This window comes from Chrysemys picta, chromosome 2 (genome assembly GCF_011386835.1).
Source record: "Chrysemys picta bellii isolate R12L10 chromosome 2, ASM1138683v2, whole genome shotgun sequence".
NCBI classification, from domain to species: Eukaryota; Metazoa; Chordata; order Testudines; family Emydidae; genus Chrysemys; species Chrysemys picta.
Window position 1 is genome coordinate 227,481,174 of NC_088792.1, and position 1,153,433 is coordinate 228,634,606.

The 1,153,433-nt window shown below is 41.8% G+C and overlaps 8 protein-coding genes and 2 long non-coding RNA genes across 51 annotated transcripts; 5 read left to right on the forward strand and 5 right to left on the reverse strand.

The window, feature by feature from the left end:
- The first annotated feature begins 3,799 nt into the window (after positions 1 to 3,799).
- CLVS1 (clavesin 1) lies at positions 3,800 to 125,937 on the forward strand. 2 transcript variants are annotated; one of them, XM_065585637.1, is made up of 7 exons: positions 4,022 to 4,177; positions 15,377 to 16,001; positions 56,743 to 56,917; positions 107,817 to 107,927; positions 109,554 to 109,789; positions 124,031 to 124,140; positions 124,664 to 125,937. In XM_065585637.1, exons 2-7 carry the CDS (start codon positions 15,613 to 15,615, stop codon positions 124,675 to 124,677), a joined length of 1,035 nt encoding a protein of 344 aa, XP_065441709.1. In that variant the 5' UTR covers positions 4,022 to 4,177; positions 15,377 to 15,612; the 3' UTR covers positions 124,678 to 125,937. The 2 variants fall into 2 exon arrangements, with proteins under 2 accessions (XP_005288177.3, XP_065441709.1); XM_005288120.5 differs by lacking the exon at positions 124,031 to 124,140 and having other exon boundaries at positions 3,800 to 4,177.
- Positions 125,938 to 127,974: 2,037 nt separating this feature from the next.
- Positions 127,975 to 318,678, reverse strand: ASPH (aspartate beta-hydroxylase). Of its 34 annotated transcripts, XM_024109621.3 has the most exons (33): positions 318,468 to 318,605; positions 301,118 to 301,182; positions 278,414 to 278,563; positions 277,842 to 277,886; positions 276,214 to 276,282; positions 263,594 to 263,767; positions 254,147 to 254,191; positions 246,512 to 246,601; positions 242,113 to 242,187; positions 241,382 to 241,615; positions 240,644 to 240,709; positions 236,700 to 236,756; positions 234,705 to 234,749; positions 229,826 to 229,864; positions 226,811 to 226,852; positions 226,088 to 226,132; positions 225,591 to 225,623; positions 223,475 to 223,519; positions 223,314 to 223,355; positions 222,292 to 222,342; positions 221,490 to 221,534; positions 205,192 to 205,230; positions 186,874 to 186,956; positions 184,200 to 184,286; positions 179,579 to 179,729; positions 173,469 to 173,605; positions 158,876 to 158,974; positions 157,066 to 157,155; positions 151,823 to 151,960; positions 144,492 to 144,627; positions 143,538 to 143,629; positions 139,626 to 139,759; positions 127,975 to 130,143 (listed from the first exon to the last, which is right to left on the reverse strand). In XM_024109621.3, the coding sequence occupies exons 3-33, from the start codon at positions 278,490 to 278,492 to the stop codon at positions 129,993 to 129,995; spliced, it is 2,658 nt and encodes an 885-aa protein (XP_023965389.2). In that variant the 5' UTR covers positions 278,493 to 278,563; positions 301,118 to 301,182; positions 318,468 to 318,605; the 3' UTR covers positions 127,975 to 129,992. The 34 variants fall into 34 exon arrangements, with proteins under 34 accessions (XP_023965389.2, XP_023965361.2, XP_023965360.2 ...); XM_024109593.3 differs by lacking the exon at positions 301,118 to 301,182 and having other exon boundaries at positions 223,475 to 223,513; positions 318,468 to 318,664; XM_024109592.3 differs by lacking the exon at positions 301,118 to 301,182 and having other exon boundaries at positions 318,468 to 318,663.
- Positions 318,679 to 428,020: 109,342 nt separating this feature from the next.
- On the forward strand, positions 428,021 to 940,295 carry NKAIN3 (sodium/potassium transporting ATPase interacting 3). Of its 6 annotated transcripts, XM_024109582.3 has the most exons (8): positions 428,026 to 428,705; positions 659,964 to 660,101; positions 678,504 to 678,584; positions 817,299 to 817,496; positions 898,151 to 898,211; positions 928,718 to 928,797; positions 930,211 to 930,243; positions 933,837 to 940,295. In XM_024109582.3, the coding sequence occupies exons 1-7, from the start codon at positions 428,652 to 428,654 to the stop codon at positions 930,238 to 930,240; spliced, it is 642 nt and encodes a 213-aa protein (XP_023965350.1). In that variant the 5' UTR covers positions 428,026 to 428,651; the 3' UTR covers positions 930,241 to 930,243; positions 933,837 to 940,295. The 6 variants fall into 6 exon arrangements, with proteins under 6 accessions (XP_042701520.1, XP_065441711.1, XP_065441712.1 ...); XM_042845586.2 differs by lacking the exon at positions 678,504 to 678,584 and having other exon boundaries at positions 428,021 to 428,705; XM_024109585.3 differs by lacking the exon at positions 930,211 to 930,243 and having other exon boundaries at positions 428,027 to 428,705.
- A 19,694-nt stretch (positions 940,296 to 959,989) lies between these two features.
- On the reverse strand, positions 959,990 to 979,467 carry LOC101933582 (gamma-glutamyl hydrolase-like). Of its 2 annotated transcripts, none has more exons than XM_005288101.3 (9): positions 979,333 to 979,467; positions 977,098 to 977,212; positions 974,212 to 974,262; positions 969,584 to 969,668; positions 966,856 to 966,994; positions 965,868 to 965,974; positions 965,687 to 965,777; positions 964,450 to 964,587; positions 959,990 to 961,505 (listed from the first exon to the last, which is right to left on the reverse strand). In XM_005288101.3, exons 1-9 carry the CDS (start codon positions 979,460 to 979,462, stop codon positions 961,465 to 961,467), a joined length of 897 nt encoding a protein of 298 aa, XP_005288158.2. In that variant the 5' UTR covers positions 979,463 to 979,467; the 3' UTR covers positions 959,990 to 961,464. The 2 variants fall into 2 exon arrangements, with proteins under 2 accessions (XP_005288158.2, XP_005288157.2); XM_005288100.4 differs by having other exon boundaries at positions 959,990 to 962,847.
- Positions 979,468 to 979,690: 223 nt separating this feature from the next.
- LOC135981726 (uncharacterized) lies at positions 979,691 to 984,272 on the forward strand. The gene is made up of 2 exons (XR_010598887.1): positions 979,691 to 979,829; positions 979,930 to 984,272. It is a non-coding gene; the product is annotated as an uncharacterized LOC135981726 (long non-coding RNA).
- A 13,048-nt stretch (positions 984,273 to 997,320) lies between these two features.
- On the reverse strand, positions 997,321 to 1,022,242 carry LOC101939707 (gamma-glutamyl hydrolase). 2 transcript variants are annotated; one of them, XM_024109999.3, is made up of 10 exons: positions 1,022,084 to 1,022,242; positions 1,019,093 to 1,019,276; positions 1,016,817 to 1,016,931; positions 1,012,580 to 1,012,630; positions 1,011,366 to 1,011,450; positions 1,006,948 to 1,007,086; positions 1,005,190 to 1,005,296; positions 1,005,007 to 1,005,097; positions 1,003,744 to 1,003,881; positions 997,321 to 998,658 (listed from the first exon to the last, which is right to left on the reverse strand). In XM_024109999.3, exons 2-10 carry the CDS (start codon positions 1,019,217 to 1,019,219, stop codon positions 998,540 to 998,542), a joined length of 972 nt encoding a protein of 323 aa, XP_023965767.1. In that variant the 5' UTR covers positions 1,019,220 to 1,019,276; positions 1,022,084 to 1,022,242; the 3' UTR covers positions 997,321 to 998,539. The 2 variants fall into 2 exon arrangements, with proteins under 2 accessions (XP_023965767.1, XP_065441714.1); XM_065585642.1 differs by lacking the exon at positions 1,012,580 to 1,012,630.
- A 5,661-nt stretch (positions 1,022,243 to 1,027,903) lies between these two features.
- Positions 1,027,904 to 1,053,063, reverse strand: TTPA (alpha tocopherol transfer protein). The gene is made up of 5 exons (XM_005288099.4): positions 1,052,695 to 1,053,063; positions 1,038,292 to 1,038,445; positions 1,036,518 to 1,036,711; positions 1,032,913 to 1,033,023; positions 1,027,904 to 1,031,070 (listed from the first exon to the last, which is right to left on the reverse strand). The coding sequence occupies exons 1-5, from the start codon at positions 1,052,893 to 1,052,895 to the stop codon at positions 1,030,894 to 1,030,896; spliced, it is 837 nt and encodes a 278-aa protein (XP_005288156.1). The 5' UTR covers positions 1,052,896 to 1,053,063; the 3' UTR covers positions 1,027,904 to 1,030,893.
- Positions 1,053,064 to 1,058,063: 5,000 nt separating this feature from the next.
- LOC135981727 (myb/SANT-like DNA-binding domain-containing protein 2) lies at positions 1,058,064 to 1,060,255 on the reverse strand. Its single transcript, XM_065585643.1, has 2 exons — positions 1,059,331 to 1,060,255; positions 1,058,064 to 1,058,732 (listed from the first exon to the last, which is right to left on the reverse strand). Exons 1-2 carry the CDS (start codon positions 1,059,869 to 1,059,871, stop codon positions 1,058,269 to 1,058,271), a joined length of 1,005 nt encoding a protein of 334 aa, XP_065441715.1. The 5' UTR covers positions 1,059,872 to 1,060,255; the 3' UTR covers positions 1,058,064 to 1,058,268.
- Positions 1,060,256 to 1,084,953: 24,698 nt separating this feature from the next.
- Positions 1,084,954 to 1,086,966, forward strand: LOC135981728 (uncharacterized). Its single transcript, XR_010598888.1, has 2 exons — positions 1,084,954 to 1,085,164; positions 1,085,647 to 1,086,966. It is a non-coding gene; the product is annotated as an uncharacterized LOC135981728 (long non-coding RNA).
- Positions 1,086,967 to 1,108,031: 21,065 nt separating this feature from the next.
- YTHDF3 (YTH N6-methyladenosine RNA binding protein F3) lies at positions 1,108,032 to 1,149,923 on the forward strand. The gene is made up of 5 exons (XM_005288098.5): positions 1,108,032 to 1,108,551; positions 1,110,641 to 1,110,665; positions 1,119,439 to 1,119,524; positions 1,122,564 to 1,124,159; positions 1,148,615 to 1,149,923. The coding sequence occupies exons 1-5, from the start codon at positions 1,108,528 to 1,108,530 to the stop codon at positions 1,148,636 to 1,148,638; spliced, it is 1,755 nt and encodes a 584-aa protein (XP_005288155.1). The 5' UTR covers positions 1,108,032 to 1,108,527; the 3' UTR covers positions 1,148,639 to 1,149,923.
- The last annotated feature ends 3,510 nt before the right edge of the window (positions 1,149,924 to 1,153,433 follow it).

Consider the following 1,153,433-nt stretch of genomic DNA (forward strand, 5'->3'; position numbering starts at 1 on the left):
GGCCCATAGTGAGGAAGTTTTGGTCCAGATGATTGATGCCTGGAACAGAAAACTAACAAACTATGGTGCGACGGGGTTGGGACTCACCACCGCAGTGCCTCCTGCTGGTTGCTCTGGGAATTAGCTCAGTCCATGGGGAGTGCCCTCTGCTGGTGGTGTCCCATCCATCACCTGTTCCTCACTGGTGTCTGGACCTGCGTTGCTCCCCACTCGGCGGCGTCCTCTTCAGGACACTGCCCTCTGACATTGCCCCCAGTCCATCCTCACCCCCTTCCGAGGGGGGGGGGGTTAACAGCAGTCTTTCTCTGCACCCCAGCTACAGTAGTCAACCACACCCCAAAGTCTAACCTCTTGTGTCAGGGGTCTAGTGGAGTCCGCTACTGCCAAGTTCTATGGCTGGGTGTCCGTGCAAGGGGGAAGGGGGGGACCCAGGCCTGCCCTTTACACTAGGTCCCGACCCAGGGACCCTTTGGCGGCACCTTCCTGCCCTCCTTCTCTCCCCTTGTGCGTCTCTCTCCCTGGGCTGCTTCCCCTTCTGCCCCTTTGCACTGGCTAGGCCCTTCCCTCGGGGCCTGCAGCCTGGCAGGTAGTGGGCTGGAGTTCCCTTCCGCTCCCCCGAGCCCGCCCAGCACTGCACTGCACTGCACTGCACTGCACTGCACTGTCCCAGGTGCTACGCTGTCCCAGGTGCTAGTCTCCTCGCACAGGAGACAGACCTTCACCCTTTGAAAGCCTGGGAGAGACTGCCTGCTCAGCTCCTAGGCAGCCTTTATATAAGGCCTAGCCTAGCCCTGATTGGCTGGCTCTAATCTCAGCCCTGATTGGCTCTCAGTAGGCCCTTCTCTAATTGGCTGCCGGCCTGCGCAGCTGCTCTGGCCTACTCTAGCCCCCTCTCGCATGGGGGTGGGGCAGTCGCCCCGCCACATATTGCCTCTAAATGAGTAAAGAAAAGAGTGAAGACATATGGGTGACTCACATGCAACCACGAGAGATGAATATCAACATCAAGGGACAACGCCTAAATCAGGTTTCTGCTTTTAAATACCTTGAGGGCCAGTTACCAGCAAATGTAGAAATTGACAGAGAATTGCAACAAGCCTGCTCAGTGTGGGAAAAGATAAGTGTATTTTTTCTTGATAAACCGATTACTTCAGAGTCAACTATACAAAACCATGGGAAGACCAGCTCTTCTGTATGGATCAGAGACATGGGTGACCAAAGAGAGGCACTTGAGAGGACTTGGAGCCATTGAAATGAAATGTTTGAGGGGAGCGAGTGGGGTGATATTGCTGGACAAAATGCTGAATGATGTCATCAGGAGTGAGACCAAGATCTACAATATCAAAGAGATGCTGTAAGAGACGAGTCTGAGATGGTATGGCTATGCATGGATAAAGGGATTTCTTTTGGGGAGGCATTTGAGACTAGGATTCATGGGAGGAGAAGAAGAGCACTGCCAAGAAAACAATGGATACACTGGGTATGGGAGGACAGGGTGGATGTAAAGTGTTAGCACCTGTTAGTAAATATTAATCCTTTTAGTTTTCTTATATATTAAATGTATTTACATATGAACTATTGTCCCAAAATCTTTAAGGTATTAGCAAAAAGCGTGTTTGAATAGTAAGGCCAGAGTGCTGGTTTATAACCCGTGAGTGACCTATATTAAATAATTTCTTATAATTGAGTATTGGACCATACTTCATTATGGCTGGTGCCTCCAAGTCTGGGAAAACAGATGTTCAGGAAAGAGACCCCCTCAGAATAGTAAAAGTGTCTGCAGAAATATAATTAGGACTGGGAGATTGATAAGGAACAATTGTTATTGCAGATGTTTTCTGTAATGATGAAATGGGGATCCATTAAAAGATGTTAACTCAGTGAGAACTGCTGGTTGTTCCAGCTGTCAGTAATAATGACTGGATTAGAATTCCCTTGAGGTTACATGATTGATAAGATAAAACTACCATAAAGGATATTCCATAAGTAATGAAGTAAAAGATGTTAAAACATGACACGGTGAAATTAATCATGGGAAAGTATTTTTCCCTCCAAAAAGGGGTTTGTCTCATACCCTATAAAAGGACAGAGGTTTTGAAAATCAGCTAGGGAGTGCAAACTGCCAGCATCCCACCAGTTACAGAGGAGAGAGATGCAAAAGCCAGCTCTTTACTTTACACCAAGGGTAGTAATGTATCTATTCTTTCTGTATTCTGTATAGTGCTGTACAAATCTCAGACTGATCATCTTTGATTAAATAATTCCATTTGAGCCTATTTGACAATTTCAAATTGTTAATAAATTCAAACATGCAACAGGAGTGAGCATTGGACCAGCAAGCCTGAAAAAAGACTAATTCAGTGTCCCAACCCCAGCTAGCTTGGAAAAGGGAAGAAGAAGATACTACATCGGGAGGGCCAGAGAGACAATGGTGATCTGTGTCCCATCTACTGTCCATTATAGTTTAGGATGTCCATCTATTATTTCCTGCACATTGCCCAGCCTCACTACTGTCTACAGCAAGGAACACTTTAGCAGCTTGCATATCGCAATGACAAGTACCTCCACTATTGATTTTTCCAATGCCAAATTGATGACCTCATCCGTTGGAAGTAATCTGGGGTTGCAAGCTTCCACATGGTGATCACCATTCATTTCTCTAGTGTAAGGACAGCTCTCATCTTGATGTTCATTCTCTGCAAGATGGGGTTGAGCTGAGCACACAACTCCGGGAATTTGCTTTTCTGCATTTGAAAGTTCTGGAGCTACTGCTTGTCATCTCAGGTTTGCGTCTCAATTTGGCCCCACCACTCAGTGCTTATCAGATGGGACCAAAACTGCCACTCCCCCAGTTGCAGTCATTCTATAGTCATTGTCCAACCATCCTGTTTAGTTTGTCGAGTGTACATCCTTGCAAAAACAACAGGATCATATGCCCTGTTCTTACAATGTAGAAGAGAGGTGATGTGCTATATCAGTATTTTCAGGAGGGAGTTCATGAGTTTCCAGTGGTGAGTTCATGAGTGGTTGGCTGGCATGGGAGAGCTGTTGATAATAGGATAGAACAGCAGGAATTGTAGGTATCTGACTCCAATCCCACACAATTTTCGGAGAGTCTTGTGATTATCCCACAATACACATCAGCTGTTCCACAATGCACAGTGGCAATTTCCCACAAGGTAGTGTTCCTGGCAGTGAGATAGAGGACACAGAGATCCTCAATTACAGAGCAACATGCTTTTTTGTTGCTGATACAACTGTGTGGACACAATCCACTGGCGCAAGCAGCCAAGTATGAACACGCTGCCAAAATGGTTTTGTTGGTGTCACAATGCCAAACAGAACTGTTACTGAAACAACCGGCTAGTGTCCACACAAGGACTTATGAAGAGATGGGACCACAGAGGAAAAGAAGAGAAGTAAATGTATTCAGGGAATATTGAAGGGGGAGGCTTGGGTTTGTCAGCAATATTATCAAAAGCCCGCCCCCCACTCGCAGACTCCAAAGGCCCACAGATTAAGGCTGTCATTAAAGATTGCTTTCCCTGCGACAGCCCCAGATTTCCTGGCTGGAATCACAGCCGTAGTCTCCTAGACAGTCAGGGAGGAGGGGTTCCATTAGCGCTGAGATTTAACAGGGAAAGTGTGATATGGAGAACAGCCTGGGGTGGATATTCCCTCCCCCCCATCCCCCCGTCTGCCCAGTGCAGCTCAGGCTGCTAGAGCTGTAAGAAATGTCTGCAAAATCATCAAGCTCACGGGATCTCCGCGGTGAATTTGGTAGCACGGAGGAGCTCACATGGGAAGTGCGTTCTACTGTCATGTGTTCCTATCCTGCTTCCAGGGTGAACCTCGCAATCCTTCTGGGAGCATCCGTCACGGTCCGGACCCGCTCTCACATCACGTGGGCTCCTAGTGTGACCTCCTGCAGGAGGAGTAGGTGATCCGGGAGGCGTTTAGGACCCAGGGGAATGCCAGCCACCGTGCGAGGCTTTGGTGCCCACGCCTCCTACCAAAAATCCACAGCCCGGTGGAGCCGGGGCGCTCTCATTCACAGTTTTCGCGAGAGATCTGAGCCAGGAGCTGGCAGAGAGGGAGCCTTCTCCCCCACCCATCTCAGCAGCAAAGACACCTGCAGGAAAAATACCCCCAGGCAAGGCTGCGTGGCACTGTGAAGGTATTTGGGTTTGTTTCCTTCTGGCTTTTCAGAGGCTCCTGCCTCCTCTTCGTCCCCCACCCCTCCAGGGCTGCGGCGTTTCAGCACTACCCTGCCTGGACAGCTCTCAGCCGCAATCCTGCACCGCATTCCTCCTTGTCCTCTCCTCTGCTCTGCCTGCACATTCCCGCTCAGCGCCTCGTCGTGCACTTCTCCAGGAGCAATAATATAGAAATTCTCCAGCCAAAACCCCAGCACCCGGCAGGGCAGGGACAGGGGCACAAGTTGGAGGGGAAAGTTCAGCTGAATGATGCAATCTAAAAGCAAAGGGGGTGGAGTGGGGAATGAGGGGAGGATGGATTGAAGGACCCCAAGCCAGGCGCTGGCAGATGGGGCGCGTGCCCAAGACCAGCAGGGAGTTGCTGCTTCTCAGCAAATTGCTGTCTGTTTTCATCCGGCATGTTAAACCCGAAGCGCGAGGACGGGCTGGGGAAAACAATCAGGGTCAAGCCAATGTTCTGGTTCCCCGAAGAGAAATCATCATTAATGGTGGTGCGCGCGCGGGGGAGGGTTGTGGGGTGAGTCACTTCCACCAGGCTCCCCTTAGCTCCTCCACTGCAGAAACTCAAGGAGTAAGTTGCTCTCATGCAATGTAAGGGTTTTTTTTTAAGCGTTATCTTAATCGATTTAAAAAGGCAAATAAAGGCAAGAAATACCATGTATTTTATAGGAACGAATGTAATTGATTTTCAGCTGTTCAAAGCTTGGGGGAGGACATTGTTTTTGTGGGTCCTTTTCCCCTTCTCAAAATGTTGATTCCTAAATATTTGCTCCAACTAAGCCTAAATAAAAAATGAAGTTAAGGAACAGATGGCTGGTCTTTCTTTCACTAGTCAGTGACTGGATCGTATTTTGGAAGGAATGATCAAATTATAGAAAGACAGATTTCATGGAATCAGATGATAAAACTGATTTTCTAGTATATGAAAAGTTAACATGGTGCCAGCATGTAAATGACACACTATGCAACAACATTATGCCATGCATGGCATAGCAAAGGTAAGGATTTTATTTTTCAGCTATTAGTAAATTGGAAAACCTTATATATCTTTTACCGATTTGTAGTTAAGTATCCAACTTGAAGTTAACAATGTCCATTTGTTTTTGTCAGCATAATCAGTTCTAACAAATAGAAAATATTGCTGATGATTTTAAGGATTTTGTTGATCCATCTCATCTTTGAAAATCATGGAGTACTTTGGAGGAATCGGCCTTTTGCAAAGTAATACAAAATAATGGAAACTGTAATAATCCATTTTAAGAACCTTTTAAGTTCCTGGCTCATTATTTAATCATTCCTGACTTTTTAATCTTGTGCAGACCTGATTCTGCAACTCTTACTTATATTGCATAGCACTTACTCCCGTGAGGAGTCCTCTTGACTTCTGCAATGTAAGGATTGCAGGAATGAATTTGACAGCATTGGTTCACATATATAATTCATTAAAGTCTGTTTGCTTTGTACATAGAGGATACCTTATTCAAACACCAGGATGGGCTGCTGGTGTTCCAAAAGAGGACAATATCAGATAAAATGAAAATGTCTTGACCAGTTTTATAGTAAAAATCAGATACATTCCTTAAACTTTGGATCTGTAAGTCCCTGCAGCTTTCCATTTACATGTGCAATTGATGAAGCATTTACATCACCATTTGGCAAGAGCATTTTATTCTCTCACTATAGCTATTTCTAGTATTACCATCTCTGAAGCATCTGGACACCACTATGACATACACATGGCATGTAGTAAAGAAATAGAAGCAATATCAGGCTTATTTTATTGGGGAGGGGAAGGGTTGGGAAGTTCAGTGAGTAGTGGCCAATGCTGATTTTGTTTGGTGAATAAACAGAGCCCCATCCCTCTTGAATTCAATACAATCTCAAGAGATTTAATCTGAGAACTTCCCAAGCAGTATTTTTCCCAAATCAAAATCCTAATGCCTAGCACTTTCTCTAACAGACTACAAACCTTTATCCATTCTAAAATGAAATTAAACTTCTCCTTTTATGTAAATTTGGAACTGAAGGTGTGTGCAAGGGGTCAGAAGTAAAACCACTGGAAAATTCCAGCATTTTCTCATTTCAGTGGTGTGGAAATCCAATCTCTTTCTTTCAAAATAAATGCAGTACAGCATTAGTAAAGGGACTGATCCTGGAGGCTCTACTCAGGAAAAATGTTCACTGTCTTCACTGGGAATTATGGCACAATTAGAACTAAAAGCTGCAGGATTGTGCCAGTCATGTACAATTAACATTAGCATGCAGTGAACTGCTGTTGTTTTTAAAGGATCCAACATTTATAATGTGGATCAAAAGAACAGGAAAATTAGGTAAGTCATGTTTTTTTAAAGGCATAGGAATAAATCCATTGATTATGTCAGGTACAACTTTTACATATGCTTGTGCAGATATTGTAACACAATCGTCTCTACCCACATAGTAACTCCCGTCCCTCAACATTTCAGTCACTCATCACTCAGATTTCAGCATGTTTCACAGATATCAGATTTGTATGTGAGAATTCATGGCACTACCTGTTACTGATAATGTATTCTAAAAGAAGAATATTAAACTGCATGCATAGTGTAGTCCATTGGATTGAGTCTGACAAACGCCTATGAGTATAATGCTTTGTGAAGGACTGCATACTGACATTTGGACTATTTGACACATATTTCATGAATGACATGTCCTACTGCCTGTTTTATTCCTTCTGAATTTTCCATACTTTGCATGCCCAAGTTCATTGCATATGATATGCATTTTATCAAGGCTTGGTTCCCTATTGATAACAAATTATTTGAGGAAAGATTGCTATAATTTTATTAGCTTATAAGATATTTTGTACAAAATATTTATTTAAAAGGTATTTGAGTCCCACCACACTATGACACCCTTTCTACAAAACTTACGTATAACATATGATGCAAATTCAAGACTTAAAGATAATTGGCCAAATTCTCAATCTCTTTTACACCCTGCCACCTTATTACTTGAATCTCTTAATACCTATCAACCCATAGGCACAACAGGAGCAAATGGAAGTCGGTAGTGCAGTCTTTGCTGCTCTACTTGCTGTGGAAAGGTGCCACAAATATCAATCTAGTTGCTGCTGTGTTTTGTCCTGAACTACCAGTGCTGGATAGATAAGTGTTGCGCCCAGGTAACCTGTAACTGACTTAGGGCTTGTCTACCTGGTGCAGCAATACATACTAAAGGGGTATGATTTCTAAAACCACTAATATGTTGCACAGTGATTGGTCCATATAGACCCTTTTGGTTCACACTAAAAAGTTCCCTATTACTTTTTAACAACTATCGCACAGTAGGGAACCAGCAGGGTCTGCACCGACTGCATGGCACCTTACTGTGCTTTGGAAATCATACCCCCATAATGTGCACTACTCCACAATTAAGACCTGGCCAAAAGTTGAAAAAAAAAAGACTAATTTGAGAGCATTAGGGATCTATCATGTATTAGTGTCACTAAACTTAAGGAAGTGTTTATATTTGTACCTTAGCTAGGATTCCTAGTTCCAGGAAATTCTTAGAACATTGTTGAGTCTGATGCTGATGTTATAATCACTACCATTTTCTATTCCCACGGTCAAGAGAAGCTACAATGCCCCCGTGAAGTAAATACCAGACTTAGAAAGATAATGAAATAAGATATTTCCCCCCATTTAACCGCACTGAGCCATTCTAGCTCTTCATATAGAGAAGTAGGAAATGATTGTGATGGCACTAGTAAGATGGGACTCTAACAACCTCTCAGATTTTGATGGGAAAGAGAATCAAAGAAGAGGTGCAAATATTAATGAAACATAAAGAAACATTAAACTGCTGAGGCCTAGATTGTGCCATTTAGGCCCAGCCAATGTGGAGCCGCAGAGCCCTGGACACACTGTCTCATGAAGCTCTCTAGGAAGAACATGCACATAGCTACATTTCAGCCCACGAGGTACAGCATAACCCTGGTCAGTATGTAAGGGGTGGAAAGATAATCGCATGGTGAGGGTGCTAACTCAAGAAACTGGTGTTCAGCTCCCTGCTGCATCAAACGCTTCCTGTATGACTTTGAGCAAATCACATTGTCCCACTGTGCCTCAGTTTCCCCTCTATAAAATAGGGATGATAGTACTTCACTGCATGACAGGGGTGATATGAGGATAAATACCATAGTACCTCATGTATTTAGTGTAACAGAGGCCATATATGCACTATATACAGATTCAGTTATAACTTCATCTCTCATTCCCCGTTTGACAGGGGTGCTGGAACAATTTTTATAATGGGGGTGCTGACAGTCATTGAACCAGACTGAAAATCTTTTATATAATGGAAACTAGTTCAATCCAGGCGTGCTGCAGCATCCCGCACCCCTATTCCACTATCTATGCCATTAGGGAGTAGAATCTAACCCCAAGTTGTTTTACAGAGTTAATATCAACATATTTTAAAAAGCAATTTAATGAGATGACACCCACATGGTGAAAGTCGAGTCACTCTCAACTACCATCTTATTTCCATTTCTACCCACTCACTTCCCTTCCAGAATGCTTTGAGCAGCAAATATCCTCATGGATACCAGGAGTTAGAAATTAAGGACCAGATCCTAATGGAGTTATGCCTATTAACACCAGCTGAGGAGCTTTCCCTAATACTTGAGACCATCTAAAAGCCATGACAGCAAGTTTTCAGATGGCTTACAGCACTGGATCTAGCTCTCAAAGGTCTGTAGATAGGGGTAACAAATCTGACTGGAACTGAAGTTAGTTGTAAAAGGCAAGATGGTAATCAGAGCAGTGCTTAAAGATACACATGATGTGATGTTAATATCTAATTTGGTGGGAACCCACAGGACCAGAGAAATGTTATACATCATTGGAAAGCTGGAATCATCAGATTTTTGGTGATATATAGCATTAGTTTATCAATGATGATTCACAAGCTATAATGCCAGATATAGCAGTGTGAAGGGCAGTAGAGATAAATGTCTGGAAGATGGAAGTGAAATGATTTTAAGGCACACAAAGAAATCTGGGTACAGGATTGGCTGCAGTCGAAAAGATTTCAATGGTAGAGACAAACAGCTGATAAGATGCCAGAGAAAATAATGCAAACAACTAAGTGCTAACTTCTGGCTCTGCCATTGACTTGCTGTGTGGCCTTGGGAAAGTCACTTAAACGTTGTGCTTCAGTGTTTCCCCACATATCAGATAACATAACAGTGCTTACCCATCTTTGTAAAGCACTTTGAGATCTTCTGATGGAAAGACCTATAGAAGTGCTGCTGCTTCTTCTCATCTCAAAGCCTCTTTATAGACAGAGAGCAGTACAGTATAATGCATTCCTGCCCATGGCTTGTTCCTCCACTAAGTACAACCTGGTAATGTTCCTGTGTATGATGTCCCACCATCTAAAGGCTGACTGGCCTCTAGGTTGGACTAACCTTGGTTGTATTTGTAATATTTTCTTTGGCATCCTGTCAGCTGTTTATCTTCAGCAGCATCTTCAGCAACTGTCTTTGGCATTTATTGTCAGTTCACCAGTTGCCTTTCTTACTGCTCACATCATTGACCCGATTGTGTTTCCATACAACATAACCTTTGTGTATGCCGTTTTCATGTCTTGTTTTCTTGATGCCTCTTGTAGTTTTTGAGCCTCTTTTCCAGAACTTTTCCTTGTCCAGTCTTTGTGATTTCTTCATCACTTTCCCCAACACTTTTACTTCTTCTACTTTCCCAGAAGACTTGGCTCATTTACACTTTTCCTGTAATATTCTTGTTTTGTTGCTTGTCCAGCTTTTCTTTGTTTGCTTATGCCTTCCAATAACTTCCTTTGCAGTGTTTTGTATCACTCCCTTGATTATTTTCTATCCATTCGGTAGTGAGATTTCTTCCTCATAGCAAATTAATGACCCTCCAAGTGTCACCGCCCTGCTATCCTTTAATTTATCAAGGTCAAATTTGGCTCCAGTTGCACCCATCTTTTTCTTGGACTTGAACTACTATTTGGAAGGATTAAGTTAATCACAGCTACACTTGGTGCTTCTATAGACTAACATCCTACCGTGACCATCTATCCCTTTTACTGATAATAATGTGGTCAGTCTGGTTTTTGGTTTGACCATCTGATGAATTCCATGTAACCTTGTGCATGTCATTTGTAACCAAGTACCACCAATAACCAGATTGTGCATCTCATAGCATTAACCTTTCTTCATATGGTTTGTCATCCCAATGCCATGCGGTCTAACACTGTTCTTTTGCATTCGTATCTCCCATTATCAGGATCTTATATCTCATCTACAGTGGCATCCACTGTTGATACAATCCATGCTTCTCTTCCTCTTTTGATGCTTCTGTTGGTGCATAACAACAGGTCACAGTTATGCATAGTTCATTGTAGGCAATAGTGACAATCTGCTCAGACATCAGTTTCCAGCTGTTCATTGAAGTAACTGTTTTCTTGTCCACTGTTATAGCAAGCCCATGTCTATGCTTCACTTGTGCACTTAAATGTTTGGAATAACGGAAAGTATAATTCTTAACTGTCAACTCTCCTGTACCCAGGCAATCTGTCTCTTGTATGGCAGGAAGGTAAACTTGTAACTTCCGTAACTCCTCTGCTTCTAGTTCATTTAGGCCGGAAATAGAGTTCTAACATTCCAGCTGTTATCCAAAAATCCATCACTATTTCCATTTGCTAGGCTTGATGACCCTTGATCAAAATCCACATAAATCAGTCTGGCTTGCTGAACTGTTTCTATAATAAGTAATTTTATAATACAGTGGCTTATTAGGCTAACCCACCCTATCCCACTCATGGGAACACCATGTCATAGCCTGCTGGGAACAGGTATCAATGGTTCCACCCTTGTCCGCTCACCTTCCAAGGCTAATGAGTTTGGACTGCTCAGATTTGAAAGCAGAGTTTCCTTCTCCTTGATACACTTGCCTGAAGAGGCTAAGCGATCACTGTCTGTCCTCATTTGAAATCAGAGTTTTCCTTCTCCTAGAGACAGTTCTTTCTGCTAGATACTTCATGCTGGGCAACAGCATAGAGGTAGGTCTCCTGGGTATTGGATGAGGGTAGCCTGTCTTTGGGGAAATCCAGAAAGGTCACACTGAATATTACAGAATAAGGTGCTGTGAACCAATATTATTATTATTACTAATATAAAATAAACACATGTCCTTCATGCCAGGCAAAACCACAGGCCATTGACTGGAGAAACCAGCATATTTTCAGTATCACAAGCATCCGGCCCCTTCTCTGAATCTTGTTGGGAACTGAACTTAATACACTGAAAATAAAAAATGGTGTATGTGATGAATAATTAATTCTGGTTCAATATTTCTTGTTTTGAATAATGATTGTTATTTTTCCTGGTATATGTTTGGGCTTTGTTCCTTTGGAGGGACGATTTATTTTAAAAAGCTGTGAAAGGCAGAGGAAGAAGTCATAATCTGGTCTCAGCAATGCTCTTGTCTAACAAAGGCTCTGTTTTGCCATTGCACAGCAACACCATTCCAGAGAGGGGGAAAATGTCAGCACCAAATTATAGAATAAGAATAAAAGATGCAAAGTTAGTTTTAAAGCTGGAGCATTTTACACAAATAAGAATTGTAGACAACCCAAGAGGAGAAGGGGAAAATGGCAATGTGTGGGTCTGATGACAGGGAATGTGCATCTATTACATATTTAGGAATTCAAGAGATCAGTACCATGTGAGAAATCACAGTGACAATTAAATTGGGTAGCTCTCTGGCATTAATGTTTGTTACTAAATACCATGGGGGCCAAATCATCAGATGGTGTAAATCAGCATAGCTCTGTTGAACTCAATGGAGCCACAGCGAATTACAACAGCTGAGGAACAAGTCCCGTGATTTCTAATGGAATACTGACCGTTACTGCATTGTTTATATGTGCTGTGGATTATTTTGCAGTACCAGTACCGTATTTCAGAGAAAACTTTGTTTAGCCCATTGATCAGCGTGTTCTGTAGAGTAAGAAGCTTGTCTCCATAGGAACAAACTGTAAAATGTATTTGAAAATAAATGGTCTTAATCACAGTGAGTATTTCTAAATCACTTACTGGCAACCACCATCTTCGTGAAGTGGGGATGGTGTCTCCCTCTGGATGTGTTTAACACATTATGGGTGCTCCCACAATCTAAATTAGGTAATAAAAATAATTCTCATATTAAGAAGTGGCATCATTTGTGATGCTTGTTATACAGAAATCCTGTAAATCAGACTGTAAGTAGTAAAGCCTCCACCCATACTTTAAGAATCTGAAAGAACAGTAGAGTTTAAAAACGAAATAAATATGAGACAGATTCTTTCCCCCATTTCTTGCTCCTGTGCACTGGTGAGGGGCAGAATCTGGTTGTCTCAACTCAGGCAAGAATGTGCCCAGACCCTAGCAGTGGAGACATGGTGAAGGAGGCAGGGGGCAGGAAAGGAGCAGGGTAGAGTACAGTTCTATTCCACAAATTCTCAGCTGGTGTATGATCCCTACCATATCCAACTGACATAAATGAGAGTAGCTCCTAGGCTGCTCTAACTTACACCAGGGGTAGGGTCAGAGCTGCTGCCGATTGAGAATTAGGGAGCTTTTATTGGCTCCCTGACTGCACCCCTCCTCTGCTGAGCAGACCTTACAGCAGCAAAAATTCTGGTCCCATATGTTTCTTCGGCTTGTGAGCCACTGCTAAAACAGACTGGAAACTGATATACCTCTTCTTAGACGACACTTCCACGCTGGGGGGTGTTAGTTTTAAATAAGTTCAATGCCACCAATTATAATTAAAAACTTATTAAATGCAAGAAAACTAATGCCATGTTAAGTTTGAAATTTTAATTAAAAAACAAAGGCCTTGTTCTTGTGCAGCCTGCATCAGTTTTAAACCAGTGTAACTCAACTGACATCAATGGAGTTACCTCAAATTACACCAATGTCACTGTCTATGGGTATGTCTACACTGAAGTTAAACACCCATGGCTGGAACGGACCAGCCGACTCGGGTTCGTGAGGCTTGGGCTAAGGGGCTGTTTAATTGTGGTGTAGACGTTCGGGCTCAGGCTGCAGCCTGAGCTCTGGGACTCTTACACCATTCAGGGTCCTAGAGCCAGCCCGGGCTCCAGCCTGAGCATCTACACACCATTAAATAGTCTCTTAGCCCGAGCCCCATGAGCTGGAGTCAGCAGGCAAAGGCCAGGTATGGGTTTTAATTACAGTGTAGACATACCCTAAAACTCCATTGTTTTTCAAACAACCTTCTTCAAACCTAATAAAGTACTCACCTCACTGAGGGGGATGTAGTGTCTACATTTTAAAACCAAGCTCCTTTTGAGGTATTTAATCTCAAAAAAGAAATCTGAACTTTTTTTTTCTGTAAAGGCTGAAAAACTGGGCCTGATTCTGATCTTACTTCACATAAGTGTAGCTCCATTGACTTCAGTGGAGGTATCTCCTGATTTACACCAATTGTCTTACTCCTAATCGTCTTACTCCTAAGACGATTCTGTGGCATTTTTTTTATGCTTATAGCAGCCCAGGACTTTTTTTTATAAGCATAGCTAAGAACAAGTATGAAAAATTTAAACACAAAATGTAAAGTTTTTTCCAGAAAAAATACAAGATACTGAAAGTAAGAGCTTACAATACAATTATCATCTTAACATCAAGATTGCAATGCTAGAATTATCAAACACATTTCACAGTTTATTCATTGAGAGACTTTGTGTTTTGAACTTCTAGACTATTGGGCTAAGCAAACTAGATATTGTTTTCTTTTAAGAAGATAAGCACCATTACTTAAAAGACCATTAAAAGGAAAGAGATAAGGTGACAAGGGATTGTGAGGTGAGAAGAGAATGTGTGTGTGTGTGTGTGTGTGTGCATGCGCATGTGCGTGTGTGTGTGATGTGCTCACCAGGAAGAATATTGATGGAGGAATATCAGTGGGTTGGGAGTCTGTATTGAGCATTAAACTTTGCTAGAGATGTTATTCTGCAGCTGGCAATTAAAAAGATGCTAGCTATGTCTTCACTGCAAGAAAAGATGGATATTTTTAGTGGCATAATTTACACACCTTAGCTATTTGGCTATAAAATCCTAGTGGATACAAGGCTCCTGTAATTTTTACTGTGAGGAAGCCAGGGGAGATCAACACTATATTCTCCCCACCTGCGGTTGACCTCACCTAGTTTACCTCTGTAAAACTACAGTGCCTTGTCTCCAGTAGGATTTTACAGCAAGAGTGAACACACCTTAGTCGTCACACCTTTTGAAAACACACGTTTTATGGCAGTGAAGACAAAGCCTCTAAGTCATTGGCTCAGACACAATGGTACCACTGGAAAAAACAAGGAAGAACTTCTTAAAAAATGAAAACCCTCAATGGAAAATGTTTTCTGAGAGTGGTCTCCATGTATCCAATTACCCTGATTGCCACGGTGTTCACAATGTTATTATGGTTCTCTGCACCAGTCTAGGGAAAAGTTATAAACACAGGGAATAAATGGATAAAGGGAAGCAAAGGGAAATTTATGAAATGATACTATTCACAATAAACCAACCTTTAAAAAATACTAGATTCATCATGAAAAGTGGAAATTTGCTTATGTAGAAGGCTGAAAATGTTGCTCTATTGTTTTAGCACGGCTCATCAGAAGAGAACACTTTGTCACATCATGAGTGAAAAACCAGACCAGTAAACTATGAGCTGCCATTATTTTTACAGCTGTCACTCCAGGCTGACCCTGGAAGGGACTTGTGTCACAGGAAAAGCATAACAGTAATAGAGCATGGTCATGAAGTGCTGCCCTTTCTACGTTATTATTTTTAAGCTAATTGAGAAAGAATAACCTAGTACTAAACCAATATAACATTGCCATTGCTATATGCTCAATATAATGATAAGTTCATCAGACTGTCTTTCTGGGATACTTATATATTATGCATTCAAGATGTCAATGATAGCATTATGCTAACTGCACCACTCAAAGACTATTTGGTTGCTATCCTCTGAATACTTAAAATACAGAAGCAGTGCAGTGATTATTGTATACGAGCTCAGAAGTGCATTCATTTAAGCCTTCAGTACCTATATAATCCATGTTTTTTATATATATTTGTTTTTTAGTGAGTGATGGAATAAGCTACACTTGCTTTTGGATGGATTATACTACATACGAACTGAAAGTTATACCTCCTTGCAAGGATATGAAAAAGGCCCTCGAACAATCCTTTTCAAACAGCTGGGCAGCAAAAAGCTTTTGAATGGATCACGCTTACAGCAGCCCATTAGTTGAATGGGATCAGCATTTCTCCTGCTAAATAATCTGAAGTTAAGGATCTGGAAAAGAGATTTTTGCAGAGATGACCCATTTACAAACTGGACTTAGTCCAGAGACTATAGAGAAAGCCCGTCTGGAACTGAATGAAAACCCAGACGTTTTGCATCAGGATATCCAACAAGTCAGGGACATGATTATCACCAGGCCTGACATTGGGTTTTTACGTACAGATGATGCCTTCATCTTGAGATTTCTCCGAGCCAGAAAGTTTCACCAAACAGATGCCTTCAGACTGCTGGCCCAGTACTTCCAGTACCGCCAGTTAAACCTGGATATGTTCAAGAACTTCAAGGCTGATGATCCTGGGATCAAACGGGCTCTGATTGATGGATTTCCTGGAGTGCTGGAAAAACGTGATCACTATGGCAGGAAGATTCTTCTGCTTTTTGCAGCTAACTGGGATCAGAGTAGGTAAATGTAGATAGTGTACTTATATATTTATACACACACAAAACCTGTTCACTGTTGATTAATGACCATATTTTAGGCAGTGAGATCATTTTGATAAACATGTATTCTAAACATGAGTCCATTTCACTAAAGCCTTCATCTAATGTGATTGTCTATCATTTCTCATACCTATGCCACAGAGGATTTACTATACATCACTTCAAACAGCTAGCTCATATTTTTGCATAATGTTTGCAGGTTTAAGCCAGACAATTGCCTCTTGCAATAAGTATTTTAATGCCTATACACAATAACTTTAGTAATGTCAGACATGAGCCAAACAGGTTGAGAGCAAAAACCTCTCACCACATGACAATTCTCATATTAACTGTGAGACATAGGTGTGATGGGGCACTCTATTCACCACTCAACCCCGCTTCCTTCTGGCTATTCTGGGCATTAGCTCTTCCAGGCAGATGCCCCTTCCTGCAGTTGCACTCCGTCACTCTGTCTCTCTTTCACTCTGGGGCCCTTCTCTCACTGCAGGAGCTGCAGCTTCCTCTTCATGACTCAGACCTCTGGCCAGGTCTACACTAGGGGTTGATCTAAGATACGCAACTTCAGCTACGAGAATAGTGTAGCTGAAGTTGACATATCTTAGATCAACTTACCTCGCATCCTCACGGCGCGGGATCGACGGCCGCGGCTCCCCCGTAGACTCTGCCTCCACCTCTCGCTCTGGTGGAGTTCCGGAGTCGACGGGGAGCGTGTTCAGGGATCGATTTATCGCGTCTAGATGAGACGCGATAAATTGATCCCCGATAGATCGATTACTACCCGCCGATCCAGCGGGTAGTGAAAACGTACCCTAAGTAGTTTTCTCTTCCAGGGTGGAGTACTTCAAAATCTTTCTGTTCAGGCGGCATCAGGCAGTCCTCATGCCTGCCGCCCTGACCCTGTCACTCCTGCAGTGACTCAGGCAGTATTCTAGTTCACTACCCCTAGCAGTACCACTCTGTATTGGTTGGCAGGGAAAATCAGGCCCACCCTCTAATCTGGGTTCCAGTCCAGAGCCCTTTACCAAGCAGTCAAAGTCTGCAGCTTCTCTAGCCGTACTGCTCTTGCCCCGGACTATTTCCTAGCTTGCTTCCACCCATTCTAGTCAGACCCCTCTCTCCTAGGGTCTTCAAAGTCTCAGGGATTCCTATCCATCCTTCCCTTAGGGAGAGTGACTGCTACTCTTCACCCTGCAGCCTCAGCAGGGGCTCTCTTGCCAGTCTCTTGGCTTTGTGTAAGCCCCACCTGTTCACTCACAGGTGAGCCTGCTTCCAATTAGCAGCTTCCTCCTAGCCTAAATCTCTCCCCAATGCTGCTTGATTGGTTGATTGGGCTTGCATGGCCTAATTCAACCCTCTCAGGACCAGTGTGTGGAGTACTCCTCATCACAACAGGGCATTTACCTTACCTGTTCTGGCTCCACACCTCTAGGGGATACAGACTTGGCTTTAATCATTCCAGGAGGTACAGCCTCTGAATGAAATATTCACAAGAATGGCATCTTAATTTCTACACACTTTGGTGCCTGTGGGTAGGTCAGATATTTGGGAGATACAATCAGGCAAAGGGTATTTTCAGTTTAGCCTATTTCTGCTATAATGTGTTACAACCAAAGATTTCTTCCACCCCCTAAAATAAAATGATATTAAAATTTAATGTGACTATTTAGTCAGCTCTCTCTACCTCTTTGAGGTGGTATAGACATATATGAAAGGGGCAGATCTGGAATGTTCTTCTCACAGTATCTTTCTCTTCTCAAGTCACTCCCCTGCAGTTCTTCTGCCTGCATGATGAGGTTGAGAAACTTAATAAAATACAGGATTTTAATGCCAACTGTAGATTTTCAGTACAGGGTAGCTCAAGCTGCAAAAGGCCAGATTCAAATTTTGAACTTCCCAAAGTTTGCACTGTTCTATTCCAGGGATTTGGGATGGCTCATTATAAAGATAAGGCCCATAAGCAGGGTAATCTATATCAGGATTAAGATTTTAACCCCAAAACTCAGTGCTGATCAGACTGGGGATTTGTTACTCCTGGGGGAATTCTGTGCCACTGTGCCATGCAGAATTCATGGCCCGCACAGATTTCCTTGCTTCCCTGCGGAAAAATGACTTTCTAATGGGGAAGCAAAGGCAAGTCACAAGAACGGTCATGTGCCTCTCCCCAGCAGCATGGGTGCCCGGAGCAGCTGGTAGAGAGTGAAATCACTGCAGGGGGGGCACTCTGGGGCAAGCCTGACCCTTGCACTGTGTCAGGGTTGGATGCAGCCAAATACGTGTCACCAAGATGGAGGGAGGGGAGGGAGGCTGCAGGGTGATTTCCTACCTCTGTTCAGCCTATGCTTCCCACTGCCAGGCTGGAGCCTCCACATTTATTTACTGACCATACAATTTGCAGAATTTTAAACTATTGTGTGCAGAATTTTTTGGTTTCTGGGTGCAGAATTATCTCAAGAGTAAAAGTATGTCTTTCAAACTCAGGAATTAGTAGGCAAGTCTAGAGCTGTCCCTATGTTTTGCATTTTTGAAGGTTTTTTGGACATGTTTTTTAACCCATATGTTATCATGTATGGAAAACTCATGTATGTGTCATTTGCCTTTGCATGTGCAAACTCAGGATAAATACATTCAGCTATCTTATTCTGCACATGCAAAAGTAGTTTGTTCACTTTGGGTGACATCTTGGCCCAAGTTAAGTCAATGTCAAAACTCCCATTGACTTAAATGGGGCCAGGATTTCACCCTCCATGGAACGTGTACATTTTTGGCCAATATTTGTAAAGCTGAGTTTTTGCCAGAAAACGTACACCCGTCTACCCACACTCCAAAACAGCTATTGGCCAAATATGTGCTGCCATGCTCAGTCTCTTTCAAGCAGGTTTATTCTCGTAACACAAACAAATAAACAAACAGTAAATAGTTTTTAACTAACTCTTTTGTCTCAGACTTCAGGGGCCCACCGGTCTCCAGCACCCTGCTTCTGGCAGCTTCCTAGTTCTAGTCAGTTCAGCTCCCTTCCTGGAGCAGTAGACCCAGGTCTGCCTCCCTCAGCCCCTAGCTCCTTGCTCTAGGCACTCACTACAGGAGTTAGTTCTGCTCCAGCATGGCTTTCCTTCCCCTAGGCACACCATATTCCAGTACCTCTCTCCCCTTCTCTGGCTGGCCTCTAGCAGCCCTTAACAGGCCCAGGTGTAGCCCAGCCCCCTTTAGCTGACTGGATTGGGCTCACGTGCTTTGATACAGGGGAGATTGTGAGAAGACTGGGCCTGAGACCAGCTACCCTGGGACTCATCAGAGCAAAGCTGAAAAGACAGATGAATGAACATATATCTTGACTGAATACAAGATATCGGCTTTTGAGGCCAGGAACATTTGGGCTGCATTGGTTGAATTAAGGGATTTAAGTATTATGCAGCACTAGCCTTAGGTTTCTGAGAGCCCTTAGTAGAAAGGATTCATAAGAGTCACCTGCTCCATCAGCACTTGCTCTGGGAAAGTTGGAGATACCATCGGCCAAGCTCAGTCCCTGATATCTTGAAAGAAAAATGATTCTCGCCAGATCTCAGTTAGACTTTGCTGAAATTCGGAGAGTGGTGCACTTCCTGTTTCTCTATATATCATATGTTTAAAAATAACCAAAGCAATCCTACACTCAAAAATAGTTTAATTCTGAAAAGAGAAGCCTTACCTTTTGTGGAGGGGTTTCTGTGGCTACCTACAGGTTGCTCTGATAATAGGGGAAATGCATCATCTTTTCCAAAGAACAAAGAATATTTGGAATTACAAAGCATGGGACAACTTCTACATACAGTATCTTCCATGGTGAGTCCTATCCCTGTATCGACCCTACAAAGGGGTCAGGGCATAGCGGATGCTGAGTGCTACTATATGGCCTGGAGGAGGATTCTTTTCCTTTCATGGCCTCAGCAGAGCTTGCAAGTGCACCTGGGCTCTAAAATAGGGTCAGGATTCATTCCCAAAATAAATACAGGGGTCACTTCACTTTATATACCACCATTTTGGGAATGGAATTCAGTGGACTGTATATTACATTTAGGTACAGGAAGTGGTGAACACAATGTCTAATTAAAACAACAAGGAAGAAGAATGTTATTACCCAGATTAGATTTTGGCTAGGATAGTGAGTCAGACAATACATACTTGAGAAAACTGCCATAGGAGAATCATATATGACCACAAGATGTCAGCAACTTGGTTTTCCATCTCATCTGAAAGATAACATCGATACCTGCACAGTGCCTACTACCATTATAATGGGACAATGGTTCAGTACTGACACAAATGGAAGGATTTGGCCTCCTGACTCTCCTTTCTTACTTCATTCCCATTCACAGAGGGCTAAATCTTCATTCCCTTTAACACTACACATGTGAGTGAATCCAGAATAAGGCAGAGTGTGAATTTAAATCAGATTAACTATTCCTGATCAACTCAGCATGTGGATGCTTTTATTTGGAATGGAGTTAATTAGGGATTGTTAATAAGGAATAGCTGTTCCAGGGTAACCCTCCAGGTAGAAAAGCCCTAAATCATAATTTAGACAATATAACCCCACCTAAAATTTGCTATAATTTATAAATTCATTTCCAGAGGAGACATTCTCTGAAGTGGCATTTACTTTTTTAATATTCCTTATAATGAAGTGGGTGTGTGGATCACATGTATGGGTGAGTGGAATAGTTTGGAAACCTTCTAGATTCATAGATTTTAGGGTTAGAAGAGACCATTGTAATCATCTAGCCTGACCTCTTACGTTAAACAGGTCATAGATTTTTATCAAGTGATTCCTGCATCAAGCCCATAACTTCTGGTTGTGCCAGAATGTATCTTTTAGAAAGACATCCAATCTTGATTTAAAGACTTCAAGTGATGGAAAATCCACCACGTCCCTAGGTAAGTTGCTTCAGTGGTTAATTACTCTCACTGTTAAAAATGTGCATTGCATTTCTAGTCTGAATTTGTCTAGCTAAGGTTTCCAGACATTGGATCTTTTTATGGGTTTGTCTGCTAGATTAAAGAGTTTCTTTTTCTCCACATATAGATACTTTTATACGATGATCAAGTCATCTCTTAACCTACTGTTTGATAAACTAAATAGATTGACCTTCTTTAGTCTATCACTCTAAAGCAGGTTTTCCAGATCTCTAATAATTGTATAGCTTTTTCACAACCCTTTCCAATTTGTCAACATCTTTTTTAAAGTGTGGACACCAGAACTAGACACAATATTCCAGCAATGATCTCACTAATGCTCTATAATTCTCTTACAGAAGAATATATATCATTACAGTTCCTTCATCAACCAAACTAGTAATTTAATCAAAATCAAGGTAGCCCAACCTACTGCTTCACCAATTAATCCAAAACGAAATAGAAACTTTTAAAAGATTCAAATACAATAACTAGTTTCCTTTTAAAATGTCTTCCCTTACTTGCAATTAGATTTCAGAAGACCTTTACTAGTTGATTCAGCCATCCCTGGCTTTGGTACTGCTACTGCTAATATATTTAACTTGCACTCAGGACTGCTATATGGGTTTCACTGGGAGTTTTGGGTGCACGAATAATGCAGGATCTGACTTTATAAGTGTCCCAATTGCTCCTCTGATTCAAGATGTTTCTTTCAAAAACGTGCATCCAGGGTGAAATCCCATCCAGTGTAGAGAGCCAGGACAAGAACTATGCACCATTTAAGTCTCATGTAAAGCCTTTAGGGCATAAGTGGAATATTAGTGATGCATAGGTCCTCTGCAGAGAATGGAATTTTCACAGGTCTGAGGATCTTCAGCCATCCTTTATAATGTTATGGAAATAGGATTGTGTTGTTTTTGTTTTGTTTTTTCCTTCTTTATAGTTGGACTGTTTTATCACAGAAGATGTCATGTGGCTTCAACAGATATTGTTGAAGAGTCGGGGGGAAATGCTTCTTTGTTTACAATATATATTTCCGTACCAGCTGCTGCTCATCAATTCTCTTCTATTAACCCAAAAGTCTTAAGTGCCAGACATTTACCATTCTGTGTGAAAGTGTAGAGAGAGTTTCAAAAGGACAAAAATTACTCCAACATAGCACTGGAGCAGCAGCTATAAATATTTTAAAGGATTATGATAAAGTAAGTTATGTATATGCTGAGAATATTCATGATGATGTAATTATGAGGATATTATCATCACTAGATCCTGTTGGTATGACTGAATATATTTTAGATGCTGATTACTGTAATATATTTGGAGGATAGTCTCAGTTGTTTAATAGAATACAAGGAATAAATGGTTGCTGGGATTGACTTATAGATGCAGCCAAACTACAGCAATAACTCAAACTCATAGTTGTTTAGTATGAAAAAATATTGCTAAGATACAACCAACCATAGTATCAAAATGATTTTTACAAAGAGAGTCTTTGTGTTTGGTTAGGAAGTGACATACAACATAGCAAAAACTGTTTAGATGGTACAGTGACCAAGAACCTGGTTATAGATAATCAAATGAATTAATTAGTTTAAAATGATGACAGTTTTGAGGAAGGGTTTAAAACGTTAATAAAATTCATGGGGTGGAAAAGGAGAGAGAGATTTAAGCAGAATAATAATTTGAGACAGTGACTTGTGGAGAAAGAATGATGGATCAGACACAGAGGAGGTGAGATAGTTCAGTCCCAAAATTGTTTAATTCAACCATAGGAGACAAGTGAACTCACTTCCTATCAGATAAGAAAGCCAGGTCCCTAGAAGATCATGCAAGGAGGGTACCAGTTTGGGGCAGGGCTATCAACGGAATGATAAAGGTGAGATGACCTGTGAGTCCTGGACTCAGAAACCCAGGAAAGAGGGGAAAAGGGAACTGCTGGGAAAAAGGACAAAGAGGCATATGTTGAAGAGTGAGATAGGATTGAGTAAGGGGGAAAGCACCAGATGGGTTGGGAAGTCAAACATGTGAAGAGTGAGAGGAAAGGTACTGGCAGGAAAGGGTGATTCTGGGACTGGGACTGACTGGAAAGTTGTGAGGGAAGGCCCAGAGTGATGAGGCAGGTGGGTGATAGGGCTGTCCTGGTGGGGTAAGAGGAGTAAAAGAAGCTAACTACATGAGAACTGAAAAGAGGGATATGGAAATTAGAGGAAAGGTGACTTCTGTGTCATGTACCCCTTTGTAAAAAAAGAAACCAAACAAAACCCAGGAGTTACGCAAGAAGAAGAGAGATTTAATGGACATGTACACACATATGCTGGGATTTGCTGCATTCCACAGGCTTAGCACAAGTGTTTTCATTTACACCGACTGCAAATGACCCCTATAGACCAAAACTCTGTGTGTGTGTGTGTGTGTGTGTGTGTGTGTGTGTGTGTGTGTGTGTGTGTGAGAGAGAGAGAGCGAGAGAGAGAGAGAGAGAGAGAATGAGTGTGTGTGTGTGTGAGAGAGAGAATGAATAAGGGTGATTTTAAACAGGAGGGTGGGGAGAACGCTGGCTTTACACTACTGGAAAATTACCATAATCCTACCAGGTCTGGATAAACCAGTTTTAAGGCCAGATTCTCACAGAGGTGTGTTGCCAAAGCCCCCTATATCAATAGAATATAACTGAGATCACACCAGTACTCATTTTATCTGGATTCTTTGTCTCTTTGGACATTTGGAAATAATCTTGGGAATAATCAGAAGCTGTGTATTTTATTGTATATGGTAGCTCCTTCAGCTGCTATAATACCAGGAACCAATTTAAGATGTGTTCAGTCAGAATTTTCCTTTTTTTTGTTTTGTTATAACTTTGTGCATATCAAGTTTTGCAAATACTAGATATTCGGATCATCTTCTAATTTATCAACCTAATTAAAATAGTTAAAACATCTTCACTTGTTATTGGAGGAGTAGACTGCATGGGGGGGGGGAGGGGAGGGAGAGAGTTCTCCAGTTGGATAGCTAATAACATTTACACATTAGACGCTTTATAAATGAGTGGAGAGAGAGAGAGAGAGAGAGAGAGAGAGAGATGATTGAAATTGTAAAATTTTAATCTATTTCTTAATATAGGCAAAATTTATCCTGAGGCCATCACTTATTTATAATGCTTTCCTTTGAACTTGGAGCCTCAATATCAATTATATTTTACAAAATAAGAGTCACCTCTTCTACAACAATCCTGTGATTGAAGTACTGAATTTCCTCAACTTCCAGTAACTTGCAAGACTGACTAAATAATATTTCAAAACTGCTGATGTTAGAAAGTTGTAACACAGGGGTGAAAGTAACTTAAAGGACTTACCGGTATGCCAGAGTCCTGAGTGGGGACGTGGCCTCAAGATTTAAAGGCCCTTGGGCTCCGGCTGTGGCTGGGAGCCCTAAGGCCTTTAAATCACCCCGGAGCTACCAGCTGCAGAGGTGGCTGGGAGCCCCGGGGCGAATTAAAGGGCCCAAGGCTCCGGCCGCCGCGGAGCACCGGGCCCTTTAAATCACCGCCGCGGAAGCCAGTCCAGTCTGGCACGGCGTACTGGCTCTTTCACCTCTGTTGTAACATGACAGTATTTTGCAAAGGGTCTTTCTGGGATGAACAGGATGATTCTGAAAATATTACTGGATATACAGGGTGTGAGTAGTTTGGAGGAGAGTGAGGTGACTTGTAATTTACCAAATAGCCTCTAAAAATCCAATAAGTGAGAGAGACAGAGGAGGGGCAAGAGAGGAAAGAATGAGAAAAAAGTAATTCCAATAAGTCAATGTTATCAAAAACCAATCATGAATGCTGATAGGTGATTGCATTGATATATGACATCTTGCTTTTAAGATTAATAAGTATATAGGGATTAACATACCTGTGTATATGGGTGGGCACTGTAAAAGGAGGCTGAGCAGTAACTAAATTAATCAGAATAAGAGTTTCCAAAGCACTAAAGAGTAGAAAATGGAAAATGCAAGTTGAGGACTGGAAACTCTGTCTACAACTAAATTCTATCTGTGCTCACAAGGTCGATATTTTGAATAAGCGCAGAGAGCATAGTGACAATAAGAGAGAATTGCCTTTTCCATCATCCCAAGATGAATTTCAGCTCCAGAAAAATCATATAGGGCACATTTGTAGCCGGGGTCATAATGCAACACAGCCAGATACCTGCCTGCTGGAATAGACCATTTAACTATCTATTTTCTGATCATGCTGAGTAAAGTTGCCTCAGCAGAGGTTGATTTTCAAAGGAACAGGTAGAGCAAAGTGTAAGAATCTTTGTTAGTGGTTTCTCCTTCTTGAAACACAACACCATTATTCCATTGAAGTTGAGATATGACTGGAGTATGTATGTGCATGTGTTTACACAGAGATCTGACGATCATTCATACAGCAGTATAAATCACATATCCAAAGTAGCCATTGTATATAAGATCAGTAACAAATTGGTTTAAAAAACCAAGTATTTACATAACAGCCCACAATACATCTTTATAGCCATAATGATATACCAGGTCCAAATTAAGGATCTGTATATTCATTTACACTGGTGTAAATCAGAAATAGCTCCATTGATGTCAATAGCATTACAGTGGCATACTTTAAAAAAGCATAAAATATGGATTTAGTGTACATGAGAAATCATAACTACTCTTCAGAGTGAGAGTCAGTATCTTTCCCACTTCACCCATGCCCATCTCCCAAAATAATAACTTGCAAGTTACCAAGTACGTAGCCTATAAATAACTTGGAACCTCATGCTCTTGCTTCTTCTTTTATCCAATACGGTTTCATTTATTGAGTTCCAAATTCTTCCAGTGAAGAGATACAAATGGTGCCTGCTCCTTTTATGTCCATGTCAATGTCCCTTTCCCCCACCACAAGGTCAAATTCATGTAACTCCACTGAGCTACTCCTGATTTACACTAATGTGATAGGAGAATCAGGTCCTTCATGTGCACAACTTAGGTGTTTTGTCTGAGTTCAGAACAACACTGATAGCTTTGAATGATCATCTTAGAGCAATGCAAATGTTGATTACCATGCAGCTTGTTCCATGAAAATTAGTTACATCCCTAATACCATTTCTGACAGGGCCAGCCCACAACATTTTGGCACCTGAGGCGGGGACCTCAAATGACGCCCCCATGCTCCTTCGCTTGGGCCAAACCTTTGAAAGGTCTCAATTCTGCCTTCTTCCTGTTCTACTCCTCTCATTGTACTGCTCTGCTACCTACCCCAATAAAGGAGAACTAACAACTTAAAATGCCTTGTTCAAAAATTTTAAGTAACACTTAACTTTCAAACGCCTGAACAGCAAATGTAACTTTTCTTGTCTGCATAGTAAACACTGGCATTTTTCTCTGTTTGAATAACCAAAGTGGTGCTTTCCATGCCTTCTTGGTTGCAAAGATTTGAACTGCTTCCTGAAGGGCCACAGTCTGGGCCAGCTCATGCTCTATTGAGATGGTTGCAAGGCCGACCAGGCCTCTCCTGTGTCATTGTGGAGTGTAGATGTGTTTTTATTAACTTCAGCTTGGAGAAGCTGCATTCTCCACTGGCAACTGTTACAGGAAGTGTTAGACGTATGCGCAGAGCAACAAAAGCATTTGGAGAGAGGGTGGTCATCTTATTCGCGTACATATATTCAAGAACAGCCTTTGGAGTTGATCCTGCTGAAATGCATCTTGAAATGGCTTTCAGTTCATCACCTAAATCACTCGCATCAATATCGCGCATGTCATCATGTGTCAACACTGTCTCTAGTGCCCTGCATTGCTGGTGTAGGTCTTCTTCAGATATAGTGAGGCATTTTGGAATATCATACAACATCCCAAATATACTGCTGTGTTCCTTGAGCTGCATGAAATGTTCTTCAACTGACTGTATTGCACAGTCTAGTACCTGGTTAAAGAATTCAACTTTGAATTGTTGTTTGGGGTCTCTTATGGGGATTATCCGGTGCCTCGGAATCAAAATGTCTTCTTCTCTTGTATTCTTGAATGGGTGGGAAAATAGCTTCAATGTGAAGTTCCTCTGCCAACTTCTGTGCACTCTTCAGAACATTTTGAAATCCCTCATCTGACCGGTAAGACTGCAGGTATGACTTTGCTTTGTCCATTGTTCCATAGCTCCAGATGTATCAAGGTCCACACCTTGGAGTCTCTTGGTTACAACATTTATTTCAAACAGTATGTCATGCCACAACACTAAGCCACACAGAAATTTGAAGTTATGTATGTTTCTGGTGATTCCATTTCCCTCTGCCACTGTTCTCCCATGAACAGTTCCTGTCATAGCATTATCTTCCATAATGGCAACTATGACATCATCTATCTTCCCAATTTGGTGTTTGATAGGCTTTATCGCCTCCACTCGACTTTCCCATCATGTGGCACTCAGTAGTTTCAGTGTCAGAGAGGATGCTCCCAGATGTTGCTTCAAAATTTGCCATTGATGAGTTGATGCAGAGAAAAATACATAGATGCTTTGAATTACATTAAAAAAATTCAGCAGCCGCACTAGAAGCTGATGCTGCATCAGTTCAATGAATGAGAACTGCATGGGACAAAAAAAACCTTGAGGGTTTAACTTTCGGATCTGTGTCTGCACTCCTCTGTTCTTTCCTCTCATGTTGGCACCATTATCATAGCCCTGACCTCTCATGTCAGCTATCGCAATTCCCGTATCTTCCAGCTTTTTAAGAAGCACATTTGTCATACCAGCTCCTGTAGTATTATCAATGTCAATAAATTCTAGAAAATGCTCTCTGACAGTCACCATTGCAGGGACATTTTCACTAGGTTCTGTTGTTGTTACAAAATGCACCGTATGACTGATGTCAGGTGGGCAGTCCAGAATAACAGAGTAATATCTTGCTGACTTCAGATCTGCCACAATCTTCTGTTTGACTTTTGTTGCCAGTAACTGTATGATCTCATTTAGAATTGTTTTTCCAAGGTAATGGTGTGTGTACATTTCTTAGGTGGTGACTCTTTTTAGATGCTCCTGGAGTACAGCATCAAACTCAGCCATCAGCTCCACAATTTGAAGGAAAAAGAAGAACAGGAGGACTTGTGGCACCTTAGAGACTAACAAATTTATTAGAGCATAAGCTTTCGTGGACTACAGCCCACTTCTTCGGATGCATCCGAAGGAATTTGAAGGAAGTTTCCATTGTTTGGCACATACAGCTGATTTGAAGTGCCATGCTGTGCTAGGTTTTGGGTAGCAAGCATTCTCACAATGGCAATGAGCCTTTTCAGAACATTTTGCCAGTAAAGAGACTCTGATACAATCTTCTCTTGATGCTGATCATCTATGGTGGCTCTTTCCACCTATGAAAGGTTTCAGAGTAGCAGCCGTGTTAGTCTGTATCCTCAAAAAGAAGAACAGGAGGACTTGTGGCACCTTAGAGACTAACAAATTTATTAGAGCATAAGCTTTCGTGGACTACAGCCCACTTGCATCCGAAGAAGTGGGCTGTAGTCCACGAAAGCTTATGCTCTAATAAATTTGTTAGTCTCTAAGGTGCCACAAGTCCTCCTGTTCTTCTTTCCACCTATGGAATGCTCTCTGGTGATTTGCTGCCTTCTCATGGCATGCCAGATTTCTAGCCAGATTTTTCCAGTCCTTTGTTCCTGTAGAACCCAATGTGGCTGGAACATTAGACTGGAAGAGTTTACAACAAAAACAGTATGCAGCATTCTGGGTTTTTGAGTACATAAGCCATGGCCTCTCCACTTTGTCACCATTGGGATTTCACGCCAGTAATGTGTTGGGGAACGTGACATTTTTCACTTGCTGTGGCCCATGCAGTACAAGGAAGTCCCTCAGGCTACTGCTCAAGTGGGTCCACAGTCCTGGATCATCCAGACTTAAGGAACTAAACTCAGCAGCAGCTGTTTCTTGCACCTCCAACACACTCTTCTCTGATCTACACTTTTCTTCAGGAATGCGCATGGTTACATCTATTTGAGATGGAGATATGGATGCTGCAGTAGCTGCCAGGTCACCTGCACTCTGACTAACTGGAAGATCAGGCATCTCCTCACCACTCACATCCTCACTGGGGTCGGAAGGCTCACCATGAACATTTGTGTTTATGTATCTCAGGAGAGCTCCTTCCTGCTTAGATAGAAAAGCTTCTTTTGCTTTCTTTCTTTTTTCTGAATGCTGCCCCAGAGGGGCATTTTCTTCTTTCACTCATGACTGCTGTTCTGTGCCAGCTATGGTGGCTCTCAACACTCAGCTGAAGGGGACAAATAAGCAGGCTGGTAGCAGGGCCTGAGTGAGGGAAAATATCAGCGTCTTAAGGCCCTAACTGGCTCCTACTACTTCAGTTGACATCTTGCTCTCCTCAAGTGAGTTCAGGGAAGCAGCAGGAAACAGGAATCTCCCTGAGAAGCTGGTGTTAATCAGTCCAGGCTCCTGGGGGTGCTAGAGAGGTACATAAGAGGCTCCTCCTCCTCCTCCTCTGTCTCCCTGCAGCTCCTGCTGCTTTCTGTTATTCCCTCTCACCTTTTCTCCTGTCTGCCTGTATGTCTCTTGTCCCCTCCTTCCTCCAGCACAGCACTCCACCATCTCTGTGCATCTAGAGCAGAGAGAATACATATGTACCAGCAGCAGACACAATTTTCTACACTCTGGGTCCTAGTGGTGCCCCCCCACCCCCCACAGTCTGGCACCTGAGGCGGTCGCCTCAGCTCATCTCATGGTAAGGCCAGCCCTGACTTCTGATGTGCATCCCAATATCTTACCAAAGAGCAGAATTCAATAAATACTGAATAGCAGTAGTGCAAATACATTACACAGTTCACTGCATGAGTTCAAAAAATAAGCAGGGAGAAGACAAAATTAAACCCTGGCTCTTGGATGACTGCCAGGGAAATACTACATGGAAAAGAATAAAATCCACTAACCTAGAAGATGTTGTCTTCACTTAATTCTTCTCCATCCACTTCCAACTAGAAATGTGTGAATAACTGATTTTTCAGTGTGCTGGTCAAACCAAAAACTTGGAAAAATTTCATTTCAAGTCCAACAAAATAGTTCATTGAATCCAAAACAAAATGTTTTATATCATTTTCAAGGTCTTTAAAACTTTTTAAAAAAACAAAATCGAACTGAAATTTAAAACAAAAAGTCCATTTGAACTGAAAAATCAAAATGTTTCATTTAAAAAGTGTCAAAATGAAATGTTTCAACTTTTTCAGGATTTTTTTTCCCAGCTGCAACAATTCAATAAATTCCCCACAAATCTGCAAAATGTTTCAGTCAACCCGAAACTGCATTTTTGACAAAAAAAAGTTTTGGCTGAAAATTTTCACCCAGCTTTAATTCTACCTTTAACTCTTTCCCTTTCTTTTCCCCTCCAACCTGTCTTGTTTTCTCCATTTCGTTTATTTTGTCTTCTTTCTCAGTCTTCTTTCTCACCTCTCTCTCTTTAACCTTAATGATGCACTATAGTATCTTTCCATTTTATTCCTCTGGTTCTTCCTTTCTTCTGCCCCTTGCTCTCCAATTCTGTTATCCCCTCTTCTGTTGTATCTTTCTGATGTTCCCTGATAACTGTTTTTCAACTTGGACTTTCCTTCTTCCTCCATCCCCACCCCTTTTTCCTCTACCTCTGAGCCTGACCTATCTTCCTAGAAACAGCTTCTTAAGATTTTTGAATATGAAAGATTTGGGAATATTGTTTCCTGGGCCAAATCTTAATACTCTGTTGTGTAAGTGCAAACAGGAGCAAAACAGTTTAAGCTCATCAAGAAAATAAGCTTCTCTAAAATTTTCTTCAAAATATTCCTCAAAACTCATTTCAAAACTGTAATAAAAAGGAGTAAGCTCTGATCCAACAGAAAAACTATAGAAAATTGCTCCATTTTTCAGTTTCTCATTCTAGCCACCCACTGCAATTTAAATTCAGTTTCACTTTGTTAAAGCCCTTCATTTTCTTTGGATGGAAGAGTGCTTGAAATTCTAGGCAGGAAATACTGGGTGGAAATTTGAGGATGCCCTAGATAGGATGAATGAGTGAAAAAACAAGAAATGAATGCCTAGCATCTTCCTATTATTCTCTACTGATACACATCACACACACACACACACACACACGCGCGCTTATTTTCCTTCAGTGAACGCTTTATACAGCTCATTTAAAACATAATTCATCGGTGCAGCAACATCCAAACTATTTGGTGATTTACTCTGAAAACAGTGATAAAAGATGTAAACTCCACGTCAAAAACCAGTATGTCCTTTATTAGATAGACACACAGTACATGATGTGCCTGTCATTGCAGGTTTATTTCTAGCAGATGCTTTAGGTTGAAGAGGGGGCCTTGCCCCCAGGTTTTTAGATAAAAGCATTTGGGTTGGATTATTTTAGTTCAGACAAAAGCATTTGAAAAGGATAAACCAATAAAGTGCTTTGAGTAAAGAACGTGAGGATTATGTCAGCAGACTGTATATCTAAAAGTGCTGTAGGATACCTTGTATTTAAAGATGCTTTATGAAACCAAATTCTCTTCCAATATCTAGTTCCCAGTTCTTTAATATTTTCTATGTGCTTTATGCATCTCTCATGATTGAAAAATGCAACCACTGAGGATAGCTTGGATGTTAAGTTATTCGCTACAGTCATCATTTCCCACACTTAGGCCCATATCCTCTAAGGTCCATAAATACCTTTGAGGATCTGAACTTTAGTGCTCACAGCCTGCTGCACACCTCCAAAGACGATGACTACAAGACCCCTGTTGCTCTCGGTACCTAGTAAGTGCATCACGCTGGGTTAGGGCCTTGTAACAGGGAAGCACCCACCTCTCATGTGTGCCCCCTTCTGTTTGGGTGTGTTTGCTGTCTTTCGGTTCTGGTGACCTGTCAGTGGTTTCTCAGGTGTTTTTTCAGTGACTCAGCCCTCCGGCTCCGGCTGAGTCACACACACACACACTGTCTATATATGAATCAGAACAGACCCCTTCCAGGGTATATAGTCCACCGGGGGCTATCTCAGTACCCCTTGGTTGGTGTCTCACTAGCCCTCCATGGGCTCAATCTTTAAGTAGTCCTGGCCCTGGTATGGAGCCATACCCGCAGGGCTCCCTCCCTGGAGACACTACCTTCCTGCAGCCCTCCCCAGGCTCACTTAGTCCCAACAGCCAGCCAGGAGCTCCTTTGTTGCACCCCCAGTCGCTGCTGGCACTGAGCTGTCTGTGGTCCTGTGGCTCTTTCAACCATCCAGGAACACAGTCCTCTCTTCTGTAGCTCCAGGCAGCAACTGACTGTTGCTCTGTTCTGCAGCTTCTTTTATATAGACTGGTTGTGCCCTGATTGGCTGCCCTCTGCAGCCTCTCTAATTGGCTGCTTCTCCACAACCACTCTAGGCTGCTTGGAGGACTTCTCTTCTGCTACTTCCTGGAATGGGGTGTAGGAGGACGCTAAGGCCTCCAGCAGGGGGCTTCTGGGCCTAGTGTACCCTATCACACACCTCTCCCCGCAGACAGGATTGGGGTGGGGTTCTATTGCTGTCTTCTGCCCTGCTTTAGCAGGGTCTTCTCCTTCCCAGACTTCTGTCCGGAGAGTGTTTTTCTCTGTCCTTTTGCCCCCTTTAGTCAGGGTCTATTCTCCCAGGTCTCTCTCACCTAGAGAGCATTTAAGAGTCTTTCAGTTCACCTTTGCCTCTGGGACTTCGGGGTTGCTGCACGCCACAGTTCATCCATCCCTTAATGACAGAGCCTCCACTTCTGTCTTGAGGTAATATACCAGATGGAGCAGGCATTATTTATCCTCCTTAGCAAACTGGAAATCCATGGCCAGTGGTTCTCTCTGTCACCTGAGATCCTCCACTTCACTCTCCGTTGACTCCAGCCATTCAGTTAGCTCATCAGCACGTAGGCGGGAACTCATAGAACTGGCCTCATCTACCTTTTTCCCTTTTCCCTTTCACTAACCTGTTCACTGTGAGGTACAGCCTGGGTTCCCACCATAACTGGCTGACCTTGAAAATCTGTCTGGGTCCCAACTATGTCCCGCTGCTTCCCCCCGGGATTCTGTCTGGGTTCCCACGCTATCCTTCTGTACTCAGGGCCCCTAAATTCAGGCTAAGGTGTCAGTGAAGGCGGGGGTTGTGGGGAAGTGGCCCAGGGAGCTGAAAGCAGTTTTGCTAAAGGGACAGGGTGGCATGTGGCTGCTATTCTTAGGGTCCCTGGGCTCGGACCAGGAGGAGTGGGTGGGCCCATGTCCTCCCTCTTTCCCCCAGGCCACTGATGAAGGGCCTACAATTGTACAGCAACATACCCAGAGAATGAGAATGAACTGTCAGCAGGCCCAGCTGGAGAGCTGGGGCCAGAACAAAATAAGAGAGTGAAACCATTGCCTCCAGGGAGGAAGCCTGGAAGTACGGCCTGATACCAGGGCCAGGACTGGTTTAAAGACCTCAGACATGCCCAACCAGAGTGGGATGCTCACAAGAGGTGGGTGACACACTGTTACAGACCTATATGCAGCTCTCTAATAATCCAGGTGTTCAAATTGTTGTGAGAGGACGATAGGATGCACTGTGTGTCTGTGCATCCTACTATGTGCTTAGTCATTTTGCAGTACAGAATCTATAGTCAGACAATGTTTCAAGAAATAGTCCTCCAAGGTAATCAACACTGATTTGCTGGCATTTCCCAAAAGGAGGAAATTCCAGGAATTAAATTAAAGCATTCGTGCACAAGTATGTTGAGAGGAATGACATGCAGGAGAGGTGAGAGAGAAGGGAAATTATGTGTGCACTTTTTATCTTCGGAGGTATTTGTATTTCCATGGTGGGGGAAGTGATCTCAGTATCTGTTGCCTTTAAAATCCAGATCCTGTCAGTTGTCTGAAATCTGGCTACATCTTCATGTAGGGGAATCCCAGGGATGGTGTGACCAGCCCTGTGCCACTTGCTCCAAGCCTCCCAGACACAGCATAGGGGGCATGGTGAAGTGTGACTGGGGGCAGGAAGCATGGCCAAAGCACCACTGTGCTGTGGCTATCCCTGACTGTTGATGGTCCCTTTGGGACCTTTACATCCAAGAGTAGTTCGCTGGTATAAACCCACTTTCCCCCTTATTTCTCCCCCTCCCCCCCAGCTACACTGGAGCACTGCTTTGGTGCAGCTGAGGATCTAGCCCCGAGATTTTTAAATATACTTCTTGGAATACTCTCAGAGCTGTTAATCTGGAAATATTGCCTGTCTCACAATGCCACGGGGGTAGGTCTGAAATATAAATTGTTTACTGTGCCTTCCCATTCAATGATACAAGAATCAAGTAAGGCTGTAAATTCTGAAGCTTTTATTTACCATGTAAAGTGCAGAATGTGTAAGCAGGGAGGTGATATATAGACAACAGCCAAGAGTAAAGTAAAATATAAACAGATATAAACATGGAATATAAATATAGTTATACCAAAACTCTTATAGTGACAGCCAGACACAAATAGGTGGTTGCCTATTGTGTTATACTTATAAAGGGGCAGTAGAGTAATGCTGGCAATGCTGTGGTCATTGACCAACAAGCCATTTCAAACATTTATTATTAACTATATTTAATTATATCACAGTAGCATTTAGGTGATCCAATCGAGATCACAGTCCCATTGTGCTAGGCACTGTGCAACCCACAGTAAGAGACTGTCCCTGCCTAAGAGACCCTACAGTCTACATAGAGAAGCTAGATGGCGAGTGGGAGAAAGGAAACATTAACAACTCCATTTTACAGATGGGGAGCTGAGGCACAAGGAGATGAAGTGATTTACTCCAGGTCACAGAGTGAATCTGTGGCAAAATCAGAAAATGAACTCAAGTCTCTTGAATCACACTTTTTAACCACGGGAAATATTTCTTCTCCAGCTGTGGAGTTTCTGGGCAACATTCCCTCTCTTCCCATGTCTAAAAGAAATGGACATGAATCTTCTCATTTGTGTGCAATGTTGCCTTTGGGTCTCAGAATCATTTATATCAGTTTCTGCACATTTTTTGAAAAGGATTCTAAGTTTTGATTCCCCCTATCTCTTGTGGTCATGTATGGATTTGGGGCATGGGGTTACACTAAAGGGAGCAGTGTAGGAGGAATGTTTTGCTGAATCAGACTCTCTGGCCTCTGGCAGCACACACTCAGAGTTAGGGACGCACCTGCTGTAGAATCACACAGAGTCTGCAAGCAGCTCTTTATGGGAAGACTCAGCTAGGAACTTGCCCAGCACTCAAGTGCAGCTCCCCTCCAGAAAGTACACCCAAAATTATATTGTCTTGTGCTGTAGAAAAATCTGTACAATGTAAGCTTATAAATTCACCCCCTCCCTCAATGTGGAGGAAGATATGCACAACTTCTTGCCCCCTCCCCCAGTTATAATAAACAAAAACAAGTTTATTAACTACAAAAGGCAGATTTTAAATGATTATAAGGGAGAGCAAACAGAACAAAGCAGATTACTAAGCAAATAAAACAAAACATGCATACTAAGCTTAAGATCTTAAAGAGACTGGTTTCAAGAAGTAATTTCTCACCCTAAATGTTGCTTTTGGGTAGGATGCAGAAATTCTTGAAGGTTAGCTACCCTGCTTGCAGCTTAAATCTTCAGACACCATATTCACAGACCAGATCCTTTTTCCAGCCTGGGCTCAACTCTCCCTGCTCCCCCCGCCCCAAAAACACACACACACACACACACACACACACACCGTGTCTTTGTTTCTTAGATCTTTCCAGCTGTCATCCTGGGTGGGGATTCAGTGAAGAGTGAACCTAAATCAACTTACTCCCCAGCCTTAAATAGAATTTACATAAGGTGGGAATCTTTTGTTTCCCAGTCTTGACCACCCTCTCCTTTTAGTGGAAAATCACTAGACGTCCAAGATGGTGTTTAGTACCAGGTGACATGACCACCTTACCTTTTAGTGTCAAAGCAACGTCTCAGCTTCTCAGGAAGGAGAGAGATTAGTATCTTCAAAGTCTTATTGTTTCTTCCTAATGGCCCATCAAGGCTAATGGCCTGCTGTCTGGTGAGTGTTTCCCAAGTACACACATAGTTGTAATTGTTACATAGCCAATATTACTAACTTTAGATACAGAAATGATACATGCACACAAATTGGATAATCACCTTCAGTAACTCATAACCTTTCCAATGATATCTCACATGACCTATCTTGCATAAAACATATCTTAGTTATGCCATAGTCTCACCATAACAATATTTCTATGAATATGGAGTGTAACGTCACGCCTCCTATACCCCTGCCGCACTTGTAACAGTTTGTAACCCTGAAGCAATTATAAATCTCTGTAAAATGGAAATGCAAAGTTAAGGACTCACCTACCCCCCAATACCTTATAGACTTTATAGATAGCCCACAGGACATCATCCTAGCATCTCTCTGTCTTTCTCCTTCTTTGGATCTCTGAATATGATCCAGCTGCTCAGATCCTTATGAAGCTGATGGGCAGTATGAATTCCTTACTCCAGTCACCTGCTTTCATGAAATAACAACATTTCCTGAAGGGACAATCTGAAATGGTTCCTTTTGCCATCTCATAAACCTGGCCTAGGATTTTGCTCATCATAAACTACTAATATAAATATGCCTGTTATAATAAATGGCTATTTTATTCAATTTTATTATCATGAAATACCTAGAGAGACTAAATTAGTTCCTAGGCTAATGGCCAAAAAAATTTTATGGTGGGCAAGTAGTGCTATGGGATACCTCACAAATTCTTCATTTGTGGAGACCATGGATCAAAGCCTAAATACTGTAGATCACAAGTTAACATTAGTTTGTTGAGGTCAACCTACTCCTAGTGGATGTTGGGCACATCACAAATCTACTGCATAGTTTAGCTCAAATGGAACACACATATTCCAGCCAGTCTGTTCTTAGTCAGTAACACTGGCCTTTCCTTTGGCTAAACTCTCTCTCTCTCTGTACACACACACTCACACATGCACACACACGCACGCACACCCAGAGAGAACTGATTAACTACAGTTTTACAGCCACAGTAAGGGATTTATCTATGCAATGCTTGTAAAAGATTAATTTTTAAAAAATAATCAGTCATTTAGTATACACATATCCTTGTTAGTTATGTTTAATTTAAAATATTATTGAAGTTTCTACTTGTGGTTGTGGAAATTTGAAATGGGCTGAAGCAGTCTAGTTGTGGTATGGATTTTGTCAAAATCACATTCATTCTAGTTTTGGTTTTGCAAGCCCTAAATGACTCATAATTTGTATTTTGAATTTATGGCTTGCAGGAAACAGTGAAAGGTCCCAAATATGGGAAAGATAGAAATTGCCATACTGAATCACACCTATAGTCCACCTGGTGGTGTAGCCTGTCTCTAACATTGGCCAACACCAGATGTTTCAGAGAAATGGGTAAGAAACCTGCCATATGCAAATATGGGCTGATCAGCTCCCTGCCCCCCATGGAGGTCTCATCTTAATCCCTAATCATAGAATATCAGGGTTGGAAGGGACCTCAGGAGGTCATCTAGTCTAACCTGCTGCTCAAAGCAGGACCAATCCCCAGACTGATTTTTGCCCCAGATCCCTAAATGGCCCCCTCAAGGATTAAACTCACAATCCTGGGTTTAGCAGGCCAATGTGCAAACCACTGAGCTATCCTTCCCCCCAGTTAGAGATAAATTGGCTAAATTTAGAAATACAGGTAGGGCCAAATGCTCAATCCTGTCCCTATTGCAGTCAGTGAAAGTCTTACATCTGACCTCAATCTGGATGGGTTTATACCCAAACCTTAAAAGCTGAGTGCAATGGGAGTGGCTGCAAGCTGTGGCATTTATGTATGTAAATGGACATTTCTTGTGCAGGCACAATGAAGGAGCAAGCACAGTGTTGTTTTTGTGCTTATTACACAAAACTTCTTCTTTAAAAAAGTGCCATATTATGTCCTCATGGGGTCAGTAAGTTCCAGTTGCATAAATGGCTCTGAGTGGGCTCACACCCCATTCTGGAGAAGGTTGCAGAAATGATGTAGGTGCAAACCTTCAGATGAGATGTTCAGTTTGGTTTAAGACTTGAATCCAGCATGCATCATATGCTGAGAAGCAGCCCTAACTTGCTTCTTGGTGTTCTCTATTCAGTGGAGATTAAATTCGCCCCTGTGCAGAGGGATCACATGAGGCCTGTTCTTCCTTTGTGTCATGCTTAAGCTTAAGAGTTACAGGGGCTTGAATGGAATTTAAATAGTGCACAGGTCTTGTTCAGACACTTTTGCACAGGGGGAATTTCAATCAGGGTGAGAAAAGGTATAGTAATGGAAAACAGAAGGGATGAGACCTATGGAAATAGTTAAACTTTAAAATCAATAAAATATACATGGCTTGTTGTATTTTAAAGTAAATCATTTTGATTTTGGTGTCTGAAAAAGCCCCCATAAAACCCTGTGGGTCAGCTACGTATACATTTTTGCATTTGGTGAATTCCAGTTGGAAGTTGTCATCTACCCTGACTGATGGTGGTTCCCCTCTACCACTGACAATGGTTACTATTGTCTCTGGGTGCTTACTTGGGTCAAAGGGATAGTCACAGCTCCAGTTTCTTAATAGCAGCTTCTCTGTCCATTGCATCTACAGCAATTCTTGACTTTAAATGCAACAGAAGAGATCCACAAAGACGAACTGGCATGTTATGTGTGTTTGATTTATAATTTATGAATTTCTATAATTGTCCAATACTTGAAAATTAATTCTTATGAGTGAATAGGTAAGAATTTGTTACGTGAGCATGCTCTGAGAATATGAGAAGAATATGCCTTCTGTCATGGTTTGGAGAGAAAGAGAAGACATAATAGCAAGATATACTGCTAATACAGACACTGATACATTGTCAATGACTGTGCAGCTGACTTCTTGTGAAATACTCTAGCTGACACCTCTGTCTGCTGCTGCTTCTTTAGGTTAGATTTAGCATTAGCTATTCTCATGTCACCAGAGTCAGTGAACATTGATGTTGGGACAGAAACCAAATCATGTGGCAAAATATTCTTGATATCAGCCTCTTGTGAACTTAAAGGGAGGCTTATGAATAGATAAGGTTAGTGTCAAATACCTTTTGTTGGACAAGCTTGTGTTATCCCAGGGCAGATACAGTAGCTCTTACATCAGTAGCCCCATTGACACCTGTGGGGCTACACCTATGGGTAAAGGATCAGGTCCACAAATAACAAAGTGCTAGATTGTGCCATCCTTATTAATGGTGAGTAGTACCATGCTCCTAGTGTATGGCCATTAAAATTTATGGGACCACTTAAGATACTGTCCAAAGTGAGTAAAGGTGACAGAATCCAAAGCATATATATTAATTAGCCCAGTGGCTCTCAACCAGGAGTACATGTACATGTACATTTAGGTATTTGCCTAGTTTTAAAACAGCCTACATAATAAGCACCAGTGAAGTCAGTACAAACTAAAATTTCATTCAGACAATGACTTGTTTATACTGCTCTGTATACTATACACTGAACTGTGAGTAAAATATTTACATTCCAATTGATTTATTTTATAATTACGTGAGAAAGTAAGCAATTTTTCAGTAATGGTGTGGCTGTAACACTTTTGTATGTTTAAGTCTGATTTTGTAAGCAAGTAGTTTTTAAGTGAGGTGAAACTTGGGGGTTACGGAAGACAAATCAGATTCCTGAAAGGGGTACAGTAGTCTGGAAAAGTTGAGAGCCACTGATTTAGCCTTTCTGCTTTGGAGATCTGGGCTAAAATACATTTCACTGAAGTCACAAGAGATTGAATAAATGTGAGAGATCTCAACCTAAAACATGTTTGTATCATTATATAGCACAGCTGGCTGTCTCTGCTCAGGAGAGGCTCTGGAATGGAGTAGCAGGAACTACACAGCTCAAAAACAAAGTGCATTGGCAGAACTATGGGGAGGAAGGTTGGAGTTTGTACAATGGCTGTTCACTCTGAGGATTGGCTAGAGCTAGGCAGTCTGTCTAGCTCACTATTTCAAAAGTTCACTATTTCATAAACATTAATCCAACAATAATTTTCCATAGCACAGTAATGAAAACTGGAGATTTTCCCTACTGCCTCCATTCGGCAAGATAATTAAGCACATGCCTAATTTTAAGCCTATGAATAGTCCCATAGAAATTAACAACAGAGACAAAGTACAGCAATGGAACTGCTCATATGCTTGAAGTTAGGTATGTGCTTAAGTACCTTGCTGAAGTGGGACCTAAGTCAACAACATGTATGTCTTATACAGAAATGAAACCAGCACACTTCCTTAAATATAGAGCCCTGTTTCATTTATACAGTACTAAAATTACAAAATGTTAGTTAATGCTGAATGCAAGTTAATGAAGTGGCAGAGAATTCTGTGAGACCTCTGATTTATTCAGTTTAAATATAAACAAATTCAAAAGCAGGGAGGCTGGGAAAGTTTTCATTCTTTGTCTTACTACAGAAGGAAACTAACAAACAATATATTGGGATTTATCCTGCAAAAGCTTAGCTTGCTGTATTTTGTCTCTGAAGTTTGGTATTGCACAAAAGGCCCTTTAATAATATTTTTGAGAAGTCACAGTGCTAGCTAGAATAAAGAAAAGTATACACTGTAGTTGCTTTAAAAGATACTCCTCAGATTTTCAAGTAGCCCAAACAGGTCATAAGAATGTGTTTAAATCAATAGGAGTATAACCCCCATTCCCGATTTTCCATTTTTGAGGTAATGTTACTGTGAGACAGCAATAGAGAAAAAGGGGCCAGCCAACTGATATTACCAAACCCTGCAATTTCATCAAGGACTCCCATCATATCAAATTACAGTCTCCGTAAATTAAATCTTCCAAAGGGTTGACTCCATTTTTTATAATGCAGTTTTTCTCCTTCCATGTCCTGTACATCTGAGTCTTTCCCCACAGGTACTTTTACAAAACAACAGCCTCAATAAATCAAGGTATGAACACGGTGACATCAAGTCCAAGATAAAGACAGTCATTTACTGGCATCATATCTGTCAGATCACAAGCAGGACTAATTCTGGCTTTTTGTCCATTAAAGCTTTTGGTATGAGCTCTTTATCACATCTATTTGCTTTATGCATTAGCACATAAGTAGCTATTTATAATTAAACAAGTGGGCACAACGGTGACTTCAGTTACCTAACCTCTCTAATAATTCTCTGTAAATGCACGATGTGGGAGTGTCTTATTGCTACTGTGAAAAAAATCATTTAGCTTTCATTACATTGGTTTCACAAAAACAAACAATACAAATAGAAGCCACAAATAGAAGTTCATAAACCACCCCAAATCCTCAACAGGAAGTTTCCAATTGTTTAGATGAGATAAAAGTATGTATAACATAACACAAACACCTGGCCCATGATCGGGATCAAACATCTGTAAATATCAGTGCACTATATTATAAGGGAACTGGTAGTGACCCCTATATTTAGGTTGTCTTAAATTTTAGGTTGTATAATACTTTTGTAATTAGTATTATCTGAGATGTTCAAACAGCTGCATTGGTTGCAGCAGGCCTTTGAAGTGCATTTCCCAAGAAATATCATTCCAGTTTAGCTGAGTTACAAACTGTTAAAAAAACATTATTTCCCTTCTCTCCTTTGCAATCCTCAGGAAACTTTTGGAGGTCTGTCAAAATAATAACTGAACATATTAACATTCTAAGGGTAGGCCCATACCACCACCACAGGAGCTGCAGCACTAGCATATTTGTACTGGAAATGTCTGGGAGCTGCCAGAGCAACTGTTGTCAGTGGCGTAGCCAGGTGGAGCGAACAGGGGGGGTGGACATTAAAAAAGGCGCCACCCGCTGCGGCGATTGAACTCACCGGGCGGTGCTCCGGATCTTCGGCAGGCACTTCGGCGGCGGGTCCTTCATGCGCTCCAGATCTTCGGCGGCACTGAAGGACCTGCCACCGAAATGCCGCTGAAGACCTGGAGCAAGTGAAGGATGTGCCACCGAAAACCCAGAGCACCGCCTGGTGAGTACAAGCGGCTCAGCAGGTGGCACCTTTTTTTATGCCCCCCCCAGAGTAAAAATTAAAAAGGCGCCACTTGTGTTCAGTGGGGGAGCACCCTGCTCCCCCCCAGCTACGCCTCTGACTGTAGTGGCAGCAGGGGAGAAAGAACCACAGAGAACTGAAGTCAGCACTTATTTGAGAATATTTGTGAATTTAGAAGGTTTTTGTTTGTTTGTTTGTTTGTTTGTTTTTGCTCTCTTTGTTTTACTATTTGACCAATTCTACCATCAGGTATGTATCTATTGTAAGAATAATCAATTTGTGCACAAATTGGTTATTAGGCAGTTGTTAGAGATCTTTGTTAGCATTAACAAAACAGTGGGTACAAGACAACCAGAGGGTATAATTTACTTGGCTATTCAAAAGTCTTTGATGAAGTTCCTCACAAGAAGCTTTTCGGGAAAGTTAGCAATGATATGGTGAGAATTAAAAGCTTTAAAACTCCTTAAAAGACCTGAGGCAAAGTGTAGGAGTCAAAAATGGCCAATTATCAGCAGAGGTTAATAGTAAACTGCCCCAGTAGTAAGATTTTTGTTGTTCATGAAGGTGAGGTTAATAATGAAATGGCAAAATGGGCACTTAACAGAATGTTATAGGTTAGTGAAGATTAGGAAGGAGTGAAAAGAATTCTAGATTTAGCTAATCATACAATGAGCTAGTAGATGATGCTCATTGTAAGTAAGTGCCAAGTTTTATCATATGGGTGTATCTGGTACTCAGGTCCTTTGTCCTTTATACTTGTACACACTGTTGGATTCTGAATTACTTTTACCCTCTCTGGAAAACATCTAGTCATTCTTGACAGGACAATTAAGAAGCATTCTCAAAGCACAGTGATGGTCAGAAAATATAAGATTAAGTTATATTAACTTAACTGGAGAATAAATGGAAAATGTCGTTATGTATGTTGACAGTCTATCCTCACCTTGAATATTGAATTCATTTTTCGTCATGTGGTCTAAAAAACATGGGTATGGCATAAAGATAAATGTTCAAAGAAGGGCAACGGATATAATTTGTGGAAGGCAGGAGTGAAGGAGGCGTCCACATCAGAAGAGATTAAAAAGCCCACAACTCTGTAAACTGGAATGGAAAAAGACAGGAGATTTAAAAGAGGTTATATAGAACAACGTATGGTACAGCGAAGCCTGATTGCTCCTGCTCATGCCTTCCCATAATAATAGAACAAAGGCAGAACCATGTTATAATTAGACAGTACATTTAAAATGTACAGAAGGAAATTGTTTTTTTCTGTAATGAAAAAAATAACTTGTGGAACTCACTGATGCAAGAAATTGAAGCTTAATATGATGCAAGAACAGATTATATCACAGTGTTTGAATAAGAAAAGACTATGCAATTACACAGGCTAGGAAAAAAACTACAAAATTCATCAATTCTCATGCTTCCAAGCATAAACTGTTTCACCAAGTGGCATTAGAAAAAATATCCTTATTATCATTATTATTAGTAGTATTACTATAGTGCCCAGAGGCTATGGTGTACTTAGAACATTGCAAGGTGGGTGAAGGGAGGTTTAAGCCTGCCTATTGAAGTACTCAGCACTGACCACTGATGGAGAAAGAATATGGGATTGGATGGACCATTTGTCTGTTTCAGCACATCATTTCCTAGATTCCTAAAGAATAAGTTAAATAAATCATAAATACCCTTCCAAAATAACCATCCATGATATTTTAAGTCAACTTTTTTGTTTTTATATAGACAGGTATTCTTTGTCCAGTCCCTTGTACAAAAAAGCTACAGGATTCTATAGTAATAAATCGGAACACTGCAGTAGGTCTGTTGTAACCAGATTGTATTTGTGGCTGTACCTGTAGAATTTGTAAGGGCTGCCACAGACTCAGGGTGCATTTACATAAGTAAAAACAACATACTACCCAGGACTGGCACCAACAGTGAAAGACAGACACCCTGTTCCCCACTCCCTTTGAATGTAAGAATTGTGTGTATATCCAACATAGGTTTGGATACTAAATAGCTAAGAAAATAGAGAATATTTTAGAGGCATTTTCCTGTTTAAAAAAAGAAACCAGAGAACATATTGCACTGGAGCTAGATTGTAGCATTTACCCTGAGCAGTAAGGAGCAGTGTGCAGCCACACACCTCTTTGTCATCTGCCAGGGTCTTGATTTTGCAAGGTGCTGAGGACACTGTTCTACCCCCACCCCCAGCAAAGTACTTAGACACACACAACTTTAAGTATTTGAGTTGTCCTGTTGAAATCAAGGGCATTACTCATATGCTTAAAGTTAAGCATGTGCTTTGGTGCTTTGCTGGATCGAGACAGAGTGCTCAGCGTCTTTTCAGATCAAGCCCCAGGAGAGCTCAGGGAAGGATTTTTGGAGCTTGAGAGAGCATAGGGGGAGTACCCACTTTTCACCATCCCTTGGAATGAAGCACCGTGGGATGGTACAGCATGTTCTTCTCTTCATGGACTTGTGCAGAGGGAAACCACTTTGCCATCGCCCCACCTCCTGCATGTCCCTCCCCGTAATCTTTTGAGGCAATTCCAACTTCCTGAGTTTCACTGTAGGCACAGTTCCTGTGCTCCCCCCACACCTCCAAGTGCAGAGACTCTAAACATCCTTGGCCCTTGTGTAGAAGGAGAAGGATCCTCCCCCCCACCCCCTGCATACTCATTCTACGATCAAGGAAAAAACGATCATTTGATGTGTGTCCACATATGAATGAGCATATGTAGGAAGAGATTTGAAACATAGGGTTGAACGTAGATCATGTGATGCTTTTTTTCCCCTTTGCTTTTTACTGGTTGCTATGGAGTCCTATTGAAGCAGTAAGTGGTATCAAAAAGCCTCATAAAGGGATAATACAGGTATATAAAAGGACTTCAAACAGAAACCTAATATGGTGAATATTTCTGTACATCTAAGAAGCACTCACTGACAGTTGCGAATTCTGAGAAAAGATAAGAAAAAAATGACTATGCAATTCTTCTGGGAGTTGGAATATTTCCACTCCATTGGGAAACCTCAAAGATCCTCAGCTTGCTGGGAGGAAAGAAATATATCCAGAGGAATTCAAAGCCAATCAGGAAATGTGGGGGGGAAGCAGTCCCCCTTTTAATCATGTTAAACTACATGGTAGTTTTTTGACATGGACAAATATCCTTTAGAGCCTAATCTTAGCTCACCAGACTCTTCTTACTGTTACCCCATACAGATTTGAACCAAGGATTTCACAAAGCTACTGCACTGACCTATTTCATCCCTTTATCCTGGATCTCTGGTTACCTGGAAACAATATTTATATTCTCACACACATGCTGTTACCAGATTTGCCTGCTACTTTAGGGTATGCTCATTTATTAGGGTTACTCTTCTGGGGTGGGGGAAAGGTGTCCTGTAATTCTATCAATGTACTGCTTGTGTCACTTGTGTTTTCATATGGAGCTCTACTTCTCCCTGCTGCAAGTTCCCTCCCAATGGAGCTATCCCACACAACCTAGGTTCCCCAGGGCTGGGTTCTTCCAGCCCCAGAATCAGACGAACATACACACACATTAACAGAGCACGTCTGAGCAGACCGGGTCAATCAGCACTCCCAAGCTGACCCCTTATATGTCCCTGGACTTAGCACGCTGCGTCAAACAGCACCTCCAAGCTGTCACCCTCATATGCCACGGGCACCGCACCGGAATAGAGTACACCTGAGCAGGCTGGGTCAAGCAGCACTTCCAAGCTGCCACCCTCCTATGCCCCACATTCAGCACATCCCTATCCCCACTTTCACATTACAATTGTTCTGGTAGTAACCACTTGATGAACACACCCCACAGGATTTTGTGGCACTGCAGGGATCTTTAGCTTAGGTATGAGGAGTGTTGCTGCAGAGCAAATGGGGAAGCCAAAAAACACCCAGGAGGAGAGGGGGGGAGAGAGAGGGAGGGAAGCAACCAGCTTAACCATGAAAGTTATTTATTGCCAGGTAATAACCATAGGGGAGCCAAACAAACAAAACAGTTACAGTATTAAATCTAACTTAAATTTGATTATAAAAGTCAGGTTTAGAAAACTATAACTGATCACACAAGTCAGGGTCAGAAGTCTATATCTAGAAAGAGAGAGTGAGAGCTAGGTTCTCATCACTCTGTGAAGCTTGAATTGAGCGGGGGTCGCAGGTGGTGGTAGTAGCCGAGGGTCCAGAGTGCTGGAGACAGGCAAAGCCCCCAGCACGATCAGTCAGGAGAAGATGAAATCTCAATGGAACTGATGCAGATTTTGGATCCAGGCATCAGAACAATTACTTGAGCATGGGTAGGGATTTTTGTAGGGAAAGAACAATGGTTCAAGGGAGAACACTAGATTTGTTTATAGGTAAACTGATGGCTCAAGGGAGTATACCAAAGTTGTTTTGTTCAGGCCCGACAATAGGAACTGGTCATTCCTGACTATGGGTGGTGTTCCTTGGAGGGAGCTCACAATGCAATTAGGGAGCGTCACTATTTTGGATACCAATAAACGATTTATTACTAGAATTGGTCTGATAACTACTGAGCTGGTGTGTTCATCATCTGGAGCAGAGATCCCCCATCATGCAGTGCTTCTGCTTTTCTGGTCCCAGAGTTCAGTGCAGTTCTTGCCTTGGAATCTCTGTTCTCCATTCTGTATGCTAATGGAGATGCCTCCATGTCCCATCTTCGATGCAAATGAGTCTTGGGGAGTTGCCTTAATCCTGTCACCCTTGTCCCATGGGTTTAGGCGGTCTCCCATGGCCTTTTCATTGCTTTTTGTAAGTCTTTTTTCTGATTGGTTTTGGTTCAAGCAGAGGCTGGGGGGGGCGGGGTAAGGTCTTTCATGAGTCAGACAGGCTGGGTACTGCACCCTGGTTCCCCAAGAACACAGAGCTGATAGATAACAATGCTGTATAGAAAAATTAATTGAGTTCCAGTAACAAAACAATTAGAAATGTCTGCCTAGAAATGATGTGCAATAATGGCCTTATCTAACTAAAGTTGATGTTAAGGAGGAGTAAATTGGAGTTAACACTAATTTAATGCTGGTTCTGGTTCTGTAGAGATATGAGCAAATTCTGATTTACTGTGATGGGCAAAATGAGTCTGATCCTCATCAAAATCTTGTATTGCAGTAAGCTAATTCTCTGTTTTGAGTGTGCTACTAAATTGCTCATATTTTTCAGGAGATGAGAAAAAATGACTTTAACTTAACTTGTTGGATTCTTTCAAGAAAATAACTAGGGCTGATTAATATATTTGTGGGAATAATCTTAGTCATTAATTTATCCCTTTTCCTCTGTTTGTGAATCACGGACAAATGTAACAATTTCTGTGAGTATATATGTAATTCATAAATTTGCTGGATAGTTTGGACAAAAAATTTTCAGTGTATGAGTTGGCTGTGAAGTTTCCTATTTGAGTATTCACTACTTTTGGAGAGTGCTTCATCATCCAAATCACAATGTGCTTTTTTTCTGCTTCCTGATTGAAACCTTTTAAACAGGAAAATGATGATCAATCACAACCAACCATCACATTTTGAAGATCAAATACTGAAACATATTTCTAGAGAACTGTTATAAATAATAATAAATGATAATGATTGTTATTACCATAGTTCCCAGTGGCTCCAATCAGTTTGGGCTGAATGTGGTTCAAACATAGGAACAGACGGTCTCTGCCCCAAAGAGCTTAAATTTGAAGGCTCTGATCCTGCAGGCACAATGTGTGAACTGACTGCTGTATCCACGCAGAGCTCAATTTATGTCAATGAGGCATTGCATGAGTGCATCAGTCCACAATTTGCAGGTTTTGAGTCAAAGAGCCTAACAAACAAAATAGAGTGATGAGAATAGTAATCCCCACTGGTCATCTGTTCAGCAGAGATCACTGAAAGTCACATGAAGTTTAACAATTTGCACAAACGACCAAGCCCTTTCTAATAATAAATAAATTCAAGTAAATTGGGCCCCTCTCATTGATACTCCATGAACAGCAAAGGGAACTACAAATAAAACAATAATAAATAATAATGCCTGGCTCTTATACTGCACTTTTCATCAGTTGATCACGAGAGCTTTATAAACAAGGTGCACAATGATGACCAAGACTCTTTCCTGAGTGGTACAACCCATTCCTGTGGCTGAGTAGATCAAAATAGAGCTGCCTGCATTAGCTTGCATAAATCAGTATTAAGTTTCACCTACCATTGTGCGGCTCATTCACGTCACTTTCTTGGGTCCCTCTGGAGTTCCCTTCATAGTTTCTTTAGGTCTGATTAACCTACATCACTTTGGGGAACTGTTAAAATTTGCCACATTGCTCTTCACCTCCTTTTTCACTTTTTAAAGGAAATATATTACACATCCACAGTCCTAGTAGGAATCCTTCTAGTATTGTACTGTCAACCTTTCCTAAACTGAAAATTGGTCATTTATACTCGGTGGTTTTAGTTGTTTTGTCTCTTAGCTTGTTTCTAATCCATGACAAAACTTTATTTCTTATTCCATGCTACTTTGACTCTTTAATAACTTATTGTGAGAAACTCTGTAATAACCTTATCAGAAGTTCAAATACATTTAATTTGATTCTAGTTTAACCACTATTTTGTTGAGATGAGTTACGTATTCTAGTACCTTGGGGAAATAAACTTTTCCTTTACAGAAGCTGTTGTCCCCATTATATCATGTTTACCTAGCAATTTTATAATCCTCTAATTATTATTTAAATAAGTCTATATGGTGCTGAACTGAAGCTCAGTGATCTATGAGTCTATGATATCTACAGGTTTCAGAGTGGTAGCCGTGTTAGTCTGTATCAGCAAAAAGAACGAGGAGTACTTATGGCACCTTAGAGACTAACAAATTTATTTGAGCATAAGCTTTCGTGGGCTAAAACCCACTTCGTCGGATGCATGCAGTGAAAAATACAGTAGGAAGATATATATACACACAGAGGACATGAAAAAAATGGGTATTGCCATACTAACCATAACGAGAGTAATATTTAAGGTGGGCTATTATCAGCAGGAGAAAAAAAACTTTCCAACTCTGCAGTTTCTCGTTGGAGTCTGTTTTTGAAGTTTTTTTGTTGGAGTATTGTGACTTTGAGGTCTGTAATTGAGTGACCAGGGAGGTTGAAGTGTTCTCCAACTGGTTTTTGAATGTTATAATTCTTGACATCTGATTTGTGTCCATTTATTCTTTTGCGTAGACACTATCTGGTTTGGCCAATGTACATGGCAGAGGAGCATTGCTGGCACATGATGACACATATCACATTGGTAGATGTGCAGGTGAATGAACCTATGATAGTGTGGCTGATGTGATTAGGCCCTATTATGGTGTCCCCTGAATAGATATGTGGACAGAGTTGGCAACGGGCTTTGTTGCCAGGATAAGTTCCTGGGTTAGTGTTTTTGTTGTGTGGTGTGTGGTTACTGGTGAGTATTTGCTTCAGGTTGGGGGGCTGTCTGTAAGTGAGGACTGGCCTGTCTCCCAAGATCTGAGAGAGTGAGGGATCGTCCTTCAGGATAGGTTGTAGATCCTTGATGGTGCTCTGGAGCAGGATAGGTTGTAGATCCTTGATGATGCGCTGGAGAGGTTTTAGTTGGGGGCTGAAGATGATGGCTAGTGGCATTCTGTTACTTTCTTTGTTGGGCCTGTCCTGTAGTAGGTGATTTCTGGATACTCTTCTGGCTCTGTCAATCTGTTTCTTCACTTCAGCAGATGGGTATTGTAGTTGTAAGAATGCTTGATAGAGATCTTGTAGATGTTTGTCTCTGTCTGAGGGGTTGGAGCAAATGCGGTGTATCTTAGAGCTTGGCTGTAGACAATGGATCGTGTGGTATGGTCTGGATGACAGCTGGAGGCAGGTAGGTAAGTATAGGGGTCAGTAGGCTTCCAGTATAGGGTGGTGTTTATATGACCATTGCTTATTAGCACTGTAGTGTCCAGGAATTGGATCTCTTGTGTGGACTGGTCCAGGCTGAGGTCGATGGTGGAATGGAAATTGAAATCATGGTGGAATTCCTCAAGGGCTTCTTTTCCAGGGGTCCAGATGATGAAGATGTCATCAGTGTAGTGCAAGTAGAGTAGGGGCGTTAGGGGACAAGAGCTGAGGAAGCCTTGTTCTAAGTCAGCCATAAAAATGTTGGCACATTGTGGGGCCATGTGGGTACATGCTACAGCATTTGCTATCCTTCAGTCCTGTGGTATAGCAGCAGATTTGAATGAGAATTTGCATATTTCTGTTAGGAGTTGTATCACTTCATCCTTAATGGCAGTGATGAAGCAAAACACTTAAGCACATGCTCAACTTTATACATGTGAGTAGTCCCACTGAAATCAGGTTACGTCCCATTGAAGTTACCAAGATTATTCACGTGGTTAAATCTAAGTATGCTTAAGTACTTTGCAGATTGGGTCCGTGATCTCAAAACGCCTGGGTGATACCATTTCTCAGAAATATATGTTTCTTTCATCACCTTAATCTCCAACAGTACCTCATCTTTATCAGTTGAAAATTGTAGGTATCTCCTCAACATCCTTGGTGGTGATGACTGAAGCAAATAAATCATTTAGCTTTTCTGCAATGTCTTTATCCCTTTTAATTGTTCCCTTTGTACCCGATACTCCACTCAGCCAATTAATTCTCTCACAAGTGGCTTACTCCTGCTATAATTAAGTAATTTCTTATTTACTTTTTATAAATTTGACTAATTTTGACTAATCTGTCTTCGCAATCCCTTGTTCCTTACTACTATCTTCCATTGGACTAACTTCCCATTTTCTTAAGGATACTTGTTTGGCTTGAAGACTTCTTTTATGGTACCTTGCTATTCAATCAAACTGTTTGTTGTTTCCTTCCTTCCTGGCTTATGTTGTTGAGTAGCATGTGCATATCTCTGGTAACTCATTAGTGGCAGGCTGAAGTAGGCTCCATGCTGAGGTCACACAGTGGTATTGTAGTTCCCTTTCTTGACACAGCAATTTATATCACTTTTTGTAAGTGTGTCAAGCTGGTATGTGTGTGTGTGTGGCGGGGGGGATGGAAAATTGAGCCAAGTAACAAAAGTGGTGGAGTCCCAGAAAATTCTTGAGAGTTAATGTATGGAAAATAATTTGGATGCAAATCAGTGAAATAGCTGAGTGCTTTGCATGAAAGCCACAAGATTAGGAAGCTGAGGGCTTCAACCTCAAATGGGATTCAGCATGATTTCCATAGAGATTCTGCATACATTGACTGGCATGCTAGCAAAGAATCCACCTAGAGGATCAGTGTGCTGCATTCATGCCTAGTTGTACCTCACCCAATAAAAGAAACAGCATTAGCATTCAATTTTATGTGTCATGTCCTAGAATATGCAAATTTGTAGACAGTGTGTGACAGTATGCAGGAAAATACTAGATTAGTTAATCCTCCCACACTCACAAAATCAGGTGTTCAACTCTCCCACAAGTAACCTTTATTAAAATCAATGGGAAATGCAAGTGATCAGTAGCTCTGTTAATCTGGTCATTTAGTTATGTGCCTAAATACTGATTTTGGTACCCATGATGTAGATTTGGGCCCAATCATAACAAACATTTCCGTATGATTTAGAATTTAAATAAAACATATTCATGCTTTGTGCAAGCAGTTCTCATCCATCCCTAAAATGACTCCACCCTGTCTTCTTTTAAGGTGTCAAAGGTGGCCGCACCAGGAACATCCCTATGAATGTTCTGTAAAACAGGGCCGGCTCCAGCTTTTTGCCACCCCAAGCGGCGAAGAGGGGGGGAAAAAAAAAGCCGCGATTGACTGCTGCTCTACTGCGCTGCTTCATTCTTCAGTGGCAATTCAGCAGCCGGTCTGAGGGACCCGCCGCCGAATTGCCGCCGAAGACTCAGCCGTGCTGCCCTCTTCCATGGGCTGCCCCAAGCACCAGTTTCCTGCGCTGGTGCCTGGAGCAAGCCCTGCTGTAAAGGAAGCTTTCCTGGCCAGAACTAGGAGACCAATCCATTTCTGCACCCTGTGTAGCCCTATTTGTTGCTTCCTACAGTGATGAGCATTAAATCTGTTTTTAAAATGGCATATGTTAGATTAAATTCAGCCCGGGATTATTCCATTCCCCCCCCCCCCCGCCGTCGGACATAATCCAGGGTACAGAGTTGCCATTGGCAGAGAATCCACCTGAAATGATTGTGCAAGGGGCCTGCAATCCCCTTTCTGTTTTGATACCTACAACAACCCAGGACAGCCCCAAAAAGAGACAGCACAGCGTGAGGAGGCATGGCCAGTATATCATGATTATATTTTCCAATTCAGTGCCCTCTACTAGAAAGCTGCTACTAATATTCATGGAGGCCTGACCACAAGCTAAAGCAACCCTCCCATATGTGACAAGAATGCCAGTGGGGTGTGAATTGAGGGCACAGAGTCTGAAGAAGAAATTACTTTTCCTTTATTGGAAGTTCATGGTTGTCTGAAGTGTTTATTGGTTAAATCCTACTAGAGGTGTTGTATTAATTTAGATGGAATATATGGGCCAAAAGTATTCACATAACTGAGTCACTTGGTCTGGCCATTAAACAGTTTCAAATGAGGTTCATTTGAAATGTAAAGTATTAAGTACAGCTTTCATTTTAACAGCTTCCCTTGTTCCCTTCCCCTTTAGCTGGAGAGAGTTTTTAGAAGGAAAAACCTTCTTGTTTGACAGTCTCTTAAATGGTATTAAAATGGTAATAGCTGTCCTTTGTGGGGAAAAGAGAAGAAATTAGCTGAGATGGGCTGGAGCTCTCATTGTTGCTGTTGTTGTTAAAGTCCAATCCCATTCCCAAGAAGACAAAACAAGGCAAACACAGACACAAAGGGGAAAGAAAATAACATCAAAGAGAAAAAATGCAGTTTCTGTGTCTGGTGCTGACTCTCACCTGCTACCTCGCTGCTGGAAAAACACAGGCACAGCACAGTCTTATCAGCCACTTGATCTGGCAAACTTGTACCAGCATTGGGCTGTTTAGGGCATTTATTTTAGCTGCCTCTTTTTGGTCACAGGCCTGCAGTAGTGTTGCAAAATATGCAGTCTTGGCCAACTAGGCCAGACTCTTATCAGACAGAAGGGAAAGGGAGAAGAGTAGGATAGGATAAATGAGGTGAAGAAGGAAAAGGATACAGGGGTGGCCGGGGGGAGAAATGGAGTCCCACATTCTACGTGGTGTTCAGGATTCAGCCAATGCCAATAGAGATGGTGGCATCATCTGGCCCAGTCTGGTCAGGACATTTTTCAGGATTAGGATGATGAAGGCTGGGGTGATGGTGGCAACCATGATGATGAAGCTCACTCCAGCAGTCAGGTTTTTTTCTAAAGTCTCTTTCTTTAAGGCCCTCCAAAGGAAGTGATGAGTGGAATAGCCTGTCCTCTCATTATTTTGTGCACCAATTAGGCCTAGTTGCTGACACTCCAATTTTTCTTTACTGATTTCTGGTTCCACACTTTTCTTACCAGCATGATCTTAACACAGTCCTTGAGTTATATCAATAGGCTTTTTTATTTGGACTAATTCAGTCTGTTTCCCTTTCATACCTTTTCCCATCAACATGTGTTATTATAGGTTATTGTCACCTTTTATAACCTGTCACTCACTTTTTACAGTTGAGCTCACAATTAGGGTAAATCTGAGGCTCACAACAGAGTCTGACGAGTGGACCTGGCCACCGATTTTGGATGTGGCTCCAAAGAATGGTAAGGGAGGAAATGCTATATGTACATTTTAGTGCTTCTTTGACAATGGAATCCTTAAAATTAATAGAATAAATATTCAGCTGAGACACAGATTAATTTACTGTTGTGCTGCAGCCTTCCACTCCTGAGGAAAGCACTGTCTTTAGTTTGACTTTCCAACTCAGATTTTCTGGTACTATTTGGTTAGGTTCCCAGTAGTCCCCTTGTTGTTGCTAGGGTGCTGATAATACCCAATGCCAAGAAAGCTAAACGCTCTTTCATCCCAAACCGAAGTTATCACTGATCTCAGTGACATCTGCAAGCTCTGTGATTATCATATGTTGCTTTGGTGATTATACTTTGAAGGGTATTTTTACTATGTTATGAAGTGGGAACAAAGACGCACACAAAATAAACTGATTCTTCAGGATATTAGAGAGACAAGGTGGGTGAAGTAATATATTTATTTACCAAATTCTGTTGGTGAGAAATAGAAGCTTACGAGCTTACTCAGAGCTTTATTCAGTTTAGGGCTACAACACCACACAATACAACAGTCTTCAGGATATAGTTTCTTCAAAGCATAAATTATAAACTTTTAGATCAAAATTTGTCAAGAGGCGCGAGCAAAACTGAGGGCTGAATTCAGTCCTGACAAATCAGTGGAGTTACCCTTCGTTTTATGTAGGAAAGGCAAAACCCGCTTTAAGACTATGCTTTCCATTTTTTGTTTTGTTTAATAAAATAGAAACAATATACCTTCAATGTAAAATGACTCATTAAAGATTAAAGAAAACAGCAAAACAGAACAGAACTAGATTTTCCATGAGAGAGCACAGTGTCTCTCCCCCCGTCACAGGCAATATTAACATTGAAAACAAAATGGCAGCCATCTTTCCACATGGTCAGAGCTCTTCGAAATTAAAAAATACAGTGCAAAGATAACAAAGGCTATTGTACCAGTACATTACATCACAGGCGCCGATTCTGTGGGTGCTCAAGGGCTGGAGCACCCACAGAAAAAAATTAGCGGGTGCTTAGCACCCTCTAGCAGCCAGCTCCCCCACGCCCCTCCCAGTGCCCCCCGTCCCCCAGCAGCCCCTCCGATCAACTCCTCCAGATTGCTCCTAGCACTTCCAGCACACTGGCGGCCCCGCCGATCAACTCTGCCCCTCCCTCCCAATCAGCTGTTTCATGGTGTGCAGGAGGCTCTGGAAGGAATGGGGAGGAGCGGGGATGGGTCACACTCGGGGAGGGGGTGGAACTGGGTGGGAAGAGGTTGGGTGGGAAGAGGTGGGGACTTGGGAGAAGGGATGGGGTGGGGCCTAGGGCAGAACGGCAGGGTTGAGCACCCCCCAGGCCCAGAGGAAGCCAGTGCCTCTGCATTACATAATCATTTCCATAAAGACTAAACTATATTTTTTTTGGAGAGACTCATGCTCATTGTTTACCAAAGAAACTTTCCCAGTCCAGAATTACACGTTAAGAAAAATGTACAGTGTTTCCTTCTCTCTCTCTGTTTATCTCTCCCTTCTTCATAACTACAGATGTTAGTAATTATTACCTGTGAGATGACAGAGCCCCTGCAATCAGCCTACTGCTAATTAATACAGAGTTCCTATTTTGATCTGTGGTCGTTATTTTCCATTTTATGCTTGAACCATATAAGCTGGGCAATAGCTAAAATGTATTATACAAAAAAAATGAACCCTTCCCTCCTTTTCAAATAGCCTCTTATTTATCGCTATGTAATTTATGCATGTGTTGTACAGACATGCCTGTCTGTTTCTAGTTTTCCTCCTTATAATGCAGACAAATTGTTGGTGGAATGAATCGAAGGAGCAGGAATTCAATAGGATGGCTAGCTCAAGCAAATTTTCTTAATAAAGCTAAACCTTGTTCTATGCACTACTTATTTCACCCACCTGACTGCTATTGTCTCAGGTTTATAACAGGGTTTTCTCTCTCTTTTTTAAATAAATATAATCTGTGGTTTCAGGTTTCACAGGGGTAGCCATGTTAGTCTGTATCAGCAAAAACTATGTGGAATCCTAGCGGCACCTTAGAGACTAACAAATTTATCTGGGCATAAACTTTTGTGGGCTATGACCCACTTCATCAGATGTGGGGGGGTTTTAAACCTGTGGTTTGACACCAGTTTATTGCTTCTTACTCCAGAAATGTTCACATTCTAATGGGCTTTCCTTACTCAAAGATTTTAGCACTGATATCTATACTTTTGAGTTACTGTGCTGTTTCTATACCTTGGAGCATGCCAATGTATGGCCAGGACAGTGCTGGCTAGGAAAGAATATATACTAGGGGCCAAATCCTCAGCTAGTGTACACCTGGTACTCCCTAAATTATAGGCTATGTTTCTGTTTCCGAAGTGAATGATTATAGCTCATAGAATATTTTCTTCCAGTGAGAATGCTGATTTGCATCAGGTGAAGATCTGTCCATAGGTCTTTGATTGATCAGGGTCTGTGAGTGTGAATTTATCACATTTAGTTTCTAGTTGTTACCGGATTCATTATTGTAAAAAAGGAACAGAACAGCAAACAATTAATGAAAGAGAACACTTGAATTTTGTGAAGCACAGGAAAATCTGCCTGATGCATGTCTGTCTCATTAGCTCTGTGGGCTTGCTAGTTGTCATAGTTAATGCAGAGTGTTTTAAACTGATAGCCTAAAGCGCTTTCATTTACTATAGACAAATATTTTTCCAATGCAGCTGAGCTAAAATCTATTATAAGGGATGCCACAAAATGCCAAGAGATTTAACTCAGGATCTATTTTATCCATCAGTGAACAGATGTTATCAAATCAAGGAATACCTTGGTGATGCTTTTTAAATATCTGTCTTTTCTAAAGAACTTCACCCAAATAAATATTTGTTTCCTTGTACATGAAAAATCCCTGGCATATCTGCATTTCCTGTGGTCTGAAGATAATTACAACCCTTTATGTTTGCTTTGGCCTTAGGAACTCCTTCACAGATATTCTACGGGCTATTCTGTTGTCCTTGGAAGTTCTCATTGAAGATCAAGAGCTTCAGATAAATGGCTTCATTTTAATTATAGACTGGAGCAATTTCTCCTTCAAGCAAGCCTCCAAGCTAACACCTTCCATCCTCAAACTGGCCATTGAAGGGTTACAGGTATGTGGAATGTGAGATGCATGCATGTATTCAGTTAGCTAGGTTTTGTCATTGTAGTCAGGATAATATTTCTCAGAAAGCAAAGGGGAGAAAAACCAATAAAAAATTTCAATAAGAACAATGATTTGAGTATCATCCAGTTGTAGCCTAGCCCTAGTTTCAGATGTTCATTTTTGATTATCTATTGCTTTAATTTAAACCCTAAATCGTCATTGCCTCAGGCATGTATTACTTACTGTAGCAATTAGAATAATGTTTAGAGATTTGAGATTTAATCCATCTGAGAGTTCCTGGGGATTAAAATCCAGCAACATCTGCCTTATGAAGCATGTCGTACATGTGCGGGTGCATATGTATGTGCAGGGTGGTGAAGGGAAGGGAGTAGTTGTGATTATCAGGAGATGGAAATATACTACCGAATCATACTTTCAAATATATCTGGGTTTGGGGTGTAATGGGAAAGAGGGAGGAAAGACTCCCTGAGGGAATCAATGTACTGCCATTCAGATTTCCCTAATTTCCTGCAGAAGCTCTCCAAGCATGATAATACACCAGACATTAAATTATGTTACAGTCCAGTTCAAAGGAGGTACGTGCATCTGACACATGTAAGCAAGTAGGAACAAGGTAAAACTACATGAAAACCAGATCTGTATACAATGGGTCCACAGCATGCTTTAAAAGAGCTGTTATAAAGAGGATTGTGATCAACTGTTCTCCAAGCTCACTGAAGGTAGGACAAGAAGTAATCAGCAATCTGCAGCAAGGTTAAATATTAGGAATTTATTTTTTAACTATAATGGTAATTAAGCTGTGGAATAGGGAAATGGTGGAATCCCTGCCATTGGAGGTTTTTAAGAAGAGGTTGGATAAACATCTGTCAGGGATGGTGTAGGACGGTCCTACCTCAGTGCAAGGGGCTGGATTTGATGACTTCATGAGGTCCTCTATCTGGCTCATTGGCCTAACACCCTTACTTGGATACTTCAAGAAACCACTCCAGGGTTCTGTCTACTTGATGTCTCTGTAATAAAGTCCATATGAACTTCCCTCACTGGGGATATATTACATTCAGACTGCCGGCAGCTTAGGTATCCTCTCAGGACCTTTCACAGGCTTCTTCCTAAAACTCCTCCCAGGACCTTTGACTGGAGAGACCCAAAGTTCCAACCCTTTTACCAATCTCTCCCTCAAAAAAGTGAGCCACACCCTACTCTTTCCCAGCCTGCCTCATTATGGAGACTCAGTACAAGTCTAACTCCCTGCCAATCTCCCTTAAATTCAGTGAGGAGAGCTGTCCTTGTCCGCTTTCCCAGCATGCTTTACTGAGAGGTCTACAATTTTCATGTGCCTTGGAAATTGCAACCTCTTCTCTTCCCTCCAGAATGCCTTTGTTCTGGGTAGAAACTAGGAACAGGCCAGTGCTGGATCCAGAACCTGTCTTAAAGGGCCATCATGCCCCATTACAGTCCCCTAGGTCACCTTGTTTGTTTCTGTTCCTGGATAGAATGAACATAACTCTTAGAATCAGGTTTCTGGTGAGAATGTTAATAGAAAAGGCATTTAAAATAAGATTTCTGCGAATATTTTACAATATTAGCAAGAAATTAGGTGTTTCTGTGAACAGTTTAGGTACTTACATGGCTCCCACTTAGCATCTCCCTCCCAAGTATTTATGTAGCTATCCTCACAACACCTTCTGTGCTATGGGGAATTAGTATATCTACAATTTTACAGATGGCAAACTAAAGCAAAGAGAGATTAAGAGATTTGCCCAAAATTACACAGGATTGAACCCAGATTGCCCGAGTCCTAGTCTAGTGCTTTAACCCACAGCTTTTTATTACAGGTTCTGAGGCTGCCTTATTTTCTGATAAATCCCTGGGTAATATGCAAAGATTTCATTTGTTTATCTATAGGATGCCAGTCTTAGTGGCAGATGATTTCTTAAATTTTTTATTTAAAAAGAACACACAGATGGTTGCAATAAATATATGTGGAAATAAAAATAACTGTTTGTAATACAAATTAAAACAAGGGGAATGTTTCATGGACTGTGCAGACCACTGGAGGATTCCATTTGCAATGGGAATTGTAAATGCTGCAATTTGGATTGCAAAAATTGGAAAACAATGCCTTGACGCTTCTTGAAGATTACTACACCTCATGGCTTCCAATTGTTCTCTTTTTTGTTCAACATAATCTACCAATCTGACACCAACCAGTACTGGGCCATTCATCTGGCATCAGAATAAAGGAATCAGAAACTTCTTTAGAGCATTCAGACATATTAATTACAAAATCATTGTGGAGATTGTAAGTCAAATACTCTTATATAAAACACAGACTTTTCAAGTCACTGATTTCCCTGTTTAAAGCATTTCAGTAACTTTTTCATTTTAACATACCTGTCACTATCCTAATAAAATTTTTAGTTGTTTCAGATGCTTTTGAAATATAAACAAGACCTATATTGGAGGGGGGGGGGAAGAGAACCACTGTATGAGTGTGTTGCTTCTACTTTGGAGGTGCCTGGATTCCCAGGCCACATGGGCCATTGTGATCATCCAGTCTGACCTGTATAATACAGATCATAGAACTTCCCCAAAATAATTCCTAGAGCAGATCTTTTAGAAAAACATCCAATCTTGATTTTAAAATTGTTAGTGATGGAGAATCCACCACGAATCTTGGTAAATTGTTCCAATAGTTAATTACTCTCACCTTTAAAAATGTATGCCTTTTTCCCAGTCTGAATGGAAACACTTAGGAGGTCTCAAGGTTTATCATGTCCGCAAAATATCTAAATGGTTCTAGTGCTTTGTAAATATCTGCAGCCACTAATCTCCACATGCAGATATTCAAGCAGACAGATTAAGGGAATATACCCATTCCCTTTTTTAAGGAACAATATTGGGCCAAACTTATCCCTGCATCAGACCAGTGAAGTGGATGGAGATACAACAGGGATGAAATTAGTTCATTATTTTATGATTACATATGGGGTTGAACCCAAATCCTGATCTCTACGGAGCTTCAGATATGAATTTTCCAGATTCTCTTCCTAATTGGCCTAACCTAAACTCCAAATCTGAACCCTCTCTCTCAAGTCTTAGGGAAACTGATCTGGATACAAACTCAGTGCTTTGGGCCCATCTTTGTTTGAAATCTAGGATTATCGAAAAATTAATATTATTCAATCAAACCATTAATGTTTATCTATGCAATAATGTTTCTTGTCACCTTTAAGATGCAGCATGTTTTCCATCCTGGTGAAAGAAAGCTGCTTGTCTTTGCAACTCAGCCCTTTTAGTTTTTCTCAATCTGCTCCTGCGATGCAATAACACTAAGTAATGAGAATGGATGTTATTCAATACACGTTAATTAATTCTGTAGAACCTCCGCTAGTTATACCTAATATGCTTGATAGTAATGAAATTATTCATATATAGATGTTATGCAGATTTCTTATTTATGAAGATTTGCAGATGTACAAATTCTAGTTAAAACTCAAGTTGGCCTGAAATCACATTGTGCTCATATTCCCATTATTTATTGGATTTCTCTGTATGTAAGATCACACCGGTGAGTTCATTATAGCTCAACAGGGTAGCTCTCCTGTTTCTCAATTACCCTATTTCATGACCTAAAATAGAGCTAGTATCACCATCTTAAACCAGGGTCGTTCTAATGCTAAATAACTATGTGTACAGTGTGGCACTTTTAATTATATCTCAAATGTGCAAGGACAAATGTGTTCTAAGCAAGGCTCTCATTAATGAGGTCCATTCTTTCATCATGAGGAAATAGTTGCTATATGTCTTAGTAGATGCTCTATTTCTTTCTAGAGTTTTTCTATTTTCTATTTCTGTTTCTTTCACTGATGTCTGGGGAAAGGGTAGATCTTACAGAAAAATGGTCATACAGAGGCAAAGGGGGAAAAGATGATATTTATACAAAAACAATATACTATGCCAATAACTTGCTGGATTTTGATTTCTATTTGTTTTTAGCATTTCTGTGTGAACAGCTTTTTCCCCTTCACAGCCTTTCTCTTTCTGCTTGCTCCTGCTGTGAAGTCATATTTCTATGTCTGCGATGTTGGTCTCTTAATTATCCCTAAGGTTGTGGGCAACATTGACTGTAGTGTCAGTTAATCAGAGATTAGTTCATCAGGGTTTACCTATAACAACATTTATTTAAACAATATATTCTTGGATAACTAAAATAATTCCAAGAAATATAATGAACTGTGGAAAATAGTCACCACGATCCTTTTTGTAGGGTGACACATTTTGGAGTGTTCCATTGAGATGCTTAAGAAAATTAGGTCAGAGGAATAGCTGCTGCAGTGGAGCTGTACTGGTTGCAAGGAGAAGTACAGAGATTTCCTTTTCCCTGCCCAGCATTTCTGCATAGGCTGCAGCTATTGTACTGCAGCCAGTGCTTTCTGAGTATGAGGGGAAGAGCATTCCTAGGCGCATTGACCATCCCAGAAGGGGTATAGGTGGATGGACTGGGGCCATCGCCCATTCCCTGCGCAAAGGCAAATGCCAAAATAAATATGTCTGTGTGGGCTACTTCTTTTCTGAAAGTGCAAGAAGGGCTGCCAGTGAATATGGTCAGGGCTGTCCCTAGGGAGCTGCGGGACCCAGGACAAATCAGCCTCCTTGCTACTTTCCTCGCCCTCCACCCAGCGCGCCCCCCCTCACCCACCCGCCCGACCGCTGCTATCCTCCTCACTGTCTGCCCGCTCGCCTGCCTCCTCAACCCCACCCGCCTGCCCACCTGCTGTTCGCCTCCCCATTCACCTCCTCACCTGAATATCGGGACAAATGGCGTCCCGATTGCACATCGGTCAGGAATGCGGGACAAAGGGCTAAATATCAAGACAGTCCCTCCTACAGTGTGGGGCCCTGATTCACCCTACCCAAGGGACGGCTCTGATAATGGTCATCCTGGAGACACTGAGCTTTCTTCTGCCATATGCAGATGTAACCCTTCTGCCAGGTGGAGCCAGCAGCAACAAGGGCTGGGTTCAGTATCTAGGGGTTCCTTTTCAACAATACAACACAAAACCGGCTCGAGCCCCCACCCAGTGACCTGGGACAATTACACACCAACCCTGGGCGCCTCTAAGAGGCAATTCTTCCCCTCTCGCAAGCACAGAGTCTGAGTGTAGCAAAAACTTTTAATAAAAGGAGGGAATTAACTCAGCATTAATTTGGGAAAACACCACCACTACGGTTCATAAACACAAACCATGAGCAAAAGACCCACCCCCAAGTAAGTTGGGCAATGTCCTTTTCCCCTCAGGGTCTTACAACCCTTAAGTCCCTTTAACGTGCCCGTCCCTTCTCTGTACCCCACTCACAGTTGCTGTCCTGGGCCAGTGCACTACCAAAGTTCAGAGGTTCATCTGCAGAGTTCACCTCCCACCCTGTGTGGAAGGCAGCGGGTGGTAAGGACGAATCTTACACACTGCACTCGCTCATTGCCCCAACGGCTGATTGTCACGCCTCTGCGGGGCTCTGCTCTGACCCTCTCTACCAGCCGCCCTGCTGGCCGCTTGCCGCGCCTCTCTGCCAGCTTCCCAGCTAGTCACTCACCAAGATGTCTTCAGGGCTTCCCACACACACACAACACAGCTCTCAGTGATTTCAGCTGTTAGTGGGGGAGCCTCACTGCTGTTGCACACTGGGCAGTCTCTTGCAATAGAGACACTGTCCCAAAGTAGGTTTAATACTTAGACCTAGGTATCAGTGATTTCAACTCTGAAGCATGTAACAAGACTCTCAATTGAATCTAAATTAGTTCTTTTATTATACCATGGGGCGAGGAAGGGTCAAATGGTATCTAGGACCATTAAACAGGGCCCACACCACCAAGTACAAGTACCTGTCCCCACCCTCTTTCAACTCATTGGGCTTTGGAACCCATGTCCCCTGCCTAGCGGGTGTCATTCAGTTGAAGGTAAGTCCCTCCATTGGGGTATGCCAGGTATAGTTCTGCTGTCCTCAGTTCACACAACAAGGATAACAACCCTTTATTATTCCTGTCCCAATAACAAAGAGATTGGGGATCCAACACCAGCCACAAGTGATCATTTGGGCAAGCAATCCCATCATGATGAGCACCTAGGCAGGGTGGGTGTGTCCATGCAAACAAGATCAGCTTCTGAAGTCTTTTTCCACAGCTCACCATTAGATGTCAGGGGAGAGCTCATTCAGACCCTGCTTACACAAATATAATGTCTCCAGCAACTGGTGCTCTGTTCTAGTGTGTGTATATACACAAACGCATGCACAAAGATAGATCACTCAGCCAGCACTGAAGAGCAGCCACCTATGAGTTCACATGTGACAGCTTCTTTAACACCACGCAGAAACACTACAAAACACTTGAGAAAAATCAGGACTAGTGGTTCACAAAAACTGATCCCAATTTGATTAGTTTAGTAAAGAAATCTAGAAGATCAAAGGATCTGGAAGTCCAGCTGAGCAGCACACAGCACAAGTCAGCAGTTGGGGGATGGGCATGCAAAGGTGGCTTAAAGATCATTTTGGCACTGCCATATATAAGGCTTGTCTGCCCTCAGGCTGCTTTAATTTACACCACCTGTGCCAAAGTCCCAGGGGGCTAAAACCACAGACATTTCTCATATAAAATCACATGCACCTATATCATGCTTTAGGATCACATGCAAACAATGTGATATAAAAATGTTCAAAAAATTTAATTTAAAAATATGCCCTAGAAGTACAGATTTGAGAGTGGAGCTGACTGAAAAATGGAATTTCTGTCCCAGGGGAAATTCTGATATTTCTGCATTTGGTTTTGTTTCAAATAGGATGAAGAATATAAATATCAAAACTAGAGCTGGTTGAAAAATTTCTGATGGAATGTTTTTTTCTGTCAGCAAATGCTTTTTTTGTCAAAACTGACATATTTTTCAGGAATGTGCTGATCTCCACAAGTATCAGAGGGGTAGCCATGTTAGTCTGTACGCACAAAAACAACAAGGATTAGTTTTTAAGACTAACCTTAAAGATGCCCAAATAAATCTGTTAGTCTTTAAGGTGCCGCCGGACTCCTCGTTGTTTCTGATCTCTACAAAACTTCATTTTGGAAAAAAAATGAAACAAAGCATTTTGATTATTCCATTTTGACATTATCAGGATGAAATATTTCAATTTTGGTCTCATAAAGAATTTTTGTTTCCTATATTTTGATTGTATTTATTTATTTATTTATTTCTGAAAGAAAACAAAATTCAAAATGTCAGAATTTCTGGAAGTTCTGAGTTTTCACCAGCTCAAGGTGAAATTCTTCACAGAAAAATAAATTCCAAAAAAAAAAAAATCTATTCAGAAACATCCCAATATTTTGCTTCAGCCTCTTTTCATTGAATAGAAACATTTAATTTTCGTTTGTGTAGTCAAAATGAAATATTTCATTTTCAGTCAACATTAATCTTCGTGTCCAACTGAGCAGCCATCGCGCCTCAAGGAAGTTATAATTCCAGTTCCCTCATGCTGCCTTTCTCCTTTACGTGCCTTACTCCCCAGCTACACTATATCTACCATGATGCACCATAGTCTCTCCCTGTGACTGAACCACCACAATGCATCGTAAGACTTCCATCAAGCATGGACCATGGCAAGTTATATAACTGGCAAAAAAGTTAACAACCTTCTTCCTAAACAGAGATTAACGTTATTCTTGGCCACTGCTGCTATCTAAATATCCAGATCAAGATCCCCAGGTTGTAAACATGAGTAACAAAAGGTTGGCATAGTCCTTCAGTGGTAAAAGAATCTTGCCACTTCTTCTGGCTGATTCCCCCAGCCTACCACTAGTATTTCTTATTCAAATTAAGAATAAAACAGCTAATTCACATCGAAGTACCCATCTCTGTTAGAGACTGAGAAGGCTCACCTCATGTAGTGTATAAGTCACATAAACTGGAGATGCAGAACTGTGTGCCATCTGCATACTGAAGGCTCAATAGCCCAACACCTCACTAATGGTGATATATACACTGAACTAGAGGGATGAGAGAATAGAACCACCTCATACCCAGCATGAGAATTCCCTCAGTGTAGATGAACATTTGCCCTAAAGCTATCTCTTTGACAGGCTAGAATGGAGTTCCTCAAGAGACATTCCTTATGTCCCTGCTCCGGTCCTCAACCTGTCAGCAAATGGTATCTAAAGCTGGTAACATATATAAAAGAATTAGAATGGGCATCTGAGGCCAGATCCTCAGATGATGTGAATTGGTGTCACTCTATTGACTTCAGTGAAACTACACTGATTTACACCAGCTGAGTATTTTGCCCATTATTTTAAGCCATTCTTAGAAGGACATCAAACATTCACACCAATGTAGCCTGTGTGTCACATCCAAGCCTAAAAACAGATTGACAGTGACCAAGGAAATCTTTGGAGTCTGAATTTGTCAGAGTTGTCCTTTCCACATAACCTTTCCAACTATATTCCCAAGAAAAGGGAGATTAGAGACAGAAGATAAGGGGCTGAATTCTGAGACTCAAGTTTTCTTCAGCAAGGGCCAACCAAAGGAAGGGATTGACAATCTCCTCAAAAAACAGACTCAGTACTTCCCTACTTGATCTTACCAGCCTGGCAGGATATGGGTCAAGTCTGCAAAGAGCTCCCCAAGCTCCTCCATGAATAACAGAGGCTTATGGGCAAACAGACAAGATTCACATTCGTCTGTACCAGACATGACTTTGCCTCCACAGAGATCATAAGTCTGGTCAGATTCCGATTACTCTTTTCAATAAAGAAAATAGACGCTCCTCACAACAAGAAACATTCAACTGTTTCTGAATAAAGAAAACCCCAAGTTTCCCAAGGCTATTCACCACACTTCACATGTCTACAGATTACAATTTATTAGATGCTGTAACGGAGGTGAAGAAACCTTTCTTTGCCTCCGATACAGCTCTAACAAAAGATTTCAGAACTTTGAATTTTAAAATGTGTTTATTTGAAAGTATGCACGCAAAACATGCATTTGTATACACAAATATATTTGGATAAACAAGAACCCATTGGCAATGGATACACATACAAATATATTCTGTAGACTTAATTTATACACCAAATTTTGAAAAATTGGCCCAAAAGAGTTTTGAGACATTTGCTCATTGAGAGAAACCCCTTTCCCATCATAGAATATGTTTTATAACATTAGCCTCCCTTGTTGAATAGTTGAATGTGCAGTCACAACTAGTTAAAACTGCAATGATGAGCATTTAAAACCCATTGGAACAGGTTAACTTGAAATGTTCCAAAAAAATGCTTGTGCTAGCTGCCTGACGCAGCTGTTGTAATATGATGAAGAGTAAAGTGTTTTCTGAACTATCAATCAGGGACACTTTTGAAATTTTAGGGAAGGAAAATAGAGATTGACTCATATATAAAATAAATGCAGATAAACAGACTTTTCTCTTAGTAAGAGAAGGTCCATGCTGGTTGTTTGCCTAACATCTCCAGTGACTGAATGGAACAAATAAAAAGAAAAGCACAGCAGGCTATAGACTCACATTTATTACCTGGAAATTAGATTTAACTGTTTAGTAGAATCTATCAACACAACAATATATTTGCTTGGCAGAGGCTTTTCACGGTATTTGGCTCTTGGCAAGAGTAGACTGCTATATGCATTAGTGTTCCTTAAGACAGAGAAATTGGAGATGTCAAGCTTAGCGCCATTTTTTTTACTGTCACGGTTATTACATTTTAGTATAGGTTTCATGGAGTTTGGTTATACAAATTAGACAGTAAGAGAATATTATGTTAACATTGCTAAGGAGCCATAAAAGTTAACACTGATAATTTCTTAAAACCAGGAAGCAAACATTTCTTGCAAGTAGCTATTAAAACACTAGCAAGAGTTTATGTCAGTAGTGAACTGATAGCCAGAAAATAGTCCTTTTCCCCAAGGAAACATTCAATTTTTCAGCCCAAAATCTAAACCAATTTTAAAAATTTGTCACTGAAAATGTTCAGCAGAAAACCAAAAACTTTGATTCATAAATGCCAGTGCAGTGCCTCGTGGGGTTTGTCAAGTTCCCATTCTCTTTTATGACACAGACTACTTGATTGGACTGCATGTCCCACGATGCAATACAGTCCGTCCTCTGACTGAGCAACCGAGATGCATCATGGGAGTCCCTGGCCAGTTTGCATCAAGAGAGCTATTGTCCAATATTGCTTGCATCTGAAGAAGTCAGGTTCTTACCCACAAAAGCTTATGCTCCTGTCATAACTATAAAGGGAAGGGTAATAGCTATCCTGTGTACAGTACTATAAAAATCCCTCCTGGCCAGAGACTCCAAAATCCTTTTCCCTGTAAAGGGTTAAGAAGCTCAGGTAACCTGGCTGGCATCTGACCTAAAGAACCAATAAGGGGACAAGATACTTTTAAATCTTGGGGGGGGAAGGCTGTTGTGTGTGTTCGTTCTCGGGACTGAGAGGGACCAGACATCAATCCAGGTTCTCCACATCTTTCTAAACAAGTCTCTCCTATTTCAAACTTGTAAGTAAATAGCCAGGCAAGGCGTGTTAGTTTTCCTTTGTTTTCTCAACTTGTAAATGTACCTTTTACCAGAGTGTTTATCTTTGTTTGCTGTACTTTGAACCTGAGACTAGAGGGGAGTCCTCTGAGCTCTTTAAGTTTGATTACCCTGTAAGGTTAATTTCCATACTGATTTTACAGAGATGATTTTTACCTTTTTCTTTAATTAAAAACCTTCTTTTTAAGAACCTGATTGATTTTTCCTTGTTCAAGATCCAAGGGGTTTGGATCTTGATTCACCAGGAGTTGGTGGGAGGAAGGAGGGGGAATGGTTAATTTCTCCTTGTTTTAAGATCCAAGGGGTTTGGATTTGTATTCACCGGGGATTTGGTGAAGGTTTTTCAAGGTTTCCCAGGAATGGAATCCATTGAAATGGTGGCAGCCGAACCAGAGCTAAGCTGGTAGTTAAGCTTAGAAGTTTTCATGCAGGCCCCTACATTTGTACCCTAAAGTTCAAAGTGGGGATCCAGCCTTGACAGCTCCCAATACTTCTGTTAGTCTTAAAGGTGCCACAGGACCCTCTGTTGCTTTTTACAGATTCAGACTAACACGGCTACCCCTTTGATACTATTGTCCAATTTGTGAACCTGGTGAATAGAGGAGTAAGGAGGCAGGAGACAGCCAAACTACAACTCTCATTAATACTGCAACACCATTTCAAAAAAAAAAAATGTTCTGGATGCTCAGCTCGTTGATGAAAAGTCAACATTTTCCATGGAAAGCAGATCCTTTTTATTTTTTGCCCAGCTCTCGTTTTATACTATATCTATCCAAATGTTCTCACACATCTCTTTCCCTTTTCCTGCCTCCAGAGACTGTCCCATGCTCTCGATTTTCACCGCTGTTACATATCAACTTCTACCTGGAGTAGTATTTAAAAAAAAAATAAAACTGTGGGGGAAGAACGTGTGCGAGGTGGATACTCTTGAATGCAGTCCACATCAATAACTGTGATAGTTATTCAAACACACAAATATAATTAACTATTCAATAAATTGCACCCCTCCAATTTACTATAAATGCCTGAGTGAATGCTAATAGGGTCACTGAGCTCTTTGAACTGCCACTGACAGAACAATAAAGAGCTCCTGTGGTTTGCAAGAAACAGCATAGTATAATTTTGCTTTCTTTCCAAGGGCATTTCTTAATGATATCATTATACTGTCTAAACTCCTACTCCATTTTCAGAAATGCAAAATGCTTCAGATGACAAGTTACCTTCCCTTCTCCCTTGGAGAGTTGAATCTCAATTATAATTTATAATGTGTTACTTACCCAGTGAATATTCTTTTTCTGTGCCTCTGGAAGGTGCCAGCTATGGTATTTTTAATGAAGCACCCCGTTTTACAGACTTTCTACTCTAAAAGTAGAGCAACTGCTCCTAAAGAGATAGGCTTATCAACAAGTTGCTGAGCAGGCAAGGCAAATAAATCCCACTTGTACTATCTTATAAGGCAAAGCAAAATAATTTAGATACATCTCTGTTGCAGACAATGTTGCTGCCTGCACAATATGCCTGGAGCTCTAATAAGAAACTTTGCTACCAGAATTCTGCCATCAGTGAAGGTGTAAAGTGTGTGCGCTGGCATGTGTGCATGAAGTACTTTTGGGGGAAAAAGAGAACATTAATTGAAGTGTTTGAAGTATGTTGCTCTGACTGTTTTCACTCCCTCTTTTTGGATTCATGTTCCACAACTATTCTAGCAAATGAGCTAAACTCTCAGGAGTCTTTGTTAAACTGGCACAGGAAGTGAATCTTGCAGAATATTCACAGAAAGTGAATTTGGAGTTCATCATTCTGAGAATTCACCACTCTGATCAGGGAACAGAAACAGACCATACTAACTATGTATCCATCCAAAACAGCCAGAATTGCAAAAAGGGAGTACTAAAAGCAGTACTTGTAGCAAGTAGTGGGTGAGTAATCGATACACTGAAATATACTCACATAACATATACAGCAAATAACTATGAATAGGAACAAATCTGGGGAAAGTGTGACCCGTTGGTAGACAATTTGCCATCAGAAAGAGCTATGTTAAATGAATAAATTGTTCAATACATATATTTTTCCCAGCTCTAGTTGTGTGCATGGATAGGAGAGGGGGAGAAGCCATACAGCGTTATTTTATGTCCCTATCCCATGGAGGAAACTACATCTGGAAGTTCAGAAGCTTAAGTAGCCAGAAAGAATTTGGAAAGTGATCATCTTTGCCTGAAAGCAGTTAATCCTCTTTTAACAACATTTTTTTGTTTGGTTATATTATACAGTACAAATACTGACTGAATGACTACTTCATGGGCTCAGAATAATGAGTCTTAGAAGGTTGCTCCCATTAATAGAATGATTTGCAAGGACATGAACATTTTGCTGAAAACTGTAACAATCCATTTTTAATGGCACTGCTGGTACAATAGTTTTGGTTGATTGCACTTTCTATTTCCCCTCAAAATCACTGTCTCAGACAGTGGGTCATAGACAGTGTCCTCCCCACTGTTTATGTTGTGTAGGGGGCACAATTTCACAAGTATATAGTGTCACCTGTTGCTATTATTCCTGCCGCTGTGGCAACCAAAAAGCAAAAACCTGTGACTTTCTCTTGATGTGCTCATTCTCGGGTTGGGTGTGCAAATTCCAAACCCAGAGAACAACCACACATCACTTCTGCATGGGGCCTGTAGGCCACACTTTCAAGTCCAAGCTCTTTGAAATCAGGCAGCCTGGTACACTGATAGAGTGGAAAAATACTTTGCAAATGATTTCACTGGAGATGAAACATCTGTTGATGTGTGTGTAGGCAGCATTTCTTTTCTAAACCTGTCTGCTTCTGTAGAGACATCCTTGAAAAAAGTGACACAGTTGAACACTTTGAACTCCTTGACTTAACTCAAATTTCATTGCAGTGTAACTGTTTTGTCATGTAAAGTACGTACCACAGCTCTTTAAAGATCTCTAAATGGTGCCTGTACATGCAAAATGCAACATAGCAGCAATTTATGAATGTTTTATCTATTCCTTTTTATCTCAATTTCTGCATCTTCAGTCATGACCTCACTTAGCTTCCGGCGTGCTATTGCATGCATCCACATGCACTAAGTAGTGAAATATTGCCATAAAGGAAACTTTATGAAGCAGAGCCATCAGTGCCATTTATTTGTGTTCAGTGTCAGAATTATGCAAATGTGCTTTGTGACAATGCATCAAATATTAATAAGCTTTCTGTCAGGAGATGGTAGTGGAAGGAAATTTACAGTAGTTTGCTTTGCTAAATATACAAGATAACTGATGCTGTTTCACATATTTTATTGCCATACCTGTCACATTCCCATGTTATGTCCCTCCTCCAATAATTTTTACCTCTAAAGCGTGATTTCTGAGATGTTGTCTCTCCTTCAAAGAGACGTAGTTTAGGTGGCTGGGAAGATCCTAAAAGGTTCAAAGTCATTTGGGGATGAATGAAGGCTTTTAAAAATTTGTAATATATTTGGGGGGAAACAGCACATTTTTCAAATTATAAACCTATTTTTGGCTATGCCTTGAGAATCTCTGTGAATGCAACATACATTAGATACATTAGTTTTCATCTTGTGGCAAAAGAAATTAAATAAAATGAGAGGTAGATATGCCTTGAGCAGAAGCTGCTCAAGACACTCTGCCTCCTTAGGCAAAATTCAATGTGTTGCCTCCTCCTAGCCCGAGAACAGAGCTTCTCAACCAGGTTCATTGGACTTTCATGGGGAAGGGGGCAGAGAACCTTTAGATGGTTTGGTAGTTATAGCAGAAGGCAGGTCAGGGGGCAAGCAGCAGGTCTCAGCACCACTGACTCAGATTTGGCCCAGCCACCCCTCCCTCAGGATGGGGTTAGATGAGCCAAATTTGAATGAGTGGCGTGATCCAGTGCCCGGGTTTGCAATCCCACTCAGGTTTGGCCTAGCCACCCTGATGCCCTAAGCAGAATATGCTGCTATAGGCAGCTGCCTAGTTTGCCTACAACTAGAGCAGCCCCTGAATATAAGGGTTTCTATCCTCTTCTGGTGGCACCCACTAGAGGAGAGAGGACTGACGGTCAGACACTCCATCAAGCAGGGGACAGTATACATATAGATTTATGAGGAAATCCTGCCCCAATCTTTAGAGGTCCCAGACACAGAAGAACTGGTTTTATGTTCTGAGACAGGACAAGTGTTATGACATTTCACCCCCATATAAAGGGTTCACTGCACTGTCACACAAGGGAGTCTGGGGGGCAGAGGGAGGACTGGCTAGGTTCCCCTATTGCTGGGATCCAGCAGCCATTTCCCCCTTCATTTCTCATGGGGTTCATGAGCTCTGGGAGTTACAACAGCCTCCAGGCATCAGTAGTGTCCAAAGACCAGTTGTTCAGCACGTCCAAGCCTTTTCCCCTTTATTCAGGCACCAGCTGTTCAGCACACCCACTCCTAAGGATCTCACTCTCTTCCTGTCCATCTCAGTCATAACATATGAAGCACATTGTCTCCCTCAGTAGGATCGGTATCAGCATGCAAGTACTATGCTTAAAGTACTACCAAGAATTAGTAGTTTGAGCTGGAATTCGTCCCATCATTAAAGACACTGATCCAGATCTTCAGGAGTGTAAACCAGATGGTTCCATTAAAATAAGTATTGCTACCCCAATTTATACCAGCTGACCCATTACATTCAAAGTGTATAAAAAGCAAAAACAACAACCCTGTTAAACTAGATTTGCTAAAGGTGATTTTTTCATTAATTCGTGCTTATCTACCTCTGATTAATATAAAACTTGTAGATTAACGCTGTTTTGATAAAAGAGAGAACTCTCTGACGAGCCCTGTAAAATGAAAGAAGTTGCAATCAGCATGTGAGAAAGACCAGTTAGTGTCCCTCTTTAGACAACCTGTCTCTCTCCTTATATACTCCTGTAACAAAACTAAATAAATAAATAAATAAACAAACCCTATCATTATCATAATTGTATAAACGTTTTTATTTCTAAGGATCCATCTATTGCTGAAACATAACCATCTCTGGGGTGGACTGTGGCAAAATTCTTCATCTGCACCTTTTTTCCAGAGAAAACCGCTGAGTTAATGACACCAAAATGTTTCGCCAAATGGTTCGTTTTGAAAAAAAATCCACCAACATTTAAAAAAAAAAAAACATATTGTGGTAATGACTTTCAATTCAAAAGTTCCTTTAATTTTATTTTTAAAAATTCAGAAATGTTTTTGAGTGGTCATTTTGATTTTGTCAAAACAAACATAAAAACGACCATACTGGGTCACACCAAAGATCCATCTAGCCCAGTATCCTGTTTTCCGACATTGGCCAAGGCCAGGTGCCCCAGAGAGAATGAACAGAACAGGTAATCAAGTGATCCATTCCCTGTCACCAGGGCCATCCCTATCCATACGCAAAGTATGCAGCTGCGTAGGGTACCAGGAAATTTGGAGCACCAAATTTCCTGGTGCCCTGCACAGCTGCGTGCTGCTCCAGCTCCTACCCCCCCCTTCCACATGGCTCCCGTCTCTGTTCCACCCCAGTCCCGCCTCTTCCCAACCCTGCTCCACCCCAGCCCCAGCCCCACCCCACCCCTTCCCCAAAGCCCCTGTCCTGCTCTGCCCCAGCCCTGTCCCCACTCCCCTGAGGACTGCAGCAGGGCCAGGCCTGCACTCACCGGCGGCGGGAAGTGCAGTGACCTGGCCCAGCCACCTTACCGGTGAGTGCTGGGGGGTGGTGCCCCCCAAGCCAGCCCCCCCCCCCCCATGGAGGCCTGGGGCCAGTCCCCCCCACAGGGAGGGGGGTGGCTTTGTAGGGGCCCCAGAATAGTTAGGGACAGCCCTGCCTATCGCCCATTCCCAGCTTCTGGCAAAAAGAGGCTAGGGATACCATCCCTGCCCATCCTGGCTAATAGCCATTGATGGACCTACCCTCCATGAATTTATCTAGTTTTTTTTTAACCCTGTTATAGTCTTGCCCTTCACAACATCCTCTGGCAAAGAGTTGCACAGGTTGACTGTGCATTGTATGAAGAAATACTTCCTTTTATTTGTTTTAAACCTGCTGCCTTATTAATTTCATTTGGTGATCCCTAGTTTGTTATAAGAAGGAGTAAATAACACTTCCCTATTTACTTTCTCCACACCAGTCATGATTTTATAGACCTCTATCATATTCCTCCTTTAGTCATCTCTATTCCAAGCTGAAAAGTCACAGTTTTATTAATCTCTCCTCAGACAAAAGCCGTTCCATACCTTTAATCATTTTTTGTTGCCCTCTTCTGAACCTTTTCCAATTCCAATATATCTTTTTTGAGATGGAGTGAGCACATCTGCATGCAGTATTCAAGATGTGGGCATACCATGGATTTATATAGAGGCAATATATGATAATTTCTATCTTATTATCTATCCCTTTTATATGTATAGTTGGGATTATGTTTTCTAAGGTGCATTACTTTGCATTTATCAACATTGAATTTCATCGGCCATGTTGTTGCCCAGTCACCCAGTTTTGAGAGAGTCCTTTGTAGCTCTTTGCAGTCTGCCTGGGACTTAACTATCTTGAGTAATTTTGTATCATCTGCAAATTTTGCCACCTCACTGTTTAGCTCTTTTTCCAGATTATTTATGAATATGTTAAATAGGACTGGACCTAGAACAGACCCCTGGGGGACACCACTATTTATAGCTCTCCAGTCTGAAAACTGACCATTTATTCTTACCCTTTGTTTCCTATCTTTTAACCAGATACCAGTCCATAAGAGGACCTTACTTGTTATCCCATGACAGTGTACTTTGCTTAAGAGCCTTTGGTGAGGGACCTTGTCAAAGGCTTTCTGAAAATCTAAATACACTATGTTTAGGGGGAAATAGCTCAGTGGTTTGAGCATTGGCCTGCTAAACCCAGGATTGTGAGTTCAATCCTTCAGGGGGCCACTTAGGGATCTGGGGCAAAAATCAGTACTTGGTCCTACTAGTGAAGGCAGGGGGCTGGACTCAATGACCTTTCAGGGTCCCTTCCAGTTCTATGAGATAGGTATACCGCCATATAGATCCACTTGTCCATGTGCTTGTTGACTCCCTCAAAGAATTCTAGTAGATAGGTGAGGCATGATTTCCCTTTACAAAACCATATTGACTCTTCCCCAACAAGTTATGTTTATCTATGTGTCTGACAATTTTGTTCTTTACTAAAACTTACAAAACTTTTCATTTGACCCCAAATTAATTTTTGATTTTTCAATTTGCTGAAAATTTTGAAAATGTTCGTTTCAGTCTGAACTGAAACAAACTTTTTCCAACTTTCTGAAATTGCCAACAAACTGAAAAATCCATATTTCCCCAACTCTACCCAGCAACACTGTAGACCTGATTCTCCTTTTACGACTTCAACAGCTATTTCTGATTTACACTGTTGTAAATGAGAACAAATTAGTATTACCATCAGAATTATATTGTTTAAATATATCAGTACATCATATGCAGTGTCAATGAACAGGGAATCGCTAAATGTATGCAGTCCAGCCTCTGAGTTACAGGCTTCATTTTTTAAACAAATCTGTACTTTAATGCATATGTATTATTTCCATTTATTTTCAGCTTCAATGATATACGGAGCTGCAGTTTTGCTACGACTTGCCAAATGTTTCAGCTGATTTACATAAAAAGGTTCACAGGCTGCAGAAACATTTGCCTGAAGGATAAAAATAATCATGCAAGAAACCAAAATGTTGAAAAGCATACTAAATGCCGGCGTTCAATGGAAAGCTGCTTGCATTTCTCACTTTGCACATCTAGCCATGTACATGTCAGAGTTCAGTGCACTTAAAGTATAGTTTGCTTAAATAATTCAGACATTTCAGTTGGATCTCCACATAGCGCTGAACTGTGGTATTTACCCTCCTTATTTTGCAAACGGGATGGGGTGGAGGGGCTGTACTACCCCAGGATGAGCACTGGAGAGATTGTTGCTCTCACAGGCCCCATCTTTCCCAGTGCTTCTCAACTCGCACTTTGCACCAACCATTGGGGCAGTAGGGGGAAGGAGTTGGACTATGACCTCACCTACTCCCTGTCCATATCCACTTTTTTTGGCATCTTGCTCACCAGTGGAGCCAGGTGTGGGTTGTCCTTGTAATTCCCAGAGCTCAGGGAGGGCAGAGACTGATACTGTGGGAGGCCCTTGTACAGTATTGTCAACCCAAAACATTCAATCATCATGAATAAAGCCCCACAAAAGCATGAGATTGGCTTAAAATCGTGGCTTATAAAAAAATAAACATGAGGTTAATTGTATTTGCCTTCTAGGTTTTTGAGCCTTTAATGTGCACGTGATTCATGTTTTCAAGCTATTCTCTGCCACCATGAGGGCTAGATGCTAATTTTTTTAAATGAAAGCTGAGATCCTCATGCAAGATCATGATTCCAGCTGCTGGAAAGGAATGTGCCAAAAATCACAAGACTTATGATAAAAGCATGAGAGATGGCAACACTGTGATTGTGCAGCTGCATCCCATCACTTCTTTATCATTTGTTGCCTCCCAACTCTACTTGAATCCTGAGTTCAGTGGCTTCTCCCTTTAGGCTGGGGGAGGGGCCTTCAGATGCAGGTGGGATTTCAATAGGAGTATGGGGTGCAAGGCTGCTTGCCTACCCCATAGCCCCTGGGAGCTTAGGCAAGGGCTCCTCACAACCTGACCTTTACTAGCCCCGTGGAAGTGCTAATTGTGTTCCTTTGCAGTGCTGTTTTCAGATCTATTTATTCATCTTTATCTGAAATGGTGCCATTAGAGAAAACATGGGGCTGAATTACCCCCTTACTTTGAACATTGTCAGTAGCCATCTGCTAGCTGTCATTACATTACTGACTGCAGTTCAGATATTTGCCATCAGAGTGGAGGGGCAGTGTCTTAAAAAAAAAGTGTGTGTTTTCCTTTAAATTAGGAGGTACTCCAGTGATGAAGGAATACATTTATACTGCTTTTTGCTTCTGTTAGCCCTGCAGAGACAAATCAGCAAAGAGACAGCATGCTGGAAACGCTTGTACATCCACTGAATTCTTCACTTAGTCCTAATCATTTATACCTGTGCAAACTCACTGGGCTGTATAAGTGTTAGTAAAGTCAGAATTTGATCTACAAACCCTTTACTATTGGTGAGAATGAATAAGAAAGAAAGAACACAACAGTACTTTCAAATCCTAGGTAGAGTTTATGTGGTTTGTTGTTAGGAAGAACACTTCTTTTTTTTACTTGCAAAATGAATATATTTGATATGGAAATCATTGTGAGATAGACAACTAGCACTGATTTGTTATAGTGCTAGAAGAGGGCTTTTCGTTCTAGCAAACAAAGGCATTACAAGCTCCAATGGCTGGATGCTGAAGCTAGACAAATTCAGATTAGAAATACAGTGCACATTTTTAACAGCGAGGGTAATTAACCTTTCAAATAATTTACTTAGAGGTTTGATGACTCCATCACTTGAAATCATTAAATCAGGATTGGATGTTTTCCTAAAAGATATGCTTTAGCTCAGTCAGGTCTTACAGGACTTGACACAGGACTCGGTGGGGGAAATTTGATGGCCTGTTTATGCAGGAGGTCAGACTAGATAATTATAATGGTCGCTCCTGGCCTTCAAATCTAGGAATCTATGAAAAATAGGAAAACTGATTCTGCTGTTTTTGCACAGTCACTTTTCAGTGTAGAAACACACTTTAATGTTGCTTGTTTCTTTGTATTCCTGTGAGACAAGGCAGCATCTAAAATCTAAAGGGAAACAAATATTTTTATGCACCGGACCAATCAATCTTTGACGAGGATGCAGTCTCAGAAAGAGATGATCAGCACCTACAGGATTTTATTAGTCAGGTCAATCTTGGGCCTTCTTGCCCAGATATTTACAAGTGGAAGAATTACATCATGAAGAGCTTGTTGACCCAGGTCTGTCTTTTTTAGAGTTCCCAATAGGAACTAGTGTACTGTAAATATAGGAGAACACAATGTCTGCTTCAAATAAGACAAAAGGTTAATATCGTGTTTAATGAAATAATTGGGGGAGTTGTGATTTGCCATGTCTCGGGTTTTGTTTTTCAAAACCCAAACCAGGAATGGCTCAGGTCTGAGTCATCACTAACAGCAGGGTACAAAGGAAATCAGATGTTCAATGTTCCTGCAATTGTAATTAAACTACTATTTCAGTTATACTAATGTAAACTGTTATGTAAGGGATACATTGATGTTCGCCATAGACAGGGAAACTGGGTTTAAGTAGATATTTAACCTGACATTGTGTCCTTTAGAGTTAAAAACATTTCAGCTTTATAAAGTACTTAATATTATATCCAAAGAGAAATAATAACAGTTATATAAGTAGTGTAGCATCGGTAGGTGTCCCTCCTTCCAGTGTCATTCCCCAAAGCCTGCTCTGGTCCGAGTCTGTACCAAGTGGATGGCCATAGCTGGTTTTCTGATGCCTAATGCAGTGTCAGTAATGAGGAGCAGAAGGAATCAGAAGCAGTCTTAGGGCTGGTCCCCACTTAGTCCGGACTTCGGACTAAGGTACGCAAATTCAGCTACGTTAATAACGTAGCTGAATTCGAAGTACCTTAGTCCGGACTTACCGGGGTCCAGACGCGGCCGGAAGTCTCCCCCCGTCGACGCCGCGTACTCCTCTCGGAGAGCTGGAGTACCGGCGCCGATTGTGGGCACTTCCGGGATCGATCCGGGATCGATTTATCGCGTCTTAACCAGACGCGATAAACCGATCCCAGAACATCGATTGCGTGCCTCCGGACCAGCCGGTAAGTGAAGACTAGCCCTTAGTGGCTATGTGGCTCTATGGGTCTGTAGAGCTTCTATTGGTCATTTATCACATAGGCCCCTTTTTAGCTGGATGGGGCCTTAATGTTGGGCCAAATCCTGCAGACATCCATTGAGGGAGGTCCTGCCTGAGTCCAGACTGCAGCATTTGCCCCATTGAGACTAACTCATAATGGGATTTTTGTGGCAGGCTTTCAAAGAATTTCCCAACGCTGCCTCTAATCAATCTCCAGCTGTCACACCATTATTTTCATTGAATCAGAACTGCTTTACAGTTTTATGGTTGTTAAAACTAAGGATTACACACACATCTTTCTTCAAGCCATGTGCAATTTATTCTGTTTCCCCACTGTTTTGATTGCATTTTATGTGTACTTCATAACACAAAGTAAAAAGTGATTTTCCTTTCTCTTTTCAAATAAGGATAAATTATTATGGAGAGAAGGAGTAATTGTTTCATTCACAGTGTGTGTAGCTGAATGCAGTTTAAGTTGAACAAGTGGAACTTTATTAAACCCGGTGCACTGCTCTGTTCATGTGCCTGAGTTGCTTTCCGCCTAACTCCCCGCATTTCCTATTCCACAGGGAACACCAGCCCTTTGATTCCAGTTCAACTGATCATGTGACACTTCCCTATTTTATTAAAATTTTCATATAAACAATGAGGACATATAATTGATGTTGTACACTTGTACAAGTCTGACTGAATCTTTCTGGGACGTTCCTCTGCTCTTGCCCACACTGCTAAAATGGTTCACCTTGGCACACTCCTTGCAATGCTGTCCTGGTGCAAGGCACTTCTCCTTTACCTGCTCATGCTGTCTCCTACAGTAAGTACATCTCACTATGGGCATAATCCATGGCTACTTGCTCCCTTTTTGTGTTGTCTCACTGCATGTTCTTGGGAGGTGCAATGCCTCTTAGAAGTTTCATCCTCTCTGTTGAGGCTTCCACCACATGCCCCATGGCTAAGCATTTATCTAATGTGAGCTCACCTTCCCGGAGGGGTTGCTCCTGCAGATGGTGATCCCATGTGCTGCAGACTGTACTGTCCCAAATCGGGGGGGTCTGTCAAATCCCCCAGATTGCATGTAGCAGCCAGTGTGTGTAAGGCAGTAAACTAGGGATCTATCCCCTTCCCTTTGGTGTGGTCTCTAGTGAAAAACCTGTGTTGCTCCACAGTTTCATTCTGCTCCAGGGAGCAGTAGGTCCCCAAGGCTCCTAGGACTGCTCTGAGGCTTGAGGCAGTGGTGAGCTTCAGAGGGGTGCAGATCTCTCTGCCTCGTACGCCGATAAGTAAAGTAATAGTTTTATTTCTGTGCTGTTGTCATCCTCCCACATAGTCTGGTCTGTGTCAAGCTCAAACTCCTGCTTCCACTGGGTCCTGGGTTTGTGTCTGCAAAATCCAGGGCTCTGGGGGCTTCAGACCAAGTTCCCTGGCTCCCTCTACCAGCTGCTGCACTGCTGAGAATTCACGGCTCAGTTACTGCCATCGTGTTTCATTCACAAAATGTGAAGCTGAACACAGGTTAAGTTGAACCAGTGAAACTGTATTAAGCTCTGTGCACTGCTCAGTTGCTCCCAGCCTAACACTCCACGATTCCTTTTCCACTGGTGTCGCCTCAGAAACAGCCCCTCCAAGGAACACTGGGCCTCTGATTTCAGTTCCACCCATCATGACACAGTAACGTACTGTGATATGGGCAGGGCCGGTGCTACCATTAAGGCAAACTAGGCGGTTGCCTAGGGCGCCAAGATTTGACCAAACTCAGAACAAAAAATGACTGAACATAATGGTTTTCAGTTAAAACGTAAAATTTCACAGCAGCCATTGCTGTACAACCCAGAAATGAGGCAGAACCTGCCATAGGCGCTGACTTCTTCTGGCGTCGGTGGGTGCTCGACCCCCCCTCTGCCCCCGGCCCTACCCCGACTCCACCCCTGCCCAGCCCCCATTCCAACCCCTTCCCCAAAGTCCCCACCCCAACTCCGCCCCCTCCCTGCCCATATTTGACTCCTTCCCAAAATCCCTGCTCTGGCCCCGCCTCCTCCCCTGAGCGCACCACGTTCCCGCTCCTCCCTCCTCACTTCCAGAGCTTGCTACAGCTGTTTGGCGGTGGAAAGTGCTGGGAGGTAGGCGGAGAAGTGGGGATGCAGTGTGCTCAGGGGAGGAGGTGGGGCAAGGTGGGGCAGGGAGCTTCGCTGCCGATGGGTGCAGAGCACCCACTAATTTTTCCCTGTGGATGCTCCAGCCCCCGAACACCCACGGAGTTGGCGCCTATGGAGCTCATCTCATCTGACTCATTCTCCATCCTTCCTAACCTCAGTTCTGCTTTTCATGCTGTCAACCATGGCATCCATCCTGGGACTGTTTGCTGGAGTCTCAAAGAACTGGCTGCTTTGTTTTTGCTCCTATCTATCAGAGTCCTCATTTTTTTGCAGCATACAGCAGAGAGAGAGGCTGGTCTGCTGGATAGGGAGCTAGCCCTGAAAGACCTGGGTTCTACTCTCCACATGGACTTCCTCTCTGACCCCAGGCCAGTGCTTTGAGGGCAGAATTTGAAATGTTTTTAGGCACCCAAACATGCAGCTAGGCATCTAATGGGGTTTACAAAGCACCAAACCTTCTAAGTGCATTTGAAACTCGGAGGGAGTGGGGGGCACATCCCGCCCTCCCCTGCCTCCCCAATTGGTACCCTTGATCTTTCCTCTTGCATCTCACCATGCCTTTCCTTTAGTCACAAGTTATTCTGTCTTTGGTACTGGACCTGCGTTTGGCCTTCTCCAGAACTTCAACCATAAATTCATCACAGAAATGCTTCCTCTTGGAACAGCCCATAAGATTCATTAGCCCAGCCTTCTGCTGCAGTTTGTGCACACTGTTGAGGGTACAGCAGACTGTAGAGGTCAATGGGCCTGGAAAAGGACAAGACACACAGTTATTGTCTCAAATAGCTCAGCGCAGGAACAGAGAAAAAAAGCCTTGTGGAATTTCAAGGACTTAAAATGATGCTTTTACAAACTGAACTTCAGTATACTGTGAGAGGGATGTTTCAGACCATAGAAGCTCCCTGGACACAGCCTGGTTAATTGCAGTAAAAGAATTGCAGGCACAATGGTAAATTAAAAATACAAAGCTGCTTTTTTGATTTTAGAAAACTGCAAAACTACTTGGGGTTGCATAGTGGTGGTGGGGCCCATCAGTGACTGTGCTACAAAAGCTTTTTTTTATCATTTCAGGCCTTCCACATTTTGGAGGACATAGTTCTTGTGATGCCTGATTGGCAAAGGGAGATGTTATTCCAAGCTGCTGGTAGGAAACCTGCAGTTTATGCAACATCTAGTGTATTCAAACACCTCTGGAGTGGGCTGGTCAGCTATTGAGGTGGCCCTGGAAAATATGCCTACAGTGTGACTACCTATCTGGACTTCCTGCTTTAAGAAAAGTTTGCAGCTATCAGCATCTGTGATTGGGTTAGAATTCAAGAGGGAATCAACAAGTTGCTGAGTTAGTTTCCACATATTTGGTTTAAAAAATGTTGACAAAATATTTTGATTTTGGGGGGATTTTTTGGGAGGGAAAGGGGGGATTCAATTGAAATCATCTTTCAAAATTCTACATGGATTTGCTAAATGTTTCAGTCAAACTAAAACTGCATTTTTTCAGCAAAAAATAGTTTTGTTCAAAAAAGTTCCCCAGCTCTATCTAGTATGACGGCTGTATTCCTATTTTCTTTCTGGATTTTGTAGCAGTCTCCCTAGGTAGAACCTAAAAGACAGAGTTTAAAGAGAACTTTTCAGCAACAAGACTTTACAAGTTACCTAGACAGGGAGAGTTCTTGTTGGCCAGAGTTTCTTTGGCACTTTGTGCATCTTTCCTCTGAAACCTCCGATACTGGTCACTGTCACAAGATACTAGATTAGATAGACCGCAGGTCTCATCTAGCATGTTCCTTTGTATTATCACAAAGTAACCTCAGGAAATATCATAATTATGATGCTATACATAGCACTTCATTTTTAAAAAAAGAATATGCACACCAGTTCAATTATTAACACACTACTCTATAGTGGGTTCTAATTAAAATTCAACCTAGAGGTGGCAATAAGATGGCTGCAATATCTTGGGGTATATAAAAGCATTCATTTGATATTTTAATATGAGAGACATCTACATAATACAGCAAAATCTTACATTTGATAATGTCACCCAGGCACTCATGCCTCGCAGACCTGCCTGCCTACCTTAACCAAATGCAATCAGCACCATTTTATAAATGTGCAATTGACACACACAGCCCAAACAAACCACCTATTTAAGATTATTTTGATGTTATTTTTCTATAAATAAATACTTGTGATTCTAGATAGCAGAAGAAGATTTTATTGAATTATGACTTTTTTCAGGATTGGTTTGCATATGCAATTTTTAATTATTTTCCTAAAGAAAGGTTGATTCTCATTAGTTGACAACCATTAAAACATGATGATTGTCAATAAATATAACCTTTACACTAAATTTGATACTTCTGTATGCTAACCAGGATGATACAGTGAATCTATACACATTTATTTAAGCCTTGATATAGTTTAACATATTTTGTTCAGAGACTCAGCCCAGTTTTTACTTTTTTTTTAATGTTAGGAAATAGTGAATGATGTATTCATTATTTAGTAGATCTTTTTATTAATTTGTTTATTCATGATTTGTCTTGAGGTTCTGGCCAATGATTAGGGATCCTAGGGGCTACACAATAAAATAATAATATTTGGATGGGAATTGGAATTCAAAATGCACAAAAAGCCCTTTAAAATTTATTTTATTAGTGAAATAAAACCACCTGAAATGTTCTAGATACACAAGACCAAATAAAAATAAGGGCCTGTCTACATGATCAATTAGTTCATGGCAAACTGGGGTCTGAAGGACCCCACCGTACCCTACTGTGGATTAGCTGTCTGAGGCTATGTCTACACTAGAGAGCTTACAGCAGTGTAGCTGTACCGATGTAGCTGTGCCACTGTAAGATCTCGTGAAGCCACTCTATGCTGACGGGAGAAAGCTTTCCCGTTGACATAATGAATCCACCCCCAATGAGTGGTGGTAGCTGCGTTGGCAGGAGAAGCTCTCTTAACACTGTCCACACTGGTGCTTATGTCAGTGTAACTTATGTCGCTCAGGGTTGTGTTTTATTCACACCCGAGTGACATCAAATCTCCCGACATAAGTGGTAGTGTAGACACAGTCTGCGTGGATCCTGCTGACGTGCATTCATTTAATAGTTCACACACGTCAGTAGCATCCACCCAGACAGTTAGTCCGCAGCAGGCTAGTGAGAGGTAGATTCACACCCCAGCTTGCCATGAACTAAATGTTTATGTCCTCAAGCCCTAAGCTTATAAAAATGTGTTTTGCATTTAAAATCTGCTGATTTATTAAACAAAGCAAGTGTTTCCTGTGGTTAGTGAACTGAACTGTTTCTAGTTACCACATCCTTCAAGACTTTAGAACTAGTAGATCTTAGAGTGGAAGAGGAAAACAAGACTTTCTGCTTTTTCAACTCCCAACTGGTTTCTTAAAATAGTAATTGAACTGAACTAGCTGAATAAACTGAAATGAAGAAAATATTCTCTCTGCACCTACAAAAGACAGTCAAAAGCTGATTTGGCACTTCTGCAAACTCTGGTTCCACTTGCTTGGCCAGTGACTTCCACCAATTCAGTGGTCTGACTTTGAAATTTCAGCAGCAATCATGAACTGATTAATATTATTTTTTAAAATTTAATTTAAATTATTTCAATAGATTGTAGTAAGTTTAGGCCTTTAACATAGGTTATCATAATTTCAAATTAATTTTAAATAGGTTTATTTTAAAAAAATATTTAAGTTAAAAAATCTGATTTACGTTTAAAAATCCATTTTTTTCATTTTTGAAAAATTGTTGATTTTTATTTGCCTAGCTATGCGATAATGCATGGAGAAGGGGATTGTGCTTCCCTTATACTGGCTATTGGATGGAAACAGAATGGTTCAGCATGTTTGTTTATTCTAAATGGGTAGCTTTTTTTTTTTTTTAACAGTTGATCCAGTGAATATAGCCTTGTTTAGAAGCATGCTATAACTTTAGTAATTGATCATGTACAAAGACCTTTACTGAAAACATGTTTTTCCTTTGCCATATTCTGTAGATCATTTTCTTTCTTACTTGACTCAAATGATTGAAATAGTACCCAGCAACTATCATATTGTTAGACGAGGTTTTCTATGGTTTCCATTGCTCATCCAGGCCCCTGAAGGAAAAGATACAGTTTTAAGGCCCATGGGAAGAAAGAGGATAAGTACAGTCTACTGTCAAGAGAAGAATTATCGTAGGCAACAATCCAGTGGCAGACAAGTATTTGAAGTATGTGAAGGATATTCACATCCTCATGCTTAGGGACTACTGTGGGTAGCTCCCAATTCCCTGCACAACCAGATGAGACTATACCTCTTTGTTTGTTGCTAATAACAGTTTTTGTTCTTCTGGGGGACTCATGCAAGAATTGCATCTCTCTGGGAATCCTGTGATCTGTAGTGAATTACTTTCACTAAGAGCTTGAATCAAACTGTATGGTTTTTCAAAAAAACCAAAGATGTTTAGGGTGAGTCAAAAACGGGTGCCCCAGAAATAACAGTGGCAGAAGCAACCAGGGCCAAAGACTGGGAATATAGGGGAGACTGTGTTCAGGTCTGGCCCTTGGGGACTTGGATTATTTTCTAGTCTACCCCGTTCTTAGGTTTCCCTTGTAATGAGCACACCAGAGTGCATTAGGCACCAGATTTGAAGGCACCAGGGTCTAAGAACAAACACAGAGGCCCACCCATCAAAGCTGCTGGAGATAAGACATCCCTGACACCCAATATATGAGTCTCAAGGGTTAGATGGATTTTAAAGTGTGGGATCATTGGATGGGAAGGAGGGAATCAGAAGTCACTATGGGAGAAAGAGAAATTTGGGGAGCTCCAAGAAAGAGAATGAAAGAGAAGCTGGTGGTGGGCTGTCACAGAGAGAAAGATAGCTGGGAGAAGTCCAAATATGAGGGGTGTGTGCACAGGGATGAATAAGGTGGGTGGTAATGCAGAAGGATGTGGACAGTGTTATTCAGTGCAAAGCAGAAGAATTCTATGTACAAGAACAAAAGAGGTGAGCCTAGTCTCTTGCAAGCATCCAAGCCATCCTGTGACTCAACTGTATGGTGCTCTTTAATACTGGCTGCCGAATATTCCCCATGGTAGTCAGACATCACTGCAAACTGCAAACTCTTTCTTATAGACTTCCACTGATAATATCAGTCTTTCAAACTGACATCAGATCAGCATTCCATATTATTTCCATTTAAATGCAAGATCATTTCATCTTCCCAAGCCTGAGACAAAGCGTAGGCAGCATTTAAAATATACTTGCTTGATATTGCAGTTGTTTCCCCAGAGCCTGAGATTAAAAAAATGGAACAAAGAACTTGAAATTCTTCAGCAGTATGTACTGTTCTTTACGCCTTAAGCTATTATGTAGATGCCGTGCTGATGGGTTCTTTAGAACAGCCTGACATTGCTACACTATACCTACCAAACGATACGATTCCCTCTTTATAAGGAGGAAAGGCTTTCAATAGATGGCTCTGAAATGTGATTATGCTCTGAAAAGTGACTGGAAAAAATGGCATCTTGATGTTCCATATTTATCCTCCCCATATGACTTTCACATCAAATTTTGCTCAATTTAAAAGATAAAGCAATAGCTGCCTAACTGCAAACACTACAGATGCAAACATTTTCTACTTTATACATCGTCAACAACAGTGCGTCTGGAGTCAGAAATAAGATACATTGGTAAGTTTAACATGACAGATTTATGACATGACATGTATAGGGCTAAATTCATCCCTGGTGTAATTCCAATAACCTCACTGGAAACACACCAGGAAGGAATTTAATTTATAAGAATTGATCCAAAGCTCAGTGAAGTTGATGGAAAAGCTCCCAATTCACTGTAATGGGAGATGAACCCCTAGAGAGGCAGGCATGTGCAGAACCAAATTGTCATTTATATAGACATTTTCCTAACCCTAACCTCATGTGGAGTTGGGTCCACAGTTGAGGTTCAGTTTATATTCACAGCAGGATTGCTCTATAGCTAGGAGAATTTTGCAAATTTGACTGCAGCTCTCATTCTTCAGTCCCAGAGAAGTGTTTTATACAGGTTCTCTTGGTGGTAGAGAAGATATTGCCCATAACTTGCTCTGTGTGTGAAATTTGTAAGTTTTTGGTTTCAACTTTTTCTTCAGTTACATTGTTCATGAATATACATGAACCTGAACCCAAAGCTTGAAATAGAACTCATTCAGAATGATTGAGTTTCATTTGCCTTTGTGCAGAAACCATAAGGTAGTACAAATTCATGAGCCACTCAGTTTAGCATGAATCTCCCAAATCAGGTGACCTTCAAAATTTCATAACTAGAGTTTTGTATATCCCTGTGACTTGGAGAGAGAGTTTGCCATCTTGTTTACATTTCCTGACAAGTACATATTACTCTTGTAACTATCTCTAGCAAGATACAGACATGTGCTCTTTAGCTAGCCATATACTGTTTATGCAGCAATGAGGAATATAGCTCTTGTACTCTTGCCCAGAAAATACTGGCTGAAATCCTGCTCCATTGAATTGAATGGCAAAACTCTCAATGACTTCAGTGTGGCCAGGATTTCATCCGCAGACTTCTATTCAACAAGCTAAAGGAGCAGCTTCACTATAGGAATTTGGAAAGCTGTGGGAGAGCAACATTAATCAATATGTGTAATGGAGAAATTTAAGAGACGTTAACAGTAGGTCAGAGAATGCAACCTGATCCTGATCAACAATGTTGCCTGAGACAGAACATTACAAAAACAGAGCTTGGTAGCATAACATGAACAGTGTACAAGATTATGAATTATCCTTGGTGTGATTCATGTTGAACTTGGTTTAACTGTTCACAGCAAAAAAAGAGAGAGGGTATTCTGTAAGAACAACACATTTTAAAGTCTTTCAGAAATGGCCTTGTGGTAACAGTATCTGACTCTTGAACATTCTAATAGCGGTTGTACAGTCGCTGGTGCTAGCTGCTTTATGTTTTTGTGGGAGTCTTGATTATTTCTATGGTATATACTATCTATTTAGGAGAGTACTCTGGAATGGATGGCATTAACAATACTGGAAACTACACTGTGTCTTGTTTTAAGAATTGGGAAAGGGGACTTATGGAGTTATAAAAATGATTCGCCATGGAAGTAACACAAATTATAGAGAACTGTGGTGTGACTGGATGAAAAAGCCATTGTTAAGTGGCATGCACATGATGAGCAGATGTCTTGCTCCCATGGCCAGTTCAACTGAAACTAGGCATATGTCCCAGTCCAATCTTGCCCACTGTTCCTGCCTCCTTCTCTCTATTCTCCGCCTCTGCTGCTACCCACCTGCCTGCCCTCTCTAAGCAGGGAGGGAGACGCTACCATCACTGTTTCTCTGGTAGGTGTGTGGCCATACGGTCAGAGCCATGGAATACCTTGTGTCACAGTGTGCTTCAGATGGTTTTCAGGGCTGGATTAAGGCAATCAATGAAATAAATCAGATAATTATGAAACTGGTGCTTTCTGACTGGTCTTGAAACGACTTTTGGGGGAGGTGCCAACATATGCGGAGACCTGAATTTTCCCACCAACTGACTGTAGAGATAGAGAAGAATGGTAGTGATGTAATTATACAGAATGACTCCTTCCTTCTTCTGGACCATAAGTATGTCAGTGGCCCCTCTCTCGAATTTCTGTTTAAAGACTCACTACACTGAGAAACTACTACCCATACATGGCAAATGTGCATTGTCATCAAAAAACATTCCTGGTCAGGTATTCCCCCAATGTTAAACCTTTTTATTTTTTTCTTCAATAGTACTCACACTACATTAATGTTTTGTGGACAAATACCAGCTTTGGTTCTGAAGTGTTATATCTAAACTCTTACCAAACTGCTGGAAATGCTCCTAGTGGAAATAACCTTGATCCACTGGAAAGCTGGCCAAGAAACAACATAAAAGATTAGATACATTACTGTGCCAGCTATCAGTTTCAATAATGGGTAATTGGTCAGTTAAGCTGATGGACATACACAGGATGGATATGCACAGGGGTATGTGTGAAATACTTTAGCAATCAGTAGGTAATGCAGCTTTTCTGATGACTCATGTTAGATTCCAGCACATTACTGATATAAAAGAAATCCTGCATTTATGGAGCGTGGCTGCAATACAGTTAGTTTGTGATAAAGATTTTGCTGGGTCTGAGTTGGGTGGTTTCCCTTGCTTACTGCTGTAAGTCATGTTCACAAGCATGAACTTTACTTTGTCGAGACCCGTATCTTAAAAACAAACCTAGCCCTCCATGCCATTAATTTACCAAGATTTTTATGTTGGATTTTAGAAGGGATGCAAAATTCAACTTTAAATAGAAACTCAGCTGCAATCATACCTAAGAAGTGATGAGTGACCACTCCATAAGTATGCAACGTGACTGGGTAAATTCCCCAACAGGTCTGACAAACCTCAACAAACAATTACACACACATGCACACACAATACATGCAAACCCCCAAAATGAAGCAGAAACAACAGCAAAAGGTCTTGAGCTTTGCATACATCCAGGGGAGAGAATTTCCTAGCTGGGGGCCCTTCAGAGAGAACTCCCCGTTTCCCCAATCTCTCAGGCCAGGCAGCAGCTGCAACCTTGGGAACCTGAACTATAAGTACAGCAGGCAGTCAAACAGCTAAAGAAGATCTATTTTATCTGAGACTTTAAGTGTTAAGAAACCCTTAATGTGTGACTTTATGCTAGACCCAAGAAGCAGTTTGAAGAGGGGAAATTTTGTGTGTTCTTGAAGCTTGAGGTGGGTGATGCCAACACCTGAAGTCAAGGTCTGCTGCTAGCCACAAAAGTTCAGCGAATCTGAAGAATGGCCACAGTTCCCTACTCATGCTCCAAGAAAAATAGTTCCTAAAAATAATCAGAACTAATTAAAAAAATACCACAGAACCATATAGCCTGCACCCTGGAATTGACCTGGGGTGAGGAAGTCACTACTGAGATTCAGAAGGGGAAAGTGATAGATCTACTTGTATTCTGCAGGCTTGTCCTGCATTGGTATTGAGGTGGAGGAAGGTGGAACTACAGGCAGACTCTTCAGAAAATTTAGCTGCCAAACTCTAACAAGTTTCTACTGAACATAGATTAATAGATTCAAAAGCCAGAAGGGAACATTGTGATCCTCAAGTCTGACCTCCTGCACAAGACAGGCATGAGACTTTCCTGCTCAAGCTGCAAAATTTCACTGGAGTTAGTCAACGTTTCCTCTACTCATGATTTTCATTCTTGGCTGTAGGCAATGAAATGGCTGGTGAGCTACAATCACTGCTTCCCTTGGAATTGCTTGGATTGTGGAAATTGAGGGTTCTTTCAGCAACTTTTTCTTATTGGTAAACTATAATGCTCTTTTTGAGATCAGAGTTATGATTGTGCATTGGAGTGAAAGAATGAGAAATTGGTTCTGTGCACTGAAGCTAGTTGTACGCTGGAAATAAAAGCGTTTGTTGTAGATGTCAAGAGTCGGTGAGTATGGTTGGTGTATGGTAAGGCATATGGTCTGAGGTTGATGTGGATGTTAATGCTGCCCTAACTGGCAATTCCCATGATTTTTAGTGATTGAATTGATAGGAAATTCCCTGGAGCAACTTTCACTGTAAGTTAATAGAGTTTAGTATGGCATATGTGTGATCATATTATATATATAAAAATATAAAAAAAGGTTAAGGTTGCAAACTCAAGCACTAAAAACTTAAGAAATACCAGAATTAAGGTTGTCCAGTCAACCTTAATACGGATCCTTGTGTGAATGCATTATGATACAGCTGGGGGCAGCAATTGCAGGAAAACTCCTGCTCAGCCCCATCTGCCCTAAGCCGTAGCATGCTCGGTGCAGAAGGAATCATCAGAAAATTTAGCTGCCAAACTCTAAGTCTCTGCTGAGTATAGATCCATAGATTCCAAGGCCAGAAGGCTCCATTGTGATCATCTAGTCTGATCTCCTGCACAATACAAGCCACAGGACTCCCCTGAATTAATTATAGCATGTGCGAACTGAAATTGGACCATTGTGATCATCCAGTCGGATCTCCTGCACAATACAGGTGCATTACAGCATGTGAGAACTGAGATTTTTCCATTTTTGGAGGCTCATAGCTTGGCCAAATTTGGGCAACTTTTCACAGAAACATCAAAATGCACATTCCTAACACCAGTGTGATCCCTCCCCCCGACCAAATTTCAAGTTCTTACTCCAAAGCATTTGGGCAATAAAGCTTTTCAACAAAGTGGTCATAAGAATTTTATTAACATGGGCAAAACAAAGTGTTTTCCCCTAACCTCATTCTCAGGAATGGCTGAATTGTTTTAGCTGAAACTGTTAAAAAAAAAAAAAAATCAGCCTGAGGCAGAGACCTGGCTTTGAACATTTCAGCCCAAACAGTTACAGTCTGGTAAAGTTATAAGCAACTGACACAGGGTGTCATAATGAAAAGTGTTGGGTAACCTTCATTATAGGTGGCACTACCAGCAATGCCTATAATATTAAAAAAAGATAAAATAATCAATCATGCTGAAAATCATTGTTCTCTCTGTGCTGCGTATCACTAGGCTTTTTAGTCCAAAGTGTCCTTCATAGCTGATCTTTAAATGCATTGCACAGAAAATATCACGAATACAACTCAAAAAGCTATCTGTCACTGTACAGACAACGTTTCTAAATAAGACGTTTTGCTCAGTGTGAAGCCATGAATCTCTGGTATTAATCATATTGTGTTTGGCCTCAAAATATATTTCAAGGACAGTCAATTACAATTGGGTTTCTTATTAGCTGGGCACTGCTGCATTATTAGGAAAAAAGGATTGTATAGGGGCAGGGTGCTATACAAAGAGATTATATTTTATTGAAGAACAAGCACTTTGTTCCACTCCTGTCAATTTAGCTCTGGGCCTATTTTGGTCTTTGTGAACCACAAATACATGAAACAAGTTTCACTTCTGCATGGAGAGATGTGGCAAAAAAGTAAATCTAGTGGCATATTAGAAATGAGGTGGAGACCAAACGACACAAATAATGCCAAATGATCAGATATCTTCCATACATTTCCATTGTTCTGTGTGTGTGATGCAGAATCAAAGGCAGTGATTCAGGAATGTGTTTATCACTATATTAAGAGCTGCCTTGTATTAAATGTCCCTAGGGGCACATTTTCAGCAATGAACCAGGATTTAGATTTATGACTCCCTGTGATGGGGCACCTGCTGCTCCTCCTGTTTTCTTTGCTCTCGTACAGATTGCTCAGAGATTTTCCTTTTGGAGATATCACCCTGTAGTTTATATACAGTGCTTCACCTCACCACCTTACTATTTACAGAGTCATTCAGCTTAGCTATCCCTTCTACCAAGGGGTGGGGATGGGTGGGAAAGGTCTCTCCATACAAAGAGCTCTCTTATAGGTCCAGCTTGCCTTGTGTCTCTCTCTCGTCTGGTTTGCAGCCCCTTGCATTTCCTTCCTGTGCTTTGTTATCCAGTGTCCCTGTTAATGGGCTAATTAGCTCATTAGCTTCCCTGCCCCAATCTGATCTGGTAAACAGAAATTCCTCTCCTTAGGGCATGGCTACACTTGCGAGTTAGAGCGCAGCCCAGTGTGCTCTAACTCATGACCTGTCCACACTGGCAAGGCACCTAGAGCGCTCCTGGTTCTCCATCTTGGCGAGTGGAATAACGTTTGATGCGCCCCTGCTGGAGCGCCGCGACGCCAGTGTGGACGCCCTGGTCTGTTAATGCACTCTGATCAGCCTCCAAAAGTGTCCCACAATGCCTGTTCTAGCCACTCTGGTCATCAGTTGGAACTCTACTGCCCTGCCCTCAGGTGACCAACCATCAGACCCGCCCTTTAAATTCTCTGGGAATTTTGAAAATCCCCTTCCTGTTTGCTCAGCCAGGCGTGGAGTGCTCTCAGCGAATCTTTGCAGGTGACCATGCCTCCACGCGCCAGGCGATCCCCAGTATAGAGCAATGGCCAGGTGCTGGGCCTCATCAGTGTTGGGGGGAGGAAGCTGTCCAGTCCCAGCTACGCTACAGCCGTAGGAATTATGATACCTTCAGGCAGATATCAAGGGACATGATGGAAAGAGGCCATGACCGGGACGCTCTTCAGTGCAGGGTTAAAGTGAAGGAGCTGCGGAGTGCCTACCGCAAAGCACGAGGCAGACAGCCACTCCGGTGCTGCCCCCGCAACCTGCCATTTTTACAAAGAACTGGAGCCCACCTCCACTCTGAGTACCACCATGGACACTTCAGAGTCCAGTCCAACAAGGCAGGAGGAGGAGAAGCAAAGCAGGAGCGAGGGTGCTGAGGAGGAGGAAGACACCCCAGCATCCCTAGATGCATGCAGACAGGAGCTGTTCTCAAGCCAGGAGGAAGATAGTCAGTTGCGGCGGCCGGTGCTTGGGGAAGGACAAACACCAGAGGAGGTTCCCAGTAAGCGGCTTTTATTTTGGGAAGGAAGTTATTCGGTGTGGGCTTTTGGGGTGAGGAGGGTTAGGGCTGCATGCATGCCTAGATGCGGAATAGGGCATTGATGTGCTCTCTCACATCACAGTAATTGGCCTCAGTGATCTCTTCAAAGGTCTCAGCCGGAACTTGAGCAATGCGCTTACGCAGGTTTTGTGGGAGAGCCACTGTGGTCCTTGTCCCAGTCAGGCTAACATGTCTGTGCCACTGTGCCGTGAGGGGTGCGAGGACCATTGCTGCACACAGGCAAGCTGCATATGGGCCAGGGTGGAAACTGCATTGTAGTAGCAGACCCTCCCTTGCTTCCCAGGTCACCCTCAGCAGCGAGATATCTTCCAGGACGAACGCCTGTGGAAAATGGGGGGACAGTGTTCAGTATAGGGGCCCCCTGCAGCTGTTGCCTCTCCCTAAGGCACAGAAACCCAGAGGACAGTACAGCCATGAAAGAATCAGTCCCCCTTGACCCTGTGCTTACATACCATTTTGGGGCTCCCATGGGTTATGTGCACTCGCTTTGGGACGGGCAATTTCTGCTATTGTGTAGACTGTGCTTGTCTTTAAGTACGGCTGAATCATTGCTCTGTCTGGTGTGAACAATGCTGCATCTGTTAAGTGTTGCATTTTGCCTTTACAGATGCAACCTTGAGATCTCAGCCGTCTGTGTTATCACTGGCCGAGAGGCTGCAAAGAATCAGGACGAGGCCACATAGAAGCAAAGAGGACATGCTGCATGAAGTAATGCAGCAGTCCCTTAACAAAAATCAAAAAGTGCAGGAGTGGCGGGAGAGTGAAAGGAGGGTTCACCAGCTGAATGTGGATCGCCGGCACCAAAGCACAGAGCAGCTGATAAGCATTATGGAGCACCAAGCGGACTCGATCCAGGTGATCGTAGCCATGCAGGCTTCCGCCCTGCCCCCCCGTGCAGCCCTTGTCCTAAAATTCTCTCTCTTGTGCCCCCATGTCACCTCCAGCCTACTTATCCCAACATCCGGGTTCTTATCGCCACCAGCTGCCTCCAACACCTGTAGCTTCACCGCCCAGCCCTGAAAAGTACAACCCTTACCCACTGCATTCAACCCCCATCACCATGCAGTATAGCCATCCTGAAGTGCAGCACTCATTGCACAGCACTCCAAACAGGAAGACTGAGTATGATAACAGGACATACGCAAAGCTGTGATTGTACCGTTCCCCACCTCAACCCCTTGCCCTTTCTGTTTCCCAAGCAGTTGTGTTTCTTTTCAATAAATGGATTTTTTTTCTTCAAAAACATTCTTTATTATTGCCTAAAGTAAAAGATACCTTAACCCAGGAAAGCAACAGGCACTGCAAGTCAGTGAATCATACGTAGCAAACACAGTTTCCTACTAGCATTGGAACCACTGCACTTCACTCTGGTGCAGGGCACCAGATATTACTGGTGGCTTTCAGCCTCAAATTGCTCCCTCAAGGCATCCCTAATCCTTGCAGCACCGCACTTTGCCCCTCTAATAGCCCCGCTCTCTGGCTGTCCAAATTCAGCTTCCAGGTGTTGAACCTCCAAGTTCCATGCCTGAGTGAATCTTTCACCCTTCCTTTTCCCAAATGTTATGGAGGTACAGCCCGCAGATATAATCGCAGGGATGCTGTTATTGGCCAGGTCCAGCTTCCCATACAGAGAGCGCCAGCGGCCCTTTAAACGGCCAAAAGCACATTCCACAGTCATTCTGCACTGGCTCAGCCTGTTGTTGAACCGTTCCTTGCTGCTGTCAAGACTCCCTGTGTAAGGTTTCATGAGCCACAGCATTAAAGGGTAAGCAGGGTCTCCAAGGATCACAATGGGCATTTCGACTTCTCCTAGGTGATCTTCTGGTCTGGGGAAAAAGTCCCAGCTTGCAGCTTCCTGAACAGGCCAGTGTTCCGAAAGATGCGTGTGTCATGCACCTTTCCGGGCCAGCCTGCGTTAATGTCAATGAAACGCCCACGGTGATCCACAAGAGCCTGGAGAACCATAGAGAAATAGCCCTTCTGATTATCGTACTTGGAGGCTAGGTGGGCTGGTGCCAGAATTGGAATACGCGTCCCATCTATTGCCCCTCCACAGTTAGGGAAACCCATTTGTGCAAAGCCAGCCACAATGTCATGCACGTTACCCAGAGTCACAGTTTGTCTGAGCAGGATGCAATTAATGGCCCTGCAAACTTGCATCAACATGATTCCAACAGTCGACTTCCCCACTCCAAACTGGTTAGCGACTGATCGTTAGCTGTCTGGAGTTGCCAGCTTCCAGATTGCAATAGCCACCCATTGTCAGGGCAGCTCTCAATCTCGTGTCCTTGCGCCGCAGGGTGGGGGCGAGCTCATCACACAGTACCATGAAAGTGGCTTTTCTCATCCAAAAGTTCTGCAGCCACTGCTCGTCATCCCAGTCTTGCATGACGATGTGATCCCACCACTCAGTGCTTGTTCCCTGAGCCCAAAAGCGGCGTTCCACACTGATGAGCATGACCATGAATGCCACAAGCAATCTCATGTCGTATGTGTTACTCGAGTCAATATCATCGTCAAAGTCCTCACTGTCACTTTGGATCTTAAGGAATAACTCGACTGCCAAATGCGATGTGCTGGTGAGACTCATCAGCATATTCCTCAGCAGTTCGGGCTCCATTCACGCAGACTGAAAGGGAAGACAGAGCATGCAGTACAAAAAATGTTGAAAGATGGGGCCAATTGTGGATAGAAGCAGAGGGATTGCTGGGATGCGAACCAATGCATCCCAGCGTGTTGGGACAGGACCCAGAATTCCCTGCACCCCCCGCCCCCTTCCCACAAACCACAGCGCCAGAATGGGAAGAGGTGCTCTGTGGGATAGCTGCCCACAATGCACCGCTCCCAATGCCGCTGCAAGTGCCGCAAATGTGGCCACACCAGTGCGCTTGCAGCTGTCAGTGTGGACAGACTGCAGCACTTTCCCTACTGTGCGCTATGATGTAGAGCTGCTTTAACTCAAAGCGCTCTACATCTGCAAGTGTAGCCATGCCCTTAGTAAAGCCCTTCCTGGGAGCATCGTTGGTTAAACAGTGATCAGGGTGCTGGATCAGTTGCTATTTCCCAGTACTCTGTCACACTCCCATTAAAACCAATGGGAGTTACAGAATTTAAACCCCACACAACTCTTCCTCCAAAGGAAAAATAATCACAAAAGAGCATTCAACAAGATCATGGCTATGCCTCCCCCTGTGTATTTATCAAGGACATGCAAATCTTTATGAGAGGGACCATACTAGCTTAGACTGTTTTGTCAGAACTGTTCTAACTAGCTCTAGAGTAAAGTGTTCTCGGCGTTCAAAGACTGGTCATGTCTTTGTTGTGTGCCACTTGGGTCTAAAGCATGTGATAGGAACAGAGAGTATTGTCATATTACATTTTTACAAGAGTTGAAATTGGAGCTGGTTGACAGGATCAGCGGCACAGAAGTCAGCAAACAGAGCTGAAAACAGGGGAGTTTGGGGGGAATTTGAGGGGGAGTTTCTTAGGGGAGTTTGATGGAGAGTGTTGGGGGAGTTTGTTTGGGGGAGTTTGAGGGAAGGTGTGTGTGGTATTCAGGGCCGGCTGCAGGGTTTTGGCCGCCCCAAGCAGCCAAAACAAAAACAAAACAAAAAAACAAAAAAAGCCGCGATCGCGATCTGCGGCGGCAATTCGGCAGGAGGTCCTTCGCTCCCAGGCAGAGTGAGGGACCGTCCGCCGAATTGCCGCCGAATACCTGGACGTGCTGCCCCTCTCCAGAGCCGCCACCCCAAGCACTTGCTTGAGAAGCTGGTGCCTGGAACCGGCCCTGGTGGTATTTTTGTAGGTTTGGAGGGTTTGTGGGGGGAGGAGGGGGCAGGAGGTGGTTCCTTCTTAACAGGAGCTTAGCTGTGAAGGCTATGACAGCTACAGAGGCAGCAGTGGTAGTGACCCAAGGAATGGAAGAGAGAATGAAGATGACTGGATGTACTTCTCTTGAAATAGTGTTACACTGTTGACTCATATTTAGCTTATGACCTCCAGCTCCCTTTCCGCAGTAGTCCTTCCTAGGCAGTCATTTTCCATTTTGTATATTTGCAACTGATTGTTCCTTCCTAAGAGGAATAATTTGCGTTTGTCCTTATTGAATTTTATCCTATTTATTTCAGACCATTTCTCCAGTGTGTCCAGATCATTTTGAATTTTAATCTTCCAAAGCACTTGTAACCCCTCCCAGCTTGGTAACATGGTATCATCCATAAACTTTATAAGCGTACTTTCTATGCCATTATCTAAATCATTGATGAAGACATTGGACAGAACGGGACCCAGAACTGATCCCTGTGGGACCCTTCTTGATATGCCCTTCCAGCTTGATTGTGAACCACTGATGATTACTCTCTGGGAATGGTTTTCCAATCAGTTATGCACCCACCTTATAATAGCTTCATCTAGCTTGTATTTCCCTAGTTTGTTTATGAGAAAGTCATGTGAGAGAGTATCAAAAGCCTTACTAAAGTCAAGATATACCACATCTACTGCTTCCCCCCTATCAACAGTTGTTATCCTGTCAAAGAAATCTATCAGGTTGGTTTGACATGCTTTGTTCTTGACAAATCCATGCTGACTGTTACTTATCACCTTATTATATTCTAGGTGTTTGCAAGGCTGCCAAAGAGCTGGAGGGTTTGAAGAAGTGGTCTCTGTCCAGGCAGATCATGGGGTTCCAGGAAGAGAGGAGTTTAAAGGGGAGATTCTTTGCCCAGGGACAAAAGGGGAAAGTGTGATCCTTGCCCAGGCAAATCCAAATTCACTTAACACTACCCACTGCCCCCACCTGCAGGACTGCATTGCTGCTGCCACTGTTGCCTCATTACCCTCCTGGATCTTGAAGACTCTCAGCTGCCTACTCATGGGCAGGTGAACCTTGAGGAGGCTAGCCCCTGGCCCGGCCCACCCCACCCCACCGCCTGAGGTCCTGCCCCTCTAGTCCCCTTCCCCCCACCGAAACCAGGAGCCCCCCCTGCAGCCACCAGCCCTCCACCCCTAGCCTTGGGGTGGCTAAGCACCTCCCAGCCCTGGAGCTCCAGGTGGGTGGCGCACAGCCCTCCAGAGCACCAGGCAGATGGTGCATGGCCCCAGAGCACTGGGCAGGCAGTGTACGACACCCCACCCATCCCTGGAGCACCGGGTGGCACAGCTCCAGCGCCAGGGCTCCCCCAGCGCTGGATGTCCCCAGCCACGCCAAGTCCCAGCCAGCTTCCCGGAAGAGAAGCAGTCTGCCTGGGCTGAGGCCAACTAGTGACAAGCAGGAGGGGGCCTTGGGGCAGAGTGTGGGTGGGGCCATGCGGGACTGATTGGGGAGGCACAGCCTTCCCTAGCCTACTATATGTGTTGTCCATGTGCCCACTCCACTACTTATGGGTCACTGGCTCCGTACTCCCTCGCTGTTTGGCTCACTGCTCCCACGCCCTTTTCTCCCATTCTCTTCCCATAATGAGATGACAAACCTATAAGAGGAGGGCAGAGCAGAATTGGGGAGGTGGAAAGAAGCCTACAGGTTGGGTCAACACATTTTTTGCAAGAGAGGAGGGGCAACAGTGAGCAGAGACAGCCCTTAACTGCTGGGCTCACTGTCTCTTTCTTCAAAGCAAACAAGAGAGGTTTGAGTGAGGTTCTATGCCCTGAATTCTAGCAGTCTAAATGTTTGTCTGCTACACTGAAGCTCATCTAAACTCTCAGAACCTGGGAGCTGCAAGACTCACTTTGAAATCTTGTCAAAATATGGTTTGATGTGAGATTTCTGGGTATCCCTGCTTCTGGCGAGGAATCTCTCTTCCATCAGAACAGCCTGTCTGTTTCCACCTTTTGCAAAAGTCAAAAATAGATACTTTTTTAACACCACACACAAAAAAGACCCTAGGTTCCATTCGGGTCTTGCGCAAAGTTTCAGTGACATTTCTATTTAGTCTGAACTATTTTGCCCATTGTTATAAATAATGAAATCCTCTTTTCTCCGCTTTCATATTTGTTACATAAAAGTGACGGATCAAAGAACAAGTCTTAGTCCAGCGATGATATTCCTGTTTAATACATGGCCACAATCATAAGTAGGATGAGGTGTTTTGGTTTAAAGTCAATAGATCTCCTGAGATGAAAGGCAAGTGCCAGCAGACCTTCCCTAATAGCCTTTTGTTTGGTTGTCTTTATCCACTTTAACCAATGCTATGGGCATTTGTCCTCTCTGTGACATTTTAATAGAAGTCATTCAGTGTCTACTTTCGTCATGTCTGAAATTCTTTCAGCCGAGAATAGATGAGCAGATACTGCAAGGCCAATGTGAAGGAAATACAGAATAAAAGTGCTATGCTAGTGGTGTAGATTTCTTCAATAATATGGCTCAGGGGAACAATGCATGTTTAAGGAGACTGACTCTACAGAGGTGTTTCCCTTTTAAAGCAGCTTTTGCTTGTACAGTTCCTGATGTATGAGAAATTCATTGGTGTACTTTATCTACTTTACCCCTGGCTGTTTGCACGCATTCATGTGTCTCCCTTTATTGCCCTTTTAAATCTGGTCAAAGTGACTCAGTGTTTTCTTCTCTGCCCCCCAGAAACACAGTGCCCCCGTTCACCTATTGATTTGATTTCATAACTGATCTATTACCCTCAGGCCAGGCTGCAAAGCTCTTCTGTTTTCACAGGCTTTCTATAGGGTAGGAAATAGCTAGGAAGGGAGATTTTTAGTCTGGATAGGTTGGGGAAAGTTATAAATGTTGTGTATAGGTCCAATTGATATTGTATGTATTTTGCATTACATTTTTTCAAATGTGTCTATAGTCCAGTGATAGCCACATTTTAAATCCATCTAAATAAAGAAACATCTGTCCAAATCAGCATCTTGCATTGATCACCAGTAAACCAGGGTAATATAATGGCTAAGTGCAAACCATCAAATCTGTCCCCAGAGATGAAAAAGAGTCTCCTATTTATTCACAATTAAAGCAGTTACTCCCTTAGCTCAAGTGAGAGAGGCTTATACTGGGTCAGTCCCTTCTGATGACTGTGGTATGTATATGTGGCTACCATTTGTTCCTTCAGCATACTGTGCTTACTCGGGCTAGTCAAAATTCTCTAAATTTAGAATTTTTGACTCAACTTTTCATCCAAAACTCAATGTTTGGCCACCTTCCTCTCTCCCTGAAAATTTTAATACAAAAAAAAATCAGTTTTTTCAATTAGTGGTTACCATTAAAAGGTCAACATTTAGCCACAGTTGGATCCCTTTTTTTTGTCTGAAATACCCCCACAGTTATTTTTCCAAATATAAGGAAATGACAGGGTTTTTTCCACTGTGACCACATGTTGACTTTTAATGATGGATACTGTGCTATCATTTTACTTTGGAAGGTTCTGTACCAGGACACAGGCCAACCCGCTATATGTTGCTTCGTTGCAATACTAGAAAGATGCTGCACTACTGTCAATGCCAGCCTTACCTCATGCCTCCCAGAAGTGACTTACAGCAGACCACGGAGGCAGAAGATCCTAATCCAGTCAGTGATGAGGACAGGGTTCATGAAAGAAGGGAGAGGAAATTGGGAGCTGTTGCAGGAGTTAGTGTGGTGACAATAGCCAAAGAAATGTTATTGACGAGGAATTCTGGCTCCAGGCATAGCTATAACAGCAACAACATGAAACCATGTGAACATCTTCAGGTGAAAAATCATTTAACCAACAGACAAAACCATTACAGATTTTAATAATTAATAAACATTGTCAGGGTCAAGTCAATGTTGTCCCTCTTATCACTGGCACATCACAATTCAATCCAAGTCCAAAGTTCCACCTACAACAAACCACTCGAGGATAACACAAAGACAAACAGAATTAGCTCTGAGTCCTTGACTACTCTCCTAAGCTTATTGCTAAGCCTGCTGTCTTGGAGAAGCTTGGAAACATGGTTCCTCTTAGAAACCTGGCATCTATATAGTTCCTCTGCTGTTTTGATGACTTCAAATGAATAACTGTAGCTAATAGTTCACAGTGACCCATAGGTTTGGTAGCTCAGAGAGTTTTGTTAAGTTCTCTAGCCTATTTCTGATTACTCAGTATAGCAGTAGCAGATGCATTCATTCAGCAGACCTCTAGAACAGAATTCCATATAGCACCCCAGGAGTTTTATGGCTTCAAGTTAAACCTTAAAGTACTTCCAGATCTTATGGACTTTTGGTTGCCTTCCCACTATCCCAACATGTAATTTCAAATTTTGTATACTCTGCAAAGTACAGAAGTATAATCAAATAATTTTCCACACTTCTTCACTGGCAACTTTATTCCCCCCGCCCTTTAAAAGAACAAGGAAGCTACATTTTTAAACAACAACAAAAACATGTTAATGTAAGTTAATGGGTCAGATTTTACACCCTCAGATGCTAAGAAATTCAAAGTTATAGTTTGACACCCACCATAACTTAGTCACAGTGAGCACACACCTATATGACATATAATACAGAGGGTACGGAACAGCAGGCATTGCAGTACAAAATGCAGATGAGCAATGCGTCCCGGTAACTTTTGAATTCCTCACTTCTGTTGTATAAAATCTCAGCCACGCTGTTGAGAGTGAACTGAGGGTTTTTTCACATTTAATTAGACTGCATGCTGTTTTGGAGAGAGGACATGTTTGCATGTAACACCTCTGCCAGGATTCCAAAGTGGTGACGTGATAGTTACTCAAGCTAGAAGTCATACCAGAGACTGATTTGGTTTGAATGTTAGTCTGTGGTGGGGGGAACCCCAGAATAACAATTTTTAGCATGCTTTTTGGAGTTTTGGATATTTTTTAAATTCTTAAATGGTTCTGAGCTGCTTCAGCAAAGTAGTAGTAGGAGGAAAAAGTGAAAGAATTCCCTCCTCAGCCCCAAGGTTACCTTACAAGCAATTTGGTTAGACCATGTGATATGGCAGTGTGATTCTATCACAAATTCAAGTTTACTAAATAAATCTGTGCTCTATACCTAATTTATTGGTACCATCTGCCAAGATACATGAACGGATGGTTTGTGGGTCCTCATTAATTTGCACTAATGACTGGGAGACCTATTGTGAATTATTGAATTTTGTGAATTAGTCAGTATGGCAGGAGAACAAACAAACAAACACACACACAAAACCCTGGGATAGTGCATCCCAATGTTCACTTTATACTTCAGTTTTCAATATGATAATATTTCAGCATATACTAGTGTATGTACTTGGGTACGCTTTATACCCCCTCCCCACCCCCAAAAAAGCAAAATCTTATTTGACTAAGATTTAGCTACAGCCCTCTGTTAGTAAATCCTTCTTAGAAGAGAGGACTTTTGGTGAGAATCGTTAGGCTCATAGATTAGCAACGGGAAAATTAATGAGTTCTTACAGTGTCTTTTTAAAATTGAATTTAGTGCAGGGAGAAGCTGTGAGATTGAACAGGAAACCTTCTAACTATCCACCAAACAGCAAAAGCCTGGGCAGTACCAGTACAAGCCTCCCCAGCACCCTGAGACTAAGGAACTGTGCTGGTGGGGGTGGGAAAATAGTCAGCCCCCATGCTCATTCAATGGGTAGACAAGCATAAAAATTCACCTCAGCTGGCTAACACAACCTGCCCCGTTTACATGAGGGCTTCAAAATGTGTTAAAGCATGTTAGCTAACATGTTTTAAAAATACACCTTTTATCCTAGCCTACATAAAGCCATAGGCCACTGAAGAGGCATCAGACGGCAATGAGTATCAGTTCCTATCACCACCAAACTAGGCTAGTTTTGGTCCTGGGAACTAGAGCTGAAAGGCTCCTTACACCACTATGGCATCAGTCACAGTACTTCGCTGTGGAGAAACTGTTACTGAACTATTACTATACCATCTGTGGAAGCTCTAAACCATTAGGGACTGATCAAATGTACTGAGAAGCAAGAAGCTTTAGTTTTTGTGCTCAATATAGAGAAAAATGACCTGATTTAAACACTTTTGCTTGTGATTAAAACCCTCCCCAAATGTAGGCGAAACTGTGTTCAAATGGAAGAGGCTGTGCATTTATTTGCATTGGTGAAGGGATTTTTACACAGATTGCACTGGACTTTTGAAGGAGAGATGATTTTGCTTTTTGATTGCAAATGATTGTACACACACATTGTCATTAGTGATGTGTTTGAGTCACATTGCAGAACTGGAATGTGATTTCAATCTGAACTTTCCCAAATTTGAAAGTTTGTTTGGATTTTGTGTGTTGGTTCAGCTCATTGGTGGTTGAAGTCCATGTCAAACAGTTCGGAAGGTTTGGATCCAGTGTTCCACCTCAGACCCATTTCTAACTTTTATGTTCAGAAGTTTAACTTCCCTCTCTAATATCCTTTGGTGTCAGAAGATTTGTATTTACTGTTAGAAGATCATCTTGATTTTTAGCCTTCAGCACAAAAGAATGAAGAAAGAACAGTAGAAGGTTTCTGCTGCGTGTTCACATGGCAAAATAAATAAATAAAAGAACACGGTGATGGAGGGAGTGGGAGGAAGTGGTGAAAAATTGTTTCTCACTCAACTCATAGATATTCCTCCCAAGTTATTTAACATAACATTATGTGCTTGACAGTTTTCAGTCCCAGACTGCTGTGCATTGCAGTGCAGAGGTGGTACATAAAACTTGAGAGAGGGAAAGAACTGAGTTATCCTCCCTTCTGATCTCTGAACTAGGAGAGTCTTTACAGTCTGAAAGAAAAAAGTATATTGAGGTGGATGTGGACTTCAGCATTTTCTTGAGAGTTCTACTCTGGCACTTTAGTGTTTATTTCTGTTACTGACTGCTTTGGAGAAAAAAAAAAAGCACTGGAAAGAGAGAGAGAAAGTCAAACCAAAAGAGAGGAATTCTGCAACAGAAAGTCTTTTCTACAGCACCAGTTAAGTCAATAACTAGAAACAAAAAGTTTCCTACAATCTGATTATGATGCTGTCATATTCTAGCCCCATGGAGCCAGATAAGTACATAGATAGCTAGTCTGAGAAATCCCCAGATGTCACAGTTTCATCACCAGTGCAGAAACTGAAAGACTACTACTGATTGCAAACGGCTTTGGATCAGGTCATTAATGCATTTCCAGACTTATTTGCAAGATGCAGTCCCTGCTCCCAGAAAACTCAATGACAAAATTATCATTGATATCAATGGGAAGGTTTAGGCCCAATTTTTTTTTTAAGAAAGACTCAGCTAGAGATAAAAAATATGTACTCAAGACACACACAAAAAAATTCTCATTATAAAATGCACCTTTCCATGGAATCACAAAGGCACAAGAAAGACAAAGAATTCCTAAAAGCACGAGTTCTCCAACAGAAAATCAACTTTAGTTACTTTCATCTTGCCTCAGAGAAATCAAGTGTGATCAGGGAGAGATCTCACACAGCTTAGTGCAACTAGCTAAAAACAATACAAGACACAATATACGAGACATGAGCTTTTCTTCCAAATATATTTCTGCTCTGATTGGTGACTTTGTGAAAATGGCACACTGGGGCTCCAGAGCTGTCACTCAGCAATATCCATATCGAATGTACAAAGTTGAAAAGAAAAATGATGGGTGTTTCTAACTGATAGCCCTACAAACCCAAAATGGGATATGAAAGTCAAGCTAGGCTCTTTCCTGTTCATAAGGCCCATTAATAAAGACTCCGCAGGATGCTGCAGCAAGCTACCCTCTGTACCCCTTGGGGAATCCTATTGCCTTTTGGGGTTTCCACAGATAATTAAGGCATACACTGTTTAAATGTGAATGAATTTAAACAATGCGGTTGTATGGGTGGCTTCGCTATTGTACTTAGTATATCCCATTGTACACAAGCCAGAATCACTGACCTTCAGAGCTGTGTTGGGCTGACAGTAGTAAAACTTACTTTCCCCACTAAATTATATGTATGTGGGCCAAGGGGAGGTATGCCAATATACACCACTGACCACATGGCCCATATAATTCTGAATTCACGTAGAAAGTAGATTTACTTTGGGAGAAGGTGCCATTAGGGCTGGTCACAATACTCTGAGCGAAATGTTTTCTCATTGGAAAATGGAGTTTAGTTGAAATTTAAATTTGCCATGGGAAAAGAGCAATAGCAGGAAAATTGAACCAAAACATTTTGTTTTGGGTCAACATTAATCTCAATGTCTGCCTGAGCTACCATGGTGATTTATGGGAGTTGTAGCTCCAGGCCCCTAATTCCTCTATGCTCCCTTGTGTCCTGGCCATACTACATCTCTTATGTTGCACTCCAGTCTCTCCCTGTGGCTGAGCTACTGGAAGAGACGATCTGCAGCTCTGCTACAGAGACCAAGAGGGACCCAGAACTACAGCTCCCATGAGGAACTGTGGTGGCTCAGGCGGACACAGAGAATAATGTCATTCTCAATGGAAATGTTTCAGATATTTTGACTTTTCATCCCAAACTGGGACAAAAGCAAATATCAAAATATGGGAATTTCCCATGGGATGGAAATGCCATTTTCCAATCAACTCCAGGTGCTCTTTTTACATCATCCTTATACAGAGCAGAAATCCACTTTTGGCTTTGCTGAAAGTTCATACATTTCAATTTTTCCCCAGGTGCCTCTACTGTAAAGGCCATATCCTCGCTGGTGTTAATCATCATAGCTCTGTTGAGGTCAATGCAACCACACTAATTTATACTAGCTGAGGAGCTGGTCCTAAAATTCTTATCGAATGCTATAGCCATAATTGCCTTCCTTTGGAGCTGGTGACTGGCAAAATGTATCAGTAGTGAATGTATCTTCTCAGTTCTTTATAAAGAGGTCTCAGTTCCTGTCAGAAAGCAACCAACTTGCCTCTCTCTGTGGGTGTCATCAGCACATATATACAGCAGCAGTTGCACTGTTTCCAAAAGTGAAAGGAGCCTAGCCTATTCCCTGATAGACCCTGACATTTGTATGATGTGAATGTAGATACAATATATCATTTACAATGTACCTTTAAAGAAACTCCAGTAGCCTCCTATTTATTATGTGTACCACATTGCAGTAGCATCCTATTGCACCTAAGCAAACACCTCGGTGAGACTACTCTACCTGAATGCTAATGCTTGGATATTTGTACTAAACCTCAGCAGCAAGCACTTAGTGGTGTTAGTTTCCATGGTGCTGTCACATGCTCTCTCTGTCAACACCTTCACATATCAGCATTTCCCACCCGCCTTGCTCCCCATAATGTGCTGCTCACTCACCCAGAAAGTTCAGCTATTGTAATGATGATTTAAGGGGGAAATGAGAAAAGGGGAAGGAGCAAGGGCAGCAGAAAGGGTGAAAAAGTGAGCTGTGTGTTGGAACAGGAGTGGGAATTTGCCGTTCAGTTATGTAACACAATAAGGAATTAAAATTAGTCCCCTCAAGGGATGTTCAGGAAACAAGCTGTGTTCATCACCCAGGCTGCATTTCCCTTCTCAGCACAGTACGGTACGCTGGAGTGGAATCAGAAGAAATTTGGGCAGAGATCTTGATATCCGCTTTTTTTAAGCACTAGAAACCAAGGTGTAACTAGGGTGACCAGACGTCCCGATTTTATCGGGACCGTCCCGATATTTCCTTGTTTGTCCCGCGTCCCGACCGACGTGCGGTCGGGACAACCGGACAAACAAGGAAATGCCCCGAGCCTCGAGCCCGGAAGTGCTCGCACCCCCCCCCGCCCCGACTCCGCCCCCTCCTCCCCCGATTGGCTCTCCCCGAATCCCCGCCTCTTCCCCGGGCTCACCATTCCCCCTCCCTCCGCAAGCGCTGGAGGGAGGCCCCAGAGACGCAGGGGAAGCGCGGGGCCGGGGTGAGTAACAGTCCGGCCTGTTCCCTTGCAGGCAGGACTCAGTCGGGTGGTTGGGAGAGGAGGGGGGCGGCCCGCGGGGCCATGGCGCTCGGCGGCTCTGGCGCCCCCGAACTCCCCGAGCCGGGGCCTGCTGCAGGGACCCAGCAGCGCGTATGCTGGGCCCAGCCCCTGGCCGGTCGCATCTGGGCTGCTGCCCAGCTGGTGCAATCCCGCGGCGGCCCCGGGGCGGAGGCATCGGCCGCCCAGCCCCGTTCGTTCCCCTGCGGGACCCGAGCGGGACGGGGGGGCTGGGGCCTGCTGCCCCCGCTCCGGGGCCGCCGCGGGATAGCACCAGCTGGGCAGTAGCCCAGACGTGACCGGCCAGGGGCTGGGCGCAGCGTGCGTGCTGCTGGGTTCCCGCAGCAGGCCCGGGCTCGGGGGCTTCGGGGGCGCCAGAGCCGCAGCCGCGGAGCGCCATGGCCGCTTCCTGCCCCCGCAGCAGTGGGAGCTGCAGCAGCAGCTGCTCCCGAGTCTCGCTGGCCGGGGGGGAGAACAGCCACCGCCTGGCCCCGCGGGCCACCCCCCTCCTCTCCCTACCACCCGACTGAGTCCTGCCTGCTCGGGACCAGGCCGGACTCTTACCCTGGCCCCGCGCTTCCCCTGAGTCTCCCGGGCCTCCCTCCAGCGCTTGCGGAGGAAGGTTTTTTTTTTTTTTTTTTGGCCCCGCCCCCCGCCCCGCCCCCCCCACGTCCCCCCCCCCGCGTCCCGATATTTGTCTTTGGTGATCTGGTCACCCTAGGTGTAACTGCACAGAGGGAAATGGGATAGTGGCTCCTTAAAACAGTGCATGTGTTTCTTAGTCCTCCTGCACTACCCATCTCCCCACCACAAGCCGACTACTTTGTTCCTTTGACTTTAGTCCTGCTGGCAGCCTGACTAATTTGGTGCATCTGTTAATTGCCTTCCATTTCTTTCTTCTCTACAGGACAGCTTTCCTGCTCGCTTTGGAGGAGTCCATTTTGTCAACCAGCCCTGGTACATCCATGCCCTGTACACACTAATCAAACCATTCCTCAAAGACAAGACAAGGAAAAGGGTAATTAGAGGGGGAGAAAACCTGTGAAGCTTCAGACCCGAATTAGCTTGAATAGTTCCCTACTTTCTTTGTTTTATTCTTTTTTCTCTGTGTTTTTTTGAATGGGCCTCTGATAACTGCAGCTATGACTGAAGCCTCAGCTGGAGTATGCAATTAGCCTAGATTTAATCAATAATTCAGCAGAAATAGGTTATTTTCAGAATCCAAGTCAGGGACCACAGAACCTTTGATTACTTACAAAGAACAGGCACTATCCTGTCATACAATGGACAAGGCATGCCTATGGACAGAGGAAGTATTTCCTGAGCTGTGATAGTGGAGGGACAGGCACAGTCTCCCATTGAAGCCACCCATATTAAGAAACTCCCATAGAGCTAGATCTCTGCCCAGTGAGGTACTATCAACTCCAAGGAACTTGCCAGTTTTGCTTCTTCAGCAGGTTGCCTTTCTTAATTCCCACTGGTGTCCACAAAACTTCCACTTCTCTATATCAGCTCACACAACAGGAGGAGAAGCAGGTCTTTGCTGCAGAGATGTACCTGGATTATTAGACCTCACTGTCTTTGCCCATTTTTATCCTGAAGTCCATAGTCACTAAAATGGATCTCAGAAAGGCACCAAAATCTGGCCTGGGCTCCATCTGAGGAGTATTGAACAGGCTGAGGAGTCCTTCAGTGTGAAAACATGTCTGCTTTAAAGAGCAGAAGGATAACTGGAGCTCGGCAGAGTGTTCAAATAAAACCCTAAATTACTAGAAGCTTTGTGTGGTTCAGTGTTTTGTTACAAAGTCAGAAACTGAGGATAAGTTGAAAGAAAATTGTTCAGGTACATAGACTTGGGTCAGTTTATAAATGTGTTGAAACAGCACAAAATTAGCAAATTGTGCAATTTTGATGAAAAGTCAGTTAAAATGCCATGTTTTGTTTGAACCCAAAACAACTCACTTGACAGGAGAGAATGTGAATCCAAATGTGGATCCAAATTGAGGAAAATGTTCGCACATGATCCCTTGCACACCAAAACTACTGAGTATTTTCTGAGCTCTGAAAATAAATAGGTCTAGATTTGGGTGCCTATCTGAAATAGACAGTGATTCTGTCACTGAGCTGGGCTCCAGGTTTAATTGCTACTGTACCAGTTCCATCTCATTGCCTTTATGTTAAAGGTCTTCATAATCTTGTTCTAGTTTATATCTCTGATCTTGTCTCCTCTTGCTCCCTCTAGCTCTCTTACAGACCTCTCACCTTTCCGATCCCTTTATTATCTTCTCTCACTCTCTTCTTCATGCTTTCTCTCTCTTGTGGCATCCAATAACAGATCCATATCCCTCTTCTTCAGAGCCTTCTTTAGAACACACTTCTTCCAGGAATCTTTCCTCCCTTCCCTCAAAAATAATTCCACAACCCACCCTTTCCCTGGTTTTATATGATATATACCTTATGGTAATGGCAGGGAACATCTCTAGTACCATATTTTCAGCGTTGACTTCAATGGGAGCAGAGTTAATCTAATGCTGAGTGCTTTTGAAAAGACCCACCCATAAATTGCAGAGCAAATTCACTGCTCTAAATTATAATGCTTTGTGAAATAAGGAACTGACTGTGCTTTTGCTTTGTTTCGTTTCAGATCTTTCTCCATGGTAACAATCTGAACAGCCTTCACCAGCTAATACACCCGGAATGCCTGCCCTCTGAATTTGGAGGTACACTTCCTCCTTATGACATGGGAACTTGGGCTCGGACATTACTTGGTCCTGACTACAGTGATGAAAACGAATACACTCACACTTCCTACAACGTGATGCACGTGAAGCACTCATCCTCCAACCTAGAGAGGGGGTGCTCACCAAAACACATGACAAGGTGAGAACTGGCCACGAGTGCAAATTCTGTCCTGTTGTTTCACATTATAGGTTATGTATTTAGTCAGCACCAGTCTAATGGCTGGACTAACCCAATTTAATAAGAGGCAGGAGCTCATTTTGCTGAAGCTGAAAGTACGGGGCACTTTAGCCTGAAGCGTGATTACTATGTAGCAGTAAAAGGCAAGTGTCTCGGCAGTACTATAATTACTTCTCTGATTATGAATGATTGTGAACAAAAACAAGTTGAAATTAATGAGACCCCTTACATTGTATTCAATGAAAAAAATCACAATGGAATGCCATTTCCATTGCATAATATACAGGATTATTTCTGTTGCTTTGGTACATGCTGACCACACTTGTCAATGATAGATTTTAGCTCCCTGTAATGTACTACTGGTAGTTGGTATATAACAAGCACCGTAGCCCTCTAAAAAATGAAGAGTCTCCTTTAGGTGTCTATGCAATCACTACCCATTATCTGTTCAGCTAGTAAAGCTGGTCTCTGAACCCTACAGGAAGATCTTTACTTTTAGATCTGTATTTAGTGCTTCCAAAACTTAAAATGATAGTTTTTAAATACACAAAGCTCACTAATTTGCACTAATTGACTGGAGGGGGACCCAGTACAGAATAGTGAGGTTTGTGGATTTCTGAGTGTCATTGTAGGGCCTGTGCTGGATGACACCACACTCTGAGGTCTGGTCTACACTACACAGACCTATACTGGTGTAGCTTCAATAGAATCTCAGAGTTACGAACAGCTCAGGAATAGAGCTTGTCTGTAACTCTGAAATGTTCCTAACTCTGAACAAAACGTTATGGTTGTCATCAGTGTTTTTTTGTTTTGTTTTGTTTTGTTTTTTAGGAGTAAGTGATTTTTGATCTTAAATCTCCCTTTTTCATGCAATACAAATGAGTTTTTCCCCCTATTAAAATAATTTAATCGCTCTCTTTTTCTCCTCTCAGAAAAGCTCTCCTTCTCCACAGGTATCATAAAATCTTGTCTCTTAACTCAAGGCATGATTTTGTTTAGAGTTTATCAGATGACCAACACCTGTTGTATGCTTAGAGAGTGACTTAAAAAAATATCTGACACTTTTAGTCATTATACTATTTTCAAAGGAACAAAAGAAAGGATGATCCTAACAGAATCATAGATTTGAAGGCTGAAAGGAACAATTATGATTTCTTTTAGTCCAGTCTCCTGCATAAAACATGCTATGAGATTTCACCCAGGAATGCGGTTGAACTAAAGTATATTATTTATAAAGACACTAGTTGGTTATATGGCCAATGAAAACAAAAAGTGATATAAACATATGCTATTATTATTACAGGACCCTTCCGCTATTCAAAATATTCACTTAAAATATGGGGGGGGGGCCATGTAAATGCATGCGCTTCCAAGTACACAATAGTGAGGGTATTTTAATCATCAGAGCCCCTTCACCCTTTTTTTTAAAAAAAATATGTAGTTGTAGTGCCTCGTGTTTTGATCATAGATAAAGGCAGTAATGAACTGTAGTTCAAACTGCAGCAACTTTGAAACAGATGTGATAACCACAGCACTTGAGCAATATGTAAAGGCTACTAGTGAGTGAACGCTTTTGTAAGAGAATAGAGAATACAGTCTACAGCTGGGGGGGGAGGGAGGATTTACACAATATTTTGAGATAACCTGAGCACACACCTCCCACTACAAGTTCTGTATGTGAAACATTATGTCTACTCCATTCCCTCTGAGGACTTTAATACCATTTACATTGAGAAAACAAGGCAAGAACTACAGATCAGAAAGAAACCACCAAGAGATGGAATCAGAGAGCAACTAACCGAAATATGGTCTTACTTCATTTCATGAAGTTAATACAAAGCTGACAGAAAAACAGAACCTTTGAGATATTAGTAAAATAGACCTTGCATTCTTACCTGAAAAACATACTGTGCATATCAAACTACATAACACCAGAGACAAGAAAATACCCCAGGAAGTCTCTGATGATGGCAAATGGTACAGATACAATGAAGAAGAAACAGGTACATGAGCTGCTTCAGGTACGCAGAACTGAGCTGAGTTTTGGAATACTAATTAACGATCAGACCACAACAGTACCTCCCTTCCCCATCCTCAGCAGTTTTTTTCCCCAGTACCATGAAACTGCACAAGATCTGTTCTTGTAAACAATTTCATGTTTATTTTAGCAAATGCCAGTCTGTGTAAATGAGGAAAACATTCTAAAAAACAGCATAGAAAATAGTTCTTGAGCATAGGCATTAAAATGATTTTGAAAGCAGTTTCACGACCTGGCAAATATTATAGTGTGAACAGGGTCTTACGCAAACATCTGCGGTTTCCTTTTGGTCCAACTAAGGACCTGAGCGGAAATCAACCACTCACATTGAGAAAAAATCATAACAAAGGGAAATGATAGCCCCATCCTCTGAAATTATCTCATACCATGGAAAAATACCAGAGCCCTAATACTGAATAACAGATGGAAAACACAGCAAAACTACTGATGACTGCAGATAATGAGTGCAATAGCCAGAACAGCAGCAGCAACAACAAAATCCATTCAGATTTGATTTGTTTACTAAGATTCAGCTCAATGAAGTTTGAAATAGACAAGGTAATAAAACATGAAAACTAGCATTAATATAGTAATGGCAAAGTCAACTCATTCTTAAAGAGTGGTTATGTTGGTTTTAGATTGTTTATATGGGTGAGAACAGCAGTCAGTCATCTCTCTTTGGGAGGGTGTTCCGGTCTAGGTCCAGCTCCCGTGAAAGTTCTGCCTCCAGTGATGGTAAGCCTGTTTGGTTGAGCAATGTAGCTTTTGTGGGAGATCGTGATTATGGAGGGAGAAGTTCTCTCTCGCCTAATGAGGGCCAATGCCAATGAGTTTTGAATATCAAGAAATGGGTAAGAGTTGGACTCTCTATTCAATAGGTAGCCAGTACAGAGAGCAGAGCACCAGACTGAAGTTCTCATGGAGATCTTTGTTGCTTAATCAAAGAGCTGCTGCATTTTGTATCAGTTGGAGTTTTTTTCTGGGCATGTAGCTTCACGCTTAGATATAACGGGTTGAACTAATTAAGCCCAGGGGTCATGAATGCTCACCACACCAGTTACAGATGGCAATGACTGCCCATAGCTATTTGGACTTCTCTTAGCAGTGAGTGCAAAAGGATCTCCAAGCTGCAGACTGAGTTAGCAATCGGGGGGATGTTACCGAAGATGGTAATTCTTTGAAGATCTTCCCTTTTCCCAAGAGTGCCACCTTAGTCTTGTTTGTGTTCAGCAGCAGTATGTATTCTGCCCTTACTATCATGTGAATCTCTTTCGTTTCCAATACCTGCCTCTCTATTATATCGCTGTCACCTATCAACAGCTGGGTCTTGGGTCACTTCTTCCTCTGTGAGCTAGATCCTTGGCAAAGGTGATGGAAGGGGAATCCCTGACTTGAGGTAGGCTGGGACACAATTTGTCAGCTAACTGCTCCTCCTCCACTCTCTCTGTTGCCCAAGTGCACCCCTTGGAACTTGCCTTCAATCAAGACAGATCTGAAAAGCCAATGCCACTTAGAAATAAACTGTTGAGAAATGCGTGCATCTGACGAAGTGGGTATTCACCCATGAAAGCTTATGCTCCAACACATCTGTTAGTCTATAAGGTCCCACAGGACTCTTTGTTGCTTTTTGTTGAGAAATGAAATTTATCAAAACTACCCAGCCAAAAAAACCTGTGTTATGACAGAGTTTAGGTTGAGAACATGTATCAGTGATTTAAGGGCAAAAAAACCATAGGCGCAGGAACTAGTGGTTCTTCATTTTATGCGGGGTCCCAGATGCTGGCCCCGCGCCCGCCCCCAGCTGTGGCTCCAACCTGGGCCCCCTTATGCTTGTCCAAGTCCCCCTCTCCTGGAGACACGGCCCTGCTCCTGGCCACAGCTCTAGGGAGTGGGGTGAACAGGGGTAAAGGGGCTGGCTTTCAGCACCCCCACTCTTATAAGTGTTCCAGTGCCATTGCAAAATACACTGCAAGGATGTTGCAATTATCCCCAAAATCAAACATTATAAACCCAGAAAATTCAGAATTACAGTTGCACTTAAAAGAAATCCAGACATGCTAACATGTGGAAATGCATGGTGTAGGCACAAAACATCCTTAACTCTGCTCTATAGTGACCAAGGACCACATTTTCAAACGATTGATATGCCTAAAGATGTAGTTAGATGCTTATTGGGATTTTTAAAAGCACTTCAATAGGTTAACCATTGACATCAATAGGAGTTAGGTGCCTAACCTAGTTAAATACTTTGAAAATTGCAGTAGGCCACATCTTCATCTTTAGGTGCCTAAATTCCTTTGATCATCTGTCCCTGCATGGTTATAAGTAAGGCATTTTTAGGATTTGTGACCCCAGATTAGATCAAATTGATTTTTAAATACACATTAGATTTTTTTTCCCATATTTTCTGCTCATGATTCGGTTTCTTAAAGGATCATTTTCAAGACAAATATAACCCAATCTAATTATCAAATTTTACTTCTACGGTCTCAGAAAAGTCCTCCAGTGCTCAAAGAGAAGGAGCTGTATGTTTGGGGAGGATAGATTCTATTTCCCATATCTAACAAAGACAACGAATGCCTGCTTTAAGAGAAAAAAATAACATAACTATGAAGCTATGACTGGTGCCAGTATAATAAACAAAGAAATAGGTTTTAGAATATTTTTGAGCCTGAACTAGGGGGTCATTCTGGGCAGAAATGTGCAGGGTTCCTATTTATTCAGACTGGCTCCTGATGGCTAGGTTATGGAAGCCAGGTCTTTCACTGTTTTATTAGTTATTAACTCCAGTGTGACCTTACTATCCCCCTTCAGCAGATGCTTCTGTTTTTATGGGGCAAATCTGATGCTGGCTCACAGTCAGCACCTAGTTACTACCGAAGCGCTAATACCATAACATAACATAAATACCATAGCATAAAAATTAGGGCTGTCGATTAATCACAGTTAACTCACGCGATTAACTCAAAAAAATTAATCGCGATTAATCGCAGTTTTAATTGCACAGTTAAACAATAGAATATCCATTGAAATTTATTAAATGTTTTGGATGTTTTTCTACATTTTCTTATATATTGTTTTCTCTGTCGTAATCAAAGTGTATTATGGTTTAGTTTTGGAAACATGCTATATAGTACAACCACCATTTTCTCTCCCACCCCTGACAGGTTACATAGCATGTTGGGGGAAAAAATGTCCCTCACGCTTTGCCAATAAGAAAATTAATGGCTGAGAGTTTAACCGAAACATTTCCCCTGCTTATTATTTTCTACAAATGGAATAAAAAACAGGAAGATGAACAGCCCTGAGGTGTTCATGAAATGGGAAGAGAATTAGAGGGAACTGAGCAGATGGGAGGTGAGAGGTAAATGAATAGAGTTTCACAATGTGGTCTAATTGATTGGTTACAGTGTGTCTGTCTGAAAGGCTTGAAGCCTCTCACTCCTGCGGGGGAGCGGGGGAACAACCTTGGTATGACTGTCATGTTTGCCACAGCACATCGGCTTGTTAGTAGCAGGAAGGAAAGATTAAATAAGGGAGGCATAGGACTGGAAAAGGTGGCTTTCAAGGTGAGCATGTCATGAGCATGTTATTGGTACAGAAGTGGGTTTTCGTTGGTTTATAAAGCCTTTTGGAAGTGCGATCCAGCCACCTTAAATTCCTGGCAGCTGAATCACCACTTCTTCACTTGTACCCTACCTTGTCTCTGAAATCAATGGAGTTAGAGCAGTATAAAACTGGATTAAAAGAGTAGTAATCTGGTCCTTGTTGTATAGTTTGTGACTGAATGTAACAATCACATTATCACACACATATGTAAAGTAACAGAGGGGTAGCCGTGTTAGTCTGAATCTGTAAAAAGCAACAGAGGGTCCTGTGGCACCTTTAAGGCTAACAGAAGTATTGGAGCATAAGCTTTCGTGGGTGAATGCCCACTTCATCAGACGCAATGCCACAGGACCCTATGTTACACATATGTAAAGTCATCTGCGTTCTCTCACATAGTTATGTATATACCCCTACATAATGATGTCATTTGAAAATTAAGGCTAAACTGCTGGAGAAACAGCAGGGTTTTCTTGGCTTTCCCAACTTCAGAATATCCCCACCGAGGAGTGAATTGCCCCACTTGTTTTCATTTACTCTTTCAATAGTAAGAACATATCTGAGCATTACTCAAAGCTTCAGAAGTGAGCATGAGGATTCACTCTTCTTTCCACTTTGGATTTGTTCTACTAAGCAAGGTTAGTTTGGTAGAGAAGTCTAAGGTCATTGAATAGCTTTTAAGTAGGTTCAGATATAGCTCTGAATGAGACATACTCCTGGGTTCCAACCCTGCAAAGACACTCATGCTTAACTGAACACAGGAGAACAGACTTAGTGAAATCAATTGGACTACTCGCATGCATAAAATTTAACACATGCATAATTGTTTGCAAGCTCAGGGCCTTACACAGGAACATTTTACATGTAGTGAATGCTACCCTCTACTAAGGGGTTAAACTCCAGCTCACCTGCCCCCTCCCCCCTCAACACACACACACACCCAGCCCCTCATAAACCTGAGCACTTCCACTTTCAGATTTACTGAACAGTTTTATTGAACAAAAACCTCAGAATCTTGGATTCAGTTGTGCCCACCCCTAAAACTCTATGAGGTTGAGTAGCATGGAGGAAGCTAGGCTTAGAAGGTTTGAGAAGGGAGCTAGGTTTAGTAACTTCAACAGGCGAAAAATATTGCCTCTCAATTTAAAATCCCCATTCAACAAGGCTCTTTTTATTCCAACGAGACTTAAGTGTTCTGCTGAATCAGGGCCATATTCTGTGCAGGGGTCATAGGGACTGAAGGACTTTGCAGACTGCTGAAGAGAGGAGTCACTTGATTTCTACTAAATGCCAGAGCCAAAACTGAGTTGCTATGTGGTCCTCTGAAAAAGGATTGATTGATGAATAATAGTACTCTCGACTGATACAATACAAATCCCCCTCTATCTCCAATATATACGAGACACTGATTTATGAGGAAAGATTTAGGACCTGATTTTTTTTAATTACCTTTAAAATGGGCTTGCCATCCCCATTAAATGTGTAATTAACCAGTCTGTGAGAACAAACATTTGTGCTGCCAATTGGGATGGAGAGCAGCATTTTTCTTCTGCATAGTAAAGCTTCAAAGCTGCATTAAGTCAATGTTCAGTGGTAAACCTTTGAAAGAACAACCCTAATGTTTTGTTCAGAGTTACGTACATCTCAGAAAGCAACAGAGGGTCCTGTGGCACCTTTGAGACTAACAGAAGTATTGGGAGCATAAGCTTTCGTGGGTAAGAACCTCACTTCTTCAGATGCAAGTAATGGAAATCTCCAGAGGCAGGTATAAATCAGTGTAGAGATTTCCATTACTTGCATCTGAAGAAGTGAGGTTCTTACCCACGAAAGCTTATGCTCCCAATACTTCTGTTAGTCTCAAAGGTGCCACAGGACCCTCTGTTGCTTTTTACAGATTCAGACTAACACGGCTACCCCTCTGATACTGTACATCTCAGAGTTATGAACAACCTCCATTCCCGAGGTGTTTGTAACTCTGAGGTTCTACTGTAGATAGAGACAGAACCACCTGGCTCAAACACATGAATCCTGCCCTGTAAACCCTCCCACCCTGCTTCTTTCATCATATAAATTGTGTACTCTCCACCAATCTGCTGATGACAGACAGGTCCTGAAAGACCATGCACAAGATTACAGGTTAGACTCCTGCAAAGCAGTCTCACTAGTGTCTTAGATCTTTCATTGGTTTAGGTGAGGAAAATAGACTCCATGAAGAAAAAGCTTCAAGACATCTTAAGTAGAATATTATTTATGGAATACTAAATGCTGTGAGTCTGTGCCACAAGAATAAATACTTTTAATGCTTTTCTAGAAAAGAATACTTAGCATCGACAGCTCCAAAATCCTAGACAATGAGGCATTAGCAGCATTACTATTCTTTCCTATCACATCATGTAAAGAAGTTCCGTGGAAATTTCTTTTGTATATACTGCAGAAGGTGAAGTTTTACCCTAGAGGCAGGAGCAAAGGCCCTGGGGCTTTTATTGTTGTGTGAATAATCAGTGAACAACACAGGCTTACCTTGAGACAAGAAAAACTTCCAGGGGTGGAGGATTTCTACTTTCCTTCAGTGGAAGCAGCTGTGATCCTTGGAGAACAAAGCCAGAGTTTGCATGTCCAGCTCCTACCCCCAAGCAGACCTCACTTCTAAATACAAAGTAAACCAGCATCCATTTTAGATCAGTGGGTTTTAGGGAGAAAACAGTCACTTGTTAGTGCTCTGACTAGCCCTAGCATTTTAGCTTGGCACGTCTAGCAATAACTTCAGATAATATTATCAGGAAGATGATTCATACTTTCTAAATCCAAATAATGTTTGGATGGCATTAAATTGGAATGAGTCACCAGCACAAAGTAAAATGTGTGTGGAGGATCACTTGGCACTACCACCTGTGGGTTTAGAACAAAATGTTCAATTACCACAGAAGCAGCATGAATCCCAACGAGATTATCAAAGGAGGCAGGGAACGAATACATGACTAAAGTGCTCAGGCTAATAACCATTCAGGATTCCTTTCCTCCATCGTGACTCATGTTTCCCTGAAATGCACAGGAAGGACTGAATACTTCATCCAGTTAAGGCAGCAAAACTTTCATTTGCTTCACTGGGAACATGGAAAGGGCCCAAAGTTTTCATCCTCCAACTCTCTTGTGACACTAGAGCTGGGAGGTAGGTATTGCATCCACAACCTTCATTTGAGTTGGGATGCTGGCATTCAGCAGAGATTTTTCAACTGAGTCAGTCAATTGTGGTTTGCAGTGTAAAAAACACTGAGACAAAAGATGTGCTTTGCAAGGCTGGAGTGATAGGTATTGTAAATTGTGGCAGCAAACGCTTTAAAAGAAAACCAGCAACCAAATCACAAAAATATAGTGAGGTGGGGACGATGACTGGATGGACCAGAAGACTGATAAAGGGATAATTCATCTTTCTTATTTAGATTATTGGTTCACATGTGGCCCAGGACGTAGTGACTTGAAAGTGGCTGTTTACCTTTGCCCCCACTGAGCAGAGACCCACACCACCAAACCCACCTCACAGTTGGCACCCTTGATGATAATCTTACTGTCGAGGCCTAGGAATTAATTGGCAGGGAGGATGAACTATCCCTGTGATACACTACTGTTGGAATAGAATATCCCATTCATGCATGGTGAAAATGGCCTTCAGAGCCAAGTAAATGCACATGCATTGGAGTTACATCATGGGTGAACTGGGACATAGGAGATACCTTCAGAAATGTACATTTAATTATACCCCCTTAGACCTACTTATGCCTGCTTTACTCATGCATAAAGGAGTCTACTCAGGTCTGCCTTACACACAGAGTCTAGAAGGTGCAAACTAAAGTATTCCCCATTCTACTTTAACTTACATCTTCTGGCTTCTTGGCATGTAAGTTAGACATGGACACAGAACAGGTGTAAGTAGGTCTAGGGGACTCTAAATTAATTGATACCACCTTACCCATCACTTCTGAATTTGGCACTTGGTAATCACTTAAAGGCAACAAAATGAAGACATTTTGGAATTATGAACTTCCATGTACTTGTGCCTTTCATTTACTAAAGTGTTGCATCATGTTTATGCACGACACCGATAGGAAAACAGTCCCTGAGTTTTATCAGGAATGATGGTATAAATCAAGGTAAACTCATCTATCATAAGTGCAAAATTTTGTACTGCCCACTTAACAGTTAAAATCAACATGGCTTAAACTGGTATTTAAATGGTGGGGCTACAAGTTATATACACGATTAGGCAGCCTACACGGTCAGATTTCATTAATCAATTTTGATGAGTGATTGACCAAAATTCTGTGAAGAAAGTGTTAATACACCTTCCTCTATTTTGGTATTTCTGAGAAAAAGAAAGAAAGAAAGAAAAAAAATTTACTGTGAATCCTAGTTTTAATATTAGATTGAGCATACATCCTTAAATGCGGAGTTGAATCTATTTGTGCACATCTAGAACATTATTGCTTTCTATGAATTGAAGGCATTTGTTAGTGACATGAAGTAGGCCCAGAAACAGGAGCCAAGAATGTGAGTTTCACTGTTATAAAATTGGTATTTTGCTTATTTAACTGTTTTTTGCAGCTAGACAATATTATAATCTATGACAGGCAGAAGTGCCTTGTAAACAGGCAGTCTGTAATAGACCACAGCCTCTTTCTAAAATTAGGTAAAGTAATTACAGAATATAATATTTCAAGATGTATTTTAAAACACTAATACATTCATGTTGCAAACCTTCCACCAATTCACATCATCACATCAATAGGAGCACCCTGCCTACCGTGACCATAGGTCCTGTTTTGGCCGGTACAGTCCCTTTTTTAAGCCCTGTCTCAGCCATCCTGACTTTTTTGGCAAAAGTGGTCATTTGTCCCCTTGGCTTTTGCTAACTTGATCAATTGGCAAGAGCTAAGGGGACAAATGACCACTTTTGTAAAAAAAAAAAAAAAAAAAAAAAAAAAAAAGGGGGGGGTGCTGAGGAATGTGTGGGGAGTGAGCGACGATGCCAGCCCCCTTGAGGGGGGCAGGCAGGGCTCAGGTGAACAGCCTCACCGGGGGGGGGGGAGGGGCGCTCAGGCATAGGTCGGGCGAGTGGCTTGGGCCAGACCCATTTGTGTGTATGGGGATTCGGGCAAACGGCTAGGGCCAGCCCTGCAGTGGGGACGGGGGTTGGGGGGGAGCGCTCGGGCTAGCCCCACATGGTGTCCTGTTTTCCCGTTGGGAAATATGGTCACCCTATTGCTGCCCACTGAGAAAGCTAGGACATTACGAGCCACATCCTCACTGGGGTAAATGGACAACATTCATTTCTGAGGAGCTATATTTTAGTAACTACTGGAGCCCATGTACATGAAAAATGCCTTTTGAATCCCACTGAGAATTAACATACTCAAAAGCTGTTTCATTGTTTTCTTCCTAACTCCTTCCATAAACCAACCAACCAAAACAAACAAAAGCAAAACCCAACAACAAAATCCACCCAAAACACCTAAACGTTCATTTCCCAGCAAAAAAAAAAATCCGCGTTTAGAAAGTGAAAATCTGAACAGCACGGCTGGTTCTTTGTTGTGATTGCTTAGAGGTGCAGTTGAGATCAGGCAAGCTGTGCTGATTGTATAAATCAGTACTCGGCCCCTTGGGTTAAGCTGGATTTAAGTATTAGAAAGACAACTCAGGAGAAAGGGCTGAATTATTTATTTTAGAGGAGGGGGGCTAAGCAGCTTCTAATGAAGACAAAGGGGAGAAAAAACAGATTATTGCTGTCACAGAGCTGGGCCACAGATAATGTTGAGGTTGGGTTCCTGTTTGTATTATTTTAATGCGCTGGGCATCGGCCATGGTTTATGCAGTGGCCTTGAATGTGGTGAATCAAGTGCACTGTGATGCATTTAGTGGACAAGTATATTATGTTGAGGGATCTTTCAATACACATTCAGGGTATTTTAACTCAGACTGAAGGTGGCTTGGGGAAGGACTAGCCAGTGGGTGCAGGATTACATGTGCACATGTCTGAGTTGTGGCTCCTATTCCAGCCCCTGAGCTGTACTAGTAGTAGCGGTGGCAGGGCTGCTCAGTGCCCTGCCAGTGGATTGGGGGATTTGCTCCCTCCCACCCCATTGTAGCTCTCCCGCATGTAGATCATTTACCTAGACTTTGTGTGCATGTGAGGCTAGAACGAGCACTGTACATTCCAAGCGCCTTTGTTTCTGTGAGGGAGAGCGCACATTCTCTGTGACATCAAGTTAATCACAGGAGGGGGCTTCTCACTTAAGCTATAGTCATAGGGAAGGGGCTGCGCTCATAAAACAAAGAAATGATTACCTGCTGCGCTGAGAGCACTAGGATTAGCTGCACAGAGCAGAAAGGGGTGAGGGAATATGATTTGAATGGTTTGTTACTTTGCATAGGACCTTGCTTTTATGTCTCTTCCTCTCCACATCACTGGGCCACCGGAGGTTAATTATGTGTCGAATATGAACAGTGGTGGGTGACACATGGAAGAAACAGGCAATATGGACCCTGCAATCTAAGCAGAGAAACAAAACCCATGTCTCCTGGATGCTCAGGTGCTTGAAGGGTGAATTAAACAAGTTGAAAGGCTTCAGGGGAGAAGCATGTTTAACAGAGGGAGATTGGAAGGCAGGAGATGAAGCACAGCATACCCGGTCCAGAAGGGAGTTCCAGGTGTATGGGGCCCACATGAAAAAAAGGTGAGGAGGAGCAGCCTGGGAAGGATACAACAGAAGTGGTGAGACCTGCAGCCTTTCAGAGCAAAGGCACCCAAGTGAGGAGTGATGATAAAGCTTGAACAGAGATGTCCAGAGGCGGCCACTGAAAGGCAGCATTTGGCAATCATGATATTTTTTCCATTATATGTAGAAGAGGAACTATCTGTGGTATGTTTGCATATGTTGATTTTTTTTTAATTGCAACCACTAGGGGCATAAACCAAGCTTTGCAGAGGAAAGGACTGATAGACTATGAATGCTGTTTTTCCTCTTGGTTTCAGTTTCTTGATATATTACAGTAGTGTACATGCATGTAAATGCATAAATACAGAGAAAGAAAGAGCAAAAGAGACTATGCTCTTATTTGAACTCAGGTTGCATCATTTTCACATTTGTGTAATGTGTTTTTATGTACTAGAGCTGGGTCCAATCTCTATTTTTGTGTGAACTCAAACATAATGGATTCAGTAATCTTTGTGTATTAAAATGCATGAATTCTCCATGCAGTGGATATATTTGGGGAAATGTATTTTCATTGAAACATTTGATACAAAGACTTCATATTAAGTATCTAGTTCTTATGATCTAGAAAATCTAGAATGACGCTGCTTGGAGATTTTTTAAGTTGAAAAAATAGCTAGTAAAAAAAAGCGCTATTTAAAAGTTTAGGGTTTAAGAAAAAGGTTTAGAAACTTGAAGACTACTAATTTACCAATCAGTTGTCACCAGGATTTGTTCTCTGTTCTCCATACTGCAGGATGTATTCAAGTAATGATTCTTATCAATTCTCCAGCAGTATCTAACTGGTGAGCAGTGAGTCAGCTAGTGGTCAAACAGATGTTATCATAATATTAAGGACTAGGAAATAGAGACATGTACTGTAGATAATGAACTGGCAGTAATCCTGGATAACCGTATCAAGGAAAGACTGTTCTTTAAAACCATACTGATTATCATGTGGTTTATGATTTTATTTCTATCTTTTTTTAATTTTAAAATTTGAAATGATTTCCCCTTTGGTTTATTCTTAAATATTAAAACCAAGTGTTTTTGCCCCAACAAACAAGAAGTAAATTCCTGCCCCAAAACACAGATGATTGAGGCATGTAGACAAATCCCTTATCCCCCACTATAACAAGAAAGATTATTGGCGCTACACAGCATATCTATTCTACAAAATACACTGGCCCTTCCCTTCTTAAATTGTGAGGACGGGCAAAGGTAGAGGGCAAGTAGCTCCAGTAAAATGAATGTGTTTTATTTTTTCCTGTTAATTTAATGCATTCAGTTTTAGTTTTTGCATGTAATCTTGCCACTATCAAATTAAACTCCCCTTAATACTGACTCATTCACTCCTCTCTAACTGCTCATAGGCACACCACAAAGCTTAGCACTGAATGACAAACTATCAGCTTGAGGATAGAGAGATGGCTTTAAAATGGTCTGCTGTTTAAAGTGAGTTTATGCAAGACAAGTTGTTTCGGGTAGAGAGGGTTGTGATCTAGAGATCTGAGCACAGGATGGGGAGCCAGGGACTCCTCTCTTCTCATCCTGGGTCTGACCCCATCTGTGGCCTTGGGCTCGTCACAAAAGCTCTGTACCTCAATTTCCCATATTTGTAAATCAGGGTTAATTCTTTCTTGCCAACCTCAAGGTATGTAGCAAGAATAAATTAGGCATCAGTCCTGCAAGGACAGGGCACACGAGAAATTTTACATATCTGAGTAGTCCCATTAAAGTGTTTGCAGGATCAGGGCCTTATGGCCTTGTCCAGAAAGCGAGCCCCTACAAATCCCATTGTCTTCATTTCAGCACCTCACAAGAACCGTCATACTGGGTCAGACTAATGGTCCATCTAGCTCAGTATCCTGTCTTCCAACAGTGGCCAATGCCAGGTGCCCTAGAGGGAATGAACAGAACAGGTAATCATCAAGTGATCCTTTCCCTGTGGCCCATTCCCAGCTTCTGGCAAAAAGAGGCTAGGGACACCATCCCTACCCATCCTGGCTAATAGCCATTGATGGACCTCTCCTCCATGAATTTATCTAGTTCTTTTTTGAACCCTGATACAGTCTTGGCCTTCACAACATCCTCTGGCAAGGAGTTCCACAGGTTTACTGTGCGTTGTGTGAAGAAATACTTCCTTTTATTTGTTTTCAACCTCTCAGGGTCAGGCCTTTACTTTACAGTAAAGAACACGAATGATGATGGGTAAGTGTTAGATAGTTAAATTGGACATATAATAAACAAGTGGTATTCCTGTTAAGTATATGTTTTCCAATGATTTTATATAAAATATATATAGTAAAACCAATACTTCTATGCATTTCAATTGAGCACCGTAGAAAAAGCAAAGGTCACAAGATCCTGAAGAAGCTAAGGCAGGTTGAAGATATTAGTATTTCTGCCTTACTCTTTCTTAGCATGTGTGTGTTTTGCTTTCAGGTCTCAGTCTGTAGTGGAACCTGGCACGCTGAAACATGAGGAACTGGGTGAGAGCGAGAACACCCAACTTCTACTGGCTCTAGACTGAGTTCTGCATCACCAACACACACAAACACATTGCCAAATTTCAACAGCACCAGAAAGCTGCGAAGCACACAACACGCTTTAAACACCCTCTCTCTCTCTCTGTGTGCTTGAAAACAGGTCCTCCATTTTTCCAGACCAACTAATGATTGTCACCAGCCACCTGTCTGTGCAGCCAAAGCTAAACAAAGACAGATTTCTTTTGGTGCAGGATGCTAACTAAGATAAAGTAAGGAGTCTAGCTGTTAAAAAAAAATTATTCTTTTCTTTTTTCCTTTTTAGATTTGCAACATTAAAATGACTGAAAAGCGAAGGATGAACTCCTTTGTACACATACAAACGATGCACAGATGGAAGTTTTTCTGAGTCATTATGCAGGGATGCGCTTTAATTTCCTAAAACAAAGTTTAGATTAAGTGCATTTTAAAGTACAGTATCTTGAAGTTAACCTGTGCAGTCTAATTATTAGGTTTAATGTAGCTTGCAGACCTGAGATAACAGCATCTCCAAAACCCTTCAATCCCTACCAAGGTTTTTTAAAAAACAAAATAAAACCCAAAACATCACCAGCATAATGTCATTCAACATTACAGTATGTGATGTGATATACTGGCTGCTTGCAGGGTTCACTTATTTCTGTACCCTGCAAAGATTATTCTTTATTTATGAAGCCTTTATAAAACTGTCAACTAAATGTAATGAGCTATGTGGGCAGCAGACAGACACAATTTGAAATGCAATTATTTAATTTTACCAATGTGTTTTTCCACAGGCAACTCTACAGGGTGGGTAGAGGGATGGGTGTGTGTGTGTGTGTGTGTGTCTGGGGGAAGTCATTGGAAAAAATTCACTGGTGATTAATGGTTCAATCCAGATTGTTTCATTTAGGTCACTACAGCAAATGAAAGCTCTGCAGAGCCATTTAACCCTCTTCCCTCCTGCAATCAGCTAAAGGAGTCGCCAGAAGGATCTGCTGATTGCAGATGGTGGCTGTGGTTAAATCGGAAAGGGAAGACTTAGAATGAATTATATAACATAGTGCTTTGACTGGAAGGAAATGTGGAAGAACAGAAATGTAGAACTGAAATGCCAAAGATCAGTTTGTTATCTCTCTCTTTGCAAAATGAATCCCATCCCTACATTGAAATGGAAATAGATAAAAATAATAAAAAATATCCACTGTTAAGAAATTGCATCTGCTGTGACTTTATTTCTTCAAACCGTTGTATCATTCTTTTGCACTTTTTACCTTCCATTCAGTTGTGCTACATGGCATTTATTAGAACAAGTGGTCGGTGCCCATATGTCAAATAAGGTAATTGTAAACCAGATACACAACATGAGTTGACAGTGGACAGCATAATACTCTTTTAAATATGCCTCAGGTAGGGCCACATAACTTGTGAGTGGTACACTGAAGCGATGACATAGTTCAACTGGGCATAGTCATCCCTAATGAATGAAAATAAAATGTGTAACCTCTAACCGACATAGAATATCACACTTATACGTGGCCAGAAGGGGTCTGTCAAATACTATCATACAAAACTAGGGATTAATACAGCTGCTAATGTTACATGCAGAATAATTGCAGAAAGTGTATAATTTATGATTGGTTTGTATTTCTCAGCAGTATGGGGTAGATATAGGGCTTGATCTGCAAGGTGCTAAGAGGTCTGCAAGGTGATTCTGGCGTCAAGAAGTATTGAGTAGGGTGACCAGATGTCCCGATTTTATAGGGACAGTCCCAATTTTTGGGTCTTTTTCTTATATAGGCTATTACCCCCCACCCCCGTCCCGATTTTTCACACTTGCTGTCTGGTCACCCTAGTGTTGAGAGCCCTAAGCACTTCGCAGGAATGCCCTGAACCACAGATGAGCACTCAGCATGTTTCAAGATTGAAGCCATACATCTTAGGGATCCCTCCCCCCCACGTTAAAATCCATGGTAGAATACACTAGACACATTGGCAGGTAGTGTAACATAGCATTGCTCCACTGGCTTCAATGGAGACTGTACTGTAGTGTCACTAAGAGAGAGATGCCTTGTTTTACAGCCTTTCTAGTTAACACACTTACCTGTGTTGCCACTGAAATGATACTCTCACGAGAACAGTGATCTAACATTTTGTAAGTCATGAGGTAGAGAGAAAGAAGACTAAGAAAATCTTAGCTGGGGAATTCTGCAATACATTTTAGTAGCCTGAGTTTATTTAAGTCAGAGTTGTGCAGCTGAAGTGTTTTGAAAGCCACTGAATTCCTAGTCCATGAGCATCAGTCTCTATAAAAGGTTAGAAAGCCCATTAAGCTGTTATGACTAAAACATACAATAATGACATGAATAAACATCTGTGTTGGCCTGTAATATATATCCCAAAATATCAGGGCATGAATAGAAGATGGTGGTTCTCATTAAATTCTGCACATAGGTACATGATAACTATGAACAGGAAAAAGACATTTAATTTTTCACTGACCTTACTGGTATGATACAAACATTAGATTGTACGATCCTTCTCTGTCAAATTGCCTCCCTTTGTTGAATGAATATGAAGGACAAAATGTTTTACTGAAGATATTTGTCATTTTAAAAAGCATTTTCATTTGTTTCTTCCATTAGCATTTCCAATGTAGAAAGGTTCTTTCTTGGGGAAAAACATCAGTTTGCAACCTAAAAAGCTTAACATGATGTGTCACGGATACACTGTACAATTTTATAGGTTCCTCCATATGCTTACTGGGTGCACAGCTATTCCAATAACTACATCCAACAAAAATTTACATTCTTGACTCCTTGCCACCAAAGCACAACAGAAGCAATATCAGTGGTGGAGAAGCTACTAATAATGAAGCCACATCACCCACATTGCCACATTCAAGGCACTTCAGTTTTTAATGCACAATATAGCATCCCACACTATTTAATGAGCATTAATACGTTTATAGGTGCATGTTTAGTGTTGAGTGCTTTAATGTATTTGCTGATCAAAATCCCAAATGATAAAGCATCTACCTTCAGAGGAAGAGAAAAGAAATGCTACTAAACAGTACTGAAACAATCAGAGCTATAAGAAAAGCACAACACAAGTTTTCACAAATTAAAAACTAAACAACATCTGTTATACCTCTAGAGGATGGGTGTTAAATCCAACCAATGGAAACTGCAGTGTAGTTTAAGGTGAACTCTAAGAGGAAACAATTTTGGTTCAAAGCCAAACACTTCTTGATTCATTCTTTAAAAATTATTTTATCATTTATCTTTCTTAATCATTTTACAGTATTACAAAATATGCCATGCAACTAAACAATTGGCTGGAGAGGCTGCCTCCCAATGAGCTCAGTTATACTGAGCACCTCATTTATAAATAGTTTTCATACATCGTTCTACCAAATCCTCCCAATAAGCATTTTTACATGTCTCAAATTGTGAAATGAATACAATTATTTTAGGATCTCCTGATAATTAACTTGAGAGTTGTGAATTTCTTATTGTGGTGGGTATATAGTTGTCTCTGGTTTAGAAAGCACATCCAAGCTTTTCTGGATCATGATTGGTTGAGACTGAAGCCTTGTTCAGTGCATGGTCATCAAATTTTGCTAATCCAAAAGGAAATAAAGTTGCACAACTCCAAAAAATAGTTACAGCATCTCACGGCACAAACCATCATGCAATGTGTTATATGGCACTATATGACCTAACTATTTAATAAATCCAAAATCTGAGTGGCTCTTAGTTTATAGGAATACAAAGTTAAGGCTGTTTTTTCAACATTGCCACTTTAATGAAGTAAACAATCTCAGACAGTCTGATTATGGCATATGGAGTATGTGCGCATGGTGCTTAGATACCACGATATAAGGCACCTTAGTAACACAATACATTTGACAGTTTACTGCAATATGATTTTTTCCCAAGCCTAAGATGGGAAGAGGCTCATCTCCCTTCTCTGGAGATATAACTAAGAAAATCTAAGCACTCTAATTTCTGACATGGAAATTAATACATTGAAAACTAGATTCAAAGCTGTTCTTATCTGGCTCCGCATTCTAGCAGGAAGTCAGTGCTTCCAGGCAAGGATCAGAATTCCAAATCAGAATTTGGTCCTCTGCTCCCAGCTCAGAGAATTCTGTCTCTCTTCTATTTAGGTTCTTATTCTGAGGAATGACCACTCAGGTCAATCTAGAAGCAGCCCCTAGAAGGAGCAGTATCCAACTCTTCTTGGACAGAAGATGGCATGACACAAAGGGCCTTGAAATGACAGGGAACAAAGCAGTTAACTACATAATCCTAAAGTTATTGAGCTCCTGCAACTCCCACTTAAGGCAATGGATGTCCCAGTACATCCCAGGATGAGGTCCTAAAATTGAAGAGATCCTTATAGCTGAAGGAGACTTAAAGGATTCTTTCATTCTAGGAAAACAAAACTGATTGAGTATCAGTTTTTAAACTCTATTAACTGGCAGGTAAATAATACAAGTTACTATTTGCATTTCCAGATGGCAAGAAAAAAGACCACACTTAGCAAAAGTAAGATCTGTTCATGTAAAGTTTCTCCCTCTGCTACAAGCTGGAGGTGCACTTATTATACATAATTTTTAAAAAATTAGTGGTTCACAAAAGGAAACGATCAATGTATAGCTATGATAGAAAAATACAATTACCCATGTAGAAAAATACAAAATAAAACCATTCATTCATATTATCTACAGTTGATACTATATGCATATTGTTTCACACTTAAAACATTTATGATTAGAAATTGCATGACAGAATTTCAGAGCTAGTTGTGTGCTAATGTTTATGCATATCTAACGTATACATGTCATTACCAGGTAGCAGTGCACGTACAAATCAGATATTTGTGCATTAACCAGGCCAATAAAGTGACTAACTGACCCTGTGCATATGTACGTCTGTGGTACTGGTACACATAATATAGACATGTCACAAACATTTGCACATTCCTCATTTTGAAAATTTGGCCTTATAGCTCTTTGGCTGACAAGAGTATTATTGTACTTGCAGCCTACAAGCAAATCTATCAGATCAGTGCCATTTCAGCATGAAACAGAATGGAACATTTGTATGTAAGTCCAATAGTAATTGTGGAACAATTTCTTCACATCTTCTAGCCCCTAGAAGGCTGACACTTTCCACACGGCCAGCAAAATTAATGTTGCCTATTTATATTAGCAGACTCCAACAGATTAAACCTCATCTGTTTCTTACATCAGAAATGACATCTTAAATGGCAGGAAGGGTGCGTCTCTGTTGGGGTGTTAACTCAGGGTGCCATACATCCACAATGAATATCAGCCGATAACTGTCAGCATCCTGCCACACTTCATGCTCGAAAGAGTCATCGAAGATAAGAACCTTCCCTTCTTCCCAGGTTCTGTAATAGAAAAGAACATCCTTTATTATTGCTTTTTGGTCACCCAATATGGGTACTTATCTGGGCAGGTATTTGTTCTGGAGATGCTCTTCTATATATAGAGAAGGTATAATCAGCATGTTTTGCCATAAGTGATCTAGTACTTAATAAAGAGAAATGAGATGTCTGTATCAGAGCTCTGAATGAAATAAACTATAGAAAGTTCAGTTTGATGTAGTTCCATTCACTGAGTTATACTATTACGTTCTCTCTCTTTGTATGCATGCATGCAGGAATCACACACACACACTCTCTCTCTCTCTCTCTCTCTCTGTATATATATATATATATATAAATAAAAGGGATCTGAGTCTAGGAGGCATTGACTATCCACCATTCTCAATTATCTGGATACTTTAAATCAAGCTCCCCCCGCCCTTTTTAGACATGTACTATTAGAGAATAATGGAAAGATGAGCAATAGCCAGCAACATGGTTTTAAAGAAACAAATCATGTAAAAAAAAACTGGATTAAAAATAACAGAATTACAAAATTAAATCCTGGTTCATACTTAATGTCAAGAATGTGAGTAGACTCACTGCATAAATCTTTGCAGGATAGGAGACTAAGAGCGTGTCTACAGGGGAAAGCTGCACTAGTGTAGTTTATTTTGGTATAATTATTTTGGTATAACTAAATCAAAAGTGAGTCCATGCTACAGTAGAACCTCTGTTTTACAAATTGGGAATAGAGGAGTTCATAACATCAAAAAAGCATAAAATGGAACATTTCAAAATGATAGTAGGTCTGGTGCATACATTGCAGCACTGTACACACGGCAGCACTTTCTTCTTGTCCTTCCAGCCACTGCAAAGTGATTTCCAATGCCCTGAAAGCATTGGAACGTGAAGGGATGACAGCTTGTTCTTCACTGGCATCACTTTTATTATGTGATTCTCCCCCCCCCCCAATCGGGAACAATGGTTCATATAACTGGTCATTTTTAAGACTGATGTTCACAAAACCATGGTTCTACTGTACTTTGCTTGCTAAGCGCTGCTTCCATGGAGTGTGACACCATATGGACACAAACACATAGCACTCTGAGTGGGTATTCCAGGGTGCAAAGCACTCCTAGACAGGAAAAGTAAAGTTATTCCAGTGCAATTTTCCCTTGTAGACATGGCCTTAGGCAGGGAACACAGTAAATATTCCATATTTTTTATTTTAGTGCAAAAAATTGATAGTCTCTCACAAACCATAATACGTACAATTCATTCAAACAGGTCTGTGTATGAGCAGTCACATTCTTTAACAACAATCTGAAGAACAAAACTTAAAAGACGATGGTGAGAAGCAATGTATCAGAAGCAGAGGTATCTAATTGGTTGGAAGGAACAGTTAGGTTCAGTTTTCACATCTTCATTAATGACCTTGAAAAGGGGTTTAACAGCATGTTAATTAAGGTCTCGATATTGCAAAGACAACGGGACACCTGAGTGAGTATAATGGTCCATGAGTGTGTATCACTTTGCAAGAGGAGAGCCTGAATTCCGAGGTGCTGAATTAAGTATTGCAAGTGAGGACAGAGAAATAATACAAGGGAGATAAAGAGATTAAAACATGGACAGGAAATAAAATGAGGTTCAGCTTTAAAAAATGCAGCCTAAATACATTTGGGTAAAAATACACTGAGGAATAGCTAGACAATGGGAAGGAGAAAGCTGGACAGCAGTCATGCTGAGGGAGACTTATGATGAGAGCACATAGCAAACTTGGCATGACTTTGCAATGTCATACAGGATTTAAGAAGGCTAATGCGATTTTCAGCTGCATATGCAAAGGCATCACTTCCTGGAGGCAGGAGGTGATAGTCTCTTCTCCATGCATCTCTGATGAGACTGTACTTGGGATACTGCACAGAGCTGTGGGCACCTCATTGCCAGAAAGACTTAGAAAACTAGACAAAATTCTGAGTAGAATAACAAAACTGACTAAGCCATAGGGATTGACATAGTAGGAGAGATGGAAAAAACTGTGGCCAAGAGTTTCAAAAGTAAGCGGTGATTTTGGATGCTTTAATTCTGGGTGACCAACCTGGGTCACTTTAAAGAGACTTGATCTTCTGAGGGTGCTCAGCATTTTCTGAAAATCAGGCCCCTTTTAAGGTGTTTCAAGTTGGGCACCCAAAATCACAAGTCACTTTAGAAAATCTTGGCCTATCAGTCTTTGTTAAGTAAGGACATGTGTCAAGGCTGATTCCCCACTCAGATAAACACAGATTTAAAACAACATTGCATGTAAATGCTTCTTTTCAATAAGGCTGAGCTATTCTAACTTTACACCTGTTTTAAGCAATACACTCCTATATTCTTATACCAGTTTTACATCAATATTACTCCAATGAAGTCAAAGGAGTTACACACTGATATAAGAGTGAAAAATAGGACCTATGGTGGGTTTTTTTGTTTTTGTTTTTTGGTTCTGTTATTGTTTGTTTTTTAATTTTGGCCTGAAAAGCACTTCACTAGTTAATCTGAGCTCTGATCAGGAGGAAAAAACCATCAAAACATCCAAATGAAATGCCACCAAAGAAATAAGGATCAATCATTTGCATCATAGTGAGATGGACTGTCACACACAACAAAGAGAAAGACTACTCAAAGTTGTCAGAGCCATTATTTTCCATTCGGCTCCACTACAAGACCCACCATTTGCACCTTGCCATGTCCACCTACAATAAGTGGATTTTGGTTTGCTTGGGTTTTTTTTAATTGCTCTTGATGTGTTATAAGTAGGGCCCGACCAAATTCATGGCCATGAAAAATGTGACATGGACCCTGAAATCCAGTCTCCCCCCAGATTTCACCGGGGAGACCAGTGTTTCTCAAACTGGGGGTTGCAAGGTTATTTTAGGGGAGTCACAATATTGCCACCCTTACTTCTGTGCTGCTTTCAGAGCTGGGTGGCCGGAGAGGGGCAGCTGTTGGCAGGGTGCCCAGCTCTGAAGGCAGCGCCCCGCCAGCAGCAGCGCAGAAGTAAGGGTGGCAATACCATAACCATGCCACCCTTTCTTCTGCACTGCTGCCTTCAGAAGTGGGTGGCTGGAGAGGACCACTACAATTTCAACATTGTGAAATTTCAGATTTAAATATCTTAAATCATGACATTTATTATTTTTAAAATCTTATGACCGTGAAATTGACCAAAATGGACCATGAATTTGGTAGGGTCCTAGTTCTAAATAGCAGGTTAGGGTTTTGGGGCAGGGTTCTTCCATTTTTTGTTTTTCATCCTCACTTGGTCTCTGCAGTGTGCACATGCACACAGTTCTGGGAAGGAGCTTAAAAAGACTTTAAAAAACCTTCCTTGGTTGGCCCCTGAAAAATTGTGTTTATGAACAGTGTGATTAACAGGTGATTAAGATAAGACAGGGCTGTTAGGATGTTTCCTAAAGTTAAATGATCTATTCCAAACTTGTGATCTGCAAAAAACTGAGTAGCCTAAATGACAGAAAATAATTGAAGATTTTTCTACAATTGTTGGATTCAAGAAGTGGTAATAAAGTTACTAATATCTTTCTTTGAGAAGATAACTGATTTTGTAGACAAAGGAAATGCAGTAGAGCTAATCTACTGGATGTCAGTAAGGCATTTGATACAGTTCCACATGAGAAATTATTAGTTAAATTGGAGAAGATGGGGATTAATATGAGAACTGAAAGCTAGATAAGAAACTGGTTGAAGGGGAGACTAAAATGGGTCATATTGAAAGGTGGACTGTTAGGCTAGAGGGACGTTACTACTAGTGGAGTTCCTTAGGGATCAGTCTTGGGTCCAATCTTATTTAACATTTTTATTACTGACTTTGGCACAAAAAGTGGGTGTGCACTAATAAAATTTGCAAATGACACAAAGTTGGGAGGTATTGCCAATATGGAGGAAGACCAGAATATCGTACAAGAATTTCTGGATGACCTTGTAAACTGGAGTGATAGACATGGGATGATATTTAATAGTGCAAAGTGAAAGGTCATGCGTTTAGGGACTAAACAAGAATTCTTGATCTAAGCTGGTGACTTATCAGTTGGAAGGGACAGAGAGGAGGAGAAAGACCTGGGTGTATTTGTTGATCACAGGAGGATGACTATGAGCCATCAGTGTGATGTGACCCTGAAACAGGCTAACACCAAGGTCCTTAGGTGTCTCAGGCAAGGTAATTCCAGTAGAGACAGGGAAGTGTTAGTACCATCATACAATGCACTGGTGAGACCTCATCTGGAGTACTGTGTGCAGTTCTGGCCTCCCATGAATAGGCGCAGATTCTGAGCATGGGTGCTCTGGGGCTCAAGCACCCATGGAAAAAAAATTATGGGTGCTCAACACCTAGGAGCCAGAGCTTGAGTATGGAATGTGCTGAGTTCTGTGCTGCTAACAACTTCTGCCCTTGGGTCAGGGAGTTTGTTTATAAACAGAGGCAGGGTGAATAAGATAACAAAAGGCTTGTCATTAAATTAAATTAAGGATCGTTAGATGATCCTGAAAGCATTGCCAAGCACTCCAGTTAAAAGATAGGAAACAAAGGGTAGGAATAAATGGTCCATTTTCAGAACTGAGAGAAGTAAATAGTGGTGTCCACCGAGGGGCTTATACTGGTCTGGGACCAGTGCAACATATTCATAAATGATCTTCAAAAAGGGTATATAGTGAGGTGGGAAAGTTTGCAGATGATACAAAATTACTCAAGATAGTTAAGTCCAAACCAGACTGCAAAGAGTTACAAAGGGATCTCACAAAACTGGATGACTTGGCAACAAAACAGCAGATGAAATTCAATGTTAAATGCAAAATAATGCACATGGCAAAATATAATCCCAACTATACATACAAAATGATGATGCCCAAATTAGCTGTTACACTTCAAGAAAGAGATCTTGGAGTCATTTGCAGTATAAGAATCCTTCTCACCAGGGGCGGCTCTATGTATTTTGCTGCCCCAAGGACGGCAGTCAGGCGGCTTTCGGCGGCATGCCTGCGGGAGATCCACCGGTCCCGCGGATTCAGCGTACCCGCCGCCGAATTGCTGCCAAAACCGCGGGACCGGCGGACCTCCTGCAGGCATACCGCCGAAGGCTGCCTGACTGCCGTCCTCACGGCAACTGGCACGCCGCCCCCCGCTGGGCTGGTGCCTGGAGCTGCCCCTGCTTCTCACTGTGCCTGTATCATCCTGAACTCATTCTCCAGCTTCAGAAGACTTAAAAATTATCTCCAGTCATCAATGAGACAGACGCAACTGAATAATGTAACTGTCCTTAACATGCATCAAAACAATACCCAGGAACCGAGATGTAAATAAGATTGCTGACAGTTTCATCCAGAAAGCTACAGTGAAACAATGTCTTTAAACTGGGACGTTAGTGAAGACAGCTTGTGATTGCAATGATTTTAATATACTGTAATTCATGATAATGTAATTATGTAGTTCATAACAACTGAATCATTATTAAAATAGTAAATATACCAATGATAGTCACATTCAATAAATAGAACGTGAAAGAAATGTATAAATATGATGAAAATAGCTTTTCCCCCCAAAACTGGCAGAATGCCCCCCCAACACACACACCTCTTCAAAAGCACCCACCAGCAAAAACAAAAATCAGCGCCTATGTGTTCTGACTTTAGTAAGAGTACGTGAGTAAGAATATACATTACAATTTTAAACCTAACCTGTTTCCCTTAAGTGACTTGCCACAAGATGTCAGAACATGTTATATTACAGCTGAGTGGGTCTAATATTTATTTAATTATCTTTCTTGATATAGAAATTAGATACAATGCTCCTGTCAGATAATTTCTGTTATTATTTGCAAAAAAAATTTTTAGCGTTTTCAATTGCCTAAGTAGCTGCTGGAATCATGGTTAAAGTTGCCCCCCACCAACCCCCAAAATCTGAAATGGTGCCCCTGTAGGCCAGCACAGAATTTGCCTCCCCCCCCCCACACACACACCATGCGCAGCCCCATTGGCTCCTCCCGCCCAAAATAGAGAAATCAAAAATTATGCCTCTGGTGGTGATGGGGCTGTGGGACAGAGAGGGGGAGGGTTGTTGGTAGCGGGGCGGTGCCTCCAAATTCGGTTGGCTTGTGTTTGGGCTTGGTTGTTGGCAGGGGGTGATGCCTCTGAAATGAATTTGGCTTGTTCTGGGCTTGCTATGAAAGGCAGTGTGCAGCTTTGTTATCTTGTCAGATTTGGCAACACCAGGAAGGATTTCTATATCATTTGCTCAGAAGAGAGCTCTACTATAACCTGTTTTAGATGAGAAGGTTTTACCCTGGCCTTGTGGAAGGGACATATTTCACTCTCATTACAAATCACTATTACAATCCTTGATATAAGGTCATTTTATTTTGATACTGAAACATCATTTACCACCACTATTCAGCATCTTGTATGCTACTGCTTTTAGAACACCAAAAAAAAAGCCTGGATTGTTCCCCACACCCTAAGATCTGATCACAACATGGTAGCATTCAAAACAAACACACAAACACTTTGAAGGGGGTGAATGAGTAAAATATAAGGCTAGACTGTGCGCTTGGCTGCATGCCCTTGAAAGGGTGGTGCTGCTTCCGTGGGTGCTGTGGGGCTGGAGCACCCACAGGGAAAAATTGGTGGGTGCTCTTCACCCACTGGCAGCTCCCTGCTCCGTCCCAGCTCACCTCTGCCTCCTCCCCTGAGCGCACAACGGCTCCACTTTTCCCCCTAGCTCCCAGCACTTGTTGCCCTGAAACAGCTGTTTCGCGGCAGCAAGCACTGGAAGGGAGGGGTAGGAGGGGGAATGCGGCACGGTCGGGGAAGAGGTGGGGCCAGGGCGGGGATTTGGAGAAGGGGTCCAATAGACGTGGGGAGGGGGTGGAGTTGGGGCAGGGACTTTGGGGAAGGGGTTGGAATGGGGGCAGGGCGGGGTGGAGTCGTGGTGGGGCCGGAGGCGCGGGGGGTTGAGCACCCACTGGTACCGGGAAAAGTCGGTGCCTATGAAAGGGCATCGTGTGAAGTAAACCTGCCTCATGGACTAAAAGACTTTAAGGTCAGAAGGGACCATCATGATCATCTAGTTTGACCTCCTGCGCATTGCAGGTCACAGTACCTCACTCACATAAGTTATGTCGCTTGGGGGCTGGCTTACATGCCCACTTGCTCACCTTGCCTCTGGGTGCCTAGGAGCAAATGAGCAGTGCATTTCCATTACTCTGCACTACACAAGGGGGGCAGGGAATGGGGAGGTGTGGAGTCAAAGCTCTGACCCCCTACCCTGCCAGCCTGCACAGCTGAGCCAGCTCAAGTGGGTGGGGTAGTAATTTGCTACTGGTCTTAACCGGCCAAGAAACTTCATCACACGATGCCTGATGTAACGCCATGAACTGTCACTCTGCCTGGCACAATGGTCTTAATAGACTGTGCATGTTTGAGGATGATGATGATGATGTCGTCATCGTCATGGATGACTTAATCAGCAGGGAAGAAGCAGACCTGTCTGAGACACAATTCCTTTCCTGCACTGCTCCCACCTTGCCTCACCAATGTGCCACCCCATGTACAGGGGAAAAGTAAAGAGGAAAAGTAAAACCCAACGCTTAATTTTTATTATTGCAAATATCGTCATTTGGGGTGCGGTGGGGGGAATTGTGTCTTTGGTAATGAATATTCAGGTCCTGCTGATGTAAACTGCAGCTGTACATGTCAGTGTAGCAGAACCTGGCCCTTATATATTAGTTTTACATTTTTAATAAGTGAATTTAGTGTGTACAGAATGTGCCAGACTCAGAGCACTGGGGATTGAAACCCTCTCTGTACAGAGCAGTAACAACACCAGCTTCCCTATGCTTCCTTGACAAGTACCAGATGTGGAGGGACCAATGCAACAGATGAGAGGGTAGTTCAGTCTCCATGCCACTAAGCTGTCTGCTCAGATTATGACAAATAAGAATGTCAGTTGTGATCACGGATTGAGAGTTGTGGACACCGGTTCACTTGGATCTGGAGTGAAATCCACCACTTTGTTTCACACAGGTCAATGAACAGCCATTTGATGACTTTCAGTGACTACTGACCTGAATTCACAACAGTGAACAGGTGGAAGGCGCCACACTCATTAACAAACCTCTAAGCCATCTATCCACCACTCCCTCCTGCCCAAATGTGTACAGTACCTTCAACCTATTTCAAATACTGAGCTGGAAAGCTGAGAACAAACGTATTCGTCAGTGATTAAACGAAACATACTGCATCAGCTGCAATGCTGACACTGTGATGGAATATTTAAATGAAGTACATGCTGGCAGGAGTCCCAACACTTCTGCAAACAGCTAGATTATTAATAGTTGAAAACTCCTACTCTTGGAATTCTATAAATCATCTGCTCTGGTTGGTTTACAGTAGACTTCACTCAACTACATGTTGTCATGATGCTTGATGGGTTTTTCATCACCAAATGCGTGTCCACAGTAGCAGCATGCACTCAGATGCTGTTATAGGCGTGCATATGCTGTAAGAAATACACTAGCTCTCTGAAAATTCCCAGTGTAAACAATAGAACTCCTGGGGGTTTGGGGTGGCGGGGGGTTCTGACTAAGAAAATAAAGATCTTGAAGTGAAAGGCAAATTTTTGCAAGTTAAGGTAATTCAATTGCTTAACTTTAACTTAAGTTTTATATTTTAGTGGTTTTATTTATAATGCCATATGCAGGCATCAGATGCTACAGTTTGGTCTTTCATATGTTTCTCCGGGGATTATGTTGCCTGAGCTCAAATATCCAGTTGTTGTTTTTTAAGGTGAGCAAACAGAGATTGAACAGGTCTGCAATGCAACGTAAGAACAGTTTTCCTTCTTAATGCATTTTAAAATTAAGAAAACTTTTTATCAAATCCACATATTGGGCCAAATCCTCCACTACTGTAAAATCAGCATAGCTTCACTAACTTCAATTTCAATTCAATTGAAGTCAATGGAGCTATGCCAATACATACCAGCTGAGGACCTGGCCTATCTGGGCAGACTAGAGCGCTCTTTATCCACAGCAGTAAAGAAGTAAACAGAGCTGTGGTGAAGAGTCTAGATTTTGCTGATCAAGATGATTGATCTCCAAGCAGAGGAAAGGGAAAAATGGCATAACTCTTGCATTCAACTGGTAAATGTCATTGGATTAACTGCCTGTGATTCAAAGCCTTTGGCCTATGGTCACAGTTCCTAAGAGAAAAATGGCCGTGACACGAAAGAGCAGGTTTCATCTCAAAACAGTGTTGGGTCACTGCATGACAATAAATTCATTTATTTGCAACAAGTTCTAGGGACCAAACTGCTTGTTATATATTTTAATTGAAGACCCATTTGCCAGCAACCGACACACATCAGAACTGTCTTTTTTGTTTTGTGGGTCACATCTGTAAGCAGGTGCAATCCAATTCTTTAAACCTTAGGGAAGAGAAGGAAACAAACATACCTGTTCTCCTCGGCACATCGAATTCTGCAGCCTTCTTTTGGTATAACCAAGCCCAAATGCATCCTCAGCCTACAGTTAGTAGGCCCTGTGTGAGGCCAGACATGAGTCCCTGGGTGCATGACGGAATACTTGATCTGCAAACAGAGATACAATTCTTTAATCAGGTCATTTTCACTAACCTTCTACTGGAAGAACAGAACTTTATGACAGCTGATTCAAGATGAGTCACGACAGCCTAACATTGCAGTATGCAGTGTTGCTGTAGCTGTATCTGTCCCCGGATATTAGACAGACTAGGTGGTGAGCGAATACCTTTTATTGGACCAACTTCAGTTGGTGAGAGAGACAAGTTTTTGAAATACACAGAGCTCTGCTTCAGGTCTGGGAAAGGTACTAAGGCTATGTCTACACTGCCACTTATGTCAGTATAACTTATGTTGTTCAGGGGTGGGAACAAACCAGCCCACTGAGCGACATAAGTTACATCAACATAAGCACTGGCATGGACCACGCTACTTGGTGGGAGAGCGTCTACCACTGGCATAGCTACCACGGCTTGTTGGGGTGGCTTAATTATGTCAATAGGAGAGTTCTCTCCAGTTGGCTTAGAGCGGTTATCCGAGAGATCTTACAGCAGCTCAGCTGCATCGGTACAGCTGTGCCACTGTAAGCTTTCTAGTGTACACATGGCCTAAGAGCGTCACAGCTAAATATGAGATCGAACAGATAGTATATATTCTAAGGGATCATTCAAGGGGAAGTGGCCCATTAACACCACTCCAGTCATAGGGAGGTAAGGAGAGCGGGAGAAGCAGCTGTGGGGAGGGTTACTGGGTTATAGATTGTTGTCATGAGCCATAAATCCAGCCTCTTTTTTAACACCATGATTTTTAGTCTCTAGCAAAGTTATGAATTTAAGCTCCGAGGCTTATCTTTTGACTTTGTGAAAAGTGTTGACCCACAGATAATATAGTGGTGTTGTCTTCTATTTTCTTGTGTGAGTTCATCTGAGAACATAGCGATTGTCTGGTTTCACCCACATAGCTGTTATTGGGGCATTTAGTGCACTGGATGAGTCCACCACCTGTTGTGACAGGTATGTGTAAGACCCATGGATTTTGAAAGCTGTGTTGTGTGGGGTGTTGATCATTGTAGCCATGGAGCTCTGTTTGCAGGTTTTACATCTATTGTTTTAGCAGGGTGCTGCTTTGAGTTGGTGTGTCCCGGTCTGTGGGCAGCTTGCTTCTGATGATGAGCTTGGAGAGGTTGGGGGGTTGTCAAGGTTCAGGAAATATTTCTTTCAGGATGGGTCCCCATTGAGTATGGGTTGTAGTTGTTTGATGATACCTGTGTGGGTTCCAATGTGGGGCGGTACATGACAATTAGGGGTGTGCTGTCAGAGGGGGTTTTATTTCTGTATTGAAGTAGGTCCCCTTGGGGTATCATGGAACAGGCCATCCAAATATCCCAAGAGAACCTTCTTCAACACAGAGATAAAACCCCCACGAACTGCACACCTACCGTCCCACACTGGAACGCATATGGGGTATCATCAAACAACTCATGCCATACATATAATTCATAAGTACTGTACCACACATACATTATTAATATATAACATCCATAAAACTGCATTAAAATAACATTACGGCTGTAGAATCAAGCATTCGAAATTTAGGAAATGCCAGAATTAAATTTGTCCATGCTACTTTATTCGACTCCGTTATGATATGCAATATGATATAATCATTATATGGTACCACATACTATTTTTTCCACAGGATCTCTGCCTCGTTCAGTGAATGGGTAGTTAATTATTCAATATTTCTTTTTTTATCCTCATTCAATGTGTGTCCCCAGACTTTATTTAATGCACACCATCCAAACCCTGTGCTGAATACAAAATTATGAATTTCCATACAGGTGTTTCTACAATGCTCTCCTTATAGTATCTGAGTGCTTCAAAAACATGAATGAATTTATTTTTACAATACCCTGAACGTGTATAACTCTATTTTATGGAAAGGGAACTGAGAAACAGAGAGAATTCTTTAACAGGGTACTAAATGGGAGGAAGCAGTAGATGTAATATATCTTGCTTTTAATAAGGCTTTTGACACAGACCCATATGACATTCTCATAAGCAAACTAGAAAAATGTGGTCTAGACTAAATTACTATAAGGTGGGTGCATAACTGGTTGAAAGATTGTACTCAAAGAGTAGTTACCAGTGGTTCACTGTTAAACTGGGAGGAAGTATCTGGTGGGGTCCTGCAGGTCTGTCTGGGATCTGGTACTGTTCAATGCTTTCATTAATTACTTGGATAATGGAATAGAGAGCATACTTATAAGATTTGCAAATGACACCAAGCTGGGAGAGATTGCAAGAACATTGGAAGATAGGATTGGAATTCAAAACAACCTTGACCAATTGAGAATTGGTCAGAAATCAACAAGATGGAATTAAATAAAGGCAAGTGCAAAGTACTGCACTGCGGAATGAAATTACAAATGCACAATACAAAATGGGGAATAATTGACTAGGCAGCAGTACTCCTGAAAAGGATTGAGGGGTTATAGTGGCTAAGAAATTGAATATGAGCCAACAACATGCTGCAGCTGTGAAAGAGACTACTATTCTGGGGTGTATTAACAGGAGGTAATAGTCCTGTTCTACTTGGTGCTAGTGAGGCCTCATGCAGGTTACTGTGTTCAGTTTTGGGTGCCACTCTTTCAGAAAGATGTGGACAAACTGGAGAGAGGTCAGAGGAGAGCAACAAAACTGATAGAAGGTTAAAAAAACCTGACCTATGAGGAAAGTCTAAAAAAAATGGGTATGTTCGTCTTGAGAAAAGAAGACTGAAGGGGGACCTAATATCAGTTTTCAAATAGCTTAAGGGCTGTTATAAAGAAGTGATCAATTATTCTCCATGGCTGCTGAAGGTAGGACAAGAATGGTCTTAATCTGCAGCAAGGGAGATTTAGACTAGACATTAGGAAAAACTTTCTAACTATAAGCACTAGAACAGGCTTCCAAGACAGGTTGTGGAATCCCTGTCATTGGAGGTTTTTAAGAACAAGTTAAACAACCATTTATCAGGGATGGTCTACATATACTTGGTCCTGCCTCAGCAGGGTCCCCTTCTGAGGTCCTTTCCAGCCCTACATTTCTATAATTCTTTAAATTTGGAATGCTTGACTTTGCAACCCTAACATCCTTTTAATGCAGTTTTTGGATGTAATTTCCTAATTAAGAATCAGAGGGGTAGCCGTGTTAGTCTGAATCTGTAAAAGCAACAGAGGGTCCTGTGGCACCTTTAAGAGTAACAGAAGTATTGGAGCATAAGCTTTCATGGGTGAATGCCCACTTCATCAGACGCAAGCGGCATTCACCCACGAAAGCTTATGCTCCAATACTTCTGTTAGTCTTAAAGATGCCACAGGACTCTCTGTTGCTATTTCCTAATTAAAACATTGAAAAAAGACATTTCATCCTGACCCAGCTCGGGTCATCAGCTGGGTCTGGACATTTAGATCCGCAACTAACTGAGTAACTGGTAGCAGGAGTAGGCTGTTACTCTCTATGTGGACCAGGCACTGGGCAGGGATGAGATACACACTTTGCCAGCATCCTGTGGCGAGTCTTAAAGTTGCCTTCCAGAGGCAGAAACCTGAGGAAGGGCAAATGGAAATGGCACTACCACCTGCCTACCTTGAGGTGAATCTTCATGCTGACCCACAAGCCAGATTGGTACAAGTGGGTTTAGTTTATAACTCCCTGAACCAGCTTCAGTGGATCTGGCCCACTGAATGAACTCTGCTCAAGTCAGTGTCCCCTATGTGTACAGTATTAGTCAGCATCACCTTACCCCACCCTCTTGGATTGCAATAATGAAGCATATCAATAAGTACCTGTCCTCTTCGGCACCCTGTAGCCTCAGGGAATCTTTCCAATAAAGCACATGTTTTATGGACGCCTTTACAGGCATTTTCATTTTTTCTTCCTAACAAAACAAATTGGCAAGTGAAACACTATATAAATAATCTCTACACTTCCCACTCACATAAGCATGTTTCATCCAAAGATTTCAAAGAGCTTCCTACAAAAGCCAGGTAAGTGTTACAGTTCCCATTTCACAGAAGCAAAAAGAGGATAGACACTGAAACTGAAGCAAAGAGAGATGGCTTGTAATATTATCAGTTTAAGTTATGGCACCCTGCTTTTAAATCATTCGTTTAGGGTATGAGTCATAAGACAATGAATGAGGCTCTGGGGAAAAAGAGATGAAAGTGACTCCCATCAAGACAACCTATACCTCAGTGTTGAAATGATATATTTTAAAGTTCTTTCTAATGTGTAAATCCCTACACTACTTAAGGTCATTCCAACATTCAGGCCTCCCACATCATAGCTCAGAGAAAGAGCAGCTGGCTTATTAAAACATATACTGTAGCTCATATAGTTTCTGAATGACAGAATTGCATCTGGTTGGTGACAAAAGACTGGAGATACATTTTTTCCTTCCCACCTGCTCTCCTTCCTCTGGGCTGATTTGTACTTGTGCACTATTGACTTTGCTAGAACAAAATCCTGGCAACCGTGCCAAGAGATGGATATTGTGGTGTTGGATTCTGCAGATGCTCCTGTGCAATGTGATTTAGCATAAAGAATTCTTGCTCACTATGCTCAAGGTGAAAATACCATTTTATTAGCTGCCTTCTTACACAGGCTCAAATGACAGTTCCAGAAATTTAACAAAATAGCATTGGTTTTGTAAAGCTACGTTACTATTTCTTATTACAGAATATTGAGTGAACAAAGGGGAGGGGGCAATGGGAAGGAAGATTAATAAATAGGTTACTTACCTTGCTGCCACAATGTGAACTGGCTCCAATCTCCCTTTTCTCGCAGGTTCTCATCTTCAGGTAAGAAGAGGCCTTTTCCTTTATCCATCACAGCAAGCCCTTCATCACGAATAAGCTTCCAGTTTTTTTCTAGGGACTGTAGTGAGAATCACCATTATTATTCTGAGAATTTGTGTCCGGTTTTAGCACCTCTTTAGTTTTTCTGTTTTTTTTCTCTCTCTCTTTTTAATTTAACAGCAGTAACAGCGTTCATCATTGTCAAGTTTCCTTACTTTCAATTTCTGAAAAGGCATATTAAGGCTGTAAAAACAACCATCATGTCATTCTTCAGATTCAATTACTTTTGTATCATAAAAATTTCAATAATCCCCAGCCAGCTCACAGACTGGCCCCTACTTTAATTTGCTTTTTGATTAGCCTAAGGGCTGTGTAACAGGTCATTTTATATTGCAAGCTAACAAGAGTGCTGATCTATTCAATCTCAGTACACTAGTACTTGGCATACTCTTGAGACAACAAGCCCACTACCATAATCTGAAACTCAAAGCATCAACTGAATTTTACAGTTCACAGTGGAACAATGTAAGCACTCTACTTAACTCTGCAATTATAAGTTAAAACTTCAATGAGGTCTACTAAGCTTCATTCGCACACTCTCATACTATTGAAAAGGAAGATAATATTTGACTTGAAATTCCAGCAGAAGGATTATATTCACACACACTCTCTGAAAATGGTGGACAAGTTTAAATCATAAACATCTATCTTCTGTTTGTCCAGTATGCATTCAAAACTGAATCACCCTTCAAAAGTTAGTATGAGAAATGTAAAGCTCTACTCCTCTCTGCTTCCTTAGAACATTATGTTTGCATAGAATCTTATAAATTACAGAATTAATATTCTAATTGTAGCCAGTAATTTTAACCTTACAGTCATATAAGTGAACACAGTAACAATTGGACCTAATGATACAAAATTGATTTCTATTTCCCAGCCTTTTACTTTGTTCACTGAACCACATTTTGCATGAGCAATTTTGCATTTCCCCCCTCCAATTTTTGAAAACAAAAGCACTTGTGTAGGAATATTTTAATTCATGCAAAATGGGCTCTTACTGGTTCATTTCCACATCATCTGTTTGAATTTGATGGGCTAGATGCAAGGATTGCTGTGTGAAATTCTAAGACCTGTGTTAATGTGGGAGGTCAGAGTAGATAACCATAATGGTCGCTTCTAGCCTTAAAATGTGTGAATCCATGAAATTTCCATTTCAGTTCAATGGTGCATTGACTTTCTTCAGTTAAAGGACAGGCAGCAAGCGGATCCCAGAAAATTGATCCCTTGATACCTGCAAAGTGAAGATGTGATTGTAGCATGGGTAGGTATGTTGCCTCCCATGCAAACCCCAAAGCAGAGTACTTTATGGATACGCAGTTTCATAACATCAGCCTCTGAGACTTTTTGGAAAGGCTAGAATGGAGCTACTGAAGACAGCGTTGTTAACCCAGAATTGGCAGGTGAGTTAACACCACTTCATGTTCAACGCTATAAAAGGCTGTTGTTCCAAATGAAAATTCTATCATGAATAACTGACCACCTATTGGCAGGAACAGAGGAAGGAAACCAATGCAGCTTGACTTTATACAGGCCGTAATCTAAAGTAATACAGGTCAAGAAAATCAGAAAACTCTAAATGGTGCCAGAGGTGCTTTGCCACAAACTCCTCAATCCCCTGGCCCAAAGAGGACAGGTTGAGACTGGGCAGTAATTAGCTAGAATATCAGCGTCAAGCATTTCTTCTATTTGAGCAAGGATCTAATGCAAAAGGTCTGTATCCTGCCCTCCCAAAAGGAGATATTGTTAATCCCTGACAATAACTGGCCCAGCACCCACCTCTTGCTAGCATGAAGAGAATGGGTCTATATCACAGCTTGTACATAGCATCTTCCCTACCACTTCTAGAGGTCTGCAAGCAAAACAGGCCAAAATTCAACTGGAAGGTGCTTGTACTTTCCTTTTAAGATTCTTGTCTCCACAGACCCATGGACAAACTGTTTTGAATATAACTGAATATGTCTGCAAAGCAACTTGATAATTCTTCACTGCAAGTAATACTAAAATCTGTCTCTTATCAGATGGAAAGTGGATTCAGCAACCTGAGCACTACATGGAAAAGTTCAAACACACTTGTTTATCTCCAAGACCCTGGTTTTGAAAACACTTACACACATGCTAAACTTTAGCTATGAGTAAGGCTGCAAGTTTGTCACCGAGGTCACGGATTCTGTGACTTTCCATGACCTCTGTAGTGGCCAGTTGCACCGGCTGCTGCTGGGGCAGTCTCACGCCACTGCCACCTCCCCAGCAACAGCAGCAGTTTGGGTAGGGAGCTCAGGGCTGGGAGTTGGGGCACAGGAGGGGGTGAGAGCTCTGGGTGGCGTTTACCTCACGGGGGAGGAGCTCCCCTGAAGCGGCAACTTCCTTTGGCTCCTCAGCAAGGGGGCTCTGTGCGCTGCCTCCGCCTGCAGGCACCGCCCCCACCGCTCCCAATGGCCGCAGTTCCCAGCCAACTGTGGAGCCGACACTTGGGGAGGAGGCAGCGTGCAGAGATGTGTGACTGCACCTCTGCCTAGGAGCTGAGGGATGTCACCGCTTCCGGGGAGGCGCGACCCAAGGCTGCCCCCTCCCCTGAGCATCCATGGTGCCCCTTGGGCCACCCCCCTCCCCAAGATTTAGTCAGGGGTATACAGTACAAATCATGGAGAGGTCATGGGCCATACTTTTTTGTTTACTGCCCATAACCTGACCATGACTTTTACTAAAAATGACTAAAACGTAGCCTTAACTACAAGTAGTCCTGTTGAATGAGTGTTTGCAGGACTGGGACCAACTGTCTTGCTGATATTCCAAGTACTGGGCATTTCCCAGGAAAATATTAAATATGATACTGTAATATATGAATAGTTTCAAACAACTGGTTAAGACCAGCCAACTCTTTTGAGTTGTGATCCAATCTTGGTTCGAATCAAGAATTCAAATGTGAATAGTACCTTGAGTACAAGCATTTGTTCAATAAGAGCTGGTTTCTATAAACCCCTACATGTTTTTTCCTCAATGTCTTTTTCTTAAACACTAATTGCATCGTATTGTTGCTTTATATCTGATTACACTGTAGATTTTAATTGCAAATACTGTACTACACCAGAGTATGGGTTTTCTTAATTTAATCTTGATTTTTAGAAAAAAATTATTACTGAACACACCAAGAAATCTTCACTCTAAGTTTCCAAAGCCTATTTAATCTATAACCATCACCAGTGTCACAACAATAAATATTTAATGCCTTTGCTCTTTGCAAAACAGGGCTTTCCTTAAAGTCTCCCCACACTTTTTTTATATTAAACAGTTACTCCTCTTAATTTAAAACTTAATTTCACCATTAAGTTTTAATCTTTAGCCTTTGTTTTCTAAACCATTTCAAACCTAGGTGTCAGCATGATCTGCAAAAGGTGCTATTTAACCACCCAGTGCTCCTTTCAAGGCCAATTATGGATTGTGGACATGTGGTAGGGTAGCTACCTCTCATTTTCTTCCAGCTGAGGATGGCTTAAATTTCTTAATTAGTAAAATCCACATTGTCAGAGAAAACAGAGAGCACATGATCTACTTTAATCAATCATTTCCACTCACTATAGTACATTGCTGGCAAAGTATTACTGGGATCCTTTCCAAATGTCAAAGCTACAATATAAGGAAAGGACAAAGTTATCTGTGTTGGTACTTATTTAGGACTAGCGAAGATTATTTCAGGATACAAAAAATGCCTTACCTCTTGTACATTTTGAATGAGAACTAACTAACCAGGAAGTAAACATATACTGGAGTTAAACAAAAATACCACAGAATGGTGCAATGCATCAAAAATATCCTGCTACAGGCTAGCAGAGGGGCAACTAATTGCACCAAAGAAAGATGTCAGCTGCAGAAGCAACTTAGTTTGCTTTACGTTCAGAGATGTATATATTCCTTTAGTCGAGACTGAAGAAGAAAGGAGGCATTTCCTGCATCTTATTAGGGCTTGTCTGCACTGGCACTTTACAGCGCTGCAACTGTGTCGCTCAGGGGTGTGAAAAAACACCTCATGGAGCTGGGTTTTTTAGAATGCTGGGAGAGCTCTCCCCCAGTGCTGTGCCACGACTACATAAGCCACTTTAAAGCGCTTTAACATTGCCAGTGTAGACAAGCCCTCAGAATCCCTCAAATACTATGATGATGACCTAGACAGACATACAGAGAGCAATATTACCAGCACACCTACTTACCAGTCACTCAACAGGCTCTTTCCACGCTGTACGGTTAGATTCTCTGCCCTCTAAGGAATTGGAGGCTTATCACCAATTAGGCTTGTCCCTATTTTTTTTCAAGAACCCTCCAAAGCTTAATTATTAGTCTGTATGCAGCAGTTGCAGGGGCATTAACCCCTTGCTTTACCAGGCATAAGCATCCCTTGAGATGATATTATTTTAAAATATGCTTATAATCATTTTTGAATAGTCTCTGGATCCTGGAATTAGCTGTGTAATTGGAAAGGAAAGGAATACTAGAACAAGGCATTTTTCCCTAAGTTATTTGTACACTGAGCAAGACAAGACATAGTTCAATTCTCATCCCCATTCCAAAGAAACCATAACATAACATTAAATATGCTAGTGACAAAATGGTACTGTTTTGAATATGGCTATCCACTGCTGTGTTAATTAATACAATGAACACATTATAGCAGACAGTGTAGATCAGGATAAACTGTGTTCAGCATTGTATCACTAACGATGAATAAACCCTCAGTGTGTAGAATTTAATCACTGTAAAGCTGCCATAGTGCTAAATATGGTTTGTTCTTGTCCTCAATGACTGCTAACTCGCATTCAACAATATGTAGAACAGGTCTGAGGGAGAATAGGCCTGATTACCCACTGCCTGGCACCTTGTGCAGCCATGTACCCCTGTGCAAAGAAAGCGTAAAACTCTTTCATTCCCGTTTGGTTGCAATTTACATCCATCTCACACAGATGTTAAATGACTGTACAAGATGCAAAGCAGGGAAGAATGATTACAGATTTGTTTTCATTGTGTGGGATAGGAAAACAACTTGCACAGATTTCGTCTTTTTAACAAAAATGTAAACGGAAGTCAGAATGCCTTTGAAGTTAATAAAACAGACGTTGTTATGAAGTTTGTTACCACTGTCTTGGGAATGCTACTGTACATTTTGCTTGCAGCACAGTACATTTTTAGAATTCATTTAACCTTTTTTTAAATATTCAAATAATTGTACTGAGTCATTGGCGAATGGTAGAGGGTGGGAGAGGATACAACACATTTTGGAGATGCCTTCAACTTATATTTTGGAATCACACTAGCAACTGTGAAGGTTACCTTAAACTTAAAGAATGTGAAACATCTCTCTCCCCAGTTAAAGTAAAATGTACCTATAAATCAAGACCAGCAATTCAGTCCAAGTGCAATGACACAATCGGTTACCAAAAACATAGCCAAGGAACTAAATATTGCATTACCTCTGAGTACTTTATTATTCATCACCTCATAGTACTGTGCATCCGACCTGATTAAGCTTTTTATTTTAATCATGATTTAGCTTACAGTGATTAACAAATGTTAGAGGAACAGGTTTCACTGTTATTTGGACAAATGATTGATCTAGCTACCTTAGTAGTGATTCTACATGGGAAAAACAGACTGCACAACTGTGTGTACAACTGTAACTGTCTACAACTACAAACAAAAAAATATTAAATTCCATCGGGACGATATTTTTAATATATAAATGAAAGACACAAAATAAAATAAATATCAAAACTAATAAATATGTGAGACATAATGTGAGTATACAAATATTTTCCAATGTCAGCTTTCAGATCCAAATAGACAAAAGCTTGGAAATTGCAGATGGTAATTCACATCAAGCTTCAAAAATTCTACATTTTCTTTGACCATCCATCTATCCCAATTGTTGTTTCACTTCCTTATATTATTGATCTTCCTCTTATTGTTCCTACTCTCTTCTGTCATTCATTGTGATTGTACCTCGGTGCTTTCAGGGATTCCATTGCTTGTATGATTTACATTATTATATTCTATGGGCTTAAAAGTGCTTTTAAGGTGCCACCCCACCCCTGAAGGAATTCAAGGAGGCACTATACTTCAGAAAGGCAGGCTCAGCTCCTGGAAATCCCTAAGTGCTGGGGTAGTATGACCACTGTATCACCCTTGGTGAGGGTGCACTATTCACTTCCTCTCCGTGCCTCTGCTGGTGGATGTGGATGGGACAGGGCCATGACTCCATCTTTCCTGAAGCTAGCTCTGAAAGGGCACTGCCCTGAGGACTTCCACAGTGCACAGCTCCATGAGAAGGCAAGAGGCACCCTGTGTTCTAATCTCTCCCTTGTGCCAGGCAATATATGGTCCGACATGTTTTTCTTCATATACAGTGTGTGTGTGTGCGCGCGCATAGATACACACCGATTTTATATTCAATACAATGTTATTCGGGAAAATGTGTTGTTTTTCTCAGTAACTGGGAAATTACAATGGACAGTCAATTTTTTGCTTTAGATCTGCACCAAAACCATAACACATGTTTTATATATAAATATTAAAATGGCTGTCTTGGAGGAATCAGTCTGTTTTTTCATGGAAATGAGTAGTCATGCTTTTAAAATGCCCGCATAGTAGAATGTTGCTGATTCACACTTTGCAACACACAAGTATTCACAAAAATGTTACTTATTCCCATTTCTCATCAAGGATTTAATAGAGGTCTGTTGTAGTAGAGGTCTCCTTTTGTTTAAGGCTATATTCTTTACAAGATAGACTAGAATAAATTTTTGCACATGATGAAGTATTACTATAAATATTAAAACTGAACTACACTTGTCAAATTAAATGAGCAAAGAGCATTAAAAGAACTAAATAGTATTATCCTGGTGTTCTTTATTGTATCTGTCACTTGGGGCCTCAGCTCATATTTCTGATGCAATTAAAACTCCCAATGAAGCCACTGACTTTTGTAGTACAAGGGATGAAGGATATGGCCCTTACTAATTACAAAACTTAAAATTCATAGAGGGTGCCCGTCATTGGTGCAAATCACTGAGGTTCTGCTGTCATTTTGGACTTGATAAACTTCAATGGCCTATCATATACATTTTGTATTTACTGATTACATCTATCTCAGCCACTCAGTGTAAAGCATCTGGAGTTAACTTTATAGTCTGTTAGTTAAAAGAGAGAGGGAGAAACTCATTACTTACCTTCACCAATTCAGTATAACCAGTTTCCTTTGCTGTCCACCAAGGCTGAGCTTTTAGTCCATTAACATTGTAGAGAGAGCGCTGCCAAACTGATGCAAAGTGACCTCTCTGGTGCCCAAGCTCATACCACTTGTATGCCTAGAAGATTGCAGTTGTTAACAACCAATTTACATCAGCCCAACTTCAGCAGAAAAGAATAATCTTAAAAAGGCACTTCAACACCTCTGAATGACACTCCCTCTTGGCAAAGCAACAGGCTTCCCTATATGAGCATCATTTTATCCTTTAAGATAGCCTGGTAATAAGCACTTAAGAAAAAAAATAATAGAATAGATTGCTAGAGTCAACCAAAATTGTGAGACCTTCCGGTCTGTATTCACCAAGACAGGTGAAAACCAACCCCTGGTAATTCAGGAAGAGGAGGGCTGTTCCAATAGTTCAGGGCTAAACTGGGACTTGGGAGACCTGAGGTTCAATCTCTTGCTCTTTCCAGGTGAGCATGAGCAAATCGCTCCCCCCCCTCTATGCCTCAGTTCCCTATCCAAAGAACAGGGGTGACAGCACTTCCCTAGCACACAGGGATGCTGTGCAGACGAATACCGTAAAGACTGTGAGGCACTCAGACACCACTGAACCAGGGACTTTGTGAGCACCTGAGAGAGGAATCCTGATTCCATACTAGCCGACACACCACACTCACCAGACCAGGAGGTGACCTCCCCAAATTCTCCCTGCTCCCCAGTCCCCTCTCCAAGGCTCCCCCGCTCAACGCAGTGCTGCCGAGAGCCCCTCTCCCAGACCTCCTGAAACAGAGAAGTAGCTGCTGCTGGAGGCCAGGCAGGAGGCTGGTGGTTGGACCCTCCCTGCTTGCCCACCCCTCTCCCACCATGCCTCAGCCACTCCAAACCAGTTGGGGAGAAGGCAGGGGAGGAAGATCAGCTGGCTCCAGAGAGGACACCCAGCTCCAGCATCCTGATTGCCCAGCATGGGAACAGTAACCCCTAGAGTCAGGGGCTGACTGGCAGCTGCCTTCTCCCCGCCCAGCTCCATGTGACTGTGCACATTTTGATTTATTGAATCAATTATAAAGACCATTTGAATGCAGCTGGTGTGCCATACTTTGTTAACCACTGCTCCACAATAAATCCTGTCTAACTCTCGTGCTCTTGCTTTGGTCTGATCCTGCAAGCTTGACCACAATGGGACTACTCACATGAGCAAGGAATCATAGGCTCACACCCTTTATCAGCAGGCAAGGTTAATTTTGCCTTTTTCTGCCACTAGAGTACATATCGAAGGAGAAGAAAAGATGATCCACTCCAAAGAGAACTCACCAGAGGATGGAACACTGCTTGTGTTTTTGATGTTGTATTAATTATTATTATTATTATTATTTGTATTCCAGTAACACGTAAAGGCCCTGATTAGGCACTTTGTGCCAAACACTGTACAAATATAGAATAGAAAACAGTCCCCTTATCCCTTCTGTTACAGCGAATCCCTGGCTATATGTAGTAACTGCAGTCATCCAGTAAACTGCACACAGGTGGCACAAAGGACAAAAGCCCAAAACTGTTTGCAGTAGAAATACAGATGTTTAACATTTAAGCAAAAGAACAAATCACGTTTGGTTCTCTCTGTAGGTAAGCCTCTGGACAGAAATGAACACAACCAACTGAGCACATTTGACATTCCAGCCATAGAGGGCAGTAGTGCCAGCATATTAAACTGCCCCCCAAAGCCTACAGAAGTAGAGACAAAAATAGAAGTGTTTCTTGTACAGGAATCAGATACTACAGTACTGTATGCTTTGAATTAATCTTAGCCATCACCGATTAAAGAAGCTATTGGATTTCTTTACATAATAGAATTCCTTCCTAAAAAACCTGATGTGTCATTTTAACCAATTACTTAATACACTTTTGTCCAAATAAAAAAAGTACTTTACACTTTAGTGGATGAGTTGGATTTCAAAGACAAGTTATTAAATAACCATCAAGGACTATGAAACCAGAGAGAATTACAAGAACAAATGGATATAAACTGGACATTAGGAAGTTTAGACTTGAAATTAGACGAAGGTTTCTAACCATTAGAGGAGTGAAGTTCTGGAACAGCCTTCCAAGGGGAGTAGTGGGGGCAAAAGACATATCTGGCTTCAAGACAAAGCTTGATAAGTTTATGGAGGGGATGGTATGATGGGATAGCCTAATTTTGGCAATTAATTGATCTGTGATTATTAACGATAAATATGCCCAATGGTCTGTGATGGGATGTTAGATGGGGTGGGATCTGAGTTACTACAGAGAATTCTTTCTTGGGTGTTGGCTGGTGAGTCTTCCCCACATGCTCAGGGTTTAGCTGATCGCCATATTTGGGGTCAGGAAGGAATTTTCCTCCAGGGCAGATTGGCAGAGGCCTTGGAGGTTTTTTGCCTTCCTCTGCAGTGTGGGGCACGGGTCACTTGCTGGAGGATTCTCTGCACCTTGAGGTCTTTAAACCATGATTTGAGGACTTCAATAACTCAGACATAGATTAGGGGTTTGTTATGGGAGTGGGTGGGTGAGATTCTGTGGCCTGCATTGTGCAGGAGGTCAGACTAGATGATCATAATGGTCCCTTCTGACCTTAAAGTCTATGAGTCTATTTCTTTGGAGGTCTATGTTTAAGTTTTCGTCACTCTTAAAATATTGGATGATACTCTCTGGTGTATAAAACTCTGATGATCTATGAAGGAGAGAATTGCTGCAAAATGTGCTCTTACGATAGATGTATGAAGCATTGAAAAGCCGTGTTGACAAATAGAACAACAGTGGACAGCCTTGGAGCTTTTCCTTTTGACGGCTATAAAATATTACAAGTTTCTGAGAGGAGATTTTTAAAGTTGTCTCTTTAGATATGGATCATAAAAATGTTATGTATTACCTTGGGTAATTCCAGTATATCTTTATAGTTTAAGCTTATCTGGGTTAAGCCTCTGAAATGGAAACAGGATGATTTTTAACATATGTTCCTCAGCCTGTAGGTAGTAGTAGTAGACTAGTACTATAGGTAGTACTAGTAGACTAGAGTAGTAGACTAGTAGACTTTACCCGCTCACTGCCTGTGCTCATTTGCAATATACCTAAAGCTAGCCCAGGTGACAAGAGTATGAATTACCTGTTTCAACTACTGACTGTGGAAAGAGATCACTAGTGCTGTTCAGTTATGTGTAGGGTTGTATATTATTGTTAGCCCCTATTAAAAACATTTTTATTTCAAATACATCTGTTAAGATAGGGAAAGATTAGGAAGAGCCCACTCTACAATTTAAGATAGCTGCAGCAATAAACAATGTTTTCCAATTGATTAATAGTCTGATAAGTACTTAGTCCATATAATCCCCATGAAAAATATTTTCTCCACTTATTCTTTACATAACACTTTCCATTCATTTGATATTTTTATTATTCAGTGTACCATTTTATTTGAGTTGGAAAGAGCCTCTTCTACTCTACCCCCTGCAATTTACCAAAGCTGAATTGCTAATTTAGCCCTAATAGATGAACGTCTACCTTCTCTGATGACAATTCCACATGTTCCTTATGTACTGATCTCAAGGCCAGTGAGAAAAATTTAGATTAACCGTGGACTTTCCACTGTGATAAATTTAAGTCTGCTCTGTTAAAGCAGAAGTTCATTCATCATTGATTAGATCTTTTTCTACATAACTTTGGCCTTCAACTCCATAAACATTAGTATAAATCTCTACTTGGGAATTAGGATGGTACAAATTAATTGTGTCTGTGTGGTATCATTAGCCACACATAATCAATAATTTAGTCCTCTAGTATGATCCTTACAAGCAAGATTATTCTTCTTTTCCTTAATCTTCTCCTCTTTGAGCATAAAAGGATTTCAATTTTGTTTTTTCTATATATATGGGAGGCCAACTAATTCTTACTTCCAAATGAACTTTTAATTCCACAAGAATTCAGAAGAGGGATATTTTATTATACTTCCACAGGAGATAGTCTAACTTTAAAAATTCAGGTGCTAAAATGTTGTCACTTGGATCTGGAGATTTAGCTTCAGTCTAATTGTTATAATCACAGTTCTATAAGATTTTCATAGAATAATTGAAGGTCAGTCATATTTGGTTATCTGGTTCCAGTTAAGATCACAGCCAAAGTCTGATTATAGCCAGTGGTTTATGTTGACTACAGAAATGCCATGAGCAGATTTTTTTGTTCCACTGATTGCATACAAGATACACAAGAGGACTGCATTTCTGAAACGGCTTGAATGTCGATGCCTCTGAAATATTGTGTGTGTCACTGATAAACAACATACAAATAGAAGATTCTCTCAAGACAGTGCTTTCTTGTTTTCAGCTGTCCATATTCCTTATCAAAGAATCTTTTTTATTTTCATGTCAATATTAGGATTCATAGTTTAAAAAACACCCACATTTTCTGATTTCCCCTCAAAAGAAGCAGGGCTAATGCACATGTGTAACCTTGAATTTACTAAATTCAATAAATCAGAAGCTCTCTTGATTTCCATTATATTTTGTGCTCATTATGCCCTGAAGAAAAATCCTCAATATTTATGCAAGGATTCTATTTTTCTGATCTGCCTGCTAATCTAACACATGAATGAATACAGGAAACCAATGCACTGGTTCAAAGTCCTGCACTACTTATATGTCTGTTGCAGTGAGAGCCCTACTCCCATAGTTGAGGTCTAAAGCAGTTTGTTACATTGAACCTGTGAGCAAACATACACACATACACTGTATTCATCTATTTTTGTCCGTGGGGGAAAGGTTCCTGTGGTTCAGGATTGGTTCCACCTGCAGTGGTAGCAACATACCTTTTAATCAAACACAGATACTTTCTAGTCAAAAATTTTACTCACTGAATCTGTGAATTCCCCTGGTCCCCTGACTAGCCCTCCCTGGCTGCCCTGCCCATTCCTTGGTTTGCATTGGTTATCTTTCTGTGCCCTTCCCTTTTGCCCTGCCCCGCTCTGGTGGACCAGGATTTGTTAACGGATTGCTGTGCACCCACACTCCAGGCAGACTTTCTGCTGCTGATGTCCTACAGTCTGAGCTCCACCAGATTCTGGGCTGTTAAACCAATGGGATTATTCACATTCCCAATGTTAAGACCATGATTAGATGCTTTCCTGAACTGGAAAAAGAGTGCCTAGCACCTTGCAGGACTGCATTTTTTAGAATAAAGGATATGTAAGACTCATACCTCTTTGTTTCCAACTCTCTGCAGGGCATCACCTAAATGAAAATAAAAGCGTCCATCATCAGTGCCAGGGTCACCAGACTCTAGGCCTTCCTAGAGAAAGAAAGAAAAAGAAACACTAGTAAAACTGAGTTAATTTAGCTGTTACAGTATGCTGTCCATTCAATCCAAGAAATAGGCGTGTAAAATATATCAGTATATAACTATATACATGTATAATTATTTGTTATCCTGAAATTTAGGTTCATAGAATCATAGAAGATTAAGGTTGGAAGAGATCTCAGGAGGTCATCTAGTCCAACCCCCCGCTCAAACTAGGACCAACCCAAACTATAACATCCCAGCCAGGGTTTGTCAAGCCGGGCCTCAAAAACCTCTAAGGATGGAGATTCCACCACCTCCCTAGGTAACCCATTCCAGTGCTTCTCCACCCTCCTAGTGAAATAGTTTTTCCTAATATCCAACCTAGACCTCCCCAACTGCAATTTGAGACCATTACTCCCTGTTCTGTCATCTGCCACCACTGAGAACAGTCTAGATCCATCTTCTTTGGAACTCCCTGCAGCTAGTTGAAGGCTGTTATCAAATCCCCCCTCACTCTTCTCTTCTGCAGATTAAACAAGCCCTGTCCTCTCATACTCTCCTCGTAAGCCATGTGCCCCAACACCCTAATCATTTTTGTTGCCCTCTGCTGGACTCTGTCCAATTTGCGCACATCCTTTCTGTAGTGGGAGCCCCAAAACTGGATGCAATGCTCCAGGTGTGGCCTCACCAGTGCGGAATAGAGGGGAATAATCACTTCCCTCGATCTGCTGGCAATGCTTCTAGTAATGCAGCCCAATATGCTGTTAGCCTTCTTTGCAACAAGGGCACACTGTTGACTCATATCCAGCTTCTCATCCACTGTAATCCCCAGGTCCTTTTCTGCAGAACTGCTGCTTAACCAGTTGGTCCCCAAGCTGTAGCTGTGCATGGGATTCTTCCATCCTAATTGCAGGACTTTGCACTTGTCCTTGCTGAACCTCATCAGATTTGTTTTGGCCCAATCCTCCAATTTGTCTAGGTCATTCTGGACCCTATCCCTACCCTCCAGCATATCTACCTCTTCCCCCAGCTTAGTGTCATCTGTGAACTTGCTGAGGGTGCAATCCATTACATCATCCAGATCATTAATGAAGATGTTGAACAAAACCATCCCCAGGACTGACTCCTGGGGCACTCCGCTTGATACTGGCTGCCAACTAGACATTGAGCCATTGATCACTACCCATTGAGGTTGAATGAATAACACTTACTTCAACCAAAAAATTCTTAAAAACACCATAGTTTTTTCAACTGCCTCCTCCTTCCCAATCCTCCCCCCAAAAAGGTTTTCTGTTTTTTTGAAAGCCTGGACATTCCAAGGCAGGGTTTCACTTTACAAACTTTCCTCCCAGACATTCAAAAGTATGCAAATGGATCATTTGGATTACTCAGGAACCTTAAGGTTGGCCATATGCCAATCTCAAAACAACCAGAAATTCAAACCTGTCCATCACGTAAAATCATTCATTAGTGACCAAGGAAACAATACTTTATGCTTGAATCTTGATGAATCTTGGATATATAAGTGTGTCTCGGTTTACTGATCTGTGCAGTTATTAATATATTTTGGGGTAGTATACATGGTTATTTATAACTATTGTGCTTATAGCTAAACCTGTGTTATCACAATTTCCCCACCACCACCACCTTTTTTCTACCATTTTTCTACCAGTAAAATGTATTTTTAAAGAAAAGAAAGAAAAGAAAAGAACTAATATGGGAATTTTACCTTCAAATATGGAATGCTCTCTGCTATCTTGTTTTCTGCCTTGAGGATGAAGCCATAATGTACTTTAGCAAAGCCATCGTTTGGAGCCAGACTCAGGACCTGTTTTAAAACAAATTAATAATTATTATATATTCATTTATGGATTTCTTTTCAAAATTAACTTCGATTACTCAGTATGTGGCAGACCAAAAATTGTGTTAGGATTTTGTGGTTTAAAACAAACACTATCATCTGCTAACAACTCTCTAAGAATCACTTGACTTGGTCAGGTTTTTCCAGGCTCATTCATTACACTTTGGTATCTCGCTACAATAATTTATGTGTACAGTAAAACAGTGTCAAGCACATCTTTATGGTTAGAAATCACCAGCTGCACAAATTAACATAATCTGCATGTATCTTAGCTGTTCAGCTACATTTCTTTATTTTCTTTTCCTCCCCCTCACGTCTTGTAGAGTGTGTCTTCTCTGCAGAGTTAGCTCGAGTAATCCTCACTCAGGTTAATTCTCTTGAGTTATCCTCGTTCAAGTGCGAGTGGCCACATTGTAAAATAAACATTATGACCACACTGCGCTCACTCGTGTGTGGTGCAAAGACTTCTAGGGGCATATCCCATGGTTCTCTGCACTGCAGCAAACTGAGCTGCTCTATGAACTTTTTCCCAGTGAGTTGTGGGAGAACTTATTTGTCCTTTCTTGGCAAACAGAGGGAATTGCGTCACTCAAGTGGAGCTAGCCTCTGTCCACACTACAGCATAGCTGTGTTACCATCTGACTGACAAGCTGTGCAACTCAAGCTATAGCCTATAACACCTGACAGGATAGCCAGCTTGAGTTAAAAGAACCACCACATTCAAGTTAAAGGGTTTTTGTGTGTGGATGAACTCGAGTTGGGAACAGTGCTCAAGTATGCAGTGAAGACAAGCCTACAGGCAATAGAGAAGTGAGATGTTAGTAGGGATAGATTGAAGTGGCTTGGAGAACAAGCTTAGAGAGGATATTTGTGATCTAGGGACCTCTTGGCACCAGCTGACAGAGGGCACAGGGGTGCATAGAGGTTACAGGGAACTTCTGGGGTCTGGTATCCACATAGTAGTTCACCAAAGAGTGTCATATAGGTCTCTAATGAAAGTCTGTCATACTGGTCCTCATAATCATTGCAAAATGTGTGTACAAAGAATATGTAGGAGTTATGTTTATGTTCTTCAGGTCTGTGGCTTGGGGCAAAAAAGTTGAGAAACAAGTTTCTTTCTGGCAAGAGACATTTATCTGTCTGTCTATATGCAAATTGAGTATTGTATGGTTCACAATCGACACCCATTACCATCTGAGCAAAATGCTAATCAAGTGATTGTAAAGTCTCCAGGGGAGGCCCTAGACAGGAAAACACAAGCAGTAGGGGTTATCCTGATCACAAGTGCAGACAATGGATTTTTGGACTATAACTGTAGCGACAAAGAAACTATAAATCTTTCCACTGAGGAGGCAAGAGGACAGCATGTTTTTTTTCCATGAACAGAGGATCACAGCCAAGCCTTACTGTAGTATGCTGGAAGGATTTGAGATTTTGCTCTTGACATGGCAATATTTTATTAGTTAAGTTTAGGCTCTAGTATGCGTGTTATGATTTGATTTCAGATGTAGCCCTTTGTTTCCAGTACTTCTGCTTGCTATCATTTGATTCTCTGGCCTTTGGTAAATAAACTTATACTTGCTTTCTCTAAAAACAAATCTAAGTGCTGTATGTTAGGTAGAGCTGAGTTCTATGGTGTAACTGGCAAACTGTGGGTACCATTCCTTTGGGAACAGGGCCTCTGGGAATTCTGTTAGTGTCCAGGGGATCAGGGGCTAGGCACTCCAGGGAGATGCTAGGAGGACTCAGGGGTTGGAAAGTGCCTATCATTAACCTGTAACGAGAAAGCAGGGCCTGTGGAGGTCTGGAAAGCATTGTAAATGTTGCCAGAGGCTGGTGGTGTTTGGGAGCCAACCCACAGACAAAGCTTAGGGTGACCAGACAGCAAGTATGAAAAATTGGGACAGAGTGTGTGGTGTAATAGGGGCCCATATAAGAAAAAGCCCCGAATATCGGGATTTTCCCTATAAAATCGGCACATCTGGTCACCCTAACAAGGCTTCCTCTGGCTAAGGGCAGGTGGTAGCGGAGTGCCCCCAGGGAGCGTCACAGTATTGTATGCATCTTCTCCTCACTGTCAAATGGGAGTGTTTCAAGCAACGGGTGAAGTACGAAGAAGGTGGGTCTAAGCTCCAATACCCTCAAACCTCACTCACCACTTTCACCCTCCTCTCTTTTTTTGAGACTAATTATGTGTTTACTTTAGTGTCAGGTGTGGTATTATATGATATCAATTACATTCTTAAGTGTGTCTTTTGTTACAACTTCTCACTCCTTAAAATAATGGAAGAATGGGCACAGACACCAGGACAGATCCTCAGCTTAATCAGCAGAGCTCCATGGAGCTATGCCAATTTACACCAGCTGAGGATCTAGTAGAGTGACCTGTATATGCACCGGGGGCTAAAGCAGCACAGTTGCTGCTCTCGCACCGTAGCCTAGGCTTTCCCTACATCGAGGGAAGGGGATTTTCCACTGATGTAGGTAATCCACCTCCTCATGTGGCAGTAGCTATGTGGATGGAAGAATTCTTCTGGCGACCTAGCCATGTCACACTGGGAGTTAGGCTGGTTTAACTATGGCACTCAAGGACATAGGCACAGTCTCCATGGGTGCTCTGGAGCTGGAGCACCCACAGAAAAAAAATAGTGGGTGCTTAGCACCCACCTGCCAATCAGCTGTTCTATGGCGGGCGGGGGGGGGAGGGAAGAGGCGGAGCGAGGGCAGGATGTGCTCAGGGGAGGGGGCGGAGTGGGGGCAGGGCTTCAGGTCAGAGCACCCACCCAGAAAAATGAAAGTCAGTGTCTGTCCTCGGGGAAGTAAATCTTTCATACCCTGAGCAATGTGGCTAGGTTGATCTACATTTTAAGTGTAGACCAGGGCTAAGGCAATAGTGAAGCCTGCAATATTTTAAAAAACCAAAAACATTCCTGAAACTACTACTTACACTGGTCTACAATTTTTGAGAAGTCGTCTGCTTCAGAGATAAAATGTGCTATTTATTATGTATTTTGATGTACTGAATTCAAATATGACCATTAAAACAACTGATTGGCTACTGTTTCTAAGATATTTAAGTTTTTACATTTTATGTCTATGTATATTGTGTAGATAGTAGAGTTTTAATCATAAATTGTAAACCTAGGTCTTTTCATGTGTTTATGGTTGCTTTACGTGATAATATTTCACCTGTCCTGTTTATGTAATACTTTAAAAATCAGCAAAAGGGTTATATAAATAAAATTGATTATGAAACAAAAGGCAAAAAAACTATTATGTACATAGTTTAGTCCTATTCAGTGTCTACTCGGCACTTCTTGGCTTGTCTCTTGTATTCATTAAATGGAGCATCTCTTGTCACTGTCCAGCAATAGTCTGCAAGCATTGATGGGCTCCATTTGCCCTGATAGCGTTTCTCCATTGTTGCAATGTCCTGGTGAAATCGCTCGCCATGCTCGTCGCTCACTGCTCCGCAGTTCGGTGGAAAAAAATCTAGATGAGAGTGCAAAAAATGTATCTTTAGTGACATGTTGCAACTAAGGCTTTTGTATGCCTTGAGGAGGTTTTCCACCAACAACCTGTAGTTGTCTGCCTTGTTGTTTCCGAGAAAATTTATTGCCACTAACTGGAAGGCTTTCCATGCCGTCTTTTCCTTGCCACGCAGTGCATGGTCAAATGCATCATCTCGAAGAAGTTCACAAATCTGAGGACCAACAAAGACACCTTCCTTTATCTTAGCTTCACTTAACCTTGGAAATTTTCCACGGAGGTACTTGAAAGCTGCTTCTGTTTTGTCAATGGCCTTGACAAAGTTCTTCATCAGACCCAGCTTGATGATTAAGGCTGGTAACAAAATCTTCCTTGATTCAACAAGTGGTGGATGCTGAACACTTTTCCTCCCAGGCTCCAATGACTGTCAGAGTGGCCAATCTTTCTTGATGTAGTGGGAATCTCTTGCACGACTATTCCATTCGCAGAGAAAACAGCAGTACTTTCTGTATCCAGTCTGCAGACCAAGCAAGAGAGCAACAACCTTAAAATCGCCACAAAGCTGCCACTGATGTTGGTCATAGTTTATGCACCTCAAAAGTTGTTTCATGTTGTCATAGGTTTCCTTCATATGGACTGCATGACCAACTGGAATTGATGGCAAAACAGCTTTAAGACTTGTCTTCGATGAATCAGCGAACAGTCTCCACTCATCTGGATCGTGAACGATGTTGAGGGCTGCCATCACACCATCGATGTTGTTGCAGGCTACAAGATCACCTTCCATGAAGAAGAATGGGACAAGATCCTTTTAACGGTCACAGAACATGGAAACCCTAACATCACCTGCCAGGAGATTCCACTGCTGTAGTCTGGAGCCCAACAGCTCTGCCTTACTCTTGGGTAGTTCCAAATCCCGACAAGGTCATTCAGTTCACCTTGTGTTATGAGGTGTGGTTCAGAGGAGGAGGATGGGAGAAAATGTGAGTCCTGTGACATTGATGGTTCAGGACCAGAAGTTTCATCCTCTTCCTCTTCTGACTCAAGTGAGAATGATTCTGGTGCATCAGGAACCGGCAGTCCTTCTCGGTGGGGTACTGGGCGTATAGCTGATGAAATGTTTGGATAATGCACAGTCCACTTTTTCTTCTTTGACACACCTTTCCCAACTGGAGGCACCATGCAGAAGTAACAATTGCTGGTATGATCTGTTGGCTCTCTCCAAATCATTGGCACTGCAAAAGGCATAGATTTCCTTTTCCTATTCAACCACTGGCGAAGATTTGTTGCACAAGTGTTGCAGCATATGTGTGGGGCCCACCTCTTGTCCTGATCTCCAATTTTGCAGCCAAAATAAAGGTGATAGGCTTTCTTAACCATAGTGGTTATACTGCGCTTTTGTGATGCAAAAGTCACTTCATCACAAACATAGCAGAAGTTATCTGCACTGTTCACACAAGTATGAGGCATCTCTGCTCACTTTGGCTAAACAGAAATGTGTCCCTTTGCAAAATCAAACACTGACAAGTAAGAGAGCACAACACTGTATGATTTCTAGAGCTGATATAGGGCAATTTGTTCAGCAGAGTGATGTAAGTTTCATTATGATTGCATCATCCATGACTTCTAGGAATAACATGATGCAATTCATATCATGTATGATGCAATACCAGCTTCAGAGTGCATCATTCATTGTTTTGCCTAAGAAGAAAGTACTGTCCAAACTCAGTCAGAGATTTATTCATAGATCCAGTCAAAGATGTATTTTAGTCATTTCTGGTTTAAATTGAGATCCTTTCCCTTTATAACTCACTTATCCTCCACCATTCCCAAGTCAAGGGTCGTATATACTGACCCAATAGCATATCTTGAAAACTAGAGCCAATCAACAATTTTAAGCATCATTTTCGTTCTCAGTGACCCAGAATTAGTAAAGTTTGACTACATCTATTTCAGAAGCATTTTGGCTGTAGAGCAGTGTTATATGCCAGTCCTTAGCAATGCACATGCATGTTTCACCCATATATTCCCTTATCTTTTCCAGTAATTGTCTAACAACACACAATCCTACCTCTTAAAAAAGTTCTTTGGTCAACTGCCTTCTCTTCTTTCCTTTGGACTAAACTCTGTGCTCTCTTACACCTTATATAATCATTTGTATCTGTGCAAACTGAGTACAAAGTGTGTAAAATGCTGCTACCTAAGAATGGTTGCATTTTACATCCACTTTTCTCAGGAATAAATTACTACAAAGGTTCAATCCAATAGATAATCTGTTTGGGAGTCTATAAAATTCTAGAAAGCAAGAAAATAAGCAAGAAAGAAAGATTACTAGTAAAAATATGGAGTTGGCAATCCACAGTTAAAATCTGTTTGACCATCCATTCAGAAAAAAAATGGTATTGCCATTGATTTTACATCTTTTGGCTACAATATTCTATAGATAATAATTCTGTTCCAAGAAGCTGCCCCTAGCAGGCCAAACAAATTGAGTTTCAATAGTATTTATGTGCTATACAATTTTGTTACATCTGATTAACTAAGGTAGAAAGTCCAAACATACAACATCTGACTTAGTTTTATAAGCCACTTGGCATGATAGTTAATTTTAAATAATATCTAGCTTCATTAAGACAAAAATCTACATTCATTACCACTCCAGGAGAGTGATTCAATAAAAATCAGCAGAAAGTACACTTGAAGCATTTAATGTAGATTATATTAACCTGCTGCTATTGTTGCATACAATATTAATTATGTTTAGAAATAAGTTATGCTAAATTGCCCCTTAGTTCATTAAATATTAATCATGGATATAGAAATAAACCTCAGGGGCTATTCAGAATAATAACCAATCAGTGGCACAAAGGGGCAGACAGAGAATTTGCCTTCAGATCACTGCAAGTGAGGAATTCCTTGAAAAGTGTTAGATCATGATCTGTAGACCTTTGAAAACAACCAAATCTGTGACTCCTCCAAAGATTGCTTTTAATGTACGGTTCCTGAATTCCTAAATATAACATTAAAGGGAAAGACATTTAACTGGGGGAAGAAATTAAAATCCTATTTCTTAACATTCCCTTCCAGCAGCGGTATAGTGGACAGCCTGATAAAATAGGGCATATTTCCCATCAGGTTAAACACTAGCTATAGACATAAAACTCTTAATTCAAGGTATGATGTTTAGGTTCATGATCTTTGAAGTGAAAAGAAAGGACATGTTGCACGTAAGCCGATCTCCTCTGAAATCAAAACTTGACCATTCATACTACAATACTTCTGCAGCCATTGACTCCTTATGGAAAACTTTGAAAAACTGATTGTAAAACAGTTCTGCTTATATCTCATTTTCTGAATCCAACTCTGGTGTTACAAAGATGATTAAAACTTCAATGACAAATAAGCATATGAGAGAGGAAATGGAAATTGAAAAGCCCTCATCTGGAAAGACTCAAATTCAGATTACTTTATTTTCTTTGCAACAGCTAATGACATGACTACCACCTAATATTTGCAAAGAATGGCATTCATTTTCTTAGGGGGGATGTCATTCATTGGCCTGGTCTACACTATGAGTTTAATTCGAATTTAGCAGCGTTAAATCGAATTAACCCTGCACCCGTCCACACAACGAAGCATTTATTTAGAAATAAAGGGCTCTTAAAATCGATTTCTGTACTCCTCCCCGACGAGCGGAGTAGCGCCGAAATCGATATTGTCATTTCAAATTGGGGTTAGTGTGGCCACAATTCGATGGTATTGACCTCCGGGAGCTATCCCACAGTGCACCATTGTGACCGCTCTGGACAGCAATCTGAACTCGGATGCACTGGCCAGGTAGACAGGAAAAGCCCCGCGAACATTTGAATTTTATTTCCTGTTTGCCCAGCACAGGAGAGCACAGGTGACCACAGAGAGCTCATCAGCACAGGTAACCATGCAGGCCGATAATCGAAAAAGAGCACCAGCATGGACTGTACGGGAGGTACTGGATCTGATCGCTATATGAGGAGAGGATTCAGTGCTAGCAGAACTTCGTTCGAAAAGACGAAATGCCAAAACTTTTGAAAAAATCTCCAAGGGCATGATGGAGAGAGGCCACAATAGGGACTCAGAGCAGTGCCGCCACAATAGGGACTCAGATCAGTGCCGCGTGAAAGTCAAGGAGCTCAGACAAGCCTATCAGAAAACAAAGGAGGCAAACGGTCGCTCCAGGTCAGAGCCGCAGACATGCTGCTTCTACGCTGAGCTGCATGCAATTCTAGGGGGGGCCGCCACCACTACCCCACCTCAAACCGTGGATTCCGAGGCGGGGGTAATCTCATCACCCACACCTGAGGATTCTGCGGACGGGGAAGAGGAGGAGGAGGAGGAGGACGAGCTTGCGGAGAGCACACAGCACTCCGTTCTCCCCAACAGATAAGATTTTTTTTTCAACCTGACTGAAGTACCCTCCCAAGCCAGTACCCAAGACCATGACCCCATGGAAGGGACCTCAGGTGAGTTTACCTTTTAAAATATAAAACATGGTTTAAAATCAAGCGTTTTTTAATGATTAATTTGCCCTGAGGACTTGGGATGCATTCGCGGCCAGTACAGCTACTGGAAAAGTCTGTTAACGTATCTGGGGATGGAGCAGAAATCCTCCAGGGACATCTCCATGAAGCTCTCCTGGAGGTACTCCAAAAGCCTTTGCAGAAGGTTTCTGGGCAGTGCAGTCTTATTCCATCCTCCATGGTAGGACACTTGACCACACCATGCTAGTAGTAAGTAATCTGGTATCATTGCATGACAAAGCCTGGCAGTGTATGGTTCCGGTGTTTGCTGGCATTCAAGAAACATCTGTTCTTTATCTCGCTGTGTAATCCTCAGGAGAATGATATCACTCATGGTAACCTGGTTGAAATACAGGAATTTAATTAAGGGGACAGAGGTGGCCGTTCCTACTGGGCTGTTTGCCTGTGGCTGAAAAGAAATCCTTCCCTGCAGTTAGCCAAGAACGAGGGGGAAGGGGAGAGGAAGAGAATTGGCACTGAGCTTTTCACGTTTGGCTAGCAGGGATCTTCCCTGATACCAGCCACGTGGTGGAGGGAGGGATAAAGCGATCATCCCAGAGAATTGGAAGGGGGAGGGGGAGTTTAGTTTGTTTTCTGCTGCTGAAGGTTAACAGGAAAACCACAGCACTCAATGGGCTTTGCTTGATATGTGGGAAAGGAGGGTGCAGAAGCCGAAAGACAATGGCTTACCATGGCTGCATGCAAGCCGAATTCTGTTGCCCGGACCTGCGTCTGTGATCTCTAACACCAAATCCACAGGCACCCAATATTAAGATGCAAAATGCGACTTTGTACTGAAATCACATGTGCTATGTAATGTGAATAGTGTTGTTCACTGTGAAAGAGTATAAGCATTGTTCTGTAAAATGTATCTTTTTAAAAACTTCTCTCCTTTTTTCCATCCCTCCAGCAGCTGCAAATATTTCAAGCCTCCCTCCTCTGTCCCGAAGTCTATCTCAGATAAGGCGGCGGAGAAAGAGGACATGAGACGAGATGTTCTTGGAAATAATGGAATGCACCCGCAATGAAAGAGCTCATTTGAATGAGTGGAAGGACACGGTATCTAAGTACAGGAAAGATGCCAGTGACCGTGAGGTCATGAGGGACGCTCAAGATGAGAGGTGGCAGGCTGCAACGCTGGGGCTGCTGCGTGATCAAACGGACATGCTCCGGCATCTGGTGGAGCTTCAGGAATGGCAGCAGGATAACAGAGTGCCGCTGCAGCTACTGTATAACCTCCCTCCCCCCTCACCATGTTCCATAGCCTCCTCCGCCAGACGTGTAAGAACGCGGGGGGCGGGATGGAGGCTCCATGCACCCTCCCAGTCCACCCCAGTAGACAGCCCAACCAAAAGGCTGTCATTATATTGAATTTTTTCAGTGGCCTTTTCCTTCCCTCCTATCCTCCTCCCAAACCCCACCCGGGCTACCTTGTCAGTTCTCTCCCTATGTTTATAATCAATTAATAAAGAATACATGATTTTTAAACAATAGTGACTTTATTTCCTTTAAAAGCAAGCTGTGATTTAAGGGGGGAGGGTGGTTTGCTTACAGGGAAATGAGTCAACCAAGGGGGTGGGTTTTCAACAAACAGAACTTTCACACCGTAGCCTGGCCAGTCATGAAACTAGTTTTCAAAGCTTCTCTGATGCGCAGCGCTTCCTGGTGTGATCTTCTAATCGCCCTGGTGTCTGGCTGCGCATAATCAGCAGCCAGGCGATTTGCCTCAGCCTCCTACCCCGCCATAAAGATCTCCCCCTTACTCTCACAGAGATTGTGGCGCACACAGCAAGCAGCAATAGCAATGGGGATATTGGTTTGGCTGAGGTCTGACCGAGTCAGTAACGAGCGCCAGCGACCTTTTAACCGTCCAAATGCACATTCTACCACCATTCTGCACTTGCTCAGCCTGTAGTTGAACAGCTCCTGACTCCTGTCCAGGCTGCCTGTGTATGGCTTCATGAGCCATGGCATTAAGGGGAAGGCTGGGTCCCCAAGGATAACTATAGGCATTTCAACATCCCCAATGGTTATTTTCTGGTCCGGGAAGTAAGTCCCTTGCTGCAGCCATTTAAACAGAGTAGTGTTCCTGAAGACGCGAGCGTCATGAACCCTTCCCGGCCAGCCCATGTTGATGTTGGTGAAATGTCCCTTGTGATCCACAAGTGCTTGCAGCACCATTGAAAAGTACCCCTTGCGGTTTATGTACTGGGTACCCTGGTGCCCCAGTGCCAAGATAGGGATATGGGTTCCATCTATCGCCCCATCACAGTTAGGGAATCCCATTGCAGCAAAGCCATCCACTATGACCTGCACATTTCCCAGAGTCACTACCTTTCATAGCAGCAGCTCAGCGATTGCTTTGGCTACTAGCATCACAGCAGCCCCCACAGTAGATTTGCCCACTCCACATTGATTCCCAACTGACCAGTAGCTGTCTGGCGTTGCAAGCTTCCACAGGGCTATCGCCACTTGCTTCTCAACTGTGAGGGCTGCTCTCATCTTGGTATTTTGGCGGTTCAGGGCAGGGGAAAGCAAGTCACAAAGTTCCATGAAGGTGCCCTTACGCATGCGAAAGTTTCGCAGCCACTGGGAATCGCCCCATACCTGCAACACTATGCGGTCCCACCAGTCTGTGCTTGTTTCCCGGGCCCAGAATCGGCGTTCCATGGCTGTAACCTGCCCCATTAACAGCAGGATCTCCAAAGCGCCGGGGCCCGCGGTTTGATAGAATTCCATGTCCATGTCCTCATCACTCTCGCCGCCGCGCTGCCGTAGCCTACTCCTCGCCGCCTGGTTTTGCAGGTTCTGGTTCAGGATAAACTGCACAATAACGCGCGAGCTGTTTACAATGTTCATGACTGTTGTCTTGAGCTGAGCGGGCTCCATGCTTGCCGTGGTATGGCGTCTGCACTGTTCACCCAGGAAAAAGGCGCGAAACGGTTGTTTGCCGTTGCTTCCCTGGAGAGATGTACCCAGAACCACCCGCGACAATGTTTTTGGCCCCATCAGGCATTCAGATCTCAACCCAGAATTCCAATGGGTGGAGGAGACTGCGGGAACTATGGGATAGCTACCCACAGTGCAACGCTCTGGAAACCGACGCTAGCCCCGGTACATGGACGCACACCGCCAAATTAATGTGCTTAGTGTGGCCTCATACATTCGACTTTATACAATCTGTTTCCAAAATTCGAATTCTGTAAATTCGGATTAATCCCGTAGTTTAGACATACCCATTGTTGCAAGAAAACACCTACAGCCCTAAAACCAGGTCACTGCTTGAAGTAAGAAATGATTTTCAGCAATATTCTTTTAAAATGTAGCTATTTAGAATTAAATCAAAATATATTCCATTACTGATTTAGGATTTTAGGACTTGATCCTCTGTAATGATGAGTCCCTCTTTGTGACTCCAAGTTAAATCAGTGGAAACTGAGAACCCTTCGAACCGCACAGGATCGGGCCCCTAAAACAGGTAGGAAACCACCCAAAACTTTTCAAGTTACTTGTGGGAAGAAAACAAACAAAAATCTTGATTCTGTACACTAAGCCAAATACTGAGATCCATATTTATTTCTTCCTAAAGAAAGTAGTGGTTATTGTTATTTTTTATTATTATTATTTGTATTATGGTAGCATTTAGAGGCCCCAGAAAAAAATTGGGTCCTTTGTGCTAGACATTGTTCAATGACAAACAGTTCCTGACTACTCAAAGAGTTAATGTTCTAAGCTGACAAAACAGACAGAAAAAAAGAAGTGTTACCATCATTTTAACGAAGGGAAACTGAGGCACAGAGAGATTAAGTGACTTGCCAAAGGTTACACAAGAATTCTGTGGTGGAATCAGCAACAGAATTCAGAGGCTCAGCCTGTGCCATAATAACCAACCATCCTCTCATTGAAGTCCATGGAAGTTTTTTGTGAGTTAGGATGTCAGGGTTTTGCTCACAGGAGAGTCAGAATATGAGAAAAAAGCTGTATTATTTGAAATAGAATATCTGCCAAACTATCCAATCAGGCATTAGCTGCTCTTTTACAAGGACAAAGCATTATTGTGGTCTACTTCATTTAACTGGCTAGTGATCTGCGAAAGGAAATAATTGTATTTGAGAAGCCTACAGCACTATGGCAAAAAAGATATTAAAAACAGACCAATAATAACTTATCATATTTTGTCTTAGAACCATTTCTTTTGTGTGTGGTACAGCAAAATTTGTACAATGTAGTCATATCAAAATAATTACAGGGACAGCTGATAGCAACCCCTATCTATATTTAGGTTGCCTTATGCTCTCCCCTCCCCCCATTATAAAGGATTGTTGTGACTTTTTTTAACAAGCTCCAACACCTACACTGTTTGCAACATGCCATTGAAATTCAGAAGGAAGACAGATCTTGGGCTAGAGACATGTCTTTTCTTTGCTCCATGAAATTCTGTGCAGATTTGGCTGAGATACCAACTATTAAAAATTGCCATTTCTTTTGTCCCACTTATGTTCTGTAGGAAAATGTTGGCAGCATGCCAAAATAATAACCGAACATTAACGTTCTAAGGCTGGGGTTATACAAGATGCCAAAGCAGCAGCCACAGCAAACACTGTGCTGAGAACACATGGAAGGTGGGTACTGGGACTGGTCTCCTTGCTCCAACCACACCCTCCCCTAAACATGACATCTGGCTCCAGCAGCTCATCGATCCTCTGGAGGCACCACATGGGGCATGGGCTCCCTCTACCTCCCAGAGGTGAGTGGGAGACACAGAGCTTTGCAAGGTATAGCAACAATTTTATTTGCTACAGTAGCAACTGGCTACCCTACGGACCCAGCACATGGCACCAACCAGCTTAGCCCATTCCTCTTTTTGGATAACGGCCTTCTCCTGTGCTGGCCAATCTAGTTAATCCTGTAGCTCAGGTGGTCCAACAAGAGCACCAGCATCTTCAGGGGAAGAACAGGCCCTTCCCTCACTCAGCAGGGAACAGCCCCTCATGCAGCCTGAGCTCTGGAAGCTTCTGACTTGCCAGCCCAGATGAAAGTCCACACATGGTGAGAGGGGTTTCCTGCTTTCTCTGTCAGGTGGGAAGGGAATCCCTCCCAGATGGGTGGAGTTTCCGCCAGGCTACAGGTAAGCAGCATCAATCCTAGTGAACAAGACTCCACATAAAAAATGTGATTTAATTGGCACTTGTGTTGGCAGTCTGAGCAAAGAAGACAAGGTTTGAAAGGTCAGAGATTGAACCACCCTAACACATCCCTAGAGCCCTATCAAATTCATGGTCCATTTTGATCAATTTCATGGCCAATTTCACATTTTCAGATGTTTAAATCTGAAATTTCATAATGCTGTAACTGCAGGGGTCCCAACGCAAAAGGAGGTCATTGGGCGGAGGGGTGGGGAGGAGGGAGGGGGTGCAAAGCTGTTGGTGGGGGGTTTGCAGCATTGCCATCCTCACTTCTGCACTGCCTTCATAGCTGGGCTCTGAAGACAATACCCGTGGAGCTTCCTGCAGCCGGGGGAGGTTCCCAGAGGTCGGTCTGATCTCCCTTGTGCTACTGGGAGTGCCCCAGCCAGGGGTTCCTAGCCCCGGCCAGGTTGGGGAGGAACAGGACTTCCTCTTCCCCTACATGGCCCTTGTGGGCGGGGGGGATCAGACCCACCTCCGGGGGCTTCCTGCAGCCGGAGGAGGTACCCAGAGATGTAGGTGGGTCTGATTTCTTCCCAAGAGTGACCGTGCAAGAAAAGAGGAAGTCCCATCCTTCCAGAACCCAGCTGATTAGCAGCTGGAGCCCGATGAACAGTAGATGCCTGCAGCTGTGGCACCCCAGCCCTGCCCTGCCCATCCTCCCTCCCTTCTTCAGCTAGATTTCACGGGGGAAGTCTGATTTCACTGTCCATGACATGTTTCTCAAAGTCACGAATTTGGTAGGGCCTACACATCCATCTCTCCAGAACGGGGCTGAGGCACACTGGCAGAGAAAAGTAAGGGGTTTGTGCTGTATTCTGTCCTATAGATAATTAGAAGTCTTCACTGTCCTATAGATAATTAGAAGTCTTCAACTCTCATCATGAGAATTAGATTCCTATGTACATTAGAATATAAATACACACACAGCTGGTTACCCTAAGGTATAAGGAGCCAATTTATGTTAATCATGTGAAAAAGAGTTTCACCTGAATTTTACTAGTCTATAAAGAAGAGTGTTTAATATCTTGATAACAGGAATATTTGAGTAACCAATTTAAGATCAACTATTCATGAGCAAAGAGTTATTTATGTTAACCCTTAAGAGTCATACATATCGGTGATTTGCTATACAAAGCATTAAGAGAGTTAAATAAGCAATAAGCAAACTTTTGAATAAATACTTTAACAATGTATTTTTTTCTCAATTGATATGAAATGGAAGCTCACCTCCTCATAAACTTTCTTGGCATTACTGTTATCTCCTATTAAGAGGTAACCCACTCCAAGGTCATTCTTCAATGAGATATCATTGGAAAACAGATGAACTAGTTTCTGAAGAGTAACCAGAGAACCTCTCATGTGACCTAATTTGATTGAATAAAAGTGAATTATAACAAGAAATAAATGCTGATCAAAGAATTGTGTACCACAACTTCCATTAATGATCACTGATGATGCAGAACATAAAAGAGGATTTCATTACATATGAATACATTTAACTAGTTCATTCTCACCTTACAAGCAATACCTAAGAAATCTCCAATGGTATTGTACATATCTTCCAGGATTATGGGAGCCTCTAGTGGACAATTCTATGTATGGCAGTAATAGTAATAATACTTTACATTACAATTCTATGTATGGCAATAATAGTAATAATACCTTACATTTTTGTAGCTATTATTCTTCTGCAGATCTCAAAGTGCTCCACAAAGTCAGGGAAGCACTTTAACTCAAATTTTGGCCCTAATAAATCAAATCATTTAAGCATGTTCTTAACTAAGCATGTGAATAGTTCCGTTGAAATCAATTGTTTCACAGGCTTAAAATTAAGTATGTGCTTCACTGTTTTCCTGCACTGGGATCTTCCTGAAGAACAGAGAAGTTAAGAGCAAGCCAATCCGGAAAACTGATCCATCTGGATGGATTCTTATGCCTACTGAAGTCAGTCAGGCTTTGTCTGAGTTCAAGGGTCAGCTTGGATCATCACAGGACTAGGACCTAAATTTGCAAAAGTGCCCTCTAGTTTGGCAGCTTCAGTTTTGGGGTCCCAGCTTTAGTTCCTACGGTGTGTTTATCAGAACCCACAAGTCCAGCTGAAATCAGTGGGAGATATTGGTGCTGCCATCACTGAATGTCAGGGCATTTGAGTCTAAAGTTAGGCAACTTAAAAATTGAGGCACTCAACATTTATTTTTCAAAATGTGTGCATAAGGGATTCCTTTCAAATCATGTTGTGTCAGTGCCAGTATGAATAAGCCTAGACCTCCTGACTCCCGGGTCTTCACTCATTCCACTAGACCACATCTTCTCTCCAATATAATACTTTGTGGGGGAGGGAGAAGGGAGAGCACCTGAGCTCAGAATTTTTTTAACACAAAATTCCAAAACTCTCCAGATTTTTTTATGGAAGGGATTTTACATAGGGCTGTCAAATGATTACAAATATTTATTGTACTGTTAAACAAAAATAGAACACCATTTATTTAAATATTTTTGGATGTTTTCCACATTTTCAAATATATTGATTCCAATTTCAACACAGAATACAAAGTGCACAGCGCTCACTTTATATTTATGTTTATTATAAATATTTGCACTGTAAAAATAAAATAGTATTTTTCAATTCACCTAATACAAGTGTTGTGGTGCAATCTCTTTATCATAAAAGTTGAACTTACAAATGTAGAGTTATGCACAAAAAAACCTGCGTTCAAAAATAAAACAATGTCAAACTTTAGACCCTACAAGTCTCCTCAGTCTTACTTCTTGTTCAGCCAATTGCTAAGAGAAACAAGTTTGGTTACATGTGCAGGAGATAATGCTGCTCGCTTCTTATTTACAATGTCACCTGAAAGTGAGAACAGGTGTTCGCAAGGCATTGTTGTAGCCAGCGTTGCAAGATATTTACATGCCAGATGCGCTAAAGATTCATATGTCCTTTCACAGGGCCGTCCTTAGGATTTATGGGGCCCTACGCAGTATTATCAAACTGGTGCCCCTATGCCCGACCGCAGGGGGGGAGGGATGAGGCAGCAAAGGATACCGAGCCTCACGGCGGTGGAGAGTCTCAGTTCCCCGCAGAGACCCCCATACCCTCTCCTTCATGCAGAATGCGCCAAACCGACGCATTCGGCTCTGTGAATAGGGCCTCTGCCTAAGGAGACTGCAGTGCGCACTGAGTGTGTGGGAGTTGACCTGCTCTTACCTGCTGTCATGGGCGGTGGGTGAAGCTGCCTCAGCCCACCTCTTCTGCCAGTGGCCCCCGCCCGTACTCCACCCCTGCTCTGCCCCAGGCCCTGTCCTCTCCCCACTGTCTCCCTCCCTCACCCTGCTGAACCCCTTCCAGCCAAATCCCTGAACCCAAATGAAACAAATGACATTTGAAAAAAACACTCTTCTGCAATTTCTTTCTAAAGAAAATTGAGCATGTTTTCCACTGCATGCCAGAAAGTGAAGATTGGACATGCATAAGGTACCTAATTAAAAACACTAAACCTGGAAATAAAAAAGGTCAGTCATGGGTTTTTTGATATACCCTGAAGTCTGTCAGAGATTTATTTGCAAAAACTTTGTAGTAAGGGCAAGTCAGCTGTCCTGCTGAATACAACATTAAATATTATGGAATACATGATGCAGCTCTTCTCTGTTTTATATTTTCTTAATCAGTATTTCTAAGTTGATTTTATATTTTAAATGTACTCTTAAGCCTTCATAAAGTAATCGTTCCAGATTACTACATACTTAACTCACTGAAACAAAGACATTATTTTAAATTAATCAGTCACAGAGGATAAGTGTGTTCATAACAATATTCATTGCTTTTAGAAAAAGGGAACACTAATTTACTGTGTGTGATCTCCATAACAATAAACATGTTTATGAAATTTCATCAACTTTAAAAAATATGTTTCCAAAGATTTTAGGCATAACAAAGGATTTTATATCTTACTAAGGTACTGATTTTCTTAGAGGGTTCTCTTAAAACTAGGGCATCAAATAGTCAGAAGTAAAGAAAAGGAAACTCGTTTGTCCAATGAAAGGGATGGAGAGAAAGGACAGGAAGACTTTGGAAGCAAGTTTTTTGTACTATAGTAATTAAAATTAAAGTGTGTATTTTAGATAAGGGTGATCTTTTGAAGGATTTATTTAAAAAAACTGTATGTCTGAAGATCCAAGCATTTAAGCTAAAGATGAATACTCAGATAGTGCATCTAAAAGTCTATGCAAGAATTTTTTAGAGATGTGATTTTATCATCTTCAGCAACACACTAATGAAATATTTTTAAAATAAATTTTAAACTAAGGTCCTGTAGACTAACATGTTCTGAGTAAATATTACAGTAATACACAACTGTTTTTGTCAGTACATTCAGAAACTGACAGTATATACCCTGGGGGTTGGCAAATGACTGTTAAATGTCTTCATTACCCCTTGAATGGCTCTTTAACAGTTTCAGTGTTGTGCTAATAGGTCTGGCAGGCCAGAAGGCTTTTTTCACTTTTAAAAAGAACAGGAGTACTTGTGGCACCTTCGGATGCATCCGAAGAAGTGGGCTGTAGTCCACGAAAGCTTATGCTCTAATAAATTTGTTAGTCTCTAAGGTGCCACAAGTACTCCTGTTCTTTTTGCGGATACAGACTAACACGGCTGCTACTCTGAAACCTTTTACTTTTAAGTTACTAGATCCCCTCCAGAGGAAGACTCACCAGGCTGCAGCAGCTAGCTGTGGGAGCCTGCAGGAAGGGTCAGAACAGGGATAGGAAGAGGCAGGACACTAAGACCTAGGTACGTGCCCCAAATTTTCCAGTGCCCTACGCAGCCCGCAGCCACGTATGCTGAGTATGCCTAAGGATGGCCCTGTCCCTTTGTGCTTCAACCACCATTCCAGAGGACATGCGTCCATGCTGATAACAGGGTCTGCTCGATAATGATCCAAAGCAGTGCAGACCAACGCATGTTCATTTTCATCATCTGAGTCAGATGCCACCAGCAGAAGGTTGATTTTCTTTTTTGGTGGTTCGGTTTCTGTAGTTTCTGCATCTGAGTGTTGCTCTTTTAAGACTTCTGAAAGCATGCTCCGCCCCTCATCGTTCTCAGATTTTGGAAGGCACTTCAGATTCTTAAACCTTGGGTCGAGTGCTGTACCTATCTTCAGAAATCTCACATTGATAACTTCTTTGCTTTTGTCAAATCGCCCCAAGGAGTTTAGTCACAAATTTAATTAACACATTATTTTTTAACAAGCGTCATCAGCATGGAGGTATGTCCTCTGGAATAGTGACTGAAGCATGAAGGGACATACGAATGTTCAGTATACGTGGAACGTAAATACCTTGCAATGCCGGCTACAAAAGTGCCAAGGGAATGTCTGTTCTCACTGTCAGGTGACATTGTAAATAAGAAGAGGGCAGCATTATCGCCCATAAATGTAAACAAGCTTGTTTGTCTGAGCGATTGGCTGAACAAGAAGTAGGACTGAATGGACTTGTAAGCGCTAAAGTTTTATAGTGTTTTGTTTTTGAGTGCAGTTATTTTTTGTGCACAATTATACATTTGTAAGTTCAACTCTCACAATAAAAAGATTGCACTACGGTACTTCTATGAGGTGAATTGCAAAATACTATTTCTTTCAACATTTTTGCAGTGCAAATATTTGTAATAAAAATAATAATATAAAGTGAGCACTGTACATGTTATATTCTGTGTTGTAATTGTAATCAATATATTTGAAAATGCAGAAAACATCCAAATATTTAGTAAATTTCAATTGGTATTCTCTTGTTTAACAGTGCCATTTAAACTATAATTAATCACGATTAATTTTTTTTTTAGTTAATCACATGTGTTAACTATGATTAATCGACAGCCCTAATTTTAAAGTTTCTTTTATGCAGCTCAGAGTTTGGGGCAGATGCTTTTCATGACTATAATGATTAAGCTTCCATTGTTCTGTATGAAGATAGAATTATAAGTTAAAGTTATCAGCTGAAAAGTATGATCAACTTACTAAAAAGCCTATAAGAATTCAGATACCATAGTGATGGGCTACTTCATAAAAACCTTGATGCACAAATATACAAGGAAAACTGTAAAGATACCATCTGTATTAGACAATCTAGAGGTAGCCCTAAATTATCGATGAATGTACTGAGTACAGTTGTACTCTACCTCCAGTGCAAGACCCTATCCATTAAACAAACAAGTGATTTTTGAGTGACAAGTGGGTGAGGTACTATCTTTTATTATATCAACTTCTGTTGGTGAAAGACAGCTTTGTTGCTTACACAGCATTCTTCTTCAGGTATAAGAGTGCCAAAGCTGGCCTCTCTCACCAACAGAAGTTGGTCCAATAAAATATATTAACTTACCCACCTTGTCTCTCTAAAATCCTGGGACCAACATGGCTTCAACACCACTGAAGACAAGTGATTTTTTTGTCAGCCAACTGATTGGTTGTTTAAGACAGTTTTCATGTAGTGCTTTAACCCATGAGATCTAGCAAGCCACACAGCTGAGTTACAGAATACCTAACTGATGGCGTAATACTTTTCTGAACTTTCTGCTTCTTAGAAAGAGTTTCTGCTTCTTAGAAAGAGTTTCAATAGCAACAGAGTTATACTCACTAATTACAGTCCCTTATCAGTCCATTAACAGCTTCAAAATAGATTTTTAAAACCTTAAAATATGCATTAAAAATGATGGTCTGATTGTGAGAAACAGCACTTTCCCAAACATGCAGGGAGGAAGGACAGTGGCTAATGACACTGAACTGGGACTCAGGAGAACAACAGCAGCACCACCACCTAACTATTGTATAGTGCTTTTCATGAGTAGATCTCAAAGCACTTTACAAAGTGAAGCTAAGCATCATTATACCAATTTTACAGATAGCAAAACTGAGACAGAGAGGTGAAGTGAGATACCCAAGGTTATTCTGTTGCAGATTCCCTGCATGATCATATGTAAGCACTTAATCTCTCCTTTCCTCAGTTACACCTCTGAAGATAGGCCTAGCAAAACTTCCTTCTCCTACCTCTGTCTATATAGATTGTAAACTTTATGAGTCAGGGACTGCCATTCACTATAGGCACAATACCTAGCACAATGTGGCCCAATTCTTGGCATTCTTATAATCCAAACAACTAATAATAACTAACAGCATTTTGGGGGAGATTTTTCAAAAGTACTGTATGTAAGGGACTTGGTTATACAAGTCCCATTGAAAAACCAGTGGAACCGGTTGGTGTTCCTACTTCACGTAAGCACATTTGAAAATCTCCCCCATAAATTCTGCACATTTAAATCATACACATAAGCCATAATTAAATCTTACCAAGAAATTGCTGCCTGTCTGCTTGTCGTTTCAGGCTCAATTTTACCAGATCAGCAGGGACGTCTGGCAGGCTAGCCACCTCCTCAAAAGTATTGATGGCTTTTTGCAGTATTTCATTGCTTCTCATCTTCTCAGCTAAGTCATCCTCACACTAGGTGAATCACAAAATTGTTATAAATAACAAATTATCATATAGTTTGGAGTTTAAAAAAAATTCTTTTTGAGTAAAGGCAAAATTGTATTATTCCTCGTTAATGTGTCAAATTTAACAAGTATCTTCGAGTGTAGGCAATTTTGGTGTGAGCTTGGAGCAGAACTCTAGTTGCTTGTGCACTCTGGCGGGTGGATTTATATCCAGCATTCATATATCCCTGGGAAATGTTTGTCATCATATGTATGAGAAATTATACATGCATAAAAGCACAAGGCATTTTGTTCACAACCACCTATAGCAGATTCTTACTTCTGCATTTTCTTCTTGACAGGCATCCATGTAAAAGAGATGAAACAGCATTCTTATATCAGAAGGTTTGTCATCAGAGACCATTTTCTAATATATATAGATTTTGGGCCACATTTTCTGTTGATGGAACTCCATTGAAGTCATTGAGTTATTCCAACTGAAAATTTGTCATTTTGTATTTTTCAAAGGTAACATGCTAATGCAATGCACCATACCAAATTCTAAAATCTTTGTGGGTGATACTAGTTGAAATCAGAATTTCTGCTTTAAAAAGACAATATTAATGATATGGAAGGAATATGTTTTATAGAGATCAGAGCTGTCAGTGGATAATGCCTAATTTTCTAAACTCTCCAGATGTTGCCTGATGAGAAAGTGAGAGGGCAGCCCCAGGAGCTGAAAGATACCTGAGCTATTGTTAAAATGATACCACCATTTGCCAGGTGCTCAATAATTTTCTGGTAGCTTGTGGCATCTACCTTGCTATAACAATAAATCTTGTGTTATTTAAAGACAAATTGTTACACCTTATCAGTATGGGAACGAGAAGGTTGGTTCTATAAGGCTTAGAAAAATGCTCAGAGCATTGGACCCCACCACTTTCTCTCCTCCACCACAACGCCACATGGGGAATAGCAGCTGCAGTCAGGAGGAGCTTGCGGCGGGTGGGGGGGAGACCGTGACAATTCCCAGACTCTCAGGACTCCTCCCTCAAAGCAGCCAGCACCAGCCAACAGCCAAGGTTCCAAGGTAAGGCCTTCTAGCTCCCCTTCCTGTCCCTTTCTTCTCTCCCAATGAGGGGGAAGCTGCCAGGAGAGCAACCTTCTCAGCCTTCTGACAGCATGAGAACCCTGGATATTGTCCCCCTCATTTGCTGTGCTGCTGTTGGCTGCTGCCCTCCCAGCCTCCATTCAGTTCTTCTTCCACCACTGGAACCCTTCTGGTCCTCAACCTGCTTCTCCCTGTTCATCGTGCTTTTCACCCTTACCTCTTCCATTTATACCTTGCGCTCGTGCAGTCTCACTCTTCCCTTTACCTAGTTTTTAATCTTACTCCCAACAATTCTTTCCTGTCCTCCACTTCAACCTACAGTAGTTGATAGAATTCTACTAGGAATGTTTCATGAACCTCATTTTGTTTTTCAAGTCTGAAAGCAGACTTAGATGCATATTGACATGTAGGGTGAAATCCTCGCTCCATCGTAGACAATGGCAAAACTCCCATTGATTTCAAGAGAACCAAGATTTCACCCCTAGCATGGAACCTCTCTCCATTGTCTGCATATATTTTGCTTCCCAGTTTTCAGTAGTGAAACAGAGCTAGACTGATCTCACATACTTAATTTTAAAAGTGTGGATATTAATTTATATGCTTTCTATGCTGAGTCAAATTAGTAGTGTTCTATGAGTCCTTCCTAATATCTCCTATTTTTATTGGCCTGTGTTCCATTCATGTTTAACTAATTAGCTCGACGGGGTAGGTGTTTTTGTGCATTACAAGCACTTCAGTAATGGAAACATATATAGGTCAATCAATCTGGATTCAATGTTTTATCGACTACGCTGGCATTAATTAAAAATGTTTCAATCACATTAGCTGCATATTGTTGCTGTCAGTGGTTAATACCTAGCAACTCTTTACATACAGGGTTTTTTTTAAGTTTGCAATGTTCAATGAACTTCTTTGTTTATACAATTAATTCAGCACATCATGACTGATTGGCTCAGGCTCACTATTCTGAAACTGAAAAGGGAAAATACCATGCAATATGGTCACATCAGCCAAACATTTGATCAGTTTGTCCCAGAGAAACTCAGAAATCAATAGTTTCCTTTTTTCTTGATGGAATATCCTCTAAGAAACTGGCTTATTTTCTGGGATGCAGGACGGGGAAGGATGTTTAAGGAAAAAATATATAGCAGGAAGGAACAGCTGCCATCGTATGCCATCATCTATCAAATCTCATTGATACATATCACATCACATGTCATTTGGAAAGAGCTCTGAGATCTCTGAGGATGAAAGGCACTACATCTATGTAAGATATTACCACTACAATATAGCCATTCTGATATGGTCTCAGCCACACCAAGAAATCAACCTAAAATTACTTTGGGGATAATACCATAATTATAACTGCAGAAATTTGGGGAAAGGAACATCCACTCCTTTACAGTTTTCAGAATAATAAGAAAAAAACCAAGCCCCACCTATCTATTAGAGGCAGAATCTGGCCAGTTCGTATGTATTGTATGAAGTCAATGGTGCCTTCATAATGCAGGAGTGAGGACACTCTTAGGGTGAAATCCTGGCCTCCTTGAAAAGTAAGTGTCTTACAAATAAAATTATGTAATCGCAGTCTTGGGAATGATCCATAGTACTTCAGTGCACACCATGATTGTCCAACTGCTTTTTTCCAAGGCCCCCATTCTCCACTGAAATCAATAGGAGTTCCATCAATTACTTAAAGGTGAGCATGCAGAAGTAGAAAGTTAATGCCACCGAGCCCCCGATTACAAATTCCATACGTAGAATACAGGCTGCCAAAACCAGAAATGCACCTATAATAAGTTACTTATGCATGTCTGAGAAAAGAGTGCTAATTATGACATTAGGTCCTGATCGTCAGCCCCTTTCAGAATCATACTGCTACACCAAAGTGGTCCAAAGTGATATTAAAACTGCCTTAAAAGTGCAACTGAAGTTCCCAACATTTTGAAGGAAATCTTGGATGTCAAAAAGTCAGCATAGCTGGCTTCATACCACCTGCTCCTGGTTTAAGGGGTGCTTTGGGGGTGAGGAGAGGTCCATGCCAGGAACAGAGAAAGCACTCTGGCCAATCCTTTGCCAGTGGAACAGCTTATAGGGAGTTGGTCTACACTGGAGCAGCCTCTGGCTAGCCCCAGAATAGTAAATAGCAGAAATGGGATTTAACATTAACACTACACTTTGCCTCCTGAGCCACTAGACTTCTGTCCCCTTTACACCTGGACAACTCAGTGGGGTAACAAAATGGCTTTAGCTGCAGACAAAATTTGGCCCGGTACTACACACACACACACACCACTTTGATTGAAGATGTGCCAAAGCTGCTTTCTAAAAAAACCTCTCTCTCTCTTTTTTATAACTGAAGCTTCAATCTAAGTGCAATGGAGGTAAGTATTAAAATCACCATTCCCTCACACTTGTACCAGTTTCATCCAAAATCCCCACTAAAATGCAGGCTGCTGTTGGTTTCAATTTTAATTCTTCTGTAATGCTTCCATAGACATTTGATACCAGTTAAACCCTCCTGCTGGCCAGCAGACTGCTTTAGCAGCAAGAGAACTACTATTTCAGTGTGGCATTTTGTTAATGCTTTATTTAGTGTTATGGAGTCTTGTTCTGTTCTGACTGTTAAGCTCCGTGAGGCCGCCTAAGAATAGTGCCACACACATTTACGGCATTCTATTATACTATGAGGAGTTACTGTTTAAAACATTTGCAAGCATTAATAGACAGCTCTGTGGAAGGGGTTAATTCATAAAGAAGGGAAATATGAAAAGCAATGTTTAATAAAGAAATCTGTTCTTAACTGAAGCACCATCGCACAAATGGGGCCAAATGTTCTGCTGGTATAAAAGGGTGTAGATCCATTGACTTCAATGGAATTTCATCCATTTACATGATCAGAGAATTTGGTCCTTTGTACACGTGTCTATGCACTAGGTTTTTTGGTAGTTGGGGCTTTGGTTTTAGCATAACTGTTACGTACCAAGTGAAAACTGATAGTGATTCCAGTTCAAATGCCTCATAAATTGTAGCACAGCACAACTTTCTTTTACTGTGATGGTTTCACTTGGCTCATCTTGATTAATATGAGTTCAAATAGTTTTTTATTTGATCACCTATTCCTGTGTTTCGCCCATGTTTTATGAAAATAAAATGATTATTTCTGGTTTGGCGTTATTGTATCAAGGAACTAAATTATTATGAAGTCAGAGCTTGTTTTCCAGTGTCTTTATTTTCAGGAGGATGCTTGAAATAGACAAGCAGTGGGTTTTAACTTAAAAACTGGCATCACTGTATAGAATACAGAAACAGTCTATTTTGTACACAAGACTATTATTAGATAACCTCTGAATATTATTTTTACATTTACAACTGTTTCACTGGTACCTGTGCTTTCCCATATCTTGCTCGTGGACTCTGTGGATATTTGCTCACTAATACTTCAAAGGCCTTCACAGCTTCTTCAACTTTTCCCTGAAAAGAAGATATTTATACTAAATATTTTCTGTATCTTGTAGCAAAACACTTACAGAACCCTGAGGGATAAATGGTGTAATATGATTAGTACCCCCGATTCTATAAAACAAAGCAGAAAAATATTTCATAGTGTGAAAGAGAAAAACCTATTAATTAACAATATCTGACCAGATTGCCTGCTTATTCCAAAGAAATGCATTTTTATGAATTCATATAGGTCAATATAATTAGCTGCTCTTGGTTAAAACCAATTGTTTTGTTTTGTCTTACAATGGCTAAAAAAAACCTTAGATGGATTAAAATTGTACTGTAAACCACTAGACACTAAGGTGAATCACATTAGACCTTAAAAAGTAAATTTGGTCAGAAGCAGTTAATCAAGGAATTTAAAATGCAGTACAAGAAATAGCTGACTGTAGCTAGAATTTTCACCTCAGCAGAGCTGAGTTGACCAAAGTTTTGCCTTGCCCAGATGTTATAGTAACCTAGGCTTTTTTGCAATGGATGACTTCAATGACCACATGGACAATAGCCCCTCTGGGTTGACTATCTATAATGGCTGACATGACAGCTATGATCCAGTCTAGTTTTAAGGATTGCAATTACAGGAGTGAGGATTACTGCTGTGTTATGAGCTGAACATCACCGTCTCTCATTTGAAGTGATGGCTCACTTCTGCTCCTATTAGGGAATGAACATATTTCATTGGTATACCCAGAGAGATGATGGATCCAACTAAAGTGGTTTCAGACATAAATAAGGAATGTATATACCATACGTCCAGTAAACAAGTCTGTTGATTATTTAGTGCAGGGGTGGACAAACTTTTTGGCATGAGGGCCACATCGGGTTTCTGAAATTGTATGGAGGGCCGGTTAGGGGAGGCTGTGCCTCCCCAAACAGCTAGGTGTGGCCTGGCCCCCACTCCCTATCTGACCCCGCTGCTTCACGCCCCCTGATGGCACCCCCGAGACTCCTGCCCCATCCAACCCCCCCATTCCCTGTCCCTTGACTGCCCCCGGACCCTCTGCCCCTGACTGCCCCCCACCGCCCCATCCAACCCCTCCTCTCATTCCTGACTGCCCCCCCAGGACCCCTGCCCCATCCAACCACCCCTTCTCCCTGACCGCCCCCAGAACCCCACCCCAACTGCTCCCCGCCACCCCATCCAACCCCCTCCCCATCTCCTTCCTGCCCCCCCAGGACCTCCTTACTGTGCTGCCTGGAGCACTGGTGGTTGGCGGTGCTACAGCCATGCCACGCAGAGCACCAGGACAGGCAGCCGCACCACTCGACTGGAGCCAGCCATGCCACCGTGCAGCACAGAGCACCGGGTCAGGCCGCGGCTTTGCTGCTGTGCTGCCCGGCAAGAGCTCAGAGCCCTGCCACCCAGAGCATTGTGCCGGTGACACAGTGAGCTGAGACTGCAGGGGAGGGGGAACAGCAGGGGAGAGGCCGGGGGCTAGCCTCCCCGGCCAGGTGCTCAGGGGCTAGGAGGAGGGTCCCGCGGGCCAGATGTGGCCCAGCCGTAGTTTTCCCACCTCTGATTTAGTTTGATATACTAACCCTTAACTCTTCACAGAAGGCAAGGTGGCAGCTTCACCCAAAAGAGCAGTTATTAGGCTGGTACTCATGAATCCATCTTCTGATGCTGAGGATCTTGCTAACTGTTGCCCTGTCCCTAACCTGCATTTTTACATAAGTTAATTGAGAAGACAATGACAATGGAACTTTGGGATCATTTGGAGTCTTCAGATTCAATTATTTTCTCTACACTGAATCTGAGTATGGGACTGAGTCCACAGAAGTTTTGCTGGTTGGAAACTTCTTCCCAAAAATGGACAGCAATCAGATGTCCAGGCCGATTCTTTTATATCAGCAGCCTTTGATGTGGTTGACTCAACTTTGGCCCTGGCACAGATGGACAGGATTGTACTTGAGTATTCCAATTTCTCTCCTTCTTGGGGGGAGGGGGGGGTAAGGGGAGGGGGAGAGAAGCTGAGTGATCATGGGGCACTTCGATTTGAGTGACATATGCTGGAAGTCTCATGCTGACAGTACTAAAATATTCCTGGAATTTCTAAATATTATAGTTTCCTAACTCAAAAAGTGTTGCAGCCAACACAGGGAAATTCTGTATTTGTAAAACTAGTCTATTCACTCAGGTTTCTGCCTGAAGAAGTGATAGGAGTATATTTATTTTTACAGGTGGATATAGGATGTCTGTATATCTGTTGACCAGGGCCTGATAATTTTTTAAAATAAATATTTTGTATATGCACCTAGAGAAAAAGATGGGAACATTAAAAAAAATACAAAATTAGGTAAGTGGTTAAGATGTAAATTTTTATAACACACAGCGAGTGCCCATGACAGACATGAAGGAACACACATTATGATCTGAAAGGACAAAAGGTGAATTACCAAGCTAAAATGAACATTGAAGTACAATCACAAATGTGTGCTGAATGCTTGGTTAGAGAAAAACAGAAACAAATATAAAATTCATTATTCCTGTTATTTTTATGCCTGTTAGTTCGTAGCCATGGTTTACAGCACTAGGAGAAACAGAATTCAAACCTACCTTTTTACGTAGCTTTTCTGCAGCATTCAGTTCAGTTTTAATGGTCTTATCAAACTTGTTTAAGAGTTTTGGTTTCTTCTTAGCTAGAAAAGTTTAAGAAAAAACAAAAAACTACTATGAATTTCCCTGAACTTCACAAGTATATGTTTGGAAGTTTCCTTTAACCACAGCACGACAAGGTAGGTTTAGAATACACCAGAAAAAAAATAGGCAAGCATTCATTATGCCTACAAAAAAACCTATATTTACATATGGAAGTCAGCATTTATGCACTTAAATTGAATAACTGTTCACTTAAATGTACTTTTGGGAATACAATTATCCAGTTTGCCTGTACAAATGTCTTTTATGACTGGAAACAGTCTAAATAAATAGTGCAACAAGAAAGATACACTGGCTAGGGTTTAGTGTTAACATATACAGGAGCTATTTTGTGTCTTGTCCTTCTCACATCTGTTGAGGATGGGAATGGTTAGTTTCCTTGGGGGAAAGGGGCCAGACTGCCCCACGCAGGGAGTATATCCCATTGATTTGAGGACAGTGCTGTTCACATAGATATGAGAAGGAAGGGAGACATCAGGCATATAACAAACAATGCCACAGAAGAGATAGTGAGAAAAAACCTCAGCCCTGTAAATTGGATAGATATGATATACTAAGTCTCTTTCTCAGAGAAGTAAGCCTTCCTTTTCCCTAGCATCTGGTTTAGATGAGGGTTGGAAGAACCTTTCCTCTGTTTCAACAAAATAATATCATTTTGATCCCCCTTAAAATTAAACATCAACTCTATACCAGCAGGAGGCCAATATGCAAAGCTGAAAATGAACTGTTAACATAAATATTATTCAGCTGTGAGGCACTAACTAATACAACACAGTAAACATTACATAAAGGGCAATCATTTTCATCTGCCCGTTTTACTGAGATGCTGTAGGATTCATCTGGGAGCTTTCAATGCAACCATCACGTATTCCAGTATATTAAATGTAGCCTGTAGTCTCCCTGCAGGGATATTTTAATAAATTATACATAACTTCCTTCTAGTGTAATAATCCTTTAACAGATGAGGTCACATCTGTTAAATTAGACATTAGTTAGCTTCTCTGTAAGCTGGTTTTTGAAGAAGAAGAAAAAAAAACGCCCTAAACCAATGCAGAGTGATATGACCACTTAGGAGATTTACATTTCATCTCTGCCCAGGTACTAAAAATAATAATTATGCATTTATATATCACGCTTTGGCCTTGCAAGAACAGTATGAGGTGTGTTCAATTACAATCCTGGATATAGGAACAGCTTTGTTACTCAGTGGCATACAACTACTAGAAAATGAGTTGGTGACATATAAACACCTCTCACAAAACAATTTCCATTGTCAAACAATGGGTTGGGCCCTACCAATTTCACAGTCAGAAGATTTTTAAAATAGTCAATTTCATGGTTTCATATGTTTACAGCTGAAATTTCACAGTGTTGTAACAGTGGGGGTCATGATCCAAAAGAAAGTCGTGGGTGGAGGTCGCAAGGTTATTGTAGGGGGGTTGTGGTGTTGCTACCTTTACTTCTGCACTGCTGCTGGCGGCAGAGCTGCCTTCAGAGCTGGGCGGCCAGAGAGCAGCCGCTGCTGGCCGGGGGCCAACCTCTAAAGCCAGCTCCCCTGCCAGCAGCAGCACAGAAATGACTGTTGCAGGATATGGGGTGGGTGGCTTCCCATACGTCCAGGTTTTCCTGACAGCCTCCTGCCCGGATCAGGGGCTGACACCAGGGGCTGCAACCTCTCAATCCCAGGTCGGGGGCTATCCCAGCCAGCAGCCATGGAGCTTCCTGAAGGTGGGTCTGACCCTGCTCGGGGAACAGCCCCTTCAGGGGAAAAGGAAGTCCCGTCCCTCCCCAGCCCAGGCCGGGACTAGTAGCTGGAGCCCAGCCCACGGCTAGGGGGCCGCCAGCCCTGCCCCTCCCGCACAATAGCCAGATTTCACAGGGGAGATCAGATTTCACAGTCCATGATGCATTTTTCACAGCCGTGAATTTGGTAGAGCTCTAGTTATAGAGCAGCGTATCACCTAGAGGAAGGCTTTATTTTTATTGATCAAAATAAGACAAAATAAGTTGTAATTAATGTTGATGAATAATGCATATCTTATTTTTATGTGAAGAAACATTGTATGGTTTGGGTTTTAATAGATTGCAAGTTACTTTTAATGGGCCTCTTATGCACAAGATTCATCAACTATTTATAATATAGGCACTTTTTACTGATCACATTTTAAAAAAAGTTAAATTAAAGGGTGAGATACCAGAATCACAATATAGCAGGATCAGGAGAAGAGGTTGTCTGTTCTAGCTGTCTCCCTGCTGCATTCCTTTGTCCCCTCTCCTTTCTGTTTGTCCTGTGTGTCCGCCCCTCCCGGCCATTGTGCTAACTAAAGTCACAGCCCTATTCCTAGGAATGGCTTGTACAGACTAACTGGAGCCATTGCTCTGCCTAGGGAGGGGGCTTCTTGCTTCTTTGTTTGGTTCCTTTGTTCAGACCCGGGCCCAGTGTGGGGGGCACTGCCCAGAAATGCAAGACCTGAAGTGGCCAACTAATTAAGCATATGAGTCATACCTGTGGCTCAGAACATGCCCAGGCATGCCTACGCTTACCTGCAGCCTTTCCCTGCCTTCTCTCCTCCCCTGTATCAAGAGGAGCCAATCAAAAGTACTGGTGGGAAACTGCCTGAGTTTGCCTTTAAAGCCGGACATTTTCTGATCAGACCTTGGAGAAGGTCCTTGCTTTGCTACTGATCAGCTAGGGGTCTTTGGGGTGCCCTCTCCCCGCTCTCGTTTGTTTTTGAGCGTACTCCCGTTTTTAAACTCCCCTCCCACGAACAACAAATTTGTGCCTGGAGATCTTCTGATTATTGTAAGCGAATCGAGTCCTCTCTCCATCCTCTGATGCTACTGCCGTTCCTGTCTCTGTGCTTGCTGCTGTCCTGGGGATTGGTAAGAACTTTCCCTTGCAAACTTCCCCTGTCCTAGCTGCTGGCCTTGTTTCCCCAGCAGACAGACCCAAGCTAGTTCCTTGGTCTGTCTCTGTAATCTGTTTCTTGCTCCGCCGTGCTTTTGCTGCTGGAAATAAGCCTGTGCCGCTGCTAGGCTGTGCCTTCCTGGACTGTATCCTGGGCTGCCGGCTTCCAGCCACCCCACTGCTGCAGCCAGCACTAGTTAATACCCCCACCCCGGGGCTCACACCACTCTGCTCTCCGGAACTGCTCCCCCTCCCGATCAAAGAAGTGGCATAGTGTAAGGTGCACCTATTAGAATCAGGTTCTTAGTCTAGATAAGTTGTAATTTCATTTTGCATAGCTGTGGTTAAGTTAGGTTTAAAGAATTGTTTGTATTGTGCTCTGTTACTTGCTAATTTGTGTAGTCTTGGTTAAGTTAGATCATAGATAAGATTTTACTGTGTTCTGTATAATTGTGGTTAAGTCTGTCTTCCCACTGCCCTAACCCTCCCCCCCCCCCCCCCGAGCTTGCCCGCGTCTCCCCCCGAGCTCCCCAGTCACTCATTGCAGTCTCTCTGCTGTTTAAACTTGTAGCCTGTCTGCTCTCTGTGTCCCCGAGTTTAAATCTCCCTCTGCAGCACCTCTGCCTTTGGTCTCTGCTCCACCACGTGCTCCTCTTCACCCATCCCGCAACCTCATTCCTCTACCACTGCCTCTCTCTCTCTTTTAATCCCTTCCCCCACATGCTCACCCTGCTCCTGTTGCTGCCAAACCTCAATTGTATTACTGAAGTCTAGCATAAAACCCCATTGGTTACCCTTTTTCTCTCTAACACACACTTCACATTTTACATTTACACCACTGTGACATATTTTTACCTAGAGTTGTTGGTTATTTAACACATTTTACCCATAACCATTAGTTGGTTATATGCTGCTGTGACACACCTTTTACATAGGAACTGTTAGCTACCTGTTACATTTATACTTCAGTGTTAATTGGTTACCAACTGTATTGGACCCCACTGTATTGTACCCCACTATTTAACCCCCCTATCCTATTTACTAAAAGAAACCCCTCCCCAATTGTCTACCTTAACAAAAACCGAACCCCCACTATTGAATTTTCCCTGTTTTTTGCATTTCCTTAATAAAGTTTATTTTGCACCCCACCAGTGCAGTAGTTGTCCCCCAAGATCTCCTACTGCTGGCAGGGTCAGAGGTATATTTTGTCCTTATGGCATACATTATTTTAGCACTTGACTTAAAAGTGCCCGTATACATTTTTGCTCCCAAGAGAGGACATCAGAAGAACATCATTAACAACTATCCGAGAATAGTTACAGTTAAAATTAACTGACTTGAAAGTATTTTATTTTACACTTGTTCATATATGTTATAGAAATATTTTCCCACTGTTCTTCTCCTTTTAAATTTTGGGCACAGAATTTTGCAATACTGTAGTTTTACTCTGACACAGATGTGCACAATGCTCACTTGGCTGACCAGGGTGTGGCTTTAATGGACCAGGAGTAGTTCAGATACCTTTTAGGGCCATGACGAAGAGATCTCAATTGGGAGTATGTGCCCCCTCTCCCTTCTCCTCCCCCCTGATTTTTCATACAATATAGGGGGGATGCTTCTTCCCCCTTCCTTCCTTATGTTCATAATATAGTGATTGGAAGGGGAGGGAAAGGGGATGTCGCATGCTGCATTTAGAGCCCAGAATCTGGGCCTTGTCCTGCCTACTGCTGCTGCCATTAGGTGGTTGGGGTGGTGTTGGGGGCTGGGCACTTGGTTCTTATTTGCTAGTGGTAGGGTATTGGAGGGGTTGGTAGAGTTTGTGGGCTCCTTGTTTCTGCCCCACCCTTAGCCTAGTTCCTAGATCCCTGGTGAAGCTGGGGAGTAGGCCAAGCTCCAGTTTTGGGGTCTGGAAAGGATTTTTTCCCCATATTGGAAACTGGAAAACAACTGTTTTTTTCATCTTCCATCCTGGAAGTCTGGTCTTGGGGGGTTAAATTACGATGGTCACAACTTTGGCGGGTTCCAAAGCAGTTGGTGAATTAGAAATGGTGTTATGAGTTTTCTGTACACCCGGAATCTGTTTGGACATTGCTCCTGAGCACAAGGCATAGGGAAGGGCTATGCCTCTATATCTCATAAAGCTTGTAGGTCCCCTCATCTCCCCTATATCTGGTGTGGAGGAGAGGACTGGTTGGGGGTCTGACTTCTGGTCAGGATACGTTGGCAGGCCTCAGGGTGGAGAGGGGGCATGGCCTTCATACCCACCCTCTGGATTATAAAACAATCAGACCATTTGTGCCCATTGAGAACCACACTGAAACAAGCCTATCGGACAGTCTGGGGTAGTTTTCCCAGTTAGGGAAGTTTTGGATAATGTTGTGGCCTCTTTATTTAGCCATATTATGGTGTCTGTGTCTCACTGCTTCCATACGAACAACAACATGGACAGAAGTGGAGGCTGTAGCTTTATAAACCAAATCCAAAATAAAAGAACTAGCCTCAAACTACCTAGCACTAGCAGTCAAGTGCAGGTTCCGATCTGTCCAGACAAGGCAACCCCCAACAACTACCACCTTGAGGCCTCCCCTTCACTGCTTCATTAACTCCCCCCTGCCATCCCATATGACATGAACTGACCCCACTAGCCATGGGGAAAAAAACAGGTACAACCAAAGTTGTGAGTAATATGCAAACAATAAGACTTAACCCCCACATCAGGCCTCCCAACTGCTGTGAGGAAGGCAAACAAAATCCGTACTCCACTTCGCTGGTTCTCCGGTGAAGGAAAAAACCTTTCCTTGAGCCAAGAGAGGACTAGCTCTGCTCACAGCCTAACTGGAAACCCAGTGATAACGTGCATCAGATAAACCAGATAAAGGAGGGAGGGAGAGCTTCTGGACACCAAATAAGCATCAAGCCCAGGAGGACCCCTTTATGACCTCTGAAAGATAGGGAGAGCCAATCAGTTTCTACCACACACTTCAGATCTGCCAATGGGCCACTAAGGCAAGGAGGTAGCTATCCACCCTGATCACCTCATTGCACCAGTGAGGGCAGGGCCTGTGCTCACACACCCAGCCAAGAGCCAAGGACTGTTTATCTGGTCCAGTCTACCTTCCCCTCCCTTGTGCCCAAAAGAGAGGAGATCTTTAGCTGTTGTCCTTTCAAGAGGCTTTTACTGTCCCAATTACGTGATTTTGGACAGAGCATCACTATTTTACTTATAAAAGTTTAGTAGTTGTTGTTTTTGTTTGCTTGGGTGTATTCACAGAAGAAAAAAGGAAAACAAAAAAAAACTAAAAAAAACTAAAAAATGAATGGTTGTACAGAACAGAGAAAACAACCACAATGACCATTCCTGGTAGCTGGTTTCATTAAAGTTTTCAAGTTAAACTGAAACTGTTAACTACCTACACAATAAACAATGAGATCAACTTGGAAGATGCAGTTCACAACACTGTGCTTTTTATTATTATTATAAATGTGAACATTTTGACAGACTAATGTAAGTTAGTAGCAGGGAGATTTCTGATGAATGGCCTGTGAAATTATATCATATGTCTAGTCAGAATACAGACTAGACAATCATTTTAAATGTTTTATTTCCCCTTAACAGCTCAGTTCCATTGTATAATCCAGGGGTCGGTAACCTTTCAGAAGTGGTGTGCCGAGTCTTCATTTATTCACTCTAATTTAAGGTTTCGCGTGCCAGTAATACATTTGAATGTCTTTAGAAGATCTCTTTCTACAAGTCTGTAATATATAACTAAACTATTGTTGTATGTAAAGTAAATAAGGTTTTTAAAATGTTTAAGAAGCTTCGTTTAAAATTAAGTTAAAATGTAGAGCCCCCAGACCGATGGCCAGAACCTGGGCAGTGTAAGTGCCACTGAAAATCAGCTCGTGTGCCGCCATAGGTTGCTTACCCCTGGTATAATCACACTGTAAGGTGAGCATTGCTGTGCTCTTGTCAGACTACTCAGGGATAAAAGACAATCTGCCTTTGGCTTCATTCCTCAAACCTGTGGAATGCAATTAATGGCAAACAATACATATCCTGCTGTAGCTTATGCCTTAGTTCATTCCAAAGACTGCCTGAAAAGACCATGATAAAAATATAACAGTCAAAGTTCATGGACACAGATAAAATGAATAAGTTTTATAAGAACAATAGGTCAGTGATCCTTTCTAGATTTCAAGTCAAATTTAAGAGAAGTGTAGAAATCAAAGATAATACCTGACAACCTTATTTACAAACCTCAATCTCTTTTAAGTATCAGACGGGTAGCCATGTAAGTCTGGATCTGTAAAAAGTGACTAAGAGTCCTGTGGCACCTTATAGACTAACAGACGTATTGGAGCATAAGCTTTCATAGGGGAATACCCACTTCATCAGATGCATGTGGTGGAAATTTCCAGGGACAGGTATAAATATACAGGCAAGAACCTCTTTTAAGTAATGAACATCAGCTAAAGGCACCATAACATACTAACCTACCAAAGCCAATACCATACCTCTAAAATAGGGAAGGGAAAAAAGGAAAGGAAGACGCAATAGGAAAAGAAAGATAATAGCAAAACAAATTACTGGTCTTTCCTCTTCCTCATTCTTGAACAAAAACATTATTCCATTATGAACAAATGGCAACTGTGCACCTAAACCAAATACTGAAACACAGTTCTACTGAAAGATACCTCACCAGTTCCAAACAAGTTAAGCTTTCATAGATTCACAGATCTGAAGGACAGAATAGGTCATTATGATTATCTAGTCCAGGGGTCAGCAACCTCTGGCACGCGGCTTGCCAGGGTAAGCACTCTGGCGGGCCGGGCTGGGCCAGTTTGTTTACCTGCCACGTTGGCAGGTTCGGCCGATCGTGGCTCCCACTGGCCATGGTTCACCGTCCCAGGCCAATGGGGGCAGTGGGAAGCTGCGGCCAGCACATCCCTTGCTTGCGCCGCTTCCCACAGCCCCCATTGGCCTGGGATGGCGAACCGTGGCCAGTGGGAGCCGTGATCGGCCGAACCCTGACGCGGCAGGTAAACAAACTGGCCTGGCCCACCAGGGTGCTTACCCTGGCGAGCTGCGTGCCAGAGGTTGCCGACTCCTGATCTAGTCTGATCTTCTACATAACACAGGTCAAAGAGTTTCAATCACTAATTTCTATTCACCCACGAAAGCCCATGCTCCAATACGTCTGTTAGTCTACAAGGTGCCACAGGACTCTTTGCTGCTTTTACAGATCCAGACTAACACGGCTACCCCTCTGATACTTAATTTCTACATCAGGCCCATAACTTCTGATTACCCAGGAAGAATCCACCACATCCCTAGGCAAGTTGTTCTAATGGTTATTTACCCTCACTGTTAAAAATGTGCACTTTATTTTTAATCTGAATTTGTTTAGCTTCAGCTTCCAGCCTTTGTACCTCATTATACTTTTTTTTTGCTAGATTGAAGAGACATCGGTAAGTTCTTCCTTTGTAATTACTTGTCACATGTGACCAAGCCACCTTAACTTTCTCTTGGATAAATTAACTAAATTGAGCTTCTTTCATCTCTCACTGAATGCCAAGTTTTCCAGACCTTGAGTCATTACTGAAGTGCTTTTCTGAACTCTGTCCAATTTGTCCACATCCTTTTTGAAGAGGGGATACTAGAACTGGACACAATAATAGTCTGACTAATGCTGTATAGAGGTAATATTCCCTGTCCCTAGGGCATGTCTAAATAAACCACGCACAGCAAGCTGGAATCGAAATCTACAATGATTTACATTTACAGTGATCTACAGCACGCCATGCACTAATTGTCCACTTGGACCCTGCTACTGTGCTTTGACTGACTGCTGTTTAAACATGTATTCAGACCACTCTACCCCAGTTGCTGATATTGCTCAAGCGAAATGTTCTCAGATCCTATATGGGGGGAGGCTTATCTGTCTGTTGAACAGAAACTCCACCACAAGTAACCTAGTGGTCGTCTTGATCTTTTAAGGTCACTGAGTAACAAATAAAGCTTAAGGGTATGTCTACACTACCCGCCGGGCAGCGATCGATCCAGCGGGGGTCGATTTATCGCGTCTAGTCTAGACACGATAAATCGATCCCCGAGCGTTCTCCCATCGACTCCTGTACTCCAGCTCGGCGAGAGGCACAGGCGGAGTCAATGGGGGAGCGGCAGCAGTCGACTCACCACGGTGAAGACACCAAGGTAAGTCGATTTAAGTACATTGACTTCAGCTACGTTATTCATGTAGCTGAAGTTGCGTAACTTAGATCAATTCCCCCTCCCCCCATAGTATAGACCAGGCCTTAGTCTGTGTCCTGAAGGACTTTTAGCAGATCCACATGCTTGAAAACGCATGAAAGGTGCTTTTCCTGCATTAAATGAGAAACATGAATGAGGATGCCAGATGAGTGCAATAAGTTAAACACACAGGAGAGAGGAGTTGGAGGGACCTCCATGGCACATGAAGAGAGGCACAAGAAACATTTGGTGTGACTATCCCATTCTGATAAAGGGGAAGTTGTGTTGCTACAGTTGGCAGGGCCAGAGAATAACAGAGAAAGCAGCCCTTCCATGTACAAAAGCATTCTCCATGAGGGATTCTTGCCTTTGCGGTGTTTCTCCTGATCTATTTATCTTCACGGTACACTGACTGGCTCATTATTTTGAGAGAGTAATTGAGGAGGAAAATGCTGCTAGTGTGGTATTGTATAGGAAAGGTGTACACATGACACTTAATTTATTTACTTTTGGACAGTTCCTTTAGTTATTTGTTAGATTTTGTGGGGCTGCTAGTGCTGGATTTTCTATTGGTGTTTGAAAGTATTCATTGTGTTTTTAATCGTCAGGTCTGCCTACAATGAGATATAGGCTGCTCCTTGTGGTTTTATAAGTCTCTTCCTGTGATACATTGCCACAGTTGTGATCAGTGGAGGCACTGATGCTAGATCCAGTTTGTGACTGGCAAGACATTTTCTGGAAGGACCTGGGTCTCTGGAATGTCCTCCTGCTATTAATCTGTGGATAGGCACTTTTAACTTTCTCGAGAGAGAAAGAAATTATAAAAAGATATTTACAGCAGTCATCCTTAAAAGCTTCCCATTTGGTTTTGTAACTGAACATTGTACTAAGCCTAATTTTACTATTGTACTAATACTGAACACTACAGTCCTATTTTCAAAGATACAAAGGCTAAACTGAAAGAATAGCAAGAGTAACCACTGTGTATTGTATCTAAACTAGCTAACTACTCTCTATTTGAAATTCAAAACTTGCTCAGGAAATATTGTTTTTCTTCTCCCTCAACTTATGTCTGCATCATTATACAAATTAGCTGTTGAAATTGCTCTGCCTCCCAATGGGTAGCAGAAGAATGGGTATTTGATGATGATGGAAAACTCCTGTCATAGCCCTGTGGTTTGGTGGGCTAAATATTCACTTGGTGAGTTACAGGTGGCCTAAATGATCAGCTAATTCTGTAGGTTTCCATAAAGGAAAGATTAGAAGATTGCAAAACAAATGTGCATTTGACAGCAACTATGGTAGGACTATTTAAAAGCACTTGAACTGCAATAATTAAAGATCTTTCTAAATTATACTAGTGTAACAGTCAGAAATGTACTATAATTAACTTATCTAGAGATATAATCAGACAATAAATGCTTAGGTATTTTAGAAACTAATAAAGCTGTTGAATTTAATGACTATAATAAATCTTTAGCAGCGGCGATTCCATATGTGATTTTCTCTGCAGCATAAAGTGTTCTTCGGGGTTTCTGCTGAAACTGGTTTTTGTACATTTATATGCCGATGCTCATCATAGGGAACAATTACTGACCATAATGGTATTTTTCAGTATATCCCCTTTGCTCATCATCCCAGGCCTCTTAATGAGTTTTGGCTTCACTCACAGGAAATGATTATACATCCTTCGTCCAGAAATAGATTTCCATATTGACTTCCATAATAATACACTAGTCTTCTAGTAATGGTCATAAACACAAAGGCTTAGCATAGTGTTACTGCAGTGTTGGGTGCCTTGAAGGAAGATACTGCAGTATTTTTACAAGGGGCAATATATTAATATGTTCATTATTTGTAATTGATAGAATAAAATTAATGTTAATTAGAATTATATGAACTATGCATCTTTAAAAGCAAACTAAGCGGGATTCAGAATGACACCTGAAATGAAGCCAAAACATCCCAGAGAATGGTCACTAAGACCAGTGTAAGAGGAAGGGAGATGCTTTAAACGTTAATAAAATACAAAGGTGGAGGACAAAAATTAGAACCATTAAACCACATCACAGGGTTGCTGGCCCCTTTAAGAGGAATACTGGCCCAGGCAACTCATGATAAGCTAATTAATGGTTAATTGAATAAGGAGCACCTGAGCCTCATAAAAGGCCATCAGGGCTCAGTTGCAGTGAGGTGCTCAGAGAGGCTCTTTGAAGGGAAAGGAGCTCCCAGAGAAACACAGGCCCCAGGGAGTAGAGCTGTACAAACCCTGAGCCCAGTGGTGGAGATTGCAGGCCAGAGAGGTCAGGACTGAGAACCACAACCCCGAGGGAGGAGGGCTGTGCAACCCCTGAGCCCAAGGGTAAAGACTTTATTTCAAGTTTATTTGTATTTAATAAAGTAGAACTTCAGTAGGGAAATTTTGTCTTACACCCTTTTCGGGTATGGAGTTGTTAAGGGCAGGGCCGGCTCCAGGGTTTTGGCCGCCCCAAGCAGCCAAAACAAAACAAAACAAAAAGCCGCGATCGCGATCTGCGGCGGCAATTCGGCGGGAGGTCCTTCACTCCCAGGCAGAGTGAGGGACCGTCCGCCGAATTGCTGCCGAATACCTGGACCTGCCGAATCACCTTGAGAAGCTGGTGCCTGGAGCCGGCCCTGGTTAAGGGACCCTGAAAGAAGGGAGGGAGTGCCTGCAATGCCACACTAGGCCAGGACGCGCCGCTACAGGGCAGGCACATGCTGAGACAACTGGTATGAGAAGGGGGATTCTGAAACGCCCTCCCATTAAGGAGGGATGACCAAACAACAGTGCAGAGATATTTCTCAGCTGGGAGATGTTAACCATCAGAACATAAGAACGGCCATACTGAGTCAGACTAATGGCCCAGCCAGCCCAGTACCTTCTCTAATAGTGGCTGGTGCCAGATATTTCAGAGGGAATGAACAGAACAGGGCAATTTCAAGTGATCCATCCTGTTGTCCACTGCCAGCTTCTGGCAATTGGAGGTTTAAGGACACCTGGAGCATGGGGCTGCATCCCTAACCATCCAGAGTAACAGCCATTGATGGAGCTATCCTTCATTAACTTATCTAATTATTTTTTGAACCCAGTTATCCTTTTGGCCTTCACAACATCTCCTAGCAATGAGTTTCACACACTGACTGTGTGTTATATGAAGAAATACTTGTTTGGTTTATATCTGCCGCCTATTAATTTTATTGGCAACCTCTGATTCTTGTGTTATGTGAAGAGGTAAATACACTTCATTATTTACTTTCTCCACACCATTCATGATTTTATAGATCTCTATCACATCCCCCTTTAGTCTCCTCTTCTCTAAGCTGAACAGTCCCCATGTTTTTAGCCTCTCCTCATATGGAAGCTCTTGCATACCCTATCATTTGTGTTGTCCTTCTCTGCACCTTTTCCAATTCTAATGTATCCTTTTCGAGATGAGGCAACCAGAACTGTATGCGGTATTCAAGGTGTAGATGTACAGTGGATTGAAAGTGGCCTTGTGATATTTTTCTTATTATCTATATCTTTCCTAATGGCTTCTCACATTCTCTTAGTTTTTTTGACTGCTGCTACACACTGAGGAGATGTTTTCAGGGAGATATCCCTTTCTTGAGTGGTAACAGCTAATTTGAACCCCATCATTTTGTCTGGATAGTTGGGATTATGTTTTCCAATGTGCATTACTTTGCACTTATTAACACTGATTGTCACCTGCAATTTTGTCTCTCAGTCACCCAGTTTTGTGAGATCTTTGTAATTTTGTGGTCAAGTTTTGTAGTTAACTGTCTAGAGTAAATTGTCTGCAAATTTTGCCACTTCACTGTTCACCCCATTTTTGAGATCATTTATGAATATGCTGAAGAGCATATGGAGGTGCAGCCAGAGCTTTGGGAATGCCAGCTCCAGTTTTTGGGAATGTCCAATCAGTAGGAAAGGCCTGTTGAGGAGGCACCATGTTGCGAAAGAGTCAGTTATTGTGGACACCAAAAGAGAAGGCATCACAGTGCTTGACCAATGGTATGTTTTGACTCTTAAGAACTGGGGCACGTAGGATGGCTTTGCCCCTATATGAACCAAGATTGCAAGGCTGGCCAGGGAGAGAGGGGCTGTCAAAGACACTATGCCACAAACTAGTGGGGCCTGCGCTATTAAGTCTGAATGAAGGATTGGGGAGACAAAGTGATATCCCAGGGAGCAGGCTGTTTTGGCTTTGGGGGGAATGGGCCCTGCTAAAAGTTTTAGCTTTGGGTGGATGGACTCTAATTATAAGAAGTTAGACCCTACAAGAATAGGCAAATACGGAGTAGCCAAGGAAATAAGCCCAGGGGTGTGCAATTAAAGGTGGGAGGATGGCCGCAGGTTTCCTGGTTAGAAGGGATGTCCTGATGCCATTTCTCAGCCCCACAGGCTGAGAGCTGGGGAACCTGAACAATTTGGTAAAGGAGCCAGGTCAGAACTGGGAACCATGGGTCTAAAACCATGGTATAATGAGACAGGCCTTCTCCCCAGGCCAATGCCCCCCCAAAAACAAATGCCACATTCAGGCTCTTTTAGGTAGTTTTATTGTCCCAAATGTAAACACACACACACACACACACACACACACACACACACACAGTTCTTCAGCTCATCCCAGGGGTTTTCCCCACATTCCTATCAGGCTCTCACTGCCTTCTTTCCCAGGGGAATCTGTGTGATGAATGAGGACTTGCATCTGCACCTGCACACTCTCCAGGCAGCCTATGAGCACAGCTGGGCCGCAGCAGGGCTGCCTGATTGACTCTACCTGATTGGCCAAGGAAGTCAGCACGTCTGTTCTCAAGTATAACAGCAACAGCTAATCTCCGGCTGCTCAAAGCTTTATGTCCTCAGCTGCAATCGCTCCTATGCCTATTTTGTTCACAGTCCTGATTCTGCCTCAGTTACAAACTTTCCTCTTCTGCCCTGCCCCAGTCCTGCCTGGACTCCTGGCTCTGGATCCAACCATGTCTGACCGCTTACATCCCAGTTTGTAACACTCTGGCAGTCCTGCTGCTGCTTCCTGCAGCTGCCTAGTCTGACTCACCCCATCTCTCTCCCTTTCTAAGCTCACTTGCCTCTTTTAAATCTAATTGGGATCAGCTGACGAGGCACAGGTGCACTGGTCCTGCTTGCTCCTTCTTAAAGGGCCAGTGTCACTCTGACTCATGGGACTACGATGAAGTTCCAAGACAAAGCAGCAACTGGACAGCCGTTAAAAATAAGGGGTCTGTGCAAGGGAAGGGGAAGACCCAGATAGTGCTATGGTCCAGATCATCAAAGGGTACTGTATGTCCAGAAGGAGAAGAAATGGGTGATCGTGAGTTAACTGTTAACAGCTGTAGGAAAAAGGGCGCAGTCTGTTAGGAGTGCTAGTGCCAGGGTAGGATTCAGGCCTGTGTTTTTGCATGAGATAGTATTTTGAGTTTTGCTTGCCTGTTTGATTTGTTGATACACATACATTCTTACTGATACGTGTAAACAAAGGACAAAGACATGGTGTTGCTTTTCCCTAGCCAGATGGGTTTGTTAGTACAATGGGAACAGATAAGAGCAGTTAAAGTGTTACTAGAGCGCACATGTTAAGATTGTCTCAACCCCTATCTCAAGGCAAGATCAAGCAACCAGTAGAGAGGGGCAAAGGGAGTTAGGGAGGAAGGTATAAAACACTAAAGACCAAAGAAATGCCTGTCCCTGATCGTAGCACAATCTCACCTTACCCCTCCCATGGGGTACAAAAGAGATGGGACAAAGACCTCAGACCCACGTCCCCCTCCTCCCCCAAAATGGAACATGACCATAAGTTGTAAGGGGTGGGACTGTGGGCGTGAATTTCAGGTATAATTAAGCCTGCTGAGGTGGTGGGGGGACAGGGACAGGACACTGGGAAATGGCTCTGCAGCATCAGAGTAATGGGACACATGTTTGCTGGAAACTAACCCCAATAAACATCACATTGCCTGCACTTCGGACTTCTACTTTCTGTCTGCGTGACAAGAACCGGGGAGAGGGTAAAGGGAAAGCCCCCTAACATAGTCATTAGTGTCTGGATGCCCCAAAAGGAAGGGGGATTTGTCTAGAGACATTTTTAATTCCGAGGGCTGAGCTACTGTTTGCATCCAGGGAGGCACGTCCCTAAGCAGCAGCCTTAAGTCAGTTCAGCTGTGGGGAAAAGCTTTGCTTCATCTTTTGTGGGGTAAAAGCTGTACAGCTCCTAAGAGGGGCTGCATCCTCTGGTGCTTGTAAAATACATGGATAGAGCATCCAGTGGTACCTAATATTTTTTTTCTGTTAAATGACACTGCTGCACCAATGAAGATAAGTTACTTGTAACCAGAGTTCAAGGTGACTCTGAATATTCATACTTACAGATAATGCACTGGCTAGTACAACCCACCTGTAGAACCTGCTCCAAACAGTGCCTGTCAGAGTGAATGTGCATCCCCTCCTACCTCTCCCCTCATTGTCGCCGAACATTCTGAAGGCAAGGCTATATAAAAGGAGTGTTGCGCCTTCTACAGCCTCAGTTCCTTCTGACCCGCAGAAACCAAAATAGAACTTTTTCTCAAAGGGACAGGTGGGAGGGAAGTGTGAATATGCAAAGTCATCTTGAACTCCAGTTACAAGTAAGTAACCTTCGTTCTTCTTTGAGTGGCTCTGCATATGCCCACCTATGAGTAGCCTGGCAAGCAGTGCAGAAAAAACTCAGGAGGAGAGAACAGAGTCTCAAATAACGATTGAAGCACCGCTCTACCAAACCCAGCATCTGTTCTTGCAGCCAAATCCAAAGCATAATGTTTGGTAAATTTATAGAGTGACTTCCAAGTAGCAGCCCTTCCAGATTTCCCTGACAGGAACACATTTAATAGAAGCAAACAACGATGATGATGATGATGATGCCACTGCCTTATTGGAAAGAGACCTCACAACAGTAGGCACAGGAACTGCTGTTAACTTGTAACATTCAATGATACGTAGTTTACCCATCTGGAAACAGTATGTGCAGATATACTATAACCCAGTGGCTCTCAACCTTTCCAGACTACTGTTCCCCTTTCAGGAGCCTGATTTATCTTGCATACCCGCAAGTTACACCTCGCTTATATTATTTCTAGGACCCACTTGTCTAGCACCCGATGCTATTTCTTGTTATTTCATTCTACAGTTGAAATGGTTTAATTAAAATTTACCTAGAACATTTTTAATAAATTGTCATGTATTTAAGCTTATTAGAGTAACATACTTCCTGCTGAGCCTAGCCCCTGCAACTGTTTACATCCTAGCACTTATTTTTCCAATCTCCTAGTTTAATTTTCAAGTAAACCAAGTGATTTATTAAAAATAAATATTTTATGCTTATTTTGCTAACATTTTATAACTAAATGCTTTTTTAAAAAAGTTAGGAGGGAAAAGTCCTAGAAATTCCATCCAACACCCACTATTCTAAAAGAACATTTAAGTTGCATGGCTAAGGACTCAGAAGCTAGAAAACATAAAAAGTATGGTTCCACAGAGGAAGAAAAGAAAGGGGAGGGGAAGCCCTGAAGTCCCCAATACCTCCTAGTGAAGGAGCTCCCCAGAGTAGTCAGTACTACTCAGTGTGCACACTCGGACCACAGGGGATGCAGCCACATATGGAGGAACCTTGGTGGTAAAGTAGCAGATATCTTCTTATTATAATGTGACTCATGTGCGTACTGTTTTCAGGCAAACACTGAAGTAGAATGAGAGCTGTTTTTAGTGCCATCTGGTGTCCATTTAATGCACACACCAATTTTTTCCAAACAATACACTCCACTTTTCTGGATTGAATGCAAGCATATGATGTTAAGTATGAAGTTCATGAACTTAGTACATCATTTAGTTCATACTAGATGTTTATTGTACTAACCAATGCAGCCATGCTTTAACTGTGTTCTATGTTGCTGCACAAATATCTAGAGTTACTGTACAAGGATTTTAGATTTATTGATAGGTATATACTGTATGTGTGGTGGTGACCCATATGATAAAAGCTTTTATTAGCATATACCTTTGCCAGCTTCACTTCCACTCTGTCTAGTAATTCATCTGCTTAGGACCAATTCTAATAGTCCAAATTTGTGCACAGCTTCAAATAACTAAGTCAGTCTATCACCAAAATATTTCCTTCTTTACAACTTAAATGTGGAACTTTTGCTACCCACAGTTTCACTGGTCTGAGGCTCAAGATGAGAGATATTCAATCCCAGACCAGATACAAATTTAAGGGACAATGTCATGACCTTTAAGGGATAGAAATGGGAGTTTGGAAATGGAAGGAGGAAATTCCTTGCTTTCTATGGCACAAAGAATTTGCTTCTACTGCCCTACATATTTAGATATGGAAATGCTATTTTAGGTAACGTTTTAATTTAGTTTTTTAATTTTTCCTCAAAAATCTGTAGTCAAAACAACAATAAATTATGCATATTATGGTAGCACCCAGGAACCCCAATCATGGACCAGGACCCTGTTGTGCTAGGCACTGTACAAACACAGAACAAAGATTGCTCCTGCCCCAATCCTTATTTTCAAAACTCTCTGAAACTCTTCTAAAATACTACTTCTGGAAAATACATGCCATATACAGAATACATAATGTACTCCCAGGAGGACAAAGGGGCTTGCTCAACCATGTTATAAGAACACAGCAATTTTAATTGTGCCTGATAGTTTGCTTATCCATGTAACAAACGTGGCATGGGCTAAAGCAGAAGAAGCTCCCCACATGCTACTCTGCTAGTGTGCGTCAAGTGATTAGCTAATTCCATCTCGGTATCATGCGCATGAGAACAAATTGATGAGACTTCATCACATAGAACACAGCTCTCAGCTCCTTTAAGATTACCCGTACATTAACTTGCAAAAGCAAACACACTTTATGCTTGTTTAACTCCAAATTATTTAATGAAAAAAAAAAAAATCACACTTTCTAGAAGGTATAACTTTGGACTTCATTGTAATACAATTTTGTTACTGCTTAAGAGAATAGACATTTACCTTTATCTTTTTGTTCCTGTTCAGTTTCTTTACTTTTTCCTGGAAGATTAAAAATAAAATAGCATAAGCATTTTAGTGAAGAACAGTACAAAACAAACTACCGGTAATCAATACCTATGGAAAAGAGACAGTTAAAGTAAAAACTTTTTGTAGGACTTCATGGCAGCATATTGTTACTTAAGTCATTTTAATCAAAAATGCTTGGGTAATTTATAGTTAAATTATAGCTTATTATTTAACATAAGATGGGGATAATGCTGCATGAAATGTTTTAGAACTAATAGCGATCTTTTCAAAATAAGATAAAAGTCCTCCCCTCCACCCCCACACACGTATGTGAATGATATCCACACACATATACTATATTATACATAATTCTTCTAGGTTCTTCAGCCACCAAATGTTTGATTAACTTTGTACCTATAGGTTCTGTTTATTTTTCTTAATTTTACCTATTCACTTGTGCTTGAAAATAGGAGTAAAATTTTCAAATGTGTTGAAGTCTCATTAACTTTCAGTCAGATTTAGGATCCAGTGCCAAAGTCAGTTTTGAAAAATGGAACTTAGGCTTCTGAGTCATTTAGAGGTTTGTGAACATTTTACCTGTGATATATATTAATTTACCTATTTAGTACTTCAGATAGCTTTATATTGACAAACATTTCCTGAGAAAACGGCCCAGCCTGAAAGTATGCATCAATGCAATCTACCTAACATCTCTAAGTTTATAGTTTTCATAGGTTTCAGAGTAGCAGCCGTGTTAGTCTGTATCCGCAAAAAGAAGAACAGGAGGACTTGTGGCACCTTAGAGACTAACAAATTTATTAGAGCATAAGCTTTCCTGGATTACAGCCCACTTCTTCGGATGCATATAGAATGGAACATATATTGAGGAGATATATATACACACACATACAGAGAGCATAAACAGGTGGGAGTTGTCTTACCACCTCTGAGAGGCCAATTAATTTTTTTTTCCTCTTAATTAATTGGCCTCTCAGAGTTGGTAAGACAACTCCCACCTGTTTATGCTCTCTGTATGTGTGTATATATATATCTCCTCAATATATGTTCCATTCTATATGCATCCGAAGAAGTGGGCTGTAGTCCACGAAAGCTTATGCTCTAATAAATTTGTTAGTCTCTAAGGTGCCACAAGTCCTCCTGTTCTTCTTTTTATAGTTTTCATAGAATTTCTCTCATTAAGCTACACTAACTAAAATACTAAAAGACAATTCTACTCAGCAAGGACTACAAAAACAAAACAAATTAGAAATTCCTAGGTCTAGACATTTTGGAGATCTGATGAAAAAGAAAAACAAATATGTAAACTACAGCTACATTTCAACACACAAACTCTTTAAAACTGCCTGATTTGTACCCGACTTCCTAGAAATTCTATCCTGGAATGATCTGCAGCATGTAAAATCTCAAAAAAAGTTTTTTTTTTTTCCCCCTGGAGAAACTGGAATCTGTGCATGTGCCAAATGCAGGCTTAGTATGTGGAACTATCTTGACAGTTAACTATGGAGTGACTACTGCTACTTCAGTATGCCTAGATTGCTAAATTCTCTGGATTTCCCGCAATATTGGCTTGCACCCTGTAATGTATTAACCAAGCTACAAAATACTGAATTAAATAAACTTGGTGAAGTGTGAGAATTATTTGCCTCCATAATTAAATTATAAAAATATTTAAACTACAGGTTATCATAATTAGAAATGGGAAAAGATTCATAGGTTGATATATTCAAAAGCTACAGGTCCGCTTGGATAGGGAATACATTTACTATGATTGTACATGCACACACGTAGTTGTCACCTATTTGCATAATTACCTTATTTGCATGTGTAATTGTAATAAAAACATTTTTCGAAGTCCGATTCAGTGTTTCCATGGAAAGATTTTAGAGATACCTACAACCCAGTCTCTAGCTGACAGATACATCTGAGTTTTTAATTTCTATGAATGATAGTGAATTCTACACTATCACTCAACCCCATCCAGAGCATACAGCAGGATTGTATAAATAGTTCACTACTTCATGATTTACTAACTTCCCACTCCCCTCTATCCTTTCCCCCCCACCAGCACCTTCTACAACACCCTCCACTCACCTCTGTAAGCTCTTCCCCTCTCCTGCCTTCCCTTACCATTCACAACTTATTTCTACAGGTTCTTTCCTCTCTCAGTAAAAAGTAAGGTACAGTCACCCAATTTTCCCCCTCCACTTCATTTTTAAGTTCACTAATGTGCCATCTATAACTACTGCCTCAAGTTCCCCTTCTCTAGCTTCATCCTAAATTCTCTCCAATCTGGCTTTTGCCCTCTCAGCTGCATTTGTTCTCAAAGACTCTAATTATCTTTTCTTGAGCAGTCCTTAGGGTCTCTCTTCCATCCTCATGCTCCTTGATCTTTTGAGCTACTTTTGATACTGACTGTACCCTCCTTTAATTTTGTCCTCCCTTAGCTTTTGGTTCCCCATCTTACCTGGTTCTCTGCCTACTTGGCTAAGCGTTCCCCTCTGCATCTTGGTCAGTGAGTACTGCTGCCCTCACTACTTATGTCTAGGGTGATCTTATCTGCACACATGGTTTTAATGAACATCTTCATAGTAAAGATTTACAAATCTGACCTTTCTCCCTTCTGAAGAAGAGATCTGTGGTGCTAGAAAGCTTCTCTTTTTCATCAATAGGAGTTGGTCCAATAAAATAGATCTCACACATCTTGTCTCTCATATCCTGGGTCCAAAACACCTACAACAACACTGTAAACAATGGTCTTCCTCCAGTAGTGTTGTGAGATTGGACATCTCAGTGCAAGTGTTTTGCCAGCATCTTAAACTTAGCATGACCCAGACCAAGATCCTTTCAAGCCCACCAACCCTTTCCCCCATTTCTCACCTTCATACAAAGCACCTCCGTCTTCCCTGTCACTCTGGCTTATAACCTGAGTGTCATCATTGACTCTGACCAATGTGTAAAAGTGAACATTTCTGGAGCAATAGGAGGATGTAGTTATTGAAAAATTACACTGCTATGATTCTAATGTGAAACATCTGGGTAAACTTGCTTTAAGCTGATTGTGCTAACTAGAGCAGCTCTCAGCAGCCAGCAAGTAACTGTGCAAATGTAAAGCAAAGTGCTTCCCCATGGAAAAAAAAAGCACATGTTGCCATGAAGATACATATTTACTTTTCATGTAGCATTAAAAACAATATTTTCAAAACTGAAAATATATTTTGCATTTTAGAAAAATGACCCGTTACATGCTTAAAGTGTCTTTGCAAGATACTGCATACATATTACACATACAACCATATATAATTAATACGTATTATGCCTATGCATACATCAACTCTAATATGCTTGTGGTTACGTAGTTTTAATTTATATTTGTAGTATTTTACAAATACCTAAATTACATCAGTTTTATGTCAAATTTTACAAAATATATATTGCTGTAAATATACAGCTGCAGTATATTCCAGAATTTCCTATTTACAAGAGTTCTATCATAACCACTAGCTCATCTCTGATTAGTGGGAATCCTAGAATCACAGGACTGGAAGGGACCTCGAGAGGTCATCTAGTCCAGTCCCCTGCACTCATGGCAGGATTAAGTATTATCTACACCTTCCCTGCCAGATGTTTGCATAACCGGTTCTTAAAAATCTCCAAAGATGGAGATTCCACAACCTCCCTAGGCAATTTATCCCAGGGCTTAACTACCCCTACAGTTAGGAAGTTTTTCCTAATGTCCAACCTAAACCGCCCTTGCTGCAATTTAAGCCCATTGCTTCTTGTCCTATCCTAGAGGTTAAGAAGAACAATTTTTCTCCCTCCTCCTTGTTAACTGTTTTCAAGTACAAAAAAGGTTGTTATGTCCCCTCTCTATCTTCTCTTTTCCAGACTAAACAAACCCATTTTTTTCAATCTCCCCTCATAGGTCATGTTTTCTAGATCTTTAATCATGTTTGTTGCTCTTTTCTGGACTTGCTCCAATTTGTCCACATCTTTCCTGAAATGTGGTGCCCAGAACTGGACCCAATATTCCAGTTGAAACCTTATCAGCATGGAGTAGAGCAGAAGAATTACTTCTCGTGTCTTGCTTACAACACTCCTGCTAATATATCTCAGAATGAGGTTCGCTTTTTTTTGCAACAGGGTTACATTGTTGACTCATATTTAGCTTGTGATCCACTATGACCCCCAGATCCCTTTCTGCAGTACTCCTTCCTAGGCAGTCATTTCCCATTTTGTGCGTGCAACTGATTGTTCCTTCCTAAGCGGAGTACTTTACGTTTGTCCTTATTGAATTTCATCCTATTTACTTCAGACCATTTCTCCAGTTTGTCCAGATCATTTTGAATTTTAATCTTCCAAAGCACTTGCAACCCCTCCCAGCTTGGCAAACTTTATAAGTATGCTCTCTACACCATTATCTAAATCACTGATGAAGATATTGAACAGAACTGGACCCAGAACTGACGCCTGTGGGACCCCACTTGATATGCTCTTCCAGCTTGAGTGTGAACCACTGCTAATTACTTACTCTTTGGGAACAGTTTTCCAACCAGTTATGCACCCACCTTATAGTAGCTCCATATAATTTGTATTTCCCTAGTGTGCAGGGGCAACTAAAGTGGTAATAGATTTTCAACATTAATATATTAATTTTAGTTGTTAAACAATGACCCATTTCGTGATATTTATGTATTATTTTCCCGAACTGGTGTGTTTTCCTAACACCACTGAAAAGACAGCCAAGTGCAAGAATCCATGGTCTCTGAGGGCACAGCAGGAAAAAGTACAAGGAGGGTTGGGGATGTGCCTTGCTTAGAATCCTTTACCCAGCTACGTTCTAGTCTACATAAGGACATAGGATTGTCAGAGAATCAGGGAGGTGTACCAGACCTGTTTATGTCTGCTTTACTCAAAATGGTGTAGGCACAGCATCCACTTTACACTTCTAACTCAAAATATGGACCACTGGCACAATTTTCCTCCAGAAAATTTACACTGAATGCGGGACCTTTTTGCCAGACACTGGTGTATTTCAGTGAGTAAAATGTCGTTCCTTCCAAGTCACAAAGAAAATATACACCCCGGACCAAATTTGGGCAAACCACATAAATTGGCTTTAGGACTGGACTGACAAGCTTCAAAAGCAGAGTAAACATGCAGCAACATTCTAATAGACTATGTCCTCAACCCATCGCCATTGCCTCATCTCCCCTCCCCTACAACCAAAATAAAGATTATGTTCTGCTCGAATTTTGTCCTCCTTGTATATTAAATGACAAAGAGATATATTATGACAGATAGGTGATATTAATTAGTATGAGATAAGTAGGTACTGAAACACCTTTATTAACACAGATACCAGATTTCTGCACTTAAGAGTACAAAATAAAGACACCAAAGCAAAGATACTCTTCTGTGTTTTATTGCAGATAACATTAAAACAGAAGAAATACACTTTATTTTTTTTAAAAAGATCCCCTTGACCATTCCCAGCTTGGCACACTTTTGTAAACAAGAAGCTCCTAAAAATCACATACTTAATTACAAAGTGTTTAAAATTTGATCACAGCATAACACATCCTCATAGTCCCATAATTCTATAAACAGACTGTCATATTACACATAAATGCAGTAAAATTTATGGTCTTTTTTTCCCACAAGTCTTAAATTTTACTCCCAAGCTCCCTACAAAATATGGCTTTGTAAAATATATTGCTTTGCAATTCACAAACACTGAGAATTTTACACCAAGAAGAATGCCATACTCCGCCTCAACGCACATCACAGTTTAAGAAGATTATTGCTAACCTGATAAGTTTAAAGAAATCACTCTGGGGCATATTTTACACTTGCTCTGCTCATGGAACTCAAAGTGAATTGGAGTCCCACACATTAAACAAGCATATATGTCCTTTCCTATGGGTGTATCAGTAAAAATCTCAAAACAGTGTTAAAGAAACTAACAAAAAAAAAATCTCCCTGTCAACTAAAACACAACCAATGTTATTTTACTGATACTCTATTTTAAAATAAAGTGTATTTTATTTTTCCTAGTTCCCATATCAGACTTTGCAATATTTTAATCACAGCAACTATTCCTGATCCAAAAAGGAACATAAAAAAGCCCAAGAATGAAAAGATGATGTCTCTACAGTTGTGGAACAGCAGCATGCAACAGGTAGACAACACATCAGCTTTATTAAAATTCTCAGTCATTCAAAATTTAAATTAAATGGAGTTGAGTCATTAAAACTGTTTTTATATATTTACAGTATTCTTAAATGTTTAAACCTTATTTTTAGGTAAACATTATTTGATAGGGTCAGCTTTTAAATCTAAAAGCTGGGTATTTTTGCAAATCTGTTTTGTTTTTCCCTCTCTGAATGTTAATTGAGTATCACACTACATAAATCCCAGCTGTGATATTAGTCAGTGCTCTGGGCAATATAAAGTATGTCTTACTAAGCCCAAACTGATTACATACCTGTGTCAATATATACCCTGACTTCCTGCCAGGCGGTTTTAAAGTCTTCGGGTTACTTAGTTTTAAAATCAAATGAGCATAAAATAACGAGTTCAAATTTCGACATAAAGGATTATGGAAAAAGTCTTAATCTGTCTATATATTGCTTAGAATTAGACATGTATGTTTTATAAACCGTAGAATTATTGTAAATGATTTGAAGCTCATGTAGTGTAACTGTTGACATAATATCAGTGCAGACAGATAAAAATCAAAACTTCACAGCTCAATGTCTCATTAGTGTTTCCAATAAAAATGCAGTTAGCTCATATGTTACATTAGTAGTAACATGTTTTAAATTTATCACATTTGTACATTGTTTGCCCAACCTGTTCCCAATTTTTTAAATGTATGTACCTACAATATATATATTAAAATCTGAAAAATCAATTGATGCTCCATCATAAATAGAATATTAACAAATTGCTTGAATAGCACATCTAAAATGAATGTCAAACACACAACTGTCACAAACAGGGAAGAAAGAGAAATAAAACCAATGAATGCACTAAACTTGACAAAAAAGTTAGACAGGAACGTAAATTTTAACATCTAAACGTTAAAAAAAAGTGTAATAAAATGACAGTTGGCTAAAACCCATTTATAATATTTTAGTGTTCATTTCCCAAGATCCTGAACTGTTCAGTAATTACATCATGAGATCTATTACAACCATCTCTTGTGTAGCGTATGGTTAGGGCTGGTCCTCCTGCTGTAGGAACAGTCTTTTTGAAGCTTTAAGTATCTGAAAAAATAAGGGGAAATCTAAATTAAAGGACCAACCAAAACACAATTTAAAAAAATCAAGTCTACATGCTAAAAAAAATGCAACTTTGTAGCATTGTAATTTATTTGGAGAAAGCTATCATTCCCAGGAGCTATTCTATTTAAAGAATAATCACAAAGTTGCTATAGAAGATGGGGACTATCAAATTTTAAATACTAATCTGAAGAATAGATCTTTGAATACAGAATAGATCTTTGAATTTAACTTGCAAAGGAAATTAGGGCCATGTCCAAATATAAAAATTTTATATTTTTAAAAATCAATGACAGGCGGACGCGAAGAAGGAACAGGGGAGAAAGGGATTTCAACCACATATTAAGCGGAATTTAAGGTGTAAAACACACGACAACAAGGTAAGAGGAAAAATTTCAAGAATATCTGCAGTTTTCAGAAAGCTGGGGGAAAGTTTGGCAAATGTGTAAGTACAGAATAACCTTAACTCTGTCACATTGAACCCATCATGTAAGACAGATGTCTCTGGCAAGTATCACACTACAATAAGGATTGACTCCTGACACACTGCACAACATGACTGTTTGGAGACCCTGAGAACTGGGTAACATCTTAGGCTGGTTTACCCACATTTTTTGCACTGCTGTAATTATACTGGTCTAGAAACAGATATAGTTAAAGTGATACAATTCCCTAGTGTGGGCACAATTATACCAGTATACAGGAGCTTATATTAGTATAGCTTAACCCCATAAATTTGAGAAATTGAGCAAGAGTATAAGAGTGCCCATCCTTGCAAAGGCCTGATCAGTGGTTTTAAACGGTTTATAAAAATTCCAAAATCTGCAATATTTCAAGCTATTTTGTGGAAGGTGGAACTGATAGGCGTTTGGGCTTAAATTCTTGATAATGGAGGATTTCTTGATGGACAGTCTATAGTAATGTAGGTCGCGCATATCTCGGGTGAATATTACTTATATCAGAATGTCAAATTTGGTATAGTCTAATGCAGGTGTATATTTTATTATCAATATTAAAAACAGTGTTTTTGCAGATTCTAAATCTGCTGAATCCTGAATGTGTGTGGAGGGTAGATGGAATTACAGGGACAAAGCTGTGGTTGTTTAGATTTCCTTAACTCACAATTTCCATGCTTTCAAAACTTTTTTTTTTTTTTTAAGCAGAAGAACTTCATTAATTTTATTCCCTTTAACTAAATGAAATGTGTTTATAATCTGCCCCACAGTTTACCAATACTGGTGCTTGAAGTTTTATGCAGTTTTAAAAAAATATTTAGAAATTATTCTGTTTACCCTGATGTATCATTGGCTTTGAATGTCACAATGTATTCAAGTCTATCTCTATGAAGTATTACTGTGCTGTAGTGCCTTGATGGATTTTCCACTGGGCTTCCATTCTCCAAAATCCATAAGAAATACCTGTCTCAGAACTCCAATATACCCAAACCTTGCATCAACCCCCTTCTCTCCTTTCCCACTGTTCAGAGGCTTCCCACATCTAAACTCCTACACACAAGGATACACACCCCTATATTCCAGAAATCCCACACATAATGGGCCTGATCCTCAGCTGGTGCAAGTCAGTCAAGTTTAAATCTGTGCAGCTCCACTGAAGTTCACGTGGTGAGAATCTGGCCCTATATCTGCAAGCCAACCCTACTGACATTATAATATGCCTGTGAAAATGCATGTTTCTCTCAGTTTCCCCAAAAGCACATCAAATATATTAAATATTAAGCAACCAGACTTCCCAAAGACACTTAAAGGCAACAGTGAATAGAGCATATTGAATAGAATGGATATTTCTGTTGCATCAACTTAATACAGTTTATTTTAAACAGAAGGAAACTCACATTGAATAACTCTGATAAACTGAACTTCGGTGAACTTAAAGAAAAGATATAACATAACACCAAAGAAGGTAGGGTGAACTGATTTAAATCAGAAAATAGGAAACCTTGATTTAAACTATTTTGGAAAGTTCTATGGCTAGATCAGTGGCCCAAAACTGTGGGGCATCCCTCTAGGGTAGGGGTGGGCAAACTACGGCCCGGGAGCCACATCCAGCTCTCCAGATGTTTTAATCCAGCCCTCGAGCTCCCGCCGGGGAGCAGGGTCTGGGACTTGCTCCTCTCCGTGAGGCTTCCAGAAGCAGCAGCATGTCCCACCTCCGGCTCCTATGCATAGGGTCAGCTAGGGGGTTCCGCATTCTGCCCCCGCCCCAAGTGCTACCCCTACAGCTCCCATTGGCTGGGAAGCATGGCCAATGGGAGCTGCAGGGGCGGCACCTGCAGACAGGACAGCATGCAGAGCCAGAGTGGGGAAATGCCGCTGCTTCTGGGAGCTGCTTGAGGTAAGTGCTGCCCGGAGCCTGAACCCGACCCCCTCCCATGCCCCAACCTCCTGCCCCAGCCCCAGCTCTGATCCCCCTCCCACCCTCCGAATCCCTCCGTCCCAGCCCAGAGCAACCTCCTGCACCCTCAACCCCTCATCCCCAACCCCACCCCAGAGCCCACACCCCCAGCTGGAGCCCTCCCTCCTCCCCCCCCGAACAGACCAACCCCCTGCCCCAGCCAGGAGCCCCCTCCTGCACCCTGAACTCCTCATTTCTGGCCCCACCCCAGAGCCTGCACCCCCAGCCAGAGCCCTCATCCCCACCCCCAATTTTGTGAGCATTCGTGGCCCATTGTACAATTTGCATACCCAGATGTGGCCCTTGGGCCAAAAAGTTTGCCCATCCCTGCTCTAGGGGGTGCAGCGGGGCCCGAGCCTGCCCCCAGTGCCCGGGGGGGGGAGTAAACACATTCCCTTAATAGTAAGGGGCGGGGAGTGGGAGGAAAAGTTTGGGCACTGCTGGACTAGATAATCACACTCTTCTATGAAATCTATGAAAAATCACTGATTTTAATCTTGTTTTACATTTTTACTTTTTATTTTCCTAAAGAAAGTTACCAACCAGTGGGAATCAACCTATTAAAACATGCTCATTCAAAACTCAATATAGCCTTTGCACTAAATTTGGTACTTCTTGCTAATCAGAAGGTTACACTATATTTAATTATATAGCTTAACATACATCTAACATCATTTTTGATGTTAGAAATGGTGAATTTTTTATTTCCTAGATGACTGTTTACTCATGATTTGTGTCAAATTCTATTTGAATGGAAATTGGCATTTAAAACAGTTTTTTATTCGTTAAATAAAACTACCTTAAATATGCTGGATACAAAAGTAAAAGCTTTTATCAAAACATATTTTGAATTTAAAACTACTTGATTTATTAAACAAAGGAAGTATCTCTATTTAGTGAAGTGAACTGGTTATTTCTGGTCACCAAGTCCTTCCCCAATTTTAGAACTAGTAGATCTTCTACTTTTACACCTAGATTTTATTCATCAATTGGAAGAGGAAAACAAACTTTCCTGCTTTTACAACTCCCAATTAGTTTCTTAATTGTCAATGAACTAGGCACTGAACTGTACTGAACAGCTGAATGAAATGAAATGAAAATAATAATTTCTGTGCACCTGCAGAAGAGGCTACTACTGTCAAAAACTGGCTTAGCACTTCAACAAACTCTGGTTCCAGGTATATGGCCAGTGACTTCCACCAATTCAGTGGTCGGACTGAAACATCAGCAACAAATATGTACTGATTAATATTATTTATTTAAGTAATTTTAATAGATTATAGTAAGTTTAGGCCATAACACCGGATATCAATTTCAAATTTACATATATTTTTAAAAAATATTTTTAATTAAAATATTTAAATTTATCATTTAAAAAATGATTTTTACCCATCTGAAAGAGAGGGAACACTCAATCACCCAAAATGTCTTTTCAGTCATCATAAGTATGAATTTTATATTCTGGAGGACCGGGGGGAGAAGAAGGGGGTATAACAAGAATGTCTCCTGTGTGAAAGCAGCTAGTAAAGTCTGAGACCTTAAAAGTATCAGAACCATCTGTATTTGAACAAAAGTTACATACCCAGTTAGCAATTTATAAAGATTATCCTCCCCTCCCCAAAATGACAACTGAGTAGAGAAAATGCTCACAGAACTCTACCAAAAACAAGGGATGGGGGAAATGGAAGGCTAGGGTTCTTGAAACAAGGGAAAAAGACATTACCTAATGGGGGGACTGGATGGCAGAGACAGCTGGCTTGCATCCAGCTACAACTTGGTTTGGGGAATAATGAAGTGGATGTAACAGCTGGGAAAAACCAGCTGTGTTAGGAGGAGGGGTGAAAGAGAATAAGCCCAAGTCAGGACCTGGGGGAAACTGTTTTTCCTTCCCCATCATGCATATCACAAGTTACACTACCAAGGACCAGCAGTAATTTTCCAGTATGTTCCATTTAACAACTCTACTTCACCAATTCTGAAATGGCAGAATGGGTGTTGTGTAGCTTCCACTCTTTTATACAAATGTGTCATTTTTCATGCACCCACCATATGCACATTCCTTGCATCGATAGCTAAATGCATTTCTGCCCATGTATGCAGACATTTAGGTAAGACACACATTTTACACTTACTTCCCCTTACATCTTCACCTTTACTTTTTTAAAATTAATTGTAGACTTGCAGCCGACATATTGGCATAAAACTAAGTTTTACTTACAATATGTATTTTCTCAAAAAGTATTATGCAATTAGATCAAGACTTACCAGAGTTTCTCATCTGAGCAAGGAAAAATACTTAATCTTTTTCTTACATACTGTACATATAGACAGGGTAGCCTGCTTCTTTTTGTTGAGTGCATCATTTCATTTTGAATAGTCAGATACTATATTTAGTAGTTAGCACCGAATTTGTTAATTTAACAAGCTCTAGTTTATTCCAAGTCCTAAGGAGAAAGAGAAAAATATATTCTCTTCCCCCTACATTTCCCAGAGTTTCCCTGAAGAGAAGCAACATCCACCAGAAGGCCAATCTCACAGTTTGAGAAGGGCTGCATTAAATGTAAAACATACAACAGAAGGATAACCCTAAAATCACCAGCAAGGGAACCATGAGAAATCTGAAGTAATTAAACAACTGAACCTTTTCACTTGTACCATATGAGAGTTCTAAAACTCTGCATGCAAATCAATTTAGGCTTGCTTAAAAGAATGGTAAATGTCTTTTACTCTTTCATCTAAACTACCCTTAATACTTCAGTTACTGTAATGAATAAAAATATAAAAGAGGCAAATACAGAGATGAAGTCCTGTCTCCCTTAGGGACTAAAACACGTTTGCTATGCTAAACTAAATTTGTTAATACTGGCAAAAGAAAGTAACATATCTCATTTTATGGGACAGACAGAGAAAGTTACCTTAAAAAAAAGGGGTACTTACTGTAAACAAACACGGAGAGTCAAACTGTGTTAGCTACTGGCATTTTCTGTATTGGTAGTGTAACACCGACAGACCCCGGTCGGTGGCAGGCAACATCGAACCTGGGACCTCTGGAACTTAGTGTAGTGTATGAGCCTCCAACTGGCTTTTAGCTAAGGCTGTAAAGCAGTCTCTCTCTCTCACCCCTCATTAAATGGACATAACACCACACTCAGTAGGTGTGGGGGTTACAGTAGCAACACACAATACCATGCTGTCAGAAAACCATGTCATAGAGACTGGCTAAGAGGTAGGCTATGTGGTTTATGAAAATCTGTAACGGCCTTAATGGCTCTCTTTAAACCAGAACGTAAGGAACACACAGTAAACAATTAGGGCCCAGTTCTGTCACATGATCCATTCATGCTTGCATTAACAGTAGTAGGGATTACATAGTTACACATGTAGAAAGATAGGGGAATCAGCCGCTAGTATTTAACATAAGCCAAATTACTTTGAGCAAATATTGGAAACATTCACTGACACATGATTATGAGGTAGAAATCACATCAGAAGTAATCCTAAATTACACGAATGTCATCTACCAAAACCAAAATCAACAAAATTCGAGTTGATGATTGGAATTTGAATTAAGCATCAAAGCAGTATGCAAATCACACAACAGGATGTTGTTCCTACATTTTGTACCAGTCTGAAGAATATTATGCAAGTGGGACAATTCTCTACTTTGAAAATTATGGACTAGTTGCACCAGAGCCATAAAATCTTAGCTTCTTTATTATCTGTACTACCATACAGTATTGCATTGATACTAAAGTTGGAAGTAGTAACATTTCCATGGAACAAATCAACCTTGACAATAAGTATCTTTCCTTGGACTAAGATTGCAGACTCAAAACAAAAACATACCAAATCTGGATACTATCTTCACTGAATTTACTACTGTAAAAGATATCTGTCAGTCATACCTTATTCAGTTTATAAACTTTTTTCGAAAACAGCTAATGTTAAACAATTAACTAAATTGCATTTTTAGATAAATCTCATATCAATGCTCATACCATGTCATAAGCAGTGGACTGTATCGTGCCAGGATTAACACATTTGTTGGATAAAACTCATAGCCAATATGGGATTATGTACTACTACAAACATTTTAGATTCCCTCAGTCAAGGTTCATGATGTAATTTAGCACACTAACCACTTCACAACTGTGATTTGTAAAAAGCCACAACATGGGGTTCTTGGATCTTTCACTACCACAGCCACTCCTGCATTGACCAAAAGTCCAACAAATGCAGGTATCTTGTATAACAGGTGACAATTTTACCACTAAACCGATTGTTCACCGGATGATAACTGAATAGAATTTCACTGCATTTAAAAATACAGAGGATTCAAAAGTAGTATAGTGAAAACTTTAACCAGAAATATAGCCTGCACATGAAATATCTGAGATACCAGGTATTATGTAAGATACCCAACACAGTAGTTTGAGCATTGGCTTACTAAACCTAGGGTTGAGAGTTCAATCCTTGAGGGGGCCCACTTGGGGATCTGGGGCAAAAATCTGTCTGGGGATTGGTCCTCCTTTGAGCAGGAGGCTGGACTAGATGACCTCCTGAAGTCCCTTCCAACCCTGATATTCTATGATTCTATGAAAGTTTGGGGATGAAGAATTAATTGAATCAGAAATGGGAACAAAACTAAACAATCGACTAACTCATGTCCAAAAACTCTCCATAGCACTTTTTGAAAACTGAAGGATGAGTGTCTCTCATTCTTGTACCAGGAAATAAACCCAGACAATATTTTGCACTTAAAGACAAACAAAGTTGACAAATACTAAATTGTACAAATTGAAGAGTATGTGTCTAAAACTATTAGATTGACCAAAGACTGAAGAAACAGACTTGCACCCAGAAGAGACAGGAAACATGACCAAGAAAGACAGAAAGAAAAAGGATCAGATGTTCACCTCTGCTGCAGCCCCTTTAAGCCAGATGAAAGGGCTGGAGTGGCATAAATGTACCTTAAAAGTCCTGAACCCTGCCAAAGGCAGATTCCTACAGCACAGGTACAGTGGAGGACATCCCTAAGGTTGCCTTTCAAGTATGCCTGGCAAGCTCTAGTGAAGGGGGTATTCCAGGACATGGCTAGGGATGGGGCCACAGCACAATACTTCAGAGATTCTGGGTAGCCCAGGGAGGGTGCCATCCATTAGACGGCCCTCTAACCAAAGGGCTGACTAAAATTATGTTGGGGACCCCCAGAGCAGCCCAGTCAGATGGGCACATCTGATCTCCCTCTGGACTACAAGGTCTATCCATCGGCTCATGTGAGATTCTGCACTGTACTTCTTACAACTTATCTGCTCCGTTTTAAAAGAAACACTGGCAATGTCTGATGTTGAACTCTGAAAGCAGGACCCAAGGAAAGTGTGTGCATGGGGCTCAATTTATTGGATGGTAACGAAGGAACAAAACCATGTACCTATCTGTAGAAGTAAACCTCAAAAGGTACTAAGTTCTGAACATCTGGAGCATATTTATGGGTCTGACAAACACTATGCATCACTCTGTCCATTTAGATAATGAAAGGAGGAATTGGAAGTACTGTGGCAGTCCGGTTAACTGATGACTAAGACAAAAATACTCAAAGTAGCATGTCATAGAACAGGGATGGGCAAACTACAGCCCGTGGGCCGTATGTGGCCAGCCGGCCACATCCAGCCGTTTTAATCCGGTTCTCGAGCTCCCGCTGAGGAGCGGGGTCTGGGGCTTGCCCCACTCTGGCACTCCAGCCGGGGAGCAGGGTCAGGGGCCACTCTGCGTGGCTCCTGGAAGCAGCGGCATGTCCCCACTCCGGCTCCTGCGCACGGGGCAGCCAGGGGTGCCATAGTTCCCGGCCAATGGGAGCTGCGGGGGCGGTGCCTGAGGACGGGGCAGCACGCAGCAGAACCTCCTGGCCATGCCTCCATGTAGGAGCTGAAGGGGGGACATGTCACTGCATAAGGTAAGCGCCACCCGGAGCCTGCACCTCTGAGCCTCCCCCGCCCACGCCCTTACCCGCTGTCCCATCCCTGATCCCCCTCACACCCTGAACTCCTCATTTCTGGTGCTACCCCAGAGCTTGCACCTCCAGCCAGAGCCCTCGCCCACTCCCACACCCCACTTTTGTGAGCATTCATGGCCTGCCATACAATTTCTATACCAAGATGTGGCCCTTGGGCCAAAAAGTTTGCCCACCCCTGTCATAAAAAGTCTTCCTCTCAGACCAGGACCTAAAATTACACTAAAGAATGCATTACTTTCTTCAAATACACACATTTTTAGTTTTACCTCTTCATCAGCTGAACAGTCCATTTTTATTTTATTTTTTTTCTTATTCATTTAAAATTTGAATTAAAAATAATTGGAATAGTATTCTGAAGTTACTTCCTGTTAACTCAATAATAAATAGCCTTAGGATTTATTCAGACCAAGATGAGACTATTACTTCAGAAACAGAAAGCAAATTCAAGTCATAATATTTGAACACCTATACCTTTTTCTCTCACACACACACACACACACTTCTTCCTACTGTGAAGGGTTTAATCTTATTAAAAAAAGATAACACTCTAAAAATTAACTTACCCACTAGATCATCATTTGAATAATTCTCTGCTTCAACAGGAACTTCTGTAAATCAAAATTTGCAGCAATTACATATAATGTATCTGTTTTCAAAACTCTTAAATAATCCTGTATGGGTCATTTCAGCAGTAACTATTTCATTAACACAAGCTTCTCTTTCAAAATACCTTTCTGAACAGAAGGGGGCTGTTGCTAGGGGTATGTAATGAGGACACTGGGCTCAATACACACACCTTTTGAAATGTGTGTACACATTGCCCATCCACTTTTTCAGTATGTATACTTTTCACTTATTTACACACATTTACATTTAAAAAACGGTATTACTGTATTTTATTGCCAGAAGCTGGGACTGTACAATAGGGAGTGGATCACTCAATAATTGCCCTGTTTTGCCCATTCTCTCTGAAGCATCTGGCGTAGGCCACTGTAGGAAGACACGATACTGGGCTAGATGGACCAGTGGTCTGACCAAGTATGACTATTCTTATGTCCTTTTGTATTTAAAGCCAAAAAACATATACCTCTTGTCACTCAGCCTCACTGCTTGATAATATTTATTATAGCAAAGGTGCTATTACAAAAATGACCACACTAAAAACTTCAAAAATAGCATGCACTGTAACATTGCTAACCTTTGCAGAACAAATATGGAAACAGAAAGAAGAATTTAGTTCATATCTGCCTAATTAAAAAACAGGATTCCATTTCACAGCAGTCACAGTTCTTGAGTTTCACAATAGAAATATTCGCTAAAAAAAATTAGGTCAGAGGTTTATTGTAGAAGAGTTACTACACAAACCTGTTTCCTGAGGTCCAGCAGCAACAGTGTCTTCTGTATGTTCTTTTCCCTCTGTTACAAAGAAAATTAAGGGGTATATTACACTTACAGTATTGTATGCATGAGTTTGCTTATCACACTAACTGCAAACCCAACAGATGGGTACAGATGTGACACTAGACATTACTTATTAAAATCTGTTACGTGCAATAATTTTTAATGCCTCTTCACTATAATAAATATCTCACTTTCAGTAAAACAGAACTATGTATTAAAACTTTAAATCATTGTAATATGAAATACCAACAGTAATATACACTTTCAGTTAGTTATATTAAAGCAAGATTTTTTTTAAGTTCATTAAACTAAAACATTTTCATAAGAAAAAAACTACATTAATAACGGTCAAACCCTGTAGGCATTACTCAGGAAAAACTCCCATTTAGTTCACTGGAAACACTGACTGAGCATGGACAGAGTAAGGCTTGTAAGATTTTTCTCACAGTGAGCTGACATACTAAATAGCTTTGTATTAAGTTCGGCACAACTAGAATGTAGCCAGCAACACCAAAGCCATAAATGTAAAGGTTTTCAAACTTAAATCTTTTCAAATAGTCTTCAAAATAAAGAGACACAAGGTTGGTGAGGTAATATCTTTTACTGGACCAACTTAAAACCTCTCTCTCTCTCTCTCTCACCAACAGAAGTTGGGTCAATAAAAGATATTACCTCACCCAACTTGTCTCTCTAATATTCTGGAACCGACATGGCAACAATAACACTGCATTCAGAATTAAGAGTCCATACATTCAATTTTTAAAATCAAATGCAAATACATTTCTGCAAGTAATTAAAACATTTATTTAACAGTTGGTGTGTCAGTGGGCAAAATTAACTCTTTCTATTGGGAGATCTGAAACCTCAAATATTTCTTGTAATGCACTGTAGGAAACATTAATTAATTACATCCCTTCCTTTTACAGTTGACAGATATGGCAATTTGAACATGAAAATAAATACTTTTACAAAGCAAATATGCATACCTGATTGCTTTTTATTAATTTCCACGTCCTCAGGAATTTCATCTAGAGTTCAAGGTTTGCAAAAACAAAACAAAAAAACCCCCAATTAGCTGTTTTAGGGTCAAATACTTTAAAAAAAGGCCTCTCATAGATGTTTAAGACTATAAGTAGAAAACATATACCTGGCTCTGTATCTTCATTTACTGGTTCTGGAAGTGCCCCTGCAGCTAAGAAGACAGAATATTTGTAGCAATACCTAAAGTAAGTTTTACACTTGTTAAACCTGCAACTAAACAAAGCAAAGGCTAATTTCTAAGGCTCATATTACCCCTCCCATGGAAAACCTCGCAGAAAGAGAATGAAGATAAGGAAAGTTCTATGAAGTTTGTGTCTGATTCCCAAACAAGCACCTCACCACGTGCGTTCAAGATGAAAAAATTTAAGTCAATTTCAAATAAAATGTCAAAAGGTTAGAAGTTTCCCAAAACCATTAGTAACAACTGTGTTGTATAGAAACTGTACTACACCTCTACCCAGATATAACGCTGTCCTCGGGAGCCAAAAAATCTTACCGTGTTGTAAGTGAAACCGCGTTATATCGAACTTGCTTTGATCCACCGGAGTGCGCAGCCCCGCCCCCCAGAGCGCTGCTTTACTGCGTTATATCCGCATTTGTGTTATATCAGGTCGCGTTATATCGGGGTGGAGGTGTACATGGCAGAGTTAACATTGCTATAGGAGCCAACGCTTTTCGATTTCCTGACTTGTGTGTTAAATTGAAAAATCAAAGCTGCACTAAAATTAGTGGACATGTTTACTAAGACAAACTAATGCTCAATTTTATACTTTACGAGCCTGTGCCAGAGAGCAGGAGAATCATGAAAGATGCCAGGGTTCATGGATTAGTGGGACTTGAAAGATTTCATGTACTATGGTGGGGAATATTGGTCTATTGTTGTGGAACTTTTATAATAAATTAACCCTGCAAAGGGCGAGTTACATGTGGACAATGTGTGTGGAGTTATTAGGGACTCTGGGAGAAAGGGGAAATTGAAGCAGGTAGGTCTGTCATACTGTGGGTATGTCTACACTACCTGCCGGATTGGCGGGCAGCGATCAATCCAGAGGGGGTTGATTTATTGCGTCTAGTCTAGACGAATAAATCGACCCCCAAGCGCTCTCCCGTCGACTCCTGTACTCCACCACCATGAGAGGCGCAGGCGGGGTCGACGGGGGAGCGGCAGCAGTCGACTTACCACAGTGAAGACACCGCAGTGAGTAGGTCTAAGTACACTGACTTCAGCTATGTTATTCACGTAGCTGAAATTGCGTAACTTAGGTCGATCTCCCCCTCCCGGCAGTGTAGACCAGGCGTTAGACCTGCAACCCCAGGCAGGAGCCATCTTATCAAATATGGTGGAGAATGTGGGAGGGCGATGGGCCTCTTGTAAGAGGGGGAACAACCAGTGCATGGAAGAGGGAAATCGAGGCAGGGGGACCCTCGCATGGCCACCCTGAGGCCAGGAGGGGGAGGCCCAGGTGGTGGCCACCCTTTGACACACAGAGACTACTTGCACCAGTAGAGATTAGTCTTACTTGAAACAGGTATGTGGCACCAGTGCAAACTGTGACTTACAGTACATCATTTTCTCTTTTCTACCCCTGGAGGTTTGATTGGTTCAGCTACTCTTGTCACTGCCCATCAATAGCTGAATTCAGGGGAAACCCTCAGTACAGACAAAGCCTAAGGCTCCAATTCTGCAAACAGATATTCCGATGAGCAACTTTAAGCATGCGAGTAAGTCCCATCGGAGTGAATTGGTCTGTTCCTGCAAGGCTCTGAGTACTTTCAGTTTCCATTGCTTACACAGTTAAAGAAACAACACGCAGAAGCAGAACCTAATTTAGTCAAGTCCAAAGCTACTGAAAAAAGTGAAGTATAAAATGGTTAAGGAACAATGAGACCACAAATAAGTTTGGACAACCATGGAGTTCAGATACCACATCCAGAATCTGAGATCCACAAGAGGCAGTAAGCAGTAAAAGTATTAATAAACATTTTGTTATAACCTGGGGGGAAAGAAAACCTGCTTTTATAATTTTTTTTTAAATATAACTCTCCAAATGAAATTAGCTATTTAAAACTACTGTAGGCAACAGAAAAAATCTCAGTCAAGTAAATTTTTTAACGAGTGTTTTCCTCAATTTGTATTAAGATAGAGTAACTTTAAAAAAAATAATCTTTAAGCCCTCCTTTCAGAGAGGAGAGAAGAGAAGAGAACAGCTGCTTATACTCACTTTCATCTTCCTTTTCAGCATCATCAGCTGGTTCTGTTGGGAACAACATTTCTTAGCTTCAAATTTATTATTTTGAGCCAACATCATTGCTAAGCATCAAGAGAACATTTATAAAATGTGAAATGCCTAAAAAAAAGGTTATTTTTAAGGAAGGAATAATGTTTTACAATATTAAGAAATTTCTAATTACTCTATAAAAATGGAAGCAAGTACATGATTTTGTTGAAAGATAACCACAAACAAATCGTCATCTAGAACAGGCTTGCATTACCCAGAGCACTAGACTGAGTCTACCACAGTGGGGCTTAATTTAAATTATGCTTCATTTTAAGGAGGCTAAAATTCCTGACAAGGACTGAGAAAGCGACCATGCCAATATGGTATGGGCCCCAATTTTTGTAACATTTAACAATCTTCTGTGTATAAAACCCTACAAGTAATACAAAAACATTGTTCCATAATTAATGTAAACAACTAACAAATGTATTTATTTTCACCTTGTATGCTTTCTTCATAGTAGTATTCATTTACAGGCTCTTTACCTGAAATGGGGATACATTCAAATGATACCTGACAAGAACATTCTTTAAAATTACCTTTATTAAATGAATGCAGAATTCATAAGCAAGGTGTTATTTACCATCTAATTTACAAAGGGATGCTAGTTTGAAATCCTGTCAATTTCATTGTGTTAAAATAGTTTCAGATATTACATGTCCCAGAATCTCCCTGCCAAATTTCATAGATTCAAAAAAATTACATTTCCCTACTTTTTAAAATGGTTCTCTTTCTCCAACTCTACACAAATAGGGGGAAACAATTGACTAGGCAGGTAGAACAGTGAAGCTACCTATATACAGGTGTTGTAAATGCACCAAAAACAATTTTTTGATACAAACAGAAATATTAACTGCTCTCTCTAATCTTTCAGCAATAGCAATCTTAGATGTTACATGAAAAATAATAGTTTTCAGATAGTGAATTTTAAGTTACCTGTGCACCAATAAAAAAAAAAAAATATCCTTTTGGCTCTAGAAGAAATAGGGTAGCAGTTGGGGTTGTCTTCTCTTTATTTTGGCGTTGCGGAGATTTACTTATATCTAAAGTATCAGAGGGGTATTCACCCACGAAAGCTTATGCTCCAATATGTCTGTTAGTCTATAAGGTGCCACAGGACTCTGTCGCTTATATCTAAAGTTTACTATCCTAAAGTAGTTTACCTTCAGTTTCTTCTGTTTTTCCAGTCTCCAATTCTGCATACGCTAAGGGGATATAATTTTATCTTACAGTTATTTACGTAAGTGCAGTCATACAAAAAACGCTAATAGATTTTTCTGTAAAATAAAATCCAGCATAAACATATTAAGGTTACTAACCTATATGATGTGTTAGCTTTGTTCTTTACTTTCTTCCACTACTTAGTCTTTCTCTCTTCTCTGGAGCGGTCTTGCTCTACCCCTGAACCAATTCTCTTCCCCCTCAATTTTGCCTATTGTTTTTTCCCCCATTACTTTTATAGGTAGGTAAGAATTGTCATACTGGATCAGACCAGTGGTCCATATTCTAGTCCCATATTCAGTCTCCTGTGGCCATCATCAAAGACTTCAGAAGGTGTAAGGTATCTTGCACTAGGCGGCTGTGGGATCATCCGTCCCTAACTTCAGGTTGCCTCTGAATCCCTTTATAGTTAAGCCTTGTCTACACAACGCAGTTTTGTTGACAAAAGGCAGCTTTTGTCAACAAAACAGTGGAGGCCTACACGCTACAATGCTCCTCCTGCCGATTTAACTCGCCTGCTATGTCGACATAATAAAACCACCCTGACAAGAGACAGAACTTTTTGTGACGTAGTTAGAGCGACGCAGCATCAGTGTAGACACTGAGTTCCTTACATCGCCATAACTGGCCTCAAGCCGGTATCCCACAATGCCCACCGTGACTGGTCACTGTTTTGAACTCTGCCATCCTGCAGCCAGCTACACAGCTATGCGCCACTCCTTTTTTTAAAGCCCCAGGAAGTTTTGAAATTGCTCTTCCTGTTTGCTCGGTTGGAGAGGTCACATAGCATCTGCCCAGCGCTCCTGTCTGCACTACAGGGGAAGTGCTGCTTCTACTGAGGCTGTGGGGAGAGGAGGCTGTAGGTCTGAGGCTGGGTCTGTGGGGAGAAATCACTGTAGGGAGGCAGGGGGAAGAGAATCATAAGGCACTCCCTAGATCCCCCCTATCCATGCATCTTCCAAGGTTGCAGCAGTACCCAAGGCTCTCCACCCATGGGAGATTAAACACAATGACAGCCAAATAGTGTTGGAGGAATCCTGCTCTCCCCAACGCTAGGGCCACAGCAGCAGGCAGGCTGCATGGCTGAGTCCCCTACAGCTGCACTTAAAAGAGACACCATGCATACATGCTCACTCAGGCGTGAACCCCTCCACAGAGAGTCTCTCACACACCCCCAACACACATTGTCTGTCACACACACAGTTCCTCTCACACACGCCTCCCATTCTCCTTCCCTCTCCCCCCCTCCAATCAGTGGACTTCTTGTGGTGCTGTTCAGCAATGTTAGTTTGGTCACATTACCAAGTGCTACTTTCAAAAGTGATTTAAAGGGTGTTACGTTTTGGGCACACACAGCAATCATTACAAGGCTCATAGCACAGCGTGACAAATAATGCCAGGCTCAACACACTACAGCAGCACCCATTACTGCGGCTCAGTGTTAAAATGTTCCTTCAAGGCCTCCCTCAGCCGAATAGCGCTCCTCCCCTATTGAGCTCCGCATATAGCCTTGTGGTCATAATGCCCGGCACAATACTAAAGAGCAATGCAGGATCCATGCTTTCTGACAAAGATGGCTGGGCTGCAGGTTACCAGGGCAGTTGGCAATCGAGCTGGCAATCGAGTAGAATCCCCATGGAACGATGGGATTGAGAAACCTGCATCATGTGGTGCTGAACCAGCCCCCACGAGGCACTGCAAATCCTTCCCAAAACATGCTGCGGCCAGTTGCACACTGGGATAGCTACCCATGGTGCACTATTCTCTGTGTCAATGCAAGAGCTGCTATTGTGGATGCGCTCCACTGACACAAGGAGCATAGTATGGACATGCAACAGCGGTTTAATTACAGCGGTGGCTGTACACTGACGTAGCTTAATGTGACCTAAACCTTGAGGCAGGAGGGTCTCTCTTCCAAAATTTGTTTCAATTAACTGCTTTAACTATCAGTATTTTTGTTATCCATATAAACACCAGTCTCTTTGAAACTTGCTAAATTTTTAGCTTTGAGGACATCCTGTGGCAATGGAGTTCCACAACTTGATTATATATGGTGTGGGGGAAAAAATTCCTTTTATGAGTTTGCCACCTTTTAATTTAAAGCTAAAGAATCAGAGTCTTTTCAATCATCACTGTTTATGTGCAAAGCCCTGAAAGAAGCTTCATATTCCTAAATATAGCACACTGCATCCAAACCAAATAAACAAACCTAACTTAATGGTGTTGCCAAGAGGGTAGAGACACCAACAAAGGACATCCAGCACTGAAGGCAGGATCAATGGGTCAAAGCAGAGCCACTAGTGGCAGCTCCAGATGGTTTTGATTGCAGGTCCTGTAGGCTCCTTGCCTGCCTGCAGTCAATAAGCAATGGCCTGGAAGGTTTTAGGGCTACGGTAGTGGCAATGGGCAGCACACAACCAGCAGGTGGAGGGGAGCAATGCTAAACTATCACATCATAACTGTCTGAGGGAGCCCTCCCAAAAAGCTTTGAGCTAAAGAAGTTCCCAACCTGTGTCTTACTGGGTCAGACCTCAAGGGTGAGAATCCTTTGAGGATATTATCTAAAAAAAAAAAAAAAGCCGTATATGTGGAGGTGATAATCCTCAAAATATTGTTCAAAACTAACATCTCATTATAACCACCATTAGCTGAAGAGCATAATCCATCTTTTCCACCACCCAAAGTACATTCTGACTGAATAGGCCACATAAGATATTTGTAACTTTCTGACATGACCCAGATTCCACACTGTAATATAGCTGGATTGTAGGCTGAAGTTAAGGTTGTTTGGGGAGCATTAACTAACAATTATCTAATGCTCAATTACTCTTTAAAAAACTAAGATATTATAATGTTTGATTTAATTGGTATGGATTTGCAGCTTTAACTCCACCTTGATATTTGTTTAAGAACCGTAATATCTTTCCACGTCCAACATAACAGTATTAGATCTCTACCTGTATCTTGAGTCTCAGTCCCTTCTCCATAATTTGGTTCTTAAAAAAAAAAAAAAAAAGGAAGAAGAAGAATTAATATTAACCAAAAGTTCTGGGGTCTGATTTAACAAAGCATCATAAAATGTAACATATTTGCTAAGTGTAGGTGTTAGAGTTGGAAATTAGCTCATCTAGTCAATGCAGCGCATTCAAGTGCTTTTCCCAGTAAAGTTTTGGGGCCTGACTGTGCAGCAGCTCCACATACACACAGAGCCTTTATTGAAGTCAATGGAAATTCCACACCTGGAACAACTATATAAAACTGGATCCATAAATGTCTCATTAAAAAAATTTAGTCAAGTGAAAGTTCAAAAAGTATTTTTCCATTCAACCAGATGAGATCAAAAAGTTAGATTTCAGCACATTGACCCAAGCAGAGATAAATCCTCAGGACAATTATCAGTGATATGCAGGAAAGTTTTATACAATTATTTGGTCAAGCCAAATTTGCTACCTTTATACATAATTCAAGGGCTATTTTTCCTTTCAAGTCTTTGGACAGGAAAGAGGCTAATTGACTAAAAGGCTTTATTATTATTTTGCTGTTGGGTAATGGCAATTAGAACTTTAAGAATTAGCTATTTATTATACGGAGGTTTAACGTGTTGCTGATGGGAATTTTAAAATTTTGGGAAGGTATGCAGTACATTAAATGGACACCGAGTTTTATATCAAATTTATGCAATGTCAGTAAGTACTAAAAGAAAAGCTCAATTTAAATGCAAACAAATTAACATGTTATTCTAAAAATAGAATACCACAAACTATTTAGAACAAGATTCACAAAAGGACTTATGTGCCTAACTGCCACTTCAGGTGCCTAAATCCCAGAATCAGGCACCAATAGGATTCAAAAATCCCCGCTCAGCTATCCCTGGGACCTTGCAGGAGCCTAAACTCACTTAGCACTTAAATGTTTGTGTCATAACTATAAAGGGAAGGGTAACAACCCTCCTGTGTACAATACCATAAAATCCCTCCTGGCCAGAGGCACCAAAATCCTTTTACCTGTAAAGAGTTAAGAAGCTCAGGTAACCTGGCTGACACCTGACCCAAAGGACCAATAAGGGGACAAGATACTTTCAAATGGGGTGGGGGTGGGGAGGGAGGCTTTTGTTTGTGCTCTTTGTTTTGGTGGTGTTCGCTCTTGGGACTAAGAGGGACCAGACACCAATCCATGTTCTCCAAATCTTTCTGAACAAGTCTCTCATATTTCAAACTTGTAAGTAACAGCCAGGCAAGGCGTATTAGTTTATCTTTGTTTTCTCAACTTGTGAATGTTCCCTTTGCTAGAGGGAGGTTTATCCCTGTTTTGTTGCAACTTTGAAACTAAAGCTAGAGAGGGTTCCTCTGGGCTCTTTGAATCTGATTACTCTGTAAAGTTAGTTATTTTCCATCCTGATTTTACAAAGATGATTTTTACCTTTTCTTTATAATAAAATCCTTCTTTTAAGAACCTGACTGATTTTTCCATTGTCCAAAGACCCAGGGGTTTGGGTCTTTGATCACTTTGTAACCAAATATTGTTCAAAAAGTTGGTTTCTGTTTTTTAATACATTGTTACTACTTGAAAGCAATTGAAAACTACCAATGTATTGCTTTACTTTTTGTATTAATATTCATAATCAAAATCTGAAAGTTAGCATCCCTCTTTTTTGTAATTTCATTGTTACAAATGTGCTTCACTTCTGAGCATCTAGATTAATCTATTTATGTTATGTTTTCCTAGCTCTCCTATTGATAAAAAAGGAAGGGAGGTGAAAATAGGGTCTAGTTTCACAAAAAAGAAAAAATGAAATATTAAAGTATCAGGACAATTAAAATGTAATCTTCATTAAAGACAATAGTTAAAAATATTCATCAGTCTTGGTGCACTATATCTTCTGTTAAAGTATTAAAGTCACAGAATTTAGAGATAACTTTTAACATTTAACCTATTCATGTTATTTAACGAATATACTAAGTTATTTGTTTGAATGGTAAGTTAGTGATATATTTAAAATTAAGACAAAAAAGTTCAATTCAGGTAGAGCTTCCCCCACCCGCAACAGGATTCTGAAAACTTTCCTGCATCAAAAGACAAATTTAAAAATAAGTTCCCACAAGATAGGAAGGTTTAGGTTGAGTCAGTAGCTAGATTTTCCTGTGAAATTCACCAACTATACTACAAAAAATGACATCAATTTACAATGGCAGCACTCAGTCATTTCTATTTACAGCATGATGTAATGGGACATTCTGCTGTTTTGGATTTGATCATTGATTATCCCATAGCACTTAAACATCCTGTGACAGCCTGTATCCCATGTTGACCATTTTTTTAAGATGATAAAATGTTGTACAAAGTACGCCTTGTGGGGTATCATTTGAAAACTCAAATCTACTGAACAATACTGTCCTGGTAAAATGTGTGAATCAATATTGTATGTAAAGTTATAATATTTTACTGTATAACATTGCTGTAACATATTCCAAATTAGAAAAGCAAGCCCAAACCAGTTTTCAGAGACTAAAATACATTGGCACCCCAGCCAGGTGTTAACGGACTACCACCTGGTTAGTTGGTCATTCTCTGGCAGCGGGAAGGCATGGACAAGAAATTTACATTTCATCACAAGGATGGTTCAAACCTCACACCCACAAGGGACTGTTTCTCACCATGGCTTAGCAATGATGTTTCTAGCACAAGAAATTGAATAATAAAGAGGGGAGAAGAACACTTGACCTCACTTCTCCTTCATCTCTGCTTGTAACATCAATGACTCAAAGAACTGAGCTGGGAGGGTGGGGGAAGTCCTGGCTGAAAAAAATCTCAGCCAGTGGACTGCAAAGCATCTGGTGAGAAAGATATTTGCTTTGCATTCATTTTAGTTTGTTAAATTAAATGTCAGTTGCAGTTTATCTTTTATTTCTTATGTAACCAATCCTGACTTTTATGCCTCATTACTTGTAGTCACTTAAAAATCTCTCTTTTCTTCCTGTAGTTAATAAACTTATTTCACTGTTTTAATCCAAACACACTGGTCAGACAAAGTATGTGGGAAACTCCATATAGGATAACAAAACTGGTGCATGTCATTTTCCACTGATGAAATGACACTTTTTATGAGTTTGCATTGTCCAGTAGAGTGCAGGGCAATACAAGATGCACATTTCTGGGAGAAAGTCTGGGACTAGAGAATCTGCTGGTGTTCTTCTGCAGGGTAATTCATAAGTGGGTAGCTAGTGGCACTCAACACAGTGTAGCTGGGATCAAGTTACATGCTGGAGGCTGTGTGATAACTGACCAGGAGTCTGTTCACCGATAAAGCAGAGTAAAAGACATCCTAGGCTGCAGAACTGAGAAAACATGGAAGACAACTAAGGGCTGGTCCACACTAACCCCCCAGTTCAAACTAAGATACGCAACTTCAGCTACGTGAATAACGTAGCTGAAGTCGAAGTATCTTAGTTCGAACTACAAGGTACTTACCGCAGGTCCACACGCGGCAGGCAGGCTCCCCCGTCGACTCCGCGTACTCCTCTCGCGGAGCAGGAGTACCGGTGTCGACAGCGAGCACTTCCGGGATTGATTTATCGCGTCTAGACAAGACGCGATAAATCGATCCCAGAAGATAGACTGCTTACCGCCGAACCCGGAGGTAAGTATAGACATACCCTAAGATTCAGGAGCCTAATACTGAAAGAAAATATAGGAATATTTATTTTAGCTGGTGGGCCTTGTGCCCATAAGGGGAGGCCTAACGTCTTGGCAGACCAAGAGCCCTGCGAAGGGTAGAGGGTACCAAGGATCAAAGAATTCAGAAATGAGTTGAGTCCTGAGTTACTGGCTATTTGGAGAGAGACCGGAAACCTCACACTGGATCTAGTTGAATGCCTGGTAAGCAATGGGTAGGGCCTTACCAAATCCACATTACATTTTGGTCAATTTCACGATCATGGGATTTTAAAAATCATACATTTCATGATTGCAGATATTTAAAACTGAAATGTCACGACATTGTAACTGTAGGGGTCCTGACCCAAAAGAGGGTAGTGGTGGGGGAGGGGGTTGTAAAATTATTGTAGGTGGGTTGGGGCATTGCCACCCTTACTTCTGCGCTGCTGCTGCTGGTAGGCAGCCAGGAGTCCAGCTCGGAAGGCAGCACTGCCACCAGCAGCAGCGCAGATATAAGGATGGCATAGTATAATATTGCTACCCTTACTACTGGGCTGCTGCCTTCAGAGCTGGGCCCTCATCCAGAAGCCACCACTCTCCAGCCACCCAGCTCTAAAGGGAGTGAAGAAGTAAGGGTGGCAATACCATGCCCCTGCTACAATAACCTTGCAACCCCCCTCACAGCCCTCTTTTGGGTCAGGATCCCCAGTGTGAGAAACGCTGGTCTCTCCCTGTGAAATCTGTATAGTATACAAAAGACCAGGGGAGAGCAGATTTCACAGTCCATGGCGCATTTTTCACAGCTGTGAATTTGGTAGGGCCCTAGCAATGGGTAGCTATTGCCCCTACCCAGTATTAAGTTAATAAAGTTATTGCCTGCTATTTAAGATCCATTCTAGTGTCTGTCTTTCACACATGCATGTTCTGAGCAAGATAGTGTTCCACTCATGTGGCTCCATTACTGGGGCAGCTGCATTGTTTTACATTACATACAAGTTAAGTTTATAAAGCGCTTTGGAATCCTGCAGGATGGAAGCTATAATATAAATGTAAGGCATCATCAAAAAGTTGATGAAGTCCTTAAACTGTAGGAAGAAAGGCACACCGCTCCCCCGACACCCAAATGAAATGAAGTTTTTTAACCACATGGTATAAAAAGGAAAAAGTATTTTTTTTCAGTACCTCCATGATGTTCAACAGCATCTTCCTGTGCTAATTCAGGGTTATCTAAAAAGAAAGATATATTTACTTGCTTCGTTTAACCTGTCATAAAATAGCCAAGCAACACAGCAGTAACCAAAATACCCTGTGAGTAAACAGTTAGCTCCACTCCAATTATATTCCAGATACTAATAGTATTTGTAATCATGCAACTTTATGTTTAAGCACTGAATACTGTTTTATAAAACCACACATCCCACAAGCTACAATAGGAATCCCCAGTCTTGGAAACATTTGTGCATGTGCTTAACTTTAAGCATGTGAGTAGTCTCGTTGACTTTGGTGGGACTATTTCCATAAGTCACGTGTGTATTTGCAGGATTGGGGCCTAGGGAGTTGTATTTACAACTATAAAGCAAATAGCATTCCAAAAATTAGGGCAACAGATTTTTGCATTTAATCAAAATAATGTTTCTACATATACCATACATGATCTTAAAAAACATGTGCTAACTTATTTTTCATTTTCCTTGTGGTCTCAGAAACAGGGTAATAATTATTTCAAGATGAAAGGGAAGATAGAATTATGAACTTGATATTGTTTTGTAAACTATATATATTTTTAGATGAGAGAACGTTTGGTTGATAAAGATAACTGTGTTGACACAATATACTTAGTACTACATGACTTGCAGAAGTCTAAGTCAAATCGCATTCTGATTAAAAAATAGCACTTAACAAAAACAACGTAGCACATACTGAATGGATTAAAAACTGTCTGACATTTGAAAAATAACTAAATAGGATTCATCAACTGCGGGTACTATTAGTGTGGTCTGGCATGGATCTGTTCTTGTCCTAGTGCTATCTATCAGTGACCTGGAAGAAAAAACAAAAACCTTTACAAATAAAGTTTGCAGATTAAACAAAGATTGGTGAAGTGGTAAATAAGGACAGATCATTAATATAAAGGGATTTGGACTATCTAGTAAACGGGACTCACTTGACCATTTAATATAGCCAAATGCAAAAGATAATACACCGAGGAACAATGAATCGTGGGTCAGACTTACAAAATGAGGGGGTATATCCTGGAAAACAGAAAACAGCATCAATTGGAATACTACGTCCCTGTGTTCCATTATTGTAATGCAATGTCCTGGTTTCCACATTTTAAAAAGGATGCTGACAAATTGGAAATGGTTCAGAAAAGAGCTACAAGAATGATTTGGGGTCTGAAAAACCCGCCTTATAGTGGGAGACTAAAGAAGCTCAGTCTATTTAACTTATCAAAGAGATGGTTAAGGAGAAACAATCACAATCTGTTGGTACCTCTGGGGGGAGAAGATTTCTTATAGCAGAGGGATCTTAAATTTAACAATAGCTTGCAAGCTGAAGCTAAACAAATTCAAATAGGAAATAAGGTTCAAATTTTAATCAGTGATGGTAATTAACTAATGAAACAACTTACCAAGGGATGTGGTGGATTTTCTTAGAGACTTTAAATCAAGATTGGATGTCATTTTAAAAGGCTGCGCTAGTTTAAACAAAGTTATTTGGCTTGCTGCAGGAATTACGGGTGAAATTGTATGGCTTGCATTATGCAGATCAAACTAGATAATCATAATGGTACCCTCTGGCCTTAAAATCTAAGGATCTATAGTTACTCTAGTTTAAGAGTCACAAGTGAGCACAGGAAACTCCTTACAGGTTAAAAAAATTCAAACACATGGAGTGAAATCCTGGCCTCACTTAAGTTAATGGCAGTTTTATCATAGACTTCAATGAGGCAAAGATTTCACCAATTGTGGCCTAATTTTTTTTCACTTACCAAAATTAAATAGAACTGCTGTTTTGCAAAACCAAAACCACACCCAGCTTTGCCCATTCCTCATTACAGACTAATGTATACCAAAAATGGTTTATTATGCCAAACTACTTGAGAATACAAACCTGAATACCATATAACATATACAAATAATTTTTAATAAGAGGGTTTTTTAACAGTTTACAAACCTGGAACTTTTGACTCATATGCTGGCTCTTCTAAATCCATGTAATATTCATATGGATCTGTAAAGCAAGACATTTGCTGTTTTTTCATATTTAATGTTCTGATATTTTAATGGGTGACCATATTCTGGCTCTCAATCACTGCAAAGCCTCCAACCTCTCCATGTACATAAGGACAACTGGCTGAGAATGAACAAACTAAGGCCCTGCAACTGAATCAGTGTTGTTGGACTCATACATGTATGATAGTAAAATTCCACACAGAACGTATGTTTTTTTCACACACGGATAGACTAAGAAGAGGAGGGAAGGGACCTATGGTTGGATATTCTAAAAGTAAATGCATTGCTCTTCGACTAAGGTCTTATGCATCATGAGTTTTAGTACCTTATTTAGTTGATTTAAATCGGTAAACAAAAAAGGGTAATAAAGCAAAAGAGAATTAAAAAAAATTATCCACAGACGTAGACTTTCATGATGTTAGTTCCATTAATGACTGTCACTCAATATCAAGTTCCATATGTAAGCCGTCACCGTGCCTCAGTGGATCACAACTGAGAATACCAAATTCAGGAGAAACTGCTGAGAAATAGGGCAGACATCCCAAAACTGGTGGGGTTTTTTCCATAAGATATACCAACACTAGCAACAAAAGTAAACTTCTGTCTCACCACATTGGCTAACAAGAAGTCAGAAATGCAGCCTCCTTAGGTATTCCAGATCTGGATTCAACACCCAGACAGTAGATTTAATGATGAGTGGTTATTTAAAACCAATTTCAAAGGGTTCTTCTGATTCCAAAGGACCAGCCGCATACCCAGATCAATATCTTACCCAATAATCATGCTGTTGCCAATCTAATATCTAAAGGCTTATTTATAAGAGAAAGAAAAAGGTGAGAGTTAAAACTGGTTAAAGGAATAAAATACATACAATAATTGCTGAATTCTTGTAGAGTAACTCCTCACTTAAAGGCGGCCCGGTTAACCTTGCTTCGTTGTTATGTTGCTGATCAATTAGAGAACATGCTCTTTTAAAGTTGCGCAATGCTCTCTTATAATGTTGTTTGGCGCAGCCTTTGTCTACCACTTGCAGAAAGAGCAGCCCTGTTGGAGCTAGCCTGTTAGGGGCTTGGAACCAGGGTGGGCCAGCAGCCCCCCCATCAGCTCCCCTAAGCTCCCTGTGCTGCAGCCACCCAGCAGACTATCAGTTCAGCTTTCCCTCCCCCCATTGCCATGTGCTCCTGCCCTCTGCCTTGGAGCTGCTCCCGGAAGCCTCCTGCTTGCTGTGCAAAGGGGGGGGGGGAAAAGAGAGAAGAGGGGTACTGTCAGGGTCTCCCCCTCCCCCTGTACCTCATCTCCACAGAGCGGAGGGGGACACGACAGGGCTCAGGATGGAGGGAGCTTGCTGGCAGCAGCTGCTGTCTCAACTTGCTGATCTACTTAAAAAGGCAATGTACTTAAGAGTGCGGTCAGCGTACTTAAAGGGGTAATGCACGTCTCTCTCTCTCTCTCTCTCACACACACGGTGTGTGTCGGTCTCTCTCTGCCACGCTGTCTCCCCTCCCTCCATTCGTGCTGCCTTATAGAGTGAGAGACTACATTAACAACGTGTTAACCCTTGAGGGCTCAGCCGAGTGCTAGTTCATCATTTCACAGTAAGGCATTCCCTGGGAAATATCCCACCCTTACTTCACCACCTCAACGGAGCTTCACAATCATCATTGCTGTGTAAAGTATTAAATTGTTTATACACATATAAAATAGTCTTTTGTCTGGCAAAAACATTTTTTCTTGGAACCTAATTCCCCCCCCCCGCCATTTACATTAATTCTTATGAGGAAATTGGATTCGCTTAACATCGTTTCTCTTAAAGTAGTATTTTTCAGGAACATAACTACAATGTTAAGCGAGGAGTTACTGTACCAGGTTTGGAGCAGCGATGGAATAAACTGCTGGCTTATTAAGTCGCTGGGTGCTTCCAAATCATTGGTTAGAATGCTCCCATTAGTGTAAATTCATAATCCAGAGATCAGAGCAGGAAAGAGGCAAAACTGAGATGCTTCCAGGGCCTTTTATAGCTTCTGGCATGTGGAGGGAAAGCTCTCAGTCTTAGTTTGGGGGGAAATATAGGCACAAAATGGAGTTCAGTACCACATGGTCTAGTCACAAGCCCTGGCATGCTTCTATGAGTCATAGCAGGGGCCATTACCCATATTCTAGCTAGAATGTCCACAAGAATGTTCATCTAGTGAAGATAGGTTTCTTCCATGTCCTACTGTGTGCACTGATGGGCCGTCAACTCAAATATTCCCTTCCCAATATGCTGGCTAGACTGGATTTAAATACCTTGTGGGTGTTATCCAGAAGCAAACATTGGAAATGCAGGTACACAGTCAATATTCATAACTCCAGATACAAAAATAATGCATGCATACAAATAGGATGATCACACTCAGCAAACCATAATTTTTCCATTGACACCTTAGATGGCATACATTGTACAAGATGTGTTGCTATCACTGTTACATAATTACAAAAATGATCTACATGGTCATATTTTTATCAGATAATGTAAATTATCCATAGAAGTAGACTTTCATTATGTTAGTTCCATTAATGCGGTCATTCAACAGAAAGTTCCATAGGTAGGCATAGGGCCTAAATTTCAAGTGCAGGTTCACGGTAAGAACACGAAGAGAAAAACAAATGTTTGATATACCAGCAGATTCTAAACTTCTGCTCATCTTCATATAAGGATGCCCATATCATAATAAAATCTTCCCATTTTCAGCTCACTTACAAATTCTATCACCGCCCTTGTCTATCAACACATGTCTATCAACATATGTCTCTACTCCGATATAACGTGACCCAATGTAATATGAATTTGGATATAAAACGGTAAAGCAGTGCTCCGAGGGGGCGGGGCTGCGCACACTGGTGGATCAAAGCAAGTTCAATATAACGTGGTTTCACCTATAACGCAGTAAGATTTTTTGGCTCCCGAGGACACAGTTACATCGGGGTAAAGGTGTACATAGAGAACCACTACACCTAAACAATAGAAAAAAATCAAGTCAGCATTGGTCTGTCTCGTACATCTTTGTTCAAGAATAGGGAAACAAGATTCTGGGAAATTATACATTAATCTATGATGGACCACAGAAACGGGGGGGAGGGGTGTTTTCATTATACCATTAAGAACAGTCAATTAAATGGCAGGACACCACAATTCTTGGCTGTATTTTTTGAGGTCAAGGTCAGCATTGCTTAGTGAATCAGCTAGCCGGTTAAAGGGTTACCGGATAATGGTCTTCATGTAAAACTGTCACTTGAATGGTAAGCCTGTTTTTCACCAAACAACAGTCATGGAGGCAGGAGAGCAAAGCTTGCTGTTGAACGACAGCATTAATGGAACTAACATAATGAAAGTCTACTTCTTGGATAATAATTTTTTTTTAAATTCTCTTTTGCTTTGTTTACTGATTTAAAATAAACTAAATAAGATACTAAAACTCATAATACATAAGGCCTTACTTTTAGAATATCCAACCATAGATCCCTTCCTAGTCTGTCCGTATGTGAAAAAACACGTTGTGTGGGGAATTTTACTATCAAATACATATTCTAGACAGCTGGGGCATATGTTGAATGTACCAAGTCTTTCTGCAACTTTTGCACTACTGAAGACAGACACTTTTTTGTGATTACAAAAATTCTTCCCTTACATTATTAATTTTAAATTGCAAACCTCTTAGTCCAGTCAAAGGATTCAAATACCTTAGACAACAATAATGAAAAGATTTTGGAGCAGTACGAAGTCTTTTAAAAATCACAACTCTAGATTAGTTCGGTGATTTCTATTTTAGCTTTTCTGTTTTTATTTTTAGCAGTAAGGCAAAAAAAACACCAGTATTATGCAGTATAAGAAAAACAGATTCCTACCAGGAATTTCAACTGCTTCAGGCTCACCTACTCCATGCTCTTCTACCTGATCATGACTGTCAGTTTCTGAGAGAGAAAAATTAAAGAATTGCTTTCAATTATTAGCTAGTGTCCATGTGAGATTTTTATATATACGTGTGTGTGTGCGCGTGCGCACACACACACACAAAATTGAGTCAAATTTCAAATAGGTTTCAGCTCAGCTCCTAAATTTCCACAGTAAGACCATTTGGAGAATATAATAAAAGTGTGTAGGTAGAATGAAGAAAATCTCAAGCAATCAAAAAATAATCTAGTTAAAAACAAATAAATAAAACAATAGGATTAATTAATATGCTATGGATTAAAATGCATTAAAAATCTTGTTTTGATTTATAAAATATTTATATTTGGGAATAACTTTTGCTGAGGTTCAACATTTGTCACACATCTTCACCAAACTGAAATTTAGATGGAGTCACACTCTTAAAAGGCATGCATTACATGCACTTCATAAATTGCCATGTACAAGCCCGTAGGTGAACAAAAGCGTATTTGTTTGTGAATATTTGCCAGTTATGTTCTCAGTTAATGGTTTGTACACATAAATGCAGTAATTGGCTTGTCACAAAAGAAAGGCCCTAAAAACTTCAATGAGAATTTCTGTCTTGCTACACTTAAAAATATTTCTAGTTGATTCTTGTAGAAATAGTAAGAATTAATATAATGGAAATTATTTAATTGGTTCAAATAAGAGACCTTCCTGAACTGGTTTTGGTATTTCAGGTACTTCAGGTATTTCATCTTCTAATGCTTCATAAAGGTCATCTGTTGTAGGAATTTCAAAATCTTCTTCATATACTTCATCCTTCTGCCGTTCATCATTTAATCCTTCATCTGCACCTTCCTCATGCTCATCATTTAATCCTTCATCTGCACCTTCTTCATGCTCATCATTTAGTCCTTCATCTGCACCTTCCTCATGCCTCTCTCCTGATTAATAAGAAGTACAGAAGATGTAAACACCATACCCAGCACCCGCTGAATTAAATTTCCAACAAATAAGCCACATTCAAATTTATCTCTAGTAGTTTTTAGACATTCCCCAAAATAAGTAGGGTCTTAACCATTATCAGCATGAACTTCTAAAATGCCTGTACACCGATCCACTGGAGAAACGGCTAGGAGAGAGAACCACAGTGACAGATGATACCATCCCTGTCCTCTCTTGATATGTCAAGATGTAACATTTTGAAACATTATTTGTAGATTGGTCAATGGGAGCTACAGGTACTCAGAACCTCTGAAAATCAAGCCAGTTATCAGGGTTTGCTCCCTAGACCACCTAGGTGTCAACAACTCGTTGTCTATCCCCTCACATACAGCTGAAAGGAAATCCAGTGCACCATCATCAAGAATCAATCTCAAATTTGTCTAGTCTGTTGTGCTATTTATAAATTATCCAGTGACTGCAAAGTTTGAATTCATACCGGCTTGTGAATGGAGTGCTTCATGAAGAATGGCCTGGATTTCTTCTTCCAGTTCTGCTTCAACATTCTTGTGCTCTAAATGGGTTATAAAATATGTCAAAGATAGGTGCAAAGGATAACAAAGTTTACACTTTGCAACTGTTGCAATTAGTTTGTAGAAAAAGATGGACATATTCAGTAAAGCAACTCCATGACCTCATTAGATCACTGTAGAATTTTCTATCACCTCTGTAATTAATTGGATTGGAGGCAGGGGGTCAGGTAAAATAGGTTGCATTTTTTAAACAGTAAAAATGAACACCTTTGCCAGACTTCTAGCAATTTCACTGAAGATGAATTGAAAGCATTCCCCTTATGCTTTTTAGTATGTCAAGAACATCAACTTTTCTGTACAACTTTTTTAAGTGACAGTATCACTAGTGATTTCAGATAGTTGCATTCCAGCTTCACCAAGAACTCTCTGATGTTAACCTATACAAAAATAATTACTGCAGCATACACAAGAAAACAAATTAAAACACAACCCACAACTTTTAAAAATAAAAATGGCAGGCAATGAAAAAAAATTGAACTGCTTCAAGTAGCAGTAAAACTCTGTATCTTACCTGATCCACTATTACTTTTTATGGTTCTAAAACCCACCATGTTATTTTAATCCCTTAAATAAAACACTCTGACCTTACAGGAATTGTCACGTGTGTGTCATACTGTAGGGACAGCAAAATACTATCCAAGTCAGTGGGGTGTTTGTTTTGTAAAAATAATGGGCAAATGGTGTCAATTTTTCCACTGGTAAGACTTCCCAAGCAGTTCATGCCACATTACACACACTGTCCCACTTCTGACCCATTTATTTATGGTAAAACCTTTGGCTCATGCTCCCCAACACACCTGTTTTAAAAAATTGCTTCAGGTGATTGGTTCTCTTTCCAGCAATTATATAGCTCCATAAATAAGATGCGAACACAGAATATTTTCCAAAGCAATACTACAGGAGTTACAAGACAAGCCTTCTGAAAGGAAGTGTATGTATGTATGCATGTGCCTTCAGGACATTGTTTTGTAAGTCTTCACTTTATTTCACCTCTCAGATTTATGGGGCTCTAATTTAAGACACTACCCACACACAAAAAGAAGAGGTGATAAACAACAATTCATACCGTATTATCAGACTGAGCTTTCAAAGGTGTCTTGATGAGAAAAAATATGCCATGTCCATATTATTATTATATTTATTGCTTCCTTTATCATCTCTTTCATGTGATAGAGACAGAAATGGATTACTACAGTTAGGTACGTGCAACTGCTCATTTGTGTACACTTAACTCAATTACAAATACTTAATGTGCACAGGCTAAACCAGAAATTCATAGAAGCATGTGGCCAGTTAGGTGCTCAACTACGCAGTGAATACAAAAATACTCAATGTTAATGAAGACATCAAGCTCTTAATACCTATGTTGAGTCTGCAATGGTTTATATACACAATAACATCTTTGAATATTTGGCCCACACTGTTACTAAAGATACAGTTTCTTCTTACAATATGCACATGCTGGAAGGAAGGTTGAGTGTTTGACAGTCACCAAATTTACTCCTGGGGGGAATTGTGCACCACTGCTGGAGCCTTCATTTACTTGACAAATAAAATTTGAAGAATTTTAAAATAGTGTGTGGGGAATTTTTAATTTTTTGGCGCATAATTTTTAAAAATTTGGTGCAGAATGCCCTAAGGAGTAATCATTGTAAGTTCCACAAAGATGGGATCTGGGTTTTCAATATGAAATTTTTGAACACTTATTTTTCTATCAATTGAAGAAAAATTTAATTTCCTATTATGAAGTGTGTGTATGTGTGTGTATACGTACACACCCACAATATATGAGACATGGAAGGAAATACCAGTTTATTAATCCTTATGATTTTTTTTTCTGAATTTGAAATTTAAAGATAAAGGTAAACAAAATGGCAACTAATAATTCTTTGTAAAAATCAGTGACCCTTAAATGCCTTCTAACTCTTCAGTTTTACACACACTGAACATATACTATATAAGTTCATGTCAGCGTCAGCTACTTGAGCGTCTCAACAAATTAAAATATTACTTGTAAAATGGACTACGTTTTCAGAAAGGAAGTCTTTTATAGTCCTTGCCCAGAGCCTAGTCCACAGAGGCTCAAACTGAAGAATTTGTCTGAGCCAAGAAAAACTGAATGGATGTAATCTTTAATGCTTAAAGTAGGGAAAGTACTATTTATAAAAAAAAGTATTACCAATAATAGATTTAATTTTTTTTTATTTTTGATGTCTATAACAAAGGTGGGGTTTTTTTAAACTTATTAAAACGACAGAACTCCTTTTCAAAACGGTTTCCATAAAACTCTTCTATTTTCAATATTAATTGAAAATAGTAAGACTATTATATATGCAGTTCAAATAGTGACTATTCTTTTTCTAATCCTTTATTTAGCAGCAAAAAATGAAGTGCATATATGGAGGGAATTGTCAAATTTAAAATTATATAATTAGATTCTTGAATTTAGAATTTCAAAAGAGTAAGTGACAACAATGGATTTACAGACACTGGGAGAATAAGTGCTTAAAAGAATATACCAAGCTGTACTCAATTCAATTTAGATAAATAATTTTAATATGATTTTTAGATTAAGTAAATTATAAACACTGACGAGAAATTTTAACGTTTCCAACAAAGGGATTTAGAAAAAGCACCAGGTGTTTGTTTCCATAGGGTGCTTCTTCTGACAAGATTATAGACATAGGATAGAAATTATTTCATACAAAATTGTATGAGTAAGTTATACTATTAATATTCTATATAATCAATTAATAGTAATATTTATATTTATTATTACACCAAGTAGGTACATACATGTATGCAGAAGGAATCACTCAAAGTAGTTAACTTGTGTAATAATACTTTTGGCACTTATGCAGTTCACGCATTCAGGTCATTTAAAATCAGTGGGGAAATTGAAAATAAACAACTCAGCTTTTAAATGAATTGTATAGCAAAATTAAATGCTGTTGGAAAACCACCAACGTTTGTATATTCAGATGAAGTGCAACTGTGATAGAATTATTTTTGTGCTTTTTTAGCACAGACTAATTTCCAGTTTATTAACATTATGCCCTACATTCGTATCTCATTCTGTATAGTCTTATGCACATATTCAATAGGATGTGCTTTCTCAAGAGAAAAAAAGATGCAGAAAATAGGTTTTTAGAGTCCAATCCATGCACTGTGGCTGGTAGTAAGTAATATTTACTAGCAAGCACATGTAAAATTGGGTATTTAATTTATTTCCTTGAATTCTGCATAGGACTGGTGGGTTTTAATCTTTTTGATGTTTTAAGCAGGAAATCTGTTCCTGAAGGTAGATTCTGAACATAAGTACAAGTACTTGAGTACTATAGTACATAAGTACTGAATACTTAAAATATGTAGCATTGATTAAACTCTGCCTAGTTATTGAGCTTAAAATATTGCAAAAACACAAAGCATTTAAATTACAAAAAGAAAATACCATCTTTTTGTTATGTGTGTGTAAAGTGTAAAACATCATGTGGTCCTGAGCCTAGTTTGGTGGCCTCTTGGTATTACCACAACACAAATAATAATAGCAGCAATAACATTATTAATATCTATATAAATAAGCATTAATGATGGGTTTACAATTGTTTCCACACTTTTGTTCTAGCAGTTGAGCCAAATATGAACTCCCATAATAATATGAATTATTATATATGTAATAATTAAAAAAAAATGCTGATCTAATTTAAAAAAAAAAACCACAAGTTTTATGCCTGTATCTTTCAAGTCACAAGACAAATTGTATATTTTGTCCTCTAACCAGGAGAGCAATAAAATCATGAGACAGCATTCATGTACATTTTTATGTATTGTACTATGTATTGTACTACCTTCATTTAACACTTGGTGGAGCAACCTAATTAAACTTCGCAGACTACTCAAAGTGGCAAATCTGCTCCCATTTTTTGACTAAGTACTCTACTACATCTATATGCATACCAGCATTTGTATTCTTACAGAAAAATATGCTGAAACAATACTATACAAATTGTATATCAAGAATGTTTACAGTCACTCTTTCTATAGTATGAGCGAACCAGTTAAGAATTTTAATGTTTATTAATTTTATAACAGTTACTTATAGTGATTCCTGAATATTGTGGAATAAATTACTACAGTAAACTGACAACTATTAAGAAGTTAAATGGCAAATGTTGGCAACAGAAAGAAGGAATTTTTTTACCTGTGATGAGAGGTCATGCAATTTCACATCCACGCAGACAAAAGTACCATAAGTGAAATGTTTCTTGCCTTTTGTTGTCATGTACACTTTGTGAGAGACCTTACCTGATGTAACGAATGACTGCTCTGCAGCTTGAATGGACTCTTCGGATTCTGCTGGTGTTGGCTGTGCTGGGACAGATCTTTCTTTAAGTCCTGCATTTTTCAGTTATAAAGTTAACTTTAGGCTTTTTTTGTCTTGATCTAATTATATATCAGCATGAGAATCTTGATAATCAGCATGAGATTCAATTATATTATCAGTAAAACAAATGGACAGTATAAGCACCTGAGGATTTACGCAAGCAATGTACTGGTCTAGGTTGTCCTTAACAGTACATACTCTGCAAAGACTAAAGCATGTTGGAGGGTTATTTGAAGAATACATAAACATGAAATTAGAAAAATGGGTAAAGATGCCCAAACTTCTTTCTTTGGTATAAGTTTATTGAACAAAATCCACACTGATTTAAACACATCACAATACTGTTCATAGGTTTTGTTTAGTATGAAAAAGTAATGTATGCTGATAAAAAACAGACATTTCTTTTCATTTCAACTATTTCCAAATTTTAAAAATGGTACTTATGTGATTTTTTTTAAGTTGTCTTATCTTGAGTTCTTCTAAAAAGTTTTCATAACGCATAGCTCACAATAAAACTATTGACTAGGCTCACAAGTATAGCTCAATAGATTGTAAAGAAGGCTACAAGCCTAACTGTGCCTTCAGATTCAGTAATCTACCCTTTAGTTCTCTTCAGTCCATAAATCAGGTTCATGAATGCTGTAGCAAAACTATGATTCACGGAGTTCTGGTACACAGGTTTCCCCGATATAGTAAGAGTTGATGTACAACTAAATAAGTGCCTCTGGATCTAACTATGATGGAAAACAAGGGAGCTGCACATATACAGTGATTAGTGCCGGGGTAAGAGGGTCACAGAATTTCCAGGTGGGAAGATCACCTAGTCCCATCTTTCATGTGTCCAGTGCAGAATTGTTACCTAACGCACATTTTCCACTTACTTATGAAGTCTAGTTTTGGAAAGTAACAAGTGACAGTTTTGAGCCACTCACATTGAGATATTGAAATCTTAGGTTGTAGAACATTTTCAAGAATATCCTGATAATCAGGATGAATTTTCCTCTTCTATAAGAGCAAATACAAGCCAGAGTTCTTACTCAATAACCATACTACAAGGTCTACATGCTTCCAGTGTTGTTCTCATTGAAACATCAGATTGTACTGTCTGTCTCATTAATAGAAACATTCATTCCTAAAATGTCAAAAACTCATAACATTTAAAATTGATTTTACATCAGATTTGTTTTATGATTAACAAAATCCAACGTTAGTCACTGAATAGTGTTCATTAGGGCTCAAACAGGTCTATTTTTTGAGGCCTGAACAATGGAGGGGGCAGTGAGAACTTTAGTTCCCTCAACTCTATTTTAGGTGTTTTTAGCCAGGATTGTGTTATATAGGTGTTGTTTTTTTTTTAATTAATTCTCACCAGAACTTAGCCTAAATGACAGCTCTGTAGGATCTTCTAATAGTTACAAACACAGCTGAAACATGTCAGTACTTAAAATATTTGAAGCCTGATTGAAAAAAACAAAAGCCTGCAGTTCACCACTTTGCATACTAACTCCTCCTCACTTATTTAAAAAAACCTAGCAATTTAGACTTCTTGCTGCACATGCCAAAACAAACTCTCAGTTTCAGGTCTCTCACAATATCAACTGAGTTTACAAACTGGGTAGATCAACAGAGCACAAAATGCATGTTAAAATATGCATCCGTGTCTTGGTTTTGTTGTTTCAAGTTCTCCATTTGTCTTTAAGTATAAACTGGCAGGGCAACAGATGTGCTGTAATTATGTGATGGCAAGTCAGGAAGCAAATAAGTTCCTCCAAAGTGAACTACACTGTAACCCTTTAAAACTGACTTTAAGCCACCACTTCAGTTCCATCAGCTTTTTACTATTATTCTGTTTAGAGATTTTTTTTCTGAAAGCTAAATCTGCATTATATACCTTAATTTCACAACCATTCTGGGCTATTCTGACGTATACGTAATTTTTATTTACGTAAACAAGTACTTTTATATTACTTAACAGGATATTTGAAATTACTGTGATACAAGGATTGTTTAACTCATATATTTTATACTAATAAAGCTCAAGGGTTTTTAAATTAAATTACAAGGAACAGCATGAGCAGCTTGTAGCAGACCAGCAAATCCAGAGTTAAAAGATTAATATTGCATATTTGACTTTTTTACTATACTCATGGAAACCAAGCTAATTAAAAAAACATAACATGGTTTGGGTCACTCTAGTGCAACATACTTATGTAAGACAAAGTGACAAATGTCCTCAGAATATGCTCAGAGGACCAACATCTTTCAAAAAGAAGGTACACTATGATGAACAATCTTCTGTTGCGATGTTCCTTGTAAGTATAATTTCCTTGATTGAAACAGTACACACATTTTATTTTCAGGCTCTTAAATGTGCCTTTATACAGTAACAACTCTATTGGATTTAGATGTTTGATTTTAAAGAAAGGTGTTTATAGAGACAATTCCATGTATTAGGTTACAGAGTGACTGTGTGACTGACCTTTCACACACCAAGCATGTGTATGTTTATCCCATTTAAAACTGTATACATATTGGAATTCACAGGAAAATGTGAATTAACAATTACAAAGAAACATGATGGTCTGAACTACATTAGAAATTTTCATGAAGCTGCTTTAAAACAACAGCATTTTAAGTAAGGTTCCAATGCTGCAAAGTCTTACACACACGCTTAACTTTATGCATGGGAATAGTCCCAATGAAATCAATGGGACTTCACATGTGTATAATCTTTGTAAGATTGGGACATAAGAGGACTGTTGGGTTTTTTGTGTGGCTTTGGGGGGGGGGGGCGCCACGGGAACATATGAGGGAGCGTTAATTCTGCCTTTTTTCCTCAATACCACTCGATGCATGCAACTTAAAAATGCAATTTGAAATAATTTATATTGTTAACTGCAATATGGCAGTTCAGAGCTTGGAACAGATAGAGGCATTATAGAAAGTATGACACTCAAATCTCCACCTCCTCTCCCCCTCCCATCCCCATGTACTTTTCTCTGTTACCAGATATAAGAAAAATGTTGATGTACACACCCTCAATCCAGACACTGGAAGGACCCTAGATGTAATCTGCCAATAGAAGTACTTCCAGTACCTAATTACAATAAAAGTGTTTCTCTATCAAATATATATCTTCATTTCCAACAGATTACAATGGAATAAGACATAAGAATATTAATATTGTTACTGAAACTGAAACTTAAGAGAAGTCTGGGCTTGTTATGCAAGAATAGATATCAAGTCCCATTTCCAAAGGAGATTTAGAATATTTTTCAAGAGCTGTTCTGAGAGATTTCTATATTCACTCCTACATTTTTGCTAATCAGCTCTAAAATGTACCCTGATTAGCACGCAGGTGTGTATATATACACACTTTATATTTTCCCAGTATTCAGAAACTAATTCAGTATGTCATTCTTCCTAATTAGGACAACTTGTGTCACATTGTACTGTAGTATTTGCCATTGTTTTTGTTTTCAAAAACATTGTTTCCTTCACAGCATTATATAAAAGTATACTACTGCACCTATCACCCATAGGTCTTAAAGCACCTTGCAAATACTAAGCCTCAATACAACTAAGCATGCATATATGTACTGGATCAACTGAGAGACAGAAGTGAAGTAGTTTATAGAAGGTCACAGACCAGTTTATGGTAGAACCGGAACTGCGGAGTCAAATTCCAGAACCTTGCTACGACCACCAGCCACTACAGTCAGTGATCCTCAAGTATCATTTTCAGATTTTGTTCTAGTCTCTTGTAATTTTATTTGCAATGATTCAGCATATAATCAATTCTATTGTTTGTCCAATAAAAATCAGGATTTGTACATAAAGTATTTCTTATATACCAACTAGAAATTAAGTACAGATTTTGTAACATACTGAAATACACTATTTCTGAAGAAATTTTGTAACATCCTATTTACCCCAATTAATAAGGCTCTTGGATACTTCTCATTCTTCATTGCTGAAAATAAAACAAAGAAATACCAATCCAAAAAAATGAGCTAATGTGTAGAAGTAGAACATTTAGAACTATTGTAGGAATAAGCTATTCTATGAGTGGCTGCAATACACAAATCTGTTCTCTAATCCAGTCCAGTCAAAATACAAATAATGGTACAATGTCAGCTTCCTGAAATTTGATCAGCAAGCAACAACTCCCATTTAGACATCTCAGTAAGTGGCTAGATTTTCAAAAGCTTCCATTGAGAAGGGAACTGCTGGCTTCTGAGCACTTTTGAAAATTTGCCCCCAATTTTGGGTGCTGAACACTTTTGAAAATCTCACCCATAGTGAACTAACAAAGGTTTCAGAAAAAAGATGAAGCCAACACAACAGTAATTTAGCATAGTAATAGCAAAACAAAACTGTCACAGGACTACTGAAAAACATTACAGCACTCAATAAAAGCATCAGACTCTAACAAATGTGTTTCATTGACACTATTTCTAGTTTGCATGCCTTCTAATGAAATGAGAATTAGTTTCTTACAATAGGAATTTTCACCACTTAGGTAATGTCCAGATTATCTTCCAATAATACATTAATAAACTTCTACATATGATCCATGTTTTTACACTCTTCACATATCTACAAGAAAAATGTAACACCTTAATAGAAAGCAAGACACATGTATTTAAGGGTTTGATATTGTATGTAAAAAAAAATTTTTTTCAAAAAAGATTTCAAAACTATACCAACAATTTTTAAATGTACAGGACTTGTGATCAAATACATTATGTACACATTTGAGCTCCACAGCAGATATTTGTTCTGTGTTTACAATGCAAGTACACACATAAGCAGTCTGCATAATCATCACTCACACTAATGACTTTCAGAAAAATTGTTACTAATACACTAAATTATGTTACCAATACACTAAGTTTTTCTCACCATCAAATTTCTATTTCTGTTTTTTCTTCTCATCTTCCTTTGCTGAATGTTCAGAAACTCTGGAAGGGATTTTAGCTCTCTTTTTAGTTACTGTGTCTTTCCCTGCTTGAGAAGGGATAACCTCCTTTTCAGTGGCTGATTTCTTCATAGTCTCTTTGTGTTTTACATTATTGTCTATTCCTGATTTTTCATTTTCCTTGCCTTTGTCTTTTTTAACCTTGTCAGAATCTTTCCTCAATTTAGCCACCTCAACAACTTTCTTAACCTTTCGGTCAGCAACTTTTCCTTCCATGGATTTTTTTTTCTCTTCAACTTTGTTTTCCTTCTTCCTGGATGCTTCCCTCTCTCTTATTTTCTTGAGTGGTTCTTTAATTGCTTCTTTTACTTTTCATATTTTCATTTAAAAAATGGAAAACGTTAATTAACAGCACCATTTTTAGATCATGGAATACAATTTTGTGCAAGGTATCTGCATAATTTAATGCCAATTGCAGCTCCAAACCTGAATAATCTAAGATGACCACCCATATTACCCCCCCCTCCCCAAAATCTAATGCTGGCATAGCTAGCAGCCTATTTTTTATTCTAATTAACCCATAACAAAATTCATGAAATATTTATGCAGAAAGATCTCTTGATGCCTAAATACTTGTTAATTAGGATGGCAATTTAAGCTATTAATACATTTATAAAACTACACAAATTAGATCTGAGTTTCGTACTGAAGTCTTAAATCATGCAGCAGATGCAGAAAATAAGCATCTTATATTAAACAGCTGTATTTTCAATTTCATACTCTAATAAAACTACTTTTCTATAACTAATACTGTTAGTTTACTTTTACAGAACACATGCTTTTCAATGACTTTGTCTAACACCTCTTTGATCCTGGTACTTTGAATCTTATAAGATAAAGAAAGTATTGTATTTGTAAGACTACCTTCTTTAAAACAAGATCTACTTGTGAATTTTTCAACCTCATAGATCAGCAAGAAAATTTACAGTAACTAATATCTATAGCATAACACTTTAGGGACACTGTCACCTTAGTTAGGCCAAAGATTACAAAAAAAAATTAATATGACTAGGAAAAAGGTTGAGAACCCAACAGCGCTGTTAGTGAATTAAAACCAGAACTGGGAGTACTAGAAACTGATTTCCTTAACAATATGCAGAAAAGATGATTCAGCAAAATGAAATTACTTTGATGCTATTTTCATATTTTGTGTGGTTGGGGGGTGGGGGGGGGAATCTATGTCAAAATAACTTTCCACTTTATACATAAACCTGAAAACTATTTTGCTTATTATGATGGGGTTAGCATAGAAAAAAAAGATTCATTTACTTTCAGCCCTATTCACACTTACAAATAAAAGAAATTAGCCTGGTCCTCTTCCTATGAAAGGCAGTAGTAATTTTTTACCTATGTAATTTAACAGAAGCAGATTTTCAATCCTTACTCAGGAAAGTCTTCCCTTGAAGCCTACTGGAGGTTTTGCCAGAGTAAATTAATAATGAAAGCTGTAATGTAGTGTATTACTAACTGATTACTTGTACCTTCTCATTACATTTTCTGCATATGAAAAGAATATACTCTTTCCATTCATAAAAGTTATAATTCAGCCACCGTATATCCTCCCAACAGGTTCTCTACATGATGTGCAAGGACTGAAGGCATTTCATAACATTCCTTCACTACAATACCATACAATTCTTCAGTAAGAACCCAAAACACAACAAGTAACTAAATGGCTCATTTATTAATATTTTGGGAAACATACATTTTCAAAACAAGTTATTCCAAACACAACGCAAAACAAAAGCTATAAATTTCAGCTGGCATGCAAAGATAAGAAAAAATAGTATTCATATGTGCATGAGAACTTTCCCCAGTAGACAATTTTTTTCTAACCATCTTTTCACTGTAAATTAACAAAAAAATAATTTGGTACTCTAGCTTTAGAGGGAAAAAATGATAACCAATGTTGGTGTAGTTTGTTACATTCAACAAGCAGGCTGCCCAGTACAGAGTAGTAGATGCAACAGATTATTCCCGGCGAATGTTTCTTCAAATAAAACTAGAATTGCAAACAACCCTAGAAATAACATCCAATTAGAATGGGAACAACCACTAAACTCTAATTTCTAAACCACACTTAAGAATTACTGGATGAAATTCTATGGCTTATGTTAGGTATATGATCCTAATGGTCCCTCTTCTGCCTGAAGATCAATAAATCCCTTAAATATCTGAAAACAGTAAAGATGTCACTGAAGAGGATTAAGGAACAAAACAAAATCGGGGCATATATTTAAAATGTCTCTCTACATACACCATATGAAATAACAGAGTTGCAAGACATCAGCGAAATCATGCAAAAAACTTGCACAAAGTGTTTTTGAATAGATTTACATTTAATTATATCCTGTATTAGGAAAGCACTCAAATTAGCTGCAGATGGATAACAGGAATTTGAAATTCTGACTGAGAATTTGCAGGGTATTTGTTTGCTGCATCTCCAACTAAAAAGACAATCACCACATCTAGCATTAGTAGCCAGAGTTCAATTACCTGGTTTGCAAATCTCATGCATTTCAGGCATTAGAAATTATTTGCACAAAACTCACTGACAAAAGACGCATCAAAATACCTTTGGCCTTAGCTTTTCTCTTGTCTACCCCTCCTGGCTCCTCTCCTGATGTTTGTAAGACGGAAACAGGTTATAAACATATTTTCTGATATTCAATACATTAAGCAAATAACATACATAATTTACCAATCTAGAGCAACAAAATTTCATTGGCTCTTTATGGTAGTTAGAGTTCAGATTTCTTCCAAATGCCAACCATTTCTAAATATATTTTGAATTATATATTTGTTAAAAGAAGAGCTCTTTATTGTACTTCCATTTGTTGGAGACAGCATGGATTGCAGGACTGGGCTCAAATTAGGGTCAGATGTTCATGGAACAGTTAAATGATTCCCACAAATACCAACCATAAGCAGACCCATAAGATACTTTAATTGAAACAACTTTCAAACTACTAAATGTATCCACCAATTGATTATATTAACCTCTACAGTTAAGTTGTGTAATTTGTGCTTAAAAGTGACAAAAAATGGCTTTATTACACTGAAAAAGACTTTTTGAACTGCTAACCCTACACACTTGACCTGAGATCTGAAAGCCAAACTGCGTTCTCTCCTCATGCTTTAACATCAGTGATAAAATAGTTAAGGCCCAACTTGGCTGGCAAAATTACACTTGTGTAACTTTACTGCCTCCAGTGAATAAACTTACAAGATCTAAATAAATCACTCAGTTGAAGCAAAAGGAGTACTATTGAGCCAATGGAGATAGCAGAATTAATAAAACTTATTTAGCAAACTTATGAAGCAAGTAAATATGAAAATATATCTTAAGCTGTTACAGTGTTTAATAATTTAAAATGGTAAAAAAATCTGGTTATTTCAAAAGCCTTTTGCATAAATAAGAGCATGATTTAATTAGGAAAAAACGTACAGAACTTAATTTTACCTTTCCCCAAAAAGATCAGTAATTTAAAACTTTATTTTAAATTGAAACGTGCATACTCCATAGGGAGAGAGCTCAGCAAATACCGTTTGTGTTTTATGGATGTTTCACTTGTTTATAGATAGACTGCAGAAAATTATGGGTAACTCTTCTTATGTAGACAAAGAACAGTCCTCAAGTTCTGAGCAAGTTATTAATGCAGCCCTCAAGTGTGCAAATTTTACATGCCCTTCTATTTAGCAAGCCAACTAATAGATAGTATCATTTCCAAATCAAACCATGTCTATCATCATTCTTGGTCACAGAATTCTACAGTAAAAATATCTCTACACTTAAAACAAGAACACACCTTTAAAATTACTACTATATTTTGATCTAATTTGAATGCTTTACAAACTTTTGGCATCAATATTAGTTTTGTTTTGTTAGAGAGAATTATTATGGTAAATGAATATGATTTCAACAAAACAAAACACTTACCGCATATAAGCGGTTAATGCCTTACAAGGTGAATATTATAGTTATACCTTTCTAGGAGAACGATGTAATAGCTGAAAGCAATTCTATACCACACTGCTACATACATACATAAACAGCTAACCACAAGAAACATTTCAACCAAATCTGTAACTTTTCCTGAAAAATTTATTTTGGCTGTACATACCACATTTTTTAGAAGATACTAAAATATAGTTTACAAAAATTTGAAGGCATATATTGTATAAATGTCAGTATTAGTACCATTTCAATCATATGTGATAAACATATGTGACCAAGTCAGGCCGGACAGCTGCAAGGGGTCTGGGAAAACTGGTACGTTAGCCCTAGAATACTAAAGGCCCTTTTTCCTACAAGCTGGGAAGGGGTTACTTCAGGTCAATTAAGGACACCTGAGTCCAATTAAGGGCTCCCTGAAACCTGTTAAAAATCTCTCTCCTGGTGCGGGTGAAGACAAACTGCTGCAAGGCTGGTGGCAGCAGGGAGACAGGCTTCTCCATAGGGGAGACACCCAAATGCAGTGCCTGTTTAGGGGAAGGACTGAGACCCCGGGGCCAGTGACAGGACAACACCTGCCCCAGTGAGGGGCCAGGGAAAGGTATTCCCCTTTAGTTTTGGTGCGTTATAGACTTGTTGTCTTTTGTTTGGCCGAGGACCACTCCTCAGGCCTTCCCCAAGGCTTACCGAGAAGGCTCTGAGAAACAAACCCCAAAGAGGGAAGACAGACACACTCCATAGTGGAGCTGATTTACCCTGCCGGAGAAGAGAGCACTAAGTCCAGCGAGGCAGAAGGGGTGGCTTGCCACACATACTATTTCCAAATTTTATGACAGATTTGGAGACTTCTGCAATTCTTTTCACAAGCTGCTTACTAAATTATGTAAAAACAAATATTACTATAAATATAGTATCTTTTCATAATTCCCAATGTTAATCAAGTTGGTACTACACAACTCTACTTAAGGGACACTAACTCTTAAAACATTACACACAAGGTATTCTTACACTTGGACAAATTTTTTTAATACAAAAGAAAATGTAGAATGAATCACGCAAATAAAGCACCTCAAGCATTTCATCCCTAGAGAAACAATACACAAGTACTATTAATTCAGAAAGAACAGCATTCAAAGACAAAGAATAGTTAGAGTATTTAATACAAAATGAAACTTCTAAAGGATCTATCATTTTAAAGCTGTTCGCACTTTATACTTTTGATGTACAAGACCTTCTTGGAAACTTCCAAGTTTCACTCTTTAAAAATAAATAAATTAAAAAACAATTTACTTCTCCTATTTTATTTGACAAAATGTTCATTTTATTCTAAACATTTAAATTAACATGACTGAATACACTTTTGAAGTGCCTTTGAGTGTCAGTTTCATTAACTGAGGTCAACATACACCTCTACCCAGATATAATGCGGTAAAGCAGCGCTCCGGGGGGGCGGGGCTGCGCACTCCAGCGGATCAAAGCAAGTTCGATATAACGGGGTTTCACCTATAATGCGATAAGATTTTTTGGCTCCCGAGGACAGCGTTATACCGAGGTAGATGTGTATATCGAGAGAATTGCTGATGCTATGCTGGTTTGGTTTGTTCAAAATAAATAAATAAAATGTTAATTCTTTTTTTTTTAAAAATGCACATGAAAATGCTCATAAAATGTCACCGATTTTTAAGCAGTATTCCCAGTTGATGGGGAATTCTGTTTGAATACTGACAGCATGATTTGGTCTTATACATCTGGAGGACATTCCCCCATCAGTTTACAACTCTTAAGTGGATTTTTTTTTTTAAGGTAAAATGTAAATATTTCTGAGCTAGTTTCTAACAAAAGAAGGTCCTGTTTTTCCAGGAGTCACAATGCTGAACTTAATAATTAATGATATTAAAGCTATAGTACAACTGTTTAATGAAATTTTAAAGAGTTAAATTACCTCAAATCCATTACTGACATTGACATTATTTGTTACTATACTTGTTCTATAAATGTAAAGCACATTTACTAGAACTGTAAGTAAACATCAAAGGCTACATTTTCATACTTAGAAATAACTTTTGTAGTTCACATTCAGTCTGAGCAGATTTGTTGCCATACCCCAGAAAGTTCCATCAGGTACGACAGAGTAGTAGAAAGAAAAGAGTTTCATGTCAGGCCACCACCAAGCAGTTTCCCAAACTAGCTATCTTTAGCTTGCATACAAAAAGTTTATCTCTAGCAGAAGATTAACAAAGGAAGATATTTAAATTGTGGAACTAAGAACACAAAAGTAAGTTTCCAAACAAGAAGTTAATCTTTATATTATAAAATCAGGTGTTCAAGATCAGTGGATTTACACATCTATCTATACTCCATAGAAGAATCACAAGAGAAAACTAATTTATGCTTTTTTTGGTCTTGTCCATGTCATTTTTTTACTTCTACAACATACTATATTGGAATTTTATGGCCTTCTGCTCAACCAAAATAGTTTGCTTATAAAAGGCTATCACTTACCTTAAGTTGGATTCTATTTGCTACCAAGTTTCATGTGTCCTTCAGGTAACCAGGCAAATCAGAGCTTGGAAAGATGTTCTTCCCACACTCCCAAATACAAGAGAGCTTTGCAGTTTACACAGCTAGCATAACAAAGGATTGCAGAAACTGCTGTCAAGTCATTCAGAGTAAGCTTCTCTGCTCACTTAACTATGAAAGGAAGAACTGAGTCATAGCCATAGTACATTTGAGCTGAAGGATGTTGACCTAAAATCTGTTAAACACTTCCCTCAATTGTATGGATCCCAAGAATATCTGGGACGGAATGTATGTTGTTAGAGGAGATTCATAACTCAGATTATCTATCTTTCTCTCTGAATAGAAAGAATTGGGCTTTAAAAAAGTTGATTTTTTTTGAGACGATAAAAATCACAGATGTATGAGTATTGCATCTTGTTTGCAAAGTAGAAACAAAAGTCCAAGAAGTCTTTTGTCTTTGTTAGCCTCAGTAGGTGCAACACAACTATGAAAACTGATTGAAAAACCCCTTGGTAGTGGTGCAGCAGCATGAAATTCATTAATTACTATAGAAAGCTACCTTGCTGGATGGCTGCGGAGTTGGGAAACACATCAGTGCAGACTGACTGAACGAACCACAGAGACTTTGACCGCAAAGTATTAAGCAAAAAATGTTTTAAAAAAATGGATTTGTTCTATCCTACCATTTTTACTAACAGGAGCTGCAATAAAAATCTTCCCTAACCATTCAACGCCTTCCCTTCCTTTCCTCCCCCAACCCACATAACCTAAATGAATAATTCATAAAATTTTAATTTCTTCTAAGTTAAGTCACTGGAAACTGACTAACGATACAAAATTATGAAATGTTACCTAAGAATGAGCAGTCTTATAACCAACTGCCCTTGAAAAAGTTTAAGAGTGAAAGTTTTAAAGATACTTTTTTTTTTTAAATAAAAAAAGCTCCAAAATATATGCAATAGTAATCTCAAAAGATATATAAACATTTCTTGGGTTCATTTTATTAACTTTAATATAATGATTCCAGGCATTCTAAACATTGTCCCTTAAAAAGAATTGCTTACATTTCCACATTAAATACTGTTGAAGATGTCACAGAAATCAGGGGTTCAGCCTTTAAATATATTATCAGCCATTACAATTTTTGTGGGTGGAACAGAACTATAACTTTCATGTAACTCATTTTTATTAGTATCACAGCAAAGCAAGCGATTATGCAGAAACATTAATGACTTCCCAGCATCCATTAGCTCAGCTCACTAAATAGTATTTTTAATAAAAAACTTAACGTCTGATCAGTTTAACAGCACTTCCCCTAACCATTGTGTAGAAAATAAAAATGATAAACACAGAATTACCCTGATTTTCTCTTCTAGAATAAAATGATAGTAGATTGCACAAGTTAGGAGAATCATATTTCATATTTACAATTAAGATTGTAAAAGGTTGTGAGTTCAATCCTTGAGGGGGCCACTTAGGGATCGGGGGCAAAAATCAGTACTTGGTCCTGCTAGTGAAGGCAGGGGGCTGGACTCAATGATCTTTCGGGGTCCCTTCCCGTTCTATGAAATATACCTATCTCCATATATTTTTTATTTTATTTTAACCCATTCAGCTAAAGGTCAGCATGCCTAGTTTTTGAAGTGTCACGTTATTTAGCCCAATGCTTTTCTGAGCTCTCTGAGAAACCTAACAATTTTACAAATGCAATGTGTCATATAATATCCTGTTTGTAGGTTGTGGACTTTAATTCTGATAACTGGTTGCATTTTGAAATTTTCCATCTATAGGACTTGGAGAGCATAAGGGAGCAGAACAGAGAAAGGCATCCAGAAATACTGTTCATAAAAATTCTGGAGAGGTGGAGAGAATCATTAACTGCAGCTTTTTTAAAGCAACAGGACACTTATTTGATGCAACTCCATACACTTTATTAAAAATAACCTTTTGAGAAAGATGAAGACCATCATAAATGTATCCCAAGGGCAAATATTTAGTCATAAATCTTCACAGCAAAATTAATAATATGGTATAGGATGTAAGTTTAGTTCATGTCACATTAACAAGACCTCACAGAACAGTATTTTCATTTAGGACTACAAAATAAACTGTGAATTTATCATTTATGCTGTATATACACATTCCATTAAAATATGGATCATCACTTAACTTCAACTGTTATACGTAACCCGGCTCTCTTTTCTGAACATATTTTAGATCATATCAATGTATGTGGAAGTAAATGAAATTTTGCACATTTTACATATTTCTTTGGCTTTTGTAGAATATTTTAATATACCCAATGTATTTAAAAAGTGAATTAAGTCACAAAGGACATCCATATGTTCAGATTTTCCCAGCCAAAGCCTCTTTTTGGGTCTCTCTTCTCTATCCAAGGGGGATTATATAATAGGAAATGTCCTACGTTTTTGCAGAGCAGACAATCTGCAGCTCAGAAAGACCCCCCCCGACTGAGCCACTTCCCAACTGATCCCTAACCTGCAGCTAACTGGTCTAGCAAACCATGGGTGCTGGATCCCACCCACCCAGGTCCTGGCTCTCAGCCCTGGGCAAGAGGTTCCACAGGGAGGCACTGACTAATAGCTGTCGCTGCATCCTGAGCTTGGGCCAGATGCTCTGCCACGGTGACAGACAGCAATACTGCCCCCACCTCCAGTGAGTACCCCTGCTGCAGGCATCCCCTCTCCTCCCCCAAGGTCCCTCCTTTGGTAGTGTCCTCTTTTTGGGAACCTGAAATATGGTAACCCTAAGTTTAGGCTTTAGCCCACCATTTTGTTACATGGGCATTTCAGAACAAACTATGTAAGGCTCAAGCATATTGTTTGTACTTAGACAAGATGGAATTGAGTTTCAGTTCTAACTATTCCCTTGCTTACGTGAATATAACTGTAGGCCTGACTTGACATAGGTAACTTGCATCATTTCTTAATGGGCATGATTAGGAAAGTGAATGGAAAGTTAGACTGTAAATAGGGGCTGAACAAGCAGTACGTTGAAGTCGTGATGTCTATGCTAATTAAGATAAGCCGGAATACCCCAATGCTAGGGACAATGGACAAGATAAATATGGAATGTAAAGATCAGGTTCTATCTGAGCAGCACATGGGAAGACAGGCTGTACAGGGATAGATTCCTGAAAAGTAATCAAGCCAATTCAAAAACATGTGATGCAATGTCAAACATATATTTAAGTGTATATAAAGGAAGAGGTTTTCTATGCAACTTTGGATATGTGGTATGCCCCATACCCAGCCCCTACGCTTGAGTCTGATCTACTCAGCGTAGCTTCCTGTATGCCAAATAAAGGAACCTGAGTGATTAAATGGGGAGTTGAACTGAGTTTCTGGATCCCGGAGAACCAGATGAAGTGTTCTCCCAGAACCGAAGAAGGTGTTCTGGATAAGCTGAATGGAAAAGGTCTTGGAGGGAATCCCAACGATAAACAAACTTATTTTAATTTTTTAAAAACACTAAAGTAAAATTAAAACTCACTAAACTTGTATTAGGACCTCCAAGACAGAAGTCCCTCACATCGTTAGATAACAATTAACATATTTCAGTGCAATGAAACTAAGTTTTTATCATAGATTTTCAGAGTGGGATTTCACAATTGCTCAGCATTGACTTAACACTGCTCCCACTGAGGTCAATGGGATTTTAGGGTACATCTACACCTCAAATTAAGTTGTAATTGTAGCACAGTTAGGAATACCCACACTAGCTTTAATCAGGCTAGTGAAGAACAGTAGTGGAGATATGGTGGCTTCAGTGTTGGCTATGTCCCATAAGAAGCCAACTGGTGACTCTGGATATGTTCTCAGGTTGCTTCCACCATTTTCCTTGGAGAACGCCCTTACATTCTTAATGTGTCTTATTGTTGAGAATGTTCATGACACTCAACCAGACCTTTCCCTCCCTTCACTTTATATTGTTTCTTTGGGTTATACCCTACTCTAAGTAATTATTGCCCATTCTGGGTGTTTGCAGTTCCCTAATATTTCTAGACAAATTCTGTACCTCACTCCCCAATTTACTTGCAGTTCAAGAAGCCAACTACACTTAGTTTCATTTTGAATTATGTATCAATGCTGTCCAAGCTACAATACTATTTATATATCTTTAAAACTGCCACGTCAATTCAAAATTCGTTTAAAATAAAGCACATTAAGTTTCAGCCTGGATATAACAAATTAAAACCCTGAGATATGAGTTTCATAATCGAAATTTTTTACAAAACGTAAGCATAGCAAAGTTAACCGGCATCGTTAACAAAATGCTTATGGTATTGTCAACATTAAAATTATATCAAAGAATTAATTATATGAATATACCATATTGGTATATTAAAATGAGATCTCAGTTCAGGATTTCTGAACTAGATAAGAACTGAAGCTGATTGAACACCACTGAATACCTGCCTCTCAGTGAAAGTAACTGCCATAATCAACAAATCCACATATGCCAAAATAGACTTTGGAAACATGCATTAAACAATTTAACAGATTAATCCTTGAAAAAACGGAATCAGGTTTGTTGAATTTGGCAAAAAATAGAAGACATTAAATCCTATTTTGTGTGGAGTAATCTTTAATATATTTCGTCATTACATAAGAAATACATATTCACAATTCCCCACTTTCATAAAATGCCCACTAAAAAAATCCCTTGAAAACATATCAGAACAGCCCTTAGGGTGTGATTATTATACAAAAAATTAGACTGAAAACTCTCTTTCAAATTAGACAAACATATTGACATGCTATTTCCTAAATACAGTATGTTAACTAACATTGAACAAAATTTTTATACATTTACAAGCACTATTAATACAGTGCTTCTAATTAAAGGGGTAAAAAGCATGTATCTGAGAAATCAGTGAATCAGAAAATTAATTTTAAATTTAAGGTATGAATAATTTATCATATGGTATTTCATAAGAGCACTCATTTGTATAATAGCTATATTAGTAAGGATTAACATATAAATATATATTTACATAACATATTAATCATGCCAGAATATCTTGTAATCAAGCCCATTACAAAATGCCTCAATTAATGCTGGTTAGAAAGACAAATGTTTATAAGGGGTAACGGTACAGCTTACTATAGTTAGTTTGCCAACTTTAGTGCACAAAATGCACAAATTGTTGAAGCAAAACCATACAGAAGCCAACTACATAACTGCAGACACTTTTTATTTAGTTATTTTATCCTAGGCATAATTACACATTTGTGTAAATGTTAATCTCCCTGTCACAAAATGGAGAAAGTCACTGAAAGGCTTTTCAAGTAGTGAAACTATATCACATGGCTGGCTGATTTTAGCTCATATTTAGAATGTTCATTAAAGGTTTGGTTTGTTTTTTAATCCACCCACTGCCATAAAGCCTGGTCATATTAAGATTGATGATTGCATGGACATTTTCACAAGCCAATAAAATTAGCCCCTGAATCAGTCACTGGTTCTGTAAATCCAAAATAACGCAAGTCTTTTTTCCCTGAACCCCTTCATTCTGTGACGTACCATCAACATCATCTGCAGCTTCGCTCTCTTCTTCTTCTAGTATTTCAAAAGGAGTCATTACATCATAGAGAAATGAGAGGAAGCCATAAAACCAATCAGAACTTTCCTCTGCTAAAATATTAAGGACTTCCTCAAGGGAATCAATATTTTCATTACTGCCATCTTTGGTCAAGCCTACACAAGAATAGAGGAAAGAGAGAAAGAGAAAAAAAAGGACAGCAGTTAGGTGGAAAAAGGAAACTGAAGAAAGAGGATCTATGAAAGACATCTCATGCCAGACAGCAGTCTTTACAGGAATGCTAATTAGAAATAGAAGAGAGGTTACAAAAAGTGTCACCCTGCAAAGAAGTAGAGATTCAAATTTGGACAATACATGCACCATGTCATTGTTTCAGGCAACAAGGCAAATCTGGTTCCTCTTTCACACCTTCCTCCCTGTAAACAAACTGAATAATGATCATATTCATCTGGTCTCTTGTGGCACTTAATATTAAAAAGCAGGAGCTGTCTTAGGTAACTTTTTTTTTTGTTTTTTCCCCTCTGACTTTCCTAACTGTTCTTCGAGATGTGTTGCTCATTTCCATTCCGTGTTAGGTGTTTGCACACCCATGTGAACAGCTGCTGGAGATTTTTCCCCTCGTGGTATCGATAGGGTAGGGGCATCAATGGCCCCGTGCCCTCTCAATTCCTTCTTGCGGCAACTCTGACAGGAGGGGTGTGGGGGGGGGTGGATCATGGAATGGACATGAGCAACACATCTCAAAAAACAACAGATACAAAAGGTAGGTAACCATTTTTTTCTTCGAGTGCTTGCTCATGTTGATTCCATGTTCGGTGACTCAGAAGCAGTATCCCTGGAGGTGGGCTCAGAGTTCACAGGGATGCTGATTGTAACACTGTTCTCCCAAAGTGTGCATTGTCCCAGGCCTGCTGGGTGATAGTGTAGTGGGATGCAAAGGTATCAATAGATGACCATGTCACGGCTCTGCAGATGTCTGGGATCAGAACTTGTGCGAGGAAGACCACTGACGAATCTTGAACTCTCACTGAATAGGCCGTCAAGATGGCTGGCAGCGGAACCTTTGCCTGCTCATAGCAAAACCTGATGCAAGAGGTTATCCAGGACGAGATTCTCTGGGATGACATGGGCAGAGCGTTCATCCTCTCTGCCACGAAGAGCTGTGTTGACTTGCGAAAGAGTCTAGTCCTTTCAATGTAGAAGGCCAGGGCACGCCTAATGCATGCAGACCATATTCCTCATCCAAACCGTGGGGCTTTGGGAATAAGACAGGCAGAAAAAAACCTGGCTGTAGTGGAACTGTGATGCCACCTTTAGCAAGAAGGCCAAATGGGGGTGCAGATGGACCTTTTATTTAAAGAACACTATGTAAGGGGGTTTGAAGTCAGGGCTCCAATTTCAGAGACCCTTCTAACCGACATGATTGCCACTAGGAAGGCAATGTTCCAGGAGAGCAGCAGCGAACAAGAAGCCATTGGCTCGAAATGGAGCTGCGTAAGCCTGGACAGAATCAGATTTGGGTTCCACAGGGACCGGGACGTGGACCTGTTGGGTATAGTTTCTCTAAGCCCTTGAGGAACCAGACTGTCATCTCATAGAGAATACTGACCTGCCCTGGACTGGAGGATGGAAGGTCAAAATGGTCACCAAATGGACCCTGACCAAGGATAGAGCCAGACCATGGTGCTTCAGGTGGAGCAGGTAGTCCAAGATGGTCTATAGAGATGACTATGTCGGGGCAAGACTCTGATCAGCTGCCCAATAGGTCTTTCTGATGGAGGGTTTTCTGCTACCTAGTAAAACCTGCTGGACCTGCTCCAATCAGGCTCGTTCCTCCCAGTTCAGCCACACAGCGGTCAGGCCGCCAGGTGCAGGGATGCGAGGTTCAGATGGAGTAAACAGCCTTGGTTCTGGGAGATCAAGTCCGGGCGCATCATGAGCTCTAATCCAGCTGCTACCAAAAGTTCCAGAAGTATGCTATACCAATACTGGGGGCGATTAGGATTATCTTTGCTTTGTCTCTCTTGATCTTTAAGAGGTCCTTGTGAACCAACGGTATCGATGGAAAGGCGTATAGCAGACCTCCCCTCCACCCAGACGATGGGAGCAGAAAGGCATTGGACAGGGAGCACTTGCTGAGCCCTCACATTGAGCAGAGCTGCTAGCATTTCCTGTTCTGCCTGGTGGCGAACCAGTCCATTCGGAAATTCCACCACTTCTGGAAGATGGCGCTGACTACTTCAGGATGGAGAGACCATTCGTGGCGAGAAGAAAAGGACCTGCTAAGGCAATCCACTAGCATATTCCAGTCCCCTGAAAGGTGCACTGTCTTGAGGTGAACATGTTGGACGAAGAAGTCCGACAACTGTAACGCCTCCTGACACAGGGCTGAGGAACGAGCCCCTCCTTGTTTATTATAGAACATCAAGGCTATATTGTCCGTCAGTATCCGCACCACCTTGCCCAAGAGGAAGAAACACCTGGCAAGCCAAGCCAATCTTCCTCAGTTCCCCGATATTCATGGTGAGGGAGAGTTCCTCCTGTGACCAGAGATTTTGGGTACTGCAATTGCCAAGGTGGGCTCCCCACTCCAGGTCTGATGCATCTGATACCAATGTCACTGACTGGCACAAAGTGGCAAAGGGACTCCCGGTCATTACTGATCACGGATCTGCCCACCAAGTCAATGATGTGAGAACGGCAGACGAGATTGTGAAGAATAATTCCAGGTGGTGTTTGCTGGAGGAGTTGAGGTCTGAAGTGCAGCCACGCATACTGTGCATGCTGCCATGTGCCCCAGCAATCTCAAAACATACCCGAGGGGTCCTGAGCGGGTGAGATCTGACATGGGGGAACTGGACTTCTGGCAGGTAGGCTCTGGCCTGACTGGAGTCGAGCACTGCTCCTATTTTAAAAAAATATATATATATATCTCCTCTGTACTGGGATCAGAGTGGATATCTGCTTCTTTATCAACAGACCCAGCCCTAGACAAGTGACCTGTGTTGAACGTGAATTTGCAAATGGCCCTTGGTTAACCAGTTGTCAAGGCATGGATAGAGCTGTATGCCTCGATGTCTTAAGTGACATCTTAAGTGGCTGTATTTTAAAGAATCCTTATTGAGGTTGCAGGAACAAACCATCCCGATGTGTAGAAAGAATAGTAAATATGGCAGGCGACCAGCTTGGCTAAACAGTGAAATCCTTGCTGATCTTAAACGCAAAAAAGAAGCTTACAAGAAGTGGAAGATTGGACAAATGACCAGGGAGGAGTATAAAAATATTGCTCAGGCGTGCAGGAGTGAAATCAGGAAGGCCAAATCACACTTGGAGTTGCAGTTAGCAAGAGATGTTAAGAGTAACAAGAAGGGTTTCTTCAGGTATGTTAGCAACAAGAAGAAAATCAAGGAAAGTGTGGGCCCCTTACTGAATGAGGGAGGCAACCTAGTGACCGAGGATGTGGAAAAAGCTAATGTACTCAATGATTTTTTTGCCTCTGTCTTCACGAACAAGGTCAGCTCCCAGACTGCTGCACTGGGCAGTACAGCATGGGGAGAAGGTGACCAACCCTCTGTGGAGAAAGAAGTGGTTCGGGACTATTTAGAAAAACTGGACGTGCACAAGTCCATGGGGCCGGATGCGCTGCATCCGAGGGTGCTAAAGGAGTTGGCGGGTGAGATTGCAGAGCCATTAGCCATTATTTTTGAAAACTCATGGCGATCGGGGGAGGTCCCAGATGACTGGAAAAAGGCTAATGTAGTGCCCATCTTTAAAAAAGGGAAGAAGGAGGATCCGGGGAACTACAGGCAAGTCAGCCTCACCTCAGTCCCTGGACAAATCATGGAGCAGGTCCTCAAGGAATCAATTATGAAACATTTAGAGGAGAGGAAAGTGATCAGGAACAGTCAGCATGGATTCACGAAGGGGAAGTCGTGCCTGACTAACCTAATTGCCTTCTATGGTGAGATAACTGGCTCTGTGGATGAGGGGAAAGCAGTGGATGTGTTATTCCTTGACTTTAGCAAAGCTTTTGATACGGTCTCCCACAGTATTCTTGCCGCCAAGTTAAAGAAGTATGGGCTGGATGAATGGACTGTAAGGTGGATAGAAAGCTGGCTAGATCGTCGGGCTCAACGGGTAGTGATCAATGGCTCCATGTCTAGTTGGCAGCCGGTTTCAAGCGGAGTGCCCCAAGGGTCGGTCCTGGGGCCGGTTTTGTTTAATATCTTTATTAATGATCTGGAGGATGGTGTGGACTGCACTCTCAGCAAGTTTGCAGATGACACTAAACTAGGAGGCGTGGTAGATACACTAGAGGGTAGGGATCGGATACAGAGGGACCTAGACAAATTAGAGGATTGGGCCGAAAAAAACCTGATGAGGTTCAACAAGGACAAGTGCAGAGTCCTGCACTTAGGACGGAAGAATCCCATGCACTGCTACAGACTAGGGACCGAATGGCTAGGTAGCAGTTCTGCAGAAAAGGACCTAGGGGTTACAGTGGACGAGAAGCTGGATATGAGTCAACAGTGTGCTCTTGTTGCCAAGAAGACTAATGGCATTTTGGGCTGTATAAGTAGGGGCATTGCCAGCAGATCGAGGGACGTGATCGTTCCCCTTTATTCGACATTGGTGAGGCCTCATCTGGAATACTGTGTCCAGTTTTGGGCCCCACACTACAAGAAGGATGTGGAAAAATTGGAAAGAGTCCAGCGGAGGGCAACAAAAATGATTAGGGGTCTGGAGCACATGACTTATGAGGAGAGGCTGAGGGAACTGGGATTGTTTAGTCTCCAGAAGAGAAGAATGAGGGGGGATTTGATAGCAGCCTTCAACTACCTGAAGGGGGGTTCCAAAGAGGATGGAGCTCGGCTGTTCTCAGTGGTGGCAGACGACAGAACAAGGAGCAATGGTCTCAAGTTGCAGTGGGGGAGGTCCAGGTTGGATATCAGGAAAAACTATTTCACTAGGAGGGTGGTGAAACACTGGAATGCGTTACCTAGGGAGGTGGTGGAGTCTCCTTCCTTGGAGGTTTTTAAGGCCCGGCTTGACAAAGCCCTGGCTGGGATGATTTAGCTGGGAATTGGTCCTGCTTTGAGCAGGGGGTTGGACTAGATGATCTCTTGAGGTCCCTTCCAACTCTGATATTCTATGATTCTATGAACCGCAATTACCGCCGTACACTTTGTAAAAATCCTTGGGGCTGATGAAAGTCCGAAAATGGTGCGGTGAATTGGTAGTGGCGCTGGCCCACCATGAATCGAAGGACCCTTCTGTGCCCACAGAAGATGGAGATCTGGAAATAAGCGTCTTTTGGAGTGAGGGCGGAGTACCAATCTCCCGGATCCGGGGAGGAAATGATGGAGGACAGGGAGACCATGCAGAACTTCTTGACATGTTTGCTGAGGAGATGCAGGTCACTTTAGGATGGGCCTGAGGTCTCCCAATATTTCCTAATCCCAAAGGCCAAAGGCGACTTCAGGCCCATCCTAAAGTGACCTGCATCTCCTCAGCAAATATGTCTAGAAGTTCTGCATGGAGGAACTACCTCTATGGCCCTCACATGCAGGAGAGGCTATCTCCTGGATGAGGAGATGCTCGTGAGAAGGGTGTCTGAAGAGGGACAGGACTGTGAGATGAGAGGGAGGGATGGATACATTCTGCAGTTTTCATCCAAGTGTCGAGGTGGAGAGCACCCATTGGTCCAAAGTTATTTGGGACCATGAATTATGGAATGGAAATAAACGGTCAAAAACAAAAAGGGCGGAGGGTTGGATCCTGGGCTAAGTCCGGTACGCCGCCCTCAGGCACGCCTTCAAAAAGACCTATTTAGGGCCAGCTGGGTAGGCCGAGGTGGAAGGTGCAGGCTGTCTTCGTTTATAGCCCTTTCCTTTCTTCTTGAAGGGCTCGTGCCTAAGAGGTCCTGAGAACTTGTGAGGTGGTTGTGGCCGGAAGCCTTTTCTGGAGGCCAGGGGCATGTATAGGCCCAAAGATTGCAGCGAGGCCCTTGAGTCTTTCAGCCCATACAGATTGGCAATGTCAGCTCGGAGAACAGGGCATTGCCCTTGACGGGGAGGTCTTAGACCGACTGTTGCACTTCTGGAGAAAAGAGAGCACTGCAGCCATGAGTTGTGCCGCATGGACACTGCCGAGGCCATTGACCTGGCCACCGAGTCAGCCTCATCCAAGGCAACTACGATGGCCAGGAATTCTTGCCTCAAATCCTGAGGTAAGGAGTCTCTAAATTTCATCACGGAGTCCCAGATATTATATCTATATCTCCCCAGCAATGCCTGCTGGTTGGAGATCCCAAGTTGGAGGCTGGCGGTCGAATAAGTTTTTCTTCCAAACAAGTCCAGCCTTCTTGTGTCCATATTTTTATGTGTGGTGCTTGCTTGACCCCATCTCTCCCGCTTATTTACAGCGGACACCAGCAGGGACCCGGGCGGTGGGTAAAAGTACATGTATTCATAACCCTAGGTTAGGGCATGATACTTTTTCTCTGCCCTTTTTGACGTTGGGAGCAGAGATGACGTGGTCTGCCAGAGTGCTTTGACTAGTTTCAGCACTCCTTCATGGACTGGTAGCGAAACCTTACAGGGGGCACTGCAGCCAGAATACCCAAGAGGCTGTCTGTGGGCTCCTTCAGCTCCACTTCTAGCTCCAATTTCGAGATGACCAGTTTAAGGAGCTCTTGGTGAGCCTGAAAGTCGTCCAATGGGAGCAGGTGGGCAGGATCAGCCTCCACCTCATCTGAGGATGATGAGGACAATGCTAATGCTATGGGAGGGGCTGGAACCTCCTCTGTAACTGGGGTAGCTGCCTCTGGAATCGTTGCTGGAGCCTCAGTACTGGCATTGGAGTCCAAGTCGGACAACCGCAACTGCACAGGCGGCGCTGGGGCTCGCTTCTCAGATGTGGATGACTGATTGGAGTGGGGTCCTGGTATCAGGCAGAACCCCCAGGGGTTCCAATATTGGCAGTGTCTTGGCTACTGCCCTGATGGCCAGGTGCCCACTGCAGGAACAGTCCTGAAACCTGATGGATTCCCCTTCCAATTCCGAGGCGGACTCCTCCCTCGGAGACCACGAGCGGGGATGTCAGTCCTTCCCCCTGCCAGCTATGATGGGAAGTGACACTGGAGGGAAGGAGACTGGCATCGTGACTCCAGAGACTGATACTGCCAAGGCGGGAATCAGTGCTGAGATGGAGAATGCTGAGGAGTCTGGGATCGAGGAGCCAGCGACTGCCCACTGTGGCGGGCGCATGAGGGGTTTTCCTCCGGAGGAAGCCACCTTCACTGACTCCGAGTTCAAAGGTTAGTCTTGCAACGTGAGCAGCATGGGGAGGGCCATCAGGTCCCTTGCCGCCTGAAATGCCGCCGGTGTCAAAGGGGCTCTCGGGTGCAAGTCCCGAATGCTCCCAGATTTTGGTGGTGGTTCCCGCACTGGGCTCAGAGCCCTGAGATACTCCTGCGTGCAGCTCAGGAGAGGACAAGTGGCGCAGCATGGGTCCTGGCTCTGGCTCCCACCACTGCTTTCTTATCCTTCTTCAGTATGGGGGAGCGCCCTGGGATCTGTTCCATGACGGGACCACTATCTATACTAACTAATCTAACAACTAAGAACTAATAGGTAACTATATACAAGAAACGGAGACCAAAAACCACTAGGAACACTTGCAAGTGCAAGAGAGAAGGACATTCCAGCAACTGTCGGTAAGAACTGTCCAGCAACAGGCAGTAAGAAGGAACTGAGAGGGCGTGGGGATGGCACTGTCCCTTATAACAATGCAGGAGCACAGGATTCCAGGGGGCACTACGCCCAGCACTACGAATACTATTGGGGAAAATTCTCCGGCAGCTGTGCACATGGGCATGCACACACCTAACATGGAATTGACATGAGTAAGCACTCAAAGAAGAAACTAAGCATCTCTGCTTAGAACGGTCAAATCCAATTTAAGGTAATCAAACTGTAGAGCTCACAATTATTAAATCTCTATGACAACATCCGAGAACAATGTTTAGTTTAACAACTGTGTATTTTAAACAAAAGTTTGTCACAAGTAAAGGGTAAAATTTGCTCGTAGTCAATATCCATGAGCCTGATCAAGTGCTGCTGGAGTTATTCTGCTCATTCCAGCTTATATAGAGAGGTGGGTATCAAGAGTTTTGCTTGTTCTTGTTTTCTATCCTTTCTACCTCAGTTTTCTATAGCACCATAGTATAATTTTTTTTGTACTTGCTTGACAATTCCCCCTGCTGGCATGCTGAGGATACAACACAAGACATGATCTGATCTGCAGGCTGAATTATGTCAAAAAAGTATATTTATTCATTTTAAAACAAAAACAGGATGAGCTGGGGCTGGCAGAGCAGTGGAGAGCTACTAAAAGAAATCAAAATTACAAGTGTACAGACTATAAACTCTTTTGAGGTGAAGACTTATTATGTTTGCACAGTATCATGCACAACAGGAGCTTGATCTAAGTGGGGTCTCTGGGAGCGATAATACAAACAATGATTTTACTTTTTTTGTATATAGAAACCACTGCTCTGGCTCTGTACTACTAGAAAGTAGCCAGCAATCAATATGTTCCAACAATATAGGAAGAACACAACAGATAACCAGCCAATTAACAGGCAGTTAGTGGTGAACTTGAAAAAGACTGCCAAAAGCACTTTTTTTTAAGTCTTTAAAAAAAAAAATCCAAAACCCAAGCTAATATACATTGCCTATATGAAAACCATCCTAGAGAAATCCTAAAGTGTCTGTCTTAGACCAAAAAAGGGAATAGATTTTTATTTTATTTTTATAAAAGGGTGCGTAACACAGCAAAGAAAGAACAGCAGGATTAAAAAAGCTAATATCTATTCTTGATTACTTTGTTTACTGCATGGTTTGGCAACTTAAAACATGATGCTTTGCACTAATTTTTAAAAACAAAATTATAACACATATGGAGAAATCCAATATAGATTTAAATTAGCCACACATTTATTTACTCCAGCCAAAATAATGCAGGAACCTTATAGTTGCTTAAAGTTGGACCAAAATTCTGCCCTCATTTACACCAGTGCAACTCCAATGCTTCATGCAGTAGTTATAGGCCATCCCCAATGTCTTTTTATGCATCTTCCAAAGATCCCCCAAAACTTAAATCAATTCAGCCTGAAAATAAGGGCCTACAACTGATGGCATCAGAGAAGTATATACAGTTCAGGGACTGAACTTAAAAACCCAAATAACTGTTCTGTTTGGGCAGAAAGATAAAAGTTCTCTGCCCACCCACACACTACTGCTTCAAATGTATGAAGGGTACTACCCAAACACCCAACCTTGCTCCCACTGAAGTCAATCACTTCAACAAGAAGAGCAATAGGGTCCAAAAATCAATACAAAATAAATTTAAGGTTGATACTGCAATCTCCTCATGTTCCAGGGTACATAAATATCGTAGCACATGGTATATTAAATCAACTACTTATCACACCCCTGCAATAAAAACCTACACTCCTTTTGTTCCTCTTGAAAGCACCTTGGTGAGAAACACTTTTCACTATTTAGAAAATGTAAATTGCATTTGTAATTAAGTTGTTAACTAAAACAACATTTTAAACCTCCTGCTAGCAGCTACAGCATTATTGGAAGTTGATGTCTGGGATTTTAAAGATCAGTGGTTTCTCTCCTGCTTTAAAGGCCAGTTAAAGAGCAGGAAAAAAAATTGTTTATTAGCATTAAATATTATGCAGTAAAGATCTTCTCATTATTAATACTGTATTAAATTAGCACAGAAACAATCACTTAATATTGTACTCCCACAGATATATGCACCACAAAAGATATCCTTTGACAAAAAGAAAAAAAAATTCTAATCAAAGTCACACAAGATACATAGTAAAATAGTCACAACAGGCAAGTACTTGGATAGTTACACACAAGCAGATGAAGTAGCCTTATTAATATACGTGTTTCTTCATTAGCTTCACAGATTTAATTTTAGACGGCACGTTTCTCAGGGCAGGGTCATGTCTTTTACTGGCCTTTAGAGCACGATGAATATATATGGTACTATACAGCCATGTAACCTTGTATAAATAGATAATATACAGAACCAAGCTCCTTGGCTACTATCTCTTTCTTTCCTAAAATGTGACCTGCAATTAAATCATACTATGGACTCATCACTTGACAAGTTTTACTTTTTAATTCCTAAAGTTTGTGTATTAATCTGCAACAGAACTTCTTAAAACCACCAAATTATTTTTCCCATCCTCCAGAACATATTGATGTAACCATAAAATTATATTCCAAAACTGGTATGGGGGGGGGTAACTAATCTGTGACCTTTTCTAACATATTTAAAGGAGACTGTATTTATGTTTTATGCACATGGGAAGGTGAGTTTATTATAGAAACAGTGTCACATAACTGGCAGAATCCCCAATCATATCAAGTTCTGTAAAAGTGGAGATGTATCGAAGAGCAACACATGTATCTTGCTTCCAGCTTTGCAGCCAGAATGAGACTGGCATGAAAAGCAATAGTCAGAGTACTGTCCTATTTATATACACCATGAGAAAATTCAGATTTGCAGAATGATTACAGGAAAAAAAATCTGTTAGAGTTCATCATAAGTTGACAGAAAACAAGATAAAATACAAGCATGTGTAATGTTCAGTGACAGCTCCCAATCTGTAGCTCTACAGATACACAGAGCACCCAGTCATAGGTTTGATTAGAATTCTTCTTGCTCTGCCTGATCTTCAGTAGACTGAGTGTAGCTCTGATCTCAGGAGTTCTCTCCCTACACAGAAGAGCTAAACAAATGGACTGAAGAACAAAGATTCTTGCCTCTCTCTTCAGACAAAAACTGGGGAGGGTAGCACTAAATGGCCATTCAGAGAGCATGCACAACGTCCTGATTCTATACTGGAAGTTTGCACTGAAGTGTGGCACCAACACAACACAAGAAGTAGGGGTCACCAAATGAAATTAATAGGCAGCAGGTTTAAAAACAAACAAAAGGAAGTATTTCTTCACACAACATAGTCAACCTGTGGAATTCTTTGCCAGAGGATGTTGTGAAAACCAAGACTATAACTGGGTTCAAAAAAGAATTAGACAAATTCATGGAGAATAGCTCCATCAATGGCTATTAGCCAGGGTGGGTAGGGATGGTGTCCGTAGTCTCTGGTTGCCAGAAGCTGGGAATGGGCAACATGGGATGGATCACTTGATGATTGCCTATTCTGTTCATTCCCTCTGAAGCACGATGCGTTAGCCATTGTTGCAAGTCAGTATACTGAGCTAGATGGACCTTTGAGCTGATCCAGTATGGCTGTTCTTATGTAATATGTTGCAATGATGCACCATCAAGATGCAAACAGTGAAGGTAAATAGTTACTCTAATTCCATTTGATGACAAAGTATTTCACCAGCTTTGTACACTGAGTAACAATTTTTCAAAGTTTTCTAATCAACAAAAACACAAATTATTTTCTCTTTAGTTTCAACAGTAAGGTGAGTTTTGATATCAATATATTGCTCCTTATTTCCCTCTATTCAGGATCCCTATTTACTTTTTTTTTTTTAAAGACTGTAATGATCAATGTTGTTATAATAGAGTGGAAGGGAATTGTGGGAGAGATTCAGAAAGATTTAGTTTGGACATCAGTCCAAACAGTATATGTAATTTTTTTTTATTGGTAACATTTATATATGTCCCCAGAACTCTGAATGGGTTAATTTGAACAAAAGAACAAAAGAAAAAAAAAAACTGAAGTCAAAACCCAACATGGAACTTATTTTCAGCTACATATGAAATAACTGTGCAAGTCTTGATCCAAGTTTGAGACATGGTGGTCCAGAGGTCTTAATGAATCTGCTGTAGTGCATTGACATGAGTAGTATCTGAAGTTTATGTTTTAGAAATATCTCCCCTAAAATTCCAGGTGAGTACAAGAAAAGATATTCTCTAGGCACAAATGGACTAATGTTGGTGTGCTCCAGAGGAAGCCTAGACTAGGCTTTTTCTATGTCAAAGGGATAATCAATGTTATGCAAGACCTTTGAAGGACAAAGGAAGCAAACAGTGATCTTTGGAGCTTTCATGACCCCTCTGACAACAGAAAATAAATGCAAAATGCTCATACTTGTAATGTATTGAAAGCATTTATATAATATTTAGTTATTTCTGCTACAACCTGATTTACAACAGATCTGACATATATGTTTGTTTGAACAATGCTGTAATACTATGAGCATTTGAAGTACTGGTCCATCTTACATAAAATAATCAATTAAAAAAAATCTTGGTATAGTGATAAGTGAATACTTTCAGGCCTGAGGATCTTAAAGTCAAGCAATGTGAGGTACTAAATAATTCTACCTATTTTGTAAAGGTACTAGGAGGGAAAAAAAAAAAAAAAAGAGTTCCTACAATTTTCATGCAAAGAATTATATTCTTAAGGTATTTCTCTATTTCCCGATTTAATCACTTAATATCATAAACTAAGACAAATCAAGCCATATGAAATATTGAAGTCTATGTAACATAGCCTTCAGATTGTAATCCAAAAAGTTCTATGTGTACTTGCCTAGCAAAACTTTGGCATCTTCCACATCAAAATCTCCATCTCCATCAGCATCATATATCCCAAGCTTGCCTAAAATGCAAAAAAGAAGGGATAAGGATGAAGGACTTGAGTAAAATGCTTCCAGAGTAATATGTTCAACATGTGTTCATTATATACAATTTGTTGTATATATTTTTTATATTTTAATATATTATTAACATTAACAATTTAGCCTCTCTCTGCTTAACTCAATTTTAGGTCATGCGTAAAACTGCAAAACCATACTGAGTACAACACATTCTCTAAATGTGATTCTTACTGGAGTATAGGTCGATATCTATTTCAATGCATAATTTCTTTAGTCTGTCACTTACAATAGCAAGTATATAATTCAATTAGAAATTGTGCACTTTATCTGAATGTATTGCATTCAAAGCTAGCCGTGTAAAAACGAGCAATCTGAAAGGGTGTAATCAACCAAATTTATGCAATCGTATAATCACCATTTCTTTTTTCTTTCTAATTACTGACTGCTATTCTAGACACTTCCCATATATAAAAATGTTAATCGGACAGTTAAAATTATGGTGACTGATTTCCGTATTGGGTTAATGGAACAGAAGCAGCCCATATCCCACAAAAAGTGGGAAAGAATTCACAGACATTTCACCAATGGCTACATATGTTTACTATAGCTAAGAAACTAATCATCATCCAGGGCATATCACCACCACTAGTCATGAGCCCTGGTATACATGGCTAAGCAAAAGCAACATGTCATAAATGGTAGCTGACTTAATCAGTAAAATCTAGTAAGGATTTTTAATACATGATCAAAACATTAGAGGTCTTGCTTTTCTTTTATTTCAGCCACAGTAGCTCTAGCAGCCATAGAGTTAACACTCCGGGGAACGTAGTCTCTTTTAGAAAACAAAGTATTACCTAAAACTATGTCATCTAAAAGTAGATGTTTCCTGGGATCAACAAATTAATTAGTAGGTCATTTAATACTTAATTAGTTTTTGATAATCTCAATATCATGGCAAAACTCAAGCCTGACTCACAATGCTGTAAGATCATGGGGAGGAGTTGTAAAATTTAGAGGTTATCACAGCTTATCAGTTTATCGTGAGCATGCCATTGCTTTTTTCCTTTAGGAAAGAACTGTCACCAACCACTAAAACCGTGGCAGAATTTCTACAAAAAACAAAACACAAAAAGTAACCACTATTTTCCTGTTCTTGTCCACAAAAAATAATCCTACAGAAAATATTTTAATAAACTAAAATATAGTTTAGAAAATAAGACACAGTTTGGTGGAAGCTGAATTCCAGGAACAGGACCAGAGTAGACAAAGTAAGCCATCACTATTCTGTTGCAACAATGAAATCTAAATTATTGCTGTTGATTTTCAGGTTAAAGTACATAGTTAGAAATTCTGTAACATTCAGCTAGTAAAGAAGAATTGCATTTTCTCCAAGAATAGGAAGAAAAGTCAGAAATAATAGAATGCCGGAGTCTTTCATTTGAATGATGACTGAAGGAAAAACAATTTTTTAAAAGTTAAAATAAAGAGTAAAGCAGAATATGATTAGCATAAGATTTTAATCCCAGGGAGAGTGAAGGAAGTTTGTTTCCCAATAGCCTACCTTGAAGTACCTCTGACAAGTTATAACGGAAGTCCTTTGCTTTGGCTGCATGCATGGTAAAAATACAAAAACCATTATTTGCATCATCAGACCCTGATCAGATTTTAAATCAGATGCTTGAACCTTACAGTTCAAGTATAAAATATTCTCCTAGCTTCACCTGCATCAAAGATCAAGGACAAACTAACAAAGCATCTGCATGTGTAATGTCAGGTGAACACTGGACAGATTTCTTAGCGCCTAACAAATATGAAGTTTTTTTTTTTTTTTTTTTTTTTTTTTAAACTATTGGAACTGTGAATTTTAAACATGATACACAAAGCACAGTATGCATCCTATCATAGCATGGAGTCCACTGACATATTTATCTTGTAAAAATAATACACTTGAAAATATATGTGCAGTAGTTAATTTACAAATTGGTGATGTGCTCCCATCTATCTGAAGGCAAGATTAAATCTTCAGTCTTTCTTCCTGAAAATCGGAAAATGCTTCTATTCAATGAATGAAGATACACATAGCACATTTTCTGACATACTAAATTATACATATTAAGACATAAAAGTTCTTACCTAGAACTTCTTCATAATCTACAAGTTCAAACCAAACAACTGCTACTGATGTCCAAACTCCCAGCAGTGCTATTACCATAAACCAGGTGAAAAATGAGCTTCCAGAGAGGCCTTCTTTCTTCCCATTCTTGTTTCCTCCATGCTTTGTCTCTGTTAAAGTAAGATGTGTAAACATGGAAACTGGATTACTATTAGAAGGCATAATATTTTATTATAAAAGTATGCATGTTTTTACAAACTGTGCAAGTAAAAGTATTCTAGAATAATATTTCAGTAATACGAAGTGCTCAATAACCTTTGTAAGGCTGTTTACACTACAAGCACTACAGTGGCACAACTGCAGCTATACCACTATAGCATTACATTTGCTACAGCAATAGAAAGGGTTTTTCCCAATCACTGTTGTAAATCCACCCCCTGGAAAGGCAGTAGCTAGGTTGATGGAAAAATTCATCTGTTGACCTAGCAGTTTTCTGGGCGCAGTACCAGGGCTTAGGTCGTCTTAACCCCAAGTGACATAGATAGTTTGACATAAGTTTTAGACCAGTGTAAGTTTTCGATCAGGTTTAAGTGACTTTCACTACTATTATCTCCTTTATTAGTAGTAGTAATTGTAATAGACTTCCAGGGTTTGCGTACGCGGCAAAAAGTGTCTTTTAAATGAGTGAAGCTAATGCGATTGAACATCCACCTCCTTAATGCCAGTATATACACAGTTTAATTCCTTTTAGATGGTTTAAATTGGTTGTATTGTTTCCCTAGGCTCCCACCAAAGTGACAATATGACCAGATCAAAGGATCTAAGAGGTGTTAAATCAGATCTACACTGGTTTAAAGGGGATTTTCAATCTAGTTAAGATAAACTGACTGAGGTAACTCATTTTAAAAAGCCACACCATTGTCACGTATGTAGACAGAGCTCAAATGCTAGAACACATTACAGGTTTTGATCTGGAACTCAGACACCTTGTTGTTCCCTTCTCTACTACTCAAAAAGGATGAGGCAAATGATGGATTTTATCCATTTGCCAAAAGTTTCTAAAGCCTTCATGTTAAAAACAAACAGAGTTAGTGTATTATGTACCCAATTCAAAGGGCTAAACTGTAAAATTACAATCTGGTACGAGCTTCCCTTTATTAAGGGCAGAGAAAGAAATGTGACTCAGAGCATCAAAATTTCTCCCCTGCTTCCCCCTTGCTCTAGGGAAAAGGTTACTTCAAACATTTTCATACAACAGTTTACTCCCTGCTGTGTACCTAGCCAACAATTCTTGCTGGCAAGTGATGGCAGACCCAGTGCTATTCCTACCCTCCTCCCCCCCCCCACCCACTTCTCACAGAAGAATCAGACAGGTAGTCCCTGCTCTCCAGTCTTAATCTTGCAGACAGTCAATCTAAGCAGGAGAACAACCTACTCCTTGCATTGCTGAGTTAAGACTTGGTTAATACAGCCCATAATGTTTAAAGAGTAATTACAGACCTTAATGTATCCAGAGCACAAATCTTTGGGAACTGTTCCCTGAAAACAAACTGAAGACCGTATTTCAGCTAACATGCTAAGCAGAAATAATTTAGGCATAAATTAATGGAAGGAGTAGGCCACTTCCATAAAGGAAGCTAGAACCTCCTAAAATTGAATATGCCTTAACGCACAGACTTAAACCCTTTTGGAAGGCTTCATAAAAAGTGCCATGCAGCAACCCAAGATCCTACTTTGAATCAATCTACATTCCCTGAAGCACAGATCACCCCGTTCAAGGACTCAAGGTCTACTGAAAATGATTAAAAGTCAAGCATTCGGGGGGGGGGGGGGGGGATCAACCTGGAAAAAGTACTGAGAAGGAACTCCAAATACTGACTAACCAAAGTTCAATTTTTCTGTGGAAGAGAAAGCACAGCTAGCAGACTCCTCAAAACAACTCCAGAAAAATGATAATCTGAAGCTAGACATGTAAAAGGTTAAACGGTTAACAGGTAAGCAATAGCTTACCATTAACTGACCTTAACCGTTAACCTCTGCTTCCACTGCACCAGGTCAGCCGGAGGAACCCCCGATCCCCGCTGCGCCAGGCCGGCTGGAGGGACCTTGGTTAACGGCTAACTGGTTAAACGATCTAAATTTTAATTGTTTAACTGGTTAACTTTATTAACTAATAGTTAAGTCCCTTTTTGAAGCAACATCCATTAACAGCTCTCATTCATCTGAACTATGGTCCTGAAAGCACAGAATTCATCAATGCTCTTGATGTATCTAGAGAATATCTTAAACCTTCAAGATGTTTCTTGGAGACATTAAATTTACATTTAAAGTTACAATGAAAAAAATACAGCTAAAAATAAGAAAGCTCATGAATTATTTTAAAAATAAAAGTAAAAATACCAAAAAACATTAGTCACATTTTTTAAAAGAACACACACCACGTTATAAACGTAAATAAAATGAAGAACAGAATAATCAAGTTTTTTCCTGGATTTTCTCACAGGTGAAGGGAGTCGGCCAATACAATTAATGAGAAGGAAAAGGAACTAGTGATTATTTAGATGTGTAACGTGCATGCACTTCAAACCCACCGGGGAAAAGTAAAAACTTTACAAAAGGGTATTATAATCAAACAATACAGCCGCTAAGTTACTGTAATGGCTCAACTTTTCAAAGGTTGCCAGACAATGGTGTTAACCCAAATAGTTTAGGCCAAATCTTTACCTAATTAAAAAGATATGTTATACGTTTTTCAAATACAAAGAATATTTAATCACAGTACACTAATGATGCTTAAGATTTGTGTTTAATGTCAGTATTATCATATTAAGTCTAATCAAATATTTGTTTGCCATCTCTAGTAGGATTAATTAGGCAAAACTAGACCTAAACGATCAAAAGTTAAAAAAAAAAAAAAAAAAAAAAAGAGCACACTACAAGGTACTAGCCCTAGATAAGGCTAGAGGAAGTAGGGACAGTGGTGGCCTCTTTAGCTGACTTACATGAGAGAGGGACAGGGGAGGGAGGGGAAGTCAGCGCAGAAGGGCTTCCAGTCCCTCCTTGTTGTCAGGATCACAGACATACTAAGCTAACCTTTCACCATATTCATTGCATCATATGCAGAGTAAAGAGTCACAAAAACAGGTGCCTTAGCTCAGTTGTTACTGATGCAATACTTATAGTGGAAAAAAATTCTATTTAATATTGGTCCTAGAAGCACAGATTATAAGAACAGAAAAGAAGTATAGAATTCTGTTTCTTTGACATTCTAACCATAACATTCCCCTAGTATGGTGTTTCCAATAATCTTTAGAAAAAGATTAGGATGGTTTAACCTCATGCTTGGACATGTGAGTATAGTTCAATACACTAATGATTACTGGTTAAATTCACAAGGGAAGGTTGCAGGCAAAGATAAACAATGTGTTGTAATATTCAGCAAATATTACAAATCACATTAAAAAAAATGAGGAATTAAAAAAAAATTCCCTGGCTAAAAAGTTACTGAATGTTTACAGAGAGCATAGATAAATATGCCATTTTATAAGCTAAACCACCACACATCCAACTCTTACAAGTACATAATCACAATTATGTTTCATACGAACAGTTTATATTAAATGGGCGTTTTAAAAGAAGTCTGTGACAAAGATCGTATATCGTATCATTAAAGAAAACTATTTGTATTTGCATAAGCAAATATAGCAGGATTCTATTTTACACTTCCATTTTTCTATACTCTTTTCTCTCGTGGCACTTTCTTTACCACTATGTGTCTCTGGAAAAAGGACTGTGTACCACAGACAACAAGACAGGACATCTAAATAATAGTTTTTTTAATTAAATAAGTAACCTAATATTACTGCTGCACACTTCCACTTCTAAAAAACAGTTTTATCCAAGTCTCGCAGAATCAGATCCTACAACACAAACATCATCTGTTACAAGTGTAGCTTCCATTTGCAAGCTTTGACTCCCAACCTCTAAGTGCTTTGAACAATTTTGCTATACAGAACTCAAACAAAACAGATCTGCTCTAACTTGCAACAATTATTTTTAAAAGCAAATGTTAAATTTGTCATCATAAGATTCATTCATCATTTGCAGAGGCAAACATACATATACAGAGTCAGAGCTAAAAGCTAGCTAACCATTAAGGAATACTAACTCTGGATTTGAACTCATTCCAGGGAGTTAATTCAACTTTGAAGTCCTTTCTCTGCACATATCAGCTATGCAGAAAGTAGGTCAGTTTCCATATCTGGTAAGCCTTTGCTTACCCTGCCATATGTCTTTATACAGATGTCATAAGTGTCTTGAACTGCATAATACTCTTCAATAACAAATGTTAACCTACTGGCTATGACTGGTTTCTATGAATAAAGAGGTTATATTGGAACAAATTTGTTCATTTACCTACAGTTCTTAATATGTTTGGAAATTTGCTCAACCTTAAAATAAATAAATAAATAAATAAATAAATAAAGTAAACAAACCAACAGCATGTTCAAGTGAAACCTTCACATGTAAAAAAAAAAAAAATATTCCTCCCATTTCAATAGGAATATAATTCTAAAAAACTATGTTGAGTATGACTGACCACCTGCCATAAAACCTAGGAAAAAAGATCTCTACTTCAGAATTCATTTAAATAGCAAAAATAAAACAGTTTGTGATGCAGAGCAAAATAGTAAATTGAATCCAAAGCACCCACATACTACAATAAACTGGTTATTCTGTTGAGCACAAAAAAGACAGCCAAATCACAAATCATGCATTTTTTTGGTTAGTTTCTGCCAAAAGGTTAGAATTATACCTGAATCTTCAGCCATGGCATTAGTGTCCCTTATCCATGGATAAAATAAGTATATTGGAGTCCAAAATCAACATCCAAGTGGAACAAGGAACGAGTTACCCTCAATCTAGTCTTGCAACAGTGGTTAAAAAAAGAAAGTTTAATAAAGCTAACTCAGCTAGAACCTGAAACTGGACCTGACTGCAAACTCTCTCTGAAGCTATTTTTAGAGCAATCATCTTCACAAGCTACAGGCTTTTAAGCACTCATATGGAAATCCAGTGCTGACGACAATCAAATTTACTCCCTCCTCTTAACAAAGCATTCTGGATAGCTGGTCCTTTCTCCTCCCTTAATCCCTGAACACCAAACATACCAGGCAAATGAAACAGAACAAACTGTGCTGCTGTATTTTTTGTAATAAGCCATGCCTCAATGCCTGAGTTGTAAGGGGATTAGATCCAGCAGCATAAACTAAAACAAAAGTCTGGACCCAGAGTTTGTCTGTGTAGCATTTTTCAAGCTAGCCTTCACCCAAGAAACTTGCGTTGGCACATGCACTTTTCCCTAACATCCTTAGTAAATAGTTTATTTGAAACTTGTTGCTGTCCACATTAAGGATAAAACACCGCTAAATAACTACAAATGAAAAATTCTCTTAAACATAAAGAACAAGAGTACTTGCGGCACCTTAGAGACTAACAAATTTATTAGAGCATAAGCTTTCGTGGGCTACAACCCACTTCTTCGGAGCATCCGAAGAAGTGGGTTGTAGCCCACGAAAGCTTATGCTCTAATAAATTTGTTAGTCTCTAAGGTGCCACAAGTACTCCTGTTCTTTTTGAGGATACAGACTAACACGGCTGCTACCCTGAAACCTCTCTTAAACATGACTACTAAGAACCTCCAGGAATTCATATTTATTCTCAGAGTAACTTCCAGATATTTCAACTGCACCTCAGCTTCACCTCTAGTATTCTTAATTTGGGTCAGGGCTATTGGCCATTTTGCATTAGCAAAAAGGAATGAAAATCGGTTTCAGTCCCAAAATGACTTCTCAAACTCAGCAGCATAAAAACACACACACACACACACACACACACAGTTTTTTTACTTATTAAATAAGCATTTTCCTACAAAGCCCATGTTGATTTTACCAAGAGTAATCACATCATCTCTCTAGAAGCATAACATTTCTAAAATAATGTGGCACAATCAAATATAGGGGCATCCTTCACCTCCTTTTCTGTTCTGAAAACCTGCACATGACTGTTACCATTTAAAACTAAACCAATTCAGTGGTGAGCAACATCCACAGTGGTGCTCTGATAGAAAAAATGGATAACTGTGACAATGCTACATTCCACATATTTAATCCTCAATGCCCTTCATCCTCAAAAGCTCTCTTTAGGTCACAATGCTTTCCCTATGCTGAGAAAACAAGTCAAGTAATTTACCACCAACAGTAGCCATATAGTGGAGCCCACACTATAGACAGGGATATGGCTATTTATTTTTTAAAATCACCAAATATGGCAACAGCAAATACAGTATTACTGCCTTGCAGAATATAAACATACTTGCTCTGTTTTTGTTGATTAGAAACCATAAACCCCAAAATACAACTGCAAATAATTCACAACACTAGAGAGGAAAATACGGTGTTAATGGGAGATACTATGATCATTTAATAAGCAGTAATTCACAAAAAAGTTTTTAAACATGCGTAGAGTAACCATAATCAACTAATTTTAAAAATCAGATCATCCAACTAAACATTTCCTCAAAGCCCACCCACCCCCCATTTTTTTTTTTTTTTTAAAGAAGGCATAACCAAACACAAATTTTAAAAACTTTGCATCTACTCTGACTTGGCAGTGCTCAGCGAATATAACTTGTGATTCAAGTACAATAAAATAGGAAGTGAATTCAAATAATAGGGAAAAGACACAGAATAGGTGGTGGAGACAGTAGCCATATAATGGGGGCCAGTTAAGGTAATTACTATGTATAGTCTATCACACACGGATATCTGAAAATGCTTTTTTGACAACTAGAAGCATACACTATGTTTCTCAAATGCGGCCACCAGGGGCTTTTCTTGTGGCCACAGCCTCCTGGGTAGTGATTGAGGGGTGCGGGGGGGAAGCAGCAGAGCCACAAACGCCTGTGAGAGTTCTCCACCTTCCCAGGAGTGGTGAGGTTCAGGCTTCTGGCTTCAGCTCTGGGGTGGTGGGCTCTGTTCTCCAACCACGCAGCAACAGGCTCCATCCTATGGCAGCAGGGCTTCAGGCTCTGGCCTTGTCTAGGGTCACCACCCCATCGCCTCTAGCCCCTGCTGCTGCCCCTGGCCCACTCTGCTTCCCTACCCACCTCCCAATCCAAGGCTTAATTTGTCCTCCAGCTTACCAGGGCTGAATAAGTCTTTTACAAATATCACTTTTCACATGTTTGTTAATATCACTTTTCACTGCCTCCTAGCTAGCAAGACTGCTGCTATGAAAAGTGATATGAAGATACAAATATCACCTTTAATAGAAACAGACTTACTAGCTAGCAAGTCACTAAAAAAAAAAAAAAAAAGCAAACAAAAAACAGATAACATGCAAAGCACTGCATTTGTGTTTCCATTCTGTTTAGATCCAGTAAAAAATGCAGACAACTGTATGTTATTTTTATTATTGAGTAGGCAAAAAACCCTACATAAATAAATTACACTGATTTGGACCTGTAAATGTACATATTTATTTGTTTTTCCTAAAGTTAATTAAGTATTTTAGGAAAAATTGTCAGAGCGGCCACAGCAAAACTTGGTGGCTGCACTCTGAAGCCACCAAATTTTTTGTTGCGAGAACCCCTGTGAACTATGTGGTTTTGTATAAAGCTTTCGGTCTGCTATCATACAAGGTTAATCAGGGGCTCAGAGAAGGTGGACGTATAGAACCTAGTTAGATTAGATAACAGTGGTATGCAGAAAAGGTAACTAAAGAAAGCTCATTCCTCTCTTATTTGACTTTCAAGTAGATTTTCTATGAAAGATGTTCCTATGAAAAATATCAGAGGGGTAGTAGCCGTGTTAGTCTGAATCTGTAAAAAGCAACAGAGGGTCCTGTGGCACCTTTGAGACTAACAGAAGTACTGGGAGCATAAGCTTTCGTGGGTAAGAACCTCACTTCTTCAGATGCAAGTAATGGAAATCTCCAGAGACAGGTATATATCAGTGTGGAGATAACGAGGTTAGTTCAATCAGGGAGGGTGAGGTGCTCTGCTAGCAGTTGAGGTGTGAACACCAAGGGAGGAGAAACTGTTTCTGTAATTGGATAGCTGTTCACAGTCTTTGTTTAATCCTGATCTGATGGTGTCAAATTTGCAAATGAACTGGAGCTCAGCAGTTTCTCTTTGGAGTCTGGTCCTGAAGTTTTTTTGCTGTAAGATGGCTACCTTTACATCTGCTATTGTGTGGCCAGGGAGGTTGAAGTGTTCTCCTACAGGTTTTTGTATATTGCCATTCCTATGGCATATATAACATTGGTGGACGTGCAAGTGAATGAGCCGGTGATGTTGTAGCTGATCCGGTTAGGTCCAGTGATGGTGTTGCTGGTGTAGATATGTGGGCAAAGTTGGCATCGAGGTTTGTTGCATGGTAGGGTAGGAATAAATTATATGCCATCATATGCCAGCAATGCCCCTCTGCTATGTACATTGGCCAAACTGGACAGTCACTACGCAAGAGGATAAATGGACACAAGTCAGATATCAGGAATGGCAATATACAAAAACCTGTAGGAGAACACTTCAACCTCCCTAGCCACACAATAGCAGATGTAAAGGTAGCCATCTTACAGCAAAAAAACTTCAGGACCAGACTCCAAAGAGAAACTGCTGAGCTCCAGTTCATTTGCAAATTTGACACCATCAGATCAGGATTAAACAAAGACTGTGAACGGCTATGCAATTACAGAAACAGTTTCTCCTCCCTTGGTGTTCACACCTCAACTGCTAGCAGAGCACCTCACCCTCCCTGATTGAACTAACCTCGTTATCTCCACACTGATATATACCTGCCTCTGGAGATTTCCATTACTTGCATCTGAAGAAGTGAGGTTCTTACCCACGAAAGCTTATGCTCCCAGTACTTCTGTTAGTCTCAAAGGTGCCACAGGACCCTCTGTTGCTTCCTATGAAAAATGATAGTTAGCAGATGGGAGAGCAATTTCAGAGATATATGGTCTCCAATATTCAGTCAGTTACCAAAGCAACTGACAACTTTTACACAAACTTCATCTACCTAGTCTTCATAATTGAAGACTTTGGTAGACCAATAGCATTCTACTCTTTCTACCAACTTTTTTTGTCCCATGTCTGAATCTTTCATCCTGCTCTGCTGGATTACTGTTTTGCACCAGTATATTAATTTTACAGTTATTTTCTGTGTATATACACAAGAAAATGATGTCCCTTAGTCATACTTTAGCCATTCTTAGCTAGAATGCTTCCTTGCCATTGTAAAGCTGTGATAATCTTGGGAGTGCTATATCACTATCAATATCTTTTAATTATAACTAGGTAGGTTATTTAAAAAAAATTAAGTCTTACTCGTATACTTACTATAAATAATTTACTAATCAATCACTTACTATAACGTGGCAATATTAATACAGGACTATGGGACGTGTCCTATTTGTCACAGGCCAGGGTCTTCTCCCTACAAACACACAAACTGAGAATTTCCTAAACTCAAAGAAAGGGTTAGCCTGCTCTATGCTAATACCAAATCACTTCACTCAATTCCTATGCATAGTGGGGTATTCATGTATGTTAAGAAAAACACACCAGAGAAGAAAAACACATTTTTCATGAGCAAAATACACTGTACTGCTAGTATGGGTCTGACAAACAGTACAGTAACTCCTCACTTAAAGTCATCCCAGTTAACATTGTTTCGTTTCTGACCAATTAGGGAACATGCTTGTTTAAAGTTGTGCAATGCTCCCTTATAACATTGTTTGGCAGCCACCTGCTTTGGCCACTGCTTTCAGAAAGAGCAGCCTGTTGCAGCTAGCTGGTGGGGGCTTGGAACCAGGATGGGCCGGTAGCCCCTTATCAGCTCCCCACTCCCGTAAGTTCCCTGTGCGGCAGCCACCCAGCAGACTATCAATTGCCAGCAGTTCAGCTGTCCCTCCCCCCACTGTCATGTGCTGCTCCTGCCCTCTGCCTTGGAGCTGCTCCTGGGAGCCTACTCTTGCTGTGCAGAGGTGGGGTGAAGAGCAGTGCTAATGTCAGGGTGCCCCCCCCCCCACTTACCCCATCTCCAGAGAGCAAGGGGGACACAGAACAGGGCTCAGGACAGAGGGAGCTTGCTGGTAGCAGCTGCTGTCTCAACTTGCTGATCTACTTAAAAAGGCAATGTACTTAGAGTGGGGTCAGTACTTAAAGGGCTAATTGCGCATCTCTCGCTCTCACACACACACACACACACACACACACACACACACAGGATGTGTGTCTGTCTCTGTCTGCCATGCTGTCTCCCCTCCCTCCATTTTTACTGCCTTGTAGAGTATGAGGCTACATTAACAACGTGTTAATCCTTGAGGGCTCAGCCGAGTGCTAGATCATTTAGCAGTAAGGCATTCCCTGGGAAATATCCCTCCCTCTTCCATCCTCTGACTTCACCACCTCAACCAAGCTTCACAATCATCATTGCTGTGTACAGTATTAAATTGTTTGTTTAAAACTTATAGTGTGTGTGTGTGTGTGTGTGTGTGTGTGTGCGCACGCGCGTGTGTGTGTGTGTGTGTTAGTTATACACATATACACACACACACACACACACACACACACACACACACGTGTCTTTTGTCTGGTGAAAATTTTTCCCCTCCCCCCCCCTCCCCCCATTTACATTAATTTTTATGGGGAAAATGGATTCATTTAACATCATTTTGCTTAGAGTCGCATTTTTCAGGAACACAATTACAACATTAAGCGAGGAGTTACTGTACTTTATTCAGAGGATAAACCAGGATTAGATGGACCCAGGTGAAGTGGAAATGAAAGGAAGAGAGAGAGAAAAATGCATAAAGGAAATGATGAAAGCTGACCTGCAACAGGTATCTCTTAATGTTTTGACAGAAATACTACCTTCAGTACTATACAAATCCTGCATTACAAAAGGCAAATTTGACCACTCCTCTCAATTCCCCAGCACCATGGGCATCTGCAAAGTCCCTGGCTGCATTCTATATTGCAAAATGAAACATCTTTGAGAAGCACTTTTGGAGCCAGCCCACAACTAGTCTGGTGGGTCTAGACTGTCTTCAAGACCTTGAACAGCAGCAGCCATAGGGCTTCAGTTGTGCTCTGAGCCTATTCAGCAACTGTCACAGGCAACCAAACCTTTGGCCGATAGACCTTTGATGAAGATCCCAACCATAAAGAAAAAGGAATTGTTCTGAAAAGCAAGTGGATGTTTGTAAGACACTGCTATCTTATTTTCCCATATGGCTATCCAAGGCGTCTCAGAGATTGGAGAGGGTAGTTAGCTAACAAAGTGCCAAAGAAATGTTTTCCCAGATTAAGATTTACTAAATGAGCATTTCTATGACATTTCTGTAGATGGCTGGGATAAAGTTTGAGCGAAAAACAAACAAAATATTAAGCTAGCCACCTTGATGCAACTGCACCTCAACAGGGATACATAATTGTGGTTAGTCCCATGAGAAATTCATTGCCTTGCAAGTCCTTGCATTCTGCTGTTTGAAATGTACTCAGCTTAGCTCAACAGCAAGCATGGCAGGGGTTTCTTGACCTCAATCTTAGAATAGATTTGAGTGATGCTAGGACTTCTGATGTTGCTGAAAACTGTTAATAAGCCCACTTTTGGTAAGGATCCCTAAATAAAGGCAGAAGTTCCTCACTCTTCCAAGAAGAGGGCTCTACCGAAGACAGGCCAACTCTTCCCTCCTATGTCCTTTTCTATGTTGGCAGTCTCAACAGAGGTGCCAAGGCCCGAATGGCCATAGAAACTGAACCAGAGACGGTAGTTGAATTTGTGTCTGAGGATGAGACTACGCAGAGATAAGGTAGAGAGAGAGCAAAGAAAGGGATCCAGGACAAAGCCCTGTGGGACCCCCACAGGACACTGAAGGGGAATGAGGAGGATCCTCTGAAGGAGCAATCAGAGGTAGGAAGAGAATCAGGAGAGGACAATCACAGAAGCCAAGAAAGGACAAGATTTCAAGAACAGCATGGTCAACTCCACTGAAGGCAGCTGACAGGTCAAGGAGGATGAGGATGGAGTACTGGTTCTGAGACGTGGCTAAGAAGAGCTAAGGGCAGACTTTGGCAAGAACAGTTTCAGTTGAGTATAAGGGTGAAAGCCAGACCAGAGAGGGTCAAGAATGGAATTGGAGGAGAGGAACTCAAGATAACAAGTATAAAAAAAGCACATGGGGGTTTAGTTAGAGAAGCAAGTGCTCTCCGGGGTGGGTTTTCTTAAGATGGGAGAGAGTAAACAGGTTTTTACTGTGAGAGAAAGGAGCCAGAGGTGAGCGAGAAGTTAAGGAGAAGAATAAGGTAGGGGATGACAGCAGACACAAGGGACGTCAGAAGATGGGATGGTGTCACCGAGAGGAGTTAGAGAAGGGGAGGGAAAAAAAAATTCTGCATCTGTGACCAGAGAGAAGGAAACTGTGGAGGAGGAAAGTGAAAGGTTACACCATATATGATCAGTTTTCTCTTGAAAGTAATTGGTAAAATCTCTGCAGGGAGAGAAGTAGAGGCAAGAGGAGGGGAGATTTTGAGGAGTCCATTAGAGGTGGCAAAAAGGCAGCTGGGATTGCAGGCATGAGATTCAATTAAGTTACAGAAGTAGAGTTGTTTAGCTTAAAAATGGTAGAATCAAAAGAACAAATGTGTAATGGAAGAAGTCAACCTGCTCAAGGGATTTTTTGTCAGAGACGCTGTGCAGCATGAGAACAGGAGTATAGGAAACGGATATTGGGGTAAGCCAGGGCTAGGGGTTGGCAGGGTGAATCCAGTGATGGGAGAGGGGCCAAGAAAGTCTAGGCTCTCTGCTTTGCAGCAGGGAGCCTGAAAGCCCTTGGTTCTCCGAGGCTCAATTATATTTCTAAAGTTTTCAAACTGAAATATTTCAATTATTTAAAAAAAATTGCCTTCTGCAGAAAATTTCTGAACTTATACTTTTTGTTCTGAAGCAGGGTTCCGGCCTGCCCCCTTTCAGAATTTTGGAACTTCCTGCAGAATGGAAATTCCAGATTTCAACCAGCTCTACCCAAAACTAAGATTGGGACCATGTCATATGAGAAGCTGTACAAACAGCAGAAAAATAATCACTACCCTAAAGTCTAATTTACACTCACTTTTGCATCCAGTCTGTAAACACACACAAAGGGCAGTTAAGAGAGGCCAGCAAAAGACCCTGAAGGTGAAAGTGGAAGTCTGAATTTGATTAAATGGTGCAGAAGGAGCCATGGCAAAGATTCTAATGAGAAAATGACATTCAGAATGTACAAGGAAGATAATCATTAATGTTGTATTTTGCAAGGGGGAATGTGGTATCACAGAAATCAGTAAGGAGGATATGGTAATCCAAAAGTGATATGAAGACTTGGACAAGTGTTTGAGCTGAGTGGACAGATTTAAGATTGGTACTGATTACCTGTTTCCAATGGGAGATTGGTTTCCAATAATTACATAAAATGAGACCATTAAGTTAAGTTTAGGATAAGTGAAGGTCATTTATTACAACTTCCATTATCTTTCTAGGTTGTCCAGACTAGTTAATGTTGAACAAACAGGTTTCTCTTTTTCTTCCCACTAAAATGTATATATCTTGTTACAGAAACTATGACGTCAATTCAGTTACAAAAAAAAAAAAAAAGGCTATTGATGAAAGTCAGTATAAAAAGAGGATTAGGTCATACTTTTTCACTGACGCAAACAGTTTAGAAAAATCTTATTTTCATCATATGATGTTGGACAGTTCTAGAAGATTTACCCAAGGGAATCTATTTTACATTTATAAAAAACCACACAGCACAAAAGCAGATACTGCCTGCATATACAGTCACTGAACTACCAGTATTAAGTTCTTACTTTTCTAATGAAGTTTTGGAGATTTGTTGAGTGCCAGCATGGCTCGGTCGATAACATTCTCCTCTAGTAGAAAGTTATGCATGGGTAAGCAGTGCAAGAGTATATGGCACTATGGAGGAGGCTCCATCCTTAAGCTGTTCCTTTCTAGATTTTCGTAATGTTAGAGGTTTATAAAGAAAAAAAAGTAGAATTTTCATCAAGAATGTGTAATACACCTCTACCCCGATATAACGCGACCTGATATAACACTAATTCTGATACAACACGGTAAAGCAGTGCTCCGGGAGGGGGGGGCGGGGCTGCGCACTCCGGCGGATCAAAGCAAGTTTGATATAACGCGGTTTCACCTATAATGCGGTAAGATTTTTTGGCTCCCAAGGACAGCGTTATATCGGGATAGAGGTGTATTTTTTCTTGGGTATTAACCATTAGACTTTCAGCATTAACTTTGTTAACAGGGGAGGAGGGGTGGTTTTCCTAAAAGATAGAACTTGTGTTGCAGATTTAAAATTTCAAATGAATACCTCTAACTTATCAAAATATTCTTAAACCTGTTCCTTATTCTGACTTGTGTTCCTTCCATCTCGTTGTTAATATTGTGTTGAACACCTGATCAGCATTAATCTTTTCAGTGAAGACTGAAGTAAAACAGGAATTAAACATAAAAATATCAGCCTTCTTGATATTATTATTAGCTCTCCTTCCTTGCTCAGTAGTGGACCTACAATTTCTGTGTTTTTCCCTTGCTTCTAATTTATTTAGAGAACTTCTTACTGTCCCTTCCTAAGTGCAACTCACTTTGTGCCTTAGCCTTTCTGATTTTCTCCTTACATGCTTGTGCTATTTCTTTGTAAGCCTCCTCAGCAATCTGTCCATGTTTGCACTTTTTGTAGGATTCCATATGATTTTCAGGTTCCTAAAGAGTTCCTGATGAGGCCATATTGGCCCCTTACTATTCTTCCTATCTTTCCTTCAAATTCAGACAGTTTGAAATTGTGCCTTTAATATTATCTCAGAAGATGCCAGTGCTCAGCTCCTTTTTCCCCTTAGATGTTCTCCCCTGCACTGAGTTTCTGGTCACCAGAGCCATGATGATTTTAAAACTAGTAGATCTCATGCTCTCACACCTAGTTTTTACTTATTGATTAGAAGAAGGCAAAAATATCTTTTCTGTTTTTTCAATTACCTATCAGTTTCTTAACTCTGAATGAACTTGTCAGTGAACTGAACTCATTGAATAAAAACTGAAATAAAGAAAATATTCTCTCCACACCTGGAGGAGACGCTGGTGCAGTCAAAAGCTGGTTTAGCACTTCAAATTCTGGTCCCCGGAGTGTACACAGCAACTTCCATTAGTTCAGTGATTTGACTCTCTTTAAAATTTTAAAGAAATAAGTAGTACACTGGCTGCAATTTTTAATTTAAATGATTTTAATAGATCATAGTGAGTTTAGAGTAATATAAGCTATCAATTTCAAACTTAATTTTAATGTTTCTTTTTTAAAATATGCATTTAATTTTTTTTTTTTAATCTGCTAATTTTAAGTTTACTTTTATCCACACTAATTGCTTCATTATTAATGGTGGACCTTAACAGTGTTATATCTATCTTTTTTTTTTTTAAAAGTGTGCACACTCATACACACAGTAGGTACACTTAAAATTGCTTTTCAATTCACAGACCAAAACAATTATATCCTAAAGCATCACTTAAAGTTGTAAATACGTAAGGGACAGAAATATTAAATTTGTAGCTCTTTAGTATCTGCAAGCCAGAAAATTCAAAGTCATGTTGATAGATTTACAAAAAATAAGTATGACAATGCAGAATTAAATTAATTGTCTTACCCTACAGTAAGAGTCAGCTTCATAATAGAAACAGATCTAAGATACTGTTTAAACTACTTTTGAATAGGACAACAAAAATGTAAGAAACTGTGTGTGTACATATACACACAAGCTCTCCGTGGTAGAGCATTAAGGTTATAAGCTGCCTATCATGTTTCTTTAAAAAAAAAAAAAAAAAAAAAAAGAGGTAGTTTGACACTCATGGTTAGTATTTTTCTAATAGAAGAAATGGTTACTTAATATAACTGGTTCTTCAAGATGTGATACAGCCGGGTATTCCACTTAGGTGTATGCACACCCAGCGCACCAGAGCCAGAAATATTACTTAACAGTAAAGGGGTGGCACACACGTCTCCTACCTGTACTCCCTCCCCTGGCTACATGAGGCGGTGCTGCCCCAACCCTCCCTCAGTTCCTTTGCCCCAAAGAACTGCCAAACACTGCTCTTCCTGCTCACTCAACCGTGCAGCAGCTACGACATGAAATATAGGGATCTGAGCTCAGGATGCAAAGTGCAGCCATGATTCCAAATTAGTAGGTCGAGATGGAGAGGCAGCAGTACGGGAGGCTGAATAGACAGCAAGAGAAAAATCAGAGAACCACCACTATCTCAGCGAGGCCTTGCGTTTAAGTATGGCCCAAAGAAGGACCTGGATTGGGGGAAGGTTTACAGGAGAACCAACTGAGATAAAAAACCTCGGACTGGGAGCCTGGACTGAGGCCCTCTCAAGAGCAGAACAGATGACATTTCTTGTTGTCCCAGAGGATACTTGTCTTCAAGGACCTTCCGTAACTTCAGGGAAAATACCAGGTGAGATGGTCCACAAGATTATTCTATCAGAGTAATATTCTCCTCTAGGCAGAGCAACCTGGAGTGTGCTCCCCCGTTCACATAATACTCACTGAGAATACCACCGCGATGTATGTGAACCACTGAGTCTCCGACACAGTGCCGAAAAAAGCGTCACATGCACTGTATATGATCCAAAGCTCCAGCAAGCTGATATGTAGTGAGGCCTCCTGCTGCAACCCATCCTTGTACTTTCAGCGACACCAGGTGCCCCCCCCCACCCCCAATCCATCAGGGAGAGTCAGTAATAATCAACTTGGCTGGCAAGAGCCAGACAAACAGAACCTTGGTAAACATTCTCTGGATGCCTCCACCATTGCAAGGCATCCAGGACCTGCGAACAGAGATTAACCAGCCTGTCTAGAGGATAAACAGTAGGACAGTAGACTATCCTAAGCCATATTTGAAGGGGGCAAATGCACAACCTTGTAAACTGGACCACCTGTGTGCAAATGGACATGTTGTCAAGAACCTCAGACGTCTAAACTGTTGTGGAAGGCTGCAAACAGAGACAAAGATGGTGAATGGTTTGAAAATGGTCAGTCAGCAGAAATGCTCTTGATATTATGGAATCTACTAGGGATGTAAATACCATTTTAAAAGTTAACTGTTTAAACTATTAAAAAATATTTCATTGAAACAGTTAACTGATTAAAGGGTCAGCCAGCCAGCACGGGGCCAATGCGGGGCTGCTCTGGACAGTTCTGGGGTGAACGGTTAAGGCAGGTTAACTGGAAAAACTAATGCTTACTGCTTAACATTTTACATCCCTAAAAATCTAACAGTGCCTCAATGAATTCAATTTTTTGAGTGGGAGCCAACATTGACTTTCCGGTGTTTAGGATGACACCCTGATGGGTCGAACAAGTTCAGCGTGGTACCATCATGAGCAAAAAATTCCCCTCTGGATCTGCTTCTCGGTAACCAGACGTCTAGATCTGGGAAGATGTGAATTTCCCTCTTTGTGAGATACACCATAACAACCACCACACATTTAGTAAAAACTCTGGGGGTGTTCCACCACAACAAACTCAAGGAACTTTCTCTGGCTAGGCAAAATCGCCACATGAAAAGTATGGATTCAGAGCAGCAAACCCATTGTTTTGAGACCATGCAGGGAAGATAGTCAATAGAGTGACCATTCAGAACCTCCCATACATTTGTTGAGGCTGCAAAGGTTGAGGATGGGTCTTATGCCTCCCTTGCATTTGGATACTGGGAAGTACCTTCCCCACCGCTCCCAAAGCCAGAAAAAAACAGACCTGCTTGAGGAGCACTCTCTCATGAGAGGGGTCCCTAAAGAGAGACAGGGGAGGAAAGATGGGGAGGAGGTGTGAAGAGGAAATTGATGGCATAACTGATAAGACAGTGCTTAGGATCCAGCTATTGGTGGTGACTGAGCCCAAAGCATTGTGAAAGCAGGCCAGCCTTTCCCCGAAGAGCATAGATGAGGTGAGAGGAGCAACAACAGTGCTCTGGACCAAGGAGTCAAAATGGATGCTTGGACTGTCTAAACCTCAAGCCCAACTACTTTCTTCTGTGGAATCTATCACTCTTTCTGTGGTAGTCACATTGCCTCACAGGAGGGAAAGGCTGTCTAACCATGCACTGATGAGGATATTGCTGCCGCCACTGTTGAACATCATAGTGGTGCCTCTGCACCACCAGCACATACACTCCCAAGGACCACATGATAGCCCTTAAAGGAGAGCAGAATCTCATAAGTTTCACCTGAGAACCGTTTTTGGATGTCAAAGGGCAAATCCTCAATTGCTTGCTGGACATTGGGGGCAATACCTGAATTCCATAGACAGGAAGCCCGGTCATGACAACTGCAGAGGCCATGATGTCTAGCATGGACTGCAAAGATGTCTTAGCTACCAAGCAATCCTCAGTGACAAATGCCCAAAATCCCTCTTGTAAAGCCTTGGGCAGCTGATCTGCAAACTCTGACCCAGCTATCCAGTTGAAGTCATACTTGGACAGCAAGGCTTGATGGTTATCAATTCATATCTATAAGGAAGAGCTGTAAATCTTTCTGCCCATGAGGTCCAATCATTCAGAGTTCCTATCCTTGGGGGTGCACATGAACCTGCCCTACTGGGCTCCATCATTCACTGCAGTTACACCTAGGAAATTTGAGGTCAGACAGCAGTAAAACTCAAAATTCTGCATGGGAATGAAACTGCTTTTCCATGCACTTAGCCGCAAGTGGTACTGAAGCCAACGTGCATCATTGATAGGGAAGGCAACTCTACCAATTTGTGGATGTTCTCTTGCAAGAACCCTACCTGGATACAGAGGAAAACAGCTACATGCTGCAATAGGTCTTGGTATGCCTCTAGTACTGAAGGGAAGGACAAGAGAGGCAGCACAACATCATCTTAACCGCACCAAAGCTGAATTCTGTTCCAGAGCTCATGGATTCAGACGGGACAACTCTGGAGACTCTGCAGGGAGCAGCACTGCCATGCTTGGGCTTGTGGCAGATCAGTCATCTCTGCAAACCTGGCTGACAATCTCGCCTTCCAGAAACACGAAGAGTGGGACACCTGCGACTGAGGAGCGTCCCACAGATTCTATGGAGGCCACTGATGTGGATACGGTATTGGTGGCCACTACACACCAGACAAGGACCTCCATCCTGACCACAAGATGCATGCCAATCCTGGTACCTGTAACGGTCCATCAAGAACCCTCAATGCTGGTCAGGCGATAGAGAGCGGGAGGAGGAGAACCCCAATTCAGACACAGAGAAGTCTCGGGATCTCAGAGAGAAAGATGGAGAAAGACCAGAGGGAGCGCGTAGCAGGTCTGACTCATCCGTCATCCAAAACGAGGCAGGAAGCAGTGCTGCTGATGGTAGTAGTACCATCAGTACCGAGTATGCTGATGTCGGAAGCAGCATTGGTCTTGAAGCGAATAGTGGTACCGGAGTGTCTGTGGTACCAATATCGATGATGGTGAAAGTCAGCACAGCAGCATTCACGGTGCCGACTGCAGCAAGGTTCCCCTGAGGAAGGGGAACATACCCAATAGTTCAGTGGCTTGTTCAATTCACGGGGCTATAGTTGATGCAGCCAGGCAAAGTCCTGAACCAAAGCAATCAGAACCAAAAGGCAGAAGAGGTGTGTAGCTATCTCGTAAACCACCAAATATGGAAACAGTTGGTACTGGCATGTCCCTCATCAGTACCAGGCATCCATTGAGTCCAGAAGCTGGAACAAGAGTCGGTAGTACAGGGTTTCTAACCACCCTACTTGGTACCAGTGAAGGGTTAAAGGTACCCACAACACCCTGCATGCCAGCACCAACTCCATGCCCATCCATGCTTTTCTGGGGAGGCAGAAGAGTCACCCCAGGATCAAAAGGAGTCTTATGCAACCTTTTCCATCAACTGTGCTGAGGAAAACAGCTCCTTTTTTTCCAGAGGCGCACCTGCTCCAGAATGTGAAGCAGCAGCACTCTCAGAGCCCAAAGGTAATCTCCAAACCAAGGAGGGCTTTGGTACCGAAGCAGGCCGCATGGCCTATCCAAGCAGGTGCTGCTTCAGATAAAGGTCCCGAGGCCACATGAATCTGTTTCTTAAGCGATATTCAGATCGCGCTAAGCTCCTTCACATGGGCCTCGCCAAAACAGAGCAAGCACTGCACGTGGGGTTTGCTCCCCCAAACAAAACCCCAGTGAAGGCATCACCAAGGAAAACTACTACAATTAACACTACTCTAACACTGAGGGTACTACTAACTATACACAATTGCGGGGGGGGGGGGGGGTGAAAAACTGAACTAGTTGTGAGGTTTAGACCACAGAACTCCATCTCGAGTCACGAGCAGTAAAAAGGAACTGAGGGTGGCGCTGCCTGATGGAGCCAGGAAGGGAATATGGCCATGAGGTGCAAGTGCCACCCCTCTACTTATAGGCAAATTTCTCCAGCTCTAGTGTGCTGGTCATGCACATTCCTAAGTGGAATACACAGCTGTATCTACTCAAAGTAGTAGTCATGATGTGTATCTGGTTGTATGTGGGTGAGGAGTAGGGCTGGTTGGAACCTGGCATTCCCCTTCAGCAGGAAATTCTGAAAATATTTTTGAAAAATTCTTTCTGCATCAGAACAAAATCTCAAATCTTCCAGTGGAATAGGAATTAAGAATTTAAAAAAAAATGCATATATCAAAATGAGGTTGAAGAGGATCGTTGAGCTGGCTGGAGACTCTGAAGCCCTGCTTTCAGGCTCCCCGGCTTGGAGAGTAGAACCTAGAAGCCCTGACTGCTATGGCTCAAACAGGTCTCCAGGATTTCAGCTCTATGGCAGCCCTCCAGGGAGGGCTGCCAAGAAACCTGCCTGGTTTCTATCAGAAGAGCTGACAAAACTGACACATTCCCGTAGACGTTTTTCTACTCGCTCTAGTGATGTGGCTTCAGTCCCATGCTGGGGAAATAATTAAGATGCCATGGGAATGGATGTGATATAAGTACATAGACTAAATATAAAAAGATACTGTAAGCATAGAAGTGTTCCTCATCTGAATGTAGAGGGTGCGCTGGGCATCTTAAATGGCAATTTCTAGTCACCAAGTATTTTAAGTTTTCAATTTCTGATTAATTAACACCATGATTCTTCGACAGAAAATATTTCCCTCCTTGTTCTATATTCACTTACTCTGTAGTGTACTTCCTATTATCATGTTTAGCTATATGTTCCAAGACATTCTAATGGCTACACTTCAATTATCCCTGTACTATTTTTGCAATCATAAAAGGTTATTAAGATTATGGAGACATTCAAAAAGTGTTCTAAAAGCTTTTGTCAAAATTTCTGAAGTTATGAACTTCAAGTTTGGCACTTCATTAAAGCAATCTGATTCTCAAAAACGTTAAGCACCTGAAGCTCTTACTGAGTTCAGCTAGTTACACAAGTTAGAAGTGTAGATCTGGCTTCAAATGCCTCTACTTAGGCATCCAAACTTTTAAAATGACACCCTTAAGCATTTATCTGATCCATAATAGAAAGTGTATCACTTCTCTCCATTAATCCTTAAAAGTTCATTTAGGAGAAAACAATTTCTATGAGCAGATTTTCCAACTACCGTCCACATCTTTTCACAGTACTAAGCATGGGAGATGGTATGGTAGATTTCTAACTAGTTGTGGACCAGTAATCATGCTAATTTTGAGTAACTCGAATTCTGGTTAACTCAAATTCCTTTCTTCTCCCCTCAAAGCAAATCACGATTCTATATTTAAAAAAAAGCACTTCCCGTATATACTCGTTCATAAGCTGAATATTTTTGGTAAAAAAGTGATACATCAAAGAGCAGGGGTTGGCTTATAAACAGGTCTACACCAAAATTTGATGATTTTAAACTCTATGGAATCATTGAATATCTAATACATTGTCATTTTGTTTACCTGGAGCGTCTGCAGGCATGGAGCCCCTCAGCTCCCTGTGGCGCCACTACCCACAGCTCCCATTGGCTGGTAATGGCAAACCGCTGTCACAGGGAGCTGAGGGGCTCCCCATGCCTACAGACGCTCCAAGTAAACAAAATGTCCCGACCCGCCAGCGGCTTACCCTAACAGGCTGGGAGCCAAAGTTTTCCAACCCCGGAAATAGAGGGTCGGCTTATGAAAGGGTCATACAGTTTTTGCTATTTTTATCCATTTTGGGGGGTTGGCTTATAAACGAACAGGCTAATGAACTAGTATATATGGTAGTTTATAACAAGACTTTACTCAATAACATTCTTAGAGTTTGGTATTAAACACTTGTCATAACTAGGTATCATGCGCCAACAGCACTATGCAGTAGTAAATAAGTTATACTATGTACAAAAGCACAAGTTAGGATCTTTAATTGTGAACACTAAAAAACAAAAAAGTTTTAACAGTACAAATATTAGAGTCTCTCAAAGTTCAGCATATGTGTATCTGATCACTTTATATTGCAATGTTTTCAAGACAGTTCATACAGGTAAGATTTACTTTTCATTTCAAATGAAGTCACACAAAAAACTCTCCATGCAGGAAGTCAGTCCATATGATGCAGTTGGGGGGGAGGGGAGGGGGGGAGGAGAAAGTCAACCACTGCATGCTCTCCACACAAATTACCAGTTTATGATCTTCATCAGGAAAGAACCACCTGGATAGAATCAGAACTTCACTGCATAAGTTCTCTACAATGAAGAATCCAATAAAAGAATTAGCTTCAAAACAGTTTTAACAAGGGCATTAAGCAGAGGTACCGTGTTTCCGTGCAGATTTTTAAAAACTGAAGCTTTTTTTAAAAGATTGAACTATTCTTTTAGTGACAGTCTGTGTACAGAAGCTTAACTTTCAGTTTACAGAAACAGCAAGGGCAAATGATCTCACTTAAACTGTCACTTCATAATATAAGCTTACACAAGTTTGTCTTGTAGCACTACTACTGTACATTACTTCAAAGTTTTATTGCAGCAATTGAATATTAAAAGATTTTGCACTTCACATCTTCAGATTTTCAAAGTTATGCCTGTATAATAAGGTGACTCACATTAGCTTCAATTTATGCAGTTAACCCTACACAACTTGACCTCCAGTCGTGCTCCAGGACCTACTTTTCATACCTTTAAATTCCTTCGTAAAAATCAAGGGTTTTTTTGTTTGTTTCATTTTTGGGGAATGTGGGAAGAGCAAAGATGACCCATAGAAAGGGTGAAATAAAATAAAGGACTATGCCCTAATTTGTTTTGCTAAGAAAGCTGCTTTAACTTTAGAAATTTGGTTTAGAAATTCAGATGCTGCCTACATTTTTTAAATCGCTGATGTGTACACCTGGAGAACTAACGGATACCAAACATGTGAAACCTGATTATGGCTCTGTATACATTATAGCTGGACCTGTAATTTAGTAGATAGTTATGACACAGTAAGTTTAATCAATTACACAGCTCAACATACAGCAACTTTTCTGTCTGTCTTTGTCCAATATAACTTTATATATAAACCTAGCATCCTACCTGACATTTTCAGGAGTCCATTCTGACACACTTAGGTAGTTATCCTGGAGTTACACAGCAGTAGGATACCCAGGAAATATGGGTACTTCTCCATTATGGATTTATTACTTAACCCATAATCCCCTGCGTCAGGGATCAAATTTACCATTTTCCCTTCATTTTAGAATCATAGAATATCAGGGTTGGAAGGGACCTCAGGAGGTCATCTACTCCAACCCCCTGCTCAAAGCAGGACCAACCCCAATTAAATCATCCCAGCCAGGGCCTTGTCAAGCTGGGCCTTAAAAACCCGTGGCACTGCAGGATGCTGGACATTCTACATTACCACTAACTGGTTAATGGCATTGGTGCTTTTGCACCTAGCAGCAGCATAAATTATTGTGTAACAGGATATTAACTAATAGTAATAATCCCACTCTGCCCCAACATACACACACTCAGAGCATTTGACACTCTAATACCTATTTGATTCAAACACATGACAAACGTGGAAGAAAAGCTGCATCAAAGATCCATAATTTCCCTGATCACCAAATATGCTTCTCCACTGAGGACCTGAAGAACTTCTGCCTTACTGAGAAGACAAAATGTGATATTCTAGATACTTCTAGAAACAAACTAACTTTTCAACAGTTATGTAGAGTGCTGATAAAAGCTGTTTTCATTTTATCTAAGATTAGACTGACTAATGTGGAAAAAATTATTGCCTCAGGTTTTCTATAACAAAGATTCTGTCTTCATTATGGAGAATGCAGCAAATGTGACATCCCACATTGAGGGTCCTTGAAATAGCAAAATGGATCTTCCTTAAGGAGCAGTTCCAGATGGTGTGGCAGTAAGGATAAAAGACAAGAAGTAAAGTTTCATCCGCCCCGCACTTCCATTAACCAAATTGTCTGATGACTAATTATTGCTAGAGAAACTAGATAGGTTTTATTGGACCAACTTCTGTTGGTGGACAGTACAAACTTTTGAGCAACGCAAAGCTGCTCTTCTGAAGAATGTGACATTCCATGTCTACTTCAGAAGAAAGCAGATCATTAATGATCTGGAGGATGGTGTGGACTGCACTCTCAGCAAGTTTGCAGATGACACTAAACTGGGAGGAGTGGTAGATACCCTGGAGGGTAGGGATAGGATGCAGAGGGACCTAGACAAATTAGAGGATTGGGCCAAAAGAAACCTGATGAGGTTCAACAAGGACAAGTGCAGAGTCCTGCACCTAGGACGGAAGAATCCCATTCACTGTTACAGACTAGGGACCAAATGGCTAGGCAGCAGTTCTGCAGAAAAGGACCTAGGGGTACAGTGGACGAGAAGCTGGATATGAGTCAGTGTGCCCTTGTTGCCAAGAAGGCTAACGGCATTTTGGGCTGTATAAGTAGGAGCATTGCCAGCAGATCGAGAGATGTGATCATTCCCCTCTATTCGACATTGGTGAGGCCTCATCTGGAGTACTGTGTCCAGTTTTGGGCCCCACACTACAAGAAGGATGTGGAAAAATTGGAAAAAGTCCAGCGGAGGGCAACAAAAATGATTAGGGGGCTGGAGCACATGACTTATGAGGAGAGGCTGAGGGAACTGGGATTGTTTAGTCTGCAGAAGAGAAGAATGAGGGGGGATTTGATAGCTGCTTCCAACTACCTGAAAGGGGGTTCCAAAGAGGATGGATCTAGACTGTTCTCAGTGATACCTGATGACAGAACAAGGAGTAATGGTCTTAAGTTGCAGTGGGGGAGGTTTAGGTTGGATATTAGGAAAACCTTTTTCATTAGGAGGGTGGTGAAGCACTGCAATGGGTTACCTAGGGAGGTGGTGGAATCTCCTTCCTCAGAGGTTAAGGTCAGGCTTGACAAAGCCCTGTCTGGGATGATTTAGTTGGGAATTGCTCCTGCTTTGAGCTAGATGACCTCCTGAGGTCCCTTCCAACCCTGATAGTCTATTATTCTATTCTGCACTAGTATCCCACTGAGTGTCAGTACTGAATAAGTGTCCACACATGGAGCTAATGCAAAGTACTTATTGTGCAATAGCTCCTTCACCTTCTAGACAAGCTCTTACATTCAACAAATCTGAGAATTTTTAAACCAATCATCTAAAAGTATCTACCTTAATTCTTCTCCACACACACCATTAAAACTCATCCTTGTAAAAAGGATTTGGACCTGAAACAGCAGCATTTGAAGTATAAAAAATTTTGCTCTAGAACAGGGGTTCTCAAACTTCATTTCACGGCGACCCCCTTCTGACAACAAAAATTACTACACAACCCCAGGAGGGGGGACTGAAGCCTGAGCCTGCCCGAGTCCCGCCACTTACCCCAAGCCCCACTACTCTGGGCCGGGAGGCCAAAACCAAATGCCAAGGGCTTCAGCCCCAGACAGGGGGCCTGTAACCTGAGCCCTGCCGCTCAGGGCTGAAGCCCTCGAGCGTGGTGCGGCTCAGGCTTCAGCCCCAGACCCCAACAAGTTTAAGACAGCCCTAGCAACCCCATTAAAATGGGGTCGTGACCCATTTGAGTGTCACGACCCATAGTTTGAGAACTGCTGCTCTAGAAAAATCAGGACAATTTCCTTCATTTTCATTACAGTAAGCCAAGTAATAAAAAAACTGGCTCATTTTTAAAGTGCACAAGCTAGAGTTTATTAAGTCTGGCCTCAAATTGAATTTGGTACAGTGCCACAAAGTTGGATATTAGTAGTTTTATGCGTGATATTACTTAAGATAGGACCAAATGGATTTTTAGGAAAAAAAGATAATGGAAAGTTATATGCCTAGTTAACCCCTTTTCCCCCTTATGTTTTTCCTTTATATTTTCTGTATTTCCTCCCATCCTGCCCCCATATCATTCTCATATCGAAAACTAGTCTTTCAGAGAGATATTAGTATGACAGTATAACTTATGCAGTTTGAAATAATTAAATAACTACCACCAAACCCTCTACTTCGTGACTGAAAGTGACTTGAGTTGCTTTACTAGTAACGGGGCAGAAGAGCTTCCCAGCAGGAGATCGGCTAGTCTGTGACAGCAGCACCTTCAGCAGAATCTTCAGACCAACTCCCTGCTCATCAGTTAAAGTACCAGTTGGAGAAATGGGCTTCATTTCCTGATGCTCCCTAGAGTCTATTCTGGGTAAGAGACTTAACAGGAGATTTATGAAAGTTATTCCGTTACCACTAACATGTCAGAATGCCTAAAAAAATTACACCTGACTGAAGAGTACCTGGGGTAAGTTGAACCCCTGGAAAGACCAAAGTAATGCTTATTGGCCAATAAAAATGCTTTGAAGAACTTTGAGACATCACAGAAGGCAGAGCAAATGTGTCAGTTTCACTTTTTTAGGGGAGGTGGCGGGGGGCGTGTTTGGAGCTGTCATAACTATAAAGGGAAGGGTAACAGCTGTCCTGTGTACAGTACTACAAAATCCCTCCTGGACAGAGATCCAAAATCCTTTTACCTGTAAAGGGTTAAGAAGCTCAGGTAACCTGGCTGACATCTGACCCAAAGGACCAATAAGGGGACAAGATACTTTCAAATCTTGGTGGGGGGAAGGCTTTTGTTTGTGCTCTTTGTTTTGGGGGTTGTTTACTCTTGGGACTGAGAGGGACCAGACCTCAATCCAGGCTCTCCAAATCTTTCTGAACAAGTCTCTCATATTTCCAACTTGTAAGTAAACAGCCAGGCAAGGCGTGTTAGTTTTTATCTTTGTTTTCTCAACTTGTAAATGTACTTTTTCTAGAGTGTTTATCTCTGTTTGCTGTAACTTTGAACCTAAGGCTAAAGGGGGGTCCTCTGGGCTCTTTAAGTTTGATTACCCTGTAAAGTTAGTTTCTATCCTGATTTTACAGAGATGATTTTTACCTTTTTCTTTAATTAAAAGCCTTCTTTTTAAGAACCTGATTGATTTTTCCTTATTTTAAGATCCAAGGGGTTTGGATCTGTATTCATCAGGGACTTGGTGAAGAGTCTCTCAAGGCTACCCAGGGAAGGGAATTAGCACATTTGGGAGTGGTGGCAGCGGACCAGATCTAAGCTGGTAGTTAAGCTTAGACGTTTTCATGCAGGCCCCCACGTTTGTACCCTAAAGTTCAGAGTGGGGAAGCAGCCTTGACAGGAGCACTAAAAATGCCAAAGAAACCTAAATACTTCATTTTAAAAGTGTCTATTCTGAATCAAAATGGTTCATTTAGAAATGCCCTTCAATTAAAAAAAAAGTGTTAAAAAGTGCTTGAAACAATATTTTTCTTACTTAGATTCACAAAAACATCAAAAAAATAATTTTAGGTCAACACAAAACAACTTCTTTAAAAATGTTCAGAGTTGCCGGTGAATCAAAAAATCATGTATTTGTACAGCTCTACTCAGGATCCTTTGAAACTCCACACTAAGCTTAGATAACCAGGTAGCATCAGTGTTTAAAAAGAACTTTATCTCCAGGTCACTAGGAAACTTCACTCTTTCCCCCTAGATGAGAAGCAAACCATACTGATCCATGCACGTGTCCTCTTCACGCTGTAATTCACTTGTGTCTGAAGCTGAAATGTGAAGACAATGCAAAGGTTCCAAATATGGTTGCCCAACTCCTCCATAATCTAGGCCAGTGGCATGTGTACCCCCAGGGATACATCAACTCATCTAGCATTTGCCTAGTTTTACAACAGCCTACATAAAAAACGCTAGCTAAGTCAGTACAAACTAAAATTTCATACAGATATTGACTTGTTTACACTGTTCTATATACACTATACACTGAAATGTAAGTACAATATTTATATTCCAATTGATATTATATGATATAAATGAGAAAGTAAGCAATTTTTCAGTAATAGTTTGCTGTGACACTTGTGTATTTGTGGGTCTCATTTTGTAAGCAAGTAGTTTTTAAGTGAGGTGTAACTTGGGGTACACAAGACAAATCAGACTTCTGAAAGGAGTAGAGTTGTCTGGAAAGATTGAGAGCCAGTGATCTAGGCTTCCAAGAGAACTCAAGAATCATGCTCAAGTCCCTCTGCTGGCTCTCAGTCAGTTTCAAATTGTAATTAGAGGCCTTGGGTCCTAATCTACAAAGCAATTATTGGATGTGGTTTTTGGAAAGCGCTGAGAGTATGTTTATCAGAATGATTAAGGGATGAAAGGAACTATTTTGTAGGTGGCTGGCAACGTTCCTGCCTGAGTTGTTTAAGTACTGAAATAATAAAATAATAATGGATCAAACAGAAGCTATATGAAGGACAGAATTTCTATTTATGACCTGCCAAAATAGTTGTGCTCCTCTGGAACAATTCAGACAAAGACCAGGATGAAGTATGAGAGCTGGGGACAAAGCATTCTCAGTTGATAGGTTTCAGAGTTGTAACCATGTTAGTCTGTATCAGCAAAAAGAACGAGGAGTACTTGTGGCACCTTAGAGACTAACACATTTACTTGAGCATAAATAAATCCTCAATTGAAAGGATCTGCCTATGGAATATCTAGAGCTTGGGCAAATCCAGTCCGACTGTGACAGAGTGCTGAGAACAAGCAACTGAACCAGCACTCTGATCACTGTAAATCCAATTAGTTCCCTCAAGAGGGCCTGAGGGAAGAAATGACTAATTACTAGATCAGCCTGGGCTAGTGGAGCTAATTAGCCCATTAACTGCAAGAGTAGAAAAGGAGTACAGGAAGGACAGTATTAAGGAGAAAAACTTTAATGCAATGGGTACAGCTTCTTGGTTACTTCCCAATTTCATAGCTGTTTGTGGATCCTCTACATTTATTAGTTCTACATTCTTATGCCACACCCATCACTGCACTATCTATTAAGAACAAGATGAGCTCTCTCTTCTCCATTTCATAGGGAGTTTTGTTTTTTAATATCTGGTTTTGGTGCAGTTACTGGGGGAAGTTAGACTACACTTTGTTCTGAAGGCACAGAAGTTCATGGTTATTTCAATATCTTTCAGGTGAGAGTTCCAGTCATGGGCTAGTTGCTGAGAAAGCTCCATCTCTTACACACACAAATTCCACACTTTAGGTTGACAGTTCATTTTTTTCCAATTGGTCACAGGTGACCCAGGCAGCAGTTTGAGAGATAGCCGCTGACTGGCTCTTCAATAACCTGGAACAATCTCATGGATTCAAAGATGAGGTCTGAAATATGGAATCTGATACCATATACAAGAAGCCAAAGAAGAGAAGCAAACATTGTGGTGGTAATGTACTCTGGATCTGCAAATCTGACTAGCTGCTTAAAAAAAAAAGGAAGGAAAAGAAAGCAAGAAAAAACATCAAGTTTATTCTGAAGTAGAATGTGTTAAAGTAATAAAGCCTACAGGTCATGGATGTGTGGTGACACTGCAGTCACTAACCTGCAGGATGATGAGGAGCAGTTTCTGCTCTAAACTGTTCTGGCTATTTTGCAGTATAGTTTGATCACCCTCCACTTCTGGTGTCCTCTGTAAATTTGATCTTGAACTGTAAATTTGATTAAAAATTAACCCCAAAGAACGACATGAAGCAACCATCCATGGTGAGTCCATGGAGAGTCCTGTTATGTGAGGAGTTTTATTATTTTGCTTTCTGCTTTAAAATTTTTGTACAGAAGTCCTCAAACGCTAAAAGTCATACACTGGAGTATAGGTAGCAGAAACAATCAGACCTTTATCACTGCGACAAGCTGCTCCACAAATCACATAGACATTACTAGCCACTGGTAAAGCAAAGTCACTGACTTTCAGAACCAGGCAGAACATGTCAGCATCAGCCAGACGAGTTACAATCTATCTTTTTGGATTAATTGGTTTAGAAAGGCAATGTTGAAAATCAAAAAGCATATTTGGTAGTTTAAGGTTACCTGCACCAAACCCAAGTATTTTGATCAATTAGTAGTGTTAAAAATATAGCTAGAGGCCATTAAGTGGCAATTTGATCAGAGGCCCAGCTAGTAGCTTGTTAATCCAGTATCCATCTCTTCACTCTCAAGAATTTGCAGAATTTAAAATCGATGTTTCAAAACTCCCATAATGCAGTTTGGTATCATGGAAAGGCCTGAGTAGTTCAACTAGTGAAGTACAAATAGTAAGTATTCTGTCATGGTCATGTAACATCCATCTAAAAAGTGCTAAGAAAGCAAAATAAGACCTGCATATTTTGGAATAACTGCTACTGGAAATTGTGAAGCAGAGATTTCATCTTGACCTAAAAGTGAAATTAAAGAACTGATTTAATTTAATAGTACAATTAATTCTGGCACATCAACATTTAGAAATGGGGTGAGGCACATTGGGACTTTAGACCAGTCCAAACAAACACTTACATAGCACTAACTTTACAGAGTTCTTAAAAAAATATCCCTTCCTGCAAGAATTTACAATTTAAAGTCGACAAAGGAAAGTGTAGAGGGATCGAAATAGGGAAAGAAGAGGCGATGCAGTATAGGAGTTTAAGTCAGTGATATAAAGTAAGCCAACAAAGCAGGCGTCAGGAGGGATTTCAAGGAGGAACGAGTGAGGATGCTTAAAGAAAAGGAGGATGCCATTCCGGGAGCAGAGTGAAAGAGCATTTAGAGGAGATTAGGAGGAGGAAATGAGGGGAAAAGGGTGAGCAGAGCACAACTGAGATCAAGGGGCTAAGCCAGATACGATGTAGGCAGGGGCAGACCCGCACAAAGCACTGGAGGAGAGGACAAGGAGTTTGACGGAAGAGCAAGTCAAAGGCACTGGAAAAAATTCAGCTTCTTTGAAGACCTTGGAGAAAACAGGGAAGGGAATTGAGGCAGAGAGAAACCGGACTTGTTTGCACAGTTTTGTACCATTTTATTGCCAGTTTCAAATAGATATAATTAAGGTAGTACGTCATACTAATATGGATGCAGCTAAACTAGTATTACTCCTGGAGGAATTCTGTGCCAAAAAATTAAAAATTCTGCAAAAATCTGCATATTTTATTTATCAAAACACAATATAATCACACCAGTTTCAATTATTTTTGGTAATTTATTTCAAAATACCTGTTAGTATTCTGTCTGTAACAATACAGACAACCAAAAAGATTCAGGAGATGTTTTTTGACAAATAGATTCCTTACTAGGCATATAATGCAGAACTCTGAGTAATAATTTATTTAAACTACAATAAAGAACTGTATTTCCCACACCCCTCAGAAGCAGTGCAAAGGCTTAGGGAGATGGGGGTAACGGAGGAGCTGAGGAAAAGGGAAGGAGCCTAGAACTTGGAGGGTTGTTGAACATGGGTGGGAAAAGTATGTAATCCCCCATGCAAACCCTGGCTGACCCCTAGCCTCTCCCATTAATCAGGCACATCTGCTCCTGTCCCCATGTATCCCTGCAACCTCACGTGTCCTTGAACCCCAGGTCCTTATGTGTCCCTCCACCCCCACACAGATGCCCACACATACACCCACTCCCCTCCACCCCATGTGGCCCTGCACCCCCTCCCCCTGTCCCCATGTGTCTGTGCCCCCACTCAGCCACTCCCCTGTCCATACGTGGCGCTGCACCTCCACTCCCATTCAGCTCCTGCCTCAGTCTTTCCTCCCCCAGTAGCCTGTATGAGCCCCTAGCTGACCCCCCAGCAGCCCCATGCTGTCTGTCTCCCCATAGCCCCTGTCTCCTGACCTGGCCCAACAGGCGCTGTGAACAAGGCAGGCTCTTTCTCTTCTCTACCTGGCCGGAAGCTGCTACTCTGTTCTATCGCCACAGTGCCCTCTGGTGGGCAGAAGGCAGAACTGCTGCAACTTTCAGGCAGAAGCTTTTTTCTGCGCAAAAATTTTTTGAAATGTGCAGCTCATTAATTATGCATGCACACAGTGGAGCAGAATTCCCCCAGGAGTATAGTATGAAGGTGCTTCTCTTAGGATAGCTTAGTCCCATAAATTTAGGGGGGAAAGGTGTACCAGTACAAGGCACCTTTATACTGGTATAACTGCAGCCACACAGAAAGTTATAAAAACAACAAGGAGTCTGGTGGCACCTTAAAGACTAACAGATTTATTTGGGCATAAGCTTAAGAAGTGAGGTTTTTACTCACGAAAGCTTATGCCCAAATAAATCTGTTAGTCTTTAAGGTGCCACCAGACTCCTTGTTGTTTTTGTAGATACAGACTAACACGGCTACCCCCTGATACAGAAAGTTATACTGATTTAATATTGTTTGGTTAAAAGAGACATGCAATAATACCCTAACCAAAATAGTTAAAACAGCACAAAAAACTGTATAGATCAGGATTTCTTCAAGATAAGCATGCATGCAGATAGGAAAGAGAAAAGGAGAGCAACTGATAAGGAGGAAATGAAGAGGGATTATGGTAAATTAGGAGGATGAGAGTAATAACTGAGTTGATAAATCACAGTATTTGGAGATAGAGAGAAGCATGGAGACCTCAGAAAAATACAGGACGACAGTGAGAACATAAGAACTGCCATACTGGGTAAGACAAATGGCCCATCTAAACCCAATATCCGGTCTTTGATAGTGGCCTGTATGAGCTTCAGGGAAGTGCACAGATCAGGGCAGTTAGAGTGATCTACTCCTCTTCCCATCCCAGCTTTCAGCAGTCAGAGGTTTAGGATGGTTCCTGACAATCTTGAGTAATAGCCATTGATGGACCTATTATCCATGAATTTATCTAGTTTGTTTTTTTAAAAACCCAGTTATAGTTTTATCTATGACAACATCCCAAGGCAACAAGTTCCACAGGTTAATTGTGCATAGTGTGAAAAAGTAATTCCTCATGTTTGTATTAAACCTTCTTTTAATTTCACTTGGTGACCCCTGGTAGTTGTATTGTGGGAAAGGGTAAACAACACTTGTCTATTCACTTTTTTGGCAACATTCATGATTTTATAGACCTCTATTAGATCATCCCTTAGTCATCTCTTGTCTAAGGCGAACAGGCCTAATCTTTTTAAGTCTCTCCTCCTACGGGAGCCATACCATACCACTGGTCATCTTTGTTTCATTTCCTTTCTCTGAACCTTGTCCTTTTTGAGATGAGGCAACCAGACCTGTACACAGTATTCAAGGTGTGGGCATACCATAGATTTGCATAGTGGGATGATGATATTTTCTGTCATTTTCTATCCCTTTCTTAATAATTCTTAAGAGTCTGCTAGCATTTTTGACCACTGCTGCACACTGAGATGAAGTTTTCAAAAGATTATACACAGTGACTCCAAGATCTCTTTCTTGAGTAGTAACAGCTAATTCAGACCCCATCATTATGTATGTGTAGCTGGGATTATTTTCCCCAATGTACATTACTTTGCATTTATCAACATTGAATTTCACCTCTCATTTAGTTGCCCAGTCACTCACTTTTGTGAGATCCCTCTGTAACTGTACCTTAAATAATTTTGTATCACCTGCAAACTTTGCCACTTCACTGTTCATTCCCTTTTCCAGATCATTAATGAATATGTTGAACCCACAGGTCTCAGAACAGATGCTTGTGAGACCCTGCTGTTTACCTCTATCGATTGTGAAAATTGAACTTTTATTCCTACCCTTTGTTTCCTCCCTTTTAGCCAGTTATTGATCCACGACAGGACCCCTGTTATCCCTTGACTACTTAGTTTCTTTAAGTGTGTTTGGTGAGGAATCTCGTAGAAGGCTTTCTAAAAGTCCAAGTACACTATATCAACTGGATCACCCTTGTCCACGTTTGTTGACACCCTCAAAGAATTCTAATTGATTGGGGAGGCATGGCTTTCCTTTACCAAAGCCATGTTGACTCTTCCGCAACATATTGTGTTTCTCTGTGTGTCTGATAATTCTGTTCTTTACTACAGTTTATACCAGGTTGCCTGGTACTGAAATTAGGCTCACCAACCTCTAATAGCCAGGATCACCTCTGGACCCCTTTTTAAGTCAGCGTTACATTAGCTACCTTCCAGTCATTTGGTACAGAGCCTTGCTTCAGCAACAGTTTATATACTACAGGTTGTAGTTCTGCAATAAGAGATAAAATTAAAGAGAAGATAAAGGTCTCCTGCTGGACCCAATTTTGCCTTTAAAAGAACTTTGCAGGGTCCTAGAGAAAGAGAGAGAGGACAAAACTAATCACTCCACTACTCCAAAGTAACTGGAGAATCCTCCTCTGATCTTCAGAGGACTATTGAAAGGCAGATGATTGAACATCCACACACAAATAAATAGGTCTCTCTTGTCCAAGCGCATCATTTGCAATGAGAAAGGGGAGTAGCTCCCCCCACCCCTAGAGTTGGTCACCCCAAAACTTTTCATAACTCCTTGCCAGCTGATGCTCAAGTGTCTTCTCCAGGCCTGTAGGGGGAAGGGGATCCTAATCACCACACTGTCAACGTCATCCCCTCTGCCCCCAGATGGACAGGAAGCAGCCACAGCCTAGAAAAGAGCTGAGTACAGAGTGAGCCAGGCCCAAATCCCTGCCCTGGGCCAGCCATCATTGAAAGACACATTCCTGTCCACCATTGCCTCCCACCCCCACCTACACATTCTCCAGGACAGGACTGAAATGCTACCGCCTCACCCTCCTCCAAGATGGAACCACCCATTAACCTCCTCACAAACAGCAACCCCCGGAATTTTTGCAACAGGATATCCCTGATCTTATCTAATATACTTAAATTGTAAGTAACTTGGTGCAGACACTGTCTTTTGTTGTGTGTGTGCGCGCAGTGCATAGCAAAATGGAGCACCAAGCTCTCATTGGGGAGTCTGGGCTCTACTGTATACACATACTAAACAAAGTTTTATAAGGCATATATACACTGAAATGTGAAGGGTTTAAGCCAGCCACCAACTGACATGGGTTAGAAAGATACTTCCCAGGTTATATGTTACTGGCCATTAGGGAGGTTCTTGAACCTTTTTCCTAAAGCCACTGTCACACACAGGATACTGGAATAAATGGAATATTGTTCTGATAAGTAGGACAACAGTTATAATTCAGGGAAAGATGCAAATGTTTGATAGATATTTTATTTTAAAAAAAAATCTTTAACAGGCTACTCACAAATAGACACTTGAATTTTTCTGCTCTGAGATACAGCAGGCCTAGTATATGTACCACAAACCCTCAATACGTATATTCTGACATAATGAAAATGCTAACCTTTACAACAAATCTTCTATATCTAATGCATTTCACTACTGAAGTGCATCGCTAATACAAAAATTTTTATAACAAGTGGCATTTTCTTTTGGATATGGCAAAAATCATTCTTAATAAAAAAGTTATAACTACAGTATGTCTTCCTTTCCATTTCAAGGTCAAAGCTTTCTAATTCACTTACATATACAATGTGACTTGATAACATCTATAGGGATAGGGTCATACTACTATTAATGTTGAGTTAGACTTCTATTCAGTTTCACAATGTAGAAATTAGCGAGCCCAAAACAATTTGAAGTTATCAGTTACATATCCAAGACAACATTTTGTTTTATACACTAAGTTACTGGCTGTATTTAAATATATAACAGAGTACAAAGTCTGTCAGCTATTAAGAGCAAAATTAAGTCTTGCTCTAGTGAAAGTTTGTATGGAATACTACCAGCATATGTTTGTACCAACTTTCAGAAACACAAGAATAGTTGTAGGGAAAAAAATTTGGGGGAAAGCCACCGTAATTTCTCAGTGTAAGAAACATAGCATTCAGTTACTTCATAGTAAGATCTGAAGCAGTCAGTAATGACCCCTGCACGCCAAAGGCAATTCCAAAATGTACACTGACAAAGAAACTCACTTAATGAATCTCTCGTAAAACAAATCAACCTCAGATTAATTTATATAAACCTCTTCATCCCCTGCTTGTTTCCTATCCTCTGCCCATACCATGTAACTATATTGCAGGGATGGCCAAACTGTGGCTCACAAGCCACACGTGGCTCTTTTACCATTGAAGTGCAGCTTGCAGAGCCTCCCACGCCCCTCCCCATTCTCCACCCACCAGACTGGGGGCAGCGGGGAGCTTGGGACATCTGCCTTGCAGCAGGGTGGTGGAGTAGGGGCTTCTGCCCAGCGGAGAAGGAGGTCCCAGGGCTCAGGACTTCAGCAGGAGCAGGGCTGAAGCCCAGACACTTCCGCAGGTGCACCCCTGCTCTCCAACTTCTGAAGATTGTTGTATGCAGCTCGGAGGGTCAGTAAATCTGGCCACCCCTGCTATATTGCTTCTCAAACTTCATTTAAGTTCCTCAGGGCAGTCACTGTCTCTCTTCTTAAAGCATCATGCACAATGATGCTTTATACAAATGTTAAATAGCTAGATTTAAATCATGAATCAACACCCTATACGTAAAACTTGGAAATACACCTTGTCCCTCTTCAAAAGGCATGCATTTCTCAATGGGTCCCCTGGCAATGATGACTAGTTAGTAGTGGGAAATAAGACACTGTTTCGTTTGTTTTAAGATAGTAAAAGCTGCTCCCTTCTGTTCCAGGAGAGATTAAGCCCCAAAACTGCTTGGGGTAAGGTCTGCCCTGACTTCACCCCAATGCACTGAATTACATAGAAACTTGCACCCATGCTAACCTAAGTGTCACTTTTCAGCAAGATCACCACCAACAATTGTAGGCAACTCAAATTGTAAATATTTATGAAAGAAAAAACTAACACATTACAACTACGTTAAAAGATACTTTAACATCTGAATTTTCAGAATGGTAAAATGAATAAAATGGGTAGAGTTGTATTTGTAGTCTTAAAAGCACATGCTATTTAAAGTCAATTTTACATTGTGGTTTAAACTTCAAAGTCTATACCAATTTCAACTTCTGTTTAACAATTTCAGGAACTCAGACTGTTTCAGATTTCATCTGCTTGTGAGACTAATGCCAAATGGTCAGTCAGACCTTTGTACCTAAACATAAGTTCCTAAATAAATGTCCTGATGTTCAACAGTACTGCAGTTCCTACTGACTTCATTGGCTCCACTGTCCATGGGCAATGCTAGGTAGGAAGCCAAGTCTTCCTCCATTAGCTGCTGAGAAAAGGAAGGATAGCTGGAATCTCTCCCAGGGGTTGCCCCAAACCAGAGGGCTCTATCTTTCATACCCTCATGTTGCAAATGACAACTTTATTTCTGCACCACTTCACACCTCTCTTTTCTGGGAGCTGGAGTGAGGCGCTTTCTCTCACTCTGTCTCCAAAGAGACCTAGTTGCTAATGCAATGTAAGGAGTCTCCACATTCATTCGTGTTGAGCAGCTATTGTCCAGTATCTGCCTCTGCTACTTCTTGGTTTTCTCAAGCAGCAGCAAGAAACTGACCTGAGACTTGTCACTTTTGACTACTCCTAATCAGAACGCTGTAAATGACAATACTTTGGTCATATAGAATATCAGGGTTGGAAGGGACCTCAGGAGGTCATTTAATCCAACCCCCTGCTCAAAGTAGGGCCAATCCCCAGACAGATTTTTGCCCCAGATTCCTAAATGGCCTCCTCAAGGATTAAACTCACAACACTGGGTTTAGCAGGCCAATGCGCCAACCACTGAGCTATCCTTCCTCCCCAATCATTTACTCTGCTTCATCTTGGGATTGTACTGCTCATTTAGGCAGTCCCGCTTCTGTTTACACTGTTCACAACTGGAAGGTTCCCTGTGCAAGCAAAGAGGCCAGACCTTTTTAAAATAAAAGGACAGATTTTGCAGAGGTCAAAAATTTTGTTAAAGCTAATGTTAAAATTATATAATACACAGGTTGCGAAAAGAGTGTTTGTACATCTGGGTACAGTGCTTAGATTATCCACAAATACAAAGTTTGTTGAAAAACTCTTAAAATACATATAGTACATAATCTGCAATAACCCAAACTGAAGTAAATTTGATAATACAGTTTAGACATTGGAATCCAAATACTCAGGTACATCACTCATTAAAAGTTATAGAGAAAGTTGGTTGTTGAAAGCAAATATAGGAATGAGTGTAGATTGCCGCTCAGTAATTGAGGATTTAAGATGGGTTGTCCCTTTGTAGATATAATCCATCAGAAATATTTTAGTTACTTTCCGATTTTGCTTCTCATCGGCACTGTACATTCCTGGGAAAGGTTCTTACTCATCATGGGTAAATGGATTTTTCAAACTCTGATCAAGAGGTTTTGCTTTGTTTAATATGAAATATTAAGTATTATCTATGTTGGAGTTCTCTGTAGCATTCAAGATTCTATATGGGATGCGCACTGTGAGCTCTACTAGTACTATGCACATGTGTGATATCACATACATGAAATGCATGGTCCACAACACATCTGTGCCAGTGATGTTAAATGAAACTGAGAAATTAAAATTCCAGAGAGCTAACAATGTACAGGCAGAAAGCTTGTTCACTGTAAAGCTAAAGAGATCAGACCCTTACAATCTGTACAGTTATACAACTGCCAGAAAGGAGTTCATGTACTTTCACCTGACAAGTACTTTCCATCCATTGAGATCAGCTTCGTTGTGTTATAGTTTACTGTAAACATTTATTAATTTACTTCTATGATTAGGTTTGTTGACCCAGTTTCAAGTTGTTCATATGTTTTACTCTCTGAAAATAAGTCTGCCTTTATATCTGCATTTACATTTAAGTAAGAAGCCTACATATTAATAATGAGTTTTCAAAGGTGGTTGCCTCAAATCCAAATCTCAAATCCAAATTTGGACAGCTGACTAAAAGCAGTCTCATTTTAAAAAGGTGCCAAACTGACATATTTTCCACTGACTGCAATGCTCAGCACCTTTTTAAAAATCAGACTGTTTTTATAGGGGAATTTAAGTCACACATGGATTTACAAGCCTCTCTTAGACAACCAAGTTTATAATTACTGGCCTAAGCACACCTAGGGATACATCTAGCTCTACCCATTATTAATCCTCTGTAATTTGGAATCTCTCTGTTTGCTCAGCCAGACTCTAAGCTTTTCCTCCATTTCAACTCTAGCAAAAAAGGGGAATAAATGAAATTTGAGTAACAGATTTAAACCATCTGTTCCTACCTCCCCGCCCTCTAAGAGCTGAGCTGACACGTAAACACAAGGAGGAGGCTGAAGGTGACCAGGCAGCTAGAGGGAGGCAGACACACACCCGCTGCCGGGCGCTTCCCTGCACCCACTGCCCCGCCTTCACCTCCTGCCCCGCAGGGAGGCCCGCAGGAGCCCGGTGTGCGGCGAGGCGCGCCCTGCGCCCAGCCACGGGAGCCACAAACACAAGAACGCGGCAACTTCGAAAATGCAGCAGGCGACCCCCTCCCGCGGGGCACCCGGGGCCCGGGACACCCGTCCCCCCGGAAACAAGGGGCCAGACTGCTGCAAAGCGTCTCCCCTACAGGCACCCAGCGCGGAACTGGCAGCCGACTGGCTCGACGGGCCCCCGCCACCCCCTTGCCCGGCGCGCCCCGTCGGCTCCGCCCCAGCTAATTGCACGATCGCAGCCCCCGCGCAGGAGTGGGGCACCTGGTGGGCCGGGCCTGCCCCAGCTCCGCTCGCGGGCAGCACTGACCTCTCCTGGCCCCCTGGCTGGGGCTGCTGCCGGCGCCTTTGGAGGGGTTCCTGCGCGGAGCCATGTCACCGTCTGTCAGGGGATGGAGGGGGAGGAGCGGGCTCCCAGGGCCTGAGCGAGGATACAGCAGTGGCTGCTGCCTGACCCTGCGTGTGTAGCAGCTGCAGCCAAAGGACGCGCCCCGGATACCGACTGACAGCCACCTCGGCCAATCCTAGTGCTCTCCTCGGCATGGGTGGGGCATCACTTGTGTCTTATTGGTGTAGACACGAGGACTGGGCGGGACACGTTTTCTTTTCTCCCCTACCCTCCCCGAAACCGGCCGCTTGGAACGTGGCAACATGGAGCGAGCGCTCTCGCGAGGATTCAGCTTCCGACCCAGTGGGAGAAGCGCGCGCGCTGTTAGCGAGGGGCACGTGGGCAAGGCTGCTTGGAGGGGTGGTGGGCTGCAGACCTGGCGTGGCCGCTTGTGGCTGTGCTCAGTGTAGGGTTGTTTAGCCAGGGCTTGCGGCGTTACCCTGATCTCAGCTGCATGCTCACCTACTTGGGTTGCTGAGTGATCCCCGTGCCTCCGTTTCTCTACTTATAGGAAAGGGACAGTGCTGTTATCTGTGCAAAAAGCAGCTTGTAATCATGACATAAGAAGTATTAGAACTGGCTAATGCTGTCTGCTACTGTACAGCCAGGTGTGGTGTACACTACAGAGTTAGGTCCATACAAAGTAGCTTACATTGAACTAACTAAGGAAGTAGCTACGCTTAAATTTTGCTCTTGCTGACGTAATTGCCCCATTACCCTGACTTAATAACTCTACCTCCATGAGTGGCATGGAGTCAAGGTTGATGTAGTTAGGTTGACACAGTGTCAGTGTAGACATTGTGTTGCTTAAGTCCAGGGCTGTAACCAGGGTGGGGTAAGTGGGGCAAAGCTGTGGGGCAGGAAAATGATGAAAAAAATGGTAGGGGGTGCACATATGCTTGCTTACCCGGGGTGCTAAAATGCCTACTTGCTGTTACTGACTTTCACAAGCTGCCCCATGCTGATAGTGCAACTGATACAAATGCTCCTGGTGAGGATACTCACTGCTGACACAAGAAGCGAAGTGTAGATATGCACAAGCAGTGTAATTGCTGCTGCAGCTATATACCGACATAAGTTGACTTAAGTTTTTAGTGTCTCATAACCTCCTCCCCGCTGAGGATGTGCAAGTAGTAGGAGTTTGTGCTACTGGAGCAGGAGACTAAAATGTCATTCCTTGTGCCACTGGCTAGGATATGCAGCATAGTGAAGATCCGGGCAACGGCCATAGATGTGTGACAATATTAGTTCTTAGGTATCTCCTCAATATATGTTCCATTCTATATGCATCCGAAGAAGTGGGCTGTAGTCCACGAAAGCTTATGCTCTAATAAATTTGTTAGTCTCTAAGGTGCCACAAGTACTCCTGTTCTTAATATTAGTTCTTACTTCACAGTGGGGACCTGGAGTATAGTGGGGAAAGAGGCTCCTTTTTCACAGATATACTCGGAAAGTAATTAGCTTTCCTTTGATCTGTCACTTTTTCAGTCAGTGAGGTACATTCAGAGAAGCTCACCAAAAAGTTGTCCCCCAGCCCACAGCATTATGCACCAAATCATTAATTTTCAGCTCTTCGGTGCAGGGATTTATGTTGTTTATCTGTACTGTGAGGCACCAAGCACATTTTTGGATTCCGTGAAATAAATATTAATAGAACATGTCGCACAGTTATCCAACATTATGTGCATAGAAAATAATTATTTTTTTTCTTTTTAAATTACAAGATTGTGCAGCATTATAAATGTCCTATGTAAGTATATAATAATAATAAATTATACAGACATTTTCTTCATTCGATCTCAAAGCCCTTTACAAAGGTTGGAGCACCCATGAAGAAAAATTAGCGGGTGCTCAGCACCCACCAGCAGCCAAGCTCCCCCTCTCTCCCCCACTCCCCAGCGCCTCTCCCCTGCCGGCGTCCCTGTTGATCACTCCTCCCCCTCCCTCCCAGCGCCTCCCACCTGCCGCGAAACAGCTGTTTCATAGTGTGTAGGTCAGCTCCGGGAGGGAGGGGGAAGAGCACATGGAGAACGCAGCATGCTCAGGGGAGGGGACGGAAAGAGGCGGGACAGGGTGCAAACGGAGCAGGGGCAGGAAGAGGTGGGGTGGGGGCTTGAGGGAAGGGGTGGAGTGGGGGCGCGGACTGGGCGGAGGAGGGGGGTCGAGTACCCACCAGGTAGAGGGGAAGTCGGTGCCTATGAACAGACTGGCATAAAAACAAATGAACTCACCCATCCAAAAAAAAAAAAATCATATTTGGGCTAAGACCATGTGTGACCCGATGTGCCTAGGGCAGCTCTCACTGGAAATGCCAAGGTCAGGGCAGGCTGCAAAAGGGAGAGCAGATACTCCCAAGACTGCTAGGTAACACTGTAGTTAAACTCCCCAACCAATCACAAACTGTGTTTCTGATCCCCCACGCTGGTTATCAAGAAGCAAAAAAAGAAATCAAACAGGCCCCTTTACTGCATTCGAGTTCTCTGACTCCCAGTCAACACATAGGTCCAGTAAAGTGAGAAGTTATTCAAAAAACTCTGCTCACATATACAAAATGTTCTTCTGACCCCAAAGGGTCAGCCATGTTACCAGGTCAGTATAGGTTTGAATCTTACCCAAAATACCACGCTGCCACCCAATCCTTTAGTGACTAAAACTAAAGGTTTATTATAAAGAAAAAAGAACAAGTAGAGAGTTGTTAAATGGTAAAGCAATCACATACACCTCTACCCTGATATAACGCGACCCGATATAACACGAATTTGGATATAACGCGGTAAAGCAATGGGGAGCCACAGGCCCTTTAAAGCGCTGCCCGAGCTCCGCTGCTTTACTGCGTTATATCCAAATTCGGTTGGAACCACGGGCCAGAGCCTCTGGCCCTTTAAATCACCGCCCGAGCCCGGCTGCCGGAAATTTAAAGGGCCCGGTGCTCCCCGCAGCCCTTTAAATCACCGCCGGAGCTTAGGCAGTGGGGCTTCGGCAGGGATTTAAAGGGCCTGGGCTTCCTGCAGCGGCTGGAGCACCAGGCCCTTTAAATCACCACCAGGGAAACTGGTCCAGTCCGGCATGGCATACCGGCTCTTGCTGGTATGCCATACCGGACCATAACCGGTATAATGCAGTCTCATCTATAAGGCGATGAGATTTTTTGGCTCCCGAGGACCGTGTTATATCGGGGTAGAGGTGTACATACAAAGACTTCAAAGTCCATATATCAGGTTCTTAGCAGTATTGGTGAGTTTGCTGGCTTGAAGAAAGTCCCTCTGGAACACATCCACAGCTTGGATGGGTCATTCAGTCTTTTGTTCAAAGCTTTGTTTGTAGAAAGGTTACTACAGAGATAAGAAGCAGGAATGAAGACAAGCAGGACTAAAGAGAAAATGGAGATGATACAGCTGCCCTTTATAGTCCTTTTGCCATGTGTCTGGTACTTCCTTTGTTTCAAACACAAACTTGTAGCACAGGCATTGAAAGACCTTAGCATTCTCTCCATAGGTATGAGCCAGGCACACCAGCCGCTGCAGAAGTCATAAAGGTTAAAAAAAATTACGGAATCTGTGACTTCCATGACAAACTCACAGCCTTAGTCATAAGGTGTAGTCCCTGGCCCTTTCAACTTCATTGTAGAGTTGATGTCCCTTGATGGGCCCTCAAGCAGGCTTAGTGCTGAAGCCAATCTGTCTGGGGGTGTCACCCAGAAACACAGCACAAGTTTGGAAATACAGATATACCCTATGTATCTATAACTCATAATACAAAGGTGATACAAACATATGAACAAGATCATCATACTTGGCCAATTATAACATTTTCGCAGATACCTCACACAGCATATCTGTTGCAATTTATTAATTTTGGTATCAGCAATATCATAAAGTGTGTCCCATATTCCATACAGCATCACACCATGAATGTGAAGTTTCAGTTCAAAAGAAATATTTGTAAATATTATGAACTATTGAAAAAGAAATCTAGAATGGAGGAAACTCTTTTCAACGTTACCACACTACTTGCTACTGACCTAAATAACAGACTAAGGCCTGGTCAGAAAGAATTGTTTACTGATGAGCACTAAGAAGCAATTCTATAATGAGGTCCAGACTTTGAAACATAGTCAAGTAACAGACAGAAAGGCAGCATTGTTTTGTACTTTAACTGGCAAAAATTCTAAACGTGTAATTAATGTTTTGCAAAATGCTTAGTTTCCAGTCTTGTTAAAGAGATTTGTGAATGGTGAAATATGTTTCATAAACCTTAGCTCTAGCTGCAAATTTTTGCAGATGGTTTTTGAAGTGCCTCTGTAGCTAATTTCCATATGAAAAGTTGCTACAGCGTGAGAAAACGTCTTTTTGGGGCTGAGTGTGGTTTGCTGGAGTTACTATGTGAGACGTAAGGGGAGGAGAGAAGAGATCTCTTCTAAAAGAGATAAGAGTTGATAAGTTACTGGGTAAAGAGTGACATTCAAAAGGTAATGTTTAATGTTAATCAGGGCCGGTGTAACCACTAGGTGAACTAGGCGGCCGCCTAGGGCGCCAAGATTTGGGGGCACCAAAAAGCGGTGTCCGGCATCACGGGAGTCAGGTGAGTGGGACAGGGCAGGGAGTGAGGCCTCCATAACAAATCTGCCCCCACAGCGAGGGGCGCTGCGCAGGATGGTCAGTGGGAGTCTGCGGCAGAGCAAGGAGGAGACAGCCGGCCGGGCGCAGCGACCAGTGCGGCTGAGGGACGAAGCCGTTGGGGGAGGCAGGACGCGGTCCTGAGCTCAGGTGAGCTTCGCCCTCCAATGCGACGCGCCTGGGGCCGGGCACAGCCGCCTCCTGGGGCAAGGGAAAGTGAAACTAAACCCTGCAGCGCAACGGAGGGGAAAGGGCTGGCGCAGGTGCCGCTTCCAAACACCGCCCCCCCTCCCCCCCGTGGCACTGTGCCAATGCGGGGAGCCGGCCCTGATCCCCAGGGAGATCCTCACCTGCTCCCTGGGAGAGCCCGGCTCTGCCCTCCTTGCCCCTGGGTCCCCCCAGAGGGCGAAGTACTCAGAGCCTGGGAACGTTTAGAGACCATGTGAGCTGGGGACATTCTCAGCCTCCTCCTTGCTCATAGGTTCCCCCGGGCCAGAAGGGACCATTGTAATCATCTCCTCTGATCCCCTTGTATTAATTCTAATGAACAATGCCACATTATGCAGTATTCATTGTTGAAAGTTTATAATAAGCGATGCTCCAGAGGAGGGGGAGGGGAGGAAGGGTACAAGGTGGAAGTTTCGCCTACGGTGCAAAATATCCTTGCACCGGCCCTGATGTTAATAATTTACTTTGAACTTGGGTGAGCACTAGGCTTGCACACAAACTGTGTGATGCTCTTAGGCCCTGTCTGCATTTACACATACCTTCCAACTGTCTTATTTGGTCAAGCCTGGTTCTGGTTCTGTCCTATGAAAGGACAGTTCTGGTCACCAGCCAGATTCTTTGTCACAGCAATACTGAAATTTGTTTATAAATAATTATACTATCCCATAATTATTTCATTTGCAAAGAGTGACGCTTGAATGCAGATTAAGTTGAACAAGTGGAACTTTATTAAACCCAGTGAACTGCTCTGTCCACGTGACTGAGCTGCCTCCAACCTAACCCACATTCCCTGTTTTCGTACTGTCCCATCATTAGCAGTCCCTCCAGGGAACATGGGCCCTCCGATTCCAATCCCACTGATCATTAGTTATCTTCCCTTTTTAACAAACATTCTAATATATAAACATTAAAAACAAATAATTAATGCCCAGAGTCCCACCTGTGTCCCTTCAGCCTAAGGTTGCTAGTTGTGGTAGGTGGGGCTGCTCCGTAGCACCACCCTATAAGGCCAAGGATGGTACTGCAGGAACTCCCTGCCTTTATCCACTGGTTGTGACCCTAAGACTAGCATTGGTCTATTACCAGCTCAATAACGAGAATGATAACAAACTCAAACTTTGGCACTCTATGTCATGACTAGGGCTTGGGTGGTCATGCCTAGTGGTCAGGGCAGTGGCGATCAGAAGGTGAGGAACTGCTCCAAAGGTCAAAGCCAGATCCAGGAACCAGGAGTTAAAGCCAAGGTCAGGAGTCCAAGAGCAAGCCAAAAGGCAGATGCATCACTATAACTGGCAGGGGCTTTATAACCTTGTTGCATGGACACTTCCTGGAACTCCTTCTCAGTTTAAATAGGGTGTCTGAACCAATGAGGGAACATGTCAGTCTGACCTTCCAAGATGGTACTTCCTGTGGTGTTTATCTCCACAGGGTTTATATGATAATACACACAGCCTTATCAGCTTCATTGTTGAAACTGGGAGAGAGTGCAGTGTATTAATGGATTCAGTGTCCTGATCCTCTTCCCCCAGCTCTCTGATGCTGGGGAAATATGCCTTGCTCAGGGTGTCAACTCACATCACTAGTCATTCTGGACAATATCTGATACCTGGTAGCATTGCTTTGCTGTCAACATGCATTGCTGTCTCTTTGGAGCATTAAGAAGGGGTTTTGTCATGATCGTCTCTGAGGATTAGTGATCTGATTGCACTATTGCTGGGTGGCCATGGGCATACTCCACTCCAAATATCACAGCCAAAAAAATTCTTTTTCTGTTTGGGTGTACCCCTGTTCAGTCTCTGACAGGGCTCTGTTGTCAACTGGCTATTCCTGCAAAAGAGCTATACCCAGTCCTCTCTAAAAAGAAGAACAGGAGGAGGACTTGTGGCACCTCTAGTGCATCATACTGGAGTGTCAGTGGCTCTCCTGGCTGTAGTATTTCAGGAGCGGGGTTTCAGTTATCATTTGATTCAGAATGTCAAATGCTTGCTGTTGGGAACCTACCCAGTCCCACTCAACATCCTGCCTGTGAGCCTATGTATGGGTTCCAGTACTGCAGTCAGGTATGGACCGAACTTGGACTGAGAAGTATCATTCCTATGCAGCACTGTACTCCTTTCACATCCACTGGAGCTGGCATGTCTCTGACTGCCTTGATCTTGTTGGGATCTGCTTTCAGTCCCTCTGCTGTGAGCATATGTCTAATGTATGTCTCCTCCTGCTGTCTGAGTCACATTTTTTCTGGCTTGAGTTTTATGTTCTTGTCCCTGCATCACTGTAGAAAAGCTTGTAGTTTTCTGTCATGGTCTCATTCAGCTTCTGTATCATCACTCTCTTCACCTACAATGCAATTATTTTCACCCCAGGCAGTCCTTCCAATGCTTGGGTGAATCTTCTTTGGTGCTGGCCTTATGCCCATCAGCATTCACAACCATCTGTAGCAAACAAACGGTGTTGCAAAGGTTGTCAACGTGTTGGATTTTTATCCAGGGTTTGTGCCAAAACCTGTTCCTCACAGACTGTAAAGATTCTAGCGCTGAAAATTTCTGACAAGATTGTGGGCAGTGGATGGTGGCATCTTTTCAGTGCCCAGTTCAGTGGCTTTGGGCATAGGCAGATATGTAATTTGCCTGATAGATTTTTTTTTTTTAACCACAATTCTGCTTACACAGGTTGTACTGGCTTCTACAGGTGCTATGATACCTTTGTTCTTCAGACTTTTGAGCTCCTTGCATACTGGATTATGTGTTGCCACTGGAATTTTCCTTCATGTAAGCACACAGGTTCCTCTTTGAGTTCTTCCAGTCACAGGTTTTCATCGAGTCGTCCATTGCCTTTGAAAACATCCCATATCTTTTTAAATTGTCTGCATTGGCCATGGGACTCCCTCTTATTTCTTTCACTGTAGCTATGAAATTCTGATGCTGCACCCTGACCAGATCCATAGTTTGTACGGCTGTAATCCACAAGTGGTGCTTACCACCCCCACTCCACACACACACACACACACACACACTTTGGTTTGTACCCTCTGTTATTTTTGGAGTTAATTACCGTGAGGTCACATTTTCTTATGGTCTGCTTTATACCCTCATTGTACATTGTGCCTGCTGCTTGTAATGGTTGTCTTTAAGTCCAATTCACCTCAATGTATGACATTGTAGGCCTCACTATCCAGCTGAAATGACAAAGGGCATTTCCCCGTTAACACTATTGCATGCATGAATTTGCTATTGTCCCTTGTTGCTTTCCTGTTCGGACAGCCCGAACCTGATATGCTCTCAGACTCAAGGAAAGAGTCATGATGTCATCACTACTGTTTGATGTGCCATCCCTGTCTTGTACAAGTCTGACTGAATCTTTTTGAGTGTTTTCTCTACTCTTGAACACACTATTAAAATATTTTAATTTGCTACATTCCTTGCAATGCTGTCCAAGTGTGGGGGCACTTCTCCTTTACCTGCTCACTCTGTCTCCTACAGTAAATGTATCCTGTCATGCTGACTGGAGTGGCTCACAAATGAGAATATTAACCTCAAAGCAGACTGTTAAGAAGCAGGGCACAAACCCCAAATTGGTTGTGAGTTCTATAACTAGATTTCATCAACCAAGTAACAAGTGTATACTTCTCAGGCACTATTCAGCCTTAACATGGAGCTGCAAAAAGTCCCATTGACCATTCTGGTCTATCTTGACACCCAGGTAAGTTTGACTCTATGATAGAAGGTCACATTACACCAAAGATCACAAAATATTCAGGTATTCTTCTGGTCCCATAAGACTAGTCACTTACCCCAGGTCAATTTGCACCTCAGATCTCACACCAAAGACAATGCTTGTAGCAAATAGACTAACTAAAGGTTTATTAACTAGGAAAAAGAAATAAGAGTTATTTACAAGGTTAAAACAGACAAACACACACAAATAGCATGCAGTCTTAGGTTTCAGATGGTGATAGAGCTGCTAGGGACCTCTTGCTTATGTTCAGGAATCTTTGCCCCTTAGAGACCAAGCAGCATAAAAAGACTTTAATTCCTTTTAATCAGAGATTTTTATCCCCCCCCTCCCTAGAGTCCAAGATGATGGGATGAGTGCTTCTGCATATAACACCTTCATGGGTGGGTAGAGCAACTGACAAAGTCTTTGTTCCACAATGGCCCATTTGGATTCAGTAGTCCTTCCTGATTGGCAGGATATTACACCTTCTGTAGGAATCCAGCATTTTCCATTAGATGATTTTTTCCTGTTTGATGAGTTACAGATTTTCAGAACTAACATTTTACAGTTATAGAGCAAACACTTAAATGTTCCTTATTGCGTGGGATACAGATATTATAAGTAGGATTAATACATGCAACATCCTACAAGCATTCCACAAAGTCTAAACATTAAACACATTCTTATAACACTAATATCTATTTTAACTATACTAACCCACAGGCAAGCCAGACTGGTTTCCAGCTATGCATTTGTCAGTGCTCAGTGAGGCTGGGAATTTGCATGAGCTGGTGTAAGGCTGACAGACCCCGGTTGTCAGGATCAAACCAGGGACTTCAGGAGCTTAGGGCACGAGCCTCTACCACATGAGCTAAAAGCTAACTGGCTGTTAGCTAAGGCTGTAGAGCAGACTCATTTTATCTCTCTCTCTAAGTGGTCTCGGTGCCACTAGATGGGACAGAGCACCACACCTAGAAGGTGTGTTCTACTCCATGGTGGAGTGTTACCATAGCTCCTCAGGAACTAAAAGAGTGTTCGGTCATTATGGTAACTCATTCTCCTTGTAAACACCTCCAGAGAGGGACCAGGTTCACATATACTGGTTCAAACTGGATTTCCAGAGACTAGGAAAACAAAGAAAGCACTTTTGGCTTAAAAAGACTGTGTTTAAACTGACTCAGAGCCTACTTTCTGATCCAGCAAATGGACAGGACATTTTTCCAAGGACCCAGCCCTTGCAGAAGGGTTGGAAAGACTTCGGCCTGCAAGGACCCCATAAATCTGTTGGGTGACCTCTAGTAAGCTTTTAGCATGCATATGGGAACGTTTATATTTTTGTATATATTTTCTCTGTAATGGTTTTGCCCTAAGAATAAATGCAGTTTGCTGAGTGAAAGCTGGTTGGCAACTGGTATTCATTGTTATAGCCTGGAGAAAGAGTTAGCCACAGGTGCTACCTGGATCCTGGTCAGACGTGCTGAAAATTGTAGTGAGGTGCAGAGGGACGACAGGCCTAAACACCCAGTGTGACCGGGATCCCAAGAGAGCCACACTGAGGTTACTCAGTTAGGGTGAACTGCAAAGAATGGGGCAGACAATCCCCAAAGCTGGTGGATATTCCAATACTTAGATTTATCAAACAAGCACAAAACAGCTTTTATTATACCTTACTGGTCATCCAGAAGCCAATAACACAGTTCCCTTAAAGCAACCCAGCCCTAGGCCTCCACCCAGACACCCAAGTCAAATATGATGAGGATTACTGAAAATCTTATTCATCATATAAAAAAGTTCTACCAATCCCAAAGGATCGGACACATTACCTCCCAGGTTAATGAATATTCCAGATCTTACCCAAATACATGCTTACAGCCAATGCTTATTAACTAAGCTAAAATTTATTAAAAAACAAAAGAGAGAGAATTGGGTAAAAGAGCAGTATACATACAGACAGGAATACAATTCTGAGATCAGATTCATAGTAGAGATGGTGAGCTTTATAGTTGCAAAGAATTATTTCAGAATTAGTCCATAGGTTATAGTCCAATATTCATTATCAGTGTGATCCAGATTGGAGTTGGAGACCTCAGTTTTGCGATTCAAACTTCCCTTGCTGACGCTTAAGCAGATCTGAGATAAAAAGGATCAGGAGCCCAGGGGTTTTTATTCAGTTCCAAGCCTTCTCTTGACAGCTCGGAGTCCTTAGGCGAACAATAGGCAATCATGGGGACTTTGAAGTAGACCTATTTCCTAAACATCACTGGTAATTAGCTACACAGATTAACATAAGGCAATTGCCTATTTTCTACCACTAGTAGATGATTGTTATGCATTTCAAAGAGAGATGAATTCAGTGATATCACTATGTTTACAGTTCATTTAAATGTTAATATTTCCTATTGATCTTTGAATTAACAAAATACAGCATAGACAGGGACTGTTTGATTACATTGTTAACCTCTAACAATATATATGTAAACACAAAAAACCACAAACATTATCTACCAAAATGTCTCTAAGGGTTGAATTTGGGTCATTTATCCTGCAGGATGCTTAACCCTTTCTGACCATGCGTCACACCCAGTCTGCAGGGAGAGAGACGTGAGTCTCCACCCCAAGAGTGGTGATATCTGGAAAGCCTGAAACCTTAAGTGGCTGTAATCAAGGAAGAGGGATCAAAGGTGCAGTTAAGCCTAAAACTGTGTCAACTGGCTAGGAAGTAGTTACATTGTGAACTCTCCAAGTCAGAAACACCTGTTTCTAGTGTGTAATTTGTCATATATTATATAAAATATGATATAATTATTGTTAATATACATAAGGTTGGCTACTTATTGGGACAAGATTTAAGAAGGATATGACTATCTGGAGTTTAAAGGAAATTAAGCAGTCTTAGCTTGGCAAAGCTCCAACTAAAGCCAAGTTAGACTTAAAATTGGCAGTTAAAAAACAGGCTACATGTAAACAAGGCAAAGGCAAAATCCTGCTCCTCTTGCTTCGTTGACTTACATTGACTTACACCAGCAGTTTTCAAACTTCATTGCACTGCGACACCCTTCGGACAACAAAAATTACTACACGACCCCAACAGGAGGGGACTGAAGCCTGAGCCCACTCAAGCCCTGCCATCCCAAGTGGGAGGACCAAAGCCAAAGCCCCACCATCCCAGGCGGGGCGGGGGGCAAAGTCTAAGCTGAAGGACTTCAGCCCCTGGCAGGGGGCCTGTAACCTGAGCCCTGCCAACCAAGATTGAAGCCCTTGGGAGCAGTAGCATAGCTAGTGGAGTGCAGGGGAAGCAGCCGCTTCCCCTTAGCACATTTTCCAAAAGTGGAGCCCACTCTCCGCTCTGAAGCTTGGTCTGCCCGCTGGCGCTGGGCTCCTGCAGGCAAGGGAGGGCAGCACGCCTGGAGGAGCCATGGGGAGGGGGTGGTACGGCCAGAGGAGTGAGGGGGGCACAGTATGGCGGCCTGCAACTCCCCCCCTCCTGCAGACAACTTTGATGCACTGACCGGGTCCCGGGGTGCCCCCAGGGTAGGTAGGGTCTCCCCCGCCTCCTCGCGGCAGCCACACCGGGCGGACCCGCGGCCGGTCACTCCCAGAAGAAGCCTCGGCGCCGCCCTCGTCTCACCAGAATAAAGCTCCCCCGAGGAGGGGAGAGCGCTTCCCCCCTCCCGCCATGGACCATCAGCGCGACCCACCCACAGCCAGGCTCCTTCAGCAGCCCCGGGCAGGGCAGCACCCCTGGGCTGAGCGGGCGAGCCAGGCTGCAGCTCACTCGGACCGCACCTGGCGGGGCTCACTGCCTTCTGTCCCCACCCCCAAAGGGGTAGCGCCAGCGCTGAGCCTGGGCTGGCGCTGCTCGCGCTGAGCCCCTCCGAGGCAGTGACAGCGGGGTTTGCTGCTCTCTGCTGCTGGCTGGGCCGGGCCTAGCGGCCGGGCCCCAGAAAGAAGCTGCGGAAGGGCAGGCAGCGGACTCCCAGGCTCTCCCGGTCCCGGGGGCAGCTCCAGCCTCCTCTGCACAGAGAGCCCTGGGGACCCCAGCCCATGGCACTCCCATCCCCGGTAACCCCTCCACAAGCTCCATACCCCGTGTACCCCGCCCATGTATCCCGTGCCCCTGCCTTTCCCTCCCCTTCACCTCCCCTCGTACCCTCGTCCTCTGCTACCCTCCCTACATCCTCCCCTCCACCTCCCCTCAAGTCAAACCCCCTGTCCCCCTCCCTCCACATCCTCCCCTTACCTCCCCTCAAACCCTCTGTCCCCTGCCACGCTCCCTCTACATCCCTCCCCTCCACCTCCCCTCAACCCCTCTGTCCTCTGCCAGCCTTCCTCTACAGCCATGGGGGGGTGGGGCAGCGTGGCCAGAGGAGCGAGGGGGGGGGCGCAGCGTGGCCGCAGTGTGGCCGGAGGAGCCAGCCAAGGGGCAGGGGGCACGGCGTGGCCAGAGGAGCCAGGGGGGGCGCCTTTTTTATGTTTGCTCCCCCTGCTCTTAGAACCTGGCTACGCCATTGCCTGGCAGTGGGTCTTGGGCTTCAGCCCCAGATGGTGGGGTATGGGGTTTGGGCTTTGGCTTCAGCCCCAGCTCCAAGCCCCAGCAAGTCTAATACCAGCCCTTGCAACCCCATTAAAACAGTGTGGCGACCCACTTTGGAGTCCCGACCCACAGTTTGAGAACTGCTGACTTCCACTGACTTCTCAGATGAGTAAGGCAACCAGAATTTGACTTTTGGATTAGTAGGATGGCTAAATACTTTGGAAGTTTATGCAGCATTTCTTGGCTTCTGGATATTTTGTACTGATTTTTTTCTGGACATGATTCAGCTAGATCCCTGTGAATGCAATTACAGCTGGCAATATAACAATAATAGTAAGGGTCACTTCTTGCATTATACACTTCTTGGGACAAGATTTTGCAGCAGGTGAGGAAATCATATTGTTTTTTGATTGATTGGATTTAGCATAAAATTTGAAGATTAACTGAAATGGGCAATATCAAGCCCCTTATAGCTGCCCTAATCCTGGGTAAAAGGTATCTTTCCATACCTGTCTCATTTTTTTCTCCATACTTTGTAATGAGATGTGTATGTTGTCATTACAATTAACACATGGAACATAAGCACAAATGAAGGGTTTGATTGTGCCATATAGGCACAGCCATGCAGAATTGCATCACCCGTGTGGAAGCAGCATACCAATACTTCCCAGAGCTTCTTGGAGAACAGAGGTGCACATGTGCTGTGCCTCCCATTGGGGTACATATACACAGCCCCTTGGAGATATAATTCTCAGTGCACCTAAAAATAGCAGTGTGGCAGCTTGAGCTAGCCATGTGAGTATGTACCCCAGGGGTCAGGTGGAACTGGACTTGGGCAGCTAGCCCGAGCTTCTGCCCATACCCCGTGGCCACACTGCTATTTTTAGGTGCTAGCTTGAGCAGAGCTAGTGTGTGTATATCTACCCATGCTGGGAATTACACCTCCCAGCGGCCATGTAGACATGGCCTATGTGAATTCCCTTCCACAACCAGACAGTTCTGTTGCTAGCATGGAGGATTTGGAATGGTGCCATGACTCCACCTCATCCCAGCCTCCTTTGCTGCAGTTTGTGCCCCAGAAAGCACAATAAAGAAGACAACTCTGTCCTCGGGAGAGCACAGGGATTTGTGGCAGGCTTTGCACAGCACAGGGGACAAAAAAGTAACAGGGAGAAGGCTTCTTCTGCAGTTATACTCTCCCCAGCTCTGCACACCCATGCAGGGTCAGCCCAGGTCTAGCCATAAATTTATTTTCTTCAAGGCCCTGTTTACACCAGATGTAATACCCTTTATGGACAACGGGAGTCAGCAACAGGGACAACGATGAACCAGTGATGAGCACAGGTGAGCTACCAATGTAGATGAGGACAAACTGGGTTCAGCGCCATTTCAGCTAAGGCCAAACTCTGGCCAGGAGGGCAGTTGGGGAATGAGGTTCTGGCAGCAATACCCAGCCCCCACTTGACACCAGTTCTGAGAGTCAGATCCAGTAATGAAATCTGTAAGAAGAACAAGTGGGAGAGGATACTGTATTGACCCATACCCTGAGCTGAAGTTTTAAATTGTTCGGAATGGGTGAAAAGTGGCAGAGCTGCCCTTTTAACCTATAAATATGTTATGTCAAATTGTTGTTGTAAGAAAGCCTAGGAAAGAGTTAAATACATTATTTAAAATGAGTTTCTTGAAAGTAAAAGAATGGTTGATCAGGGGTTTTAGTCTCCTAAGTGAGGTTAAAAATGTTTTAGTAATAGATCAAAATGCTCTCAAGATTAGAGTAGGTGTTCAAGTATAAACCAGTGGAAATTTGTGTAGATTGTTCTAGTCTCATGGGTCAAGGGTGCCAGAATATTTCTAGGAAGGACTTAGTGGCTTATTCAAAATGTGACAGAGAGAGATCAGGGCATCATTATCATCATCACATCAGTCAGCATCATCTCTACCACCACCACAACAGGCTAGGATTAAGAGCTTTCCCATCACATTGTTGATTCTTTTCTTCCTGATCCTGAAATATGTTCCAAACAAACCAGATAATGGGAGAGAATCAGACAATTCTCCATCTCTGTAGCTGTGTCAGTTTCAGAGGTCCTTCCTTGTGTGTCAGTCTTTACCCCTACTTTATTCCTCCTATCTCCTTTCCAACTGTTTTTGTCTTCTATCTAGTAAGAATCCAATTGAGGAAACTAAGACAAACCAACCCTTGCAACACTTTGTTGCGGTCAGATTGGAAGCGATAGATGATTCTCCAGCAGCCCAGTTTCTGTAAAAGTATGCAGGGATTCAAAATGATTAAGGTAATGAAATGAATAATCAAGGTGTGCAAGATGAATTTATATCCTGTTATGTTTCACAACAGAGAAATTAGAATAAAAACATGAAATACTCCTGCTGGAAGATTGCACCATAACACTACTTTATTTCTTAGAATTTAGAACACACAAGAGCCACAACATAGAAACAAAGCAGTCTTCTCCCTAAAACACAGAAGCACCACTCACTGCACCTTACTCTAGGCTGGCTGTAAACAAGCTGACTCTGATAGCATGCTTTCCTACAGAGCCTTTTAGTCTGCAAGCAGGACCAGGAACCCCCTTCCATAGGTGCCAACCTTTCCCGGCACTGGTGGGTGTTCACCCCCCTGCCCCCGACCCCGCCCTGACTCCACCCCTGCCCCGCCCCCATCCCAAAGTCCCCGCCACACCTGACTCCACCCCTGCCACACCCCTTCCCCAAAGTCTCCGCCACAACTCCACCCCCCTCCTTGCCCCATTGGACCCCTTCCCCAAATCCCGGCCCCAGCCCCGCCTCTTCCCCGAGAGTGCCATGTTCTCCCTCCTCCCCCGTTCCTCTCAGTGCTTGTCGCCATGAAACAACTGTTTCGCGGCGACAAGCGCTGAGACTAGGGGGAGAAGCGGAGCCACGGCATGCTCAGGGGAGGAGGCGAAGGTGAGCTGGGGTGGGGGGGTGGGGCGGGGAGCTGCCGGTGGGTGCAGAGCACCCACCAATTTTTCCCCGTGGGTGCTCCAGCCCCAGAGCACCCACGGAGTTGGCTCCTATGCCCCCTTCCACTTAAAGCAATAGCTTGCAGTTCCAAACACAGTCCTCAATACACTACATATGCTATGTTCAGTTCTAGGAATCTCAGAACCAGAAAGATACCAACAAGATGGAGGGTGTGGTGGGGCAGATCCCCAACTGAGCCATGAAGGGCTTAAAGAGCTCCTCTGGGCACAGTCAGTCCCAAGCTGGTGAACATATGAGGAAGTATTTCTTCACATAACGCACAGCCAACCTGTGGAACTCTTTGCCAGATGATGTTGTGAAGGTCATGACAGTAACAGGGTTCAAAAAAGAACTAGATAAATTCATGGAAGCTAAGTCCATCAATGGCTATTAGCTAGGATGGGCAGGGATGGTGTCCCTAGCCTCTGTTTGCCAGAAGCTGGGAATGGGTGACAGGGGATGGATCACTTAATGATTACCTGTTCTATTCATTCCCTCTGGGGCACCTGGCATTGGCCACTGTCAGAAGACAGAATACTGGGCTAGATGGACCTCTGATCTGATCCAGTAAGGCCGTTCTTATGTTCTTGTCAAGCCTGGAGAAAGGCAGGTCCCTGCTCAGTTTGGGGTGGCACTTTGCAGGATCAGGGCTGTAACTCGGAGCTCCTTAGCCCCAGGAAGCAGGGGTTTGGTGACTGGCATAACCACTTGAGAGGCTTAGCCACCCAGGCCCTGTCAGAAAGGAGAGGTACCAGTTCTTTTCTCTTTTTTTCCTTTGCTTTCCAAAGGCCCTAGAATCTGCCTTTTGTGGACTGCAGAAGCAACCTGACTTTTTCATTTGGACTACTTTACCTACCCCGCTGTACGCTATACAACCTGAAGGTTGTGCTCTGGACTCTGGGATAACCCTATAGCAATGCTATGGTACAGCGAGGGATCTCTGAGACAGAAATGGTTCCAATCATTTCCCCAATGGGGTGCCAGAGAAGTATAACTTACTACAGAGGGAATTCAGGGAAGAACAGCACAAATCGTGAAGTAGTTTGAGGGAGTGGCTCTGAGGAAAGAGTAAATGAACTCTGTATGTTTTGCTTGTCCAGATAAAGACTCCTGTTGGAAAATAGGTCAGTCTGTACCCTATGTTCACCCCTTTTACAAGACTATGATAAATTTCATACAAAATATGTTTTGTGAGGTATCATTTGAAAACTCATAATTTGCTGACCATTATTATCCCGGTAAAATATGTGTGGCAACATTGTATATAAAGCTATAAGATTTTACTGTACAATATTACTAAGAAATGTTCCAAGTCTGGGGAGCATTCACAAACCAGTGTCCCAGAGACAAAAGGCTAGCCAACACCTCAGCCAGATGTGAACAAAATCAAATGGACCATCACCTATGCCCATTCTTTGGCGGGAAAGAGGGTGTGGGTGGAACATCTACATCTTGACAAAGAAACAACTTGGTGTTCCCATCCACACAGACTTTCTTTCTCCTGAACCTCACCTGGAGATGATTCTCAAAGAGGAGAAAAAACTATAAGACGGGCGAGCAGATGCCCCAAATTCTCTCTTTCCTTCTCTCTACCCATGGCATCGACAACACTTGAAGAACAAAGGAAGCAGCATTGGCTTGGGGGAGGGATCCTGACTGAAAGAAATTCAGCCGGTAAAACTGCTGAAACATGTGGTGAGAGACATTTGCTTTGAATTCACTTAGCATTTTAAGTTGGGCATTAGTTGTGTTTTATTTTTATTTTCTTTAACCAGTTCTGACTTTTATGACTCATTACTTGTGATCACTTAAAATCTATCCTTCTGTAATTATTAAACTTGTTTTATTGTTTTATTTAAACCAGTGTGTTTGGATTAAAGTGTTTGGGAAACTCCATTTGGGATAACAGGATTTCTGCATATAATTTCTTATTAATAAAAGGAGAGACTTTATATGACCTTGAATTGTCCAGGAAATAACTGGGCAGTATAAGAAGTACATTTCTGGGGACTGAGAATTTGTTGGCATTACTCTGCAGTGTAATTCAAGAGTGGCTGGCTATAGTACTCACATTCTATAACTGGAAGTAACTTACATGCTGGAGGCTGTGTGTGAGCAGATCAGGAATGGTAGATGTCACAGCAAAGCAGTGTAAAAGATACCCCAGGTTGGAGAACTGAGGGGACACATTCATCAGTCCACATTGTAACGTGGATAATGTCACAGTGGGGTATTGAATACTGCTCTAGGGTACCACAAAAAGCCTTTGGGTTTACTTCTACACCATTATTCCATTTCTCTAGCTCAATCAGAATTTATGGGCTTAATGCAGGAATTCTGGGTGAAATACTATAACCTGTGTTCTGCAGCAGGTCAGTCTAAATCATAATGGTCTTTTTGGCCTTAAAATCTATGAATCACCATTTACATCAAACAATAGAATAAACACATAAACTCAGTGGCTTTCTCCAGTTCTGGTACTGTAGTGGGTGTGAAAGTTCAGTGATTGTGATCTTTTGTTAGTATCCTGAGTCTTGGTCCTGAAAAGTGCTCAGCTCTCACCGACTTCAGTAGGAGTTGAGGGTGCTCATCATCCCGCAGGATAAAGAGACTGGTAAACATTGGCCTTCTGGTGAACAAACAATTCTGAAGAAGTTTACATTTTAATTTTATCAATGGCAACAAATATAATAGGGAGGAAAGAGTTTATTTTATGGCATGATTCATGCTTATTTTCAAAGCAACTGTACACTGCACATCTGGACTTTAAAAGTATTTCAGTACATGTATACTATCTTTTAAAATTCATGAAGGCTTTTCTCCTTCTGCTGTGTTTAATTGCAAATCAGATGTTGGTGTCAAAATATGGTTGGTTCCACATTGTACCAATTTTCATAATATTTTAAATATATTAGAGAAACAATGTGGGTAATGTAATATCTGTTATTGGACCAACTTCTGTTGGTAAAAGAGACATGTTTTCGAGCTTACACAGCACTCTTCTTCAGGTCTGGGAAATATGCAGTGTCACAGCTAAATACCAGATGAAAGAGATAATTTTGCATAAGCGTTAACACATATTTCAAGGGAGCATTTAAGGTGAAGTGGCCAGGTTTTTTTTCCCTTTCCCCCTATGACTGGAAAGGTGTTAACTGGTGTTACATTTCCCAGACCTTAAGAAGAGCTTGGTGTAGCTCGAAAGCTTGTCTCTCTCTCATCAAGAGAAGTGATCCAATAACAGATATTATCTCATCCACCTTGTCTTTCTAATATCCTGGGACCAACACGGCTACAACAGCACTGCATCTTTCCGATATATGGCACTATAAGTCACAGTCCTTTTTAAAATTAAAATTAATGAGCTATAAGCTTTGGAGCTTGTCCCCTAATAGTTGGTGGAGTCATTTATCTACATTTCCGAGATGCACTGGAGGTTGGTTGCCTCCTCTGAGACCAGATTGTGGATAGTGATGATTTTATATAGCTTTGTGCCATCTTCAGTCTGGCTGGTGCTTTAAAATGTGCACCACGTTGTACCAAATAATACAACATTTGCATTCCCTTTATTTAACTCAGAGGGTTTAAAATGTTCTGAAAAGTGCACTTTCCACAAGCTGTATATTTTAATTAGCTATTCTTCAGTCACTGACAGGTAACAGTATGTCTTCCCCTCTGACTAGAGCAGAATTATTTCTAAGACTTGTTGATTTTAGTGCTTGATTAAATGACCATACACTCTTTTTTATTTTTGTTTTACTCTCTTCCATTTTATTTCCCCAGAAATTTCAGTGAAAAAGAAAATAATGAAACTAAGCTAAAGAAAAGAAACAGACAACCCCACAAGATCCACACCTGGCTGCATTTATTTACACCAAATTAGTCAAGAAGTTCAACTTGATTTCTGACCAACCTTAATATTTTCAGCATGAAGACAGCAATTATAGATGAAGTAGGCAGGCAGGCTAGTACACTCTTGTCCAAAAGGAGCCAAAAGTGAGTTTCGTAAACATTTGATTGCATTACTCTTTTACTGCAGTATGTATTGTGCATCATTACATTGCCTCCTCAGAAACTGCAATTATTTGATAATCAAAAGATCTAAGTCCATGAAATACAAGGGTGTTATTTCTCTTCCTGATTTTATTTTTCATGCACATTATATGGTTTTGCTTGTTTATTGCCATCAAAAGGAAATTACTTTAGACACCATACTTCCTGACTCAAAATAGTTGTTCATGGTGACACCATCATTGCCAGTATAAAGGTCTCCATTGTATCAGTTGTGAAGGCGGTCATAGAAGATGTGTTCTACTGAAGGTTCCTTATTCATTATTAACCATGCATGTGATTATCAGTACTGCTTCTTTTTCTTTCGTCATAATGGAATCACAGGCTTAGAAGGGACCGCAAGGGTCATCTAGTATAAGTCAGATGTGTCAATCTTAAGCTTGGACCCAGTAAGACTGATAGATTTGAAGTGGCTGTTTTTATAACATTGTGAGTCAAAGTCTGCCAACCTTACTCATGTTGAGTAATGAGTAATTTCTTTTTTGAGTGGAGTAGGGTCCAACTCAACATGAGTAAGGGTGGCTGATTCTGGCCTGTTTTATTAATTAGTTTTTCTCTTTATAACATTTAGCGATGTCAGTCTTATAGTGACTCTGAGACATGGGCACTCTTTTGTTGAGTCCAAGAGAGCTATTACTTCTATTTTAAAGCTACACTTGAGGCAATTGTTTTCAGTATTTTAGTCACAGACATTATATAGTTTGTGTGTTTAATTAATTTATAAGGACACAATAAATTGAGCTGCTAAACAAAAATGTGTCCTATTGTGTGCTGGGGCAGGGAATCTCCCATTGAAAAATGAAATATTGCTACTAAATTTTAAAATCTAAATGCAAATTTTTTTAAAGTTATTTTTCTGCCCTTGCTGATAAAAAATGATTATAATACTGTTAAAAATAAGGGCCCAATCCTGGTTTAATTGAAGTAAATGGAAGCAAAACTTCCATTGACTTCAGTTTGCATAGTCAGGCCCTACACTTGTGCATTCATGGGCTATGACCTTCTTGTGATAAGACATTCTGCTGAATCCATCATAGTGGTTTATTGGTAAATGGAAAGTGATGTTCCAAGCCCCAGTTATATTACATTATAAGTGAGATAGTTAAATACAAATGTATAAGAAGATGGTAATCTAAAACTACAACACTTGTCAGCATGCATTAACCAAATTAGTCATGTGTTAAGTATGATGTTGAAAAGAAGTGTCTTATTTCAAGAATGTATTCGCTTTATTCCTGATTAGATAAAACATGACATGAATGACTGAAAAAACAACACTCTGTGAACCATGAATACACGATGGCAAAATCTGAAATTATTTTGTTAATAAAATAGTATTTGTGGTGGAACAAGGAGCGGGGAGAGTAAAACCAAGAGCAGAATTTACGAACATTAGGCAAAATAGGTTTTTTTATTTTATGTACTTATTTGGGTGAATATGCCCCAACAAAAAAAATGAACAAAAACAAAATAAGCTCAAACTAATTTTACTATCTATTATTAGTAATATTAATCATGTTTGTTCGAGTATGTAGGGGCCAAGAAGAACATGGTCCCATTGTGCTAGGCACTGTATAAATGTACAAATCTAAACAGATAGCATGGACAAAGGATAGTAGAAAGAACTGTTACACACAAGCAGAGTGAACAATGTGATGGTGGCAAATATGCCACTAGTTCCACAATTTTTGGAGAGAAGGTTAGTTGGGAGGGGATATGCTGAATGGAAATACAAGAGCGGGGATCGGTGATATTGACGGGATGGGGCAGTAAAGGAAGGAGGAGGCTATGAAAGGCAGGTGTCACGTGGGGCTGAGATGAAGAGGCTGAGAGAAGGTGCAGGAGGCAATAGGTTTGATAGCAATTTCTCTAGTTAGGTTGAAACAGTATTAACAAGTAGTAATGTCCCACTAAACAAGTAGCTTCCATTCCTCCCCTCTCCCAGAGATCAGTGTAATCAGTGTTGCTGGGACAATGATTTCATGACCGGGGTGTCCCTGTATCCATAATTGATCCTTGGGACTGATGACAATTGTCACAAATTAAAGCAGCATGAAGGTGCCGGGCGACTCAATAGAGAGTGGCCCAGCCATCTTTGAAGACCTCTACGTATATAGCTCCTATCAGTGTAGTATCTAAGTACTGAATAGCATTAGTGTCACTGTCATTGCTACTCTTCTCCTTCACAATGAATTGCCATTTAAATTCTGATAATTCCATCTCTAGCTAAGAATAGAACAAGACCAGAAAATAGCATGACACTAATACAGGCCCGGAATGAGTTAGCATTATTTGCGGTGCTATTACAGCTTTAAGATTATAATCTTATACTATTCCTCACCTGGCCTACTGCTTTTATACTTACATAGGTTACAAGAGCCTGCTCTGCTGATTGTCACAGCCAAACAGTGTTAGCTAATGAATTATTCCAAGTGAATTAACAGACTGAAGGGGTCCTCTACCTGTCTAATGCTTACAGAGCAATGTGTGAAAACAAATACATTCATTGAAGTAGACTGTATTTGAAGTGCCCCCATCTCTGAGTGCCACTGCGGGCCTCTCAGTGTGTTTGTTAATTGGGTGACTGGTCAAGTGATCACAGTTATTCGTAACCACTGAAAAGGGTGCTTCAGCATGAAGCGCCTGACCCAGATCACTTGAAGCCAATGGGAATCTTTCCATTGGCTTCACTGGGCTTTAGGTCTAGTGCCAATTGTCTCAGAGACAGAGGCTCCTTTGAAATGTAACGAGCAGAATGAAGACTCTTCTGTGAGGTGAAAATGTTTGTTTTTTGGTTAGCCAGAAAATTCCCAAACTACTGAACTCTGGGGTCATGTGTGAACTTTACCACCAACACCAGCCCTCCACTTCAGAGTATATCTACATGGGAAAACTTGTGTTTTTCTGCACTAGTGCAGCTTCCCCGTGCTACCAATCATAAAGCTGTATGGCAGAAAGGGTGCAGGCAATTTTATTACTGTGTCGCTTAACTCTGCAATACAGCTGTATAAATGCCTGCGACATCTATGCTATAGCTGTCATTGGTAGCACTGCTGGAATTCCACTGCTGCAATCTAAGCAATACCAGTCAGACTCTGAAATCACTCCCAGTTAAGTGAGGCAACAGAGATGTGCCACCCAAATAGTTCAATTCTCAACACATTGGAGACCCCGACATATAACTGTAGCATGCACCTGTAATTTGCTCCTGTATTTTATGGAAGGATTCCACTATATCCCTTCTAGTTGCAGAATATGTTGAGCTCTTTTAATGTGGTTTTATTTTTCACATCAAACACTATGTTAGTTTGTCCAGCACTCAGGAGCAAGCTTACAACAAACCATCATGCATGGAAAAAGAGGTGGAAATTTTTATTTGGATATAGAGTTCAGCTATGAGCTTCCAACGTGTTGCTAAGATATTCACTTCCAAGTTATGCATCTCCCTTACAATCATATAACACATGAATATTTGGTGTGAGAATACTACCAACCTCACATACTTTGAGAGCTTCATGACACTCTGAAGCTGATCCTGGGGTGGTTTAAAAAAAATAATTTACTGGGGTGCTGCTGCCCTCATTGACTCTGGGAGAGCAGGGTGCATGGTTTCACCTTGCATTATTGAAGGTAGCTAAGCCTTGGAGGTATTTACCACTAGGAAGCGCAAATGGTGTTTGCGCCACTTCACCCTTTGTGGTAAAGTAGACTATGCTGATATCTTCTGACACTACAAACCCATTGTGACAGGGGCAGTCTGCTCCTTTAATACTCCAGAGGCCCAGGGAGCAGCCAGCTCTGTTCAGGAGAGGCAGGTATTGGGAATCATCCATCCTACCTGGACAGCATTCAGTGATAGGGTCTGATGATTCTCATGTAGGGGATATAAATGAGGACCCCAGACCCATGAGATGGTGACACTGTACCTCAGTGGGTCACAGCTGAGGATGCCAAATTCCGGACAAACTGCTGAGAAATATGGCAGACTCACCCCAGACTGGTGGTTATTCTGCCTTTAGATATACCAAGCCAGCAACAAAATAAACTTCTGTCTCACCACAATGGTTAACAAGAAGTTAAGAATGCAGTCTCCTTAAGCATTCCTGCACTCATTTCACCACCCAGACACTAGACTTTATGATGAGTGGTTATTGAAAACCAATTTAATCAAACAAAGGGTCCTTCTAACCCAAGAGATCAGCCGCACAGCAAGGTCAATATATAACTCAGATCTTACCCAATAATCATGCTGTTGCCAGTCCTTTAGTATCTAATATCTAAAGGTTTATTTATAGAGAAAAGGAAGAGGAGAGAGTTAAAATGGTCAAAGGAATCAAATACATACAACCATTGCAAAGTTCTTGAATCAGGTTTGTAGCAGTGATGTTATAAACCGCTGGCTTGTCAAGTCTCTGGTAACTTCCAAAAAATTGGAAGGTCCTCAGTCCATTGATTGAAATGCTCCTTTTAGTGTAAGTGCATAGGTCAGAGATCAGAGCAGGGAAGAGGCAAAATGGAGATGGTCCTTTGTATCTTCTCCCATGTAAAGGGACTGCTCTCAGACTAATTTGTGGAAAATTATAGGCACAAGATAGAGTCCAGGTCACATGAGAAAGTCACATGTCCTTGCATGCTTTGATGACTCATAGGAGCAGCCAGTACCTATATTATGGCTAAAGCGTCCACAGGAAAGCTCACTGGACAGGGACAAGCTTGGCCCACTGTATTCTTTAATAGGCCATCAACTTGAATGGTCCATTCACAATGTGCTGGCTAGACCAGATGTAAACTACCTTGTGGATGTTGCCCCAGGAGCAAACACATTTGAAATACTGGTACATAGTCAATATTCATAACTTTAGATACAAAGATGATACCGTGACACCCTGACACTCCCTTATTCATCACTGTCATGTAGTTAGGATATGTTTTGCACAAAGTATGCCTTGTGAAGTATCATTCTAAAAGTCTTGATCTGCTAGACATTAATATATCATTGGATTGTATGTGCTATCATTGTATGTTAAGTTATGAAGTTTGGCTATGTATGTGTTACTGAAACATGTTGTGAAGGTTGAAAACACCCACATACAGCCTTTCAGCTACAACAGTAAAAAGGCCAAACAATGTTAACGGCTTATTGAGGCGATGCACAAAAGCACAAAGATTACCCCAGGAACTGTATACAATAGAAACCTCTCAGAGACCGCACTACCCAATGGGAACTGTTTGACCCAGATCACAGCAAAAGAGCTTTCCAGCAAGTGGGAAGAAGATATAAAAGGGGGACAATGACATCATGATGGTACAACACACCTGGAAATACCTGAGGAACAAAGACTGAACTGGAAGAAATGAGGGTCCCAGCCTAAAGGGATTTTGAGCCTATGTATGAAAACTTGGGAAACCCAAGCTGCAAAGCAAAGGCAGCTTGTACCTTAAGAATCTGCCAGGCTGTTTATCACTCAGGGTGAGAATTTGCTAGTTTATATCCTACCTATCTAGAATGTTAAACTCAATTTGCAGTTTTGTTTATTTACTAGGTAATCTGCTTTCATCTCTTTGTTATCCTTAATCACTTAAAATCTATCCTTTTGCAATTAACAAACTTATTTTATGTTTTAATCCGAACCAGTGTGCATTTGACTAAGGTGTCTGGGGAAAAATCTCATCTTGGTTATGACAAGTGTACATGGCCCTCTTCACATTGAGAGAGAGGCAGACTGGGTATTAAACCCATATACTGGCCAGATTTGACCAGGGCAGGACAATACTGCTCTGGGGTCCTAGGCTGGGAGACTGGTGGTTAGAGAGCCTGCATGTAACTGCAGCTGGGTGTGTCCCTACCTGTGTGAATGCTGGTGAAAGTGCAGGTTTGGAGGGCTTTGCAATTTGTCACAGCAGCACAGTGTGAGAGGGAGTCCAGGCCGGTGGTTCCAGGTGGCACCCCTGGGGGAACTTGTCAGAGATACATGCATACAAACAGGATAATCATATTTGTTAGATTGTAACTTTTCCATTGATACCTTACATGACATACTTTGTACAATATTTGTTGCAATTGTCTAACAGTGGCAATATTAATGATATAAATGGTCATAGTTCTACCATACTGCATCACAGAGGGCTAGAAAGATATTCCCGTAACTGCAGCAGAAGAAGATTACAAGAGGGCTAGAAGGCCTTGGAGCCTCCCTGGGCTGGGAAAGGCCCTGACCATTAAGCTGTCGGAGGCCAGAGCCCCCATGATCTAGGCTGGGAACAAGACTGTTATTTTATATTATTGTTCCATGTTTCCTTTCCCCTCCACCCCCTGCATTGTACAATAAACAGGGCCCTGAGGTAAAGGCAACAAACTCAACTGGGCATGGCCAGTTGTTGTTCCCAGGCTGGTGGATGGAGGAGGATCATGTGTATGTGGCGATAAACTGCTTTTGCAGGTGATTAATATTTTGTTACAAGAGGACTCAACAATCTCTGATGCCAAGAACATTATTTCTGCCTTCATGAAAAGAAGATTCAACAAATTGCAATATTAAAAAAGAAAGCAGTGATTTTTGTAACTTGGTCTACGACTTGCTGCTCTTTATTGTGATGCAACTATATGTGGCTTTTCAGTAATTGCATTTGCAAATGTCCAGTTGCACATACAACTTCTCATTTGCATAAGCAATGATTATGATTATGCATGCAGTCAAGATAACTGCGTGGAAGGTCATGTTCATTTTTACACAAATACTTAGAAAAATAACTGCTAATATAATTAAAGACTTCAGTATCATTTCTGAGTTAACATTTGTTTTATCTAAGCTATATTCTTCCTAAGTCACGAAAAGAGATGCTTTTTAAAAGTAATAATTATGAACTTACATTCATTGTTAAATTAAACTTCATATACTTCATATAACACAAGTATGTCAAATATCCTAAAGAATATAAGGACCATAAAAATGTAGAAACTGTCATGATAGATGAGAATAATAATACATCTAGTCTGGTATTCTGCCTCTCACAGTGATCTATACCAGATGCTTTAGGGGAAAAACAAAACAAAACAAAAATCACATAGACCAGGTGAGTGCACTTGAATAACTGGTCAATAGCCAGGGTAAATTTCTTCCTAACTTGAGTTTATATCCTGAAGCGTGAAGATTAATAGAGCCTGTAAATGTTATCCTAACTAATGTAATAGTAGAAGGTATTTATTTTCATATGAGTCTAGCCCTATTTTATACCTTACTCATATGTTTGCCTCAATAATATCCTACTAGAACTCTTTATTGAGTTTAATCTGAATGAGGAATAAAAGGTCACAGCACACAGTAGTTGTTTATTACATCTAATAAGTTGTGATGATAGTTAACAATTCTTCAGCATGGAGAATCATCCAACCAGGTGGACCTTTTCCTAAGTATGGACAGCTGTGAGATTGGACCCATTTATTTCAGATGTGGAGCTTATCATGCATGCCTTTGCACTTTAAGATTAGACTACTGGAGCGTGCTCTATAGGGCACTGCTTGACTCTATTGAGAAACTGCAACTGGTGCAGAAATTGACGGCCTGCTTTTTAAGTAGTGTTCCTTTTGTGGAGCATATTAAACCTGTACTGGCTATCTATTGATTTCCAGATTGTTTTTAGGATCTTAGTTTGACTTACTGAACCTTAAATGGCCTGAGGCCTATATAAGAAACTGCATCTGTCCCCATGACATACTGCTAGAGATGCAGCTAACTGAGGAGTTTGAGCTGATGCCTCATTGGAATAAGAGTGGGTAGCTGGTAGGGCATTCTCCATTAGAACCTTTGGAACTTGCTTCCTCCCCAGGTCTGTAAAAAAAAAACACACACACACACACAAAAATCCCACTCCCCCCGCAAAAAAACCCTGATTTTTTTCAGCCCTCCAGGTGCCCTGCAAGGCTCATATTTTCTCCCATGCTCATGAGGGGATGGGAGTTGGGTAGGGCTGGGTAGTGGTGGTGTTGGACTTGGGTTGTGGACATGGGTGGATTTGATTGATTTCTATTTAATTTATCCTGTCCTTGGCTCTTTGATCTGATCTGTGGGGACTAACAGGTTTGTTTATCTTGTCAAAAATTGTCTGTGCCTCCCAGAGCACTGGACAGTGGCTCTGTCAAATCCAATGAAATTACATAAACAAATGTGTACACAAATTATAATTGAAATGGTTCACCATGCTTTTATTAGGATAACTTTCTGATGCTAAGGGGGTTTTAGATTTCTTGCATGAGTGTAATGCTATACATTTCTCTCTTACTTGTGTAACGTATTCATTTACCGGCTGTGTGTTGGACCATGCAAATAATGTAATGTACATGTAATGACTTTGGAGTGTGTGTGTGTGTAAATTGAGAAGGAAAGCATGAATAGTAGCAGGTTCAATTTGCATGATTACAAGGGAAGCGCATGGCAGTCAAAATGTGGGGGCATAGGATTTGGTATACAGAATCAGATCATTAAACTACTTAGTCCAGCATCCTGCTTCAGGCAAGTGCTAACACCCTGTACTTCAGAGGAAGGATTAAAAAACAAAACAAAACCCCAGACCCACAATGCACCAAGCCAAATCTGCTAAGATACATGTTTGAACAAAATTCCTTCCCGATGTCTGTGGGTGATCAATTCATGCCTTGAAGCATGAAATTTGATAGCTCTTATTATCTTAACTTGCTTAGCTACAAATGGTCTTTAATGCTCATAAAATCATCCAATCCTTTAAAAAATTCAGAAATTATATCTGATTTAATGACTTCCTGTTATAATGAATGTAATTTTACTTCTATACCGTCTGGGCTGGCTCTAGGCACCAGCAAAGCAAGCAGTTGCTTGGGGCGGCAGATTTGCAAAGGGCGCAATAATCCAGCATGGGAGCTGTAGTTCCTTGGTTAGCTCCGTGGCTATAGAGCCAGCCCTGGAGCAGGGAAAGAACTACATTTCCCAGCAGTCCCTTGGCCACTAGCAACAGGAAGGGGTGTGGGAAAGGAGTATGGAACTGAAATCTGCAGCTTGCTGTGAATGGTAGGAACAGAGCCAGCTCTAGGTTTTTTTGCCACCCACCCTGGGCTCCCCTTCCCCCCCGCCCACACCCCCCTGCTGCCCCAGCTCTGATCCCCACCTGCACTCCCCTGCTGCCCCAGCCCTGGGCTCTCCTCCCACCCGCAACTCCTGCCCCGCCCAGCCCTGGGCTCTTCCCCCCCCCCCGCACCCCTTGCCACCCCAGCTCTGGCCCCCACCTGCACCCTCCTGCTGCCCCGGCCCTGGGCTCTCCCACGCCCACACCCCCACCTGCACTCCCCTGCTGCCCCAGCCCTGGGCTCTCCCTCCACCCGCACCTCCTGTCCCGCCCAGCCCTGGGCTCTTTCCCCCCCCCCGCACCCCTTGCCACCCCAGCTCTGGCCCCCACCTGCACCCTCCTGCTGCCCCGGCCCTGGGCTCTCCCACGCCCACACCCCCACCTGCACTCCCCTGCTGCCCCAGCCCTGGGTTCTCCCCCCACCCGCACCTCCTGCTGCCCCAGCCCTGGGCTCTTCCCCCCCCCACCCACACCTCCTGCCATCCCAGCCCTAGGCTCTCCCCCAAAGAAGGAATTGGGGGGACTAAATGGACGGTGCACCTCTCTATCTGAAGCCTAGCAAGGGAAGTATGTGGATCCCACTAGAATTTAAAATGAAAAGTAATGGAGGGGAGGCTCTGGACCTGGGCAGCTTTAGATACAGGACCAGGCACTTTAGGAGGATTTCCATTTCTGAGCCATGGAAGCAGAAATTGACTTTTCCTTTCCAAATATAGCTAATATTCAGAAAGGCACCTGCCTTCCAGATTTGAACACCCTCAAAATTCAGGAGTGCTCAAGCTCAATTTGGGCAGCTGTTACTTCATTTCCCCCAAATCAAATATACTGATCCACTGTAACTTGCTGTAGAAAAAGTAGAATAAATTGAGCAAGAAATGCTTCCCAGTGGTTATTAGGACTGGAATTGCTATTTTCAACATCCATTGCTTTTTTTTCCCCCTAAGTTTTAGTTTTATTTGTTTAAAAGGAAGACCGTGATAGTGCATTTCCCCATAGAAACAAAGAATGGAACAAAAGAATAATAAAGGCACCTCAACTTTTCCTCATTTATGTAGGACAGTCTTATAATATGCATCCAGATATCCTCCAGTCACACAAGCTGAAAATTGTTCCACTTTACTACAGTTCTGTAACCATATGGGAACCGATCCTGTCTGTGTTCTGTGCACATCCAAAATTCCTGCTGAATGAGCCGACCTGGGAGCGAGTTATCGGTGACCCAGGGCTGGGGTGGCAGGAGGGTGCAGTTGGGGGCGAGAGGCGGGGGAGAGCCCAGAGCTGGGGTGGGGGGCAGCCAAAAAATTTTTTGCTTGGGGCAGCAAAAAACCTAGAGCCGGCCCTGTATACTGTAAAAAGCAATACTCTTACTTTGTACTAAATATACTAATTTTAATTTCAAAGGTGGCCCCTTGTGTTTGTATTACACTGCTCTACAGCCAAAATGCTTCTGAAATAAATGTAGTCAAACTTTACTAATTCTGGGTCACTGAGAACGAAAATGATGCTTAAAATTGTTGATTGGCTCTAGTTTTCAAGATATGCTATTGGGTCAGTATATACGACCCTTGACTTGGGAATGGCGGAGGATAAGTTAGTTATAAAGGGAAGGGATCTCAATTTAAACCAGAAATGACTAAAATACATCTTTGATTGGATCTATGAATAAATCTCTGACTGGGTTTGGACAGTACTTGCTTTTTAGGCAAAACAATGAATGATGCAATCTGAAGCTGGCATTGCGTCATACATGATATGAATTGCATCATGTTATTCCTAGAAGTCATGGATGATGCAATCATAACGAAGCTTACATCACTCTGCTGAACAAATTGCCCTATATCAGCTCTAGAAATCATACAGTGTCGTGCTCTCTTATTTGTCAGTGTTTGATTTTGCAAAGGGACACATTTCTGTTTAGCCAAAGTGAGCAGAGATGCCTCGTACTTGTGTGAACAGTGCAGATAACTTCTGCTGTGTTTGTGGTGAAGTGAATTTTGCATCACAAAAGCGCAGTATAACCACTATGGTTAAGAAAGCCTATCACCTTTATTTTGGCTGCAAAATTGGAGATCAGGACAAGAGGTGGGCCCCACACATATGCTGCAACACTTGTGTAACAAATCTTCGCCAGTGGTTGACCAGGAAAAGGAAATCTATGCCTTTTGCAGTGCCAATGATTTGGAGAGAGCCAACAGATCATACCAGCAATTGTTACTTCTGCATGGTGCCTCCAGTTGGGAAAGGTGTGTCAAAGAAGAAAAAGTGGACTGTGCATTATCCAAACATTTCATCAGCTATACGCCCAGTACCCCACGGAGAAGGACTGCCGGTTCCTGATGCACCAGAATCATTCTCACTTGAGTCAGACGAGGAAGAGGAAGAGGATGAAACTTCTGGTCCTGAACCATCAATGTCACAGGATCCACATTTTCTCCCATCCTCCTCCTCTGAACCATACCTCATAACACAAGGTGAACTGAATGACCTTGTCAGGGATTTGGAACTACCCAAGAGTAAGGCAGAGCTGTTGGGCTCCAGACTACAGCAGTGGAATCTCCTGGCAGGTGATGTTAGGGTTTCCATGTTCCGTGACTGTCAAAAGGATCTTGTCCCATTCTTCTTCATGGAAGGTGATCTTGTAGCCTGCAACAACATCGATGGTGTGATGGCAGCCCTCAACATCGTTCACGATCCAGATGAGTGGAGACTGTTCATTGATTCATCGAAGACGAGTCTTAAAGCTGTTTTACTGCATAATGGCAATGTTTTGCCATCAATTCCAGTTGGTCATGCAGTCCATATGAAGGAAACCTATGACAACATGAAACAACTTTTGAGGTGCATAAACTATGACCAACATCAGTGGCAGCTTTGTGGCAATTTTAAGGTTGTTGCTCTCTTGCTTGGTCTGCAGACTGGATACACAAAGTATTTCTGTTTTCTCTGCGAATGGGATAGTCGTGCAAGAGATTCCCACTACATTAAGAAAGATTGGCCACTCCGACAGTCATTGGAGCCTGGGAGGAAAAGTGTTCAGCATCCACCACTTGTTGAATCAAGGAAGATTTTGTTACCACTCTTACACATCAAGCTGGGTCTGATGAAGAACTTTGTCAAGGCCATTGACAAAACACAAGCAGCTGTCAAGTACCTCCGTGGAAAATTTCCAAGGTTAAGTGAAGCTAAGATAAAGGAAGGTGTCTTTGTTGGTCCTCAGATTCGTGAACTTCTTCGAGATGATGCATTTGACCATGCACTGTGTGGCAAGGAAAAGACGGCATGGAAAGCCTTCCAGTTAGTGGCAATAAATTTTCTCGGAAACAACAAGGCAGACAACTACAGGTTGTTGGTGGAAAACCTCCTCAAGGCATACAAAAGCCTTGGTTGCAACATGTCACTAAAGATACATTTTTTGCACTCTCATCTAGATTTTTTTCCACCGAACTGCGGAGCAGTGAGCGACGAGCACGGCGAGCGATTTCACCAGGACATTGCAACAATGGAGAAACGCTATCAGGGCAAATGGAGCCCGTCAATGCTTGCAGACTATTGCTGGACAGTGACAAGAGATGCTCCATTTAATGAATACAAGAGACAAGCCAAGAAGCGCCGAGTAGACACTGAATAGGACTAAACTATGTACATAATAGTTTTTTGCCTTTTGTTTCATAATCAATTTTATTTATATAACCCTTTTGCTGATTTTTAAAGTATTACATAAACAGGACAGGTGAAATATTATCATGTAAAGCAACCATAAACACATGAAAAGACCTAGGTTTACAATTTATGATTAAAACTCTACTATCTACACAATATACATAGACATAAAATGTAAAAACTTAAATATCTTAGAAACAGTAGCCAATCCGTTGTTTTAATTGTCATATTTGAATTCAGCACATCAAAATACATAATAAATAGCAATTTTGTCTCTGAAGCAGACGACTTCTCAAAAATTGTAGACCAGTGTTATAAGGAAACAGTATAAAAGAGTTACCAATCAGTTTTTATCATAAATTTCATAATTTTGAATACTTAAATTTAGGAATAAGATGGGTGAGATAATATCTTTTATTAGACCAACAAAAAGATAATATCTTTTATTGAAAATATCATTTTGTTGGTCTAATAAAAGATATTACCTCACCCATCTTGTTTCTTTAATATTCTGGGACTGACTTGGGAACATATAGTTTCTCATTTCCCAACTAAACAATTATAGTGTATTTAATCTCTTATTATAGGGAAGTCTTTGTTTCCCTTCTTTGTCCCTTTCCAATATCTGCTTTTATTTTAAAGTGAGGCAACCAAAATAAAAAACTATTTTAACTGAGCTCATACTATTATATAATAAAGTGATTTGATTGCTTCCTTCCCCAAAGTTAGGAGGCTTAGAGGGATGAAATTCTGCTTCTTCTTCAAGGGAAAAGCCAGCTCTGTCCAGCCTTATTTGTGTCCATTATAATGTTGCTTACCCATAGTTCCACATACTGTGTTTTGTTGAATTAGTTGGAATTTGTCTGTGTTCTGAGTGTGTAAATGATAATAGATTGTTCCTGGGACTGAACTAATGAAAAAGTAAAGGAATAGTGCTCAATATGCCCTGGAGTAAGTAGGTCACCCTGAGTGTACAGGCAGAGGACTTTGATTTGGGAATCAGATTCAAGTTCAAAAAGAAAGGGGAACGAATTTTATCCTAGAAACTAGGAGCTCTGCCTGAAAAAGAATGAACTTCCAAGGGTCCTATTTTGTTCTAGGCTCTCTGTTTGGAGATTCTGAATCCTGGGGGGAGGGATTCCGTGGCAGGGGATGTAACTAGACTGGACCAGGCTGAATTAGTGTGCAGTGACTTAACAGGATCCTGACAGGTAGCAGCAGCTCAGAGCTGAACTTCATAGGCCCAAAAAGACCACCTGTGGCAGAGCTGATGTTCGGTAGTGTGGACCTCTCTGGACTGAAGCAAACAGTCTGAGGAGAGCAAACCCCTCACACCTTCAGATGATCAATGAGTCTAATTCAACCTGTGAGTAGGCATTCGGGTGGGTGGTATTTGGTAACTACATTCTGGACCTCAATAAGCCAGATAATACATACTTTGAACTGTGCTGTGGCCATGCTCCTGATACACTGACTGGGGTTTCAACTTTTTGTGTGTATATATATATATATATTAGAGGGTTATTGTTTCTCTTCTTTCCCCCCACTCCTTTTTGGTTCCATGTTCCCTGGGAATCCTGAGTGCTTATGATTAGGGAAGAACCACCTGCAGAGATGAGTAGAGAGGTTATATTTAAATTTCTCAGAGCTAAGGCAGGAATACAGCTCTGGATGGGGGCTCGAGCCATCATTCTATTTACGCTAGAAAAGGATCCCACACAGATTGCACCCAGCCTTTATTGCTGCCATTGGCATCTGGCAGGAGCGTTATGCTATTTATTTTGTATCTCTCTTTTAACCCACCCATGTATCCTGATTGCTTCTATAACTGCTGCTGTGTTACTGGACTTGATGAAGTAATTACTGTGGGAAGTTCTATAGCCAGTGTTATGTAGAGATTAGATTATTATAATTGTCTTTAAAAATCTATGAATTTGTGCTGGCCAGACATCTTAATTGAGCTATATACGGTTACTCTTCTATTTCTTCCTCATACAAATGCAGAGCATATCAGCATATGATAGACAATGGTGCACCAGTGTACGGGGTCACAAAAGCCCCACAACGAATCAGGAGAATTCACCCATTTTAGGCACTGTGTAGGGCTATCGCCTCCTTACAAGCCCAGAGCTGGGGCCAGGAAGTGAGTTGGTGTAGCAAATGGCACTACAGGAATTCTGGAATGCTCAGAGCTATGGAGCAGCCCTTAGGTAACCCTCAGGAAGCTGCCATAAATTGGAACAGTTCCAGACTGACTCACAAGAGCCCTCTGCTGTCTGTGGAAACTAGGTATTGAATAAAGACCTACAGCATTGTGCCATTATAAAATGGGTTATGAGTGAGATCTGAATCAGGCTGTCTACAATATCAATCATATACATTACTTTAAAAAGCAACAGAGGGTCCTGTGGCACCTTTAAGACTACAGATGTATTGGAGCATAAGCTTTCGTGGGTGAATGCCCACTTCGTCAGACGCGTCTGACGAAGTGGGCATTCACCCACGAAAGCTTATGCTCCAATACATATGTTAGTCTTAAAGGTGCCACAGGACCCTCTGTTGCTTTTTACAGATCCAGACTAACATGGCTACCCTTCTGATACATTACTTTAAAAGTCTACCTAGGAGAACTATGAAAGCAGGCAGAACACAATGAAAATATACTTCGCACAAAGTATAGATATATGCATAAAGTGGTCACACTCAAGATGTTTGTTTGTTTGTTTGTGCAAGATGTTGCCAGCTTTAGGTATATTCCCCATTGCATTTATAAGAAATATATCTCAAACTGGTAAACTTCAATATTTGTAGAACCATTTTAAATGTGGGATGTGTGTGAGAGAGAATAAGAGGTCAAATTCTGTTCTCAGTGTATGTATGTGGCTCCAAATAGCATATAGTCCTAAGAGCCTGCTTGAAGCCCTATTGACGTCAATGGGAATCTCTCTATTGACTTCAATGGGCTTTGGATCAGGCCCTAAATTAGATGCCATTGTTCTTTGTCTTTAGAACTCTTAAATGTCACTGGCAGACAATTACAGTGGTCTTCAGGTTTGTGACCTTACCTGCATTAGGGTTTAGTAATGCATATCGCTTTGTTCTTTTGCACTGAAGAGTTTTAGGATCCTTAAACAAAACTGATAAAGTTAGCTTTAAAAACAAAAGTCATTCCATTGTATCATCAGATTTATGAGTCTGGCATTTCAGCAAGATATTATTTTACACATGCTCCACTTCACTGCTTTGGAGGGCTATGTGACTAATGTGCATTTGCAATCCAACCTGTTTTTTATGGGTACCTTCTTTTTCAGGCAGGCATATCGTTAGAAGTAAAATTTAATGAGGATAATCAAATTCTTAAAATCAATGTTTATGTAATTTATCTGTCAAAATTATCCTTAGCTGTACTACCACACACTATTTGGGGGAGAAAGTAAAATAATTGGGTGAATAAATTATTCTATTTATTTAAGCTGTGCCTCCATATTAAATATAATACACTACAGCTTAAATCAAAGAGCTGGGCTCTCCAGCTGAGCGTTATTATAGATCCATTGAACATAGAGTGGGACATAAAACATGCTCTCCCATGGCTGACATGCTTCCCCTCTAGAGAGGGAGCTCATCTCAAACATCTGAGGATCATAGCAGTTTGAACCCCAGAGAAGCCCCTGCTTATGTGATGGCTGCCATCTTGGTTGTCACCAGACACTACACCAGCAACTTCCAAAGCTAAAGGCATGAGGTCCCAATCTTTAAAAAAACAATTTTTTTTATAAAAACAAAGAGTCATAGAAGTGCTTCCCCTATTAACTTAAATGCCAATGGAATCATTTAACATAAACACTCACCTTTACTGCTGACAAACATGCCACTTTGTGCTAATATCCCCAAAAAATCGCTGAATAGAAAGTTTCTAGAAACAAAAGTGAAACCGAGTAATCTGTTTTCATTGTCTAAACTGAAAGAGAAATAAATAATCTCACCATTCATATTCCAAGGTGTTATTTATAGTATAGGTAAAGACTTTGTTGTTTTAAAAAATATTTTAAACCTGACAATATCCCTTTATCAGTCTAGTTAGTAGCTTACATTATTGGTTCAGCACATATCTAAAGCTTCTGGTTAGTTACTGTACAATCTGAGCCAATTACTTGGTCTTGGATGGATATTATGTTTTAAACTAATTATATCAAAAATCTCCAATAAATGTGCCCCTTGTCTTTACAGAGGGAAAAAAATGAATGTAAAGAACCCTAAACATTTAAATCATACAGTTTTATAGAACCATATCATTCTCTTCCCAAGCTTTTCCCACGAGTGTGACAGGAAACTTCATGAGTTTCTCCTTGCAGACATTTCTGTGTAATATTCCAGCTGGGGTAGAGGAGGAAGAGGGATCTGCCGCTTGGAGCCATAACAACAGAAGCTGGCTGCAAGTTCAGGAGCCACAAAAGGAGGGTTTTAGAATGCAGAAATATGTCCAAGTTAATGCCAAACTTCTATGAGAATGTTTGTAAACTGGTGGGCTGTGTCACCAGCCCAGAAAGGGAAGCAAACACTAATCCCAAATTGTATTTTGACTCAGAGCAGAATTTAGTGTTTTAATACAGAAGACATAAGTAATGCAAACTAAAGCAACTCCAATGACCATCACTAGCTGAAGTCTCTGAGGGATTCTCCTTGCCTCTAGACAGGGGAAAATAGGACACACCTTTCCCCTCTGCCCTATGGCCTCAGCTTTCTCCTTTTGATGTATCCCACCCAGCCATGATAGGTAGGGACCCTTTGCCCTTTTCCAGGCTGCTGTTTCTTGTTGACATAGTGTTGTGGGGCAAGTTGTCTCCTCCTCCACAGGTGCCTTTCCTCCCTCAATCCATGGACAGACCTTCAAATCCTTTTACGACTTGTCTACACAGGAAAGTTATTCCAGAATAAGATAAGGTTTAAAATGCAAGTGCAATAGCTATTCTGTAATAATTACCCACGTTGACACTATTATTCCAGAGCAGAAGTGTCTTTTTCTGGTTTAGCTTACTTCTGTTCTAAAATGGATTTAGGTAAATCAGAAAAAGGCTCTCTATTCTAGAATAAGTTTGTACACAATGGAAGCTATTCTGGTCAATTTCCCCATGTAAACAAGCCACAAGAGAATTGTGGCAGAGGCAGTGCTCCTACTCTCAGTCCTTCCAGACAGGTAGCCCTTTGCCTTGCATTGTTACCTGTTATTTTCCTCTGAAGAAAATAAAACTGAAGCTTTATTAGAGATTGTCATTTACTCTTGTTGATTTAACCCCTCCCCACCTTCTATTTTTAATATCCTTTGAGGCCCTAAAGAATAGATTTCTCTCCCCACTGATTTTGTCCCTTTTCCATTTGGCAAATATTTGTTTTGTTCCTTGCATTTTGGACTGCTGCTGAAACGAATAAGGCTTTTTACTTTGTGTTATGTGCACCATAATAATCAGGCATGAAGAGAGCAGTCTGGAAATATTATTTAATTGGTAGATATTGTGTACTGTAAAGCACTGTAATAATTTTAAGGTATATTATATTCCACAGAGCTCAGTGATGGATAATGGAATGATGAGTCTTTTGCTTTAAATAACTGATTGAATCCAGCCCAGGTCTGAATGTAGTCAGTGGAGTTCTTCTGACTGGTAAAAAGCCCTATGTGAAATGAGCTTGAATTCTGTAGAGATGCCCCCACCATGGCCCATAGTGTCAGTCCTAGTAGAGAGTCCAAGGATCAAATGGGCATGGAGAATGCTCTACCTTTTCTCACCTTGAAGAGGCGTGATGATGGTAGCACTGTTGTTGCCCATGCTGTACTGTTTGTGTGGAAAAACATAAAAATCTAATTAGGCTGACAAAAGTCCTCCATCATTAATATCTAGATTGGTCAGTCTGGAACTTTTCACAAGGATTACCATATATTTTAAAAATCATATCTAATTCTGGGTCTAAAGTGCTTAAGTAGAATTAGGATTAGAGGGATAAAATATGAACACAATCCACATTCAGATTTAATGTAAACCAGAACATTAAAAAGCTACAAAATGATGATTTAAAGTGCTCAGCCTCAGACAATTTCTTAAATATTGTTTGTTAATGGAAGACATGCTCTTGCTACAGAATATGATATGCCTCATGCTCCTCATTAGTTAAATGCCTAACCAGTTATACACATACCAAGAGATCTCTGCTGTACTATTTTAATAATGTTCTATTTTTACAATACAAACTAGGGCCCTACTCCTAAGAGAGACTTACACAAGTCTTTAATTTTAGTGACAGGAGGTCTAAGAGGTGAAAGCACGCTGCATGCAGAACTCTCATTGACTCTAATGGAAGTGCCCCATGCCCAGTGTTTGCACGATTGGGCCATCAGATATTAATGTTTAGAATTTTAACTCAGTTTCACAACTACATTCCTTATCATTCTCTGATAGTCATGCCATACATTCTAATGAAAACCAGCTCCTTCAGAAGGTTATAGAACCCAGCTCTTGATTAAAAGCAATCTAAGGACATGATTCTACAGCTCTTACTCATGCAAGCATTCCCACTGACAGTCAAGAGGATAACTCATAGGAGGAAGACTTTGCAGTATCAGTCCATTTCTCCCTCTGCTATAAATGGGCAATGAGGCAAAGGAATTTATTCAGTCAATATTCTTATTGCTCAGCAGAGGTCAGTAGAGAAGCATAGCAGAGAAAAACTGAATATTCTTTTAAGAACTCATAGTTCCATACATCAATGGAAAAGTCTGGAAAATTGTGATTTCCGGAAGTGGAATTTAAATAACCTTCTTTTAAGCAAAACTTTAAAGGAAAAATGCAATGGAATATAAAATCATTTCTAATAATTTGATCTGATATAAAATGTGGTTATCTCACCAGTAATCATTTAATACTAGAGATATAACTATACATGTATTTGGATGTAAGACAACTCATTCCTAAACTGTAGGTGCAGTAAAAAAATTAAAACAAAGCCCACAACAATTAGATTACAAATAAAAAGGTTTATTAATAATCTTAATATGCCCATGAATAGAAAATTATTAAGCAGGAAGCCATATTGTCAGTCTGATGATATGTACCTATTAAGGAAGATCAGTTCTACAGCAAGAGGGATGGGGAGTAGCAGATTTCTCTTTTAGAGTTTTATATGTTTTCTGGTTTTTGTTTTATGTGGATATTCAAATGTACAAAGTAGAGGGAAAGGGGGAAAGAGATGTAGAAATCTCTTGCTGTCATCAGTAGCTCAGGCTGCACCTCTGATCACCCTGTCTTAATACATGTCATCAAGCCTTTTGGAAATATAATGGCCCTGATCCAAGGCTCATTGGAGTCAGTGGGACTCCATTGTCTTTTGTAGACTTTGGATCAGTACTGTAGTATATAGGAGACCAAAGGATGAACATTCGTGTCAGTGCAGATTTTGAAACAGTTTAACATACATTTTAAAATACTACTTTTTAATGTTCTTACCTAACCCAATTAAATTATTTTGTCTATAGTTATCTAAGGCCATAGAGAAGAATCACTGCAGTTTTCCTTTCCATATTATTTCCTTTTCTTTAGGGACAGAATTATTAAAGTACTAAATCAAGTAAATTATCATGCAAAACTGGGTCACTGATCAACATATATAGATTTTTTTTAGGTTTTAATAATGTAAAATCAATAGGAACATTTAACACATTTTGGTACTTTCTGAATCTGATTTGAAACGTAGCTTCTCAGAACACTGTCTGTGTTGTAAACCATAATGTATTGCCAAAAGGTTGCTTTCTGAACAGGAAATGTATTTCCAGTGCTTGCACAGTTTAGCAGTCCTCCTTACCTTTGTGCTGTTACTGAGGTTCTAATTGAATGGATTTAAGGACTCTCTCTCCTCTCTGAAACAATAATTCAATGACACATTAATTTAGCACAATCATCTGTCTTTCTCTTGAGGAGGCTCAGAACTCAACTTCAGGTTAAAAAGATTTTAATTTAGAGTGAAACAAAGAAACTGTGCAGCCCATAACAATCCAAAAATCCACCCCTTACCTGTTCCATCCCATTCCCTCAGCTGTGCTAGGGCCTGATCCAACTCCCATTAAAATCAATGAGTGTTTTTTTGCTGACTTCATTGGAAGGTGGAATGGGTCTTAGATATGGAGCACTTTGAATTCTGACACATATTATGGGCCTGATTCAAAGTCCATTGAAATCAGTTAAAAGAGTCCCAATAACTAATTCAGTTGGCTTTCAATCACACACCAAATGAACAGGTATGGATTATATATATCCAGTTGTGAAGCTGCTTCTAGTAAGGCTGTGTCTTCACTGTGGAAAAAGATGTGTCCTTAATTCAAGTTAGCTGTCTTTTTCCAATATAGCTTATACCAGGTCCCTGCCCCAGCCAACTCTTTCCCACTCCCCTCCCCAAACCCCCATACCTATATCAGCATAACTGCATCTACGCTGGGACTTTCTTTGGTTAGGAATATGATTTTTATTGCACACTCCTAACTGACACAGCTATGCTGGCAAAACTTTTAAGTGTAGACCAGTGTTTAGTGACAATGAGTAATTTCTTTCTGTCCTTCCTTAATTAACATTTCAAAAACTACAACTTTTCCCTCCACAAAAAAAAAAAAAAGACTAAGTATGCCCAAGAATTCCTGTGTTATGCTTTTGCAGTCAGCACTTTGACAAATGACACATCCATATTCTGCACTGAGCCACAGGCTCCTCTCACATCAACATTATACCCTCATAAGTCCATTGAATTCAGAGGAGATACTCCTGATTTACACCAGAACCAGTCCCACTGTTTCTAGCAGTGCACCGATACTAAGCATGGGCAGCTTTGATTTGCTGTGTGCAATTACATCAATGCAACAAATAAATAAAATGGCTTATCTGGAAAAGTAATTGCTAATAAATGCCCCAATCAGGAGATAAATACGACCCTTTTATCCTTTATCATCAAAGTACCTAGTCTTCAAGGATTAAAATGTTTGGCTAGTAGAAAGAATTAAAGACCTAGAAACCTTTCTGGTGATGCTAAACTGCAGTTACTAAATATTGGTCCAAAAGTTTTGAACTTTAAAGATGGTGTATGGCAGATCCTCGGTTAAAAGAAGTGCTTGGAGCATGATCTACATGCTGGAGAATTGCAAATAGAGTGCGGAAGGAAGAATACATAATGAGGTTAGTGTTGAGGGTCTATTCTGCGAGCGTTCCGAGATCAATGGGGTTGTGCATGCAGAACGGATTGGAACTTTGGGACAGTGAAAATATGAGCTAGGCTTGATCTACACTAAATGTTTTATAGCCACATCAGTCAACATAGCTATACCAAGAGTAGACATATTTAGATTTAGACATATACAGTGGGATGATGTGGTAGCAGCAGCAGTTCCTCCAGCTGATTCAGCGGCAGCAGCAGAAGTAAAATGACGACCAGGAAGAAGAAAAGGGCACTGAACAACTGATACTAGAGGAGCCATTCTGGAGCAGCTTCACATCATGCTGGGCCATTTCTGGACTTGGGACTTGGGAAATCAGAATGGATTGGTGGGAAAGGATTGCTCTGCAGACCTGGGATGAGTAGCAGTGGCAAGAAAATTTTAGGATGGCATAAGCAATCTTTTTTGTGATATGTGTTGAACTAACCCCAGAGCTACAGTGGTAGCATACTAATAGGTGGTATCTCGTACCTGTAGAGAAGTGGGTTGGGAACCACTGCCAACTGGAAGCTGAGGGCAGCGGGGGTTGGGAATTATGTTCCCTGTTTGGGTTTGTATTTTTGCTTATAAAGTGTCGGAGGGGCTAATGGGGGGCGGGATTCTGAGAGTGACCTGCATAGTAATCCCCTCTACATCCCCATTAGGTTGTCCTGACTTTTGATGACATTACACCAAATTAAGCGAATAGGAGGCAGAGAACGACCTTATTCAAAAAGGCCAAGGATAGACCAGTGAGATATGTTGTGAAGTTATTCATCAAGATAGTACCCCCAGAAGTGCTGCAAGAGTGGAAGGGAGTTGCGAGCTATATGGATGTGGGGGGGGGGGGGGAGGGCAGGGAAGACATGCAGTTATCCTCCATAATGTCTGGATCAAACTAGTGTTTCTTAGTGTTAGATTCTGCTTTATCACCCCTGCAGACATGGTGAAAGTGCAGAGAAAAATAGAGTTCTGCAATGATTGTCTGAAGCATTGTCTTCCCAGAGTTTCTCCATGTGAGCCTGTGAGAAGCCATTAAGAGCTTTGCTATCCATAAAGTAAAGCTCTTTTCCTGTAAGAAAGTGTGTTACAAGGCATTTATACCTCTGAAGGGAGCTATAATATTTGTACCTTTAGGAGCATGCAATGTCATGTCTACCTCATGTAAACAGAGAATACTGACCAAACTTCTTTTCCTGTAACCACTCTCTCCATAAACTGTTGAATTTTTGCACAAATGAATGTTTTCACCATTCAGATTTGCTGAGGGAGGGTGGGGTGCAGCTTCCACTTGCCCCATGATGCCAGCTGCCATTTTGAGGCTGCCATGTTGAACCAGGTTTGAGGCACGAGAGATTGACCCGGCAGGACAGGTGTGGGGCAAGGAGGCAGGAAAGAAGTAGATAGACATGTACCCTCTATGGTGTGGTCTTAAAAATGGTCAATAGTTGGGGCCTTAGCATGAGATGGAGACCAATTGCCCACCTGGAGCAGCTGCTATTTTGAAAATGTGTACAGGGGGTCCATTAAGTTTGCTTTGCAGCACTACACTAGTGCAAAGCAGACTTAAATTGATCTTAATTGGCCATTGGAAGATGCCCATTGTCTAGGGCTACTGTAGGAGTGTGGCCAGGAAAAAGGTGGTATGGCCAAGGTGCTTCCACACCCTGCTCATCCATACCTGTCAGAATAGCTAGGCTGGTCTGGTGACACATGGAATAAGACAGAGCTGCCTTTAAACTGCTCAGTTTTGTGCAGGTCACTGCATTGGCACCAATTGGCCCCAGGAAGATGCCAAACAGGTCTAATGCCATTTTACTCTCCAAACTATTATTAGCACTATTTGCCGCTCAGCCAATTCAGAGGCTCTGGGCCTTAATTTGGAAATCATAGACAATAAACATGGAACCCCACAGTCCCATTCAGAGTATAACACATTTTAAGAGACTAGAGAGGTCATTCCTAACAACAGCAATGAGGCAGCCTCTCCTTTCCGAGGCTGAGTGTACTGACTTGAGTTGTACCCAGATGAAAACACCTGGAACAACCCCAAGGTTTGGAAAGCTCAAAGCAGGATCTAAACTTTGTGTTTGAGCCTATTTCTAATCCTGATACCTTGGGCAGTAAAAACCTGTGCTGGGACATGAATATATTCCACACATGCCCTCATTTTCCCACAGGTTCTGAGGGAACATTGTGGATCTAAAGCACAGAATCACTAGTTTCTTGCACTGTCTTGATCTTAGGCAAATTCATTACATTGCTTTAAGACAGTGCTTTAAAACATTTTCCTGGCAAGACCCCATTTTCACATGTATTGCTTCCCATGACCCCAGACAGCATTGATGTTGTCATTTAAAAGTGGCATTTTCCATGTAGCATGACCTTGCATGCACTGTATTTTTTTTTTTTTTTACAAAATGGCATCCTCTGCATAGCATGACCTCACACACGAACGATGCATGTGTGGTCAAGCTGCATGGAGAGTGCCATTTTGCAGAGCATGTTGTGTGACCTTGTACATATGGTATGTGTGAGATCATGTTGTGTGTGGGGTGCCATTTTTCAAAATAGTGTCATCTGCACACTTGAGATTGCTACAACCCCATCTGCTGATGGAGAGACCCCACTTAAGGTCACGATCCACAGTTTGGGAACTGCTGCTTTAGGGGCACTATACTATTAGTCTTACACTGCTTAAAACATTCCTTCTTGTTCTCTTACTCTGTAAATAAAAGGGAACCGTATCTTTTTCTATAAAGCTGTCTTGCCTGGAGGTTTGTGAGAGCATTTTTCTGTAAGAATTTTCACTCATCAACATTGTGTCATTGGGACTTTCTTCCTCTTATTTCCTCATTCAGCAAAACTGTAGTGAAAAGATCCCAGGGTGACAGGGGCCTTCACTGCATACCAGTTACTTTAGGTTACACTAGAAATCGCTCTGGATTTCACGTCTGGTCTGTGACAAGCTCAGTGTACATGTGCTGTTGTTCTCTTAATTCTCCCCTGCCTTGTGCCTCATGTAGTTATTTACACACCTGCAAAGTGGGTTTAAAACATGTCAGTGAGTTGAGAAGTCTGATTTGTTCAGATTTTACACCCACACCGGGTTCACTTTTCATGGATGACTATGCAAGCTGCAAGCCAGTGGAGAATCAAGCCCAATGCACAACATGAATGGAAGGAGCCCAGAAAGTCCACTTAGGTACATCCTTGTTTGTAAAACTGTTAAATCCCCTTTTAGTACCACCATTTCATACACAGCATGAATAAAAAACCACTACACTCTAGTTTGGTTTCTTTTACTTCTCTAAGTTCTTGCATGAGTATTTTTCGAAGAGGCAGGGCCAAGTCCTCACAGGAGTGTTGTGAGCCTGAAAAGTTTCATTTTTGTTAGATGCCTTGGGATCCATGGATGGAAGATGCTATCGAATTGTGAAGTACTGATAATCACTAGAAATAATAATAATTGTTTTCCAAATTTCAGGGTGTTTAGATTCTACCCATTATAGAGATTGGTTTAGAGCTATGAACTCTGATCTGGAGTTTTGATTAGGCTCATCTCTAATATCAGAAATCAACCAAGAGGCAAGATTCAGCTGCAGAGTTAGACAACAGGATTCCAGTACTAACTCTGCAATTCTTCCAATGGGCAGTACTTACTTATATGGAGAGAGTCATTGACCCACAGAGTGACTGGCCCCTTTATAGGGAAATGACACCAGCTCCACCTGTGCCATAATTAGCTGCCTCTTATCCTGAGGAAATGAGCTCAATGGGGCCAGGTGATAGCCCGATGAACACCTGGGCCTCATAAAAAGGGCTAAGAGAACTCAGGTATGGAGTTAAGGACCTATAGAAAGTAGATTAGGCTCCTATGGGAGGCTCTGAGGTAGGATCTGCATCAAGGTCCCAGGAGAAGCTGCTAGAGTCCCCAGGGAGATGAGGCAGCAGGAACCTGATAGAAAAAAGGAATCCCCAGAAAGAAAGCCCTGGGAGGCTGTGCTGAGTTAAAAGAGCAAGGGGAAGCTCTACAGGACGTAGGAGGAAGGGGTGAAGAGCTGGGATATACAGGGAATAGGAGAGAGACTGCATGGAAAGCAGCCTGAGATTCCCCATTCTATAACAAAGCTGCGAAAGACCTTAAAGGTAGCCCAGAAAGGGGCTGAGAATTGAGCAGCCCAAGGGCTGAAATTGAAGAGTAACCCAACGGGGGGCAGAAGAACTATTTGTTTGACTTTTAGTTGGACTTTTGTTAGCACAGAAGGGGCCGGAACTTGAAAAGTGACCAGGCCAGACAGGTCGGCCATGGAAGCTGCCCCACTTCAGAACAAGAATAACAGACAACAGTGGATATTAAAGAACCCCTGCAACACTCACAGCCGGGGGTGCTCTGGCAGTGAGTTCCCCCTATTACAGACTCACTCATATTGAGTAGCACTTATTCATGGGACAAATTTCACTAAAGTCAATGGAACTCTTCTGTGATTAAGGATTGCAGAATTGAGTCCTTATTAAGGATGAAGTACCATGAATCTAGTACGAGGCATAAGGAATCTGAAATTAATACCACCCATCAAACTGATAGCTGGTGTGAAGATGACATATATCTATGAGTGTCCTGCTAGGGACACGATACTGATCACTTCCCCATAGTTTCAGCATATTTACAATTACTGATACGTGTCCATGTCCATGTCATTCATTTATTGTGTAATGCAACAACAATTAACTACAAAAACATTAGGAAAGTGAATCTCCTACATCTGACTGACTTGTGTAGTGCTGAAGCAGCTGGAGCCCCTTCACCAAACAATTCATCAAAAGGTCCCATTACCATTAGTCACACTAATGTTCAATCACACCATTAGCTTAGGCAAGCTCTTGAGCAGCATCCGTTTCATTTTTCTTTCATGAGTGACTGTTTCAGCACGCCCCTACCCCGCCATAAGTCGCAGGGGATGTCCCCCTCCCTTCCCCCAATTCATATTTGCATTATATTGTTAAGACACACGTTCTGTATATTCAAGTTATACAATAGCAGCGGAAATCAATATCCACAAGAAAAAGGTGAAGGTTCTAAATATTCAGTAAAAAGAGAGGGGCCAGATTGTGATCAGTCCTTGTGCAGTCAAGTACAGTTATAAGGGATAGTTAACATAACCTTGTGTCATTGAGAGGGTATGAAGCATTGGTAAATTCTTCCTCCTGCCCCCTCCAACATATGGCTGATCCTCTCCTTAGCCATACAGTTCTTCAGAGTATCTTTGGAGAAACTTTGGCTGGCTTGGGGAAGGGAGGGGGAAGGAAAGTCATTTCACAATGGCAAAATTGCCTTCTGCATGGCGACAAGTTCTGCTGGATCCTTCATTCCTGGATGGGATGACATGACCCATTACCATTAATAAGATTTAATATAACTATCAATATATCATCTCATTATGTATCCATACTCCTCTATCTTACCAGTATGTTTTACAGAAATGTATGACCATGAATATATAAAAACTATTTGCAAACTTCAGCTAGCAAAGAATGTGGCAACCACTAATCTGAGTAAAGAGCACGTTGTACCTTTGATCTGGGATCTGTGTTGGTTATTGATTGAGTTCTGTGAGAATTTTAAGTTATCAGTTCTGACCTTTAAAGTCCTAAATGATGACTTCGGTCTGGCTATCTTAGACCTTTCCTCTCTCCTTGTGTGCTATAACAGCTGAGGAATTTATCTGGCACACTTGAACAAGCAGTCCCCCATGTTCTTATAAGTGGGAGGAGTTGGTGGCAGAGCATTCTTAGTAAGATCGCCTCAGTTTTGGAACTCACCTTGCTAGTTGGTCTGCCAGAGCCCAGATTTGGTTAAACTGTCCATTACAGCTATTATGTTCACAGCATACACACAGGAAAGTTAGATAAAAATATTAAATACTTTTTTCTGGAAGATTGCTGTGTAACACAACTTTGTTTCTTAGAATTCAAAACCCTAAGACATGAGAACCTAAAATGCAGAAAGAGAAAGCAGGCTTCTCCTTGAGGCAGAGAGGTACAACTCACCCCACCTTACTCTAGGCTGGTTCTTTGCAGATTGACTACACACGTCCCAGATCGCATGCCTCCCTACAGAGTACCCCAGTCTGAAAGCAGGACTAGGAAATATTTAAATCACTATATTTAAAGTGATAGCTTGTAATTTTAACAATACACCACAACAAATAATATCCATTACAAGTGTAGTTCCCTTTTCGGTTATCAAATCAACCAGGATATGCTACAAAATCCATTTTTTCCCAAACTCTTTTTAGAGTAGAGGGACTTGATTGCATGGCTAAGCAGAATCGTTCTGGAAAACAGTTAAATCCGACTTATGTAATGTAGACTATTTTGGCACGTACACCCATCTTCTGACAAATTTACTCAGGCTCCAATTCAGAACAATATTTAAGCATGAGCTGTAGTCCTGTTGAAGGCAATGGGCTTCTACTATATGCTTAAACTTCATATGTACTTTAAAGCTCTGATCCTGCACCACTAAAGTCATTGGAGCTTTGCCATAATATCAATTGGTGTAAGGACTTTGTCCTGCTTCACTTGATGAGTTGGGAGGGAAGGGGGAAATGCTGGGCTTTCAGTTAAAACAAGTATAGTCACTCTTTAAAACAAGTCACTAGACAGGTAAGATAGATGGAAAACTTGCAAGTTAGAATTAATCTACCTTTCATAACCTTCACAACAAAGTTACAGAAAAAATATACCAACCCTTTTACAGTCTTGTTTTTCTGCTGTATGATTTCATTGCTAGCAATAAAACCCTTTCAAATTCAAGAAGGCAACAGCTGACTGATTGCTCAATGATGCAGCAGAATAAATCTGTCTCAACCATAATTAAAGAGCGAATAAGTTCCACACTGCCCAGGCAATGAACATCGAATGTGTTACATACAGGAAGCAGACATCTTATTGATTACTTACAGTACCCTAATAAATTGAGGTAATTAATTTCTGCTGAGAAGCTCTCAGATGAACATAGCTTAAACTTTGTAAAAGTGCTTTTTGTATTCAGGAGAAATGGTTTTGTATTTAGCTTTCCCAGTGTTTCAAGTATTTAGATATGGAGGTCTGATTAAGCCCATATCTTAGTTAGAGTACCTTCCATTTAAAACAAGGTTGCAAATTCTACTCACCCATTCATCTGAGCAAGTTGTTTTTTGAGACCTGAATAAAATGTTTTGGGCCAGATCCCATTCTCCTGAAGTAAGACCTATTAGAGGTTGACAGACCCCACACTAAACTAGGGCAAGGCATAGCGCAGTACTGGGGTAGGAAGACCCTGCCCATGGGCCAAGGACCCTGGTAGGTCAAGGAAAGGAGTTACAGGCTACACCAGGAAATGAGGCAGTGGCTGCAGCATTCTTAAGGCTATTCTGGAAGCAGTGATCTAGATTCCCCACCCCATTTTAGGAGCTGGAAACTGACAAGAGACAGTGAAGAATGGGCCATTGTCCCACTGACAGATAAGTGGCTATCCATGAGTCTGTGATCACACCCCAGACAGAGGAGCCATACAGTAGGAAGTGACCTGGGGGGAGGATAATTTGGGGTGGATCTGTGAGTGGCCCGGACTCTTTAATGCCCTTCTAGGGCCCTGGGTTGAACCTGCTGGAGTGGGTGGGCCTAGGTCCCCCTACCTTGCTTCCCCATGCCTCTGCTGTGACAGAACCCTAAGGGGAGTAGGAGAGACACTCAGGAGGGTCTGATCTCTGCCGCATATGGCCTGTCCGGGACCCTCTCTGGAATGATCAGGCCAGAAAGAATAGTGGAGCCACTGCCTGACTGCTAGGATAGCTGCTACAGAGCCCACATGGAAGAAAACTCGATGTAATTATCCTTTACAGAGGTTCCTGGTATTTTATTATTGAGGGGGTGAAATTTCACAGGAGGAACAAAGGTTCCAGCACTCAAGCCTCCAGGTCCTCTGACAGCTAGGAATCTTGGGGAATCCACCAGAGGCCATGATGATCTGTGCAACAGTTTCAGAGCGTCCTGTGGCTCTCCACACCTTGGAAACATGATGGTCAGAGCCATGCTGCCAGAGCTGCCTCTGCTGCTGGAGCTTCTAGGAAGGGAAAGTTCAACTGCACATGAGGAATAACGAAAAGGTGGTGCATTCTGAGGCTGTATTATCCTTTTGGTGGGGTTCATGCTGGCCACCACTAGTAGCTGGTGTGAGTATTGTTGGCCCTGCCCCTGTCTCATTCCTCCCAACACCTGATCACAGGCAGCCCCATAGAGGGTCAGGGGTAAGTGGCTGATCCCTGCTGGCCCTCAATGCGGGCGGGATGAGCTCAACACACAGTTCTGGGGAAATGACTTCACGCCACCTTTTTTGTTGACATATCATAGTGTAGGGGTAAGCTGGCAGTTGGATTTTATGCCCCCCCAAGCCTTTTGGGTTTGTTCATTTTAATGTCAGGTTTGCCCCCTGTACATGTAATGCCCTCAAACTGATCTGTAAGGTCACACTCCTCCTCCTCCTTTAGCTCTGTCCTGAAGACCCAATTATGCCATAATGCCTATAAGAAACTAGCTAGCTAATAATAGCCTGACCAAGGACAGTTTGGGATAATATATTTTTTAGAAGCCTATAATGAATACACTATACATATTTTGATAGCATGTTTTATCCCTCTCCTCCTCTCCTCATATACTTGTAGCCTCGTCTTGGGACTTGTTTACACACAGTTTGTACTAATTTAACTATCTCAGGTTAGAAACGGAGATAGTTAAAGCAGTGCAACTCCCTACTACGAATGCATTTATACCAGTGTAAATGTGTTTATAGTCGTAGAGTTTATTCCTATAAATGAGTTGGAGTGAGCTATATGTGTATAGCAAGGGTTCTCAAACTTCATTGTACCGTGACCCCCTTCTGGCAACAAAAATTACTACACAACCCCAGGAAGGGGGGCCAAAGCCTGAGCCCGCCCACGCCCCACAACCCTAGGCGGTGTGGGGGGCAAAACCAAAGCCTGATCCCCACCGCTCCAGATGGGGGGACCAAAGCTGAAGCCTAGCAGCTTCAGCGAGGTCTGTAACCTGAGCCCCGCCACCCAGAGCTGAAGCCCTCGGGCTTTGGTTTCAGCCCTGGGCGGTGGGACTTAGGCTTCGATTTCAGACCCTAGCGGTGGCCCTGGGTAGTGGGGCTTGGGCTGTGGCTTCGTCCCTAGGCCCCAGCAAGTCTAACACCAGCCCTGGTGACCCCATTAAAACAGGGTTATGACCCAGTTTGAGAACCGCTGGTGTATAGAAACTTTCCATAATGTTACATAGCTGTACATTCTGATGTATTCTCTCTCTTCTTCTACTATCTACCTCGATATCCTTATTTGGGTAAGTTACATGAAGGAGATCTAAACTTAAAGACAGTAAAGAACTAGAACTGGATACATAATAATCACAAGTAACTGTTATTACATTAATTATTTCAACTGTACAGTTCAATTTTTGATGCCACAATGCGTTATTTATGAAGGTATTTGTTTAACATTAATATTGCAGCCTCAACCAATTTTGGACCCTTTTATTAATTATATTATTAATAATTTATTTATTTATATTTTGGTAGCACCTAAGAACCCTACTCATGGACCAGGACCCCATTGTGTTAGGCGCTGTACAGACACAGAACAAAAAGATGATCTCTGGCCCAAAGAGCTTACAGTCTATGCATAAGACAACAGATAGATACTGGCAGATGGGGGAATACAAAGAAACAGTGAGAATATTGGTCAGTACGATAGGCTGCATTCTCAGCACACCAGTGGCCTAGCTGTTCTGCTAGATGCTGCCCAGACATAAATAAATTAGACCTTGCCCCTAACAGCTTACAGCCGAAAAGATAAGGTGTAATAGATGGATGAGACAAACAATGAGGCCTAGATATGGTGGGGAAGAAGATGGTGACAAATAAATGCCTGAAAAGTTGTATTTTTGTAGAACTATTTCACTTTTCCCCATTTCTGTATTTTCGATTTTATTTGATATCTAGTATGCTTTGTTGCCTTACAGTTTGGCTATTAAATAGCTTTACCATGTACTGTGTATAACAATTAAATAGCTGCTGTTGTGTTTGACATGATTTCAAGTATTTGTAGCCTACACTAGATGTCACACTAAGCATGTTTCTATTTCCTTCCTATCTGAAGAGACTGCAATCTACAGACAGAGGGAGGAGTGGATACTACATTAGACTTTTTAAAATCTAATTTTAACCATTAATTATTTGAATGAGTAATTTAGTCTTTCATCACATACCAAACCATATTGATGAAAATAGGAACTTTATTCAAAAGAATTCTGGAAGATTTTTTTAAAGCATTTTTTACAGCATTTGCTCCTTCAGCCTGCTATGCTGAGAAAAAGATTTAAATCCAAACTACTTGTAATTCTCCAGCAACACACGATAGACTCAAGAAAGCACTATAAAACTTGTTTACGAGAGCTCAGAGTGAAAAATTGTTGAGTTTTAAATGGCGCAGGAGAAGTGGGAGCTTAGGGCCTGATTCTCCTCTGCCTTGCAGCTTGTGTAGTCATTGACACGTGTAAATCACTGCCAAGTCAGAATGGTTTATGCTCACTGGGCACATGTGTCAGTGACAACACAAGCTGCCGGGCAATGGAAAATACTTTGTCCTGAGCGCTCACACACTTCTTCCTAGATTTTGCAATCTTTATATATCATAATGAAGATAAATGGGTCTACACTAGCTCTTTTCCCATTGCTGGTTTAGCACCAATGAAGCTCAGAGGTGGTACCAGCAGAGGGAATAGGTTAGATCAGACAAAGGCATTTTTACCATCATGTCATCTACCCCTGCTCTTCAGGGGGGTGAATGCAGATTCCATGACTCCCCTGAAACCATGCAGACTCCATGACTCCCCTGAAGCTGCAGAGCCTTGATAGTGATTTGTTCACTTCCAGACATCTTTGATAGGGAGGGAATCTCTATAATTATCTTGCACAAACTCTCCATTGTTAACAAGCTCAACAGGAGACATGAACAGCGGGGTGGATGACCTCTGGGAGCCATTTGTAGTTGTTGATTTGTGTAAGAAATGAAAAAGTTGTTGGTGAAAGGAGCTTAACTACATGTTGAAGTTTGTGTGTGAGGGAAGTTAATGCAGGTTTCCCACATACAGCAGATGGAGCCAAAATGTTTTTGAACAGCTTTCTAAAACTATTCTCCAGCCTGCATACGAACCAGTTGGCCCTGTTTGAAAACAGCTTAGGTGGGACTTTGTTTAAACTGAGCTCACAGTTTAGATTTACAAGCTTGATATATAAAGGACCAAATTAATCCCTGGTATAACTGGACAATAGGGTTGGCCTAACTCAGGGGTCGGCAACGTTCGGCATGTGGCTCACCAGGGTAAGCACCCTGGCAGGCCGGGCCAGTTTTATTTACCTGCTGACGTGGCAGGTTCGGCCAATCGTGGCCCCCACTGGCCGCGGTTCGCCGTCCCGGGCCAATGGGGGTGGCGAGAAGCCGTGGCCAGCACATCGCTCGCCTGCGCCGCTTCTCGCCGCCCCCATTGGCCCAGGACGGCGAACCGCGGCCATTGGGGGCCGCGATCGGCCAAACCTGCCACATCAGCAGATAAATAAAGCTGGCCCGGCCTGCCAGGGTGCTTATCCTGGCGAGCTGCATGCCAGACGTTGCCGACCCCTGGCCTAACTCTTCTCCCATTGATGTCAATGGTAAAACTCCCATTGACGTCAATGGAAGAAGAGTTAGGCCATTGACTGCTTCTGAAAATCCCACCCTAAATTCCTTGAAGTCTCTTAAGCCCTAGTATATAGGGCTTAAATAGGCATAAATATGGCCTATGAATCATGTTGATGCTGGCACAGAGAGTGAGAGAGCACAAAGGTAGTAGCAAACAAAGCACAGATAGGCCACCCAGCCCCTTGGAGTGATCTAAGATTATAGTATGTGGTCAGGCAGTTTAGGCCAATTTTTACACAGACACAATCTACAAAAACAGATACAAAATGTTAATTCAAAGGTGTTCATGCTATTCAAAACAAAATGTCTGTAAAATGTTTTACTTAGATATAAACACTGTTTTACAGTGTTTACACCTCCTCCATTGCAGCATGGTTCTAGAGCATGAGAACCAGAATCACTGTAAGCAAAACAAAAACAAAAACCCAACCAAAACCAAAAAAGAAACAGCAAAACCAATAGTTACCAAGTTTTGTGCTGCTTTATGTGTGACATTTAATGAAAATTATTTAGTGAGGGAATTTGTAAATGTACATAGATCCATAAACTGCATTTGATGGTTAACACACCCTGCCTTAAGCAATGGAGGGAGTAGGGAGCTGCACAAAACTTGGCAGTTGTGAATGGAAGGGAGGGGGACTACTGGAGGATGTGGGGCGGGTGTTGAGAGAGAGCAAGGCCAGAACTGGGGCCCACACTTTAGTTTCTGCTGCCACTTCTGCCTCCTCCACTTGCTGCTGCTGGTGTCACCATCTGCTCCTCCTGGCTATTCCTTTCCAGCCTAGATCTAGCAGCGGCAAGATGAGAGGCAGAGAAGACACCTGGCAACAGATGACCCAGAGGCACTGGGCACAGATCAACAGTTGACCAGAGGCACCTAGGCGCAGATCTTCAAAGGTTTCAATGGAGAGTTAGATGCCTAAATACCTTTGAGAATCTAGGCCTGGCTAACCAGGAGCAGCAATTGCAAGCCATTCCTATAGCCCACTTGGATGTGTGGGATCTCAGCGGTGCTGCGGGAAGGTGTGATAGTGCTGTCAAATGCAGGAGTGTCACCTCAGAGGTGTGACTCTTGGAAGCCATGGAAACTTACTACTCTATGTTCATGACCCTTTCTGAATGAGACAGAAGAAGAAAGGACACGGAATACATTAAATTAGATTTTTAAAATTGTGTCTGTTTAAATACTCAGTCTTTACAGTAATTCATTTATAGTGATACAGAGAATGGGACATTTTAAATCTGTGGTTGATCTGATTCTCCACTCCGTTATATCACCTGCACGCAGGTGTGATTCCACTAACTTCATTGGAGTTACCCTTTATTTCCCTTCATGTACATCAGAGGAGACTCCCACCCCAGTCTCTAGGCCTGTTGACTCCAGTGGAGTCACCCCCATGCACAGCTGGTGTAATGGAGTGGAGAATCTGCTCTATTATTTGTAACATTACAGTTCCCTTTAATGAAGGAAAAGCTGTTGTGCTTTATGTGTATTCAGGGTCTTTTTTCCTTGTCCAGACTGTGCTTGCACACATGAAAGGGAATGTGTAGCTGAGTGGGAAGCTTTACAAGACACAGAGCAGAATGCTTCCTTCTAAGCAGTTGTCTGGAGGCAAATGCTTCTTAAACCACTGGGCCTGAACCAAACCTTGGAACAGTTTGGATCCAAAATGTTTAGCTTGGATCCATCTTTATGTTTCACTCTAGTGTCTTACCTCTTCAATAGTAGAGAATTATTTGTAATCCTTTCTTTATGCTGCTTTTACTGACTCATATCACTTAATTGAACTGTCACATTAGTGCATAATTACCACAACTATTTAGTATTTAGGAGTGAGAGCCACAAGCAGGGCTGGTAAATGCAGTCAGCCTCTACATGCCTGATCTACCTCTACTGCTTCTAAACTGCATTCTGAAGTGTTACATTTTCCTTATCCCTCGGATGGAGGTTAGGAAAGAAAGTGTAATCTGAAGAGTGCTGCCCAAGAACAGTTCTGAGAACAATGTTTACCAATAGCTTAGAGCAGAGGGTGATAAAAAGCTAAACACAGCAAGCTTGCTTGGGGTCTCGTTCTGACCCAGAGCTGGGTTTATCTGTTTATTTTTTAATTTACTCACACAAGTCCAGCACCAATTATTTTGCTGGGGGCTGCTGCTGCAGAAGTTTATTGCTAGCTCCTCTTTGCACTTTTCAGAACTCTAAATATTGTAAAGCCATTAAGACGCATGAATGAGACCATCTCCATGGACTCCTTAGGAGGAATGCAGACAGTTCATGACATCTTGTGTAATAGAATTCGGTCTACCAGACTTCTTATCTTCCATCGGGTTTCTAGGTTATTTCCTTATATTTTAAGGAAAGGATGTAATCTGATAGTAAGTTCAGTTCTTTTATGTTTGTTTCCTTGGGTGGGTGAACAGGACAAGTCTATAAATCTTACCTTACATGGTTTCTGACCCTTCCATTCAAACTGTGTTGCATTGCCAACTTCAGGAGTTTTTGGCAAATGTTAACAGATCAACATTATTCAGTCTGCTTCAAGTTCTCTAGGTCTTTTGGCAAGCCTTATACAACTTGTGGTGGTTTGCATAGTCACACAGATACTATGATGACAAATGTGATGGAAGGACCTATAAGGAAGTGGGATACTGGATAGTAGTTTAGGCCCACTATTTATTAGAAAAAATTAGGGGAGGGTGAGAAAGGAGGAGGATTTACAAAACATATTAAATACTCAATTCAGTCTTAGTTCTGGAGCCATATCTAGAGCCTTTTGTATAAAATTCACATTAGTACAGAGCATAGTTGCCAATGTGAAAAATTTACCAGAAACAGTTTTTCATATAAGTAAGGGTTCGATGGCCATCAGGTTCCCAGCCACTCAACTGATATATGAGTATATGTTTGTTAGTTAATTTGGGGTTATTTTCTGATTAGAGTGCAAGGGGAAAAAAGCAGAGGAAATTGATTAATCATTTTTTTTAGATGACACCTAATTCCATCTCCTGGCTCCTCCCAGTTTCCCAGACTATTTCAAAGTCTTCCCTTGAAACAATTTTGTCTTCCCCTGCCTTTCTCTGTTCCCATGGTTCTTTTTCCCACCCATGACTCTTCTCTCTCTCCCCATGATTCTACTTCTGCCTCTCATGCCCACCATGATTTCCCCACATGGTACCATGTCCTCAGAAGGTTCTGCTCCATGCTCTGTAGAGATTCCCCTTTCTGCCCCACATCTAGCTGTTAAGCGCTATGTAGCCCGTGCTTCAATATGGTTTGGTAAATCTATTTGTGGGCCCTGACTTGATTCTTAGCAGTTTCTAGACAGTACCTTGGAAATGTGGTTACCCTGAATCTTTAACTTCACCTGTGACATAAAATTCAATGTTGATAAATGCAAAGTAATGCATATTGGAAAACATAATCCGAACCATACATATAAAATGATGGGGTCTAAATTAGCTGTTATCACTCAAGAAAAAGATCTTGGAGTCATTGTAGATAGTTCTCTGAAAACATCCACTCAATGTGCAGCAGCAGTCAAAAAAGCTCTGTTGGGAATCATTAAGAAAGAGATAGATAAGAAGACAGAAAATATCATATTGCCTCTATACAAATCCAGGGTGAACCCACGTTTTGAATACTGCGTGCAGATCTGGTTGTCCCATCTCAAAAAAGATATGTTGGAATTGGAAAAGGTACAGAAAAGGGCAACAAAAATGATTAGGGATATGGAACAGCTTCCATATGAAGAGAGATTTATAAGGCTGGGACTAAGGGGGGATATGATAGAGGTCTATACAATCATGATGGGTGTGGAGAAAGTAAATAACACTTTCGTATTTACTCCTTCTCATAACACAATAACTAAAGGTCGTCAAATGAAATAAATAGGCTGCAGTTTTAAAACAAACAAAAGGAAGTATTTCTTCACACAACACATAGTCAACCAGTGGAACTCTTTGCCAGAGAATGTTGTGAAGGCCAAGACTATAACAGCGTTCAAAAAAGAACTAGATAAGTTCATATAGGATAGGCCAATCAATGGCTATTAGCCAGGATGGCCAGGGATGCAAAACCATGATCTGAAGTGTCCTTAGCCTCTGATTGCCAGAAACTGGGACTGGGCGACAGGGGATGGATCACTTGATGATTTCTTGTTCTCTTCATTCCCGCTGAAACACCTGGCATTGGCCGCTGTCAGGAGACAGGATACTGGGCTAGATGGACCTTTGATCTGACCCAGTATGGCCGTTCTTATGACGTGTATTAATATTCTCTCTTGACTTGGAGATTGGATTTATATGTGTAAATCTATTAATTATTAAAGAAGCCAACATACCAATTGGAGGCTACAGAGATCTATTTTGCCATCAGCTTTCTTCTGTGAATTGTCAGGGTTGTCATTGCTGAATCAGGAGTGTGGGAACAAGATGGCCTATTGCGTCCCACTTTAGAGTCCCATGTTTATGGCCTACAGAAAACACTTGCAGTCTTTTTTTATTTATCCTCCTCCTCGACATTCCTAATAAGAATGTTCCCAGTGTGGTCTTCTCCACAATCCTTTTAAAATTAAAAAGCTAAGTGCCCATAAAACTAAAACTCCAAATCACAGAGCATATGTACCCTGACTTCTGAATAACAAGCTGCCACCTCCCAGCCCCACTCCCCGCCCACCCACTGACTGATCTTGGCACTTCCTTGGCTTGACTTAATTCTTACTCACCCCACAGGCAACAGCTGTATTTTATTTATGTTTTTGCAGGGTAAGTTTTCTCTGAGTACTATAATTCTTCAACAGGAGCTTCATTAGACTCTGTTTACTATCTGTGTCATATCAGCGTTTGGTGCCTTTTATTTATTGGTTGGCATAATGCAGTTCTGTTTCTTCTCTGGTGATGTATACAATCTGTAGCTGTTCCATATCTTTGACCTTGAAGCTTGGCATTTCGGATGCTCACTTACGCTGCTGTGTGATAAATAGAAAACTATGAATGTCTCAACTGTTTCCAGTTCAATTCTACTAACACAAAATTTATGGAACCTGATTCCATTGCACAGGTTCAGCGACACAGGGATTTAAAAGAAAAAATATTATTCTGGATTAGGTGAGGTTCCAGTCCCTTTCTAAGCTATTGCTAAAAGTTTGAGGTGAGGGGTGGTGAAAGTTGCATCAATCCAGAGCTCTTCTGTCAAAACCCACACTTGTAATATCACCACTGTGCCTTAAAAGGGAGATTACACTGGGAAAAAGCATGTAACAGACTTATTTCAGTTTTATTAGCTTCTGGAAATAGGCCATTGAGCCACAAAGTTCAGAAATAGATTCAAGCTTCCCCAAAGTTTAGGGATTGTCAGAGCCAGGGTGTTGGTTCAGTCTGATTTCTTGTTTCCTTATATTCCTGCCACACTTGCTACCTATTGAAGATATTTTGTACCTGATTCTCCACTACCTTGTACCTTGCATAGACATTTACATCCATGAAATGATAGAATTTCACACCCATGTTGCACAGGAGTAATATGACTACACAAAGTGCAAGGCAGTAAAGAATCAGGTCTTTAAGCAGTCATGTGTTCTTTCCTAGCCTATCTTCTCCTGCTATTTGACCCTGCAGTGAAATCATAAAGCTGAGTTTGTGACATCATAAACTTTTAGGGTGAAATTCGGGCCCCAATAAAGAGAACCAGAGTTTTGCCATTGACTTAATAGGACCAGGATTTCATCACCTTGTTTAAATCAATTGTGATATTGCAAACATAGAATTATGACTTCATGGCAGGTTATAATAGGAAGACAGAGGGAGAAGGCTCTTATTCAAACCAGCCCCCTCAGATAACTAAAAACTGAATGGAAAAATGACCGAATACATTATTTTCTATGGATTTTTCCCCCCACTGCTAGTCTGGCCCTCTGTTGAAGACCTTCTTTAAATTCTTTGTACTATGTTGATTGTGAGTACTTTGTACACTTGCATTTTCAAAGACCAACTGACACACTTTGTTTATTATTGTTTTCTGGCTTCTTGTTTTGTAGCAGAGTGAGCATTTGGCATACATTTTTGCTTACTAAAAATAGCAATGTATTGAAACTAGTTTTGCACCTTTGCACTTATAATGGGTTGCCCCCCCTTCCGGGGTCCACCTGATGTACTGGGGTACCATTAAGCCCACCTGTTCCACCAGCCTGGGCTCCCTCACCCTATCCTGCTAAGCCAGGCCCTCAAGCCTCCTCTAACACACACACAGGCAGGGACACACCCAGCTGCAGAAAAACACAAACACTGAAATCAGCTCTGCATGGGAAGGCTTTCAGCTAAGGAATTGCCCAGCACTCAAGTGCACTCCCCCTCTGGAGAGTAAACCCAAAATTGAATTGTCTTGCGCTGCACCAAGAACTGTACAGCGTAAGCTAATTGAAATTCGCCCTCTCCCTCAGTGTGGACAGAGATATGCACAGGTTTTCCCCCCACCCCTCCCAGTTATGAATTACACAAACTGGTTTTAAAACAAAAACAAGTTTATTAAGTACAAGAGGTAGATTAAATAAACAAAAACCACAAACTGAGTTTTACACACTAGATAGGTAGGACATAAATTAGCAAATTCTCACCCTGAGGGAAAAACAGGCTGGCAGACTCTTAAGGAACAAGTTGCTTTGGCTTTCCCAGGTTTTCATACACAGGCTAAAGATCCTTCTAGCCTGAGACCATCACTTCTCACAGTTCAGTCCTTGCCCCTCAGGTGTTTCGAGGTGTGTTGTTGCAGAGAGAGTGAGGTCCTCCCATGATATCATTGTCCCCCTTTTATATCTTCTTCTCACTTGCTGGAATGCTATTTTGCTGTGACCTGGGTCAAATAGTTCCCATTGGGTAGTGCTGTCTCTGAGAGTTTTCTATTGTACACAGTTCTTGGGTAATCCTTGTGTTTGTGTGCATCTCCTCAATAAGCCATTAACATTGTTTGGCCTTTTTACTGTTGTACCTGAAAGGCTGTTTGTGGGCACTTTCAGCCTCACAACATGTTTCAATAACACATACATAGCCACACTTCATAACTTCCCATACAACAATAGCACATACAATCCCAACTAGATATTACTGTCTAGCAGATGAAGACTTTTAGAATGATACCTCACAAGGCATGCTTTGTGCAAAGCATATCCTAATTATATGACAGTGGTGAATATTGGGGTGTCGGTGTCACAGCACTGGCATACAGTTTTAAGAGAATCTTCAGCTCATACTGATTTTGATTATAGATAATGTATATTCTTTTGCGGAGTTTAGTTCTAGACAGATACAGCCTTGGACTCTGAAGTCCTGTATTTATCCAGAGAAGAGATATAGCATGAGCAGAAGTGTATGTTTACTAATGCCTGAAATGTTCCACGGCTGTAGGAGCCATTTCTTGACTTGAAAGGCTGGCATCTCTGCATAGTCTATTAACAGATCACAATAAAACCAGCAATAGTGACCACACCCAGTAGTCACCCCTTTGTCTTCCTCTATTAATTTAAAGTTTTCCCAAGGTTTCCAGTACAATTTTGCTTGACCTTTTCTAGGCAAGTACTCTGGGCTGTTCCTTTAGGAGGTCACTAATGATAGTGTGTGTGTGTGTGTGTGTGTGTGTGCACATGCACATATATAACATACATGCAGTACACAGTCTCTCTATCAGGTTTTTCACATGGGATGATATAACTTTTTTAATGGTTTAAGCCTTGAATGAAAGCATTTCCTGTCACTAGGCATCTAAACTGTGGCACTCTTTCAAATGCTATTAGCGCACCCTTCGTTAAATATGTTCCAAATCTCCAGAGATTTTAGCTTCAGTTAATCGTGTTGATTCTGGCTTTCAAGGCTGACAATATTTACACGGATGCAAAACCCCATAGGATGTGATTTGAAAATTAAGCAACAGTATAATCTTAATAAACCAACCTTAATGAGGATTTTAACAAGCAGATTCATGTACTGTATTTCTACATGCATGAATGAGCATAGAGTTCAGCTTATTTAAATATGGCTTGGACAAACTGCAAATCTGTGTTTTTCTTTTGCAGCATATATCGGCTTATAAATCTGTAGTAAATTATATTCAGATCATTGAATGTCCAGGATTTCAGGACCATTTTGATCCAGGGTTTTAGCTAAGGTCCATCTCTAACCAAACATATTGAGTTTTTGTATTTTTACAACTATAATTTATACTTCTGACCATTTAGTAGGTATGTTGCCTTGTAGTTCTGTAGAATGTTGATTCATTCTTGTCTGATTCAGCAAGACCCTTAAACGGGTGCCTAATTTTAATCACACGTGTAGTCTTTTTCATTTCAATAGGGCTGCTCATGTTGTTAAAGTTAGGCACCTGCTTAAGTGCCTTCCTGAACTGGAGCCTCTATAGTAACAGTACTTGTATCCCATAATAACTTTGGCATGTCTGTCTTAGAATATTAAAGAAAACTATGGAAACCGTCTTTGACATTTGCTCTTCTCCCAATCTAATGGAGGCTGAGACAGATAACAAAGGTACTAGCATATTTGGCAATGATTCTAGATGAAGCTGCTAGATGGAGGCTCCATTTTGTCTCTTTGTACAAGTCACGGTTTTAAGAATACAGCAGTTTGGCACTCACCTTTAGGCAGAATCGTTCTTGATCAATCTGGGGCCTTGTCAAAGAGGAAATAATCTGGATTTATAATTATTAATTTATTATTTCAACACCCTTACAGTCTACAAATCTTATAAACTGTTGTCCTGCTCCTTATGCATAAATCTTACTCATATGAGTTTTCCACTGGAATCGGTGAGTAATTTTGCACGTTAGGGACCATTTGGCTAATACCTAATCCTCTGTAAAACATGCTTGACATTCAGAATCTCGACAGGATTTAAGGGAAAGGGGAAAAAACTCCCACCCACCCACCCCTGAAAAAACGGACAATCTAGCCTCAGTAGATTAATATTATTGCCCATCTGCCAAGCAGTAGCAGATGTCCAGGGCCTTGCAGGTTGGCTTCCCAGTGGAGGAGGAATCAGTGGTGCAGAGTCTGGATATATCTTATCTTATTCACACAGGTTGCACAGTCCTGGAACAGAGGTGGTCAAACAACATGTAAGACAATCCCTTCTTTCAGGAATCTCAGCTTAGCCCTTATACTTGGTTCCCAGGGAGCAGCTCTGCCTCAGAAATTTGGAATTGTATTTATTATGTAATTAACACAATAGAGTCCTTGTCTCTGACTAAGGTCTCTAGGCACTATTTCTATACAAATGATAAAGAAATTGATTTTCCAATCAGAAACCAAGGCAGAGAGCAAACTCCTTGCTGTTTTCATGGCTTCCTCCACCCAGAATCTTGCATAACTAAAACACCAGTTTTTTAAAAAAATTGGGCATGTTTAGTCTTGAGAAAATAAGCCCAATGGCGGGAGGGGGACCTGAGAAACATGTTAAGGGCTATTATAAAAGAGGATGGTGAGCAATTGTTCTCCATGTCCATTGAAGGAGGGATAAGAAGTAATCAGCTTAATCTGCAGCAAGGGAGATTTAAGTTAAATATTAGGAAAAACATTTTAACTATATGAGTAGTTAAGCACTGGAATAGACTTTCAAGGGAGACTTGTGGAATCCTCACCCCTGGAGGTTTTTAAGAATAGGCTGGACAATCACTTGTCAGGGATGGTCTAGATTTACTTGGTCCTGCCTCAGCACAGAGGACTGGACTTGATTTCTTGAGGTTCCTTCCAGCCTTACAATCACAGAATCATAAAAATGAATCTTCCCATGACTGATCATTTGCTCAAATGCAAAGAAAAAAGCTTGGAAGACTGTGACAGTGCTACTTGGTGACAACTGCCGAAACAATATGATCACAGTGCCACTGGTCATGCCCTCTCTCTTCCTGATCATCTGTGCTCTACTCTTGCAGTTCATCTTGAAAGGTAACCCGATAATGTATTGAAAATTCTCCTAGCCCTCCAAAATGAGAGTGGCAACATTGTTAAAATCCTAGTTCCTCAGTTGCATGATACCAACAACAAACCCAGAGGCTGACTTTATTGCAGTCACTGACATTCGTGTAATATAAATGCATGCCAACATAAATCCTCTCTTTCTATTTTTGCACTGTTTTTTTATTTTTTTGTCAGGCAGCAGGGGACAGTAGCAGACAATCCTCTTTGGTGTGAGAATAAACTTCTTGTCAATGGTAGGCGCCATTATTTAAGTACTAGCCCTTCTATACCTGACCCATTTTTCTAAATGGGAAGATTTTTTTTCCCTCGTACATTTTCAAAGTCATCACATACTAGGATTCGGCCATCAAACATGGAACAGTAACTATCAGATAGCTACTCTAGTTTGTCATGATTATCATTGCTCCCATAATCTTCAAGCGTTTGCTCCGTGCTCAAGAGAAAATGTCTAGGCATTATTCAAGAGCAACACGAATAGGAATAGAATAAATAAATAGCAGGTGTTTAGGGAAGATGTTGGAAAAACAAAGGGGGGGGGGTAGAATGTACTAAAATTTTTATTTGAGAATAGTGTAGACATTAAGGCTCAGGCTGGAGCCCAGGCTCTGAGACACAACCTCTGTTGCTAATCATAAGACTCTAGCTTCAAACAATTAAGCAGGCTGCTTGGTCTCCAGATTAGTGGTCTGGGGACAAACAATTATAATCAATACTTTCATAGGGAGGTTTGTCAGGGGAAAGCTCTGTAGACAGTGGCAGTCCTAGGATTGCCATGGGATGCTAATGAAAATTAATATTTGCTAATAGAAGCAAATTAATTGAAGCATGTCAAAAAGAGATTGTCTCGAGCACAGATCAAAGGAAGAACTGTTGGACAAACGTGTCAGGGATGGTCTAGATCAGAGGTTCTCAAACTGTGGTCCGTGGACCACCTGTGGTCCAGGAGCTCCATTCAGGTGGTCTGCGGACAGGTCCCTCTAAGGTGCACGCCTGGACGGCTGCACACAAGAGAATGAAGGGCTAACCACCTAATTAGTGGAGCCGTGCAGGCGTGGCTCCACTAATTAGGTGCCTGGACCCTGGAGAAGATGCACATGTAAGGTGAGGTGGTGGCCTTGGGGGGAATAGGAAGTAGGTGGGAGGGGACAGTGGGGTGAGAAGAGGGGGTGGGAGGAATTTGGGATGTACAGGGCTGCGGCGGCTAGAGAAAGAGGCGACTTTCCCCAGATCCAGGGCTGCAGCTGCCGGGGAGAGACGGCCCTCCTTCCCAGCCTCAGCTCTGTGGCGGAGGAGAGGCCCCCTCCCTCCTTCCCAGCCCCAGCTCGGGGGCTGCTGCAGCGGGGGACAGAGGGCAAATCCATCACATTTGAAAGGTAAGACTACTGATATTAAAATGAGTTGTGTGCTTTTATTTGTAGAAAAAAAAAGTTAATTATTATTAAGGGTTTTTTTATATAGCACTTTTATCCACAGTACTTTACAATAGTTAGCTAATAGTACAAACAACATTTGGAAAGTTCATTAAGTGGTCTGCCAAGACTCTCAGCAATTTTCAAGTGGTCCGTGAAAAAAAAAGTTTGAGAACCACTGGTCTAGATGCCTCAGCGCAGGGGCCTGGACTAGATAACCTATTGAAGTCCCTTCCAGTCCTATATTTCTATGATTCTATTTTAAAATCCTTGTTTCCGACTCCAATAATTCATTTTCATTTTTTATAAATTGTAAATTTCAGCATGTTAGCAATGTGTTATTGAAGTATAATTAAAAAATACACCAAATCTAAAAGGAGAAAATTTACAAAAGCTTTAAAGATTTGAAAGCGTTAAAAGATTTAGGGGGTAGGAAACAGTAGATTTTTGTGAATTTGCTGAAAATCTTTTTTTTTTTTAAAGTAAGCAAGGGAGTTCAAATGCAAGATAAAAATATACCTAGCTCTGAAACTTTTTCCTTTACAGCTGTGAAAATCAAAGGAAAGGGGAGAGAGAGTAGTGAAATAATTGGACACTTGTATTCTTTAAGCTAGAAAGTGAACACAGAGGTTATCATCTCAATATAGGCATTCAGCAGAACTAGGTTGGGTGCATGAAATCCATTGTTTCCTTCTATGGCTTGGATGTTCTGCCTTACCATTCAGTATAGTGTGATGCTAGCGATGTGATAGTTATGGTTAAGGATTTGCTTCCATTATCCAGGTATGTGGGCAGAGGAGAAAAAGTAGATGGGCAGTTTCAGAGCTGTTTTAATTTGTGGAGATCTGTAAAAAGCCCAGACATCCTGGTTTGACTGGAAACCCCCAGTTTTTCATATAATATTAGTCTTCTGAGAACTACTTTTGGGGCACATGAAAGATGATGGTTTTTCAATTCTTCAGTATGCACTGGAACTGAAAGAGTTAAGGAGCAACTCTGGGCCCAGGCAACCCCACCCAGTCACACCTGCAGAGCATGCTCCAGCTGGAGGTAGAGCTTAAAAGGGAGCCAGACAGCTCAGGAAATGTCTGACAAGGCAGGGGAAAAGACCTATCCTGAGAGCCCCTGGAGAAGGATGCTAAAGAAACTACCTTCCACAGAGAAAGAGCCTGCCTGCTGAGCCCAGAGGGGCTGAGGTTGAATTATAATCTTTTCTTTTACTACTTTGAGAGGCAAACTGTAAGACTTTGGCAAGAGAGAGGTGGTAGGAAGTGGCCCAGGGAGGCAGCCATAAGGCACTCCTGGGTGCTAGACACAGATACCTTTTACAGCCCCCTTGGGCAGAGCCTGGTGGAGTGGGAGGGCCTGGGCTTCCCTACTAATGCCACTTGTTAAGGAGGACACACAAATCCTAATTTCTAGACTCTCTCTGAGGGCAGGAAGGAAAAGGTAAAGACCTTTGGAAATCCCCAAGTGGGACTGGACATCCAAAGGGGTCAATAGGTGGACCCCATATCTTCCTTGGAATCCCGTCACACTGGTGAGAGAGATGAGTGATTGCTGACCTGACCAGAGGGTTGGGTCAACTCCCATAAAAAACAGACTGCCACGGGGCATGACAGTGGCCCAGGGGGAAAGATTAGAGTCATGGAAAGCAGAAGCCTAAACCCCTAACTACTAGGTGATGCTACCAGCAAACACTGCCCATTACAATCATTTAAAAGGTTTAGGTTTTTAATAATGCCAAAATATATGGTAAGATCTGTTTCACTGATCAACTAGCAACTGTATGTTTTGCATCAGCCATTGTTCAAGCCTGAAGTAAACCCATTGTTATTTATGTCTGAATACAAGTGTCATAGCAGAACTTTCTAAAGCCTTCATGATCCATCACTGACTTTGAGCACTCAGCAGCTGGCCTTCCAGTGATCTGCTGCACACCATCCATCTCCTCACTGGTCATGCCCTACTACAATGACCCTCCACCATTTCTTCCATAGTAACTGTGACACAGACACACCAGCCAACCTGTGTATGACCCATAACAACTTAACAGGAGGCATTACAATTGCAATCAAGGCAATACACTTGTATGTGAATTTCAAAGAGATGTACTAGACTAGCAATCAAACTCATTGGTTTGTAGTAACAGAAATCAAGGGTAGATGCAAAGTGTGTTTATTTGTGTTTACCTGTATCTTATTAGAAGTGTAACAATGTAACCAGATTAGTTTATAGATGCTAGCTCCCTTTCATGTCTTAATTGTGTTAATTATGTATGTGACTATGTCCAGTTAACCTTAAGATCAAAGATGTAAGATACTTCAGGAAACTAATAATATTATCTACATTGTCTTCAGCTTAACTATCTCTATTATAATGAAGGACCAGATAATTGCATAGGCGCTGACTCTGTGAGTGCTCCACTTAGCACTCACTGGCAGCCAGCTCCCCCCCTTCCACCCCAGTGCCTCCCATCCGCTGGCAGCCCCGCTGATCATCTCTTCCCCCTCCCTCCCAGTACCTACAACCCGCTGCAATCAGCTGTTTCATGGTGTGCAGGAGGCTTTGGGAGGAAGGGGAGGAGCAGGAACGGTGCACACTCAGGGACGGGGCAGAACTGGACCGGAAGAGATGGGGAAGAGGGGGGGGTGGGGACTTGGAGGAAAGAGTGGGGGCAGGGCCTGGGGCAGAGTGGGGGTGGGAAGAGGTAGGTCGGAGGTAGAGGCTTAGGGGAAGGGGTCGGGTGGGAGCAGGCCCTCGGGCGGAGCGGGGGATTGAGCACCCTCCAAGCCTAGAGGAAGCTGGCGCCTATGGTTAATCACCTTACACGAATGAGTGTAACTAGTTTATCTGTGTCTGCATAGGAAATTGAAGATTAATTTACAAGCAAAGGTCCAAATTACCTATTCTTTTTCCAGGGCAGGCCCTGCTGTGACGATTGCTGTGTGGAGGCTTGTCAGCCTGTTAAGAGCTATAAAAGTGAAACCTTAGACCTGATCCTGCCATCTCTAATCTGCTTAAACTTTGAACAGGGAAAGTATAAGCAGTGGCGAATTAGCCACTGGGCCAACGGGGCCTGTGCCCAGGGGCCCTGGCTAATTGGGGGCCCTTGGAAAAATGGGCACCCCCACACCCTGACCTGCTCTGCCTGTGGGTGCTCTAGCCAGGGAGCTCTAGTCAGGGAATGAGGTTGGGGCGCAGGAGCTTGCCTCGCTCCGCCCGCCCAGCACGGGGGGCCCCTCGGTAGGCAGATGGAGTGGGAAGGTGCCCCCACTTTCTTAGGCCCAGATTCCCCACAAAACCCTAATGCACCCCTGAGTATAAGTCATAAGATGGAGATCTTTCAAATTATTATTTGGAATAACCTGGAAAATGCACAAAAGACTATAACAAACTTTACATCTAAGCTGCCTTTGTATTGTGACCTGTTGAGATGATTCCAGAGAGACTTTTGCATGCTAGCAGTTGATTCCATCACTGCTGTGATCCTGAACTCTGACACTGGATCCAGAGTGACACTGGAAGTCACTCATACGTATGTTGATCTTTAACCATTTGATGTTGATCTTTAACTATAACTCTCTTCTTTCTTTTTCCTTTTATTATGAAGCTTTTAGTTTTAGTTGCTAAAGGATTGACATCAATGTGATTATAGGGTAAGATCTGAGACTCATACTGACCTAGGGATAAGTGATTGGTCCTTTGGAATTGGTAAACCTCACATGGTGAATCAGGTTTTCAGTACCCCCTCACTGTATTAGACTTGGCTGTCTAGTGGGAGTTGTGACGTTATTGACACATTGTTACAGGAGTGAAGGGCTGGAATGCTTTAAGAGGACTGCGTTTGGCTTCTTGTTAATGAGTGTGGTTTTACAGAAGCTGTTTTGTTACTGGCTTGGTGAATCTAATTATAGAATAAACCATCAGTTTGGGGCAATTTGTCTGCCCTATTTCTTGCTGTCTTCCCTGAGTGTGGCATTCTCAGCGTGGCCCATCCAGGCACGCCGGTCACAGTAACTTTCTCACTGTTATTTCCATATCTATGCAGAATGTGAACAAAGTACATAAGATTGCATCTGTTGATTTCTGACACCAAGGTCTGCTTTTTTTCTAATAATATTTCTAATACAGGCGTTTGTCTTTTTTTTGTCCAGCAGATACACAAGAGTCTTCACCAGCACCATATTTCAAAAGCTTCAATTTTCTTCTTGTCAGTAGCATTAACTTTCCCCACTTCATATCCATAAATTGCTAAGGAGAAAGTTAGGCTTTTCACCAGTCACATCTCTGTACATTTTCAGATGTTTTTCTACACTTTAAGGGAGGCCACAGCTGAGCAAGCAATCCCTACTCATCTTCCAATTTCATTTGGAACAGCTCCTTGATTGGATTTATATGAGCCCAGATAATTAAATTCATCTGCCTGATGGTATGACAAAGAACCATATTGACTTTGTAACAGCAACATTGGAGATCAAGTGTCCAATGGACAAAGACTTTCCTGAGTGTCTGACCCACAATCTGCAATCAGCTGTTCACCTCAAACATCAAATTAAAATGTAAAAAGATATGACGTTCGACAGGTCCACTACATTTGGACTTGTCCAGAATCAACAAAAGTTATATAATTTTTGTCCGGAATGGGGTTGAGCATTGACACAGGTGAAAGAAGAGAATAACCCCAACAAACTTTAGAGTAAAATGAAAACTATAATGCTTGACGCTGCCAAAGCACACATTCCAAAAAAGTCAGTATCAGATTGCATCATGGTTTACTGAGAAGGTGTTTGAGCTGACAGAAAAATGAGGTAGAGTGACGGAGAATGACTTGGAGACAGAAGAATATAGGAGAGAATATATGGAACTGAGCAGACAGATTCAAGGGCAGATGAGACAAGATGAGCAAATATGTAAGGGCAAAATGCATGGAACTTGAGAACTATAAAGAGTAATAATACAAAAGGTTTGTTCACAGTTGTGAGACTTCTCAACAAAAGGTTTGCCCTATAATCAAACGTGAGCATAAGGGCAGAGCCCTCATTGAGGGTCATGATATTAAACACAAGTGGAAAGATTACTGTGCCAGTCTGTCAGCCCCAGAGCTACGCATAATACAAGAAAATGGAAAAGAGAATCTGGAGCCAAAGCCATCAATCATGTAAGGCTGGGTCTACACTACCCGCCTGAATCGGCGGGTAGAAATCGACCTCTCGGGGATCGATTTATCGCGTCCCGATGGGACGCGACAATCGATCCCCGAATCGACGCTCTTACTCCACCAGCGGAGGTGGGAGTAAGCGCCGTCGATGGGAAGTCGCAGAGGTCGATTTTGCCACCGTCCTCACAGCGGGGTAAATTGACTGTGATACGTCGAATTCAGCTACGCTATTCCCCGCCCCCCCCCGTAGTGTAGATGTAGCCTAAAAGGATGTGGCTCTTGCTATCATGACAATGCGGCCTGGGCAAGCACCAAGGATAGATAACTTGCCTACCGATCAGTTAAAAGCAACTGGTGAATGTGGTCCTTATATTATGTGGGAAATTTGTAATGATATATGAATGACTAGAAATTGGCCAGCTGACTGGCCAAAGGGAATTTTTCTGTCCTTCCCAAAAAAGGAAGACATAACACAGTGAAGTAACTATCAAACCATCTCCCTGATATCACTCAGGAGTAAAGCTCTGATCAACGTATTTAGGATTGCATGAAACTAAAGACAGAAGCAGAACTAGCACCACAACAAGCCAGTTTCAGAGGGGACTGAGGCACACATTACCAAATCATGAATATCCGTCACATCATTGAAAAATGCAGAGAGTCCAGTCACCCACTGATCATGTGCTTCATTAACTATTAAAAAAGCATTTGATCCTGTCCAGCACAATCATCTTTGGAGGATACTGGCTGATGTGGGGATTCCAGAGCATCTCATTAAACTCGTCACAAGTCTCTACCATACCAACAGACCACAATATCAACAGCAGTAAGTAACAGTGAATGGTTTTCCACTGGGAAGGGTGTGAAACAAGGGTGTATTTTGCCCTAAGGTTTTTAAAATGTATACACTGAATTTATTATGGGACAAGCCTTGGAAGGTTCTGACAAACTGGAAAGCGCTGGGATTTCCTTTGGTAGACACTTCTTAACTGACCTCCAATAGACTGATGACACACTACTCTTTGCTACAATTACCAGTGCAATGCAACAAATGTTGGAGTCTCTAAGAACGGTTAGAGAGGAATATGGACTTTTCCTGAATGCAACACAAACAAAATGCTTGTACATTGACACAACTAACAAAAACAGGAAGCAAGTGGTCATCGAGATGAACAGACAAACTGTAAAGGCAGTAGCTGACTTTACAAATTAAGCCTACAACTTGTCATAATCTGTCAAATCACAGCATTCCAATGAGTTAACCCAGTCTAGTCACTACAGCACTCTGCTCTGACCCCTTTCCCAGATCCTTGTCGTTGTCATCGTCATCTTCTTCCAGTCTGAGCTTCATACAGTCTATAGTTCACTACTTTTAAATTAATCTCCCATTTCTTGTCTGCATAGTGACCATTTTCCTCCTTCAAACCTACTTCTTCCAGGAATTTTTCTTTTCTTGTTCTCCTCAATTGTAATCTCTTTTCTCCCACCCACACACACTCTGTTTTATGTCTCATCTTTGACTGTAAAATTCATGGTAGAAAGGTGTCACTCTGTTTTATGTAGCTCCTCAAACACTTTCACCACTATATAAATGAATGTCATTATTGACCACTTACTGCACCTAAGATATACAATAAACTGGTGAAGGAGATGACCCCTATCTCCCTTCCATCTATAATTTATATTAATAAGCCCTAAAAATACACTGCTTTAGTCTTATTGCTTAATTTCACATTTTAGTGACTAGTATATGTGGTATGTTCCATCTGGGTTATTTTAGAATGCAAGGGAATGGCTAAACAACTTCTAGGTTTAATTCACTTTTTTTCTTTTTCTGGCTGGAACACAATAAAGCAAATTAAAATCAGTGATTGATTGTCTTTGGGAGCATTATCATCAAGGCTGAATACATAAACAGTGTACCAGATGAAGAACTATTTAATCACATTCTTTCCTTTGTGTCTCTCAGTTTTCAGTCAGTATATCATGAGCCAAGTAAATGACATTTACTTTTATTCAAAATAGGAAAAGTTCATTTATTCAGTTTGAACATTCCTCCCATGTCAAAGACATGTTTTTCTTTTACTTGAAGTCTCTATATTTAGGAGAACATAACAGTATTTGAACTGAAGTCATTTGGCATTATATATACGTGTATATACCTTTTTAGAAATGTCTCACAGAGGGGTTCTGTCATCATACTACAACATAGCATTCCACGTTCACTAGGGCTTTGTCTATTTCCATCAATATACACCTGTGTACAATTAATAGATGTTCAATACTATTTCACATTCTTCTTAGCTGGTGTTTCTTTGAATCATTCTCATGTATTGAACGACATTGTCTTTCTTTTCTTTTTTTTTAGTGTTATGTTTCAGTTCTATTCTATTAGTTGTCTCATGGCCTGTGGTGATGGGTGCCCTATAGATAATATTGAATGCTACTCTTCTGCACCCTGCCCTCATTGTGCATGACTACAGACGGTGCAAGGCACTGGAGAATCAGGATCACTTGTCTTTTTTTTATTAATGTAAAACACCACTACTCTATGCATTTCTGACTTCTTTTATGAAATATTGGCAGACTTTTTTGTGCATTTCTTATAAATCAAACAATACATGGCTACATTACTGAAATGTACAGAAGATACATTTGTAATATAGTGATCTGAAAACAAAGAAATAATTTTAATAAATGTAATCATGTTGATCTTTAACTGTTTATTGAGGAAAAAAGTATTTTTCTCCAAACTGACACCTATCAATTTATGGACCAATATTTTGTGCATTGCTCTTCTGCAGGATCTGTTGCTGAATCCTTTAGTAACTATGACTATGCCCCAAGATCCTTTTTATTTCTCCTCATCACTAGGCACAGAGGGGCACTTTTATGCCAATCCTGTTTGGCATGGCAAGGAGGCCCTCAAAGAGCCTAACTGGGGTTCATGTATAAGCCTGGCAGAATCTGGCCCTTAATTTTCATGTTTTCTCAGCGCACATACAAGTGGGATTTGAATCTCATAATTTTATTTCCCCAAAATTCTTAGGGAAAGGAGGGAGGATTTTTTTTTGTAGCTTCCCCAGCAGGAAGTCAATGACATTTACATGCTGAATTTCAAAAAATACTGACAAATTAAGCCTTTTTATTCCAGCTGCAATCACATTACCTTTTGTGTGTGAGGGGTGGAGGGAAAGCTGGTTAAAATCTGTAAACACTACTTTTATCCCTTTCAGATCTGCTTTAAGGGTCACCTCCCCCATGATGCCAACAGAACACTGCCATCTGATAACAGCTAAGCAGGTGATGAGCAGAGATGACTGATATTGATCCCCTTATTACACTGATGTATTGTGCACACAGTTGGTCTAAGCAAAACATACATGATTTACTCTTGCCCTGTCCTATCCTCCCATTCAACCCTCCACCCATTTGTCTTGTGTTTTGCCTTTAAGGTTGTGTGTTCTTTGAGGTAGGGATTATCTTTTGCTATATATCTGTGCAGCACCTAGCACAATGTGCCACCAACCTGGCTGGGGGCACTGCTTAAATACGTACAAACGATGACAACAGTAATTAATAATAAACTGACCCACTGACCTCTCTTAAACAGTACAAGGATTGTCTGGACAGTCCAGTTAAGGTGTCTGTCCATTTAGAAACCTGTTTTATATAAAGAGACCTTAATTCATTTTAATCCCACTATCCACCATTTTCACCAGTATTCATCTTACCATGACCCACCCTAGTGGTTCTTCTCCATCCTCACATCGTCGCTGAATATCACCCTCCATGAAATCCACAGATCTGTGTAGGGAGACCATATGCCGGGACAGTCCCTTTTTTAAACTCTGTCCCAGACATCCTGACTCCCCCCTCCCCACCCCACTCCAAAGGAGGCATTTGTTCTGCTTGCTCTTGCTGACTTGATCAGTTGGCAAGAGCAAACAAGACAAATGCTAATTTTGTCCAAAAAGTGGGGTGCAGTGTGGAGGAACGTGTGTGGGGGTGAGCAGAGATACCAGCCCGCCCACAGTGAGGAGGCAGAGCTGGGGAGAGGAGGCAATGTTCCAGCATGGCGGGGGTGGGGGCAGCAGGGTTCCAGAGACTGAGAAGTCAGTGCGTAGGGGAGATCAGCTATAAACAAATCTCTGGCCTAAAAAAGCAGGAAGTGTCTGTGCATTTGATCAAAGCATTTGGGTTTTTGCATAGTTAACTGTCTGTTCTTTTTTTACAAATAAATACTGCTGCTCTTTTGGTACTAAAATGAACATGCTCTAAACTGGTTTCTGTTGAAGGCTCTGGCACTGCACTTGCTGTACCTTTAAGAATTTTCTCTAGTGAAGTTGGGAGACTTTGATTTCTTTCTTTTGGGACATAGAGCAGCAAGTGTGTGTTCACTAGAGTGCACAAGACTTCACAGTTGGAGAGTGAAGCATAACCATTTAAGGGACAAAAGGAGGTTGGTTTCAATGAGAGAACTTGTACGTAAAGGAGATGAGGCTGAAGTAGAGGGGAAGTAGGCATAATGGAGGCGTGCAGGTATTTCATCTCTCAGTGCCTCCTGTAAAGTGAGGCTTAGTGACACGTCACACATCTCAAAGGAAGTCAGCATAAGAGTGGGACCAGAAATTAGAGGCCAGATCCTTGCTAAAGTCTCTTTGTGCCACTTGAGACATTACAACCCAATGTAAATTACAGCAGCTCTAGACTGCTTTAACTTGTGGTATGGAAAGATTTAGGGAGTGAGTGAGTCAGGAAAGTGGTTTAGAGGCACTTTTCTTTTGTCTTACCTATGCTGGGCTCTGCTCCATCACAGCTGAAGATTCAGTCCTAAATGTACAGTGGATAAAAGGGATTTCAAAACATCCGTAATTATGCACTTTAGAAAATATTGTTTCCAGAGGGTAATATGGTCAAGTAATGGAACACCCAACAGTCTAGTTCTTTGTTTTTGAAAGCAAGAGCAGGAATGTTGAAGGAACAAATATATGTATGGAGAACCTATACACATATCAGTATGGGTTAAACACTGAATGTTTTGGCAGAAGTGCAGATCCAGAGGCTTCCAGTAGTCTCACCTGTAAATAGAGATCTGTGGAAATTAAGAGGTAAGGCCTTTGAAAACATTCCAAATCTCTGTGATGCAGTAAGATTTGACTAAACTTGGCTTGGGCACATTTTTCTTCCTGAGAGCAGAATTTGGTTTTAAGGCTGGTACAATAGATGAACAGCAGTTTTCCAGACCCTTGCAACCCTGCAGCAATGCTGATTGCAGTGACATAGACACAAACCTCCTTTACTTTTCATGTTTTAGCATCAGTAGGCTTAATTGGGGGGAGGGATAGCTCAGTGGTTTGAGCATTGGCCTGCTAAACCCAGCGTTGTGAGTTCACTCCTTGAGAGGGCCACTTAGGAATCTGGAGCAAAATCAGTACTTAGCCCTGCTAGTGAAGGCAGGGGGCTGGACTCAATGACCTTTCAGTGTCCCTTCCAGTTCTAGGAGAGAGGATATCTCCATATATATTTAAAAAAAAAATGTGTAGCACATCCCTTCCTTATCAGTTACTTTTTAAAATGAACAAATTGACAAGAACATTAGAAAATATAAAGGCTATTAACAAAACTAAAACAAAAAATATTCTTCTCAGGTGTATGGACCATTGATACATTCCATCCTTATGATCTACAAATTAGAGAGCTTGTATGCTTCCAGGTATAAGAAGGAGTCTTCTCTTAACACTTGGAATCTAGTAAATATAAGTAATTACAACAAATCAGAGGCCATTGTGTAGCTGGTATTTTTTTATTGCATTTTATTTATAAAGCATAAGCAAGATACTTTACAAATCACTACCAAACACAATCCAAAAATACAATACTAACAATCACAGAATTGAACGTATTACTTTTTGGTTAGAGAAATAAATGCTCCAGGAAATGAAGAATGGGACCTGATGAAGTCACAGTAGACCTGGTGAAAGACTTGGACAAGAAAGGCATAAAATGGATGATCAGAGTGGTTAAGGCCATATGGCTAGACAGACTTGCATCTGTCCTTCAGGATTCTCCTAGCTTGGTTCCAATACATAAGAAAGGAAGCATCCATGAATGTGGAAACTATCAAGGGATAAAGCTATTGTTGCATAGGATGATGATACTGGAATGTATCCTGGATGCTAGGATAAGGAGAATGATGGAACCCCCTCCTCAAACAAGACCAGTTCAGCTTTAGGAAAGGATGAGGAACCATAGATACCATGTTTATAATTTGGCAAGGAATAGAGAAGCAGCTGGAACACCAGCAGGATCGGTTAGAGGCTTTTAGAGACCTGGAAAAGGGATACAATACAGTGGACCAAAGGATGTTCACACCAATGCTGAGGAAGTATGAAAGATTTAATAATTATGGGAATGCCCTATTTAGATCACCTACAACAGTGCTCTATCTGAATGTGGTTTTTGGAACAACAAGTCTCTTTGAAGTAAAAGCTGGATCACACCAGCGGACAGCCCTAATTCTGCTGCTGTTTATCATATCAGCAGACTGTGTCAGCAGGAAGATCCCACTGGGAAATGGTGAGAAGCTGTTATCTGCAGCTGACATAGCAATAAAAGGGCATTCTCAAAAGGACACCTAGAAATAGTAAACCAGTGGTATGACCAGCTAAACTGGCATGGGATGAAAATGAGCATGACTACGATTGAGGTCATGTGGGTCAGAAGAGGTGCCACAGGGAAACTGGACATAGAGATTAATGAAGTGAAACTAAACCAGCCTGACCAGTTCAAGTACATTGGCAGATGGGTTTTGGAAGACTGCAAGATTGAAGATGAGATACAGTTCAGATTGGGGAATGCTGGAAGAGTGTGGAATTACATCTCAGGGGTTGTGTAAATCAAGCCAATGCCACTGAGTCTTAAAAGCCCAACTGTATAAAACAGTGGTGTGGAGTACAATGCTAGTTGTTGCAGAAGCATGGGAGCTAAAGAGACAACAGGTTCAATGCCTACAGGTGCTTGAGATGAGATGTCTTTGTGCCATTAGAGGGGTTCTTTCATTTCAAAATCTGTCTTTGTATTAGGATGGAGGTCAAAGTTCATGGTGTGGCTGACAAAATCAAACTACCTTTACTTTTCCTTGGGGCTAACAAAAATCTCTATCTGTATAAAGAATGAACCACAAGTGGGTCAAATTCATATCCAGAAGTTCACTGTAGTTTCACTGATATTGCAAAGCTCTTGTTCCTTACTGAAAAGATGACATTTGCTATTGAATGCTGACATTTAAAAATACAAAACTAGCATATTACATTTTTTTCTGAAATATTTGATATTTTAGCAAACAAAATGACAGGCAAGGCTTTTTTGGTTTCATTAACTTTTGAGGAAACATTACACAAGTTATTTGTTCTGGAGTCTCAATCCTTCTCCACTGCAGTGGCAAATGGATGAAAAGCTGACCTTGAGTTGTTTAAGGCAAATTGCAATGTTATTTTATTTATCATGGTAGCATCCACAGACTTCAGTCCAGATTGGGATCCCTTTGGGGTAAGGTAGCAAATGCAACATAAAAGATGGTCTCTGCTTTAAAGTTTTTGATAACTATATCAAGACAAATTAGAAAACATCTTAAAAGGGAAGAGTTTACTCCTTTTATATCAGAAAGGCAAGAGCTAACGTGGTTCTTATTGTGGATTATGGAAAGTGTTAAATCAGCCCAATATTAAAATTAAAAAGTATAGGACCTAGATAGGTGCCACACAAAACAAAGTTGTGCCCTAGCATCAGTATCATGCACTATTGGAAGCATATATGCACAGCTTTACTTACTGCAACCAATGGCGCTGCACCAGTGTAAAACCAATAGAGAATCTAGCTCAGCAAGCGTCATGGTTGTTTGATTCATTTAATGTTAGCAGGACGGCTTTTTTTCTTAACTATACACAGATGTGCAAACTGTTGGAATAATGATCATTAAGGGGCTGATCCAAAGCCCATTGAAGTCAATAGAATGGACTTTGGATTAGTTCCTATTTACATCTCCTATGATACTGTGCAATATTGAAGGACTGTCCAAATATTCTTTTCATTTTGCAATGGACATAATTCAGATTTTGAATTCCTTTGTAACTTATAAGATCAAAAATCATCCATAATCACAGCCTCATTCTGTCCAGTCGGAGAAAGCTCTCACCATTAGAGCTCGGAAAACTATTTGCAGCAGACAATTTATTTGTAGCCTTTTCGTTTGAGAATGATCTGCAAACAGATTGAATAATAAACCAATAAAATTCAAGTTATTCAATTAGTTGTTTAGGCAACTGTCTTTGAGCCTATGGACTACTTTTGAACTATTCACTCTGGCTATCTTTTGTGCTGGGTAATCAGTCAAATAAGTCAGGTAGTATTGTTTCTGCTCCCTGAATGGATGACTCCCGAAGCCCTGGAGGGCTGTCTACATTATGGCAGCTTGTCACTGATTACTGATGGGTGGCAGTGCTGCCTAGACTTTTTGTAGCTCTATGCACCATGGTTCCACCTGTTCCTATCCCTGACAGGTCCCTCTTACTCTAGCCAGGGTCCCCTGTGATAAGGTGTGTACCCCACACAAGCCCTGAATAGGTTAATGTGGACCTGCACAGTCAGGTATGCTATCTGGCTGCATCTTGAGAATGGGCCAGACTTAAATGAACACTAGTCCCAGCTGCCAAAGGAACTGGTTGGTTACTATAAACAGGAAATTCAGAGCAGAAAGGGGTTGGGTGCTGGGCTAGAGGGAGGTGGGGAATTTTCTTACCCCATATGAAGTCACCCTGGAAACTGAAAAAGAGTCTGTTAGAGAGGGACAATGGGGAAAAAAAGCACAGCTGAGGATGCTCTATGCTGACAGGAGAGAGCTCTGCCATTGGCATAGTTAATTCACCTCCGTTACAGGTAGTAGCTATGTTAGTGGGAGAAGCTTTCCTGCTGACAGTGCTGTCTACACAGAAGTTTAGGTCAGTATAACTATGTTGTTTGGGGTGTGTGTGGATTTTTCACACTCCTGAGCGATGTTGTTATACCAAAGTAATTCTGTAGGGTAGACCTGCCGTAAGGGTTCAGCTATTCAGAATCAAGCCATATAGCCCCCCTTCCTTAAGGGGTTATTAGTGCCAATGATATGGGCACGTGGCAACTGTTTGTAAAGGGAAAATGAAATGCAGTAAATGTGAGGGAGAGCATTCATATGAAATTATATAGAAGGGACAGAGGTCAAATGTGGTAACTGTGGTGGTAATCACAGTCCAGCATATAGAAGGTGTATTGGAGCAAGACAAGCTAAAGAGACACAAAAGACAAAAAAATTGTTAATAACATATCTTTTGCACAAGCTGAAAGGAGCCTCTCAAAGCATCAAGTGGAAATGGAAGAGAAAATCAGCAAAAGAAAAGGGGAACAGCAGACACAGCCTTATTCTGTAAAGAATATGATAAACACAGCACAAGGAATAGGCAATGATATACTATTAGTGACAAAATAAGGGTTTATTGCTTTTATGATAGAAGTGATAAATTGTACATCACAAACGGGAAAAATCAGAAAAAATGAAAATTATAGCAAGAGCAACAGAAAAATACTTGTATATTAGCAATTTGTCAATGGAAGGTATTCATGCAATTTTGAATGAGATGAATGGAGAAATATGACCAGTGGGGATCACAATCTTTTGTTGGACTGTGCACAGTTTGATAGCATATGGTCAAGAATGAAGAAACAAAATATACTGGAAATGAAAACTAAACCAGATATATGTATACAGGAAACATGGCTGCTAAAAAGCTTGCTTTTAAAATTCCAGGGTATATTGACTTTAGGCAAAACCAAAAACCAGGACTGGAGCACCCATGGGAAAAAAATAGTGGGTGCTCAGCACCCACTGGAAGCTCCACTAATCAGCTCCCTGCCCCCCAGCACCTCCTGCCCGCCGGCAGCCCTGCTGATCAGCGCCTCCCCCTCCCTCCCAGCACCTCCCACTTGCCACAGATCAGCTGTTCAGCAGCATGCAGGAGGCACTGTGGGGGAGGGGGAGGGAGGGCAGGATGCACTCGGGGAGGTAAGAGGTGGGGTGAGGGCAGGGTGGGAAAGGGCAGGGTAGGGATGGAGTGGAGGCAGGGTCTGGGGCGGAGCTGGGGTCGAACACCCTCCAGTAATGCAGAAACTCGATGCCTGTGGAGGGAAATTAGAAAACTCGGAGCTACAAGAAGTAGTGGAGAATGCTAAATCATATATTATATAGGGTGACCTAAATAGTCATAATAAATTGTGGGGGAAGTAAAACAACTGATAAAAATGGTGCATGTTTAGAAAAGTTCATTGATTAAAACAATTCAGTAGTTTTAAATGATGGCCCCACCACTAGAATTAATGCAGCAACTGGTAATGTTTTCTGTTTAGAACTGTTAAATATAACAGCAAATATGGCAAGTAAATGCAACTGGGAAATATATAAAGAAGAAAGAATGGGGTGTGATCATTTCCATATACTTATTACTTTTCAAGGGCAAGGTGAGTTTGAAGGTAATGGAAAATTATCCACTTGGAATTTTAAGAAAGCTAACTAGGAAATATTTACATGTAAATATACTGAATTTGGGAATAATCTTTGCGTGAGTGATGACATAGGCAACTGCAATGATAATCTAATAAAGGAATTAATAGCAGAGGTGTGGCAAGGCACCTCTGCATGCTGCCTCTGCCTGCAGGTACCGTCCCTGGCCAATGGGAGCTGCGGAGCCAGCACTTGGGGAGGAGGCAGCATGAAGAGTTGCCTGGCCAAGCGTCCACCTAGGAACTGAGGGAGGGGGATGTCGCCGCTTCCAGGGAAGTGTGGAACCAGGTAGGGAGCCTGCCAGCCCTGCCAACTGCCCCACCCCAGCACCCGGGGCCCTCCCGGGCCACCCTTGCCCCAAATTATAGTCAGGGGTATATAGTACAAGTCATGGACAGGTCATGGGACATGAATTTTTGTTTACTGCCCGTGAACTGTCCATGACTTTGCTTCGGCAGCACATATACTAAAAATACCCATGACTAAAATGTAGCCTTAGTTATTGACTATGGCTGACCCAAAAGCTGGGCAGCCATAATCAAAATTAGAACTTAAAAAATTAGATTTAATACAAGCCCAGGCACTGCATATTGCGTGCGGTGCATTTTATTACAACACCTATATGTGTGCTACACAGTTTCTATTGAAATGCCAGTTACTCTACACCTTAAACTACTGAACATAACTTTCTGGGCCAAGTTAATGGGAACTGCAGTGATGAAAATACCAACAAATATGAAGATTGTTTGGCATTTTATAGGTGAACCATAGCACACAATGTTAGAACTCCAAATACCATCTGAGTTCAAGTGTAGATGCAGAAGCTGAAAGACAAGGTAAAGCTGAACAAAGTCAGAACTTTTAGTCCTGGGAAGATCACTTATAGGTGGAACGCTGCATGTTTAAACATGGATTTATAATCCTTTTATAAACTTAAGGGAAAAAAAGAGATAAGTAGGTATTAAAAATGAAGTGTACCATTGTGTAGATGAAAAGTGGAATTAGTTTTGTCAGATATATACAGATGGGTCCACAAAAGAAAAAACAGAGTGGAGACAGCATATTGTATACCAAAACTGGGAATTAGTACATCTAAAAGAATATCCAATTATATAGCTGTCATGACAGCTGAACTAGTACCAATAATGCTAGCATTAAATTGGATCTGGGATGTATGCCCAGCAGCGGTGGTCATTTTTTTGGATTCAGTTTCAGGCCTTATGGTGAATAAAAAGGGTGTCAATTATATTTCTAATAACAGATAAGGATACATGTAGCATTAGCTTGAATCCAAGTGCATATTGGGATAACGGAATGAAGCAGCTAAAAACACTGTAAAAAAATGGAAGGATTGAGACATAAATAGCCTTGAGTAAACAGGAATTAAAAAGCCTAGTACAGAAAATTTTAAAAGAGGAATGGCAAACAAATTGGATTAATGGAAGAAGAAGTGGAAGATTATTTTTTTGAATTGTGCCCTAGAGTTGAGGGTAACAACATACTTCAAGGCCTTGATAGGACTAAGGAAGTGCTTTTGTTTAGGGTACTAACTGGCCATTGTGGCTTAAACAAAAACCTATTTTTTTAATAAGTAGACACAAAGATGGACTATGCATGCTCTGTAAGGTGGAAGAAACAATTGATCGTCTCGTATAGGTATGTAAGGATTTTGATAAAAGGGAAAAGCTTTCTAAGGAATTCAAATGACTTGAGGTAACAAATTAAAAACATTGGGGAACTGGGTTATTATTAAAAAGGCATTGTTATATTATCTGAAAAAGACAAGGCAGAGTGAGAGAATCTAAACTGTTAAATATTGAGGAATTATAGTTAGTGGTAGCCATAGATTATTCAATCAAGTCTGCTTTGGTATGAAAAAAAGAAAGGGGCTGCAGATAGGAAGAAACTCTGCTGTCATGCTCTGAGAAGAGCCCCTGGATTGTGGGGTGGGTTGAAGCACAGGGCAGCGTAAAGCAGTGGAGGCATGGTGGTGACAAAATGGCAGCCAGGTGAGCCCAGCCAGGCAGAAGGTTTGGTTTTTGATTGCTACTCTAGGACTTTGGTAAAGGTCTCTAGCTCAGGAAGAGGCTGGATTGTAAACTGGAGTAGGCCAAAGGACAGTGCGGGAACCTGAGACAAAGTTGCTGCAGCACTGTATCCAGACAAGAGGGGTCATGTTGGGCTAGTAACTTTGCCACATACTTTGCCACATACCCACTTTATACTTTTATAAGTCTTGTGAGGGTGTCCTCAGAGGACACCTGGAGTGGTCTTCCTCCATTCCTGTGCCAGGAGAGTTCTCAGTTTTAAAGTCCCCTTACACTATTCCAGACCCTTTATCTAATGTCCACGGGCTAGGCTGGGGACAAGAATTTCTCCCAACGTATCTAAATCTAAGGGTATGTCTATACTGCAAACCTACGTTGACTTACAGCCACCACAGTAATTACTGCAGTGGTGCATGTCTACACTACCCTCCTCGGGTTGGTGGTGTGCGTCCTTACTAGGAACACTTCCAGTGACCTAAGAAGGGCAGTGTGGGGAGCTGAGAGCCAGTCTCAGCTCCTCTAGCAGCTCCCTGCAGGGTGCCCAGCTGCCACGCAGGCTCCTGGGCTCCTGATAGCTGCCCCCCCATCAACTCCCTGTTCCCTGCCGGGAGCTGGAGCAAGCTGCTTGGGGCTTCTCACGCCAGATCCCAGCCATCAGTGGGGTCCAGGCCACCTAGCTCTCCAGGGGAGTGGGGGCAGGGGAACAGCCAAACGCCGATGTAAGGAACACAGTGTCTACACAAACACTGCGTTGCTGTAACTACACCAACACAAGCCTTATGCCTCTCATGGAGGTGGAGTTATTATGTCAGTGTAGTAGGGCTCTTACATCAATGCGAGGAAGGCTGTAGTGTAGACACTGAGGATATGTCTACACTTCAAAATTTGGTCAATTTTATTTAAGTCAACATTGAGCATCTAAGATTAAACAAGTCGATTTTGCATGTCCCCACTATGCTTATTGTGTTGGCGGAGCGCATCCTAACTAGCAGGGCTTGCATCGACTCACAGAGCGCTAAGACATTTGCACGGGTGGTTATGGGAATAAGGCATTGGTCTCCCATGATGCACTTACTTCACTCCCTCCCTGAAATCAACGGCAAACAAACCAAGCCTTTTTTGTACCTTTTTTCCTAAGCCTGGGTTACCCGTGCAGTCGCCATAGCACGGACCCCACTCAGCTGTACACTGTTAATGTGAGTATTACAAACCCCTTATCCTGCAGTATTTGCTCAGCCGAAGCAGGAGTTGCTGTGCAGAACAATGTGATGCCACGCAAGCAGCCCTGCTTGAAGCTATGGAGCAGAGCAATTTGCAGATGCTGGCGACAGTTGTGCATCACCTTGACAGGGTGGAGCGCTGCTTCTGGGCCCGGGAAACACACACTGACTGGTGGGACTGCATAGTTATTCAGCTATGGGATGATGAGCAGTGGCTGCAGAACTTTCAAATGTGTAAGGCCATTTTCATGGACCTGTGTGAAGAGCTTTCCCAAGCACTGAAGCGCAGCAATACTAAAATGAGAACTGCTCTGACAGTTGAGAAGAGAGTGGCTATAGCTCTTTGGAAGCTTGCAATGCCAGACTGCTACCAGTCAGTGGGGAATCAATTCAGACTAGGTAAATCTTCCGTGGGGTCTGTTGTGATCGAAGTTGCCAGGGCAATCAATAGACTTCTGGTAAGAAGGGTAGTGACTCTGGGAAACATGCAGGACATAGTGGATGGTTTTGCTGCGATAGGGTTCCCTAACTGCGGTGGGGCGATAGACAGAAGGCATATCCCTATCTTGGCACCAGACCACCATACCAAAGAGTACATAAACTAAAAGGGATACTTCTCAATGGTGTTGCAAGTGCTGGTGGATCACAGGGGCTGTTTCAATGACATTAACATGGGATGGTCGGGAAAGGTGCATGATCCGTGCATCTTTAGGAACTCTGGTCTGTTCAGAAAGCGGCAATCAGGAACTTTCTTTCCAGACTGCAAAATAACTGTTGGTGATGTTGAAATGCTAATCGTGAGCCTGGGAGACGCAGCATACCCCTTGCTCCCATGGCTCATGAAACGGTACACAGGCAGCCTGGACAGCAGCAAGGAGTGGTTCAACCATAGGCTGAGCAAGTGCAGAATGGTGGTGGAATGTGCCTTTAGATGTTTAAAGCCCACTGGCGTAGTTTACTAGGTTAGACCTCAGTGAAACCAATATCCCCATTGTTGTTGCTGTGTGCTCCATAATATCTGTGAAACAAAGGGAGAAAAGTTTCCGGCAGGGTGGGGGTTTGAGTCAGATCGCCTGGCAGCCAGTTTTGAGCAGCCAGACACCAGGGCAATAAGAAGAGCACATCGAGGGGCTCTGTGTCTCCAGGAGGCTTTGAAAACTAGTTTAATCAATGACCCACAGTAACGTGACACTTATGAGTGTTGTTCCTTACCTCTTCCGTTGCATATACTCCCCTGTAAACTAAACTCCCTCTAACCACAGTGTGCTGAATGAATAAAGAGCCTTTTCTCCTCAATCCATTAAGTTTTATTATGCTCACAAACACTGAGAGACAGCAAAGAAAAGTAAGATAACCGGGGCTGATAACACTGGGGGGAGAGGAGGAGAAACCAGGACAGTTTGCTTACAATTGCAATGGAATAACAAACAAAGGTGTGGGAATGGGAGCCCCTTATCCTTGTACCCTCCCCTGGAGTTGAGTGTAAGGGATACTGGACCCTCTCCCCACATCCTAGGATGTTTGGGGGAGTACTGGGCAATGATGGCAGCAGGTTCAGCATAGGCTGCAGTGAGACTCTAGCATCCAGCTGCCTTTCTTGAACCTCAACCAGATGCCTCAACATGTCTGTTTGCTCCTTCATAATCCGCAGCATCTCATCCTGCATGTCACGCTTATGTTCCCTGCATGCTCTCCTGTCCTTGTGGTCCTCGTGCAGGCTGTTGCAGGGTAATCCTCCATGCGCTGAGCTCCATCTTGTCACTCTTGGAGGCACATATTATCTCATTGAACATGTCCTCCCGAGTCTTCTTTTTCCACCTTCTAATCTGGGAAAGTCTGTCCCAGTGTGGAGGATGCGCTGACAGATAAGGTTTCCGCTGCAAAGAATACAAAGCACAAGGATAGCATTGACAGTGCATACATTGTTTCTGGTGCAAGATTAAATCTTTTTATAAAAGAAACACCCTCAATGCAGTTCCCCACAAGCCACAATGTAATCAGAACCACTGGCTACTGCAAGAGTCGGTTTGCTGCTCCAGCCATGGCGAGTAAGGCCACGAGGCAGAGGCAAGAGGTCTTGTGCTGCAGCTTTTGTTAAGACATCCTTGGGATCACAGGTTGGAACTTGAGAAAAGCCGCCTTTCCCCTAGCAACCTGGATGGTGCTTGAGGACAGGCACCGGCATAAAGCACCACAAATAGTTTGTTTGTTACAAAAGCGGCACTGAGTTGGGGTGGAAAGGAGACAAACAGGAAGCGTCACCTCCCCCCTCCCCTTTTAAAATGCTGGTTGCAATACATGGTGATCCCTTCCAACCACAACCAGGGCACGCTCGGGAAAGCATGGTTGTGTGACCCAGAATTCACCAAATAGGGGCAGATTATTTGTCGAATTGTTTGCGGTTTAAGGGCTAGCATTGAAAACTTCCCCCGTTTCCTCTAGTTGACCCTATGCAATATCACTCTGAGGGTAACAGGTGGCAAGGGAGCAGATCTGGGTACAGACCTGGTCCTTATGCTGCAATGCTGTGTGCTGCAATGATGCCAGCAGAGTTAATACTGGAGCGGTGCGGGAAAGTGTCCTACCGTGGTGGACAAAGTAAGGTAGCCCTTCCCTGAAACCTTCTGCAAAGGATTGCAGAGTACCTCCTTGAAAGCTTCCGAGAGATCTCAAGGGAGGACTCCAGGGCCATCCCTGTGTACATAAACAGTCTTTTTTGGAGAGCACCTTCTGAGTAGCTGGAGTGGTCACCGATAATTATCTCAATTTTTAAATTCAGATTCAACATTAAAAATAATAGCATGTAACCCCTCCAGTTTCATTGAAAATGTGTACTCGCCAGAGATGCCTTCCCTGGCATCACGCTCTGCCGACAATTGATCCTGTGAGGGGATGGGCTCCAGAGTTTAAAAAAAGTTCTTGGCTGTCGGGGAGAATGGATGCTCCACTTGCCTGCCTTGCATTCTCTTCCTCCTCTTCCTCCTCCTCCTCCTCCTCAACAATGTCCTTCTCATTGTTTCCCAAGGTCGCCCGGGGCTCCTGGGAGGTATCCATGAAGCGTTTTGGGGTAGCGGTGGGGTCGCCGTAAAGAATCGCATGCAGCTCCTCATAGAAGCAGCACATCTGTGTCTCAGAACCAGAGCGACTGTTCGCCTCCTTTGTCTTCTGGTATGCTTACCAAAGCTCCTTTATTTTCACGAGGCACTGCTGTGTGTCCCTGGTGTAGCCCTTCTCCCCCATGTCCTGCATGATTTTGGCATAGATGTTAGCATTTCTTCTGCTGCATCGGAGCTCTGCCTGCACAGACTCTTCTCCCCACACAGCAATAATACCCACTATCTCCTGTGTGCGCCAAGCTGGAGCATGTTTGTGGCTTTGAGCACCCATGATCAGACTAGCTCTCCACGCCAATCAAACGGGAAATGAAAATTCAGAAGTTCCTGGGGCTTTAAGAAGGGGGCGGCTGTTTCCTGTGTACCTGGCTGAAGTGCAGTGGAGTTGAAAGTGCTCTCCAGAGAGGTCACAGCAGAGCACTGTGGGACACCTCCTGGAGGCCAATTCATTCGAATTACACAACGCAGTGTCTATGCTATCCCCATGTCAATGCATGGATGTCAACTCAAGCGTTACACCTCTCACGGTGGTAGAGTTCAGAAGTCGACTTTACAAGCCCTTTGGGTCAATGGAAGGGACTTGGTAGTGTAGACACATACATTATTAACTCGACCTAACACAGCATATGTCAACCTAACTTTGTAGTGTAGACCAGACCTAACATAATTAGGCTGAAGTAAACTGCCTTATGTGACCTCACTGTGTAGTATAGACCAGCCCTCAGCTTCCAGAGAGCAATCCTTTTTGATGCTATCAGGGTTTGCCCTCCATGTAGGTATTCTACTAAGTAAGTCTAACAAAAGTGCCTCTCTGTAAAAGTCAGATATAACTGTGTATAGTAGAAAAAGTAGAGTAGTGCTTTTTTAGTAATTCAGATACACAGGCTAAATTAGGTTTCAGTAAACTCAGTTATGGAAATTGAAAACTGAAAAATGTATTTATTTCAGTGACACATAATTATGTGGTTCTAGTTTGCCCTGTCTGTTTTAAATTATTTTATGCAAATCTCATTTTCAATGATTATGTATAGAGTATAAAATTAGGTAAACCCTTAAACAGCTAATATAATTGTGGAATTACTGTGTGCATGAGGGAGAGGGGTGTGTATAACACACTCATACATAAATGCCATTCTGTATAAGATCCAAATAATTTGTAAATCTGGTTGGTTTAACTAGCAGAAATTGGTTTTGTTTTAGGAAAATTGGGAAGTCTAACTTTTCCCAGCAACTTAATGTTTGTATTGTGAGCTCATTGAGGAGAAAGAAAAAATGATACGGAGCAAAAGAATTGTGTGTGTGAAGATACATGTAACAGGGTGGCTTGCTTGTGGGCTACATAGCCTGGGAGTAAGCCAGCCTTGATTACAAGATGAGCCCTACCTGAGGGGAATCAGGTAATTCAAATGTAAAAGGTAGCACGAAGCTGTAGGGGGCAGCCAGACAGAGCAAGGAATCCTGAGATAGAAGGCTAGGTTTCTGCTGTGCAGCATAAGAGCTTTGTGGATGACAGGAGCATTGGTGATGGGTATGAACTACAGTATAGGGTTACTATTCCTCGATCTTGTGTTTGGGACACTGAGGACTATTTTGAATTACTTTGGGCAACTAACAGTTTCAATTATAGTCTCTCTTAGAGCTAGACATAGCTTCCAACAGCCGCTGAAGAGAGTAGGCGGAGGGAAGGCTCTATGGTAACACCTTTGGTCCCCAGGGGGCACCTGGCAAATAGTGAACCTCCTACAATACACAAATGGGAAACAGATACTGCCCACCTAATCTGCCTGGCCTGGCAGGTTCTAATGGAAGAAGCTTCCTGCTCCTGCATGGTTGGTTAAGTGCCAGGCAGTTTTGCAGGGCCAGATCCTCAACTTGTGTAAATTGTCATAGCTCAGTTGAAGCTGATGGAGCTATGTCACTTTACACTAGCCCAGGATCTGGCCCATAGCTTTTGCTCTCAGGGGAGCTAGCTGGCTTTATGGCCACACTCCACAAAGAAATGAAGTAGTAAGCACTTTCCCTCTGCATCTGGGAGACAGTGTCCTGGACAATGAGGGAAGACAGAAAAAAAATGCAAAAAATGGTTTAATAAGGCTGCAACTTTATTAACTTAATTCAGCTGGGAACTATCCAGCAATAAGTTGTATAGTGCAGGTCATCCTTCCTTAATCATTTCCAGCTGGCAGAGGGCTGCCATCAGCTCCCCAGCCCATTGCTGGGACTCCACTGTCCTCCCCTTCTATGAGGGTTAAGGGCTGGGGAAAGGGGGTTGTCTCCTTGCTGTACCAAATATTAGGGGGGGGGTCCCAACCCCATTCCTAAGCTTTTCTAGGAGATATCTTCCTCTAAGTCCACTTCCAATTCTGGTTTACCTGGGAACTGCAATCCTTATAGAATGAGTACCTGCATGGGACATCAGTCAAAGGAGGTGCCAGCAATTAGCTTAGCTGCTTATCCCGCCCACCACCCTGCTGCCCAAAGCTGACTCTACAAGAGTTAATAATTCCTTCCCTATCTGCAAAAAAACCCAACCCCTATATGTTCTCTAGTCATAGAGGGGTACCCCATAGTCCCTGAATTACTCTGTAGCTCATATGATATATTTGATGGGCAATTACCCATCCTTCCCATTACCAATTCACACATCTTTGGGCCTTGTCAACCCATGGAGACCTGCTGCAGAATTTTAGGCCAGTTTACAGTTACCCCAGGAAAAAGTCCTAGATCTGCCCTAAATCTCTCTTCAAACCCCTTATGAAATTATTATTGGGGTTGGGAAAGTGCCTTAGGATTGTGTGTGTCTACTTTCTGTCTGCCAAAGAGTTGAAGAGGCGCATCAGCTGGTCCCAGTGCATGCCCCTCTTGCCTAGTCCCAGCTGTGAGCCCCCAGGGATGCCTGCCTGTGTGTGCAATATGCAACAGTGTGTGCATAGATACAAACACCAGCTCTGATAGCCCATTCCCTAGTTCCTGAAAATAGGATAAACAGCACTGGACTTTGATTCTCACCTGGGGACCTCACATACATCCTGTGACTATCTGAATGCCACAGACCGATCATCTGTATCCTATGAGCCTTATGAAATGTCATGATGGGCAATCACAAACCTTTCCCACTCACACAGTTTAGCCACTAACTGATTTATCTATCTAAAGGCCTTGTCCACTTACAAAGGCCTTCAGCTTCTTTGGAGTCCTGACTCCACCTCAGTTGCTTTGGGTATTTTTTTTACTGAATTCCCCAAATTATTTCCCTCACGCTGCATACTGATCTACTCATATAGCCACTCCCTGGCCATGAATGGAAGAGGGGCATCCACTGACTCCACAGTGTGCTCCTCTGTCCATTCCAAATCAAAGCAGCCTCAAGACAGAGGCCCAATGGTTAACTTTCTGGGTCAAATACACAATACTGTGCCTGCACATCCACTCACCAATCCCTGTGACCTATTTACTAGATGCTGAAGGAACGGATAAAGAATGAATTATACTCCCCAGTAGGGGCCTCCATACCTTTGTATGTATTGGGATGACATCACTGACAGGCATAGCCCACTGGGCTCTGATACCAAGCTGTGCTATGGATGTGATCCAGTAGTGTGCAAATGGGATCCCACTTCAGCAGCATCTTCTGGTGGAATGGTTGGAAGTTGAAGCTCAACAAATTTAGATGGGACATAAGAAGCAAAGTTTTAATAGTGAGGATAATTAACCCTAGGAACAGCTTACCCAGGGTTGTGAAGGATTCTCTGTCACTGGTGATTTTAAAATTGATTGGATATTTTAGAAAAACATCTTCTCTAGTTTAAACTAGAATTAATTGAGAGAAGTCCAGTGGCCTGTGTTATTGTGGAGGCCAGATTAGATTATCACAATGGTCCCATCTAATCCTATCTACAGGTATGCCTGTGCTGCAGCAGGAGGTGTAATAGCCAGATTGAGTAGACATACTCTTGCTAGCTCTGATCAAACTAGCATGCTAAATATAGAAGTGCAGCCATAGCAGTGGGAGTGGCAGGACCGGCTGGCTTCCCCAGATATGATGCTGCAGGGGATCCTAGGCATGTACTCAGGGAGGCTAGCCCACACTGATGTTCATGCTGCTGTAGCTGCACTTCTATTTTTAGCATGCTAGCTTGATCACACGTCCAGTTGTAGTGTAGACAGACCCTAGGAGTTAGGGTAGCATCAATGACACATGATCTTTGATATTGCCATGAACTGAGAGTCTCTTTGCAAGGTTAACTCCCTTCCCGGTGAAGAGAGCATGGACTGGCCTCAGCAGCCTCAACACTAGGCAAGTCTGTATTGCTCTGACTGGGGAAATCCAAGCCTCCAGACCAGGATGGCGGATGAACATGGCCTTGGGGGGAAGCTAGTCCCTGGCCCCTCCCCCTCTGCCTCAGGCCCCAACTCTTCTGCCCCTCTCCCCCCTAAAGTACAGAGCACACACCCCCCCACACACACACGGTCACTGCACCTCCCCATGCTCCTCCAGCCTCAGGCAGGTGGTGTGGCTGGAGCGCCCCAAGCCCCGGGGGTCTTGTGCACCCCACGGCCCCCAGCCTGCCTGCCCCAGCCTCTGGGACACAGAAGGGAACAGCAGACAGGAGGGGGTCTGGGGTTGGAGCATAGGCGGCACCACCCCAGGCTGTTTGGGGAAGCGCAACTTTCCCCTCTGTACGATACCTGCCACCCATGCTCCCCACACTCTTGTAATATTATGGCTAACCTTGCCATATGTTAACTGTAGGGTGGGAGGGTGTTGTCACACTCTCTGGAGTGGCTCACAAGTGTGAGTGCCTACCTCAGGGCAGATTACCAGAAAACAAGGGCAGATATCCCAAACTGGTGGTATGTTCTATAATTAAATTTCACCAAGCCAGTAACAAATGTGAACTCCTGGATCACTATCCCAGTCTTACCACAGAGTCACAGACAATTCCCTTAGACTGGAGAGGCTAACTTTTATATAAAAAGTTATATAAAGCACAAGTCACACCACCTCAGATTTCTCCCAGTCCCAAAGGATCAGTCACTTACCCTCAGATCAATTGGTACTCTGTATCTCACACCAAAGACAATGCTGGCAGCCAATTCTATAGTAAACTAAGTATAGGTTTATTAGTTAAGAAAAAACAACAACATTACTGAGAAGTTAAAGCAGGTAAAATGTAACAACAGATGAGTCAAAATTTGTAAATCCAAAATGGTAGAGATGTAGTAATCTGCCAGTTTCCCAAGAGTCTTTTCAGGGCTACCCAGAGTAACTCTTGGGATCTGTCTTTTTGTTCATTTATTCTATCCTGTTAGAATCCAAACAGTCCAGAGATAAAGGATCTTCCTTTGAATCAGTACTTATACCTTCTTCAGACATCAGTAAGTGTTTTTACTCACAGAATGGTCTCTTGCTCTGAAATTAGCATTTCACAAGATTTCTTGGAATAAATTAGTTACGGGCTACACATAAATGCAAATGTTTGTAATAGCAAACAATCAGGGATTTCATTAGTTTTCATGAACACCTGAATACATTTTCATACTAACACACACTTTACTTCGGGGTTACCTAGTTACAGGGCTATTGTAACGGGGTGGCATTCACTTCTCACCAGCACTTCCGGTACGAGTGCATGTGCCTGAACTTTCTCTCTGGCTTGCGGTGGAGTCTTCAGTGACTCAGTCCTCTGCGGAGCCAAGTCATACGCAGTCTGTATGTGAAATAAAAATCAAACCCTTTCCCAGGTACAAGTACAAAAGGGAGCCTATACCAATGCCCTCTGTAACATCTCTTTATCTGGCCCTATCCCTGGACTCGATCCGCAGTCCAACAGGGCCTATCACAGGACCCTGGTATGAACTGTGTCTCAGCCCCTTCTAGGCTTTTTCAAATTGTCACTGCTCTGATATGGAGCAATACCCCAGGACTCCCTCCCTGGAAGCATGTTTTCACCCCCTCTGGGTCTTTCTGGCCACAGGTCTCCTGCTGGGCCACTAAAAGAGTTAAATTCCCCTTCTGGGGTACATCCAAGATAGCAGCCATCCACCATGTCCCTTTAAACCACATCACTGCTGCGATTCCCTAGGCCACTTCCTCATGACCCCAGCTCATTCTTTGCCCTTATCTCAGGGCTTTGTCCTGGTTGAGTCATCCCAGAGCTCCTTCATGTTTCCCCCAGTCTTTGCCAGCACTGCTCTGTCTGAGGTCCTGTAGTTCCCTCAGCCAGACAGGCACACCAGCAAGCAAGGAACTGATGTCTGCACTGCATGACAGCAACTTTTATATGGACCTGCTGGGCCCAGATTGGCTGCTCCCTGCCGCCCCTTTCTGATTGGCTGTGTCCCATGACGCCGCTTTGGGCTGCTTGGAGGACTCTCTCTGTGATGGGTTGTATCACATAAACCCCCTTGGGACTGCCACCTGATGTGCTTTGACTACCTCTGAGTCTCTTTTCCCTGTCAGTTTAGGACTTCCGTGCCCTGCCTGGTTTGAGCCAGACACGTTTGCCTGCTGCAAACACAGCCCCAGGTCTGAACCATGTCCCCCAACAGCTGCAGGCTTAACTCAAAACAGCTTAAGAAGTGTTCCTGTCTCTAACACGCAGATGCCCAGCTCCCAATGGGGTCTAAACCCAAATAAATCCGTTTACCCTGTATAAAGCTTATACAGGATAAACTCATAAATTGTTCACCCTCTATAACACTGATAGAGAGATATGCACAGCTGTTTGTCCCCCCTCCCCCCAGGTATTAATACATACTTTCGGTTAATTAATAAGTAAAAAGTTATTTTATTAAATACAAAAAGTAGGATTTAAGTGGTTCCAAATAATAACCAACAGAACAAAGTGAATTACAAGCTAAATAAAATAAAACACGCAATTCTACGCCTAATATAGTAAGAAGCTGAAAACAGATAAAATCTCACCCTCAGAGATGTTCAAATGTTCAAATAAGCCTCACAGACTGGACACCTTCCTAGTCTGGGCACAATCCTTTCCCCTGGTACAGCCCTTGTTCAGCTCAGTTGGTAGCTAGGGGATTTCTCATGATTGCAGCCCCCTTTGTTCTAATCCACCCCCTTATATAGCTTTGGCACAAGGCGGGAATCTTTTGTCCCTCTCTGGGTTCCCGCCACTTCTTCTAAATGGAAAAGCACCAGGTTAAAGATGGATTCCAGTACCAGGTGACATGGCCACATGTCACTGTAAGACTCCAAGCCCTTATTCCTCCCAGCCTGACTCACAGGAAGGCTTGCAAGCAAATAGCAATCCAAAGTCAATTGTCCTGGTTGATGGGAGCCATCAAGATTCCAAACCACCATTAATGGCCCACACTTTGCATAATTACAATAGGAACTCAGAGTTATATTTCATATTTCTAGTTTCAGATACCAGAGTGATACATTTATGCAAATAGGATGACCACACTTAGTAGATTATAAGCTTTGTAATGATACCTTACATGAGACCTTTTGCATGAAACATATCCTAGTTACATTATATTCACACTCATTGGCATATTTTCATAAAATCATATAGAGTGCAATGTCACACTCTCCACTGCCCTTTTCTTGGGTGGGGTGTGGCAGGACCATAAGGCCCCCAGCAGGGGCCCCAGGGCCTACTCCACCGCGTAACAGGTATACATAATGTAAATGTCATTACAGGGCTATATGTAATGTAATAGTAGATAACTGGTTATAGATAAGTGAATACAATAACATTAGCATCTTTTTCTGATCTCTATTAGCATACAAGTGAATTAGTTTGAATACATATTAATATACTTAACATTTCTGTGATATTCACCCTCAAGTAAATTGGCCTATGGCTCTGGCCTGAGTTAGTGTGTCAGCGTCACGGGTCTGGTTTTTTTTTTTTTTTGGTACTTTGAGCATCAGCATGTCAATCTCCTCCCCTGCCCCTTGCAGATCCCTACATTCCAGAGTCCTATCTAAATCCATTCTTGACTAGCCCCTTATTAGCCCTGATAGACATGACCCGTCCAATAGCCTTAACACACAGGTTTTAATGTCAAATTCTGAGACAGTTTACCCTGCCCTCACGTGGAGTTGAGTAAATTCCTCCACATCCCCCATAAATACTTTGAACATTCTGGCATTAAGTGTTTTGCACAAAGACAAAATTTGTCAAAACCAAAGTTGCAGAGGTTTAGCTGTACCTGAATGGGCTCCTTGCTGGCCCCCTGCACCAATTCTCAGATTCTACACACTTCTTATTCTGAGTGACTTGCAAGAAAGGGGGTTCAGCTTGGAGGGACAGGGTTTATATACCCTCCCCGGGTACACAGGACTGATGGTTTACCAGTTTAGCTGCCACCTACCAGTTTAGCTGATGCATCCCCTCCCTCCCTCTCAGATCCCTTCCCAGTCCCCTAAGGTTGGGGGGGAGCCACTCTCCTTTTTTCCACAAACCCAGTTAAAACATCCCCACATCTTGAGATTGCAGGGGTTGCATTCTGCTTTGTGAGCCAGAATGCTTCCCCTTGTATTGGTGTAGCTCCTCACAACCTCATACTATGGGCTGTGCCTAGATAGCACAATCTAGCCTTGTATGTTGCAGAAAACAGATACCTTAGATAAAGTGTTTAATACTACAGACATGTTTTGAAAAACAAATATAATAGCTATAATTTAGGTGGATTATGTTGTTTGGCATTAAGTAGACAAGTCATCTTTGCCTTTCTTGCCATTACATATTGGTACACAATTACAGGAAAGGAAGCGTGAATCGCCCTGAAAAAACACTAAGTCTTCTTGATTAACAGTAAGCCCCATGGCCATTTAAAGAATGGTTTTGACACCCGCTGTGTCCTGTATTAGTATTTGTTATTAAAAATGAATTAATATTAGAGTAGAACCAAGCAGAAGAGAAATTATAAAGAACACCTCAGAAATTTCCTACATTTTGGATAATCTAAATTCACCTTCATGTATGCAGGGATTTCCCTCCAAAATATTGTCAGAAGTTTCCAGTGTTCCAAATGCTTTTAAAGAATGAGTAGAACAGACTATTTGTTATCACCCTTCTGCAACTAGAAGATATTTTAAATGTTGTCATTTATTCACTACTGGAAAACATGCTTTTTAAAAATGCATGCTTTTTTCTAAACTAGAATATTTCTGTATCTCCTAATCCAGGAAATACAAAGGTACCGGTATGCTGATTTCTAAAAATGTTCATGCAATTTCCTAATGATGCTAGGTAACACTTTCAAAAACAGCTACATTTAGGCTCCTGAGTCACTAAGGCCTTGGCTACACTGGCAATTCACAGCGCTGCACTTGCTGCACTCAGGGGTGTGAAAAAACACACCCCCTGAGCGCAGCGAGTGCAGCGTTGTAAAGCGACAGTGTAATCAGCGCCTGCAGCGCTGCACGCTCGCTCGCAGAACTGCAAGCTATTCCCCTCGGAGAGGTGGCAGCGCTGTGAATCCGCGAGTGTAGCCAAGGCCTTAGGCACATTTGACAATGTTACCCATTTTCACAAGTCTTTGCTAAAATCAGGATACTGTTCATTACTATTGTTTTAGTGAATACAATAGGGTGGACCAAACACACCCTAGTGTATTGTGTCAATGATTTTTGCTTTGTGTACGTGGTAGTGTTTCCATTAATTTTTGTTGGTTTGCAGTCAGGCTTTAGTACTGCACTTGTATTCAATTGTTTATTCTTGAAAGAAAGATAAATAAATAAGGACAGCAGCACTGTATTTGTTCACAGTGAAGGTTTTCAAATGAAACATTTATTGCCTAGCAAACAAAAAAAAGTGTCTGAGTACTTGTCATCTTAAGTGTTTCTATGGTTAACATAAACAAGAGAGTTACAAAGTGAAGATCTCTAGTAGTGTCCTAGTTTGACTAGGGGAGATTGTGCCATTGTAGCAAGCACTATGTATAAACAGGAGTGGTAAAGAAAAAGATAGAAAACAGAGGGAATATAGCTTGGCTGTACAAAATATTTTGTCAACATGCCAAGAAATGTTATATTTATACTCCAAAGACAGGCTGAGGTTTGCAACCTGGGTTTCATATGTCATCTTGGGTTATAAATACAAATTAGCTTCTGGTCTCATTCTACTCTGTCAACATCCCTAGTCAACCTCTGAACAAGGGAACCAAGGACTGGAAAGCCAGGGCGTTACAAATCAAAGTTAAGGTATATGGGCAGATCTTCAAGAGGAAAGTAGTACAAAGCTGCTCATGCTATTCCTTGCTCAGATATGTGCCATTGATTCACCCACAATATTATTTAAAACTGTATCTTTTAAATAAAAACTTCTTTCACTGATCACACAGGACTTAGTAAACTTTTCCATTCCATAAAGTCTTTACATTTTAAAGAGGAATACCATTTCCTAGCAGGAGGTGTTAAAATTGGAATGAAAAATTAGTTCATTATACTGCAGTTCTGCCTTCTGAAGGATAAATTGAAATTGGGATTTACTAACACCGATACTATCTTGAAATACTCATTTTTCTTTAAAAGTATATTAAATTCTATCTAGTTTCTAGGTTGTTTGCATTGCAGTACTTTAAGATGCTTGTGGAAAATATAGTAGAATATGTTTTCCTAAGCTATTACAATTCTGTATCTGACTAAAACTCAGCCTATTGTTAACTATAAGGAGAAGCAGTATGAATTCTGTAACTATAGAACACAAATATTTAAAAAATATAACACAGACTTTGACCATCTTCCATTATTTCTCCACCATAAGCAAAAGAATCAAAAACCTAAGGACAATGGGAAATTATTTTAAGAAATTATTTTAAGATCCAATCCTGAAACTCTTAGATGAGTAGGTTATACTACATTTAGGACCACTCCGAGTAAATAAAGGTAGGCAGGGGTGTAAGTCTTTGCAGAATCAGGGCCTAAACTGTAAGAGCCAGAGAATTAAATAAACATGTTACTAGCTTCTGTGAGTAACATGATCAATTAAAAAAGTTACAAGGAAATTTGGGGAGGGCAAGATCAGTTGAATATCATGAATTCTACTTACTTTTTGTTTATTGACTTGAGCCTTTTAACCTGGTTGAAGTGATTCATAGAGTCCAAAGTATAGTATTTGCATATCTGTGATCGCCAAGGATGTAACCTATTAATCCCTGTACATATAGGATATAAACAGTCTCTCCTGCCTGATGCCAGAAGTACATATTGACCCAAATTGGAACTGCAAATTTGAATCACTCAAATTTTGGGAAAGTTTGGTGCAGATAGATCAAAACTTCATAGCTTGTACCTAATTATATAATTGATTTAGCATATTAAACAATAATGTATTTAATGTAATATATATAATCGTGCTGACCAATAGTCTCTACACACATTTTCAAGTTTAGTTTGAAAAACACTTCAGAACTGGATTAAAGTATAGGGCATTATAGGCCCGTATCTACAGCCCCAGCTCCTCAAATAATGTCATTATATTGGAATATCAGCTTTTAAAAAAAATAACTTTCTAGCCCTACGTATTTCCAAAGAAAAGCTTGAAAACGTGAACTGACAGTAAGCAAAGCAGCACTATCTACCTCAGGCTGCAGCCAGCTTGAAACAATAGCTACGAGAGGTGTGGACTGCCCCATGCATCTCAACTGAGTATTTATTCCAAGAATCCAGCCAATGCCACCCAAGCAGAAGACTATGTGTGTAGCACATTGAGAAGAGTGCAGTGGGCCCAGCCCATCTACCCAGTTTTGCCAGGTACCCAAAAACTGGGATAAGAACTGGATGGGTCCTTGCTGCCATCCTTGCCTCTCTGGTGGTGGGGAGGGGAAGAGGTAGCTCTTACTGCTCCCAAGATAAGTATGGGTGGGGGACATATTAAAGGAGCCTCAGGCTACAGACCCTGCCTCTTGACGTGCAGGTAGGGTTATGGTGCAAGGGTGAGGCCACAAGGGTGGAACCCCATGGGCAATGGAAGACCTGTGTCATGGTGGGCCTTGGGCACCAGATTGTCATAACTCCCCCTGAAAACAAAAGTTAAACTACAAGCATTTACAAAATGACATTGTTGTCAGAGCCTTTTCTTGGTACTGTGATGTTGCACTCCATATGATTGTATGAAAATATGCTAATGAGTGTGAATATAGTGTAACTGGAATATGCTTCATGCAAAAGGTCTCTTGTAAAGTATCATTACAAAGCTTACAATCTACTGAGTGTGGTCATCCTAATTGTATAAATTTATCATTCTTGTATCTGAAACTAGAAATATGAAATATAACTCTGAGGTCCTATTGTAATTATGCAAAGTGTGGGCCATTAATGGTGGTTTGGAATCTTGATGGTTCCCATCAACTAGAATAATTGGTTGTAAATGGCTCTGTTTACTTGCAAGCCTTCCTGTGAGTCAGGCCTGGAAGAATGAAGGCTTGGGTCTTACAGGACTTGTGGCCATGTCACCTGGTACTGAAATCCATCTTAAACCTGGTGCTTTTCCATTTAGAAGGAGGGTTGGGAACCCAGAGACACAAAAGATTCCCACCTTGTGCCAAAGCTATATAAGGGGGTGGAACAGAACAAAGGAGGATCCAGTTATGAGAAATTCCCTAGTTACCACCAGCTGGAGCTAACAAGAACTGTACCAGGGAAAGGATTGGGCCCAGACTAGGAAGGAGTCCAGTCTGGGGAAGAAGCTTATTGGAACATCTCTGAGAGTGAGATTTTTATCTGTAATCAGTTTCTTAATGAATTAGGTTTAGACTTGCGTGTTTTGTTTTATTTTGCTTGGTAACTTACTTTGTGTGGTTGGTTAGGGGGGAGGGATAGCTCAGTGGTTTGAGCATTGGCTTGCTAAACGCAGGGTTATGAGCTCAATCCTTGAGGAGGCCTCCTAAGGATATGGGGCAAAATCAGTACTTGGTCCTGCTAGTGAAGGCAGGAGGCTGGACTCAATGACCTTTTGAGGTCCCTTCCAGTTCTATGAGATAGATATATCTCAATTTATTACTTGGAATCACTTAAATCCTACTTTTTATACTTAATAAAATCACTTTTGCTTATTAATCGACCCAGAGTAAGTAATTAATACCTGGGGGAGCAAACAGCTGTGCATATCTCTCTATCAGTGTTATAGAGGGCAGGGTAAAACAGATTTATTTGGGGGTTTGGATCCCATTGGGAGCTGGGTGTCTGGGTTCTAGAGACAGGAACACTTGCTAAGCTGTTTTCAATTAAGTCTGCAGTTCTGGGGCGCATGGTTCAGACCCTGGGTCTGTGTTGGAGCAGACTGGCGTGTCTGGCTTGACAAGACAGGGTTCTGGAGGCCCAAACTGGCAGAGAAAACGGGCTCAGAGGTAGTCTCAGCACATCAGGTGACAGTCCCAAGGGGGTTTCTGTGACCCAACCCGTCACAGGTACTATCAGTGTCATAGACCCACTCTCTCCAAGAAAAGCCCAGGAGAGTAGATGGGCCTTTCCCACATACCCTGAGAACTCTGCTGGATTGAGTGTAAAAGTAAAATCCAAAATTGTTGACCCTTCACTGAGAATGCCCTGCCAGCTGCTTGCTCTTGTCTTAAATAGAAGATTCCTAGCTTGAATGCCTCAGTTGATTTTTTTACTGTAATGGAATCACACTAGGAGACAGGTGGTATCTGAGGTACCAAAGTCATTCAAAGATTTATGGTTGAAATACCAAGCAATACCTTAAACTTCATCTGGAAATCAGTCAGTATGTAGGCTAGTCCAGATCATGGAAGGCAGGTGTAATATACTCGCAATATGACACACTGCTTAAAATGTGAACACCACATGTGAGCGCTGCAATTTCTAAATGGTTTTAAGATTACAGTGATTCAATCTGGATGTGATGAAGATATGAATGACTGTAACAGAATCTGCATCTGAAAAAAGGACTGCAACTTTCTTCTTATGTTGCAAATAAGAACGCTCTTGGTAACTGCTGCTACCTGAGCATCCAACAGCAATTGGGAATCCAGAAAGACCGCGAACTCAGGCATATCTCCTCAGAGAAGGAAATACTGATATCTCTTATTCCTTACAACTGCCTCTACTAACCTATGTGTATCACCTCACTCTTATCTGGGTTGAAACCTCAGCCAACTAGCCTCTTTATCCATACCTCAGTCTCTGTTAGACATTGAGTTAGTTGCTCAACTCCAAAGGGTTGGAAAAGAAGTAAATATAAAGACTTGGCCCTGGTCTACACTATGAATTTAGGTCGAATTTAGCAGCATTAGATCAATTTAACCCTGCACCCGTCCACACGAACAAGCCTGTTTTGTTGACTTAAAGGGCTCTTAAAATTGATTTCTGTACTCCTCCCCAGTGAGGGGTTTAGCACTAAAATTGACCTCGCTGGGTCGACTTTGGGGAGTGTGGACGCAATTCGACAGTATTGGCCTCCGGGAGCTATCCCAGAGTGCTCCATTGTGACCACTCTGGACAGCACTCTCAACTCAGATGCACTGGCCAGGTAGACAGGAAAAGCCCCAAGAACTTTTGAATTTCATTTCCTGTTTGGCCAGCATGGCGAGCTGATCAGCACAGGTGACCATGGAGTCCCAGAATTGCAAAAGAGCTCCATCATGGACCGAACGGGAGGCACTGGATCTGATCGCTGTATGGGGAGAAGAATCCGTGCAGGCAGAATTCCATTCCAAAAGACGAAATGCCAATATATTTGCCAAAATCTCCAAGGGCATGATGGACAGAGGCTACAACAGGGACACACACCAGTGCCACATGAAAGGTAAGGAACTGAGGCAAGCCTACCAAAAAACAAAGGATGCAAACGGTCACTCCAGGTCAGAGCCCCAGTCATGCCGGTTCTATGATGAGCTGCATGCAATTCTAGGGGTGGCCCCTGCCACTACCCCACCACTGTCCGTGGACACCTGCAATGGGGGAGTCTCACTCAACAGGGATGAGGAGTTTGAAGATGAGGAAGACGAGGAGGAGGAGGAGGTTGAGGATAGCGCACAGCAGGCAAGCGGAGAATCCCTTCTCCCAGGCAGCCAAGAACTATTCATCACCCTGGAGCCAATACCCTTCCAATCCTCCCAAAGCGGGCTCCTGGACCATGAAGCCGGAGAAAGCACCTCTGCTGAGTGTACCTTTATAAATATAATACAGGGTTTAAAAGCAAGCATGTTTAATGATTAATTTGCCAAGCCAGTAATAAGTAGTCTGGAATCATTGCAGAACAAAACCTTGCAGCGAATGGGCCTGGGCTTTGGTGGCATTCAAGCAACATCCGTTCTTTATCTCTCTGTGTTAGCCTTAGAAGAGTGATATCATTCATAATCACCTGGTTGAAATACAGGAAATTTGTTTAAGGGGACCGTTCCTGCTGGGCTGTTTGCTGGGCTGTTTGCCTTTGGCTGAAAATAAATCATCCCCGCTGTTAGCCATGTGGTGGGGGGAGGCCCGTTCATGCTGAGCTGTTCGTGTATGGCTAAAAGGGATCTTCCCTGATACTAGCCACGCAGTGAGTGGGTGGGAGGGTGGGTGAAGCGATCATCCCAGAAAATTGGGTGGTGGTGGGGGTTTGGATTGTGCTGTACATTCACCCTAAAACGGCAGCCCCTTCTTTTAAATGGCCAACCCAACAGGCTTTGCTTGGTATGGGAAACGAGAGCGCTGCTGTTTGAAACCGTTCCCACATGTTATGAAGGTTGAAGAAGCCGAAACCTTTTGCCTTACCATGGCTGCCTGCAAGCTGAATTCTGTTGCCCAGCCGAGCATGTGTGATGTCTCACACCAAACCGGCAGGCACTCAATAGAAGAGGCAAAATGCGACTTTGTACCAAAAGCACATGTGCTATGTAATGTGAATCACTTGATTCAGTGTGAAATAGTCTTCCCTTTGTTCTCTAACATGTATCTTTTTAAATACTACTCTCCCTTTTTTTCCTCCCGCAGCTGCAAATGTTTCTACGCTCCCCCTATCATCTCCGTCCCAGAGGCTAGCGCAAATTAGAAGGTGAAAAAAAATGCACTCATGACGAGATGTTCTCAGAACTCATGCAGTCCTCCCGCACTGAAAGAGCTCAGCAGAATGCATGGAGGCAAACAATGGCAGAGTCCAGGAAAGCGTTAAATGAACGTGATGAGAAGAGGGAGGAGCACGCTGAGAGGAGGCAGGATTCAATGCTGAGGCTAATGGGGAAGCAAACTGACATGCTCAGGTGTCTGGTGGAGCTGCAGGAAAGGCATCAGGAGCACAGATTGCCACTGCAGCCCCTGTATAACCACCTGCCCTCCTCCCCAAGTTCCATATCCTCCTCACCTAGACGCCCAAAAATGCGGGGGGAGGGGGAAGGCTACGGGCACCAAGCCACTCCACCCCAGAGGATTGCCCAAGCAACAGAAAGCTGGCATTCAATAAGCCGGTTTCAAGTGGAGTGCCCCAAGGGTCGGTCCTGGGGCCGGTTTTGTTTAATATCTTTATTAATGATCTGGAGGATGGTGTGGACTGCACTCTCAGCAAGTTTGCAGATGACACTAAACTAGGAGGCGTGGTAGATACACTAGAGGGTAGGGATCGGATACAGAGGGACCTAGACAAATTAGAGGATTGGGCAGAAAAAAACCTGATGAGGTTCAACAAGGACAAGTGCAGAGTCCTGCACTTAGGACGGAAGAATCCCATGCACTGCTACAGACTAGGGACCGAATGGCTAGGTAGCAGTTCTGCTGAAAAGGACCTAGGGGTCACAGTGGACGAGAAGCTGGATATGAGTCAACAGTGTGCTCTTGTTGCCAAGAAGGCTAACGGCATTTTGGGCTGTATAAGTAGGGGCATTGCCAGCAGATCGAGGAACGTGATCGTTCCCCTTTATTCGACATTGGTGAGGCCTCATCTGGAATACTGTGTCCAGTTTTGGGCCCCACACTACAAGAAGGATGTGGAAAAATTGGAAAGAGTCCAGCGGAGGGCAACAAAAATGATTAGGGGTCTGGAGCATATGACTTATGAGGAGAGGCTGAGAGAACTGGGATTGTTTAGTCTCCAGAAGAGAAGAATGAGGGGGGATTTGATAGCAGCCTTCAACTACCTGAAGGGGGGTTCCAAAGAGGATGGAGCTCGGCTGTTCTCAGTGGTGGCAGATGACAGAACAAGGAGCAATGGTCTCAAGTTGCGGTGGGGGAAGTCCAGGTTGGATATCAGGAAAAACTATTTCACTAGGAGGGTGGTGAAACACTGGAATGCGTTACCTAGGGAGGTGGTGGAGTCTCCTTCCTTGGAGGTTTTTAAGGCCCGGCTTGACAAAGCCCTGGCTGGGATGATTTAGCTGGGAATTGGTCCTGCTTTGAGCAGGGGGTTGGACTAGATGACCTCTTGAGGTCCCTTCCAACTCTGATATTCTATGATTCTATGATTCTAAGTTTTGAACTGTAGTGTGGCCTTGTCCTTCCCTCCTCCCCTCAACCACCACCCCACCTGGTGCTTCCCTCCTCACCCACCCCTCCCGGCTACCTTGCGAGTTTTCCCCCTATTTGTGTGATCACCCCACCACAGGGAACCCCATTGCAGCAAAGTCATCCATTATGACCTGCACATTTTCCAGAGTCACTACCCTTGATAGCAGCAGCTCAGTGATTGCGTTGGCTACTTGGATCACAGCAGCCCCCACAGTAGATTTACCCACTCCAAATTGATTCCCGACTGACCTGGTAGCTGTCTGGCATTGCAAGCTTCCAGAGGGCTTTCGCCACTCGCTTCTCAACTGTGAGGGCTGCTCTCATCTTGGTATTCTGGCGTGTCAGGGCAGGGGAAAGCAAGACACAAAGTTCCATGAAAGTGCCCTTACGCATGTGAAAGTTTCGCAGCCACTAGGAATCATCCCAGATCTGCAACACTATGTGGTCTCACCAGTCTGTGCTTGTTTCCCAGGCCCAGAATCGGTATTCCACGGCACGAACCTGGCCCATTACCACCATGAGGTCCAAATTGCCAGGGTCCGTGCTTTGAGAGAATTCTGTATTCATGTCCTCATCACTGTTGTGATTGCGCTGTCGTCGCCTCCTCGCCTACTTTTGCAGGTTCTGCACATACTGCAGGATACTGCGCGAGGTGTTTACAATGCTCACAACAGCAGCGGTGAGCTCCATGCTTGCCGTGGTATGGCGTCTGAAGGAGAGCAGGAAAGCAGAGTTGCAGTGGAAGTGGTGGATGACAACGGATGCCACGAGAATAGATATTTATACAGAATGATGAGAGGACCTGTGAGGTGGATTCATGGTACCAGGAGAGCAGAGCTGCAGCGAAAGCGGTGGAGGACAATGGGTAGCACCGCGCATATTTTCTGAGGAAGAACACATGTACCCGGGAGCCCATGACAGACAATATGGAGAAATTCGCTATCGAGGCAATAGCAGCAGAGTAGGGTTGCAGCGGAAGTGATGTATGATGATGGTTAGCAGTCCTACTACACCGTCTGCTGACAGCAGCACCCAGGATACAACAGTGGCAGTGTCGGTGAACTGAGCTGAGAGTGCTGTGCGCTTGCCGTGGTATGGCGTCTGCGCGGAAAAAAGGCGCAAAACCATGTCTGCCGCTTTCACGGAAGGAGGGACACTGACGACATGTACCCAAAACCATCCGCAACAATGTTTTTGCCCCATCAGGCATTGGGAGCTTAACCCAGAATTCCAATGGGTGGTGGAGACTGCGGGAACTGTGGGATAGCTACCCACAGTGCACCGCTCTGTAAGTCGATGCTAGCCACAGTAGTGAGGACGCACTCTGCTGACTCAATGCGCTTAGTGTGAACATATGCAATTGACTGTATAAAATCAATTTCTAAAAATCGACTTCTATAAAATCGACCTAATTTTGTAGTGTAGACATACCCTTGGTGTCACTCCTACATTGAAAGGAGAACCAGGTGCTTATACTCCACCTATCACTATGGTATTCGAGCACTTTTCCTAAATACCGGGATCAAGATGGAACCTTTATTCTACGTACCCCTAAACTTTGGGAAAGTTTAGAGCCTGGTTTTAGTTTTTGTCTAAGACACTTGTGTAGTCAATATAAACCTCTGACACTTTTATTCAGTATGTGCCTTGAGGATGTTGCACAATAGGGTTAAATTTTGCTTTCCTTATTCACATGACCAATTGATTACTTATTTGAGTAACGTGAGCATTACATGGCTCTCACTTTTTTCTTTATTTTGTTCCTTCATTAATATAAAACTATCCTTAGCACTTTATTTAAAAAAACACACACACAATTTTAATAAATTTAAAGCAGCATTTCAAACCATGGTAAACATGTCACAGTCCCATAATTAATTTTCTGGTAATCTTAATTATTTTATGATTATTATAAACATTTAATCCATCAATAAAGTAATAATTCAGATGTTGGTAACAAATCTTAAATAAGTCACTATTATCTCTTTGAGGAATTAAAAGCCTGTCTGTAAAATGTATTTTAATTCTTGGGTATCCGAAAGGACTATATATTTCAACAGAGAGTATTAATCAGGTATTTTGCCAACCTCACAGAAATGTAGGTTTCTCCCGAAGCAAGGCTCAACAATCATTGGTAATAGTTAGTAGACAACAATGGCAACAGTAGACCAAAGGATGTTGGTAATTAGTGACTGGAACATGCCACATCTGCTATAATGATCAGGAAAGAGATCTTGTAGTCATCATGGATAGTTCTCTGAAGACGTCCACGCAGTGTGCAGCAGCAGTCAAAAAAGCAAACAGGATGTTAGGAATCATTCAAAAAGGGATGGAGAATAAGATGGAGAATATCTTATTGCCCTTATATAAATCCATGGTATGCCCACATCTTGAATACTGCATACAGATGTGGTCTCCTCATCTCAAAAAAGACATACTGGCATTAGAAAAGGTTCAGAGAAGGGCAACTAAAATGATTAGGGTTTGGAACGGGTCCCATATGAGGAGTGATTAAAGAAGCTAGGACTTTTCAGCTTGGAAAAGAGGAGACTAAGGGGGGATATGATAGAGGTATATAAAATCATGAGTGGTGTGGGGAAAGTGAATAAGGAAAAGTTATTTACTTGTTCCCATAATATAAGAACTAGGGTCACCAAATGAAATTAATGGGCAGCAGGCTTAAAACAAATAAAAGGAAGTTCTTCACACAGCGTACAGTCAACCTGTTGAACTCCTTGCCTGAGGAGGCTGTGAAGGCTAGGACTATAACAGGATTTAAAAGAGAACTAGACAAATTCATGGAGATTAAGTCCATTAATAGCTATTAGCCAGGATGAGTAAGGAATGGTGTCCCTAGCCTCTGTTTGTCAGAGGGTGGAGATGGATGGCAGGAGAGAGATCACTTGATCATTACCTGTAAAAAGCAAGAGAGAGTCCTGTGGCACCTTTAAGACTAACAGATGTATTGGAGCATAAGCTTTCATGGGTGACGCATGCGTCTGACGAAGTGGGTATTCACCCACAAAAGCTTATGCTCCAATATGTCTGTTAGGCTGTGTCTACACTACCCGCCTGAATCGGCGGGTAGAAATCGACCTCTCGGGGATCGATTTATCGCGTCCCGTTGGGATGCGACAATCGATCCCCAAATCGACACTCTTACTCACCAGTGGAGGTGGGAGTAAGCGCCGTTGACGGGACGCCGCAGAGGTCGATTTTGCCGCCGTCCCTACAGTGGGGTAAGTCGGCTGCGATACGTTGAATTCAGCTACGCTATTTGGTAGCTGAATTTGCGTATCTTAAATCGACCCCACCCTGTAGTGTAGATGTAGCCTTAGTCTTAAAGGTGCCACAGGACTCTCTCTTGCTTTTTACAGATCCAGACTAACATGGCTACCCCTCTGATACTTGATCATTACCTGTTAGGTTCACTCCCTCTGGGGCACCTGGCATTGGCCTCTGTCGGTAGACAGGATACTGGGCTGGATGGACCTTTGGTCTGACCAGTATGGCTGTTCTTATGTTCTTATGTAGATCTTTCAGCGTGGTGCAGAAGTATGGACCTTTACTCCTGTAGGGAACCCATTCATCCTGCAACCCTTACATCCCCATAGCAAGACTTTCCCAGAGGAATGGTTATTCATCCTTGTCGTTTCATGGAGGCATCTCCTTCTTTGCAGCACTCTGATTCCCTTTACCAAGTGAAACTATTCATGTGGCCAAGCCTTTTTCCTAGGGGTCTTTCCCAGCTCCTACAGGGGAACCTGTGACTGTATAATCCGCCTGGCTGGAGCGGCACCTCTGCTATCCCTGGCTGCACTCTAGTGCTGCGGGGGAGGTGAGGAGAGTTGGAATCGCTGATGTTCCTGCAATCCCCAGCATAACTCCATAGGGATATGACTACCTTCAACTAACCCTGTTCACCTAACCTTTGAGGGAGTCCTGCAGGAACAAGACTCTGGACCAAATTCTGCCCTCAATTACACCCAGGAAGCAACCCAGGGTGTTCGTTGGAACAGGAGGCTATTTAGACCAATATCCGAGCTCAGTCACACCTCTGCAGGTTTCCCCCCCAATCCGACGAGGTATGAGGCTCAAGTTAAACTTCCCTTCCTTAGTGAGAATGGCGGTGGGATGCATTTCAGAGCAGGGTTTTACTAACCCGGGCTGCTGAGATGCTTGCACGCTCCTTCTTTTCCGAGGCATAGAAACAGCTGCGAGATGATTGTGCTCTTTAAAATCCGAAGCAGACAGAGGCACCCGCCGAACCGTGTGATCGGTGCCTGAGTGCCAGCCCACGGCAGCCTGATCAAGTCCTGCTAGCCCCTTCTGGTACCCACGCATTCTGCCCACGCGTCTCCCTTTGCCCTCCACAGACACACCAATGCACTCCCAGCACACGTGCTTTCGGGCAGCATTGGCGCCCTTCCCCACTGCCCCCGGGGTCTCCCAGTGCTAGTACGGACCAGTGAACAATGGAGCCAGGCTCCCCGCAGCCTATCCTTTCTCTCCCCGGCCCCAGCTGTGAAAACTGGGGAAGGGGTGTGGGTGTGGTCGAGTGCAAGCCCCACCCAGCAGCAAAGCGTCATCGTCTCCCCCCCCCACACACACACTTCTCTCCAACCAGCCCCCCTCGTCGAGCCACCCGAGTCCCTTGAACTTTCCCTGGGAGACTCTCGCACCAAGCACTAGCGCCCGGAAAGCGGCACCCCGGAGCCTGCTCAGCAGCAGCCTCCCGCCCACGCTCCCTCAGCCATTCACCCCCCACGCCCTCTCTCCAGACAGTCACACAGCCCACGGCGTCCCGCCATCTCACTACAGCCCCCCACCCCAGAGCCGCCCCCTCAGCCCTCCTCTCCCCGCCCGCCTCCCCCCCGAGCATTCTCCCCCCACCATTATCCCAGCCCCCAAACAACCCCCCCCCGCCCGCTTCCCCCAGCGCAAACTCCCTCTGCCCGCCCCCAGCCACACCGCTCCCCTCCGCACACGCGACCACCGAGAGCCGCAGCAGCTTGGGGCTGGCCAAAGCCCGCCCGCCGCCGGATGCTCCGCTTGCCCGGCTGGCGCTGAGCTCTGCCGGCTCCTGCCCGCCACAAAGGAGGGAAGAATCCCGAGGAAGCGACGCGACTCCCGCGGGGAAGGAGCCGGGCAGCGGGTCTGTCCGGATGCGGTGAGCGCCGCGTCGCCTCCTGTGCTGCCTTAGCGGAAGGAAGGAGAGAGAGAGAAGCAGGGATCGGGCACCATGGGCTGCTGCACCGGGCGCTGCACGCTGATCTTCCTCTGCGCGCTGCAGCTGGTGAGTGACTGACCCGCGCTCCTCACCCTGGGGCACTGCCAGCGTGGGGCTGACGGTCCCGTGCACGCTGCAGCTGGCGGGATTCCCCTCCCCAGCACTCCCAGGGCACTGCCAGCTCCTCCGCTGGGGCTGATGGTCCCGTGCACGCTGCAGCTGGCGGGATGACCAAGCCGTTCCTCTCTCGGGCTCCCTGCATGCAGGTCTCACCCATCTGGCACTGCCAGCTGCTCTAGGCTGTTGCAGTGCAGGGGCTCATTGCGCTCTCCTCTGCACGGCTCTGGTGAGTGCTGACTAACCGGGCACCTCTCAGTGAGTGACCCATCCCTACCTGATCACCCGCTCTCACCCGGGGAGCACAGCTAACTCTTGCGCCCTGGGGTTAAGTTTTGTATTTTTCTGTTAAAACAAATTCGTTTGGTTCGAAATCTGTTCGTTTTGGAGGGATTTGCTCCCATCCCAGGACCAGGCTCTGTTTAACGTTGCCTAGTTTCTCTTTCGGGTCTCTAGGGGGTTGCCACAGCTTTTCTATGCCTGCCAAGTCTCATGTGTTTGAAGGGATTCTCAATTCATTTCGAGTCTCTCTCTTCCTCAACACCCCGTTTCCCAACCTCCCCAACCAATCTGTTTGAACTAGATTTTAAAATTCTCACTCAGATTTCTTTGGAAATCACACCCATGCACATTGTCTCAGGTTGACAGCCTTGTGTTAAAATCACTTCATGATCAGTATAAGATCAGGGTGTTCAGGCGGCATTGGGGTCCGATGATGCCAATGTGTGTGTGCGATATGAGGTCAAAGCGACTGAGAGACTAAGTTGTATATGATAGCCTAGCACAAGAATGACACTTTTAGGACATGTTTGTTGGGACCTGTCATTCGACTCTGCTATTTATTTTCTAGTCACTTCCTTGAGGTCAGGAGCCACCAATCTTCTTTTGTGTCAGATCCATTGTGGAATGTGCAAAAATCTCTTTCTGTTTAAAAAGGCAAAATCTGCACATCCTTCTGGGTATTTGCTCCAAAGTGTTTTATTTCAATTACATACACCTGGATATATAATTGATACAATTGAAAAGGTATCTTGTTTTCTTTGTGTATTAAAGTTGGCATATTTGTTTCAAAGAAGTGTTGTCAGAACAGAACTATACTGAGCAATAACAATTCCTTGTATGGCTCATTAGCTGAGTGATAAAATAATGCTCTTCCTTTAACAGTCAGTCTCTAATCCCCTGAGAATTTAAAAAGATTTTCTTTTCTTTTCTACTGATTCAGAGTAATCTTTTTTGCCACATGAGCTTTCTTTTGATGAGCGTGGGTTCTTCAGTCTGTGGATGTGCAAGTGTATGTGTAAAGTAAAACTATCCGGTGATTACAGAATATGATCATTTGGCAGTCTTCCTTGCTTCCTGCTAAACCTCTAGAAAAGGCTTCTGTTTCATGAGAAATATTAATGTACTGTTAAACACAACATATTCAATACTTCTCTTTAAGAACATCATTCATTTTCAAAGTATTAGTCAAATCCTCAGCTGGTGCAAATTGGTTCATTAGTACTGTCTCCTATTCAGATATTCTTAAATACCATGGGGAGGGTGCAGTGTTAAAACCTGAATAAAATAGACTGACAAAAGAGGAAAGGATTTAATGTATTCATAATCTGTACTTTTAATATTAACAAATCTTTGTTTATAAAGCTGTGGTCTTGATCCCCTGCACTTGTTTTACACTGCTGTAACCTATTGACTACGATGGAGTTATTTTTGATTTACGCTGATGTATGTGAGAGGAGAATCGGGTGCTTCATCTTTAAAAATATAACACTAACACAGTTATGAAGGTTATAGTAACAGTATTTACTATTCTGTAAGATTACTTGGAGGCTATAAAAACTGAAGAAGTAAAGTATGAATAGCCATCATAATATGTAGAGTACTGCAGATAAAATCTTTCAGAAAAGGTATCATGTTTTATAACACACCCATCAAATGATCTAACAACTTTCAAACTGTAGACTTTTAATATGTAGATTTTTCTACTGTACTTGCCTGTTTTATAAAAATGCATACATTAGATACAGTCTACTAACATCCATAGGTTTTAGTGACTGATCAATCCATGTCTAGCCAAATGCTTTTAGTGTAATTTATTTTCATTAAAAACAAAAAAATAAAAACTGCAGTATAAATATGTGTTAGACCTAAGATTTAATCTAGTAGACATAAACTCGAGCCAAGGTACTCACAATGATCTCAGTGGTGGTGGTGTTGAATTTATGTTTGTAGGAATTGTCACCACAGGGGATTTTAGATCTGTTTCTAACATCACAGAGGTCATGAGTATAAAGCATGCCCAACAAAACTGCATCCCCAGACATTACTATCATTAAGAGAGATTTATTTTACCTTGAATCCATTTATGGAGAGGTGAAAGACATATTACTGACTGTGGACTATGTTTAGATTAAGTGCTACAGAAGCCAAAGTACTTATTTTGCTAATTTGTAGCAATCCAAAAACAAATGATTTCTACCAGTTGAGAAAACTTTAGAAAAATAGAAAGATGGCAATGCTTTAAAAAATAAAGTAGTGAATTTCCACACAAGAAACAGTTCACCCTCTCAGTAACAGTCTTGTCAGACCACACCAAAGGAAACAAAAAGAGATCAATAGAAAGGGATTATGTGAACAATTCAAGCCTTTATTTGATTAAGAACTGTATAGACACCACCTGAAAAGTCAGTCAAAAATCTTCATGAAAATACTTAACTTGCAATTCTCTTTGTTTGTTTGTGATGTGGATTGTGCCACTCAGATCTCCTTGGTGATTGCCAATAAAACTCATATTTCAGAAATATTGCCCAACACAGCAGTGGTTCTCAACCAGGGGTCCAGGACTCCCTGGGGGCCCACAAGCAGGTTTCAGGGGGTCCGTCAAACAGGGCTAGCATTAGACTTATTTGGGTCTAAGCCGAAGCCCCACCACATGGGGCTGAAGCCTAGTGACCCTAGCCCGGCCCCCCGGGGCTGAAGTCAAAGCCTGAGCAACTTAGCTTCACAGGGCCCATTGTGGCATGGGGCCCTGGGCAACTTCTGCTTGCTATCCCCTAATGCTGGCCCTGGCTCTTATATGCAGAAAAACAGTAGTTGTGGGCCATGGAGTTTTTATTGCATGTTGGGGTTGCCTCAGAAAGAAAAAAGTTGAGAAACCTTGCAACACAGGACATTTCTATTATTGTGTAGATGTACTGATGTTTGGAATTGGAAGTCTTTCTATACAAATGATATTATCGTTATCCCTAAGTGGAATGTCCATCACACTCTCACAATCCTTGGCCATGGAGGGTCTCATATTTGATTTTAGTTAGTTGCTCAAAATTAGACCTTTGGACTAGAGCCTGATTTTCCACTCTGTTACACAAATTTGATACCAGGGGGATTTCATTAAAGTAAATGGAGTCACGCCAGTGTAAAACTGGTGTAAGATAGTGGAGGATCAGGCCCACAATCTCTTTTAGGATTCCATTCTAACTGCCTCTAAAAGTGCTGGCCACATTTGTGATGTGTGCTGGCTTCTCAGCACAGTTTTACTGGTTCCCTCACAACTTTCCCCCTTCATATCTATTTGACCCTCTTACTTTTGCTCATTATGCTTGTATATAGAAAAATGCTGTTGGGAAGAGAACCACAGTCATTGAATGACTGTGGTGGTGGTGAAGGGTCTATATGCCATCCTTTCTCTAATGGTAAAATACTATAATAGAATCACAGAATATCAGGGTTAGAAGGGACCCCCTGCTCAAAGCAGGACCAATCCCCAACTAAATCATCCCAGCCAGGGCTTTGTCAAGCTTGAGCTTAAAAACCTCTAAGGAAGGAAATTCCGCCACCTCCCTAGGTAACCCATTCCAGTACTTCACCACCCTCCTAGTAAAAAAGATTTTCCTAATATCCAACCTAAATCTCCCCCACTGCAACTTGAGACCATTACTCCTTGTTCTGTCACCTGGTGCTACTGAGAACAGTCTCTAGATCCATCCTCTTTGGAACCCCCTTTCAGGTAGTTGAAAGCAGCTATCAAATCCCCCCTCATTCTTCTCTTCTGCATACTAAATAATCCCAGTTCCCTCAGCCTCTTCTCATAAGTCATGTGCTCCAGCCCCCTAATCATTTTTATTGCCCTCCGCTGGACTTTTTCCAATTTTTCCACATCCTTCTTGTAGTGTGGGGCCCAAAACTGGACACAGTACTCTAGATCTGGCCTCACCAATGCCGAATAGAGGCAATGCTCCTACTTATACAGTCCAAAATGCCATTAGGCTTCTTGGCAACAACGGCACACTGTTGACTCATATCCAGCTTCTCGTCCACTGTAACCCCCAGGTCCTTTTCTGCAGAACTGCTGCCTAACCACTTGGTCCCTAGTCTGTAGCAGTGTATAGGATTCTTCCATCCTAAGTGCAGGACTCTGCACTTGTCCTTGTTGAACCTCATCAGATTTATTTTGGCCCAATCCTATCATTTGTCTAGGTCCCTCTGTATCCTATCCCTACCCTCCAGCGTATCTACTACTCCTCCCAGTTTAGTGTCATCTGCAAACTTGCTGAGGGTGCAATCCACACCATCCTCCAGATCATTAATGAAGATATTGAACAAAACCAGCCACAGGACCGACCCTTGGGGCACTCCGCTTGATACTGGCTGCCAACTAGACATGAAGCCATTGATCACTACCCATTGAGCCCGATGATCTAGCCAGCTTTCTATTCACCTTATAGTCCATTCATCCAGCCCATACTTCTTTAACTTGCTGGCAAGAATACTGCGGGAGACTGTATCAAAAGCATTGCTAAAGTCAAGGAATAACATGTCCACTGCTTTCCCCTCATCCACAGAGCCAGTTATCTTGGCATAGAAGGCAATTAGGTTAGTCAGGCATGACTTACCCTTGGTGAATCCATGCTGACTGTTCCTGATCACTTTCCTCTCCTCTAAGTGCTTCAGAATTGATTCCTTGAGGACCTGCTCCATGATTTTTCCAGGGACTTAGGTGAGGCTGACTCACCTGTAGTTCCCCAGATCCTCCTCCTTCAGTTTTTTAAAGATTAGCCTTTTTCCAGTCATCTGGAACCTCCCCCGATTGCCATGAGTTTTCAAAGATAATGGCCAATGGCTCTCCAATCACATCCACCAACTCCTTTAGCTTGTCCAGCTTTTCTAAATAGTCCTGAACCACTTTTTTCTCCACAAAGGACTAGTCACCAGCTCCCCATGCTGTGCTGCCCAGTGCAGTAGTCAGGGAACTGACCTTGTTCGTGAAGACAGAGGCAAAAAAGGCATTGAGTACATTAGCTTTTTCCACATCCTCTGTCACTAGGTTGCCTCCCTCATTCAATAAGGGGCCCACACTTTCCTTGACCACCTTCTTGTTGCTAACCTACCCGAAGAAACCCTTCTTGTTACTCTTAACATCCCTTGCTAGCTGCAACTCCAAGTCTCATTTGGCCTTCCTGATTTCACTTCTGCATGCCTGAGCAATATTTTTATACTCCTCCCTGGTCATTTGTCAATCTTCCACTTCTTGTAAGTTTCTTTTTTGTGTTTAAGATCAGCAAGGATTTCACTGTTAAGTCAAGCTGGTCGCCTGCCATATTTACTATTCTTTCTACACATCAGGATGGTTTGTTCCTGCAACCTCAATAATGATTCTTTAAAATACAGCCAGCTCTCCTGGACTCCTTTCCCCTTCACGTTATTTTCTCAGGGGATCCTGCCCATCGGTTCCTTGAGGGAGTCAAAGTCTGCTTTTCTAAAGTCCAGGGTCCGTATTCTGCTGCTCTCCTTTCTTCCTTGTGTCAGGATCCTGAACTCGACCATCTCATGGTCACTGACTCCCAGGTTCCCATCCACTTTTGCTTCCCCTACTAATTCTTCCCGGTTTTTGAGCAGCAGGTCAAGAAGAGCTCTGCCCCTAGTTGGTTCCTCCAGCACTTGCATCAGGAAATTGTCCCCTGCACTTTCCAAAAACTTCCTGGATTGTCTGTGCACTGCTGTATTGCTCTCCCAGCAGATATCGGGGTGATTGAAGTCCTCCATGAGAGCCAAGGCCTGTGATCTAGTAACTTCTATTAGTTGCCGGAAGAAAGCCTCGTCTACCTCATCCCCCTGGTCTGGTGGTCTATAGCAGACTCCCACCATGACATCACCCTTGTTGCTCACACTTCTCAACTTTATCCAGAGACTATGGCTTACTATCTTCAAGAAGAATTGTTTGAAACATGGAGTGGTGTGTGTATGTGAGATTTCAGTAGAAAATATTTTAAAAATGTCATATTATTTTCATTTCTACATTTTGATCTACAAAAATGTATATGCCAAACTGCCCACATAACCTTACAGATTTGGTACTGAATATAGTTTAGTCTTAAGTGCAATAGACTCTCAATACAATGCACACTAGTGAACACTCCAAAGGCATTTCATGTCTTCTATGGTTTCATATAAATGTACATTTCTTAAAATGTAAATCTGCATAAATATGTATAATACAAGGTGTCACAGGGCAAGTGCACCCCGTCTCTTCTTGAGACAAAGTGCGGGTAATGATGGCCCCGCGGCTGAGTCTATACAACCATCCCTTGTCTTGGGATAGCTTGGCCTGGGGTTAAAAGTCAATATGGCTGCCCTCTCTCAGGGCTGTGTGGCCTAGCGGTCAGTCAATAGGGCTGCCTGGTTCAGCAGGGCTGCGTGGCCCAATGGCCAGAGTCAGTCCAACTGCCCTCTCTCAGGGCTGCAAGGCCCAAGGCCAGAGTGAACATAATGCCCCTCTTCAGTAGGGTTGTTTGGTCTGGTGGCCAGTCAGGGGAGTGGGCTGCCACCTTGGGTGGGGGTGGGGGTGTGTGGCAACTGGGTAGGGAGACCCGGGTCCTCCAGGTCCCAGCTCAGGGCCCTGACAGTGTCAAGTATGTTCGCCACTGGGTCAGCAGGGAATCCTCCTGAAGCACGCTGACACCACTCGGTACAATGCCTTGACCTCCTGAGCTACTTCCTACCCTTTCTCTTGTGTAGTGGTCCTGGTGTCGCAGAAGTCCATAGTCTCCTTGGCCTCTGCAACTCTCTGCAGCTCTGACACTCCTTGGGCATCTGCAGGAGCTGGGGCATTTGCCTGGGTCTCAGCATCTCTGGCTACGCTACCGCCATCTGTTGCTTCAGCAGCTCCCGGGCTGGAGCTTGCAGCGTGCGTCCTCCCTCTTCAGTGGTCAGCCCTGAATGAGCTGAGCTGCACCCTTCTATACCCCAGCTGGAGCATGCCCATCAGGGCCAAGGGGACATGGCCAATGTGGGGCAAGTGTCCCCCATCGCACAAGGGTTCTGGAAATAACCTCAAATTAAATAGGGCATTATTAGGCCCTGATTCAGGAAGGCACTTAAGCACAAGCTTTCCTGAATTGGGTCATCTTACAGTCTTGGAGGCTGCCCCAGTATTTGCTCAAGCAAAACTCTCTTTGAAGAACCCGGAGTAAGGAGAGCAATTTTGAGGACTTGACTTTACACTGTGATCTTATTAACTCTAGCATTGTAATATGTCATTTCAGAAGATGTCATACTGGGAGCTCTAAGATGTATATATCCTCCTAATGTGTGCATAGCAGGAGTTATGTACATGTATCAAGAGAATATATCATAATGATATATTAATCTTTGAGTATGTGCTGTAACTCTCATTAGCATCATCAGGAATCACATATGTTGACCTTTTCTATACAAGATAAGTCAATAGCCTTATTATAGAAACTGCCAGCAATGTTGTAAATGCTAGTGTAGCCACCAGGTTATGAAACACTGCAAAATGAAAATGTTCAGAAAATAAAGCAAATCAAAAAATACTAATAAATTCTGGAAGGGGTAAATTGGCAAAGAATTATATAGAGTTAGCTGTGTGAATCCAATTGTAGTTAATGTGTCACAGCTAAAGCCCTATGCGGCCTTGAAAATGTATCTCTAAGAAATTTACATTTAATTTTGTTTTAAACATTACATTAGGTGTGTGTGCCGGTCGGGCAAGGATGTTGGTAGGCAAGAATTATATAGCTATGTAAACACAACAAAAGTGTTAATAATAAGTCATGGCTCAGATTTTCAAAGCAGTGCAGAGAAGATTAATGGAAGGTGTATGGCTGACACCCCATCACAGTTTTGAAAATCTCAGCCTATGATTTAATCTATAGGTGTTGGTGCTCTGTGTTCATTTAAAGCCCTTGATTTAAAAGTACAACATTATATGGTGCAGCTGGTATAAAATAGTTATTTTCTACTTACCATATTACTCTCAAATCAACTTCAGTGTTAGTTTAGCACAAGTTTAGATAATTGTAATGAAAATGTGACTATGTATTAATATTTGCCAACTAAGTGATTATTTGGTAAGTGCATTTGGTCATCTTAAAATAGTTCTTCTCTTGATATGCAGGAGATTTATGCTTGTAAGTCCCATTAATGCTAATTGGAGTAACGTGTGTAAATCCTTGCACTTTGAGATGAGACTGTATCCATTAGACTAAAAGATAATACTTCACCATTGATTAGTATGCATAATACCATTTCGATAGCGGTGCTGGCAAATGAAACATAACACATGGTGTAATAATTTACATTTTTTCATCTCATTTGAGTATACTTTACAAAGCAGGAAATTATAACTGCTGTTAAAACACACTTTTTGTAACCTTCTGATTTTGGCTCTATGCGCTCTTATGTTAGAACAGATGTATAACATTTATATACCAGCATAAGGACTTGAGTGATGTGATGAATTAAAGAAAGTAAACCCTTTGAACCGTTAAATTGCTGCACCATTTGATGCTGGTAAAAGAATCACCAGTCCATTGATCTGGAGATGAAGCATCTGTCCATGGGTAAAGCAGGAGGTTGAGAATGTATGTTTTATATTAGTGGGGCAGGGAAGGGCATGGTTCCTAGCACTGACAAATGTACTGACTGCAAGAACCAGAAGGTATGTTGTTGTTAGTAATGGAAGAAGGTGTAAGGTAACATTGGTAAATTTGCTCTTGCATCTCATATGAGTTCTACAAAATGAAGTCCTACTCTTTTGGCTGTTCCTGACAGACTGACTCTTTTTTAAGGCCCTGATCCTGTAAAGATTTATATACATGTTTAAAAGAGCAGGGTGGGAACTGGTTTTTTGTTTAGCAGGAAAAGCTGTGATTTCAATTTATTTTTAAATTCCAAAACAGAATAAAACCAACATTTTTTGAAATTTCCTGTGAAATTAAATTCTGAAAAAAAAAAAATTGTTTCGGGTTGATTGAAATGTTTCGTTTAGATAAAATCAAAATATTTTTCTCTGAGTTTGACTTACTAAAAATGTATATTATGTAACATTAAAACAAATTAAAACTAAACGTAATTTCAAAATGGAAAATCAAAGCTTTAAGTTCTGAAGAGTTGTTTTGACCTTATCAAAGTGCTTTTTTCCCAATTTTTCCTTTAAATGAAATTTTGTCAATCAACACTTTTCTACAAAACATTTAGCTTTCAAGAAATTAAAATCTTCCAATGTAAAAATATTCTGTCAAATTTCTGACTGGATCTTATGCTTAACTTCAAGCATGTGAGCAATCCTATTTAGTTCAGAGAGGTACTCATGCTCAAAGTTATGCGTACATATAAATCTTTACAGGTGGGGGCCCAAATCATCAGTTAGAATCATGCTTCTGTAACTTGTCAGTCATCAGGGACATAAATATTCCTCCCTCCTAAAAATAATGCGTAACATTTGCATTTTGAGTGTATTGTACATACAGTCAATAATCACAACATCCCTGTGAGATATTAATATACATATTTCCAAATGTCCTACTATGTTAGTTTCTGAGCACACTGCAAAAGAATAATAATAATAAATTAACCTCCAGAATGAAAAGTACTTTTATTTAAATCTAATTTATTTCAGATACCAGTAGTTGGTGGTTGATTTTCAGGAGATTTGTGTTGAGTATCATATGATGTAGTTGTTTGGGGAAACATGAGCCGAAAGAGCTGTAACATCCTCTGGAGCGGGATGGTTTTAGTGTCAGGCTGACATTGGGTGAAAGTGAGTTCCATAAACAAATGCCCTTTTACAGATGACAAAAATGAGGCAGCATACCAGGAACTAAGCCTTAGAGTAGCTACAGCTAGCAAGGTGGTAAGAACTGTGGGATATGGCTCCAGAAACCACAGTACCAGACACATATCAACACAAAGCCAAGATGGATGCACCTGCCTGTATATGGGATGGAAATGAAGTGTGCACACCAAAGTTGTGTGTATGCTTACAGTTGAGCTTGAAAAGAGCAAGCTCACATGTAAGTACATGGATCCAGATACAAATTCAGTATACACATACCCTTAGAGTGGGTAGGGACTAAATTTTCAAATATGCTCATGTTTGGGGGGATGCCTTCTCAAACTGAGAGAGAGCTCTCTTACAAAACTGCCTCTATGTGACTTTCCAAAAGTCACACAGCAAGTTAGGGTACATAGTGACAAAGCAGGAAAGGCCAAGCTCCCAGTCTCAGGTTCAGTCCACCATAGCACGCTACTCCTTTCCTTTTCATTATAGGTTCATGATGCACAGAGGCTGCTGTGTAGAATCATGATTATTTTTACATCTATAAGATGAAAGAGTTAAGATTTAAACATCTAGTCTAGATTGTGGGTGGAAGCAGAAGTTAATTAATTGAAAGTGAGTTATGTAGGTATCTCTAATGGCCATATGATCTAGCATTTTCTGGGAATATAACAATAGGATACCAGTACCTGCTGCACATCTGCTGCTGTCCCAAACAACAGATTTTTGAGATTGAGATACTGTGGTTTACAGAGGTTCCCCTCATAAAAATCATTGAAATTCAAAACAGGAATTATGTTGTTACATCTAAATTAGAGTCTGGCTCAGGATGCAGAACTTGGATGTGGATATGTATATTAGGATCAGGACAGGCTTTGTGTTCTCCACTCTGATCAGGGCAGGGATTGACTAGATGATGTCCAATTGCTGATTTTGTGAGGTAATGGTACAAAATAGAAAAAAACCCAACCTTTGAGATTAGGTGTCAGAAATCTTTAAATATCATCTTGCGAAGAGATTTCAGCCACATCTGCACCAGAACCAGCTCATAGGTTCCTTTTTACTTTTGGGTCTGACCTGGTACCAAACTGTAGTGGCAGGTTCAGATATGAGATTTGAAATCAGAAGTCTACTACCTTTATATTTTTAATCTGCACTTTGGGTTTTGGCTCATCTCTAATCTACATATTACTTCCTTACATAAATAAGTTAAACTTTAATTGATTACATATGTAAATAAGGAATGGAACAGGTCACAAAGTTCTTATAACCTGATCTCGCACTGTAGAAGACCATATCAGTTTTGCAACTGACTTTAATAGGAGCAGGATCAAGCATTGGTGCAGATATTGATAGGCATCTTGCTCAGGTGCAATATAAACAGCCATGGATTCTTCATTAAGAGGTGTGACTGGGTCTGCCAGATCTTCTCTGCTTGCTGAGGAGGCATCAGCAAACTGACATTCCCTGCCTAAGGAAAATCCACTCAGGCTAGGTGAGCATCAAGAAAGTCCGCCAAAGGCCTAGAAGGGTCAGGAGGAAATACTGAACCAGCAGGCCAGTTAGGAAGGCTTGCCTGCTTTTGCTTAGGGGCAGGGCCAGGTGAGACTGGGACAGGGGAGGTGTTTCTCAGTGCTAAGCACTTGCATTTGAAGGGTTTTTCCTCTTTGTTTAAAGTAGTGGCTCTCAAACTTTTGTATGGGTGACCCTTTTCACACAGCAAGCTTCTGCGTGTGCCCCCCCCCTTATAAACTAAAAACATACTTTTTATATTTAACACGATTATAAATGCTGGAGGCGAAGTGGGGTTTAGGGGTGGACGCTGACAGCTTGTGACCTCCACGTAATAATCTCGTGACCCCCTGAGGGGGCACAACCCCCAGTTTTAAAACCCCTGGTTTAAAAGCACAGACAGCTGAATACTGAATTGCTATTTTATTACGTGATTGTTTAGAGCAGTGGTCTCCAAACTTTTTATGTTGCACACCCCCCTTACCTGTAACATAATATATCTGTGCCTCCTCTGGGAGCGGGGCTGGGAGCCAGGAGCAGAGCAAGGACTGGGGCTGGGGCCAGGAGTGGAGTCATGGCCGGGAGCAGAGCTGCAAGCCAGGCCACATTTGGGGACTGAGGCTGAGGCTGGGCTGCGGTCGGGGCTTGGAGCCAAAGCCGGTGCCTAGGCTGGAGGGCTGGGGCCGGAGCCAGAGCAGAGATGGGGGCAGAGCGGAACTCGATGGCATTCCTTCCCTGCCCCTTGTGAGGGCTGGCCTGGGCCCTACTGCACTCCCCACACCCGAACATTCCTCCCCACAGTTTGGGGACCACTGGTTTAGAGACTGATGCCAATCTTATGGCACAGACTGCCCTCCCCCAAGCAGATATCCAAACCTTACAAACTAAGGTGGGGAGGACCATGTGTGGCCCTAAAGAGGGCGATATTGGGCAGCCCCGCCTCCCACAGGAGGACATTTAAAGAATTCAGTAATTTAGATTACACTGAGGGTGTAAGAAGTCCTTAGAATCTTTTAAAAACTGCTAGTTTCATGCTGTGGAAATGAATCTGAAATGGGAATGGTAATTTTCAGCCTTCAGACATCTCTCTCTCTATCAAATATCACTGCTAAATTTACAAAAGAATAGCAATTATCTGGGGGTAATTTTGCCTTCTTGCCATTCCACGAACACTATGTCAAATCTTGTATAGGTGCATTTGTATTAAAACCAGCTAAAGTTAATTCACTCAATTTTACACTGATTTACTAAACTAGACTGCAACCACTTTGGGGCAGGGAATCTTTCTTTATCTGTATTGTAAAATGTGATGCACATCTATGGCTCTAGATAAGTAATATATAGTAATAACAATAAGGGACTTCATGGTTCAGGAGACTAGTAATGGGATGAAGAGTCTTTCATCTTTAGGTCACTAATTGAAATTCAGTGCATGTTATTTGCTGCTGAAAGTCATTTTGGCCTCTCTGTAATGAGTGTTTCAATACAATGTCCATATTAAAAAAAAACCAGTTCCATATTAGCACTAATTGGCAGCCTGGCTGATGTGTTAGTACTAGTCTCAGCAAAAGGCCATGGTGTCATGAAGACCAAAGCACTCTTTTATCCTAGTGGTTCCCACAGGCCGTTGTTCAGGAATATCAACAGGGTGCTGTGATGAAGTTTGCATTACTTTGCCTGTGTTGTACCTGGTTTGTAATACAGAACTTTATTTTCTAGGGCTCTCAATCTGGCACCTTTCATAAGCAATGCATTAAGTTTAACCCCCACCTACCCCAAAACAAACAAGCAAGCAAACAAACCAAACACACACAAACACAAAATAAACGGCATGGATTATTACCTAGATTTCAGTTTTGTTAAGCAAGAGCCCCTTCCCTTCCTTACCCTTGTCCCCCACTTTTTATTTGAAAGACTTTGACTTGGAAACTGAATTCAGGCAACAGGAAATATTCAGCACTTGGGAAATACTTACTTTAGAATCTTGAAAGTTTTTCTGAATCACATCACATAAAACTGTCTCCCTTCATCTATCAAGTGAGACTAACGCATACCTTTCCAAAGGTTTAGGTTTATGTGATGCTACTTTCAGTGTGGACTGCACTTCCCTGACAAATCAGTACCAGTGGCACTATCACAATCTTTAGTGTGATTATGGTCTTTTTTTCCTTTGTGTGATCAATGAAATCTTTGTGATTGCACTATAAATCTGTGCCTTTTGGCAGGTTTGTAGGCAGTAGTAAGCTGGGATAAATCTTTGATCTCTGGAACGTACAGAGTGCTTAAGACCATGGTAACAAAAAGGTAGTAAAAGATTTTATTTTGACTTTTCATTTTTTATTATATTCCCCTATTGTCTTCTTCCTGCACATGGATCCATGCCTTGTGCATTACCTTTCCTTGGCTCAATGGGCTGGTAGACTGGTATTTTCAATGGTGTATCTGGTGATTTTGGACCAGATTTTATGAGTTGCTGAATGCTCTAAACTCCCACTGAAGTCGCAGAAAGTCATTCTTATGGGTCTCGCGCTTTCACAATGATAGGCCCAAGGAAAAAGAACAATAAAACCTTTCTAAACAGTAAAGGCACACAAACATAATATTCAGAAAAGTTGGTTTTCTGCTTGGATTTGAAACAAACAGTGACTACCAGACAAATGTCTCCGATAGAAAGTTCCAATAAAAAAAAGTAAAATGTGAAAAATTTTGAAATGCAAAAGAATGAGGAAAGGAAACCAACTAGTTGTGCTTAAGGGTGTTATTCTTTTTAAAAAGATCATACTAGAGGATTCACATGAAGGAAGTTGAGACAAAGGCACAACTTTATTTGATCAAGAGAATCAGAAATTGTGAACATAGAGGAGTTCTTATAGGCATGGAAATATATGCACAATTAAGTATCATCATTGTAGAAGGTAGCTGATAGTAATCAGGAAGGAAGACTAGATAGAAAAGAACATATACCTGAGAACTGGACCTTGTGAAACTTTTCAGTGGAGAGTTTTGACACACACAGGAGAAGCCACCACTACAGATGCCAGCCACAACCAGGCCCATATTTTTAAATGGATTTTTATTCAGAATGAAGCCGTGGTATATATCGGCTTTTTTATTATGCCTCATTTTCTAAAAATGGGATTCTGTTAACATTTAGTGTAAATATCACATTTTTGCACTTTCCCAGGAAGGCATGCATAGAAAATTAAAGTTTAAAAAATGCAATTTTTGCTGCTCCAAGAAAACCCTTAAAGCCGGGCAATAACATAAATTATACTACAGAAATAATATCACAGAAATGTACAGGCTTTATCAAGGCTTGGTAGAATTAAATTTGTATTTTTTAAAAATAAGTTGAATGGATAGTATCAACATTTATTTTTAAACACAGATATTTTTATGTATTTACATTTTTATAGTAGTGGAAAACTGTGTGTGGGGAGTTCAGACAATTATTTAATAGCAATGGATACTCAGATTCGAAAAGTTAGTTTTATAAATGTTAAAGCACAAATTGTCAACATCGCATGTCAAAATATACAGAATAGATATCCTTCAGTCAATAAATCACACCTGTTTTTATTATTTATTTGTTAGTCCATTTGTAACAAGCTTACTACAAAAGTCTAAATCACTGGATTTTGATTCTAATAAGTTCTCAGGCATCATTTTTCTTATTTTGCCTATCTCCAAATTTCAATTATCATCAATGGAAATATTTTGTCATGGGTTTGTGTGTATGCAGTGAAATTGACATTTACTGATATTTATTGATGACAGTGTAATCCATCCAAGCCTAGCTTTATCCTACCCACCCTCTCAATGCAACCTAAATAGCCTTTTTTTGTGGGGGAGGAGGGCTATTTATTCTTACTGCTAAAAGCTTCCTGTACCTTTTTCCTGCACAGTGAACTGAAAAGTTTTATTATTTAATATTTATTCTTTTTCCTGAATTAGGTAGACACTGTCAAGGTAGGAGTGTTTAGAGGATTTTAACTGTGTCAGAAGCCTTGCTACTCCCACAGACTATCTGAATTATTTACATCATGGAAATCTCCAAAGTGTTCTAACCCAGACTAACCCACTTTACTCTCAGAACACTGAGGAGCAGAGTCCTCATTCAAGTCCACTGAACTACTGAAGAAGAATTGACTTCTCTGTGACCATCTATTCATTTATAGGGTGCCCTTCACTATAATATGCACATCCAATAACAAGTGCATAGATTCTTCCCCATTCCCCATAAATGGCCCAAATCTCACAGTCTAGCCTAGAACCCTTCTGCTTCTCTTTTCCCTGAGACTAGTGCTTGGCTCTGAATGCTCCTCCTACCTACCCCTTGTCAAGTTCCAGGCCCTGTTCTCTTTCCCTCCCTTTGGCTTCAGACCCTTTCCACAGCTCTCAAGACAAGATTATTGGTTGCTACTAACAGCTGCTAATCACCCAGCTGATCGGCGGCTCTCCCCATCCCCCCTGCTATTCCTGCTCACAGTTCCCTTATTCCAGCTGAGGAGCTGTCCCATCATCACACTGTTTTCTTCTGCAAGTGTCTCCTACTTGAAAATTATGTAGCATACTAAGAGTTAATGTAGGGCTTGGTGATAATGATAAAGGAATTGGTAGGTACATGCAGTAGAACAATGAATAGCTTTAACATACGTTTTAAATTTTAATCACAAATGAAGATTAAAATTCCTGTGGCTTTAAAAAAAAACCCAAAATCCAACAATCCAAAAACTGAGAACGGAGCACTACATCCTGGTTGAGAACCAGGATAGGTTTTCAGAATGTCAGGCCTAGGATTCCACTTGTGAATTTCCCTTTCTTCTCTTCTATAAAGTAAAGCACAGGTACATAGGAAACCCCTTTAATAATGCTGCAATACACATCAAATAATGTTTCTTGGTCTCTGGGTAAAAAAAGAGGGTGTGTAGCACTGGGTTGCAATTTGCTATGGTTTACATCTGCTATAATCCCACGGAAGTTAGTGGTATTGTGCGCAGTCTAATTTAAGGACAATATATGAATTTGGCTCCTCAGATATTGTAGGCACCAGCACACTAAAAAGGGGGAGTGATTTTGTTTCAGAAAAACTAGAACATAAATATGATAGATAATGACTAATGCTGGATGAACGAACTAATAATGTAACTTTCTATAATGCCATTCTCACAGTGGCTCTTTCAACAGAGTAGTGAAATGGAATTGAAAGAGTTTCTCCGTCAAAAACTGCATTTGTGATGAGACTTTGTAAATAAAAATGAAAGTATTCTAAATTTAAATTTCATCATCACAAATGACTTGAAGTGTATTGAAGTATTTAAAATTTAGTCATGGATGTCTTGAATGGCTTTAAGTTGTATTATTAATGTATAATTTAATCATAGTGATTTGATGAAAGCTGGAGCTGATTCTGTTGTGTTAGAAGTAACCACAAAGTGCCAAACTCAGTTTAAATTGGATTAATATGATCAAACCCTTAGACATCAAGGCATCCAACAACTCCAGTTATTTCATAACATAGCTCTGCACATCTGTGGATCAAAGTCTGATTCTGTGTTTCCCTAGCCTACTGAGCTTGGATGACCTGGATCATGGACATGAGAGTTCCATGGCACAAGAGTTCTAGTGACCGTAACTTTTCTTGGTTGCTTAAGTGAATTAAAGATCAAATGGAAGAATCAGGGGAAAGCTGAGGTGAAATAATTTCATCTCATTTTTGTATCACTGAAAGTTTCTACGAACAGGATAGAGTTTTTTTATGCACAGGCTGTATATGATGTTCACTTACATTAAAAGTTGAAGACCTGTTTTCTGCAGGCTTTGGGGACTCTAAAACTGTCAAGGTTAATCTCAGATTTGATTTAAAACCAAAGTTTCTAGGCCTTTTCTCTGTGTAGATAACCATGCAAATGAAAATTGATCCGTATGGTTGAAAGCTTGTCACTGATCTTATCTATAGATTCACAGTTCCTCTAAGTTTCATAAAGTTAGGGTTACCATTCGTCCAGATTTACCCGGACATGTCCTCCTTTTTGTGCTAAAAATAGCGTCCGGGGGGGAATTTGTAAATCACTCAAAATGTCCGGGATTTCCCCCCAGGCAGAGCAGAGCGAGCGGCTCGGAGGGCTGCAGGAAAGTCACGGGCTGGACTCCGGAGCAGCTGTAGAGCTCCTCCTCCCCCCCTCCCTCCCTGCATTCTGAGCCGGCAGCCCCTCCTCCCCTGCAGCCCAGCGCCCCGCTCCCGCAGCACTGTGCAGGGGCAGCGACCAGGTTGTGTGTTGCGCTGGGGAGCGCAGCCACGTGTCCGGCTCGCACAGAGCCCAACACCATGTTCTGAGCAGCAGGGTAAGGGGGCCAGGGGGCAGGAGAAGGGGCAGGGAGGTTCTGGAGGGGGCAGTCAAGAGACGGGGGGGGGGTCGGGAGTTCGGGGGGGGCTTTCGGGGGGAGTGGAGAAAGTTTTGGGCAGTCAGGGTACAGGTAGGGGGTAGGGTCCTGGGGGGTAGTTGGGGGGGGGGTCTTAGGAGGGGGCAGTTAGGGGACAAGGAACAGGGAGTCTTAGGTAGGGGGTGGGGTTCTGGAGGGCAGTTAGGAGCAGGGGTCCCAGGAGGGGGCAATCAGGGGACAAGGAGCGGGGGTGGTGGTTGGGAGTTCTGGGGGGCGCTGTCAGGGGGCAGGAGTGGGGAGAGGGATCGGAGCAGTCAGGGGACAGGGAGCAGAGGGGTTTAGATGGGTTGGGAGTTCTGGGGGGGGCTGTCAGGGGGTGGGGAGTGGGAGTCCCGGGGTCTGTCTGTGGGTGGGGGTGTGGATAAGGGTTGGGGCAGTTAGGGGACAAGGAACAGGGAGTCTTAGGTAGGGGGTGGAGTCCTGGGGGGTAGTTAGGGGCAGGGGTCCCAGGAGGGGGCAGTCAGGGGAGAAGGAACGGGGGGAGGGTTGGGGGTTCTGAGGGGGCGGGAAGTGGGAGGGGCAGGGGCGGGGCTAGGGCGGGGCTCCTCCCGTCCTCTTTTTTGCTTGCTGAAATATGGTAACCCTAATAAAGTTCCTGTGTGACCAGTGAAACCCAGGCCCACCAGTCCCTCAGTTTTTGAGAGAATTAAAGACCAAGTTGAAAAAGCTGAAGGATGTGCCACACATGCACTGTGAGGGCCACCACAGGTTTCCTCCAAGATGATTCATTTGCTGCGCAGCCAGTGTAACTTCTGATCACAAGAGAGTGTTGTTTACTTTTTAAAAATCATTTGCATTATAGTACAACCAAGAGAGCTTTTGTGCTAGGCTCTGTACATACACATGGTAAGAGACAGACTCTGCCCCAAAGAGCTTACAGTCTAACACAGGACATGCAAGGTGGGTCAGAGGAAGCACAGAGACATTAAGTAACTTGCTTGAGTTCACATGCAAAGTCTGGGAGCTGAACTCAAGTCTCTCTCTAGTACAAGCAGTTAGCCTCAGAGCCATTTTTCTTCTCTGTGTGCTTATATTTGTGTGTTCAACTACCGTAAATTGGGGGTCTGACCCACATGTGAGTATAGGGCAAACAGTTGATTTTTGTGTGTGTACTCATGGTACTTGGGAGTGCAAATGTGCATATGCAAAAATATGCATGGGTTTTTAATTACTTAATGTTTGTAAGGTGATATATACATACACACACACACGTGTCTGTTAATATTTCACTGCAATGTGTAACAAAGCCCTAGCATGAGGTCAATTTTAGTGGCCTCCACACACCCAACGTATTTGGAAAATTGCCCTCTTATAAACTTTTCCACATGTTGACAGATCTGAGTAGACCCCAGCACAAGCTGCTGTACTCCACTTCTCCTGCAACAGGAGGCTGGTGCTGACCAAACATCCTCCTCACCCCCTTGCTAAAGAATGATTTTGTCTGAGAATGCCCATGCCACAAAGAATCTTCATGCCAGACGTGTTCATGGGGGAGAGTCCTCACAGAAGACAGGAGTCGGTTATTTTTTGTGGGTCATGATGTGTGGATGAATGAAAAGTTTTCACTGCAAAAATGCTAAAGTTGACTCTCCACAATATAGAGTGGGGACCATTTAAAGAGAATGAAGAATTGCTCCTCCTCCCCCCCAAAGGATGGATTTGTATAATCCATCTTTGACTGTATAAAAAGAACTTGGATCTTCACGGTACAGTTTGGTATATTACCTCCTTCAGCCTATCTGATTGCTTTAGTTTTTGATAACTGGAATTAAGATGTTACAGAACTCTTATTGCAATAACCGAAAGAAATTCTACCCTCTTGGCAGATGGGCCTTTGATTTTTGCACATGCTCTTTTTCCAAGCGACAAAAGCACATCTGAAAGTGAATCCGAGACTGGTAATATCCAAGGCAGACCATTCATAAGCAATAGTTTTCCCTCTCAGAGACAAAGCCATAAATTATTTTTATTGTCTAAGGGGATAGTCTCCCTTGGCCTTAGAGTGTATGAAATATCAGTGGCCTAAATGCCTGATTCTGCAAGGTGCTAAGCACCTCCTTAAAAGTACTGAGTAGCCTCAGTTCCCATTGAGAACAGCGGGAATTAAGGGTACATATTACCTTCCAGGAGGCCCTCAATACCTTGTTAGATCGCGCTGTAACTGCTGTAGCTGTGCCTTTGAATGGGCTTTGTAAGTGCTAGCACTATTAGAGGGGACCATTAGATGAAGTCATTGAACCATTAGGAAGCCTTCAAAAAATTAGTACTCTTTTTCTGATCTAAAAAAGTGTTGTGGTTGAGAATATGCACATAGAGCCATCCTCAAGGGAAGATTTCTTTTACACATACTGACTCCATCAATGCTACCATCTAGCAGTTCACGAATATGAGACTTACGCTTTGTAACGTTTCACAGATTCCTACATCATGCTGAGTAGAGCTGGTCATCTATTATTAACATGCTGGCATTTTTGTTAGACTAAAAGTGTCTTCATATTATCCATATTCTTATTAACCCTTCCTTGATAAAATACATTTGCAAGCCCTATTCTGTGGTTACTTTATCACTTTGGAACAAAGGCATTTCAAATCTCAAAAAGTATACATGCTCCCTTTAGAGCATACAGAAAAAGATACATATTGATTTTCTTAGAAATACCTCAGATGTTTAAACACAATGTCTGTAAAATACTTTTTCTTTTTTTAAACTGTATTTCAGTGCATGTCTCTGAACATTATTATAGTGTTGCATTAGAAATACTAGGATGATGGTTGAGACAGCATGTTTTGCACTTATACAGAGACTTACATCTACAGCAAATGTTAAGGAATTACTGCCCTTAAGAGGTAAGGAAGTATTTTAATTCCAGTTTTGCAGATGAGGATACTGAAGAGGCCTTGCCCAAAGTCACAAAGGAAGTCTGTGCCCAAGCCAGGAATAGACCCTCACTCTTGTGACTCTGAGTCTCACATCTAAACCACAAGACCATCACTCCTCTTTTATGAGCCTTTCCTGTTTAGTGCTTTCAAGTTTTCAGAAAAATTAGCCTTTGTGCTAGGAAAAAGCATGAAAACTGCATCACAAAGATGGATTTTCTTGTGGAAGGTTTGGTAATGTTGCACTTGGTGGTTTGAGCTGACTGAGCATGCAATAACTGGACAGTTAAGAGCTTTATCAAATGCTTTTTCTGTGCCTGGATAACTCAGACCTCATTTTGGGCTCACTCCCCAGCTGATGCAAATAGATTGACTTCAATGGAGCTGACTTACACCAGTCGAGGATTTGGCCTGTTATTTTAAAAACTTCAGATTTGGATCTGTCCCTCAGAGATCAGCGTCATTCACATTTTTTGAAGAAACTTGGTTTAGAAATGAATGTAGGTGTCCAAAAATCACATCTTGTAAGTTTGCCACCGAATTTTTAATCGAATACTAGATGGTGTGGCAGGAGTATAGTGGGGCCACTGTGGATTGAAACAAATAAAGTTGCATTGATTTCAATGATTACTCATTCAAACACATTCATGTAGGGACTAATCTCTCTTCCCTTTCTACCTCCTCTCATCTGTTTGCACTCCTGGGAATGCAGAGGCCCAAGATGCAACAGAATTGCCATGGTTCTGTTTCTGTAGTCATGGCTTTCTGCAAAAAGGCCACGTAGAGTAACCAAGCAATGCCTGCATCCCGTAGAGCAGTTCTCCATGGCAGCTCTCTATACAGCTCAGAGGGATGATGGTAAAGGAATGGGAGGCATTGCCAGTGGAATCACAGATACATTCATCAAATCCGTGTGTGTGGATGTATTTTTTGAGCAATAGCCATGGCCACTGTTTCAGCACACAGGCAATCATATTGGCAGCAGATCAGGTGAGCATTCATTTCCCACATCTCTTGTGGAGATGTCCAGTGTGAGGCCGATTTACTCAGGTGTTACCTAGAGGTCCACAATTTAACCTGGTGTGCAAAGTGTATTTATTGGATTGTGTGATCATTCATTTTCAAATTTGTAGTTTTTACACAGATTTTATTCTTGAAATAAAAGAGGAATTACGGGCAATGTTACCGTTACCATTTAAAACATGCCTGACACATTTCCTGGGTCCCAGTCCAAAGCTTTAACTACAGGAACCATCCTTTCTCTTCCCATCTTATTCTCTATACATCTTCCAACTTCCACAGTGAATAAAGCAGGGGTCCTTAAGACAACAGCCTCATTCATTTCACAACTTTATTCATTCCCAGAGCATGGCACCCTGTGCACTCAGGATACTTAGCAAAAATAACGAGGAGTACTTGTGGCACCTTAGAGACAAATTTATTTGGCCATAAGCTTTTGTGGGGTAAAACCCACTTCATCAGATGCAGGGAGTGGAAAATACAGTAGGAAGATATATATACATGAAAAGATGGGAGTTGCCTTACCAAGTGGGGGGTCAGTTCTAATGAGACAATTCTGTATTTTCCACTCCATGCATCTGATGAAGTGGCTTTTACCCCACGAAAGCTTATGCCCAAATAAATTTGTTAGTCTCTAAGGTGCCACAAGTACTCGTTTTTGCTGATACAGACTAACACGGCTACCACCCTGAAACCTGTTAGCAAAAATAGTATATGATCATGTGATTAAAGATTGCATCATAATACTATACACAATGTGGGCAAATTCTAGGATTACCAAATGTGTCAGTGCTTCACTTTGAAACATTACCAGTGTTCTTTCAGGGTCCCATCCAAAACCCATTGAAGTGAAAAGACTCCCATTAACTTCAGTAGGTTTTAGATCTTAATGTAGGGTTTTGGTTTTTTAATGTATAAATGGACTGTGTTAAAGTTGCTGCGAGAGACATATTTTGCATTCCCTAATGCTAGCCTGTTTAAAATCTCAACTATAACTCTGTATTAACATAATTCTTTGCATTTAACACTCTTATACAGAAGGCTAGAAACCTGCAGGCATATGGAATCATTATCTGAAGACCTTTCCAGAAGTGTCAGGAGAAATATTATATATGCATTCTTAACCTTTCAGCAGGAAGCAAGAGCACTGGAAGCCAAATCTGCAATTCAGAGTTGGAAACAATAAATCCTACAGCGATAGGATAAAACAACAGAAGAAATCGCAAAGAGGCACTGTAGCGAGTTTTGTACCTCGTCAACCCCTTGAGTCGGGAGGGCAAGTGGTAATCCCGCCTCTCTATGCCTACATCTGCTTTTACCACCCCTTTCCCCCCTCAGTAGTCAGCACAGTGTGGCCCAGTGGCCAGGGTTCGTATACTGCCTCTCCCCAAGTGGGATAGCGCGGCCTAGCATCCTGAGTCCATGCAATATGCCCAATGGCCGGAGTCCGCCTAATTCTCCCTCCCTTAGTGGGATAGCATGGCCTAGCAGCCAAAGTCCATGCAATATGCCTCTAGAGCAATGCAGCCCAATGGCCAGAGTCTGTCTAATTTCCCCTCCCCTAGTGGGATAGCACAGCCTAGCAGCTGGAGTCCATATTGCTCCCTTTGGAGGCAAAAGAGGGATCAGGTAACTGGGGCCATTGCAAGGGGCAGTGACCCCTTGTAGGGGGGCTGGGCCCACCTGACTCCACCAGGCCACGACCCAGGGCCCTGCCAGTGGCGGAGCGGTCTGCTACGGGGTCAGCGGGGAATCCTACCGAAACATGCTGACCTCATAATGGTGGGAGGTATCACTCCCTTACCTTCCCTGGGTCACTTCCTACCAGTTCTCTGGCAGCCATAGTCCATATGTTATTGGAGTCTCCAGGTTCCCCAGCACCAGACACTCCCTGGTGTTCCTATAGCTGCAAGCCTCTGGTCCAGGTTTCTGGCTTTTCAGCTCCAGGATCTCCAGGCTCCTCAGCACCCGATACTCCCTAGGCTTCTGATAGCGTCAGGCCCCTGGTCCAAGTTTCTGGCTCTTCAGCTCTCGTAGGTAAAGGCTGTAGCGGCTCCTGGGCTGGAGCCTCTGCCGATCATCCTTCCTACTCGGCAGCCAGCCCTGACTGAGCAGCTCTGCTGGCTTTTATACCTGACTTCCAGTTAGAGCATGCCCAGCAGAGCCTCAGGGGCTTCCTTTGCGAGGCGGGAAGGGTTAACCCTCTCAGTACCAGTGCGGGGCCGATCTGCCCCATCACAGACACCTTAATTCCCTGCCTCCCACATTCTTGTTGACTGCGGGAGTATCAGCAAATAAAATAAAACTCACTTATTTTATTGTTTTCAAATGCAAATGACACATTTTTTATATAAATGAGGAAAAATGCATTTTTACTTTGGGTCTTAGTGAAGTCAATCGGAAAACTCCCATCAACTTCAGTGGAAGCAGGATTAAGCTATCAATGTGGACAGTATGCATTATAGAGATGCCAGACTTGTGTAGCCTTGTTGAGGAATTCATGGTTTCTTGAGTCTTTTTCTACGTGCAAGTTATAAACTACGTGGGCCAAATTGGGAGAAGAATTTCGTCTGCTGTTTTTGCTGCTTTCACAAAAATAATTCTCTGCTTGAATAGCATGAAAGATTCTTTACAGAAGTGCTTTGATCAGCAGTGTGTACATATATATACACACCTAGTAAAAATTTTCAGACACAAGATGTGCATAGCTTGAAAAACTAATCACACTCTGTGTGGTTTCTTTGTAGGTGTCTCTTCCTGTTCTTTACCCTGTGAAAGGTGGACTTGATTATTGAATTGTTCACTTACTTGTATTTGTAGATGGCTCTACATTATTTCCCATGCTCCATCAGATATTGATCAATGTGTAAATTAGTCTGATGGGACATGGAGAAAAATAAATCATCCATCTGGGAATCCAGTTGTGAATTTCCACAAAGATATTAAGGATCAAATGCTTCCTTCAGACACATACCCTGTTTCCCCGAAAATCAGACATCCTCCGAAAATAAGGCCTACTTACAGTTTTGCCTCTCGTTGTAATATAAGGCATCCCCCCGATAATAAGACCTCCCCGATAATAAGGCATCCACCGATGTGTACCGTATTCTTCTTCATTGAAAAATAAGACATCCCCTGAAAATAAGACCTAGCGCATCTTTGGGAGCAAAAATTAATATAAGACACTGTCTTATTTTCGGGGAAACAGGGTATGGACAAATCCCATGGACTCTAAGAGTTGCTTACACAAAACTGCTGATGGCAGAATTTGGCTCCAAGTATATCACTAAAGAGTCTTGTACCGGTACATCATGAAAAACAGACCAGAAATAAAAGGCTCTGTTAGTGGGAAAGGAAGTGTTGTCCAGTGACTAGAGCACTACTCTGGGACTTAAAAGACCTGGATTAAGCTTTCTGATCTACCACAGACTCACATGTGACCTTGGACAAGTCACCCTCACACTGTGCCCCATCTGTTAAAATGTTAATAATAAAATACTTCCTTACCTCATTGCGGTGTTGGGAAGATAGATACATTAACAATTGTGAGATGCTCAGATATTAAATACCTTAGATTCCTAGATAGGCTGTGTTCCATATTCATTGCTACTTCTCCCAGCATATGAATGAGCAAAAGCTACCCTTTAAAAGGGGTCTGTAATACTCCCTTTTAATCATGATGGGCATGCTTTTCTATTGTTTTCCACCAGTTATACAGCAAACCCTATTTTATTTTTAAATGAAATTGTATTATGTTTTGAAGAATGTAAGCCTAATGAAATGCAGGCAGGAAGTAAGTGCAAACCGTGCAAACATTAACTATTGGATAGGTCTAAAATTAATTATTGCTTTGGGAAGTAATTATGAAATGCTTGAATGAAAACAGAAAATTAACACACTAAAGACAGGAAAGAAAGAAGAAAGGGCAGAATATAAAAAGATAAGAGGAAAGATGAGACAATGTGTTTAGACGTGTAAGGCTCTCTTACTTAAATATTTTGTGCCAGATTCTGTTAGTCTTACTCAATTTGAGTAATACCTTACTTCTCAGGGAGTCCCAATGATTCCAGTGTGACTCCTTGCACCACAGGGTAATAGTTACTGTGAATAAGGGTAGCAGGATCAGAACCTTTAAAACGTTTTGGTTATTTTAGTTAGGATAAATTCAGTATTTTCTCTCCAGCATGATAAAAAGCTTATTTTTGCTGGATGTCTGACAATGACTTGATCCCTTCATCCCCATCATCTTCTATCTCTCTCCGACCCACTCTGCTCTGTTCTTCCTCATCACACTTTAGTCCATCCTTCTCGATACTCTTCTGTCCTCCAACATCTCAGTTTGGTCTGTTAAGGCAAAAAATATAATTAGGAGCCTAATCTAGCTTCCTACAGTCAGGGTCCACTTCACTGTACCACCATGAATTCCAAATACAGTCCAAAGTGGACTGCTGAGTGATGAATGCAGGGGAAAGCAGCAGTTTTTTTCTAAGTACTACTGCAGCAGAAGAAATTGTCACCCACTGGAGACATGCAGCAAGAAACTAATAATGTACACTTTTATTGCTTTATGGGCAGCTGCTGCAAGCTAACTGAACTTGCAGTACCTCTACATGCAAAACTATATGCAGTACCTGCACTGATTTCACAGAAGGATTCCAGAGTCCAGCCCAGGGATTGTAGATAAGCACTCTAATGAGTGATCCCATGTGCAAGTGGCACATCGGGAGCTGTTAAAGACGACAGGGGTAGGTGAAACAATTCAGATTAATGGAGGAAATAGCAGAATTTCATGGTCCTGAGCCTTTAAACACTTCTCATGTGAGTAGTGCCACCAAGGTGCCACTGGATAATTCACATGACTAAAAACTATTTTCACAAATAAGAATAGCAGGGTTTTGAGCCAATATTTTCGCTTGCTTTTACAAAAAGAGAAAAATGTGTCGTGTTCACCCATATTTTTGGTTATGGTGAAGGGCAGTTTATTACAAATAAATATTTAAGAATGTTTAAATATTTAATGTTTTAATATTTAAGGGGGCAGTTCTGAACAGCTGTGCCACACCCACCCACATTCCACAGAAAATCCAGCACATGAGGAGGCTAAAGGATATTTCCACTCAGCAGGAAAGGGGTTAATACACACATTGCCAGCAGAAGAATCACTATATGTGTTAGAAAATTATTAATGTCAGAATTTAGACTTGAATATCTCCAGTGTCATTCATTTCTTTCCTTTGTATTCAATAATAGGCTGGTTAACTAAACATTTTTGAAACCACAGGATTAATAATGAATGTTTTTATATTGGTGGTAATTGGAAAGTCTGTTAAGGAAACCCTCAAAGAGCTATTTTCTAAAATAATTTTGAGATGATAGTTTCCCTTGAATGGCACTTAGCCAGAATCAGTGGCTGTGATACAACTTCTTAGTAAGGGGAACATTTGATAAAACTTGTCTACACTATTCTGGGCATGTAAGGTGAAACCTTGGCCTCACTGAAGTCAATAAGACTTTTTACATTGATTTCCCTCCCACTTTCTTTCCTCCTTTCTCATTTATGAGAATTTGGCCATTACTGTACATTCATTTGAAAGATATGGCCTGCTTGATCAGAAAAGAAAAGCTCATCGCATGTGGCAAACGATATATCACATCAGCAGAAGAAAAAGTCATACAAGCAACTGAAGGCTGAAGCCCAAAGGAAAATCTGTGACATCAAAAATAAGTGGTGGCAAGAAAAGGCCAAGGAGATTGAACTTTATGTTGATAAAGATGACATGAAGAGTTTCTTTCAGGCAATAAGGGCCATTTACGGCCCATGCTCCCATGGACCCACACCACTCTGAGCCCAAGACGGGTCAACATATTTTAAGGACAGTGAAGCTATCAAAGCCAGATGGAAGGAACATTTTGAGATACTCTTGAACTGTGAGTTAATTGTCTCTGATGCCACTATTGAGTCTATACCTCAACAACATGAAAGAGAATCTCTTGCTGACCCCCACACCCTTGAAGAAGTAACACAAGCCATTATGCAAACTAAGAACAACAAGGCAGCAGGGCCAGATGGCATACCAGCTGAAGTCTACAAGTTTGGAGGTGAAGCACCGGTAGGGAAGCTCCACAAACTTTTTCTTCATATCTGGTATAATGAGAAGCTTCCAGAAGACTTGAGAAACGCTAACATTGTTACAATCTTTAAGAAAGGAGATAAGTCAGAGTGTGGAAATTATCGAAGCATTGCCTTGCTATCTACAGCAGGGAAAATTCTGGCCAGTATCCTCTTAAACAGATTATTTCTCCTTGCTGAGGAAGTATTGCCGAAATCTCAGTGTGGTTTTAGACCATCCCACGGGACAACCAACATGATCTTCATTGCCTGCCAAATCCAGGAAATCAGGGAGCAAAATCAGGACCTGTACATGGCTTTCATCGATTTGACAAAGGCCTTTGACTCTGTCAACCGCAAAGCCCTGTGGAAGGTGCTGGCCAGATATGGCTGCCCTCCAAAATTTATTAAGGGTCTAGGGCTTCTCCATGATCAGATGACTGCCACGGTTCTCTGTAATGGCCTTGAGACGGAACCTTTCATCATCAAAACTGGGGTTAAGCAAGGATGCGTTGTTGCCCCAACCCTGTTTTCCATCTATTTAGCAGTCATTTTGGTCCTTGTTAAAGATAATCTCCCCAATGGAGTTGACATTCAATATAGAATGGATGGGTGGCTATTTAATCTTCGACGTCTCCGCTCAAAATCTAAAGTCTTCAGGTCATCCATTACTAATGTTCAGTATACTGATGATTGTGTCATCCTTGCCCACACTGAGAATGACCTTCACTCCATACTGGATTTTCTTGCACAAGCTTACCAAAGCCTAGGACTCTCACTCTATATTGAGAAAACTAAAGTGCTCTATCAACCTGCTTCAGGCCTTGCACATGACCCACCACAAATCACCATTGAGGGTCAGATTTTGGAGACAGTTGAGCACTTTTGCTACCTCGGTAGCCAACTTTCTCAAAATGCAAAAATCGACAGTGAGATCCAGCACAGGATCCAGTGCACAAGTGCTTCCTTTGGGAAATTGCTCTGACGCGGACTATGACCTACAGCAGGACACCAAGATCCAGGCATATAAGACAACTGTGGTTCCAACACTCCTCTATGAATGTGAAACCTGGGTGACCTATCAACAGCACCTCGAGTTTGGAGAGGTATAACCAACAATGCCTCCAGAAGATCTTTTGCATCAAGTGGCAAGATCGCCACACTAACACCAGCATCCTCGCCAAAGCCAATGTCACCAGCATTGAAGCAATGTCTGTACCTACTGTGGGCGGATTTGCAATTCTAGGATCGGACTCCTGAGTCATCTCAGGACCCATATGTAAATCCATGGTAGAGATCATCCTCGAATCGAGGGATCGCCCATCAATCAATTATGGCACAGCTATGGCATAGCAATCTTCAGGGGATTTGTAGGGTCCATCTTTTGTATGTTGTGCATGCTGTTTTGGATTCCCTCCTATTGCCCCAGTCGTTATAAAGCTTTAAAACGCTCAGTTTAGATTCTATATGCCAATTTTAGCTTCAGCACAAGTGGTAACAGCTTATTATTACTTGCCATCATTATTATTTTGTTTCCAGAATGTTCTGGGCACTTTACAAACAGGTATAAAGACTAGGGGTGAAATCCTGGCCCCATAGCAGTAAATGGGTGTCTTGACAAAGATGTCAACAGGGCCAGGATTTCATCCAATTTCCTTACACTCAGGAGTTTACAATCCAGATGGTATTGTTATCTAAAAACACAAAGCTAAACAAACTCAGGATTCTGGTTCACTGGGATCAGAGGTGCTTAAATGATCCTGGCCCTGCACTGGCTCACAAGAACAGAACCAACAAGGGAGAGGACTGGAGGGACGGAGTAATATGCAGGTTGCTGTTGATGATCCCAACAAAATAAGTATTTGGGTTACTCAGCTCAGTCACTGGAATTCTGAGAGCAAAAGCCCCTGTTTTGGAAGACTGACAGTTTATTACTTAGATTTTAAGCTCCTTGGAGCAAGGATCATCTTTCTGTTATATATTTGTACAGTACCTAGCACAATGGGACTGGAGCCTCTAAATGCAATCCAACTAAATAATAATTCCAGTGTTAACAAATGTAAAGCATAATGATCAAACTTGGGGCCTGTTAACTTGGACAGTGTCTCCATTAACATATTTGTTTGAGTGACAATAAAACCAGTAGTACACCATGGGAGATGTAGTCCAGATAAGGAGCTCTTCCAAATTATAGGGGAGAAGGGGGCAGGAGGCAGCTGAGCTAAAACTCCCACGAGACACCATAGCAGCATTTTCCAAATCTTTTTGTTGTTGTTTTTGACCAGAATTTTATATTTTCAGGCAAAAATTTCTGCCGAAAGCAGACATTTTTTGTGAAAAAAATATTGAGTCAAAAACCGAATTTTCCACCAAGAAATAATTTTGATGGGAAATTTTTGGCCAGCCCTATAAAACATGTAAGTGTTGTATACATAGTATAGGAATATAGCCATTAGAACTGTCAGGAAAGTGGAATTTCTCTCCTGCAGAAAATTTCAACAGTTTGGAAAATCCCAAAAAAGGACTAAAAAAGGAAGCAAAAATGCAGGAAGGAAAATTATGAAAATTTCATTTTGGGAGAACCAAACAGTAATTTTTTGGTTTGCTTGTGGACGTCTGACTGCCCTGGCAGCTTCCTCTATGTTGCCTTACTCCCCATCAAGTGGTCAGCCTAGGAAGACCGCTCTCCTTGGAGCTGGGGGACCTAGGATGGCAGGAAACCAGGCAGGCAGGCTGTTTTTGAAGGAATAGATACATTCCCATGGAGCGTTTCAATCCCACTGAATCAGTATTTTGCAATGGAAAAGTGTTCCGTTGGAAAATCTTCAACCAGCTCTAATAACCATATGCAAAGATTAATGTAAATTGCTTTACACAGGCCCCAATCCATGGAACCCTTATGTACATACTTAACTTTAAGCTTTAAGTAGTCCTGTCGACTTCAATGGATACAAAATTCCAATTTGAGCATCAGCTGCTGTTGCATAGGCTTATCAATGCCAAAATGTGCTAGGCACTTGAGCAGCAAGTATAAGGACAAGATTCCTGTCCTGAGGAGTTTACAATCCAGATAGTTTTCTTTCCAATAATGTCACAAACATCAAACTGAATAAACTCATTGAAATCAATGGGATTACTCATATGCTTAAAGTTAAATGCATGCATAAGTATTTCCAAGATCAGGTCTTCAATTGTGAGTGAATTGTGCCTTAACAGTTCTATCTAGTTTGTTCCTAGCATAATAATCTTTTCTGTCAAATGCAGTGATAAGCCAATTGCAGATGTAAAATAAGGAATAGTGAAACCACTTCATATTTAATGTATCAGTCTGATCATAAATTGTCTGGAGGCTCCAGTGTCTGGAGAAAAGTTACAGCAGGCACCAAAAAAGAAAGCAGGCCATTACATTTTCAAATTTATAGCCGGAAATACAAAAAAGAGCTAATTTTTAGAAAATGTTGTGTTGTGTAACTAGTCTTCCTTCTCTTTGTACAGATATATTAATTTATTCATATATGAAAAAGACCATTTTTGTCTGTTTGAGCCCACTAGATAATATTTCATACACTATTATTTCTCAGAATTCCCTATAGAAGTTGCAAATACGTATTTTAAAGAAGTTCCCTAGATTTTTCTCTGTCCTTTGCAGCTCTTATATATAATATACACTCTGTCGTTTCGGTTAGAAGTAATGCAAAAGGTCAAAGTCTCAGGTTATAGAAATCTAAGTGGACCAGTTTCATTTATTGCATATAATTTCTATTTGATGTGAATGTAATTTACTTTGTTTCTGATATTCCATAAAATAGCTCATGACAGCTAAATGCCAAAACAAATAGCTTTTTTCTTTCTGTAAACCTTTGACTTGTCTGTTCTTTCTACAGACTTTAAATACAAAGTTTGTGCCAGCTCTAGCAGAATGGACATTTTGAAAGAAAGTTTTAAACAGATCAGAGGCTAATGAAATGTGTTCAGGAATGGGTTGGCTCTATTTAGACTTCTTGTAGAGAAAGAGGTAGTAGATAAATCTGAGGCTTTGTTCCCTCTGGAAGCATAACCATGTTAGCAACAACTACATTTCAAATACCATTGTAGCTATCTGAAATCTAGCATGATTCCCCTGATCTTATGGTCAGTGACTTTCTCCCCCTTGAAAATCATGGTGTAGCAACAACTGACTTTAAATATAGCTGTACCTAGCTCCGAAGGTGTAGCTTCAAGTGTAGGCAGAGGCTGAGAAATGTGATTTTTTTATGAGGACACTGTCCAAGGACAGAGAGAAAAGTAATAACAAAGGACAGAGATGAGCTGAGTATAATTCTGGAACTGGAAATACTCAGAGGACCATGGGTAGGCTGGACTTCTTTATCTATCCAGTGCGCTCCTGACACAATATACTGCCAACTTGAATTGTCATGTCAGGCAGTAAGGCCTGTAAAATCAGTAGTTTGGGGAATACAGTTACGATAACTGCTTTTTAGTGGGAGAGAATTTCAGTGAATAGTACGCAGCCCAGTCAAGTATAAGGTTAAGTTGCAGAATATGAATTTTCACTTCAAATTCCCCAAACTTCCATGTAGGTACTCTAGTCTATAATAATGCCACAAAGGAAACCCATTAGCTGCATAGATATGTCAAGACTGATTTTCCTGATATGTGGGAAGGACACCAAAAAGTAGCATTTGAGACTTTTGCAGGTGACATTTATGGCAGAGATACAAACACAAAGATTTCCTGAGAAAACTACAATGCATTGGTGACCTCCCAGAAAACACCATCCTAGCCACCATGGATGTAGAGGCTCTCTACACAAACATCCCACACACAGATGGAATACAAGCTATCAGGAACAGTATCCCTGATGATGACACAGCACAACTTGTTGCTGACCTCTGTGACTTTATCCTCACGCACAATTATTTCAAATTTTGGTGACAATATATACCTCCAGACCAGTGGCACCGCTATGGGCACCCGCATGGCCCCACAATATGCCAACATTTTTTGGCTGACCTGGAACAACGCTTCCTCAGCTCTCGTCCACTCACGCCCCTTCTCTACCTACACTACATTGATGACATCTTCATCATCTGGACCCATGGGAAGGAGACCCTGGAAGAATTCCACCATGATTTCAACAGCTTCCACCCCACCATCAACCTCAGCCTGGACCAATCTACACGGGATGTCCACTTCCTTGACACCACAGTACAAATAAGCGATGGCCACATTAACACCACCCTATACCGAAAACCCACCGACCGCTATGCCTACCTTCATGCCTCCAGCTTCCACCCCGGACACACCACACAATCCATCGTCTACAGCCAAGCGCTGAGGTACAACCGCATCTGCTCCAACCCCTCAGACAGAGACCAACACTTACAAGATCTTCACCAAGCATTCTCAAAACTACGATACCCACACAAGGAAATAAAGAAACAAATCAACAGAGCCAGATGTATACCCAGAAACCTCCTGCTACAAGACAGGCCCAAAAAAGAAACCAACAGAACTCCACTGGCCATCACCTACAGTCCTCAGCTTAAACCTCTCCAACGCATCATCAGTGATCTACAACCCATCCTGGACAATGATCCCTCACTTTCACAGACCTTGGGAGGCAGTCCAGTCCTCGCCCACAGACAACCCGCCAACCTTAAGCATATTCTCATTAGCAACCACACACCGCACCATAACAACTCTAACTCAGGAACCAACCCATGCAACAAACCTCGATGCCGACTCTGCCCACATATCTACACCAGCAACACCATCACAGGACCTAACTAGATCAGCTACAACATCACCGGCTCATTCACCTGCATGTCCACCAATGTTATATATGCCATCGTGTGCCAGCAATGCCCCTCTGCTATGTACATTGGCCAAACTGGACAGTCACTACGCAAGAGGATAAATGGACACAAGTCAGATATCAGGAATGGCAATATACAAAAAGCTGTAGGAGAACACTTCAACCACACAATAGCAGATGTAAAGGTAGCCATCTTACAGCAAAAAAACTTCAGGACCAGACTCCAAAGAGAAACTGCTGAGCTCCAGTTCATTTGCAAATTTGACACCATCAGATCAGGATTAAACAAAGACTGTGAATGGCTATCCAACTACAGAAGCAGTTTCTCCTCCCTTGGTGTTCACACCTCAACTGCTAGCAGAGCACCTCACCCTCCTTGATTGAACTAACCTCGTTATCTCCATACTGATTTATACCTGCCTCTGGAAATTTCCATTACTTGCATCTGAAGAAGTGAGGTTCTTACCCACGAAAGCTTATGCTCCCAATACTTCTGTTAATCTTAAAGGTGCCACAGGACCCTCTGTTGCTTTTTACAGATTCAGACTAACATCTCTACCCCTCTGATAAAGGCATTCCAGTCACTGTGTTTTCACAGATAGATAGGGCAGAGTATCCATGAATAGATAGGAATTTTGGATATTCCAGTTCTTTCTTCTGTAGTGAAGATAGATGAGAGCTATTTTTGCAATAACACAGTGAAAAGCAAGTCTTACGTTGTAGTTTGCTAAGCAACTTCACTTTGTAGTGATGCCAGAGGAATCCAGAAATACAGTAAGACCTAATAGCTGTAGCTTTATTGTAATGACTGAAGAGCTTATAAAAGTTGAAGGAGCTAGGGCTGGATTCTGATCACATAAAGGTTTTACCTTGTGTAACTCCACTGACTTCAGTAGAGTTACACTTCATTTACATAGTAAGAATGGTGAGATAGAATCAGTTCTATGTGCATTAAGCTGTGACTGTGAAATATAATCGGGCAAATTTTGCTCACACCTGCACACTTGCATTTAAACAAATGGTCTTGCATGGTGAAAAGTGAGAGCAGAAATTGGCACTTATTTTTGCCCCACTACTTTTCAGTTTAGTTGCATATACATTTTTGCACAGTAATCAGCAAATCAATCCATTTGTTCAGTGCAGCTTCTACAGAATAACATCTTAAAACTTAGGCATGTAGTGCAAAAAGTGATATAGAAAAGGTTAAATGATTTTTTCCCCCTCATGAAAAAATTTACAACTTTTTTTGTCTTCGATGAAACTTTTCTTAGACATTTTTGGGAGTTTTGTTGGAAAACTGAAAATAGTTTTCCCCCCAGTTTTTGACAATCTCTGATTTAAAATGGAACCACTTATGGTTTACTATCACTGTGATGTTGCACTGGAGTTTTATTCTGCAAGTAGAAGTACAACATTTTGGTGAAAATGGGAATGTAGAGTGTGAATAGTTCTGTAGTCTTCTCCAAACTAATTACAATTTTATGCATATTTCTTACCAAAGGTACTCAAATTTTACTCAAATGAAGAAAACAATATTAATGTATTTTTGCTTTTTAAATTGCTGGGCATTTAATTTATTCCGGTTTTTCCCAAATCTTTTTCTTCTGCCAGAAAAAGAAATAATTAACTTGTTTCCCTTTCAATAACATCACCATTCAATTTTGTTGGCACCTACAGAATCTCTTATCACTTTGTTCTAAAAGGATGAATACATTCAATACCCTGTTCACGTCATCACTGTGTTCCCAGGGTTCAGAACTTCTCATCAAATATCTTCTCTGGCTTTCAGAACTAAAAGACCTGTCCATAAGGGACCTATAAATGGACACTAATGGATGTAGTCAAGTTTTGGAAGGCTTTGGAAGGACGGTGCTTTCCTTTCATAAGTAAGGATTATTGTCTTCTTCCAGGGTGAAATGTACATGCATTGCCTCCTGAATGCAGGAAATGCATCCTGTCTTTCACAAAGCCTGTATGGGCTTTGTGAAAGACAGGATTTGGGCATGGACAGTGCAGCTTTTTAACAGCCTCCATTCCAAACTACTTGCTGAAGTAGTGGCTATTGTCCCTCAATGTCCATTGTGTTTGGAGTTTGTACTATTTTGTCCAAGTAAATGTGGATCCAGAGGTTCCTTCCTGATTCACCTCCAAATTCTCCTTCTGTCTATTTGGGATTAACACGGAGCTTATTTTCCAGTGCTCACAAGTGATACAGATGCTCCATTGCATGGCTACTTTGTTTGTGCTCCTCCAAAACTTTTCTCTGGGGTTTCCATGGCACAGAAGGCCTTGTGTAGGCGCTCCACTAGGGAGTGAATTTCACCCTCAGTGCACTTACTAAACTCCCTCCTATTTTAGTGGGTCAGGATTTCATCCAAGGTGTCTTAGTGTGTTTATAATAGTGTTATAATAGTGGGAGTGGAATGTACACTTTAAGGACCATATCTTTCACAGGTGTAAATTGATATGGCTCCTTTTGAAGTAAATGGACATACATCAATGTATGCCAACTGAGGACCTACCCCTCAGGGTGAAATCCATCCCATGCAGAAAGGCAGCACAAGGCATATATCTATTTAGTTTAAATGAAATGTATCAAAGTTCAGCTTAAATGGGATTTAAGAGGTATCTAGGCCTTGTACTTGCCCTTTGCACAGGGACAAAATTCACCCTGGGTAAAGGATAGATCTCAACCTCTTTTTCAGGCCTTTCTATGGTCTTGTTTCCTGATCTCAAGGTGTACTTAGATTAGATATCTTATTTTATAAAACCAGGACACACATGATGAAAATAGCCTTTGCTGTTGGCTTGGAAGCATTTATATAGGAGTTTCTTTAGTACCCATCACCTGAGTATCTAGGCACTTTAGACAATTGAAATTAGATGAATTCTTATATTTATGAGCTGCTTACCTGCACAAAACAATGAGCCATTACCACCACAATGAATTGGCTGCCTTTCTGTGCTTAAAAGTAACCCTTCTTACAGCTTCTTGATTGCCTGTTAAATATTTGGCTACAATTTTATTAACATGATGTTAAAAAAAAAAGTAAACGGTACAGAGTTTAAGCATAGAAGTTTCTGGTTATCAGGGAATAACATACAGATTATTGAGGGTGCAAAGTTTGGTTTAAGATCGGGTGGCATAAGGAATACATAATCTGCAATATCCCTGATTGGGGGTAAAAGGTTGATGGGTCAAAGTACAGGCATTGAGATATGAGGGTATGAAGTTCATAAAGTGGCTATGTTCGGGTGTGGAGTATAATGAGTGGATATGATGATGAGGATGGATTGACCCTCATTCGGTGAGATTTAATGTTTAGGGAGTTTATGGTTCCAGTTCATATGATCCAATGGAGAAAGTCTCTTGGTCCCTTTCTCGTAGTCGAATAATGATGTCACTCTGGCTCACGCCTCCTGGTACTGTTGGTGGCCAGTGATGTGCTCGATGTAGATGTCCCTGGACCATCGGATGGTGTCTGAGACCACGAGGCGCCGCATGAGCCATGCATAGCGTTGACCGATCCCGCAGGTCCGCAGCACACGCTTGTTGCAGGGGTCCCAGGCGCCCAGGGCTCTGACGATCAGGGCGTCCATCTGCAACTCGTAGCCCTTCGCTCTCAGGGTGTTGGCCAGAGGGCCATACTTTTCCAGCTTATGAGTTCGGGCTTCGCGAAATGCCGGGGTCTTGTTCTCAAAGGAGACTGTGATCTTTTTCTGGGCCTTGTCGGTGACGACGACATCAGGTCGTAGCTGGCTGTTGGATGTGCTCTTCTCCTTGAAGACATCAGCAGTTTATGGGAGAATACCTATGATCAGAGTAAGGTAGATTTCATAGCCAGTTTCTGTGTTCTCTCCCAAAAGTTGACCTACCTGGGATCTACACCTTTCTGATGAATTTATATGGTTTGGAATGCCACTAATATTTTTAGTTTGATCAAGTTCCTCGTGTCAAATCCTGCATTTTATAGCCAAGCACAGTGCTTACTGCCATGAGTGGTACTGCTAATGGGACTATTGACAATAGTAAGTGCCACAATAAGTATTTCCATTATCAGGTGGATTGTGAACTTCTTGAGTCTGGAGGTGCACACCTTTGAACCTCCAGTTCTGAGATTCCACACTGTAAATATATAGCCTCAAAGATCCACGATTGCTAGCGGTGTAAATTTTAGAAAAGAAATGCAAATCAAGCAGTTTTATTCATTTTCATGGCTGTCAGTGCCAGGTGACATTGCTCTCAGTCTTTAGACATGGCACGTTTTTCCATATTGCAATAATGGATCTGGAAGATTTTAGATGATTATACAGCTAGACAGATATTCTAAAATAATTATAATCACAGGCTTTTTACACTCTTTAATTTTCATGCATTATCATCCCTAATGTTTTTTTTTTACACATGCCAAGTATTGACAGGTTATACTTAGTCAAGAATTTTGACGCCAAAGCTCCCTTCCATTACACTGATGAGCACTCATTTCTGTGTTCTGGATGTAAATAGTAACAAAAGCCGAATCCTTCCACCCAGATTTGTACATGGATGGGACACAAAGCAATCTCCTTTTGCTTTTGTAAATGGGAAAATTAGCTACTTCTGTCTCTTGCTGGTTGACTGTCAATTTTTTTTTGCCAAAAGGACTCCTGCCACCACAAGATCATATCTACGAATGTCCTTTAGTTTGATGCAGGAGTTGCTGATATACAATACAAAGACGCATAGACACTAAAAAAAAAAACCAACAGTTCGACACAATGGACTAGACCTCCAGCTGATGTAAATCTGCATAGCTCTATTTACATCAATGGAGCTACCCTCAGACATGCCATCTACAGATCTGGCCTTGCTTGTCTTGTCATACTTTTACTTTCCCCCAATGAAAAACCAAGTTCACAATAAAAGCTTTAGTTTGTAAAAGTTCAAGTGAAAAAGGAAACTACTGTATTTGTAAACTTTGGAGAGCCACAAAACATCCAGAATTTGCTTTTAACTTTTGTACAATTGTATACTATAAAAAAATCAAAATCATGCTAAATAATAACAGATCCTCCATTTTCTTGTATTTCCCATGCTGTCTTGGAGAGAATATATGTTGCTGTGTTATAATGACTTGTAAACATAGTTTTAAATAGAAATTGTGATATTAACTAAACCAGTTCTCACAGGTGCCTTTATAATCTATTGTCTATTGTTTAAAATTCTCCATTGATATTAATAGAGGTTAAGATCCCTTATCAAAGCCTACAGTAGAAAGTCTTCTATTAAAATAACTGAGAAAGCACAAAGGAAGAGGGCATTAACCAATGTGTCATTTTTGGGGATAGATGAAGAGCTCTATTTTTTAGCACTGACTGTCTTTTGATCTCAGGAATTGAAATGCATGCAAAGTAAATCTGAATACCACAGCAAGAACAAACCTAGTTGCAAAATGTGCTTATTCCCACTCTCCTGGGATATAGCAATTATTTTAGCAAAAGTCAGATTGATTTTCATAGTTTACCAGTAGTTTATTTCTTCCCGTTACAAACATGGATTGATTGTTTGGAATCCAACATGTGACAAGTCTGTGAAGAACAAGGATTTAACTTTTCCCACTTTCTTGTCTCACTGCTTCTTTGCAAATATTAATGAGCTCTGTTTTTTTGGTTTGTGTTTTTAAAGAAAGTTTAACAAGCATTTAATGAACATTATCTTTTAATAGAAGCTTTGTCTTAAATTTATATTAAATGGTTCATGTCAGGTTTCAAACTATCTGAAGAGAATTAGCACTTCATACTGAAAGAATATTTTCTCTGAATAAAGTGTCTGTGTGATCTCTGGGAAAGAGACCACTTCAGTTACCTAAAGTACAAAGAAGCTATATTTTTGTTCACTGTTTCAAGTACTAGAGGTGTAAATCAGAATTTAAAGGTAAAAGATATGCAGAAAGGTATTTGTTTAAGCATTACTTTTTCGTATATGCATCACCACTCCAGTCAAGAGAGCGTGAGTTTTTATGGAGGTAAAGCTGACATAACTGAATGCACAAGATTTATACAATACATAGAATGCTTGTTTCAGGGTTATGAGGAGGTCCTTTGCATTTCATAATATTCAGTAAAGGAAAAGAGAAGAAAAAACACCAAAAGTAATACATTCCTGTTATCTTTTTATCTCACAGGTTTTAATTAAAGTAGTATAGAACATTGTAATGTGGCTGCCCTCCATTGTACATTTTAAGTATAATTGCAAATGATCTTCTGGAAGTGTGATTGTCAGAGCTGGTCAGCAAAATTCTAATGAAACATTTTTTCTTTGGAATTGGCTCACATTTTGCCAAATCAGCTGTCCAGGCTGCTTCCCCATTTTGAACTTTAGGGTACAAATGTGGGGGCCCGCATGAAGACTTCTAAGCTTAACTACCAGCTTAGATCTGGTCCGCTCCCACCATTCCCAAATGGATTCCCTTCCCTGGGAAGCCTTGAGAAACTCTTCACCAATTCCCTGGTGAATACAGATCCAAACCCCTTGGATCTTAAAGCAGGGAGAAATGAACCATTCCCCCTCCTCCTCCCACCAACTCCTGGTGAATACAGTTCCAACCCCCCTGGGATCTTAAAACAAGGAGAAATTAACCATCCCCCCTCCTTCCTTTCACCAACTCCTGGTGAATACAGATCCAACCCCCTTGGATCTAAAAACAAGGAAAAATCAATCAGGTTTTTAAAAAGAAGGCTTTTAATTAAAGAAAAAGGTAAAAATCATCTCTGTAAAATCAGTATGGAAAATAACTTTACAGGGTAATCAAACTTAAAGAGCTCAGAGGACCTCCCTCTAGCCTCAGGTTCAAAGTACAGCAAACAAAGATAAACACTCTAGTAAAAGCTACATTTATAAGTTGAGAAAACAAAGGAAAACTAACACGCCTTGCCTGGCTATTTACTTACAAGTTTGAAATAGGAGAGACTTGTTTAGAAAGATGTGGAGAACCTGGATTGATTTCTGGTCCCTCTCAGTCCCAAGAGCGAACGACTCCCAAACAAAGAGCACAAACAAAAGCCTCCTCCCCCCCCCAAGATTTGAAAGTATCTTGTCCCCTTATTGGTCCTTTGGGTCAGATGCCAGCCAGGTTACCTGAGCTTCTTAACCCTTTATAGGGAAAAGGATTTTGGAGTCTCTGGCCAGGAGGGATTTTATAGTACTGTACACAGGACAGCTGTTACCCTTCCCTTTATAGTTATGACAGCAGCAGTTTCATAGAGATGGTTAGATTTCTCCAAAGTTCTGATGGAACCCAAGCAGGGTTCTGATGGAATCCTGTCTTCTAGGTAGGTTTCAAAATCTGCTTGGTTTCCTGCCAACTTGTCCCCTGGCATCTCACTATCTGTTGTCTCTTGTTGTATACTTAGATTGTGAACTCTTTGGGGTGGAGACTATCATTTGTTTTCTGTTTTAGAGCACTTAGCACAATGGGGTCCTGGTTCATGAAGAGGGTTTATAAACTGTATGGAATACAAATAATAAATCATAAGCAAGAGAAAGGATCCACACCAGTTTGTGTTGGAGAGTCACGGCCTACATGTTTTCCTATTTAAACCACTAGATATAGCCATATATTGCTTTTGCACAGTGTACAGTAGAAGCTATTTAATCTCTAATCATAATTATACACATACTTTATTAGAGTTAGGACTTGCTTTTCAAGCAATGTAATTGTGAGTGTTTTCGTTTTGCAAACAAAAGTGTTTGAAATAGCTGTGGGTAAACTGTTGTTGGGAAGTCCCTGTGCAAGTTGTCTATATTTTCACCTTCTCTGAAGCACTTTAAAATTCTTTATTTAGAATAAACAAGAGTACTCTTTGTTAGAGAAAAACATTTCCATTTTCTCCAAGCCATCGCTTTAATTGCCTCAATATTTCTGTCAAGGAGAGATTTTTAGTGTGATGGGGTGCTCAAGTTGACGAGCTGTCAAACATTTTCTTTTACAGTAAATGGATTCATGATGGATTAGTTCATTGTTCTGTACTGGAGTAAGACAGACCCAGATGACATGAATAGAGGTGATCCACCACTAGTCAAACAGTTCTGGGTCCTAATGAGTGTAATATCATCCCCATACAATGCTCTTCAAGGCTTGAATTCAGAATTGAAAGCCTAATTCCTTGGAGAATATTTTCTTCTATAGTACCTGTCATCACAAATGAACTTTATTTTATCATCACTGCTTACGGATAAAGATGAGTTGGTCTCAAGACTTTCTTCTCCCTTTACATACAAAGATTAGTGCTTAGGTGAACTCAGGACTCAGGATGGACAAAGCTTGCAGCAGCTGTGTCTCAGCAAGCTGATCTAATTAACAAGGGAGTGTACTTAAGGGAAATGCACATATCTCCCTCCATTCCTGCTGCCTTGTGTAGAGAGAGAGAGAGTTAACCCCTGAGGGCTCAGCCTATTGCTAGTTCATCATTTAGCAGTAAGGGAAATATCCCACCTTCTGATTCCTGCACCTCAACCCAGCTTCACAATCATCATCACTGTGTACCAGTATTAGATTGTTTGTTTAAAACTTATACTGTGTGTGTGTGTGTGTGTGTATATATATATATACACACACACACACACACACACACAGTGTATATATATATATATATATATATATAAAATAGTCTTTTGTCTGGTGAAAATTTTTTCCCTGGAACCTAACCCCCTCATTTACATTAATTATTATGGGGAAATTGGATTCGCTTAACATCGTTTCGCTTAAAAGTCGCATTTTTCAGGAACATAACTACAACGTTAAGTGAGGAGTTACTGTATTACCCTGACATTAAGCGAGGGTGAGCAAATGTTAATGACTGAGAGCTTGATATCAGAGCACCCTTAGCCTTACCTTCACTCTTCTCTGATTCCCCCACTCCGTGATAATCACACTGAATCAGCTATGTTGCCAAACATATTGGCAACATATTGGTGTTGCCAAACATATTGGATAATGGTCTGGAAAAAGATGTGACAAGTGAGGTGGCACTCACTTTGCCACCAAAGATGTTTGCAGACATCAAATTATGTAGGTTGTCAAGACTAGAGAAGACTTCTGGGAACTTCAGAGGTACCTGAAAAAGGTAGGTAACGTGGTAGCATGAAGACAAAAGAAATTTGGTGTCAACAAATGCAAGGTAATGCACATTGAAAAGAACAATTTAAACTATTCATAGACCTTACTAGGTTCTTAATTAGCTGTAGCCACACCATTAGATACTTCTAACAGTCTTTTTTTTTCTTTCTGTTTCTTAATTCAAGAATACTAGGGAAATGTGGTCTAGATGAAATTACTATAAGGTGGGTGGAAGACTGAGTGAAAGACCATACTTAGAGTAGTTGTCAATGGTTTGCTGTCAAACTGGAAGGACTTATCTAATAGGGCCTGCAGAGGCCTGTCCTGGGTCCTGTATTGTTCAATATTTTCATTAATGACTTGGATAATGGAGTGGAGAGTATGCTTATAAAATCTGTGGATGATATCATGCTCAGAAGGATTGCAAGCCCTTTGGAGGACAAAGTTAGAATTCAAAATGGCCTTGACAAACTGGAGAATTGGTCTGAAATGAACAAGATGAAATTCAATAAAGACAAGTGCAAAGTACTACACGTAGCAAGGAAAAATCAAATGCACATTTACAAAATGGGGAATAACTAGCTAGCTGGTAGTACTGCTGAAAAGGTTCTGGGGGTTATAGTGGATCACAAATTGAATATGGAACAACAGTGTGATGCAGTTGTGAAAAAGACTAATATCATTCTGGGGTAGATGTGCCATATGGTAAGACACGAGAGGTAACTGTCCCTCTCTGCTTAGCACTTGTGAGGCCTCAACTGGAGTGCTGTGTCCAGTTTTGGGTGCCACTCTTTAAAAAAGATCTAGAAAAATTGAAGAGATTCCAGAGGAGTGTAACAAACGCGATAAAACATTTAGAAAACCTGACCTACGAGGAAAGGTTAGAAAAAGGGAATGTTTAGTCTTGAGAAAAAACGGTTGGAGGGGGGATCTGATTAGTCTTCAAATACATTAAAGGCTGTTACAAAGAGTATGATGATCAATTGTTCACCATGTCCTCTGAAGGTAGAACTCGAAGTAATTGGCTTAAGCTGCAGCAAGGGGGATTTAGGTTAGATATTAGGAAAATCTTTCTAATTTTTAGAATAGTTAAGCTCTGGAATAGGCATCCAAGGGAGGTTATGGAATCCCCATCCTTGAAGATTTTAAAGAACAGGTTGGATAAACACCTGTCAAGGATGGTCTAGCTATACTCGATCCTGCCTCAGTGCAGTGGTCTAGACTTGTTGACCTCTCAAGGTCCCTGCATTTCTATGATTCTATAATATACTTTATCACATTTTACAACCAATGTTGCATGCGTGCTCGCTCTCGCTCACTGTTGCTTACACTGTTTTTCAAACTTGGGCCTGATAACCAGGATGCTCCCCATAGAGCAAGGGTCGGCAACCCTTGGCATGCGGCTTGCCAGGGTAAGCACCTTGGCGGGCTGGGCCAGTTTGTTTACCTGCTGCGTCCACAGGTTCGGCTGATAGCGGCTCCCCACTGGTTTATCGCTCCGGGCCAATGGGGGCGGCGGGGAGCGGCGCGGGCCGAGGGATGTGCTGGCCGCCACTTCCCGCCACCCCTTTTGGCCTGGGATGACGAACCGCAGCCAGGGGAGACGCAATCAACCGAACCTGCGGACGTGGCAGGTAAACAAACTGGCCTGGTCCGCCAGGGTGCTTATCCTGGTGAGCCGCGTGCCAAAGGTTGCCGATCTCTGCCATAGAGGTTAGCAGTAGACCACTTGTTCTATCTGTTTCTCTCAAAGAAGACCTACATACTTTAAGGGACAGCTAGGGATATTTCAGGGACTCTTGTGGAAGGGGCAATGCCCTCTAAGCATTTGTAATCCATACATCCTACGTACATACAAAATACCATGAGTCACCTACCCCCACTCCTTCTCCTTAACAATTATCTCCAGTTAAATTGTAATCTTAACCCAAATCCTGAGAGGTGCTGATCTCTTGCTGAACATGCCCAACTCCCAGTGACTTGGCTCATTATCTTTTAAGTTAGACCTTCACTGCCATTTTGCATTGTATAAATGAAGGAATTACATCAGTCAAACAGGCCAGGGGGTGGCAATTCCTCACCTTTCATCGGAATTAAAAAGAAGAATTTAATGGTGAGATATTATTCTAGCAAGCAGAGGGCTCCAGAGAAAGAATAAATGGACAAAGGCTGAAAGCAATATGTGCCAAGGAGCAGGGCCGGCTCCAGGGTTTTGGCCACCCCAAGCAGCCAAAAAAAAAAAAAAAAAAAGCTGCGATCGCGATCTGCGGCTGCAATTCGGCGGGAGGTCCTTCGCTCCGAGCCAGAGTGAGGGACCGTCCGCCGAATTGCCGCCGAATAGCTGGACGTGCCGCTCCTCTCCGGAGTGGCCGCCCCAAGCACCTGCTTGACAAGCTGGTGCCTGGAACCGGCCCTGCCAAGGAGTTATACTTGGTATTCAGGTGGTCAGGAGGTGGTCTGACTGTTTTAATTAGTCCTCTGAGACCGGAGAAACATGTGGCCAGCCACTCATTGCTAATTTTGGACAAACAGATAATACTGTCTGCCCAGTGGTGCATTTGAGGCTGTAATTATGGGTTACTATTTTTCATGCTGCTGTTTACTTTGTCACTAATCAGCAGGGCTTTGTGTTTTTGATCTAGGCATTTCCCTTTTATCTGGCTGTTATTAAGGTTTCTGTTTTTTAGTTTAAACAATAATAAATACCTATTAAAACCAGGAAAAACAGTCCACAGAGGTCTTGTATTCTTTACATCCATCCATCAGCTTTGTGCTGCCCCTTGGCAATTTAAAACTGGAGAGTAGTGCAGGACTGACAGCCCAGGGCATGCACTTAGGATCAGTAGAAAACCTGCAGATGGACTAGGGGTTTTATAGCCCCAAATGCATTTGACAACTAAAACACCCTTACCCCTTTTAAAATAATCAAACGAATCTCAAGAACGATAAATTTAGCCATAATTGAGTTTACAAGCTTTGTTTTCAGAGTTCTCTTCCACAACTAAACAGATTTATCACTCATCCTACCCAAAGGCATCATATTTTAAATTGGAATGAATTCTCCCAAGCTATCTTCATGACCAACAGGAGATGAACTGTTACATGGTATCTTAAGCTATGAAGTATTAAGGGGAAATCATTGTTTCACTTAATATTATGCCAGCCGGACATAGTTTTTCTCACAATAACTTCATGGATGGTGGAGGAACAAATAACATTTATCATTGATATAACAGTTTATACGATGAAGAAATGATAAACAGTGAAACCTGGAGGAACCTGTTACTGGTCCCTTATAGATTTTGTTTAATGAGCTCATGCATTTCTTTTGAAGCCCAGAACTGCCACTCTATCTTGGTATTTGTAATGGATGTAATATGTAGGGGAATGCTTCCATCTTTATTGGCCTAGCTCTGAAGTCAATGGGACAGAGTTAGGCAAAGATGGAGTGCTTTTGAAAATCCTGTCCCTAATTAATAATAAAATGGGCACTTCCTAATGTGTCATGTTTGAGATGTAATATTGTCTAGTTCAAGGCCAGATTGTGACTGACCCTTATGCAGGTGCACTGGGAGCTGAGTACTTTGGGCCTCCCTTGTGTGTGCACCGCACACAAGGGCTACCCTGAATGGCAAGAGGCATGGCCATGACCCTGACACTCTTCCGCACTGTCAGAAACTGGGGTGGAGATGGTCAGGCCTAGTAGTCAGAGCTGGAGCAGTCAGGACTAGGGGTCAGAATCAGGAGCTGGAATCAGGAGTCGAGGGCAGGATTGGAGAGAGGACTGGGGGCAGGGCAGTGGCAAGAGCAGGGCTGGAGTAGGATTAGGAGCAGGGCTGGAGCAAGGCTGGAGCTGGCTATGGTCTGGGGAATTTGTTGCCACTGTCAGGCAGGAGAGAGTTCCAAGCCCTGGAGTGATAATGAGCAGTCTGAGCTATTGGTCCTCCTGTGAGGCTTATTTATATACGTGGTCTGGGAGTGACATTACCAGTTCCTGGTATGTGGATTGGCTGGAGCCTAGAACAGGAATGACTTATCACCTTACAAACACAAATGTTAATGTGGTTTTACTTGGATGAATCAGAACTTCTGAGTGCAAGGGTGGCAGACCTGGGCCCCTAATTTGTGAGGTGACGTAAAGTAGTTATGTGCTTTGGGTCAGGACCAAGAGAGAAGACTGTCCTGGGGAAGAGAACGTTGACTTCCCACAGATCCCTTTTTTTTCTATTGTTTGCTATGCACACCATGCCTCTGACATGTATTTTAATTTAAAAAAATACTACCACCTTAGCAGTGAAAGGCAATTTCATACACAAACTAACAATGATATTTCTCTGAATTTTTTTTTGTGTTTAGGTATTATATGACAGTTCAATTGAATTTTTTCCTTCCAGACTGTGACAGAAGCAGCTGGACTTTCCTAACTGACAAGGGATAAATGTCTTTTCCTCCATATTGAGACCATCAAATGTGTTCAAAGCAGCCGAGAAGTTTCCTGTTAGGAACTTCATATGCTCTTGAAAGGGAACGAATATGCTTTTCTCTACCTTTCTGCAGCAGAATAGATAAATGCTACTGCTGAATGTGCTTCTCTCTGGGACTCTTTTCACAAGTGCTTTGTCAGAAACAAGGGAGAAAGGAATGATAACGCTTCCTTTAAAAAATTATCAAGGAAAGCAGGGTCAATTGACAAACTTTAACTGGAGCCTCTTCCATCTGAAATGCATGCATGTCCCATTATATATTTATTTCCTCTCTTTGCTTAAGCCCAATTTGTTTGATTTTCACTACTTTGTTCCTACCTATACACACTAATAGTGGAGAGGTTGCAATTATGCCACAAGCTTCTCTACCACAGAACTAGTTCCAGCCGTTGATCTCACAGTGTCTGCCAATGTAACTGCACAAGGTCACTTACCACTGTGCAGCAATGACATTTTTGTCATCTCCCCTTCCCTGTTCCACTGGGAAACACTCAAGTACAATAGTTAGGGCCCTACCAAATTCACCGGCCATTTTGGTCAATTTAAAACGGTCATAGGATTTTAAAAATCATACATTTCATTATTTCAGCTATTTAAATTTGAAGTGTCACAGTTTTGTAATTGTAGGGGTTGTGGGAGGGAGGTGTCTCAAGGTTATTGTAGGGGGGGTTGCAGTACTGCTACCCTTACTTCTGATCTGCTGCTGGCAGCGGTGTTGGCTCTAGAGCTGGGCAGCTGGAAAGCAGCAGCTGCTGGCCAGGAGCCCAGCTCTGAAGGCAGAGCCACCACCAGCAGCAGTACAGAAGTAAGGATGGCATGGTGTGGTATTGCCATTCTTACTTCTGCACTGCTGCCTGCAGAGCTGGGCCCTCAGTCAGCAGCCGCCACTCTCTGGCTGCCCAGTTCTGAAGGCAGCAGCGCAGAAGCAGGGGTGTCATGATATGGTGTTGCCACCCTTACTTCTGTGCTGCTGCTGGCGGGGCGCTGCCTTCAGAGCTGGCTGCCTGGCCAACAGCTGCTACTCTCTGGCCACCCAGACCTGAAGGCAGCATAGAAGAAATGGTGGCAATACCGCAATCCCCCTAAAATAGCCTTCCTACCCCCCTGCAACTCCCTTTTTGGTCAGGACTCCCCAAGTTTGAGAAATGCTGATTTCCCCCATGAAATCTGTGTAGTATAGGGTAAAAGCAAACAAAAGACCAGATTTCACAGGCGGGAGACCAGATTTCATGATCTGTGATATTTTTTCATGGCCGTGAATTTGGTAGGGCCCTAACAGTAGTGGATATTCTCAAGCTGGCAGTATTAGCATGTGTATGTGCATGTGTGTGCATGCCTCTGTGTGTACAGGAACAAATCGTGATGCAGATTTAGTGGATATTTCATATGTTTTGCTCTTCCTACTTTTGTGTCATTTGGTGAAGAAGGAAACAAGAATTGATCTTACAGACTGAGTTAACATGTATACATGACCAGGGTCATGAATTCTGTGTCCTTGATCCTGAGAGGAGATGTACTCTGTGCCTGTCAGGATTGAGACCTATATAACCATAAAGTAAAACTATGATGCGTTCATATCTCTAGTCCATTTTCTTGCCAAACTCTTGGTTCTTCGTTTGTATTCATAATGCATAGCACACTTCATTATTATCGTGGTTTCCACTGTGGTACCATATAATTCTTCTCTTTTAAGAACACATCACATTCTGTCAAGCTCATGTTGTATCTGGCTCTCAGAGAGAGCTCTAAGAACAATAAACTATGAAGTCAGAGTGTAGTTGGAAATTTATTGTAAAACTTCTGTTCTTTTTACAGCCCTAGCTGAGTTCCCCATTGTTAATGCTCACCAGGCTGCTGTGCTGGACCCAAACCTTAGGATACCACAGGATTTTAAGCTTACAGAATCTAAGCAGCATTCAGATGCTGGTTTTGTGTCTGACTTTTCAAGGCCTACTCTTGGGGAATACTCTAAGTCTGGTACCCTTCTCAGAATGTGGGACCCAAGGCCCAGCTGCCTTAGGGCCCAGGATCAGTGCTGGCTCCAAGTCTCCCCAGTAGCTTTTGAATGCTCTCTCCAGATCTCCATCCTCATGGGTTCCGTGGATTAGTGTTTCATCATTTGGGAAGAAGGGACAGTTATAGCAAGTATCACATAGATTAATGACACAGAGGCTTTCCAAAGGCACTTCTACCTGCTGCTTACCTCCCTCCACCCCACACTTTACTCATAGACAAATCACCAGAGATATACAAATCTATGGAAAGATAAGAAATACCTATATACAAGACCCTGACTCAGTTTCCTCACCACTCCTGAGAGCCTTTTCGGCCTCAGTCAATATCTTCCAGAGCATCCAGAATTCTTTTATACCCCCTCTCCTTTTGCCAAGTCTTGTCTCCTGGCTCTGGTCTGCTGCCCCTTGCTAGAGAAAGTCTTTTTTTCAACAGCAGATTTAAACACCTTGATTCATCTTGTCCTTCCCCTGGGTTTTTCCATTCTTCAGTGGCTGCCACCTCTGACTCTCTATTTTCACAAAAGCAGATAAGAGTCAGTAGCAAATCAGTAGCCCTTGGCTGGTAGTCTCCATTGTCCTGTTGGGGCAAGATTATTCCATTGTTGATGGTCCTAGCACTGGCCCATTCAGGGAGGATCCTCCAGGTGCTAGCCCCCCTCGCCTTAAAACAACAAGAATGATGTCAGGAGGCAGTGTAAGACATCAGTAAGGATATAAGCATTCAGAGAAGTCATGAAATCCAATTGGAATTCATGAGCTATCATACGCAGATTCCCAAACTGTCACATGTATGATAAAATTTAGGATAACAAGCTTCCTTTGTTGAAAACCAAAACCTTAGAATAAAAGTGAATTGGTATATGTTGGGCAAATGTATTTAAATATATGTTATCCAGAGGCTGATTTAATGTTTCTTTGAAAGTCAGTAATCTTTGGTGACTAATTCTATGACAATTTAAAATGAAATGTGTGAAATTGCTGAATCATCTCTGCATCAGCACGATAAAACTGGACACCCTTGCAAATGTGAGTGGATCTTTTCATTTTGATTTGCTAAGGTTATCACAAGACTCTTGACATATAGCCTATTTGTGGAGGTTTAATTTCTAATCTGATTGACCCCTACTTCATGTATTTTTAATGTGGTTCAAATAAAAAATAAATTGTGTTTGGAAGGACCAAACTATATTTCAAAATGCTCAAGTGAGCAGGCATCATGTTATTTTATTACAGATGAGGTTGCCTTGAAATTGTGGCTGTTTTCAGAATTTGTAGGTTAATGTGGGTTTGAGTTTACAATTTAATAAAATGAAACAAGAACGTTGGCTAGAGATAACTAGTCTTGTACTTTGCATGTGCTACTGGTTCTCTCCAAGTTTGAACCTCGGTAAGTGCAACAACAGCTTGCTTTTTTTGTGTATTTTAAATAGAAAAAAAAGATGATTTTAAATTTACAAAAAATGTATAGGATTGCACTACCTTGTGACCGATGCTGACCAGTATTATCCATTATTCCCTTATGTATCCAACCTCTTCAATCTGTTTGCTATATCCCCCTGTTACCTATTGTTTCATATTTAGAAAGTAAGACCTTAGGGGTGGGGACTGCCTCATTATTATGTTGTGTAGGCGATCCCTGGTCTCTAGGTCCTACCACATTACAAATTAATAATATGGTAATAATAATAATAATAACCTCTCATTTTAAGAAGGATCAAGCCAAAGAACATAGCTGCTTTCATTTATGGCTTCTGATTTTAAGATTATGGTTTTTAAAAAATTATAAAATATAAGATGAAAAACTGATGTGCAGGTTTCCAATCAGAGGTCAGGTTGATTATTTTACCAAGGCTCAGATAATGGAATAGTAGAAGAAGGATATAATAAAACCACAAACCAAATGTTGCTGTTTACTTTGATGCCGCTAGGGCTATTCGTGTAAGGAACTAGGAGATTTCTGTATAAATAAAATGCAAAGAGGAAAGAAAAACAATATGATATAGACTTTTCCTCTTCAGTATCAGAGAGCCAGGACTGTTTTCTAAGCCTGATACTATCACGTATCCTTGGCAACTGCATCATTTCATGTGGTACTCGATAGGTTCAATATTGGTAAAAGCAACAAGACATCATATTGATGTTTCAAAGTGATATTTGAAAACTGTGGGGCTGCCCAGATGAAAACAATCATATCTGGTGAAGGAAAGAAATTGTTTATGGCCAAACTGTCCCCTACAAAATCAACTAAGTTAATGCAGTTGCATGAGTGTCATTGACCATGGCCTGTCACCAGTGCTGTCTCATTATTTCCTTGTACTTCCCCATCTGTCTGTATCCATCTGCTGTCTCTTGTCTTACGCTTATATCGTAAGCTCCTGGGGACTGGGACAGTCTTTTTGCTCTGTGCTTATACAGTGCCTAGCACCATGGGGTCCTGGTCCATGACTAGGGCATCTAGGTGCTACTGTAAAACAATATGGTAATAACAAATAGTAATAATAAATAATAATAATATAATTTGGCCTGGGCGAAGCCTCCTGTATTGCCCAGGGCATACTGTGAATTAAGGGAAGTTATCAAGACATTTTTATTGTTAGCTTTGCTTTATAATGATGCAGGGTTAGTACTGGAAATAGTTTTAGGATTCACACACTAACTAAAATCTGAGGCCCTATCCTGCAATGAGCTCTGAACGGATAGAGTCTCACTGATTTCAGTGGGGCTGGGTATGAGCCCAGGGAGTCACCTGAACAGTGCTCGCTGCAAATTTGTGGCCTAAGAGTTCAATATCTCACATCATGCCAAATATTTGCCATTGTCAGTCCAGTGAAACCCTTGCTCATTAGAGAATAGTGCCAATATTATTTTTTTAAAGATACTTTATTAAAAGAAATGTTTTCACTTTTTTAATAAATAAAATGCTGATCTATTTTAACAACGCTTATTCAAGCAATGTTCTGAATAACTGAGGAAGCCTTCCTTTTGGCAAACAAAGACTTATCTGCAGGAGCTATGTCATAATCCACAACAGGAGATGAGATTATCGTATGCTTGGGGTAGTGTAGTTCCCAGGAATAATATCTGCATTACTTTACAAAGACAAATTGCAAATTCAAGAAAGAACTACTTGTACTGTTTGAAAACTAAAGTGAATACAGCAAAGTTTGATGAATATCCTGACCTCCTTGATATAACGCATATGCTGTAGTGAATATGGCCATTGAGTCTCCTGTACTGACATGTAATGCATCATGAAATATTGTCCCTTATCATTTATTTTGTGCCTATTTTAACTTAATGTTAAGCAGTTTAATACTCTGAGCATTATTTATATCAAATTGGAGGATAGATTAGATTTCTCTGCCTTCATATATGTATGAAGCAGGAAAATACCAGCACATCTTTAAAGTCACTTTGGAGAAGACTTTACAGTTCACAGTTGAGAGACATCAAGCACTGTGGAAAGAAACATTAAAAAATATTCAACATTAGATAACAAATGGAATGGGACAAGGCCACAGTCTTACGTGGAGCTTGTCGTTTATGCTTCTGTATTAATTGAAGTACCTTAAGTTTATATTCTGCCTCAGTTACACATTTGTATTATAAAATCCAGTACAGCAGTTTTGTGGGAGATGATTTTGATTAAATGAATTTTTGGTCAGTAAGCAAAGTGGTTTAATGATACACGTCTGCTTAATAACTTGGGACTGTAACTTGCTTTGCAGCTCCTGCAAATAGAACAGAATATAATTTATATAATATAGGATCTTTCATACCAAGTATCACACAATGATTTACAGTGCAAGTGAATTATAAGCAACAGAGGAAAGCAAACTTTTAAGATGAGATTTAAGGAGAAAAATTGACTCAGTGCCTCATAAGGGAGGAGAGGATTGAATTCCAGATAAATGAGGCAACAAAAGTGAAAGAGTGACCTTCCCAGTTTGGGAGGATTGCAAGACTGCCAAGACTGGAGGAGTGGAATGAGCAGAGGACAGGGGAGTAGGTGAATATAAGATTACAGAGGTAGGGTGGAAAAGGTCAGTGGGAGGTTTTATGATGTAGGAACATAATTCTGAAAATAAGGAACACGTTATTTACATTGATTTCAGAGATGGACTGGAGATGATGGAGAATGATAGCGATGTCTTCTCACTTTTTGGAGCAAGACATTAGTTTGCTTGAAGCATTCTTGGCCTCTTGAAGTTGTGTATAGGGATTTAGGAGGGAATAAAAGAAAAAAATTACAGTAGAACCTTAGAGCTATGAACATCTTGGGAGTGGAGGTTGTTTGTAAGTCTGAAATGTTTGTAACTCTGAACAAAACTTTATGGTTGTTCTTTCAAAAGTTTACAACTGAACATTGAATAAATACAGCTTTGAAACTTTACTATGCAGAAGAAAAATGCTGCTTTCCCTATTTTTAATAGTTTATGTTTAACACAGTACTGTACTGTGGTTTTTTGTTTTGTTTTGTTCTTTAGCTCTGCTGCTGCCTGATTGTACTTCCGGTTCCAAATGAGGTCAGTTTGTATAACTGGTGTTTGTAACTCTGAAGGTCTACTGTACATTGGTCAAGTTGGAATGTGGTTAAGGGCTAATCCTATAAAAATTGCTACTTTACCATACTGAGTGGTGTTTTTCATCTTTGACAAGTCTGAATAAATAGTTTCCCTTTAAATCTGAGTGAAGCAAAAGATATAATACATGTCTGCTTTTTGGCCACATGTCACAAAATATCACTGTTTCTACTTCATTTCTTTTGGAAAAAAAGTGCATCCTTTTGGTGAGAGCAAACATAACTTGAAGAATAATTCTCCAAAGAATGTACATGACCAATGCCATGGTGCTTGTGAGAAATATTTTCTATGATAATTCATTGTAGAACAATCTTTGAGATAATCTGTTGTCACCCTGATCTTCCACCAAAACCAAATGTGTCTCGAATTTGTGTAAAACAAGATTTATGGAGCCAGCTCGACCCTGGCAGCCAGAATAAGGTGGATTTATAGACCGTGCATGTCACTGGAATCTAGTTCTACATATGGGAGAGCTATTAGATAAACATTTTCCATAGCTGAAATGTGTGGATCTGGAAACTTCTCCCATAGGTAGATCTGCAAGATTTAGATACATTTTCATGGCAACTACCCTGCTCATGAACAAAAGTCCACATCTCCTTGGGAGATCTATCAGTTCATCTGTGCATATAATAATGCAGAATTTGTACTGTATATTTTGCTTGTTCTTTATCCATCAATATCATTTTTCAGTGTATAGTAGGTTTGATTGCATACTGTAGGAACTGAGATTTTAACAGGTTGCAGCCTCGCTTAGGAGGAACAGTAGTTTTATCATTATCAGGCTGATTTTGAAATAACATGTTTAAAGGTGGGAAATGTTGTGTCTGTCCATCTTGAATTGTCTTTAAAGATGTTTATGCTGATAAATCCATTACCTCTGAAAAACTATCTAGGTCATTGTCATCTTGAGTTATCTGCTCTAAGCAAGTTACAGCTGGTAAGTTTTTAATGAACCAATATGCTGTGCTTCTTTGTGCCCTCTTATATAACACTCTTTCATATCAGACTCCAGTAATGAAGACTCGAGCACATTAGTATGTCCTTCTCCACTTGACGGATGTCTTGATGAGTGATGAGAAATATATGTTGATGAATCCCTGTTATTATTATGTTAATTACACATAATTGAAAAGTGCTGACTTAGGAGCTAGTTATTAAAGTGCCTTATAAAGGAGTTCATTGTCACTATCCCCATTTTTATAGATGGGAGAAGTGAGGCACAGAAAGGTGTAATGTCTTGCCCAAGGTCTCCCAGCAGGTCAGTGGCAGATAAAGGAACTGCACCCAGGTCTCCTGAGTCCCAGTGCTCTGTCCACTCTGCCACTCTGCCTCCCCAGTTCTTTTACACAAGAAAAGAACATAAAATATCCCCAAAGGCTGGAGCTGGGACACTAGATGGGGAGGGCTCTGAGTTACTGCAGAGAATTCTTTTCCAGATGTCTGGCAGGTGAGTCTTGCTGACATACTCAGGGTTCAACTGAACATTGTATTTGGAGTCAAGAAGGAATTTCTCCCTAGGTCAGATAGCCAGAGACCATTGGGGTTTTTCGCCTTCTTCTGTAGCATGGAGCATGGGTCACTTGCAGGTTTAAAATAGACTAAATGGTGGACTCTCTGTAACTTGAAGACTTTAAATTATGATTTGAGGACTTCAGACAGGTTATGGGTCTATTACAGGAGTGGGTGGGTGAGGTTCTGTGACCTGCCATATGCAGGAGGTCAGTCTAGATGATCACGATGGTCCCTTCTCGCCTTAAAGTCTATGAGAACATCCTGCCATTTTCAGATGGCAATCATGCTTTCACAGAGAATAAGCTATTTCTGTGTCCCCCCCACCATCTTCCTCTCTGTGTATTAGGCCTCAGATTCATCCTTAGGAGGTATTTATGTGACTATCTATTGCACAAGGGTTTCTGAGTTGGTTTCTTTACATTGTCTAACATTATTGATCCAGCAAAAATTTATAATACTAACTGGTGTTGTGTGACCAAATATTGCAACGAGGTGTAAATACCAACTGGATTAGTTTACTATGAAATCTATGATCTGCTAGCCTTTACTACAAGGATAAAGAGATATCAGCAGGGCCCATCCATATCTGTACTGGCTGCAAATGTGGTTTGTTCTTATTAGAATAAGTCATTAGTGAATTGTAGGTTCGGTGATTTCTCTTTCAGAACTCAGAGCTGAAGTTTGGGTGAACAATAAAGTAAATCCAGTTTCTTTACGTCACTTTATTGAAATCAAATGGAAGATTTTGAAACACAAAATCACTACAAAGTTTTATTTAATATTGAGTTTTACATGCCTTCTGTTGAAATATAATTTGTAGTTCAGTCCTGCAGGTGTTGAAACTCAATTGGTACTTAAGCACTTTTGTAATGGAGATAAGAGTTTCTACTTAGAAAAGTGTGTGCCCAAGATTCTGGATGTCAGCAATTTCATAAGAACTAATAATTATTAGCAGCTGAAGGGTAAAATAGTAGAAATTACTAATGGGAATTATATTCAGAAAAAGCTGTATTATTAAAAAAAGCTGTATGCATTTTTATTTACATATTTGCCTATAAAAATCACCAACTGCTGACAGTTACTATACAATGGTATCTAAAATGCAAGTTTCCCCCTATTACGTATAGTAACTCCTCACTTAACGTTGTAGTTATGTTCCTGAAAAATGCAATGTTAAGCGAATCCAATTTCCCCATAAGAATTAATGTAAATAGGGGGAGGGAAATTTTTTTCACCAGACAAAAAACTATGTATTATATAAATATTGTGACAGACCCAGACTAGTGGGGTACAGGAGTCTGGTAGAGGGCAAATATGGATGAGTAGTTTTCTGTTCCCTGAGTGACCAGAGCAGCACCTGCACTAGAGTAATCAGGAACCTGCTAGAACCAGTTAAGGCAGGCAGGCTAATTAGGACACCTGGAGACAATTAAGAAGAAGCTGCTAGAATCAATTAAGGCAGGCTAATCAGGGCACCTGGGTTTTAAAAGGAGCTCACTTCAGTTTGTGGTGCGAGTGTGAGGAGCTGGGAGCAAAAGGCGCAAGGAGCTGAGAGTGAGAGGGTGTGCTGCTGGAGGACTGAGGAGCACAAGCATTATCAGACACCAGGAGGAAGGTCGTGTGGTGAGAATAAGGAAGGTGTTTGGAGGAGGCCATGGGGAAGTAACCCAGGGAGTTGTAGCTGTCATGCAGCTGTTACAGGAGGCACTATAGACAGCTGCAGTCCACAGGGCCCTGGGCTGGAACCTGGAGTAGAAGGCAGGCCCGGGTTCCCCCCAAACCTCCCAACTTGACCTGGACTGTGGGTTCTTCCAGAGGGGAAGGTCTCTGGGCTGTTCCCCAACCCACATGGTGAATCTCTGAGGCAAGAAAATCTGCCAATAAGCGCAGGACCCACCAAGATAGAGGAGGAACTTTGTCACACTGGTGTCAGGGGTGGGATCTTGGGGTGCACAGCGCAGCGGAAGAAGGAGGGTGATTTAAAAAAAAACACAAGCAAACAAAAAAAAAAGGAGAGGGTTTATTTTTTTTTCACCAAAATGGATGACGTATTGCGGGCACTGATACAAACTATGGCGGCGCAACAGGAGACTACCCTTGTCCAGGCAGCCACCCAACAGGAGGCAGTGTGGCTGCAGCAAGAGACTAATCGCCTGCTGATGGACCAGGCTGCTCAAGACCGAGCTATGTTGCGGAAACTGGTAAACCAGGTAAAGTCCCTTACAGAGCTGAATCGCGGCCATGATGGGACGCGGCTCATACGGGCCAGCCATTGGCTGCAGAAAATGACACGGGAGGATGATGTAGAGGCATACCTTCTGGCCTTTGAGAGGACAGCCCTACGGGAGGCCTGGCCTCGAGATCAGTGGTCTGGCATCCTTGCCCCATTCCTGTGTGGGGAGGCCCAGAAGGCCTACCATGATCTGCCTGAAAAGGCTGCAGCAGACTACCCCCAGCTGAAAGCAGAGATCCTGGCCAGATCTGGGGTAATGACAGCAGTGTGGGCCCAGCAGTATCATGGTTGGAGGTACCAGGAAGACAAAATCCCACGGTCCCAATTGTATGACCTCATCCATCTTGCACGAAAGTGGTTGCAAACAGAGTCTCGGAGTCCGGCAGAGATACTAGCGGTTCTGGTCATTGACCGATACATGAGGGGACTACCACCAGACCTTCGTGCCTGGGTAAGCTAGAATGAATCCTCCACCAATTATGAGGTTGTCGCCCTGGTAGAGAGGCAAAGGACAGTGAGGGAACTGACACGACCAATTAAGGAAGAGGCACCCCAGGTTAAACTAGCAGCACCAAGCCCTAAAGTTCGGGTGACTGGGCCACCAGGAGGGCCCAGGTGGAAAAAAGAGAGAGGCTGAAGGCCCATCAGAGGCCACAAAGAGTCGGAGCACTGAGGGAGAAGAGGATCGTGATGTTAGGCTGCCCAAACCAAGAGACCGGGGAACGCCTAGGGCTCCATACAGAAGTTATGCCTGAGGGGAGTGGGGACACATAGCTGCACAGTGTCCCAATGCTGAGGAGCCTATGCAGTGTAACCTGGGGAACTGGGCAGATCCATGCTCCGTAATCCACCTTGTGGGGGTCTCACTAACCCCACATATGTATACCAGACCAGTGAAACTAAATGGGGTAGGGACCACAGCACTGGTTGATTCGGGGAGTGCTATCACGCTTATCTCAGGGAAGCTTGTGAAGCATAGTCAGCTGCTGCAGGCTAAACGTACGGGGATAACATGTGTCCATGGGACAGTTAGTTACTACCTCACCATCCCAGTAAAAATCGAGATCCAAGGGAACACTACTGAGGTAGCAGCAGGTGTAGTTCCTAAACTCCCATACCCGGTGCTCATAGGGAGGGACTTCCCAGGGTTTGGAAACTTACTCCCAGTAGGGGGATTGGAGAAAGATGGGGACCCTAAAATTGGTGAGGCATCCACAGCAGACCGTCAACCCCCAATCTTCTCTGAAATATCCCCAGATTTGTTCTCCACTCCCAGACAGGGTAGAAAGACAAAAAGGGAAAGAAGGGCAGCTAAGGCCTTGGGAACCCGAATACTGACCCAAAACCAGAGGGTCGCTCTTGTAGGTAGGTGGACCCGCGCAGCTGAAAAGGAGGCCACGCAGGAGGGAGAAGCACCTGAGTCTGACCCCCACCCTAATGCTTCTGAACCAGTAGAGGCAACAGAGACTGGGCCCCTAGATCTTGGCCAGATTAGCCCCGGGAGAGGAAATTTTGGACGGGACCAGGCAGAAGACCTAAGGTATGACATTAGGAAGGAGGTGACTGAAATAGATGGGGTCCCCGTGGAAGGGAAAACCCAGGGACCAGGACCCTACTTCATAATGAAGAAGGATCTCTTATACTGGATTGCACCAGTACAGGGGCAGAAGGTACAGCAGATCTGAGTACCTCAAAAACACCAGAATGCTGTATTAAGTCTTGCTCATAGTCATCTTTTTGGGGGGCATTTGGGGGTAGAGAAGACCCTGGCACGAGTCCTACGACAGTTCTTCTGGCCCGGAGTACATGAAGAAGTGCGGAGGTACTGTGCCTCCTGCCCGGAGTGTCAGCTGCACGGTCCCCGTCCCCACTTGAGGGCACCTTTAGTACCCCTTCCCATCATAGAAGTCCCCTTTGAGCGAATAGCCATGGACCTACTGGGACCCCTGGAGAAGACGGCTCGGGGCCACCAATATATACTTGTTGTTTTGGACTATGCTACTTGCTACCCAGAAGCCATCCCCTTGCGGAACACGGCCTCTAAAACTATAGCCAAAGAGCTGGTGGGGATCTTTGCCCGAATGGGGCTACCGAAGGAGATATTAACCGACCAAGGAACCCCATTTATGTCAAAGCTAATGAAGGACCTCTGGACGCTGCTCCATATACATACCCTGAGAACTTCGGTTTACCATCTGCAGACTGATGGGTTGGTAGAAAGGTTTAACCAAACCCTCGTGGCTATGATAAGGAAGGTGGTAAGTCGAGACGGGAAGGATTGGGACACCCTACTATCCTACCTTATGTTCGCTATCCGGGAGGTACTTCAGGCCTGAACTGGGTTTTCCCCCTTCGAGTTATTATACGGGCGTCACCCCCGTGGCATACTAGATATCGCCAAAGAGATCTGGGAAGAGGAACCCAATGAGGGGAGAAATATAATAGAGCATGTAATGCAGATGTGAGACCGGATAGCCCGGGTTACCCCTATTGTACGGGAACATTTGGAGAAGGCACAGGAGGCCCAGCGAACCCATTACATTCACCAGGCAAAAGTGCGACAGTTCCAACCAGGGATCGGGTTATGGTGTTGGGACCCACGGCAGAAAGCAAGCTTCTGGCCCAATGGCAGGGGCCCTATGAGGTGGTTGAACCCGTGGGGGAAGTAACCTACAAGGTGCGGCAGCCAGGACGCAGAAAACAAGAACAGATTTATCACGTTAACCTTCTGAAACCCTGGCATGCACAAGAGGCATGCACAACGGTCCAAAAAGACCTAACCCAGGAAAACAAGCCTTCCAAACAGGTGAGAGTGTCTCCCGATTTAACACCAGACCAGAAGAATGAGGTGTCTGAGATGATCTTCCGGAACCAAGATGTGTTCTCGACAAAATCGGGTCGAACAACCAAGACATATCACCACATCGTCACGAACCCTGAGGCCAGAGTAACAATGAGGCCCTATCGGGTGCCAGCGGCAAAAAGGGAGGAAATAAAAGCAGAAGTAAAAAAAATGCTGGAGTTGGGGATCATCGAAGAATCCCACAGTCAGTGGTCCAACCCAATCGTGCTGGTGCCCATACCTGATGGCACCACAATATTTTGCAACGACGGTGGAGGTAGTCCTCGATACCTTCAGGCGAGCTGGCCTTACAGCAAACCCTGCCAAGTGCGCTGTAGGGTTTACAGAGGCCAAATATCTTGGCTACATTGTGGGAAAAGGTCTGGTGAAACCCCAAGTGAACAAGTTAGAGGCCATCCAAAATTGGCCCCGACCAAGTCGCAAGAAACAAGTCCAGGTGTTCCTAGGTGTGGTGAGGTATTACCGATTTATCCCCCACTTTGCCACAAGGGCAAGCCCTCTGACAAACCTAGTGAAAGCCCATGGACCTGATCTGGTGAGATGGTCTGACGCAGCAGAGGAAGCATTCACAGACCTACGGACTGCCCTCTGCAGTATCCCCGTACTGATAGCCCCTAATTTCACCAAGGAGTTTATCCTGCAGACGGATGCATCGGAAGTAGGGTTGGGGGCCGTTCTATCACAGATGGTCGGGGAGGAGGAACACCCAATTCTATACCTCAGTCGGAAACTCCTTCCAAGGAAACAAAAATATGCAGTGGTGGAGAGAGAATGCCTTGCTGTAAAATGGGCCATGGAAACATTGTGCTACTACCTGCTCGGGCGCAGATTTGTCCTCGTGACCGACCATGCCCCTCTTCAATGGATGCAGCGGAACAAGGAGGAGAACACAAGGGTGACCAGATGGTTCTTATCCCTCCAACCTTTCCAGTTCCGTGTGCAACACAGAGCAGGGAGCCGTCATGGCAATGCCGATGGCTTGTCACGTGTGCACTGTGTGGCATCCCAAGCTGCCCAACCCCTTGGTGTTTAGCAGGGGGGGAGGGATATGTGATAGACCCAGACCAGTGTGGTACAGGAGTCTGGTAGAGGGCAAATATACTGGTCACTGGATGAGTAGTTTTCTGTTCCCTGAGTGACCAGAGCAGCGCCTGCACTAGAGTAATCAGGAACCTGCTAGAACCAGTTAAGGCAGGCAGGCTAATTAGGACACCTGGAGACAATTAAGAAGAAGCTGCTAGAATCAATTAAGGCAGGCTAATCAGGGCACCTGGGTTTTAAAAGGAGCTCACTTCAGTTTGTGGTGCGAGTGTGAGGAGTTGGGAGCAAGAGGCGCAAGGAGCTGAGAGTGAGAGGATGTGCTGCTGGAGGACTGAGGAGCACAAGCATTATCAGACACCAGGAGGAAGGTCGTGTGGTGAGAATAAGGAAGGTGTTTGGAGGAGGCCATGGGGAAGTAGCCCAGGGAGTTGTAGCTGTCATGCAGCTGTTACAGGAGACAATATAGACAGCTGCAGTCCACAGGGCCCTGGGCTGGAATCTGGAGTAGAGGGCGGGCCCGGGTTCCCCCCAAACCTCCCAACTTGACCTGGACTGTGGGTTCTTCCAGAGGGGAAGGTCTCTGGGCTATTCCCCAACCCACATGGTGAATCTCTGAGGCAAGAATATCCACCAATAAGCGCAGGATCCACCAAGAGGAGGAACTTTGTCACAATATACACACAGTATATGTTTTAAACAAACAATTTAATACGGTTCACAGCTATGATGATTGTGAAGCTTGGTTCAGGTGGTGAAGTTAGAGGGTGGAAGAGGGTGGGATATTTCCCAGGGAATACCTTGCTGATAAATGATGAACTAGCACTCGGCTGAGCCCTCAAGAGTTAACACAGGGGGCCAGGCCCGAGCCGCTCAGCCGGAACCGGGGCCCAAGCCGCTCGGCTGGAACCGGGGCCCGAGTTGAGCTGGGCCGGAGCCGCTGGGACTGGGGCTGGGGGTGCTCGGCCGGGGACACTTCTAGGGAGCTGTAACAAGATTCTCGGTGACAGTCAACAGATTTAATACAGCCCAGTCATTACAAGAATGGGGAAACTCATTGCTTCATACACAAGTCTTGTGGAAAAGCCACATTTAAGCCGTTTATATAGTGCTTATACAGTGTAATTTGTTATTGTCCTCTTATGGGTCTGATCTCACTTTCTGCTGTACTACTGTCCTGCCTCTGAAAAGTAAGGCTTCAATAATGGACTGTGTTCTCTGCATGTCCATATGTATTTCTCTTCTGCCGTGCACCTTTATACAGTGTTTTTTTGTGTGAAGAAAACATTTTTAAAAGTAAAGCCACTCTAGTGAATAGTCATTTTTCTTGTTCTGAAGAGGGCAGCTGAATAGTTTACCAGTATTTCTGTCAACCTTTCTTTCTAAGGTTTAATTGAGAACATAGCCAACATGCAAAAGATCATAGGCAGTGCTCTTGCTGCCAGGGAAGGCTGTAAGGAAGTACTAAATCCCAGACTAGACACCAGTGTAGCAAAGCAGATTTAAAACCCACCTGAAGTGCTGTTCACTGATCAGCAGCAGGAGTTTTGAAGATTATCAGTGTGATAAGTGGCAGTACACCACTGGTAAGAATATAGTGTAGCACCATTATCTTGCTGACCATGCAGAGTGGCAAGCGAACTCTGTTGGTTACATTTTTGGTCCTATTCGTTCTGCATTTGTGCATATAACTTATCTAGGAACAAGAAAACTGAAATAAACTTTTCTTTCAACTGCTTTAGTTATTTTTAAAAGCAAATTAGACTGTGGCTTTGTTTCATGAAAACCAATTCACTTGGAAATATGTAGTTGATGTAACTGAGTTGTGAAAACATCAATCTCTTGAAAAACCTTCCTACCATAACCAAAAATTATGATACACAAAATTATTAATGTGCTCGGGTCTTTCACATGAACTAGTGACGACAAGGAGAACAATGAATTTATCTTTAAAATACAGCAGTAACAATCTTGTTACAAGTTTATATCTGTCACAGGCACACCTTCATTTGTGTTTGCAATTTTTTCCCCATTTGCATTTGCAATTTTTTTTCCATTTGCAAAGTAAACCCCAGTAGTTATTCTTTTGAAATTTAACAGGGGACGTATGTAGCAGCACACAGTAAATTAACTATTAATCCAAAGAATCATTTTCTAAACGTTATAATTTCAAAACAATTAAGTTAATAATGATTTTTCATATTGGTTCTATCCTCAGCACATTAACTGCTCATGATATCCTTGCATTGTGTATTGATCCATCTATTATGCCAGTTCATTCCATTCTTGTGCAGAGAGAGCTTATCAATTGCACCCATGAGTCTGAATTTATTGGAACAGTTAAATGACATTTAATGCACTGTAGCTGGGAAACAGTGCCAGCAGACAAACCTATTATTATACTAATGGAGTTTTTGAATTACATCTCACTAAGCTCAGCATTATCTTCTATGGTATTCTCAAACCCAATGACAGGTAGGATAGTTTAATATCTTCTGAATTGTGTACAGTTCTGATTTGTTTGCTTAATGGACCCACAGTTTCAGACATTGTTTTCCTTTATTTCTAACTGAGCTTAAATGTTTTAAAATAATTGTAAACAAACCAATCATGTAGTAAATGTAAACTAGAATTTTTGAGGTGGCATTCGTCTTTCACCAGTTGTCTTTTTCTTTCAGAAGTCTGAGACAACAGTACAGTTGCAACATTTCACACTCAGAATGAAATTAGTTGGTAAAATAATTTCAGAAAAATGAAAGAAAGATGGGAAACTAGATCCTCAGCTGATCAAATCGTGACTTCAATGGAACTATGCTGATTTACACCAGCTGAGTATCTGACTCAAATGTTTTACTAGTCCTGAAATATTAACTTGGAGCCTGATATTTTCAGAAAGGCTAACCACCCACAAGTCCAATATAACTGGGTGGCACTGCCCCCTTATGGGCTAGAGGCCAGGAGCTGGCCAGCCCTGTCCAATTAGGCCTGCTTGCCACACCTAGATGGGGCATGGGGTTAATTAGTAGAACCAGGTGAATACAAAGGAACTAATTCCCCTCTAAAGAGCATCAAGAAGTGAGTGAGGGAGAGAGTCAGATAACCAGAGGGAAGCTGGAGTGAGATTTCAGCAGAGGCTTGCCAAGGTCGGGAATGGCTGCTAGGAGTGAGTAGGCTCTAGCGTGGAACGCTTGGTCTTCAGGGAAAGAGCTCAAGACAGGGAAGGCCTGGGAAACTCCTAGCAAGAAAGATGGGGAGTACAGACTTGATAGAGATTTGAGAACTTGATTTTGGGATTGATGATGTTGCTTTAATAAAGCCAGCCATGAGGTGATATTTACCTGTACCAGTGAAGGGCTTGTTTTGGTAGTTTGAGAGACCTTGGAAAATGAGGAAAGTGAGCTGCTCCAGGGTCACCACAGACCATGAGGGGGTGCTTGGGAGGCAGCTAGCCTGTGCATAAGCAGTAATAATCCACTGAAGATTCTCATATGAATCCTTCATTGTATGAAAAGTTCAAGAAACCTATAGTATGCATACAAAAAATATATAAAATAGCATGTTCTGGTTGATTTTAAACTTAACAGGCCAGACCTACAACTGGTGTAAATCAGTGGCACTCTGCTGAGTTACACTAGTTGAGGAGCTGGGGTAGGGTCATTATTCTTACAATTTGTCTTTCAAATGACACAGGCAAAATGTCAAAGAAAATAAGAACTACACTATGGCATAGTGGTATCATAGTTAAGGTTGGCGATAGTTTCTTCTTATAGGGAAAGTGGTAGAAACCCCCATATAGAGTTTGCCTATATAATCTCCTGTTTTTAATTGTTCATGACTTTAACACACTTCAGCCATTCATGTTGTGTGCTGTGGTGTAAACAAATGAAATCCTGATAGGGTGTGGGAAACACGGGCTTCCTCACATGGAGGTTTGGAACCACAAGCCTCCCAAATGCTCCACAGGTGTGTGTGAGTGGGATTGTGGTGGTTTTAGTGTGTTTTTTATTTGTCAAAGGCCAGATCCCTGGCCCTCAATATGTCTCCTTTGTACCACAGAGCAACAAAAAGGAATCATAAAGATGTCCTAAAGTGGGAGCTGGAGATTTCCCTTGCATAGAGGAATCCTCACCTGACATAGGGCCAATATAGCCCTGTGTGAAGAGGGTGTGTTGGGTCAGCTGCAGGCTATCATAAATTAAATGATCTCTGAGGCCAAATTAACCGCTGACAGCCCTGTGGATCAGGACAGCACAAAGATGCTTGGGTTCTCTGCTGCGTATAGATTGGCTGGACCTGAGAATGATTACAGCATTAAAGAATCAGAACTGAAGTTTGGGAGAAACCCTCTACTTTAGGGTATATTCATGTACAGACGTGAATATAAACAACAGCTCTCTTAATTATATAAATGTACGTTTTCATGTACCAAAGCTGATTTTGGGCTACTTTATACTCTCATAGATGTAACGGGAATTTTAGAAGGAACACGTGAAATCATAAATTTCTCAGAAATGAGAGCGAGCCCACTAGTCAATGAAATATTAACCTATTTCCAGCTATAGTGTAGGTTGTCAGACCACAGTAAGGTGGACAGTTAAAAAGATCTGTGTTTGACCTATGTAATTGTGTGGTACACAATACACTACAAGGGATTTAATAAACCTTTGGCTTCATGGCTGCAGTTCACAACATTAACATTTTATTTATTTTATCTTCAAAGGATATAAAATACGATTAAGGAAAGTTAAACTGACGTTTATTATTTATATTTATTACTCTGTTAAGAGGATGATGGGGGAGGTTAAGAGGAAAATGACTCCTGGATTTTTTATGACTTCTGAATTCCTAGAAATTTCATTATTTTCTTTGACTATATACTAAAGCAGGGGCAAAATGGAGATAGCCTGCTTCCCTGAGGATAACTTGTCAAGCAGGCTTACTATCCAGGGACACTAGTAATTGGCATGCATTGCTACCTTTCTGCTTTATTTGTTACAATGTGGTTTGCAGAGTGGCTTAAATACCTCTGGGATTGACTGCATATCATAATCCATTCATTCCTGCCTGATGAGGTGATAACATTCCTGGAAGTATCAGTTCCAGAGTGGGGATGGATGCAGGAAGTGAGGTTGAAAGGAGAGGAAAATCCATTATGGCCATACCGACTGGAGGCTAATGGGTTAGGCAAATACTTCATAGAATCGTAGGACTGGAAGGGACCTCAAAAGGTCATCTAGTCCAGTCCCCTGTACTCATGGCAGGACTTGATCAACTGTGTGTACATGAGCTCTCTGAACTGTTGTAAAAATAGCAGGTTCTGCTTTATTTATCCCTTTGGCATATATTAATGAGGGAACTAGGAGTTCTTTAGCACTTCAGGGCCAATTTTTAGGTCAGGCAAAAGGAAATTCAAAGCAAATGTTAATAAATTCCATGTTGCTGATAATATGCCCCAAGTGTGACACCCACAGAATATACCTTTTGCCTGTCTGTTTCCAAGAGCACTGCATTTTCATAATTCAGCAGTCATTAAATCCTAACTGACCATGGAATTTATATAATCTTTTAGTGCACTTGCATGTATAGTGTGAGTGTATAGGTAAATGGGCCATCTGCCGTGTGTCATGAGTCATAAAACAGCACGAAGCTACATTTTTAAAAATGATAGTTTAGCTCAGAATGCTCTATGCTTGCTAATTCTTCCAATTGCTTCCCACGGATGTATAAAAAACCTTAAAAAATATCTGTCAATACAGTTTCACAAAATAAAATTGATATTTTATATGAAGGCATTTGAGTCTCTATCCATTGTCAATGGGACTAATCAATACATCAATCTAGGAAGTATAGGTAATGCATTCACTTTCACAAACATTCATATCCCAATTCTTTCAGATAATTTTAAAATGGATTAATATATAGAAAATCCAGTTCTTGGATACCATTTTCATGTAAAAGTGTATCCCTGTATACTTTGGTGATAGGAGAGCTTTATAACAGCATGTTATTGATAGCATTTTAAACTTCAAGGGCTATGTTTTCAAACAGGCCTCAAGGTGGCCACAAATTTTTGTGTGTACTGTTTTGCATTCACAATGGTATAAATAAACAAATTCTAGCATTTGAGTACACAAATTACAGTGCACATAGAACTATGTATGCAAAATTCCAGCTTATATTTTAAAAAATTTGTCTTTAAGCATCAGTGATTTAATAGGTTTCAGAGCAGCAGCCGTGTTAGTCTGTATCCGCAAAAAGAACAGGAGTACTTGTGGCACCTTAGAGACTAACAAATTTATTTGAGCATAAGCTTTTGTGGGCTACATCCCACTTCTTCGGAGTGATTTAATAGTATTGCCAACTCTAAAAAGCATTAAAAAATCATGAATCAGGCCCAAAAATCATGAGAATGAATTAAAAAGCATATTGGTTATTTTTAATCGTAAGTTCTGGATTTTTTTTTTTTTTGGCCCCTTGGTTTCTGAGTCTCAGGGTGCACTCAGGTCACATTTTCAAGTTTTTTCCACAAGAATGAAGGCTAGAAACATTTTTTTTTTATAGAAGCTGAGATTCTTTCCTAATCATAGGATTCCAGGAGCTAGGGCTTGAAAGAAAATACCTAATATCACAAGACTCGCAATAAAAACTGAGCACTGGCAGCACTGTGGTATAACAGCCCCAATATTCCTTTATTAAGTTTGATGTAAGAGAGGTGTTCACTGAAAAGCAAATTTGCAGTTCCATAGCCATTTCTGTGCCTAAGCAATGATAGGATACTATATATTATGATGTCAATCAAATTGTGAAACTTTGGTCCTGGTTTAAAAATACAAAACTCTTCAGGGACAAAGCATTCTACTTACTTCTAAATTAACATGGAGGATATTCTTTAAACTGACAAATATCACTCATGTCCTTTCTTTAAAGCCTATATTTGGACTATTTCATATTCCAGTAAAATTGGAATTCATTTCTGGTGACATGTAAAAGAACAACTACTAGTACTTTGCAAGTTTGTCTCTCCTATGTATCATATGACAAATGCCTCTGCATTTTTCTTCCAGTATAGGGTATATTGTAACAAAAGGGATATATTGGGGAAAAATGATTTCATCCTAGCACACAGCAGAGCAATACCGTATAAGGCAGATACAATAACTGAATATCTTTGCTGTGCTGTTGCAAAATTTTCCACCTGCCATGACACTTTAATTTATAATTATGTGTGTTAAAATTATTAGGTCCGAATCTGCTCTGATTTATACCCATGTATATTAGGAATAACCCTGTTGACGTCAGTGGAGTGACTGTGAAAGGAGAATCAGGGTGCTTTGCATTTATATCTACTCAAATTGCCAGTGTCTGTACCAGAGCCAGCAAAATAATCTTCACATTCTTGTCAGATGCAGCACAGTTTGTTTCTTATGTTCAGACTCCCAGTTTATACAGGCAGCTTAATTTCTTGTTAACCATTAATCTAAGTCTTTTGCTTATAAAGTACAACAAAAGGAATGTCAATTCCTATACTGTGCAGGCTCTTTTATTTTAATCCAATAAGGATTAGAGTAGAGTTCTTATTTTGCTGTCAAATTCTGATGAAACAAATAGGATCTAAATAGAGTATGTAGCCATTCTCTTAAATTAATCAGGCTTTATATGCTGCAGGTAGAAGCATAGTGTGTCATGTCCCACCCAGTCATGTATTAGAGTTACTGTATGTAGAGTGAAAGTTTCATGTCCTTAGGATAGGAAAAAGATAATCATTCTGGAAAGCTTCATAGCAGCTTTGCTGGTGAACACTGAAGAATAACTTAATTAACATAAGACCGGCCATACTGGGTCAGATCAAAGGTCCATCTAGCCCAGTATCCTGTTTTCCGACAGTGGATAGTGCCAGGTGCCCCAGAGGGAATGAACAGAACATGTAATCATCAAGTGATCCTTTCCCTGTCTCTCATTCCCAGCTTCTGGCAAACAGAGGCTAGGGACACCATGCCTGGCCATCCTGGCTAATAGCCATTGATGGACCTATCCTCCATGAATTTATCTAGTTCTTTATTGAACCCTGTTATAGTCTTGGCCTTCACAACATCCTCTGGCAAACAGTTCCAGAGGCTGACTGTGCATTGGGTGAAGAAATACTTCCTTTTGTTTGTTTAGAATTAGAGATACTGATTAGAGATGTACTTACTGTGTGGATGCAATGATTCAAAAGGGAAGTGGCTTCAAAAGAGAATCTAGTATAACAGAACAGTGTGAAGTATCAGAGGGGTAGCCGTGTTAGTCTGAATCTGTAAAAAGCAACAGAGGGTCCTGTGGCACCTTTAAGACTAACAGAAGTATTGGGAGCATAAGCTTTCGTGGGTAAGAACCTCACTTCTGTTAGTCTTAAAGGTAGAACAGTGTGGACACTCTACTTTAGGAATAGAGAAATGTAATCCAAAGTAACTTTCAAGTGTAGATGAGCCCTACCATATATTGCAGTACTAGTTTCACTCTGACCCCAAAAGTTCATAAAGCATATAGTTGAAACTAATTAATAATGTGTTCCTATTTTTTTAATACTTAAAGACCTGAAGTTAGTAGTTTGATAATTAGACTGTTTTTCATATTTAGACTGAAAATGGGGATGATTAGGAATGAGGAAACTCTGTGCAGGTCAAATGTGCATCATTATTAGAATCATTTAATGCATTTTAATGGTAGTTGATAAGGTTCAAAGTGCTGTGTAAGTTCAGGCCCATATCCAGTTAGGATCTCCTAGCGCCTTGGAGAACAGTTTAGGTTTAAACAAACTTCCATCCACTGAATCTTCTTTTTCTGCCTGGGGTAAATGGTAGTTTTTAATTAATCTCTCCCCCCGCCCCTTTTTATGGGGTTGGGTTGGTGTTCGCTTCCAAAAACTCCTTGCCACATGAACTTCCTGCTTGATACCTTAAGGGTGCAATGCACAAGTCATTCCACAAACATACAGATGCAGAATGGCCAGCAGTGCTTTCTCCTGTAAACAGACAAGAAAGAGCAGCCCTGCTAAGTAAGCAGCTAATCCCTGGAAGGTGGGAAGCATGATCCCGTTGTGTGACATGCTCCTTTTCTTAAATGAATACATGGTCCCTAGACACTATGGTGATGGGTGCATTAGAAATGTGGAACCATAGTAGTGTTTGTATTTTAGTTACAGGTATAGGAGATGGACTTTTACTTTCATGCCCTTATTATTCTAGGTAGTATTAGTAAGGAAACAAATCAAAGTGCTTCTAGGAGATTCTTTAGGTATTTTCCTGTAAGTGTAGCATGTGCTTGCTCCTGGTGGTGATTGGTTAAAGTTAGTGAGTCAGTGTGTTTCTCAGTCCAGTAGTAACAGTGCTTCTCTCAGGGAAGTCCAGTGCAGAAGTGACAAACCCTCTCTTGAATGAGGTATCCGGACAATTTCCATAAAGCTCTTCCATTGTAACAAAACTGTTTATTCTCTTGCTCGCTGCATTCATTAAAGCTAGTTGAATCTCTCTGTCACATATGGCTAGGCAAACTGCTGTCTCAGCAATGTTAGAATAGAGAGACTTCTGGACAAAAGAGCTCCCAGATCTTTTGATTTTTCATGATCTAGTGGCACAGAGTTACTAGGCTCCTCTTTTATTGATGAGCTGAATGAAAGAAGGGTTATCACAACAGTCATAGCTAACGTGGCATCGCCTGCCCATTTTCTTTGTGATATTTCCTGAAAAGAATATATTATAGGAGTCAACAGTTGTCTTAGGTTGTCAATCGGTCATATAACAGTTTGTTTTGAGAGAACAAAGTCTTGGGACAGAATCACTTTTTTCCAGATTGTATTCATGAGGAATATTCTACATACTGTGTCAGGAGGAGTGTCAAGAAATGTTAGAGAGATTAAAAGAGACTTTCCATTAAGATTCAGTTAACAATGAGCTTTGATTAGGGCTCTTTAAAGAAATGAGTAAAAATTCATTCCATAGAAAGAGTATCTCTGGAAGGCTGGAGTTGGGTATGTTGACTTTCCAAAAATTGTTTTTACTATTCTACATTGTTACTTACGTCTAATTGTTTTCTTTCATATCATCTACATTATAATGAATAATTAAAGTCAGTGCTGAATTTCATAATAAATTCAAGAAATCCTTAATATTTTATCTTTGAGCAGATTTTTATGAATTTCATCTTACAAAGTTTAGAAATGTCCATTCAAAAGAGAGGCTTTACAATATCTTTGTTACAGATATGCAGAAAGCCATTCTTTCCACAGACCCACCATGGAGTAGAATTATTGACAGCCTAGGAGGTATTAGTAATATGTTTCCTTTTCCAAATTCCAATATGCTAATTCTTTTAGAAAATGTCAAGCTACTTTAAAATAATGGAGGTCAAGAAAATTGCAAAGAGCTATAGATCATCTGATAAGTTTTGGTTTGGGCTTTTCAGACTCATTCCCTGCTTGTCGTTAGTTCACATCACATCACATCAAATGAGAATGTAATAACAAGCGTCTCTTCCAGAGCCTTTCAAGCAGCACATACTTGAACATTATCAATTGATTTAGATAGAATCATCTGGGGATGGCCATAATTTTTAGGTGAATAACAAAGCCCCAGCTCAGATTTCTAGATGTCTATGATTGGAACTCTTCTCACTAGAATGACAGTCCGTTTACTGGAATTACAATGTAGTCCAGTATTTGAAGATGTCCACTATCAGAAGATTTATCAAGTGAGAACATTAAATTGCTCTCTCAGCCTAGTAAATTGTTCACTGAACTGTCATAGCATATAAGTGACAGGGTAAACTTAGTAGGGTTGAAAACCCTCCCCCCTCCCCCGTCAAGATGTTTAACTTTCTACCTGAAATTTTGTTGCTGTTCATTCTTTGTTGGCAGAAGTAAGGAATTGGATGGTAGTCTCTAATTTTTTTCAAACTTTAATTTCTATAAGATGAATGTCACTGGAAACTGTAGTGGGTAAAAAACAAAAGCAGGATTACTTATTTGTCACATTCAAGGTGATATTTTTAAAGAAAGATCTCACAACTTAATTTTTAGTATTCTTTAAAAAACAGTTTTCCACAGCAAGGTTTTTCAGAAGATTGGCCTAAGTTACTCTGGTGCAACTCCCCTGACAGAAGTACAAAAAGCTGTGATACACTGAGAGCTGGCTGTTCACAGCAAATAATTCAGTGTATCAGTTGAATTTGTCCTCCACATGAATTGTCTACCAACACATCAGAATACAGATATATCTATTGTTCAAACCTATCTGATGAATACTCTGTGCCATCCTGCTTCGATATATGGACTTTGTGAAAACTATTTTCTAATGATGATATAATTTTGTATTTGTTATTTGTAATTTGCTGTGGCATTGGTCATCTAAAGCACATGATATTGTTTCATTCCCTGGGTTTGGATGACTCTAACTTTTATAAACAGGAGAAGTTCCTGAGAAATCATTGTGGGTTGGATTCTCTCAGGCAGCAGGTGGCATGACTTGAGAGAGAACTAAATTGCAGGAAATAAGCAGATTGAAGGGATTTAAGGACATCCACTGTAACAGATGTGCATGCACCCCCATTTTGAATTAACTATTCTGCTTCTGGTGGTCCTTCAATTGCAGTTCCACACTGCACAACAGATTCAACTGTCTGATTTCCTGTGTGCCCTCTACTCTGGGTTTATTGAGATATACCTATCTCATAGAGCTGGAAGGGACCTCGAAAGGTCATCGAGTCCAGCCTCCTGCTTTCACTAGCAGGCCCAAGTACTGATTTTTGCCCCAGATCCCTAAGTGGTCCCCTCAAGGATTGAACTCTCAACCCTGGGTTTAGCAGGCCAATGCTCAAACCATTGAGCTATCCTTCCCCCCTTATCTTGATGGGATGTCACATTCCTATTTAAATACCGGTGTGCAGCCATGTGCACCTCTTTGTGATTCTAGTTAGTGGCAAGTTCACACACCTAGAGTCACATCCTGTTTATACAGCAGACATGCCACATATTTCCACGTGGTCCCATGCTGAGATCCATCCAGAATTTGCTTGGCCTGTGGGGAGAGGAGCAGATCATGGGCAGCGCATGGCTCCAGCATTTGGGGAGGCTGGCCCGAGCACCAGATTCTCCCCTGGTGCCCAGACTGTGGCCCCACCCCCTGCTCCTTCCAAGACTCCTGCTCTGCCCCAGGCTCCACTCATGCTAGGCCCCCTCCCCCAAGGCCCCCCGCCCACTGTTCTCCAAGTTGCTCCTCTCCTCTACTCCCCCACCGAGACGCTTGCCGGGTCCTTTGCCCCCCCTTCCGATACTGACACCCCAAAACACTGAAAACAATGTCCCACCTGCACACAAGTTTTGACTTCATTGCCACAAATATGTTCACTCAGCAATTTTGGCTTTTAGTTTGCATTGGTTTTAATTTGCACTGCTATGTTCAATAAAGGTGTTATTATTTACAACTCAGTTTTATTATTTATGTACAACTTGGTTGGAAACTTTTATAAAATCCTTGCACAAAGAAAAATACATACTTCACCACTACAATCTAGCCTCAGAGTTATATCTCTGACCTTGTGCCCTTGACAAGTTGCAACCTTTAGCAGAGGCTGCCTTTCTGGCTGTTCATAACGTTCAGAAAAATCTTTCCATCTCATCTTTTTGAGCCTCTCTTTCTTGCTCTGAGATGTTGTGCAAAATGTAGCAAGTAGTTATCTTATGAGGCAGATATTACCCAACAGCCTCCAGTCTTGTCATGGTTCACCTCCGCCTTCCCTTCGGTCTTGCAAATACACACTCTGTCATTATGCAACTACTCAGGGTATAGTTGAACAGCTCCACTTCCCTGTTCAAGTGTCCAATAAAAAGCTTCCAGAAGCCTGGTAAGCAGAGAGTAAGCTGGGTCTCCCAGAAGGATTGGAGGACTCTCAAAACCATTTATGTCAATGGTAGTCCAGTTCGTATTAATGACAGCCAGAATTGCAGTGCACAGCCATGTTTCCTCCATGCTGCCTGATAGTAGTTGGAAAATAGTGCTGTCTCGTAAAAGCATGATAGGACGGAAGGAGAGGAATCATATGAATTTGTTAGTTTGACTCCAAGTCCCAGAATTCCAGTGTCTTCTAGCAGATATCCTAGAATGTGTCATGAGAAAAATCCCAGAATGCACAGAACCTAGTGATGGAACATTGCATACTGGGATGTCTGCCCCGACTTCTGTGTGCTTACTTCCAAAAAGCACAACACTGTGTGGATGCAATGATTCAAAAGGGAAGTGGATTCAAAAGGGAATCCAGCATAATAGAACTATCTGGACAGATTGCTTTAGGAATAGATATTCCTGGTTAACTGGAGTGGAAAATGTAATCCAAAATAACTTTCAAGTGTAGACAATCCCTAACATATTCTGCAGTAATGTGTTTCTATTTCTTAGTGCCCAAAGACCTGAAGATAGTAGTTTGATCATTAGACTGTTCTTCATATTTAGACAGAAAATGGAGATGATTAGGAATGAGGAAACACTGTGCAGGTCAATTGTGCATGGTTATTAGAGCCATTTAATGCATTTTAATGGTAGTTGATAAGGTCCAAAGTGCTATGTAAGCCACAAAGTGGATGCTTTATTCCATTATACTTTAAATATACAGGCATAAATAGACTCACATTTGCATTTTTCTACTTTATGTTCAGAAAACTGAAACTGGTTCTCACATGATGCTAGAATATGTAATTGTGTGACATGCCTGTTGGTGATGCCAGTGAGTTAATGTTTAGGTATCCTAGGCTTTTCAGGGGTAAATTGACATACAGTATTGCGCTCATATATAATGAAGTCAACAGGAAAGGTGATTTTAATGCCTCATTTATCTACAGAGTTTATGTTAAAGTTAGAGCCTCTGGGCCCAATTCTGTAAGCCTTATTCTCCTTGAATAGTACTGACTTGAATTATCCCAATAAGTTAATGATTGCTCTGGATTCTGCTGAGGGTTATGCTCAGGCCACATTGTGTCACTCCACCAAATAGCTTTTAACCCAACAGATACAGCTCCTAGAAGGTCTTCCTTTCAAAGTTGCCAAGAGCCACCATGCTGGCTGTTATATCACTCCATCCCAGCACCTGCTATGGGGGGAATGGCTGGGTAAAATAGTGTGGTTAGGGCTTCAACATACCCAAGCTATCCCTGGTCCTTTATTGGTGTAATATAGCCTCTGCCAAGAGTAGGAAACACATTTTTGACCAATATGGCTTGGCTTGATTCCCTCCAGCTCTGGCTAAGGAGAATTTGTTGGAAGTAAATTTAGTAGTTGGCCTACTGTTAGGTGTGAGTCTCTGAAATAACCTAGCTTCATTGACAGATACTGTGCTGGCTATGGAAATAGTTCTGACCATGCCTAGTATGTCACTCCATCACATCCCCAGCTAGTAGTACACATAAGCTAATGATGATTCCCCTGCCTAAACAGAAAGAAACAGATTAATTGCTCATCTTTCATGCCTAGTATACTCAGTCAGGTGTTTAATCAGGTTCTCTGTCTTGCTTTTTTCAGCATGACTGAAGAAGCAAAATATACACACTGATGTACATAACAATGCAGAATTGATGCCTATTGCATGGGTATCATCTCTCCCTTTATTTTTTTCATTGTGACAGTTTATTTGTATGTTACTTCTCTTTCCCCATCTCTGTCTCTCTCTGTCCCTCCCTCCGTGTCTCTCTCTCTCACACATACCCACATGCCCTACCTAAATCCATCAGAATGTAAGTGTGTGTATTTATTGCATATGTAAATGAGCAAACACATTCCTATATGTTCTGCATTTTATTCCCATTAAGTGAGAGCATTAGAACAAATTAGAGCATTACTTAATGTGGTGTAAAACAATTAGCATATGAGAAGTCAATTAACAAGATAAAATTTGCAGTAATGCCTTAAAGGTGAAGTGCAAAAGCTTTTACTTAAAAAATGGAAAAAGAAAAAAACCTCTCAAGATTCAAAACCCTTAGCAGAATATATTGGCAAGTGTAAAAATGACACAAATATTTTATTACAGAATATTTAAAGATAATTTCCTTCTTCACTTTCCTGTTTTAATTTGGGGGCTTTGAATCATCCCTGTTAGAGCAGATGACATATAATCACAAGAGAGTACAAGGAATGCAATTCTTGGTGCTTTCCATTCTATCAACCCTAAACTCAGACCCTGTCCCCAAACATGGGTGGTGACCACCTCCTCCTGCATCTTGTGCTGAGATGAGAAACAACTCAGTTTTCAAAGTGAATAGCAAGGGCGCAATGCAGAGTGTAATAAACTGTAACCCCTCTTTTGGGAGCTGTGAAAATCCCCTGCAATGCTTTGAGCTACCACTTGGCTGAGACTGAAGTGTAAAGTTTGCTACCACTGGAGTACTAATGGGCTAATATTTCCAGTATTATATTCATAGTCATGAGAGCAATACTGCTATCCTTATCTTTAAAACTTCGTAGTGAACACAAATCATAATTTGGTAAACAGGATACTTTTAAAGGATGGCTAGCTGCAAAATACTTGATTTCAATGAAATCAAAACATAATACAATCGTATGATCTAGTTCTGTTTTCTGGAATATCAGAATTTATTTAATGTTTTCTAAATTATGATCTTCATAGCTTTCACTTTTATTCTCCTAACTGTATGCTTCCTAAAGTGTGTGCGTGAGGAGAAGGTTGTTGCTTTTGGAAGAGTTAGGGTGGGATGGTCACAAGGGCCTAGCATTGCCCGGCCCTACAGAGATCAGTGCTTATTATGTGGATAATTGTCTGAATGCATTTGCAAAGCTGGACTTAGGCACAAGGTAGGCTCCCAGCTAAAATAAGGCTAGACTCCCACAGCTGGCACTCTGAGGAGCTCTTACATGAAATATGATAGATAGAATTTACCAGAAGACTAGTTCAGAAGGCAGCATGCATAGGAGTGGTGAGGGAGCCCTTATGCACCCGTATCTGTCTTATCACAACTGTCCTACAGCTACAGGTCTTAATCAGGTGCAGATGTTGCTTACAGAAGGATGTTCACTGAACATTTGGTTAGGGTTGCGGAGGCACTTATCTGCACAGCTTTCTGACTCCTGAAAGTAATGTGAGCTCAGTAGAATTTGATCTTTACTAAAATGATATTTTGCAGTATGTTTTCGATATACTTGACTTCCCCCTCACCCCAAAGATTCATAGATTATAAGTCCAGAAAGGAGCACAGTGATCCTCTAGTCTGACCTCCTGCCAGGGCCGGCTCCAGGCACCAGCTTAACAAGCAGGAGCTTGGGGCGGCCAAGGGAGAGGGGCGGCACCTGCGGCAATTCGGGGACGGCAGGTCCCTCACTCCCTCTAGGAGTGAAGGACCTGCCGCTGAACTGCCGCCGTCGATCGCGGCTTTTTTTTTTTTTTTGCTTGGGGCGGCAGAAATGCTGGAGCCGACCCTGCCTCCTGCATAACAAAGGCCATAGGACTTCCCTAAAATATTTCTGCGGTTGTGGTTGAAATGAAATAAAGCATATATTAGAAGAACAGTTGAGGTGCCTCAGCAAAGATGCTCAGGTACCCTGGGGATGGGTGTACAATAGATCCTTACTTCAGTATTCTTGTCCTTCTAATGCAGAGCTTTAAACTTCTGTGAAGATTGTTCCTTAAGAATGAACTTTTTGTTTTAAATTCCAATACATTATAATGGGGACATTTTGTCCAATTACAGTAACTTCTTTAACTGCAATAAATCATATTTTTACCAAGTATTGGGTAATATTTTATTGGGTAATGGAAGAACAGAGAAACATACCAACTGCTGACTTTCCTAAATATTCTGTGTCTCAAGCATTATTAACATTACTCCCAAAATGTCCTAGGAGCTGTACAAATTTATAAAGAGAGTAGGTAAACTCTTTCAGGCATAGACTTTAACAGACAAACAAAAGATGAGAGGATGCAACCAAAAACAAAGTGATTGAGCAACAAAGTTTAGCTTGTCAGTTAGATTTGAAAACAAACAAAGACTTTCTAATATTGATTTTTGTCAACACTTCATTTCAGGGAAGGAGCCAGGGTTTAATGTCTTTTTGCAAGAAGTGTGTTTTAAAGAATGACTTTGTCCAGAGAATATGCTATAATGCTAGGGTAGATTATTTTTTTTACATTGACAAGAACTCTTTTTTAATGGCTGGCATGTTGCCTTCACTTAGCAAATAATGCCTGCAAATTAAAAATGTATTATCTGAATTGCCAACCAAAGTGCTTCCTGGTCGTAAGAGCCTCAAGCTTCAATGTATGGCTGCTGTGCTGTTTCAACCTGTGCTGGAAATCAGCATAATCTACCCTACTAGTAAAAGGGTACTCCCTACAAGGGCATAGGTATGTGTACATTTATTTAATACTGAATTTTTAATATCTTCCCCATTGTGGCTGCATCAGGCTCCAGCGTTGTGTGCTTGTAAACGTATTAATGGAAATAATCACTGCAGAGTATACGTGGAGTGCACAACGTGATATATTGTACTTTGTGGTATCACATCTTTTCCCAGACGTCTTTGTTTGAAAGGTTTGATTGAATGAATTGTCATATCAGGAAACTCAGTAAGTCAATTTGTTATACTGATATTCCTGTAAAACACATGAGGAGTAAGCCAAGGAGCTGCTGTGCTCCACGAGTCATTTCAACAGTCCTGACTGATAAATCAGATTGAATCACATTCAGTAAATGCTGTGGCTTAAATTTCCTTCCACCTTGACTTCAGCTAAACTGCAGAGGCTGAGATACAAAATCCAATCACCAACAGCCAGGCCTGAACTGTAAGGAAGAGACAATATGAGAAAATGGAAAGAAAAAGAGATAGAGGAAGAAGTGGATTTATCTGACAGTTCTTCATGCATGAAGCCTTCAGCCCAGAATAATCCACACAGAATGTATATGATCAGAATCTTAAGAAAACAGGTCAGTGAATTCTGGAGAGGTTCAGATAGGTTGATGTATTATATTACAAATGTTACAAAATACAAAATTAAAGGGGCTGCGTTAAGCTCTGCAGGATAACCTACAGACCCGTTTTGTGGTTCTGCTTCTTTCCACCACAATGAATTTAGTATCTGATTTGACCACAAACATCTGATTAAAACGAAGTGGTTTGCTATATTATGTCAGGTTAAATCCCAAAGATCACACCACATCAGGTTGTACTGCATCACATAACAAAACTGATTTTTATACATTGTGACATTATTGACATGTCGCCATGGAATGGAATGCAAAACACTGCAATAAAAATCCAGGAAGTCCACATACCTATTCTCTCCTTCCGATTTTTTGGACAAGATACCCACTATTTAGTCAGGATCTTAGGGCTTGAATTTGTCCATAGGCATAGCTCTCAGTAATGGGCAGTTTGCAAAGTTCACTCCCTAGGAGGAGCCCCAAGAGGTGCCATACTCTTGGTCCAGCGGTGGGCAGAGAAAGGTGCAGCTTGTTTCTGTGCATCTGGCCAGCTAAGATGGTCAGTGCGTAAGGAGCTGAAGCCAGGGCTCCAACCACTCTCTGCTGCTCTCTTCTCCATCTCTCTCACCTGCATCCTAACAAATGTATCTGGGCTGCAGCCATGGGCAGCGGATATCAAAGGCAGGCGAAGGCTCAGGCACCCAAACTGCCTGTATGGCCCTGCGGACACTCCACCCTCAGGCCCCCTCCTGCTTCCCGTCTGCTCTGCTGCTGGGGCCCTGGGCCAGTGGCACCAGAATCAAGGGGGTCAGGGGGCCATAGCCCTCCCACTTTTTGAAAGTGGATGGGCCTGACCCATCCACTTTTTCCTGGGGCGCACCCCACCCCCTTCCCCTCCTCTTCCCCCTGAAAGGCACCACCCCCCGGCCAGGCCAGCGTGGAGTCTGGCCAGGGAACCCAGGCAGCTGTGGGGTAGGGTTACCATCCGTCCGGGTTTCCCCGGACATGTCCGGCTTTTTCAGCCTTAAATGGCCGTCCGGGGGGGGTTTCTAATGAAGTAGAAATGTCCAGGATTTCCCCTCCTGCGGAGTGCGGTGCAGCTGATTGGACGCCTGGCCTGATTGAAAGCCGCTCGCAGCCACTAGGGCCTCTAGCAGCCAGAGTCCCTCCCCCACTCCCTCCTCCCCACAGAGCAGCGCGGAAGTGTTTGAGTCCACGTGGAGCCTGCATTTCTCCCTCTGCCGGGTGAGTGGGGGGAGCAGGGCAGGCGGCGGCGGCGGGGGTGTGTGTAGAGGCTGCAGGGCGGGGGGGTGCAGAGGCTGCAGGGCGAGTGGGGAGCAGGGGGCACAGAGGCTGCAGGGGCGGGGGGGTGCAGAGGCTGCAGGGCGAGTGGGGAGCAGGGGGCACAGAGGCTGCAGGGGCGGGGGGGTGCAGAGGCTGCAGGGTGAGGAGGAGCAGGGCAGGCAAGGGCATAGAGGCTGCAGGGCGAGTGGGGAGCAGAGAAGCACTTAGCAACCCCCAACCAAGATCAGAGCGGGAGGGAGGAGGGGGAATGCGGGGTGCTCAGAGGTGGGGGCAGAGTTGGGGCAGGGACTTTGGGGAAGGGGTTGGAATGGGGGCAGAGAAGGGGTGGGGTTGGGGCGGGGAAGGGCGGAGTTGGGGCAGGGCTGGGGGCGGGACCGGGGCCCCATGGAGTGTCCTCTTTTTTAAATGTTTGAATATGGTAACCCTACTGTGGGGAGCCACGGCAGACCCTCCACTTGCCTGGGGTATGGGGGATGAGGGGGCTGAGAGTAGCCCCCCGCCTGTGTCCCCACCCCTCAGGGGGCAGGAGGTGGGTCCGCAACTCCATGCTGGCTCCCCACAGCTGCCCGTGCGGCTCTCCCCAACCCGGCTCTGGACCGTCCACCTGTCCCTTGGGGGGGGGGGGGGGACACAGGCTGGGGGCTGCTGGAGCCCCCTGCACGGCTGGCAGGTGGAGGGTCCACCGCGGCTCCCACAGCTGCCCACCTGGCTCTTATCATGGCTAGGCTGCAGCTCAGAGGCCCCTCCCCCACTCCCCGGCCAGAGACAGGCAGGGGAGAGCTGTGTGGGCAGCTATGAGGAGCCTGGGTTCCTCCACCTGCCCTAGGTGAGGGCTGGGACATGGACAGGGGCCTGCTTTTGCCTCTACCTCAGGCGGGGGTAGCCTCAATGTGGCCTTTGTGCATGTTACTTCTGTTACTGTTCTGTTAGAGCTAGTCACAGCTCATCCTGTGTTACATATATTGTAGGTAATTTGAATAATGAGTTTCTTAAAATCTCTGGATGGTTCACTAGCAGCACATTTTCTAACAGTATTAACCATTTTAGTCCTTGGGTCTAAAATCTCATTAGTCCTGAGGTAGAGTTCTCACTATAGATAAAATCTTAGTAATTAATCAGGCCAAATTCTCATTCAGTGATTTAAGTTTGCCCTGTTTGAGGCTTCAGGATTTGGCCATGGTTTCTTAACATGGGGATCTAATGTGGGAGCCTGGTAGAATGATATATACATGTTGTACTAAACTTCTCACTCTGTTTTTTGCTATCTCTTTTCACTGAGCTCCCAATCCTATTTGCCTTACTCAAGGGAGTAATCCCATGGACATCACATGAGTAATACGAGCAGGTCTTGGCCCATTGAATTGGCCTCTCCTCCTGCATTATTTCTGAATTTCTTCAATGAGTAATGATTTTTATTTTTGAAATATTCATAAGTACATAGAACAGATGGTATAAAATGGAATGCATCTTACGATGGGGGCTATGTAAACAAACGTTTAAAAATATGATGCCGATGATATGTACAAAACATGCTTTGCCAAATCTTTAGATCGTCTAAACTGGCAAAGCTCTATTTATTTCAGTGGACCTAAAGCCAATTTACAGTAGCTGAGCTCCTGGCCTGCTGAGTGTCAGAAAAATGATCACCAGGTTTTATGTGTTAATATTTTTTCTTTATTGTATTTAATGCTCATGGAAGATGCTAGATGTACAGTAATGAAGCCTGATGTCCTCGTCTGTAATCTCAAAACATCTCCTATATGGGCAGTGGGAGCCCAAGCTTCCTCACACTGTGCACGAGCCTTCTCAAGAGTGACTGCAGAGGGATCATCTTTACAAGGGAGAGTGAGTTTGATCTTCAGCATCCATTTACTCCTTGTACTCTCTGTTGAGATTTCTAAGAGGGGTATGTCAATTGTGATAGGGTTTTTTTTCATTAGGAAAAACAAAGCTAAGATCACCAAATGATGTCAGGCCATCAAACAGCTAATAGATGGTAACACCTTTTGGCCATTACCATCTGGACCAGTTTCAAGCCCATGACCTAGAGGTGAAATGCTTTGTGTCCTGTTACCAAGTCATCCAGTTTTTCCTGTTTGCTTTCCAATTATAATGAATAAAATGCATGAACTGCATCTCAAGCTAATCTCATAGGCTCCACATAAATCCCCTTTGTGCTGCTATGGTGTTGCAAACACAAATGGCACTTCAAGCTGCTTTCAGGCAGCATCCAAGGAGTCTCCTGTCATAAGGGAATTCTCTGAGCATGTCAGCAGAGTGTTGTGTTTCTGAGATCCTGGCTAGTCTCTCTTTCATTAGGCGCTGCAGACATAGGTTAGAGCATTCCTGAGGATGCCACCTATAAAGCCATCTATGCCTGCCCTTTCCCCGAGAATGCTGAATTACATTTTTAAAAACTATGGGGTTGTACTTTTTAATGGAGAAAAAGGATGTGTGAAGAAATTCACACTTTGGAGTGGTTGTCAGCAGAGCAGACATGGGGAGGGGAGAGAGGAGGAGTCATAAATATGCCTTTGTCACCTGTCCTTGATGCGGTCATTCAGGGGGTTTCTACTGCCTCTTGACTAGCTCTCTTTGGCTAGCCCCTGGTCAGGATAGTTCTTGGCCCCTGGCTGCTAATTAGGCCTAGCAGTCTGTTTCAGTCCCTTTAGGCTGTTTCTAGAGGCAGGCACCCTCAGCTGCAACCAATAGGGGAAACAAGGCTTGGTATAAAGAAAGAGAGCTTAGAGAAGGAAGGGAGGCAGAAAGTCCTTCTGCCTCCCTTCCTTCCTTCTCTGAGCTCTCTTTTTTTATAGCAAGCCTTGTTTCCCCTCTTGGTTGCAGCTGAGGGTGCCTGCCTCCAGAAACACAAAGGATTGGCAGTTGTGGCAGCTGCATAGGGGTGTGGTCAGGCTACTTGCCTAGAGAGGCTTCCCTCCCCTTTCTGTCTCTGCTCAGTATGGGATTTGTTGACCCCATTACAGCCTCCTGTAGAGAGGAAGGGACAATGGAATTCTTTATTAAAACTCCTTTGTGGAATGGCTAATGCAAAATCACTTTAGAATGCAGTTTAAGGAAGGGAAGCAGGCCCAGCTGGAACCCTACCTCCAATTTCTGCAGACAGTTTAGCATCTGGAGGAGATCAGAGAGAAATGTGACTTCCTATGCTATTGGTCTTCCATGGCAGCTCTCACCGTCCAAGAGTGAATATATTGCTGTCCTACAACAGTTGATCCTTGTATAAACCTTTACTGTTTCCCTTCTCTTTCATACTGTACCTTTCTCCATTTTCTGTCTAGATCAGTGTTTTCCAAACTTGGGACGCCGCTTGTGTAGGGAAAGCCGATGGAGGGCCGGGCCGGTTTGTTTACCTGCCCTGTCCGCAGCTCCGGCCGATCGCGGCTCCCACTGGCTGCGGTTCACTGCTCTAGGCCAATGGGAGCTGCTGGAAGCGGCGCGGGCCAAGGGTAGTACTGGCCGCCGCTTCCAGCAGCTCCCATTGGCCTGGAGCAGCAAACCGCGGCCAGTGGGAGCTGCGATTGGCCAGACCTGCAGAGGGGGCAGGTAAACAAACCGGCTCGGCCCGCAATGGGCTTTCCCTACACAAGTGGCGTCCCAAGTTTGGGAAACACTGGTCTAGATAAATAGACAGTGCTTCTAAGGACAGTCAGATACCCACTGAAATAGTATCAGAGGAGTAGCCGTGTTTGTTTGGATCTGTAAAAAGCGACAAAGAGTCCTGTGGCACCTTAAAAACTAACAGACGTATTGGAACATAAGCTTTCATGGGTGAATATCCACTTCGTCAGACACAAGACTGTTAGTCTTTAAGGTGTCACAGGACTCTTTGTCGCTTTTCACTGAAATAGTGTGAATGAAAATGTTTTATTATTGGTCATTCCATTATTTACTATAGGCTTTGGAAGGAAGATTTGTCTCACTAGATCAATAAGATCTCTTACAAACCTGTCCCTCCCTCCAATATCCACCCCCATCCTTTCCCTACATCACCCCTGCCTCTCTGGACTCGCCCTCTCAAACTATAATCTCCAGTCCATCTCAAATATCACCACCATGACCTCTAGTGACAGGGGAGGTCTGCCTATTTACGAAACAGTCTGGGGCTTTGTTTGGTTGTTTTCCCTTTGTATTCAGTTAACTTTCCTGTTCTATGTTTTCTTGGTTGTGTGATATGAGTGAATGTGCTAGGAGCAAAGGATGAAGAAAGGATGTAAATTCTTTTTTTTCCCTTTTCTTTTTGTTAATCACAGCAGTTTGTTCTTTCTGACTTTCATTGAAAATAAATAAAAGCTAATAGTGATTTGCTGGGGTACTAATGGCTGGAGGAGCAAGATTAGCTAAGCCCTGGTTGTGGTAAGTTAGCAAAAGAGAAATCTCAGGAGAAAGGGAGCTGTCCGGGGAAGCTCTGATCAGAGCCCATTATTTGTGGTAGTCTTTGTGGTGTGTGCATTTTTTTTTGTCCCTTTCCCCATGATGCTGAGGACTAATCATTTTTTTTAAACCTTGATTGGGCTGTAGTACCCTCCCCCTCCCCCCTGACAATCCAGCCTAGCCATTTGGTTTCAGTCATCTTTTCATTTCACAATTCCTCCATCTCCATGCTCCCCCATCATTCTGAGGCTTCCTCTGCAGCCATTCTCTCTTACAGTGGTCTCTTCCTTTCCACCCTTTTGACATCCCCAAAGGAACGTCATGGTGATATTGGGTTTCTCCTCTATGTTCTTGCTGCATCCGGCACTTTTCCTTCCCACTCCTGTGTCCCTATACCAGGGAACTTAGCTGATCAATGATATGGCACAAACAGTGAATCGTTAAAGCAACCACTTTGTGCACAAACAATAAGAATGTCTTCATATGGGCTGCTCATCAAACAACCGAGTTTAATGAATAAATCTCTTAATAATCACAACCTGTTCACAGATAATCCAGAGAGAGAAAAGAAAATGCTACATTTGTTAAATAAATTATTCCTAACAAAAAATTCAGTCAGCTCCATGTGTCATATAACAGGAAACGAAACATCTGCCTTTATTTAAGCCATGATATGATGACTTTTATTACAAAGTGGTAACAACACTTTCTAAATGGCAGTGACCGCAGTCTTGCAAAATATACAGATGCATCCATGACGCAAAGGGCGAAATGCTGGCTTAAATGAAGTCAATGTAAGTTTTGGCATTGACTTCAGTGGGGCCAGGAGTTCACCCACTTAGCACATTTTCAATGCAATTTTCAGGCATGCATTGCCAATAGGAATTGCACAGCTGGGACCCTGCATATCATTTTGAAAATGTACCCCTAATTTGACAATGCACATATTTAAAAAGTGCCATCATTAGATGGAGAATCCTTTTAGTTAAGTGTTATCTATGAAAATCACCCATAATACATTTTCAGATATGAGGTGATATCCTTCCAGAAAGAACAAAATTAATTAGCTCCATGACTGCTGAAGTGAAAGGGATGCCCATCCTCCATGGTGTTAATGCATATTCTACACTTTAGGAGGTGCCCCAAAAGCAAAGAATTATGGCTTAGCAGGCAAAAGAAACATTGGGGAGAGAGGTTGCTTTCTGAGGGCCCTGATTTCAGTTTGACCCATGAAATGAGGGATACTGTTAAGCTGTAGAGATGAAGACCTATACGTTCTGTCACAGTTTTATATTATTGCTACACATATGCAGCTAATAAGCAAAGTTGTGGAGAATAGGACACTGCTGAGACCAATACCCTAGTCACTGGCTTCTGAAGAAAGTGCCGTGCTTATCAGCTGAAATGAGCTGCTCCTTTCTACCCACTGTCAACTTCATTGCAGTACACTGTCTACTGAGGAATTTCAGTGTAGCCTGCATGGGGGACCTTTCACCTGCTATGTGCCAGGGTTGAGACTTGGAACTTCTGCTAACAGCAAATTACAGTAGAAAATTCTTGCTGAGCCAGGCTGAAAAATTACCCTCTATGTGAGAAATGAAGCAGAAGGCATAGTGTTTCAAATCTAGAATAGGAGAACAGTGTCAAAATGCACTGCATGAAGTTACATGGAAAATGTTTTTCATATGATTTAGGAGAGGATCTCTTTAGACTGTCTGGGAACTTTCCTTAAGCTTCTTAAAGCATTTGCATGAGGAAGGATGTGACCTTCCCTGAAAATCCAAGAGAAATGGCTAAAAGTGAACTTCTCTTAGCCAGTACTTTGAAAATTACTTCACTGAGCAGTTAGATAAGTTAGGGTTAAGACATGAATTTCATCTGAATTCATCAGACTTAACCTGTTTTAAAACCCAATATAAAAGATGCACAGAGACTATAATAGATGTTCCTCTGTAGTTTCATAATCAGGTTGATGTTTCAATGTAAGGAAAATTTGATTAAAAGAGGCTCTTGAGGACTTTGCATAGCTCTTCTTTTGATAAGGCTGTGTATGCCTGATATGACAGAATGGTGTCATGTGTTAACTACTAATGACGTCCAAACAACATGCTACAACATTCACCGGTGCTAGTTACTGTGGCAGACTGTGCAACAGAACCATGTCAATTTCAAAGGCTCTTGCTCTTCACATAGAATTAAGTGAGCGCAGAAAAAGAAAAGCGCTTTGAAGAGAAAATGGGACATAGACAATAGCTCAAGCTAGGTGCAAATGGTCCCTCAAAGTGCTAGGGAGTAGCAGATGGAGAATAGCTGAGGCCTAAAGCAGTCTGAAGAATTAATTATAATGAATATTTAAAGACTCTCTGCCCACACCCCCCCTTCACTACCAGTAGAAGCACATGCATGCGCACACACACTCACTCCAAAGAAGCAAAGAATAGACACACACATTTTCACAGCGTATATGGTATCAGTGGTCTTCTCCATCTCTGCAAGTCCTGGGGAACTGGAGAAGACAAAGTTCCAGTTTTAGACCATCTTTGGTTATCAAAACCTCTTACTTCATTTTAAAGGACCCTCCTCTGTACTTCTTGAATGGTTACGAATAGTAAGCAGGAAAATACAGGAGGAAAAATTAACTGAAAAATTCTTGGGTGGTGTAGTGATCTGATTAGGGAAGAAGCTGTCTAATTCTAAGGTGAACATCTGCTGGGAGATAAGTATATGGCTCTAGTGTCCTCTTTATCATTTAGATTAGAACCCTCCAGATATCATCACATAAGTGTTTATAATTAGGGATAAAAGGACTCTTAAAGAATCTCAGCCCTCAAGCACTCTAGACCTTTTAATAAAGGTTTCAGGTCCAGTCATACTGTCCTTTGCTTGGCGTGGTATGACGGTGATCAGTATAGGATAAACCATGAACAGCGAAAAGGTTGTAGATATACAGGAAATATCATGCTGTCATTTCCCCTGAGCACAGGCAGTCATTTACCCTGATTTGTGCAAGGCAGAATGTCAGCGCTGGGCTCAGTCAGGGAACTTCAAAGGAAAAGAGGGATTGGTCTAGTGAAAAGTGAGCACGGTCAGGTCTAAATCCAGTGTACTAAACGACTCCCACGCAGAACACACAGCACCACGAGGGAAGGGAAGTCTAACTCGATGCACTCAGCTATGCCTCAAGACCCCAAACCTGGTGTTCTTAATAAGATTTTACTCTCTTTATTCAGGCAAAGTTCTTTGGAATCAGTGGGTCACTGTTATAGGAACTGAGCACTTGACTTCCATTGACTTCAGTGATAGTTTAGAGGTCTGAATGAGATCACAGCCCCAGTGTACGAGGTGCTTGCTGTACAAACACATAGCAAGAGAGAATACCTGCCCTGAAGAGTTTATAATGTGAATTAAACCCTTGTCTACCTGCAGCAGCTTTACCAGTTTAATTTAAATTCATTTTTTTAAATGATTTAAATGTGTGCAAAAGCAGCATAGATACCTTCATTTTGATAAAGTGACTTGTGTCACTTTAGTGTAAATCTGTTCCTAAACTAAATTATAGTAAGTCTGATTTTTATCCATGTACGAGTGTCCACACACGGCCTTTTACACTGATTTAAGTAAACATTTTAAATTGTACCTTTAGTGAAAGCAGTGCAACTTCATGTATAAACAAGCCCTAAGACCCCATACAACAAGTGAGGGTGACCAACAAAAGGGGGTACGGGGGGAGAGGGGAGGAGGAGAAGGAGGGAAACAGTGCCAGGAACATGTAGTTGTTATGTACACTAACTATCTACCCAAATTACTGCTTCCAAATAAATTGGCTGTTTAGATATAAATAAATAAGTGATATTAACAATGGCAGTAATCTGTGCTGGCTGCCTGCTTAGACAATCTGCCCCTGTCTCCTTGAGCGCTTTTGGATGGTATGGTTATGTGTAACTTGCATTCAATGATTTGTGGGTAATTTGGGGCACAGCTCATCTCCTTCACTATTCTTTGCACCACAGGGGTTGATGTGGTTCCTTTTGTTTAGCAAAACAAAACTAAGTTATAATGAGAAAATTAATGTATTGGAAAATTACTCTGAATGGGATAATATCACATTTTACCAACAAATTACATTATTTTTCATCCTCTAATGTAAGAAAATGCTGATCCCAAAGTCATGCATCTCTCTTTCTCTGCTTCTGAGAACTTTAAAGGTTCCATTATTGTTCATTCTCTCTCTATCAGGTCCTCAGTCCCAAAGGCCCCTCTTTCGACTACAGATATACTTTCTCTGCTTCAAAAAGTCCTGTGTTCCTTTTTTTCTGTTTCCTGGTTTCCTTGTTTGTTCCAACAATCCTTGTTATCCTTTGGTGCATCCTTTGCTTGGTCTCTTATGATATTTCCTTCCTCCACTAGATTATTAGACAATCTTTCTCTTTCTGCATTTCTCTTTAGTTCATACACTCTGTTTCCTTCGAACATGTGGGTTTCTGATTGGGTCCTGAGAATTCTTCCATTCTTCTCTGCTTTATAATAATCCCTACCTTGCTCTTCAAGCTGTGGTGGTCAGTGATCGCTCAGACCCAAGGAGCCTGACAGAAGTCTGCTTCATTCAGTGTCTGAGTTCCAGGTGATCTGCACTGCATAGCATGAGCCTCTGCATCACATAACAATTTGTTCCAAATGGCTCTTGCCAGAGCTTCTTAAAGGTGCAGTTTCCCACATGACTACCAATCTTTTGGATCAGGAATATGGGACAGGACTCCATTAAACGATTCTCAGCCTTGCTGCATCGTTTGTCAGGAGGGTTACTCTTGATCTGTGTGAGGTACTCCTTGCTCAGGAGATGAACAGCACTACTTTGGCAGTGCTCCTACCTTTGCCTAGAAAGCAAGTGACTAAGATAGAGATGGAAACCTAGTCTTTCCTCATTGCACTGCAGAATAGTTATGAACAAAGCTAAAAAGATTCAGCACTTTGCTTCAGATTAACATCCCAAAGTTCAGATCCCTTTCTGAAGCTTATCTTGACTATTAAGCTAGAAATTTATTTGGGAATCTTGCAAGCTTGTAGGCTTTTCTATAAGATTTTCAGTGCTCCAGCCTTGTTAGAAGTACCTCTAAGAGAGATTTTTCTCATGGTATTTCATCTTCTGTTGCCATGCAAATTCAGGCAGTTCAGAGATGGATTTGTTTAAAAAAAAAATCCCATTCAACACCAGTTTACCATACCTTTAAAAACTTAAAGGAGATTCAGTTCAGTTGGAGTTCGGGCATGGATTCAGGCTACTTGCAATTTTACCATAGACTGTTAGTTAATACAGATACGAGTGCCGTTCACCACTTCCTTCTGCAGAGAATTATCGCTAGACCCAATATTTTCATAAAGGGGTGCCTAAAGTTAGGCTCTTAAACACACATTTAGGCACTTAAATAAATAGCCTGATTTTTCAAAAATGCTGATCCCTGAATAGCAACAGTTGCCATAGTGGGAGCTGTCGGGAGCTCTGCACCTTTGAAAACAAGGTCATTTATTTGGGTGCCTAATATGGATTTAAAACCTAAATTTAGACACCCTCTTATAAAATATTGGCCTCAACAACTCAGCACACCGGGGCATAACTCACTTTACAGTAACTGAAGCTTGAAAAGATGTGGAACACACAATAGAGCAGTTTTACTTCTTATATATATTTTTTTATCATTAGAGTACTTTAATGCTGTTTTTTGTATTTGTTTTATTTTACTAGCCAAGAAATTAGTCCAAATCCTTAAAATACTTATAAGACTGAAATGTGCACAATGGAAACTTTTGGCAAAAAACCCAATAGGCCTGCCGTGTGGCCAATGTCTCTGGCATTTTGCATTTTCCCAGATTTCCCACTTTGCAAGCTTTGGGCGTAATAACATCTTAAATTTTTAGATTGCCGCCAGGATCTATTTTATAATTTATAAGGTGGGATATGATAGAGGTCTATAAAATCATGAGTGGTATGGAGAAAGTAAATAAGGAAGTGTTATTTACTCCTTCTAATACAAGAACAAGGGGCCACCAAATGACATTAATAGGTAGCAGGTTTAAAACAAACACAAGAAAGTATTTTTTCCTGCAACGTACTGTCAACCTCTGGAATTCCTTGTCAGAGGGTGTTGTGAAGGCCAATACTATAATGGGGTTCAAAAGGGAGCTAGATAGATTCATGGAAGATAGGGTCATCAATGGTTATTAGCCAGGATGAGCAGGAATGGTGTCCCTAGCCTCTGTTTGCCAAAATCTGGGATTGCGTGACAGGGCATGGATCACTTGATGATAACCTGTCTGTTCATTCCCTTTGGGGCACCTGCCATTGGCCACTGTCAGAGGACAGGATGCTGGGCTTGATGGACCTTTGGTTTGACCCAGTATGGGTTCTTATAATTCCAGCTCCAGTAAGTATCTAACAGTTTCCAAAACTCAGTTGTACAAAGAATAAAATTACAGTTATAGAAAAGAAAAGAGTACTCTCTTAAAAAAAGGTAGGGAAAAAAAGAGAAACAAATATAATCTTCAATTTTAACAACTTCCAGTCATTATAAAAAATGCAAGGACTTAAAGAAAATCTCAACACATATTTTCGGTCATAACTCACCATGTAAAATAGGAACTCTGTTGTACTCAATACTAAAGACACACTACACCAATAAAGTGCAAAGTGTGAACTGATATTTTTGTGTGTCGAGCAGTGTTCCAGCAGAAACTGAAACATATAATTTACTTCTTAAACTGCAGGTTGAGAGTGCTCATTGTGCTAGGGTTTTGAGAGCATTTTATCATTTTTAAAACATTACCAACCAGTATTGCTTGGAACTGGAGCCATATTGCTTGTTTTTAACAAGAGGTTAAGTAATCTCCCTGTTTCAGTTCTAATATTGTTTCCTGCACTATAAAAAGGTGTGGAACTCAGTCTTGAATGATTTTATTCTTCAAGGAGTTGGGTGCCCTTATGAATTTCACACTATATGTAGTTCTATTTTTGTAATGACTCAGCTTGCTTTTATACCTCTATGTTGACTGCTGTATATATTTTACTTTTGGAGTGGAGGTTGCCTGAATTCCCTTATAGTCCTGCTGATTTTCTTCTTTACCATTTTCGGCCTCTATTGCTGCTATGTATAAAAGCCGCACATCGGTACTGCCTATTGAGGAGGACTGGGCATGGTTCATTCTATGGCTTGTCCCCATTGCTCCTGAGCAGGCCAGAAGAGGTGCTTCAGAGCAATGTGCAGCATTCTTTCACCTCCCCCTGAGTTTTAAGCCACCTTCATGACCCAGCCATGCTCCTGAGCTATCCAGGGCTGTTTGACCTCCCCCCCACCCCCATTCCCAATCTAAGTTTCCAGGTGATCACCTCCTGTTAATATTATTGTTACAGTTGTTGTCTGCGATATGATATAAATGACTGTTTACCTGACCCCGGTGCTATTCAATTCCTGAGGTGGTCAGATTTTGAGACCATTTTAATGAGAAAGAAGTGAAGACTTGATCTGAAAGGAGCAGCGCTTAATTTGTGCCAGCGCTGAGCCCCGGCACCTTTAGGCTTGGTAATTCATAGCCCCTGCACCTCTCGACCTGCGGTGTTAGTTATGAAAGTAAAAAAATTGCTTGAGCCCAAGTGCCTCTTTCATTACAAATTAAGCACTGAAAAGGAGGGAGGTAAAATTAACTGTATAAAATTATAGCTATGCCTGGGGTGTGAGATGTTGCTTTACTTACTGGTCTTGGTATACAGGGGTGGCTCCAGGCACCAGCGCAGCAAATGCGTGCCTGGGGCGGCAAGCCGCGGGGGGCGGCGTGCCGGTCGCTGTGAGGGCGGCAGTCAGGCAGCCTTCGGCAGCGTGCCTGCGGGAGGTCCGCCGGTCCTGTGTTTTCGGCGGCAATTCGGCAGCGGGTACGCCGAAGCCGCGGGACTGGCAGACCACCCGCAGAAATGCCGCCGAATCCACGTGACCGCAGACCGCCCACAGGCATGCCATCGAAGGTCGCCTGACTGCCATGCTTGGGGTGACAAAAAAAATAGAGCCGCCCCTGTTGGTATATATATAATATATATAATAATATATAATATTCTCTGTTTGGAAAGAATCATAACTCACTGTTAGAATTTGCATTGGGTTGAACAAGTGGCTGAAATCAATATAACATTTAAACCATTTTTAATTTTAAAATATGAAAAAAAAAAAATCCCCCTCCACTCCCTTATATGTCTATTGCCATTCTAGGTATTTGCTTTAGTCATGCTTCTAGGTTTTAGAAATGAATTTCCACACTTCTTTCACTAGTTTTTATTTTATTATGTGACTGAGACCAGTAAAAAAATCAAGTTCTTTGAGACTAAAGTGTAATCTAAAAGAAGAAACCAAAAGACATATTTTGGCCTTAAGCACCTCCCAGGCCCTACATGCCATACATTCAGAGGACTATATAACTTCAAGTAAACTCATGTTAACATGGCTGATAGTACCGCCTTTGTTGCTGTTGTTTCTATGTGTAATGTCACTGGGGATCTATTCAACAAAAGAATACCTCCCAATGAACAGCTCTGCGATTGCTGACCTATTAACACCATTCTGACCAAGGTTTTCTTTCCTGCTAGGTAGAGGAGGTGGTTTTTTCTTTCAAAGAGTTAAAGCAGTGGATCTGTCATAATAACAGTGATATCAAGTTTGGTTTTTCCCCCCACCACATTCATTATTGGTACCTACCTTTTCTTCAGGGCTGGAAAATTTGAGGGGAAGATATATTTGTCATTTTAAAACAGATTTCAACATTTCTAGACACTTGCTTAAATTTTATTATCATTTATTATTTGGTTTTCTGCAGCATTTTGCTAGGCAATGAAGGAGCAGACCCAAAGAGTTTGCACTCTAAGGCCCTTATCCTGGAGTGAACTCTGTGCATGTGGATCCCTACACCTGCACAGAGCCCTATGGAAGTCAGAGTATGCTCATATGAAGCTCAGGGTTAGACTGAGGTGCAAAGAAGACACAAGGCAGTGGAAGGGTGTACTACAGGCAGTTGGAGCTGGGAAAATAATGGATTTTTCAATTTGCTGGCAATTTTGAAACATTAAAAATCATTTTGGGTCTAACAGAAAATGACATTTTCCAAAACTTTTCAGTGAATCAAAATTTGCAATAGGAGCCAATCAAGACATTCTGAAACAAAAAAAATTTTCTTGAAATTTATTGGTAATGTCAAAATCTCTCTCACCAACAGAAGCTAGTTCAATAAAAGATATTACCTCCCCCACCTTGCCTCTCTAATTTTGAATGTAAGGCATTTTGACAAAAGCAAGCAAACAAATGGAGGTGATTCTTCTGTCACACGTTCCTCCCTTATAAGCTTCAGCCCAGTGGTTATGATACTCAGCTGGGATAAGGGAGCTCTAAGGTCAATTCCCCCTTTTCCTGATGTGGAGAAAGAATTTGAACTTGGGTCTCCCCCAATTCAGAAGAGTGCCCTTGGCTATGGGATAGTCTGGCATGAAGCTGATCCTTTTTTATCAATAATTTAAATAATTATTGGAGCAAGGTCAAACTTGCGTTCCCCACATCCAAAAACATTTTGACTTTTTCAATTTGGTCAAAAGTATCTGGTGAACTCGATATGAATTTGTGAATAGTTTTGGTCAACCTGAAACTGCATTTTGCAGTGAATAAACTACTAATCTGAAAAATGTCACTCAGCTCTATATACAAATAAAGTAGTCCAAGCAATGGCTGTTCATATCTTAATAAAACAATTTTCATTAGATACATAGACTGTAGTCAGTCTTGCTATTATTAGTTGGCTAATTACTAGCTGGCATCAGTGGGGGAGGGCAGTGGCCTATAAGTCCCACTCAGGAAGGGTAATCCATGTGTCTGGACTGGCTGATGCCAAAGACCTTTTGCATTTAAAGAGTGAACCATGAGTTGCTTCAAATCAATCTTAATACACAAGCACTAAGTGGCATTTAGTAACAGTGCAGTAGTATCAATCTTTTTTATGAGTTTGGCATTTACTATTGGTACTTTACCATTCCCCAGGAAACACTGGATAGCTTCCTAGTCACACTGGTTTTCTTGATGTTTCTGAAGCTTCACAGCCCCTGTGAGGAACACATAGAGATTAAATAAAAATGGGCCAGTCCTTTTCCAGTTAAACTCCAACTGAAGCCAATAATATCTAGCATTTTTTGATGGGATGTGTACCCCACACAGGCCCTGAAAGAATTAATGTGGGACTGAGGCCAATTAACACATGTCTCAGCACTAGGGAGAGACAGCATTCATGAAAGCCAGGCTTAATTGATGATGAAGCCCATCTGGGAAGGGACTGGGTGGTGATCATAAAGTTAGAAAGTCTGTAGCAGAAAGAAGCTACAAGGAAAGAATCCACAGTCACTCTCTGGGGGATAGAAGAGGTAGAAAGCAGTCCAGGCAGGCAGCAAGGAGTCTGAGGGAGTAGACCTTGGCTGTCAGCTACCAGGTCCCTGCATTGGAACCCAGAGTAGAGGGTGGGCCTAGGTTCCCTTACCAGTGCCAAGGAAGGTGGGCTGAAACCCGCCTGAGGTAAATGGTGTAAGGACTGTGGAGCCCAGAGACGGTTGGAAGACCTGTTTGTAAGGTCATAGACTATAACTGGGTTGGACACTGTTACTCTGTAAGGGATGGACTAAGGTGTAACCTGGCTGGAGGGCCGAGTTGTGGGAAGAGAGGCCACCACAGTGACAGAGTGAATGTTGGTAGGAGGTGCCATTTGGGGAGACAGCTGCTACATCACACCTGGCCACAAGGTGGTGCACCCCATTTTACAGCTCAAGAAGTTAGGCATGCTTGTTCAAAGCAATGAAAGAACATTAACAAATCAATCCTCAAAACGTTCTTGTGAAGGAGATATTATCTCTTCTTTATATATGGGGAAACTGGGGCTGCTGTAAACTGTTTTAGGGTCTGGGATGGGGGTACCCTTGGCACAGTCCAGAATGAGGGAGGTACAAAAGTGGTTTAAAGATCGTCCAGTCATGTCCCATTGTTCTTTCTCTTTCCAGCCACAGCAGGCTCCTCTTAGTTATGATTATTTGCTCAGCAGCTATTCTTCTCAGTCAGTCATCTAAAGGCCAGTGCTTGGTCTTTCTGGCAGGGTTCTGATGTTAAATTTTATTTCTTTTCATTTTACCCCTTCCCATATGTTAAAGTGAAAACAAAAATTATTACTGCACTTTTAAGTTTTTGAACTTTTTTATTGCTTCCATCTGAGGGACAATGCAGATGAACAGTAATTTTTTTTAGGAGAAAATTAATAAATCTACCTGAAAACAGAGTAGTCCATAAAATGTATTTTTTTTTAAAAAAAGAGATGCATTATGAATTACAAGGCAACAAAATTGATTGGCTGGGGAAAATGACTTGTTTTCTCTTCAGTGGAAATTTTCAGGGCACAGGGGATGTGCGGTTGAACCCGCAAAGTGTTGCAGCGTTAACAATAGTCTAAAATTATCAGACGTCAACACACATAACCTGATCCCACAAGAGGCTAAGCACCTCTGGAAAAGAGGCAGTGTGAGGTGAGGATGTAAATAGGAGTACAGACCATTCTCACCATCTCCCAGGAAATGCTTGGCGTCTCACAGCATTAGGCCCCTTAGTCTTATTAAGAATATGCATCTTTAATAGTGAATGTGACTTCAGATAACACATAATAGGGAAAAGGGAATGTATTCATAGGTCTGCTGGAAAGCATATAACTGCTTTAAAGAGGAATTTAGATAAGACTTTAATAGTAATAAAGAAAAAGTTGAAATGCTCATAACATGTTCAGAAGCCTTTTAGTATATTAAGTTTAAAAAGTTATTTTGCTTACTGAACCACTTGATTATGCAAAGAAAAGCACCAACGTATTCTATTCATCGAACCATTAAATGGGAGTCCAGCAAGCCATTAAAATTAGTAGATCAGCCTGGAACTTGAGTGGATGTAGAAGAAAAAACCCAAGGTGATTAGATGTCAAAATGTTGCATCTATTTGTCAAGATGAATGGTGTAGTCCAAATTTTGTATAATAGTCTTTCTATTTTAGCATTATAATTCACGTGCATGTCACCTTTAAAAGTTGCAGATTAGAATTAAATGGAAATGATATACCCATCCTGCATCAAAATTAGAAAAAATTATATGATCTAAGCTTGTGGAAATTGATTTCATATTCAGTGCTACTGGTCTCTTGAACTACAGCGTAGTAGGTAAGATCAGTTACATACATAACGGCTTTAAAAACTTGTGCAGATATCTTTTGTAAGGTTGCTGACATGAAACTATGAAATATCTTTACAAGGTAGAACAAAATGAAATGTGCAATATATGAAACAGATAGCTGAATGCATGCTAGACTCAGCGGAAATGAGCAAAATGGAAATACTATGTTGATCCAAGTTTCTAGTACTATTTAAATACAATTGGTGCCATGGCAATTAAGAATAATGTAACAGGCAGCAGGATGCAGCTGACCAGGTTATTTCTTTGGCTGGAAAGAGTAGTGGGAGTCTATGAATAGAATGTTGTTTTGACTCCTTGACTGCTGCTGGACATGCTGGTATGCCTGGCAGAATGCACCTTGCTGTGCTTAGGAATCCAAGTGATCCATTGCCTTCGGTGGAACATAAATGCAGCATCTGCAACACAGCAGGTACAATGGAGAGCCTGCAGTGAAAGGATTAATAAGGATTATGACCTACAGCAATGACTATTTAGTTAGTAATTCTGAAGTGCAGGACACTTCCCTTTCCCATTTACTACTGCAGGCAGCTTTCCATTGCCCATTAATGCCTTCACTGTGGTTGCATGTGTGTTGTCAATAATTCTCTTATATAATACTATGCATCTGAAAGCAACTGTAGGATGTTTCAACTGGATTGGGTCACATTACAGGGGGATATTTTCTGTGTCTTGTATGGTGAAAGATGTATAGATTTAAAATGTGAATTCAAACTGAAGAATGCTAGATACATATTGAATGTTTTTAGACTGTCCTAGTCCAGCAAACCAGAACTCTGAAGTCAGCATTAAACAATAAAGGTTGAATTTACTTTTAATCCTCTAGAAATCATAAAATGAAACATTTTTAAGAATTTCAGTCACAGCATTGAATGAATAATACAGACCTGGGTGTAGATGCTGTCAGTTACGCAGGTGTAAATCTGAAGTAACATCAGATGAGTTAATCTGGATTTACACCAGCAAAACTAAGGGCAGAATATTAGCCATTAATTTTAAGATTAATTCTATTCAAGACCCTCTCTAAATTAGACATTATATGGTATATCTGATCCTATTGAAACATGATGTGCACTTTCTGTAGTCTTGACAGCTCACGTTGAATCCATGCTCATGTAATGTGATTCCACTAGTTTAAGGTGATAGAACTGCTTTAATCCTCCATCAGGAACAGTATTGCACAAATGCAGTCACCACAAATGCAGTAGTGCCCACTTATCAGAGCTTGCAGTGCATCTCACAGGGATGTAGGTTCTTTGAAACTGATCCATAAATTATACTTTGAATCACCATGAACCACTACAGAATTTCCTTCTTATAGTGCAGACACTTGCTTCCATTTAAATTATGCAAATTGTCTTCCATAGCAAACCACAAGACATTAGTGTTAGTGCTGATTCATTGATTATTGGTTTGCCCTAATTATCTCACGGATTTTAAAGAACGATCCATGGTAGGAAATAGCTCACAAGTTGGTCTTTATTAATGAAACTCATCTGATCCAGATCATATAAATATGTAACTTCTTCCAGCTTTATATTCTGTTCTGGGATTAAATTCCTCACTAAAAAAATGCCAGGTATAGAAATACATCCACATAAAATTACATGTGTGTATATACATGCAATTACATACTGTACAAAGAAGGAGGTGTGCATGCTAACAAGAAAATTCAAATGTTTTCTCTGTGGCTTTAAAGATTTCCCCTCTACTCATAATTAAGTGAAGGGGCTGGTTGCAGTATATCTGGAACAATTAGTTTCTGCCACTCTACAATATTGGTCATGATCTTCATATACAACCAACATTCCTTGCATGTCGTTGCTTTTTAGTCAGGACACGTGCGTTCATTTTTTACATACCTGACTACCCATTGAACTGCAGGTAGGAGATAGGTGACCAGCTGCTTAGGGAAATAATCCTGCACACTCCTCTTTGGCCTTGAAGGACTGCCTGACAGCAGAAATGGCTGAGTTCCACTGTGCACTGGGCCATCGACACTGAATGGCACAGTGCACCAGTCAATGGAGGCTCTTTGCACAACAACATGCAGAGGCAGGAAGGATAGGACAGGCATAGGCCCAGAGGATCCAGCACACTGTTGATCCTCTAGTGCTCATTCCTGCACAGGAGGAGGGGCTGTATGGGACTGTGGACCTATTTTAGATGAAGTAGTCCTGGCGAAGTCCTGGCTCAACAAATGTTTTCCAGCTGGAGCTGACGATTTGTTGCCCTAGGCATCTGCTCAGCACCTAGTCCAAACACTTGGGTTGGGCTGCATTGTGTAAGGATTTGGCCCTTAATGTAGACGTAAACTATGGGCTGAATGTTGACAAAAAGCAGCTTAATATTCTAAAAATTAAGGTCAGATGTGTGAAAGATGATAGTCATTCTAACCCACAAACATATAATGTAGAGATCTTTGTGAACCCAGGCACAAAGGCAAACAGGGAAATTGTGTCAATTGGCCTTGTTTGGGCTGATTCCACTGCATTACCATTTTAATACAACTAACATCAGAAGTTCAATATATGGGGCACCAAATTGAGCCTTTCCTATACATATCTCACCTAAGTAGGCTTAATGAAGCAGAGGGAAGATGTGTAAGAGAGAAACTTTCTGACTAACAAGGGAAATTTCATAGCTTTCATGCTCTCATTTTACATATTCAAAGGAGCTAAGGGAAAAACTGGCTTTTGAAATGCAATAATGCATCATGGGGGACATTATATTTCTCACACACAATAATAAATACATGGATTTCACTCATGAATAAGCTGGGCTATATTAAGACTAAAAAAAAGAATAGTGTTCTGGATAGTGCTTTTCTGGTCTGGATTGGAAAACATTTTCATTGCCTATTTTACAGAATGTGAAACGGAGGGACAAAGAGGTTAAAGACCTGAATTTGAGAGATGCAGGGAACCCACAATGCCATTTGAAGTCAACACCAGGGTGACTGGTCTGAAGTGTTACAATGAGCCAGAAGTAGAGCTGGAATTAGAATTCAGATCTTCCTAACTCTGAGCCATGTGCTTAATCCACCAAATCATATGTAATAATAAATTTTAAAAATCCTATATAGTTCTTAGATATAGTTCTCTTTTTATATGAATTATATAGAATTATGGGAAGGTGCCAAGTTTCTTGGGAGGGCCTGGGTTCTCTTGGGGGTGTCTCCATGACAACACTGACAGATGCAGTCTTTCCAAGCAATGGAATTGTGAAGGAAAGGAAAAGAAGGCTCTCATGAATTATGCAGGTTGTCAATATCTAATCAAATGTGGACAATACAGCTGGAATCCTTCTTAATAAAGTTGTTGTTACTATGTTGCATCAGCATAGTAATGATGCACTAAAATCTGTATTGATTAGTAATTGAAAGCTAAAAGTAAGCCTAAAAGCAGTAATATATAATCATCTCCCCATCTTCTAATTTTCTTTATAATTGCCATTCTCTGTCCTGTCTTGTACTGTCACTAGACTCTGCTTGCAATTAGAGAAGAGACATGGAAACTAGATAACTGTTCTACTATCATCATTTGCATTTTAAACATATCATATGTTGCCAAGCCTGGAGTGGGATGGTTCTGCTTTCCTTCGGTGAGAGTTAGATTGTAATCCTACAGTCTATCCAGGGCTATGGGCAGCAGGTAACTATGCTGCCCCAGGAGCAAGGCAACTCTGAGTCACATTCAATCCCTCTTTCCCGCATGGTGACATAAGCTGGGCCAGCTCTTTTATTCCTTGCTTTATTGCAGCTTACTTCCCTCTCTGCCCTATGCCATGGGGTATCAGATCCTGAGGGGCACAGGTGTCCTTACCAATATGATTAGGGAGATGTGTCTGGCTAGCAAAACCAGAGGGCAATTGTGATATATGGGAAGTAGGAGGTATTTGATCTGCCTTATTTTCACTCCAGGAGTAGCAGTTAGTCACCTTTATTAGTATTTTTTCTAAGATGTACCTATGAGCAGTCTTTGAGGTCACAAGAAATAAAAATAAAGCTTTCATGTACATTAGTGTTCAAAAAGGGGGGCAATATAAGTCTTCAAAGTGGGTCTGATATCACAATGAAGAACAGCTATGAAAAGAGGAGAGAAACCAGAAAAGCTGAAGTAGGAAAAGAGATGGATGGAGCATTTTTTGGGATCTTCCCACTCTGTAGCCAAGTGCACTGCCAGCAAGCAAGGTGGTGCACCAAGTGAACAGTTTGCATTGTGTTTGCAAAGTATGTGTTGAGCATTCTGTTTGCATGATGTATTCATCCAAGGCCACACTTGTTCATCTGTAATATGGGTGCTTAGTGTTGTTACTTTAGATCTCAGGGCTGGACTGAGTGAAAGATTCAAGTCCCTAAAGTTTGCTTAAAGGATGCCTCCCACTGTGAAACAAACTGTTCTTAAATTATTCCACTGTTTTCAACCTACTCAGAGAAAAAAAAGTGTTTTTAATGCTATGTTACATTTTTAATTTGTTGCTTTGTTTTTGTTGCCTTATATTTCAGCGCTTTTATAATATATTTATACTGGGCCCTGAGGATACCTCTCTCTTTATTGGTGGCTGTCTTTTTGTCACAGTTTATCTAAGACACAACCACTCAGCTTTTCTTTATATTTCTATAGCCCAGTCAAGAATTGTTTGAGAATACCCCCGATTATAAATATAAGAACCCTTACTCCACCATGTAAAGGTGAATTATTTTTATAAATAAGGGAGATTAAAGGGGTTGATATGCACTGAAGGAGGTATACAAATGGATCCTTAGATCCTTTAAAAATAATCTCTCTCTCCTCCATATTCATATATTGGAGCTTTGAAAGTTTTAGCTGCCAAAGCACTCCCTGATAGTCATTGACCAAGCTGACCCTCCTTTCAGTCCCATTATGCTGATAGATAAGAGTGCCTTATAGGAAACACTTGCCAAGGCTAAGGGTTTTCTCCTTTCTTTATTGTTTCTCATCTTTTTCTGTTTCTCTTTACTCCCATGTACAAAGCTACTACCCATTTATCTACCTTTCTTCCTGCTGTATGTTCTCTAAAAGCCAACTGACAGAGTGCCAATGGCTACAGGCTTTCTCTCAATAAAGCCTTGCAATAATCACACATAATTGATTGTGCTAATCCATGACATAATGTATAGCATCCTGCATTCAAAACCCAGAAGCTCACTGGTCAGTGATGCTGCTGCTGTTAGTCTAACATGCTTTGTTGGAAAGTGAACCACTGACCTTAGAAACAGCAGCTGTAGATATTAGGATTATGAAAAGAACCTCAGATTACTTTAGTATGAAATATATTGGTCACAGCAAAAGGTAAAGATTTTTTTCACGGGCTAAATCCCATTCACATTACTCAAGTGAGTAGTCTCTCTGAAGGCATTGGGACTAATTCAAAGAGGATTTGGCTTCCAATATGTGCTATCATTTTATGTCATTTTATGTTAAAAATATGTGAGGGAGTTTTAATATATTTTTCTATCTGATTTTAATTTAATATAATGTCACATCTACGTAGAGATAAGTATGCTGCTTACTTCAAAGATTACAAATTTGCTAAGTCAGTATTTTGTGAGCAAGGTTTACAGTAGTCATAGTAACACCAAAAAAATCTAGCAAAGTAGAATATGCTACTATAATCCTTAGAGAACCCTATTAACATTTCTGCATTGCTAATTTTGACAATAGAAACATACTTCAGCTTGATAAGGATTTCATTAATGCTACACAGACTTCTGTCCTAGTTTTACTTTTCTTTAATATTAATGTCAGTATGCCAGAGACTAGACTACATTTAAATGTCAGTAAAATTGGTAGGTGGACCACAAAGTAAATAAATTATTCACATACAAACAAGTGCATTAATGATTTTTGTAAGACTTTTAACTTTTGGAAGTGGCATTTGTATAGGAGACAAGAAGCACTAAATTCTGTCTGCAATGAGGAACCTGCAGTAAGGACTGTCATCATTAGCAGATGTCAATTTAGCTTTCTTGTGTAAAGGAGTAATCTGGATCTAACCTCAGAGTGAAAATATTGAAGACATTTGAAACAAAACAGGTATCTTTATATAATTCTAATAAGGGTCGATGATAAATATTACATTAGTCAATTAATTTAAATTATACAAACTAAATATAATCCTGTTGCTTTTTTCTTTCACATAGTTAAAGTATAAAATTGAATGACCCTATTGTGCTTTAACAATAAAGTAGTATTTGCATTAATTTTTACCAAAATTCAGTGCTGTTTATATAAAGTACATTGAAATTAATAAAGAGGGGGTCAATTTCATTCTTGGATCTACTCTGTCTTGAAGACTAAGGATGAATTTGGCCCTGAGATAAATTTGGCCCATTTTGGAATCTGTTCAAAGTGCACATTGGTCAAATGATGAATGATATGCAAAGAGAAAAGAGAGCGGATGTCACAAAGATTTTCCACACTTGGTAATCTAACAAATAAAAAATGAGATGCTGAAGACATGTGAATAAAAGACATGGCATGCTCTTCTCTCTTTCAGTATGAGTGGGTAAGTTATTAGGTTTTCCCTGAGGTTCCTTCATGGGACTGACATGCCATATACATCAGACTCCAGGAACGTGAAACAAACCTTTACCGATTAGCCTCTGCAAAGACTATAGTAGGGTCCACTTTTCATTCTTTGTTTTTTCTATTTTGGAGAGGATGTTAAGAATCTGTATCTGAGTGTCTCACATGGTTCATAGATTCATAGATTCTAGGGCTGGAAGGGACCTCGAGAGGTCATTGAGTTCTTTTTAATTAACCTTCTTTTTCCATGAAAGGGACGAATTTGAATATTGGGGATTTGAGAGTGACCAGAACTAGAATTTAGGTACTTCCTAACACTGCCCAAGTGAGGCTGCAATGGGACGATGCTAGGAGACATCAAACCATATTAAAAAGAAGCAGATTGCAGTCATCTTCTTTTGTAAGACATTAAATATCATACATATTTTCCCATGTATTGTACAGCTGGTGTTGTGATGTTAAGACCTGATCCAAAACCAAATAAAATTAATGGAAATCTTTCCATTGACTTTAGATCTGGTCCTTAGTGAGTGCTCTCCCCATCATGTAGGAAATTTGGGGCTCACTCCATGGATTAGCAGGGCTGGAGTTACAGTGGGTGCATTGCGCTTATTCTTCTGAAAGAGGAACAGCTTTCCATTACTCAGTAATGAGTACTCTGGCCAGTTTAGGAGTCGAGTTGATGGCTCTGAAGAAAATTCCATTCAGTCCTGCCAAAAGGATAACTGTGTGCTTTTAGGGACTTTGTCAAGCCCATAGCTCCATGGGAAACAACAAAGCTTCCACAAAAGAGAAGAATTATTTCATGGGCACTGGGTATGACATGGGTCCTATCTTTACAGTATTTCATTATAATTGAATTTTGTATTGTATGTGCATGTACAACCTAGGGCTAGATTCATCCCAGAGTTCATACTGGCTAATTCCACCACACATCCTGATGCAGCGGAGGAGGTTGTTGGGCTCCAGATAAATCGCCGGCCCCAGGGCAGCTGCTCCATTTGCCCCCCCCCCCGCCCATTGGCAGCCGTGCGGGAGCAAAAGGGGCAGGGATGTAAAAGCGCTGCAGAGCCACTAATGGGGGGTGGGGGAGGGGGCGCAGCAATGTTAAAGTGCTGCCACGGCAAAGGACCCTCCTTAAAACGTTGCCACAGCAGTGCTTTAATGTCACTTCCCCTTTTACCTCCCCTGTTGGTGGCCCTGCCGGTACGGACCCTACCAGCAGGGCCGCCGACGGGGGTAAGGGGCAGCAACGTTAAAGCGCTACCACAGCAGTGCTTTAAGGACGGTCCTTTGCCGCGGCAGTGCTTTGAGGATCCTTAAAGCGCTGCCGCAGCAAAGGACAGTCCTTAAAGCGCTGCCACAGCAGTGCTTTAACATTGCTGTGCCTTCCCCGCCCCCATCAGCGGCCCTGTTGGTAGAGACCCTACCAGCAGGGCCGTCAACGGGGGAGGCAAAAGGGGCAAGGACATTAAAGCGCTGCTGCGGCAGCACCTTAATGTGGGCTGGGTACCGGCCGGTGCGGGTTCTTACCGGTACCGGTACCGGCACCGGCTCACTTTCACCCCTGAGTAGAGCGGAAGAATTACTTCTCATGTCTTGCTTACAACATTCATGCTAATACATCCCAGAATGATGTTTGCTTTTTTTGCAACAGTGTTACACTGTTGACTCATATTTAGCTTGTGATCCACTATGACCCCTAGATCCCTTTCTGCAGTACTCTTCCCTAGGTAGTCATTTCCCATTTTGTATGTGTGCAACTGATTGTTCCTTCCTCCCAGCTTGGTATCTAAATCATTGATGAAGATATTGAACAGAACCAGACCCAGAACTGATTCCTGGGGGACCTCACTCGTTATGCCCTTCCAGCATGACTGTGAACCACTGATAACTACTCTCTGGGAATGGTTTTCCAACCAGTTGTGTACCCACCTTATAGTAGCTCCATCTAGGTTGCATTTGCCTAGTTTGTTAATCAGAAGATGATGCGAGACAGTATCAAAAGCTTTACTAAAGTCAAGATATACCACCTCTACCGCTTCCCCCCCACTCCCCAACCACAAGGCTTGTTACCCTATCAAAGAAAGCTATACGGTTATTTATTTTAACAGATATACACTCTGGGCCAGATTTATAAAGGCACCTAAACAATCAGATAGGTATCTAATAGGGGCATAATCTGCTTAATCCAGCTACATCATAACTTTTTTATAAATCTGTCCCCAAGGTCCCAGTCTAGACAATTGAAGTCCGTGGAAAGATTCCCCTTGGCTTCAGTCATTCTAATCCTCTGACTCTACCACACACACACTCTACTCTGCTCACACACACACTGACTTTCAGTTAGAAGTTGCTAAATTTTGTAGTAACATGCAGCTGTAGAAAAGTGGATAGCAGATTCAATAAGGAGACCCATTTTTGTTTCTGAACTCTGGACTGCAAATATGTTTTTTCCCCAATGGCTTTTCTTGATGGCTTCAAAAAGGTTCTTAAAGAATGCAACCAATTGTTGTGTTCTCTTCTCCCTCAATATGAGCATGTATTTCTGATTAGTTTTGTGCACATCAGGGGTGCAGTGGAGTTCTTACGTGTGGCCGTGTATGATGTTTGTGACACTAAAGTAAAAGAATTCAATTTGTGAGGACAGCCACAATTTCTGTAGTAACTTGCCAGGAGCATGTTGATTATACCATCTTTCCTAACCAGAAAAAGGTGGGAATTTTTTCCCCAGGAGAAACAAGTGAATACTGCAAACAAAAGAAAAAAAAAACCCACCCCTCAATGTGAATTTTTTAAATCACTTTGCTTTAGCCATGTACAGACCCAAATACTGGCAAACAGCATTATGCTTTTATTCCATAACTAGAAAGTGAAATTGACTTGCTCCAGCTCATGAAGTGCAAAAAGTGAAAGAATAGTTTGTGGTGAAAAGTAAATTAGACTTTGAGTTACTAAAGCGGAATAATTTTAAATGATATTAACATGGGGAAGAAGTTGTAAATATGATTGTTATCTAGACAGTGTAGATTATTTAATTATGAATTGACTTGCTTTGGGATTCTGAGCTAGGGTCAAATAATGAATTAGTTGTAACTCTACCAGCTTTGTTCAAGAACAAAACAGAAGGGCTTTGATTATATACATGGGAGCTGGAAATGTGCTCAGCTGTGATCCATAGAATTATTTTTATGAAATGTTGAGTACAGTTGTTTTTAAAGGAAACAATTGAAAAGGTCTCAAGTGTTAGCCTACTGCCCCAGTGATTTTGAACTATACATAACTCAGTTATTTTCTGGAGATTGAGCTAGATGACCTATCAAGGTTCCTTCCAGCCCTATATTTCTATGATTCTATATGTGGATGTTCTCAATAGGGTCCGCTCTTATAGCCGGTTTTATTTACATGGTTATTGATACAGTGACAGGTGTGCTAAGAACTCAGTTGCATATCTTAAGCCTAACAGTGAACTGGCATGTACACAAGGATTTTTGTTTTTAAATGTATGTTTAAATGTATTGTTTGTCCTTAATCCAGAAAAATCAGAGAGAATTGAAACTGTTAATTTATTTGGCTAGGAGTCTATGTATATGACTAATTACTCTAGACTGAAAGCTTGCCCTGTGGTAATCATGATATACAAATTATGTTCCTCTTTCCCTTTACATTGTTTTACTGGCTTTATTTAAATAGGGTTAAAAGTCTCAGCTTCCAGGAAAGATATATATTTTTAAGTTAAATGTTCTATCATTGCAGTGGAAAAGTTAAACAGGTAATTATTGATAACTTGACTCTGATACATGAACCAATTGAATGTAACTTCAAAGACAGGCTTCTTTGAAGAAGGAATACTGATAATTTAGGGTCTGGAAATTATGATCAGGGCTTGGCTCTCTCATAACAGAGCAACAGTAGTGTCAGGAGCCGCCACAGAATTATCATGAGATTTCTCCCCCCCCCCCCCCACTCCTTCTGAATATGACTCTATACTTCAGGGTGGGAGACTGGCTTCATGGGTCATTCACATACCCTGGATTCTTACTCTTAGAAGCCTGTGATTTAAAGCTGCAGATAAATAGGAAGTTCCTACACTTGGGCCAAATTCTGTATTGACTTATATCCCATGCAATTTGACTTCAAAGTTTGGGTCATTGCCAAAGCTGGTATCTTTCAATCAAGGATAAATCTTGGGGTTGAAAACAAAAGGATTTGAGAACTCTTGGATGATCCTTCCCTTAAAAACAATGGTAAATCTAAATAACATCACCCCAGCACTCTTTGATTAAACCAGAGGTTTCAGCCAAATGCCTCAGTGTTCATTAAAGAAGGTGTTGAACCATTGGGAGGGATCAAAGTTGGAAGATACAACTCATAACAAACGTAGATTGCTTTAAGATAATGAAATGTACCACTTATATTTTTTCGATATACCTAAGAGATTTACAAGGATTCACTATTTTAAAATGTCACCTTGAAATAGAAAAATAAGGAATGTTTGAGATTTTCCATATAATGGAAATAACAAGTAGCAGAACAGACTATCAATTTTGAAACTGTAGTTTAACTCAGCCAATAAATGTCAAATTAAATTAAAGCTCAAACTCTTACAGTTTCATTCCCTTAAAATATCTCAAACAGTCCATGAGACAAGAAGGGTGAGGTAATATTTTTTATGGGACCAAAGACTCAGAAAGTAATAGCAAAAAAATTTTTTAAGTACATCAGAAGCAGGAAGCCTGCTAAACAACCAGTGAGGCCACTGAATTAACAAGATACTGAAGAAGCACTCAAGGATGATAAGGCCATTGTGGAGAAACTAAATGAAATTTTTGCATCGGTCTTTATGGCTGAGGATGTGAGGGAGATTCCCAAACCTGAGCTATTCTTTTTAGGTCACAAATCTGAAGAACTGTCCCAGATTGAAGTGTCATTAGAGGAGGTTTGGGAATAAATTGATAAACTAAACAGTAATAAGTCACCAGGACCAGATGGTATTCACCCAAGAGTCCTGAAGGAACTCAAATGTGAAATTGCAGAACTACTAACTGTAGTCTGTAACCTATCATTTAAATCAGCTTCTGTACCAAATGACTGGTGGATAGCTAATGTGACGCCAATTTTTAAAAAGGGCTCCAGAGGTGATCCCGGCAATTACAGGCCTGTAATCCTGACTTCAGTACTGGGCAAACTGGTTGAAACTATAATAAAGAACAATATTGTCAGACATATAGATAAACATACTTTGTTGAGGAAGAGTCCACATGGGTTTAGTAAAGGGAAATCATGCCTCACCAATCTGCGAGAATTCTTTGAGGGGGGTCAACAAGCATGTGCATAAGGGGAATCCAGTGGATATAGTGTATTTGGTTTTCAGAAAGCCTTTGACCAGGTCCCTCACTAAAGGCTCTGAAGCAAAGTAAGTTGTCATAGGATAAGATGAAAGGTCTTCTCATGGATTGGTAACTGGTTAAAAGATAGGAAACAAAGGGTAGGAATAAATGGTTGGTTTTCAGAATGGAGAGAGGTAAATAGTGGTGGTCCACTGGTGTGGAGAAAGCAAATAAGGAAGTGTTATTTACTCCTTCTCATAAAACAGGAACTAGGGGTCACCAAAAGAAATTAATAGGCAACAGGTTTAAGCCAAACAAAAGGAAGTATTTCTTCATACAACGCACAGTCAACCTGTGGAACTCCTTGCCAGAGGATGTTGTGAAGCAGGGCCGGCTCTAGGATTTTTGCAAAGCAAAAACAATTTTGGCCGCCCCCCTCCTTATTTAATTACCCCACCCCCGGCCCCGCCTCAACTCCGCCCCTTCCCCAAATCCCCAGCCCCGCCTCCTCCCCCCAGGCTCTCAAGCCTAGGCGGGAGGGAGGGAGGAAGGGGGAGAAGTGGCGCGGCCACTCGGAGTCTCCCCCTCCCTCCCAGGTTTGAGAGCCTGGGAGGGAGGGGGAGACTCCGAGTGGCCGCAGCGCGGGCGCCGCTTCTCCCCCTCCCTCCCAGGCTCTCAAGTCTGGGAAGGATGGGGAGCAGCGGCCGCTCAGGATCTCCCCCTCCCTCCCAGGTTTGAGAGCCTGGGAGGGAGGGGGAGACTCTGAGTGGCCACGGCGCGGGCGCCGCTTCTCCCCCTCCCTCCCAGGCGCCCAAGCCTGGGAGGGAGGGGGAACAGCAGCGCGCGAAACGGCCGCTCGGGATCTCCCCCTCCCTCCCAGGTTTGAGAGCCTGGGAGGGAGGGCGAGTAGGGGTGCGTGAATCAGCTGTTTCGCGTGCCGTGGCAGCAGCAGCGGAGGTGAGCTAGGGCGGCCGGGGCACATTTTTAGGGGCGGCATTCTGGCGCTGGCCATGCCGCCCCTAAAATGTGCCACCCCAAGCACCAGCTTGTTTTGCTGGTGCCTATAGCCGACCCTGTTGTGAAGGCCAAGACTATAACAGGATTCAAAAAAGAACTAGATAAATTCATGGAGGATTGGTCCATCAATGGCTATTAGCCAGGATGGGCAGGGATGGTGTCCGTAGCCTCTGTTTGCCAGAAGCTGGGAATGAATGACAGTGAATGGATCACTTGATGATTATCTGTTCATTCCCTCTGGGCCACTGTTGGAAGACATGATACTGGTCTAGATGAACCTTTGCTCTGACCCAGTATGGCTATTCTTATGACCAACATCTGTTGGTGAGAGAGACAATCTTTTGAGGTTACACAGCTCTTCGAGTCTCAGAAGAGTTCTCTGTAAGCTTTCCAGACTTGAAGAAGAGCTCTGTGTAGCTTGAAAGCTTGTCTGTCTTCTCACCAACAGAATTCGGTCCCATAAAAGGTAGTTTCTCGCCTACCTTGAGTCTCTCATACCCTGAGACTAATATGGCTAGAATCAGTGGCAGAGACTAAGGAACTCCTTGTCTACCTGAGAAAGCTGCACCAATTTAACTGAAGGTGTGATATTTTTTTAAAAAACTGATTTAGATAAACTAGTGCAAACTTCCATGTGGACACTTATTTTGCGGTAAGAGTGGCTTGTTTTAGTTTCTATGTCAATTACAAATCTGTCCAAGCTAAGCTGCTAGAAGCCAATCTTAAACAGAAATAAGTGTCCACACTAGGGTGGGCACTGACTTAACTAAATCATTTTAAACACAATTCAACTTAAACTTGTTTGACTTTCTCATGTCTTGTGAAAGTCTCTTTTATGGACTCTTGTGAAAATAAAATGATCAGATTGCTTGAAAGGTAGGAAAGCAGATGATTGTTAGATAGGGTTGCCAACTTTCTACTCACACAAAACCCGAACGCCCTTGCCCCACCCCCTGCCCCATCCCTCCTTTGAGGCTCCTCCCCTTCCCCTTCTAGAAGCCCCGCCCCCAGCTCACTCCATCCCATCCTCCCTCTCTCTGTCACTCGCTTTCCCCACCCTGACCCACTCGCTCATTTTCACCGGGCTGGCTCAGGGGGTTGAGGTACGGGAGGGGGTGAGGGCTCCAGCTTGAGGTTTGGGCTCCGGGCTGGGGCCAGAAATGAAGAGCTCAGAGTGCAGGAGGGGGCTCCGGGCTGAGGTAGTCAGTTGGGTTGTGGGAGGAGGTGAGGGCTCCGTCTGGGGGTGCAGGCTCTGGGGTGGGACCAGGGATGAGGAGTTTGAGGTACAAGAGGGGGCTCTGGGCTGGGGGGTGGAGCTGAGGGGTTTGGAGTATGGGAGGGGGCTCTGGCCTGAGGCAGGGGGTTGGGAAGGGGTATGGCCCATGGGAGCAGCGGAACCGGCACTTGGGGCAGGGCAGCGCGTGGAGCACCCTGGTTGCCTCTATGCCTAGGAGCTAGAGTGGGGACATGCCGCTGCTTTCGGGAGCCGTGCAGAGCCACGACAGGCAGGAAGCCTGTCTTAGCCCTGCTGCACCACCAACTGGATTTTTAATAGTCCGGTGAGCAGTGCTGACCAGAGCTGCCAGGGTTCCTTTTCGACCGGGGGTTCCAGTCGTAAACCGGACACCTGACCACCCTATTGTTAGAAATCCTTTTGAGTAAAATGAACTCTGTAGTTTGAGTTCACTGGGCAGAATCCTCCTCACAGAACCATCTTTCATTGGCGTGACTTAATGTCATAGACAGAAGATTAGCAGGTACAGAAGCTCTAAACACCACTGGTTTAAGTACAAAAATGATCATCAATATCATGTCCCTAATCTAGTACTTCAGACCCAAGGTCTTATTTCTCAGCAATTTCCATGTATTAGAACATTATAGGAGTTAGGGTTACCATTCGTCCGGATTTACCCGGACATGTCCTCCTTTTTGTGCTAAAAATAGCGTCCGGGGGGAATTTGTAAAGCACTCACAATGTCCGGGATTTCCCCCCTCCCCCGGCAGAGCAGAGCGAGCGGCTGGGAGGGCTGCAGGAAAGTCCCGGGCTGGACTCCAGAGCAGCTGTAGAGGAGCCGGATCCGCCCTGCATTCTGAGCAAGTGTATCAGCACAAAGTGCAGCCCTCCCCTTTTGCAACTGGGAGCGGTTTCTGCCATGCAGCGTAGCAAAATGGGAGCGAGAGCACTTTGTGCTGATACAAGGGCAGCTCTCCCCTGCAGCCCGGTCCGGCAGCACTGTGCAGGGCCAGGGACCGGGTTTTGTTGTGCTGGGGAGCGCAGCCACGTGTCCGGCTGGCACAGAGCCCAACACCCTGTTCTGAGCAGCAGGGTAAGGGGGGCAGGAGAAGGGGCAGGGAGGTTCTGGAGGGGGCAGTCAAGAAACGGGGGGGGCTTTTTGGGAGGAGTGGAGAAAGTTTTGGGCAGTCAGGGTACAGGTAGGGGGTAGGGTCCTGGGGGGCAGTTGGGGGGGTCTTAGGAGGGGGCAGTTAGGGGACAAGGAACAGGGAGTCTTAGGTAGGGGGTGGGGTTCTGGAGGGCAGTTAGGATCAGGGGTCCCAGGAGGGGGCAGTCAGGGGACAAGGAGCGGGGGGGTGGGGGCCTGGGAGTTCTGGGGGGGAGCTGTCAGGGGAGCTGTCAGGGGGCCGGAGTGTGGAGAGGGATCGGAGCAGTCAGGGGACAGGGAGCAGAGGTGTTTAGATGGGTTGGGAGTTCTGGGGGGGGCTGTCAGGGGGCAGGAGTGCGGAGAGGGATCGGAGCAGTCAGGGGACAGGGAGCAGAGGGGTTTAGATGGGTTGGGAGTTCTGGGGGGGCTGTCAGGGGGTGGGGAGTGGTTGGATGGGACGTGGGAGTCCCAGGGGTCTGTCTGTGGGTGGGGGTGTGGATAAGGGTTGGGGCAGTCAGGGGACAAGAGGCAGGGAGGCTTAGATAGGGAGTGGAGTCCTGGGGGGCAGTTAGGGGCAGGGGTCCCAGGAGGGGGCAGTCAGGGGACAAGGAACGGGGGGAGGGTTGGGGGTTCTGTGGGGGCGGGAAGTGGGAGGGGCAGGGGCGGGGCTAGGGCGGGGCTCCTCCCGTCCTCTTTTTTGCTTGCTGAAATATGGTAACCCTAATAGGAGTTGATGAAATAGTTGTTAATAAGTGACCATCTTTTTGGTCAAATTTTAACTCCATAAACTTGACTCCAGTGTGGATATGTATAACTGAGTGAAGAATTTGACAGTGTGTGATGTGGTTTGGTCATTTCTCTTTGCCAAGTAGAAATCAGTGATTCTACCTGTTTACTTCCCACAGCAGGATTCTCTGCAATGAAGAAGAAAACAGAAGCAAAAATAAACAAGGGAAATTAAGGGAATATTTAAAAAATATATCAAAATTTATATTTTATATGGGGAAGAAAATACCTGAAAAATGTGACCAAGACAATGCCTTAAAGACAGTGTGTGAAAACTAAAAGGCCTTAAACTTTGATCAGCTGAACTGTACTCTATTATCATCATCATTGGTATTGTGGTAGTGCCTTCTCTGGGCACTAAGAATCTGGCTTGGTAATTCAAAGACAGTATCATTTGATAGCAAATGGAGTTTTGTTTGAATAAGGTTTATCTCACAGCTTGTGTCTTATCTTCCACTAGACTTGTTATTGTCAATCTCTTATTAGGGGCCAGCATTCCTTAGAAGCATATTTGCTATGGTGGGCTGTGGAAAGGTGAAGCAAACTCTGAGATCGAGTGCAAGCCATTTAGGGCTTTGTAGGTCATGACTAGGGTTAGTCCCTGTTGATGATGAGATCTGGTCCCCTCTGTCCTTGGTTTGAGAACTGAGTTCTTACCTCATGCTATGAAGAAAGTTGAAGAGCAATAACCAGACAGTGATTTACACAGCAATTCTTGTTTTACACTTTCTATCATTCTGTCCTTCCAAAGGCTGTGGGAAGGGGTCTGCTGCCTCTCTTATGGGAGGGACCTTTGAAAGCCTTCTTGCCTAGAGACTATTTAACAATGCAGACATCAGAAAACAGATAGAATGGCTAAATTAAAAATTAGGGCCTACAAATCCTTAATCACATGAGTAGAATTCAGTTAAGACTTCAGTTGGGCTGCTAGTGTGAGTAAGAGTTTGAGGGCCAGGCCCTTATTTACAAAAGTAGCAGTTGGTATTTTTATTTGTTTTAATTACAATGTTTTATATAAGGCAAGGTTAAAGCACACTTAAAAAAAAGAAAAGGCCTGGCTAAACAGAAGATATATTTAGCTTGCACCATGAATAAACTAATTAACTTCCCCATCCTCCCCCGCATTGTTTCTACTGATGGAAGACTAGGCATTTTCTTTGTAGAATTTGGTCAAAATTGCTATGCTAGTTTTTAAATTCTGTCCATGATTGTATCCCCTAGGGTTGCAATATTTAGAACTTTGCTATGATTGCATGTCACTGTTTTGAAATCCATTTAGCTCATGTTTTGACCTTCAAGAAGTTTGTACTTTTTCCTTTTATGAAGAAAACCATCCTAAAATGAACTGAGATGATGTTTGAGTTACATGTCTTTTCTGCACAGAATGTAACTATTAGACATCTTGGTATGTGGCATCTAAACATTGTGTATCACCTGAACAATGCAATCTTCCCAAGCTATACTTCCCTTATCTTCCTATTTTGAACTCTGCTGTGCCAGAATTCCAGAAACCATCATGATGATGGTATCAGAGGCCAATCAAGTACCTTCATTATATGAAACAATAATAAGCAAGTTTAGAATTTAGCTAAACCATTAACAAATATATTTCTTGTGGGCTTTTATGACTGTTTTCCTGATGTTGCACTCCATACACTGACAAAATTCCCATTGACTTCAATAGGAGCTTTGCTTGAGAGAGGACCATGCCTTATGTTTATTTGAAAACCTCTTACATTCTTCTAAGTTTACTGTAAGAAGAAGGAATTGGGTACAGATGAGACGAGATTAAATTAAATATGTTTTAGTCAGCACTAAGGCTATTTTGGGAAGAGATTCAGAACTTTGACATTTAACTTCTCATTTGATTGTTTTAATTCATTGCCATTCTCCCTTTCCAAATTAACATGCAAGGGATAAAGACAAGAGCAGGTGAAACCACCTGCAGTGAGAGCAATAGTGACTAAATTCTCTTTTATACCAGCCTTTGCTTTTGTGAGAGGAGGAAGAATAATAATAAGAAATCAAGTCATGGGAATTTGTAAAGAAGGACCCACGGTCTGTGACACAAAATAAAATGACAACACAAAAATCAATACAAAGAGGATAAAATGGGGTGGTTTTATTTGGCTGATATTAATTTGGTCTAAATATAAACTTCCCTGCTGGTGGCAGGAATTGATGTGGGGCGATGCGATAAGAGCATGCAGACCAGTTATGGGAAATGAGCAGCAGCAGCGCTAGTATCCATGGTGACTGGCTGACAGACCAGTCATCTACAAGTGAGAACAATACTTATTGTTGCTTTTAAAAAAGAAATGGCCCTGTGACAGTCCAGCACTTTTGAATGTCCATTTACCTTTGGAAATCAGGGGTTGTGGAATAGCAGTGCTACTAATTCTTTTCTTTTATTTTTTCTTTTAAATTGGTGCCTCAACAGCTGGCAGCAGCCTGCTAGATGCCCTAGTCAAGAGCAGTGAAGGGCCTGAGTAAAGAGGCTTGAAATGATTTTTAATTTGGGGAGGGAATTCTCTGGGAAAATATGTAGGTTGTAATACCTTGAAAGAAACCTTTGTCAAATTTTCAAACTTGGCAGCCTAAAATTAAACACTTAAATCCATATTTAGGCATTTTAAACATCAAGGATTGAAAATATTTGCTCTAGAACCTGGGATAGGCCTCTCTCTCCATCTGCTGAGGAAACTGTCCCAGAGATTAAGTGTGAAGTGAACAGTCTGGGTGCATATCTGTTTATAGACATTGTAGGACAATGGTGCCCCCATGCTTTCTAGTTTAGGGCCAAACATACTATTTAAAAAAATCAAGGAGCCACAGATAATTCCTTATGGCAGATTCTCTGTCCTATTCTGCTTTCTTAGCACCAGTTAGCATTGGGGATCCCCCAATGGCCTTAGTCATCTTGTACACATCCTTCCCTGCAGCCCCTCGTGCAGAGAGTGGGGTGAGGGAGTGGCTGGAACATGCTGGTCACCAGAGCCGGCTCCAGCTTTTTTGCCATCCCAAGCGGCGAAGGCGGGGGGGGGGGGGGGAGATAAAGCCGATCTGCGGCACTTCGGTGGCAGCTCAATCGCACCGCTTCATTCTTCGGTGGCAATTTAGTGGCGGGTCCTTCGCTCCCTCTCTTCCTCTTCGGCGGCACTTCGGCGGCAGCTCAAAGAGGAAGAGAGGGACTGAGGGATCCGCCTCCGAATTGCTGCCGAAGACTCAGACGTGCTGCCCCTTTCCATTGGCCGTCACAAGCACCTGCTTCCTTTGCTGGTGCCTGGAGCTGGCCCTGCTGGTCACTATGGGGACTACTTAAATTGTAAGCTCTTTGGGTCACGGACCATCTTTCCTATGTTTGTACAGCACCTAGTCTATGAGTGGAGCCTCCTACATGCTACTGCAGACAAATAATAATAGGGGACCATAGTTAGGTTGCCCCCCCGACTTTTAGTGCTTCTCTTCTCTTTTTTCCTCTCTTGTGTTGCTCAGAGGTGAATATGTTGAGGACAGGAACATTCTTTCACTAGGCACTCTCCTAATCTCACTCAGGGCTAGTCAAGCTCCTGTCCTAATCTTCCTGAGGATGCCATAGCACATAGACAGACAATGAAGCAGTCAAAAGGATTTACTTTCTTCCCTCCTGCATGATGCACTAAATGGCCTGTGAAGTAATAGTTGCAGTAGAGAAGTGCTAGCAGGTATATGGAGCATTCCTGGCCTATGCAAAGTGAAGAGGTGGGAAGTGGGACCTTCTAAGTTTCCTCCCTTTACTGATTCAAACACTTCCATTTAACAGCTGCAAGGTGCAATTATTTCAATTAATAGTAAGGTACAAACTTCTCAATGCAGTCACCTTCAAAGGCCACTGGTTGGACACCGCTGCTGTAGAATACCTCATTAGTAATGTACAACATACATTAGTATAGAACAATATCCCTACTTGCAATGTAGCCTCAAGCCCATGGATACTGACCCTTGCCATGTGAAAGGAAGATATCAACACTTTGGTGTATCACACTTCTATTGCACTACTGTGATACTATCACTATTATTATATTATAATAAATGGCACTACCAAATAGTTCATCCTTCACAACCCGTTTTACCTTTAAATTGTTAAAATCCGGTGGGAAATATCTGGTTTATTAAGGCCATATTTTCAGACAGTGACCTAATTTTGCAAGCAGAAATCACCGTGAGTACACTATTTACACCTGCAATTATTTATGCAGTAACTTAGACCCTCAAATCAGAGGCTGGGTTGTCTAATTAGGGCTTAGAGGTGCACAATGGCCTAATTAGCTGGCACAATTAACTATCAGCATAAAATTATGCTCACATATTTTCATTTGTGATTGTGTTCCTGCAGAAATAGAGGTCTAGTCAAGGTCTCAAATTTGGACCTAAATGTCCATTTTTGTTCAACTACACTACATGGCAAATAATTTAAAAAAATAAAAAGTCAGTGTTTAGGTGAGACCCTACAATATACTGCAGTTGCTTTGCTGCTTTACAGCCAGCTGGCAGAGAAGGCTAAGATTAATGAATGAGCCCTAACCTTCAGAGCTGTGCAGACACCACTGGTGATAGTGGTGCCAAAACAAGGAAGCAAATGAAACAGAATGATGATAGCCTGTGCTGTTTAAAAAACATAAGAATAAAACAATCAATATTTGGCAAATGGAAAAAGGACAGAGACCCTTATGTGTGATCTGTGATTAGCTCCTTTGTATTCAATAGGCTTTCTCACATATGTAAAATTGTTCATATGAGTAAGTGTTTGCAGGATCAGGTCTCTGGTTAGGAAGAGAGATGGCAAAGACAACGTTACAAAAAATGGGGGGTAAAAGTGTTTTACAGTGTGAATGTCTTTTTTTTTTACCACAATGTTTATCTATAAGTTTGAAGGTACTTGTGGTACACCTCATATAATCTGCCAGACAAGTTTATTTACAAGTGACCGTCTGTGAAATGACTGTCTCTTCTTCAAACCCAGTGATGACCCTTGACTCAAATGAAATGCTGATCTGTTAGGACAGTTTATTTTCCTTATTTTAAACAGACTCAATCTCCTTGAGCTTCAACAGCATTTTTGAGATACCTAGGAAAAAAACTTAATGTAGCCTGTGCCAAGATCCCATGTATGCCTCTACTGCCTTGTATACTTACCTTTTTATTTAAAGGTCTAGTCATGTCAGGTGCTAACCACAGAGTAGAAAAGAATGGCAGAATTCCCATTGGCTTCAATAGCAGCTGAATCAAGCTTCCTGTTTAGCATGATAGTCAAATATATTTTAATAACATCATTTCTTCTCTGCCCATTGCATCCTATTAATGTCTGGCATTCATGCAGAGCAGATTTCTGTACAATTGACTGAGAGATCTGACCAGTGATAAATCAGTATTGCATTCATGATCATGAGTTTTGGTTAGAGAGGGAAGGGCTGTAAATCCAGCAGTCTCATTTCAAGTACATAGTCCTCTGTCAGATATTTTCTAGAACTATAAAAGAAACATGATGACATCCTCTGTTTGTCCTCACCCTAGGTTTGTCTCCAAATATATTTGTTTACACTGTGGCAATCGATTTTTCTTGTACTCTCCAACAACAACAACAATTTTTTAATGTATTCAGGTAACCTGAAAAAAATGATTTATTTTCTGTTAAGTGTTGTTGGTAATCCGTGAGAAGAATGACAGTAACAGTGCATTAAAGGTTTAATTATCTTTTTTTTGAGATCCTTAAGAACAACTGAATTAGTTCAATTACTAGTGAAAATAAGTTAATTAGCTTGTCCTGCAAAATGTCCTTTCCAATTAAACCATAACCAAAATATATGTTTGGAAATTCGAACATTTTGTGAGATTGTTTCAGCTGGAGAGACAGGAAACAGATGAATTTAATATCACAGAAGTACAGGTGGATTCAAACACAACAAACAACACATGATGATAGGTTTATAGCAGCTCTTTAACTGCATCGCCATATGACAGGCCATTCATCAAAATTGTCACCTGGAATACAGTACTGTTCAGAAGGAAGGCTTAATCATCCAAAATAGGCCACAGATATTGTTCAGATGATAAATCTGTGCTGTGGTAGCTTTATATCCTTCAGAAACCCACAGAAGAATTGAAACACCATTGTCAGCAGATGGTATCATCAATAACTTGTGCTCACACCCCCAGAATCAAGTTCAATTGAGAATTTTCATTTAGTTTAATTTCCCAGCCTGATGATTCTTCTTACTAGCAGAGTTGGTCTCAGTATGAGTCTCCACCTAAGTCAGCAGAACTTGAACAAGAAATAGTCAAAGCATCTGTTCTGACCAAGATTACTTTCCAATAGCTGTAAAAATAATTTTAATGAACTTCTTCTGTGTCAAAAGAGAACACTGCCATGCCTTTTAATTTAGTGACCCAGAAAACTATCTCTGATGTTGATGTGACCCAAGGGCATGTGCATTAAAATTAATCAGTGACAGACACTGCATATTAATATGATATTTAATGCCCTGTCATATTAAGTTTACATATTTTTTTTCTTGCTGTCTTTAATCCTTCCTGGAGGGCAGAGTTCAGTGCTGGGAATGGCCACCCTGGAAGAAAAGCAAATGTGTGCAGCATGCATGCTACAAACAGACAAAATGCTATTCTGTGCCTTTATTTCTGTAAAAGTGCACACTTTCCATTGCAGCAGTGAGAACATGACTGAGGCTTGCCTATACAGCCCCGCAGTTCAGACTATGGGGGTGTGAATTGTAGTTCTAGCATGCTGCCCTGTAGCTGCCCCATTTAGACCTGTGGGCATGAACTAAAAGTTCAGGGTCTACACAAGGCAGTTACAGCACAGCACGCTAGTGCATGCTGCAGTTTACATCCCTTAGGCTAGGTCTACACTACCCGCCTGAATCGGCGGGTAAAAATCGACCTCTCGGGGATCGATTTATCGCGTCCCGTCGGGACACGACAATCGATCCCCGAATCGACGCTCTTACTCCACCAGTGGAGGTGGGAGTAAGCGCCGTCGACAGGAAGCTGCAGAGGTCGATTTTGCCGCCGTCCCTACAGCGGGGTAAGTCTGCTGCGCTACGTCTAATTCAGCTACGCTATTCACGTAGCTGAATTTGCGTATCTTAAATCGACCCCCCCCCCGTAGTGTAGATGTAGCCTTAGTCTGAACTGTGGTCTGTGAAGACATACCCTGAGTTCTAATGATGGCTTGAGTAGCTCCGCAAAAGATACAGTGGCTCAGGGGAGTGTGCAGTAGAAAACACAATAGCATCTTAACTGCGTGTTTGTGTGCAGAAAAGGGTGATTGTACAATATACTAGAAACAGCATTGCTGTATTTATTACTAATGTTGCACAGTCATTCTGATGTGAACTGTAATCTATGTGTAGGAATGGAACACATGGAACATGAGGTCTGAGTGTCTGCTTTGTGTATGAAGCTCCAGTATGGATTGGAACTAAGAGCCCAGGTCATAAACAAACTTTTATACTTATTTCCATAAAGAAATTATAAGGAGAATTATCATATAGATTGTTACCAGGGTTTCAATTTTACAGGGGCCAGATTATGCCTATCTCTTCCATGCTCACTATGTGCTCCCATCCCACAAGGATCCTTCACCTTTGTGCATCCTGCACAAAAGCATAGGACAGTCAGAGTCCCTCTGCTTGGCAGAGAACACGGACTGTTCTTTCTGTGCACCCCTTGGTGACCAAATCCCTCAAAAGGGGACAAAGGAAGAAACTCTTTATGCTGGCCTGCTGCGTCAGCTGGATATAGAGAAGGGCCAGGCTATACCATCTAAAAGGATATTGCAAATGCTGTGCCCTCCCTGTGCACTGTGGATGTGTGGGATGGATTGCACAAATCTTCCTAGAGCTTCCTCTGGAACAGTGCAGTGCCTTTAACAATGGGGTGTACCTTATGCACACACTGTGCTAAAGGTAGAACAATGAAAGGAGCAGCCTGTTTTATAGCCCATTGTGTCTAGCCAAGGATTCCAAATTCTTTTGATTATTTCTCAACATGCTTGTGTACCCTTTAGAGCTTTTCGGATGTCCATTGGTGCCTGATCCATACAATTGTACAAGAAAAAAGAATATGCAGAAAATTATTTGGGGTGACAAGTAGAATAATCTTCAGGAGGGGGGCACAAGAAACCCCCCAAATTTGGAATCATGTGCATTTGAACAAAAGGACAGATGTCTCAATTCAAATTGAGTCTCCACACTGCATCCATAACCCACTGTCAACATGGTCTCACAAGACAGAGGGGAGCATGTCACCATGACTTGGGGGAATCACTACAAGGTACAGTCAACATTCAAAGTGTTAACTTTTGCTGGGAACCTATGCAGAGTGCAGAGAGTGGGATGAGTCAGTGGAAAGTTGCTGTTTCTCCAATGCTAACCCTTCCCCAATATAGAGTGTACCCATGGAAATAGGCATAGGGGAGAATGGTGCAGAGCTAGCACTCCCCATTCTAAAGGTTTCTGAAGGTTTTGTTTCTAGAGGAGAGAATCTGGCTCTCCACTCCTTGGCCTTGTCTGCATTATCATTCCAATGCAGTGGAGATCACACATTGCCCAATATTTCATGTTCACTTGTTTCCTTTTTATTAAGGTGAGATACATCTTAATAATTTATCTTTACTGAAGTTTTCATAATCTATAACTATTGTGAACTGTAAATTCTTAATACAGAAATCTGGCATTGGGTTCTGAATGAGAGGAGCAGCTTCCTTTTGGAACTGAGCAACTAATAATTTAGAGAAGTATGTGAACAGATCAAGCTGGGACTACAGGAAAGCTAGGATGACAACATCAAACCACATAATGAACAGAGCAATCATTCTAAAACAACAGAAAAACAGATAAGACTGGAGCTTATCATTGTCCTCAGGGAAACATTATGAAATACAATATAGCTTCTCCTGTGTTATTTCCTGATTTTTTTTAAAGAGCTTTAACCTGAATAGTTAAGGAAAAGCAAACTAATTTTGGGTTTGGGATTGTATTTCCCCAGGCCAAGAAAATATGTAACAGATACTGGAGTAATAAGCTGTTTCATTTATACACAGTCTTAATTTTCTCTTGTTAAAATGCTGAGACTGGAATACTGAATCTTGATCAGCTGATGCTGTTCCTGTTCATGTCACCTCCAGAAATAAAGCTGGTACTCTGGAGATGAAAGACAGAAGAGTGACACTAGGAATGTGTGAAGTGTGCTCAGTGGAAACCAAATATGCCTGTTTTTTGTGTTCCATTCCAAACCCCTGCAAGACAAACCATCTGCTTTCAGACAGCTGTGCATGATGGTACCGTCTGTCTGGGTACAACCAGCCTAAGGTCAAGTAGCACAGTGGCACCTGTGGGAAGTTGGATAAGTCAGGTATCTCAATAGGCAGCCCTGTCTAAACATCCTAATTAAATCAGTATTAATTAGCCTCTATAGGTTCCTGAAAGTGCTCCTCTGGTTATGTTCCAATATTCATAATTCCAGAGAGTAGTTTTCTTTAAGTTGTATTTGATCTAATTCCATTTTATTATGAATGATTATCAATACAGAGTCAGTTTATAAAGGAAGACATTGTCCCTGCCTCAAGAGTCTTATGGGATGGATGCAGCTTCCATATGAGGAAGTGCAAAAGCTCCTGTTCACCCTAATGGAAGTTGGATAAGGCTTTAAATGGGAAACAGTGCAAGATGCACTGAGAAACCAAGAGGATTGGATAGAGAAGGGGTGTTATCTATCTTCCTTTCAACTCCCACTCCTCACTGACATGGGCTTAGAAGAAGACATAAGTCATCAGGGAATATTAGAATTGTATTGTGTTGGATTGTAAAGGATGTAAAAGATTGTAGGATTGTAACGGTTACACAGTGAGCCTCAGGGACAGGTGGAGGGCATGTCAGGCATATGAGATTGTATGTAAGAGACAACAGGATGGGAGTGGCTGAAAGGAGCAAAGGAGTAGTGAGGTGCGATTCATGAAGGGGATGAGGGAGAAACATGTTCAATTATACTTTTTCTTCCTCAAGTTCCTAAACTTGTCCAGTCTGATACTTTACACTGTGTCAAAACAATGAGAGACCTCCATGTTATGCCTGTGAATTGTTCACATGGTTAGCCTACGAGAAAGTCATGTGGTAACTACATCCTCCCTCCTGGATTCCCATTTCTTCATTTCACCTACCTGTTGCCTCTTGTCTTTAGCTAGGATTGTAAGCTCTTTAATGCAGGGATGGTCTTTTGGTGTACATTTGCACAGTGCTTTCTAGAATGGGGCTGTAAGTTGGCTGTGGCCTAAAGATGCTATTGTATTGCAAAATAATAAAAATATTGGTTCGCTTCACATCATGCCTTTTCCTAGTGACAACTGTCAATGGTGCATGCTGCCAAAAGAACTCCACCCCCATAAACTCCTGCAGATACAACTGATGAAATTAATTCAGTGGAGTTCATAACCCCTTCTTATTTGATGTTTGTGAATGTTTGGATGGATGAGGTTTTGTTAACTCACAAATTATGAGGTACCTGTTATAAATGCAGATGAACTTGTTCACATGTGAATATTAGTTTGCATATATAGTTGGGTCTTCATGCTGGAAACTATAAAAGTTAGTCATCCAATCAGGTAACCAAACAATATCATGATCCTTTTTTTACCAATCAGAAAGCGTGAATAACAAACGGTGCAAAAAATCACAATGAACAGTTCATAAGCTAGTAAAAAGGTGGACATATGTTCACATAAAGCATTCATTGAACAATTTCACCTAACGAACTGATTTGTAAAAACCATATGGACAATTTGCAAACCAAATAAAAGAGCTAAATTCATTGAATAAGTTGTTAGCTGCTATTAGTTTGATTTGTTCTAATAAGTTTTATTCAGTATCAAGTAATGAATGCAAAATATATTAACATTAACTTCAGCCAAATGGATCCACATCCAGAACAAATTTAGACCTTCAAAAAGACACTTTCCTTTCCCAATTTTCTCAATATGTTTGCTTTAAAAATCATGACCATTGAAATTCATGTGTAATCACAAAACAATTAATGTGATGCCTAGTAGGATTCACCACATGTAGTATGTGTTTGGAATAAATGTTTTTAATTATTATTCTTCCTGTTTGAACTGCAAGGCTAAAATATAGTTATTTCCTACACATCTTAGGCTCCATTTGCTATAGTCTTTATTGTAGGAAGGAAAGGTTTTCATTTTCACAGCCCTTTGTGTTCCTATGTCCATGTAAATACAAGGATTTTTTGCTAGCTTTATCCAGTTCTCAGCTGGAAGCTTTTTATTTTGATCTTTTATATTGTGTGCGGCTCATTATACCTTGAATTAGGTCTCTGAGGGGGCCTGATGCCCTTTCCTGAAAGGTGCGTTACATCTTTAAGCACTTCCAAGGTCAGGTTCTTCTTGAACTGGGAAAACATAATTATCTTTTTATTGATCTATTGGAGTACTTTTATTTACCTTCTTACTGAACGCCAAAAGGGATCAGGAAATACACCAGAACAATCATAAAGTTTCTTTTTTTAGTTATGATTTGCACTATGTGGTTAACAAATAATCAGTTCATCATTTTCAAAAACTGAGTTTTATACTGACAGCCTCTGAACAAAAAATAATGACCTGATTTACAGAAATAATGAGCGGACTCAGCTCCTGTTGTTGTGGATGGGAGTTGAGGTTCCTCAGCATGTCTAAAAGTTGGGCTGCAGATACACTTTAGGTTAATGACGTGAGCGAGTGCCTCCTTGGGGAGCCAAAGGCCATGTCATCATCCTGTCATGAATATGTTTAACAATTAACTTCAAAATATGTAGTTTCTTATAGCTAGAAAGTATACGTTAATATCTGGAAAGCAAAAAAACCATGTGTGAGAGAGAGAGAGAGGGGAGAGGCAGGCATGTGGCAGTGGGTACCAATGCAATTGGCATCAGCTCTGGAGAATGTAATATACCTGCAAAACAGACAGAGCGGAGGGGTGGATGTCTCCCCAGGCAAACGGGGGGGGGGGGACAGTTACACTCCTGCACAGCTAGCCACTAGCTTGGATAACACCCTTCAGCTACAACATATACTATTTCTACCATTTTTGTAGGGTTCCTGAAACTGTTATCCTTAGTTTCCTGCTTCAAATCTATCTTTAAAATCCGCCTCCACTGTGCTGCCTACTAAGTGCTTGACAGTGGTTTGGCAGCTGATGGGAAGTGTCTACTGCTTATTATTCTAATTGTAATAATCTCACTTTTACCTTGTGGTCCTTACCTGTATGTATGTTGTATATACCTGTTGTCTCTTTGGGGCAGTAACTACCTTTTCACAATGTTTGTACAGTGCCTAGCATGATGGGGCTTAGTCCCTGACTGGGGTCTTTAGCTGCTACTGCAATACAAATAATAAATTATAATAAAATAGTTTCTCTAGCATCCACTGTGGTATTGGGAGAGAGTCCTTGTTACATTGCTGCTTTTGTGATTGTGGGTGATTGTACTGAGTTTCCGGCCATGCCCTTCCACTCCCACAGGTTCATTTTGGAATGTAGAACATGGCTAGTTGAACTTCAGGTTATTCTTCTGCTCCTCCTTCCTTCCTCCCTGAAGCCGCTTTTTCTTCCCTGTCCCCTCAGTCCTGATCTTTCATCTCCTGTCTTGTTGTAGTAGTAATAGTAGTAGTAGTAGTAGTAGCACCTAAATGCCCAAATGAGATGGGGGCCATGTTGTACTAGGCACCTTACTGTGTATTTGTAAGAGACAGATCTTCAAGGCAGAGACTAACATTCTGGCTAGATCAGACAAAGGTTGAGAGGGGAGACAAAGGCACAGAGGAGATGTGACTTGCTCAAGTTCACACAGCAGGCCAGTGACAGGGCCAGGAACAGAAACCAAGGCTAACTCCCAGTCCAGTGTCCTCTAGATATTTCTCCTCTCCACTTCTTTCCCTTATCCACCTGTTCCTGATGGATCATTCTCTTCCTCCCTCCCTGCCCACCTAATATTTCTATACCCCCAGCTCATCTTAGCTGATCTTTCTCCTTTCCTCTCTCACTTGTATCCCTCTGTCAGTTTTATCACACCCGAAACCCTTGTATCACAGTTCCCTTCAGTTTGACAATATATTTCTGGTTATGAGATTCCCAGAACCGAAAGGTTATATTCTAGTGACATACAGTGTCTATGATGTCCCAAATTGCATTGTTCTATTTTGCTGCTATAACATATTTCAAACTCAGACTAGTTTGCTGTTCACTATCATCCCTGACTCTTTATCAGTATTACTGTTCCCAGGCTCATTTCTTCTATTTTGCTTCCTACCATGCCAGTCTATAACTCTGAGCATTCTTGTTCGGTTGTCTATTCCATTGTTCACTGCCATATTATGATATATATCCCTCTGCTAAGAAGTAGCTGATGTCAGAGCCTTTCAGGTTGGTTTGAAGGAGAAATCAGTGATATAGTATCTGGGTATTTTCTTAGTGTAATTTTTTTTTTAAATAAACCAAACCCTGAACAAAAGCAGTCACAAAAGGCATGCAGATACTTCAGCCTCAACACCAGTGTCCTGTTGGAAGGAAGCAACTCAGTCCCAAGAATTTAGTCTAATTAGATTAGGGCAGAGAGCAAACTCTCTTGCTATTTGCTACTGCTTCCCCAAAAGAACCTATCTAAAAAAAATTATAATATAGTGTTTCTTCAACTACTATGCAATGCTCAGACACTAAGAAAAATAATTTGTAAGACTGTAAAAAGAACAGGAGTATTTGTGGCACCTTAGAGACTAACAAATTTATTTGAGCATAAGCTTTTGTGGGCTACAGCCCACTTCATCGGATGCATATTATTAATTAGCCTCTTAGAGTTGGTAGGACAACTCCCACCTTTTCATGTTCTCTGTATGTGTTTATATATCTCCTTACTATATGTTCCATTATATGCATCCGATGAAGTGGGCTGTAGCCCATGAAAGCTTATGCTCAAATAAATTTGTTAGTCTCTAAGGTGCCACAAGTACTCCTGTTCTTTTTGTGGATACAGACTAACACGGCTGCACTCTGAAACTTGTAAGACTGTATACACCATCCACACCATAACAATAATGACCTTAAACCTCTGAGTAGAAAAACTTACTAATTTCTTGTGTCTTCCATTCTTCTTTTTCAGAGAAGCTAAATATGCAATTGTGTTATGTCCATCTATCAGTGTTTCATGAAATAGTCACTTGTAACTATAGCTGACTAAACATCAGAATTTCTCTCCTGTGGGAATTTCAATATAACACTTGGCTTTCCTCCCAAGTTGACACTAAAAGTCACTATCTAAATTTGTCATGGAACAAAAAGTTCTGAAAATTTCAGTTCAGAAATGTCAGTGAAACACTTCAACATTCTCAAATTGAAACATTTTGATTTGGTTGGGTGAATCATATCACAACATCTCATTTCAGCTTGGTTTGATGTTGATCGGTTTCCTCTGAACTGCTGGAGTGCTTCTTGATCGGTTTTGTTCAAGTGCCTCATGACCTCATTCTTCTCTATAGGCTGGCTCCCCAGCAGGACTGCATTACTATGGTGCATTGCGATCACATGACTCCCATGATGCAGCACATCTGTTCAACAAGGGGGAGATCATGCTGCTTTACGGGAGATGTAGTTAGGCCAGGGAACTGGGCCCAGTTCTAATTGTAGTGCTCTGTGAAGGGCCTTTCAGCTTCTCTCTCAAAATGTATTGTTTTGGGATCCCCAGAGAATTTGCTTTCAAATATAGATTCCTAAGTGGTTTTCCAGAAATCACTTTAATAATAAAATTAACAATTTGTGCACAAAGTCATATCCATCTATATACGTGGTCCAGTGGAATGTCCAGTGAAAGTAGAGTGGCATGTTGTCATATTGTCCCATGTTAGTTGTAATGTATGTGTATTATATGTGAGCTGAGGGATGAAAACATTATCTACTATATGTGAAAATAGGAGGGAGGAAGAAAGGACTGTTAAGAAACTGGATGCAAACTGTTGCCTAGAAAAGCATGCTTTGCTATGTTGCTGAACACTATTGTGAATTCATAACATTATGTAATCTAGAATTTGTTAGGACAATAGGGTCAGATCTTCAACTGGCATCAATCAGCATAATTCAGTGGAGCTACACTGATTGACATGAGCTGTGGATATGGTGCAATAAAGAGTTTGATTGTTTTACTTGTAATGTACAAAATCCTGCAGCATGTTTTTGTAGTCTGTGGTGAGAGTTTAATCCCTTTTTTTGACCCCTTCATCTCTGCTGTTTTTTGGTAATGGCTTTCTATAGAACATTAATTTAAATGATGGGAATATCACATGGTAGCAAGCACCTTTTATTGAACTGGGAGAATGCATTTACCATTTGCACCAGACGCATGCTGTAACTCATTCAGCAAGAGCTGACACACACTACTCATAATCACGACTGTGGAGCCAAGCTCATTTGTTATGTGCGTCACAGGTCAGGGCAACTGCACCTGTATTCCCCCCTCATGGGCCACCAAGGGTACCCACTGCAGGCTCCCAGCTCTGCATTCTCCTCCCACTAGACAATTCCCAGGTAAACCATTTGACACTGTTTGTCCCTAAAGTTCATTCCTGTCTGGCACATTCAGTATAGTCCCATCTTCTCCCTAGAAAGGTTACATACAATCCCGGACCACAATAATACATAACCTTTGCATTTAAGACAATGGATTCCAAAGATTCTTAAACTTAATTCAATAGGGTTTTTCAAGGATATTACAGGAAATTGTCATATCTGGCACAATGTGGTTTATTTCATTTGTTATTATAAATGATACATAGAAACTTGGTGCAGTTTGATGTTTTGAATTTTCTTTGTACATGATAAAGGAGAACTAGTTTTTAATATAATTTGCACCATAATATGAAGTCACACAAAAAGCAGAGACCAAATAACTGCCCTATGAAATGAAATTTTATTTTGTCATATTAATAAAAATTTCAGGGGAGGCAAAAAGCTAGTGTGACCATAACAAATCTCTTATACACAAGGGTTGCTCCTAACAGTCAGACAATTGGAAAAATGCCCAGACCTTCTTTTTTTAGAAACATATTTGTATAAAGAAATGCAGCCTGAGCAGAAAGGTACAACCTACTTATTCAAAATCAATACAAATTAATTTTTGCCTCGTAGAGAACATATCTTGGGCTAAGCAAATAAACATACACGACCAGACCACAGCTACTAGAGCCAATGCTGCATTTGGGTGTAGGCATCATGCCTACATTGACTGGAGGCATTCTGCCTGGGGAGAACACATGCACGCAGTGTCTCTAGAGGTAATAAGGGAACACTCTTTTACTCTCACACGCACACATACATACAGAGTAGTGGCAATCAAATGCTCTCTCTGACTTCCACACCAAACTACTGGCCAGTTCGCAATGGGGTGAAGAGTCACAGTTCTGCCCCTTTAGGGCATCCGAGTCTGATGTGCCAAGACCTGCCCCTTTTCTGTCCCCCTCCCTTTGCAGTCTGGGAGAATAAATGAGAATTCTGAGTACAATGTGTGCATATGTTGCTTATGAGAAAAGCAATCCTGTGGCCTGTCTCCATCCACACTGAGGCAGTCCATTGACATTCTTCATGGATCATAAGGGAGTGACAAGTGATCAGTCTCCCCATTAGCCATATTCACCTCCTCTAAGTTCAACAAAGGTGTCCTATTGGGGTTGGAGCCCACTGACCTTCCCAGGATATGCCTCAACTCTACAACATCTCAGGGCATTTCTGGCTGTAGTCAGAGAAATGATACCAACTTGAGAACAGGACTTTGGGTTTCCACTGTTGCAAAGTGGAGTAGGGGTGGGGAGAGACTCTAGACCTTGCAGATGACCCATATTCTGTTTGGAGTAACAGAGGCCACAGATGTTGTGAGCCAGATGATTAGTTGAGCCAACTAGGCTAATGCACATAGCTGATGTGTTAGTGGTCATTTGGTTATCCTTATAAACGTGTGGAGGAGAAGAGACAAGTGTATCTCAGGTGGGAGCATAGGAGGGTATGTAGGCCACTGGTCAGCCCCTCCACAGATGATGTCAATATTAAGGGAGATCTCAATGCATGTAATTGGTAAGAAGGAGTTTGTTGCATTTTTGTGGGTTCATTAATTGTACCCTTCTTTGAAAATTTGGTTCCAAATATCAACAGAAAAAATGATACATAATCTTTCACAACCCCATGAAACAGTGATTAGAACTTGCTTAGCTCCAGTATTACCCAGATAAGGAAATATGTTTAAGAGCCTGCAGTACTAACCATTGTGAGTGAAATGGGCAGTGTAGAAATTCTCCAAGCAGGAATGTATCATTGCTCTGACAAATTCAGATGGAGCATATTAACGGAAATCTTAACTGGGATTCATGAGGACTATGTGCAAACTGAGAAATTTAAAACCTTGAAATTGAAACAACAAAGACATAAAGGAATAACTTGTACAAGCTGTCCATCAACAAAGCTACCCATTTTACACATTTCTCCTTTTGTCACAACTCAAAGGAAAGAGGAAACATTAAAGCACATTTTGGGAACAAGGTTTATTTTAAAGGCAAGAAAAATATGTTCTGAATCAGGAGCTGGAAGTGGGAAACAGCTTTTCATCTCAAGCTTTAAGCCCAGGTTATTATAGTCACTATCATCTAAGGGCCGCCAGTTCATAGTAAACAGGGGTCCTGATACCTAAAACCACCATCAGAATTGGGATCTTATATGGCAGTTAAAGCATGGAGACTAAACTGTCTTCTTCTGTTCTAAGTGTACTGAGACTCTTCCGTAGTGTAGTGGTGTTCTCTCAGACATTTATTCTCTTTTCTCCATCTAAATATCTATCTAGGTTCCTTTTGCACCACACTCATCACCCTGCAATATGAGCATCTATTCAAGGGCCTTATATGGTCCCATAAATGTACATGTATGACACTGCATGTATAACTGCACTCAATCTGTACTGTATAATCTGTACATGCTACAGATCATTTAATGCTGGATACCTTCCTTATGGCACAAGGTTGTCTGCTTTTGGCAGGTGTGATTTTTTTTTTTTTAAAAAGGTCATGATGAGCAGACATAATGTTTCATTTTCCCCTCACTGACACATGGATGCATGTGCTTTACACTTCCGGGAAGCCCAAGTTAATGGAAGTAACAAAGCATCCAGAAGTTCTACTAACTTTATCCACACTAAAATTTGCAATCTGCTAAGGACATGCCTGACAACATGAGCCACCGTTCCAGTCAGCTTGTTGTATTCCAAGTTCTTTCCATGTTTGACTGGAAGCATTAACAAATGGTGAAGGTATAAAATATTTAATGCCTGTGAGACACTGCAAACTGTCAAAATGATCTATTCCACATGTGTGGCATTATATTGAGCCTTTTAGAGCAGCTTTTGCAGTTTGTTAGCTCTAGCTAGAATTGCTATTTTCTTATACTTCACTGAACTACATCATAAAACAAACAAAAAACTTTGGAATATACGTTTAAATCGCCAAGCCCCTTTTTTTTTGTTCATTTGCCTTCAGCTAGTGCACATCAGACTTAGAGAGAGTGGTGTGGCGAGGCGAGGCGGGGGTGGGGGGGGCGTGGATTTTACTTTGTTCTAATGAATGATTTAACAGTTTTGGAATCGGAAGTAAATTTTGGAAAAACTTTTTCATTTGGATCTTGCTGCTTCCACATCTTGCTGAGTTGCTACAATGAACAGATTTCCCCCCCCCAAATTTAGAAGGGAATAAGTCATGTTAAGATTACCAAGCTTCCATTTGGTCCTGAAGGAAACTCAATAATGTCCACTGCATATGATCCTTTAATGCTAGGGTCGCCACCTGTCATCCAGTGAGCCTAACAGCTTTGCTTGGAAATAATGTGTGGGAGAGGATATATATGACTTGCTAAATAAAAGAACATCATTATCACTGAGGGAGAAGCAAAGAACATTTGAATCAAATGACAATACCCTGCATTTAAGTTTTTGTTTTTCAATTAAAGTACACTTTTACTTTTTTCGCCAGTTGCTTGCAGTTCAGAGAGCAGAAAGTAGTGACTAAAAGTGTACAGAAACCTAATGATGAAAAATGAAAATGGGTTAAAAAGGATTTCCAAAACCCCACTAAATCCAGGAAATTCCTCCTTAATAAATCAGAAGAGCAAGGTAATAAATGAATCAACTTAGGTGTCCTGTGACATTACTAATATCACTCTGCTCGAAGAAAGGCTCCTTGTAATGGAAAGGTTTGTTAATAAAGAAGGCTCTTCACAGCAGTTGGGATTTTTTTGTTAATAAACATGGTGTCAGTTGGCAATGGCATTTCTAGGTAATGTTCTACATTTGTAATGAAGTAATATATTGAAGTGGCTGCAAGGGCATACACACTTAGTTTTTTTGTTTTTTTCAATTATCCTCCTTGATATAGAGGTCAAAAGATAAATATTTGACTTGATAAGAATTTCCAGTGAGGCTACAATTTGTTTCTGAGCAGAAATTGGTCAAGGAAGATTCTTAGCACAAATGTAGTCACCACCAGATTGCAAAATCTGGGCCCATAGAATCATAGAAATGTAGGGCTGGAAGGGACCTCAAGAGGTCATGTAATCCACCCTCCTGCCCTGAAGCAAGACCAGTTATTCCTAGACCATTGCTGATTGGGAGGTGTTTGTTTGTCTAACTTAAAAACCTCCAGTCAAAGAAGGGAAAAAACCTTCAATGATGGGAATTCCACAACTTCCCTTGGAAGCCTATTCCAGTACTTACCTAGCCTTATATTTGGAAAGTTTTTCCTAACATCTAACCTAAATCTCCCTTGCTGCAGATTAAGCTGATTACATCTTGTCCTACCTTCAGTGGACATGGAGAACAATTGATCACTATCCTCTTTATAATAGCCCCTAACCATATATGAAGATTCTTATCAGACCCCACCCCCTCAGTCCTCTTTTCCCAAGACTAAGCATACCCAGTTTTTTTAACCTTTCCTCATAGGTCAGGTTTGCTAAACCTTTTATCATTTTTATTGCTCTCTTCCGGACACTCTCTAATTTGTCCACATCATTTTTTTTAAAAGGTGGTGCCCAAAACTGGACATACTACTCCAGGTGAGGCCTCACTTCAACGAGTTATACACCCATCTCATAGGAATTTAATCTAGATCATATTTCCTTAGTTATCTTATGAAAATGTCACAAGGGACTGTGTCAAAAGCCTTACTAAAATCAAGATAGATCTTGTTTACTGTTTTCCCCCATCCACTAAGCCAGTAATGCTATCAAAGAAGGAAGTGAGGTTGGTTTTGGCATGATTTGTTCTTGGCACATTCATGCTGACTATTCCTTATAACCCTATTATTCTCCTGCAAACTGATTTATTTAATAATTTGTTCCTGTATCTTTCTGGGTATCAAATTTAGGCTGACTGTAATTCCATGACCCCTCATTGTTCCCCTTTTTAAAGATAAGTGTTATATTTGCCCTTCTCCAGTCATCTGGCGTCTCACTCATCCTCCATAAGTTCTCAAAGATAGTTGCTAATGGTTCAGAGATTGCTTCAGTTAGTTCTTTAGGGACCTATGGTGAATTTCGTCAGGGTCTGCTGACTTGAATACATCTAACTTACCTAAATATTCTTTATCTTGTTTTTCCCTATTATGGCTTGCATTCCTTCCTCCTTTTTGTTACTATTAATTGTGTTAACAATCTAGTCACAATTAACCTTTTTTAGTGAACACTGAAGCAAAATAAGTATCAAATACCTCAACCTTCTTGAGTATTTGTTATTAAATCTCCATCCCCCTAAGGACTGGACCTATACTTTAATTCGTCTTTCTCTTGCTCCTAATGTACTTATAGAGCCTTTTCTTGTTGCCTTTGATGTCCCCTAACTCATTTTGTGCCTTTCTGTTGTTGTCCCTACATACTTTGTGCTCTACAGCCATGTTGTATTCATCCTTAGCAGATGGTCCATGTTTCCACTTTTTGTAGGATTCATTTTTGATTTTCAAGTCATTGAAGAGCTCCTTATGCAGCCATGTTGCCCTATGTCTATTCTTCCTATTTTCCCTTCACACTGGGATTGTATACTGTTGTGCCTTTAACATTGTCTTTGAGAAACTGCCAAATCTCCTGAACTCCTTTTTCCCTTAGATTTTCTTCCCATGGAACCTTACCTACCAGTTCTCTGAGTTTGCTGGTTGTTTTTTTAAAAGTCCATTGACCTTATTCTGTTGCTTCTCACTCCTTTCCTTAGAATCATAAAGTCTATCATTTCATGATCACTTTCACACATATTGCCTTCTGCCTTCAGATTCAAAACCAATTCCTCTGTTAGTCAGAATCAAGTATAAAATGACTGCCCCTCCCTCCCTTACTCCCCGCTTACTTTTCCACATTCTGAAATGAGAAGTTATCCCCAGTACAATCCAATAACTTACTGGAGATTTTGTGTTTTACACAGTACACTAAAAGTCATGTCAAGGCTGCTTCTAATCAGGAGAACTGAAGAGAGAAGTCTGAGAGAGCATTTCCCCAATCTGCACTTCTCTAGGAGGGGGATCCTGTTTGCTTCCACAGAGTTCCCTGGGCTTAATCCTTATCTGATGTAAATCAGCATGGCTCCATTGATATTATTGGAGTGAAAATGATTTACACTAGCTCAGGATCCGCCCCCCCCCCACTGCAAATGTGAGGGCCGAAGCATAGTGCTGGGGTTGATTCACCCCATTAGCACCAGCTGGAAGTTATGAGACCCATTGGGGGCTACTCATACTGCAGCTTGTTACAGAGTGTAGAGGTTGCTGCCACTTTTTCTCCCCCATCCATCTGGAAGTATTCTGCTTTCATCTCTCCTCCACCAACACAATGCTTCCATCACTGTAATGCTAGAGTAACGCTGTGCATCTTCACTTACAGTTAGAGTTGCTATTAATTAAAACTGGTTGTCAATTTATCAAACTTGAAACATTTCTCAGAGACAGTTCTAATTTGACAAAATTCCAATTGAACCCAAGTCCAGTTCTGATGGAAACCTGCCAGGTTTCCTGCCAGTTTACCTGTCTGTCTCCAAGGCCATGAATAGTGCCTCTGAGTTAGGGACCCCAAGTCTTCCAGAATCCATGGCTCTAGGACAGCACACCAGGCCAGTTGCCCCAGAGCTGGGGCTCCATTCCCTTTTGTGGAGGATTTTTTTTTTAAATGGATTTTGTTCCAAATATCAAATTCCTCCATGAAACAGAATTACCTTTCTCCTCCCAGCTCTACTACTAGTGCCACAAACTAGCCCTAAAGATTAATTCCTCATATTGGAGACCAACAATGTTATTGGTACAATGAATGCCGTGGCTGGATTGGGCTGCACAGGAACTGACAATGCTATTTCCTGCCAGCTACAGTACATATTGCAGTCAAGGACAGAATTGAAAAGCATTTACTTATTGCAGAGGACTATTGTGCACTTTGTAAATTTTCTCCAAATAGGAGGTTGTTTTCCCTCCACTACTAAACGCTGGCCGAGGAAGTGAGGACTCATCAGATAGAGGATTCTGAAGGAGCAAGAGCTAGGGGCTGGCTGGCTAGCTGAGCGGCAGCACCAGGTGGGAGAAGAGGGGTCCCAGTCTCCTGCCAGCCTTTTCCACAGGAATGAGTCTCCCCACTAGCATCTCCTCTCCTCTAGGCAGAGAGGGGAAGAAGAGAAACCCCTGCAATGGAGAGGTAAGGGGATAGAAGAAAAGACACAGATGACCCAACATCAGCACATCTCCAACCTCTAGCAGTGTAAACACAGGATGTTACTACTGCACAGCAAGATATTGCACTGTAAATTCACGCACTGGCTTCCCGTACAATAATGTCCCATGTAAACCCGCCTACAGTCATATCCCAGTGGTTACAATCTGGCCTTGTCAGGCCCATCTCTTTTCCTGGCACCCCATAGGAAAGAGAGGAAAGGAGTGAATTTAGGAGAAGTAAGAGAGAAAATGGAGGGCAGATGGGATTGAGTAGGGAGAATGAAATGAGAAGAATACATGGGACAAAGGAAAAGAATGACAACATTCCTTCTCTGCTGTTCTCCTGAGTCAATGCAGTGACACACTAAACCACTATCTAATCTTGAACCAGAAGAGGATCCCTCCATTTTGTTCAGTTGACATTGTGTATTTGTTGTATGTAACCAAGTAAAATTCTACACTGACTCTCACCTTGTATGATCCCACTGACTGCATCATGGTTGCAGAGGGTGCATGTCAACACAGAATGTGTTCACCTTAAAACTGGTATTAACATCTATTTGTACATCTGTCTGGATGAAAGCACTATTTCTTTGCTAATCCGCATTTTACCTTGTGAAGCATTACCTTCACAATGTGTCCATGTAGTATGCAGTGGTGTTGTAGCCATGTAGATCCCAGGATATTAAAGAAACGAAGTGGGGGAGGTAATATCTTATATTGGACCACCTTCTGTTGATGAGAGAGACAAGCTTTTGCGACCAGGGGCTGCTAACAGGGAGTTTTGCAAGGGAGTTTGGAAGGGGAGCAGGAAGGGAGCGCGGGTCCCTTGCCGGTTCTATCTTATACCCTTTATTCCCCTTAAAACCTATAGCCCAAACTACATTCAAAACTTCTTGCTTTAAACAACACCTTCATTAACTAGGAGAAAATGCAGGCAGAAGCCCAGCTGCAGTGTGGGGGCTATCCAGTTTATTGTGATTACCTGCCCCATGGGCGGGTGGCGTATGTGTGCATTCGGTGCAAGGAGCTCCTGACCCTCAGAGACCATGTACGGACTCTGGAGGCAAGGGTGGCGGAACTGGAGGAGCTAAGGGAGGCAGAGAGGTATGTTGATGAGGCTTTCCGGGACACTGTAGAATTGTCCCACCTCCGGTCAGACAGCCCCTGTGCTGCTGAGGAGGATGAAAGGCCCAGGGAAGCAGAGCAGTCAATGGGAGCAGAGGGAAACCTTCCCATAGTTGGGACCCTCCTTCCAGACAGTGCTGGGGTTGCCTCTCGCACTGAGGTTACCTCTCCGGGGGAGGGAACTCCAGTTGCTAGGAAAAGGTAGGTATTAGTATTGGGAGATTTGATCATTAGAAACGTAGATAGCTGGGTTTGTGATGACCGGGAGAACCGCATGGTGACTTGCCTGCCTGGTGTGAAGGTTGCGGATCTCTCGAGGCATCTAGACAGACTTATGTGTAGTGCTGGGGAGGAGCCAGTGGTCGTGGTGCATGTAGGTACCAATGACATAGGGAAGGGTAGGAGAGATGTCCTGGAGGCCAAATTTAGGCTGCTAGGGAAGTGACTGAAATCCCGGACCTCTATGGTGGCATTCTCAGAAATGCTCCCAGTTCCACGTGCAGGGCCAGGTAGGCAGGCAGAGCTTCAGAGTCTCAATGCGTGGATGAGACGGTGTAGAGAGGAGGGGTTTACATTCATTAGGAACTGGGGAAACTTCTGGAATGGGGGGAGCCTATACAGGAAGGATGGGCTCCACCTAAACCAAAGTGGAATCAGACTGCTGGCACTAAACATTAAAAAGGTTGTAGAGCAGTTTTTAAACTAGGAGATGGGGGAAAGCCGACTGCTGCAGAGGAGCATGTGGCTCGGACAGAGACTTCTCTTAGGGGAGATTCTAATGATAGAGAATCTCCAGGTTATAGTCAGGAGCAGAGGATGGAAGAGGATAAAGTAGAGGCCAGATCAGATAATAAACATTCACATAAAAAAGAATCTGATACATCAGAAAAGGGCAGACAAATAAACAGTGACAAGTTTTTAAAGTGCTTGTACACAAATGCTAGAAGTCTAAATAATAAGATGGGTGAACTAGAGTGCCTTGTGATAAAGGAGGATATTGATATAATAGGCATCACAGAAACCTGGTGGACTGAGAGCAATCAATGGGACACAATCATTCCGGGGTACAAAATATATCGGAAGGACAGAACAGGTTGTGCAGGGGGTGGGGAGTGGCACTATATGTGAAAGAAAATGTACAATCAAATGAAGTAAAAATCTTAAGCAAATCTGCATGTTCCATAGAATCTCTATGGATAGAAATTTCATGCTCTAATAAGAATATAACACTAGGGATCTATTATTGACCACCTGATCAGGACGGTGATAGTGATGATGAAATGCTAAGGGAAATTAGAGAGGCTATCAAATTTAAGAACTCAATAATAGTGGGGGATTTCAATTATCCCCATATTGACTGGGAACATTTCACTTCAGGACGAAATGCAGAGATAAAATTTCTCGATGCTTTAAATGACTGCTTCATGGAGCAGCTGGTACGGGAACCCACAAGGGGAGAGGCAACTCTAGATTTAGTCCTGAGTGGAGTGCAGGAGCTGGTCCAAGAGGTAACTATAGCAGGACCGCTTGGAAATAGTGACCATAATACAATAGCGTTCAACATCCCTGTGGTGGGAAGACCATCTCAACAGCCCAACACTGTGGCATTTAATTTCAAAAGGGGGAACTATGCAAAAATGAGGGGGTTAGTTAAACAGAAGTTAAAAGGTACAGTGACTAAAGTGAAATCCCTGCAAGCTGCATGGGCGCTTTTTAAAGACACCTTAATAGAGGCCCAACTTCAATGTATACCCCAAATTAAGAAACACAGTAAAAGAACTAAAAAAGAGCCACCGTGGCTTAAGAACCGTGTAAAAGAAGCAGTGAGAGATAAAAAGACTTCCTTTAAAAAGTGGAAGTCAAATCCTAGTGAGGCAAATAGAAGCATAAACGCTGCCAAATTAAGTGCAAGAATGTAATAAGAAAAGCCAAAGAGGAGTTTGAAGAACGGCTAGCCAAAAACTCCAAAGGTAATAACACAATGTTTTTTAAGTACATCAGAAGCAGGAAGCCTGCTAAACAACAAGTGGGGCCCCTTGATGATCGAGATACAAAAGGAGCGCTTAAAAACGATAAAGTCATTGCGGAGAAACTAAATGGATTCTTTGCTTCAGTCTTCACGGCTGAGGATGTTAGGGAGATTCCCAAACCTGAGCTGGCTTTTGTAGGTGACAAATCTGAGGAACTGTCACGGATTGAAGTGTCACGAGAGGAGGTTTTAGAATTAATTGATAAACTTAACATTAACAAGTCACCAGGACCAGATGGCATTCACCCAAGAGTTCTGAAAGAGCTCAAATGTGAAGTTGCAGAACTGTTAACTAAGGTTTGTAACCTGTCCTTTAAATTGGCTTCTGTACCCAATGACTGGAAGTTAGCTAATGGAACACCAATTTTTAAAAAGGGCTCTAGAGGTGATCCCGGCAATTACAGACCGGTAAATCTAACGTCTGTACCGGGCAAATTAGTCGAAACAATAGTTAAGAATAAAATTGTCCGACACACAGAAAAACATAAACTGTTGAGCAATAGTCAACATGGTTTCTGTAAAGGGAAATCGTGTCTTACTAATCTATTAGAATTCTTTGAAGGGGTCAACAAACATGTGGACAAAGGGGATCCAGTGGACATAGTGTACTTAGATTTCCAGAAAGCCTTTGACAAGGTCCCTCACCAAAAGCTCTTATGTAAATTAAGCTGCCATGGGATAAAAGGGAAGGTCCTTTCATGGATTGAGAACTGGTTAAAAGACAGGGAACAAAGGGTAGGAATAAATGGTAAATTTTCAGAATGGAGAGGGGTAACTAGTGGTGTTCCCCAAGGGTCAGTCCTCGGACCGATCCTATTCAACTTATTCATAAATGATCTGGAGAAAGGGGTAAACAGTGAGGTGGCAAAGTTTGCAGATGATACTAAACTGCTAAAGATAGTTAAGTCTAAAGCAGACTGTGAAGAACTGCAAAAAGGTCTCACAAAACTAAGTGATTGGGCAACAAAATGGTAAATGAAATTTAATGTGGATAAATGTAAAGTAATGCACATTGGAAAAAATAACCCCAACTATACATACAATATGATGGGGGCTAATTTAGCTACAACAAGTCAGGAAAAAGATCTTGGAGTCATCGTGGATAGTTCTCTGAAAATGTCCACGCAGTGTGCAGAGGCAGTCAAAAAAGCAAACAGGATGTTAGGAATCATTAAAAAGGGGATAGAGAATAAGACTGAGAATATATTATTGCCCTTATATAAATCGATGGTACGCCCTCATCTCGAATACTGCGTACAGATGTGGTCTCATCTCAAAAAAGATATACTGGCACTAGAAAAGGTTCAGAAAAGGGCAACTAAAATGATTAAGGGTTTGGAATGGATCCCATATGAGGAGAGATTAAAGAGGCTAGGACTCTTCAGCTTGGAAAAGAGGAGATTAAGGGGGGATATGATAGAGGTATATAAAATCATGAGTGATGTGGAGAAAGTGGATAAGGAAAAGTTATTTACTTATTCCCATAATACAAGAACTAGGGGTCATCAAATAAAATTAATAGGCAGCAGGTTTAAAACAAATAAAAGGAAGTTCTTCTTCATGCAGCGCACAGTCAACTTGTGGAACTCCTTACCTGAGAAGGTTGTGAAGGCTAGGACTATAACAGTGTTTAAAAGAGAACTGGATAAATTCATGGTGGTTAAGTCCATTAATGGCTATTAGCCAGGATGGGTAAGAAATGGTGTCCCTAGCCTCTGTCTGTCAGAGGATGGAGATGGATGGCAGGAGAGAGATCACTTGATCATTGCCTGTTAGGTTCACTCCCACTGGGGCACCTGGTATTGGCCACTGTCGGTAGACAGGATACTGGGCTAGATGGACCTTTGGTCTGACCCGGTACGGCCTTTCTTATGTTCTTATGTTCTTAGTGTGGGTGCCTTCCATGTGAGAACTGTTTCTGTGAGAGATTTCAACATACATCTTACAACCCACACACACCTGAATATATATTACACAGCAAAACAGAGTTGTCTAAAATCTCTTCTAATAAAGGATTCTGATTTTATTTTTATTTTCTGAGTAATTGTGTCTCCCACTCACAAAGGGATTTTCTGTTGAGCACCTTTCATATGGTGAAGTAAAGGAATGAACATGACAATTCTTGGCCAGATTTTTAGTCTTAAAAAAGAATGACTCTGTGGTTTTATAATATAATTGTTATTATTTTTCTATTTCTCAGAATATAGAGTACATATATACCCAGCTCTTTGCCTGTCCTATTTTGATCAGGAGTTTACACTTACTTGCTTTTTGAGTGTACACTCAAGAATTCCTTCCATGGTAATTACTCATGACCATATTCTGCAACCTTTGTTCAACTTGAGTAGTATCTATCAGCAGCCTTATTCATTACTTACAGAATGAGGAACTACTAATTGTGAGAAAGGGTGGTATGATATAATCCAAACTAATTGTAGAGCAAATCAGTGTTTCAATTTTTAGGATGAGATCACATATATGAATATGCCAGACCCTTTGTCTGGTAGACATGTTACTCACCACATTATGGCTTGCAATTTGTCCCATCCAACGAGTCCTTGGAATGTATTGGAGACATTTTTTATTTTATTTTAGAAGGTGGAGATGACTACTAGCGGAGAGGCTGTTCTAGATTTGATTTTGACAAATAGGGAGGAACTGGTTGAGAATTTGAAGGTAGAAGGCAGTTTAGGTGAAAGTGATTATGAAATGATAGAGTTCATGATTCTAAGGAATAGTAGGAGGGAAAACAGCATAATAAAGATAATGGATTTCAAGAAGGCAGACTTTAGGAAACTCAGGGAGTTGGTAGGTAAGATCCCATGGGAAGCAAGTCTAAGGAGAAAAACAGTTCAAGAGTGTTGGCAGTTTTTCAAAGAGACATTATTAAGGTCACAAGAGCAAACTATCCCACTGTAGCGGAAAGATAGAAAGTATGGCAAGAGATCACCCTGGCTTAACCAGGTGATCTTCAATGATCTGAAACTCAAGAGAGTCCTACAAAAAAGTGGAAACTAGGTCAAATTACAAAGGACAAATATAAACAAATAACACAAGTATGTAGGGACAAAATTAGAAAGTCCAAGGCACAAAAGATTAAACTAGCTAGAGACATAAAGGGTAACAAAAAAAAATCTACAAATACATTAGAAGCTAGAGGAAGAACAGGCCCATTGCTCAATGGGAACAATAACAGAAAATGTGGAAATGGCAGAAGTGCTAAATGATGTTTTTGTTTCAGTTTTCACCAAAAAGGTTAGTAGCGATTGGACATCTAGCATAGTGAATACTAATGAAAATGAGGTAGGATCATAAGAACATCAGAATGGCCGTACCAGGTCAGACCAAAGGTCCATCTAGCCCAGTATCCTGTCTACCGACAGTGGCCAATGCCAGGTGCCCCAGAGGGAGTGGACCAACAGGCAATGATCAAGTGATCTCTCTCCTGCCATCCATCTCTATCCTCTGACAAACAGAGGCTAGGGACACCATTCCTTACCCATCCTGGCTAATAGCCATTAATGGACTAACCACCATGAATTTATCCAGTTCTCTTTTAAACACTGTTATAGTCCTAGCCTTCACAACCTTCTCAGGTAAGGCGTTCCACATGTTGACTGTGCGCTGCGTGAAGAAGAACTTCCTTGTATTTGTTTTAAACCTGCTGCTTATTAAAAAAGGATCAGAGGCCAAAATAGGGAAAGAACAAGTTAAAAATTACTTAGACAAGTTAGAAGTTTTCAAGTCACCAGAGACTGATGAACTACAACCTAGAATACTCAAGGAGCTGACTGAGGAGATATCTGAGCTATTAGCAATTATCTTCGAAAAGTCATGGAAAATGGGAGAGAATCCAGAGGACTGGAAAAGGGCAAATATAATGCCAATCTATAAAAAGGGAAATAAGGACAACCTGGGGAATTACAGACCAGTCAGCTTAACTTCAGCACCCTGAAAGATAATGGAGCAAATAATTAAGCAATCAGTTTGGGAACACCTAGAAATAATAAGGTGTTATATAAAAACAAGTAAAAGTCAACATGGATTTGTCAAGAACACATCATGTCAAACCAACCTAATAGCTTTCTTTGACAGGATAGGGGGGGATCGGTAGATGTGTTTAGTAAGGTTTTTGATACTGTCTTGCATGACCTTCTCATGAACAAACTAGGGAAATACAACCTAGATGGAGCTACTATAAGGTGGGTGCAGAACTGGTTGCAAAACCATTCCCAGAGAGTAATTATCACTTCACAGTTGAGCTTGAAGGGCATAACGAGTGGGGTCTCACAGAGATCAGTTCTGGATCTGGTTCTGTTCAATATCTCATCAATGATTTATAAAGTTTGTGGATGACACCAAGCTGGGAGGGGTTGCAAGTGCTTTGGAGGATAGGATTAAAATTCAAAATGATCCGGACAAACTGGAGAAATGACTGTCTAGGAAGGAGTACTGCAGAAAGAGACCTGGGGTCATAGTGGATCACAAGCTAAATATGAGTCAACAGTGTAACACTGTTGCAAAAAAAGCAAACATCATTCTGGGATGTATTAGCACGAATGTTGTAAGCAAGACATGAGAAGTAATTTTGCTGCTCTACTCTACTTTGATTAGGCCTCAACTGCAGTATTGTGTCCAGTTCTGGGTGTCACATTGCAGGAAAGATGTGGAAAAGTTGGAGAAAGTCCCGAGAAGAGCAACAAGAATGATTAAAGGTCTAGAAAACATGACCTGTGAGTGAAAATTGGAAAAAAATGCATTTGTTTAGTCTGGAGAAGAGAAGACAGAGAGGGGACATGATAGCAGTTTTCAAGTACATAGAAGGTTGTTACAAGGAGGAGGGAGAACAATTATTTTCCTTACCCTCTGAGGATATGATAAGAAGCAATGTGTTTAAATTGCAGCCAGGGAGGTGTAGGTTGAACATTAGGAAAAACTTCCTAACTGTCAGGATGGTTAAGCACTGGAATAAATTGCCTAGGGAGGCTGTGGAATCTCCATCAATGGAGATTTTTAAGAGCAGATTAGACTAACACCTGTCAGGAGTGGTCTAGATATACTTAATCCTGCCATGAGTGCAGGGAACTGGACTAGATGACCTCTCAAGGTCCTTTCCAGTCCTACGATTTGATAATTCTATGAAACCTGGGTCTCCCACATCCCAGGGGAGGACCCTAACCACTGGGTCACTTGCTCTTCCAGCCACTTTTTTTCTAGCTTAAAATAATTGGAGAATAATGTCAAATTCATGAATCATTTCAGGGCAACTGAACCTGCATTTTTCTGTGAATAAACTATTCATCCAAAAAAATTGCCTAGCTCTGTTAGCCATATACTTAGAGAAGATACTTTATTGTTGCATATGAATCTCTTTCCCTGTATCTTAAGTGATTCACTGTTTTCCTTGCAGAGTGTAATTAATGAAGTAATGAAAAATTTATCACTAATTTTTATTTAAACCAAGGAATTGTGATATATTAATTTAGACAGATATAGATATATTAAAAAATATAGCAGCCTATCTTACACTGCTCTTCTTCACTATAATTGCTCTTTGCTCAATTAATTCTTATGTAGGTTGCATTTACTAATGTCTGTTGTTGTTGTATATTAGGCTTGTGTCCAAAATGACCTGAACAACTATAATAGTTTCACTATTGATCATGCAGTGATTTTCTGTCTCCTTTGTTTGGGCTGTATCTATAGAGGAGATTCAGAGATGAACAGCAACCTTATTAATCCACTTACATCCAATTGCCAAGGGCTCCAGGTTTAGACGAAACAAAAATATTGACAGTACAATAGGTAACAAGGGTCAGATAATTGTCTGCCTGTCTATCTGTTTGTCTGACTTTGTGATTAATCTCTACCCTTTTTTCTTGGAGGAGGGGTCCCCTCCCCCCCAGCAGTGGAATCTCATATTTCAGCCCTTTTTGCTTGGATCCATATTTTGGTGCTGTTTCTGTGTATCTGCATCTGAAGAAGTGAGGTTCTTACCCACGAAAGCTTATGCTCCCAATACTTCTGTTAGTCTTAAAGGTGCCACAGGACCCTCTGTTGCTTTCTATGTATGTCACTCACCATACCTACGGTCCAGAAATAAATATAAAAGGTTTCAAACACTTAGGAAAAAATAGATAAATAGGGTATTTAAGTAAATAAAGAATTGATCAATATCACCATTTATTAAATGTGACGGTGTGTGAAGATGTGGCTGATGACAGCTGCTGTACAGAAAGAGCTCTGTGTCTTCAGCTTTCCTGTAAGACAATAGTTGTTGATGTCTCATCACAGAACTTTTCATCAGCTATCACCTTGCAGGGTTGGACAAATAATCTTGATCTGTTGAAACAGCTGATGTAATAGGGGTTTGTGTGCATGTCTCTGAAACAATATAATAATTACATATTTCTTAAATAATGATGTGTTGTCATTTAAACAAGCTTCCTATAAAGGATGCTTATGCCTTTTAAAAAAAGCAACCACTGAAAATAATTCAGTATGCCTAAGACATGAATGAGTAATGCATTTTTCATGTTCTTTTGTTGCCTTATCTAACCTTTCATCATAGCTTTGATTATAGACTCAAACATTATTCTGTGGATAGTTCAACACCAAGCAAACAGTGAGGCTCTTGGAAAATTATCTATGTCCTAATTACTGAGTGGACTAAACTCATAGTTTGTATGTATGACTATTGACAGAATGAGTGCAACATTCATTGCAAGAATGTTATCTCGTCAGATGTCTTTTGTATCATGACTTTTATTAACTTGCATAGTAATAGCCTAAACATGTTGTTGCATTTTTATTAGTTAACAGAGATTTCTGAACAAGGCTTGAAAGTGTTCAAAATGTAGTTAATAGACATCAGTTGAATCTTTTTTGCATGTGTTGAAACAAGTGTTTTGGGAGTTTTCCACTTTAACCATGACTTACTGTAGCAGAAGTGATCTAGAGTGATTAAAATAGCTATTTATTTATTTTCTTCTCGAATGTTAGGTCATCCAAAAATGTTCCTATGTCTTCCAGATTGGGACACCTGAGGAATTAGTTTTGACACATACTAATTTTAGATTTTGTGTTTACTTTTTAAGAATGTTTTTGTTTCAAACTTTGTTCACCAAGTTTGCTACCCTTCCTCATGTTAGACAGTACTTCTATCCTGCAAATAGTCCTATTAACGATTTGTGGTAGAAGGTACTCTACTTGATGTAAGGAAGAATGTCAGAAATGGGTCCTCCAAAAATTGAAGGTACTGGATGATTTAAGGGGATTCGTTGCCAGATTGAATTCATATGTTGCTGGTGACTGAAAGTTGTTTCCATCAACTGAATGGTGAGTGGCCTATGAAAAATGACTTGACAGTCTTAATGCTGTTCCTAGTAGAGGTGTCCACATCACAATTGTCACTAATTAGCTTCCTTATTGTCACTCTCAGCAGGGCAATCAAGGCCTGGATGGACACTGGAAATTAACTATACTAGAATGGTGATGGGACAGTAGAGGGGAAACTTAACAGCTGCTGCCTGTACTGTACCTGTTCTGTTGATAAAGATTTGTAGCCTTCCATTTCAATCACACACCTTTCTTGACTATAATTTTTTTTTTTAATATTTACACTTAAGAAATAAATCCAAGTATTATCATAGGAAGAAAAAATCTAGAAATACAGTGGGTCAGTACCATTTACTATTATTTAATATGGGACAGATGCCATAGGTTCTGGAGCTAAAGGTACTGGGGGTGCTGCTGCATTCCTTGGCTTGAAGTGGTTTCCATCATATACAGGGTTTACCATTTGGTTCAATGGCTCTTAGCACCTCCCATTATGCAAATTGTTCCAGCACCACTGCAGATTTTGCCACTTTTGCTTACATCAAGTAGTGCATGGCTCTGAAAGAGACCTTCTTGATTTCACTGGGGTTGTTTGTGGAGTCAGGTGCCACTCACAGTAAGTAAGTGTAGCGTAATATGGCCCTGTGTATTTAGCCCTCACGTATCTTCGCCCTGCACAAACATAGAACTAGTCCCCACCCCCAGGTGCATATAATTAAATTCAAACACAAACAAAACAACTCAGACTTTTATTGAAGGCACAAGCAAAAACAGTGTTTTAAGGAGGGATTAGAATTTGGTATTTGGTCTGGGGCTTTATTAGTGTACAAGGACGGGGACAAGGACAAGCACGAGGAAAGAAGGTGTGAAAATGAGAAGGAAAGAAGAATACAAACGGGGCATTGAGAAGGGATGACTAGGAGAAGTGTAGATCGCGGAGAGGGAGTAGGAGGAAATGAGAGCAGAGACATCAGCAGGGACATTGTTGTACAGTACCTTAAAGGTGAGAACAAGTAGTTTAAACATGATGTGAAAGGAAGCCAGAGTGGAATGTCCTGAGGAGTGAAACCGAAATAAAATCAAACAGTAGAGAGTGGACCAGTGCATGAATTGTAGAAGTGCCATTATTTATTATTATCATGATTTATAATTGTGGTAGCATCTAGAGGCCTCTGTTCACTGTACAAAAATAGAACAAAGAGACAGTCCCTGTCCCAAAGAGCTTGCAAGCTAAGTAAATAGTAATAATTAGTACATAATAGTGTTTTTTCTTCTTTGTTTTTGTGTTTCAGATATCACTCATATATCTCATATGAATATTTGTAACTCATATTTGAATGGAAAGTGAGCGATGAAGGGGTATATTTTTCATCAGGGTTGAGGCTGTCTCTTCTTGCAGAACCTAGGTCATTATTGCAGACAAATCTGAGTGTTGGCACCTGCCACTATTTGTGTACCTTCAGTTCAAATGTGGGCATAGAAACATGACCACACATTGGGCCCACAGAAAGGACACTACCCGTATGAAAATGTAGTTTTAAATATCTTTATTGGAAGTTCTACTTCTTCTTAGAAGTTATATCATAAATTGGAAAAAAATTCATGAGGCTTTTTCCAGATTATAAAATGTAGTTTGAGGTTTCTTTATCTTTTGCTATATGCTTCGTTGATCCTTTTCAGAATAACCAATTGATATCTTGATATTTTCTTGCTGAACAATTAACTGTATGAATGACATAGGGAGCCAAATTCATCGTTGGTGTAACTCCATTGAAACCACTTGACTACTATGAAGTTATACCAGGGATGAATTTGGCCAATGGAATTTACATATTGTATCACAAGGACTTAATGTTTTTCAACCCATATAATTTAAAACCAAACAATTACTACTAGGTCAATAACTGTCTATTCCATGCAGTGCACACCATATTGTTAAAGAAATTATATGTGGCTTTTCATGCCATTGTACTGTGCTTTGTGAGATCTAAGCAAGACAATAGAATAGAAAAAAAACTCTTGATATATTCCTTATCTCTACAAATGCATTTTTGCCACATAGCAATTTAATATTAATATAATTAAAAAAAAATTTTTTTTGCTAGTTCAGAGAGCTTATAAAAGTATTTCTTGCAAGGTTGGTTGCCACTGAGCCAATATTGTGGATCTCCTAGGGAAAAAAAGAATCTTGTAAGATGATATTCTTCAAATTTCCTGAATGTACACTTTCAATATTTCAAATCTTTGCACATCAGTAATCTCATCCTACTCCAGTCTGAGTGAAAAGCACAGGCAGGGGGACCAAATTTTCATGAGCCTTGAGAATTTTCCTGCTTTTCAATCTGTTCTTTCCAATATGGGCTAAAGTCACCCCGATTGCATAAATGGAATGCCTTAATTCTAAGGAAACTTCCCAAAGATCAATTAGTGTTTCCCTTCTGGAGATATATTAATGAAAAGCGAAGAACCAAGAAGGATGATGTTATAAACTAAAAGAGAAAGAATGAGGAAACAAACGTAAGGAAAAGCAGGCAGTGCTAGATCTGCATGTAATGCATATGGTAGGTTTCTAGAGAAAGGTGAATAAAACTTTTAATATTAACAAAGAGGAGGGAAAGGTCTAATTAATTCCCATGTTCCCTTTTGTGTATTTTTTTTCAGGCACATATTTCTAACTAGGGATGCAAAGCAGCAGATTGCACACAAGATTTGAAAACAGAAGCTGAAAGATCCCTGTGGAGTGCAATTTGTTTTCTGTTAGAGAAAAATCTCCATGTGAAAATTAACAAAACCAGCTCTTTACTTATTGTAATCTTTTTTCCCCATTACATTTTTTAACCCTGGCTCCACCTCTGACATTGAATTTTGTTCTACAGAGATTCACTAGTTCCCATTGACAAACATACCACAAGTTGGGAGTGATGGATAAAGCTTTGGTTGCAGAAGTCTCATGCTAAAATTGGATGGATTGTGAAGTAAAGAATCTTTGAAATCTTTTGCTGTGGTCATGCAGGAAAAGAGGAAACATTTTCCCACTTCACTATAACATAAAGTTAATATTTTTCTCAGGTGTTAAGGCCAGGGCTAAAGGATATGGTCTGGAGAAAAAAGGGTGCTTCATACATTGCAATTATTGTTGTTGTTGTTTACTATTAAGTTTGCCCACAAATTCCTATTTATTCAGTTGCTTATAACTTTGCCAAACTTTAACTGTTTGGATTGAAATTTTACATGTTGGGTGTCTACCTTGAATATTTTTGGAAAATTTCAGCCAAAAAGGGGGGTTCAGCTGTTTTTAACAATGAGGCTAGGGGAAATATGTTGTTTTGCCCATGTGAAAAATTTTGACGACCTTGTCTTTGAACAGTTCTTTCCCTCCATGCTTTGGAGCAGGCACTTGAAATTAGGTAAGTGGATGGCCTTTGTGTCAGGGAAGTGCCTATTGCAATCTTCATGAAAATCCATCCAAATTTGGCCAAGTTCTAAGCCTTTTAAAAATGGCAGTTCTCAGAGGCTTCTTTGATTTTTAGCAAATAGACTCTCCAAAGTTTCCATCCTTACAGAGCCTGCTCAGTCCTCTCACAGCTCCTAGTACAGACTAGAGTGCACACACCATCCCCACAGAGTGTTTGAGCATGCTCCTCCAACCTAGGGCTACAGGGGAAAAGCTGGACTTTCCCTGTAATGGCTGCTTCCAGATACTCCAGGCTGGGGTGGGGGTGTGCACTGGAATCATTGGGGGTGAGGAGGGGAAGGAGTTTGGGACATTGAGTCTGATCAGACTAGAACTAGAGGAGGGAAAGAAAGTGGGACTGGGGCTGGCTGGTCAAGGAAAGTGGGACTGGTGGGAATTAGTGGGAAGGGGAAGCTTGGACTGGAAGATGCGGGGAGGGGAGGCTGGGACTGGCTGGGTGGGGAGGCTGGGATTTGGAGTTTGGTGGACTTGTAGCCAGCTGTCTGATGGTGCAAGAGAAACATTAGATTGGATGAGGAACTGGAGGAGACAGGGACTGTCTGGACAAGGAGACTGGGACTAAGTTGGGGGAATGTATTGGGTGAGCGGGGAGACAGATCTGAGAAGGAGCTTTACTATGGGGGAAGAACTGGGACAATGAACCAAGTAGTCGGAAGCCTTGGGAAGGAACTGGGGTGAGAATGGAGGAGGAGCCTGGGGAGGGAGACTAGGATTGGGAGTGAGTTGAGGGGGATAGGAAAGATAGATTGGACAAGGAGCCAGGAAGGGAGAACTGGAACTGGCCAGGCAAGAAGAATAGGGACAAGGATTCAGGTGGGAGGGTGAATTGGGACTGGCTGGCAAAGGAGACAGATGTATGAGGGGAGAGACTGGGAATGTTGGTGGGTGGGTGAGTGCGGGGAAGGGGGGTGAGATTGCGACTCAGACAATGAGCCCAGCAGAGTATACTAGGACTGGTGGGGCAAGGATGCTAGGCCTGGCATGTGCAATCTTAAATCACTCGCTCTCTGTGTGTGCAGTATTATGATGCAATCTTTAATTACGTGATCACATACTACTTTTTCCACAAGAACTTAATTCTAGCTTTTTGTAACTTTTGAATGCTTGACTTTGCAACCTTAGTAATGTAAATTTTTTGTGTGACACACAACTCTTTCAATAGTGTACTTACACTGGCTTCCTTTCATGCCATGTTTAAATTTCTCTCTCTCGAACTATAAGATGGTCTAGCTGTATTACTTTTGTGAAAGCCGCAAGTGAAATGGATAGGTGCTTTTCTGTAAATAAAATAAACATGTTACCTAGATCATACATGGTTTATATAGCTCCAAATGCCAGATATGTCAGAATTCATTCCTGAAGAGGTAAATTTTTCACTTGAAGCATGGAAGCCTAGAACCTTGAGATTGTCAGCATCCAAAAAGCAGGTTTTCCTACACCCTGCAACTACATAGGACACTGATTAGGAAATCACAGACTTCACAGGTGTCTCTCAACAAAGATGAGGAATTGCTTCTCACAGTGTTCATGCCATACAGGGTTCTGATTGAGAATATAGCAAAAGAGCTGTAAAATTAATTTGACTCCATTTACTCATCACAGATCCTGTTTGATAATCAAAGATAAGATTCTGTTGGAACAGCAGCTACTGTAACAGCTGCTGTTTGGTCCCTAAGTGTAGAATTTAAACAATATTTATTAGAATGTTTGAATATATAGGAACTGGAGTGAAAAGGTTTTGTCCTACAAGATCATACCATTGACCAGTCAAGTCTGGTACTATTCTGGTTCCAGCAGTAGCTAATACATGGTAATTCAAGGGAACACAAGTTCATCCCATCCCACTCACACACTCACACAAGCACATACAACAATGCACTTAGCCAGTAGAGGAGTATTATATGTGTGTGGGAGGGGGAGGCGGTGTGGAGGAATCCTTTCTGCCCTCTGCAGTAAACAGCATATGTCCTGAAGCATGACACTTGATTACCTTTACTTTAGACTGATGATTCAGCAGGAGTGCAAGATGTATAAGATTGGTGGTGCCACTCTTGTTCAGGTTGTGTCAGTATTTCATTATGGATGCCTCTGTGTAGAGAGTTATAATTCAGCTGTACAAACCAGATTCTATCTGAAAAAGAGAGATTATGGCTCTCAGAGGAGGATTGTATTTTTTTTTAAAGCAAAATTCCCCAAAAGTTGGTTCACCCTTATTATTAAATATTATTATAATAAAAAAGTAGCTGAATGTTATTTCCCATGGGTGCATTGAACCATATGCTTTTGGTATTTTCAAAGAAAAATATTTTGAAACACCTGGACTAATTGGTGAACTTTATAAACTCAGCAATTTTCTCCAAGTGCTCTTTTCCATGTTTCATTCGCATGATATTTACATCATTCCATGTAATAATTTTGTCACAATATAATATATGTAAGGTCACAACAGCATAGCATAACTATTCAAACATGTAACTATATGATTACAAATATTTAACTTCTATGTGGTAATTTAATGTAATTAAACTAGCTACATAGATGCATGATAATCAGTGAAAACTTAAACTGAACAAGGAAATTCTCCCATAGAAATCTATACAAAATTACCATTGGGCATGTATATGTAAAAAACACTCTTAGCTGAAAGGTATTACCTCAGTACCCAGCTTCAGCAGAGCAGTAATTTTACTCTTCTGTATTTTGTGGTTCCTAGATACTGGAACTTTAATTTTTGACTGTGATTTTCCTTATTTTTAAAGCTGGTCAGAAAAACATTGGCAGTATTCCAAAGGAAAATGATTTACCTAGTCTATTGAAACTGAAATGGTTCCCAAAAGCGTGTCAATTTTGCAGAAATTTTGATTTGGAGAGAAAAATGACTGTTTCATTTTTAATGATATAATAGTATTTTAAAAAATCAAAATTGAAATTAAACATTTTGATTTTGTCACAACGAAATATTTGGATTGCTCCCAAATAAACAAAAATTCATAGTTTTTCTTCTCAGAGGATTTCAAAAATTTTGGGTTTCGTTATGACTGAAGTGTCAAATTTTGAAATCTCTAAATCCTTTGCAAAATGGAATTTGTCTTCCACACAGATCTGCTTATTTTAAATATCCTTTCAATAGAAAAAAAATCTCTGTTAACATAGATCTTTTCCTGTTTCCAATAAAGTCAATGGCAAGGCTGTTACTGACTTCAATGGGAAAGAGGTCTGTGTCCTTATGGCAAACAGATGATATGTTGATGGTTGCGGAATAAAAACCAAAACAAATCAATTAGCACATCTGCCAAACTTACGCTGAACAACAACAGTACTGATTTTTTCCACTATCATGTCTGGTATATACCAAGAATGACAAAAATTGTTGTAACTGCATTGCGGTAGCTAACACCTCAGCTAGTATACTCAGACATGTGAAAGGTTTTTCCATACAATATTCTACTGCAAAAGATGCTCCTTCTGCTAAATCATTCAGTGTTTTACATATAAATGTCCTTATATTTTACTTAATCTGCGAGTAAATTCAAAACTTTTTCTTTATACATGGCTGATAGCTGCCATAGATTGCAAGCTATTAGAATGTGTAAAACAGCCTTAAAAACAGCTCCAGCCAATTAATCCTAATTTTAAAACTCCAAACTGGAGTTTTTGAGGTACTGACATGCATTTTTATAAAAGCCTTTCAGATATATGCACTCTACCTGCCGATACCATTTGTTATGACTGCTACTTAATTCTTCTTTTATTCAAATTAAATACCTTCTAGTCATTCAGAAACTGTGAATTATGTTGCCACTTCTTGCGATTGTCACACTAGTTAATTAGCTCTTGGCATGCCTGATGTGTCTGGAGAGATTGGAAAAATGATTTGTAATTGTTCACTGAAGTATGAAGAGGCACTTGAAATAAATAAAGCTACACAAATGCGGAAGAATAGATGTGTATTTCTATCTAATTTAGGTGTAAGTTTTTATTTCATCAGCAGAAAATAGAAAGGCTCATTTGTTTTACGTACAAAATATAGGCTCACTACCTACCTCACTTGCTACCTTTACTGGAGTTTAGCAAGGTCATAAAACACTAGGAAAACTGTAAAAAGAAAAATGGGATTTTATAGAAGCAAACTGACAAATAAAATTTGTAAAGAGTTCCTCCTGTAAGACCTTTGGCATAAAATTGATTCTTATTACTAATGTTATATTGTGTTAGTATGGAGAAATTTAAACCACAGACCAGAGTGGGAACTTGCACGCTTAAACTCATAGGGCTGGGTTGTGGGTCCTTTTCAGGCTGCTTTTTATGTCTCTTAGAGCACAAAGTAGCCTTAAAGATGGCCTAAGTGGCCAGCAGAGGATTCACCTGTAGCTGGTTTGACATCACCATCGCTCTCGGTCCCTGGTAGAAGGGATAGGTTTGTGAAGGAATGGCTGTCAGGAATCTCAAGAGGTCACTTAGTTCAGCCCCCTGTGCGGAGGCAGGACCAAGTATACCTACACCATAAGGTGGAAAGTACTGTGCTTCAATGATGTATGGTAGCCTCAACACCCTTTTGGGAGCTGTTGCAAGTGGTAATAAATTAGAGATGCCCTGAAGCTGCTTTTACTTTCACCAGAGGCTGAACTGGCCTCTGGCAGCCCTGGGCTTTGGGGGAGGACAGAGGTAGCAGGCAGTCACCTTCCCTCCCTGATTCCTGCATTGAGTGCAATTTATCTAGACCCAAGGATTGTAAGCCATGGAGTTTCAATGAGTTGTTTAGTCTCTCCTGCAGGGGAGGAGATGGTAGGGCCTACGTTAATACTTTAAGTGTTGCATTTTTGGTGGTTGTGGCTTCCTTTAGTGAAGGTGGCACTAAACCTTCCTGGCAGAAGCATTGTGGGTTTTCACTGATTCCCATCCTGTGGTTTTATGACCTCTGTGTTTAGAACAAATGTACTGTACATAAAGATGAGGAAAATAATTCACAATTACTATGTGGTGCTTTTTCATATTCAAGGCTGTGGTGACGACGCAGGAAACAGAACGCCAGGTTTGTTGGTAGCCAGAGAGCTTTACAAGCCTCCTGCAAAAAGCCTCCCAGGAAAACTTTCCTGGGGTTTTTATTTCTCTCCTTACTTTGTTTACAATTCTTTTTAGTGGTTACATTCTTGCACATAGAAAAGCCAGGCAGTATACATGCACATAAGATAACGAACCCATCTCTTGAGCGCGTGAACACTAGCTGCAAAGGTGATGTCAGGTTGCCAATAAGTTTTCCAAACATAGGCGCTAGAACAAGGTCACTCCTGCCTCATTGCCAAGGGAACAGTTTGCCGTTCTTCAAGGCATGTGATTAGGGAGCAACACATTCCTACACAAGGCACCTTACAAACGTTATTGTTTTAAAATTTGTATTGTAATTGTATCCAGAGACTCCTGCTCAGAGAGTGATGTTAAATCAACGGTATGTTTTAATCTGAGGAAGGGGCACAAGATTTTCTTACTTGTTTCTGACGGATTAGGAAAAAAATGATCCAGGATATCAGTGGGCTCAGTTTGGTGTTTTTTCATTTAAAGGGAACTCTCAAAACACTTCATTTTTAGAACTGTGGTTACCCCCGTTGTACCATCATATCAACAGGGAAAGCAGGCCATATACAATACGCACCTAAATCCCCTGAGCATGAATAGGAGATACCTGCATGCATTGATGCAGAGAACTTATTAGTTTAATAACTTCATAAACCCTGTTGTTCAGTGTTTTGTTTACCAAAAGCTTAATCTCCTAAAGAGTCATGTATCCATGAGCGAGGATGCCAAGTGCCTTGTTAATGCAGAATTTAACGTACTGTAACAGTGGTGTCCGATAATTAACTTGACAGCACAATAGATTTTCCAATAAAACTGATGGTATAAACCATTTATTTTTTTATTATTTATAGAAGACATTGTTGACTTATGTTGAAATTAAAATCAATCTGAAAATAAAACCTCAAAATCTATAGCATGTTTGTAACTTTGGTCACCTTGGCTCAGAATTGTTTCTGGCTCACTTTCCTTCAGTGCTCCTCCTTCACCTTAATTCTGATGTGCTTTGAGAAAAGTAAGCTGCCAGGGGTTCATTAATACCCATAATTTGATCAAGAAAAGCAGTGTGGTATGGAGAGAGAATTTTCACAAATAGCCATTTCAAACAACTTTTAGAGTGTTTTATTGTTTGAATTCTCCAGTTGATTAACCTTCCTGGCAGCAGCATTGTGGGTTTTCACTGATTCCCATCCTGTGGTCTTATGACCTCTGTGTTTAGAACAAAGGTACTGTACATAAAGATGAGGAAAATAATTCACAATTACTATGTAGTGCTTTTTCATATTCAAGGCACCTTACAAACGTTATTGTTTTAAAATTTGTATTGTAATTGTATCCAGAGACTCCAGTGAAGATTGAGGCTCCATTTTGCTAGTTGTTGTACAAACACACGTGAAGAAATGGTCCCTGAAAAGTTTACAGTCTAAGGCCTGGATCCTGCAATGAGATCTATATGTGGTCTGCCCACACTAAGCTCATTGCAGGATCAAACCATTAGAAGACAAGTGACATACAAAGGGTTGGGGGAGAAGGATACAATCAAATATATAAAACTTTTATTTACACAGATACACTTTGTCTTATATATAATTATATAGAGATAAAGTAGGTGCCAACAACCCCCATTTGCCCCTCAATATCTCTTTTGTTGTCTGATTTCTTAAGGGTGTCATTGCAGAAATGGATGATCACAGGAGATTTAAAGGAAAGTGCTGTGAGTTGCCTTCTCTAAATGAATTTTCATAACCAACCTGTAAAATCCTTTAAGGGTTATGTATTATCTTCATTACATAAGGGAAAACTGAAGCAGAGGGATTAATGAACAGTTCAAGATTACTGAGAAAGCTGGTGTCGGAGGCAGAAATAGAATTTAAGGCTTTCTTATTCTGAATCATGGGCTTGATCCTGTCAACAGGAGTTTTTCCATTGACTTGACTAGAATCAGGATCAAGTCCTATGTGCCTTAAAACACAAGCCTGTGCCTCTTTCAAGTACTGGTGTAATGACTTAAGTAATTGATATGATAATGATCTGATAATTATCCCAAAGCGCTTAATGTTGTAATTTTTGTATAAAATTGTTGGGACGTGCCCAGAGTTTAGGATGTGCACTTAAATAATCAAAATAAATCACATAGCATCTTTCACCCAGATCAATCTAAAATACAAACCGGTTTAACATTGTGTAGCAAACAGCTCTGGGCAACAATTTTGGACAGGGAGTACAGAATGTCATGTTCCGGTGAAAATGTAGTGCCTTCTGTAGAATCTCTATCAAACCATTGCAAAGAGGGAGAGTGTGGGGCAATCCTTTTTTGCAAACCTGGTTTAAAAACAATAGCCTGCAGATATTTATAGGTTGGATTCTGTCTCCCGACACAGCTAAACCCGGCATTGCTTCTGTTGTTAAGGTGTTTTTGAAAGTGTGTCTATGCCCTGCAATAAGGGAATGATTCTCAATATCCTATCATCCTTGCACAGGGAAAGATTTTATTCAAGCCACAGCAGGAACTCTGCCTGAGTAAAAATTCCTTCCCCTCCCCCAACCATCTCTTCTCCTCCAAATCTCTTCATTTCTAGTTTTCCTATTCATTCCTTTTTCTTACCTTGCAATAATGTGCCTCTTCCCTGTTGCATTATAAAGAGGTCAAAGGCATTTTAAAATGGATTACCACACCAATACAGGAGGATATGAGAGACTAGGGAGTACACTATGACTAAAGGATAAAATGACACACAGTTTGGCTATCACTGCAGAGACAGCTTGGATTGAAGTGAAATATAGGAAATGCACAAGAGCAATCACAGGAAATTATTATAGTTCTCCAAGGGTAGAATGAAAAGGCAGACCAGGAAACATTTATGCAGATAGAGGAAGCGGCTTGTAAAAAGGTTAGAATGCTAATCATGGGGGATATATTCAGGACTCATCAGAGACTAAATTGTAGCAACCCTTATGAGATTTGCGGTGGGAGAGACTTTGGCAGGAATTTTCACATGCAATGTGAAAACTTTAAGATGTTACTTGAAAGAAATAAGTCAGCAGATGCACATTATTGTTCCATTAATAGGCAGAAATGTTATTAACATAACTGACACGCAAGGATAGGAAGCCAGAGGCTAAAAGCAAGGCAGTTGAAGGGGACACAAGTAAATAGTGAATTTGCTGTCAAATACAAATGAGCCCATGCCATCCTTGTACCATGAATGTCCCTTCTGCTTTGGTGTTCCATGTGGCTGATTCTTGGATGTCTCCCTAAGGCTAGGTCTGTGTATGTTAGTAACATAGGGCTTCATCCAACTCTAATTAAAGTCAGTGGGAAGCCTCCGATTGACTTGTATGGGAGTTAGGTTGGCCCCTTAGGAGCAGAAGCTCAGCTAGTATAAATTGTTCTAGCTCTTGACTCTAGAAGAATTAGTGAACAATTTCTTAAATCAGTATGAACACTGTAAGAGACAGCAGTTAAGGATTTTTGGAAGTACGTGAAGGAAGAAATTGCAATATATTACAGAATGTCTAAGGCTCCACCATGTTCAGAAAGAGTATTTGCAATAGAAATAAAGAGGGATAAGAAATCAGGCTCAATGAAACTTCTGCATATGTTTCCACTAATCCTAAACAAACTGTTATATTTGGCAGGGCACCATGAAAATCAGAGGGTATAATCTAATAGCTAGGTATTAGGATCTATAAATTGCTTTAAATATGCAGGCAGGAATAAACATATGGGATAGATTACTTTGCAGGGCTGTTCAAAGGAATACTGGCAGGACAGCTTCCAGGCACGGGGTGAGAATAAGGAGGAAAATGGAAACCATCTTAATTCCCCACCTCCTGTAACATTTCCTGTAATCAAGCCATGTTAGATATTCCAAAGCCATATCTTTAAGACGCTTCAAAAGCAAAGCTCCATAAAACAATGCCAGTCCAAACAGTTCTCAGTTTACATATCTAGCTACTTACATGCCTTCCAGCAACATAATATCCACCAAGCCAATACAATTGGGGAACTTTAAGTATCAGGACAGAGTCCTTGAGGTGGCCTCTGTATTCATTGGGAGCCAGTGCAGGGAGCAGAGCACCAAAGTGATATGTTCACAGCAACCTGTATGGCTAAGCAGAAGGGCTTTGTATTTTGTACCAGCTGGAGCACTTCAGAGTGTGTAGAAGTTTGCAATAGGTATGTATAGGTCTGACTTGCAGTCGGACTGTAGGTCACTGAAAGTATGGATCACTGTGACCAGTTCTGTGTCTGAAAGGATGGGGTGCAATCTTCTGTCCAGCCACCGATAGAAGTGGACACTTTCTGCTACAGTGGCTATTTAGCAGTCAGAAGGAGTCCAAATTGACCCCAAAGCTTCAAACTGACAATATGAGAGTAAAAGCTTGTGATAATGGGGGATGAGGCAAGTTTTTCAAAGTGATTCCTTCCTTCTGAGAGCTGTTCTTCATCCTGGTGCTGATTTCAGTAGCTAGGAGATGGTGTTGTTTAAGTTTTATGTAAAGAAGATGGAGAACTTGGGGATCTCTGAATACTGCTGGCACTTCAGCCTGTGTTGTCTCACCAGCTCCCACAATAGCTTCATACAGATGTTAAATAACATGGAGGAGATAAGGGAGCCCTGAGGGGATTTATAGGCAGGGATTTGGAGGTGGAGGAACAGTTACCCATAAAAAGAAGACCTCTGGGTTTAGTCTGAGAGGAAGGAGCTGAGCCATATCAAGAAAGGAACAAATTGCATTTATACTGTATTGAAAAGTCATTCCTCCAGGTTTATAAAAGATTTCCATTCACCTCCATGCTGCTCTTTGGAGATGAGAAAGAAGTATTTGGTAATCAGTAGCATCAAATGCTATAGGGAAGTGCGGCAGGGGATGGGTGTGGATTTACTCCTCTTACCTATGGACAGAAGGAGGGCATCCATCACAAGTCCTTTCTTAGTACCATGCCCTGGCCTGAAGCCTTGATGGAGCGGGATCCATGATCTTGGCAACTAACAGGTGCCATTGGAAAGTGTGGTTTGCTAGCTTCTTAATTAGCTAATTAGGAAAAGGAATTTAGGTGCTGACTAAGTGATCGTATATAAAGTCTCCTAGCATTGAGAGACTGGTTAGACTACTCCATGTTTTGAGGTGGCTGATAGAGTTCCCTCATTGAAGTAGGTGCTGACAATCTTTGTAAGGAGAGGTCTCCACTTTCTCATCATTCAGGAAGGGTAAGGGTTATTGCCACTGTTAATGCTTCCATGGAAATCTTGTGCTGATCACTTTCGTATTTTAAATACACCAGACCAAATTCTGTCCTCATTACACCTATAAATCCCATTGAAGTCAAAGGCAGAATTTGTTCAGTTGTCATCATGGACTAAATCTTCAAAAACAGAGCTTAGATTTCATCCAGTAAATGTGCATTCAAACAAGTTCACTAACCAAGTTTGCAGAGGGGAAATCCTAGCCTTATCTCTGTCTCCTATATATGAGCTTTAAACTCAAGTTTTGCTCTTTATAGCTTGATCCTATAAGAGCCCTCTGACCTCTGTCTAGCAAAGCACTTAAGCATAGCCCATTATGGGTTCAAAGTTAAGCATGTGTTTAAGTGTTTGGCTGGATCCAGGTTAGAATGCTCAGCAGCTTGCAGGATGAAGTCCTTACATCCATACAACACTTGTCATTTCACTGAAGTTACATTGGGTGAGGACTAGCCAGAATTACCATCTTCAGCTTATGTAACCTCAGTGTAGATGACAGGGTTCCATGGATATATTTGATTGCAGAAGATACAATATTTGTGCCAGGTTCATATTCTCTAGATTTCACATATTTTAACTTCCATTTCTTCCACAAAGATTATTAGTAAGCAAAATATACCAGATGAATGGGACTAAAATATGTATTTTAGTCTGATGAGTAAAAAAGACTAAGTACATTTTGTTTGTTAGAGCAGCAACTTTTATTTGAATGTTGCAAACCCCTCTATCCAAATCTCTTTATGGGAGAACCCTACCAGATCAAGAAGAAAAGTTGAGTTCTGGTACATCAAATCCAAATATGTCACAAAATTAACTCCACCGAAGGTATTGTTTATTTGTAAGGGACAGCATAAAAAAAGTATCAAATGGAAATCAGAAGTCTGATAGAGATTGTTAATGCACATACGGGACTAGATAGCAGTGGAGTCACGGCTTTACGTCCTTATTTCAGATTTTTCAGATAAGATATTTCTATTTGTATCACAGAAGCCAAGCAGATGAGATTTGTCCATTATTGGGAACAGCGCACTGGAGTAATATTAATCATTGCCTGACTTAGGCTTGCAGAGCTGGTTCTAGCTGTTCTGAATTGCTGGAACCAAAGAGAGTATAAAAAAGCTTCATCATTACTAGGAGAATGAATGTGGTGTGATGGGCTAAAACAGTTAATTAAATTTTCCTAATTTTCTTGTATCTTTGTAATAGAAAAAAAACTATTAATTTGTACATTTTAATAAGTTGCCAGTTAGAGTGGGAATGGAAGAGTTAGACACACTGGTTGCAAAGTTTCCTAAAGCATGGGTCTAGCAATTTTGACAATTAACAGAGGAATAGTCTTAAAATCATCTTTACATTTCACAGAATTATTTGAAATACCTCAGATTTTCCCCTAGTGAGAGTTTACTGTTTTTAGACAAATAGATTGTTTTCTCATCTGTGTGGTTCAAAGAGTAACTGATCCTGCCTTTCCTTTCCCCTTGAGTATCATTCACAGGAGTTGAGCTAATGTTTAAAACAAAAAATCTTTTATACATTAAATGAATTGATTGGGACATAAATGTGGGGGGGGGGGGGGTGAATTCCTTGAGGGATTTGAACTGCATTTTTAAAAAATGTGCACCTGAAGTTTCCTTGCTTTATTTCTTGAACTATTCCTGTGACATATTGTCTTTGAGTGTGTGATTACTACTCAGATAGGATATCAGGTCAGATGATATGATTTTGTGTGCATGTATCTCTACCCTACTAACCTTACACATACACAGCCCAATCTTGCGAAGTGCTGAGCACTCTGACTCAATCTGGCAAAGCACATAAACGCATGAAGAGTCCTACGGAGTTCACTTGGACACCTCACATTTTTAGTTAAGTACGTGGTTAAGTGCTAGATTTGCTAGATTAGGGCCAGAATCTTCAAGCACCTTTCAGCATTGAACACCCTCGCCCCGCCCCCACAATGAAGTTATACAATAGATACGATACACACATTTTTCAAAAGTAGAGGCCCAGATGCCCAGTTACGTGCATAGAAATAGGGTACATCAATATTATCACCACTGCAGGTGCAAATAGCCATTTAGATGCTGATCAAGACATATGCATTTGTAGTAATTGCTTATGAAGTGGGTTTCTACTATTTTAAATATTGCCCCTTTGTGTGAGTTTGAGAAGGAATGTATATATAATTATGAAATTACTATTGCTACCACTCTTGGACCATTTTTACTCAATCTTGTCACCCAGTCCATTGTCTTTACATTCATCCTAACAGCTATGCCCAACAGGTGCCTCTAAGCACTGGATAGTGCTTGTTTACCAATTCCAGATTACATCTGGGGTAATAGGTAGGAAGGAAAACAATAAAATAGTAAATCAGTTGGGGCTCCAATGGTGTCAGAAATGTGAGAAGTTCACGGTTGTGGTTGGATTACAAGGACAGATTCACAGAATGATTTGTTGTCCGGCTATGCTGGAAGAAGGACCGGAGACACTGGATGTGTTTTAATTAGGCTTCAATGTTGTTATTCACTGTCTGGGAGTATCCAGAAGATAAAAATGCTTGGTGCAGGTAATTTCATGACCATTTCTATATATATACATATCCAGGGGGACTTCTGTCAGCCCTCCCCCTTTCCCATCCTGGTCCCCAGCTTACCTGCTGCTGGGACCTTACCAGCCCCACCTTGAATGATGGTTAAGGTGGGTATAAAGAGGGGGGTGGGGAGGCTGGCTTCCTGCCATGCCAGTCATAGGACCCCTAACCCCAATTCCCCCCTGCCATTTCTGCTCCTTTAACACATACATCCTTTATATCCTTTACCAATCTATTTTATCTAATCACTGTATCCCTTTCCTATGGCGTACCTGAACTGAACATCCGCCACAAGGAGGTGCCACTAATTAGCTTGGCTGCCTCCCCTCGCTCCCTCCCCTCCCATATCTAGCCAAGTTCCCAGACATCTCCTAATACCCCTTTTAATATCGGCCAAAAATGTGTCAGTCACCAAGTCTGCAGGTGGGCTCCATCCTCCCTGAATAGTTCTGGTGCCTTCATATGCTATGTCCGGATGTGAAATTACTGACTCCCCTGTGACTCCCTCCCCATGAACTTGGCCATCTCCCTATTCATATACCTCCTAGCCTTGTCAACCTGGCCTTCACATCTCCCTGCCACACCCTTCCTGCATTGCAGCATGTCCGACCATACAATTTTTACTCCTGGGAAAAGTTCCTCTTAGCTCTGAGCATTAACTCTGCTCCTTCACACCTTCCCAAATCATTGTCCCCAAGGTGAACCACAGTTATATCTGGTGTCCACTCACAGGCCCCCACATTGTACAGCTGGGCATCAGCTGGTCCCATAACATGCCCCTCCTCCCGTGCCAGCTCAGGACTGCTTCCCTACTGAAGCCCAGCTGCGAACCTCTGGACAACCTGGACACCTGCCTATGCACCCAGTAAACAAATATTGTGCCTGCAGATCCACACCACCATCTGCCTGGCCCATTTACCCCCATCTGGAATGAAAACATAATGGAAAATTAACATTGATTCCCCACATAGGGTCTCATGTACGTACTGTATGCTTCAGAATGACAATGCCCAATTGCCTGAATTGCCCTCACCCCATACCTTGCTGGGCCGCTGTTGTTGCCATACCAATCTTGAATGAGTGTGAACCAAATTCATATGCTGGGAACATTGTTGGTTCCCTTCTCAGCACTGGAACAGACTGGTATGTTCTGATAGGACCCCTGTCACCATGAATAAAGAAGGGCTAATCTCTCCCTGGTCTTATCACCAGGTATGCCCTCACAGCCTCCACAGGGCAGATCTTCCCATAGAATAATGGATTCATTCTGACCCTCTTGATCCATCTTTGACTTCCTCAAGTTTAAGATATCTGTTCACTCCTCCCGGTGTATATCTCTCAGTTTCAAGGCCCTTCCAGAAGAATCTCTACGTGACCCAGATAATAGTTCGCTGATCCTAAAAGCTTAAAAAAAAAAATGCTACCAGAAATGCAACCCTGACCAAGGCCACCTCCTGTCGACAATGACATATGGGCTCCAGGATCCTCACCAGAGCTTGAAGTGTATTAACAGTGATGGGATGATGTGTATTCTCCCTGGGGACAGTGCTTTGCGACTACCCTGCTAGGAACATTCGAACTAACAAACTGCTGCAAGAATCTGGGTAACCATTCAACCTATTGACAAATATAAGGGCTGATAGGCAATTGGAGATAGCCGAGGATGCCAGCCGTTGGCTTGCTAACAACACTATGTACTGCAGCACATATTCCTATTGTGACAAACCCAGACCAGTGGAGTACAGGAGTCTGGTAGAGGGCAAATATACTGGTCACTGGATGAGTAGTTTTCTGTTCCCTGAGTGACCAGAGCAGGGGCTGCACTAGAGTAATCAGGAACCTGCTAGAACCAGTTAAGGCAGGCAGGCTAATTAGGACACCTGGAGCCAATTAAGAAGAAGCTTCTAGAATCAATTAAGGCAGGCTAATCAGGGCACCTGGGTTTTAAAAAGGAGCTCACTTCAGTTTGTGGGGGGAGTGTGTGGAGCTGGGAGCAAGAGGTGTGCAACAAGCTGAGAGTGAGTAGGTGTGCTGCTGGAGGACTGAGGAGCACCAGCGTTATCAGACACCAGGAGGAAGGTCCTGTGGTGAGAATAAGGAAGGTGTTTGGAGGAGGCCATGGGGAAGTAGCCCAGGGAGTTGTAGCTGTCATGCAGCTGATACAGGAGGCACTATAGACAGCTGCAATCCACAGGGCCCTGGGCTGCAACCTGGAGTAGAGGGTGGGCCCGGGTTCCCCCCAAACCTCCCAATTGACTTGGACTGTGGGTTCTCCCAGAGGGGAAGGTCTCTGGGCTGTTCCCCAACCCACATGGTGAATCTCTGAGGCAAGAAAATCCACCAATAAGCGCAGGACCCACCAAGATAGAGGAAGAACTTTGTTACACTATGTAATAGGAACATATCAGTGACTGGTGTTCCGTATCCTGAAATTGCACAAAATCATTAAAACGTCTCTCATAGCTCCGCTAAGTTTGTGGAACCTCCAACCTCTGTGCTATCCTGACAACCGTTATACACGAAGGTTCCTTAGTGCATCTGTTCAGGTTCCTTGCAGACTTCCAGTGCCAGCTCCTGAAATCTGTCCATCTGAAAAGAAGAGAATGCATATTCTGTGCCATTATCAACCCTGGGCATATGCCTGGCAGAGAAATAGATGTCAAAATTTAAACATTGTAGTACAAATACCCTTACCAACCTCATAACCCTGCATGATCTGGAGGTGTGGCAACTGATAACATGTACTTCCGCCATGTTGTTGCACCAGAAACACACCCTTTTGTTAGCAAATTCCCTTTCCCCAAATGACCACTGCAACCAAAATGGGAAAAAACTCCAGAAGTGTTATATAATGAAATATCCCTTTTTGCATCCAGGTGGAGGGCTGTTTCTGGGTGCACCATCTGTCTTGGTAAAATGCGCCCAAACTCACAACTCCCAAAGTGTCCAACTAGATTTTTTAATCAGTCTCCAGTATCCATTCCTCCCTGCATAATGATGCTCCATTAAACTGGCTCAGAAACTGTTCCCATGCCCCCAAACCCTCATCTCTTGAGTAACTCTTATAAAATAGTGAGTTCTTGCTGTGCCACATTGGAGCTACCATCCAAAAGGCACAGTTAACGTGTCCAATAATAGACCTGCAGCTTATGGAGTGTAACTTTCTTGGCTCCTCTGCCTCTCCTAATCAAGCCCAATAGCTCCCGAAGCTTATCCTGATGGAGTTGCAATATACCAGCCTGTGTATCTAGCTCAATCCCCAAGTACATCAGTGTAGCGGAAGGTCCCTCTGTTTTTCCTCCACTAGGAGTACCACCAATTTTTTAGCAAGAGCCTGAAAGGTGTCCAACAGCTTAACGTGTTCATCTGAATTTGTTCTACCTGTGAACAAAAAATCATCCAGTTATGCACTATGTGCTGTAAACCAGCTTCCTGCATCACTGCCCAGTGTAGCATTGTACTAAATTTTTCAAATGCTGAACAGAGTATTGACAGTAAAATTGTCCCTGAACCCTCCCAAAAGGTTGAAGACCTGCTCCGCTTGGTCCAGGTAAAAGAGGCTTCTACCCAGCATGTACTTATATAACCTCGTCTCTCTTCCGGACACCTGAGGGGACAGGTCAGCATCACCACATTGACCTGCTCTGCAGCTGCTGCAAAATCAGTCTGTTTCTCTCTACCCCTTAAAGTGGTACACACCTTCCTGCAGCAAGACAGACAATGCCCCCTCCCCCCACACCTTAATGTGCGGTGCAGTCATTGTCTATGTTAGACAATATTTTGTTATGATAAAAATTATTTTTATTTTATAAATGTAAGAAGTACATTTTTAAACTGAAAACAACTTTAAAAAGGTGTCCAAAATTAGTAGTGCTAGAATATGATTGTAGAACTTAAATAGTGACTGATAACAAACAGAATATAGTTTCTTTATTATGATATATGAGCATATTATACAAGGGAATTTCTTCCCCCACACACACACAGTTTGCATAAAAACAAAATTATTCTTATTTGTTCCTAAATTAAACGTAACTATAAATTGGTATGGGGAGTGTCAAATATTGACTGACTACATTTTTTTTTTTTAGAGAGACAAGGTAGGTAAGGTAATATCTTTTATTGGGCCAACTTCTGTTGGTGAGAGAGAGAAGCTTTCGAGCTACACAGACCTCTGTTATGAAGCGCTTTATTGGCTCGAAAGCTTGTATCTCTCACCAACAGAAGTTGGTCCAATAAAAGTTATTACCTCACTCACCTTGTCTCTTTAATATCCTGGGAACAACGTGGCTACAACTATACTGCATGCAATGTTTTTTTTTTTTTTTAAATTGCAATGATTTTACTAAATTTTAAAGCAGGAAAATATGCAAAAAAGTGTCTAGCCCAGAATTGTCAAAATGTTTAGATGGAAATGCTTTTGCTATGTTTATGACAGTTTTGCATTTGCCTTTTATGGAGATTCAACTGATCAAGTTTCACTAGCATAATAATCATAGAAAACAAATGTTAGTCATAAATGCCAATATAACAGCAAATAGATTTTACATTTGAACATACAAGTATTCACACCAGAAATGCTTGTGTGCTTATCCAATCAGATCATAGACATTATATCATGTGACCTGTCTGACCAACCCAACACAACTTGTGTAGCAAATAGTAAATATTAAGCAGTGATGGAGAACTGTTTCAATCTACATTTAAAAAAAAAAATAAACACAAATTCATTGACTCTCATACGTTTGAGGAAATCATGATCTGCTTGTGTTTATATATAGTTCTAAAAAAAAGTTAACTTTGTCTAAAACTAATCACTTTAAATTGTTTGCTCATTTTACTCATTTTACAGCTTCTGAATGAATTTTCTACTGCACAATATGTGTTCCATCTTTCTTTATGTACCATGGCAGTTAGATGGCTATCTTGGGAGAACTAAAAATTGGTATTTATATTCTGACTTCTAAACAGGCTGAAAGACACTATCTGAGACAAACCGGCTTTCCTGAAATGTAAACACAACTCTAGAAAACAGTGAATCAAGCTTTTATCATCAGAGCCTTAACAAACAGTTTTGTGTACAAAAGTTGCAATAAAAAGTGACACATTCGTAGAAAATTCCATGGAAGAGGAGGCAAAGAGAAACTGGGAGGAGGGATAGCTCAGTGGTTTGAGCATTGGCCTGCTAAACCCAGGGTTGTGAGCTCAATCCTTGAGGCGGCCACTTAGGGATCTTGGGCAAAATCAATACTTGGTCCTGCTAGTGAAGGCAGGGGGCTGGACTCCATGACCTTTCAAGGTCCCTTCCAGTTCTAGGAGGTGGGATATCTCCATTAATTTAAAAATTCTAGAGATCTAACTGTAGCAAAAAGTCAGTGGGAGTTTTACCATTGACTTGAATGGTGCTAGGATTTCACCCTTATTTCATAAACTGCAGAGGATGGGGATTGGCTCAAACCAGCTAGAAAAAGATGGTAGTAGATGATCTATATTAAGTCAGAGTATTTCAGCAGAAATTTAGACTTCCGTGCATGGCCAGAGAGCAATCACTATCTTACGTCAGAGTTTTTGTGGTCCAAAAGCAGGCTAGCTAGGGAGTCTGAGAATCAAAAATGTACAGTAAGCATGTTATATAGCAGCAGGAAAGAAAGCAAAAAGTGGATAATTGCAGCAACAAGCCATGAGCATTCTCTTGAACCTTTCTGTGAGGAGTTCTGTGTTGTTCATCTCAGTTTGGTTTCAGAAGCCAAACAAATCTGTCTATTTCAAATGAATTTATTAATGATACGGGAGAAGAGAATGAGAAAGAAAATGCAACTTTTTAGGGTATTTGATGAGAGCAAGATCTGATCTTCACTGAAGTTTTAAACCAATGTACAGTTAAAGAAATAACCCACAGCTACTGTACACTGATAAAATTAAGCAGCAGCCCAAGCAGAAAATAAGCAGAAACTTGTCTTGATAGCAGAAAGCATACACAGAGGGCTGGGACAGCCAGATAAGCACCTACAGCGTGTAAAACATTTTCTCCCATCAAATCTTTAACCCATTACTGTTAACACATCACTGAAGTGGGAGCAACTTGGAGCTCAAAAGACTGTAGCAATCGACTGAGCTACAGACCTTTATGTTCACAACTGACTGTCTTCTGTAGTACCATGGCAGCTGTTCCCCTGTTCCTCGTCTCCTTCCTTCCTAAAGCCCACCTCTTTATTTGTCTCCATCCCTTTGAGCAGGCACACATCACTCCTCTGCTGTGTACAGCTTGCACATAGCAACAATACCTCCCCTAAGGTGGCTGGCACAGCTGCAGCTACTAAGTGTGAGCTGGCCAGCCAGCTGCTCCTAATGATTCCCCTGATAGCGCTCTTCCACTTACTGCTGCTGCTTTCCCATCTACCACCTGCTTGACTCTCCTTCCCCAAACACATCATCTGCTCCCATGCACACTATTCTGTACCCTCCTACTGCTGTCTACCCAGCTCCCTCTTCTACCTCAAGTCCAACAGCTACGACTGATTCTATCAATCATCATCATATATAAGAAATGACCATGCACTGCCCCCCCTGGCTTCCTGCATCACTGTGTCCTCATATCAGGTCTCATAGGCTGATAGGCCAATATTAGAAATGGGCCCAAACCAATATTTCAAATCAGAAATGCTGACATTTGGGATAGGTTGGAGGCTGATCCAAACGTTGGCCTCTTGCACCCATGTGGAGCCCTGATGATGTCATCACATCTGTGTGGCTCTCCTTGTGGGATCATTATCTTACGGATCCTATATGTTTCAGAGACTGAACCGAAACCCTGGAACCAAATTCCTCCAGGCTTTGGGAAAACTTGGAACCAAAACCAAACTTTGCATCTGAAATCCATCCCTAATTACTATATCCCCGCAGACACTCTGTGTGTGTGTGTGTGTGTGTGTGTGTGTGATATAAATCTTGTATTTACTGATCCATCTAGGTTGAATTTGACCAGAATTTATGTTAATCTAAGATGCATACAGTATCTTCTTTCCAAGACTGTAGCAGTCTAACATTGTATGCTTTTAAGGCCATCCTATGGCTGTAAAGTTAGAGCTCCCTGACTGCTGGTAGGATTGGTCAGTAGCTTATGAGCTGGTTCAGAGAATCAAGCAGGGCTATTGAAGGTTGGCAGAAAAACAGAATCCTGCCTCTTCCTTAGTGTGTGTGTCCCTGGATTAATTTTCCAGAACACAGTACATTAAGCCTCCCTTGATTGTATTGTTGTACAAAGGACTCTGCTAAAAGGCAGGACTTGGAACTCAGTGGCATATATGCAATTCACACACATGTAAGCTTATATGGTACCTGGTTCTGTGCTGTTATGAAGAATATCATGCTCTAGGCACGTGTTAAGATGCTATTTACAGTAGGTAAACATAGAAGTAAGGGGTAAAAAATTCATATTCCTTTATGGGATCAAGAAGTTGATTAAGCCAATCCATTAAAGAGTTCTTTTTCCACTGGTATTACAGCCAATATAACAGAGCCCCATGTTCCCTAGCTCTGATCACAAGCCCACTGCTGTTAATGGAACGACTCTTCAAATGGGCTTGGGATCAGGCCCTAGCTAGGCAGGAATTGGGAGCATCGCAGAATGGCCCTACTGGGTCAGACCAAAGGTCCATCTAGCCCAGTATCCTGTCTTCCGACAGAGAGAATGAACAGAACAAATAATTATCAAGTGATCCATCCCCTGTCGCTCACTCCCAGCTTCTGGCAAACAGGCTAGGGACACCATTCCTGCCCATCCTGGCTAATAGCCATTGATGGACCTATCCTCCATGAATTTAGCTAGCTCTTTTTTGAACCCTGTTATGGTCTTGCTCTTCACAACATCTTCTGGCAAGGAGTTTCACAGTTTGACTGTGCATTGTGTGAAGAAATACTTCCTTTTATTTGTTTTAAACCTGTTGCCTATTTAATTTCATTTAGTGACCCCTAGTTCTTGTGTTATGAGAAGTACTAAAAAACACTTCCTTATCTACTTTCTCTACACCAGTCATGATTTTATAGACCTCAGTCATATCTCCCCTTAGCCATCTCTTTTCCAAGCTGAAAAGTCCCAGTCTTATTAATCTCTCCATATACAGAAGCCATTCCATATCCCTAATCATTTTTGTTGCCGTTTTCTGAACCTTTTCCAATTCCAATATATCTTTTTTGAGATTGCGTGACCACATCTGCACACAGTATTCAAGATGTGGGCATACCATGGATTTATATAGAGGCAACATGATATTTTCTGTCCTATTATCTATCCATTTTTTCATTATTCCCAGCGTTCTGTTCGCTTTTTTGACTGTGGCAACACATTGAGTGGATAATTTCAGAGAACTATCCACAATGACTCCGAGATCTGTTTCTTGAGTGGTAACAGCTAATTTAGATCCCATCATTTTATATGTATAGTTGGGATTATGCTTTCCAATGTGCATTGCTTTAAGTTGGCCTCTCAGAGTTGGTGAGACAACTCCCACCTGTTTATGCTCTCTGTATGTGTGTATATATATCTCCTCAATATTTATTCCACTCTATATGCATCCGAAGAAGTGGGCTGTAGTCCACGAAAGCTTATGCTCTAATAAATTTGTTAGTCTCTAAGGTGCCACAAGTACTCCTGTTCTTTTTGCGGATACAGACTAACACGGCTGCTACTCTGAAAGTTAAACAAATATGACTTTTTTAAGGATTGGGACCTAAAAGTTTCAAATTTAAAATTTCAGGTTACGTGCAGTTCAATATTTCACCATCCCCTTTTTCTGTTAGTGAAAATTACCTTTATATTTTGGTGACTGAGTTGGAAATGCATATGAGAGTGAATAAACTTTGTTCATTCCTTTTTATAAAGGAACAGAAATGCTGTGATCCCTTTCTGGTTCCAAATGATGCTGCATGCATGTGTCTCATCTTTGGACCAATCAATATGACCAGTTAGCCACCATTCCTGGCACTAATCTACATTTCTGCCTGCTACAGATTGTGGCTTTACATGCAGCCAACTGTGAGCCACTCTGGCAAATTGCCAGGAATCCAAGGAGGCTCCCAACTTGTATAAAATTGTAACAATCCTTCCCTTTCCTGTGGATGTGCAACATGCTGGGATCTGTAATTTCGGCAGGCCTTACTGCTACAAACTGCATTGTAGAAACTGATGGGTTTCATTTTGGCAATAAGATATGGTTTATTGACAGCAGTCCCTGTAAATGAGAGCCTTCCCCTCTGTTTCACTGTCCTGTACAACATAAGATTTTTAAAGAGGTTACCATTTTAATTAATTTCTCATTATTTCTTGTCACGGTTGAGGCATCTTCAAAGGACTGATAATGTCAGGAAGATAGATAATTGCTGATTTATTTTGACGAGAGAGACCAGCATTTAATAACGTGGGGCATCACTGACAACACTGAACCACTTTGCCTTGTGAATAGTAAGACAAAGACTAACCATCTGGAAGGTTCTTTAGCCAATTTCCCTCGAGCTCATTAGTAAGCCTGGGTCAGACCTGATGGTTTGCTCCACTCCCATCTGATTCTTTTTTCATGTTAGCAACATTTGAAGGATTAGGTATGTCATATCTGTCTGTTCTGGACTTGTTTTATTGTTGTGCAAAATGAGGGATGTCGATAAGGCAACAAGACAGTCCTTCCATTTAGCTTTCTTCTGCTTTTTTCCATGGTTGTTATGAATTAAATTATGTATCTAGCAAGAATCTGAGTGTGTTAAATTCATTACTCATTACACATGAAAAGTTGGGGTTTTCTGTGCTAGACTCTAATGAGAATAATTGTTTCAATTAGGCACGAGAGACCCTCAGAAGATTTCAAGTTCTCAAGCGCTGTCCTGTCAAACAAGTGGGGGAAAAAATTCTCTAAATGAAGGAATAAAATTTGCAAGACCAAGTAAACATTGAGTCTCAGATTCATATTTCTTTCAGGTCTGAATTAATCAGTGATGCTATTTAGTTATGTACCTTTTTTGATTCCTTGGGCAACCCTAAACCAGGGTCCCAGTTCTCTGCCCACAGATCTATCTATGTAGGTTCTCAGATGGGCCACATTCCCAGATTGTCTGCGAACCTCATAGATTTTAATATATTTATCCTTACAACACCCTTGTGAGGTACAGAAGTGCAGTTATATCCATTTTATTGATGCGGAATGGACGTATAGAGAGGCTAACTGATTTGTCCAAGGTCACATGGGAAGTCTGTGGTGTAGCTGGGAACTGAACCAGGTTTTTAAAATAATAACACCCAGGCCTTATATAGCACTTTTCATCAGTAGGTCTCAAAGAACTTTACAAAGGAGGTCAGTATCATTATCTCCACATTACAGATGGGGAAACTGAGGCACAGAGCAGTGAAGTGACTTGCCCAAGGTCACCCAGCAGGTTAGTAACAGAGCCAGGAATAGAAACCAGGTCTCCTGAGTCCCAGTCCAGTCCTCTATCCAGTAGGCAATGCTGCCTTCTTCTTTCTCTCTTTACCTGTGTCTCCTCCAGCCCTTTTGGTTTCCTTCTTTCCTAGTTCCTATATATTATTTCAGTCCTTGTCACTCTTCTTTTAAATTCTGCTCATCATGTTTCTCCCTGGTACTTCCCATGTTCTCATGCCAATGTGGTTTGCTGTGAGGAGGAAAAAGAAGGACTTCCCAGCTCTTTCTGATGGCAAATAAGTTCTGGGGGGCAGGGACCATCTTTTTGTTCAGTGTTTATAGAAGGCTCAATTTACACAGTGTGCAAATTATTTCATTGTTTGCTGGAGAGTTAGGCAGGAATATTAATACAGCCAAAAATATTTGACTCAACTCCCACTTAGATTTAGCCCTGTGATCAAGCTTTGAGTTCCCCAGCCTTAGCCCATGCTTGTGAAAATTGTAAACAAAGAATGAAGTTGTACACTGCAAAATCTATGAACTCTTCCTCCCCCATTACTTCTCTTCCTTCCAGTCAAATATCCTGACAGCCCTCCATTCCTTAGATATCTTTGGTGGGTGATAACAAATGCAGTGACCTCCTTCCTTTACTTAATTCTTCCTATATCATGGTTGTCTGCATTGCTTGGGTCTTTGTGTGCTTCCGACATTATCAGGACATCATCCCCCCACAATTTGCATACCAAGCCACCCACAGTTATCTACCCCCAAGATCAGGAAGTAGTCACTTGTGCCTTCCCTCGCATCCCCAAGGGGCTAGTAAAATATTTATTTTTCTCAGTCAACCAATCCAAGGCACACCTACCACCTGCCTTCATTTCCCACTTCTTCTGCAACCACAACCACTTTCACTATCCTCCCATCGTCTCCCTGTGCCCTCCACACATATATCATTCTCTGCCTCAGGCTCCTCCTCACCTGATATAACAAAAATTTTGTATAGACCAGCTGTTGACTACTTTTCTGTGTTCACAGTAAAACTTCCGTAAAATAAAATTACTTGACATTATAATAGAGACAACATGTAGCAAGCAGTATGGATTATTAAATCTTAATTGCACAGGTGTACAAAGCTTTGGATTAGAAACATCAGTGGTGGGACAATGGTGTCAGCATATTCCCTCAACCACTCCAGGCAAGCACAAGTGGCTGCAGAGAAACCCTCTCATGGTTGTTTCTCTGTTGGTGCATGTGCACTATAATCCTTCCAGACTACACATCTACACAAGTGAAGAAATGAACATGTTCTTAAATAGTATTCTCCATTTGGGTTTCCCAAAGATTTAGTGGGTGCCATACACTCTCTTGGGCAAAACTCGACAGATTGAGACCATTTTTGATCCTCATCACATCAATAATTTTGTCTCTAGCTTTGTGGGGGAAAGAAAAGCCCACCTAGAAGCTTTTTGAAAGATGGCTATTTTTTCAGAGCTTATATCTCCACAATTCCTAACTCAAATGAGTTTTGGCCACTCATCCTACCCTGCACTCTTCTGAGGTATATCAAATTTCAAAGGAATCTGACAAAGCATGTCTATTTTAGAGGATTTAGAAATGTTAACCTCTAACCAGAAGTCATGCAATCTTAACTATTGTGGTGCTGCCGCACCTCTATAATGTGTGGTATCTCTCAGTCAGTTCTGTTTTTAATTGGTATTGCAGTTATGCAAAGGAGCATCTTCAAATGAGATAATATAATATCCTACGGTGAAATCCTGGGCACGTTGAAGTCAATTGGAACTTCCTGGTTTTTAATCTTTATCACCACAATACATATATTGACACAGTCAACCTGTGGACAAGGATAGGCCTGTTTGGCTGTGTTGATGACTGTTATTTGACCTCACGATCTGGGACCAATTAGACATAGAGTTGCTCAAAGTGGTCTCCTATTAATAGAGAATTATGTAATGTCCTAGTTCCTGTTTGTATTCTTTGCTGAAGTTGATGCTGGCTGTTGAAAGTCTTTGTTTTGCTACATTGAATCCATGGAATCAGTCCTTGTATTTGTGCTGTGTCTGAATGGACTGTCTTACATGGATATTTGCAGTGTTGTTGTAGCCATGTAGGTCCCAGGATATTAGAGAGATGAGGTGGATGAGGTATTGGACCAACTTCTGTTGGTGGAAGAGACAAGGTTGGTGGTACAGAGAGCGGAAATAGAGCTCTGCGTAGCTCAAAAGCTTGTCTCTTTCATCAACAAAAGTTGGTCCAATAAAAGAGAGTACCTCACCCACCTTGCCTCTCTTACATAGATGTCTCACTATATTCACTGATTATAGTAAGTAAAAGTTACTTTACCCAACCGGGACCCACAAAGCTGAAATTGTTTTTATTCTTTAGTTCTGAGAGTGGGAGCTTGCAAAACAGATCAAGGAGACAGCACTGTGACTTCTTTGTCCTTTCTGGTGCTAAAGTGCTGCTGCTTTTCCCATACATTGTGCACATTTGTCAGCAGATTAAAAGCTTTTCCTTGGTGAGGTTTGTGAGAGCTATGACACCTTCCTTCAGACAACCCATTGCAAACGCCAACAAGGGAGCAACATGCTTGTAGAAAAGACACATAAAAAGGAGATGGATGATGAGATTGTATCAAATGACCTTTGGAGAGATTCTGGCTGTTCAAAAGTTGGTGACTGAAATTGCCAATATTTTAAATCCATGGCATAAATATTGCTGAAAAGATTGGTGTTTAATGTGTAAAACAAATGCTCTGAGATGACAGGCTTATCAGTCACAATGTTGGAGAATTGGTCTTACTAAAAGTAATGTGATGAATTGTCATGGCAAGAAAGCAATTCCTCATTCTCTTTCCTCCCTGGATGGTTGTTTAAAGATAGTTTTTGACTGATGATAAAACTGCTTGTATGAAAACTTTAGGAAACTTTAAGTGATATTCTGATGTAGAATCTCACTGCAAAGTGATATTTTCCCTCTCTCCATGATTGTTCTCCTCTGCCATTAGTTGCAGAATAAATGCCTTCTCTGCTCTCACCTTTCTGCCCCTGCTATTGTTGAGAACTTTACAAAAGATGTTCCTACGTTAGGCAAATTGCACATCTTCCTCCTTTTCCCAAATGGTGCTGCTCACTCTGATACTGAATCGGAGTATCTTCTGAATTGGAGTCTTCTACTTGTCTTTAATTAAACATATTTCCTCATGTCTTCACTCCTGCCTGTCAGGAGGGTCCTGCTCTTCCTCTGGGCTCCACTGAGCAGCATATTTAAGCTCTGTCTCCACAAGCACTTTGGCCTATCACCTGCTAGTTGGAACCTTGAGGCGGGGAGCAATTATACAGCTGTCACCTGCTCCCAGACAACCTGCTCTAGGCCTGATTGTCTGAGGAGCTGAGCAGGGATGGAACGGAGGTTCTTCTTAGAATATGTGTCAGTGTCAATCCCATTGTTGGTGTGCTTGTGTCTCATGCACATGAAATTGGAGTTTTTTGAATCTCAGTGAACTTTGGGACCATGCATGTGCTCTCTGCTACCTCATGTTCCCATACAAGGGCAGAGTGACCAGGACCCTCCCACCATTCCTTCTTACAGCCCATGGCAGTGAGACAGAACCTGGGAAGTGTCCACCCTTCTACTGGTTTTCTAGCTTCAAACTTACCTGTTCAATAAAGAATCGCTTATCCATACTTCTGTTCTCAAATTGGTCATTCTCAAAATAAATGAATGAAGAAGAAAGGGGAAAGACAGAGACCTCTGTATAGTGGGCAAGGCATCTTGAACTGACCAACATGGTGAACTCCGAATCCTCTGTGTTTAAATCCTGCCCAGCTCGTGAAGGACTCAGCCCCATGCTCAATGAGCATACTCAATGCCTATTCTGTCTGGGGGAAAGCCATATCCTAGTGTGTGCAAATTCTTCACTTCTCAAAAACTTTTAAGTCTAGGGATGCATGGCTGATGCTTCATTGGCTCAAGCAGTCAGTGAGCATCAGTTCAGACCCAGAGGAGGTGAACACCTCCAAGGAATGACCAAAAGGTTCATCATCAGCTAGCATTCTTCTGAGCAGACACTGTATCCCAGGATTCAGCTGCAGAAGAAATGCAGGAAAAAAGACTCCATCAAAATTAGCACTAGTTATTTCTGATGCCAACTGCTTCATCTCCAGAGCCTTCAGCACCAGTCAGCTCTACATCAACACTAACACTCACAGACCTGGTAGTGGCACCAACAAAGTTGGTATCAGCCTTGGCATTGGTGCTCCTGACCACCAATAGTGTCATCCTCAGAACCAACACAAGCGTGAAGCTGACAGGTGAGCAGAACCCAAGCATAGCCCCAAACACTGAGAGATGCCTTTCTGTAAAGAAGCATCACTCCTCCAAGGACAAGGCATCAAAGTGCTCCATTAATGCAGGAACAACACAATATATCAGCATTGGCACCGGCACCGATAAGGACACTGGCAACTGTACAGATTATGAACTTGAGATGTGTCCACACAGAACCATTGAGATCATCATTACTGGAGCCATGCTCAGGACCAGGACCAAGGTATTATCCACAGCCATCATTTGAAGAGTATTTCTCTTCTTCACCATCACGAGGTTACACCTTCTCCCTAGCATGGAGCAGGGATGCCAAGGTTTCTCAAAGGGCTATTAGACATTTATTTTGCACCACCTCACTGTGAAGATGGTCAGGTTGGCCAGAAGAGTGAGTGAGCTGGCGCTGATTCCCCTATACAACATTCCATAAGGAAAAAGTGATGCTGTGAAGTTCATTCCTAAGGTGGTCTCAGAATTTCAGCTAAACCCATCAACTTGCCTGTCTTCTTCCTGAAGCCACAGTCGACACCAGGAGAAAAGAAGTTGCCCACAATAAATGTACTCAGAACTTTGCTTTATTACATTGACAAGACCAAGCCATTCACTATTGCCCAGTACGTTCTAAGCCAGGGTTCTCAAACTTCATTGCACCTCGACCGCCTTCTGACAACAAAAATTACTACATGACCCCAGAGGGGGGACCGAAGCCTGAGCCCACCCAAGCCCTGCTACCCTGGGGGGGGTGGGGGGGGAAAGAGGGAGAGCCAAAGCCTCACCTTCCCAGGCCAGGGTGCCAAATTGCAAGGGAACTGAGGGAGGGTCACATCTGCTCTGCCCTTTATGCCCTTTCAAAGGAATGCAAGGAGGCACAGGGCATGTGCACAGCTCTGACAAACATGACTATTTAAAAAAAAATCCAGTCTCATTCATGTGAGAAACATGCATCCTTACAGAGGGATCCACACTGACTACAACATCTTGAAGAACCACAGTTATAGTGGAGTAAGAAACTGTTCTATTCTGCTGAGCTTACTTGGTTCCCTCCCTCTCCTCGAACCTGGAACTGCTTTGACTAGGGAGCGGGGATAGGCTGTTGAGAACGTGTCTCCCCCGCCATTCCTTTGAAAGTAAGACTACTCCAGTGCTCAACATGAACCTGCAAGGGTGGGGTTTGAAGCCTATGGAAAAGATTTTGGGGGGGGAGGGGCAACAAGAGGATGGATGGAAGCTGGGGACACAGGAGGAGAGGGTCAAGCAAATGGTATCGTTTTCACATTTTCGAAACGGAGACCAAAGGTTTGTGTGCAAAAATTAATGCTCAGTGTGCACCTGTATTTGGCTGTGCACCTACTGTGATCGTACAAGCACATATGGCAGCTATACACACAAATGGGTAATTAGATCCCTAGTTAAGCATTGTGCTTGCAATTGCACATTTTGCATACACAATAGCTGCTGGCATGCACGTTTTTAATCTTGGACATGGGACCCTATCAGCATTGTTAAATATTTCACTGCTGACCATTTTGGCAGACACATCTCAATACTTAGGGATAGTGGTTAGAGCTTGAGTTGTGGACTCCATACATTAGTTAACTGGATTGATACATCCATCCAAAGAAATCAATGGCTCACTTTGTGAGGGAGATTACTCTTCTTCAGATACTTCCTCTTAACAGTACTTTTAAGGGTTTTTTTGTTTTGTTTTTCCCACTTCCATTCCAACCTCAGAATGATAAACTCTGAAGTGGACTGTCTGTTTGGTGGTTAATTTACCTCTAAATAGAATATCTAACATGCTCCTGTATACTACAGCTCCCACTTGAGCTACCTTACTTATTATTTGTATCAAGTAGCACCCTTGAGGCATCAACAAAAATTGGGGATTGCTTGTGTTAGGTGCTTTACATACCAGATCAATGGTCCATCTAGTCCAGTATCCTGTCTCTGATAGTGGCCAGTGACAAGTGCTTCAGAGGGAAAGATCAGAACAGGGTAGTTCTGCATTCCGTGAAGGGGTAAATAACATTTCCTTATCCACTTTTCTATACTATTCATGACTTTACAGACCTCTATCATATCATCATGTAATCATTTCTTTTTTCCTAAGATGAACAGTCAGAGTCTTTTTAATTTATTCTTGTATGGAAGGTGTTTCAAAACTAATCAGTTTTGTTGCCCTTCTCTGATCTTTTTCCAATTCTAATATATCTTTTTTGAAATAAGGTGACCAGAACTTCACGCAGTGTTCAGGGTGTGGGCGTACCATGGATTTATATAGTGACATTATGATATTTTCTGTTTTATTATCTATCCCTTTCCTAATGGTTCCTAACATTCTGTTTGCTTTTTTGACTGCAGCTGCACAGAGTAGATGTTTTTAGAGAATTATCCATGATGACTCCCGGATCCCTTTCTTTTGTGGCAACAGTTAATTTAGACCTCATAACTTTGTATATACAGTTGGGATTATGTTTTCCAATGTGCATTATTTTGTAGTTATCAACACTGAATTTCAGTTGCCTCACCCAGTCACCCGGTTTAGTGAAATCCCTTTGTAACAGTTAAATCCAAAGCTGACAGCATAATTTTATACCATATGCTTATATTGCCACTTCACTCTTTACCCCCTTTTCCAGATCATTTATGAGTATGTTGAACAACACAGGTCCCACTGTAAATCCTTAGGGGATCCTGCTATTTACTTCTCTTCATTGTAAAAACTGACCATTTATTCCTACCCTTTGTTTCCTATCTTTTAACCAGTTACTGATCCATGAGAGAATCTTCCCTTTTATCCCATTACTGCCTACTTCGCTTAAGAGCGTTTGGTGAGGGACCTTGTCAAAGGTTTTCTGAAAGTCCAACTAAACTATATTCACTGGATCACCCTTATCAAAATGGTTGTTGACCCCCTCAGGGAATTTTAATAGATTGTTGAGGCATGATTTCCCTTGACAAAAGCTGTGTTAACTCTTCCCCAGCATATCGTGTTTATCTATCTGATTTAAGCAATAGGTTGCATCCCACAGTTTATAGTTTTGCAATTTCATATTTGAGTTCCTTCAGAACTCTTGGGTGAATACCATCTGGTCTTGGTGACTTATTTCTATTCAGTTTTATCTTTTTGTTCCAAAACACCCACTACTGACACTTCAATCTGAGACAATTCCTTAGATTTGTCATCTAAAAAGAATGGCTCAGGCATGAGGATCTCTTTTGTATCCTCTGCAGTGAAGACTAAGGCCTGGTCTACACTAAGGAGGGGAGATCGATCTAAGATACGCAACTTCAGCTACGAGAATAGCGTAGCTGAAGCCGACCTATCTTAGATCAACTTAGAATTACTTACTTCATGTCCTCACAGCGCGGGATCGACGGCCGCGGCTCCCCTGTCGACTTTGCTTCCACCTCTCAGCGAGCTGGAGTTCAGCAGTCGACGGGAGAGTGATCAGGGATCGATTTATCGCATCTACACTACACGCCGTAAATCGAGCCCGAATAGATCGATTGCTACCTGCCGATCCGGCAGGTAGTGTAGAGGTACCCATATGCAAAGAATTCATTTACCTTCTCCACAATGGCCTTGTCTTCCTTGAGTGCTTGTTTAGCAGCACCTCAATCATCCAAAGGCCCCACTGAGTGTTTGGCAGGTTTCCTGCTTCTGATGTACTTTTAAAAAAGTACTTTATTTTTTATATCTTTAGCTAGTTGCTCTTCAAATTCTTTATTGGCCTACCTTAATATACATTTATAGTTGACTTGCCAGAGTTTGTACTCCTTTCTATTTTCCTCACTAGGATTTGACTTCCAATTTTGAAAGGATGCCTTTTTTGCCTCTAACTGCCTCTGTTACTCTGTTTAGCCATGGTGGAATTTGTTTGGTTCTCTTACTGTTTTTGTTTTTGATTTTTTTTTTTTTTTGGATGTATAATATGAGCCTCTATTAGAGTGTGAAATGCCTGCAAACAATCATGACTGTTCCTTTTAATTTCCATTTAACTACCTTCCTCGTTTTTGTGTAGCTCCCCTTTTTGAAGAGGTGGATTTCTTCCCCCTTACAAGGATATTAAATTTAATTACATTATGGTCGCTATTACTGAATGGTTCAGCTATATTCACCTCTTCGACCAGATCTTGTGCTCCACTTAGGACTAAATCAGGAATTGCGTCTCCTCTTGTGGGTTGCAGGACAAGCTGTTCCAGGAAGCAGTCATTTATGGTGTCTAGAAATTGTATATGACATATACCCAGTTAACATGAGGATAGTTTAAATCAGGGGTCGGCAATGTTTGGCACACGGCTCGCCAGGGTAAGCACCCTGGCGGGCTGGGCCAGTTTTATTTACCTGCTGACGCGGCAGGTTCGGCCGATCGTGGCCCCCACTGGCCGCGGTTCGCCGTCCCGGGCCAATGGGGGGCGGGAAGCGGCGCGGGTAAGCGATGTGCTGGCTGCGACTTCTGCGACCCCTGGTTTAAATCCTCCATTATAATTGTGTTTTCTGCCTTTGCCTCTCTAATCTCCCTGATCATTTCACAATCACCGTCACCATCATGGACTAGCGATTGACACTACTCTATTTTTCCTGTTCAAGCATGGAATTTCGACCCATAGAGATTCTGTGTTACAGCTTGATTATTTAAGATCTTTACTTTATTTGACTCTATGCTTATTGTCATATATAGTGCCACTCCCCATCAGCACAACCTATTCTGTTATTCCTATATATTTTGTACCCTGGGTCCTGGGGTTCACCGCTCTCTGCTGATGGGGCACCTCCTCCTGGTCGCTTTGGGGATTAGCTCTTGAGATTGATGCCCTCTTCCATGGTTTGCACACCATTGCTCTGTTTTTCCCTCTGGTCTGCAGCTTCTCTCTTGCTCCAGGAACCGTAGTGTCCTCTTCATGACTCAGCCCTCTGGCCACGTCACTGTTTTCCCCCTTTCCAGGGTAGCAAAGTCCCTTCTCCCTAGCAGTCCCGGGCAGTGTTCCCTCTCACTGCCCCATGGTGCTACTCCCTCAGTGGCTGGTAGGGGAACCTGGGCCCACCCTCTACTCTGGGTTCCAGATTAGGGACCCTCAGCTCAGCTGTTCTGGGCTTTCCTTTCTCAGCCCTCACTGTTCCTTCCCTGGACGGCTTCCTACCACACACCTGGTTCCCCTTTTTTCTCTCTCTCTCTGGGTATACCAGCTCCACAACCTTCCTCCCTCTTCCCAGGAAGTGATTGCTGTCTGCCTTCCTGCAGCCTTTCCTAGCAGCCCCCATCTGTTCTCTCTCTCTCTCTCTCTCTCTCTCTCTCTCTCTCACACACACACACACACACACACACACACACACACACACACACACACACCATTCCTGCTTCCAATTAGTTCCCTGCTCTCTGGCTCCTCCAGGTGCAGCCTGTGGAGTAATTGGCCTGCAGGGCCACCTTAAACCCTTCCAATGCTGTGTGGGGTGGACAGCCCCTCATACCCTTGTATTACTGCATCTCATTAATTATCCTCATTCCACCAAGTTTCTGTGATATCTATTATTATCAATATCCTCATTTACTGCCAGGCACTCTTGTTCACTCATCTTAGTATTTAGACTTCTAGCATTTGTAGATAAGAACTTGTATAGTTTGTCAATATTCAGTTGCTTGCCTTTATGTGTTATATTTAAATGGGACTCTTATGTTTGAGTGTTCCTCACAAGCTCCTGCCTACACTTTACCAACTTCTTTCCTATCCTCTTTACTAAGATATAGATTTTCCCCTTTAATAAACTTATCCCTAAGGGATGTCTCCACCCAAACTGTGTGCTCCTCTGCACCTGCTTGTTTTCCCCCAACCCTTTGTTAAAAAAAAATCCTCTACAACCTTTTTAAATTTACATGCCAGAAGCCTGGTTCCATTTTGGTTTAGGTGGCCCTATCCTTCCTGTATAGGATCTTCCTTTCCCAAAAGGTTCCCCAGAACCTAATAAACCTAAAACCCTCCTCCCTACATCATTGTCTCATTCACACATTGAGACACTGCAGTTCCGTGTGTCTTAATGGTCCTTAGGGTGACCAGATCACCAAAGACAAATATCGGGACGCGGGGGGGGGGAGGTGACGTGGGGGGGGCGTGGCGGGGGGCGGGGCCAAAAAAAAAAAAACACCTTCCTCTGCAAGCGCTGGAGGGAGGCCCGGGAGACTCAGGGGAAGCGCGGGGCCGGGGTAGTGAGAGTCCGGCCTGGTCCCTTGCAGGCAGGACTCAGTTGGGTGGTAGGGCGAAGAGGGGGGCGGCCCGCGGGGCCAGGCGGTGGCTGTTCTCACCCCCGGGCAGCGGGACTCGGGAGCAGCCGCTGCTGCAGCTCCCACTGCCGCGGGGGAGGAAGCAGCCATGGCGCTCGGCGGCTGCGGCTCTGGCGCCCCCGAACCCCCCGAGCCGGGGCCTGCTGCGGGGACCCAGCAGCGCGCACGCTGCGCCCAGCCCCTGGCCAGTCGCGTCTGGGCTGCTGCCCAGCCGGTGCTATCCCGCGGCGGCCCCGGAGCAGGGGCAGCAGGCCCCAGCCCCCCCGTCCCGCAGGGGAACGAACGGGGCTGGGCTGCCGATGCCTCTGCCCCGGGGCCGCCGCGGGATAGCACCAGCTGGGCAGCCCAGACGTGCCTAGCCAGGGGCTGGGCCCAGCGTACGCGCTGCTGCAGGCCCCGGCTCGGGGGGTTCGGGGGCGCCAGAGCCGCCGAGCGCCATGGCCGCTTCCTCCCCCGTCGCCTGGCCCCGCGGGTCGCCCCCCTCCTCTCCCAACCACCCAACTGAGTCCTGCCTGCACTGGGCCAGGCCGGACTGTTACTCACCCCGGCCCCGCGCTGCCTCTGAGTCTCCCGGGCCTCCCTCCAGCACTTGCGGAGGGAGGGGGAATGGTGAGCCCGGGGAAGAGGCGGGGATTCGGGGAGGGAGCCAATCGGGGGAGGAGGGGGCGGAGTCGGGGCAGGGGGCGGGGCGTGAGCACTTCCGGGCTCGAGGCTCGGGGCATTTCCTTGTTTGTCCGGTTGTCCCGACCGCACGTCGGTCGGGACGCGGGACAAACAAGGAAATATCGGGACGGTCTCGATAAAATCGGGACGTCTGGTCACCCTAATGGTCCTGCTCATGGAACTGGAAGAATCTGAGAAAATGCTACCATGGTAGTCCTGGACTTTAATCTCTTATGTAGCAGTCTAAATCTGACCTCCTGGTTGCTTGGGAGCTGGCTTTTTAAACCTCTGTTTAAAAACAATATACAGACGCTCCCCAAGTTACGTAAATCTGACTTATGCAAATCTGAGCTTATGGAAAAAGTTCCGTAAGCTAGAAATGGGAGGTTTCTTTTTTTGTTTGTTTTTGTTTTGCATAATGGTTGGAGCTACATTTCCGACTTACGCAAAATTCGAGTTACGCAAGGTGTTCCGGAATGGAATGCTTGCGTAAGTCAAGGAACGTCTGTAGACAGACAAGAGGTGGGAAAAAGAGAGTGCTGTTTATCTCTATTTATCAGGTAGGGAACTGAGACACAGAGAGATTAAAATAGGTCTACAGTACAAGGTAGGGGTATAAACAGCAGCATAGTCATGTTAGCATGGGTAGCTGCACCCGAAGCATGGCTGACTGTGCCAAGTACAGATCCACCAGTTTCAGGTGAGATTGTACTCAGCATGGCTCAGCCATGCTTCTGCTGCTGCTATCTGTGCTACCACAGCTTCACTGTTATTTATACTCAAGCTAGCTCAACGAGAACTAGCATGAGTATGTGTACCTGAGCAGGGGAATCACACCTCTAGCTTGTAATGTAGCCTAAGTGATTTTCCCAAGCTCACACAGGAAGCCTGTGGAAGAGACAGAAATTGAAACAAGATCTTCAAGTCACATTCCAGTGTCTGAGTAACCAGACCACTCATCCTCTATTTCATAAACTAGAAGTCTGTGTGTTTTAGAGCTGAAATTTTCTGTGTTTTTTCTTTATTGATCCCACATGCATCAGTTGATTGGGACTTTGATGCCTGTATTGTACGTGTACTTGGCTACAGTTTATAGTCAAGTAAACTGATATCAGACTTCCTACAATAGTTCTTTTGGTAGGAGAACCCTTATTCTACTGGTTTTTCTTTCCTTTCAAACAGACAATGTATTATCACCTAGATACATCCAGCATTTAAAAAGTTTCTGAAATATTTTGGCAGCAGGATGTGTTAAAAATATTTTTTGTTGAGTTTCTATCACAATCTTTGCTGTTCATCTTATAAAATATTAAATGACAAATGAAACTCGCTCTGACAGATGTGTTAACATTATTTCCATTTCTGTTTCAAGTCAATTTAGATGAAAAATAAGCAGTCTATTCTTGTCAAAACTTCTATATCCCTTGAAGACAGTGATTCCATTTAGGATTTTGCAAGTAAATAAATAAATGCTTCAAAACTACTATAAAGGAACACAAGGACATTGTATTTCCAATAAATGATATGCAAGGCAAAACTGTGAGAACTGTTGTTTTCATTTGGTGTCCTTCTGTATCTCACATGGTACAAAAGGCATCATTGGAACAATGGGCTGAACATGGGAATAGCTTCTAAGAATAGGAAGGCTGGCTTTGTGGTTAAGGCCTTGGCCTAGGACTCTGGAAATCTGTGTTAAATTCCCAGACTACCTATGTGATGTAGGTCAAGTCACCTAGTTTCTCTGTTCCTGTTCTGTAAAATGGGGATTCTACTTCACAAGGATTTTGTGACAATAACTTCATTGATGACTATGAAGTGTGCAGATACTACAGTGATGGGGGCTTTATAAGGACCTAGATATAGAGAGAGACATAAGTTCTAATCCCAGCCACTCCACTGGCTCACATTTGTGATCTAACACAAGTCACTTCACTTCTTCTCCATTTCCCATCTGTAAATGCCACCTCACAGGGGCTTTGCAAATGTTAATAACAAATGTTTTGAAAGGACTTTGTATAGTGGTTAGCAGTTACCATATTGGAAACACAGGGAAATACTATATCTCAGATGCCAATAGGTGCTAACAGTTGAATATTTAATGCTGATTTCTGTGTATATGTAACAAATACTACAGGTAAATTATGCACAACTTTAATACACACCCCTTTCTCTCACCTTATAGGCCAAAATTCTGTCTTTTTAGGGCTTTTTGGAAAGTGTTATACAGTGTTAAACCTCAGAGCTACGGTATGTAAAACCCTGAATGCAGTTATTCATAACAGCTCCCAGTCAGCTTTAAGGAGCGAGTACTACACAATTCCTAGTAATAGACAAAAAAACGATATAAACAGTATTTGGAATATAGGTGGTATATCTACTGGTGTTCCTGATACACCACTTTGTTACTGTTACTCATATTTCAATGCAAGGTTTCATTATAACATGTATGCTTCTATACGTTAGTGCACACACATAAACATATTCCCCTCTGATCTTTTTCTCAGAGATGATTTCTTAGTCTTTACAGTGTAGCTGTAATATTTTTTGTGTTTCACCTGAATTCTTCAAAGCTTAAGAAGACTGGCAGCAGCTCGGTTCTTTTACAAACCACTTCAAAGCCTTGTCAGCAAACAAAAGTCTGAGTATCCATGTAGCTAGCAGCAGTTCAGTCCATGGGTTAGTCTCATCAGTTTCGGGTGAGATGGGAAATCGGTAGCCTGGTAAAGGTATTGGAGTGAGCAGATAAAATACCCATCTGCTGTATTTCTATGAGGCTTTCACTCTATAGGGTGCTGTGTCCCCATTACTTTTTCCCCATAAGTCCAACTAAGTCAGCTAAGGTTCCACAAACCATCACCTCACTGAGATATACCCCTGTTCTCTCTCTAACTGAGACAGTCCCAATTTAAAGCAGCCAGCTAGTAGTTCAATGGAATTTCCCATAGGCTTTGTAGCTTCTAGAAGTGACAAATGCTCACAGCTCTCCCTCTATAAAACATACAACAGTGGACCACACATTATGCTAATGGACAGCTTCCCTAGTAAATATAGATGGAATAACACTAACCTATATCCAAAATGGTACAGGTACTGGGACCCAACCCTGACAGCAGACACATCTCTTGGTCCTGCTTCAATCAGTCACAGGACTGTCTTTTAACTCTTGTGTTTATTTTCTTTCCCAGCATCCAAACTCTGATTGGCTCAGCTCTAAGATGATCATTTGTGTGTGGCCCGCCAGATTGCTTGCCCTTAATTGGAGTGCTTATATAGCTTCAGATACAGCTACTGAGCATGCCTAGTAACCACATCATTCAGATATTTTTGGGCCCTTCTTGCCTTGTCCTTCCTCCCTGGACAGGTGCAGAGACACAGTGTGCAAACAAAAATCCATGTCCTCTCCACTGCTTCTCTCCCTTTCTTTGGACTTAAATAACAAATGCTGCAGTATAATCTTGAAGCATGTGAATTACAAATGCAAATATAAGTGCTAGCTATTATTAATTATACTTTACACATATTATGCCTTTTATCCAAGAATCACAATTCATTTTTATTAATAAAGTGCCTTCAACATGCTCTTAACTTATGGAAAATGATCCTTGATTGACCAAGACATCAATACACTTACATATATATTGTTATATCTTTGTATTTTTTCCAATGTATACTTTATTATACACTTCTGAGATACAGACTAAAATATATAATCTATGCATGAGACAGGTCTTGTGGGTAGCAAGGATGGAAATGCAGATCTGCCCCATTAGAATGATTACTAGTCATATTCTACTTTCTTAGTATGTTTGTATATTAGGTATGTTTGTGCAATTAGAATAGCAATAAGGTGCTTTTTTTTACAGCAGCGTACCCTATTCATGTGTTAAGGCCAGTTTAAAAAATCACTTTATAATCAAACTCATAACTGTAAACCTATCTGCTGGATTTCTACTGGCATTTGTTTATTTTCGGGGGGGTATTACTTATTCAGGGTGAAAATAATTCAAACAGAGAGGACCTATTGCACTAAGTCTCACTTAAGATATTAAAACAGAACTTAAGTATTACTTAGACCATTGCACAGATCTTCTGTATTGGGATTGATTTCAAACTCAGTTGAAACAGTAATGGGCGTCTGCAATGCAGACTTTTAGACAGGTGTCTGGGAAGTTATCCTACTTCATATTTGGACCTATCTGATTATACTGGCAATTTTGACATCTGCAATTTTTTCAGCATGTAACTTGGAAAAGTATAATAATTTTTTTTTAGACTGCGCTATCATGGCTGTGAAAAATGCTTATTTCACAGGACACGTACAATATATGGTAACAATTTTGACATCAGGCTAACATTTCTTTCTAATAATGACATAAAGGAATATGTGTCATGTCAGAAAAATGGAAGGACTGGAGAAAACAAGCAACCACGCTGCTATAGTCAGTTGGAATTATGGATTTTACAATACACTTTGATATTTTGTCTTGTGCTGTTAATGATTCAGTCTCTTTTTTCACTTGCTATTAAAAAGCTGAATATAAGGAAAAATTGATCTAGAGTAGAGAAGTCTATTTCCTTCAGACTTTACTGATGGAAAAAAGTCTATTAGTTTTCTGTTTTGAATGGAAGCATTTCTTACAAGCTAGCTCATAGTTTGTTAGCAGAATTGGTTATGTTGCAGGAGCATTGTACTAAAATATTGTAAAATGCCAGAGTTTAGTGGGCACCATTATGGTTATGCTCTATCATGCATAAATGTTGTAGGAAGATTTATTAAATTTAATAGGAAAGTGTATAGTCAAGTTCATTAAAGTTGTAAGGGCCTTAAAATTATTTCCTTAAACAGCATAACTTTCTCTTAATATCATGTGTGAAAAATCAAATTCAAACCTTGACAGTTTTCTTCAGTTTTTGTCTGCCTGTCAATTGGTATCTAGGAACCTTACCTGAGTTTGTACTTTGACTCTGTTCTATAGTGTAGACAGCAGGGTTTACAAAGATGTTTCAACTTAACTATCAAGCAAAGGTTGAAGATTCAGAGGGAGGCAAATGAATGTAAAATGTTTTAAGGTCACAGAGTAGCAATGACCTTTAGATTCCTTCAACAAATAACTATTATCCATTGTCCTTTACAGGTGCACCTGCCGATGTACAAAGCATGGCTAGTGTTTCTCAACAGATAGAGCAACAATACAGAGACAACTCAATCAGTGGCATAACAGTATATTAATGGCATGTTTTGCAGATAGATAATGTTTGTTCTTAAGTTGAGACAAACACATTAAGACTTTCCATATCTTGGAACAATTATATAGTATTTACAGTTTATCCTTCTTAGGACCCAATCCAGACAGAATCTCTTCAACCCTGGGGTTTAGCATTCAGAAAGGTCTACAAGATAACAATGTTGAGAAACTGAAATGAGATTGAGTTCAGTTTGAATCTTAATTAACTCAGAAAACCAATTTCCATGTAATGCCATTGGAAGTTAAAGCAAATCAGACATGCTGATAATAAAATAAACAAAGGGGACAAAAAAAACCTCCATAAAAATGTGGTTTAACACAGCTGTGGTTCATTCAACTTTCATTGCCAACTTTAGAGGAGGGAAAGGATAATATTCTGAATGCCATAGTGCCTATGCTAGGCAATCTAATTTGACTTGTTAGGTTAAACTTTTGGGAGTAGCATTAATAATGATGGTTTATCTATTTCCAAAGATTGAGGCTATGAGGTCACTCCTCAAATTGTCTCCTTGCAGAGGGAAGTAATTTTTAAAATACTCATGGACTCTGAACAGATAAAGAGTAGAGACTGAGCAGTGGGGAACAGGAAAAAGGACATTTAAGAAAATAAGATTTCTGATCACAGATACCTATATGTTTTCCTTTTGAGCCTCTAATGCCCTAAATAAAACTGCACTATAATATCCCATGGTGGGAGAGGTTTTAGTAGGAGTTTGCCATAATAAAATGAATTGTATATGATATACTGTAATTTGAGAGAAAAGCCAGTATGAACGTGTGGGGGCGATCCTTAGCCATGTGAACTTCAATGGAGTGATAACAATTTACGCCAGCTGTCCCACAGGACCTAATTCTTCTCTCATTTACACTGGTCTTACACATGCATAACTACTTTTGGATTCAAAGGCATTATTCTTGATTTACCCCTGGGTATGTCAGAGCAAAATCAGGTCACCTTCTCCTTGCCATGTTGGAACCAAATTTATTCTTAACATCACTGTCCTATAAGCACAAGAAGTCTGAGGCTTAGAATTCTGCTTCCACAAGGTTAAAAAATATAGGCTCTGCTTAAGGTAAGAAGTGAGTAGTGAGTGACATTTTAGTGAGAGACAAATGAGACAACAACAGCATACCTATACTTCTGGGCTCCATTCAGTTGTTCATTTTGAATGTCCCTAAGGCTTGTTCTATGCAAATCCCAAATCACCTGCTCTGGTTTAGTTGCGGTTGTTTTTCTGTGACTCAGATTTTTGCTTTTAGATCTTTGTTTCTAAGGCTGTACCTCATGCTAGGTTATAAACTTAAGTAATTCACAGTACAAATTCTTAAATAATTTATACACAATCTTTTGGCACTCTTGTCTGTTTAAATTCAAGCTCATTCACATTTTATTATGTTTGCTTAAGGTCTGGACATTATACCTTTCAGACTTTGGGGTACAAAGATTGTGTTATTTCTCGGGCATGAGGAAAGAATGTCTTAGTTAGAAAAATCTAAGCACTTAAATATGAAAATGACCAGTTCTTCTTCGAGTGCTGTCCCTATGGGCACTCCACTTTAGCTGTTCATGCACCTCTGCACTCGTAATCAGAGATTTGTGGTAGCAGTGCCCGGTTGGGTTGCACATGCGTGGTCCCTGTCTCACACTATTTCAGGCGGTTAACTGACACTGTGCAACCAACTCCCCCCAGTTCCTTCTCTACCACCTTTGGCTTCAAGTCGGAGCACTTAGCAGCACCTCGCTACTTAGTTCTTTCTAGCCTATTTACTACCATTATTTAGTTAGAATAGTTGGTTAGTTTTTCTTTGTTCCCGGCATCTTGTTTAAAAAAATATATTATTTTTATTAAAACAACAAGGAGTCTGGTGGCACCTTAAAGACTAACAGATTTATTTGGGCATAAGCTTTTGTGGGTAAAAACCTCACTTCTTCGGATGCATAGAGTGAAAGTTACAGATGCAGGCATTATATACTGACACATGGAGAACAGGGAGTTACTTCGCAAGTGGAGAACCAGTGTTGACAGGGCCAGTTCAATCAAGGTGGATGTAGTCCGCTCCCAATAATAGATGAGGAGGTGTCAATTCCAGGAGAGGAAAAGCTGCTTCTGTAATGAGCCAGCCACTCCCAGTCCCTATTCAAGCCCAGATTAATGGTGTTAGATTTGCAAATGAATTTTAGTTCTGCTGTTTCTCTTTGAAGTCTGTTTCTGAAGTTTTTTTGTTCAATGATAGTGACTTTTAAATCTGTAATAGAATGACCAGGGAGACTCTGGCAACATCATCAGAAGACCCAACCACATCAGCCACACCATCAAGGGCTCATTCACCTGCACATCCACTAATGTTATATATGCCATCATGTGCCAGCAATGCCCCTCTGCCATGTACATTGACCAAACCGGACAGTCCCTCCGCAAAAGAATAAATGAACACAAATCGGACATCAGGAATGGTAACATACATAAGCCAGTAAGTGAACACTTCAATCTCCCTGGTCATTCTGTCAGTATATAATGCCTGCATCTGTAACTTTCACTCTATGCATCCGAAGAAGTGAGGTTTTTACCCACGAAAGCTTATGCCCAAATAAATCTGTTAGTCTTTTAAGGTGCCACCAGACTCCTTGTTGTTTTTGTAGATACAGACTAACATGGCTACCCCCTGATACTTGACATTATTTTTATTGTTATTACTCTCCTCCTTAGAAGCTAGGTTTCAGTTCACCCTTTAGAATAGTCAGCCTCTCTAGGGGGCAAAAGCTTTTCCTGATGGGAATGCCCAGTTCCCTGGGCTTTAAACATTGACTCACCTGCAGGATCTCCATACCAGTTTCGGACGGACACACTCAGTGTGTTCGCTGTCTAAGTGAAACACATATAACACAGAAGTGTCCTCATTGCCACAAGTTAACCGCCTGAACAAGAAAGGCTAGAGACTTACAACTAAAACTCCTTCTCATGGAGAAGTCTCTCAGACTGGCATCTAAGCCTGAAGCCCAGACCCCACCTGGACAAATCTCACCAACCATGGCTTCTGACAAGGGTTCCTCCTCCAAGACCCAAACTTCTGATCACCCCGCTAAAATAAGTGTCCAAAAATTGGGTAATCATGTCCCCAATGCAGGAATCTGCCCCAAAATGCCATTCCATGAATGGGCAAACAACCTTGGCACTAGTAGTTCCAGGCACTGAGACAGCAGGACCATCTGGCACCGCTGGTACTGTGAGAGCTAAGGACTCTAAAAGAGCCAGCTCGGACCCAGGAACTAAGGGGAAATTGAAACCCCATTCCTCAGCACAGACGCAGCCGAAGCCGCGATCAGTGCACAGCAGCGTGGCATCCCTGCAGAGTATGTCTCACTCTTCGACCTCCACTGCACGCCTAGTGCACACACCGGCACAGCCTACGGTGCCGACATATACGCCGCAGCCTCTGGTGCAGATCATGCAGACGCTGCAGTTGTTCCTACAGCACAAAGATCTCTGAGTTCGATCTACGCCTGACTCTCCCATTCTCTGCAGCGATGCGACGCCGGCGAATTCGGCACCAAGTCTCCTGTGACTCCATCGCACTCTGCTCTACCCTTTTTGAGTGAGGAAGAGGAGGAGGAGGAAGGGCAAATAGATTTTTCTGCCCACCATGAGCTGCCCAAACCAGCATCCCCTCAGGGCACATATTATACTGATCCCAGACATCCACAGTGGCATGGCCAACCCTGGGGCCCAGCAGGGCCTTTTCCACCCCAATGGGCATACTGGAATCCGTGGGCGACATACCCCACACAACAGGGACTGCCTACCACATCCAGACTAAGCACACAACAATTGCCTACACCTTTGGTACCTGGAACTTCAGAACCTACTGGGGAAGATGATGAAGAGGAGGAAGAATCCTCAGACCAGGAAGGGGTACCACCTACCCTCCTTTCATCATCCTCCCCAGATGACAATGTCATGCCTCCTCCCCCTAAAATGGGGATGATTTCAAATAATTCAGGTCCTATTTAAAAGGGTGGCGAGTTCTCTGGACATCTCTCTGAAAGAGGTCCAGGTGACACAGCACAAACTAGTGGACATTTTGAATACATGCTATTCTTCCAAAATCACTTTACCTATGAACAATGCAATAATGGAACCTGTCAAGACCATTTGGCAGACCCCTGCAACTGCTCCTCCAACCTGCAAGACATCTGACAAAAAAAATATGATGTGCCAGCGAAGGGCACAGAGTTCCTCTTCTCCCATTCGGCACCCAATTCACTGGTAGTCGATGCAGTCCATGAACATGGCAGACAACAGCAACCCAAGAGCACACCTTATGATAAGGACTGGGAAAGGCTCAACCTTTTCGCCGCAAGGCTTACTCTTTGGCTACACTACATCTCCAGATAGCCAGTTACGGGGCCTTTTGGGCAAAGTATGATCACAAAGTTTTCTGAATTCATTGACTTTATTTCTTAAGATAAAGAAACAAGTGCTGTAAATTGTTCTATCAGATGGACAACTCATATCTAGAACAGCCCTCCAAGCTCCACTGGACTCTACGGACTCAGCTGCAAGATCAGTGGCGACTGCAATGGGGTAATGAGAAAGGCCTCATGGCTCCATCTCTCCGGCTTCCTTAGGGAAGTGCAATCCATGGTCGAAGACCTACCATTCGAGGGGCCCAAACTCTTTGCCGCAAAGCCGGATGACTGTCTCCCTATCCTCAAGGTTCACGAGCGACAGTCCAATCTCTGGGGATTTATACACATAGATCCAAGAAAAGACAGAGGAGTTACTATGCCCCTCAACGCTACCGCCACACTCTGTACTCACAACAACAGTGGCAGCATGAGTCACAGGATTGCAAACAGAGACCAGCAAGGAGACGACGGCCTACTCTTCCAGCAGCTGGAAGCCTTGGTCGAGGGTCTGAGAACCCCATATCTTTCTGTGCTGAAGACATCTACTCTCTCCTGACCATTCGGAGATCACCTAGTTCCATTTTATCCAATCTGGAAAACCATCACATCCGACAGATGGATTCTAGAAATCATACAAACAGGGACACACATCTCGAAAAACTTATGTTACTGCACAAGATGAGTAACTTTCTCTTATAGGTATTCTATCCTTTCTTATAGGAAGATAACTAATCAAATATTCTTACAGTCCATATAAACTCTTAAATGTTCTGTACAAGAATAAAATTTCACATTGCACTTTTCAAAAATCAGCCTCATTTTCGCCTCTATCCCATTTTATACTCAATCCTCATCTATCAGCCTATACACCAGAAAAGCCTCTTATGCCAGACACCATTTTATATTGTACACATTTCAAATATAGGCTACAAACAGAAACAAGACTGAACACATATAGACCACAGAGCAAACCACAGACTATCTTCCAGTTCGCCTCTTGTTATTGACTTACCAGTATTTTGACTCTAACCAGAGCTGGTCAGAAATTTTCTAGTGGATCACTTTTCAGTGAGAGGATGCCAATTCATCAAAACAAATATGTTCCATGGGAACATTGAATCTTAAAGTTCACCCACCTTTCAATAGGACTCAAGTTCTACTGCTGCCAAGTGATATATACGTATATAGATATATATGTATACATACCTACACACATATAAAAATGTTTACATCCACTTTACATTATGCTGCTAGAATGGAATAGAGGAGTCTTAGGGCCTTGGCTACACTTACCCGCAAGTTCGACGGCTGGAAATCGAACTTCTGGGTTCGACTTATCGCGTCTAGTCTGGACGCGATAAGTCGAACCCGGAAGTGCTCGCCGTCGACTGCGGTACTCCAGCTCGCCGAGAGGAGTACCGCGGAGTCGACGGGGGAGCCTGCCTGCCGAGTGTGGACCAAGGTAAGTTTGAACTAATTCGAACTAAGGTACTTCGAACTTCAGCTACGTTATTCACGTAGCTGAAGTTGCGTACCTTAGTTCGAATTAGGGGGGGTAGTGTAGACCAAGCCTTAGTGTAAGTGAGAATCAGGCCAAATAGGTACAATGAAAATGTAGTAAAACTTTTCTATGTGAAAGGCACATATATGAAAGGGACTGAGCTCCATTATTTGTTATGTACTGATTTGGTAAGAGAGAACCTTATAAAGCTAAACTCATCATAGATAATGGCTTGTGTTGACTGTGAGCCCTAAAATTAGACCCTAGTCTATTTTATTATTGAATTATTTCAGACAGATCAAGAAATCACTTGATTTTAAATAAAAACAAATACATTGGATCAGTGATATTTTCCAAAATTTCCAGTGTCACTTGACGGGCAGTTCCTCTATGGAGCTATATGGCCCCATTTGGTTCAATTTTGAGTTCTTATGGATTGATTTAAGGAATAACTCAGCCAAATGGCGGTGAATTGAAAAATGAACGTTCCCTGAAAGGGGTACGGTAACTCTGATTACTGATTCCTTCCCAGTATGTGGCCTAATGTGGGTCACTTAGAAAATGAGACCAAAGTGAACAAATCATTAACCTTCAGGTTGAGCAGCTCTGTTAGTTTTATTTCCAAAGACATTAATTAACCCCTGTAGTGTTAGGCGATTGTAACAGTGTAAAACCACTCAAACTTATGACATTTCTGCAGCATGCCAAAATAGGTCTCCAGGACTTTCAGGTTGTTTTGCTTTCCTTTTTAAAGGCTTTCAGCATAACAACTGTGATATTTAAACTCTTTTATTCTAAAGAGCATTTCCTCCATTCTGTCTAAAGCTTAGCCTGCTCCATGCTTACTACCAAGCACATCTTGACATTTTGAAAATGAACACCGGTCCCTAGTGGACATGCGATGTACTCAGGTTTAACAGCTGCTCGAGTTAGTAATGTATACAGTCATATTAAAAATGTATTAATTGCACATCAGGATTAACACTGACTGAAGGTTTGCTGAAAACAAAGCCCACACAATAGCAATCCATTACTTTGCACCTCTGCCTTCACGGAGAACTACTGCAGGAAAAAGGTGAATGAGCCCATATAAATTTCTTCAATCAGCACAGGCTTCATAATTCCACCTGCGAGCTGTCAAGGAGTCAGACCGAGCTTTAATGGAGAGCTGTGTACTGAGAATTCTGCCACAAAGCCTCCTAATGAGTGTTGATTACATTAAAAATTGCTTGCTAGGGATGGCATACTTAAGTGTGAATTATAGCCATTGTAAAGTTAAATTTCTGAAAGGAACAAATATTTAGGAAAAATGAACAAAGACTTGGATAGTGAGGATAGTCACAAAACGTGCATTTAAATCTGCCAAGAGATTATTTGCAGTGACTGCAGTTTTCCTGGTTTTTAGGTCCCCAAAAGCTCATTTCTCAATACCAGAAATACTGCCAAATAACACAAGGCCAGATTCTGCTTTCACTGACATCAATAATTCCACTCCTAGTTCATTTGGTCCAGTATCTCTGAAACAGAATGGTTTAGCTGTAGGGTTCAATCAAGTTGGACAACTCTTCTCAGCTCTCTGATTGGCTAAGCATATGAAAAAGAACTTTAATTAAAAAAAATTCTGATTCGCCACTAGTAAAGGTAATGGGCCCAATCAAAACTTGCCTCAATTTATTTAATACATGTGGCAGTGTGTGAATAGACTTTTTCTTTTACTGGGTAAGCCTACAGACATATTACTTCCAAATGAGGTGTCCCTTCTTGTATAAGGATGAATTTGCCCCAGGGTTACTCACCTTATTCTTTGATTTAAAGGACTCTTTATATGGCAGTCTGAAGGGGTTGGACTGAAACAGAATCCTTTCAGTACATATGCTGTCTTGTTCCTAAATTACCAGATTTATTTGGGCATACGCTTCTTGGGTAAAAAACCCACTTCTTCAGATGCATCTGATTGCATTTGAAGAATTCGGTTTTTTATCCACGAAAGCTTATGCCCAAATAAATCTGTTAGTCTTTAAGGTGCCACCGGACTCCTCGTTGTTTTTCTGGATACAGATTAATATAGCTACCCCTCTGACACTTAACATAAGAACATAAGAAACACTAGAAAAGCTGGACGAGCACAAGTCCATAGGGCCGGATGCTCTGCAGCTGAGGGTGCTAAAGGAGCTGGTGGATGTGATTGCAGAGCCATTGGCCATTATCTTTGAAAACTCATGTCAATCGGGGATGTCCCGGATGACTGGAAAAAGGCTAATGTAGTGCCCATCTTTAAAAAAGGGAAGGAGGAGGATCCAGGAAACTACAGGCCACCTCAGTCCTTGGAAAAATCATGGAGCAGGTCCTCAAGGAATCAATTCTGAAGCACTTAGAGGAGAGGAATGTGATCAGGAACAGTCAGCATGGATTCACCAAGGCCAAGTCATGCCTGACTAATGTAATTGCTTTCTATGACAAGATAACTGGCTCTATGGGTGAGGTGAAAGCAGCGGATGTGTTATTCCTTGACTTTAGCAAAGCTTTTGTTACGGTCTCCCACAGTATTCTTGCCAGCAAGTTAAAGAAGTATGGGCTGGATGAATGGACTATAAGGTGGATAGAAAGCTGGCTAGATCGTCAGGCTCAATGGGTAGTGATCAATGGCTCCATGTCTAGTTGGCAGCCAGTATCAAGCGGAGTGCCCCAAGGGTCAGTCCTGGGGCCGGTTTTGTTCAATATCTTCATTAATGATCTGGAGGATGGCGTGGACTGCACTCTCAGCAAGTTTGCAGATGACACTAAACTGGGAGGAATGGTAGATACGGTGGAGGGTAGGAAAAAGATACAGAGGGACCTAGACAAATGAGAGGATTGGGCCAAAAGAAATCTGATGAGGTTCAACAAGGACAAGTGTAGAGTCCTGCACTTAGGACGGAAGAATCTCATGCACTGCTACAGACTAGGGACCGAATGGCTAGGCAGCAGTGCTGCAGAAAAGGACCTGGGGGTTACAGTGGATGAGAAGCTGGATATGAGTCAACAGTGTGCCCTTGTTGCCAAGAAGATTAACGGCATTTTGGGCTGTATAAGTAGGGGGATTGCCAGCAGATCAAGGGATGTGATCATTCCCCTCTATTCGACATTGGTGAGGCTTCATCTGGAGTACTCTGTCCAGTTTTGGGCCCCACACTACAAGAAGGATGTGGAAAAATTGGAAAGAGTCCAGCGGAGGGCAACAAAAATAATTAGGAGGTTGGAGCACATGATTTATGAGGGGAGGCTGAGGGAACTGGGATTGTTTAATCTGCAGAAGAGAAGAATGAGGGGGGATTTGATAGCTGCTTTCAACTACCTGAAAGGGGGTTCCAAAGAGGATAGATCTGGACTGTTCTGAGTGGTGGCAGATGACAGAACAAGGAGCAATGGTCTCAAGTTGCAGTGGGGGAGGTTTAGGTTGGATATTAGGAAAACCTTTTTCACTAGGAGGGTGGTGAAGCACTGGAATGGATTACCTATGGAGGTAGTGGAATCTCCTTCCTTAGAGGTTTTTAAGGTCAGGCTTGACAAAGCCCTGGCTGGGATGATTTAGTTGGGGATTAGTGCTGCTTTGAGCAGGAGGTTGGACTAGATGAACTCCTGAGATCTCTTCCAACCCTGATATTCTATGATTCTATGATTCTAACTGTAAAATGGGGCTAATGATACTGACCTCCTTTGTGAAGTGGTTTGAGGTTTGATGAAAAGAACTGGATAAAGAGCAAGGTATTATTACTTAGGTTAAACCACTCATTGAAGACTGAACATTTTATTATTTGTACTGAAATAGGGTCAAGAAGCCCTAGTCACCAACCGGGACCACAGTGCTAGGTGCTGTATGAGCAGAAAGTAAAGATGATCTGGACTCGAGTACAGAGAGACTCTTGCAAACACATTACATTTTTGAGAACTGTCTATTTTACTGAATACTTCCAGTTATTTTAATGCACTAAACTAACACATTACCAGACTGTGGTCAGAACTCTTGTACATAGCTCTGTATATGCAAGATATTGCATCAATGAGATCTATTTCTTTATATTTTGGAAAGGGAGTCAGTGGAGCAAACACCTGTGTTTCATGCCACCCAGTCAACGATGAGTTTGGCACTAGCAGACAATTGACACTTGGCAATGGAACACTCTGGTGCAGTTCCCCTGTTGTAAGGAAAATGCAAACAAAAAAATTCATTACCCAAGAGTCCGGCCCACAGACATGATATTGGATTTAAGGCTGAAACACATTCTTGCAGCAGTCGGTACTTAGCATTATCTTTCTGCATGCGATAGAAGTGTAAAAACTACAACAAAACCAACCAGAGGTGATTAGGTAATGCCAGTGATTTGTTACCTTATACGTTACAATCGCGTGTTGCAGTAAGCCTGATTTCATCAGCATTCAGCACTGCAACTGTACAATGGGTATGGGCAACAGACCTAAAGACGACAGAAAAAAGGAGTAAAAATATGCCCTTCATGTTAGGTGGAATCTCTAAAGTACTCCCTCCCCTGCACCCAAATTCACTTACTTCATGTTAGCCAACAAGCATGAGGTAGATTCGGCAAGATTCGGCATGTGTGTGGCACGAAAGCCTATGAATACATAGACACTTGTTTGCTAGCAAGCCAGAAGTCAGGACATTTCTGGTTGTGGGAGGGGAGGATTCAACATCCACATGATCTGTTACAGCGAAAGAGAAAAGTTTTGATTACTGCAGCCTTCTCCTCCCTGACTTCCATAACAAACAGATCACATCACCCCCCACGCCCTCCAGCCCAGACATAATGCAGCTCCCAAGATCATGCTCCTGCACTAATTTCAGCCTTCTCACCATTTCACTCCGCTGACTCAACCACTGCCACTGCAGCAAGTTCAACCTTCTTTTCTTCCCTTTCAAGCCCCCTCACAGCTTTGCCCCCCCACACAATCTACTCTTTTCTGTTATTTTGCTGCCCATAGGGTTGCCAACTGTCTAATCGTGCAAACCCAAAGACTCTTGCCCTGCCCCTTCCAAAGCCACGCCCCTGTCCCACCCCTTCTCTGAGGCCCCGCCCTCTGCTAACTCCATCTCCCCTCCCTCTGTTGCCCGTTCTCCCCCACCCTCATTCACTTTCACCAGGCCGGGGCAAGGGATTGGGGTACAGGAGGGGGCGAAGGGTGCAGGCTCTGGGAGGGAGTTTGGGTGCAGGGTGGGGGCTGGGGTGCAGGAGGAGGGGGTTGGACTAGATGAACTCCTGAGGTCCCTTCTAATTCTGATATTCTATGATTCTATAATAAGACTGGCCCTACTGGGTCAGACCAAAGGTCCATCTAGCCCAGTATCCTGTCTTCCAACAGTGGCCAGTGCCAGGTGCCCCAGAGGGAATGAACAGAACAGGTAATTATCAAATGATCCATCCCCTGTTGCTCATTCCCAGCATCTGGCAAACAGAGGTTAGGGAAACCATTGCTGCCCATCCTGGCTAATAGCCATTGATGGATCTATACTCCATGAATTTATCTAGTTCTTTTTTGAACCCTGTTATGGTCTTGCCCTTCACAACATCCTCTGGCAAGGAGTTCCACAGTTTGACTGTGCATTGTGTGAAGAAATACTTCCTTTTATTTATTTTAAACCTGCTGCCTATTAATTTCATTTGGTGACCCCTAGTTCTTGTGTTATGAGAAGTAATAAACAACACTTCCTTATCTACTTTCTCTACACCAGTCATGATTTTATAGACTTCAATCATATCTCCCTTTATCCATCTCTTTTCCAAGCTGAAAAGTTCCAGTCTTATTAATCTCTCCTCATACAGAAGCTGTTCCATACCCTTAATAATTTTTGTTGCCCTTTTCTGAACCTTTTCCAATTCCAATATATCTTTTTTGAAATTGTGTGACCACATCTACACACAGTATTCAAGATGTGGGCGTACCATGGATTTATATAGAGGCAACATGATATTTTCTGTCCTATATCTATCCTATTTCTTAATTATTCCCAGCATTCTGTTCGCTTTTTTGACTGCCACTGCACAGTGGATGATTTCAGAGAACTATCCACAATGACTCCAAGATCTGTTTCTTGAGTGGTAATGGCTAATTTAGACCCCATCATTGTATATGTATAGTTGGGATTATGCTTTCCAATGTGCATTACTTTGCATTTATCAACATTAAATTTCATCTGCCATTTTGTTGCCCGGTCACCCAGTTTTGAGAGTTCCTTTTGTAGCTCTTCGCAGTCTGCCTGAGTCTTAACTATCTTTAGTAATTTTGTATCATCTGCAAATTTTGCCACCTCACTGTTTACCCCTTTTTCAGATCATTTATGAATATGTTGAATAGGACTGGTCCCAGAACAGACCCCTGGGGGACACCACTATTTACCTCTCTCCGTTCTGAAAACTGACAATTTATATGTACCCTTTGTTTCCTATCTTTTAACCAGTTACCAATCCATGAGAGCACCTTCCTTTTATCCCGTGGCAGCTTACTTTGTGTAAGAGCCTTTTGTCAAAGGCTTTCTGAAAATCTACGTACACTATATCCACTGGATCCTCTTGGTCACGTGCTTGTTGACCCCTTCAAAGAATTCTAGTAGATTGGTGAGGCATGATTTCCCTTTACTAAAACCATGTGGACTCTTCCTCAACAAATTATGTTTATCTATATGTCTGACAATATTGTTTTTATTATAGTTTCAACCAGTTTGCCCAGTACTGAAGTCAGGATTACAGGCCTGTAATTGCCGGGATCACTTCTGGAGCCCTTTTTAAATATTGGCATCACATTAGCTATCCTCCAGTCATCTGGTACAGAAGCTGATTTAAATGATAGGTTACAGACTACAGTTAGTAGTTCTGCAATTTCACATTTGAGTTCCTTCAGAACTCTTGGGTGAGTAACATCTAGTCCTGGTGACTTATTGCTGTTTAATTTTTCAATATGTTCCAAAACCTCCACTAATGATACCTCAATCTGGGACAGTTCCTCAGATCTGTCACCTAAAAAGAATGGCTTTGGTTTAGGAATCTCCCTCATATCCTTAGCTGTGAAGACCGATGCAAAGAATTCATTTAGTTTCTCTGCAATGCTTGAGTGCTCCTTTAGCACCTCGATCGTCCAGTGGCCCCACTGGTTGTTTAGCAGGCTCCTGCTTCTGTTGTACTTAAAAAAAAAAAATTACTATTACTTTTTTAGTCTTTGGCTAACTGTTCCTCAAATTCTTTATTGGCCTTCCTAATTGAATTTTTACACTTCATTTGTCAATGATTATGCTTTGTTCTATTTTCCTCACTAGGATTTAACTTCCACTTTTTAAAAGATGCCTTTTGCCTCTCACTGCTTCTTTTACTTTGTTGTTTAGCCATGGTGGCTCTTTTTTGGGTCTCTTACTATGTTTTTTAATTTGGGGTATACATTTAAGTTGAGTCTCTATTGTGGTGTCTTTAAAAAATTTCCATGCAGCTTGCAGAGATTTCACTTTTGGCACTGTACTCTTTAATTTCTGTTTAATCTTCTCATTTTTGTGTAGTTCCCCTTTCGGAAATTAAATGCTACCATGTTGGGCCACTGTGGTGTTTTTCCTGCCACATGGATATTAAATTTAATTATATTATGGTCACTATTACCAAGTCTTCCAGTTATATTCACCTCTTGGGCCAGATCCCTTGCTCCACTTAGGACTAAATCAAGAATTGCCTCTCCTCTGGTGGGTTCCAGGACCATCTGCTCCAAGAAGCAGTCATTTAAGGTGTCAAGAAACTTCATCTCTGCATCCCGTCCTGAGTTGACATGTACTCAGTCAATATGGGGATAATTGAAATCCCCCATTATTATTATTATTGAGTTTTTTATTTTAATAGCCTCTCTAATCTCCCTGAGCTTTTCACAGTCACCATCACCATCCTGGTCAGGTGGTCGGTAATATATCCCTACCGCTATATTCTTATTATTAGAGCATGGAATTTCTATCCATAGAGATTCTATGGTACAGTTTGATTCATTTACGATTTTTACTTCATTTTATTCTACGCTTTCTTTCACATAGATTGTGAGTCTTTGGATTTAGATACGTCCTTAGTAAATGCTTTTTGACATTTTACTGCATCTCAATGGAAATAACAGAGAAAAAGTAGTAGCAGTAGTAGTATAATTGAAAAATATGACTCTAAAGTCCACACAGTTGTACATCTCATACTGTTAAATATATTTATTTTAACAGCAGTTGTCTGGAAGTAGTTGTTTCTCTTGGACTGTGTCACGAGGATTAATAGAAATACAGGACAAGATTGTTGGGCAGATTCATCCACAAATTCAATTAATATGGAAATAAAAAAAGCAACTAGGAAGGAAAATGGAAACAATAGCCATCTATAGTGAGAACTTTTTCACAATACATTTTTTCCTTTCTTGCTTAGCTCAAGTGATCTAATTGGCTAATAAGAGAAAAGAAGATCAGAACATGGTATCTTTGTAAATGCTCTGCTTTATTGCTTCTGGGTCAAGTTTGTTAAATTCCATACTATGACACTTTCAAAAATCATCTCTGGGAGTATTTGTTATTTCCATAAAGATGTTAAAGAGCTAAGCTCATAGAGTAAATACACTGGACAAGACCAAGTGCCTAGGAATAATTTTTTTTTAAACTTAATATAACAACTTTTGTTTCCATGGGTAGTATGATGAAAGGGAGTCTTATAAAGAGGGACCCATGTGACATCATTATAACACTGACTGTGATTTAGACTACATCCCAGTATATGTCCTATATTCAAATATGTCAGCTCTTGAAAGCAGGTGCGATTTGCTTAGGGATGAGGGGACAACAGAAAAAAGAACAGAGAAAAACGCAATGTGGTTATTTTTAAATTAACATCAAAAATTGAACATAAATATTTAACATGCAATGCTAGAATTTTTTTAAACACATTTAGAATTATGTAACTGAGAAAAGATAGATTAACTTCAAATATTCTTACAGCTGCCATTGTCTTATATAAAGAAATGTAAGTAAAATATTATATTACCCATTTCAGAAACCACTTAAAAGTTTATTCCAGATGTCAGCCTTAACATATAGACCAGAAGCTCTCTTTTCCTCACCCAGCATTCATCATAAATATATATTTTAAATATGGATTACAAATGGAGCTGGGTGAATAAATGATTGTTTTCAGTTTGCTGATAGTTCCAAAAAATAAAAATAAAAAATTCAGTTCAGTTCAAACTGAATTGAAAAATTACAAACATTTGCATGAACTGAAAAAAAAATCAATTTTGGGCCAAATGAAACAGGTTTTCTTCAACTCGAAATGGATTTTTGTGTCATTTTGAAAGGGGCTAGATTCACAAACTAGCTGGAGACAGGGGGAGTTCCCTCCTTATAATACTTAGCCCCACGGTTAGGGATCAGAGGTGGGAGACCCGTTCAATTCTCTCCTCTGCCTGATGTGGAGAAGGGATTTGAGCAGGGGTCACCAATATTGTAGGAGAGTGTCCTAGCTATAGGATAGTTTTGTGTGGAGCATTGTCAAGATCTCCTGTTGAAGTTGTTCCACTTATTATAAATTGTCATCATTTAAGCAGGGATCTGAATCTGAGTCTTTTGCATCTTAAGTGAGTGCTCTATCTACCACACTATATGGTTCTTTTTGTTCTTGTTCTCTTTCTGGCCCAATGAATATTAACTGTCATTCATCTTAGCACTACATAGTCATTCACCATCATCACCTTCTCTACTTCTTCTGGCTAATTCGTGAATGGCACCTAAATCATGCAGGGTTGAGACCTCCTGAGGTCTCTTCCAACCCTAATCTTCTATGATTCTGTGATCTAAAAATACTTGGCCAAAAATATTTGTCAAATCTGTGTCAGAATCGTGAATAGTTTTGGTTTGGCAAAACTGCATTTTTCAACCAATAAACTATTTTCTGGAAAAAATTTGCCACCCAGCTTTAGTGACAAAACCTGACAAATCCCCACTCACCATATATGGCCCACAGACCATATTCCCCTTCCCATTATAGCTAGAACAAAGACTACAATTCTATCCGAGTTATTGTGAAAAGCCATCCATAATGCACTATATTATCCTCATTCTTATCCTTTTATTAATCCTGGGGTATCTTGCTAGTAGCATTCTACGACAAAGTACCTTTGACTTTCTTAAAAATCACAGCACTGTGTGCAAGAAATTGGCACCAAGAGACCTTTTATCTTTTACACTGAACCCACTGACGAGATGATTCAGAGGGAAACAGTAACAAGGCATCACAAAAGCAAAGCCTCTGATCAGTTTATTTTCACTAGAACACTGTGATGGGCTGCCAAAGAGAATCATTTACCTTCCGGGTCCAGAGAAAATGGTAACTGGCAGTGCTAGACTGTGTCACCAGTGAGTGACATATGATTAAAATTAATTTGAAGACACAGGATCATTGAGATTCAATGCTTCTTTTAAAAAAAATAAAATCTTAAATAGTTATTTATAATTCTATAGTAAGAACATCAGATATTTTTGTAATTTGAATCTGAGCCAGGACTTCGACATATCTAGTAAGAAAACAAGAAACTGTACTGCAGTAAATTTTAAAAGGGTAAATTGTGTGTGGGGGAAAAAAGGACTTTAACTTTTTATGTCTGGCCTAGCATCCTTTTGGCCAAGATGAACTTTACTTTGTAACATGAAGTTAATTTTAGTGGCTTAGTCATTCAATAAAACATCTTTGGGGACAAGTTACAGGGCAGCTTATAACAATTGCCCTTTGTTCTCAGAATATTGTAGGGTCTGAAAAGTCAGAAGAACTTCACAGATAGGTCAATATTTCCTTAACAAAATAAATAAATGGACCACATCTCATAGTCTTCTGTAATATTACCTGGCTTCTCTTTTGTACCCAGAGCAGTTAGTGCTGAATCCTACATTAATTACGCAAAACACAACCTTCTCCTTCTCAAGAGGGATACACATTATCATTATAGGCTTCAACAAAATTCTTAAATTACATATATTGCTAATTCCAGGTTCTGGATTCACTGCTCCTTCAGTGGGCCTAAACCATCATACCAACCCAAAGGTGAGCCAGTGACTATCTTGTACAATCTGGTAATAATGAATTTGCATATGGAAGTTAAATAAAGTTAGCAGGTACCTAGGGAATTGTGTTTTTAAAAAAAGATGATTTCTAGGCATTAATGTAGACCCATTTATTATTGACTACTCTAATTTATAACTAGCAATTTTACACCCCCAGAAGTGTAAGATAAGTAGACTGGGTTCAGTGATGCAACATTGATCTACAGGGATAGTGGACTTCTAAGGGTGGATTTTCCGTTCCATAGACAATTTCTTGTGCCTGACTTCTCAAAAAGTTTTTTGCTGTTTGCTAACACTGGGAATTGGTGCTAGGGTACAGAAATTTTAATTCCTAAGTCAGTGGTTCAAATCCAGGTCATGTGTTTAGTGCATTAAAATGTTGGCAATATGACATCTGTATGGTGACATTCATGAAATGAGACAGCCATTTTAATTCATTTCCCTGTGGCTAGATAGCCCTATCACAAAATCCATCATAATAATTAGTGCCTTTATTGGCAATTCTGGGACAAAGTCAAGTTAATGAATGATTTCAGCTAATAAGTGTCTTCCTACTTCCTGACAGGTGTGCACTGCAGTTGATTGTGCTGATACCAGTTCTATTGGTAAACAGAGGACTTTTAACGTGTTAAGTCCCAACATTCAATGTATAATTAATTTCCAAAGGAAAAAGGGGGAAAATGTTTGTACTACTATTTTCATTTGAGTAGATCTAATCTAATCTACCTAGATTTCATTAAAGCATTTGATGCAGTTCCACATGGGAAATTATTAGTTAAATTGGAGAAGATGCAAGAATTGAAAGGTGGGTATGGAACTGGTTAAAGGGGAGATTACAACAGGTCATGCTAAAAGGTGAACTGTCAGACTGGAGGGTGGTTACTAGTGGAGTTCCTCAAGGATCAGTCTTAGGACCAATCTTATTTAACATTTTCATGAATTACCTTGGTACAAAAAGTGAGAGTGTGTTAATAAAATTTGCTGAGGACACAACATTAGGAGGTATTGCCAATATGGAGGAGGACCAGAATATCATACAAAAAGATTTTGATATCCTTGACTACTGGAGTAATAGAAATGGAATGAAATAGTGAAAAGTTCAAGGTCATGCACTTAGGGACTAACAAGAACAGCTTTTTCCTATAAGCTGGGGACATATCAGTTGGAAGTGACAGAAGAAGAGAAAGACATAGATGCATTGGTCAATCTCAGGATGACTATAAGTTGCAATATCATGAAAAAAGGTGAGGTATTTCCAGAAAAGATAGGAGAATGTTATTACCATTGTACAAGGCACTGGTGAGACCTCATCTTGAATATTGTGTGCAGTTCTTGTCTCCCATGTTTAAGAAAAATCAGTTTAACCTGGAACAGGTGCAGAGAAGGGTTACTAGGATGATCAAAGGAATGAAGAGCCAACCTTGTGAGAAAAGACTTAAGGAGCTTGGCTTGTTCAGCCCAACAGAACAAAGGATGAGGGGAGATATGATTGCTTTCTATAAATACATCAGAGGGATAAACACCAGGGAGGAAGAGATGTCATTTAAGGGACAAATGGATATAAACTGCCCATCAATATGTTTAGGTTTGAAATTAGATGAAGGTTTCTAACTATCATAGGAGTGAAGTTTGAATCAGCCTTCCAAGCAGAGTAGTGAGGGCAGAAGTTGTTACTTGTTGTAAAACTGAGCCTGATAAGTTTATGGAGGGGAGGATATGATGAGATTGTCTACAATGGCATATTGCCCATCTGTGTCTGCTATTAGCAAATATCTGCAATGGTTGGAAGTGGTACACTGGAGGGGGAGGACTCTGAGTTAGTACAGAGAATTCTTTCCCAGGTGTCTGGCTGGTGGGTCTCGCCCACATGCTCAGGATCTAATTAATTGCCATATTTGGTGTCGGGAAGGAATTTTCCCCCAGGTCGGACTTGCAGAGATCCTGGGTTTGTTTGTTTTTTGCCTTCCTCTGCAGCTTGGGGCACTTGAACTAGAGTAAATGGTGGATTCTCTGTAACTTGAAGTCTTCTCCTATTGTAGGTGTGGGTGGAAGAGATTCTGTGGCCTGCAATGTGCAGGAGGTCAGACTAGATGATCATGATGGTCATTTCTGGCCCTAAAGTGTGTGAGCCTATGAGTAGGATTTAAAGGATAATCCGGAGTCAAGGCCCTCGTATGCTATGCACTTAAGACAAATGTAATAAAAAAGACAATCCCTGCCCCAAAGAACATGCAATAGTAATACAGTCGGTAATGTATAATTGAAGAAATTAAAGGCACAGAGTGAAAGCTGACAGAGCAGATGGCTGTTCTGTCCACTTCTTTATGGACATTGAGATTGACATTGTTCCAAGATCACAGGTATCAATGAACATGATGATTTCCAATACCTAGTTTCTATATGAACTTTTACAATGTTTATTTTTGCAAGATTATTCTGTTGTTTTCAAGATAGACTAGAGCTAGAATTGCAAGGTTTATTTAGGCCAAGATGAATGTGAATCTGTCCTATATGATACAACAAATAGTGGTCTCAGCCCAAGTTTCAAATTAAATATTTTAGGCTCCATTTTTATTCCAGTTATATTTATCTAAATCCAAAGGGATTCCAAGGTTCGCAGAAGTGTAACTAATTTCACAATTAAATACTTTATAATATGATCAGTGTTATTAATATTATTAAAGTCCTAATCAAGTGTGTAAAACTTTAGCAAAACAATCTATTCACTGGGAGAAGATAAGCAGAAATATTACATTTTTTCAAAAAAGGGGAAAACAAATGGCATAATAATTTTATGCATTTAACACTGAAGCAATTATTGATTTTACAGTGAGAATAAGCTCAATAGTGTTTCCTGGTCAGAATACAATTATATGAGAATTCAACTTTAAAATCATCAAAGAGTTATGTGTGGTGTTTGTATAACTTTTTTTGTTACCATCAAGATTTATACAGCTCTTCCCTGGATAATGTTGAATGAGAAATTGATGCTGTCTGCATTTTACCTGAACAATAAGAAACCAATGCAACAATACAAATCTCTGGCTTGAGATCCTTGATGACATACATTTCAAAGGGGCATTTATAAAGGCTGCAGTTATTACCAATGATTTTCATGTTACCAATGAGTTTATTTACTTTTCTTGCTAACGGCAGTTATTAGGTTGCATCAACCGCTAAGGAGCAGGAAGATTCCTCTGAAACACCAGAAAGGGGGTTGTTTGAGAAAAAGTCTTTGGACTGGGTGCGGGGAGAGAATACTAAACACTGCAGCATGAGAGATGAAAGCCATGAGCATGAAGATGGGCCCACTGAAGCCAATGGAAGCTTTGCTATTGATTCCGATGGGCAGAGGATCACTCTCCATAGGAATAAGGCTTTCATCGCCAGTGACTCAGTTCTGTGCTGTGGATATGGAGTAGGACAGCCATGGTTTAAGAGTTAAGTGGTTTGGAATATTGCTTGTGCTGCTATTGCATGTAACACATCAGGCCAAATCCTCAGACGTCACTCATGCAAAACTTTCTGGTAGCCAGCAGTTTCCCCTGAGTAAGGACTTTTGGATTTTTCACTTTTTAACTTGCACTGCTTTCATTATAATGCTTTCATTATTAGGATTCCATTGTATTGATACCATTACAGAAATAGTATTACTAGGATTTCCATTGTTCAATAATTGGCCTCTTATGATTTATAATGGTTCAGTTAATCCCTGCTTGAACAGAAAATATTCAAACCATTCCAATAATCTTGTATTTGAACACTGTCAGACTGAAAATTAGCTGAAGACTTAGGGTACGTCTATACTTACCTCCGGGTCTGGCAGTAAGCAATCGATCTTCTGGGTTCCATTTATCGTGTCTTGTCTAGACGCGATAAATCAATCCTGGATCGATCCCGGAAGTGCTTGCCGTCAACGCCGGTACTCCTGCTCCGCGAGAGGAGTACGCAGAGTCGACGGGGGAGCCTGCCTGCCGCGTCTGGACCCGCAGAAAGTTCGAACTAAGGTACTTCAACTTCAGCTACATTATTCACATAGCTGAAGTTGCGTATCTTAGTTCGAAGTGGGGGGTTAGTGTGGACCAGGCCTTACTAACAAAAGGTAATGTTAAACAGTGGAGTATTGAGTTACAAGGAGCTGTCTAGTTTTGCTGCAGACTCTGTTATGTCTCCATTTAGTTAATATTTTCACTAATGGTCTAGGGAAAAAAGAGACCCAGCATACTAATGAAATTGACAGATAATTAGTTAAATTGGGAGGAACTGTAAACAACAATTAAGATAGAAAATTAACACAGAGGGAGCTAGAAATGTTATGAATATTGGTAATTGACAAAGTAAGATTCAGCTTAGAAAAATACAAAGCTATACACACTAGGATAGGGAAATTAATGGTTTTGATTCCAAATTGTCTGGGACAACATGTAATTCTATGAGCAAGTTAGTGATAGAAAGGTAAGGGAAGTGTCATTTGATTAGTAGTTATCTACAGACTCATAATTTCAATGATGCTACCCTCTGTATTGTGGCAGGAGGGGACTCACTGCCTTCCACCTCCATCTCCAAATCCTCCAGTCATTGGGAATTTTGATAATGGGTTGCGTTGAGTATCATTCAAAAGCCCTTTCTCCCATGAACACAATGGTACCAAAACGTAACAAACCTAGAACAATTATGCAGATATGAATTCAAGGAAATATTCAAAAATCAACTTTTTAAATTATACTTTAAGAAAGGCATGTCAAACATGTAACCCTCACAAAGTAGAATTGTGGCCCTTGACTGACAGTACTGTGTGATCAGTTAATGATCAGAACAAGATACCTGATTAATTTTTTTAATGTTACAGACTACTATAAATCAAGTTGATTTGCCATCATTGGCAAAAGAAAGAAGCAGTTCAATGGTATTGATAATCCGCTTTGTTTACTGTGCCAAAAGAGTTATGAGGCACTGGTTAAGATGCCAGCATCCAGCCAGAAATTGCTGGAATCCATCCACAAATAGTATGCATATAGTTACATAACATAATTAATTACAATCTCAAAGTAATTTATTACAAAAGCCTTGTTTTTACTTTGGTCTTGATCATTTTTAGGCATCAATGGGGAGACAAAGCGTACCGACTAGTAGCTGAATCTTTGGAGGATACTCTGGAGGACTTGGTTAAACAACGCTCTGTGTCATCTTACGTGTTATAAGAAGTGCACCCATAAACTGAATTTGGCAAGGTTGGAAATGAAGTACATTGAGCATTAGGAAGAAGTTGAATGGGCCAGGAAAAGTGCCAGCTGTGGGAGACTTGACCTGTACTGGGTGACTGGGTCCCATCGCATGCATTTTGAGAAGAACACCTGCTTCTTCTGTGGTAAGCTGGAAACCTGAAGGTATCCAGTAAGCACAGTTTCAATACATGAAACTGGTGAGAAACTATGAAGCAGTCACTCTTATTAAGAACATTGCATGGAAAGTAAAGTGGGTACATTGACCCAAAAGACCCACAGGTATAGGCCATTGCATACCACATTGAGCCCCACTCCAAGAATGTGATGCATCAAAAGGTAAAAGCAACAGAAACAATTACTGATTTTACTACTGCAAACTGTGCGACTCATTTGGAGTTCATAAATTGCCTCACAGAGGCTCTAATGGTTGGGAAAGTGGTAGTGATGGCTGATGCAGAGGATAAGTACAGGAAAATATGTGCTTTGAAAGGGATTGAAGAGGAACAAATGCTTAGCAGAAAGGCTCTTAAAACATTTATTGAAGATTAACTGTGGGATAGGGACATAATTTGTATCAGTCCTATCCACAGAAATGAATCTCAGCACATATCCTTAAAAGCTGCAAAAGACATGGTGCTATAAAAACCAGAAGAAAGTGCTGATATCAACAATAAATTGTAGACACTGTGTGCAGCTACTAAATTTTTATGGAAAAGGATTTTGTCCCAGAACACATGGGAGTTTCAGGCATACATAGCTAATGCCAAACCTGAAAAAATGACTCCATGTGATCTGTTCTACTTCTTTAAGAGGTGTATCTGTGTTGCAGTGACTTCAGCAGCAGCAAATCTGACAGTAAGCAAGTGGAACACCAGGCTGCCATTTTATCGCAAAGCCTCATGTACAAGTGCTTGAGTGAAAGGTAGGTTTTCATCACCTACACGACAACTGTGTGACATACGTGTGATCTATCACTACTATTGGCTGTTGGTTTAGCAATTCATTCCAAAATCCATAGCAAATTCCTCATGTAGCTTATGCACATCAGCCACTCCTCCACTGACTACAACAAAGTACTCCACTTGGAAACTGCAATTGCTAATGAGGTTCTTCATTGCATGGAACTGAAAGAAGAGTTTTATCTTCCCCCAGACCTAATCAAAGTAGGTTTATATTTTGTGCTCCCAATAACTTAAATTTCCTTGAAGACACAGCATGCTATGGTTCTGGTCTACTATCAGAAGCATATTAATGAGGACCAGTCCCAGTCCCAGTCTCAAGTGCAAAGAACCAATCCTTGAAGGAGCTTTCTGACTCCCTTACTTTCCTACCAATGGCCAGAAATTCTGAAGCCAAGAAGTCCAGTTTTCCATGAAGTTCCAGTTAAAGTGACTATAGTAGAGCTTTCTACATTCACTAATCTTGACCTCACTTGGTTATGGTGGGATGCACTCCGGAGGCAAAAATCCATGAGTATGGCTTCAGATGAAGAACGAGAAGACATATCCTCAAGTGATCTGGACCCCCAGGACATACCATACCACATGATTTCAGGGTAAATGTACATTCCAGCATGGTCAGCCTTTAACTTGGCACTAAATGAAGTACCAGACTGAATGACCCGTGTATGCATACTGCCAGTCATACCTGCTAGCCCCACTGAAAACTCAGTTCTCTCAGAAAAATTAATATCAATAACGGGTGTGTTTATCAAGACGGCAAATCATAGAGCAGTGGGATGGCTCTGTGAGCGCATCCTCTACCAAGAATCAATGGATCTGGGAGGAAGGACTGATCACACCAGTTATGTGTGAAATAGCATGCACTCCTGAATCAGTCCTTCAGATAAATGCTCATGTGCAAATACCAGGAGCTCACCACCCTACAATGTTTGGCCAGCAGCCTGCCTTGTTTGGAAATATGCAAGTGCAGAGCAAATGAGGATCAGTGTGACAATGTGTCTAGCAGTAGAACCCTAGATGGAGTTGACACTGATGATGACTTTGATGAATAAATGTTTTCAGTCCTACATGTCAAGGATAACTTTTCTAGGATTACCAAAGATAAATGTCTTTTATGTGAGCAATGCATCCCCAGGTTAATGTATAATTTTTAAAAATGTTGATTTTTATACATTTTCTCAAATATATATCAACATAATTGATTTAGGTGTGTCACATTTGGTACCATTGTGTTCATGGGAGAAAGAGCTTTCAAATGATACCCAGCTTGGCCCATTTCCAACAACACTATACTATCAAAATTTCCACCAATAGGAGGTCCTGGAGCTTGGAGTTGCAATGGTGGGGGCCATCGAGTTCCCCCTGCCATCCTGCAGAGGGTGACACCATTGAAATTATGATTCTGTAGATTTTTACAACTCAAATGACATCTCCCTTACTTTTCTGTCACTAACTTGCCCACAGAATGTGCTTTTAGTATATTGTGCTCCCAGACTATATATAATGTTTAGCACTAAACCCGGACAGCTCACCTGGTCTTAACATGGAGTTGTGGGTGCTCAGCATTTTTGAAAATCAAGCCTTAAATGTAGTCACAAAAATAATTCTGGGAGGCGTCAAATGCAGTTTGTGGTAAAAAGACACATGGACTCAAAAGTGGATGCATTCAAGAACTCTTTACTTGGGCACATACCTGATTTGCATTCACATCTGGTTATATATGTAGTTAAATTGAGCATGTGCAATTTTATGGGTACAACTGAGTGGACCTATTTTAAATAGGCTCATTACCGTACAGCCCAAAGTAGCAGAGCCATAGTTTTATGGTTAAGGAATGGTTTTGTGGCTAAACTAGACAAGTAGGTGTCAGGAGAATTATATTCTATGCCTGGCTCTGACACAGACTTTTGGTATGGTCTAAGATAAAATGCTTATTCTGGTGAATGCTACTTTCCTACCTCCTAGAGATGTTGTAAGAATAAATTCATTAATGTTTGTTAAGTGCTCTGAGACCCTTGGATGGAAAGTGCATTTAAGAGCAAAGTATCAAATTCTAACCCATAGAAAACCCGAGGTTTATATTGAACATAGGCTGGAAAATGTGTTGAACTGAAATTTTTATTTTGTTTCGTGAAAAATGACATTTCAAAATTTTGAATTTTTGAGATCATAAATTTAATTCCACCCCCTTTTCCCTTTTTTCCACTGGGAGCAATAAAATAATCATTGTCAAGATTTCCCTCTCAACACACACTTTCTTCTCTCTTTTTTCATTCTGTAACTTTTCAAAACCAAAAACCAAAATTCAACCAAAACAAAAAAATTCAATTCAAATTCAAATGAAATAAAATTTTCATTATATTTTGTTTTGAAATTTTCTGTTGCAAACTTAAAAGTTCTAACAAAAAAAATTGTGAGTGAATATTTCTTATGGGGATAAAAGAGCTTTTTTGACCAGCTCTAAGTCGTAGCACAATGGGGCCATGATCCTGATTTGGGCCTATCAACACTACCACAACACAAATCTTCTTCATATAGCTGATGTAAAGGTAGAGCAACAACTATAAGTTTACTTTTAGATGGTTAAGCCAGATAATTGTGTCTGGAATATCAGAGTGTATTGCTGTGATGCCTCTTTGTATTTGTGAATCGGGCATTGAATTGTTATATGTTCCCTGGTCTGTTCTGGGTTGCACACCAGAGAGTCTTTAATTTTCCATTTGTGCAGCAAGTATCTGCATCTGCCATGGTTTGTATGGATGTGGTTTGGATTGCCCATGAGCTTAGTGGGAGATCAAAGCCAGGGATCTTCTGTGCCAGGTCTTTCATGGGGTGTCTATTTGTGGCTTCTTGTAAACTCCATTCGGCTTTCCAAGTTTCATCAGGGTTGAAGTTGCATTGTTGAAAGTTAAATACCTGGGTCCAAAAGGGCTTACGCGACTTCAAGCAGTGGTGAGGGTTGTTGTTAAGGTCCTGGTGGATGGGAAGATGTTCATGTTCCATCCATTCACCACGATGGTGCAACCCTTTGGGAATTCCGGAGGATCGTGGGAAATAAACATCTCCACATCCACCAAGACCTTAACAACACAAATAATAAATAATAAGTTGAGGTGAAAGAAGAATACTTCTTGGCCTGGTGCATTGGTACAAAGTAGCTGGGCAGCTATCCCTCTGCCATGGCTACTACCACAACCCATGTTCAGCACCTAACAGGATGGAGCCCTATATGATCAAATCTTTGAAGCTACCAAATCAGTTCTGCAGGGATGCAAAAAAAATGAGTGTGTGTGAGAAAATCAACTTGCCCACACACATCAGAGGACTTGCTTGTGCATTTTTTCACATGCCCATTTGAAACTGTAGGCGAGTTCTCAAGTGATAACTGTGTTTTGATCTTAGTTTTTTGCAAGCCTGTCTAATCTCTCAGAGTTTACTCTGTGTGGCAGCTTTTACAATCTTGGATGATATCTGAGGGGTATCTGTGTGGCACCTGTCACAAGCTGCAAACTGACTGTGTGGAACCTTTTTTACAGTGTGTCAGTTCTAGTACCATGTGATATCTGCAAATGGGCTGTGCCATATAGTATCTCAACTCTGACCTAGAGAAGATGCTGCACAGAACTCAGTTATTTTATAGCTATTTGAATATGTAACGGTGTACTTTGCAGTCCTATCTCACTTTTAGGTAGGCAACTCCATGCTCTAGCTGTCCCTAAGCCTCTGACTCTGAGATGCTGACACTGGAGAACAGGGGCTGGATCTCTCAATATTTACCATTCTGTTCATTTCCTCTAAAGCACCTGAAATTGGCCACAGTTGGAAGACAGGATACTGGGCTAAATGGACCATAGGGCTGACCCAGTAGGGCTGTTCTTATGCTCTTATCAGCTTGGCAGAACTTGATTTTTATTTTATAATTTTGACTGATAATGTTGATGTTTGGTCTTAAATATTTTTTAAATTTTTATCAATTTAATTTTTCACAGTTGTGGAAAGTAATGGTGGTGGTGGGCTCAGACAATTATTTAATGAAAGTTGACACTGAGGTATAAAAAGGTAAAGCTTTATAAGCCATTAAAACACTAACTGTTAGCATCACTAACAGGATCAGCACCTGCCTCTTGCGAACCATCTGCCCCCCCACCCCCGGTCAAGTGTGATCCTGCTGTTTCTTAGTTTTTGGAACAAGGTGGTACCCACCTCTCATGAGCACCCTCCTACCCCAGCCAATGGTTTCTTAAGCAGGTCTTCAGTGACTCAGCCCTCCGGTCGAGTCACACACGCTGTCTCTAGGTGGAACAGAATGAACGAACCCCTTCTGAGGTATACAGTCTTTACCTTGTGCTAAGGCTTCCTTCTTGGAGACACTGTCCTCTATAACAGTCCAACAGGGCCCATCGCAGTACCCTCCATTGGTGTATCCTTTGTGGCAACCTCCCCCCCCCAGGCTCAGTCTTTAACCAGACCGACAGGGCCCATCGCAGTACTCTCCCTTGGTCTGGCTAGGTTCTGGGTTCAGTCCCTGCTCGATCCCTGAAGTCAGCTAAGAGCTCCTTCTTTGTTCTCCCTCCTCCCCCCAGTCTTCAGCAGCCCACCAGGGGCTCAGCCCTGCCTGCACTGAACTGTCCATGGTCCTGCTGCTCTTCCTCCCAGCAAGAAACCTGGTCCTCTCTCGTCCAGCTTCAGGTAGCAACTGACTACTCTGTCTCTGCTGCTTCTTTTTATATGGCCCTCCTCGCCCCTGATTCACCACTCCAGCAGTCTCTCTGATTGGCTGCTTCCCCTACAGCCACTCTAGGCCACCTGGACGACTTCTCCTCTGCTCTTTTCTGGAGCGGAGTCAGATAGGGCCAGCAGGGAGCCTCCGGTCCCAGTCCACCCTGTCACAATCACACATCAAAGTATGCAAAAGCCTGGCCTGGAGTGTCAGCTGCTGGATCTGGAGCCCAGACTGCACTTTGTTCAGCATTACGAACATTTCAGAGTTACGGACAACCTCCATTCCCGAGGTATCCGTAACTCTGAGGTTCTACTGTATGTGTACTTTGAGTTGGCAGCTGAACTTAGAAATTAACAAAAGAACTTCCGGAGAAGATCTGAGATGAATGGGGAGAACATTGCTGGATAAATGGAGAGTTCTACTGCATAACACCACCTATCTTTATATACTGCACGCTAAAAGGCAGCAACACAGTTAATTGGAGTGTGGCTGGAAATGTGAAGGTAAAGGCAGATAACAGCTAGATCCATGGATGGTAAGGAGAGGAATAGATAAAGTTTGTAGTAACACCGCAAGCACACTGCTAAATCGATAGAGGTTGCCACAGAGGTCACTATAGGGAGAGAAGCCAGATGGTGGAGAGTTGTGCAGGGAGAGAAGTAGCAAAATAATTCATCATAACATAAATTATGTAGAAATTAAAATACGTGGGATAATGTTAACTATTTATATACATTTGTGATTAAAATGTATAAAAGTGGCAGATATGTAGAGTATGATAATCGTATGTACTTCTTGATTTATCAAAGTGTCTTTATAAAGTGGCATTCCCTTATTCCTAAATATTTGGTTTTATGGTGCTGATTATGCATTAATTCATCATCTCTGATCAGATTTAGACTGCTAGCAAAAATACCCTGAGGCTTGATAGACACTATTTCATATCTCAAGCAATATCACACCATTTTCAAAATTAGGTCAACAGTGAAACAACAAAGGGATTGACTTCACTGTCCATCTTCCTCTCAAAACACAGCATCAGTTTTGTTAAAGAATGCTAATATACTTATCATTAGCTCAGTTCTGCAGGATGCTGAGCATAGAATGCCATTTGCTTCTATTGACAACTTTCTAGGAAGCACTCAGTATCTTGCAGAGCTGAATCCTCCATATACAGCTCAATAAATTCTTTATCATGCACTTTGGAAGTCAATGAGAGTTTTGTCATTGGTTTCAACAAGTGCAGGATCAGACCTTAATAACAGATGCAAAAGAGAAGGACTTAAGCTGGGGCATTGTTTTTCTACCTTGCTGAACCTCTTTCTCTAGCTATGTGCTTCTGTATTTGTCCAAGGATACCTTCTGCCTCAGAATTCCCATTATTTTTAACAGGTTACCAGGATGTTTGTATACATTCATATGAGATATACATGCCCTTTTAGCTTCTCTCTCTCTCCCTAAATCCTTCCCTTCCTCCCTCCCTCACATTCCCTATTTGGGAGAATGAGGAGCTGTTCATGGGTGATTAAGTTTACTTCTTTGCCCTATGAGTATACTGTGCTAGAATACAGAGTAGCACCTTTATAGCCAGATTTTGTAAAATCCTTCTTATTACAGTCAGTACAAGAATGCTCTTTACAACCCTTATATCTAAAGTTCCAAAGTAATAGGATTAAAATGTCAACACATTGACACTAATCTGTGTATTAACATGTTACCTTGCTCTTGCCAGTTATGTAATAAGCCTATAACACATATTTCTTGGAATTTAGTTCTCATTCCACCCTCCCCATGTTTTCCACAGAAAGTCTTCTGCAGAAAGCATTATAAAGTGTAGTTCTCAACAGTAAATTCGTAAGATAGATACCATTGGTGAATTACTTCTGATAACACTGAGTCAAAATAATTTGTTGAGCTGTTGTTCAATCTCATCCTTTTGTACTTGGCAAAAGAAAGAGGTTTAAAAAAGACCAGCTGCCCTACTTTTTGTTGATAGTGGCTGGCAGGACAGCTCATGAGTTGCTGTGTGTGTGTCAAAGCTGCAGGATTAGATATCTGATACAAAATTTTGGTACTTGAAAACAACAAATGAAAAAGATGTAGTGCAAAGAACATGCCACAGATAATCATTTGCAGCCTCCAAAGAGCTTGCCTATGTCCATAAAAATTAGGGGATACCTGCTGGTGGCAGTCGATCCAGATCCTCAGTTATGCTTATCAGAATTTATGGGGTAACAGCAGACAGCAGGCTAATGTGTTGGAAGCATTAGATATTCTTTATTATGCTGAAGTATGAACAAAGGAAGTTTTAAATTTTTCCCCCAATGATGATGCACTAAATTATGCTGCCTTAGGTTGCGTAGGTTCAGCTTATGTTCTTAACAATGGAAATTGATCAGTTCAATTATAACATAATGGACAACCTCACTTGTCTCGCTGCAGCAGATTGCTCTAGAGGGGATTCTCTCTTTCTTCCTGCTGGGAGGTGGGAGTGCCAACTGTTTCTCCCCTGCCCTCCTGAATTGCCTCAGAAGGGACAAGCCTGGCTGCCTATGGAGAGGGAGGAAGAGCTGCAGGGAGGCAGAGAGGGAGAACGGGAGATGAGGAAGGTTGAAGTTAGAAATGTACTACTCCCCAGCTGGTTTGTCCTCAAATCAAAGAGCTGCAGCAGTGCTGCCAGAGTGTTGTAGCAATGCTTTCATTTACACAGGGGAAGGAGGCCCAGAGGGCATCCGCTGACCTTTCTGCCCCTCATATCCTAAGCTAAATAAACCATGAGACTGAAAGCTGAGGGATGGTGTTACTTTACTGTAAACAGGAAGCACTTGGAAGTTGTTGGTTTTATGGAGAAATAGCTAGTGATTAAATGTCAGACAGGTTTCTCCTTTCAGCCAAATGGAATGAGAAGCTAGGTGGTCAGGTTTATTGTTGGGCTATGTCTGAGTTCTGATGGCAGCAGCACATGGGGGTGAACTACAGTGCAGTTGGTGGGATCCCATTCTGCCCTACACAGGAAGAGAGGATGCTTGCTCTGTTACAGGCATGGGGAAGGTGGGGGGGGTGCTCACATGCTTTCAGGGCCTTTCCCATCACATTTGTTTCCAGAAATATCCCTCCCCCCGGGTCCCTGCTCTGCTTTCCCCCCCGGGTTTGGGGAAACCAAGTGGCTCCCCTCCCTACTTTCCCCTGTTCCATGAAGCAGGATCTCTGCAGAATCCAGGTAGAGAGGTTTCTGTGGAATGTAAAAGAAGAGGAGAGGCAGATTCCCTACTGCTGTGGATGCTAATATGGAGGGTGACACAGTGTGCATCATTTTTATTATAAAATGTTCAATGTTTCACTTTATACCTAGGAGAGAGCTTGTTGATCTAAGATTCAGGTTTAGCAAACCTCAACCCGCTGGAACCACAAGCTTACATCTCAGCTGGGTTGGTCTCCACCCTGCATCCTCAGGCACTATGCCATTTACTTTAAGCCTTTCAGAGGATACATTAAAACCAAGCTTTTGAATAGACATTAAAGATTCCTTGGCATAGTTCAGAAGGCTAGAAGTTTGGCCCATGTTCTTGGCCAAAACTGACCTGTCTCTATTCTCCACCCCCTATACTATGGTCTGATTCAGAGCGCGGTGAAATCAATAGATTCCCATTGACTTCAGTAGGATTTTGATTAGGCCCCTATTGTGCAAAGAACTGTGCACTAGCTAGATGCCCTCCCTGCACTCAGTATGGGTGTTTGTTTTGGTGGCAAGTTATGTGTATACTCTAAAGCACAATTTCTTAATGTTTTTAAAGCTCAATGACTGTATTGGGTTCCTTATAACGTGCAAAATATGCTAATTAAAGAACAAAAATCATCTACTACCTAGGAGACTTTAGAATATAACTAAATGAATGGATACAATATAATGAACAGATATATACTGGGTTTTGGATTAAGGCCATATAATCTGTAAATTATTATTACACAGCAAACATATTTTAACAGGTTTTCTCCTTTATCTTCATCTTTTTACATGAACACTATTGTACATAAAAATATAGGGAACTTTTAAGATCCTTTAACCCATAACCTATCTCTTATGTCTTCCTTTGCTGTGCATGTGCTGGCATTTAAATAAAACAACCCAGGGAGTCTTAAATGCCATTATATGCACATTCATTCCAGTTATTTGTGGGACTGTATAGGTCAACCATCCAAGAAGCTCGATCTTAGTGTTTTGGGATCAGTTACGGCTTCATTGGAGGGTTGAAATTCAATCTTAAATCACTGTTCTGTGACGAATTGGCACTTTAGGTTTTTATTACAATAGTTGGCTTGCTCCTTGTCCGGGCTACTCATGGACTATAACTGCATTTTTATAGTGTCTATTTGGTACAGCTGTAGTAGTCAGGCTTTGGTATATTATACTGGCACATGCAGTGTTCTAGGATGCAAGATCGTTTGATGCAGCTCTCATGTCATTGAGATCAAGGGGCATTAGGAAACAAATAGTAACAGATTCTCTCTTCTGCACTGGTTGGTGTGATTCTAAAATAATTTACTATCAACTTTCTGGTCCTGGTCCTGAAGTCCTGATTTCAGTGGGAGTTTTGCCTGAGCTAAGAGTGAAAGATCCGGCCCAATATGTTGAATGTGCAGAATTTTTTTTTTATAAAAGTCATCATTATAAGGCTGCACTGACATCACCAAGGTAGCTGCAAACTTTTTGAAGTCCACGTAATTCAGAAAATGTCATGCTTTTAAGAACAGCCTTATAGAAAGATCAATATTTTAGAATATATGGCACTTTATTTTGTGTTTGCTTAATAGTATGTAAAGCAGTGCTATAAAAACAGTGAGTATTTATCAAAATATAATGAAAAATACATGTTAAGAATTAGGTTCCTTTCAGTCTCATATAATTATTCTTGCAAAGCCAAACTTTCAAAAGAGCTCAATTCCTGTTTAGACAGCCCAATAAGGCCAGATTGGCATCCAGAAGCTCCCATTATGACATATATGCTGGCTCCAATCGTGGGTGTTGAGGCCTTTGAAAATATGTCTCTTAAGGGTCTGTCATTGGTTTATATTTGCAGCAGGTTATGAATTAAGAGTGTTAACAGTACACAAAAGCATGAAATGACTAGTCTCATAAGAGAAATGATTCACAAAGCATCCTGGTAGCCACAGAGAAAGAAAACGTATTTGCTGAAACTTGCACTGCTATAATATATGCAGAAATATCTCTCCTTTATAATATCTGTTTATTAAAAGAACATGGGTAATACCGTAAATAAGTGTCTGGTTAGATGTTGGCATGAATGTAATTTTCTCTAGACAAAGCTTGATACCGTGTTGTGGGTTTTTTTTAATAACTGAATATTTAAGCTCTAAGTGCATATTACTTTCTAGCTCTGTACCTCTTTCTTAGGTTATTATGTTCTCAAATAATTGTTTCTGTGAATGAAATAACCTAAATAACAAACATTGTGAGGTAATGATGAGATGCGGTATGCTAATTTTCCAGGTCTTCCTAATGAGGTCCATATTTATTTCACCATAAGTACAATATTTGTAACATCTTTAGCACACATATAGTATATACTGTAACATTATGGCTGTACCTACTTCCTTCAACAATTATTTCAGAGAAGAGGTTGGAAGATGGACCATTGCCCAATTCCTGAGATTTCCCCTAAGAGAGCTTTGCTAGTTGAGCTCTGAGCAAAAAGCATTATATTAGAATCACAGAATCTCTTTTAAAAAAACTAATACATTTATTGTATTATATCTGCTTTTTTCTTTCACTGTTTCTGTGTTCTGGCCTCCACTAACCTTTGTCATTGCTCTTTGTACCAAGTTCTTTCAGCAAGAATGTCATGTATTTCTTTTGTATTATATGTTACCCACAGTCCCTTACACCCACTCAAGTGACAGCCAATTACCCATTTGACCGGCAGTGCAAAGTCACTTTTGATATGATACTACCAGTTTCCTTTTCTTTAACAATAACTTGTCCGAAGACGAGTGATTTTTCTTGTGTCCAGTGCAGCTGAACTTACTGCAAACAATAGCGATTTAGTTAGAACCACATAATGCTCTCTGAATCTCAATAACCTTCATGCCACATTATTTAATGATTTTGTTTAGTTGGTTATTATAAGGGACAGACCTTTTCAAAATCACCCAGAAGTTAATACTTCACTTGGACAAGCTAGTTTAGCAGTCAGACCATTCAACTACCACTGAATATCCTATTGGAGTTTCTCATACTTTGGATCCAAATGTTCTTTACTCCATCTATACTTCACATTGTCCTGTATACTGTGCGTCTCATCAAAGTCAAGCACACTAGTAACATTCTAAAGGTGAAGTAGGAGAATAGAATATGTACTCAAAACGTGTTTTGCACTTCCTTTGACATTGCTCAGTCTCTGACTCAACTAATTTTTGTTGTATCTCTGGCTTTGGTTGTTTGCGCTGCATTTTAAGGATTCTGAATTTTAAATATTGGATAAGCCAAACATTTTTTACTCGGTTACAGCAGCTTTAAACAAGAAAAAGGTGGCTCTGGCACTGTAACCTAAACATTTAGCTTCACTAGTGCACTAGCACAGAGGGGGAAGCAGCAGAGCAAACACTGTTGTGAATGCTCTGTGGTTCTGAGAGGCAAAAGGCTAACATAGAAAGTAGATGGGATCTTCCATCAATGTCTGCAACCCAGCAATCACAGGAAATGAATAACACGGAGTACATATCATACATTTCCCCTTTGTTGATGGCCTTATTACCAGATTGGTCTGCCATGGTGGAACTCAGGTTTGAATTACAAGGGGGCCAGGTGAACTGCATGGGATTTTATTTTAGCTCTGATGGCTGCAGAATACAGTACTGCCTAAAAGCGGGTTGAGCATGAATCTTGTAAGACTCCCCTTTTCTAGTGAGCCATGTGTGATAACAAGTTGTGAGCATCCGCCCTTGTGGCAGGATCTGGTAGTTCTTAAATGACAGAGTAAATCTAGAGGGAGAAAGGGAAGCAGATAGTTTTGTTGCTGTTTCTGGAAAAAACTATTTTTTTACAACCACTGGCATTCAAGTAGTACAAGGAGTAGTGCCTTAGAAAAACCCATGTTACTAATAATTATTAATAATAATCATCATCATCATCATCCAATACTGATTCTCATTCTCTCCATTCTATTGTTTTAGACAAGTTCCAGAATTGTACCTGAAATTTAAACTCTCTGGCCTGTACTTTCATGCGGGAGGGCTGTTCATTTGTTTTTTATTTTGTTTTGTTATGTTTTGTTTTGTTTTAAGACTGGGGAACCATAAAACATAGCTGAGAAAGGTCATAGATTTTGAATATTTTAATGGAGTCTTACAACTATTTTTATTTCAAAAAAGCTTTTGACACCACATGTCGATGTAGTTGTAATTAATTAACTTTACTCTTTCTTGGTAGATTTTGAGTAGGGTGCATAGATTGCTGCTGAAAGCAAGCATCCTAGAAATAAAATGTATACATTGTTAAATATTATGCATTGTTTCTACATAAACAGCTAAGTGGTTTTGTAATTTCAAATACAGAAAAGATAATACATTTCCAGTATTATAAACCCAATAATGTGCAATACATCAGGGCCACAGATGTTTTTAAATAGTGCCATTTTAGTTTGGTATTATGAAAGTAAACATTTTATTGTAAGGCTTTATGAAGTATCCTTCTTTAAATTCAAAATCTTTCAGTTTGGCACTTTCCATTCTGAAGGGTGTAGAACTTGTAATAACTGGTCTCAAACTAGTGTGCCCTTTATAATAAGGGTCTTCTCTTTATAATGTAAAATTGAGTGTTATCCCTGAGATTGAGGACAGAAAAGGAAATTGAATTTTCACACTCATTTTGAAAAGTTGACTTCCTAAGTCTGCTGTGGTGGCTCATCACCCAGACAAGCTCCGATTTGTATTTGGAAAGTATAATAGGACTGAACAATTATTGGAGGACTGTGCTCCATAGGGGGTTAGCTGTTGGTGCTTACAGTCAGGCATGTGGTCTGATTACATTTTGTAGTTCTCATATAGCCTTCCTTACTGCTGTCTGACCCCTTATTTTGCATCATCATAAGCAAGATATGTGGTTACTGAAAATTCCTCCCCACTCACATTGCAAGTGAAGTAAGGTTTCTCTGAGGTGGTTCATCTCATCAAACCAAGCAAGACTCTGAATTAATATAAACCCAATCTCTTTCTGGTTTTCAACACAGAAAATGGAATGGGTTTGGCAAAGGCCAGAGGAAAATGACTGAGCACTATTGAGCAATATTATTGCAGCACAGGTTTGCAGCCAATCAGTACCCTTTCAGTGCACTTTGTAGGAAGACGGATACAGGAAAAGGTAAGACAGACTTAATGAAACATAGAAGAAAAAATCCAGTCAAAAATAGGACTCATTTTTATTAATAGATTTTGTATAATCCCACTACGATGTCCTGCTGCTAGTCCCTCTGATATCTCCATTCACTGCAGTAGTGCCCTTTTCATCAGAGGAGTGGACCTTCCATCCTTATAACTACTATAATGGAACACTGGTAACTAAAGAACACAAAGATTTGCATAAAGCAACAGAGAGTCCTGTGGCACCTTTAAGACTAACAGAAGTATTGGGAGCATAAGCTTTTGTGGGTAAGAACCTCACTTCTTCAGATGCAAGATTTGCATAGTCATTCACAAACACAGCAGGTGGGAAATGTAGTTTATCATCTGTGAATTTTTGAAGAAAGTATTTTTTAAGTTTTCATCAATATTTTTTCACTAACTTTTTTTCTGGTTTTCATTACCTGAGAACTGAAAAATTTTGGTTTTCAAAAAATGAACACCACAAAGTTTTTCTTTTTGATTGCCAAAAACTGGAAAAAAAAATCAGGGTTTTGTCATTTCAGATTTTTGATGAAAGCAGAAAGCCTATTTAGCAAAAGGGCATTTATCAGCAAAAATATTTTGGTGACTTGTCAACTAGCTTATAAGCATATGGCTCCAAATTCCTCCTTATAACTTTTCTTTACCTACCAGTCCTTACTACCCGGCATGGATTAGGTTGATGGTCACCTGTGACCACTGAAACTACTACTTATGCAAACCCACTTGTTCCTACTGTTACCATATCCTCGCACTTGCTTCCCCCCCATTTGTCTGCCTATTCACATGTACCTTATTGTTTAAATTCAAGCTGTGAGCTTTCTGGAGCAGGGATTGTCTGGATGAGTTGCTTGTATTGTATTTAAAGGTTTAATCTCTGTTTGGGAATTACTTTAGGTGCTACCACAATAAAAATTATAATAGTAGCTACTGTATCTTTTTTAGTGCACTTGGTGCATTTGCACTAGAAATGCTGTCCTTCTGTTACCATTAGTGTTGTTATTGTTATTAGTTATTTGTTTTAGGTAATGCCCACAGTGTGCTATGGAGTTTCCAAATGCACAAAGAAGGTTTTATAACCTAGAAGAGGGTAGATTTTTGAAACAGCACAATAGTACTACCCATCCCTTTCCTCTCAAGCTTTCTGTAGATCTTCACCAGTAATGCATTCTATGGTTTTCAGGGATAGTAACAAATAATTTAATGAATAGGAGAAAACAGCCCAACAAATGATGGTCAGGTGAGTTGCTATGTTCAGGAATTTGGCCTTTACACTTCTATGGCTAATAGGAGGCAACTAAGTGAGGAGAATAGATACAGAGTTTAAAGCAGATAGAACCAGGAGGCGTTCACACCCCAACAGCCAAGCAGAATAGGGAGTTATAGGAGTCAGTTGCTCCCCACATGCCAAGCTAAAGAGATGGGTGGGAGTTCTCCATCTGGCTTACTAGAGAAGGGAATTCTACATGCCCTTCCTGCTCCCTCTTCTTACCAATCTATTGTGAGTGTAATTGTCACCTATCCATATTGAGCCAGTTGCTCAGTGGATGTAAGTCCCATGTGGCTCTATTGACTTTAAAGGCACACAACAATCACACCAGCTGAGGATCCAACCTTTAATCATTTAATTATTTTAGATGTAACATATTAACCAAGCTGTATATAGAGGCCCAGATCCACAAAGGTGCTTAGGTAACTAAGTCCACGTTTTAGGCATCATTGCAATCCACAAACTCTGCTCAGCTGCTGCCTAACCTGTAGGAGCCTAAAGTTACTTGGCACCTACATTTTCACTGAAAAAGTTTCCTAGGCACCTAACTTTTCTGCCTATGAGCAAGTGCACTGCTGCCACACTCTAGGCATCTGGATGCCTATCTCCTGCCTAACTCCCAATGCTTCCATGAACCAGGGAAAGATAGGGGGAGGAGCACCTATCTCATCCATAGGGCTCAATCCAGTAGGTGTGTTCAGAGGCTGCCTGCTGGCTCAGGTCCTATTCAAAATCTGGCCAGAGAAGGAGTGGTGTTGCCACCCGTCTTATAATGAATAACCCATGGGGTTGGAGCACTCATGTGGGATGTAGGAGACCAGCTTTCAATTCCCCCTTCTGCTTCCTGGTGAGAGAGGATTTGAATAGGGATCTCCTATACCTCTAAGGAGCATGCTTTAACCAACGAGCTATGAAATGTTCTGATGTGGGGGCTCCCTCAATCTCTTATAGGGTGACCAGACAGCAAATGTGAAAAATTGGGATGGGGGTGGGGTGTAATAGGAGGCTATATAAGAAAAAGACCCAAAAATCAGGAACTGTCCCTATAAAATTGGGGACATCTGTTCACCCTAATCTCTTACTGAAACTGTTCCACTTTGGAGAAATACTTAGTCATTGGAGCAGAGTGATTGGACTCTGGGTCTTCTAATCATCAGACTATAGAGTCATTATTTCTCCATTATTTCTCTGAAGTGAAACAGCTTCTACAGGTAAGAATTAGGAAGCCCCCACATCAGATTGTCCCATAGCTCAGTGGCTAGAGCACTCTCCTGAGAGCTGTGGGTGATGCCTATTCAGATTTTTCTCCCTCTGAGCCAGGGAGGCGGGGGGGGGGGGGAATTGAACCTGGGTGTCTCATATCCTGGCTGAGTGCTCTGACCGGAGGGCTAAAAGTTAAAGTGGTCACCTCCTCTTCCAGCCATTTTGTGCAAAGTGAGGCAGGCACCTAACTTTCTCACAAGAAATGGCTTATGCACCTAAGCTGCCTGATTCCAGGAGAAGAATTCCTGGTTGGGGATCTCTAGCAGAAATAGAGGCCTCTCTGCAGCCTCCCGGACTTAGGAGCCTATCTCTATGATCTTCCAGTGGCTAGTGTAGACAGTTCCCAAACTAGTATGCTAGCTTTTGTGGATTGCATTCTTAGGCCCCTCTCTTTCCCCATTCATTACATAGGAAACTTAGGCACCTAACTGAGGCATTATGGATTACAGTATTGTTCCTGAGTATAACCTAAAAGTTATGCTCAGTGTGGCAGCACCTAAGTTCCTTTGTGGATCCAGGCCAGAAAGATGAGATCTTCCTAACAGGTACAACTGGCTGAATTTTAAAGAGAACGGGCCAGATTCACTCTCAGCTAAACATGTTCCAAGCCTATAAATGAATACGGTCCATTATGTGTAAAATAAAATGTTTTAACTAAATGATATACCCACATGTGATACTGATTTGGTTGGTATTCATAGGGCTGTACACCCTCCATCTGCCTAAGTATCAATATTTTAAGTGCATATTTTGGTAAATTTTAGGGTATGTAACAATATAAATAAAATCATGTGTAACAAATTCTGGCATGCATAGAAATTCCGTCATGGGATTTTGTTTAAATGCTCAAAAATGTTTTGCTACATCTGGAAAAATATTGAACCAGATTTAACCCTCAACAAGTGCATTGCCAGAAAAGCTGATTTTAGTATCTTTACAGCAATTTTTGGACTGTCAAGAGTGAGTGCTGGAAAGTCAAAATACTAACATTGCTGCAAAGGTGTTTAAAAACTGTATTCGCAAAGGAGGGGGCGAGGGGGAGGTTTCTAGTCCAGACTTTTTGCTAGCAAAGATCATGGTTTTAAATGTATAGTAGCATCTGGATGGCCCAGTCTTGATATGGATGCCATTGGGTTCTACAAAAATATAGGGTGAAATTCTATACTGCTCCTGTAAGAGGCACAGCACAGAACTTGCAGCCTGTGAGGAGGGGAGGTGAGGAGGGGAGATAAGGTAGTATGCCGAAGTGATCTCTGGCATAACTTAGATAGCCCTGAAGGGCTAACAGTGTTACATCAATTTGTTCCCAGCTGCCTCTGGGCAACAGTGCTGCCCACAGCCTCCACAGCACTACATGCTGTGGCCCTGCCACTACCACAGCCTTCCTGTCCCGTATGCCAGGGCTTGAGACGAGGTCCTTGGAGCACAGCCAGCTTCCTCAGTTCCTATACCAGGGAAATTCTCCCCTAGCTGGTTTTGGGGCTTTTAGAGCCAATCTGCGCTGCTCTGACCTTTTTACACAGTGTAAATAGGCCAAAGAGTGGGTAAGAATCTCACCCATAGCGAGAGACCAAGCATCTTACAATATAATTAAGACTAGATGCAACAAAATGAAGGAAATAGGGGAGGGAGGATGATGATAACCGTGAGGGAAATGCGATGACATTATCTATACTGATAGCTGTTTGAAACAATTTTTGTATTTAAGTAAATAAATATCATCAAACGTTGCTCCCAGCAGACCAGGACAAATTAATTCTGGATGAGAATTTACCAGTCTTTGTTTATCTGCTAAGCTGTGAGACAATACTGAAACCAGCCAGGGGGCAATGTAACTAGAAATATTTTTATGTGCCCCATCATTAAAATAATTGGTATATGAGTTAAGCAAAAATATTCAGTTATCAGTCCAGCACCCAGAATTGCAACTTCCACAGAACTCCAATCAAAGTCAATCTGGTAGAGTCTGATGCAATGACATAAAAATAACAAATATTCTGACTAACCCCAAATTAAACTGTTAATATCTTGTTATGTGTTTCCTTACAGCTGGCTGCATTAGAGAGGCAGATCTTTGACTTTCTTGGCTTCCAGTGGGCTCCCATTCTTGGCAATTTTCTACAAATAATAATTGTCATATTGGGTTTGTTTGGAACCATCCAATTTAGGCCTCGATACATAGTTGTGGTAAGTCTCTCTTATTGACTTTGTGTTCATAGTAGGCTTTAAAACAGGAGTCGGCAACGTTTCAGAAGTGGTGTGCCGAGTCTTCAGTTACTCATTCTAATTTAAGGTTTCGCGTGCCAGTAATACATTGCAACATTTTTAGAAGGTCTCTTTCTGTAAGTCTATAATATATAACTAAAGTATTGTTGTATGTAAAGTAAATAAGGTTTTTAAAATGTTTAAGAAGCTTCATTTAAAATTAAATTAAAATGCAGAGCCCCCTGGACCAGTGGCCAGGACCTGGGCAGTGTGAGTGCCACTGAAAATCAGCTCATGTGCTGCCTTTGACACGCGTGCCATAGGTTGCCTACTCCTGCTTTAAAACCTCTTAAATTACAAAACATATATTTTATGCTTGAAAACATATGAATGATCCTTTCTGCATTATCTTTTAAGGTCTCCAGTTATCCATCGTTTTGAAACTTATGGCCCAGTAAATGAGATCTGGTTTTGAGGTATAGAAAATTATCCAGGGCAGTAGGTTTCAGAGTGGTAGCCGTGTTAGTCTGTATCAGCAAAAACAACGAAGAGTCCTTCTGGTACCTTAGAGACTAACAAATTTATGTGGGCATAAGCTTTCGTGGGCTAAAACCCACTTCACCTGATGAATGAATGAATGAATGAATGAATGAATGAAATGTCTACTGGGGAAAATCATTAGACAAATGCTTTAAAAGCTTCCGTTTTTTCTAATCAACTGTTGATTCCTGTAATGTTGTGGGGTTTTTTTGTTTTGTTGTTGTTTTTTTTAAGAAGTAAGTGGTCTCCCCTGAGAAAAAACTGGTCTGAATGTAACATCTGATGAACTGGGTTTTAGCCCACTAAAGCTTATGACAGTGGTTCCCAAACTTTAACAACCTGTGAACCCCTTTCACTAAAATGTCAAGTCTCGTGAACCCCCTCCTAAAAAATGAATATTTCCAGGGATTTTCTCCTTTACCTGAGTATAAATTATAAAAGCAGTGAACTTGGAAATATAAAATTTGTTTTTAGACAATCTTATTATACACTATTTATTATTAATTATTATTTATCATTACAGTATTTTTATTACACTATGAAAACGGCAACACTCTTCCAAGATCTCACTTTCGTAGCTTGTATCACTTTGAATAAGCCTGTTATAAGACAAGGCTCCTATGTTTCATCAAGGAGTATCAGATGTGAAACAACATGAAGGTATTTCAGAAGTCAACTCAAAGAGTTTCTCCTACACAAGCATTCAGTCCAGGCAAACAACGCATGTTACAACAAAGCTTAAACTTGTTCTTCATAATAATTTTAAAAACAATACTAGCTGCCTATTTAATTTTAAAAACAGCAAAAAATATCCACCACTCTTTCCATTTCTTATAAAGAGTCTTGAAGTTTAAATCTCCTCAGTGTGATAGGAAGAACATGCATCCGAAGAAGTGGGCTATAGTCCACGAAAGCTTATGCTCTAATAAATTTGTTAGTCTCTAAGGTGCCACAAGTCCTCCTGTTCTTCTTTTTGCGGATACAGACTAACACGGCTGCTACTCTGAAACCTTTCAGTGTGATAGATATGCTTGCTTTGATCTTCTTAGCTCTTGGAAGTCCAGAGGCTCCGTGCTGCTGGCCCCGTGTTGCCCGGGGTCCCTAGGGACAGCTCTCTCCGCCATTAGGGAATTTTTTCCCGAGAACCCCCTGTAACATTTCGTGAACCCGCAGGAGTTCAAAAAACCCAGTTTGGGAACCACTGGCTTATGTTAGTCTGTAAGGTGCCACAAGGATTCCTCGTTGCTTTATCCAGGATAGTTAACCTGTAGAACTTATTGCCAAAGATATAATTAGGCTTGGCAGAATTCAATTCTTTTTTTTTTTATAATTTCAAAGGATAATATCTATGTTTATTTTTAAGCATTTTGTTTTTTATTGATTAAAATGTTCACCGTTATGCAAAATATGGGGTTTAAGCATTTATTTAATTTTTTGCAGTTACAGGAAATTATGCATGGGCAGACTATGGGGGAGTGAGACAACAATTATTTAATAACAGTAGACATTGAGATTAAAAAAGGTAAAGCATTATAGCCATTGACAATTTGTGTTTTAACATCACATGTCAAAATATCCAAAGTAAATATCCTTAAATCAGACTCTAATAAGTTCTCAGGCAGCACTTTTCTTTCTTTGCCTACCTGTACATTTTGATTATTATTGATGGACGTATTTTTTCATTGGTCTGTGCATTTATGGTGGAATTGACGTTTACCAACATTTACTAATCAATATCTAATCCTTCCATGCCTAAACACAATTAAGGCCAACATCTTCATAGGATTCAAAAAAGGGATTAAACATTTATATGGATAATGAGAATATCCACAGTTAGACTAGACAGAAAAAAAAACTGAGGGATATAAATTGTCATACTTTTAACCATAAGCCAACCTGTAACTGACAGGAATTGGGGGGGAAAAAGTATTTATGGGCTAGTTATTCCACAACTGTCCAATATATAGTTTCACCTTTCTGTTAAACAACTAGTACTGATGACTCTTGGATCCAAGATATTAGACTAGATGCACCTCTGGTCTGATGCAGTAGGCCAATTCCTGCATTCCTGTGATCATAGAGAACACTGACTCCTGAGATGACTTTCTTCCAGTTGTCTCTAACTTTGCCAATAGCTGTTATATATTATGGGTCTGATCCTAAACTGGTATAAATTGTCACCAAGGACCTGCCTCTGATGTACGTAACTTGAAGTCAGATATATTACCTCTGAGAAACATACATTCTCAATCCAGCCAAGAATCAAAAATTCCAATGCCACTTAAAAAACTACTTCCCCTCAAATACTACTGCCCTCACCCCATTGGAAAGGTTGAATATTATCTTTTTTTTAACCTGGCAGCACATGGAATCGCTCAGTACTGTTGTTAGCAAGGGATTTTGAGATGTAAAAATAGCTTTTCTCACAAAAGAATGAAAAAAATGTCTACTGGGAAAAACCATTAGTCAAATGCTTTAAAAGCTTCCGTTTTTTCTAATCAACTGTTGATTCCTGTAATTTTGTGTTATTTCTAAAAAAAAAAAAAAAAAAAAAAAAGTGGCCTCCCCTGCGAAAAAAGTGGTCTGACTGTAACATTGAGGTTCTTTGTACTCACTTTCGTTAAACTTCATGAACATTTATAAAGAATTTAGAAGGGAGTGATAAAAGTAATAGTCTGCACTTTTATCTAACACCTTCCGTTGGAGAATGGAGCTTTACAGAGGTGAATGCATTACTCTCCCATTATTTTGCCCATTTCAGATGTGAGAAAACTGAGGCACACAGAGATGAAGGGTATGTCTACACTTGGAGCTGGTCGGGGGGTGAGTCCCAGCTCGAGGAGACACTTACGTTGGCTCAGTGAGAGCTAGTGCACTAAGAATAGTAGCATAGCCACAGTAGCACGGTCGGTGGCTCAGGCTAGCCATGCATATTCATGCCCATCGGCTCCCATCGGCTGTACTCAGGGCAGCTGAGCTAGCCCCTCTTGCCACTCGCCACTGCCGGTGCTACTGAGACTACACTACTATTTTTAGCGTGCTGGCTTGATGAAAGCTAGAGCGAGTATGTCTCCTCGAGCTGGGAATCACACCCCCAGCCCTAAGTGTAGACATACCCATAGTGTCTTGCTCAAAGTTACACAACAAGTCTGGGGCAGAGGTAGAAATAATCTCAGATCTCCTGATCCTCCAGTCCCAGCACTAACCATGCATCTTCCCCTGTTAAAACTCTTTCATTTTGTTCAGCATAAAAGATGAAACACAGCACATTAACCAACTGTTTCTTTATATTATTTTTAGTGTAAAAGTACATTTTAAAGGTAACACTTCTAAAAAAAGTTGTTTTATAATTAGAGATGCAAAACTCCATAAATAAAAAGGTTTGCGTCCTTGCTCTGTCTGATTCATATAAAGGACTGGAACCTGGGTCTCCAACAATCCAGAAGAGCGCTGGACTATTGGCTAGTGGGGCTCTCTTACTCTCCCCTGTTGGAGCTGGTCTACTTGGTGCAATAATTAAATATTCAGTAGGCCAGCAAGAAACTGATTCTATAGCCTGATGGTAGGACATTTATCTGGGATGTGGATGATACAGGGTCAAGTCCCTGGCACACAGCAAGGTCTTGGATCAGTGTCTCCCATATGCTAGAGTGATTGGCTGTGCTGGGATGAGCTGTTCTCTGTCTCTTTGGATTTGACCGGAAATTCCATTCTAAACCTGAAAAACATACCCAACAAAAGTGTAGTCAAAATGGATACATTTCAGTGAATATTTCCCGTTTTGATGAATCAGCATTTTTGACAAAAAGCTGTTGTGACAAAAAAATCCTGCCCTGCTCTACCCATAAAGCAGTTTGTTTGGACTGTCATTGTCTGTGTGCACTCTGGTATTACTTAATTTATTTACTCAGTCTTTACTAAGACAAAACTCCCAATGAAGTGACAGGCTCAGATCCTCAAGTCCTACCTAGCCTCCTCCCTGTGCTTCCTGGGGCTTTGCCATTTGCAGCTGTCCCCAGATTCCTCAAAGGGATCCACATTATGGAAGCATGCAGTCAGTTACTGCATGCTTCAGGCTTGTTCATATAGCTCCGGGCTGTATTAACTTGTGATATGTTCCACTGTGAGCTAGGCAAGAGACAGTGAAGGAGTCCAGCCCAAGGGATGATGAGGTTGCCTGCCAGATTCTGAGATCTGATTATATCACAGTCCAAGACCATAGGGGTAAAAATGAAGTTTGCTGACAAGCAGACCGATTATTGGCAACTCAAAATCTGTTTACTGCAAATATATAATAAGGGTCTGATTTTCAAAGATATCTAGGTGCTTAAAGATGTAGCTAAAGACCTACTGGGATTTTCTAAAGGGAGTTAACCACCTAACTCACTTAGGCACTTCTGAAAATCCCACTAGGAATTCAACTGCATCTTTAGGCACTTTAATGCCTTTGAAAATCTGTCCCTAAGTCCCTTAGTGATAGGTATTACACATTAGAACAAGGACTCAACTCAACTGACTTAACAGAGGAAATATATTGAATCAGGCTTTCAGAGTCATCTTCTCTAATTGACTCAAATCCAGGAGCTGACTTAATCAGATCCAGTCTAACTGGAAAAGCAACCAACTATTTCAGGAAAAAAATGTGGTAATGTATATTGTGTTCCCTGGTGACTTTCATTGCCCTCTGTCTACCTGATCCTACCTAAGGAAAGAATGTAAAGTATTTAGCATTTCATATCAATTCCTAATAGATACCGATCCATAGTATGTATATATATATATGTGTGTGTGTGTAGATTTTCTTTATAATATTATGTCATACTATTTTCCAGACACTTTGAAGGACCTGCTTTGGCCTCAGCATGAGACCTTTAATATATCAGACCTTTGTGTGTAAGGGAGGCTTTGACAGTGTTTTTTCTGTGCCTAGAGCATTTACAGTGCAGTTCCCACCCTGCTCCCTCTGTAATGCTTTTCACACACAAATTTTACATTTACCGTATTGCGGAATTGTGAAAGAAATGAATACATGTGTTAAATGTTTGACTTAACAAAAGCAAGGTAAATCAGAGTTAAGGCTGACACTGCATCCTTTAAAACTCTCAAGTCTGAGTATGACTGCGCATAAATTGTTGTTGTTGTTATTACATGAGTAATTCTTCTTCTTCGAGAGATGTCCCTGTGGGTGCTCCACTACAGGTGTTGGTGCGTCCCTGCGCCTTTGCCCGGAGATTTTTGCAGCAGTACTCATAGCGGCCACGCATGCTCAGAAGCTGCCTCCCGCTGTGAATCTAGGCTGATAGTACGCATGCGTGGCCGGTCTCCTCAGTTCCTTCTCAACCGTCCCCGGCCTGAGACGGAGCTCAGCAGACTCATTAGAAAATACTTCACTCTTGCTACAATTGCCCTTTAGTAACCAGTTGTTGTCAGTTTTCTCTGTTAGTAAAGTTAATTACCCCGTTTTTCTGTCAAAAAAAAAAAAAAAAAAAAAATTCTGTCAGCCGCGGCTATGCCGGGCTCCACAGGCTTCAAGCGCTGTGCTACATGCAAGGAAGCTATCCCATTATCGGACGGACACTCAAAGTGCATAAAATGTTTGGGGGAAGCTCACATTCCCCAAAAATGTGCCCACTGCTGTAAACTCAGCTCCAGGGCACGGAAAGACAGGGAGCTTAAACTTAAACTGCTCCTCCTTCAAAAGTCTATCGGGTCAGTTTCAGACCCAGGCGCTGAAGTCGGCTCCGCTGCCTGCCACAGCCCCCCCGCCTCAAAAAAACTGAGAAAATCTACGAAGAAGGGGCACCCTTCTTCACCAAACAAGGCTATGAGGCACAAAGTATCTCCAGGCAGATCAACAATCTCTCTGCCTGTGCTCCCTCGCCTCAGTAATTTTCATGAGCCGGGCTCGTCGGGAACCGCGCAAAAGCCGCCTGAGGCTCCGGCGGCAGCGCGAGGCTCCGGTGCCGAGGCATCAGGCTTCCAGTTGCCTGCCTCTATTACGGCACCGTTTGGCACCACGAATGATACGGTGCCGACATTCCACAACATGCCTGACCCCAGGCACGCTGACATTGCCTGCCCGGCACCGACCGCGGCACTGACCTCTGCGGTGCACTCTGACACAGAGATCACAGGCAGAAACCCCGATCGCAGGAATGCTCCTGTGCGGCAGCCTCTCCCGGCTCAGCTTTCATCTCCCGCAGGACCTTCATTACCTCACTTTACCCAGACAGCAGATCTTCTGGTATCACCTACCTTGCAGTCTCCGCTGATAAACGATTATTCTTCTCCAATGCCTGAGTCAGGATCTGAGCAGTTTTCCCCCAGTGAGGAGGAGACAGATCCACAGGGAGTTTTTTCCCCATATCATGACTCCCAGCCCCAGACCCTGGGCAATAGAGGTTATGAGAAAATTACCTCATCCCACTCTCAGGACCCTGCCTCCTGGGGGGTGAACCCCTGGATGGCACCACCTATGCCCTACCCGCCACCATGGCAATACTGGACACCATGGGCATCATACTCTCGGGAATACATGCCCCGTGGCCACTCGACCGGGCGCAACACTGATCCAGCGCCGCCTCCTAACGAATATGCCAGTCACAAGAGACGCCTGGCAACGCAGTCACGCTTCCAGGATAAACCTAGCCCTACTCCTGTTCCAACAGAACCGGAGCTAGCACCTGAAGAAGCATTACTTCCCCTTCCTCCGACTCCCTCGGATGAATATGCAAAATTCCAGGACCTCTTTAAAAGAGTTGCCAGTGACCTGAAAATTAACTTGGACCTGGTCACCGAACAGCATGAGCTAACGAACATCCTACAGCCCCCTTCTTCCTCCAGGGTGGCACTACCAATTAACGCAGCCCTTTTAGAATCCGCTAAGTCCATCTGGCAGACTCCAGTGACAAGCCTACCTACCTGCAAGCAAGCAGACAGGAAGTATTTTATTTCTCCAAAGGACTCTGAATTCCTTTTTACCCACCCAGCACCAAATTCATTGGTAGTGGACGCTGCGAACCAAAGGGCTAGACAACAGTATTCTCGTTCCGCCCCACCCAACAAGGACAACAAACGATTGGACCTTTTTGGTCGCAAAGTATATGCATCCTCCACCCTCCAATTTCGTATAGCTAATTATACGGCAGTCCTGGCAAAATACGACCATAAAAACTATAATAAGTTAATGGACTTTATTGATGACATTCCAGAACAAAGAAAACAACAGTTCAGAGCTATGGTTTCTGAGGGACAAGCCATATCACGCACCGCTCTCCAAGCAGCCCTCGATGTAGCCAACACAGCGGCAAGATCGACCGCTACAGCGATAGTCATGCGACGGGGCTCCTGGCTCTCCTCTTCCTTTTTTCCTCGCGAAGTTCAGAGCACCATTGAAGATCTTCCCTTCGACGGTGACAAACTTTTTGCTTCTACCACGAATGAAGTGCTTCATTCAATGAAGGACTCAAGGACAACCCTCCGGTCTCTAGGTCTCCAGACACCTACGACCAGAAGACGGCAATATAGATACCAACCATACCACCGGCCACGTTATCCCGCATTCACACAACATTCCCATAGACCGCAGGAACAACAACAACCACAACGTCAAAGACCAAGATTCCAGCGACGTCGCCCAAATTCTGCAGGGGCACCTCAACCCCCGCCAACTAATAGGCAGATTTGAAGACTTGGTCGAGGGTTTAGAAAGCAACGCCCGCACTTCAGCCGACACACCTATCTTTGGACACCGCCTACGACCTTTCTTCCATCAATGGACAAAGATTACCTCCGACAAGTGGGTCTTAGAGGTAATTACAATTGGATATGTCATCCCCTTCCTCTCCTTACCCCCCACCCACCCACCCTCCCCGTCCCTCTTCAGGGACCCTTCTCACGAGCAACTTCTCCTCCAAGAAGTGCAACATCTCCTTCATCTGGGAGCAGTAGAAATTGTGCCAGAACGGCACAGAGGGAAGGGTTTTTACTCCCATTATTTCTTAACGGAAAAGAAAAATGGGGGATGGCGACCAATCCTCGATCTCAGGCGGCTCAACAAATTCGTCAAAAAGCAAAAGTTCAAGATGGTTACCCTCACTACCATAATCCCAGCGCTGGAGCAGGGCGACTGGGTTTCTGCCCTCGACCTACAAGATGCCTATTTCCATGTCACTATACATCCGGCCCACAGACGTTTCCTCCGATTTACCCTCGGTTCGACACATTTCCAATACAGGGTACTCCCTTTCGGACTATCCACAGCCCCCCGTGCTTTTTCCAAGCTTCTAGCTGTAGTCACTGCCTACCTCAGGAAACAAGGGGTCATAGTATTCCCTTACCTCGACTATTGCCTCCTCAAGGCTTCAACATTCGACGAGGCGCTCCGGTTCACACGGCTCACAGTCGATTGCTTTCTATCTCTCGGCCTACAAATAAACAAAGACAAATCCACATTACGCCCCACCCAGCACCTGCAGTTCATAGGCGCAGACCTCGACTCCCGGACGGGGTTAGCATCGCTCCCACCCGATCGCTTCAATTCCATAAACCAACTGGCCACAATTATTCGCAACAGCCCACAGGTGACTGCCCGAGACTGCCTGCAACTACTAGGTCACATGGCCTCGTGCACTTTTGTCGTCCAGAATGCACGCCTATACATGAGGTGCTTCCAAGCGTGGCTGGCAACGGTCTACAAACCGAATATGCACTCTTTAAACAAGACTCTCTCTCTCTCTGCCTACTCCAGTCAAAGATTCGCTACATTGGTGGACCGTTCACTCCAACCTCTGCTCTGGAGTCCCGTTTCTTCAGCAGGCCCCATCACTCATCCTGACCACCGATGCATCTATGACAGGTTGGGGTGCACATATGTCTCATCACACAGTACAGGGGCTATGGTCACCAATCGAGACCTCCCTGCACATAAATGTTCTAGAACTTCGAGCCATTCGCAACGCGTGCCGTCACTTCCTGCCACTAATCAAGCATCATCACGTACGCATAATGACAGACAACATTGCATGCATGTTTTACGTAAACAGGCAGGGAGGACCTCGATCCCATTCGCTGTGCACAGAGGCTATGAAGCTCTGGAATTGGTGCATTGCGAACAACATCCGGGTATCAGCAGCCTATCTTCCCGGGATCATGAACACCACAGCGGACGAACTAAGCAGACGCTTCCCATGGGACCACGAGTGGGAGATAGACGAGAAAACCATTCACAATGTATTCAGCACCTGGGGTTACCCAACGATAGACCTCTTTGCAACTACAAAAAACAAGAAATGTCCCAATTTCTGCTCCAGAGCAGGACTGGGCAAACATTCCCTGGGGGACGCATTCATGATCTCATGGCACCGGAACCTATTGTATGCATTTCCCCCAATACCAGTTCTCAACAGGGTTCTGATAAAAATACGAACGGACCGAGCCAAGGTGATCCTCATTGCCCCATCGTGGCCCAGACAACCGTGGTTTCCGTTCCTCACCAGGATGTCAATCCAACCACCAATCTCCCTGCCGCTCATCCCAAACCTTCTATCTCAACAACACGGCCGTTTTCTCCACCCCAACCTGTCCATGCTTCACCTCAAGGCCTGGTTCCTCCATGGTTTTCCCAAAGCGAAGGTGCTCCTATATAGCAGAACGCAATCTACTCGCAAGACCTATCTTCAAAAGTGGAAACGATTCACACATTGGTGCTCTGCTAAACACCTTTGTCCTACCTCGGTACCTCTTTCAATTATACTGGACTATCTATTGGGCCTTAAGCAATCCGGCCTTTCTTTCAGCTCCATCAGGGTCCATTTAGCTGCTATTACAACTTTCCACGACAGAATTGATGACACGTCTGTCTTTGCTCACGCTATCACAAAGCATTTCCTCAAGGGACTACAAACCTTATACCCAGACATTAAACCACCGACTACCCCGTGGGACCTTCATCTGGTACTGTCTGCCCTAACTCAACAACCATTCGAACCCTTAGCCACATGCTCCCTTCTACACCTCTCGATGAAAACAGCATTTCTAGTGGCAATTACCTCTGCCAGACGGGCAGGAGAAATAGCAGCTCTTATGGCACACCCACCATATACGATATTTTTTAAAGACAAGGTTACCCTCAGATTACACCCCAAATTTCTTCCAAAGGTACACTCGTCATTCCACATTAATGAACCCATACACCTGCCGACTTTTTTTCCGAAACCACATGCGAACTCCTTCGAAATCTCAATGCATACACTAGATGTACGCAGAGCCTTGTCATTCTATTTGGATAGAACCAAACCTTTTAGAGCTTCCTCCAGACTTTTTGTCTCTATCGCAGAGCGCTCCAAAGGCACGCCTATTTCTACCCAGAGACTCTCGAACTGGATCTCCCAGTGTATCCGACTGTGCTATCAGATGAAGAGGGTTACACCTCCAGACGGCATTAGAACACACTCCACTAGATCTCTGGCTGCCTCTGTCGCGTTCTTACGCAAAGTTCCCCTGGCTGACATTTGTAAAGCAGCCACCTGGTCCTCAGACCACACATTTGTTAAACACTATGCCCTTACGCAAGGCCCTCTATCTGACATACGCTTGGGCATGGCAGTACTTTCAACGGCATTCCTGCCAGATCCGAAGTCCCTACCTCCGTAAGATACACGGCTTTTAAGTCACCTGTAGTGGAGCACCCACAGGGACATCTCTCTCGAAGAAGAGGAGGTTACTCACCCTGTGCAGTAACTGACGTTCTTCGAGATGAGTGTCCCTGTGGGTGCTCCACTACCCACCCTCCTCCCCTCTACTTCGGAGTTGGGGGGCCTCCGTGGTAGAGAAGGAACTGAGGAGACCGGCCACGCATGCGTACTATCAGCCTAGATTCACAGCGGGGGGCAGCTTCTGAGCATGCGTGGCCGCTATGAGTACTGCTGCAAAAATCTCCGGGCAAAGGCGCAGGGACGCACCAACACCTGTAGTGGAGCACCCACAGGGACACTCATCTCGAAGAACGTCAGTTACTGCACAGGGTGAGTAACCTCCTCTTCTCCTTCTCTCCTATCTCAGAAATGCCTCCCAAATAAGTTTATCATCAAAGAGTGCCAGATTAGCACTTAACTTAGTCAAGGAAAGGACCAAGCAGGGAAATGTGGCTTGCCTCATACTCTGAAGGTTGTAAAACTTGGGCTAAGACTGATCTCCAGCAAGAGCAAATTCCTGCTGAGAGCCTTCCTCTGAGAAAACCCTGGCCCTGTCTCTCAGACCTCCACCCTGCTGACTGACACTTGAAGCATCTCTGCTGATTGCAGTTGTTCTACCAGGTCAGGGAGACAGCTATTATCTAAGGTGCTGTGGTATTTAATTTATATGGAATAAATGAGCCCAAAATGTCAGAGTTGTTAACATAACCCAGTCATGGTTCAAACTTAAACCGTTTCAAACAAGGTTCGGGGTTTGGTATACAGAGGCCTCAGCCTGCTTAGTACCATGGCAAACACAACATTAAAAATCCTTTTCAAATTTTTATTAAAGATACGGAAAAGAGGGGAAAACAGTTAAAGTGTTTGAAATGTAAAGTATTAAATCAGGCTTTATTTTCACAGCCCTCTTTGTTCCCTTTCCCGTTAATTGGCGCAAGTTTTTAGAAGGAGAAAAACCCTTGTTTGACAATCTTTTAGATGGCATCAAAGATAACTGTCCTTTTTGAGAAAAAGAGAATAAGTCATTTGAGATGGGCTGGTGCTGTCTTTGTTTCTGCTGCTGTTCAAGTTTCCTAAAAGATGAACACACACAAAATGGGGGGAGAGAAGAACAGCAAAGATAGAAAATGCAGCTCTGGTCCATGCTGCTGACTTTCACTGCAACCTCCCAGCTGGAAAAACACAGGCGCAACACATGGTCTCATCAGCCACTCTGAGATCTGGTAAACTTGTACCAGCATCAGGATGTTCAGGACTTGGGTTTTAGTCGGAACTTTCTGGTCACAAGCTTACAGTAATATACAGTCTTGGCCATCTAAGCCAGACTTTTATTAGACAGAAGGCAAAAGGAGAGGGATAGAAAGAGAAGAAATAAGGGGAGGGGGTGCGGAAAGGACACATGGATGTGGAGGGGAGAGACAAAGTATCAACATCCCAATTGGTATTCAGGATTTAGGTGGCGCTAGTAGAGGTGGTGATGTCATCTGGGTGCTCGGACTGTCCCAGTCTGGTCAGGACATCTCTCAGGATCAAGATGACGAAGGCCTGGGGTCCCAGGAGATGTTAAGGTGGCAGCCAGGATGGTGAAATTCACTCCAGTAGCCATTTTTTCTCTGCGAAGTTTCTTTCTTTAGAGACTGAAAAATGGGAGTGATTGGCAAAATAGCCCATCCCCTCATTATTTGTCCACCAAGTTTACCCAGTTTCTGAAACACCAGTTTTGGTTATTGATTTTTCAGTTTCACACTTTTCTTGTTTACCAAGCTCGATCTTAACATAACCTTTGAGTTATTTTAGCAGGTCTTTTTGTTTTGATTAATTCAGTCTTTCTGTTTCACTTTTGCATCTTTTCCCATTAACACTTGTTGTTATAGGTTATTGTGTCGTCTTATGAACTTACACTCACTTTTCACAGCTGAGCTCACAATTATAGTAAATTTGTAGGCCCAGTTATTACAGCAGTATCCAGGCCACAGGTCTTTCAGGTTTTTGACCATGAGGATCAGTATACTGAAATCGACCTTGAATTCAACTGGCCCCCAATGTAGTGTTAAGTTTATTAATAATTGTGGCATGTTCTTGTTTCTTTGCCCCATTTGGCAAACAGGTTGCTACATGCTGCTTCTGGGTGCCCTTCACAATTGGGCCAGCTAACACATGTTATAGTAGATGCACTATTGTCTTTAAGGCAGCAGTTTTTGCAAAAGGGTACTAGGAGGGTCACGAGATGAGGGGAAGAAAGAAAATGCGAGAAAGCTTCTAAGCAAACAGTGCTAGGGGCACTAAGCAGCACTAACTGCACCTGAAACAACAGAGCACTCTCACAGCATCCATGGCAGCATGCCTTCTCGGGCCAGCACCAGGTCACTGGCTCCATGTGGAGGATGCAGGCGCCAACATGGTGAGATCGGAAAGTGGGGTGGCAGGCACATGAGGTGGCAGGCCAAATAAAATGATCTGGTGGGCTGGATGTGGTCCCCAGGCCACTAGTTCCCTGTTCCTTTTTTTCTTTGGTTTGGAGCCTCTCAAATGGGGGCCCTGTGCAAGTGCACTGAATGCACATTAGTTAATCTGGGCCTGGCTACCCACCCATAGTTTTCAAAGTAGACTATTAAAATAGAGTGTTCATTTGTGCAAAGCCAACCTGAATGCTAAGTATCGGGGGTTGCATTAACAGAGGTGAGTGTAAAGGGGGTCACTCCATGAGAAAGTTTGGGAAACACTGCCTTAACATGATGAAAGCAAGGATCACTGTGGCCAGGGCTGCACCTGCAAGAAAAGGCACAATCCCATGGGCTTCCAGGATGGAAGAAGTCATGTCCAGCCATCGCTTCTGTGTAATGTCCTCCAAAAGTCTGAGACCTTTAGTGCAACCTAGCCAACCGATGGTGAGAGAAAGATGGAATGAAATGACAGCCTCAACTCTGAATATACTGCTTATCTTAAGTCAAACAGTTCCATTATTTTAACTCTTTTTTTCTCTTAACTTCTAATTTAAATACAGCTCCGAAAACAATCCACCATGTCATTTAGCAGATATAACATTTATGACACTTGAAAACTTTGTGGATGAGATTAATCTGACCAAAGTTCCCGGCCGGCATCAAAATGAAAAAGTGGTTCATAATTTTCTTATATTAGCTCATCTGAAATGTATACAAATATTAATTTGCAAAGAACAAAGAAGAATTCAATTTGAATTCTAACCCACAATGTAATATACTAATCACACAGCTGTGAAGTTATACCATGGTCCATTTCTCTATACATTCTTTTCCTTTCTTCACAGAACTCCCATAGCTAGCAATATTTCTAATCTGTTTGGATCAATTAATAATGCTAACAGAATACTTGTTAAAGTTTTTTTTTTCCTAGCACTGTGATGAAGTTGAAAAACACTCAGAATGATGAGTCACATGGTTAAAATGGTGCAAACCTGGCCTAGCTCAGCATAAATGTATTATTGTACAATGAGATGTGAAAATAAGACACTTTAACCTAAACTGAGTGTGGATCTAATTAGCTTAATTTACTCAATTAAATAATATGATATATGAGGTGCTGTTATAGCCTGGTGATGTGTGCAGTATACACACCTAGAGTGAGTTAGATTTAAAACAGAAAGAAATTAGGACATATAGAAATGCCATATACATTGATCAAGGAAAATTCATTCCACACAGAACCTTGCAGCTTCAAAAACGTGTATAATATTTAGGTATTCAAAGCTGCTTTGTGATACTGTCTATAATACTTTGGTAAATCCTGCCCTGACAGTATTCATGTTCTATCATATTGCCTTGTTCTATGATTCCCGCTCATCTCTCATAAATTAAGTTGAGTTGGGCTCTGTCAATACTTGTGATACCTCCAGGGCACACCTAGATGTATGACTCAGTAGTTGCCTTTCTTCCCTTGAATTAGCACTGAGCCAATATACTGTTATAGAGTCAGGGACACTGTGTTACTGGAGGTACTGCATTTCAGATGAGAGATAAAATTGAATGGCTACTTATGACCATTTTTCATAAAAACTAAAGTATCAATCTCAGTATCCTAGTCAAATACAAACTCCGGAACGTCTCATAGACTCATAGACTCATAGACTTTAAGGTCAGAAGGGACCATTATGATCATCTGGTCTGACCCCCTGCATGCTGCAGGCCACAAAGCCGTCCCTACCCCTTCCCTTGACTCTGCTGTTGAAGTCCCCAAATCCTGTGGCTTAGTGACTTCAATTGGCAGAGAACCCCCCTGCTAGCGATCCCTGCCCCATGCTGCGGAGGAAGGTGAAAAACCTCCAGGGCCTCTGCCAATCTACCCTGGAGGAAAATTCCTTCCCGACCTCAAATATGGCGATCAGTAAAACCCCGAGCATGTAGGCAAGAGTCTCCAGCCTGCCCCTTTTGGTTGCACACTTTTTGTCCTAAACTGCTTAGTGGCACTGGGCATTGTTAAACAGTTGCTGTGTTTTACTCCAAAAATGGCTGCAATGCACTGGGGGATTAAATGTAATTTCTGTATCAGTTTAAATATGCAAAATGCTTTGAGACCCCTCAGAATGAAAGGAGCTATATAAATGTTCCATTACTATTATATTAATTTGTACATATTTATAGATATAGCTTTATAGATATATTTATAGATATATATCAATTCTGACTCAGACCTATATATAAAAAAGCAGAATTTCAAAAGAGAAAAAGAAACAAATTTAAACAAGCAAGTCTCCCTCATGAAATATTTTACACAGAGCTAGTGGCCTATTATTAAGGTTGCCCGATGTTCCCATTATACGATCCTATTTTCAGTTGCTTATAACTTTGCCAAATGTTAACTATTTGGGCTGAAATTGTCCATGATCGGTGTCCACCTCAGGCTGAATTTATTTTGGAAATTTCAATCAACACATTTCTGGAAATGAAGCTAGGGGGACCAGGATCAGGTTTTGCAGGATTTGTCCTGGTATGAAGTATGAAGGATCAAGCAGCTGTCCCATTACTACTAAATATCAGTTGACATGTTAATGTAGACCTGTGCAGTTCGCTAATATGGTTTTAAAAAATGGATTTCCCCTGTCTATTTTGAAATCTGCTTTTATGAACCATTATGGCTAAACCTGAGTAAAATTCTGGCACATTGGTATTAGCTGCTCAGTGCACCGAAGATACACATCACATCACAACACAACTTGGTTACTGCATACATATAAATCAGTTATTGCCTTTGATATAGAGTCTGTAGTGAGTCTGTATGTGATGAAAATGACACTATCCCATTTAAGTAAATAATAATGATAAAAAGCCAAAACCTTTACTGCAGAAAGACCATAGTAATTTTAACAGTTTTATTGCTGTTTAAATAAAAGGTTAAAAGCAGGCCTCAGGTAGTACACTGATCTTCTCTGTAACATACAGGAGATTTGCCAGGTCTGTTGCTCTTACTTTGTACAGTAATTCTTTGCCATTGACGTAATACTTATCCTCAAGCCACGTGGGTACTATACATTATAACAAATTAAATTTAACTAACCTGTTTTGTGTATAGAAGCCACGGAAGTACAGGGGTCTATGAGAAAGATCAACCCCCTTCATATGAATCTTTCATTATAGACCTCAGGGAGGAGGAGGAAGAAGGAAACAATGAAAATTGTACAACAAAGTCAAACTAACAGTATCATTGGATTAGAAAAGGGATCGGGCATATTGGAGATTAGGGTACTTGGTTTTAGAGAGTATATTGAGGCAAAACAATAGCATGTTATCCTGAGAAGGTCACACCAAATTAGACCCTCAAAGCTGCTAAGCGCAATTCTCCATTGTAAAGCTGTAAATGTAAAGTGGCAATGCCATTGCAGCGTCTCATTACACAGTTTAGTTGGGTGTAGCTCCAGCATTGCTTCTTGTGCAATTAGCTCTTCATACATAAATGGTTCTGAACTAGAACATTTGGATAGCTAATTTTGCAAAGTTTCACAATACCATATAGGGAAATTGTGCATTCCCATTGTAAACAGCATCTGGATAGTAATAAAAATTGATTTTCCAGTCATGCAGTGTGCTCTGTGTGAACAGATCCCTGCACCAGCATGGAGTGCCAGGGTCCCCAGAGGAGATCCATGTCGCCTCAGGAGTCCATCTCCCTGGAGCTCATTGTAGGGTCATGGCCTAAGTTTCTTGCTACCTTTAAATTCACAGGACAAAACTGAACTGTGGTATAAGTTGGTGCAGTGTCACTGATTTCAGAATTATACCCATTCATGCCAGTTCTGAATTTGTTCTGCTGTCTACTTCTTGGCAAATATGAGGAAAAAAACCAAAACCAACCAACAGAGTCAGTTGAAAAGATACCGTAACTTCTTGTTAAAATACCTTTTACTGGAAGAAAGTTCATGGAAACTAAGCTTAGCTTTAATTTCACCTGCCTGATGATTTCAAATGACATCCAAATATCAGAGAAACACAATAGATAAGGTCATATCTTTCATTGGAGCAACTTCTGTTGGTCGAAGGGACAAGCTTAGGAGTTTTACAGAACTCTTCTTCAGGTCTGGGGACTGGTAAGCTTGTCCCTTTCTCCAATATAAGTTGCTCCAATAAAAGATACTAACTCACCTGCCTTGTCTCTCTAATATCTTGGGACCAACATGGCTTCAAAAACACTGCAAATCCATGCACCAGACTAATGGGACTTCTTGTTTGTTTGTGGGTTTTTTCCTACTTGTTTCCTCTAAACATTTAGCAGGGTATAGCACACCTAAATTACTGTACTGTTCTGGGATTTCCAGCAACAGAGCAGAATAATGATATATACATGAGTCACAAATGCATAAAAAAAAGTGATCAAGTCAGCTTTTTGGAATTAACTGGTATCAAGAGGCTAGTCTAACATCATAAAAATAAATCTAATTTTTATTGGTATGTATTTAGAGCAGGAGAGAATATTGGATTTGTAATTTGCTATGGTTCTTAAGGGACTTGAGCCAGGAGAACTCTGTTTCTGGACTCTTCCTGTTTTTTGGTTCCTAGAAGAACTATATTTATTGATATATTTTCTAAAAAAAAAAGTATTGATCTGCTCAGTATAAAGCCTTTCCATCTTCACATTTTATTTTTCTTTCTTTTTTGCTGTCATCTGGCTTTTTGTCTAGTACACGGTGTGGACTGCTCTCTGGGTCACCTGGAATGTTTTCATTATCTGCTTCTATTTGGAAGTAGGCGGGCTTTCTAAGGTAGGTCCCTTATAATTCTTGAGGGTTGTGGTGGAGCAAATGATTGTACTTCGATAGCAGCAATGCTAGATCCAGGAGAAAAGTTAGTGTGCTCTTTTTACATGTAATCAGAGCTTCAAAGGTTGTTTTTTTTCTAGCTAGAACTCCAGTATATCAACTTGTCTGTAATAGTAAATATTCATAGATTGGAAATAAGTAAATGTAATTAAACTGAACATCTGTGTCTCTCTAAAGTAAAGCTTGCTGCTGAATCCATTTTATCAGGTTGACGATTATTCTGTTGGTTAAAAAACATACAATATCTCTTTAGCAGATGCTTTGAATGAGTACATGAAATATGGTCCTGAATGTTCTGGGGCTGTTTTGAAAGCAACTAAAGAGATTGATTAATAAGGTTAATGCGACAACTTGTTGAACATATTGGTCTCAGTGTAAAAATGCTAATTCGGTAAAACAAAATTGCACAGGAAAAGATGACATTTTTGCACATATGAGTCAAGCTTTCCTTTACTCGGTACTCAATACTTTCGTTTGCTGATTCCTTTTTCAAAGTCCTGATTAGAGCAGAAGTGTTTGCTGGAAGCATCAATGTACACTTATGTAGCACTTATGTTGATATAGTTTATAGTTAACCACATTGTATCCACAGTGACTTTTGTACAACATCCTCTGATTTTCATCCTAGCATAAAAAACTCAACTAAATTAATTTATTTGCCATATTCATATGGACATGATATAGAACACTTTTTCATGCTGTACCCCATTAACACAAAGGAAAAACATTCTTAGAATTAGTATGGCTATTAACCTTCTCAGACTTGGCAATATTAAGTACATGGCTGTGAATTCATACTATTATCCTATAAAAGTACAAATTTCAACTGTCTAACATGAGATCATTTGTGGTTTAGATCCTTTATTGTTAATCAGGAAAAGTCATCACAGTATTTGTTGAACAAAAGATCTGGTGAAGTCCATTTTATAACAAAGAAAATGTGATTTAGCCACGCAGTAAGAAATCCACTGAAAATTTGCTTCAGTATATGCAGAGATGGACTTCTCTGTGTTTGTTGATAAAACTTTTAAATTAGAAGCTGGAGCTATTTTTCTCCCAACTGCAAATATGCTTTCTTTCTAAAAGAGATGCTGCAGCTCAACCAGGGGTTTCCTGATTAATGCAGGAATTACTGGGCTGGTGCTATGCAAAAGGGCAGACTAGATGTTGATACTGATCCTTTAAAATCCATGAATCTATGAGATGAATATAGACATCACACATAATATCCCACAAGAATGACAGTCTGGTAATAAATCACCAATATAATTTTTCTTTACTACTTATACTTTAGCATTAAAGTGACTGCAAGTTAAGAAAAGTTTATTTTTATACCAGTTGTGTGATGACCTTTGCTGATACTTTTCACCAATTGCCTAGAAAACAAAAGAGTATTATGAAGAATTTTAATACTCTAAAGTCTGATCCTTAGCTTATCCAAATCAATATTAGTCTTTCCATTGACTTCAGTGACCTTTTGAAGGTCACAGTGATGGCTGTGTTAAAAACAGCATATATGAATTAAAAATGTTCGCCATTCAGTTTCACTATTGTACTCCAATTTTGAGTGGTCTTACTAACAGTGTATGATAAATCACAATGTGGTGGAATAATATCACAATTTTACTACTCAAAGGATTTAAAATAATATTATTTTCATTCTTGCTACTTAGGCTAACTTTTTTATGTCTGTTAGAATTCTTACCTCATGGTCTAGAACAGGGATCAGCAACCTTTGGCACGCGGCCCATCAGGGAAATCTGCTGACGGGCCAGGACGGTTTGTTTACCTGTAGGGTCTGCAGGTTCGGCTGATCGCAGCTCCCACTGGCCAATGAGGGTTGTGGGAAGCGGCATGGGCTGAGGGATGTGCTGGCCGCCGCTTCCCGCAGTCCCCATTGGCCTGGAATGGCGAACTGCAGCCAGTGAGAGCTGCAGTACCTGTGGATGCTGCAAGTAAACAGACTGTCTCGGCCCGCCAGGGGATTTCCCTGAAGGGCCATGTGCCAAAGGTTGCTGATCCCTCGTCTAGAACTATTAGAATTTCAGAAGTTGTTTTAGAACAAAGAGATGTGGAAAATATTGTCCCCATTACAGTCAGTTGCGGTTTCACAGTGGACTTCAATGAGAGCAATATCTGGCCCCAAGTTTGCAATACAGTAAATTAATATAGCGAGGGAATTCATATTGTCCAGTGAGCTCAGCATTCATGTCACACTCCTCATCAGTACCTGCCCCGGGCTGGGGAAGCTACTGATCCAACCAGCAGACCAAATTTGGTGATGAATCCTGGTCACGTGCCACCTGATGCATGTTGCACATATGCTAAAAAGAATGAGCTCTAGAATTTGGAGTCCTTTTTAGACATCTCTAAAAATTATGCAGGTGACTACATGGACATCAGACATACCAACTAAGTAAGGCCTTTTGTATAGAGCTACAGAGCTGGGAATATTGACTGTGCATATTAACTGAATGAAATCTTTTTACAAAGTAAAATGTTTGCAAAATAATAAATTGGTGGTATTGAAGGGCCTGTGTATAATATGTACCAGTTCCCCTGGTTATGCCCTTTAAGGAATTTCTAGTAGATCTTCAAAATGGTGGTTTCTGCTTCTTGTGGAGGTGGAGTAATTATGCCGATGGGACAGCAATCTCCCATTGGCATAGAGCATCTTCGCCAGACAAGCTACAGCAGCGCAGCTGCATCAGTGCAGCGCTTCTAGTGTAAACCTGCCCTAAGAAATTTTTACTAAAATTGCCATTTTTTGCTACCACAAATTCATTTCCTCTGGTGACAGTAATGATGATGAAAGTGCCTGAGTATTCACAGAGTTCCAGGTGGCTGTTGGCTCAAACTGTGCTCAGATCAAGTATTTGTGATATGACACTTAAAACACAGGCAGTTGCTGGGTGGGAAATTTGTGCTGCTCCCACCCCCAAAAAAGCAACAGAAACAAAACATTTTCATTTTCATCAAAATTGTTCCACCATTATTGGGTGGTGGTGGGGGGGAGAGGGGTTAGCAGTCAAAAATTAAATTGTTTTGACAATTTTTGCTTGATGAAACCTGAAAAATATTGTCAACAATGGATATTTCCTGCAGAAATGTCCATTTCCATAAGATAGCCATTGTCTGTCCAAAAATCTTTGACAGATATTTTTTTACTTGCTCTACTACTATTGCTACTGCCTTGCCTATACTAGTGTTTCCACCATACTTCCACCATAAGCTGAATCATTGATAGTAAAGGTGAAAATGTTTAGTTAAAATGCTCTATGGTAATATTCTGTCTCCACTGAAGTCAATGACAAAACTTCATAGATTTCTATAAGGTTAGGCTTTCACTTCTGCCAGAGATATTATCAACCCTCACGGAAAGTTTGCCACTATATATTGAAGTAGAAAAGCTCAATAATAGGAATGAATAAATATTTCCATTATTGTGAACTGCTGTCATAAGTAAAAACATCCTTAATAAAGACAAATCCACTAGCAGTACACTGCTAACCAACCAACAAATGTATTTTCAAAATGGGCACATAATTCTGGAATACACATACTTTGATGGAGACTTTCCTTCCGCTGCAGTTAAGCTGAAAATGACTATTCATGGTGCCCACCTTCTCCCTGTAGAGTGCTTCAGCTTAGCACATTTTGATTTTCATATCTATTTTCTATATCTCAGCTAAGTGGCTATCCAAGGTTGATATATTCTTCTTTCTGTTCATGGATGTTTCTATCTAGTTTAATCAGTTTTTCTTCATCATGTCTAATTTAGTGTGATCGTTGTCTTGCTCAGGGTTCATTTTTAGGTTGGCTTTCAAGGTTAAGCTTTGTCAACTATGTCTGTCATATATGTCAGCTTTGAGCAAGTATTTGCATGGCAAATAATTGCTATTCTTCTAGGAATCTGTTTCTCTGATTACCTTAAATGACAATTTAGCCTCTGGTCCTCAATTGGATAAAGAACTCTAAGCTGTAGCTTTGATACTTTATATTTAGACTCTTCCCTCCTATTGAAGCCAGTATAAATTTGCATAAATTACATAACCATAATTAATAAAACACTTTTTCACATATCTATCTTTTATGGTATTTGTTAAATAGATACAACAATCAAAGCTTTCCAAGTTTGCAGATAGTTCTGTGGCTAGGTGGAAGGTTATAGATGCATTCATGGGCTAGATCCTCAGCTGGTGTATAAAGACATAGCTACATTGATTTCAATAGAACTATATTGTTTACACCAGCTGAGGATCTGACCTTTATAATAAATAGTACTCTGTGCCACCAGGGCTACAGATGCTATAGAAATTAAATTCCCAAAGGAGAACTAATTTAATACCTACTTCAAAAGCTATAAGGATGGGGCTTTAAAGTTATTTCCTAAGCAAAACAGTGTGAATTGGAATATGGACCGATCACTCCTGATGAAAGCTAAACTACATCTGGAGCCCAGTTATTCCATCTGGAGCCTGACACACATTTTATAATGGTGCAAATTATATCTAATAATCTTCAAAAAGGAGCTGGTTTTACAAAAAGGTGCTATTTTACAATGAGAAATTATAATAAAGGCCTATTGTAGTACTAATGTCTTCTGTGCTTTGATAAAAAAAATCTGTGGTCAGAGTGAAATCCCAAGACATCATCCAAGAATAGTGAATTAAAATAAAACTTACCCACCCCCTAAAATGGCAGCAGTTAGAGAGGTGGAATCCTGACCCTGTTGAGGTCAATAGCAAGACTCCCATTAACTTCAGTGGGGCCAGGATTTCACCTAAGGAGCTCACAGCAGCTTTAGCTTGCACCTTTGCTATGCACATGGGTCCATAGCAGACATTGGTGCCAATATGGGCTCCATGGTCGACATCTGTGGGATATGCTATTGATTAATGCAATATAAGACTCATTTGTAATATGGATTTCATATTGTTATAATTCAGGCAACAAACAGTGGATCAGGTATGCATGAAGATGAATGCCATTTGGTGTTCAGATGTATGCACCTAGGTGTGGGGCACTGTTGCTGTTACAGTTCAGTCCTGAATGGGTAATACATCGGGTCTGGATATGATTTGTTCTTTTTACTCTGATGCATTTTTAATTGAATATAATCATTCCAATTTACAACACGTCTACCAGTGAGAACATCATTTCAGAGATGATAGTGATAACAGGGTATGTGTTTGCTATTAGACATGGTACATACATTCATCCCATCCCATCTCCTAGAACTGGAAGGGACCTTGAAAGGTCATCGAGTCCAGCCCCCTGCCTTCACTAGCAGGACCAAGTACTGATTTTTGCCCCAGATCCCTAAGTGGCCCCCTCAAGGATTGAACTCACAACCCTGGGTTTAGCAGGCCAATGCTCAAACCACTGAGCTATCCCTCCCCCCTGACCAAGTCTGCTGAGTATTTCTTTCCATACACCTCTGATTCACATCAGTTGCTTTTGGTTAGGATCTCTCCTGGGATTTGGAACTGCATACCCATTATCTACTCATCTTCTACGTTTCCACTGTCTATCTGCTTCTGTTGATGCCATCACTTGTCAATATCTCCTGTGTTATACGCAACATGGATCTCACTCATCTAAGCTGATTGGTTTGGTTTCTGTGAGTCATAAATTAATGTATGTTGCAGCATTAGGTAACATATTGGTTCTTCCTAATCTACCCCCATGAAACCACAATTTGCTTGAATTAGATGGGATAAAAGGAGTATTTTTCACTTTCTTGTTCTTCAGAACTTTAGAACCTTTTCCACCTTGCACTCTTTATTACTCCAGAAGTGATAAACGTGCTTCTGAATTGTTTGTTTTATTGCAAGTAATGGGCCTGAGTCTTCCCTTACTTGTATATCAGTGTAAATAAATCAGGAGTAGCACCACTGAACTCAATGAAAATGAACTTAAATGAAGCTATACTAGCATAAATGAAATTAGAATCAAGCCCAGTCTTACTTTCATCTGTTGTCTGATGCAGTTCTTTCTCTCATTTCAGACATCTTTAGTAAGGAAAACAGTGAATGAAATTTAAAGGCAGTTGTCTATTTTTATTCCACATATTTAATAATAGTTGTACCGTTTCCTACAGCAGAGGTCTAACAGACAGTATTTTCCCCAGAAAATAAAGTTCTGGCATGCCCTTCTTTATGAATATTGTCCCCTTCTTCCCCTGCTGCTCCTACACAATAAAGGGAAATAATATGTTAAGTGAATTGTATGTAGTATTTTTCCCTAATGTTCTGTTCAAACACCAACCTTTTGAATTTTTTAACTACTTTGGCAATAAACCTGGAACCCAATTTACTGCTAAGTTATGTTAGGAACGTCATGCAGAAATATTTTAGAGCTTCAAAATAATGACTCTGGCCTTGGGTGGCAGTAGGGACTGTTAATCAAAAATTCTGTGCAATGATGGTATGCCCTTCAATGGTAGTTAAACAGTAATTTCTAATGTTCAGTTAACATCATTAGTATATGCATCAACAGAAACTGCATGCATTGCTTTATGATTACACTACAGTAACTGTTACTGCAAAAAATTAGACGTATGTTAGCAAAGGATCGTGGGTTTGTAATTGTGTAGCTGTGCAGAAGTATATTGTCTTTTTAATATGTAGTTTACATTATTCAATACAAAAAAGAGAATAAATACAATTCATGCTACTAACTTTAATATGCACTGAAATCATTGTTACCTGTACAATACATTGGCAGGAAATACTTAACTCATGCTCTCTTAAAAATAACACTGCTCTACAGCCAAAATGCTTCTGAAATAAATGTAGTCAAACTTTACTAATTCTGGGTCACTGAGAACGAAAATGATGCTTAAAATTGTTGATTTGCTCTAGTTTTCAAGATATGCTATTGGGTCAGTATATACGACCCTTGACTTGGGAATGGCGGAGGATAAGTGAGTTAAAGGGAAGGGATCTCAATTTAAACCAGAAATGACTAAAATACATCTTTGACTGGATCTATGAATAAATCTATGACTGGGTTTGGACAGTACTTGCTTTTTAGGCAAAACAATGAATGATGCAATCTGAAGCTGGTATTGCGTCATACATTATAAGAATTGCATCATGTTATTCCTAGAAGTCATGGATGATGCAATCATAACGAAGCTTACATCACTTTGCTGAACAAATTGCCCTATATCAGCTTTAGAAATCATACAGTGTTGTGCTCTCTTATTTGTCAGTGTTTGATTTTGCAAAGGGACACATTTCTGTTTAGCCAAAGTGAGCAGAGATGCCTCGTACTTGTGTGAACAGTGCAGATAACTTCTGCTATGCTTGTGGTGAAGTCACTTTTGCATCACAAAAGTGCAGTATAACCACTATGGTTAAGAAAGCCTATCACCTTTATTTTGGCTGCAAAATTGGAGATCAAGACAAGAGGTGGGCCCCACACATATGCTGCAACACTTGTGCAACAAATCTTCGCCAGTGGTTGAACAGGAAAAGGAAATCTATACCTTTTGCAGTGCCAATGATTTGGAGAGAGCCAACAGATCATACCAGCAATTGTTACTTCTGCATGGTGCCTCCAGTTGGGAAAGGTGTGTCAAAGAAGTCTGTGCATTATCCAAACAATCCATCAGCTATACGCCCAGTACCCCACGGAGAAGGACTGCCGGTTCCTGATGCACCAGAATCATTCTCACTTGAGTCAGACGAGGAAGAGGAAGAGGATGAAACTTCTGGTCCTGAACCATCAATGTCACAGGACCCACATTTTCTCCCATCCTCCTCCTCTGAACCACACCTCATAACACAAGGTGAACTGAATGACCTTGTCAGAGATTTGGAACTACCCAGGACTAAGGCAGAGCTGTTGGGCTCCAGACTACAGCAGTGGAATCTCCTGGCAGGTGATGTTAGGGTTTCCATGTTCCGTGACTGTCAAAAGGATCTTGTCCCATTCTTCTTCATGGAAGGTGATCTTGTAGCCTGCAACAACATCGATGGTGTGATGGCAGCCCTCAACATCGTTCACGATCCAGATGAGTGGAGACTGTTCATTGATTCATCGAAGATGAGTCTTAAAGCTGTTTTACTGCATAATGGCAATGTTTTGCCGTCAATTCCAGTTGGTCATGCAGTCCATATGAAGGAAACCTATGACAACGTGAAACAACTTTTGAGGTGCATAAACTATGACCAACATCAGTGCCAGCTTTGTGGCGATTTGAAGGTTATTGCTCTCTTGCTTGGTCTGCAGACTGGATACACAAAGTACTGCTGTTTTCTCTGCGAATGGGATAGTCGTGCAGGAGATTCCCACTACATCAAGAAAGAGTGGCCACTCCGACAGTCATTGGAGCCTGGGAGGAAAAGTGTTCAGCATCCACCAAGGAAGATTTTGTTGCCGCCCTTACACATCAAGCTGGGTCTGATGAAGAACTTTGTCAAGGCCATTGACAAAACAGAAGCAGCTTTCAAGTACCTCTGTGGAAAATTTCCAAGGTTAAGTGAAGCTAAGATAAAGGAAGGTGTCTTTGTTGGTCCTCAGATTCGTGAACTTCTTTGAGATGATGCATTTGACCATGCACTGCGTGGCAAGGAAAAGACGGCATGGAAAGCCTTCCAGTTAGTGGCAATAAATTTTCTCGGAAAGAACAAGGCAGACAACTACAGGTTGTTGGTGGAAAACCTCCTCAAGGCATACAAAAGCCTTGGTTGCAACATCTCACTAAAGATACATTTTTTGCACTCTCATCTAGATTTTTTCCACCGAACTGCGGAGCAGTGAGCGACGAGCACGGCGAGCGATTTCACCAGGACATTGCAACAATGGAGAAACGCTATCAGAGCAAATGGTCAAACAATGCTTGCAGACTATTGCTGGACAGTGACAAGAGATGCTCCATTTAATGAATACAAGAGACAAGCCAAGAAGCGCCGAGTAGACACTGAATAGGACTAAACTATGTACATAATAGTTTTTTGCCTTTTGTTTCATAATACATTTTATTTATATAACCCTTTTGCTGATTTTTTAAAGTGTTACATAAACAGGACAGGTGAAATATTATCATGTAAAGCAACCATAAACACATGGAAAGACCTAGGTTTACAATTTATGATTAAAACTCTACTATCTACACAATATACATAGACATAAAATGTAAAAACTTAAATATCTTAGAAACAGTAGCCAATCAGTTGTTTTAATTGTCATATTTGATTTCAGCACATCAAAATACATAATAAATAGCACATTTTATCTCTGAAGAAGATGACTTCTCAAAAATTGTAGACCAGTGTAACAGGTAATTAAATAATAGAAGAATTCTAACTTACTAGGAATATGGCTCTAGCTTTACACCAGTGTAACCGCATTGATGTTTATGGAATTACATCATTGTAAAATTCAAGTAGTACAATGCCCATACACTTTTATTCCAGAAGAAGCAGCTGTCTTTTGGTTTTATTTTGGCATTTTAGATGTTAAGTAGCATAATCAGACAACTACTCAAATATACTTGCTGTCTGATCTGTGATGATCCACTTTGGAGAACGTCAGTAAAACTACAGTGCCATTTAAGTTATAATGAAATATTTGTTCAATCTTGGAAAGAGAGTTAATCATGCAACTAGCTGAACCTTTGGTGGTAAAAGTTGAACATAAAGTCGTTCTGGAAAAACATCATAGGAAGAAACAGGACACCAGTAAATGCCACTCAGACTGCAGAAGATGTCATTCTGATGTTAATTAGTGTGTTTAGCGGATACAATTACATTGCTGAGGATCTTAATTAGGAATACATTCCAGATGGTGCAAAAAACAGAATTTCATATTTTTCAGCTGACATTTACAGTGATCATAGGATTACATGCAGTTAGAGACATTTGTGCAATATTGCTTTAAATAGAATTCATTTTCTTTTATAACACCTTGATTTTTAATTTTAAAACTGGTTTCAGAGTAGCAGCCGTGTTAGTCTGTATCCGCAAAAAGAACAGGAGTACTTGTGGCACCTTAGAGACTAACAAATTTATTAGAGCATAAGCTTTCGTGGACTACAGCCCACTTCTTCTGTGAAGAATGCTGTATGCATCCGAAGAAGTGGGCTGTAGTCCACGAAAGCTTATGCTCTAATAAATTTGTTAGTCTCTAAGGTGCCACAAGTACTCCTGTTAATTTTAAAACTGACATCCCATATGACCCATCTTCATTTGGCTAGCCAGATTCTCAGCTACCACTGTGACAGGTACAGTATAAAAAGCTGGCTAAATATGCGTTGGTATACATGACCATTACGGTCAGCTTTTGGCAGAAATTTTCAAGAATTTTATAGTAGCTGAATAATTTAAATTGTCCCAAAGAAAAAAAATCCCAAATTGTGTAGCAATTCAAAGGAAGGAGGTAGGACAGCCTCATCTTGTAGGACTCTGCAGACTCTTACTGAAACCACCCTCAGAATTCACTGTCACAAGGTATCATTGAGAGCAAGAGCTTAGCAGGATTCCGAAAGGGAGTGGACATTTATATGGACAAGAAGAACATCCAGAGTTATAGATTCATAGAATTTAGGGCTACTACAGGACCATTAGATCATCATGTCAGACCACCTGTGTATCACAGCCATTAAATTTCACCCATTTACCCCTGTATTTAGCCCAATAACTTGTGTTTGGCTAAAGCATATCTGCAGAAAGGCATCCAGTCTTGATCTGAAGAAATCAAGAGATGGAGAATTCACCACTTCCCTTTGTAATTTGTTCCAATGGCCCTCACTGTTAAAATTTGTGCCTTCTAATTTGAATTTCTCTGGCTTTAGCTTCTCAACATTGGTTTTTGTTATGACTTTTTCTGCTAGACTAAAGAGCCCTTTAGTATCTGATAGTATTTTCTCCCTGTGGAGGTACTTAAACTGTAATCAAGTCTCCTCAATCTTCTATTTGATAAATTAAACAGACTGAGTTTTTTAAGTGTCTCACTGTAAGGCATTTTCTCCAGACCGCAAATCATTTTTTGTGGATGCTTTCTGTACACTAATCTAGTTTTTCAACATCCTTTTAAAATGTGGTCACTACAACTGCACACAGTATTTCAGTATCAGTCTCACAAATGCTGTATGTACCGATGAAATCACCTCACTACTCCCTTGTTTGTAACTCCAAGGATTGCCATAGTATTGGATTGAGATCTCATGTTGAGTTGCTTGTCTGCTATGATACCTAAATCCTTTTCAGAGTCAGCTTTCAAGGATACAGTTCCTCCATCCCCTTTTTAGGTGTGGCCTGCATTCCGTGATTCCATATGTATAACTATGCATTTGTTTGTATTAAAACACATTTTGTTTAATTGGCCCCATTTTACTCTATGATCCAGATTGCTCTGCATGACTCCCTTGTCCTCACTATTATTTACCTCTTTGCCAATCTTTGAGTCATCCACAAAGTTTATCAGCAGTGATTCTATACATACTCTATAGGTCCTTGATGAAAATATTGGACAGCATCGCGTTTAATATTGATCCTTGCAGAACCACACTAGAAACACTCATTTGATGATGATTCTTGATTGATTATTACTTTTTTAGATCTGTCAATTCACAATTCATTTAATGTATGATTTATTGATATTGTATAGTGTTAATTTTTTTAATCAAAATTCTGTGTAGGAATAAGCCTTACAAAAGTCTATTATATATACCCAGTTACCCTTATCAATCAAATTTTATAATCCCATCAAAACTGAAATCAGTTTTTTTAATCAGACCTATTTTCCATAAAACCATGTTGACTATCATTAATTATATTCCCGTCCTTTAGTTCTTTATCGGTTGAATCCTGAATCAGTTTTCCCATTATTTTGCGTTGGCTTGATGTCAGACTGGCCATCCCACTTGTCGTTTATGAATAGTTGCATCACATAGCACTCTTCCAATCCACTGGAATTTCCCCAGTAGTCCAAAATGTATTAAAAATTAGTATCAGCAGATCAGGAATCTCCTCAGCCAACTCTTTTAGGACTCTTGGGTGCAAGTTATTCAGGCCCGAGGATTTAAAAATGTTAATCCCTAGCAAATGTTGTTTAACATTCTCCTTAGTTACTAAGGGACTGGAAAGTACAAGTACATCATCCCGTTTCTTTCCAAATACAGAACAGAAATATTTATTGAACACTTCTGTCTTTTCTGCATCATCATAAACAATTTCATCATCTCCATCTAGTAATTGGCCTTTACCATAGCTACAATTTCTTTTGTGACAAATATAGTTTTAAAACGTCTTTGCTTTACCACTGAACCAGGAGGGGTTTTAGCCAAAATCATTCTCTTTCTTTATTGTTGAATCATGGCTTTTTTGGCCTCTTCATAAAGAACTGCTAATTTCATTTACATTTTTCTTTCTAAATTTTCCCCCCCAATTCAATTTTTCTCATAATTTCCCTCAATTTTGGGAAATTGGCCATTTTAAAGAACCAACTATATATATTATTGGTTAGGACTGTACTCTCTCTCTCTCATATTGAAAATAATCAGGTCATGATCACTGGTCTGTAGCTAACCACTAACTTCCAGTCCAGTGACTAATTCATCTTTATCTATCACAATGAGGTCCAAATAGAATTACCTCTTGTTGGGTGGAATACCTTTTGTGTTAGAAAATTATCTATAATTTTTAGAAACTCTAATGATATTTTACTATGGGCTGCAGGAGTCCTCCAACATATGTCTCCCAAACTAAGTCCCTCATAACACCACAATTTTTTGTTCCAAATATTATGGACAGGTGCTTAAAGAGTAACTTATCCTGTTTTCTGGTTTGATTCATTGATCTGTAACAGATTTATATTCCTAAGGATTAAACACACACACACATATATATATACACACACAAGTGAAATCCTGACCCTATTGAATACGCCACGGAAGATATCACCCCAAGAGTTTTGGAAGAGATACAAACCCACATTCTTCAGGGCATAAACCAACCCCCAACTGGTGAGATTAGGAAGAGTCTTTCTCTGTGGGAAAGTTATTCCATTATTGCTGACACTGGCCATAGTCAAGGGCAGGATATTAGACTCAATGGATCACTGATCTGATCCAACATGGCATTTTCTCTGTTCTTAATTTGCACCACCATTTTTCTAATGACTATTGTAGAAAAACATTGAGTGTTAGTTACATGCACCAAAGGGATGATAATTCTAACAACTCTTGAGAAGGGTCTAGCCACCAGGGTCACAATCAAAATATATATAGTAGACATACATTAACAGAATATGCCACAACAAGAGTGCAATATGAAAACATTGTTATACACTATTGTTAAATATGTTAAACAATCAGTGCCATAGTGATGAGATGTTTTAAGTTAACGGGAAAAACAATAAACCCTCTCCCCTCTTAAAAAGAAAGAAAGCCTTTGGAGAACTTTGTGGGCAATGTGTTTTCTGAGGCCTTTTCAGTGTAATGTTTTTGGATTGGATTTTCAGTGTAATGTTTTTGGATTGAAACTAAATGAAAATATATCTAACATTATCTGTTTTACTTCACTGTGTCTGTCCTACTACAGACTTCTTCTACATTTCTCTATAGCTGCACATCAGCAAGATACGTGGCTAACTTTAAATGTGAGTAGTCCCATTAATCTAACTAGAACTACTCATGTGGTTATGGGGCTATTAACATGTTTAAAGTTAGACATGTTGTAAAAGGGGTTGACTCATGCAGCAGCATCTTTTCATTGCCAGGAGCAGTGTAGAGGCTCTCTTCCCATATGATACCCCCAGCTGATGGTCACTTAGTCGCTGTGGTAGTCTCCATCCCTTCTGGGGAAACAGAATCTAGTCAAACTATACTCCAATGACCTTACAACATGTCTTCTATCTCTCTTTGGGCTCTATGGTCCTTACACTGCTTTTTTTTCCCCATAGATTCTAGGACTGGAAGGGACCTTGAGAGATCATCGAGTCCAGTCCCCTGCCCTCATGGCAGGACCAAATACTGTCTAGACCATCCCTGATAGACATTTATCTAACCTACTCTTAAATATCTCCAGAGATGGAGATTCCACAACCTCCCTAGGCAATTTATTCCAGTGTTTAACCACCCTGACTGTTAGGAACTTTTTCCTAATGTCCAATCTAAACCTCCCTTGCTGCAGTTTAAGCCCATTGCTTCTTGTTCTATCCTTAGAGACTAAGGTGAACAAGTTTTCTCCCTCCTCCTTATGACACCCTTTTAGATACCTGAAAACTGCTATCATGTCCCCTCCCAGTCTTCTCTTTTTCAAACTAAACAATTCTTTCAGCCTTCCTTCATAGGTCATGTTCTCAAGACCTTTAATCATTCTTGTTGCTCTTCTCTGGACCCTCTCCAATTTCTCCACATCTTTCTTGAAATGCAGTGCCCAGAACTGGACACAATACTCCAGTTGAGGCCTAACCAGCGCAGAGTAGAGCGGAAGAATGACTTCTCGTGTCTTGCTCACAACACGCCTGTTAATACATCCCAGAATCACGTTTGCTTTTTTTGCAACAACATCACACTGTTGACTCATATTTAGCTTGTGGCCACTATAACCCCTAGATCCCTTTCTGCCATACTCCTTCCTAGACAGTCTCTTCCCATTCTGTATGTGTGAAACTGATTTTTCCTTCCTAAGTGGAGCACTTTTCATTTGTCTTTATTAAACTTCATCTTGTTTACCTCAGACCGTTTCTCCAATTTGTCCAGATCATTTTGAATTATGAGCCTGTCCTCCAAAGCAGTTGCAATCCCTCCCAGTTTGGTATCATCTGCAAACTTAATAAATGTACTTTCTATGCCAATATCTAAGTCATTAATGAAGATATTGAACAGAGCTGGTCCCAAAACAGATCCCTGCGGAACCCCACTTGTTATGCCTTTCCAGCAGGATTGGGAACCATTAATAACAACTCTCTGAGTACGGTTATCCAGCCAGTTATGCACCCACCTTATAGTAGCTTCATCTAAATTGTATTTGCTAGTTTATCGATAAGAATATCATGCGAGACCGTATCAAATGCCTTACTAAAGTCTAGGTATACCACATCCACAGCTTGTTCCTTATCCACAAGACTCGTTATCCTATCAAAGAAAGCTATCAGATTGGTTTGACATGATTTGTTCTTTACAAATCCATGCTGGCTATTCCCTATCACCTTACCACCTTCCAAGTGTTTGCAGATGATTTCCTTAATTACTTGCTCCATTAGCTTCCCTGGCACGGAAGTTAAACTAACTGGTCTGTAGTTTCCTGGGTTGTTTTTATTTCCCTTTTTATAGATGGGCACTATATTTGCCCTTTTCCAGTCTTCTGGAATCTCTCCCGTCTCCCATGATTTTCCAAAGATAATAGCTAGAGGCTCAGATACCTCCTCTATTAGCTTCTTGAATATTTTAGGATGCATTTCATCAGGCCCTGGTGACTTGCAGGCATCTAACTTTTCTAAGTGATTTTTAACTTGTTCTTTTTAAATTTTATCTGCTAAACCTACCCCCTTCCCATTAGCATTCACTATGTTAGGCATTCCTTCAGACTTCTCGGTGAAGACCAAAACAAAGTAGTCATTAAGCATCTCTGCCATTTCCAAGTTTCCTGTTACTGTTTCTCCCTCTTCTCTGAGCAGTGGGCCTACCCTGTCTTTGGTCTTCCTCTTGCTTCTAATGTAATGATAAAAACTCTTCTTGTTTCCCTTTATTCCCGTAGCTAGTTTCAGCTCATTTTGTGCCTTTGCCTTTCTAATCTTGCTCCTGCATTCCTGTGTTGTTTGCCTATATTCATCCTTTGTAATCTGTCCTACTTTCCATTTTTTATGAGAGTCCTTTTTATTTTTTAGATCATGCAAGATCTCGTGGTTAAGCCAAGGTAGTCTTTTGCCACATTTTCTATCTTTCCTAACTAGCGGAATAGCTTGCTTTTGGGCCCTTAATAGTGTCCCTTTGAAAATCTGCTAACTGTCCTCAGTTGTTTTTCCCCTCAGTCTTGATTCCCATGGGACCTTACCTATCAGCTCTCTGAGTTTACCAAAATCCGCCTTCCTGAAATCCATTGTCTCTATTTTGCTGTACTCCCTTCTACCCTTCCTTAGAATTGCAAACTCTATGTTTTCATGATCAATTTCACCCAAGCTGCCTTCTACTTTCAAATTCTCAATGAGTTCCTCCCTATTTGTTAAAATCAAGTCTAGAACAGCTTCCCCCCAGTAGCTTTTTCAACCTTCTGAAATAAAAAGTTATCTGCAATGCAGTCCAAGAACTTATTGGATAGTCTGTGCCCTGCTGTGTTATCTTATCTCAGGGGGTTTCACCCCACTTTCCTTGGTGGCTGGTAGGGGAACACAGATCCACCCTCTACTCTGGGTTCCAGCAGAGGTTCCCTGTAGTTGGCAGCCAAGACCTGCTGCCTCCCTGGACTGCTTCCTACTCCTTCTATTCCCTAGCGAGTAACTGCAGATTCTTTCCTTGTAACTTCTTTCTGCTACAAACTTCCTGGCTTTATGATCACCACACAGCCCATCTCCAGCTGGGCTTCATCATAATCAATTAAGCCTGTCTCTCTCTCTCTCTCTATCTCTTTCTCTGCTTCACTCACTGCTAGATATGTTAATTAACCCCTTCAGGGCCTGTGTGGGGTACAAACCCTGTGATGGGTTCCCCCCCTTCAGGTTGCCACCTGGAACTGGGGTACCACTTGGGCTCCTTTTACACTGTACTGCTGTGACAGGCTCTCAAGCCCCCTCAAGTACACATACAGATAGGGACATACCCAACTGCAGCTTCTCACGGATGCTGAGATCAGCTCTACATGGGAAGGCTCATCTAAGGAACTGCACAGTTACTGTATTGCACACCTCCAAGATTATACAGTCTTGCAGTGCACAGGGAACTGTACAGTGTAAGATCATGAAATTTGTCCCCTCCCTTAATGTGGAGGAAGATATGCAACAGCTTTCTGCCCCCAGTTAGGATTTACACACACTGGTGTTTAGACAAAACAAAAACTAGTTTATTAACTACAAAAAATAGATTTTAAGTGATTATAAGGGATAGCAAACAGATCAAAGCAGATTAACTAGCAAATAAACAAAAACACAGTCTAAGCTTAATACTAGAGAAACTGAATATGAGTAGCAAATTCTCACTGTAATTGTTGGTTTAGGCAGTTGGCAGAGATTCTTGAGGGCAACCTGCACTTGCTTGCAACTTAAAACTCTAGGTATTCCTTTCACAGACTAGAAATCCCTCTAGCCTTGGTTCAACCTTTCTCCCCAAGTTCAGTCCTTGTTTCTCAGGTGTTTCCAAGTGGGCGGGGAGTCAGTGAAGAAGAACCACAATGTCGTCACTCCCCAGCCTTAAATAGCTTTTGCATATGGCGGGAACCCTTTGTTCCCACGCCTTTCAGTGGAAAAACACTAGTGTTCTGTAATGGAGTCCAGTACCAGGTGACTGGTTCATATGCCTCTGTAGTACCCTAGCAGCCATGAGTCAGAGGCTGTTTGTAACATCCTCAGGAAGGCTCCCCAGCAAGGCTCCCCGGTGGGAGATTAGCATCTTCTAAGACCTATTGTTCTCCCCACTGGCCTTTCCCAGCCGGCCATCTAGACTGATTGCATTCTGCCTGCTGGGTGTTCCCCAGGTGTAAATACATTTGTAATAGATGCATAGACAATATTCTTAACTTCAGATACAAAAATGACATACAAATAGGATAATCATATCCAGTAAATCATAACCCTTTCAATGATACCTTATATGACCTAACTTGCATAAAATACATCATAGTTATGACATAATGATACCATAATAATATTATATATGCTTATGTAGCCTGTTGCATTTGGATCAATGTTGGTGGAACCTTTTCAATGACAGAGAATCCTTAGTCCTCTCCTTTGCTCAGATGTTAAAGTTAAAAACCCATGCAGTAAACTTTCATCATGTCTTGCAGTATCAAAAACTGAACTCCCAAGATCTGAATGCATTAGAAATTAATACTCTAAATTTGTCTATTTTTTCCTACACTCAGTACAATGGTATCTAAGGACCTTTTGATCGAGCCTTAAAGTAAGCTATATTGCTATTTACTTGTATTGATTCTGCATAGGTTATATGCAGCACATATATTTGATGGTGATTAGTGGCCTATAAATCCCACTGATAGCGAAAGTTATATTAGGTAAATTGAATTAGAATATGAAACTTGTTTTAATACTCATCTTTATTAATCAATCACCTGTTTTAACTTGCCATTCCCAGTTATCTCCTAAACATTCCATAGGATTAAATGTATTAGGTAGCCATCAGTCCAATGCAAACAGAGGCCACTCAAAATTGATTCCAAATAGAGCCACTTCTAGGAGACCAATTCATAATGAATCTCTCTCGCTTTCATATATATTATGCTACCAATCATAATGCCACTGTATAAATCCATGGTATTCTCACACCTTCAATACAGCTTGCGATTCTGGTCACCTCATCTCAAAAAAGATATATTGGAATTTGAAAAAGTACAGAGAAAGGCAACAAAAATTATTAGGGGTATGAAACAGCTTCCATATAAGGAGAGATTGTAAAGACTGGGACTCTTGGAAAAGATATGCTTTGGGGGAGGGGACTATGTAGTGGAGAAAGTGAATAAGGAAGTATTATTTACCCCTTCACATAACACGAGAATCAGGTCACCCAATGAAATTAATAGTCAGCAGGTTTAAAACGAACATAAGGAAGTACTTTACACAATGCACAGTCAACCTGTGAAACTAATTGCAAGGGGAGGTTAGGAAGGCCAAATGTATAACTGTGTTAAAAAAAGAATTAGATAATTCATAGAAGGTAAGTCCATCAATAGCTGTTAGCCAAGATGGTCAGGGATACAGCCCCATGCTCTGGGTGTCCCTAAACCTCGGACTGCCACAAGCTGGGAGTGGACAAGAGAGGATGGATCACTCAATAATTTCCCTGTTCTGTTCATTCCCTCTGAAGCATCTGGCCCTGGCCACTGTCAGAAGACAGGATACTGGGATAGATGAATCCTTGGTCTGACCCAGGATGGCCATTCTTTTGTTCTTACCAGCTGAACCCTTTTGAATTTCACTGCCTAAAAGGGCACTAAATTTGTACTTTGACTATTTCTGTGTATTGTTTATTAAGTTTATATACTGGAAAGCCAAACAGTTAAATATAATAACTTTTGCACTTTTATTTCACCTGTGGCTAGTGAACAGATCACTATTTCAACTATAAATAATCTTTCTTACGTTACAAGTCTGTTTTTATCAGTTTTGCATTTTAAGTCTTTTATAAAAATGGAAGTAAGTGTTTTTGTATTTCAAGTCTTTTGCAAAGAGTAAAATGCCTTCTGATTTCAAATAAGTAGTATTTAATATTTTATAGGATTCTCTTCAGCTTTTCAAGCAAAATTATCAGTCACTTTTATTGTAATATTGCCTTCCTTAACAGATCACTTTGTCAGTCCATTGAGTGGTTACTTAATTCAGGTTTCACGGTAGATAAAAAGACGAAACACAGAAGCCTCTGAGTTACTTCTATAATCAAGAGGAATGTCATACATGAGAACTATAAATAATACTCAAAACAAAATATAGTATTTAAGTAGCCACCGATCTTACTGCTGTTCAGATACAGGCAGTTGGTAAATGCCACTTTCATGAAGGGAAGATAGGCATTTATTTTGTGGAATTTAAACATTCTCGATCCTCAGAAGTTGTAATTTGATATAGCTCCAGTGAAGTTAATGAAGCTCTGCTCATTCACATTTGCTGAGAATCTGGCCATGTAAGTTCAACATGCAGTTAGAAGCTTGAGTTCCAAATAAATGAACCTTCATTGGCTGAAAATGACGGGGTTCCATTCTGAGAAGTTTGAAATGACAATTCACTCATCATCTGCTCACAGCCAGTCAGCCAGCTACATGTGTGGTGGTAGACAGAAGTTGGTCGGTGTCTTTAGTTATCTAAGAGAGTAAACAGAGACCCACTAATTTATAAAGATTTCCCTGTTCTGCCAGTTAGGGCATGGTGGATCCTACAAAGGCCAAAATGGCCTTCACAGCTGAAACACCTACAGAGAAGATTCACTGCCTGCCTAGGTCCACAGTCACAAAAATTGTTCCTTCTTCTGAGGGAGCAGAAGCCCTCAGTTGCAGTGATGTAAAGCCAATTTGAGACTTATGTTGCTGCCTAAGCCATTCTCAGGGATGATTAAAAGACTTCATCCAGAATTATCTTAAAGTGCCCTCATAGGCTGAAATGGAACTCTCCCATTAATGTCTCTAAAGGGGAGCTCAGCATGGCATAAGAACCAAAGGAAGAGGCAATTTTTCTGTAGAGTCTCACCCCACTCCTTGTCCCTCCCCCACCACTCCCAAAGGAAGCAGAAGATGGAGAAGGAAGAGAGAATCCTCTCATCATTCAGGAGACCTCTCCCACTCTATTCTTCCCCATACAGAACAATGAAATGGATGGGATCTGCAACCATTAGTGAAGGACAGACCCCACCATACAATCCCAATTAGTGAATAGGATGTGAGATGCTCCACCCTGTTGTCCTCAACATCTGGATATTTTGTCTTTTATGCACAAATCAATGCCCTTCAGCTGAACCAGGGCCTGTCCTCTTTCTACCTAAGCTTACTGTGTCTATATTTGTTTTATCTGCTCCTATTTTTGGCCTCTTGGGTCCTGATCCTTATTGAAGTCAATCAACGTTTTTCCATCAATTTCACTGTGTTTTAAATTCAGTCACTGGTGCTAAAGTGCCCTCGAAGACCAAGTATCCACTCTGTTGGATAGGGCGCTGAGTTATTATACGTGATGCCTAAAGTTTTCTGAAACTTCAAAATACCTTTCTTTTAAACAAAAGCCAACCTATGCTGTTGCTTGTAATTGCTGGTTCTGTAGTAAAATTGGCATCTTAAGAATGATGAGTGAATCCTTCAGTGTGTTATGGATCTTTGCTTACTGGATACAGTATCATTCCTACATTTGAGAAGAAGAGAAAGTCAAGGAAAAGAGATATTTTAGTCTAATATAAAAGTCAGACTACAGTTCCCTGAAACCAATGACTCCCAGAATTGCCTAAACATTGAGCAATATGCATGAATAATTTAAGACTGTTTCAGTAAATGTGCAAAATTCAACTTATCCTTGCAGTGAGACACATTGTCAATTGCCAGCAATTTATTGTGTTTTTGAAAACCACAGGCAGCAATTTACAGAAAAGATTAGACCTGTTACTAAACACTTGTGACATTTTCTTGATTTAAATTGTCATTCTGAAAAGCTGTTAACTGACAACTAGAGTTTGGAATGAGGTTATAAAGTTTAGTGAAGGACTCCTTTTAACTGAGTTAGAGCTAAATTTCTGCTTTGGGAGAGCACTGCATGTAGACCTCTTACTGGAACTAAAGTATGTATGCATTCAAATTAGCATTTTCAAGGGAAATTATACATGATCTTTGTAGACATTCATGTACTGCAGAGATATTGTGGTGATATTTTACATCTCATAAACATAGTAATATATTTCTGAAATATCTCAGAAGAATGAAGGTATGTCAGAAATTCTGATTATAAATGCTTCAGATGGCTGTTTCAATATGCATCAGCTGCATCATTTCATCCAGTCCCTGTAGCTGATGCTTAGAACATAAAAACGGTCATACTAGGTCAAACCAATGGTCCATCTAGCCCAGTATGCTTCAAAGGGAATTATATATATAATTCTGCCTGCCTATATATATGTGTGTGTATATATATATATATATATATATATATATATATATATACACATTTTTCCTTTCTCTGCTGGGGCATTGGGCTCAGTGGTCCTTTGGGGGTTTTTGCTCAACTTGATTTTTAATTTTTTTTAAAAAAAGGCTCAATTCTCATTAATGCCCCAGTTCCAACAAAGAACTTAAGCACGCACTTAGGTATTGTGTTGGACCAGGGCATTAGACCTCCTGAGGTCTCTTCCAACCCTAATCTTCTATTATTCTATGATTACATCAGTGCAACCCGCTGAGTTCAGTTCTGTTAGATACTTTTCATTTGATATCAGTGGAGTAGCTACAATATAAATGACAGCAGAATTCACTCCCTATGTATGTACTCTCTCTCTAGTGACTTTCATAAATGAAGATGGATTCAGGCCCGAAATTACTTGGATAGTCCATATCCTAATGCTCTCCAGAGCATATTTTCAGTATCTAATTGATTCAGATTCCCTGTTTAAAAAAAAACCAGCTGCATAATACTTTTAGATAATAGTTTAATGTGTTCAAGTGTCCAAAATATTCTCCTTCCTCTGTTGTGGATTAGGTGTCAGGCTAGATTTTCTTCTCAATGGTACAAAGCAAATATTATTGGGTTTGAGCCTGAGTTCACGGAAGTAAAAAAAAAAAGACAACTTAAGACAACTTTAAACTCCTCTTTATCAAATATCTGTCTCGTAGGGTCCACTGTTCTGCTTTTACTACAAATATCTCACTATTTTGCACTGACTGCTGCTGTCTGAACTCTCCCTGTTCAAAGGGGGGTACTGCAGTATGATTACGTACAGGAACTTAGAGAACTCTACTTTCAAGAAGTGCTTGATGAGAGAGAGTAAAGCCTGAATGTTGCACTGTCTTCTTGGCTCTCTCTCTTCGTATGCTTGAACGTTGAATACAGTTCCTTTAAGGTGGAGCAGACAAACAGAAACAGGGTGAGGAGCCTAGAAGCCAGTGGAATGTTTCATCACATTTAGGTTTTTTAAAAGTAGTCAAAATATAGAAAATATTCCACTTTAGATCAAATAGAATGGGAGGAGCTAAAGAGTCCCCCAGGAAATAAAGGCCCACTTTCAGCAAGGTACTTAAAACATGTGCCTAACTAGACTACTCACATGGTTCAATTTAGGCATGTACTTAAGTACCTTGGGACCTAAATTACTATTACTTAAGGGAGCCTTTCTTCCAAATCTTTCCTCATTTAACTGACAAGTTAGCCACTAGACCACTAGGATAAAATCCCTAACCCCTGATCTACGCAAGATAGAAATCTTTAGAAAGAAAAACTTGCCCTCACATTCTTTATTTTAATGTGCATCTTTGGTTTGTGAATGTCATCAAGATATCAGATCCAAATATCATATCCATCACAAAGATCTTTCAGACAGCTACACACAAAAGGCTACCATTTTGTCATGCTTTACTAGATGCTGTCACTTAAGCTTCTTTACACATGGATTTATTGTCAAACCAGTATTCTCTGACTACTGTACATTAGTGAAACAGCCTCCAGAAGATCACACAACAACTTGATGTGCCACAAGCCATTATTTTAATTACAATGCACAAAATTCCTGTCATGAGATCTCGTGACTGGAATGAAACTAAATGGAGCCACCCGGCTGTGTGCTAATTTGAGTTATGCAATCTCCCAAGAATCCCAACGTGGCTGCAATATGTCTACATACATGTTGTTTTGTGGTTAAGCACTGAAATAAGCAAAGCAAGAGTAAACTTTGACCCAAAGCTGCTCCAGGATTGATTTTTCTTTCTTATGTTTTAACTCAGTCTGTTCCAGGCCAGTCTCTGCTTTCATTTTTTGATGGTTTGTTTTGATCTCCTTCGACCCCCATTTTTTCTCAAAAGGGAGAGGAATGGTGGCTCTTTCATAAATTACTATTTTTATCTTCCCTCTTAAGTTTCAGGGACTCAAATTGAAAATACTATAACTTCATCCCAGAAGTCAAAAACTGAAGAGGTCAGTGAATAGAGATTAATATTAGTCCATTAGTCTGGTATTACCTGGGTTATTTCATAAATAAGAAAGATCAATAATACACCAGCTAGTTCCAAATAGTCTGTGAAATCTTTTCTCTGCTTTTGATTTTTCAGAAGTGCCAAAGTCAGCTCTAAATTGAGCCAGCAATAATAATTATTTTACCAGGCAGACCAAAAGCATGAAAGATATTGGGCTGTACATTATTGACAAGCCCATATGCTTCTGACCTGATAACAAGAGCACTGCTATGAAATTTGAGGAGGCAATACAATGCCTTCTCTCTCGCTCATATTCTCTTATTTATAAGGTTTCCTCTCATCGCTGATAAAAGGCTGCTAAATACAAGCCCCAAGCTCTTTTGATGAACTCTGTTAAAAACTTCGTGTGTCAAATCAAACGGACTTCAATGGCATTCACAGCGTGTAAATCAGCACAGCATTTGTCGCCTTAGATATAATTCTTTCTTTGCTATGATATGTACAACATCCTTGATCTATGAGAATATTCTGTGTAATGTCATGTTTCATTATCTATATGGCATTCCATAATCAAGGATTTTTGATGGCCATACTCTAAAGTGAAGGCATTTTCCAAGCCTCACATATGGGAGGTTTCATGTACTAATGTGTCAGAAATCCTTGGATGAAAGGGACTATGTATATGCAAAGTAGTAGTAGCAGTAATAGCATAACAGCTCTATTTTCGAGGTTGAATCTGGAAAAGACAATTTATACCTCTGAATTCAAGTTTCAAATTTATCATTAAACTCTTTATCCTCCCAACATATACAAACACTTAACAATTCTTCCATGTGGCCAACTGCAGTCATTAATGGGCTGTTTGCTGACATGCCATTGACCAAACACAAGGTGAATACCTCAGAGTTCTCATCTTGGCTGCCTGACATCTTACAAACAAAAGGCCTTGAAAGGGACACTGAGCACCCACATTGACAGGTTTCAGAGTAGCAGCTGTGTTAGTTTGTATCCGCAAAAAGAACAGGAGTACTTGTGGCACCTTAAATTTATTTGAGCATAAGCTTTCGTGAGCTACAGCGCACATCTTCAGATGAATAGAATGGAACATATAGTAAGGAAATATATATACGTACAGAACATGAAAAGGTGGAAGTAGCCATATCAACTCTAGAGGCTAATTAATTAAGATGAGCAATTATCAGCAATTATCAAAGCCACCACAACAAAAACAAAGAAACCACGTAAGCTCTGCTGCTGCCCACGCTCCCCCCCACACACTGCCCACTCCCCACACTTTAGTTGTAAATATATTGTTTAAAACTTAGTGTGGACCTTGATGGAAGCATCATGACAAAACATGCCTCAGTAATGCAACTGATGATTCATTTCAATTCATTCAGGTTATAAATATATATTTTGTACTGTATTAGCTCTTGGGGAGAAATTATCACCTTCTGAATACATTTATCATCTTTCTCAAAAAACTTAACCCTCTCACCTCCACAAGTTAATCCATTAAAAAAAATAGTTTCCTGAAAAAAAAGGTTATTTTGCTATTCAACTATTTCATCCAATTTTTAATTCAAATATTATAATAACCTGGAAATGAGAATCCAATAATAATTCATAATAACTAGTCGAGGACCATAATATGGTGCAGTGTAATCAATAAATCAGGTGTCACCTGTGGATTTTCTCTGTGTCAAGGCATATTTGTCATATTTAAAGTATTCAGCTACAGATCATTTGCGTATTTTTGCCATTATACCTTTCTGTTTCCTTGGGGTCAATATATTTTTTGGCTCCTAGTAAATGTGAGGAGAATAAAATTTTGTGTGTTCCCATGAAAAGAGGTAATGGGACAAGAGATTCAACAGAAAACCCTGCTTTGTAAACATCACTTTCTGCTATGTATGGATTTGTGTTTAGGTGCGTTGTGCAAAGCAAACAATCACCAGTTAACTGATTTGCAAAGCTAAAGTCACTTTTTACATCTACTGATTATGAGTTTTTGACAGGCATGGGTCATTGGGATTGGTTCAAAATGAAAACAAGTTCTTGATGAACGATAAGGATTTGATTATATAAATAAAGGCATATTCCTAATATCACAGGTTTGGAATTGACAATCTTTTATGGAAAATTGCTGAAGTAGAATCATAAATTGTCATGGGCTGGACAGGGCTGGGCTGGTGGTTTCATGTTGAAATGAGGATGTTGTCTTTGAGAGTGGTAGGAGGACCTGTGGAGTTTACTCGAAGTATGGGATAGAAGGTGGAGATTGTATGCTCTCAAGGGCTGGATAGCAGGTTGGGGTTGTATGTACTTGAAGATTGGATATGGTGGTTGTGTGCACTTCATTTGAGGATTGGGGAGGATGTAATGATTGGTTGTGTGCACTTGAGGATTGGATGTGATGCTGTGATTTTGACTTACTGTGTTAATCACCTTGATCAAAACTTTCCTGTGCCTTCAACATCCTTTGTACACTATGATATGAGAGAGTCCACAGAAAGAGGTAAATATTGTAATGCAGTACCATTACAAATACATCATATTCAAATATTCCAAAGACACAGTAGCAGAGTTCCTGATGAAAGCTTCTCTCAATGGGGAAAGGCCTGTGGAGTCATAAAAGGGCTAGAACCAATGATTGCTGCACCCCATGGATCCCAACAGCCAACCCCATAAGGAGGCTGCCTCTTTGCACTACTCTCTGGATCCCCCTTCCACCTCATAGCATGGCTTTTTACCATTAGTTACTCCAGCCATTCCTGCACTTTATTTTCCCTCCGCAAGGAAAATAATATCACACTGTGAAAGAAATTAATCATTGCATTGTGCAAGAAAGCTAATTCAGTGTTTGGGGAGTTTACTAGAAAATACTGTGGAAGTTTTGTATTAAGGAATTTAATGCTCATAACATAGTAAATTACCGTATGTCAAAATATTCAAATTTGGGTACTGAAAGTTAGACATCTAATCCCATATTTAAGAAACTTAAAAAAAAATTGTGGCTTGATTTTGTAGGGTGTCCCCAGTCCCTACAGACATTGGGAGGAATTGATGGTGCTCCAAACCTCGGAAAATTAGGCCTCTTTTATTTCAGTGCCAAACTTTAAACACCTGGGTTTGAAAATTTGCCCATAATCCACACCTGAAAACTATTTACTAAATAGAATGTGTTAAGTGTTATGTGGTCATAGATCTATCTATCTATATACAAGATCTTGTTTTAAAGTTTGATCCAAAGCACATTGAAGTCAATGGGAATCTTTCCATAATTTCAGTGGACCTTGCATAGAGCCCATAATGAATGTCACAACAGCACAGAATGACAATGAGAATTTCCTGGCATTTGGCATACGAAAATAGACTATATGGATATAACTAGGTTTGTGTAAGCATCCAACAGTTGTTTTACTTATTTGAAGGTTACCTCCAAAGTATCTGAACCATTTTAGTCTAGAAATTTGGTTGGAAGTTTAAAAAAATCAACTTCTCTTTTAGTACTTCAGTTATTTTGATTCTTATTTCTTCTAATACTAGAAATGCAGCAAGGCATGAAAGGAAAACACTGAAAGCAAAAAGGTTTGAAATAGAGGTTTTCAAGCCTAAAAACATTTTGTTTAGTTTTAGTTCCAGTTTTGGGAGAATGCTTGAGTCAGTTCTTATTTTATTCAAATCCAAAGCTAAACTTCAATGTTATATTAATATAGTAACTGTTGCATTGGTCTCTTGCTTTTTATACCCTGATCCTACAATGATTTCTGCATGGAGGACCTCTGTGCCTGCATGCAGCTCATTGCAGGACTGGGCTTAAACTGGTGCTGTGATTTGCAGAGGCTTTCTTGCAAACCTTTCATTTTTGCGTCATTCAAAGATGTCTGGAAGTTTCTCATATAATGAAATGCATAGAATTCTCAGAGTACTTAAACTCACCCCTGTTGGTGAGGGAATATTTTCAATTGTAACATTCTAATTTCTGATTCTGATTCAAATTGGTGATTCTATTTTTTAAATAATAAAGCTTTAAATATTACTTTCATTATCCATGCATCTAAATTTAATCTATGGTTTTATTGCTGGCTGCATTCTTCAGACCTGTTATACCTGGTCTTATACCATACAATGGTCTATAGAACACCTAAAGTCCTTCCTAGGAACATATTGGGCATCAGCCATATTACTACTCAAGCAGGAAGAGATTGAAAAATATCATTTTAATTGTCTCCATTTGTATCTGAGAACTCATAAAGCTTGTTAATTTCCCAGCGTTCAAACCACTGACACCATTCAGTAATAAGGGAGGATGTTAATTGTCCTGTAATATATCAAACAATGGTCTTGGAAATGCTGAATTTTTTATACATTTTTGGTCAATGATTAAAGTAATGAAAGGTGCCAGTTAGTCATTCCAGAACCACAAAATACATCAAAACCTGAAAGGTCAGGTAAATTAAAGGAGAATGTAGGACTGGCACAGTGTACCGCAAGGTTTGGCATTAATTCCAATTAGTTTTCTGGTATTGATTAAGAAGAGATTGCAAGTACTCATTTGTGGGCCAGAAAGCAGATAAGTCTCTTTGCAGGCCATTTACCTCTTCCTTCATATTCTTAATTAATAGTGCTGATTTGACGACTTGTGATAGCGGAACTAGCCTGTCAATTAAACTATTCAGTGGTAAGGTTCGAGATCAGATCTTTTTTTCTCCAATTCTGTTATCACAAGTACAGTTAAGACAATATCTGTTTTTCCTTTGCAAAGTCAATTAGCATTTAAATTGTTACACTTAAGTTAGAAATAAACATGTCCTCAGCTCAGGAACCATTTATCATTTGACTTAAGGGAAAAACATCAATTTAAAATCACAATTTTGTCTGGATTTTTTTTTTTAAACTACGATTGTTACAAATTACACTTAAGATACTATAACTAGGGCCCTACCAAATTCACGGCCATGAAAAATACATCATGGACTGTGAAATCTGGTCTTTTGTGTGCTTTTACCCTATACTATACCAATTATACGGGAGAGACCAGAGTTTCACAAACTGGGGATCCTGACCCAAAAAAGGAGTTGAGTGTGTGGGGGAGGGGTCACAAGGTTATTGTAGGGGAGATCATGGTATTGCCACCCTTATTTCTGCATTGCCTTCAGAGGTGGGTGGCCAGAGAGCAGCGACTGGTGGCCAGGTGCCCAGCTCTGAAGACGGCGCCCCACCAGTAGCAGCACAGAAGTAAGGGTGGCAATACCATACCATGCCACCTGTACTTCTGCACTGCTGCCTTCAGAGCTGGGCAGCTGGAGAGTGGCGGCTGCTGACTGAGGGCCCAGCTCTGCAGGCAAGCAGCACATAAATACAGGTGACAATACCATACTATGCCATCCTTCCTTCTGCGCTGCTGCTGGCAGCGGCTCTGGCTTCAGAGCTGAGCTGGCTCAGAGCTGGCCAGCAGCTGTTGAACTCTGGCCACCCAGTTCTGAAGGCAGTGCAGAGAAGTAAGGGTAGCAGTACCGCAACGCCCCCTACAATAACCTTGTGACCCCTCCACACACAACTCCTTTTTTGGGTCAGGACCCCTACAATTATAACACTGTGAAATTTCAGATTTAAATAGCTGAAATCATGACATTTACTATTTTTAAAATCCTCTGACTGTGAAATTGACCAAAATGGACCTTGAATTTGGTAGGGTACTAACTATAACTGAAGGAAATTAGGGAGGAATGTTTCCTTTAATATGAACATTAGACAGCAATGTGTGTGTAGTGAGGTTCAGCTTTCCTCTGTATAGTCACTTTCCTCTTTTGATTGTGTGGGTCTTCCCACAGCAGTGGTAGAGATTATTAATTATTATTATTATTCTACAAAATAAGAAAATGTGGAAAACCACAAAAATCAAAAGAAGGACTCAGAGAAATGTGTTGCATATAAAACTACTTTTAACTTATTATTAATACTGATTAAGGGAACACAATCAACATGATATATAAATTTAGTCTAAATTATTTTTCCCCTTTTATTTTTGACTTTTGTTTCGTTTTCTAATTGCTTGTGATTGCCTCATTCTGTTAATTAAACATGATGCACCAAAATCTGCATTATTGTCCACTCTGCATTTTCACGAGCTCACTATGTTATCTTGCAAACTTTTTATCCTTTGATTGCCCAACTTAGCATTTTTTTACTTTATCAACATCTTTATTGTAGGGAGGTATTCTGAGGTCGATGAGGCAGTGGTGTGGTAATATAAGTGTAGTTAGATTATGTACATATACACAAAGCACCTTTAAAAATGAACATTTACCATGTAATGTAATAACTGCAGAGGGTAAATGTTAATGGATTCTAACCTCAGTTTACTCTACCTATATATCTCCACCTGCCTAAACCAGACAGAACAAAGACATCTAATAGAAAATCTTTCTTTCTATACCCATAAATTCAGAACTACCGAACCATTTACGCTCAAATGTGGCTTGTGCTTCCAATATCAAGCCAAGCTAAAATAAAACCAGTTCAGACATTATTGTATGTGAATGTAAATTCGGATTAGAACATTTAGGATTTTTTTTTTATTTTAACACACACAACTCAAAAACAACTGATTTTGCTGGAACTTTCCCAAAAATTGCCTCATGGCAGAGACCAAGTATGGAAAATTTCATCCCCAAAGAGAGATTTCTGGGAGGTATGGATAATTGAAAAATATGTGTTATAATAGAAATTGAACATCATCTTTGAATATAGTGATCACTGTTGTTGTGTATGTGCTTTACAACTTTTTTATAGCTTGGAATCAAATAGTAGAACTAGAAGAATTTTACCTTCTTGTACTTGGCTGCCATAACAGCTTTGTTAATTGAAAGTTTCATCTCTGTGGCATTTCTCTTGGGATTTTTAATAAACCTTGACAACTTTCACAGTTACTTTCCTTGATTCACTGTTTTTCCCCATCATGTTTTCCCAATTTCTTTTTCAAATTCACTGTATATTGATGGAGTTATTGCATAAACAAAACAGGTCAATCAACTGTGTCCACCCCCACACAAATTAAAACTCACAAAACAAAAGAAATCCAGGAGCAACTAGTTTTCTAAGGCTACATTCCATTTCAAGGTAACTTCATTTTTTGGATTTACATGGCGAAATGTGGGTGAAAATTTCAACTTGGAATTGCTGCCGTGGTGCTTCATGGAAATTGTAATTCAGACACATCATGTCCTCATTCTCCCTACGTCTCCCCTGACGAACCACAATCTCTATTCTTACTGAGCCACTGTGAAGAACACATTTGTGGAACAGTTTCAGTGCTGCCCTCAACCCTGGCTAGATTCACAAGGGGATTTAGGTGCCATTCACAAGATGACCAGAGGCTGTTTACCCAATAGCCCATTGATGAGAGCAATCATTAAGGATTTTGGAGACCCAGGTTCATGACTTAATTCTGCCTGATTTGGATCAGGGACTTGAACTTGAGTTACACACTTCCCAGGAGAGTGCCCTAACCACTGCACTGTAGGGTATTCTGGCGTGGGTAGTTCTTAATCTGTCCTGCTGAAGCTTTTCCACTTCATATAAATAATTAGATATTCATTGGAACGGGGCTTTCTGCCAAGGTGCGTGTCCTACTCACCAGGCTATAGAGTCATTCTCTCTCTCTCTCTGTGAATATTTACATATTTATACAAATGGAACAGCTTCAACCGGTCAGGCTGAGGGCGCCCTGCATCAGAATATCCCATAGCCCAGTGGTTAGAGCACTCACCTGAGAGGTGGGAGACTCAAGCTCCTCAGCTGAATCATACACATGGGTGACTTACCTGGGTCTCTCACATGCTGAATGAGTGCTCTGATCCCTGGGATTTGGGGCAAAAGGGGGCCACCACTATTACTACTTTTGTGAATGTCATTTTCAAATTTCCTTTGCTTTTAATAAAAAAGTGATTTAAAATGCCCCCACAATGAAATGTTTTGTTTCTGGTCAAATGAAACATTTAATTTTACTTAAACATTTTTGTTCATTTTGAGTTCATTTGAAACCATTTCGTTTTTCAGTTTTTCATTTCGGCCAGATAACCAAGAATATTAATTATTCACCAAGTTCTAGTAGCATCATGGAGCCTATGGGAGATTTAGTCTATCTGAAAAACCTGGTCCATGGAGCTTAGGAGGAGGCTGAACTACAAGTCTCATAAGGCAATGTGGTGCCATTTCCGAATCAAGATTGTTTGGTGAAAACTTTTCATTTTTGGCTGAAAAGTGGCATTTCAAGTATTTGGTTTTTTTGACAAAAACTCCAATTTTCCATAGAAAGCCGACACTTACAGAATATCACATAACAAAGCTAATTTTCCACCAAAAACAGCTTAATCAGAAATTTTTTTGACAAGTCCAACAGCTGGGTCTAGGCTATCCAACCTTGACATTTTGTTTATACTGTTACATAAACAGTTGAAATGGTTAACAGTCTGCCTAAGCTATATCAGTCAGCACCCTTTTCCTTATTAGCTGGCCTATTGAGGTAAAACTAAGTACAGAGCATCATCAACACTGGAACATAGCCCAGCCATTAAGAAGTCATTTTCACCTGTGGCCAAGAAGAATTGCATTTTAAAATTTCTTTCTTATAATGCAGTAGCTGGCTCTATTCCCATTGCTGACAGAAGAAAGATTTATTTAAACACACACACACACACACACACACACGGAGAGGGGAGGGAAGAGAGAGAGAGAGAGAGCCCAATACAACAAAAGTAGAAGCATTTTGCTTTTTTATTATTATTATTATGAGGGGTAGAAGGAGGGTTAAGGGTTAATTAGTACTTAGTCCTGTGTAGATGCAAAATGCAGTGAGGAGTACAAAGACTCCTTCCCACCACCTGGTGCCACTGCACAGGGAACAAAAACCCTTTCCTGCCCTTCTGTTCCCATCATGCAAGTCCTGAAGTGTGCTAAGTGGTGTGAGATAGGCATTGCCCCCACCTTTACACTAGCTAGCTGAGCTGGGCCTGGCACAGAGAGGAGCCCATTTAATGGATCAAGGATTAGTCAGGCTCCTATTTAGTGGCTATTTTGAAAGTTTGATAATTATACCTTGACTTGGCAGGATAAGATTTTTATCAGAAAATGTCAGTAAACTTCGATTTCGCTGTACACACAAACCAACAAAAATATTTCCAGCAATAATCAAAATGTACAGATAGGCAAAGTAAGAAAAATGCTCCTTGAGGATTTATTGGATTCACCATCTTAATGTGTATCAAATGTATTGTAATGCTGGTGTTGTAATGCTGGAGTGGGGGTGTCATTGAGGTAGCTTTAACTTTTTAAATCTCAATATCTACGGTAACTAAGTAATTATTCTCTGTCCATATTTTCCCACAACTGTGAAAATTGATAAGAATTGAAAAAAAGGCTTTATATATATATATATGTAGTCAAATGATTAAAAAAAATAATTGTGATTTATCGTGCTGTTAAACAATAATATAATACCATTTATATAAAAAATTTTGGATGTTTTCCACATTTTCAAATGTATTGTTTTCAATTACAGCACAGAATACAAAGTATACAGATGCTCCCCGGGTTACACAAACCTGACTTACGCAAACCCGCACTTACAGAAAAAGTTCCGTAAGTTCCGTAAGCTTTTGTGTGTGTGTGTGTGTGTGTGTGTAATTGTCGGGTATACGTCCCCAACTTAAGCAAAATTCGACTTATGCAAGGTGTTCCGAAATGGAACGCTTGCGTAAGTCGAGGAGCATCTGTACAGTGCTCACTTTATATTTATTTTTATTATAAATATTTGCCATGTAAAAATAAAATAATATTTTTCAGTTCACCTAATACAAGTACTGTAATGCAATCTCTTTATCATGAAAATTGAACTTACAAATGTAGAATTATCTACAAAAAATAATTGCATTCAAAAATAAAACAATGTAAAACTTTAGAGCCTACAAGTCCATTCAGTCCTACTTCTTATTCCGCAAATCGCTCAGACAGACAAGTTTGTTTGCATTTGCAGGAGATAATGCTGCCCGCTTCTTGTTTACAATGTCACCTGCAAGTGAGAAAAGGCATTTGCATGGTACTGTTGTAGCTGGTGTTGCAAGAATTTACATGCCAGATGCGCTAAAGATTCATATTTCCCTTCATGCTTCAACCACCATTCCAGAGGGCCTGTGTCCATGCTAATGATGGGTTCTTCTCGATAACAATCCAAAGCAGTGGAGACCAACGCATGTTCATTTTCATCATCTGAGTCAGATGTCACTAGCAGAAGGTTGATTTTCTTTTTTGGTGGTTCAGGTTCTGTAGTTTCTGCATCGGAGTGTTGCTCTTTTAAGACTTCTGAAAGCATGTTCTATACCTAGTCCCTCTCAGATTTTGGAAAGCACTTCAGATTCTTAAACCTTGGGCCGAGTGCTGTAGCTATCTTTAGAAATTTCACCTTGGTACCTTCTTTGCAGTTTGTGAAATCTGCAGTGAAAGTGTTCTTAAAACGAACAACATGTGCTGGGTCATCATCCAAGACTGCTATAACATGAAATATATGGCAGAATGCAGGTAAAGCATAGAGCTGGAGACATCCAATTCTCCCCCAAGGAGTTCAGTCACAAATTTAATTAACGCATTATTTTTTTAATGAGTGTCATCAGCATGGAAGCATGCCCTCTGAAATGGTGGCCAAAACATGAATGGTCTTACAAATGTTTAGAATATTTGGCATGTAAATACCTTGCAATGCTGGCTACAAAAAGTGCTATGCGAATGTCTGTCCTCACTTTCAGATGACATTGTAAATAAGAAGCAGGAAGCTTTATCTCCCGTAAATGTAAACAAACTTGTTTTTCTTAGGAATTGGCTGCACAAGAAGTAGGACTTAGTAGACTTTTAGGCGCTAAAGTTTTACATTGTTTTATTTTTGAATGCAGTAATGTAACAAAAAAAATGTACATTTATAAGTTGCGAGTTCACAATAAAGAGATTGCACTATGGTACTTATATGAGGCGAATTGAAAAATACTATTTCCTTTATCGTTTTAACAATGCAAATATTTGTAATAAAAATAATATAAAGTGAGCACTGTACACTTTGTATTCTGTGTTGTAATTGAAATCAATATATTTGAAAATGTAGGAAAACATCCAAACTATTTAATACATTTCAATTGGTATTCTATTGTTTAACAGTGCGGTTAAAACGGCTATTAATCACTATTAATTTTTTTGAGTTAATTGTGTCATTTAACTGTGATTAATTGACATCCCTAACATACATATATTTATATATATGTAAAAATAGATAAGAATTGAGAAAAGGATATATATATATATATATATATAATTGAATTCTGCTAAGCCTAACTATATCTCTTTGGTTGTCTACACCATATATCAGGAGGGAACACTCTTGAGCCCCATGCTTCTGTGCCCACTACCCAGGGCCAGCTCTAGGATTTTTGCCGCCCAAAGCAAAAACAATTTTAGCCGCCCCCCCTTATTTAATTATCCCACCCCCGGCCCCGCCTCAACTCCACCCCTTCCCCAAATCCCCAGCCCTGCCTCCTCCCCCCAGGCTCTCAAGCCTAGGAGGGAGGGGGAGAAGCGGCGCCGCGCCGCGGCCACTCGGAGTCTCCCCCTCCCTCCCAGGTTTGAGAGCCTGGGAGGGAGGTTTGAGAGCCTGGGAGGGAGGGCGAGTAGCGGTGCACGAATCAGCTGTTTCGCGCGCCGTGGCAGCAGCAGCGGAGGTGAGCTAGGGCGGCCGGGGCACATTTTTAGGGGCGGCATTCTGGCACCGGCCATGCCGCCCCTAACAATGTGCCGCCCCAAGCACCAGCTTTTTTTGCTGGTGCCTAGAGCCGGCCCTGCCACTACCTCTGGGAACATCCTCCAATCTGGGGAGTGATTTAAAGCCACAACATTTTGTTTATTATTAATTATTTGTATAATGGCAGCATCTAGGAGTCCTGGTCATGGAACAGGTCCCATGGTGCTAGCTGCTGTACAAACATCGAACAAAAAGACAGTCCCTGTGCCGAACAGCTTACAATCTAAGTTTAGCCCATTACATAGGACTTCAGTAGGATGTTATCCTGTCTCATCCTTTAGTCTGAGCTCTTCTGAAGATTAATTTTGTTGCATGAAATGAAAAGAGAATTGTTTTTGTATTTTTAATTTTATTTCATCTTAATGGAAGAGTGTCAATCAAGACCCCATTTAAATACATAGCTTCTCATTTTCAAGAAAATGCTAATAAAACTCATCAGTATTTCCATATTTTAGCTGTTTATAGACATTTAATGGATATTGCAATTACACAGCTGTTATTAATGGAAACCTAATGGTATCTAGTAATCAGCCCTAAATCTACTCCAAACAGCTTCCCAGTATGTTTGGACACAAACATAGCTCTAAATTTTTATGTGATTTTTCTAGTAGATAGGTGCTATATACAAAACTGAAGCACAAGAACAGGTATTAGAATCAGAAAGTTGTTTGTGTTCGCTTGTTTTTAAATTAAGTAAGTGTTGCCAGTTTAATTTGTAGTCATACCATCTTTGGTTGTGATCCAGTCACTTTATTCAAACTAAACAGGCTTGAGGTTGATCAGTATTTGGGAGGGAAGCCACTGGCAGACACCCAAGTGAGGTGCATAAATCAATAAGGGTGTGTCTACACAGTGGGATAATGCACACTGTGACAGTATGCTTTCTAAAGCGCACTAACGTGTTGCATATTAATTGGTCTTTGTACACCCTGTGGTGCACACTAAGAGTTCACTAGTGTGCTTTTAATTTAGCGCTGTTTCAATCATCACTACATTAATATGCACTAGGGAACTTTTAGTTTGTGCCAGTAGCGTCTATCTGGACCAGTTAGAGTGCAACACAGTTAGTGTGCTTTAGAAATCAACTCCTCATAGCACACATTATCCCATCATGTAGATAAGCCCCAACCTGCCCTTTTGCCTGGAAGTCAGGATTGATGCAATACTTCAGCATGATGACAGGAGGCACGGTGTTGCTAGAGAAACCATCTTTCAGATAGGACCTAAATTTAGACCTCTGACCATTTATATTCATAAAAAATATCCTGGCATATTTTCTTTAAGTAGAAGTGATGCCCACAGTGCACTAGTAAATTTCCAAATCCTCTACCCCAATGGTTCTCAAACTTTTGTATTGATGACCCCTTTCACACAGCAAGCCTCTGATTGCGACCCCCCCACCTTATAAATTAAAAATACTTTTTTTATATTTAGCAATATTATAAATGCTGGAGGCAAAGTGGGGTTTGGGATGGAGGCTGGCAGCTCATGGCCCCCCATGTAATAACCTCACGACCCCCTGAGGGGTCACGATCCCCAGTTTGAGAACCCCTGCTCTACCCCATCCCCATAGTTTAAGTTGGATATTCTTAATTTGCTCTCCTAGACTTGCATAGACCTGCTGTATTCCACCCCACAGGTGGATGAAATGATATCTATAAATCAGTGGTTCCCTGACTTTATTGGTTCATGTACAACCTTCTTAAAAAATGATGTTTGATGTACCACATACACATTTCCTCTTTTTGTGCCTAATACATTGTAGGCTTTACTAGGCTTAACTTAAGAATTTACGGACTCCTAATAAAATATGTTTAAAATCTGGCTGGTAGGGATCTGCATGGGGAAAATTAGAAGAGAAAGGAGTTTAGCTTGAGAAGTCTCGGTGGGAGGGTTAGAGGACATGAGCTTTAGAGCTGTTGGGGAATTTTTCAATGAAAAATTTTGTTGGAAAATGCCAATATGCCAAAATTGAAATTTTGTGGGAACCTACCAGTTTTCTTGAAACGTTCATTGGGAAAGGTTTCTCAGGTCTTGAATCTTGCCTGTAATTCTCCTCTTCGGGCTATCTTCCAGCCTGGGAGTCCCCTAACACTTGGGTTTTATCATGGTAAGGAGGTAGTTGATTAACAACTGGCCCCAATTCCCAGCTAATATGCTGTCCCCATGTTTCCTTAAAGGGTCCATTTCCTGAAACTGGTAGACTGGCCCCAGGTGCCACTAGGCCCTTAAAAGGGACAGATCGCCCTGTTTACAGCAGACTGGTTCCAGCAAGCTTTGAGATCACAGATGTACAAGGCAGCATAGAAATCCAAACTATTGTTATTACATTGGTTTATTACTTTTGAGAATTTACACCCACTCACAAAAAGAAAACTTTAACACTTTGATGTATGCAAATATTATGTAATAACCTTAAAATGAAGATCCCATCTTCCCAGAAGCAGGTAGAAATATGTATACAGCATCTCTGAACAAAAGAATCCATGCCTCACTAAATTATACACTTTACTATACTTTGAAATAGATATATTAAATGTCAGTCAGTTTGGACAATTGTGTGGTGTTGTATTTACAAGGAATACATGGGCCCAAACAGTCAAAGGTATTAACATGACCCTGTCACTGTCCAACATTAAACAGTTTGAAACAATGTTTGGGACTTGGTATACAGAGACCTGAGCCTGCTTAGTACCATGGCAAATACATTATTAAAAATCTTGTTAAGCTTTTATTAAATATACAGAAAAGAACGGGGTGCAAAACATTTGAAATGTAAAGTATTACGTACAGCTTTCATTTTAGCAACATCCCTTGTTCTCTTTTCCTTTAGCTGTAGAGACTTTTTAGAAGGTACATCTTCTCTTCTCCCATCTGACAATCTTTTAGATGGTATTAAATATGATAACAACTGTCCTTTTTGGGGAAAAGAGAGGAAGTTAGTTGAAATGAGCTGGAGCTTTTATTGCTGTTGTTGTTGAAGTCTGATCCTGTTTTCTGGAAGACAAAACAAGATGAACACACAAAAGAGGAGAGGAAAGAATAGCAAAGATAAAAAATACTTCTTCTGACTCTGGTGTTGACTCTCACAGCCTCACTGTTGGAAAGCACCAGCACTAGGGTTATCATACGTCCGGCTTTTTGGTCCTCAAATCCCTGTCCGTGAGGAAATTCCAAAAAGCCGGACATGTCCGGGAAAATAGGGAGGGGTCGTGGGGCTTGCGTCCAGGCTGGAGCCACTGTGGCCGGCGGTGCTCGGCCGCCGGCTGGTGCTGCTCGGCCGCCGGCTGGTGCTGCTCGGCGGGGGCCGGGGCCGGGCCGGAGCCGCTCGGCTGGAACCGGGGCCCAAGCCGAGCTGGGCCGGAGCCGCTGGGACCGGGGCTAGGGGTGCTCAGCCACCGGCTGGCACCGCTCGGCCACGGCTGGGGCCGGAGCCGCTCGGCCAGGGCCGGTGCCAGTGCCCCAGGGCCCGAGCTGAGCTGGAGTTGCTGAGCCATTTGCCCTCACACCCCCTGTATATTTGAACACCCCCCCTAATTTCAATTCCTGGGGAAAACACTGTTGTTACTCTTCCTGGGCAGATGCTTCCCTACTGAGCTTAGTCCAGCAACTGCTTCCATATTTACCTGTTGTATTGCAATCTTTTATAGCAGCAAACCATATTCACTACATTTACTGCCTAATTTCTAAGGGAAGCAAATCAAAGAGAGACGCAGAATGATTCTCCGCTTTATTCCTTATTTCCAGATAATGGGATGAATGAATAATAAAAGCAGAAAGCAATCAGTGTGTCAGCAGAAAGAAGGAAGATTGCTGAACTTGGTACAGTGCAGCTTTGTCTGTGGAAGCTCCATTTAGTTTGTCTGTAAAAGATGCACTGTTGACTAGAAAGACCCAGTCACAAAATAACCTTTTATCCTTTGACAGCTCCTGTGATTAGCAGCTTTCCCTTCCAGTAAATCAGAGTTCTACCAAATAATCAAACTAATAGCTCAGAATGTTTGAGAAAGGAGGGGAAAGTCAATCCAAGAAGGCCACGAACTTAAACACATCATCAACTTAAACCATGTCATTTGGTTTACACAGTTGTTAGTCAGGAGCTAAATTTTCATTCCAGTAAAGAAGGCCGAAATGCCCAGTTTGTGGGTTAAAGAAAAGCTAATGCTGGATGGCGATTTCACCGGTATTTAATTAAACAGATATGTCCTGAGAAGTTTCAACAACCTTGGGGAAAATGCTTAATCTCCACTTTGGCCTGAAGAGGGTGGCCTGGGTTAAAGAAACTGTGCTCACCACTTCTCCACCTCCGGGAAAATTAATTTTAGGTGTTCTCCTATTAGAAATCTGGGGGAGTGGTTAGTGGCTTGCAGTTTATTTTAAGTTATCCCTGTAAGGTTCCAAAATTGGAAAACTTATTTGAACTCTCCCTCTTCTATTTTCTAATTAAACTAGGATGTTTTATGTGTATAGTGTGCACATATATATATATTATGTGTTGTGCAATATATATACACAACACATAATATACACAAATGACCATACATATAAGCACTTTGCAGCCCTGTAATAGGAACTCACTTGTTAGTGCTACATTCTACCATATAGCATAGTTTGGAGCAGATCCTCAGCTGGTGTGAATTGTCATAACTCTGTGGATGGAGGTGTGGCAGTTTGCACCAGCTGAGGGTCTGTCTCCTTCACTTGAGAGTGACCCTGGTGCCCTCTACCTCAAGATAGAGGAAGATGGGATATTGTATAAGTGCTTGTAATATTAATGAAGGCTTGGCATCTTGCTACCACCCCCTGTCTATAGGAACCGCTTGTAGCTGCTGAATATGGTGTCTGCCATTGCTGGTTGTGTATCAAGACTCAGCAGCATCCAAGCTATTATTTGGCAACCAAATAACAGTGTCTGGGATGTAGGAAGAGACAAAAGATATATTCTACAGGGAGAAATGGGCAACCCTGATGGACAGCAACGAGGCCCATAGTTTCTACCTAAACTACCATCTGTCTTGATTTGAGGACTCATGAAGGGGGAACAGGGCACTTGGAACACGTAACCCCCATCACAGGGCTAGATGAAATGTTGAGATGCCACAGTAATCAGTTATAAATTATGATGCTATCAGCATAGTACAGCTTTGTTTTCTAAATCATCTTTCATACAAACTTTATCCCCAAATGCTTTGCAGTGTTAAATAATACACTTATGAAGTTAATCATGAATACTATCAGAGGGAGAAAAGAATTAAGAGGCTTAGGCAAGGGAGAATAGATATGTTCTCAGATGAGATTTGAAAAGAGAAGCATAGCAAGATTTTTTTTATTGTATATGCTTAAATATTTTCATAATAATAATAAACCCTGCATTGTTCAGCCAACTGGCCACTGGACGTGGGTGTGTAATGTAATCACTCAGGCAACTGGCCTCTGGGCTAGCATCTAAGGCCTAGTCCACAGTGGGAAAAAATTGTCAAGCTATACAAAGATAGCTACGCCAGCAAACCCTCCTGATGTGGATACAGCTTATACTGGCCAGGGAGTTATTTTGCTGGCATAGTTTATACCAGTTCCCCAATGGAATCAGATACACCAGTGAAGGCACCTTTTTGCCCCAACATAGCTGTGTCTATACTAAGGCTTTTCCCAGTTTAAAAATGGAAGACTCATACACCTTAACTAATGTATACTGGTCACTAAACTGGCACAAATTTTAAGTGTAGACCTGGCCTAAACTTCTCAGTGAAGTCCTCTAAACTTTTGCTAAACAGCTGCATTAGCTCTCAAGAAACGTTTCTCTGTGTTTAAGGACTCAGTCTCCTGACTGGACTATTAAATAACATGAAGCTTGAATATCAGTTACCCATTGAATCATTTACTACAATCCAACAAAGAAGCAAATATGTTACTAGGCATTAGTGGATTTCTGATGGCTTTTTTGTTATTGTGATAGGTGGTTTACACCTAATCTCTTAGCTGCAAAGATATACTAAAGAGGATGAGTGTCATCTATATTCTCCAATACTGGGCTTACCAATCAGTTGTCATTAAAGAATCCTCTCTTTCTCAGTCCTTTCTTAGAATTTAGCTTTGCACTGTAGAAATCAAGCTTGTACAGAAAATAGAACAATAATAACCATTAAGGTCTTCAGAGAAAAAGAGGTGCTGCTTGAATTCCTGCTTCTGAAGTCTCTGGATGTGTCTACACTAGAGCTGAAGGTGTGGTTTCCAACCAAGGTGAATATACATGCCTGGCTTTGATTGAGCTAGTGCACTAAAAATGGCATTGTGGCCATGGCATGTGGGTGGCAGGATGGTCTAGCCGACCCAAGTAAGTATGTATTGTCCCTGGCAGGATAATACTCGGAGGGGCTAATCCATTCCAGCAGTTGCATCACCATGACTACACTTCTCCTTTTAGTGCACTAGCTCCATCAAAGCTAGCATGGATATATCTACCCTAAGCTGGAAACACCTCCAGCTTGAGTGTTAGAGGTATCATTTCTCTCAGTGGCTCTTCTAACACTAGTTGACAATTAAGGGGTTGTGAATGTCTTTGGAGAAAGGGGGGCTGGCAGACTTGCTCAGAGAATTCCTCCTCCTCCTCCTCTTCAGATCCCTGCTGCCCAATTGCAATACTAGATCTTGTGAGAACAAGTCTTGGCCCTCCTGGATTCAGTCTGGAGTGTTCAAAAAATGGTGTAAACCCAAAAGATGTTAGTGGCCACAGTGGACTGAATCTGCCTCATGAGAAGAAAATTCATTTATATGAGCTCTTCTTGACTTTCTAGTCTGCTGTGAATTTCTCCATAGCTTGGACTGTAATCACTGTCTGGGTGTACTGGTGTATATTTTTATTAATTAGAGCTAGTCAATTTGCAATTTTAAAAAACCTGTTTTTATTTTAAAAATGTTAATTTCAAGATTTTGACTCACTTTTTCATCATTGAAAAAATTTGATCTTAAAAAAATCAAAATTTCAATTAAAAATTTCATCAAAAACTCAACACAGAACATTTTGACCAGCTCTGTGATTTAATGAGCACCAGCAATATCTTTGCTGCTGTGCAACATGAAAGCCTCTGAATCACAGACAAAGGGGCGAGAAATGTAATAAAGAAACAACTTGTGGGGACATAAAAAAATCTACATTTCTAGTGACGACCCTCCATTATTGACATTTTGGTTTTCAGTTTAGATTCAAACGTTGGGCCCAATTTTGCTAAGTGTTGAGAATGTACTGGTAGGTGTTAAACATTTTCAGCTGCTCATAATGTTGCAAAATGAAAACCATTGCACATAGAAGTTAAGTAAAATGTCACAGTAGCACCACTTATAATTAAGATTACCTGACACTTTTCATTATAAAACCCTGTTTTCAGTTGCTTATAACTTTGCAAAACTATAAGCATTAGGGCTGAAATTTTCCATGCTGGGTGTCTGCCAGGTGTCCACCTCAGGCAGTATGTATGTATTTATTTAAAATGTTCACCAAGAATGGCTATTTCTCAAAATGAGGTTAGGGAAAAGTACATAATTGTACCATATTAAAAAATTGCATAACCATTTCATTAAGAATCTCTATCATCTTGAAATTTGGTAGAGGGTAGGAGTCATCTCAGAGGAGTGTTGTGAAAATTAATTCATTAGTGTTTGTGAAGCACTCAGCAGAAACACCCATGAAGAAATAAATAATTCTGTATCCAGTGCAGAATTTGTAAGGTATGTATTAAATAAGGCCTGAGACCACATGTTGAATGAGGAAGACAGAAATATCAAATAATTAACTACCCATTCATGAATGAGGCAGGGGCCCTGTGGAAAAAATAATATGTGATCATGTACTTAAGGACTGTATCATAATGCATACGCACATTAAGATTAATGGTAATGTAAATGTTCCAATTAATTTTAAGATTAATTGAAACATTTAAAATTAATTGGAATGTCTATACTCAGTAATAAGGTCCCATGTAGTTTAGACAATTTTCCCCTTATCTGAAAAAATAGCATGGAAAATTTGTAAAGAGAGTAGTAGAACATGGGCATCATGTTTTGAAAGTTCCATTTGGTACACTAGCTAAGGGCTTGACTTGGACTGGAAGCATCTGTCACTGCCAAAGCAGTTATTAAAGAGAATCTACTGAAATTCTGTCAGTTAGGTATGATTTGCATATACACAAATACATGATTAATCTTCAAGCAGGAAGATTTAGCATGCAGGAAGAGATCTGTTTTCTTGGTATGGTATAGGGCTATGAATGATCAACTGCAACATTGCACAGTGATTTATTTTTATACACTTTTTTGCCACAGTAAATTTAGTCTTCTAAGGGGAAAAGGAGGGGGAATTGCTCTCATCTCCCTCTTGAAAGTTTGTGAATAAACAGCAGAGGTGTTGCAGAAGGGGAGGACAGTGTTGTAATTTGCTGTATGAGTCTCACTGCAACTGTGTTTGCATGTTTGTGCATATGCGTGTCTCTTTGCCAGCTGGCCTGTTTCTGTAGCCTGCTGAAATTTTGAAAAATGGGACCCTTGCATCATTCTTTCTTGGATGCAGGGAACATTTATCATGTGGTGATGATAAAGAATGACATTTTACAGACTGCCTTGTCACAGAGTGGGAAATGGCTGCTAGTGATAATATTAATTATTAATGGTATTGGAAACTCAGCCTTTCCAACCACAGGCACCATCTTCAATCTATTTCTGGCACTGAAGAGAAAAACAGAAGTCATAACCATGCTCACTGTTGCATCACAAAACTGCATAGCTTTGGCTAGAATCCTGAAACCAAGTCATTTCTCTAGGCTCCTGATCTTACTATGGAATTGGTAAAGCAATGAAGAGATCCTGTATGCAGGAGGTGTGTAGACAGAGACTTCCAATAGGAACAGGAAAATTCATACAGCAATTGTTTGTTTTGGACATTTTCCCAAGCATTACACAGTTTACAGGATTTTAGTAAAAAGTGTCTGTGATGAGTTTACTTCTATTTAGGCTCTTGAGAAGCATTAGAATAAAGACACGTTGTTAGGTGCTGTCATTTGCATAACTTTGTTGAAATTAATTATTATCATTAGGGTTACCATGCGTCCGGATTTTCCCTGACATGTCCGGCTTTTTGGGCTCCAAATCCCCGTCTGGGGGGAAATCCCAAAAAGCCGGACATGTCCGGGAAAATCGGGACATGCGGGGCCGGCCGTGTGGGTGCTCGGGGGCCGGGCCGGCAGTGCGGTGCCGGGCCGGGGGCTCGGGGGCCGGGCCGGCGGAGCGGTGCCGGGCCGTGGGCTCGGGGACCTGGGGGCCGGGCCGGCGGAGCGGTGCCGGGCCGGGGGCTCGGGGGCCGGGCCGGCGGAGCGGTGCCGGGCCGGGGGCTCGGGGGCCCGGGGGCCAGGCCGGCGGAGCGGGGCTGTGCCGGAGGCTCCGGGGCCGGGCCGGCGGTGCCGGGCCGGGGGCTTGGGGGCTCCGGGGCCGGGCCGGGGGCCAGCCTGGGCCGCACCTCCTCCCCCCACACCCTCCCTTGCCTGCTTCAGGCTTCCCGCGAATCAAATGTTCGCGGGAAGCAGGGGAGGGGGCGGAGACTTTGGGGGAGGGGCGGAGTTGGGGCGTGGGTGTGGGCGGGGCTGGGCGGGGCTGGGGCCCCGTGGAGTGTCCTCCTTTCAGAGGCACAAAATATGGTAACCCTAATTATCATACCAGTCAACAGCAGTGCCAGCAGGCATAGCACCAGCCATGCACTATTGTAGCACTGTGTATGCTATCTAGTCATAATTTTTGGTACTTGCTGGACCCAGAAGATCACCGTAGGGGAAGTCGAAATGCCCATTGTGATCCTGGGTGACCCTGCCTACCCCTCAGCAAGGAGCAGTTCAACAACAGGCTGAGCAAGTGCAGAATGACTGTTGAGTGTGCTTTTAGCCATTTAGAGGCCCACTGGTGCTGCCTATGTGGGAGGCTGGACCTGGCCGATGACAATATTCCTATGTTTATAGCCGCGTGCTGTACACTCCATAATATTTGTGACAGGAAGGGTGACAGCTTCACTCAGGGTTGGACTGCTGAGGCTCAGTGCCTGAAGGCTGAATTTGAACAGCCAGAGACCAGGGCTATTAGAGGGGCACAGGGCAGGGCCATAAAGATCAGGGATACCTTGAGGCAGTAATTTGAAGCTGAAAGCCACTAATATTTGTTGCTATGCTCGGGAGTGCAGTGCTTGTAATGCTAGGAGGTGATTGTGATTGGTGCAGACGATGCACTATGAATGTTTAAGAAAATTGCCTATTGCTTTGCAGTGCTCTATTTGTTTTCAAGTAATAGAATAAAGATTGCTTTCAAACCAACACAATTCTTTTATTAAAAAACAACAACTGGAGGAGAGAGACAAACAAACAAAAAAATCAGCACTTTGGTGGATGGGGGAAAGGGGGGTCCCAGGAAGAGGTGGGGTCCCGGGATGGTTAAAGATTTGTGTATGTCCAGGTATCATATGCAGCCTTGTCCTTTGGAGTACAGTGCAGCGGGTACTGTACTTTGGCAGGATTAAACTGCAGAAGGATGGGTATTGAGTGCAGTGGGTACTGGGAGTCCTCCTTGCTGGACTGTGACGGGGGGAGAAGTAGAATGCCGTAGGTACAGACTGGAGCCAGGAGATTAATAAGAGTGTGTTGGCGGTGTCTGGGGGGCTGTACCGGGGCGGTCACCCCGCTCTGACCCTGAAAGGGTTAAAGGCCAGCCCTTGGAGAGGGCTGGGGCTGAGAGCCAATAGGAAAAGGCTGGGAGGCAGCCAATCAGGGCCAGGCTGGGCCCTATAAAAGAGCTGCAGGACCAGAAGGCAGGGAGTCACATTCCAGCCTTGGAGTGGGAAGGACCTAGGTGCCTGAAGGAGCACAGGGTACCTGAAGTAGAGCAGTGCTGGGGAGCTCTGACCTGGCAAGTCCTCAGGCTGAGGCCTTGCTGAAGGCCAAAGGAGGTACTGGGGCTGCAGGGAGACAGCTGGGCCAACAAAGGGAGCAGGTCCAACCCCCTTGCCAATGATGAGTGGCCATCACAGACTGCAGTTTGCCCCAGGGAAAGGGGGATAGATGACAACTGGCATTAGCCACTGAGGCAAGGTGGGCTTAGAGGGTTGGAGGTTTTCCTGGGAGGGGAGACCCAGAGTGTTGGGGTACAGCAGTGGGTAGAAGCCCAAGGGAAAGAGGCACTGGGGTCCGGGAGGGACATGGGGCCTGAGGCAGGTGAGGCACTGGCCAACAGGGGGCGTTCTGAGGCTGGAATCGAGCTAATTCCCAGACAACCAGCAGGAGGCGCTGCAGTGAGAAGTGATCAATCAGCTACAGGGGCACATGGGAAAGAGTTTTGTGACAGCGGCTGCACGGGAGGGTGGGCACAAAGCTGCTTGGTTTGCAGTGCTGGTAGTGCCTGGAGCATGTCCGCTTGGTGCTCCATAATGTTTAAGAGCCGCTCCATGGCTTTGTTCTGATGCACCACATTCTCCTTTTGGTCCCTCTTCTTGCTGTCACACACTCCTTCAATTCTTGTTTTTTTGGCCATGGAGTGCATCATCACGTCCCGCAGAAAGTCCTCTTTAGTTCTTTGTGGTCACTTTCTAATTCTGTGCAGCCGTTCAGCCAGCGATAACAAAGAGAGAGACTGGGCTCCCAAGGTCATCTCTGTGAAGCCAAAATGCAACATTTTACAGAAGCCATATTGTTTGCAACACAGAGAACACTGATTCAGTGATTTACAACACAGCCACTATTCACTGGTTATATACTGGTCACTAACTGGCTGACCCCAGGCAAGCATACATCCAGGCAAGCACACATGAGCCACAAGACCCCAGAATGGTGAGTAACCGCAGAGGCAGGGGAAATCAATGTTCCGGGACCCTACTGTACGCTGTGCACGTGGCTCTTGGGGAGTGCCAGCACTGTAAAGGGGAGGGGGGCTTATAAACATTACTGTCCCTACATTTTCCACAGGCTGTGTTCATTATGGAAGATATCTCACTGCTGAGAACACTTCAGTCTCTCTGGTCACTCAATAACAGACCTAAAAGTGGCAATTCTTCAACAACAAAACTTCAAAAACAGACTCCAATGTGAAGCTGCAGAACTGGAATTAATTTGCAAACTGGATACCATTGGATTCGGCCTGAATAAAGACTGGGAGTGGTTGGGTCATTACAAAACCTAAACTTAATTTCCCCAATACTAATTTCGCCTTACTGTTACTCACACCTTCTTGTCAACTGTCTGTAATGGGCCACTCTCTTACCACTTCAAAAGTTATTTTTCCTCCCTTGGTATCCTGCTGTTAATTGATTTATCTTGTTAGACTGACCTCACACTTGGTAAAGCAACCTCCATCCTTTCATGTATTTATACCTGCTCCTGTATTTTTCACTCCATGCATCTGATGAAGTGGGTTCTAGCCCACGAAAGCTTATGCCCAAATAAATTTGTTAGTCTGTAAGGTTCCACAAGGACTCCTCGTTGTTTTTGCTGATACAGACTAACATGGCTACCACTCTGAAACCTGTCACTGCTGAGGGAGAGCAGGGAATCAAGGGAGGGTCTTCTCCAAGACTGAGATTTCTGCCCTGGCCCTTATGCAGCTCACCTGTGTGCAGCAATGGTCCCTGTTGAGATGGTGCCAAATTGGTGTGGTAATACTAAATAAATGGTAAAAGAATAACTTGGCATGACTTAAATATGGCTAAATGGCTGCAGAGAATCCTGAAAGTAGGTTCTCTTTAACCAGAAGCAGAACTGGCAAAGTCTGCATGTATGATCAATATTAAACCCATTGGTCATCAAAGATGGGCCCATGCAAAAGTAAATATCACATGTGTAAAGTTCCAGCATGGAGCACAGGTCAACCTGGTTATAATGACCGTACAGCAGGAGTGTCATGCAAAAAGCCAGAGTAAATAATTAATGTAATGTAAGTAAATGTGGGGTAATCTTTGTTCAGTACCACCACCACCCAGCCCCTTCTAAAATACTAACCAGGTAAAAATTAGTAACCACATGCCCACCGGGCATGCTTTTAAAACATGTAACTCCTTTGAGGAAAAAGAGTATAAAAATCAAGCAAATTAAATTACTGTTAAAATTCCTTAATTAACACTTAAAAAAGTAACGCTGCTAGACAAAGTAGCCAAAACTCTGCTCTGTGGACTTTAGTAGAACTGTGAACCAGAGGGGTCTCAAGGCAACCAAGGCCTTGCTTCAGGGAAATCCAGGACAGACTGAAGAGATTAAAAAAACAGACAAGAAAAAAAAAGCCATCTATAAAATTGATAACTGCCTTCTCTGTTTGCCAAGCAGAAACTGCATGAGGCTAGCGCAGGGCCTGTTTGTGTATGTTTATAAAAAAAAACTTGTTCAAAATGTATAGCTCTTAATGTCTAGCATAAAAGTTATGTGCTTAATATAACCCTTTACCACTTGTGTAATTCCTTCTCAATAAACTGCTGTGTATTAAAAATAATTACTGTAAACCTTTTTCACTGGTATAACAGTAATCTGCTCCACCGAAAGCCAGTAAAAATCTACTTATGGGGTAGTAGCGCCCCCTGTTGTCAACAGTCCCTCCACCCCCAGTGACGGCAGAGTGCCGCGGGAAAGTTACCCTTAATTGGGCAAGAAACAAAGCCGCTCTGCCAAAGAACCTGCTGCAGCAGATTGCCCAGTATCTTCATGAGAGTTTCATGGAGATCTCTGAGGCAGATTCTCGTGAAGTGAGGGAGTCAGTCAACATCCTATTCTGCCGCTCAGACTAGACATGTGGCGGTACGCGCATCATACAAACACAAGCCTGCTTTCTGCAAAATCCTCCTGCCCCCAACAACTCACTTCAGCAATTCCCAAAATCAAAGCCACTTACCAGGGGCCTCCTCTCCTGTCTGCGCTTTGCCAAGCTCTGACAGCTGTTACTGGCTAGCCTCCTCTGGGGTAGAGAAGAACTCCTGGCTGCATGCATCTCTGACGCCAAGTCGTCCTATGCCTCTGGGTCCCCCTCTCCCTCCACATCCTCATCCAAGATTTCCTCCTCCTGGCTCAGTCCACTCTCGACTGGCACGCAAGCCACTGAAGTATCCAGTGGCCTTTGCAGTGGAGGTGGGGTAGCCACTGAGTATCGCGTCCGACTCTTTGTAGAACCAGCAGCTCGTGGGCGCAGCACCAGAGCGGTGGTTTGCCTCCTGCGCCTTGTGGTAGGTGTTCCGCAGCTCCTTCACTTTGACCCTGCACTGCAGTGTGTCCCGGTCATCACCCCTTTCTGTCATGCATCGTGAAATCTGTCCGTAGGTATAATTCCTACAGCTGGAGCGCAGCTGAGACTGGACAGCCTCCTCTCCTCAAATGCGGATAAGTTCCAGAAGCTTGGCATTGCTCCAAGTGGGGGATTGCTTGGTGCGTGGAGCAGGCATGGTCACCTGGAAAGATGCACTGAGACCACTGCATGCATCACCAAGCAAACAGGAAGAGGACGTTCAAAATTCCTAAGGAATTTAAGGGGTGGGGCTCATGGTTGGTCACCTGAGGGCAGGGCAATAGAGTTCAAACCGATGACTAGAGAGGTGAGAACAGGCATTGAGGGACACCTCCCGGAGGCCAATCGCAGCGCTGTAATCGACCAGGATGTCTACATTGACACCACGGTGCTGTAGCCCCAGCACAGAAAGCTGCATGTCTCTCATCGGGGTGTTTTTTTTACAGCGTTGCAACTGTGCAGTTTCTGCGCACTAAGCAGCTTGGCAGTGCTTATGCCTCGGGACTTACCACGCAGAAAGTTGCTTTACTGCACATAAACTTGCCAGTTTAGACAAGGCCTAAGATTGTTCTGGAGAGTTAATTTCACAGTTTAACAACGCACTGCAAGCTAAACTGTGCTTAGGGCCAGATTGTATGGATCTGCAATTCCTCTGGGGAATTTGTGGAGGGATTGTGCCCTTAGGATGTGGCAATGTTCTCCCTCCTCTATAGCCAGCCAGCTACTCGGGTCAATATGGAGGATGGGGAGTAACTGAGGTCATGGTCCACACTTCCACAATCCTTTTGGGGAAATTTACTGATGGTGCACAGAGGGAAGATTCTTTGGGCTCTCCCAAAGCCTGGCCTTTACACAAAGGGTGCAGGGTGGGCAAGTCTCTTTGTACCCTCTCTCATAGCCCTGTTCTTCTCGCCAAGAGCCAGAGAAAGTCTGTCTTTATTAGCAGCACCGCTTATTACACTTAAAATGTTTCTTTTTTCCTTGGCACTGAGAGACTAACCTTGTTTAAATGGATCTGAAATAATGTGTTCATGCTTCAAGGAAACACTCACCAGAGGGGGTTGGTGGCTTTGTGCACAGTGACTAGACATGGTCATGTGCTGCTCCTCTATGGCAGTTCCCGTTGCTGGCAGCCAGTGGAGTCTGTGAGAGGAACAGCTGCCAAGTAGGTCAGTCTTCTCACTGATCTTGTCATTGTGTAATCTGGAAAGTTGGATCATAGCCACAGTAGCTGTTGACAATGGAGACTTTTTAGTCCTGCTTCAATCTCACATCTTGATTTTAAGAAACAATGAACAATAGAGCAAACTTGGATAACAAATATATGACAGTGATTGTTAGCTGTACTCTAACTCAGAGCATAGTATCCAGTGGTGGATCTAGGTCAAAAATTTTATTGTGGCACCGTGTCCTTCCTTAGCTGCACATGCACTGGTCAATAAAAGACGCTTTCAGTCTTTTGCTGTGGTTGCTTGGTTGTTTACTGGAATGTGGGTGCAGTCCCTGGGAAGCTGGTTGGAGGTGGAGGGTATGCTACACACTCTGGAACAATTGCCTTGATGTGGATCTTTCATTTGGACGATGGAAATGTCACTCCATGGGAGTGTGTAGGGCACATAGAGCGGTGATGAAATTAATTTATTTTTACTTTATTTTCTCATTGTTCTGAATGCAAAAAATCATTTAAAAAATCATTTTTCATTATTTACCTTTCAGTTTCTGAGCCTTTAAGGTGCACTTGAGTCATATTTTCAAGATTTTCTCCACAACAACAAAGGCTAGAGTTTTTATGAATGAAAGCTGAGGTTCTCACATAACCATTTCCTGCAGGAGCTGGGGTGTTGAGTAAAAACATCAAACATCATAAAACTCGCAATAAAATCACAGGAGGTGGTAACATTCAGTTACAACCTAGGGAAATCAATGGAAGCTGGAACAAAAAAAAACAGAAACAGGTCATAGAGTTTAAAGAATTTAAGGTCAGAAGGGACCACCAGGTCATCTAGTCTGACAGGCTACCAACACCCAGTGGCAGCTCCAGGCACCAGCGCTTCAAGCGTGTGCCTGGGGCGGCAAGCCGTGGGGGGTGGCCTGCCGGTCCCAGCGAGGGCGGCAGTCAGGCAGCCTTCGGCGGCTTGCCTGCGGGAGGTCCGCCGGTCCCGCGGATTTGGCGGCAATTCGGCGGCGGGTACGCCGAAGCTGCGGGACTGGTGAACCTTCCGCAGGCATGCCGCCGAATCCGTGGGATTGGGGACTTCCTGCAGGCATGCCGCCGAAGGCAGCTTGCCTCCTGTGCTTGAGGCAGCAAAAAAGCTAGAGCCGCCCCTGCCAACACCACCCAACACCTGCACCCCAAACCCAACAACTGAAATTAGACCAAGATATTACAACTTTCAGGAAACTAAACTGTTATGGCCACAAGCAATGAATAGGAGGGACTGAGGTGCACCAGTACCCCAGAACCCTGCAATGGCAGGAAATTGATTCAATGAGATATACCAGATGATCCTGGCAAGTTACCCACAACCCACTCTGCACAGGAAGTAAAAAACAAACAAACCCCAAGGTCTATGTCAATTTGACCTGGGGAGAAATTTGCTCCTGACCCTACATATTGCAATCCGTTAGACCCTGAGCATGTGAGCAAGAACCAGCCAGCTAAGCACCTGAGCGAGAGAATGATCATTGCTGCACAGAGCACTGGCCTATCCTGTCCAATGTCCCATCTTCAGCTGTGGCCATCTCTGATGCTTCAGAGGAAGGAGGGGAAAAAGGAGCTGAGGCTAATTATATTATGACCAGGGTGGCTGAGACCATTTTTCATTTTTTTGGCTTGTCAGTGAAGATCTATCTACATCAGAGTCTTGACAGAGACAGATTGCCAGGAAATGTTACAGATCAAATATCATACATATTTAGCTCCACAGATAGCTCAAAGAAAATTACGAAGGCTTCAGTGATCTGTAGCACATCACTACATTTAACAATATGCAAACATTCATGTTATCCATGAATTCTGCATGGAATCATCCAACTGTAAAGAGCCTTCTTTGTCAGTGCCAAAATCTATTACAAAAACTGGCTGCCCAGCTATTGCAATTGAAAAGGTCTTCCCATGTTAACAGATGAAAAATGTCATCAGGTTGTCATAGAAATATTTATAAAGTTTGTCGTTTGTGGTAATGAGAGGAAAGGATCATTAACTTGTGCCATATGTACATTCAAATACTGGATTTTAGAAGTCACATTTTTTAATCCTTGATAGTGTTAAATCTTGAGACTCCTGGTAAAGAATTGGGGGGTGGTTTGAGTTTTATCTGCTAGCAATTAAATAAAAGTCTAGTTTTTGACTCTGTTAGATCTTGGGTATCAACACAATCAAAGGTAACATAGTGAAGTCTTCAAAGATGAATTAATAGCAGGAGGAAATGACCCCCTTTCTTGGTCCTTTGTGAGGTTTGAAGATGGCCTCACAGAAATTTTGGGAGGATGGAGTCCCCCCCCAAAAAGCATTTTCCTACTTGTTTTCACATTAGAAATGTCTAGTTCTCACTTCCAAATCTTGCTAATTCACCTTTAAGTGGATTGAAATTGTAATAACTGCCCTCTTAAAACTTTCTTCTCTATTATTTTTTCCTATTAGTTTTTGACCTTCTGTCACTCTCTCACTCTCTTCCCAGCCTTTAGGAGTAATAGCTTGATTACTTTATCAGTTTTTATTTGTGTATGTGTGTGAGTGGGGATGTTGTGTATCTCTGTGTTAAGAAATTATGTAAGTCAAAGAAATGAGTTTTGCACTGAGTTCTGAAAAGCCGTGAGATCCGTGATCACTTTTCCCTCTTGGACTCACAAACTCTATAGTCTCTTATCAGCTCCTGAGAAAGTTCTTCCTTCTGCTGTAAATAGCTTCCTGCTGTTGCCTGACAGCTTCATCACTACTGGCCACCCCAAGCAATCAAGAAGCATGAGCTAGGCCACAAAAACCAACCAATATCTTAAAATTCATGAGATTTTTAAACAATACAGTAATAAATGTTGGGTTCTTTTTATTTGCCGTTTGATTTTTGAGCCTTCTGGGATCTTGTTTTCAAGTTATTCTGGGCAGCTAGAAACATTTTTAAAAGGAAAGATTCTCCCATGATAACATGACTGTGTGAGCTGAAGCTTTAAGATAAACCCATATATCACAAGACTTGCAATAACATCATGGTTGTTGACGACACCAGTAAAACTGAGGCCAGGTCTGTGTTTGAAAGGATGGGGCACAATCTTCCGACCAGACAGCAGCAGACATTTTTGCTAGCCTAGTTATTTGATAACTAATGAGAGCACTGAGAGGGCCATACCTGCAGAACAACTTAACAATCTTTGAATAGATGCCCGTAGAAATGGAAAGGGTTATAGAGGAGGCAAGCTTATCAAAGTGCTTCCCTTTTCCTACCAACATCACCGTAGTCCTACCTGGGTTCAGCTTTAGCCAGCTGCTCATTATACAAATGCAGATCTCAGATGAGTATTGTGGAAGCTGGAAGACGATGCTGTTCATGTTCTATGTAAAAGAGATGCAGAGCTGGGCATTGTATGTAACTGCTGGCATTTCATCCTGTGTTGTCTCACTAGTTCTCCCAATGGCTTATGTAGATGTTGAATAACATGTGGAGGTGAAGGCATTGAGGGTGTTGCCTGTAACCAACCCTGAGTTTTGTCTGAGACAAAGGACCTGAGCTATTTCGGAGCACTTCTGTCCACACTCCTAAAATCTGGGTGGTCGCCAAAGGAAGTGTAATGTTAAGGTCTCAGATACAGTCATGTTACCATTAAGGACTTTAAAATGAACAACAGAACAATCTTTTAGTCAGTTTGCCATTTTGTAGGCAGTAAGGGTCAATAAAGCAATGCTGCTGTAATATGATCACAGCTTCTCAGTTGCTTATTTGTCAGTGTGTGTTCCTTGTGTCCTTTTTAGCCATCTACCAGTATCTTGAGGCAAACCCAAATGGGAATGAGGATAGTGTTATTTACTATAAATGTGCTTCTCCCTTATCTCTAGTTTGTGCTCTGTAGGCCCCTAGAAGAACAGCAACCTACACACCCAAGGCCATGGAAATTTAAGGGCATAGTTATTTGTATAATGCTTCTTGTCCAAGGGTATCGATGCTTTACCTGTTATTCATGAGAGCTTTTAAAAATGAGAAATACTTCTTGCTGTATTTTGATTAAAAATCCTTTATTAAACAAATTAAGGACTCATTGCCTGCTTTGTCTCATTCAGCATTTGAAATAAAACAAGAACACAGACTGGTAGCAAGTCTGTTTTTTTTATAGTCCTAAAACAGATTTCAAGTCATTTGTAAGTTTGGGCTAATACTTATATTAATGGCACCACATTCCTCACATTTTCTCTGACCATTTTGCTTTTTAGCAAGGCTTGTAGGTGTACAATATATCACTTTGTCTGATCCTGGGTAGGTGATTTTTTGGGGAGGCATCTAGTTGAATAAATGCAGTTTATGAGTGTCTACACAGTTTGTGTTCAATCATCCTGCTCTTTGGCATTCACTTGTGGATATGTATTCCACTGTTATGCTTTTCCCTTCTACATTCTCTATGGTATTTGCACCTCCATCCTCTGGAATCAAATAAGATGTCTGTGATGTGAGACATTGTTAATGCTTTTGCGGTCTCTTGTTTCAAAAAATATTTATCTTTTCCTTCTTTTGTTTAACAGACTAGTTGTGAACCAAGTTGAAAAGGCTGTTGAGGAAATAGTTCAGAGACCATTTATCTCTATATTTACTACTAAGATGAACAATAGCTTGTGCTAACTAAGATAACAATAATCATGCTTCAGGGCCTAAACTGTAGGGGACAGGAGGGAATTTCCCACCCCCACCCCTCTTGTACAATACTGCACAATATTATTGGTGCATTTTGGGGTTCCCCCCCCCCAAGGCAGCAAATATTGACCACCACTGAAGGCAAGATACTGGAACTGATCAACCAATACTCTGATCTACTCTGTCAAATCCTTTGTTCCTACTAGCCTTGAAGGGACTAAAGTGTTATTGCAGTAGAAGGGTAAAACATCCATGTTTGTTTCCTTTGGTGATGGTGTGAACTAATAAATGGGCTTTCCTTGAATTTTGCTGTCTGCTAACTTGCTTTACTAATTATCTAGTTCTTTTTTAAGCTCCCTTTTGAGGTTTGGGCAGAAACGAAATGTCATATCAGTATGACAGACTGCTGCTGTAGTAGGTGTGAAGGTGCAGAAAATGCTCTGTGTGAGTTACTATAACCCTCGGTCAAGTGGTACTATATGGAATCATTAACGCTGAACACCTGCTAAGAGCAACTGGGATGCCCATAGTGGGCGTAAAGCCAAAGCTCTTGAAGCTAAAACTGAGTTGTGTTATTTATTTACTTATTTATTTTTGTAACTGGTTGATTTGTGGATGAGGGTAGGAGCTTATGCAACACACACCATGCATTCACCAGTGGATTACACTTCTGTTGTATCGCCATTGCTGTAGCACCTGCTTGTGCTACTGAATTGAGGATTTATCATCCTTTCCACTCTAACCACCTATTTTCAGGCATTTGCATTAATTTATTCATGCAAATTTGATTTTAATTCTTTTACTCTTTTTCATTTTTCAAACTAAATTTCTAAGCCATTTATTCACAAATTATGTAAAATACCTGACTTAGAGCATCATAAGAGAAATGTATCCCCTTTGGCTTGGGTAACATAGCTTATTTATTTATCTAGGTAAAGTCCTATTGTGTTTGCATTCCAAATATGGGGCTCCCATAGAAATCAGTAAGAGTCCCACAAAGAAGAGCTGTAATAGCTGGACTGTTGGTGATATTACATGCCATGTAGGCTGCATTGTGGTGGGTAAAGGACAAAGTTTGGCCATGTTTGTGTGGAAAGCCTTGTCTGGAATCGTGGTAATTATGCAAAACCAGGTGCACAAGTGAGCCTCTGTTTTAAAAACCAGATCATTAATGTCTTGTCTAATGTGAGCTGAAACTAAATCTTTATTACTATTGGTTTAAAATATTGAACTATCACCGCAGTGTTAATAGTACATGTGTCACAGACTCACTGAACCCGGGCTCTCTCTCAGCTCCATATGGTCCCTGGGAGGAACCCCCTTCAGTGCGACAGCCCTTCTCGGGGGTCCGCTCTCTCTTGGGTGGTTAAGCCGTAGGCCCCTCCACTCCTGGAACTGCACCTCTCTTGAGCCTTCAGTATGCCTGTCTCTCACTGTGGGCCCTCAGTCCACTTACTCTGGACCCATGAGGCCTCCCCTCCCAGAGGGAATAATGCAACCCTGTTCTCTAGACCAGAGTGACTCTCAGCCAGCATAAAACAGAAGGGTTTATTGAGCGTCTGAACCCAGCACAGGAAACTCTCCGGCCCTCAGACCCTAGCAACAGTACATCTAGGTCTCTCCTGCATCCAGGGGACTCTGGCTGCTCTCTCTCTCCAGTCCAGAAGCCCCCTCCTCCCAGCTGATCATCCTAGATCATCTCCCTGAACAGCTCCTCCCCTGTCCTTTGTCTTCGGTCCCAGGTAAACAGGTAGCCTGGGCCTCCTCAATTCTGTCCTTTGTTTCCATTGGCTGGAACTGGCTGGTCAGGTCCCCGTGGTCATCTCTCCCCAGCCCTTTGTCCTCCCATTGGCCAGAACTGGCTGACTGCCAGGCTGGAGTGGGCCTCCTGGTCACCAGGTCACTGGTCACTAGGGTCCCCCATCTCCAGGCAGTTGTCCGGGGTCCTGGCTGCTAGGTGAGGTCACACCTGGTCCTCTGTAACAACAAACCCTCTCCCCACCACCTTGTTACCCACACATCACACAGGAAAACCGAGACCCGCACAGTATTCATGGAGAACACTAAGAAAATCCCCCACTTCGTCACAACATGTACTGTACATTGTATGTTGAGTGTCAGAAAATAGATGTGAGTGCAAATATATGATTGTTATTTGTATAGATCCTGATTCAGCAAGGCACTTAAGTATGTACTTGACTTTTAGTTGTCCCCTTTAAGTCAGGCAATTTCTTAAGTACCTTGCTGAACTGCAGCCTCAGCACCAAAGTGTGCTAGACATTTTACAAACAAATAATAATAAGATAAGGTACTTGACCTAAGGAATTTATATTCTAAAGACTTATCTACACTACAAAAATTACAGCTGCAACTAAGCCAATGCTGAATATGATTTTACTGTAAGAGTAAACAAGGACAAACAGTGTTACTAGGTTCTAAAAAAATCATAGAATATCAGGGTTGGAAGAGACCTCAGGAGATCATCTAGTCCAACCCCCTGCTCAAAGCAGGACCAATCCCCAGACAGATTTTTGCCCCAGATCCCTAAATGGCCCCCTCTTTCAAGGATTGAAATCACAACCCTGGGTTTAGTAGGCCAATGATCAAACCACTGAGCTATCCCTCCCTCAAGATGCTGAATCCACTTCATCCATGTCTACACTTGTAGGTAAATTGTGTTCATCATCAGGCCACCTATACCTGTTGCTGACACCTGTTGTCAGCTGTAGGCAATTTTTGTATTCTACACAAGGCTTTAGGGCTTAGTAATAAAAACACTCTTTCCTTCTAGCATACACAGGCTTATATATGAGAGTGCAGTCCGCGTGGTGTCAAGGTCACTGAATCTCATCAAGTAGATTGTTTCTCTTCCTCTGTTCTAATAGAAATGTTAATTATTACCTCCCATTGTTCCACCATTTTAAGAGGCCTCAGAGCCATAAAGGATACAGCTGAGCCCAGCCAGTTTACATTAAAGCTAGACTTGAGCAATTAAGACCAATATAATTCTTCCTCCCTGGTTAAAAACCATTGTAGGGTGCTGCTGAAACACATTAAAAACAGATTGCCTCATAGCTACCCTGGGGAAAAGGCTATGTAGAGCTGTATCTTATTATTCACAGAGTCCAAACAATTCAAGTCTATTTAATTTACATATTAAAAAAATACAGGACAATGATATGTCATACGTGTTTTAAATTTGGACGTACAGACTACAATGATGGATGTTCTACACATGCTCTAGACATGTTCAGTAACTAGCCCACAATAATATATACTGCAGGGTTAGGGCTCAAGGGGTTAAGTGTAAGATATGTGCCTTTTTTATGTTTGAGAAGCACCTAGCACACTGTGAGTGCTAACAGGAACAAATAGTAAAAATTATAGTTAATCAGTTGCGGGTACCCTAGTTAAAGCATTTAACTTGAATGATTTGGAATCCATGAATTATATAACAAGGGAGGTAACCATAGACTTATAAAAAGCAACAAAGAGTCCTGTGGCACCTTGTAGACTAACAGGTGTATTGGAGCATAAGCTTTCGTGGGTGAATACCCACTTCGTCAGACGCATACCTCAAAGGTAGCAAGGAAAAAAAGTGTGTATCCAATCTCATTCCAATCTTCCAGTATCATGCTAATCCATTTTCCAACAAATTCCAAGCAAGGCAGTTACTGTGTGTTTGTTTCTCACAAATACTTGTGCTTATTTGCAACACACTTGCTCTACTTTGCAGCTTATTTATGCCATCATCATAGCATTTGGGTGATATACATGATAGGACCAAATTCCGATTGCTCTGTTTGCATTAGCATTAGCATGTGCCATAAAATGTATGGGCAGAATGAAAGCAAGAAGAGGAAAATGTCTGCTCCAGTTCCAGCTACCTTTAAAACCAAAGAATAGGCCAATCCTGAAGGCTATCCTTAAGAGAAGATTAGATACTACAGCGATGGGTACTGTAGAAAACTCATTAGATAGGAGTATGGTGACCAGAGAGCAAGTGTGAAAAATCGGGACGGCGGTTGGGAGTAATAGGAGCCTATATAAGAAAAAGACCCAAAAATCGGGACTGTCCCTATAAAATCGGAACATCTGGTCACCCTCGAGAGGAGCTCTCGAGGGGCATTCTAGGGTTGGGAGTAGCATTTAAGAGGCATGGTCCACATATTTGTGGGTATATGTTAGTCATTCAGGTACTGCTCAGTATACACGTCCTTCACAGATTATTTCTACTGCTCTCAGAAATAATCAGTCAGGGGCTGTATTGTGGAGAGAAGGATAGTATTGTTATTGTGTCCCTTCAATTCTTCCTATTCCAAATCAGCCACAGCAAATTCAAGATCAGAGAATTTAAATCAGTTAAAAAATCATAAGCAGCTTTTAATAAACGATAAAACTGCAGACAGAATAACAAATGTGGCTGAATGGAAAGAAATCATAGTGTTCCCCAATTAATCTCTTGTAGTGCCCACAAAAACAGCACATCAAGCAGATCTTAGAATGGCATAAACAAACAGTGACGCTAATATAAAAACAATCTGCGGTAGGAAAAAACAGTCATAAAAACAAATGGTTTAAGTACAGCAACAGGCAGAACACAACAGTGTAATGAATGTAAATGAAACACAAGTAAAAATATAAATACATCATTCTTATAATTCATTCCCCAGGATAAATCACTTTAAGCATCCTATAACATGTGTGCTAGTTATATATTCAGTATTAAAGAAAAAGTGTACAGCACCTACTGTGCCCGATTCCCATTTACACTGGAAGTATGTCCGTACTGCATCTGGGAGCGAACCACCCAGTCCAGGCAGACAGGCTTGAGCTAGCATGCTAAAAATAAGAGTGTGGATATTGTGACTTGTACTAAACTCCTGAGCTTAAGCCAAGGGAGTGGGGTGGGCTTGAGCGCGGCTGGCTAGCACAGGTCTCTGCCGGAGCCACAACGTTCACACTGCTATTTTTAGCACTAGCTTGAGCCCCACTGGTGTGCACCTGTCTCCCTGGGCTGGGAGATTCACTCTCAGTTGCAGTGTAGACCTACTCTCTTGGCCCTCTACACTGTTTTAGCAGTTTAAAAGGACTGTAAAGTCTATACATTGAGAGAAATTTATCTCAAGACCTCAACTGCAGTGGGTTTATGCTACCAGAGTGATATAAAGTGGCCTTAGTGTAAATGAGAACCAGACCTGAGCTTTTAAACCTGCACTTGTTTAAATACAGTGGGGCAGATCCTCCTGCATACTAATCTGTCATAATCTAGCTATAAAGCTAGAATAACTGACTCACCATGGATCATAAGCATGGCCACATTGGGTCAGACCAAAGGTCCATCTAGCTCAATATCTTGTCTTCCAACTGTGGCCAATGCCAGATGCTTCAGAGGGAATGAACAGAACAGGTAATCCTCAAGTGATCCACCCCCTGTCACCTATTCCCAGCTTCTGGCAAACAGTATCACACCAGTGCAGAGTGATCTTTCAGAGAATTATAGCTAATGTAGGGCTCTTACACCACTCACTGTTCCTTCTGCTTGTGTTGGAGGAAAAAGTGTGCATAGCTGTTGAATAAGAGATGTGGTCAGGAAGTCCCTGTGCCACACTGATCGTAAATTGCATTTTTGACCCCATGTGGCAATTGCAGTGGCTTTGTATTAGAGTAACCTTTGGCATGCAGCCCATCAGGGAAATCTGCTGGCGGGCCAGGATGGTTTGTTTACCTGCGGCGTCTGCAAGTTTGGCCAATCACAGCTCCTACTGGCCGCGGTTCACTGTTCCAGGCCAATGGGGGCTGCGGGAAGCGGCGTGGGCCGAGGGATGTGCTGGCCGCCACTTCCCACAGCCCCCATTGGCCTGGAACGGCGAATCGTGGCCAGTGGGAGCTGCGATCGGCTGAACCTGCAGATGCTGCAGGTAAACAAACCGTCCCATCAGATTTCCCTGATGGGCCGTGTGCCAAAGGTTGCCGATCCATGGATTAGGACATGTTGACATACCACTCCCTTGAACTCTGGCCTTTTGGTCATACTGAAAGATCAAGAAAAAACAAGGAAAACCTACAAATATACTAAAGCCCTCAGTGTCACCACCTGTGGTTTGGGTGTTACTTTCCTTAACCAACAACAACTGATATATTTTGTTAACATTCACTTTCTGTAAAGGTTTTAAAACACAATCACATAGGGTGTTTACAGAGTAGCTATTAAACAACTGTTTGCAGAGACAGAGGCAGAGACCAGGCACTTTTCTGAATTTCCTCATCCATGAGCTATCTCTGAACTGCTAGAATTCAGTGTGCCTGCAGCAAAAACCAAAACCAACCAGTTACATCCCAGTCTCGTGCTAATGAGATTAATTCTTGTCCTTTGCATGTAGCAGCAGGTAATGAATACCATTCCTCTTTGCAATTTACCTTAACATTTATACTGATTCTGTCTTGGCTATTTAAACCAACAGATTCAGTAGCACTTATAAAATATAATTGGCATTTTCATAAGGCTTTATATTTCTGGGTGAGAATTATAGAATCATAGACTTTAAGGTCAGAAGGGACCATTATGATTGTCTAGTCTGACCTCCTGCACAACTCAGGACATAGAATCTCACCCACCCACTCCTGTATCAAACCCTTAACCTATGTCTGAGCAATTGAAGTCCTCAAATCATGGTTTAAAGACTTCAGGGTGCAGAGAATCCTCCAGCAAGTGACCCGTGCCCCACGCTGCAGAGGAAGGTGAAAACCCCCCAGGGCCTCTGCCAATCTGCCCTGGAGGAAAATTCCTTCCTGACCCCAAATATGGCAATCAACTAAACCCTGAGCATGTGGGCAAGACTCACCAGCCACACACCAAGGGAAGAATTCTCTGTAGTAACTCAGATCCACCCCGTCTAACATCTCATCACAAGCCATTGGGCATATTTACCGCTAATAGTGAAAAATCAATAAATTGCCAAAATTAGGCTATCCCATCATACCATCCCCTCTATAAACTTATCAAGCTTAGTCTTGAAGCCAGATATGTCTTTTGCCCCCACTGCTCTCCTTGAAAGGGTGTTACAGAACTTCACTCCTCTAATGGTTAGAAACCTTCGTCTAAGGGTATGTCTACATTACGAAATTAGGTCGATTTTATAGAAGTTGATTTTTAGGAATCGATTTTATACAGTCGACTGTATATGTCCCCACTAAGCACATTAAGTCGGCGGAGTGCGTCCTCACTACTGTGGCTAGCATCGACTCACGGGGCAGTGCACTGTGGGAAGCTATCCCACAGTTCCCCCAGTCTCCACTACCCATTGGAATTCTAGGTTAAGCTCCCAATGCCTGAAGAGGCAAAAACATTGTTGCGGGTGGTTTTAGGTACATCGTCACTCTCCCCTCCCTCCCTCCATGAAAGCAACTGCAGACAATCATTTCATGCCTTTTTGCCTGGGTTACCCGTGCAGATGCCATAGCACAGCAAGCATGGAGCCCACTCAGCTCACCACTGCTGTTGCGAGCATTGTAAACACCTTGCGCATTATACTGCAGTATGTGCAGAACCTGGCTAAGAGATGGAAGCACGAGGATGATTGTGATGAGGACATGGACACAGACATTCCTGAAAGCACGGGCTGTGACAGTTGGGACATCATGGTGGCTGTGGGGCTGGTTGATACAGTGGAATGCCAATTCTAGGCCTGACAAACAAGCATAGACTGGTGGGACCACATAGTGTTGCAGGTATGGGATGATTCCCAGTGGCTGCGAAACTTTTGCATGCGTAAGGCCACTTTCCTGGAACTCTGTGAGTTGCTTTCCCCCACACTGAAGTGCAGGAATACCAAGATGAGAGTTGCCCTAACTGTTGAGAAGTGAGTGGCGATAGCACTGTGGAAGCTTGCAATGCCTGACTGCTACCAGTCAGTCGGGAATCAATTTGGAGTGGGCAAATCTACTGTGGGGACTGCTGTGATTCAAGTAGCCAATGCAATCACTGACATTCTACTATCAAGGGTAATGACTCTGGGAAATGTGCAGGTCATAGTGGATGACTTTCCTGCAATAGGGTTCCCTAACTGTGGTGGGGCGATAGATGGAATGCATATCCCTATCTTGGGACCGGACCACCTTGGCAGCCAGTATGTAAAGTGCAAGGGGTACTTCTCAATGATGCTGCAAGCATTGGTGGAACACAAGGAACATTTCACCGACATCATCATAAGATGGCATCTTTAGGAACTCTGGGCTGTTTGAGCAGCTGCAAGAAGGGACTTACTTCCCAGACCAGAAAATTACTGCTGGGGTTATTGAAATGCCAATAGTTATCCCTGGAGACCCAGCCTACCCCTGGCTCCCATGGCTCATGAAGCCATACACAGGCAGCCTGGACAGTAATAAGGAGCAGTTCAACTATAGGCTGAGCAAGTGCAGAATGGTGGTAGAATGTGCCTTTGGATGTTTAAAAGCTTGCTGGTGCTGTTTGCTGACAAGGTTAGACCTCAGTGCAACCAATATTCCCATCAGGGCCGCCCAGAGGATTCAGGGGGCCTGGGGTCTTCGGCGGCGGGGGGCCCCCGCTGCCAAATTGCCGCCGAAGACCCGGCGCTTCGGCAGTGGGTCCTGGGGCGGAAGGACCCCCCGCCGCGGATCTTCAGGGCACTTCAGCGGCGGGTCCCGGGGTGGAAGGACCCTCTGCTGCTGAATTGCCGCCGAAGACCCGGAGCGGAAGAAGATCCGGGGGCCCGGGCCCCACAAGAGTTTTCAGAACGAGTGAAGGACCCCGCTCCAAGGGCCCCGAAAAGCTCTCGTGGGGGCCCCTGTGGGGCCCAGGGCCTGGGGCAAATTGCCCCACTTTCCTCCCCCTCCCCCCCCCCCCCGGGCGGCCCTGATTCCCATTGTTATTACTGCTTGCTGTGTGCTCCATAATATCTGTGAGAGTAAGGGGGAGATGTTTATGGCAGGGTGGGAAGTTGAGGCATATTGTCTGGCAGCCAATTTTGAACAGCCAGACACCAGGGTGATTAGAAGAGCACAGGTTGCCGCGCTGCGCATCAGAGAGGCTTTGAAAACCAGTTTCATGACTGGCCAGGCTACGGTGTGACAGTTGTGTGTGTTTCTCCTTGATGCAAACCCGCCCCCTTTTTTTATTTTAACTCCCTGTAAGCCAACCACCCTCCCGCCTTCAGTCACAGCTGGCAAAGGAAATAAAGTCACTGTTGTTCTGAAACCATGCATTCTTTCTTTATTAATTAAAAAAAAGGGAGATAACTGATAAGGTATTCCGGGTGGGGTAGGGTGGGATAGGGGAGGAGGGAAGGACAAGGCCACATTGCTTATTGTAGCCACACTACAAATCAAAACTGTTTGAATGACAGCCTTCTGTTGCTTGGGCCATCCTCTGGAGTGCAGTGACTGGGTGCCTGGAGCCTCCCCCCCCCCCATTCTTGGGTGTCTGGGTGAGGAGGATATAGAACTTGGGGAGGAGGGCAGGTGGTTGTACAGTGAATGCAGGGGCAGTCTGTGCTCTTGTTGGCTTTCCTGCAGCTCCACCAGATGCCTGAGCAAGTCCGTTTGCTCACCCATTAGCCTCAGCATTGCATACTGCCTCTGCTCATTGCGCTCACTTAATGCTTTCCTGGACTCTGCCACTGAATGCCTCCATGCATTCAGCTGTGCCCTATCAGTGCAGGAGGGATGCATGAGCTCGGAAAACATATCATTGCGAGTGTGGTTTTTCGCCTTCTAATCTGCGATAACCTCAGGGATGGAGATGGGGGAGCATAGAAACATTTGCACCTGCGGGGGGATAAAAAGGGAGAGTAAAATTTAAGATGATACATTTCTGAGAACAAAAGGGAGACTCTTTCACAGTGAATCAAGCAATTCACAACAGACAGCACATGTGCTTTATGTACAAGGTCGCATTTTGCCTTTTATATTGAGCGCCTGCCGGTATGGTGACACATCACACACGGCTGGGCAACAGAATTCGGTTTCCAGGCAGCCATGGTAAGCCAAAGGGTACACGGGGTTGGCTTCTAACGCCTTGATAACATGTGGAAATGTTTTCAAACTACAGCACCCTCCTTTCTCATAGCAAGCAATGCCTGCTGGGTTTGCCATTTAAAAGGAGGGGCTGTGGTTTTCGGGTGGATATGCAGCACACCCTTCCCCCCACCCCTCCACATGACTATTTGGGATGATCCCTCCACCCCTCCCCCCACCTCATGGCTATTCTCAGGGATGATCCGTTTTAGCCAAGTGCAAACAGCCCAGCATGAATGGGGTCCTTTTACTGTTCCATTACAAAAATTCCCCTATTCAACCAGGTGACCATGAATGATATCACTCTCCTGAGGCTAACACAGAAAGATATAGACCAAATGTTGCTTGAATGCGACCAAAACCCAGAACCATTCGCTGCCATGCTTTGTGCTGCAATGATTCCAGACTACTTGCTACTGGCGTCACGTGGTAAAATGTCCGACTGTGGAGGACGAAATAAGGCAGCCCTTCTGCAAAGGCTTTCAGAGTACCTCCAGGAGACCTTCATGGAGATGTCCCTGGAGGATTCCCGTTCCATCCCCAGACATGTAAACAGACTTTTCCAGCATGTGTACTGGCCGCGAATGCATCCCAAGTCTTCAGGGCAAATCAAACATTAAACATTATTGCTTTTAAACCCTGTACTGTAGTTACAAATGTGCACTCACGAGAGGGGCCTTCTCCGCCTTCAGGGTTGGGGATCCCATCTTGGGAGGGTATTGGATCCAGGGTGATGAAAAGTTCCTGGCTGCCGGGAAGAACGGATTCACCGCTTGCCTGCTGTGCATTCTCCTCCTCCTCGTCCTCATCCACAAAATCCTCCTCCATGTTGCGTGAGACTCCCCCCTTGCAGGTATCCACAGACAGTGGTGGGGTAGTGGTAGGGTCCCCCCCTTGAATGCCATGCAGCTGATCATAAAAGTGGCATGTATGGGGCTCTGACCCAGAGCGACCGTTTGCCTCCTTTGTCTTTTGATAGGCTTGCCTGAGTTCCTTGACTTTCACACAGCACTGCTGTGTGTCCCTGTTGTAGCCTCTGTCCATCATGCCCTATGCGATTTTGGCATATATATTAGCATTTCTTCTTTTTGATCAGAGTTCTGCCTGCACAGATTCTACTCTCCATACAGCAATCAGATCCAGTGTCTCCCGGTCACTCCATGCTGGAGCTCGTTTGCGATTCTGGGGGGACTGCATGGCCACCTGTGCTGCTGAGCTCGCCACGCTGACCAAACAGGAAATGAAATTCAAAAGTTCCTGGGGCTTTTCCTGTGTACCTGGCTAGTGCATCAGAGTTGAAAGTGCTGTCCAGAGTGATCACATTGGAGCACTCAGGGATAGCTCCCGGAGGCCAATAGCATTAATTTGCGTCTCCACTATCCCAAATTCGACCCAGCAAGGTCAATTTTAGCACTACTCCCCTTGCCGGGGAGGAGTACAGAAGTCGATTTTAAGAGCCCTTTAGGTCGACGGAACAGGGTTGCTTGTGTAGATGCATTCATTATAAAATCGACCTAACCCTGTAGTGTAGATCAGGGCTAATTTCAAGTCTAAACTTCCTGATGGCCAGTTTATATCCATTTGTTCTTGTGTCCACATTGGTACTGAGCTTAAATAATTCCTCTCCTCCCCTGGTATTTATTCCTCTGATAGATTTATAGAGAGTAATCATATCTCCCCTCAGCCTTCTTTTGGTTAGGCTAAACAAGCCAAGCTCTTTGAATCTCCTTTCATAAGACAGGTTTTCCATTCCTCAGATCATCCTAGTAGCCCTTTTCTGTACCTGTTCCAGTTTGAATTAATCTTTCTTAAACATGGGAGACTCTGCACACAGTATTCCAGATGAGGTCTCACCAGTGCCTTGTATAATGGTACTAACTCCTACTTATCTCTACTGGAAATACCTCGCCTGATGCATCCCAAGACTGCATTAGCTTTTTTCATGGCCATATCACATTGATGGCTCATAGTCATCCTGTGATCAACCAAGGACTCTTAGGTCCTTCTCCTCTTCTGTTACTTCCAACTGATGCGTCCCCAGCTTATAACAAAAATTCTTGTTATTAATCCCTAAATGCATGACCTTTCACTTTTCACTATTAAATTTCATTCTGTTACTATTACTCCAGTTTACAAGGTTATCCAGATCTTCCTGTATGATATCCCAGTCCTTCTCTCTATTGGCAATACCTCCCCGCTTTGTGTCATTCACAAACTTTATTAGCACATTCCCCCTTTTTGTGCCAAGGTCAGTAATAAAAAGATTAAATAAGATTAGTCCCGAAACCGATCCCTGAGGAACTCTACTAGTAACCTCCCTCCAGCCCAGGGCCACTCAGAGGATTCAGGAGGCCTGGGGCAAAGCAATTTCGGGGGCCCCTTCCATAAAAAAAAAGTTGCAATACTATAGTAACATGTATTTGGAAATGTAAAAAATAACCAGTGAAATACATTCAAAATTGTTTTTTAATAATTTGAAAATACACAAAATACATTATTTAAAAACATTAAATGCTTTAATTGTATGTATACGTTTGCAATTACATAATGGGCTGTCACTGGGTGATGGTGATGGTTGGTGCCAATGGGCTGTCGCTGGAGGTGGCGCTGCTGTTGCCCAGGGCTGGGTGGGGAGCTGGGCTCTGGGTCAGGGAGTGCCCGGCTCACAGGGGCTGGGGTCAGGGCTGTGGGGGGATGGGGTCAGGGCGTGCTCGGCTCAGAGGGGCTGTGCTCAGAGTTGGGGGTCAGGGCTATGGGGGGATGGGGTCAGGGGGTGTTCGGCTCAGAGGGGCTGGGCTCGGAGCTAGGGGTCAGGGCTGTGGGAGGATGGGGTCGGGGGGTGCCTGGCTCAGAGGGGCTGGGCTCGGAGCTAGGGGTCAGGGCTGTGGGGGGATGGGGTCGGGGGGTGTTCGGCTCAGAGGGGCTGGGCTTGGAGCGGGGGGTCAGGGCTGTCGGGGGGGTGGGGTCAGGGGGGTTTCTGGCTCAGAGGGGCTTACCATGCTGCTTACTCCCACCTCCCCCCTCTCCCAGAGCCTCAGCACGCTGCGTCCAGGAGCAGCCCTGGACAGCGCTGCAGCGGCCTGGCTCCACGGGACCTGAGTTCCCGCCACTTGGCCCGGAGCTCAGAGGCCCGCCTCCTTACCACGCGGCTCTGAGCGGGAGGAGCTCAGGCCACGCGGCTGCAGTGCTGTCCAGGGCTGCTCCTGGATGCGGCGCACTGAGGCGCCAGGGGATGGGGGAAGGCGGAGGCGGGGGGAGCCTCTGACATTCTCGTGGGGGCCCCTGTGGGGCCCAGGACCTGGGGCAAATTGCCCCACTTGCCCCCCCTCCCCCCGGGTGGCCCTGCTCCAGCCTGACAGTTCACCTTTCAGTACGACCCGTTGTAGTCTCCCCTCTAACCAGTTCCTTATCCACCTTTCAATTTTCATATTGATCCCCATCTTTTCCAATTTAGCTAATAATTCCCCATGTGGAACCATATCAAATGCCTTACTGAAATCGAGGTAAATTAGATCCACTGTGTTTCCTTTGTCTAAAAAATCTGTTACCTTCTCAAAGAAGGAGATCAGGTTGGTTTGGCACGATCTACCTTTTATAAAACCATGTTGTATTTTATCCCAATTACCATTGACCTCAATGTCTTTAACTACTTTCAGATTTAAGATTTTGCTGGTGGCTGTATGTTACAACACATAGGGTAATGAGCAAATACTCTTTGGCTAACAGTTCAAATTAAAGGTCTATATGGTATATTGAGCTAGAAATCTGTCATGCCTTTTTTTCCCCTGTATATTGCCTCTTTAATTCTCTAGGGATGCTCTTCCCTGGAGAGACAAGCAGCCTTTTTGTATTCAGCTGCAGCCTGATACAGAGGAAGGGGGGGTATATTGAGCCTTATTTTCTTTTCATTTACTCCAGTGTAATTCAGCAATGACTATGTTTAAGTCAGGGAAGTTACATCTGTGTAAATAAGGAGCAATTCCACTGAAGCCAATGGCCCCAATTCTCATCTCATTTAGAACCCTTAATTGTTTTTATTCTTTATTTATGCAAGAGTAAATGAGATCAGAATCAAGAGCAGTGGGCTTACACCAAAGTAAAAGTAGTGTGAAAGGAGAATCAAGCCTACTTTGTGCTCTCTAGCAGAGACTTTATTTTTATTCTTTCATATTTAGTGTTCTCTTGCTATAAAATTATGTTTTTATACCATGCTCACCACCTTGGTATCTGAGCAACAAACATTCTGAATGAAAGCATCTGTTTGTCATTGTGTATGGAGAAAAATAATCTAATATCCGAAAGACTGATTTGTTCCAATAGTCACGAATGCCCGTAGTTGCTTTGTTCCGTGATTGCATTGATTTCACTTGTCCAGTGGCAGTGAATGAATGGGTTTGGGGTCCATTTTAAAAATATTTGGTGGCAGATTGAAACCTGGTTAGCAATTCTTTCTGGTGTCCATGTCATTAATGCAAGGGCGTTTGAAAATGAAGACTTTTGTGGTTCTGTTACAGGGATGGAATAGACTGTATTAGACCTTCCTTTTAAATTAACATTCTTCATCCTCTGTGGGAGGAAAAGGCTTCTACTAAGAGAGCTGCCCCTTTGTCTTCTCTTGCTGTCTTAATTGAGCTTTTGAACTGCATTAAAAGCTCACAACACATATAGTATCCAATACGATGTATATTTTAAAAATGAATCTACATTTGAATACCTTTTCTGATTTCCCAACAGCACCTGCAAAAAAAAAAAAACCTATTTGAAAAGAAAAAAGAATATATTTGCAAGTTTAATTTCCCTGGGGAGAAGCAGGCTTTTCAGAGCAACTTTGATATGTTTTTCCTTTCTTCTTTGTGTAACCTGTGGTTTAATTTTTATTCAGATTTTTGCGTTCATATTTGCATGATAAAAGAGATGCCACATCTTATAAAAAAGGGCCCCTCTTGAAAGTCTAAATTGTTCATAAAAAGCCCAAAGAGCAAAACAGGAATAAAATAAAATTTTAAAAACTCTCTCTTCTAAACAATTTACATAATCCTCTAGCATTCACCATCCTTTAGCTGATGGTGGCAACCTACTGATTTCCTTGGGAAAGGTGCACGGGGAATATTGCCTTGCTACTTTCATGGCAATGTTCTAATTTGATTCTATATTTTTTTTAATGGAATCATCTCAGTGATGGAATTTTTGACCTTCAAAGCTAAAGATATCCTCAATGAATTTTCTCCAAACCCAAGCAAGCGTTTAGACTGTGTAGCATCCTATTTGAAAACTTCTTTCACACTCTCCATCCTGCGGCTGAGATGATTGTGAAACTCTGAAGAAAAAAGCTCTGAAAGGAAATAGAAAGTCTCAAATAGTGGAGGACAACTCCTCATATCTACATTATTTTATTAAGGGGCTTATTTCCTTTCCAGTGGTTCTTTAATGAACAACATTATTATTTTTATTTATTATTGTAACATTTGTATTGAATATAATTACTAGCATGAAAGATAAATTTGAGGATGATAGTTTAATTTGTATCCTATCTATCGGTTTTGCTACTTATAGTATATAAGTCATTATGGTACCTGAGTGTCTCACAAATACTTGTAAATAGAAATGACAATTTCCCTTTTTTCCTTCCCAGCCTGGAGGACAAATAGCTTGATTAGTTCATAGGTATTTTATTTGCTTTTGGTTAGTAGTTTTGGGTGAGTAGGTTTGTGTGAGGAAATTACTCAGGGAAAGTTTGAAAGAGGTTAGTTCCTTGATCGTGTTTACCACCCATGAGACTGAATTTCACAGTCTTGGTCCAGCTCCTGTTAAAGTTCTGTCTCCTGTGTAGGTAAGTCTTGCCCTGTGAAAATTTTCATTATTCCAAATTAACACAGTTGTCATGAGAAGTAGCAATCTGGTAGCTAAAGGCAAATCCCATGGAGGGCTTTAAAGATCAGAACAGAGATATTGATTTGGGGAGTGGGAGACATGGCAGAGAGCAAAGCACTGGAGCAGTGGGTTCATGATCACCTGAGTTGTTCAGGACATAAACTGCTGTATTTTCTATCAAAAGGAGCTTTTGCAGTTCATGTGGCTTCAGTTCTAAATATGATGAGCTGTAATAATAAAAAATGGAAAGATCTTGGTAGTCAGCTCTGTCTCTGATAGCATGGGGTGCAATCTCTTCTCCAGTTTCAGAAGGAAGTGGTGTTTTTGTTTGTTTGTTTGTTTGTTTGTTTGTTTGACATCATGGCTATTTGGATATGCAAAAGCACTGAGGAATCCAAAAGGACCGCAGTGCAGCACACCAACTGTGGATTTATACCCACTGTAGTGGGGGATGTTATAGAGGAGGCAAGTTCTTCAAATTCCAATGGCTTGATAGAGGTGTTGAATAATGTGAGGGAGAGGATGAGCCTTGTGGGACTCTGCAGATAAGCAACAAGGAGTCCAGTGGCACCTTAAAGACTAACAAATTTATTTGGGCATAAGCTTTCATGGGTAAAAAATCCCACTTCTTCTCTCCATGCATCTGAAGAAGTGGGTTTTTAACTCACAAAAGCTTATGCCCAAATAAATTTGTTAGTCTTAAAGGTGCCACCGGACTCCTCGTTGTTTTTGTGGATACAGACTAAAAACAGCTACCCCTCTGATACTCTGCAGATGAGGGCTTTTGAGGTGGAGAAACAGTTGTCCATTATGGGTTTGATCTGAAAGAAAGGACCTGAACATGCCAATGTGTTTCCATTTGCCCCAGCAGCTTTTTCAAGATGGGACAGTCATATTTGGTGACCATCACTATCAGGTGTCACAGAGGAATTCCCTAAGGAAAGAATATGACTGTAGTTCCCTTGGCCACGAACTGGAGGACATCATCCAACAGAGCAGGGTTTGGCCTGAAACATGACTGAGAGGGATTAAGAATACGAGAATGTAACAGATGGTGATGTAGGCTACTTTTCCTAATGTCTTGATTAGCTTGTTTAGGAAAGGGAGAATGAACACTGTGTGGTAGTATATGACATCTCTAGCATCAACAACTGTTGTCAGTCTTTGTTAATGGTGTCCCAGGTTTTCTTTCCTCTTTATCACCATTCAAGAAGGCCAGGCATCGGAGTCACAAGTGGTGGTCCTGATTGCCATCAAATGCTACTACTTTTGTGAGTGGGCTGAGTGTTGTGCTTCTACTCATGTACTTTGCTTGTTTGTTCTTGATGGCCATCAGGCCATCCCAGCTGCTGTCTCTGTGTCACTGGGAGATTCCTCAATCCCTCCATTTGTGCCACTGAAACTGGTGCTAAAGGGGCTTAGCTTAGCCTCAGGATCTTGCCCTCTCTTTTCAATATGTTTCATATTTAAATAGCATGAAAATTGATCACTTTTGTAAGATTATAAAAATAGATTTTGCCATACAATAGACTGCACATCCATTATACAGAGAGCTTATTCTCTCACTTAAATCTCATACTTTGCAAATATATGTCATGTGTTTTTAAATTTAGATAAATACTTACCACCTACATTTTCTTCTCTGTGGCATGATTTACCTCTGGTAGAACTGGGTTTTTGCATTCGTTATTTTTCATAGAATATACTACTTTTTTTTCTGAATGATTTTTATCCTGTCTGCATGTTAGATTCCTATTTTCCTCTTTGTTTTTCAATTTGAGCAGTGAAGTATTCTGTTCCTTCTGGCTGGTGGCTTATTATAATTCTTCTAACTTGTCTTCATTAGGTATATATTTTAAAGTGTTTGGATATTCTACATATGTATATTGGTGTGTGTGTGTGTGTGTGTGTGTGTGTGTGTGTGTGTGTGTGTGTGTGTGTGTGTGTGTTTCAAATTCAGGGGCTGCCGAAGGAGACTACTAAATGATGGAAAGTTTGATCAGAGTGAGGAAAAAAGCTGATATGGGATAGAAACCCCAGCACATAACATTTTCCATCATGAATCTACCAATATCTTCTTTTTTGTTATTGTTAAATATTTGTTTGTTTGTTTTTAATCTTTATTTATTCAGGTACATTTAAACATAGAACCAAAACTGTCCACAGATTGGATAAAAGAAGCACCAGGAACAAATCTTCTGATTAGAAACAATTAGTGTGTTGTAATTAATTAGGACTAAAATGCATCCCTGATATGTACCTACTTCCAGGTTATTGTTCTGCTTATTGTTTTTCTCCTCCTTCAGTAGAGCTATAAATCCAATCAAAAATATTTCTTTTTTATTTTTGCCATTTTAAAACATGCACTGTTTCACTGCCAGGAACACTGAAAGCTATATCAACTGAAACTGTTTTGTTTTCCTGGTGTCTGTCTGCAGCTTAGAAGTACTCTCCATGGCACCTTAAACAACAATGGAGAACTTTAAAAGGATAAAATATTTGATTAGGTTCAGATGAGCTCTACAGCCTCGATACATAGATGATTTAGTTCAAACTAACTGTAGGAAAGGAGTTCTTAACCTTATCCATATCTGGATCCCCCACCAGGACCTTCCTTCCATCTAGCTGAAATCTAGCCACGGCCTCCTTCCCATTAAATAGGAAATACTTTTTCCCATAATGCATAATTAGACTGTGTAACTCATTGCTGCCAGATGTTTCTGAAACCTATAATTAGCCAGATTCAAAGAGAGATTGGACATCTATATGAATAACAGGAATAGCCAGAGTTAGAGTAGTGACTGCTAACAAGAAGTTTAGAAAGGAGATAAAAGCTTATTATTCAGGTATAACTATTAGGGATTAGGATGAGATCCTCATGGGGGCAGATTATCCCATATCTGCCTGCTGTGGGGTTTCTTGCATCTTCCTTTGAAGCATCTGGTGTAGGTCACTGTCAGAGACAGGATACTGGACTAGATGGACCTCATGTCTGATCCAGTTTGGCAATTCCTATGTTGCTATGTTTGACATATGGGAACAGCAGGTTGGTCTCAGCCTCTGATATCCATTAGGATTGTGACTTGCAGGTTGAAAACCCATGGTCCAGGGCCTAAATAATACAGCTGGTCATGAGGGAAGTCAGTGCATCACGGGAACAACTGGTGGTGGTGCTTCAGAGGCAGTCTGGCTAGGGAGCCCCACCCATAGAGGAGAACGGGGACATAAGGCAACCAAGCTACAATACCCATCACTTTTTGGGGTGGTTGGGTGTTCAACAAAAAACCAGAAATGTCCACAAAAAACAGACATTTTTTGCACACACGCACAAATCGTTCAGTTGAAAGCCCAATTTTCTGCTTAGAAACAGAACATTTTCAACCATCCTTATTAAATATGTTGGAGCTTTAGAGACTCAGTACACTGCAGGGAGCAAAAGGAAATGAATGTTAATTGATGATATTAAGAAACTGCCAGCATCATGTAACCATCCCCTCTGATGTTAGGCATAGGCACTTGCTGAGGGCCAAGTTTTCCCTCATTTTGTTCACTTAACAGGTGACTGATTGGGTTAATTTGACTAAATGATGCTCTGTGGCACAGATTTCTTTAGTATCAGTCATATAAGCCTTCATGATATGAAAGCCATGTTTGAGCATGGTCCATCAGACAGAATGAAGAACAGTGCCCTTTGAATGTCACTATACATTATTTACTCAGTGGTTAGTACTTTCTGATCAAGATTTAACAATACATTTTATCATGTAGCAAGTAGAATTCTGTCTGGTTGAATAAGCTGTTGAAGTGAAGTTTTTTATGCTTAGGTCAATTTGAGCAAGAGTCTTTTGAACTTTCATAGAGTGATAAAAGTGAGCGCAAAAAGTCCTCCTTATCCGCATGCAACGTGATCTGGGAGATGTCTGTTTCATAAGTGAGGGCCTAACACAGAAGCTAGCATGGAGGTTTTTTAAAAGATCAAAAGTAGCAGTTGTATGGCAGCCTCAACATGTGTAATTGGTTCACAGATTTATAGCTTGATCCAGCAAGATACTGAGCATTCTGGCCAAAGACTTAAGCATGTGCTTAGCTTTAAGCACATGAGTAGTCCTGCTAAATGGAATCCAGCAGGCTTGTGTCCTTAATCTATTGTAAACAAAATGGGGGTGAGCACCAAGGTGGATATATATGTATAAAAAGAATGTGAGATCTGTGGATGTTCAAGTCTTCCTCAGGCTCCTGGTGGAGAGTTACATGTTTCATATTAAGGCTGCAGAAGGTTCCATTAATTCAGTATCATTCTGAAGATTCTGTTTTCATGGAAATTCAAGGTCTGAATATGTTTTTACATATTGGCTTGTAGGAACTACATCTTGGTGCTGAAGTACCACAGTGCTGGGAAATCATAGAACACATACACAACTGGAAGTGGTTTGGTCCATTCAGAATTACTCATCCAAATACTATGGCAGCCATCCTGGCAATTTTGTCTTGTAGAGACAAGTCAGGGAGGGATAGACCAAACAACTATTTATTATAGGCAAAGATGGTAGTACTTATAATTAAGGATACCATATCCTTCCTGTTGTAAGACCTGGTTTTCAACAGCTTCAAACTTTGACAAAGTTTAACTGTTTGGGTTGCATTTTCCATGCCAGGAGTCTGCCTCAGGTTGAATTTATCTTTCTGTCTTTCTTTTTGTCTTTGTTTCTTTCTTTTGTAGAAAGTTTCAGCTAAAATGGTTCAGATGTTTCCGAGAATGAGGTTAGGAAAAATACATTGTTTTGTCCAAAAAATACATTGTTAAAAAAAACCACCTTACAACCAGTTAGTTGAGAAGTTCTAGCATCTCCATGCTTTGGAACAAGTGCTTGAAATTTGCCAGAGGGGTGGCCTTTGTGTCTTTTGCTGTCTCTGTGAAAATTTGTCCAAAATTTGTCCAAGTTATAAGCCTTTGAAAAATTGTAATGTGTACATGCTCAGCAGACACTTGTTAGAGTTTGGTAGCTAATTTTGCCAAAGATTTGGTCTGTATTGGACATGCTCCGTCCCAGGGCTGCATGGACTGAGCAGGATTTTATCTACTGTTGCTCCTCTCTTGTGGTACCGGGCAAAAAAACTGAGAGAGGGAGACTGTCTCTCCCTGTGCTTTCAATGCCTCCCTTGCTGGTGCTCAGGCAGCATGGAGGAGGAGGCTGTCTGAGGGGTGAGGAGCTGGGGCTAAGGGATGGAGTGTTGAGGAGTGGAAAGAGTACATTGGAGCAAAGAGCCATGAGGGAAGACTGGAACTGAGGTGGAGTCCATGGGTAATACTGGGAATGGTTGGGCAAGGACACTAGGAGGAAGCCAGAGGAGGAAACTGGGATGGGATCCAGTGCTGGGTGTGTGTAAAAATAGATTGGACAAGGAACCTGGGAAAAGATAGAATGAGATTGGCTGGGCAAGGAAACCTCAGGGGAGTGGAAGAGACTGGGACTGGCTGGGAAAGGAGTCTGGTGGCAAGACTGGGACTGGGAGCTGCCATGAGAGGAAGACTGGGATGTACAGTACAGAATCCCAGAGGGGGAGACTGGAACCTGCTAGGCAAGGAGATGAGGAGTGGGATGAAGAGCTAAGGGTGTGAGGGAAGATTGAGCTGAGAGCTCAAGGGAAAGAGACATTATTGGCACAGGGACAGGCTAGAGGGGATGTGGGCAGAAGGGATCAGGCTTAAGGGAAGCAAGTGCCAAAGGGTCTGTGCCCACTGGAGAACGCTCGCCTCCAAACCCTGCAATGGAACCCAAGATAAACTTTCTCTTCCTGCAATTCCCTTCCTCATTCATGGAGCTTGCAACCTTAATCTTCTTTTAACATAGTTTTTTATGTATAATAATATGTTACACCCAGCATAGAGCACCAAGCTGTGGCACCATAGGTCGGTAGCTACAAGGAGGCAACAGCTGTCAAATCTTTCCGTTGAGATTTTCTGTGGGACATTTTAACCCACAAGAGATTGTTGCTTTAGGCCTGCTCTACTGAGTTTGACCAAGCACTTGACTGTAACTGATTGGAATTATTGTAAATTATTGGAATTTGGCCAGAATAACACTTCTACTTTTATTCAAAGGTCTATGAGATCACAAATGGTCAGAGTCTCTGCATTAGGGCTTGTCTACACAGGGAAGTTGTTCTGGAATAAGATAGAATGTGAATTCAAAACACAATAGCTTACTCCACAATAAGTATTCTGGTCAATTTCCTTGTGTAAACAAATCCTTCCTATCACTTCGTCATTGCTGCTCAAATTCGTTTTCTGGGAGAAATTTTCTATGGAATGTTAAGCTATTGTGTCTCGTCTCTGCATTTTTCAGCACCAAAATTGTTCAGACCATAAAAGTTATCTCGGATAAATGAGCTAAAACTTGGCCTTATTGAATTTTTCATAGTCTGCTTCTGTTATGAACTTTTCCTTCTTTAACAACATTTCAAAGAGTCAGAGCAATTCATCAGTTTTTCTAATAATTCCCATCGCATCTCTTTCTCTTCCAAAGAAACCTTTAAATAAACATGAGTTCATATTTCATTCAGGTTTACAAATCACCTATTTCCACCTTGGTTTGAAGTATAAGTTCCTGCTTTTCTTTTTTTTAGCAATGTTTAACTTAAGGGTGTAGGAAATGAGCAGACCCATAAGAATCTCTTGGGCTCAATCCCTCAATGAACCTCGCTTCTGCTTCTGCTGAGGATAGGGGAGTGAGGGAAAAGTGGCTCTAACCATCTTTACACTCTCTTGATCTAAATCTAGAGCCAGTTGGTGGCCATTTTCCCCTGGTATGGCTTTCAGCAATCTAACTTATGTCAGCTCCAATGGTTCCTAAGGGGATCAGGTAAAACACTGCACTCTGCTCTGTTTCCAGCACACCCCACCCTGCCTCTCTCAACCCCAACATGCCATTTCTGCAGCACAAAGGTGTTGGACTAGAGACCACATCAAGGACCACATTTGCCCCTTTATATTGATCTTGTTTGCTATCACTCCTGTTTTACCCTATCAATCTTATTTTAATTTTAGTTTGCATGACAGAAAAACATAATTTGCCCAGAGACTTCTGCTTTACTATCTCTGCTTAAGAGAAAAATAAAGCTAAAAATAATAAGAATAAAGAATTGTTTGAGGAGAAGCAGAGAGAAAAAAAATGTAAGAAAGTCTGGAGATTTTACATTATGTTCTCACTGTCTCCTTCCATTTGCCTAGTTAGAACAACTGTCATTTTGTATCCATCCATCTGGTACAGTAGCATGGAGCGAGCTGTACTGTGATGGATGGAACTCTCTTGAATCCTACTGAGTATTTAGATATTGCACCAATGCATTACATTTACAAACAGCTGCACTACAGGATGTCACGGTTGTTCTCCCCTCCTCTCCTCTGACATTTTTAAGCTTAGTGAGTATAGTAAAAAAGTCTGTACAAACCTATAAAGTATGTGATGGTCTATTATTTGCTGTTGTAGAGTCTAAATGGCAACATACCCAAGATTTCTCAAAGGTCCTGTTCTCAGAGATTTCCACTACAAATGTACAGTGCCCTTCTAACTTAGACACAGATCAAAGCTGTGTCCTAGACAGCAACACATATTTAAAGGATAGAATCTTGAGATCTAACCTCAAGATTATCCATACTTTAATAGAGTGGAAACATAATGTGTCATAAAAGTACAAACAAATAATATATTTTTTATTTTACAGGTTCTATTAATTCTTTCCCCTAAATCATTTCACCTTGACAATTCAAATTAAAATACTAGTGTTTTACCTTTACAGAACTTCTTTCTCTCATATCTTTTCTTGTTTCTGTATTCCGTGCAGACTTCACTTGCATATTCTCTATAGTCGTTGAATGAAACATTTGTATCTTCATTTGAAATGCCTTGAGATTTTTCTTTCATAATTAGAGGAGCAGTGGGATTTTCTGTGGATGAATTTTTAGGAACCAGTTTCCTTGGAGAGGTTCACATCGGTTGCCTACTTGCTTCTGGGAGGCCTCTGAACTTTTATGACTGAAAAAGTGAATTAGCAGGTACATTTTAACTAATTAGTGAACAATAGAAAATAGTAACAATACCTTGCATTTCCTTAACACCTTCCTTCTGATAATCTTTGCAGACAGGAACACATTTAGCTTCACAAATCCCCAGTGAGGGTGGCAAGTATTATTATCTCTATTTTATTGATGGGGAAAATGTACACAGAGAGATTAAGATCAACATCTTAAACTTGGGTGTCCAAAGTGAGACACCTTAAATCAATATTTAGGTGCCTAAATAAGTAGTCTGATTTTCAGAGGTGCTGAGAACCCACTGTTTGCACTGATTTCAGTGAGCTTTATGTTGTTGATCAATTGTATAGTCAGCTGCTTGACCACACATTGGTTTGCTATGAAATACATTCGAGAGACCAATTAACCAATATCAGTCAGGTTTACTACTAAAAGCCAAGAATAATATAGTGCAGGAAAAAGATTCAGTACAATACCAGTCTCTGGGAAGCTGTCTCATGCAGCATTGTTACCTACACCTTACACAGAAGGTGTGTTCCCAAAGATACACCCTAAAGCTATTTTTATAGTCAATGTGTTTACAATGTATTGAAACTACATTTACCCAAGCTTTCTACCTTGATTTTCTGATACATGGTGTACCCCTTCTCTCTTTGTTCTGAACACATACATTCTAGGTACCAAAGGATGTGAAGGCACCTCTTAGGTTTGTACCAATGTACAACAATCATATATCTTGTCCTTTTCCTTTGGGACATCCCAGTACTGGTCTTTGAGACTAACTCCCTGCTTGTTGCTATGGTAAAACACCCATATATCCTTCGCCTGGCAGTTTTCCTATCTACTTATGTCAAAGCTTACTACAGCTAATGCAAGGAGTTATGGGATACTTGACATGGGTGAACAGAATTGTGGGGAGAGTATAATACATTCAGTTAGCATAACTTCCCAACATTTATAATAATATTACGCCTAACATATATGTATTGGCTAACACTATGCCTACTTTCATACCCCCAGTTTTGGTGTAAGTTACTTGTGCAAGGTCACACAGTAGTTTGTATCAAAACTGTGAATGGAACAGATTCCCAGATGTCTTAACCACAAGACTAATGTATATTTGATGTGCACCATATTTTTTTTTCAAATTTCTTTGAAATCACTGGAGTGCAATGGAACCATGTGGCCCCTACAGATATACTATATAAAATGCTCAAGAAAACAATGTGGTGACCTCATATTATTCTAACTTTGGTTTCCACAGAATGTTACATCCTCTCAGCCTCTGTGTGGTGTCAGTTTGTAGCAACAAGCTAAAGACTGAACAATAATAAAGGCTTTATTTAGAACCCATCGAAATGAATGGAAGGAGTCCCATTGACTTTAGTGGGCTTTGAATTAGACCCTAATTAGGCTAGGGAAACTCTCTATCTTGACCTGTCTTTCTTCTGTGGGGTCCATTGCAGTGAAGAGGAGAGGGCCAGATGAAGGAGATGATGTCACTTCCTGGCATGCATTTTGAATGCTGTATGCTGTAAGACTGGCCTACGTGGATTTCGCTGAGGGCTATTGGTGGCAGAAATAATTGAGACTAAGAGTTCTCCAGCACTACCAGCACTCTCTTCTGCTCATTCATTGATGCTATCACACTCCATTGAAGTATACCTGTATCAACTGCCCCACAAGATTGTCTTAAACTACACTGCCTGGACAATGGAAACACCATTTCAGAAAGGATGAGCAGAAAACTCAAGAAACACCAAAAGCAAGTTAAATCTTCAGGGATTCTTTCTTTAAGCTTTTCCAGAGAAGAAAACTCTTATTTGTAGCTGAGAAGATTTATGTTAAACTCTTGTCTTCTTGTTTGGATTATAACTACCACGTGAATCAATCACCATAATCATTGAAAACATTGCCAACTACCTTGCACCTAATCAGCATCTACTTTACTCATCAAAGACGGATAGGATTTTGCTAAATGGAATCTGGCTGGAAACCGGTTTCCCAGGGTAAAGATGATTTCATGAAGCCCTACCTCTCCTCTGAATAAATCTTGAAGGATGGGTATAGTTAGGCTTGGCAGAGTCTGATTTTTTAAATAATTTTGAAAGATAATATCAATGTTTATTTTTAAGCATTTTTAAATATTTTTTATCTATTTACATTTTCACAAAAGCAAAATTATGTATTTCAATATTTGTTCCAATTTTTATCAATTAAAATTTTCACATTTATGAGAAACTATGGGCAGATCAAACAATAATTATTTAATCACAGTAAACACTGAAATTCAAAAAGCTAAGGCTTTATAATTGTTGAAACACAGATTGTTAACATCACATGTCAAAATATACAAAGTAAATATCCTTAAATCAAACTCTCACAAGTTCTCAAATGGCATTTTTCTTTCTTTCCCTATTTGTAAGTTTTGATTATTATTGATGGAAATATTTTTTGTCAGTTTGTGTATATACATTGACATTTATTGACATTTACCGATAAAAATCAATCCTTCCAAGCCTAGGTATATGTCATTCCAGATGTGAAGCACAGTTTTTAGTGGCCTAAGTTTCAGAGTTGTCTAAGTTTCAGCTATAAAATGTGCCCATATAAGTTCATACCTGTTCACACAAGTATGTTTTGCATACACAAGTAACTATTTGCTCACACAAGTATCAATGTATGTGTGCAAATATGCAATTTGCATGTGGAAAATACCTATATGCAAGTGTAACGCTGACAGACCCTGGTTGTCGGGCGCAGGGCCGGCTCTGGCTTTTTTGCCGCCCCAGGCAAAAAAGCCTCTGGCCGCCCCCTCCCCCCCCCCCAGCGCGGCAGGGGAGGGCGGCCGGAGCCCCGGAGGGAGGGCGGCGAGTCCCGGTCGGGGCTCCGCTCTCCCCGGCGGCCAGAGCGCCGGGGGGAGCGCGGTGAGTCCCGGTCGGGGCTCCGCTGTCCCCGGCGGCCAGAGCGCCGGGGGGAGGGCGGCGAGCCCGCCACGGCTCCGCTGTCCCCGGCGGCCAGAGCACCGGGGGGAGGGCGGCGAGCCCACCACGGCTCCGCTGTCCCCGGCGGCCAGAGCGCCGGGGGGAGGGCGGCGAGCCCGCCGCGGCTCCGCTGTCCCCGGCGGCCAGAGCACCGGGGGGAGGGCGGCGAGCCCACCACGGCTCCGCTGTCCCCGGCGGCCAGAGCGCTGGGGGGAGGGCGGCGAGCCCGCCGCAGCTCCACTGGTCGGGTGGGATTGAATTGGGGACCTATGGAGCTTAGTTCATGAGCCTCTACCACATGAGCTAAAAGCCAACTGCCTCTTAGCTAAGGCTGCAGAGCAGATTCACTTATTTTCTCTCTCTCTCTCTCTAAGTGGTCTCCGGCCACTAGATGGGACAGAACACCACACCCACGAGGTGTGTGGGTTACACGAGTGCATATGAATATTTTATTTTAAAATGTGCCTATTTAAAAACACAACCATAAATGCTTAAGCTATTAATCACCTCCCTATGAAATAATGTATTATGTATATCCCTCAAAATCAAGAATGATACAAATTAAGCAGTGATAATAGTTTGTCTGAAGTTGTACTTGCAGAGTACTTGTTGGTACTCTGAAACTTAGTTTTAAAAGGGGATCTTATTTCCCTTGAAATCAACCCATCCTTGTACCCAAGTGTTGACTAATATTCATTGTCTAAACTGCCCTATATACACTCTCTCTATATATATGGGTATGTATTAAGCACCAGTAACATTAAGTATAAATATTGTAACAGCTAAACTGGCCTATCATGTTCACTTATGCTAAGTATCTCATAACACCTTGCCTTTGCTGCAGTAAGCATTTGTCAGAAGCAGATAGGAAACTTGTCAAAATCAAGATACATTTGTTTTATATCTTAGTACAAGCTCGGGAAGTACCTTCACGGATCGGTACCTGGAATGCTAGTGTCCAAAACAAAGATAAGGAAGGAACAGAATAGCAAGTAAGGAAACTGGAAAAGACTGATGGGCTGTACTTTAGTGACCTATAAAGAAATATGTAACTTGTAAAATCATATAAATAATACCAGCTGAAATGTGTAACTTGGGGAGCACACCTTCTGCATAAGGTGAATGTAACATCACTGCACAGGACTGGTCTTCAAAGACATATCGTATAGAACCTTTGTCCTATACCATATTAATAAGCCTAACTGACATTGATTATTTGGTCTCTTGAGTATATTTCATAACGAAATAACGAACCAAAGTGTGGTTGAGCAATTGACTATACAATTTATCAACACAGTGTGGGAAGCAAAAGTTGGGACTCTGAAACAATTGCAAGTGTGGCAACAGCAAATTACACCATGGTGCTGCTAATTCCATGCAGAACACAGCTCCAGCTGTAGCCTTCTGTTCTTTTTACAATTCTCGCATTTAGTCAGAACTGAGCCCTAAGAATAGAGCCACATTATTTTCCAATATGATTTCCAGCAGAATTATTATTATTATTATTATTTTAATGGAGTTTATTTGGAGGCACAATGTTCCCAGAAGAAACTGAGAAAAAATTTCAAGCTACCAGGAGAGATCTGTTTTCTTTCATTCAGTTTTGATTTCTGTGGAATTTAAAGCAGCAATCTGTTGCTAACCAATCAATCTCCCCTATTCTTTCAGCTTTTATTCATCTGATTTAAACTCTTTGCTCCTTTGTCCATGACTGATGTGCCCTTCTGGTGTTTCTGTTCCATATGGAAGTAATACGGGATTCCTGTTCATGGAATTATGAAAAGTAAAAACTACTGAAATTTCACAGCTAACAGAGATTTCAAAAAGTCAGAGCCTCATTTGCAAAGGAGATTCAACCTCTCCATTTGGGCCCACAGATATTCATGCACCATTATTTACACACACACAAGCTCATTTTTGCAGGCAGATATAGTAGTTACATTTCTTCCTTCCAAATTTTAACATGCAAATGCAATTGCCAACTGCTTTTTCTTTACAGATTGTGCACCCAAAACAGCAGGAGCATGGAATCATGGAAATCATAGATGGAGGGGTGGAATTTATTAGCAGAGCTACTTTGATTCCCTTCCCATTGCAGTATTGTTCTCTATATTTACTAGTGCTTTGTACAACTTTGTATTAACTATTATAAGAGGTAGAGTTTCCAACACGTCTCTTAAGAATCTGTTCTGAAGTCTTATATGTCTCGCTAACGAGATTTTTTACTAGATACTCAACCTGATTTTCCTTTATTTCATTCCATTACTTCTATTTATACTCCTCTGACTCACCCAAAATACTTTTCCTATATCCTCAGTGTTTAAGATCTTCAGCTATTTATAAATGATTACCATAAACCTCTTGTTTAGTATTTAACCAAGCTGTACACAGTGGTTCAGGCAGGTGAATGGAGGAGGAGGGACACAGCTTGGCAAGACTGGGTTTTTGCTTCAAAGTTTATATAAAATAATAAATCTTATTCTGTCTCTCTCTTCTTTGTTCCTCCTTCTCTTTTTTCATTCCACACCCCCATCTTTACTCCCATTATATCCTGGCTTATCTTTTCCTCATTGTTTTCCAGGGTTTTTCTTACTGCAGTATTTTTTTCCCATGCTTAAAAATCCAGTATATTTTTCTCTAAGAACATTCTTCTTTTGTCTCCTTTCTCTTCAAGGAGCAATTCTTTTTTCTCATCTTGCCTCTCTCAACTTCTTAGATATTTCCCTATTGATTCTTCCCTTGAAGATTTTCTCTGTCCTATTTGGCACTATGTTTAGCTCTGTATTTCTTTTCTTTCCTCTTTGTCAAATGTCTCCCTTTGATGTTAAGTCTTTGCCCACCTCTTTCCCATTCCTGTTTGTTTCCCTGGGCTTAGTCTCATATGCCTTCCTTCATATTTTTTCCATGCGTTCTCCTTCTCATTATTTCCCTCCCGACTCACACTTTCATTCCCTTTAATCTCTTTCCATCAATGCCTTCAGGGATGTTTGCACCAAAACTCTTCTCTCCCCTTGCACAAGGTTTTGCACAGCTGGAGAGATGCCAGAATATGTTCTCCATTCCTGCTCACACATGCAGAGCCTGGGGGAAAGATCCTACCATTAGGCTTCCATCAGAGTACAGTAAGACCATGGTGGCAATGGGGCGGGGGCGGGGGGAGAATGGTGCTTGCATTCCTGCTTGGTGATATGGGCTCCTCATATCACTCAGAGAAGGGGCTGCTGTCTGAAGTATGGAATCAATGGGAAATGGGAGACTTAGGGGTGCAGAGGCCTCAGTCGACAGGGAGGAAGAACATAGGTGTACCCTGTCAGGCTGAACAGATAGGATGTGTGTGTGTGTGTACACCCACCCCCACACACTCACTGCTAAATTATGCCTGACTCTGTGTGAAGCCAGTGTGAAGGATAAAAACAAAGTACATTTCTTTTTAAAATTATGAATAGATGTCTGTGTGGGGTTGGGGTGGTGGAAAAGATGGATGGTAGTGAGTCTATTAATTATTATTGCTATTTATTCATTATATTACATGATGGTGTGATATGGTATAATAGTTTTAACAGCCTGAGATTGGATTCTTGGCACTATTCATGAATGGCAAAGCAGCCCTGTATTTGAAAGACACTCTGCTGCAACCAGCATGTGTTAGGAAGAGCAAAGAGGCAGTGCTGTCTAGGAAGTGTAGCTGGGTAGCTGGTTCTCTCCTTGCCCCAGCTCTGGGCACAAGTCAGAACAGCCTGGGGGCTATTCTAAACTGTGCCAGCTGGCTCTGGTCCCTTGAGAACTATACGAGCTGATGTGCTCCAGCTACTCACCTTGCCCACTTCTACTCACTCCCTCTCCTCATGCCGGCTGCTGAAGGGAGGGAGGTACAGGATCCATTTCTATCAGCACTATGCCACCTGGGGACATCCTCATTCCATAGATACTCCCAGCAAGGGACTTGAGGTAGTGAAATGTGGCCATAAATCTGACACTGTGTATGTGTGTGAGTGTGTGTAAAACAAGCATCCAAAAGTTAGGAAATGCAGGTTGCAGATACACCCTTAATTTGCCCTCTTGTGGATATGCATTATCTTACAATCTTTAATTACATGATTACATACTGGATTTTTCCACTGCCTCATTCAATGTACACTGAATGAGCAACTATTCAATATTTTGTTTTCTTTTCATTGTTCAGTGCATGGCCTCAGACTTTATTTACTGCACACTATTCAAAGTCTGTTCTGCAGATAGAATTATTAAATTCCACATAGGCTTTTCTATGGAGCTCATCACTATAGTACCTGTGTGCTTCACAAACATTAATGAATTTATTTTCACAACACCTCTGTGAGATGGAGTATTATTATTCCCATTTTGCAGATGAGGAACTGATGCAAATATCCACTAATTTTTTGCTGGCTAATTTGAGATACCTAGTGTGTGATTATTCAGAGTACAGGTACTTAGCATTTTATATGTTTAAAGAACAGCTCGCGTTGATTTTAGTTGCCACTGAGAGTGCTTAGCACTTCTGCAACTCAGACCCCAGGATCTCAAGTTGGGTCCAAGAAAATGAAGAACACTCTAAGTCTGAAAAGTTTAGTTTAAGTGACTTGACCAGCATCACATACAAACTCTGTGGCAGAGACAAGGATTGAATCCATTTCTCCAGGACAGCATTCAACTGCATTAACCGTGAGACCATCTTTTCTCTTCCTGAAACCGCCTTCCTCATACACTACACACCTTCTAGCTTCTACAACAAACGAGGCAGGGGTCCCACAGTCAACAGTCTCCTTCACTACACAACTCTGATTCATTTGCAGAGCAGGTCTATCCTGTACACTGAATGAGGCAGGTATCTTGTGGAAAAATGGTATGTAATCACATCATTAAAGTGTATATCATAATGCATGTGAACAAGGGAGCTGAATTAAGATCACACCTCTATTTCCTAACTTTTTAAGCAGAGCTGTTTGAAAATTTTCTGACAACAGTTTTCCATCAGAAAATGTTGATTTGACAAAATCAAGATGTTTTGTGGAAATGTATCTATTTCTTTAAAGTTTTCAATGGGAAATTATCAAAATATTTCATTTCAATTTTATTGTTTCAACTTTTAGGTTATATAATGTAACATAACATAAAAGTCAGAATGATAATGTCAGAAAGAAACTCTCAACTTAAAATCAAAATGAAGCATTTAAATAATGGTGCTTTGATTTTTTTTGAAGTTTCATATTTCTGAAATTTGTTTTTCTGTAAATTTCAGAATTTCAACTTTTTGTTCTGATTCGGGATGAAAAGAAAATTTCAAAATGTTGGCATTTCCTGCAGGCAGAAATTTTGTTTTGTTTCCTGACCAACTCTACTTTTGAGTGCTTGACTTTGAATCTTAGTGTTCTTTAACGTAGTTGTGTGTGTGTAATTTCCTAGTTTTTAGAAAAGCAAACTGAAAAAAAGAAATTGTCACATGTGGCATCATATTGACACTCGCATGATTTATTATCAGGATTGGAACCTTTAGATCCACCAATCTAACCTCTGCTCTTCTAGCTAACAGAATAACTGCCAGCAGTATCAGGGGGTAGCCATGTTAGTCTGTATCTACAAAAACAAGGAGTCTGGTGGCACCTTAAAGACTAACAGATTTATTTGGGCATAAGCTTTCATGGGTAAAAACTGAGTTTTTTACCCACGAAAGCTTATGCCCAAATAAATCTGTTAGTCTTTAAGGTGCCACCAGACTCCTTGTTGTTTTTTCCAGCAGTAATGGTTGTCGTCCACTAGGTGGATCAGCACTAGAAAGGGAATGACATACTTTGCCTGTGAGTTTCACAGATATTTGGTGACCTCAGAGGAATGGTGAGACTCAGGAATCTTGATTTCCATTCAAGGCTCAGGAGGGGAGTGTGCTCTGGTGGGCACAGACCCTTCTGTCTATTCCCTCCAAATTTGATCCTTTCTGTCCTGTCCCCTCCTCTGCCCTCCCCTCCAACCTGTACCTGTCAGAGTCCTGTCTCTTCCCCATGCCTGGTTCTATGTCCCAAACCCATTCTCCTAGTCATACCCTTCCTTAAGAAGAAGGATGGCTCCTTGAGGCCCTGTGTTGATTGTCGGGCATTCCACAAGATGACTATTCAGAACCACTCTCTGCTCCCTTTCATCCATGAACTCTTTGATTGGCTGCACTTTGCTCAAATTTTCATGAAACTAGACTTAGAACATGTATGTGTACGAGAGGCAGATGAGAGGAAGACTGCTTTCTACACCCCTTATGGTCACTTCGATTATCTGGTCTTGCCATTTGGTCTATGCAATGTCACAGCAACCTTCCAGTACCTTATTAATGACATCTTCCAGGACATGCTGGACCAATTCATTATTGGTTCCCTGGATGACATTCTTATTTTTTCAGAGGAACAAGCACTTCACAGCCAGCAAGTATGTAGTGTCCTTGAAAGACTTCACCAGAACCACCTCTATGCCAAGCCGAAAAAATGTGAATTTGACCAAGATACAATGGAATTTCTTGGTTCTATCATCTCCCCTAAGGGACTGGCCATCACAGACTGAGTGCACAGAAGGCTGTCTGCAGGGTAGACAGCTTCTTGGGCTTCACCAATTTCTACAGGTAGTTTACTGAGGGATTCTCCAGTTTGGTCACTCCTATTACTGCCCTTCTGAGGAAGGGAGCCCCTTTTGTCTGGTCCCTGGAAATGCAGGCTGCCTTCGGTCATTTAAAACAGATTTGCTGTGGCCCCACATCTTGATCCATTCAGACCATTTACATTAGAAGCAGATGCCTCAAATTTTGCACTGGGAGCAGTCTCTCCCAGCCATCAGACTCTGATAGTCAGCTTCACTATCATGGTTTCTATTCATGCAAACTGACCCCACTGGAGCAGAATTATGACATCTTGGATAAAGAGCTGTTGCCCATCAAAGTGACCTTTGAAGAACAGCAGTGTCTCTTGGAGGAGGCTAGTCCCCAATCCAAGTTCTCACTGGCCATAAGAACCTGCAGAACATAAAGAAAGCCAGGAACCTGAACCAGCAACAAGCACATTGGTCCTTCCTTTTTACACAATTTGGTTTTGTGATCTGCCACCCAGGGACAACGAACAGGAGGGCGGATGCCTTTTCTAGAAAGGATGAGTACTGTGAACCTGGCAATGAGGCTCCAGCTACAATCCTCAAACTTTATTTTTGGCACTGCAGTACATAACCTGATCCCCTCCATCCATTCCCTGCTGCCCAATGATCCCTTTGCCATTCAAACCCATTGGACCTTAGTCAATACAAATGGTATGCTGACTGGCACCATCAGCTGAGCCCCAGCTTCACAGTAGGGGATAAGGTCTGGTTGCCTGCCCAAAACTTTAAATCATCTATCTATGAAACTGGGCCACCAGTACTTGGGGCCCTTCCAAATGACAGAACAGATTAACCCTGCATACAGGTTGAAGTTACCAGAATCTCTTAAGGTCCACCCCATGTTTCATATCTTCTTTTTAAAACTGTATGTTGAGAATACTTTACCACATTGCACCATTCCTCCCCCATGCCCAATCCCTCCTTCCCCCACATTCCCCGCCAATAACCATTTGGGAGCAAAAGAAATACATGGTCTGGCAAATTCTGGACTCCTGTCGAGTCTGGGGAAAACTACAATATTTCATAGATTGAGAAGGATACAGCTCAGACAAATGATCAAGGGAATCCTTGTAACCTGTCCATACACTGGACCTTTTGCACGCCTTTCTCTGCATGTACCCTGAAAAACCCAGCCCTAGAGCTCATGGAAGGTGCCCCTGAAAAGGGGGCTAGGTATTGCTAGGGGTCAGGCCAGCTAGGATCAGCTACTTGCCTGCTTCCCTGCTAACTTTGCTGCTAGGCAACTAATTGGTCCAGCTGCTGCACTGCCCTGGAACTGCCTGATTAATTACGGCATCTGATTGACTGCAGGGCCAGCAGCCTGGTTTATAAGCACAACAGCAACAGCAGAGCAACAGCTGCTCAGGGTGCTCCTTGCTTGCAGCTGTACTTTGTCCTGTTCCTGTTCCTGCTTCTCCTGCTCCCGACTGCACCTGTTCCTGCCCCAGCTGTGTCCTGGTTTTGGTCTCCTGGCTCTGACCCTTCGCTAAACCTCCTGACTATGACTTCAGTTAACCCGTCGGCTTTGGCTTTGACTTCTGACTCAGGCTCGCCCCTTCTGAATTGAGCTTTAACTGGTAGGCCAGACTCCTGTTCCAAACAATAGGCCAGCCCACCGATGACTTGGCTGTTACCATCCGTCCCAGTTCTTTCTCCGCGCCTTGGCTCATCAGATCTGTCTTTCTTTCCTCTCTCCCCACTCCAGTTCCCTTCCCACTCCTTCTCAGATAGTCCCAATGTCTCCCACCCGCAGCCCTACAGGTCTGTCTCCTGTCCCCTCTGCATTCATATCGGATGGCTTCTTCCTCCTCCATGCTGCCTGGTGGGCCCAGCAGATCTGGGAGGGGAGGGTGGCACTGAAAGCACAGAAGAGACAGTGTCTCAATTCAGGTGCCTGGATCCAGACCCAGGCTGGCCTGCAGCAGTTGAGATCCACAATTGCAAGAGAAGACCTGCTCAGCTCCAGGCTGGAACATGTCCAGTATAGGTGACCAGATAGCAAGTGTGAAAAATCGGGACGGGGGTGGAGGGGTAATAGGAGCCTATATAAGAAAAAGACCCAAAAATCGGGACTGTCCCTATAAAATCGGGACATCTGGTCACCCTATAGTATAGACAGAATCTTCTGAGATTTTAGCTGTTACAGTCTAAGAAATCTCTACTAAGCATGTGCAAACTGCAATTTTTCACAGGTTTATAACTTGGTTAAATTTGGGGAGATTTTCATGGGAATGGCAAATGGCACATATACCTGATATAAAGGTCACTCCTCATGCCAAATTTCAAATCTCTGATTCAAACCCCAGGAACACTAGAGCTTTCAAAGTAAAAGTTGCCACAATTTTTTTTTAACCTGGATAAAACAACGTATTTTTTTCCAAACATCATTTTTGGAAATGGCTACATTTTGGGGGCTGAAATTTTCCACAATTCAGCCTGAGACAGACTATTGAAATGGAAAATTTCGGCCCAAATGGTTAAAGTTTCGCAAAATAATAAGCAACAGAAAACAGAGTTATATAATGGGAACTGTAGGGCATATACATGCACTCATGCACCCAGTATCTTTCAAGTAATTCATTCAGGAAGATTATTGAAAGCTGCTCAAAATACTTTGCCTGGGCTGCCTGAGTTTGCCACTCCAACCTTGCTCATTTTGTTAGTTCATGCTCCTGTCTTCAGGGTGCTGATCTGAGGAAGCACTTAAGAACATGCTCAATTTTAACCATGTGCTTAATTTCCATTGACTTACAGTGAAACAGGTGCTTAAATTCTGTCCTGAAAAGGGACACTTTCTTGAATCAGAGGGCAACTCCCTTTATACGTTGTCTAGTTCCTTCACTAGTATTTGCGATCCTTTGAATTTAGTCTAATCTATTAAATGTATTGCGGTTAACTCCCTTTCCCACCTAATTTATGAATATAGTATAATAATAATAGACGGGTAGATTATATCAGACATGTATGACAGGAGAGATATTTTGTGTGTTTTCTGGACTTTACTGCATGCTTTAGACCTTCAGAAAATAGAGAAAAATAAAGAAAAAAATTCAATAGAATTAATCATTAAATCATACATAAGGCTAAAACAAATAAGCTAATTTTGGAAGCCAAAGGTTGTATATGTCTGACAGTAACAAGTACATCTCTATACCATTTCATAAAATAGTCTGCAGTGCAGCAACTTGAGGGAAAAGGACAGCGATATTCAGGCTCTTGCTTTAAAGAACAGAGGTGATAAAAAGTAATGTGCTGGACAATGAATTTTTAGTACCTTTTTGCTCATCCCTGAATTAAGTAATGAAATTTTGTAAAAAGCTGACCGTGTTACAAAGAATGCAGAGAAGGCTTCTGTGGCAAGATGTATAGCTGCCAAGGTCTTCATAGCTTCATGTGTGACATTTTTCAAAGAGATGAGCATGGGAAGTGAGCAAACTTTTTGTGATTTGGCCTCTTTCCCTGTATCTATTTTTATCTTCAGTATTCTCTATCCTCTTTTCACCTCTTTCTGTCCTAATCTGCCTCCCATCTCCTCTTTCTCCACTATTGTTTCTTTTTTATCCCCCTTTTTCTTCTCTTGCTCACACTATATTGGCTCTTTTCCCCTCCTCCCCCTCATTGTTCTCTTTCAGTCCTTTTCTCCCCCACTTGTGACGATTCTCCAGTCCTGTCTTCCTGTAGTATATGCTTTTCTCCTTGTTGCTTCCTCCCCACTGGGTTGTCAGCACAGAGCCAGAGAATGTGCAGGCAAAAGAGGGAGGTAGACATCACTGGTCTTCTGCTCCCAGCTTTCTCCATCTCTTCTTTTCCACATTGTCATCCATTTAGTTGCACTGTTAGAACAGCCTAGTCTTCTCGGTTGGCCCTGTGAAAATGTTTGTTTGCTCCCATCTGCCCCCAAATATAAGTGACACCTGTCTACTATGGCCACATTGCTATGCACGGGGTTGACCTGAGGATATTCTGGAAGGTCAGAGAGAGGGTTCTTTTGAGTCCCCCCAAAATTAACAGACTCATTTGGTATGAAAAGGGAATTGGGATATGTTCATGCTATCACCAGCCTCTTGCTGTGGAAGAAATGGAGCTCTTTGTGATGGGGTCCATGCATAATGGCCCATATTTAGAAAAGGAATGATTCCAAGCCTTGGTTACTTGATCAGCAACCCCGCAGCAACGGTGAGTGGCTGGGAGGTGGAAGTTCTAGGGAAACCTTCCTTACTTCCTTCAAGCTTACTGACAGTGGCATTTTAAAATGGGTTAGTGACATAGGGATGGCTGGAACAAATACGTGACTATGCCATTGGGTATAAAGATGGATAGATGAGGTGAAGCAAGGATGCCCACATTTGGGCCAACTGAGGTACACATTGGCACCTTGCCAAGAGCCCAACTGGCACACCATAATAGCATGATATTCAAAATAAAATGAATTACTGGCAACCTACAGTCCTTTGTCCTCTCAGGTCAAGATGGGGCTTTGCATGCTGGGATTCATAGCCTCTGCTCTGTCATCTGCACCTTTGTATTAAAGATGCGAGGCATGGCAGAGTGCATTTTTTTGATCTTGTCTTCACTAATATAAACACAGAGCACATCATACATTTAATAGTACACATGCAATTTCCTGCCTCCACCCCCACCCCAGAAGTGGAAGGAAGGAAGCCCACTTTACAGATGCTAATTATGTCCTTTATTGCACTATAGGAAGATGCTCTGATAACACAGTGATGGGCTCACAATAACCTGAATGGAGGGGGGAGCGCAAGAATGGACTGCAGTGTAGAGCTCTATGGTCTTCGTTCAGCTACCCTTGAAAAAAGGACTAACATGGAGCAAATATACTAGCCTTCTGTGACTGTGTTGGTATCTTAAGTAACCTTTAATTTAAACAAAAGAGGGTTTTTCTGAGAATCGGTGTTCTGATTGTTGTTATACAAGCAGTTGGGTTGGGACATTTCCTTGGAGTATCAGGTTATGGTTACTTCTTTAAAGTGGAATAAACTGAGTTAAACTGAGCAAGGGAGGAGGCCATTTGAGTGACTTAAAGTGATGTTTATTTCATTTAATTTAAGAGATCATGTTAATGTTCCAATATGTGAACCAAGCAGCATCTGAACTTAGTTTGCAAATAGGAGGGGAAGAAATACAAAGAATGAGAAGAAAAATTACTGAGTAAGAAGATTTCTTTTACTGGAAATTATGGAATAACTGAAACTCTAGATAGGGTTTTCTGTTCATTATCAATATTATAGCCCTGCTAATAATGCCAATATCCCTTTTCTTTATTGTTATTTATAAACTCCATTTCATAATAGCGATAAAATGCTGCAGGAGTGCAATCCTAGGGGATTAATGCTTTTCCTGGGTGATGAGATGATTCACTCTTTGGTCTTGTTCTTTACTTCACCACCTTAGGAGTGCTCTAATTGCATAGAGACTAACTGTATGTCAAGTCTGATTTCTTCAGTGTAATAATGTAACATCTTAGTAATTATATTGTAAAAACTGATGTCACAGTACCCTAGTAGTGGATAATTATCTCTTTTTTTACCTGTCTTCTAAAAGTTAGCATTGTGATGAGATCTAAAAACTGTAGGTTACATGGTAATTAATCATTGAAAAACTGGGTAACCGCAAGCATAATTAACAAGTGTCTGTGGAAACAGTTAATGACCATGTATGTATATGGTATTTTGTCATATAATTACTAAAGACTTAGTTTTATGACTGAATTCCCAGAAAAATAAAAATGGTCAGAAGGTGCCTGCAAGTATATAAATTATTAGCCATAATCAGTCTGAGAATTCAGCCTGTTACTTTTTCTAACTGCTCATTTAAAAAACTCATATGATGTGAGTGACATTTTCACTTGGTTACATCACACACATAATTGTTAACCAACAGATAAAGCTGTCTTCATGCTTGAACGTGGCATCCCCTGTCATGTCACATTTATGGATCTAGAAACATAAGATGTGCTGCCAAAATATTACGCATTATCTTGCAGACTTGCAAAGCTGTAAAATTTAAAAGACTACAGACCATTACTCCTAGATGGGTCAAGAAAATGCCAGTAGAGATTTGATGTCTGACATTTTTTCCCTTACATGGAGACTTCTGCTGCTGGGGCAGATGTACAAAAAGCGCTTGTTACAAGAGACATTCTCATTTTCTGATTAACAATCCTCTTTCTGTTTCATCGATGAGGTAAAGAGATCTTGTTCATTCTGAATTATTCAAAAAGAATGAAATGCTGGGAAATGTCAGATATTTGTGGACAGTCTCCAGAACTTTTTGATGGAGTGGACCACATACAGAGACTGCCTCAAGGACCACCTCTCTTCCCAGTTACAATCATGCAGACTGACTCCCTTCCCATTCAGCATTCCATAACATCCCTGAAATAACTACATAATTGTGGATATGGAAAAAAAAATATTAGGAACTTATAAATGTAAGATGGTTCTTTAATGCAATTTAGCAGCTGGAAAAAAAGGAAGAGGAACCAGCACCGTGTGACCAGCCAACTCTCTACTGGCCACTAGCAAATGTTCCAATGACCACTTCTGATCCTACCAAATCTTGTAAAAACTCTATCAGGTTCTCCCTCTCCTGTTCTTTTTTTAATAGCCTGCTGCCAGTCAAGAAAGAGACAATGCATAAATAAACTTAAATCACAAAGGATTTAATTCTGTTTTCTTGATTTAAAAATTTGTGAGAATTTCGTGATATGAAGGACTAATTAGCTGGATCTCTTCCCAAGCCTAATTTGAGGAGAACACCATGCATTCCTCCTCAAAGATCTGTCAATGTGCCATAATCCTGACCTGTTACATTTCTGCTACTGTAGTTCAGGGAATCTTTTTTGTGTGAAAAATATCTATTGTTCTAAACTGAGTGATGTTTTGATGTGTATAAATGAATGTTAAGAGGAGGCCACGAAACACAATTCCTTATGTGTCCTCAGGCAGGCCTGAAACTCCCACATTCAGTGTGGAAATCAAATGCAGTATTTGCCCCCACTACCAGTAAATTAACTTTGATAAGTTCATATCTGTTGTGTTGCTGTTTTCACTTTTTCCCTGCAATTGTGTGTATGTGGGGGAGGTTGTGGAGCTGGAAGAGCATCATTTCCACAGTATTCATGAGTAGGGCCCCACCAAATTCAGGGTCCATTTGGGTCAATTTCATAGTCATAGGATTTTAAAAAATTGTAAATTTCATGATTTCAGCTATTTGAATCTGAAATTTCATATTGTTGTAACGGTAGGGGTTCTGACCCGAAAAGGAGTTGGGGAGGGTCGCAAGATTATCGTAGGGGTTGCGGTACTACTACCCTTACTTCTGCGCTGCTGCTGGTGGCGGCACTGCCTTCAGAGCTGGGCAGCTAGAGAGAGGTGGCTGCTAGCCAGGAGCTCAGCTCTGAAGGCAGCGCCATTGCCAGCAGCAGCGCAGAAGTAAGGATAGCACAAGGTCAACAGCTGCTGCTCTCCGGCCGCCCAGCTCTGAGTGAGGGTGGCAATATTGCAATGCCCCTAAAATAACCTTGTGACTCCCCTGCAACTCTCTTTTGGGTCAGGACTCCCAATTTGAGAAACGCTGGTCTGCCCAGTGAAATCTGCATAGTGTAGGCTAAAAGCACACAAAAGACCAGATTTCACGGGGGGAGACCAGATTTCATGGTTCGTGACATATTTTTCATCGCTGTGAATTTGGTAGGGTGCTATTCATGAGTATTCAATTTAGTTTGAGTGTAACATCTCCTCTCTCTCAAGGGACTGGAAACGGTTTTTGCTGGTACACATCTTAACTCAGTAATTAGCTTTGGACTCCTTTTGAATTAGAAGAAAGCTCTCTGCTGTGGCACTAAGAAGCTCCTTTTCTTCTCCACCTTCCCGTCCTCACTATTTGAGAGGGGCTCCCTCTGCTACCATCTCTTTTTCCGCCTAGGCTGGAATCTTCCTCATCTATCTGCTATTCTTTTCTTCCCCCACGAGAGAATAAGGTCAGAAGGGAAAACTTATGCCAAGTCAGACTTACCCAGTATGATTGGGATAAAGTCCAAAATTGCTGTGCTTGATGTTTGAACTTTTAAATAAAGGTTCTAGAGAGCTGAACAGTTGAGTAAGCTCAAAAGTTTGTCTCCGTCACCAACAGAAGTTGGTCCAATAGAAGATATTGCCTCACTCACCTTGTCTCTCTAGATTTGATGCTTCGCTGGTATAAATTGGTGTAGCTCTGTTATCTTCAATGGAGCTTCATGGATTTATACTGGCTGAGGATCTAGCCCTAAACTCTTTGATATCCCTCTATGTACAATTTTGAAATCCTTCAATGGAAAGCTGTTTCTGTTGCTTGTCTAGCTTCATGCTTAACTTGTGAAATATCATTTGGGGGCAGGGGATCTAGGTGGTTGTTTGCTTGCTCTTGGGTTTTTTTAAAAAAATCTGTTTTTTCATGTAATTTTAGTCACTTTCCAGAATCTGTCGGGCATGAACACATTGAAATGTGTTATTTAAAAACTGTATTTAAGACCATGTAAAAATGCTGTGATGTGGTCAGAGCTTGTCACTTTAATGTCCCCATCTCTGTAAAATCAGTATGCATTGAGTCCCATTCTGCTGAAGGCATTTTTGCTGGAGTATTGTCTAACCCTACTCCAAGAAGAGTTAGTCGAGAGTGGTGAAAATGTCTAATCATCACGCTGCATCTTCCACTTTTGCCATCACTGGTGAATAATTATGGGTCTGAATTTTCCCAGGTTTTAAGCATTAGAAAAGTAGACTAGACAAAGCCATTTCCAATGCTGATTCAGAGAGTAGACTGACCTTGTCATTATGAGGCTTTCCCCCAAAATGTTCCCATAACTGTTATGATTAGTATATCACCCCTGGTAACAATGGCAGAGTCACTAAGGAAGAGAAGATTGCAATGCCTGCTGGTGTTTTAACCACAATGCCATATAGACAGGTTCTGAGGGTTAGATAGTGCCATGACTCAAACACCAAGCAGCCAGTGAGCACTAGCACTCCCTCATTTGCTTCAGTTAGTGATGACAAACTACTGGAGTAACAGTGGGAAGTTTTAAGGAGTAAAGCCTAATGTAGATATCCCCATTGAGACTTTTTCCAAGGAAAATCCCCAAATGCACCCTTCAGGAACAGGTTTTGTCCAGTCAGTGCTTCCATATCAGTTTGGAGGACCCATTGCTGAGCAGTTGTCAGCAACAGTTCAGTTTTTTAACATTGACAGGGATAAACGGTCACAATGGTTTGTCCCTAATTAAGCCCACTAGGCAGCTTACCCATTGTGTAACACTGACAGACCCCAGTCATCGGTGGGTGGGATTGAACCTGGGACCTCTAGAGCTAAATGCATGATCTAAAAGCCACTTGGCCCTTAGCTAAGGCTGTAGCAGACTCATTAATCTTTAAGTGGTCTCGGTGCCACTCGATGGGACAGAGCACCACACCCAGGAGGTGTGGGGGTTATATACTTTCCCTAGTGGAGGAAGTAAGTCTGAGCTTCAGAGACTTCCCAGTTGATATCCTGGATGAGCCCCCACTTATAACACCAACAGACCCTGGTCCTCAGTGGGCGGGATCAAACCTGGGACCTCTGGAGCTAAATGCATGAGTCTCTACTGCAGGGGTCGGCAACGTTCGGCACGCAGCTCGCCAAGGTAAGCACCCTAGCGGGCCGTGCCAGTTTATTTACCTGCTGACGCGGCAGGTTCGGCCGATCGCGGCCCCCACTGGCCGCGGTTCGCCGTCCCAGGCCAATGGGGGGCGGCGGGAAGCGGCGCGGGCCGAGGGATGTGCTGTCCGTGGCTTCCCGCCGCCCCCATTGGCCCGGGATGGCGAACCCGCGGCCAGTGGGGGCCGCAATCAACCAAACCTGCTGCGTCAGCAGGTAAATAAACTGGCCCGGCACGCTAGGGTGCTTACCCTGGTGAGCCGCGTGCCGAACGTTGCCGACCCCTGCTCTACTGCATGAGCTAAAAACCACATGGCCGTTAGCTAAGGCTGTAGAGCAGAGTCATTAACCTCTAAGTGGTCTCAGTGCCACTAGAGGGGACAGAGCACCACACCCAGGAGGTGTGTGGGTTACAATTGCTGACAACTTTGTCAGCAACAAGTGCAGCTGAACTGGTGCTGAAAGGGGTTTGAATGTGGAAATATCAAAATAGAACTGAGGTGAATCATTAGTGAGCAAATTAATTGAATCATTGATTCAATTATGTTCATGATATTTTTAAAATGGAATATTCAAGAAATATTTTTTATTAGTTATCCAGCTGTTGCAGTGAATATTGTCACATTGAATTTCACTTTTGAGTTGGAGTGAATATTTGTGAATAATTTTTTTGTACTGGTCACCCAGCTCTACTCTGAAGTGTCAATTTTTTGTTTGTTCAGCTTATGGACCTCTAATTCAGTAGGACATATCTAGCATGTGGCATTTTTTCATTGGTCTTTTACCTAATCTGTCTCCTACAATGATTGCATCTGAGATATAAAGTTTACTGTAGGATGCCCTTTGTTTTCTGTGCATTGCACCTTTCCACATGTTTCTAAGAGCTCTCACTGTGTTCAGCAGTCATTCTCAGGGAATCTGAACTATGACAAAGGAGAGACATACACAGTGTTCTGTGATGGAGACTTTAGCTTTGTTTATTCCTGTTGCTTTCCTTAGTCTAAAAAGAAACTGAAAATTAATGGTTTGCTTTTTGTTAAGGGAAACATAACAAGAAGGAAGTGTGGGAAATAACTTTTAAAAGTTGGAAAGTAGCTTTTCAGCAGAAAACCTGAAAGCGATATGTTTGCAGATTTGGCTTGACCCTACATGGAACGGGTCTGAATAATTTTACACAGAAGTGAAGGACAGGGTTAGACCTATTTCATTATAATTCGAGCAGCAGCAAGAGTTATAGACCCCAAAGGATCTTTTCAGTCTGATAAATGGAGTGTGAATTAATAGTTATAAGATGTTAAATCACCCCAAAACTATCTCCTTAAGCTCTTGACGGGTTTATGTGTGCAAATTATTTTTAATGCACCAATTGTACTGTTTTGAGCTACAGGATGGGCTTATTAACCAATTATCAAATAGCTATTGATAAATTAGGACAACACACACGTAGTGATCAGTGTTTCTAAGCTTACATGTATACCAGTTTTGAAACCTTCATTCTTAAAAATGTTCATCACCCAGCAGGTTTGTACAACTTTTTTGACATCTAAAGGATCCAACTAATTACATCACAAAACAGATTTTATATATATTCATTCAAATTTATGGTCAAATCTACACTACATCTTCCACCACTGCTGCCCTGGTGGGAATTACAGGACCTATTTTTCCTAATGTAGCCAAGACTCTTCATCACTTAAACTAGTTTCTGTACTGGGATGAACCATGCTGAGGATCATTTCTTAGCAACTAATCAATTTCCTAGTACAGATAAGACGTTTCATTGTGAGTTTTCATCTAATCAAGAGTCACACCCATATTGGAATTAGTTGGAAATGCTGCTATGAGTTCCCATTCCACTTTGTTAAGCAAAAGGATATTAGAACTGGATATTAAATCATCTAGTCTGTCAGTGCAGCATTGAAGAATATTTTTTCAGTGTTTTGTCCAGTCTAGGTGAAGTAATGAACTTGCTGGTTTATTATTGGGTACCATCCCCAGAATGAGCTGGAGGGAAAGTACTGGGCCAGGGACTTAGGTTCAGCATAGCCAATAGAGTGTTCTATGATGCCTGTTAGTGTTTTCCAAGAAAAGGAACAGGTAAGGGAGAGAATCACCTGTGTCTGAGGGTGGAAGAGCAGTGAAGGCATTGTTTTGGGAGCAAAGGCAGCCTTTGGGACAAAGGATGTGGCTGGTAGAGGGCCGGCACCAGCAAGATAAGGTGGGAGCAACCTGCAAGCAGGAGTTGTGACGCTCATGTGCATCTCTACAGCAGGAGAACTATTCAACAATGCTACGTTCTATAGGACGGAGTTTTGCACAGTACTGCAGACAGGTACTTAATTGCCCTTTTTAGAGAAGGGGGGACTAAAAAGAGTGCCTCACAACTCCAGTACTCTCCTCTACTGAAGCTGAATTAAGAACATAGTTATCTGTATTGTAAGTGTTCAGGTCATTGTCTCTAGAGTATCTGCAGCCTTTATTTGCTGCCCGGTCCTAGTAAATAATCCTTCAGTTAGAGACATGATGTGTGAGTGCTTCCTGGAAACTCACAATACTCTAGAGTCCAGAGGCTATAGGACTTAGCAGCTGAAGTGTCTTCAGTGCTTGCCTTTGATTTGCACTATATAACACTGAGAAAGTTTGATATATCACAACAACCTAGTAATCCCATTAGGGGGAGAAAACTGCAGTATGTTTCCAGCACTTTGTCCAGGCTACTTCTAATTAACTTAAGCAAAGGGGTTTGTATTATTTCCTTGAGAAACTATTCCACAATTTTAACACGCCTCATTGTTCAGAAGTTGTTTCTTTCTCTCTTACCTTTTCCTTTCCTCAGTTTAATCTACTACTCCTAGTTATTCTCCAGACAGTTTGTTCTCTCATTGATGTTAACATCTTTCAACACACTTATAGATGGCTATAATATCTTCCCTTTAGTCATCGTCTGGCTGATGTAAAAATAATTAATTCTCTTAACCTTGCCTCATAAATGAGCCTTTCCAGTTCCTTAATCACTTTTGTTTCTCTCTTCTGTGTTACCTCCTATTTGTCAACATCTTTCAGTTACTGAAGTGCCCAGAATTTTCATGGTGAAAACTAAAGGACAGAGTCCTAAAATTGAGAATTTTGTTTCAGACAAAAGAGTTAGTACTAGGTGTAGAATCTTACACTTCATAAGCACTGATAACTAGAGCTGGCTGAAACTCAGAATTTTTGTTTCATGAGAAATTTCAAGATTTTAAATTTTGATTTCATTCCCAATCAGACCAAAACTAAATTTTCAAAATTTCTTGCAAACTGGAAATCTCTTAAAAAACTCAGTTCAGAAATACTGACACATGGTGTTTCCAAAACAAAATATGCTCCTCATGACTGGCAGATGCCGACTGAAATTTTCATCAGTTTTACTGTTGCAGCCACCACGTGTACCAGGATTTAAGCTCCAGAACAGCCCTGCCATGTGGACTGCCTTTGGGTGAGGACCTTAGGGCTTCAAGCATCCCTGGCCAGCTGTCTCCTTGGGCTGCCCAACTTTCAGGGCAGCTGGCTTATCAGGCTGGCTGCAGCAGTCAGGGAGCCAGCTGGCCTGGGAGTGTAGAAGCTTTCAGTCCCCAGCCCAAGGTACTCTACATCACGGTGTTGGCCCAGAGCCACGGACCCTGAAAATCTGTCCTAGGTTCTCCTGGCTTGCAACTCCATGGCAGGGAACCTAGAAGACCTGTAGCCCTGGTTCAAGTTGGGATTCTCACAGCTTCCAGGTTCCCAGCTTCTGAGAACCTCCAGGGCTTCCAAACTCCTGCTTACATGGCAGGGAGCTGCATGTTAGGGCTGCCCTGGGAGATGCAGACCCTGGAAATCAAGGGTTCTGGGCAATCTGCATGGCAGGAGGCTGCTCCAGAGCCGTGGACCCTGGAAGCTCTGGGGTCCCCAAGTGAACTGGCAGGAACTGAGGCAGGTTTCCGATGGGCTCCCGTGCCTCTTTTTCAATGAAAGTTTGTGAAACCTGACTCACTTTTGTGAGACATTTTAGGTTTGATGAACCAGCATTTTTTGACAAAATAATAATTCACTGGGCAGTGATAATAAGAATATTGCTTACTTAATTTGCCATGCTTAGGTAAAAAAAAGTCTGTGTTTGTTTTCTATTAGATTACCTTATTTTAATCTACCCATGTGATATTTATAATCTTTTATATTTATTTATCATCTTCCATCCAAGGATTTCAGCCTTATAATCATGAGTGAATTTATCCTCACACAATCCCTATAACTTAGATCAGCACTTCTCAACCAGGGGTCCGGGGACCCCTCGGAGGCCGCAAGCAGGTTTCAGGGGGTCCACTAAGATAAACCAGAGAGCAGGGCCAGCGTTAGACTCACTGGGGCCCAGAGCAGAAAGCCGAATCCCGAGCCCTGCTGCTCCGGGCTGAAGCTGAAACCTGAGCAACTTAGCTTCATGGTCCCCCTATGGCATGATGCCCTGGGCAATTGCTCTGCTTGCTACCCTCTAATACTGGCCCCGGCTATTAATTTACTGGGGGGGGGAAACTGTTGTTGTGACAGAAGTGGGCCATGGAATTTTTATGGCATGTTGGGAGGGTTCAGAAGGAAAAAAAGTTGAGAATCCCTGACTGAGATCATCAGTGTTATTATTACCATTTCACAGATAAAGAAAATAATGCGATTCATTAAAAAATGTAACCGCACAGGGCTGTTGTTTGTGAAGCACGTTCAGTTTCCCAAACACTTTGAGAACCTCAAATACGAGGTGCCTTATTTCTGCTGTGTAGTTGCATTAACTTTGCCCATGTTGTCTTGAAAGGAGTGTTTACGTTCATAATCCGTGGGTTGCTGATCTTTCCTCTGTTGCCAAGAGACATTCCAACCTCAGTCCCACAGCAACAATGAACCTAGTTTTCTTTAGTTCTTGCTGGCTTTTAGCATATTAGTCATTAGTATCACATCAGAGTATTAATAATTAATATCATCTTAAACCCCACAAGAGAATCACTGTTGTATGCCACTATACTTCATTTACATATTCAGCAGTTGACCACATGGTTCTATACATTAGATTCATTTAATGAGATGTATGAATCAGTAAAATTGAACATAAATCTTAAATAATTAACTGATAAACTCTGATAACTCTCCATTTTGTTACTGATACCAGAGATTCTCACTTTGTCTCTCTCTTAACTAATTGGTTCAGAGAGAAATTATCATGATCTGGATAAGCCCCCTTTCATGTTCCTTACTCTGAAAACAATTATCTGTTACTTTCAAAAGACCATATTGAAAAATTCTATCTGTTCACCTTTTCCCACTTAAATATTAATTAGGCTCAGTGAAAAGTGGCTATTTGTTTGACATATGGTAATTGGAGAATCAGAGTTTCTATTGGATTGTTAAAAAGTAAAACCAGAAATCACTTGCCTGCTGTCAGTAAGTGTGATACTCTGGAGGGACCTTCCAGTTAAAGTAGGCTAACTTATTATACCAGCTGATTATTTTTGTGACAGGCTGCATTAGAAATAGCACAGTCCTTATTCCCAGGTCACTGACTTGAATAGCACCTTCTGTTTTATTCAGTTTCATTATCTTTCCAATCCTCACAACTAAGTGAAACAGATTTAATAAGCTGTAATTCTTTTCTACAGACCCACCACTATAATCCGATTTCTTTTGGCAGTTAATAAATAACAGTGATTCTTTCCCACCATAGATCACCAGGTCTTACATTTTCCTTTTAACACAGTGAGTTCAGGTACTTTTTTATTTCATAGCCTTTGAATTAATGGAAGCTTTTTTTCCCCCTAGCTGAAATGGATTTTATTTATATTTATGGTCACAGTGATGTTCAAATACCTTCTGAGGGGTTTTAATTAAAATGATAGTGGAATTTATGCAAAATATCAGAGCTGAGCCAACTTCTGGGGCCTACAAAATCCACAGCGGAAAAGGGTCCCAAACTTAATGAGGGAATGTGAACACTGCAGCACATTGTTTGGGCTCCATTAGTTGTACTTTATCTTTGGTACAAAAGGTGACTGGAAGAAGAGACTGAATGTATAGGGATGCTCCTTCATAACCTTGCTGAGAGCATCCAGATTCCTAAAGATGGCCCAGAGTTGTCAATTTGATACCAAAGTGCTTCAGTAACAATGTAATAGGTGCCTTACACATACACTACTGCACATCTGATCTTCCTTAAATGCAGGAACATGATTCCCGTTAGTGTGAATAGGACTAATGGTCAGGAGGTGAGAGAAGAGCCCTCACATTTTAATTTAAAAGCATCTTTAGCAGCTTGTGGTTCTGAACCAATGATCCTGGGGCTTCTTCCTTTAGATTAGGACATTATTTATATAAGTGCAGAATGTGAGGTTGTCATAGTTGTGATGCGCATGGTAAAATTACTGAACTGCAAGCACTTGGAATGAGCTCTAATAGCATAGAATATGTAACAGAATGACTTGGGTGTGTTTTTATTGCCCTCCATTGCTCAGCCCACAGAGGATAACAGTCCTACTGTCTTCTAGATGTTACAGGGATGGACACATAGAATTGCCTTACATTTTTGTATTATTTTTGGCTGAGTTTTACTGTACTGAATGTTGGTAGATAATTGAATTGCTCTCGAAACCTAACTTCCCAAGCAATTTAAGAGTGTCTTAAATCTATATGTAGATAGTTCTTCCCATTTCAAACATGCCACCTGCAGGCCTGATACAAAGCCCATTGAAGTTAAGGGGACCCTTTCCAAACAAAAAATAGCATTACCAAGGAACATTAGTACATCAGACCTGGATCCTGCAAACAGATATGCATGTGAGTAATCCCTTTGAATTCAATGGGACTGCTTATGTGCATGAAGATACTCATATTGTAAGTGTTTGCTGGAACAGAACCTTGGACCTGACTACTAGCTTGTTGGATTTCCCTTCATAGAAAAACTTGTCATTGCCTATTTTACACTTATTCATTTCACCATTATTTTTAATATATCCAAAATCTGGTTATTAAAGTGCTCCAAACAGTCTAACAAGAGTGTAAATAAGTGTAGTACTCAAATGCATTTATCAAAATAGTCAAGCGCTGTGATTAATTTTTGACTAGATATAATAGAATATATTCCCATAGTACTTTATAGGTCATATTAAAAGTTGAGAAAAAGACAACAAAATTTGTGTCCTTTAGATTAAAATTACACAGTTTGGTGTTAATTATGATGCCTGGACATGTTTATTCATAGTTCCAAAATCTCCACACCCATTTTTACTATAATTTTCTTGCCCAATTAAGGTAAGCTGGTTTATGCATCACATGATATTCTGCATAATCATCTTCAAATCATAGAACTTTCTAATAAAATAGACTCATCACTTAACTCCTTAAACTTACTCTTTATTTTAATAGCAAATACAAGTTTCTCTTGAGCAAATATTCCACTTCCCCTCCCCCACCCCCTACCCCGAACTGGTTTTATTTTCTTGGAAACAGAAGTGAAGAATTGTGTTTGGAGAAGAACAGACTGGTGTATAGATGGGGCAACCTGGAAAGTATCTGATCTAGCAATGCTTTCCATTTCATCCCTATGCAATTTACTTTTAGAATGTGGCCAAATTACAGTTACTCATTCCATAGAATAGACATCACAAGTTTGTTGAGCTGCTGGGACAACATGGTAGATGAATCCCCGTTTTCTAGTTTCATCAACCTCTTCCAAACATGATGTGGTGTCCCTTTGTGATTGCTGGAAAGTCATATGTCCTGAGAATAAACACAATGGTTACAGAACATCTCATGAAGCTGTGTGACAAGATAATTCATGTAGCTACCATTTTTTACTTTCAACAAATATTTTTAAAATACTTTGCAACATCCATATACCATAGTAAAGATAGTGGTTATCCAAAAGTGAAATGGCTGAGTATACATAGAAGCTGTAGAAATACCCATGGGAAACTGACTCTAATATCTGGTTTACAAAGAAAGAATCCAAATATATATTTGCTAGCACTAACCAGCCAGATTTTCCAAATGAAGAGTAACATGCAGTTCTATCTCAGAGAATGAGAGGGAAAGTCATCCACCTACTGTGAGTAATGTAGTTGTTTTCACTGTATCCATGGCAAGACTTCTTTTCTGAAGTGTCAGCTACTATACTAGGGCAGATGTATAATCTGGGAAGTTTTCCAGAGCAATCATTAAAAAACATGAGGTTCTCAGCATCAGCCACTCTATGTACATTTTCTTTCCATTTCAAACTGCCACCAGCAACACTAAAGATGTATGCTCTGGATGGTGGGGGAAGTCAGACAGAAAGCACAGCCAAAACACTGGTTTGCAATACACTAGTGGTCTTCCTTAACAGCTATAAGTAATTTTATTCTAGTAAAACTCTTCTGCTGATACAACAGCAGCTTGGGTTTGTGTGAACAGCTACACTCTGGGATGGCAGATAAAGGGCCAAACATTGCCCTTTCGACCTAAAAAATGATGCAGAAGCAAGAATAGATTTTATAGCTGATGGTTGTAGTAGTGCCACTCTGCTTGTCTGTAACTGTCTCACCAATTTCTCTTCCACTGATGCCCCAAGGAAAAGTCATGACTAAACTGAGAAAGAGAAGATGTTCATGATGACATAGCCTCCAGCATTCACAACATCCTAGAAAAGATTCTTGTCAATACAAATAGCATCTGTTCTGTGCCTGGAACAACTGGCAAGCAATAGTTCCAACACACAACCTTCCCTTTAAAGTAATTAGCTGATTCTGGAATATTAAGAAAATGTTTTTAATTTAAAATCATGTCTTCAGCTACTGCAGATGAATAGGAAGAGCCCGTTCCTCAGCTCTCACTAAGTGCCCTTTGTGCCACTCCAGGAGCAGTCCCCAAAAGACCACTCCAGCAGCACAAAGTGCATTTAAAACCACCTTAATTAGGCAGCTGAAGATTTGCTCAGTGTAAGAGAACCCTGTATCCTGTAGTTAGATCACCAGCTCCCCCACTTCAGTGAGAGGGGGGAGAGTAGCAATGCTGAAGCACTTAGCACTGTGACTGATTCTCTGCTGATGGAGTGGTCTTTTGGGGACTGTTCTAGATGGTGCAATTTAGAGCGGTCCTTAGTCTGCTCTAAATTAGCATGAAGCCAAGGATTAGCCGAGGAATAAGGCCATTTTTGTCTTCCCACTAAAAGGCTCAGTGCAAGTAAGGATCTAGCCAAAGGGGCTTACAGTAAACAAACCTAATATAATAACAGCTTAAATAGCCAAATGTACTGAATGGAACATAGTGCCAGTTTTTGGCATTTTGAGCTGTTTGTGAAGATGATTCTTTATGCAGCAAAATGTTTGTGGGTTTTTTTTTTTTTTTGGATGTATTTGAAATTTTAAAAAAACAACAAGGAGTCTGGTGGCACCTTAAAGACTAACAGATTTATTTGGGCATAAGCTTTCGTGGGTAAAAACCTCACTTCTTCAGATGCAAGAAGTGAGGTTTTTACCCACGAAAGCTTACGCCCAAATAAATCTGTTAGTCTTTAAGGTGCCACCAGACTCCTTGTTGTTTTTGTAGATACAGACTAACACGGTTACCCCCTGATACTTGAAATTTTAAAAACCTCAACCAATTTTAAATGCAAATATTTAGTGAAAGTGCTTTTTTAAATTTGCTTCAAAATTTAAATCAAGAAAAAGTAGGCTCAGCTTAACAGACAAGATTCACTACTCTAAATGAGAGGTAAGAAGTGTTAATAAGATATTCCTTGCTCCAGTCCGTATCTTCTCAAGCAGATCAGTGCAGTGAATGGTGCTGTAAAACACAATACTATTTATTTCATTATGGTCCTAATGAGCAACAATAAACCTCAGTCACAGCAGGTTTTAAAACTTTTAATCATTACGCTACAGTTATAAATAACAATGATACTAATGCTTTCAAATACACATTTAGATTGCTGATGTTGCAGAAAGTCTAATTAGATAAATACAGCCTTAGGTATTCAGAAAAGCTGGTGGGGTCCATTGTTCTTTTCAAAATCTGCTTCTCCCACTGCTAGCTTTTGATGGTCCAGAGTTTTTTCTCCTGAAATGATGTACAGTACGACCATCTTAGGGCCAAATTTTCTGGTAGTGTAAATGGGCTCAGCTGCATTGACTTGAAAGGAAACGCTGCCCATTTACACCATCAGGGAATGTGACTCTTGATTGGGAGGAAACATTCTATAAAGAGGGCACTTTATTTTCCACCACCATTATGGCACTGGCTGCTGTCTTGCATCTGAATAATCTTGAAAAAAAAATTGTTTGTCCAATGTTATAAGCCACCTTCACTGTTCCCCAACATCTGCTTGTTCGTGGCATAGTACAGCCTAAGTGTCACAGCCAAAAAGTATGGGTGTCATACCGCTTATTTCACCAGCATGTATGAAACATGCCACTGACACACAATGCTGCAACCTTGTTTTGAAGGCTGAGGTGGAGTTGCACAGAGCCGTGTAAGTTTGCTTGTCTTTGCCTTCTACAGTGGGAAAGGGGAAGCCAGTAGAGAAACTCAAAGAAGGAAGTGATATACTTGGATTACTATGGGTGAAAGTCTGGCTCCATTGAAAGCAATAGAAAAATTCCCATGACTTCACCCTATAGGTGACTAAGATCCTTTCAGCAGCTCCATTATGGACTGGAACTGTCTACGTGGACTGACTTATGAAAAAAGAATAAATTATTTAAATTTGTCTGAGCACTAACTCTGATGAGACATAGGTCTACAAATATTTAGTGGTCTACAAGGCCTGAAAGATATATTTTGGATGGTACATGTTGGTTTAAGCAGAAGTAATGGTTAGAAATTAAGAGAGGGGAAACTGAAGCTGAATTCTGTACCACAAAATGTTCATGACAGCAAGACTGGGACCTATCTCGGTAGTGCAGTCTTGCATCTCTCATTGTCTTGCTTGCGGTCATCTCAAGATCAACATAGTCAGACTCAAGCTTTTTTTTTTTTTTTTTCCTTTCTTTCTTCCAGACCAGCTCTTGTGGCCCATTTCTCTGTTCTGGATAACAATAACACCCTCCTTATCATTAAGGCTTTTAGTCTGGGGAAGATGATCTGAGATTCAGCCCCATCCTTCTCCTTCTCCAACACCCGGGCTGTGACCAAATCCTGTTTTTTCTTCCTTACTTCATTTCAAAAATCTTTGCCTTTTTACATGCTACTGTAATGCTGACAGACCCCGGTCGTTGGCAGGCGGGATTGAACCTGGGACCTCTGGAGCTTAGTGCATGAGCCTCTACCGCATGAGCCAAAAGCCAGCTTGCTATAGAACAAACTCATTAATCTCTCTCTCTAAGTGGTCTCAGTGTCACTAGATGGGACAGAACACCACACCCAGAAGGTGTGTGGTTTATATACTTCCCCTAGCTGAGGAAGCGCATTCTGAGCTTCAGAGACTTCCCAGTTGAAATCCTGGACGAGCCCCTACTTGTAATGCTGACAGACCCCGGTTTTGAACCTGGGACCTCTGGAGCTTAGTGCATGAGTGAGTCAGTCTCTTTCTCTCTCTCTCTCTCTCTTTTCCGCCACTGCCACTGCATAGGACATAACACCACACCCAGAAGGTGTGTGGGTTACACTACCACTGTATATAAAATGCCATCTCCAAGTTCTGTATGCCAGGATATTTCCTTTACCTTGTTAAAATCTTCTCTGAAAACTCAGTTCTATTGTATTTCAAACAAGAAGTTGGGGGTAGAGAAAGAAGAGGAGATCTGTAAGATCTTATAAAAGTTACTCTTGTCCTGCCTCTCCCCAGTCTCCACTTTTTTGTCTCCTTATGAACCTCTCATTTTGTCATGTCAGGATCAGGTTATACACTCTTTGGGTTTGGGACCTTGTTTTTACTTGTTTTTGTAAAGGGCCTTCCATATTTTGAAGAACTCAAAATAATTCATAGTGATGATGGTAGTTTATTAAGAGAAGCTGTTGAAGCCTTATTGCTGGGAACATTCAGAAACAGTGTTAACAAAACACTAGTAAATGTGCAATAGGGACTAAGCAGGCATTGGCAGCAGAATAAACTATATGACCTAACAGGTATTTTCTGTTTCCACAAGAATGTATATAAGAGCTGTACACAAGAATTGTCTTCAATGGGCTTTGGATCAGACCCATAACCTGGTGGGTAGAGTAGTCTAGAAGGGGTAAAAGGAGCTGTGGGTGGGTCCTTAATTTTGCATGTTTGTTACAAGGAGTGTGTGGTGGCAATCACCAAAAATGTGTTATGTGATTTATAGACAGCCCCTAACTAATTACAAAAGGGAAGGTAAAAAGTAGGAGGAGATGAGCATTCAGCACAAAATCAAGATGCTGAGAACAAAATTAATCAAGAAACTAAAGGACATGAAGAGAAGAGATTCCTGAATTGCCTATATATCAATGCTAAGAGCCTGGGTGACAAACAAGAAGAACTGGAATTGCTCATTTATGAGCATAAATTCAATCTAGTTGATATTACTGAAACCTAGTGGAATGATTTGCACGATTGGAATGTTAAAATCAATGGTTATAACCTATTTGGGAAGGATTGAGTGGGCAAAATAAGGGCATGGGACTCTGTCAAAAATGGCATTACCTGTTTATGAGTCACTGATACCTCAAAAAAAAAAAAAGATCTTAAATGCTTATGTCTCGTTGTAGTTGGAATCTCCCATCGTAGTCAACATACAAAAGTCAGTTTGTTTCAGTGCATAATCTTGCGCAAATGTAAACTGATAAAGGATCAACAGATGTGGCTGCACGTCAGGCAGATATGGCCACATATTTTTGCCACAGGCTGCTTTCTTTGATCATGCTTCTCTTTGGCTTTTTCTGTTCTGCTATTCTCGGCGGCTTTAGCCACAGACCAAGAGGTCTACCGCCATCCTGATCTGTTGGCAGCAGCAGCTTCCCATGTGTTTAGGTTAACTTGGTCCGCTTTTAGGTGAGCTTTGAGAGTATCCTTTTATCGCTTTTGTTGGCTTCCGAGCATACATGCTCCCATTTTCAACTGTCCATGAAATAAGGCTTTGGGAGTCATGTCATCTACATGTACGCGGTGACCAGCCCTGCGAAGTTGTGCCTGGATGATTAGGGATTCAATGCTAGTCATGCAGCACCCGTCCAGGACATCAATGTTTGGTATCCTGTCTGACCACTTGGTGTTACAGATGAGATACAGATAGTGCATGTGAAAATGCTCTAATTGCTTCAAGTGCTTGCTATAGAGTGTCCATGTTTCACAGACATAGAAAAGAGTGTTGACACAATTGCAGGATAAACAGTAAACTTGATGTGAAGTTAAATGCCTCTCACGTTCCACAGGCAGTATCAAAATTGACCATAGGCAGAACAGACTTAAGAAAAGTGCTGCATGATTTCTTTCTCGATCATGGCATTATTAGATGAAGTGCTGCCAAGATAATAAAATGTTTCTACTGCATTAAGCAGTTTGTCATCAACTGCAATTTCAAGTGCAGAATACATTTTTCATGGAGCAGGCTGGTACAGAACTTTGGTTAGCGCATTTTCCTAACAGATAAAGCACAAGACGGGGTATTAGGTAAACAGACCAAGAAATCACACTAAGGAACAGGATGACATCTTCTTATGCACCTATCTATAATGTGTAGGAAAAAACTGCAGGTTCATGTGGGACTTCAATTTCAGTGACATACTTTGGAGGTCTCATGCAGCCAGTACTAAAGTATCCTTGGAATTTCTAAACATAATAGATGACAATTTCCTACCTCAAAAGGTGTTTCAACCAATGCAGGGGAATTCTTTATTAGACCTCGTCCGAACAAATAAAGAGGAAATGATCACAGAACTAAAATGTAATGGTAACTTAGGTAAAAGTGATCATATCTTGATCACGTTTATAATGTGTAAACAGAATAAAGTCCAGACTAGTGATAGATAGATGGTCCAATTTCACAAAGCTGAAAACAATTATGAGCTAAATCAGCTTCGAGGAAGAATTTAATCAGAGAAATATGAATGATAATTGGAAATCATTTAAGAACACCTTAGTAGCGCCCCAAAAGCCACAATCCCACAATTAAGGAAGAAGGCTATGCTGGTTAAAAAATCCAACCTGGTTTAGCAAGGAAGTTAAGGCAGCTATACAAAATTAAAAATAAAACTATAACAAATGGAAGAAAGGGGAGTTGAGAGTAATGAATATAAATCAGAAGTTAGGAATTGTAGAAAATTGGTAAGGAAAGTCAAGAAACACAAGAAGAAATCTATGGCCCAAAGTTAAATGCAATAAGAAGGAGATTTCTTAAAATATATTAGGAACCAAAAGAATCCTGACAATGTTTTTGGCCCATTATTGAATGGAAATGGTAGAATTATTGGTAATAATGCAGAAAAAGCCAGAAGTGTTCAATAAATATATCTGTTCTGTATTTGAGGGGGAAAAATAGATGATATAATCTCATCATATGGTGATGATAATACTCTTTCCATTCCACTAGTGTCTCTTAAACAGTCAGACATTTTCAAATTAGCAGATCTGGATAACTTGCATCCAGGAGTTTTACAAGAGGCGGTTGAGAAGCTCGCTGGACAATTTATGTTGATTTTCAATAAGTCTTGGAGCACTGGAGAAGTTCCAGAAGACTGGAACAAAGTTAATGTTGTGCCAATATTTAAAAAGGGTAAAGGGAATGATTCAGGTAATTATAGGCCTGACAGCCTGACATCGATCCCAGGCAAGGTAATGGAGCAGCTGATATGGAACTTGATTAATAAAGAATTAAAGAAGGGTAATGTAATTAATGCAAATCAAAATGGTTTTATAGAAAATAGTTCCTGTCAAACTAATTTGATATCTTTTTTTTGATGAGATTACAAATTTGGTTGATAATGTAATAGTGTTGATGTAATATATTTAGAGTGTCATTTGGTTCTGCGCAACATTTTTATTAAAATACTAGAATGATATAAAATTAACATGGCACACCCTAAATGGATTAAGTGCTGACTGATAGGTCTCAACAAGTAATTTTAAATGGGGAATCATCTTCAAGCAGGTGTGTTTCCAGTGGGGACCCACAGGGATCAATTCTTGGCCCTACACTATTTAACATTTTTATCAATAACCTGGAAGTAAACATAAAATCATCACTGATAAAGGTTGCAAATGACATAAATAAGGAGAGTGGAAAAACATGAAGAAGACAGGTCACTGATTCATTGTGTTCCAGATCACTTGGTAAACTGGGCACAAGCAAAAAGTATGCATTTTTAATATGGCTAAATGTAAATGTATACATCTAGGAACAAAGAATGTAGACCATACTTAAAGAGTGGGGGCTCTATCCTGGGAAGGAGTGACACTGAAAACTATTTGGGCATTGTGGTGAATAATCAGCTGAATATGAGCTCCCAATGTGATGCTGTGGTCAAAAGAGCTAATGAGATTTTGGGGTGCATAAACGGGAATCTCAAGAAGGAATAGAGAAGTTATTTAATTTTCTATTTGGCACTGATGTGACCACTGCTAGGATATGGTATCCAGTGCTACTGTCCACAATTCAAGAAGGATTGTGATAAATTGGAGAGAGTTCAGAGAAGAGCCACAAGAATGATGAAAGCAATAGCAAATATGGCTTACAGCGATAGACTCAAAGAGCACAATATATTTAATTTAACAAAGAGAAGGTTAGGGGGTGACTTGATTACAATCTATGCGTACCTACAAGGGGGGAACAAATGTTTCATAATGGGCTGTTCAATCTAGCAGAGAAAGGCATAACACGATCCAATGGCTGGATGTTGAAGCTAGACAAATTCAGACTGGAAATAAAGCATAAATTTCTGACAGTGAGGTTAATTAACCATTGAAACAATTTACTAAGGGTCATGGTAGATTCTCCATCACTGTCAATTTTTAAATCAAGATTAGCTGTTTTTTTTCTAAAAGATATGCATTAGGAATTTTGGGGGGAAATTCTATGGCCTATGTTATACAGGAGGTCAGACTAGATGATCACAATGGGTCCCTTCTGGCCTTGGAATTTATGAATTACCAGGGTCTGACTGACATTTTCACTAAGGCCTCTTTACAATACTCTAGCAGTGTAATTACTCTCACAATGGGTATGTCTACACAGCCTTCGGAAGTGCGTCGTAGTCCGTGGTGACAGACTTGGGTTAGCAGGGCTCCTGCTAGCGCTCTAGAAATAGCTGTAGACAGTGCTTTGAAGTTGCAGCTCGGGCTCTTATGCTCTCCAACCTCTTTAGGCTTCATAGCCTGAGCTGCAACTTCAAAGCACTGTCTACACTGCTATTTCTAGAGCACTATCACAAGCCCCACTAACCCGAGGCTCTGGGACCTTCGCTTCTGCAGGCTTGTAGGCATACCATTTAAGGCTATTTGACCCAAATCTGCCAGAGTTGGGTAAAGGGGCTTAAGGCCTGGTCTACACACTGGTTTTGTTCTGACAGAACTATTTCAGTTAGGGGTTTGATTTTTTTTTTTAATAGAAATAGTTAAAGCAGTACTGTCCTTAATGTGGGCAGTTATACGTGTACTAGAATAAGCTATATTGCTATAAGCACCATGGGATACATATTGCTTTAACGATATCGGTGTAGTTAAAGTGATACAAATTGCATGTAGACAAGGCCTTAGTGAACATGACAATCTGTCCCATACTGATTTTCTTTAATTCACCAGAACCTCACACAAGCAAATTATTCTCATTATGGTGATCAGTACTCTATAGTGTACTATGTTAAAGTGCACTAGGGAACCTTTAGTCTGCATGAGCAGGGTCTACATGGACCAATTAATGCTAAGCATTTTAGTACACCGGAAATCACATCCCAGTAGTCCACAATACACCACCATGTAGATAAGTCCTAAGCCTGTTTTATTGTTTTGAACTGTCTTACTCTTTATCTAGTAATATGAGCCATAAGAAGTCATGCTGTAAATGTGACTCAGGTGTGATTTTTTTTCAATAGGGGTGATTATTTATTTTTCTAAAATGAGAGACTTTTTTGGAGGCTGTTTTCTTTTTCTTCTCTTACTTTCTGTCCAGGTCTTTTCTGATATTCATAATTTTGAATTAAAGGCTTTGTGGGAGATGTGTGTATGAGGACTGATTCATATTTTTGATGTGCTGACTTTTTTGTAGATTTTAAATTCCAGAACTTCAGATGATGTAAAGCTGAAGTCAGTTTAGTGACACTGGTTTGCACTAGCTGATGGTCTGAGTCTTCATCATCATTTTCTGTTGATCATGACAAAAAATAAGAGCCTGACTTTGTAGTGCTAATGAACACATAAGGACCTGCTTTCCCCCTCTCTGACCCCTTTAACTGCATTGACTCCAGTGGAATTACTCCTGGATTTATATCAATGAGAGCAGAATCAGGCCCATAACCAGGGCCGGCTCCAGGCACCAGCTTACCAAGCAAGTGCTTGGGGCGGCCACTCCAGAGAGGGGCGGCACATCCAGCTGTTCGGCGGCAATTCGGGGGACGGTCCCTCACTCCTGCTCACAGCGAAGGACCTTCCGCCGAATCGCGGCCGCAGATCGCGATTGCGATCGCAGCTTTTTTTGTTTTGTTTTTTGTTTTTTTTTTCTGTTTGGCTGCTTGGGGCGGCCAAAACCCTGGAGCCGGCCCTGCCCATAACCACTGATGACATTAAAATAAGGTGGTTTCACTATGATCCCTTAAGGGTACACATGCATTTCTGCAAAGTACCATAGGCATCTCTAGATCTAGCTGCTAAAGTATCCAGTGACACAGACTGTGCTAATGACTTCATTTATGGAACGAGGTCAACTTTGTGATGATTTCCTTATTCTTTCGCCACAGTATCATTGATTCAGACCCACAGCTCAGGCTTATCAAAACTTCTGACACATACACACACTCGTATATATTCCACAAAACATACAAAAAGTGAACCTTAATGAAGCCATGCACTAACACAAGAATAAAAGCAGAGAGCTATATTGCCATTAATCATAATGTCAGAATTAATGATTGCCTCCATTTGCACCAATATTTCATGCCTTTCATTGCATAGTAGCATCAGAATGTGTTTCAATTTGGTAATATATTCCAGGAGAGCTCATTATGGGCTGGAAGGGGGGTATTGTTCCATGACAGCACTATTCAGTTTAATTGCCTCCTCTCTGCAAGCAATACATGTAGTCATTACTTAAAATTATTTAAAATATATCAGGGAAAAATCCATGTTAACGACATAACCTAATTATAACATCTAGACAGCATTTCCTATTTCTGTCTCCTCTCACTAGGTGTTCTTTGAAGCTGAATACAATTGTAGCCCTCCATCATTTTCTATATTTGCATTTTTAAAATAAACAAATCATTCATTCCAATAGCCACTAAGTTTCAATCTTTGCTGGGAATGTGATGTTTATAACTCAACTGTGCCTATGTCCCAAGCCCTCACTGAAAAGCAAGTACCAGTGCCACCCCAGGAGGAGCCTTTGGAAGGAAATTTTTATTTACATTTCCTTCCCTGGTTCCTCCTTGCTCTAGGGAGGAAGAAAGTTTCTGCAGCCCTTCACAGGGTGTTACTTACTATATTACCCCTTGTGGCAGCCTTGTCCTTTCCATGCCCTCTTTATCTCTATTCTGCCCACTTGCTTGCTTTGTGGATCCTCCTCTCTCTCCTTGTGCCCAGACTTACAATCTGGACAAGTCCTATGTGGCAGTGCAGAAAGATGAAGGGGCTCTTTCATTTCTGTTTATTTTTATTTGCTCCCCTTCACACTTTCCAGGGAAGGACATCATAAGGCCTTTCATGGTTTGGGAGTTCTAAAACCATGATAAACAACTTGACAGTCAAACTCAGGTGCTTCTTGGTTTGACTGTTGATGTTTGTACCAGTCTGTTAAATTGTAGTATGCAGATTCTCTTGGTCTTCTTGATCATAACCCAATGGAAATACACCAACTGGCACATTCCAGGTATACTGAGGTCAAACAAATGCAAATGTTAAAATGCCGGCTTCACATTCTGGGCTGACTTTTGACCAATACATGAAACCAACAGAGTCTGCTACTGTCTCTTCCTCTTCCATTGGAATCTTCATCAAGGTGGTAACACTGGGGGAAATTTAACCCTGTGCAGAGAGCCAGAGCATGCCCTATATGTACCATTGAAATCCTACCAAAATCCTCAAAACAAGTCTTAAATGGGAATTAAATGAGGCATAGTTCTTGTGATTTCCCCCTCACATACACCCCCACTTCCTTCTTCCCCAAATACTGGAATGAATTTCATCCATTGTGAATGAAGTCTGTACGAATACTGGACCAGATACTCCATTTGAGTAAATGATCATAGCTCCATGGAAATCAATGGAGCTATGACAGTTTACCCCAGTTGAGGAGCTGGCCTACTATGTCACTGTGGGAAGAGGAAAGCTGGACACCATGGCCCAGGGGTCAGAACAGTTTAGAGTTAAGGTTCCTTTTTCACACATCTCCCAAGTTTGGCAGCTTCTGTCTCCTCACTGGGACACACAACCTCTCCTCTAAGGGAGCATTCATTGGAAAGTGCGGGAGGAGAAGCTCATGATGTTTCTCAGACCTCTGTCCTTCTTCCAGGGATTTTATTTAGTAGGGCACAATGTGGCTCAAGTGTGGCTGTGGTATTACAAGGTCCTACCCCCCTCTGTGAATCATGTCAATAAAAGTAATTACAGCTGCTCTTTACTTCTGCTGCAAAGGGTTTCAGTGAGATTAATAAAGAGATGAGAGGTTGATTGTAAAGAGTTGGGAATCTACTGAAAACCAGGTTGCTTTTATTGATATTATTTTTTTAAGGACTATAACTAAATCACCAATTTTCTGTAGGTTAGAGGGTTCAGTAAATTCATATGATGTTACATTTTTTGAAGGTTGCTGTCTTGGACATCTAATTTTGTGTTTGGAATGTGGATTTATGTGGGTTTATGATCCTGCAAACCAGATAAAGAAGTTGCCATAGTTCTATTTGTTCCCTTAAGAAACAGACTAGTGGCTGTGTGATGGTTAAAAATTGAGATTGTATTGGATTTTCCATTAGAAATCCACATTTTTATGGGTTTACAACATGACCAACCTCTATGAATCTTTTATTACTACTTTTTTTTTTTTTTTAGCGCTTTTAAAACTTGGGTATATTTTCAGTTGAAAATCTCCTCCTTTCTCTGTGCATTTAAAAAAAGATATGACTTTTCTGAGTTAAAATGATGAAAAAATGAAGCAGAATATTAATATTGAGATCTTTTGGCCATTAATATACTTTAAAAATTAATTCATTTTAAATGAAAATGTTCAGGTCATGAGTCTTTAATGTGGACTATTCATTTTTCCTGTCTGAAAGAGAAAAATTCAAGAGAAGGGTTTTCCTTTTTTTTAAAGTTTCATGTGCTGCATGTGGATGGCATATTCTGATCATTCCAATGGTTTAGAACATTTTCTAACTTGCAGATTTAAGTGCTGCAGCCACATGATATTCTGCATGCTATGCAAAAGATACACCCAGCTTTTACTTACACACACACAATTTAATTACTCACACAACAAAAAATAGGATTCAATTATTCATATCTATCTATCTATCTGAATGTCCTATTTGTTGTTAGCAACAAAGAGTCCTGTGGCACCTTATAGACTAACAAACGTATTGAAGCATAAGCTTTCATGGGTGAATAATCATAGTTTAAAGGAATAGCACTCAGATGTGCAAAACCTATTGCATACCAAAACAAGAGAGCAAAGTTCAGTGGACAATCCTGAAGGTGTAGTTATCTTTTTAAGTATGTAGATTAATATATCTATCTAAGTATCCATGTCTTTATCCTATTATATTTTCAGTATGCCTATCACTGTGGTATCTCAATTCAAAACAATGTGATTCAGATTCACATTGAGTCTGTTTTTCTGTCTGATGTTTAGTTTTAGTAGCAGAGGGGTAGCCGTGTTAGTCTGAATCTGTAAAAAGCAACAGAGGGTCCTGTGGCACCTTTAAGATTAACAGAAGTATTGGGAGCATAAGCTTTTGTGGGTAAGAACCTCACTTCTTCAGATGCAAGTAATGGAAATCTCCAGAGGCAGGTATAAATCAGTATGGAGATAACGAGGTTAGTTCAATCAGGGAGGGTGAGGTGCTCTGCTAGCAGTTGAGGTGTGAACACCAAGGGAGGAGAAACTGCTTCTGTAGTTGGATAGCCATTCACAGTCTTTGTTTAATCCTGATCTGATGGTGTCAAATTTGCAAATGAACTGGAGCTCAGCAGTTTCTCTGGTCCTGAAGTTTTTTTGCTGTAAAATGGCTACCTTTACATCTGCTATTGTGTGGCCAGGGAGGTTGAAGTGTTCTCCTACAGGTTTTTGTATATTGCCATTCCTGATATCTGTCTTGTGTCCATTTATCCTCTTGCGTAGTGACTGTCCAGTTTGGCCAATGCACATAGCAGAGGGGCATTGCTGGCATATGATGGCATATATAACATTGGTGGACGTGCAGGTGAATGAGCCGGTGATGTTGTAGCTGATCTGGTTAGGTCCTGTGATGGTGACCAGCAACCACGCACCGCACCATAACAACTCTAACTCAGGAACCAACCCATGCAACAAACCTCGATGGCAACTCTGCCCACATATCTATACCAGCAACACCATCACAGGACCTAACCTGGGAGGGAGGGTGAGCAGCAGCACGCGAATCAGCTGTTTCGCGCGCCGCGGCCGCTCGGGATCTCCCCTTTCCTCCCAGGCTCTCAAGCCTGAGGCCACTCGGAGTCTCCCCCTCCCTCCCTCCCTCCCTCCTAGGCTTGAGAGCCTGGGGGGAGGAGGCAGGGCTGGGGATTTGGGGAAGGGGTGGAGTTGAGGCGGGGCCGGGGGTGGGGTAATTAAAAAATGGGGAGGGGGGGCCAAAATTGTTTTTGCTTGGGGCGGCAAAAATCCTAGAGCCGGCCCTGGCTACCGCCACTTGGGGTGGTGGATTAACTATGCCGATGGGAGATGCTCTCCTGTTGGCATAGTAGCGTCTTCACTAAAACGCTACAGTGGTGCAGCTATAGTGAAGACAAGCCCTTAGAAGGAGGAAAAGTTAAATAGGATGATTAAAAGAAAAAGAAGAGCCTGGCTGGATGAGCAGAAGATATATGGAAAATTTGTACAGATATCCCAATACTCTCTCTCTGTGAGGCTAGCCCTACAGAATCCAGTATTTCCTACTCTTTGCCATCTCTCTCTGCTACCAGTGGCCTACACATGCTCAGAAATACTCCAGTGGCTAGGTGTACTGCTGCCTTCAGGTGCTGGACAGTTCCAGCCAAGACAGCAGTCGGTACTGCACCCTTAAATACAATCAATTTACACTAAACAGCCATGATATTATTGATGGGGCATAGGTCCATGAATCCCTAATTACCAGCAGCCTAAGATGAGAACAAACATACAAAAAGGCAGAAAGGAGAGAACTAGTGGGGTAAAAATGAAATGGGAAACAGGAGAGAGAATGAAATAAAGGAATGAAAAAGAAAACAGAGAGAAATAAAAAAACACATTCCGGTAGTAAATGTTCTTTTTTTAATTAATTGTAGTCTATTCTAGAGGCAGCTGTTAGGATGTTTTATTATAATTAAAATTATATATAGCTATTGTAGACCTTTTTCGGTCTTGTAGGGGGGAGGCTTGTCAAAAAGCATTCTTTGCATAGGATGCCCCATCCTTAGGAGTATCCCTTGACCCCTATTGTTTATTTAATGTATGTTGAGATTCTAGCCTTAAACTTAAATGCCAACATTAGAATGTAATATGTTTGTTTTATTTTGGTGTTTGAGCTGAGTGTTTAGTCTACTCTGATATGTTTCATACTGCAAACCTTTATTTTGTCGTGTGTATAATATTGTAGTCAGTGGACTAATAATAATCCATATCTACTCTCTGCTCCCCCCCCCCCCAAAATGGTAAGGATATTCACCAACAACAGCTAAATGGACAGATTTTGAAAACAATAACAGACAACAATAGTAATCCCAGTTTAGGGCAATTAGAATATTTCCATAGACTTCATTGGGCTCTTAGAGCAAAATATGTCATGTACCTGCTAACAACAGGATACAAAAGGATACCCTCTTTGCTATATGTCATTGTGCTAATGGGTTGTGTACAGGACACACTGAAAAGAAATTCTTTCTTACCTTCAAGAAGGGTACATTATATTGTCCTCTTCCTCATCCTTCTCCTCTTATACCCTTCTCAAGTTGTCATTGCTTCCTATTTCTTCTCATCTTAATGTAGGCCTCAATGAGCAAACTCTTATTCACATGCCTTACTTCAACAGGACTACACACAAATGTGTAATTAAGTGTATGGATAGCAGTTTGCAAATTTAGGGTGTTTAGGCTGTAAATTCTCCTACTCAGGGAGACCGTCTGTATTTCTGTATTTTAAAACCTCCAGCATGTTTTCTGTTACATGAGTATTAAATTTATTATTATTATTATTATTTTATTTATTATCTGTAATGTATAGCCTGATTAATATCACCTAAGGGACCATGGGAGTTAAAGATACTTAGCACCCTGCAGGATCAGGCCCTACATCGTGAATTTCTTTCTTCTGAGACACAATCTTAATATTCTTTTTATATCTATTATGTTTCAACAGGAGGTTTATATATTGGGTTTTGTTTTCTGTTTTTAACAAATAGGAACAAAAGTAATTTTAATCCCACCTGTCCTTTTTTTTTTATTGTGCCATGCCTGTGCTTATAAAAAACAGATGATGCTGAACTACTGTTCTTTCCTTTTTTCTAGACACTGTCAGTATTATTTCAAGTTGGCAGCAAAATGATACCATAATTTAAAACATTCATATGTTTTTATTCCTCTGAAGTGCTCCAGGTCCATTTCTATTTATTAGAGTGGGATAGATTACTACTTGGATGATAATGGATTAACGACAGGTATAAGAAGTTAGAAGCTACATGGATCATTAGGCTACATTCCTCTGTAAAAGTGACCAGCTGTATATAACTCATATTAGCAGGAATATTAAAAAAATGATCTAGACTTTAATGTTTCTTAATGGGCCATTATATCTTTTTTATATTGGAATTTATTAAAAAAGACATTCCTTGGTAATGTGCAGAACACAATTGGTTAGAAGAGCTTTTAAAACCAGGGTTTAGGTCAGCTTAACTATGGCACTCAGGAGTCTGAATTTTTTCGCACCTTTGACTTAGCTAGGTTGGCCTAAATTTGAAGTGTAGAGCAGGCCTAAGTGTGCAGAAAGAAGAGACAGCAGACTGCCAGTCCTGCTTGGTGGCTTCCTAAAGGCACTATATTTTTTAAGTCCTTAAAAAACTAGGTTCACTGGGGGGAAGGAGACCAAAGCCCTGAGGTAAGTAGGGGAGTGGGATACTGGGAAGAAGCACGAGCAGGAGAGCGCAAGGGGGAGGACTCCTGCCTCATACTGAGAAAACAAGACGATTGGCGAGTTATCTTAAGTGCCTATACACAAATGCAAGAAGCCTGGGAAACAGGCAGGGAGAACTGGAAGTCCTGGCACAGTCAAGGAACTATGATGTGATTGGAATAACAGAGACTTGGTGGGATAACTCACATGACTGGAGTACTATCATGGAGGGATATAAACTGTTCAGGAAGGACAGGCAGGGCAGAAAAGGTGGGGGACTTGCATTGTATGTAAGAGAGCAGTATGACTGCTCAGAGCTCCAGTATGAACCTGCAGAAAAACCTGAGAGTCACTGGATTAAGTTTAGAAGTGTGAGCAACAAGGGTGATGTCATGGTGGGAGTCTGCTATAGACCACCAGACCAGGGGGATGAGGTGGACGAGGCTTTCTTCCAGCAACTAACAGAAGTTACTACATCACAGGCCCTGGTTCTCATGGGGGACTTCAATCACGCTGATCTCTGCTAGTAGAGCAATACAGCAGTGCACAGACAATCCAGGAAGTTTTTGGAACATGTAGGGGACAATTTCCTGGTGCAAGTGCTGGAGGAACCAACTAGGAGCAGAGCTCTTCTTGACCTGATGCTCACAAACCAGGAAGAATTAGTAGGGAAAGCAAAAGTGGATGGGAACCTGGGAGGCAGTGACCATGAGATGGTTGAGTTCAGGATCCTGACACAAGGAAGAAAGGAGAGCAGCAGAATACGGACCCTGGGCTTCAGAAAAGCAGACTTTGACTCCCTCAGGGAACAGATGGGCAGGATCCCCTGGGAGAATAACATGAAGGGGAAAGGAGTCCAAGAGAGCTGGCTGTATTTTAAAGAATCCTTATTGAGGTTGCAGGAACAAACCATCCCGATGTGTAGAAAGAATAGTAAATATGGCAGGCGACCAGCTTGGTTTAACAGTGAAATCCTTGCTGATCTTAAACACAAAAAAGAAGCTTACAAGAAATGGAAGATTGGACAAATGACCAAGGAGAAGTATAAAAATATTGCTCAGGCATGCAGGAGTGAAATCAGGAAGGCCAAATCACACTTGGAGTTGCAGCTAGCAAGAGATGTTAAGAGTAACAAGAAGGGTTTCTTCAGGTATGTAAGCAACAAGAAGAAAGTCAAGGAAAGTGTGGGCCCGTTACTGAATGAGGGAGGCAACCTAGTGACAGAGGATGTGGAAAAAGATAATGTACTCAATGTTGTTGTTTTTTTGCCTCTGTCTTCACGAACAAGGTCAGCTCCCAGACTACTGCACTGGGCAGCACAGCATGGAGAGGAGGTGACCAGTCCCCTATGGACAAAGAAGTGGTTCAGGACTATTTAGAAAAGCTAGACGAGCACAAGTCCATGGGACCAGATGCACTGCATCCGAGGCAGCTAGAGGAGTTGGCGGATGTGATTGCAGAGCCACTGGCTATTATCTTTGAAAACTCATGGCAATCGGGTGAGGTCCCAGATGACTGGAAAAAGGCTAATGTAGTGCCCATCTTTAAAAAAGGAAAGAAGGAGGATCTGGGGAACTACCTCAGTCCCTGAAAAAATCATGGAGCAGGTCCTCAAGGAATCAATTCTGAAGCACTTAGAGGAGAGGAAAGTGATCAGGAACAGTCAGCATGGATTCATCAAGAGCAAGTCATGCCTGACTAACCTAATTGCCTTCTATGATGAGAAAACTGGCTCTGTGGATGAGGGGAAAGCAGTGGACATGTTATTCCTTGACTTTAGCAAAATTTTTGATACGGTCTCCCACAGTATTCTTGCCAGCAAGTTAAAGAAGTATGGGCTGGATGAATGGACTATAAGGTGGATAGAAAGCTGGCTAGATCATCGGGCTCAATGGGTAGTGATCAATGGCTCCATGTCTAGTTGGCAGCCGGTATCAAGCAGAGTGCCCCAAGGGTTGGTCCGGGGGCCAGTTTTGTTCAGTATCTTCATTAATGATCTGGAGGATGGCGTGGACTGCACTCTCAGCAAGTTTGCAGATGACACTAAACTGGGAGGAGTGGTAGATACAGTGGAGGGTAGGAAAAGGATACAGAGGGACCTAGACAAATTAGAGGACTGGGCCAAAAGAAATCTGATGAGGTTCAGCAAGGACAAGTGCAGAGTCCAGCTACAGACTAGGGACCGAATGACCAGGCAGCAGTTCTGCAGAAAAGGACCTAGGGGTTACAGTGGATGAGAAGCTGGATATGAGTCAACAGTGTGCCCTTGTTGCCAAGAAGGCTAACGGCATTTTGGGCTGTATAAGTAGGGGCATTGCCAGCAGATCGAGGGACGTGATCATTCCCCTCTATTCGACATTGGTGAGGCATCATCTGGAGTACTGTGTCCAGTTTTGGTCCCCACACTACAAGAAGGATGTGGAAAAATTGGAAAGAGTCCAGTGGAGGATAACAAAAATGATTAGGGGGCTGGAGCATATGACTTATGAGAAGAGGCTGAGGGAACTTGGATTGTTTAGTCTGCAGAAGAGAAGAATGAGGGGGGATTTGATAGCTGCTTTCAACTACCTGAAAGGGGGTTCCAAAAAGGATGTATCTAGACTGTTCTCAGTGGTAGCAGATGACAGAACAAGGAGTAATGGTCTCAAGTTGCAGTGGGGGAGGTTTAGGTTGGATATTAGGAAAAACTTTTTCACTAGGAGGGTGGTGAAGCACTAGAATGGGTTACCTAGGGAGGTGGTGGAATCTCCTTCTTTACAGGTTTTTAAGGTCAGGCTTGACAAAGTTCTGGCTGGGATGATTTAGTTGGGGATTGGTCCTGCTTTGAGCAGGGGGTTGGACTAGATGACCTCCTGAGGTCCCTTCCAACCCTGATATTCTATGATTCTATGAAATCTGAACATATGCTTGCCTATTTTGCAAAACAGGAAACAGATTCCTGAGCAGGTGGCAAATTAAACAAAGCGAAACAGCTGTTTTTCCATTTAGGCAGCTAATTTGCCTGTTTTTCAAATAGACCCACAAATTTCATATGCTCACTTTTAAAAAAAAATCTGACATACTATGTTGGTCAATAAACAAAATGAGCAGAATACAGTACTTGCCTTATTCGTCCACTTTCCTGGGCTTTTCATCAGTTTGGCTGCATAGTTTAATTTTTTAACAACAAAAAATTTAAAAATAGCCAGTTTTATTGCCTACTGCAGTAAACAACCAGTACTTTCTACCAAGTCTGTGAATGGGTCCAAACACCTGTTCAATTTATGAAACTAGGAATAATTGGGCTGACTGCTGAAAAGCTATTTAGTATTTTACTTTAAATGTGTCTGCTCTTTTTGGAGAGATTCTTCAATATCCCCCATGTAAAATACAGGGCATACCTGCTAAGCATGTAGAATCTTTCAAAACAAAAGAAATTTTCTAAGTAGATATGTCTTTATTCCTGTCTGTATAGCTATGTATGAACTATAGATTAATAGACAGAAGTTCTGTAAATGAGGTACATTCAGACCAGCAGTTATGCTTCCGGGGGAGTCCTGACCCCACTTCCATAGTTGTGGAGCTGACTAGTGTCATGACTACAAAGCCAGCTATGCATCTGTCCCCTCATCAGGTCTCACTGAGTGCACCCACTCAGATGTCAGGCCTTGTGCCTTCACTTCTCCTAAGGTGGAATCTCACAATTCTTCTGTGTTAGACTGGGTCCTGGGCTACAGCACCCTGTGGATCAACTGTACTTACCCAGCTGGTCCAACTGGACTCAGTAACTGTGGTTCTTGCCTGGGGGAGTCTGGGAGCAACAGTAAATAGTGACACCAAACTGCCTTCTTAAAACAAAGTATTGTTTAAACTCATCAGTGGAACAAAGCAAAGTTGAAACCTGTCACATATCTGTCTTACCATCCCCCTCAAAAGCCTAGATCTCCAAGCAGGTGTCTGTGTTAGTCTGTTCCCCAGGGAACAGCTCATTGACAGTTGTATTTCTTCCCTCCAGAATCCCTCATTTTAACTATTTAAGTGCTCCCAACACTGGCAAAACAAGTCTTGTAACTTTGGCTGGCAACTAGAAGTAACATCTTCACAGCTTAATGTGAAGCTCCCTGATGTGTTTACTGAGAGGTTGCTCATTTGGAGCCATTGTGTTTCCCTCTTACTTGTTTCCTAACATCCTTGCTACTAAACTAAACCAATATGTGTACAATAAATATTCCAATACCCCGATATACCATTCTGTAGCTATCCCAATAATCAGGTCACATATAGCATTCTTAAATTATGATCAGCCCCACATTTTTCACAACTAGACATAGTGGATATGATAGATTTCCACTGCATGTAAGCAGGGGACCAGATGCTGGAGATATACATGCCACACAGCCCTTCTGAATGACAGTGTTGCCTCTTTTTGATCAAAGCAGCTAGCAAAAGTTTGGGACCTTGCAGGTTGTTCCAATTGGGAGTTGAAAGTGATGACTGAAAAGAAAATACTAGTCTCCATCTTGTTTAATTACAAGGAATGTACAAAGTCCAGCTTCTCTGAATGCAGAAGGAATGAAAACCAGGGAAAAGCTTCTTTGCTTACAGCCCGAGTCTCTTTAGCCAGCACCCCCAGCCTAGATGCTTTCTCTTGGCTTCTCCCAGGGTCACACATGCTTACAGGCTGCTGCTTGACTTTCTTGGCATCTGAGTCTCCCTCAGTTTCTTGGTTCCCCCCAACACACACACACACACACATCACTAGACTTTTTTTTACACCCACAGACACACCCGCCCACCTGGTCACAAAAAAACACCCAGTGAAACCCGCTGCCTCCTAGGGCTGGCTCTAGGTTTCTTGCCGCCCCAAGCAAAAAAAAATTTGGCTGCCCCCCGTCCCAGCCCTGGGCTCCTCGCCGCACCCCCCTGCTGCCCCAGCCCTGGGCTCTCCCCCCCACACACACACCCCCTGCCGCCCCAGCTCTGGGCTCTCCCCTTCCACCCTCACCATTGCCCCCCCACACACACCTCCTGCCGCCCCAGCCCTGGGCTCTCCCCCCCCGCCACCTACACCCTCCTTCCGCCGCAGCCCTGGGTCACTGGTAACTCGCTCCCAGGGCAGGTCACTCAGCAGGAATTTTAGATGTGCACAGAACACAGATTGGTTCCCATATGGTTACAGAACTGCAATAAAGTGGAACAATTGTGTGATTAGAGGATATCTGGATGCATATTATAAGACTGTCCTACATAAATGAGGAAAAGTTGAGGTGCCTTTATTATTGTTTTGTTCCACTCTTTCTTTCTATGGGGAATTTGCCAATGCACTATCACTGTCTTCCTTTTAAACAAACAAACAAACAAACAAAAAAGGCAATGGCTATTGAAAATAGCAATTCCAGTCCTAATAATCACTGGGAAGCATTTCTTGCTCAATTTTATCCTACTTTTTTTACAGCAAGTTACGATGGATCAGTATATTTGATTTGGGAGAAATGAAGTAACAGCTGCCCGAATTGAGCTTGAGCACTCCTGAATTTTGAGGTGTTCAAATCTGGAAGGCAGGTGCGGTGGTGGGGGGAGGCGCTGTGGCTCTGCAGGGGAGCACGGCAGCATGTATGCAGCAGCGTGTCTGGTGCTGCGCGGAGCCAGACACGCTGGTCTGAGTGGCATGGTAAGGGGGTTGGGGAGTTGGAGAAGGGGTAGGGAGTTCCAGGGGGCAGTCAAGGGACAGGGAGCAGGGGGGGTTGGATGGGTCAGGGTTCGGGGGGGCAGTCAGGGGACAGGCAGCAGTTGGATAGGCATGGGAGTCCCAGGGGTTTGTCAGGGGACAGGTAGGGGGTGGGGTGCTAGGGGGGAAGTTGAGGGGGGTCTCAGGAGGGGGCAGTTGGGGACAAGGAGAAGGGAGACTTAGATAGGGAGTGGGGTCCCAAGGGGCAGTTAGGGGCAGGGGTCCTGGGAGGGGGCAATCATGGGACAAGGAGCAGCAACTCTTAGATGGGGGGTGGGATCCTGGGGGGCAGTTGGGGGGGGTCTCAGGAGGGGGCAATCAGGGGACAAGGACCAGTGGGGCTTAGATAGGGAGTGGGATCCTGGGGGGGCAGTTAGGGGCAGGGGTCCCGGGAGGGGATGAACAGGGGACAGGGAGCAGGGGGGTTGGATGGGTTGGGGTTTCTGTGGGGGGCAGTTGGAGGGAGTGGATGGTGGCAGGGTGGGGCTACCCTCCCTCCCCGTGGAGTCTCCTATTTTTTTAATGTTAAAATATGGTATCCCTGCCCTTCCCAGTGCAGCTCTCCATTCACAGCAGGCTGCAGCATGAGGTCTCAGCTTCCTCCCTCCTTCCCCCTCTTTCCTGTTGGTAGTGGCCAAGGGAATGTTGGGAAATGTAGTTCTTTCCCTGCTCCAGGGCTGGCTCTATAAGCAGGGAGCTAACCAAGGAACTACAGCTCCCAGGGCCCCCTCTTGGTTCTCAGCTCCCAGGCTGGATCCCTGCCGCCCCTGCAAATGGGCTGCCCCAAGCACCTGCTTGCTTTGCTGCTGCCTAGAGCCACCCCTGCTGCCTGCACACTTCAATAAACTACTTATCAACAAACATTCCTAACACTCTGTCATAATACACTTCTTATCAAAAGGTACCCAAATTCCGAGTTCTCTTTCAGTGTCAGTTTGTTGACTCTTTTCTTCCCTCCTCCCATTCTGATTAGCAAAAACTGCAAGCATGCAACTAACATACGACCTTGCCTCCAGAAGCCCTGCTTATTCAAATTAACCCTTAACTCTGTGGTGTTCATTTTGATTCATGGTGGCTGAATGCACACAATATGGTTGCAATTAGATTGATCAACATCTGGGGTACACATACCCCTCAAATCTGGGGCAACATTGTACCCATTTAAAGAATGCCTCTGCAGTCAGGACAGAGCCTCCATTACAAGCTTGTGGACCCTCACTCCATGGTTGTATGATTTACTGCTTGCTGTGTTGCTATGAGGATGTCTCCGAAACCACTCTCTTCATACTTTTTTCCCAATTACAGCCAGAAATGTCTGTGCTATGTGGAAACCACCCATACTTGAGACTATTTTCTGAAATTCCTCCAGGTACGTCCACTGAATCTCTTTGGACTTACAATATACAGCGTCATCAAATGTCAACACGTAATCTTGCCCAAGTATCCAAGACATCTTGCTGACATTCTTCTCTACAGTGAAAACTCTATTCCATTCAGTAGGTTATGCTGGCAGCATTGGACAGTATCCAACAGATGTTACTGTTGGTATGATGATGAAATCGTCACAGTAAAAAGCTGTCCATCCTGGTACTTGCTGAGAATTCCCCTTTTCAAACTCAACGTCAAATAGCTTGTTTGGGCAGCATCTTAGAACTATCCATTGCAGATCAAGGTTGATGGCTTGTTAGCAAGCTTCCACATCAACATACTGATTACTTTTTACTTTTCTCACAAAATTAGATGTAAGGGTCTACCATGACAATTGTACTTCAGTATGTCTTGGCACGTTGCAGAAGTTTCAAGTCATTGTGTTTGCAGTGCTGTTTCCTGTGTTTGAACCTGAGCACTACGCAAAAGCTGCCTTCCATAACTGAGGGATTCTGACAGTGATAGACTACCATATGTAGCCGAAATGAAAACATCTTTTGTACATGTTTTATAGCTGTAATACATGAAATACGCTTTTTTTTTTCCAGAAATCACACTGGGTAAGCGGATCATAAATTACACATATAGACAAAACAACAAGCAGAGAATATATTTAAAGTAAATTTTCCATAACAAAATCAATATAGAATGAAATCAATATATAATTGTACACGTGTTAAAAGAGAGACGTCACTTTGACTTTTTCAAGAAATATGGGACAGCAATATGACATGATTTACAAAAGCATCCATAATTCTAAAAGAATATGCATAATATCACATCCCATCCCCCAAAATCACTCTTTGGGGGTTAAGCGTTCCATAAAAATGTGTCAACCCTATTCTGTGGAGGCTGGGGGGATGCTACAAATTTAAACAGTTTTCCATTTGGGCCACCAGACTGCTACAGCAGTTCTGAGATTGCAGTTGTTGGCACAATTTGATTATTTAAAGTGCAACAAGTTAAGTCTCATCTTCAGTTTTACAGATGGCTTTTTCCTGAGTTGAGCTGAAGTCAAATATTTAGATTTAAGTCAAAAAAGGAGTAATTAATATTCAAACTATCAGAAGCCTGAACCATCATCATTGCTAATGCATATGACAGCTAGTGACAGAAGTGCCTGTTATCCACAATGCCACTTTCTTAGTGGAGTCTGCCCAGTGCTTCAAAATCAGTCGGTTCAGCTGTAATGAGGAGGGACAGAGAGTGAGTGGTCAGATGCAGCATTAACTGGGATCAGAACCTGTGGATTGAGGATGTAATGGAGTGGAAAACTAAGATTATTCTGCAAATTGTAGACCTTGGCTTGCAGCTGATGCTCCCTCTCCAGGGTAGCTATACAGTTAAAGCAGGCTTCATTAACACTGGAACACATCATTTGCATCTAATGGGGATTAATGACTCTTTGAAATTAAATATTATGGAATGTGCAGACTTTTTGTTCAAGCCAACATCATCGCATCAAAACTGCAAACTTAATTGAGTGCATGGAATTAGGACAAAATATTCTTTGTTACAGTCCCTTTTTTCCTGGAATTATGTACATTATAATTATTTGCCAATAAATTCTTTGAATTAATGTCTTTCCTCTCCACTTGTGAAAATGGAAGACTTAGCTGGGGAAACTGATCATTCTTGTTCTTTTCAGAAAGTAGTATGGGACTATTTATTGCACTGGTGTTATTTGCTAATAAAGCATCAGATATCTGCTATGGGCTGCACAAATAAGAGTGAAGATAAGATCCCTGCTGTTTATGCCAAATCTGCCAACTATAGGCTCTTGCACCTTCCTGGGAAGCTTCCAGTACTGGCCACTCTCTGAGACAAGATACTGGATGGACTCTGCATCTGATCCAGTATGGCAATTCCTATATTCCAGAAGAAATCACATTCTAAGCAGACACGATGAAGAAATGTGAATGAGTCAGACAAAAAACAGTGTGTCTGACCCACAATACTTGTTGGTCTCCTCTAGGTATTCTTCCCCCATTAAGGTTGCACAAAGTCACCCAAAATGAGAGCCTTGATAGTTAAGGTTCCAACAGTTGCATTAACTTAGCCACATTGCACAAACCCCGGTGCCAACTCTGTCCACATATCTATTCTGTCCATGTACCATCATAGGACCTAACCACATAAGCCACACCATCTGGGGCTTGTTCACCTGCACATCTACTAATGTGATATGTGCCAGCAATGCCCCTCTGCCAAACCGGACAGTCTCTACGCAAAAGAATAAAGGGACACAAATCTGACATCAGGAATCATAACATTCAAAAACCAGTAGGCGAACACTTCAATCTCTCTGGTCACTCAATAACAGACCTCAAAGTGACAATTCTTCAACAAAAAAACTTCAAAAACAGACTCCAATGTGAAGCTGCAGAAATGGAATTAATTTGCAAACTAGATCCCATCGGATTAGGCCTGAATAAAGACTGGGAGTGGTTGGGTCATTACAAAACCTAAACTTAATTTCCCCAATACTAATTTCTCCGTACTGTTACTCACACCTTCTTGTCAACTGTCTGTAATGGGCCACTCTCTTACCACTTCAAAAGTTATTTTTCCTCCCTTGGTATCCCGCTGTTAATTGATTTATCTCATTAGACTGACCTCACACTTGGTAAATCACTCCCTCCTTCTGGATATTTATACCTGCTCCTGTATTTTTTACTTCATACATCTGATGAAGTGGGTTCTAGCCCACAAAAGCTTATTCCCAAATAAATTTGTTAGTCTCTAAGGTGGCACAAGGACTCCTCGTTTTTTGGTTGTTTTTTTTTCTGATACAGACTAACACTGCTACCACTGAAACCAATCCTAAAGCACTGTGCCTTTGCACTCTCTCTTTGGATTCAAGGTGTGCTGTTATATAGATGCATGGAATCTGGTACACAATCAGTAGTAGTAAGCTTGAAAAACTGCATACTTTTGTAAAAAAAAACAGCAATTTACATTACATTACCTTCTGGAAGACTGGAGTGTCTTGAAGCAGTTGCTTAATGGCTGTTTTTAACATGAGAAAACTGTGTGTTGTATATTGAAAAATTGCAAGCATCCTCTTGGACTTCCCTAACAAACATTTAACTTTCATATAATACTGAAAGGAGAAAGCAATCAGTGCTACAATCTAAGCACCTTCCAAAGTGGTAGTTTTGTGAGCAGTTCTGCAGAAACACCCAGACTAAATTACAACGGTATTTATAAGCTGTACATTGGGAGAAACAGTCTTTGGATTTTCCGGTTCCAAATTTAAGCAAAGCACTTTAAGCACGTTCTTTATTTTAAACATGAGTAATCCCATCCCTATTCAGCAAAGCACTTCAGCGTGTGCTTAAATCCCACTGACTTCAGTGGGATTTAGACACCTGCTGAATGTTTAGCTCACTAGGGATGGGATTATTGATGTGTTTAAGGTTAAACACATCTTTGCTGAAACGGGGATTTATCCCATGTGCATACACTTTATAGATCTGGATTAAAATGTAACACTGTGCGGTGCACTTATCTAAGGCAATGCAAGTGCTGAGACATTTGAACTGGTATTTAGATGCTTTATTGTTTAACAAATTTTCCACAATCTTGATGTGTGGCATCTGAAATGAGTTGTGTTGTTTCAGTATTGTATATGTTATGACATACACATGTGAATTATTTGTTCAAAATGATGTTCATATTGCCTCCTCGAAAACCACAACACTTTAATTGTACCTAAAATGCAGAGGTCATTACGGCTCTGTACATGAACACATTTTGCTTATTGTTAAGATCACCTAGTTTGGAAGCTTTTTCGAACAGGGATTACCATATTATAAGCAGGGCCGGCTCTGGCTTTTTGGCCGCCCCAAGCAAAAAAAAAAAAAAAAACAAAACCTGAGGTGTGGCCAGAGCGCGGGTGCAGGGGGACCGGCTGGGGGGGAGGGGGAGGGAAGGGAGCGGGTGGGAGAGAGAGAGAAGGGGGCAGACAGGGCTACAGCAGGGGCGCTGCCACACGGCCCCTCCCACTGCGCCGCCTCCTGCCGCCTGCCGCCTGCCGCGAGGGCTCCGCTCCGGTCGGCGGGGAGGGAAGGAAGAGGACTGCCCTGCAGGGCTCTCTGGTTCTCCGCACTGCCGCCCCCTGCAGGGCGGCCGGAGTGGAACAACAGCAAAAAAAAAAGCAGTCGTGCCGCCCTAGGATTGGGCAGAATGCCACCTCGAACAATCTGCCGCCCCAAGCACCAGCTTGCTCAGCTGGTGCCTGGAGCCAGCCCTGATTATAAGTAGGCTTAGTAGAATTAAATTTTTATATACTTTTGAGGAATAATACCAATATTTATTTTTAAGCATTTTTTCCTATTTTTATCTATTTACATTTTCACAGTTGTGGAAAATCATTGGGGAGCTCAGACAATATTTTAAGGATAGTAGAAGTTGAGATTCAAATCGTTAAAGCACTACAATTGTTAAAACACAATCTGCCAACATCAGATTTCAAAATAAACAAAGTTCCTTAAATCATACTCTAAGTTTTCAAGCAGCATTTTTCTCACTTTGACTTTCTTTATGGAAGATATTGTTGGAAATATTTTTGTCTTTTTTTGTGTGTGTGATGAAACTGATGTTTAGTGACATTTACCAATAAAAATCGAATCCTTCTAAGTCTAATTATAAGTGTTTGTATAGTGTCTAGCACAATGGGGTGGGTAGGCAGTGCTATCAAACAAATAATTATTAGTATTTTTTTTATAATTTATTAGCCATAAACAACATTTTGTATGGAAAAGTAAGAGACACAGAGTGGATCAATGTTCTTTATCTCATTTCATCTTTGTTTTTATTTGACTTTCTTTATTTCAGTATAAATAGTAAAACCACTAGTTTTTTTTTAAAGGATGGCATATCTGACTCATTATATAGCTTAGGTGTTTCCTAGAGAGAAGATACACTTTGGCTACTGCAAATTATTCATTCTTTTTTCAGGCTTTCATTTATTGATCAGTAGCTTAACATTTATCAGCTGTAACATTGCCACTTTGTGGAGTGACATATTAGAGGTCAAACTAAAGCACCATGTGATTTTTTTTGTTAGTTTACACTTATAAGATACTGATCTCTGCTGGATAATTATTTACCTTTTGCATCTGCTTTGGAGAACCAGGGTATGGCACTCTGGCATTCACCCTTACCCACAGCTGCTGAACAAAAGTAATGATACAAAAAGTGCCATGATCACATCTTTTGTACATCAGAGCAGAGAATTTGATGGTGATATGGGAGTTTCCTTCTCTCATTGTACCATCAGTGGCTTGAAAGTCAGATAGATTTCACAAATGTCTCCTCTTCCATTACTGAATGAAGGATGATAATGGCCAATGACATCAATGGGCCTTCTTAAGCACATGCTAAAAATTAAGCATATTTGTAGGTGCTTTGCTGAATAAGAATAAGAGTAGAGCTGGATGACAAATTTTAAATTTAAAAACATAGTCAAAATTTGCAAAACAAATCTGGGAGAACTTTTCCAAATTTTCATCCATCTCTAGATGAGATTAAGGACGTATGTGTGTTTCCTTCATACGGTTTATTTTTAATGAAGTACTGTACATAAATGTATTGGCTCCCTCTTGTAAAAAAAAATTGTCTCTAATGGTAAAGTTCTTTTGCAGATCATATTTCTGGCTTGCAATGATACATAGCTTCAGAGTTAGTTTACAGGGTAATCCCTACTTAATGTTGTTCTTCCTGCACTATGCAGAAAAATAGGCTAACTATTAGAAACAATTAGGGTGAAATTCACCCCTTGCATGGAGGCTGAGTAGAAGGCCCATACACCACTTAAGTTCCACTTAAGCCCTCAGGGACTCAAGGCAGAAAAATCCTTAATAAAGTTCCCACAACCAAATATGGAAGGGGAGACTTTTCCATGGCTTAGTAGCATAAAGAGAAAAACCCATCAGTAATGTGTAATAAAATAACAGGGATTGTTGCACTGAGCAAAACATAAAAAACTGCCAGTTATTGGCTCTTGCTTTTATTTATAATTATATTTTACCTAAGCAGCGTTGTCTGTCAAGTTTTATTTCAATTCAGTAAGATATCACCCTACCATGAGTGCAAAATTTTCTAAAATGGAATAAAAGAATGATGTTCAAAGGCAAAAGACAGATATCTCACCAAGTCTAAATAATGACTTGGCAACTATATAAGATGTTATATAATGGCAAAAATCCTGCTATCTTTGTTTGGTATGGACCTCTTCTTCCACAGAAAGCTACACTTGTAGAGCAGATTAATAAGGTTCAGTAAGTGAGCCTGTAAAAGTATACGTGCAGCAGCCCACATTTGTACCCACAACTAAGCATGGATATGCCTAGAAACTGTGATGCTTTTTTAGTACAGCCAGAAGACAAGCATTTTTGCAGGCACAACTGGAGCTGTCTTCAAAAATTTGTTAGAATTTTGCCACTTTTACTGCTGTGCTGAGCAATGAAGGTGAAAGTGAGTGGGTGAAAATATGCATGTTATACTACACTAAACATGTTATACTGATTGATTTATACAAAATAACAGATATTTCCACTAGACCTGTTGCCTCAAATGCATTCTGTAGAGGTTTATTTTAGATCTTATCCTGTAGAAATAACATTGGGTCTAGGCTATGGTTTCTCAGCCCATGCATTGGGATCCAAAATTGGGTCACTTGAATGTTTCAAAGAGTCATATGCCAGCTTCTCTGGCTTCTGTCCCACAGGGTTGGCTGGGCTCGCCTCCCTGCTCCAGGCACAGCAAACCTTAGAGGTCCCAGCACCACTCAGATTTGGCCAAGCCGTCATGATGACAGGAGCTTGGGTAGGCCAAATTTGAGTGAATGGCCCTGCAACTCCCTGAGCCAGGTCACAACTCGACTCATACAAATTTAATCCAGTCATGGGGGCAGGGCCAATCTGAGTGGCATGGCAACCCTGGAGATTGCAACACCCAGAACAGAGAGCCAAGGCCAGGCAGCCCCACAGCACAGGAGTTGCCACTATAGGGTGAGTGTCGGGCAGGACTCAACTGAAACCACCCCAGAGCTTCCACCCTCAGGCTATTTCCTGGGTCATAACAGGCCATAAACGTTTATAAAGAGGTCCTAAACCCAAAAAGGTTAAGAACCACTGTTGTAAGTGACTGTCACCTTTACCTACCAGAGGAATAAATGCATTCTGGAGACACTTTCTAGTAAAGTAATAATTTAGGGTTACCATACGTCCGGATTTTCCCGGACATGTCCGGCTTTTGGGGGCTCAAATCCCCGTCCGGGGGGAAATCCCCAAAAGCCGGGCATGTCCGGGAAAATCAGGAGGGAGGGAGGGCTCGGCCGGGGCCTCTTTGGCTGGGGTCGGCGGTGCGGGGCCGGGGCCGGGCCGGGCCCGTGGGGCCGGGAGCCGGGCCGGGGAGCCGGGCCCGCGGGGTCGGGAGCCGGTCCGGGCCCGCGGGGCCGGGAGCCGGGGGGTGCGCCGGGCCGCCGGGGGCCGGCAGTGCTGGGCGGGCCGGGGGTGGTCGGCTGGGGGCCGGGGCCGGCACCCCAGGGCCCGAGCTGACCCAGGCTAGAGCCGCCGGGGGGCCAGCCTGGGCCGCGCCTCCTCCCCCCCCCCCACCCCCCTTACCTGCTTCAGGCTTCTCGCGAATCAAATGTTCGCGGGAAGCAGGGGAGGGGGCGGAGACTTTGGGGAGGGGGCGGAGTTTGGGCGTGGGGGGGCGTGGGCGGGGCTGGGGGCGGGGCCGGGGCCCCGTGGAGTGTCCTCCATTTGGAGGCACAAAATATGGTAACCCTAAATAATTAGGTTGTACTTTTAGACTCCAACTTTCTTTTGGACAGGGACTATTATTTGCTCTATGTTTCGTAGAGTATCTAGCCGATCATGGCCCCAATAAGATTTTCCTCTCTCCTTTTCAATGGTCTGCCTTCATCTTAGACATTATTTATTTATTTATTTTGCTTAGTTTTGATTTTATAAGTGAAATTACATTATTTCCTGTTTTCATCTTTAATGCTGTGACAGACGAGGATTTCATTCCTTTTTCTCTCTTTGTCTCCTAGGAAACTGATCTCATGACCTTTAACATTTCAATGCACCGTTCCTGGTGGCGAGAGCATGGGCCAGGCTGCATACGGAGAGTGGTGCGCCCTTCAGCCCCTGGGATCCTAGACGATTACTCTTATGTCTCTGTGACGGGCTGCATCATTGACTTCCAGTATCTCGAGGTCATTCACAGTGCCATCCAAATATTACTGTCTGTAAGTTTCTATTTTCAGTTACCATCAGATTTTACCACTCCTATACTCTTCTTTATTATGCAGGTCACATGCTATTATTTCTGTTTACTGAGTGGATGGTTTCAGTAACTGACCAATAACAGTACAGATTTTAAATTGCATAGTTGAGTATAAAACTTGCCATTTGAAATGTACACTGATCTCATATGCTCATATTTCATAACAGCCCTACATTGGGAACATGAGTGGTTCATAGCCCTAATGCTGGCCCTTTGTATGGAAGTGAATTTCATCCATAGCAATTAATGCTCACTCATTAGAACATGTGCAGAAAGGCAATACTTCATCCAGGTCTGAATATAAATCTATTTTAGATAGTAAATAACTTCCTAATGCAAACAAACAACAACTGAAAAAGGTTAGGGAAATTGTAGTAATTAGAGTATTATTATATCTTTTTTTTATGACAGTCTGAATCCTTCTGTGAGAATGGGGGTATCCAAAAATTTTACCTTGGTGGGCCGCTTACTGCAGTTACTATATAATTACCGTACCAGCCTGAAACTGCACACCATTTAATATAATATTATTGTGCCATCAAGAGAAGCCTATTGTCTATTAGATACTGCAGATTGTTCTGCTACTGGACTCTGAACATTTGCACTACTGAAACTAAAAGGGCCATTGGGGGAACAAAGAGAACGGGACCTAATTTCTCAGGAGCAGTAGAATAGATTTTGTTTATTTAGTTGAAAATTGCCCGCAAAATATAATAATCATAGTTTTGTACAAGATCTTGGTATATGTGTATGTAGGAGGGTGTTGAAGTGGACAGCAATAGGTTACAGCTACTGAGCAAAAGAGATGATCCTATGAAATTGTTTATGGCAAAGTAGAATTAAAATGCCATATTAAAGAAAGAAAGAGTTTTTTTTTTCTGGCAGCTAGTTCTACAAGTGGAATGTGCCTTTCTGGAGCTTGCAATATGGTTAGATTTCATAACAATTTTATGTAGCAATAGTAGTGCCACAAACCTTTTTATAATGTAACAAAAATTTTATTGGCACAACAAATCATTTCATCATGCTAACTCTGGTGCAAATAAATGGGAAGGTAAACACTTTTATTTGATAGGGAGTTAGATTATCTGTAACATGAAATCCCTCAAGGGGTAAATACTGCATATCAGTCCAGGTAGATAAATCTGCTTTTCAAAGGTTCCTTTTACTTAAATATTTTAACTTGTATATAAAAAGGAACAGTTTTATATGCACAAGATAGTGCATCTATGACCATATTAGACCCTGCTTACCTCATTCCTTTACCTCTAGTGCAGTGCAATCACCTGTGATGCTTGCTGTATATGCATTAGAGTAGTCATCATTAAAGAGTCATCTTCTGCAAACAGTTACTAGGCCAGAGTAATTTAAGGTCTGAACCTGATGCTGAACATTCATTGATATCAATGGGAATTGCAAGTACTCAGGATTAGGCTCTTTTTCCTATACTAACTAGAGAAATCCAATCATATTTTAGAGTAGTGTGGTAACTGCTGTAAAGGATGACTTTTAAAAGGGAACCTTGGTAGCATTACACAACAATACATTATTCTATGTACAGTGCATGGTAAATTTCCTATTGATGAACACATCCTTATACACAGTGCCTTTAATTTTTAAAAAGTGAGGCATGTTCTCTGTGCTGAGTGCTGGATTTTGCAGGGAACAAATGCTGGTTGCATAAGTGGCAGCAGCTTTAAGCATGTCTGTAGCCCATAAACTCTTTTTGGGGGGCTATTTGGAGATAGATGTTCTTACACAAAACTGGAAATGCTAAATGGGGAGTGGGAACTGGCTTTCATAAGACAATCTCTGAAGTCCATAGAGAGGCTTCCATTGACCTCAGTGGGCTCTGGATTAGACTCAGAATGAGCCATTTTATATGGACATTAGGAAAAACTTTAGGTCTAGGTTGGACATTAGGAAAAACTTCCTAACTGTCAGAGTGCTTAAGAACTGGAATAAATTGCCAAGGGAGGTTGTGGAATCTCCATCATTGGGGATTTTTAAGAACAGGTTGGACAAACACCTGTCAGGGATGGTCTAGATAATACTTAGCCCTGCCATTAGTTCAGGGGACTGGACTAGATGACCTCTCAAGATCCCTTTCAGTTCTATGATTCTATGATATATGTGTATACACCAATCTAATGTTTAAAAATGTTTCCTTATGGTTCTAATCTCCTCTCTTCTTGACATGAAGGAGAAAGCAATATTTTTACATGACACCCAGTGGTACCAGTGAAATTTTCTGACCACACAATGTCAAGTAATCAATGTTGGACTGACCTCATGGATTGTTATTCTTGTTAATATCACTTCTGGACGAGAGCTACTTCCAGTAAAAATGAAATTTGAGATAACAGTGCATATTAATTCACAAGTTTTCTATGTAGGTTCTTATATCGTGCTCATCACTGTAGTATCTGAGCTTCTTCCAGCAATGCATTAAGTGATGTGACAAATACCTGATGCATGGTTTGTTCTCTCATTCTCCCCTCCCTGACGGGGAGGGTATTGTATATGCAGTAGAATGTTTTCCTTTTGCTACTGGTTCTTGTTGTCTTTTTGTTTTTGTTTTGTTTTTTTAATGTACACATTTGCTTTGTCTTAATAATAGAGAAGACAAGGGCAAAGACATGTGCCTTGCGTGTGGAGTGGAAGTTGATGACGTTTGTGAATGTCCTTAGATCCTGGGGAAGATGATTCCACAGTATCTAACCAATGCTCCAAGTTCTGGGGTCACCATACAGACAAGCTTTACCTTTATCGTAGTGGCGTAGAGTTGTTGTGATGCTCAATGTGACGATGCCTAAGTTCCTTTATGAATCTAGGCCATAGCTCCCATTCATATGAAAACTGCAGCGCCTGTGAATCATGCTGAATCTATACTCAAGGATGTTTCCAGCCCATATATTATTTTGTAAAAATATACATTTCAATAAACTTCTTGTTGCCCTCCTGATTATTAAAGTCACTTAATTTTTTAGTCCGATTTACACATTTAAACAAAGACAGACAATCTTAAAATAGAATTAAATCCTGAAACGTTAATTCTTGGCACTCTTATATCTAAACACATGGTTCTTCAAAAGCACTCTTAGAATATGTCTACAGAGTAGCTGATGGTGTGATTCTCAGCACAGTGGAGGTACCTGTGTTGGCGCTGCAGCAGCACAGGGAGCAGCTCTGACCAGTCACTTGAATACAGTCCCATCTGAACCCCTGGGTACGTACTCAGCTGGTTAGCCTCAGCAGCTGTTTGTGCGGCCCCAGCCACAGCCACTCGGCTATTTTTAAGTGTTAGCTTGATTAGAGGTAGCAAGTGTCCAGTGCTTGAATTACCAGATGCGGTTGGTGGGACCAAGCCCCTTTACTACTCTTTTAGAGGCTACCTCATATCTGTTTTATGGCCCCCTTACTTCTCAATACTGCTTAAATTAAAGTAAGGCACTTGATATTCAGACATCCCCCCACACTTTTTCCCCATAATTTGAGCACTGTATGTGTGTCTGTCTACCTGGCCTGAGAATCACACCTCCCAGCTGCTGTGTAACTCTCAAGGTATGTCTACACTGCACTGGGGGAGGTGTGGTTGCAGCATAGGTAGACATACCCAAACTAGATCAAAGCTAGATCGAGTAACAATAGCAGTGAAGCCTCAGCAGCCTGGGCAGTATGAACTCAAGGTCCTGGGTGGGTGGGGCTAGCCCATGCAGCCACCCGTGCTGCAGCTTCGCTGCTACTATTACTCAAGTCAGCTTGGACTTGGCTAGATCCATGCTAGCTTGGGTATATCTACACATGCTGCAATCACACCTCCCACTGCGGCGTAGACACACCCTGAATTAAACAGTTCTGCTCTCCTAAAATCAATGAGAGTTATACCACTGACTTCAATGGGAGCAGGGTTAGCCCAGTGCAGAATGCTTTGGAAAATCCTACCTTTACCGTTCATAGACATATTATCCAAGCACCTGCAGAGTCTAACAATTTTCATTAACTACTTAACTGAATATTTCAATGTTTTGTTGGTTCATCCATGAACATGCAATCATCTCTCTCAGAAAGATAATCATTTCCTCTTGTTTTATCACACAACTATCTGCTCTCATGGCCATTTTTCTTCTGAATGTACAAAATGTCACTTCCATAAGAAAATGATAAACAACATGATCTGATTACATTAGTTCTGGAAATCTGTTGCTTCTCTCCCTCATCAGTACATCATGGTAACCCAGTGCAATTGCCTTACTTTATTAATTATTTCTGTCTCGCTGCTTTCAGAGAATCTGTCAAACATTGATTATTTAATATTACAGTGAATTATGACATTTGGTGGATTTAAATACTATTTCATCAGAGAAATGGAATTTAATTAGAAACCATATTCTGCACAACAGCCATTATAATGGAGGATCCGAGATTCATGTAAATAATTAATCAAAACAAACATGATTGTCAAGTTACAGCAAGAGATTAAAAGCAAGACAATAAATGATACTGGAAAAATAGTTGCTTAATGAAGTTCAGATTGTTGACATGGTCATCATCCTGAGCCATAGATTCAAATACATTTTAGGTTAATTTGAGTGGCTTTTCATGAGTGCCATGCATCAAGAATTCTCTTCTACACTCCATGTTAAAAGCTTCAGAATTTTTTTGTCAACAGGGTTATAAAGAAATCTTTTCTCCTTCTCTTTAGACAAGCTAGAGCTGCTGGAATGATTATTGCAACCCAGTTATCATTTAGATATAACAAAAGGGCTAATGAGATCAGTATATAGTGTGATTCCTCTGAGGAACTGCAGCAGTCCCTCTTATTCCCATTAGTTATAGCCCTGGTATTTTTATACTTGGTATAGGAAAAGATGCTAGGCAGCACATCATTTATACTGTTCTCAAAAGAAAATCCCTTTAGGGAATGGCACCATTGTTCAACCTGGAGCTAAGGTCTCTTTCCATTTCCCAGAATGACTCATGACTGATTAGGAAAGCCAATCAACATCAGTATGTGAGAGTAAAACATGAGCTAACTGGATGTGAAGACCTATGGAAAATGTACGTGAATAAAATGTACTTCCCCTTTTGATATTACATCACTTTGTGAATTTCAGCTCATTACTTTTGTCATCTTTATTGTCTAGGTTGGAAACAGTTACTGTGTCACTTTTCCATAATGAACAATTGTACCGGGGCACAGAAAAGCAAGTTAACAATGCTGAATGCAGAGCCGACCTTCAACATTATACCAAAAGAGAGTATCAAAGAAAAGCATATGTGTAATAATAATAATGAAAAAGACATGACTAATAGCCATGTGAATAGCAGTTGGCCTATGGGCTTCTTAAAGATTCATTAACAGCTTTAGAGTGTTCAACAGCTGATAAATTTTTTTCCAGCCTGAGCAATTTTTCAGTAGAACTACAGAGCTCCACTAAGGAACTATGACTGCAAACAGAAGATTTTGTGAAAACTGTGACAGATACATCAATTTCCTGAAATATCTTTGGGGGATCTTACTGTAGTAAGTTTATGTATCATTGTGGGCCAGGGATTGCATATAATTTCATGTGGGAGGGTGACCCCAGCTCCTAGAAGTACTAAAAACAGTGTGTGATGATTAAGGCAAATCAGCCAAGTTGTAATCCCCCAGAGAGGCTCACACCTCCTGGAGAGGCTCACATATATAGAAAGATTCTCCAATGACCAACAGACAAAGAAAGGACTTTTGGATAAATAGCCTCACTTGGGGCCTTCTTTCTGATCCAGCTAACGGACAGGACCTTCTGTCCAATGGGGGCCCCAATCCTTCCTGTGAAAGGTTGAAAGGACTTTGGCTTACCAAGGCCCCATAAGACCGTTGACCCTAGGCTATGGCTCTTTGGCTTCTGACTCAGTGCTCAACCTTGGCTTCAGCTCCTGTTCCCTATCTGAACCAGGCTCTGACTTTCAGCTCTAACACTTGCCTCCTGACTTTGTACTTGCCCATTGGCCTCGAACACTATGCCGATGACCAAGCCAGACCACCCACATCCCCATCGCTGGCCTCAGTCTTTCACAGACCCTGATGTAGTGGTGGTGCACACCGTCTTGTGCAAAATGACAGTTTGAGCAGCCTGGAGTGGTCCTTGACCCAGGTAACAGTGGCTTATAGCCAATCAACTTTAAAAAAAGGCAAAGTCCATAAACATAACATAAAAAAGCCCTTGGCCCTCAGAGTTTGTTTCCTTTTCTGTCCACCTCCCTTGTACTTCCAGGGGGTTCTAAGAGGCAGCCTTGGGCTAGCTCCTTTGATAGAGATTTGTTGCTCCCTTGAAGTCCCAAGCTTTCCTTTCCCTTCTGATCCAGTTCCTCCCTCTTTATACTTGGGCTTGCCCTCATTAGCTACAGCTGCTGGGAGCATGTCTCTCCATAATTGACATTTCTCACAGCTGAGCCAGGGCACGGCTGGTTTTGCTGTCTGAAGACAGGGAGGGGTTTTGGTGGGGGGTATGTATACCCCCATCACAGAGACAAAAATCCACTCATCTCATCTGAATCAAACTAGTAAAATGGATTGTAGCTGTGAGAGAAAAGAAGTGAGAGTAGCTGAAGTCTTGGGAGCAGAGTAACATAGCTTAGTTATGTGGTACAGGTAGGATCTGTCCAGATTGGCCATAGATTGAAATAATGTGAATGTTGGAGAGGGTGGGGGCAGAGGTTGAGAGAGAAAGAAAGAGGCTATGGGATGTAACTAGGTGAGGTCAACCCTATACCTGTATCCATTACTGAGCTTGCCTAGGTACATCACAGTAAAAATTACAGTGCCTGTCTCCACTAGGATTTTACAGTAAGATGGCTAATACATGTTACTTTTAAAAACACACCCTATTCTGGCAGTGAAGACAAGGCCAGAGAGCAGGAGTAAGTGCTGGCACTAAAGAGAGGTCAGCAGTAATTCAGCTGGCAGGAGACAATCAACTATAGCTCAAAATGTATCACTTTAGGGCTTGTCTACATGGGAAAATTATTCCAGAACAAGGTAGAGTGAGAATTGAAAGCACTATAACTATTCTAGAATAGGTTTCAGAGTGGTAGCTGTGTTAGTCTGTATCAGCAAAAACAACGAGGAGTCCTTGTGCCACCTTAGAGACTAACAAATTTGTTTAGGCATAAACTTTCATGGGCTAAAACCCACTTCATCAGATGCATGGAGTGAAAAATACAGTAAGCAGAATATATATTATAGCACATGAAAAGATGGGAGTTGCCTTACCAAGTGGGGGAATAGCTCCCCCTGTGGATATTCTTAACCCAGAATAGGAGTGCCTTTTTCTGGTTTAGTTTAATCCACTTACAAAATGGATTAAACTGAATTGAAAAAAATTACTCCTATTCAGGAACAAGTGCCCACCCGGAGAGTTATTCTGGGATAGCTATAGCAGAAGAGTTATTCCAGAAGAGCTCTTCCAAACAATTACCTCATGTAAACAAACCTTTCAACAATGCAACGGTATTTCATTGAGCTGGAGTGAGAGAATTGAAATTATTCCTGAACCCAAGTCTCCACACTTAAATGTGAGTGAGCTCTATGGAGGCTAACCTAATACCATAGTTTGTTTGTTTGTTTGTTTTTAGCAATGGATTTGTGCTGCCCTAGTACTCATCAAAATTATCTCCTCTGTATATTATAGTTGTCAACCATGTAACCAGACTTTCATATACCGGGGAAAATATCCACTGATTAAAACCTGTCTCTGTGGGAGCCTGCACAGACAGGACATTTTTCTTTTAATCATGCACTGCATTGACAGCCTAACTCTTCCATTACAATTTGTAGACTGAATGTGACCTGAGTGCAGAAAGGATTTTTTCCTAGACTATGGTCCCAGGTGATTTGCAACATTCTATATGTTATCCTATTCGAACAGGAGACCATCGAGTTGGGATTGTACTGTGTGTGCATTTGCTGCATCTCAGACTTCTCAAACTTTGTTGTAGCTCTTTGGTTTTGGCTGAGAAAGAAGGTGTATGTCCATGTGACCCCTTTTCAGAGCAGCTCAGTAAAAGGCATATGCAAGATTGTCTAGGAGCCTTGATTGATGAAATTTACAATCCATCAAAAGGGTCATATTCTTTATCTGCCAGAAATAGCTTAAGAGGTTTTAATGGCTTAACTCCTTCCCAAACCTATTCGTATGAAATATCTCGGCCTGTCCTGGCTGCAGTTTTTCCACTGCCATGTGCCCCAGAAAGTCTAAATTAAAAAAATAAAACTTGTTCTATGCCAGTTATAGAAGGTGTCTCACATACCTGATATATGAGTGAACTTGCAAGGAGGGGCTAATCTGGGATATGCAGTTCCACCAACAAAGCAGAAGATCTGTGTGTCGCCGAGAACAGCTCAGTGGGGATACCTAATGCACTGGCACACAGAATCGGTTTGGAGTCAGGGCAGGGATGGGCTACAGGTGCAGCTACTGGATCCACTGCTACATATATTTACTGACCATTGCCTCATATGGGGGTTGATCCTGTAAGGCGCTGAGCACTCTTGCCCTGATCCTGCACCTACATTCATGCTTGGTTTTAAGCAAATGAGTACTCTTGTTGGGTGAAATCTCGGTCCTGTTGAAATCATTGACAAAACTTCCATTGACTTCCATGGAGCCAGCTTTCACCCATTACATTCAATTAGATTAATCACATGTTTAAAGTTAAACACACCCTTCAGTGCTTTTCTGAGTTGGGGGCCAGAATACTTAGCCCTTTGCAGGTCTGGGCCCATGAAGCCCGTGTCGAGGAACCAAGGGAGATATTGTACAGAACTCAGAGCTGCTCTCCTGCTACACCATGGCCTAGTAGAGGAGATGGCTTTCCCCTGCTCCCCAAAAGTCCCCTTTTATTCCTCTTCCGCGCCTCGCTCACAGAACAGATATTTGGGTTGCATGGTGGGGAAAGAATTTGCCCCTCACAGAACACATATACACAGGGAAAGCCCGTCAGAGATTGACTGACAGTGTAAGTACTTATTGGAGACTACACATGAACAGGCTGTATGTTAGTTCATGTCAGTCACAAATTAACCATTGCCCAAATGGTGATATTTTTCAATTGTATATTTGCAGGTTCCTGTTGAATTTGTCTTTGTTTTGATCTGGCTTTTTTTCTCAGTGTGCTTAGAATCTGGGAGAGACACCTTTTCTAACTTGCCTTTACAAATCTAAAGAAACCAAATAAATATATAAAATAAACCACATATTGTAGAAAAGAAATTTCCTAGGTCTGGATAAGCACAAACATGGAGGGCAGTGACTGAGAATATGGCCATGAGTTCAGAATGGCTTGAGACTGAGTGATTGATGCCTGTGTCATTTCTTTGACATGATTTGACCACGATTGGAAAAAGGAAGATTATTATGCACACCAAAGATTTTTTGGCAGAGACTATCAGGTGGGAATTACTTTCACTTTGCAGATTTGTCATGTCTAAGGCTACGGTTATGTCTCGGAAGTCACGTGAATCCTTCACTTCCATTGACATTCATGACATTTTCTGCCCTGGGGCTGGAGCTCCCAGCCAGCCCTGCCCTTGCAGCCCCCAACCTGGTGGGGGGACCCTGCAGCTGCCCAACTGCAGCAGGCGGACCCTGCAGCTGCCTGGCTGTGGCGGGGAGGCTGGCGGAACTGCAGCTGCCCATCCATAGTGGGTGGGTGGGGGGACCCCACACAGCTGCCCAGCCACGGGGCCATCGGACCCCTGCAACTGCCCAGCTGCGGCGGGCGGCCGTCAGACCCCAAAAGCTACCTGTGGCCTGTGGCTGGGGGACTCTCCAGCTGCCAGCTGCCCTGGGTGAGGGGACCCCACAGCAGCCCAGCTGAACCCACCTACCCCTTTTGTCAGGGATATTTGTAGTGAAGGTCAGGGACAGGTCCCAGGCTGGCATGAATTTTTGTTTATTTTCCCGTGACCCGACCATTATTTTTACTAAAAATACCCGTGACAAAAACTTAGCCTTAGTCATGTGTCAATACCAATTTTAACTAAGAGTACAACAAAAAGAAGTCCGGATCCTGTTGCTACACAGGCCTGTAGAACAAATTTGTTTCCTCTAACATCTGAGGGGAGTGAAAAAGACCATAGGTGGAGCAAAACCTGACTTGAAAAGGAAGAAAGTTACAGAGCATGGTATTGCTCCTGAAAACTGCTCAAGCAATCTGACATGAGTCTGAACCAAAGAGAGAGCCTAATAAGTCAACTGTTCTGAAAAACAGTCCCAGCAGCTAGAACTCTGCCCAAGTCTACACAACATAAGAGTTTTAGAGAAATTATTCAGACTGATGTGGAACACCTTAGGGAAGAACTATCTATTGATGTTACTTGTATTTATACTTCTCATAAACTCCCAGATGCTGCTATGTAAATTCAGTGATAATCATTGTGAATGACAGCAGAAAGACTGATAATTAATCATCCATTTCAAGGAACATTACCATTTTCCATTTTTATCTGTGTTTATTGTCATTTGTTTTTATCATTCTTTGTATTCGTTTATAATGCACGTAGCACATTCTCATATACTGTAACACGTACATCCCAAACACACAGATGCTATCAAAGACATTTTTACAAATAGAGATAAATATACAAAAAAATATATATATCCTGAAGACCTTACCCTTGAGTATTTACTCAAGCAAAACACATTCATTGTTGAATTTGTGTCAGACTGAGGACTTCTGAATATGGGGCCTCATCCAAAGCCCAGTGAAGTCAAGGTAAAGACTCCCATTGACCTCAGTAGCCTATGGATCAAGTAATTCTCCCACAGATTTTAATTTACACCAAGAAGTTGCTGATGAATGCAAATGTAGCAAAAAGTTTGCCTGATCAATGTTACATGAATTCAATTAGGAACATATGTGTGACAAGGTATGTAGGAGAAAGATGGTCCAGTGGTTAGAGTATCTGAAGGAAGGCTGAAAGAACTGGGTTTGTTTAGTTTGGAAAAGAGAAGACTGAGAGGGGACATGATAGCAGTTTTCAGGTATTTAAAAGGGTGTCATAAGGAGGAGGGAGAAAACTTGTTCACCTTAGCCTCTAAGAATAGAACCAGAAGCAATGGGTTTAAACTGCAGCAAGGGAGGTCTAGGTTGGACATTAGGAAAAAGTTCCTAACTGTCAGGGTGGTTAAACACTGGAATAAATTGCCTAGGGAGGTTGTGGAATCTCCATCTCTGGAGATATTTAAGAGTAGGTTAGATAAATGTCTATCAGGGATGATCTAGACAGTATTTGGTCCTGCCATGCGGGCAGGGGACTGGACTCGATGACCTCTCGAGGTCCCTTCCAGTCCTAGAATCTATGAATCTATCTATGAATCTATGAATTAGTCTGGACCTTGGGATTATGTGTACATGAGCAGGGGAATCACACCCTAGCTCGTAGTGTAAATATAGCCTTAGTCTTTCTCTGCCTCAGTTCGTCATCTGTAAAATGGGCTAATAGTACTTCCCCACCCTTTCCAGGAATATTGTGAGGTTAAATGTATTTCAAGACTGTGAAGCACTCAGACACAATGGTAATGGGGCCATAGAAGCATCATTGATAGATGTTATTTATTTGTATCTCTACTTCAAAATTAACAGGACTAACAATGAGGTATTGCCATTGTCACAGTTCTGCTTTTGTATAATACTTTCTCAGTGGCAGTTTAAATGGATAACTAGTGGTATGAAATATCTAGGGTTTCTTCTTAATAGAGCTTAAACATCATGAAGGATATTAGATTGCACCCTTGTACAATTGCTGTTCAATGACAAAATAAATTGGAACAAGATGCAATTTACTGTGTGGGACTGAATACAATCATTAGAATGATTACTATCCTTAGGTTTAATTATGTTTTCAGTATGCCATCCCTACAGATGCCTAATGGGCTCGATAAACAAATGCATGCTCTAATTAAAAAAAAATGTATAGGAAAATCTAAAAAAAAATAAGAACCTAGATGAAAATTGGAACTTGTACAGCTGAAAAAAAAAATCTACAGGGAGTTTAAATTACCCTAATTTGAATCTATATTATCTGACAAATGGCCTTGTATACTGTGCAAAGGTCTATACTCTTAAATTGTGCAAGGTAACAAAAGTCCAGTGCAGCATGTTACGTAAGATTGTTTATAAAAGTCAGCAGAAGTTGGAGACAGTCCCATTTTACCAGTCTATTTAAGTTAAAAGAATTTAGATAAGGTATCAATGAGACTCCTAGTAAAGTCTGATATGAGATGAAAGATTAAAGAAATCGTAGGAAATGTTTATAGATGAAATCATCAAAACGTGTTTTGACCGATTAGTGCTAATGGGATGAGGCTGCCATCTCTTCTTGGACTTTGTTTATCTGAGGATCATGAAGGGTATGTCTGCACCGCAATTAAACACCTGTGAGGGGGAAGCGTCCCAGAGCCCAGACTCCAGCCTGAACCCAAACATCTACCAAACTATTTTTTAGCCCCACATCCTGAGCCCTGCATGCCCGACTCAGTCAATCTGGGCCAGTTGCGTCTGTGCTGCAGATCTTTTATTCCAGTGTAGAGGTACCCTAAGTGGGAATGAGTGGGACATCTGGACTGGAAGGAGCCAGGTTTACCATCATGGCTGCTTACCATCTCCTGGGGCCAGGATTCACCATGACACCATTGAGCCTTTATCGTCCTGATTCTGAAAGATGTTCTGACCAGACTGCACCAGAGAGAGGGAACTGATGACATCAGCACATCCACTGGCTTTGGCTAAACCCTGAAGAGCACCTGGAATGTGAAACTTGGGTTCCTGCTGTTCCTGCTCCCTCATGTGTCCATTTCCTTCCCTTGCTTATTTCTTCTTTCCTACCTTGCTCCTTTGCCTCCTATGTAATAAGAGTCTGGCTTAGCTGGCCAAGATTGCATCTTTTGCAATTCTGCTGTGAGCTTGTGACCAGTTAGTCAGCAAAAAGAAACACTCTGAAGAACCCGATGCTGGTACCAGTTTGTCACAGCTGCTCTGAGGCTGATCAGGCCATGTGCTCTGCCTGCATTTCTCCAGCAGTGAGATTGCAAGTAAGAGTCAGCACCAGAAACGGAAGCTGTATTTTTCATCTTTGTTCTTCTTTTCTGTCCCCTTTGTGTGTATTTGTCTTCCAGGGAACAGGTTTGGATTTCAACAATGAACAGGTCTACACTGCAGGCTCGCTGCAAGTTGTATCACATGCCCAACCCCGCCTAATGTCCACACTCAAAGCCCTTAAACACGTATATAAGGGTGTGTTGGACCCAAGCTAGTGCGCTTGGCTGAGGGAATGGGGCAGAGTGCATGTTGAGCTGTGACCCCCACACCTATCCACAATGCAGTGTGAAGACAGACAAATTGTGTGTGCCCGGACTCATATTTAGTTATCCTCCAATGCCATTCCCACAATTCCCCATGCCAGTATCTTCCAACCTTTTTATCTACTCACTTACTACCAGAAGCCCCCTGCCAGTTTATAAATCTTTGCTCAGCATTTAATCTTTTATTTTGATCTGGCCAGTTCCAGTTTTTGCACAGCTCAGTCCAGCTCTGCCAAACAGCCTAGAAAATGCCCATCAGCCAAATCCCATCACTTAGCTGGCTAGATGACGAGCACACCAGGAGTACACCAATCCCCTAACATACCAGTAGCGTGCCAGGTGTATCACGACTTGTATGCAAGCACTGTAGGTCCTTCAGCAGCTAGACCTTGTAGGCACCAGCCCTGGTGGGTCCCAATAACGGCACAGACACATGGTTAAGAGAGAGCCTATTTTACTAGGGCTGAAAGGAAAGGAGAAAGGTTGCACATACCCTAGATACAGAGGCTTAAACAGTTACATTTCAAAGTGAGCAATAGCTAGGGTTACCATACGTCCGGATTTTCCCGGACATGTCCGGCTTTTGGGGCTCCAAATCCCCATCCGGGGGAAAATCCCAAAAAGCCGGACATGTCCGGGAAAATCGGGACATGCGGGGCCGGCGGTGCGGGTGCTCGGGGGCCGGGCCGGCGGTGTGGTGCCGGGCCGGGCCGGGGGCACGGGGGCCGGGCTGGCGGAGCGGTGCCGGGCCGGGGGCTTGGGGGCCGGCGGAGCGGTGCCGGGCCGGGTCGGGGGCCGGGCCGGCGGAGCGGGGCCGGGCCGGGCTCGGGGGCCGGGCCGGGCTGGCGGAGCGGTGCCGGGGGCTCCGGGGCCGGGCCGGCAGTGCAGTGCGGTGCCGGGCCGGGGGCTCGGGGGCTCCGGGGCCGGGCCGGCGGTGCCGGGCCGGGGGCTCGGGGGCTGGGCCGGCAGCGCCGGGCCGGGGGCTCGGGGGACGGGCCGGCAGTGCCAGGGGCCAGGACAGTGGTGCGGTGCCGAGGGCCGGGCTGGGGACCGGCGGTGCGGTGCCGGGGGCCGGGGTGCTCAGCCGGGGGCCCGGGGGCCAGGCCGGGGACCGGCAGTGCTGGGCGGGCCGGGGGTGCTCGGCCGGGGGCCTGGGGGCCGGGCCGGGGACCGGCAGTGCTGGGCGGGCAGGGGGTGCTTGGCTGGGGGCCCGGGGGCCGGCAGTGCTGGGCGGGCTGGGGGTGCTCGGCCGGGCCTGGGGCCGGCACCCCAGGGCCTGAGCCAACCCAGGCTGGAAACGCCGGGGGGGCCAGCCTGGGCCGCGCCTCCTCCCCCCACATCCCCTCTTACCTGCTTCAGGCTTCCCGCGAATCAAATGTTCGCGGGAAGCAGGGGCGGGGGTGGAGACTTTGGGGAAGGGGCGGAGTTGGGGCGTGGGCAGGGCTGGGGGCGGGGCCGGGGCCCCGTGGAGTGTCCTCCTTTTGGAGGCACAAAATATGGTAACTCTAGCAATAGCCGTAAATGTTTGGAACCCTGGGACCTAGTGCCTGGAGTGCCCTCTCCAGTCCAGTTTCTATTCAAGCAAATAGGAGCTTGCAGTTTGCCAGGGCAGGTTCAGTTAATGTCTTTCATTGGAGTCCCTCTGCACTGGCTTCCTGCCCAACTGCTGCTGCTCCCCCACAAGTCTCATATAGACTTGGACCCAGTTGTAATGACCAGCAGTCACTGCCTGTTCTACACGCCGTTCTCCGTGCAGCTCCTGGGGGTTCCTCTCTGCATTCAACTTCTCTGCAGTTCATGCCATGCCATGCAGCTGCTGCTTTCCAACAGAGCTCAGCCACTTCCTGGTTCAGGACCTTTCCTCTTACTTGGTCTGGGGAAAAGAAGTGCAGAGGGAAAGAGGCTGATGGGAGTTGTAGCCCCCAGTTTAGCAGCTCCATACCATTTCCATAGGAGCACCAGAAATTGGTTTTGTTAATAACTTGGTTTGGTTGTACAGTACGTTGGTGTGTGAGAGCTTGCGAAAGGAGGAAGAGTCAGGAAGCTATGTCTGAAGCTTTTAATAAAATATCAAAATCTCAGTCACATAAAATCTATACCAAACTGACAATCAGGCTGTATTGCTGATATGTACAACAGTACAAAACCTTACTACATTACAATCCCTCATCACAGACCGCCATCATAGCATCACATCTCATCTGCACCAACCTGCATGGCCAGGAAGTGGGCACACAAGACGTCCCTTATTTCCCTTGGCTACCCGTCCCAGAGCCAGTAATAAATGCACTTTCAGATTGTCTGTACCAGGCCTGCTAACCACTAGTGTCTTGAGAGCACTCCATGCAGAAATATTCTTTGTTAGCCTCTCAGATGTTGTGTAGATCACAGCATGCCAGAATAACATGGTGGCACACTGGCATCCAAACAATTATGTTGGCATCTTGCCCCCTTCAGCCTGCCAAATGCGCACTCTCCCACCATCCTGCAACTGCTAAGCGTGCAATTAAACCTTCTTCTGCCAGGTCCTCTGAGACCGGGGTATGGTTTCATTAGCCATGGCTGGAGAGGGGATGTAGTAGTCCCCAAAATAACAATGGCACTCATACCCTGTTGATAACCATGTCATTTTGAGGGAATAAGATCCCTGCTTCTCCAGACAGGAAAACACCAGATCTCTTCGGCACCCTGGCATCAAGCTCCTTTTCCATACGCCTCACTGGTGTTCATGAACCCGATTCTGTGATCAACCAAGAATTGGAGAACAATGGATTAGTACCTTTGTGGTTGACATATTCACTTGCTCTTTTTCCTATCATCTGCCATAGATGGCACCAGAGCAGTCTGGGTACTCCGTTCTCTGGAAGCCAGCTACTATTGCATGCACATTTTTATGCCCACCACGAATGTTAATCATCTCACAAATCTCGATCACCACATCAATGACAGTTGACTTGTGTGACAAAGTTCCTCCTCTATCTTGGTGGGTCCTGCACTTATTGGTGGATTTTCTTGCCTCAGAGATTCACCATGTGGGTTGGGGAACAGCCCAGAGACCTTCCCCTCTGGGAGAGCCCACAGTCCAGGTCAATTGGGAGGTTTGGAGGGAACCCGGGCCCGCCCTCTACTCCAAGTTCCAGCCCAGGGCCCTGTGGACTGCAGCTGTCTATAGTGCCTCCTGTAACAGCTGCATGGCAGCTACAACTCCCTGGGCTACTTCCCCATGGTCTCCTCCAAACACCTTCCTTATTATCACCACAGGACCTTCCTCCTGGTGTCTGATAACGCTTGTGCTCCTCAGTCCTCCAGCAGCACACCCTTTAACTCTCAGCTCCTTGCGCCTCTTGCTCCCAGCTCCTCACACACTCCCCCCACAAACTGAAGTGAGCTCATTTTTAAAACCCAGGTGCCCTGATTAGCCTGCCTTAATTGATTCTAGAAGCTTCCTCTTAATTGGCTCCAGGTGTCCTAATTAGCCTGCCTGCCTTAACTGGTTCTAGCAGGTTCCTGATTACTCTAGTGCAGCCCCTGCTCTGGTCACTCAGGGAACAGAAAACTACTCATCCAGTGACTGGTATATTTGCCCTCTACCAGATTCCTGTACTCCACTGGTCTGGGTCTGTCACACTTGCCAACACCAAATTGAGTCATAGAAATATAGAATCATACAAATGTGGGGCTGGAAGGAATCTTGAGAATTCATTTAGTCTATCCCCCATGCTGTGGCAGCATCACGTTTACCTAGACCATTCCTCACAAGGTGTTTGTCCAGCCTTTTCTTAAAAAACCTCCAATGACTGGGATTCCCCAATCTCCCTTGGTAACCTATTCCAGTATTTAACTATCCTTATAATTAGAAAGTTTTTCATAATATCTAACCTAAATCTCCTTTGCTCCAGATTAAGCAAATTATTTCTTGTCCTATCTTCAGCGGACACGGAGAACAGTTGATCACCATGCTCTTTATAACAGCCCTTATGATATTTGACAACTGTGATCAACCCCACCTCCATCTTCTTCACATACCCAGTTATTTAAACATACCCAGTTATTTCCAACCTTTCCTCATAGGTCAGGTTTTCTGACATTTTTATCATTTTTGTTGCTGTCCTCTGGGATCTCTCCAATTTTTCCATCTGTTTCATAAAGTGTGGTACCCAGAATTGGACAAAATACTCCAGATGAGGCCTCACCAGTGCCAAGTAAAGCAGGACAGTTACTTCCATGCCTTGCATATGAAAATCCTGTTAATACACCCAAGAATGATATTCGTCTTATTTGCAACTGCATCATATTGTTTGCCCATATTCAGTTTGTGATCCACTAACCTCCAGATCTTTGGCTGCAATACTACTTCCTAGCCAGTTATTCCCCATTTTGTATTTGTGCATCTGAGTTTTTGGTCCTAAGTGTAGTACTTTGCACTTGTCTTTATTAATTTTCATCTTGTTGTTTTCAGACCAATTCTTCATTTTATCAAGGTTGTTTTGAATTCTAATCCTGTCCTCCAAAGTGCTTGTAGCCCCTCCCAGTTTTCTGTCATCTGCAGATTTCATAAGCATACTTTCCACTCCATTGTCCATGTCATTAATGAAAATGTTAAATAGTACCAGATCAGGACACAACCCTATCGGACCATTGTAGATATAGCCTCCCAGTTTGACAGTGAACCATTGATAACTACTCTTTGAGTATGTTTTTTTCAACCAATTGTGTGCCTACCTTATAGTAATTTCATCTAGACCACATTCCCCTAGTTTGCTTATGAGAATGTCATGAGGGACTATGTCAGAAACCTTACTAAAATCAAGATATAGTACATCTACTGCTTCCTCCCATCCAGTAGGCCAGGAACACTATCAAAGAAGGAAAGTATTCCCGATAACCCCATTATCCTCTAGGTGGTTACAAATTGATTGTTTAATAGTTTTTCCATTATCTTTCCAGGTATCGAAGTTAGGCTGACTGGTCTATAATTCCCTGGATCCTCTTTGTTCTCCTTTTAAAAAATGTATTTGCCCTTCTCCAGTCCTCTGTGTCCTTACCCATCCTCCATGAGTTCTTGAAGATTGTTACTAATGGTTCTGAGATTGCTTCAGCTGTTCCTTAGGCCTGGTCTACAATATACGGTTAAGTTGACCCTGCTACATCACTCAGGGATGTGAAAAATCATACGCCTGAGCGATGTAGTTAAGCCGACCTAACCCCTGCTATAGACAGCACTAGGTCGATGGGAGAGTTCTTCTGTTGACCTAGCTACCATATTGTTGTACGGATTAACTATGCCGACAGGAGAATCCCTCCCATTGGTGTAAGCAGCATTTACACTGAAGTGCCCCAGCGGCACAAGTGCAGCATTGTAGCTGTGCCTCAGAGTATTTCAAGTATAGATAAGCCCTTGCATACCCTATGGTGAATTTTGTCAGGCCTTGCAACTTGACTATATCTAACTTATCTAAATATTCTTTAACCTGTTCTCTCACTATTCCAGCTTGTGTTTCTTCCCCTTTGTTGATAACATTAATTGCGTCAAGCATTGGTCACAATTAACCTTTTAATTTAAGACTGAAGCAAAATGGGCATCAAACACCTCAGCCTTCTTGTTTTTGTTCATATTAGCTCCTCTTCCCCATTAAGTAGTTAACCTACAATTTCCTATGTCCTTCTCTTAAGAACATAAGAATTGGGTCAGACCAATGATTTAGCCAAGTATTCTGTCTTCCAAAAGTATCCAGTGCTAGATGCTTCAGAGGGAATGAACAGAACAGGACGATGTATCGAGTGATCCATCCCCTGTTGTCTAGTCCCAGCTTCTGGCAGTCAAAGGTCCTGAAGCATGTGCTAATAGCTATTGATGATCCTATCCTCCATGAACTTATCTAATTCTTTTTTGAACACAGCTGTAATTTTGGCCTTCACAACATCACCTGACAACAAGTTCCACGGTTGACTGTGTATTGTGTGTATTGTGTGAAGTACTTCCTTATGTTTGTTTTAAACCTGCTGCCTATTAATTTCATTGGGTGACCCCTAGTTGGTGTGTTATGTGAAGAGGTAAATAACACTTCCCTATTCACTTTCTCCACAACATTCATGATTTTATAGATGATAAGGAATTACTTAAGATAGTTAAGTGCAAAGCTGATAACTATGAGTTACAAAGGGATAGCACAAAACTGGGTGACTAGGTTACAAAATGGCAGATAAAATTCATATGCAGATAATGTCGAAAAATGCAATAGTAATGCACATTGCTAAACATAATCCCAACTATCTATACAAATTAGCTGTTACCACTCAAGAAAGAGAACTTGGAGTCATCAGGAAAAGTTCTTTGAAAACATCTGCTCAATGTGCAGTGGCAGTCAAATAAGTTAACAGAATGTTAAAAACCATTAGGAAAGGGATAGATAAGACAGAAAATATTATAATGCCAATATATAAATCCATGGTACACCCACATCTTGAATACTGCATGTAGATCTGTAGCCCCATCTCAAAAAAGATATATTAGAATTGGGAAAGATACAGAGAAGGGCAACAAGAATGATTAGGGTTATGGAACAGCTTCCATACGAAGAGAGATTAAAAATACTGGGACTGTTCAGGCAGAGTGAGAGACCGTCCGCCGAATTGCCGCCAAATACCTGGACGTGCTGCCCCTCTCCGGAGCGGCCGCCCCAAGCACCTGCTTGAGAAGCTGCTGCCTGTAGCCGGCCCTGGTGTAAACTTACCATTTATTCCTACCCTTTGTTTCCTATCTTTTAACCAGTTACTGATCCATGAGAGGACCTTCCCTCTTAACCCATGGCTGCTTACTTTGTTTAATGGCCTTTGGTGTGGGGCCTTGTCAAAGGCTTTCTGAAAGTCTTGTTCCTAATGTATTTACAGAAGCTCTTGTTAATGCCATTTATGTCTCTTGTTAGGTGTAACTCATTTTGTTCCTTAGCCTTTCTGATTTTGTCCCTACATGTTTGTGCTGTTCTTTTGTACTCCTCCTTAGCAATTTGTCCATGTTTCTACTTTTTGTAGGATTCCTTTTTGATTCTCAGGTGATTAAAGAGCTCCTGATGGAGCCATATTGGCTTCTTTAGTATTTTTCCTATCTGCCCTTCCCAGGAGTATATTTTGCTGTTTTGTCTTTAATATTGACTGTTTGAGAAACTGCCAGCTCTCCTGAACTCCTTTTTCTGTTAGTTTTTTTTCCCCATGGGACCTTACCTGCCACTTCTCTGAGTCTGTTAAAAATCTGCTTTTCTGAAATCAATTGTCTTTATTCTGCTGTTCTCTTTGAGCAGCTGTCTACCCAGAGGACTCCCACAAAAGTTACACAAGAAGCACAGAGAGCATCAGTGAACATTTCAGCTTCTGTTTGATACACAGGTGGATGGGAGCTGTTTATTCTGTTGTAATATCTGGTTGAATAATCATACATTTGCATTTATTTACGAGCCTTTCAAAATTCCTTTCTGCTTTTCTGACTGGTGGAGTTGTTTAACAGATGTTGGGGAAGGGGTTCTTAAGGACTCAAGATTTACCTTCCTCAAGCTTTTGTAAACAGAAAGTACAAATAATACAGAGATTTCCCATGTGCTCCAGTGTTTTTTCATTATATTGTGTTGACAAAGTCTCACATTTATAACCTCACCTGCAGGTTAAATATGTTTTACATGCATTGGCCCTTGCTGCTAGTGTTTGCTTGCCTCAGTTCATAGGAGCCACCTGAAAATGTTAAATTAGCGAGCTCTCTTTATTGGTGGAGTTTCATCCATTCACTTTTGCAAAGACATTCCCCACTCACACCAATGTAAATCAGGATTAACTCAATTGAAGTAAATGGTGTGAGTGGCGAATTAGGCCCTGGCTGCTCATTAGTAAAGATGTAGAATGTGTATAGAGAGTGAGGAATAATAGAGAGGGTTGCACAGATACTCTGGCTCCTAGGACTTTCATTAATTCTGTGCCAGTAACGTTTATTAAATGAGGGATTGTAATAATAAGAAGTGGCACATTTCTCATCCCTTTGTAAGCTTGTTATTGAGTAGGAAAGCTGACCTATTGTGGGAAAAAGCATGATCACAGATTGCTGCCCTTCCCCGCTACTGAATACTGGGCAGCACTGTGAACTTTGGACGCAGAAAGGATGGAACCACAAGAGTGTACCACTCGAGTATAACTTCTCCAATTAACAGCCATTGTGTGAGAATGAGGAGATCTATAAAGAGACAATCATTTTAATGCTCTGTTTATTTGCTTTTGCATTTGATATACTTTGGCTGTGAGTTACATGAGTTACCTCAAGAGCAAGAGCTCTCAACCTTTTGGGGTTGTAGGCTTCCCTTGAGATAGCTCTGCACCAGGGGTCCCCAGGTCTGTGTCCATTGGTGCTTCTGTGCTTCCTCTGAATCCTGTGGGAACCCTGTCGATAGAGCGCTGCTCATAGAGAACAAGAAATGAAGACATATATACTGCATAAAAGGAGACACCAGCCATTCTCTGCTCCTTGGCTTCACCCCACAAAAAGGGCATTTTTGCAGTGGAAGCAGAAATTTCACCATTGCTACCTCTCTTTTCTTTCATTTCTGCTGGTCTATCCAGTTGTTACACCCACTTCCATCCTCCAGTTTCATGGGGACATTCAGAGACCAGAGCAGAGAAAAGGCCTATTTAAGAGTCTCCCCTTGCTTTTTTTCACCACCCCCATGCTGCAGGCTAAGTGGTACTGGCACATGCATTCAAAACAACTGCACCCCCTGGTGAGGCCTCATACCCCAGTGTAGGGATCTGTCTCACAGATTAGAAACACTGATCAACAGAGAAAGAATTTCTGTAGACTGTAGATTGGTGATTTTCCTCCAATGAGCTACTGAAGCACTTAAGCATATAGAAGAAGCAATAAAGCATCTGCAAGCCCCAGAAAATGAGTGAGGAGGTTGGGCTGGTGGATACACGCTGGGCCTCTACATCAGGCCGTACTGCAGTTGGGGTTTTCAAAGAATAAATTGTGAGCTTTGATTCTGATTTTAGTCTAATAAAATTAAAAATCCAAACAAAGCAAGTGGATGGAGAATTCCACTTCAATTTGCTCTGCAGCTTTGAAGCAGCAGTTGCAGTGTCTCCATTCCTATGAGCAAACATTTTTTTTTTTTAAAAAGTAAATAAAAGTAGTGCTTTAAATGGAACATCATCTGCGTCGTTAGCATATGCAAAGAATTTCCCTTGCAAATTTGTGCATATTTCCATGCCAAATTACATCTTTTTAGTGGGAATTCCTTTCATATGAGGAAGCAGAGACTCTTGAGAATGAAAGTACATCTGCACAGGCTGCCTTTCTCCCTCCCTTTCATCTCCTATTTTTCAGCTTCCCATTTGTAGCTGAAATCAGCATTTCGATCTATTGCTGAGATGATGATTTTCTGATAAAAGGGGAGTCTTCCTATAGCAATTGCATAGTGGGGGGGAGGGGGAACTGACTAAAATACATTGAGATGGGATCCATTTAAAGCACAGCCAGAATGTTTACACCCTCCGAAATAATGGATCTTGCCAATTATTGCAATCATAACTCTGTTAAATCAAGCTCCAAAAATCTCACCTGTCCTGTATCTGGCCCCTCTATTTTCCTTTACTCTTAATAATATAATGAAAGTCTCTAAAAAGCAAATGCAGAATTTCTTTTTTGAATCCCAGTAAAATTGTCTTTGCAGTGGTTTTACTTTGTGGTGGTATTTCTTACTAGGGGAAAAAATTATATCAACATATGTGAATATAACTAGACAGATATCAATTTTGTCCTTATATAACAAATGTATGTGACTATAAAAAAAGTTTTGTATTACAGAGTACATGTATTTCTAATCTATAAGTTGCCAAGTCCCTGGATACTTGCAGCACAATACTCCGGAGTCAAAGTCGTAGGTGCTCCAAAGAGCAATAGCCGAAAGTTTAAAAAGAAAACCTGACTTGTAATTGCATTCTGTCAAATAGGTTACATAAATATGGTAGTTGGGCTGTTTTACATCCAAATGCACTTGATTATTCAATATACAATGGGCTGAGTAATCCTATAAATATTTATGAGTGAACTACAAAGCCTGGCATAGGCTTTTCTCTGTCTTCCAGCACACGGAGGTTTTACAATGTGCCCCAATGTTAGTACAATATAAAACTTAATGCTTTGGTTACTACTTAATAAATTTAACTGCATGGCTCTGCACCATATACGCATATTCTCTAGACAGTTTGTCATAGACAATTTTCTTTAGGACAATTAATGAGAAACCAACCTATGATCACCTAATTTCCAAAGCTGCTATTGGCGGCATATGTCTGGGGAGAGGTGAGATATAAAACAAGCTGCTCTGCACTTTGACCTGAGGCAGGATGATTTGGAATTCACAGATTGGTAGATTTTAAGTGAATGGCTCAGAATGCACAGCAATCCTCGGTGGAAGAGAAAGGAGCTGAAGAACAAAAACAGACCAGAGAATTACATAAAAGATCATCAGTGTGACTTGTACAGGTGCAGTGGCTTTAAGGATGCTGCTGCCACCTACTCAGTGAGTGTTAAATTCTGTAGTAACTGGTATTTTCACCCTAATTAGTAACACCTCTGCCCCATGACCTAATTCAGACATAAATCTAAACACTATATATGTTTAATGTGTATCTTACTGGCATCGCTTGGCTAACCTTTGACCACTAATTGCCATTCTCACCCTATCTGCCACTGCTCTGATTCATCATACTATAAAAGCAGACATGAAATGCATGAAGAAATAGCATTCTGCTTTCTTTGTAAAGCAGCTATCTTCCAAAAGCTATACTCCCTTCCCATGGCCTACTGTTGTCTATTCTCCCCTTTCATATTCTTCCCCCTGCCTCCCACAAGCCAGGGCTCTCTTTAGTTGTCAAGTTATCTGTTTAATCTAGGGCCCAATACTGTGAGATACTGAGTGCCTTCATGGGAGTGGGAGGCTACTTGCTCTTAACTGCAACTGATTTCAGCAGCTGAGGGAACTCAGCATCCCAGGAGATACCCAGCATTTGGACTCTTAGACTGAGAGCTCCTTTTCGTTTTGCAGTATTGTAGGCGGCACAGGTAGTTATACTTATAGTTAAGGTTGCCTGACACTTCCCATTATATAAGACCCTGTTTTTAGTTGCTTATAACTTTGCCAAATTTAAACTGTCTGAAATTTCCCATGCTGGATGTCTGCCTCAGGCTGAATTTCATTTATTTATTTATTTATTTGGAAAATTTTAGCTTAACTGGTTCAGACTTTTCCAATAATGGAGTTAGGGAAAATATATTGTTTTGCCCCTGTTAAAAAAAAATCTTACATTTATATCATTGAGAAGTTCTAGCACCTTCATGCTTTAGATCGAGGACTTGAAATTTGTCAAGGGCATTGCTGTAGTGTCAAGGATGTGCCTTCTGTCATCCCTGTGAAAATCTGCCTAAATCTGGCAAGTTATAAGCCTCCAAAAAAATATCTAAGTTTGCACCTATCCAGTAGAGACTTGTTAATGTTTGGCAGCTAACTTCTCTGTAGATTCTGTCTACACTGAGCATGTGTTATCCCCTCACAGTTCACTTGTGTGACCAGACTCTGCATGCACCATCCCCACATACAGATTGACCATGTTTCCCCCAGAGCTGCAGACACCAGGGCTGGCTCCAGGCACCAGCCCAGCAAGCAGGTGCTTGGGGTCAGGGCCGGCTCTGGCTTCTTTGCCACCCCAGGCAAAAAAGCCTCCCGCCACCCCCCGCCACCCAGCAGGGAGTGCGGCAGGGGAGGGCGCCGAGCCCGGCCGCGGCCCCGCTCTCCCCAGCCGGCCGTAGCACCGGGGGAGGGCGGCCCCGCTCTTCCCGACCGACCGGAGTGCCGGGGGAGGGCAGCAAGCCTGCCGCGGCTCCGCTCTCCCTGGTGGCTGGAGCACTGGGGGAAGGGCAGCGATCCCGGCCGGGGCCCTGCTCTCCCCAACCAGCCGGAGCGCCGGGAGAAGGGCAGAGAGCCTGGCCGCGGCCCCGCTCTCCCCGGCCAGCCAGAGCGCCGGAAGGAGGGCGGAGAGCCCGGCCGCGGCCCCGCTCTCCCCGGCCGGCCGGAGCGCCGGGAGGAGGGCGGAGAGCCCGGCCGCAGCCCCGCTCTCTCCGGCTGGCCAGAGTGCCGGGAGGAGGGCGGCGAGCCCGCCGAGGCTCCGCTCTCCCCGGCGGCGAGCCTGGCCGCGGCCCCACTCTCCCCGGCTGGCCGGAGCGCCGGGGGGAGGGCGGCGAGCCTGCCGCAGCTCCGCTCTCCCCGGGTGAGCGCCGCCCCCCTCCAGGTGCCGCCCCAAGCACATGCTTGGAGGGCTGGTGCCTGGAGCCGGCCCTCCTTGGGGCGGCCAAGAGGAAGGGGCGGCATGTCGGGCTTTTCCATGGTAATTCGCTGGCAGGTCCCTCGGTCCCTCTCAGAGGGAAGGACCTGCCGCCAAATTGCCACCAAAGAAGAAAGCTGTGCAGTGGAACTGCCGCCGATCGCAATCACGGCTTTTTTTTTTTCTTTTCTTTTCTTCGCCGCTTGGGGGCGGCAAAAACCCTGTAGCCGGCCCTGGCAGGGACGGAGGAGAACTTTCCCTACAATTGCTCCTCTTGGCTCTCTCTTCTACAATTTCAGTGCTCACCTAATGTTGCCCATGCATCTTGTAGGGAAAGGAATAAACATCTTGACTAGGAATAAAGAATGTGTGGGGATGGGATAGAGATGCAGGGGAGACAGGGGCAGGCACTCAGGAGAGGGAGAATAACAACTTGGGAGGCTAGGGCGGTGGATGGAGGCAGGAGGTGGGAAGAGGTGCAGAAGGGCAAGAACAAGGGATGGAAGAAGAATAGGACCTGAGGAGGGGACTGGACAGGAGACTGGGTGTGGAAGTATGAGAGAGAGGAGCAGTGGGTGGTATGGACAAGAAGTGGGGGAGATAGCAACAGAGTGGAGGGGCAGGGTCAGAGTCAGGAGCTATGGATGGGAACAGAAGTGGACAGAGAGAGGCCTGGGGACAGGGGCAGAAATGTTTATAACTTCTAGAATATTTATAACCACTATTTCCCTACTAAGCATGGAATAAAATCCTGAATGAGACAGGAGGCCTGTGGGGAAAAATATTGTACGTGATCATATAATTAAAGACTATCATAATGCATATGCACAAAGGGGCCAGATTAAAGTTGCACAGGAAACCTTCATTCTGGCATTTCCTAACTTCTGAGTGCTTGACTTCACAATCTTAAAGCTCTTTTGATTTAGTCTTGGGGATGAATTAATGTATATAATTACCATCTACACCAAAGCTGCTAAACAGATAATATTCTGATCTTTTTCTTTCTTTCATTGTACGTAAAAATGCTTCCTGCCCCTAAGTGCAGGAACAATTTCTATAACAAACACAAGTTTTTAAATGCTGACAAACTTCACCATATTGAATTCATTCAGACACATTGTGGTTGCTTAGAAAGGCAGCAAGCTCTTTGCCAGAGATTTCAGGTCTTAAAAACAAGCTCTTCTAGGTTATCTGTGAAAATCCATGCTAAGGTCAGTTGTCCTTGTATCTGGCCTATCAAGATTTAGGCTCAAAAGGAAAATACATATTGTTATGGCTTCCCTGTAAGGCTCCTTTATGATAATGGTTTCCACATAATGGTTTGTGTATGAGAACAGCTGCCTCACTGGACTTAGCGCTCCTTCCTCTGGAAGGGATGGGGCCTGGGGTAAATCAGCCCCACTCTGGAATGTGTCTGTCTTCCCTCTTCGGGGTTTGTTTCTCAGAGCCTTCCGGGTAAGCCTTAGGGCAGGCCTGAGGAGTGGTCCTCGGCCAAACAAAGGGGAAAAGTCTATAACGCACCATAACAAAAGGGGAATCCTTTTCCCTGGCCCCCTCACTGAGGCAGGTGTTGTCCTGTCACTGGCCCCGGAGTGTCAGTCCTTCCCCTAAACAGGCACTGTGTTTAGCTGTCTCCCCTATAGGGAGAAGGTCGGTCTGTCACACTGGAGAAGCCTATTTTCCTGCTACTCACAGCCTTGCAGCAGTTTGTCTCCTCCCTCACCAGGAGAGAGATTTTAACAGGTTTCAGGCAGCCCTTAATTGGACTCAAGTGTCCCTAATTGACCTGAAGTAACCCCTTCCCAGGTTGTAGGAAAAAGGGCCTTTAGCGTTCTAGGGCTAACATACCTGTTTTCCCAGACCCTCCTGCAGATGTCTGACCTGACTTTGTCACATCACATTCAAACAAAATTTTTGTCTCCTTTTTAGGGAAAAAAAAGGGTGAAAAGCTTCTGTAGAATCGTCAGCTGCTAGTGGGATGATGTGTGCTACAGAGGCGACTTGAATTTCACTTCTGTCTTGATTGTTCTTTTTTTCCCTTTGTTATTTTTTCTATATTCAATAGCTCCGCTGTGTCTGAAGGCCTGATTCTGAGAGGTACTGGAGGTGCTCAGCATGTCACAGCATCAGGCCCTTGCTTTGCATGTCTTAGAGCAATGACTGGTTTTGTATTTGTGTTCTGTGCAGGGCTGCGCACATTTTCAGTGCTTATCAAATAGAACATAACCATCTGCAAACAGGTAAAGACATTCCCAGCCAGAAAGCAGAGTGTACTGCATTGCAGTAATTGGTCTCCTAATGAGGCAATCTGTGTGATGCTGCCAGATTGCCATTCTAAACACACTCTCTCTCATACTTCTTCGTGGCATGTAACTTGCTAGAAATATGCATTCAGATTTTATCTAGGGACATGCATCTGAGACAAGTAGATTGTTTAAGAGATTTGAGACGTCGCATACATACAGTATGCTCGTCCGACCCGAGGCTACTGTCATGAAGGTGCAAGAAGTTTGCCTCAGTCACATTCAAAGAATGTTCAGTGCTGTTTTAAGATGAATCTGTAATGGTACAAAAGATCTTTAAACCCCAATTTCATGGAGAAACTGAATCAGCTGGGATACAAAACGATCTATAACTGTGCCCAGATGTCATTTGCATTAAACTGTCATTTACTAATGGTGTTCTGAGAGTCTCAACAAATATCCCTTCACTCCAGCATTAATTGTGACTTGTCTGCAATATATGACTTACAGACAAGCACTGGAAGACACATGGGACTAGGCAGACAAAACACTGCACACCTGTCACACTGCTGAAAGCAGCATTTAGGCATGTACTACTTTTCAGCTCCCGGGCAAAGATTTAAATGAGGCATCTGAGCAGTCAGTAGAGAGCAACTACTTTAGTACCTCATAAAAATAGTTTCAGATTGAGCAGCACTCAATGAATGAAATATGCAAATTTTGAGTGTATAAGAATAGAACGCTGTGCCAAGGGACAGTTACTTTAGTGCGCGCACACATACACACACACACAGCCTCTTGTTAGCAAGTACATCCTGGGGACAGAGAGTAACAATACTCTTAAAAACTTATTGAGCATATGGTTCTGTGCTCCCTGAAGCTGGTTCTGGAACTGTGTGTGAGTTTTCTGAGATCATAGCTCATTCTCCAGTCACTTGAGAGTTCACTGTAGGACACAATACAATAATGTCAGTGAGACAGAGAAGAAAATCTTATGGATCTTTTCTGTCTTTTAACAGTTTTGATTCTCCAACCTGAGATAGTAAATCTGGGTGGAATCTGGAGCTGGGCAAACTATTCACAGCAAACTATTTAATCAATTTCTTCCCTCATTTTTTCATAATTTGTTTCAGAATAGATGTTAAGTTTTGTAAATTTGTTACTCAAAATTATTCAATCAAACAAATTTTAGTCTTATCATTGCTTGTAAATTGTGTTTGCTGAGTATATTAATTACAAGCAACTCTCACTATGTGAGGATCACATGAGTTATGTGCTTTAGGTTCTATTTCCTAACTGCATGAGTGTGACTGCATTAAAGAGGGAGATAGTGTCATCAAAGTGTAGGTCCATTGATTCTTTCAGGGAGAGGATGGGAGCCGTTTTTTATGGGGTGAAGGAGTGTTCAGCTGCCTGAGTAGGGAAAACTTAGGAAGTTTTAAAGGTTTCTCTTCCTAGGCCACTTGAGGCCACACTGAGGCATCATTGCTAGAAAAAGTAGCCTACTGGAACATTTCTGCATCTCATTTAGTTTAATTATTTTTGTGCCAGGGCTCTGGCCCTGGGTTCCGTCAATAAATTTTTTGCAGGTCTTTGCTGGTATTAAGCACTTTGTCCCAGTTTGTTAAGCAGTAGCAAGTTCATGCTTTGACTTTACTGATCTCTAATTTTACAGTCATCTATTACCATTTACCACAGACATTGTTACAAATAAATTAGTAATTGGGGTAGAAGTATACATGTCCAATCCTGGTTTGGTCAAATCCATGTAATAACCTACTTGAGGGCTCTGTCCTGGGGTCAGGGCAACATTCCAATAAGTCTGTCCCTTCTTTATGTTATTTAAGCAGAATATCCATCAACTTCTACACACTGGCTGAGAAAAGGAGTCAATCTTCTGTGGGACCCTTGTGAGTATAGTATTTGTCACAGACTGTTGTTGTCCAATCACAGGAGGATGCAGATGAGGTGTGTGTATCTGAGGAGGAATGCTCATCTGTTGATGATGCAAGTACTAATGCTTTTCCTTCTGAGAGAAAAGATGGAGTTAGCGCAGGCCCAAGATGTTTTCAGGCAGAATTCCTTGGAGTATAGGGAGGTGTTAAAAGAAGAGGAGGAAAATACATGATGGGAGATGATGGCTTTCATTTCATTTCATTTCATTTCTCTCATCCATGTAAAAAGGTCATCCCCCTTCTTGAGGGCTGTGGGCAAAGGAGCAGTCTTGGAGGCCTTTAGTGAAGGACTACAGAGCAAATCTATATGATATGAGGTGGCAGGGTATCTCCATAACAGCTGGCTTATCCTCTCAATTGTTAGCATCTCAGAATGTGGTAAATGAACCTTTACATAAATATGAAATGCAGAAATTTTTTTCAAACTTATTGTACCAGCAAGAATTCTAATTTTGTCATTTATGTTAAATGCACCAGCTAAAAAGAGGTTAATTTTAAGGCTATAACCTTAGAAAATGCCATTTTTATATACTTTATATATTTGCATGTGGCAGAATTGTTTTGCAGCTAACGAAGTATGCAAAAGCAGCCGATCCTCTTAAAGAGAGAACCATGCAAATAATAATAATGCAAAGCCATTAGCAGACATCTCACTTTATTACACTATTTATTTCATAGAAAATATGTGTGCACCATTTATTTTACTAAAAGTCTAATCTAGCCTGAAATCATGTTTATTAGTAGAAGCAGGGATGTTTCTATTGAATGCTGATTGCAGTTTTCATGGCACCACCTTCAAAATGCAAACCACTAATATTTCATGGAAGGACAGATTATGTCACCTTTACTCATACTGTATAGCACCTTACTCCACCATTAAGCCCATTAAAACCAATGGAGTTACACTACAGGCAGGGTGTTATAAATGTAAGGTGTAGTAGGAAGAGGGCCTGAAACATAAGCCCTTGTATTAGAGGCCTGGTATGAGGCTTGAGGCCTAAACTAAAGTAGTGGTCAAAACTTGCTAATATAAAGCAAAGTTAGGTTGTGAGCAAGAGGCAGGCCCCGCTCACAGAATCTGGCAAGAAGGGACTAATAATGCAGAAACACACATTCCTAAGTAGTGCTAGGCATAAGAATATATACACAAACACATTCCAGAAAGGTGGTATTAGAACACCTCAATACCAAACACATTCCCCAAAGATAACAGGAACACGCTGACCCATCCTAAAGATAAGATCAGGATCACAGCATGCTGGATAGAGATGTTTTGATCAAATCAACATGTACAAGGTAATGGGTGGCACACAAATACTTCAGAGGGTGGCACCTGGATACATCAGAGGGGCAATACATAACTTGTTTGTATCAGTGTATAAAGAGGTATTTTAGAAGAAGTGTCTTTGGCTGGCCTAGGGGATAATGGAAAGTTTTGCCATTAATTGAACTAGTCCACTGCAATGGGCACACATGTGTTAGTGTACCTGTAACCGTTAAGCCAGGACATTAGGGCTGTGTTTCGTTGACAATAAACCTGACCAACTGCCTTCGCTACAAACCGAGTCTGTGGATTTATTGGGCAGTTTGATTGGAGCCTGCTCTACGGGCTATCTGGCCAGAGTCAGTAGAGCATGCAGAAAGAACACACACACGAACCAAACACCTGGAACACCTGACAAAAGGGTGCTCAATCTGGACCAGAGTCACACTTTAAAGTGATTCTCTACTTTTTGCAAGATGTTAAAAAGTTATTGCCCTAATTTGTTTTGTGGGCTAGATTGTGCAGTCTTTACTCCTACTGGTGAGCAATGATTTCTATGATTTCCTGATATTTCGTTCCATTACATGTTGGAGTATGTTTGTCAGAGAACAGGTCGGGCTACCCCATACCAATATAGCTCCTACCAACATCCAGAGGTCAGTCTATCCTCGTGTTCTATAATTAATTAATTTAGGTAGAAATGGGGAGAAAAGAACAAAAATAACCATTGGATCAATTAACATACCTAATACATGAGGGAAAGTGCATCTCATGGGCTTCCTCACATACTAGCTATCAGAACATCACTTGAAAGGCTGATGTTCCATTTGCACAGTGGTGGATTAGCCATAGGGCCAATGGGGCCCTTGCTCAGGGGCCCCATGGAAAAATGGGTGTCCCCATGCCCCGACCTGCTCCGCCTGCCCAGTCTTCCTGCTGTGGAGCAAGTTCAGGGTGTGGGGGCTTCCCCCTCTCCTTTTCAGGAGTGCCGGGCGGGCAGGGCAGGGAAAGGCAAGCCCCTGCACCCCAATCCTGCTCCCCAGAAGGAGCACCAGGCAGACGGGGGAAGCCCCTGCCCTCCAACTCAGCTTCCCCGGCAGGAGCGCCAGGTGGGGAGAGGCGGAAGTGACAGCAGTGGAAGGGGTAAGGAGGGGCCCTCACTTGCTCTGGCCCAGGGCCCCACAAACTCCTAATCCGCCTCTGCATTTGCACATCAGTGCTTAAGAGAAACATGTATCAATAAAGGAGTTCAGGACATTAAGACTTCTCACAAGCTTGCAATCTGATAAAGCAACTTCTTGTATGCTGTGTTGCTGTAGCCAGGATAATAGAGCAGGGATCAGCAACCTTTGGCACGCAACCCATCAGGGAAATCCACTGGCGGGCCGGGACAGTTTGTTTACCTGCAGCGTCTGCAGGTTTGGCGGATCACAGCTCCCACTGGCCGCGGTTTGCCATTCCAGGCCAATGGGGGCTGCGGGAAGCAGTGGCCAGCACATCCCTCAGCCCATGCCACTTCCTGCAGCCCCATTGGCCTGGAACGGCGAATCGCAGCCAGTGGGAGCTGCGATCGGCCAAACCTGTGGATGATGCAGGTAAACAAACCGTCCCAGCCCGCCAGCGGATTTCCCTGATAGGCCGCGTGCCAAAGGTTGCCGATCCCTATAATAGAGAGACAAGGTGGGTGAGGTAATATCTTTTATTGGACCAACTTTTGTTGTATTTAGCAGTGACACTCTGAGTTAGTTTCCAAGACCTGAAGAAGAGCTCTGTGTGAGCTCAAAAGCTCATCTCTCTCACCAGCAAAAGTTGGTCCAATAAAAGATATTACCTCACCCACCTTGTCTCTCTAAAGCAACTTCTTGTCTATAATTAATGACAAGTTAAGAAATTGAACCTGGGCTAACCAACAGGGACTGTCTTTTTGTTCTGTGTTTATATAGCACCAGCAATGGGGTCCCGATCCATGAGTGGGGCTGGACAAATAATAATAAATAATATTTCTGTTATCCAACCTAAATGTAGTATGAAGATGTACAAGGATTACTGGTCAATCAGGAGTGCTGCTTCTATGCTGATCTTAGCTCTACACTTTGGATTTAAACAGGGTTCTGCCACATCTCAGATGAGTGCTCTGATTACTGGAATAAAGAGAATACTGGAAACTAGGAATGGGTGACAGGGGATGGATCACTTGAGGATTACCTGTTCTGTTCATTCCCTCTGAAGCACCTGGCATTGGCCACTGTCAGAAGACAGGATACTGGGCTGATGGACCTTTTGTCTGACCCAGTAGGGCTGTTCTTATGACTATCAAATAGTCTGATGTGGATCTTCCTCAGACTCGCCTGTTGAAGTTGTTCCACTTCAATTCAGTATTAACTGAGCTAGGAAAAGGGTGAGAATGACTCTATAGCCTATTGGTTTAAGGCACTCAACTGAGAGGGGGCAGATCCCTGTTCAAATCCCTTCTCCTCATCAAGCAGAGGAGGGATTTGAACCAGTGGTCCCAGGTGTATGATCTAACCATTGGCTTAGAAGGGAGTGCCTCCTTGCTATTTTGTGTAAATTTAGATGACCTCTAAATATACCTATCAGATCAAGGCTCCAGCACAAGAGCTAGGTGGAGGAGTACCTATCTTCTCCCATTTGTGGATCACTCTGGGTCTTAGGCAAGAAATAGGCTCCCAAATACATAGAATGAAGCAGCAGTACAGATGCCCAAAGATAGTAACATAGGTGGCAGCTGAGTGAGCATTTTGTGGATCACTGTGGTGCCTAAGATAAGGACTTAGGCTCCTAAATCTTGGTGTTAGGCACATAGGGGCAAGATTTTTTAAAGGTATTTAGACACCAAGCAGGATTTTCAAAAGCACCTAGGCATTTAATTTCCATTGATTTCAATGGATTTTAGGCACCTAGATGCTTTTGAAAATCCCACTAAGTGCCTAATCACCTTTAAATATCTGGCCCGAAGTACCTTCATGGATCTGAGCCTTTGATATTATCCGCTGTAACAAGAGATTACAACCAGGAGATGGGCAAGGTGCTAGGCAATTAAAATCAGTTCCATTCAGAAAACACTGAAGAGCTGCTCTGCTTTGGCAATCAAGCTTACTCACCATTATAACACTGCACTAATGAATGCCTTGAAGGCTTAAGTGTAGACTACCTTGTGCCATTTAATAGGCATCATAAACAATGTCTAATTGAACACCTATATTCCTCAAATGAATCCACGGGGGCTAGCGTCCAAGGAAGACCTTCACATTGGAAAGAGAATGGGAAATGATCCCAGTTTGAACTAACCTAATTATAGTGGTGTAATCTTATAGCTTTGTTCACATGCATAGCAGAGACACTTATCTCACATATGTATATTCTGTGCCTTGTTATCTAACTTTAAGGTGCTTGCTCAGGCAGAAGGAATCGGATGGATATTGCACCTTACTGACCTGTATCATTTTAGTTTCATTATGGTCAGAAAACACATCAGGATTGTACAGTCTGCATGTGAATATACTGTAATAGGAACATGCAAGTTGGTGTTTATCATCAGTAATGAGGAAAAGAATATAAATAAATGAGGCTGAAATATGAAGGAATTCATTACATTGGAGTTTCATTTTCACAAAAGTAAAATTTCATTAGAGAAGCAGGCTCTTGCAGGAAAGTTGCTGGTTGTACTATGCAACACTTGCTATCATTTTTGGTCCCATTGTTTAATCTGAATGTGCATCATGGGCCAACTTCTGCTCCAATTAAAGTCAATGGCAAAACTCACATTGACCTCAATGGGACCAAAGTTTGAACCTCCATCAAATCACTGGAAACATTTTCCAATAATATATGCATGCTTTCAGTAACTAAACGGTTATTCCATTATTCCCTGATGTCTGCTGCACTGGCGTCTTTTGAATGGAACAGATATACAGGGATGAGCTTTTAGAAACACAGATCAGAATGTGTTTATGGGAAATAAAATGTATTATTTTCCAGCAATTGCAAGGCTGTAATGAAATATTAGAGAAAGGGACCATCACCTTCCTAAAATCTGCTCTTAACTGTGTTTTGCAGCAGCAGCGAATAATCACTTTTTAATTTGTTTTACTACAAAGCCTAGTCTGGTTTTATTGACACATTAAACTATGGTTTACCTTTCTCAGTAAATTAACTGCTTTTAAACAGTCTGATTATGACCCTGTAGCTTGTGCATTGAGAGAGTTGGTTGCAAAATGAAAAAAAATATCAAAATCATTTTAATTTTTTGAAAGATATTGGTTGCAATTTTTAATAATTTTAAAGTCAACTTTTATCATTTTCTGCTTTTGAAATAAGAAATACCTTTAAATTGATTTTTTATGAGTTTAGTCACATGGGTGGGATTTTTAAAATCATATTTATAAAACATTATTTTTTGAAAATGTTTTCTTTGAAAAGCAAAAATGATAAATGATTAAAAATTGATAAATTTCATAGTTTGTAGAAAACAATTTTTATGACAATGTTTGATGTAAAAAAGGTTGTTTCACTCAAAAGAAATGTCATTTGAAAAATGTCACCGAGCTCTAGTAACAACTTAAGCTTTATTGTCCTCTTCAGATCAGTTGTACCTTATATCAAATTTGCTACACAGTCTACTCTGGTTTAGCTGGAAAATTAAACTGTTACTTCTACTTTGACCAAGATAATTAACAACCCTTTAAATTACCTTACTGTAATTGAACATTTCATGAACATAAGAATGGCCATACTGGGTCAGATCAAAGGTCCATCTAGCTCAGTATCCTGTCTTCTGGCAGTGGCCAATACAACATGCCCCAGAGGGAGTGAACAGAACAGGTAATCATCAAGTGATCCAACCCCTGTTGCCCATTCCCAGCTTCTGGCAAACAGAGGCTAGAGACACCATCCCTGCCCATCCTGGCTAATAGGCATTGATGGACCTATCCTCCATGAATTTATCTAGTTCTTTTTTGAACCCCTCTGGCAAGGAGTTCCACAGGTTGACTGTGTGTTGTGTGAAAAAATACTTCCTTTTGTTTGTTTTAAACCTGCTGCCTATTAATTTCATTTGGTGGCCCCTAGTTCTTGTGTTATGAGAAGGAGTAAATAACACTTCCTTATTTATTTTCTCCACACCAGTCATGATTTTATAGACCTCTATCATATCCCCACTTAGTCTCCTCTTTTCCAAGCTGAAGAGTCCTAGCCTCTTTAATCTCTCCTCATATGGGACCCGTTCCAAACCCCTAATCATTTTAGTTGCCCTTTTCTGAACCTTTTCTAGTGCCAGTATATCTTTTTTTAGATGAAGAGACCACATCTGTACGCAGTATTCGAGATGTGGGCGTACCATTGATTTATATAAGGGCAATAATATATTCTCAGACTTATTCTCTATCCCCTTTTTAATGATCCCTAACATCCTGTTTGCTTTTTTGACTGCCTCTGCACACTGCGCGAACATCTTCAGAGAACTATCCACGATGACTCCAAGATCTTTTTCCTGACTTCTTGTAGCTAAATTAGCCCCCCAAACATAGAACATAAATTCAGTCTTCATCCCAGTTTCAGCTGGGTACATCCCACCTTCCTGTGGGACTGTCTTTCTGTTTCCTTGCACCTCCTGCCTGGAGTCCTTCTCCACAAACCTTTCCAACTGGCCCTTTTCAGTCTCACCCATGCTTGCCTCCCTGCCTGGACAGATTTCCACACTCTTTCTTGCTTTATGAGCTTTTCCCCATGCTGACTCAGGACTCTACATCAGCCTTCTTGCTGTCTGCAGTGTCTATAGACATAGCTACAGTTTCCTGAACTCTCCCTCTCCCCTTCACAACATCCTTCTGTTTTTTTGTTTTTTTTTACTGGAATCACCTGATTCTTCTCAGGTGAGGCTCATCCTGTAATCAGGGTTGATTTAGTCCCAGGTGCTCCAGCCCATGAGGAAAGCTACCCTGTTACAATATTCACTCAGGGAAAAAGGATCAAGAAATTGGACTGTGAAGTAGAGGAAGTAATATTTGATCTGTGGCTCAGACAGAAAGACCTCTTGATAGTCAATTCTTACATTAGGGCCAGATTCTGATATCCAACATGAGTGACTATCTTATTCCACAGATAATCACACTGACTTCAGTGGGACTATTTGTGGAGTAAAGTACTACATGAGTCAGGGTATCCAAATCTGGCTTTTGGATTTTAAGCGTTGCTGCCTGCCTTGTGTGATTTTTAGTAATATCACTTTAAGGACTTGATATGCTTAGGAATCTTTTGTCTTGTTCTTTTCTTTGTAACTTCATAGAATTGCCAATAATATATTATTTTTATTTAAGAGAAACAAAATTGAGTATACAAACTTAACTTAAAGCAGTCATGGATGGATACTTCAAAACAAGAAACTGAGTTTGTGCTTCAGTGGAAGCAGAGCAGGGAGTAATTAATAATTGGTGTGTAAAGCCTAAAGAACATAGAAGATTCTAGATCGCCCTTCCCAAATTACTACACACAGGCCATCATAGATGTGGGATGAGTAAAAATACAATTCCTTAATCTGAAATTATTGAAGTATGGACAACCTGATAAAACATTGTTTAATCATTATTTTTACACCTGGTTATGCCTCTTTGGGCCACACTGTTAATTTCCCTTTCTTTTTTAAATATTTGTAGAGAATAGCCCTATCCTGGTAACCATCAGTGTATACTGTCAAGTTTTCAAAAAAGATAGCCTATAGTTAAGCTCCTAAATTTATATTTGGCTTCCTAAATAAGTGGCCTGATTTTCAAAAGTGCTGAGTAGGAATTCCCATTGCCATGATTGAGAGTTGTTAAGTGCTCAGCACTTTTGAAAATTAGGCCACTAATTTAGGCTGCCATTTTTTAAATTTTGCCTATGTGTTTTTTTCTTCCATTTTCCCATGTATGTGAATCCCATTCATCCCATAGGGATTGTGACGTTATTGATATAATCTGGGACCATATAGATCATTGTTGCAACCAAGGTCCTGTAGTGGCACGCAAATCTTGTATAAAGGGGATCAAATGGGGTGTCTAAGACAAGGTTCTGGTTTACTGGTTATGATTATGCTGTCTATATGTGTGTATCACTTTTGTAGTTGAAGTTATGAATATTGGCTCTATACTGTCTGTATTTCAAACTTATGCTATGCTGCTGGGTGACATCCCAGACAAACTGGTGTTAGCTCTGCCTAGCCTGCTTGATGGCCCATTAAGGACCATCAGCTATACAATGGACCCATTGAGAGAAGGCAGATACGCCTTGTAACTCAGCAAAGTATGCAGGGACTGGCTCATGTGACTCCAGACTCCATTTTGTTGTAATTTTCCACAGTAAGAACAAAGAGGTGTTCTTACACCTGGAAAAGACTATATAAGGCTGATGCCTCATCTCCATCTTGTCTTCAATCCTGCTTCATACCTCTGGAGGAACTTTGCTACAAGCTGAAGCTTTGAACAAAGGACTGAGGACCCATCCCAGCGGGGGATGTATTCCAGAGACTTGATTTGAACCTGCAGTTTATTCCATCGCTGCTGCAAGCCTGAACCAAGAACTTTGCCATTACTGTATGTAATTGATTCCATTTAACCAATTCTAACTCTCATCTCTATCTTTTTCCTTTTATGAATAAACCTTTAGATTTTAGATTCTAAAGGATTGGCAACAGCGTGATTTGTGGGTAAGATCTGATTTGTATATTGACCTGGGTCTGGGGCTTGGTCCTTTGGGATCAGGAGAACCTTTTTCTTTTACTGGGGTATTGGTTTTCATAACCATTTGTCCCCATAACGAGTGGTACTGGTGGTAATACTGGGAAACTGGAGTGTCTAAGGAGATTGCTTGTGAGACTTGCAGTTAGCCAGTGGGGTGAGACTGAAGTCCTCTTAGTCTGGCTGGTTTGGTTTGCCTTAGAGGTGGAAAAAACCCCAGCCTTGGGCTGTAACTGCCCTGTTTGAGCAATTTGTCCTGAGTTGGCACTCTCAGTTGGGTTCCGCCAGAACCGCATTGTCACAGGGATATTTATTTCTTTTCTCAACATTTCTTTCAGTTTGCTGAGATCTTTCTGGTATTTAGATGCAAGAGTCTAGGCATGACCTTATCAGTTCTGTGTAGAAAGAAACTACCATTCTATTCTGTGATATATTGCTTATGCATATTCAGCTCAAAATCACACTGGCTTTTGTGTTTCCAGTACAAGCTAATATCTAATTTGATACCCAATATCTCCCCTAGGTTCCTTCCAGCATTATTACTTTCCAAATATTTCCTTGAGAATATTTACATTTCAGATTATTATTCCCCAGATTGTTCTCCTACATTTTTCCAAATTGAATCTCATTTTGTTATTTCCTGTCCATCCTTCTACTGTCTTAATTCTGGTATCAATCCTCTGTTCACAGCACTCCCTAATTTAGCATGATCCACATATGGTTTTGCATTCAGCTATTTTTCCACATCATTAATAAAGTTGTTTAAACTGGCCCAACCCAAGTCTCTGGTAAAATGTTAACAACCATGTTAAATTCAATTAGAGGTATCTGTTAGCAGGGTATTCTTTGTGAGGGGTCCTATGCTATGGAACTTGCTCCTAGCAATCAGATCAGCAGAGAACAAGGTTGAAATTCCAGTTCCATTTAAATCAATGGGAGTTTTCTTACTGACTTCAATAGGGTCATAACTTCCCACCATATTAGTTAACCTTCTAAGCACCTTCCAAAGACCATCTTTTTTTCCCCTTTCTCTAAGGCTGTGCAGGAGGGGCTGAGCCAAACTGAATATATTTATGAAGAGTTTTGTTCATTCTATGATTTTTAATTTATGGGATAGCACCCGGAGAGCTGGATGGGTGCTTGTAGTGATATTTTTAAATGTGAATGAATGAGTAAATAAATCCATATTTTTATATAGTATACAATTTACATGTTCTCAAATAGGAAAGATTTGTATAGAAGGTTCCATTTTAGAAAAATATACAAAACATGTTGTAATCTAGAAAGAACTGTAAGAAAATATTCCAGGCACTTAAACTATGCTGTTCAAATAATAATGAATTTTAATTTGATTTGTAACTTTGGTCAATTAATCTTAAACCAGATAATGATAACATGACAGTCTTGCTTACAATGATAAAATCTGCATGGACACTGTCAACAGAAAAAATAAAGAGAAGAAGGGCACATTTCATTTGTTTAATTGAGGCACTGATGTATGTTCCCTCTGGAGAGAAGAGAATAAAAGGTGTAATTTTCTGCCAATGAAAGGCATTTCCCCCCCCACAAATAGCCAAGGGACCTTCTTTTTTCCATTGCAACAAGACTTGGTTGATATTTGATTTCTAAGGAAATGCTGGCTAATAGTATAAGGCTTATTAAGTATTAGCTCCTTGTAAGCAACCTTGCTTGTAATGAATTAACATGCATTTTTTATGAGCATACTCTTGTTTCATTCTCATGCAAGCCCTGTGACAGCTTGTTCATTTGAGCTTCTCTCAGTGTGCTTTGCACAGATAGTCCAGATTTTCAGGCACTAGCTTCCATTTTTGCAGATGCAAATAGTTATGGGCACAAATTTTAAGAGTAAGAAAGTCTGGAAGAAAGGAAGGCAGAAGAAGAGGAGCACTGGGTCGTCAAGTAAGACAGAAAAGAGAAAACCATGTCATGATCCAAGCTTTTGACAGTGGAGGGATAGAGAGGAAGGTAGGAATTTCGAACTGTCATAGAAGTTACACAATTTGTTGAAAACCTAGAAAGGGAGAGAAAAGGAGAGAGAATAGTCAAAGATAACTTTATTGTTGCAAAATCTGAGTAACAGAGAAGATAGGGGATTATCAACAGTGATTGAGAAAGAGGAGATAAGGAAGAGGGTGTAGAAGGAGAGATGGAAGGTTGTGCCATATCTAGCTTTAGAAGGCTTCAGGATGTTCCTGAGAAGATACTGGAAGAGATGTGAGCTTGGAATTAAATCACAAGTGGAAAGGTATGTTTGGTGCTCATCAGCATGGAGGTGATAAAAGAGACAATGGGAGCAAATAAGATCCCATATACGAGTGCTGAAATGGAAAAATATGGGAGGGAAAAAAAACAGACTCTTGGGATCACAGAGGAGGTAAAAGACTCAAAGATAATACACTGAAGGAATGGTCAAGGAGATAGATGAAAGACCGGAAAAGGAAAGAGCCACACAAAGCAAGAGAGTATCTCAAAAACAAGTGGGTAATAGGTGATGTTAAAGGCATGAGTCAGAACATGAAGAATTGTATCCCGAAGCTCCTAATAGAGTTAAATAATACATGGTACAAATTAGAAAAAGAAATGGTGAAAAGCATACTCTACCTCAGTAGCTGGGGGACCTGCATTGGTACACAAGCTTTCTTTGAATATGCTTAGTGGTGCCCTTGAAAAGACCAGCTGAACACAGAAGGTGAGATCAATTTGGAAGTATATGGGGACACAAATCCAGAAAGATTTACTCATGTGAGTAATTGTTACTCACCCTAGTAGTAACATTGTCTGGAAAGTTCAGGCCCCTGGTTATTAGTGAAGTGCTCATAGGTCTAGAAACAAAATGCTGTTTATAAACACAAAGCTTCAGCCTGTAGCTAGACGTCTGAACCAATTGATATTTCTAGAGAGATTTGACTTAACAGATGTTCCTGAAATTGATTGGCAGTGCCTTGGGGTCTTAGCTGCATTACCTGCTTACATTTCTCCATTGGGCTATTAAATAGAAAATCTATCATTAACTACAAGTATAACGACAGATTTATCTGGGATTATTGAAAGGCATACCGAATGGCAAACTACAGAACAAGTAGAGTTGTAATAATTTCACTGGAAATTGCCAGTGTAGATTTCTAAGGGGAATATTATACTTAGCCAGACACAATGATAATGGCAATCCATATCCAGTGACACAAGTTATTAGGATTTTATGAAAGTCCTTGATAAAAATTGTATTGTTAGACTCCTCCATAAACTATAAGGTGGAGATTCCAGAGTTAGATATGAAATAGGTGCAAAAGTAGTTAAAACATCAAAAATATGGTGTGAGGATGTGGAGATAAAGAAAACTTTTGCCTAATGAGAAGATTTGGTTGCTTCCATCAGATGTTATTAAATTGCTTCCTTATCCCTTGTTACTGGACACTCACAGTTGCTGTACCTAGTCCGGCCCTTACAATTCAATATATTTTTGACATGATTTTGAAAACATATCAATGCAGATTTGTGCCCGTAGTTTATCAAGGGTGCATTTTACACAATTTCCCCTGCAGAATTAGAGGCAGAGTTGATTTTCTTTTCAAAATAGGCTTTAGGGATGGGTGGGTGGGTTGGTTGGTTAGTTTTTTAACGTTAATGCTGGTCAATCAATGTAAAATATAGCAAAAGAAAAGACAAAGAGCAAAGAAAAAGACAGCCACAGACTTAAAAGGTATGCATTCGGTGGGCCACCTAACTGACTAAGGAGAAATCCTTACAAACTGTGGTTCTGTAAACGTTCTCTATCATTACAATATTCATTTCAAACTATATCATAGTGCTAAAGAAGAATATTACATCACAGTACATTCATAGAAGAAATTTGAAAAAAACAAATCTGGAACAGATATTTGAATATTGAAAATCCTTTTCCCTCTAAGGGTACGTCTACACTACCTGCCGGACCGGACCGGCAGGTAGTGATCGATCTATCGGGGATCGATTTATTGCGTCTAGTGTAGATGCAGATAACTCGATCCCCGATCGCTCTGCCATCGACTCCGGAACTCCACCACGGTGAGAGGCGGAAGCGGAGTCAACGGGGGAGCGGTTGCAGTCGATCCTGCACCGCGAGGACGTGAAGTAAGTGATTTTAAGTTGATCTAAGATACATTGATTTCAGCTACACTATTCTCATAGCTGAAGTTGCGTATCTTAGATCGATCCCCCTCTCCCCCCAGTGTAGACCAGGCCTAAGGCCCATGACAGTGAGAATTTGCTCAGTAGTCAAGGTTGAAGGAATGAGAAGGTAGGAGTCATTTAAACAAGAATGCAGTGGCATGATGGGAGAGTAATGTACAGTGCCAGCAGAGAAAAAAAAACTGCTGCCTGATATTAATTGTTTCTGCTCAGTATTCCTCCCGTCATATCTCACATTAATTCCACTATAAATCATTTGATTAAAGGAAAATAATTTAGATGGAATTTTTAGTTTGAATCTAATACTTTAAAATACTCAGTTGCTATAAAATAAAATTTGATTTCTGTTTACAGTATGTATTGCACTAAACTAAGACACTGTGCCTCCCATTGATTTCAGTGGGCTTTGCATCAGGCCCCTAGTTTAAGGGTATGTCTGCACTATAGCCACTACAGCAGCACAGTTATGGTACTGCAGCTGTGCTGCTGTAGTGTAGACACTTACTACAGTAATGGAAGGGGTTTGTCCATCACTGAAATAAACCTATCCTCGCAAGAGGCAGAAGCTAGGTGGATGGAAGAATCCTTTTATCAACCTAGCTGCATCTACTGCGGGAGTTAGGTTGACCTAACTGCATCACACAGGGTGTGAAATTGTTCATATCCCTGAGCAATGTAGGTATGTTGAACTAAATTTTAAGTGTAGACTAGGACTAAGACAGCACTGTAGCCTCAATTGATTGTATGTGTGAGAGACTGTCACAGAGCAATTGGTTTCAGTTTTCATCTGAAGATTACAGGCGGAGGTCATCATGACTCATAACACCTCAGCAATGTGTAGCAAAGTTAACATGAGATCATTCTAGTTGATGTGATGCTTCTGTATGCCCAGTTAGGACATTATCCCAAAGAACAAGGACAATAAATAGGAAAGTGCTACCACTTGTAATCCTGTTAATATTTGCATCTCAAAACAAGTTGTCACAATTTAATTACTAACAAGAAATAACTCAGAAATACTAATTCAGTGTGGAGTGGTTCAGCAAGAGGTATTGTGCACAGTTTTCATTTTTTAAATAATAAGGTAGAAATGACTCTTATTTGTTAATATTCAGACCAAATAACTCTAATACTAATTACTGAATTTTGATATTTTTTAAGTAGCCTATATGAAGATATAGAAAAGCATAAGTGAGTGACTCAACTTTTCATGACTATGAATTGTTGTTCTAGCCATGTTGTTCCCAGGATATTCATGAGACAAGGTTGATGAGGTAATTACTTTTATGGACCAACTTCTGTTGGTGAGAGACAAGCTTTCAGGCTTACATAGAGCTGAAGAAGAGCTCTGTGTAGCTCAAAAGCTTCTCTAACTCACCAACAGAAGTTGGTTCAATAAAAGATATTACCTCACCCACCTTGTCTCTAATGACTAGGAATGGCACCTTTGTTGCAATTAGAAAAAAGGATATTATTCTGTTCTTGTTTTGATAAATATAGTCCCCAGCACTACCTCCTTTTGCCAGGAAACGGTGTTTGAGAAAATATAACCTTCCCATTACAAACACCTGTGTTTCATATTAAATTCTAGTGTCCATGCTATCTCTCATGAAAAATATATAGGTTTATGAATCCTTATGCAGTCACTTACTATTTATTTACTTATGGCAGGTGGACATTCTCACTGTCCATGCCATGTTTGTTCATAAAGAACATTCTCTCCAGGTTTCTCCCTTGGGGATATTTCCTGAACACTAAATTCATGTTTTTAAAGGAATAAACCCTGAAAACAAAAGTTAATATGAAGTAGAAAGCCTGTAAAACGTGGTTTTATTATATTTGCTAAGGTTGTCAGGCTGCCAAAGATACAACTATCCATGTTTTTTGGAATTGTCCCAGCTTGCTGGCTTTCAGAGGGGATGTAACTAACTCTATAAGTGGGACGGTTAATGAAAATATAGCAATTATCCTTTACTTGGTCTTTTGGGAGAAGATAGTAAACGAATCTCTACTCTAAAGTGGCATTCTAAATTAATATTAGTACTTTTAGAGTGTGTGCCAGGAAATACATTACATAACCCTGGCAAGATACCCTGTCCCTGGCCTTGAGAGAACACATCATAGTGGTATAGCTTGGTAGAGAAAACACTTACCAGAAGGTAAGATTCTGGGTCTGATTCTGAACTCACAACTATTTACAGTGATTGTAACTCCATTGGCTTCAGTGGAGCAGTGCTAGATTTACAGTGGTTTGAGCAAGATAAGAATCAGGTTCTCCATCTTTAACACTTTTAAAGACATGAAAAACTATGGAACCAAATTATCTACATCTGGAAACATTTGCCGTGATCAATTAACAAGCCCAATTGTACTCTTGTGCTCCAATGTAATTCTTTTTGTGTAACCAAATATTGTTTAATTTTCTCATGATGTTCTTTCTGTTTCCTCAGAAAATGAAAATAATCAACATTTTAAAACCAAAAAGGATTATCTTAATCATAGAAATGGAAGATGCAAATCACTTATTCTGCTACCTAGTCTATATCACTAGTGCAATCATGCTAAATATTTTACTGCATTGTCTAGTTTTAGATACTCTTTTTCCACATATGCTGTATACTTTATCATGTCTAATTTAGGTTGAGGTGTACTAGGCACATTGGCTATTTTTGGACTATTTTGATATATTTATGATCTTGTGAAGAACAAGTCTCCCTTTGTATAGACTTCAGGCAATTTTGAGCGCTTACATTTGGTATTAAGAAAGTGAAAAAAGTAAATTAATAAAGGAGTAGAGTGGGCTTGTTTGTAGAGATGTGATATAAAGAAATTGACATAAAAGCTCTTTTATCTAGTGTAATGCAACACTTGTGAAACAAATTGAGCTTGTTAGTCACCATATGGCACTGTTAGTGCTCCATTTGTTGTCCTTGTATTCTAAACCCAAGCTCTTACCAACCAAATTTCACCTTTCATAATGCCTTATTTACTTCATTATGTTAACTTCACAGTGCCATTTGACCACAGACACTGATTGGAAGAAAAAACAATTTATCTGAATAAGAACAAATGTGAATGGCAACCACAATAAAATTAAGCATCTGTTCCCTTGCATTTTTTCAGTGATACCAAACACATTCCGGACCTGTTTTTATCCTACAGATAAAACCAAATAATAGTCCCATACTGTATCCTGCAGAGATCCAATATTCACTCTGAGTATACCCAGCTGGAGTTAGTAAAGAAGGAGAACAAACGTAAAGCTACTGCACTAAATCTAATCATAGTGGGTATGATGATGTGACTATGTTATAGATCACATAATTAGTGAGTTGAGAAAGATGGAGAGCAGATGGTGCCATTGGACTTCAGTGGGCTTTCAATCGGATCCATGGCGGTATCACTTATGGAAGCATGTTAATGTATTTTCAGGGTTATTCCAAACCATGGACAAAGAAACACAGAAGAATGTAATCATGAAGCGGATATTAATTAGAAAGGGGGGGGGAAATCTGAAGGTGGAAGAAAATTTGGGATCTTAAGACATCATAATTACATAAAGAAAATCCTGTTAAGATAAAGAGTTAGCAGTGTAAAATGGCTGGCTTTTCCATAAGCCAATCTTGTGAGGTTCTGTCTCTCTTGTGAGATGTTGATACTGAAGTAAATCTATCTAGGTTTCTATGTCCCATGGTAACTGGGAGCCAAACATACTTCTCCGTTTGGAGGCTTAGACCCCAAGCCAAAAACATCAAAGCAAAGTAATAATGAACATCTGAATAAAGGAGACTAGAAAATGACTTTATAAATATGTTCAGGAAAAGACAAAAAATGGAAACAGACATGTCCTGCAGCCCTTACTTGGCAAAACAACCTTGACTTCAATGGAAATTTTGCCTTTACAAGAACTGCAAGATAGGGTCCTGAAAAGGGAAAATATTCAATGAGCATAAAGGTGAAGAATCCAGAATGACTGCTCTGCTACAGCCTAAACTTGCACTGCTGAAGTAAATGAGTTTTAACATGATCATTGAGAGGGAAATTGTGTCCTTACTGTTTAGGAGTCTGAACTTGCCAGGTCTTCAATTCCCATTAATTTGAGGGTTGGATCCCATGGGGAAAAAATTATACTGTCAATGGTTTTGTTTTTCTCAAATATAAATTAATAGCAAAATAACCACAATCTTAAATAGCTGCTTTTCTCTGTCAGTAAGAGATAGAACAGTAATAAGGAAATGGAGGAAGTTAGTTGACAAAGCAAGAAAATTTGTAGACATTATTGTTGGTCAGGCCAAGAGCAAATTGTCATCAAGGCAGTGAGCAAGTATCTGGCAAGATAAAGATTATAGATGAAATTCTGGCCCTATTGAAGTCAATGGCAAAACTTCCCACTGACTTCAATAGGGGCAGTATTTTACCTTATATAAATTTCACCTTACACATAAAAAACGTTTCCCCAGAATACTTAAAAACAAAAATGCCATGATATCTAGCTGCTACATCCTTAGAAATACCTAGGATTGGATTAGATAACAATGGCAAATGAAGAAAAGGACAGATCATAGCAGCCTTACACATCACAAAATGCCTTCCTGCTTGAGAAGGTTGACTCGAGAGTCACAGATTTAACATAGCTAGATATTAGACTTATTGCATCTTACAGAAATACCAAAACTGCAGGTACATTTACTTACAAAGATAATAATATAATTAGGACTCTGCTCTAAACATTTCTTTCCCGCACCATCTGCGATGGTTATCACAGAAAGAATATTTCCTGTTTCTGCTAGCTCCCAAACTAGTTTTCTCTGTCCCATTCCCACAGCCTGAACTTCAAAAAGCTGCATTCACCATTTGCAACTGTGATCGGGAGTGTAAGCAGAATACTCAAAGCTAGCCACACATTAGGAAAACTGTCCTTCAGCTCTGCATCATGAATGAATTGGAGAACTTGGAGTGGAGAGTGATTCCCATGTGGCAAAATGGGACAGATGTTGTCCAATTCAACATAGAGGTCTTTATCATTGATGTCCGAACATTCCCCATGTTTTCAGCATCTAGTGAAGATCCGTACAATTGTTCAACAGTGTTCTCTTGTCCACCGACAGCATACTAAGGTCATACAAAAGAACCCAGATCTTTTTGTGGTGCTTCATTTGTCCAAACCTTTATTCGATGGGCACTCAAGCAGTGTCAACAAGTGAGCAAAAAAACTTCCTCTTGAATTTTAGTTCCGAGCTTCTCATCACCTCATCTCTGCCCTCGTAACCAAACTCTCTTCTTCCAATGAATAAGTTTTCTGCCATTTCTTTGGCAGCAGTGATGGCATTTTCAAATCTGTTGTCCCTGTAAGCCACAATGTAATCAAGGCAGCTTCTCATCAAAGTAGTAGCAGTCACGATGTCCATGTTAATACTTTGCTTACTATGTTTACTTGGAACAGGATATCATTCCAAACTACAATTGAGACCAGAAATTTGAAGTCAGTGATGTGGGTTTGCCAGGTGCACCTCATTTTGGATTTTGGCCTTGGCTTTACCCAAATGCACCAATTCCATCAGGGCATCATAAACCTCAGTCACTTGGTACCTCACTGGTCTTAAGCTGTCAATGCGGCTCTCCCAGCAAATGTCACTTAGTGGCTTCACGGTCAGATTTGTAACATTGTCCATGAGGATCTTCCCCCTATAGTTGATGCTGAAAATAGGATATATGTCCTTTGAAGTACTCCAAAGAGATATGATGACGCTGCATCTTTCACAACTAGGTTGAGGCAATGGCAGCCTCAAGGCATGAAGAAAGCTCTTGGATTCAGCGCAAGGATCCTTGCCTGAATGCCAGTTTCTTCCCTTCATGTTCATGCGGTAGCCGTAGCCATAGGCTTGGCCACAGCAGTCCTGAAGCTTTATTTTATTCTCATTCAAAATGTTCATAACAGTTCTGTTAGGCTTTTTCCACCAGAGTTGTCCACAGACCAGAAATGGATAAAGTGTTCCTTTACTTGGAGACACCATCCTCATTGTCAACAAATCTGACTGTAAATGACATCTTTTTACTGTGGCTAATGTCGGGAGTGCAGTCCATTACTACAACATAGTACTTCACTTTGCCAAGTCTCATCAATATGTTATCAAGCACCTACCTTGCCATAAGGTCAATTAATTCATTTTGAATTATTTTGCTGCAGTAATGGTCCATAGCTTCTTTACGAACTACTCAATCTAGGTGCTTATGCATGGTGTCATTTCCCAAGGAGCTCTATGAAATCGAGGAAATTACTGTTATGTTCAGTGAATAACTTATCTGATGACCCCCAGAAAGCCAAATTATTCTTTGTAAGGAAGAGGGCAATTGAGATCAGAGGCTCACACACATTCCTCAAGTGCTGGGTTTCTACACCAATAATGCACTGGTTTTCTGCATTATGCATTTATTCAGCTTGAGCTGAATGGCCAGGTGATTTTTCATGTTGCACAAGCTCATCAGCTAACTTATGCCAGTAATTGTACCCGGAAAGCACAAGCAATGATTTGGCATTCTTGTCAAATATTTTGCAACAAATACAGAATAATTTGTCAGTTGATTTAAAGTAAAGTAGCCAGTGTCAATTCAGTTTCTCACCATTCTCAGGCATGCTTTCATAATGTGACTTTAAAAAGTGTCACTTCTGCTCATTTACTGGAAACTTCATAGCCTCGATTTTGCCCAGCCTGTTCAAAATTGTACAATGAATATCAGCAGAGTTTAGATCACCGCCCATAAAGCAGGATCTGATGTATCAATTTGTGGTGTGCAATTTTTCTCACTGTTTCTGTCATCATGCAAGGCTAATTCCTCTTTATTGTATCTCTCCTTCTCATGTAAAGGAGATTTTTCTTTGTCATCCTTTTCATGTGAGCCACATTCTTCTTTATCATCACTCCCCTTTATACCACCAGGAAAACTGGACAATTCTCCATCACTTTCCTTACATTTCCATTCCTTATCTTTAGGTAAATCTGCTAATTCTCTAGTAATAGGGCTTCCATCATTTACGCTGCACTCCTCAATTTCTTCGGCATGGGGACAATCACTACTGCCTAAAGCCCAGGTTCTGTTGTTCTGTTTCAGATATTTTCCCATCAGATTTGCCCCTTGCTGCAAACTAGCTTGCAATTGAGCTTTTTGCTTCCTATACTGAGCTCCTGAAGACTTCTCCGTGGGCATCTTTTATTTTCTAGTGGGGAAAACAGACAGTGTTAGGGAGAGCAAAAGTCTATGTTCCACAGTCTTACAAAGTCAAACATTTTGTGTTAATCCTGGCAAAAGAAGTAACAGTATCTCTTTTATATTGCTGCATAGGTAGGGATTAGATAGATACCTTTGGTGTCCCATTAAATATGTCCTTTATTAGTCACTAACAGGATTGGGACTCACCACCGCAGCGCCTCCTCCTGGTCACTCCGGGAATTAGCTCTGTCCAGAGGAGCACCCCCTCCTGGTGGTGTCCCATCTGTTATCTTGCCCTCAGTTGGCTTCTGAGCCCACGTCACTCACCAACTCGCGGCGTCCTCTTCGGGACCACTGCCCTCTGGCAGTGCCCCTCAGTACTTCCACGTCCCCTTCCGGGGGCGGGAGGGGGTCAATCAGCAGTCTCTGCATTCCAGCCACTGTGGTCAACCGCACACCCCAAAGTCTAATCCCTCCCGTCAGGGATCTAGCGTGGTCTGTAATAGCCGCTCCCTACGGCCAATGACTGGTTGTACTGCATGCGGGGTAGGGGGGGGACCCAGGCCCACCCTATACTCTGGGTCCCAACCCAGGGACCCTCTGGCAGCAGCCTCACTGTCCTCCTTCTCTCCCCTCGTCTGTCTGCTTCCCTGGGCCGCTTGCCCTACAGCCCCTTGCAGCCGCTAGGCCCTTCCACGCAGGGCCTGCAGCCTGGCAGACACCGGGCCGGAGTTTCCCTTTACTCCCCTGGGCCTGCCCAGCACTGCACTATCCGTGGTGCTAGCCTCCCAGTTTGGCAATAGACCTTCCCCTCTCAAAGGCCTGGGACAGACTGACTGCTTGCTCTATGAGCAGCCTTTTATAGGGCTGAGCCTGGCCCTGATTGGCTGTCTTCAACCTGGGCCCTGATTGGCTCCCAGTAAGCCCTTCTATTGGCTGTGCGTCTGCGCAGGCCTCCTGGCCTGCCGCAGCCCATAATCTCAGGGAGTGGGGTAGCCGCCCCACTACAGTCACTACTTACACTTTTCAAGTCTTAAAACACAAGTACACTTTCACAATTACACAATAAAACAAGGTTCACAATATCGCAGCTGGGCTCTCATTTCATTCTTATATCTCACTGACTCACTGGTGACACTCAGCCCCTCATATACCCGTGAGGGCATGACTGACAACATTCTAGGAAGTTCGAGGAAAATTTAGTTCTCTGAAATCCAGAAGGTTCCATGAGATTCTACAAAGGTCCAGAACATTCTAGAAAGTTAGTGAAAAATGAACCCACATTCAGTATAACTGATACATTTTATTTCAAGCATTCTATTTTCTCTTTTGTTGCTAACAACAAAAACAGAACCCCAAGCCTGGCGTCCAACAAGCCTGGCACCCCATGTGGTCGGCTGCCCCTAAATCCAACCCTGTGTACGCGGGCAGCTAGCCTGAGACACCGCCTGTGCTATCCCATCTACACTATTTTTAGTGCCCTAGCTTGAGCAGAGCTAGTGTAGATACATCTAAGTGAGCTGGGAATCACACCTTCCAGCTCAAATGTAGATGTAGCCTCATTTTCAATAATGAATGCCTAAAGTTAGGTTCCTAACGCCATAGATAAGCATCTAACTCTCCTCTCTCACACACCTTCAATTCAATCAATTAAATTACACTGGTGTAAACCTACTGCGAGAGATTTAGAATTTTTGGAAAGAAAATACAATTATCTTGGGGAAGCTCTAACCTGTTAGCAGGGATCCAGTGAAACATACTTTCAACCTTAAATCTTTTTTATTAAGTTTTCTATTTGGAAATGTGCCTTTAAAATAAAGACATACAAAAGTACAATGTACCACTGAGCCAGGAACAAAGACTTGAAGCTACTATTTTAAGTACACTTTTTAAACACTATCCAATGTATTTTATAGAGAATCAGTCACTGCAGTGTCTTGGTAGGAGTATCTTTCTGTGAAAATTAGATATTATATATTAAATATGGATAAGGAGTTGATACATATCCATAGGCAATCAACAACCTGTCTGTATACTCTGGCCTTTGTGCAGTAATTTAGGTTTACATCTTAGATTAGGTTTACAAATGGAGTATCAATTTATTTTGTTAGGAAGAACATAGCATACTAGCATACTCCTTAATGAATTGTCACTGTGTGAACAGAGCTTTTGCTCTTTTCTTTCCGACCCCTTAGAGAAGGTTTTAGCACTTAAAATGGCTTCCCTGGTCATTGAAGTAATTACAGTATAGTGCTGCGGTTCTCTTAACCTTTAGGTTGACCTTTTAAAATGTACTCTAATAACTTTCTCTCCAATAAAGTTAATTAAGAATTTAATGTTTCCACCTGTTAAAATGCAGTAAAGTGTAGTTACTTTTGCTGCAGCATGTTAATGATGTCACTAATTGAGATAATAATTGTCACAACACGGGCTCCTTCATTTTGGTCTGAATTAGTGGGATGAGTTTTACCTTTGGGAGAAATAGATCATGACCCAACATGGGAAATGCAAACTGTACTAATAAGAGAATTTGTTATTAATCAACCAGTAATGCAGAGAAGACCTGCAGGAAAAACAATTAGTTTGAGGCAATCGTGTTACTTTCATTTGTGGTATTGTTAGTAGGGACATAGAAACAATTAGCCAGATCATATGGCCAGTATTACTGGTGTGGAGGGTCCCTTCTGTGCAACTCACCCCTTATCCTGCCTCCACTTACCCTCCATGGCACCATCCCTGCTCCTACCGCATGCCCCATGGATTTCTGTTTGCCAAGATCCTTGGCTAAGAAGAAGGCAGGAGTAGGAAGGCAGAGTGGAATGACCTCACATCTGCCCCCAAAGCTTTACAGGAATGCTATAGGAGAGTTATTGCATCCTACGGTTGTATTAGCTTTTCTGCAAGTCCCTACATCCTGAAAACCTCCCTTAAAAAGACCCCCTACGGACAGTAAAGCTTTGAATGGAGTTTCACTGCTACTGGAGCTGTGGAGAGACGCTGGAGGCCTTTTCTGATCCTTATGTCATTAAACCTCCCTCCCCTAAGAGGTAGACAAATAGTATTATCCTCCTTTTGCAGATGAGGTTGCTGAAGCTCAGAAGGGTCGACTCTCTTACCCCAAAGTCACACAGGGAGATTTTGACCTGGGAGAAGAAGCCAGCTCTCTGTTGTGAGAGACCCATTTCTTATTCACTGAAACACAGTGCCTCTCAGAAATACTGCTTCAAATCTAAATATTTATCAGTTATGGGGTCTGATTCTCCTCTGCCTTGCACCTTGTGTAGGCATATAAACTTGTGCAAAGGGAAAGCCCAGTGGGTGTAAAACAACCCCAAATCAGAATGAGATCTGCATATGGAAAAGGTCTGTGTAAGTACAAAATATTGGTATCAGGCCATTTTACAGTTAAGAAAATGGAGAGCTGGGTGGGTTAAAAGTCTGAAGGTCAGTGACAGTTTTTTCATTGATCTCAGTGATAGCAGGGTCACGGTTTAAGGCTCAGATCCTCAAAGATATGTAGACACCTAACTCCCGAGCATTTATCAAGGGAGAACAACCCGCTGGTGCTGGGGGGGGGAGGCTCCTGGGTGCCCACTGGTGCTCAGGGTGGGAAGGGGGCAGCCTGGAACTACTGCCACCGCTGCTGCTCCTGGCAGGAGATGGCCCCACCAGCCCAGGATCGCCGCAGCTGATGCTAGCAGGGGGCTGGCCTGGGACCATCTCCGCCACCGCTGCTGGCGAGTGGCGGCCCAGGACCGCCACTGCTGTTGCTGGTGCACTGTAGCTGGTGGGGGGGAAGCCCGGGACCACTACGGCTGCTGGGGGGGGATAGTGTGGCTGGCCCCAGGGCCACCCAAACAGCTTGGGCGACCTAGAGTCAGTCGCACCTGCCGGCTGCAGAAGTCATGGAGGTCCCAGAAAGTCACAGAATCTGACTTCTGTGACCTCCGTGACAGACTCGCAGCTTTACCCATTGTTAATGCACCCATGTCTCTTCTTCATATTTATAATTGCTGCTGCCTAGTAGCCAGACATTTTCATCAATCCTCTTCATGATTACTCCTAAGAATTTTTTCTTCAGAGGATCCAACTTATTCAAAGCCCATCAGTGTGTGAAACGTCTAATTAGTTTTTCAGCGTATCTGACAGGCCTAGCTGTGGGAATTCCAGATGAACCATCTGGAATCAGTTGATCTTGATCCGAATTAAAATAATATTTCAATAAACCCATGTTTGAATGCTGCCATGTTTGTAAAATACCAGTCTCACAATCAGCCTTTTTTCAGTGAAGAAATGAGTTCTCCCTATACAGCCTCACAATGTAATAGGTGGTGTTTTTTTCTTTTAAGTGTTTGTTTATTTATTTAGCCTGTTTAGATACATACAATATAATCTAATATACTGTACTTTTCTGCCTCTTCTGCCTCTTTGAAATCCAAAAAAGGTGCAGGCCAGCTTTGGTTCACAGGAGGTAGTCCATAGCCTCCTTGCTAAACATTGGAGAGGAAGGGTTTATCCAAGCCCAGATCAACAAAAGCTTCCACTGCTGTCCCCCTTTTGCTAGGGAGGCCAACAATTAAGGAAATGTGACTGGGCTCAGATGGAATGAATTACCCTCTCCCAAAGGACTATAAGTGAGCTCAGGAAGCTCTCTCCTAAGGTTTGTCAGACTGATCTATGGTAGAGGCTAGACTGTGCTTGGTTGTAAGAAGCACTTTTTGTTTTTCTCTAGAGAAACAGCTTTCAGGAAGCACTTTTGATTCAATTTAGTTGCGCTCTAGCTATAGGAAGGAAAGTTCCTTTAGATCTATACTCTAATACCTGGGTTGGCTGTTCTTTTCCTGTCCTTGACTCGCTGGACCTAGCACAGCCCTTCTTTAAAAACAAAGAAATGAAAAGTTTTGTTCTAAATACATGTCAGTCATGGAAACTAGAGAAAGAAAAGCTCTATTAAGCCATCACCATGTGGGGGTCTCCTCAATCCTTCAGCTGGATGTAGATAATTGTAAAGTCCAGAAAATACGTCATTTACACATAACACAGATAAACACTTACCTAATAGCTCCTCCTTCTCCAAAGGATTAAGTGGATAAATTAATTTGTGAGAGGTATAAAAAAGGACACAAGTAGCCTTTTATGCTATGTTCCTACTGTTTAAATACTGGTTTAGATCATACACTGCCACTCTTCACATCTTTCATTAAGCCAGTTAGCTAAACTGCAATCAAGCAGTGATGAAACATAACCCCTACATATCAAGACTTTTCCTAGTTCAGTCAAGCCTCTGTTTGCCCAAACTAAAAATCTACTATAGTGTTAAGGCCCCTTGTTCTTTCCCCTCAGCTCTAGTCCCTGTCATCTTGTACTTCATAAGTAAATAATACAAATTAAAAAGCATGATAAAGTGCTCACACTGTTCTCTCCTTAATTAGAATGCTAATTGCTAATCCTTGCCATACAGTTTAATACTATGCCTGTTAAATTAACTTCATTGTCAGAACTTTTTAACATAGCATAAAAAAAAAATAAAAAAAAAATGAAGCAAAGTTTACATAGGGGAAGTCTCCATGACTGTAATGTCTGCTGAAGACCTTTACTCTTCACTACTCCATCACTTCAGAAAGAGTTTATTTTACTTAAACAAATGGAATTGGACTACATCATAGAGACTAATTTTTGTTAAACACAAAGCCCTTTATCTGGACAAAAATGTATTCTATATGCAAGTCTTATTCTCTTAGAGCCTTCTTTGTACTGATTTTGAACACATGGAAGGTACACGGTTGTGGATTTGTTTATTTTTCTGCTTCAGAAATCATACTGAAGCAATCAATAGCATCTTTTCATGACATATTCTTCTTCATTCAGTGTGTAAGTTGTTTCCTTCTAAAAATTTTGTTATTAACATACAAGAAGCCTTCCTTTGAACAAATTATCTTCCATAAGCAAGTCTTGTACTACAGTGAGAAGCATTTTCTCTGTTCTCTGGATAACTCTAGCCAATCACTTTCCTATATAGAGTGGACCTTTTTAAAGAATATATGTTGATAATATTATTGTTTATTATTTTTATTATGGTAGTGCCTAGGAACCCCAGTCAAGAGGTCTAATTGCGCTGGGCACTGTCCAGACAAATAGCAAAGTAGATAGTCTCTGCCCCAGAGAGCTCAAAATCTACATGACAGGCTGTGACAAATGACAAATGGACAAAAGAAAGAGAGTGGGGGTGTAACAAAGTGAACAGAGTTTAGCAGAAAAGAAGTGCAGCCACCACTGCTGTTGACAGCAACAATTTCTGCATCTTCTGTGACATATAAAGACAATACCAACAATACATTGCAGAGGATTTTTCTGCAGATGTGCCCTTTTCACCTATTATAACAATCTTGAATGTGACATGTCTTTCAGTAGCCTTTTTTTATTCAATCTATGAAACATTTCCTACTCTGTATCTTGCTGCTAATTATTTTATTATACCAATGAGCCACTTTCATATAGTGCTTTTCACCCAAACATGTCAAACTGCTATATAGCTTCAGTACTATAAGTTTCTATTATGGAGACCATTCCATCCAGCACTAGTAATTAGCCTGTCATGCATGGAGGACAGAACTGTTTAATGCAGGATGTGAATTTCTGCAACTGAAAATTGTTGAAACCCCAGATAGAATTGAAGGAACCAGCTGGAATTAGGTCAAGAAACTGGGCTTAAACCCTTTACTCTTTAACGAACCTTAGTGTTCAGGACCTTCCTTTCACGTGCCTTCTGAAAGACAGCACAGTGTCCCAATATACTAAGATATTGGTTTACTCTTGGTGCTAGTCACCAGAGCCAGCGCAACCCATTAGGCGACCTAGGCCTTCGCCCAGGGTGCTAACATTTTGGGGGCGGCGACAGCGGCAGCCGGATCTTTGGCCGCCCCGGTCATCATCGATATTTTGGGGGCGGGACCTTCCACTGCCTCTGTTGGGGGCAGGACCTTCCGCCGCGTAGGGTGGCAAAAAAGCTGGCAGCGCTCCTGCTAGTCACTAAGTAGGTATTGTAAATAATCTACACACTACTTCCTGTTGCACCATGAGTTTCCTTGGAGCTTCTCCTGTCCAAGTACTGACCAAGCCTCCTTAGCTTGCAAGATCTCACAAAATCACTGCCAGAAATGCTTATAACTTCAGTATAAGACACAGAGTCAGGATTTGGTTGAATTAAATGGTGTTAAAATAGCACCTTCCTAAAATCCTCTCTCTGTGTCTCAAACTGGCCTCTTTCTTATTGTGTGTCTCCTCTTCTACTATCCCATAACCAATCAGAATAGAGAATGACACATTTTTACTTCCTAGGAAGCAAAATAGCTTAAAGGCTATGTCAGGTACAAATTTGTCAGGCACTACTGATTCCCCTGGTCTTCTTATATACCTCCTTGTGTTGAAAGGCTGGGTCCAGCTGCTCTGCCTCATGTTCCCCTCTTCCTGGGTGACTGAGAAGTAAAGCATGTGTCAGAGAATTAAAAGAAGAGATTTAAAAATGAGTCTTATTCCACAGCTTTTTAGGCCAGCTTCAAGGAAGAAACTTCCTTGAGAGCCATTCTGTCTCTTTCCCACACTCCCTGCAATGGGGCATAAAGAAAACAGGACATCTATCCTGCCGCCTATCAAAATGTCCTGTCTTCAAGTGTAAAGTGCAGGTATCTTCCTCTGATCCATAGGATGGGAGGCCTAGATTATCCATCTCTCACTAGTTACACCTCTCTGTGGGTGCAGCCATTCTTGTGCCATCTCCACAGCATAGAGAAACTTCAGCTATGCACTATTTCTGCCTCATCCCTGTCATTTCAACAACAACCACCCGTACAGTGTTAGAATAGGCAGCGTTTCTACTGCCCGCTTTTCAGTAAAATGTCTTTTTCCAGGCTTCAGAGTTCCATCCACTATAGACTGTGGGAGATTTTTATTACATCATCTTATCACCTTCACCCCCTTCTACTCAGTTTTCTTCCATGGTCCTTAGGTGTTTCTTGTGCATCTGTCTGACTGCAACCCTAACAGAAACACAGTTAGTGGGAGATGGGTGGCAACCTTAGTGGTGGCCCTGTCTTTCAAGTTGCAGGGCCTGGTACAGCTGTAATTTGTGATTGTTTGACCTTGAAGGTGAGGTTACCACCTCAGGCTGAAGGTTACATCAGCATTTCAGCAACATCATATTTGATCTGGAGGGAATGGAATACTCTCTGATTTGTGCAAGGATGTCATGAATTCACAGGGTCTGGTCTATGCCCCAGCCTGTAATCAGTCCCTTGGGAGTGACCCCTGTAGTGGGGTGGACTCCAAGGATCCACAGAGGTCTACAGAGGCAGGCCCTCAGCTTCCATGATTCTGAAACTGGGCCTTCAGCCACCAGCAATCCCTGTCTCTCTCCACAGTTCCTTGCAGTGAATTGAGCCAAACCAGACTCCTGTGGGAGCTTTGTCCCTACCCCTACAGGATGCAATACTCTCAGCAAGTATTTGCAGCAACACCAGGCATCCTTTTCAAAACAAGGTAATAATTTATTAGTCACCTGGCCTACAGCATCTGAAAGTCCTTAGGTTAGCATAGAGAAGCAAAGCTTAAGACAGAGTTCAGAGTGGCCAATGCCATGCTACAATAGAATACATCTTGGCCCTTTTACCTTTGTCTTAGTCCTGGGTCAGACCCTGCAGCTGGCCTGAGTCAGCCGACTCAGGGCTTGGGCTGTGGTGCTGTAAAATTGCTATTTAGACATTTGGGCTCAGGCTGGAGCCCAAGCGCTGGGTCCACAACTCGGGCTCCAGCCTGAGCCTGAAACTCTACAGCCCCACAGCCCAAGCCCTGAGAGCCTGAGTCAGCTGACCTGTAGTTGTGAGGATGGTCATTTATTCCAGTGTACACGTACCCTGTGAGCTCAGCTCTTAACATGGCCACTTGACACCTTTCCCCTTCGTTCTCCAGGCCTTTTCTCTGCTTCCCTGCTGGTCATAGGTGCGAATGTCCCATGCATTGGGGTGTCCATTTTCTCCGTTTACATGTGTAAACTTTAATCAGTTTATTAACGACTCTGGTCTCCACCCAGGTAACTGTGTGAGTCAAATGCCTCATAACTGAGTAGCGCATAAGAATGATAAAAATATTACCAAAATTCCCACATTCATCACATCATGGTTTTGGTTGTTTATTTCTCCTAATATTCCCGCTACTCTCAATTTAGCTTTGGAAGGATTTCCCAACTTCCATGCTCAAAACTTAACAGTTCAAAGACCACTTTGATCTTGCCTGCACCTTACCCAGCCTAAAGAACCAAAGTAATGGAATCCTGGTTTGCATATCACTCCCTCCTGGCTAGATGCTTGAGACAAAATTAAGCTCCATCTGCCTTCATAACAACCTTATTTACCATTTTTGTCCTGTTAAGACGATAGTTTTATTTCTCTTAATTCCCTTTTACAACAGGCACTCCACAAGAAGTATGAATTATTATTGACAGATACAAAATAATCTGTCACATAGCTCTAAAATACTAATGAGAAAACTCTTGTCTTTTGACATTAGTAGTCAATTCGTGTTGTAATTGAATCTGAAAAGCCCTGTTAAGATCTATAACCTCTTACAGCAACTTACATTTCTTTTGCTAGAAATGTTTTATAATTAGTTTAGATGGCAACAGTCTGAAAGAGCTTTTTTCATTTACATTTAATATGAATGATGTGAACACATTGTATGTCCTACTATGTGAATACATGGATTTCCCATTAGCAACTTACATGAAAAGGGATTGTGGTCACACTAGATTTTCTAATGGACTTGTCTCTACATCCAAAATACACTACAATTACAGGCATTCTCAGTGGAGAGGCCAAGGAATGAGTATGAATATGGAAAGGCCAATGTAAGAACATGAATATGAATGCCTAGAGTTGTCCCTGCAGATTAGGGATGAGGTTTTGGTGGGTCATTGTGGGGAACTTCACACAGCTTTGGTCTATGCTTCGGTAGATAGAGCATGTCAGTCTCCAGGTTTCTCATCTGAGCACCTGACACAAACACTAAATTAACTTTATTAATAAAAATCAAAATTTGTATTGACTTTCCCTAACACAGTACAATACCATGAAGTCTTGATGTTCACTTTCCACCACTCTTATGTTACAATAGACCATTAACCTGCTGTTGCCCAATATGTACACATGGTGTGACAAAGAATAAAAAAATAAAAAAGGATACAGGGATACTAATAGTGCAAGGGGTTTAAACAATGTCAGAATCTGTTCTGTAGCATAAATAAACACTGGGTTCAATAATCCTCTGCATCCACACTCCAGTTGATGCAGGGGAGAGAGGGTATCTTTAGGGAACCAATTCTGGATCACTGAACTTGAGCCAGCCCAGTCCTAGTGTCAGTTAGAGAAGCCTAGAGGCTGGGTACAATGAAACCTGGGCTCATTCTGATGTCTTGCAGTAAGGCACTACATATAAGTTGGGACCATCTATTGAAAACACTCTGCCTCCAGTTCCTGAGAATTTCACGGTAGATCACCTTCAACTTTAGATTGCTTAAAACTCCTCAGAATTTCATGTTTAAATAAAACTGTGCAAATATTAAGGAAATCCAAGAGGATCTTCCTTGTCTTTTAATACAAAAAGCTGTATTGGATTTTTGCTTGAATTTGTATAACCTCCATGGTCAGTTCTCACCCTTATAAACTTGCCAGTTGTTACCTATATGTAAGAAATACCACAAATATTTATCGCTTTATTAAAGCTGAAACTGGCAAGTTTTTAGAGCAACCAGGTAGATCAATAAAGAGATTATTGTCTTTAAAATAAATGCCAAGTTGTAGCTGAGACTATTAAGGGTTCATAAAAAAATATGACCACTGGTAAAATTTCATTTTAAATATCTAAAATTGATTTGAATTAAATAAAATATTTCACAAACCAAATACCAACATTTTATAACATTCTTTTTGTATTCAGAGTGGTGGTGGCCTATTCCCTTAAAACCAATCACGAATCGGTAGACAAGAGTTGGATATTATAATATCTCTGATTATTTATACTGTTTGTAATGTCCCATTTTCAACCTGTAAAAAATAGTCAGCCACAAATATCTCCAACTGGAAGAAATATAGACCACTTATCTTAAAATTTCATTATGTAATGTATGTATAATCTAGAAACAGCTGTGATATGTGAGTGCTTCTCACCCTGAATAAATATACTGTAAGTTTGAAAAATTAAACACTGGGGCATAAGTATTTTTAAATTTTCTCTAGTGGAGGTGCACTGCACACAAACTGTGCATGGTGCTAAAAAGAAAAACTCAAAATGACTGATTTTCAGATTAAATATTTGGCATTTTATTATATTAAGCTCAATACACGATCAATGCATTCCGAAGTTCATTACAATGACGGTTATCAGAAAATCCTTGATTATGATTTGCTAAAAGTACTCATGATGACCCAGCCTCAAACTCAGAAAAGCTGCACTGGTCGTTTAATCTGATATAAATAATAATATTACATGAACCATTGGATTTAATTGTCAAAACAAGAACACAATCAAACAATATGATATAAAACTGGGCAGAACTGCACTGAAGAGATGTTGTAATATGTAAATCAAGCCTACTAGAGCTAGTTTTTTCCTTTTTTTCCCATATGGGGAAGTAGAGAGTTCCATGCCTCTAAGCCTTTTATCTCACTAATGTAAAAAAAACCCTAAAAATAGTAATAAATTGGCACGTGTTAGTTCTGCAGACATAGAGCTGATCATCTTCTGGAGAGAAACTATCAAGAAGGGGGAAAGTTGCTAGGCAGGCTCATAGTGGTTCACCATACACAGTTTAAGAGTTGTCATTCTGTTGAGGGGCGATGGGGGATTTGTGTGGTTTAGGGACTGAGCAAGGAGTGTCATCTCTGAATTGCCCTGATAATATGGCTTCACATGGAAATGTCACTGACCCCACAATTCTTGGTGCATTTGCACTTTTCCTGGTACTCCTTTGACCAGTCAGAAGCCACGATTCCACTAGCTGGCCACCTGCATAATAGCACCTCTTCTAAGGGGTGTAGATGGCCCTTAACAAGCATTCATGCTCTAATGGGCAGTATCAGCTCCTGTTAGATTTTGCCCATGAAGTTCTACAGGGCTGTCAGGATCAAGAGATATTCTGCATTTCATGGGGCAATGCTTCAGCTGCATTCCCACTCCAGCCTGACTTGCAAAACAATGACATCTCAACCATGCAGTGTTTGGATAGAGATGCTGCTGTGGACTCATGCAGTGGGAGGGATAATACCACACTGGATCTACTTCCCACTCGCCAAAAATGTATGTGGTTTTAATATAGGATTTCAGCTCCTTTCCTTCCTCTCACTGCCATACAGTAAAAATTGTGGCATGACCCATAGTGTCCAGTGAACAAGAAAAACAGAAAAGATGTTGTTTTCACCCTTCCTTAATCTTCATCATTAGCGATGGCCCAAGAACAATGTATTATTTCTACTTTCTGGTTCTTCCCCGGCAACTCTGCTATGAACTCCAGTGGGAAACTCATAGGGACTTTAATACCATACGTATAGGGTTTGAAAGTATTTTTGAGAGCCATTGTGATGCAATGAAATTGGGAGGAAATGGATTTTGCTTTGATTCCACTGGAGTGTCTACCCCTTTGAATAGCTAGTGAAATGGTCCAAAGTAAGAAGAGGAAGTCCAGAAAATACACAGTTAAAAGAAGACTTCTTCTTTCTTACATCATAAGGATATGGAAAGAGATAGAGAAGGAATCATCTACATGCAGGTAGTGAGAGTTCCTTTGCATTCCATGAATTGAGAGTGACTGTATAACTCATGAGTAGGCTTGGAAGGATTAGATTTTTAATGGTAAATGTTGATTTAACCATATGCACACAAACCAACAAAAATATTTCCATTAATAATTATCAAATTTTACGGATAGCCAAAATAAGAAAATGCTGCTTGAGAACTTCTTGGAGTTTGATTTAAGGATATTTCCTTTGTATGTTTTGTCATGTGATGTTCACAATTCATATTTTAATGGCTATACAGCTTTATCTTTTTGAATCTCAGTGTCTACAATCATTGCATAATTATTTTCTGACCCTTCATCCCCTTGTCTGACCCATCCCTAGTAAATTAAGAAAATTTAAATTGATGAAAATTGAAAAAAATGCTTAAAACCCATAATGTTGCCCAACTGTGAAAATGTAAATAGAAAAAAATGCTTAAAAACAAACACTGATATTATCCATTGAAATTATTTTAAAAAGCTGCCAACCCTACTTGTGAGCAACAGAAAGTGTGCACATAGCAGAAGACCCTATTGATTCTCTTGATTCTCTGCAATACTAATCTCCCTTAAAGGGCTGGTTCCACATTGTGGTTGGACTGTGAAGTAAAGTCTTCATTGGAATTATGGAACCAAGGATGCACTACAGTGAGGTCCAGCTCCAGGTATGAGGCATTACTGGCAGTCAGAAGGAAACTGGACATGAAGCCATTTGTGAGTTACTATGAACTTAGCATAAGGCAATGATGTTCTGTAAGCTTATAAATTGTGCTGCTGAAAAGTGGTGTAAGAAATCACGCTGGGTTATATAGGACCTAGAGGCAGCCTCTGAAACTCATTAGGCAGTGCAGCCTGACAGAAAGCACTGCTTCATTGCAACTCTTGATAGCTTTTCTTCCCAGTGGGAACCAAGCACAAAGTCTTTCAGTACACAGTTTAACAGGGAATACCTGGGCAAACAGATAACATTGCTATTTTTAAGGAAGCCTTGTTTTTCACATCTCATGTCAGGGCACTTCACAAAGCACGCGTATATTTTTCCGTCTGTGTGGACAGATGCTGTGTCGGGGATGTTGAAAAGAATTATGCCATATTATCCAATGTGAGAGAAAATACAGTGGACATTAGAAATGTATAATAATGCAAACTATTCTATGAAAACTTTTCAAAATTAACTTACAATACGTATATAGGATATATTTTATTATGCATAAGTTTTAGGGTGTTACAGTAGCATGAAGAGGTTGCCAAGCCACCGATCAAATATACAAATAACTCCACATTTTGGGTGATAATATTTGTTTCTGTCAGAGGGCAAGATTGAGTCCTATTTTGGCTCAAAATTGGACTATTCGTTCCTCATTTTTAGTATGCCAGATTTATATATATATATATATGTGATTGTATATAATTCATAAAAAGAACAGGAGTACTTGTGGCATCTTAGAGACTAACAAATTTGTACTCCTGTTCTTTTTGCGGATATAGACTAACACGGCTGCTACTCTGAAACCTATATAATTCATGTGATAAATTGTAGTGGGTTATCAGATTAATATTCTGGCGGGTGTAAGGAGGTTTGGGGATGGGGCAAAATAATCTAGCTGGAGTTTCCTCTCTCTGTCTAGCTGAGGTTTTAATATAGCAGCATACCACTGTAATATCTGTGCACCTTTCGTATAAAATCAATAGCAAAGTTCCTAGTGTACTTCATAGAGTCTCTGACACGTCTCCCTCTCTGAGGTCAAAATTCTCTTAGAGTAGGGTTTTTGGGTTGTTTTTGCTTGTTTTGGGGGGGTTTATTGTTTTGGGGATGTGTGAATAGGAGCTTAGCAGTAGAAGGGGGTGTCATTGTTAAGAATGTCATTCTTGTAATGGAAAGCCTTTTATCATATATTATGATCCTATAAGAAAGTGCACATGTAAAAAAAGTTGGCTAAAATTATCTTAACATGTCCCCAAAAGGAGTGAATCTTAACAGTGCTTTGTAAGTTTTTGTTGTTGTCAAGATTTAATATTATTATTTTTAAAAGGAAATTGAACTACACAAATCTTTTTAAAATAATATGTAGTTGTTACAGACCCACAAAAACAAGGAACCTCAGAGTTAGACTGAAACTACTTCTCAGTGTTGAGTAAATGTGGCAGGTTTTCAAACAATTTGTGATCATTCATGCTGCCTTACATGAATTTTCATACTCTTGTGAACTTAAATCAGCTATTTAGTATTATTGGAACATATTTTTGTGTGTGATTTAATTACTACTGGAACTAAGCTGGTGCGTGTCTTTCAGGTTATGGAGCTTCCTTTTGAAGAACATTTTTGTGCCCACATTTCCTGAAAATCCTATTTGAGTGTTTCACTAGGGGGCTAATAAGAGTTGCCTGGGTAAATGCAGAGATAAATCTTACTTCACAGTTCATTAGATCATAGAACATTTTCTAACATAAGTTAATACGCTGCCTTGCACTTTCTTTTCTTTTTTTCTCTGAGATGTACTCTGAGGTTAGCATACTCATTGATAGTGTTAGCTTTGCATTTGCTTTCCACAGTTTTCAGGCCATGCTTCTAATAGTATCTTCTAGAATAACACTGTACTCTCGTGACCCAAGAACCTCTGGATGCCAACTGGCATACAGGGGTACAGGGATCCTCTGGGTTCACCAAAAGAAGGACACATAAGGTCTCTAATGAAAGCATATGTCACATTGGTCCTCATAACCATTGCAAGATATATGTATGGAGAAAAGGTGAAGAGTTGCGTATAAATACTAAAAAATAGGTTCTCTGGGTGTGTAGTTAAAAACAGTCACTCAAAGGTACTGTGTCTTGAGACAAATTCCTCCAGGTGGCAGGGAGGGGGTGTGAGGGAGGGGGGAGAGGATACCATTGTGTATTGTATGTCATACAATAGGAGTCTATTAGCATTTTAAGTCAAATGCTAATAAAGAGCTAGGAGAAACTTGAAAAAGAAACTAACAGGGAGAGGTAAACAGCGGAGAGGGAAAACCCTATCTTGAGGTGAACATCAAAGGTCTGTTCTGGTATATTTAAGAATGCAAAGAGACACTCTGGCGTCCTTCACCTAGGAAGTAAAAAGACAGTGAGTTTGTGTCACAAAAAAGGGATCTCCATAGGGTGACCAGATGTCCTTATTTTATAGGGACAGTCCCAATATTTGGGGCTTTTTCTTATATAAGCTCCTATTACCACCCCCGCCCCCATCCTGATTTTTCACACTTGCTATCTTGTCACCCTAGATCTCAACCAGGCGTGGATGAAAATGCTGGAGAGAACTTTGTGTGAGATAGACTTCTTTAGACAGGAGGATAAACTTGTTAGTTATGTTTAGGCTTTAGAATACATGTTATGATGTTGTTGTCTAGGTAACAATTTGTTCTCATCACTCACACTTGTTTTTATTTGAATCTCCATTCTTTCCTCAATTTCCTTTTATTTTATAATTGAACTCAGCGCTGTGCGGCATATAGGAGCGGTGCTCAAAGGTGAAAATAGTAAACCATGGTAAACTGTTCCTTTTGGAATAGAGGATCTGGCATTTCTGTGTATATCCAGTGATTAGGGACTGGATATCACAGGGGGACACTTTGAAGGGATACTGGGAATGGGGTGCATCTGTTGTCAACCTGCAAGGTAGCCCAGAAGAGAGTGTTTGAGTGGCTGACAGGCTGGTTGTGTTAGGGAGCTAACATTCAGCTAATACAGACAAGACTCCCTTACACTGTGTCACAGGGTCGGCGCAGGCTGTCCCACTTTTGTGCCTGCATCTTGTGTTTAGGCTGGTATAATAAAGAGCCTTCTTTTGCTGGATCATCCAAGTGTCTTTATTTACAGTGCTTGTGCAGTTCCCAGATCCCCCAACAGTTAGTGCCCCCACAGACCTGCCCCAGGGTCTCCTGGCCCTTGAGGCTTCCTTGTTGGTAAGGAGACAGCGATGCTGCCCTCCTGTCTCCTCCCAGGCTAGCCTCCCCACTGAGGCTTGCCCAGGGCCTTTACAGCCCTCTCCTGCCCCAGCCCAGCTGTCACTATTTAGCTCAGCATGTTCCTCTGAGCCAGCCCTCAGGGCTTGCAGCTGGGCCCCCTGCTGAGTACCTGTATCTCTACACCTGGCCTCCTGGCCAGAGAGCTGGCTGCAGCCAGCATTTTGGCAGGGCTTTAAAGGGGTTTTTACCCCTGCCCTGCCACACACTGGAAGAAAGTGGTAACAAAGTAACTCACAGCCATGGGTTCCCCCAGACAAATTACAACTCTCTCAGCTATTAATAGCTGATTTATTTAAAAAGTACTATGAGGGAGTATAGGTTAGTGGTTAAGGAAGGGGAACTAGAAGTCAGGAGTCAGGTAAACTGTGTGGAAGTTAAGTCAGCGTGAGTTGGTGGCAGAGGTTAAAATACACTCTCTTTCTGTAAAGTGCGTATTAGTAGCTGCCTCACAGAGATGTAGTAAGTTTAGTTGGGTAGTGTTTACATGGTGCATTAAGCTTGATAAAAGTGTCAATAAAAAGAAATTATTATTGACTGAAGTGAATCTTTAGAAATGAAACTTAGTCTGCCTATCTCCATAAATAAATGGAAATGATACCATTATAGCATTCATACTTTTTGATGTACCATGGATGGAGAAGTTTTTATACTGCAGAATAAATATCTACATATTGAACTGTTGGCATCATATCATCAAATGGCAGTGCTCTGGATAATTCCACTGTGAGCTGTGGAATATGTTACTTCCAACAAAATGGAATGATAATCAAAATTACTCAAGGTGGGATCAGCAATGTGTGATGCTGGGTTTGTGGGAACCAGCATCATGAGCTCAATACAGGAGTAACTGGATGAAGTTCTCTGGCCTGTGTTACATAGGAGTTCAGATTAGCGGATTTAATGATCCCATCTGGCCTTAAAATCTCTTATCAGACTCTTATCCAAGGAAAAGCAGGATTTTTTTTTTTAAATAGCCCTCTGGCATAGCAAAGTGGGAAGAAATAAGTAGTAACTAGTAATTATACTTCAGCAAGAGACTGAATCTTTCTCACAGCTATTCCTGTGAGAGAATCCTCAATCCTAACCAAGCTACAACAAACCTTGGCAGCATTCTCATACACAGATATGGCAACATTTGATTGTTTAAATATCATTTTGACAGATGTTATTGATATGTTTATTTTAAAACTCTTTTTCAATGTTTATCAATTTAACTTTGAGGGACATGATGAGGGGGCAGACAATGATTTAATGACAGGAGATGTGGAGATCCAAAAATTAAAGCTTTATAACTGTTAAAACACAAATTGTCAACATCACATGTCAAAATATAAAAAGTAAATAGCCTCAAATCCAACTCTACTAAGTTCTCAAGCAGCATTTTTCTTACTTTGCCTATCTGCACATTTCAGTTATTGTCAACGGAAATATTTTTTCATCCATTTGCATGTGTACAGTGAAATCAACGTTTACTGACATTTACCAATAAAAATTTAATCTGCCCAAGCCCCACTCATAGGCTTCTGCGTCCTGCCCTTTTCACTGGTAGGAAACAGCAGCTGCCACAGGGGAAAAGGCCATTTGGTTAATTGGGGCAATAAACCAACCGCAGATGGCAGTTTATATGCTCACACAGTTAAAGAAAGTAATTTCTTAGCTCACATGCTGGTGGCCATGGTTATGATCTGGATGTGGAGAAATTGGACCGTCAATACAATTCTTCATTTACTGGGGAAACAAAAAGAGTATAGGAGTTAATAACAACATGCACAGGACCAGCACTTAAAAATGCACAGCAATTGATATGCATGGTATTTTCTGCAAGCAGTTCTCAACTCCCAGCACTACAGAGAGAATACCTAAGTGGAATTAACTACCCGCTGACAGGTATATATATATATATATATATATATATATACATATATATATATATATTTTATATTTATATATAAAAATAAAAATACCTACCATCTTTGCTCTTTCTCTCCTCCAGCTATAATAAATGATCTTACCTACCTTAATTTCCTGTCACCCCTACTTCTTAGATCTGTTGCAAAGCCCATCTGAACACAGCTTCATTGTAGCCTACAGGAAGCTCTTTATCACAACTGTACATGGCAAAGCTAGACCAAGCTGACTGGGGATGGGGGGTCTGGTCACACTGTTGAAACAGGGAGACAGTGCCCCTAAAGCCTGAATTTAACTCATGTCAAATTCAGAAGATGTAAGGAAGGAAATAGCAGAAGTAAAGCTTTAGACAGGATAATGTTCTTTAGGGGTATAATTCACAAGATTCTATTTCCATACTCCACTCTGTTTTCTGTCCTGCATTTGTTCGGTTTGTTTTCTTTTATGCCTTTAGACTCATAAGGGCTTCTGAGTAAGGCCCAGTAATCTGCATGGTACTTTCCACTGCTGTGAAGTGCCATACATAAAAGCAGTGCTATGTAAATGAATTTTAAGGGGATACGTTCAATTGTTCATAGCTCAAGATATTTAAAAATATACACAAAGTTTCATCATGGCTATGGCAAGATTGTCATGAATGACAAGTTTTGAGAGGAGATCTTGAATCTCTCATGGGATAATTAACAATAGTCATGAAGTAAAAGTAGCATAAAATCAAGGCTCCAACCCCAAATCTCTTTAGAGTTAATATAAAGTTTGCTGTTATGTGTAAATGTGTTTCAGATGCACTTCATCACTCAGTTTTAGCATACAGGTACACACCTTTGAGAATGAATCTTCTTTCCTTTATTTAAAATTATTTTATTTAAAATTTTGAAGTGGCTTAATCCTGGCCCTTTTCTTCAGTTAACTTTCCTGGTCACCTGTTCTGGCTGTTTGGCAGTAGGTGAAATTATAACCCCTGCCATTCTCAGTGGTCCAGTCCACAGTCCTTATATGTCCTTATATTCATCGTTGGACACACGTATACATTCATTGATGGACACACATGTGCACATGCACTCTCTCACACACACACACATCCTGAGTAAATTCCCTGCCTTCTACATGTCTACATATTTTTTTAAATTACAAAATGGATTTTTTCCTATTAAAAATATATTTTACATTTGGTTTTCAAGTCAACAACAGTAGAGCAACACACAGTGTGACAGCACTTGTCATGAATCATAGAATATCAGGGTTGGAAGGGACCACAGGAGGTCATCTAATCCAACCCCCTGCTCAAAGCAGGACCAATCCCCAGACAGATTTTTGACCCAGATCCCTAAATGGCCCCCTCAAGGATTGAGCTCATAACGCTGGGTTTAACAGGCCAATGCGCAAATCACTGAGCTATCCCTCTACAGAGACTAGAGTTCATATGAGTCTGAATCTATTTTACAGTGGATTTTTGGGGGCGGGATTTCAAGATCTTAAATAAATAAAAAGGCTTTACTGCTCTCTTTGGAGCTCATTACAAAACATTAATGGGAAAATAAGTTGATTGGTAGGATGACACATGAAAACTGGCCATTTCTGCTCTTTATGCAGAGTTTGTTAGATCCCAGTAGTAAAGATTCAGAAAATATCTTATTTCTGCCAATATTAATCAAGATAAAATCCAGACTAATGTGATATAATACAGTTTTGACTGCTTACTGCAATATGTTTCTCTTCAAGGTTTCTCACTTTACTATTTCCATTTTGGAAGCTGCCTGTACAGAGAGACCATCAGGCTGTGACACCTTTTTAAAAAAAAAATGTTTGTCACAAAATATAAAAACAAATGTAACTTAAAAAAATCTATCCTCCTGGCTTTTGTTTCCGGAGATTGTGAGCTCCTAGGAGCAAAGGCTTTTTTACAGATTTGTACAGTGCCCAGAACAATGAGGTTCTATTCCAGACTGGTGTCTCTAAGCGCTATTGTAATATATGTAATAAATAGTCCTGACTAGGAGAGTCCCATTCTGTGTATTTGTATCAGGGCTGATTTAAACATAAGTGTGCTCACTTTGAGCTAGGTTGTGTCTAACCTTGGGAACAGATGAACAAAATCCCCCAAACTTTTACACTTACGACCAAGGCCCAGGCACTGCCTCAGTCCTTGTGCTTGCAGCATAGAAGAACTGGTTTAATGCCAGTGGGGTCCTAGAAAACTTATTAGGGGAGCAGAGGAGCAAGGCTAAGGCCATAGCTCCATCTGCCTTCTGCACTGGCCAGGAAGCAGAGCACGCATTGCACTTGGTTAAAAAGCATAGTGACACCACTGCTGTGAGAATACCCGCCAGTGCTTCTGGAGGAATCAAGCTTGCATCTTTGCTACTTCCCCACATCTTACATGTGTGCACAACACACACACACACACACAGTGGTTTAAAACTATACTCTGGCTTTTTGCTGTTAAGTGATGATGACAAACAAAAGCAGAATCTTTCACGTTATGTTTGTTACCATGCCAAAATGGAGACATGTGATGGGTTCCCCCCGGGCTGCCACCTGGAACTGGGGTACTACTGAGCCTCCCTGACCCACCAGCCTGGGCTCCTTTTTACACTGTACTCCTGTGACAAGCTGCCAAGCTCTCTCCAGGCTTCAGTCTGCACTTTCACCAGCACACATACAGGTAGGGACACACCCAGCTGCAGTTACATGCAGATGCTCTGACCAGCTACTGCATGGGAAGGCTCCAGCTAGGGCACCTCCCAGTTCCTAAGGCACGCACCCTCTCTGGAGTATAAACTCAAAATTTTACCATCTTACACTGCACGAGGGACTGTACAGCGTAAGCTCATGAAATTCACCCCATCCCTCAACATGGAGAGAAATATGTTGTATGAGTCCCACACACTGGTTTTAGATAACTCAAAAACAAGTTTATTAACTACAAAAGATACATTTTAAGTGATTATAAGGTATAGCAAACTGATCAAGCAGATTACCTAGCAATAAACAAAAATGCAATCTAAGCTTAATACACTCCATAGATTGGATATGAATATCAAATTCTCACCCTAAATGATGATATAAGCAGGATGCAGATTCTTAAGGGGAAGCTGCACTTGCTTACAGCTTGGAATCCCTAGGTGTTCCATTCACAGGCTAAAAATCCCTTTAGTCTGAGTCCAGCACTTCCCCCAATTCCATCTTTGTTCCTCAGGTGTTTCCAGGAGTCTCCTTGGGTGTGGGAGAGTCAGTGAAGAATCAAGATGATGTCACTCCTCTACCTTATCTGGCGGGAACCCTTTGTCTCAAAGCTTGATTCCCACACCAGTCAGTGGAAAAATACTAACATCCCAAAATGGAGTCCAGCACCAGGTGACCTGGTCACATATCCCTGTGGTGTCACAGCAGCCATAAGTTGGAGGCTGTCTGTAGCGTCATCAGGAAAGCTCACTGGGTGGGAGATAACTTCTTCTAAGACCTCTTGTTCTCTCTAATGGCCCTTCCCCAACCACTATCTAGACTGAGAGCATCTTGTCTACTGGGCATTCCTCAGGTGTAAACACATTTGAGATACAGATACATAGTCAATGTTCCTAACTTCAGATACAAAAATGATACATGCACACAAATAGGATAATCATAATCAACAAATCATAAACTTTTCAATGATATCTCACATGACCTATCTTGCAGAGAATGCATCATAACTATGTCATATTCACATCATAATAATATCATTATGAAGAATATGGGGTGCAGTGTCACAAGACTATTGCTGAGCAACAGAGTTTGAATTTGAATAGTTAAGACATAACTAGATTATTTTTAATAGTGTAATGAAGGTCAAATCTGGGCCTACAATGGCTGCTGGTGTCCTTGAAAGACACATGCTTTTTCATTAAACTCATCAAATACAGACACAGACAATCTAAGTCAGATGATTCTTGACTAATGGTTTTTAGAGCTGAAGCAAACCATTCTCCAAAGGACTGAACCTTGCCCTGTAAACTCCAGAAAACTCTCTTTAGGTTAAGAGGATAGTGAATGAATATTTATTCACCTGGAAGGAAAAACGGGGCAGATTGAAGAGAGTAGCACGATAAGCAGAGATGTGAGCAGAACTGAGATATGGGAAGAGAGATCATTCTAGGGAATGGGGTTTAGCATTAAAGAGGGAAACAGAGAAACAGCTCCCAGTAAGTGAAGATTCTGTTTGCCAGGTACACACTCCAAAGGGTCAGAGGTACCATAGATAGATGGAGGTATATGGATGATGCCAACTGAGGCCCATTCATTTCATAAAGAGCAGTCAAGAAAACCCATCTCCAATGATATTAGGAACTGGGAGGATTAGAAATGTGCAAAAAAAGTTTGCCCAAAGAACAATAAAGCACAAATTTGGCTTTTTCATTTTCATACAGTTCTTATTTGAGGTATCTTAAAAGTCTGACTTGATTATAGTGACTCTACCTTTGGCTTAATTAAATTTGGCTTAACCCAGTTACTTGGGATTAGATTTTGGGAAACCTGCATGTAGTGGCTAAACTGGGATAAACATATTAATCCTTGATCTTAACCCAGTAATTTAGCTGCTATCTAAAATATCCAGTATATAGTGACATATTTACTTTGATCCAATGGAATTGCAGTATACAAAATATGTCAAGAAATAATCACATATTACATGTATGGACTAGAAGTTTCCAAGTTGCTGGTGACAAAGCAGGGTGGGATTGATTTAAATTGAAGTGATTTAAATCACTGGTTGTCTGGCTATACTGAAAGAAAGACAGGAGACATTTGATATGGATTTAATCAGGTTGCAACTTTATTATTAGATGTCTGGGACTACCCGTAGATAAAAGTGTACAGTGCAGGTAACCCCATGTTTATTCCATAATTACCTTGGGGGGTTCTGCCATATCCGTGTCTTTTTCTATCCAGGTACCCCCAGCCAATCCATTGCTGGGTCATTACCATTCACCCCCCTTCGTAAAAGGGTTAAGGTAGGCTATAAGAAAGGGGGGCTGTCTCCCTGCTGTTCCCAACCACCACCCCCATTCCATTCCTTTAATGAACACCTTTGTAAATCCATTTCTAATCCATTTATCTGGTCACTGCATACCTTCTAATTATCTTGATTAACCCAACTGCTGTTTAATTAATAATGTTATGGTCATGCAAGCCCATCTAGCTGTCATGTTAATCACCAATTTGCATTGGGCTGATTGGTTTGCACCGCTTGGTTTCTCAATATCTTAACTGAAATAGTCCCTGTTGGCTATTTTCCTGGCACCAAATGACAGAGCGAAACCTGTGTTCCCCGATAACAAAAGATAAATAATAAATAAATAAATAAATAATAAATTTGAAATTCTGACAGTCTAATTTTAGTTAGAAAGCATACCTAGCGGCGTGGGCCGAGGGACGTACTGGCCGCCGCTTCCAGCAGCTCCCATTGGCCTAGAGCAGCAAACCGCGGCCAGTGGGAGCCGTGATCGGCCAAACCTGTGGACGTGGCAGGTAAACAAAACGACCCGCCCCGCCAGGGGCTTTCCCTTAACAAGTGGCGTCCCAAGTTTGGGAAACACTGTAGTAGATGATTCATTTTTTTTACTCATGAGTTGTCAAGCTGCATTTGAATGGAAATTGGAATTCAATTAAAATACATAAACTCAGCATTTAAAATGCCTTGTATTAGGTAAATATAACTACCTTAAATGTGCTGGGTGTATGAGAAACAAAAGGTACGCTTATCAAAACTTGTTTTGCATTTAAAAGTAACGGATTATTAAACTAATGAAATATTATCTATATTGATTGAATTGAACTGATTGTTTCTGGCCACCATATACTTCAAGATTTTAGAACTAGTAGATCTCATCCTCTCACTTCTAGTTGTTATTCATAGATTAGAAGAGGAAAACAAGCTTTCCTGCTTTTTCAGATATCAATTGGTTACTCAGTTCTGAATGAACTAGTCATTGACCTCTGAACTAGTTGAATAAATTGAAATGAAGACAATATTTTCTCTGCACCTGCTGGCAAAATCTGGTGTCGCACTTTATCAAACTCTGGTTCCAGGTGCTTAAACAGTGACTTCCATCAGTTCAGTGGTTTGACTCTCATTAAAACCTTGACAGTAAACATTTATTGTTTGAATTGTATTGTTTTGTATTTAATTTAAATTATTGTAATAGATTATAGTAGGTTCAGGGCTTAACATAAATTTGAAATTCTGACAGTCTAATTTTAGTTAGAAAATATATATAATTTTATTTAAATTTTAAAAAGCCAATTTAAATAAAAAATCCAATGTTTTAATTTTTAAAATAATCATAAATTTTTAGCCTACGTGAAGCAAAGCAATATTTTGATTAAATGATTAGCAAAGGACCTAGAAGTGACTATTCATGAAAGAGTGTGCTACAAACCAACAATACTTTAGTAGAACTATAAGTATTTATCTTACTTTAGAATCCAATCAAGATCATGGCCCTATTGTGCTAGGTGGCATTGAAACACTTAGAAAGAAATGGTTCCTGCTCCAGAGAGCTAAGTCTAAAGACCTGGTTCAGTGCCCATTGGTGTCAATGGAAAGAATTGCATTAACTGCATAGGGTGATGAATTAGGCTCTACGATTCTGATCCTGACCCATCAGCAACACGGATAGAAATACCTTTAAAAATGTGGCCCCTCCAATCTCACTACTTCAATAACCACCATAACATTTTATTGAAATTCAAGATAAGAATAATCCTTTAGATAATTTGCATTGGCTTTTCTTTTGTTATCGGGGAACACAGGTTTCGCTCTGTCATTTGGTGCCAGGAAAATAGCCAACAGGGACTATTTCAGTTAAGATATTGAGAAACCAAGCGGTGCAAACCAATCAGCCCAATGCAAATTGGTGATTAACATGACAGCTAGATGGGCTTGCATGACCATAACATTATTAATTAAACAGCAGTTGGGTTAATCAAGATAGCAAAAGTAATTTGTTGGAATAAATATTTTATTAGTGTGCCCATCAATAAAGAGAAAATTCATTTGTAATAATATTCAGATTGTGTCTGGTATAATCTGTTTAAGGATCTGGATCTAATGGCTGCATAATGGTATGTTTCCACCTTATCACTTCCTGTTAATTGTACTGTAAATTTCAGTTACCTGATTGTAATTACTGGCATATCATTTATCAACTGAACTTTAATGTCCACTGGTGACCAACTGAGCCTTATAGTAGAATGTTAAGAAGTTCTTTAGTTGTATGTGGCTTTATTTTTAAACAATGTGCATTCTTTCATTCAATCAACAGGAAGATGTTCATTAAAGGGAGGGGAGTTACGATGTATGCCACCAGATCTTCCCTGTCCCCCCCAAATTATGCTTGTACTACATACTTTGGTAAGATATAAATAAAGAGATTGCTTACTCCCACTCATGATAAAGAATCAGACATTTAGTGCACTGTGAAGAAATTGTATATTTTAAACATAGTCCCTAAAGAACACATAACGTGTAATTGGGATTTCTATCAGGGTGGGGGAAGTTTAAAAGCCGGAGCATAGATTTATACAAAAAGCACAGGTTGTCACACTTCAGGGCAACTGCACCTGTATTCCCCCTCTGTGTCAACCAAGGACACATACTTTAGGCTTCTGGCTCCCAGCAGTTCCCTCTCCCAAATGAAGACCTTCATTTCTCCCTGCTGGCTGGGGATTTTAAAATTGTACAGCTCCTTGTCTTTCACTGTGATATCTCCAGCAAGTCAGGTTGTCTAAAAAGGCTACTGTCTGCACTTTGCTTCCTCTCCAAGGGCTATGACCCGTGTTTTCCTCCCCCTGCCTCCCCAGTTATAAGTTACCACACAGCTCCTTCTAAATAAGCACATTTGTTCTTAGTTTTTAGTTTTATGTTTGAGGCCTACAGCTGAGTTGAGTCTGTACTTGGGAAAGTCTTTACCATTGGGAACTTGATCTCCAGCATTGCTGCATCATTACATAGTCAGTTTGGTTCTTTGTCATATTGTCAGGTGACCTCCACATTTATAAATGTCTAGGATGTTGGGTGAAGATGATGTTTGTAATGACTCAGGATTCCCACCAAGACCTATTCCACTTGTTTATCTAGAACACCTCATCCAGTTCCGGGAGAACATTTCATCCAGTTCTCTGGGATCCAAAAACTCAGTTAGACTCCAACATGTCGTTGAGATTACTTTATTAAGAACATAAGAACAGCCATACTGGGTCAGACGAAAGGCTCTAAAATTTGCAACAAAGTCTCCAAATAGAAGGGTGATATCTTTGGTGTTTCAGTGAGTGTTTCTTTAGGTCATTCATAAAACTCATCAATCATACCATTGTAAACTGCTGTTGTAGGGGCATATACCTGTATGAGTGACACATTGATTGGCTTCGCCCGAAGGCCAATTTTAATGATTCTATCATTGGATTATATCCAGACACATACTCTGATGTCTCTTTGGATAAGATAAATGTAATCCCACTGTCTCTCCTGGGGGAAGTATAGTGCCTGATGATAGCACCAAGAACAAGAATGACCTGAGCCTTCATAAATGAATCATCAAAATAGGAACATGAAATATGAGGAGCATGTATGAAGGGAGGCTTGCCATTGCGACCAAAGAATTGGAGAGGTGTAATATAGAACTTTGTGGAATCTCAGAGCTGTGTTGGAAGGATAGGGATCATTTCATGACAATGGATGGATACATAATGTGCTATTCTCTCTTATAACTAAGTCCCAAATCATCTAAAAATGTTTAGGTCCAAGCCTATGCCTTGAATTGCACCTGAAAAATATTGGCAGCAGTGCAGATCAAGGCAAAAGAATAACATGTTTCCTATGAAAAGTTCTTCTAAGCAAGTAACAAATGACCTTCTGCAGGAACTGAAATTTCCAAGTGACATGATATTACTGTTCTGATGCTTATAGCCAATGACAGTTTTTCTGAGTTTGCCGATGAACACTAGTCAGTCAGGACCTGTGGTCTTCAAGAGTCACCCCCACATACATAGCACTGCAGTAATCCAATCAGCAGATGACAATGGCATGGATAACGAGTAGAAGAGTTTTCATTAAAACTGATTGTATAATACAAAAAATGCTTTGTTATTTGTATCAGAGGGGTAGCCGTGTTAGTCTGAATCTGTAAAAAGCAACAGAGGGTCCTGTGGCACCTTTAAGACTAACAGAAGTATTGGGAGCATAAGCTTTCGTGGGTAAGAACCTCACTTCTTCAGATGCAAGTCTTTTGTTATTTGTAGTGTCATATTATTCACTGTTCTGACAACTAGACATCACGGCTTATTTATGGAAATGTCTGCAAATCACACAAGTTTCACAATTTTTTCCACAAATGAGTATTCTACTGGAAGTGTGTACAGGAAATGCATGCTATTGAGCATCCTTTGGTCATTATTCTCGTATTCAAACTATTTTAGGGTGCAGAAATAAAACCAAATGACTTAGGTGACCACATCACACAACACAAATAATGAATAGCCAACAGTCAAAGGGAAGTTGATGAGCACACCATAAATGAAATTTGTATAACACAACCAGAGGTTTCCAGACATGGAGGAAATTGTAGTGTAGGCTCCGCTGCACACCCATGATCATCACCTGCACCTTCTGAATTCACCATCGCTAGTTAATTTCCCAAAGAACTGTAAATGTGTAGTTGTTTCTTTTTCTTGTAGAATAACTTATTATAAAAGGCAAAACAAAATAGCTAGACTCTCCAGCAGTCCAGTGCCCTTCCCCACTATGCAGAAACCGTGGTTCATTACTGACTCATCGGAATGCAGTGTTTGAGATGTGGAGTTTGACTTAGACATGGTCTGATATGGAGTTTAAGAAATATGGGAGGACCAGTGATTGTGGGCATGGTGAGTGAAAAATCTCGGAATCAATGGATATGCTGCCATGACAGACTGCACTTCCCTGAGACCACTTCTAGCCGTGCAGGACTAGCAATACCATGATACTGCTCTTAAGGTTCTTCTGGCAATCAAAAGTTTTTCTGAGACTGTCCTAGAACACTACTTGCCCTGTGTGCAAGGGAAAAAACAAACAAACAATTAAATAAAGGGTTTTGGGGAGGCTTTTAGGCTAAAGTAATTATCCAGTAGCACAAAATACATAACTTTGATGAACCCTCACCTATGACGGTAGCAAAGTGACTTAGTACACTAAGTGCTTAATGCTTTTGTGCATTGACCTTCTGTTTTCTGAAGTTGAAGACAACTACCAGGTTTGGATCTGAGCTCAAAATGTGTATCACTGTATGTTTGCTTGGGGAAGTGGGATGGGGGGAAATAGAGAGAGGAGCAAGAGAGAGACAATTTCAGGGAATTCCTGTGTCTTTTACATGGTGCAAACTGAAGAGACAATGTTTATTAGCAGTACTGTGGCTGTGTACAAAACTTGACTTCTTATATTGCTGCTTTTGCTAAGCAGGTGTCAGTATAATGTATACACTCTATACCCTTTATAAGGCAGTTTGAATGTGCCAGTAATGGTTTGGTATCATGAACTCTTATATAATTGGGAACCAGCCATGCTTACTGTCACTTGAACATAACATCATACCCAAGAGCTTTCCTATAGATAATAGCATATTTTAGGCATAAATACCCATCCTTAACATTGCAAAAAAAATTAATATAGCAAATTAGGTCACAAGTACCTTACCCTGATTTTACCAGTCATGTAGTGTACAATGTGTGTTCTATCATTGGGCCAACTGGAGCGCTAGATATGAGAGATGATAGAGAAAAGCTGTTTTTCTGGATTAAATGTTGTTTGAAGATTGAAATTGCTTTAATGAAAAATCATCCACAAGTAGTGCCTACAAAAGTATTAATTCTATAAATGAAATGCTAAGGGTCAGATTTAATGACCCATGTGAAGGCTTACAACAGGCTGCAGTAACAGCTCAAAGAGTTCCCTACAGGGTTGGTGAAGAGATAAAAGTAGACCCCGTGCCTCTCTTGTATGTATCATGAGCCGTACAATCATAGAATCATAGGACTGGAAGGGACCTTGAGAGGTCATCTAGTCCAGTACCCTGCATGAGCCCTCTGGAGGCTTCAAGGAGGAGAAGGATGGTGATGTAGAAACGACTGATGTTCTCTTTTCTGTACAGGCAGGGGGAGTTCCTCACACAATGTCTATCACCCAGCTTATTCTGGGTCCTCATAAATGTGTGTGAAGAGCAATTTTATATTTGAAATGGACCAGATTGCAATTATCTTTTAAAAAAATCTCAGAGGAGGGTAACCCCCAACATTTCTACAAGGCTTTCATATTAAACAGGTTGAACACTTGACTATATTATCTATATACTCAGTATATTTTCTCAAGAATAGAGAATATAGATTTCTAGGGCAGTGAAGTTTAATGGGTAAGGTTTGTACAATGTTGTGTTTGTATGATCACGTGTTGAAATCTGCTTTTAAATTAAGAAAATGAAAGAAAAACTTTTTTGAAATACAATCTTGGCAGCTGTATTTATTGAGTATTTTTTACGCATTTTCTAACTAACAATTTTCCTCTTATTTTCATGCAGTTGATTGGTTTTGTGTATGCCTGTTACGTGATCAGTGTTTTCATGGAAGAAGAGGACAGCTGTAAGTACTGATACACATCTACTCATCTCTGGAGCTACAATGTCTGGGGTGAGACTTAGTCTTGCAATAGACAACTATAGAGACAAAGAACCAAATTTGCAAAATTTAGCCTTCATTTGCACACAGACAATTTTGTTTCTGCAAACACTCTCATGATAGAATATTTGTGTGCAAAACCCACCTAGATGGATTTTGTGAACTACCACAGCCACATTAAAGCCATATTGCTCAAAAATATGTGAGCAAGAGTGTGTACAGCCAAGGTTTGGTGTATGTAAATACAGCTTGGATTGAGGCCCCTTTGAAAATGTGTCCTGAAGCTATTTAACCTTGGGTTTAAAAATAACCAGAGTGTCAACAGTAAAGTTAATGGTAGGCTACTGGACAAGTCACATTGGCAATGAACAATACAGCTATCATTACACTGCAGTGGACACACACACAGTACTGTTACAGCCAATTAGACACTTGAAATGCAGCTGTCACATTTTAAATTTGCCTTTAACAAGAAAAATAAAACTAAGTAGTTTGCAAAGTTAGGAAGGAAGGAAGACCTATAAAATAAGTATTGATCAAAAGCCAGTAAGTGAACTCTTCAAAAACCTGAACAAAAACAAAACAGTCAGTCCAGCTGATGTGTGTGGCTCTCAGAGTTCCCAGGACTGTGAGTCAGCTTCTTACCTCCTGCATCTAGTTGAAGCTGTTTGTCAGCGCCCTAGCACCACCAGCGTTTCAGCCACTCAAGCACTCTCCTCTGGGCTCATGCCAGCCCTTCTATTGCCTTGCCTTAACAATTGGTGCACCCTAATCCCTGAGTCCCGTTGAATTGTTCCCCTGTGATATTTAACCACTGACGCTGGATACTCACAGAAATTCCAGATCCTCTACACCAGGTATCGGCAACCTTTGGCACGCAGCCCATCAGGGAAATCCGCTGGTGGGCCGGGACAGTTTGTTTACCTGCAGTATCCGCAGATTTGGCCGATCACAGCTCCCACGGGCAGCGGTTCTACATTCCAGGGCAATGGGGGCTGCGGGAAGTGGCGGCCAGTACATCCCTTGGCCCACGCTGCTTCCCGCAGCCCCCATTAGCCTGGAACAGCAAACCGCAACCAGTGGGAGCTGCGATTGGCCGAACCTGTGGATGCTGCAGGTAAACAAACCATACCGGCCCATCAGTGGATTTCCTTGATGGGCTGCATGCAAAAGGTTGCCGATCCCTGCTGTACACCCAGAGATGTGCCAGGCACCCCAGTTTCCCCTTCAACCAATGCTCCTGTAAACCACACAGGACTTTTGAGCACTTAGGATAAAGCAAACATAGGTTTATTTAAGAAAGAATAAAGATTTAACTAGAAACAAGAGAGTGGTGGAAACAATGGTTATGATAGAAAATAAAATATAAAATATGAACCTAGGTTTACAGTTATCAATAGTTGCCTTTCTTATCTAACATAGTAGATTTCATCCCAATGTTCAGTCTAAGGCTAGGTCTACACTACCCGCCTGAATGGGCGGGTAGAAATCGACCTCTCGGGGATCGATTTATCGCGTCCCTTTGGGACGCGACAATCGATCCCCGAATCGACGCTCTTACTCCACCAGCGGAGGTGAGAGTAAGCACCGTCGACAGAAAGCCGCAGAAGTCGATTTTGCCGCCGTCCTCACAGCGCGGTAAGTCGGCTGCGATACGTCGAATTCAGCTACGCTATTCACGTAGCTGAATTTGCGTATCTTAAATCGACTCCCCCCTGTAGTGTAGATGTACCCTAAGACATAGTTGTCTGGTTTCTCAATAACCAAACCAAATAATCCAAATGTTCATGAAAGCACCCCCCTCTGCCAGGGGTTTTCCTCTGTGAATGGATTGAGAGTGCCTTTCATAACACTCTTTTATACTGAAAACAGTCTTTTGTTTCTAGTTGCAGTCAGGGTGAATCCCTGCTTTGTTCCAGAGTTTCTTTTTACCGTTATGTGGCTTTAATTGTCTCTCATTGATCTATGGTTTTTCATTCACTGTTCTGGAATGTGGCAAGGGTGGACAATAAAATCTTGCCTTTACCTCACCAGCTGACTAGGGAGAGGTGACAACTCCCTCTTGCTTGAATGGGTCATCATCAAAACACATTACCACCTGGTGACTAATTTCTACTTCAAGTCCATAAGGCATACTTTCAATATAAATATATTATTCCATAAATGTTACCCAGAAAATACATCTCACAATCGTTATGAGTCTTGACAAATTACAAGCTTTCTGTAGATATCTTACATGTTTCTCTTTATGGATACATATCCTATAATACATGTTTTGTGTAGTGAGTTTATCAAGTCTGAGGTGAGAGCTGTTTGCAAAGAACAGAGGACCCTTTGCCAAGGAGTCTCTGAGTCTCAGCATTTCTAAGGATATAGGAATTAGCTAACAAACTTTCTGTACACCACACAATTGTCTTCATTATTTTTAAAACCCCTGGAGAACCACAATGATACTGGAAGAGTGAATAAAAGCAAATGTGGTACCAGCCTTTAAAAAAAGAAAGGACGAGTGGTCCTGGCACTTACTTTCTCATACACAAATACTTACATAGCCTATCTTCACCCTTTAGGAAAATAATGTAATAAATGTCAAGAGAAAAATCACTAGACAGCTAGAGTGTAAGTAATAAGCAACAAATACATTAGACTAAATCTTGGCAAACTTGGTTGCTTTCTTCAAAGAACTACATGAAATTCATTTGGATTTTAGGAATGTATGTGATAAGGTCTCACAAAATCGTATTGAAAATTGTCATTCAAATTGACTGATGGAAACTGCCATATTTTGCTTGAAAACTGTGTGAAAACTGTGTGAAGGACCATAAACCAATTGTTATTACGTAGTATAAATAGTAATATATTTCACTGAAAGGAATTCTCTAGTGGGGTACAACGTGCATGAGGATAAGGCCAAGTCTACTCGACATCTTCTTTTAGGTCTGGAATGGAAAGGAAATAGCAATACTAAGTTGGGAAGAGATGCAAATATCAGAGAGACTATTAGATAGAATATAGAGAGGCCCCAAAAAAATTACAAATATGGACAGAGACTAACATAGTGAGTTAGAAAGATGAGAGTTGGGGGTAATAACCTGAAACACATGTTTTGAATTTTAAGGAGAACCCCAGCTAGCACTAATTCTGAAAGACATTTAGGGATGGTAATGGCCAGCAAATTAGTAATGAGTGTGCAGTGCAGTGTGACCGCAAAAAAAGCCATTGTGTTTTGAGGTGCATAAACAGAGTTCTTGTTTAATGGATCATTGGGGGATGGGAGTGAGGAGATAATAATTGTCCTTATATATATGGCTCTGGTAGGACTGCACCTGGAACATTACATTCAGATCTGGGAATTTCATTACCAGAAACATAGCAACAAATGTCATAGACTAGAAACATCAAATGATTAGGGATGGTGGATGCACTGATTAGAAAGGAAGTGCCATCAGCTGTTTTATTTATAAGATGCTTCACACACTCGGACCTTTGAAGACTGGCTCTTTACTTTTTGAGTAAGTAGTTTTCTGTTCTCAATGTTGCTCAATCCTAAATAATAGTGTGCTTCATATGGCAAATGTTTTAGTGATGATGTATGTAAAGAAATACACAGTTGTCTCTCACCAGAAAATAGAAAATACTATTGGAAAATGTAATTGCCATGCTATACCATTTTTATTCAGCACCTGACAGCAGGTTTATAGTCAAGTGCATTAGCCTTGATCCTGCTTCACAAAACTCATTGACTTCAGCAAAATTAGGATTTAACTCTGGGCTGCTCTTGCAAGCTGATGAGTATTCCATGGTATGTTACACCAATTCCGTTTCAGGTAATGGAAAGTTGAGGGTGTGTCAGTTTCAGGGTAACTGTGCCTGTATTCCTTCTTTGTGGTCCCTCAAGGACACATGCTGAAAGGTTTCCAGCTCCCTGCTATCACCTCACTTGAGTGGAGACCCACATCTCTCTCTCCCTTCTGAGACCAGGGTTTCTTAAGGCTGCACAGTTCCCTACCTATACTGTGGTATTCCCTGCAAGCCAGACTGCCTAAAAAGGCCAGCATCTGTGCTTTGCTTTCTCTCTGAAGGCTATGAACAGTGTAGTTGCCAATAATTGCAAGTCACCACACTGCTCTTTCTAAGCAAGGATATTTATTCTTAAGATGAAAGCATTACAGAGAAAACATCAAAACACTAAAAGAACTCGCATGCGTGCTAAAAAGCTTACCAGGGGTCACCCCAACTCTAACCTCAGGATCTGGTAGGTGTCAGTCCTTCAAAACCCACAACTGGGTTTTTCCTATGGCTATAGGTTCACAACTGTTTCATATTCAGAGCCGGAACACAAGCTGGGCAGTTCAGCCATTTTTTATACAGCTTGGACCTCTGATCGCCAGTTTCCAGGAACAGGTAATCAGTAGACAATCACCCTCTTCTCAGGATGTGAGTTCAAAAGGCTGGATTGTTGCATAATCAGAGGTAGGAAATTTGCATTAACCTCTCCCTAGGTATCCCTCATTAAATCCTCTTACCACTTATCGTGCCCAAAAATTCTAGTCTTGTCTGGCGCATCTTCAGTATAGTCATTTGAACTCCCAGGTCTCACATCTGTCATATTCCCCACCACCACCCCCACACACCCAAAAGAGGTTACATACAGTCCCAGCCCACAATAATACATAAACCATTCATTTAATATAATAGACCCCAACGATATTTAATTTAATAAGGTCTCCTAAGGATATGGCAGGACACTGCCATATCTATCATGGAGGCCACTCAATACTTCACAGGCTCAGGTCCCTAACACATTTAATTGGGGTGCAAATACATCATGTGATACAGAACACAAAAGCAGCCTGTTTTTTAGAACTTTAGAGAGATCATGTACCTGAAGTCAGTTTTAACTTGTCTTCACTATATACTAATGACAAACAATGTTTTGTTGTTGGATGCAAATGGCAATTTTACATATCCAGTGAAAGTTTATTTTAATTTAGCTCTCCATCCTTCATTGGGATTGGTATGCTTTGGCTGTTTCACTTCAGTTATAAATTTTCCAAATTCTCTTGGACATAGGCTAAAATTTTACTAGATTTTCTCAGTCTCCAGAAAATTTTAGTCGCCCAAAAGTCTGGACAATGTGTTAGTGTGGCTGAATATGTGTTTATTATTATTATGATTATTATTTTTGCCAAGTCTGTGGAAAAAGTCTTTCAGACATTTAAGAATAACAGAAACAAAATGAAAATTTGTATATTTACTTATTAAAATGCATTTTAATGCTTCTCATTCAAATGATTGATAAGATGAGCCGGTCCTGTTGTAGATGAGAATGAGACCTTTTCCATTGTTTTATAATATATTTTTAAGATGATAATCCCAAGAAACAAGATTTAAAAAATCATTTTTCACTTTAAACCATCAAGGATCTTGCAATTATGAGGGTGATATTTTTCTATTAAAAGAACAGGAGTACTTGTGGCACCTTAGAGACAAACAAATTTATTTGAGCATGAGCTTTTGTGGACTACAGCCCACTTCATCTGATGCATAGAATAGAACATATAGTAAGGAGATATATATACACTATTAGTATTTGAAAATCTCAGAATCCAGCAGAAGGCTAAAAGCTGTTGATGGGTATCCAAAAATCTTGATATCCAGTTGAGATAAGCTCCCCAACATTTGGATACATATCCACACTTTTTTTTTATAAACCATTCAGATCTGCAAAACTGAGCCACAAATCTCAGAGAACAGGCACTGTTGCATCATAGACGTAGATTTGACACAACAGCCTTTTCATGACACTTTGTTGCTTTTGCTCTTGGCTGGAACCAAGTTACTACTTTGAACTGAAAAATAACTTTAAACAACGTGAATTAAATGTGCTTTGTGACTTTTTAATTTAGAGTAAAGGTTTGGATTGGTTCCTATTTTTGTTGAATCAATTCCCTCATCACTAGTAATTTTACTGTTTAGGACATTGATACTCTCATTTACTTCCTGTCAACATTTGTTTACTGTAGAAGTAGTCCCCGAGACTGAGCCTTCATTGGTACTTAGAATATCAGGTCTTTTTTCAGCAGCTCTCATTGGATTGTGGAAACAATTTTACTTTAAGAAGTGTCACTGTTTTGCCAAAGATGTCTTTCGAATTTCAAAATCTTCCTATAATCATCCCTGATTAAACTCTAGCAGGAATATAGAGAATTTTAGAATTTCTTCTTCACCTTTGCCTTATCCTGTCAATCGGAGTCTATGGCACTTGTTCTTCATCTGCAAGTGTTCTTATCAAGTGAATCTTCCAAGCTGATACCAGCCTTCTTCATATCCTCCTTCAATGTAGCAAACTGCCATTTTGGGGTCTTCCTCATGGGCTCTGTCTCATAACTTCTAGATCTTGTACTCTCTCGCCCACATATATCTTACATGACCCAGTCAATACTCCCTAGGCTTTTCTATGATGGGGGGGCTACCTGCATCATGACTCACACCATTTCATTACGTAGCTTATCAGCTCTCGTCTTGCCCAGTATCCACCTGAGCATTCTCATTTTGACAGCATGAAGTAGTTCTTCTCTCTTCCTTATTGGCCAGCATTACAACCCACACATCATAGCTAGTCTAATCATAGAATCATAGAACTGGAAGGGACCTCAGGAGCTCATCTAGTCCAGTCCCCTGCACACAAGACAGGACTAAGTATTATCTAGACCATCCCTGACAGGTGTTTGTCCAACCTGCTCTTAAAAATCCCCAATGATGAAGATTTCACACCCTCCCTAGGCAATTTATTTGAGTGCTTAACCACTCTGACAGTTAGGAAGGTTTTCCTAATGTCCAACCTAAACCGCCTTTGCTGCAATTTAAGCCCATGCTTCTTGTCCTATCCTCAGAGGTTAAGAAGAACAATTTTTCTCCCTCCTCCTTGTAACAACTTTTTTTATGTACTTAAAAACTGTTATCGTGTCCCCTCTCAGTCTTCTCTTCTCCAGACTAAACAAACCCAATTTTTTCAATCTTCCCTCATAGGTCATGTTTTCTAGACCTTTAATCGTTGTTGCTCTTCTCTGGACTTTCTCCAATTTGTCCACATCTTTCCAGAACTGGACACAATACTTCAGTTGAAGCCTAATCAGCGCGGAGCAGAGCAGAAGAATTACTTCTCGTGTCTTGCATACAATGCGCCTGCTAATACATCCCAGAATGATGTTTGCTTTTTTTGCAACAGCGTTACACTGACTCATATTTAGCTTGTGGTCCATTATGACCCCCAGATCCCTTTCTGCAGTACTCCTTCCTAGGCAGTCATTTCCCATATTGTATGTGTGGAAGTGATTGTTCCTTCCTAAGTGGAGTACTTTGCATTTGTCCTTATTGAATTTCATCCTATTTACTTCAGACCTTTTCTCCAGCTTGTCCAGAACTTTTTGAATTTTAATCCTATCCTCCAAAGCACTTGCAACCCGTCCCAGCTTGGTATCGTCCGCAAACTTTATAAGTGTACTCTCTATGCCATTATCTAAATCATTAATGAAGATATTGAACAGAACCAGACCCAGAACCGATCCCTGCAGGACCCCACTTGTTATACCCTTCCAGCATGACCGTGAACCACTGGTAACTACTCTCTGGGAATGATTTTCCAACCAGTTATGCACCCACCTTATAGTTGCTCCATCTAAGTTGTATTTCCTTTGTTTATGAGAAGGTCATGCAAGACAGTATCAAAAGCCATACTAAAGTCAAGATATACCACATCTACTGCTTTCCCACCCATCCACAAGGCTTGTTACCCTGTCAAAGAAAACTATCAGGTTGGTTTGACACGATTTGTCCTTGACAAATCCATGCTGACTGTTATTTATCACTTTATTATCTTCTAGGTGTTTGCAAATTGATTGCTTAATTATTTGCTCCATTATCTTTTCAGGTACAGAAGTTAAACTGACTGGTCTGTAATTCCCTGGGTTGTCCTTATTTCCCTTTTTATAGCTGGGCACTATATTTGCCCTTTTCCAGTCTTCTGGAATGTCTCCCGTCTTCCATGACTTTTCAAAGATAATTGCTAATGGCTCAGATATCTCCTCAGTCAGCATCTTGAGTATTCTAGGATGCATTTCATCAGGCCCTGGTGATTTGAAGATATCTAACTTGTCATGGTCTTATACTCTTTGTTTTTTAGTTTACTTGGCATTTTCTTTTATCACAGAGAATTTCCGTCAGCTCCCTCCGTTTGTGTCAAGTGTTCTTTTTACAACTCCTAACATGCTCATCAACATTCCCATCATGGCTCAACGCTGACCTGAAATATTTAAATTGTTCCACAGACTTTAACTCAATCTCATCTAGCTTTACTAGCTTCTCCTTGTCCCTCTCAATGAAGCAGAGCGTGTGTTTCATCTTTTGTCAACTGATTCATCAATCATTTTCTTCTAAAGCAGCCCTCCATCATTCTAGGTCCCTGTGAGGCGGTGTATCAGTAGAACAGCACCCCCTCTGTCCAAGCATGGTGTAGCCCCTGAACTCACATAGCCTAGCAGAGCAGTCAGTCTATTCCCAGGGCCCAGGAGGCTGAAAACACTTTGTTTACTCACAAGTCCGACCGTCAGGGGGTTACTAAGGAAAACTAGGCCCACCCACTCCAGTGAGTTCCAGTTCAGGGCCGTCGAGCTAGATAAGCAGGATCAGGGTTCTTCAGTGGCCTGAGATCCTTCCTACCTTTCCCTGGATCTCTGCAGGCTCTCCAGCTTCTGGGCTGTTGTCTGTGGATGGTTCTTTAGTAGTTTGCTGACAGGAGCTCCTTTCTCCAGCCTCCTCACTCCTTTGGTAGCCACCCTGCCCTTCTGCTTCCCAGCCCTTTTATCCTCTCAGCTGCTGTGAGGCTGCCAATCAGCAGTGGCCAGCAGTGCCTGTATTAACCCTTTGGTTGCTGAGCTAGCATGGGGTATGGACACCCCGTAACAGTCCCTTTCCAGTTTGTATTTATCATCATGGCACAACATAATGTAATAGTGAAAAGCATGCTGCATGGAGTCTCTCCTCTGATCTCCTTGGCAAGGTGTCCATTACAATCATAAATAGGAATGGGCGTAAGGCTGATTTTTTTTGATGCAGGAGTACAATCACAGTGAATTATTCACTGTAGCCACAGCAGCTTCTCACTACTCTTGTGCTGCCCTCATACATATCCATGATAATCTGAATATATGTCTATGGCAAACTGAGTGACTGCAGGCATCACCATGTCAATTCACTAGGAACTCTGTCATAAGCCTACTCTAGGTCCACAAACACTAAATGTAATTGCTTTCATTTCTCCCTATACTTCTGCAATATTCAGGCTGCAAACACTGCATCCATTGATGACTTTCCTGGCATAAACCCAGATTGGTTGTTACTTACTTGCTGCTCCATTTCCTTACAGTCTTTTCTCAATAATTCCTTCCAGCCATTTCATTGTGTGACTCATTAACCCTCCCTGATGTTCATGAATCTCAATCCTTTCCACTTTGTCTCTTGTATTCAGGCAAAGTGCATTCTCCTTCTATTCAGTATCTCAGCTACTTCGCTTGATATCCCAGTCATGTTGCTGCATTCAGGGAAGCCAGACCTAGTTCTTGGACTCATTTCTTTAGCCTTTGCCCACTTTCCACAGCTTTCAGGTGAAGCAGTTGCACTTTGCTTCCAAGGGATACCCTAGCACTGTACTGACATACTCCCGCGGATGAGTATCAGAGGGGTAGCCGTGTTAGTCTGAATCTGTAAAAAGCAACAGAGGGTCCTGTGGCACCTTTAAGACTAACAGAAGTATGAAGACCCATAGAGCATATGTGATTGGCACAACATTTACAAGCTGGCTGGCCATGCCTGACATTCTTGAGATCAGAGTTCCTTCTCCTAGGTGGATGGCCTGCCCTGGCTAACAAGGCCCACCTGCCCGGAGAATATTGTTAAAATGTATATGGCATAAAAAGGACCAAGATAAGTGCAGCTTCTTTGTGTAGTCCACCCTAGCTATTCCAAATATCATACAATAGTATCAAGCAGCCAGCTCAAAGCAATAGCGGATTGGGCGTGCTTTAATCTATCCAAACACTGGGTCTTTGTTGAATAAGAAAACTGATGCAGTGTAAATATTGCTAGGTTACCATGGATTAATAAAAAATCATGCCCTCCAGAAATGTGCACACAGCCTCTGGCAAAGACTGTTCTATGGGTTTGTGTGAAAGGGAACACTCAACACCAGTGCTGCCTAGCAGACAGGCAGGTCTGCGGCAGGTTGTCTCCCTCCCTGAATTCCCCCTTTTCCATTACAGTTCTGTCTTGTGTGTCTGTCCCTTCTTTTGTGACTCAGCCCTCCAGCCAGGTCACACATTCCTGTCCACCCCTTCCGCAGTACACAAAAGAGAGTCCAATACCAGGGAAGTCTTTCGGTGCCTGCAAGGATTTCAGGGCTTTCTCCTTAGTTCAGGGACTTGGGATCTGGACTCTTGAGCATTCAGGGTCTTCCCCAGCTGGATTCCCTGCCAAAAGAATGGCTTCTATTGTTGTCCCGTCTTTTGGAGTTGTAAGGGGAGCCAAGGGCCCACCCTCTGCACTAGGTTCCAATCCACAGTCCAAGATCTCTTCTGACCTAAAGTCCCCTTTCCCCTGGTGGAATAAATTAAAGAATGAAATAAAGTTCCTGACCTTCATAAACAGTCACCAGTCTCTCTTTTGCAGGCTTTGTCAAGTCTGTATTGTCAGGTCTCAAGCAACAAGATCTCTCTCTGAGCTGCTCTGCCTCCAGCTTGTGCAGGCTTTTCCTTCACCAATTATATCCATTTCAAATAAACCAGATTTTCACACAAATCACAAATGAGAGAGTTTTAAAGATTGGAAAAGCCATTGGAAAAACATAAGGTTGGCCAGCTCTTTGCCAAAGAAGTTTTTCTAACTTATTTAGAAATCAAAACCAACCCACCCTCCCATGGTATAAGTATCTTCAAGATAGGCATTTTGTTTCTCAACTTTCTAGAAAATTTGTATTATATACAGAAATCTATCTTTTATAGAATCAGTGGCTTCTGGTCAATTAGGAAACAAACAACAACAACAAACTATAACTAAGTTATATCCGCTTTAGCAGACAACTTTCCTAACAAAGAAATGATTTGACACGGTGGGGAAAGGATTTGGATAGACCAATTACCCCAGAAGAATGGGCTTTAAGGTGGAGAAGAGGCCCTGCAATCTCAATCTTTTGCATGATAAAAAAATGTCTAAGATACTCTGTCAATGGTACCTTACACCATTCTGATTAAAATATAAATATATTGATATAGATTGAATGGGATAAATTTTGGAAACATTGCAGTGAAAGAGGTGATTTTAATATATGTGTGCAGCATCTCTCCTCTCTTTGGAAGCTTTGGTTAATGTAAAATATTGCAGCATTTGGGCAGACAATAAATCCTGAACTATTTGAGATTCAGACTCTCCCTAATTAAATATTCTCTGAATTATTCTGTGCACAAAGTTAAGCTTAGTTCTTGGACTGAAACCTGTCAGGCAGGCTTAAACATTAATAACAGATTCCTATTTGGTTGCTAAGCATTGCTTAAATGGATTTTGGGGCTAGCACTTCAGCTGATGGACACTTTCTGAAGGGTAATAAATGCTTGAGGAAACATTTATTTCCAGCTATTGCTCTTCTTACTTGTGTTTCAGACTGTAGTTAACTTTTACTCAGAAGGAAGATGATTGCAGGTCAAAGAGAATGAAAAGGAAGACATGTAAAAGGTGTATTGCTGTAGTGGGGTTAATACCTTCCATCATTCATCCTAATGAAAAAGTCTATTTATATCTCTTCCTTTCATTTTTTTCATTTCTTCCTTTGTAGATCTATCAATCTACATGAGCCTTTTGGAGAGACTAAAAGATGTGAAATCTGTAATCATAAAAACCTGTCACTATCCTGTGTGTAAATCATTTTCTCTTAAAAAATGAACTGAGAAGCTTCTTACCAGCTTGTCAGAGTTACTGAATGTTTTTTAAAAAGTGGAGTCTGGGGGCAAAGCAAAATAATTTTTTTTAAACATGATTAACCTTTATAAATATTTTCTAGACTTTCTTAGTGGAACAACCGATAACATTTTATTACCACTAAATGCTAGGTTGTAAATATAACATCTGCATATGTCTAAAAGGGATAGCTCTGAACTGTATGTGCATCTCATGAGATGGCAGTGGGAGTTCAGTTGCATTTAAATGAAATGAGTCAGGAAAAGGATGTGAAGTAGAAGGAACAGATTTGCCCCAAAACCTTCAGTTGTGATTCAACATTTGTTATACAGGCAACACTGAGAACCAAATGGTTAACCAAAGGAAGTTCAAATCTCTCCTGTATCTGAGCAGAACTACAGGAAGCTTCCATTGTCCAAGAGGCAAAAGCATTATCCAGACAGCAACACCACAAAACCAAAATGAATAACTGAATAGTAGAATATGTTATGCCTATCCCCTCTATATCAAGGCTGTTGTCAGAGCTAACATATTTTGAGAGCTGAATCTGCCTTTTTTTTTCTCTCATGAGGCTCTTTTTTAATGGAAAAGTTTAATTATATTGTAATATCTAGTAAAGAAACAGCCAGGTGGCATTGCTAGACAAGTATATTAATTAACATATAATATATTATTACCCACACTAAAAAAACTATAACATTGTACTCTATGAAATATAACATTTCATTTATGCACACCATTGAACATCTGTTGTGAACAGTCAAATGAGCAAGAGGTTTATTTCCTGACATTGTTTAATATTTACATAGTTATACAGTAGGTGATAAACTCCCTATGAATCCACTTTCTTTTGGGGGAGGCAATAAAGATGTGGCAATGAATTCCCAAGGACTTGGCAACATTTAGCAGTAGACATAATTCTATTAACATTGTGCTGTCGTACAGGGGCCACCCCATGAATTTTTCAAAAGGTACACACAATTGAACCCTTTCATGTCAAGCCCCCACCCCGCCTAGGGCTTTCTGCCACCCTTCCCCTGGCTAGTTTCCCCATGTGGGCACACAATGCAGCTCCCAGGTCTTGAGGCTGTTGCTGAGAAGTCCTGCAAGCAGAGCAGAAGAGACATGGGCATCTGGAAGAGAGACAAAGCTGGATAGGCCCCCAGGACGAGCCCTGGTATAGGAGCCAGCCCTATGGCAGGGAGAGGAGCAGCAGCATAGGTCACCCCACTGCCCACTCAGGTTTGGCCCCACAGCCCCTCCATCATGATGGGGGTGGGATGGCAAGACCAAAATTTAGTGAGTAGGGTTGCACCCTTGTGCAAGGGGGTCACAGCACTGCTCAGGAGGGGCTGCAGGGCCAAACCCTGAGTGGCATTGCAGCTCCAGGTTGCAATGCCACTCACTCAATTTTGGCCCCACCCTGATGGAAGGGCCACGGGGCCAAACCTTAGTGGGCAGTAAGGTGGCCAGTGCTGCTTCTGCTTGTTGCTGCCACGACACCATCTCCTGCACAAGTGCTATCCCAGGGGGCCTGCCTGGCCTCATCCTGCTCCTAACAGCCTGAGCACTGAGCACCTCCGCCAAAGTGCGAACGATGTGTAATGTATGTATGGCTGCGGGGATTGTTGAATAGAAATTCACCACTCAGCTTGTTATGCTCATACAAAGCACACAGGATCTTTATATAGGAAGGTAAATACACAGCATTTATTGAGAATACCACAATAGTTAGCATATGCTTTTTAGACACACACACACACATACACACACATTCCTGCAGTGATGTTTATAGTTACCAGTCCAGAGTCTGGATCAATCTAGTGGCCAGCCAGATTGGTCGCAGAGGGGAGCGGGGCTCTATCGGTCGCGATCCGATGCTTCTGGAGTGTGGCAAGACGAACCCAAAATCCCATGGCCAAGCACCCTGTTCTTATAGGTTTTTTTCTCTGTTGAAGCCTATGGATTTTGCTGTGTCAGTTTGTGACCGGTTACTTCTTAACTGATATAAACATTCCAGTACACCTCCGAGAGGGTCATCTTATCCTTTGTTCCGATTTAATCAATTGTCCTTAGGGGTGCCAGGCTTCACCTCAAGGTTGTCAATTTGCTCTTCATTATGGATGCGCATTGATGACTCTTTGATGTCCTTTAAGACTCTTCACTCCTTCTTCCTTGACTCTGGCTATAACAATGGCCTTCCCACCTTATCTTTTCCTGATGCATACATTCCTCATTCACACAAACAGATTGAGAATACAAACAGTAGTATTTTATATCGAGCAAAAAGGCATTGCAAATTAAACCTTGCTAAGTTTTACAATCAATAACCAAGACAATTCACATTGAGACCCAGGCCTTCAATGTTCCTCTAATCTACTTAACATAGACACAATAGAGAATCCTGTCCCTTACTTACTAAAACCTTAAAACAAAGAAATGTATATTTAACTAGACTGCCTAATTTGTAATACATATAGGAAACCATAGTAGACATTATAACTTATCCTAAAACAAAAGGGTGACCATAATCAGTCAGAAGGATTGTTCTGGTCTGTCATTCCTTTCTGCTATTCAAAAAGGGTGGCTGACAGGATGAAATCAAATCATACATTAATTCTCATAGTACATTATAAAATCCAGCTCCTACAGGCTGATGGGACAAACAAATCTTTATCAGTAAGGCAAATCTCCCAGAAGTAGTGATCAATTACAAGTGGGAAGGACATTGGGATCCCGATCCTTTGTTACACTCACTGTATATTACTTTCTGTTATCTTTCCTTATACATTTGTATTAACCTCTAATTTGCCTATTAACTCGCCTCCTCTGTCAGTACGGGTTTTGTGCTTGCTCAAATCAGTCTTTTCTGGTTGTGTGGTTACTTTTCTCTTCAGCGTGCCTTGCAAACATGATTACCTTGCCATTTCTTACACCTGTGCAATTCTACTTATGCTAAGTAAACATAAGCCGGCTCCGTCAGGCCTGAGCATGTTTTCACTCTTAACTCTCCCCACCATGAAGCTATAGAATCCTTTCTAAGGCTTCATCCAGGCCTGTATTTCATATACATCTCTGCTTCTCCTCAACTGCTTAATCAAGATCCAAACCTGCCAAATCAAAACACTTTACACAAATATTAATATGACTTGCACAATTACAAAGTCCATTGATATCATGCATATCCATAGATGTTCCCCGATACTGTACGCTAACTTCCACCACAGAGCATTTCTCCAGTGTGTCTATATTGCTTTGAATACTTCAATTGTCCAGTTTCCAAATGAACTATTCTGTGCGCCTACTCATTAAGGCTTGCACATTTAAATACAATGATGGTATGACCTGGTTTAACTGTACCACAATGTTTAGGGATACATTAATCAGAGGGACATCAGCTGATACATTGTGGATCTGATGTTGGGGAACTGGATAAATTATCTTGTCCTCTATTCAGGTGACCTGCCTGGGACTAAGTAAAACATCGCCAATCATAATAACATGTTTGAGTCCCATATTGAAGTGTCCGGCCCACAAAGTTACACAATATTTGCCTCTCCAGCCTTTGCAACCTTGGCTTGACCTTACCCCCATTGCCTCAGCCATACTGTGCCATTTTGGATTTCATCATCCAAGGTGAACCCACATGCCAGCAATGCACTTTGCTGTACATCACAATGACATAACCAGGTACCTCTTGGAACAACATAAGGTATCTGTGGCTTTCTAGAACCCCCTGTCCACCCCACCCCCTCACACAAACACCTGTTCTTACCAGCATCTGAAGACGGGTGACAAATTATTTTAAGATGCAACTCACCAGGGTTGGTTCCAATGTCCCTATGAAATGGGCACTATATATGCTTAATGCCTGACTTAACCCTGAGACCACGAGCATCACTGGCACCATATGATGGATCCACATCTCATTGACTTCACATCTTTTCTCACTATAATAAACATTTGAGTAGCACTGGACCCTGTACCAATCTATCTGTCATGAACTGTGCAGTTATTTGGAATCCACTATTATATCATCACACCAACTGGAAGACTTCATATGGTTGAATCCTTTTGAAATGCAGTCCTCTAGACTTATGTTTTATTAGAAGAGGACTTTCACCATAAATCAAAATAGTTACTATATTGGCATTGTACAGGGATGACCAGGAAGAAGGCTGACTGCATTTCAGCTGCGTTATGTATGACACAAACCATAAGTATTATAAGACACTAAACATCCTAATTAAACTTATTGAAAGCAGGAGACTTCTGAAACTTTCAGAACAGTGGCCAGCAGTTCCTAACTTAAACTATCATTAGGAATCTGTGAGATGCTGTTAGTATTACAATGACAGGCAATGAGGAGAAACACAATGTGTCGTTAATGGCTAGTACTTGAATATGCTTGACTGACCATCACAATAGAATGATAATAGGCTTTACTAGCTGGCACTGAAACAAGGTTGTTGCTGCCACATTTAAAGCATTCCCCTGGGTTTGGAGTGTTTTTATAAGACAGCAGTGACTAGCTTTATTTTAGGAGGCTTATATGGATACTTGTATCTTTCTGAGCTGTCTGCTCCAGAAATCTCCAAAGATTAACAATTGGGTCAGCCAAGAGCATGATGTACTGTTGAAGATGGAGGCAGGATGAAGTCACAGCCCCGGTATGTCCCCCAGGAGTGCCTTGAGCTGTGACCAAGAGTGGGTGGACTTCTCTGATAAAATGCTTTTTTTGTTCCATGGGTTATACAGTTATTGTCTGTCTGGAGATGAAGTGTCTAACCTGGCAGTTCTCAGATATGGTCTCAGGAGCTCCAGGGGCCCACGGAGCATCTGCTGGTGCTCTGTGAAGAATCGGCTGGTAACATGGTGCTGGCTGCTCCCCCTTGTTTCCAAGTGTTAAATCACATTAAAGACAGTTGAAAATATGTAACTATTTTGGTAATATCACTTTTCCATTTAAGCAGTTGCTGTAGTTGCAGATGTTATATGATCGTGAATGTCAGGGGAGATGAAACATGAGATCATGAATGCAGAAGTGTCCGTGAGACACACTATCTTTTGAGACATGGGTCATGAGATGAACATTTTTGAGACACCCTGGTCTAATCAATGACAACTTTTCTGGAGCTAGTTTTCAAGCCATAGCTCTGGTAGATTGTTTTTCATAGCAATCTGGCACCACTGATGAGGCATTGTGTGTTCAACTGGAAGCTGACTGTTTAGATTCATACCCCACATATTTCCTGTGCCACTTTTGCCCTCCTTTATCAGCCCCATCTTGCTAATACAAAGGATGAATCTTCTATGATGATCTTGAAATCCCTTTGATGCCCTCCTGCCCCTAGTACATGATGCTTATGCATCACAAGATTAACTTGAAATCCAAAATTGCTCCTAGACTAAGCTAACACAATGCATTCTGAAGTAAATAATGAAGACAAACACAGCCAGGGTCATTCCACTCCTTAAATTATCCCTACATGTTACTTTATTATTTACACTGAAGAAGTATGCAGTAGTCTCAACTAGCATCAGGATCCAGTTTGATAAGTGTTGTGGAAACACATGGATAGATAAGTTCCCAGCATCCAGTAACAAAATCTCTGGGAGCTACACAAAATAAAAACCTGTTTAACACTATCAGCACTAAAGACACTGGGTGAAATCCTGGCCCTGCTGAAGTCAGTGGTAAAACTCACATTGATTTCAATGGAGACAGTACTTGACTCTCTTATTCTACTGCAGAATAATGGACTTGCACTGTGACTCACCCCTTCAAAAATATCATAAGTCAAAAACTGAGAAAAGAAGTCGATTTCAGCCTCTGCCCTGCAGGTCAACGGGCAGATTGGATAGGGTATTCTTCATCTCCGGTTCTAAACTGTCATGCAGTATTGCTATGCACTATTAAACAATTGCTGGGTTCTGTCCCAGTAGTGACAAGGAGGTGGTACCCAGACATGCTATAAAAGTGAGCCTTGTATAAAAGTGTGTTGGGGCAGATCCTCACCCCAGCCAGGAAGGAGTTAAAGAGCTCCCTTGTGCACAATCAGAGCAGCCGGGAGGCTTGTCGAGCCTCGAGATGGGCAGGTCCTTAGAATAGAGAATCTCTGCTTAATGCAGGGCAGCACTCTGAAGGAGCAGAGCTGCAACTCAGAGCTCCCTGGCTTCTGGAAGCAGGGGTTTCTGACCAGGGAAATGGCTTGAAAGCCTAGGTCTCCCTGGCCCTCTCAGAGAGTAGATGGGCTGACATTTTTCTCTTTTTTTTCATCTCTTTGGCTCCTTGAAGACCTAGCACTCTGCTTTTTGTGGGCTGTGGGAGCATAGTGAGTTTTTGTTTGGACTTCTTTAACTTCTTCCCACAAGGGGGAGACACCATGGACATCTAGAGGGCTGTGCCCCAGGGGGTGCTAAAGAGGTATTGCCTGCTACAATGAGGCTATAGTCTGTCTTTAATAGCCACACGCACAATAAGGAGCAGTGGAGGGTCAGATATAGGCTATAGCACAGTGCCATATTTCAGAGGGGAGCCTTGACTCTGGGATGTGTTTCATGGAAAGAAGGAGTCATTCAGTTAGAAGAAACACACAAGCTGGTGCCCTTTCCAGATCATTATGTGTACATAGATAGATAATGGTCAATGACAGGGAGAATGGCAACATCTAAAAGACCCCCACACACGTTCTAGAAGTTCATCAAGAGAGCACATGCTATCGGAAAAAGTGAATCAAAAGACTTGGGAAAATCTGCCTGGCTTATTCTTGCCAATACCATTCTTGCCTGTGGTAAATTATTTATGTACGTCTTCACTGCAGACTTAACTCAGGCCTTTACTCAGGTGTTGGCCCTAAGACCCCTCCCATCCATACTGGTTTAAAATGATTCTTTAAACCAGGCTAGTTGACCCAGCTGTGGAATGGGTTAGAGCTCAGGTGCCACTTTCAGTAGGGCTAGTAACCCACCCACTTTGCAGTGAGGATGCACACTGAATCACTGGAGTGCTTGTAATTGTCCAGTGCCTTCCCACAATTCCCCCTGCATGCCCAGAAGGACACACAAGCTCTCCCACAATTCACTGGGAAATAATCATAAAGCAGCTCAACTTACTACAGCACAAAGAATCATTAGTCATGCTCCCAGAAGTCCTAGCAACACACAGGGGTGAGTACACACCAGGGAGGACACAGTAATATGGGTAGGGCTTTGTGTTGTGGCTGCTCACACCGAGGCTAGGCTAACCTAGGTATTCAGTTGTGTGTGCCAATCACCCAAGTTACCTCTGCAGATATACCCTTTGTATTCAGAGTAATTCTCATTCTTTCATGTGCAACATTAGGACAGTTAAAAAAATATGTTGTGATGCATAATTTAGCATTTTTTTAATGTTTTCTTGCTCCTATAAGGGTTCAGTGTCACAATGAATTATAGTTTAAACCATCAGAATACCTAGTGATACAGAAATACAGATACTAGCCTCTAGTCACCATTCTGGATGCTGAAAATACACATACACATGCCGACACACACACTTCCCTTAGGATTAAATTAGTTTACCGACTTAAAAATAAAAATGTGAGTCTTTTCAGTTAAACTGATACCTCATACTATGCAAATTTAATTCCTGTTCATTGTTTTTGCTACTGATAAATATATCTCTCTCTCTTCCCTTCAAATATGAATGTAATCTCCTTGGCCAGGGATTGTGCCTTCCTTTAAGTGTCCAGGAGACACTAATATAATAAATAATATTCCTATCAAGGTTAAACAATGCCTATAGTTAGTGTTCATGTATAGTTTATTAAATATGCCTCCTCATTTCCCATCTCCACTCATTCCTTCCCCATCCCCAAATACTCTATTCAGCAACCTTAACATACTGATTTGATTCCAGCTTCCACTTAGCTAATTTAATATTGATCTTGTTCTAGTCTCCACCTTCCACCTCCTTGGCCTTTCTGTTTAAATTAAATCTACGCTTAAATGGATGTTATCCCAAACCTCAGCTCCCAGCACCTTAGCTTTTCTGTTTAAATTGTATCTATTGTTAAATCAATCTTACTCCAGCTTCCATCTCCTAAACTTTTCACTTGACATCACATCTAGGCCTAAGTGATGCCAGTTCACGTCCTGAGCTTCCACTTGCCTTTCTGTTAAAGTTGAATCTCTTTTTAAATCTGTATTTCCACATCCAGTCCTGATCTTTGTACTTTTTCACTTCTAAGTGGCAGCTACCTTGAGTCTGTTTTTCTTTGTGGAATTTGTTCAGCAATTTATCAGAATCCCACACATCAGTGCAAATCCCATCTCCTCAAAATCTTAATTTTTCTTCATTTTATGCAGACAGGTTCTTCCAACTTCCAATCTTTGTTTTAAATCACATCTATTTCAGTGTTACTGTTCTTCAAGTGACAGTTTTTGCTATCTGGCATTGGGCTTAAGAACTCTAATTTAATAATAGCTTTCATGACTGCTTTTAATATGGGATGTGTGGGTCTGGATTGAAAGGTAATTGCATGTTGTGAGGACCTGTGTAGAGCTGAATAGATTATAGAGTTAATTAATCAGGTCTTACACCTAAATTATCCTGATTACATACTGGTAAAGGATTTTGGGATTCAGTAATTTGAATGGCTTCAGTTTAGATGCATATTCCCATTGCTTCCTTTTATGAATAGCTCTGCATGTTTGACTCATTTAAAAAACTCATGCATGAATTAGCAATTTAGAATTCTGAGCCTGCAGCTGTAGGCCCCCTGCCCTGTTAAGGAGACCAAGAAATGTAGAGGACAATCTAGCTTAGTTTTAATAAAAAGGAAGTTTCTAGTCTTTTTCCTTGCTAAGATAACCTTGAAAGTGTAAATCAATCCATACAGATCCCTGGGCTGAGAGCACAGTCATTCAATTTTCCTAAAGATCACAGATTATTCACAACTCTCTTGCAGCCCCCCAGGACTGTGCTTTGGAGTACAGAAAAAAACATACCCAGGAGTCCCTAGTTTCATGGAAAGATGCAGGCTCAAGATCACAATAGGTCCTAATGCACCAACCTATATCAAGTTCCCTCTCGGCCAGCTTCTCTGCAGAGCAGCTTGTATGGCCACCGGTCCCAAAGAGAAGTAGCTCAATAGCATGAGAGGTAGCATGGTGTATTGGCCCAAGGGACTGAGGGGACGGGAGATCAGGTGAGTAAGGGTCAGGTGCTGGGCTTTTGGGGGGGATGATGATTTTTTGGGTGGGGCAATAAGTGCTGGTGGCAAAACTGGCAAAAGCTTTAACTGGACTTGGACATCTGAATCCCATAGGCAGCTTTGAAAATCTCAGTGCTAAATGCCACAAACGAGAAAAGAAACCAATACATACCTTCAAGAAAATTGGCAAGTTGCTCTAGAAAAGGAAGACCTAGATTTTTATACTAAAATTAATATTTTATTAATATTAATATTAAATTAAAACAATCAAATTAAAACAAAAGAAATATTTATAGAAAACAGAGACATCACAACGTATTTTTAGGATGGCTACAATGACAGGACAAGAGAAAGGAGAAGACAAATACATTTAAAATAAGTGAGGTTTTAGCAAATTTCTTAGATACAAGTTAACACGTCACCTGCCTTGAAAGTTACTCCTGTTATAGTAAATGCTTGTTTATGAGTGGTTTCTGTTAGAAGGTTCCCGTAAAAGAACGTTCTTCCTCTGAATGACTTCTCCATTTGTGATCTGGGTTTTCTTCTGCAGGTGAACTTAAAGGGGTGAGCTATGTCCAGTATTCTAGACATCCAAAATATTTGGTAAAGCATTACTTCATCATTCATGTATTTAATGTTGAAAATATATTGCTCTAGGACATTCAGCTGTACTGTTACTTAATGTTTATTGGAACTTGATCATAAGAGAAGAATTAACTTCAGAAAATTACCTGACATAGCAATTCGGACTGTGGTAAAACAAGACAATAGCACTTGAGACAAGGAAGATAGAGAATTATAATCAGTACAACAATGAAAATTCAGATCACACTGACAAATAACTGAAGCAAGAAGATGATACAAGTACTAATATCAAAAGGCGAGAAACAGCCTTCTGGGTCTCTCACAGCATAAAAAACAAGCTTAGAGGAGCAAAATACCTAACTTACAAATTGGCATTGACCTGTAAATGGGATAGATCAGTTCCAGTCAATCTTAGCATCTGTACTAAACATTTTAAAAGGGCACCAGGCTTTATGGCCTCAAAACCAGCGGAGAGATAAAGGTGCACTAATACAGAACACATATCCCTGAATCAGCCTGCAGCAAAAGATCAAAGCGCATCTTCAAAAAGCAGACTGCTAGCTTTGTCTCCCCTGAAGCCAGCCTGGAATTTATCATTAAGATCCTGCTTTCTGAGGTGTGACTGAAGCTGTACTGCAACAACCTTTATATATAACAGTCTCCTTTACTGTTTGAACTAGTGGTGCTGTCTTTTTAACAGACCAGTGCGACATCTGTGTTGTTAGAGCTGCAGGGCATCATTTCTGTTCTCAGTACCGTATGAATTCGGTTGGTGGATGACTGGGGGGGGGTCTATGTTTTTGTATCCACATCCATGCATGGACTTTTTTTCCTCAATTTAACATGCACATTTGCACTGTAGCAATCTCATTATGAAGAAGTGCAGAAATCCCAGCGCATTATAAGTAAAGCAGTTAGATCAGGAAGGAAGCAAAAAGGACAAATTCAGTAGTTAGCCAAAACAAGTTCCATCAAGAATTCTTCTTTCCAAGTACCTTACCAGTTAAAATTAGCTAGTAGAAGTTAAAATAGTTGGCAGATATAACTCACACTTCAGTCACAGGCAGCACTGTACAGTTAGCCTGCCTCATGACCTATTTTGAACTAATCCTGTCTCGCCACTAACACCATTATTTTCAAAGGCAAACATTGCACACAACTTTCATTGTTTGAAACTGTTTTAAATAGAATTGTCAGCTTTTTACATAAATAAATGACAATCAATGCATTCATCAGTTTATTTCAGTCTTCAGAGGTGAATTTTTTTAAATTATTTTTATGATAATACTTTAGAAAAAGAAAAATCAGGAATTCCAAATATAATCAAGAAAAATATATAACTTGTAATATTTTGTTAGGAAAGTACTTGTGCAAAGCAGTGCTGCTATGTGGCATAATCTATAGCCAAATATGCAGAAAAGCATCTGACTCCAATGCCCATGTTGAGCTGCCCTGGTAAAATGAATATGAATCAAAATTCTAATTATAGGGAGAGAGAACTGTGGTAATGAAAACCAAAATGGAAACTAGAGAGGGCAAAATAACCTTGGTAAATCCAAGATCTCAGCGTGGCATTCATAGATGGCAGAGTATGGTCTGATAGGATTGGTAAATAAAAGTAATTAAGCAATTACTTTGCATTCATCTTTACAAATAATAAAATGTAGCTATTTACTTAAATCTAAAGAAAAATTGTCATGTGCATGTCAAGTTAGAGGATAGGAGGGACAACAGACACAGCCCCTTCAAAAGACTGTATCTTCCTGAACTCAAATTAAATATAAGAGGTTCTTAAAATTTACAGGTGCCTTGGTTACAGACTTCGTACATAATGGACACATCGAGAGAGATAATATAGAAAGGGTAATACTCCCCTTCAAGAGATTTTTACATGTCATCTCAGTTGAAGAGAGATCCTTAAAGACTAGAAAGCAATCAACATAAAAGCTTAATTTAAGAAAAGACTCTTAAAAATACTTTGTGAAATTGCACAGCATGTGGTTTAATTTCAATAATGGAGTGAAGCGTTAAGTAGCTTTCTAAAATATGGCTAGAGAACATTTTGCAAAGCACAGTTTTATGAGATTAAAGAGGGCCAAAGTGGTCCAGTGAAGGAAAGTTTGAGCCTCACTAACATGGTAACTTCTTTGATGCTCCTTATATCTTATTCTTGTACCCTGTCCCTGGCGGAGAATATGAAGCTCAGAATATGTTATGTTATGTTATGTTAATGTCTTGGTTGTTAAAACATTGAAGAAGTGGAAAGGCCATTCAGTACTGAAGATCATAGTTAAAATGGCTCCAGTCTTAGTGTCCTCCAAGTGTACTCATGACAGAACATTTCTTAGATTTAGTCATTCAAGAAACACCATCAGAATAGTACTCAAGTGTCAAAATATGAACACCCAAAATTAGGGAGCAAAGTTTAAAATATGGGTCTATCTGTCCTGCCCAAGGCAGAGAGGGAGGGAGTCCAATATCAGAGCAAGGAATATGACTCTGGAAAGCCCTTTAAACCCTGAAATCTCTCCCTCCAATCCCAAGTAATTACAACCATTTTAAAAAGTTGTTTTCTAATAATTTTTTGTCCCCTGTTCTTTCTTTGCCCCTTTTGTCTCACCTGGTACTTTTTGGAGACAGCGACACAATCACATAATCATATCTTTCTATTGATGTTGCCTCTGGTCTCTCTACTGAACTGTTTCCCCTTGTAATAGGGAGGCAGTTTCTAGGCTCCTGCAGAGAAGTGCAGGGTTTTTCTGTGGAACCCCCTCAACTCAGGTGCTAGAGCCGTGTATAAAGATGCAAAATAATTACTGTTGGCCCATGCTGGTAAGTGGATCTGGTTAGCTCGACCCAGGATATAAGAGTGGAGTGTCTCTTGAGAGCAGAGGGAACTGCGGGGGAGGGAGGAGTTGCTCAAGGGAAATCCTGCTTGCAAAGACAGCTTAGGCTGAGCGTTTATACTTAGTCGGTGTCTGAATTACAAATAATTCAGACCTGAGGATGGAGGTAAATTTGAACTTTATACATTGAGTCTGTCACACCAATTTTATATTCATACAACTGTATTGGCTTCCTCTTCCTAACGGAGCCTATTGAGGTCCCTTATTGAATTTAGGTTCTTTTCCTAGCCAGAGTCTACTACCTGTCCACTCAAGGCGACCAACTTTCTACTAAGTATATCTTGCACAATTCATATGCCCTTTCATGAATTATCACCGTTACATTAACACACACATTCATCAAATCATAATTCAAACAAATTTCAAATAATGCGACAAAACAAACTACACAGAACTATGGATAAGCAAAATTATACTTTATGTAAATGACACCTGCCAGTAGCTTCTCTAAAGGGGCATCAAGCTTTGGGGCTTACACAAGTATAAAGGATCTTCTTGATCTTACCTTCTCCAAAGTCATTTCAGGCTGAACTACTCAACATGGTGTTAATGTGGTGATCCTGCAAGAGCACAGTGTGTATTTTGCATACGGATGTTCTGCTTACACCTCCATGTTCAGCCACATCTAAAACTTGTAAAAAGCAACAGAGAGGCCTGTGGCACCTTTAAGACTAACAGATGTATTGGAGCATAAGCTTTCATGGGTGAATACCCACTTCGTCAGACGAAAGCTTATGCTCCAATACTTCTGTTAGTCTTAAAGGTGCCACAGGACTCTCTGTTGCTTTTTACAGATCCAGACTAACATGGCTACCCCTCTGATATCTAAAACTTGGTCACTTTGAAAGGAAATATTGGTAATATAACAATGGCCTGACAAGCTATGGCAGCTATATAGAATCATAGAGGTGTAGGACTGGAAGGGACCTCAAAAGGTCTTTTAGTAATGTCCTCTGCACTCATCCTGCAGAGATCCTGTAAACAGCAGGTTACTGTAATGGGTTATGGCCAAAGAAACTGTTTTGTGGGATAAATAATCTTTTCAAACCCCTTTTCTTATCCTTCTATGCTTTCTGCCCAAACCTGAAAAGAAATTTTAGCATCAGCACATGGGAGAAAGCACTGGATTAATAGCAATAAAACATATTTGGATGTCAGCTATCCAGCAAAGAATAGATCTTAACATTTTTAATGATAACAGGAGCACCTCATTGGACCAGCAGTGTTTTACACTCTTCTCACTGAGGGAGATTGACAGCCATTCCCCCCCTACACCGCCCCCAAGTAAGTGAACATCATTTTAATAGACTGCCCATAGTAGTAGTCAAGGCAGTTTTGCAGCTTCCAAGATCAGCACGTAGTGAAGTCTTAAAGAACGTTTCACACTGGCCATTAAGCATCCGACACAGCCACAAAACTGAAGCAACACAAGAAGAGAGCAATTCCCTGGAAATATGGATCATGTTTTGCAGCCAGCTGCAGATAAAATAACTAGTTTCCTCTATAACCAGCAATTATCTGCAGGGTGCTGAAAATTCTCTCCCTAGTTTTGTAAGTGTATCTCTGCAAGAAAGTAGTTAATGACTGGACTCCATGCAGTGTTCTTTTCTAGTGACTGAATATCACTATTGCTAAACTGGTTTTTTTTTAATGCATAGGGTATATAACTGCATAGAAAATCAAATGATATTTCCATAGAACTTTATTCACAATATATGTGGCTCTCTGGATTAAAGCTTATTATAATAGTCTTATGGATCCATAGCAGGGATTGCCTATAATTCATTAACCAAGCAAGAGATAAATAAATCAGTTATTCAGTGCCACCTAGCCTAGGTTTTTTTTTTCTCGGGGGGTCTACATAAATGTTAATGCTTTTTACTCTGTCTCCATTTTAACAAAGAGAAACATGCATCTTAAAAGCTCACTGAAGCAGAAGCAAAGAGTTTTGTTTGATAGACATTTGACTCCTATAGTCAAACTTGAGTTGTCTCTTATAGCTGGCTGGTACACAGAAATATTTCCTTTCTCGGGCTGAGAATAGCAGCTCAGATATCTCCATAGTTAATAGCTACCTTTTCTTTGCTGTTTCCATCCTGGGGATCACCTGAGACATAAGTGAAAAAAGCAGGTCAAATGAGATCATATTTCTAAAAATGTATTATATGAAAAATAATTTATAATTAAAATAACTGAAAATTAATCTTTTATAGAGAAACTACATAAAGAAGAATTCTAATTTGAAAAACTGTCAGCCAGATTTACATAAAACACAGCTTATAAGGAAAAAATGACATTTTCCTTTGTTGTCTCATGTGATAGACCTGTTTCTTGTTTTGAGAGCTATCTTAATATGGATTCGAAGTCAAGTATCTGATAGCTCCAAATTTGCATGACGTGATAAATTATTTCTTATGTCAGGCAAAGATGCATTAGTGTTGGCAATCAGTAATATTCATTAGCCTCGTTTTCTACACAAAAGTATATTAGGGAAAGATTAGCTGGTTTAAGTTCTCCTTTTGCTTATGGATGCAGATTGTTTGTGATTAGTGAGAGAAGGATTGTGTTTAATTCTGAAGTGGTGAATTATCCAAAAGAAATGTATTTCCTAAGTTTAAGTTTCCTTCCTAGGAAGCTGTAGTTTTTGATAATGAAAAGTATTTTGTTTAGCAAGATATGCTTAGAGAGCTATGGCACCTCACTTATCACATGACCTCACTAAGTAATAATCCTTCTCAGGGGTTTGAGAAGGCCAGGCTGGAAGACCACAAGGAGATTGTTACTGTGAACATAATTTCTTGTGAGACATGAATTGGTAGTTGTGTCTACTATGTTTGACTCCTACACAAGAAATAGCTGAAAATGTCTACAGACAAAAGGCTTTTTAAAAGATACATCCCATTGCTGCTGTCTTTCACTCTGGGTGTTTGTATTGTATTTTGTTATAAGAGTCTGAATGAATGTTGAAAAGTAAAACAAATACCGTTCAATGGAAAAGTGGCAGACACACTTTGGCTGGCACACTGACTGTGCTAGCTTTTCTCAATATGATGTGATGTTAAATTAGCTGTGAGACAATGGCCTTGTGGCTAAGGCATTAGACTGCAACTCAGGATATCTGGGGGGTTGCAAAGTTATTGTGTGTGGAGGGGGGAAGGGTTGCGGTACCGCTACCCTTACTTCTGCGCTGCTGCAGGCGGTGGTGCCGCCTTCAGAGCTGGGCACCTGGAGAGCAGTGGCAGCTGGCTGGAAGCCCAGCTCTGAAGGCTGAGTCACCACCAGCAGCAGCACAGAAGTAAGGATGACATGGTATCAGGGCCGGCTCTACCATTTTTGCCGCCCCAACCAAACAAAGCTTCTCGGACTGCCAAAGCAAAAAACAAACAAACAAACAAAATGCTTGGACTGTGCCACCCCAAGAATGGACGGAATGCCGCCCCTTAGCACATGCTGCCCCAGACACGTTTCCTCCGCTGGTGCCTGGAGCTGGCCCTGCATGGTACGGTATTGTCACCCTTACTTCTGCACTGCTGCCTGCAGAATTGGACCCTCAGTCAGCAGCTACCATTCTCCAGCTGCCTAGCTCTGAAGGCAGCAGCGCAGAAGTAGGGGTGGCACGGTATGGTATTGCCACCCTTACTTCTGCACCGCTGGTGGCTGAGTGCTGGTGGTTAGGTGCACCCAGCCAACAGCCTCTGCTCTCCGGCCACCCAGCTCTGAAAGCAGCACAGAAAGAAGGGTGGCAATACCGCAACCCCCCTAAAATAACCTTGTAACCCCCCTGCAATTCCCTTTTGAGTCAGGATCCCCAATTTGAGAAACGTTGGTCTCCACTGTGAAATCTGTACAGCATAGGGTAAAAGCACACAAAAGACCAGACTGCACAGAGGGGTGGAGGGAGCAGATTTCACAGTCCGTGATGCGTTTTTCATGGCCGTGAATTTGGTAGGGCCCTACAGATAAGCTAACAAGGCCCAGATTTTTTAAGTCTTTAGGTGTTGTGCACTCAGCATTGCAACTCCTAACTGATTTAGAACCCTAAATCTCATTTTCAAAAGGAATGTAGGCACTTAGGTGCCTAAGTCCCATTGAGTGCCCAACGCTCTTTTGAAAATGAGATGTAGGCACCTAAATCAGTTAGGCATTGCAATGCTGAGTGCCTCAATGCCTAAATACCTTTAAAATCTGGGCCCAGCTTCCTACCATCAATGGGAAAGCCCACTGAAGGCAAAGGGAGTCTTCCCATAGATTTCAGTGGGCTGTAGATCAGGCCCTTAATCTCAGTTCCTCGTCTATAAAACAGGGATAACAGTGCCTTCTCTGTCTCTTAGGCCTGGTGTACACTACAAAGTTATGTCAATGCAAGGCAGCTTACGTGGACCTAACTCTTAAGCATCTACACTAAAATGTAGCTCCCATGGATGTAACTACATTGACTTAACAACTCCACCTCCAGACAGGCATAGCACTTAGGCTGATGTAGTTAAGGTGACACAGTGTCCGTGTAGACACTATGTTACTCACATTGCATGTTGGTTGTCAGTCCCATGTGGGGCTCACAGCTGGAGCCCCGTTGCCGGGGGCTGACAGCTGGAGCCCTGCCTTGCTATGTGTCTGTACAGTGCTTAGCACAAGGGGTTCTGATTTTATTAAGATCTATAGATGCTACAGCAATACAAATAATAGCATTTGATAGTGATGGATTGAAGAATCTTCATGTGCTGTGAATTGAGCACATCAGCACTGGGGATTGAAAAGGCAATTCCATACAAGAACACACTCTTACTATCACACACAAATTCAGAGCGAACAAATGTTTTCCCTGAAGCAGTTGAGCTGCACCTTTCTCAGTGTCTTCCTGCTACTGGATGCCCAGAGCAGTCTTGATATAGTTGACTCTCCACCCTCTGAACTCAGTGATGAGAAATATGAAAAAATGTGGCTTGGTGTAGGTGTTGGAACTGAAGAACCTTGTTAAGAATGAAGAGCTACAAGACACAAACATAATTACTTGAATGAGAACTCCTCTGTGAGCACAAGAAGTGGAATTAGTGACCTCTCAAATGCAGATATTCTTTCATTATTTCTGATGTAGAAATCTTGAAAGAAAAGGTGAGATGCTTTCTCAGATCACCTGCCCGAAGAGGTTTGTTCAGAGACGCCTCTGCCTCCTTTCGATTTTCATTCATCATTTTAATGTCACAAATAAGGGGACAAACTGCTGTCTGTCTCACATATGTAACTTCCATTGATTTGTATATGTTTCACTGCAACCAGAATTTGGCTCACCGGGTCCAAAACCTTCACTTCTTTGCCAAACTAATCCCCCCCGCGCGCGCACACACACACACACACACACACACACACGCACACACACACACACACACTTCCATAGGGTTTTGATTTGAGCAAGAACTGCTTGATCAGATCCCCTGGCAATAAAAGGCCACATTACCACAACATGGCCTTCACGTGCACACCGCAAACACTACCATCCCCTTTTGGAAGCATGCAGACACTAGAGTGCACAGCCTTTGGGTCGGGTGATAGACTAATGTCTCCCTGCACAGAATTAAACAGGCACAAAAGGAGGCTGGGTTGAGGCCTCTCTGCAAATGAGTCTCACAATATTTTTTCATTTACGTGTATGTTTCTTGTCTGTGTGTATGTTCTTTATTTCTATTATTATTTATTATTCAGATCGTTTTTCCATTTTTAATTCTGTTTGTGTGCTTTTGTTTCCATTTATTCATTTCTGGAACTGTTGTATTTTCAGTTGATTTCATAGGTGGACTTGACACATACTGCTATCGGCAACCCCCCCTGGAACATGTTGAGTTAAAGCCTGTAAAGCCTGTAAGTAAGGTTTTAGTCATACGGACAATATTAATCCTTCTAACTGGACTGAAAACTACTCTGCTGCTCAAATAGTTTTGACATGAGATTACTAATGATTTCATTATAATTTACCACTAAACATGCTAAAACACTCTACACTTTATGGCTCACATCCGCCAAAACAATGATGAGTGGATATTTTTCATTTTATTATGACTAATTTTTTTTTACACTATGAAGTGTTGGGGTTGGCATCAGTGGGTTCAGAAACACTGAAGGGAAGAAATTCTTCTCTGCCAGCTGTGAAACTGGAATAGTGTAGGTATATTGCTGCTACTGTCTCACTGCCTAGGCCTTAATGCAATAACCCCTTAAAGGAGAGGCAGAAACTCTTATGTTTGGCCAGATAGTCTAAGCTGTAGAAAATGACTTGCTGAGCCAATGCAAGTTCACCAAGATCAATCCATGGATCATCACTAAAACTCAACTAACTCTTCACCACAAGTGACTTGCTTCCACAATTAAAATGCCATTGTTTCCATTGTTTATTCAAATAAAATATTCTCTAGTACATAAAAGCCACACTTCCAAAATGTTCCTTTTTGGTTTGTTTTTGTATTTGGGGTAAATCTATGCACTAGCAGATGTTAGCAATGCATCACTTTGGCAGAATCTCAGATACCTTCAGATGTGGGACACTTCAAAGTATATTTGCAAAATAGATCACTTGAAAATTCTTGTCAGGTGTTTATAAATTGCTGTCCTGATCCTATGTGTCATGAAATTCACATCAGAATCTTTCATGCATAGTAAGATGAAGCCAAAGTGCAGCTGACTAACTGAACTTGATGTGACACAATTCACTGTTTTTTAGCTAGCCGATAAGAGAATTAAAGGTTACATTTTTAAAACGATTTATTTAGAATGTTTTCACATGTTTACAAATCCTTGCCATGTAAATATCTGAAACAAAACAATCATTATAACTGTTAGTTTTTGTTTAAAGAGGTATTATACAGGAATATAGTAATCAGACCTTTCTATTTAACAGGATGTCACCACATTATAGAGTCAAGTATCAGAGGGGTAGCCGTGTTAGTCTGGATCTGTAAAAAGCAACAGAGTCCTGTGGCACCTTTAAGACTAACAGATGTATTGGAGCATAAGCTTTCATGGGTGAATGCATCCGACGAAGTGGGCATTCACCCACGAAAGCTTATGCTCCAATACTTCTGTTAGTCTTAAAGGTGCCACAGGACTCTCTGTTGCTGCTTACCACATTATAGAGTGAGCATCATTACAACACTTATGTCGTTTCTAGTGATTTTATTAAATTGAGTAAAATCACTATATACGCATATTTAACAGACCAGGTATGTCTATCAAATATTAATATTCAAAAAATGGACAGGTGTGCTGTCTTTTTTGCAGGTGAATGTACTTTGTCTGAGTACTGAATAAAAGGTAACCAAATATCTAAATATTTCTCTGTCTTCTGTCTTTTTAAGATTGTTTTTGTTTTCCTGGTGTATGTGTTGGGGGATTGGAAGAGATCTGGGCGGGACTGTTAATTTAAAGAGAACTGTTACTTACACTGTGTTTGGGTTGGACATTTGCTCCCTGAAATCTGAATTGGGTTTTCATTACTCTTAGAATGTTGTCAAATATAAATTTTCACTCATGTGCACCAGCATTTGGTTGTAGAAATGTACATGATGAAGAATGTTTCAATCTTTTTTACCATTACAGAGAGATTATATAGTGTGGAATTATGAAAGCCCCAAAAGAATAAGAAACAATTGCAATGTAATAGTGTGGGAGTGGAAGAAGTATCAAATTAAGACAACTAATAAGGCAAAGAACTGATCAGTTTATGATCATATTGCTAGGATCTGCATTTACAAAAGTATTCCATGAAGAGTTTGTCTACACATGGAATCAGTCTGGAATAACTATTCCTGACTAACTCCAAGTGTGGACTCTTTTTTCTGAACTAAGAGTGCCTTGTTCTGTTATAGCTTAATCTATTTTTGATTAATCTAAACCAAAACAAGGTATTCTTACTCTTGAATAAGAGTGTCCATGCTTGAAGTTAGTCAGGAATAGCTTTTGTGCTTTAAATTCACACTCTACCTTGAATTAACTTTCAAGTGCAGATTAGCCGTAAGATAATGCTTTTGTTGCACTGTGACGTGGGAGGAATGGCAGGGGCCTGGGTTTATTACGTACACTGAGGCTTGCTTTGCACTTAAAAGTTAGGTCAGCAGAGCTAGGTAGCTCTGAGATGTGCAGACCAGCATAGCTATGCCAACCTAACCTCAAATGTATATGCAGTTATGTCGACAGAAGGCTTCTGTTGACATAACTACCATCGTTCGGGAAGGTGGTGTTCCTACAACAATGGAAAAATCCCTTCCATCATTGTAGGCTATCTCTACACTACACAGTTATGTTGGCACATAGCTTTGTTGGTATATTCTCCATAGTGTAGACATACCTCATTGAGATATTGGAGACCAAGGACATGGACTGGGTATCCACTGGGAAGAAGGTCATAGCTGCTACGTTTACATTTCTGATTTAAATGTTCTTCACCTTTTTAGTCTATGGAGTTGCTTCAATGTTGATTTTAAAAACCACTACTAATTTTCCTGAAGGGTTAGAGGAAGAATTGTGATGTCCAATATTTTATTAACCAGTGTACTATTATTGAAAAAAAGGAAATGAAGGGGTAGATTTTTCAGAAAAGGTGATTTCCTTTTTGATACTTCTACAAAATTTGCAACTACAATTGAATTAGGGGCACAAATTTTAGAATGTTCATATCAAATTACCTGTTTCCAAGCTCAGATCAGGTAGAGACACTTGAATGAAGCTTTGCACTCAGAATTCACTTTGTTGGTGGGCAAATTTTGTGAACATAAATTGCATCTGGGAGACCCCATTTTTTCCAGGTCCTGCTTGGGTTAACTTGTGAGACCTAACAAGATCACGGCTGGAAGCCCTGCAGTCGGGGAGTATAAAACAATAATAAATGTCTTCAGTGATATTGTGGTTTTATGTAACGGCAAGTACAAATAGGATCTTTGCTTAAGCAAGGGGGGAAGAAGAATTTCAAGAATCAAGGTAAATTTGAATTAAAAGCCAAGCTGCAGGAGACAATTTGAATAGTCAGTGAACTGTGCTATCTACTGGTTTGCAAATGCTTATCTGTGTGCAGTGCAGCAACCTGCCTGCTTGTTGTCTTGCAGTAAGACAAGTGCTATGTATATCAATTTTAGATGGTCCAGGAATACCACAATCCCCATGAGGAATGGGCCTTTCAGTATCCAAACTGTGAAAAACTCCATTCCTTTTCACTTGGAAGTTGGAGATGAACAAGAAAGATTCTTGTTAACCTTTATTAAGGCTCTTAATTCATTTTATATGTCTTTTACTGTCTTCATCACTTTACTCCTGGGGAAAAGTAAAAATGTGACTCTTTTTTTATAGATTATAGCCAGGTTGGGCATTTGGTTCTCTCCCTCCTTATCATATCAGTGTGGTTTATTTTGCAGGCATTTGGTTAAGAAAGTATTGTAGAATTACCCCATCTTCCTAAAATACCAGGGCATAGGCAGGTTCCTAAACTTTTATGAATCCGTTTGATTAACTCCCACTGAACAGCAAATCATAACCTCTTCTCTATTTGTGAATTGTCTTGCTCAGTACTTGGGAGTCACATTATAAGACTTCCATGGATTCTCATAGATTAACAAAGCATAGCACTTCAAACATGCAAAGTTATATGGCCTTATCAAAACTGTGAAAGAGAGCTTTTTAGTCAGCTGTGGATAATTCATTTTCTTATATATGCAGAGGCCATATTATAGTATCTGTCTAGGGCTACCACATAATTATTAATGATTAGCAAGTCTAAGAATAGTTGTCCTTTTCACCCCTGAAGAGATACAAAAGTTAAATGCCTTCTCCTAGGAAGCATTTCTTTGTGCACACATAAATGAGCATAGCTTGTCAGTTTGTTGTTTGTTTACCTGGCATTCTACAGTATAGGTAAAGACACATTCTTTGCCCTGAGGTGGTTACAGTCTAGATGAAGATGTGCAGAAGTAAAGGAGGAGACAACACAGAGATGAAATAAGGAAATAAATGGATGAGGGAGGGAGAGGAAAATCTGAATGTGTTCTCTTTGGAGGCAAAGGTAGACAGGTTATAAAGGGGATCATCAGGCTGAAGGAACAATACATTTTCACACAGTTCTAGGGCAGCATTAAGCTCTATGTTAAGCTAGTTGAGTGAGGATATAGAAAGTTTTGGTACAGGGCTAGGGAAGGTAGTATATTTAAAAGAACAAAACCCAACACTTTGCCTCCCCCCCATAATCATAACTCTCTATTTTGTGTAGATAAGACCCCTGACTATGCTCATGTAACCAGGTTAGCTGGCCTTCCTCCTTCACAACTCTATGTGCGACAGGACTATCACACCTGCCTCTGACCCTACACTGCATGCACATCCTCCAGGCACTGTGAATCAATATGAAATAACCACACAGATGGTCCTGAATACAGTGATTAAAAACATGGTCAGAGGGATGGTATGTGCGGATGCACAAACTCAGCTGACATATGGCTGTGAACCAAAGTTGTATGTGGATTCAGTTCAAATGTGTTTGCCATAACCAGGTCAGATGAGAGTGTCATGAGCCAGCATACAAAAATATGATTCATTTAATATGAATGAAGTGGAGGGAAATCCATCATTCTGACAGCTTCTGATACTTTACCAGCTGCAGCACCTTCTCCAGCTTCTGTCACCATCATGGCACACATCCTCTTTAACCAAAGGAGAGAACGGGGTGAGGGGGGAGGGGAGTCTCCTTCAAAACTTCCACAAATGCTTCCCAAGCATGCGGCCATGCAGTCAGCATTTTCTCTGTTCCTAGGAGCCTATTCAATCGTGACCTTATACTTGGTCACCACCAACATAGGAAATGAACACCCAGAGGTCTATTATCATCTTGTTGATAGATTAGTAACTCATATATCTCTTCACAGGTCGAACTAAGTAATGAACATTGACTCAGCACTGCTGCTGTTGCTGAAGAAGCAGCCTTCAGAAGAAAAGACCAACGTTGTGAACCGTTGTCACAGAAGTGACACGTCCTATATTTCTCACCGAGTGTGTGGATTGCTCTTCCCACATGGGACTGAATCCTTCAGTCGCAGCCTCAGTATCATTATCATCATCGCCATTAGATGGATACTTGTAGATGATCTTGGATTTTTTAAATTATTTACTTATATGGACACTTGTAAATTGTAAATTGTTTTCTTTTTTTAATTTTGTTTTTTACAATACCTAGTGTTAAGGCATGAAAACAAATCAACCTGTGAAAATTATGAGAGAAGAATGTGTGTTTCTCAAGAAACTCAGTAGTTCTGGACTGATACAGTCATACTGTGCCTGGCAAAGATAGTGTTGGAAAATGATAATATGACTCCAGAATACATGTCAGGGATCAGACACCTATAGTGTAATATGGACTGGCTTCAATAATGTATCAGACATTCACAAAGGCTGCACCTAATGTTGGTTAAGCTACTGTATGTTGTAGAAACTGATAAATAATTCTTCTTTTCCAGATGTCCTAATTACCAACGTGCTTGTCTAAATATTCTAATTCATATATGGTTTCTTCTCCCTCTTTTTGTCTCCTCCCCCTGCACCCACAAACAGTAGTTGTCTGTGAGTTGAAGAGAAGTGAAATGGATGTTCTCTGTTGCTGTCAGTCTCCAAGAACCCTTAAACGCAGGGCTCTATTAGATGTCTGTAATTTGCACATTTTTTTTACTCTTTTCCCCTCTTCCCAGGAAGAAGCCAAGCATGAATGTACAATATAGGCACCATCTACAGCCTTAGGAGTCTCTGGGGTGAATTTTGTTCTTAATTTAAAAGTAAACGAGAAGATCTGGATATGAAAATGTGTATAAAAGTTTGTAAAGTTTTCTGTAAATACTTATAGAAAAAGGACATGTATGTAACTGTGCGGCATTTTGTTTTATATTCAGTCACCACCAGTATAAAAAGAAAAGTCATCCACAAAAGCTATTTTCTGTGGGGAGTTCGCAGTCTTTCTAGCAAGACTTTTTTCATAATTTCTTTTTTATGAATTACTATTTAAAATATTGCACATGATACAAGCCCAAGAGAATGAAGTCTTCTGTCTCTTCATGGAACCAGTACTCCCTCGGCAGCAGCATCACAAGCTTCCTCAGAAAGGTCTGCCAATCAGCCTCAAGTTTTGGAAGAAAAACGTGTAGGGCTGTGAGAGTGCTTCCATCTTTGTGCTTACTAAGTTTGTTACTTCTTTGATGAAACTGTCAGAAGAGATGGTATTTGTGATGTGCACACCTGCACATGTCCATTAGGAACTGGACTGAGGCCACCAGGTTCTTTCATATAAGCCACAAAGAGTCTTTATATGCTAATGACTTCTGGTCCATCATCAATGGGCTGAGGCATACAGCACATCAACTAATTGTCTTCTGTGAAGCTTACTTCACTTGCATTTTCTGTTATTGACAGATTACAACTAGACTAAGGCTTGCCTTGGTTCTTTACATTGGAAATTATATTTGTGCTATTTACCAACAAGAACCTAATCAAAAAGTCAGCAAACACAATGCTGTCCATCATTTTTAGATTGTTGAGAACAGAGGGTCTTGTGGTGCTTGCCCCTTTTTCACATTCAGCTCAACCAAAGACCACACCGTCTTTTGTGAAGAAATAGATCTTGCCATAATTTCACATAGGCCACTTTTTCCAGGAAACTATGTATGAAACAACTGCCAAGCCAATAACAAGCAAGTATGACAATGCAATAAAATCACTTGTCAGTATTTTCTATGACTAGGTAGTACAGGACAATATGCACCGCTAGAAGTCAAACAGTGCCAAAAAAGGGGATACTTTGTGCAAAAGATAATACCACACTTCTCTGAGTCTCTGTGTTCCTCTGTTGTTCCCTGCTGCACCCTTATGCCAGATATTTGGTCTGCCCTGTCTTGAAGTCCTAGTCTTCTGAGAATGTCAAAAATGGGTATTTTGTCAAAAAACTAATATGAGAACAGTCATTTTTGAGATACCACAGCTGGACCTCAGAAGATCAAACTGCAGAACAGTTAATATTTGTAAATCACTTATATTTGAAAAAAAAATGCCCCTCTGTAGGTTTTATTTTTTTAGTGTGTAGTCGTGCACATGATTTAGTTTCTTATACATACAGCCTTACATAACAACCTATAAGAATATGATACAGCTAACAGATGCCTACAGCTTTCTCTTATCTATGTCAGTGCATTTCAGAGTCGAGGGGTTTTTTTGAAAAGTTTTGTTAAAACTTGTTTATGTGCCTGAATACTCCACTTTTCCCTGCTCCACATATATAGGGGTGTTCAGCACATATTCCAGCAGTTCCTCCCTGCTGCCAGAGCCTTTGCCCATGCCAGGGAGCAGTGGGAACTGCTTTTCACTGCGGTGTTTAGCTACACATATCCAACATGCCACCAGCAGTGTAGTCAAGGCCACACCTTTGACTGCAGTGTAGACATACCCTCCGATTGCTACATTTATCTCCTACCGTAAGTGAAGGGAAAAGCTGGTCATCTCAAATACCAACAGTAGCAAACTCTGACTTTTTAATGGCAAGCACTGTGTGCTTCTCTGAGCCAGGCTGTTTAATTTCCTTTCACTTTAGATTTATCTGATTTAAAAAAACCAACCCAGCAATCTATCAAGGTCCCATAACAGTGTTTGACAGTGGCAAACAAAAATTGACATCCCAAACTAATTGGCTTGCCTCCTTCTAGAATCAGTCTCATTTAGTTTAATTATAATAAATTACAAGCTGGGAGCTGTTTTGTGCAGTGAATAAGTTTTCTTCCAACACAGTAAAACACTCTATTTATATACCCCGTTTCTACATACCTTCTTTGAGAAACCACTTTAGCTCTTATCCAGCATATAAAACCTTTGGCCAGAAACCACTTGTTTAAAAGTCTTCACTCCAGATGGTTTGCAGTGTTTTTATAATTGTCATAGTCCCAAAATATTAGAAAGGCAAGGTGGACAAGGTAATATCTTTTATTGGCCCAACTTTTGTTGGTGAAGAAGAGCTCTGTGTAGCTCAAAAGCTTGTCTCTTTCACCAAGAGAAGTTGGTCCAGTGGAAGATACTACCTCACCCACATTGTCTCCAGACCCTCATTCATCATTTACATATTTGGGGTGAGACCCTGCAAAGTTCTCAGCACTCTCAAATCTCAGTGAAGTCAATGGAAGTTAATGGCAGTCAGCCATTCATGTCTTCCTTGTGCATGTCTTTGTCATAATTTACCACCTGGTGGCAAACCTTTTTATCTACCTTAATAATACTAATTAGTACTTATTTGCAGATAAACTCCAATTATCAATAACTTAAAAATTTTGAAAGACCTAAAATTCAGAAATATCTCCTGGAATCAGAATTTTGTTTTTCCAAAATTCTGATCTTCTGATATATCCCCCCATAGTATATTAATCATTGTAGTGCTTCACATGTCCAAATTGTTAAACAAATTAGTCTCCTCAACAGCCTTGTGAGACAGGTATGTAAGAAGTAGTAGTAGCCTCATTTTACAGATGGGAAAGTTCGGTGTATGTTTCAAATGCATTTATCTGTGAAAAAGACACCTTTCCAGATGAAATGGCATTTAAATATATTTCCACCACATTTGCTTTTTCAGTTCTTTCTTCCATCAATACTCAGAACTTCTCTGATATATCTAAATTACTATATAATCTATATCTGTATTGTGACATTTATCTGGAGGCGGGTGCCAATAACGCTGTTATGACGCTGAGAAATATAGCCATGTAAAACGATTCCATTGCAAAGTACTCATTCTGAAGACTATTTGCAATGAAACCAAAGGCAGCGTGCAGAGCAGACAAACTGGACAGCCTGCCTCCTGTTTTCTTCCCACATTTCAGCGGCCTTGGCTACACTGGCGCTGTAAGCGCTGCAACTTGCTGTGCTCAGGGGTGTGAAAACGTCCCGTCCCCCCCGAGCGCAGCGAGTGCAGCGCTGTAAAGCGCCAGTGTAATCAGAGCCTGCAGAGCTGCACGCTTGCTCGCAGTGCTGCAAGCTACTCCCCTCGGAGAGGTGGAGTACATACAGCTGTACATACAGTACAGAGAGCTCTTGCAGCGCTGGCAGCGCGACTACACTCGCGCTTCACAGTGCTGCCGCGGCAGCGCTGTGAATTCCCAAGTGTAGCCAAGGCCAGAGTGAGACAGATAGGGGGGTAACAGAAAGCAAAGCATCTGGGCTGGAAAAAACAGTAATAAAGGATCAAATTAATCTCAGGTGTAACTCCAGTGAAGTCACGGGGGTTATAAAGGGATGAATTTGGCCCCGGGCATCTTGTGCGCCTTCTAACTGCATAGATATTTGTATTGATTGTTATTTGACAGCCTTTTCTAAGGTGTGCTCTTTACCTCACTGTTTGGCTGACTGTTTACATTTGTACTTCTCACTGTAATTTCTGTTTCTTGCATGTCCATTATGTGTAATGTTTATGTTTATGGGGCTCTTTATTTTTAAACAAATGAAACATCTGGATCTAATCCATACTCCCCGACTTTCACTTGCATCTGCTCATCAGTTCCGCTTAGCATGACAGGAGAGCATGTGAAGTGCTTCCTTGTTGTAGGCCTTCAGGGAATAATTGCCATTGCATGTCTGTTGCCATTCAAGACTAGCACCATAATTGGGAGCTAGTACCACTAATTAACAGCGATGGCCCAAACACTGCTGAGAAGCCACTGATGTTCTCACTGTATTGCTGGCGCCACAAAGAATTATTGAACAGTGTAACTGACATCACAATGCATGAGCTGTTTTTCCACAGTTCCCTAGTTACTTAATTCCAATTGTACAAAGGCATGTTTTTGGACACATGTAGCCCAGGCTAAACCCACTGAAGTTGTTAGAGTTACACCTGAGATTAATTTGGCCCAAAGACACTACCATTAACCTATTCCCAGTTGTTACAGGGAAATAGTGTACCCAATCAATTCATGTGGTATCATGTTGATGGAGGGGTGACAGCATTTGCTAGCATGTGACATGTTTGAAGTGAAAAGCATGTTATATTGATAAGCCAATTGCTTCATATGAGGAATAAATCAGTGCAAATGTTGGCTCGTCATTAAGTTAAAAAAAGGATATATTTTGCTTACTGCTACAGAGTGATTACATGAAATCGCCCGTGCTGCAGTATCTGTAGCCAAAACCAGTGCGCTGCAATGAAGAATTCAGTCCTGTGTGCTGGGGCAAATTCAGCCAACAAATCATTTAAGCAACCACATTATGATATTAGTAACTCATGCTAAAAACTTAGGTGCGTTTATACCATCTGTACACTCCCCTGATCCTCCGGTCTACCAGAGCCCCCAGCATAAATCAGAGCAGACTCAGTTGCTCTAAGAGTTTAGACCTGAAAGAGATGAAATCTGTGGAGTGTAGATGGACCCTATGTCAGTGGGCACAGGAGGGTCTGGCTCAGGATTCTTCTGCACAGAGGGAATCCTCAGCTGATGCTTTGAGGAATCTTTAATTTCCCCTTGCACCACCCTAGTATGGTATGCTCCAGCAGTGCAAAGGGGACTTAAAAAGGGATGAGGACCTGGCCCAATGTACCGATGACCAGTAAAATGACACGCATGGCTTAGTGTAGTCCATTGGTTTCTAGATCTAGCATCCATCACCAGTGAGTAACCTACACTTACAGGATATCCTTGAATGCTGAATTTTATGTTTGGCGTCTCTGAGATCCAGGCCTTGTTTATTCCAGCTAGCCAAAGGCGTAAGCTGCTCTCAGGAAATGAGTTTCTGACACATGATGGTAAAATATAAATTTGATGTTCCAGCTCAAGTTGTCCCTGTTCTGGTAAAACCTCACTTCAATCCCATTTTTAATCTCACCAGGTAGGAGCCTGCTGCATAAGATTGTTTGCTGCAGTTAAAAAAATACACACACAAAACTGAATCTTTCAAATTGTTGTTAATTATGGTGTGTGTTTGTGTGTGTGTTTTTAACACGGCCTTGGTCCAAGAATTTCAGTGGCCAAGTAATGACTATAAATTATAATATGGAAAGGTGTATGAGCGACAGAACAACGGTTTGCTTGCTGTTACACTGTACTAACTGTGCCATCTCATGGCTAATACCAGAAGTACCTACAGCACTGTGTATGTATATAATGCAGACAGGGTTCTGTCAGCTCATAACACACGGTGGAAGCTTTTGTTCTTGCACTGCCTGCTTAAGGCAGAAATACAACAAAATGTGTATTGCTCATTTTGACAATGGAACTTGTTGAGTTTTATAGTAAATATATTGTCAATGTGATGTTTTATTCCAGTCTGAATTTATACTGTCCCATAAAAATATTCACTGTGGAGTACATTCACTATGTGTTATCTTGCTTTATAGGAAATTTGGAGCTACTAGGTCTCCATTAATTGGAAGCATATGAGCTTATTAATTCCAAGCGCTATCAGGCACTGCTTCTTCCATTTCAGTAATGGGAAATACTCTGGATTTACAGTGGTGTAACTTCAAGTAGATTCCAGCCATGTATGTGTATAATATAGACACATATGTTATACTCACATTTTAATGTGATCTGAAAGTTTTATGGCTAGAAATACTTAGAACATATTTTTACTTCTCTAAGTAACCCTTGAGTCTAGGTACAGGTCACAGTACATGAGCAGTAGCTGGATTATTCTTTTCCATTATGAATAAATTGTACACTGAACTAGAAAGTGGTTACCAGCTGAACTGATGAGCTGTGTGTGGTGCAGTATGTTTACTAATACTTAGTTTCTCAGAGCTAAATGAAAAACCCTGTGGCAAAAATGTTTGTTAAGAACACCTAGGAGGTGTGAAACGGACACACAAACACCTTAGAAGTCAGTGGTTTTTCCTTTACTGTCTTGTGGTAAAGTATGTTCAGATTCAAGCTGCTTATAAAATATAGGTTTAAGGTCCTCCTAGCTGTGCAGGATCCTTTCCTATTACATCCTGGTCATGTGGCTATTGTGGGTTTATTTCATTTTGTGTTTTAGTGTAGGGCTCATGAGTGACATTTTTAAAATGAGAAACAGTCCCCACTTGTTTACACCAATTTTAAATTAGGTCAAAGGTGGGGTTTAAATTATTTGATACCGTCCCTTTAGAGAGGGCTGGGGCTATTTTTCTAAAACAATCTCATTGTATCTATTTGTTTTTGTACTTCGAAAGTAGAACAGAACTCTTTCCCCTTTATCTCTGAGTAGTAATCTGCAGTACAAAGCCATTGGTGTGTTTGGAGCATCTCTTCCTCATTTCTCTGAGTTGTCAGAAACATCAAATTCCCAAAGGATGATTTACCAGCCAACTACGTTAATTGCAAAGAGAGACAGAAATTTCTTCTTCTTTCATGTTAAGAATTGATTATTTATTAGAGTGAAACACAATATATTCATTGGGCTGAAGGCAAATGTGCCATTTTTAAACACATAATGCAGAAATGTGTAATCACTACAAATGCTGTTTATCTGCAAAAATGTGCAATCACTATGAATGCTGCTTCTTTAGATTTGTTTAATAACCAGCTCATGCGGGGAGCAAGGATAATAAAACTTTTTGAGTCAGAATCTTCAGGGGGGGGGGGAGGAGGACAAAAAGATATACCCATGTATTCTTTTCCCATTTCCAATTTCAGAGCAGACATTACATTTGCCTAGATAGAAATGCAGTTGAATAATGTACTGCAAGACCAGTTTTCATACCTTTTGAGATTCATTCTATTCATACAGCGGATCCATTATATACCTCTCATTCTGCTCTGTGTGACACATAATTATGCATAACATTACTCAGGATATTGGAAATGGAGGCTCCATAATAAATACAATTTCTGCTTCCAAATTAAATGGAGCTGACTTCTTGGAGTCAGCTGGTATATGGCTGTCAAAATCTATTCTCTGAAGAAGCTTGTGTCAGTTATAATGATGTTTAAAAAGGCTCTGATGAAGACCTGAGTGGGTCAAAACATTAGCAGTTAATGGTGCCTAGATCTGTCTTTGTCATTCTGGGGATGAATAAATAAAAGGAGACTGGACTTGGTGAATGGGGACCTCTTACAGTACTTCAATAGAGCAATTACTTTACTTTACAAAGTGTCATTAGGAATAGAGTAGAAAATTCAGCCCTCTTGGGTTTAGAGATAGCATTAGGTACTGTATTCGTTGTATTAGTTAGGCATTGTATTAGTTGCAGAAATATTAAGGACAAAAACAGTGTGTTGTATTTATGAAGCAGCAGCACTGTCTAATGGTTAGAGCACAATCTAGGGACCTCAAATCTAATCATGGCTCTGAGACTGACTCACTGTATGACCTTAAGTAGTTTAACCTTTCTGTACCTCATTCCTCCTCTGCAAAATGAGGCTAATACCATCTACACAGCACTTGCCTTGCAAAGCTGGGTTCTCATAATAAGCAGCTTATCCACACTCTACATATATAACAGAGCATACTTATTAGCCTATTAAATGTAGACTATACATTACTATTATATATTTGTATAGCACCGTATTTTGCATGTTACTTTCCAGGATTTTTTTAAATGGCCTGTAGCCCAAAGAGTTTACAGTCTAAAAACCTGATTGTGAAATTCCATGAGATCTGAATAAGAAGCAGCATATAGCTGCATTGCCATTGGAAAGGCCAGACCAAATTGTGCCCCCGTGACTCACTATTCAGTCCGTTTCTCCCTTGCTCCAGGAGGGAGGTAATCTGTGCTACTACTGTACCTGGCACAGATCTTTTCCCCCTCTATACCAGCTCAGCTGTGCTGCCTGGGATGTGGGGGGAGGGGAACAAGCCAAGGTTACGCCCACTCCCCCACCCATCTGAACTGGAAGAGGAGTAATGACCCCTGCTACCCCCTAGCTCAAGGACTGGACATGCAGGTAGCCCACACGAAGGAGTAAAGGTGCTCCTGCCACAGGAACATTTACAATGAAAGGGAGTAATAGCTATTAGAATTCTTTGAGGGGTCAACAAGCATGTGGACAAAGGTGACTTAGTGGCTAGTGTACTTGGACTTTCAGAAAGGCTTTGACAAAGGCTGCTAAGCAGAGTAAGCAGTCACGGGATAAGAGGGAAGGGCCTCTCATGGATCAATGACTGGTTAAAAGATAGGAAAACAAAGGACAGGAATACATGGTCAGTTTTCACAATGGGGAGAAGTAAATAGCAGGGCCCCACAAAGAGCTGTATCGGGACCTTTGCTGTTAACATATTCATAAGTGATCTGGAGAAGGAGGTAAACAGTGAGGTGGCAAAGTTTGCAGATAACACAAAATTACTTAAGATAGTTACGTTCAAAGCTGACAACGATGAGTTACAAAGGATGACTGGGTAACAAAATGGCACATGAAATACAGTGTTGATAAATGAAAAGTAATGCATATTAGAAAACATAATCCCAGCTAAACATGTAAAATTATGGGGTCTAAAGTAGTTATGAACACAGCTGTGAAATCTGACATGATATTCTCCGGCCTCCACTTTCACTTTGCCAGATCATCTCTGAAAAACTGATTAAAAGTGCACCACACTGAGCAACAGTGGATGATATACTAGCTGCTAATGCTGCATGCACTGCCAGTGCCTTCAGCAAAGCTCTGGACTCCATTTGTTTACTATATTTTCTTTCCTTTCGTTTAGGATTAATAAAAGGAGGGGATTAAAGATTTTGCTGATACAGATCTAAAACAACACACTCTCACAGAGGAAGAGAAACAATAAATAAACACACCGTACTAAGGCAATTGGACTGATCCTGTGCCCTTTGAAGTAAATGACAAAACCACCCATGGTAATAGGGATCAGTAATAATACCACCTAAAGGGCTGATACAATGCCCAGTGAAGTCAGCAATGCCCATGTGAGAGTTCAATGGGTGCAGTGGCCTCAATTCAGCAGTCCATGTCTATTGACTTTAAATGGGACTTATGCATTAAATGCTTTGCTGAACTGGGCCTGTGTCAAGGCCAGAAACATAGTTAATGAAACACTTAAATGTTCCTCTCTCTACATCCCAGCCGAAAATTCTATATGTAGCTTTCCAGTGCCCCTTGGTGTAATATCCAAAGGACCACAGTGAATTAAACTCTTGTCTTTTTCCTGTTTTACTCTGCTGCTAGGAGATTAAGGGGTCGCTAATGGCAAGTACTTAAAATAAAATGAAATAATTCTTCACACTGGTTCAAATCTTTATCCTTTTGAACCTATGGCACAATTCTTATTGACTTTAATGGGATCAGGATTTGGCCTGCAGCTGTACATAATCAGTTCACAGAGTCAAATACTGTAGCTGGAATTCCAAAGGGAGTTGATAATTGTGCACCCTATAACAGCATTTGTCACTTGTTAACGCTACTACACTCAGCCCACGGTCTATGATAGGAAAAGGAATAAAGACAGATGGCCAAAGGGAGAAGAGAGAGATAAATACAAGTAAACTAAAATACCTAAGTAGCCCATACCTAAAGTGCCCCAAGAGCAAAGTAGAGACTGAACTGAGTCTCAGAGAGTCATGATTCCATCTCTGATTCCCACTTTGCTCCAAGGAGAGATGTAATCGATGTCAGCCCTTTACCTTATGCCCCCTCCCTCCCCTGCCCAGGTGTATCTGGAAAGCCATGATCTTTCCCTAAATAAATAAATAAGACATGATGATAACACTTGCTACAGTAAAATAGAATTAACCAAACCTCACACTTCAGAGTGTCATTTGACCTTCCCAGAGGATGAGAAGGAATTTGCCAGGACCAGCATTGCATGATTGTCATAGGGCAGCATTGCAATAAAGGGTATTTTGCTTTGTGTTTTACTTTCTTCTGTAGCTTCATCTCTAGGTCACTGGAGGAGGCGGCTTACCAGAGATGAGGGACTCTTGGTCCAGTCTGATACTTTATCGTTGACCAATGCTATGTTCCTATTTAATACTGGAATTTAATTCCTGTCCTGATTCATAAAGCTAAAAGGAAATCAGTAATTAGGTCTTAACATGCATTCATTCTCTACCTTTTAGGCACCACACATAGTGTAGGGTCAAAGGACTGAAACCACTTTGAACAAAAATGAGATGAATGAACAAAAATAAGAGCCAGCTAGTTAGCCACATGCCTAAAGTCACTCACTGCATTAAGCAGCTAAAGGTAAAAATGGTTTTGTAGTTGGCTGCTCACGTTAAAACTTGTGTTCTCTACAGAGATGTTAGCTTCTCTTATGGCATTTATGTATTTCTTCTTATGACTATGTTATTTCTATTACATCAGCTGACCTGGCCCAACCCAACATGCTACTTACTGTACAAACATACTGAGAGCTTACCATCAGACAGACAAAGGGTATGAGGGGAAACAGAGCGAAAATCATGGGATTGCCCAAAATCATGAAGTGAGTCACTAAAGCAGCCAGAACTAAACCCCAGGTCTCCTGACTCCCAGTGCAGTCGGTGATGCTGCTTCCCCAATTAAATTCAATGCACACAGTTGCCTCTCATACCCCTCTAGATCTTGGCAACGTGAGCTCAGCGGATGACATTGTCACAGTTAAGGACATCTGTACCTGCGGTTCCTATCTATGGTCCAGCAAGGGCACTCACTGTAGGCCAGTGGCTCTCAAACTTTTGTACTTGTGACCCCCTTTCACACAGCAGGCCTCTGAGTGCGACCCTGCTTATAAATTAAAAACACTTTTAAATATATTTAACACCATTATAAATACTGGAGGCAAAGTGGGGTTTGAGGTGGAGGTTGACAGCTTGTGACCCCCCCATGTAATAACCTCGCGACTCCCTGAGGGGTCCCGATCCCCAGTTTGAGAACCCCTCTAGGCGCCTCAGCCATCACCTCTCAGCTCTCTCCCTCCTGACCGTGGTATTGCCAGGCTGCACAGCTTCCTGCCTACACCGTGATACTGCCAGCAAAAGACAGACAGCCTAAGCAAGGCTGCTTCATTTCTCCCCTTTGAGACTGTACACAGTGTCATTGCCACAATTAAGTTACCACCCAGCTCTTTCTGCGCAAGCACATTTATTCTTAAGTTTAAAGCACTTCAGCAAAAAACAATAAAAGAACCTACACACATGTCAATAAGCTTTTGAACAATCACCCCCTTACTCCTGCCAGGGCTCTGGTCGGTGATCAGTCCTTCAAATCCCACACAAGGTTTTTAACTGCGGCACAAAAAGTGGGAGTGGGCTAATATAATTTTTAGATGCCACAAAGTTGGGAGGAATTGCCAATACAAAGATGGACTGGAATATCATACAAAAAGATTTGGATGACCTTGAAAACTGGAATAATAGAAATGGGATGAAAATTAATAGTACAAAGTGCAAGGTCATGCATTTAGGGACTAAGAGTTTTTGCTAGAAGCTGGCACTTTACCAGCTGGAAGAGACAGAGGAGGAGAAAGGCCCAAGTCTACAGCTCAATCACAGGATGACTAGTAGCCACTGATGTGACGTGGTCATGAAAAAGACTAATGTCATCCCAGAAAGTATTAGGCGCAGTATTTCCAGTGGAGATAGGGAACTGTTATCCCCATCATACAAGACAGTGGGGAGCCCTAACTTGGAATACTGTGTGCAAGTCTTGAATTCCATGTTGAAAAAAAGCTGAATTCAAACTGGAAAAGGTGCAGCAAAGGTCTGTTAGGCTGATCAGCGGAATGGAGAACCTGCCTTATGCGAGGAGACTTAAAGAGCCTGGCTGATTTAGCCTAACAAAACGAAGGCGGTGGCGGGGGGGGGGGGAGGAGAATATGATTGCTCTCTTTAAATACATAAGAGGGCTAAACACCAGGGAGGAAGAAGAATTGTTAAGGGCCAATGCTGGCACAAGAATAAATGGATATAAACTGGCCATCTACAAGTTTAGGGTTCAATTAGATTAAAGTTGCTAACCATCAGAGGAGTGCTGGTCTGGAGCAGCTTTCCAAGGGGAGCAGTGGGAGCAAAAATTGTAACTTGTTCCAAGACTCAGCTTGATACGTTTATGGAGGGGATGGTTTGATGAGCTTGCAAATAATGGCATGTGGCCCATCTGTGACTGTTATTAGTAAATATCTCCAACAGCCAAAGATGGAACACTAGATGCGGAGGACTCTGAGTTGCTACAGAGAATTCTTTCCCAGATGTTTGTATGGTGAGTCTGGCTCATATTCTCATGGTCTACTTGATCACCATATTGGGGTCAGGAAGGAATTTTTTCCCAGGTCAGATTGGCAGAGACTCTAGGGAGTTTTCACCTTCCTCTGAAGCATGGGGCTCAGGTCACTTGCTAGTTTGTACCAAAATAAATGGTGAATTCTCTGGAACTTGACATCTTTAAAGTATGATTTGAGGACTTCGGTAACTCAGCCAAAGGATATGCACCTACTACAGGAGTGGGTGGGTGAGGTTCTGTGGCTTGCAGTGTGCAGGAGGTCAGAGTAGATAATCATGATGGTCCCTTCTGGCCTTAAAGTCTATGAGTCTGTGAGGCAAAGTTCAACACAGCTTCGGCTCAAAAAAGCCCCCAAATGTTATGGGGCCTCAGTGGGCCAAACATCTTCTAGACCTTCCCTAAATATTGAGCCCCCTCTTGGACCACAAGTCCTGTCCATTTGTTGGCTCAGAAAGAAAGTTTTAACTCGGGCTTTTAAAACAAAAAGCCTTTCTTTGTCTGCTGCTCCCTGGAGAATCCAGTTTGAACTAATATATGTAAGCCTCTCTCCTGGTGGTGGTAGCTCTCTGGAGATATTACAGACTGAGTGAATTTGCCCAACCACCCGCCACTGTTCTTAGTTCCTGGAGGGCTGTGGTCCCCCTCCCATATGGAAATACATACAATCCCTCCATAGTACATAAACAATTGCATTTTTAATACACTGAACGCCTAAAATACACAAACATCATTCAGTACGGTTTGACCAGGATAGTGCAGACTGTCATAGCTGTCACAGACATTTCTTCAGTCCCAAGGCTGCTCTGAAGTCTGCCAGTTCACCAATGGCCATATCACTAGCTAGGGCCTGCCCAAGCACAGTAGTAAGCTCAGTGCAAAGAGGCCAAACTGGAGAGAAGCTGGCCTGGAGCATGCTGTTTATGACTCAAAAACTGAGGCTTAGCTACAGTGGTGACATTATAACGACATTGGCTAAAACTGAAAGAAAATTGGTCCTTAATCAGAAATTTCTAGAAAGGACCCAGATTTTCCTACCGGTATTTTCATGAGCAAATTTCCATATTTGATGGCATCAAGTAAAAATGCTTTACAGATGCATAATACAGCAGGGCTCAGCGAGTCTGTGAGAACAGCAGATGGCTTATATACATCTGAGGAGCTTTTTAATATTAAACAAATAAATGAAGATTGGAGAGGAGTGTCTCTCATGCAGCTTGTTGGGTGGTTAATCAGGCAGATGAGACATCCCAAATTTTAATTGCCTTAGTTTTTTTAGCACTCCTATCTAATTTAAAATTGCCTAAATGAAGCACTTTGGTTTTTTCTTGTCTACTTTAGAAGCCTCAGTATCTAGATTATAATTTAGCAATCAATTCTACAGTAACTACAGAATGAGGCAACACTGGTAGCAGTTACACTATGGGATGGTGTTTATTTTTAATTACTTTTCAAATAATTAATCATCCATCTGTTTGAGTCATATTCTTCAATATGCCTTGTATTACAGCCATGAGTAAAAAGTATTCCTTGAATACATGGCAAACTCATTAAAAGAATAAACTGTGATACAACAGTAAAGGTGAAACTAATGATGTCTACTAGTAATCTGAAGATTACAGTACAACTAATATAAGCTACATGAAAAATGCAGGGTCACCCTTTCAGTTCCTCTGTGCTGATCAAAGCCACCAACTCCAAATTTTAAGATAGTTTTTCCCCAAATAGCTTTTCTCAGTGCAAGCCCTAGGCCTGAAGGAATTGAGAAGGCACTCGCTAATTCGTCAACCTGATGATTAATCCCAGCAAGGCTCAGCCTAGTGCCATGAACAGCACTAAGTAGGCTGATATTTGTGACTTTAGAATGTACACTCCAGATCTGTCAGCAAAGAAGCTTCTTGGGTGAACAGTCAGTTCTAATGAAATGCCTGGAAGACTTGTCTTGTTACCAGGGCCGACGAGAGGGGGGGTGGAAGCTGGTACAAATTACCGGGGTCTGGCGGTCCGGAAGGGGGCCCAGGGCCCAGCTTCCCCCCCCCCCGCCCCCATCGGCCCTGTTTATCCAGTCCGCCCTTGCTGGGGGAGAGGGGGGGGGCGAAAAAAAATTTTCACCGGGGCCTGAACCCGCTTTCGGTGGCCCTGCTTGTTACTGTCATGCTTTTATGGACAGAAGCCGTCTATAACCGGGTTGGATGTCCAAATAGAAAAGGACAGTTCAGGGGTCACATTGTAGAAATCTGACAATTCAGAGTCTTTACAATTTGGCTGAGACTGAAGAGAGCAAAAAGGGGGTTAAAAGCTATGAAGGAGGGAGGTGCTGAAGGTCAGCAATGCTGACAAACACCAAGTAGTGGGAGAGGAAGAAAACTACATTAATCTTGGCTGCAAAGTGTAATTTCTAATTAAAACCACAGCCCGATGTACACTTCACTCTGGCTATGAGGGCAGGGGAAGAATTAGTTGTGTCTGATTCATTGTTGCTAGGCAGATGCACAATTAGCATACAGCTCAGAAGTTTCTGGAATTGGGTGTGGTAGTTCTGGGTATGCTCAGTAGGTTCCCAGTAGCTGCACTCAGATTTCATGAGGGCAATTAGGCAAACAGTTGCTTTACAAAAGGCCATGTGCAGTGTGTGTGGGTTGGGAGAAGTTGAGCCCCCACCCAGAGCAGAAAACAGGCTACTCCCCCCCTGAACTCTGAAGCATTTTGCAAATGTTAGTGATATTGTTAACTAGGGTTACCATACGTCCGGATTTTCCCGGACATGTCCGGCTTTTTGGGCTCCAAATCCCCATCCGGGGGAAAAGCCCAAAAAGCCGGACATGTCCGGGAAAATCCGGACATGCCGGGCCGGCCGTGCGAGTGCTCAGGGGCTGGGCCGGGGGCCGGGGGCTCAGGGGTCGGGCCGGGGGCTTGGGGGCTGGGACGGCGGTGCAGTGCCTGGCCGGCGGCTCCAGGGCCGGGCCAGCGGGGCCGGGCCGGGGGCTCGGGGGCGCCGGCGGGGCCGGGGGCTGGGCCGGGCCGGGGACTCGGGGGCCGGGCCGGCACCGGCGGCTCGGGGGCCAGGCCGGCGGTGCCATGCCGGGCCGGGGGCTCGGGGGACGGGACGGTGGTGCCGGGGGCCGGGCTGGGGACCGGCGGTGCAGTGCCGGGGGCCGGGGGTGCTCAGCCGGGGGCCCGGGGGCCGGGCCGGGGACCGCAGTGCTGGGCGGGCCGGGGATGGTCGGTCGGGGGCCGGCACCCCAGGGCCGGGGCCAGCCTGGGCCGCGCCTCCTCCCCCCACACTCCCCCTTACCTGCTTCAGGCTTCCCGCGACTCAAATGTTCGCGGGATGCAGGGGAGGGGGCGGAGACTTTGGGGAGGGGGCGGAGTTGGGTGGGGGCGGGGCTGGGGTGGGGGCGGGGCCCCGTGGAGTGTCCTCCTTTGGGAGGCACAAAATATGGTAACCCTATTGTTAACCCTTCAATAGGGAAGTCCTGGCCATGTTAATTATAGAAAAGGGAAATTGGGAGGGAAAATTAAGTTCGCTTATTTTAATTGCGTACTTTGCATGTTTGATTTCAGCTAAGCTGTCTTAATTAAATTGTCTCAACTAGTATGATTCACCAACTTGTCTCTTATTTAAATGTGATGATAGGGAACGAGTCACTTATAGTTTTGCGATTCTCAGTTTATATTTGTTTTGTAACAGGGTTTTTTATCTATAAACTTAAACTGAGTGGTTGGTTACTTAATTAGTTAAAAGTGATTTCAGCAGAGGAGGAGAAAGAGTCTGCATGGATTCCAGCTGGAGATTTCTACAAGCACATGGAGGGAAGACGTTGTTGCAGTGCTTCTGACTCAGCAGACTGTAACTGAGACTCAGGTGAACTCAACTAAGCTTTTGGGGTCTCTGAGTTACTTCTCACTGTGTTTTTTGAGGGGACTGACCTGTTTAGATTTCATTTGTTTTCTTTGTTTATATGTATGTACAACTGTGAAGATAATGTGGATTATAAAGTAGCCATGTTATGCTGCAGAAAGTAAGTTGTTATTATTATTGTTGGTTTTTTTTATCTTTATAAAGTTGGTACTTAAGAATTAAGTTCATTCCTTTTGTTCTTTTTGGTCTTGAATGTGGGGAGGTTGACCCTGTGCAATCCTTGCTGAAAATCCTCACTGACTGATTTCTGGGTCTCCGGTGCTTTTCTATGGGAGTTGGGTTATTTTAGACACTGCAGAAGGGCAGAGAAGTAAACTCTGGCCCACCCAAGATATACACAGGTATAAATTTCAAGATATATTTAAATAGACAGAAAAAAAGACCATTGTAGTCATTGCCTATTTGAGCATCACCATAATTCCTCCATATATGACATAGAAAGCTATAGCTAGATTGCTATGTATACACACATGTACATATATATAATATTATACATTGAACAGTCCATTTAGATTTGTTTACTCTGTACACTTTGTAGGGAAAAAATAGAATTTAACAATACATTCAGAACTGAACCAGGGTGGCTGGAATTGGTGTCCACACTCTGGGCAGTGTAGAGAATTACACCCACTTTATGGTCCCTTTACAAAGCCGGAGTGTTGTAAAGGATCTCTAGTGTAAATGGGAATGAGGTCCATTGTTTCCAGAGCTATGGGAGCTAATTACATTTCTTAAGCCTGGCTAACACTTAGGTAGACCTAGCTATGTTGCTCAAGGCTGTGAAAAATTTTGCACCCTGAGTACCATAGGCAAGTCAACTAAACCGCTGGTGTAGATGAGGGAAGGATTTTTCCGTCAACCTAGCTGCCGCCTCTTGGAAAGATGCATTACTTCCCTCGATGGAAAAACCTCTCAGAGTGTCTATACTATGATGATAGAGTAATTATTTATTCTCAGTTGATTGAAGAGATTTTCTCAGTTCATTTCAGAAATGAGATGCCATTCTCCTGCCTCAGGGTATGAGTAAATCCCATTAGTATCAAAAGGAGTTTCTCATAAACTGTGGTGGAATGCTAGAACCCATGGATGTGTGCCATTCCAACATTTGTAGTACTATGGGCAATGAATACTTCAATGAAACATAGAACCATGACACATAGAAAGGGTCCACATAGAGGACCAGAAAGAAGTTCTTAAATAATTGAGTGCTATTCTTCCCTCTATGTGTGCACGTGTGTGCAGTGTCTTCTTTAGCCTTAGTGAGAGTTAAGCATCCACATCAAAAGTGAAAGAAGCCCTATCTATTTACTCCAATGATTTTTGCCTTTTCTGTAGCTCTCTTCGGTTCTTTGAAGAAATAATTTAGTTACTGGTGTAACCCACTGGAGCCAGTGCTGTAACATCCCTTCGCCCACCTCCTGAAAGCTGAGCCATTCCACTTCAATTCAGCAATTTCAAAAGGAAACAACCAGTAAAAGGGGGGGAAAAAAAAAAGATTTCTTGTTCCACCAGGATTTCCTTTCCTGACAAGACTCTGGTCAGTTTCACACTGCTCTGTCTGTGTATAGAGGGGAGAAGAGACTTCAGACAATAAAATCCAAGCAATTCTGAAATGGCCAACGGAGAGAACTTGTTTTTTCTCTTACATCTGCCAGTTTGTTCAACCGCAAAGGAGGAAATCAAGAAAAGAATAATTTAGGCTGAACAGCTGGCAACATTTCCTAAGTGTGTGGATTATAAATTGTGAAATGGTCTCACGAAGGACGTGATGGAAGCCACATTGCTCAAGTAATTTAAACCTAAATTGAGCACTTGTGTATATTGTGTTATGAGAGTGCCCTACATATGTAAATAGTTGATAAATGTGGTGCCACTAGATGGTGCTCAAGAATGCACAGCATAGTTCCTTGGTTTTGCAGAATCAATACAACTTTTTGTGTGTGTAATCCTGTTTTTGTTGTTGTTTGTCTCCTTTTAGTTCCTTCTGAACAGAGCAGGCTAAGGGAGCAGACTGTTTTGATGGTTTAGAAACACCAACAAACACTGAGGGAAAGGTGGAGGGGACTGATTAGACTGACCAAAGCCAGGAAGGCTCATTAACTGGTCTCCAGACACTTTTAAAACTGTTCAAATGAGAACTGTGTAAAGCTAGAAGCTCAGTCAGGAGTAGTTATTGCCTGGACTGGTGTTCCCTGAATTTATATAAGATTTAATCCATTTTAAGTGAAATTGCAATTAAAATATACTATATTTTTCAAATACACTAGAATGTTTCTCCCCTTAAGGTGGGTTTAAAAAAATTAGTTCTCATGCTACAGATGTAGTGTAACAATCTCACTTCTCTTTCAACCAAGCCACTGTTCAAAATGAGTCCAGCTTCACTGTTTACTTGACTCAGCTCTCAGTGTAAAAATCAAATTGAGCTGATCATGCAGAGAGGGAGATGGCCTATTCAAAAATCTCAGCCCCTCACTTCTTCCTTAGGGGATTCCCCCCTGCACACCCCAAAAAGATACGATTGTTGATAGTTAAGAATATGAGACACAAATAAGGCACTAAATCATTGCTGCCCAAGGCTGAAAGCCCCCAAGCAACTTAGCTTCGCAGGGCCCCCTGTGTGTGAAGCCCTGGGCAATTTTCCTTCTTGCTACCCCCTAACGCCGGCCCTGGCTTTTAATTTACTGGATATGCAGAAAAACAGTTGGTGTGGCACTAGGGTGACCAGACAGGAAGTGTGAAAAATCGGGATGGGGGTGTGGGGGGGTAATAGGAGCCTATATAAGAAAAAGACCCAAAAATCGAGACAATCCCTATTAGGGTTACCATATTTCAGCAAGCAAAAAAGAGGACGGGAGGAGCCCCGCCCTAGCCCCGCCCCTGCCCCTCCCACTTCCCGCCCCCCCAGAACCCCCAACCCTCCCCCCGTTCCTTGTCCCCTGACTGCCCCCTCCTGGGACCCCTGCCCCTAACTGCCCCCCGGGACTCCACTCCCTATCTAAGCCTCCTTGCCTCTTGTCCCCTGACTGCCCCAACCCTTATCCACACCCCCACCCCCAGACAGACCCCTGGGACTCCCACGCCCCATCCAACCACTCCCCACCCCCTGACAGCCCCCCCCAGAACTCCCAACACATCTAAACCCCTCTGCTCCCTGTCCCCTGACTGCTCCGATCCCTCTCCACACTCCTGCCCCCTGACAGCCCCCCCAGAACTCCCAACCCATCTAAACCCCTCTGCTCCCTGTCCCCTGACTGCTCCGATCCCTCTCCCCACTCCTGCCCCCTGACAGCTCCCCCCCAGAACTCCCAGCCCCCTACCCCCGCTCCTTGTCCCCTGACTGCCCCCTCCTGGGACCCCTGCTCCTAACTGCCCTCCAGAACCCCACCCCCTACCTAAGACTCCCTGTTCCTTGTCCCCTAACTGCCCCTTCCTAAGACCCCCCCCAACTGCCCCCCAGGACCCTACCCCCTACCTGTACCCTGACTGCCCAAAACTTTCTCCACTCCCCTCCAAAAGCCCCCCCAGAACCTCCCTGTCCCTTCTCCTGCCCCCCCCCCCTTACCCTGCTGCTCAGAACAGGGTGTTGGGCTCTGTGCCAGCCGGACACATGGCTGAGCTCCCCTGCAAAACACAAAACCCGGTCCCTGGCCCTGCACAGGGCTGCGGGACCGGGCTGCAGGAGGAGCTGCCGGCCGGCTCAGAATGCAGGGAGGGGGGGGTGGGAGGAGGAAGCTGCTCTGGAGTCCAGCCCGGGACTTTCCTGCAGCCCTCCCAGCCGGGGGAGGGGGAAATCCCGGACATTGTGAGTGCTTCACAAATTCCCCCCGGACGCTATTTTTAGCACACAAAAGGAGGACATGTCCGGGTAAATCCGGACGAATGGTAACCCTAATCCCTATAAAATCGAGATATCTGGTCATCCTAGGTGGCACATGTGGACCATGGAATTTTTATAGCATGTGGGGGGGGGGGGGGGACGCGGCGGCAGGCTCAGAAAGGAGATTAAGACCCCCTGGTCTAGGCTGTATCACCTTTACAGTGGAGTTCTTGCTAGGATCTGATGAGTACCCCTCCCCATTCCCAAAGACTCTCTTCAGCCCTATGCACAGAGCCCAAATCCATAGAGGCTGCTCCATGGGGTCTAGTGTAATGTGGATAGTTTTATGAGGAGAGCTGATACCACATTCTCCCACTGGCAGAAATGAAAAAAGGCCCTGATCAACAGAAATAATTATGTTTTGCTTAGCTTGACTATTTTAAACGATTTGGTAAGGCAGCTCTTTTTATGGATAACTAGGCCATATTCAGCCCTGTGAGTTTGCCTTTACACTAGTATTTGTACTGGGGCCCTGTGATGGGGAGGTAGTCCCCATCCATAGGCTAATGGAAAGAGTTCGTCCTTTTGGCCTAGGAAGGGCCACAGATGGGTGCAATCAGTGCAGATACTCAAGAGGAAGCTTGTGACTGTGGAACATGTGACTGCCTGTGAGGACTGTATAAAGCTAAGCTCTAGGCTACCCTGAGAGAGATTAGGGCCTGGAATGACCTTGGCCTTTTGGTTTCCATGGAGACTGGCAGGAGGACAGCTTTCTCGGAATAGAGTCGTGGCCAAGGGCCTGGGCTGAGCTTGGGGAGAGCTTAATGGGCTGGGACAGGAGTGCAGGAGTAAGGCTAGTGAGCAACCTGGCTAGTGAGATGGCGGAAAGCCTAATGCAAGAGTGACCGTGAACCTCTGGGAAAGGGCTGGAAAAAGCTAGTGAACAGGAGCAAGGTTAAAAAGGACTTGAGGAAATTGGATACAAGCATGAGGGATGGAGTACACTTTTGTTCCATAACAGTAGAAAGGAAACATTATGAAATTCAACATTGTGTTTTCAGCTTCATGGAGTTGGTCCTTGAAAAGGGGAAACTGAGGTATGGCACTTAGAGATCCCAGCTGAGATGGATGAGTGTTATACTATGTCCTACACATAGGGCTTGTCACTACCAGGGAGATCAATGTTGCTGCAATTGATGCAGCGGGTGTTGATTTAGCAAGTCTAATGAAAACCTGCTAAATTGATGGCAGAGCACTCTCCAGTAACTCTGGTACTCCAGCTCCCTGAGAAGAGTAAGGTAAGTTGACTGGAGTGCATCTCCCGTCAATGCAGCACAGTCAAGACACCATGGTAAGTCAGCCTAAGCTATGTCAACCCCAGCTACGTTATTCAGGAGCATAATTTAGATCGATTGTCTCCAGTAGTAGAGACAAGCCCATAGTCAGAGAAAGCTGCTGTCCCAAATATCTTGCAGTCTAAACTCGTAAGAGAGACAGAGGGGGAGAATGGGGCTAACACTTTCTTAAGTGATTTGCCCAAGGTCACACAAGAATTTTGTGGCAGAGCTGGGAGTTGCACTCAGGAGATCTGAGTTGCAGCCCAGTGCCTTACCTCTAACCTCATCCTTTCTCACTTTATAGCTCAATTTGTGTGTTTTTTCTAACTTTTTGCTTCAGACACACGGTGTTGTTACAATTTATTTTTGCTTTACAAAAATGGTATAAAATTGTATATGAAATCCAGTTTGTTACATTAAAACACAGTGAAATACAGTGAAACGTCATATACTCCATACAATCTTAAAAATGGGAAGCTTCTATTGCCCCCAGAAATGCATATTCTCATGCTAATTTTACTCAATCCAATTGCATTTAATGATCTAATGCTATGATTACTCTTGCTTAGTAATTACTGTGTTACATCCTTTTGTATTGGCTTTCTTTTTTCATGTAGAGAACGCTTTGGGTGTGAATAAAAAATGATTTTATTATTCTTCCAACAACTACAATGGAAAAGGAAATTGACTTTTTAAATTAAGTTTGGCGCAAACTATGGAGCACTTTCAAATTTTGATGGATATTTTCATGCAGTTTGAAACTTTCTGGATGAAACAATTTTACAGTTTTAGCTGCATAGGGATATGCAAGGAAAACTAGTTGCAGAAATGTATTTTGTATTGTAGAACAGAACTGAACTGTGTGAGGGAATGTGGAAAGCCAGAGCAAAATCCACCCTCTATTAAGGTCCCCTGTGCCATAGGCACCAACTTTTCCCGGCGCCGATGGGTGCTCGTGCCCCCCGCCCCGACTCCACCCATGCCTCACCCCTTCCCCAAATCCCCACCCCGGCCCTGCCTCTTCCTCTAGTGTGCTGCTTTCCCCCTCCCTCCCAGCGCTTGCTGCCGTGAAACAGCTGTTTTGCGGTGGGAAGCACTGGGAGCTAGGGGGAGAAGCGGCGTGCTCAAGGGAGGAGGCGGAGCAGAGGCGGAGGTGAGCTGGGGTGGGGAGGTGCCGGTGGGTGAAGAGCATCCACCAATTTTTCCCTGTGGGTGCTCCAGACCCAGCGCACCCACAGAGTCAGCGCCTATGCCGTGCAAGCTACTATCCGCCATTGAACAAGCAAACCAACTGGAATAGAAAACAAACGGTCCTTAAGATTCGAGACCAAAAAACGTAAGTCTGTAGAAGCAGGATGAGGACTGTATTTAAGACCATGGCTACGGAGCCACCCCCACTGTCTACCCTTGCTGCACCTTTTTTTTCCCCCTCTGCACACTTGAGAGAGAAGATAGACATAGGATTGGAGACATCCTCTCAGTGCAGAAGAACATGTGTCATGCAGAACTGTACTAGCTCTCAGGAATGGCCTCCACTCACACTTAGGAGGAAGCACAACAGCTTTGTGCAACTTGTACCTCAGCATTCCTTGCCAGAGGGAAAATGTCACTATGGAGAACAGTCAACCCATCTGCACCTGGCCTATTACTTTCTGTCCCATGCAGTCATGACCATGTGGGTGTCTCAGTATAGCTGCTATAGTCCCTGAGACCAGGGTGGGAGAATGTGCTGGAAACGCAGCTCCTTCCTGGTATATCTGTGCCCTTTTCCTTCCCAATCGCTTTCCTGTTGCTCTGTGCAGAAGATGGGAACATGTCACCCTATATGTTTAATAATGTATTAAATTCTCAACTAGACATGCCAAATGCCTAATATACACTGAATCCACCACCTTATTCGTCCCCCTTGTACTTAAATAACATACCATAGTACTATAACTGTCCTATTCAAACACTAATCTTTGGTGTGAACCAGAATGTTCTTCTCAAATTTCAAAATGATCCAATACAAACACACTACACAAGTTAAAACCATTTATAAAATCTTGCTTTCAAAAGCATTGAAATAATGTATAACAGACAAAATTGCAGTGGTGATGGTAAGATCAATTTTCAAAATAGTGGGCCAGATTCTGTTCTCCATCACTCATCTCCTCCAGACAGCTGTATCTGGCTCTATGTCTCTACCCTCTCTCCAGCCCTCACACATATTCTGAAATGTTTTAACTATATTTCAATAATGCAAATAGTGAGATCTTTAAAATTGATCTATTAAAACATGCACTAAATAATTAAGAACCTACACTACAGATTGGAAGTTTTATATTAAAAAACATTTGTGTGTGGGGGGGGGGAGTAGTTTTGCTAGCTACTTCTGAAGTCTTGCGGGTTGTTTCTGTTAGGAGGAGAAATTGATGGAATCCTGTTTATTTACAAATGTACACAAAGTTGTCTTTCCCTGAAAACAATAGGCATCAAATATGAGGAGACAATTTCTTTAACAGTTCCTAGCCTCTTTCCAGCGAGCACTCTGTCCAAAAAAGCTCTCTTTGGCATTCTCTCTCAGCCACGTTACCAGTGCTCCTCTTGTTCTCGCCAGATCAGTATCAATCTGCCCATGTCCCCGCATAAATTCTGAAACACACTTTAACTGTACTTTAATAATGCAATTAGTGAGGTATTTAAAACTGAGCTATTATATACATTCACTAAGTAATTAAGAACCAACCCTATAGATTGGAAGATGTATATTTTTAAAAATTACTTCTTTTCCTGAGCAGTTAGCCATTTCAAGGTCTTGCATTGTTTCCATTAGGAGGAGAACTTGATGATAGAATCTGGGATTTCTTGGATGAAATCCTGTTTATTTACAAAGAATGTGCACAAAGTCTTGTTTCCGTGAACACAAGGAATCAAATAACAGGAGACAGTTGCTTTGCTCACAGTTCTAGTCTCTTTCCAGTTAGCACTTTCTTGGCTTTCTCTCAGGGTCATCTTACCAGTGCTGCTCTTCTTGTCTCCTGGTTTTCTGCTGCCTCTGGCTGCTTCTGCCTCACAGACACACACACAGCTCCACCAAACAACACACAGGCCCTGTGCCTGCAATCCCCAGTCAAAAGCCCCCAGCCCTCAAGAAAAAGTACTCCATCCTTGCCATGCTGATCTGTGATTTGGGTAGTCGCTTTTATTGTTTCAACTATCACTAAACAAAGGAGCATTTAATTCCTCCTTCGTTTAGCCTGAATGACAGGCCGCTATCATGCTTACCAGCTTCAGTGAGGTTTGTGACTGCCCATAAAGACACACTCTCTGGGAACCACACAAACTAGACCATAACTATATTAATTTTCAGTGCTGTGATTGTTTATTAGAAACGAATTCTCTGCCCTGCTCTGGCAGAGAGCTGCAAAGGGAGCAGAGACTGATGGAAGACCCCAACTCGAATTACCACAGGTGTGGGACAGTCCCCATCGGAAGGGCAGCAAGAATAGTCTGTACCACCCTCTTCTGCCCCTGTCATGGGTGAGCAAAAAGGAGTGGCTGGAAAGCGATGCATTCTGGCAATCCTCAGCTGTCAGATGGTGCTGGGGACCACAGCCAACTGGTGCAGGTTAGACCAGCCTCCGGACTGCTCTGTTTTGTGATTGCATCAAGATTGGGCAGGGACTCAAGCAGCCAGGACTTTTTTATTTATTTATTTATATATATATATATATATATATATATATATATTAGAGAGAGAGAGAGAGTGTGTGTGTGTGTGTGTCTCTGTGGACACCTCTTAAGGAAGATACAAAACTGCTTGTGTAAACTTTATTTCAAGTATTAAAGGAAATCATTAATACAATCAGTTCAATGAAGTGCTGCTTTATAAAGCAGAACAGCAAGGAAATAAACTTCCAAACTCATGAATAAATACACTGATCTCACTCATATTACACACACCCCTAACCTTTGCATTTGCACACTTTGGCCCTGGTCACAACCAGTAAAGTTAACAGAAATTCCACTTGCAGGATTGGTCTCCACTATATTAGGGCTAAATCATGCATTCCTTACATAGGCAAACTCTTCAGGTATGTCTACACTACAGTGGCACAGCTACACCGCTACAGAGACACTTACTACAGCAACAGAAGGGGCTTTTCTGTCACTGTAGTAAAATCAACCCCCTCGAGAGGTGGTAGCTAGGTCCATGGAAGAATTCTTTCATGAACCTAGCTGAGTCTACAGTGCGGGTAAGGTCAACTTAAATAGATCGCATGGCACATGAAATTTTTCACAAGCCTGAGCAATGAAGCTAGGTCAACGCAAGCTTTAGGTGTAGAAAAGCCCTACTAGGCAAAATTTCTGGGGATGTTTGAGTAAGAATTGCAGGATTCAGTCATTAGTGTGTAAGCAGTTTAGCTGCTGTGCCTGTATGTAGATACAGAGCCTAATTGTCTTCTCGGACTGGTGTAAGTAAAGAATCAGGAGTAACTCTGTTGAAAACACAGCTGTGCTAATGTCATTTCTCACACTGGTAAGCCAGGACTCAGGAGTCACTATTGAAATCAAGACTATACTAATGCAAAACTGGGATAAGAAGAGACTCAGGCTCATAGTATTCTATATAACAGTCCAGGATTGGCACTCGGTCTGTATGTCACTCTGAAGTCTAGAATGTCTGTTGACTCAATGTGAAGTGATGGAAACAGCTACACATGGGGCTGAAAGCAATTTTTGTTTAGAATATCATCAGGTTGAATCATCACTGGGATTAGTGTTCCATTACCATCCAATTTTTAAGTTCTCAGCCACACGTCTTTACAAATTACACCCGTGTGACAGCATGGGCTTTCAGCTACTACCGGTAGTAGATACATAATACAACACAAAATTGTATTGTGCTGAATTGGGGTAGTCAAGCACTCACGGAAGTAATCTAAAATGTCCCAGGTTAATTAAGCTTTGCTCAGTTTGACTGTAATCGTACCTAGAAATAGTGAAATACAAATGCTGAATTTTACAGCCAACATGTACCATGCTTATGAGTGCACTGGGCTGGATTCTTGACAGTAGTTACAGATCACAATTTTTGCTTTATACAACATTAATGAATGCATTTCCAGTCCTTTCTGTTAAGGGCTAAACTGTAGCAGGCTTATCTGGTCATGAATAGTGAGTAAGGAGTCTGCCACCCTCTTGAATGCCCTGATACATTCTGCACCTGAACTGCAGATGTGGTGCTGGAACTGCTGTGTGTTACTAACTTTCAATTCTGGAGACCTGAGGTTAAAATGCTATTCCCACTGATTTCAGTGGGAGGTTTGGGCCTGTGGAAGAAAAGGGAAATGAAACTGATTACCTTATCTTCCTCCCATTTTGATACATCACAAAACTACTGAACAAACTTTTCAGTAATTGAAAAGAGCTACTTAAATTCAAGTAAATGTGTTGCATGGCAAAGCAAAAGGAAAAAAAAAACACAGTAAATGCAGCTGCCTAATAATTACAATCATTACATTGTATCAGCAGTAAAAGTCTTTGCTGACTGGATCCCTATTAGTAACATTTCTGAAAGGCATTACATCAAAATGTTTTTTAAAAGGGGATGAAAAGCCTGTCCCAACTAAAGTCAATGGCAAAACACCTCTTAATTTCAATAGGGCCAGGATTTCACAGATTTCACCAAAAGTCAAATTATACATTATATTATCATTAAAAACTCTAGGTGGTCCTATTCTTTCACAAAGCAAACTAATTCAGGGCCTATCCAAAATCTTTCCACTGACTTCAGTGTGCTTTGGAACAGAGTCTTAAGGAATCAGTGAAACTGAAGAAGGAAGCAGGAGGTGAATCAATGTTTTAACTGTGCGCTCCAAACAGACTTACTTTAACTGATGTGTGCAATGCCTAAATAATACTGCACCTTCACTATGTAAATCCTACAAGGTACAGATGGTACTGCATACACTTCTTTATGTCCGTTTGCAATAATGTTTCCCTATTATTTTGTCGTGTTTCTAAAAGACAAATAATTTTCTCTGCCAAGAGTTTGGTTACATAAGCACACATCTGTCAAGCTCAAGATCAAAAGATTATTTCATCCTTTAATTGTATTGTAATCTGACCAAGAGAACAGAATTATGATAAGTCAAACCTTTTAACTACCCAGCTGTTATCACAGAGGCGACAATGTTTTGTAGAAGTAAACTCATTTCTTTCAAATATATGGCCAAAAGTATTGCTCAATTTTTTTAAATTAACCTGATTTGTTTCAAATTTATAAGTGCAATCAAGTTGCCGTCTCTGGAGGTAAAATGTATTTCTCTGTAGCAGGTATTAAAATGAGATCCAGGCCCATTATAATGTAATTGACTGGAAATCTGTCAGATTAATGGGCCAATTCTACAGAGGTAACATAGGATAAATCACTGTAAGGTAAGCTAAGCATTTTGGCTTTCTGCCACTTGCAATGCACAACATGAGTTTAATTATGAAACTTGCAACAAATAATTCTACAGATCGCTATCCTGTACTATGGGATGGATGTTCAATCAAAAAAATAGACTTGCTCAAATGGAGAAAATATACCAGTAAAAACAGGGGTATAATTGTAAATCAATGCTTTGGTCTCTTCACTCTTATTAGGAAAATGGTGCAGGCTCTTCCGGGCTGTAAAACATTTTAAAAGAACAGATTACTTCACTGTCATCATCCATGATAGCATCTTTCTTGGTGAAATCACTTATTCTATATAGGATTATAGTAAGCAGTACTGTAATAATTTAAATTTGTGAGGGATATTATGGAGCTAGCTTTTCCAAAGATACTGGTAACAGGGATACTTTATTATCATGGAAGAATGTTAGTTTTTAAGAGCAATCGCTGCTGCCAAAAACTTGATTCTTGCAGTACTGGAGACCCATGCAACACCAGAACTAATATTGCAATATTAGCCTATTAGATATGAAAATGTTGGGAAAGATTATATTTGCAAGGAAAACAAAATCCAATTCAGTTTTTTGCGTCTGGGACTAGGCATATGTTAAAATTAACATGAAGTCATAAGAAATATCATTGATGAAAAGTAAATTCTGTTTCAGCAGACTGGACTGGCTGTTAAATACTCATAGATGCTGAGTATATGTTTCCATTGGTCAGCAAATATTTTGTGTTTCTTTCCCTGCATTTTATTTTTATGGTCAGGAGAAAATAGGCATGATGGATTCTGATCTACGTAAAAAATGTTCAGGAGGCAGTGTTGGCCTATATAGCATTGTTGTCAATCTGGTCTGAGGATCCTTCCTGGGCTGCAGAAATTTTATTTTAGCCAGGTGGAGTAATAGCTGTAGAGATATACTGTGAGGATTAACTACTGTACCTTAAGTATCAGGGGGTAGCCATGTTAGTCCGTAGCCAGAAAAAAACAACAAGGAGTCCGATGACAGATTTATTTGGACATAAGTTTTCGTGGGTAAAAAACCCACTTCTTCAGATGCATTATATTATTATAATGCCTGCATCTGTAATTTTCACTCCATGCATCTGAAGAAGTGGGTTTTTTACCCACGAAAACTTATGTCCAAATAAATCTGTTAGTCTTTAAGGTGTCATCGGACTCCTTGTTGTTACTGTACTTTAAGGGATTAACACAGAAGAGTTTGTGGTATGGCACAAGAGGCAGAGTGACACGGCTAGGCTGGACTGCCTGTTGCACTGCAAGAGGAAAGTGTATTGATCTTTCTCTGAGCCTGGAGACAGTTTCCTACTTACTTTTGTCAATTGCTCTACTATAATTACCCCGAATAAAACAAAACTCAGAAAGCTTCTGGAAATAAAATCTTCCATTCATTATCTCATTCTACCTACTTTGCCCACGGCCGAGTGAGACTGGGATGTGAATAAGAGTTTTGAGTTCACCTAGAGTGCAGCCTTAACAATTCTAAAGTTTCACTGGTTTTTGGTGTCTGCTCAAACGTTTATATCAGATTAAAAATCGACACTCTTCTCCTGACAAATTACTCTCTACTGAAAGGAGTTTGTATGCTTCCATCAGAGTGCTTGGCTTTTGTTGTTTATTTTGCTTAACCATTCTATTTAAAATGTCCTTCCTTTAAATAAGTCTTTAAAGCTTGCATAGTATGTGCTCAAAGATCATAGGTATAGTATTTTGACACTTTGAAAGGGGGGCTTTTTTCCTCTCAAAGAATGTTCCACTGTTTTCTCTCTCTGAAACTGAATTTTATGAATATAGATGAAAAAAGAACTATTTACCTTCATTCACTAAGAAATCAGCTACGTAATATGCAACTTTCATAGCTGATGCAGAATGTGGTATGCCTGATGAGTTCTTCCATTCAAAAGGATTTTTCTCTGGATGCCACTGGACACCATAAATTGGGTATTTATATGCTGTGTAAACAAATTTTCCATCAATGCATGTAACATTTAGGCCTTCACTTAAATGGTGGCATGCACAATTTTATTACAATGAACACATTACTAGAGATCTCACTATATCTCACATATAATTTGTGACTTCTATAATGGGACAAAAAGCCTTAAGCAACTTGTAAAATGTATTCCTACCTAAAACGTCACATACAAGATTTCAGCCCAAGAACAAAAATGTTTACATTTAAAAAATAGTTTGGTCAATTATACATTATAAGAAATTAAAAGTTATAGTGAGATGTGCTAAATGAAAAAGGGTTTAATTCTATGCAAACAAATTTCTGCAGGTCACTGTTCCACCATTGTAATCTGATTGCTTTAGCTGCAATATTTACAAAAAATGAAAAATTGTTTCATTATAAAAAATAAGAGAGTGCTAGAAGTGTTGTGCTAGCCAGTGGATTACCCTGATGGGCAGCATGCAGCCCCCGGGCCGCAGGTTGCCTACTACTGCTCTAATGAATCAAAACAGATGTTTCTGGAGTTCAATATGACAGGTAAAGGCACAGGCAATGCAGGAGTCTTTTGGAAGACAGCAATTACCAGAACTGTGGCCAAAAGGAATGGGGGATACTGCTGGCACCTCACTAGCATGAATGGCTCTCCCTGTACTACAACCACGGATAAGAGAGCAACATGGAGAGGCAGTATCTGTAGAGAGCCAGCAGTAGAAGTGCAGACTAGACCTGTTGCACTGAGGAGGGGTTTAAGCTACAGAAACTGGAGTGGTGTTTCCACATCTTGTCCCACAGATCTGAAAATATTTCATTTGGTAAAGTGTTAACATATCTAGGTGTGGAGCAGTGGGGTGAAAGAGAGAATAGTCATACTCTGAAACATGCACATCTAAAGTAAAGTGCAAAGGTGTAAGTTATCTTCAGACAGAACATATTCTAATCAACCACAAGGCAGGCAGTGCTGACATTTAACTCCTTATTCTAACATTAAAATTAGTAACACCACCGCCACGCTCACTATCTTCCACACAAAAAACAAACAAACCCTCCCCCAACCCCACAAAACCCTATCACAGTTTACATGTTACACCGATCACTACCTTCCATTGTCGATATAAACTCCACGTCTGCATGGGTGTTAGTTGTCAGAACCTTATAGAAATTGCGTAGCTTCGCATTCTGTGTGAAATTCTGCATTAAAAAATGACAGAAATAAATGTTTTATTTCTAGATTTAACAGAGTAAACTCATTTTGGTTCATTCAATCAAATAATCAAATACCTGCACGGAGAGGCTCCAGTGATGAAAGTGTGCTGTCAAAGACTCAGTGGCAAGTTTTTGCAACAAGTCATCTGGAAAATTCTTGAACATCCTGCTGTCTTTTGCAGCTTGTACAAAAAAGACAAAGGAATATTCTCACTACCAGGCTGCCAAAGGAACATCATTATTAGGATGGGGATAAATGTGATGAAGTACTAGCTAAATTCATTTTAATTCCTTTTGACTCTGTTCTTTCACTGAATTTGATTAATCAATAACACAATACAAACATACCCCAGGAATAAATCTAGAATACAGCTATGGCAGAGTGCAGTCTAGCAATTCTCACTAGACCATATGCGGCAGCCCTGACCCACAGAGGACCCAATTCTGCCTCCTTTGCTCACACTCATTAGACCCATGTTCTACCATTAATTTCAGTGGTGTGGTGAGGTACTACTCTGTGTAGTTAGGAACGGCAGAATTTTTGTAAATACGGCAAGGCAACAGGATTTAGTCCATTGATTAATTACTGCAATCAATGGAAGAAATCCTGCTTATTGCTGCTAGAGGAAAAAAACATAAAAAGCATCATTCAGAGCCAGCTTCTGCCATCCTTATGCTGAGTTGCATCTCATTTTGCAAGTAGTCCCACTGATTTCAATACTATATATTATAGTATATAAGGATCCAGATTTTTCATTCAGCTCATTACAGAGTTAGGGGGCTGGATCAAAATTATGGATCTAGGACCAAACTTTCCCAAAGTTCATAGCTTTCCAGATCCATAATTTTGGTCAGGCTCATGACACGCAAATAGTTTGCTCTCAAACCTCTAATTTTTCAGTCATAGAATTTTATTGGCTTTCTTATAGAAGAAACAACATCAATATTATAAAAACATTAGAGTCACCTATTTCAAATCTTCAACCGTAAATATTGGTTTATTACAAGAAAAAAAGATTCTTGTGAATCCAAATGACATTAGCAGTGTAACAGGATTGTTCACCTGTAGTAAAGTTCAGTGGGAATGCAAAATCCTCAGTATTAGTCCAAGTCAGTAAAATCTCCCCACTGGTGAGGTATGTAAGCTCTTCATATCCCAGACATGTTCCCCATACAGGAAAATAGTCTCCTTTATCATTAGCCTTTAAAATAAGAAACAAAAGATGAAGAAATGGTCACCACATACAGTAATTTATGTAAAAGTTAACAAATTGTAAATCCCTTTTACTTCTATAGGATTTTTTCTGCAACATCTAGCACTTTTATGTGCTTGATGTTTGCATAGCCAGCAATTTTATGTCCCGGGTTCCTGGAGGAGAAATTTGGACATCAAATGACATAAAATAGAAAGTGGCAGTGTTATCTTAAAAACAATGAAACTGATGTGAAACCTGAGCTAAGGGCAAAACTAGGGGAAGGAAAGAAGGAGAGACGAGCGAAACAAAAGCAGAATGAAACCCTCAACGTAAAGAAGCACATAAAGCTCCAAATAGAGAAGATCCGGACAGCAGGCAGGTGGCATTTCTACACCGTAAGCATGGTTTAAAAGCTCTGTTACCCCAGAACATTATTTTTTTTTTGTGATGGCTGAGGGCATTTCCTTAATTTCTTTCTAAAACAAATTCATTTCCGGGTTATGACCCAACTTAAGAAGTTATTACTCAAAAGCTATTTTTCTGGAAAGATCTAAGCAACTGAAACTTCGGGCTTAGAAAGAAAGTGCCACCACCACCTTAACTATATTCCTGATACTGAGACTGTAAAAACTCATATAGATCTTTACTCTTATAGTAAACTACTGACATATAAAATATTTTTACAAAGAAGCTCCAAAAGCATTACAGTATCTTTCTAGCCATCTGCCATGTAAGTGCTAGGTAAGCAAGGCTAGATAAGCAAGGCTTGCTACTTCTCTCACTTACTCTGATGCAAATGAGGAGTAACTAATGTCGAAGAGTTACATCAGTTTAAGTGAAATTATAATCAAGCCCTTAACATATATTCCCCTTACTTTTGCTCTGCCTAAAAATGCAGCCTACAGGCTAACCACTTATTTAACAGCATTAAAGGCTGTAATTTATTTTTTTTACTAATTTATAAGCTGAGGAAAAAATCTTTGATGAAATCCTTGCCTCACGTAAGTCAATGGCAAAACTCACATTGACTTCAATGGGTCTAGGACAGGCGTGGGCAAAATATCTGGGTATAGAAATTGTATGGCGGGCCATGAATGCTCACGAAATTGGGGGTTGGGGTGCGGGAGGGGCTGAGGGCTCTGGCTGGGGGAGCAGGCTTTGGAGTGGGGCCAGAAATGAGGAGTTCAGGATGTGGGAGAGGGCTCTGGGCTGGGGCAGGGGGTTGGAGTGCGGGGGGTGTAGGCTCTGGGATGGGGCTGGGGATGAGGGGTTGGGGGTACTGGAGGGTACTCCAGGCTGGGACCGAGGGGTTGGGGCGTGGGAGGGGGTCAGGGGTGCAGGCTGCAGATGGCGCTTAACAGTGGCATGTCCCACCCTCTGGCTCCTATGTGGAGGCATGGACCCCACTCCCCAGGGCCAGATTAAAACGTCTGAAGGGCTGGATGTGGCCCCCAGGCCATAGTTTGCCCACCCCTGGTCTAGGATTTCACCCCTTGTGTGTACATGTAATTTCAAAACACAGTCACACCAAGTAACCTCTTATTTTGAATTTGATGAGGCAAAGTGGGAAGAGACACTGATGTGAATTTAAGAGTAGTAGAAATTCCAATCTTCATACATGCAAACATCACCTTGACTTCTATAACTCACATTGCACTTATAAAATGTATCAATATTTTATAGTGTTAATTAAGTCTCAAAGGATGCAGTTCAGAGCACACAATTTCAGAAGTAAAATAGAGAAAAGCATGCCAGGAAGGGACATCTATAAAGAACTGGAAATTACTTCCTAAATTTTCAATTATCTTGATTACATACAGCATGTCTAATAAGATTTTTCCTCAAACTCTGTATATGAAGTGATGACAAGCAATTTACTGAGTTGCTGTGAAATGTTCGTGCAATTTCATCATACTGTTTACGGTAATGGTGCCCCCACCAGACATTATGGCCCCAATCCTCCACACTTACTTACATGCTTAACTTAATGCATTGTGCGTAGTTTCATTGAGGTAAATGGGACTACTTATACTGCATAAAGGTAAGCAAGTCTTTGCAATATCAGGGTCTATGATAACCAGATGGCAATCCCATGAACAAAGATGGGTGCTCAACTTGAAACACTTTAATGGGGCCTGATTTTCAGAAAGGGCTAAGCAGTCACCCCGACCCCTGAAAATCTTGGCCTCAGTTAGTATTGAGCACAACATAGGAGCACCACTTCTGCTTCATAAAAAAAATACACTGGATACCAAGAAAGGTTGTGTAAGTGTTGACAATAAGGGTGACTGACAGCTAAATTTTACAAGTAATGTTGTACAAATAAAGATATTAACAGTTGACTTCACTTAAACTATTTGGTGATAGGCCTCAAACCTTAAAGTTCAGATTATAATTTTCTGAAGTTTGGAGGTGTACAGTTCAGACCTGCATCTAAAGCTATTAGATGATTTGTTACACACACACCAACAGTCAGCTGCTTATTAACAGGCTAACAGGAATATATTGAACTCCAGTTGGAAACTGTCTAAATATAAGCCTCCCATGATTTTGGTCCCTGAACACTGACAATAACCAGAACAGTTTTTCCGTTACCTTTAGTGCCTTGTTGTAAAATATCCTAGCAGTCCTAGAATATTCTGAGGTCTTAAGATCAACACCACCTCCTGGGAAAAGTACCCTGAAAAACAACAAAGTATTATTACATGTAAATAATTATAGGTCTTAGTCATAATATAATGTATAAATATGGACAGGGCTGATAAGAACCCTGAGGCATAAATTCACTGAAGGCAAACATCAGACCATATGATCACAATGTCTATGTGCTACAGTAAATTTCAACACTTAAAAAAAAAGGGGGGGGAAAGGGTGGCTGCTGATAATTAAAGATAATATTTTCAGAGTGAGAAGAACCTGAAGCTAAAACATACAGGCTTTACAAGATAAAAGGCCATATATAGCATTCTGATCCAAGGCTTCCATATTATGATTCAATGGATGCAGTTACTTTTTTTTACTGATTTTATTTATTATTTATATAGAGTCAGATTCTAACAGAACAGGGCAGCAAGACAGGGTATGACAGGGTATGACTGACCCTTACTCATTTGTGCAGCCCTCCGAAGATTGCGACTCTGATCACAGATGAGTGGGGGTGAAAGGTAAGCAGCAGCTACTTGACCATTACTCCCGTTTGCAAGTATCTGGGTGGCGAGGGGATAAAGAGTGGGAAAAGACTTGATTCTTCCCTCTCCGATAGCCAGCCAGATATGCCCATATACACAGGGCAGAAAATGAAGTTACAGTAGAACCTCAGAGTTATGAACACCAGAATTACGAACTGATAGGTCAACCACACACCTCATTTGGAACTGGAAATACAATCAGATAGCAGCAAAGAAAAACAACAACAATAAAAAAGCAAATATGGTACAGTACTGTGTTAAACGTAAACTACTAAAAGTATAAAAGGAAAACTTAAAAAAAGAGATTTGACAAGGTAAAGAAACTGTTTCTGTGCTTGTTTCATTTAAATTAAGATGGTTAAAGCAGCATTTTTCTTCTACATATTAAGTCAGTGTTCAGTTGTAAACTTTTGAAAGAACCGTAGCATTTTGTTCACAGTTACAAACTCCATTCCTGAGGCATTTTTAACTCTAAGATTCTACTGCACCATCTAGCTCAAAATGCAAGTGTGTTTGGCATTCTACAGAACATAAAGACATTGTCCTTGTCACAAACAATCTGCAATCTAAAGACCTAGCCACCTTTACTCATGTTGAGTCACATCTTACTCCACCAGAAATCCCATGGAAACTATTCATGGAGTAAAAAATCATTCAACCTGAGTAAGGGTGGCAGAATCAGGCCCTCAGTGGACACAATATCATAAGGGATGAGTTGAGTGGAGCAAGGAACATGGGAGAAAAAGTTTCAAGGAGGAAGTGGGGGGGGGGGGGGCGGGAGATAGGAAGAAAAGTAGAGGAACCATGGAGAGGGTTGGAAGAGGAGACAGAGGAGTAAGGAGGGGAACAGTGAGTAGGCAAGCTGCAAGGACTGTGAAATAGCTTTGGCAAAATGAAGGCCATCACTGAAAGGGGATACAAACAACATGAGAACAGTGAAAGTAGGCTGCTGGCTTCCATTCAAATGCTGCTCCTATCAGCCTGCACATAGGCAGAAAGGGGTGCCAAAATAAGTAGGCTGTCAAGCAATTAAAAAAGTTAATCACGTGATTGCTCACGCTGTTAGACAATAATAAAATACCATTTATTTAAGTATTTTAGGATGTTTTCTACATTTTCAAATATATTGATTTCAATTATAACACAGAATACAAAGTGTACAGTGCTCACTTTATATTTATTTTTATTAAAAATATCTGCATTGTAAAAAACAAAAAAAAATTATTTTTCAATTCACCTCATACAAGTACTGTAGTGCAATCTCTTTATCATGGCAGTTGAACTTACAAATGTAAAATTATGTACAAAAAAACTGCATTGAAAAATAAAGCAATGTTAAACTTTTGAGCCTACAAGTCCAATCAGTCCCTACTTCTTGTTCAGCCAATCACTCAGAATTTGCAGACTATAACACTGCCCACTTCTTGTTAATGTCACTTGAAAGTGAGAACAGGCGTTCGCATGGCACTGTTGTAGCCAGCGTCACAAGATATTTACGTGCCAGATGCGCTAAAGCTTCATATGATACTCGTGAGAGCATTCTGCACCAAAAAATTAAAAATTCTGCACACAATATTTTAAAATTCTGCAAGTTTTATTTGTCAATAAATAAATGCAGAGGCTCCAGCATGGCAACGGGGATCACAGGCTACTGGCTGTATGAAGGTGGGGATCACCCTGCAGCTTCCTCGGCTCATGGACTCAGTGGTGAGGCTGCACCCAACGCTGACACAGCACAAGGCCTGGGGCCCTGCACCAGGTTTGGAGCAGGCAGGCTCAACCAGGCAGGATCCAAGTGTTGAGGGGCTAAGTGTGGGGGGCCCAGGTGTGGGGTGAGAGGATTCTGTGTGAGACTATCTAGGTGCAGGCAGCTCAGTGGGGGGGGTCTAAGTGTGGGGGATCTGGATGCACAGAGGCTCACTGAGGGGGTTCTAGGTGCAGGGGCAATGGGACTCTGCAGGAGCTTCCAAGTGAGAGTGATTGGGGCTCAGCGGAGAGGTCTTGGTGTGGGGATCTCAGCAGGGGTGTCTGGTGCTGGGGGAGTGGGCTTGGTGGGGTAGGGGTCTGGGTGCAGCTAGCTGGGAGTCAGTGGCATGGGGATCTGAATGTGGAGGCTCAGGGGAGTTCAGGGGGGTGGGGCTCATCAGGGTGGGGGTTTAAGTGCAGGGAGCTCAGTGGAGAGTGGTCTGGATGCAGGGAGGCTCCAGATGCAGGGGTTGAAGTTCAGTGGAGTGGGGTTCAGGTATGGAGGGCAAGGGTGGTTATGGTTGTCTGGGGTGAGGCTTGGTGTGGGTGTCTGGGTATGGGAGGTCCAGCTGCCTGGGGGTTGGGCGGATGGGGGAGCAGCTCCCCATACAGTGACCCCTCCCTCCGCAGCTGAGGAGTGATGGGGGCAGGAAGCAGGGGAGGATGCTGCAGCTGGGGGAGGTTTCTGGGGGTGGGTCAGACACAGCCCCAGCCACTCCTTGCAGGGGAAGGGGAAATCCTGTCCTCTCCTGCCTCCAGCCCAGCCAGGATTAACAGCTGATGCCGGCTCAGGATAGGAGCCACTGGCTTGGATGTCCCCACCCCTGCAGCGATTTACCTCTCTGATGGCTGCCTGAAAGGATGAACCTGCGCAGCTAGGGACTGGTGTGTGACTGCTCTTGCAGATTCCCTTTGCTTCCCTGTCAGAAAGTCATTTTTCTGGGGAAGCAAAGAAATCTGCAGGGAACATGAATTCTGTGCACACGCAGTGGCGCAGACTTCCCCTAGGAGTAATATGTCCCTTTATCTTCAACCACCATTCTAGAGGACATACGTCCATGCTGATGACAGGTTCTGCTTGATAACGATCCAAATCAATGCAGACCGACACATGTTCATTTTCATAATTTCAGTCAGATGCCACCAACAGAAGGTTGATTTTCTTTTTTGGTGGTTTGGGTTCTATAGTTTCCCTCATCAGAGTGTTGCTCTTTTAAGACTTCTGAAAGCATGCTCCACAGCTCATCCCTCTTAGGTTTTGGAAGGCACTTGAGATTCTTAAACCTTGGGTGGAGTGCCGTAGCTATCTTTAGAAATATCACATTGGTACCTTCTTTGCATTTTGTCAGATTTGCAGTGAAAGTGTTCTTAAACCGAACAACATCATCCGAGACTGCTATAACATGAAATATATGGCAGAATGCGAGTAAAACACAGAGCAGGAGACATACAATTCTCTCCCAAGGAGTCCAGTCACAAATTTAATTAACGCATTATTTTTTTTAACAAGCGTCATCGGCATGGAAGCATGTCCTCAGAAACAGGTGCCGAAGCATGAAGGGACATATGAATCTTTAGCGCATCTGGCACATAAATATCTTGTGACACCGCCTACAACAGTGCCATGTGAATGCCTGTTCTTTCAGGTGACACTGTAATTAAGAAGTGGGCAGCATGATCTCCTGTAAATGTAAACAAACTAGTTTCTCTTAGTGATTGGCTGAACAAGAAGTAGGACTGAGTGGACTTGTAGACTCTAAAATTTTACATTGTTTTGATTGCAGTTATGAAACAAACAAATCTACATTTGTAAGTTGCACTCTCATGATAAAGAGATTGCACTACAGTACTTGTATGAGATTAACTGAAAAATACTATTTCTTTTGTTTATCAGTTTTACAGTGCAAGTATTTGTAATAAAAATAATATAAAGTGATCACTGTATACTTTGTATTCTGTGTTGTCATTGAAATCAATATTTTTGAAAATGTAGAAAAACATCCAAAATATATAACACATTTCAACTGGTATTCTATTGTTTAACAGTGCAATTAAAACTATGATTAATCACGATTAATTTTTTTAATCACGATTAATGCACACACCTGCAAGAAAGAAGAAGATTACACTCACATTCCCTACTTAGAAAAATGAAGTATCTGAGTCTGGAATCGCCAAAGGCAAAACCAAGAACTTAACAGTAAAACAACAGTGGCTTTGATAACATCTGTTTTAGAGAGGCTTTGCATTAATGGACATTTCAACAGTAAACTGATGCTCAAAGCTTACCCATTAATAGACTGGAAAATCTTATCATACTCTTCTTCTGAACGATTTAGTCTGAAATCCCAACAAAGATAGTTACAGGTATGTCTGAAACGTCATCACATTTTACTATTAAAATACCAAAGATACTTAATACAAACCATCTTCAATGGGCATGGAAAGTGTATAAAAAACATGTATGAAAACTAAAGAAGAAGTTTGTTTACCTGCCGCGTTGGCAGGTTCGGCCGATCGCAGCTCCCACTGACCGCGGTTCACCGTCCCAGGCCAATGGGGGCTGCGGGAAGTGGCGCGGGTGAAGGATGTGCTGGCCGCAGCTTCCCGCCGCCACCATTGGCCTGGGACGGCGAACTGCAGCCAGTGAGAGCTGCGATCGGCCGAACCTGCCGACGCGGCAGGTAAACAAACTGGCCTGGCCCGCCAGGGTGCTTACCCTGGCGAGCTGCGTGCCAGAGGTTGCCGACCCCTGATCTACAGCAAGCTTTAGGTTAGATATTAGGAAAAACTTTCTAACTATAAGGATAGTTAAATGCTGAAATAGGCTTCCAATGGAAGTTGTGGAATCCCCGTAATTGCAGGTTTTTAAGAACAGGTTGCATAAACACCTGTCAGGAATGGTCTAGGTTTGGGGGGGGGGGGGGGGGGGGGGGCCTAGACTAAATGACCTCTTGAGGTCCCTTCCAGCCTTAAACTTCTATGATTTTATGAATGGAAACTTACTCTTCAGGGAGTCAGACTGGGCCAGTTCATACTCCCTAGAGCAGGGGTGGGGAACCCCCAGCCCATGGGCCGGATTCAGCTCGCTGCTGCATTTAAGCCGCCCCACAGCAAGTCTCCACGCTGTGGGCTGGAAGCCCTGAGCCTCGGAGGCCCCCCACGAGACTGGAGCCATGACCGCCAGCTCGCCCTGCTGCGGGGGGAGGGTTGCCAGGCTATTAAATGTCCAGTCACCTCCGTGCAGCTCCCAGAAGCGACCAACATTGCGGCCCCTAGGAGCAGGGGCGATCAGGGAAACTCTGCACACTGCCCCTGCCCCCAGCACCGGTTCCGCAGCTCCCATTGGCTGGGAACTGCGGCCAATGGAAACTGAGGGGGTGGGGCCTGCAGGCGCAGGCAGCGCATACCGCGCAGAGCCCCCGGGCCCCTCCGCCTAGGGACCAGACATGGTGGCTGCTTCTGGAAGCATCGCAGAGCCAGGGCAGGCAGGGAGCCTACCTTAGCCACGCTGCACCACCAACTGGGAGACGCCTAAGGTAAGCGCTGCCTGGCAGGAGTGTGCACCCCAAACCCTCTGCCCCAGGTCGGAATCCCCTCCTGCACTCTAACTCCCTCCCAGAACCCGCACTCCCTCCCACACCCCAACCCCCTGCCCCAGCCCTGAGCCCATTCCGCACTCCAAACCCCTTGGCCCTGGTCTAGAACCCTCTCCTGCACCCCAAGCCTCTCATCCCCAGCCCCACCCCAGAGTCTGCACCCCGAGTTGGAGCCCTCACACCCGTCCCAGCCCAGAGTCTGCTCCCGCCCCCTGAATCCCTCATTTCTGGCCCCACCCCGGAAGCATGGGGAAGTCCTGAGCCTCGCCCCCCTCCCACCACACACACACGCACACACTCCCGCAGGGCTGTGTGTGGCCTGTGACTGATTTTTTCTGTGGATCAGTGGCCCCTGATAGAAAAAAGGTTCCCCACCCCTGCCCTACAGCCATGCATGGATGTGACCATCTGCATGCAGACCTCACCCTTTTCACACAAAAGTGGGGGCTCCACCAACTTCTTAATCCTGTCTCCACACCTGTCAGCCTCAAAGAATTTAGAAAAGCCAATACAGTCTGCATGGCCCCTCACACCAATTCATTAGGCTTTGGGAACAACCCCTGTTGGTGTGTCTCCTTTGGAACCATGGTGCCAGAGTGGTGCAGAGGCATAGGGCAGCCATGTGAGTATATGATTAACAGTGATTTATAAACATGAGATCTTATTCCGTTCTCACACGGGTTTTACGGTTCACTAACTTCAGAGTAGTTACTCCTGATTTACACCTGTATCAGCAAGGTCAGAATTGCCCCACTTGTTAAACACACACTCTGACTATCACCTGCCACATTCACAGTCCTAGCTTTCTCAATTTGCCCCATCCACCTTTTTAGCTTAGAGCCAGTCTCCGTGGACAAGGAGCACATTTTGCCTCAGGTTCTCAGATCAAAGTTCCAGGGAGATTCAGAAAGCTGGGGAAGACCAATGGGATCCTCAAAACATTGGCTCTGAAGAGTGATTTCATGCAGGTTTGACACTTGGTTGTGATCTTGTTTTGTATCAGCATCTAACTACTATTTTAATTCCTACTAACATTGTATTTGCTGTTATAGTTTTACATTTTACTGTTGGCCACCAAGTTCTCTTTTTGGCATCAGCCTATTGCCTGCACAAGCCAGAATGTTCCTCTGATCCAGAACCTGGAATAGTTGTAAAACATAGACCTCTGTGTAGTAGTAGTTAGTGAGCCAGAGTATGAGAGGAATCAGATCTGGACACTTCAAGCACTAGTGGCAGTCTCCCTCCATTCCCTGAGTCCTAGCATTATTTATGTACACTTGGCAATATATGGCCCTGAAGGCAATAGCGTGTATTTGGCAACTTCACAGACCACAGCTAGCAACTGGTACATATGTTAAGTCTGAAGATGAAGAAACACTTTTAATATATTGCATTGGCAGGCACCAGCTTGCTGTGAGTCTAGCCTCCATTCCTAGAGATCTTGCAAAGTTCTGTGCACCTTCTTTAGTCTGTAAGGAATTGAAAGTACAAAGTGAGTCAGCTCTTACACATTAAGCACCTCTCAAGGGTAGGTACTTATGCAGTACAAAAAGCCGGGAACTACCACACAGCCTACCTTATTGGCACAACTCGTGCACCAGCAGATTCTAGGAACTTCACATATGAAGCAGCAATGTAGGAACTTCCAAATCTATGGAAACTTGTAAAGTCACACTCCTGTGCCAATATCCCTACAGTGTCCAGAAAACAGAAAGGATTACTGTAATTTGTATAACAGCAGTTATAGTCCAGAAGAAGGCAAATTAAATAAAAACTCTCATTTCTTTCACTAACTGAACTGATTCATACACTACAGCGAGTAGTATTATACTTAATGATTTACCACGAACTATGAGAAAATTGAAATAATAAGCAAACAAGCTTGCTTAGTAATGGGGTATCAAATAAAACCATTTTAACAGTTTGACTTTAAATTCCCTGCCTTATTTGATTAGTTCCACAACTTCTTATAAACATATTTTATTTATCAGGGCACTTTAAAGACAAGGTCCCAGCTCCAAAGAGTTTAAAATCAAATCCACTGGCCCCACACAGAGTCCCATAGAATCAAGAGGATTCCATAAGAGTTCAGTCTCATCCACACAGATTGGATTGCAATAGTGGGACCATAGTTATACATATCAGAGTTGAAATGAAAGGCTATTTACTGTACATCTAATGAATCTGTTGCAGGCTATTTTGTGGTGGCATGCAGTGTTTTAGAATTTTCCATTTTCACCTTTTTATGGATTATTTCTATTTTCAAAAACAAAAACACCTGAGATACTAAAAACCATATCTTAAACATAGCCATACAAAAACCTACAATACGATCCATTTGTAATTCTAGAACTAATACCATTTTAGGCCCTAATCCTTCAAAAACACTTACTCTTGTACTGTACTTTAAGCATGTGAGCAGTCCCATTAAAATCATGATTTATGTGCTTCAAGTTAAGCACTTCTATGTCTGCAGGATTGGGCCTTGCCTTAGACAATACCTTTTCATGAGGATTTACACAAAGATACTTGGACATTTTCTAAATATCCATTATGCAGCACACAGCCAGACCAGAACACTGCATTAGAACATTTTCTAGACTGTTGTGCAACTGTGCCACATGACTGACTGTATCTCAGCTTCTGGAAACAGCAAAAGTGAAAAAAACTATTTTGCTGACTAATTGCTCACCATTTACTCACACATGGAAAGCAAAGCCAGCTGAGCTATTCATAGCAAGACCTGGTAATAAACAAACCAACTCTGGAAAAGTAAACTTTAAAAAAAAAAATCCACACCTGTTCTTACTTCAAACGGGAGCAGAGGGGCTTTTCTGAAAAAGTTGTGGGGGGAGGGGAATCCTGAGTGTCTCTGTGCCTCAGTTCCATGGAGATAACTGTACTTCCTTAGCTCTTGGGTGTTCTGAAGATGAATACTCTAGTAGGGCTAGTCTACACTAGAAGTGCTACATCAGCGCAGCTGCACATCTGGTGAAGATGCTCTATGCCGAGCAGAGAGCTCTCTCTCGTCAGCATAATTACTCCACCTCTGTGCGAGGCGGAAGGTATGTTGTCAGGCGAGCCTCTCCTGCTGACATACCACCGGCATGGACAGTACTGAGGTCGCTGTAACTTACGCTGCTCAGGGAGTTGGCTTTTTCACATCCCTGAGTGAGGTAAGTTATATTGACTTAAGTGATAGTGTAGACTACACTAAAATAGTGTTTCTAAATGACAGATCTGGCGCTGGTCCCTGAGATCTCCCTGATAGTTTAGGAAGGCAGCAAGCCAACCCCTGGTATCAAAAAGGTTGAGAAACACTGCTCTAAAGATGATGAAGTGCTCAGATCCTACAGCAGTGGGAGTAGCAGAGTGCACTGGATAGATACAGTAGAATAGTCTTACACCTGATGGGTCAGTGCAGGCTATACTGTTATTGCTGAGGCTGACACCATCCTAACAGGTGAGACGGGTAGGCAGTGAAAGATGGCCCCTTCTTGACACAGTGAAGCTTCCTACTCAGGATGTCAACACCGCCCTCCCCACAGAGGTGTCAGAGCGGGGAGGGGGGAGTTTTGGAGGAGGGAGAAGGTATTTTTACCTTATTTTATGCATTCCCTCAACTGACCCTCTCGTGTTAACATCTGCCCTAACCACCCTCTGCGCCCTCCTCTGTCCTACTGGCTACAAAGGTGCGTGTTGCTCTCCCTCCCTGTCCCTGCGTACACAGGGGCACACCCCTCCCGCACGCAGCAGCAGGGGCTCTCACGGTGCCCGCCGCGCCCTCGCTCCCTGCCCCTGCGCTTCTTACCAATGATGGGTTTCTCGTTGCTGGCCCCCCGGCGGCTCCGCGACACCACGGAGGCCAGAGCATTGGCGCAGAGGAGGAGCAGCAGGAGGCAGACGCCCGGCGGGGAGCGTGGCCCGGAGTAGCGCAGCATGACTCCCTCGCCGCCGCCCGGCCCCGCACTGGCTCTGCGGCTGTACGGTGCAGCAGTGCCCCGAGCGCACCGCCCTTCCTGCGGAGCGGGCACCGCCTTTCCCGGGCTGCACCCTGGGAAACGTAGTTCCGCTGCGGGGCTCCGCCAAAGGAACGGGCTCTGCGGGAAGGGGCAACATGGCCTCCCCCTCGTGCCCGAAACCCCGGGGCCAGGCAGTCAGAGCCCCTGGGCAAGCTGGGCAGCCCCAGCGGATGGTGAGATGAGCTGGAGACAAGGGAAGAGCAGGTGTAAACACGAGAGCAGAGAGCGTGAGCTGTACCAGTGTCTGGGCCCCTCCACCCCCTTCCTGCTGGGTGGCTCCTCCCAGGTATGCATCTGAAGAAGTGGGCTGTAATGCACGAAAGCTTATGCTCTAATAAATTTGTTAGTCTCTAAGGTGCCACAAGTATGCCTGTTCTTTTTCCCAGGTGTGTGTGCTGCGACCGACGGACTGTCCTGGGGCAGTGGCATCGCTGGATCGCTCTGTTACCCTGGGAGGAAAAGCGGGCAAGCAATAGTCATTATGTCAAAGGCTCCCTCACTTCCTGCACACAACTCTTTGGACCACTTTTGTACTGTATTGTTTTCTGGCTCTTTCTTAGTGTATTGTTGTAGATCTGTGTGGAAGGGGTTTGCACTATCTGGAATTCTGTCATCGGGGAATACAGCTCTTCTAAGGCGTCTCAGTGCTTTCTCAACTGGATGAGCTATTTAAAACTTAGCTCCAGTTCAAGGGCTAAAAATAGCAGGCTCTTCTTTAAAGGATTGTGGTTTCTCTATGTCTCTTTCCTCCCCTCAAAGTGAGTGCACTCAGGTAAACTCAAATGCACAAATGCAAACATATTGTTCTTCGGTTGTAGTTGAAAGCGCGGTTGTTGTCTTTGTTGCCAACAAACCCTGAATGCAGCCTAAGAACACAGCTGTGAAATCTGACATGATGATCACAGGCCGCCACTTTCACTTTGCCAGATCATCTCTGAAAAACTGATTAAAAATGCACCACACTGAGTAACAGTGCATAATATACTAACTGCTAATGCAGCATGCACTGCCAGTGTCTCCAGCAAAGCTCTAGGCAACATTTGTTTACTGTTTTTTTCCCTTCCTTTTGTGTTTTTTTAAAAAGATTTTGCTAATACAGATATAAAACAATACTCACACAGGGAAAGAGAAACAATAAATAAACACACAGTACTAAGGCAATTGGACTGATCCTGTGCCCTTTGAAGTAAATAAAACCACCCATGGTAACAGGGATCAGTAATATTACCACATTGAAGGGTTGATACAATCCCCAGTGAAGTCAGCAATGCCCATGTGAGTTCAATAGGTGTTGTTAGATGTTCGGCTGTATGTATGTGTTCTCCTTGTGTGCTGTCCCAGCTCTGCGCTGACAGCTGGCATGGCAGACCTCAAGCAAACCGCCTAATGACCACAAAATCCGGTAAGGTTCAAAGGTGCTTGGTCCAGTTTATTGTCAATGAAGCACAGTCCTAGCTCCCCAGATCAATGTCTGCAGTTACAGTAGCACATGGATGCCTGTGACAATGGACGCAGCTCAGTGAATGGCGGGACTTTCCATTCCCCCCTTGGCTGGCCAAAGACACTCCCTCTGAGATACCTCTTTATACACAGATACAAACAAGTTACGTATTACTCCTGACATATCTAGGTGCCATCCTCTGACGTATTTGGATGCCACCCATTACCGTGTACATTTTGGTTCAATCAAAACATCTCTATCCATCATGCTGTCAGCCTGACCTTATCTTTAGGATGGGTCAGTGTGTTTCTGTTATCTTTGGGGAATGTGCTGGTATCGAGGTGTTCTAGTACCACTTTTCTGGAATGTGTTTGCGTATATATTCTTATGCCTAGCTCTACAGTAACTCCTCACTTAACGCTATCCCGGTTAACGTTGTTACGTTGCTGATCTATTAGGGAACAAGCTCGTTTAAAGTTGCGCAATGCTTCGTTATAGCGTCGTTTGGCAGCTGCCTGCTTTGTCCACTGCTTGCAGGATTCTCTGGAAGAGCAGCCCCTCCTTGTGGGGATTAGAACTGGGGGGGGCAGCAGCAGCCCCCCCCCCCATCAGCTCCCCTAAATTCCCTGTAAGGTATGTGGCTCGGCAGCTGCCCAGAAGGAGTTCAGCTGTTCCTCCCCCCACTGCGGTGCTGCTCCTGCCCTGCCCTCTGCCTTAGAGCTGCTCCCTGGAGCTTCCTGCTTGCTGGGGGAGGGGGAGAAAGAGGTGCTGATATCAAGATGTCCTCCTGCTCCTGCCCCCCTCCCCCTCTCCGTATCCCCCTCCACAAAACGGAGGACGGGGACAGGGCTCAGGGACAGAAAGGAGGGAGCTTGCTGGAAGCTGTTGCTTCCTGACTGAACTGGCAGATCTGCTTAAAAGGACAATGTACTTGAAGTGGGGTCAGTCTACTTAAAGGAGCAATGCACATCTTTCTCTTTCACTCATGCACTCACCCCCAGCACTTTGGAAAGTCAGCACCTGTGAGCCATGCATGTGCTATCAGGAGGAGGGAGTGGTGCGCGCCAGTTGGATAGCATGGGCTCATCATCATGTTCAGTTTTTACAGATAAGTGTTTGCAGCTACTGCCCTGCATCTATTGTGTTTCCTCCCTCCTGCCTCAGTCCATGCTACCTTGTAGAGTGTGAGGCTACATTAACAGCAGCGTATTAACCCTTGAGGGCTCAGCCGAGTGCTAGTTCATCATTTAGCAGCAAGGCATTCCCTGGGAAACATTCTGTCCTCTTACTCCACCACCTCAACCAAGCTTCACAATCATTCATTGCTGTATACATTATTAACTGTTTGTTTAAAATTGTTTAAAACTTATCCTGTATATGTATATAATGTGTTTTGTCTGGCAAAAAAAATTCCCTGGAACCTAACCCCCGCTATTTATATTAATTCTTATGGGGAATTGGATTCGCTTAACATCGTTTCATATAAAGTCGCATTTTTCAGGAACATAATTACAATGTTAAGTGAGGAGTTACTGTACTTAGGAATGTGTGTTTCTGCAATATTAGCCCTGTTCTTGCCAGATTCTGTGAGCAGGGCCAGCCTCTTGCACACAACTTAACTTTGCTTTATATCAGCAAAGTTTTGACTACTTTGGCCCAGGCCTCAGGCCTCATACCAGGCCTCTAATACAAGGGCTTATGTTTCGGGCCCTCTTCCTACCCATTCCAGGTATAATGGCCGCAATTCAGCAGTCCATGCCTATTGACTTTAAATGGGACTTATTAATATGTTAAAAATGCTTTGCTGAATTGGGGCTGTGTCAAGGCCAGAAACATAGTTCATGAAACTCTCAAATGTTCCTCTCTCTACATCTCAGCCAAAAATTCTATATGTAATTTTCTAGTGCCCCTTGGTATAATATCCAGAGGACCACAGGGAATTAAACTCTTGTCTTTTTCCTCTTTTACTCTGCTGCTAGGAGATTAAGGGGTCACTAATGGCAAGTACTTAAAATAAAATGAAATAATTCTTTGCAGTGGTCCAAATCTTTATCCTATTGAAGCCTATGGCACAATTTTCATTGACGTTAATGGGATCAGGATTTGACCTGCAGCAGTACGTAATCAGTTCACAGAGTCAAATACTGTAGCTGGAATGCCTAAGGGAGTTGATAATTATGTGCCCTATACCAGCATTTGTTGCTTGTTAATGCTATTACACTCACCCCAAGGTCTATGATATGGAAGGAAAAAGCAGAAGGAAGGGTTGTACCAGAGACAGATAGCAAAAGAGATAAGATAGAAATAAATATAAATACACTCAAGTAACTATGTAGCCAAAAAGGCATGGCCATTGTCACCCCAGCCGCTTGGTATGTTGTATCTCCTTTCCCCACCTTTCATCTGTCATTTTAAATCTCTTTAGGTTGTAATATTTTGGGGACAGGGCATTGATGATTTCTTGGCCAAAAAATCCCAGAATTTTTTTTTTGTGTGTGTGTGTGTGTTAGACAAAAGTACTGTTAAACCCCAATGTAAAAGAGTGATTTGTTTTGGACTAATGAATGTCTGTAATCATAGTAGGCTTGTGCTCAATTATTAGTGCTGTTTTTACTCTGAACTTTAGCTGACCCTAGTGAGTTATCAATAAGCTGATTTTTAGCTGCATCTTAGTGTATTGTAAAATAATGGATTGTGTGTTCTTTTACTCTATCTTAACCCTTAGGAAAATGTATCCAGGTGGCCAGAAAGGAACCATTTGTAATTAATGAATGCAGGTGTTTTCTGTGATTAATAAGATAATGATCTATTGAGAGATGCTTTTAGTTTATCAAAAACTACTCTCACAGATGCTTGCTGTCATAAATGCGCTGTAACTGATAAAAAATTAGTAATTAACAAAATGGACAGGAAACATTTGGTATAGCAGATGTATTCTATAATCGATATAACAGCAAATCATGTATTGATTAATGTCTAAGAATTAAGAGTTTATTGTGGTTACAGATGGTCCCAGTAGTAATAAAATAGCTACAGGTGTCATTGGCTTATTTGATTAGGTGAATTTAGAATTTTCAAAATAAGATCAAAGCATGAGAGAGAACGATTTTAAAGGGTTTTCCTTGTCCTACACAGTATATAAGTTGTAATTCTGTGAGCTAGTTAGAACAGTGCCATGCTGCAAAGCCTCTCCCCAGCCTGGTTTGTTATGTATATATTTCCTTTCTGTACTGTGCTATGTTAATCTTTGACTAATAACCTCTGATTAAATAATTCCAATTGAGTCAATTATTTTACATCTTGCATTGTTACTATTGTTATTACATTCAAAACACACAACAGAGCTTACCATCTAAGTAGATAAGATAGACAAAAGGTGGGAGAAGCAACGGAGCTACAGAAAGGGGAAGTAACGGTGCCCAAATTCATGAAGCAGGTCAGTGGAACAGACAGAAATAAACCCCAGGTCTCCTGACTTCAAGTCCAATCAATGATGCTGCCTCCCCAGTTAAATTCAGCACATTCTCTTTCCTGCCATACCCACCTGAATCTTGGCAATGTGAACTCAGCTGCAGACATCACACACTCCTTCAGTTCCAAGGCTCCTCTGAAGTCAGCCAGCTGACCAAGGGCCCCATCACTAGCTAGGGTCTGCCCGAGTGCAGTAGTAAGCTCAGTGCAAAGAAGCACAACAAATTGGAGAGAAACTGGCTTGGAAACTGTTATTGTGACTGTGTCTATGCTGTATATGACTCAAAAGCTGAATCATGGCCTAAGACTTAGGTACAGTGGTGACATTATAACGACATTGGCTAAAACTAAAAATAAAAAGAAGATTGGCCCTTAATCAGAAATTTCTAAAACGGACCCAGATTTTATTGCTGATATTTTTAATGAGCATATTTCCATTCTGGATGGCATCAAGTAAAAATGCTTTGCACATACATAATACAGCAGGGCTCAGTGAGTCTGTGAGAACAGCAGATGGCTTATATACATCTGAGGAGTTTTTAAATATTAAATAAATGAAGGTTGGAGAGGAGTGTCACGCACACATCTTGTTGGGTGGTTAAATCAGGCAGAAGAGACATCCCAAATTTTAATTGCCTCTATTTAATTTAAAATTGCCTAAATGAAGCACTTTAGTTTTTTTCTTGTCTACTTTCGAAGCCTCTGTATCTAGATTATAGTATATCAAAAAGTTCAGAATGAAGAAACTATCAAAAACATTGGTGGTAGTTGAACTATGAGATGGTATTTATTTTTAATTTATTTTCATATAGTTAATCAGCCATCTGTCTGGATCGTAATCCTCAATGTACCTTATATTGCAGCCATGAGTAAAAAATATGCCTTGAATTCATGGCAAGCTAAGTGTATAAGCTGTGACACAACAGTAAAGGTGTAGCTAATAATGTTTGCTAGTGATTTGAAGTTTGCAGTGCAGTCCATGTAGGCTTAACTGAAAAATGCAGACTTACCCATTCAGTTAATGCCCACTGGGCACCTGTCCATATTGCTGTGTTCCTCTGTGCTGAACAAAGCCATCAACTCCCATCTTAAAGTAGTTTTTCCCAAATAGCTATTTCTCAGTGTAAGCCCGAGGCCTGAAGGAATTGAGCTGGCACTCTTCAACCTGATGATGATTAATCCCAGTAAGGCTCAGCCTAATGCCAGGCACAGCACTACTAGGTAGGCTGATATTTGTGACTTCAGAATGTATGCTCCAGATTTGTCAGCAAAGAAGCCTCTCGGCTGAATATTCAGTTCTAATGAAGTGCATGGAAGACTTGTCCTTGCTATTGCCATGCTTTTATGGACAACAGTGGTGGCAACATCCAAACAGAAAAACACAGTTAAGAGGTCACACGACAGAAACCTGATAGTTCAACTGCTTTACAGGTTGGCGGGGCTGAAGATAGTGAAATGAAGATGAGGGTTAACATCTGTGAAGGAGGGAGGTGCTGAAGTTTCAAACCTTGACAAACCTCAAGCCGTGGGAGAATAATACATTATTCTTGGCTGCAAAGTGTAATTTTAAATTAAAACCACAGCTTGATATACTCTCCCCTATTGCTGCAAAGGTTTAAACTTCAGCTTCTATTTAAATAGATAGGAGACCATTATAATCATTGCCTGTTTGAACAGCATAATAATTCCTTCATACTTGACATAGAAAACTGTATTGTTGTAGCTGTGTTGGTCCCAGATATTAGAGAGACAAGGTGGCAGGGCGGTGCTAGGGGGCCTATGGAGGCTATAGCCACCCCGAAATTTACCTTAGCACCCCCATAGCCACACCTTCCAATGCAAAGGTGAAAAGGGCTGAAGCCAAACTGGGGCTGGAGCCATGCCCGCTCCCCAGCGCAGGCCCCCACCCAGCAGGGGGTCAGCAGCTGAGCCCCGCTGTGGCGTGAAGTGTGTCCCTGGCAGCTGCTTGTACAGCTACAGCCCCACCAGTTCCATCTGCCGCAGAAGTGCAGGGATGGGATGAATAAAGAGAAGGTGCCAGCATCCAGGATCAGTGAGTTGGGGGGGTAGGGTGTTGGGAGTCTCTCTGCGCATGGCAGGCAGGTTAGGGAAGGGGGGGTTAGGGGAGGGGAACTGGGTGGGGGCAATCGGGGGGGTCAGGGGAGCTGGGGGGGGTTGGGAGGGTGAAGGAGGGGAGCTGGGGGGGATTCCCAGGCTCCAGCCCCAGCTGAAGCTGCAGGTCAGGGGTGCACAGCCTCAGCTCCAGCCGCAGCTATGGGGGCAGGGAGGGGGGGGGGCGGTGCACAGCCCCAGCTCCGGCTGCAGCTGTGAGGGAGAAGCACAGCCCTGGCTCTGGCTGAAGCCACGGACCGGGGAGTCACAGCCCCAGCTCTGCCCCTGCCACTAACAGCTGATGTCACGGAGGTCCAGTAAAGTCACAGAATCTGTGACTTCCGTGACCTCTGTATCTAAATTGAATCCTTATAAATAAGCTACAAAAGGCTTGAAAGTTTTGAATATGTTTATGTATACATATATAAGATATGAATAGCTTAATATATTCATGTATATTACCTAGCCCCCCTACAATAATTTTATTTGACAAAACCAAAGTTAATACTTTTTGTAACTCAAAACAAATTCAAAACTTCAAACAGTTCTCTGAAAGTGTTTTAATGCTAATATTTCAGCTATTTGACATTTTATCTATGTACTTTCTCCAAGTCTTAGATGTAATTATTACATCTTTCTTGGAGGCTATTTTTAGGTTATAAACTGGTTGGATTTTATTTTTCATTTAATATACTAAAAATATAAGTCAATGGTTCCCAAACTTGTTCTGCCGCTTGTGCAGGGAAAGCCCTTGGCAGGCCGGGCCGGTTTGTTTACCTGCTGCGTCCGCAGGTTCGGACGATCGGGGCTCCCACTGGCCGCGGTTTGCTGCTCCAGGCCAATGGGAGCTGCTGGAAGCAATGTGGGCCAAGGGACGTACTGGCCGCCGCTTCCAGCGGCTCCCATTGGCCTGGAGCAGCAAACCGCGGCCAGTGGGAGCCGCTATCAGCCAAACCTGTGGACGCGGCAGGTAAACAAACCGGCCCGGCCCGCCAGGGGCTTTCCCTGCACAAGCGGCGGAACAAGTTTGGGAACCACTGATATAAGCAATAGGCCCCAGATGTATAGGGTTACCATACGTCCGGATTTTCCCGGACATGTCCGGCTTTTTGGGCTCCAAATCCCCGTCTGGGGGGAAATCCCAAAAAGCCGGACATGTCCGGGAAAATCGGGACATGCGGGGCCGGCCGTGCGGGTGCTCGGGGGCCGGGCCGGCGGTGCGGTGCCGGGCCAGGCCGGGGGCTCGGGGGCCGGGCCGGTGGAGCGGTGCCGGGCCGGCGGAGCGGGGGCCGGGCCGGGGGCTCCGGGGCTGGGCCGGCGGTGCGGTGCCGGGCCGGGGGCTCGGGGGCCGGGCCGGCGGTACGGTGCCGGGCCGGGGGCTCCGGGGCCGGGCCGACGGTGCCAGGGGCTCGGGCCAGGCCGGGGGCTTGGGGGATGGGCCAGCGGTGCTGGGCCGGGGGCTCGGGAGCTATGGGGACGGGCTGGCGGTGCCGGGCCGGGGGCTCGGGGGATGGGCCGGCGGTGCCGGGGGCCGGGACAGCGGTGCGGTGCTGAGGGCCGGGCTGGGGACTGGCGGTGCGGTGCCGGGGGCCGGGGGTGCTCGGCCGGGGGCCCGGGCTGGGGACCGGCAGTGCTGGGCGGGCCAGGGGTGCTCGGCCGGGCCCGGGGCCGGCACCCCAGGGCCCAAGCCGACCCAGGCTGGAAACGCCGGGGGGGCCAGCCTGGGCCGCGCCTCCCCCCACACCCCCACTTACCTGCTTCAGGCTTCCCGCGAATCAAATGTTCGCGGGAAGCAGGGGAGGGGGTGGAGACTTTGGGGAGGGGGCGGAGTTGGGGCTGGGGGCGGGGCTGGGGCGGGGCCGGGGCCCCGTGGAGTGTCCTCCTTTCGGAGGCACTAAATATGGTAACCCTACAGATGTATTACTAATGCCCAGCATTGTATGTGTTTGTTGAACAAGGATACCTGTGGTATGAAAGATGTTTTTCTGAAGTCTGGACCTTGACTATACCTTGACCAAGAAATTGACCTAGACAAAAAAATAATTGACTAGCCCTGATCTCGTCCCTTCTCCTTTTTTTCCACGTCAATTTATGTTTGCTTTCAAGTCTGATAATTACATATAACTAACTTCATTGGAAGAAGATACTTTAACAAACTAGCAGTATGTTTTGTTCTTTTTCAGTATTACATTGCTATTGCTATCAACATCTAGAAAGTATCAGAGGGGTAGCCGTGTTAGTCTGGATCTGTAAAAAGCAACAGGAGAGTCCTGTGGCACCTTTAAGACTAACAGATGTATTGGAGCATAAGCTTTCGTGGGTGAAAGAAGTGGGTATTCATGCGTCTGACGAAGTGGGTATTCACCCACGAAAGCTTATGCTCCAATACATCTGTTAGTCTTAAAGGTGCCACAGGACTCTCTGTTGCTTTTAACATCTAGAAAGAAAATGCACAGTTTAAAATCAACATTCACCATTTTTAACTTCTCCCCACTCTTACACTGGCCCTATTATCCTTAACTATTGCAGCACATACATAATGCATTGTCATGCCCTGACCTGAGACCTCTGCAAAACCAAGAGTTAAGGATTATTGTGAGTTTTAAGATGTCAAACATTTGTTATTTTCTCTTAATTTTTTTATAGGGGATGTCATAAACATACAGCTAAAGGTAGCATAAAATCCCTCCTGTACCTGTAAGGGGCTAAGAAGCTCAAATAACCTGGTTGGCACCTGACCAGAAGGACCAATAAGGAAAGAAGATACTTTCAAATCGGTGGGGGGGGGGGAGGGGTTGTTTGTGCTTTCTTTGTTGTGCTCTCTCGGGACAGAGAGAGGGACCAGGCAGGAAAAAAACCTCTCCTAAAACCCTACCTGAAATAAGCATCTAAGATTACAAAAATTGTAAGTAAAGCAAGGAAATGCGTTAGATTATCTTTTGTTTTAGCTTGTGAATTTTCCCTATGCTAAAAGGGAGGTTTATTCCTGCTTTTTGTAACTTTGAAGTTGAGCCTAGAAGGAAATCCTCTGTGTTTTAAATCTTATTACCCTGTAAAATTACCTTCCATCCTGATTTTACAGAGGTGCGTCTTTTACTTTTTTCTTTATAATAAAGTTCTTCTTTTAAGAACCTGATTGATTCTTAGTGTCCTAAAAACCCAAGGGTCTGGTCTGTGCTCATTTGGTTAACTTATTGGTTGGTATATTGTTCTCAAGCCTCCCCAGGAAAGGGTGTGAAGGGATTTGGGGGGATATTTGGGGGAAATAGGAACTTCAAGTGGTCCTTTTCCTGAATCTTTGTCTAAATCACTTGGTGGTGGCAGCAATGCCATCCAAGGACAAGGAAAGGATTTGTGCCTTGGGGAAGTTTTTAACCGAAGCTGGTAGAAATAAGCGTAGGGGATCTTTCATGTGGGTTTGCCTTTACACTATTATTTGTATTGGGGCCCTGTGATGGGGAGGTAGACCCCATCCCTAGGTTAGTGGAAAGAGTTCATCCTTTTGGCCTAGCAAGGGCCACAGGTGGGTGCAATCAGTGCAGATACTCAGGAGGGAGCATGTGACTGTGGAACATGTGACTGCCTGGGAGGACTGTATAAAGCCACACTCTAGGCTACCCTGAGACAAGATAGGGTCTGGAATGACCTTGGGGTTTTGGTTACCATGGAGACTGGCAGGAGGACAGGTGTCTTGGGAAAGAGCGGTGGCTAAGGGTCTGGGGTGAGCTTAGTAGACTGTAGTGAGCTGGGGCAGGAGTGAAGGAGGTGGGTAACAAGATAGGGGAAAACCTGATACAAGGGAGACCATGATCCCCTGGAGAAAGGCTAGAAAGAGCTATTGAGCCTAGAGCAGGACAAAAGGGACTTGAGGAATCTGGAGCCAAGCATAAGGAGTTGAGTACACTTCCGTTTCATAACAGTGGAGGGGAAACTTTGTTATGAAATGCAACATTGTGTTTCAGCTTCATGGAGCTGGGCTGAGAAAAAAGAGAAACTGAGGCCTGGCACCAAACCTGGAGGGGGAATTATGGCGATCTACTTACAGGCCCCAAGTGAAGTGGTGGGGGAGCACTATTCAGTGTCCTTAATGAACACTTAGTTAGAGAAATCTCCTGCCCCAAAGAGCTTACAATCTAAACACACAAGAGAGACAAAAGGGGAGGAAGAGGATAACACTTCCTTTTTACAGATAAGGAACTGACATGGAGAGAGATTGAAGGCTTCCCTACATGAACAATTAGACTGCAGCAAGCTGGGGCATGAATCTATTCCACGCTAACTGTTCATGTGCAACCTGTTGATGCATGTTAACGTTTTGTTAATGTGCTTTCATCTAGTACCCTTTCAGAGAGGACTAGATCATGGCATTTGAACAAATTGTTAATATGCATCAGCATGGTGTACATGGACAGGTTAGACCATGGCAGGCTAGTGGAGAGCAGATTCACACCAGCTTGACATTGTACAATTGCTCATGTAAACAAGACTGAGGTGACTTGCCCAAGGTGGCACAGAAATTTTGTAGCAGAGCTGGGAGTTCGACTCAGGAGATCCGAGTTCCGTCCCTGTGCCTTCCTCCCAGGCCCATCCTTCCCTCTTTATAGCTCACTTCTTGCATTTTTTCTTTTTTCAAACACACAATGTATACTTATTTGGGATGTGTACAATTTTTTTTGGCTTTAGAAAAATGGTAAGAAATGAATCATATCTAATCTATGACATCCAGTTCTCTGATATCATACCACGCTGCATAAAACACAATGAAATACAGTGAGACTTCATATACTATGTAGAATCAAAAAAGGAAAGCCTCTTTTCTTCCCAGACGTGCATATTCCCATGCTAATTTAACTCAATCCAATTGTTTTAAATTATGGAATACTACAATTACTCCTATTTAGAAATTTCTGTGTACATATATTTGCTTTAGTTTTTCACTTTTAGGTGGGAATGAAAAGGGTTTGTTTGTTTGTTTTATTGCTTTTCCAAAGACTGAAAAAGAAAAGGGAAATTGTCTTTTTTTTTTTTAACTCTAAGTTTGGAGCAAACTCTTGGTTTAAGGAGCATTGTTAAATTTTGAAGGATGTTTCATGCAGTTTGAAACTTCTTGGATGAAAGTGTTTTTGCAGTTTTTAACATAGGGATTTGCAAAGAAAAATAGCTCCAGACATGTATTTTGTGTTGTGGAACAGAACTGAACTGGGTGATAGAATACAGAAAACCAGAGCAAAATCCACCCCTCAAGAAGGTGCTATGTGTAAGGCACTCTAGCCACAACTTAGCAAGCAGATAACTGCTGGAGTAGAAAACAAGATCTGAGACCAAAAACATAAAGATCTTTATTAATCAAAATGAACATCTAGAATTGTACCTGGAACTGAATTGGAAGCCAATGCAACTTGTGAAGCACAGATGTAAAGGATCTAGGTTAGGGTTTGCTGTAGCACGCTCTCATCATAGAGTCTAAGCATTTATATTCTATTTAAGAAACATTCAAATCAGAGATCACTTTGGCTGGAATTTTCAAAATCTCCCTTATGAATCCCACACCAAGTTACTCCTAACTAGTATCAAGGAGGAAAACAAGGAGAACATATAGCTAAACAATTTAGAGGCAGGATGAGGATTGTATTTAAGACTATGTCTACTGTGACACACCCACTGTCTATCTTCACCCCACCCCGTTTTCACTCTGTATGCTTGAGAACAAGGGGGAAGATATATTTGGGACTGGAGACATCCCCTCAGTGCAAAGGACATTGTGTCATGCTGAACTTTACTAGCACTCAGAAATGGCCTCCACTCACACACTGTGCACCCTGCTGCATCAGTATTTCCCACATAAGGACATGTTATCTTCAGTCCCCTAGAGTTATGATCATGGGGTTTTCACACAGTGTGGCTTCTGTAGTCCCTGAGGACAAGGGTGGAAAATGTTGGGGGAACACTGCTCCTCCTATGGTATGTCCAAGCCCTTTCCTCTCCATTCTCCTTCCTGTTGCTGTGTGCCGGGGATGGGAGCATGTCGCTCTCTATAGTTGATAAATATCATTTAAGTCTCAACTAGAAAGGCCAAAAGTCTAATATGCATCTAATTATTACTTCCTATTTCATTCAGTCCCCCTCATACTTAAGTAACATACCACAGTACTATAACTATCCTATTCAAACACTTTACATTTTTGGTGTTAACCAGAAAGCTATGTTCAAACTTCAAAACGAACTGATGATACAAACTATACAACTGCTTAAGAAATTGCAAGCTAAATTAACTGGTCCTCTTAGGCCATCTAGTGTTAACATTGTAGTAGCACAAAATTAAAATCATTTATAAAATCTTGCTTACAAAGGTGTTGAAATATATGTAATAGACAGAATTACAGAGTTGATGGAAAGAAAATAGCCCACTATTTTGAAAATCTACTTTCTGATCTCAGTTACAGCTGTCTGAATGAGATCAGTATCTGCCCAGCCCCTGCATCAATTCTGAAACACATTTTAACTGAACTTCAATAATGCAAATGGTGAGGTCTTTAAAACAGAGCTAGTATATACATGTGCTAAGTAATTAAGAACTAGCCTTATAGATTGGAAGATTTATATATTTTAAAATTACCTTTTTTATTTTCCCCTGAGCCATAAGCCATTTCGAGGTCCTGCAGATTGTTTCCATTAGGAGGAGAAATTGATGATAGAGTCTGGGATTTCTTTGATAAAATCCTATCTATTTACAAAGATTGTGCACAAAGTCTTGTTTCCCTGAACACTAGGAATCAAATAACTGGAGACAGTTTCTCTGCTCAAGTTCCTAGCCTTTTTCCAGCTAGCCCTCTGGCCAATAAAAAGCTCTCTCTTGGCTTTCTCTCAGAGGTCATTTTACCAGTGTTTCTCTTCTTATCTCCTGGCTCTATGCTGCCTCTGACTTACACAGGCACTCAGCTCCACTAAACAATACAACAATCAGCAGTCCAAACTCCTCAGACCTCAAGGATCAGTCCCTGTTCCAGCCTTGCCATACTGATCTGTGATTTGGGTAGTGGCTTCAGCTATCACTAAACAAAGATGCATGTAACTGCTCCTTCATTTAGCCTGAACAACAGGCAGCTATCAAACCCATCAGCTTGAATGAGGTTTGGGACTGCCCATAGATTAAAGGGACAGTCCCTGGGAGCCACTCAGCCTCCAGCATAACAATATTAATTTTTCAGAGCTGAGATTAGTTATTAGCAAGAAGGGACATTCTCTGCTCTGCTCTCCTCCGTTACACTGCTAGAGGTGTGCAAAGGGAGCAGAGACTGATGGCAACCCCCCACCCCGCTGGAATTATCACAAGTGTGGGACCTTCCACTGCAGGAGGGAAACCAGCACAGTCATTGAACAAAAGGAGCATCTGGAGAGCAATGCATTCTGGCAATCCACAGATGGTCTCCAGGGACCATTGCCAGGTGGTACAGTTCAGAGCAGCCTCCAGACTGCTCTGCTCTGTGATTGCATCAGGACAGATCAGAGAATCAAGCAGCTTTAACCTTTTTTCCTGAGTCTGTGTACATGTTGCCAGGAAGATACAAAACTGCTTGTGTAGATTTTATTTTATTTCATCATTAATATAATCAGTTCAATGAAGTATTGCTTTATAAATTGCATCCGAAGAAGTGGGCTGTAGTCCACGAAAGCTTATGCTCTAATAAATTTGTTAGTCTCTAAGGTGCCACAAGTACTCCTGTTCTTATTGCTTTATAAAGCAGAACAAAACAACAAGAATTATTTCCTTGCTCATGAATAAACACACACATACACACACACACGTGGTACTTTGGGCTGGATTATTATGATTAAAGTTAATAGGAATTCCACTTGCAGGATGGATCCTTGCTATTTTAGGCCAAAACCTGCATTCCTTACACGAGCAAACTTTTAGGGTAGAGTCTGGACTATGGTATGAGTGAATTGTAGAGCACAGTAATGTGTTGCACTCTATATCTGCCCTGTATAGACCCCGGTAGCACGAACCAAAAAGGTACCTAGTTTGCTTTGATGTAGTCCTGTTTATTAACTATGTTAATGTGAACTAGGTACCTTTTTATTTGCACCAGCAGGATCTACATGGGACAGCTAGAGTGCAACACATTAGCATGCGCTACAGCTCACACCCCCTTAGTCTGGACTGCGCTGCCATGTCAACAAGCCCTAAGAGACATTGCTAGGAGTATTGCCTGAGTAAGAACTGTAGGATTTTGTCCTTAGTGTGTAAATAGTTTAGCTATAGTGCTTGTATGAAGATATAGGACCTGATGCTCTTCTCCCACGGGTGAGAGTCAGGACTCCGGAGTAATTTTATTGAAATCAGGATTATACTACAGTAATGTAAAACTGGGGTAAGAATAGAATCAGGCTCACAGTATCCTATATAAGAGTCCAGGATTGTCACTCTGTGCATCACTCCGAAGCTTAGAGTGTCTGAGGAGTCAATATGAAGCAATGAAAACAGCTACAAGCATGGTTGAGAGCTCTTTTCGTTTAGAATATCACCAGGCTGAATCATCACTGGGATTCATGGTCTGTTACCATCCAATTTTTAAGTTCTCAGCCACATGATTTTATGAATTACACCCATGTGATAGCATGGGCTTTTGGCTACTAGTAGATATATAATACAGCACAGAATTGCATTGTGCTAAATCAATGGTTCTCAAAATTTTTGTACTGGTGACCCCTTTCACTTAGCAAGCCTCTGAGTGCAACCCCCGCCCTCCTTATAAATTAAAAACACTTTTTTTATATATATTTAACACTATTATAAATGCTGAAGGCAAAGCAGTTTGAGAACCTCTGTGCTAAACTGAAGTAGTCAAGCACTTGCAGAAGTAATCTACAATGTCCCCTGTCAACTAAGCTTTCCTGAGTTTAAGTGTAATAGTACCCAGAAATAGTGAAATGTAAACACTGAATTTGACTTCACCAGCCCATCCACACCCATGCTTCTGAGAGCACTGGGCTGGATTCTTGACAGTAGTTAGAGATGCAATTTTTGCTATAGAATGTTAATGAATGCATCTCCAGTCGTTTTTGTTAAGGGCTAAATTGTAGCCAGCCAATGTGGCTGTGAGGTCATGAGTCTTCCACCCTCTTGAATGACCTGAGAAATGCAGCAGTTGTGCTACAGACGTGTTGCCCGGAAGTACAGTGTGTTACTAACTTTCAATTCTGGAGACCTTAGGTTCAAAACCTGAATTCCTCACTCACATAAACTGGCTTCAGTGGAACGTTGTACCCACAAGGAAGACGGCTGCCTAGTCCCGGACCTACTCTAATATTTACTTTCCTAGAGAGTTTAAATTAATCCCCTGGATAATCTTCAAATTATTGACTATGGATTCCCCAATGAAAAAATGAGAGGCAACAAAAGACCTAAGCTGGAATCGCTTAAGCAGCTGAAGGAGGAGCCTGCAAAGCCACAGCAGAACCTAGCTCAGGGTAGTGCGGCACTAAAAGAAGTTCTAATGGATTCAATCTCAAAAAGCATTCGTAGCCTCTCTCAAGATGTATGTGATATAAAAGCCCAGATGGCTCACTTAGAAAATGAGCTACACAAAACTGCCAATGAAAGCAGGAAAATTAAAAAAGAAACTGCCTCCTATATATTTGTCCCTGATGCTCATAGGTTATGTTCTCACTTATTTAGCTGCATGACCAGTCTATGGGTCCAGGTTTTTTGTGTGTTTGCTTTTGGTTTGTTTTTTCCAGGTTTTGCAAATAGTTAACATTGATTTTTGTTATTTATAGGGTATTTCCACCTTGCCCACATATTTATACATGTTTTGTTTCATTATGTGTTTAGATTATCTATAAAATCAATAAAGTTTCAAAAACATAACAAAATTACTTCAATGGGAGGTTTGGGCCTGAGAAGGAAAAGGAAATTGATTGCCCCATCCCAAAACTACTGAACAAACTTTTCAGGAATCGAGAAGACCCATTTAAATTCAAGTAATGTGTTGCAAGGCAAAGCAAAAGGAAACAGTACAGTAAATGCAGCTGCCTAACAATTACAAGCATTACATCGTATCAGCATTAAAAGATTGGTCTTTGACATTCATCGCTGCAGTATGGATCCCAGCTAGTAACTTTTCTGAAAGGCATCACATCAAAATGTTTAAAAACAAGGGGTGAAATCCTGATGAAGTCAATGGCAAAACTCCCCTTCATTTCGGAAGGATCAGGATTTCACCCAACAGCTACAAAAAAAGCCTAATTATACATAATAGCATCATTGAGAACACTAGGCAGTCATTCTTTTTAAATTCAGGGCCTGAGCCAAAATCTGACTGACTGACTTCAGTCTCACATCTTTCTTAAGCATCTGATCCAAAGCTCACTGAACTCGAAGGAAGGAGCAGTAGGTGAATCAGTGTTTTAACTCTCCCCTCCAAATGGATTTACATTAACTGAGGTGTGTAGTCCCTAAATTATACTGCACCTTCACTATTATGTAAATTCTAGAAGGGATAGGCTCCCCAGACACAGTTGCCTAATGTATAGCAGATACTATTTCACAAATGGCATTGCATGCACTTTTTTATGCCAGGTTGCAATAATGTTTCCCTATTTTTTGGTGTGTGTTTCTAAAGGACAAATCATTTTCTCAGCCACAAGCTTGGTTACACTAGCACACACCTGTCAAGCTCAAAATCAAAATAGTGTTTCATTCTGTTGATACCAGGGAGTTCAATTCTTTTATTGATAAGACATTACCCAGGCTCAATCAGTTTATTAATCAAAAATAGCTAAATCAGCACAATACAGAAAGTTAATACATCACTGGTCTGGAGAGCCGTCTTGCAGCATTCAGTTTGTCCCAAAGTATTAGCTCCCTTTGACTTATATTTATGCCCCACTTGTTTACAACAGATAGAAAATCCTCAAATCCACTGTATTAACAAAGCCTTATATCTCTTTCCTCATCTGGTCTTATACCTATTTTGCAAGACAAAGACATCTGTACCAACCAGATCCAGTTCAAATAACTATCTGTACCTAGGAGATGGTGCTTATTTCACAAGCCTCAACAGAACGTACATCTCATTTTCTGACAGACTCTATGGATACAAAGAACAGAACTACATGTACAAAACCAGGGACTGCAACAGTTTAACTGCTAGTAGATTGCCACCATAAGCTGAACATGAGTACAGTTCATAGTTCTAAACTTAGCACAAGTATAAAGCATTCCAAAAATATATGCTATACCTTCCTTGTTTCTTGTTAGTAACTTTCTTATTTTAGTTACACAACACACCTTATCTAATTACCCATATAATTACAGTAATAAAGCAATGTATATATATATATATATATATTTGGGTTAACATGTCTGTGAGAATTAATTTCAGAGTCCTTAATACAAACTCATTCTTTATTTGGTGTAACTACCAATGCAACATGAGCACGATAGCTTCTCAGACAATAGTTTTCTGCTTCACCTTTGGTCAAGCCATAGAGCATTGTGGGGCTCTGGTTCCGTTCAGTTATCAGTTCTTGATATTTTCCCAAGAGAACAGAATTATGCTAAAAGATCTGACTAAACAACACATATGCTATCACAGAGCCCACAATGTTCTGAAGAAGTAAACTTATTTCTTTCAAATATATGATAAGAGTATTATTCATTTTTTAATAAACCTGATTCTTTTCTAATTTATAAGCACAATCAAGATGCCATCCCTGGAGGTAAAATTTATTTCCCTGTAAGCGGTATTAAAAATGTGATCTAGGGCAATTATTATGTCATTGAATGAAAATTTGTCAGATTAATGAACCAATTCTTCAGAGGTAACATAGGATAAATCACTGTAAGGTAAGGTAAGCAGTCTGGAGTTCTGCCACTTGCAATGCACAACATGAGTTTAATTATGAAACTTGCAACAAATAACTATTTGCAGATAGCTATCCGATACCAGGGAATGGATGTTCAATCAAAAAAAATAGATTTGCTGAAATATAGAAAATGCACTACTAAAAACAGGGACATAATTATAAATCAATGCTTCAGTCTCTTCATCCTTACTGGGAAAATGGTGTAGGCTCTTCCGGGCTGTAAGACATTTTAAAAGTACAAATTACTTCACTGTCATCGTCTATGATAGTATCTTGCTTGGTGGAAGTCAGTTATTCTATATACAATTATAGCAAACAGTGGTATAATAATTTATTAACAAATAACAATAACAACATAATAATTTAAATTGGTGGTGGAAATTGTGGAGCTACCTTTTCCAAAGGATACTGGTAATAAAGATACTTTATTATCATGGAAGACTATTCTCATTTTTAAAAGCAATGACTGCTACTAAAAATTTGATTCTTGCAGCACTGGAGACATCTGCAAAACCAGAATTAATACACTGCAATTCTATCCTATCAGAAATCGCAAAGTTGGGGGTCACATGATGAAGGTGGCTACCTAGTCTCAGACCTCTTCACTCCCTACATATCAATTCATCTCTAATAATTACTTTCTTGGCAAACTGGCAATACGTTTCTGACATCAAAGTTGAAATTAATCCCCTAAATAAACTTTGAACTGTTGACTTTGGATTCCAATGAAAAGGCAACAAAAGATCTGAGCCTGAATCATCTAAGCAGCTGAAAGCGGAGACTGCAAGGCCACAGCAGAACCTAGGATATCATGGCACCAAAGGAATTCCTCACAACTGGATTGAATGTCAAAAAGACATTTGTGACCACTCTAAGGATGTATGTGATATAAAAATCTCAAATGGCTGACATGGAAAATTAGCTACAAAAGGAAATTAAAGAAGAAACTTAGACTAGACAAAGTGGAAGAAAACAGGATGACTTAGAAAACAGATCTCAAAGAAACAACTTTTGCCTCTTGGGCATTGCTGAGGGTTTAGAGGGGAAGAAAGGGCTCATCAAATGCCTGGTACTAGAAGCCAGGAGTCTGGCAAGCCCAGACTCATCGTCTTCAAGCTACTGAAGTTCAATGTTAAAGTAACGTTAATGAAAGCTGCCAGAAAACCTGAAATCTTTATGTACAAAGACCACAAATTTTTTCTTTTTCCTGCCTTCTCAGCTGAGCTTAACAAAAAAAGGGTTGCATTCAATGCACAGGTGCTGACTTTCATTTTCCTGGCTGGGTGGTCCACCCCGAGGCCCTGCCCCCACTTCACTGCTCCCGCCAGCACTTCTCCTCTGCCACCGAACAGCTGATCGGTGGGTGGCTAGTGGGTGCTGAGCATCCACTATTTTTTTCCATGGGTGCTCCAGCCCCAGAGCACACACAGACTCAGCACCTATAATTCAATGGCATAAAGCAAATCCTGAGAGGGACCAACCTCAGATACAGCATCAATTACCCATCCACTTTCACTATAGATTTAGAAGGTTCCACCGTATTTTGCATAACCCCCGCTGAAGCTTCACAGACACTTCGAAGACTGAGACCAGCTTTGACCAAAAATAGCAGAATGTTTGTTTCATCCTGAAAAGTATACCTCAAGAAGTTTAAAAATTAGTTTTCCTATGCATCCTTGTGTGTGTATGTATATATATATATAGTAATATTCACTTATATCATTTTCCAGCTCCTAGCAGATAACCAGCTAGACTGAACTCTTTTGTTGATCTGAACTGAGCTATCAGAACAACTGAATAACGCTGTAGTGCATAGACTAACTGTTTAACACTAAGCTGAGGTTTATAGCACCATCTGCTGACTGAAGTATTATCTGCACTAATCACCACAACTTGCACCACTAGACAGAATCTCTTCACTAGCTCTGCCGCTCATGGATTGTGTTACGGTGACCACAAGTCCTTTAGAATAGGCAACACTCCTGACATGTAAAGTACACTATAACCTTAAATAACATTAGTTATTCAATTTGTGCAGAGCATTGGACATACTGTGAATATCATTTTATCTTGCATTTTTCATTTTTAGATTTCATACTAATTTATATTCGATTTACCAAATCAATTGTAAATGTAGATGTGATGAGTCTGTATATGTATATGCATATAGTGGAGCCTCAGAGTTATGAATGCGTATGGAATGGAGGTTGTTTATAACTCTGAAATGTTCGTAACTCTGAACAAAATGCTATGTTGTTCTTTCAAAAGTTTATAGTGGATCATTGATTTAATACAGCTTTTAAACTTTATTATGCAGAAGAAAAATGCTGCTTTTCCTTTATATTTTTAGTAGTTTACGTTTAACACAGTACTGTACTGTATTTTATTTTATTCTTTTGTTTGGGTGTCTGCTGCTGTCGGATTGTGCACTTCCATTTCCAAATGAGGCATGTGGTTGATTGCTCAGTTCGTAAATCTGGTGTTTGTAACTCTGAGGTTCTAATATACATAGTAGAGAGGCTGAGGGAACTGGGCTTGTTTAGTCTGAAGAAGAGAAGAGTGAGGGGGGGGGGAATTTGATAGCAGCCTTCAACTATCTGAAGGGCGGTTCCAAAAACGATGGAGCTCGGCTGTTCTCTGTGGTGGCAGATGATGGAACAAGGAGCAATGGTCTCAAGTTGCAGTGGGGGAGGTCTAGGTTGGATATTAGGAAACACTATTTCACTAGGAAGGTGGTGAAGCACTGGAATGGGTTACCTAGGGAGGTGGTGGAATCTCCATCCTTAGAGGTTTTTAAGGCCCAGCTTGACAAAGCCCTGGCTGGGATGATTTAGTTGGTGTTGGTCCTGCTTTGAACAGGGGTTGGACTAGATGACCTCCTGAGGTCTCTGCCAACCCTAATCTTCTCTGATTCTATGTGTATACATAAAATCTGTAGGTATGAATATATTATATATATTCTAGAATGCCCAATAGTATATACAGGGTTATATTTGACTTAAAATATATTTGTATTTAGAAATGTTCAGACTATTAGATAATATAGGGAGGGGAGGAGAGGATGGAACTGAAGCCATCAGAGGTCTGAACGTGCCCACACTGGCTTGTTTTAAGTCTGGGAGGTTGGTTTGTTTGTTTTGGGTTCATTTTCCCCCAGGTTTTACCATTTTTGTTGAAATATTGTATTTCCATCTTGTGCGTGTTTTTATATATGTTGTGTTTATATTTTAGATAAAAACAATACAAATATAGGGGTTTTTTTTTTAAAGAAATTGCAAAGTTGGGAAAGATTGTGTTTGCAAGGAAAACAAAATCCTTCTGAGAGAGACAAGGTGGATGAGATTAATATCTTTTATTGGACCTACTTCTGTTGGTGAAAGGGGCAAACTTTCAAACTACACAGAACTCTTCTTCAGATGTCTAAATATATGTAGGGGGAGGGATAGCTCAATGGTTTGAGCATTGGCCTGCTAAACCCAGGGTTGTGAGTTCAATCCTTGAGGAGGCCATTTGGGGATTTAGTTGGGGATTGGTCCTGCTTTGAGCAGGGGGTTGGACTAGATGACCTCCTGAGGTCTCTTCCAACCCTCCTATTCTATTATCAGAATTCTTCCCTAAAGACCAAATAAATATATACCTGTGCCACTCTGAGTATCTTTCCCAGACCAGAAAAAGAGCTCTGTATAGCTCAAAAGCTTGTCTTGCTCCCCAACAGACCTAAATCCAATAAAAGACATTATCTCACTAATATCCTGGGGCCAACATAGCTGAAACAACACTGCAAACGAAGTCCTATCAGTTCAGCTTTTCCCTTCTGGGACCATGCTCAAGTTAAAATTAACATAACGTTGTAAGAAATACCACTGAACAAAAGTAAATTATGTTTCATCAGAATGGATTGGCTGTTAAGTGCTTTGGGGTGGGAGGAGTACAGAAAAGAGCAGTTGGAATGATCCATCGCTGTCTTCTCCACTTGGTTTCTGGGAGTCAGAGGTTTAGGGTTACCTCAAGCATGAGGTTGCATCCCTGACTATCTTGTATAATAGCCATTCATGGACCTATCCTCCCTGAATGCATCTAGTGGTTTTTTGAACCCAGTTTACTTTTAGTGATCACAGATTCCCATGGCAATGAGTTCCACAGGGTAGTTTTGTGTTATGAGAAAGTACTTTCTCTTGTTTGTATTAAACCTGCTCTCTATTAAGCAAATATTTTGTGTTTCTCATTCTACATTTTTATTTTTATGGTAAGGAAGAAATAGGCAGGAGGGATTCTGATCTAGGCAAACTACGTAAAGAGTGTTCAGGAGGCAGTGTTGGCCAATAGCATTGTAGTCAATCTTGTCTGAAGATCCCTTCCTGGGCTGTGGAAGCTATTTCAGCCAAATGGAGTAAGGGCTGTAGAGAGAGGCTGTGAGGATTAAGTTCTGTACCTTAAGAGACTAACACAGAAGAGTTTGTGATGTGGCTAGGCTGGACTGCCTCGTTGCACTGCAAGAGGAAAATGCATTGGTCTTTCTCTGAGCCTGGAGACAGTTTCCTACTTATTTTTGTCCATCCCTCTGCTGGATCTGCTGTAATTACCCCCAAATAAAACAAAACTGAGGATGTTTCTGGAAATAAAGAATAGGGGATTTTATCTCATTCTACCTACTTTGCCCAAGGCAGAGTGAGACTGGGATGTGAATAAGAGCTTTCAGTTCTCCTAGAGTGCAGCCTTAACAATTCTAAAGTTTCATTGGTTGTTGGCAGGGCCGGCTCCAGCATTTCTGCCACCCCAAGCAAAAAAAAAAAAAAAAAAGTCGCTATCGGCGGCGGCAATTGGAAAAAAAAAAAAAAAGCAGCGATCGGCGGCAGCAGTTCAGCGGCAGGTCCTTCGCTCCTAGAGGGAGTGAGGGACCTGCTGCCCCCAAATTGCCGCAGGTGCCGCCCCTCTCCCTTGGCTGCCCCAAGCACCTGCTTGTTAAGCTGGTGCCTCGAGCCAGCCCTGGTTGTTGGTGTTTGCTCAAGAATTTATGTCAAGTTAAAAATCAACACTCTCCTTCTGGCAAATTACTCTCTACTGAAAGGAATTTGTCTGCTTCCCTCAGAATGCTTAGCTTTTGTTATTTTCACTTAACCATTCTATTTAGTGTCCCTTCTTTTAATAAGCCTTGAAAGCTTGCATAGTATGTGCTCACAGATCAAAGGTATAGTATTTTGACACTTGAAAGGGGGACCTTTCCCCCGCAGAGAACATTCTACTACTTTATCTTTTTTAAAATGAGTTTTCTATATATAAAAATGAAAAAAAGAAAACTTACCTTCATTAACTAAGAAGTCTGCTATGTAATATGTTACTTTCACAGCTGATGGGGAATGTGGTATGCCTGAGACGTTCTTCCATTCAAAAGGACTTTTTTCTGGATGCCACTGAACACCATAAATAGGGTATTTATATGCTGCCATAAACAAATTTTCCATCAGTGCACATACTAGATCTTCACTTAAGTCATTGCATGCACAATTTTATTACAATAAATACATTACTACAGATCTCACTAATAATTAGTGGCTTCTCTAACAGGAATACAAAGCCTTAAGCAGCAAGTTGGATCTCTGTTGTAAAAATTTATTCCTACCCAAAACTTCATATACAAGGTTTCAGGCCAAGAACAATATTTATTTAAGTTTAAAAAAATAATTTGGCCAGTTCTATAGTATGAGAACTTAAAGTTACAATTAAAATTATATATATTGTTAAACGAAAAAGGGTTTCATTCTATATAAACAAGTTTCTGCAGATTATTGTTCCCCCTTTGTAATCTGATTTTTAATACTGCAACTAAAACCTAAAAACTAAAAACTGAAAAAAGAATTGTTTAATTAAAAAAAAAAAAAAAATGAGCGAGTGCTAGGAGTTTTGTTAACTGCACAGCAGTTACTATCCAGCTCCAGTACTAGTCTATAATGTACATACAACATATATTTCGCCTAATGCATAGCTTCTAGTAGAACAATGACCAAATCCTCTCTCTAGCATTCTCTAGTGAATCAAGACATATGCTTCTGGAGTTAAACTTCCAGATAAAGGCACTGGTAATGCAGGAGTCTCTTGGAAGACAGCAATGACCAGCTTTCCCTGTGCTGCAGGCACAGATAAACAGAGCAACATGGAGAGGCAGCATCAGTATCAGTAGACAGCCAGCAGCAGAATTCCAGAGTAGACACATTGCATTGAGGAGGCGTTTAAACTAAAAAAATGGAAGTGGTGTCTTGTCCCTCAGCACTAAAAATATTCTATTGATAAAAGTGTGCTGACATATCTGGTGTGGAGCAGTAGGGTGAGAGAGGGAACACGTATACTCAGAGACATGCACATCGAAAGCAAAATGCGAAGACGTAGGTTATCTCAAGTGTCCAGACAGAACACATTCCAATCAATTGAAAGACAGGCAGTGCTGACACTTCACTGATTATCCTAACATTAAATTTGTATTATGAACTAGTAACACCACTACCATGCTCACTGAGATCTTCCACAATAATAACAACAATCACACTTTACATTAGAAACTGATCGCTACCTTCCATTGAGGATGCAAACTCTATCTTTCCATCTGTGTTAGTTGTCAGAACCTTATAGAAGTTGTGTAGTTTCTCATTCTTTCTGAAATTCTGCAGCAAACAAATGACAGAAAAAATGTGTTATATTTCTAGATTTAGAAGAATAAACTCATTTGGATTCACTAAATCATGTAATCAAATACCTTCATGGAGAGACTCCACTTGTGAAAGTGTGCCGTCAAAGGCTCAGTGGCAAGTTTTTGCAACAAGTCATCTGGAAAATTCTGGAACATCCTGCTGTCTTTTGCAGCTTGTACAAAAAAAGACAAAGGAATATTCTCACTATTGTATTGTTAATGGAACATCATTAATAGGATGGGGATACATGTGATAAAGTACTGTCTGAATTCATTTCAAATCCTTTTGATTCTGTTCTTTCATTAGATTTTATTAATCAAGAAAATCCCATGTTTGTAATATAGCTCCAGCAGACTTCAGCCTAGCAATTCTCACCAGGCCATATGCTGAAGCCCTGATCTCTTGAGGTCCTGATTCTGCCACCTTTGCTCACACTGATTAGAATCTTATTCTACCATTAATTTCAGTGGGACTACCCACAAGATAAGGTATTTGTAGCGGGGCAGTCACCCCGCTTCGGCCCTGAAAGGGTTAAAAGCCAGCCCTCCCAGAGGGCTGGGGCTGAGAGCCAAAAAGGCTAGGCTGATTGGGGAAGCAGCCACAGCTGGGACCACGCCCCAATCAGGCCACAGCTGGCCCTATAAAAGGGCTGTGAAGCAGGGGCTGAGTTGGTCTCTCTCTAGTTCTTGAGAGAGAAGGACCTGACTGCCTGGGAGAGAAGAGTACTTGGGACAGAGCAGTGCTGGGGAGCTCCAGCCTGGCAACTCCCCAGGCTGCAGGCCTTGGTGAAGGCCTAAAGCAGGTACTAGGGTTGCAAAGGTGCAGCCCAGGATTAGGAGAGGCAGCAGGTCCAAATCCCCTCTTGCCAATGGTGAGTGGCCATGACAGACTGCAGTCTGCCCCAGTGAGCAGGGGTTGGATCATGACTGGCAGTAGCCATTGAGGCAAGGTGGGAATAGAGGGTTGGGGGTTCCCCTAGGAGGGGAGACCCAGAGTGTGGGAACTGCCAGGGGTAGAACCCCAGGGTAGGAGGCACTGGGGTCTGGGAGAGACACGGGGGTCCAGCGGCAGATGAGATACTAGCCAGTAGGGGTGCTCTGAAGCTGGTGAAGAGCTAATTCCCAGGAGGACCAACAAGAGGCGTTGCATCGCTACAATATTACTCTATGTAATTAAGAGAGGCAGAATTTGTCTAAATAAGGCAAGGCAACAGCATTTAGTCCATTAATTATTGGCAATGAGTTGGAGAAATCCTGCTCATTGCTGCAAGAGGAAAAAGCCAGAAAAAGCATCATTCAGAGTCAGATTCTGCTACCCATATGCTGACTTGCATCTCATTCTGCAGGTAGACCAATTGCTTTCAATGCTATGTCTTATACCACCAAGAAGAACAGTGCTGCCATTTATGATTAGAAGTGAGCCAATCTGCAAAGTTCTAATGCAAATGTCTCCAACGCTTGGAGGTGTTTGGATCCAAACATTTTAGTCAGCTCATTACAGAGTTGGGGGACTAGACCTAAATTTTGGATCTAGGATGAAACTTCCCCAAAGTTCATGGCTGTACAGAGCCACAATTTTGATTTTTGGCTTCTCTGTATATACCTGTGGCCTGCAAATAGTTTGCTCTCAGACCTCTTATTTTACATTCATAGAATTCTATTGGTGTTCTTCCTGAAGCAACAATAGCAACGTAATAAAAACATTAGTCACCTGTTCCAAATCTTCAACCTTAAATGTTGGCTCATTAGAGATCTCTTTCCCTTTTTAATATTTTTTCTTGTAATTTGATTCCTGTGAAACCAAATAATATTTGTAATGTTCACCTGTGGTAAACGTCAGTGGGAGTGAAATATTCTCAGTTTTTGTTTTAACCAGTAAGTTCTTCTCACTGGTGAGGTATGTAAGCTCTTGATGTCCCAGACATGTTCCCCAGACAGGAAAATAGTCTCCTTTATCATTAGCCTTAAAAATAAGAAAGAATAGTCAAGAAATGTGTCAACACAGAGTAATTTAAGTACATGTTAATATGCACTGGACCTTTCTAGGGTATTGGCAGATAATCTTGTGAGTGGCCTGGACATGAGAACCATGAAATGAGGACATTCCTACCATGAGGCAAGCACAGCACTATGAATTAACAAATAGTACATCCTTTTATCCCTATGCGGGACAGGGAGTGCTGCAACATCTAGCCCCTTTATGTGCTCGACGCTTGCATAGCCAGCAGTTTTGTGCCTTAGGTTCCTGGAGAAGAAATTCTGACTTTAAACAACATAAAATAGAAGTGGCACTGTTACCTTAAAAACAATGAAACTGATGTGAAATCTGAGTTAAGGGCAAAACTGGGGGAAGAGAAGAAAGAAAGAATAGCTAATAAAAAGCAGAATGAAACAAATTTTTGTCTCTTAAAGAAGCACCTGGCTCTGAATATTCTCAGAGAGATCTGGACAGTAAGAAGGTGGCATTTTTACACAGTAGTTTTTCTGACTGCACGTGGGTTTTAAAAGCTCTGTCTCCAGAACGTTACAGTGCTACCTCTACCTTAACTATATCACTGACACTGTGACCCTAAAAGCTCACAGAGATCCTTACTCCTATAGTAAAATGTTGAAATATTGAATATCTATGCAAAGAAGCTCCAACAATATCACAGTATATTTAGAGCTAGGCTTGGAAGGATTAGATATTAGATACATATTAGTAAAAGTCAATTTCATCATACATACACAAACCCATGAAAAAATATTTCCATCGGTGATAACTGAAATTTACAGATAAGCAAAGTAAGGAAAATGCTGCTTCAGAACACACTAGCATTTCATTAAGAGTACTTACTTTTGTATATTTTGACATGTGGTAATGACAATTTGTATTTAAACGGTATAAAGCTTTAAACATGTTGAATTTCAGCATCTACTGTCATTAAATAACAATTTGACCCACCCTATTTTCTCACCCTCCCCATAATTTCCTGCAAATGTGAAAATTTAAATTGATAAAAATCTAAAAAAATGCTTTAAAATAAACATCAATCTTATCTGTAAAATATTTAAACTCTTGACATCATTCATTCCTCACATGCACCAGAGTAAGGGAAAGGAGCAGCAAGCTTTACACATCTAGTATTTACGTGGCAGATGACTATAAATAGGCTTCCCATAGTTTGTTTGAAGTTTAAGTGAAACCATAATCAAGCCCTTAACATGTACTCCCCTTAGAGCTGCTGTGCCTAAAAATGAGCCTAGATGCTAACCACATATTTAACATCACTAAAGACTGAATTTTTTTTTTCTAATGTAGCTGAGAAAAGTGTAAGGCAAAACTCCCATTGGCTTCAAATGGACTAGGATTCACCCCTTGCAGATACATGTGATTTAAAAACACAGTCACACCAAGTAATCTTTTATTTTGAATTTGACAAGGCAGAGTGGGAAGAGACATGGACATGAATTTAAAAGAACAGTAGAAATTCCAGTCATCTTCATATGTACAAACATGCTCTTGCCTGTTATAGTTCACTTTGCACTTATAAAATGTATTAGTATTTTATAGTGCTAATTAAGTCTCAAAAGATGCAGTTCACAGCACATAAGTATCAGGAGTAAAATAGAGAACAGAATGCCAGAAGGGTTATGTATAAAGAACTGGAAATTACTTTCTAAATTTTCAATTATCTTGATTGCATAGACCAGGAATCGGCAACCTTTGGCACATGGCCTGTCAGGGTAAGGCCCTGGCAGGCCGGGACAGTTTGTTTACCTGCAGCGTCTGCAGGTTCGGCCGATCGCAGCTCCCACGGTTCACCGTTCCAGGCCAATGGGGGCAGTGGGAAGCAGCGGCCAGCACATCCCTCAGCTTGTGTCACTTGCCGCAGCCCCCATTGGCCTGGAACGGTGAACTGCGGCCAGTGGGAGCCGCGATTGGCTGAACCTGCAGATGCTGCAGGTAAACAAACCATCCCAGCCCACCGGGACTTACCCTGACAGACTGCGTGCCAAAGGTTGCTGATCCCTGGCATAAACCAGGTCTAAAAAGATTTTCTCTCAAACTCTCTGTATGAAAGTACTGATACGCAAGCAATTATTGAGTTGTTGTGAAATGTTCATTTTCATGATCACTACTGTTTCCTGTATGGTCCCCCCACCAGACACTATGGCCCTTGCATGCTTACTCACATGTTTAACTTAATACATTGTGCATAGTTTTATTGAGGTAAATGAGACTACTCACACTACAAAAAGGTAAGCAAGCCTTTGCAATCTCAGGGTCTATAATAACCAGATGGCAATGCCCAAGAAAAAAGATGGCGGGGAGAAAATAAACTGCTAGAAAAGTGACTCGTACCCTCCAATACGTGTATACATCAGACCAAACACACATTGTACTGTCCCCCAGTTATTTCACAGTGGCCTCCTGTGCAATGAGAAAGACCTGGAGTACAGACAATCAGACACAACACTATCCAGGGCAAAGCACCTACCATTTTGAAATAATCTCTATCAACCAATACCAGCGAGAAAATATCACTGTTTTCCTAGGCTGCTGTATGCTATATTCTGCACAGCTGGGTATGTAGGAATGCTGATTGCAAGCTAATGTTCCCTGATGCTGCATCATCTTATGCATCGTACATATTATGCTTTAGGGCTGGTCCATTTTTTTTAAAATTAGACTTTGCTACAGTGGTTTTCATTGAAAATTTGGATGAAAAAAATCCATAAAAATCACTTTGACTAGCTCCACTATAAAGGTTCCCACCAAAAGAGAGAGAGAGACTGACCTCTCTAGAGGTAAAAGATTCATAAAATGGAGAGATTCACTGCCACCAGGACCTTGGAAGAGCAGACTTCTACTTCAAGATAGGCCAAGTCGGACACAACTAACCTTTGAAAAAACTGACTCTTAGAAAATGAGAATTAATTATTTATCTTCAGTGATGAGTCAGAGTATCACTGGCATATTCCAAAAGAAACAGCCTCATGATAAATTATCCATATAAATCTAGATAATTCTCTAAAGAACTTTTTCCTACCTGGCTGCATTACTGTGTGATGAATCAAGCTCACTTCTAAGGTATCGTGTACTGATTTGCAGTTACTGGAGGTCAAATTCAAAGGAAATTCATAAAATGAGTGACTCGCATTAACTTACACTCTCCTCTCCCAGACATACACACTCAGACACACTTAGATCTATTGAAATCTATTTGCCCAGGTGAAGAATAAGGGAATTGTAGTGGGTGGGTGCCAAAAGAAGTTGTAAATAACATCACTTTAGCGTCTCTTTAGACTCCCGTTAACACTATATAATGGTATGACTTGAGCAAACTGTATATGTACAGAATTAATGTATTTAACATTTGAATATTCTCTGGTTTTGGATGGTATCATTATTTACTTTTTTTATTGTACCAGTGCCTAGACGCCCCAGTCAAGAATAAAGGCTTCAGTGTTCTAGGCTCTGTATACACATGTAAACAGACTTTCCCAACTCCCAGAGATCAGAGTACAAAGATGAAATCTAAGAGGTGGAGGAAACAGATAGGAAAAAGGATACTTATTAGTCTATTTCATTCACCATAGCTCATATCTGCCTTCATTATGCATAGTAGAAGAGAGTAAAATATCTGTATTGCTAGGATAGATTTGTACAGTTAAATATATTGGGGTAAGTATGTTAACCACAGTTAGCAAATAGGGTATCCAAGATTTTCAGAAGTGACCCATTATTTTGAGGTCCTGACTTTTTGGGTGCTCAACCTGAAACACTTTAAAGGGCCTGATTTTCAGAAAGTGCTGAGCACTCACCCAAACCCCTGAAAATCTTGGCCTGATTTAGTGTTGAGCAGAACATCTGAGCACTTCTAATTCGCAAAAAATACACTGGATACTAAGAAAGGTTGTGTAAGTGTTGGCAATAAGGGTGACTACTTGTACAACATTATTTGTAAAATTTAGTGTAAAGACATTAACAATTGACTTCACTTAAATTATTTAGCGATGAGCCTCAAACCTTAAAGTTCAGATTATAATTTTCTGAAGTTTGGAGGTGTTCAGTTCAGACCTGCATCTAAAGCTATTAGATGATTTGTTACACACACATACCAACAGTCAACTGCTTATTAACAGGCTAACAGGAATATATTGCACTCCAGTTGGAGACTGTCCAAATATAAGCCTCCCATGATTTTGGTCCCTGAACACTGACAATAACCAGAACAGTTTTTCCTTTAAGTGGTTACCTTTAGTGCCTTCTTGTAAAATATCCTAGCAACCCTAGCATATTCTGAAGTCTTAAGACTAACACCACCTCCTGGGAAAAGTACCCTGAAAAACAATAAAGTATTATTACATGTAAATAACTACAGGTCTAGGCATAATATAATGGGTAAACATGGACAAAACTGATAAGAACCCTGAGACCTAAACTCACTGGAGGCAAACACAAACCATATGATCACAATGTCTATGTGCTATAGTAAATTCCAACACTTCAAAAAAAGGGGTGGGGGCTGCTGATAATTAAAGATAATGTTTTCATAGTGAGAAGAACCTGAAGCTAAAACATACAAGCTTTACAAGATAAAAGGCCATATATAGCATTCTGAGCTGAAGCTTCCATCTATGATTCAATGGATGCAGATACTTTCTTTTACGGAGTCAGATTCTCACAGCCCTTACTTAACAGAGCACGGAGGCAAGATGGGGGTATGGCCCTCCCTTATTCATTTGTGCAGCCCTCCTCAGTTTGCAACTCTGATCACAGATGAGTGGGGAAGAAAGGTAATCAGCAGCTACTTGATCACTACTCCCCTTTGCAAGTAGGTGGGTGGTGAGGGATAAGGAGTGGGAATAGACTTGGCTCTGCCCCCTCCAATAGCCAGGTTGACAGCAGAGTTTTCACAAAAAGGAGTAAAATAAGTTACTCCCTCCCCAGGGAAGGAATTGTCACTCTGAGTTACAGTTCATTCTCTGGCTTCCTCCTGCTGCTGGATAGCTATGTGCCACCTCTCACTCAAGGTGTGTCACAAACAGTCTGCAAACTAAGGACCTAGCACTGCCACCTTTACTCACATTGAATCACAGCTTACTCCATGAGTAACCCCAATGAAACTATTCATGGAGTAAGATGGCATGAGTAAAGGTGGCAGAATCAGGCCCTCAGTTGACTCAATATCATGCAGCTATCTGACAGATTCACATTGCTAAGGAATGGACACAAATATTCCCTCTTTTAGCAAGGGTGTGTGCATGTGCAGTACTTAGCACACACTTGCAAGAAAGAGGAAGATTAGACTTGCATTCCCTACTTAGGAAAACAAAGTATCTGAGTCTGGAATCACCAACGGTAAAACCAAGAATTTAACAGTAAAACAACAGTGGCTCTGATAACATGAAGCCTTTCTAAAATATATGTTAATGAACATTTCAACAGAGACTGATGCACAAAACTTACCCATTAGTAGCCTTGAAAATTTTGTCATACTCTTTTTCTGAACGATATAGTCTGAAATCCCAACAAAGATAGTTACAGGATTTATCTGAAATTTCACCACATTTTACCATTAAAATACCAAAGATATTTCATACAAGCCATCTGCAATGAGCATGGAAAGTGTATAAGAAGTATGTATGAAAAGTAAAGAAGAGAGGACTTCTAGGTCATTAAAGGCCAAAATCTGCCACCCTCACTGTTATGAATGGTACCCTACTTTTCAGATAGTCTATGAAGGGTGCACAACTACAAAATGTGAAATACTGGCTAGGCAGTGGGACTGCTAAAAAGGATCTGGGGGTTACAAGGGACCACAAAATGAATACAAGTCAACAATGGGATGCAGGGGCAAAAAAAACCCTATACATTCTTGGGTGTATTAAGTGGAATGTCATATGTAAGACACAGGAGGTAATTGTCCCATTCTACTTGGCACTGGGTTGAGGCCTCAGCAGGATTACTATGTCTAGTTCTGGGCACCACGCTTTACAGGGCCGGCTCCAGGCACCAGCTTTGCAAGCAGGTGCTTGGGGCGGCTACTCCGGAGAGGGGTGGCAGGTCCAGCTATTCAGCGGATGGTCCCTCACTCCCGCTCGGAGCGGAGGACCTCCCGCCGAACTGCCGCCGCAGATCGCGATCGCGGCTTTTTTTTTTTTTTTTGGCTGCTTGGGGCGGCCAAAACCCTGGAGCTGGCCCTGATGCTTTAGGAGAGATATGGACAAATTGGAGAGAGTCCAAAGAAGAGCAACAAAAATGATAAAAGGTTTAGAAAAAGCTGTACAATCAGGATAGATTAAAAAAAATCTGGGGATGTCTAGTCTTGAGAAAATAAGACTGAGGAGAGACCTACCAACAGTCTTCAAAAATGCTAAAGGCGGTTATAAGGAGGATGGTGATCAATTGCTCTCCATGGCTGCTAAAGGTAGGACAAGAAGTAATGGGCTTAATCTGAAGTAAGTGAGATTTTGATTAGATATTAGGGTAAACTTTCTAACTATAAGGATAGTTAAGCTCTGGAATAGGCTTCCATGGGGAAGTTGTGGAATCCCCGTAATTGAAGGTTTTTAAGAATAGGTTGGATAAACACCTGTCAGTGATGATCTAGGTTTACCTAATCCTGCTTCAGCACAGAGGGCTGAACTAGATGACCTCTTGAGGTCCCTTCCAGCCTTAAATTTCTATGATTCCATGAATGGTACCTTACTCTTTAGGGAGTTTCACTGGGCCACTTCATGCCCCCTGGAGCCATACATGGACAGGACTGTCTGCATACAGCGCTCACCCTTTTCACACAGAAATGGGGGCTGCGCCAACTTCTTGATCCTGTCTCCACACCAATAAGCCTCAAAGAATTTAGTCAGAAAAGACAATATAGCCTCCCTGGCCCCTCCCTCCAACCCATGAGGCTTTGGGAACAATCCCTGGTAGTGTGTCTCCACTGGAGTCATGGTGTCAGAGGTGATGCAGAAGCATAGGGCACTCATGTGGATGACTCTGTCCTCCCATGGATCCACTAGGACAGTGGCTCTCAAACTTTTTTACTGGTGACCCCTTTCACATAGCTAGCCTCTGAGTGCGACACCCCCCTTATAAATTAAAAACACTTCTTATATATTTAACACCATTATAAATGCTGAAGGCAAAGCGGGATTTGGGGTGGAGGTTGACAACTCATAACCCCCCATGTAATAACCTTGTGACCCCCTGAGGGGTCCTGATCCCCAGTTTGAGAACCCCTGCCCTAAGATCTTCCAGATCTCTGGGGATTCATCAGAGTTGAGGGAGGGACCTACAACAAGAGTGTGGGATGCAGTGGCAGATTTAGAATTAGTGGGGCCCCATGTGCAGCTTCATTTTTGTGCCCCCCGCCTCGGGATCCAGTCAAGAAAAAGAACATTCTCTCATCTCCGCCCCATTTTTCATTCCTTTTTTCTTCATCCTCCTCCTATATTATAAGTAATAGGAAGTAAATGAAAATAAAGTGAGGTACCTTGATTGGGGCAAGGGGTTGGAGTGCAGGAGGGGGTGTGCGAATCAGGCTCTGGGAGGAAATTTGGGTGTGGGCTCTGGGCTGGGGCAGGGGGTTGGGGTGTGGGAGGGGGTGAGGGGTGTGGGAGGGGGTGAGGGGTGCGGGCTCTGGGAGGAAGTTTGGGTGTGGGGTGCAGGGTCTGGGCTGGGGCAGTGGGTTGGAGTGTGGGAGAGGTCAGGGGAGCACATTTACCTTGGGTGGCACGGCTCCCAAAATGACTGGCACACCCCTCTGGCAGTGGCTCCTTGGTGGGTGGGGGTCTCTGCACCCCGCTGCCCACAGGCGCCAGTCCCCACAGCTCCAATTGGCTGCAGTTCCTAACCAATGGGAGCTGTGGAATCAGCGCTCGGGGCAGGGGCAATGTGCAGAGACACCCCGCCCCCCTCCAGGAGCCACAGGGATATGCCAGCTGCTTCCGGGAGTGGTGCGGAGGGAGGCAGCGTGGGCAGGGAGCCGCCTTAGCCCTGCTGCACTGCTGCTAGCACGTCTCTGTGCATCCCTTGGGAGGAGGGGGGCAGTGGATCTCCATGTGCTGCCTGGGGTGGGAACAGAACGCGAAGCTGCCTCCCCCCACCCCGCCAGGGGCAAGCAGAGATGTGCCAGCAGCCAGCCGCTTCCGGGAGCAGCATGGGGCCACCAGCCATATAATGCAGAGAGCATGCCTGCCTGAGCCCTGCTGTGCTACTGTCCAAGACTCAGGGGCCGGTTGTCAGATGAGATTTGTCCTGCATTTTGGGGACCCCGTCATTGGGGGTCCCATGCCACAGCACTGTTTGTTTCATGGTAAATCTACCTCTGGTGGGATGACCTCTTCAAGGAGATCTTTGTAGTGATTTCATCCCCCAGGAAACTTCCCATGGACTTATTTGTACAAGAGGATGACCTTGGCCATTGATTTTAAAGAGACCACTTACAGAGTAAGTTGCTACCCAACATGAGTAAGAATGACAACTGAGCCCTTCAACATGCAATTCCAACATACATTTGCCTTCTTCCCTACTGGAATCCTGTCGTGTATTAGCCTGCAGCACAATATATTATTAACAGTGCTTTAGATGCATGAGATCTTATTCCTTTCTCACACTGGTTTTACACTTCACTGACTTCAGTAGAGTTACTCTTAATTTACACCTGTGTCAGCAAGGTCAGAATTGCCCCACTTGCTTGCTACACACACACTCAGGCTACCCCCTGCCACATTCACAGTCCTAGCTTTCTCAATTTGCCCCAGCCACCTTTTTAGTTAAGAGCCAGTCTCTGTGGACAAGGAGCATGTTTTGCCTCAGGTTCTCAGATCAAAGTCCCAGGGAGATTCAGAAAGCTGGGGAAGACCAATGGGATCCTCAAAACATCGGCTATGAAGAGAGATTTCGTGCATGGTTGAAACTTTTGTGATTTTTGTTTTGTAGCAACATCTAGGTACTATTTTAATTCCTACTAACATTGTATTTGCTGTTATCGTTTTATATTTTACTGTTGGCCAAGAAGTGCTCTTCTGGCATCAGCCTATTGCCTGTATAAGCCAGAATGTTACTTTGATCCAGTACCTGGAATAGTTGCAAGATATAGAGCTCTTTGTGGTAGTAGTTAGCGAGCCAGAGTATGAGAGGAATCAGATCTGGACACTTCAAGCACTAGTGACAGTCTCCCTCCATTCCCTGAATCCTAGCATTATTTATGTACACATGGCAATACACCTCTACCTCGATATAACGCTGTCCTCGGGAGCCAAAAAATCTTACCGCGTTATAGGTGAAACTGCATTATATCGAACTTGCTTTGATCCACCGGAATGCGCAGCCCCGCCCCCCCGGAGCACTGCTTTACCGCGTTATATCCGAATTCGTGTTATATCGGGGTAGAGGTGTATATGGCCCGGAAATAGCGTGTATTTGGAAACTTCACAGACCGCAGCTAGCAACTGGTACATATGTTAAGTCTGAAGATGAAGAAACACTTTTAATACACTGCATTGGCAGACACCAGCTTGCTGTGAGTCTAGCCTCCATTCCTAGAGATCTTGCAAAATGCTGTGCTCCTTCTATAGTCTGTGCGGAGTTGAAAGTACAGAGTGACTCAGCACTTATGCATCCAGAACCTTTCTCGGTTAGGCCCTTATTATGCAGTACAAATCCAGGAATTACCACCCACTTCTATAAGGGAGCCTACCTTATTGGCACAACTCGTGCACCAGCAGATTCTATAAACTTCACATATGAAGCAGCAATGTAGGATTTTCCATACTTACGAAATGTTTTAGAGAGACTTTCCTGTGCCAATATCCCTAAAGGGACCAGTAAAGAGAGTCGATTGGTGCTATACAAATTGCAATAAATATAGTCCAGAACGCAGCAAATTAAATCAAAATCTCCCATTACCTTCGCTAACTGATTTGAGACATAAATCACATTAAGTAGTGTTATATCTAATCATGTACAATGAACTATGAGAAAATTGGAAAAATAAGTAAACGAGCTTGCCTAGCAATGTGGTGTCAAATAAAAGCATTTCAACAGTGTGAACTTTAAATTCCCTGCCTTATTATTCTGATTAGTGCCACAACTTTCTTTAAATATATTTTCTATATTTAAATTTATTTAGAGCTTAAATAAAGTGTCTCTAATATACCATTATTTGTTTAACATTATTGGCCAGCAGAGCACTTTAATGCAAGATGCCATTTCCAAAATCAAATGCCCTGGGCCCACAGCCTAAACCCTGTAGTTGGACCCTGGTCTCACACAGTCACAAAGAATTAACAGAATCCCGTATTAGTTCAGGAGTCTGCCCACTCAGATTGGATTGCAAGATTGGGACCACAGTTATATGTATCAGAGGTGAGGTGACAGACCATATATATTACTAACTGCATGCCCAATGAATCTGTTGCACGTTATTTTGGCAGGCAATATTTTAGAATTTTCCATTTTTACCTTTTTGTGGACTGTTTCTATTTTTCAAAATTCAAAAATACCTAACTGAGATATTAAAACCGTATCTTAAATATTAGCCATATGAAAACCTACAATAATGTCTATTTGAATTCTAGAACTAATACTGTCTTAGGCCCTAATCCTTCAAACAGTTACGCATGAACTTAACTTTAAGTATGTGAGTAGTGAATGAAATTAATGAAACCAGGACTACTTATGTGCTTTAAATTAAGCACATGTATGTTTGCATGATTTGGGCCTTAGACAATATCTTGTTATGAAAATTTACACAATGATAGTTGGATATTTTCTAAATTCTACATTAGAACTTTTTCTAGACTGTTGTGTAACTGTGCCACATGACTCACTGTATTACAGCTTGTGAAAACCTGTGAACCCCACACTGTGTTATCCAAAACACCAGGCCAGATCCCCAGGTTGTGTAAACTGATCTACTAGCTCCATTAACTTTTATATGGACGTCTGACTCCAGCCTGTCTTTTGCAGACTAAATGCTCACTATTTACTTTAGATATTGAAAGCAAAACTCACTGAGATATTGACAAGAACTCATAACAAACAAACCAGCTCTGAAAAAAATTGATTCTTTTTAAAAAAAATCAATACCTGTTCTTATTTCAAAAGGCACAGATGAGCTTTTCTAAAAAGATGTGAAACAGATCTAGAATCTTGAATGACTCTGTGCCTCAATTCCCCACCTGTAAAATGGAGATAATTGTACGTCCTTACCTAAGGGGGGGGCAATCTGGGAGAGAGCATTAGGGCTTGACTACACTTACCGGGGGATCAACGAACAGCGATTGATTTAGTGGGTCTAGTGAAGACCCAATAAATCGACTGCAGATCGCTCTCCTATTGACTCCTGTACTCCACTGGATCGAGAAGAGTAGGGGGAGTTGACAGGAGAGGGTCTCAGTTGACATCGCGTAGTGTGGACCCCGCGGTAAGTAGATCTAAGCTACGTTGATTTGAGTTACGCTATTCACGTAACTCAAATTGTGTAACATAGATCGAATTTCCCCTGTAGTATAGACAAGGCCTTAGATAGAGAAAATAAAAACTTATCCCTGATGGATAAGTGCAAGCTTTACCGTTATTGCTGAGGCAGACACCATCATAACAGGTGAGTAGTTCAAACAGTGAGAAGATGGCTCTTTATTGACACAATGAAGCTTTATACTCAGGATGCCAACACCCCACAGAGGTGTTGGAGGTATGGAGCGGGAGGGGTTTTGGAGGAAGGAGAAGGTATTTTTACCTTATTTTAATGCATTCCTCCAACTGACCCTCTTGTGTTAACATCTGCCCTAACCACCCTCTGCTCCCTTTCTCCCTCCTGGTTACAAGGGTGTGTATTGCTCAACCTGCCTCTGTACACCAGTGCATACACACAATCACACCTCTGTCACACTCAGTAGCAGGGGTGTCAAGATGCCTCCGTGCCCTCCCTCTGCCTGCATTCTCCTCCACCCTTGTCGCTCCTCTTCTTACCAATGATGGGTCTCTCATTGCTGTTCCTCAGATTGTTCTGCAGCACAACCAAGGCCAGAGCATCGCAGCAGAGCAGGAGTAGAAGGAAGGTGCCCAGTGAGGACTGTAGCCATGGGTAACTCAGCATGGTCCCTCACTCACAGCCCAGTTCTTGTCCTCTGCGAGCTCTACAAGTGTGTGTGTCCTGAGCACACAGCACAGGGTTAGCAGGTTTGTATAATTTTGGGTGGTGCCCAGAACGGATCCAAGTCCCGCCCCCCCCCCCCCACACACAGACACCCCTGCCTATGGCTCTAGGAGGGAGTTTGGGTGTGGAGGGGGTTTGGGGTGCAGGCTCTGGGATGGAGTTTGGGTGCTAGGTGGGGCTCTGGGATGGGACAGAGGGTTGGGGTGTGGGAGGGGGTGTGAGGCCTGGGGCTGGGCCAGGGATGAGGCATTTGGGGTGCAGCAGGCAGGTTGCCCTGGGGCAGGGAGCCAGAGAGGAGGACTCCCCCGCCAGTCCTCTCCCTGCTGGCAGCAGCGAACTCCGGAGGTGGGGGTCTCCCCCCCCCGACCTCCCCCCAGCACAATACTCACCCAAGCCCCCCCTGGCTGCTGCTCAGGAGGTCCAGCCAGGATAAGCCCCCCCCCCCCCTTGGAGTTGACTCGGAGTCACCTGCCAGGGGGAGGCTGCCAAGCACCTCCTCCCTCCGCCCTCTGCCGGCGCAACAGCCACCAGGGCCAGCCTTAAGGAAAATGGTGCCCTGGGCGAACTTGTATTTTGGTGCCCTTTGAGTTTAAATACATAGTACTTTCACTACCGGGGGGGGGGGGGGGCTGCAGTGAAAACTCTAGTTTTTTTTGCAGATAACTTAGAAATTAGCTATTGATTGCTCTGTACACACACAAATCCACAAATATTTCCATCAGTAATAATTAAATTATTTACATATAGGGAAAGCAAGAAAAAAATGCTGCTTGAGAACTTGTTAGAGTCAAAATTCAGTGATATAAATTTCTGAATTTAGCTTGTTACAAATGGACTAGTGAATTGATAGTTAAATCAACAAATCCTTTCTGGTTTTAGGATATTTATTTTTTATATCTTGATGTGTGATATTGACACTTAGTGGTTTTTGCTGTTTTGTTGTAATCATGTTGGTACCTGGATACGAGAGCCACAGTGTGGGTGAGTTAATATCTTTAATTGGACCGACTTTGGTGAAAAAGACAAGCTTTCAAACCCTGCAGAGCTCGTCTCCAGGTCTGTGAAGCTCCAAAGAACTTATTTCTTTCACCAACCAAAGTTAGTCCAAACAAAGATATTACCTCACACACCTGGTCTCTCTGTTTGTGTTTTAACAGCTTTAAAGCTTGAACTCTTTGAATTCAACTTTTGCTGTCATTAAAAAATTATCTGACCTCCCACCCATAATTTCCCACAACTGTGAAAATAAAAAATTATAAAAAGACAAAAAAGCTTAAAAATAAACCATTTATATTACACATCAAAGTTATCAAAAATAAAATAAAAAGTGCATTCTACCAAGCCTATTTATAAACCAGAGCAGCAGAATTGAAGTGTGTGTGGGGTGGGGGGAGATGGGGCAGAGCCTATAATCCCAATAGAGTTATTTCTCAGTTTAAGGGCCTGATTGAAATGTAAATCACAACAATCACACATTATCCTCAGTTCCATCCTCACACTAACAGCAGGAACCTGAGTGACTTCCAGAGGATGAATGACTCAGGATATGGGATTAAGATGGGAGTAAAGAAAGGAGTTTCCTTATTCTTAATCTTGATGCAATATAGAAATGTACACCACACTGTGCCCAACAGTTTAGACAAGGCCCTGCCCCAAGGAATTTCTGTATACTGTTAAGTACGACTTGTAGTGGAAACAGGAACCATTCAAAAAAGAGAGCCTGCGGGTGTGGGTAAGCAATCAGGGACTGAAGGAAAGATAAATGGGTTTCAGGGTCACATCAGACAGGCAGACACGACCCACTGTGACTCCCATTCCCACTCCTGTTCAGATGGGGGGGGGAAGGAGGCACATGGGGGAGCTGATCTCAGTCACACTCATTTATCTCCTATGCATCCGCCTGCCTGACTCTGGGGAGGCAGCAGCCCCCTGGGACTAAGCGAGTGAAGCTTCTGAGCCAGGGGAGTGGGGAGGACAGGACCTTCAGCTGCTGATGGGGGGGCACAATTTAAAGGTTCCCCCCCAACAGCTCGAGTGTCATACCCCCCTCCCCAGGCAGCCCAGCCCTACCCTTTGCCCTCAGTTCCCCTATGGGAAAGCAGCTGTTCCTTCCTTCCTTCCCTACCTATCCTCTCCCTGCAGAGCGGAAGCAGCAGCCCTTCCTCCATACTGCTCTCAGGCTCCCAGCTATTTGGTGTCCCTGCTGCTTGTTTACCTTTCCCCTCCTGGTCCCAGGCTGCCTCCAGCAAGGGGGGGCGCGGGAGGGGGAGAGCTCAGCAGGCAAGGGAAAACCCTAGCAGAAAATTGGGGAGGGATAATGTGACCTAGTGCATGCTTCCCCTCTCCCTCTTCTCCCCCCCCCCCCCCCATGTGTCACCTCTCTGCAGGGAAGGGATGGGAGGGGAGCAGGCAGGCTGCAGCAGCGCTCCTGGTTAGCGTGGTGCTCGCTGTGAGGAGCTAAACGTTCGCTCCACTCCTGCTGGCAGTACCAGGGGAAAGACAAGTGGGGCTCGTAGTGGGGAAGGGGAAGAGAAGGAGGGGGGGTGGGGGGACCTAGACCTGCTCTACACTAACACACAACCAGAGAGCGGGGCTGCTCCAAGCCCCCTATCAGCCGGAACACACAGACACAAGCTGCACGCACACTCCTCCTTCAACCCCCCTCCCTGCACCAACCTCAGCCGCCCATCCCAGACATCAGGTTGGGACACAGCACAGCCTGCCCCACCCAATCCCCGTGTGCCGGGAAAGTGGGGAGCCCCCCAGGCACCCACCTTTGCTGCTACTCCCACCAGAGGAGTTACCTGAGCGTGAGCTGCAGCTTGGGTGTGTGGTTTTTTTCTCTCCCTCCCTGACCGTGGCTGGGCTGGCAGGAGTGCTTCCCCTCCTTAAACCCAGCTGGCTGGTCGCAGGTAGAGGTAAGGGTCACATCAGTACATCGCACTGGGCAACTGCTCTTATCACCCTGGTCAAAGGCCGGCCCTACCGCCTCAGCCTGCCCCTGGCGCGCGCCGCTCCCTTGTAGCCGGTGGGGCTACACCGGCAGTGCCCACCGAGGGAGCGCAGAGCGGAGCTGCAGGGGGCAGCCGTCCACTGCCCAGGGCAGGCAGGGACGCTCCGGGGAGGAGATGCTTGGTGGAGGAGGCATGCGGGAGCGGCAGCCAGGGGCAGGAGGACGCTCTAGAGGAGGCGCGGGGGCAGCAGGCAGGACCAGGGGAGAGACCCGGCCCCGAAGATTGGTGGAACTGGGCCCTGGCCCCTGAATTTGCTGGAGCCCGGGCCCCATGGGCCCATACAACTCACCACCCCTGAGCGCAGAACTGCCATATTAACAAATCAGTAAAGTCTTCTGTAAGATTAGATGATCAATGGTACTGCTCAGGCTGCTTCATCAGCAGTAAGAGCACTCTTAAAAGGTAGTTGTGGTGGTGTCAATGCCAATGAACAGAATCATTTTAAAACTGCAAAGCCAACATGGAAATAAGAATCTCTGTTTCCTCACCCCCAGTGCACAATTTTTCTTGTTCTCCTGGACACCTTTGATCTATAGTCGATAAGTTTTAAAACATCTTAACCTTCAAATTGTGATCAAAAGAATTTTTCATTATACTTTCTTGTCAGAGATTCAGCTTGCGGCCTGATACGACAATAGCCTCAGGGAAAGGAACTTTGGAAAGATATTTCTTCTTGTTTATAGGCAAACAGAAGAATTACCACACTTGGCAACTTGTACAGTGCACAGCTACACTAAGCTACACAACTCGAATTCTAAACTACTGGGAAAAAATGTTTTTCTAATGAGAATTGGAAGCTGATGCTCTTTAGTATATTGCTTGAATTTTAGATCTTTGGAAAGAAACTCCATCAAGAAATTGTTTGAATTAACTGAAAATGTAGCACTTTCCTATGAAAACAAAACTTTGTATTGTAGCTATTTTATCTGGCAGAAACAAAATCTATTCTCAATTATAAATATTCAGCCCTGCTTACTTCATTTGGGTCGCATGCCTGTGAATGAAAGTAAAATTTGGCTTTAAGAGGTGCTGGGCTTTAGTTTTGTTTAACACTAGAGTGCTGAACTAAAATTGTAACCATTCAGTTAAAAAAAACCATCCCAAACTCATGTTAAATGGTATTGCGAATGCATTACAGGTGTTGGCACCTCTACTGTGGTGTGGGTGTGATTTACTTTTCTCATGGGACTCTTATTTGGTTTTTAATGGTTACGCCTATTTTATCACAACAGAGTGAACTGTACTTAGGAGTAATTTGATTTGGGTCTTACCTCACCAGTGAGTTTTGTAAGATGGGTGGAAGGGCTATTATTTTACACCCACAGAAGGAAGAGGAGGAACTTTGAATTGCCAAGTACACATATCTTCTTCCACTGTGATTGAAGCAGGAGTGCCTCTTTAAAATACTAGCTTTCTATAAAATGCTGATGCAAATATAATTTGCTACTGACTGTCAGCACACTGTAAAGTAAATTGTTTTTATAATTTTGTACATCTTATAATACCTTTGTATTAAAAAAAGAAGTAAACTTAATATAACATTCTAGGTGGATCGTGCAGTCTTGTTTGTCTGTCTGTCTTAACTTTTTAGTAAGAAAAATTTACAATTAAAGATTAACATACTATGTCAAACATTGCTTATTATTTAATCAGGATCAGGTTAATATTCAAAGAACCTGGCTAAAGATTCTGGCTTGCTGGCTGGAGAGCCATCCTCCTCCTCTGAGTATGCGAAAATGGGTGACCAAATTTCTGAATCCTCTTTTTGATGCTTCTCTTATGTACATACTTCGTGTGAAAGGTTTTGCATTACAAAGACAGGGGAAGATTGTCTAATATAATTTTAGGGCCTTCAGTCATGTACACCTCTCCACTTCCCACGTGGGAAATTCCAGCTGTTCAGCTGTACTCTTTCAGATCACTTCATTCCTAAAGCACCTTATCCATTGGGTTGGACAATCTCACCTAAACCCACAGCTAGCAAGCATAGAAGAGTTACTGTAGTCTGACTCTGCAGCCCTGTGCGAAAACCTTACCTCCCAGATATTCAGATACCAAGGCCAAGCTGTCCACTGGGTATCCAGAACAGGTTGTTCTGGTTGGCTTTGGCACAGCAAGAGGAGGTGCCTACAGTTCTGCCTTTAAACTCCTGCCTGTCTCCTTCTACTGAAGCTTCATGCCAAGAAGCGCATAGCAACAGGTGTAGTGGGGATCCATATCTTGGATTAACTCCATACTCCAAATTTAGAGGAGCTTGTGTACAATTCTTTATGAACAGGTAAGTAACCCACCTCCAAAAGATTGACTTCAAACATGGAAAAAGAGATGGAATATTAATATTCCCTGTCTACGGAAAGATCACTGACATTGTGGTAGATGAAAATCATTAAAAGAAGTCAGGCAAGAAACACAGACAGTCTTTTATCTGGAAAGTGCTGAGAAATGTTCATCCTAGTGGCACAACTGGTTCATTGCTTTCTTAATGGTATTAAGGTTCTATTTAGATTATTGATTAATGAAACATCAGATAACTCTGCTCAACTGGTGTTTATAAGATAGATCAGCACTCTATAGAATGGGCTAATACTTTACCCAGTTCGGAGGACAGATATTCAGCTTACATTCTGATTCAAGTTGATTACAATTCTGTGGGGTTTTATATACTGCTTCTTTACTTCTGTTGCAATCGTGGTTACTCAGACCACACGTCTTAACCAAGTATTTCATTTTACCCTTTGCAGTTGGGACATGCGATACAGATGCTATGATATGGCTATAACTTTAGCATGGAGGTCACGGTGTTCATGGTCTAATGAATTCAAGTCCATGACAAACCCACCCCACACTCCTCTCACAGCAGTGGCTCCTGTCCTGAGGGGCTGGGCCCAACTCTCCATTCTGGACATTGCAACCTGGTGCATACGGTTACAGCATCACTCAAGTTTGACACGTGCTTCCCTCTGTAGATGGAAACGGAGGAGTGGGGAGCCAAATTTGATTGGCACACTTTGCACATGGGGTCACAGCGCCACTCAGGTGGGGTGTCTCTGTCCCTCTGTCTCTACCTACAGGAACCTGAGAGAAGACAAGATTTCAAGCAGGAGTGTATGATCAAGGGTACCAAAAGCAACTAAGGTCATAGAGGAAGAGGATGGAGCAGAGACATGGCAGTGGTGAAAGGCAAGCTGAAATGTGAATTTTCTACACTTAGGAAAGAGTGAAATTTTGCTTGCATGTAGCAGTCAAGGCAGAGGATGTAAAGCAGTGACACTCAATTAGATCTACCTGGGGGCCGATTTGTCATAAAATTCTCAAAAGGTGAGCCATTTGTGCAGATGGCTGACAAAACAAACAAACTTCAGTTGCCAGTTAATAAAGACCTTGACTGCAACATAAGTATTATTGTTTCTATCTTTTAACAGAGTATAAAAATCAACATTATTACCTGTGTTTGTGATAATCTGTAATGGGAGAGGTGACAGTGATGATCTCTGGCAAGCTTTATGAAGAGTGTTTTGTAGGCGCTCAGGGCAAGGCACATGCACCGGTGAAGATGCTCATCTATCAGACAATTGTGCTGTTTTTTTTTTTTTATAATGCTCATGGTAGAAAACCCAGATTCACAGAAGTACATTGATCCAAAGATCTTTAAAAGATAGAGGGCTAGATTCTGACTCTTCTGAAACTGGTCAGCATATTGAGTTCAGAAATCACCAAGTGATTCTTGAATCACTATAACTTTAATTCCGTCTGAATCTTGCCTCCAAGACATCTGAGCTCTGGAGTCTTGTTTAGGAATTCTTGCATCATTTTCATCCAAGTTTCATCTCTACCAACAATCCGTAATGTGGAGAAGTGCAATATCTTGCATGTTAAGACTGTCTGAAAGGCACACATTTTTTCAAACAGATCCCCGACCCTGCTTGCACAGCCTTGGAAATGCAAGTTGAGGGAATTCAAGTGACCAGTAATATCAAACAGAAAAGCTACCTGTGACATAAAGAGGACATCATTCATAAATTCCAGGACCTCGCAAGCTTTGTTCATCTTGTCATTTGAAAGAAATTCTATTATTTCTTTTTGAAGCACACAAAACCTCTTTAAGACATGCTCCCTACTTAACCAGTGAATGTCACTGTGCTGCAACAGGTCACTGTATTTGGCTGAAACGTCTTGTTGAAAGAGCTTTAAAGAGACGGTATTGCAAGCTAGAATTTGAGCATGTGTAGTTCATTAATTTAATCACAATACCCATTGTTTTTTCAAGTCCCCAGACAACTTGCCACATAGGACAGTCTAGTGAATGATGCAGTGAAGTGTATTTAATGAAGGGTGTATCACTGCCAAACATGAAGCAAAGCCCTTTTCTTTTCCTGTCGTGGAAGGACCTCCGTCTGTAACAAGCAAATTTATTTTCTGCAGATCTAAGCTTTTTTTTTTCCCCTTCAAAAAAGCTTTTTACCTTTTCAAAAATGACCTCTCCTGTGGTGTAGGTTTCTAATGGTATTAAGCACAAAAATTCTTCCTTGAAAATTTCACCATCATAAAATCTAACAAACAGTGATCGCTGGGCAGTGTCACTTAAATCATTTTATTTGTCCACTGCAAGAAACATATATTTGGCGTTTTTTAAATCAGAAAACAGTGTGACAAACAATTCCTCTATGACCTCTAATGAAAGCAGACTCCTGGTCTGAGAAACAGTCAGGTGGGGAGTCCAGAAACAATATTAAGTAGTTTGCAGATGGAGTCAACAGGGCCTGGTCTGCCACAGGTTATGGTGAGTGAAGAAGGGACTTTGAGTGTCTGTCTGTCAGAGCACCTTGTTTTAAATACAAAACAATGAAAGGCAAACCTTATTTCTAAGGCACCTGAATGACTTCACTTGGGGTGCAGAAGTTATCTCTGTTTTCTTGATGCCATTTGAAGGGGCAGTTGAATGGACCATAACTGAAAAGACAGCTTTATTCCTCAGTTAATATATTACAGTAGTTGGAGGGGACTTTTCAATTTTCCATATGCATTTTGCTAGAACCTGTATTGACAACCTACTTTTGTTGTTAACATTGCAAGCAATAGCTAGAAAGAGAATCTACTTGGGAAAGGAATGCGTACACTATTCCATAATAATTTCTGAGCATTTAAAAACAGACAAATAAGTGGAGGGATTGTGGGAAAAGGGGAATATACTTGCACATGTGGTAATTGTGCCCAGGTAGATGGTTTTGGGAGAAGATTATTAAAGAGATTCATCTTATCGCAAAATGCCAGCTTCCAAGAGCTTACCTGCTTCCTTAATGCTCCAGGAGAGGCTCTACATTTCAAACAGAGCAACAAATTAATTTCCTTTTTTACTGTTAGCAACAAGACTTTGTATTGAACGTTACTGGAAAAGTGTGACTTCTCCTCTGGAAATGTGGACTGTCTTTGTAATGCAAAAGCTTTCACACAAAGTATGTACATAAGAGAAGCATCAAAAAGAGGATTCAGAAATTTGGTCACCCATTTTCACATACTCAGAGGAGGAGGATGGCTCTCCAGCCAGCAAGCCAGAATCTTTAGCCAGGTTCTTTGAATATTAACCTGATCCTGAATAAATAATAAACAATGTTTGACATAGTATGTTAATCTTTAATTGTGAATTTTTCTTACTAAAAAGTTAAGACAGACAGACAAGACTGAATGATCCATTTAGAATGTTATATTAAGTTTACTTCTTTTTTAATACAAAGGTATTATAAGATTTACAAAATTATAAAAACAATTTACTTTACAGTGTGCTGACAGTCAGTAGCAAATTATATTTGCATCAGCCTTTTATAGAAAGCTAGTATTTTAAAGAGGCACTCCTGCTTCAATCACAGTGGAAGAAGATATGTGTACTTGGCAATTCAAAGTTCCTCCTCTTCCTTCTGTGGGTGTAAAATAATAGCCCTTCCACCCATCTTACAAAACTCACTGGTGAGGTAAGACCCAAATCAAATTACTCCCAAGTACAGTTCACTCTGTTGTGATAAAATAGGCGTAACCATTAAAAACCAAATAAGAGTCCCATGAGAAAAGTAAATCACACCCGCACCACAGTAGAGGTGCCAATACCTGTAATGCATTCTCAATACCATTTAACATGAGTTTGTGATGTTTTTTTTTAACTGAATGGTTACAATTTTAGTTCAGCACTCTAGTGTTAAACAAAACTAAAGCCCAGCACCTCTTAAAGCCAAATTTTACTTTCATTTCCAGGCATGCGACACAAATGAAGTAAGCAGGGCTGAATATTTATAATTGAGAATAGATTTTGTTTCTGCCAGGTAAAATAGCTACAATACAAAGTTTTGTTTTCATAGGAAAGTGCTACATTTTCAGTTAATTCAAACAATTTCTTGATGGAGTTTCTTTCCAAAGATCTAAAATTCAAGCAATATACTAAAGAGCATCAGCTTCCAATTCTCATTAGAAAAACATTTTTTCCCAGTAGTTTAGAATTTGAGTTGTGTAGCTTAGTGTAGCTGTGCACTGTACAAGTTGCCAAGTGTGGTAAGTCTTCTGTTTGCCTATAAACAAGAAGAAATATCTTTCCAAAGTTCCTTTCCCTGAGGCTATTGTCGTATCAGGCCGCAAGCTGAATCTCTGACAAGAAAGTATAATGAAAAATTCTTTTGATCACAATTTGAAGGTTAAGATGTTTTAAAACTTATCGACTATAGATCAAAGGTGTCCAGGAGAACAAGAAAAATTGTGCACTGGGGGTGAGGAAACAGAGATTCTTATTTCCATGTTGGCTTTGTAGTTTTAAAATGATTCTGTTCATTGGCATTGACACCACCTCAACTACCTTTTAAGAGTGCTCTTACTGCTGATGAAGCAGCCTGAGCAGTACCATTGATCATCTAATCTTACAGAAGACTTTAATAATATGTTAATATGGCACTCTTAGTTTCTCCCTTCCTCTTCATTTTAAATATCAAGTTCGTATAAAATATCAAATCTACTGATGATTCCAGAAGAAGGAAAATAAACATTTGAGTCAACTTTACAAAAGACATTGTTCTTATAAATGCTTTAACATTAGGGTCCATAAGGAATCATTAAGAGCTGTTTAATACAATGTTTAATGTCAAACAATTCCTGCCTTGTCAAAAACCATAAGAAATAAGAGCTAGGAAGTTAGTCTGCTAAAAAAAAAAAAATACCAAACAAAATCAAAGTACATTCATTGTTTAAATCCTTTCAGTTTAAATAATCTATATTATTGCTGTATAACACAGGTAAGAACAATATATCATTTTGTTAAAAGATATAATTTGTATCTGGTTGTGTCCCTTTAAGAACTCCTTTTAGTAAAGACATCGGGAAAGTTTTCAATTGCCTGTAATGGCTAAAGAGAAATCGGGGTCAACATCAAATACTTTTAAGTCAAAAAATTTCTGCCAGTGCCTAGCAAAATGACCAGGCAAAGGAGATGTTAAATACCTTTAGCATCTCTTGGAATAAAAAGGAAGGTGCTTGGCATCTCGCAGCAGCAGTATTCAGTGAGAATACTGAAACCACATGACAAGTTTATTTCTTTGGTCAAGTCCATGAAGCCAGACCTACTTTCTTCCCCTCAAACAAAGAGCCCAGTCCTGGGTGTTGCTAAGCACCCTTTACTTCTACAGGACTTCAGTAGGAGTTAAGGGTGTTTGGCACCTCACAGGAGCTGCCTTGAAATTTATCTAAACAGAACATCTGTTGCCAGGGGAAGAAAAATCATTTTTCAAAGTTAAGTTAATCCATTTACCCCTCTCCTCTTTGTGATTCACATTATCTTTTAATAGTTTCCAAGTTGAATGTCCCTTTACAATGTTAGCAGCTTACAATCTTAAATGCCCACATGGATATGTGCTGCTCATAGCAGCATCTGGTACATCAATGTTCCACCATTGCTGACCAGTTTTCATCCAAAGTGCAAGCTCAGCTTCACGAATTGACTGGAAATCCATTTCCCTGAGAATCAATCCAAAAACCAGCCCCATTCCCTGCTAACATTAAGCCTAAGAAAATCACTACTTTGTACAAACATGCTTCCAAGCCAAACGACTGTAACGCCACATCAGACTTGCCCTGCAGCTCTCAAAATCATTTGGCTCTTTAGGTCAGCACATCAACTTGAGCAGCTACAATGCAAGAGCTGAGCATATAGTTTGTATTGAGTCCTCACAGACTGGAGCTCCATGAGAACATATCTAGTGGAATATTGTTCTCTGCAGTATCATACATGCAGTACTATCCAGCCTTTGGGCACATATATAATCTGTTACAAACAGTATTGCATATTATCCCTCTAAATATCAAACTCATGAATCTCTCTGTTAGTTCTGAGATGCAACTACTACTTGATCTCCTGTTCAAGCAAATATAAAAATGCAGCAAATGGGGCATTTCTTCCCTCAACAATGATCTACCAGAAGTTTTACACTGGTCCATTTATGTCAAAACTAAATGAAAAATTTCAGATTGAAGTTCATTCTGCTTGCAGTCATAATACCAGGAATTAACCGCAGCTCTCTGTTTTAATGAATTGTCTCAATACTGAGATGTTACTTTTTAATGCGGTTGCTTCACTGGAAAACCAGAGAAATACTCTGAAGGTAATCTGCAGATTCCATTATGAAGTCAGTCCACTCTTGGGAAAGGTCTTCAATGGAGACATCCTCCCCACCATATTCCTGTGGGAGAATGCTGGCTGGGAAGTGTTGCGTCAGACTCTGTATGTAATTACTCCCATGCATATACACCTGAAACAAGAAAAGCTGTTTCAAAATGGCTTTCCAGTTTTCAGAATACACACATACATTTACTTCCATCTGAATCCCAGAGCGGTTTGTGAAGACATTGGAAAGGCAAGAACCTCAGGTGTGGGAACTGAATCACAAGCTAGATTTCACTAACACATGGTATCTTCACTACTTTTAATGTACGTTCACTATACTCTCCTAAAGCTCCCAAACTCACTGCTATTTGCTGCTTAGTTCAGGATGAAATGCAACTTGTGTTTCATGCTGCTGCAAACGTAGAAACCAAGGCCTAGTTTACATGATTTAACTATTTCAGTTAGGGGTGTGCATTGTACACCCCATTTACGCTGTGCTTACACCAGCCCTAAGGGTCTGATCATGCAAGTACTGCACCCTCTCACTTCCCATTCAATATGTTTAAGGGCTGTTATAAAAAGGACAGCGAATTGTTCTCCATGTCCACTGAAGATAGGACAAAAAGTAATGGGCTTAATCTGCAGCAAGGGAGATTTAGGTTAGATGTTAGAGAAAACTTTAGCTATAAGGGTACTTGCACTCTGGAATAGGCTTCCAAGGGAAATTGAGGATTATTTGAGGTTTTTTAACAACAGGTTGGGCAAACACCTGTCAGAGGTTGTCTAGGTTTACTTAGTCCTGTGTCAACACAGGGGGCTGGACCTGATGACATTTCTAAAGGGGGTAATTATCTCAAGCATCTCAAAGGCTTTTTCTGTGGTTAGAAACATCAGATGCAGAGCCTGTACTTTTAAGACTATCAGTAGAACAGCTTTGTTTTTGTTTCTCCAGTGCCTTATTACAGCTGTTTTGAAGTCTCATGCACTACTTCCCACCAAATGCCTGTTTAATTTCCTTGCAGATTTTATTCTAATGGACTATCCAAACTGTAAAAGTTCTTAACATTTAAACAGGCTTTTCTGCAAATGTGTATGACACACAGATTTACTGTATCAAAGCACAATAAAATGAACATGTGATTAAGTGCCTTTGTGCTCAGGGCTTCTTGAGCAATGCCTCCTCTTGAAGTTAATGGGAAGCCAGTCCAGCTAGTCACTTCCCACAATCCCTGGCCTGGCTGTAACTATTGACTCCTAGCTGCTTTTGTTCCACCCCATCAGCTTTGACGTTTTCTCTATTCTCTCATTCACTCTTTTCTCCCCTTCTTCAGCCTAGTCCCTCCATTAATCAGAGTCACCCCTACCTACTTTGCCTGGAATCATTCCCACACAGCTGCTTGCCATGCAAGAGCAATCCTGCTGGAATTCTTCATGTGCCGCTACATCCAAATAACAGGGATTTTAAGTTAAACAAACAACAACTATGAATTCACTTAAAATCACTCAAAAGCTATTTTAAAAAACAACTTTGCATCAGTTGAAATTTGAACCTTTGGCCTGACCCATAAGTCTGTATTCGGGTTACAGTGTAGGCTCTTCGGAGCAAGACTAGTGTCTTCCATTATGTTTGGAGAAGCGCAGTTCCCACTGAGTAATAATTATCATTTGAAGCAAAGTCAAGAGACCTGGGTTTTATGCTCAGCTCTATGCAGACTTGGTGTCTGACACTGGGCAAGTGATTTAGCCTCTTGGTACTCCAGTTTTCCTTATCTGTAAAAATGGTGGTAAAACCAACCTCACCGGTGTGTTGTAATTCTGAAATCATTAACATTTGTACAGTGCTTAAAGAGTCCCCTAGTGAAAGTTCTACAGAAATGGAAAGTATAAAACTCATTTATCCTACTTAATGCTCAGGCACTGCAGGACCCAGGTCCAAATGGAAGTTGTTATTGTAGAAGAAAAGAAATATGTATTTATGTTCACTCACCCGTTCCTTTATTTTGTCAGTGAGAAAGGGCTTAATTAGAGCGAAGACCGGGTGGAAGAATAAAGGCTCATTAATCAAGTGGATGCCACGAACTTTTAGTGGAAAGGAATCCTGCAAACATATAAAAAAACATCATAGGCATGATTGTATTTGTGTGGGGAAGTCTGTGAGAAGTCTTTTGAACACAGGTTAAGGCAGTCCTCTTGCTCTTGCTTTCTAGACAGTGAAGACATTCCTGCACTTTGGAGTATTTACTGTTTATACTTCATTGACACTAAACGTAAGAAAATACATCTACATATGTTCCTCTCTTTGCATTAGGAAGAGTCATTTCATTACCAAGGAATGCATAACTGTGGGTACAGGCTGACCACAAAACCAATGCACAGAGGTAATGCCCAGGAAGCATTTGTTTTAGGATTAGATTCTGTCTTGCTGCAGGCCTCTAGTTCTGTGCAACAGGGATTGAGCTACAAAGTTACACAACAGCCAGTCAGGAAGGATTTTCAATTGGCAATTCAAGTGGTAGATTCTCAAAGAGGGTACTGAAAGCTAATCTGTTGGTGGTGAGGGGAAGATCAGCCAGACTGGAGCTTGCAAAAGAGCTTATTTTTAAAATAGTCCAAACTTATGCTGTAAGTACATTTTTTAATAATATTTTGAACAAAATCCTTTCTATAAAAAAACATTGTAAAAAAAGAGGAAAACAAGCCTTAAAAATCAAATATAAATCATTACTTACAGAAAACTAAATGCATAAGGTTTGTAATTTAGGGCCAAAACCTGGAGTCAGTGGGAATTTTGCCCGAGTTGGGAATATAGGGTCAGCCTTATGATGAAACTTTTTTTTTTACACTCTTGGGGAACTGAAAAAAAAAATTACAACTGCTACAGATTATTAAATGTTACTTGGATTGAAAATTCATTAGACAAGTGCCATAGCTTCAGAGGCTAAAAGGAAACATGTCCAGCACTCAGAACACAACTATATGCACTAGAGGGAGAAGAGCCTCCATCCATGCCCCATTTCATTGCTACAGCTCTGCTGACTACAATTTTTCTACTTCTTCCAGAGGTGAACTGGAGATACTGATCATAAATGTTTTTTCCATGAATATCACACTAGCCTTTATTTTCTTATCATGTTGGGTAGGGCCAGATTGATGGACTCTTATCTGAATTTAAAAAATAGCTTGCTAAATGTAACTGTTTTTAGGAACTTTTTGAAACAGTGGGATCAAAACTTTAAGCATCAGATTCTAATCTTGTAAAATTGTGCAACCTCACAAAAAAATCTGCTTTTGCCCATATCTGTGGTAACAGATTTTTCAAGATCCACAGCTCTGGGCACTGCACAGTTCAGATTAGGCTGTAGTCCATAACAATTAAATGCTCTTCAGAACATTTTGCTCTTGGGGCTCGATCCTGCCTGGTGCGGAGCACTCTGACCTGATCCAACAAAGCATTAAGCACGTGCTCAACTTTACGCATTGGAGTAATCCCACTGGCTTCAACAGAACTACACTCTTGCTTAAAGTTAAGCGCAAGCATAGGTGCTTTGCTGGATTAGGTCAGAGTTCTCAGTATCTGGCATGACTAAACCCATAATTACTGTTGTTATGAGCTGGAATAAACCTTGTATGAGTTGGTTAAATCCTCCAACATGCTGATGCGTGAACACATCGTTCACTTGAAGTGTTTCTTACAGCTATTTTAAGCGGCCACACCTAAAACCAGGCCTAACAGAATCTGCCCAGAAACTAGCACCACAAGTATTGTAACCAGGTGGGTGAGATAATACACATAAAATGAGAACAGATAAGAACAGAGAGAGCCTGACGCAAAAGACTAAGGCTAGGTCTACACTACGGACCTTGAAGCAGCACAGCTGTACTGTGTAGCCCCATGCAGTCGCTCTATGCCGGCGGGACAGAGCTCTCCTACATAATTAAACCACCTCTAACGAGTAGCGGTAGCTATGTCAGCAGGAGAGCATCTCCCAAAGACATAGCGCTGTCCACATTGGTATTTTTGTCAGTCAGGGGTGTTTTTTTTTTCCCCCCCCCCCACACTCCTGACTGACAAAAGTTTTACTGACAAAAGTGCTAGTGTAGACAAAGCCTAAGAAAGCCAAGCAGTAGCCTGGGAGCAGTGTTTACCCTGGGAAAGCTAGAGAGAGCTTTTGGGTCTGCTAGCTAATGAGGCTTAGGACTGGAAGCTAAGAAACCGCTTCTCTTTTTCTAAGTTCTTTCTGTGTCCAGAGAAGCAGGACTTTGTACATTCCTTGTAAATAAACAAGACTGCAACAAAAAGAGAATACCAGACTATCAATTTTTGCTTCCAACTGGAACATCCCCAGCACGCTGAAATTGGACTAACTGCTTGGGTCAAAAAGAGGCAACACTATTATTTTGATGCTATTTTCCCCTTTCTACATTTCAATTAACCTCTCTCTCTCTCTGCGTCCTCATATTTGTTCATGCAGTGCAAGATCATATTTTTACAAGAGTAAAAAAAAAAAAAATGAATTCTGTATAGCAGTAAAGTTTAAAAAAAATAGGAGCTGAAAGTTAGGCTCCTAAATCTAAACGTTCCTAAATATGGATTTAGGAAATTAACTTTTTAAAATCTTGGCCAACAACATGTTACTTTAAAATGTCAGTGACAAAAAGGGGCCTGAACTGCCAAGCAAGAGCAGAAGAAACCTCTGTGTGAAAAATGTCAAACCAACTTAGAAAATGATGAGAGGAATAGATAGAGAATTGCAATAAATAAGCTTAAAATTTATAAAAAGTACTACTCACAATTTATAGTTTTGATTTATTTTCTCCACTGCCTTATTTGTAGTACTTTTAAATGTTTGAAAAACAAAGGGTAAATCCGAAAGCAGACACCTCACATCCAAAGAATTTCTGGCATGGGGGGTACTAGATCCAAATCCCTAGATTTAACCAGGCACCCTCTTTCCCCACCCCCAAAATAAGTTACCAGGGACCTGTTTACTGGTTCAGATGCAGCTGAAATATCTCACAAGAACAGCAATTCGAGTGTGATTTTGCCCAAGATGGCAGAATCATCATAAGAGTAACCAACCATGTGAGAATTCCCCTATTTAAGATGGCAGACGCTCTGTGATGCTTGGTTTCATGAAATTCTCAGTTAGAAATATTATCAGAAAAGCTGAGATTGCTGCACCAAAAGATCAATGACATAACTCTGATTCAGCCGCAAACCCAAACCCTCGCTAGTCCAAAGCCAGACATTATCTAGTTGGCTCATCTCTATGTAATATTAGCTATTGGTTTTATTATTATTATTATTATTATTATTATTGAGTTCTTATGGGAGTTTACTGACTTTTTAAATATGTAACTAGAATCTGGAGCATATTCACTACTTGATTATAACAAATTGAAGGCAAATCAAATAAAGTTTAGGTTTAAATCGCTGTGTCTCACTTCTAATAGCTCTAAATAGCACTGTTTTGTTCTTTCAAGTTCTGTTACCATGACAAGGCCCTACACAAAAGGAAAGGGTGCCATAATTTAGAGTAGAAACATTTTGGCTATTACAGTAAAGAAACTAAAATTGAGCATCAAACCTACTGTGAGCACGGCAGCAATCCTCTTGGCCACTGTTGGACTGATTTGAAATGCATGAGCAAATCGCCACCCTTGAAGATCAAAAATAGCCTTGACTCCATTCCGTTGTGTCTCTCTCTCTTTTACAATAAGCTCTGATGTGATAAGACTTACACGAAACACATCATATGCTGTAAACATCTTTGGATCCCATTGTCCTGAAGAACAAAGACTGTAGTGCATTACCACACAGATACTCTGTAAACATATACTCCCACTGTTTTGGGATGCACTCCTCAAATACAAAATGAGTAAACAGCAATATGGAGTGTGAAGTCATCTCCTTTTCCTCCTTCAAGCCCTCTCCTGTTCTGTAATAAGTAATTTTGTCAGTGCAGAAGCTACTTACTCTACAGCCCTCTGGCTCTTCTTCTACCCTGCATGATCATTCCACTCTCTGCAATTCATTTCTACTATCAGTAGGGAACCTGGCGAGAAGTTTTCAGAAAAGAATCTTGCAATGTTTGCTTCAAGAATCCTCTAGGTTTGGCAGTGACAGTAGTAATTAAATTGGAAAATCACTGGCCGAAGCTCCACAGTACAATAGCTAGGATTTACCTCAATCAATATGTGTTAAAATGAGAAATTGCCTTGTCTACACTAAGATTTGAACATATTTTAGCTAACACATTAAAATACACCTTTTTTCCTAGTGAAGACAAGGTTTGTGTTACTTGACTCTAGCACCTAGCACAGTCTGGAGCTGATCTTTGTCAGGGTTTTCTAGGAACCACTGTAACAGAAATAATTAATAATGCTGGGGTGCTAAATACAATAATTAATTTGGCAGACAGCTATTTCTCTGTCTCTCACACACACCAGCAAATGAACACCGCTTTATCCAGTTATGTTAAATGTGATCAATATTCATAGGTAAATAGTGAAAAATTAATGAGGTTTATGGCTATCACTAGAGTTTTCATTTAATCAAGTGCTTCAGGAGTTCAATTTCCCATCTGAGTACCTCTCTGCAATATACACTAATCTGGACAGCCCTCAAAAAATCCTGTTTTTTCCCTCTGTATAGCTCTCAAAGGGTATGTGAGGGTTCTTAATCTGTATGTTATTTTAACGGTGCACAAAGTAGTCAACGAGGGTCTGCTGTTGGAGCACATTAACTTGCATGTCCTGGCTTAGCTATGTCACTGAATAACTTTGGAGCACCTTCTGAAAGTACAATTTGGAAACCCACACACCAGACCACATGGCCTCAGATGGTTCTTCATACAGAGCATTCAGGCAACTTGGGTGTGGCCAAACAGTCTTGAAAATCCTTTGGGTGTCTGTCAATTGGACTCTTAAATAGGCATCCAAATACCCACGTGCATATACCCAACATTACAAAAACGTTGGACTTAATGCTGAACCTTAACATGTCTCTAACTCTTGCCACAGAAGTTGGCACTTAATTCAGACGAACATTGTTTTCACATCCAGCCAGTATGAATAAGCACTGGTCTACACACAAATATTGTACTAATCTAACCTGGAATAGTTAAAACAATATAACCTCCCCTCTCCCCTTCTGGTGTAGGCACATTATATAGTATGAAGGTGGTGCTTTACTAGCTCACCTATATCCATAGGGGAGGGAAATAAGATATGCCATTTTAAGGGATTGTACTGTTTAATTATTTTGATAGAAAAATCACACCCCTACCCAAGAGAGTTATACCAATACACAAAACAATGTATAGGCAAGGCCTAGGCAAGGCCATAGAGAAGAGTTGTTACTTACCAATTCTATAAATAAGAACTTTGCTGCCACCTGGGTCCCTTGATCTCAGGACTCCATGGTAACCAGCATGCAGGAGATTAAGAATAGAGGAAGGCTGTAAATTTGCACTTAATTCTGGGCACTCAGCTCTCCACTTGTGATAGTTCTTCAATAACTGGGGACAAGAGAAGCATTCTTGTCAAATGAATATCAGTAGAAATGGGAAGCAAAATCCAGTCAAAAGGCAAAAAAGGCATCTTGGATAGATGGGTCCAAGTCACAGAATCGACATGTTAGAACTTCCTTTATTCCAATGCTTCCTTATTTTATTTTTACTTTCAACAAATGAATTTTAGGAGCAGGGAGACTGCCAGACTGGATCACACCATAGAGCAGAATTCTTTCTGACGGTGGCTGGCCAGTACCAGATTCAGAGGAAGAAGCAACAAAGCCTAAAATAGTTGCCTAACTGCCCATTAGTTAGATGAAATATCAGGCAATCAACACTTTTTTTTTGGAAGGAGGGAGAGAGGGACCTCTGCCACTGTAACTTGAACAGAAGCTTCCATTGAGTGATCCACAATGATGCTTAGGTCGCTCTCTGCCCTGAGTTATTACAGTGAATTTAGAACCGAATCAATTTGTTAATGGAATGTAATCACCATTCAGTGCCCGGTGGTAGACAGAAAATACTGGCAATAGGATAATTTACTACATAAAATAAATAGAAATGGGCTTCTAAACTGAATCTTCCTTAGTATTATTTAACTTGATACTGTGTCAGGCTCAAACAGGGGCACGTTGAACTAAGGAAACACTTACACATCTCGTAAGAGGAATTCCCAAACAAAAGGTATGAAGCCATCTTAATGGACACAAACTTTTATTAATAATTCCACTGTACTGATCATTGTACCATCGCAAGCGATGTCACTATTGGCACATCCACAGCACATTTTCAAAGACATAAAGGTTTCTCCAGGTAAGGTCCTGGGGAGGAGGTTGATTAGATTATTGATCAATGAGACATCAGATAAGTCAGCCCAATCATTTTTTATTAAGTGAAGATAGATCAACACAAAGAAAGGCAAACGTTAACAGAACTCACCCTTCTGGGGACAGCGTCTGTTCCAAACTGATTACAACTCTGTTTTATATCCCACTTCTTTACAATATTTTATTTGCCTATTACATTTTGCAGTTGTTTCCATACTTACCTTATCTAATCACATATTAACCACAAATGTGACATTAACATTTCCTGTATACCTGCAAGACGATTCCTGGCTCCAGTACATTTCCATTCTATATGCAATATAATGCTCATCTGAAAGTAATTTTCCATTATTTCTCTATGTGAAGATTTACAGAAGTCTGCTTCAGGTTTGGTACCTAACTCAGTTCCCCACTTATGCTTGTTTACAACATGTCTACTAACTCATTCCTTTCTTGTTGTCTCAGTTACAATTTCACTGCTTGTTCAAGCAACAGAACCAATTCCATTTGATCTAACAAGCACATATCTTATTTGTCACAGTTGCTAGCACATATGGAGTTAAAAGTACCCTATGGAGCTACAAAAAAAATATAGGATCTGAAAATGGGTGACACCCTAAATACATTACCATTCCTTATAGGGCATGTCCTACACAAGTTCAATATGCTCAAAGCCATGTGTAACTTTTAGTTGCTCTTGACATAACCATGAGAAATGATGGAAGCTCAATGCCTACATGGCAACAAAGAGCATCAAATAATGATGCAATGGATGTCTCTCTCTTTCTGATTGCTCGTAAGAGACATGCTTTTTGAGAGTGGAAATAATGGTGGTCTGTCATTGCCAAAACAATAGAGATCATGTCTGTTGTAAGGAACATAAATACTGTTGTTCAGATGGAGGCAAAACAGATTTGGGCAGCATTATACACTGGAACTGTTGAAGGATGCAAAAGAGCTATGTGGAGAAGTGATATTCTGTAGTTCTGAAGAAGAGTTACTTAGCTAAAAAGTGCTGCCTTTTGAGGTTAGATCCTGCTGGAGAAAATGGAATTATCCATAATTTCATGATTTCCTTGAGAATTAAACTGATGGTGCAGTAGTTCTGATTTCCAAATCTGATCAGATATTTTCCCTTAGAATAAAAGAATGCATTACAATAAAATTCACTTGCTTGAAAATCTGAACTTTACTTGCTACTAAGAGAATAGCTCTGCTATGCAGAGGAGCCATTGGTTTTACCGAGTACCACCACTTCCCTCACTTTATTTCTGATATTGTGAAGAGGTGAGCAGGAAAAGAAAACAGGCTTCTGGAGAGCATAAGAAAGCTTCCTTTGAATAAGACAACCAGTATCTGCTTCTGGTTACTCCGGGAATTGAGAGTTCTACCTCTGGCTGTGTCATTAATTTGATTGGTGATCTTAACCAAGTAACTTAAACCTTTGGTTAAGATTTTCAAAAAAATAAAACCCCAGAAGTTAGGATCCTTTGAAAATCTCAGTTTAGAAGCCTAAGGGAGTCAGGGGGCTAATTTCACAAATAACTGAAGAAAAACGAAGCTAGCCAGCTTTAAATCCTAATGGTAGCAAGGATAGGGCCTTACATAATTACTACTATTTTTTTTTATTTTGTTATTAGTGCTCTCAGACCAGCAAGACAAATCTAATCATCAGCACATTTTCAAAGACAGCAAACATTTTCTCCGTAGCAAAGTAACATACAACTGGATCTCTCTAGTTACCCCATTTTTCAAGAGACCAAGTAACATAGCTACAAATAGTTACCACTTCTAATAACTAATAAAATAGAACAAAGTATCAGCTTTCCAAATTCTCACTTCCATGCAAGGCTCTTTCTGTTCTAACCAGTTTTTCCAGGGTCTTGAATTGCAGACTATGAAAGAGTCAAAGTGAAATCTAATCCTCTTCTTCTGTTATCATGTGGCAAGCTAAGGATGGATATTTACTGTGACTACTGACCTCTTACCCATTCCTCTACTTTCAAGTTGCTCTTGTCTTTTTAAACAAACAGTGTATTTTTGCAGCATATTTTCCCCACTCTCCTTGCATAAAGTTGTAGGCTATTTGAAGGCTGTCTTAAATAAATTGTCTAGAAGGAAACTGGTTGAAAAGACCCAACATGTGTCAGCTCTGCTTGTAAAACAGATAGGAAGAGATGGAGAGATATACTGAGATTACCAGTCATGTACATCTCCACTCTTAACATACCCTATAATGATTTATTTAGGAGTGGCTTAAGACTTCAACCAGTCTTTCTTGAACACTGTATAAAAGGTGTTAAATGATCATTCCTTAACCAAATTCACAATCAACCCAGTTTTACCTGTTAAGAGTTTTAATTAAGTATATAAATTAGCTCTTAGTCTAGGCCAATAATATTTAGAAAGTTTTCTGAGGGGTGTTCTTTAATGTTCTTGGTATGCAAGAATAGAAGCTATTGGTAATTGATAGAGTAATGTGATTAGAAGTTCACTGTGCTGGTAAACAGCAGTCCAGACCTTGATATTATTTTACTTCATGTTTGCCCCCTTACAAACAACACTGACTGGCACAAAGTGTTCAGAATTGCATAACCAGACAGCATGAACTGGCAACACTATGTATTTTTTCTGTTGTCCTTCATACATAGAAGCTGAATCAGCAGCAAAACATTTATCTTTCCAAAAAAAAAAAAAAAAAAAAATCTAGTTTTCATTTCTGCCCTTTCCCCTCTGTTAGGAGTTGCGCACACATTTTCAATAATTAAGGATTCTATTAAAAGAAAACCACTGTACATAGCTAGTGGGTTCTGCTCATGAGAGAATCAAACTTGGAAAAGCAGGGTGCTGCTGGTTAGGGTTGCCAACTTTTTAATCGCACAAAACTGAACACACCTGCCCCACCAACTACCCTGCAGCCCTGTCCCTTCTCCAAGGCCGTCTCCACTCACTCCATTCCCCCTTCCTCCATTGTTCGCTCCCTCCCACCCTCACTCACTTTCACCGGGCTGCGGCCAAGGGGTTTGGAGTGCAGGAGAGGGTGCGGGCTTCGGCTGAGGGTGTGGGCTCTGGGATGGGGCCTGAGATGAGGGGTTTGGGGTGAAGGAAGGGGCTCTGGGCTAGGACAGTGGGTTGGAGTGCAGGGGAGGGGGTGCAGCCTCCGGCTGAGGATGTGGGCTCTGGGGTGGGTCCAGGGATGAGGAGTTTGGGGTGAAGGAGGGGGTTGGGGTAGGCGGTTGAGGTGTTGGGAGGTGCGGACTCTGGGAAGGAGTTTGGGTGTTGGAGGGGACTCTGGGCTGGAGCAGGGGGTTGGGGTGTGGGAAAGGGTTCACAGTGTGGGGTCCCTGCAACCCCTAGACACATGGGCGACCAGGGAAGCGCCACATGCTGCCCTCATGCCCGAAGGTGCCACCCCCGCAGCTCCCATTGGCCGCAGTTCCCATGCGTTCAGCGGCTGCAGGGACCTGGCCGCCACTTCCGGGATCCGCACGAAGCTAGGGCAGGCAGGGAGCCTGCCTTGGCCCCAGGATCCCACCGACCAGATTTTTAATGGCCTGGTCAGCAGTCCCTTTGCAATCAGGCGCTCCAGTGGAAAACCGGATGCCTGGCAACCCTACTGTTGGTAGGAACCAAGTTGTGGGCCAAAACAATTCTGTCCATCACCTCGTCAATCCCCCTACCAGTGCAGAACCGTTCCCGCCAGTGCATACTTTTAGCCAAAGCAGCCAGCAGCTGTGATTTAAAATCAGCAGTATTTGTACCTGCAATGTTAATGGCACATAAGGGAGGTCAAATGACACCTGGCCTGAACATTTGCCTATAAATCACTAAAGATAGTAAAAAAAAAAAAAAAGAGAGAGATTAATTACATCATCTCGAGATACAGCCTGCCATGAGATGGCTTCAGATGCAATTTTCATCTATTTCTACCAAAGGTAACAACTCATAGCTAAAAATTACCAAGCACTCAGTTCTATTACCTTTACTCACACTGACTATCATCTTATTCTGTAAGCAGTCCCATTGATTTTAATGAGACTACTTGTGGAGTATGAACTACTCACTGTGAGAAAGGGGTGCAAAACTGAGCCTAAATGCCTGAAATATTTATTTCCTGTTCTAAAACTGAAGTATAGGCTTAGCTTTAAAGGACTTTCTGGGTTATCTCCAGCAGGCATTTAAGGCTCAGTCCTGCAAACGTTGCTCAAGCAAATTAATCCTTATTCTACTGAGTAGTTCCACTGAAGTTGCATAGGACTGCTTGCATGTTTAAAGATTACTCATGTGAATAAGGCCTGCAAAATCAGACTCTTCTCGTTGAACAAGCTCTGAAGAACAGCTCTCTTATCTTTAAAATAAATCTCTAGTTCAACATGGTATAAATTGGCTCAGGGTCTCATGTACAAGGATTACTTGCTGGTAGTTTTGAAGGGAATATATCTGTATTTCTAAGGGAGTCAAGGGAAGGTGCACTGAGTCTATATATTGGCTATAAAGAGCTGTAGGTGTCAATGTGGGTATAAGAGGGCTAAGCAACCTGAAAATACCAGGTTCCCATCTGGTTTGTAGGAAAAACAGATGGGATGCTCATGATAGATGTAATGGCTTCTAATCATTCAGGATTGTGGAACAGTTACTGTATGGGGAAAAACAATTCAATACATAAGGATATTGGTTTATTAATTGAATAAGCTACTGTATGTCTGTTTGGCAACTGATCATGGATGTAAATTAACTTGGTAAGTGGAATAAGTTTAATCAGAAACATAATCCAATGTCTGTGGAACCAACCATTTCATCATGAGTGTCTTCATGAGGTCTGCCGGGGATACAGTCCAGGATTTCTGAATGTCAAAGAGTGAGGAAGTCATTGATTAATCACAGAGAGTGTGAATTCAGTTGTCTGACCTAGAACTGATTTAAAGAAAACAATGTATTTATAAATGAAAAATGACTGAATTCAACTTTCCCTGATCAACCCTGATCAATTATGAAAGCATATTGGTAAAAGCACCAATCAAAACCTCCATTATGGTAGAAATTATGCAACCACATGCCGTAAGAAGAAACAGTCCCTCCCTAGAAGAATTTACAATCTAAAAATAATAATAAAAGATCCAGAAGAGAAAATAAAAAGGAAATGGTATTTCTCTAATTTCTTCAGATCATATCACACATACTGGGCTTATTTCTTTGCCACATAGTTATTACTCGAAACCAACAGTATCCTCAGCCCTGGGCAAAACAGAAGAAGTCTCTGTCCCTGTCCCCAGGAGATTAAGAACAGTCAGGGCACTGCTAAAATAGACAATACAGGCCCACACTAATGTACTGGTGAATCTGAAGATGGTGGTCTCAAAATTGCTTTTGTAAAGGTAACACTTATTTCATGGGTGGATTGGTGCCAGGCTACAGAGAGTATGTCTTGAGGAGGGAGTTGAATGAGGAAATGGTGGTCAGTTGACATACCTGGAGAACGACAGAGTTTTAGAAGCAAGGACTGGCCTGGAAGAAGGTGTAAAAAGAGGAGTGGATTAAGGAAACTTTAGCCCTGACTACAGTAGGAAACGGACCCATTGCCAGCCTTTCTGAACTGACATGGAGATTAGTTTAGCTATTCGTGTCATCCTAACATAACTGTTTTCAACATCTTTATGGAAAGTGTTATACAGATGCTTCTGTAAGGCAATAGAAAAATTGTGTCCCAGCTATTGCGCACTAGCAGATGGCCACTACTTAGGGCTGCCAATCCTGGTGCTCAGAGCACCAGGACTGGCAATCGTAAGTAGGACATTCCTATGGGGAGCAATTTAATACACTACACCGGCCCTCCATACAGTTTCGGAACCCTGATGTGGTCCTCAGGCCAAAAAGTTTGCCCACCCCTGGTATAGGGAGCCTAGACACCTAATTCAGGCTTTGTGGATCGCACTGTTGTTTCTGTGACTTTTCTAGGCACCTAAAATTTGGTGCTGTGACTCTCAGTGTTGCAACACCCGAGTCCCTTCATGGATCCCATAGAGAAGGTGCACCATTTGAACACTAAAATATATCCAGGTAGGAGTTTATGAGTCTACCTGTGCCTCAGTTTCCCCATCTGTAAATTGGGGACAGTGATACTGACCTCTTCTGTAAAGCAGTCTGAGACATACCGATGAAAACCACTGTAAGAGCTAAGCAGTGGTATTATTATTGCAGTATTAACATCTGATCCCTGCCTCCATTTCCCTCAAGGTGGAGGGAGATATACTGCACAGGTGTCAACAAAGTCAATGACAGTACAACTCCCTTGCTTGCCAGTGTTATTCCCCAGTAGGTTACTATTCTGCCAGCATGTCTTTCTGAAGTTGCATAGGAGAAGAAACTTCCTTGTTTGTGTATTCAAGCCATATCGCATATTCAGTGCCCTGACTGTGCTTAATCTTTTCTGTGTCAAAGGACTTCTCTCTTCAGCCCAAGGAAGACAAATCTCTACCAATATTCCATTTAGACTGAGTTAACCCTTTCCTACTCGTGCATGTTTATTCTTGCAATCCTTTACCGAAAGCGATTCAGTTACCTTCTCTTCTACTTTTGGAATCTGTGTTTGAGTGGTCAAGACATACAGTTCCACCAGCATTTCAAGATTAAGGTTTTGGGAGTCAGACGGGTTGCTTAATTGAATTTGTTTCAGTGTTTTGTAATAGTAAAAGTAAAAATGTAAAAGTGTATGCTGTGTGTGTTTGTTCTTACAGAGATGGAAGAAAAGAAGATACAGGTAGCAAAAAATAATATACTGTGAAGAATGGCAGGCAAGCAGAATGTAGGCAGAGTGTGTATGATGCTGTATGGAATATGCAAAAAGAAGAACAGGAGGACTTGTGGCACCTTAGAGACTAACAAATTTATTAGAGCATAAGCTTTCGTGGACTACAGCCCACTTCTTCGGATGCATATAGCATATAGAAGTGGGCTGTAGTCCACGAAAGCTTATGCTCTAATAAATTTGTTAGTCTCTAAGGTGCCACAAGTCCTCCTGTTCTTCTTTTTGCGGATACAGACTAACACGGCTGCTACTCTGAAACTGTATGGAATATGTGGGACAATTTAGGATATTGTTGAAACCGATATTATAAAATTTCCAGGACTCTGACCAGATATGCCGTGTGAGGTATCTGCAAAAATGTTACAATTTGCCAAGTATGATAATTTTGTTTATATGTTTGTATCACCTATGAGTTATAGATATGTAGGGTATATCTGTATTTCCAAACTTGTGCTGTGTTTCTGGATGACACCCTTAAACAGATTGACATCAACACTGCTTCGCCTGCTTGATGACCCATTAAGGGACATCAACTGAACAATGAACCCATTCATGGGCAGCGGGTAGGGAAGTCTGGGGGAGGCAGTGCCTCCCCAAACAGCCAGACATAGCCCCACACACTCTGCCCCCCAGGACCCTGCTTCAGTAATGCCGCCCTGGGCTCCAGGGGGCTGGGACCACGCCACTCTCCCTCCCAGCACTGGGGAGGCTGCAGCGGCACCGCTGCGTGCTCTCCCACCTGGTGCTCCGGGACTGGGAGGAGGGGGGGGAGAGAAGGCTGCGGGTACTAGCCAGCCTGGGGCGGTGGCAGGTGGCCGTAGTGGGGGTTCTGGGGCACAAGGAAGGGGTGGGGCCTCAGGTAGAAGGGGTGGGGCTGGGGGCTTGCCTCCCCCAGCCAGCAGTTCACACACCGCCTATGAACCCATTGAAAGGAACCAGGAGGAATACCTTCTGAGTCAGCAGCAAAGCATGTGGTATGCCTGTGGACCGAGAACTTTAAAGCTTCCATGCCATGTGCTGGGCAGCTTGTGTTTGGAACAAAGGAAATACAGGCTGCATGGTAAAAGACTATAAAAGGCAGCTGCATCTTTTGTCTTCAGTCCTGCTTCTTACCTCTGTAACTTCCCTACAAACTGAAGCTTTGAATAAAGGAGTGAATGACCCATCCAAGCTGTGGATGTGTTCCAGAGAGACTGTGAAGTCAGCAAACTCACCATTACTGCCAAGAACCTGATATATGGACTTTGAAGTCTTTGTAAATATCTGATTGCTTTGACCACTTAAAATTCTCTTCTTGGTCTTTTTTATTTATAATAAACCTTTAGTTTTAGATGCTAAAGGACTGGCTGGCAGCATGGTATTTTGGGTAAGATAGAAACTCATATTGACCTGGTAACATGGCTGGCCCTTTGGGGTCAGAAGAACATTTTGTATATGTGAGCAGAGTTTTAAAATAACCTCACTTACTGCACCTAGGTGCTGAATGGGAGCCAGAGTACTGGAATGCAATAAAGGGGACTGTGTGATTTCTTTTTTTTTTGCTTCTTGATAACCAGCACGGGGGATCAGAAGCACAGTTTGTGACCGGTTGAAGAGTTTAACTTTAGTGTTAATCACCAGTTTTGGGAGTCAAGTATCAGGGGGTAGCCGTGTTAGTCTGTATCTACAAAAACAACAAGGAGTCTGGTGGCATCTTAAAGACTAACAGATTTATTTGGGCATAAGCTTTTGTGAGTAAAAACCTCACTTCTTCGGATGCACTCTATGCATCCGAAGAAGTGAGGTTTTTACTCACGAAAGCTTATGCCCAAATAAATCTGTTAGTCTTTAAGGTGCCACCAGACTCCTTGTTAGTTTTGGGAGTGTCCGCCCTCCCTTTTGCAGCCTGCCCTGACCTTGGCATTTCCAGTGAGGGCTACACCAGGCACCCTGTATCACAGTGTGTATGGAAGAAATTAGGGGGAAGATAAACTCGGAGCTCTCAGTGATAGATAGGCTGGACAGCACACACTTGAGGTGGGCTGAATATGGGAGAAGAGTGACCAGCAAGGAAAGCACAGACAGGAGGAAGAGATAGCAAGACAGGACGTGGAAGACTGAGGATATGATGGAAAGACTCCATCAAGAGAAATCTGAAGAGAGAAAGAACTGGAACTACAAGACATGTGATGAGCCCATGCTATGGACCACAAGGAGTGGAGAAAAATCATGTGCACCTCTGACCCAATGTACACGGAAAAGGAGTTGAGAAAGAAAGAAAAGAAAGTTTTGTAATAACTCCGCAGGACCACATATGAAATAACTGGTGTCAGGCTTAATGGGATGCACCTCCGGATTTTTTAACATCTCTAATCCTGGATATGGGTTTTTCCACCAAAAATTAAATGCTTCAAGCCTGGGTTTTCTCTAATTAAAAAATATCAGCAGCCCAGCACTCCTGAGCAACCCTACAATAGCCAGTGAGCACAGAGTATGGAAGAATAATTGGTATAAAATTTTTGTTCCAAGTTTCCAATGAGTATATTATAACGTGTCTTCCTGCCATGTTGTTCCCAAAAGGGTTAAACTAGATGCCAGAGTGTCCATAGCCATGGGGGAATTCTGCGGAACATGTTGTGAGCCAGGGGCCCCTTGATGTGGCAGAGGGTACAGGGGATTTTACAGAGATCCCCATATTTTAAAAATATACTACCTTGCCAATGTCTAACTGATCTTCCTTTAGTAATATTTCCATAATGTGTTAGGCCCAAATTTTCAGACATGCCCAGTGTGACAGAGTGGGATATGTCTGAACTGAATTATGACTCCCATTTTGTGTGTTGATTATCATTTTGTATTGTGTTGGAAAAACAGCCTAACCTTAACAAGACGTTATGCTGCATTCCAGACAGGTGTCAGCCCCTGGCACCACCTAACTGAATGTCTATGGCCAGGTCTACAGTATAAACTTACATCAGTATATCTACATCCCTCAGGGGTGTGAAAAATCCACACCACTGAGCAAGGCAGTTATAGTGACCTAACAGCCAGTGCAGACAGCGCTACATCAATGGGAAGACCTCTCCTGTCGACATAGCTAGCACCTCTCACAGAGGTGGATTAACTAGGCGTGTCTTCACTGAAGCGCTACAGCTGCACCACTGCAGTGTTTTAAGTGTAGACCTGCCCTATGACTGAGAAGCCATCACAGAACAATCTAGGGCCATCACGTTTGGATGGTCTCTCGACTGCTGTCTCAACACCACGGAGCAATGAACTCACTACACAGAAGTCTGTCTGGGGGAAGGAGCTGGAGTTACTCAGCCTAGGACATGGACAAAGGGGACAGAGACTGTATTTAAGAAGGACTGCTTCACCAACACATCAAGAACTGCTGGCTGGAGACAAAGAGAAGGCAGGAGGGACTCTGCCTAGCCTGAAATGCTGATAAGACCTCAGACTCACATGGGGAGTGAGATCAGGCTGTGGGGGAGCACTCTCTACTGCTTCTTATGAGTCAAAGGGACTGTGGTTAAGAAATTCCTTTGCTAAGTCTGTGTTCCTTGTCTTCCTGCCATGTTGTTCCCAAAGGGGTTAAACTAGATGCCAGAGTGTCCATAGCCATAGGGGAATTCTGTGGAACATGTTGTGACCCAGGGGCCCCTTGATGTGGCAGAGGGTACAGGGGATTTTACAGAGATCCCCATAGTCAGATATATACATAACAGTTCACCAAGGGGTGGCATGTGAAGTCTCTACTCAGAGCCCCTAGCTCTCTGGTTGTCAATCATTGATTAATGTATGTATAGATAATATTTAAAGAGTTATGTATCTATATTAAACATTATGTTCTTAAGGTCTTGGAGTTAAAGCAGGTCACTAGAGGGGAAATGTTCTTTTCTGGAAGAAGGTAACAGACACCTATCTCTCTGTCTGGTTATTTTTGTACTGTATCCCTCACAATGTATGCACATTTGCATACTGAGCCACAGTCAAAATAAGAGATAATGAAATCTACAAGAGAGGAAATCTGTAAAATGAAACAAAAGCAGGAATGTGTCCTGTTTATGAATAAAGACAAATGATTGTTCTGGTATATCTTGGTGTGCAAGGAAACACACGGGGTTCTTCACCGAGGAGGCAAGCTAACAGTGTGCTTGATCATGAAAAGCGGGTCCCAGCCAACCTGGCTGTAAAGCGTTGCAAGGATTTGGGGTGAGCATTAATCTACAAGACATAGGAATATCGAGTTAATTAAGTCTAGGCCCTAGGATAAATGTTATGATTTTATTTTATATGTAACCATGTTTCCAATACATCTACATTCCAATATGTAACCATGGTTTCCAATATATTACTTGAATCTCTGTGTCCTGTTAAATAAACTCCTTCCTGATTTCACTATAAACATATCTAAGTGCTGTGAGTTAAGCGGAGCAGTGATCTGAGTGGAGTAGATCTGGTAAGCTGAGGTATACTGTTTCTTTGGAAGCAGCAAATCCATGAATACTGAGAGTGTCCAGGAGACCAGGGGCTGGCACTCTAAGGCAGTGGTCACTAACCAGTAGATCCCGATTGACTGGTCAATCATGGAGCCTCTGACAGTTGATCTCCAGTAGAAGCTCCATGATCGACCACTTGATCACGATAGGGTTTTCAACCCTCCTGGAGCCAAACCTGGGAGATCGGCCACTAACAGTCCAGCGGCACAGTGTGGCTCAGGCAGGTTCCCTGCCTGCTCTGGCCCCACACTGCTCCCAGAAGCGGTTGGCATGTCCGGCAGTGGCTCCTGGGGGGGGGTGGGGGAGGGAATCTCCATACGCTGCCCTCACCTGCAGGCACCACCCCCGCAGCTCCATTGGCCAGGAATGGGGAACTGTGGCCAATGGGAGCTGCGGGGGCAGTGCCTGCAGGCGAGGGCAGCACACAGAGCCACCTTCCCTCCTTCTCCCCATGAGCCACTGCTGGACATGCTGGCCACTTCCGGGAGCAGTGCGGGGCCAGCGCAGGCGCGGGCCTGACCACCGCTTCCTGCAGCTCCCATTGGCCAGGAATGGCGAACTGCGGCCACTGGGAGCTGTGGGCGGCCGTGCAAATGTAAACAAATGGTCTGTTGGCTGGCCAGCAGCTTGCCCTGATGGGCTGCGTGCGGCTCGTGGGCTGCCCACCACTGCTCCAAAGGTTCAAAACCCAGAAGACAAATAGAATGCAAAATATAAAAGATTTTAGCAGACTTGTCTCATGACTTTTGAGCATGCAGAGTTGGCCATACTGATTCTCGGATATATTAATAAGTGAAAAATCATAGCCTAAGGCAATGTTACATCTGGGAAATATAAATATAAGGTTTGCTGGGCAATACTAACTCACCCACATCAATTTCAATTAAAATACAACACATATGCAATGCAGGTATGTTAACGTGGCTCTGAGAAACTTTAAAGGGCCACTGATGACTTGAACTTGTTACCAATTTAAAAAAAAAAAAAACTTTAAAGTAATTACCACATAAACAACCAGGAAAATGGTGAAACTCACTATATACTGAATGAATTCAAATGCACTGAATGAACAAACTCACAAAGAGAGGACAATATTTTTTTCCTAATCTCTGTGTTATAGTAACTCCAGGTGTTTCCTGTAAGACAAGAATGTGATTTTTAATGTTAATGGCATCCCTTTAAGTGTTTCACTTTCTGATGTTAGGGTATTTAAATCTGTATTGAATGCTACATAAGTAAGATTATAGAACGTTAATAATCATAGTGTGCACTTCTCTGGCATCATGCTGGAGGTGTGCATCCAGCTCCTGCTTTGTGGAGTTAGAATGTGGGTTAGCAACCAAAACAGCTGCTCCAGTCCAAACCCTACTAAATGCTACAACTATTTCCTTTACTCCTACTTTACTCAGTTATTACACCACCAAGACGAGACCCTGCTCCTGCACTGGGAGTAGTCCCCTTAACTTCACCAGGGTTCCCTGTGGCCACAAGAGTCTAACCAGCCCACAGAGAGCTCTTGGCAGGAGCAGGACCTAAACCCTAGTTTGGGTAAAGAAGTACTTGTGGTGCCTTAGAGACTAACAAATTTATTTGAGCATAAGCTTTCGTGGGCTATAGTCCACTTCATCAGATGCATGTAGCCCACAAAAGCTTATGCTCAAATAAATCTGTTAGTCTCTAAGGTGCCACAAGTACTCCTGTTCTTTTTGTGGATAAAGACTAACACCGCTGCTACTCTGAAACCTTAGAGTTTGGGTGTTGTCTTTATTTTTCCTGGAATGCAGTGACCCCAATTTCTCCCATAAAACGCAGGTGTGTGGTTTCATGAGCTGTCTCACCCTTTCCCCACTAGGGATTAGTGTCTGTATTATCATTATTGTGCATTACTTATCGGGTGCCTACACAAGCTATTAGGCACTTGACAGACAGACCAGCAGCTTAGACCAGAAGGACTCACGCTGCAGACAAGCAGGCATTGCCGGACGTCTGGCACTGCTCTCCCCACACCTGGGAGCGATCACACACAGCAGCCGGGGCATGCACCTTCCGGCTCCCTGCAGCCCTGCGGGGGATAGAGGGAAAGGGCGCTGCAGCCCGAGGGAGACCAGCTGGCCTCGGGCCCCGTGCCCAGCCCGTCCTTACCTTCCAAGCCAGGGCCAGGTCGAAGTCTCGGGCTCGCAGGAACCTGAGCAGGAAGGAGTCGGTGAGAGCGAGCGGCCAGTGCTGGCTGCGGTCAGCCTCGGCTCGGCGCCGCAGCTCGGTCACGGCGGCTCCCACCAGCGGGGACTGGTCGGGCAGCTCGTTAAGGTTCCCCGGCGGGGCGGGCGGCCACTCCTGAGACATGCGGGCTGTAGGGCTAGGGACCCGCAGCGGAGGCGAGCGGCGGCCAAATGCCCCCCGCACCGCGTGGGACTGACATGCCGCTTCCCATTGCAAAACAGGCAGAGCGAGTCAGGGACGCAGGAGCGCCCGCTCCACCCCCGCCCCCAAGAGCCCAGCCAGCGTGGGCTTAACCCTTGCAGGGCCTGCTGACGCCAGGAGAGGGATCTTATGGGAGTGGGGGCTGGTACCTGGATGCCACAGAGGGTCCTGTGGCACCTTTAAGACTAACAGAAGTATTGGAGCAAGTCTTGCGTCTGACGAAGTGGGCATTCACCCACGAAAGCTTATGCTCCCAATACTTCTGTTAGTATTAAAGGTGCCACAGGACCCTCTGTTGCTTTTTACAGATTCAGACTAACACGGCTACCCCTCTGATACTTGATACCTGGACGCCAGTGACGCATTAGTAACTGGGCCAATGGGCCCATGCCCAGGTGCCCCTGCCAACTGGGTGTGTTGCATGAACTACATTATTTTGGTGGTACCTTAAAGACTAACAGATTTATTTGGGCATAAGCTTTCGTGGGTAAAAACCTCACTTCTTCAGATGCATAGAGTGAAAGTTACAGCTGCAGGCATTATATACTGACACATGGAGAGCAGGGAGTTACTTCGCAAGTGGAGAACCAGTATTGACAGGGCCAGTTCAATCAAGGTGGATGTAGTCCACTCCCAATAATAGATGAGGAGGTGTCAATTCCAGGAGAGGAAAAGCTGCTTCTGTAATGAGCCAGCCACTCCCAGTCCCTATTCAAGCCCAGATTAATGGTGTTAAATTTGCAAATGAATTTTAGTTCTGCTGTTTCTCTTTGAAGTCTGTTTCTGAAGTTTTTTTGTTCAGTGATGGTGACTTTTAAATCTGTAATAGAATGACCAGGGAGATTGAAGTGTTCACTTACTGGCTTTTGTATGTTACCATTCCTGATGTCCGATTTGTGTCCATTTATTCTTTTGCGGAGGGACTGTCCGGTTTGGCCAATGTACATGGCAGAGGGGCATTGCTGGCACATGATGGCATATATAACATTAGTAGATGTGCAGGTAAATGAGCCCTCGATGGTGTGGCTGATGTGGTCGGGTTGCCAGAGTAGAGTGCACTGGTGTTGCCAGAGTAGAGTGCACTGTTCGGTGGTGCGTTGTCAGGAACAGTATCCCTGATGAGGCCACAGCACGCCTGGTGGCTGGGCTTTGTGATTTTGTCCTCACCCACAACCACTTCAGATTTGGGGACAACTTATACCTTCAAGTCAGAAGGTATAAGTTCAGAAACAGACTTCAAAGAGAAACAGCAGAACTAAAATTCATTTGCAAATTTAACACCATTAATCTGGGCTTGAATAGGGACTGGGAGTGGCTGGCTCATTACAGAAGCAGCTTTTCCTCTCCTGGAATTGACACCTCCTCATCTATTATTGGGAGTGGACTACATCCACCTTGATTGAATTGGCCCTGTCAACATTGGTTCTCCACTTGCGAAGTAACTCCCTGCTCTCCATGTGTCAGTATATAATGCCTGCATCTGTAACTTTCACTCCATGCATCTGAAGAAGTGAGGTTTTTACCCACGAAAGCTTATGCCCAAATAAATCTGTTAGTCTTTAAGATGCCACCAGACTCCTTGTTGTTTTTGTAGATACAGACTAACACGGCTACCCCCTGATACTTGATACATTATTTTGAAAATTACTGGATGTGAGATGCTGTCATAGGATAAATGTTAAGTGAAATGACATAGTGAGGCACATTATGGGATGAAGACCAAAAAGAACACATACCACTGGGTGGATGGAGATATAGAGTATGTCTACACTGCAGCTGGGAGTGAGCTTCCCTGCCCAGGTCCACAGTCTTGTGCTGGTGGGGCTTGCGCTAGCGGGCTAAAAAAAGCTGTGTAGACATTGCAATTTAAGCTGGAGCTCAAGCTGTCAAATCCATCCCACCCGAGCTTGAGAGCCTGAGTGCCAGTCTGAGTCGCAATGTCTACACAGCTATTTTTAGCATGCAAACCGGGTAGCATGTAGATATACCCATAGAGACTTGGACTTCTGGATGAAGCTCCACTCAGACTCCTCACTTGGAAATTTGGGAGGTTGAATTTGAAGGAGAGGAAGCTCTGCTGGGCTCTTATAATCTTAGGCTGTCCCTGCTAGAGTAAGAAGTAGGACGGTCACTAGATACTGTTACTGTTTGCTTGTGTTATGTTTACTCCGTTAGATAAAAGTTTCGTGTTTGGTCAAACCCAGGAGTCGGAGAGGCATAGTCAGTCAGTGGGTTTTGAAAAGATCTGAAGGGCCCTCAAAATATGGCAGAGAAAAGCAGCCAGGAGCACCTGACATTCACAGGCAGCTGTCCTGAGAAGAAAATTAGAGAGGTAAAAAGGCTTCACTTGTCAGTTGTAGCCACTGACACTGGTGTTGAATATGGTGTGGTGCCCTGTAAGGGGGAGGTTGTGATAACAGGTATCACAGCAAGACTAAGAACCATAGCTGATTGAACTAGTCATAACAAATATTTGAAAACTGGTAAAAATACTGAACAATATGTGATGTGTTTAGCCATCTTTCCTGTTCTTAAATTGTCTAAGGGTACGTCTACACTACGAAATTAGTTCGAATTTATAGAAGCCGGTTTTATTGAAATCGGTTGTATACAGCCGATTGTGTGTGTCCACACAATAAAATGCTCTAGGTGCTCTAGTCGGCGGACCGCGTCCACAGTACAAGGCTAGCGTCGACTTCCGGAGCATTGCACTATGGGTAGCTATCCCACAGCTATCCCACAGTTCCCGCAGTCTCCGCCGCCCCTTTGAATTCTGGGTTGAGATCCCAATGCCCGGATGATGCAAAACAGTGTCACGGGCGGTTCTGGGTACATGTCGTCAGGCCCCTCCCTCCCCCGTCACAGCAACGGCAGACAATAGATTCGCGCCTCTTTACCTGGGTTACCTGGGTTACCTGTGCAGACAACATGGAGCCCGCTCAGCTGAGCTCACCGTCACCATATGTCCTCTGGGTGCCGGCAGACGTGGGACTGCATTGCTACACAGCAGCAGCTGCTAACTGCCTTTTGGCGGTAGACGGTGTAGCATGAGTGATAGCCATGGGGCTGGCAGCCGTAGGGCTGCATTGCACCAGCCCCTTGCCAGGCGATGGTATATTATGACTGGTATCCATCATCGTCGTACTGGAGTGGCTGTCAATCATGGCCACCTGGGCAGACATGCTACTGTTTCGATGATGATGGCTACCAGTCGTAATATACTATTTTCTGCCAATTGCCCAGTATTGTCTGCTAAGCACCCAGAAGAGGCCGAGGGCGATGCTGGGTGCTGGCGGACGTGGGGCTGGCAGACGTGGGGCTGCATTGCTACACAGCAGCAGCCCCTTGCCTTTTGGCAGATGATGGTATTTTATGATTGGTACCCATCGTCATCGTACTGGAGAGGCTATCACTCATGCTGCACCGTCGGCTGCCAGCTTAAGATGTAAAAAATAGATTTGTTCTGTATTCATTTGCTTCCCCTTCCTCCGTGAAATCAATGGCCTGCTAAGCCCAGGGTTTTCAGTTTAATCTTTGGGGGGACCATTCTGTGTGACAGTTGTTTGTGTTTCTCCCTGTTCCTGTACCTGTACGCCATGTCGTCACTCGGCCCTCCCTCCCTCCCGCCCTCCCTCCTTCTCCTGGTCCATCAGATACTACTTTCGCGCCTTTTTTCTGACTAGGCGCCATAGCTAGCACTGGGATCATGGAGCCCGCTCAGATCACCGCGGCAATTATGAGCACTATGAACACCACGCGCATTGTCCTGGAGTATATGCAGAGCCAGGACATGCCAAGGCAAAACCCGGACCAGGCGAGGAGGCGATTGCAGCGCGGCGACGAGAGTGATGAGGAAATTGACATGGACATAGACCTCTCACAAGGCACAGGCCCCAGCAATGTGGAAATCATGGTGTCACTGGGGCAGGTTGATGCCGTGGAACGCCGATTCTGGGCCCGGGAAACAAGCACAGACTGGTGGGACCGCATCGTGCTGCAGGTATGGGACGATTCCTAGTGGCTGCGAAACTTTCGCATGCGTAAGGGCACTTTCATGGAACTTTGTGACTTGCTTTCCCCTGCCCTGAAACGCCAGGATACCAAGATGAGAGCAGCCCTCACAGTTGAGAAGCGAGTGGCGATAGCCCTGTGGAAGCTTGCAACGCCAGACAGCTACCAGTCAGTCGGGAATCAATTTGGAGTGGGCAAATCTACGGTGGGGGCTGCTGTGATCCAATTTGCCTGGGCAATGAAAGACCTGGTGATAGCAAGGGTAGTGACTCTGGGCAACGTGCAGTCAATAGTGGATGGTTTTGCTGAAATGGGATTCCCAAACTGTGGCGGGACCATAGACGGAACCCATATCCCTATCTTGTCACCGGAGCACCAAGCCACCGACTACGTAAACCGCAAGGGGTACTTTTCAATGCTGCTGCAAGCCCTGGTGGATCACAAGGGACGTTTCACCAACATCAACGTGGGATGGCCGGGAAAGGTACATGATGCTCGCGTCTTCAGGAACTCTGCTCTGTTTCGAAAGCTGGAGGAAGGGACTTTCTTCCCGGACCAGAAAGTGACCATTGGGGATGTTGAAATGCCTATCGTGATCCTTGGGGACCCAGCCTACCCCTTAATGCCATGGTTCATGAAGCCGTACACAGGCAGCCTGGACAGGAGTCAGGACCTGTTCAACTACAGGCTGAGCAAGTGCCGAATGGTGGTGGAATGTGCATTTGGACGTTTAAAAGTGCGCTGGCGCAGCTTACTGACTTGCTCAGACCTCAGCGAAAAGAATATCCCCATTGTTATTGCTACTTGCTGTGCGCTCCACAATATCTGTGAGAGTAAGGGGGAGACCTTTATGGCGGGGTGGGAGGTTGAGGCAACTCGCCTGGCCGCTGATTACGCGCAGCCAGACACCAGGGCGGTTAGAGGAGCACAGCAGGGCGTGGTGCGCATCAGAGAAGCTTTGAAAACGAGTTTTGTGACTGGCCAGGCTACTGTGTGAAACTTCTGTTTGTTTCTCCTTGATGAACCCTCCAACCCCCCCCCCCGACCCGGTTCACTCTACTTCCCTGTAAACCAACCACCCCACCCCACCCTCCCCTCCCGCTTGCAGAGGCAATAAAGTCATTTTTTTTTAACATTCATGCATTCTTTATTAGTTCCTTACAGAGGTAGGGGGATAATTGCCAAGGTAGCCTGGGATGGGTGGGGGAGGAGGGATGGAAAAGGACACACTGCATTTTAAAACTTTAAGTCTTATTGAAGGCCAGCCTTCTGATGCTTGGGCGATCATCTGGGGTGGAGTGACTGGGTGGACGGAGGCCCCCCCCACCGTGTTCTTGGGCGTCTTGGTGAGGAGGCTATGGAACTTGGGGAGGAGGGCTGTTGGTTACACAGGGGCTGTAGCGGCGGTCTCTGCTCCTGCTGCCTTTCCTGCAACTCAACCATATGCTCGAGCATATCAGTTTGATGCTCCAGCAGACGGAGCATTGCCTCTTGCCGTCTGTCTGCAAGCTGACGCCACCTATCGTCTTCAGCCCGCCACTTGCTCTGTTCATCCCGCGATTCAGCCCACCACCTCTCCTCTCGTTCATATTGGGCTTTTCTCATCTCCGACATTGACTGCCTCCACGCATTCTGCTGTGCTCTATCAGCGTGGGCGGACATCTGCAGCTCCGTGAACATCTCGTCCCTCGTCCTACGTTTTCTCTTTCTAATGTTCACGAGCCTCTGCAAAGGAGAAACATTTGCAGCTGGCGGAGGAGAAGGGAGAGGTGGTTAAAAAAGACACATTTTAGAGAACAATGGGTACACTCTTTCATTACAAGGTCGCATATTTCGGCTTGCAGGCAGCCATCGTAGGCCACAGTGTTTTGGCTTTTTTAACCTTCTTAACAGGCGGGAAAGGTTGCAAACAGCAGCGCATTTCCCATATCAAGGATGAATTGGGTTGTCCATTTAAAATGGGGTTTCAATGTAAAAGGAGGGGGCTGCGGTTTCCCGGTTAACATGCGGCACAAACACAAGTAAACCACCCCCCCCCACACACACACACACGATTCTCTGGGATGATCACTTCACCCCTCCCCCCACCGCGTGGTTAACAGCGGGGAACATTTCTGGTCAGAAGAGCAGGAACGGGCGCCTCTGAATGTCCCCTTAATAAAATCACCCCATTTCAACCAGGAGAGCTTTCTGGAGATGTCCCTGGAGGATTTCCGCTCCATCCCCATACACGTTAACAGACTTTTCCAGTAGATGTACTGGCCGCGATTGCCAGGGCAAAGTAATCATTAAACACGCTTGCTTTTTTTTTGTAATGTTTACAAATAGTTACAAAGTTACACTCACCAGAGGTCTCCTGTGTGCCCTGAGGGTCTTGGGTGAGTTCGGGGGTTACTGGTTCCAGGTCCAGGGTCACAAACATATCCTGGCTGTTGGGGAAACCGGTTTCTCCGCTTCCTTGCTGCTGTGAGCTACCTACTGTACCTCCATCGTCATCTTCCTCGTTCCCCGAACCGTCTTCCCTGTGTGTTTCTCCAGTGAGAGAGTCATAGCACACGGTTGGGGTAGTGGTGGCTGCACCCCCTAGGATCGCATGCAGCTCCGCGTAGTAGCGGCAAGTTTGTGGCTCTGCCCCGGACCTTCCGTTTGCTTCTCTGGCTTTGTGGTAAACTTGCCGTAGCTCCTTAATTTTCACGCGGCACTGCTGTGTGTCCCTGTTATGGCCTCGGTCCTTCATGGCCTTGGAGATCTTTTCTAATACTTTTCCATTTCTTTTACTGCTACGGAGTTCAGCTATCACTGCTTCATCTCCCCATATGGCGAGCAGATCTCGTACCTCCCGTTCGGTCCATGCTGGAGCTCTTTTGCGATCCTGGGAGGACTCCATCACGGTTACCTGTGCTGATGAGCTCTGCGGGGTCACCTGTGCTCTCCACGCTGGGCAAACAGGAAATGAAATTCAAACCTTCGCGGGTCTTTTCCTGTCTACCTGGTCAGTGCATCTGAGTTGAGAGTGCTGTCCAGAGTGGTCACAATGAAGCACTGTGGGATAGCTCCCGGAGGCCAATAACGTCGAATTCCGTCCACACTACCCCAATTCTGACCCGCAAAGACCGGTTTTATCGCTAATCCCCTCGTCAGAGGTGGTGTAAAGAAACCGGTTTAAAGGACCCTTTAAGTCGAAAGAAAGGGCTTCGTTGTGTGGACGTGTCCAGGCTTAATTCGGTTTAACGCTGCTAAAGTCGACCTAAACCCGTAGTTTAGACCAGGCCTAAGAAGAGAGTTTCTGTAGATCTTCTTTATTTACAATTTTTTATCTAATAATGTCTGAGAAAATATTGCAGCTGGATTTGCAACAAATTAATGAAGTGTTGGATTTGGTTGGTTTTTGTGTGTTTACCCAGAAAGACTAGGCAAAGTGGAAGTACTGGTCTAATATTTGGCAGGGTTAAGCCCAGAAAGGAAGCAGGCAAATACCTGTCTCAGTGTAACAGACACAAAGATATGTCACTTGCAATGACCCAATCAATATTTTGTCATTTATGTATGTTGAACTCCCCCTGCCCCTGTTGCTTATTTAAGAACAATTTGAAAAAGGAAAGGGTGGGAGAGTATGACATATGCGAGTGATTTGTACAGAAATAAATCTTTAGGTCAAGTAGTAGCACATCCTAGACTTTTCATAATGGTTTAATGCTTGCATAAATGTGTCACATGGGGTGACATGACTTATTTTGTTATTTATATCAGGTCAGCCCCAGTTGCTTATTCATGAGCCATTCCCAAAAACAAAAGTGGGGAGGAGACGGAAGAAACTAAGCTTTGGATCGGGGAGTGCCATATCCAGGTCTCTTCAGCACAGTCTAAATTTGGCAGGGATGTGTCGGTTGGGGGTGACTGAGAAGTGTCTTGTCATTTATGTCGGTTGAAACCACAGTTCCTTATTGAAGATCACTTGCCAAATGTGGGGAGAGTGGTGGGGCAGGTTGGGGTTGTGTGACACAAGCCAGCATTTTGCACAGAAATGAAGCTACAGGTCAGGGAGTGACATGTTCTCTGGAGCCTTCATAATGGTCAAATAGTTGCATAGATGTTTCATTTGAGGTGTGATCCAAAAGGTATTTTTGTCATTTACACATCATCAAGAGGCAATACCATCATGTGAGACTGGGGTCTTGCTTGCATCTCAGAAAAGTGTATCCTTAAAAGCATGACTATATAGTGTTTTAAAGCTCAATCTAGGGTTTGATTTGAGATTTCTAAAAAAATAAATTTATACAAATTAATTATTTTTATTATTATTTTGGCCTTTGAATAAGAAACCAACCAATAAGGATCCTAGCCTCATGGGATCTTGGACTTACTGAAGTCAATTGAAGGGATTTCACTCTCTGTGTTTGCACAGTACCTAGTGTAGTTGGATCCTAATCAGAACTATTAAGCATTACTTCAATACAAATCACAAATAGAAACCAGAATAATGAGGTACAGGGAGGTTAGCAAGAAGAAGAGGTGAAAATTAGAGGTATGTCCAAAGCAAAGCCTTTAAACCAAGAAAGTGAGAAGAGCAAAAAACTCCATGAAGTCCAATGGGGACTTCTCCATGTTACATGGGAAGTACTGACTGCTGGGCATGGTATAAAACCTAAGATAGAATTAGCAGATGTTAATTGAGCCTCAGACACTTATGTACATGCTGAACGACATACATGTAAGTGTCTACAAGATCAGGCTTCAGAGTTTAATTTTCAAAGATGCTGAGCACCCACAACTTCAGCTGCAGTCAGTAGGAGTGGCAGGTGTTCAGTCAGTGTCTCTGAAAATCAACACTAACTGCCTTACCTAACCTGCCACAGAGATTCAGTGCTAGAGCCAGCAAAGAATGTTTCACTCATAAGTCCTGGAGTTTTGCCCAGCAGCTTACCTTTGACTAAAATCAGTGTTGAGATAGGAGAGCAAGGGGGAATGAAGGGGAGGTTACTATGGGGGGGAGGGATGATGCAGAGAGTCTTTTTGTATGGCTTGCTTTGAGGGGGGTATTCATGTTTCAAGAAAATGTATATGTTGTTGGCTTGTTTTTGTTATTGATCACAGCACTAAAACGATGCTGAACTTTCAAACCTCCTGCTTCAAATGTAGTATGTTCTCAAAGATGGATAAATTGCTTGGAAAAATATTTTACCAGTTTACATATAAAAGGTGTAAAGCTAAGTGCTAGTAAAATGGTACATCTCACTGAAGGTTTTTCCATTCTTACTGTAGCCCTTTGTCAATTGGCAGCGGGGTTTGCTCCAGAGAGTTATCAGTGCAGCAATGAGCTCGGTATAAGAAGACTCCTGCACCTACACAGAGCCTCTACTGAAGTGAAGAGCTTGCAGTCAAATTATGGGGGCTCCTATAGGGTGCAGTATCCCTTACTCAGGAAGAAAAAATACATTGTCCATCATCAGCTCCTAAAAGCTAAGCAAGATTGAGTTGCGAGTTGGTTCCAGTACTGCCAAGGAATATTTAGTGCTGCAGGAAGAAAATGAAAATAGGTGTAATTCTTCCCCTGAATCAGTACCATACTAATGCTTCAGTATGGTGTTAGGGGTGTTGTGCTGCTAGAAGTGCCATCTTTCAGCTGACACCTAAACCTCAAGTTCAAGTAATCTCTGGTCATTAAAGGGTGGGGGGGCGGTGCAAGTGTAAGGGGACTGTTGCCCCCTTACTAATACTCAGTGGGGGTGTTTTGGTTGGCTAGCTCCCAGCACTAAAAGGGGAAGGGTCGATGGTAAATCAGGAGCCTGAGACTGACTGTCCCCAGGAACAATGGGGAGAGGCCAATGCTCCAGATCAGCCTGATTGACAGGGCGGGCAGGCTAATCAGAGAGTCAGGAGGCCGGGGGGTCCCGTCCTCCGTGTGAGCTGGAATGGCCTGAGTCAGACAGAGTGGGGCCGAGCTAAGGAGAGAGCAGGGGCCCGAGCTGAGCTGCTGGGAGCAGAGCTGCAGCCCCAAAGCCAGAGCACAGCCCAGAGAGAGCAGCCCTGCCCTGGGAACAGAGCTGTAGCAACCAGAGCCAGAGGGGCCAGACAAGCAGCCAGGAAGCAGGTCAGAGCTGGGAGCAGAGTCACAGAAGCAGCCTGCAGAGCAGAGCTGTGCTGGGGGCAGAGCTGCAGCACCCAGAGCCAGAGAGGCCAGAGAAGCAGCCCAGGGAGCTGAAGGCAGAGCAGCAGCAGCAGCCGTGCTGAGGCAGAGTGGAGCTGGAGCCGGGGCTGGAGCAGTCCGGAGCCGTGTGCAGTCCGAGTGTGGTGAGCAGCTGGGGAGAGTGAGGGGGACCCTGGGCAGTGGGCCCAGCACAGGGAGACGCCTCAGCCAAGAGGCCTTGCAGGCCAGACTTGCAGGGGGGTCATAACCCCGACCGGGCGGGGTGCGACGCTGGGAAGAAGGGTCCTGCCACCTAGAGCCTGAGAGCGTGTGGCCACCACCAGAGCAAGTGTCCAACCCACAGCGTCTCTGCAGCACAGACAGGGCCTGAGAAGCAGGCCTGGGACCTACAAGGAACAGACTGAACTGCCCTGATGTTCCAGAGACACTGTTTGTAATGTTCCCTGCCACAGAGCAGGGTGATGTGTTTTCCTTTAACCTTTCCCATTTTTCCTTATTCTTTTTTAAAATTAATTGTTAATTAAACAACTTGTATTTGCTTTAAATTGTATGAAATGATCAGTGGGTCAGGGAGGTGCCCAGTACAGAGAGAGTACCCCGGAGTGGGGACACCCTAGCCCCTGTCCTGGGTGACCACAGCAGGGTTGGGGGTCGAGCCCCCCAGGAATCCTGGGCCCAGCCTTGTCGGGGTTTACGAGGACACTGCCCGACAGGAGAGTGGAAGGGGAGTCCTCAAGGGCAGGGAGGCCTCTGGGTAAAGGAAGTAGGAGCGAGGACTCGGATCCTTTCGCTAGCCCACTTCACCGGGGTAGTGCAGAAGCCAGGAAAGTTCCCCACAATAGCGGGACCATTCCCCCGCTTACACAAGCCTCTTCCCAGTGGGGGGCTAGGCATAAAATCCCACCACAGGGCCCAGCTCCTCTCTGTGGCCCCACCCCATCTGGCCCTCCCTCCTCCTCCTCTCCCCTCCCCTCCAAGGCACTGCCCCGTGGCCAGGCCCGATGCCAGAAGCTGGAACCAGGCAGGGCAGGGTGGCTGCTGTGCGCTCACCCATCAAATTCTCCTGCTGCTCCTGGGGCTGCAGCTGCTCCTCAGCTCCCTGCTGCCCTTCGACTGTTCCCAGCTGGTAACGGCTCCCTGGTTGGGGTGACCCAGCTCTGGAGCCGACAGAACCCTCGGGAAACTGTGACTTTGGGGGGTAGGGCCCAGGAGCCCAGGCAGGAACAGGTCAGTCCAGGCCGCTGTGACCTGTTGGACCCTCCACCTGCCCTGGACGGCGTGCCCCAGTGGGTGGAGACATGGACCAAGGGCTGCTCTCGGGCTCCCCACCCAGGCTTACTCCAGCGCTGCTGCTGGCAGTAACACTGCCTTCAGAGCTGGGCCCAGCCAGCAGCCACTGCTCTCTCCACTCTGCCTTCAGAGCTGGGCGGCTGCTATGGAGGAAGCGGGGGAGCTAAGGCAAATTTGGGGTGGCTATAGTCCCCACAAGCCCCTCCTAGTGCTGCCCTTATTAAAGGGGTTTCTACTCTTCCCCCCCCTCCAAAATTTCCAAGTGTTTTACTCCCTGTGTAACTCCACCAGTGGTAGGCTGGTCACTGGCACGTTTTAACGACCATACAGTGATGCTGTATGACCACAATTTTTATAGTGGGAGCACTGAAGGTGGAAACCATGTATATGGATTGTTATTACTACTTCAAGCCAGGGAGTGCAGCAGCACCCCTAGTTCCAACACCTATGTGACCATATCGTCTAACCTTGCTGTGTTCCTTCCATCCTTCCACCCACAGGCCATTGGCTTTAAACCTTCAACAAATTTTACCATTTCACTGGGCCTTGAAGCTTAACATACTTTCTGGAGGAGAAAATGAATGACTCAACAGATTGATAAAAGACTCTAAAAATCTTTCACTGTGTGATGTAGTTAAGTGAGGTCAACTGCAGGTAGGGTATAGTGTTGACCGTATCTAGCTACATTGTGGTAAAAACTACAGAGCCTCTTTTCCCTTAGGATTTTATAGCAAGATAGCTAATGCACATTAATTTTCCTATGTGAGAGGCTGGGCAAGGTCTTTTTTGACAAATAGTAAAGTCACCTAAAAATGCAGTTCTGTGGAGATCAGAACTATTTGCAAATTCAGATCAAATTCAGCAAGGAGTTTCAGCCCAATCAAAAATGAGGAAAACTTTTTCAAAAAAGTTGAAATAGTTTTTGATATTGTTGAAACAAACCATTTTGTTTTGAAATGTGGTTTTTGATTCAAATGGATATTTTAATCTGGTTAGTTGCTTATTTATTTTTCTTTGGTTTTTTTTTTTTTCACTTCAGACAGAAAAATCAAAAAGCTGGGTTTTGGTTTGAAATGAATTACTTTTTTTGGTTCAGCCATCAAACTGGAAAAAAAATCAGTTATTTGCTCAAATGTGCAAAAAGCACACCTCCCCACTTCTCCCTTCCAAGTGAAGACATACTCTAAGTCTCTGATTAAGATCAAGTCTAGATCAGTTGTCGTGGCCTTTATGTAAAATGAATTGGTGGTTTCAGTCCAGTTCCTAGTGGATGGGTGAACCTATTACAGTAACTATTAGTTGACAGTCTCAGTGAAGGACTGAATCAGAAGAGAAACTAATGTCCTGACCCTACTGTTTATTGAAAGAAGGTGCAGCAATCCAATCACCTCTAGTCTTATTTCTCAGTTCTACAGGCAGTCCTTCCAGCTGAGGGCTGAGACAAGCTGGTGAAGCAATGTAGAGAAACTTGCAAAGCGGCTATGTGTTCTGTAAAAGACATCAGGCTCCAATTTCATAGGCGCCGACTCTGTGGGTGCTCCAGGGCTGAAAAATATTTGTGGGTGCTTAGCACCCACTGGCAGCCAGCTCCTCCCCACCCCCAGTGTCTCCTGGTGGCCCTGCCAATCAACTCCTCCCCTTCCCGCCCAGGGCCTCCTGCCTGCCACGAACAGCTGTATCGCAGCGGGCAGCCAACACTAGGATGGAGGAGGAGGAGCGGGGTCGGGGTGAAACTGGGTGGGAAGAGGTGGGTGGGGGCTTGGGAAAAGGGGTGGGATGGGACAGGCCCTGGGGCAGAGCGGGGGCGGAAAGAGGTGGGGCGAAGGTGGTATCTTAGGGGAAGGGCTTGGGTGGGGGCGGGGCTTTGGCGCAGTGGGGGTGGGAAGAGGCAGGGTGGGGGCTTGGGAGAAGGGGTGGGGTGGGACGGGGCCTGGGGCAGAGTGGGGGCAGGAAGAGGTGGGGTGGAGGTGGGATCTTAGGGGAAGAGGTTGGGTGGGGGCAGGGTTTGGGGCAAAGTGGGGGTTTGAGCATCCCCGGGGTCCGGAGGAAGCCAGCACCTAATTTAGTACCTTCATACCAGAACCAGCTCCAGGGTTTTTGCCGCCCCAAGTGGCGGGGGCGGGGAGGAGAAAGCCGCGATCGCAATAGCGATCGGCGGCACTCCGGCGACAGCTCCACCGCGCCACTTTCTTCTTCAGCGGGAATTCGGCGGCAGGTACTTCCCTCTGAGAGGGACCTGCTGCGGAACAGCCTGACGTGCCGCCCCTTCCCCTTGGCTGCCCCAAGCACCTGCTTGCTGGGCTGGTGCCTGGAGCCAGCCCTGCTTCATTAGGGTTACCATATCTCATAAATAAAAAAAGAGGACCCTCCACGGGCCATGGCCCCGCCCATTTCCCCACCCCTAGCCCCGCCCCAACTCCGCCCCTTCCCCCACCCTAACTCCGCCCCCTCCTCCCTACCACTCCCAGCCAGGGGGAAAGGGCTGCCCCAGTGCTACCAGCTTCACGGTTTGCCGGGCAGCCCCCAGACCCTGCGCAGCTGGAGCCTGGGAGGGGAAGCGCCCAGCCGGGGGCGCAGGGTCTGGAGGCTGCCCAGCAAACCGTGAAGCCGGTAGCGCTCGGGCTTTGGGCAGCCCCTATGCCTCCGGACCCTGCGCCCCCAGCCGGGCACTTCCCCTCCGGGGCTCCGGCGGCTCTGCGTAACTTACACTGTATAAGTTACACAGAGCCGAAGAGGAGCAGAGCCCCCGCAGCTGGAGGCTCTGCTCCTCTTAGGCTCTAAGAGCCGGGCTGCCCCAGCGCTACCGGCTTCGGGCAGCCCCCGTGTCTCCGGACCCTGCGCCCGGGAGGGGAAGTGCCCGGCTGGGGGCGCAGGGTCCGGAGGCAAGGGGGCTGCCCGAAGCCGGTAGCTCTCGGGCAGCCCGGTTCTTAAACAGAGCCTCCAGGGGCTGCGGCTCTGTGTAACTGACACTGTGTCAGTTACACACAGCCCAGGGGGCTGGAGGCTTTGCTCCTCTTTGGCTCTGTGTAACTGACACTGGGTCAGTTACACAGAGCTCCAGCCGCCCCCGCTCTGTTTAAGAGCCGGGCTGCCCGAGAGCTACCGGCTTCGGGCAGCCCCCGTGCCTCCAGATCCTGCGCCCCCAGCCGGGCACTTCCCGTCCCGGGCTCCGGCGGCGCAGGGTCTCCAGGCACGGGGCTGCCCGAAGCCGGTAGCTCTGGGGCAGCCCGGCTCTTAAACAGAGCCTCCAGCGGCTGGGGCTCTGTGTAACTGACACTGTGTCAGTTACACACAGCCCCGGCGGCTGGAGGCTCCAGCCGCCCCCGCTCTATTTAAGAGCCGGGCTGCCCGAGCGCTACCGGCTTCGGGCAGCCCCGTGCCTCCAGACCCTGCGCCGCCGGAGCCCGGGAGAGGAAGTGCCCGGCTGGGGGCGCAGGGTCTGGAGGCACGGGGCTGCCTGAAGCCGGTAGCGCTGGGGCAGCCCGGCTCTTAAACAGAGCGGGGGCGGCTGGAGCCTCCAGCCGTCCGGGCTGCGTGTAACTGACACAGTGTCAGTTACACAGAGCCGCAGCCGCTGGAGGCTCTGTTTAAGAACCCGGCTGCCCGAGCGCTACCGGCTTCGGGCAGCCCCCCTGCCTCCAGACCCTGCGCCCCCAGCCGGGCACTTCCCCTCCCGGGCTCCGGCGGCGCAGGGTCTGGAGGCACGGGGCTGCCCGAAGCCGGTAGCGTTCAGGCAGCCCGGCTCTTAAACAGAGCCGCCATTTTCCCGGACATGTTCGGCTTTTTGGCAATTCCCCCCGGACGGGGGTTTGACCGCCGAAAAGCCGGACATGTCCGGGAAAAAGAGGACGTATGGTAACCCTAGCTTCATACACAACAAATTCCTTTGGTGGCTATCCTGCACTCAGTTCTTTTGATTAGTTTTTATCTAATTAATATGATAGGGTTTTCATTCAAGAGCTACTGTTTTCCAGAAAACATGGGTAGTGATGGAAAGTAAGACAGATCAAGCAACAACCTCTCAGCAAGTTTCTCATTCTCCTTTGCATCTGTGCATTGCACAACTCATGTTTACGACTGTGTGCTCAATATGGCTCTCTTTAGTTTACACCTGTGAGGCCCCATGCTCAGAACTCTCTGCTGCTTTTGCAGCTAATTAAAATTTTTCACTGTGCAAGCACACAAACAATAAAGATGCTAACTCAAGTTTTCTGGAGCTGACGACACCTGAAAAACCAAGAGCAAAATAAACAAACAAGCAGAATCAGGTGGCTGAATTTGTGTATTTATAGACATTCATTTGCTTTGCATCATGTAGTCCTTACGTTTTGGTATTATTGCTTCTGCTGCTGTGGTGCAAGACTTGCATTTGCAAATTCCAATAATATTTGATTTTAAAATCAACAGCTGATAAAGCATGCAATTTCTGTGAAGCTCAAGGCATGGTTTTTCACTGCTTTGCCCCTGATTTGGTAGCATTTTACACCCATCCCATTCAGTTATAAATGAAGACTGAAAGTGGAAGGCAATGGAGAATCAGGCCCTAACAAAGTGTGGATTAGCCATTTTTTAAATGTGCAATGTTTCCTGTCCTTTTCAGCAATTATTTATCCATCATTACCTTAACAAGTGGATCACATGGTTGTAAACTGATGCAACATATTAATTTGCTCCTGTTTGCTATCTGGTATATAGTCTGCAAGAGAATAAAATTCAAGATCCCTGTTGTACCCATCCCTGCTTCCCAATTTTCATACATTTGATGGAGGAGATTGCATTATATTTCTTCATGTTATGTTCTAAACTTCAGTTTAGCGTGCTGAACAACCACTGTTGAACCTTGATAAGCCAATGGTACAGCCAGTCTAAATCCAAAACTACTATAAGTACATTTGTTGCAATGTGTTTTTTGGAAGAGTAAACTTCAGAGAACCTTCAGAGAATGTGTCGCAAAAGCATTGTATGTTTCATATGTATCTGTGATGGCACACAGGTTACAGCAGTGCACCCCCTTTTAGTAGCTAGCAGCCCAGGTTAGCCCAGCTTCACTTCCTTTCACCCAGCTTATAAACAAGTCCAGACAGACCCTTTTCATCAAAGAACACCCATTTTCCAAGGGTCTCATTTATTAACTAGAGCCATAAATTGGAGCTTACTCAGCTACACCCAGGGACATTCATTAACTCTGGCTTAATCCAACATGCAGTCTCTAGCTCCTTCCTTTCAGAGACTCTTCTTTCCTGTGCCTATAAACAGTCTCTATTTCTGGAACCTTCTCAGTTCCTTCTGTGGGTTATGCCTTTCAGTCCTTCTTTACAGGGCTGGCTCCAGGCACCAGCTTGTCAAGCAGGTGCTTGGGGCAGCCACTCCGGAGAAGGGCAGCAGGTCCAACTATTCGGCAGCAATTCAGGGGACGGTCCCTCACTCCCGCTCGGAGCGAAGGACCTCCCGCCGAATTGCCACAGCAGATCGCGATCGTGGCCTTTTTTTTTTTTTTTGCGCCACTTGGGGCGGCAAAAACCCTGGAGCCGGCCCTGCTTCTTTAGGCAGAAATCGCCAGCTCTCCTGTCTGGAACTGGGATGTAATATTAGTTAGTCCCCTCACTGTCTCCTTAAACAGGAGTCTCTTCAGCTCTCTGCTCCTGGTTATCAGATTTCATGGCCCTCCTTAGAGAGCCATCACCTCTCCTCTCTGGAGCTGAGTTGTGTTTTAGCCAGCAGTAAGGCCTTTGCCAGGTTCTCCCTCAGCTGGCCCCTTTTCCTTTATCAGATTTCAGGCTGCCTAGCAGGTTAGCCTTTCCCTGCTGGTGTCTACTCTGCTCTGAGAGAGGAGACAGCCTTTATGCCTTCCCAGTTTATCCCTAATGGGTTAGATGCGAGGGGACCCTTGCACTGCCCGCTCTGCCCGGCTCCAGGCAGAAAGAAACCATGACAGAATTTCCTCCCAAACACATTCCGGGACCACCTCCTCTCTCCCAGGTCCTTATATATATAAAATCAGACCTTTCAACCTCTTAAAGGGCCAATCCCACATGCCAGGGTGAGTTGACCATTAGGCACCACTACCCTTAAGGGACAGACTACCCCATCACAATATCAGAATAAGTAAACACTGAATTACTGCACTCGGACATAATTTTGCAATGATAGGACTTAATCCTATTCCCATTTAAATCAGTGAGAGTGGGAATAGGCCTATTGTTTGGAAAAGCAGTGCTTTCATTATCATCAGCTTGTTTTTATTTCTCAAACTGGGGGTCATGGCCACCTTGCTCTTATATTGTTACATGAGAGGGGGCCTGAGCTAGAACCTACGAGGGAAGGGAGTTTTGGGGGCTCCTGAAGTGGAAAAACTTGAGAACCACTGCCCTAACGATATCACGATTTATATAACCAAATCCACATTGCTGCTGGTCAGCTGATTGATTCCAGCAAAAGGAATTTCAGGGTTCATGTTTAAGTTCTCCATCCCCAGCTCAAATTGATTTTATATATGTTTGTATTTCCATCCAGTGATCAATGAATACTATTGATTGCCAATGCTTTGGAAACAAACATAGTGCATGATGGGATCAATGATATTTTAAACAACATGATTGATTCTTCTTGTGATCCAGATGATCCGCAGTAAAAATAATAACATTTAAATGTCAAACAAAATATTTACATGGCAAATAATGGGTTGCGAAGATTAGCGCAGATGTTTTCAGAGAACTGTCTATGAGTATAGTATCAAGTGAACTTTGTTCACATGAGGCCTGGTGCTGTGAGGTTCTGAGCACCTTCAACTCCCGCTGAAGTCACTGGGGTTTGAGGGCTCTAGACATAGAGCAATGATGTATGGGGGATAGTGAGGTCCGCAGGACTATCGATGTAATTCCCATTTGTCTACCTCTGATTCTGCACTGATGTGACCTTGGGAAAGTCACGTAGATACTGAAATCTGTATGTTAAAACTGCACCCCCCCAAAGGTAACTGCATATGCATTTTGCATACTAACCTCTGGTTTCCATATCAGAAAATTTGGTTCCTCTATTCTTCTAGCTGCACGTCTATAAAATTGGCATAGCAACATGTGCTGTAGAAAAGGGTTTGTATGGTTTACTTCAATTTCTTATTTGTAGTATTCTCATGCTTCAAATGAGTCATCTTATGGTGAACGTCTACAGCGGTCAAGTAGAGACAGTCTGAATGGGGGAGAATTCAGTGAGTCAGATTGTAAATGATTGAAACACACAACCTGATCCTTCTTCATCAGTCAGGGGATACTTTAAAGTAAATACCGATTAATGACAAGGAGATTGATGTGCAATGTGGGATGTTCTCAGCGAGATACATGAGTTTGCTTGCTCATTTCTTTGCCTCCTTATCCTAGGAACACAGAAGATCGTGGTCCACATCCTCAGCTGTAGCCAAGAAGAGCATAGGGCCAATAGTTTGTTAATAACTATAACATAGGTGAAATACTTGGAGGCTGATCCTGAAAACAGATATTATTCACACTGGTGTCCTACTGACTTCCTAGGAGTTTCATGCAGTAGTTAGAGTCCTCGTATGCAGATCTGGTTTGTAGAATAAAGCTCTTTGTTTTTATTTTATACCATTTGTGACATTTCAAGTATTCCTTTTACAACACTTGGAGCTGAGGCAATTTTTTTTGAACAAATATATTTTTAAGGGTTATTTTACCCTGTGAAATAACACAATTTTTACTTTTCAGGTTAAGTGATTCAGTGAATACCAATGCAAGAGATCTGTAAAACACGCTTGAGTGTTTATATTGTATAATTAAAGTTCCCAGTGTATTAAGCAAACAGACTACAATGTTCAACACCAAGAAAAGGCTCCATATTTCTTTTCCACAGAACAGGTTTATTTTTTTCTACATTTTATATCCCTAGGTTCAGCTTTAGAATTTATGGTATCCCAAGTGGCACTAAATTATAGTCTTTATTTTGGGGTGAGATGTGAGGAGAGTTTTCAACAGGGATTTTCAGTGACAGAATGAACCCTTTAGGACTTAATTTCAAAGAAAAGATGCCAGTGGGATGCATTATTAAGAGGAAAGCATATGGAGCCAGAGGACAGAACTTTGCTTCTGAAATGCATCATATAATTACATTTCAGGGGAACCCAGAGCCTGCTATTATTGAAAAGCCTACATAAAGTGACATCATACATTTTCTTGGATGTGGCCAGGTAGGAGCTCAAATTGTATATTTGATGGGATTTAGGCAGGGCCGGCGCATCCACTAGGCGACCCTAGGTGGCAGGATTTGGGGGGCGGCATTTTGCCATCCTTGGCGGAAATTCGGTGGCGGGGGGTCCTTCCGCTCCGGGTCTTCGGCAGAAATTCGTGGCGGGTCCTTCACTCGCTCCGGGACCTGCCGCCAAAGTGCTCAGAAGACGCGGAGCGGAAGGACCCCCACCGCCGAATGCTCAGAGGAGGAGTGCTGCCGCCTAGGGAGGCAAAAACCCTGGCGCCACTCCTGGATTTAGGTGCCCAGATCGCAAGAGTAAAATATCAGGACACATGGGGATGGGGGCAGCCACAGGTACGCCGCCCCAACCACAGCCATTGGGGAGCGGGGTGCACAGCCCTAGGAAGCTGCGAGGGGGGCATATGGCCCCTGCTACAGCCCCTGTCACAAGCCACTGGGCAGGGGCTCATAGCCCCGGCTCCAGCCCCCGGCAGAAGCCATGGAGCAGGGGCGCAGGACCCCGGCTCCAGCTCCTAGCTGAAGCTGCAGGGCAGGGGCGCATGATCCCAGGTCCATCCCCGCCTGTGCTGCTGGTTCAGCCCAGCTGACAGTCACCCCACCTCCCAGCAGGGCCAGCGATTGTAGCCAGGGGAGGGTGCAGGGCATGAGGGAGTGAGTGTCTGGGAGGTCTGTGGGGGGGGTGCTGGGCTGTGCGGGGTGGAGGGTGCTGGGCAGTGGGGGAGGTTTGTATGTTTTGGGGTGCTAGACAGTGGGGGGCCTGTTTCGGGGTTGCTGGGAAGTAGAGGAGATCTCTGTGTGTCAGGATGCTGGGCAGTTGAGGTCTGTGGGGGGCACTGTGTAGTTGTGGTGGGTCTGTGGGGAAGGGCAATGGGTAGTGGGGGAGGGGGAAATCTGTGTGTGTTGGGGAACTAGGGAGTAGGGGGTTCTGTGGGGGACAGTTGTGGTGGGGCTGTGGGTGGGGAGACGCTGGGCAGGGGTGGTGGTGTGCAGGGCACTGTGCATTTGTGGTAGGGGGTGTAACCGTGTCTTCGTGGGTCACAACTGAGAATACTAAATTCAGGACAAACTGCTGAGAAATAGGGCAGACACACCCCAAAACTAGTGGTTATTCTCTCATGAGATATACCAAACCAGAAACAAAAGTAAACTTCTGTCTCACCACACTGGCTAACAAGAAGTCATAAAAGCAATTTCCTTAGGTATTCCAGTCCTTGTATCACCACCAAAAACACTAGACTTAAAGATGAGTGGTTCTTTAAAATCAATTTCATCAAACAAAAAAGGTTCTTCTGATCCCAAAGGATCAGCCACAGACCAAGGTCGATATACAACTCAGCTCCTACCCAATAACCACGCTGTTGCCAATCCTTTAGTATTTAAAATCTAAAGGTTTATTGAAAGAAAGAAAGAAAGAAAGAAAGAAAAAGAAAGGTGAAAGTTAAAATTGGTTAAAGGAATAATCAAATCCATACAATAATTGCAAAGTTTGTGGTTCAGGCTTGTAGCAGTGATGGAATAAACTGCTGGCTTAAGTCAAGTCTCTGGTTGCTTCCAAATCATTGGAAGGTCCTCAGAGCCTGGGTTAGAATGCTCCCATTAGCGTAAATTCATAGTCCAGAAGTTTGAGCAGGCAAGAGACTTGAACAGGAAAGAGGCAAAATGGAGATGTTTCCTTTTATAGCTTCTACCATGTGGAGGGAAATCCGTTGTTTCAAACAAAGCCCTCAGCACAACTAGTAAAAATGTACAGGTAGTAAGATGGTGTTTGGAGTCACATGGGCAAGTCACATGTCCATGCATGATTTCGCTTAGTCACAGCAGGAAAGTCCATTAAGTGTAGATAGGTGTCTCCCATGGTCCATTGTGAGTTAAGTGTTCCTTGATGAGCTACTTAATTTGAATAGTCCCTTCAAGATGTGCAGGCTAAATACCTTGTGGGCGTTACTGCAGCAAACATTTTTGAAATACAGGTATAGAGCCAATACTCACAACTTCAAACACAAAAATAATACATGCCTACAAATAGCATAATCATATTCAGCAAATCATAACTTTTCCATAGACACCTTACTTGACATAATTTGTACAAGTGTTGTTGCAATTATATAACAGTGGTAGCAACAATAATCTACATGGTCATATTTAATCAAATAATGTCACAGAGAGGTTGTGGGGGGCCACTGGGCATAGTGGGTCCGGGGGATGTTGGCACGGGAGCTGTGTGGCACGGCATGGGCCCGCTCTCAACAGGAAGGGGCACGGCTCGCAGCACAGGGCCAGGTGAATCAATGTGCGTCTGGACATGCCATGCATGCCTCATTGCCCCTGGCCAGCCCCCCCCTCCCCGCTTGCTGCTCGCCTCCTCACCTGAGGGCTGGGGCAGGGGGAGGATGTGTGGGGGTAGGGTCCGGGTGGCTCTTACTTGGGGCAGCTCCCGGGAAGCAGCCGGCAGGTTCCTCTGGCTCCTAGGGTCAGGGGCGGCCAGTGGGGTCTGCGCGTGCTGTGCCCACCACAAGCGCCGGCTTCACAGCTCCCATTGCCGGGAACCATGGCCAATGGGAGCTGTGGGGATGGGACCTGCGGGCGTGAGCAACGCACAGAGCCCCCTGGCTGCCCCTGACCCTAGGAGTCAGAGGGACCTGCTGTGGGCGGGGTCCAGGCGGCACTTACCTGAGGCTGGCAGTTCCCTCTAGCTCTTAGGGTCGGGGAAAACCATGGGGCTCTGCTCGTGCCTGCAAGCCCCGCCCCCACACTTCCCACTGGCTGCAGTTCCCAGCCAATGGGAGCTGCAGAGCTGGCACTCCTCGCAGGTGCAGCACGCAAAGACCCCCTTGGCCGACCTTCTGCCTAGGAGCCACAGAGTCCTGCCAGCTGCTTCCCTTGAACTGCGCGGAGCCAGGTAGGGAGCCTGCCAGCTAGTGTGATCAGTCCAGCCCTGCGCCAAATATCGGGACAAATGGCATCCTGACCATAGATCGGTCGGGATGTGGGACAAACAGTTAAATATCAGGACAGTCCGGATTTTATCAGAACATCTGGCCATCCTAATGAACTGCAGAGACAAAGGCCTGCCAGTGAGAATGCCCTTCACCAGGCTCTGTCAAACTTTCTAGCATAGTAATGGAGGCAGAGGGGAGGCAGAGAGGGAGGCAGTTTTTGAGATAGCTAGGGTGCAAGTCATTTAGATGTCACTGTGACACACTGTACCTCAAAATAGCACCCCAAAACCCACATATTCACCACTGCTATATGATTAAGATATGTTTTGTACAAAGTATGCCTTGTGAGGTATCATTTGGAAAGTTATAATCATTTATATGTTGAGCATCATTTTCTGTCAAAATCTATGTATCGTCATTGTCTATGAAGTTATGAGATTTTGCTATGATTGTTATTGAAATGGTGCGACTCCGAGAAATGCCCACAGACTAGCTCTTCAGTAGTCAAGTGTTAAGCGACCACCACCAGCCATTCACCAGCAGGCGAGTTGTAAACAAGAGATTTACAATTCACATGAAAGACAGTTGCTGGAGCACTTACAGCATGGGGCTGCCAACCCCCATGACATAGCAAGGATCTTTCCAGCACCTGGAGGAGAGTATAAAATAAGGGACAGTGACATCACCACTTCACCTCTCCTCCCCCAACTACACTGAAGGCAACAAGATTGTTTGGAAGACGAAGAAACATTTGAACTGAGGGGAGTGGTCCTAACTGGAAAAGCTCTCTAGTTCCCCAAAAAACCTACAGCAGTCTAGGCTAAGAGAAATGTTATTGCTTCAAATTGGAGTTAGCCTGATAAAGTTTAGGAAGTAGCTTGCGGTTCTTATCTTTTATTTCCTTTTGTAACCAATTCTGAACTTCTCTGCTTATACCACTCATAATCACTTAAAATCTATCTTTCTGTAGTTAATAAACCTATTTTAATCTTTTATCTAAGCCACTGTGGTTTTGATTGAAGTTTGGGGAATTTACTCATGTTCCAAAGGCTGGGGCATATTCATATCCTATGATGAACTAATTAATGAGCTTACTCTGATCAAGCAGGCCTTGAGCAGTGTAAGATGCACATTTCTGGAGTGACAGGCTGGGACTAAGGATATGTGGGTGTTGCCCTATATGTTGGTCAAGAATGGCTGGGCACAGCACTCTGGTATTTGTCTGGAAGTGACTTGCATGTTAGAGGTTGGGGTGAGTGGGCAGAGTGGCAGTTCACACAGCAAAGCAGGAAACAGTGCACACCAGATTGGAGAATTAAGAGGGCACAATGATCCAACAGTCCAGATTGTACCCTGGGGGATGTCACAGTCACCAAATCTTGACACTAGGGCGGGGCGAGAGGGGCAACTGCTCAGGGCACAAAGCCAACAAGGGTGCAGGATCAGGCCCAGCAGCATCGGCCAGAGGCCAGGGTGCTCAGCGCCTCCCCCCCACATCACTGCAGAATTGCAGGCCCAGTGCCCAGGCTTTGCTGGGCACTAGGAATGCAGCAGCAGTGGCGGCAGGCGGGCAGGGCTCTGAATGCCATCTTAGCAGGAATGCAGAAGTGGGATGAAAGGCTGCGTAGCTGTTTCCTAAGCTGGAGGTAGGAAACCATCTGCACCGAGTGCCTGGGGGGCGCTGAGCTGAGAGGGGGCGTGGGAAGAAGCTGCAGCCCTCGCTTGGGGTTAAAATCTGCTGCCTGCTGATCAGAGGTGCAAAGGGGGGAGCAAATCGGAGTGGGGGATGGGCAGTGTCTGAGCAGGGGGTGGCAACTGATTGGCAGGGGGGGTCAAACAGCTAGGGGTAGGGGCTAAGCAGCAAAACGGGACAGGCGGGGTTAGGAGTCGGGGTTAAGCCCTGGGACAGAGGCGTACACAGGAATAAAAATTTGACGGCTTTTGGAGGGGCATGTTCTGTGCTCCCGCCGCAGCCCAGAAGATCTCACTCGAGGGGCTGGAGGAGTTCTGTGTCCCCTGCCGATTATCGCAGGGGCTATGCCTCTGCTTGTTCCCTCTTGTGCATGCCCCTGCCCAGGGGTGAGGTGATGCCAGATGGTGGCAGAGGGGGTAATAGTTACCCGATGGGATGAGTCACCTGCCGTGTTTGCAAAAATGAGGTGTGGGGCAGAGGGGCTCTTTTATTTCCCCTCTCACAGAGCAGTAGGTCACAGCACATGATTCCCTGGGCTGTGTTCTCAAAGGCACAGGGCATCCCAAGACCTAGACATGGCAGCTCCTCTCTATTTGATATAACATACTGAGTTGGTACAGGATACTTGATTCAGTGAACTATTTTACATACACCCCCAAAAACTGTCTCATCCTTTTTGAGTGTTTAAGAGTCCCTGATCAGTTTGTATGTCTGTATGAAGTCTCATAGCAGTTCTCAGATGTATCGTACCTGCTGCTGATCCCCTGATTTGCACTCCTTTTCTTGTCATCCATTTTAAATATAGTTTTGCTCTTCAAATTGTTTACTTTTTAAAATGTTATTTTTATTACTCCCGTTACTCTTAGCACTTCATAATTTACCTTTGTCAACATTGTGCAGATAGATGTCAATGTGCTATTTAATTTATATTTTAATAGCAAATAATCATTAAAAATATTTATAAGTAAATAGTTGCTGGTAGTTTTAGCAATGGCATCTGTTTCTAGTATAGCACTTCCTATATTTTTACTGTGATTTTTAAATTGGAATTTTTAATTTCTTTTCTTTTATAGCACAAATTTATTCTGTTGGATCATGTGTTCTGCAGTCTGACTAATTTTCTGGTCTGCTGTCAAAACGTCTTCATTTACATTTGATTCACCAATAGGGATTGCCTTTCTCAACTGTTATTTTGCCTCTCAATCCAGCCCTTGGTGCTTTTTCATGTCACAGCTTGTGTGTAGAACTTGGATCCCAAATATTCACTAAGGGCAGTATACTATCTCCTATTAAATACTTCTCAAAGAAAAACATCTACTGTAATTTTTACTGAACATAAGAGCGGCCATACTGAGTCAGACCAATGATCCATGTAGTCCAGTATCTTGTCTTCTGACAGTGGCCAGTGCAAGGTGCTTCAGAAGGAATGAACAGAACCAGGGCCGGCTCCAGGCACCAGCCCACCAAGCATGTGCTTGAGGCGGCGCCTGGAGGGGGGCGGCGCGGCGGGGCGCTCCGGCCCGAGAGTGGGGCCGCGACTGGGCTCGCCGCCATCCCCCCAGCGCTCCGGCCGGTCGGGGAGAGCGGGCCCCGGCCAGGCTCGCCGCCCTCCCCACAGCACTCCTGCCGGTCAGGGAGAGCGGGGCCCCGGCCGGGCGCGCCAGCCAGTTGGGGAGAGCGGAGAGCCGCAGCGGGCTCGCCGCCCTCCCCCCAGTGCTCTGGCTGCCGGGGAGAGCGGAGAGCCCCGGCTGGGCTCTCTGCCCTGCTCCCGGCGCTCTGGCCGCTGGGGAGAGCGGACAGCTCTGGCCGCCGGGGAGAGCAGAGAGCCCCAGCCGGGCTCTCCGCTCTCCCCCCGGTGCTCTGGCTGCCGGGGGCTCTCCGCCCTGCTCCCGGCACTCTGGCCGCTGGGGGCTCTCCACCCTCCCCCCGGCGCTCTGGCCGCTAGGGAGAGCGGAGAGCTCTGGCCGCTGGGGAGAGCGGAGAGCCCCAGCCGGGCTCTCCGCCCTCCCCCCGGCGCTCTGGCCGCAGGGGGCTCTCTGCCCTGCTCCCGGCGCTCTGGCCGCCGGGGAGAGCGGAGAGCCCTAGCCGGGCTCTCCGCCCTCTCCTGCCGCATTGGGGGGGGGAGGGGGGGCGGCGCGTGGCTTTTCTGCCTAGGGCGGCAAAAAAGCCAGAGCCGGCTCTGAACAGAACAATCATTGAGTGATACATCCCCTCTCGTCCACTCCCAGCTTCTGGCGGTCAGAGGCTAGGGACACGGACACCCAGAACATGGGGTTGCATCTATTGATGGACCTATCCTCCAGGAACTTATCTAATTTTTTTTTAACCCAGTTATAGTTTTGGCCTTCACAACATAATAAACACACATCTACAACCCCAAGGTTGCTTGGCAACCATGAGAATTCAAAAATCATGAATTATACACCCCCAAGACATGAAATTAAAAAAAAGAAATAAATGATATTGGGTTCTTTTATGTGCCTTTTTGTTCCTGCGCCTTTAGGGTGCAGAAGGCCCAGTCCACAAAAGTAGGAGTTAACCCCCTGAGCGAATCTTGGCCTAGCCTCATACTTTTGCAGTTACCTCTCCCAAATAATTCATATACCTAAGGCCATATCTATGCTACAAACTTACGTTAACTCAAGTTACATCAGCATACAGTCACCGCAGTTAGAATGTCACTTTTGCACGTGCAGACTTGGCTCCTTGTGTTGATGGTGAGTGCATTCACCAGGAGCGCTGTGTAGACTTAGGCCTTGTCTACACTGGCAAGTTTCTGCGCAGTAAAGCCACTTTCTGCACTGTAACTCCCGAGGTGTACACACTGCCAAGCCACTTAGTGCACAGAAAATGTGCAGTTGTAGCGCTCTAAAAAAACCACCCCAACGAGAGGCATACAGCTTTCTGCACCGGGGCTACAGCGCTGCAGTGCCAGTGTAGACACCGTGGTGATTACAGCACTGCGATTGGCCTCTGGGAGGTGTCTCACAATGCCTGTTCTCACCTCTGGTCATCAGTTTGAACTCTACTGCCCTGTCTTCAGGTGACCAACCGTCATCCCCACCCGGTACATTCCTTTGCAAATTTGAAAGTCCCCTTCCTGTTTGCTCGGTGATGCGTGCAGTGGTCTCAGCGCATCTTTCCAGGTGGCCATGCCTGCTCCATGTACCGGGTGATCCCCCACTTGGAGCAATGCCAAGCTGCTGGACCTCGTCAGTATTATAGAAAGGGGCCATGACCGGGACACATTGCAGTGTAGGGTAAAAGTGAAGGAGCTGTGGAACGCCTACCACAAGGCGTGGGAGGCACGCCGCCGCTCCGGTGCTGTGCCCACTAGCTGCCGGTTCTACAAAGAGCTGGACACGATACTCGGTGGTGACTCCACCTCTACTGCAAAAGCCCCTGTGGATACTTCATTGGCTCGCGTGCCAGTCGAGAGTGGATTGAGCCAGGAGGAGGAAATCTTGGACGAATAGGTGGAGGGTGATCCAGAGGCAGAGGACGACTTGGAGGCCAGAGATGCATGCAGCCAGGAGCTCTTTTCTACCCTGGAAGAGCCTAGCCAGAATGTGGTGAACCATGGGTATGGATCAACCATCTGTCACAATTTGCTACCTCTCACCTTTGTCATCATCTGGTCTAGGGTTAGAAAATTGTGACGGACGGCTGAAGCCCTGTCACAATTTACTACCACAGGGCCAATGAGAAAGGAGAGTGGTAGCACATTGTGATAGGGCAGCAAAAGAGAATGTCCATAGATGTCAGTGACTGCTATTGATAGCAAAATCTGTCAGTGGCGGGTTTTGACATTACACCCCCTGGCTCCTGGCAGCAGGCGATGGTTTTCAAACTGTGGGGCGCGCACCGGTAGAGAGTTGCACCCCACAGTTTGTGTTGAATGTGTTGAATGGAAGGCAGAAACTGGGGGGGCACATGACCCTGCATGACACCACGTATCGCCTCTAGGGGGTGTAAATATACTTGCTCGCCCAGGCACTAAAATGCTTAGATACGGCTCTGTTCAACACAGTTTGGTTTGATGGATGTTCTGCTCTCGAGAGGCTCTGGATTGGGATAGCAGAAATGCCATGACCAAGATCCACCAACCACAGTAAAGCTATGTGTGGAATTTTGTACCACACCTATTTCATTATGCTTGGACCAAGCCAGTGGCATTAACTGCTCACTTTCCTAAGAATTTTCACTTTAAAGAATGACAATGTAGCACCTTTCCCCACTCTCAGATTTACTGCTATAATTGCCCTGAACACTTTTGTGATGGGGATAGGAAGATATCGCACAGTGTTACAGCCTTTGAAAAAGCAAAATAAAAATTAATTTCCATCACATAATATTTATCTTGTAATGATCTGGGCATTGTACATAGGAAACCAGGCATTAGCACTTGCTGTCAAGGAAAAGTCTCATTCAATGCCATTAAGTGTAGCACTGTTCACTGTGCTCTATAATCATTCTCTTAATAGCTAATGAAGCTATTCCTCTAACACACCTTTGCTTCTGGAATGGAAAATGCTCAATTAAAAACCTGGTCTGTGCTGCCTCCTTTTTGTACTTTCTATATATGAAGTCACCAGTTTTTTCAGATGAGCACTTAGCAGTTGGTTTTAATCCTGTTGAGTCCCCTGATTCTCTGCTTCTAGCTGAAAGATCATCTGCATCTAATGGGCTTTATAATGAATGTGTTGACATGCATGCATTATCACTGCCTTCTGCCTTCATGACACAGCTTGGACACAGAAGACACTGAGCTGCCTTTTTGGGATACCAAGTTAGAGCTAGGGTCATGGATATGAATTCCATTGCTTCCTGTTGATACCATATATGTCCTGCTGGCTGATGACTGATAACCACAGATTGATAAATATACTAACCTTGGAGGCAGATAAATGTTATCCAATGCAAACTAAGAATAGGATGCAACGCATCTCATCTTGGGTGGCACGTCATAGAACAGATTTAACATGGGGAATTTTGTACATAGTAGTTGCTGAAGTAAACCCGTCTGTACAGCTCCTGCAATATTTTCACCATTCAGAGTGGCAAACAGGAGAGATCCAAAGAACAGTTACAGAACTTGCTAATACTGAAGAAATTATTATGTGGAGGCAATATGAGGAAACTCATCTCTCATGATGAGGAAACTCATCTCTCATGATTTAAAATAGATTTCTGCTTATAAACTACTATTCCCTGTTGACCTGTTGGAAGTTAGTAAGTGATGAGTATAGTACTGATGCATACTCAGAAAGCTAAGACATTGTATGATGAATTATGATTTTTTTTACAGAACATTTGGTAAGCAATTCATTTCCTCTCTCTTCTCATCTATCTGGAAAGCAATTTTGTATGTGGCATAGTCCCCATTGGACATAAGAAGAATTAAAAAATCATGTGACAGACCAAGACTCAAAGGTTAATGGTGGGGTTTTCAAAAGGCGCTAAGTCACTTTCAATGGGACTTGTGTTCCTAAGTCACTTAGGCCCAGATCCCCAAAGGTGTTTAGGCACCTAACTCCCAAATTAGTGCCTAAACACTTTAAGGATCTGGACCTTAAGCATTTTTTAAAATCCCACCCAGGGCATTTAAAATTATAAGTGTTGGAGATTGCCGTAAGGACTTAAGCTTTTCAAAAGCACCTAAGGGATTTAGGAGTTCAGTCCCTCTGAAGAAGTGAATAACCTACAAGGCCTTTCCTATTCCTGAATCAGGTCCTGTCATTTCAAACCACTTTAAAATAACAAAGGGCAGTGGTGTTGTCAGCAATGCTTTTACACTGTGATTTATGCAAAGAGATTATATTATGATGTGCTGATCCACTGGGATGAAGAATGTATATAGAGAGTGCAATGCTGGCCCCATTGAAGATACTGGGAAGTTTTCCATTGACTTCAGTGGTCCCAGCATTTCACCCAGTCTTTCCAAATTGCCAGTTAAGTTGTTTTTAAGAACAAGATGAAATAGGTATGGAATTTTTTTAATTAAGGCCAAAGTTTTTAAAAATGGGTGTCTTAAGATAGGATCTTGAATGCATCCACAGTTAGATGCCTAAATAAATGGTCTGATTTTCAAAAGTGCTCATATTCACCAGCTGCCATGCCACTGACTTTTTAAAATCAGGCCATTTGCTTAGGAGCCTAGGCACCCATTTGTAGGTTTGTTTGTTTGTTTTGTTTTTGTAAAACTTGGCTTAAAGTTTTCTTTTAGTCTACTTTTAAATTCATTTAGAATAAACAGCAACATTATGTTGAAGAAGAGAGAGTGATTTCAGTGCAGAGCAAGCATTTACCGGCTGGCATCATTTGGTGTGATCTCTTGGACTGCATCAGTCTCCAGCAGTGATTATTTTTTCATATTTTCTCAGTAAAAGCAAGAGGAAGCCAAACAATCACCCTGGCAATCATTTCTGGTTAATACCACTGACCGGAGACGTAAGAGATTTGCTCATCTCTCAACACAGCAAAACCAAAGCTAATAAATAACCCTGATTGCATCACCCTGACTTGCAACCTTTAGGGACACCTTGTTTACTTGTACCTTTAGTCCACCATCTAAAAGAGGGGTGGGCAAACTATGACCCGGGGGCTGCATCTGGCCCTCCAGACATTTTAATATGGTCCTCAAGCTCCTGCCAGAGAACAGGGACTGGGGCTTGCCCTGCTCCAACCGGGTGTCGGGGGCTTGCCCCGCTCTGTGTGGGTCCCAGAAGCAACAGCATGTCCCCTCTCCTGCTCCTACGCATAGGGACAGCCGGGGGCTCCGCATGCTGCCCCCCACCTCAAGTGCTGCCCCCGCAGCTCTCATTGGCCTGCAACCATGGCCAATGGGAGCTGCAGGGGTGGCGCCTGCGGATAGGGCAGAGTGCAGAGCCGCCTGGCTGTTCCTCCACTTAGGAGCCGGAGGGGGAACATGCCGCTGCTTCTGGGAGCTGCTTGAGGTAAACGCCCCCCAGAGCCTGCACCCCTGATCTCCTCCCATGCCCCACCCCCCTGCACCACCGCTGATCCCCCTCCCACCCTCCGAACCCCTTGGTCCCAGCCCCTCAGTCCCCTCCTGCACCCCCAACCCCTTATCCTCAGCCCCACCCCAGAGCCCACACCCCAACTGGAGCCCTCACCCCCTAACCCTTGCACCCCAACCCTCTGCCCCAGCCTGGAGCCCCCTCCCACATCCTGAACTCCTCATTTCTGGCCCCACCCCAGAGCCCACAACACCAGCCGGAGCCCTCACCCTCTCCCAGACCCCAGACCCCAATTTTGTGATGATTCATGGCCCGCCATACAATTTCCATACCCAGATGTGTGCCAAAAAGTTTTCCCACCCCTGATCTAGAATATGAAACAGTATTTGGGTCCATGAATGTGGTACCAACTTGTCACCAAGATTTATACTTGTTGGGATTTTTAACGGCTTACTCACCTGATTTCATTAAAAGTGAATTACACAGCTGTTTCAGTTGGTTATTGATTTTTTTTAAGATTCCTTAATTGAGTTCAACTTACAAAAATTAATGAAGGTGCCTTAAGTACTTACTTTCTGATTCTTAGAGCTCTGATTCCCATCTTTGCAGCCTATAGTATGGCAATATTCAAGGAGATGTACTAGATGGCCTAATGTTTCCCTCTGTGACTTCTATAAACATTTTACTTCCTTTTAGATTGTGAAGCTAACGAGCCGCCCCACACTGGTCACACATGTCAGTCTGTTCCCTGACACATCCTCTTTGCCACCAGAGCACTGGAACTGGGTGTGATGGCAAGGAAATAAGAAAACAAAAAGAGAATAGCAGGAGCCTCATGGAAGGAAAGGGAGAAGTTGAATTAAAGAAATTGGCCCAACCCAGAAGGATTTCTTGTACTTCCTCTAAGGTTAGCACTAGCTGACAGTCCAGTATAATTAGAATACATGTTCCTATTGTAATGTCTTTAAGCATTTCTCAGTTGAATATATCTTGTGAAGTAATACCATGTTTTCCCAATGGGAGCTAGACCTGAAATAGTTTTGGCTTCTAACAGATGTCTTCCCATTTCATATACACTTATTTTTAGAATACATAAATAATTATTTTTGCTAAAATAAGAAAAAATATGGTCTTAATACAGACCCATGGGTTGCCCATTATTAACCGCTCTCCTGTTGGAGAAGCAGCCATTCACTCCAGCTTTTCATTTTCCATCCCATATTCACTGTTTAAGTCATGCAAAAACCCAGTGGTTATTTATTTTCCTTGATAATCTTTTACAAAGCTTGTCAGAAAACGGAATAAATTATGCTCACTGGGTCATCTTTATCTTCTACTTCATTAACTTTGTCAAAAGTCATCTAGAAAAGCACAATTTTTCTCTTACAGAAGCTGTGTTGGTCTGGCCAACTACCAAGTTATACTTATTCAGTTCTATCCTTTATATAGACTCTCCATCAGATTCCTCAGTATCTGTACTTCTTTTCTACAATGCCATTCAAAGAAGTTGTTTCACTACCGCCTAATATCTGTGATACATGGTGGAAAACCTATTGGAGCTGCACCAGGAATGAATATGATGCATTTAATAACTAACAGCAACTCCTGTACATAGGGATGGGAAAACTTGTTGCTTATTGTGACTAACCAGGAAGAAAATGGAAACATACTTAGTCTCTCTCCTCCTCCCCCACATCTTGTTTCTTTTCAACACTCAGAAAGTTACTCCTTGGGGGATTATGCACCCCTACGGGGGCGCAGAATTCATATGACCTGCATTTTTCTGTGCTCCCGGGCAGAAAAAATAAAAATAAAAAAATCTTCTATGGGACACGCACCTCTTTTCTGACAGCCCAGGCAGTGCGTCTGTTCCAGCGTGCCTGGAACAGCTTCAGAGATGGGGGAGGAGGGCTGGGTGTGCGTGCCCTGCGTGGTTCAGCACCGTTTGGGGAGCAGGGCAGGGCTGGACGTACGTGCTGGGAGTATCTTTTGTGACTGCAGCTTGCTGGCTTGGAAGGATAGGGCTTTTTATTATGCATGAGGCAGGCTAGAGGCAAAAATGTAGCAGCCTGCCTGAGTTAATTGATCTCATTCTCTGAGGCAGAAATGTAGCAGCCCGTTAACATTGTTTATCTTCCTATAGTTAGTTAACTGTTCCCATTCTCAGTCAATTCCCCCAGGAGCATAAAACCTGTGAAAGTTTTAAGGCCCCTACATTGCCAGAGTGATGTAAAGGAGTCTTATTATAAATGACAATAAGGGAATCTTCAGCTAGGAAGATCTATGTGCTTTCTCACTTTTTTCCTGTGCCAAAGTGGCACAGTGGGGTTAGATTACAGCTCAGGATTTATTTTACTTACCCATTTTAACAAAAAGACTTTGGGGGCAAATAAAATATTTTCCAAACAGTCAATAAAATGTTAGGACAATCAGAACCAAGCATGTCCCAAAGTACCCAGCCAGGTCCAGGTCAATTATTAGCAAAACTGTATGCCCCTCGTGTGTGAAACTCTGAGCAATTTAAAATGACATTCTACTTTTTTTTTCTGTTTGGTGTTCTGTAATGTAATATAAATGAAAATCCAGGACTATAACGGAATGCAGGGTATTAGTTACCAAGTGTTTGTAAATTAACTTTCATGTGTTTAGGAAACGCTGAATAGTTATTGTGACTTCTTTCTGTATTGTAGTTTAAATAAATTACCAAAACAATTGAAACTGGTGTGATTATATTGCATTATTTTGACAAATAACGTATACAGAATTTTGCATTTTTTGGTGCAGAATTTTGAATTTTTTGGCGCAGAATCCCCTGAGGAGTAGAAAATAGTAAGACAGCAAGGTTTCCTTCTATAGTCTAGGGACTTACTCGCTGCTGTATTAGTTATTTTATTTCTTTTAGCAACAAACTAAGGGTATGTCTACACTACGGGATTAATCCGAATTTATATAATTCGAATTTGGAAAACAGGTTGTATAAATTCGATTGTATGCAACCACACTAAGCACATTAATTCGGTGGTGTGCGTCCATGTACCAGGGCTAGTGTCGATTTCCGGAGCGTTGCACTGTGGGTAGCTTTCCCATAGCTATCCCATAGTTCCCGCAGTCTCCTCCGCCCATTGGAATTTTGGGTTGAGATCGCAATGCCTGATGGGGCTAAAAACATTGTCGCGGGTGGTTCTGGGTATATCCTCCCCCCTCTCCAGGAAGCAACGGCAAACAACGGCGTTTCGCGCCTTTTTCCTGGGTGCACAGTGCAGACGCCATACCATGGCAAGCATGGAGCCCGCTCAGCTCAAGACAGCAGTCATGAACATTGTAAATACCTCGCGCCTTATCGTGCAGTTTATGCTGAACAAGAACCTGGAAAACCAGGCGGCGAGGAGCAGGCTACGGCAGCGCGGTGAGGAGAGTGATGAGGATATGGACATGGAATTCTATCGAACCGCGGTACCCGGTGCTTTGGAGATCATGCTGTTAATGGGGCAGGTTATAGCCGTGGAACGCCGATTCTGGGCCCGGGAAACAAGCACAGACTGTTGGGACCGCATAGTGTTGCAGGTGTGGGACGATTCCCAGTGGCTGCGAAACTTTCGCATGCGTAAGGGCACTTTCTTGGAACTTTGTGACTTGCTTTCCCCTGCCCTGAAGCGCCAGAATACGAAGATGAGAGCAGCCCTCACAGTTGAGAAGCGAGTGGCGATAGCCCTGTGGAAGCTTGCAACGCCAGACAGCTACCGGTCAGTCGGGAATCAATTTGGAGTGGGCAAATCTACTGTGGGGGCTGCTGTGATGCAAGTAGCCAAAGCAATCACTGAGGTGCTGCTACGAAAGCTAGTGACTCTGGGAGATGTGCAGGTCATAGTGGATGGCTTTGCTGCAATGGGATTCCCTAACTGTGGTGGGGCGATAGATGGAACCCACATCCCTATCTTGGCACTGGAGCACCAGGGTACCCAGTACATAAACCGCAAGGGGTACTTTTCAATGGTGCTGCAAGCACTTGTGGATCACAAGGGACGTTTCACCAACATCAACGCGGGCTGGCCGGGAAGGGTTCATGATGCTCGCGTCTTCAGGAACACTACTCTGTTTAAAGGGCTGCAGCAAGGGACTTACTTCCCGGACCAGAAAATAACCATTGGGGATGTTGAAATGCCAATAGTTATTCTTGGGTACCCAGCCTACCCCTTAATGCCATGGCTCATGAAGCCATACACAGGCAGCCTGGACAGGAGTCAGGAGCTGTTTAACTACAGGCTGAGCAAGTGCAGAATGGTTGTAGAATGTGCATTTGGCCATTTAAAAGGTCGCTGGAGATTGCTATTGACTCGCTCTGACCTCAGCCAAAGAAATCTCCCCATTGTTATTTCTGCTTGCTGTGTGCTCCACAATCTATGTGAAAGTAAGGGGGAGACCTTTATGGCGGGGTGGGAGGCTGAGGCAAATCGCCTGGCTGCTGAGTACGCACAGCCAGACACCAGGGCGATTAGAAGAGCACACCAGGAAGCGCTGTGCATCAGAGAGGCTTTGAAAACCAGTTTCATGACTGGCCAGGCTACAGTGTGAAATTTCTGTTTGTTTCTCCTTCATGAAAACCCGCCCCCTTTATTGACTCATTCATTCTCTGTAAGGAACCCACCCTCCCCGTTCCCCCAGCTTTCTTTCAAAGGAAATAAAGTCAATATCATTTAAAAATCATGTATTCTTTATTAACTGATTATAAACATAGGGAGAGAACCAACAAGGTAATCTGGGTGAGGTTTGGGAGGAGGATAGGAGGGAAGTAAAAGGCCACTGAACAAATTCAATGTAATGTCAGCCTTTTGGTTGGGCTGTCCACTGGGGTGGAGTGGGAAGGTGCACGTAGCCGACCCCCCCGCGTTCTTACACGTCTGGGTGAGGAGGATATGAAACATGGTGAGGGGGGAGGGAGGTTATACAGGGGCTGTAGCGGCACTCTGTCATCCTGCTGCCATTCCTGAAGCTCCACCAGACGCCGGAGCATGTCCGTTTGCTCACGCAGCAGCTCCAGCGTTGCAGCCTGCCACCTCTCATCTCGAGCGTCCGTCAGGACCTCGCGTTCACTGGCATCTTTCCTAAATTTAGTTACAGTGTCCTTCCACTCATTCAAATGAGCTCTTTGATTTCGGGTGCATTCCATTATTTCAGTGAACATGTCGTCTCTTGTCCTCTTTCTACGCCGCCTTATCTGAGATAGCCTTTGTGACGGAGGAGGGAGGCTTGATAAATTTGCAGCTGCTGGAGGGAGGGTTGAGAAAAAGGAGAGAAGTTTTTAAAATGATACATTTTACAGAACAATGCTTATACTCTTTCTTGGTGAAAAACACTATTCACATTACATAGCACATGTGATTTCAGTACAAGGTCGCAATTTCCATCTTAATATTGAGTGCCTGTGGCTTTGGTGTTAGAGATCACAGACGCAGGTCCGGGCAATAGAATTCAGCTTGCATGCAGCCATGGTAAGCCATTGTCTTTCGGCTTCTGCGCCCTCCTTTCCCACATACCAAGCAAAGCCCGTTGACTGCTGCGGTTTTCCTGTTAACCTTCAGCAGCAGAAAACAAACTAACCCCCCCCCATCAATTTTCTGGGATGATTGCTTTATCCCTCCCCCCACCGTGTGGCAGGTATCAGGGAAGATCCTTGCAGAAACCAAACTAACCCCCCCGCTCCCCCCTCCGGCCATGAATTCTCTGGGATGATCACTGTACCCCTCCCCCCACCGCGTGGATGGTATCAGGGAAGATCCCTGCTAGCCAAACGCGAAAAGCTCAGGGCCAATTACCCCCGCCCCCCTGCGCTTGGCTAACTGCCGGGAAGGATTTCTTTTCAGCCACAGGCAAACAGCCCAGTAGGAACGGCCACCTCTGTCCCCTTAATTAAGTTCCCATATTTCAACCAAGTTACCATGAGCGATATCACTCTCCTGAGGATCACACAGCAAGATAAAGAACGGATGTTGCTTGAATGCCAGCAAACACCGGGACCATACGCTGCCAGGCTTTGTCAGGCAATGATACCAGATTACTTGCTGCAGGCATGGCGTGGTCAAGTGTCCTACCATGGAGGACGGAATAAGGCTGCACTGCCCAGAAACCTTGTGGCAAGGCTTTTGGAGTACCTCCAGGAGAGCTTCATGGAGATGTCCCTGGAGGATTTCCGCTCCATCCCCAGACACGTTAACAGACTTTTCCAGTAGCTGTACTGGCCGTGAATGCATCCCAAGTCCTCAGGGCAAAGTAATCATTAAAAATGCTTGCTTTTAAAACAAGTTTTATATTTTAAAAGGTAAACTCACCTGAGGTCCCTTCCATGGGGTCATGGTCTTGGATACTGGCTTGGGAGGGTTGGGAGGGTACTTCAGTCAGGCTGAGAAAAAGATCCTGGCTGTTGGGGAGAACGGAGTGCTGGGTGCTCTCTGCAAGCTCGTCCTCCTCCTCCTCCTCCTCTTCCCCGTCCGCAGAATCCTCAGGTGTAGCTGATGAGACTATCCCCGACCCGGAATCCACGGTCACAGGTGGGGTAGTGGTGGCAGCCCCCCCTAGAATTGCATGCAGCTCGGCGTAGAAGCGGCATGTCCGCAGCTCTGACCCGGAGCGACCGTTTGCCTCCTTTGTTTTTTGATAGGCTTGTCTGAGCTCCTTGCCTTTCACGCGGCACTGATCTGAGTCCCTATTGTGGCCTCTCTCCATCATGCCCTTGGAGATTTTTTCAAAAGTTTTTGCATTTCGTCTTTTAGAACGAAGTTCTGCTAGCACTGAATCCTCTCCCCATATAGCGATCAGATCCAGTACCTCCCGTACGCTCCATGCTGGTGCTCTTTTTCGATTATCGGCCTGCATGGCTACCTGTGCTGATGAGCTATCTGTGGTCACCTGTGCTCTCCACGCTGGGCAAACAGGAAATGAAATTCAAATGTTCCCGGGGCTTTTCCTGCCTACCTGGCCAGTGCATCCGAGTTCAGATTGCTGTCCAGAGCGGTCACAATGGTGCACTGTGGGATAGCTCCCGGAGGCCAATACCATCGCATTGCGGCCACACTAACCCTAATTCGAAATACTAAAATCGATTTTGGCGCTACTCCGCTCGTTGGGGTGGAGTACAGAAATTGATTTAATGAGCCCTTTATTTCGAATTAAATTGCGTCGCTGTGTGGACGGGTTCAGGGTTAATTCAAATTAACGCTGCTAAATCCGAATTAAAGTTGTAGTGTAGACCAGGCCTAAGAGTGTAAGCTGGTTTACCCCAATGAATGCTTGTGTTCACTTCTGTGAGTGAAATATAAATGCAGCTTCTCTGTGATACTCAGTTGGGATTCTGTGGGAACTATAGCAATCAATCTCTGAATTTCTAAAGGACTGCCACAGAAATTAAATGTAAGGCAAGTAAATTTTGCTAGCCCCCTTTCTGTCCCCTCGCTAACACAAACTTGAATTATATAGAATTCTCACTAGTCAAAGTAAATTGCAGCTGATGACAATAAGTGTGATTCTGGGGGGCACAGGCAGGAGAAATAGCCTAGTCCAAGGGTGTTCCTTCTGAATTAGCAATGCAGATTTAGAGAAGTGGTGTCTAGTGGCCTGGTACAACCAACAGCTCCCTCCTCCTTGTAATGGCTCACAAATCTGAGACCGGAGGTTCCTCTCTTCAGCTCCCCAAATACTCTGTCCCCCATAAACTCTGCTTCCAATGTTAGAGGGACATAAATGCCCCCTCCCACAAGGTAGAGACAGACATATTGCTGAGGCTAGGACTCTACCTGGGTGTTGCTCTGATACTTTTGCTACAGATGTCACCGCAGCAGTACTCCAGGAAACTGAAGTGATACTAGAAAAGAGCAAACTAGATCTTGAAATAATTAATAAACCGATCAAACCCAGTTGACATTTTTGGTTACACAGATTTCAATTTTATCAAAGTGAAGTGTATGGAAAAGTATCAGGACACTCACACTTTAATGTTCCATTTTTTATTATATTGTTGCAAGAGCAACATAAAACAAAGAAAGAAAACAGTTGTATACATATCATAGAAAGCTTTTGATCTGACTCAAAATGATAGAGAAAGTGAGAGGGTAGATGGAAGATACTGAACCATCACTTCATATTGACTGAGATGAAGCCTTTATATAGTCTAAGCCTGCATATCAACATTGTTCCAAAAATGTATTACAGAGATAATCAAATGTGTCCACTCTTTCCTGTAGCCTCTAAATCCCCTTTTCATGTGATGCCATCTGAGTTAATGATTCATTTCTTCTCTACAGATGGTTATCTTTCCAAAGCCCTAAATAAACTTTTTTAAAATCAAGATCAATATTCTCAGGCAATTTTTTCAAAGGCAATGTCGTAAACATAAAAATGGGAACCTGAATGTTCCAGGAATTCTAAGCAGCATCAGAGTAACCTCTCATATATGCATAATCTTAACTCAGAATTTACATACCTTACTCTGTTTCCAGATTTATATGTGGAAAAGAGTCTATGTGCTTCCGAGACCTCCAACACAAGCTCTTAATCCTAAATGACACATTTTATATGGTGGCAGTACACGTGTTTACAACTCTAAGTATAGATTTGCATGTTCTCTGGACTTTTATAACTCTCTATCTGCAGTCTGCCCCACTGCCAGCTTGTACACCTTTTTTCCTGCATACCCTGCCCCAACATTCATTCTAAAAGAGGAGGAGAAGCAGGACGGATATGCTTGTGTGAAGATGCTTTTGCCAACCTCTTTACATACGGCAGTGTGAAGTCTGCTGCTACTCATTACTGCTATACAGGGAGGAAATGGTGCTGGTGAAGGTTCTACTGGTGCTTGCTTCACCAACACAGAGTGCAGAAGACTACACCATCACATGCCTTGTGAAAGGGGGTTTGAAGCTTCCACTGCTGCTGTAAAAGAACAGCATTCAGTTGCTGAGGGAACCCCAGTGAGACTACCCTGCTGATTCAAGAAGGATGGGATCTGATGCCTCTGACCTGGGAGCATGGAGCTAGGGGACAAATATTCTTTCTCCCTCTTCCACACCTAAATTGTAGATTGGAGAGGCACATTTCCTTGAGTCTTCTCAGCACTGGGAAATGCATTTTAAGAGTCAACTTCATAGCTATGTGTGTATTTGTGGGCTTAGGGTAAAATACTGGCCCCACTGAAGTCAATGTGAGTTTTTTTCCATTGTCTTTAATGGGACCAGGATGTCACCCTTAAAGTAAAATCAGAAATGGAGCAGTAGGACATATGGATCTTTAAAGGCTTAATTTTATTATTATTATTTATTATTCAGCATCAAAAATAAATTCACTGTTAATTATAAGTTTCTGAGTTAGGCCTGGGAATTCAAAACAAGCACAGCTAGCTTAGTTCAAGCACCACCTAGTGGATCTATTTAAGAACATAAAGAATTGATATAAAAAATCTTGTTAGTTTACAAAGCCAGTCATAGCAGCTACCAGTTTCTTATCTCTAAATATTATTATAATTAATTTATTGCTATCCTCAGCTAGTGTGATTGGTCCTGTACAAAACATCAAGCCAGTCCTTGCAAATACTAGTAAAAGACCAATAATATGATTATTTTAGATGTTCAATGCACCAAATATATGCAATATTTCATACTGGACCTCAAAATAAAATGTCCCCATTCCCACTCAGTGTCCCAAACATTAAAAATTATATGAAATGTAATGAGAAGTTTTGAATTAATCTAAAATTGTTCTGTTAATGCAAACATCTATATGTAGGAAGCTAGCAAAAAAAGTTATTTTAAAACTAGAGACAGCAAGAGATACTGAGAGCTCTGGATTTTATTAATGAAAAGAATATAATACTCCCAGGGGAATTCTGTGCCACTGTGCATGCTCAGGATTCATGTCCCCTGCAGTTTTCTTTGCTTTCCTGCAGAAAAATGACTTTCTGATGGGGAAGCAAAGAGAAGCCACAAGAGCGGTCACGCGCCCCTCCCGAGCAGTGTGGGCACGTTGTTTCGTGTGCCTGGAGCAGCCGGCAGAGAGGTAAATCATTGTGGGGGGATGAGGTGGGGATGGGGACGCCCTGGCTGGTGGCTCCTACCCAGCACCAGGCTCAACTTCTCTTCCCCAGCAAGTAGTGACCAGGACCAGGTCAGACCCACCCCCAGAAATCTCCCGGGGCTGAAGGAAGCTCCACACTCACACACCCTCGCTTCCTGCCCCCCATTGCTCCTCAGCTGTGGAGGGAGGGGTCACAATATGGGGAGCTGTTCCCCCATCCACCCAATCCCTGTGCATCCAGACCCCCCGCACTCAGAACCGGACCCCCCGCACCCATCGAGTCCCCTGCATGTGAACCCCTACCCCGCTGAGCCTCACCCCCTGAATGGGGAGTCCCCCTGCATCCAGATGCACCCCAACGAACTCCACCCTCTGCATTCGGACCCCTACCTTTGCACCCCACCCCGCTGAGCCTTCCACATTCAAATCCCCACCCCGACAAGTGCCCGCCCACACCTGGACAACCCTGACAAGTCCCCTTGTACCCAGATTGCCAGCCCATTGAGCCCCCCACACCCAGACCCCCCCTTCTGAGCCCCATCTCCCCATACCCAGACCCACTCTGCTGAGCCCCAACCACCTTCACCTGGGCCCCCCTGAAGAGTCCAAGTCCCCCTGCACCTAGAACCTCACAACGAGCTCCTGTGCATCCAGAGCCCCCTCGGACTCCCCACTGAGTCGCCTACACCCAGATTGCCCCACCCAACCACTCTCACCCCACACCTGAATCCCCTCCACTAAGTCCCTCCACATTTGGATCCTGCCGGGATGAGCCTGCCTGCCCACACCTGATGCATCTGGTGCGGAGGGGTAAGGCCCTGGGCTGTTTCTGGGGCAAGCCCGGCCCTTGCAATATGACAGGGTTGGGTGCAGTCTCACTGCCATGTCTGTGTCCCTGGAGCACTAGCGTAGCTAGTGGGGTTCAGGGGAAGCAGGAAGCTGCCAGGGAGAGGGGATCTGCCCGCCAGCTGCGGAGTGCTCGGCCACCGACCCCTGAGCCGCCGCAGGAGGCGACCGCGCTGAGCGTGGGGCACGATGGCTGAGGAACCCGACCGCTTCACTCCTCCGGCTGCCCCTGCCGCCCCCCAAATGGCTCCTTCAGAGTCCGGCCGTGCTGCCCCCCCCTTGCCTGCAGGAGCCCAGCGGCGGCCCGGCAGGCTCCGCTTTTGAAAAAAATGCTGGGCTGCCCGGGTCAAGGGAACCAGGAAGCTGCTGGGGAGAGGGGATCTGCCTGCCAGCTGCTGCCTGCCCCACTGCTCCGCTCCCCCCAACCCCCGGGAGAAGCGAACAGCGCCCGCCCGCCACCCCTTGCCCTGCGCCCGGCCCCCCGCCTTCCCCCCCACCGAGCGCCTCCAAGGGAGGGCGCAGCATGGCTGGAGGAGCCAAGGGGGGTGTGTGGCCAGAGGAGGAGCCAAGGGGGGTGCCTTTTTTATGGTTGCTCCCCTGCACTGAGAAGCTGGCTACGCCACTGCCCTGGAGTGGGGGTCAGGCTGCAGGGTGATCTCCCACCTCTGTGTAGCCAGTGGCCTGTGCTCCCCACTGCCATGCTGGAGCCTCCAAATAAAATATTCAGAAGTCTGCAGAATTTTAAAATATTGTAAGCAGAATTTTGAATTTTTTTGGTACAGAATTCCCTCAGGGGTAGTATAAGGAAGCAAAGAAGGTGCATTAGTCAGTAATAAAGGAAACCTGGACAAATAGCTTGAATAGAGGGGCTTGACACACCAATCATTTGATCAATTTCTCTAACATACATAAAGACTATTGTCACTGGTTTTATTTAAACAGGGAAGGTGCTGTTGATTTTAAATGCAGTATTTCATTTTAATATTATTGCATCATACAGTACCCAGGCACCAAATATTTTACTTCTGAGAACTGTGTGTGTGTATGTGAAATTGTCTTTGAAATATTTGAAGTTGCTATGATGGAAGTTGAGGTTTAGAAGTGATTGAAAATGTTGAACCATCTAAAAAGATTGTGAACTAATAGGCTGTCAGCACTAGGGTTACCATACGTCTGGTTTTTCCCGGACATGTCCGGCTTTTCGGCACTCAAACCCCCGTCCGGGGGAAATTGCCAAAAAGCCGAACATGTCCAGGAAAATGCCGGCCAGGCACTTCCCCTCCCGCGGCGGCTCTGCTCCTCCCCTGACTCTTCGGCTCAGTTTAAGAGCCGAGCTGCCCGAGCGCTATGGGCTTCAGGCAGCCCCCTTGCCTCCGGACCCCAGCCACCGGCCGGGCACTTCCCCTCCTGGACTCCGGCGGCGCAGGGTCCGGAGGCATGGGGGCTGCCCGAAGCCGGTAGCGCTGGGGCAGCTCGACTCTTAAACAGAGCCGAAGAGTCAGGGGAGGAGCAGAGCCTCCGGCCGCGGCGGCTCTGCTCCTCCCCGACTCTTCGGCTCTGTTTAAGAGCCGAGCGCTACGGGCTTTGGGCAGCCCCCATACCTCCGGACCCTGTGCCGCTGGAGCCCGGGAGGGGAAGTGCCCGGCTGGGGGTGCAGGGTCCGGAGGCATGGGGGCTGCCCGAAGCTGGTAGCGCTCGGGCAGCCCGGCTCTTAAACAGAGCCGAAGAGTCAGGGGAGGAGCAGAGCCTCCGGCCGCGGCGGCTCTCCTCCTCCCCTGACTCTTTGGCTCTGTTTAAGAGCTGGGCTGCCCAAGTGCTACCGGCTTCGGGCAGCCCCCATGCCTCCGGACTCTGCGCCATCAGAGCCCGGGAGGGGAAGTGCCCGGCTGGGGGCGCAGGGTCCAGAGGCAAGGGGGCTGCCCAAAGCCCAAGCGCTACCGGCTTCACGGTTTGCCGGGCAGCCTCCAGACCCTGCGCCCCAGGCTAGGCGCTTCCCCTCCCGGGCTCCAGCTGTGCTGGGGAAGCGCCGGCCGGGGGTGCAGGGTCTGGGGGCTGCCCGGCAAACCGTGAAGCCGGTAGCGCTCGGGCAGCCCTTTCCGCGTGGCTGGGAGTGGGAGGAAGGAGGGGGTGGAGTTAGGGCGGGGTTGGGCAGGGAAGGGGCGGAGTTGGGGCGGGCTGGGGGTGGGAAATGGGTGGGGCCAGGACCCTGTGGAGGGTCCTCTTTTTTTATTTGTTAAGTATGGTAACCCTAGTCAGCACCCAAAACTAAATGTTTTACCAGCAAACTGTCTTGTCCCTCCTGACTCAATGGACTTGGACCAAGTCACAAATACTTCAGTAGACATGTCTTGGGTAATTAAGGGGTAGGCAATATTCCTTATAATCAAGATCTAGAGAAATGAAAGTGTTCTCAGGCTTTTAAAAATAAAAAAATGGTGGAGTGATGTTTAAATTAAATTAAAATTAATGGAGATATCCTATCTCCTAGAATGGACCTTGAAAGGTCATTGAATCTAGCCCCCTGCCTTCACTAGCAGGACCAAGTACCAATTTTGCCCTAGATCCCTAGGTGGCCCCCTCAAGGATTGAACTCACAATCACAACCTTGTGTTTAGCAGGCTACTACTCAAACCACTGAGCTATCCCTCCCCCCAATAAGCCCAATATGTGGAAAGTACTGTAATGTCAGAGTCAGTGTAGCCACTTGTAAGATACAACCAGCAAAGTCTGGTGGATCAAAATAGTGGCAATCAAAAACTAATGAATGAATTGAGAGGAGAAACCAAGAGTGGTACAAGATCTTCAGATTGTGAAAACTGTACAGAGTGGACCAAAATTATTGGTGTTAAGGCAGTTGACCAGAACCTCAGTGAAATAGATTAATGAAAGGGTTCAGAGAGTATTACCAGCACCAATTTAACACTAAAGAGAGAAGTAAGGATCCTAGAAGAGACTGTATATGTCCCTTAGACAAGTATGTAGAATTGGGTTTTGGATAAAAATGTGTTGTGTACTAACCAATAATACTAGTGGGTTCACATGGCATATAACTTAATATAGCATTTATTTAAAAAATTCATATTTATTTAGAAGGCAATCCATTCTATTAGTTGCTTTTATTTGCTTTTTAAAGTACTATTCACATACTTCTAGCAGAGGAATATATTTTTATTACAGTTTTATAATACATAATTGAAGGTAAATCAGATCTCCTTTGTCAGTAAGGTGTAGCTACATGTAGTAGTAATCCTAAAGCATAGTCTGTCCAACAGAAAACAGGTAGGTATTTTTATTTGGTTGAGCAGCAATGACTAAATGATATGCCTATTAAGTACCTGGTTACTTTTAAATTTTAATCACTAGTTTTCCCTCTTTATTTTGATTATTAATATAGGAGATATTTGTGTCTGGGTGTGTGCATTAAAATACATTGTCACTTTAAAACAGAATTCGAGTTGTACTCCTATTATCCTTATCAAAATGGAAAAATCATATTTTTATATCCATTTGCTCATGATATTGTCTTGTAAGTATGTAAATGCCAAAATCCCACCCAAAAAGTCTCTCTTTATTTAGTGGCTAAAAATGTTATTTTAATGATCATCTTGTGGGAAGCTCTGAATCTGTGTCACCAAATAGATAAAGGTCATAGGGTTTACAGCTAACAAGCTAAGCCCCTTCCCTAGGTTTGTACTTATGTGCTATAGTCAAGTGACTCAAATAAAAATATCAAAAATCCTGAGTCATGAGCTATAGCTTCCCACACAGACAGGTCCAGAGAAACAGTTTCATAGAGAAACTAACTCAGCCTTGCAAAATTCTATGTACCCAGTGTGATTAATTTTTTCCCCATCATCATAATGATGAAAGGGTGGGTGGATAGCTTTTGTGCATGGGCTGGCATATTTTGATGAGAGCTTTGATACATTTAGCCCATATTAAAATGATAAAACTCCCTAGTCTATCTCCCATGCTTTGAGGGCCAAATTCAGTCACAGTGTCAGTGGTCAGATCTCCATTAATTTTGTGCTGACATCAGGGCATTCCTCTCTGCCCTCTTCTGAAAGAAGACTAGCCTGATTAATGTTATATTGTACTGTTATGAGCTGGGTGAAACTGATGTGTGAATGCACCCTTCACTTGAGAGAGTTGTAAGAACATTTAAGGGACCATACCTAAAACAAAGCCTAATAGAATATGCCCAGAAACTAGCACGATGTCAGTGGAGGGTTCCACTGGTTATTATGACTAAGTGTGCCAAGGGGAGGCAGAACAAAAACTGGGAGAGACAGACAAATAGCCGGAAGGAGCAGCTGAACACGTCATTTCTGACCCTGGAAGAAACCTGGGGAGAGGTTTTTCGATCAGGGTGCAGGCTGAAATGAGTTCTTGGTGTTATAAGCAAAAGATGTCCCCTGCTATGTGAGTTCTTCTGTGTTTAGAGACACAGGACTTCATACGTTCCTTGTAAACAAATAAGATTGCATCAAAAAAGAAATACCTGACTATCACCAATTTCTCCTCTTAATAGGAACATCACCAGAACACTGACTTTTGATCTCGGGTCAAAAAGGGGAAACAGTCCCTTAAAGGTCTTGTGTTGTACAATGAGACCTCCCAGTCCATATCAAACTACCGAGGGACAAACACCTGCCCATCTGCTGTGCAAGAATTGTGCTCCCAAGGACTCAGAAACCCTGGTTAGAATCCAGATCAGGATCTATTAGCAAAGCTTCACTTCCCTGGGAGTAGTAGTTGTCAGGAGGATGTGTACTTTCCAGCATGTTCTCCAATACAAGATTTGCTATAGTGCACTGTAGATAAATTGGGTGGTAATGGGTCTGAGAGTGTTTCCCTGTTGAGCCAGAAGGGCTTGTACACTACATCACATGCATTTTATCTTTATATATATATATATATATATATATATACATACACACACACACACATATATATATATATATAATACGTGTATGCTTAAGTACCTGATAAGTGGAGTATAAATGCCTAGAGAATGGTGGATAATATGAATATTTTCACATACACACTCAAATAGGAAACATTGTTCTTGACCTATTTTTATCTGTTTTGTCACTTGAATGATCAATATTTCTAAGATCTCCTTCTTTCCCCTCTCAAAAAAGCAACCATGACTGGAAAAAAAATTGCTTCTGGACTGGGATTTATCTGATTTTTAGGCTGGAGTGAATTTTTATAGAGGTCTTACTGATATTACATAATTATATAAATAAGGTATTATAAACCCCTAAAAGGAATCATGAGGTAATTGGGATGCAGCTTTAACAACAAGGTTCTAAACACTAGCCCTATAATTACAAAAAAGGTTTGACTTATTCAGAACTTTAATAGAACGCCCATCTGAAGTCAGAGCACCCGCACAGATAAGTGTCTATAAATAGGGATAAAGTGTGGGATGAGAAATTATTTTTACTTTTCAAGTATTAGTCACAGCAAGCTAATTTGGAGCTTGCTTTAGAACTGATGCCCTTCCAGTTACCTGATAGGTTATTTTATATAGCACATCTAGTACAACATATTACCCCTGAATCTGACCACTAACAAACTAAAGTACCTAGCAAAGAAAGCCCTAAGAAAAAGAGACTCATCAGGGAAAGCAGCTTTTTAACAAGTTTTACAAGGTTATAAAACTGATCAAACTTTTCCAAGTTTAGAAATCAGCTTAATGTAACATGAGGTGGAATAGATGCTGGGAACTGAGCCAAAAACATTATTCTACCAAGGACTGTCATTGTCGGACTCAAGGACAACAATGGACAAAGGAGGCACCAATGGAAAAGAATGGTAGCCTCTTGCACACTGCAAATAATCAGTAATTATTTTTGGGGGGAAAATGTCCCACAAGTCAGTTCCGTGACATGGCAACTGCCACAAAATAAAAGAGGTTTTTTTTGGTCCAGATGTCAATATGAACCAAATGAAGGCAGAAACAGAGACACTATTACATTTAAGTCAACACTTAGGAAATATTTTATGGCTATTGGTAGCCTGCCTGATTGTGCATGATGAGGAACTCCCCCTCTATTAAGGGTAAAAACATTTATCTGCTCACTAATTTTTAAACTTTTTTTCAGAAATAAGCACCACAGTAAGTTTATAGATTAAATAGCTAAATGGGACTGTTGTCTAGTTTGATGTAGCAAATATGGGTATAACTATGAGAATATCCTTGATTCAGAGGTCAGGGAGAGAGAGAGTTCAGACAGCTCTTCTTTGAGCTGATCATGAAATTTGACATCTGACATTGTTCATGAGTAACAAAGGAAGTAATAAATTCAGGTCATGCTTCTCTGTGAGCTGGAACTGTCATCTCTAAGCTTTTTCTCAGGAAAACACATTACCACCTAAGGCTGGGATTTTCAAAGGAGCCTAAGGAGTTAGGTGACCAAATGAAACCATACAATTACCCATAATTCCTCAAAACAAAATGTTACTGAAACAGGAATTGAAAGCCTGGGCTGCTGTGCAGGAGTGCTAAATGTCACAGGCCAAACAGTACTAAAGAAGCTTTTGTGACTAAAGGCTACAATAAGTAGGCAAATAAGGTAGTACGTTACTCGCCTAAAATAAGCTATCCACATTCAATTCTGCATCGTTTTCTCCAATCTAGGTTTCAAGGTGACCTGCAGCACAAAGTATGGGTGGAAATGGGCTTTTGCCTTCTTTTGTTTCTTTATAAAGACAGCCTGAAAATTGTGTGTGCCTTTTAAAAAAATAACTACATTTCTGCCTTTTTTGCAAAAAAAATCAGGTTTTGTCTTTCCTGGAGTACTGAGTGGCTGGCTGAAGAACAGGTAGGATTATGGCATCATAACTACCAAGGATGTAAAACCTAAGTAATTAAGAGGGGACTTAAAGTCTGGGGCCAAGATTTGAAGAAGTGCCTAAAGTTAGGTTCCTAAACCCATTATGTATTGCTGGATAATCAGTACTTTTGAAAATCAGGTCACTTATTTAGGAGCATAAATTCAGGCATTCTTTTTTTAATTAATCTCCTTTCTTGATGTTAATATCTATTTAATTAAAATATTTTGGAGAGAAGTTATGAGAAGCTCAACAATGCATCCCCTTCATTTAACAATAGAGAAAGCACTCTGTGATGGGGTGCCTACCATGCCCTGCCCCGGAAGAAGCGATGGAGGTGAGTCCTCTGAGAAGTTGCGTGAAGCATGGCCAATCAGGGAGGAGTTGCAGGGAGCAACCAATCCAGGCCCAGCAGGCTCAGATAAAAGGGAGCTGCAGGACAGAGTAGAATCAGATGCTGCTGGGAGCCCAGGGAGTAAAGACAGTGTTCCTGGAGGGCTGAGAGAACTGTAAGTACCTTGTACAGAGCAGCTGCTGTCAGGGACCTAGGGAATAAGATGGAGCTATTGGCTGGCTGCTGGAACTGAGCAATTGAGGGCCCTGAGATGAGGGCAAAGAAGGTGCTGGGGGCATGGGGAAGCGGCTCAGGGAAATATAGCAATATCTAGAGAAGTTAAAGAGATGCTGTTGCAGGGGGACTCCGTCTCCTATCACTCCTATGTGTAGTTTCTCCTCTATGCGAGGATTTAGACGGTGTAATTTAGCTCCGGACCATTAAAGTTAAACCCATGGAAAGACATTATTAAATATGACCTATTTTAATGAGTTTATTATTTTCCTGTCTTGTTTACAGTGTTAAAGGCTTCCGTTTGCTTTTTCTAAGATTACTAAGGGAAGAAACATAGGAATGCAAGATCATATTCAGTTACAAATGTATCATGGCAAAAGTCTAAATGCTGAGGATACACCTCAGCATATTTTGATGTAATTTAACTTAGTTGTTTATAGAGTACTATTTATCATCTCCTTAATAATTACTCTGTTCTGTGCACTTGGGAAGTACTCTCACGTCCCTTGTATTGAGTACATGTATTGCTTTTTATTCATGTATTTCTTTTCAAGAGAGCTAATTGTGTCTGACACCATCAGGTGGTCCAGAGACATCTACACAGAACACATCGTGGGACACCGTCAGTACTAGGATGAGTAAACGAGACTGGTGGTCAGGGAAATAACCCACTTCCTTCTCTGACGAACCCAGGGACGCACCCCATTCATGTAACTATTCACTACACCAATACTGACTTGGACTACATACATACATTCTATGGGTGGCATACCCGAGATCACTTATTCACTGATGCTTTAAAAACTCTCGCACCCCAATCTGGGTCTATGCTGGTTATGTAATATATGTATGTATCTTGTGAACTTTGTAATCTCTCATAACTCAAGCCTGACCTCCGATGTACAGTACCTTCCTTCTTAAACTTGTGTAAACTTGATTTTAAACATTAGCTTTAATAAAAATTTAAAATCCTTTATCTCCTTAATAATTACTCTGTTCTGTGCACTTGGGAAGTACTGTTGTGCCCCTTGTATTGAGTACATTTATTGCCTTTATTCATGTATTTATTTTTAAAAAGAAATTATCTAAAACCATCTGGCTACTGACAGTAATGTTTGTTTACTGTATGTGTATGTATAGTAGCTTTGGAAAGAGGGATTCTCTAAGGATAGGACAGTGATTTTTATGACAGAAACTTTTATTCCTATACAATATAGGTGTTGTATCTTCTGTTAAAAATACTGACATTTATCTGTAGCCTTGATAATTTTCACCAATATATTTAAGTCAACACATTCTTAGGTCACTTTGGCCTTTAAAGACTTAGGAAATTCTGCAACTTTGATATTCAGATCATGATCTGGTTACAAAAAATACAGAAATGCCAAATGGTAAAAATCTCAGTGAAGAGCTGCTGAGTTGTCAGTTGTAGTTCAAATATGACTTATTCAAAACTAAACAAAGTAAATGAGCTGCACCTGAAACTACACTAAAAAAGATGGGTTAAGGGAACTGTAGAATCACTCACTACTGCATTAAGAAGTTCATAACTGAAATTTCTCAAATACCAAAGGTTAACTTAAAGAAGAATAAGAAAAGAACAATTCTCCCTAAAATAAGACTGTATTAAATAACAGTAAAGGTAATTAACCATTGGAAGAATTCACCTAGAGAGGTGATGGATTCTCCATTACTTGAAGTCTTTAAATCAAGATTGGATGCCTTTCTAAAAGATATGCTATAGGTCAAACAGACGTTATGAGCTTGATGCAGGAATTACCAGGTGACGTTCTCTAGTCTGTATCATGCAGGGGGACACAGTAGATAATCCTAATGGTTCCTCCTGGCTTTAAAATCTGTGAAACTATGAATCTAGTAATTAATTTAAAATAATTACAAGTATCTCTCAAGTTTTAATTATTTTTTTTTAAATCTAACCACTAATTAAACTTACTTTAATAGTGTCGTAGTATAGAGTTAAATAGATAGTTATTTTTATTGGAAAAATTAAATATATTTATTTCTTAATTACATACAGTTGCAATTTTTAAAAAATCCTGATCATTTCAGTCCTTTTTATACAGTCTTTTTCTATGAACTTTCACAGTCGCAGGACTAGATGTCCTCGTTCCTAACAAATGTACCAACAAGAATACCTCACTTCCGAGCATATTCTTCCCCTTGCTTCTGAAGTTCATGGACTTCCAATTTTAATATAGTCAATATACTCTCTGGCATGCATCTTTCAACTTTCTCTGAGAGAGAATCTATTGATCTAAACATTTATACCTCACATCATCATGTTCTTTGAAAACCTAACAACTATGTTCTAAAACCTAGTTGTTTTTAAAATACAGCACATATTTTTTTTTCTCTTGCAGTCTTTGTCTATTAGCACTGAAGGAAAAAATGTTTCTTGAGGCTAACTTAGACACCTTTTTTAGTCTAAGTTAAATCAGCCATTAAATTGGCACTGACAGTAGTGTTCAGAAAAATCCAAAAGGTTTCTAGAGGCCAAAGGAAAGATTTTTGATAACAAGCTAATGATTTTCATGACTAAATAAAGGGAACTGTTCTTTTCTTCAGCTTCCTGATCGTCTAGTGGGTTCCCCAAGACTACATTTGCACTGTGTGTATGTTATGGACATCTATAATGCAAATCTTATGCTCTATAGTATAATACTGGTAGATGCTGGAATCAAAATATAATGGTTCCCATCCCATGTAAAGTAATTTTATTGATGTAACAATTATAATGGTATAGAAAAATGAGTTTACACATAGGCCTAATGCACTTCAGAAAATGAACCATACCTATCTGCAAAAATCTCTAGAGCTACCTAATGCTCCAGCTTGACCTATTATATTACAAACTAATTGCCACAGAGCATTCCGGTGAGTCCTCAGAGCCTTATAATATTCCCATCAAAAAGGTTCATTTGAGCCTAAGAATCTGTGAGGCTTGCAGTATAGATTGGAATCCTGCTGAACTTGCATTCTTCTAAAGGATAATTTTCACTCTACCACATTCTTAGTGATATAGATAAGATGAAGGGGCGCAGAGTTCCTTCCCAGCACAGCCTCCAACCCACCAAACTATTACAACCTGGGGCACGTGATTAGTCTCACAGAAGCCAAATTAATTTTAAGTTTAAAAAAAAAAAATCTAAGGCTCCTACCATTTTCTCTTATCCTCCCACGGCTGCATTGTATTGAACAGGTACCACTGAACAGTGCTTCATTTGGATAACAGTGTAGTAGAAAGAGAGAGCCTGAAACATGAGGCTGGGTATGAGGCCTCAGCCCTGAGCTAAAGTAGTGGTCAGGCCCTATTGATACAAAGCAAAATGCACAGTTAGCAAATCTGGGCTCTGAGCAGAAGTCAAGCCCTGTTATAAAACATGCCTGCTTGCAAGTTCACAGAACCTGGCAAGAACAGGGATGGTATTGCAAAGACGCACACATTCCTGAGAAGTACTAGGCACAGGACACTCACACAAACACATTCCAGAAGGGTTTACCAGAACCCCTGCTACCAAGTATTGTACAAACTCTCTCCCCAAAGCTGATACAAGGAGAGAGTGAACCCTCTTAAAGATAAGGTTAGGATGACAGGGTGACGAATAGAGATATTTTGATTGAATCAACATGTACAAGGTAAAGGGTGGTAGCTAACCACATCAGAGGGACAATACATAACTTCTTAGTATCAGGGTATAAAAGAAGGGTCACAGAGGGGTCTCTGTCCAGCCGAGGGGGGAATGAAAGTCCTGCCATTCACTGAGCTGGTCCATTGTTATGGGCATACATGTGCTAGTGTAGACAGTGATCCAGGGAGTGAGGATTGTGCTTCGTCTACAATAAATCTGGCCGGGTGTCTTCACTACAAACCAAGTCTTGTGGTCTTTGTGAGTAGTTCGATCAACTACTCAGACAGATCAAGGTCTGTTGTGTTGGCTATCTGCGCAGAGCTGGGACAGCACACAGAAAGAACACATACATGCAGGCAACAACTAACTACAAACAGTAGCAATATTTACAGCAACCAGTATTCAAAAATGGTCAGCTCCCCCCAAATCACTAAATTGACCTAAAAATAATGAAATCTTAAAAAACAGTAAGTGTGAGATTCTCTTGTTTGCCATCTAGTTCTTGAGACTTTAGTTTCCTTCTTTTTGAGCCTTTGTCCACAACCATGAGGGTTAATAATGTGGGTTTTTTAAAAATAAAAGTTGAAATTTTCATGTAATAACATGATTCCAGGAGCTGGGTCTTTTTAAGAAAAACACCAAATATTGTAATACTCATGATAAAAATCACGAGTTGGCACGATTAACCAAGGGCATTTTGATCCTGATGGTGCATTGCAGTTTAAAACCTGTAGTCTCTTCGAGCAGTTTAGCTCAATTAAACAGCCAAGGTGGGTGAGATAATATCTTTTATTGGACCAACTTCTGAAGTTGGTCCAATAAAAGATATTATCTCACCCACCTTGGCTCTCTAATATCCTGAGACCAACACAGCTACAACACTGCATAGCTCAATTAGAAGCATGACTGCCTGTGGGCCACATTATAAAGGTCAGGATGGAAACCCACTACTACCAAATGCATAATGAGGCTCCTATTTTCAAAACTTTTGGACCTAAATTGCAGCCACAATATATGAACGTACACAGGAACTGCAAGCACAATGTTATCATATGGGGTTTGTGCACATTACTTGGGTGAATGTATCTATGTAAGAATTGTGTGTTCAGTTCTCATACATATGCACATATGATTACTTGGATGCAGATGTATGGGTACTGAACACAATTACACAGACACATGCACAAAGAGATTTCACACACAATTACCCAGGTGCAGAGTGATAACATGTAGGATGAGTGAAGTGCACAGAAAGGACTGTATGTAGTTACAGGGAATTACACACATTACTGGGATACACAAACTCAACATTCATGCACCGGGGTGCAAATTTGCTCACTGGGGTTACACACATGATTATGTTGGAGCACACCGGTATCTAGGTGCACAGAGGGATTGCATCAACATTGGCTATGTGCACACAGAGGGAGACGGCTCAAGTAGTTACTGGGGCGCAGGCACACATGCTCAGATCATGTCCCTGATCCACGGGGCACAATTTGTATATAAACACAATGGTAGGTTCAGCAAGTTTTAATAAATTGTCCCCTTTATCTCTCTCCATTTCCTCTTTGGGAGCCTCTAGAGCTGCACGGGGAATAATTCAGATCTGTAGCAAACCGCCCCAGCATTGTAAAATGCCCCCAGTCTGTCGGTGCGCCTGTCACCACGAACAGCTGGCTGACTGCCCCACTAGTGACAGAAATCAGCTGGCCCAAACCCCTTGAGGAGACGCTTCCCATATGCGCATGTGCAGTCTGTGGGCTCCCGGAGGATGTCCCTCAAAGCTCACAGCGAGCATGCGCATTGGAAAAAATTGAGACAGCTCCAGCTCCCTTCTTGAGCGTTCTCTGGCTTCTCCACCGGCCTCCTTTCTGTCGCGCGTGCGCGGCTTGGAGCGCTGGGGCGCGCAGTCGCTATCGGCGCCACTTTTTCCCTCCCCCAGCTCCTTGAGTCCCTAGTATGGTGCGCGCGCGGGTCCGTTTCCACCCTCACGTGACATGGAGGCGGAGAGAGGAAGGGAAAGGTCAGTGGCGACGTCAGCGGAGCGGAAGGTCAGGGCGGGAGCGGAAGTGGGAGCCGGAGCCTGTCCGCCATTGTGGGGAAGCGGCGCCTAGAGCGGGGGGGAAGCAGCGCTGCGTCCGGCCGGCCGGCTCCTTCCAGCGGGAACCAGATCAGCGGCGGCGAGCCCGGGCAGCAGCGGCGGCGACAATCAAGCGGCAGCGGGGAGAGCGGCGCGGTCGGTGTGTGCGGGAGTCACTCGAGGCCCAGGCGGAGCGAGGGGATCGCGGCTCCCCGTGAAGAATGTCAGCCACTAGCGTCGATCAGGTACGGGCCGCCGGACGGGAGGAGGAAGCGGCCCGGGCGGAAGGGCCTGCGCGGCCAGGCGGGTCGGAATCCGGCCGGGCCCTTTCCGCCATCGGGCGGCCAGCGCGGCTTCCCGGGCCTCATCCCCGCGGCCGGCAGCGCGGCTTAGCGCCGCCTGCGCTCAGTATCGTGGGCTTCTCACCTTCTCCCCCCGCGGGGAGGATCCAGGCAGCCGCAGACCCCTATTTATAGCCGCATCTGAGCCGCGCCAGATTCCCTCCCCCGCTCCGAGCCTTCTTGCACCCCTCATCCCAAGGCTTCTGCCTCCTGCTCCTCAATATCTTGTCTTTTGATGCGTCCGCCTTCATTTCTTCTCCTCTGGATGGCTGATTTCCCCTTTATCCCTCTCTCTGGCTCACGTCCTCTTTAGGTCTCTGGCTTCCCCGACTATGCCCAACAATTCCCTTATCTTTGGATCTGGGTCTTTGCTACCTTCTTCTTCGCCACCCACGCTTTGGGTAACGGTTGAAACTTCTCTTCCCCCGTACACCCCAAACTCCCTTCGGGTCTGTGATGCTGCCTCCTTTCCCTCTTCCTGTCCTTAGTCCTCTTTTTTTTTTTCTCCTTTTCTCTGGGCCTCTGACTTCTCCCCTTCCTCAAAGCTCGTGACCTTCTCATCCCCCAGACATTCACCTCCCTGGGTTTGTGCTTCCTTGTCTTCCACACTTTCCTGCCCTGGGCCTCAGTTGTCCCTTTCTCTACCTATTCTTCACTAGGCCTCTGTTGCCTCCTTATCTCTTGCCCCCTATCCTCTCTAGGCCTTTGCCTCCTTCCTGGGCCTCTGCATCTCCCCAAAATGTTCTGCTCCTGCACCCGCCTCTCCCCTCTCAAATCCTGTCTGTGCCTCTTTGCATCTGTACTGTATACTGTACATGCACCATAATTCCTATCCCTGTGTGGGCTGCCATATTGCTTCCTAGCCCTGTGTTTTTCTGTTCTTCATTCCTATTTGCGAGTACCTTCTCTTTCTTTCATCCCATTCTTTTTGTGGGCCACTAGTCCACAACTCCACCATCTCTTGGGGTGGGCTCTACGTCCCTGTGTCTGGTATGTGCTTGGATATGAAGGATTTTTTTTAGAGATAAGGGTTTTTTCCATTTTGTCTGGATTAAGAGAAAGAGACTGACTAACAAATGAGCAAGTCATTAAAGGGTGATGGAGCCAAGGGAGACCCGCTGCGGCTTAGTGAAATGTATGTGCCAGAGGAAAGATGGTGGGTGCATTAGAACTTTGAGTTAGCAGTTTTGTTTTTTTCCAAACAGACTTTTATGTTATACAAGATGTTAAGATATTATAACCTTCTCTGTTACAATAATGTTTATTGCCTGACAGATTAAAAGTGCTTTATAATTACTAATCCTCACAACAACTCTGTGATATTATCTCTGTTTCCTCTGTGGAAATGAGCATGATTATACAGGACTGGGCATACATAACTGATTGTCTTAGGCCCCGCCCAATGCTCAGGCCACTAGATGTCTTGCTGTATTACTGTACATTCCTTTGAGTATCTGAAAAGCATATAAAAAGTGTGCCTCACTGAGCTACGTGTTGTAAATTTTGGTCCATTCTTCAGTAACAGTAGTGCCCATCTGTCAGTTTAAAAGATCACATGCTGTAAACAAGTTTCTGTATTTGCAATAGCCTTAGCCTACTAAAATGGAAGATGTTCTTAACATTTTATTTTACTTTTATTTTGTTTAGTGCTTTTCTCTCACCTTGAACAATAAAAAAACAAAGCCAATTTACCTTGCAGATTCAGTGTTGCAGCTTTTAGGCTTCAGATACTGCAGAGGAATGTTTTTGATTGAAAACCACAGTTATTTTTACTAGACCGTCTTAGACATGGATACATTTCTATTTGTCTTGGATTTTATTAAAATGTATTTTTACCATATTTTAAGTTTTGGGTGTAATTTATGTTGACTGTTCCTTTAAATGATAAAATCAGCAAATGTAAACCATCATGAATGGAAAATTCAAGGATTTTAGTTTTTGCTAATTTCCCTATTAATATTTTTCCTTTTATTTTTTACCTTTTTATATACAGAGACCTAAAGGACAGGGAAATAAAGGTAAGATGATTCCTTATTATTTATAATATCTGAGGCCCAGCTTCTGCAATATATGGAAAAAAATGTCCTCAACCAATTACATAAAGTGAATGTAACTACAAGATATTCTAAAACCCCATCTTATCCAAGGTTGGCAATTTCCTTGGAATAACTAATTTAGGATAGGATGTTGGTAAATACCAGCTTAACCCTGGGTTAGACCAGGAAACTGGGAAAAACAATTGCTTCAGTGGCCAGCAAGTTCAGCAAGCGTAGAATGAATTCTTTCAAACATCCATTCAAAGCTGTGGGATAGGTTTGCTCTGTCCACTACATCAAAGTTGGTCCTCTGCTACAGAATGTTGCATGGCCAAATGGAGCTGGACTGCTAGTCTGAAACTCTGCATGCTTCATGCTTCACATTGCATTATTGTTGTTTTCATATAATAAAATGTTTTGGACTTTTGTTTATGTAATATTGAAAACTGAAATGTGAGTAATGACTTATAACTTGCTTGAGAAAATATCAAATCAAAATGTATACAGACATTCTAATGTTCACTATTATACTGACATATATTAGTATTATGCTCACTGCAGTTTTATTTTAATTTAGAGTTGTACAAATAAAATCTCCAAATCTATTGCTTTATGTAATCACAGTTTGAATATGTAACTAAAACTAAGTATATTGTGGTGTCTATTAAAGAAGCAGTTTTTAAAATAAATAGATAATACTGTATCTGTAATGACTTTCCTGGGACACCAAAAAACATGATTTTACCTGGTTAAAAACCACTGTTGGTAAATGCCATGTCACGCTGATTTTATCACACCAGCATAACTAGAAGTGGTGTGCTAAGAGTATTTTTCCAATATTTTTAACATGATATATCAATGTAAAAATGCTTTCATGTGCTTATCAAAGTAATCATTGTCATGAGTAATCAAGGGATAAGATGTAGCTGTTTCCATTTAGTTATCTTTCAGTGAAAATGTTGGCATGATGTCCTTGAGTATACCTTAGGCATTTACACCAGCCCTATTCATTGTTACTTATTAATGTCTAATGAGGGTCATTTGATCTAAAGAACAATGATCATATATGTTCATTTAGTTTCTTACTCAGACCCATGAACAGAACACATCACCACTCCTATTCTGAGAAATCTTCACTGGTGTCTTGTTCATTTCAGAATCCAGTACAGAGTATTCCTTCTAGCAGTTACCCAGCTTCTCTGTTTTCACTTCTTCCCCCTATCTGTTAGCACCTTACTAATGTTCTTTAAATTCCATATTCTTTTAGCTTGTCCTCCCCCACAAAAACTGTACTCACTTTCCTTAACACTCCTCCTAAAAGTACCTGGAAAAGCCTCTGCCTAAATTACTGTGACTTTTCGGATCATATTTTATGACCAACACTTCTCTCGGTCCTGCAGTTTATCATCTTTTGTTTAATACAGTCATCAGATTTTATTCTGTGACCCACATCTCCTCCCCAGTTTTCTCATGTTTGTTTGTTTTCTTGGGAGATCAGCAGTTGTATTACGCTAATAACACACATACAGAATGCAATCTGTGTGATAGATATAATCTGCATTCTCACTGATATCTTCATGCATAGTTTAAGAAACATCTGTGGATGGATGGATACTTAAAAAAATAATTTTTATTGCAGTAAAATATTCTGTCATTAAACTATGAACATTATATTCTTGTAAAGGGTTTGAAAACGATACCATCATATTCATAATTTTTAAAAATGCCATATTTATTGCCATATTTATTACTAAAAATCATCCAACAGAGACGGTTTCACCATTTATATCATTTGTGTACTACTTGAATTTCTTATTCACTGCATTTAATTCATCAAGTAGTAAACTTGTCACTCTTTTAGGATTTTGTTCTCAGTCTCATCTTACATATAGGCTCTGTCCCTGGGCAATATTAACCTTACCCACATTTTCATCAACACAGCTCCTTAAAGGTGCCTCCCAAATCTACTGTCCCAACTTTGACCTATCAAAATGTTCCATCGTAATTTCAGCCTTTGTGGTGAACCACTGAATGAACTTTACCTCCTAAATCCTCTCTCCTTGGCTGTCAAATCCCTGCACAACTCCATTCCTTCTTCCATTTCTGTTCTTCCATGTCTTGTTCTTTTGCCACTCATTACACTCTTTTCAAGCCTAGCTTTTAACCACCTGCTTTTTTTCCTTTTCTGCTCTTGTCTTCTTCAATGTTACCTTTGTGCATGGCACTACCTCTTGTTCTTTTATGCCAAGAGGTCTCTACCTTCAACTTTCTTCTTAAACTACACTATTTCTAAGCTATTTAAAGGTGATCTGATGGAGATCGGCACCAATTTGAGTTTCATCCGGTGCTTTGCTTGATCTGTATTGTCTGTACTTGAATTAAACCTTTTGATGCATCGATTGCCAGTAATTATTTAATAAAGAACATAGACTAGTGAATTTTGCTTTTATTTACGTGCACTAGCATAATTTTGTGATAGGTGCATTATGAATACTGTTAACACATAGTGTTAGAATCCAAATAAAGCTCTTAAGTAAAACCTTTTTCCAAAACCTAAATGTTGGGCCTACACTACTGGATCTAGACTATTTTAGATTGCATCCTGTTAAATACTTTATATTAATTGCGTATAACTATATGCTAGTGAAAATGGTTTATTTGTATTACCGACAGATGTCCCAATCACATACAGCACTAGGCACTATGCAAACATATAGTAAAAGGCAATCACTCCCCTAAATAGCTCAGTCTTATAAGATAAGATATGACAGATGATAAAGGGAATGGGGAAGGAGGATGAAGGTAACAGTGATAGGAGTGCTTGGTTACATAGACTAGTTAATATACACAGTTAGATGGTTTTGAGTCATTCAGAGTTTTTATTTATTTCATGAGTATAAATAAAGTAGATATTGGTAGCCCCTACTTGGCTATATATTAACAGTTGGTAATCTCCTGCAGGGATCATGATAGGGTTCCTGTTTGAAGTGGTCTTTGAAGCAGGATAGAGTAGTGAGCTGACAGACTAGTTTGGGGAATATATATATTTCGATACATGGAAGAAAATGGAAAAAAGGGTAGTTGTGGGTGGCATCTTTGGCAGACGGGAAGGAAGTAGTGCAGTAAGGTATAAGAGGATAAGTAGGAATAGTAGTAAGATATTGTATGAGAGCAGTTAACATTGAAATTGTAAAATTCCTTAGGACAATATAGTGAAAGTAACTAAATTATGTGGTCTTGTGAGACTTCTTTTCTGACATTTTATTGACAATTAATTATACATTGAGGGAAAACATACACTATGTATGTAGAGATCCAGGAAGATCTATATGTAGCAGAGTAGTAATATATAATTCAGGTTTATGTGAAAGAGGCAAGAATTTGTGTTGCTGCAAGAACGAGTGAATGAGTAAAATATGTTTCTCTGAAGGTATTGTCTGTTTCAGCTATCAACTCTTGGACAATTACTGAGAGAGCTGGTTGGTTGGAATAGGCTTCAACCTATAAAAAGGTGCCTTTTCTTATGAAAGTGTTTGATTATTGCTCTTTCCAAAACACTTTCGTCTCAATTTGCATGTTCTAATGTATTAAAACTACAAGACATGCAGATGTCAGTACTTTCCTATCATCTTGCACTGTATTATATGATGTTTTCTTACCTAAAATAAAATTGTTTAAATTTAACTGTGAGGTCTCAAACTAGAACGAAGCATAGGAATGGAAACTTAGTAGGCATTTTTATTGAGTATTTTGCGTACTAGTTAAGAAAAATCAGCTTCACTCTTTTAATGCTGTGACTGGAGGCCAGCTGAAGTCACTCAATTAGGGTGAACTGCAAAGAATGGGGCAGACAGTCCCCATAAAGCTGGTGGATATTCCAATACTTAAATTTACCAAGCCAGCATAAAACAGCTTCTTCATTACCTTACTGGTTACTCAGAAGTCGAAACAACACAGTTCCTTTAAAGTGATCTAGCCTCAGCCTCGATCCAGGTACCTAAATCAGATATGATTTCTGAAAGTCTTATTTCATCATATAAAAGAAAAGGTTCTACCAATCCCAAAGGGTCGGACACGTTACCTCCCAGATTAATAAATGTTTCAGCTCTTACCCAAATACACGCTACAACCAGTTCTTGTTAACTAAACTAAAATTTATTAAAAAACAAGAGAGAGAATGGTTAAAAGATCAATGTATATACAGACATGAATTCAATTCATTGAGGTTTAGATTCATAATAGAAATGGGTTTCAGAGTGGTAGCTGTGTTAGTCTGTATCAGCAAAAAGAACGAGGAGTACTTGTGGTGCCTTAGAGACTAACACGTTTATTCGGGCATAAGTTTTCGTGGGCTAAAGCCCACTTCATCAGATGCATGCAGTTTAAAATACAGTAGGAAAATATAAATAAATATACACACACACACACACACCCCATAACATGAAAAAATGGGTGTTTCCATACCAACTCTAACTAGACCAATTAAGGTGGGCTGTTATCAGCAGGAGAAAACAAACTTTTGTGGTGATAATCAGGATGGCCCATTTCAAACAGTTGACAAGAAGGTGTGAGTAACAGGGGAAAAAATATCTTGGGGGGAATAGTTTTTACTTTGTGTAATGACCCATCCACTCCTAGTCTTTATTCAAGCCTAATTAAATGGTGTCCAGTTTGCAAATTAATTCTAATTCTGCAGTTTCTCATTGGAGTCTGTCATGTTCAACCCCCAACTAAAACCTCTCCAGCACATCATCAAGGATCTACAACCTACCCCTGAAGGACAATCCCTCACTCTCACAGATCTTGGGAGACAGGCCAGTCCTCGCTTACAGACAGGCCCCCAACCTGCAGCAAATACTCACCAACAACCACACACCACACAACAAAAACACTAACCCAAGAACCTATTCTTGCAACAAATCCCATTGCCAACTCTGTCCACATATCTATTCAGGGGACACCATCATAGGACCCAATCACATCAGCCATACCATCAGAGACTTGTTCACCTGCACATCTACCAATGTGATATATGCCACCATGTACCAGCAATGCCCCTCTGCCATGTACATTGGCCAAACTGGAAAGTCTCTACGCAAAAGAATAAATGAACACAAATCAGACGTCAAGAATTATAACATTTAAAAACCAGTCGGAAAACACTTCAGCCTCCCTGGTCACTCAATTACAGACATAAAAGTCACAATTCTTCAACAAAAAAACTTCAAAAACAGACTGCAACGAGAAACTGCAGAAATTGAATTAATTTGCAAACTAGACACCATTAAATTAGGCTTGAATAAAGACTGGGAGTGGATGGATCATTACACAAAGTAAAAACTATTTCCCCTAATAAATTTGTTAGTCTCTAAGGTGCCACAAGTAGTCCTGTTCTATTTCCCCATGCTAATTTTCCCCCTGCTGTTACTCACACCTTTTTGTCAACTGTTTGAAGTGGGCCATCCTGATTATCACTACAAAAGTTTTTTTTTTTTTCCGTCCTGCTGATAACCCATCTTAATTGATTGGTCTCGTTAGAGTTGGTATGGCAACACCCATTTTTTCATGTTCTCTGTATATAGATATCTTCCTACTATATTTTCCACTGCATGCAGATGAAGTGGGCTTTAGCCCACGAAAGCTTATGCCCAAATATATTTGTGAGTCTCTAAGATGCCACAAGTACTCCTCGTTCTTATAGCAGAGATGTAAGCTTTGTAGATGCAAAGAGTTCCTTTAGAATTCAGTTCATACATTATAGTCCAGTGTCCAAATATCATATTCAGGGCGTACCAGCATAACTAGGACCTCAGTCTTGCGACTCAAACTTCCTTTGGTGAAGCTTAAGCAGATCTGAGATGATAGAATCAGGGCCCAAGGATTTTTTTATACAATTTCATGTCCTCTTTGACAAGTTGGGATTTCCTCCGGGATCAAAAGGTAATTAGGATGACTTTGAATGAAGTCCATCACTGGTACTTAGCTATAGAATTAACATAAGGCAATTTGCTTGTTCCTCCACCATTCACAGATTATTTGCTATACATTTCAAAGAGAGATGAATACTGAGATATTATCAAAAAGAAGAACAGGAGGACTTGTGGCACCTTAGAGACTAACAAATTTATTAGAGCATAAGCTTTCGTGGACTATAGCCCACTTCTTCGGATGAGATATTATCCTGTGTTTACAATTCATTTAAATGCTAAGACGTCCTTTTGATCTCTGAATTATCAGAATGCAGCATAAGACAGCAACTGTTGATTACATTGTCAACCTTACTCATAATATGTAAATACATAAAAACACAAACATTATCTCCCCACATGTGTTTAGAGGGTTGTTTATTTTGCAGGATGTTTAACCCTTTCTAGCATGTCACAAATGCAAATTTCATTCTTACATTTTTGTGTCCATCACTTGTGAAAAAGGACACAGGTGAATATTTTGCCATAAATTTTCATTCAATGCAAAACGATAGTAAAAAGAACATAAACTTGATTAGTCAGTAGATTGCTGACTATTTATGGAAGTAGACAACAGAATTTTATTTTGAGGGTAGCATTAAGGGAACTGTTGGTTAATTACCAGTTAATATTTTAAGCAAGGTGAAAGTGAAGTTGGAACATTGGTGAGCTTTTAGCATAGATCATGTATCTTAACTTATTTGAAAAGTACTGACTAAATGTGTGGTGCTACCTATGTTGTTTTTTAATAATCCGTTCAAGTTAAAGTGAAGAGCCAAAATTAAACATTTTCAGGGCTGGAATTCTTCATCACTAGGAAATCGACAGTATGGCAATCCAGAACTGTTTGGTCTCATTGTGGCACCCACACAGCTTTGAGACTGACTATTATCTGTTGTACTGTTGTCCTGCTTGTCCAATTTAGGTCCATATTCTGTTTGCATAGAGCTCAGCCAAAGCTGTGTCAAGACAATTTGAATCTGCTTGGAAAGTGGTATTGGTATCGTGAAGAGGGATACCTGCTCCAATTCCCATCCACTGGAGAGTGACTGTGTTAGATGTTAGGAGCTGCAGTGCCCTATCTGGGGAAAGAGATGTAACTCTAGACTTGGGTATAACATTGGAGAAGTGCTTAAGTATTGTGCTTTGGTGTTGTGAAGCAGGCAGATATGCTATATAATGCAGTGGTGGGGTGCCATAGAAGGTGTGCCCACCTTTCACGTGGAAATCCCAAGTGATATGCTTGAAGAAATAGCAAAGAAAGTATTAGGTTCTAGACTTGTCTCCCATTGGAAGTGGTGGAAACTTCATAATATTGTTTCTAAACAAAATACTAAAAAAGTGAGAACAATCTGGCATTTGTGAGGGAGAGATTGAGTGATATGAAGGTCTTGTGTTTCCACCTTCTGATTCTAGGGTATCCCAGAGGAAAGGGGAGAAAGATATCCCAGTTGGTAGCAGGAAGCGTGTTGGGAGGGAGGGTAACATCACTTCAGGGACAGCTCTTGCTTCTTTCTCCTCTCTCATTGCAAGTGTTACTACAAGGTTGCAGAGGATAGCAGAGTGGAAGCCTGAGGGGGTGGGTAAGAAGCTTATTTGCATAATCTCACTTTGTACTGGTTCCAAGCTGTCCATTGCTGGAAGGAACTGGGAAATGTATTCATTCCTCCCAAGTAGTCATGTTTTTCCCCAGAGGATTTTGCCCTTAGATTGTGGACTTCCTGAGGTAATGGAACTTGCTTTCCTATGTCTTTGTATAATATATAGCATAATGAGTACTTAGTTTTAAAAAGTGTGTTTACTGTTATACAAACTTGTTATGGCAAATTTCCTCTTGCAGTGAAAGTAACATAGATATATTAATAAACTCAGATTCCACACACCCCCCCAAAAAAAGTGGAAATAGCACTATGACCATAGTAGTATAAATGTGAAGCTCTGAGAAACAGGCACTTCAACACTTAAGCAGTTTAGTAGGGTTATAGACTGAGCTGTGACATGACAGTTTGGTTTGTTCCTCATTGTACAGGTTTTCTGCAGACAATAATGCTGAATTCATTTGTTTGGTTTTTTTCCCCTTATGACTGCAGGAAAAATGGTTTGCTCTGACACACTCCTGCACTGTGAAATTATGCCAAGTGAGTGTGTCTGCAGGTGTTTTATCACAGAAAAAAAGTGAATTGTAAACCATCAGACCTCTGTCATTCATGAAACATAAGTTTTCCTTTCCTAATAAGTATTTGTAAATCTTGAGCTGAGCTATAAGACACAGTTGTTTCTTCATTGGATTACTTTCTAACAACTGTCATCTAAGCACTCATTAAAATTGATGCAACAGTGCAGTGTAGGATTAAACAGAAGAGAACCTGTCTACCTGATTATTTGTAACAAGTACTTTATAACATATAGTTGTTTAATGAAATTATCTTGAAATTAAATCTGACAAGCAAAACTTATTTGCAGTGCTTTTGTGAATACTGTATGTACATATCTGTCATCAAAATTTGTTACCTCATTTGATTCAATAGCCTAGGCTTTAGATGGTTTTCTCTCAAAGAGAGAAATATCATGTACTGGCTTTTAAACACTTGTGAGATCTAAAATGTAACACAGTCCTGGTAATTGAATCAATACAAGATGTTCTGTTTCTCAGAAAAAAACAGGAGAACAGGCAGTTGACCATACAGATGACAATTTAGTAGAAATTAAGACTGAACTGTGTTTTGTTTTGAATTAAAGTTACAACACCACAATTCTAAAAGAGTGCCTAATACAAGCTCGCTTTTCAGTTTCAGTACAAAACGGTTCGATTCATCAAAAGGATGCAGTAAATGATGATGACTTTGAGCCATATCTAAGTAGCCAGACAAATCAGGTGAGCATTCATTGCTATTTTGAAGTATATTCAGAGTTTAATTGTGTAGCTAAGCTTTCCTCATTTTACACCGAATTAAGAAAGTTTACTATGTATATGTTTGAAATACAACTTAATGCTTAGCATGTAATAGGTCTAAAACATGTCATCTTTTTAATAGTAATGTTCTTTACTTGAAGCTTCACAAGGATGGGATTAAGTTTAATCAGTTCTGTGTGTCTAACATAGATATGCATATGTATGCATTCTAGAATCAGAAGTATCCTTTGCTTTTTTGCCTTCTAACTTTAAGTGAGTTCAGTATACCCCTGCTATATTGTTGAGACAATAGTTCCTTTTTCTGCCAGTAAATGGATGACTTCACTTTCTGGAGCTGTTGATCCTCCATCTTTTGTAATACTAAATTCATTTTTTATTAAAACATTTAATTCAACAATTAAGATAAACCTGAAAGTTCCAGGATACTCTTTTTGGGATGGAGGAGGGAATGAAGATGTTTGATACGGATTTTGGGGTTTTCCTTTCCTGCCCATCTGCTTTGATGTTACAACACTGGGCTGTTTTCTGTGGAGGAAGATGGGAAGTGGCATCTTTGCAAACCAATCAATGCCACTTGAGTCATCTGGAGGGTGTCTTTAAAGTGACTTGAGCTATACCTTTCAAAGGGCTGAATGCTTTGCTTCCTCAGCACCTTTATTCCATGAGCCCTGGGATCTGGGAGTGAACTCAGCATGCAAATTTTGCATTACTTCTCTAGACCATTGAATTGAATCATATGTTTGATGTTATCCACTCTTAAATATTGTGGGACTTTTTTTATGGGATGCATGAGTACTTTTTATTATCTCTTATCCAGAACTGAATAGATACCCGGGTGTCCTCCCACGAAGCACTGAAAATCATTTCATTTTAATAGTAATGAGAACCTCAGCAAGAAACAAATATAAGAAAACTGCATAAATATAAGAAAACTACAGTCATATTTACAAATTGTTGTCTTATTTTTAATTTGTTGAGCTACTTTTTATTTTAAAAATACCTTAGTTTAGTCCCTTTGCTGTTAAGAATGAATTTGATTTGGTAGTATAATTTTGCATGCCCAGGTTTGAACTTTTAAATTTAGATGGTATACATAATGTAGATGTTTACTGATGAATATCCTTATGTTTCTCTTAGTTATAGCTAGCATGATTCTAATTCTAAGGATTGGATAAGGCCCTTGTTTGAAACTTATTTTCTAAAACACAGTAAACTTAAAATAATTGTAAGCTTTTCTAATTTTTTTAAGTGCAAGTAACACATCACTAGGCCTTGGAGTGTCCAATATTTGGATTCATGTTGGAATTCACACCTTGTTGTGGTTTATTGCTTGTTTTTAAATGTGTTACTTAAAGTGTTAGTTGGTAAAACACTGAATATTCTGAGACCTCTTTTGCTACCAGTTGGATTTCAGGAAAAAGGTTACATGGTTTCACGTATGTCTAAGTAATATAAAATATTATAAGGCCTATTGAGACTGGGTTTGTATATGAAGAAAGAGCTGCTTATAACAAATACAACTAATGTAACAAGATGTGAGTTTTGCAGATTGTATGTACCTGTGTTATAATAGTCTCTCAGCACTTGCATGAAGCATTTCCATCTCTACCGAAGATCTACTTCAAGATAGTTGACTAGATTCTTCTTCACACATGGGTATCTTTAATCTTGCTTAATATATTAAGCACTAAATTTCTCAAGTTCTTTATCAGTCTATAACTAGGTGTGGCAGAATTCAGTTTTGTTTTTTTAAATTGACAGATATCAATGTTTATTTTTAAGCATTTTTTTTTTTTAGATATGGGATATTATTGGGAGTGTCAGACCCTGGTAGAATCAGACTACTTAATGACACTATATGTTGAGATTCAAAAAAGTTAAAGCTTTATAACCATTAAAAAGCACATTGTCAACATCACATGTCAAAATATACAAATATCCTTAAATCAAACCGTTAAGTTCTCAAGCAGCGTTTTTCTTACTTTGCCTGTTTGTAAATTTCTGTTGTCAAAAGGAATTTTTTTTTTTTGTTGGATTGTATGTAGGCAGTGAAATCAGCGCTTACTGATATTTACCAATAAAATCTCATCCTTCTGTGCCTATCTATAATTAAAGGTTAACATCACCATACCCACAGTAGTCTTTAGGATGACAGTTAATACTCTGGTTGATATTACATACAGTAGAACCTCAGAGTTGCGAACATTAGTTATGAATTGACCGGTCACCCCCCTCATTTGGAAACGGAAGTATGCAATCTGGCAGCAGCAGAGACGGGGGGCGGGGGGGAAGGAAATACAGTACAGTACTGGGTTAAACGTAAAGTACTAAAAAAATTGAAAGTTAAAAAAAAAAAAGATTGGACAGGGTACGGAAACTCTGCTTTTTTCATTTAAATTAAGATTAAAAGCAGCATTTTTCTTCTGCATATTAAAGCTTCAAAGCTATATTAAGTCAATGTTCAGTTGTAAACGTTTGTAAGAACAATTGTAACGTTTTGTTCAGAGTTAAACGGTTCAGAGTTATGAACAGTCTCCATTTCCGAGGTGTTCATAACTGAGGTTTTACTGTATGTAATTTTTTACTAGAGAAAAAGGTAGATTTACACTAAAGTCATCTTTGAAAAAAGAAACTTGATGCATGTGAAGCTCAAAGGGATAGCTCAGTGGTTTGAGCATTGGCCTGCTAAACCCAGGGTTGTGAGTTCAATCCTTGAGGGGGCCACTTAGGGATCTGGGGCAAAATCAGTACTTGGTCCTGCTAGTGAAGGCAGGGGGCTGGACTCAATCACCTTTCGGGGTCCTTTCCAGTTCTATGAGATAGGTATATCTCCATATATTCTCAGATAAAAATCTGCTTGAAATTTCTGTAGCCCTAAAGGAAAAGGGAATACTGTAAATAGAGCATCAACATTATTTGTTGTCTGATGCCTGCCATTTTCCCTTGAATTATGTTGATAATGGAAAGTTCCACTGCTGATTTTACTTTATTTTCTTGCAGAGTAACAGCTATCCACCAATGTCAGACCCATACATGCCTAGTTATTATGCTCCCTCCATTGGATTTCCATATTCTCTAAGTGAAGCAGCATGGTCCACTGCAGGGGACCCTCCAATGCCATACTTGACAGCCTATGGACAGATGAGCAATGGTGAACATCACTATATACCTGATGGTGTGTTTAGTCAACCTGGGGCTTTAGGAAATACCCCTCCATTCCTTGGTCAACATGGATTTAATTTTTTTCCTGGGAATGCAGATTTCTCTACATGGGGGACAAGTGGATCTCAGGGACAATCAACACAAAGCTCTGCTTATAGCAGCAGCTATGGCTATCCACCTAGCTCTCTTGGTAGAGCCATAGCAGATGGACAGGCTGGATTTGGCAATGATACTTTGAGCAAGGTGCCTGGGATTAGCAGCATTGAACAAGGCATGACTGGACTGAAAATTGGTGGGGATATGACAGCTGCTGTGACAAAAACTGTAGGTTCAGCTCTGAGCAGTACAGGTATGACAAGCATTGCAGCAAATAGTGTGCCCCCAGTTAGCAGTTCAGCACCTAAACCAACCTCCTGGGCTGCCATCGCTAGGAAGCCTGCTAAACCTCAGCCGAAACTCAAGCCTAAGGGTAATGTGGGCATTGGGGGCCCTGCTGTACCACCACCTCCTATAAAACACAACATGAACATTGGAACTTGGGATGAGAAAGGATCAGTGGTAAAAGCACCCCCTTCCCAGCCAATACTGCCTCCTCAGACTATCATACAGCAGCCTCAGCCATTAATTCAACCACCACCATTGGTGCAAAGCCAACTGCCTCAACAGCAGCCTCAGCCACCACAACCACAGCAGCAACAAGGACCTCAGCAGCAGGCCCAGCCTCACCAGTTGCAGCAGCAGCAGCAACTGCAAAACCGCTGGGTAGCTCCCCGTAACAGGGGCGTGGGCTTCAGCCAGAACAATGGAGGAGCTGGCAGCGAAAACTTTGGCTTAGGTGTTGTACCTGTCAGCTCTTCACCTGGTGTAGAGGTGCACCCAGTACTGGAGAAACTAAAGGCCATAAACAACTATAATCCCAAAGACTTTGATTGGAATCTGAAGAATGGACGGGTGTTTATAATCAAAAGCTATTCGGAGGACGATATACACCGCTCCATTAAATACTCTATCTGGTGTAGTACTGAACATGGTAATAAACGCTTGGATGCTGCTTACCGTTCCCTGAATGGGAAAGGTCCACTCTATTTACTCTTCAGTGTGAATGGCAGTGGACATTTTTGTGGAGTGGCTGAGATGAAGTCTGTTGTGGACTACAATGCATATGCCGGAGTCTGGTCTCAGGATAAGTGGAAGGGGAAGTTTGATGTTAAGTGGATCTTTGTCAAAGACGTTCCCAATAACCAGCTGCGGCACATTCGTTTGGAAAACAATGACAACAAACCGGTTACCAATTCGAGGGACACTCAAGAGGTACCCCTAGAAAAAGCCAAGCAAGTGCTTAAAATAATTGCTACTTTCAAGCATACCACCTCAATCTTTGATGACTTTGCACACTATGAAAAGCGTCAAGAGGAGGAGGAAGCCATGCGTAGGGTAAGAATCCAATTTCATTATAGCAATTTTTCTGTAGTGTCTTTGGTTTTTTTTTTAAATCTAGTTATTTCTTGCAACTCAATTTGCAGTATACATTGAAGCAGAAAGTAATGCTACTTTGTCCCAAGCTGGTTATAATGCTTTGGTAGTTGATGTAAGAGCCAGTTACTAATTAGATTAAGTTTTAATTCTTGTGGTTAAACCTAAATTATTTGTTGAGTAACATGAACAGAACAATCCGAACGCAAGTTTATGTGTAAGAAGACGTTTAAAATGTTTTACTTATTGTTACAAAGTGAAAAAAACTGTCAGTGGAATATAACATTCCTAATGGAGTCTCGTTTTTAGTGCAATATTAACAATTCTGTGACAATTTTTAGTGCCATATTGAAATTAGGTGTGACGGCACTGAATTACAAGGGAAATAAAGGTATTTAATGTTGCAACAGATAATTCTCAAGTAAAATACGATTTTTTTAAAATCAAGATTCTAACAGAATACTAATCTGAAAATTTGTGCTTAGGTCAGTTTGTGTTTGTCTTAGCTTTTAAAGTTTTAAAATGTGTAAGTAGCCCAGTTAGCACCTTTACAGTGTTAGAAATATTTTAAGTGGCTCTTTAATAGTGTTGTCTGTAGAGGAAATATGTGCCTACAGCAATATAATTTCATTGGGGAAAAATTCTAAAAATTGTGCTCTTTTTTTTTTTTTTTTTTTGTGGTGTCAGAATTTCAGAAAACTTACTTGAAAAATATATTAAATATAACTTTTCCTCTTAAAGTTGCTTTATGGTGTTCACCTGTTCTGTCTTTCCTGTTCTCCCTCTTCCCCCCCCCCCCCCCTTCAGAAATTTAGGTATTTCTGTTTTTGCATTTTTAGGGAAGATTCTTTCCTCTCCATTGATTTTTTACTGCTGGTCCTCACAGTCCAGTTGTGCTAGAATTATTTCCTTTGAAGATATAAGTCTCTGTCAAAGCTGAGTAGTAATTAGATTTATGGAAGGTTCATCTGATGTCTTGAAAAATGTATAATAATAATAATAATTAATGGAGATATCCTATCTCCTAGAACTGGAAAGGACCCCGAAAGGTGATTGAGTCCAGCCCCCTACCTTCACTAGCAGGACCAAGTACTGATTTTGCCCCAGATCCCTAAGTGGCCCCCTCAAGGATTGAACTCACAACCCTGGGTTTAGCAGGCCAATGCTCAAACCACTGAGCTATCCCTCCCCCCAGATCTACTAGTCCGAATACTACTATAAACCTGTTAGCTCATGTGCTCAGATATTGCAGGGATGGATGCAAGAATCTGGAAAGACTGTGAAGAGCCTGCATCAGTGAAGTCTGGGGACTTTGTTCTAGTTTGAACCTTAATTCTCTGCCACCACATGCTGCTGGGCAAAAGGAGGGTCCTCGAATTTATACCAAGGTATTCTCTGGACCTTGCTCAGGGGGCTCAGTCTTTTGTATCTGTCCCTGGCTACTAGGAGTTTTTGACGCATCACTTCATACTGGCTGCCTAGTACTCCTATGTTTTTGTCCGCTTCAAGGGCTTCCTGGCAGCTGTGAAGGAGGATTTCCATTTACATGTCAAATGAATACCTTTCCCCTCTTCAGTGGCCTCCAAGCTGCTGTCAGAAGGAGGCCTGTACTACAGTACTTCCCACCTAACCTCAGTTATGTCTTCCTCTCTGGTGAATAGTACAACTGTTTGTTTCTTTTGCTGCTTGTAGCTTTATCAATTAATGCCGTTTTGAAATTGGCATGATTCTTGACAGTTCCACTGCTATCCATATGTTTCCGAAATAGTGGTAGTGAAGACGGGTAAGGAAGACATACCCTTAGTGTCTTTGCCTAAACTGATCATTTGAGAGTTACTACTTTGTGGGAGAATTTATCAAAGGAGCTAGTAATTCAAACACAAATGCTTTAAGAACTGAGGAAATTAAAAAGGTGAAGAGGGCCAGGAGTTACTTCAGGAATTCTTTCACAAGTGTGTGGCTGGTGGGTCTTGCCCACATGCTCAGGGTCTAACTGATCACCATATTTGGGGTCAGGAAGGAATTTTCCCCCAGGTCAGATTGGCAGAGACCCTGGGGGGTTTTCGTCTTCCTCTACCGCATGTGGCACAGGTCACTTGCAGGTTTAAGCTAGTGTAAATGGTGGATTCTCTGTAACTTGAAGTCTTTAAACCATGATTTGAGAACTTCAGTAACTCAGTCAGAGGTTAGGGGCCTGTTACAGGCATGGGTGGGTGAGGGTCTGTGATCTGCAATGTGCAGGAGGTCAGACTAGATCGGCGTGGTCAGTTATTTTTTGTCAGGGTCCAGACTCCAGAGAAAATAATAAAAATAACAATAATGATAGGTAAATACAAAGATTTAGGGGTCCGTTCAAAAGCATCTGGCGGTCTGGATTTGGCATACCCCTGGACTAGATGATCATGGTGTAGTCCCTTCTGACCTTGGTCCATGGGTCTTGTTTATGGTGGTGGTTTTCACTAATTACAGAAAGAAAACCATAAAATGTAATGGAAAAATCTTGGATTGTTCGTACAGTGACGTTATGTACTCTCTCAACTTAAAATCCAAACCACTAAGTTCTACAGTTTAATATAGACTTGATTCAGTTGTGTGATTATGCATACATTTCATGTAATGAAAATTTTCCAAGTTGTTGGCTTTAATCTCTTTAAGGAAATAAATATATAGTATCCATATGGCTCAAATACTGGCATCTGTAATTCTAGTGTGGTAAATAATTTAGTTGTATTTTCTCAATGGTATTTCTGTGACAGGCTAACTGAGAGAAAACTAACCAAGAGCTAAATATTTGTCATGATGCTTTTATAAAAAAGTGTGTGTAATATTTTGCATTCATTTCCAGTCCTCTCAAAAGTGTTTTAGAGAGAGCTGACCATTTAGAAACAAGTTTAGAACTGCATAACTATCCCACTAATTCGTCATTGTACATGCATTTGAAGTATCGCTAAAATGGATTTAATGTATATTTAAAACATAATAGGAAGTCTAATGAAAATATAACACTGGCTACCAAAAGATCCAAACTCTTGATCATTAACTTAACTGGGAAAATATAATTTTGCCTTAATATTGGTAGATAACTTTTATTTTTTTTCATCTTTAAATTATAAATATATGCTACAGTCCATTTCTTTTTAATTGGAGAACCGTTTCAGAAATGCAGTAATTTGAATCTCTGAAGCTGTGTGCAGTTTATAGATAATTGGATAATCCTTTTCTTTCTAGTGCCAGGCTAGATTTTTATTTTCATCATACCTAAATTGGTGTATTCGGTAATGCTGGTAGAACTACACATTCTGGGTGTTATATGGGTTAAGTATGTGCCTGTTTTCTATAGCAGCTGTGATAATTGCTTTGTTTCTTTTTAATGGTGTGTGTACTTTTCATAAAAAAGCTGTTTTTTCATGTTAATAAATTATTAAATACATTAAATAGCAGTAGTCGGTTGCACATTTCTTGAAGTTCAATTAGGATTTTATTGTGCATATGTAATAACAAATTTCCTTAGTCAGTTATCTAAACAGAGCAAATTATTTATGGATTTAATTACCTTTATAACTGTGACTGTTCCAACTAACTTATTTTAGAATAATTGGTTTTTAAAAAATTTAATCTAACTATTTGGGATGATCAATAATTAATTTCAAATAGGACTTGACTTTGTTCTATTAAAATATGGCAGTATCCCTATTAAAGTGCGCGCGGTTTTATCTGACCAGGATGAAAGTAATCTTTTGAAATATCTGTTTGTTTAATTTTAAGTGATTATTTACTATCTCTAAACATTTGAATAAATCCCCTTTTGTTGTATACCACTTTAGCATTATTTGACATTACGGGTGGAAACAGATTTTGCTTTTAAATTTTACGTATGTACAATAATCATGCATTTTTTTTGTTTCTTGGATTTTACTTTCCCATTTTAAACATGGGGGCGTGGCGTGGCGAGGGGGGAGAGGGAGGGTGGGTGGGTGGGTATCTAATCTTTAATCAAAGAGCAAAGTAATTGTAATTTTGTTTCATATGTGATCTGTCAGCAGAATGTGAACTCATCTGAGGCCTTGTTAATTATTAGTTTGTACTGTTCAACATTGTATAAAAACCCGTGCATTTATACAAACAATTCAGAAAATAGAACACCTGGGGCCAGTCTTCCAGCTGAAAGTGGTAAAGATGTCTCTGAAACTGGCAATTTTTGAGACAAGGACAAATTTCAAAAAATTTAATTGTACCGTTTGAGAAGTCATTATGTATTTTCTGTAGTGGCCATGTAAATACTCATCAACAAATACATAGATAGTAAAATAGAAATGATCTTTGCTTATATAGGCACAACTGTTAAAATGAATATATTTTCTGAGCAATGAGCTTCTAAGAACTCTTAAGATCATATTTCAGAGTAGCAGCCGTGTTAGTCTGTATCCGCAAAAAGAACAGGAGTACTTGTGGCACGTTAGAGACTAACAAATTTATTAGAGCATAAGCTTTCGTGGGCATCCGAAGAAGTGGGCTGTAGCCCACGAAAGCTTATGCTCTAATAAATTTGTTCTTCTTAAAATCATGTCTCTCAAGTTTTGTCTTCCTAATCCTAAATTGGATAGTCCATTATGTGTCCTTTGTTTAATAACATCTGGTAGTGGCTTTTACCGTGTAATCTTTTCTTGCTCTTCTTTGCTACACAGTGTAAAACCTGAGCTTTTTTTAGTACTTTTTGGGGGAATACTAATTTTATTATCAGTGTGCAGTAGAAAACATTGATATTGGATCTGAGTGATTATTGAATGTTAGCAAAACAGGGTGGTAGTAAAGTGAAATTGTTTCAGTGCTGCAAGTCAGAAAATATTGCATAAACACCCAATTTGGTTGAGACTATGGAGGAGAAAGGGGCTTTTTAGTTCCCAACTAATGGACTCCACTTCCAGTGTTCCATTCAAGGGGTCTGCTCCGTTCAATAAAAGGAATTTCTTGGGGATCGCTTGCCTGCAGTTTCTCCAAAGGATATGGTCTTGCTGCTGTTTTCCCTTTTCCAGCTATTAAAGTAAGTGGCCACCTGCTCTATCAGGAATTCCTAGAATTGGCATTTTCCTTTACAGCCTGGACTGCCTTTCTGTAGGAGAAGCAACAGCTGAGCAGTTGCTTGAGGAGTCCTCTAGGTGAAGCTAAATTTTTTTCTTGTGTTTCACTGGGAATGTTATAAAAGTTTGCAGGAAGTTGGAACCCTAATAGAGAAGCCAGGAACACATACTTATATTATTACTTATATTAATGTAGTGCACAGAGGTGCAGTCATTGTTGGGACACAATAATTGTAGGTGCTTGTGACCGGGGTCCTGTTGGGGAGCCAGCTGTGGTCACTCAGTTAGGGTGAACTGCAAAGAATGGGGCAGACAATCCCCATAAAGCTGGTAGATATTCCAATACTTAGATTCACCAAGCCTGCATAAAACAGCTTCTTTATTACCTTACTGGTTACTCAGAAGTCCAAACAACACAGTTCCCTTAAAGTGATCCAGCCTCAGGCCTCCATCCGGGTACCCACGTCAAATATGATGAAAATTTCTCTAAATCTTATTTCATCACATAAAAGAACAGGTTCTGCCAATCCCAAAGGATCCAGCACATTACCTCCCAGGCTAACGAATGTTCCAGATCTTACCCAAATGCATGCAACAGCCATTTCTTAACTATACTAAGATTTATTAAACAAAAGAGAGTACATTAAAAGATCATTATACATACAGACATGAGCTCAATTCATTGAGGTTCAGATTCATAGCAGAGATGTGAGCTTTGTAGTTGCAAAGAGTTCCTTTAGAATTCAGTTCATAAGTCATAGTCCAATGTCCAAATCTCATATTTAGGACGTACCAGCATAACTGGGACCTCAGTCTTGCGACTCAAACTTCCCCTGATGAAGTCTAAGCAGATCTGAGATAACAGAATCAGGGCCGAGGAACTTTTATACAATTTCATGTCTTCTTTGACAAGTTGAGTTTTCCTGAGGGCAGGAGAGGGGGAACAAAAGGTAATTAAGTTTCAGAGTGGTAGCCGTGTAGTCTGTATCAGCAAAAACAACGTGGAGTCTTTGTGACAGTTTAGAAACTAACAAATTTATTTGTGCATAAGCTTTCGTGGGCTAGAACCCACTTCATCAGATGCATGAAGTGGAAAATACAGGAGCAGGTATAAATGCATGAAAGGATGGGAGTTGCCTTCCCAAGTGTGAGGTCAGTCTAATGAGTCAATTCACTTGACAGCAGGATACCAAGGGAGAAAAGATAACTTTTGAAGTTATCAAAAATGAGTGGTCCATTTCAGACAGTTGACAAGAAGGTGTGAGTAACAGTAGGGGGAAATTAGTATTGGGGGAAAATAGGTTTAGGTTTTGTAATTAGGATGACTTTGAAGGAGGTCCATCACCGTACTTAGCTATAGGAATTAACATAAGACCATTTGTTTGTTCCTCCACTATTCACTGTACGTTTCAAAGAGAGATGAATACCAAGATATCCCATGTTTACAATTCAGAATACAGAATAGACAGGGACTGTTGATTACATTGTTGACCCTATTCGTACATATGTAAATACACAAACATTATCTCCCCCCATGTCTTTTGAGGGTTATTATTTTGCAGGATGCTTAGCCCTTTCTAGCCATGTGTCACAGTGCTATATGTAGACAGGTCCATATATACCACTGAATCTGAAAATTCCCAGATGCAGGATATTTGACCTGAAGTGTACCATATCAGAATTCTACATTTCTAGCCCAGATACTTAAATCTGAAAAAGAGAGTCAAATTTCCTCAGTGTGAAAAGTGTAATTAAATGTTACAACATGTGGTTATGGTCAGAAAATGATTGCACTTTAAGTAAAGAAGGGTTAAATAAAAAGTGACTTACTGGAGAAAAACACAGGTACAGAACTTAACCTCAATAATATGAACAACTCTCTTAAAAACACGCACATGCACATACAGCATGCTACTGTTTTTCCTTTGACATTTTCTGCTCCCTGCTGCATCCTCTTTTTCTCATAGTGCCACCTGTATTTAGAGCAGATGCTGGGTGAAACCTAAGTAGTTGTCTAGCTTTTGTCACTTGCAATAAATGAGTGGAACAAAAGTTTTACACAGAGCGGTATAGCCATAGGTGTCATTGTCCTCAACCAGAAATTTTCTCACAGGAACTCAACACTCCAGGAAAGGTAGCTTGCAGACATTCTTCAAACCTTCTTAGAATATAAAGGCTTCTGGTTCCTTCCAACAAAACACTACCAGCAAAAGGGGTTTGTAAACTCAAAGAAATTGCTAATCTCTCCCACAAGACCACAAATCCAAATACTATATTCAGGCTTTGCAACTCCAAATAGATGAGAAGGTCCAGCTGAACATAACCTAATATTATCTAGCTGTACTTAGCTCCCCTGTCTTCACTATGGCATTTGAGCACCTCAGATAATGAAACAGAGGAATTATCTACTTTCCCACCCTAGCTTCAGGTTCACATGCAATGCAAAGAGACCATAAATCACATTTCTATGTATCCACCAGATTATATCATCTTCACATATGTGGAAAACTGCTATACACAGTGGGAGATAAACATGGGAGAAAACCAGTATTTTAGTTTTTTACTTTAAAAATAAAACTCTACACTGAAGCAAAGCATCAGAAATTTTGGTCTTCAAGAAGGTGCTTTAGAAAGTTGTTATTGGGTCAGGAAAAAAACCTCTCTAGGAAAAGCATTTAATCTATGGAGTCACTTATATGAGACTACATTCTGGCACAGTTTGGACTTGTGTAGTGGTAGGAATAAAAGCTTCATACACACAACTCCTAAAATAACTGATTTTACTATGACTATGTATTGTTTCAGTAAATCTAAGTTACTCTTGGGGTAGTTGAATATTTTACAGGTAAGCATGTTGTAAGTGGTTCTCTTTCCCCCTCTCCCCCCCCACTGCTGACTCTTCCAAGAAAGTTTCTCATAGCGAGTCATCTGCACTAACTTGCCTATGCATGCAAAGAATATATAATCATCTACGTTTACATAGCAGTGTACATAAGGAAAATATGCAGAACAAAGAGTTTGTGATCTAAACACTTGCATGCGTAGTACAGAACAAATATAAATTGGCATGTGGTCTTTATAATTGGAAAAGTATAAGAAAGTAGCCCCTTAACTTTTACAACTACAAATGTTTCAACTTTCCAGTATTCTAATTCAAGGAATACATTAGTGTAAAATTAAGCTTGGAGCATCTGTTCTGATTACTAATTGTGAATGTAAAAAAAAAAAATAATAATTCCCAGCTGCTTCTGTGAAAAGACAGACATGATGGAAAGTCTTTTTTTTCTTAGAGATATAGGTTATCTGTAATGAGTTAGATTTGAAGTATAAAGGTGAAAGTGTTCATAAGTAACTGGAAATGGTAAACCTTATCTATGTATATACTTATACAGCCTCCACTGTAGTATCTGAGCGAACCCATAACAATTATGGAGGCATCATAGCTAAGGCTGTACCTGAAATATAACTAAAATATGGGATTTTGGAAAATTAGGTGAATTTCAATTTTGAAAAATCCTTTGGTTTTAAGCAAGCCATATCTCAAAAATGGCTTCTTACAAATTTAGAATTTTATTCAGTGGTGCTTGACAAGATGTGTACAGCAGAGGATTGCTTTTGATTACAGAATGTACAGTGCTTTGGTTGAGTTCACAATGGATTTTTAGAGCTGAATTCCCAGAGGTCAGCTGTATGTGTTTAAACTTTGGTGCGGTGGCTGCGCTGAATCTTGTGTCTATCAGCCAAACTTCTCAGTTACAAGCTTTGCTTAAATTAAAGCTTTTGGTAACATTGTCATCTTGAATACAATATGCTTATTGCACATCTGCAGTTACATCAGTTATAGTCTCGATCAGAAAAAATATTAATAATGTAAATTTTCATGTTGATTTGCATTTTGTTCATTAGTCAGGTCAGTTGATGTGTCTAATTGTATTCTAAATGACAATGAAGCATGTGCTATTTGTATGAGAAAATCTTTCTGGACACTGTTTTGGGAGGTCCTTCCTATTAAACACCATTGGCTGTGGCTGCTGCTTATTGTTTTCCCCAGTAGCAGATGCATAAAATAGTTTATTTTTATTTTACTGCTGTCCAGAGAGTTCTGATTTAGTATCAGTCTTATTAATTTTTCTCAGTTTCTACATGGCGAAGATTTGAGCAACAGCAGATGCACGTACACTAGCTGTTTGCAGACATAGTAAAGCAACGCTGCATCCATTAGCATTTGGATCACATTTGGAAAGTTATCTGTAGCTATGTTTTAAAAATAAAATAAAATAAAAAGTAGAGTGTCTAGGCCGTAAATGAAAGATAAAATGTGCTGAAATTGATAGCTTAGGTCCCCTTACTAGAGAACGCTTCGAGCTTGTTACTGTTGCTTTGAATGTTTGGATATTTGCTTATAACCCAGGCTGTCTTAAACTTATTCTCAGACAAAAAAAAAACCTTTAGATTTCATACGCTATATTAATGCTCTAGAATGTGGTTCACCTTTTCACTAAAATTAGTAGACTAAACTTGATGAGATTTTTTTATATACTACTTCAAAGGCAATAGAAAACATTATATAGAGTGGACAGCTGCAGTGCAAATTTTCCTGCATTAATATTAATCTTTTTCCTGACCTGGGAATGTCACGCACTTGGATATCAAGAATTTATAGCTTCGCAGTTCAAGCTGGTGCTGTTTATTACTGTAGCTGAATAGTTCAGTTTATTTATTTTAATACATCTTTCATGTAGTGCAAGGTATCTCATTACTTCAAAATGAGAGAAACCAGAATACAGATAATTTAAGTAGCAAATAAGCATGTGTGCACGTTTATAAAAAGAATGAGAGAAAGGAAGGAGGCAACTGACAGTTTCTAAATAGGCTCGATGCTAAGGTGAGAAGGAAGGTTTTAAGGTAAAAATAGGCGATATTCAGATACAGATGGTGTATCTGATTGTGACAACATAAATGACATTGTCTCCTGCTCTTTTCCACTTCTAACAGAAGCCTATAGAATTGAAGAGAAGAGGAAATGATGAAGTAATCAGAGTCCAGATAGAGGAATAGACTGCAGGAACATCCCTATGGAGGGAGGTGGAAGTGATGAGGGAGGTGGAAGTGACACAGTTTTTAATTGGATTCAGAAATTGATAGGGAGCCAATTCAGGTAACAGAAAGGACACCCTTATAAATTGATACTGCTATGCCAGAGCTACATCCAACATGTTAAATCAACATGTGCCAATTTAGTTTTTTGGATTTTAATGTCAGATTTTGTGAATGCGCAAGTGTGAAATTAATCCTTTTTGCTTTGTGGGTTTACCTCGTAAACTTGAGAGTTGACGCTACTGACTAACCCACTATCTAGGTGATGTGAGACACTATTGAGGCTCAGATTAGTGAAGAATCTCAGGGGTATTATTCCCCAGCTGCTTTAAACATCTGTTTTAGCAATTGAAGGTTATTACAACTTTTGTTTCCTTTTGTTCTTGTGATAAGTTAAAAGCAGGAACTTGTTTTGTTAATGATTTGACAAACCAATTTTAAGAGCCTGTTAGCTAAGTTGGAAAAAACAACAACAACAAAAAAACACTTTAATGCACAACAAGCTGTTCTCTTAAATGTGGCTCTTAAACAGTCGTATAAACCAGTAGGAGTGGTTGGAACTAAATTGTGACGTGTTTAAATTTTAGTCACAAGAAATGTCATTATTTTGTGGCAATACCTATCTATGGCATGGCTATTACCAGTTTAGCTCTGGGTGTATGCATGTGTTGGCTATTGCTGAAGGAATTTACATACAGTCTCCTCTTCCTCTGTACCTCACTTACACAAGCAAACTTAGTCTTTGTCTACACTGGCAAGTGAAAGACAAAATGTTTGTTGTTCAGAGGTATTAAAAAACACCCCCACCCACCCCCCGAAAGACAAAAGTTTTGCCCACGACAAGCGCCGGTGTGAACAGCGCTTTGTCGGCAGGAGCGTTCTCCTGCAGACAAAGCTAACGCTGCTCACTGGGGGGGGTGGAAGTTTTTTGTCGGCAGGAGAGCGCTCTCCTGCTGACAAACAGCGGCTACACTGCGCACCTTTTAGCGGCACGGCGTAGCAGCACAGCCGTGTCGCTAAAAGAAGTGTAGTGTAAACATAGCCGTAGCTAGCTGCATTCTGTCTCTTACTGGAACTGCAACAGAGCATCTTGGGATGTGATGCCACTGTTCTCCATTTGGCTTGGTATGTTCTCTAGATCAAGCCTAAGAAGAGCAACAGGAGAAATCTTCAAGGCAAAAGTTAAGTGCCCTGATTGTGGCTCTTCCCTCAGCTGTGAGCATAGTACATTAGATTTAGCCTTCCTTGAATCAGGTTCCAGCAACAAGGTCAAGCCAGTTGATTGTGCCATGCTTGAAGTACTAACTATGCCTCCAGATATGCTAGAGAAGAAAAATGACATGGATTTTCCATATCTCCTAGTGGGCTTGCTTTCCTTCAGGGAAAATACAAAGTTCTAGATGCTCAGACAATCTGATGGAGCAACGGGTTTTATGCAGTGTCTTTTCTCTTCTCCCACTTACTCCTGGCCTCCACTGAGAGACTTAATCTCTCATCCTAAGTGAGTATCCAGGTCTTTTAGGTGCTCATAGGCATGCATTCTGTTCCCGCCTCCTTTATGTGAAAAGGGAATTTGGCTCAGATTCAGATGAGTTTCCCTTTCCTAGTGCTGCAACTGTTGCTTATGTTGCCCTTCCCAAAAACACCAATAAAAACCTACATATTAAATTTAAACTTCATGGATGCTTGAATTCTCAGCCTAGAGTATAGCAGTCTGATCTTCTCTTGGATGCTAATATCTTCCTCTATCGCCTCTTGGACAGGAAGATCAAAGGGACAGACAGGAAGACCTTTGTAGGTGGAGTGGAAATTGCCATAGTCATTTGTGCATCTTGTTTGTTCAGGCTGTTCGGTGGCTTACAGACATTCAGATACTGACTAAGGAGCCTAGATCTGTCTTCCTTTTTGAGCATGCTCTCAAGTGTCTAGATATAGTCTCTCCCATCTTGTATCTGGTTTGCATGCTCCTTTGATGGCTTCCCTTCCCTATAACATTTTTTGCAGTTGCTGCCTTCTGGACCAAAAGTCTGTGAACAAATTCTGCAGAGTGCCTTGTCCAAACCAGGTGCTTTGCCATACACTATCTGCAGCATGTGACCAAATTGTGATGAGACATTCAATCAGAGTGTGCTGAGAGTAGTCCTCCTTCAGCAGCTCTAGGGCTGTCTGGGAGAAGGGGGCAGTTCATAGTTTCTTTGGGCATGTTCTGTCTTCTTTCTTCCCTATCACTGTAGCCTAAGTCTTTTAGTCTGTTTTTTTGCAAAAAAATCTTTACTAACAAAAAAGAAAATGGAGAATGGGGTAGTGGTTCAAGAAATATCCAGGAAAGAAGCATGGTCTTCCCATTTATAAAGTTTTTTGTGGTGGTTTGTGAGCAGTTGGTCTTTAAGCAAAACTATCCATAAATTTTTATTTATCTTAATTCTTTGCAAGATGCCAAGCTCTTGTACCAGATTACTAAAAGTCCTTGAAAGAAGGACCGCAAGCTTAAATCTGTCGATGCTGTATTTTATGTGGTATTTGCAATAATACACACTTAGTGTATGTTCTCCCCTCGCATGGGAACTGTTCTGTTTGTTGCAATTCTAATACTAATCCAGCAAATAGAATACCTCTGTTGTTTGCCGAGCATATTGCAGGGGATGAGAAACTACAGGACCTATAAATCTGCTCAGTTGAATCTTTTTACCAAAATGTAGTACATTTTCATTAAAGAAAACTGTCTACATATTCAGTCTTTAATGTTGTATATTTGAACGTGGTTATGGAATAAACTTTGGCCAATATCCAGTTTTTAAACTATCCACAGAATACTGATCTGAAATCTAGTTGAACTTCTAATGATTTAGACTTGTGAAAGAAACTTGGAAATTTCACAGTCATAAGTATAGGAAAATAAGTAAGAATTCTGTTATTTTTAACTTTAGTAGTTTCACGTGTTTAGATAGGGAATGAGTACTCACATTCATAAATCGTAGAAAAATGCATGAGATGTTGTGCACAGGAAGTTGAGATCTATGTGTTGATGGAAAGTACAATGCACCAGGGATAGATATCCCAGTGTGCCATGGTCCATCATCTGGCATGATGTCTTGTGGGAACTTTTCACAATGTATTGTAGGTAGAAATAAGTTTCCCAAAGATCTTTGGAGGTAGGGATCAAGTTCCCAGCAAGCAACTTTCTCCATCCCTTAAGCCATCTGCATCTCATAATTTTTGTGCTTTAAAAAAAAAAAACAAAAAAAAATCCCACAAACCTGCACAGCACTTTTTGGTGCCCTCCATCTCAGACAGAAGCCTGGAGCCTGCAAAGCTCTGCACTATTTTCATTAACGTTGCAAATATAGAGTGCCTGAGTCTCTTGAATTTGCAGACCCACAATAAGTACTGCAGCAATGGGGGACATGTTGATTTCTTTGAGGACAGATTAAAGGACACAGCAAAAAACAATTCAAGGTTGTTGGTGTTTACAAAGCAGCTGTGGCTGGTAGAGCACCTTTTCTGAACCCAGTAAATGAGCACTGACTCATGGGGTTACATCATAATGCAAGTTTGGGATGACAAGCAGAACTTGTGGCTGTAGTTCCTGGATCCATGCGCCTGGCTCACCCCAGCCCTCCAGAGCAGGGGCACCAGAATGAGAGCTATAGTAGAGAAGCAAGTGGCAATAACACTCTGGAAGCTTGAAACGCTTTATTGCTGTCTGTGGGAGACAGTTTTGGAGTTGGAAAATCCACAGTGAGGACTATTGTTATGCAAGTGTGTAGGATCATTAATCATCTCCTGCTATGCAGGACTGTGACTCTCAGCAATGTTCCGAAATGTAATGGATGGATTTACAGCAATGGGTTCCTGGACCTCGTGGGGGGGGGGGGGGGGAGGGGGGAGACTGGTGATGGGAGGGGGGAAATAAACATCAAGCACATCCCTATTTTGGCACTAGCTCACTTTGCCACAGAGTGCATCAATAGAAAGGGCTGCTTTTCTATGATAATGCAAGCACTAGTGGATCACTGGTGGTGCTTCATTGATATCAATGTGGAGCTGGTCAGGGAAGGTGCATAACGCGCACATATTTAAGAACACAGGAATGTTCAGAAAGTTGCAAGCAGCGGACTATCTTTCCTGACCAGCAGGTTACCATTAGCAATGCCAGTAGTGATTCTGATGGACCCAGCCTATCCCTGGCTCCCCTAGCTTGTGAAGCAGTACACTGGCCACCTCGACAGCATCAAGGAAAGATTCAGCTACTGGTTCAGCAGGTGCAGAATAACAATTGAATGTGCTTTTGGTAGGTTGAAGGGATGCTTGCAGTGTTTACTCACAACATTGGGATATTTTTTTCATTGAGATGTAATGTTGTAGCTGCCTGTTTGTTGTGCATAATACCTGTGGGGCAAAGAGGGAGAAGCTGATGCTAGAATGGAGGGAAGTGGAGCATCTGTGTGCTGATTTTGAATACCCAGATGCAAGGGTCATTCTAAGAGCTCAGTATGGAGCTATGCGTTTGAGGGAGCCTTTGAAAGAGCACTTTAATGGTCAGTCACAGGAGTGTTCTGTGCTGGACTGTCATCTGGACTGGAGCATTGGGTGTTGCTATGAATTACTCTGTGCTGGCTTTATAATTATAAATATGACTGGGTGTTTTCCTAAATCTGAGTTATGTCGCACTTGCTATACATGTATACACTTGTATACAGAGGTTCGGGGCAGGGTGGTCAGGGGACAGGGAATTGGGGGGGGGGGAGGGTTGGATAGGCGTGGGAGTCCCGGGGGGGGGTCCGCCAGGGGGTGGGGGTAGGGATAGGGGTTGGGGCAGTCAGGGGACAGGGAACAGGGGGGTTGGATCGGGGGGGGGTTGGATCAGGGTGGGGTCCTGGGTGGGTGGTTAGGGTCGGGGGGGTCTCAGGAGGGGGCGGTCAGGAGACAAGGAGCGGGGTAGGGGGGTTGGATGGGTCGGGGGTTGTGAGGGGGGCAGTCGGGGCGGAAAGGGGCGGGGGCCAGGCTGTTTGGGGAGGCACAGCCTTCCCTCCCTGACCCTCCATACAGTTTTGCAACCCCGATATGGCCCTCGGGACAAAAAGTTTACCCGCCCCTGTTCTAGGTGTTTGCAAATTGATTGCTTGATTATTTCGCCCGTTATCTTTCTGGGTACTAAAGTTAAGCTGACTGGTCTGTAATTCCCCAGGTTGTCCTTATTTCCCTTTTTATAGATTGGCACTATATTAGCCCTTTTCCAGTCCTCTGGAATCTCTCCAGTCTTCCATGACTTTTTGAAGATAATCGGTAATGGCTCAAATATCTCCTCAGGTCCTTGAGTATTCTAGATTGTATTTCATCAGGCCCTGGTGACTTGAAGAGATCTATCTTATCTAAGTAATTTTTAACTTGTTGTTTCCCTATTTTAGTCTCAGATCCTATCTCATTTTCATTGATGTTCACTGTTAGATGTCCAATCGCTACTTGCCTTTTTGGTGAAAACTGAAACGAAAAAGTCATTTAGCACTTCTGCCATTTCCACATTTTCTGTTATTGATCCACCCTCCAACAACGGGCCTAGCCTGTTGTTGGTCTTTGTTATGTTCTCTCTAGTCCTCTTCTTTCTCCTCCTCATGAGGATCGTGGTGGAGGGGGCATCCCTCAAGACTGCAACTGCAGCAGCTGCTGATAGACGGACACATGTATCACTGGATTTACAGTCACAATGGAAAGGAAAAGATAATCAAAACTCCCTTCCCTTATTCCCGTAAAAACATTTAAGACATGCTTATTGACAAGGTTAGCTTTGCAGCGCTTCTGGGCAGCACCACTCTTGAGCCATACTCACCAGGGCTGTGGCTGATATGGGGGGCAAGGAAAAGAATTTCAGTTACCGAAATGTTATTGTTTCATGTCCCTATTCCATGGTATAAGTATAGGGCTATGGCACTGAATATTGACAGTTTTCCCCAGGCAGTGGTAGTTTCAGTTGATATCCCACTCCTGAGGTAACAAAGGCACAGGGAGCACAGGTGCTGCTGGCATCCTGAAACTACCCAGGCCTGCATGCTGCTAGCCTGTTTCCTGCAGTGGTGCTAGCCAAACCTACAATGTGGTGGTGTGGGGAAGTATCCTACCATGGAGGAAGAAATAAGACTGTCATCCCTAGAAACCTTTGAGAGGATTGAAGTGTGTCTCCATGAATATTTCATTGAGATCTCAGGAGGATACAAGGGATATAAGAATGACCATACTGGGTGAGACCAATTGTCCTTCTAGCCCAGTATCCTTTCTCTGACAGTGGCCAGTGCCAGATGTTTCAAAAGGAGTGAACAGAACAGGGCAGCTTATTGAGTGATCCAACCCCTGTGGTCCAATCACAGCTTCTGACAGTTGGCGGTTTAGGGACACCCGGAGCATGGGGTTAAGTCCTTAACAATCTTGCCTAATAGTCATTGAAGGACTTGAAATTATCTTAGTCGTTTTTCAACCCAGTTCTATTTTTGGCCTTCACAACATCCCCTGGTAACGAGTTCAACAAGTTGGCTGTGCATTAAGTAAAGAAGAACTTCCTTATGTTTGTTTTAAACTTGCTGTCTAATAATTTCATTGTGTGTCCTCTATTTCTTGTGTTTTATGTGAAGGGGTAAATAACACTTACTTTCTTGACACTATTCATGATTTTATAGACATTATCATATCTTCCCTTAGTTGTCTCTTTTCAAAGATGAACTGTCCCAGTGTTTTTAATCTCTCTGCATATGGAAGCTGTTCCACACCCCTAATCATTCTGTTACCCTTCTCTGCACCTTTTCCAATTCTAATATCTCTTATGAGGTGAGGCAAGAAAAACTGCATGCAGTATTCAAGGTGTGGGCATACCATGGATTTTTATAGTGTCGTTATAATTTGTTTTGTCTGTCCCTTTCCTAATGGTTCCTAACATTCTGTTAGCTTATTTGACTGATGCTGTACATTGAGCAGATGTTTTCAGGGAACTATCCATGATAATTTCAAGATCTTAAAGTGGGTGATACAAAATTGGGGTCTAAATTAGCTGTGTATAGCTGGGATTGTTTTCCGCTGTACATTATTTACACTTAGCAACATTGAATTTTATCTGCCATTTTGTTGTTCACGTCACTCAGTTTCATGAAATTCCTTTTGTAACTCTTTGCAATCAGCTTTGGACTTAACTACTTTGAGTAACTTTGCATTGTCTGCAAATTTTGCCACCTCACTGTCCACCGCTTTCTTCAGATCATTTATCAATGTGTTGAACAGCACAGGTCCTAATATAGATCCAAGGGGAATCCACTATTTGCCTCTCCATTGTGAAAACTCTCCATTTATTCACACCCTTTGTTTCCTATCTTTTAACTAGTTACTGATCAAGGAGAGGACCTTACCTCTTATCCCATGACTTTTTGCTTTGCTCAAGAGCCTTTGGTGAAGGCCCTTGTTAAAGGCTTTTTGAAAGTTCACATACAATATAGATTGGATCACCCGTATCCACATTAAAAAAATTAAGCACGAGATTTAAAAAAATAATTACAATTATCGCAGTTTTAATTGCTCTGTTAAACAATAATAGAACACTATTTATTCAAATATTTTTGGATGTTTCCCCACATTTTCAAATACATTGATCTCAATTACAACACAGAATACAAAATGTACAGTGCCCACTTTATATTATTTTTGATTACAAATATTTGCACTGGAAAAAAGAAATAGCATTTTTCAATTCATATTATGCTAGTACAGTAGTTGCAATCTCTTTTTCATGAAAATGCAACTTACAAATGTAGAATTATTTTTTTACATAACTGCACTCAAAAACAAAACAATGTAAAACTTTAGAGCCTATAGGTTGACTCAGTCCTACTTCTTTGTTTACATTTACTGGAGATAATGCTACCCACTTTTTATTTACAAAAGTACCCTGTGAATGCCTGTTCTCACTTTCAGGTGACACTGTAAATAATGATGGTCTGTTATGATTTGCATTTTGTTCATTAGTCAGGTCAGTTTCACTTCCTTGCTCTCTCTACTGAGGCCAGGCCTACACTACAAACTTTTGATTGCATGACTATGTTGCCGATGGGTGTGATAAAGGGTGATTTATGACTGAAATAGCTGTCAGCAAAAGCCCCTGGTATAGATGCTGTTGCACCACTTTGTAGGTTTAGTATACTAGTAGAGCTATACTAGCAAAGTCTTTTATGTGTAGATCTGTTGTGACTGCTTGCATTTCCAGCACACTGTGCGGTAAACGTAGAATCCTGCACAGATACAAAATTTGTATCCACATCCGATCCACAATCCGCAAACAGTCTGTGAATACCAGCAGATTTGCAGGGCTCTATAAATACATTTTAACAATTTCCATGAATAGATTTTACAAATCGCCCATCCTCTTGAACTTTTACAGCTCTTTTTCGGCCTGAACTAATAAAATGTTCTGTTTACATTGCTATTGCTTTTTGTCAGACTGCTGCCTTAAATTTTTCATCAAAAATTACCCTTTGACCTTTTCCTCCCCCTTCCATTTAAAAAGTGCATTAAAAGTTACAGTGCCCATTTCTTTCATTGGTTATTTTGATCTCAAAATGGGAAACAGTTTCAAGTTAAGCCAGCTACTCATTTTCATGACTTTGGGTTTTGGAAAAATAGGGGGAAAACTAAAATAACATCTTGGTACATAATTCAGAGGATAATTTCCTGCAGAGTTTTTCATCTGGTGATCCTTCAGTTGGTACCTGAATTTAGAAAGAACTGAACTTGCATGAAATATAAGGCAATATGGAAGAGCTGAACGTAAGTTGCTATATTATCAGTTCCACATGTTTATATATTCTGGATTGATGCATGCATTTCCAAAGCCTGAGTGTTTTCCAGGTTCATCCCCTAATTTTATTAGTTAGTATATGTAGCAAAATCTGCTCACCATGTGGTCTATAGCTAGCAGTTATCATTAACCAGCTGTTGCAGTCTCATGTAGCTTTAATTCAAATGCTAATTACTCTCCATGTGCTGTCGATAAACTCCACCCAAAGCCCAGTAACATCACTGCTTGCAATAAATTCTAAAGTGAAACAGACTGCATTGTCGTCCCTTGGCAAAGAACTTGAATTAATTGAAGGAGCTTTCAATCCTGGAGTGTCAAGGAGAGATTTGGGAAAGATTCTGATAGTCAGAATTTGAGAAGTAAAGAAAAGAATGTAGATGAATGGGAACTTGGGGAGAGTTCAGACTGTACACTGGAAAGTGTTCCCAAGTGAAGATGCTCTGTTCTAATCATGGAAAGCCTGGGATAAAGGTGTTCTATTGTTTGGTCTGTCTTCACTTTTTGAGAGCCAAAACACTGTCCTGGGAGCTGGATATCCATTTTGATTCCCCCACCTGCCTGGTTGTCAAGATGGGAGAAGGGAATTGATATTAAATGGACTTTTACTTTAAGTAGTTTTTCTGGGGGGGAGGGAAGCAATATAGTGTACAAATGTATTTCTGTTCTTTCATCTTGTCGTACTAAAGACCATTTCAGACGCATTTGAGACACATTCTTCTATGCACTCTATAATGAGATTTCAAAATTTTAAATCTGAGGCAGCAAAAATGTAAAGTTTGTTTCTCTCTGTATGCGCACATGTGTGCATACATTCAGGAATTGAAAATATGCAGGTAGTATGGGCTTGGAGAAGGAGGGTTTTTAAAGACTACATCCTTTTTTGTTTTCTGATGGAATTGAAGACAAAGGCCTTGGCTACACTTGCAAGTTACAGCGCTGTAAAGCCTCCCCCAGTGCTGTAACTCACTCCCCGTCCACACTGGCAGGGCACTTACAGCGCTGTATCTCCCTGGGTACACTGCTGCAGGTACTCCACATCTCCGAGAGGAATAACCGCTGCAGCGGAATGGCTACGACTCACGGGTGTGAGTGTAAACGCTTGCAGTGGCCAATCCTCTCCATTGTTGTGACCGGCTGCAGGAATGTGGAAGTGCTGGTTTCAAAGCTCTTACCACAGAGAAAAGCAAACAGTTTGCAGCTTGCTTTGAGTGGGTAAATGAATGAGCAGGGGGCCGGGAGTTCAGAACTTGCAAAATAGAGAGCTGACATGCTCCAGAAAGCACACTCTCTCCCCCCACACTCCCTGTTATAATCCACCCCCTCCCCTCTCCTCCCCCCCCCCCCCCCCCCCCCGTTTTGGAAAAGCACGTTGCAGCCACATGAATGCTGGGATAGCTGCCCATAATGCACTGCTCCCAACACAGCTGCAAATGTTGCAAGTGTGGCCACACCACTGCGCTGTCAGCTGTCAGTGTGGACAGACTGCAGCGCTTTTCCCTGCTCAGCTGTACGAAGACAGGTTTAATTTACAGCGCTGTACAGCTGCAAGTGTAGCCAAGGCCTGATTTTCTTGAGACTTACAAATTTGGAAGATGCCTAACTTCAGTCTCTTAAATCAGAAGATATCTTCGGGGTGACATTACTTTTTAAGTTATTCATTAGAAAAATGTTCTTGGACGTGAAGGACAGTGTTTGATTTAAGTGTGTTAATCCAGAAGCTATGTATAAACATGCAAATAAGCATCAGGATGGTCTCTATGGTTAATATGTGGGGGGTTGGGTGGGAATGGGAGACACTTTTTAGCAAATATATACTTGAGGTTATTTCCATGAGTTAACTCTTTCTTCACAACATTTGCAAGTATAATATAAGTATTTCAGAAGTGCAATATTGTTTAAAAACAAAACCTTTCCTAAATCGAAATCATTTGGTCTTGTGCACTTTTTCACTGCTTCACATTAAAATATTGCATCTTTAAGGCCTTGGCTACACTTACCGGCAAGTTCGACGGCTGGAAATCGAACTTCTGGGTTCGACTTATCGCGTCTAGTCTGGACGCGATAAGTCGAACCCGGAAGTGCTCGCCGTCGACTGCGGTACTCCAGCTCGGCGAGAGGAGTACCGCGGAGTCGACGGGGGAGCCTGCCTGCCGAGTGTGGACCAAGGTAAGTTTGAACTAATTCGAAATAAGGTACTTCGAACTTCAGCTACGTTATTCACGTAGCTGAAGTTGCGTACCTTAGTTCGAATTAGGGGGGGTAGTGTAGACCAAGCCTTAGTGGAGGTCTGCTAATGATACAGCAATAAGCTGTGACAGAATGTGCATTGTAGGCTATTTTTGCATGCCTTTACACAGTGAGAAATGAGGCCAAAGGTCAAATGTCTTCAGCCACCTGAGAAATGCACCAATGACATACTAATACACATGAATGGTTCATTAATTTCCCATTTTAAAAAATCCTTTCCTTTGCAGGCTTTAATGCAGGGGTCGGCAACCTTTCAGAAGTGGTGTTCATTTATTCACTCTAATTTAAGGTTTCGCGTGCCGGTAATACATTTTAACGTTTTTAGAAGGTCTCTTTCTATAAGTCTATATTATATAACTAAACTATTGTATGTAAAGTAAACAAGATTTTCAAAATATTTAAGAAGCGTAATTTAAAATTAAATTAAAATGCTGATCTTACGCCACCAGCCTGCTCAGCTTGCTGCCAGCCTGGGGTTCTGTTCACCTGCGGGGCGGGGGGTGTTTCAGGGGTCAGGGCAGAGGGCTGGGGTGTGTGTAGGGGGTTCAGAGATCAGGGCAGAGGGCTGGGGCTGTAGGGGTGCAGGGCAGAAGGCTGGGGGCATGGGGGGTGCAGGGCAGAGGGATGAGGCTGTGGGGGTGCAGGGCAGGGGGTGGGGGGGTTCATGGCAGAGGGGTGAGGGGTGCAGGCAGAAGGCTGAGGGTATGGGGGGGTTCAGGGCAGAGGGATGGGGCTGTGGGGGTGCAGGGTAGAAGGCTGGGGTGCTCCCAGCCCCCTGCCCTGAGCGGCTCATGGCAGGGGGCTGGAAGGGATATGCCCTGTTCCATCCCCTTCCCCTCGGCTCCGTCCCTACCCCTCTCTGCGTCCTCGATGGAGCTGTGTGCACGCTGCCGTGCTTCCCCCTCCCCCGGCTAGGGCCATCAGCTGATTGGCGCAGGGAAGGAGAGGAGGAGGGGCAGGAAAGCACCACGCTGGGAGAAGAAGCGGGGGAGGGGGGTAGCTTGGTTGCCACAGGACCAAGCTTCTGCCTCCTGCCCCTGCAGGGGAGAGCGGTGGGTGGGGGGCCCGAGTGGGGCTGGGGGCCGGGACTGTGGCAGGGAGCTGCGTGCCACTCAAAATCCGCCCGTGTGCCGTGTTTGGCATGTGTGCCTTAGGTTGCTGACCCCTGCTGTAATGCAATGTACTCTTTTGCTATAAAAAGTCAGTTCTAGTAAAATGATGAAAAAATGGGAAACAGAGAATACCTTTACTAATATTTAAAATAGGTTTGTTTAGATTCTAAGCTCTTTGGGGTGGGTTTTGTGTGTGTAGCATCCAGCACAGTGGGATCCTGATTAAGGACTCCAGGAACTATTGTAATACAAATAATTTGCACTGTCAAAGCAGTGTGAAGCAGGCAATTTGGAGGACAGAATCTGGCCCAATGTGTGTAATGGTTGTATTTTGAGTGATGAGGGTCTAACCGTGCACCATTGTGAGCTGCTGCAAAGGTGTTGCATCAAAGTACCAAACCTCTTTGTACAGTTCATGGCCTCAGCCATACTCTGGACTTTTAATAAGAACAGCTTCAGCCATATATGGCTACTGTGTACCTTCTTTCTTGTAGTCTGTCTTCCTGGAAGCATTCATTCAGGATTACCTGTTCTTTCCTGCCTAATACGAACAGTGAGGAACACTATGTAGCTTCAGCATGTTACGTGACAATGATTCTTCAGATTTAAGAGGTTCTTTATCTCATCCTAGCATCGTGCTACTTTTTTGTTGAATGCCAGAAACATGTAGTAAAGTTAGTAAAAAATAGAAATTTAATCTAGTCTCCTCCTTTTAATTGTAATGAAAATTACCTGTGAGTACAGCAGAAGCCTTTCTGTATGTGAACTTTTCCAGAAGGGTGTTTAAAATATTGAAAATACTTTCACTATGTATCACTAAATTACTATACTACATAATGCACTTATAAAACATAGGTGTATATGCAAACACTAAAATGCACAATCACTTCTCTCCCAATCACGTTTTTTCCTGTTAATAGCAAAAACAATTTCTAAAAAAAATGGAGAGGTTTTGTCCCAACATTCTCTACTGTTGATTCCTTCCTACCTACATTTATTGGTGCATGTGGACCTTAATTATGACAGCTATTTTTTCATAGAGTGATACAGTATGTGCAGCAGTAGTGGCACAGAATTCATCCAAAGCACAGTGAAGTTAATAGACTCACATTGACTTTGAGTTTTGGATGAAACCTCTAGTGACTGAAAGAACAGGAGTACTTGTGACACCTTAGAGACTAACAAATTTATTTGAGCATAAGCTTTCGTGGGTGACAGCCCACTTCATCGGATGCATAGAATGGAACACACAGAAGATATTTATACATACAGAGAACATGAAAAGGTGAAAGTAACCATGCCAACTGTAAGAGGCCAATCAATTTCCACCTTTTCATGTTCTCTGTATGTATAAATATCATCTTTCTGTGTGTTCCATTCCATGCATCCAATGAAGTGGGCTGTCGCCCACAAAAGCTTATGCTCAAATAAATTTGTTAGTCTCTAAGGTGCCACAAGTACTCCTGTTCTTTTTGCAGATACAGACTAACACGGCTGCAACTCTGAAACCTGTCTAGTGACTGAGTATCACCTCAATAGCACTTCCAGATTCCAGAACTGTAGGGAATAAAAAGCTTCAAGGAAACTTAAAACTCTACTAATTAAACATATAGTCCATTTTGCTGACAACTTAGGCAGCAAATTTAAGGTAATTTTTTTTTCTTGCTTGAATGCTGAATAGCGCCTCCCCCCCTCCCCCCCCCCGACTATTCATTTCATTCAGTGGAATGTCCTTTTTAACGGAAGCAAATATTTTTCCAGTATGGTGCCTAAATGTAACAGTGGGATGTGTTACTTTCAACAGCTCATTGTCATTTAAACAGATTTGCCTTTTAATTTCCACTGTACTTTAAAAAAGTTATCCTGAACTAAGCATTCCACTTTGCTTGAATACATACAGAACATTGATTTCGTTTCCTATAAAACATGCTGCATTCTTTAAGGAAGTTAACATGCTTAACAAGTGACATTATTACTGCTCTAATGAGGGGGGAATATCAGAATTTAATGTGAAAATGCTTGTTTTAACTTTATTTCCTCTTTTTTTTGCAGGAGAGAAATAGAAACAAACAGTAACTATATGGAGATGTCCTGCTAGAATTACAACACTAATGATGTAGACTCTGGAAATGCCTAATATGTCTAAGAAGACGTTATTAAAGCTTTTTTTTCTGCTTAAGGTGACATCTTTGAACACTTTAACACGAAATTGACTCTTCTTGTAATGGTTCTCATCAGTGCATCTGCCCTTATACTCTCTCACCAAACACACTTGAGAACTGTAACTTCGTCAAGCACTTTCTGTCATGAAGCTTTTACCAGTATCTGCTGTCTTTTTTGTATTTATGCATCCTAGCTAAGGCACAGGAGACGGAACGAATGCAAGGATTCATTAACTCTTTGAATTTGTTAAAATACTAACAATTAACCATTAGAAGTGATTCAATGATGTGAGATTCACATTGCTTCAACTTATTTTTTCTTTGTTGTAGTTTTTTTTTTTTAATTGTCAGTTTTTAGCTATTCAACAGATTAAAAGCAAAATCATGCCATATTTAGTCCTGGAGTAAAACTCAAGTCTAAATGTTCATGTGAAAATTATTGTAGTAAACTTTTAATATGGCAAGGCAACTTTAAGATGCAGTTTAGCCAAATGAAACGTAACATGAAATTATATTAGAATGACATTTCCCTTGTTTCAAACTGTTTGGTGTAAGAGAATATTAATATGCAGCTTGGTGGACAGCACCGGTTAATGCACACTTCTTTATTTTTTCTGTAATATGTATACTGAAAAAAGTGCATTTGTCTGAGGAACTGTTTGTTTGCTACCACTCAATGAATCTCAGTTTTGAGTAAATGTACCTCAGTCTAAATCAGACTTTTTATGACCTTTATAACTACATTTAAAACCTTTAATTCCTATTTCTGGGTGTTTGCAAGCCTGACAGATTGCTATCATGGAAGTGAAAATTTACTCCTCTAGGTGATTCACTAGCTAAATAAACATAATTCTTGTTTAGCAAGCATATACTGTTTCTCAACTTTTTTCCTCCTATTATCACAGTATTCAGGCATTCTCTCTATTCAAAATACTTTTGGAAAAAGACTGATCAGTGGATCAAGTCTGTGTTCACATCCATGTATACCTGTTACTGGCTAAAGCTATCTAACAAAGTGTTTAAGATACTGTATTAATCTGAATACTTCTATGCTAAATTTTTAATTTACCGTTTGAAAATTATTTTTTACAATAACCTGTTTCTTAGTAACATGAATTTTACCTGATGGAAGAATTTGTATGATCAAAAATGTCAAGCGGCTGTATGAACTGCATAAAATACTGAACAGTCTGTTCAAATTCCAGAGAGAGTTTCCTTTTTTAGAACAGCAGTGTAGAAGACAGATATGTTAAAGCTTAAAATAGCAATACTGCTGATTTGAATGCCTTTGGTGTGTCTTATTATCCAACGCGTTTACATTGTGTTTGGAATCTCTCTTGCATTTACAATAGCTTCTAGTCAGCCGAGTACTGACATTTAGAGACAAGCACAGCTTTTTTAAATATAGGCTATTTTACTATTTATGCACTACTTTTTTCTCTTCCCCAACACACACACACAATGAATATACAGTGTTCTTTATCCATTGATTTAAAACATTTTACAGTCCCTCAGTGAAGATTTAATTCAATATGTTGGAACATGGGATATAAAGTGTTACGAATACAAATGTTAGCTTGTCCCAGTATTCTGAAAGTTTAAAAGGTAATTGCACCCGGCAGTGTAGAGAAGGAAGCAGTTTGACTCAAATGCTGAGGGCGGGGGGGCAGGAACAAAGAGGGTGGACAGAAAGGGGCAAGCTATGTGTGAGGCATGGAATGACATGCTAGGGGACTGTGGCAGAAGGGTCTATAATCCATGAGCACAATTCCCTTCAGGACCTAGATTTGGAATCCTGAGTCCTGGACTCCCAGCATTCCTTTATTGTATAGCAAATAGCTGTAAAATAGTGGCAGAATGTTTCATCTCTCTCTACTGGCTAGTCTACAGCCTTCCACTCCTATCAGCTGGTCTATTAGCTTAAATGGCAAATATTGATGCTGTGAGACTAAAAGGTGTAATCCTGCTGGTGACCCATGTGGGCATCAACATATTTCCACACCATGGAATTTGTGTTTTTTCCTTTTGCTTTTTAAAACAATGTAGGATAATACAGGGGGGCTACACTGAAAGAATGTTAAGTTTGCAAGTCAAGCATTTGAATATTAGGAAATGCCAGAATCAAGTTTGTTTGTGTACTCTTAATTCAGATTCCATGTGTATGCATACATTGTTAGTCTTTAATTATATGATCACTATATGCTATTTTTTCCCACAAGAACCCGGCCTAATTCAGTGCACAGAATGAAGCAGGTTGTGTGCAATGAAGGAGGCTATGCCTCATTTGTTCCAGAAGTTAGAAGATGTGAAGAAAATGACTTGGGATTGCAGGATGAGACAGAATGATCTTCTGGCTGAGGTAGTTGCTATAGAGTTCCTGTATGATCCTAGGGAAGTCACTTAAGACAAAAACTTTTCCGAGGAGACCACTAACTGTGTGTTTTAACTTTCGAGGTGCCCAAATTGAGACATGGTCTGATTTGCAGAAGTGCTGAGCATTCATACCTAAAATTGAAATCAATATACTTTGAATATAGAAAATGCTGTAAAATACTAAATTCTCTATAAAATCAGATCCTGAGTGGTATTGGGCACACAAAATTCGTGAGTACTTGACATTTTTGGCCTTTAACTTCTGTGCATCATTTCATCTATACAAAGGTAGGATTTGTCATCCCCTATCTCACGGGAGTATTGTTAAAATAAGTTTTCAGATGCAATAGTGATGTGTGCCATAGAAAAGCCCATGAAGAAAATACTAATTCTGTAGTCAGTGCAGGGTTTGGATGGCGTGCAGTAGGTAGGGCACAAGGTCACACACAAAATGAGAATGAAATATTGAAATAGTTACCCAGTCAGTGTGCATTATCCATTCTGTGCACTGAGCATTTATCCATTCTGTGCAAAGGAGCCTGGTAGAAAATATAGTAAGTGATCATGTAACTAAAGGCTAAGAGAGGTGAAAACATTACTTACATACATACATACATACAAGAGGGACACATTAAGTTTGCATGGGTAGCCATAATTCTGCCATTCTTTAGCTTTTGAGTGCTGCTTGACTGTAATTTCAACATTTTTTAATGAGAAATGCATCTTGTCACTTGAATTCTCAGGCTGATGGCCTAACAAAATATGGGTACTATTTTTCTTTGAGGGACTTCTGTACTGGGACAGACTCTCACCTAGTATCACTTAGGCAAATTTCAGCTCTTTAGGTTTCTGCATATTCTTTGGTAACTTATTACATTTTTGCATTTAAATGAGTTTGCTCCTTTTAGAGCTAATCTCTTCCTGCTTGATCCTGTAGCACTGACATCATGCTGAATTCATGACTGCAATTTTTCCAAAGTTCACTGGAAAAAGAATCAATCTCAAAGCCCAGGTCTGTGGCACCAAACAAAAAATTGAGTTGAGGGGAGAGCTTGGTCTAATGCAGATAACTGAAATAAGGAAGATGAGACATTTTCACCAAGTCTTATCTGTAAAGTCCCTTCATGAGGTTACTTTTTTATAATTGGGAATTTATTTCAAATGTTAAAAATAAATGTACCATGTTTCTCTATGTATGGATGCTGTGGTTGATATTTCCCAGCAGAAATTTAGTTAAATATTTACTGCCTTGTAAATTCCAATGCAGTGCTAGCTGCCTTATTTTGGTCCTGTCTAGGCTAGGCTTTCAAAGTAATTAGTATCTCTGCAGCAAGAAAGATGTTTAAATGGTTCTCCAGATGTTGCTAACAGTTTAAAAATCTAATGCAGAACTGGTGTGTGTATGTGGTTTGGTTTTTTGAAGCATTAACTTTTTTAAATGCATACTTGATATTGAAGAGGCATTCAGATACCTAACATTGTTCATGGGAGAATGGTTATTAAATTTTTTTTAGAAAAATAATCAATATAAGCAGTTCCATCATTTCAACTCATTTTGCTGCCATTTTCATTTTAAGGAAATGAGAGGCACCTGTTTTCAGTAACATCTGTGTATTCTTTTGCCATGGAAAGATGCTTCATCTATTTTTCTGGTAAAATTAAGGAAAATAAGGGAGAATGGTTCATTTAACTTCATTCATAGCAGAACATGGGTGTTTGAATTTTGTTTGTTCCTTCATGTGAATTAGACTGCAGTTAATTAGGTGAGAACTTCTGTTTGGCATGCAAACTCACCATTTGGTCCTTTTTAATCCTTGTGAGGATTTCAATAAAGAGAACCTGTTCATGTGGCTGACTATTTCAATTTTCTCAGATTTATAGAAGTACAATGTGCTCCCTGATATCAACATTTGCTTTTAGTCTGACAGTGTTATCAAATTTCAAAAAAGGAAAATTGCCTGAGTAATAAGGAATTTTAGGTAAATGTTTTTGGCTTCTTTTAAAATTCCTATCTTGCTATACAGGCTATACATTTTTATAGTTAACCAAAAATGAGTTTTTACGGCATGAATAAGGAGAGAACTTTGTCTACAATGTCAAATCTGTATCAGATTTCAGCCCTTGACAATAGGTTTTTTTTTTGTCCAGATTATGTAAACGCTGAAACAGATTTATATTGGTGACATGCTCCAGTGCCTAACATAATGGGGCCCTAATCCACTGAAACATTGGGACAGTAATACATTTTATTAATAACTCCAAGGGTTCATATTTCCAGGATTTGAATTATTCTCCTCCCAGCCATTAATTGCTACTCTAAAGTCAAACAAGAAACT

Bases quoted from the DNA above. Each gene is read 5' to 3' on its own strand.
- CLVS1 (XM_065585637.1), top strand. From the start codon at position 15,613: ATGACCCATTTACAAACTGGACTTAGTCCAGAGACTATAGAGAAAGCC. The intron at 16,002-56,742 runs GTAAATGTAGAT...CTTTGGCCTTAG, and splicing joins GCTAACTGGGATCAGAGTAG to GAACTCCTTCACAGATATTC. The intron at 109,790-124,030 runs GTGAGAACTGGC...TCTTCATTTCAG, and splicing joins TCACCAAAACACATGACAAG to CACCTCACAAGAACCGTCAT.
- ASPH (XM_024109592.3), bottom strand. From the start codon at position 318,531: ATGGCTCCGCGCAGGAACCCCTCCAAAGGCGCCGGCAGCAGCCCCAGC. The intron at 234,750-236,699 runs GTTTGTAAACTG...CTTTCTTTTTAG, and splicing joins ATATGAGTCAAAAGTTCCAG to ATAACCCTGAATTAGCACAG. The intron at 173,606-179,578 runs GTAAGATTTAAT...CAATCAAATTAG, and splicing joins AGACAGGCAGCAATTTCTTG to GTCACATGAGAGGTTCTCTG.
- NKAIN3 (XM_065585639.1), top strand. From the start codon at position 428,652: ATGGGCTGCTGCACCGGGCGCTGCACGCTGATCTTCCTCTGCGCGCTG. The intron at 660,102-678,503 runs GTAAGTCTCTCT...CTTTTTGTCTAG, and splicing joins GGCCTCGATACATAGTTGTG to TACACGGTGTGGACTGCTCT. The intron at 817,497-898,150 runs GTAAGTTTCTAT...ATTTTCATGCAG, and splicing joins CCATCCAAATATTACTGTCT to TTGATTGGTTTTGTGTATGC.
- LOC101933582 (XM_005288100.4), bottom strand. From the start codon at position 979,462: ATGCTGCGCTACTCCGGGCCACGCTCCCCGCCGGGCGTCTGCCTCCTG. The intron at 966,995-969,583 runs GTAACGGAAAAA...CTTATTTTAAAG, and splicing joins TTTACAACAAGGCACTAAAG to GCTAATGATAAAGGAGACTA. The intron at 965,778-965,867 runs GTATTTGATTAT...TTTTTAATGCAG, and splicing joins ACTGGAGCCTCTCCGTGCAG to AATTTCACACAGAATGCGAA.
- LOC101939707 (XM_024109999.3), bottom strand. From the start codon at position 1,019,219: ATGCTGAGTTACCCATGGCTACAGTCCTCACTGGGCACCTTCCTTCTA. The intron at 1,011,451-1,012,579 runs GTAAGTTTTGTG...ATTGTTTTTCAG, and splicing joins ATTTTCAAGGCTACTAATGG to GGTACTTTTCCCAGGAGGTG. The intron at 1,003,882-1,005,006 runs GTAGCGATCAGT...TGTTTATGGCAG, and splicing joins GTTTGCATCCTCAATGGAAG to CATATAAATACCCTATTTAT.
- TTPA (XM_005288099.4), bottom strand. From the start codon at position 1,052,895: ATGTCTCAGGAGTGGCCGCCCGCCCCGCCGGGGAACCTTAACGAGCTG. The intron at 1,036,712-1,038,291 runs GTAAGTAACAAC...TTTGTTCTTCAG, and splicing joins AGTTCTTATTTATAGAATTG to GACAATGGGATCCAAAGATG. The intron at 1,033,024-1,036,517 runs GTAGGTTTGATG...ATATGTTTGCAG, and splicing joins GGATTGCTGCCGTGCTCACA to GATTCCTTTCCACTAAAAGT.
- LOC135981727 (XM_065585643.1), bottom strand. From the start codon at position 1,059,871: ATGGAGTCCTCCCAGGATCGCAAAAGAGCTCCAGCATGGACCGAACGG. The intron at 1,058,733-1,059,330 runs GTGAGTGTAACT...CTCCTCCGCCAG, and splicing joins GGGCACACAGGAGACCTCTG to CTGCAAATGTTTCTCCTTTG.
- YTHDF3 (XM_005288098.5), top strand. From the start codon at position 1,108,528: ATGTCAGCCACTAGCGTCGATCAG. The intron at 1,108,552-1,110,640 runs GTACGGGCCGCC...TTTTATATACAG, and splicing joins CAGCCACTAGCGTCGATCAG to AGACCTAAAGGACAGGGAAA. The intron at 1,119,525-1,122,563 runs GTGAGCATTCAT...ATTTTCTTGCAG, and splicing joins TAAGTAGCCAGACAAATCAG to AGTAACAGCTATCCACCAAT.